Source organism: Vulpes vulpes, chromosome 9 (assembly GCF_048418805.1).
Source record: "Vulpes vulpes isolate BD-2025 chromosome 9, VulVul3, whole genome shotgun sequence".
Taxonomy (NCBI): Eukaryota; Metazoa; Chordata; class Mammalia; order Carnivora; family Canidae; genus Vulpes; species Vulpes vulpes.
Genome location: NC_132788.1, coordinates 88,120,806 through 89,198,084, shown reverse-complemented (window position 1 = coordinate 89,198,084; position 1,077,279 = coordinate 88,120,806). Strand labels below are relative to the sequence as shown.

At 42.3% G+C, this 1,077,279-nt stretch overlaps 2 protein-coding genes, 1 long non-coding RNA gene and 1 pseudogene across 4 annotated transcripts; 2 read left to right on the top strand and 2 right to left on the bottom strand.

The window, feature by feature from the left end:
- Positions 1–64,962: 64,962 nt before the first annotated feature.
- Positions 64,963–132,245, top strand: LOC140593931 (uncharacterized). Its single transcript, XR_011994382.1, has 2 exons — positions 64,963–65,609; positions 131,284–132,245. It is a non-coding gene; the product is annotated as an uncharacterized lncRNA (long non-coding RNA).
- Positions 127,655–127,731, bottom strand: LOC112912959 (U4 spliceosomal RNA; annotated as a pseudogene).
- A 25,063-nt stretch (positions 132,246–157,308) lies between the features above and the next one.
- On the top strand, positions 157,309–990,916 carry CACNA2D3 (calcium voltage-gated channel auxiliary subunit alpha2delta 3). Of its 2 annotated transcripts, XM_072720752.1 has the most exons (38): positions 157,309–157,595; positions 158,353–158,434; positions 333,265–333,381; positions 405,356–405,415; positions 486,565–486,727; positions 542,939–543,070; positions 551,149–551,209; positions 551,307–551,457; positions 562,300–562,374; positions 605,725–605,814; positions 614,266–614,379; positions 701,053–701,131; positions 711,687–711,820; positions 755,947–755,964; positions 775,032–775,103; positions 776,375–776,455; positions 785,196–785,270; positions 809,832–809,915; positions 817,398–817,469; positions 817,726–817,787; positions 819,162–819,229; positions 823,162–823,207; positions 823,366–823,463; positions 825,502–825,595; positions 828,593–828,688; positions 835,555–835,676; positions 838,266–838,346; positions 903,309–903,370; positions 904,374–904,418; positions 913,006–913,068; positions 916,073–916,143; positions 928,381–928,456; positions 931,120–931,172; positions 932,694–932,749; positions 942,340–942,451; positions 987,463–987,580; positions 987,800–987,877; positions 990,507–990,916. In XM_072720752.1, exons 1-38 carry the CDS (start codon positions 157,474–157,476, stop codon positions 990,597–990,599), a joined length of 3,276 nt encoding a protein of 1,091 aa, XP_072576853.1. In that variant the 5' UTR covers positions 157,309–157,473; the 3' UTR covers positions 990,600–990,916. The 2 variants fall into 2 exon arrangements, with proteins under 2 accessions (XP_072576853.1, XP_072576851.1); XM_072720750.1 differs by lacking the exon at positions 755,947–755,964 and having other exon boundaries at positions 157,373–157,595.
- Positions 851,576–867,582, bottom strand: LRTM1 (leucine rich repeats and transmembrane domains 1). The gene is made up of 3 exons (XM_072720753.1): positions 866,837–867,582; positions 863,287–863,883; positions 851,576–857,181 (listed from the first exon to the last, which is right to left on the bottom strand). The coding sequence occupies exons 1-3, from the start codon at positions 866,841–866,843 to the stop codon at positions 856,748–856,750; spliced, it is 1,038 nt and encodes a 345-aa protein (XP_072576854.1). The 5' UTR covers positions 866,844–867,582; the 3' UTR covers positions 851,576–856,747.
- Positions 990,917–1,077,279: the final 86,363 nt, after the last annotated feature.

The window sequence follows — 1,077,279 nt, the reverse complement described above, 5'->3', positions numbered from 1 at the left end:
ACTGGAAAATTTGTAACCTGTTTTTATTTATTATTTATTATTTATTTTTTAAAAGATTTTATTTATTTATTTATGAGAGACAAAGACATAGACAGAAGGAGAAGCAGGCCCCATGCAGGGAGCCCGTTGTGGGACTGGAATTCGATCCTGGGTCTCCAGGATCACACTCTGAGCAAAGGCAGATGCTCAACCGCTGAGCCCTCCAGGCACCCGTAACCTGTTTTTAGATACAAAGGGGAAGGTCAGGGATCCCTGGGTGGTGCAGCGGTTTGGCGCCTGCCTTTGGCCCGGGGCGTGATCCTGGAGACCCAGGATCGAATCCCACGTCGGGCTCCCGGTGCATGGAGCCTGCTTGTGTCTCTGCCTCTCTCTCTCTCTGTGACTATCATAAATAAATAAAAATTTAAAAAAACAAAAAAAAACAAAGGGGAAGGTCAGAGAACCCTTCCCACATCTATTGTTTCTCAAACACATTCAGCTCAAAATAGTCAATACACTAAAGTGGCATATTTTGGGGTGGTTTGTTCTGAACTTTCATAAACAAGTATGTTCTGTAGAGACAATTTCACTTTTTCACTTTCAGTCTATGCCTTTTATTTTCTTTTTCCTAGGACCCCTGGTACATTGGTGAATAGATGTGAGAGGAGGCATCCTTATTTTGTTCACAATCTTAGTATTCTATAGTTTACCATTAAGAATGATCTTAAACATTGGGGTGCATGTTTACAGCAGCACTATCAACAATAGCCAAATTATGGAAAAAGCCCAAATGTCTATTGACTGATGAATGGATAAAGAAGATCTGTATCTTTATCTATCTCTTATAACATAATATATAAGAATATTGCTTGACAATCAAAAAGAATGAAATCTTGCCATTTGCAATACCATGGATATAACTAGAATGTATGTGCTAATCTAAATAAGTCAGTCAGAGAGGGCAGCCCAGGTGGCTCAGCGGTCTAGCGCTGCCTTCAGCCCAGGGTGTGATCCTGGAGACCTAGGATCGAGTCCCTCCCCGGCTCCTTGCATGGAGCGTGCTTCTTCCTCTGCCTGTGTCTCTGCCTCTCTCTCTCTCTCTCTCATGAATAAATAAATAAAATCTTATAAAAAAAGATTTAAAAAATAAGTCAGAGAAAGACAAATATCAAATGATTTCACTCATATGTGGAATTTAAGAAAGAAAGCGTATCACCATAGGGAAAGGGAAGGAAAATTAAAATAAAAACATAGGGGGAGGCAAATCATAAGAGACTCTTAAATATAGAGAACAAACTGAGTGTTGCTGGAGAGGAGGAAGGTAAGGGTTGGGCCAAGTGAGTAATGGGCATTAAGGAGGGTAGTTGTTGGGATGAGCACTGGATGTTGTATGTGGGTGATGAATCACTGGATTCTGCTCCTGAAACCAGTGCTGCACTGTATGTTAACTAACTTGAAGTTAAATTTTTTAAAAAAGAAAGAAAGATAGGAAAAAAGAAGTAAAGAAAAAAGCAAAGGAAAAAAAGAATATAAAAAAGAAGTCCACAGAAAAATAAGTAAATGATTAAGAAACTTTAAAAAAATGATCTTAGCTGTAGGTTTTTCACAGATACACTTTATTAGAGAAAGTGGGCTTCTATTCCCAGTTTTCTGAGTTATTAAAAACATCATGAATTGGATTTTGTCAAGTGCTTTTTCTACATATGTTGAAATGATTAGATGGATTTTCTCTCTTATTATCTTAATATTGTGAATTACATTGATCAATTTTTGTGTGTTAAGACAACCTTGTGTTTTGAGACAAACCACCTTTGATCATGATATATTATTCTTTTATATATTTTCATACTCAAATATTTCATACAATTCACAAGTCTATTATAAAAAGAGATTTTAAAATAGAGCAAGCAAACCTAGCTGTGCATCTCTTAAAATAGGGTTAGGAGGCCATAAAGGAGGAGGGATTTTTGCCTTCTTGTCAGAGGAACCAATGAACTTCTTTGCCAGCAAGCTCTCAAGCCTGCACCTAACTTGCTCATCACCATAACACCTGAATCTTTGGCATTCTGTTGAGTTGGCTTCTTTTGCATTCTTTTTTTTTTTTTAATTTTTTTAAATTTATTTTAATTTATTTATGATAGTCACAGAGAGAGAGGCAGAGAACAGGCAGAGGGAGAAGCAGGCTCCATGCACCGGGAGCCCGATGTGGGACTCGATCCCGGGTCTCCAGGATCGCGCCCTGGGCCAAAGGCAGGCGCTAAACGGCTGCGCCACCCAGGGATCCCCTTCTTTTGCATTCTTTACTTGGAAAAGAGCCAGTGCAATTTGATGTGATTCAATCCCTCATTTGCATATTAACCCAACCAATCCCAATTAACTGAGTTTCTTTTTTTTTTTTTTTTTAAGATCTTATTTATTTATTTATTCATGAGAGACACACAGAGAGAGGCAGAGACATAGGCAGAGGGAGGAGCAGTCTCTCTGCAAGGACCCCAATGGGGGACTCGATCCCAGGACCCTGGGACCAGTACCGGAGTCAAAGACAGATGTTCAACCACTGAGCCACCCAGGTGCTTTCCAATTAACTGAATTCCGATCCCTGTTTTGCATAGAGGACTTTTTACCTCTGTAACTCTACTTCCTCTGTTTTTCTTGGAGCATGGATCAGGTTTCTACTTGAGTTCGTCTCCTGAATTGCAGTTCTAATGGCCCATATAATGCCTATGTGTTTAAATTTTCAGTGAGTTCTCTTTTGGTTGCTGCTACTCTTTAGCTTCTGAGGGCAGATTTTTCTGTTTTTATAAATAAATAAAAGGATCAGTTGCAAAGTTTTATTTTTATTTTTTTTAATTTTTTATTTATTTATGATAGTCACAGAGAGAGAGAGAGAGAGAGAGAGAGAGAGAGAGAGAGGCAGAGACACAGGCAGAGGGAGAAGCAGGCTCCATGCACCGGGAGCCCGATGTGGGATTCGATCCCGTGTCTCCAGGATCGCGCCCTGGGCCAAAAGCAGGCGCTAAACCGCTGCACCACTCAGGGATCCCAGTTGCAAAGTCTTAAACCTTGCAAAATTCACTGAGAAAGGTTTTAGTTTTTATTTTTTAGACTTTATTTACTTATTCATGAGAAACATAGAGAGAGAGAGAGAGAGAGAGAGAGGCAGAGACATAAGCAGAGAGAGAAGTAGACTCCATGCAGGGAACCCGATGTGGGACTAGATCCCTGGGCTCTATCCCGGGACTCCAGGGTCACGCCCTGGGCCAAAGACAGGTGCTCAACCGCTGAGCCACCCAGGCATCCTGAGAAAGGTTTTTAAAAATGCTCTCCTGGAGTATTTAAAGTTGGAATTTGAGTGGGAGGGACTGTGAGGGTGTGTGATATAATAACAAATAAATAATTGACTTTAGTCCCAAGTATTTGGTATACAGCTCCTTTGGAATCTGAGGAGTGACAATGATGTAGGAAAGATGTTAGGGTTTGAAGTTGATGGCCAAGAAAAAATTATTGAGATGTCTTTGGTGCAAAAAGGTGGTTTTATGAAAGCATGGGTATGGGACCTGTGGGCAGAAAAGAGCTGCACTGGGGTCATGAGTGATATGGGAAACAAAGGCAGAAGAAACATTATTAAATTTCCTTACTACTTACAGCTCATTGACAAGTCCTTGCAACAGGCAGTGACATTGCTCTAGGGACTCACCTGCCTCCATGTTGACACTTTGCTAAAGGCAAAAGGCAATCCTAGCCTGACTCCACCCCATCCTGTAGGCCTACTTTAACATATAAAAATTCCTTTAGAAATTTCCTTTATCTCTAAACACCCCCAAGATACATGTTGGCAACCGTCCCCCAAGCGTATGAGCCACCGATATACATCTGAAGGGTCTCATGACTCAGGTTTTATTAGACATAATAAATGATCTTTTCCCAACAACAGCTAGTCCCCTCGAGGTCCTGGAAAACTTGCTTCCAAAATTCCTTAGAGCCTTACCCTATCCTTAACTACCTCCAACTTGAAAGTATATAATGGACCGCTCCTCATGACCCCAGTGCAGCTCTTTCTTGATCGTGGGCTTAGAGCCCTATAGTATCTTTCCTACCTCAATGAGGAGTGTCCGATTATATATTTTCAAGTTGGAAGGGGGTTAGGGAGAGTATAAATCTCTAAGGAATTTTGGAAACAAGGTTTCCAGGACCTCGAGGGGGCTAGCTGCTGTTAGGAAATGGTCATTTATTACCATTATATTATAAAACCTAAGTCATGAGCCCCTTCAGATGTGTATCAGTTGGTCATATGCTTAGGGGATGACTGACAACCTATCTTATAGGGTAGAGATAAAAGAAGTTTCCAAAGGAATTTTTATGTTAAAGTAGACTTACCTACAGGATCCTGGGGGTCAGGCTAAGATTGCCTCTTACCCTTAGCAAAGTATCAGCATTGAGGCAGCTATGTCCTAGAGGAATGTCATTCTGTCTGTTTCAAGGACTTGTCAGTGCGCTGTAGGTAGCAAAGAAATTAAATTTTTTTTTGCCTTTGTTTACCACATCAACAAGAGAAATTTTTGTATGCTATCAAGATGATTGGTGGCTGGGGGCTCCTAGATCATGTCAGGATGAGGGCTGATCATCATTCCAGAAAGACCAGGCATGATGAGAGGATGGAGCCCCGTTTCCCTGACTTCTAGAAATAGTTCTTAATCACTGATGGCCAATGTTAGTCAATGATTTTTTAAAAATTTTATTATTTAATTATTCAAGTAATTAACATATAGTGTTTTATTGGTTTCAGAGGTGGAGGTCAGTGACTCCTCAGTCTTATATAACACCCAGTGCTCATTACATCATATGCCCTCCTCAATGCCCATCACCCGGTTACCCCATCCCTCCATTCCCCACCCTCAGTTTTGTTTTTTTTGTTTTTTTGTTTTTTTTAAGATTATTTATTTATTTATTTGTGAGAGACACAGAGAGAGAGGCAGAGACACAGGCAGAGGGAGAAGCAGGCCTCCTGCAAGGAGCCCGACACAGGATTTGATCCCAGGTCTCCAGGATCACGCCCTGGGCTGAAGGCGGCGCTAAACCACTGAGCCACCCAGGCATCCCCTCAGTTTGTTTTTTATGATTAAGAGACTCTTATGTTTTGTCTCCCTCTCTGATTTTGTCTTGTTTTATTTTTTCCTCTCTTCCCCCTATGTTCCTCTGTTTTGTTTCTTAAAGTCTGCATATGAATGACATCATAGGATAATTGTCTTTCTCTAATTGACTTGTTTTGCTTAGCATAATCCCCTTTAGTTCTGTCCACGTTATTGCAAATGGCAAGATTTCATTTTTTGATGGCTCAGTAGTATTCCATTGCGCATCTTCTTTATCCATTCATCTGTCGATAGAGATCTGGGATCTTTCCATAGCTTGGCTATTGCGGACATTGCTGCTATAAACATTGGGGTGCAGATGGCCCTTCAGATCACTACCTTTGCGTCTTTGGGGTAAATATCCAGTGATTAATTAATCAGTTGTGTCTGTGTAACCGAATCTCCATAAAACTCCCTAAAAATGGGGTTCAGAGAGCCTCTGGATTGATGAACAGTCTGCATGCCCCAACTCCATGGGATAGGAGCATCTGTCCTCCAGACCCTTCTAGATCTGGTCATATGCACCCCTTCACTGCACTGTTCATTTATAATATATTATAAAGGCTGTATCCTTTTAAATATCCTTTATAATAAACTGGTGATAGTAAGCAAAGTATTTCCTGATTTCTGTAAGATGTTCTGGTAAGTTATTGAGCCTGAGGAGAGATGGTGGAACCCCTGAATGTATTGCCAGGTGGGTGGAAGTGATAACCTGGTACTGGCACGTAAAGTGGGGACAGCCTTGTGAGACTGAACCGTTAACCTGTGGGATCTGACACTACTCCAGGTAGATAGTGTGAGAATTGAATTGGATCATAGAATACTTTGCTGGTTTTAGGGAGTTGGAGAAGTGGCATTGAAAAGATACTATGCATTTGGTATCAAAAGTGCTGTGTGTAACTACACTCTGGAGATGACAAAGGGTCTTGGGTTCCTCCTACCTTTCCTCTCATTTTAATTCTTGTCCCTCCCCCCACCCCACCCCCAGACTCTATCCTTTTCCCCATGACTGTGTTTGTTCTATTTTTACCAGGGTCTAGACCTCAGCAAGTTGCTATAACCATACAAGAAACTCTTGAGGTCATCCAGTTTGATCCCACGTAGAAATTCCCCTTCTAGCTTCTTTATAAGTCAGTTGCTCTCAGCTTTACCTTCCTTCCTTGGAATGTTAGCAAGGCCCCAGCTATTACCCATGTCAGGGTCATTTGCACTTAGTATGTATTACTGAGGGCCGTGCAAAGTTTCCCAGTGCCAAATGAATGAGCTACAAAGAGATCGAAATCCAAGCACTGATGGGTGAGGAAAGAAATATTTGGGAGGGAAGCAGAGAAGTCTTTCAAAGCTTCACTAATATGAGACTAAATAGGCTGTTTCTTAGCCTGCTGATCCTGCTGATATCCACCCTGGCCAGTCACAGGGCTACTTTCTTTAACTGCCTTAGCCATTCCAGTCTTTGGCTGTACTGGGGCCTCTTCTGGGCCTAAAACAAGTGTCATTTCTGTGGGAGAAATGTTTTAGGCAGAACAGGGTTGACTGGCACTTCTCTGCCTTATTTAGGTCATAAAGGTTTTAAAAGGAGATAAGGCTACACTTGTTATCAGCAATGGAGGAAACACACAGGAGCTTTTAGATTAGATTTGGTACCCCAGCCCCACATCCCAATTTCTATAATTTTCTGGAAATAGTCACCAAAAATACAGATTTTTCTCAGGTTCCTGCTCGGGTGCTCCCCTTGGATCTCCCACTAGGTGTCACTACACTACACGGCAATGAAAGGAAATGACAGGCTTCCAGACTTGAGAGAAATGATTGCCTTTAGGTTAGCAGCAAAGTGGGCATAATTCGTTTATTTAATAAACTGTATCTTTAAGATATGGAAATCACATAAAATCAGGCCAGAGAGTGAGTTACTTCATTCACTCACTCTCTTAAAATGTGATCAGTCCCGGAAACCCAAGCAGAGAGGAGTTTACAGTCAGTTACTGTATCTGTACAAAACCCAGCTGGATTAAATCAGTTGATGACCCTGTGCGGCTGAGTGGATCTCACCCCTCAGGATATTAAGCCTCTTTGTTGAGAGGTTGGATTACTGCTAGATCTTTTTATCACTAGAGCTTGAGCTCTTGCGGCTGCTGAGGATTAGACACGATCCTTCTCCATCCACAGTTCTTTTACATCCTTCCTCCTCCCAGCACCTCCTTTGTGGTCACTCTTCTGTGAAGGCAAAGATAAGATGCCAGAGATAAGGGAGGAGTGAACATGGCAGCCTCCACAGTATCTCATTTCCAACACCCCAGTTGCCAAGCTGTCCTGCTGGTAGTATAAAAGATCCTTCCTATTCCCTGAACACCCAACCTCTGCAGGCCAGGCCTGTGAATATCAGCTTGATCTCAAATCTAATTTAGGATATCGGGTTGCTTGGTGGAAAGCAAAACACAACTAATTCTATGTATCTCACAGGATGAGTGATAAACACTTGTGAATGTATCTAAATCTAATGAAGCTTAGCTCTGCTAGGCTGACCCCTTCTGTCTCCAAGACAGAACTCCCTGGGTACCACCATCTTACTTCCTATGGATGATAATTCAGCATTCAGGAGTCAAAAGCTGGTAGGTCAGTGACTACTCTGTGTTCTATTCTTTGACAAGGACAAAATGCCACCGACATCTGGCCTTCCTTTTGGTGCAAGGTTTAAAGTGTCATTTCAGCTAGGTCATCTGAGATTGCTGTGAAAATGTCCTGGAAGTTTGCAAGCTCTCAGAAAGGGTATTGAAATTCAGCCACCACTATTAGCATCAAGCAGCATTTATAAGGTAACTGTCTGTGTCTAATGTGGGGCCACAGGGGTCTTAAATGTGTTTTACACTAAACAGAACATCTCTTCCTCTGCACTTCTAAATGAAATCTCAGGCAGAACCAGGGTCGCCATATGCAGTTGTGCACAACTCTAGGGGGTGCTGTTTATATTGTTGTCTGCACAACTGATCAATGGGAAATACCCTTTTGATGAAAATAAAAATTTGAAATCATGAGCTATGATTGAAAGTTGCCTTTTATCAGCATCAGCATCTCAGGTCATGCAGATAAGTAGTTGAAATTTTAAGGACATTTTAATCAGACAGATCCAGACACTCATAAATAAGAATAACAGAAATCACATATTTTGAAATTCGAGTGATCTCTGTAGAGGAGAAGAAGAGAATACCTATCAAATACACATAGTGTTTAACCCAGCAATTCCACTTCTAGGATGTTATTAGATGTACTATCAAACATGAAAAATGATCTATTGACAGTTATTCATTGCTGTGTTATTGGTAACAGCAAAAGGCTGAAAACAACCTAAATATCCAATAGAGGATGAATCACACATAGAGTAATTGGCAGCCCAAAGGAATCACACATAGAGTAATTTGGCAGCCCAAAGGAATGAGGAAGCTCTGTATATGGAGTGGTCTCTAGTACAGGGTCTCAGGAGAAGAGTAAGGGGCAAAAATGGGTGAATAATATGTTACCTCGAATATGTGTGTGTGTGTGTGTGTGTGTGTGTGTGTGTGTGTATTTAACTGCCTGTATATATGTGAGAAGCTTCTGGAAAGATACTTAAGAAACTAATAGCACTGTTTTCTCCAGGGCAAGATGCTGACTGCATGGGCAGAGATAGAGGGCACTTACTGCATATCTTTTGTACCTTCTGAATTTTGAACTACATGAACGTATTACCTAATCTAATAACAACAACAATAATATTAATATTTATAATGGCCAGATTTCCCTCATACCCACCCCCATCCCTTCCCCACAAGCTGTGTGATAGTCACTGAAGCAATCTAATATACAATATTCTCACAGAGTGGCCAGCCCATTGATGATTCATTTGGGTGACACAACTTCACAACTAATAGGACAGTATAATTTAGTGCTGGGGTTAAATTCTGCCTCTGTTACTTATTAGTTGTGTGACCTAAGGTGGATCTACTTAGCCTCTCTGTGCCTTAGTTCCCTGTTTAATACATGATGATAAATCCTACTTTGAAGGGTTATTGAGAGGAATTGATGAGTTAGGGTCTTTTAAGTGTTCAAAGAAATGTTTCAAAAGAACAAAAGAGAACAAAGAAGCCCACTGTGCCTGGCATTAGTTGTGACATGCTTGGATGTGGTGATATGATTGGTAAGTCAGAGAATATAAGTGTAGCCCTTGACACCTAGTAGTTACTTAACAAACATTCATTTCCTCCTCACTCACACTTAATTGGGCTGCCAGGGACTTTATAGACTCTCTCTGAGCAGACTGAGTAGTAATTTTCTACTGGACATATTTGTGATCTCTTCATTTTAGTCTGCAGATGGACCCTTTGAGCTGTCTTAGACTGGGTCAGATGCTTTTAAAATGGAGAAACTGTTTCGCTCTATTATTTTCATGTCAGTTTCTTAGGTCTATCTAAGCAAACATATGTGTGTGTGTGTGTGTGTGTGTGTGTGTGTGTGTGTTCTTTTTGTCCAAGATTTATATGGATTAAGTTGTTGCAGTGGAAATGTGCCAGGCAAAAAAAAAAAAAAAAAAAAAGGAAATGTGCCAGGCTCTGAAATGGAAAATCTTCAGGCATAAATTGAAAGGAAGGTATAAGTAAAAGAAAGGTACAAAGCAATTATATGAATAATTCTTAGGAAAATGAAAACAAAACCAAAAATAGTCAATTTTTTAGAATGTTAGGGGTCATGTCAAATAATTTACAAGCTTTATCTTTAACCCCTTTGAGTTAGCCACTGTGATGAGTCCCACTGTACACTTGAAGAAACTGAGGCAACTTATTCAAGGGTACAAGGAAGTAAACGGCAGACATAGGATTTAAATCTAAGTCCAGATATTTTCAGGTTCCAGGTGCTCTATATATATTCCTTTTCCTCACAGCCAAATTATCACAAAGTGAAATACATAAGCCTTAAACAGAAATTGCTAATTGATTTTTGGGTGCAGTTTTCTTTCTTTCTTTTTTTTTTTTTAAGTTATTCATTTGAGAGAAAGTGAGAAGCATGGAGGAATAGAGGGAGAGAATCTCAAGCAGGCTACCTCTGAGTGTGGAACCCAACACTAGGCTCCATCTTACGACCCTGAGATCATGACCTGAGCTGAAATCAAGAGTCAGACCCTTAACCAACTAAGCCACTTAGCTGCCCCTGAGTTTTATAAGTAAGGAAGGGACTATCATATATGTATTTTTTTTTTATAACTCTTAACATTTACCCTGTGAGTTAGGAATTGTGCTCATCATTCACGTAAGGAAACCAACACTCAGAAGAGGTCAGATAATGTGTCCATGGTTGCACAGCAAGCAGAGAAGAAGGCATTTAAAGCAAAGTCTGTCTACTTCCATAGCCCTCAGATGTAGAGTTCTAAGAACTTCAAATCATCTTTAGTCTTGTCTCATTTTTTCTAACCCCCCCCCCCCCTTGCTGAGGCACAAGTTCAAAGAATGTTTTATGCAAGGTCCCTGAAACTGGTCTCACAGAATTCTGTTTCTCCTTGTCTTACGCCTCTGTGACTCAAAGCAAAAAACAAACCTTGACGTTGAGATAAGTCTCTTTCTTGCTCTATCTAGATTCTGTCTCCTATCTCAATCTGATAGAATATTTCTCTTTAGGTTGTATGTTGGTGACATGGTTCTTAACACAATAGTTTCTGCAGTTCTTTATAGTCTGCATTGTCAGTGCCTTAAATTAGGCGGAATTCAGAATTCCTCTCAGATTAGGAGTATCCAGTGGGGTTGGTTTGGATTCCCCATGACACAGCTATTTACAGCCAGATTCTCCCTGTCTAAGCTCACAGAACCTGAGGGCACTGACGAGTGGCAAGAGAGACACTCTGAGGCACTTAGGCACAGAGAATGCTCTGGGGGAGAAGTCTCTGAAAGGATGGAGGGAGACTGGAATGGTGGCTGGAGCTCTGGACTCTAGAGTGAGCTTCACCATTCTGGGACCCCATAGCTGTAGAAGGCGGTTGGGTCAGGTGGTCAGTAAAGTAGGTATGAAGCCAGGAATCGGGATTATGGCTTCCCACAAAAAGGGAGAAAGATTTTTCCTAATAACCGGGTGCTTGCATGTGCCGAATATGCTAAGCACAGTTCAGGGACAATTGACATAATCCTCATTACAGCTCTATGAGAGAAGTTTTGCTAGTACCTTTATTTCACAGATGAAAAACCTGAGATGCCAAGAGTTTCAGTCATTTAACTCAATGTCCCACAGACAAAAAGAGGCAGAGTGAGGATTCACATTCAGGCCAGCTGGCACCAAGATTTGCACCTTACCTAACTTAGCTCTGGGGCCCTCAAGCTAATAGAATTACCTCTCATTCTACTGTCTGGAGAGAGCCTATTCCTTGTGCAGATGCATTCACATGCATACAGTAGACAAAATTGGATCCTACAATGTGTGCTGTTTGTAATCATTCTTTCTCCTAACAATATGCTCAAAAGTTTATCTCCATCTTGAAAAAAAAATCCCTGACTCCTCTTCTGTGGGGTTCTTCCTGTACAAGTAGGTAGACTGAGAAATGGAATGCTGACAAGGGCACAGGATAGTGTGGGGCTCATAATAATGATATGGACCAGGGCCTTTCAATGACCCCCAAGCAGCCAGATCCTATTCAGCAAAGGGAGGAAAAAAGAATTTTCTTGGCTTTGTTTTGTACTTCCATTAGCTTAACTGTCATCAAGAACAATGCTGAGTCAGGGCCTGAATTATCTTTTTCTCTGCTTAGGTTCTTGCCTTTGGCTTGCTGCCATTCTCTGCGTGCTACAAGGGATGAAGGCAGGTCTCCACCTCATCCATCTCTCAAGAAAGCTGATAGGTTTTATATATAATTTAACGGGGAACAACATAACATATGAGTTAGAGGGATGCATTCCAGTCCTCGTTCCAACCACTGTCGAGCTGTGTGTCCTTGAGCACCTCATTTAATTCAAAGCCTTGATTTCTTCATGCATTCAGTACAGATCCTGAGACTGCCTCCCTCTATGGCCATTGTCAGGGTGGGTTGAAATAAGCATAGAGGATGCTCGGCACAGTGCCAATACACCAGCCCCACACTTGGCGAGGAAGATTCCACTTCTGTGCCCTTCAGGGCCACCTGGGATCATGTTGCTGTTCCCAAGCCACTTAGTAAGGATCACTCTGTCCAGATAAACTTCACCACACAGGTCCTGGGGAATTCTGGGTCTTGTGACCTATAGGCTCCCTGGGGACAAGCATGTTGCTTTTCCATTCTCAAATGTTCTAAATTATCTAGGAGAGACCTGTCCTCCTCTTTACCAGGAATTTGGCCAGAATGACAAGATATAGGTCCCCTTCGCAAGTGATGCATCAGTATCTTTCCTGCCCCTCACCCCTTTTCCAGCTTGCTCCAGGCCTGGGGAATTTTGATCCAGCCTGGAGCAGGGGAGGGAAAGTGCTGTTGGACAGGATAAGCCATTTCTTACCATACATTCTTACAAATCTTTTGACTAATTTAAGGAGATTCTTGAAACTCAAAAGATCCCTATATTTGTCATGTTCTACTATTTCAAAATGGTTCCCTGACAGAGTAGCAGGGCTTTATTTTATGGAGAACGTTAAGCAACTCACTACTTTGGGTTGCCTGGCTAATAGCTGTACAGATTAGCTTTAGAATTTTCGTGTGAGTGCCACCATGAGGAGGTTGTGAACTCCTCAATCTTTGGCACCCAGCATAGGGTCTGGTATGCAGTAGGCACTTCATACATGCCTGTTAAATGACAGCCTATCTAAACCAAGAGATATACTGCTCCTGCTTGGTAAATGTAACTTTTAAGGTCCTCAATGGTAGTTTTTGTGTGCAAAAGAGATTATTTATAAGTAACATTGATTTTTTAAAAATCTTTGATGTATCAAAGTTAGAATTTTAAAAATACCTTCTATTTCTTAGGCTTTTAAGTTTATATTACAAATCTTATTATTTTGCTTATAAGCCCAGAAAGTCACTTTTAAAGGGCCTTTGATTAATGTTTGGTCTTATTTACAAACTTGGTTAAACTCCTTTTAAACTGCTTTTATACATTTAATTTATTCAGTTTCCTTTTAAGTACTGTAACTGTCTGATTTAACAAAATCTTCTTGAATACTTATATAACTTATAAATCTAATACATTAAAATTCTAAATATGGTAAGCCTTCAGTTCTATTAAATTATTCAGTTCCATAATACTATGGATTTGAACTTAAAATCACAAGCCTTACTATGATTTGAACTTAAAATCACAAGCCTAAATCAAGTACACATTTAAAATTAGAATCACAAGGATGACCTCTTGCTTCATTAGGCCAAATTCTCTTAAACATTATACATACATAAAAGGCCCCAAACACATGGACCTCTTAACCTGAAAATATTAATACTATACATTTGAGATTCTTAAATATTTCTATAGTTATTTTAAAATAATCCCAGAGTTAAAAGATGGTGAGTCACCAAGACAGTAACCATGCCATCCTGAACAATTTACCTTGTCTTTTATTTTTCTCCTCTGTATATCTGTTCCCCCAACCAGCCTGACTACATTTCAGTGAAGACTTTGCTATCAAGTGCCTTATTGACCTTCACAAAAACTATTTCCTTTTTACTGTGTCTGTTCTCTTTATCTATAAAAAATAGAGTTAGCTTAGATGATCTCTAGGGTCTTAATCATAAAATACTGGAATTTGTATTTTTCTGTTTATTAACAAGTATGGTTTTCCATTTAGGCTAATAGAAATGCACAAAACTACTAGAAATTGGAGTATATACTACCCATGAAAAGCCCCCATCACAGAGAATGCTCATTATTGCACATATTATGTTTACAGTCTGCTCCTGCTCAATGACACCCATTCAGATGCATGTACCCTAATGATTTTTGACCTCAGAGCGTAGTCAAGAAGTCACATCAGAAAACATCTAGGAAGAATTTTAAAACCAGGAGGATCCATTTGTAATGTATATGCTCCAGTTTATCTTGCACATCATGTCCCTGGTAGATGGGTCATGTCATTGCGATGACTTCTGACTACTAGACTGAATGACCATCGTCATGCCTGCCATTTGATGCCTCGTTTTTCCATCAGCATACTGAATAATAAATGAATGGGAGGCAGTATGCATAACAGTAGAGCTTAGGGGTATGATTTAGACCTCTTTTGTTTAAATCTAAGATCCATTCCTTAAAATCATGTGACTTTGAGGACTAATTTTATACAAACAAATTTGATAACTTGAATGAAATGGACAAATTCCTAGATAGATACAAACTAATTGGCTGAAGAAGAAATGTTTAAAAACTAAATGGACTTTCAATAAGGAAATAAATTTGATGAGTGATTAAAAATCTTTGCACAAAAAAAGTCCTGGGCCAGATGGTTTCACTGGTGAATTTTATTAAATTTTACTATTTGCAGAAAAAATAATCCCAGTACTGCACAAACTCTTCCAGAAAATAGAGGACAATGAAACCTTTGCAACTCACTCTATGAGGCCAATATCACACAAATGCTATGGCTAGAAAAAGACATAATAAGAAAGGAAAACTGGGGATCCCTGGGTGGCGCAGTGGTTTAGCGCCTGCCTTTGGCCCAGGGCGCCATCCTGGAGACCCGGGATCGAATCCCACATCGGGCTCCCAGTGCATGGAGCCTGCTTCTCCCTCAGCCTGTGTCTCTGCCTCTCTCTCTCTCTCTCTCTCTCTCTCTGTGGGTGTGACTATCATAAATAAATAAAAAAAAAATTTGAAAAAAAAAAAAAAGAAAGGAAAACTAAATAAAACCAATACTGCCCATAAATACAGATGTGAAAATCCTCAACAAAATATTAGCCAAATCCAACAATATACGAAAAAGATTATGCACCATAAGCAAGTAGGATTTATCCCAAGAATGCAAGCCTGGTTTAACACCTAAAAATCAACTAAGGTAATACACCAAAAACCACTTGATCATCTTAGTAGACATAGAAAAAGCTTTAGCCAATATTCAATACCCATTTTTGATAAAAAAAAAAACAACTCCTAGCAAACTTGGAATATAAGGGAATTCTTCAATCTGGCAAAGGACATCTATGAAAAATCTACATTGAAAGATCACATTTAATGGTGAAAGAATGCTTTCCTCCTAACATGAGGACCAAAGCAATAATATCTGTTGTCATCTTTTTCATTCAACATTATATTATTATTCAACATTATATTGGAGGTTCTAGCCAGTGAAATCAGGCAAGAGAAAGAAATAAAAGGCATGCAGATTAGAAAGGAAAAAGTAAAATTGTTTTTATCGATGGATGATATGACCTTGTATTTAGGATATTCTAAATAATCTGTACATACACCACACATGCATACACTCTTACCACTAATAAACAAGTATAGCAGGATTGCAGGACACAAATCAATATACAGCAATCAAATGTATTTGTGTATATAAACAAGCAATGAGTAATATAAAAATGAAATTAAGAATACAATTCCATTCACAATAGTATAAAAATAGTAAAATGCTTAGGAATAAATTTTTAAAAAGGAATTCAAGAGTTGCATGCTGAAAATAACAAAACTTTGCTGAAGAAAATTAAAGAACACTTAAGTAAATGGAGAGGCATTTCATGTCCACGGATTGGAAGGCACATTATTGTTAAGATGTCAGTTATCTCTAAATTGACCTGTAGATGCAGTGCAATTCTTGTAAAAATCCCAGCATATCTTTTTGGGGCAAAATTGACAAAGGGATCCTAAACTTTATATGGAAATACTTAGACTAGCCAAAGCAATTTTGAATAAGGATGAAATTGGAGGATTTTCATTTCCCGATTTGAAAACTTACCATTTAGCTGCAGTTATCAATATACTGTGCTATTATCACAAGGATAAATATATAAAACAAAGGAATAGAATTGAGAGTCCAGAAATTAATCTTTGTATCTATAGTCAATTGATTTTTTTAAAAAAACAAATGCCAAGGTAATTTACGGAGGAATGGATAATATATTAACAAAAGGTGCTAGGATGAGTAGATATCCATATGCAAGAGATAAGCTTAGAATCTCACCTCATACCATAAACAAAAATTAACTTAAAATTTGTTATAGACTTAAATGTAAGAGATAAAACAATAAAACTCTTAGAAAAAAACATTCAAGAGGATCATTGAGACTATGAATTAGACAAAGATTTCTTAGGTACAATACAAAGAAAGCATAATTAGTAAAAGGAAAAATTGATAATTTCGATTTCTTCAAAATTTTTGCCCTTCAAAAGATACCATTATGAAAATCAAAAGACAGTAATTAGACTGGGAGAGAATATTGGCAAAACACATATCCAATCAAGGACTTGTATTAAGAGTTTATAAACATAAAAGCTCAATTGAATTGTAGGATAAATAACCAAATCAAAAAAGAAAGGGCAAAAGATGTAAGTGGGCATTACACACACACACACACACACACACACACACAAATGAATGGCTAAGAAGTATATGAAAGGATACTCAACATGATTAGTCATTAGGGAAATACAAATAAAAACCACAGTGAGATCCCATTTCACACTCATTAGAACAGCTGTAAGAAAGAAGACAGACAGTAACACATATTGATGAAGATGTGGAGAAACAGGAACTCTCTCATACACTACTGATGGAAATGTAAAATAGTACAGTCACTTTGAAAACATTTTGACAGTTTCAAAAAGATAAACATAAAACCACTATAGAATATGCAATTCCACTCTTTGGTAGAGAGAAAGGAAAAGGAAAATGAAAACATAAGTCCACATAAAGACTTATGCACAAATGTTCATAACTGCATTATTTATAATAGCCCTAAACTGGAGCAACCAAAACATCCATCAGCTGGAAAGTGGGTAGACAAAGAAAACCAAAAATGAAAAACACAGATAAACATACACACACACACAGTGGAATACTGTTCAGCAATAAAAACCAATGAACTACTGACATATGCCAATTGTGAGTGAACCTCAAAAAAATTATGCCAAGTGAAAGAAGCCAGACACCGGAGACCACATATGGTATGATTTCATTTATATGAAATGCTCAGAAATACAGAAACAGAAAGTATATTAGTGGTTGCCTGTGGCTCGGGATATAAACAAGGATTAACTACAAATGGGCAGGAGGGATCTTATTGGGAGGACAAAAATGTTCTGGAATATTATGAAGATGGTTGTGCCACTTTGTAAAGTTAGCTAAAAATTATTGAATTGTACACTTGAATGGAGAGAATTTTATATGTGAAATATACCTCAATAAAGTTGTAAGAAAAAGGATGTGACTTTGGGCAGGAGAATAACTTCTTTATGATTTTTAGCTTTTCATCTGTAAAATGAATACAATGAGAGTACTGACCTTGTAGATCATTGGACAGATCTAGTGAGAAAATATAAATGTAATGTTTAAAGTTAGAGTGCCTGGCATATAGTAAACGCTCATTTAAAAAAATAAACACTCATTTAAATATCAGTCTATGATTATTTTGAAACATCAGAACAGGGGTCTGAAAGAATAAGAGGTTTGTTTCTTTATAGATGATACTGGTATATTAAAAACCACTTGAAAAGCCATGCAGGAACCTTAAATGCCTATTACTAAGTGAAAGAAGCTAATCTGCAAAGACTACATACTGTATAATTCCAACCACATGATATTCTGGAAAAGGCAAACTATAGAAAGATCAGTGGTTGCTGGGGGATGGGGTAGAGAAAAGGGGGATGAATCAGTGGACCACAGAGGATTTTTGGGGGGGACAGTGAAAACACTCTCTATGATATAATGATGGATATGTGTCCTACATCTGTCCAAATCTATGGAATGTACAACACCAAGAGTGAACCATAATGTGAACTATGGGTTTTGGGTGAATATGATGTCAGTGCAGGTTCATCAATTGTAACAACTGTACCACTCTGCTGGGGATGTGGATGGTAGGGAGGCTGTGCATCTGTATATAGGGCAAAGGTATGTGGGACTTTTATACTTTCTTCTCAGTTTTGCTGTGAGCCTAAACCTATTCTTTTTTTTTTTTTTTAATTTTTATTTATTTATGATAGTCACACACAGAGAGAGAGAGAGGCAGAGGGAGAAGCAGGCTCCATGCACTGGGAGCCCGACGTGGGACTCGATCCTGGGTCTCCAGGATCGCGCCCTGGACCAAAGGCAGGCGCTAAACCGCTGCGCCACCCAGGGATCCCCTAAACCTATTCTTAAAGAGTAAAGTTTTAATAATAAAAAACAACCCCCCAAATCCCACTTATCTTTTTTTCTGACACTAAACTCTCAATCTGTAGCACAGAAACACTGGTAGGAGAGAAACAAATACTTATGGAAACATAAAATTTGGCTTCCCAGATCAAATTGGCAAAACATTCAGTTTCAGGAATAATGACACCAGAAAGTTTCGTCATTTCCTTTTTTTTTTCTTTTTAAAGATTTTATTTATTTACTTATGAGAGACACAGAGAGAGAAAGAGGCAGAGACACAGGTAGAGGGACAAGCAGGGTCCATGCAGGGGGCCTCGATCCTGGGTCACCAGGATCACACCCTGGGCTGAAGGCGGCGCTAAACCACTGAGCCACCTGGGCTGCCCAGTTTCATCATTTCTAATTTTCGTTGATGAAATTCCAACTTAGGTAAAGTGAAAGATTTTGTTAGCTAAAGCAAACTTCAATCAAGACCCAGTAAATGTTTTTGTTTTTGTCTAAAACACTGAAGTATGCAAAACATTCATATGGTTCCTGAGCCCAAAACTACCCAATAAAGTAGTTCTAGAAATCTACCTTCTATCCTCACACCCATTTACTCTACTTTGTCTCCTTCTTCCCTCTTTAGGTAATCATTAAAAAATTTTTTTTGATTATTCCATTTCAATTATTTATTTTCACTTCAATTATGTCATTTTTTTGAAAATATAAGCAAACATATATATATATTATTTTTTTCCCTCCTCCTTTCTCACCCAAAGATACCATACTATAAATCTGTCCCTTACTCCTTTTGTCCTTCTTAACAAGATATCCTAATGATTATACTATGGGAGGAGACACGGCGCCCATTCCTTCATCACTAACATAGTCCTCCATGGGATAGATGCACCATGGTTTATTTGGCCAGTTTCTTGGTTGTGATCATTTGGATTGTTTCCAGGCTTTTGCTATTATACATAATGCTGCAATGCATAGCCTTGAAGTTGCAGTAAATTTAAGGTGTAAACTACAAACATCCCTTGGCACCTGAATACGTTTGTCCTTTGGCAAGCCAAACTGGCTATAGCTTATATAACAGACCCAGTACTGTTTGTGAAGAAATTCCACTTGGGGTATGTATTGGTTTGAATCACTTTGAAATTATTCATTATTCTCAGCTCCTAAAATATTTTGGGAACGAGTTGGTGATAGAAAATGCCATTTCTTATTAACCATCATAGGCAAATACTGAATTGTTTAATACCTACAACCAAATTGCTTGGCCATCTTTAATCAATATTTCTGGGAATTTCCATTTTATTGTACTAGTTATCAACTCTGTGAACCATTTTATACTTGCTAAAGTGTGGAAATTTGGGAGTCTAGCAAAATTGATCAGGTCAAGTGTCAAGTATTTGGAGTTCGACAAAGTTTTAGATATATTTTGCCAAGAATTTCAAATATCTTGAGTCTTTTACAAATACTTATGTTTTTAACTTTTATTGATTTTTTTAAAAAATAAGCTATCTGTGATCCCTGGAGAAAAATTAGGAAGTTCAGATGAGCAGAATGATAAGAAAACTACCTATAATCCCAACCCCTAGAAATAACCAATATTAGCATTTGGATATCTTTGTAGAATTTTTTTAGTAAGTGTAAACAGCCTCCCTCCCCTAACATACATGTATATGTAATTTCTTCATCTCTTATGCTCTATGTAGTTCAAGGAAATTTCAACTTTTCTATTTATTAGGTATTGTCTTTTAACTTTGCTGTTTGCTTTGCATGACATATAGATGTTTTTTCTGTTTTTCCGTCAAAGTTAGCTATTTTTCTAATTGAATTTAAATTAAAAGAAAAACAAAGCCATTTTGCTTTCCTTTCTATAGTGTTTACCTTAGAAACAGAAAATCAAGTTGTTGGGTTTTTTTTCTGGATAAAAGTCTGCAAGATTTGTTTCCATGGTGTTTCAAGTTCTTGAACTGCCCTCTGTGTGTTTGCCCAGGGCAGTTTACTGACTCCTAAAGAGACATAAGTATATGATACAAGGTGGAGCCCTGTCCTTGGAGAGACCAGTTATGCAGAAATGAAAGTCAAGCAGATGCTCCTTGATCATTATTCTGCTATTCAAAATATTTGTCGGGGAAAAAATAAATCTTGCAAGCACTTCTGTGATCATGATAGCTTTATATCTTGTTCTGACTACTGACATTGCATATCTAAAACCTGAAAAATTTAGGGTGCCTGGGTGGCTCAGTTGGCTAAGCCAGACTCAGGTCATGATCCCAGAGTCCCAGGATGGAGCTCCACATCAGACTCCTGGCTCAGCAGGCAGTATGCTTCTCCCACTGCCCTCACCTGCTCATGCTCTCTCTCTCTCAAATAAAATTTTTTTAAAATCCTATAAATTTAAATATCTGGATGTTTCGGCATCATGTATCAAAAATAATTTGTGATAAGGAACTGAATTTAAAAGTCTCTATGTGGATGTATTTTGACATTTTGTACTTTAGAGTTGTATAACTGGGGTGAAGGTGGAGCATTGTTTCCTGCTTTGGGTCCTTGAAATCAAAGGTCACACAAAAATAACTTAATATTGTGTTTTCTTTTCTTTTCTTTTCTTTTCTTTTCTTTTCTTTGTTTTTTTTTTTTTAGAGAGAGAGAAAGAAGGACAAAAGAAAGATAAAACTACTGGATTATTTATTCAACAGGTGAAAATAGAAAACTTCATTGAAAGTAAGTTAAAATTTTAAATATGACTTTATGTCATGTTATAGTTAGGTAAGCAGGTGGTAAAACAGTGGTGGGATAAAAGTAGTCTGAAGTGGAGAACAGACAAGGAGAGAGGGAAGAAGAACCAAAAGGAGGAGGCAAAGGTGAAGAAGACAGATTAGAGGGGCAGAAGGTAGGGAGACATAGTCAAAACATCATGCCCCAAAGCAAGAGAGGAGCACCTGCAGAGCAGAAGACTTTGGTTGTGAAAGTCAGTTTGAGGGCTATTGGGCAGTATCTATCAAAAATCTGCATTCCTAATTCTTCGACCCAGCAGTAGTAGTTCTGGGTATCTCTACTCCAGAAATACTCCTACAAGGGTTGTTTATGGCAGCGTATTTACAAAAGCAAAAAACTGTAACAGCAAAAAATGATACACAAAATGTGGCACAGTGGGGAAATGTTTAAATAGATACAAGACATTTATTCAGTGAAATTCTAGGCAGTCTTTAAAAAGAATAAGGAGAGTTATGTATACTGATGTGGAAAGATAAGCACACTGATCAAGCAAAAACAGCGTGTCACAGATCATGTTTCATGCGATTCCAATGTTGTAAAAACAAAAAGTGTGTGTATGAGTATACATCGAAACACAGTCTAGATGCTAAACTATTGATAGTTTTTGATAGGAAAGTTTGAATTTTGCAATGATATTTATTAGTCTCCAAGAAGATGAAATGAGAGAATAAGTCATGTGTCTGGATGTATCAAGAAGAGATTTTGCTCCGATAGAGTTGTTCTCTGAGTTCCAGCAGGAGCCCAGAAAGATCCAGTTGAGGACTGAGCAAAATCTGCAGCTCTCTGTTTCCTTTCTCGTGGACACCATAAAGCACACTGGACAGACAGCCTAGGCCTATGTAATTCTGTTCTTGGATATTAACAGACTATTTTCACTACGATCGTGGGATTTGGGGTTGAGTCTCTGAAGGAAAGGAGATTTCCTCATCTATCATTAAAGGATAATAATAATCCTTGCCTTAAAGGATTATTTTGAGTGTTATATGTCGTAATATATTAAAAAATGCCTAGCTCAGTGCCTGGGACATGGTCAGGGTTCTTAAATGGAAGCCACTGCTGCTATTAATATTTTAGAAAGATTCAGGATCAAATCCCCATTTTTCTAAGCCTATGTTTTCTTTATTTATGCTTCCCACCTTGTAGCATTCGAAAGCAATTTGATAGATGGAATTGGAAGTAGACAAAATTACCTAAGATTTTATGCTAAGCCATCACAGCTTATGTTCTATGTCTGTATGAAGAAGAATCTTTTGTTCATTTTGGCTTGTCTCTTACCACGGCCCAATTACTTATCTGATAATTTGTATTAGTCATTAAGGCCCCCTAAAGTATCTGTTCCTTTCCTCAGCATAGACTTCTAATTTTAAAATGTCTTATAGGATTTTTGAACATTTTTATTATTTTTAAATGAAACAACTTTTGACACATTAAATTTATTCTGAGAGATGACATTAGGCCATGTTCTTGTGTCTGCTCTCTTGGGTAGAATTAATGCACTTCCACCTTCTTAAAATGTTTTATAATAGCTTCATAATTACAAGAGATGCTTTTTTTAATGCATTGCCCTCCCAAAACGGAGTAACTCTGACTTGCAGTTTTTATGATTTTCCTGGTTCCCTAATGCTTCAACTTCAGCATGTAGGAAAAAAAGGTCAAATCACACAAGCAGCCAATTCAGCTTAGAAGTTAGGAAAGCCAGGCAGCATTTATACATGGCTATTCTGTATCATAGGAAGGAGGCTGTTGTGTTTCTGGTAGGATTTATTTAATAATTTCATTTAATAATGGAGAAGACTATGTACTTGGAAAGAAATTGCCCTTCAGTGAAGAAATGTAAATAGTACATTTGTACTTTTGAAACAATTTGTCTTCAACAAAGGACCAAGGATTCCCTTAAGTGTAACAATTATCCAGTACCTTTCTCCAGTGTTGTAAACATCAGATGCACTATCATTGGTTCAATGCCTAACAGGTGCTGGTTCTCGCCCACTCAAATCCTACTCCCACGTACTCCTTACCCCACACCCCTGCATCCTCGCCCCCCTGCCATACATCCATGATGGGCATGACTAAACATTTAATAACTGTCTTCTCACTTAGCTGAGCGTGATCTCAGAATCCCTTTAAATATGGGAGCTCCTGGGAGCTTCTTACAGTCAACTGATACAGAGTAGGAAACCAGTCAGACTTCCAAAATTTATCAAATACTGACAACATCTCTAGCCAGTTGAGGCAGTTCAGCCGCCAAAGCAGTTAGTTCACTAAAAAAATAAAAAAAAATAGCCAAATTATTTTGGGCACAATGTAAATAAATACAGTTAATTTGGGGCAAAGACATTTACTTTTCAAACCAGTGTTTCAATACAACATTGGTAAAGCTTAACAACTAACTCTACCATTAAATACAATGTACGAGTAGCATTACATGAAGTAAAGTTAATTGTGAAACAGTTCATGTTTAGGCAGTATCTTATCAGCAAGTGTGAATGTGTTCAAAACTTCTCTTGCTTTGAAACAGATTTCTCACTGACCTTCGATCATTGCTGTTCTCTCGGGGTATAGGATAGTTGTTCTTTTCCGCCCCATGAAAATTCATCACCATGTCCCAGCATTGTGGCAGATGGGAGATCTGTGGCCTGGCATCATTTTTGGAGATCTTCCCTGTCTATTCACTACTGCTGAGTAGTTTTGCAATGTAGGTTCATTTAGTATGAAAGGGGAAATAAATCTGACCCTCATGCCACATACCAATGACGGGCATAAAAATACTTTAGACCCATCTCTAGCAGCGTGGTGTGTACCGTACACACTGGATTGCTAGTTTGTGCAAGCACAGCCTGGATGTTCCTGTTAATGACTATCTTGAGAATGTCAAGATCCTGTCCTCCCACTATATTCCCATCAAGCAGAATGTGCAGAGGAACGTGCTGTTCACTGTTCAAGGTCAGGGGCTCTGGGGAGGTGGAGTGTCTCCTTTGTAACTGTCCGGATGGCAGACCTTGCTCTCCTTGGAATGCTGGCTGTGCAAGGAGGGGAAAGGCTACAGAGAGTTGCTAGGCTAGTTGCTATGATAATAAAAACTTGCTGCACTTAGATCCCAGCAACGGATGCTTTGTCCATTCAGCTGCTCCTGGACTCCCTGTACAGGAGTAAGTTCCCTCAACAGACCTGTGTCTCCATCACTGTCTCTGGGTCTTTTCTTTGGCCTTACCAGACTGTCATCCACCTAGGCTTAAGAGCCTGCTGGGGTGTAGCTGTACAAATGGTCAAGGTAAATGGCACTTGGGAGCTATGGAATGTGTTTTGTTCTTTTCTTCCAACACTGTTGACTTTGTCCTAGAATTTACAACTGACAATCTGCTAGACTGCTCACCACCGAGGATTCAGAATCCCAGCTGTCCCCCTTTTGCTATGCCCTCTCAGTTTCCTTTGATAGGGACAGAAACAGAGGTGGGGAGGCCAGGGGTGCAACCGTTCCCCCAAGCACAGTCTCTAAGACTTTAGATGATAGGGAAAAGACATGAACAGGAACAATATGAAATAAACACATGAAATGAAGAGAGATGATGTTCAAAAGAAGGGTTCCATTTTTAGATTCTTATTTCTTTACCGAACACCAAGGCCTGTCCCTGTCCCCATGTGTCCTCACCCTAGGGCGTAGTCACTTTAGTCTTAGCTCCTGCCTATGCCTCTGATTGACCTCTGTGTGAATGTGCATGACCTGCCTATTCATGAACTTGAGACCTGCTGCAGGTGTAGATGTGGCCCAGCAGATCTGGGTGGCAGATGGGAGATCCGTGGCCCGGCAAATCTTTAGCTCCTGGATACCAGTGCACTGAGTATCCTGTCTGTGCCTTCTGCAATAGCTGCTGATTCCTCTCTTAATCCTTGCCCCCTAAGGTGCCCTGGAAGTCTAAGGCTTGAAGAGCACACCCCAGTTTGTGGTTTCCAGGACACCTCAATTCCTCAGGCAATGAAGATCGTGTATGACATTTCATTCTCTTCTGTTTTGAAAATTAGAGAAGTTTTTATTAAATTCCATGCAACAGGACTTTTGATCTAAATTGTCTCTTATTCTTGAGTTTGATAAATAATTAATGGCTCACTGTTCATACTAGTCAATGATTAGTAATGCCTCATTTGCCTGTGGAATTAATATTTCATATGATTGGTCCAGTCATTTAAGCCTAAGCCAACAGGAGGAGGCCTGTGGATTTGAGGAGAAGTTTGGGTTGCAATGGGATAAACTAATGGGTTAGTATTTGTATTTTGATGCTCTCATGGCCAGTGCTGGAGGCATGGAACAAGGATAGATTTTTCCTTTTTGGGGGTAAAAAAAAAATTCAATAACAGACTTGTTCTGAATATCAAGTGCCATGAAGATTAGCCTATCATTCAACAAGTGTTTATTAGATTCCTACTGTACACCTACCACTGTGCCCAGAACACTTGTGCCCAAAGCACCAGCTATTCTAATGGTTGTTAGAAATGCAGTAAAGAAAACAGAAACTGAACCCCGCTTTAATATGGAATTGGTTTCTAGATTCCAATCTAGACTCTCTTCAGTGCTTTGAAATCCCCTGGTTCCTGGACATTTGTCAGCATTTGGCAGTAAGCCTGTCAGCGAAAACATTTTCCCCCTGAATTTTTAGTGCATCATTAGTAAGTAAGGAGTATCAATTATGATTAAGTTCATAATCAATATTCTGTTAACAAAGCAAACTATTTTGTTATATAATGGGAATTCTGAAACTAATTTTTTATTAATATAAGAATATATAGATTAATATTCATTCCTTACCATATTGTGGTGGACTTTCATAAATATTTCAAAAGTAGAACTTGACAGGTTAGGATGTGTGTCAGATAAACTCCAACTTGAGTGTTAGGCCAGTAACATCCTTAAATGATATTGTTATTTCCCTTCTTTTGGTGGTGGTATTGAGGAGGATACTTTTAGCTCCTGGATGGGCCAGTTACTAATTAAGGTAGGCAATATTATGTTATGGCAACTATAGGAATAATTCTCCCCTTACCCTTCTGAGTTCTTGGCTGAGACCCCTGTAATAAAAGAAATTAACAAGAGAAAGAAAACAAGGGAGGTCTGGGAAGTGGAGCAATGATGTTGAATGCTCTTAGCAACGAAATGCAGCAGAGGAGATATGTGCCACTTCCAGGCTCAGAAGGATTGCGGGCCACTTGGCCATGTTCATCTTCAGGTAGTAAGATATCCTGCTATGAACCTGAAAGTAGGGTTAGGGTTAGGGTTAGAGTTAGGGTTAGGGTTAGGGTTAGGCTTAGGCTTAGGGTTCCAGACATTGATGGAAAGGATACTTGTCCGTTGGCCTCCCTCGGGTCATTAGAAAATCCAAGAGAGGGATCTCTGGGTGGCACAGCGGTTTAGCGCCTGCCTTTGGCCCAGGGCGCGATCCTGGAGACCCGGGATCGAATCCCACGTCGGGCTCCCGGTGCATGGAGCCTGCTTCTCCCTCTGCCTATGTCTCTGCCTCTCTCTGTCTCCCTCTCTCTGTGTGACTATCATAAATAAATAAAAATTAAAAAAAAAAAAAAAGAAAATCCAAGAGAACTTTTGTCTCTCCTTTTATTAGTGAACTGGAAAAACAAATAAACATCCCCAGTGAGATTTTCTTTATTGTGATAGTAATGAAATAAATGTGGGAAGTGCTTCTCGGTTCTTTTTAAAAAAATATTTATTTATTTATTTATTTATTTATTTATTTGAGAGAGAGAGCTCATGCAAGTATGTGTGTGAGTGGAGGGGAGGGGAGGGGAGGGGCAGAGAAAGAATCTCAAGCAGACACCTCACTGAGCACAGAGTCCAATGTGAGGCTTGATCTCAGGATTCTGAGATCATGACCTGAGCTGGAACCAAGAGTCAGATGCTTAATTGACTGAGCTATCCAGGCACCCCAATGCTTCTCAATTTTTGAAATGGCTATGCCACAGAAACCAAAAATAATTACTGATAATTTACATATTTTGATAACTTCAGAAATATGAACTTCTTAAATACCTTCAGGGAGGCTATACTTGGACTTCCTTTTAGAGAACTCATGTGCTATGGTGGGCAGAATGATGACCGCCCCCCCCCTCCGAAAATGCCATGCCCCAGTCTGTGGAAGCTGTGAATACTGTGAATATGTTGTGTGTATTACAGGGCAAGGAGGACTTCGAGTTGCATACAGAACATCATCAGCTGACTTTAAGATAAAGAAATCATCCTGGATTTCTTAGATGGGCCAAATATAATCACAAGAATCATTTAAAGTGGAGAGGGAGGTCAGAACCAGACAGATGGCTAAAGGAGACTTAGGCTGATATAGCTGGTTTTGAAGATGGAGGAAGGGGGCCATAAGCCAAGGAATGTGGGTAGGCTCTAGTAGCTGGCAAAATGCAAGGAAGTTGCTTCTCCCCTACAGTCTCCAGAAGGAATGCAGCCCTTCTGACACCTTGATTTAGCCCAGTGAGACTCCAATGTCAGACTTCTGACTTCTAGCACTATCAGATAATAAGCCTGTGTTGGTTTAAGCCACTAAATCTATGGTAGTTTGTGGTAGTAGCAGTGGGAAACTAATATGCACCCGACTTCTCCAGAAGGATTGTGGCAGAGGTTGGCATTTCCTGGAAGACTATGCATGAAAACTATGGAATTATATTCTTTTCTTGTCAATATCCCTCCACGCAGCCTCAAACAGCGTTCTTTCTGGAGGAAGGAGAGAAAGCTGGAAAAGCACATTTTCTGGGAAGATTGTAAAGATGAATCTTTTCTATTCTCCTCTAGATAGGCACATTGATCTGTTGAGAAGTGTATGCAGAATGACAGGGAAAGATAATGGAAAGTACTGATTTTGTAAGAATTCCATGTGGCATTGGAAGAACTAAGCTTATGGCTAAAATTTAGCAGGTGTTCAGCTGAGTGCCTGATAGGTGGCTTTGAGGGCTAGGGTGGATAGGCTAGAAGATGACTTTGTTTGTGATGCTCTATTTGGTTAGGAAAAGAAAAGATTAGGATTATGGATTATGTGTAAAACCTGCTTTAGGTGAATAGCAAAGTTCCTAGTTTCCAAAGAAGACTGTATGTGCCAAAAAAACTATTTTTGCACTAATGCATGACTATCTTGTTTATGTGTGTGAATATATATGACTATATATAATAAATATATAATAGTTAACATATTTCATGTGTGTATATATATGTGTGTATATATATGTATATATATATATATATATATATATATGTTCATTCCCATGAAAGAATTCCTAAACAAAGAATGTAAAAATACAGCAAAGTTGTTACTTTACTTAGCATATTGCTTTGTAGTGAGACAAGAATTTGACTCAGGATAAAAAACTATTTAAGTCTGTTCATGGAGTGATCCTGGAGATTACCAATGCTAGACACTCAACTAGTTTGGTTGTAACAATCATCTATCTTTCACCAAGTCCTGATATATAAGCATCTGTTTCTACTCTATTTGCCAAAACTCTGCATTGAACAGAATTAGAAAATACTCTGAAAGCTCCTTTCTGTCTTTGCTAACCTAGGCCACTCATCATTATTCTCCTCCTCGCCTTCTATCCTAATTAGCAGGAGCCATGTTCCACTTGAGAGTGTTATATTTTGGTTAATAGTAGCTGCTCTACAATAATGATGGCAAAAGATAGCTAATGGTTCTATTATTTATTTATTTCCCCTCCTACTTTGTTCCAAATAGGATTTAAGGGGGGTTGCCAATATACACACACTATGACAAGATGAAGCAAAGATTAGCCAAGTGAGGAAATTAAGGCAAAGGAAGATAAAGATGGGAAAAACAAGAAAATGGGAGTACAGAATGTGCTCCATGAGGCTCTGAGCCTTGGCCAGGAGGGGCACCCCAAATTTGGTCCTGGCTTCCTAGCAACCAGCTCAAAAAGGAGGGAAACGATCAGTCTCATGAGTCACACGTCAGTTGGTCAGAAGCAGTTCAATAATCCTTGGAATGTAGACCAGAGAGAAATTTCTTCCCATGCTTCTGCACAAAGAGGACCCCTATGGAATTCAGCCAGCAGAATTCTTAGCAACATCCTCCCGGAAGAAATGACAAATTTCCTCAGGGCTGTGCCTTATCACTTGTATCTGGCTGCAACATCATATCCCAGCCAGAATTCAGCAAAAACTCCCTGCAGGGATCAAAGGGAGGTATTTCAGGTTCTCTGTGCTTTGCTGGTTCAACCAAGGCCTAGATTAAGAGCATCTGGAAGAATGGATGGGCAAGCAATTGCCCACAGACACTGTTTCTTCTCAGCCAAGCCCTATGAAAGTTGAATGTGTGTGTCCACGTTCTTTCCCATGCTTTAGTGAAAGAGGACACAGTCAAAGGCATTTGTAGAGGGCATCAAGTTCTGGGAAAGAGTTTCAATCTTTCTTTTTGTGTTTGGGAGCTTTAAAAAGAGAACCTATCAGGCCCAGCAGAAGCCACCAGGAGGAAGGAAGGGTGCATGGGCACATGTGATGTGTTGCAAGGGATTGGAGGCAGAATGGTAGTAGCTGGGTCTCATGCTTCTTCAAGGTGGGGAGAGTCCTCTTACAACAGCAAGAGCATTCAGATCCTCGTAGTTGCCTGGAAGGGTACCTGGGTGCACAGGTAACAGGCAGAGGAAGTAGCCTTGGTATGCTGAGGATCGCAGTGGGTGCCCCATAAGCTCAGTCGGCTGGTGCCCCTTGGCCATCAGTGAGGTCCAGAGGTCCTCATCTCCCACTGCTTCTACAGGCCCTGGGTATTCATCTGGCACCCTGACAGTTATAAACAAAGACCACCAATGCTGCCCTCCAGCAACCCAATACCTGCTTCTCCAAACCTCTTGAGGCCCTCATGGGATCTGGGGTCCCCCACCCCCCGGCTCCTGCAGTTGGCTACTCATATCTTTCCAGTGGCACTGTCCTTGTACACTTCCAGCAGGAGGAGGAAGTAATGAAACTTGTTCTTCCAAGAATACTTCAATTTACTCTCCATGCTCCAGGCACCGTGATCATTCTAAAGCATAAGTCTTACTGTGTCACCTCCCTACCAGATAGCCATGCCCCTCAGGAGGAAGCCGCAGGTCTGAGTATGCTTATTGGACCCTTGGCCCTTCTGCCACTCCCCAGCCCTCTCCCCATGCCTCACCCCTGCTGCTCTGCAGTTGGCCACATTCTTCAGTTTCTTGAGCTTCCCACAGTCTCTTCCTTCATCCAGGCCCAGGCATGTGCTATTCCTTCCTCTTGGAAAACTGTCATTAGACTTTCATCCATTAGATTGGCCTCCACCTGCTTACATTTCAGGTTACAGCCCAGAAATCAATCTCTCGGGGGAAGTGGTCCTGACCAGGCCTCTGCTGGGTGCTCTGTAGCATCCTTTGCCTTCCCCAACCCTAGCTTTGTATTAGTTAGCAAAACACCAGCAGCAGAGGCAAACCTCAAACCTTAGTGGCTTCAAGCAGTAGAATTGTATTTCTCCCTCATCTAACCATCCGGTGCCGGTGATCCTGGCTGTTAGGCAGTTCTCTCCAGGGTGATTCAAAGCCTCAAGCTCTTTCCATATTATGGCTCTGCCATCTTCCAGAAGCTTTGAGTCCTCAGCATCCAGCCAGGGCGGAAGGAGAAGGAGGCGCCTGAGGGCACATCTGCTCCCTGCTGCCTCCATGTGAAGGCGCCCTGAGTCCCATCCGCCCCCATTCTTTTGGCATGAACGTGGTGTTGCCTGGTTGCCAGAGGCAGCTGCTGCTCAGTGACAGTTATGATACAGAAGGAGGGGCACTTATTTTAATGACCTGTGACTCCACTTGACTCTGAGTGCAGTGGGGAGAAGGAAGACGACAGCATTGCTTACTGTTACACCGTCTGCCAGCACCGTGCCTGGCACTTTGGTCGCAGGTGATTGCCTCATGAGTAGGAAGAGTCAGTCAGTGCTTGGCTGGAGGAGGGAGTGGGTCATGTAGATGAGTGTCCTTTCGAAGCTTCTCCCCCACTGTGCCAGGACTTGGTGTCGGGGGAGCCAGCAAGCGGTTAGGCCTTGCTTGCTCCTGTTGCCAGGCAAGCCCCTCTAAGAGCGCTGGTTCTTTTCACAGAAAAGCATTCATTGTGAGCAGAGAGGTTCGTAATCACAGGTGCCCGTAAAGGCACAAGCCTCCTTTTAGATGATGAGGCTTTCTGATTAAAGACTTGTTATTGGTACTTTATGGGGCAGAGAGAAAATGCGCTGCCATTCGTCCTGGCACCGCAGCTCCATAGCACATCTGGCACCTGCCTCTGAGTCCAAGGAGATGAGTGGTGAATGAATTTTTTTTTCCTCTTTAGAAGCCAGCTATGTCTTTAAAGTGTCTCTTCAGAAGTCAGTTTTTGTGTGTACGTTGGTGTGAGCATATAATAGTAAGAAAGCAATCACCTATCAGATTGTCTGGGGAGAAAAGAAGGAATGAATAGACATGATGTCTAATTGATTTGTGAAATTGGGGAAATAGAATTCACTATCTCAAGCAGCATGGTTCTATTTCTGATAATCCTTAGGTAGGATAGTAGTGCCTTGACTCATGAAATTGGAGCTTTCCACTTTACAGTTTGAGGCCTCAAAAAGTGACCCAAGGTAATAAGTGGAAATTCTGGGGCACCGTATCCCCACAGTCCCATATGGGGAGGAAGTCTGGTACACCTCTCCCCAAGGCCCCCTTCTTCTAGTAAGTCCAAGAACCCCAGGGTTGACTCAGTTCAAAGTATTCATTGCCTTTAGTGTCACTGCAGAAAATTGAAAGTCCAGGGGTTCTAGAGATAGAGTATAGGACATGTTACCTAAAATATGGCACATTATCATATTGAATATTTCAAGCAGGAAGGTCATTCTGACCTCTTGATCTCTTGCCCTTCATCCCTGGAGCAGGTCATAAAAGCTTCATCTGAGAGGGGTACCCCAGAGGAAAGGAGCCTCATTATCTCTGAAGACCAAGGGATGCCGAGAAGAATCTGAACAAAGCCCTGGTTTATTGCACTCACTTCCTACTCCTCTTTTCGTTAAACCTAGTATAAAAATACATAGGTCTTACTGATTCTTGGGGTTTTTATTTCCTTACGAAGGCTTTTGTGTCCTGTAAAACTTATGTTAATATCTTTGTATGCTTTTCTCCTGCTAACCTGTCTTTGTCAGTTTACTTTTCAAACCCAGCCAAGGGCCCTCAGAGGGTCAAGTGAAACTTCTTCCCCTATACTGGGCAGCTCCCGTCCAGGGCAGGGGGCACGGTGGGGGCCCAGTGGCAAGTCCCTGTGTCTGGTCTTGCCAGTTTCTTCAGGCATTGGCAAAGGAGGAAGCCTCCCTTCTCCCTTGCTGATGGTCCACACAGTTACGGGCATAGGCAGCCAAGTGGACAGTACGAGGTTCCGGTTCCAGCTCTCTAGTGAGACCATTCTGTTCAGGACAGCGACACTTCTTTCTCAGGAGAGCCAGGGTAGAGTGGGCAAGCCACGGTTGATATCCACTCTGCTCCTGGCTGGAGAGCCAGACCTCTGGACCTGGCTCTCTGGACCTTGAGATCAGGATGCTGTTAATCTCCTGGCCCCTCCCTGATCCTCAGCCTATTTATAGCCCCTCCCCCCATGCCCTAACATGCATCTGTGTCTTTGAACTTCGGAGGCTTTCTTGGTTCTTTCCCTTCAGGAAGCCTTAGGATATCCCACCCCTTTCCAGGGACTAGCCCTGTCTGAACAACGGTTTCCCATATGCTCTACTGATAATAATAATCACTAACACTTCTGAGCGCTTACTATGTGCAGGCGTTGTTTTAAGTCTTTTCACTTACTCTTCACCCATACTCTATAAAGTAGGCCTTAATGTCGTCTTCATTTTATGTAGGAGGATATGAAAGCACAGAGAAAATAACTGCCCCAAATTATGTAGTGTCTGGTTTGAACCCACACTGCACACCCTAGTTTCTTAGCTGCTCCGTGCTGCTTCATTTATACAACAAAAGTCGATTCTTAGAACACAGATGAGCTCCAAAGCCACTGGACCTACTGCTATCATTATTAAAAGTGTAAATGATGAAGAAGTTTAAAAAATAAGGAGTAAATCCTCCCAACCCCCACTTAATCATCCCTCACCAGAGGTGACTACCGATCACAGTTTACTAAGGGTCCCCCAAACCTTTTCCCCAGCCTTTGATAAATATTCCCATATGTGTCAACAAAACTGGAACCATTTTGCAAAACAGAGAGTGGAATACCCGGTGGTGTCTTTTGCAGACAAGTATATTGCAAGAGAATTCAATCTCCCAGCTCCTCCCTGTGCTTATTACCCAGCGAGGTCTTCCCTGACCATCTTTGTGAAAGTAACAATCCTGCTACGGATTTGATGCTTGTATCTCCCCAACTCCCCAAATTCATATGTTGAAATCCTTATCCCCAAGGTGACAGTATTAGGAGGTTGGGGTCTTTGGAGGGTGGGGTCCTCATGAATGGGATTAGTGCCCTTCCTTATCCCTTCCACTATGTGAGGATGCAGGGAGAAGACAGCAGTCTATGAAGCAGGAAGCAGACTCTAGATACTGAGTTGGCTGGCCTCTTGATCTTGGACTTCCCAACCATCAGAACTATGAGGAATAAAAGTTTGTTGTTTAATCCACCCATGCTGTGGTATTTTTGTTACAGAAGCCTGAAGGAACTAGTTTCAGGCAACAACCCCCCCCCCCCCCCCCCCCCCGCCCCCCCATCTTTACAGCCTCTCAAGACCCTGTGTGTTTCCTTTGTTATACTGTATTGGTTGGTTTTTGGCTTTGAAATGGATGTATTGACAAATTAATTCCATCTGACACCCTGGGGGTGGCTCATTAACATGTGAAGAGTCCTAATCTGAATCTACCCCTTAGCCCTGGTTAATAAACAGAGGAAGATTAGAAGTAATGTTTGACTGGGCGAAATTAGTGGTGGTTAGGGTCTGCTGGATGGGCTGTATAGTTGGCTGAGTTCAGTGCAAAATGAAAATACAGAGCTCCTTGTTCAAAAAGCAGGAAAAAGTGCCACTAAAGATAGAGACACAATGCTTTTTCCTTTCTTCCATGATCTCTCTCTTGACCTGTTGTGGAATTTAGAAATTTTTTAAATTTAATTCCATATTCCTTCAATAACAGGGATACATGCAGAGAAGTGCAAACCCAACACAGGCATGCCAGTGGGGGTGAAAGGTCTTCCTCTATGGCTCAGTTTGCTCAGAGGGTCCACTGACTTCATGTTTCCTTTCTGCCCATTTCTGTCCCAGTGCACTGTGCAGCTGGGCACCAGCCATCTCCTCTTTCCATTGGTCCATTGCCTAGCACACACTGGGTGGGCACCCTCCAAAAATATTGCAACTTCTGGCCGGGACTTGCTAGGTATCTGCTTGGACTGGGCAAAAAGTTTGCCCCTGTGACATTGCAACTTGGGATAGGGACAGTCCATGCCTTGTTCTGACCAGAAACACTGCAGGGCACCTGTGCCAACCCCAGAAATATCCATACTCAGGCCCTAGTCTCCAATGGGAGCAAAGAGTGGCAATAGTCATGGAATGAGACAAGGTCCAGAGGAGAAGGCCAGGGCCAGGAACCTGTCCATTGGGAGGCCGTAGGAGGCCTCCAAGCCTCCAGCATAAATTCCATTGTCTCTATACTTCACTTGCAAAACACAAATCCAAAGATAAAATTATTGAAAATTCAATATGGTGACTGCAGAATTTTAAGTTCAAGTGTGAGCTCTCCTCTGGGTGCATGCACTGTTGACATGCCTATAAAGTTGGCCCTGAGGACATATGATGGCTCAGGAGTGAGGTAGCCAGATTCCTAGCCTTGGCAGGATAAGGTGTGGGAAGTAGGAAGCCCAACACCAGGCAGCAGTGCAGGGCTGGGAGCGGGAAGTAGGAGGGGGGTGAGGGAGGAGGATGCTATTGCAAAGCCTATAGATCTTGTCCCAAATACACGAAGTGTCTGTCTTTCCCAGTAAAGTGCTGGCCCCCATACCGGAGGCAGAAAGGCGGCTCTTCTTGCTTACCAACAGACTGGAGACTTTTGCTGCTTGGCAATAAAAAGTCTGTTTATGCTCAGAATTTGGTCTAGATTTGCTCTCACCTGGCAGTGAGGGGGTCGCAGTGGGGGTTTGCAGCACATCCAGCTGCGTATAACCACCCAAAGCTATTGATAGTCCCAAAAGGAACATGAGGCAGCTTTGCCAGATCTTTCTATTCCTTCTCCTGATTGGTGGGTGATTGCCTTCCTTCTCACTTACTTAGGCATTGCCAGTTGGTCCTTTGTACTGTAAACATCCCAAAGACAGTGGCTTTGGCTGCTCCCACTGTCTCCTTGGGGCTCAGCAAAATGGCCCAGACTATGGCTCTGTACAATGTCGAGGATCCTTGAGTGTGAAGCCTGGTAGTCCCATGTCCCATGCGTCATGGGTAGAAAGGAAGGGAAGCAGGTTTTGCGAATGTCCTCAAGGACCATCCAACTTGCCAGTTGTTTGGTTATGTCCATGAGTTCATACCTAGAATTGTCTTTAAGTTGTACTAGACTTTTGAACATTCCAGGCAGAGGTCAAAAGACCTTTTGCTTCAATATGTAGAATTCTCCTGCCTTCCATCCTTTTTCCAGACCTAAATTTGCCTAAGATGGAACAAAAAGGCTGACAAATTTTTGTGTGCCGTTTTGGGACACAGTGGAAGGAACATGAGTATAATATCAGACAGACATAAATTTGTATTCTTTCCTTTCCATTTAAAACAACAGCAGTGGGGCACCTGGATGGCTCAGCCGCTTAAGCATCTACCTTTGGCTCAGGTCATGATCACAGGGTCCTGCGAGGGCCCCACAGCATCAGGCTTTCTGCTCAGTGGGGAGCCTGCTTCTGTCTCGCCCTCCACCCCTCCTCCTGCTTGTGCTCATGCTCTATCAAATAAATAAATAAAATATTTGAACAAACACAACAACAGCAGCAGCATATTGAGTAAGTGTATAGATTATTTGAATTCAGAATCCCCCTATAAAGTAGGTATAATGACACTGTTTTTATGTGGAGATTAAATACAATTACTTATATTAAGATACCAGTACAGCTCCTGGCACACAGTAGGCAAACTGTATACAGAGCAGCTAATATTATCTCTGGCATAAGAAAAACTAAGTGACATTTGATATGTGTTTTCCATTAGTTACTCTCTTGGTGTCATTACTAATATTAGCACTATAAATGTAGAGCAGGGAAATAAGCCTAAAATATTAGCAGCCAAGGACAAAGATGCTTTTCTCCGTTGTCCCACATGTCCAGGGTTGGTGGAGTGAGTACCGTGCTCCACGTCACGTCATTCGCACTCTGAGACCCAGGCTGGTGGAACTTGGCTGGTTGCTGTGGCAGAGAGAGCTCTGGAGGGTCTCATACCAGCAACCCCTGCTTGGCCTGATAGTGACATATGTCACTTCTGCTTACAGCTCATTGGCTAAAACTGGTTATGTGTTCTCACTCAACTGCGGGAGAGCAGGAAGTATATAATCTTACTACGTGCTCAGGACGTGAAGAACCAGAATAGTTAGTGAGCAGTGTTAATGACAAGTATGCAATAATAACCACTATTTACTGAGTGCTTCTGCTAGGGATTGAATGTTTATGTCCTACCTCCCACCCCTAATTCATGTGTAGAAACCTAATCTTTTAATAATGGTATTAGGAGGTAAGGGCTTTTGGGAAGCAATTAGGGCATTAGTATTAGGGAAGAGCCCTCATGAAAGGGATTAGTGAGCCCCCAGAGAGCTCTCTTGCCCCTTCTGCCATGTGAGGTCACAGAGAGAAGATGGCCATCTCTCTCTCTCTTTTTTTTTTTTTAGATTTTGCATTTATTCATAGAGACAGAGAGAGGCAGAGACACAGGCAGAGGGAGAAGCAGGCTCCATGCAGGGAGCCTGACGTGGGACTCGATCCAGGGTCTCCAGGATCACGCCCTGGGCTGCAGGCGGTGCTAAACCGCTGCGCCACTGGGGCTGCCTTTTTTTTTTTTTTTTAAGATACGAAGCAGGTTCTCATCAGACACTGAATCTGCTGGTACCTTTATCTTGAGCTTCTCAGCCTCCAGAACTGTTTGGAAGAAATGTTTGTCCTTTAGCCACTCCATCTATGGTATTCTGTTATAGCAGCAGAACTAAGACAGCCTCCCACATGCCAGGCACTGTACTATGTATTTTACACACACAGAACCGCAGATTCCCCACAAGCCCCTGAGTTTATTGCCTGTTAGAGGAGGGTTTTGCTTTTGCTTCATTGCTTGTGCTCTGCCTGCCAGTGGAAGGAAGCATGAGCTCTGTGAGGCACTGCATCAAGCCAGGGTACCTGAGCTTTCTCCTTCCTTTGCCCAGCAGTCCCTGCTGAAGTAGGGCAGAGCTTCCTTGCTGTGTCTGGCTCAGGAGGCTTATATCTCAAGGGTAACTTGTCTTCCATAATGTCCTTTCCCTGTGAGACATTCCAGCAAGACCTAAAATGATAGAAGGCTGGAAAGTGAGACCATTTGCTTCCTGGCCATTGGAACTTAGGACCCTAGGAAGGGTTATCCCCTGCCCTTGAAAGCAGCTTTCTGGATTTTAGCTCTCCCTTGTGCTTTTGGAGCACATCATGGTTGGTAGAGCTTTCTCACCAGCATCTAGGTGTTGAGAGCAGCTCTGGGAGTTGAGAGAGGGAGGCGGTATCAGTAGTGGCATGTGTTTTATTCAGGCGATCGATCAATCAATCCGGTAAGTCAGGGCCAGAGCTGGCCCTAAGAAGGCAGGCAGAGTGATGGGGTTGTGTTTGGCCCCTCCCCTCCTCGTGCGCGCGTGCAAACACACACACACACACACACACACACACACACACACACACACACACACCGGAAGCCCTCTTGTGATGGGGTATTTTAAATGCAGCTAAGGAAGCTCCCAAGGGAAAAGTCTTCCTCTTAAGGTTTACTGTGTTCCCCTACACTTGGTCATTCTGGCTCCTTAGAATGTAATACAATTGTGATCTGCTTTGCAAGAAAAGATTATTCTATTTAAGTGTCAAATTTACAAAAGAATTAAATTAGGAATTGATTTTAAAAAGACTCACCACAAGCTTTCTTTAAACAGAAAGGTACCTTGGAGGCATTTCAAATGATTTAATTTGCACACAACCTTTCAGGAAGATATAAGGTGTAGAGAGGAAGGTAGACAAAGTGTGATGTGTGTGGGCATAACAGCAGGTGCTGCTTCTAAACCTTGTACATATTTCTGGGATTCGATCTATTGTACTCTATATGTTATGACCATTTGTTCTCATGTCTGTTATTAACCATTATAATGTGAGTCATTTGCTGGCAGGAAGCACATCTTAATCATCTGTGTATCTCCAATATCCAGTAGCAGGGTTGAGAGCGGGATGCATGCCTTACTTTATTTAACCCTCGGCACGAAGGACTGGCATTTGGGGGCATTCAGAAAATATTTTGAATTGAAATAGCTAAATATAAGTTTCCTTCTTTGGAAATAGTGTGGATTTTTTGTGCTTGTAAAAAAAAATCCTCTTGTTAGTATAGTCCATTAAAACCATTACTGTATTTAATGTCCCCGGTCATTGGCCATTTGTAGGAACTCTGGCTTCCCACTGATAAGTCCATTTGTTGTGTGCCTATCTTTTGCCAGGCACTGAGCTAGTAGCTGGGGATATAGTGAGCAAGGCAGATGGGGTTTTTGACCTTGTGGTGCTCACAGTCAAGGCCAGGCAGAGGAATAAGAAACAACAAAAGTGTGGTAAGTGCCGATAGGGTGGTGTTTCAGGACAAGAGCAGAAGTGATGTTTGACCTAAGACCTGAAGGATGAGGAGACATTAGTCAGGTGTTGTGGTTGAGAAAATGTTCCACGTACAAGTGACTGAAATGAGGTAGAGCCAGAGCCTAGAGAGAAAGGCACAGAGAGGGGAGAGGCAGCAGTGGGGTGGTTACCAACCGTTTGGTAACAGGGTGGTGGAGAGGCCATGTTACCTCGATGGTGGAGTTTGGAGTGGATACTGAGGCGGGGCAGGGGAAGCAGGAAAGGTGGCTCTGATTACAGTGTGGAGAATGAATTGGAGAGAACAGCACACCTAGGTCAATATGGACTCTTAATATCCAGGGAGCATTTTATTGTGGGAAGAAATGAAGACCAACCAAATGAGAATGAGCAAAGGCTATTTTTTCAGAGCTTGCTATACAAGGGAATCAGCCACCATCACTTATGTTTTGGCAGAGATTCAATGGCAGGCAGAGGACTGGGAAAGCTTCAGAGTGGGAAGAGGCTTTAGATGTGTCCTGAGAGGGGGAGAGGTTTTAGATGTGTCCCGAGAGGCCACAGTTGTCATGGGGAGCTGTAGGCAGACTAACTAGAAGGAGGACATCATATGTGATTTGTTAGGGGTGCATATTTGGCTTATTCTAGTTGGCCCTATGTTGGAAGCAGGGAAAACAATTAGGAAAGCTGTCAGTGATTGATTCATCAAGCCTTGGCCGTTTGGGGTTGATTGTTCAAGTTATTGACTTCTTGGATTATTATTAGAGATAGCAGTCTGACCTCTGACAAGTCTCACAGCAGGCTAGTCTCCTGGGCTGGTTATTGCAGAGAAGGAGTTGGTTTCCTGGGCAGGTTGCTGCAGGTTATAGATCACGATTCCATTTTTATAAAACACATCTATTTTTATGTATGGTCTGAACATTTTCTGTGTATAGAGTGTCTTGTTATCATCAGTGAGAACCTATTTACAGTTGCAGGTATTTAAATTAGAGTTGCAAATAAGAGCAATCACTTTCATTAATGTGTGTTAAATTCCCCTAAACATTTATCCCTAATTATACCATTCACCAATTAAGTGGTCTTAAACACATTATGCTACATGTATAGGTTTATTTAATATATTTGACTTCTTTCAAGCATTTCAAATGCCTGGTGGGGAAGACTTCACACCTCACAGGCAATAGCTTCTTGAACATCGAAGCATTTCATGCAAATATAATACATCAAAATCTTATGTATCACGAAGCATATTATTTTAAACCATTCTAAATACCTTTAGCAACCTGGTCAAATTTTAGTGCACCTTTTAAAAATTAACAAAAAAAAAAATCCCACATCTGCAATAAATTGTATATGTTCACCAATATGCCATATCAACTGTGGCATTTTAAAAAAATATTTTATTCATTTAATTGAGAGAGCAGGAGCAGGGAGAGGGGCAGTGAGAGAGGGAGAAGCAGACTCCTTGCTGAGCAGGGAGCCTGATGTGGACTCAATCCAGGGACCCCAGGATCATGACCTGACCCAAAGATGCATGCTTAACTGACTGAGCCCTCAGACACCCTCAACCATTGCATTTTTAAATAGCAAAGGTATGTAGATTAGTCTTAGTTAATAGTATTAAATTATAGGGTTAAGGTACTTCTTTCCAAACCAGCTCAGTTTGTAAAGTCACTTACTCAAGAATGTTGGGCCAGCGGAATCAAGGGGGATCGGGAGGCACCAACAAAATGGTGGCAGACCCCCCTACCTTTTTGCCCCCACCTCAGAACTTTCCCACCACCAGCAGACCACCCGAGGACACGTCATTGGGGGAGACTGGACCTATGCAGGAAACCTGAACCGTACTTTACCCAGATCCTATATAGGGGCATGGGCAGTTATTGCCCCAGGCTGATTTTACTAGTAACATACCTAATACCTATCATCCCGTACAGACATACAACCCCTTACCCCTGGGGAGCCTCTCTCTTCTCACCACCAGGCTCAATGGCCCCCTGGGGTTACTTTTGACTAAACCTGACAAAGAGGAGCAGGCTCAGAATGCTATGTCAAAAAAATTATGACCAAAATATTGTTACCTCTCAGTCATAGAGACCTGCTACTACAGACCTTCTGGATGATTCTACCCATGGTACTGGGGAACACACTGGGCCCTTAGAGTCAGTTTCTGATTTCCATTGTTGGTAGATGCCTTTCATGGCCATACCTTCCACTGGGATTTGTTGCAACCTAGTACATTCCATTTCTCTTGCGAGGCTCTCACCATTGCTTATTATTTCCCTTCACTTCCTTTAACTTATTACCCAAGCAGTCGCTAATTTGTTGTCATTTGACTGGATTAAATTATTTTCTTTACAATCCCTTTGGATTCTGAATTCCTTTTATGTTTTACTTGGCAATCTCTCTAGGGAGTCAAGTTAAGAGGCTGCCATGGTCAGAGGCAGCAATGGTGGCTGGCCTGGATGGGGGAAATTGAGGCAATCTCAGAGATACAGGTACGATTTATTTTTTAATTTTATTTTTTTTTTTTAAGATTTTGTTTATTTTATTTGAGAGAGAGAGAGACAAGAGGGTGGGGAGCAGAGGGAGAAGGGACAAGTAGACTTTGCGCTGAGTGCGGAGCCTGACGTTGGGCTTTATCCCACAACCATAAGATCGTGACCCAAGCCTAAATCAAGAGTCAGACACTTAACCTACTGAGCCACTCAGGTACCCCAGTAATTGGTAAGATTAATGACTGATTAGATGTTGGGGAAGAGGGTGTTGAGGGGAGGAGAAGGAACCAGGGATGTTGCCTAGATTTCTGGTTTAGACAACTGGGTAGAAATATGTTTTACATAAAAAATTCCAAACCACTTATTGAAAATTAACTCCTTATGTAAGACTGATATAATTAGCTAAACATGTGGCAATTTGTAAATAGTCAAATGCTAGCGGCAGGGAAGAGTTGGAGCAGAGACACCCAGACTGGGAATCAGGAAACCAGGTTCTTTTCCCATATTGGCCACTGATTTTCTAGTTATCTGCTGGAGAGATCCAGCCTCCTCCCCAGGCCTCCCTTCTCTTGCATAAATACATACACGACAAGTCTGAGTCCTATTAGCTCTCAAACGCGTAAATTTGCCGAATGAAAGAGTTGGATTACACAAAGGTTCACAAGCTTCTTTGATAATTTGATGAACACCAAAGACTCTCTCCCTAGGAAAATGCAGGAAGCGTTCACACACTCTTTCATGGAACTTACCCCTTCTTCTCACGCTCAAAACGCTCATGGATTAGATGGTATCCAAAGCTCTTTGTCAAGCTCTTAAATTCTCTGATTTTATGATTCTGTGAACAAAGGCATGCCTCTTCAGCATTTTAAATCACCTTATCTCTCCCAAAGAAAGGAGGGTAAAATGGTGCTGCCTTTCTTAGCTTCCATGTTCTTTCTTTCCCCTTTGAATTACCCAGCCATCTATTTAGAGTGGAGTCCCTGGGGCAAAGGCTGTCTCTGTCTTTGTATTTGTTCCAGCAGATAGAATGCAGTTGGATACTTAACACTGCCTAATTATAATAATATGGCTTGTGATACAATGTCCTCTGTAAACCTTGATAAATTTAGCACAGATTCTTAATATCTTAAAAACCTGTGCAAAATAGGTAGACAACACATAAGGGAATATATACAGGAACTTGTGTTTCAATACGGTATAGGGTTAATGAAGCATTTCCAGGAATTTATCTCTAAGAACCCATGTTTCACAGAATATAAGAATATCTTTACAAATATATAAGAATATATATATTTATAGAGAGAGAGAGAGAGACTATATGTTCATGAATTATATATTGAATATATATTCAAGAATTATTTGAAGTTATCAAGTTATAATTATTATATATCAAGTTATAATTATTTGAAGTTATCAAGATTAATCATTAGACTTAGTGTTCTTTAAGACCCTTTGATAGTCAAGGTTAGGTTTCTGTGTACTACCGGAATCCTTATGGAAAGATATGGTTTAGATAGTGACATTTTCTAATTGGTTGAGGATTTACCCTTTGAAGTATGAAATCTTTTCTTTTTTTTTTTTTAACCATTTTACAGAGATATCTTTGTGAAATATACTATATACTTAAGTGCCTTCTAAAACAGATTATCTGGAACATAGCCCCCCTCCAATAGCATTGATTATTATATATTATGTGACAGTTTTTAACAATCTATAGGCCTAGGTAATCTTATTGCCTATTGAAGTATATGTAGAATTGTTTGCAATTCTGGACAACAGATTTTTAGTTTACTCGAGTTCCTCTTTTATTTCAAAGAGACAATAAGTTCTGTAGGTTTTGTAAAGAAAAACACTAGTCCCCAGCCTGCCTTGCCCCCAGTACCCCTCCACCATAGGGAAGCCCTTCAAAATATTTTTTTTTAATTTTAAAAAATGACTTTATTTATTTATATGACAAAGAGAGAAAGAGCATAAGCAGAGGGAGCAGCAGAGAGAGGGAAAGGGAGAAGCAGGCTTCTGAATGAACAAGGAGACTAACGTGGAGCTTGATCCTAGAACCCTGGGATCATGACCTGAGTGGAAGGCAGATGCTTAATCTACTGAGCCACCCGGGTGCCCCCTTTTAAAAGTTTCAACTGACTTAAAAGTTTCCTTCCAGATCTGTAAATAACATGGTTGTATGCTACTTGTTTATTTTTCTTTTTTTGGCTCTATCTATTGACTTTCCACGAGGGAAGATGAGGATTTAACTCTTGCTTTTTCCCATCCCTACCACACATGCTCACTTTCCATCCTCCAAAGATAATTTATCATAATTTCAGCTAAATCAACATTCAGTGTTTACATTATTATGACTCTACATGCTATTCACGGCTTAACCATAGAGAAAACAATAATTGCTTTTGCTTTCCTGCACAATTTTCTTTTCTTTCAAGTCAATAATTGTCTTTTTTAAAAATTTGCTTCAGATTTCTGTGTATTTATTTCTGATTCAACCTATTGTCTAAATTAGTGCTTCTCAAACGATCTGTGATGAGGGATTAGCTTTTTCTAAATTTCTAATCTGTTACAGATAGATACTTTTATAAAATACCAAAAAAGTACATTTCTGGAACAGTTCGTAGATAGCAGCAGTCCACCCACCCTATTTTGGGCAGCACGGAGAGATCTCCTGTTATCGTATAGGGACACATTGAACATTCTGTCAGTTTTGTCTTCTGGAAGGAGCCTGTTCAGAGCCTTCTGATGTGCCACTATGAACTGATGGCCTTCTGGATGCCAGGTATTCAGCTGTTCATGGGTCTGAGTTTTCCTCTGTAAGCCTCAGGCTTCCTTTTGCCTCCTTTTCATTCTGGTTCCCATACCTTCCTCATTTTTTATTTACTCCCTTGTTTTTATGGAGCATATCCTCCAACAGCTTCTTGGAAAAGGGAGTGTGGAAAATAAATCTTGTGAGACCTCAAATGTCAAGGACTGAGAATGTTCTCTTTTTATTCTCTCAACCATTTATTTGGCTGAGTATGGAATTCTTGGGTGGAGCTGGCTTTTCTTCAGAAAAGCTTTCTTGTCTTTCAGCTCCCTGGTAGCAAGGCCTGAACCCATGCTGCTTGCAGAAATTCTTGATATGCCCTGTTTTTATTGGTGGAAGTTTGTCAGATACTTCACATGGTGTGGATTTACTTGTATTCATTATGGTGGGCACTTGGTGAACCATTTTAGTTCTAGGAAATGTTCTTGAATGATTTCTTTCATTCTCTCTCCATTGTTTTCTCCTGCTGGAAATGTTATGATTTGGATGTTGGACCTGATAGAAAGCTCTGTTCTGTGAGGATTCTCATGTAGACGGACTTAGTTCTCTGCTTTCTTTTCTGCTGACATAGGAGTCAGCATTCTCCTGGCTGCTAAATGACCTGCCATTCTGGCCTCCTAAAGTATGTGCTATGGCCTTCTCTCCTGTCCTCCAAATCCAGGTAATAATTTTTTTTTTTAACAATAATTTTAGTGGGGACTCAGAAGGAAACAAAATTAGATAGGTCTATTCAGTTGGCTGACTTTACTCACTACCTGGCATCTACTTTACGTTGTACTTCAGCTACCAGATGTGCCTTCCTTTCATCTCAGGAACATATTGGTTGAGGATGTAGCTGTTGGCTTTCAAAGACCTCAGTGGCCAGCCCCACTGACATCCTTACCAGTTGTGTGACTTTAGCCAAATCACTTTACCTTCAGAAATTCACTTTCTTCATCTGTCTGATGGAAAGAATAATCCTACCTACTTCATGTGATGGTAGTGAGGACTGGAGAACTGGACATGGTACTCAGGGCAAGGTCACCACTCCGTAAATGGCAGCTGGTATTGCTACTACTGCTAAGGTTTGACCCTCCCCCCTTCCTCCTCTCTATCGCAAATAGTCTGTGAACTAGAAAATTGAACTGCCATTCATGTTAGACTTAAGTAAGACTCCCAGCAGGCCTCTCCTCAGGTATAAGGGAAAAAGTTCCCTTTTCATGGACTTAGTTGCCTTTAGTTTAGCTGCCTAGAGACTCAGATATTGGCTTTAGCTATTTTCCCCAGATCAGCAGGGTCTTCTTTCCCAAGTGCAAATTTTTTTTTAAGATTTTATTTTTATATTCATGACACACACACACACACACACACACACAGAGAGAGAGAAAGAGAGAGAGAGAGAGAGGCAGAGACACAGGCAGAGGGAGAAGCAGGCTCCATGCAGGGAGCTCGATGTGGGATTTGATCCTGGGACTCCAGGATCACGACCTGAGTTGAAGGCAGGAGCCCAACTCAGGATGTTGGGCTGATATGACCTGCCATTCTGGCCTCCTAAAGTATGTGCTATGGCCTTCTCTCCTGTCCTCCAAATCCGGGTAATAATTTTTTTTTTAACAATAATTTTAGTGGGGACTCAGAAGGAAACAAAATTAGATAGGTCTATTCAGTTGGCTGACTTTACTCACTACCTGGCATCTACTTTACGTTGTACTTCAGCTACCAGATGTGCCTTCCTTTCATCTCAGGAACATATTGGTTGAGGATGTACCACCCAGGTGTCCCCCAAGTGCAAATCTTATCACTGAATCTCCTAAGCCTTCATGATGTAGCCAACTCTTTGCAAGATGGCTAGATGTCTTCCTGCATCTCCAGCCCCATGTCTCCCCTTCCCCAACTTGTGGTTCATGGAAGTTACATCCTTGTCCCCAAGTTCTGATTGCCAGCCCTGTAGACCCCAGAGCCAATCCTGTTCTTCCTGCAAGAATTAGATCAGTTTTCACCCTTTTCTGGAAGGTTTTCCTGGCCACCCTTCCCTGACCAATGTCTCTCAGACCCCATTTTGGGTTAGTGAGTTTTATGTACCTCATCACATCTGTCACACCTCCATCACAACGTTTGTGAATCTCTATTGTATATTTGTCATCTACAAAACTCTAAGTGTTCTGTAGATAGAGGATGTGATTTTCTTATTGTTTCATCTTGGCACCCAATATGGTGCTGGTGCATCTTAAGTGTATACAATTTTTGAGGTAAAATAATATTTGTTGAGTGAATGAATGAAAAGATCTAAAATAATAGTTTGGACTTAAGGAATGAACTCCTCAAATCAAGGAACTTAAAAACATAATTCTCTTTGCATGTCTTCAGAGTTTAAAACCTCCCCTCAAATAACAACCTTTACTTGACATTGTCCTTAAAAGCCTTGAGTAGTGAAATCATTTGGGTAGCAAAAGCGTGATTCGGTGCTCAAAATGCTCTGATCCCCTTCTTCATGTTCACTAGCTGCTGGATGCAGCCATCATGAGAGCAATCACCCTATTACAATTGTCCAAAGCAGACACAGGCAGCTTTGTAACGTCTCTAATCAGTCCAGCAATAATATTTCGGTCACATTCCTGGGTGCTCATTGCCCTTCCTAAAATACAAATGATCTGCATGCTGTTTCTAGCCAAATTAAGACAGGGTAGGCTTTACATGTCTAATGAAGGAACAGCTCAAAAGATTAGGAACAAAGCATTCGGGTCACACCAACATGTACCACAGACATGTGAGGGCAGGGAGTTCTGTTCATCCACCAATAGGTCCTGTCAGCCCCAGCTTTTATCCTGGTTGCTCCTGAAGGAATCTGGATTAACATAATGAGGGGGCTCACGAACCAGCTCATTATCATTGTTGAAAACTTCAGGGCCGAGTAAAACACCAGACTTTATGTTCAAGCTGTACTACCGACAGACATTTATTTAATGAACTATTTTCCGCTTACAGATGGAGGTTGAAGTAGTACTCACATGCTCTAAATGTCAGCCTACATCTTTAGACTTGGAGGGAGGAAGAAAAGATAAAACATGGTGCTCTGAACTTCATTATGTTATCCCAAACATGGGCATCCAGCTTCTAGTAGCAAACCCTTATTTCTCTCTCAGCCTCACTGTCAGAGGAGTAGCCAGGACAGGGACTCTGCCTAGGGAGGCAGCTCCTGAAGCAATTCACCAATCAGAGTGCCTGATTAGCACTGTAATTTCAAATGTAAATAAGAACAAGCAGCCCTCTGGATTTTAGGTGAGAACTGTACTCTTCACAGATGGGTTCTATCTGTAGCTGTGGTTATAACGTACGGTGGACACTCTTGAATTGCATTAATCGTATATCCTCAGTAAACATTTCCTCTTTCAATATGTATTCCTGTTTTAAAAAAAAAAAAAAATATGTATTCCTGTTTTACCAAAAAGAAAGCAAAGACCCATCCAAAGCAGTCATTTAGGAAGGTCACAGGAAACTTGCAAAAGCAAGACGAAAATTACCAATTTGACATTGAGGAACAAGTGATGGTGTTAAGCAGCCCTATCATTATTAGATGGGATAAAAAGTCATTAAATGCATATGAACCCAAAGCAAAATTGATCAGAAGAGTTAATCACCCTCATCAAGTTACATTTCTGGAAGTGCCCTCTGGGTGCAAGTGATCACTGCTCTTGGACACTGGCTGTTCCTCTCTTCAAGGGCGGCACATCCAGAGCTGAGAATAGCCCTGGTCTTTCTTTGGTTGGGGCTTAGGAGGAGGAGAGGGAAGAGGATCGTTGGCCATTTGGATTCCTGGCTGCTCAAGGTGTCAGTGGTTCCACTGACTCCAGCCAATTTGGACCCATCGATATATAAAAAATAATCTGCTGTTTAGAGGGCTTTTATTCTCATCTGGGGGAGGTGTGACATATCTTTGTATTCCAGGTAAATTGAATTTAGTTGTTTAGTGCTGTGAGCCACGTGCAGTCTGGGAGCTTTATTGAATAGCGACGTTGATTGATTCACAATCTCTTGGCCTCAGGAAAAGCACAAGGGAGAGCTAATGATGGCCATCCAAGTGTGTCCGTCCCACTCACTGCTGCCCCGGGCAGTAACTGGTGGACTATGGTTCCAGCTGTCCTCAAGGCATTCCAAGTCCCCAGACTTGTCCTGATGTTGCTTTGCTTTTGCTCATCACCTATAAATTGGACATAAAGAGGCATGGCATCTTACACATTCAAAATACAGTCTTTTACTATTTTAGAAAACTGGGAAAATTGTTAGTTACTATCTATCCATTGCCCATTCTGTCCAGGCACATGCTAGTCATTTTGCCCAATTTTTACATCCTCAAGACAAATTTTATCATTCCCATTTTATAGATGAGGAAATTGGAGCTCAGAGAGATGAAGTGATTTGCTCCAGATCTAGTAAGTACTGTAGCCAGGTTTTAAACCTAGGTCCGTCTGATTCAAAAGGCATTTTCGTCCCACACTGAATCAATAAAAGATCATGTGTGAGTGTGTGTGTACGTGCATACGTGATGTATCTATATTTATATCTATATAAAATTGGAGCCATACTTTATATATGGAGAAAGTATAGATTTCTCATAAAGTCAAACAGAGAATTACCAGATGACCCAGCAATTCTACTCCTAAGTATAGGCCCAAAAGAACTGATAATAGGAACTCAGGTACTTGTATACCAATATTCGTTGCAGCATTATTCACAGTGGCCACTGATGGATGAATGGATGAACAAAATATAATATCTACATGCAACATAAGATTATCCAGCTTTAAAAAGGGATAAAGTTCTGACACATGCTACTACCTGGATGAACCTTAAAGACATTATGCTAAATGAAACAAACCAGTCACAAAAGGAAAATATTGTATAATTCTGCTTTTAGGAAGTATCCAGAATAGGCAAATTCATAGAGACAGAGTAGAATAGAGGTTATCATGGGCTAGGAGAGGGGGACTAGGTGAGGGGGATTAGGGAATAGTTGGGTCATAGAATTTCCATTTTGAGTCTTGAAAAAAGTTTTGGAAATAGGTACCAGTGACAATTATACAACATTGCTAGTGGACTGAATCACACTGAATTGTATACTTAAGAATGATTAAAATGGTAAACTTCACATTACATATATTTTTACTACAATAAAAGAGAAAGTCTGACAGGATGGAAAGAGTCAAGCAGACATAGGTATGAATCCCAGATCTGCCTCCTACCTGTCTGAATTGGGCAAGGGACTTGGTGTCTCTGAATCTCTGTTTTCTCATTTTAAAATAGGAATAATAATGCCTAGCTTAGGAGGCGGGTAGGATGTGAATTACCTAGCCAGTACTTAAGCACAAAGTGTGAGCACTCAATAGATGTGGAGGTGTCCGTAGCGGTGGTAAATTATTATTATTGTCAGCTCTGGAGTTTCATACCAGAAGCTGAAACACATGGGTGGCAAGCATTTCCCACCACACACACTGAGGAATGGTTAAATGATAACTGAGATTTTGTTCTTGTTTTGGAAGAACTTTTTAAGACAGAATGCCAATAAAGAACCAGGTGTTTGAGAAATGTGGCTGTGTTAAGTTAAATGAGCCTTTTTTTTTTTTTTGGATGCCAGATGGAAACATAAAACTGTTTGAAACCCCAGTGCTCTTTCCTGGTTGATTTTCACATGACTGAGAAATGAGTGACCACAGCACAGAAGAGCTGCCCACATGCTCTTGCTGCCAGCTCCGTTGCTGCTGTTTCAGAAAAGAAGAGCTGTTAGGGCAAAAACTCATAACCCTTGAAAATAGGAGGCCTGTGTAGAAGCCCCTGAGGAGGCCTCTAATCGTGCCATTGCTGAGGTGCCATGCTAATTACAGGGCTCGTGGACAATTCCCTTCTGCTGAACGGAGTCCCCCTTGGCCTCCTGTACCAGGAAATGGACTTCTGTGGTGACAGAAGAGAAGATACCTACGAAGTTAGGAATGACCCACAGAAAGCTTTTAAATGCATTGATTAGACTGTTAAATTTCTGTGTTCTATAAAGTGGATGATCAATCCCCCCTTTCCATACATATTAAATCTGCTTTCAATGCACGTTAACATTTTCTCGAATAAGTTCACGCCAAATTCTTAGAGATATTGCCTGTAGCTCCTTAATAAAGCACAGCTGTAGACCTGGAAACTTGTCCTTTGAACATTTGAAAACAACTCTGCAGGCTCCTTCCTTTGCTTGAAACACATATGGCCCCTGGAAAATAATATGCCTTTGTATTTAACCCTTCGGGTCTTTAAAGGAACTGTTTTGTGGAGTTGAGCTTTAATTTATTTAGCCGTTCCCTAATGATCTACAAGAGTGAATATACCCTCCTAAAAGTCCACTTAGCTCCCTTCATGTTCCCCATGTGCTATGTGGCCGTACTGCCTATAGGGATGGCTAACTATCCCTTTCTGTTTCTTCCTGTTCCACTGGAAATGAATAGGTATTTAGGTGATACTTAGTTGTCTCACACTGGTCAGATGTGTAATAGTGTTCATGATGTGAAGTTAATTAGATATTCTGCATAAAAAACAGGCTAATTAAGACTGCTTATACTTATCTAGAAGTAGTTGGACTATTTCTAGATAACTATTATTACATTTTGGTGACCTTTCTCAATACATGAAGATCGATTTTCATCTCTTATAAAAATGATATTATACTGTGCACAATGCTTTTAAATCTGCCTTTATCAAATATCAATATATTGTGAACCTCTATATAGTATCATTATAAATGGCTACTTAGGTTTTATCATGTGGATTGCACATATTTTATTGTACCAGATATCCACTGTTAGACTTTAAGTTTGTTAATTCCATATACAAGCTAGAATTCAGATCAACTTCATTTACAGAAAACTCCAAACAGCAGAGGTTTAAACAAGGTGGACGTTTGTTTCTTCTTAATGTAAAATAGTCCGGAAATGGGCTGGTGTGGCAGCCATCCAGAGACTCAGGCTTTTTTTGTTTTTTTGTTTTACCTTTTCACGCTGTCATTTTTCCTGGATAGTTTCCAGCCTTAGGGTCACTTCTCGGCCCAAAATGATTGCAGGGGCCCTGGATATCACATCCAAGTTCTATGGAGCACAGAGGAGGAAGGAAGAAGGCTCTGAAGGGCTCCTCCCCAGCCTTTAGATAGCCTCCCTAGAAGTCCCACCTAACACTTTTGCTTTCTTGCACTTGGGCAGATTCAGGTGCAGGTGAGACTGTGAAGGGGAGTCAAAGAGTTCTGTGAAAAGAAAAAAAACACAACAACAATGGTGTAGCAACTAGCGATTTCTGCAACACCAGTTTGTGCCCTTGCAATCACTGCTCTTGAGTATGCCTTCTAGCCAAATCATGTCTACTTTCTTAGAATTTATGCTAAGGAAATAATTGTACCAGTTCAGGGATGAGCACATTAAAAATATTTTCCACTTTTTTGTTGTTGTTGCAGAAGCGCTGGATGCTTGTTGAAAAACAAAACATCCAAAATAGTAGAAAGATCACCTCGTTTAATATACATCACCACTCTGAAATGTTGTGCCAGTTCAATTTAATTAGCATACAAAGAGGTCAGTTTCCCTATATTCTTGCTATTTTCCTCTTGTCCTGTTGCCTTAACCGATTTAATAAGTAAAAAATAATTTATACTTTTTATTTATTTTAGGTTTTATTTATTTATTCATGAGAGACACAGTGGCATAGGCACAGGGAGGAGAAGAAGGTTCCATGCAGGAGCCTGATGTGGGACTCGATCCCAGAACTCAAAGGATCATGTCCTGAGCCAAAGGCAGACGCTCAACCACTGAGCCACCCAGGCATCCCTAATTTATACTTTTTAAATAAGATATTTATTTATTTATTTATTTATTTATTTATTTATTTATTTATTTAGAGAGGGGAGGGGAGAGCACAAGTAGGCAGAGCTGCAGGTAGAGGGAGAAGGAAAAGCAGACTTCCTGTTGAGCAGAGAGTCTGTTGTGAGACTCAATCCCAGAACCCTGGGATCATGACCTGAGCCGAAAGTGTACCCTTAACTGAGTAACTCACTCATTTTTGATGAATCACCAATTGCCTGTTGAGATCTTTTCCCCAATTTTTAAAAATTGTGATACTCATTTAAAAAATAATTGAAGAGGCTTCTTTCCATATTTAATATGCACTTGATGATTATCATGTGTTCTAATGTTTTTCCAAATTATCGCTTTCTTTTAACTTCATTTACAGTGTTCCTGCCATGTAAAAAAAAAAAATTAAACTTCATACACTCAAATCTGTTTCTCTTTTCTTATAAGGCTTTCCCTTTGGTGTAAGTGCTAACACTCACATAAAATATTTTTTATTGGGGAAAATTAAAAAGCTCTGTGTTGGATTTGGAATTATAGTCTAAGTGCAGAGAGCCAGGCCTGGTAAGATAGGCAGTCGGTGAAGAGGTAATCTTCCCCCTTGTTCCCTAGCATGGAGCCTTGTACCAATTACCCAAGGGGACAAACTCTGAGGGGGTCTCAAGAGTAAAGCAGTACAGGTGAGCATCGTGTTCTGCAATAGGTTTCTGAGGCCTGAAATGTAAATGACATACTTGTTTCACTAGCATGCTATTTTTCTTTTAACCCACATTATGTCTAGGTTTAGGGAAACATTTCACAAATGAGACCCCTAAATATTTATTAATTTAAATCGAGCCTCCCTGAGCCTGAGACGGGCATGGGATGGTGAGAAAGACGTGAACCATGAAGTCAAACAACCTGAGTTGAAATCTTGCCAGTGTTTATTACTTCTGGAACCTCAGGCAAGTTATGTGACCTGCGTGAGCTTCAGGTTAGCAGGAGGATGAGAGGAAATAATGTGAAAGCACTTAGAGCCATCATTAGCTCATAGTGTTGAAGACCATCAACAGATGTTTCCCCGTTCTGCCCAGAGACGAGAGTTTATATGCATTTTTGCTTGATATTCTTTGGTACTAAGAATTCCTTTACAATGCAAATAATCACCTCTTACTTTATCTGCTTGGTGGTTCACATTTTTAAATATTAGGGTACAAAGAGGTCAGTTTCCCTATATTCTAGCCACTTGCCTCTTGTCCTGTTGTCTTAACTGATTTAATAAGTAAAAAATACCATAGGACCTCCCTGGCCTTCCTTGCTCTGTGAGGCCAGTCTTGGATGTTCTAGAAAATCTTCTCCCCCCTCTCTGTCCCCCAAATCAACTCCAGATCTGTTAATAGATTTCATCTGAGGCCACAAAACTATCAAGTCTGAGCTGATGATCAGCCCCACATCTGATCCCTTCTCTGACCGTTAAGAATTCAAATAGTTCGGATCTCTTAGACCCAATAGGATCTTGATATCGGGGGGCCGGGGTGGGTGGAAGGTGGAGAGGAGGGCCAGGAGTTTTTGTTTATGCCCTGGACCTGGAGAAACTGAGGCCCAGGGCCAGAAAGAACCTTCAGTTAGTGGTGGACCTGGAGCTCTTGCCTGTCCTCCTCTTCCCTAGTTGCCGATGACCTGACTTGGTGAGCCACTTCTGAGTTTGCACGTCAGAGGTCAAGACATCCATTAGATGCAACCTTGAGAAGAGCCATTTCACATCCAAGGGGAATAATATGCCAGATGAATAGGAACATTAGCGATTTTCATTTGCTATGCACTAATTTCTCTTGAGAAAGGTGAGCGGATTTTTTAAAGCCACAAGCTGGCAGATTTCACTCTGTGCTATTTCTGAGGTCTTGGCAGCAGAGCTGACTCTCCATCCCAGATCTCTGAGAACTCCAAAGAATCTGGTGCAGGGTGTTCCTGTGAATTAAGATTTTGACAAGCATCAACAGAATCTGGGTGAGTGGAATGGAACGGGAACGCGTGGTCAGCTGCTCAGGCCCCGGAGTCCACATAGGCTTCTAGCAAAGGAGCAACAGCCAAAGGATTCAGGAAAGCCATTTGTGGGGCTCTTAATGCTGAAATGGGCATGGAGGGGTGTGGAAGTGAGGCCTGCGGGAGTGCAAGAGCCACCATGAGCCAGCCAGGTTCCCCCAGCTGTGGAAAGTATTGTTCATAAATATCAATTACCAATTTTCCATCTGGGCCTGGCAGGTTCCACGAATTTACAAGCAAAATAGCTTTAATAATTTCATGTCTGGAATTCACTCACCTGGAGCTTTTGTTTACTCTCCAGGAAGTTCATATAATGCACATTTGTGTGATAAGTGGGTGGGTTGACCCCAAAAATTATTAGTGAATTTAGAATTGAAAAAAAAATTACTCTGACTCTGGCGCAGTTTGCTCTGGTTCTTGCATCTTCTTGGAATGCCTAAGCAGCATAGTTGGTTCAGTTCATCCTGACTTTAAGCCCCGCATCTCTAGCTCCTGCTGCTTAGGGACATATGGGGTAAATGGCTCTTGGAAATAGTCCAGAGGTCATGTTCACTCTCTGTATTTCAGAGAGGGGCCTTCTGAGCCACTCTCCCCTGGCACCCCTGTCCCTATCTTATCAATGTGCCCAGCCCCACAATGCTGGTGGCTAAATGAGGAGCAGGATTCCAGGCTGGGCCTGTGGTTGGGATTCTAATCCAACAGGGTGTGTCTGATGAGTTAATTGGGCAAGTAGCCAGTCCATGTGTCCCTGAGGAAATTAATTTACGTAGGCAAGGTTGACTTGCTCAGAGACAGAGTTGTACAGCTGTGAAGAGACGGGGATGAGGGAGGACAGGAGACAGGAAAGAGAGCATGTTGCATATTTCAAGCATGCGTCCTCCTACTGGGCCCCTGGGCCTCAACTGAACCCTTTGGAGAGGCTATGGGCACACGCAGAGCAGCAGTTTTCATTAGGACGGTGGCCTATGGCAGCACAAGTCTGCCCCTCAGGGCCCTGGAGACTCAGGCCAGGACAGCACAGAATGGGACAGAGAGGTGCCACAGGGAGCTGCTTTGCTGTGGTGAAAACTTTAGCGAACCTGGCTCACCTTGGCACCTGCAGGAGTATCCCTCTGGGGCCGCCTCAGTGAGCACGGCCATGTTCCCATGGAGGGTGGGCGGCAGCAGCAAGAGGGATGAGTCTTCACAGAGAGTTGACATCAACCAGGGGTTCAAGCAGAGCACCAAAAGGCTCTTTGTGATCCAGGCAAGATGCCTCAGGAAGTCTCAGGAGTCATTGGATAGGACCTTGTGTGGGACAAGAGCCAGTGAATTTGGAGACCTATTGATATGACTTGCAAGGCACCTGGGGAAGCTCAGGCTATTTTGAAGTCTTTCCCTACCTCAAGAAGAAGAGCAACCAGTGAGTGTGGAGTGTGGTGGCAATGGTAACAGCCTCTGGCTTTGAATCCCCGTCCAGAGTCTACTTTGGAACCAACACCCTCAAGCTCTGTTCTTCCCTTCCTTTCCAGGTTTCTGGAGCCTTCTTCAAGTTGTTGTTAAAGTTTTCTGCCTGCCCTGTTCTGCTCTTTTTCTCATGGCTGTTCCCTGTCCTTCTACACAGGCTTCTTGATACTGCCATTGAGGTTTTACCTCATTGCTTTTTCCTGTTGCACAGACTCTAGTTTCTCACAGCCATGTTGGTGCTTCTACCATTGTAGACCTTGAAGCCAAGCACAACACTGCTGAGGTAGGGAGCTCTCTAGTGCTATCAGAGGTAAACTTTTCCCATATGTCCCTAAGAAGAAGGAGCTAGGAGTTCTTCAAAATAGTATCTTTTGCTCCAAATCTTCTTCTTTTTAAAAAAAGATTTACTTATTTATTTGAGAGAGAGAGGGAGAGAGCATGAGCAGGAGGTGCAGAGGGAGAATGTCAAGCAGACTCTGCACTGACTGGGAAGCCCAACTCAGGCCTCAATCTCAGGACTTCTGAGCCGAAACCAAGAGCTGGTCCCTTAATGGGTGGAGCCACTCAGGTGCCCCTGCTCACAAATCTTCTGATAGCCTCTGCAAGCAATGGACTTAGGAGCAAGTTACTACCAAGAGTGGTTGCACAGCTTTGCAGTGTCTCATGGAAAAGTTCTCTGTGCACTCATCCTCAGAGAAGGTCATCTCAAAAATCTCTCTGCTATGGGAGAGTTCTCTACTCGTGCTCCTCTGCTTCTTGCTCATTTTTCATATTCATTTTACAATTTCACAATCCTAAACCTTTGGCATTTCTCCTTCCAGACTGGAATTCCATGAAACAGTCTAGTACTCTGCTTCAAAAGATTTTCCTTATGAAATATCTGGCAGTTGCTTCTGTTTGTTTAAACTTAGAAAAATCAATGATTTCAAATTGCAAATTCGGTTAAAATCTACTTTGCGATAATGTTGTAGGATAATATTGCCAGAGTTTGGAAGCAGAAAGCAAATGAGGCAGGAAAACAAGATAATCGAGAGGATGATAGAACAGGATCTCTGATTAGTGAAGCACAATTACACGGAATAAATATGATATCGATTTTTGTGTAAAAATCACCCACGGAAGGGGAAAAGAAGGAGGCTGTTTGTCATCTTTCCTTTTTTTTTAAATTTCCATTTTTCAAGATATTTTCAAGTTCTCTGAACTGTATTAGTTGGGTTTTTCTTTTTTAAATACAATTCTGATTTAGATGATTGATATTGCTTTAAATGCCTCTGGTATTCCCTCTTTAGAAATATGTTTCATCTGAATCCCCAGAGCTCTGTGTCAGTTTTACTCTTTGGTCATTCCTCACTTCCTACATGGTGTTATTGGTATTTGTGTCCATGATTTCACTCCCTTGCTAGATGGTAAATTTATTGAGAGTAGACACATACTTGTATGTGCTTTATCAACAGTGGATTCTCTAGTGGCATGAGTAGGTGGAGTTCTTATTTTAAGAATATGATTTTTAAAATTGAGTTATAAAATAAATTTATAATGAGAAATTTTCTCATGGAAGGTATGTTTTGGTGACTCTGAGATGGAGAATTCATACTCCATTTATATCTTTAATAATTTGTAGGAGGAAGAGATGGATGTTTCATCTGTAAGCCAGTTTTTTTTAGTTACTTATATTTATGATTCCCAGGGAATATGTAAAATTTAAAGAGATACAGAAACACATACACTCACATACACAGACCTTTGAAGGGAGAGGGGATCCTACTGTGCCCCTGTGGGAGGAGAACAGATGTGTCCCCAATTCCAACACTGAGTAGAAGTTTTGCTATTCCCAGAGGGCTGGGGAAACACAGCTCCCAGGGGATGAGTTTGGTTACGGGGGTGTGCTGGTGTCTAGAGGCAGAAACCACCTGGGAAAAGGGAAGGCTGGCTGTGGCCTTTGTTGACCAGCAAGCCCTCCCAGCTGAACTCCTCCAAATGAGAGCCCAAGGAATACACTTCCTTTCTCTTCTATTTATTTTTTGGCATTTGATGAACTTGAATTTGTCTAAGTACTCTTTACCTGGTTTTTAGCATAGCCCTTTTGAACGCAAGGCTCCTGTAGAAATTTTATTGTGTATGCGACCTTAGAGAAAGCATCTTGGATATTCTTTTGGTAACTTCATGGAAGACCATTCCTGGAGGAGAACACCTAGCTACTTGGAGTTGTACACTCCATTTTGTTAATTTCTTAGGTAAGCAGTATGTGGAGTGGAGCGCAGGGGCTCAGGGCCTGGAGCCAATCAATTTTGGATTATGGCTTCCCCACACAAGTGCTGCGCAGAGTCCAGTTTACCAGGAGCTGGTGTGATAATTCAAGTCTACGGTTCCTCCCTCACTGGAGGAGAGGCAGATACTGAGCAGCAAATTATAAGAAAAAATTTCAGATCATATCAAATGGACTCAGTAACAGGAAGATAAGTCTTATTCATTCATTTAACAAAAAAGAAATATCAACTAGAAATAATGGAGAAGCACTTAGAATTTTGATAATTCAGTTAGTGAAGAGGAGTGAATCATATAAGCATATTGGGCAAAGATTTAAATTACTTGCTGATTTGACACAGAGCAAAGACAATATAAAATTCATACATACAGCATTGTAGTGAGGATGTCTGTTGACAGCAAACAGGTTAATGAGTGTTGGTTCAAGATTGGTCATTGACAAGGAAGCTTGAAGTGCCCTGAAATCTTTGTGGCTCAGACATGAAAGAGACTCGAAAGAGCTTTCACCCAAATTTGATAACAACCCTAAGGAATTCCCTGCTATCATCTATAATGAATCATGAAGCTAAAATATATTTCCTCAACTATCAATAATAAAAGCAAATTTTGACCAAGTACAATACAGGAAAGATAAATCATCTTTCTTTTCTCTTTATAGGAAAAAATATAGTCACAAAGATAGGGAAAAAATATGATAGTATGTCTGGCAGATGATAAAAATTATTTTTCCAGATTTCATGATATTTCGTGATATTTGTAATACTTTTACATTTGTGATTTGTTGCAATTTCTTTCTTCATCCTAAATAAATAATCTCTTACATACCTAAATTCATATTTGGAGTTTTGCGTTCCTTTCCTTAAAGCAGAGATCTTCAAACTGTTTAAATTTCAGGCTCTATAAAACCTGGATCTACCTCACAGCTAGCTAAGATTGGAGAAAGGATGTGAGTGTTTTGAATCTCAGTTTCCTCATGACAGAGTGAGGATTGTACAGGTTCCCAGTTATCAGGTCAAGAGGCTTACATGAAGTAATGAGGATGAATGAAGTATTTAACACAGAATCTGGGATGTCCATTCCTTTTGGTAGACTGATTCAGCACCTGAATGTTCAGGCACCGTGGATTCAGCAGGGAACAAGATAGACAGTCTCTGCTCTTAAGAAGCTTAGGTTCTAGTTTATTCTAATTATTATTTTTTACTACTCATTATTGGGTCTCTTCAGGCTCCTGCTAAAAAGGTTGTTGGCTCCTTATCTTTTTCACAGGAAATGGATTAGAGTTAATTTGTTTTGAAAATCATGTGCCACCCTTTAGATATCTGATCCTTCCAGTGATGTTGCAAAATGTGAGTTGGAAACTGACAATTCAGTGTCTTTTCTAACCCTGTGATAGGATGGGGCGGGCATTTACAGTTTGTGACTTGGCATTCTGAGTGGCTAATGATAGAGATGGAGCAGCTCACTGGGGAGCTCATCTGAGCATCTTGAAAGAAGCCCTTGGCTCTCACTCCCAGCTTCCCTTGGAACCTCAGGGTAGAAGAGACTTCTTGGAACTAGGACATAGCACTCGCTCTCTTCTCTATGGGGCTACCTATTTTTGCAGAGTTTTCTGGGGTAACTCATCATTTTGAAAATACTGTTTTCTGCACTAATAGCTTCCCAAAGCACAGCTTTCTAAAGCTGGAGAGAGGTCAGGAAAGAAGGCAGCATGTAGATTCTGAGGACCAGAGGGTTGGCTTTCCACTTGGACTCTTTGAGTCCAAGCATCTGCTGGAATTTATTTATAGGTTTACAGAAAGGGTCTTAGTTATTCTACAGCAGAAGCCCAGTGTACTGGCTTTGGTCCAGTTTTGGAAAGCTAAAATGTTTGACTCTTTTTGTTTTATTTTAGGCGTGTACTATACTGGTGGAATCAAATGAGGAAGCAGTGAGTTGTGAGCATAATGTGGGGATTTTTTTGTTTTTTGCTTTTTTTGGTTTTGTTTTTTGTTTTTAATATGGATGACTTGGTCAGAAGTTTGATAATCATTTGGTGACTTAGTGGCAGCTACATTAAATTCTTAGGATTCCAGCTTGAGAGAACCTATTCATTCTCTTCTTGTGCTGAGATTCTGTTTTTGACACCTGAAGTCGCACTAATAGATGGAATTCTGGATGCCTCGTCTTGAACAACCCTGAATACAGACCACGAACCCCTTCAGGGAAGGACCCTTGTCTGCTAAGTCCTAGGAATCAGCAGGATACCTGGTACTTAACAGGTCCTCAATAAATATTTCTAAGTGAAGGAATGAATGATGAATGAACAAAGGAGCATGAAAGTGAATGGCATTTCCATGATGGGGAAGGAGGCCTCCTCTCCCAGAATAAGCTCATATGGTACTCATTTAAAGCATGCTAAGGAAGACTCTGTTAAATACAAAGTTCACTTCAAAAAATCAATGTTGTGTTTTGAGAATAAACCACTTCCTGTATTGATAGGGAGTAAACTGCTTTGCAGCTCTAGCTTCATGTCTCCAAATGGGAAACATTCAAATAGGTGTCAAGGTAACTGAGCTGTATGCTAGGGGTCGGAATAGGCCCATCACTTGGCTCATGGGATTTAAGTCAGAGAAGTCAGGCTCTCAACCCAGTTCTGACACACACCAGCTCCCTGGTCTCAGCTAAGCTACCTAGGCTCTCTGAGTTTTCTCATCTGTATAGATGGGAATACTAAGAATGACTTCATACGGTCGTCGGACAGATTGAATGAGACAATGCTTGGCACAAAGTAAGCGTCCAGTAGAAAGTTCTGCCCCTTTCCCTTCCTTCCATCCCTTCCCTCCTGCTAACTGAGCTGGGCATTGGCAATTTCTCCTGCTCACTTCCTCAGCTGATCTCCCCTGGAAGTGAGGCTGGGTGCGGGGCAACTTTCTGGAGGCCGCTAGGCAGCCCCACCTGGCACTCATATTTTTGCATGGCTTCTGAATGTTTGGAGAGGAAGCACACAGAGATTCTGTATCCCTAGATTTTATAAAAGGGTTCAGCACTTACATTTTTTGCTCATTTACTTAGTGGCCGCCCCCCCTCCTCCACCCACCCTCCCCAGCATTCCAAATCTTCTGAGATTGCTCTGAGCTCCTTTTTCTTCTTGGAAGTCAAGCCTGCTTTTATTTTCCTTTTCAGGGATTTTACGAGGTGAGAAATTGACATTGAAGACAGTTTCCTCAGGGCTTGGGCCTTGAAGGTGACTGACTTTTTAAAAGCTATTAGTGATGTAGAGAAGCCAAGCAAGACCTACCCTTCTGGAGAGAGCTCACAACTCTCTAAAGCAGCCCTGGCCCCCGGCTCCACCCACCATGACAATCCAAGGTCAAGCTCATCCATGGCAGCGGCTTGATTTTGCTCATTTTGTACATTATTTATGTAACATGCGGGTTGCGAGGGAGTGTGGATGTAGATGATTCATAGGCACAAGCAGTTGGAAACAGATTGCAGAGGCCCAACTCCTTGCCTTGGGTGTCCCCCCACCCCCGCCCCCCAGGCAGCTTCATGCGCTACTTCCTGCCTGCCCTGCCTTGGCTGCTCAGGCCAAACACAGTCCTTGGCTCCCCACACCTGTAAGGAGCAGGGGGTACGCTGGCCCTTTAAGATCCTACACCTGCAACAGATTCTGGGGACACACCCACTGCCTCAGATGTAATTCTCATTAAAAAAAAAAAAAAAAACCTACACCATAAAATAGCATAAGGAATTCTGAAAAAGTTATGATGACTACTTCAATGCCTATTTTTTGAAATATCAAGTTCTTTAAAAAAAAAGTTTCATCTTCGTGTCGCTGCCCCTCCTTTCCTGGCATGCCTGGCACCGTGCTTTGCTTGCCTCTTGGGCAGCCCCGTGACAGGAGGCACGATGTTCTCCAGCCTACACTGCAAGGGAACCTCTTCTTAACTTTTTCAGAGTTCTGTCCCACCTGGGAGACTTGCCCTCAGGTGACATCCCAACACTGGTGCATTGGGAGGCATGTGGAGTTAGGCTTGGGAGGCATGTGAAGTTAGGCTTGGGAGGCATGTGGAGTTAGGCTTGGTCAGATGACTCATTAATTCTGTGTATCAGCCAGCAGTTGTGAAGATAATGCTTCGGAACAAAACCAGCTGAAATCTCCATGGTGCACAAACGACTTATCAGTCATACTTCAGAGATGGTCAGCTTGGTGGCTCTGTTGATCTTAAGAATCTTATTTGCATTGCTGGGGGTAGGGGACTGCTGATTTAGGATGGCCTGGGCCAGGCTAATGGGATATTTTGACTCTGTGTCACTACCTCCCAGCCTGTAGCAAGCTAGCCTGGGCATGCTCTCATGGCAATGCTAGACCAAGAGCAAGACTGGCCTTGGATGAGCGACCTCAGTGGCTCAGTGGTTGAGCATCTGCTTTTGGCTCAGGGCATGATCCCGGGGTCTGGGGATCAAGGCTCACATAGGGCTCTTCGTGGGAAGCCTGCTTCTCCCTCTGCCTATGTCTCTGCCTCTCTCTCTGTGTCTCTCATGAATAAATAAATAAAATCTTAAAAAAAAAAAAGGCTGGCCCTAGTCATATAGGCACTTATGTAAGCATCACATTTGCTAACATCTCATGGGCCAAAGCAAGTCACCTGGCTGAATCCAGGGTTGTAGTGGATGGAACCCTACAAAGTTATGTGACTAAGAGCTTGGAAACAGAAAGAGGTGAAAAATTTCAATCATTTTTGCAATCTACTACACTGTGTGACCTTAGTAAAGTTACTTGACCTCTCTGAGCCTGACTTTCCTCTTCTTTTGAAAGAGAATATTCATGATCCCTAGCCATCATGACTATGTGAGGATCAAAGGAGAGCACTGGGTTGAATGGGTGTGATTCATGGCTATTTAAACTCACAAAAGTGCTATGAAACCAGTATTAACTGTATATCTAGGCTAAAGAGGGTACATACATACTCCTGTGGCTAGTTTCTCCATTAGCAGATTAGGTATTTTATTTGTCAGGGTTGTCCAGAGAAACAGAACCAACAGAATGTGTATATGTATAGAAAGAGTGAAATTTATTTTAAAGGAACTGTTTCATGTGATTGTAGAGGCTTGGCAGGTCCAAGATCTGCAGGGTAGGTAGTCAGGAGACTCGGGACAGTTGTAGTCAAGTCCAAAGGTGGTATGCTAGCAAAATTCCTTCTTGTTCAGGGAAGGTCAGTCTTCATTCTATGGCCTTCAACTGATTAGATGAGGCCCACTCACATTATGGAGGGCAAGTTGCTTTGTTCAAAGTCCACCCATTTAAATGTTCATCTCGGCCAAAAAACACCCTCACAGAAACATCCAGAATAATGCTAGAAAATACCTGGGCACCATGGCCCAGCCAAGTTGACACCTAAAATTAACTATCACAGGTACACTATGAGCCTGGGTCCAATTCATAACTTAATTATGAATTCAATGAATATTTAAAGAGTGCCTACTGTGCGCCTGGAACTAGGTGTTAGCCATTGGAATAGGGGAGTGAATAAGCTGCCAGTCCTGCCTTCAAAGAAGTGACAATCTTGTAAGCAGTAACGAGGCAGGCAAGACCACGAGCCTGCCAAACGCTGTGGAGAGCCTTTGGTGGAGTGTGCTTCCTCTCTGGAGGAAGCTTTTGGCGTGCATTATCTCATTCAACCCGTCAGCAGGCCCGGTAGGCAGGCACTGTGGTCCGGATGGCGCAGATGAGGGAGGTGAGGCGTGGAGGGATGGGTGAGCTGCGTGGCGGTCACCCAGCTAGTAAGTGCCGAGCCCAGGCTGAGTTCATCCCTCCCGATGCCCACGCCCAGGCCGGATGTTGGCTCCAACTTCTCACTCAGGCCCTCCTGCTGCGGCTTCTCCCAGATGGGGCGCAGAGGCAGAGCCGGAGGGGTGCGAGCCTGAGGGCTGCCTGGAAGACGGACACCGGGAGAAGGGGCTCAGCTGTTCTCCGGGAGCCCCGGGAGCCCTCCCGCCCTGGTGGGCTGGCCTGGTTTGCATTGCCACTTCCTGAGCCTCTGGGATGTGGGCGGCAAGCAGGCCACCAGTATTATCCTGGAGTCTGCAAGTCCATCTTGGGAAACAACCCTCTCAGTCTCCTCATCTTTAAAGGGACAAATGAGCATGTGTCCGTGTGTAGGTAGAGAGAGGGAAGATTTGAGCTCTTTCCAGGAAAGCCACCTCTTCATCCATTCTGCTCAGGGACATGCTCTGGGTGAGTGTGTGTACAGACATACATATGTAATATTTTCAGACTTTATCTACTTCCAAACTGCTCACAGCAGGGGTGCAGATGGAACTATATGCTAATGGATGTGGGAGAAGCATGCTCCCCCCATGAGGACTGCTCCTATGTATGTTGAAAGCAAGCTCTCCCCTAAGGGGCTTTCCTCCCTGCGTGGCTGTGCACACATTAGCCGTTGGCTGGGTGCATGCTGGCCAGAAGCCTGACCTGACCCACAGATGAAGAACCTGTGGAGGCGAGGGAGAAGGGGGCGCTTTATGTAAGTGGTTTTTAGACAGATGGAAGACTCATTTTAATTGCATAAGAAGCAGTCTTTCTTAAGTAGAGATGTAGGTCCTTTTGCAAACCTGTGCTAGACAAATCTTTGCTGCTGCTGCTTTTATAAATGCACCTTTATTTCCGTGAGAATTACTCATTGGTGTGTTGAGTTGTGTCTGGGCCATTTGCTGCTCATGCCAAGGCTCAGAAATTCTCTGCATGCCCCCTACTCAGTGCAAGTTCACTGCCCCCAACTCCGGGATAATGAGGTCATCTCATTATCTTAAGAGCCTTAAGCCAGGTTGTAATTGAAATGGTAGTTTTGAGAATGGACTGGTGGATGTTCGTAACGTGGGCCAGTGGGCTGTTGGAAGGAAACAAGTTTAGAGCAATGGCTTTCAAGTCGTGATGATCCCAGGGATGGCCCAGTTTCGGGGAACCCACTGAACTCTATCTTTGCCCCATTAGGGTCCACTGTTGACCGGACCTCTGAGTTCTCCCAGAATAGGCACCCTGAGACTTAGAGAGCGTTGGGCTCCAAAATCTCCGTCTTTAGAGCTCATGCTGGGAGGCAACTTCAGTGCCCTCAGCTCAGGGAACTGGAAGGAGAGGCTGGCTCCCTGGCTACACTTTGGGCTGAGTGTATCTGAGTATAACAAGAAAAGCACCAGTTTGGATCATGGGGTTTCTAGGCAGCTGTATTCAAGGTGAAATCATGTATCCCAGCTGTTTATTTTATCAGCGGCAAGGGAGTAAAACCTGATTTTCTTCAGCAGGAAGCAGCTTATGCAAGCTCACTGCTCTGTGGGATGAGATTTTCCCAAGAAAGGACAAAGAGGTTTGAGGTAGCTTAGAGGGAGACCCTTTGCCCAAGGTAGTTGCACGCTGGCTGGAAGTTCACCTCAGGTGTGGATTTTGGCAGGCACTGTGCCATTTTGTTAAGCTCCGTATAGCTGGTGAGCTTTATTGAGAGGCACACAATAAATGTTTGATAGGTGGATGAATGACTCTATTGAGACCGGCCCGAATGGAGGCAGCCTCAACTAAAATAATCCTTCCCAACTGAAAACCAGCATGTGAAACCAAGTTCCTGTGCAGATTACTGGGCTCGGCTATCTGGGAAACAAAGAGGGGAGCAGAGCTTCCTGGCTTTTGTCACCGGCCCCTCCACACTGCCAGCCAGAGATTAGAAGATGTCGAGATGTCCTTCTCTGGCCTGTCCATCTGCACCAGGATATTTCTTTCTTGGAACTTTTGCCTTCCCCGTAAGTAGCACATTGTTTTTCCTCTCTTGTGTCTCTGTGTGTGTTGTCACCTCTGCCTGAAATGCCTCCCCTGACCTGGTGGCTCCTTACCTGGCCTCTATCACACATCTCATGCTTCTGTACAGGCAGGCTGGGGTGGACAGGGGCCCTCAGAGGAGCCAGCCTGCTTGGACTTCTGGCATTGCCACTTACTACCTGTGACCTTGGCAGGTTGTCCAATAATTCTGGACTTCCATTTTTTTTTGGGGGGGGGGGCATCTGGAAAACAGGAATTATAGTAATAGTACCCAAGGCAGAGGATTGTTTTAAGATTAAATTAGTGAGTACATAGAACAGAGTCTGGAATGTGGCTCCTGGTTCTTCTCAGTCACCATCAACCTTGTCTTCTGGACCCCTGTTCAAGTTTTCTCCTCTGTCTACCTCTACCACTTTGTTCTCCCCTCTTTCCAACTGAGCACCTTAGCTGGCCCACTTCCTTATTTGATAGCTCCCAGGGGCCCTCCAACACCCATCCAATTACACTCAAAATCTCCTTGGCGGAATTCAAGAGTTTCCATTTTCCAGGCCAATCAATTTTGCTGATCTACTTGCCCTACGTTTCTTGACCCACACCTGATGTTTCTGCCTAAATGCACTCTATCTCTGTTCCTAGGCAGGCTCTGTGCTCTCTCCATTCTATGGCTCTGGCTGGCCCCGTTCTTGTCCTGCCTCTCCCTGCTCAGACCTCTGCACGTGGGGAGGGAGAAGCAGCAGCCTGCATTCCCCAGCTGGCCTTCTTTGATCTGCAGGTTTCAAATACTCTTAGTTTGGTCTGGGAGGTCAGATTCTGCACTCATATCAGAAAGGCAGTACACCCTGCGATCATATTTAGAGGTACATTTGTATATTGTAGCAAACTGAAACCCATCACCTTTCAAGTTTAGAAAAGGTTAATGCTCCTTCATCCTTGTGATTTGCTTGCCTCCTTGTGACATTGGTTTTCTTACACCGAATTTGGTTACTTCCAGGGCCAGCATCGGTCATTTTGAGGGATTTTAATTTAAAAAAATATGAAGGAGACAACTTATGCTCTAGAGAGGGTCACTGCATCTTATTGCCCCTGAATATGTATGACTTTTAAAATCACCATTTAAAAATAAATAAATAAATAAATAAATAAATAAATAAATAAATAAATAAAATAAAATCACCATTTAATGACTCATTTGTCGCAGAAAATGCTTATCATATAATGTTAGCTGAAAAAAACCCAGAATGCAAAATTTCATTTTCTATATGATTATAACTGTATGAATCATGTGGGTCAGGACTGGAAGAGGCTGTGGGCAAATGACAATAGTTTGATTTCTTGAGGAAATGGGATTAGAGACGACTTTTTCTTCTTACCACCGCTGTGTCAATGTTTCTACCATTATGCAAAATAAAAACATCAACTAATGTTGATAGCTACCATTTGTAGTTATATTAACAATATGGTAATTAGTGTATGCTCGATCTGAGCCACTGAGTTCTGCATTATCTCATTTAATCCTCCCAGCACATCTCTAAGGTGGCGCATGGTACGTGGGCAAGAGGTAAAGGCGTCTGTCTCCCACAGCCTCTGAGGACCCAGACAAGCAACTTTCCACACCTTGGCTTCTCTCACTTGAAACCTTCTTATTAAAATAAAACCAAACAACTTTCCAAGAATCAATTTTAGAATAGTTACAGAAGGGAGAAAATGACAAAGAAAAAAAACCCACTCTGAAATAAAAAGTAGTCTGTAATGTCAACACTGGGAAATCCGTGTGTACATCTCGGACATACGTTCTAGGGCATTTCCTCTCACGGCTTCCACTGTAATCCTCCTGCAAATCTCTCACTGGGAGCTGTTAGTATGTTTCCCTCATTTGGGAAGTGTGGAAGGAGGAGAAATACTTGTTTTTGAGGCCAGAACCTAGAAAAATCACGAAAATACCATTGGATGGCAGAATTTCTTCTCCTAAAGTCTAAGATAAGAATGACTGAGGCAGTGGAGCTTTGGAGGGAATGAGTCAACTCTACAGGATGGAATGAGGCAGGGTGAAAGGTGGTATTGTGCCTATGTGGTTGTTCTAACTCTCATACTTCCAAGGTCTAGGGGAGCAGATATATTCCAGGAACTCGTGAAAATCTTTTTTTTTTAAAGATTTATTTATTTATTCATGAGAGACACAGAGAGAGAGAGAGAGAGAGAGAGAGAGAGGCAGAGACATAGGCAGAGAGAGAAGCAGGCTCCATGCAGGGAGCCTGATGTGGGACTTGATCCTGGATCCTGGGATCACGGTCTGAGCCAAAGGCGGATGCTCAACCGCTGAGCCACCCAGGTGTCCCTGAAAATCTTTTTTAACAAAAATTGAGCTTTAACCAATGTAATTGTATCAGAATGAACAATGGAGACCACGTCATTCCAAAACCTCCCTAAAATTGTAAGCAATTAAGCAGCACTCAAGGACTGATGGTTTTCCTACGTTGTTAGCGCCATTAGGAGATAATCCACACTTTCCTAAGATTTTTTTATTTGATTAGAATGGTTAATATCTTCCTCAATGTTTAGGTCTACGTAAAAAGAATTTCCTTATTGGTCCAGCAATGCTTGCCATCTTCACGGGGCGCTTAGTTCTATCATCCTGACAAGTTTACAAAGGATTTGTGTGATGGCAATACAACTGAGCTGTTAGAGATTTACCTTTTATTCATCCATTTATTCATTTACTTATTAATTCATCTAGTAAATATTTGTTGAAAAACAACCACATGAAAACTCTTCCTTGTGCATTTGTTAATACAGTTATAGTCAAGGGCAATGCCTATTGTGTCTATTGCTCTATGCATGAAATCCACATGAAAAGTTTAAGAATTAAGTCCCAAGAAAAATACTTAAGCTCTCCTGAGTTACACCAAGCTTTCTCCTTTCTGATAATAGCCATTTATTTCTGTGTTTCCCATTTTGCCCTGGCTGTCAGGAAGTTCAGAGATACTCGTGATGCTCAATCACAAGCATTGTATTAACCTCGTGGTTGGTATATTTGTCCCTTTCTCTTTCCATGGCCCTGATTTCCAGCTTTATTAACCTTAGTATATATCCATTCCTTTGACAGCTCACCTCAATTCTGTTTGGAAAAAGATGGGGAGTGGGGCATAGTCTAAGGCAGCATTAGACATCCTCGTCAATGCTTATCAATTGGAACTAGGGAGAAGAGATGGTTGCATAAGATTGTGAATGAAATAAATCCCACTGACCTGTACACTTTAAAATGGTTGATTTTATGTTAGGTGAATTTTACCTCAATAAAAAAAATGGAGAAAGAAATCATATCAGTGACTTTGATGATGATAATGGTGATGACTAGACACTAATCAAAGACAAAGTGTTTTCCATGATGGCCAATAGGAACCATGGGAAAGTCATCCAGGGAGTCTGCCTCATTGCTTTAGAAGAGCAATAATTAACATTGGCATGTGTACAAAGCAGTCACACAGCTGGCTTTGAGAATGACAACTCTCTTTCCCATCTCTATCTCTTCTCCAGGTGTCTTAAAAAATAACAGAACAGCTTTGTTATTTTAAAATTACGTAAAAAGAAATGTCCATTGTGGGTAATAAGACACCCATAAAAGTTACCTATATTTTTATAACTAGGGAGAACCAGTGTTAACATTTTGTGTGTACTTTCTAGACTTCTGTATTGATCATCAATGCATGTATTCAATCATCCATCTATCTATCTTTTCCAAAGTATGGTCCCTAGAACACTAGCCTCATGATTAAGTAAGTCTAGGAAGTGGGTCACTAAAGCATCTCCTCTTGGAAGTTTATGATGCACATCAGCGTACTCAAAGATTTGAGAAATTTGGTAGCAAAGAACTTCATTCACTATGATTAATCTAGAGTTTTTCCAATGTACTTGGACATGGAATCCTTCTTTTCTGTAACTCAAGGAATTAATGCAATATTTCATGGAAGCCAATGGAGGTAGGGAATACTTGATCTTAAGTTTTAGTTCATATTCAGTCTATGCAGTCATACTAGAAAGACTGCCTGAATTGGTTCTATAAAGTAAATTTCTCTCCATGTCAGTTTCGTACTCCTAAAACATAATTCTTAATGGCTGGATAGAATTCTATTGTATGGGTGTCCCACGGCTTGCAGAATCAATACCTCATTGCTGAGATTTGGATTTTTCCCATTTTGGCAGTCATAATGAATATTATTATTGTGAACTAAGGCCCACCTCTAAAACATCCCTTCCAGTGAAATATGCTTTTCTTGGGGAGTAGTATCTGCAGATTGATTCTTCATGAGTGTTTTTGTTTGTTTGTTTTTACCTTGACTTTAAACCTGTTAGGAACACTTGGGAAAGAGAGAAAGGTATAAAACAGCAGGAGTAGAAGGGTAGGAAGAGGGGATGGTTTTGCTGCTAAATTAGATTATTAAAACTTTTTTAAAAATACATTTTTTTGATCTTGTGTGTCTATGGCCAGAATTCTGGCCTAGCTTCTGCCCATTCCAGGAAGGGCCTGATGTTCTGGGACAGTTGAGGTTAGATTTTCTAGATTTTCTAGTTTAGATTTGTAGGTCTAGAGCCTTGAGCAAGGGTTAGGAACTCATGGAATATGAGAGCAATTTGTGAGTAGTTTAGAATGAACTTTTTCTTTTTTTTTTTTTTTAGAATGAACTTTTCCATGAGCATACACCCCATTTTTGAACTGTGGCATCAGCCCCAGTGGTGAATAGAGGGATTCCAATGCTATAGAATATGATTTTTCAGTAGAGTTCTGTGGACATGATGAGAAAATAATTTCCATTTTAATTCATGTTTGGTCCTCCTGATATTTTTAAAGGAGCCAGTCTAAGTTTGGTGCTGGGATAGTCTTAACACCTAACATTTTCCAATTTTCCTTGTGGTGAGGAGAGAGTAGATCTCAGGGTCGGAGTCCAGGAGGCTACAATTTAGTGCCATTGCTTTGTTTTGACTGTTTTGTGTTTAAAGTCTTCTGGTTACCTCTTGGCTATGGCAAGAGATCCTGCTAAGATTTCTTTCAAAATAAATGGAAAGGGGATTCCTGGGTGGCTCAGTGGTTGAGCGTCTGCCTTCAGCTGAGGGCTTGATCCCGGAGTCCCGGAATCGAGTGCCACATCAGACTCCCCACAGGCAGCTGCTTCTCCCTCTGCCTGTGTCTCTGCCTCTCTCTGTATCTCTCTTTTTTTCCTCTCTCTGTATCTCTTATGAATAAATAAAATCTTGAAAAAAACAATAACTCCAAAAACCCAAAGTAAGAATATAAAAAAAATCATGATGTGATATACAAGTAACATAACAAGCAGCCCAGGTCTCATGGTCACTAACAGTGTGAGCTTCTTATTTTTGAGAAAGAAAGAGTGCATGCAAGTCAGCAGGCGGAGGGGGTTGCTGAGGGAGAGGGAGAGAATCTTAAGCAGGCTCCATGCAAGAGTCACTTAGCTAACTGAGCCACCCTGGTGCCTCACAGTGTGAGCTCTTTATAGCTGTATCTTTGTATGATTATCACTCATGAATCCATTTTGGGTTATCAGTCTAGTTTTCTTTCTTCTTTCTCATCTACTTTCAGTTACCTGGGGGAGCCAACGAAAACTTCACACAGTAGGACGTTTAGTTGGATGAGTGAGCATTTGCCACATAATAGAGAGTGGGCACACAGACCCCTTGAGGTGGCTGACCTCTGCCATAGGGCACTGTCAGCTTTTCCTTCATCACAAGGGAAATTCCTTATAATGGGAAGATGTAGCACTTGGAGCCAAGAAATATAGAAGAATTCACTGAAAAACACTTTGGCCAATGAAACTATCTGGGAATTGGAGAAATATTTCTCCCTTCCCCTCTGGTAGCTGGGATAGCAAATAGCCCTAACAGAGATCTGCAAATAACAATAATAAAAACTAAAGCCCATGCACTAGACTAAGGGAGGATGTCAGCTTTAAGAAGGGAAAGAGAAAGGACTAGAGGTGGAACAGAGCAAATAAATGTAGGTTTAAGCCCATGAGGCACAGGTGGGATTTTTATATTAAGCAAGCAAAAGACTATAGGGGGGAAAGCAGACGGACTTTATTTATTTATTCTTTTTATGACAGAATCAATATAATCTAATTAAGTTTTGAATGCAATCAGAGTAAGATGAGAAATATCAAGTAGGTTCCTGGAGGCAGTAAGCAGAGTATAATCGTGTCCAGAAGGGATGACCAGAGTGATATTCCACATTTCTCTCCAAGCCCTGCTGGGGAGACTCTGAAATTAAGGAAGGGTGACATGAATTCAGCTTCATGTCCCTCAAAGTTTTGATGCCCTGTTTTATGTTGCATTTTTCTTCCCTGTAGAGCTCCCCCTGGGACCAGGCTTTCAGCTAACAAAGAAAGATGTCCTTTTGGAAGAAGGTAGTGGTGACTGTCATAGGTCACTTTGTGGGGTGCACAAACTCAGATTACAGACCCTCAGCTAGAACATAATGAGAGCTGGGAGCTCCAAGCTCCTTCATAATCTGCAAGCATACTCAGCCCAAGTCACCCCATATACTAGTAACAGAAGCAAAGGTAGACTGTGTACCATGTTAATGCAGCTTTAAGCTCCCGCCAACAGTGATGACAGTACAGATGACTTGAAACAAGACCACTGATCATCATGTGTTGCTCTGAAGCACTCAGGTACCCCTCTTAAGCACCCACCATATAGGAATTCTGAAACCACCATTGGAAGGTGATTATGATTTGAATTTGTTGAAAAAGTGCAAAACTACTTATTGATACTGGCTCTAACAGCTACTTTAATCATATGGGATCTGACTCACGATGATTAAGGGCCAGGTCCTGGGAGACAGGGCCAGGGTAGGAGCCAATGTTATCCCAGGGAGCCCTCTCAGAGTCTAAGTGGGCAATGGACACATAGTTGATAACATAATGCAATCAAATCAGACTGGGATTGGGGACCTTGGCCCTGGGGCTGTCCAAGTCAGAGGAGGCTGTAACTAACTGTGGTTGGGGCAGGGAGCAGAGAAAGGAAGAGAAGATAATGAGTGGTCATGATTTCCTCAATGATTTAGCCCCAACAGTGGTCTCAGGCCACACAACCCCTTGAGGAAGATGTTACTACTTCAGGCACAGAGCAGTTACTCAAGAAACATTTGTGAACATTTGGATGAATGAGGAAACGGTGTCTCTCACAAAGAAGCTGTGCCTCAGAGAAGAAATAACTTACCTAAAATCACACAGCCCATCAGTAGCAAAGCTGGATTTCAGACCTGAGAACCTCATTCTCTCTACGTCACTCATAGCATTTGCTGGATGCTGGCATGGAAAGAGCTAGAAAATCCAGACAGCCAGGAGAACTTAGTAGGGACCAACCCAGATTGGGATTTGTAGAAAATAGAGTATCATCATCCCCTACTCATAGAAGTCTGTTTTATTCTCTTTACAGGCAAGTTCATGTGACCCAATAAACGTGTTGCTAATGCATATTAATATTTGTCTCTAAAAGGACAAAGCCACAAAACTATGGTACTCCATGTTCACTCTCAACGGGTAGCTCTGGTGCCATAAATCTGAATTAGTCCTTTAAAAATATGCCCCTTTCAGCCCACCTTGTTTGAATATTTGATTTAGAAACAACTAATGAAGTCCATTTGCCATATGGGTAAGTGAACTTTTTTAAAGTAGGTGTTTTGCATCCCTGCAGCTCCAGGAGCTGTTGTCATAGTAACATTTCCCCCTCCACTTGCAGAATGCACAGTCCATGGAGCCAATGGCAATGTAGGTCACGAATGAAAAGGGATTTGGTGGCTTTGCCTCAGTTTGGCATAGCTGGGGACTGTTCATGCTGGGGGCTCCTGAGGGGCTCACATTCCTCAGAATGGAAATAGGAGGTACTGAAGTGGGGAAGGAGGGCTAGCTGGAGCTGCACCCCTGCGTGGAGATTCAGAGCATCTGAGAGCCTGGGGTGACCTGTGACAGGTCACAGCAGAGGATGGACCATGTGAGGCTCTGGGGGCTCACCATCCAAGCTGCCTAGTGGGGGTTGGTGCCCTCTGCAATCCAGAATCCTTCTAGAGTTGGTTTATGAAGGCCCACATCAACTACCAATATTGAAATTGTGGCTGTAGGAGACCTCAGCTTTATATACAGCTTGGAAATGTGTTCCAGGAACTTTTATTTATTCATCTATTCACTTAGCAAACACTTACCAGGCCTGCTTTCTGGACCAGGTACTGTACTGGACAGTGCTGGCTTTTTGGGTGAGCAGCCCCGGCACTTGAACAAGGAGGACCCCATGCTCTTAGTTTAATTGCGGTTAGTTTAATGCTCTGCTGTTGCTGTCTCAAAATTCTTAATCATTTCTGAATTAGGGCCCACTGAAAGTGAGTGTTGTGAAAGACCAATGCAGGGTTTCCTGAAAGGAGGGCAAGTTTCCCCCTCAAGGTTATAAAGATTAGGAGGATATCTACCTGTCAAGGCAAGTGCTTTGGGTGCAATCTTTCCTCTTTTTTTTTTTTTTTTCTGAGAATTTTCTCCTTTAACTTTTTAGTTTGACATAATTTCAATCTTACAGAAAAATTGAAAGAAGAGTACAAAGTATTCCTATATACCCTTCATCCAGATGTTACATTTTATTTTGTTTGTCTTATCTATCTTATCCATCCAACCACCCATTGTCAAAAGGAAATTCAGAGAGCTTTACTAGATATGAATGTTTTGATTGAGAAATGAAGTGTTCATGAACATGGAGATGTCAAACCCAAAAGTGATATGAAGCGCAGAAGTATGACATTATGGGATGGCTTACATAGTGAAAATAAGGACGTTGCCTAAACTTTAGAACGACTGGCTATTTCAGTGGGGTTTTCTGGTTGGAGGGGATTGGTTAAAGTGATTATCCTGTATCATTTTAGGGAGATGCCTTAAGTTTTGTTTATGATTATCAGAGGCATTGACAACAGATGACCTAAGTTAAGTTTTGCCTCCGTTGATGAAATAAACTGGAATGAACTTTGCCTATGTGGCTTAACTGCTTTTGTCTGCTAGGGGGTTGGCAAGCCTGGTCTCCATTTTATTTTAATACTAACCATCCATCCATCCATTAATTCATCCATTCATCCAATCTGTCTATCCATTTACGGTTTGATCTTAAGTTGTACACATGATAAAATGACCCTTTGCTGCTAAATACTAAAGCATCTATTTCCTGAAAACAAGATCATTATTTTACATAATCATTTGATTTATCAAAATCAGACAGTTAACATTTGCACAATATTATTATCTCTGTTCAAATTTTATTCATATTTCACCCACTGTTCCAATAATGTTCTTTATAACAAAAGAAAATCATGTATCACATGTTGTATTCACTTGTCTTGACTCTTGAGTATCCTATGATTTGGAATTTCTCCTAGTCTTTCTTTGTTTGCCCTGACATTGCTATTTGGAAGGAGTACAGGTCAGTTATTTTTCAAAAATCAGGTGTATCAAGATGTCATTTTTGTACACTAAAGTTCTTCCTTTTTAGATGTACACTCCTCAGGCCAATTATCTTATAGAAGGGCCCTTACATTGGATCTGATGTTTCCCCACAATTGGATTCAGACTGTGATTCTTTCGCAGAAATACCACGGAAGGGATGTTGTGTTTTTCTCAATGCATCACATCAAGAAGCACATGGTATTGATTCCCCCAATATAATTGATGCTATTGGAGACTGTATAAATATTCTGCTACTCCTCAAACTTTCACCCACCAGCATTTTCATTCAGTGATGTTTCTTGCCTGAAAGTGATTAGTGTGGTTGCCAAATAGTGATTATCCTAATCCCATTGTTCCTTTTTCCATTTGTTTACTTTCTTTTTACTGTAAGGTAAACAACATATCCCCCAACCAATTAATAAATTAGTTGATATGGGCTTTTCATTCTTATTTTATGCAAAGGGTTAAACTCTTATCATTACTTGTGATGTTCATATTGTCTCAAATTTGGCCCTTTTGAGCTGGGCCGTATTTTGACTGGTCGCCCATCATTCTTTGATTCTTCCTTACTTCTGGCACAAGATGTTCCAAGTTCATTTTGTATGTTCTGTGCCCCAGCCTTGGAGTCATCCACTTCTCCAGGGAAGGGGGCAACTTTCTGAAGGTACACATGGTGCTAAAATAATTTCAATCTTGAGATTCTTTCCAAGTTCATATGGTATAAACAGAAAGGGGAGACTTTCAATGAATAATTTTATTCAAGATCCTTGTGTGGGGCTCTGTTCCCCCCTTGATCGAGTTTGAAGCAACTTACCAAAAAAAACTTCTACAAAAAAAGTTACGAAATAAAAATTTCCAAAGGGAAAAAAATGGTAGGAAAAGGAGAAAAACATATATGCCAGCAACAAAAGTTGCTGGGCTTGCCCAGAATAACTTGGTGTTCAACATTCTGGCAGCCAAATTAAAGAAGGAACTGCATGGAGAGAAGATGCCCAGTGCTCATAGAACACCTTCAGGGACTCTGGACTGCTGGCAAAGGCAGATGTGGCAGCAAGGGGCCTGGCTGGCACTGTGTTGTGGGAATAAAGAGCCTTTTGGGATGACATTCCAACCAGGCAGACACAGAATAAGCTACGGAGAGGATGCAGCAGGGCGAGGATTTTTTTCTTCTTGAAAGCACTTTGAAATATGTTCTAGCTCTTGGATCAGAACTCAGTGAGACCCCACAGCTAGGAGAGAATTAGTATTTAAGGGCCCCACAATAACGCCTTCACTCATTCACTGTCTCACTCAATGATGTTCTAGCAAATATTTATTAGGAGACATGCAGCTATCAAGCCCAGGGGAAACAGAGACAACTAAGATCTAGACGATGCCTACCAGGTCTGACAGGGAGGCTTGACCGTGAATGATGGTGTACCAGATTAAACACTAACCATCCTCTGAGAGGGGCTGTGGGGATTGAGAGGCAGGCAACTGCAAGGCATCTCTTAGAGCTAGAGGAATATTTCATAAAGGAGCTGCTATGTTACTACGACATGGAACTTCAGACCTGCAAAAGCGCTTTGCAGAGAATCCTGGCCAATGGCCCCATTAAGTGCTCGAATCTGTTCTGCCATTGGACCTTATGCGTGTATTGTCATTTGATAGAGGTAGGGGTCTAGTGAAAATATGCAAATGAAGGAGTTGTCCATATGTGAATAGGTATTCTATAGTTCCTTCACTTATTAATTCATTTACCCAGTGACTATTTACTGAGGCCCTATTATGTTGTTGGCACCGTGGCAGACACTGGTGAGCAAAACTCACGCAATATCTGCCCTCCTAGTGCTTGAGATCTAATGGGAATGGTGGAAATTAATTAGATTAATCAAAATGTATGTGTATTATTACAAATTGCTCCAAGTACTCTGATTAGGCAGGGCCAAGGGGGGGAGTTTCAGCTTTATCTGCAACATCTTAGTTTTACTATGTAAACTTTCAAACTTCTACAAAGATAGGACACTGTAATAAACCCTCGAGTACCTGTCACCCACATATTCTCTCCTCCAGGATTATTTATAAGCACATTCCAGACATTATATTACATTGTATTCATTCACAAGTTTTTCAGTAAGTATCTCTAACAGAGACACTTTGAGAAAAACAGAACTATGATGCCATGATCACATCTAAGAGTACTACTAATTATTCCTTAGAATGATCAAATATCCAACCGATGTTCACATCCCCCTGACTTAAAATTACAATTTGTTCAAATCTGGACCCAAATAAGGTCCATACATTGCAATTGGTTAAGAGTCTCTTAATATGTCTCTTAATGTGCATTTTTGCCAGTATATCTCTGGGATAGATTGCTTGAAGTTTCTTGGGTCAAAGGATAAGGATGTGTGTAATTTCATTAGCTGTTATAAAGTCCCCTCTACAGAGCTGTAGCAGTTTGCATTCCTACTGGCCATTGGGGAGAGTGTCCAGAGACTCACCAACAGACTATATTATCAAACTTTTGGGTTTTTGCCAATCTGATAAATGAGAAGTGGTATTTCATTGTAATTTTCATTTCTTTAAGTTTCAAAAGAAAATGGGCTCAGGGTGGATTCTGAGTCTGCAGAGGAAAGAAGCAATTTGCGTAGAAATAATAATATTGCCAACTACCATCCAGCACATGTTATTTTATCTTACTTAATCCTCAATCCTCCTAGGATGGAAAGTCATATTGCCCTTTACAGGGAGAAAACTGAGGCACCAAAAGGGTGCATATACCCTAGTCTAGGGTCCTACAAAAAGGGAGTAGAGACCAGACTGAAGCCATGGTGGTGTGTTCAGGAACAGCATCTGAGCTGCTCTGCTGACCTGAAGGATAGCACAGTCCCAGAGTGTGAGCATCCCCCAAGGTGCATCCTTCTTTCTTACTTGGAGCCACCTAACAGAGCTCCTGGCAACAGTAATCATTGTCCCAGCAGCTTTAAGGGCAGGGAGAGGAGCATCACAAGCAATTCCTTGATGATAGTGGCTGGGTCCATGGTGGCCAGAACCAGCTAGTGGTTGACAGGGCTCTCAGGCCAAGGAGGATGAGGCCTGGGCAATGGGAAACAAGGAGCCACCCCTGCAACAGTTCCAGGGTGTACTTTGGAACCCCTGTTATTATGATATTAGAACAGGATTTTTCCTCCCCTCCATTTTTCTTAAAGAAAAAGACATGAAAATAAGACAAGAATGGATTTTAGAAAAGAGGAACCAACTCAGAAATGCAAACCTACCACATTCAGACTTCTAAGTGAGTGCCCTTCTGACCAATGCCTTTTGATTCCTGAAATACTGCTTCATACCTTTCCCAATCCACATCAGAGATCTGGTTTTTTAGCCTTACAGTATTACTCCAGCTGGTGAGCAGTGAGCCAGCGTGGGGGCTGTGGCCAGCCATGCTGTAGAGGGAACCTGCGTTTCCCGTGCCCCCATGGGCTCTGCCTGCAGAAGTGGAAGCCAGGAGGAGATGCAGCCCCTTCTACGGAGCACAAGCCAGGATCCTCCACAACATGGATTTTGCTCTGCTTTGGGATATTAGAGGGAAAAAAACCTCTTTGCCTGCTTCCTTTAGCACCTTGAGGGTGCTTCGGGGATTTCTTCAGCTCCATCGTCTGTCTTCACTCCTCAGCATTTTGTTTGTTTGTTTGTAAGATTTTATTTATTTATTCATGAAAGACACAGAGAAAGAGCAGAGACATAGGCAGAGGGAGAAGCAGGCTCCCCATGGGGAGCCTGATGAGGAACTCAGTCCCAGGACTCCAGGGTCATGACCTGAGTGGAATGTAGATGCTCAACCATTGAGCCACCCACTTGTCCCTGCACCTTTGTCTTTGAATGTGTTTTGAAGCATTTGCCTATCTTTACTATGTGGGGTTTTGGTGTTTTGTCCACCTTCCTCTTCCTATCTATCAACTATGAATGATGGCAAAAATTCATTTCAAGGTTGTAAAGAGAGAGGGCAATTTAGTGGGGAAAGCCTCAACCTGTTTGTACAAACCGCCCTCCCCCGACACCCCCCCTTGCCAAATACTCAACAGTGACCCTCCCTCCCCCAAGAGGACAAACCAGGCCCTTCCTTTTTCAAGGGCTCTGGGAGAAAGAGCTGGAGAATTACTCTGGGCTCTGGCAGGACTTCAGATTCTTTTGTTTTTTCCCAGTCAAAGCTCAATAATTCTTGAGCTCCAAATTTAGAAGCCTGTATGGAGAGGCCTGAGAAATCAGTAGTAAGACAGCCAAGCTTTCTAACTTTTTTTTTCCCCAAGCAATCTAATAAAGCTATTGCACAATCATTTCCCAAGGTCAATTTTCTGCTTTTAATAGTTTTAATGAGCTGTTTAAGAGGCTCCTCAACTTGTGCTCAGCCAAGCTTGCACATGTTTGGGTGTAAGGAGGAAAGGAAGGGATGAAGAAAGGGGGATGAGGAGGATGCAGGAGAAGGGGTTCTGGCCCACTAGCTGGGGTGCAGGAAGGGGACCAGCATGCAGTTTAATGTCCTTGCAGGATGTCTCAGGGATGCTCAGGGAGCACTGTTTCACCCTTGAGATCAGATCTAAATAACTCAGGATCTGAGGGCCAATCATCACTTCTACCTGCAAGTAGGACCCGAGTGCCTCCCAAACTTGGAAATCTACAGGGAGGTGGGGGAGATATCAGAGTTTGAGGGTTGTGAGGAGGACAGAGGGAGGAAGGACAGAGAAGAGCCTTTAGTTTTCGGTGAATGCATGAGTTTGAAGAAGGGGCTGAGGATGAGGAAGGAGAGGCAAGGGAAAGAGGTCCCAGCTCAGGCGAGAGTGATGCTTCTGGCACCACCAAGGCCCATGTGTGAGGAAGTCTGATGCTAACGGTCACCATGATCACTGTGTGATGCTAGTGAGGCCCAGTGCTGTCCACCCTGGTCACTATGGACTGAGCCTGAGGCTATGCACATTGTAGGTCTCTGCTCCCTCAATGCTCACACTGCCGGCGAGGTAAGTTCCATTGTTCCCATAACACAGTTGGGGAGAAAATTGGTCATGGAGGAGAAAGCATTGGTCCAAAGTCATCCAGTTAGTACAGTTGATCTGCATCCAGACACTCTGGCTCCAGAACCCAAGGTTATTATATCTGTGACTGTTATTTCAAACACCACCTGAGGGCAATATGAAATTTTCAGAAAAAAAATCCAGATGTACCAACACAAAGCCCGTAAGCCACTTAAGAATTTTGATGCATGTGGCAGGCACTTCAGACTGTCCACCAAAAGCCATTCATTCTTTTTCTGTAGCAATGGAATGATAGGCCTCAGCCACTCAGCTAGATAGCCTTTCCTGGCCTCTCTGGCAGCTAGGTGATGCAATTGTCATCTGTGGAGCATGAGTGGAGACGATGTGGAGCATCCTTGGGCCTGGGGTGACAGTGGGGGTGAGTCCTCTGCACTCAGTCCCCTTCCTGCTGGCTGAAACCTGCAGGTGCGGCCATCCAGCTTCAGCCATGTTTGTGATGACAATGCTGGGGGATGTTTGGGGGGGCACACGATGCATGGAGAGGTGCTGACCACCTACACTGCCCACCTTCACCTTGACACTGTTGCATGAGAGAGAAATACAATTCTTTGTTTTTCAGGTCATTGTACTATTGCATCCCTTTGTTATAGCAGCTTTCCCTGACTATTATGATATGCTTCTTCTAAATTTTCTTCCTTTGGAATATATATATGTACAGTACTTTTTCACATACTGACCCCCTTAGGTATTTGTGGTTTTCTTCATATTTTATGATCCTCTTTAGGGACCAGTGAATCCAGACACACCATCAAATTACAGTACAATATTAATTAAAAATGACAATCAAGCTACAAACCACCCATTGTATACCTCTCCTTTGATTTGAGAAGTCCTTCAAACCTCAGGCACTCAGTGGGCAGAGTGCATTTCCCACAGGACCATCATATATGTCTGAGGTTCTTCAGATTCTAGGGTAATGCAACTATCTCTCTACTCGTGTAAGCCTGAAATTTTGTCCTTGCATCCTGTGCCATGACATGCAAGGCCCAGGCGCCCTGTTTCCTCACCTTTTGTCCTCCATCAGTGCTACATCCTAATTAGGCCCCAGTATTTCTGTTCATAGGTGAGGGCACTGAGGTTCAGGGAGAATCTGGTTTTCTGGCCCTATATCTGGTCCAGAATCCAGGCCTGGCCAAGGATGGACTGTGGGGGCCAAACCAGGTACTCGACTCCTTTGATTCCCCAAACTAGGACCTTTAAAAAGTATTTTTAAAAAAGTTATTTTCTTACATTTTCAAAAGTGATTTGTGTTCTGCATACACACTATTCAACACAGAGGCTGAAATAAGCCTTTTAAAACCTATGTCATAAAAAGACCGATAACCCAGTTTTTTAAACATGGGCAAGGATTTGAAAGACATTTATTCATTGACACATTTTTTAAATATAAAATTAAAACTCAGATTATCCTCTTTACACACTGTTTGAAAATCGATCCCTCCCCCCCCCCAATTTACCATGTCAGGGACATCCTGATGTGTCTGTCCCCCTCATCTCCTGAGGGAGAGCTCACTTGGCTGCTGCTTATTCACTTCTTCAGCACTTACATAGTGAGCACCTACTATAGTGACAGTGGACAGGATAGATCAAAAACAGTGGTGTGTCATGCGTCCACAGGGGATGGGAGAGGACGGATGAGGAAAGGCCCATCCTGGCAGTGGAGACAGCTAGGAACCTAGCTGGGAACACCAAAGGGAGGAATTTCAGGACCTGCTCTAGGAAGCAGGGTGGCCTGGGGGTCAGGAGGCTGCAGAGCCCACAGGGCCCTTTGTGATCAAACTCTTATTGCTCTGATTGCAGCTGCTGGCTCTCTGTCTGCCTCCACCGGGAGCCATCTGGCTGGCGACAATACATACCTCTGAGAATCTGGGAGGAACAAGCGTGGGGTGGTTTCATTCTTGTGCTTTGTGCATAATGTAAATGTAATTAATCATGTCTATGGTGGTTTATAATTTAGTATTTTTTTTTCATTTTTAGCAGTCTAATTAAATTCGTTTGAGCTTTATAAGTAGTTATTTTAGAATTTTTCTTTGTACCCCCACTGTTGGAGTGCTGAAGACTCACAATAAATATGTCTCAAGGTGGCTACTGCTGTTTTCAAAATGAATCTTAAAGGCTATTCAAGTGAAAAGTATTTTTGTGTTACTACAACTTAAATTAGCCACGGGAAAAAAACTGGAGAACTGCTTCTTGTTTCTTTCTTCTTAAAAACTTTACAGTGCTGTAAAGAATTAGGATAGAAACGGCTATGAGCTGAGGGGAGCCGTTTGGCAAGGTCCTAACCCAGGATGGACATGGAAGTGGTAGGTGCTTCTAGGACCCCGCCTGGGCTTTCAGCTTCTGATTTAGAAAAGAAAATACACATGCTTTTCTCTGTCTCTCAGACAAAAGCCCATTTCCAGAAACATTGTACAGAGCTCATTTAATGGTGTAGTAATTAAGTTAGAAATATGCAGTGCTTATCCCTTTTATGAATATCCTACTCACTGAGTTGACAAATTCTCTCTTAAAGCCATAGAAAAATTATTTAAAATAAGGATTTAAAAACTCTATTAATAATTAAAGAGATACAAAGGAAGGCAACAACAAGATGCCATTTTTCTCCCACCAAACTCTCAAAAATTCGTATCAATGGCAGGAGTTCGTGTAGGTACAATCTTTGTGGGAATAATTTAAACAGTAACTTATTTTGGATAAGTTGTTGTGTTGTGTTGTTTGTTTGTTTGTTTACATAAACTTTGAACCAGAAATCCCACCCCTCAGTCTGCATCTTAAGAAAGTACAGAGTTTCTGAAAGGTGGTAGAGGGAGGTGGGGGCGATGGGCTGGATGGGGGATGGGCATTAAGGAGGGCTGTCTATTTGATAAGCACTGGGTGTTGTACGGAAGTGATAAATCACTGAATTCTACTCCTGAAACCAGTATTGCACTGTGTGTTAACTAACTAGAACTTAAATAAAAATTAGAAAAGAAAAAAAAGAATACAGAGTTTAGGCAAATATGTAGGTCAAGAGAATTCTCATTCATACAGTTATTATATACTGCTGAAAGTTTTTAAAAAGAGGGTTTTTTGAAATTCTTCTTTTCTGTGTTATCTTATGTGTAATAATTCATGTCAGTTCCCCCAAAGGAGCCAGGTTGGAAATGACAGATGAGCCCCTTTGAGAAGAACAACCCAGATTCTGGCCCTGCTACCCATTATGTGACCTTGGACAAGATGGACTAGTCTTCTCCATTTGATTTCTCCACTGATGTTATTTGTTCCTGAAAGTATCTTGTTTGTTCTTTTTTCTAATTTCCTGGGTCCCCATTCTAGAAAAATCAGTTCCTTAAGGGTAGGGACTAATCAGGGCTGTTGACCACTGTGTTTGTGGAGTACAGACTATTGACTCCCTGGTTGTGCTGGGCCTCAGTTTCCTGTGACACAAATTGGGTAGTGACCATTCCTACCTACCCTGTATTATAGAAGTCTCATACATGCAGAGTGCTCAGAAGAGTGTCCTTAAATATTCAATGAATGGTGAATAAGGTTGAATTTTGTAGTCTCCCAAATTACTGGGAAAAACTGGTAGGAAGTCAGGTTAGTAGAGAGAAAAGAAGGAAGGATGAAAGTATTTCTAAGGAGATTCTCATTTCCTCAGACTTAGACACTGAATTCTTGTTGGTCTTGGTCTCTCCCCACAAACTCAATCCCACTTTGCTGGGAGCTGGGGAGGCAGGGTGACTTCCTTTCTCCCACAGTCCACGGTGACTCGAGTCTCCCAGGAACCTGCACTCGCTGACATTCAACTTCATGTAGAATTGGTACTTGGGGTAAAGGCTTTGTGAAGTCATTGTGTCTGGTGTGGGAGGCACTGCAGCCTTCACCAGCCTTACTTAGAAGGATTTTTTTTTTCCCTTATGAGTCTGTTTTGGGGCTTCAATAAGGAAGGTCACTGCTTGAAGCAAAATTTGGCTTTTTCACTTGGCTTCTATGATTCAAGCAGTCAAGTGCTTCCTGACTAAGTCCATTGGGTTAGACCTTGGCATTAATCCCTAGAGGAGGAAGGAGAGGAGAGGTGCTTGGCAGCTTACTTGTTCTTTCATGGAGGCAGTTAACTTTGGTGCTGGATGGGAAGTCAGAGATGTTGTTAGCCCTCCATTAGTGGAGTGGGACACTGAGGACAAAGCAGTGGCTTGTCCAGGGGTGGTCAGTTGGCTTGGGGCAGAATGGGCACCTGGCCTCAAGTGCTCAGACCGCGAGCTGGTCCTCTTCCCACCAAGTCCAGCTTCCTCATTTTGTCAGCAAGAGAATGAGGGCAGGGGAAGCAGCCTGATGGTGCAGGAAAGGGTCTAGCCAGAGAGGAGCTGCTGGATTTGGGAATGTTCTCTGGGTGAATACCTTACCACCTGGCCTCACACACCTGTATCCCTAATGCTGGAGATGTGCTTAGTCACGGCAGTTGATTTACCAAACCATCTGCCTTGTCATGCCCTGGGCTACACTCTATTGTATCAGCATTTTAAAATGTAAATTTCTGGTTCTACCTAAGAATAATGTAAATTCATTTTGATTTTAGGCTCAGGCGGTATCAAAAGTTAACAGGAGAATTCAGTATTGCATATAATGTCAAAATGGATTCATGTTAACTATGATTCCATTTTCTTTTTGTGTGGAAAAAAATCGTGCCTATATGAATTCATTCATGTGTTCCTTCAACCAAGGTTTTTTAGACTTAAAAATTTTCCCTTTTCTGCTCCCAGCTTTTCCATTTTCTCTCCTCCAACCATTCTCATTGGTGCATCTGTCTGTTCTTTTTTTTTTTTTTAATTCAGTAAAATTAGTTGAATACCTCCTGTGTGCCAGCACCTGTGCCCAGTCCTGGTGATGCAGGGCTGAAGTAAACATTCATAAACAGACCTCTTGCCTTCAAGGGGCCTCTTTCTAAGGAAGAAAGACAGACATTAAACAAACCAAGTGATTTCAATATATCAAGTGCCATGAAGGAAATGAATATTTCTAAGTATCTTTGAGACAAGTCTTCCTAGATGACCTTCTATAGCCTCACATCAGTCAGTCAAAAATAAAACTCCCTTCTTTCCCTTAGTCCGATTTTCCTCCCTGACTTCTAGGTCTTCATTAACAATGTTAGCACATAAGAGTGATCCTTAATGTTTTAAGACAGGGACCACTTTGAGAACACACTAAAAGCTATGGGTGCTCACTGTTTCCTGTCTGCAGTCTCAGGGGGCTTCACAGTTCCTGGTTAAGGATTCACATCCTGGAGGAATAAGGAGGCATGGGGAATGGGGCCCAGCTCAGCTAGAGTCTCTATTCCCTGGGGGTGAACAGTGATGGGAGACAGTACTTATGTTGATTTGCTTCTATAACATTTAAAATTCCTTGAACTCTTGATATTGAAAAAGGTTTTATACTTCTCACAGATTTCTCAAGCCCTTTATATTTAAAAATGATTTTCATATGTCTCACAGATTATTTACTCAGTACAAACAGAAAAAAGTAGCTTTATGATGGAGAAATCATGGTTACCATGTTAACCATGTAATCAAACGTGGTGGAGCAAGAGGGCTGGTGCCTCCTAATGTCATGCACTGAGAAAAACACAGCACCTATCATGCTATACTCTTGCCAAAAAGTTTCACCTAAATCTAATTATGAGGAATAACGCAGGCAAATACAAATTGAGGGGTATTACATAAACAACTAGCTTGAATTCTTTTAAAATATTGATGTCATGAAAAGCAATGCAAAACAAAGATGAGGAACTATTCCAGACTAGAGAGGCAGATAAATAACTGCCATATTGATTAGATCCTGGATCAAAACAAAACAAAAAAAATAAAAGCCAACCCTGACATAAAAGATACTGAGGGGAATAGTAACTCACAGTTTTTTTCTGGGCTGTATTTAATGATATCACATATAGGAACTTAATTTGCAAACCCTAAGTACCAGAAAAGTATGAGCTTATTAGTATAATTTGTATTGTATTGTATTGACTTTAAGAAAGACAGACACAAAATAGTCCCATGTGATATTAGTTTTTTCTTTCATTCAAAATGCGTTTATTGATCTGAGATGTAAAGGAGTAAATTGACTTGCTCAAGGTCATCGGTTCAGTTAATAGGCAGAACCAGGACTATAGCCCAGATCTTCTTGTCCTCTAGAGAACATGGGGCGATGGCTCAGGGAAGGTCATGGATGTTGTTCATGCAGATGGTGGTAGGTGAAGTGACAGTATTGATGATGGTAGTGGCAACAATGGTGTTAGTGGTGTTGATAATTGTGGAGAGATGAAGTTGGTGATGGTGTTGCTGGTAGTGGCAGCAGTAATGACGGTGTGGTGGTGGTGTTGGTAGCAGCCTCAGTAATGGTTGTGGTGGTAGTGGTGCTGGTAGTGGCAGCAGTAATGGTGGCGGCAGTGGTGGTGATGGTACTAGAGGCTATATTGTGGAATGATGGTGAGAGTTGGAGATGAACCTGAAGGTGATCAATAGGATTGAAGGGTAAAGTTTAGGAAGTGCAAAAGCAGGTATTCTTGTTACCTTTCTAGAATTTATTTTCCTTTTCCCATTTTTTTCTTTCTTTCTTTATCTCTCACATTCTTGGTATCTGATTTTATCTAGGAGTTCTCCTTACTTTGGATCTGCTTATTATGTCTAGAATGAAAACATATATTATTAGGGTGGCAGACTATATATCTTTGCTTTGCTTTATAAATCATGACAATGTTCTACTGTTATGGAACAAATAGCTGCATTCTATAAAATGCAGTCTTTTTGGAACAAAGCTCTTAAATCTCTAAGACTTCCTTTCAACTTATGTTTTGTTGCACATAACCTAACAAGATGCAATTATAGGGCACCCAGAATGGGGAGGCTGATGGCTGCCATAATAATGACCCATGGGAGGGCAGCCTGGGTGGCTCAGCGGTTTAGTGCCTGCATTTGGCCTGGGGCGTGATCCTGGAGACCCAGGATCGAGTCCCACGTCAGGCTCCCAGGATGGAGCCTGCTTCTCCCTCTGCCTGTGTCTCTGACTCTCTCTCTCTCTCTCTCTCTCTCTCTCTCTTTCTCAAGAATAAATAAATAAAAATCTTAAAAAAAATGACCCATGGGGTATGTCAAGCACCCTTTACTATTCCCTTCTCAGCACTGTTAATGCCTGTGGGATGAATCTCCTCTTCTTCTCCTGCTGGTATTAATACCAGAAAAGGTTCAGTCCAAATGGATATCAAGTTGGTGTATTTTTGGAGACACTGGTAGGTCTGTTATTGTCAGACCAACTGCTAGTATTGTGTTTGCATTTAGTCTCTACTTGCCATCTTATTCAGTGTTGTTTTCTTTTTTTTTCAGAGCTGAGTGGGTGAGTACATTGATGGCATGCTGATCAGATTTCCAGGCTGCCATGGGGTTGTGAGTAGAGCTAATAGACTGGATGAGAGAATAATGAGCCAAAGCAATATTTTTCAGCTGTGAAGAGACCAACACAAAGTTCAGCACTTGGGTCTGAATGACATCTTGCAGAGAGAATGGCAGGTAAGGGACGCAGCCTAGGCATCTGGGAAATAGTCATGCATTGTAGCCAATGGCAACCTCAAGATGAGGTGGCTGCGAAGGAAGTGAGGTTGTGGTGTGAGAATAGAGACAACACAGCTCTATCTTGGGTGGCTTTCACTGGGGGGTCCCATGTAAGGTATTCTTTACCACACTTGACTAACAGGGATTGTATTGAGGGGAGAGTTTCGGATGATGGGGCTGAGGTTGGGGCTTGAAGTGTCATATAAATCTAGGCAGATGGAAACTACAGCTCTGGTGAGCTGTTATTGGTTAAAACATGCTTTTATTACAACTTATAGAAAGCTCAACTCATAGTGGTTATGTGATAAAAACGTGATCATCTAATAGAACAAGATGTCTGGAGGTAGGCCACTCCAGGGGAAGCAGCAGTGGCTTATCAGTATCTTCTAAGGCCTGGGCTCTTTCTAGATTTATGTTCTTCATTTTCAGCATGTTGGCTTCTTGATCTGAAGTTTGTCACTTCATGGAACAAGATGATTGCCAGAGATCCAAGCATCACACTTCACACAAATGCATTCAAGGGAGGAGTGGGAAGAGGCACAGCCCCTGGGCTCTTTCAAACATATTACCCTTTCATTAGGGACCAAAAACTTTTTCAAAAGTTTCTCAGTGGGCTTCCCTTATATCTGTAGGCAGGCTGTGTCAGATGCCCATCCCTTTGACCCTTCAGTTTCAAAGACTGACTAAACTTAATCTCTGGGGCTGGGGAAAGGATGTCTTTCTTTCCTTCTTGGGTGTATTTCTTTCCTTTTTTAAAAAAAAGATATTATTTATTTATTCATAAGAGACACGCAGAGAGAGGCAGAGACATAGGCAGAGGGAGAAACAGGCTCCCTGTGGGGATCCTGTTGTGGGACTTGATCCCAGGATCCTGGGATCACAACCTAAGCCAAAGGCAGATACTTAACCACTGAGCCACCCAGGTGCCCCTTTAGGTGTATTTCTGCCCATCTTAGGAAACAAAACTGGCATTTTCTTAGCTCAGAAAGAGGAGGTGTGAGAAATAGCAGCCGGGTGGGCAACCAAGTATATCTGCCACTGGGCATAGCTTACTTTGCAAATGTGAGGAGATATTTCTGCTTGGTATGCAGAAAAAGATTTGTTTATGAGGCTCCAGACACAAAGTTTGGGCAGATGTTGTGCCAACTGGTAGACTTTATAAGGAAGTCAACTTTTAGTCCTACTTGAGTCAAGATTTCCTGATGGCTAGAGTTACCCAAAAATGGAAGGTGCTGTTTCGATGGTGGTGGGAAGCAGAATCAATGTCTACCTGGTAGGAGATAGGGACATGGTAAAGGGAATTCCTATACCTATTGGAGGTTGGGGAGGGTGAAGGGAGAGGGCAGGTATTTACACTGACCTATGAGTTTCCTTCCAACCCAGAGAACCTCTGATCCTAGTAATTAGTTTGTCCCCTTTGAATGTTCATTGGATAATTATGCTAATTGCAGATAATGTTTCTACTAAGTGAGGTATAATTTCAAGTTGCATGTTTTTTTTTTTTTATCTTTAGCATCAGTGCATGAGATGCAGAGTTTGCCTTGGACCTGGGCCATACTTTGTTTAAAATTGTTACTTTTATGAGAATAAAGCAAGAGGGACACATTTTCCTTTAAGTTAAGTTATGGATAATGTGCACGCTGGCCCACGAACTGGCATAGTAAATACCAATTCCCATGGCCCCACAAACATTGTTGAACTTGCGGCACTGAGGCTGAGTATCAACTGGGCAGAGCCACCTTCTTTTACTTTTGATATTCTATGCCCAATAGGATAGCAACAACTTCATACAGATTAGAGTATCAAGGAGAAAAGGATGAATCCAACCAATTAAAAAGACTTGTTAAATTCATTTCCAAATGAGATATTTCTAGTGGTTTCCAATATTCATGGCAAACACCATCTCTTGTCCAGAAGTCTCTGGAAGCTTTTTGGGCATTGCTCTCAATTGCTTTGCTGTTCCTTAGCAAAAAGAAGGAATGGACTAGATACAGACACCCTTTGGGGATGTCGTTTCCCCTCCTCTTTGCAACCCGTCCTGCCACTACCTGGTGTAGTATTAACTATCCAGTTTATATTAGGGGACCCTACTTCCCTCTCACATCATTGCTGATAGGACCATGAGGGTTCATCTGATCAATCAGATTCTCTTCTGAGGGAATTTGGGATTGGGACAAGGAGTAGCTATCAGTTTTGTTGGATATCTGGTCATAGAAACAACATGGGTCATCACCACCTCCCACTCTGAACTGAGAGAAGCCAAAAGAAAAGGTGCACGGAGAGATCACGTGGCCAAGAGAGGCTGAGGCCTTGCCTGCTGTATCAGCCATACTAACTGGCCCCAGCGCAGCCTCCTGCAAGGCTCCTAGACATTTACTAGCCTCCTATTCTGTGCCACACCCAGAGTCCCTTCTAGAACTCCTTCCCCATTTTGTTTAAGCTGGTTTGCACAGATATTTGTCATTTATAGCAACCTGAGAGAGATCCCATCCTCAGAAGGGGTCATCAGAAAGCTAATGAGAATTTTAAAAAGAATTTTGTTGCTTTTTCCAAATATAAATTTATGAATGCTTATTATAAAAAATAGAAAGGTTTTATCTTCGAATGTGGAAATTTCCACAATATTCCTAAGAGATGATTGCTCAGGTATTCTGGAGGCAAGAGCAAGAAGCATGAGCGGGTATAAACCAGCAAGCACCAATATTCCATTGGGCCGTGACGGGACACGTATTGATTCAAGCACTTCACCTGCGTTAACTCTTAGGATCCTTACTACAAGGCTGAGTGTAAGGATGGGAGTGGGCATCGAATCCTACCCTTGTGCTAAAGATGAGGAAATTTAGTATTAGAGATGTCAAGTAGAAGGGGTGGGGAGCAGGATTTGAAGGCAGGCAATTGGGCTCCATAGCCTGGGCCCTTAACCACCAGACTATAGAGCCTTTCATTTTATGTTGCTTCTTATTTCTGTTGCCTATTGCTGCATAACAAATTAATACCATAAACTTCGGGACTCAAGGAAACACACATTGATCATTTTGCCAGTTCTGCAGGTCAGGAGTCCAGATAGGTGTAGCTTGCTGGGCCATTTGCTCAGGATCTTGCAAGCCTGTAAGGAAGGTGCCTTGGGGGGCTCCCTGAGACTGGACTGAGGATGGACCCACTTCCAAGTGCATGTGGTTGTTGGCAGTCCTTGTGAGCCCTGGGACTGAGGAGGGCCTCAGATCCTTACTGGCTATTGGCCAGAGGTTGCCCTCTGTTCCTTACTGTGTGGGCTTGTCCATGGCAGCTGGCTTCATCAGAGCCAGCAAGAGAGAGTCTTCTAGTCTGGAAATTACTGTCTGATATCACCTAATCACAAAGGGACATCCCATCACTCTTGCCATATTCTACTGGTTGTAAACAAGTCCCCGGGCTAGCCTGCATTCAATTATACAGGAGCATACTCTTATCTTTAAACTTTTATATTTTTCACAGCTTTCTGGTAATGGTTGGACTGGAGCAGTTGGTGGAGGGTAAGGCCATAATGACACCTCAAATTGGAGATAGCCAGGCTCATAGCAGGGCAGGGCTGGCCTGATCCCTACTCCCTGATGTAGGAAGAGGAGCTAGACAGAGAGAGAGAATGGTGGGTCTGCTCACCTTTCCTTTGCCCCCATCCTACAGGTTTCTAACCTGGGTACATGAAGCCCAGGAAAAGGGCTGAGAGATAGCTGGAGAGATGGGTTGAGCACCTATCACATCTAGGAGCAGGCAGCTCAAGATCTAGGAAGCCTTGGATTCTTTCTCCACTTTCTTGCTCTTTAGGGAACGTGGTGCAGGGGATGGCCTGCTGTCCTGGGGAGGCATGAGTCAGGGATGAGTCAAGGGTGTAGACAGGGATGGGAGGTGTTTGCTGTAGGACTCCACTCTGCATGCGTAGAGTAAAGAAGAGGAGGAGGGTAAGGTTCTCTCTGACCTGGATCCCACAGAGAATCTTCCTCCTTGCTTTTGTCTGTAAACCACATATTTGGGCATCTTTCTATGTCAAAATGTGGAGATTGGACTCATGCTTTTTTGTGGCTGTTTAGTATTCCACCATCTGGGGGCCCTGACTGAACCTGCTCTCTAGGTCTTTGGAGGCTCACACAACTCCATTTGAAAATTGTAATTTCTGGGATCCCTGGGTGGCGCAGCGGTTTGGCGCCTGCCTTTGGCCCAGGGCGCGATCCTGGAGACCCGGGATCGAATCCCACGTCAGGCTCCCGGTGCATGGAGCCTGCTTCTCCCTCTGCCTGTGTCTCTGCCTCATTCTCTCTCTCTCTCTCTGTGTGTGACTATCATAAATAAATAAAAATTAAAAAAAATTATTTAAAAAAAAAAGAAAATTGTAATTTCTGGGGGGCCGTCAGGGTAGGCCCACTTGTGCTTCATCATTACCGAAGTGTGTGCTCTCCTCAAAATAGTCTGAGTTTGATGCCCAAGGACTCTCACAGCCAACTGGGACCTCTGAGGCCTTCCATTGACAAGGATGGCTGCTACAGTGTCTCTGTGGAGGTCCAGGCCCTGAAGGAAATGAAGCCAGGCCTCTGCTTCTCCTCTGGGGCTGAGGGTCTCTGCATTCAAAAAGGCTGGTATGCGAAATCTGAAACCCGGTTGATATCCTTGCATTAGCTCATCTTGCACCAAGTAAAAGGAGGTGTTATTTCCTTTGGAGCAGCTTCACCTTTTGCCCCCTTATACACGCTTCCACTCCATGTTCCACGCTCTTTCACTGTGCACACTACAATTAGTGATGTCTGTTTCATGAGTGCCACTCCAACCACAGGCTGCAGATAGGCTTTCTTTTCCTCTTTGCTTTATTCAGAGTTCTAATAAATAACCTGTTCCCTCACTTACCTCTTCTTCCCTACAAAATCCCAAATCATCTAACATGACTTCTGCATACAGCTCAGCAGCTCAGCTCCCTTTTACACTTTCCTGTTTATTTCAAGTGGCTATAGTTTTAGTTTCATTATTAGCAATAGTTAGTATTTACTGAGGTTTTTGTGTGTACCAGGCCCTGTGCTAAATGCTATGTAGGAGAAAACTCCGTGAAGCTTCACTACAGACAGCCCTATGAGATGATTTTGTCATCACTGGTTTACAGAGGAGGAGATGGAGGCAGAGAGAGGGCCTCGTTCAAGGCGACCTTGTTAGAAAGTGGCCAGATCTGAAGTTATGCCAGCTTAGAAAACCAAACTCTGAAGCCTTCTGCCATGCAGAGTTATTGCCCTAACTTCTCTGCAGGTTCAGAGTGGGTCCCACTAAGAACAAGGTTATCCAACTTCTATGGAGGACAAGAAGAAATTGGAGAGCCTCCAGGGAAGGTCCTGGAAAGTGATTAAGAGGACAAGAATAACACTGGTGAGAAGGCTCAGAGGAATAAGAGTAATTTAATCTAGAGAAATAAATTCTAAGGGCTAATTAATGGCATTCCACTGATGTCTTCATGAGAATCAATTAAAATATTTTAAAACAGGAGCCAGTCTGTTAGTTTTATTATACAATGTCAAAGGAATGATTTAACTATTATCTTATTTAATGAATTTAGCAAATATGTAGTAAGCAGCCACCATGGCCCAGATACATAGCAAATATCCTAGTTTACAATCCATACATAGCAAGGACCTCCTCTAGGACTTACATTTTGGTAGCAGGATGGGGTGGGGGATGGATTGTAAACTAGGAAACCATACAGAAACAGGATCACACTGGTCAATGATGAATGCATGATGAGTGATGTCTGTGAAGACATCAAGGCAGGAGGATGGGAAGCAAGTGTTGGAGGTAGGCTTCTCCATGTGAGGTGAGGGGTTGGCATTTGAGCTGAGACTTATGTGAGCCTAAAGGGATGGAGTGGTCTGGGCAGAGGGGACCTCAGAGCAGGAATGAGTTTGGCAGAGACAAGGGTACAGAAAACAGGAAAGTAAGGCTGGTGGTAGAGAGTGGTGGGCAATGGGCTGAGAGGGCCGATGGGCAGAGGAGTCATGTGTGTGATGGAATGGACCATAGGAGGTCAGAGTGAGAGGGTGAGGGCTGTCATGGGGGGCATGCAGTAGGCGGGAAGTGGGGCAGGTAGAGAGAAGTGGACCTTGCATTTCTCTTGTGTTCATATGACAGGTAATCATGGCAGATGAAGTGTGGGGGTGGAGATGAAAGGAAAAGAAGACTTGAAAATGACCATCAGAGTTCTAGAAAGAAGAATCAACTATTTGTCTTGCTGTAATTTTGCTGGGAGAAAGAAGTTTTGAGGGTACCTTGCTTGGCAGTTTGAACCTGATAACTCTTGGGCCTTCAATTCTAGGTAATATTTTGAATCTCAATATACTTTGTAGGGAGGAGGTCCACACCTCTCCTCTGTTTCTTGGAAGCGAAAGCCTTCCCCTCCTAGCGTCCCAACAATGAGGAGGTTGAGTCTGATTTAGGCCAAACTTTCCACGCCCCACCTCATTTTGCAAACAGGGAGACTGAGCCTTTGAGGATAGTTTGTCACCTTCACAGCATTCTAGCTCTTGGCAGAGTCTCAGGTCTCCTGATTCCTCAGCTGGGGCTCTCTCCACTGTTTGAGCTGTCTCATGGCACAGGGAAGTAGAGGTTTGAACCAACAATTCCATCCCTCCTAACCTGGACAAAAATGACAATCCTTGCTGTTGTTAGAGGTCAGTTCTCAAAATTCGTGGCCTCAGCCCCAGCCATGTCAATGCCTTCTCTCTGGCCAATTTTATGAAAGTTTAAACAGGTCTGTTTCTAAGAAATGTCCTCAATATTAAAGTGCCTATAAAATGCATAAGATCCAGGTGTGACTGGGACTAAAATTGAGCAGCAGTGAGGTATGTGTGTCGGTCTATTTTGGGGTGCAAATCGCTAAGATTTGGGGCCTGTGGGAGGAAGGTAAACTCCTCTGGGAAGCGTTCCCTCAGTGGTTTTTGGGTAAGCCAGAATTACAGTCTATCAGGATCTTGAACAGGAAGCTCCATGGCGGTAATACTGCTATGCACCTTTCAAAAGCAGGAGTTAGAGTGTTGGAGTAACCCAAGGTGAAATGAATACATGTTTCTTTTCCATTTGGGCTTTGCATACTTCAGGCACACTTTTATGGGTCAGTCTCTGAAGGTCAGCTAAAGAAAACAGAAGAGAAAAAATAAGTTCCTTTAAAAAGCTTGGAACCATGAGGTTTCTAAAAGTGTAGATTGATAAAATAGATACTTCCTTCCAGAGATTTTCAAAAAAAGAGAACTTTATAATGATGTTTTATGTAGCCTGGTGAGAAAATGCACAGAATGATGAAAGCATTGCAATTATAAAGCCCCCTACCCAGAAGCTTAATACAACATGGCAGGAATTTAGATGTACCAACAGCTACGTTTCCTCTGGAATTCTAACTGCCTCAAGACCTGAGCCCAATGTCTATGGTATGGTGTACTTTGAGCCAAACTTAAACTGATAGGATTTCTAGGACATACAGAGAATCTTCTCAACCACACTTACTCCACCAGAATTTTTAGATGTACTTTTTTGTGTTGAGGCAGGTAGTTTGTCTCAAACAGGCTTCTGCTTAAAAACAAAACAAAACAAAACAGAAAAACCACACATTATTTGGGAAATGCTATGATGGGCAAGAATGCATTACATTATCAGGTTGGTTGGCTGATCGAGTGGTTGGCAAAGATCTGAGGGAAAGAGCCATACAACAGGTAAGTTTTGATGCATTGAGGAAGGGAAGAAAAACCCTGAGTTGGGAGGGCTTCTGCAGTGAGCAACTCTAGGGTGGCTATTACTACTACTAGAAACCAAGCTAGTCTCTTGGTCTAGCCCTATTGGGACTGGTCAAGGCGTTGTCTTTGCAAACAGCTTAGTTTCCTTTAAAAGGACTTGGAAACTTGGAGATAGAGGGTTTGCTTAAAGCTGCAGGCATGGTGTTTACCACTCCCGGGGGTGGGGGGGTGGGGGGTGGGGAGCGTTGGGGAAGGGGTGTCAGAGTCTAACTTGCTCAAATGGCCAGAGTCCTGTCTCTCGCTAGGTGGCAGTGTCAGGGGCAAGGGCTGGCAAAGCACCTAGAATTCGGTCACCTCCCCAATGGGGGCCACTTCCTTCCAGGAAAAGATTGCTATCCTCATTTGAGTGCTGGAGAGAAGCTAGTCTATCTCCATTTCTCCATTTTTAGCTTAGCTAGCTGAGTTGTAGAACTGTGATGACTGTGTCAGCAAAATACGTTTTGGGAGTAAAATTTTTACTACATGAAGGCAAATTCTCCACTAAAAAGGGATGGTTTCTCTTAGTCTCAGAACTTGTACAGTTTAGTTTTAGTGCCCTAGCCACAAAATGTTGGGAAGCTATATTATAACCCTAGGACCCTCAGAGACTATCGGTCATGCCTGGAAAACTCTAGGTATCACTCGTGTTGCAATAAGAAATAATGAGAAGAGAACAGGAATCTAATGCTTGTTGCATGTTTACTCTGGACTGATAAGTAAACTGTGGCTCAGAGAGCTTAATTGTTCACTCAATCTAGAAACAGATGGAACTAGGTTTGAACTCAGATTCATTGGCTGTAAAACCAACCACATTTCCGCTATCCTGTGCTTGATAAGAGCAAACAGCAGCCAGCTGGTAGCTATGGTGGGAATAGGACAGGAAGATGTTCCAGAAGATTTATAAGCAATACAGTCCTGACCAATCAGAGCATTGCATTCCCCACCCTACCCCCCAACGCCAGCCACAGTGATTGGTTCAGAAATGGGCATTTGAGCCAAACAGGCTTCCCCTTGGGGAAGGCTCTTTTCTGCTAGATTTGAAGCTGTGATTACAGCACAAGCTGCAGGGGGTGACCACATCAGGAGAAAGCGGTCATAGAGATCAGAGACACGACACAAGGAGCCTGAGTCTGAGTGGCCTCCTGGTGCTGCCCAAGCTCTGGGTCCAATCATGCTGGACCTTCCCAGGGTGTGTGGGTTGCCCAGCCAGTAGATTATCTCCCTCTCTTGATTATGTCATTTGGGGGAGATGTGGTTTGTCACTTGTCACCAAAAGAATATTGACTTATACAGGCAGTCAAGATAAGAAAGGACTGAACGAAAACAAAGTAAAAGTAGCTACAGGTTCAATGGCACACTCACTATCACAGATTCCTGTGGCAGTCACTTTTCTACATCATCAATCTGTACCCACTCAAATTTAGAATGAACAAATGATAGAATGAATGAATGAATAAACAGTCATGGGGGCCAGAGACGCAGGGAGAGTGAACTAAGATTCAGAGCAATTGGTGAAAGGTCTTAGAGTTACACCACCACCTGAGCTAGAGTTACATATTGTTTTCCACATAAGGTTTGAAAACATGATGCATTAGAACAAGTGATTATAACTTTAACTTGCATGACGAGTATATATTACAGTGCAGGAGGTACAAATAAATGCATTGCCTGTTAATGCTTCGACAGTCAGTTATGGTCCTGCTCAAATTCTTCCTGAATTCTGAGGCTCAATGATCATTTCAGGAGTGATTGTAGCATTATCATTAGGCTCAATTTGGAAGCTTTACTAATTGTGAAAGAAGGAAAAAAAAAAACAAACGATCTTCATAAGGCAGACAATAATATGAACATTTCAATAAGTATCTTCAGTATTGAGTTTTCCTTGGTCCATTTCGAAATTCATAGTAATTATTATACTCCCTTACTCAGCAAAATTCAGAATGAATGAATGAATAGAAAATTTGCATAATTTAGGACTGAAAATTTAACTCAAATTGGTTGAACTGTAAGAGAGTAATAGCCCTAAAAATCTGAGAAGTCCAGAAGACCAGATGCTAGAGGTCAGTCCTGATCTTGATAGTAAGATGAAGTCCTTTATGACCCATTTCCCCTAATTCCTCAGAGTTTCCCCATGGAGCAGCATCTCCATCTGCAGGCTTCACACAGCACACCTGGCAGGCTGGCTTCTCTCGGGCAGCAGTAAAATAGCCACAGAACACCTCACCAAAGAAGATGTATAGATGGCCAATCAGCATAGGGCAGGATGTTCCATGTCATAAGTCATTAGGGAAATGCAAATTAGAACAACGATGAGATACCACTATATACCTATTAGAATGGCTGAAATCTGGAACACCGACAACACTGAGTCCTGGAGAGGATGTGGAGCAACAGGAACTCTCATTCACTGCTGGTAAGAATCCAAAAGGATACAACCACTTTGGTATATAGTTTGATGGTGTCTTATAAAACTAAACATGCTCTTACCACACCACAATCTAGCAATTATGCTCTTTGGTATTTCCCCAAAGAAGTTGAAAACTTGTGTCCATGAACACTTGCACATAGATGTTTATAGGAGCTTTATTAATAATTGCCAAAACTTGAAAATGATCAAGATGTCTATCAGTAGGTGAATAGATAAACTGTGGCACATTCAGGCAGTGGGAATATTATTTGGCTCTAAAATGAAGCACTATCAAGCCATGGAAAAACATGGAGGAGACTTAAATGCATCTTACTAAGTGAAAGAAGCCAATGTGAAAACTGTATGATTCTAACTCTATGACATTCTGGAAAAGCCAAAACTCTGGTGACAATGAAAAGATCAGTAAAAAAATCAGAGGATTTTTAGGCAGTGAAACCATTCCATATGATACAGTATTCTGAATGATGTAATAGTAGAACATGTCATTATGCAGGTGTCCAAACCCATGGGATGTACAACACCAAGAACTATCTGTAATGTAAACTATGGACTTTGTGTGGTAAGCATTGTTCCTTGTTCATAGCAAATATACTGTTCTGTGTATAGGTTCATTGTTCATAGGAAATATACTGCTCTGGTGTTGGATGTTGGTAGTGGGGGAGGCTGAGCATGTATGGGGCCAGAGGTATAGGGGAAATCTCTATCTCTTCTCAATTTTGCTGAAAACCTAAAACTGTTCTTAAAAAAAAAAGATTAATCTTGAAAGAAAAAAAAAGATTAATTTTTCAAGAAAAATCTTGAAAGAAAGTGCATTGCAATGCACTCTCCGGGCTGAGTGAGAGGGCCTCTTGCATTAGCTTAGGCAGAAGGGGAGGAATCTTGTCTTTGCTAGAAGGACTCAGCACTGCCCCTCCTGTGTTTCAGTGGCCAGTCAACTGCAGCCAGAGGGTCAGGAGTACTGGTTGGCCTAAGCCAATCTGGGTTCACACACTGATGGGGTTTCCATCTCATCCAAATCACATAGCTGGTTCCAGAGTCTAGCTCCTAATTACAAACAGAAGGTTACTGGAGGGGAGGTGGGTGGGCAGATGGGGTAAGTGGGTGATGGGCATTAAGGAGGACATGTGAAGTAATGAGCACTGGGGGTTGTATGCAACTGATGAATCACTGAGCTCTATCTCTGAAACTAATAATACACTATATGTTAATTAGTTGAATTTAACATTTGAAAAATAATAAGAAAATAATTTTAAAAAATAAATCACATGGCTGGGCTCAGAGGAGGGTGGTTTCCCAAAGGAATGTGGGAAGAGTATTTCCAGGAAGAGGGTGAATGAATGATGAGTCAGATAACAGCCTTTATAAATGGGAAGTTTCTTTTCTGAATATTCCCATTTTTCAAAGTTCTATAGCATTTCTCTGAAGAGTCTTTTTATTTTGGTACATTGAGCTGGTCTCTAAAGGATGTAGACAATCCCACAGCAGATATTATTGAAAGAAAGAAAGGCAAAGAAAGAAAGCCTACAGGTACACTAGCACTAATTGTAATATAAAATCCCCATGTTGCACTGGCTTAACACCACAGAAGTGAGTCCTTGCTCCTCTAAAGGTGCTGGATGGGAAGGTGATCTCTTACACTCCGATTTAGAGACCCGGGTTTCTGTGTCTTGTGCCTCAAAGGTCTCAGAATTCGTCACTTGCAGACAGTAGATGGGAAAAAGAGTGGAGCAGAGACTTGAGAAGGTTTTGACACACATCACTTCTGCTCATATCTTATTGGGTGGAACTCAGTCACAGGGCTATGACCTACCTGCAGGGGAGACTGGAGATGTAGTCCAGCTGAGTGTTGGGGCAGGAGGAGGGGAAGCTAGAAGGAAGGCAAAGAAGGAAGACAGTGAAAGAAGTCCCATTCACCTAGTGCACTTACTGGTACAGAAAATCTTCCCTCTAGGTTAGAATGTATCCTAGAACAGAAGGTGAAAATCATTGCAGATTATATGGCACAAGCATGTTTTATTTTAAAGCTTTAAAAAATTAATCTATAGGGAACTAACATGCACAAGGGGCAATGTCACAGCATCTAACTTACGAATAATTTGATGTAAAATTGAGGACATATCCGAAAACATATTGACAGCATGTCCCATTGAATGTTCTGGGATCTTTCTTTTTGAAACAACTTGTTCTGAGGTATAACTTACATATGATAAAATGCTGGCATTTTAAATGTAGTTTGATGGGTTTCAATAATCCTATTGCATCTTTGATGTGGAAAATGTACAGGGAAGTAGCTCCATACTACCACTCTACAAAGGGCAGTGTGGAGGGAAATGTCTGGAAACATCTGTGAAACAATTTCTTTCCTTGAGTTAATTAATAGTGAAAAAGGAATTTTGTTCAAATCAATTAGATTATCGCCTCATTGCGTTTAACCCGGACAGACATGACTTCAGCTTTTGAGCAGCAAGAATGTGACTATAAGTAACAGGTTGCTGATAAAGTGCATATACCACTTATGATAAACCAGAGCCTGGGCTTTGGCATCAGACAGACCTGGGGTTGGGTTCCAGCTCAGCCACTTTCAATCTGTGTTGATCTTGGGTATTTTAAACCTCAGGTGGGAGGCTTGTCAAGGAACTAGGACTAACACGGACACTGGCTTTGATAGGGCTGGTTTGAAGCTTAAAAGAAATGAAAGTGTTTGGTACAACTGCTGGAACATAGTAAGTGCTCAATTTGCATTAGCTACTATTATTAATTATTCATCACCCATGAGAAGATACCCATTCTTGGTGAATCTCTGGTTTTATATATTACATGCCACTGGAAGGCTCCCAAAGAACTCATGTTCAACTTGACTTCAGCATCTTTTTTTTTTTTTTATTCACCATCCCATTATTTTTTATAAGATATTCTGAATTCCCCCTGGAAGCAAGAACCATAGTAACAAGCTTTCAGCTTCATTTTGCTTCTGAGATGATCATTAATGGAGTTATCTTGATACTTTTTTTTTTTTTTTACAAGACAGCCTTAAGCTGTAACTACAAATGCCTTTTCAAAAGTCCCTGATTTATTTTTCTGTTCAGCTGAACTCTTGTGTCTTTGTCTTTATATGTTTTTGATGAATGGATGATGTTGTCTTTAGATGTTCTCAACTATCCTGGGCACATTAAAATCACCCAGTGGATCTCATCAAGTGGAAGACAAGAAGGGGAAATCCAAGAAAAAGACAGCACAGGCTCTGCTTCCTGTGACATACACGCACCTGCTAAGGGACTAGTGTCAGGAAATTTACAAAGTCAGCCTCTGATTATAGAGATTCTTCCTTAAAGGAGCAAAAGAAAAAAAGCAAAAGCAAAAAACCACATTTACTTCAAAGAACTCCTGTCTGATTGAGTGGGGGAAAAGTAGCCTCATTGCTTTGATCCTTTCACTGAGAGAAACAACATGAAAAGAAAAGGGAAAACAAGGCTCAAAATATGGGCTTTTGTTGAGAGCATCATTAGGAGTGTTTATTGGCTGCAGCAAACATACATCGAAGCTCTGGAACATTCGGTAGGGCCTTGCCAGCTTCTGCCTGGAAGGCCAGGCAGTTGATTCTGGGCCACATTCTTTTTTCAAGTGAGGGAGCAGGGACTGTAAGTCTCAAACCCCCTTGACCTTTGGTGAGTTCAGGCTTTAGAAATAAACTTGGATTTTTTTTTTTTTTAAGGCTTTGGTTTGTTTACCTTCAGTAAACACTGTCTGATTCTTTTTTCCCCTTGAAGAGAAAAGCTCTTCACAAAGCTGATGAAAAGGCTTTTTGCACATCAGCTTCTTCAAAACAACATTGTGATGAGTTAAGTGCAAACAAATCAGGATCAGATGAATTGCATTTTCCCTTTAAAATACAGAGTTGAACAGATTTAAGGTGGTGGGGAAGTGTTTTGCAGAAGTGCTCTTCAAATCCAGAATACTGAGTGGCAGTCAATAAACTCAGAGTATGGACAGAATTTGCCTTCCTACTCTTCTGGGACATTATTCCTCAAATGGTGCGCATGGCCTCGGTCCTTTACAGGTGAACCATCACATTTTGATGAATGCGTGAAGTTAATTTGTTCTAACAATGAGGAGATTCCAAGCATAGTAACTGAGTGGATGGAGCACAAAGCTGAGCGCACAGCTACTGCCTGCCACATGGAGGTGCAAGGTACAATTTCACAGTAAATGGCACCAAAGAAAGATGGTGTAATATGGGGAACGTGTGAGATTTGTGCTTCCCGAGCATATAAAAGAGTGCGGTCAGAGCGGGAAACAACTCTACACAAACAGCTCTGCTGTAAATTCCATGAAGGCTGACTGCAGCTCAAGGTTTCCCGTAGAATTGGGAGCCCACTGCCTAGCATGGGGTTGGGACAACAACAAATCATGACCAGTCAAGTGGCTACATAAAATTAACCATCCCAGGGGCCAAGAGACGAGGCTCTGTCCAGAGGCCTGCTCTCAAACTAGGCCAGAAACCCAAATGGCTAAGAACCTTTGTTTTGAGCAGAACTGAGCCCTCTTTTCCACAGTCTTCTCCTGTGATGGAGTATTTTCTTGTTTTACCTCCCTCCTGGCCTGGAAACTGGCTGAGGGTGGAGCGCTTGTCTCACCAGGGTTTTCTCCTCCCCGGAGTGACTGGTACATGACACGTGATACTCAGTTATTCTGAACCCATAACAGAATCCAGCCTATCATCGTCTTCACCACCTTCACTACCATCTTTCTCTTCTCCTTCATTGATTTCATTTTACGTTAGGACAGCATCGTGCTGATTTCTAGGTACTTTCAGAATATGCATGATCCTATTGATGGTGCATATGTGCACTCTGTCTGATGTGGCTGGGATTTAGGGACTGGTCTGCATCGGCCCCCTCTTTTCTAGTATGTGCCACTGCTTCTCTAGGTACAGGTGTAATGAGGAAACATGTCTCTAGGTGTAATGAGGAAACATGTCTCAGGAAACAAAAGCTAGTGTTTATGAGTTAAAAAGCTTAGCAAAAATAAATGATTCAATCTCTAATAAAAATGGGACTGGAACTACATTGTGTCTGGTTGGAATAGTCTGCTTTGACCCTATTGTGGCCAGCGTTTTCAGTGGAGAATGCCCCAATTCTTAACTATCACATTAATTCCTTCTTGCTCTTAACAAGGTAACAAAGAACTACATGTATAAAGATGGTGAGAGAGCAGCCTTCCTGTCCCACTGACGTCAGTGCAAGGAAAGATCTCTTTTGCTACAATGGGTCTTGCCTTTGAAAAGGACCACAAATGCCTTCATTTCATCCTTTCTGATTCTTTTCTGGTTTTCAGAGCTCTCATCTTTCTTTTTCTCTCTAGTTACTTCTGTCAAAAGCATGAGGTGGAGATTCACAGAACCCTAGAGCTAACTTTTGTTTTCAGATAACTTTTGTGGATAAAGTTTGGGAGAATAAATTCAAGTAACTCAACAACTTACTCCAAGAGGGAGATCTGCTTTGAGCCTGTCTGAAATGAACAATGTTTGGGGCCATTTTAAACCTCTAATTAAATGAATTGTTTTTTATTTATTTATGGGTTTTTTAAAGGAAGAATGATCCTAGAACCACACTCTAAACACCACTCAAGTGTAGACTTTTACTGTTTGTATTATAATATTACTTAAACATATATTCCAGAAAAGTAGGCAGGTACTTCATATGTTTGTAGTTCTTATAAAACTGTAAAAGAAAAAAAAAAACCCACAAATTTACAGGTTACATTAAAACCAAACAATGAAAGCAGTAAAATTCAAACTGACAACATTAATGTTATAAGGGGATATGGTTTTTCTGGAACCAAATCTTTGCTCAAAACAAGATGCTGACCACGTTGGCTTCTTGATAGCTCCTTTGGCACAAATGTAGCACTTCAATGTTATGTCTAATTCAGTTCTTTGCTCCCTAGGCCTTGACAAAATACTACCATTGGGTGCCAGGAGAAATGTAAACACTAATGTAAATTTGGGCTTTGGCATTGCCTTGCATAGGTTGGCCATCCAAGTTATGCAGAATATGCTCATATTGATGGATTTTTTTATCATCAACATGAAAACCTGAAATTAAAAACTCCCCTTTAGAAAGTTCACAGCTGTCCATAAATTCATCCCAATAACCCAGTGAACATGGTGTCAGAGTTAAACTACTTAACTCAGGCTTATAACAAAAGGATTTTTATTATAACACCATGACCTTTAAGCATTTCTAGGTTGGTTTTGTACTTTGTATGGAGTTCATTGAGTTTACTTACAGTTTACCAAATGGGGAATGAGCATCTCAACAGAAGCATGAAAGGCCTTTGAATGAATTCAAAATCTCTTTTCCTTTTTTTTTTTTCTTCTGTACAATCAGTATAGGCTGGTTATGCTACAGTAACAAACAATCCCCAAATCACAGTGGCTTAACTTAACAGAATCTGTTTCTCCAGTGCTGGTTGGGGGTAAGCCTCTGCTCATGGTGGACTCACACTGATGGAGGTTTGACCTTGACATCTGCTTCTACCACCTCCCAGGCTTAGCTCTTTAAACTTCTACTTAGGGATCCCTGGGTGGCGCAGCGGTTTGGCGCCTGCCTTTGGCCCAGGGCGCGATCCTGGAGACCCGGGATCGAATCCCACGTCGGGCTCCCGGTGCATGGAGCCTGCTTCTCCCTCTGCCTATGTCTCTACCTCTCTCTCTGTGTGTGACTATCATAAATAGGTAAAAAAAAATTTTTAAAAATATTAAAAAAAATAAACTTCTACTTAGAAGTGACTCTCATCACGTGTATACACAAACCATTGGCCACGAGAAGTCATACAACCATCCTATTTTCTTTTCTTTTTTTTTTTTTTCTTTTCTTTTTAAAAAAATATTTTACTTATTCATGAGAGACAGAGAGAGATGCAGAGACACAGGCAGAGGGAGAAGCAGGCTCCCTGTGGGGAGCCTGATGTGGGACTCGACCCCAGGATCTTGGGATCACGACCTAAGCTGAAGGCAGATGCTCAACCACTGAGCCACCCAGGCATCCCAACCATCCTATTTTCAGAGAAGTGCAGTCCTACCACATGCTCACAAGGGTAAGAACCAGAGTATCTGTGTCCCACCCTAGGGCCTACCAGCTCTTCCTTTATCATCTCTCACTTACTACAGAGGCAGGACCTGCAGAGGGAGATACCACCTCTGATGTATCTGTTAGGCTGTCTGGCTTTGTTAATCTACAAATGCCCCTGCCATTTTAGAGAGTAGATAGGTAATGCAAAATAAGAAGATCAATGTATTACTTTTGGGAGGAGGGGAAAGGGAGGAAGTATATAGGTGAGCAAAGACTGAATAAAAAATGCAAATTTTATATCTAAAGATAATTAATAAATATGATACCATCTTCCTTCCTGCAATAAAACTTGTCTCAAATGAGTCTGATTGCAGGAAGATTAGCTTTGGAATTTTAATCCTATAGTAGAGCAAACAGGGCCTTCCAACCCATAAGTGGTACATGAACCATGTAGAGGGTATTTGGTAATTATCACACATTTTGGTAACTGTCGTCATGGAGAAAGAAAAACTCCATGAGAATTTCATATTTTCACTTTTTTATTTTTAAGTGGCAGTGGAGATCAAGGATAATTATGCATGCAGTTTGTATTTAAATAAAGCATGTGAGTGGAAATATCACTTAATTTTCCTCTCAGAAATCAGTTTTCAATCTCAATGTTAGAATGTGCCATTAAAACTACCTCATGCTATGATAATTAAATATTATGTTTTCCAAAGATGCTAAATGATATCTCCTGAGGGTCTCACAATTTGCAAGTGTCTCTATTTTATATAATGGGACTTGAAAATGAGCAAGAATAACTATTTTATAAATTGAGGATTTAGAGTGAGCACGGGACATTCTCATGCTCTCAAGATAGTCTATTCTATTACATGACCAATGAAAAATCCATAACTGTATAGATAAAGACTAGAAATGTTCATCTATTCCAATAGATTATGTTAGATATGCTACTTCTTTGTTTTCTTTTGGCCATTATATTAAACAAATTAAAAAGCCTCTTTTGTGACAGGGAGTATAAATTTAGATGGAAAACAGACCTATTTTTTTGATGTCTAATTATAACAAGGAGAGTATATTCATGTAGGAAAGTCAGGAAGTACTGAAGAACATAAAGAACCAAACTAAACCAAATCTAATAGAATTAAAACTCTAGTAATAATCCCCTCCTTGGAGCAAGGATTTAACATTTCTTGCCACTCTTTCCTTAAGTCTGTGTCTGTACGTGTACATGGGTGCTTAACTCAGATGGGATTGTGTACAAGGAATTTTATTTTCTGCATTTTCATTTAACATCAGAATAGTTGGGGCAGTGGTTGGGAATAGTTGGGAACGTACCAGATCCCGTTCCTAAAGTTTTTCTCAGAATTATGTACTCTTCACCCACATTCCAGAACAGTGTTCTGCTTGGGATAAAGGCAACAATCCTTATGCACAAGGACATATCCAGTGTGATGTTTTTGGAGGCGGGTGTCAGAAAACCTGGCTCAAATTGGCTTGGACAACAAGGAAATTTATTATCTTGCATTATAAGAAGTCCAGAGGTAAATCAGGGTTGCCTGATTTAGTGACATAACAAATATGGTCAAGGACCAAGTTTCTTCCCATCTGTCCTCTTTGCTGTCCACCCAATTGGCTTCATCCCATGGCTGACAGCAGCAATTAGGTCAACAGGCTTCCTTCTTTATGCCTAGAGGGAGAGAAAGGCCTCTCCCCATCAAGGGGAGAACTTCTTCCTATCCTTTGGGGGTCTGATTGGCCTAGTTTAGGTTACATTCCTACTCTGGTCCCTCTGCAGTGCTTAAACCTGGGATCTGGAAGGATGAAGTTAGACCTATTAGAATCCATCCCTGGAGCTGAGGGTGCTATCCTCTTCTGCATTACATAAGCTGTGTGGAAGGTATAACCTAAAAAAAAAAATGGAATTCTATTGAAAAAGATAGATAAGATGCTGGATAGGCATCCAACATTGTCCAGTAAAAGGGCCCTTTACAGTGTTACTCCTGCCTACCCAAACCTTCTAGTCTCACTTTACGCTATGTTTCCCTCACTCTTGATTCCAGTTTCGTTTTTTTTAATTTTAAGATTTTATTTATTTATTCATGAAAGACATCCACACAGAGACAGAGACACAGGCAGAGGGAGAAACAGTCTCCCTGTGGCGAGCCTGATGCAGGACTTGATCCCAGGACCCGGGGATCACGACCTGAGCCAAAGGCAGATGTCCAACCATTAAGCCACCAAGGTGTCCCTTGAATCCAGTTTCTATTGACAAGGTCATATGCTCTACCTCAGGGCCATTGCACAAGCTGTCTCTCTTCTTGGGCTGCTCTCCCCTCTTCTCCTATTTTTTTCTTAGTTAAATTTTATTCATCCTTCAAATGTCAGCTCAGTTTCCATTTACTTCAACTAGGTGAAATTCCTGCTTTTCTTTCTAGCATGTGTTAGTGTCAGTCTTCAGTGAATAATCTCTCTTTTTTAAAATAACATGTGTTTTTTTTTTTCCCCCACTAACTCTGGGCTCCCTCTGGGCAGAGATTACTTCATCATCATTTTTATTTTCTGGGCCTAATACAGTAGTTGAAATGTGTAGGGTATAAATAAATAATTTCTAAATAAAAAATGAGTGACTGAAGCTCGTTTTAAACAGAGATTAGGTGCCAGTGTATCAGGATGAAATATAATGCTCAAAGTATGAAGTAAGTGTTTATCCTGTTTACTTTAAGTCTTTTCTTATAGAGTAATAGAGATGATATTTTACAGTTGACACCACTGGAGGTACTCAGAATGTGGAGGCAGGGAAAGGAGAGGATGTGGTAATTGCTTGCAATACCATGTGGTTAAATGAAACTCACCACACTGTTCTGGCATTTCTCATGGGGACAAAATAACGCCATTCCTCCTTTTCTTTCTTACCTTGCACCCATCAAAGGTAGATCTCTTTTTTTGCTCCTGTGAGGGAAGAGAAAGTCATGGTTATAGATTTTGATGAGAAATGAGAACATAGTCAAGATATAGGATTTCTTATGGGTAGTATTCTTCTGTTTCATTCAATGCAGAAGTATAGATGCTGTGTTCAGAAATTCAAGAGGGGTACATACCTAGGTGCCTCAGTCGGTTAAACATCCAACTCTTGATTTTAGCTCAGGTCAGGATCTCAGGGTTGTGAGATGGAGCCCCAAGTGAGGCTCTGTACTCAACAGGGAGTCTGCTTGAGATTCTCTCTTCCTCTCCCTCTGCCCCTCCCCCCTGCTCGCTCTTGCATGTGCATGCTCTCTCTCAAATAAATAAATAAAATCCTTAAAAAAAAAAAAAGGAAGAGTTTATGTGCTTTGAGCCTTTAATATTTGGAAGAGTATTGTTTATTAAAATATCAGTAACTCACTATACTTCAAAGAATTAATATCAAACTTCTATCAATAAAAATACGAATACAAATGGTCATGGGGGTAATATCTGAAAGAAACTCATTTTATACAGAAAAGCCACTCATCAATATTTTTTCTATATACTTAAACACTCTTTGTTTTTATTATCTTAATGTCTGACTGCTATCTCATGTCTGGACATGCCATATCAAACTTTGATTGTTAGGACATTTCATTCCCTGCCTCCATCTGAAATACTCAGATGACCAACTTGCACATAAATCTCAGCATAAATCCACATTCCAGTTTATGTCCTCCAGATTCCCAGAAATAGCATTACTGGGATCTCCACTTTTAACATCCACTTTGAAAGCCTTCTGTGAATTCAATATTCTAAAAGTGCGCTGGCTTACCGCAGTTCTGAAATTGGAGAAGAAAAAGCAGAGGAGATGAGATGTCTAGCTCAGGGCATGGCACTGATTCACTGGCGATACTCAACAAGGAGGACTCTGCAAATGTGCCAGGGGCAGGGGCATCGGGACCCAGCCAAATGTGGATTGTCAAAGAGATGGCTGCATTCATAAAGATGGGGAAATTTCTCGCCCAGACTCAAGTATGTGAGAACCCTAAGGGAAACCCAGGTGGAGTCTGTGTCAGCAACTCACCTTTAAATATTGGACTTGGGATGTGATCAATCAGCAAGCCACGAGGGAGGAAGTATAAATAAAACATGTCCCTCGCAAAGAGGGCAAAGCTGCAATTTGCCAAGTGCACTGTAATTGCTTCTGGTTAATTATCTCAGTGGTGAGCTGGGAGCACCAAAGGCACACATTTATACCCACATTGTGGATAAAAATAATGCCACTCCTTGGATAATTCTGATTTTGCTGTCGAGATGTGGACCATGCATACCCAGTTCCCTTGGACAGTGAGCGACGGAGAATGACTTCATATAGCTCCACTTTTTGGCCCATCAATTTTATCATCATTCTAATTACTTATCATTTTAGTAATATAATTATTAATAATAAGTACTAATAATCACAATAATCCTTGCTAAACTGTGGTTGCTGGGCTTTACACTTCACAGGAACTCGTTCACTAAATGTTCCCAACAACCCTATGAAGGAGGATTATTTTCTTACTTTTCAGACTTGGGAACCAAGGCTTTGAGAGGTTGAGTGATTTGCTCAAGGTCACACAGCTGACGGTAATTGTTACTTGTTACGCTAGGATCTAGAGAACTTTCTCTTAACCTCTGCAGCAGACATTTTGGTGCCCACTGCTACCCCCTCCCCGATCTCCTGGGACCCCTTTGACCATTCAGTGCATCCATTCCCTCACTGCTAGAGGTGTTGCTATTAACAGATTACACTGGAAACCCTTTTGGAATTATTGCCCTTCAGAGTCTAGAGCCACTTGGCCTGGAAGTACCTGAGAGTAGTGACAACTACCTTAGAACAGCCTGTAGCTAATAAGTAGCTGGAGCAGAAGCATAAAAGCCCGGCAACCTTGTTTTAAGATGGCTAAGTTCTGTGATACAGTTTTGCTCTAGAGCCCTCTGCACAATCAGGCTATGGCTAGACATTACCATCACCTGAACTACATTCTTGCTTAATTTCTTCTCCTTCCTATCCTATTTCACTCCCTGCCATGCAGTTTCTCTGATATTGTTACCTTAATAAATGCCTTTTAAATAAATCCCCTCTCAGGATTTTGCTTCTAGCGAACCTGACCAGAGACAGTACACTATGCTAAGAGTACTGAATTGCTGAAGAAATTCTTCCCAGGGATGCAGTATCACTATGTTGGTCTGCATGACATTATGTGAGTCCCTTACATTATAGGGTCTCACATCTCTTCTCTGCAAAATGAGCAGAATAGAATGGATGGTCCCCAGAGCCTTTTCTAGTCCTGAGAGCCACTGATATTTCCACCTTCTAAAAATCCATTTGTTTGTAGATAGCTTTATGGCTATGCCCAAAGAGGGACATTTGGTTTGGCAGTTTGTCCCTGGTGGGATGACTTCAGGAGAGTGTGAGCTTACTTTTCTCTGCCTCTTTCCATCCCCACCACAGGGGACTCCTAAAGAGAATGGAACCCACTAGGTCCTGTGTGACCCTAAAGGCAAGAGTATTCTGTAAAATCTGAAATATCTTTTGGAGGAAATGGTATTCCCAGGGATAGGCAACAAGGCCAGCATCCCCTAGGGCAGGTAAGTTAATGCTTGGGGTGGGGGCAGGGTCCAGAATTCCATGTCTGGAATGGGGAAGGTGACCATAGTGGATGGATCACTGGATTTATGAAGATGGAGGTCACTGGTGTCTTTGACAAAAGTAGATACAATGAAGTGAGTTAAATAGAGAACAATAGGAGGTGAGGAAATGGAATAGGTATGATGGGGGTGGGGTGGGGACAGACCATCCATGGAAGGAGGAAGGCAGTGTATGTGGTCCAGCTAATAAGGTTGGTGGACCAGATGTAGTAATGACAGGGTCCCACTCTTCTAAATGTTCTTCCTAAACAGGAGTGAATTGAAGGCAAGAAAAAGTAGAAAGTGGGATAATTAAGGGGAAAGACTTAGCAAGATTTGCCTAGTTGTGGCCTCAAATGTCCAATTGGTGTTCTGGGGTTGAGTCCAGTTGGACACCTGGGTATGTGTGAGAGGGTCATAATTGGAATTGTAGGAGAAACAGTTCAGTTATTAGTTGTATGCTGATACTTCCTCTCTACCTGTAACCCAAACATATATCCTAAGCCCAGCAATGTATATTCTAGTACCAATTAGATGCCTCTCCATTCTATAGGTATCCCAGACTCAAAATCTCCAAAACTGAACTCATCATTTTCCTCTTAAAAACCTACAATAAAATATATTAAAATAGGGACATCTGGGTGGCTCAGTTGGTTAAGTGTACAACTCTTGGTCTCAGCTTAGGTCTTGACCTCAGGGTTGTGAGTTCAAGCCCCACATTTGACTCCATGCTGGGTGTGAATCCTACTTTAAAAAATTAAAATAAAGAAAAGGGAGAAGTTCTGAAAATAGTCTCAAAGGTTAGGAAACAGACTTCCTAGGGAAATTATTAGACACTGCAAAGATATGAAGTTATGTAGTTAAAGTGAGACCTGTTAATATGGTGTATTCTCCTGTAGCCAAATTCAATTGCTCAGGTGCAGAGCTGGATGGTTTGTGTTTAACTGGGATATCACTTTTGCTAAAGTGATTTGATGAGCAGGTTAGAGAGAAAGGAAGTTGGGAATAGAGTGAAGGAATTAGTGAAGTGATGACCTGTGGTATCTAAGCAGGGAAATGAAAGCAGAAAGGACATGATAAATAATAAGAAGCAAAAAGGTTAATGGACTTCAGCTCCTGGTGGATTCAAAGAATGTGGGTATCACTGAGTAAGTGAGCTGGAGACTCATGAAGTGGTGTTCAGCAAGTAGGATGGATGTAGCTGAGATATTGAGGGGGTGCTGATATGTCAAGGTCTAGGGTATGCTGAGAGATGGTGGCTGAAGTGGGGTGGAGGAAAAGATCTGCAGACATACACTTCAAGGGACAGTGCTTGAATGCAAGAGGATCATCTGTGCAGATGTTGAAGTCACTGAGGATGATGAAGAGAGTAGTGGTGGAGAGGAAGATAATGAGCAAGGGGATAAAATCTCTAATGAGTCCTAATTGTCAAGAAAAGTCAAAAGATTCTAAAAATGTGTCTTAAAATGGAGAGAGAGGATGATCTGGACTTCACAGGAGTTGGGATTTTTGAGAGAGAAAGGAGGGGAAATGGTCTGGATGTGGCAATGAGGAGCAAAGAGGATACTGGCCCCACCTTTGGGAAATAAAGCAAGTCCCACCTGAGACACCTGAAGGAAGGAAAGGTGTGCTTTCAGAAGCAGGCACTGCTAATAGATTCTTTGAGCTCCCACTTAGTGCTATTAGCAAGAAAAGAGCAATAGAACAGGGAGCCATACTAGATGGTTTCTACCAGAAGATCACTTGTCACGCTCTTATGGGAATGGAAGACTGGTTCTCCGCCTCAATTCTGACCTCTTTGCAGCATGTCTTCCTGGAAAGGTGAAGATAGAATTTCCCAGACCCCATTGCAGCTAGGTTTCTAGATGTGCTCCAACTTCAGCTAAGCACACATGCTCAAGTAGAATCCAGGAGGTAGAAATGGGGCAGAGCCATATTTCCAAAGTGTCTGCGGACAGCAGCAGCGATAGAGCTGTGGAGGGTGGGGGAAGGAAGTGAAAGGTTACCATGGGCTTTGTGTATATTAAGAGGCAGTGTATAGGACATTCATTTTAGTATGGCAGATTGTAGCGGGTAGTGAGGTTGTAGAGTTGGCAGCAGCAGTGGAGACTTCCTAACCGCAGTGGTTCTCTGATCATGGTAGTGGTTGCATGGCTATGGGGCCAACAGTTGGAATGGAAGTTTCTGGATTTGGTAGTGCTTCCTTGTCATAGAAGAGGCAGCTATCTTTTGGATGGTTCAGTTCTACCATTTGAGAAAACTTAAGCTAGAGCCATTTTCTTCCAAGTCTCCAGTGATTCTGTAAGCCATCTGAGACCCTGATGAATCCCTTCTACTTACAATTGCCAGAGGATACTCAATATTCTACAACTGAACTCTGATGGGAACATGGGCCCAAGTTGGATAGTGGAAATGAAGATGCCCTAGAAACATAACATAGTGCCCTCAATAGAAAACACTTTTTCCCTAGGGAATAAGAATTTACCAAGAGCAAGTCTTCTAAGGATACACTGTGTGCCAGGCATCATTTGAGACCCCACATAGTCCCTACAGAGCAGACATGATCATCCAACTGTGTAAATGAGGAAATTATAGCATGAAGAAGCTGCTTCTTTGTTCAGGTCACACAGCTGGGAAGTCGCAGAACCAGGTTTGATAAATTGTCATTGTACCATGCTGCCTCATTGGGTAGGGACTGCTCTATCTCAGATTAAAGTACCTGAAAAAGTTCCTAAGTACAGAAAAGTGATTTTTGTGCTAAGAAATATCTCGTGGGGGGGGGGGGGGGGCGCATTCTTACCTCTTAAAAACTTTAGTAAATTGGAGTAACTTTATCATATGAAAGGCTAGACCTGCTTCCTTTTGGCCATCCTACTAACTCACAAAGATCCCTAAATGGTAAGGATTTGAAGATGAGATGAGAAGGGCTGCAGGAATCCTGAGCTCCCAAGAATAGGGATGAAAAGAGAGGGCTGTTTTAGCAAAATAAAGAAGGGAGGCATCAAAAGTGCTGAGCTCGCTCTACAGAGGGGTGATGTGACAGATGCTCAGTTAAGCTTTAAGTCTGAGGCAGAAGAAGAACAAAGAGTCGTGGGCTAAGCGAAGAAGTGAGAGCTGGCAGGGGAAGAGGAAACGCCACCCCTCGGAGGGTGTTGTTCTGCATGAGGCCACCAGCCCAGCTCGGTAGCCAGGGGAGTCCCCCAGACGGCAAGGCCTGCTGCAGCGCCAGGGGAGGGGGACAAAGGGGGCCTACTCAGAACAGCTCATCAGAAAGGACAAATAGTGTATGTTCTCATTCATTTGGGGAATATAAATAATAGTGAAAGGGAATAGAAGGGAAGGGAGAAGAAATGTGTGGGAAATATCAGGAAGGGAGACAGAACATAAAGACTCCTAACTCTGGGAAACGAACTAGGGATGGTGGAAGGGGAAGAGGGCGGAGGGTGGGGGGGAATGGGTGATGGGCACTGAGGGGGACACTTGACAGGATGAGCACTGGGTGTTTTTCTGTATGTTGGTAAATTGAACACCAATAAAAAATTAATTTATTAAAAAAAAAAAAAGAAAGGAAAGCAAAATAATGAAGCAGAAGAGGAAGTGACCAAGAAGAAAGGCTCTTGATATGTAGTGAAGCTTTAATTGGCCTGTCTCAACACTTTTCTGTCGGAGAAAAATGTCACTCTGACCAGTCTGGTGCAACCATCCCTAGACCTCAATGTCATTATTTTCATCCTAACACAGCCTCCTGGGGCCCCACGCCTTCCTTCAAGGTAGCACTTCCATGCCACCCAACTCTTGATTTCCTGTTTCTTTAGTTGCTAATAGCACAGAGGCTTGGACCCAGGATATATTAGGCTGGGCCAGCCACGCAACTTTGGGAGAGTTACCCAACTTCTCTGAACCTGTTTCCCACCAGTAGAATGAGAAAGATAAGCCCTTTATACAGTTTAAATGAGATAATACACGAAAAAGGCCCAGCAAAGGGCATGGTACCCAGGAAGTTCTCAATCAACGCTAATTTTTATTACCATTATATAGCACCCTATACTTTTCCTCTATATTCTTAGCTGGCAAAATAGGAAATATTAAGATTAAAGAATCTGGATTCCTACTTGTTTCTACCATTTACCTGCTATGTGATTTGGGAAAGTCTCCAGACCTCTTTTGGCCTCAATTTTCTTATCTCTGAAAGAGTACAGAAGAAAAAGTTGAAATGAAGGAGTTCTGTCCCTGAAAGGGTCTTGTAATTTACATTCCTGAGAGATACTCTTGTAAAGTCAGAGTTAATGCCTCCCTTCTGCACAGGTGGACGCAGTCTTCTCTTGGGCTCTGCGCTGAACCACTGTGATTCCACAAATCATTCTACTAGGCCTTCCTGGTGCCAGGCATGGGGTCAGATGCTGAGGGTAGGAGTGGGCAGGCCAGGTCGCCGCCCTTGAGCTGCTCACGTCTAGTAGAAGGAATAGGAAGAAATACAAGGCTAATTTCAACCCACTGTGGTGTAGGCAGTAGTGGCCGAGGTGCAAGAGGACACAGAGTGCATTAGATGGATAGATTTACTTGCTGCAGGGGTAGGAGAGGACTTCATAGAGAAAATGAGAAAGAGCCTCTTCACTGTTCGTAAAAGTGGAAAAAATATAGAACAAATAGAAAAGCATACAGAGACCAAATAAAATCCCATTTTGGTGCATGTATGTTCTTCATATCCTGTGTATATATGTGGGGGGACATATCCAAAATTGAGACTAAAGTTTGCATACTATGTTGTTGCTTGCTTTTCAATTTTAGCAAAATGCCCTAAAAACAAATAGGAGTTAGTCTGAAGGCAAGCAGGGGAGGGAGGAGCACAGGGCGGCAACCTTCCAAGCAGCAGGATGGCCTGGGGGATAGTAGCTTTAGCTTTGTACTTGAGAGTTGGTGCATTTCTTAACTGCATACAGCACAGTAGGAACGGGAAATGAAGTATTTTATCTGCAAGGGTCTGAGTTTCAGGTTATAGGGTATCTAGCAGCAACTGGCTCTCTATTTACTCAGCACTAGTTCAAAATCAAATAAGCCACAACCCTTCAAAGAGCTCCATAGCTCTTCCCTGGCATGATGAGATGAAGGAGCTTCAGTGTAGCACAGGATTTGTGGCACTCCAAAGGCCTGTCATGCCAACATCATGTTCTGAGGAAAGAGGCCCCAAGAGACTCTCTCCTTCAGGTTCTTAGACTCAGGCTTTGTATGTCCCTGGAAACTCAGGAATTTTAGGCACAACCAGTTGGACCAGGGAGTATGGCCTGAGCTGTGGCCATCCAGATGTGGGCTGGTCCAAGGGAGGCCAGCTCAGCCCCAACATGCCTTGGTGCAAAACTCTCCAACTGGTGTGTTCCGTAGTGTTAGGTGTCCCCCCCATATATACACAGGATAGGAAGAATATACGTGCGTGAAAATGGGATTTTTTTGTCATTATACCATGAGTTGGCTCACAAAGGGGTCGGGCTGTCTCCACAACCATGCTGAGCAGATCATTCCAGTTCTCCAAAGGGCTCAATATATCCATTCCGCCTCTGAAAACCCCAGTAAACCTGTGGCTGATGAGTGGGGCTACCTCAATTCCTACCGCATCATTACACTGAATCCCTACCCCTAGGATGATCCATATCTGATTCTTCCTTGAAATCTCAATGACTCAGTTACAATTGCTTTTCCTGACCTGTTAGTGGTTGTGCCGGACTGGCTTATACTGGCTTGTAAGAGCCAATTAGATTGTTAGATTTTTTGGGAATTCGACAAGGTGGTTATTATGCAGAGCCGTTCTTAAACATTGAATTACATACATTTGTAATTGAATAAATTACATTAAAAGCAAAAGTAATAAACACTCAAATTTCATTTCTACGCAATTATTTTGTACATTTTACTCTTATCTATGCCTTCGAGGCTATTTATATCATATTTATATTTTCTCTATATCATGATGTGCTATGGCATCGGTCTCTTCCCAACTTTACGTTCAGTGACTTCATGTTGGTAGCCTGAAATCAGGCACGGTGGGAGTATTTACACCTCAGAAATCAGCAAATGCTACAAATCATGGCTTTCCCCCTTGAGAGCTGGTTGCTAAACATTTCCCAGCACACCACTGCCCAGAGGCACTGGAAGAGAGTGGGCTTCCTAAAGGCGCATTATCAGAGAACACATAAGCCATGCTCAGTTCCACTGGCAAGGCAGCATGGCCCGCAGGCTGGAAGCTGTTCTGTATTTGTCACCCATTTATTAATACAATTTGCTCACAGCAAAGGTTTCCCGGCCTGTTTCTAAGAGGCAGATACACATGATTCGCCCACAGGACTGTTATCATTACTGCATTCCTGTTTGGCTCTTTACAATTTAATTAACACGGAGCAGCCAGGATACATCTTCTCTCTATCTCCTTGCTTGCCGGAGGCACTGTCTAAGCAGAAACTAGAGAAGTCTTCAGCGCTTGGGCCACTTGCTGCTAAGTGCAGATGGCATGTGGACACAATTCCACACTTTCTCTCCCCACCTACGGAGAAGACAGTGCCGAGACCCCTCCTCTGCCTTGCCAGCTGTGAACTGGAGGGATGCCAGGCATTCCACCTGCTGGCCCCCTCTCCTGGGAGGGGTAGGCTGGAATTAGTCATGATGTCATGGAGAATATTAATTAACTGGTCTACTGCAATCTCCCATTCCCACACCTGGGCTGCTGGAGTGGGTGGGATTAGCAAAGAGCCCAGCAGCCTTGACATAAGATCCTGGTTATCACTGCAGACCAATATGTTCCCCTGAGCAATGAACAGGGAAGCCCTGCTCACAATGCTGCTGTGTGTCCAGTCACCCCTGAGCTGGCTGATGAGGGCCAAGGAAGGGCACAGACACAGCTTAGAGTGAGGAGTGGGGAATGGCAAGAGTTGCGCAAAGATCTTTCAGATGCAGTGGGAAGCAATAATTTACTTTTATTTCTGAAATAAACCCACAGAATCCAAGTGACCTTGAGGCTTGGGAGTACTTTTTGCAGAGTCTGCAACAGAAAAGTCCTGGGCCTAGAAGGAGGGGGCTCAGTGTGCAGAGGGGATGGGCTTGGAGGCCAGCAATGAGGTTCACATCCCAGCTTTGTCCTCACCATCTCCGTCAGGCTCAACTTCATCATCTCAATCAGGGACAAGAATAATAATACTCGCCACATAGGGTTGTTCTGTGGATTAAAAACAGAATGTAAGAGGCTTAGCAGTGGGCTGGGTGCCTTGTCAGCACTCAATATATAGTGGGGCCAGGGGCAGGGATGGGAGAAGGACATTTCACACTAGATTCTTTTGTACTGGTTGCATTTTTTAGATTATGTTTATATTACCTATTTTTTTAAGTTAAAAAAAATAATGCAACATAAGCAAAGTTGTCACGGATTGGAAAAAGGATGAGCAAGGTCCCTGTAATATGGGGTAGCAATAGCACCGACATCACTGGGTGTATGTGAAGAAGGCTCAGCCCAGTGCCTGGCACGTGGTTGTAGCCATGTAAATTTGCCTGTCCTCATTAGTGAAAAGCCCATGACTGAGATTCTGCATATAGCCTGCTCTTCTAGCCTTATATCTGCCTTCCTCGTAGCCAGTATTGCGGGGATTTCCGGGGGGGGGGGGGGGGGGCAGTCCTCATCAGGAGAACCTCTGCAACTGGTCTTGGCAGGAACCTCAGGGCTCATTGTGGAGTCTGAGCCTCCTCAGCAGGATAGCTGAAGTCCCTGGGGTCACCGGTTTCTGGAAGGTGGTCACAGGCAGGTTCCCGAGGTGCTGCTGGCTTGTCCTAACTCTAGGTATCTGCAGGCATGGATGCAGGATTTAGGAAGACAAGGGAGCTCTGGGATCTTTTTATTTGGCAGGAATGAGAGATCTGGCAGGAAAGTTAGGAGGCATGGACTAAATATGGGAGGGAAGGTTTGAGTAGTTGAAAAGCTTTCCATTGCAAATTACAGCAAAACCCACTGCAATCTCTTTGAGGTAACTAAGAAATCCAGGGGCATGTGGGTTTTAGGCTCAGTTGGATCCAGGGATTCAAACAGTGTTACCATTTCTCAGTTCTGTTCTCCTTATTGGCTTCCTTCTCAGAGAGAATGACTTCCCAGGGCTCTAGGTCTGTACCTTGGCAGGTTCAAAAGTCCAGTGAGGAATGAGAGGCCACTTCTCTGTCAGCTGCCATGGAAATCCCACTATATCTCTTTGACTTGATTAGATCCCAAGCCCATTCCTGAACCAATTATCCCAGCCAGCAGAATTTCATCAGAGGTTAATCGAACTCTATGCCGAACACATGGGCTGCAATGGGAGAGAGGCATGTCCACCACAGGGAAATTGGGGCACCATCAACAAGAGGATAAAGAGGTGGAAACACCACAGTATCCACTGCACAGGGCAGTCCAGAAAGCCCAAAACCAGTAGTTTTGGCTTGGCTTCTGGCTTCAGGGTTGTTTGTAGGCCATGTAAGTACCACCTTCCTCCACCCTGCCAAGGCAGGTAGGAAGCTCACCCTCCTGTCTCACGAATAGCCTCACTATTCCCTGTAATGTATCAGTGGGAGCTTGGGTCCAGCTCTCTGAAGGACACATGGAGATGACAGAGCTGCAGAGGGCTGGGACTGCATGGTGGTCCTAGAAGGCTGGACCCCTCCCAGGCACTGTGACTCCCCTCCTCAACCAAGATTCCTATACCCATACTAGACAGAGGAGCAGATGAGCCTCTACCTTCCATGCACCATGCTGGCTTGGCTCTGAGTAGCAGCAGTGATCCGTGGTGACCAAAGGCTAGAAGGCCCTCGCCAAATGTTGCAGACCAGATAAGACTAGATATGACCAGAACCTTCAAATGGCTCGGTGGAGGGAGAGGGATCCTGAGAGGAAGCTTTCAGGATAGCTGAGATTGAATTTACCATATTTCTCACCATCTTTGTCAGGGGGAAGTTGGAGTTAGATTTCATTTGATTGAGCAAAACAAAGTCACGTGATGTTTACTTCGGCACATTTGAACGGAATGAAAATCAAATCTACCTGACCAGTACTTATAGAGCACCTCCATTATGTACAAGGCTGGATCGGCTTTTACACAGTGGATCCTATTTAAGGGTCTTTAGAGACGGGGGTGCCATCTCTTTTGTGAATATTTTCCTTTGTTTCTCAGCCCTCCTAAAAGGGGAGTCACCCTGAGCTGCTAACTGAAATCTTCCCCTTTTCTCTCTGCCTATCCTCACTGGGGATGAAGATCAATTCTTCACTTTTATACATCCTGTTTATATTCCTCTGTCCCTCTCTTCTAGGCTACAGATGCCAAATCCTGTTATGGGTTGAACTGTGTTCCTCACATTATACCTTCCCACTGAAAAAATGATACGTAGTAGTTAGTCCTCATCCCCAGTACCTTAGAAAGTGGCCTTCTTTGGAGATAGCATCTTTACAGAGGGAACAAGTCAAAATGAGGTCCTAATCCAATATGACTGATGTCTTTATAAGAAGGGAAATTTGCTGCGTGCATAGGGGACACCATGCGAAGAGATAGGGTGAAGATGGCCAACTCTTCCCTCACAGTCTTCAGAAGGGACCAACCCTATCGATGCCTGGGTCTTGGCCTTCTAGACTCCAGAACTGTGAGATAATGAATGTTTATTAAGTACTTTATAGGGGATCCCTGGGTGGCTGAGTGGTTTGGCACCTGCCTTTGGCCCAGGGAGCGATCCTGGAGTCCCAGGATCGAGTCCCACGTTGGGCTCCCGGCACGGAGCCTGCTTCTCCCTCTGCCTGTGTCTCTGCCTCTCGCTCTCTCTCTGTGTCTATCATGAATAAATAAATAAATCTTAAAAAAAAAAGTACTTTATAGTGCTTTGGTGTGTAGTACTACACCTTATGTTCATAATACTTTGTAAGGGCAGCACTAGCAGACTGATGCAGATTCCCACATCCTTTAAAATCTTTACTCAAAGGAAGAGCACCTTTCTTATTCTGGTCTCTGTTGGTTGTAAGAGATGAAACCTAATTCAAATTAGCATAAGCAGAAAGGGAATTGAGTGATGTCTGTAATTGAAAACCTCAGATTCCTCCCAGGGTGTCCAACTTAAGCCATGGTTGGATCAAGTGGTGCTATTCCAGCTGTCTCTCTTTATGGCTCTAGGATGGGCTTTTTCCATGATGGCTGCTGGCAGCTCAAGCCTCGCATATGATGAACTTAGTAATGACAGTGGAAAATCCTGGCAGGAAAATCCTGATCCAGGGGAGAGAAGTTGATTGGCCCTGCTTGGGCCAGGTGCTCATGGTGGGATATTCTGTTAGCTCCATGTTAAGTGTGTTCTCTCAAAAAAAGAAGTTCTGTTACCTGATGAAGGGGATGATTTGCTGGCCAAGGAAAACCAGCACTTGTCCCACTGAAGTGCTTCTCGATGGTTGCTCTAGCTAACCACGTGGGTCCTGAACACAGGTGGCCTAGGTGCAAACCTTGGAGCCACCTATTACCAGCTAGACAAAATTCCTTGGCCTTAAACAAAAATGAGAGCAGTAGCTACCTAGGAGAATATGGGAAACATTGACCATGTGCATCTATGTAGAGCGCTCAACAGCGCTTGGCACATTGAAAGCTTTCCTAATGCCTGTGTTCTCCTCTCCAGTTTCTCTAGTATGTCTTGACTGTGGGGCCGTGTGTGAGTGTGAATTCTCCCAGAAATAGATGCCAAGATGAGATTAAACATGCAGGGATTTCATTAGGGGAAACATTTGTGGGAGAAAATGGGAAGGGAGATGGGGAGCCTGGGGAGCCTTCAGACCATGAGCCAGCCTGATCCAGCGAGAAGGACAGAGAGAGGGAAGGAGGGTGGAGTGGCCACCTTTTAGACCTCTGTGTTGCAGCAGAGACCTCAAGACAAAGTAGACCAGGAGTCCCCAGGGCCTCTCTGGCATGGGCTTGCGTTGGTGTGCTGGCCACACTGAGTGGAGGCGGGGAGCAGCCCAATTGGGAGGCATGGGGCTTATCCTCACAACCCCTAGGCCTTGAGTTCCTTGCGGGCCCTGCCTCCTCCCCTGCTGTAACTCTGGGACCTGCACAAATACTCATCAGTGTGACTGGCAAGCAGGTGCGCATTGTAGCCATGCTGTGGTGGCCAGCAGAGTTTTTAGGCTGGTTTCCTTACAGGGACGAGTGCTCCAAAGTATTCTTCTCAATGTCCTTTCTTTGTAGAAATTAATGAACCGGCTACACGTGAGCTTGGCCAGCTGTTCCACACTTTTTCTTTGAGCAGAAACTTCTTTCATGTGGAAACTGCCCCAAATGCCTTTCCAGCTTTGTCCCCCATTCTCCCCAAAACCCCGCCCTGCCACCATCTAGGAATCAGTCCCCTGCTATCGCTCCCTTGCCAATAATACCACCAAAGCTACAAGTGAAAATCAAAGAACGTTTTTAATGAAAAAAGCCCTTTACATCCCTTTTTCTGCAAATCCACTGCAATAATTTTGAGACCGTTAGTGACATTTAAACCCTTCTAGATATTCTGACGCTAGAGGGAGGCTGTTCTTGCAACACAGTCAAATAGTAAAGTCTCTTTACATTTTACCTGTGACCTTTCCTTTCATACAATGTCAACAATATATAAAACAAACGTTTGAAGTTTCCAAGACAGGTTTTGGTGTGTGGGTAACCAGCGTTCTTGCCATTATTCACATTCATTATTCAGTAAGTGTCTTTGGAGTACCTTTTTTATAATGTTAATTTGCATATGCATGTCTCTTTTGTACTTCATGCTGTCCAAGCATGGTTCACACTTTTTTTTAAATACATATCCTTTCACATTATGATAATATTAATTGGGATTTCTTAAATTAAGCTTCCTGACTTCCTTGGTGAAGCATGGAATGGGTGGCAGGCATGTATAAAACTAGTCCAGAACAAAGCAAGGTTCATTCCTGCATGGATAAGTGACAGATGCCCCTTGGCAATCTTGTTTGGAACCCACATCTAAGCATTTCTAATCATTTACCAGTGCCACAATTTTTGTCTCCCTTATCTTGTTTCATCCTCACAGCATCCCTGCAAATTAGGACTTGTCATTCCCGTTTTACAGATGAGGAAAGTGAGGCTCAGAGAGATGAGTTGACTTGTCTATTGTCCTTGGGTTAGTAAGTGGCAGGGCAGGGTCCTGGTCTCAGCACTGTCTGATGCTGAAAACTGAGGCTGTCTCTCCTTCACTGTTCTACATTTCACAGCCGATGTGGTATCTGTGAGACATGAAGACTCCACCCAAACCAGAATGGGAGAGAGCACACAGAGGCATTTGCTTTTATCTTTTTTTTTTTTTTAAGATTTTATTTATTTATTCATGAGAGACACAGAGAGAGAAAGAGACACAGGCAGAGGGAGAAACAGGCTCCATGCAGGGAGCCCAATGCAGGACTTGATCCTGGGACTCCAGGATCATGCCCTGGGCTGAAGGCAGGCACTAAACTTCTGAGCCTTCTGAGGCTTTTAACAACTCTCCTTGGGGCACCCGGGTGGCTCAGTCAGTAAAGCGACCAACCCTTGATTTCCACTCAGGTCTTGATCTCAGGGTCATCGAACCCTACATGGGCTCTGCACTCAGTGGGGAGCCTACTTGAGATTCTCTCCCTCTCCCTCTGCTCCTCCTCCCTGCTCACCCTCTCAAAATAAATAAATAAATCTTAAAAAAAGTCCTCCTCATCCCAGATGATCCCCATCTGCAGCTGGGATTGGGGGGAATGGCTATTAGACATGCAAACCCAACTCCATGGGCAGCACTTGGTTGGAGCGGGAGATTTAGTTTGAAACAGTTACATTTTCCTCAAATGGATTTGGCTACTTGTTGTGCACTTAGGGAGGGAGAGGAAATAAAGATGTTGATGCTTAAAAGGAGATTGGGGAAATTTGGGCTAGAGAAACAAGGAAGATGTGCTTTCTGCCAGGAAGAAAAGGTTAATAGACATTATTTGTTTTATTCCCCAAATCCACCCATCCTTTCAGTAATGGCACACTGATAGTGTCTGGGGGAGCTGGCCCTCCCTCCCTCACTCTGCTGAAGACATAGTGACCCAGCCCTGCCAGTCAGGACATGATATGCCCCAGCTCAGGGATTGGTTCAGGATGGACACAAGATCCAAGCCAACCAGCCAGGTCCCATCACCCCATCTGGAGACTTTTGCTTAGATTTCAAAAAGGATGTACTTTTCCTTTTTTCCCCTGAGACTTGGATCTGTAAGAGCTTGGAGCTGTTGGGAGGCAACTTGGTTTCATAAGGGAAGAGCTTATCTGAGAATGGAGTCAACGTGGAGAAGACATTGCTGAGAGATAGAGGAAGACCAAGTCCTGCATGTTTGAGCTTTGGACCAGTTGAAACTAGGCTTATAAACTTCATAGTTATGGGAGACAATAATCTCCCTTTGTGCTTAATATGGTTTGGATTGCCTTTTTTTTTTTTTTTTTTTTGTCACTTACATCTGAAAAGAATTCCAACTGACCCAGGATATCAGACATCAGACTCACATAAATCTGAATAAGGGAAATATGCTTTTCTGGTAGCAATTACATCTACTCATTCATTCCATAAATATTTATTGAGCTTCTGCTATGTGCCATTCACTCTCCTACGTGCTGTAGGAGATTCAGGAGCAGCTCTTAAGGGACAGATGGTCTGATTGAAAGAGGATTTGAAGCAGAAGACAAGGGTAAAACAAGGTGGGAAGGGAAGATGCCCCAAGAGATGTAGATCATATGCTAGAGGGATCCAAGGGAAGGCTTCTCTTCTAATCACGGGACCATTTTTTCCTGTCCTCTGAATCTAGATGTTCAGCTCAGTACCTGGCACAGGATGAGTGCTCAGTAAATCTTCAAAGGATGAATGAATTTGTGGAGGGTGTAACACTAAGAGATAGGACAGCTGAACCCTTGAGTCAGCCTCAAGGCAGAAAAGTTGGAAGTCACAGACCCCTGCCCGTGGTTTGTATTGACTCAGTGCTCTGGTGAAAGAGGGGGTGCTTTACTGTTTAAAGAGTAGAGGAGTGAACTCCGTTCTACCTGCATGTTCAACAGCCAACTGGTTTCTATCTTCAGATAGAAGATAGAATGGGAGGTTGTATGGGAACCTCCTAGGATTAGTCTTTGTCCTTGGGTTTCTTGACACATAGTCTTTTTTAAAGAAACAAATGTCAGTATTGACTCTTTTCTTGATTATAATTTTTCTGTGCCCACAAAATTTTCTTGGAGTACATAAAAATATAAAGAAGAAACAGAGTTGTAGTCCTGCCACTAAGAAATAACCACTACTAACACACACACACAGATGGAACTGTACTGATTTAATTCACTTTCCTGTTGTGTCATATCTTTCCTTGTCAACAAACAGAGCTGTACATTATTGTTTTAATGGCCGCTGAGTATTCCATTATAGGGATGAACCAAAACTAATTGAACCAATTTTCTGCTGTCGGACATTTAGGTTGATTCTCGTTGTACACTATTATAAAAACAGCAAGTGAATGAATATCCTCATAGCTAAAATACTGTACATTTTAAATCATTTCCTTTGGATAAATTCCTAGAAGTGGAAGTTCTGGGGGATCCCTGGGTGGCGCAGCAGTTTAGCGCCTGCCTTTGGCCCAGGGCGCGATCCTGGAGACCCGGGATTGAATCCCACGTCAGGCTCCCGGTGCATGGGGCCTGCTTCTCCCTCTGCCTGTGTCTCTGCCTCTCTCTCTCTCTCTCTCTCTCTCTCTCTCTGTGTGTGACTATCATAAATAAATAAAAATTTAAAAAAAATTAAAAAAAAAGAAGTGGAAGTTCTGGGTCAAATGAAATGCATGCTTTTAAAGCTCTGTGACACACACTGCAAGTCTGACTTCTGGTATTTACTCTCAAAAGGGCCTACTCCTCTATATTCTCCCCAATACTTGCTGTTACTATTTTTCCTTCTCTTTTGTGGATCTGAGGGGCAAGAAGGTGTGGCCTTGCCAATAGTGTGGCAGAGGGTCATGCTGGTTCCTCCTGTCCCTTCCCATAAAGCTCCCTGACAAGAAAACATTTCTCCTAGACATGGGTCTGATGAGAAGAGCAGGTGCTCCCTATAGGAACCCAGCTCCTAGGTTTGAAGAGGCCAGGAACTTCATCTTTCCAGTCTTAGTTTCCAGGAGAATTACCTCCTTCTTTCATTAGTACCACGACACTCTTCTGAGAGCTTAGGGTGCCAAGTTCCTGACACAGTGTGGAAACAGAGAAGAATAAACGTGCAGGTCCTGGTAGCTGATGGGAAAAAATTGGGAGTTTTCAAGTGACACAGCAACAGCAGGGTCTTTCATCACGCCAGGATCCAACCTGCTTTAAAGAGATCCAAGCAGATCAGGCATGATTACAGCACGAGTTTTATTAGAACAAAGCCTCGGTAATTCTTGCCCCAATTACTATTTTTCCCTCTTTCTCCCCATGAAAATTTAATGCTACACTCTCAGCAAGGAGGCTTCTTCTTAATTGATGGGCACTCTGTTAACTGAACCATCTCAGGGGACGCCAAATGATAGCTATGAACAGACCCAGTGTGATCAAGCCCCCTTAACCAAGAGGTGTGCTCCTGGGAGTCTGCAGACGGAATCCAGAACCACTATCCCTTGATCATTTGACAACTAATTACTGAAGGCCTGCTTTGAAGCATGAGTTACCATGAGCTAACTCAGAGTTGGTTCAGGAAGATCATCATTGTCTGTGTTCTTTTATTTATTTATTTTTTAAAGATTTTATTTATTTATTTGAGAGAGAGAGCATGAGCTGAGGGAGGGGCAGAGAGAGAGAGAGAAAGAGAGGGAGGGGGGAAGTAGACTCCCCATTGAGCGATGGAACCTTACACCTGCTGATCCCCGGACCCTGAGATCACCATCTGAGCCAATGTCAGACATTCAACCCACTGAGTGACCTAGGCACCCTGCCCGTGTTCTTTTAGAAAAATGTTCCCCAAATTCCTGAAGCTCGGTTATACTAAAGCCCTATGGTATAGGGAAAAATCCCAGTATTTGGAGCTATGGGGACCTGGGCTCCATTCTTTTTTTTTGGATAGAGTTACTAACACTCATCATTTCTCCTCTTTGAACCTCAGTCTCCTCATTTGTGAAATGGTGATGGTAGTGATCTCAATTTTGCAGAGTTGTGAAGGATTCAGCAAGGTGACCCATGCAATGTATTTAGCATAGACCTTCATGCATAGTAGGCACTCAGTAGATCTTAGCTCTGTTATAATCACCATCTGTAAAATGGAAAGAATGATGCTAATCATAGAGAGCCATTATAAAGATGAAAGGAAACAAGGCTTGTTAAGTGCCTGGTATCTAGAAAGTTCTCACAAAAAAATGGCCTTTTGGGTTATTTCTCTATGTTAGAAATATCACTCTTGAGAGGTGAGAGATGCTGGAGGAGCAGGAAGACTGAGGTATAGGGGAGCTATTGAATTTTTGTAACAGAACTTGTAGATGTTGACTTTTAAAAGCAGCTTCCTCTTCTTTTCTTTTTTTAAGATTTTATTTATTTATTCATGAGAGACACACACACACACACAGAGGCAGAGACATGGGAGAGAGAGAAACAGGCTCCATGCAGGGAGTCCGATGTGGGACTCGATCCTGGGACTCGATCCTGGGACTCGATCCTGAGACTCCAGGATCACACCCTGAGCCAAAGACAGATGCTTAACCGCTGAGCCACCCAGGGGTCCCAAAAGTAGCTTTCTCTTCTTGAAGAGTTTCTAGTAAATGTGCGACTAGGAAGAAATAATTGCTATTTGATAACACGAAATGTCTATAGTTGCTTTTTGAATGATAGGTTTAGTGGAATTCATGTGGAGAAAAAGAGAGGGAAAAGCTTTTGGAGATGAGAGAAAAATGACTAGTAACCCAAGGACCCAAACAGATGATAATCAGTAAAAGAGTCTTGGTCAGGGTCTTGTTGATGGATTTTCAGTAACTGTCCCTGCCCAGCGTTCAGTTTTCAATTAGCAATAATCGCACCTCAGATAAATCCCATTGGCTACGATACTGCCACGGCGCAAAGCTCTGCCCATCGTTCAGTCGATGTTTCTCCCCCACCTCCATCCTGTGCTGTAATTACCTTCTGTTGACTCCAGATTTGAGACAGGTCTGTTATACCCAGGGCCTTGATTGGTGGCACCTGGGCCACGAGCGAGGTGGCTTTGTTCCTGCTTGAGAAGAAGGGGCTGGAGGCATGAGTTCTGAGCAGAAACTCGGAGCAAAAGGGTACAAGAATCTGTGCCCTTGAACTCTCAGGGAGGCCTTTGCACCTGTCACCAGCAATGTAACAATAACGTAAGTTGTCTTAGTTGGCTATTAAAACGAAGAGTGACTGTTCCAGAAGGCTGAGGAATTAACATAAAGAAATTCATATAAGCCTTCAGACAAGTTGCTTATTATGTAGGTTTTTAGGAAGGTCTCCTGGACTCCAAAGTACTTGAAAACAAAACAAAATAAAATGCAACATATGCACAAGTGTCTGGAGAGTACCCGGTGCCAATTTCTCTGAGAAGCCAAAGCTATTGGTGGTTTCTGCCACAATAGAGAGATGAGCTTTGATGACTCAAAAATGTGTGTACATCAGCCTTGAACATGGTTTCCAAATGCTTTTCTAGTCCCAGAGGGACCAATTTGGCATTTAGGGCATACATACAACATTTTCTATGTGCCACCTCAAGCTTTGGCATCATAATCAATGGAGGGGAACTTAATGATGAATTAGAACATCCCCTTTGGGGATAAATTACCTGTCTTTTAAAACACAGACTAGAAAGTCCTCCTTGTTTTGCCAGTTGGTTGTGTAAAAGCCACCAGCCTTGCCCAGATTTGAGCCAGTCTAAAGGGAATGGATATTTGTTTAAGAGGCAAGAATGTCTTTCTTGTTTTTTCACCTTAGTAATTTACCTGGATGACTTCCTCCTTCTGCTTGGCACTGTAAGGAATTGTTAAATACATTACATGACCAAATGGGAAGAAAGAAGAGGGAAGAATATGGGAAGTTGAGAGAAACCTCATGAATCCATGACCTTTAAGTGAGAAACAGAAAAATGGGAAAAACAGGAACAACATTTAGTTTCAAGGGTGGAAGGAAAGAAGAAAAAAGTGAGATTATCATGCATGAGGATTTATGACAATAGTGTAGAAATAGATGCTCTTTTACTAGAACCTACTATTTTTCATACTGAGCTAGCAAGTCTACCACATGTGGCAAGCTTGTTCCCTGTTCTCACAGAGCTTACCCTTTTGGCTCTACACCATTGGGGTAGGTTCCTGTGGCAAAAGTTATATCCACTGCTAGGCTGGGACCTCTCCAACCACACCTGTTGCTTCCCTATCTTTCCTCTTCAGTTATTCTGGAATCTTCCTAGTTCTTCCATCCTGCTAGGCTGTATCTCCATCACCTAGACTGCTCTTTGCCTGGCTATCTCCTTTTCAACTCACCTGAGACTCTCCCTTCCCTGGGGAAGCTACCCTGATCCCAGATTGGGTTTGATTCCCTTATTTCCTTGTATTGTTTAATTCATAATTAGTAACTATGGGCCTCAGGTCTGTCTTCCCCACTGCTCTGTGTGGATCCATGAAGTCTGGTATAGAGTCTATTTTTTTCTTTAGCACCTTGCTCTGGGCTTGGCTAATAATAGAGATTTGATAACCATGGGAAAGCAAAAAGTTTATTCCTTTTGTAAAAAAGATTTTATTTATTTATTTGAGAGAGAGAGAAAGAGAGAGAAAACAAGCAGGGGGAGTAGCGGAAGGAGAGGGAGAGGGAGAAGCACTCTCTGCTGTGCAGGGAGCCCAACACAGGGCTTGATCCCAGGACCCTGGGATCCTGACCTCAGCAGAAGGCAGGCTCTTCACCAACTGAGCAACCCAGGTGCCCCCAAAAGTTTATGACCTATATCCTAGGAGTTACAAGTCTTAATTGAATTTCATTTTTAACCCTAGATTATCAGTCCTTTTTTTCCTGCTTCAATGACATCTACGTATTTCTTTATTAGTATATCTAGTTTTTACCCACATCATTCAGGCTAATGAAGGAGAAATGCAGCTAAAGAAATAAGCAAATTTTCTTCTGACATAATAAGCAAGTCTTAAGAGAATGGAAAATTTTCTTCAAGGGGAAAACTGGAGAAGTGGTGAAGATGTTGCTCTAAATCTCAGACTTGGACAGACACTCCATTTTAAACCCTGTAGTATTAATCTATGATTATGGCTTTTCTCATTTCTCACATTTGAGAAGAAAATACACATTGTCTTTGTGACTTTAGATTACAATGCTTTATGAGGGCTTTAAGCCCAAGTACAGCAAAAAAAAGAGAAAAATCTGCACCAGAAAATGTAAGCAAGGAAATAGGCTTTCATGATGCTAAACTTTCTGGGGTGTTGACATCAGTATGGGCACATGATTTCTATGTAAAGTGCCGGGTGGCACCTTGATTTACTAGCCTGAGGGAAAATTAACCAGTGCCATAGTCTCTACCATAGAGAATCAACAGAATGAAATACAGCCTTCTTTCACATGGCCTTCCAGAAACTGCAACTGCCTGCAAATGGCCTACAAAGGGTGAGTGGTTAACCCAGGCACTGACAGGAAATAAGAGTGACTCTTTAAATCAAGCAGTAGCTAAAATTGCTGATAAACCAGTGAGAATCTCACGGGGCACGAGGAGAGGTTTTGAAGACCCACAGACCAGGATTCCAGACCTAGCTGTATAGCTTACAACAGAGGGGACCCTGGGCAAGTCACTCTTCCCCTGGGCTTCACTTTCCTCTCTGCAAAATGGGTTTAGTAATACCTCCAGGCACAAATTTACTCTGTAGAACACCCAGGGGGACCTGGCCCCAGTAAATGCTCCCAGGGAAACTGGTATGCCTCTTTGTTCCCTCAGCTCCCAGGTGTTGAGGGCCACAGGTCCCTAGTCTGGAGGCATATGCAGTGAGTCACCAAAAAAGTCCAAGTTGAGCCTTCCAGTTGAGTCTCAATTTTAAAGAGAGTCAGCAAGGTTAGAAAACTGTTTTCTTCCACTTTCCAGGTTTGGTTTATTGGGAGCAGAGCCCTCAGAAGATTCCTAGGGCCATTAGGAAGTTCAAATACTGTCTTGAGAACAATGCAAAGACTTCTGTGGGTCAATTTTTCCTCCAACTAAATGCACTTAAGAGAGCATTGAGGGCAGGCATAAAGGAGACTACAATGAGACAAACATTGAAAGCAAAAGGGGGGCAAGTCGTGCATCAGGCTGACCAGCCATTAACTTTAAACAACAAAAACATTTTTAAGTCAGATAGATCACCAGCTCTCTGCCCGCTGGTGCCTGGCAGCTCAGAGGGGAAGCGTGTTTCTATGGCCCAGGAGTCAGGGTGTCCATGCCCTTGGCTGCAAGTCCACAGAGGCTGCAGGAGCCCCAGGACTTGGGTGTACGGTTGGGGGTGACCCTATACTGCCTCCAGATGCCCCCTTGGGTAGACCCTGGAGGCTAGGCACTCAGCTTGCTCTCTGGCATCAGCAACCTGCCACTAATTGGCTTGCTGTTTTCTTTATTTCTTTACTAATGCCTTTTTTTCCCCCATGCCCTCTAGGACAGGACACCGCCCAGCTCTCTCCACTGCTCCCACCTGGGTCCCAAGACGTGGTTCCTGAACACCGACATCCTGTCCAGAGAAATGCCAATGCGTTCAAACACATGGCCAGGCGGCCACCAAGTAAGCCTGCTGCAGGCCTGGCAGGTCCAGAGATGGGAGATGCTGAGCACCCTTGAGGGCAACAGTGAGTCCCCCAAACCTACCCTCCACCCCACCCCACCACTGGCCCACCCCTGGCCCACCCCTGCCCCTCATCCTGGGTCCCTGGTTCCCTGCAACAGGTGTGTGTGTGTGTGTGTGTGTGTGTGTGTGTGTGAACTCTCTAGCAGTTCTAGGTCATTTGGAAGTACTACCCCTGTTTTTATTAAATGAAGGAAGCAGAACAGTTAACATTCCATACGGTGCAGAGAAAGGGCAGCAAGGCGACTGCAGCCAGCCTTGGACTATTCATGTGTTCTCTGACTGATTGAACACATTCTCCTTGAGCACCTTCTATGCGCCAGGCTCCAATGTGACTTGCATGTGTCTCACACAGCCCTCCTCATACACATCCCGGGTGCGTGCATCACCCTCTGGAGTCAGAATGAAGAGGCAAGGGCTCAGGAACTAACTCCTGGTTTCCCCAGCGACCATTCCTCAGAAATTTACCTTGGGAAATTTTCTTCCCTCACTCCCAGCAGGTTTGCTCAGGGGTGACCTCATTCCCCTTCCGATGATTCCATTGACCCAAGTCTATTAATACATCCCGTGAGTTTTGGAGCAGGGAAGAAGTGTGACTGGCATGGGCCAAGGAGCACCAGGACCAAGGCAATGGCCCTTCTGTTGGAGGAGAGAAGTTTTCTTTGGCCCACCTGGGAGAGGGGATGAGATATTGTGTTTAGGGGCTGAGGGAGGTGAGGAGAAAACTAGCCCAGGGTGACAGACTCAGGGTTTAATAATTTATTTAAAGCTTTTCACTTTTTTAAAATGGAAAGAAATTTTATATCCTTATCATAAACAATAAAAATAAATGACTATATTAAGGATAAAACCATATAGTTAAATTCTAATTTGGTCCTGCTGTTAACTACAGTTGTTCAGCCTAAGGCTCATTTCTTTCTTTCTTTCTTTCTTTCTTTCTTTCTTTCTTTCTTTCTTTCTTTCTTTCTTTCTTCTTTCTAAATTTTATTTCTTCATTTGAGAGAGAGAGAGAGTGCTAATAGGGACAGGAGCAGAGGGAGAGGGACAAGCAGACTCCCCACTGAACACCGCCTGACTTGGGGCTCAATCCCATGACCCTGACATTATGACCTGAGATGAAATCAAGAGTTGGTGGTTTCAGCAACTAAGCCATTCAGGTGCCCCTTATTGTCTCTTTCTGAAAATCAGATTCTAACAAGTTATTAGAGATATGTCAAAGGCTATGCCCAAATGAGGCTTTTTCTTGGAATAATATGAAGGACTAAAAAATAATCCACTTAATGACACATCCATCTTCCACCAAAATCTTCTCAGAGGTCGCCCTTGGTATGGGTCCCACACCAGAGGCAAAGTACCTGTACTTGGTAGAGATGATATACATTAAGAGATACATTAGGGGCACCTGTGGCTTAGTTGCTTAAGAGTCTGCCTTCAGCTTGGGTCATGACATGGAAAATTCTAGAAAGATCATCTTATGAAAGGTCTATTGCTGATAGGATTTCCCTATCTCTGGCCATTTGGAATGGCCACCCAAGACCACACCCTACAGCTTATAAAATTAAAAAAAAAAACCTTTTTTTTCCCATTTATTGTGTATTGAATGCCTACTAGATGCAAGGCAGAGCTATAGCCCTATTGTTAATGTTTTTTCTAAGTAAGTAGTTTAGCCCCTTAGTCATAGATTCTTTTCCTGTATGTTATTAATAATAGACTAGCAGCCTATGCTAAACATAGGTTACCACAACTCTAACTCCCCATCCTCTAGTAAAATCTAGTAGGCCTATTGTACTGGTGAGAGATGGATACAATTTTATGGTAGAAGAGACAAAGAGGTGACACTTTCTTCATGTATCTCTCATGACCTCCACTATGGCCTCCTTCCCCACCAGCTCCTGGTACTGACTGCCTAGACAATTGACTGGTTAGCATATATTTTAGCATGGAGGCCATATCATCTGAAATAATTCTGTGTTATCTGCTAGATAGGGTCAAGGCATTTCAATACAAATCAAGACATTTCAATATGAATGTGTCCCTGGGAGAGATGCTCTGCCATGAATGAGTTTATTGGTTAGCATGTTAGTCATATATTGCTGTGTAACAAATCACCCCCAAAATTAGTGGCTTAAAAAAATGTTTATCAAGTCATAGTTTCTGCAAATCAAAAATCTGAGCACAGCTCAGATCTAGTCAAGGACTCCAATCAAGGGGTTGGCTGAGGCTGTGGTCATCTCAGGGTCCCATGGCAGGAGTACCCACTTCCCAAACTCACTCACCTAGTGGGGAAGAACTCAGTTTGCTGTGGACTATGGGACTGAGTCTCATTTCTTTACTGGCTTTTGGGTGGAGGATACCCTTAGTTCCTTGCATTTAGATCTTTCCGTAGAGTAGCTCAAAACAGCTTGCTTTATCAGAGCAAGTGAGAGACAAGACAAGAGAAGTATCAAGAAGATGGAAGTTATGGTCTTTTGTGAGTCTCAGAAGTGACATTCCATTTCTCTTGCCACATTCTGTGCCTTAGAAGCAAGTCCTGAGGTCCAGCTCATATCCAAGGGGAGGGGATTATGGAAGAGTAAGAATACCAGAAGGCAGAGATCACTGGAGACAACATAAGAAGGCTGCCTATCACATTTAGTTCATTTGTTCCATCTAGAGCTCTCCGGGCACTGGGCATTCTTTTCAACTCATAACTTGAACTAGTTTATCTCAATAACTCAGGTCTAAACTTCGTGTTCCATGGGAAATTTTTAAGGATTAGGAATTTGGATTAGAATTATCACTACTCTCCTATTTTATAAATTCTCACCCTATTTGAGGAAAATCTCATTAATTTTTATTTCCACGTATATAAAAATACTCTTCCTTATTGAAAACAAAAATGTGGGAAGCCTGGGTGGCTCAGCAGTTGAGCGCCTGCCTTCAGCCCAGGGTGTGATCCTGGAGGCCCAGAATTGAGTACCACATCGGGCTCCCTGCATGGAGCCTGCTTCTACCTCTGCCTGTGTCTCTGCCTCTCTCTGTGTGTCTCTCATGAATAAATAAATAAAATCTTCAACAAAACAAAACAAAACAAAACAAAAAATGTTTATCTGATTCACTCTGTAAAGCTAAGACATTTACTGAAGGAATAAAAAACACAACTCCATACATGAAAACTGAATAAGAGAGAAATCTGTTTAAATAAATAAGATGGTGTTGGTTGATTCACCTAACTAAATTATGGTTATTTCATTAACTCTTCAATTGAATTCCAAGTCCCCATTCTATTTGCTGAGGTAAATTTGTTTAACATGAAGCCTTGACATTCTTTAAAATAATTATGCTTCTAAATGAAAGTTTAATTTTTAATCATTTGCTTTGCTAAAATAGAAGCAAATGAGAGGATAATACGACAATTTAAAGGATTTGCAATAGATCCCCTAGAGCTGGAAGAGACACGAATTTTTCCTGAATGCTGCTGACTAGCGGAGGAATTTTAAATATGGTACTAGAAGTACTTCCTCCCAATGTTTGCTTCTTTGATGGAAATAAAACCAGAGGGAATAGAAACCAACAGGGGTGAGGCAGGGCAATGCCCTCTGATGAATTGCTGATCTTAATGGGGACTGCCATCTCCCATCCAGAAGCCCTCTCCTTATAAATTCAGGTACCACAGTGCCGGTCCCAGGATGAAAAAGAGCCCATTCCCAGCAAAACAGAATGAAAACAAATTTCACCTCAGAATGGAAGAAGTAGATATTACTATGTATTTGCAAATGAAATCTATACAATAGGAGACACAGATTAGTTTGTTTCAACTTTTGACTAAAAGGCATGATTTTTGGTTTGTTTGCTTTTTAAATCACTTTCCAGCTTCGAATGCATCATCTGCCCAATTCAGGCTAGGAATGTGAATTTTTGCGAGAGATGTTTTTAAGCAGAATTACCAAATGGTCAATGAACAACAAAGCTTCTCTTAATTAATAACTCTAGATGATGGGTCTCCTTAAGGAGGATTGACTCCCTCTTCACTGTCATACAATCTTGCAGATAATCACATTTTTTCTCTCTCTCCAGAAATTGTGAATCATATGGATTCTCTTTACTTCCTCACATTCCTGATTGCATTACATGGCAGAGGATAGGATTTTCAATATGACACATGCTTATTTCCTTTAAGTAAAAGGAAAAAAGTCATAGAGGGTAAATGTACTTGTGATTCTGTTTTGTTTGAGAGTTTCGAGGGATTGAGCTCAGGGGTGAGGGGGTCATTTTGCAATGGCCCTGACTTGTAATTTGTGTTTTGTTTGTTTGATTAATTGTCTCTGATCCTTTTAAAACCAGTGAGGGTGCAGTGACATTCCTGGTAGTCAGAGTCTTTTGGAGTTCATACATGGATTTTTTTAAAAGCTTACTATCGTTATTATTTATTGCACAAAAACCTTACAGTACTGTTAATATAAATCACAATGAAAAAAATTCATTCATCATCCTACTCAAACTTTTTTCATTTTTCAAGTTCCCTCCCAAATCTTGGTTATGCACAGTATTTTTCACATAGTTGCAATAGAAGGATAGGTACAGTTTTGCATTTTACTTTCAAACACAAGGTATCTGGCAGCCCTGGTGGCGCAGCAGTTTAGCGCCGCCTGCAGCCTAGGGCCTGATCCTGGAGACCCAGGATCGAGTCCCACGTCAGGCTCCTGAATGGAGCCTGCTTCTCCCTCCTCCAGTGTCTCTGCCTCTCTCTCTCTCTCTTTGTCTATCATAAATAAATAAATCTTAAAAAAATAAAATAAAATAAACATAAGGTATCATACACATTTTTCAGTACTTCATTTTGCTCTTCATGATTAAAATGCTAATATCTGGATAGTATTCCTTTGAATGGTGAGACCATAATAGAACTAATCATTTTTCAACTATGAATATTTAGATGAAATATATCTCAGTATATAAATATTGCTACACAGTGTATTTTTATTGCATAATTTAGAAAATTCTTTTGGATTATTTCCTTGGTATAAAGTCCCCAAAGTCAAAGGATATGAATATTTTTATCCTTTTTAGAATAGTGCAATTTTGTATCCTTAATGATTTGTATTCATTTGCACTGCAATTTTTGACCATATCAGTTTTACTAGTTAGCACTGGGAATTCTCATTTAAATTTTTTTCTTCTTGAATGGCTGAAAAGTGGGTGCCTTTTGATGTCATCATATCATTCTTTGTCAATAGACTAATGGATATTATTTCCAAGTCTTTACTCTTGCTCTCTGAGGAAAGAATGTGATGACAGTTTTCTCAATTCTTAACTCATCATTTCTTAAACTAATAATTGGAACACAACCCAGGCAAATACTATTTAGATATATTAGCATAATTTAATTTCTCACATCTCTGCACTTTTAGCTGGAACATGAGAAGTAGAAGGAGGCCATAGCTGGGACTAAAGGGGGGTTCAGTGTTGCTCTTACCTCAAATAATCACTTGGTGCTCTGTCATTTCCCTGTGTCTTTGCTTGCATTCTCCATTTGCCTGGAAAGTTCTTTCCTTCTGTCTCCATTTTAATGATTGTGGCAGGTGGAATGCGAGAAATGGCTCCCAAGATTCCAGTGCTCTAATCCCCAGAACCTATTGATATGATGAATTATCACTCCCATGACTATGCTTTGTCATATGGCAATTAGCTTTCATAGGTTTATCCAGGTGCATCTGAGCTAATCACATGAGCCCTTTGAAAAGCAGACTTTCCTGGTAGCAGAAGGGGAAGTCATGGATTTGAAGCATGAGGGGAATTTGACACAACAAGGCTGGCTTGAAGATGGAGAAGGCCACATGCCAAGGAATATGTACAGCTTTTGGGAGCTGAAAGTAATCCCAGTTGACATCCAGCAAAGAAATGGGGACCTCAGACCTACTACTGCAAGGATCTGCATTTGACTAACAACCTAGAGTGTGGAAGCAGATTCTTCTCTAGAACTGGATAAGAGCCCAGCTTGCCCAATCTCACCTTGCTTTCGGTGAGACCTTTGTGAAATCCTAAAGGGAAAACCAAGTTGAACTCATCTAAGACTTCTAATCTACCAACCTGTGAGATAAATGTGGGTGTTGCTTTAAGCTGCTGAGTTGTGGTAATTTGTTACAGTGATAATAGAAAATGAATCCAGTGACATAGAAAGAGGGTTGTCAAACAGAGTAGAAATAAACTTTAACCAACTTACTGGGCTTGATAGATACCATGTGTAAGAATTGCTTACTAAAGTCCTAGGCAGGCAGCCGAACACTTCTGCTGCTGGCAACCCGAAAATACTCCTGTCCTCTTCTACTGCTGCTGGGTGAGTCATTTGCTCCCAAATCTCCCGACAGGTAATTGTACTGGTTATTATATGTACACGTTGGTATGTGTTTAACTATTACGTCAATGGGATGTAAGAGTAAACATGTAAGAGGGTCCATCCTTCTACCAAGATAAAATTGATTGACTTGTAATGACTAGATAAATGGTAAGTCCCTAAAAAATGCTATGGAATTAGGTGGGTGAGATCACTGGAAGACCAGAAAAGAACTGGAAAGTTCTAGAAGGTTTCTCTAAATTCTTTGTCCCTGGTAAAGAGTTTAAAACTAGAAATTGTCCCTAATGCTTTGGGAGGATGGCTTATACAAGAATGCTGGTGTAGCACTCCGTCAGCGATGTCACACCCAAAGGAATACACCAGAAGAATGGCGAATGAAGGCACATGACTTTAAATTAAAATAAAGATTTTAGGCATTGGTTTTTATTATATTTGATGATTCCTCCCTTTGATTGTTTTTGTTGTTGTTTTGTTTTTTTTTGTGGATTTTTTTCTTTTAAGTAGTAGAGCCCAGTGAAGTGCCTGATCTTATGACCCTGAGGTCAAGACCAGAGCTGAGATCAAGAGTCAGGTGCTTGACTGACTGAGCCCCCCAGGTGCGCTGATTTTTTTCTTTTTTCCTGATGGACTAGCTAGTACTTCTGATTATGTCATATAAAAGAGTCTCTATTGTAATATTAGGTGTGTATGTGCACACACACACATACATACATGGTAGGTTAAGCAGGTTGCAGGTCAAGTCATGAAGTATGATCACTTCACATTTGTATGGTGTGTGTGTGTGTGTGTGTGTGTGTGTGTGTGTGTGTGTGAGAAATCCATATTCCTGGGAAAAAAATGGTACTACTAGTGATAGTTATACTTGAGTTATAGAATTATGGGGACTTTGCTTTGTACATTTTTTAATGCAAACATATTTCCTTTGAAATAGGGCAATAAAAGAAAATCATGATAATGTGGTAGTAACTCCTCATTATTCTTCAAAGTCAGGGTCCCAAAAAATCTCCTCCCTCAAGTTTTTCTGGATCTATATGAAGCTCATTTTTTTTATGCTTCTATAGATCCTTGCTTGTACTTTTGGTTTCACGCTTAATAGGTTCTGATATTTAACATGGCCAATTGTACCTTTCCCTCTCATTTGAGAGCAGGGACCATGATTTATGAATATCGTTTTTCCATAATGCCAAGCACAGTTCCCACCATCGAGGAGGTACTCATCAATGAGCGAGCGTTCTGGTGTAGTCACAAATACATGAGAAAGTTAAAAACAAAAACAAAAGGACTTTCTTAGTGTCTGCTGATAAGCAGTTTTAAAATCATGCTCTAGCCCGTGTGATCCAGATCGTGTGTTTTAGCATCTTACATAATCGAAAAGCAAAGGCCACGCACCCAGGCCTTGAGCAGAGCCCAGAAAAGGCAAAATGAGAACAGCTTTGTGAAAAACAAAGGTACACTTGGCACCAGGTGTTCAGGCACCATGCCAGATGTTTGCCAGACTCTGGAAGAATCTACGTGTGGGATGTTCCCTTGACATTCCCCTCCTGTTCTACATCTAGACTACCTGGCGTGCAAGCCCCCTGGGTGTGTAGGAGAGCAATTATGAAGCATTTTCAAGTTTGCTTCTCCTGCGAGAAGACCGGGCTGTGTCCTGATTTTGTTAGTGTGATTGCTGAAAATGGAGTGGTCTATTAACAAGCAGTGGTCACCGCCGCCTGACGGATCTGCTTCTTGCAACATTAGTGTCATGGTGATGGATTAGCAGAATCTCCAAAGTGGAAAGGCATGTTTCTACAGATATTTTGTATAGACATAAATTCACTTGCTAACATTACTCATTTTCCTTTTTATTTTTTATTTCTTATCCTTTAACATGTGCCATGCATCTTTCAGCACACATGTCGCCCTCACTGGAGGGCTCTGATAAGTGACTGTGGGAGCTGGAGGAAACTCGGTGTTGCCTTGTATGCCAACCCGTGTTTACAGAGTTTTCCCTCTTCTTCTGAGCTGCTAGCGGGAGGGGAGGAGAACCGAACAACCTCATTGAGCTTGGAAAGCTCTGGGAGGGACCTCTTTTTACTAGAATGGCAAGTCTCTTTAGAGATTTGCTTCTGCCATGGAGGGTTCAGGAAAGGAAGATGCCGGAGTCGAATAGTCAGAGCACAGAGACTTTTTAGGGCAATGAAAATGCTGTCTGTGATATAATAATGGATTTAGGTCACTACTCTTTTGCTTAAACGCGTAGAATGTTCAACACCAGGACAATGGGAACAACCCTTATGGTAAGCATTCTTTAATGTATAGAATTGTTAAATCATTGTGTTATATATGCAAAACTAATAAATTGTGTGTTTACCGTACTCCAGCTTTAAGAAGAGTTGAAATAGAAAAAAAAAAAGTGAACCCTAAGGTACACTATGGACTTTGGGTGATTATGGTGTGTCACTATAGGTTCTTTCTTGGCCAAAAATGTACCACTCTGGTGGAGGATCCACATGATGGAGATGGCCGTGCGTGTGGGCAGGCAGGGTGTATATGAGAAATCTCTGTACCTTCCTCTCAGTTTTGTTGTAAGCCTAGAACTGTTCTTAAAAAATGAAGTCTTTTTGAAACAGTTTTGTTTTATTTTTATTGAGATTTTTTTTGAGATATAATCGACATATAACATTATGTTAGTTTCAGGTATACAACATCATGATTCAATATCTATGTATTGCAAAATGATTGCTACAGTAAATCTCATTAATATCTGTCACATAATTGGGGCAGCCTGGGTGGCTTAACGGTTTAGCACAGCCAACAGCCCAGCACAGGATCCTGGAGAACCGGGATCGAGTCCCACATCGGGCTCCCTGCATGGAGCCTGCTTCTCCCTCTGCCTGTGTCTCTGCCTCTCTCTCTTTCTCTCTCTCTGTGTGTCTCTCATGAATAAATAAATACAATCTTTTAAAAAATATATCTGTCACATAATTGTACATAGTTACATTTTTTCCCTTGTGATAAGAACTTTTAAGATTTACTCTTGTAGTAGGGCACTTGGGTGGCTCAGTTGGTTAAGCGTCTGCCTTTGGCTCACGTCATGATCCCAGGGTTCTGGGATCTAGTTGGGCTCACTGCTGGGCATGGAGCCTGCTTACAAGTCTCTTTCTCTCTCTGCCCCTTCTCCCAGTCATGCTATCTCTCAAATAAATTAATAAAATCTTTTTAAAAATTCCGAAGATTTACTCTCTTAGCAACTTATAAATATGCAACATTGTATTATCATCTATAGTCACCATGTTGTATAGATATCCTTGTGACTTATTTATTTTATAATAGGAATTCTGTACCTTTTGACCTCCTTTACCATCCTGCCCACCCTACTTCTCTCCTCCCTCAAAATAAAGTCTTTAAAAACACCTCCCTGCTTTCGTTTCCTCTTTCTCGAAAACATTAAATGACTGCTTCTTACATTGCCTCCCATGATCTAGAAAAACCAGATCCAGAACAAATAGTTTCTCCCACTAACGCTAGACCCAATACCCTAGATAGCTGAAACTTGATGTGTTTCCAGGGATTGGAACCCAAACATTCTTTCTAGTACAGCTTTCCATTAAGAACTTTAAAAAATGCACTTAGCTAGAGATAATATTTGTCTCTCTAGGAGAGGAGATACATTAGGAATCTTGCCCAATAGGCCAACAGACCTGATGGAGTCCTAAGAGAATGAGATGCCATTGGGAGAAGGGCCAAGACTAGTTAGTTATGAAATATTAGGGACCTGGGCCATTTGAATGGAAAGAGGGCGCATACACCAATGACCAGCCCTTTTCCGTGTCTGTAGAGTCCTGCTTTCATTTACTCTTGGGCCTATAGATGCCTACCTGTTGGTTCTTACCTGCCCAATATCCATTCCCCCTTCTGCTGGTGCCTGCTCTCTAATTTTCCCTGAACAGAAGGCTCTGTTCAGCAGTCTTAGATTTTGGTTTGGATGTTGTTGACTTTACCTCTCACCTCCGGGGTGGGCATGTGACCCAGGTCTGGCAAGGAGGGCCACACTCTCTTCTAGGCCAGTATAGAGATGGGTGTCTGACCCCATCAACAGATGTTCAATTATTGTACATTGGATGATTTAAAAATTCTGCCTTCTGTACATGGAGGACTTTCTTGGTTGTATCATGTAAAACTCTTTCTAGCAACATTCCTTTCATTCTGCTTAGTATTTGTCTCTTTTGTTGTTGTTGTTCAATATTAGAGAATTTGTAATGCAGTTGAGTTAACACACACAACACTGTAGCAGCCTGGGGGTGTGGCGGTTAAAGATAGTTAACCAGCTGGGAGAAGAATTCATTGTCTAGCTTAATATTCAGAGAAATGTGAAGACAGGGTACTTTTGGTGGTTGAGCATTCTAAGATAAATGGACCTTATAAGAAATGAGACTTGCAGACTCAAGTCCAGCAGATTGCTTCAACCAGATCTGGTTAGCTGTAAACATCATTAGCTTAAAATGGTTTCTCCTACCCCTGGTGTCTGTGATAAGATAGGACTCTTAAAAGGAAAAGTGCTGTTCTTTCACATTGTAACTCCTTCTGGGGGTGTTAAAGCCAGCTGAAATCAGGCTTCCTGCAAGCTACATTAAGTTTGTGTTCCTCCAGGCCAGAAGGGAAATTGTGAGTCTCTTCCGGGTTTGGAGGTTCCAAAATCGAGATAGCTTTCTTCCCCAAATCAGGTCTTATATAACAAAAGATGAGCCCATCTGGATCAGTCTTCTTACATGCCAGTTTCAAGATATTATTTCCCCCCCACCCCATTTCTCACCCCCACCCCAATTACCTTCTTGATGTCCAAGATCAAGATTTGCAAAATTTAGATGTTAAAATATGATTCTGGTGTTGTGCTTAGAGATGATGATTTTTGCAATGAGTTCTCTGATGGTTTTCTCAAACCATTGTTTAGATTGCCAGAAAACACTTTTGGAACAACTGACCAAAAATGTCTTTGAGTCAATACGTTATAAAAAAACTTTAAATAAAATAGTGGTGGTGATGATGGGAACTATTCTAGATTTTAAAATGACTAGATTTTAGAAATTCATTAAATTTAAATCAGGTGGACCTTATATGGATCCTACTTTGAACAAATAACTGCAAAATACATTTTGAGGAGATATAAGGTAAATATGAATGTGGTCTAAATATTTGATGACATTAAGAAATTATATTTAATTTTGTTAAGTGTGAAAATGGTTTTGTGGTTATATAAGAAGATGTCCTTATTTTTTTAGAAATGCATGCTGAAGGGGATCCCTGGGTGGCTCAGTGGTTTAGCGCCTGCCTTTGGCCCAGGGTATGATCCTGGGGTCCCGGGATCGAGTCCCACATCAGGCTCCCTGCATGGAGCCTGCTTCTCCCTCTGCCTGTGTTTCTGCCTCTCTCTCTCTGTGTCTGTCATGAATAAATAAATAAAATCTTAAAAAAAAAAAAAAGAAATGCATGCTGAAGTATTGGAGGATGAAATCTCATAACATTTAATTCATTTTTTATTATTTACTTATTTACTTATTTTAAAGATTTTATTTATTCGTGAGAGAGAGAGAGGCAGAGACATAGGCAGAGGGAGAAGCAGGCTCCCCGTGGGGAGCCGGATGTGGGACTCTATTCCAGGACCCCAGGATCACAACCTGAGTCAAAGGCAGATGCTCAGCCACTGAGCCACCCAGGTGCCCCCATTTAATTTATTTTTTTAAAAGATGAAGCAAATATGGCAAAATGTTTGTTAAATCTAGGTTATGGTTACACAAGATCCACTAAAGAATTTTCTATTTTTATATGTGTTTGAAATATAATACAAAGGCTTTTTTTAAAGGACAAACAAATTTTCTGTGGATTCCTCTTTCTTCTACATGTATTTTAAGAAACCAATATAAGCACCATCTTTGATGGAACTATAGAATAAAACTCCAAATATAAGTTAGATAGATTTAAATGACTTCAAAGATATTCTCTGCTTTTGGAATATAAAATTATGCAGCATTTATAAGTAAAAGTTCATGAAGCTTTCTTAATTCATCCATGTTCTGTGGGTGGGTGGGGATAAATGAATAATAAAAGCATTGCCTGTTGAAGGAATAAAATTTCAACTCATAAATTGAACTCCATGGAAATTATTTAAAGTACTTGTAAGTATAATAGTTTCACCAGAAATAGTTCTCATTTGCATGATAGCATTTCCTATAAATGAGCAGAAAGTAATATACAGTCATTGTAAAAAACACAGATAATCCACGAAAAGGAAAAAATCTCCCATAATTTCACCCCTTGTTATAAATATGTTGACATACTTTTACCCAGTACTTTTTCAGAGCACAGATACTTATCTATCTTCTTTCTTTACTTTCTTCTCCCGCTCTCTTACTGATCTTTTCCCATCCCTCCCTCCATTTTTGCAGAACACCATTAGACATGGAAACAAAACCAGAAACAGGAAAAGAGGCTACACCCAAGAGTGGAATCCACTTGTGACAAGAACATTTCACTCCTAGTGTAGAGGCTATTTTCACTTTGGTAACTTAGGGTATTTTAAAAATAAGTGGGACACCTGGGTGGCCCAGTGGTTTAGCGTCTGCCTTTGGCCCAGGGCTCGATGGATCGAGCCCCACATTGGCTCCTGCATGGAGTCTGCTTCTCCCTTTGCCTGTGTCTCTGCCTCTCTCTTTGTGTGTCTTTCATGAATAAATAAATAGAATCTTTAAAAAAGTAAGTGTTTAAGATTTCTTGTGTATAAGGGCAATTAGTCCTTTGTTGGAAAGATGAGTTACAAGTATATCCCGTCTGCTGGTTGTTGTTTTTAAATGTTTCACAACTTTATTATTGCAAATGATTACCATTATGAAGATTTCATAAAGTTACAAACAGTTATAATACAAAAAAAAAAGAGTAACCATAATACAAGGTACTCCATTAACATCTCTCTCTCTCTCTCTCTTTTTAAAGACTTATTTATTTATATATTTGAGAGTGAGGGAGAGTGAGGGAGATCACAGAGAAGAAGAGGAAGAAGCAGACTCCCCCTGAGTGGAAAGCCCAACTTGGTGTTTGGTCCCAGACCCCGAGATCACAACCTGAGCTGAAAGAAGCTGTTTAACCCACTGAGCCACCGAGGTGCCCCTCTATCACATCTCTTGATAACAATGGTATTATTGCTGAGCAACAATATTGTACAGAGAAATCTAATAATCATAATTGTTTTTATTGAGGCATAATTTACATGCAATAAAATGCACAGATTTTAAGTACTAGTTTTATGAATTTTGGCAATTATATTCAGTTGGGCAAACACCACACAAAACAAAATGTGGCATATTTGCATCACCCTACAAAGTATCTTTGTGCACTTTATAGAAAATTATCCAATGCTTCCCAGTGGGACAAGCATTTTGGATTTGTCACCATTGACTAGTTTTTATTTGCTTCTAGACTTCATAGAGTATATATACTGTTGAACCCAGCTTTCCTCACTCAACTGTAAAGTTTTTGAGGTTCATTGGTGTTGTTTGTTGCATGTCTTAGTAATTCATGTTCAGTGTTGAGTAGTATTTCAGTATGCGAATATACCACTATCTGTGTATTTAATGACCTATTAATGGATACTTGGGGTGTTTTCAATTAGGGCCTAGGACCATTTGTTTATAAGCTGTAGGTGTATGTTTTCATTTTTCTTGAGTAAATACTTAGGAATTTCTAGGCTATAGGAAAGGTTTATGTGCATAAGGAATTGTTCAAGTATTTTCCAAAATGATTGTACTCTTTTACAGTCATCAGATATGAGAGTTCCAGTTACTCTACTTCTTCATCAACACTTAGTGCTATCTGGCTTTTCAATTTTAACTCTTCTAGTGGGTATGTAGTATTCTCATTGTGGTTTCAAATTTGTATTTCCCTTTTGATAAGGATGAGCATTAGTTCATGTGTCTTCTTTGCCATCCATATATCTTCATTTTTTGAAGTGTCTGCTCAAATCTTTTTTCCATTTGTAAATTGTGCATCTTCTTAATATTGAGATGTAGAAATTCTAAATGTATTCTAGACACTTTTGTTAGATATTGTCTTCTCATTTTGTTGTCTTTCAAGCAGCAGGTGTTTTTAATTTTGATGAAGTCCAAACCATCATATTTTTCTTTTTTGGTTAGTGTTTATTGTGTGCATAAAGTAATCTCTGCCTACACCAGGGTAATAGAGCTTTTCTTATATTTTAGAAATTTTAGTTTTAGCTTTTAGACTTTTATCTATAATTCACTTGAGTTAATTCTTATGTACAGTGGGATGCAAGGGCTGAGGTTCATTTTTTTCCATATGGATTCCAATTGTACAAGGGACTCTTCTTTCCACCATTGAATTATTACCATGGAATCTTTGTTGAAAATCAATTGACCTTATAAGTATGGGTCTATTTCCAGGCTCTCTATTTATTCTATTTATCTTTATGTCTACATCTGCACCAATACAGCATTGTCTTGATACTGCACATTTATAGTAAGTTTTAAAACTGGATTATAGGGCAGCCTGGGTGGCTGAACTGTTTAGCACCACCTTCAGGCCAGGGCCTGATCCTGGAGACCCAGGATCGAGTCCCGCGTCAGGCTCCCTGCATGGAGCCTGCTTCTTCCTCTGCATGTCTCTTGTGAATAAATAAATAAAATCTTAAAAAAAAAAACCAACCTGGATTATATAATTTCTCTAACTTTGTTCTTTTCAAAATCTATTATAGGTTCTTTTCGTTTGTATTTTCAGAATCAGCTTTTCAACTTCTGTTAAAATATCTTCTGGGATTTTGATTGGGCTTAGAGATCAGTTTTGGGAAAATGGATATTTAATTATGTTTATTAAGCTTTCCTTATTTTTTTTGCAAGATGTTTCATTTAGAGGCTTTACACATCTTTTCTTAGATTTATTATTACTATTTGTATTATTTTTAAAATTTCAGTTTTGTTTGCTATTAATATATAGAAATGCAGTTGACTTTTATACATTGATTTTTTATGTGTCTCCTTGTTAAGTTCACCTATTAGTTTTGGTTTTATATATATATTATATATATTATATATATTATATACATATTATATATATATTCTATGGGGGTTTTATATGTTTATAACCAAGTTATATGCAAATCACAAAAATTTTACTTCTTTCCATTATTTTTCTTGCCTTATTGCATTGGTTAAGAATGCCAGTAGAATTTTAAATAGAAGTGTTGAGTGTGGACATTCTTGCTTTATTCCCAAATGGAAGGGGAAAGTGGTTTGATGTTTCACCATTAATATGTATCTGTAGTTGTTTTTTATATTTTTAATTTTTTTGTTTCAAGTTTTTATTTAAATTATAGTTAGCTAACATATAGTGTAATATTAGGTTTAGGAGTAGAATTTAGTGATTTATCACTTACATTTAACATCCAGAGCTTGTCACAAGAGCTCTCTTTAATACCTATCACCTATTTAACCCATCCACCCACGACCTCCCTTATCCATAGTTTTTTGGTAGATGATCTTTATCATGCCCATATAAACACCATATACATATGCCCATATCATACCCCATAAACACTCCCAATATTTCTGCTCCTTTGGCCTTTACTTGTATTTTATAGTCTGCTGACTACATCTGTTTTTAGGTTTTGATGAAAATAAAGTTTGTGGATTTTAAAAAATTTTGTTGCTTTTTTATGATTTCTCTATGAGAGAAAAAAAAAAAAAGCTGAATTGATATAGCCATGTTCCTACCCAAAGTCTGTTTTCTCTGTGAGTCCAGACACCCTGCATGGTTTCACAGAGGCTGATTATAATAAAGTACATAGCCATCTGTTATTGTAAATGTGACTTTTGGGTCGCAATTTTTATAATGAATCTGTAAATAAAGCCTGGAAAAATGACTTATAAGATGTAAACATTATAAACCTTGACAACGTAAAAATTGTTATATATTTGTCAAATATCCCTATTTTAAGAGGAAAAAGTGCAAAAGGGAGGGTAAGTGCATAAATTTGAAAGTCCTTTTTCATCCTGGTGTGTACAAGGATACTGGATAAAGCGGCGTTGGAGAGCAAATAAACTTGGACAGTAAACTCCGCCAGGGCACAGGCTGCTTCACACGCCCTCACATCCGTGGTATTTTAAAGTCACAGCTGCACATGTTAAGGGCACTGTAAAAATGGCTAAGCTGATGACTACACAAATAAAAAAGTTGAAATACAGATACACTATTTAAAGTTCCAATGATAATCATAAAAATCATTAAAAATAGAAATTGGTAACAATGATTTTTTTGTGTTTTTTTTCATTTTTGTTTTTTATTTAAGAGAAGAGAGATTTCTTTCATCATTACTTTTCTGTACTGGTTGAAGTTCACATATAGCTTCTATAATTTAAAAGAAATGATTGAATATAAAAGAAAGAAAAAACCCAAAGCAGTCACTGACAAATACTTCTGAGAGCTTTTCATTGTTTGTGTTTTCATTGGTAGCACTGGATTGCTACACACGTTTATAAGTTGTTTTTTCTTATCATGTTTTTTGGTAATTAAGGTGTCATTAGCATCATTTTTAAAATCAGCATATGACATGAATCAACAATTATTTATTTAATTAATACCCAACGTTTAGGCATTTCAGTGGTTTCTTTCTTTTATTAGATAATATTATGACACATATTCTTACAGCTAAATATTTTATGCTCAGGAATTATTTCTCTAAGATAAATTCTTAAGATTAAAATGTGCAAATGGTTTATAAAATTTTGATTAATTGATATTGTCACTTTAATTTACATCCTAACAAACAATTTTGTCAAATGAATTTTAGTTATTCAAGTAAGTTTGAGAGTAGTCTCCAGAGTCCTTAACTTCAAACATTTCTCCTTAAATACATGATTACTAAGATATACTGTGGAAATGACTTTGCATATGACTACTTAGAATATTTGAGTAATTGGGCTATTTTCATGTGATAAATGACCAACCCTTCCCCAAACCATGTAATAGGAAATGTTTCGATGCAAAGTCATGACTGAATGAAATGGACATCTAGTGAAGGGGCTTTATATTCTCTAAATGAGCTGAGGATTTAGAGTTCCTATGTTTGCAACAAGAAGTTACTACCAGATGTAGTCCATGAGAGAAAGGGCTATAGACAATGAGCACTCAAAAACGGGCTAATTTCATCCATATTTGCATTTGCCTTCAGAATGTGTGTGTGTTTAAATAGATCATTTACCAACATAAATTAATTGTATTGATCCTATTTAAACATTGGTTTATTTTCCAACGTATAGCCTTACCGAATAGCGGAAGGCGTTACTAGTTCTGGGGAAGATAACCTGGGATGAGAAGCCGAGGGTGGATCATCCAAAAATTGGCTTCACATAGATCGTTTACAATATATATTTGAAACCTGATTATTTCATGCGAACTTTCAAATACTATGTTTATCTTTACTATAAAAGTTATATAAGAAAACCACGCCTTCTTTATTATTGATATTCCTGGAATTTAAATACCTTATGTCCTGGTCAGATGAAACAAATGTTTTAACATGCAATAGATATTTGCGTAATTGCAATTCAGCATTTCAAGAACAGTTGTTATCAGTGAAAACAACTCACGGAGGGGAAAGCCACAAATGCCTGCACTGCCTTAGAGGTGGGGGGGGGGGGCACTGCCCCAGCCACTCTACCATCTGCACCTGCTGAAGTACGGTCATCTTTCTCAGTTTAGAAGACATATATCACTTCCTCCAGAGGGAACTCAGCTCTGACGATCGACCTTTTCTTCCCCTGCTCATTCATTAGCACTGATAGATCTTCCTCACCTACCTTATTGTGATTCTGAAAACAGGTGATCACACACAAGGCATCTTGGAATATCTCTTATTCAGATGCTTCCTGTAATAGCACCTACAGACATACTATCTTCTACTCTTCATGCTTTCTATAAAGATTCAAACAATACCAAAATGTTGAAATTAGAGAGTGAAATGTTTCACTTCCCAAATGTTTCACAATTTTCCAATCCTGCTATCTAGAGGTAACCAGCATTAACAGTTTAGCTTGTGATCTTCCAGTCTGTTCCATGCGTACACACTCCGAAGCTATATAGTGATATATATGTGCCTATATTTATGTTTTTAAAAGACAAAAATGGGTTCATACTACACATTTTGCTCTACGACCTGATTTTTTTTTTTTCTGTTTAACACTTTCGCTTATCATGGACAGCTTGCCATGTGGGCATGTCAGTTCATAGGAGTCACCTTCACCTTTTTAATGGCTTTATGAAATTCCATTATATGATAAACTGCTATTAATTTAACCAGTTCCCATTTGATGGACACTTGGAAACTCTGTAATTTCTTTGGTATTCTCAAAGAAATGGATTCAATCCTGGAAAGACATTTCTTACATCCTTAAACTCCAGAAGGCAAGTCTGCCCTCTCTGAAACCAGGCAACTTCAGATTCAGATAATTAGAAGTGTATTATGTGTGAACACTTTCCTCTTCTCCATTTTGCTTGATGTTTTGGATTTGAAATAAAACCAGAATAGTAGCCATGGCATATAGTAGCCATGGCATATGTTGCAACTGTTCATTTAAGGGCTCCTCTTTCCATACAAACACTCTTCTTTTGACCAGAGAACGGTTGCTGAAAAATCTGTCACTGTGTGTGTAAGTGTGGCTATGTGAGTATGAGGCTGTTGTTCTCCAGGGACAAAGGTAGGAGTTGGTTTAAAGGAATACCTTCAATTGAATGCTAGACCTGCCTTACCATAAAACAGACTGCCAAAAAAAAAGAACAAAAACAAAAACAAAAAACAAAACAAAAAAACCCAAAAAAACCCACAAAAAACAAACAAACAAACAAACAAAAAAAAACAGACTGCCCTTTGCAAACAAGACAACTGCAAGGTGAGGGTTACTGCATTCGCATGCACAGTTATGCATGCAGTCCACATACATGCATAAAAAAATCACAATTATATACTTATGCATACAATCACGTATACATATAGGCACTCACAGTCACATACACAGACCCACACTTCTATGTTACACACTCATACTGAGACATATTCTGCACATTCTGTGCATGTGTACACATTAAATATAGTCTATTATATGTAGTATATACAGTGTATATAAAATACACTATACACCATATAATATATATACACATATAATATATATATATATACTATAAATATATATACACACATATATACAGAATCACCTTATTCAATAAAAAGCTATGAGGGTTCACAATGTGCTAGGGTGTGGGTTTGGGGATAGGCAGGGGAGGAGAGGGAGGATGGAGGAACACACAGCCTTGCAAGCTCAGTTCCTGTCCCTGAGTAGGAGGAGTGGACAAGCGACTCTAATATCTGGGGGCCAAAAGATCACCAGGCTTGGGTAAGCTCCTCCGTGGCCTGCTGGTCCTTCCAGGTCCTTCCCTTCTCAGTGAAGAATGGCTCTTGGATGGTGGGAGCACACCTAATACAAAGTAAACCCCCACCCCCACCACATCCATTGCCTGTTTCTGTGCTGGGGACTCAAGAGCCCTCCTTTTTCAGTGGAAGATTTAAAAATGTGTGAAAGGATCACCCAGTTTGGATGATGTCAGGGGAAGTGGCCTTCATATCTACTCCCTGGAGGGAGCTTTGGCAGAGCGAATAGACATTATCTTTCCCAAGGGCTGCATTTCAGACCTATCCCAACTGCTCCTAAGAGCAGAACACTCTTTGATGCTCCCAGTGGTTCCCTTTGCACCCATCTGCACCCTGAACAGCACTGTGGGGTTAGAAGTTATGCCACTGTTATACGGTAAGTGGAATTTTGAAGATAACAAGTAACTTTCTTTCCTCTAATTCTTTAAAAAGCAGCATTCTCTATGGCGTTTTCCCAGTGTCTTTAAGCTTTTGAGAAATCTTCCTTATTGCTCCTCTTCTTTCTCCAACCAGCGTCTTCCCACAGAGATGTGATCAAGGGATTCTCGGAAAACCAGTTTCCTCGATTCTCTGCTTCTTAGCAAATCTAGTGCTTATTAAAAGACTCTGTGCCTTGGGTGAGGTGGATGCTTGAAGCCTGAGGAAGAGGGCAACAGACAGGATCCTAGGAGGAAGGAATTTCAAGCTGACATCCATTCTAGCCATTCAGTTGATGTTTATGGAGCCCTCGTAATATCAGAGGCCTTGCTGAAGCCATTACAGTCACAATGACAGAGGGTTGGACATGACCCATCCACGGGGGAGGCACAATGTAAACAAATAAATCACTCTGTGGGTTAGTGATAACCGCCAGGAGGAAAGATGGAGAAAGGTCAAAACACAGAACTGTATAGGTGTGTGAGTGTGCGTGAGTGTGTGTGTATGTGCTTCTCTCTTACCTGGTGTGGTCAGGGAAGTTGTCCTCGCAGAAGGGATATTTGAACGGAAGCCTGAGCACAGTACAAAACAGCCCTGGGGCCATCAGGGGAAAGTGATCCAGGCAGAGGGCATAGCCCACGCAAGAGGCCCAAGGTGGGACCAAGCTCAGCATTTCCCAGTAATTCCAAGGAGGCAGGTAGGAGCAGAGTGAACGGTGGGGAGAGGGTGGGAGGGGGAAGTGAGGCTGATTAGGGCACCAGTCAAGGGCCTTTGGGTGCCTTGGTTAAGAGTTGGCATTTTAATTTAAAACAGAAACCACTAGAGGATTTTGAGCAGGAGAATTCTTGTGGTCTGATTTTTGTTTAAAAATGTTTTAAAGTATTTTATTTATGTATTTGACAGTGCACAAGCGAGAGAGCACAAGCAGGGGATTGGCAGAGGGAGAGGCAGGCTCCCCTCAGAGCAGGGAGCCCTAGTGGGGCCTGATCCCCAAACCCTGGGAGCCTGACCTGAGGTGAAGGCAGATCCTTAACCCACTGAGCCACCCAGGCACCCTGATTTTTGTTTTTAGAGAGCTCTGGCTACAGGAGGAAGAAGGAATGTATTTGAAGGGGGCAAGAGGAGAAGGGATATCTCATTAGGAGTCAGTCACGACTTTAGGGGAGGAGAGGAGAGGAGAGAGGTCTGGGCCAGGCAGTGTGTTGGGATGGAGAGATGGGCTCTGTGCGTGTGGAAAATGGTGAGCAGGAAGCTGTGCTTCAGCCAGAGGCTCTGTGGCTTTGACACTCTGAGGCACAGTGAAAGCAGAGCAACAGTCCAGGTATGGGAATACTTGCTGTGTCTGCAGAATGAAAGTAGCAACCAACGTTTGTTGAATACTGAGCTGTACTCCCCATTTCACCCTCCTCATGTCTGTGTGAACTTGGCTCTGTTGCCTGTCTTTTTGCAGTTGAGAAAAGGCTGGCTCAGAGAGGACAGGCAACATGCTCAATTCTCACAGATAGTGTGAGGCAGAGCCATGACCTGGACCTACTTTTGTTTGGCCCTAAAGTCTATAATGTCACCAGGCTCTATATGACACTTCATGTAAGAGAAGCCTCGTGCTTGCAAAAAGTGGTCCGTGGCCAGTGGCATCAGAATCCTTGGAGGGGTTTATTAGAAAGAAAGATCCCCCCTCTACCCCCTGCCCCAACTGGAACTTACTGAACCGGAACCACTGAGGGTTTGAGATCCATTCTGTAGGGGACCGAGGACTTGAACCGTGTCTCACATTTCATTCCAATGACCATTCCCTCTATCCTAGTTTAGGCCCCAGTATCAAAACTGTTACAGGACCTATTTGCAGTCTTACTGCTTCTTCCTATTTTGAATAAGTAATACATTTACAAGGCTCAAAAGTAAAAATGATTTAAAGTGATAAACATTGTGAAATGTTTCACTTTCAGTCCTGTCCCCATCTACCTGTTCCTCCCAATCCCCCCAACAAGTAACAACTATTCATAATTTCCTGTGTATTTTCCATTTTTTAAGCAAATAAAAATATGTGTCATTTTCTCCCTTTCTTACACAAAAGTAGCATGCCATACACACTCTTATGAACCTTGCTTTAAAAAATAATATATATATATATATATATATTTTCACAACCATATGTAGAAAGTATCCTTGTTCTTTAAATAGTTGCATAATACCCCATTGTGTGGATGCCTGCTTAACTAATCATGTACTAATAGCCAGTTCGGTTTTTTCCAGTTCCAGTCTTCTGCTTTTAGAGATAATGCAGTAATGAATAACTATATATGTATGCAGTTTACTAACTATAAGATAAATTCCTATAAAAGGGACTGCCAGGTCAGAGGTTAAAGCACTTGTCAATCTGCACCTTCAGGGTGTAGTATTTTATATCCCTACCGGTAACATCACAACCTTTTAGCCCGTGTCTCTTCCTGATCTGAAACAGTAGATCTTTACCCAGTTAGACCCAACACCCTCTTTACCATCCTCATATGAAATTCTGAGACAATATAACATACTAAGAATTTTAAAAAATCAATATGATGATTTATCTGGCAATAGCAAAGAGAAATAAAAGTAATTTATAATAAAACAAGAGAGTTCACTACATGAAACACTCATGCAAGATTACACTGCGAGATGTTATGAATTCATTAGAAGTTTGCACCTATATGCAGACTGTGAATGCCACACTCAAATGCTGACCAATACAGATGTGCTCTGTTGGTGACTCAGGACCTAGGAGCACAGCTGCCATTGGAGAAACGATTTCCCAAAATGGTAAAACAAGCAAGCAAACAAACAAAAGCCTCTGGTTAAGGTGCTAAATGAAACTGAGGACAACCTTCTCTTTATTTACACAGCAGTTGCATTTCTGGAAAATTCAGTGCTTGTAAAATCTATGCAAAAACTCCTTTGTATTCTTATATAAAATGGGTTTAAGTTCTAGATTCAGATAATGATGACCAGGTTTTTCTCCTACCTGAATGTCCAGTGGGTCTTTTGAAAGTCCTGTGGGACACAGGACAATTCTTCCTTGTGTGGGACCATCCTCCCTCTGTCCACTAAATGCCAGTAGAATTCCAAGTCCTTGTGACAAAGAGGAAAGTCCCAAATGTTCACTATGCCTCTGCAGCAATGTCCTCTCCTGCCCTGAGAACTACTGCCGTGGGATCTCCTCTGGAGTCCATTCCACAGACCAGGAGCAGGTGAACATTTCCGAAACATTTCACCATGTTTGATTTCCGTTCAAAGCCCTACAGCAGCTCCTCGTTGTAGGACAAATACAGCATCCCCAGCTGATGGGACAGAGCATGCAAGTTTGCCAGTGGAAGGTTCATTTGGCTGGATTCAATGCTTCAACTGAGAGCCGGGTGTTGAAATACAGGCTTTTGGGTGAGAATGACAAGTAGGACCCAGTGCCCAATATTGCATTTGGTATACTGTAGCAAGGCGCTTCTGGTCCCTTATCCTGATGTGGTTCACAAACCCCAAATATTTCTGATGCTTTGGGCTCCGAATTTCTTGGTATCAAATAGTTTAAATATTTTTATTTTTGACAGAGTAAGAAGTGTTTAGTGGGATTCATCTTAAACATATTATGCATCATGCTGTTTACAGTGGTTCTTGTTATCATAAATAAGGCGATCCAAGGTTATAAATGCTAAGATGTCACCTCCTGGGACTGTGATTCCCTGTGCCAGGGTTCTCCTCCTGGTTACATTCCAGTTGCCCAGAATGCCTGTGACGTTCAGGGTGACAGAGCATAATGACTTTATAAAACGTCATCGTGACCTCGGTGTTCAAGTGACCTTCAATACAGTCCAGCAGTCCAGAGGTTGCTCATCTTTGACTAAGCTGTACAATTTTGCTGTGCCTCAATTTCCCTATCAGCTAATAGGGAAAACAATACTATGGATGCTACAGGCACTTTTTTCTTCATATGCACTGTCCTCGACCTCTTGTCAAAGTTCATCATTATGTATTGACCATGTTATGGCTTTTTGAATACAGCCTGTCTCCCTGGCTAGATATCCACTCCCTGAGGCAGGTGTCATTTGTTGGCTACTGGGTCTCGAGCATATATCCCATCCCACACAGATGCTTGACAATTCACCGGATGAATGAGTGAGTGCATGCACGAAGGGCTAATCTATAGACACCATATAGGTAAGGGACTGGCGCTTTGCGGATGAGGACGAGGATGCTTCCCTCCTTCCCTCCCTCATTCACTCATTCATTCATTTAGAAAGAAAGCTCCGGGAGACCTAATTTTCTGCCGGCCCCCACTTTGAGCCGCAAAGCCATCGGGACCCCTTGCCCCGGGGTCAGGCCACGCTCGGCTCGGTCTGGACCGGCTAGCACGCTTCCAGTGGCCGGAGGTGTGCACAGAAGCGGGGAATTCATTATAACCGGTTAGTCATCCGTGGAGACTGTGGACGCTGCCGTGGGCGGGGACGCACCTGGCGCCTCCCCGGTGGGGCCTGTGTCGGCGCCGAGCCCCGGTGGGGGGGCCCCGCACGGCCGCGTCCGAGGAAGCCTAGCGCCCGCGGGCCTCGTTCTTCCCAGGGGCCCCGGCGCGGGGGCGGCCTCGCGGGCTCCCCCGCCGCCCCAGGTCGCCGAGGCCGGAGCGCACGCCCGGGGGGGGGGGGGGGGAGGGGGCGGAGGCGCGCACAGCGGCGGGACGCACCGGAGACCCCGCGGCTCGCCGGGCCCCTCGAGGTGCGCTCGGGGCAGGATGACTCAGCCTCCCTCGGGCCGGTCCTCGCTGCCGGCCGGCGCGGAGGGCCCCGCAAAGTTCGCGGTCACGCCCCGGACGCCGCGCGCGGGCCGGGGGGCTCCGACCAGCCGCCAGGTCGGGGCGCGCGGGGGGCCCCGGGGCTTCCCGGGACCTCGGGAGTGCGCGGGGCCGCAGGGCCTCCCCGGGACCTCGGGAGTGCGCGGGGCCGCAGGGCCTCCCCGGGACCTCGGGAGTGCGCGGGGCCGCAGGGCCTCCCCGGGACCTCGGGAGTGCGCGGGGCCGCAGGGCCCGGCCGCCGCCGCCGCCGCCGCAGTCGCGCGCACCCCGGGCTCCGAGCCCCGGCCGGAGCGCCAGCGCCGCCCTGCGCGCCTCCCCGAGTCGGGCGCCGCGGCCGGAGCGGCGGCCACGCAGCAGCTCCCCGCCGGGACCCGCGCCCCGCCCCGCCCCGCGCCCCGCCGCCCTCCCCGCCCCCCGCGCCCCGCCGCCCCTCCGCGGACTTTGGCCTCCCCGCCGCCCTCCCCGCGCCCCGCGGCCCGCCGCCCCTCCGCGGACTTTGGCCTCCCCGGCCGCCCGCCCCGCGCGCCCCGCCCCGCCCCGCCGCCCCTCCCCGCGCGCGCCCCCCGCTGCCCGGCCCGCGGCGGCGGACTGCGGAGTTGCCGAGAAGTCTGCGGCCGCAGTGGCCGGGCGGGGCCGCCGCCAAGGACACCGGAGTTTGCGAGTCCCCGCCCGCGCGGCGCCTCCCGCCGGACTCCCCGGGCCGCCGAGCGCGAGGCGCGGCGCGCTCCCCGCCCCCGCCCGCTCCCGCCCGCTCCCGCCCGCTCCCGCCCGCTCCCGCTCCCGCTCCCGCTCCCGCCCTCGCTCGCTCCCTCCGCCTCCCGCCCGCCCCCGCCCCCCGCTCCCTTTTCTGCTCCCCAAGTGAGCCCGGCGCGCGAGAGGCAGGCGGGGCGGCGCGGAGCGGAGCCGGCAGCCCAGCGCGCTCGCCGCCGCCCGGCGCAGCTCCCCGCGGCCGCCGCCGAGTCGGAGGAGCCCAGCATGGCCGGGCCGGGCTGGCCGCGGCGCGCGTCCCGGGGGCCCCGGGCGCTCCTGGCCGCCGCGCTGCTCTACGCGGCGCTGGGGGCCGCGGCGCGCTCGGAGCAGCAGATCCCGCTCTCCGTGTAAGTGCCGGCGCCTGCGCCGCCCGGGGAGGGGACCCCGCCGCCCGCCCGCCGCCCGCCGCCCGCCGCCCGCCGCGCCTCGCCCAACTTGGGGCGCCTGCAGGTGCGGCCCGGGCGGCCCCGCGGCGGCCTCGCCCCCGCCCCCGCCCCCGCGCCCGCGCCCGCGCCCGCCTCGCCCTCGCACCTGCCCCCGGGACGCGCGCGGGGGGCGCCGAGGCTGCGCGGGGCTGCCCTCGCCGCCTGGCCGGGTCGCCGCGGACACCTGCACGGGCTCCCCGCAAGGGACGGCGCCAACTTTGGAGCCTGTGTACCGAACCCAACTTCCACGGGCCGCTTGTTTACTCTCCCTCTGCCGTCTTGCCATCATCTCACTTCTTTTTTTTTTTTTTTTTTGGGTTGGGGAGGATGGGGGGGGGCGTTTCTTCCGACCAGTATTTGCCAGGCGATGGCCAGTTTGGGTGGTCAAGTTCTCAGACAGTTATTCACCTGGAACCCGGTGATGTGTTGAGGGAGCTCGGGAGACTTTGCGCATTTGGGACTATGTGACCCCCCTCGGCCCCCTCCCGCGTTGCGCTCTGCAGTTTGGTGCTGGCAGTTTCTACCCAGGCGCTTTTGCTATCTTTTTTTTTCTTTTTTTTTTTCTTTTTTTCCCTCCAATGCTCTGTCGCCCGGCTCCTCCAGCCACAGCCCCGTGTGTGCGAGCGTGTTGCCGATGACACGGGTCTTACATTTGCTCCTGTGCCCTTTCTCCCTGTAGGGTGAAGCTCTGGGCCTCTGCTTTTGGTGGGGAGATCAAATCCATTGCCGCTAAGTACTCCGGCTCGCAGCTCCTGCAAAAGGTAAGGTTTCTGGGGTGGCAGGAAGCGGTGATTTTTTTCTTTCTTTCTTTTTTTTTCTTTTTTTTCCCAGCACAGAAAATGGAGGCAGATTTAGTTTTCCAAACAAACGTGAACCCCGAGCAGCATCAGTTATCAGAGGTGCCTCTGATCCCCCTCGTTTCCTGGCAGTGCACCGTGCGGTGATTTCTCCCCACCAACTGGTTATTTTTAGATGACACTTGATTCCAAACACAAAGAAAAAAAGCAGGATCCTCACTGGCACTGTCCTGGCCGGGGCTCGGAAACTGAGTGTGTTTGCATGGCTCTCTGCTTCTAGTGCCGCTGTTGCCGTTACTGTGTGAGGACAGATGCTTCTCTGGCCAAAAAAATGCTAACTTCCTCCAAGGGGCAGCCTCAGTACCTGCTTTATGATGTCTTTCACCTTGCCTGCCTTGGAGACTGGGGGGGTTCAGCGTCTCTGAGAAAGCCGCTGCACTATTGTTTGTCATCCCTGCCGTTGTACAATCCCATTATTCCCCAATCATCTAGACCCAGGGCTGGGATGCATTACATCATTACAGATAAGGAGAATGAATGTGGTTATCTTTCCACTCAGCTGCACTGCCGGGTAATAACCTAGGAGAGTAGTCCAGTCCACAAACTTAAGAAATTGGTCTGCGTGCATATAATTCCGGAGAGTAATGAGAATGGAGAATTGATTATTAGGCTTTTATCAGAAGCTGCATCAATTTTAATTCAAACAGGCAGCATTATGCTTAAAATTTCCTTGTGAGATATATGGTACTTTGCCCTCCCCTCCGAGAAAAAAAAAAAAAAAAGAAAAAGAAAAAGAAAAAGAAAATAGACCGGGAGGAGAGATGACAGGGGTTAAAAGAATCCCAAGTTAACAAATCAACGGGACCAATCTAAGTATTCTCTCAAAGGTAGAAAATAAAATTGGCCTTTAGGGGATAATTCTCTGAAAATGGGTACAGATTAAATTGTCAAGTTAACTTTTAAGCATTTTTAAATGTGCTTTTTGGGCCAATGTAACATATGTGTTATGCATGCTGCCTGGTAACCAAGTACGTATTTTATTTATGGCATTCCACTTCAGAGAGTAGCGTTTTTGGGGACATTATATGAAACAGTTTGTCACATGAAATCCAAATATCGTAATAAGGCATCAGCCCACAATGGAATGAGGGAAGATACTCTTAAAAATCGCCAATAGCCATACTCTTTGAAACTGTGGAAGGATTGTTTGCTCAGCTCCCTCACTTGGGGAAGGATTTCGTTGAATTACAGGCAGTTGATAAAAAAACTTGAGGCTGCGGTGTGCCTTTATGAAAAATGATAATCTATATACCTGTGAGCCACCTGTCAGTTTGTAGGAATTGCTTCTCCTGCTAGTATTCTTTGAATCTGGACCAGTCTGTATCCTGCTTTGGCATTTCGCCTGCGTGTCAGATGTTTTACGTGAAGAGTTTTGGACTGTTGCGCTGCTTGTATTGCATCCTTGTGTATTTTCCTTATGCTTTTAAAGAAGAGAACATTTTGTATGACTTTAAGGAAATATTTTTCATCTGCATGTTGTAGTTGAGTCGTAGCAACTCTGAAAGTATCCCTTCAGAGCCTGTGAGTGGTTTTCTTGGTTGTGCTTACATATCTTTTATCTCACATTTTGTAGGAGCGCAGGAGAAAAGCTTTTTCTTTCTCTCTGAAGTTAGCACACACGCTCGAACACACAAACACACACACACTGCACAAAACCCCATCAGCCATATTATTGGCTACTCTGTAATAGCAAATTGGAAACAGCTAAAATGCTTCTCTTACCTTCTCATCAGCATCCTTTCTGATATTGAATTCACCAGCCTAGCTTTGCTTTTGTCATGTTTGCAGCTTGACAATTGTGTAATTATTTCCAGCTGTTTATGGCTTTGTTGTCATTCCTTGCTGTTGCCTGGCATTTTGTAATCTGATGCAAGGGGAAGGTGGGGTGTTGCTCAGCATTAGGTTCCAGGGTAGATACCTGCTCTTGCATTTCGAATGCAGTCATCTGCCATGGAGTCCTGAGACACCTATGGCTTTGGCTTGATAGGCAAGGACTTCCATGAATCATGGCTAGAGCGTGTCAGACAACTTGGGGAGCACTTTTTTAGGTACCTTTTGGCCATCTTGGTCCATTGCCTCCAAATACGACAGCATTTTTTAAATTAGCAAAAAACCATTGATTTAGACAGTTCAGAGCATATGAAAGTATAAGAAAAGATCTAAGGTGCTCAGAGTGTTGGAGGCATAACATCATCTGGAAAAGCAAGGAGGCAGACAGTTGCCTTTCTCTCTCGCTTGTTTTCAGGTTTCGGGCCATTTGCATGAGGAAAGACTCCTCTAAGTCAAAACTCTGTGCATCCTTCCATCACATCACTGCCTCCTTAACAATTAAGATACTCTCAAAATGAGTTTTTTAAAAAAAAACTGGGCTGAAAAAAATGAAGTTAACACTGTATATAGTCCCTGTATTGAAGGGACTCAAAGGTGACAATACCATGTTGCATAACAGACTGTAATTATACTTTCAAGGCACGGACATTTAAATTTGAGTTTCAGTTAAGTAGGCATACTGTATACCACTGTACAATTTTATATATTCTGTATAGTTTCTCTGGTTGACACTTCATGTTGTGAATTAATGTAGTATGTTCATTTTTAGAATGGGATTTTAGTAATTTCTGCACCAAGGCAAAAACTTTACAAAACAGGTATCGTGAATCAAAGTCAAATAACAATTGGCTGTTTATTTTAAGGTGTTTGGAGACTGGGAAAACTGCCATTTTTGGTAAGGTTTTTATTAGATAATATAATTTGAGCTAGTAGAATTATCGGTGACTTCATCAACATAAATACAAGTGTTTAACAATGTACCTCATTGTCATGGCTTCAAAAAGAAGAGTATTTCCCCAATTGTTTCTGTGTTTAATACCACGGCTTTCACTGTTTTAGCTTATGATAATATGTTAGGTATTTTCTGCCAGACTTTCCCTATTTTTTTTTCCCTCCTTTTTGTCTTTGCTGAGTACAGGAATAGCAACCTATTAGTTTCTTTAAAAGAGGATATTTTTGAGTTTGTAGAACACCGTGAGCGTGTTTTTGCAAACTCGCGTGCTTGTGCTTTCAGGACAGTGTGGAAGAACATGAGACTTGTATGTTGGACTCCGAGTAGATCTCGAGAGGTTGTTACAGAACAACGGCCCCTCAAAGGGAAGTGCTGCCTCGCTGCTGTGGGTCTGTACCCCGCTGTGGGTCTGTACCCCGCCTGCCTGCCTTCCATAGCTGGCAGAAATTGCAGAGGTTTCAATTCACTTCAACTTTTAATTAACTTTCCTATTTGACATATTCATGCCAGTATTCAGCTGCCTCTTGCTTGCTTCATTTTCCTCAGATAATGCACATTGTTTGGGTTCTTCGGGGGAGACACGGTTTTATTACCTCTCTTTCGGGATTCAGCGCCCAGCATTCCAGTAGGTCCTGTAACCTAGGCTGTTAAACTCATGGGTTCCACGCCTCGAACACTCACAATACAAGGTATTAAAGTGGCGTGGTTCTCGTTTCCATCCTCCTTAGGAAGAATTTGGTGTAGAAGCTGGGTTTTTCATTCTATTTAGTACCGCATTCAGAGATTGCTCTGTTTATGGGAATGAAGGGTTCCAATTACATTTTCCAGAATCGTGATGATAAATACACAGCGGAAATACAGGTTCTGTGTGTCTCTGCCATCAGCGCTAGGAAAATAATGGACATTTACCTTGGATGCCTCATGCATCACGTACCAAACATGCACTTCTTGGAATGCACAACCAGGTTTTTGCGTTATCAACTATTTATTGAGAGGGCAGCTTTAATACATAAACGTGATGTCTCTTTCCACAAGACAGAGTCAGCAAAGTAAAAGGTGGGTTCTTTAACCCACTTTGATAATTATGACTTTTCATCAATGTGGAAATCGATGGACCTTTAAATAATTAAATAGGAGTATTCACTTATCAGGAATTGGGTAGCAGTGCTATGCTGCCTGTAGGAAGCCTGACACTCTACAGATTGTTTTTCTAGGGGAGGCGCTACTTCGCTGAACATTTTTGAGTAAACACGGTTATTTGTCATTCTGCAAGATTAATGCATTCAACCTACGCCGCCAATGGCCAACGCTTTAATTCACAGCACCACCACTTCAGTTCCTGGACTTTTCTTTGGCAGTTTATTTTTGAAAGTCTTGAAATCTCAGAAATGAAAGTTTTCAGTCTTGCAGGACAGTTTATTGGTCTCATTATCCCAGTCACCAGGACATTAGCGGAACAGGGTGAACCAGTTGGAATTCAGTGATGCATCTTACCCACACGTGTATCTAACTGTTGCATTTGTAAACTCACACACGGTCCCTTGCCGACCAGATAAAGTTCTTTTTGTATGGCTTCGCTAAATTTTTGTGTGAGCTCCTTTTGTTCATTTCTTTTTCTTCCTCTCAAAATTTCTTTGCTGCCAGATATATTTCTGCTTTGCTTCTTCTCTCATTAGGAGCTGCTGCAGCCTCTGTTGCTAGATTTACAGATGTTAGTCAAAATTAAGGGAAATGAAAATAGAGGCATTGTTTTCTTGTCAGAGGCAAACTCAGATTTTTATTTCAATGTAGTTATCATTTTGATCAATTACTATGGTGATATGATGCTGGCTTTTTATTTCATTTGGTGTTTTATCTTCTTCTAATACCAGTGTGCTTTTAGGCAAACACACGAGTACCAAATCACCTAACAATTATGAAATCTGTCGGGCATGTGGAAACACAATTAATGTTTCCATTTTGTGATGAAGAAAGCCGGGTATGAGGATGAATAAAAGTGAAAGAAATGTGGACTCATTACCCCAAGGACCTGTGGCCTCACCGGGTATTTAATTGTCCTGTAGCCTGAAGCACATATTTAAGGAGGTGCAAGTTTGAGATTTGAGCCTTTTTCAATCTTTGATGGATCCTCAGTTGGTGGTGGTGGTGCTCAAACTTACGTTGATCAGTCCATGACTTGATGTGGTGAGCTTACTATAAAGAAGCGTACATTCTCACCAGGATCTTTTGTGTCTGGTCTGTCATTCATTCACATTTACCATCATAGATGCCAACAAAAGGGCTTTTTCTTTATCCGTGTTCACATCTGTCAGGGGTCTCCCATCTTTTTTTTTATTTCTTTAAGATTTTATTTATTTATTCATGAAAGACACACACACACAGAGAGAGAGAGAGAGAGAGAGAGAGAGAGGCAGAGACATAGAGAGAGAAGCAGGCTCCATGCAGGGAGCCTGATGCAGGACTCGATCCCAGGACCCCGGGATCACGACCTGAGCCAAAGGCAGATGCTCAACCACTGAGCCACCCAGGTGCCCCGGGGTCCTCCGTCTTTTGCAGTCACAGTGCTTATTGAAATTGCCTCCTTAGCTGAGACCCACAGCATCTTCTAGACAGATTTTGAGCAGATTCTGTGTTCCCTGGGACACTGTGATCTGACTGGGAGATTTGCTATGGCTGAGACTGAGGAAAAAATGAAATAGATGTTGTAAATGCCAGCCTATGAATTAGCATATGAGATCCTTTTAATGCAATTTTTATACAAGAGATATAATGGCCTATGTTTTATCTCAAGTGACTACAGTCGTGCTATTGTGTATCATTCAGAAAGAGAAAGAGTTCCCTCGCGTCAGACTTCTGGAAACATTGACAGAATCTTTATCAGCCCTCTTTGGTCCATTAAACAAAAGTTAGCTTCTCCTTCAAGAGAAGGAAATGATATAGAGGAAGAGGAGGGCTGCTTGATTTCCTTTGATTCTCCCGAGTACTTAGTGACCAGCACATCGAGGTGGTTGTTCCTGAAATGTCAAGCCGGCCCAAAGACCCCTCTGTGACACAGTCCTCTGCCCTGGACCACAACTAACCCTTGACGGATTAGGCATATGCATAGCTGATGTATTTTTAGGGGATTTCTATGTGCATAGCCAGCAGGTCTGCTTTTCAGAAGGAAGTTATTTTACTGATACAACTTTGAAAAGAGTCCAGTGTGTTTTCAATAAAGGGTAAACATTTCAATTTCCATTTGCTTTGAACAACACTCATTGGGTGTTCATTCCAAGGCTGTTTAAATAAGGCATTAAATTTATAAGGTGTATTAAATTTGTATGTTGCGTAGCTTCCTGGTGACCTCAAGTCAAGATTATGAAAATAACTCAGAATAGCCAAACTATTAATGGGCATTTCAAGGCAATATTGGAAAGGAGAGCATTATCTCTTGACAAGAAATAGATGGCTGTTTCTTCACTTTGTGCACTTCAGTGTGTTTATCTTGGCACCTGATATTGGAAAATGGTACCCTCCCAAGGTTAAAAGAGCTGTTATCCATGTAAATGATCAGAGCAGGCAAGCTGGGCAGGCCGTAAGTGGCTGTGGGTTCACAGAACAGACCTCTGGTTATCCATATCAGGTGAAGCCTCTGCCAGTTGATATTCGGGGCTCCCACTTATCATTACCATTATACTTATTAACTTCGTGCATGCATGCATATGCCCATAAAAGTGGATGCCGCTCATCACAGAATGTGCCAGATGCTGCCTGCTGATGGAAAAGACCATTCTTGTCCTCTCAGGCAGCTAGAGAGCGTGGCTTGAGGGAGCCAACTGGGGTGCTGATACAAAACCAGGGGACCTGGCACCTGAGATCGTGTAGGCAGCTGGAAACTGAGGATCTGCTGAGACCGGGACCAGCTACAGAATTTGCAGGGCCCAATGAGCAAGGAAAATAGGGGACTCTGACTTCAAAAACTATGAAGAATTTAAAGATGATGACAGCAGAGCATCCAAGCACTGGGCCCATTGGGTCCCCCACAAAGACAGGCCCTCCTCGTTTTGGCTTTCTCCACTCCCCTCCCCCTCCATGGGTAGTTCAGTCTTCTCAGCCTAATTGAACGTTCAGGGCCATAGTCTAGGAGGTGTCCTTTGTCCGTCTTTGTTCATCATCATAATAGGTGGAGAGCTTGGAACATTTTCAGAGCCTTGCGTCTTTGGAGATGCAGTGTTGTTAAAGGAGAGGTCACTGGCCTAGGAGCCGTGACATCTGTCTTTTCATCTTTTCTGGAGGCATTTCCTGAGTGGATTTGGGTAAATTGCTTAATCTCATAGTAAAAACAGGTAGTGTTTGCTCATTCACTCTGCAGTTCCTGCATTCCAGGTACTGTCCTAAGGATTTTATATATGCCTTCCCATTAAATTCTCCCAATAACCTAGTGAGTCAGGGACTACCATTCGCCCCATTTTACAGATTTGGAAGTTGAGGCTCCCAGAAGTTAAGCAGCCTTTCCAAGGTGACTGAGTCTGTTTACCTGGCCACTGTGCTGCAATTGCCCCTCGTCTCTGTGTGACCTGTCTTGGGGCCTCAGTTCCCATTTGAGAAAAATGTGGTCAATACCTGTGCTTCTCTAGCTCATGGGCATTTGGGAGGATTAAATGAGGTAGCTGCTGAGAAGTGACTTCAGAAGCGGAAGGCCTGGGCTAACAGCAGAGAAGACAGGTGTGGAGTCAGAGGGACTTGGACTGGAGTCCCAGATCTGCCATTTTCTAGCTGGGTTGCCTTGTTGTTTAACACTTCTGAACCTGTACCCTCACATGTGAAAGGAGACCACACCTTCTACATGATAGGCTGTGATGAGGATTAAATGAAATAAAGTACAAAAAGCACTTAGTATGGTGCCTGGCACCTGAGCGGCTCCTGCCAGGGAGTTGCTGAGGTCATTACTGGTTGCATGATACAAATAGAAGGTCTTTAGGGAAGCTTCGCTGAGCATCTGTGGGGACTGGCTGCACAGAGTTGTGTGCCTGGGTGAATGAGCAAGTGCATGAACGGGTGGGTGAGTGCAGGGTACTGGTGTGTTGGTAGGTGATTCCACCTGGTGCCTGATGGGAAGGAGCTAGTGGACCCAAGTGGGGAGGAGGTTGTGGGGGCACAGCCTCTGCCCATTCATTCTTCTCCTTGAGGATCTCTACTCTGTGAGGGTACAGGAACCCCTCATGCAAGGAATTGGGCTTGAAGAACTGCTTCAGGGTCTCCCTGTTGTCGCCTCCATGACTCTGCCCTGCTGTGGGGGTGGTGGGTCAGGCTGAGGAGTGGCTGAGTGTGCCCCAGTGTTCTGACAGTGGCTGGAACTTTAAGAGCGTGCAGGCGTCCAGAAATCCCCCTGGTGTGGGGGTGCATTCAGGAGCCAGCCATGGGCATGCATTAATCCAGATGCCCTCTTGGATAGTATTTCCAGGCATTTCCTCTCATGAGAATCTCACCTACTAGACTTTTCCCAATGATTTCCCTGGGGCGAGCGGTCGAGTAGGGTGGGGTGGGGTGGGGGAGGCAGCACATGGCTTTGGAGTCAAGCAGGAGACAGGGCACCTCACTGGTGGTCTTTCCTCCAGTCAGGGCAAGGAGGTGCAGTGATGCATGGGGACTGCCATGTGCCCCCAAGTCTCAGGAGGCACTGAAGGGCATCCCGTGTCCCTTGGCCCTTCCCTCTAGCCCTGCCCGCCTCTGCTTTAGAGCTTGCTTGGCACATTCTGTTGTGTTTGGCTTGTGAGCATCTGCAGTCCTCTCTGCTGATCTCCTTGAAGATGTTGAAGGAGTGACACGGGCCACCCCTGTTTGTGTAAACATAGGCACCAATACTTTGAAATCATGGTGTGGGGAAGGTGTTATTGTAGCTGCATAACTTTAACAAAATTGTTTAAGCATGAAGCCATTCTAATCAGCAGTGAAAGTCGGTAAGAAGTTAAGAATAAAAGTAAACCTGCAAATCTGTGGTAGCTCCACTTGGCCCAGGTAGTTCTGAAGAGTGCCCAAGAACCATTAGTGCCCAGGAAAGTTACAGAGCATCAGAGTCTGGCTGTACTGGCAGCTTCTTGAAATCCACCAAGGTCATAACCAGCTTAGGTAAACAGATGGTGGATGTGGGGGCTGTATAGGAAGGAAATGGACTTTTTTTCTTATGAGTGTTTAGTATGAGCCAAGCAGTTTTTGTATGAAAGCAGATCATGTAAGGCATCTAACATGGTCCTCGGTTTTCTTTGGAGGTGGCGCACATTACCAACCTCTCGCAGGTGGGTCTTGCAGCTTAGGGAGGTGGAGCAGCTGGCCACGTGGTGGGGCTGGGACTCACAATGGTTTGTTTTGACCACCCCCACCCGCCCCCCAGCCTGGGATTCTTCTTTATAGCACATGCCACCTGTGTGGGCTGAAACCACCTGAGCACAGGCTTCAGCGGGGTCCGCAGGACCACAGCAGGATGAAAAGGGCTGGGTAGGTTGGGATGCCAGCGCCCCCGCCACTTTCTTTCCCTGAGATGTGCCGACTTCAGGTGGGGTATTCAGATGTGTGCTCTTGGGGCGGTGTGGCTAGGAAGGACTCTCTAACCTCTAGCATGGGCATGTGCATGTGCCTGCCGTGGGACAGGAACGGTTTCTAGGGGAGATCGGGCAGGGTTGGCTGGTCTGGCCCCGGCTGGCGGGGGAGAGGTGGCAGTGTCGGGCAGCTTACGCCTCTTCGCAGCCTGGAGGGCACAGCTGCCAAGGAAGAGAACAATTGTGGGATCCCCAAGCAAGATGCTGTCTCAGCCAGGACAAGAGGTTTCAGCCGTTCTGCAAAAGCCGAGGAGCGTTTCCCTTCGTGTTTTCCCTGAAAAGTCAAACCTGCTCTTCATCTATTTGCTCAGGTCTCTAAATATGGCAAGTGTGGTGTCATATACTTAATGACTTGACATATTTTCCTGAGACTTTGGTGTTTTGCATTAAAATGGAATGAAAGGTGTAATTGGCCTGTGGAATTCCCCCGAGTCTAGACCTTCCCATGATGTAAACTTGACCCTGCATATTTCCTTCTTGACAGCTGCTAACTCTTGGCTCCCAGGAGGGAACCAAGTGTCTGGTTTTAGAAAAATCTAGATTTCTATTACAGTGAGCATGCACAGCTGAAAAGAGATTTTTAAAAAGAGCATGGGCTTTGGAGTTGAATTCTGCTCTGCCAGTCACTAGTTTTTACCTCCCTGGGCTTTGGTTTGCTCATCGGCCAGACAGAACTAATAATAAAAGCACCTGTGTTATAGGGCATTGGGGAGGATTAAATGATATAACCCACATGAAGTAGTTTAGAACAATATGTGGCACATGGGAAGCCTTACTTCTCTGGCTACTCTCTCATTTATAGTGTCCCGCTTCATTTTTAATGAAGAGCAAAAGAGACTCCTGGAATTTTAGTCACTTCGACCCTGTGATGAGTTCATAAAATTAAAACAATGTATGGCACACGCATTTCATGTGACAAGGGCACGGTTGGAAACAAAAGCGTTTATTATGTCCCCAAAGAGGTCGATTTCTTTTGCTTTCTTTCCCAAATTTTTCTAATCCGGTCCCTTGTACAGTAAAGGTGGGCAATTTGGGGATTCAGGTTTGTGCTTGCTATAATATTGTACTGTAATTTGCAAAGCCAGGGGGGTAGTCAGAAATCCCGGCCAGGGCTTTGGCTCTTTGTACCTGCACCATCCATAATGCCTTTTCTATTGTGCTTTGTTGAGGCAGAGGCGGAAAAATATTGTAAAAAGAACAATGGGTGTAGGAGGCAATAAACCCATTGGAAGTAGGTAATCTTTGGCCACGAGTCATAATATATAGCTTCCCTCTTGGTCTCCTACCACTTTTCATTATCAGTGAAATTTCTATTAACACAATATGATCACATCATGTACAAACAGCTCCATGGGCACAGGTTTCTGCCCCAGTGATGGTCGTTTGTTTTCTTCGATGCTAATGCTGAAGTTTGTTCTTTTTTCTCAGTTTTGGCCTGTGCCCCTGTCAGACAACCAGTAAAAGGTGTGTGTGTGCGCGTTTGTGTGTTTTAATATACATGACCTGTTTTCTTTTGTGAATAAAAACTGATGTCTACTTTAAAATCCCAAGGTCTGCGGCCAACTTTGAGTGTTTCAGAGCATCAGGAGTCATCTGGTCACGCTGAAATAAGATGTAATCCTCTCAGGAAAGGGCTCACAGCTCACTAATCTTTTGAAAAAGCCAACAATATACATTTTGCACAACAGGAATTTCAGAATTATGAAGCCACAGCTGGATTTTTTACTTAAATAGCAAGATTTTCATGTTTGTTTGTTTATTTTTTCTTTCTTTCTTTCTTTCTTTCTTTCTTTCTTTCTTTCTTTTTTTGCGTGAAACAAATGCCCTATGAATGTTAGGAAAAATAGAAAGAAATGAGGGATTATTGATTTTTAAAAAACTGACTTTTAAGGGTTGGTCTCGGAAAGGCAGAAATGTATAGGTAAAAGTCTGGCTCTGAGTCAGATTAAGCCAGTTTTGAATCCAGTGCTACTGCTGATTAATCATATGACCCTGAGAGGTCAGTCATGAAACCTCACCGTTTCTATCTGTGAAATGGACACGATGGTGATAACTTCTAGGGTGGAGCTGAGAAGTCCAAATGAGGTCGACACAGGGTGCTTAGCAATAAGGGGCTCATAGGAAGCATTTAGAAAAGGTGGGCTCCTGTCATCATTCCCCAGGGACTGCTCTGGCCTACCAGGACGTGTTGGCTGCTGGAGATAGCAGTTCGTCTGCTTGGAGGAGAGCTAACATCAGGTCGCCTGGTGTTAAAGCTGCCCACCGCTGAGCTCCACAGAGGTGTCTTAGACAGTAATCATAACAACAATGCATGTGCTTTGTGTGTTGTGCCATGTGCTTTATTTGTGTTCTTTAATTCCTCACAGCCACTCCTGAGGTCGGCTCTGTCATCCCCTCCATTTTAGACAGAAGCCAAAACAGAGAATGCAACTTTGCCCAAGGTTACCCAGCTCCAAGTGGCAAAGGCAGGCTTGGAGCCTGGGTCTTGTGAGTCCTGTTCAGGTGCCTGGGCTGGGGCACCTGGGTATTTCCAGGGCCAGCATGATTTGGTCTGAGCCTGTTATTGGCTCGTTAGGACCATGGGTGGAAATCTCTTCCTCATCCTTAGTCTTTTGTCCTGTGAGATTCTTAGTCTTATTTGGATGCGTTGTCATTTGGTTTCATAATACAGCTAAAAGGGGGGCAGTGATGAGAGGAGGGCCCAGTCAACCTTCTAGCTTTTCACAGTTTTCTCTTTTATTATACTACCATGATGTGGCTTGCCTTTTGATTTCTTTTGAGGGTCAGCCGGCTTCTCCACTTCAGGTCTGACTCTGAAGAAGCCTTTCTGAGAATCTTCTTGAATTTGGTTCAGCTTCCCTTTTTGTATTCTCCATTATGGCAATGGAGGATCATGTGGAGGACCCTGGTACAAGATGGGTCTGGCTTGGAGACCCAGTGTGTCCCTTGGGTTGACTTCCAGGCCTCAGGTTCCTTCCCTGTTAAATGAGGTGGGGAGGATTAGCTGTGTCTTCGTGCTCCGTTAGTTTCAACTTCTTGGTTTTTGATAGGCTCATTCTTTGTCTTATCTTTCCCGGGTGTTTGTTGGTGCTTATTTATTTATTTATTTATTTTTCTTGGAGGGGAAACACAGTTCTATTTTTCTGCTTGATTGACAGCTAGCTTGAAGGCCATAGCCCTTGGACACACTGGGGTCAGTTTTGTTTTGCATGGGATGAGTCTGGCAGGTCTGCTCGTGCCCCTGGCAGTCCTGGAGCTAAGCGATATCCTGAGGACCCCCTTATCTCTTTCTGAGGGGGGTGTCAAGAAGGAGGCAGGTAGCTAGACCTTAAAAATTCCCCAAGGGCAGAGTTGCTCTTTCTGCTGGGAGAGGGTCCTCCTTCGGCGCTTAGCATGGTGGAGCTGTCTTCGGGTGGGATGACTGGGGCGTTTGTGGGAGGTGCAGATGAAACAAAGGAAGAACCTTCTTTCTGGCACTCACATGCTGGTGATCAGAATAAGAAGAGTACTGAGCACAGGCCAGGAACCGGGTCCTTCACATCTCTTTCCCCACTTACGCTATAGTGCTGGCTTTTATGAATCCCCAGCATCAGGCGTGGATGCCTCCTGGCTGAGGCAAGCCAGCTCTGGAGCCCTGCAGGCGGGTCCCTCGCCCACAGCGCTCTTGGTGCCAGCAGGGACTGCCAGACATCCGAGCCAGCTGGTCCCCACTTCTTCCAGCCTGCGACCCCCTCCTCGCCCCCAGGGAGCATCCCGGCAGCATCCCGAACACTCTGCCGAGTCTCCCCTGGAAGCCTCCCAGCCCGGCTGAGGGGTCCTGGCACCTCCGCAGCAGCGCGGAGTGGGGCTGAGCAGCTGCGGCGGGAGCACCGCAGTGCCGGGCGGGAGCACCGCAGCGCCGCGCCAGTGCACGAGGAGCATTGGGCGAGACTGATGAGGCCTCTGCCGCAGCCGCCGCCATCAACCTGGGGGAGGCAACCCGGCAAAGGCAATTAGGGAGCTGCGGCAGCTAATTCCATGAAGTGCTCGGATGCCACATTGCCAGGGACATCAGGGAGAAATGGGAATTTTAATTTCTATCCCTTTCACCTTCTCCGAGGCCCTGCTGGCGTCACGATGCCGCACAGTGTCTGCTGGGCTTGATTTCACCTTCTCTGTGCAGCTGGCTGTATTTTGCATTTGTTTATTTATTGGTTTCTTTATTCTATCACCCGGGATGGGTTCCTGCGTGTGCTTTGAGGGGAGCTGGGAGCTGTCGTCCGCTTCGTGTTACTGCGGCATCCACAGGGCAGTGCTACGGCTCCTGGACAGCGTCCTGGCTGCAGCCTGCACAGCTGGCTCCCCCATCTCCACGTAGGAGGGAACCATGCGACAGGCCATACAGCCTGGCGGGGTGATTTGCATTTGCTTTTGTGTCCTGCAGGTGTGGCTGGCTGCTTTCTTCCCCAGGCCTGGCCCCTGGATGTGCTGAAAGCTTGCACCGAGCACAGCTCCTCTGAGATGAGGGGGGCAGCTGGTTGGGAAGTGGGAATTAGATTATGTAGATTTAATGGGGGACAGTTTTGCCAGAAGACGTTCAGCTCCGGTCCCACTTGCCCTAATATCAGGCCCAACTGGATTGCATTTTGCGGCTTACGGAGGAGTCTCCATCCCGCTCCTCCTCGGCCGTCACTCTGTGGAGGCTGTGAGGCTTTCTCAGATGGTCTTTGCTCTGTGGAGTACCCTGTGTCACATCACACCTGGATTTGCCACGTGGCCCCGGCAGTGATGATAATCTGAAGCCCACCTTCTACTTTCCTGCTGAGACTGACTACTCAGAGCGGAGGGAGAGGACCTCCGAGTGGGGCCAGATCTTGGGAACCAGTCTGTCCGGCTCTGGGTGCTCGGACCTGGTGGCATGCCCTGTGTCACCATGAATCAGAACAGGCCAGGCCTGAAGCACTGGCGTTTTTACTGCTAGCTTGTGCATTCACGAGGGCATGTAGACCACAGAAGGAAGGAAGGCTCCATGTCCCACAGTGGGCTTCTTCCAGGGTGTAGAACCTGGAAGCCAGCTCTTGCAAAGCCTTTCCTCCGATCTAGCCACATTGAAGCCTGGATTTCACCTGGAGAAAATGTTCCCCAGTGTGCTTGTTTTTAAAGATTTTATTTTAAAATTTGTTTTAGAGAAAGCAAGTGAGATAATGTACACCAGCACATGTACAAGAGCTGGGGGATGAGCAGAGCGAGAGGTTGAGAGAGAATCTCAAGCAGGCTCCACACCTGGCTGGGAGCCCGATGCGGGGCTTGATCTCACAACCCTGAGATCATGACCTGAGCCCAAATTCAGGAGTCAGACGCTTAACCCACTGTGCCACCCAGGCGCCCCAATGTGTCTGTTTTTAACAGCCAGAGTATTTTGTCCCAGTGTGTCGTGGGGAACATTCCTCTTATTAGCATGATCTCCACTGAGTGCGGGGAGCAGGAGACAGAACACTTAGTCAACAAAAGTGTTTATTCAGCATTGAGAAACCTGTCTGGAAACCCGAGGCCTCAACTTTCCCCTTTTCTGCAGTAGAGGTTCACGTGACCAATTGCTTCATTTTGGGTAGAACACCATGGTTTGGGAAAATCTTCAGCTGTCTTAACAGACTCACGAGAACACATTTGCTTTTGACCAAATGTTGGAAATATTTTCTTCCTTCCTTCCTTCCCTCACTCCCTTCCTGCTTCAACAAACACCCATTGAATACTCAGTGAGGCGTGTGGAGCTGTGTTGGGTGCCAAAATCCCTTTGCTGCTGTGGCCACCTTTTGCTTCCTCACCCCGAATGCTTCAGTGACAGCACGCTGCTCACACTCCCCAAGCACATCAGGCTGTGTCACGCCTCCGTGACTCGGCCCACGCCAGTCCTGCCATCCACACTGCTGACCCTGTTGCCCTTGTCTGACTGCTGAGCCCTGCCTCTCGAGGATGTCAGACTTTGGCATGCTGAAGTATCACCTGGGGAGCTTATTAAAATGCATTATTCGAGTGTCCTACGCTGGGAGAGTCGGACTCAGTAAGCTTGGCCCAGAGCCTGAGAACCTGCATTCTAACGAATATCTTAGGTAATTCTGCTGTTGGTGGTTCAGGGACCATACTTTGAGAAACACTGTTTGTATCCCACCTCTGGGAGGGCTTCCAGGCTGAATCACTCCCTGTCTCCCCTGCTTACAGGACATGTGCACATCTTCCTACTGTGGTTTGCTTATATATCTGTGTGGGTGAAGTCTGTGCTGTCCTGGGCGAGAGGCTGTGGCTGATCAGTCCCCAAACCCAGCCCCCTCAGTGTGCATGGCATGAATGGAGGTTTTCTCTGCAGTAGAAGTGGGGGCTTTGGAACAAGTCAGGCATTTTATCTTTTAAGTCAGAAGGTACCCAGGAGCACGCCTGATTGTTGAAGCAGTTTATTTAGAAATCACTGAGCAGAGTTGAAGTGGCCATTCTCCAATTTGTAAGATGGAGAGAAATTTGTTGACCTGTCACCAATGGCTTTTCTTCCTACCAAATGGGTTACTGGGACCTTTAGCAGAAAATTGTTTGGTGAACATCAATATGAAAGACGCCATCTGCTTCCCATAAAAGGCTGCTCCTAATCTCCCTGGTACAAGAATTGCTCCCCCAGGGGCCTGTTGGGCACAAAACTACATTTTTTCCTAAGTCAGCCGGTTTCATACTTTTTTGACCATGACCCAAAGAAAGAAATACACGGTTCAGTGCTACCCGTTGCATACAACTTCACATGTGCAATGCAAGTTTCATGCAACATTACTTAGCTTTCTTCTCTGCAGTGCAATCTGGTCTATTCTATTCGATGGGACTCATATTTTTTTCTATTCTATTCCATTCTATTCTATTTAATTCTAATCTACTCTGTTCCTTCTATTCATTTTGGAAGGCTGGCTGTGAACAATAGATTGATTTTACAACCTAATAAATATATGAAGAGAAGAACAGTGCCTTCAGTGTTACCAGGGTAAATAATAGGCTAGTTCATTTTCATTCTGGGAGGGGCAACATTGATTTGGGGATTAATGCTGTGTTTTCCTTAATAATAATGATAGATAGTGGTAGATAACATTAATCAGCCTGTTGCAATGCCAAGCTTTCTGTATAAATTTCATTTCACTTTCTCACCAATCCCATGAGACGGGTACTTTGATACCCCCATTTTCTAGATGAGGACACTTAGGTTCAGGGAAGTGAAGTGACTTAACCAAGATCACATAGTTAATAAGTGGTAGCATTGGTTCTTGAACCTGGGGCTGTCTGACTGTGATCCTGTTCTTCCTTATGTTTGCATTTGCCTCTTCCTATTGTCAGGAGCCAACTTAGTTGGTCACAGGTGTTGCCATGTGGGCAGCCCAGCTAGAGGGAATATGTGGGTGGCATGATGGGGAGCATTGGGGATGAAATGTGAGAGGCAGGGAAGAGAGTGGAAGAGGCAGGTTTGGGAAGCACAGGGTGAGCAGTGGTCTTCAAAACACCTGGCATTTTACTTAGCACTTATGGAATTTGCAAGGAGTTTGCCCATCTATGTTATACTAGCTTCCTGCTCTTAGAGCATCTCTGCATCTGGTATTTGTTATTGTACCTGCTGAGCAGTTACTTGTTTTTGTATCTCTTTCTTTGACCAAGTGTTCATTTCTCTCTGAGGCCAGGAACAATGCCTTGTCCTTTTTGGCACAGCCAGGACCTGGTCTGAGGAGATGTTCCATAAGGGTTTGGCGAATGAGCAAGTGGATAAAGAGATCCTGTGACTTAATCTTTACACTAGCCCATGTGTAGTACCTTATCCTCATATTGTATTTGAGAAAATGGAGCCAAAGATCATGAAGCTAGTGATGGAGGATCCGGGTGGAAGACCACCAGTCCCAGATGCAGATGTGACTCTTATGTTAAGTTTGATTTGGTGATTCCACCTCCTCCCAAGAATTTATCTTCCTACCATTTGGATTAAGGCTATCTGAGCTTGGTTTCCTTTTTTTTTTTCCCCCCTCCTAGCTATTTGGGTGTGATGTGGTTCAATCAGAGGGTCATAGGGCTAGAGAGGGCAGGGCCCTGCTTGCAAGTCTGAGGTCCAGGTTCTAACTTTGACTCTGGCACTTTACAGACTTGGAGCAGCTCGCTGCTTCTCCTTGGGCCTGTGCATGATAAAGCGTGAAGGTCATCCTCAGTGCTGAGACTCTGCATGCTTCCAAAGGAGAGCAGGCCTCACCTGGTTTACCAGCATGCTCCACCAGGAGATGGGTGGCACTCTGTCCATGTTATATCAATGTCTGTACATCTGGCCGACACATGTTGCCCTGCCTCTGCAGCAGGTGCCTGCAGTAGTAGAGGGGGGTATGGAGATGCTGCCCATATGGAGATGCCCCACCAGGGTACTTGGACTCTAGCAGGGGCAGCGATTTACACCAGTGCAAACTTTTGTAGATGATGAGGTGAACTTAGCTGAATGGCCAAGGGAAGCCAGAGTGACACCGATACCAGAGAAGGCCAAAATGACATCCCATTCTGGTAAATCCTCCTCTCCATTTTTGCTGATGTTTTTCCCAAGCATTCCTGTACCACAGACTTGTTCTGAGAGTCGTGTCAGGGAATGGAATCATCTTTAGATATAAAAGGCAAAAATAAAAGGGACTAAAATATTTGACATATGATGAAGTTCTGTGATATTTTAGACAGTGAGTAAATTGACATTTATATAACCTGGTATATTCATTTCCCCTGATCTACCCTTTCCTGGATGTTGACTTAATAACGTGCCCAACTAAATGACGTTAATTGCTTTAAACTGCCAAAAAAAAAAAAAAAAAAAAAAAGCCAGCATTCATTCAACAAGTATGCTGTGTTCTTTTCAGGCTGGAGCTAGGAAGGAAGAGCTGGAGTCTCCTGGGGGAGGGAGGGCTGAGATATAATCTGAGCAGCACAGGAAAGTGGACTTGCACATCGCGGAAACACCAGCCGCTTGGGCCACACATAAATAGAGGAGCTGCTGCTGGGGTCATGGCGCCAGAAGCTACCTGTGGATGGGTTTCCCTCTTTTTTTTTTTTTTTTTTGTTTCCCTCTTTTTTTAAGTGATCTGATGTCACTGGACTCTTGTAACACTTTTTAAATAGATCATGACTGCAAAATTCAGCTCAGCGTCTGGCGGTTGTAGGAATTCAATGGAGGGCAGTGACCACTATGGTAATTCGTACCTCTGAGAGTCATACACTCACCCCCTAAGTCGGTGGTGCTGCCTCATCCAGAGGATGTTCACTCTCCAGAGCAAGACCTATGGCTTGTTCATTGCTCTATTTCTGGCTTCCGTGATGGTCTCTATCAGTAAACATTTGTGGAATACACGAATGATGCAGGCAATGAATGAACTTGGTAGGCTAACAAAACTGAGGCCCAGAGAAATCAGCGAGATCATAAAGGGCAGAAAAGAGATTTACACCAGGTCTGCTCTGTCCTCAGCCATGACCCTCAGCTAATAGAGGGTGTTCTCTCCTCAGTTTAGTGTTACCTAAATCCCCGAGAGAAATATCACTTGTCCCCCGCCCTCTGAAGGTGAGATATGTGGGGCCTGTGGTCACGTGTGTGTGTGTGTGTGCCCGTGAACTTCCAGGGTGGCATCCCAAGAAGGTAGGTCATATTAGATGTAGCCTCATGGCTGTGTAGAAACAAAGTATTTGGTTAGTGTTCATTCTGGGGTAAAATGACAGACTGGTAACCTTTATCTCTTTAGGAAGAAAGCTCCATAAAAGCTCTTATGTTCTGAATTGGCTGCAAAGTCCCACTAGGATGTTGAAATAGCCTATACGCATCAAGGCCCCATTCAAAGTGCTTTTTCTAGAATTTGGTAAGGGAAAGCTTTCCCCGCTGATCTACCTGTGTATGTGTCATCTTTCTCTTGTGTATCGCGGAAGCGATTTTAAGCCTCTCAGCTCACCCCCAAAATCCTGCACACTCCCATTGTAATGGGCTAGGAAGCTTCATCGTGCACTCCTTCTTAGATCTGTTTTGTGAGCAAGACTTCTGGGTTGAGAGAGGAAGAGAAGGAGCAGCAGAGGGGCTGAAATGTGGAGAGAGTCACTTTCTGTTCTTTTTTGAAAAGTCCTTGAATTCAGCCCTTGAATAGTGTAGTATAAATTTGAGAGATGATGGCTATTAATACTTTGCTTCTTGTATAGCAGCTTTTAGTCCAGGATGTCAAAATACATCAATAACACATTCTTTCTCCATTTCTCCATCTCACATGTAGGGAAGAGGTGGAGAGCGTCTCCAGAGAGCACATGGCTGCCTCGGACCATGGCTGGTCCCTGGCAGGAGCACAAGAAAACAGTCTGAATTTGATGATTTCATTTATTCATCCATCCATTCATTCATCTTTCAACAGAAGAGAAATTCTTGCATCTTGTTACTCTGTCCTAGGTGTTATGCTGACTTAGGGGATATAGGACAAGAGAAGTCAGATAGTCTGCACCTTCAGGGAGATGACAGCCTAGTGCAGAAATCAGGCATTTCTCAAAGATTTAGACTACCACATGCAAGTCTCCCTGTGGGGCCAAGAGGCTGTACTGATAGCATATGAACTGAAGACCTTCTCTGGCCCAGGGTTGGCGAAGGCATTGGAGAGAGGGATGTGCTTCAGCTGAGACCCGAGGGCTGGCAGGAATTAATATGACAAAGTAGATGAAGGGACCCTGGGTCCCTTGTGATGCCTCCTCACCCATCCTGGCCCAGCCTTATACTCCCTTCTCCCAGTGCAAGTGCAAGGCACCCTTCTCCCAGAGTGTGCACAAGGACTAGCAACCCTAGTTGTCAAGGGGCAACTAGCTAACCCTGGTGCTCGTTCCCATCACAGGAAGTAGGGAGCTAATGCACATCAATCATGCCAGCAGCCCTTCTGGGTCCTGGCCAGATTCTTTCTCCCTAGTGCTTTCCTTCCCAGGATCGAAGAAGTTCTGAGACCAGACCAAGCTGTCAGGGAGGTGATTTCTCCTCAACAGAAATGCCCAGTTCACTCTTACAGGTGCCGATTCTTTGTGCAACCACATGGGCTCCTGTAGGTGCCAGAGACCAGAGTTTCCTTTCGCTGTGGTGTTCCAGCCTTGAGGCCAGATGACCACCGAGGAAGAAATAATTACAACAAATTATTGCTTTTTAAATTACAAAACATTATCGGTTTATTGTGGAAGTTTTTTGAAAGAGCAACTGTAAACAACTGGTATTCCGGCCTGATCAGTGTTAATATTTAGGTACATTTCTTCTAGTCTTTTTGCCTTTGAATATGTGTGTATGCATATATGCATATTTACATAAGTGGGATCCTATTGTACCAACTATTTTAAAATGGCAAGACATTTTCAAGTGGATTCAGGCAGGGTAGGGGCCACTTAAAAATGATTCTTTTTCTATGAAAAATAAAATTCATTCTCTTCTTTGAAAAATTAGAAAGTACCAAATGACATAATAAGAAAAAAATTATTCCTAATCTTATGCTGCAAGAATAACCACATTAAAACTTTTTAGCATTCCTTTTGGGCTGCTTGAAGTTGGAATTAAATTGTAGATATGGAATTATTTTGTTTTTGTTTTTTTTTTATCCTAACTTTATAGCAGGAACATGTTCTCTTATCATTTAGCATTCTTCACAGTGATTGGTTTTCTGGCTACAAAATATTTCATTATGTGAATGTGGTGTGACTTATGTCACCTTCCCCTATTTCCAACAGGAAGGTTTTCCAACACGGTTGTCCCTCAGTGTAAACAATGCTTTCATGAGGATCCTGTCTGTCTGTCTGTCTGTCTGTCCCATTTCTGATTGTGCCCTTGGAACTGTGCTTTCAAGGGGAGTCCCTGGCCAGCGTGTGTGAACTTTGTTAGTGCTCTCCATTCTTGCTGTTGTGTGTGTGTATTTGCACACACTTGTGTGCATGTGCTCATCTGCCTTCTTTGTTTCATCCAGCTCTGTTCCATGCTTAGGCTTGCATGGGAAACCAGATGGCATTGGTTGGACTAAATGGCCTCTCTTTCCCCCTACATTTGCAGGACAATTGACTTGCGGCTCAAAGCAAGGGATTATGGTCAGGCATACTGGGCTTGTCTCTGGCTGTGCTGCTTACTGGATCTGTGGGCTTGAGCAAGTGAGTCAGCCTCCCTGAGTTTCAGTTTACTAAGAAAAATATCTACTTATTAGAAGATTATGTGAAATAATATATGTCAGGTGCTTAGCATATAGAAAGGACTCAGTAATGGCAAATGTAATTTTTGTTATTTTTACTATTTATTCTAACTGTCAGACTTTAGGACTATAGGAATTTGATTCATTGTAAAAACTATTATTCATACAAATAGAGCTTTAAAACATCCTAGAGATCATTGTCTGTGTATTTTAGGTACCCTGTGTATGGGTTAGAAGGAGGTCTTAGGGTATTGGGTGTCACTTTAAATACCAATGTTTGGGACCCCCAAATAATTGGGAGATTTTGAATTAGTTACTACCCTAAAAGACTGGCTTTAAAAAGATAGACCGGGATCTAAGTGTTGGCTGGGGGAGTGCAAGCTGCTTTCTTAATCTCCCAAATGCAGTTGTTTTAGCAGTCAAATAAATTAAGGGCAACAGTAATAATAGGAATTAACAATGACTAATTATAAAATGAGTTATATTGCCAATTATGTGGCGGTATCTAAACCCCAGAGTAAATGGAGGTATTTGCAAATGTGAGCTTGCACTGCACAATGCCAGAAGGCTGGGGGGGGGGGGGGGGGAGGCGGTGGGTGTTGCATTTTGATAATGAAAGCACTGGGTAGGCTTATATACAGACTTCTGGAATCTGGATGCTACACTAGAAACTATTTCTTCCTAGGTTGCAAAACTAGGACTCTAGACGCTGTTGTAAAGGGTTCCTTTTTTTTTCTTTTAAGGAAGTGTCCCCTTATTCATTTAATATCACTAAAATGTATAAAAAAGGAGAAGAATAATCCAGACACTTTCTGAATGCTAGTGGTCATAAATAGCAGAGCCTGGCTCTGCCACTGAATATCCCCGTACCCCAGGGGCTCTCCAGGGAAGAGTTTGACATCGCAGAGCACCACAACACTGGTGGGAAGAGAGATCTCTCAGTGGGGCAGAGAGGGTGGGGCTGAGAACATGGTGGTTGCTGCTCACTTCTGATATTTGGGCCGATGTGTGGCTGTGGGGAGAGGGAGAGTGGCCTGGTGTGGTCAGATAATGAGAGTCCCTTTTCATGAGTGAGCTCCGTGGACCATAGCACCTCCACACACCCAGCAGGGCCCAAGGGAGCCACTGCAGAAGGCTGTGTCTGTTTTCGGATGACACTGACACTCTGAGCCCTGTTCCCCTTCTCTCCAGAAATAAGATGCAGGTTGCACCTGCCTGGAAGGGGCTTGTTAGGAAGATGAAGCGGCTCAGTGGTGCTTTGTAAGCTGCCCTTGGGTGCCAGGACCTCGGTGGCGGTCGTCTACATCTGCAGCCCTCAGGGACTCATGTGGCTGCTTTGCCCCATGGAAAGGCTTAGAAAGAGCCGCCCGACACCCCAGAATGTGTCAGAGCCTTCACCCTTGTCATTGCTCAGAGTGCTTCACTGCTTCTCAGACCATTGCCATGGATCAAGCAGCAGAAATCTAAGGAGAAAAAATGAGTGGGAAATATCAGAAAGGGAGACAGAATATGAGAGACTTCTAACTCTGGGAAACGAACAAGGGGTGGTGGAAAGGGAGGTGGGTGGGGGTGGGGGTGACTGGGTGATGGGCATCACCCAGTTATGCTGAGGGGGGCACTTGATGGGATGAGCACTGGGTGTTATGCTATATGTTGGCAAATTGAACTCCAATTAAAAAATATGTAAAAAAAATAAAAATTAAAAAAACATCTGGGGAGCAGGAGACTTCTGGATATGATTCCCGCCCCTTAGTCCCTCCAGGTGATGGATGCCTTTTGCTGCTTGGATCAGCCTTTGATGAGTCTCTGTTCCCACCGATGTTCTACTGTCCTGTTATGGAAATCTCTTTTCTCAAAGGAGACATCCGGTGAGATGGTTTATAACCTGGCAGGAGACAGTTTTCTGTTCTCCTGCTGAGGACAAATCCAGGATCCTGTGGTTAGCTCAGTGGGAGCCTCTTTGGACAGACATGAAGCTGGAGCCCCATTTTCCCTGCAGTGGAATTCTGGTGAGACACATTTGAGGAGGCCTGGCCTGAGGCTGTCCTCCACCCCTGGCAGGAGTTGGGAACTTGTGTCCCTCTCCCTGGCCCCGTCTCTAGCACCCTGCATTTCAGAGGGGTCAGCATTCTCCCATCACTGAATATTTATCAGTAAAGTCTTCCCTGAGCAGGACAGTGTGCTCTGCACCAAACTTGCATTGCATAATAGAATCCTCACCACATCCCTTCTGAGAGAGGTGTAGTCTTGTTTGGCCTGCCTTACAGTTGGGGAAACTGAGGCACAAGCCTCCAAGTAACTTGCTCAATGTTCTGCAGTCGGTAAGTGACTCTGGAGAGGCAGAAGCAGGAGGGGAGCTTAATTAGCTTGAAGCTGGAGCATGTGGAGTTGGAGGGAGACACAGTAAGCAGGATAACAGCCAGGGATGTCCCAGCCTGTAATCGCTCACCACCGTGTGGGAGGACTCACATTCTTCTCATTGAGGCCTCCTGAGGATCCCGGGGAGTAGATGGGTAACCCCCCTGCGAGGAGACCCGGAGCTATGCTCTTAGGGAGGGCAGCGGTGGGCCTGGGTCACCCAGGGAAGGATCTGCATGGGGGGTTTATACTCCCATCTGTCCAGCCGCTGGCTGTTCTGTGATCTGTCTATAACCGAGATGTTTCCCTGATCTTGAGAGCTCTGGGTTTCCCTCTGTGGCTCCAAAGCAAATAAAGTCTGATTCATCTCACTGAGAAAAATAAGTCTACGTCACACAGTACATTTAGGAGAGAGCGTGGCGGGAGAGCTCCGCTTCCAGGGAGGTGTGGGCCCAGTGAGAGGCGCATTCTCTGTGCCTGTCACCTCTGGTGAGGCTGATGGGGCCTTCTCTCTTCCTCATAGGACAGGTGGGAGCAGGGTCACTGGGTCTCCAAGGTCTCAGTGATGGTGTCTGGCTCTGCTCCCAGGAACCTGACCTGGAGCCTTGGGGCATCACCCCTCGGAGGACTTGAGCCCAGGTCCCCCCCCCCCCCCCCAGAAGAGGTTAGAATGTCTCTTTCTTATCCTCCATGGTCCCCATATCCGGCTTGGCCACGTGCTTTCCCACCCACAGCTGGGATCTGCAGGGGGAGATGCTGAGGCCTTCTGTGGGGGAGTCGGTGTTGGGGGCCCCCTCTGTCCCTGACCCAGCTGGTCCACGTACTCCCGGCCTGTGATTGCTGCAGTTGGTCACAGGGTGGCAGCAAGAGTCAGATGCCGAGGCTGCAGCTGGGCTCCCGGCAGCCCTGGACAGAGCTCTGGCTCCTCTGCGCTCTGGGGACCCACTCACTGTCCTAGGCAGGGCCTGAGGCGAGGCTCAGCATCACTTGTCACGTCACTCATGGCCTTTTCTTGCCTGCATTGCAGGTTCAGGGAGGAATGAAAATTTACCCTTTTTAGTGAATAATGCTAATAATAGACTTTGATTTCTAATTAGTCTTTTCTGCATCCAAAACCCATACTTTTCTGAGAAAACTGGTGCACAGCTACCAAAAAAGGTGGAAAGCGAATGTCTGGATAAGAGGGGACAGCTGTGAGTACCCCCTGCATTGTTTGCTGGCTCTGTCCCTTGGGCGTGTGGCTTTGCTCTTGGGGCCTTGGGGTCTCCATCTGTAAAATGGGAAAGTACCATCAACATCATGAGGTCATTGTGAGGAGTAAGAAATGTGAATTTAAGGCAATCACCATAGTGCTTGGCATAGAGGAATTGTTAGCTCTGACTCTTTCAGAACTAGTATTTGGTTGGGACACCTGGGTGGTTCAGTTGGTTAAGCATCTGCCTTTGGCTCAGGTCATGATCCCAGAGCCCTGGAATTGGGCCTTGTATCAGGGTCTGCACTCAGTTGGGAGTCTGCTTCTCTCTCTCCCTCTGCTCTTACCCCTGCTCACGCTGTCTCTCTCAAATAAATAAATAAATAAATAAATAAATAAATAAATAAATAAAATATATTTTTTTAAAAAAGAACTAATATTGGTGTACATAGCATTAGCAGGTGAATGACATCACAGGAGCCTCTGCTTGGAGAATTTCCCACTAAGCTCTGGTGAAAAAAAGGACCGATACAGACCTTTCCTTCTCTGGTCTTCTCCGCTACTGGCAGTGGTATTGTGTAGAAGGAAACACAGCAGGTTTTGGAGACAAACTACCTCGGTCAGATCCTGACTCTTCCAGCCTCTGTGTGGCCTTGTGCAAGTTACACAACATCTTGTTGCCTCTGTTTCCCCATCTGTGAAATGGGGATAGTCCTAAGACTTCTGTGAGGATTATCACAGCGTTAATACAGGCACATCTGGCACACAGTGAGCACTGTATTACTGTTTGCTTTTATTATCCTGCTTGGCTGTGTGCTTGAGAGTCAAGGTGAGCTTTTCCAGAGATTTCAGGATTCCTTACAATTGGGATACTCTTCGACCACTAGCTTCCATGGTGCTCCAGATATGATCCTTGAAGTGCCCAAGGGCTTTTGGCCTCCAATGCCTCCTCCATTCTTGCTGCCTCTTGGTGTGCCACCCTCGGGGCTGGGAGGCAGAGACCAAGCTGTGGCTCATAGGGCAGTGGGAGAGGTAGACACAGAATCTGACTTCAGAATAGTTAGAAGCACCTTCCAGTACAGATGGCAGCCTCAGAGAGAAGAGCCACCTGGTTAAATTTTCCTGGGAGGTCCTGGGGTGCAGGAGACTCCGAAGGGAGTGACCATCAAACCACCAAGAACTTGGCAGGTGCAATGGGCATGCTGAATGTTAGGTGCATCCCAGGCCAGGGGGCAGCCTGGGCACTGCCTGTTTGCAGGGAAGTGAGGTGGGGTGAGGACAAGGAGTCTAGTGCGGTCAGAGCCCTGCATATGGGTGCAGAGAAAAGGAGATGGAGCTGGCGAGGTGGGCAAGAGCCAGGGAGTGGGTGGACTTGTTTCTATGCTAAGTAGGAGGCTTTATCCATGCGTCCCATAGAGGATGAGAGCAGGATGTAATCTGTTTTACACTTTAAGACAACTCTTTCATCAACTAGTATAGGTTATAAGACATAGGGAGGCCTGGAGAGAGCTGGGAAGTCTGGAGATGAAGGTTTTATACCAAGATAATGAGGACTGGGAGAATGGGCACCAGCGAGATGTTTCAGAGGCAGAATGCAGGCCCAACCCTAGCATCTGTGGGCTCGGGGAAGGAACAAGAATTGAGACACCCGCCCTACCCCCCCAAGCCTGTGGCCTGACTTCTTTCTCTTCCCACCCACTCCTGGCTCTAGTTGGCAGTGGAGGGGTCTCACACAAGCATGTGTGAACGCTCTAGCTGGGACTTCTGTGCTCCCTCCACACTCCGTTTTCTGCAACCAGCAGCACCTCTTGGCTACTGTGGGCCTAGGGCCGTGCACTAGGGTGGTGTCTGCCCTCAGGAAGACTGCTTGGGGAAGGGACTCATGCAAATCCTGGAAGCAGGCTCAGGGAAGGCATTTGGGCAGGGAATTTCAGGATCCCTGGTGCGTGGAGCTGAGTATAAAAGGGGAAGAGAAAAAAAAATAAAAGGGGAAGAGTATTGGTTCTAGTTGGGCACATCCCCTTGGGCCTTTAGGCCCTTCTTTGCTTTGGGGAGGCATGGCATTGGGAAGGCTAGAAAGAAACCCTCTGATGCTCGGGGAACAGAGCAGGGCTTCACTGTTGGATGGTCTCCTGAGCCAACCAAGGAACATAGGAAGAGGAGCAGATTGTAGGGTGAGGATGACAAGCTTGGTTTCAGACTTGATGACTTTTGGTTGCCCATAGGACATTCTCATATGCTTGCTGGTGCCCTGGGTTTGTCAGAAGTCTGGTTAAGAGGGAGATGGATTTGGTGTCTGGCTCTTTTTTTTTTTTTTCTTTTTTTACAGAGAGACAGAGGCAGAGACACAGGCAGAGGAAGAAGCAGGCTCCCTGCAAGGAGCCTGACGTGGGACTCGATCCTGGATCCCAGGATCACGCCCTGAGCCGAAGGCAGATGCTCAACCTCTGAGCCACCCAGACGTCCCTAGTGTCTGGCTCTTGAATGGGTGCTGCACTTCATATTCTTTTATTAACATATTGTGTAGTAGAAGTTCCTGAAGGAACTTCTTTCCCGCCCTTGCCCCATCTCCCCTCTGGCCTCCCTTCTTCCCCCCTCCTCTCAGCTTTGTGTGTTTCCTTTAGAGCTACATAAAAACATACACTAAGAATCAGAACAGATATAACCTTCTCTGAGGAACTTCATTTATGAGGGTCTGCTTCTCTCCATAGGAATAGGAAAGAGTTCTGGTGATCCTTGGGGAGAAAAAAGAAACAAAAACGAAAAACCTAAAAAATCCGTGAAACTCCAGCGAGTTAAGATGCAGCTTGCCTGTTGGCAACTGAATCTGTCATTTTGTAGTGAGTGTCTGGTTTCCCTCTTGCAGTTTTTACTCTACGTGTTAAAGGCCTAAGCTTTCTGGGAAATGCTTTGAGAATTTTAAGGGAAAAATAGAGTGAAAAAGAAGGCAGATGGGATAGCCTTATTCCAGGGGCAGGAGGAGAGCCAGGCACTCCTGCCCAGCCCCCTTCCCTCTCCTGAGAACATGGGCAGGGGCTGAAAAGGCCTGGGCACTCCATTCTGGCCATGCTTCAACCCCGTGCCCATGAGGGCTAAGCTGGGGATGAATGTGGTGTCTCTGGGAGCCATTATGAGGGCTCACCAAATAATCTGGGACAAGGTAATTATCAGCAAATGGTAACATCATTATGATTTCTACTATTGTAATTACTGTAACTTAGTTCCCTTATATGGTAGCGCTGACTGTCACATTACTCTGGGAGAAGCATGAGTCATATATTAAAACAAAAATATTACAGAGCAATACATAAAGTGATAATTATAATTCAGGCAAAATTCGGGAGTATTCTAAGATGAGATAGCTCTTGAAGTAGCTGCATAATTGGTGCTTAATATATGATGGATAACTGGATGGGGGAGGGAGGGTGAGACAGAGGGAGGAGTGGATGGATGCATGGAGGGAGGGGGAGAAGGAAGGAGGGATACATGGATGGAGGGGCGGATGGATGAAGGGGAGAGGAAAGAAGGGAGGATGAATGAATGGATGAATGGTTGGGTGAAGGACTAAATGGATGGATGGGTAGATTGGGAAGGCGGTTGAAGGGATGGAGGGATACATGGGCAGAAGGGTGGTTGGATGGAGGGGAGGGGAAGCAAAGGGGGATTGATGGATAGATGAGTGGGTAGGTAGGTGGATGAGGGATGGAAAGAGAGAGGGATGGCTGAATGAAGTTTTGAACACAAATAGCTCCTTCAAACCATTTTGTGTTCTTGTATCCTCAGGGGCCTTGGAGTTCTTGGCCTTTCTCTTGGACAGTTGTTCTGTTCCCCTACCCAAGTTGATATATCCATTTAGCTTTGCCAGTGTTGAGCAAGGTCACAAGGGGCACTGTGATGCCCATTAAGAGGCAGTTCTGAGAGAATAACCAGTCCAGGGATCAGGAACATACTTGGCCTCTGTACCTGGCATATGGATTTTTCTGTGATCTGTGATGTGCTATCTGTTCCTTCAGCTGTTCCTACATAGTCAGGGTGCCACACACAACGCTACCCACAGCCTTCTTTTCTGGACCCCACCTTCATCTCTCTGCCTTTACCTCCTTACCCGCACTCCAATCCCCAAGAAGAAACCCTTTTCTCCTAAAAAGTTATATATTTTTCCCCCTGCTTGTTGTCAACTATCCTGTTCCCTGGCAAACCAGCTCAGAGTTATTAATATTCCTGGCATCTTTGTAGGCTCTGCTCAAATGTTACCTTTTCTATGAAACGTTTGCTAGGCTCCTTAAAGGTATTAGAATCAGAAATGTGTTTATACCACTGTGCTTCTAGGACTCATCTATACCATTGTCACAGGCACTTTGGAGCATTGATTCAAGTTTGACTTATGTTTGACTATTTCTGCCCTTGGCATCTCTTTCAGGACACTGAGTTTCTGGAGGAACGGCCCCTCTGCTGCTTTGCCCCTGTCCTCTACATGGTCTGCACCAACATGTAGTGGTTAATATTCCATCCTTGAAGCAAATGACATTAACAGGAACGTTCTCAGTCTCAGGAGAGGGGATGCTGTTTGAGCCTGAGTTTGTACCAAATGCAACGCCTGGACTATTTTGGCTGTTGAGCTTATGTCTGTTTCTTTAAAAGAATTTCTATTGATGGATCCTCTTATTTGGTGAGACTTTTAAGTAATGCTCACTTAAAAAAAAAATCCATTAGACAGTTTGACTTCCTTCCCAAACCTTCATCGATTAAATGCATGTAAACTCAATTCTTCCACAATCTAGTACCTAAGTAGGTGCCTCGAATATTTTTTAAGGAATAAATCAGTGTTTCTCAGAAGTTGGTTGTCTACACTGTGGTTGAGGGATCCATGGGTTGGGAGATGGATAAACAGAGATGTGAATCCCTCCAGGCCCAAGAGAGGGGAGAGACAAAGGCAAAATGAAACCTCAGAAAGTCATTGTCCCGTCTTCCCTTGTTCATTTTTAATAGTGTTTATAGAACAGAAACACATGGGAAAGTATTTTGAAGAGACATTTATAGATATTTGTAACCATAACCTATGATTGATCTTCTTAATACTTGAAGAATTTTTATCTAAGTGTGAGAAAAAAAAATGATGTGGTTGTGTGACTTGGTGCTCATTTATTGTGAGCCGATTGTTGAGGCAGTGCCTATTCTCTGAACTGCTGGTAAAGCAAAGATGTCCCGTGGGAAGGAGCTCTTGTTGGAAGTCGGACTTATGTAGGTGACTCTAGGGATGTCATCAGGAATCCAGGGTCTTGGGAGAGCTTCATCACATTTTGTTTCCTCATGAGTTCATTAGGCCACAGGCCCAGGCCCACTGAGACCCAGTCTCCTGGAGCAGAACCCAGGGGGTTCCTCTGTGTTGAATACCCACAGACTATTTGGGGCGTATAGCCTATTGGGTGATAGAGACATGTGGTAATTCTGTGACCTTGAGCAGGTTAACTCACTACTCTGGGCCTCAGTGATCACATCTGTAAAAAGAGAGCTGTGTGCTTTGGGGGAAAGTTAGGATCACAAATGTATATATATATATATATTGATTCTGCATTTGATAGAGCCACAAATCAATGTTAGCAGCCGACCTGAATCCCTTAGTTGAAAACACTGAAAGAAAACGGCAAAGGAGAAATACACACATATTTACTTTGGAAGTCAAAATAAATATGCTGAAAAATGGGTGGACTCTAGGTCTTGTGGGGCGTGTGAAATAAATTAAATCTCATTTATTTATTCAACATTACTGCCTATATGCTGTATATCAGGCACTATGTGCTGTAATTTATTAATGGTGAACAAGGCAAATGTGACCTCAAGATATTTAGTTGGGGGTGGGTGGCTGGTTGGGTAGATGCTAAGTAAAGGAATACATATATAATAACTAATAAAGAGAGCCCTGAAAGGGCCTGTAGTTTATCTTTAGATCTTTTTAACATGACTCCCAGTAAGAAATATATTTACATGGCAAATAGGTGTGTGTGCCCCAATTATTTGTCATTATATGTGCATTGCATCGATACTTGTATTCTATTTCTTTAAAAACTGGTAGTTCCAACCCACTAAATTAATTTTATTCCCTATTATTGGATTTCCACTTGCAGCCTAAATAACTTCTGTAGAAAAATCCTTAAACTTTTTTGCTGGCACTTGGCTGGTGCATGCCTAACCATAAAGTGAAATGCAATCTAAAGTCTTTTCAGGGATCCCTGGGTGGCGCAGCAGTTTGGCGCCTGCCTTTGGCCCAGGGCGCAATCCTGGAGACCTGGGATCGAATCCCAAGTCGGGCTCCCGGTACATGGAGCCTGCTTCTCCCTGTGCCTGTTTCTCTGCCTCTCTCTCTCTCTCTGTGTGACTATCGTAGATTAAAAAATAAATAAATAAAATCTTTTCAGATCCTCCACATTGGGTAGTATGGGCATTTAGCCAGTGTAGAATCAGAGGCTAAGTAATGTGGTAGATTGCAATCAAATACCGAGTTTTAGACCTACTTCCAGCTTTTTAGCTGCAAAATATGAGGATTTGTATCAGCATAAGATTGTTAGGTGTGTGTGTGTGTATACATACATATTTTTAAAATCTCTAGAATAGATGTACAAAATGATTCTTTTTAAAAAAAAATATTTGAGAGAGAGAGAGAGAATACATATGCAGTGGGAGAGACAGAGGGAGAAGGAGAGAGAATCTCAAGCAGACTCCTTCCACTGAGTGTGGAGCCTGAGGTGGGGCTCAATTTCCTGATCTTGAAATCATGACCTGAGCAGAAATCAAGAGTTGGACACCTGACCGAATAAGCCACCCAGGTGCCCCTAAGATGGCTCGCTTATCTATCTATGTATCTATGTATCTATCTATCTATCTATCTATCTATCTATCTATCTATCTATCCACCCACCTACCTACCTACCTACCTACCTAGGTAGATAGATACCTTCGAAGTTGCCTATCTGTCTATCTTTTTATGGTTTTATTTATTTATTCATGAGACACACACACACACACACACACTCACACACACACACACAGGCAGAGGGAGAAGCAGGCTTCATGCTGGGACCCCAATGTGGGACTCCATCCCGGATCTCCAGGATCACACCCCGGGCTGCAGGTGGCGCTAAACGCCGAGCCACCCGGGCTGCCCAGGATTGTATTTTTAACCATTGGGCTATTTGCTAATATATATTTAAAACAGTACACGTACATTCTATGCTTTGAATGCCCCTATTTTTTTTCCCTCCAAATTATTATTTCCTCAACTATAGTCTCAGTATGCCTGTTTAATTTTTTTCTCTTCGAAGTTGCCTGTCCCAAGGACAGCCCTCAACCTCCAAGCACCTCTGCTTTAATTCCGCACTCTGGACGTATTTCAACTCAGCTTGCCCTGTAATGTCCGGCCAAATGAGATTTTGTTCAACCTGATTTTGAGCTAATGTGGTGTGGTGCTGTACAGCCCATTAAAAAAATACATGGTCTTTTTGTGGATGTACAGTTCAGACCTGTCAACAAAAGAATATGCTTCTGTGATTCCCTCTCCTTCTGCAAGGTCAGTGCCATGTTCCCTACATTTTAGTTATTTGGTTTTACCTTCCTGCCTTTTCATGATATTTATTGTTTTTCCATAAATTAATTTCAGTAAAATTAGTTAAATAGAAACCCTGCATCAATGCTATAAATTAATAAGAAACTATTGTCACCCGCCATTGTGCAAGAAGCTGCCATGAAAACAAAACAATTCTATTAAATTCTAACTTGGCTATTTTTGCCTGCCAGTGAGATCTGTTCTCTCTTTTAGAGAGGTGGTTTTATTGGTCAGGCGATGCCAAGCTGTGTTGCAGGAATAAATATACCTTGGAATCTCATGGCTTACTCCAACGAAGCTTTACCTATGATTCACACAAAGCCTGCTGAGAGCAGATGACCCTCCAGGGCAGTGTCCATCCTGAATCTCCACTCAGGCCTGGAGACCACTTACATCCTGGCTCTACCAGCACATCTCATAGCCTAGAAGAGAGAGAAGAAGGTTGCTATGGAGGGGAGAGAGAGAATAAGGATTCACTCAGGCTCTACCTACCTTGGCTTGGAAGGGAGACATATAACTTCTGTTCAACTTCATTGCCCAGAACCAATTACATGGCGAGGGACATGGATATTTTGTTAAGGGTAACCTTGAATACAACACTGAGCTTTCTTCTTTTTCTTAACGTGAGCAAAAGAATTAAAAACATCATAGGAGGACAACTCTCTCATGGTGTGGATGAATGCCATTTCATGTTGGGTCATCGCTCACGCCCAGCATGCAGGAAGACTATGTTCGCAGGTCCCAGTGCCAGAACCGTGGCGAATGGGGCAACTGAGGAAGGTCATTCAGGTGTAGGGCCATTTCCTGGAGCAAAGATTCAACCTGAAGAAATTTTTATTCAGATAAACTGTTTGTTTTAGAAATAGATACATCCCAGAACTTTTTATTTATTATAGGTTAAAGGTACATAGAATGTCATTTTTGTTGTTACTCTATTGAAAATCCTCTGCTTTTCATGTTATCTTGTCCAACGTATTCTCTTTTGGAACATAATTGCTAATATTAGTTCATAGCTTCTTTTTTGAGGCTGTGTAGCCTGATTTATGTGCACGTTATGTCTCCCCAGCTAAAAGAAAGCACCATGAATAGAGGAAACTGGTTCTCTCATTGCCTTGGGTTGGCTTCTAGCAGCAGATCCTGAGTTAGCGAGAGCAAATAGTTTATTTGTAAGATGCACCCAGGAGACACGATTAGTGGGATACAGAAGTGAGGAAGGGATGTGAAGGTAGACGATAAAGGGTGCTTTATCAAGCCAGTCACCGTGGGCACATAGTTTGCTGGGGGACTCTGGGAGCCAGTGTAGTACACCCAGTGGTGGAATTATCCATCTCAAAGGGTGAGGGGACTGAGGCATTTGTGTACTGGTGCCTACCAGCCATTGGTTGAGGGCTGCTCTTGGGAGGTGGCCAATCCTTAGAGCTTCCTGCCATTTGGAATTTGGGAGAATTGTGGGTGAGGCGTCAATGATATCTACTGCATCTGTAGTTCCTAATGATCAATCTCTTTGACTCCCTGGGAGCCAGACTCCAAGATGGTCCCTCATTGCTTTCTGATCTTCATGCTCTTAAATGATCCTCTCCCACTCTGAATCAGGGTGGGCCTTTCCCTGGGAGAAGTGATTATGTGTGACTTCTGAGGCTTGGTCTCTATTGTGGTGTCCTGGATCTGTTGCTCTGGGAGAGCCAACCACCATGCCAGCAGGGCCCAAGGAGAGGGAAGCTGAGGCCTTTGGCTGACAGCTAGCTCTGACTTGCTAGCCAGGTGAGTGAGCCACCTGGAAAATGGAGCCTCTGACCTTGTGTAGCCTTGGAGCAAGAGCATCCCCAGCTGAGACTGATGGCAGCCACCTGAGAGACCCCACATGGCAATTGCGCAGCTGAGCCTTTCCCCTGTTCCTGACCCACAGAAACCGCAAGAGATAAGAAAATATCATTACTGTTTTAAACTAGTAGGTTCTGGGGTGACTTGTAATACAGCCATAGATAACTTTTATGCTTACCAAAGTCTCTGAGTGCTTTGCAAGGTCTCGGTGCTGGGGTGATTTCTTCTTTAAGTGAGGGGTGATGGATGTGTTGAACAAAGCTGATGACTTAGGTGGGAATGGAAAGAAGAAAGGAGAAATTCTCTGTGCAAAGGCTCTTTTCAGGTAGCAACTTGCTAGTAATTATTACATTCAGAAGTTTTCTGGGAGGAGGGGAGAAGCAACAAATAATTTTAAAAGGAGCCACACTGTTTTAGAAGGACATTGCCACCCAGGGTTGAAGCACAGCACATCCAGGATGCTGGAAGCACCAGAGATTGTCCCTTGTGCTGTTTTTGTCTGTTATCTCTGGTTCCCACAGTCTGGCTACTTAGAGCTTTGTGATGCTTTTGCAGGGGCTACGATGGGATTAGGAACCCCCTAGCTTGCTGTTTCTGTGGGCTTTTATGTGTCCTCTCTAGGGGGTGTGTTTTCCAGTGGCAGCTCTGAAGTCACCCTGGGTGCAGGACGAAGATCGCATACTTGCTAATTTAGCTTCCTTTGTGAGCTATTTTATTTCAGATGCCTTCTGTGCAAATTTTGTTCCAGACCAACCTGAACATGTTCTCAGTATCGATTCTGTCTTTGAACGATATACCAGAGTCCACCACTTGCCAGGAAAAAAAGGAGTTCATCTGAGCTTTCAGAACAATGTGTGGGGGCCTCTCTGCATCCAGCCCTTCCTAGGCAGAATCATGTGATATGTCTTCTTTCCAGGATAAACCAACTCTTCCTTTTTGCATAAAACCCAATCTCTTGAATAACAAGAGTGTGGAAGCCGCATTGGCTTTTTGGAATCAGATGGCTGGCCGTGCTCAGTTTTCCAGGGTTGTTGGTGGATTTTCCCTCCTTCTCTTCTTCTCTTCTCTTCTCTTCTCTTCTCTTCTCTTCTCTTCTCTTCTCTTCTCTTCTCTTCTCTTTCTTTTTCTTTCTTTCTTTCTTTCTTTCTTTCTTTCTTTCTTTCTTTCTTTCTTTCTTTCTTTTTCTTTCTCTGTTTTTCTCTTTTCTTTCTTTCTTTCTTCTTTCTTTCTTTCTCTCTCTGTTTCTCTCTCTCTTTCTTTCTTATGATTTTATTTATTTATTCATGAGTGACACACAGAGAGAGGCAGAGATATCAGCAGAAAGAGAAGCCAGCTTCACGTGGGGAGCCCAATGCAGTACTTGATCCCAGGACCCCGGGATCATGACCTGAAGCAAAGGTAGATGCTCAACCACTGAGCCACCCAGGTGCTCCTTCCCTTATTTCTTTCAAGGGTTTGATCGAAGTCCCTTCCACTGTGCTTACTTCTGTGTCCTTTGAGGTAGTAGAGAGAAGGTGCTTCCTCCTGTGGAAATATTTTTCATGTATTAACCCAGCAATAACTTCTGGAATTTGTGCTGCTTAAAACTTCAGTCAGACTCACTCATTTGCATAAATGTAAAAGAAATAAGGTTTCTGACAGTCATTAGTGATGTTCACAGATACTCCATTTGTCCTTCCTCAGAGTGAGTGATGAATTGCTCTTCCCTTGCCATTGAAGTTAAGTGCAGCCATGTAGCTTGCTTTTGGCCAGTGGAATATGAGTGGAGATGATGTGCGTTCCTTCCAGGGAGAAGGCTGAAGGAATTGCACATCCGGTGAGCCAGCACAGCAAGTGCAGGGTTTCAGATGGTTTTAGAGGCTCTGTCAACCTGTCCCTTTCAGATTGTCCCTTTGAACCAAGTCCTCTTCAAACTATCTCTGTCTGCTCAAGCCATTTATTTCTTGTTAAGGTCCTGGCTGGTGCAGTCATCATTAAACTAGTACATTAAAAGTAGTAGATTTTCATGAAAATCTGAAAAATGGGGAAGTAGAGAAAAAATAATCCATCATTTTATACTCAAACACCACTACTATTAACTCATCCTTTTTTTCCTATGGTTTTTTCCTTGCACAGTGCAGATTTTTTTTTTTAACTTGGATGCAATTGTTCAGTATATACAATCTTCTTTCTCATGAACATTATACCATTCTCAGCATTCTTCTCCTCCTCCTCCTCCTCCTTCTTCTTCTACCTTTTTAAAGATTTACTTATTTATTTTAGAGAGAGACCAGAGGGAGAATGAGAGGGAAAAAAATCTTAAGCAGACTCCCTGCTGAGTGCAGAGCCCTGACATAGGGCTCGATCCCACAACCCTGACATTGTGACCTGAGCTGAACTCGAGTCGGATGCAACCAGCTGAGTCGCCTGAGTGTCCCTGTTCTCAGTGTTCTTGAACAGTCTTCTTAAAATCCCTTTTAATGACTGTGGAGTAAGGGATGCAGTTTAAATAAAAAGGGCTTTTTAAATTACAAAATCATCAAAATTATATTCTGCACAGTCATAATATATCCAGTAGTAGAGGAGGAGGTAAGTGAAAAAAATAAGTAAACAAATAAAACAGATGGGATGTGTTTCTCACACATGCCTCTCATGGGCCAGGCTTGTGCCTGAGTATTGAGGCATATAGGGCAAAATTCTCACATTCTCACAGGACTCATGCTGATAAACGTTGATTCTGCTTCTAATCCTTTGGATTTGTTACCTACCGAATTCTTTGTCTTAACTTGGCTAATGGAATCCACCTGTTTTCAAAAACAACACACACAAAAATTGCCCTTTTCCCAGGGGAGGACTCAAGTGTAATACAATCTGGGGAGTACACTTTATGAAAAAGAACCCAAAGTTTTGAATAGAAATCACAGCATTTTATTTGATTTACAAGTTAAAAGTGTCATTTGTGTAACAAACATACCACAAACATAACAAAACCCAGAAAATAACACAAAATTATTCTTATTATTTTAATTAACTGCCTGACATGCTTCATAATCTCCTTACAGTTTTTGGCTGAATGCTTGTTGATCAGCATGCTCTTCATATGATGATGACTTTGTAATATCGTTTTCTATGGAGAGAATAGAAAGATGATTCATTCTTTTTTGGCAGGGCTTCTTTACACGGGATGCCCAGTAGAATTATTTGGGAACTAATAGGAATCCTGAAGCCCAAGATGCTCCCAGTGAAATCAGGATTGCTAGGACACAGGCGTTAGTCTTCAGTAAAAGCATGGGTGAGAACCGCAGCTCAGAACAGATGGTGGAAATTGGACTTTTATTATTGATTGTTTAGCAAACCTTTCAGCTTCACTACTTGTTACTGGTATTGTCATGTATATTTTTAGGCCTGTTATCAAATTTGGGAAAACCCCTATCAAATCTCTTTTGTATATAAGCTGTGAGGCTGGAGAGCATTTCAGATTTTCTGTGCAGTGGCTAATCTTAAATGTTCTTTGAATTGAAGGCACTCATTCACCAGTTTGTCATTGATGTCCTCATTTCATCCAGGCATTTTATGAGATTTATGCTATTTTTCAATGGGATCAGTATTTTGTGTCAAAGGAATAGGAAATTAAATGGCCTGAAGAAATGTGGTTGGATGAGACTATTTCAGCTCAAGGAGGAATGTGTGTAGAGGCCAAGTCCAGCAGGTGAGTGCAGTATAGATATAGGGCAGTGGGCCAGTGGGGCAGTTGGGGGCCCTGTGGCTAGGCCAGGGAAACTGGGAACAGATGGGAAGGTGCCACCTGCTGGCAAGTGCTGGAGAATGGACACTACTTTATAGTGAAGGGATCAGTAAGCATAGGAAGACAGTACCATGGAGTATTAAGATTATTCCCTCCAGAGGCACTGCAAAGCTTTGTGTCACTTCCACAATATTACTAATTACTGAGCAGTAATGACTATCCACGGAAACTAGACATACGCATAGCCCTCTGCACAAGATCTCCAACTCTCCTTGTCCTACAATGCATCCCAACAAGCCTCTGGCCATACCAGTGCCCCATGCCAGGAAGAGAGTAAACAGGTGCAAGTTGGTGGAAGGAAGACAATGGTCCTAACCAGTTGAGATTGAAACATCTTTTTTGTTAACCTGACAAATACATGCATGTGAACATAGTGCTGGGTTTTCTGGGAGGGACCTGTGCCAGTGAAGGCCCCTGGACGTTGAGTCTCCACTTCCCAGTGTACCCAGCTATGCTTTAGCCCATGAATTTGTGACTGAATGTCATGTGTGTGGGTCAAATTGAAATTTATAAGGGAATGAAAGAGCTACTGATGACAAAGTTTCAGCAGTAGGACGTTAAAAAAAAAGTTTAGACTTTGTGTCTTTCCTTCTATTTTCATTGTATGGGAAATAATTATTGCTTTGGCAGCAGCCTCACACAGTCTGTAGAATATCATGATATGAAAATCATCATTCTTAGGCTGCCATCCTGTTTCCATTGTGTACCTTGACCTTGCTCCTTTGGTAAGTATAGCAAAGGCTGAACCAAAACCAGCCTGGTTAGGGGTTCTGGGTCTCATTATTTCCTGACATTAAGACAGTGATGATCGCTCTTTGGGTAGTAGCCACTATGTGTTCTTGTACCTTACCAGTCATAGGTGCAGAGGTTCATTGGCTCATTATCTAGGTTTATATCCATGGTCATGGCCATTTCTGAGGTGTATGGAGCCCCAGAAATCCTGGAGAGGCTCAGCTCACACACAATACTCTTCCCCACACTTTTTGGAGGCAGGCAAAGGATGGAATTTAGCCTCAGTCTGAAGGCAAGGACAATGAGCCAGAGCTGTCTTTCACTCAAGGATACTTATTGTGTGCCTACTGTCTGCTGGTTTTGGGTCATGTGCTGGACATGGAGATGTTTCAGTTACTATTACTGAGGGAAAACATATCTCAAAATTCTGATGCAAAACACCATTTTATCATACTCATGAATTCTGGGGTAAGGAATTGAACACAGCAGGGTGGCTTATTTTTTGCTGGGACCTCCTCTGGTAAGACATGAAGACTGAGGATGGCTTGGTGGCTGGGGGTTGGGAGTTTTCTGAAGTCAGCTTCACTCATGTGTATATCCCAGGACCTCAGCTGGCCTCTAGGAGCCCTATATGTGCCCTATCCATGTGGTCTGTCTGTGTTGGATGGTTTGGACTTCCCCATAATGTGACAGTAGAGTTCCAAAGGAACAAGAAGCAAGTGGCACCTTAGGATCTCATTTGAAAGTCTTAGTTGGCATCACTTGACTTCACTTCTACCACATTGGTTGACTCAGTAAAGGTCGACCCACATTCAAGATGAAGGAGTGGTAAGATTTGAAAAGAACTTGTGGGATGGAAAATATTGTGGCCATCTTTTGAAAATGCAGTCTGTCTCAAAGGGGCCCAGGTACTGGCCTCATGGAGCTTATAACCTAGTGTTATATATAAGGCAGCCAGACATTGACTGGGTTTGTTATTCAACAAACATTTACTAAGTACCTGCAGTGTGCCAGGTTATGACTAAGTGATGGGGACTCAGAGATAAATAGGATGGGTGTACCTGCTGATGATGGAGCCTAACTGCTGATGGTAGAAACTGATAAGAAACAGTTAAAATTAATATATAATGTAATGTCATATAGTGATTAAGTGAAATAAAGAAAACTAAATAGGGTAAAGGGACAGGGGAGATTGGGAGGTACTATTTTAGATAGGACTGTTTGAGAAGGTCTTATTGATTAGGCATTTTCTAGGCTGAGGGAGGAGTGAGTGCAGGGTCCAGAGGCAGAAATATGGTTGACATGTTTGAAAAGCAGTCAGAAGGCTGGCACAGTTGGAGCAGAATGAACAAAGAGAAGAGGGGTTGAAAATGAAGTTGGAGAAATAGTCAAGGGTCAGATGTTGTGCGGCCGGGCTATGGTGACGACTTTGGATTTGTCATTAAGTGCAGTGCGAGCCTAGAATAGCTTTTGCTGAGTTATGCTGGAGTAACAACCAAATCTCAGTGTCCTATGACAACAACTGATTGTGTTAAGTTCTGTGAAAGAAAATCTTGGGTAAGCCTTGGGATTGGTTGTAGTTCACCTTTCAACCTTTAACCAAGACTGTTATGGTTACTTACTTTTGTGGGTCAGCTGTGGCCCTGCTCTACATCCTCTTCTTCTCAGGATCCGAGTTGAGGGAGTCATATTTCTCTGGAAGAGTGCTGTCCTGGTGGCAGGAGGAGAGAGCAGTGGTGGAATCCGTGATCGCTCGTAAAGCTATTGCTTTGAAATGGGCATGTCACTTCCATTCACATTTCATTGGCCAAAGGAAGTCATATAGTTAAGCCTGATGTCAGTGTGACGGGAGTGACAATCCTCCAAGGGGGGGCGGTAGAAGATAGTTATGAACAAGCATCACACTCTACCTAAGTCATTGGAGGCTTTGAGTGGGTAATGACATCTTGCATCAGAAAGATCCCCTGGAAAAACACATGTAAGACTGCTGTTGAAATGAAAGCTAGGTAGGTAGGATAGAGTGTGGTGCTCTAGTTCCTGGAGTGCCAGGTGAGCAGAGATCTTGCAGGAAGAGGAGGTGTCAATGGATCTAGAGACTCAGTATATTGGCCATAATGTCAGATGTAGTAGGAGGTGCTCAGCCCCTTCCCACACAGACCACATGGTTTAGCTGGGAAAAGACTAGTGAATAGTCAATTTCAGTAGAGTGTGAATGGTTCTTGGCTAGAGGTCAGCCCAGAGGGCTATGGCAGCCCCCTGTGGTGTGCCTAATCCAATCAAGATGTCAGGGCAGATGACCCCTTGACCAAGATTCAACATTAAGTAGGAGTTAGCCAGGTGAGGAGGAGATGCAGTAGAGACAGGAATTGAGGATAGATAGAGGGACCAGCATCAGCAGAGGTTCCTAGGTGAGAAGGTTGGTTTTGTGTTACCTTCTCTCTACATTAGGGGGATTAGCCAAGACCTGAGTGTCTCCTGCTCTTCCTCTTCCTTCATCTCTCCAGGAGGCTTACATGTCTGTCTGGTAGGGATCCTGGTTCCACATGCAGTAAAGCTGCAAAGTCTCAACCGTAGAATTACCTCCACACTACTGAAGTGTAGAACAGTTGCCTGCCATGGCCAGAGATTAACACACTGAGCAAGCAGTCAGAGCTCATCCCAAGACTGGGTCTTCTACCACATTCTCCTCCTCCTGGAGGTTCGATTGGCATTTTGTAATTTTGCTTTCTTGGCTCTGCAGGTTCCATTTAGATTCTTGTATCTGACCTTTGTCCAGTCAGCAGCTAAACCTCTGAAGGAGGTTTTCCTTCTCTGGATTCAATTTTCAAATCGTTTGAAATTTCAGGAAGGGAACATGTAACCTTCCAGTCCTTGCATTTCCCAAAGTCCTTAGGAGGTGGGCACTTTGTGGTGATGGCTGGGTATATCCTCAGCCTCTTCTCATTCCTCTGGGTGGTGTAGACAGTGGTGCCCAGCTCTGGAACAGGACAAGACTCTCAGTGAGAGCCCCAGGTTTGCCACTTCAGGCTCTGTGGCCTTTAACAAGTTAGCAACCCTCTCTGTGACTTAGAGCCCCCTCTCAGGAACCTTGTAAATTCAATGAAATAAAGTATGCAAAGCGCTTCACCCAGAGCCCTGGAAAAAGCTCAGTTATAATACCTATCACCTCTGTTACTGCTGTGTCCATATTTCCTAGTGGCATAAGAGGGAGAAGAAGCCAGAAGACCTGAGTTTTAGCCTCAACTCTGCCTCTTAACTAGCAGGTTGAGCTAGGACAGGGTAACTCCTCTGAATCTTTTTTTTGCATGCCTGTCAAACAAAATGAATGAAGGAGATTAGTCTTTTTTTTTTTTTTTAAGATTTTATTTATTCATGAGACATGCACACACAGAGAGACAGAGAGAGAGAGACAGAGAGGCAGAGACACAGGCAGAGGGAGAAGCAGGCTCCATGCAGGGAGCCTGACGTGGGACTCGATCCCTGGTCTCCAGGATCACACCCTGGGCTGAAGGCAGCACTAAACTGCCAAGGCACCCAGGCTGCCCGAAATTAGCCTTTTTTAATGGAAACTTTAATGGCATTTGAGGAGGGACAATAATTGGTTCTGTGTTCACACTAAGTGCCACTTGCTTCCCTGCACTGTTACAACCCAAAATAGCACCTCCCCTACCAAATATTTCTAAATGCTCCTAGCCATTGGTGATGGTACTTCCCCTTAAGAAGTGCTAAAACAGGATCATCCTGAACTTCAGTTCTGTCTGATATGCTGTGTGGGTGGCGAAGTAAGGATCTAGTAGGGCAGTTAGTTGAGGAGTAGTTCACGGGTGCCCTCTACTTTTATGATCCCGAGACAGCTTCATTTCCTCTGAGTCAGAAGCTTCTGGGCCCTTATCTATGGAGGAAGGAAGGGGTTTCCGGCAAATGAAAACACACAAACCAGATTTTGCTCTACAGATGCCTCTTTGTCCCCTAGTCACATTCTCAGTAACTGATACATGATGTCCTCCTGGGACAGTGGAGAGGTGACTGTATGATCACTGAAAATACATTTGACCTCTAGTGGTATAACTTGAAGTATGCAACTCGCGGTGTCTTGAGTGCTTTGTTAAGAGGAACTGAGCCACACAACCTAAAGCCCTGGTTGCCCTGTTTGCCAAGAACCATTGAGATGGGCAGGGGCTTTGTGCAAACCCTTAAAATTTGTAGCGTGGATCCCAGTGGAGCTGGCCGTGTTTCCTTTCTGACAGTCTCCACATTTCAAACAGAAAGTCCAAGGCTGGATATTTGACTGTGGTGGACTTTTCTTCTTCAGCTGGTGCTTTGTGGTCTTGAGGACCATTGACAATGTGAGTCCATCATGTCCCTTTGCCCATTTATTCTCCTGGGGTCGACAGTCCTAAATTATAACGCTCTTTGCTGCATACCATTAATCTTAAGCAAGCAACTTACTGCAAGTTATTAGCTGCTCACCTTGAAATCCTGTGAATAGAGAAGAAAATTACCCTACTGTCCAGGGCCTTTTATTAATTGAATATGTGGCAGAAGAATACAGAGAGTGTTATTAATTTCAAGATATGGGAGTTTGCTGGCGCTTTTTATTTTTATTTTAGCCCTGGATGTTCATCTAATTAAATTATTTAAATGTGCTAATTTGGGGGAAGGTTTTCCTTTCTTCCCTGGTACCTTTCATCACAAGCATCTCCAGCAACGGCCTCTGCCTCTGTGGTGACTAATTTATAGAAGATGAATTTTGAAGAGTTTGTTGCATTTGTCAGATAATTTTATGAGCCTTTGGGAACATTTTTAATGAGTTTTTATGAGACTTTCTGTGACAATATTCTGAACATCTTTCTAGTGCAGAAAGATGAAGATTGCTGACTTAATGGTCTGAAAAATTCTGGCATTTTTATTTACATTTGATGCTAGATGTCAGGTCATTTCTCCTATCAAAGATAACCTGGTGAAAGTTAACATTTGGCAGAAGATTTTATAAGTTATTACCTGGATTACTAATAATTTAGTAAGAAAGGTTTGGGGGAAAAAGTCTTTGGTCTAGGGAGAATTTTCTCTCATTTCGTATATAGAATGAGCATTTCTCCTTACACAGTACACGCTGCTTCCTGTCTCACACTTACTTCTCTCTTACTCTGAGTTATCACGCCTGTAGTGATTGAGACAGCTGTGTCCCCTACTAGACGGTAAGCTCTCTGACAGTGTTTAGATGTTCCCAGACCAGGCACACGTAGTTGGCCCACAGTTGAATGTTTTCAGTAAAGGTTTGTCTAAGCAGAAAAACTATGATTTCCTCAGCCCTGCGAAGGCACTGGTGTGTACCAGCTGATACCCTCCAACTCTGACTAGTCATCCCCAGCTTTCTGCCTTTCCCTCATTAAGAAACGGCATCTTCCAGTGGGTTCCTTACGCCCATGTACCATTTGTTGTTGTCATACAGAGTGGAGTCTGTGGAGATATTCCGTTATATCTCCACAGTTGAGAAGGGGGTGTGTTCAAGATGGCAGGCTCCAGTAGAGCCTTGGTAAGGTGCAAGGAGGACTGCATTCACATCCGTGGGTTTTTGATTAAGCGCAGAGGCAACTTTTTAAATCAGAGAGTAGCGGGCAAGGGATGGGTGTTTGAACTCATCTTGTTCACCACTTGCAACTGGTGGTGGGAAATGGATGCTCAGTATAGGGAAGTTGGACACAGCTTCCTGATGGGAGAGTGAGGGTCTCTCACTGGAGAGACTCAGGAAGAACGAGGAATGGAAGCCTATTTGGTTGTGTCTGTTATAAGCGGCTTCAGGTGTTGGGGTGAGACATTCTGGGGAGGGGGTTGGTGCAGAGGACCTCAAGGATGCCCTTTAGATTCTGAACAGTTTTCTCACATTTTTTGCCTAATTAGAGGATGAGTACTGGGTTTGTAGATTCTCCTTGGCTTTCACTTTCTTCCTCTGTAAATGGCAGTCTCTTCTTTGTCTTCCTTTTTTCCTAGGACCCTCTTCTTCAGTCCACCCTCTTGTCATTTTACTCTAATCTCTTTCATGCACTTCTTTTTAATTTTTTTAATGTACATTTCTCTTTCTTTCCTTTTCTATATTTTGCTTGTTAATGAGCCCTTCAACAGAGCAAATGCGAGACTGTTCTATTTGACTCCCAGTGATTGAAGGAATAGGTCTTGAGAAGGGGAAGAAATAAAGCAAGTGGTGGAAATGAGGTCAATGGGAGTGTCTTGCACAGAATCTGGGACATGTAGGTTGTCCATAATGACTTGTGGAATAAGTGACTTTGTAACTTTTATTCACTTCTGCTGACATTATTTCACATTTGCATAATGGTGAGTACATTTTATTTTGTCAGTAATCCATGCAAAAATATCTTTTGAATTTTCTTCCTGATTGGGGTAATTACCTTATAAAATTTGAAGATCAGTGAATAATCTAGAGGGGATATTGAACAGGTTAGGGTGATTTGGGGTGGAAATTGTTGGCAGTTTTAAGGAGAGAGCCCAGATTTGGAATGCAAGGATGCTCACCTCCCACGATGCTGTGGGTGCTGAGAAGCCACTTTATGAAGGCTGGCTTAATTCTATTTACAATCGAAATGAAATTCCAGATATATTTGCCAAGGTCTGCAGCCTTCTTAGCATTCCTGCCCATGTTACTGTGGCTGGCCCAGGAGCACCTGGCCAAGGCCATACTTCTAGAACATGACTGTTGACTCTCTGGAGTTTGCTTATGTAAATGAATTCACGAATTGATGCAAGTGAGAAATGCAAGCAACCCCCTCTTTAGAGTCCAGAGGCTCCGCAGAGCAGACTGGCGGGGCTTACCTACTTTAGTGTTCGGTGTCAGGAAGTTTGATGTTATAAGTACTGCTTCCCTGGGGCTTGATTCTGAGTAGTACCTGCTTTGCCAGAATGTTCTTCTGTGCATTGGCCTGAAATTCCCTCTCGGTATTGGTATATATTGTTTCATGTCCAAGACTTATATTGAAGCAGACATTTCAGGACCATCAAGAATACGGTCAGGAATATACTTCAAAAGTGGCAAAGGGGAAGTTGCTTCTTGCAGGAGATTGGTCGTAAGCTGTTAGTGTGTTGTGGAAAGAGAGCCCCTAAGTGTCACTGGTCTTAAAAACACAAAACTGAAAGACTAAAAAACAAAACAGACAAAAACACAGTTCCTCAAATTTTAGCATAAGTATCAAGGCTGAAAAGTAGTGTCTGATCCTAAACCTCTAAAGAGAACAGCAGCCTGTGTGAGGGGGTGGGGGATGCTGTCTGGGTGGCAAGGCCGTGGACATGCCCAGCTCAAGGAAAGTGGGTTTATTTTTAGGATATAGAGCTTTCTTCTGGAATCTAAAGACTGAAAATTATGCCTCATGGTCTGTGAAAGGGATCAGAAACCAAGTTACATTTTGCTCAGTGGGCCATGGTCTCTCATTTCTGATTCTCTTTCATGCCTTTATTTTACAGTTTATTATTGCACTTTTACTATGTACTGGGTGATGTAGGAAACAGAGGCAGAAGAGAAATTATTAAATTTCCTTATTACTTATAGCCAACTGACAAGTCCTTGAAACAGACAGAGTGATATTCCTCCTGGGACTCAACTGCCTCAGTGCTAAAACTTTGCTAAGGGCAAAAGGCAGTCTTAGCCCAACCCCCAGGATCCTGTAAGTCTGCTTTAACATATAAAGATTCCTTTAGAAATTTCCTGTATCTCTAACTCCCCTAAGATAATGTGTTGGTAATCATTCCCCAAGCATATGACCCACTGATATGTATCTGAAGGGTCTCATGACTAAGGTTTTATTAGACGGTAATAAATGACCCTTTCCCAACAATAGCTAGCCCCTCAAGGTCTTGGAAACCTTGATTCAAAATACCTTAGAGACTTACACTATTCCTAATCACTTCCTAACTTGAAAGTATATAATGGGCCCCTCCTCATGACCCCAGTGCAGCTCTTTCTGCCCACAGGCCCTGTCCCCCTGCTTTAATAAAACCAGCTTTTTGCACCAAAGATGTCTCAAGAATTCTTTCTTGGTCATCACATTCAAACTCTAATGTCTTTTCCAACATCAATGGATACTTGCCCTCCAAGAGCTTACAGTTTACTGGAAGAAACATAAAATAAATAAATAAATTTTAAAAATTAAATTGACAAATACAATAAAGGAAATAGGGCATAGTGATACAGAAGCTGTGTGTGTGTGTGTGTGTGTGTCTGTCTGTCTGTCTGATGGTGATGGTGCATTGTGGGAAGATCCATTTCTTATATAAGGTGGTGAAGGAAGACCTCTCTCTGAGGAGGGAACAATTCAGCCAACATCGGAATGATAAGAATGAACCATCCAGGTAAAAAAGTAGTGTGAGGGATGCCTGGGTGGCTCAGTGGTTGAACATCTGCCTTCCGCTCAGGGTGTGATCCCATTCAGGGGATTGAGACCCACATCGGGCTTCCTGCAAGAAGCCTGTTTCTCCCTCTATGTCTCTGCACCCCCCCCCCGTCTGTCTCTAATGAATAAATAAAATATTTGAAAAAAATAAAAAATAAAAAAGTAGAGGGAAAAAAAAAAAGTAGAGGGAGAAGGTGAGAAAGGCCCCAGGTTCTGCTTAGAGACCCACTGAGATAGCCTGCCCTTTACATAGAGGTTTTCATTCTGTGCATGAATGAGGATTAGGAGCAGAAGGAGCATTAGGAGCAGAAGTTTTCTGATTCCTTGTACAAAATAGATTATGAATAGAATTCAAATCACAATTAAAAATTAAACAAGATGGTAAAAAAGTCCTTATTCACATAAGTCTTAATGACCAGATTTGGGGCACTCTGAGGCACAGTTTGAAAGTTCAGATTATTGCTGCTTTGGACTTCTTCTGTATTGATACTTTTGTTCTGAGAAAGTCAAGAAATGTCCCTTCCTTCCCCCTTCATTGCTGTTCATCAGTGTTGCCCAAGGACAGATCAGGGGGTAAACCTTACTCGTATTGGAATCAATTTTGTTCAGTAAAGGCTTTTTATATGAAGTCTGGCAAGTTTACATTTTAAAGCTTCTCTTGTGCTTAAGAAACCAAATTTTTGTCAAACTTGAGCTCAGCTGGAAAGATGAGTAGATTTTATAATTTTTGCTATACCCGTGGATTTCAGTCTTTCAGTAGGCTTTGTCAGATATCTTAAATTTAAAAAAAAAAAAAAAGGATAGGAGCGCCTGGGTTGTTCAGTTGGTTAAGCATCTGCCTTCAGTCAGGTCATGACCTCAGGGTCCAAGGATTGAGCCCTGAGTTAAGCTCCCTGCTCAGTGGGGAGTCTGCTTCTCCCTCTCCCCATCCCATCCTTATGTGTTCCTCTCTCTCTCAAATAAATAAATAAAATCTTCAAGAAATTTAAAAAAGGATGGAGTAATTTTATAAAAACCACATACAAAATAAGCAGAGACTCTATGTATTGATGGACAGACTCTGGACAGGTGATCTGACAGGGTGGCTGGGGCTGGGGGTAGGGGGGGTGGGGGAGTAGGTGGTCCGCAAACAAAAACTCTTAAAGGACCTTGCAGTCTGGAGCTTTGAGGATTCTCTATTTTAGGCATGTCTGTGGAGCTGTTTTGGGAGACTTTTGTTTACTTTTTAAAGATTATAGCCATTTCTTAGGAATAGCTAAATGTTGAGTGAAGTTACTGGTTGAGGGCTTTTCTGAATTCTGTCATTGTATTGTAGCATGCACTTTGATATTTGTTAGGATATATCAATTAGTTTGCTGTGCCTGAGTGATCTTGAGCTACTGAGAAGAGAGTCCCAGAAAGAGCTTTGGTCATTCTTAAACTGAATGTTCTAAGACTCTAGGGTATATACTGGAGGCCCTACAGTTGAGTTGCTGTGGTTGTAATTTCTTGGGGGTAGGGCTAACCCCTGGCAGTGGGACAATTCATGCCAGGATGTATATCCAGGTGGCAGAGGTCATTCTGATGTATATGCACATCATTATCAGAGAGGAAGGGCAGCTTGTTTACAAACCCCTGTGTTGTGGAGGAAACCTTTTCTTTTGCTCTTCAATAGTCTTCTAGCTGGTTTAAGAATCAGACTGACATGAGACAGATTAACAGGAGAAAATCACATGGAAGTTTAATAACAGACATGGGAGAGACCCTGAGAAAACTGAGTAACTCCCAGAAATGACTGAGGCCATCACCTTAAATGCTATCTTAAGCTAAAAATGAAAAAAGATGTTGGAGGTGGGAAGTCAGATATAGGAGGTTATGGGAAAAGCACAGTAGGCAAGGGTATGGTTATAATGCAGATTTAAATACTTGCCTTCTCCACTGATAAGAGTTTTAGAGATTTAGAGTCATCCCCCTCTTCCTAGTACAAGAGGGAGATGTCCTTACAAATGGAGAGTTTTCTTCTATATACAAATGTCTCTTACAAAAGGGTAACTTCCCCTCAGTTTTCTGAGCTTCTCTGGTGTTTATGGTTTCTGAAAAATAACCAGCCTAAAATAATCAGTATGCCAAAGAGGTATATTTTGGGGTGGCAAAATTTGCTCCCCAACACCCACATTCTAGATGTGAAATGTTTTATGTCCAAAACTATTGAAGAAATGATCATCTGAAATGAAGGTTAATTAAAGAAACTCGGATATCTCTTGGCGCTTAGAGTCCCAAATCATTAGGTAAGGTGGACTCACAAAGAGCTTGAAGGCTTAACACGTTCAGGCTGCCAGCCAGAGTTTGAGGAGCTGAGCTCTTTCTCTGCATTTCTGAATGTTTAGCCCGTGTGGTCAAGGATGGTCAGCTGTTGAAGAAAGGCATATCACTTCCATGAGTCTTTCCATTAAAATTTGAGTTATTCTCAACTGAGATCCTTTCTTGTGTCTTGTTTGTGCATCCGTCTGTCTCTTCTTCCTTCTCTCTTTCCACTTCCCTCTCTCTTCTGTTCTCCTTGTCTGTTGGCCTCTGGTACACTCATTTCTGGCTGTTGTTGGGTGTCCTTCCTTCCTCAGCTAGAGTCCAGGGAGGATCCTTCCTCATCTCCCATATCCTCTAAGGGGTTGATGAGAAAGCTACCTCGTGCTTCCACAATTGACTACTCTTTGGAAGCAACACTGCTCCCTCAAACATTCCCATTGCCCCCATCCTTTGCAAAGCAAAGTGATCCAGCAGTTCTGCTCCCAATGCCTCTCTTCAGGCATTCTGTGCCTTCAAAAACACAGTGATGCTCTTTACTCTCCTTGTGCTGCCAATGTAAATCCACGTTGAAAGGTGCTCAGTTGATTTGGCAGAAAACATGTTATTCATATCAGGCCCTTGTGCTTGTTTTCCGTGGAGCCTTTGACATGTAGTCTTTGGCAAGCCCTGGTCCTACACACAGCACCACTTGGGTATGGCAATATCATGGGGTTTTCCTCTTTGGACCTTGAATGTTGATGACCTCTCCATACTTGGTATGATAAAGGGTGGTCTCACTGTCGATGTGGCTCTTGAAATATTGGTTAAGGTGATATAAACCCAGTTGGGCAAAGCTTTTGGCATTTAACTGTGGGCTTAGTACCTACCTAATGGTGAATATGTAGAGGAAGCGGCTCCAAACTCTATTTATTTTGCACATGAAAACTTCACTTCTTGAATAAAAGTATGTACGTTAAGTTGAAACTTGAAATTCCCAATATTTGACTATTTTTGACCTATAAAAATGGTAATTTTATATGGCTCAACCTAGTAGTATTGAATGAATAGGGGGAAATGAGCCTTATTTAAAAGGATTCTCTGTTTTCTGTTTCATTAACTGGTTTATTCAAGACAACGCCCATGGAACACATTTCTCATTCTAAGCATTTTGGTAGGTGTTGGGGTTACAGAAAGAAATTGATCTGTTCTCTGCCCTCTATCCAGGAAGGCCACACCAACTAACTCTCGTCCAGGTATGAGGGGTTCTGAGAAAAGTTTCTCAGTGTGCTGAGGGCATGGTGGGGTGACTGTTTTGGTTGGCTGCAGACTGTCCAGTTTTAACTGAAAGTCCTGGAGAAATGGATCAGATTACTGTAGGGCACGAGGGCGGGGTGATGGAATCCCAGTTACAGCTCTGTGCAAAAAGGGGACAACTCCATGGCTAAAGAAGTTTAGGACTGGAGATGAAGCCCATCCCTCCATCCAGAAAAGTCAAGAAGCGTATTAGCAAAATAAAGGCTCTGTGAAGTCTCAATGGAGAAAGCTGTTTAATTTATTTAAGCAGGATTTCTCCAACTTATTTGACTTTGGAACTCTTCTTGTATTTAACATCCTATGAACATCTTTGGGTTCTCTTTCCTCTTTGTCCTTTTGGGGAAAAAATTGCATCATTCTCTGTCCTAAAGTGCACATTATTGCCTTATATTATTACTTTTATCCATGATTCGGGCAACAATTAGTATTTAAATAGCCCATCACAAGAAAATGTAATAATAATGCGATCTTGGGATTAAAAGGTTTTTCAGAAGGGTTGCTAATGTGCTCTGGAGGGTCGTGAGTTACCGCAAGGCTATTTTTTCTGGCTGACACACACACAGCCTGGCTGGCTGCTCACCTCTTTCTGAAAGTGGGTTTTTTGCACTGAAGGCTGAACCAAGTTGTTATGGAAACAGAAACGGTCTCCTCTGCCTGAGAACAGTGCCTTGCTAATAATTAGAGAGCATGGCTGAGCAAACTTTAGTGGAAATGATTAATCTTTGTAAAGCACAGGTAAGCCTAAAAGATTGAACAGGTGTTTTTTGGCCTTTGCACTTTATAGCCTGAGAAAATTTTAATTTGGAAATAGCCCAGCAAGTTCAGGCTTTGAGTCTTTCCTCACTTCAAAAAGGAAAGTCACTCTTTAATATTATGGTAATTGGCTTTTAATATTAAACATTTTAAAGGTATCTCTTAAGCCTGTAGAGTGTCTCAGAAGGTTTGCCACCCTCTTCCAGCTCGTGAAAATGCAGATTCCGACTCCTCTCACACCCACTCAGCCAGACCACTGTGGGGAGGTCTCAGAATTGGATTCTTTTTTTTTTTAAGGATTTTATTTATTTATTCATGAGAGATACAGAGAGAGGCAGAGACACAGGCAGAGGAAGAAGCAGGCTCCCTGCAGCGAGCCTGATGTGGGACTCGATCCCAGATCTCGGGATCATGCCCTGAACCCAAAGGCAGATGCTCAACCAACCGCTGAGCTACCCAGGTGTCCCTCAGAATTGGATTCTGTAACAAGCCCTCTCCAGCTGAGTTTGTTACTTGCTTCTGAGAGTTAGCTTTGCTCCAGGACTGGCAAACTTCCTCTGTAAGTAGTTTAGGCTTTGTAGCTCTATCATTGTAGCCTGAAAGTAGCTATAAACAATACATAAAGTAATGGGCATGGCTGTGTTTCAGTGCCCTCTGCGTCAGGCAGTAGCAGATTTGGCCCTTGGCTGTTATTTACTGACCTTTGCTCCAGAACCTTCAGAGTACTGCACACTGGATGGGACACCTGCTCTCAGAGGTGCTTGTGCTAAAAGTCAACCAGTCATCCAGATAACCCCCTTCAGTTTGGCTGGAAGACAGGCAGAAGGAGACCATGCCTTTGGTGGGGAGTCGGGGCAGGGAATTACAAAGGATTTGCTGGTCCCTCGGGTTCTGATAAACACATTTGCTGAGATGAGTTTTGAATTCGGATGGGAATCTCCTTAGCACCCGTCTTAATTGTGGATAATGTGCTTTCCTGGTTGGGGGGGCTAGAATAGAAGGGAACAGGGGAACTGAAATCTGTTTTTTTTTTAAGATTTTATTTATTTATTCATGAGACAGAGAGAAAGGCAGAGACACAGGCAGAGAGAGAAGCAGGCTCCACACAGGGAGCTCGATCCCGGGTCTCCAGGATCATGCCCTGGGCTGAAGGTGGTGCCAAACCGCTGGGCCACCTGGGCTGCCCTGAAATCTGTTTTGAAGCATGGAGATAGAAGTTTGGTGTTGGTGCTGGTTTGAGAGGTACCTTTTCGCATCTTGTCCTCGGCCCCACTCGCTACTTCGGGCCCTTGTGTGGTAATACCTGCTCTGTCTCTTGGGCCTGGCCTTTGGAGCCATGCAAAAGCTGCCTCCACTCTCAGAGCTGAAGTTTTGTCTGTCTGTGCCCCAACTTCGGGGAACATTGAACTCTTCTTTGGGAGTGCACACAAGTCCAGGAACTTGAGTTTCCCTTGCTATTTTCAAGTGCCACCATGGCATGTTCTGTATTACATCTGCCCTCGGGTAGCTTTTCAGCATCCTAAAAAGGCTTCTGACATGAAAGGGAGCCCTTGCATGCTTCCATGTTTGTCTCAGCTATGTCCATCCATCCAGATTCTGAGCTTTGCATCCCTTGTTCCAGGATTCTGTTTTCCAAAAGACTTTGCTTCCTTTCAAGTTTTCTTTTTATGTGTTTAAGGAAGAAATTACTCCTCTGGACCACAGCCATGAATGCATGGGCTTTGAGCGTTTCCGGTCACATCCCTGAAGCATCCCTTCTTTGTCTTGCAACAATCCCTTGCTATTATCTTATTTTCTGATTTCTTTTGAAGGGGTAATGATGGTGGCCAATTTGTGCATTTTATGATTTTAATTCAGTTATGCTCACACTGCAGCTGGAGACATAATGGCACACACACCTGAGTTGTTCTCTTTGATTCAGCCTTAAAATCTATTTCCCTCATGATTCCAGTCTGTATATTATGGTGTCATTAGCTTGTGTAGCTTTGCGATGTCATTGTCATCATGTATTATCAAATACAAGAACATTTTCTTTTGATATGTTTATACCCACTTCCAAACCTACTTTGCATTCATGGATCGCAAAGTGATTTAAAGACTTCTCTAGTTGATTGTTGTTTATTTTTTCAAGAACCTTGGCTCTTACATGTATTTTTAACTATGAACATTTATGCTTTGTGTCTGTTGTATGTCATTTTCTCTCTTGATTTTATTTTTAAATGTCTTCTTTCCAATAGATTTTTACTTTTCACCCAGGAAACATTTACACAGTGCCTTCTATGGGCAACATACATCCCTCTAGTCATTTATACAGACTTTTGCTTAACCTGTTTCCATGAAGTTGTGTTTTCTCCCTTGATTGGAGGTGTTTGGAGTGAGCATTTCCACAACCTGGTGAGGGCTTAGGAGGCTTGGAGTCAGGAGTCAGAAGGGTCTGGGGTTTCAGTGCAGCCCCGACTCCCTGGCCAGGTGACCCAGAGCCTCAGGCCCCTTCTCTGCAACAGCAAAGGTGACAGTACCTTTCTGGGAGGAGGTTGTATCTATGCATGAAAAATGTTAGCACAGGTCTGCCAGAGAGTCAGCATCCTTAGAAGCAGGAGCTGTTACCATGATAATGAGGAAACGCAGATGAATCCCTTCTATCTGCCCCACAACCAAATCCCTTCTCATCTCCTGGGGAAGAAATGCCATCCCTCTGAATATGCTAGTTCCTCTGAGCCCTGCCTATTTTCAACCAGAATTCTGTGATTCGTTACATTTTCAGCTTGCAAATTCAAGTTTTCTTTCTCTGTGGCTCGCTATTTTTGGTATTGGACCCACAGTCATTTCACAAGAAGGATTTGGCAGGATGTGTTCAGTTTCCTCAGTTTCACTCCTTGTAACAGAATGCAATAGTCACATTTCATGGCCAGGTCTGTCCAGGGGATGTTTTCTCAATTCTGTTGATAGTGGAGGATCCTCGGGCCCTTTCATGGGATAGTTAGCTTTGGAGAGTTCCTGCCTTTGGAAGATAATCGATCATTGCACTTGATCCTTCTTATTGTAAAGCTTCCATTGGAGCATAGTTTTTATGAAACGTCTTTACTTTCTATACTGCAAACAGTACAGCATGATGGAGATGCTATTACAAAGTCGATGAAGGACCCAAGACCAAGCTGAATGGTGGGCGTGGACTGTCCTATACAGGCTCTTGTGGACGCTGCCGAGATGGCCTTTTCTTAGTTTTACCAGCTTCCCTTGGGGTTGGAGTCTTGTTTCTTTGTCTCAACATTTATCTTTAACCTCAAGAGTATGTTGCTGCTTGTGTAATTTATGAGCAACGTGTAGTCTCAAATTTCAACTCTGGAAAGTGGTGGAAAATTAGGTGAGAATTTCTTTTATAAAGGATTACCTTATTTAAAAATATTACCTTATTTCCGTTGATCTGTCATCTGTTTCCATGGAAATAGAATTAGGAGATAGTTTCTGACGATCGCTTTCAGGGCTGGCTCCTGATTCCCACTCCAGTTTCCATAGAGATGGAAGCAAATGGGTGAAGACAAGGTAGAAAAGATTCCATCAAGTGATGAGCTGCTGTGGGACTGTAGCCCAGACCCTCCTCTGAGGGTTCCTGTGTGCTCAGTTGGGTTATGAACTCTTTATGATGCTGGTATTTGCTGGAAGCTCAGGAAATATCCAGAAAATGGCCTTCACCCTAGCATGAGAGCTCTTATGTTTTCCACACTTCCCTTTGTCTTCTAGAAGCTTTAGTGACAGCTTTGCCTCTCTTGGATTCTTATTATTTCCTTCTTTCTACAATCGTCTATAAAGCAATTGAGATAATCAGCTATTGACTGCCAGGCAATTTTGGTGTCCCTGGTCTCCCAAGGTGGGCAGGAGGAGAGAAATGAGCTTTTGTCTGCCAGGAGTTTGGCCTCCTTGAGTCCACACACTGGCAGAAGCTTTCAGATTTTCTGTCTGCTTTCACAAAGCAGACACAAGAACAAAAAGGCAAGGTTGAGTGGCACTGTCGCAAACCGCCTTCTATTTCTGAGGGCTGTTTTGGTTGTTTACCTTGAAATTATGAAATTACCTTTATGCTTTTACTTAAATCCAGTTGGTCTGCACTTGTAACAGAACAGTTGGTCTGTAGCCACTAATTGATACCATTAGCAGAAATTATCTGTCAAAATAAAAAATGATGTCCTTTGAAGAAAACAGTTTTAAAATAAGGATAAAATGGGATGTTTGAATGGGCTTCTCCTCTTTTGGATCTGGGGCTTTTGGCCCTGGGCTACAGAAGGGCACAGTTCAGGACCTTAACCCGTAAGGCTACTTGGGGAAAGGTCGGTTTCCAGAATCTCTAATTCCAGAATCCTTTGTTTGGAAGGCACTTTGGGTGCTGGTCTTAAAGTGTCATTTGCACAGCAAGCTTGTTTCCTACACTTGAGCAAGTAGATTAATTTGAGTTGGTGGCTGATGGTCCCTGCACTGTGTCCACCTGCGTGGTCAACCCTTTTTGGGAGAGGAGGGGAGAGTAGTGGCTTGAAGTGCTCCCCTGAGAGGCTGAACATAGTGCATCCTGAGAAGGGAGTGAGAAAAGTGATGAATCCACTGAGGATTAAACTGTTTGACCCAAAATGGGAATGCTAACACTTGCATCTTTGTTAACACCTCAGTAGTTGTGTGTGGATTACTGATGTGTAGAAAACCTGTAGATCCAGGCCTTCAGGTAGCCTTGTTCACTTCTTGCTCCCCAAGGAAGCCCCTTCTGTGGGAATCCTGTTGCTGCTTGGGGCATATGTTCCTCGTTCTCCAGTGTGGACCCAGGTTGATCTTGACTCTCCAGGATGTTTGGCTAAATGATCTCACCTCTGTTTTCCCACCTGGTGGTGGAGGAACCTCACCTGGAGTTTTGGTGGGGTTTTGCTGAGATCCTCCAAAGTTCTTCAGTTGGGTCTGTAGATTGGGCCCCTTTCAGGCCAGGGCCATCTTTATCTGTGCCATGGATTTTCTTAGTTTTAGTTCCTGAGAGATTTTTTTTTTCTTTTCTGTTTTTCTTTATTCTGTTTTTTTTCCTTGTGGGGTTTTTTTTTTTCCTTTTGTTAAACCTTGATTGGGAAAGGAGAAGGAAAATCATTCAGAAATATGGATGTCATATGAAGAACAGCCTTAGCTTGGCATCGTGACTATGTTTCTGAGACCCTTGGCCAATGGTGCCAGGAGCTGAGTGGAGAGTCTGTGGAGGCTCTCAGGCTGTCACATGGGACCACGCATAGGTGTGTGTGCTGCACACTTGGCTCTATGCCAGGTGGGATACCAAGTGTGACCTCACTTAATGCCCAGGAATGACCCTGAGCGGGTGTGTGACCCAGACCTGTCCTGTGAGTGAATGAATGTTACCATCTGCATTTCACTGATAGAGAAACTATAGCTCTTGACTGGTGTCAGCTCAGCTCTATAAACCCCCAAAGCCACACAGTCCCTGAGATAATGTGATCTCACTGCTGAAGTGGGAGTCCAATCCAGGCCTCCCTCAGTCCAGAGAGGTCCCAGCTCCACAGTGGGGTTGGGACCCAGGCCTTCTGTCCACCAGCTGCTGTTCCCACCCCCAGTCTCATTAGCAGCTCCCTATGTAGCTACAGTCCTGTCTTCCTTCGAGACCCAGGTCATGTGTTGCTGCTTTTTTGGAGTCTTCTAAGGACTATGTCTGACTCCTGCTTCAGGAGGCCCGTCTGCTCCCCTGCTGATGATCTGGAGTTTGTGTGGTCAGTGGTCCTGGGGCAGGGGGTATGGTGGGTACGAAGCCTGTACTTGTCTGTCCAGCCTCCCAGCCTGGGAGGTGCTTGAGGGCTAGGGCTGCATATTTCACCCTAACATCCAGCAGGTGCTCAGGAAATGTTTGTGGAAGGAGGTTACCCTATAGATGTAAACTCTGAGTAGATGCTGTGAGCTAGCAAACCATCTGGTTGACCCCATAGCGATGAATAACAGGCTTCTTATAGTCCCTGCCCTATCACATAAGGCTGGAGTTGTCCCTCTTCATTGTGACCAGTGGACGGTTCTAGTCTGAGTGGAAACAGCAGAACAGCCGACACTTACAATATTCACCCTTCACTTACTGTGTAAAAGGATTTGATTGTAGGGTCGTTAATCAAGCTGTCAGGTAGAACATGAAGGTCTTATTTATTATATAAGGTACTTTATAAAGAAATTGAGCTGTAGTGATGAATAGATATTGGACACCAATTATGTTGCTGCTATTAATCAAGATATTCATATTTAGCAGTAACAGCTACCGTGAGGGATTGTAAAAGTAAATAAATTTCCCCAAGGATGAATTACACCATTTAATGATTAGCATCCTATTAAGAGCACTGGCTGTTTACAATTAGACTTTTAAAAAAGTAATAAGTCTGCATTTAAACAATAGTTATAGTTAGGCAAACCAACAGAAGGACACATTGCTAATTACTTCCAGTTAATTATAAATACATTTATTGGGTTTAAAATGTATGCTCCTATTAAAATTTGTCCTAATAGAGAAAGTCATGTGACTTGCTCTAGTGTCACAGCTGATGGGCAGGGTCAGGATCTGAACCTGTCACTTCTATTTCAGGATGTTTTTCGAGTGCTTTGCCATTTACTTCTTAGATAATTCTTGGGAGCTGGCCCAAGTTTCACATATATTTTATCAAGGAAGAAATGGGCTGTGTGTGGACACAGGCTTTTGAGTTGATTCTTCTGTCCTTGTGTTCTTGTGCTTGGGGGCACTTAGGGTAGGAGAGGAAGTGAAACTGTATACGTCCTGGGCATAGACTATGGTGCATAGTAAACTGTCCCAACATGTGAGCTACTTTTTAAATGATATTTTTAGTGGTTTGAAGGAAATATCTAAATTTGGAAGCTAGTTTTGATACCTTGAGTAATCTGGTGGGCTTGAAGTATTCGATAAATAAGCCCTTCTGGAAATGTGTTTACAGGCAACAATATTTATCAAAGTTAGGCTTTATTTTGCCCCCAAACTAAGTTATAAACCAATTTTAGTGCACATACTTGTGTTTTCTATGCCAGGGGCTGGTGAAAAATGAGGGTGTTTTGGGTAAGCCACTTAGCGTACAACCTTTTCCAGCATTCACTGAGGAGAGCTCATCAGCATTCAATAACCCCGTCAGAGTGGAAAAGTCTATTTGCCTTAAATGAGATTTTGCTTGATTGCTATTTTTATTTTGAAAATCCAATTTTAGCTCTTTGTCTCCCATAATAATGAGTTTTTTGATAAATATTGTCACCCTTTATTATAAGTGTAAAGGAGAGGTAACAAACGGCTTTCTGCAATGCAATCGTGTAATAAATAAAATCAAATGCTGGGAGTCCTCTTGTCACTGGCATAAATAAATACATTCCTTCTTAATGGACGAAGGGGAAGAGCACGCTGGTGTAACTCTGGAGAAATTTGATGCTGCCTTTGAAAAATCCAGAGGCTGAAGTCTGAAATGAATGCTACTACCTTATTTGATTTTGAATGGTTACAATTAGATAACTTTCACAATTAATTCTGGTTGGGTTTCTTGTTATAGCTGAGTGCTCTTCCCATGCTGGGGTTGATTACTGAGGAAGTGGGCCCTTGGCGATCCCTTCCTCACTGTAGGTTTCCTTTGGGATGACAGAAACTGCTTATCATAGCACAGGACAGAAAAATCCTGGAAGCACCACAGAGCTCAAGTGACAATTCGAAAATAACAATCAGAGCAGTGAATAGAGGCTGAGACACAAATTCAGTTAACAAACAGAGGAGCTAATCTGTCAGGCATTGGTTGGAAAGCCTATTTCTGACTTTATTTCACAGCACATTATGACAACATTTCCTTAAATCACAATGCATCTCCATTTAAAAATATAATCCACATGTTCTCCTGGGAAATAATCAGAGACAGAGCTTTCCTATTCTTCCCACCCCCCTGAAGTTAACCTTGTCCTCCCAAAGAGCATTTTCACACTGCGAAATGTAATTTACTTATACCCAACAAAATTGGAATAAAAACCACCACAGTTACCAGTGAACAAGAAAGTGAAATTGGGTTTTGGAGAATCAGGGATTAAAAAATGAATTATTTTTTACTGTTCAAAAATAAATATACTGAAGGAGATGTAGGGAGATCCCACTTTTCCATAGTAGTTTGTACCCATTCATAGCATGGTGTACGTCGAGGGTGGTGGGTAGTCATGGACTTGGTGGTGGTCTCCCTCCTGGTCCGGCTGGGGGGAGCCTGAAACCATAGAAGCCTATCACATGGCTGCTCTGGGGGGAAGGCCTGGATCTGCGTCCTGGTCCATGTACTTGGAGGCTGTTAGCTAAGGTGCCCTTTGCCGCTCTAAAACTTTTTTTGGGGGGAAGCCTGTAGGTTTTTATTTTTATTTATTTTTTAAAAATATATATATTTTAATTTATTTATTCATAAAGACAGAGAGAGAGAGAAGCAGAGACACAGGCAGAGAGAGAAGCAGGCATCATACAGAGAGCCTGACGTGGTACTCGATCCAGGGTCTCCAGGATCACGCCCTGGGCTGCAGGCGGCGCTAAACCGCTGCGCCACCGGGGCTGCTCACCTGTAGGTTTTTAAAAAATTATTTATTTATTAATTTTTAAATACCTCAGTGCATTGTGTTCTCCGTTTCTAGGTTCACATTTACATGAGTTTAACAGGAACCATAAAATAACTTTTCAGCAAAGACTTCAGCAGTAACTGATGGGAGCACTTCTCTTGTCTTGGACTTACTTCCTTTCAGTTCAGAGAACATGGAATTGCCCAGACTGTAGAGTCACCCTGCTTTTTCCAGGGTATCTGTCCTTGTGCATTCGTGATGATCTTAGATGAGACTCTGCCGTCAGAGTCAAGTTCAAAGGGGATGTAGTTGTCATAAGCACAAGAACACACAGTTGTCAGTCTCTTTGAGTGCAGGACATAAATGTGCTTACAGAGCTGGAGAACAGAGTGACCAGAGGTTCTGAGTGGTTGGGGAAAGCTAGAGCCCAAAAAGGGTTAGTTTGAATATTGGCCACATTTGCTACGTGCAGATGCTAGGGCCTTGGTGTTTGCCTCATTTCCAGAATATGCTAGGTATTCATTTCCTATCTGAGTGGATATTATCCACTCCTGTGGTTGTTCACCATGTGCCAGGGTCTGTGCTAATAAAACCTATGATCGTCACCCCTTCTCCAATTTTAGAGGTACAGATACAAGGTCTAAGAGTCTGTGTCACCAGCCCTGAGTCTTTATATCTGGATTCAAACCTAGGCTGTGCTCAGCATTAGTAATAGGAGAACAGGACATTCATGCCCATTAGGACAGTTCCCTCCCCTGCCCGCTTTGTTTTTCCCTTGCCTTTATGGTCGATTCCTATTGTGAAATGAGCCATCACATGTGGAAGCTCTTTATGGCTTATACAGGTTATTATTACACCAGATGGAATTGAATCCATTTTGGGAGATGAGCACCCCTCCTAACCGTGTTTCCTGTTCTCATCCCTTCTTGGTTTGCATTTCTATTTTTCCTTTGATTGAAAGTAATGAACGTGGGCAAAAACAGAGAGGTTTTCTCTGGAACTGGGATTCCAGAGCTTTACAGAGCTAATAGCAGTATGCCGCAGTGTTTGTTTCTGTCAGCAACATTCTGTGTGAGGTGAGAATCCCAGCCATTACCATTTTGGGTGAAGAAATGACTTCTAAGTTGTGAGTGACTTAGGTGGAGAAGCTCTAGATGGAGACCATTCATCTGGCATTGTATTATTAACACCCCAAGAGCCTGAGACAGAGATCCTCATGCCCTGGACAGACGGGATTTTTTGTATATTTCTGGTAGGTTCTATTCATAAATGTTGGAATTCTCTTCACCGGACAGTAATGAACCCATTGGTTTGGGAAGTGAACTAATGGAAAAACCTGTTTGAGTACTACAAAGTTATGATTCTTCTACTTTTTAGGTTATGGTTTTTCCAAATGGCATGCTGAGTCTAGAGGTTTCCAAGCTATGCTTTGTCCTGACACACAGGCTAGGCTCTTTTGGGTACAAAAAAGAAATACTTATGTTAGAACTAAATGACTTTCTTGCAAAAGAGAGGATCTTCACAAAAGGAGACTTTTGAACAAATAACTGTGGGAAATTCTACTTTCTCAATTTTTTTTCTTGGCAATTGTGCATTTGCATATTAAAAGGGTCTGAAAAGTCCTGAGAAAGAAACCTGTTTAATTTGCTGTCTGGCATTTTCCAACCTTATTTACTAACCCCAAATTTTAATTTGCCTGAAGCACACTTCTAGAAATGGGGTTTTAAATACTTAGAAGCCAGTCACACAACATCTAAAGGTTAAATTATATTTATTCACGAGCTTTTTAGTCTACGGTTTCAAAACCAAATAGTTTAGGGATCAACAAACTTTTTTCTTCAAAGGTCCAGAGAGTAAATATCTTGAACTTTGCAGTCTTTAAGGTCTCTGTTGCAATTCTGCTCTTACAGTGTGAAAGCAGAGACAGTACATAAATGAATGGACATAGTTGTGTTCCAATAAAACATTATTTACAAAAACACAGATGGTAAGCTGCATTTGGCTTGTTGGTCATAGTTTGCCCATCCGTGATAGGTCTCTGATCTCTGATTACTCTGCTGCACATTCAGTACTGTCCCTCTGATTGTAATGCATGTCTTGATTCAACAACTCCTACTCGGTCTCCTCCCTAGAGGCCTTCTTGGACTCCCAGGACAGCTTGAGAACTGCCCTTCATGGACTCCTCTATCATTGCCCTAAGGAATGTGCTATCATTGCTCATTTCCTTCCCAGCTTCTGGCCCAACTGCCAGCTCTTGGGGCAGAGATCTTACTACTAGTGTGTATCTTCAGCTCAGACAATGAGGACATTGTATCAAGACACTGCAGGAACTCAGGAGAGCTTGTTAGATAAATACAGTGTCTGATAACTCGATACAGTGTTTTGTTTTGTTTGGGGAACTCTTAGAGTTAATAGTAAGTACAGCAGGAGGAAATGCTCTTTCCAGACAAAAATTTCAAGTTTCTCCAAGGACATGGATCATTTGGATGAAGCTGGGAATGAATTCTACATCCTCCCAGGATATATGCTTCTCAAGCAAAGAAAGGAAGAAATGAGGCTACTGTGCATGGTGGTAAATTATGCATGTGGAACAGAAAAGCTGAGTGAAAATGATAATTTAGGGGGCAATGGGGAAGTATTTGAGAGATCTGAAGGCGTATTTTTCTCCGTCTTTCTCCATGTATTAGAGATTAAATGATATAGACCTTTTTCTCTTTTCACCCAGGCCTTTAAAATATTTTTTTTCTGGTAATTTCTCTTCATATTACATGACTGCTCTAATTACATCTCTAGTTTTAAGATAATAGAACTGCATTTTTAATGTGCTCTCTGCTGTATCTGGATTTATGATATCTCTCCTTCCTTATGCCTTCTGGAAAAAAATTTAACTGAGTTAATATTAAAATAAAGTAGGTGAATTAAAAGGGAATGAGCCTTTAAAATCTCAGATCCAGCCCAAGTGCTCATTCAATGACTGTCCTCTCCATCTCTGAAGTCAGGATAACCTCACTCTCACCTGCCTCCTTGACGGAAGCTCTACTGACTTCTAGGCATGGCTGTGATCCTGAGCTAGCCTGGTGAGGGGGCTGGGGGAAGAAGGCTGGCCTGACATCTCCTAAAGTCTAAAGTGCATTCATCTAGAAAAGACATCATGACTGTCCCAGAGTCCACTAGTGGGAATTCAATAATCTCTCAGCAGTTTGGCCTCCTTCTGCTGCTGTCCCTAGGAACACTGCAGGGTATAGTGACTTTCAGAGTCCTGACAACCAAAGCAGGTCCTATCCTGATGCCATTGCTGATGAATGGGGTGACTTTGGGAGAGTCACTTGACATCTTGGCCTTCAGCCTCCAGTTGACTCCATTTGTGTCTGGAGTGATTGATTGTTGGGTTGTTGTGTCTGGGTTGTTTTTGATGTTAGCAATAAAAGTCCATGTACCCAGTTGAATATTAAACACCACCATGTCTGTGTCTTACTTTGATCCCATAGGAACGGGGTAGAAGGAGACTACAGAGATTTTAAAGCCTGGACAATTGAAACAGTTGGATACTGTATTTGTGTTCTTATAAGTCATTTCTTCAAGGAACTCATACTTGAGGAAGTGGACACACAAACTCAGAACTTAAGGGCTAGAGGATAACAATGTATAAAGCAATGTGAGGGTATGGAGGAAAGTGTCACTGCTTATCTGTCTGAAATGGTAACTAGACAGTCAGGAAGGGCTTCCCGGGTGAGGTCACGATTGACTTCAGTGTTTAAGGATGACCAGATGTTCACTATATAGAGGTACAGGGTACCAGACATTCCTCACAAAGAAAGTAGAATTCTCAGATAACTGTATAGTCCCCAGATACAGCATGAGGGTAATCATAGGGGGTCATGCTTTCCCAGTCAACCACTCAGAAGAGCATTTATAGCTATGGAACGTGTGTACTGGGATCTTATTATATAGATTGCTAAACATAGGTCATGGTTGTGCTTGTTCCATCTTTTTCATTGTTACACTCACTTTTATTGAGTGTAAGAGATGAACTAATGAAAACTGGGAGTAGCAGTTGAGGATATGCAGGAATTACCCTGAAGGGACAAGGCTGCTGAGATGATGATTCAGCACCGAGGACAGCGACACATAGCCTGGCCGGCTCCAGGATCCCGTAAATCCTCTGTTGATGATACCATGGGTGTTGAATGTAGTGAGGAATGGCATTCTTTGCAAAGAGTCTGTGTTCACCATGCCCTCAGGACATACTCAAGCCACCTTTGACCATCTGTCGTAGGTTACAATGTGATGCCCCTTTGTTGGAGGCCAAGTGCCTGGGTCTACATTCCCTTGGTAAGACAACTTGGAGTTAGAATCAGACCACAAGTTTTCTCCTGCCCCTGAAATAAATGGAAAGCCATTCTTGCTGTTTTGTGCCAGACAGTAGGCCCAAGGTAATAATTTTACCCTCAATTCATTTATATATGAGGAATTTCCATGCCTTTTCCAGGTCATAGATAATGGACACAAGGGCCCCTTCTGTAATAGACACACAGGTCCCAAATCTCCAAAATGGCTAGTTTTTTTTGCTTATCAGCTAAATGACATTAGTAGTGATATTAACTGCCACATTGTGTAGACTATAGAGTGTCACTCATTTAGTACTTGGCAGGCTACTCTGATGTCATTTGTAGTGTTTGTCCTGCCCCCCCAATCCCCCCCAGCAACTTAAGATAATGGATTCGGCCTTTTACTGACTTTGATAAGTCAATAGAATTTTCTCTAATCCTCCTTGAATATGTCTAGCCTCAGCCAGAAGGGAAGCCAAGGTGACTGAGCCTTCTACAGGACTCTACATATTTTTTGGGAAACTTTAGCTAATGTAACCCCTTTACATTTACTTTGGAAATGAGGGCTCAAACTTGTTGAAAGAATTCTTAGATTTTATGATAATAAATTTTGATTTTTTCATTCCCTCCTAGCCAGGTTGTTCACTGGGAAGCCTTTGCATATGGACTTGGTTCCCTGAAGAGACCCAATAGAAAGTTATATTTGTATAGTCATAACTAAAGGATTAAAAAGAGGCTTTCCTTGAAACTAGTCCACCAATTCCATGTGTGGTATCTCTAGTCTGAAAGGGTTTGTGTCTTTAAAATAAAATTTCACATGAATATCTCAGACAGACTCACAAGCATTAATTATGCTCATGGACTTTTGCAATTTGGCATAATCGGGAACAGCTTCATGAGCACATGTCCTGTGCAGTCACACACAGCCCCATCCTGAGAAGGGCTCACCTTTGCTCTAATGTTCTACTGCCACCTTCTTGAAATTCTTAATCACTTTTGAATAAGGGACCCTACATTTTAATTTCACATGCAGTTCCATAAATTATGTAGTCAGTCCTAGGCATAATCTAGTGTGGAAAGAGAATAACAACTAGAGTACCAGAACCTTGTGGAGATTTGATGAGTTCTGAGTCCATAGAGGACAAGGGATTTTAATAGATGTTCTATCCATAAAAAAAGATTACATAAGTGTTCTTTGTGGTAGATAGCTTCAGCGTGAGGCCAGTGAAGGGTAGAATCAGATTCTACCTAAACACAAAGGCAGTTAGTGGTCTTGTAGATCTCCAGGTGGCCTTCTTCCTCATTCCCTCATACCTCCGAACATCCTTTGAGATCTAAAGCCCAGGAGGCACAAGGAGGAGGGGTCCTAGCCCTGCCAGGTGGCACTCACTAGATGAATGTGCTGTGTGAAGTGGAATGAAGGCTGCTTCTTGCTCAGCTTTAGGAAGAAGTTGTGGGGAGCTGTGAGAGTTTGAGAAAGCCTGCTGGAAGCCCTCCCCTCCCGTTGGGCATGAGGAAAGGCAGGAAAGCCAGAGGCCCTATCCTACCTAGTAGCTGGATTCCACGGGCAGGACTGTCTTCCCTATTAGCTTGAATTCAGACCCTCTGTGCCTTCACCTTAGAGGTTTTACAAAGAGAACTTTTTATTCTTGTGTCATGAAGGCTAATGCACACACATAATTTTCTACTTTTTAGTCTTTATGTGTAGCAATCCATCTTCATAAATGCTGTTTCCCAGAATCCCTCACCAGAGGTAGGTTATACAATGTGTTAGCAGCAGGTAAGGTGAAGTACCCACAAAGAAAGGGCAAGTGTTTCTGAAAATCTTCCCTGTAGGGAAGGCAGAGAGGTATTGGGGCAGATACAAGGCTTAGGACCTACTGCCAGTGGTTAGAAGGTTACGTTCTAGGTGAGTGACGCCTCTCCCAGCCCTGCCACTGGTACACATGCCACTTTCCTCCTTCCTGAAATCTAGAGATTTAAAGCCTCAAATCCGTATAACTTTGATTTTAGCTCCAACTTAAATCTCCAAGCATGTCACTATCAGAGGTCCTGTATATAGAACGCTTTGAATATGAACCTCAAAGTGGTCCTCCTGGTATGTTTTCTCATCTTTTTTTAAATAATGGTGCCATTGGCAGTAAGCCATTGTGTTTCTAGGGAAAGCAAATTTCTTTCTTCTTACTCGCCCTAAGATCATGTAGGATTATAAGTAAAATGTTCTAGAAACATTTCCCCAGCATCTGTTGCAACATCAGAGGTGTTACGGTCCAGCAGACAGAACACAGGGTTGGAATCTGTAGAGCTGGATTTGAATTCCAATGCTACCATTTTGTAGTCATATGATCTTAGGCAAAACATTGAACCTCCTTGGGCCTCAGTTTTGTCATCTGTAGAGTGGAGACCACTGCCTAAAAGAAAGCCCTTCAAGGACTGTCAGTAGAACCAAGGCAGATAATATCAGAACCTGGTGTGGTCTGTGGTGTCTGGGATGGATTGCTATTTGATAAAGGTTGGTGGAAGCTGAAGGAAATGTTCCCTTTATTGAGTTGGATTTGTCTTAGTTACAGTGAACCAACTCAAAGACAGTTGTGGAAAACTATGGAGTTCACAATCCTGCTTTGGGAAAATGGAAGATAACTCCAAAGCTTGGACACAGCAGCCATTTTCAACCCCTGAATGACAAGCAGAACTCAAGCAGCTTCAACAAGCAGGGGCTGGAGTAGGGGACAAACATGTAATCTTCAATGTCTTTTTGTAATGAGAGATCACATCAGATTAATGATTTTAAAATGAGTATTGTTCTGCCTTCTGGCCATATTTAATGTTCTAATGCCTTTTTTTTTTAAAAAAAGAAACACCATCAGCAGAGATATTATCATAATACTACTTCATTTAGTATTTTTGGTTTTATAATCATGCTGAGCCATCCAAACTGTTAAATGGACTTCATAATCTGGTATCCAGGGAGCTCCTTGGAAAGAAATGTGCTTTTTTTTTTTTTTTCCCTATGTTTTCACATTGAACTGACCGAGGGCATGGAACTGGGTGACACATTCTGTGCTCATGTTGTGTGGTGTGTGTGTGTATTCAGTCCCACTCTGGACAGTTTGACTTTGAAGAGCTAGGTTTGGAACAACTTATGTAATTTTTCTGGGCCTCCTTTTTTCTGATATTTGGGGATAATGATGGGTAATGATATTGGCCTCCATAGGGCTGTGGTGGAGATGAAGAGGAAATGTGGGTAGGATGCAGAGCCAGTAGGTGATGAAGAGCCCCATCAACATTAGCGCTGCTTTTGCAGACATTTATTATGCAGTTATACCTCCTCTGCTGTTTCTACCCTGAATTTGGAAGCGGAAGGTTCTAGGATGCATCGACATTGAGGGGCTTTATTTGGAGGAGATTTATATTTATTTGGGACCTGTCAGCTGCCTTCTAGTGCATTCATGTTCTCCCTGCAAGTTGTCTTTAGAATGTTGTATGCCTTCGATAATGATAAAAACTGGTATGCAGTGGGTTTTTTTATTTCCTGTCAGTCAGCAGTGCCAAGTGATTCAAGAGTGGGTGGCCCTTCATCCTCCCACTTCCAGAAAGTTCTTTTAAAGATTGCTTGGGGGTGGAGGGGAAGACTTCTCTTTTTAACATAAATGATGTGTTTTGACAAAAATATATCACCGTGGTGAGTTTATGCTAAATGGGAAATGCTTGCTGTTACAAACAGTAGTTATTTTTTTCTTCTGCAAATAGGACTTGACACTCGTTTCTCCATGCAACATGTGGGTGACAAGTTCTGACTGAGGCAAGGCTAGTGTGATCTTTGGCAAAACCATGTAAACCACAGCAATGCCCAGACTGACTCCTGGGATATTTAAAAACCAGAGACCTAGAGGCATGGACAGGAGTCTACGGTGAGTGCATGCTTTGGAATAGCGGCGTCTCAGCTTCCAGCACTGCCACCACCATGGGGTCTTTGGCTATGTGGCCATGGGGAAGTTACTGCCTTTCTGTGCCTGGGTTTCCTCTTATCTCAGATGGGAGACGGTATTTACCTCACTGGGATGTTGAGAGCTTAGGGTCTGACCTATAGTCAGCTCACAATATAGAGGAGCTATTACTAACTTCACAGCTGAGAAGCAGAGACCCAGAGATAGTCCCAATAGTGGACTATCTACCAATTGCTGAAGCAAGAAATCCACACCCAATTTTCTTTCCTGCCTCTCTTCTACTTCTTCATCTTTCCACCATTTTGTCTGGAATATTCCTCCTGGCCATTTATCACATGGATAGGTAAGTTAAGTCTCCTGTGGAAGGGTGCCTCCAGCCCAGCCTCCTTGTCTCTGATTGTACCTCCTTTGATCCATTTCTCACATGACCACCATGTTGCTCAGGCTGCAAAGCACCTCTGACCTCATCACTTACAGCTAGCTGTTGTTGAATTTCACAGGGCTTCAGAATCATTTGGGGGAAGTCACCTAATGTGCATGTTCTGAGGCCCCATTCCCCAGACTTCTACTTCAGCACATCTGGGTTGGGCTAGCTGTCGTCCAAGGTGGTTCTGAAGCATGACATCTGGGCTGGAACACTGACCTATGAGGATCAATTCCAAGCTCCTTAACACACTTCCTCAGACTGGTTTATTTCTTTGCATGTGTCTTTGCGAGGCTGTCCACTCTGTTCCCTGCCTCTGCTTCCCCTTCCATCTGGCTTCTGTGATTTAAGATTTAGTTCTGAGAGAGACTGACATAAAAATGCAATGGCAGAGATGGTCATTATGATATCTGGTATTCATGGAAGGCTTACCCTATGCTGGTGGAAGCTTTTACAAGTAGTAAGCTATTGAGTCCTTGTAGCCCTCTGGGCTCACTTCCATAGATGTTGAAAGTGAGGTGGCAGAAAATTGAGTAACTTGATCTAGGGCCTGTGGCCAGTGAGCGAGGGGGGAGCCTATGTGGTCCAGGTCTCAGCTGGGTGGGTGGGTGGAGGCACCTTCCGTTGGACTTCTTTGCAGCATGGGCTCAGGCTGTCACAGTGTCACAATGATTGGAGGACACTGTTGGCCTTCAGGGTGCAGGACTCAGGAATGCCAGACACTCTCCAATAGGCAGATCAGCCCTGTTTATGGAGACATTGTCCCATATCCCTCATGAGAAGCAGATATTCTGCTGGGTGTTCATGCAGCTGAAACACCCGATCATAATGATTCGAGCCTAGAATCTAATCTAAACGCACTTTATGGAAATTTCCTGGCTTTAATAAACACTGTGTTTTCCTAGAGCATGACCACTGTAAATCATCAGTAGTTGTTCAGTATTTGGGGGGAGTCACATCACTGAGGGCAACATTAATAGCCTTAAAGGCACACCTGTGTCCACCTACATTTGTAGCTGTTGAATTTTCGGTGATTCTGAGTAGAGGTACAAGCATCTGACTCTATGTTTTTTTATGTAGCTGTGCCTAAGTGTTTACCTACTGAAATACATACTACTTTTTTTTAAAAGATTTTATTTATTTATTCATGAGAGACACAGAGAGGAAGAGACACAGGCAGAGGGAGAACAGGCTCCATGCAGGAAGCCCGATGTGGGACTCGATCCCGGGACTCTGGGATCATGCCCTGAGCTGAAGGCAGGCCCTCAACCGCTGAGCCACCCAGATGTCCCCGTACTACTTTGTTATAAACCACATGCCGTTCATTTTCTTTTATGTATAGGTCAGGAATATTACTGATTTTTAAAAATATTATATGTTGATATTCTCTGAATTTCGTTTCATGGTAGTCAAGGAGGCATCACAAAATGATTGTTTAAAAAGGAGGTCTTTTGTTTTATCTGATTAAGAATACATAATCTGGCTTCTGAAGGGGTAGGAAGGCAGTGAGTTCCTGGGACTGACACCTGGACACTTTATGGGTGGATCCTCACAGGGAAAGTTGTTAAAATAAAACTTTAGTCTGGAATACCTTTGCTAGACCTCTGCTTGCCTCCTGCCTACACATCATTGCCCTCCCAGTTCTTTTTGAGATGTTAATTTGTTGCTATGAAAATTATCTTGTCACTGACAAACGGAATCTGGAAGAATCAGCTCTTCTTATAAAGTGGTTCCTATGGTATCTGCAGGGCTTTGTCAGTTTGGGAGTTATGAATATTTATGTTTCAGAAAAAAATTCCTCATTTAAATTGCATTTTCGGTAATTTCCCACTTAATTTCACATAGAAAATAATGACATTTCCAGCCTCTGCCTAGGTGAATGTCTTCAGAGATGGCAATTTTTGCACATGGGCTCAAGGGGCAGCGGGATTTACTGAATTCCAAACACAGATGAGATGCTGCTGCCGTGCAGTTGCTTCAATAGAATAATGCAAGTGCCCGATACGTTATCCACAGAAGATAAATGCCAGGCATGATTATGGTAAATTAGACCTTTTGCATTATTTATGAGATCCAATGTAAAATGTGTTTCACTTTTCCTCACTAATGTTTATATAAAACCCGTTGTGGGACTTATTAGTAAACAATTTTAAAATTTATTGTACAAAGGGCCAAGTTTGAAAGGCAATTCTAGCTCAGATTTTCCTCATCTCCACTCATGAGCTCTTAAGGCAGAAAAGAAGATCTGTTAATAACGTTAGCAAAGTCCTGGAGAAGTTGAACTGGGCATGGCGGGAAATGTCTTCATTGTGGCTGCAAGTCTGCTGGTCCTGGCCATGGTTACTTGAGCATCTACAGGATGGTGTTGCCCTCTGCAGCATGTCCTGCTCCCTTCTTAGTTCCCAGAAAATATGATATGCCCGACTCCAGTGTGGATTTACCTGCAGCAGTTTTTCCATTTCAAAACCTATCAATTTCTTTTTATCCATTCATTCATCCATTCGTACTGGTACTGTTTTCTCTCGTCTGGTCTTACATTGATCTCTTGGGGGAAGCAAGGAGGATGAGCTGGCAGATAAAATTCCTTCCTTGAGCTGTGTGTCAGGTTTTCGAGGGAAGTCATCACGATGACATCTTACACTTGTTTAGGATCTCACCGTTTCAGAACTGCTTCTGTGTGTGACTATCTTTGGTGCACAGGCTTTTGGGAGGAGCTGTCCCACTTGTGGATGTGGACCATCGAGGGCCATTCCTGAACAGAAGCGGTCACTGGACTCCTCCTTTCCAAATTCATTCCTCCATTTCTTGGTTTCTTGAACATTCTCTGGTGGGCCATGTCTGAAAGGCTTCCTTTCTCACCTTCTCGCTGTCTCCAACCTGAAGTAAAAGTGTCTTGCCTTTGGGTGTTAGAGACTCACTTGAGAACCACTTTCTCTATGAGGTGAGAATCTTGGGTTTGGGCTTTGATTTGTGAAGTGATATTGTATATATCTTTGGACACATTCACGATGAAAGTCAGAACAGCCTGTGTGAGGTTCCAAGGAAAGAGAGACACCAGAAGCTAAATTGGTGCCTCTTTCTTATCAGACTTTTCTTTTTTTAACCTAAAAGATCTAAAAGGCTGATTCTGTTCTTTACCTGTGCATAACAAAGGAGAGGTGAGTCACTGTCTTTGTGTTTCTTTGTCTCTGTAATACCTGAAAGAGCCCTCATTCTAATAGGCTCCTTGTGGCTCTGCCAATCTGACCACAACAGGTCTCATGCAGTGCACCCACTGCTGTTGCCAGAAAGGTCTGACTTCTGTTTGACTTCTGTTTGCTGGGGTAGCCTTTCCAAGAGCATTTAGTATGTGTTGAACCCTCTTCATGCGAACCAAGTAGGGCCAGCAGCCTGGTGTGAGGCCAGAGCCTCCGGCTTCCTGTGGCCCAGGGTATTTCTGTAAACCAGCTGGAGGCTGCTGGCCAGGCTCCCTCAAGAGAGTGCTGATGGGCCAGCCGCTCTGTGGGGCTCTCTTTGCTAATTTATACCATTTGCTCACTTTTATGCTTCAGTTCCAGTACGTTTGGACAATGAAATTAAACTGGCCCATTTCTAGCACATTAAATGGCTTTGTTCTCCTGCTTTGGCACCGAGCCTCACATGGAATTGTTTAAAAGGAAGACTCTCGGGGGTGCCTGGGTGGCTCAATTGGTTAAGCATCTGCCTTTGGCTCAGGTCATGATCTCGGGGTCCTGTGATGGAGCCCCGCATTGGGCTCCCTGCTCAGTGGGAAGTCTCCTTCTATCCCTCTCCCTCTGTCCCTCCCACTGCTCATGCTCTCATGCTCTCTCTCTGTCACTCTCTCAAATAAATAAATAAAATCTTAAAAAAACAAAACAAAACAGGAAGATTGTCTGCTTGGGAGCACAGTAGAATTCAAGGCTTCATATCTGTCAGCTCAAGGCCGTGGTTTTGCCGGTGAGGCCCAGTTGGTGACTGGCTCTCTGGATTTGTCTGGTAGTATCATCTGCAGCCCTGGGCTTAGAGAGGCTTTCCTGCATCTAAAGCCAGTGTGCATAGGTCTGGTTGGTGCCATTCATCAAAGCCTTTGTTCTTGGGCTGATTTTCCTGTACTAAGTGATGGCTAGCAGCTCCTAAGTGCCTGGCTTCTTACATTTGCTGTGCAGTAGAAGGCCATTGGCTTTGTGAAACTTACTGCATTTCTCTTATTCATATCCCCTTTCCTTTTGTTTCCCTCCTCTCTTCTTCCTTTTAAGCCCTTATGTTCCTTCTTTACCTTCTCCTTGACTCCTCTCCTCAGGCTAATGATTATATTACATATTTTTGTTTTTTTATTATTTTTATTATGGACATCTTTATTTTTTTAAGAATCTATTTATTTATTCATGAGACACACACACACACACACACACACACACACACACACACAGATACAGAGGCAGAGGGAGAAGCAGGTTCCATGCAGGGCGCCCGATGTGGGACTTGATCCCAGGAGCACAGGATCATGACCCAAGCCCAAGGCAGATGCTCAACTGCTTAGCCACCCAGGCGTCCCTGTTATGGACATCTTTAAACATATATAAAACAATAGTAAAATCATCCAAGTTCAACAGTTCAACTCTTGGCCAAGTCTGGTTTCATTGTACCCCCACTGTTCTCCTCCTCTGCCCCATGTATTCTTTTGAAGCAATTTTCACATACCACATCATTTTCTCTCTCAGTATTTCATTGTGCATCTCTAAAACAGAAAGATTCTTTCTTCTCTTTTTTCAATGAGAATCTTAAAGGACATCACAGAAACTTGGTTCTTTTGAGGCTGTTAACTGTCATTAAAAGTAGCATTTCAGGGCAGCCCCAGTGGCTTAGCGGTTTAGCACCACCTTCAGCCCGGGGCATGATCCTGGAGACCCACGTCAGGCTCCCTGCATGGAGCCTGCTTCTCCCTCTGCTTGTGTCTCTGCCTCTCTCTTCTTCTGTATCTCTCATGAATAAATAAATAAATAAAATCTTTCTTTTTTAAAAGCAGCATTTCTCAAAATGCAGTATACAAAGTGATGGAGGTGGCATGTCATCGTTAAAAAATTATTATATATTCAAGTTCCTAAATATACTCTATGTATGGTAAGTGAATGCTATTCCATTTGTGATATTAGTATTAATAAAGTGAATCATCTTTATTTTATTTTTTAAAGATTTATTTATGTATTTATTCATAGAGACACAGAGAGAGAGACAGAGACAGAGACAAAGGCAGAGGGAGAAGCAGGCCCCATGCAGGGAGCCCAACGCGGGACCCGATCCTGGGTCTCCGGGATCATGCCCTGGGCTGAAGGCAGCGCCAAACTGCTGAGCCACACGCGCTGCCCTGAATCATCTTTAAAATAAAAATATTAGGTAAATATTAGAAGAGAACAGGGGGTCAGACACCCATGACCTGAGGAAGACTACATCTAGTGCTGCTTGATTTTGTAAATAAAGTTTTATTTAGAACATAGTCTTTCTCATCTGTTTACTATTGTTTATGGCTGCTTTCATTGAATGATGACAGAGGTGAGTAGTGGTGACAGAGGTTGTCCTACAAAGTTGAAGACATTTACTATTGGCTCTTCACAGGAAAATGTTCGCTGTGACCCAGGGTATAGGAAGCAGGCGGTTGGAGCTTATATCACAACCTTGGCACATAAACAGCACATGAATAGCTGGAAATGCCAGTCAGACCCAACCACTTGCTTGCTTTGTATCTGATACAGCTGAGATTCAGGCAGGAGGTTTGCTGTGGGTCACACAGTTGGGGGTAGGGTGAAGTTTATTCTGCAGCCCTCTCTCTCAGCTCCCATTCCTGGGTTTTAGTTTTCAGTAATTTAGTATAAAATGCTTTGTATTAAGTCCATGTTGCTGTAGCCCCTCAAGTTACTATACAGACTAGAAGAAAAGTAATTTCAAAGACATAAGAAGGGTATTTGTGAAGTTGAATAATTTACTACCAAATAAAATACACTGAGGGTTTCTGAACATGGAATACTGAGCTGATTTTCTCTGTGATATCAATTTCATCTTCTAGCTTTTGTGACAGATACCCAGCTGGGAAGAAAGCACCAGGTAAAATAAAATGTAAAAGATCTCTAGCATGTACTTGTGATTTTCTCATTTCAGTATCCACTCCTGCTATAATTGTCAGAGCAGGTATAAAACTGTAGGGAGGACTGTTCCTGGGTGTTATATTTCATATCATTCTGTTACTTAGGGTCGAATAGCCATGAGATTATATTGACCTGTAGACTTTCTGATGTTTTCCTTTTTTTTTTTCTTTCATATTTTAGGCAAGTGCTAGGAAAACAGGAATATTTTCTGGATGAGATTTCAAGATTTTGGTGTGAAAATATTTTCCTTAATGGTAGTTCAAAATTATTATTATTATATCTTGTGGGAGACACAATTTCCTAAATTATTCTGTGGTTTACTTAGAACTGCACAGTTTGGTTTGATAGCCATTGGGCCACCTCTAGTTACGGAGTACTTGAAATATGGCTGGTGTTTATGGACATGCTGTATAAATGCCAGATAAACCTTGGATTTTTAAAGAATACTTTATTTATTTATTTATTTATTTATTTATTTATTTATTTATTTATTTATTCATGAGAGACAGAGAGAGAGAAGCAGAGGCATAGGCAGAGGGAGAAGTAGGCTCCCCATAAGGAGCCTAATTTGGGATGATCCTGGATCCTGGGATCAGGACCTGAGCCAAAGGCAGATGCTCAACCACTGAGCCATCCACTCGTGCATAAACCTTGGATTTTGAAAACATAGCACACAACAACAAAAAAGGAAAATACCTCATAATTTAAAAGTATCAATTACATGTTGAAATGATAACATTTTGAATGTATTGGATTAAGCCAGGTATTTTACTGAAATTGATCTCACTTTTTCTTTAACTTTTAAATGTGGCTATCTAGAAATTTAAAATTATACATGTAATTATCATATATTTATTTTGAAACATGCTGAATATTAAGGTAAGAGTAAGTAAATTTTGAACAATTCAGGCAATGATGAGGAAGCTTGACTTAATTGATGCTGAAGGGTATTGCTATAATGTTTGAAATTATAATAACAAAAAGGATATAGCATTGGCTCACGAATCATAGATTGATGGAACAAAGTATCTAGCTTAGAAACCAACTCTCCTATTTGTGTCCAGTAAATGTAAATGTGGTCTGAGATCACTAAGAAAAGATTATTTAATAAACAGTCCACTACTGGCTAACTGGAAAAAGATTTGAGTTTGAGCCTCATGTTATAATTTAGCCCAAAATAAATTCTAGGTAGATTAAGGAAGTAAATGTAAGAAATGAAACTATTAGAAAGAACCAGAATGTCGTCTAGTCAAGTGTATATTTGATTCCAGAACAAAAGCAGTAGAAGAAGTTGTAAAGGAAAAAATTAACCTGACAACAGAGAAATTGGGTTCCATTCTTTAGGAGAAATCAGAATTAAAAAGTTGAACAAGTTAAGTATAAAAACAGGGAACTCATCTCAGCTTCTCCTGACTACATTTAATGGACATCAGAATGGTGTGAATTCTAGGCCATGTTCCTCCAGTCTTTTCTTCATTAATAGGGTTGTCAGATTTAACAAGTAAAATATAGTACTCACAGTTAAATTCAAATTTCAGATAAACAATAATTTTTAGTGTATAAGCATGTCTCATATAGTATCTGGGACATAGTTTTATTAAAAAATTTTTGTTGTGTATCTGAAATTCAAATCTGAAATTTAAATAAAACAAATTCCTGTGTTTTATTTGGCAAACCTAGACCTGAGTATTTCAACCCCCAGTACATAGAAGGAGAAGGGAGGGTCATGGCATGGCTCCTCACAGGGAAGAAAGGACCTGGGGTCCACCTGCCCTGCAGCTAGGCTTTCAACCAATTGCCCCTTTGAGCTCTGCACTTCATTTCTGGCTCCTGGAAACAAGGCACTTCTGTGTTTTAAACCTGCCCAGGGTTCTTCAGGATCAGCTGGCCGCAGCTGACACTGCTGCAGGCAGTTAGCAGAGTGGAGGAACCCAGCCCTAAGTCCCAGTTACCATGCCATCTTCTAAAATACGTGAATCTTGTTTGCTCTAGACTCTCTTCATCCCTTGTCCTTGTCCTGTGAGTTTATAAATCCATTTTATTCTTTTACTGTTTTTTTTTTTTTTTTTTTTTAAGATAGCCATGAGAGACACAGGGAGAGAGAGAAGCAGAGGGAGAAGCAGGCTCCATGCAAGGAGCCTGATGTGGAACTCGATCACGGGACTCCAGGATCACGCCTTGAGCTGGAGGCAGGCGTTAAACTGCTGAGCCACCCAGGGATCCCACCCCCTCTTTACTGTTTTTTAATGTGGTTTCAGGAAGAGGAGAAAAGTGCATGTGGTCTATTTACTATGATTAATAGAAAGGCAGCCTTCATCAGAACACATATTTTAATTGTCTAGTTGATGCATGGATTCACTTTTGTTGAAAGAAAAATAATATGTTCAAAGTGAGAGTTCTGTTGATTCCTCAGTTCTTGGCAGGCAATAAGGAAATGGGAAAATAGATATAGGTAAGAAGACCAGGTGTCCTAGGACAGCCCTGGTCTATGCCTGATGTCCCAGTAGTTATGAATAGTTATCAGTTGTGGTCATTAATAGTGTCCCATCCCTTGCTCTGGACTTTATTCTCTAAGGAGTCTCTGTTTGGGTAGGAAATTTTGCCATTAACTAGGCCTAGGAGAGAGTGCATGTTAAGTGCAGAGAATGAGCTCACTAGGTAGAAGGTGTGAGAATTATTTTCTGGTGAAAAGACTGGCTCTAAGGAAACCCAGCAGCTGGCACATGCTTAGAGAGCTTCTAGTTGGCTGTGGGGTCCCAGTCCTTTATGAATAGACATACAAGGATAACCAGAGTTGAAGAAAACCACTGACATAAAAGAGGACAAACAACCATAAAAAGAAAAATCCCAGAGAAATGCAGAAGTGGAAGACAAGAAAACATTTAAAAAATGTATTGTCAAAGGTAAAAAATATATTGAGGATAAAAAGCAAGAGTAGGAAACTACAAAAGAATATGAAGACAAAGGAAAAAATATTTGGACTTGAAAAGTGATAGCCAAAATAAAAAATTCAATAGACAGTTTGGAATATAAATTTAAGAACATTACCTATAAGTAGAATAGAATGTCAAAGTTATAGAAATACGTAAGAAAAGAATATAAAGGGGGCACCTGGGTGGTACAGTCAGTTAAGCACCCGATGCTTGGTTTTATCTCAGGTTGTGATTTCAGGGTTGTGGATGAACAACATGGATGAACCTCAAAACATTGTCCTAGGGGCGTCTGGCTGGCTCAGTTGGTAGAGCATGAGACTCTTGATCTCGGGGTTGTGAGTCCAAACCACATGTTGAATGTGGAGCCTACTTTAAAAAAAAAGAGGGGCCCATGGGGGCTCAGCTGGTTCAACATTTGACCCTTGGTTTCAGCTCAGGTTGTGATCTCAGGGTCATGGGATTAGGCCCCACGTCAGGCTTTGTGGTTGTCTGGGAGTCTGCTTAAGATGCTATCTCCCGCTCCCTCAGTCCCCCTCCTCTCCCAATAAATAAATAAATCTTAAAGAGAAAAGAATAGAAAGTCAAAAGACTGATCTAGGTGGTATAACATCTGACTAATCATAGGCCCACAGTGAAAAGAAGAGAGTAGTGGTAATTATTACAGATATAAAAGACGGTTTTTCAGAACTGAAGACAAGAATGTCAAGATGAGAGGATCTCACCTAGCATAATGGGGGAACAGTGATCAGTGGGGAGCCCATACCTAGGCACTTCAGAGTAAGATCTGAAATACCGGGGGTAGAAAGAATTCTCAAGTTTGCAGAGAAAGAATCAGGAATCTGATTGGCATCAAAGTTCTCAACAGTAACCGTGGCAGCTGGTAGATAATCTACTAGGAATGTAACTTCCAAGCTAGACTTCTGTGCTCCAATAAACTCTTGGTTAAGAGCAAGGGTAGAGTAGTTATACTCACAAGTGACTAGAGCAAAACCTCACCATTTTTCTTGTCAAGTGGAGGATATCTCATCTAGTGGACAGCCAAGCCAATGTAGTCCCCAGGAAGCTCCAGCAGGATGGACTGGAGATGCCATTTTTGGCTGGAGCGGGAAGAAGTAGGGAAGCAGAGTGAAGTCTCCAGAAAAAAAAAAAAAAAAGGAATGAGTCTAGTAGGTCATATGATGTGATAGGAGGAAAAAAATAGCATTCTTTGGTTTAGCAGTGCATAGTGTGTTCATGGTCATTGTTTTTAGGAGTGACTTGGGACCTGGGCTGTTCTCCTCTGGAGGCTCCACAGCTCCGAAAGGGCTACTAGAGCCCTTAGCAGAATTCACTGCATGGGCCAGCTGTGGACAAACAGGGCTGGACACAGGGTAGAAGAGATGTTTTAGGTGTCAGGCCAGAACATGATGTATGTCACTTATGCTCTCATTCAATGGCCAGAATCTGGTCATGTGGCCCCAACTTCACTGCAAAGGGAGTTGGGAAATGTGGTCCTCTTGGGTCCCTAGGAAGAAGAATGGGTTTACCTAAGCCACTAGGCACTGTCTGCCATAAGAGCTATTGTGTGCTGAGCTCTCATTGTAACATATGAACAATATATTAAACCATTTACATACATTCTCTCTCTAATCTTGGGAGATGTGTTCTAAGATCTCTCTTCCTCACCAGGAAAGTGAAGTTCGGAAAGATTGCCATTTGCCAAGGTCACACACGTAGCAAGTGGGAGAATGGGGCTTGCACATCTGGCAACACTGATTGTGAGTGGTCCTCTATTTGCATTTTAATAAATTATTTAAAAAGAAAGTACATCATGAGCAAATTTAGGTCATGTTTAAAAATCACTCTTGGATGAATTCCTATGCTCTTTTCCATACTGAAGCTTGGAACAAGGCATTTCTCCCCCTTGCAGCAAACCCACTGCCAACCTTTCTGGATGAATAGAAGTTGGTGTAAGATTCCCGGTGGTAGTCTTCCAGGCCAGCAGAGAGGAGAAACTTGCATTTGTCTGAGTTACCTCGGAAATGGCAGGGACCACGCTCTGCACGTTGTACCATATGGGGAGTGGGCCATGGAGCGTGGTCACTAGAGAGTGAGGAAGAGTGCTGATGGCATCAAGGGAAAGTGACGAATCTCTTCTCTCTGTAACTTCATCATGAGAGCGGTGAGATGGAGCCCCTTGACAGAAAGCATTTCCACAAGATTACTTTGGATTAACTTCCCTGGTTGCACGTGTACCCTTGACACTTATCCATCATCCAGAAAAGTGATCTATAGCCCAGCTGGCTGAGTGGCTGCCTACGTATGAATCCTGCTTCTCATGTCCCTGTCAGTCCAGCCCAGTGATTCACAGCCCCCATTGAAGTTGGTATAGCTTAGTGTCATTGACTTGGTTTGGTGATGCATTTCTTCTACTTTTTTCCTAAAAATGTCTGAGTGGTGAGTATGTTCTGGAACTTCTGTAGTTGGTTGGTCTTGTTTACCAACTGCCTTTTAAGATACTGGTCTGCCTTAAGGAAGGATCTCCCAGGGGAGTTGGCTCCCCAGGAAGCCCACTTAAATGGCTTAGGAAGGCTCCAGTTTTGTGGCAGGGTTGGTCCCTGACAAGCCCCACATGGGCCCCCATGTGGACTGGGGACTTAGGTGGTACCTCCCCTCCCTGCCTGCCCACTTTCACCAATAGGGAGTATCTGGTTCTGGTCTTGGAATGGGCTTGTTGGTGTTCATCCCCTGTTACTCCACCAGTATCTCTGCTTTTGATGGTGAGTGGCATTTGGGCTCCTCCCTGCTTCTTTTATTTTGGAGAGACATAGCCAGTTTGGGTCTATACAGGTTTCTCTTTCTCGTTTAAGAGCATCGTGGTGTGTGTGGTAATTAATATAATTTTCCCCCAATTATCCCAGTATATTTGTTGTAGAGAATGAGGTGGGGAGGGAAGTTTCAGAATGTTTGGTTTACCATCTTGAACTAAGGGCTCACACACTTTTTAGAGAATTTCAAGATATGTATCGAAATAATTGGCAGCCCCTGAGGATGCAGCAGGATAAGATTGGAGATAATTTTGGCCCCTTACAAGCTCTTTAATAAGGTCAGTTGTCCATCATGCCTCACCCACCAGTCCCTTTGTGTGTACCTGGTGATCTTGCTGCAGACTCCAGCTCTGACCAGGGCTGCATCTCAGGGGATATGAGAGAACTTTGCACAGAACTTTTGACTAATGAAAATAGAGGTCAGAAGTAATTATGCCTATATCCATTCTGTACAGAGTGAGGCTGAAGGGAGTTCACCCATTAAATTACATTTCCAGTGTTCTGTTCCAATGTATGCTCCTTTACAACTTTATTTAAAGAAAGCGTAATGTGAAAGGCTTTTAACTCTGATGGAAGGAAGACAGGAGCCTTAGTCAGTAATGGTAGGATTGTCTGTTCTGAGAACAAAGATCTTTTTAAAACCTGGACTCAGGCAGTCCCGTGGATTATATTAATGGAACATACCTTAATAGATCCCTCCAGGGGATAATCTGAAGTGTGAGTTCACTTTCTCTAAACACCTTTGATCTTAAACTTTTTATTATTTTGTTGTGTAAGTTTTATGTGCTCTTCTTGCCTCTATTACTTTGTCAAATATCTAACTTTGTTTGAAAAGTCAGAATCCCTTTAGAGATGAATGATGCATGTGTGTTATCTTTTACCCCATGGGGATTTTTGATCTTTGATTTTGAGATGTATTTAGCAAGCATTTATTGAGTATCTGCTATGCACCATGTACTGTTCTAGTCCCTTGGGATTCACCAGCGAACAGGAAAGAAGATCCATGCCCTGGGGTGGAGGGGCTTATATTCTAGTGAGGGGAAGACTAATAGTAAAGATAAGTATAATAAGAAAGTTTGCTGGCAGGTGGTAAGTGATGTGGCAAAGCAAAAGTAGAGAAGTAAGGAAGAATTAGAGTCCCTGGGGACAGAGTAGTGGTGGGGATAGGAATGTGTAAGGCCAGAGTAGCACCTGTGGCCCAGCTTGTCTGGGTTTAACTTTCCATCATGTAAAATTAGGATGCTGAGAAATGACTTCTAAGTTCTTTTTGTCTGTTTGCTTTGATAATTAGGTAGCTTCTAAAAACATTGTCCTGTAAGGTTAACTAAATACCCAGGTAAAAGGACCTAGTGTATTTCTTTATAGGAAATTTTGACTACTGTGCAAAATTATGTGGCTTATGGTATAAGATAGCTGAAATTGGCCTCAGAAAAATTATCTGGTTTTATATCAACTTGATAAGGACACTGGACTTCTATGGACCCAGTTTCCTCATCTGTCAGATATGAATCAGGTTTTGGAAGAGTAAATGAGGTAAAGGACATGGAAATACTGTGAAATGCAGCTCTTCATGTCCTGGAGTGAAGCTATGTGGGATTCACAGCAGTTCATGAAAACCTCTGGGGGAGGATTTAATAAACTCATCAGGTCACCAGGTCTGGGCCTTTTGTTACCCATTGTTCCCATATGGGCCCTCCTCCCAGGCCCACCAGCCCCCTGGAGCTCCCCATCCAGGTTTACCCTCACACCTTCCAACCTTTGCTGAGACGCTAAATCAGGCAGAAGACAGAGGGAGGGAATTCCCTTAGTGTGTAAATGACTGATAGGCTGTATACTGAGAAAGGGGACTAAGTACTGATGATTTAAAGAAGGGATATGTTAGCATATGTGCTGCCAAAGTGAGCACAAGAAGGGAGTAGAAACAAATATATTATGATGGGGAGGTTATTGAGTATATTCAATGTTTAAAATAGGCAAAACACTTGACTAAAGCATCAAAAAAGTATAAAAAGAAAACAGAGAAAAAGTTTATTTCTTAGCTCCCCATCCAGGTTTACCCTCACACCTTCCAACCTTTGCTGAGAAGGTTGGAAATAGGCAAAACACTTAACTTAAAATAGGCAAAACACTTGACTAAAGCATCAAAAAAGTATAAAAAGAAAACAGAGAAAAAGTTTATTTCTTAGCTCCCCATCCAGGTTTACCCTCACACCTTCCAACCTTTGCTGAGACGCTAAATCAGGCAGAAGACAGAGGGAGGGAATTCCCTTAGTGTGTAAATGACTGATAGGCTGTATACTGAGAAAGGGGACTAAGTACTGATGATTTAAAGAAGGGATATGTTAGCATATGTGCTGCCAAAGTGAGCACAAGAAGGGAGTAGAAACAAATATATTATGATGGGGAGGTTATTGAGTATATTCAATGTTTAAAATAGGCAAAACACTTGACTAAAGCATCAAAAAAGTATAAAAAGAAAACAGAGAAAAAGTTTATTTCTTACCTGTTTCCATTTGTTCAGTTTCTACTCCCCAGCCAAACAGGTAATGACTGCTATTAGTTAATTTGTCCTTCTAGATATGTGCTTATGCATATATAAGCCACCACAAATATCTATTCGTTTCCCTTTTTTACATAAACAATAGCACAATGAATATGTTGCTATAAGCCTTGCTTTTTCCATTTAAGAATGCATTTTGTATTGCTCAGCCATCAAAAAGAATGAGATCTTGCCATTGGCACCGATGTGGATGGAACTAGAGGGTATTATGCTAAGTGAAATAAGTCAGTCAGAGAAAGACAAATATCATATGATTTCATTCATGTGGAATTTAAGAAACAAAACAGATGAACATAGAGGAAGGGAAGGGAAAATAAAATAAGATGAAAACAGAGAGGGAGGCAAACCATAAGAGACAATGAACTCTAGGAAATAAACTGAAGGTCCTGAGGGGAGAGAGGTAGGGAGATGGGGTAACTGGGTAATAGATGGGCATTAAGGAGGACACGTGATGTGGTGAGCACTGGGTATTATATACAACTGATGAGTCACTGTCTTCTACCTCTGAAACTAATCATACAATATATGTTAACTAAATTTAATTTGAATTAAAAAAAAAACGCATTTTGGAAGTCGTCCCGTATTAGAGCAAATACTTATGTACTTTTTATAGCTTCGCAGGAGAGCATTGTACAAATGGGTCATTATAATTTTAACCAGGTCCGTTTGAGAGACCTTCCTTCTGATGTCATCCACACATGCTACCGTGAGTACCTTGCACAGGCATCATTTCACATGTGGCACCTTTATTTCAATTTGGAAGTGGATGTGTAGGGGTGAAGGCTGCATGCGAGGGTAGTGTTGCTAGATTTTGCAAAATTACCCCTTCGAGAGGTTGTACCAGTTTATACCCCACCAGCCATGAACACTGTCATATGTTTCCCCACAGCCTTGCCAGGATTGTGCACCAGTGAGCTTTTGGACTTTTGCCCAACTGATGTGTTAAAAAAGATGCAGTGTTTAGAAGGAGGGGTTTGCTGAATCCCCTTGTGCCCTCTGGACTGCCAGGTCCTCTCTGTTCTGCATTCTCCCAGAAGAGCAGGTTACCAGCTCCTCAGAACCTTACCTCTGAATCCTATAACCTGCTCTGTGCTACATTGCATTCCTTAAATTTGTATGCAAAACTCAGACCCATTTATTTTTTACCCACTGCATACTTTCCTCCTACTGTCTAGGTGTTCTTAATTGCTGTCTTAGTTGATAATGACTCAGTTCTTTCATTTTCTCTGCCATTAGCTTCTTCACTGCAGTAGATAGTCATCTGTGAATTAATGCCTAATTAATGAAAGGGAACCTGTTATTTAAAGTTACTTACAAATTGCTTCACGAAAATATATTTATAAGGTGTAAATTATTTCACTGTTTTTCTTTTTTTTTATATTGTAGGTTCGTAGGCACTATATTGGTTATAAAACAAAGATGAGGTGCACAATGGAGGAAAGGCGCCATTGAAGCTGGATGAATTTATTTAGCTAGGAAGACCACAGCAAACACTACAGAAACCTTGTCTCCACTTCCCTCTGTCTTGCCAAGGCATCCCCCAGACTCTCTGAGGAATCTTAAATTTGAAGGCTCAGGGTCAGGGAACAGGACCACCCTCTTGCCAACAGTGCTGAGACAGGCCAGCTGAGAGCTAAAAGTGTGTGATCTGTGCTCAGACAGGTGTGCGGGTGAGGTAGGGCTCAGCCTCTGGCTCTAGGCTTCCGTTTCTTCATTTGTGAAATGGGGATGATGAGAGTACCTTCCTCAGGGGATGTTCTACTTGGATTAAGGAAATGATGTGTGATACCCTCAGAACAGGGCCTGGGATCAGGATGCCCTCCAGGCCTCCTGGTTACCCCACCTTGTACATTTACCACTAAATGGTAAATGGTCCCTCATAAATAGCCTTTAACCTGTGCATGTAATGTGGACTTTGTTGATCTAAGGTCAACAAGAATATCCACTGTCAGTTGTTCCTTGTGAAGCCTCCAGATGACCTGCTTTAGTGGCTGGGAAGAGGGCCCAGAACTCACAGATGCATCCACACATGGCTCATGGTGTCTGAAACTGGGTCACATTTCCTTCCTTTAGGAAAATGCTCAGGCCATTGGCTTCCTGAAAGCCTTATTTTTCACCCTTTTGTAAGGTTGTTAATGGGATTGTTTCAATAGAAATGATAAAACCTCTTTTCTTCAGGATCTTTCTGGCTGTATTAATTAGTATATTTCTGTAATGTTAATGCAGCTATTTACCTGGGTTTGGGCCATTAAAGCCTCTCTCCCACCTCCACACCCCCTGCCAGGGAATATCAATAATACAGGAATAGTTGCTCCTTTGGTCTTTTTCCTGGGTCACAGTTTATTGCTTCTTTAATGGATGTCTCCATCAGAGTCTGCTTGTGGAAGTTAACAGCATTCCTCTCTCCTCTGGCCCATCCTTATGGATGGCTCCTGTCCTTGCACTGCTCAGACAAGGTAGGCTGAATTCAGGAATTCCTAGAGATGTGATGCTGGACCCACGGGGTGGCCTGCTATTGTCATGTGGCCAAGTGCAGGGATTGGATGTGGAACACCATTCACAACGGAGTCAAATAGTGTACAGTTGTCAAGTTTTCCTCTAGCAATGGAGAAAGGGAGATATAGGGACATATGTTAATGGTAGAAGACATGAGAAATAAACATGGAATCACATGGGGATATTTCTTTATCTTGGTGTCTCTTTGGAGCAGGTGGGAGAGGGGTGCTTCTGGACTTGAGACCCTCTCTGGTGCCTGCTGCTGACATAGCCCATTCAGTAGCAGAGTATCAGAAGAAGAGGGGCCCCAACAATCAGAGGAGTGGCTGGTCCACCTGCTAGGTTAACCCTTCCTTGCTGGGAGTGCTCTGAGCCTTGGCATTTTAAATGGAAATGATGAGATAAAGGCATTTGCTGAGATCCCTTGAACCCTGGAGTTTAGGCCTGTTTGAATGGTGCCTTAGAGCATCTCGTAAAGACTTGAGATGCCTCTGGCAGGGAGGAAACTGGCATTTAATAATTCTTGTAGGGGAAATTCTCATATTCCAGAAGACTCTGGCTGAGTTAATCAATTTGTTAGACCCATCATTTACCATGCCTCCAGCATCCAGCATTAACATTTTGTCTCTTGCAAGTATTTCCAAGTGCCACTATATTAATATTTTCTATACCCTTTGATTAGTAAACACACAGAGGAGCTCTAAAATTCATCTTGAAGTCACAGCCATCAGGAGAGACAAGTAGGAGGTCCATCTTCTCTGGTCTCTAAGCAGCATAATCTGGAGCCAAAGGGCAGGATCTGGTTAGTACCCAGTGGGCTGTCACTAAAGGTGAATTGGAGAAGTGAATAGGTTTTGTCTGCTGTGGCCCTTGTCATGATGGTCATGCTTTCTGCTGTAGGTCTTATGTGGAATCACACAGGGTGCCTGTATTAGAGCTTTAAGGAGGTATGGTGGGTGCTCCTGTTCTAAATAGTTCATAGTTGTATAGCCACTTAACATCCCAGGGCTTGAAAAGGCCATCCCAGTATCACGAGAAAGCAGCAGCTCTGACCTCTGTCCCGTGCCAGCGTCTAGAGTTGACAACACCAGACAAAAATAGCATCACTGGTGTTTTTATGTCTTGTAATACCTAACTACTGGTATTAATGACCCTGTGGTCAGAATGGTGAGAATTGGTCACCATGGTTTTTATCATCTGATGCTCAGAGGCTGATACCAATAAGGGCTGGGGTGCAGGACCCTGACCCTCTGTCCTTTGGCTGGAGTCTTTTCACAAGCTTGATGGGAACAGGCAGTCCTGCATAAAGCACAGTGCCCTGGAGGAGGGATCCTCAGAGGAGACATCTGCCGAGCATCTGTCAGTGGAGATGCGGCTCAGATCTCATCCGCTGCATCCTTCCTATCTTCTCAGCTGATGTCAGCTCCTCGGAGCAGGGCCTGGAGGCCCCGGGTTGATGTGGGAGCCAAAGGTTCCACCCCTCTTCATCTCCCTTCAAATACTCTTCTGTACATGTAGATTTGACCTTTTGATTTTAGAAGGCAAGCTTTATCTTGTCTTTGTTTGCTGGGTTTTTCATGCCTTCCTGGGGGTAACTTCCCTCTCTTCCAAGTGAGTAAAGCTGGTGAGGGTGGGAGGTGGGACTACACATTCTTTACTCTGTCACTCAGCCTTTCACAAGTAATTTCCAAACTCAGGTCCATTGCCCAGTGCCTGTGGGTATGAAATTTATTTCCTCTGGTCTCAATGAACCAAAAAAAAAAAAAAAAAAAGAAAAGAATAGTGTGGGGGTGGGGGTGCTGGTGTTCATCCATGTAAACATCCCATTCAAGGACTAAGGTTATTCTGAGCTTGCTCTTCTTTTTGATTTAAAATATCCTTAAAGAAAGAATCATAATAATAGGTGGTAGGTGTTTGGGTGTGTGTGTGCGCGCGCATGCGTGTGTGCGTGTGCTCAGGCATTCCCTCTTTAATTTCTTTGTTAATTAAATCTCAGTAGTCCTGTGCTGGCCCGCCAAATTAGGTGGTCCTCACTGTTTTTGGGTTGTGCACCTCCTTTGAGAGCTGTGCCTCTATTCTCTGTTTTATATTCACCTTCTCATTTTCAGTTTCTAGGAGGTGGGGTGGGGGCGCACAATTTAAGAAGCCTGACACCTACCCTTTGCAGAAGATATTTTACAGCTGAGGAAGCAGAGGCTTTGAAAGGTGGGATCTTTGTATTCCAAACTTCTAGGCTTTTTAGTATTGATCTTCTTGCAATAAAACATTTTCTCACATTTTAATGATTTTTAAAAATTCATGTTTTCATGATGTTTATTCCAAATATATATGTATTTCATATAATAATAAATAAAAGCTAACGTTTGTTTAATTATTGAAATATCCTGCTTTCCTTTGAAGTTTACACGGATAGGCTGCTACCCAGTTGTCATCCCCACAGGTGTATGGAGGTTGGTTGTGAGTGTGCCACACCTACAATTGAACTTCTGGATTAATATCAACATTTTAAATTAATTAGGTAAGGAAAAAGCGTTTCAAAGAAAACATAATGGCTTCTTGCACTCCAGCTGGAAGGCAGCACCATATAATTGTCTGGTTAGAAAAGCCTTTTAACATTAGTGATTTAACTGAGCACATTTGAAGGAAACCCAGGAATAATGTATTAACTATTTTATTTTTGTCAAAAATAAGCGCAGGTGGAAGACAGCGGTATTCAGGCAGGACTTTGAAATCATCATGGTGGGGTGAAATGGGGAAACCATTCACTTAGCTTTGATTATTTGGAACACTTGCCCTGTGGGCTTGGAAGGTGCTGCAAGATCAAGTTGGGCAAGGTTCCCTGGTTTCCTGGAGCTTCTGTTTGATGGAAGGAGACAAACAAGAACAAAGTAGAAAGAGATGAGTAATTCCATGTAGTGATGAGTGCCATAAAAAAAAGGTAAGATAGCTTTGATGCTGGGTAGGGGGTTGGGGAAGGCCTTTCCAAGGATGTCCTGTTTGGGCTGAGACAAGAGGGAGCCCACCCTGCTGGGGAGTCAGAGGTGGGGGGAGAGGGCAGCTCTGGGGTCTGAGAGGGAGGCAAGGTTGTATTTCTAGTATGATGGGGAGGCAGCCAGAGGATTTTTCAGCAGGACAGAGACTATGAGGGCAGGTGAGGTCTCCAGGCACAGGGAGTCTGGCTCCTGAGTCTCCTCCACCCCCTCATATTGGCAGCCTCAGCCAATGGTAGGGTTTCTTCCCTTGACTCCACCCTGGCCTAGGGAGCTAGTGGACACTGAAATAGGCTGAGTGGTAGATACCAAAGATACTGAGTCTTACTCCTTGGAATTTGGAAGTGTCACCTCATTCAGAAAAAGGGTCTTTGCAGATGTAGAGAAGGATTTTGAGATAAGGAGATTTATCCGAGTGGGCCCTAAATGCCATTGCCAGTGTTCTTATAAAAGAGAGACAAAGAGAAGTACAGACACCCCAAGGAGGGGAGGGGGTGAAGACAGAGCCAGGAAATGCTAGTGGCCACCAGAAGCTGGAGGAGAAAAGGCATGGATTCTCCTTGAGAGCCTTTGGAGGGAATGTGGCCTTACTGACATCTGAATTTCAGACTTCTGACCACCAGAACTGTGAAAGAAGAAGTGTCTTGTTTTGAGTTACCAGTTGGGGTAACTTGTTATAGCAGCCCCAGCAAACTAATATAAGGTCCAGGGAGCAGTGGTGGTGGTGGTGGGGGAATGGAGATGTGTGTCATCTCCTCTCTTTTGAACTCTCCACACCCCAGCATTGTGGGTGGGGATGGAAGGGGAAGAAGGATTGAAGGTGATGAGAGACCACCCTTCCACTTTGTGGGACTGTCCCCTCATATCTGCCCTCTTTATGTTCTAGCCAAGCTCAGTATAGAGCAGGGGTTTCACACTTTCATACACTGGGGACCAGACTGGCCATACCTTGTTGATGAGGGCAGTGGGCAAGGGAACCTGGCTGTCTGGGCTCAAACATGCCCTGGGCAGGTGCATCTCCCCTCAGCTGATGTGTTGCCCCATGGGGTGTGGTGCCAGCGGGGTCAAATGCCCTGGTTTTCTCAGATTAGCCTGAAAAAAAAATCTGTTATTATTATTATTTTTTCTTAAACATGAAGAAATTCCCTGCTGTTGAAAGCTGGTTTTTAGTTGCAGGTCTGATTTGACCCTGGGGTGAGGTGAAAGGCTCAGTTTTGTGACTTGTCTTAGAGTTTGTGTCTGTCCTCAGTGTTGGCATATGAATTTCTACCTGCATTTCTCTGAGTCTGGGGTATGCAGTGTATTAATGTAGTAGTTTCTTACTGCTGCTATAACAAATAGCCACAAACCTAGTTGTTTAAAACAGTACAGATTTTGTATTTTACAGTTCTAGAGGTCAGTAGTCAAAAATAGTCGTTATAGGGCTCAAATAAAGATGTTTGTAGAGCTATGCTCCTGCTAGAGGCTCCTTCTAGAGAATCTGTTCCTTGTATTTTCCAGCTCCCAGAGGTCATCCTTGGCTTATGGTTCCCTTCCATGGCACACTCTGATCTGTGTCATATCCCTTTCTCTGTCCTCTCTCTGTCCCCAGAATATAGGACCCTTGTGACTACATAATCCAGAATAATCTTCCCATTTTAAGATCCTTCACTTAATCATATCTGCAGAGTCTCTTTTGTCTCTTTTATTACCTCTTTTGAGGTAACATATTTACAGGTTCTGGGATTAGGATGTGGATAGCCTCGAGGGCCATTATAATGCCTCCCGTAGTCAGTAATCAGTACATGCCTGTAGGTCTCCATACCCTGCATATGAAAGACCCCTGGGACTGCCTTGTCTCCCTCCTACCCGCTCCACTTTGTGCTGGAGCTGGCTGATTCCAGGTCTCAAGAGCCCATTGTGCTGGTTAGTTCCCAATTTCATGTTCAGTGACTTCATGTTGGTAGCATGAAGTTGGCCAGGGTAGAGTATTTACACCATGTAAATTGGCAAATGTTAGAATTCAGGGTTTCCCACCCTGCCTCCTTCCATTCTTTGTCCTGGAGAGCTGGATGTTAAACATTTGCCAGTACTTCCACCTACTATGTTTGGTCTCAGATTCCTGTTTTCTGGGACATCTTTCCCATTTTTCTATGAATTATTGTCTCACATTTGGGGAGATAGATATGGATGCCTCAGAAGCATTGTGGGGATCTTGGTATGAAGACTGTTATTGACACCTGTTTGAACTCTGTAGGTTTGGGTAATAAACTACGTGCCCTTTGGGTTTTCCTTTCTTCAAAGGAATCTAGAGGATTTATGCTAATTTCTAGCTGGCATTACAATCCTCCTTTTTTCACAGAAAAGAAACATTAAATATTGCTGTCTTGAAATAAATGACCTTCTCCCTTCATAAGCATTTCAGACCTATTTCCTCTGTGTCCCAATGTTAAGGGACTGTCAGTCTCCCTCCCCATGTTTTGACTTTGATAGATGTGTGCAGTCCTGCTGAAAACTTGGTGATTATGCTCCTTAGTCATCCACAGAGCCTAGTGGAATAGGGCATATCTTGAAGCATGCTAAACAATGTGGAGGACAATTAATTAAGGATTCTTCTTAATAAAACTATCCTTACTGAAAGATTCTTGTAAATATTCTAACAAAACCTCAAGCTTGTTTCTGTACTTGGTATTTTATCATGCTATCTGTGCCTTTGGAGTCTCTAAAATTGTGCTTGCTATTTATTCTCTTTTCTAATAGGATTTCAAGCAACTTTTTGATCAAGAGCTTTCACAATGGTCTATCTAAAATATTAGAAAATTACGGTTATCCCCTTTTGTGACGGTATTTGGTTAATTGTTTCTTGGTGGCTGCTATGAGTATTTCTTCCATTTCATTTTTAGTCAGTGCTCTGATAGGACCAGTATTTTTGTTGCACAGATGGCTAGCATTTTGGAACACAATTACTTTTACTTGTTAGGTTCTCAGGAAAGCCTCATTCATTAGGTGTCTGATTATTATCTAATATTCCATTTATAGATGAAGTTTCTTAAGTTTTATAAATAAAATGAAATTGACCAAAATATTGCTAAATTTACAAAAGCTCTGATACACAGGTAACCTAAAAGAATGGCAGCTGATTGGCTTAGAAAATCAAGCCACCCGAAGATGGGACAAGGCTGAGGGTCCAGGTATGTGGACTTCCATTTCTTGCTTTTCCTACTATACACATGGCCTCTTCTGGGCTGAGAGAGTTGGAAGCTCACCAAGTCCACACATGCCAGCCTTGCTTATGAGAAATTTAGGTAAGAGTGGAGACAGGAGAAGATGGAGATGAGGAAGAGTTTGCCTTTCAGCCGGCCAACATTTATCTATCTGCTCCATGCTAGGCATCAGGTGAAGTGCTTTAACTACATTTCTGCATTTCATTCCACACTCCCCTGGGAAGTATTCTTTAATTCATCTTGCCAATATTAGTGTCAATCAAGAAAAAGAGGCTGTAAAACAACCAAAGAGTTTATTTGGGGTCTTAGGGATTGTAGTCAGGGAGACGCAGAGCTGACCTGCTCCAAGGCCGGAGTGCTGGCTTAATAAAGGCAAAAACTGCACAGCTACATAAGTTGTTCTGAAAGGATTATGGCTGTTGCTGGCAGGGTTTAAAGTGACTAATACATGATTGATTATTTAGCTAACAAGTGTTGCATCATCTCTGTATCAGTCCAAAGTGGAAGGATGTGTTTCAGTTGCAATGGAAAAGTTGCAATTGAGAAAAGTTGGAAGTTAACTGTTCTGAGAATTACCTTCCCAGTGTCCTTTGGACTCAATTTGAGAAACTTAGCAATGTTTACTTTATTTTGAATCTTCTTTCACAGCACCTACCATATGGCAGGCATTTTGCTGGGTGCTGGGGATATAGAGATAAAAATCAATGAATCCCTGCCTTCCTCTGGCACACAGTCTAGAATATTAAAATGTTAGAGATGAGATGTTAGGATCTTGGGAATGGCACAGTGGTGAATAAATAGTATATTAATAATTTAGTTTCCATTTTGGGTAAAAATCAGAATTTTTTATGACTAGTTTATTTTCCTGTATGTGTTTAAGGTTGATACATTCAGCCGCTTTCACAATTGAATATTTTCATGTGGTACCATTATAATTTTGAGCTTCTTTTTTTTTTTTTTTTTTTTTTTTTTTTTTAATTTTGAGCTTCTAACTTGGTAGTCTAGAGACTTTGAGAGTTTTTTGGAGTTGTTTGAAAGGTGAAAATGTACACCTCTCTGAGAGTTAATCTAAATCAAAATCCACTAAGATATGGTTAATTATGAAATTAATGTATTATAGACTAGTTTTTGTATTTATGAGTTTATCCCAGCAAGATATCTGTAAAACTATGCTATTGACATATTCAACAGTTTATAATTACAGAAGAAAATATTTTCTTATAAATTGATTCATTTATTCACTCATTCATGCATTTTGTAATTCCCAGAGCGACCATGTAAACTTCCACAATCCACTTAGAGTATTATATCATTTCATGTAAAATGTAGAAAACTTGCAATTGTGTCAGCCCCTCTACCTCCTGATCTTCCTAGTTGTCATATATATTATATTTACATGCATTGAAAACCCCTAGCAGGTTATCATTTTTGCTTCAAAACATATTTTAGAGTACTTAAGACTAGAAGAGGCAGTCTATTACATTTGAGCAGCGTTTTGTTTTGTTTTGTTTTGTTTTGTTTTGAGCAGGGTTTTTAAAAAAACATTTCTCTTGCTTTTCTATCATACCCAAAGATCCATGTTTTCTTCCATTAACATTTACCTTTGGCTTGAAGAACTTTCTTCAGCATTTCTTATAGAGAAGATCTACTGGTGACAAATTCTCTCTGTTCTCCTTCACCTGCCAATGGTTTCATTTTGCTTTTATCCATGAAAGATGTTTTAGTGGACATAGAATTCTGGGGTGACAGTTCTTTTAGCATTTCAAAGATATTGTTTCACTCTCTCCTGCTCTCCATAATTTCTTTTCTTTTTTTAAGATTTTATTTATTCATGAGAGACACAGAGAGAGAGAGAGAGAGAGAGAGAGGCAGAAACATAGGCAGAGAGAGAGCAGGCTCCCTGTGGTGAGCCTGATATGGGACTTGATCCCATGATCTCAGTATCACAGCCTGAGCAGACACTCAACCATTGAGCCACTCAGGTGCCCCTGGTCTACATAATTTCTCATGAGAGAGTCATTGGCTCTGAGGAAAAATTTGCAATGAGTTACATTGTTATTTCCTTGTATGTAGTGTGTCTTTTTTCTCCAGTTGCTGTAGAGAGTTTTCTCTTTTTGTTTTTGGCCATTTGATTGTGCTGTGTCCAGGTGTGGTTTTCGTTGAATTTATCCTATTACTTAGTAGCTGGACTTCTTGAATCTGTAAATTTGTGTCTTTGAATAAATTTGGCAGTTATTTTTTTTCAACATATTTTTCTGCCCAGATCTCCTTCTCCCAGCTTGTTGGGACTTCAGCGACCTTTGGAGATTGTCCTCATGGTTCCTGAAGCATTGTTTATTTTTCTCAATCTTTCCATTTCAGAGTAAATAGTTTTTCTCTTTTTCTTTTCATGTTTACTTATTCTTTCTCTGTCATCTCCAATCTGTTATGGAGCCCATCCAGTAATTATTCACTTAAGATACTGCTTTTCTAAGTTTCTAAATTTTCATTTGATTCTTTATTGATCTCTTGAGTCTTCTTATTTTTTTTTTTTGCATGTATTTCAACTATTTTCCTTCACCTCGTGAACTGTAGCTCTTTTAAAATCTCTGTTTGATAGTTTCCACACCTGATGCATCTGTTGATTGCACTTTTCCTCAAGTCATTTTGGATTGTATCTTGGACACTCTGGATGTTATCTTGTATAAACGCTAGGTCTAGTTAGAATCCTAAGGAAATGGTGATTTTTTTTTGGGGGGGGTTATTTCATCAGGCGAGCAATCCAGTTAGGTTTGGAGCGTTAGTTCTGTCCCAGCTTCAGCAGATGGTGGTTCAGATCTTGGTCCAGCCTTCTCAGCTGTGGTATGCTGATTTGGAGCGTCCTTCACATGCATGGTTTAGGGGTCATTCTGAGGCTCATATGGTTGGCTCAAATCTTCATTAATTTCTCTCAGCCTTTGCTACATGGGTTTAATTCTATTCTATACATCTATTAAATAATACATAGAGTTTTACAAGAGGAAAAAGCAAAGCCAAACAGCTTAGCCATTGCCCAGGACTGTTTTGGTCACCTCTCCCACTTCCTTTCATCAGTCTTAAAAGAGGTTGTTTTTCTGAGGCAGCAAAGCTTGAATAAAATGAAACTGACTTGCATGTTCTTGGTCCAACTTTGTTCCAGGAACTCTTTGTGGTTCTTTTTTTTATTTTGATTTAAAATTTATGTGATTTGGAGGATATCATGTGACCTTTGCTAAGACTGAATTTTTACCTTGTAGCTCAGACACTAGGGACAGTAGAATAATGCACTTTCAGAACTTCCAGGGTGCAAAGAGATTTGGTCCATTTTCCTGATTTTATTGTTCAGAAAATGGAGACCTGTTCAAAGGTCTACATTTTGAGCCTTAATTAACAGTTCTGCAGTTTGGTTTCCTTATCAGGATGGAGGAGCAGTAGCCTAGGTTCAAAACCTAGCTCTTCCACTTAACTGGGTGTGATTTTATGGAGATTATCTGACCTCTTTGAGTTTTTATTCATCACCTGTGCAATAGGGATAATACTTGCCTTGCACCAAGAATTAGACATAATGTACATCAATCACCTAGCCCAGGGCACCACTAAATGATGTTAAGAGATTAAATAAATATTAATTGACTCTGACCAGATTCCTTAGTGGGAACATGGGCCCTGTCTTTGAGGAGGTGGCCACAGTGTAGCAGTGATCTCTTTAGCAAGTTCATAAAGATTTGAGTCTTATTTCAAGTGCTTTATTTCACACATGGAATTCAGACCTTGAGTCAGAACCCTGAGAACAAGGACCTATGATCTGTTTTACCTGCAATTCTATTCTGTCCCTGTTACTGCTCTCAGCAGGTCCCTACCATTTTTTTCTAAGGTGTTCACTGTGGTGGCCAGACAATATCCTCATAGTCTGAATTGAGAGATAGAAGAATCACTCTTTCACAGATGGGGAACGAAGATGTACCGTGATTGCCTGTATTGTCATGAGAGGAGTTTGGGTTTTCACATATGGCTTTCAGATATGCCAGAAGTGCATTGATATAGTGACATGATACTCAGCTGCTCTTCTCTCCACTAGGAACTCACTTTTTTGTTTATTTATTCATTTTTATGGAGGACCTTGAGATCTTTCTGGAGGCCACTTGCACCTGAAGATTTGTGTGTCTTGGATACCTCCAGAGCCATGTGTTGTTCCCACTGTGCTAGACCTTTCTTTGTGCTGTGTTGAAACATTAGAAATGAATCAGACATTTCTTGAACTAGCAATGCTGCTGTGTCTAGTCTGGGGAGACTTGATTCTCTTTATTGTTTGAGCCTTTTGTTCTGTAACAGATAATTTCACTTTACCTGATCTTTGTAAGGCTTAAAGGGCTAGTGATTTTTAGAATTTGATAATTACTGATAAGGAAATCTGAAGTCTGTGGAGTTTGCTAGATTCATTTCTTCTTTTTCTCTTCTTATGCTCTGTTTTGCTCACATGGCAGGTACCCAGTTATAAAAATGCCAATTTTCCTCCTGAGTACCAGTTGCCTTGGCAAGCTTTTCATATAATGCACCAAATTTACTGTTCTGGGATCCATTTTATTACATCTTGTTCAGAGCACTTGTTTCAGTAGAGAGGGAAATTTTAATCATTTGGATGGCTCCAGATTACAGATACCTCCCTTCCCTCCTTATCTTGATATAACTTCTTGTTATCTGTTATTTGCTGCTTCAACACATGATGCTTCTAAATAGCCCAGGGTAGAAGGAGCACCAACCATGACAAAATATTACATAAGCTGGAAGCTTTGTCAAAGGTCAGTTTAATTTTAAGCAATAATTAATTAATTAATTGTAAACAAAAGAGAAAAAAATCAGGCCTACTAACAACACTGACTTTAAGATGGCTTAATTGCTTCTTCTAGCATGTGGTTTAAAGTATTTTTAATTTATTAGTGTTTCAGTTTCTGGCCCTAAAAATAGACATAAATTTAAAAGACAGCAGAGTTTTATTGTAGGGAAATTATGCCAGATTTCATTTTTTCCCCTCCATTCTTGCCAGTGGAATATTTCTTGGCCCTTCTTTGGGCTCCCCAAAAGATGAAGACCCAAGAGTCTGTGAAACCCTCCTTTCCAACTGCCATGGACTTAATGTGTCCCTTTCCCCCAGTTCATTTGTTGAAGTCCTAACCCCCAAAGTGACAGTATTTGGGATCTTTGGGAGATAGGTTTTGTTGAGACCATGAGGGTGGTGGAGTCTTGGTTAAAAGGAACCAGGGAGCAAGCTCACTCTCGTCAGTGTGAGGATACAGCAAGATGGCACCCATCTGCAAATTAGGAAGAGGAATCTTACCAGACACTGAATGTGCTGGCACTTTGATCTTGGACTCCTCAGGCTCCAGGATGGTGAAAAATAAGTATCTGTGATTTAAGCCACCCAGTTTATGGTAGATTTTGCCATAGCAGCCCAAACTGACATAGGCACTGAGGAACCTTACTTATATTCAAGAAAGTGTTTCCCAGTTCTCACAAGATTAACTAAGCCAATACATGTAAATTGGCAAATTGTGAGGGTTGCTAATTTCTGAAAAGGCGTAATAATTTTTGTAGGTAATTTTTGAAGAGTATATCCCATGATCTATGAATGAGAAACTCATCTTAGCATGTAAATTGTTTCTGAGCCACAGTTAGACACAGGAGATTCTAAAGGCAAACTGCTGGACTCTGTGGGAGACAGGTTGCAAATGTTGAGCTTCATTAAGCATGTTATACTTACAGCTCAAGAAATGCAATAAATTTGTATGAGAGATTATTCAGGCTGCATGTCACCTCCACAGTCTTATAAAATTCCTTCTATCTTGCCAAAGAATCTAGATTTGACATTTTTATTTCAACAATATTTTATACAGATAGATGTAGACAAATCTCTTTGCAAAAGGAAGGATTATAAATGCTAATTCATTCAATTGAGCTGTAAACATTTTCTCTACTGCTTAATAGGACAAAATACATAAAGATTAATTAAATGATCCAAAATTTCCAAGCTTCTTTTTAATTGCATAAATTGAGTCTGTTGCCAAAAGATATCCAGCTCTGGTAAACATGATAGATGGTAATGGGGACACATGGTGACTTGGATAGATTCCACTTCTGGGTTCTGCCGGAGTATGTTGGCCTCAGGTTGCGGTTTACAAAAAAATATCCACCCCAGCAGTGTATAAGCCGGGGCTTGGTGGTCAGTGGTTTCATGTCATGTCTTTAAGGTGTTACCACATTAGAATGAAGGGGGAATGCTCACTGGTCAGGGGACTGGGGTCTCTGGGAAATGAGTGGTTCAAATGTTTTAGCTGCCCAATATCTGGGTGTTTATGAGGGTTTCTGTTTGTTGAAATGGAGAATCTTGGTTGAATGGAAGAAGTTCGTAAGTCAGAATTAAAAAGCCTACCTTTGGTCCTTGCCCTGATAGCTAACCACATGGAACCATAGGTCCACCATCTGCAAAGTAGGGGCCATGTGACTTGTTTCTACATTTCTATATAAAGGTAAAGAGCCCTCTGAAGTGATGATTGTCAGAGCTCCTCAAAAAATCTAAAGCAGTATATTAGTTAATATGTTAGCGAGCATCTTCTAGAGAAGCAGGCCTTGTACTGGGCTAGCCTTGTTGCACATATGTGTAACTAATATGTAGCTGTGTTGTAAGAATTCTTTTAGATGCTGCTAGAATGCCATCTTGGAGCGGAGAGGGATTTTTGTCCAGTTTGCTCACCCATGTATCTTCAGTATGTGTCTGGTATATACTAGTGGTATATCCACAAATATCAACAAATCCACAGATTTGTTGAATGAATGAATTCAATAGGCATTATAGTTGAATTAATAAATGAATGGTTTCCATGGGCATTATAGTTAATAATTTTGTCAAGGGTTTTGTCAAGGGCAAGGCTATAGATTTTTCATGGTTATAAAGACATATTTGTTATATTTCATTCCATGGAGACAGGCAGCTGCCTAATGTCAAGCAGCTGTATGATGAATGGAAGGAGTAGTCCTGGGGTGAGGTGAGAGGAGAGTTCACAGGAACTCAGGTAGCAATGCCAAAGCTGTTGTACCGGATGTGACCCCTTGTCCTTTGGCACACCTGGGATTGCTTGTTCCCACATGGCATGGCATGACAGCCCCAAGTCTTGGTCCACTACCTTGTTATCCAAGCATAGCACAGGCAGTTTCACAAGGGTGGCCTCTTCTGTGCTGTGGTGGGGGTAGCCTTAGCTTTGTAAGTACATACATGATACATGTGTTTGTATATGCAACATATATAGGTATGTGTGTGTACTGTGTGTTTGTCTGGCATGAAGAGTTTAGCTACAGAGTCAAATAATTCAAGGGTTCCACTTCTGGATCAGCCGTTTGCTGGTTTCATGCTCTTGGAACAGTTACTGAGACTCTTGGAGCTTGGGATTTTTGGCTATAGGGAGATGATGATGGCACCTGGCTCCTAGGGTTACTGTGATCTTAAATGAGTTCATGCATAAAAGGATTTAGCAAACTGAGTGGTAGTACATATAAGAGTGTGGTAGTTGTCACCATTCTCATGTCAGGGCCACTTACGGTAGGATTACTAGGAGCTGGGTCCTGGGTGTAGAATCATACATAATCTTTCTTAATTTTCCTAGCAATACTAAGAGGCGAGTTTTTAAGCCCAGGAGGAAACATGTCACAAGTGGTGAACTGAATAAGGATTTTTCCCCTTGGTTTTGGCCAAAAGGGCTTCCTTTCTACAGATATCATACTCAGGCAATCCCTGACCCTCATCCCCACACTGGACATACTCCTCAAACTTGCTTTGCATTCAAGGTCTGTTCCTTTCCTGTCAATGTTTTGGTTTTTCCCTGCGTGGCTCTTCATAAATCTTTTCCTAATACTGAATAGCTTATTCTTTGAAATGCAGATGTAGAACACTATAGGCATTTTGATTTATGAAAGCACACAATGTAGACTTCACATTATATAATTAGGGTACAAAGGCATGTTGCAGTCCATGCCCTCCTTGCTTGCAGAATTTCATGTCAATCAGTTGCTTGGGAATTTGTCTGATCCTTTCTGGGTGCTGGTTCTCTGCACAGTGCTGGACTGATGAGATAAACCTAACCCACCTCTGCTCCCAAGGAGTTGTCAGTCCACAGGGAGAGACAGACAAACAAATAGTTAAACTCAACCTAGTAAATGATGGATAGTACTAGAAAGACAAATATAGCAGGCTAAGGTGAGGGAGAGTGGTGGAGTATATTCAGGAAGGTTCTCTAATAAAGCATTGGAATGGAGACTGGGTGTCTTTCCTCATTGGCCCCAGTTTTCTTCCTAGCACATATAACTACCTGCCATTTTTCTGCTGCCCCAAATTCCTGTGGAATATCAGCTCTGAGAACAGGGCCTTAGTGTGTTAGCATTCACCCTTATATATTTCAGGTCCCAGGGCCTGGGCCAGCCTGGTGCACTCTGGAATGGATGAATGATAGATGGAGCCATTACCTGGGAGCCACAGAGCAATCATTTATATGCTGTGGACAGTACATAACAGGTTACCCGTTAGACATGAGTGAGCCCCACACAGAGGGTAGGGAAAGGCAGTGCAGGCCATAGGATCAGCTTGCCCAAAGGCACAGAGCCTGGAGACACCATAGGTCAATGTGTCTTGAGTGTGTGTTTTCAAAGAAGCTGTCTTGCCTTTTTGGCACTCCGTGGTCTTCTGCACCTTTAGAAGCACATGAAATGATACTGTGCTGATTAAAAAGGACAGTGGCTCTTTGTGCTCTGTTTTCTGAAGGAGTGTGGGAATGTTCAGTCTTTGGGACAACATTCTCATAGCACTGAGAAAATGAGAAAGCTGGACCCAGTGAGCTCTTTGACAATCTAAGGAGGAGGTCTGGATCCTTTCTCAGCTCCAAGGGAAGTAGGGAGTCATTTGGTATGGAGAATTTAAGTTCTCTGTTTATCATACAGTTTGTTTTCAGTTGTCTTGTATGGCTGCATAGACAGGGATTGATTCTATTTAGAAGATTAAGGACGGACTGACTATTGGTAAAAATAAAACTGAGCAGGTTTTCACGAACATTAAAAAAAATTATCTACTTTCCCAGATCTTAGTTTCTAATACTGCTTCCCAATAAAATTACTAGGGCTTCTTGGAGAAATAGCAGATTCTTGGACTGGGGCAGGGAATTCATAAGATGAGCCTGGAGGATTTTTACTGTCAGAAAGTAATAGGCAAGTGCTCAAAACACAAACAATAAAAACACAATGTTGAGTTAATGCCGGAGAAACACAAGAGAGAGCTCCCAATGGCCGCACTGGAATAATTTGAATAACAAAATAAAGTAGTACTGGATTGCAATCTAAAGTATAACATAAAGTAAAAGTCAAATAAATAATGATATGTATGAATGAGGGAAGAGACAAATCTCCCCTGTAGAAAAATTGAAAATAATGTATATAGCTACTCTGCCTTCAAGGAGGTAGAGCATAACTCCCACTCCTCAAATGTGGGCTAATCATAGTGACTTCCTTATAAGAGTACGGTATAGAAAGGGAGGAAAGAAAACATAACTTTACAGTGGAGAAACTTGATCACCACCACCTCAGATCGAGGTTAGCATCAACAGTGAGAAGTCATGTGAAGTGATAGGAATGGTACTTCCTCTTCAAAAAGCCCATCACCCCAGCCTAACCTCAAGAAAACACATTATCCCATTTGAAGAACGTTCTATGAGATAAGTACCTGACCAGTAGTCTGTAAAACTGCCAAGATCATCAAAACAAGGAAAGTTTAAGAGAAACTGTCACAGCCAAGGGGAACCCAAGGAGACAAGATGAGTAAATGTGATGTGATATCCCAGATAAGATCCTAGAACAGACAAAGGACATTAGGTAAAAACTAAGGAAATCTGGATCAAGTACAATTTTAGTTAATAATAGTAATATATCAATATTGGTTCATTAGTTCTGACACACATGCCATGGTAGTGTAAGAGAATAGCGGTAGGAGAAACTGGGCAGGGTGTATATAGGAACTCTGTACTATTTTACCATTTGTTCTGTAATCCAAAACTATTCTATATAAAAAGTTCATTGAAAAATACCTATTGAGCTAAATCCCGGATTGTTGTCACTTTTGATTAAAGAATGGGATGCCAAGTCAACATGCCAATATATGTTCTATAGATGAAGGTTGAGGGGTGGCTTAAAAGACCTAGCTCAACGAATACAGACTCTGCATGGAAGTTGTTAAGGATGTGGAAACTTTTTGCCAGAACCAGTTAGGTGACACTTAAGATAATGCAAACCTCATATGAAATACCATTGTTCCAAGGTGGCAAAGCAAGCAGGCTGTACAATATATGGCTAAGGCACACTGTCCTGGATTCAAATCCAGCCCTGAACAATACCAGCCAAGAGATTTTTGCACAAGTGGTTTTATACTATGAACTTTGGTTTCCTCCTCAATAGAATGAATATCATGGCAACACCATATCGTCAACAATTTCAAAAATAAAATGAGGCAGGTGGTGTGTTTAAGCACTTAGCATAGTACTCGGTACTTATTAGCTGACCTATAAATGGCAGCTACTGTTGTTGCCGGTAACTTTGACTCACTCTCTCTCTCTCTCTCTTTCTTTTTAATGTGCAAAAAATATTCCATTAACATAGTCTGTGTGATTCTGCTTAATGGCAGGAGATGATGCCAGTGGTGACTTTGATCTGATTTCAAGGGTAGGAGGAAGTTCTTCTCTTGCAAAATATTTGTTATCAATGCCTCTATTCCGCCTGGAAGAATTAATTATGTTAAATAACTTGTATTAAAAATTATTGTACCTCTTTCAAGCTGCTTGTGTCCCTAGAAGGGATAATACATCTGGCATGAAAGGGCTTACAAGATTTGCTGTGTGGGAGAAACCAAGCGCACCAAGAGATTGGAATGTTTGGAGAGGAGACAAGGTTCAGAAAAGAGAGTGAAGGCCTCCCGTTGGCTTCCCAAATCCACCTCCTTCTACCCAGAGATGGCCCTAGTGCTTTCAATCTAGAAGTCAGTATTTTCTATTTCCTGCTACCCTGGGTATCCATGCTGTTTGGATTTCTCTAAGTTGTACAAATGAAATGTAGGTCAAAAGCATTTTTATGAATTTTCATGGTAAAGATTAATCTTTACCCAAGCAGCTGGATCTCTGGAACTTGACTCTGATGAAGAGGAACACCAGCTGACCCACCAAGACTTCATTTAATGGACTCAACTTTCTAATTGCCTTTTTTTCTGCCTCTCAGGAATTAATACATCAACATCTTTTTACCCTGATTGAAAACCCGAGTGTGTCTGCTGTTGGCATGTGCTGCAGCAAAAGCATGATGGCTTTGGCTCACTTCCCCCTTGGCTACATTTCCCAGTGTTTTCCCCTTTCTGTTGCAGGATTTCTACAAAGCTACACGAGTTCAACACTTTTTAATAGATAGTAAAAAAAATAAAAATGGCTTCATGCATAAATAGGGTTAGGAAATACAGAGTTAGGCCAAGTTAAGCAGGTTTATTTTCTTGCAGGCCTTTTCAGAGCCTTGACTTTCCTAATGTGCCTTGGGAGTCTCTGAGAATGTGTGTGGTATGGCTCATCTCCAAACACTCATGAAACCTACCTTCTTGCAGTGTTTCTTGAGCCTGATGCTGAGAGATCAGGGCTTGGAGTTGTATATGCAAAAAACACCATTCCCATTCTATACTATTTTTCAATTTATTTGCGCTCATCAGACTTGTCTTTTTTATGGCTACAAGTCATTTGTAGCAAAATTTACACACTATTAAATTTTCCTCCATATCATTCCTTCATCCCATATACATATTTGTAATTTTTAAAATAGCATAGTTGAACCTCTGTAGAACTTCAGGTTTTATTTTAGTGACATAATTGCCTATGCTGGTGTTAGTGAGTTGTCAGTCATTGGTGCATATTAAGGAGGTAGAAGCAAATTGCTGCTGAACCCAGAGGTAGAGCAAATCACCTCAAATGATTATGTAAAAAATCCAATTTGCGTCTTATAATTGTTTTCAGATGGCAGTCCCACATTGTGGACTTATTTTAATAGAAAAAAATCCTCGAAACATTGATGTGCTTGCTAAGATATTTTCATTTGTCATCACAGAGCTTCTTATTAGTGGGGAGAAAACAGTAAATATCAAGACATCTAGTTTTTATGGTGTCAGTTTTTATATGTGGAAGTAATGGTAGAGAAGTGGATATGATGAAGCAAATATATCCCGCTTTTCTTTCTCATTCCTGACTTAAGTCTAAATGGAAAAAAAAAAAAAAGTTTTGCAAGGGCTGCTGAGAAAAAGACTAACCCAAAACAGAATGCCGTTACCTCCCCAATGCCACCTGAACTGCCCAGGGTGGGGCCAACCAGGACACACAGTACAGTGATTCACATCAGCTCTCTTTCTTTCTGTGGTCCAAGGAGATTAATTTTCTTATGCCTCCAAAATGCTGTTTACCAAAAATGTGAGCCACAGCTCTCATAAACTCATTTGAGGTCTTTAGATAATTTTGAATGTTTTATTTATTAGCAACTTATAAACTAACAGATGAGTTGATTGTTGTAAACCATAAACATATTAGAGGTGGTGATGCTTATAAAGTCATTATCAGTCATTCGTCCTAATGCTTGTCAAAATATTATTTGATATGTAAAAAGGAGTGGATATCTGGCCCTGTGGCTAAAATATAGGACACAAGGCAGTACGGGACAGTAATTATTGAGTTAACTGAGTGCTAGCTCTGGGGTGGGGCTTTGCTGGGAGTGTGGTCAAGATCTTTCAAAGGTTCTTGAAGAACAGAAAAAAAAGAAGGAATTGATTTTTTTTACATGCTTTGCTTTCAACCCTATAAATAAGAATGCAGTTATTGGATTAAATGTGGAAATAAATCGGTTAGTAGGTATTTATAGGGCAACCACTGTGCAAAAGGAAAGGTGTAGAGCAATAAACCTAACATCTCTAGCCTTTAGAGATTTTGTAATTCAGACAGACAGGTGAGGTATAAATTCATTGACGAAGTTCATTGCCGATGCAAGATTCTCAAAGAAGGCTGAGGCAGCTCCAGGTTTTGAATAACTGTACTTGAAAAGCATGATGGTACATGTTGTGGCTCCAGTTGCCAAATGTGAAATCCCGGTCAAAAGGGCTGGGTCAGAAGAAGAAAGATCACTGTATGTTTTAGAGGTTTGGGAGAACAGATGTGGCTCTACTGCCTACCATAGTTCAGAATGCAGAAAAATCTGTCTACAAAGCAGAAAATCTGAGCCTTGCTCAAGATAATGGCATGGGAGGTGATAGAGTAGAGTAAGTAAACACAAGAGCCTCAAGGCAAACTTATGTGGCATTTGGAGCAGGTTATCTGAGTCTCCAATCCTCCCTTTATTCAGCATTAAAGTAGGGATAGTAGGGCAGCCTTCAGCCCAGGGTGTGATCCTGGAGCCCCAGGGTTGGGCTCCCTGCATGGAGCCTGCTTCTCCCTCTGCCTGTGTCTCTTCTCTCTCTCTCTCTCTCTCTCTCTCCCTCCCCCCCCTCTCCCTCTGTTCTCTTATGAATAAATAAAATCTTTTTTTAAATAAATAAAATTTAAAAAAATAGGGATAGTGAAAATATAATACAACTGTACTAACTACCAGCATAGTTTCTTTTTTTTTCAGCATAGTTTCTATGAAATAAAATCAGATAACGTTTTTAAAAGGAAACAGTTTTACATTATGCTAGGCTCTTGAGAAGGTCCCACTAAACATCAAGCGCTAGAAGAATCATTGTAAAGAATGCCTGTGGACTCTTACTTGGGGCTGGGAATAAAGTTTACAGGATGGGGAATAGAACATATAGTTAAGGAACATGTGGTGCCTGGGTGGCTCAGTGGTTAAGCATCTGCCTTCATCTCAGGTCATGATGTTTGGGTTCTGGGATTGAGTCCTGTATCAGGCTCCCTCAGGGAGCCTGCTTCTCCCTCTGCCTATGTCTCTGCCTCTCTCTCTCTCTCTCTCTCTCTCTCTCTCATAAAGAAATAAACATCTTAAAAAAAAAGGAACATACAGTTAAGGAACTTAATTTCTAATTTATTTTAAAGATTTTATTTATTTATTCATGAGAAAGAGAAGAGAGAGAGAGAGGCAGAGACACAGGCAGAGGGAGAAGCAGGCTCAATGCAGGAAGCCCAACATGGGACTTGATCCTGGGTGTCCAGGATCATACCCTGGGCTGAAGGCGGCGCTAAACCGCTGAGCCACCCAGGCTGCACTAATTTCTAATTTTTAAATTTAAAAATATCCCTTTGGGATTTATGCCAGGACTATCTGGAATAGTCCAAGATATTAAAGGGGCTCTTTCTGTAAGAGGGAATTTGGGGTGTTCAACCTATTAAGATACGAGAAAAGAATTAACTAGGGGTGATCATATTAGGTGGATATTTTTTTTTCTTTTAAGTGAAAGCAAACCTAGACAGGGGCCAGAAAAGGGGTCAGCAGATCCTGTAGGTTGATTGTTACAGGTCAGAAGCTCAGTGGCTTAGGTTAAAAGATCAGCCACGATAAGCTAGTCTGTTTTGTTCCAGCCTACCCAAGAGAACAGTAATTACCAGATATAATAATGCTTGTCAAAGGCGGTTACTGAAAACCCTCTGCTGCTTCAGCATAATCAGAACGACAGAAGTTGCAGGATGATTTTCCTTGTGAGAGGCAGCCACTCAGAATGCTAATTAGGTAAAGTATGAGGAATATGGATCAGCAGCTGAGCAATGCATTTCCCTCCAGTCAGTGGAGATGAGACAGGAAGTGGCGGAGGAAGAATTTGACTTACCTGATTTATGGTTCATGATGTGATTCTGTACATTGATTTCAGGCTCTTCATTCTTCTTATCTGTTGCTTCTGTAAAGAGATGCTTGGAGGAAGCACACCAGAGAGTAGGCTGGCTTCTCCCTTGGAAACTTTGGAGGTGCTGTTATGCTTGGAAATATCTTGGTACAAAGGAAAAAAAGATACGTTAGGACCTGGTGCCAGTTGTTATCATCCAAGTTCCTGGGAAAAAGCTATCTAAAAATGAAGCTTGGAGTCTTTATTCTTTTATCTGGTTCTGCTTACTCTTGGCTGACCTCAAAATGGAACTTGAGTCTAGTGGCAAATGGGTCCAATAGCTGAGAGACAGCCCCACTGGGTCACTCTCTCTTCGCTTTTATTTGCTGTCAAGTGTTCAGTTTGTCAGAGAAATCAGAACCTTTATCCAGAAACTCTTGGCGCTGACTTGCATATGGCTGTCGTCTAGGTGACCATGGCTGAGGGCTTCCTCATAGCATACCGAGTGGTGCGTCTTATGCTATAATGTTTTAGATGAGAAAAAGTAGCACTGTGAGGCTGTGTGTGGCTCCAGGCCACATAGCTCCTAAATTGTGAAGCAGGAATTTAAGCCCCAGCCATCTGACTCCAGAGTCCAGTCTTAAGAAAGCATGTTAATTGCAAAGGAGCTTTGAGGCAACTTTGAGGTGAAGACACAACCTGCAGAATAGAGTCTGAGCAAACTGGGCCTTATGGAGGCCAGGCTGGGCATGCCCTATCACTCAGGATAGTGGGCTGGTGTATGAACTGCATACACTGCATGGCTGCTTCAGAAGTGAGAGTTGGACAGACTGGACGACAGGCTGGCAATTTCTAGGAAACTCCTGTGGCTGAAGGCGCCAATGTGGGGCGATGATTAAGAGCTTGGCTTCTGGAGACACGTACTCTCAGCTCCAAATGTGGAGGGTATTGGTGGTGGTAGCTGGTTAGCAGGTCTAAGACTTGCCTCCTGTGTGAACTTGGGCAAGTCATGTTAACTTCCTAAATCTCAGTTTCTCCATCCAAACTATGATGATAAGAGTGCCTCTGAAGTAGGGTTGCTGCAAGAATGAAGTGAGAGAAAACACGTAAAACCTTTAACACAGAGCCTGGAACATGGTAAGTGCGTCATCAGTGGTGGTTGGCTTTGTTTGGTTGCCACTAGGGCAAGGAGGAAGTTTTGAAGATGATGGACAGTAAAGCAACTTCTACCAACTGTCAAAATACGGAAGCGTTCTGTAGAAAATATTCTTCCTATCAACAGAGATGCTGAAGGGGATTGGGGTACAGGGGAATTGTCATCAGCTTCCGCAATTAGCCTAATGCCCAGTTTCAGATCATAAACTAGGTGTGCTGTCTCTCTTTTTTGAAGATTTTATTTATTTGATAGAGAGTGAGAGCGAGCACAGAGGGAGAGGGAGAAGGAGAAGCAGACTCCCTGCTGAGCAGAGAGCCCAATGCAGGCTCTATCCCAGGACCCCGGGATCACGATCTGAGCCGAAGACAGATGTTTAACCAACTAAGCACCCCAGGCTTCCCAACCAGGTGCTCTCTGATTCCAAGGCACTGGGCCCCTCCATAAGGCCCAGTTTGCCTTCTGCCTCTGGTTCATTTATTCCCTAGCTTGGCACTGCTTGCCCCTTTATCCCATGTCCTTGTGGAGTCTGGAATACCCATGTCTGTAGAGACCTTAGGTTCACTACCCAGAAAGACAGAGGGTGGTGTGGGAAGACTCAAGATCGAGGGAGCCTTTCAAGGCTTGACAAACACCAGTCGATGCCAGACAAATCTGGCCAAAAGTAGAGTGGGTACTCCTGGTTATATTCAGTGTTTAATCTTCTATTGTAAGCTCACATAGTTCCATTATTTTCAGCACTCAAAAACTTTAAGGTTGGTGACTATTCATATTGCATGAGGAACTGCATGTCTTATACGTTGCTGTGCAAATGATAGTGTTTTTCATTATGCTTATTTTTAAGGTCAGTGAAGCATTCGATACTTCTGACTAAAAAAGACTAATTAGAATTCAAAGGGAGAACCAACCAAACAAAAACAAAACATCGTCTCCTGCATACACATAAAGGACCTGTTGGGGTGGTGGAGCCTCAAAGTCAGCCACCTATTGCCTGGCTCCAGACTTCAGACGATACAGCTGAGCAGAAAGTTTTTGAGCTCTGATTCAGGCTGGACACTTTTTAGCAGCATGACTTTGCACAGGTCACTAATCCCTCCAAACTTCATTTTCCTTAGTTCTAAGCATGGATAATGATACTGCCTTGCCTTCCTCGCTGGATTCATAGATACTGAAATTAGAATGTTTCTGGAGGCCCTTTCCAAATGGTACAATACTAGTTTCGGTTTCTTCTGCCCCCCCCCCCCCCCCCCCCCCCCGCCCCGCTGCCCCAGGGTCACAGAGTTTAGCACATTCATGATGTGTACTTGTGTGGCCCATGTAACATGCAGTCAGCCTGCAATAGTGTGTAGAAAAGTCACTGGTAATGATTGACATGTGTGTCTTAGATATACCATGTGGGCAAACCTTGGAGCTTCTGTTTGCCCTCTGTAGGGAGTACAGATTCAGATGAAGTACTCCCGCAGCCTCTGCTGAGAGCAACCTAATTCTACAGCACCTTCCCCCTGGAGCCTCATAGGGCTCCTCAGTCCTTTTCCATGCATGACGTGGTGGAGAGGAACTGGGAAATCATGGCATCCAAGCACAGCTACCATGTGTCCTTTCAGTAAGCACTCAGCTGCTGAGAGAAGGTGCCCCAATGGCTACAGATGAGCAAAATTAATTTGGGAAGGGGGTGGGGAAATGCACTGAATCTTGGCCTGGAGAGAGTAGAAAATGAGCCAGAAGCAGTTGGCATTGGAAGTGATCTTGAGAAAGAATGTTTCCTTTTGGTTTAGTAAATTGGTAACTGTTATTTGAATGAGACTATGTTAAAATGGTTAACCATGAAACACTGTCTTCCACATTATTAAATCAAACTATCAAATGCCTCATTAAGTTTAAAAATAGCATCATTTGTGCCAAAGACTCACTGGCTGGTCAGTTCCCTGAGGAGAGACCAAAGTCACCACCATGACCCCAGAATCTGGGATAATGCCCTGTTCCTGGTAAGGGTTCAGCAAAGGTTTGTTGACTGACGAGCTGAAGGAAAAAGAGAAGCAGGTATTAAAGCATGTGGAGGTATTTACCAGTCATTTTTAATTTAAATCAGTGGACATTTTGGAAGACTTTAGCTTCATTGTAAGTAATAAAATATGTGAAATCGTGTGTTTAAGATGCTATCTATACATTATTCAATTCACATTGAAATACTTGACTAATCAAATAAACAGTATGTGTTTGACCATGTACCTTTTAAAATCATCTTGTTCCTACCCTTGGGGATCCATTGATAGTCTGGTAATTATATACTTTTACCTTTTGTGTGGAGACTGAAACAAGAATTCTGGAAGGATTTAGGTGACATATGAATAGTTTAACATCTTTTGGGAGGGTCATACCTAGGGTAATCTTTTGTCCCAATTTGCCCAGGGCTGTTCCAGTTTATGCTAGTTGTCTGGCATAATTATTAATGTCACTCCCTATCAAGCTCAGTGGTATCTTCATTTGAACAATAAATTATATGGTTATAGTCCACAAGTGGCTGGATGGTCAAAGAACATAGGTTTGCTTGTTTTAATGGTTGTGAATGAGTGAATGTGTGTGTGTGTGTGTGTGTGTGTGTGTGAATGATCATTCCCTTGGGGACTCTAATGGTAGCTTGTACTGAACCGAGTGTAGATTCCTAGTTCTAAGGTTGGCTTCTGTTTGAGGGCTAGGGCCTTTGACCTGAGACCAGGCCTCCCCTCCTATGCTTTATCCAAAGCCTGGTATTTTGGATTGCTTCCCACTCTAGTGACGTGGCAATTGGCCTGGGGTATGGGTTCCATCAGCCAACTTTTGATCCTTTGTGTAATGCAGTTGTTCATCAGTGTAATGCAGAGCTTGAGAAACAGCAGTTATTCAGAAAGCCTCCTTTTGGGGTTTGACACTGTTCTCTCTCACTCAGACCCTCATCATTGTTACCACGAGTAAATGCTGATTACGGGAAATCAGAAGCTGTCACCAGTGTCCCCACCCCTTGTAAATTCTCCAAATGGAAATGGAACACAAAAGTGGATACTTTGTAAAGAATATATGCTCATAATTAGTTTGGGATTTGCTTCTCTATTGTCATTGTCACCTGATAATTCCTGGCAGGGAATTTTAATAAATAAACCTGATTGCTTTGGGAGTTTATGTGTTTTTTAATTTATTTTTGTTTGTCTTCCTCTCCCCATATTAAGGACACAAATATTCTGTCTCTCATTTTAATTGCCTTCTTGTGTTTCTTTGCAGTTTGGTCACTCAAGTGTGCATTCGAGGCACTATTGTTTTGTTTCACTTATTTTTTTAATTTGATATTTCTTACACCTTTTTTTTTTTTAACCCACATGTTCCTCCTCCATCCCTCTTTTTCCCCCCCTTACAATTTATTAGTTAAAATCAGGCTATTTAACTTGTAGAGGTTACCACAGTTTGCATTTTGCTCAGTCATGATGGAGTTGGCACTGTTCTTCTGTCCTTGGAATTTCCTATAAATTAATTGGGAGCTGCAGTCCACAGGTTTGACCAGCCTTAGGTCTGATTCCTTGGCAGGACTCTGGGTAGTGGCAGAGTGTTCTTTCTCTGGGAGGCTCATGGTCCCTGCTGCTCTCTTTGCTATTGGTGCTCTGTGCCTAGATTCATCAGACCTCTAGGATTGCAGAGCAGTGCGTATCATTGATTTTTCATTTATTAGCTGGACTATTTCTATAACGAAGTTTTTCCTCCTCCTTGGTTTCTCATCCAGCATAATTCATAGAAGATAGGCAGGATAAATCCTTTGTTCCTCAGGCTCAAAGTAGGGACTCTTTCCCCATCATCCTTGGAAGGCAGCCAATGAGTTGTATGCTCTTTTTTTTTTTTTTTTTTTTTTTGGTATTGTGAACAAATGGATTTATTTTTTTTAATTTTTTAAAAGATTTTATTTATTCATGACAGAGAGAGAGAGAGAGAGGAGGGGGGGAGGCAGAGACACGGGCAGAGGGAGAGGTAGGCTCCATGCAGGAAGCCCCACATGGGACTGGATCCCGGGTCTCCAGGATCACACCCCAGGCTGAAGGTGGTGCTAAACTGCTGGGCCACTGGGGCTGCCCAACAAATGGATTTAAACATATTTTATGGGTTTCAGTAAATTGCAATAATCATCTTTATTGAAGGGCAGTTCTTTGACTTGGGAGAGCCTCTTCAAGCTGGCTCCATTTGACATGGCCCTAAGAGTCTTTGACAGCTTCCCTGCTACATGGAATGACAAGATCTTCTAAGCCTTTCTTGTACATTTCCTGCCCCAGACCTGGAATCAGCCATTTCTCCAAGATATTTTGATTTTTTTTAGTGAGAAATTAGTATATCAAGGCCTGAGTCTAGGTGCTAGAGGTGTTCAGTGTTACTTGATTAGTCTTTGTTTCTAGCTATTAGGAAGAAAAGCTAGATGCTGGCTAGGATACAGATATATCTATATAGCTGTGTGTGTGTGTGTGTGTATGTGCCTAAAAATATAATTCCATATTGATACTTTTAATTCAAATATAAGACCATAGAGTTTTTGACCTTATATATATATCTGTATCTTTTGGATTTCACATCAGGTAACTTGGTTCTAAGGACAAAGGGAAGATAGAATTAGAATATCTTATAACTTTTAATAACTCATGTGCTTGATCTCATATATAAAACATCTCAGAATAATATTTTTTTCACAAATATAATTTGTCATGCTTAAAACATTTTTAAAATTTTTTTCCTATTCTCTTGATTTAAAAATAATTGTTGTTACTACATCTACATTTTGAAAGCAGGTATCCATATTTTTAAAGATTTTTGTTATTTATTTTAGAGAGAGCACATGAGTAAGGGGAGGGAAAGGGAGAGAGAATCCCAAGCAGACTCCCTGCTGAGCGCAGAGCCCAACATGCAGCTGAAACTCAGGACCCTGAGATCATGACCAAGAGTTGGATGCTTAATTAACTGAGCTACTAGTTGCCCCAGCATGTTTCCATTTCCTACTATATTTTCCCTTGTAACCTTCACTTAGTCTTAATTTTTCAAGAATCTACATATTTAATCTTCACCACTAGTCCTAATCTCTCCTTTTTAGCCATTTTGATTGCCTCAAGCTTATTTTCTAGCATATTCCACAGAAATGGTTCAAGGGGACCTTATTCCCTGAGGTTTTCACATGTATTAATGTCCCTTATACTTGAAAATAATTTTGCTAATTATAAAATTTTTGGCTCAGGGATGCCTGGGTGGCTCAGCAGTTGAGTGTGTTTGTCTTTGATCAGAGCATGATTCCAGGGTTCCGGGATCGAGTCCCACATCAGGCTCTCTGTGGGGAGCCTGATTCTCCTTCTGCCTGTGTCTCTGCCTCTCTCTGTGTCTCTCATGAATAAATAAATAAAATATTTTTAAAAATCTTTGGTTCATATTTTATTTCCTTGAGTTTTTTAAATGTTACTTTCAGGTCTGATTATAACATTTTTTTTCCCTTGTAAATCACTTGTTCTTTTGCCCAGATGCTCAGAACATTTTTCTCTTTCTCTTTAGAAGTAATAAAAGTGAATATGAAGGTATAAATAGAGCCAGGGTATCTCAGAAAGCACCCAACATATTTTTTTAACACCGTGTGAAAACAACAGAAGAGGGAGCTCTGAAGTTAGAAAAGCTACTGTGAACCATGCTTCTTCCTAAAAGTTTAGGAGAATTAATTTCACATAAATATAAGCCATAGAAAAGGATAGAGGTAAAAATCTCATATAAAGACAAAGATAAAAAAAAACAAAAGAATAAAGAGCAGAGTAACATCTCACATATAACACACTAAATAGAAGAACCCATTCAACCCAATTATAGTTAAAACTATAATTTTCTCTTGTCAAAATGGATTAAAATTCATTAAGAAAGTAATAAAAGAGATGAGAAATGAAGTGACAAGTGAGGAAGGGCATTGGAAATAAAAGAAAAAAAACTTTTTAGAAATAAAGATTAAATAAGAAGGAAGACAAGAGTAAATACAATAGGTAATGCCTTAAAAGAAAGAGAAGTTACAAATTAGGAACATTTTAAGCAGAAAAAAGTAGAAAAAGAATTCAAGAGACAGGGACAAATATTGAAGACAGGCAAAGGAGATCTAACATATAACTAATTGGAGCCCCTGAAAAAGTAAAGCAAGGAACAGAATTAGCATAGAATCTATAATTCAAGAAAAATGATCTGAAATGAAAAAAGATTTGAAATTCCATACTGGGACCTCATGTCTGCGAACAGCGGCCCACAATGACCAACAGCTAGGACATATTCTGGTGTCTCATTTCATCACTGCTCATATCTTCCATGCCTAGAACAGTGCCTGGTTCACAGTAGGTGCTCAAATGATTGACCTAATGTATTGATGTTGGGTAAATGCATAAAATATTCTCTAAAATACTGACATAAGATTATGACATGCCTAGAACATGTTAGAATTTTATTTCCCTGAACTATTGCTTATTGCATATGAACCTGGATGAGACTAGGAATATTATTATAAGCTATTACATACCAAATTGTGCTTTTCCCTCACTGAAATTCATGGATTGGAGCCATAACTCCAATGTAATTATATTTGGAGATAGAGCCTTTAAGGAGATAATCAAATTTAAAAGAGGGCAATAGGACAGGCGTCTTTATAAGAAAAAAAAGAGACACCAGGAGTGTGCATGCACAGAGAAGAGGCCGTGTGAGGATAGAGCAAGAAGGTGGCCACTAGCGAGCCAAAAAGGGAGCCCTGCCTATACCTTCATCTTGGACTTCAGCTTCCAGAACTGCTAGAAAATCAATTCCTGTTGTTTAAGCTGCCCAGTCTTTGGCATTTTGTTAGGACCTCCCCAGTTTTAGGATTTTAAGGTTTGGGTAACTCTGCCCAGTAAAGAACCACAGCACGAGGTGCTTGCTAAATGCAAAGGGAATACAGAATGGGTATTGGAAGAGAGTGAGTATAAATGCTAACTATGACCACTGAACTAGTTACAGAAATGAGGACTATAATAGTCACGAGTGTCTCCTTTTGTTTTGGATGTGTGCATGTGTGTAGCACATCTTTGTTCTCTTCCTTATGTTCTTCTCCTGTAATGTAACATAAGATGTGTTGACTTTATATCATAGTGTTTCAGTATTGTTAACTTTCCATCATGGTATTTAAATTACTGGATATTAAAGAGAAGAGTAAACATCATGCAAGGATTTTGCATCCCCTTCTGGGGGAAAAGGCTAGTACATTTTGGTTGTATGCAGAGTAGTTGTATTAGTTGTGTCATCTTAGGTGGAAGTGCTGCGTTGTTATTGCCTTTATTTGGAGATTAGGTATGATTTAAGGAGATGCATGGGAGTACCAAGTTGACAAGGGGTAGACTTGTGGTGGTTAATTTTCTGTGTCAACTTGGGGAGAATAACATTGAAATCAATGAACTTTGAGTAAGCAGATTGTCTTCCATGAGGTAGTGGGTCTCATCCAATCAGTTGAAGGCCTAAATAGAACAAAAAAGATTTAGCCTCCTGGAGCAAGAGGGAAGTCTTCAGCAGACTGCCTTTACACTTCATCTGTACCGTTGGCTCTCCTGAGTCTCCACCTGCTGGCCTTGGGACTGAAACTGCGCTACTGGCTTTCCTGGGTCTATAGGCTTCCAGTCCATACTGCAGGTTTGGACTTGGCATTCTCCTTAATTGGGTGAGCCAATTCCTTATAGTAGATCTTTTACTCTCTACATAACGTACATCTTGTTGGTTCTGTGCCTCTAGAGAACCCTGACGAATATACAAGTATTCAACATTGTGTACCAAAATACTTTGGATTTTTGGGGGATGAGTAGGAAACCATTCTTTTTCTTGTCTCTTAATAGTATAAAGGTGGTTGACAGTGACTCCAAATAGCTACAGATGACTCTTTAATTGCCTTTTTGCTGTTTGAAAAGATCATATTATGATGCTTTTGATACGGTGGAATCAGTGCCCCGAATCTCAGTTAGTGGTGGAATGGTCAGGACTTCTCTGAAATGCAGTGAACACAAACACATGCATCTGGTAGGTGTGCTCAGAGAACCCTGCTTTTCTCTAAATCATTATATGCTCTTGGAACATGCTATCTATGAAGTCTGAAGTCTGATAGGAAGCAGCCATGATCAGCAAGAGTCCTACTAGCCCAGTGACTGTTCCTACTACTTTTCTTAACTTGATTCTTAAGACCAGTTACTTTGTTCTGATACACATACTGGGATCAGGCCCGACCCCTGTTTTGTGGTCAGTGGTGAACATGTGGCTTCATAGAAATATAATTCCATTTTATTTACAAAGATTATCAAGGTGCTGCTGCTTCTAGGAAGCTTATAGTCTTGTAGGGGGCAGGCAAGAGAGAAGTGAGCAAGAAAGTATCAGATGTGGTAAGAACTGTGCAGAGCAACAGGCCATCTGCTACAGAGCAGCTAGGTAGCGACTCAGTCTGTATGTTCAAGAAAATATAATTTACTCTGCAATGAAGATAACATTCAACCTGAGACTTGATGACAAGGGGAAGTGGAGACAGGAGCAAAAAGCATTCTAGGTAGAAGCACCAGCAGGTACAAATGCCCCAAGGCATCACAGCCTGCAGATTGTGAGGTACAGGCGTCTGATCCAGAGAATGTAGAGGGGAGAATGGGGAGGGGCAAGGTAGATGTAGGCAGAGCCAGATTAAGTACAGAGGCTGGGAAATAAGAACCCTGGCGGGGGAATGGGGGGATCAAGCCAGGTTTGGCTCCTGCATGGTGTAGATCCTGCTGCAGAGTTTTGAAACAGGGGTGTACTGGGTGGGGTGGGGTGGGGGCAGTGAGGGGATGGGATGCCTTTGGGGCATAGGAGGGAAGCAGGGAGTGCAGTGAAGAGGATTTCTTGAAAGATGAAAGGGATAGACTCAAATCACTGCAAGAGTTGGGGAAGTAGAGTCAACCTCTGGAGCACAATTGTGGGGTATCTCCAACTCTATTGTGAGAATCAGTGTCTTTGTATTTTGAAGTTAAGAAGTGACAAGCATGTCTGCATAACCAACTTAATTTGAAACCATAGATTATTTAGGATGGAATAAGGTGACAAATGCAGGATTCTTCGTGGAAGCATCATTACTGCCATCTGCCACTGTTTATTTAGAATCTGCAGACCGTGGCATTGTAGTGAGTGCAAGTGAGTGGAAAATTCTAATGTCAACCTATTTTGATCAAAAAGGGCTCTTGGAGCCTTCCCCTCCACACTGATCCCATCCCATCTAGCTCTTAAGGCAATTTCAGAGATGGAGTAGCTTTATTGCCTCCCTAAATGGTGTTTGTCTTGCATCTGCTCTGGTCCTTGGAATCTGTGTCTTCTCTCTTGAATCTAAATAAATATTGTTCCTTTGGAACATGAGTGTGGCACCGATAAGGAGCAGAAATACTATTAGGTGACCTGGCTCCCAGGGACTAGTTAGATCAATATCAAAATGATATTGTTATAAAATGGTTCCTTTGATAAAGCAGAACAGTAATGTGAAGTTTGAGGACCCACAGGGTTATAGCGAGGCCCTGGTGTTTTACAGTTTCAGCTCTCCTTTGAGCTCTGCTTGGTTCTCGTATTTAGGTACTATCTATTAGCAGCATTTGAAACATATTATTCACATGGTAATCTCTCTAGAAATCCTCCTTAATTGGGACCCCAAGATACATGTATGTAAAGTGCCTGGATTCCAGTGGTTCCAATTTCTGTTTTTGCAGATCTGCTTTTTTAGTACAATAATCTTGTTTTTTTTTTTTTTAATTCCCTTTATACAGTTCCACTAAAGGACAAACAGGTCCTTACAGGAAAAAACTGATTTCTCAGGGATGATCTGGTGATGCAATTGTCAGAAAATACAGCACTAGATTGAGGTTGAGCTCCTTGTATAGGATTTCACACCAAACATTATGTGAGAATCCCTTCATTACACTGTGGGTCTACATAGATTTACTAGTAGATGACATCAGCCCTACCTCTTATGGAAATGTCGGTTTCGTGGGATCTGGATTAACAGGGAGCAGTCTCATTTCTGTGGCCTGGGGCAGTGGGCTGGCATCTTGGCTCTCTTCTGTCTGTAGGATCTTTTTTTTTTCTTTCTTTGTTTTGGAAGTCTTTCAGGGGCTTCTGCAAAGGCCTCCCTGGCCAGTGACTTTGTGACTAGGACGTGGCCACAATTCTTATAAGTAGACATTTTTGTCTAAAGGAGTATCTGCATATCCCCTGCCAGTGCTTCTGTTGTCTTGCTCCTCTCTCAGGTGTCCTCATGCGGGCTGCCCACCCTGGGCCACAGAACTGAATTTCTCTGCTCTCTGTCCCATTGTCCCCCGGGACCAGGTGTTTGCCATCTGGTGCCCTGTTGTCTGTCTGTGATCACCCAGCTTGTTTGTGCCACGGATCCCTGCAACACTTCCTGTGCTCCTCCTATTCCAGAGCCTGCTGTTGACTGAGGGTTCCACGAAAGCGTTGGAGAGGTGTTGGAGTGGCCAGAAGAGCAGGGTCAGCAAGAAAAAGTAGACCTCAAGAAAACACAGTGGATCTTAGCTGCCAGACATCATGGTTCTTACCTGCAGTGATTTCTTGGCCTCAGCAGCCTGTCCATGCTCTCTGAGCCTTTGCTGTCCATCGTAGGGTCACATAACTTTTGCCTTTTCTGTGACCTTGTGCTTTTGGCTGGTCTTTTAAGGTCAGGATTTGATTTAATATTCTCAGAATCATTCTTTTTCCTCCCTTTTTACACGTGGCTCTGAAATCAGACCTTTAATGTAATAGTGAGGGTTCAAAACTGCACTGTTTGACCAGCTGTTTCAGGCAGTGTTGCCCAAAACCTCTTCATATCTATGCGACATATTTCAAAATACTGGAACAACGTGTGGCTGTAAGGTGTTTCTTTTTTTTGGCACAAAGGGCTTTATGGTATTATGGTATTGATTCTTTTGCAAAGAAGAGGTTGTGGGTGGGTCTCTTTATTCCTGTTACACATGTTTGGGAGGAAGGTATTGGCGGGTTCGTGTTATGTGTGCGTGTGTTTTGGAGGAGTCCATGGCAGTGAGATTGGGATGACTTCAGTTTCTAATCCAGGAATCGCCATAAAATCATGCAGGGATCTTGTTTAAGATGCATTCCTCATATTTCCTCATAGCGAGTCACTGGGCAGGGGCTGGGCTTTGAAATGTGGATTTTTTCCCCCATTTTCCTAGAGGATGTTGATGCAGTTGGAGACCACTTGAGAAGCACTTCTCTGAGGAGGGATGCTCTCCCATCAAATGACAGGTTTGGGTTTGTCAGGGATGAGTCTGATCTCTCAAGGGTCATTTTCCATTTCCAGATAGGAGATGGGTTAAATGGTGGTTCTTTATCTCACACTTGGCTTTTCCTTCCTTCCCTTCCATTTCTCCTTTGGGTGGCTGGCATAGGGACCAGTTGAAATCTTTAAGTAGCTTGGAATAAACCATTGTTGCTTTTGGGAATGATAGTATATTCTCTCTGCAGGAGTGCAATGATGTGTCCACCAAATGCAACCTTCTGGTAACTTCCAGGTGATTACTTGTATACGTCTGTGAGTGTAAATGGGGGAAGATAAGGATTTGGGCAAATTACTGAACTTTGCTGAGCTTCAGTTCCCCTGCATGAAGATGGAGGTAATAATAGTACCTAACGCATGGGGTTGTTGGAAAGGTTACAGGTTAAGAATACAGCCTAATCTGTAATAAGTGCTGTATCACTGTTAGTTGCTATTAGTATCTTTGTCATTATTATTGTTACAAAGTTTTTTGAATTGAAGTAAAACTCTTCCATATCAGAAATTCATAGAAATCAACAGGAATGATACACAGTGGCTTGCATGCTCTAAGGAGTTGGTGGATTTCTAGGATGAACACGGCCCTTATCTGCAATGTAGAGGTTTTATCAGCTATCTACTGTGCAGAGCATTAATAGGACATTTTCCTGTCCTCTAGCCTCAGCTTAAAGGGGCTGCCAATTGCAGATAAAAGCACTGGAGTAATCTCAGTTGACTATTGTCTGCCTCCTTAATCTCACCATCAGTGAAATTAATATTTGGTTGCTGAGGGAAGACAAACATCTGTAAGTTTTTCCTGGTGGAATGGCTGTTTGGTTTCTATTGCACACATTTTTCTCTCAGGTTAAAAACTGTCTAAACCTGATTTCCCCCTTTTAAGATGGAATCATGTTTGATTTAATGGTAATGTTTATAGTGCTAAGGAGAGTTAAGAGTCATTCTGGCGTGAAAACCTTCTAAGCCTTTAAATAAATACATTGTTATCTTGAAACTTTCCAAACTGAACTTGGAATTCACTCAGGCATCTTCTAGCGCTTTGATAAATAAGAGGAGGACAGCTAATGATCCTGTACATTCCTAATAACGTTGTGGCCACTCTTGCAGTATGCAAACAACACAACAGAATGCAGGACGACGATGTGCTCTGGCAAACGTCCGTGTGAGTATTCATCAACTTGTTATTTGAAATAGTGTCCCAATTACACAAGATTTGTTTTAGAAGGATTTGGTGTTTTATCATCATTTCTCCTCCCAACTAGCCTTCAGGCTCCCTTTCCTTTCTCAGTTCATCTTGCACAAGGATTCTGGGTTACCTTTTGTATGACAGTGTTTCCATCAGCTGGCTCCCTGCTGCCTCTAACAAAGTATAATCCTTGGAGCAGCCCTGTATCACAGGCCCTTCTCGGTGTACATGGGCTGTCTCTACCCCACCCTACATGGGCTGTCTCTACTTCAACACCGTTGTGCTGTAGACAACACTAGCCAACCCTTCATTTGCCTCTCTGGCCTTTGCTGGTGTTTATTCTCCCCAAAACTCCTCCCCTGCCTCCACTGTCAGGTACTCTGGTACTTTGGGAATCCCTCAAGTCATCTCAGATGTCTTTCAGTAAGCCTTCTCTAAACACCCTACTCTCAGAATTAATCATTTCCTCCCCCTTTGTGGGAGTGTAAATGGATGTAGGGAAGCACAGAGAGGTTAAGTGTCAGAGCTGGATGGGCAATGAAATGCTTAATGAAAAAATGAAAATGCAGAAGCAGAGTTAGAACATGTCAATGTTAAATTTTGGGACAAAAAGTAAGGCTTTGTGAGGACTCAATGTTGGACTGCACCCTGAAAGAAGGTTGTGTATGTTAAGTCCTGAAGAGGGAAAGCCTCTAAGTCGGAGGCGGCCACAGCTTTACTGGTGGATCTGTGATCTTGTCTGTAGGGAAGTGTGCATTCTGTGCTGTGTGGGGGAAGTACTGTGCCAGGTCTTGCCAGACCCAGAAAAGGAAGTCCTCAAGATTGAACAGCTACCCTCTTTCCAACTTGTGCTGGTCAAGAGACCACCCGATGAAGAGTGTAGCAGCTTCGAGGGTCTGGTCTTCCTTTTCCATGCAGGGGCTGTCCTGGGTACAGCAGATCCTGGTTATAAATCGAAATGCATTTGAGTGAGAGAAAAAGGAAGGAGGTTTATTAGACTTATGTGCTACTGTGCATTTCCCCAAGTTTATGTGGCTTCCCAGAGACTCCAAATTTTTCCCCATGAGCTAGGCAAATTTAGGAACCTTCTAGAAAGGTACATGCTTGAGAACTTTACAGTAATGATATTGTGTTACTCTGTTACCGATGCCATCAACATCAAAATGCAGAATTTCCTTTTGTCAGGGACCTCTGTAAGAGCTGCATCCGTAAAATATGCTGTTTTCTTCCCAGTGGTACTTTCTTACCCAGAAACTCTGTAAAAAGAAATAATGATCTTCTCTGATTAACAGGACACAATAAAATTATTGAAGGTAGTATTCCACATTATTCTGCTTTTTTTTGGTCAGTCTGCATTTGGCCCTTCCTTCATCCACTTGGACTGACTTTCAGGCTACAGTAAGCAGGGTCTAGTTACGAGCACTGAAGCAGAAATGCAGATTCAATGAGTAATTATTAAGAACTTTCCAGAATATTAGCTGTTTCAGTTGCCGCAGTGACTAGTGATGGAATAGTCCATTAGACATTTCTGTTCCCAGCAACTCCTGAGAATTGATTCCAATCTGAGGCAGCCAACCGCTTTGATCAATACCATAATTACTCTTATTGATGGATTGTTTTACAATGGTAGCCATCAAGGTAGTCCGTCAGCTCAGGAGGCACCAGAACTGTCCCCTGCAAGCCGTAATGTACCGCAAATATTTGATTCAAATAAACTTACTATTGAGGCCAGGATGACAAGCGTGAAATTAATTGTTCCACTTCATGTAAGACCTGCATTCTTCTTTTGAGAGAGTAATTGGTTGCCGCATGTAGCATGAGAGCTGGGGGAGCCTGGCCTCTCTGCAATGTTTATGGACTTGGTCTTTTCCCTCCACCAGCTATTTTTTTCCCTGACTCTTTGAGGTGTCAGCGGTATCGTACAAGCTGCTGTTCCTGCCGTGGTTGTTTTTTAGTGGCTCTTGTCATGTCAGAGAGAATGGTTTCCTTCTAGAAAGGTTGATTGCAGCTGGTGTAAATTTCTTATCTGAAAAGCTTGTTTATAAAAAGAGGGGGGTTGTTGGCCAACACCAAAGCCAAGGAGATCTCGAAGCATTTCAGTGAAGGTATAAAAATAATTAGGTAAATGACAATGGGCCTGGTGTTCTCTCATGGTCTGTAGGTGAATTCAAGAAGTGTGCTCATTTTGCTGAGAATCTTCTGAATACGATTGCCATTGGAGGCCTATAGCTGGTGAAATGATGAGAACATTGCAGTTGGTGAGTCAAGGACAACTGAGGAAATTGGAGAGTGGATGGGGATAGTCCTGACAGTGGCTGGTCATTCAGTCTTCATCAACCACTAATTTATGTTGGATAAATTCAAGATCTCAATACAACCTGAGAGAAGTATCATAAAATATTTTTTATAAGAAAATCAAGTATGCAGGGTGATTAAGCATCAGTTGGGTGCTTAAACATCAGTTGGTTAAGCACCTGACTCTTGGTTTCAGCTCAGGTCATGATCTTGGGGTTCTGGGATCGAGCCCTGTGCTGGGCTCTGTGTTGAGGGTGGGGACTGCTTAAGATTCTCTCTTTCTGGGATGCCTGGGTGGCTCAGTGGTTGAGCATCTGCCTTTGGCTCAGATCGTGATCCCTGGGTCCTGGCATTGAGTCCCCCATCAGGCTCCCTGCTCAGTGGGGAGTCTGCTTCTTCCTCTGCCTATGTCTCTGCCTCTCTCTGTGTCTCCCATGAATAAAATAAATCTAAAAAAAATTTTTTTTCTCTTTGCCTCGCTCTCTGGCCCTTCCCTGCCCCCTCAGCTCTCTATCTAAAACAAAAAACAAATAAAAAAACAAGTATGAAAGTTCATAGTTGGTGCTAGGAAGGGTTAAAAGGCTGTAGAAACAGAGAGGCACCAAAACACTGTAACCTTCAAGGCCTCAGGTGCTTCCTGAAATCCTGGTTAGCGGAAGATCTTGCTGAGGATGTGGATTGCTTAGATTCTAGGGCTAAGTCAGAAGCTAGTTCTTCTGGGTATGGCAATGCTTTTTAAATTAAAAGTTGTTTATTATAGCATTTCCAATTGGGATACTATAGGAAATGATGTAGAAGAAAGTGATTCTGTGACAGCTAATCCTATAGCCAACCGGTAATTATTAAGTACCGGCCATGTGTGAGCCTTGGGGCTACCCAAGGACATGAGGCCCTGGACCCATGAAGCTTACATTCTTGTGGAACAGACAATAACTATACACTCAGATATGTCTGGTCATGTCAGATAGCATCTGGGATGGCAGATGATGGAAGGTAGTGATTGTTGGATGTTGGAGAACAAAGGCCAAGAAAGGGTACATAATGTAGGTTCGACTCTGTCCAGCTCATGAGCTTGAAGCCACCTTCGTCATTAAACTTGTTTGTTTTTGACACATTCTAGTGGCAGAGCTTTCCTTTTACACCTTGGAAGGAAGAGATTTTATACTATCAGTGGTCAGTGTAAGGGAAAGAGCCAACATAAAATACCCAATTGGGAATGTTTGGGGATGGCTCTAGAGGTAAGTGGTTCTATTTCTGCTCAGTCATGTAAGTGTTTGAAAGTATTGATCGAACACTTTCGCAACACCTGAAGGGACCAGGAGTGATTAATAATAAATAACCTAGAAAAGCAGAACTCAGAGAATTATAAAGCTTCAGATGGTGCTGCCTAGGCGGGAAGTAGGATTCCACATTACTCAGTTGTATGTGGTTAGATGCAGCATGTAACCTCATTAACTCACATTTCTGCTGCAGGGGACTGAGGTGGCTAAAGTATTAACCTGGTCATCATGCTATTTCCCAATGTTGGGTGTCTTTGGGTATCATCTCCTCCTTCCTTTTGATGCTGGAGTCCTTATAAGTTCCAGCCACAAGGCGGAAAGAATGCCCAGGCTCCACTACTAAGGTCCTAGATCCCCCTGGATACAGGAATTGCCTCAGAAGAGGGCTTGTGACTTATACTAGGCCAATCAGAGCTGCCTTGGACTGCTTTCCAGGGGCCAGTGAGAAAGACATTCTTACTATCAGGGTGCCTAAGTTGATGGAATGAGTCTGGCACGGTGACATGAACCTAACAGGCCACTTAGGAAGTGCTTGTATGGAAGCAAGTGAGGCAGAGCTGAGAGCCATAATGGAGGGAGAAACCGACACCACAGATGTAGATAGAACTCACACTAGTGAGTTCTTGATTCTTCAGGTTGCCTTGCTTAAACCAACATACATATTTAATAGGAAAAAAAATTCTCCAAAAACAAAATGGAAATATGCCTCCACCTAATTAAGCTGCACTGGTGGGAGTTCATTTCTGTTGTATGAATAGCCAGGTGGAAGTGTTTTTTCCTGCGGGGTGGGACCGAGAGACCTTCTCCAGGAGGGAACAACTGACACCTGGTTCCCAGGACTCACGAAGCCATGTCGGAGCCACTCACTGTGATTCCAAGATCCTCCTAAGTAACTTTTATGATGACAGCATCATAAATGTATGTCATAAAGGCTTTCTTGCAAAGGAAACGTATACAATTAAAAGTCCATTTAGTGAAAACTGAAGTCTGCCGATACATTTACGTAGCTGCAAAATAGGGGCTTCTGAGAAGAGACAAAATTTGCAGCTGCTTATGCCAAGCACTGGGTTGTAGCTGTTCAGCTTTTGCAGTACTAAGGGATTTTTCAGTAGTGTTTGTGAACCAGCTGCTCTGCCGAGATTCAGTAATATATGGGCAGAAGAGTGTTGAATAAATATGTTTCCTCCTTCTCCTCCTTGGGAATCAAGATCTTTAGCCCTGACTTCTTCTAAGAAGTGAACCCCGTAATGTTTGGTGTTTGTGAATGATGTCAGCTATTTACTTAGTTACTTGAGCCATTCCTTGTATGGAGCTGGCACATGACAAATTTGTCTGCTTTCTAGTGGAAACTGCATTTATTGTATCCACGCTGAGCTGTCACTCCCTGGGACTGCTCATATTGCTCTTGTTTTTCCTCCAGGGAGTAGACCCGTGGAATCGAGTGCCTCAAATTTACAAAGCCACTAGGATGTGTCCCCCATCCATTCTTCCAGTGTTCAACCAGGCTTTGGCCATGCCCAGCTTCTTTATCCTCTCTTAACCATGCCAACCTCTTTTTGCTCAGGACTCTGACTCTCATGTTCCCTCTTGTCTTGAACAGTCTTCCTTCACTTTTCTTTGTATATCTGGCTTATCACTCAGATCTCAGCTCGTATATCACCTCTGGAGAGGAGCTGGCACTGACCAGGTGATCTAACGACCTTTGCCCAGTTACTCACTAACTTGTGTTGTGCAACCCTGACTCCTTTTCTCCTTAATAGCTTTCTCTGAGATCTGAACTCAGTTCCTGCTTGTTGGGTCTTTCTTCCCACTAGAAGATAAGCATCATGAGAGTAAGGGCATAGTTTGTCCTATTCCCTGTTGTATTTTTGGCACCTTTGTCCTGGCACATAGTAGATGCTCAGTGATATTTCCAGAAAGAATAAATGGCTGAGTGGTTTACTCATTCCTCTGAGCAGTGAGCTCATTCAAGCAAGTTAAGCAATTTATTTTAGCATCCCTCTCTAGCTTCTCTGATATAGAGAGGGAGGTGGAATGGGATGTTCATGTTTGAGACTCCACATTAAGTTGGATGCTGTAATGATCTCATTTAATCCTTATAAGAACCTAAGGAACCAGCAGTACTGAAGCCCATCTTCTCTCCATATCCGGAGTCTGGTTTCATTTTTTGGCACCTAGGGTTTTTTTCCTGGCACTTGCTACCGTGTGGATTAGCTGAATTTGTGATTATATGTGTTCTATCTTCTATCCCTGATGGACCTGTAAGTGTGGTCCTAAGACTATTATGTCCACTGTTGAACCCTCTGATCCTTGCTGAGGGCTTGGCCTGGAGTGGGCGTTCCAGGCCTTTGGGGCTAATGATGAGGGCGGAGAGAGGCTCTTGGCTGAACTCCTCACTTTGCCTGGTCTGGACACAGGATTTTGTGACCGCAGAACTCCTTCAGAACAAATTTGTGATTCCTCATGGTTAGAAGAACATTTTAAAAATTCTTTGTTCACCCGTTCTTCTGCAGAGGTTGAAGGAAATATAAAATCTTTCTCACGAGCACAGGCAGGCCAAGTTCAGAAAGATCCATAGTCTTGTGTGTTTAGTGATACTGGATCTTAGAGTCTGCCCCCCACTCTCCTAGGTTTACAGAGGGCATGTCCTCTTTGAAATGTCCTGCCCTACCATAGCAATCGTACAGCTCCCTTCATGGTGCTTGAATATGACCCACCCTGAGAAGTCGGTTAAGGTGGGGCATTCTCTGCAGCTCCACAGGGTTGTTTTTTTGGGGGGGAGGAGGGGTGACCTCAGTCTAGAAAGAGAGGGGGTTGGAGTCAGGAGGGGTTAGGCAGGAATTTCGATTTTTTGCTGCTACTCTCTGAGGAGTTCTTCTATATTTCACTTTAGCGTGTTCCCAGAACCTGTGACAGCCTGTATAATTGCTGGACCGACATAAATCTATAGCAACGATGGGTAGATTTTGCTGACGCATTTGCTTCGGCCTGCAAGACTTGGTAGACCATGTCTGCATAGCGTATCATAACCTCAGGCCGTGTGGGACCCACACCGAAAGCAATTTGTTGTGCCTCCAAGGTCATGACATGAGATGGGGGAGGCAGGGAGAGGGAGAACATAATAAAAAGAGCACCATTTTGGCAGGGAGAGGTCTCCAAATATCTGTGATTTAAACATGCTAGTTAAACCCCTGACTGACCAGAAGTCTTTTCTCATGGTTTGAAAGTTGAATAATTAAATATACTTAGACTTTGAAAAAGAGAGACTGAAAAATGAAAGACTGTATCCAGTTGCTTAAAGGATTTTGGAATTTTTTCTCTTAAATGCATCCATTTGGTCTACAGACACACACTGAGCACCCACTGTGTGCCTAGTGCTGTGATCAGTGCTGAGGACACAAGTGTAATGACAAGGCAAGTGGATTTCCTGCCAGACAGAACCTGCCATCCAGCCAAGAAGAAGCCATTGCTTAAGTAATTACAGTTCCCTCCTCCAGCAACCACATGGAGAGCTCCCTCCTGGCGCTGCTAGAGGAGACCAATTTTCTTTTTCCTTTTTTTTTTTTTGTTCTATTTTTTGTTTATTTTTGGTGTACATTTTAAATGTTTGTTTTAAATTTTTAATGATAAGTTAAGAAAATAATTCAGGAATCCACTTGCTTTAGCATTAGAACATTACAAATAAAACTTAAGCTCCTTTAGACTCCCCCCACTCCCATCCCAGGTAAGCACTACGATAGATTTGGCTTTGCGGAGAATTTTTGTTATATTTCGACACGTGTGTGTTTACCACCCTTGAAAGCTGCTGCCATTGTTCTAACACAAATGCAACACATGATGTGCACATATATGTGGAGTTTGCTTCTTTTCTTCTCTAGTGCATTTTTACATTAGTTTGTGTTAATGACTGGAAATATAGTTCGTTAATTTCAATTACTGAGATGAGTGCTTATTTACAACTTGGAAGCTTGTGTGTTGGTGACTGTTTACTGACCCACAAGAGTGAAAGTAATAGAAATAGTTGGCATGTATTGAGTGCTTAATGTTTGCCAGGCTATTCTAAGTCTCTTATGTGGATTATCTCATTTAATCATGAGCACTTCAGTGGGCTAAGTGTTATTTTTATCATCAGTTTACAGGAGAGGGAGTATGAAGCAAGGAGAGATAAGGTAATTTGCAGACAGCTGAAAAGTCATGCCAAGATTAGCAGCCAGGTAGTGCAACACCAGAGCCTGAGATTTCTCAGTTCTCTTGAATACCTGTGGCTTTCAGAAGTGTCGATGCTAAATGCAACCAATGAGGCGGCAGTGCATGGCAGGATGGCACAGGACTCACTGAGGACTCACTGGGGGTCCCAGTGGCTGGTTTGCACATTTGTCAGTTCATTGATTCAGCAAACACCTGTTGTGCACCTTGGACTTTGTGAGTTCCCTGTAGAAAGATACTGCGGGGACAACACACAGCCCTGCCTCACGGAGCTCACAGAGATCTAGGATAATGTTGAGAACACCTGTATAAAAGCAGGCATGATGTCTGGCCCTGGTAGGGTGGGAATCTTGTCCCCTCTGGGATTATAGGACCTGGGTGCTGTTTTGTTTCATTTTCTTGCACGCTAGACGGCATTTGTTAAATTGCATTATGAATGTGGGTCCATAGATGTATCTGGAAGGAGACTGGCCTTTCTGTAGTGACACTCTTGCCTTCTGTGTTATGCAGCAGCTTGTCCTGGATGCTAGTGTTTTATCCCCACTTGCTGCCCAGCCACAATATGACAGATTTGCTATTCATCCAGCCCAATCATAGTTAGCATAACGGGCTCTGGTGCCCACCCAGATGTGGTGGGTGGTGTCCTCAGCTGATTACAAAGATTGTAGCCCAGGCATTTCAGGAAATCACTCTTACTTCCTGTCCTCGTATCACTTCTGGGGGTTGATTTTTCTGTTCTCGTGTTGAAAAATGAAGTAAGGGAAAGGTTCTCTTATATTTAATGTGTCTTGTATAATGATGAAAGATAATCACAGTGCCTAGGATTTTTTCTTTGAAAATCAGAACAATTAAGGATAGAAGGAAGTGTAAGACACTTGGCTTTGAACTCTGAGATGCATTAATTGTCCCAAAGGCTCAGATGAAGGAGGCGTGCTCATCTTTTTCTCTTCATTTGGGTCTATAATAATCTTCTGGTTTAGGAGTGGAAAAGGTTTAAAGTCCTCACTCTCTTCCTTTTCTTGAGTTTTTTTTTTTTTTTTTCTATAAATGGAGTGGAAGGACAGCTCATAGGAAATGTTGACCAGACTTTTTATCTAGCATTTTAGTTTATAATGGGCTGGGCATACTAGTGAATTTATACTAGCTACTGTATAAGAGGTACATGACTCTTATTTATCTGGTTACACTTATTTATTTGGGTACATTAAATTATGGTCGTCTATTTTTTAGCCCATTGAACTAAAAACTATCAACTTTTCTTTCATTACTTTCATTTCATTACTTATCACTTTTTTTTGAGAGACATCCTCCTCCTCAGTGAGATCTTTTTCATTTTGGTATGCATATGAAGGGGAAAATGGGAAAAATATATATTTAAGAGAAGAAAGCATAGTTTTTATCTTGGGTTAAAACCCACTTATACTTTGAGGAGGTTCAAATTTCAGACCTAAAGCCTTTTGAGGTTCAAATTTAGTTTGCTTTTAGCAAAAAAGGCAGCTTCCCAGTTCAAAAGGGGGGAAATTTGAAAGACTTACAGGATACTCAAATGCTTTCTTAGATATCAAATAGCTCTCAGAGAAAGCATTTGATGAATGAAGGATGCAGGAATTAGAAAAACATGGGCCATTTTTTCTTTATATATAATCACATTTAAAAGCAGTGGAAAAGTTCTTAGGTCTTAGAGACCTGAGACTTAAATCAGTGAGTCTTGGAAAATTTTGGTTGTTGCCAAACCCAGAAAATGGTCCGGTTTGGCTTGAGCTTCATAGAAGTGAAAAGTCCTTTAGCTGTCTCTATGATGTATGAAATTCACACAAGAGTTGTTGGAACATGAGGTTGTGGTAATACTTCTTAGAATGAGAATTGGATCACCTACTAGCTGCTGTCGGTAATAGATGTACTGATGTCTTTTTGGCTATCATGCCAGGTAACTGAAAGGCAAAATAAGGTCGAGACAGGTACGATGGGGTATAAAGAGTCCTCTAAACTTGCCTTGGAGTGCCAATCTCCCAAATTCTTATGTTTTTGGAGTTTAATGTCTGAAGTTACTCTGGCTTCTGGCTAAATAAAGGAGGTGGATTATGGCTACATAGAACAGAGGGCTCTGTTGTTGCATGGCCGGGGCTCACAGTGGACTCTTCAGGAATGTAAGTACAAGGGTGGGGTGGCGAAAGGGCTTACTCTTTTTTTCTTTTTTCCAAAGATTTTATTTATTTATTCATGAGCAACACAGAGAGAAAGAGGCAGAGACACAGGCAGAGGGAGAAGCAGGCTCCTCGCAGGGAGCCTGATGTGGGACTCAATCCCTGGACCTGGGATCACACCCTGAGCCGAAGGCAGACACTCAGTCACTGAGCCACTCAGGCATCCCAAAAGGACTTACTCTTGCACATTGCAGGACATTGTGGCTTTTCATGGAGTAATGATACCTGCTGAATTGAGCGAGTACCTGACTGATGGAGGGTTGCAACAGCTGCCTGGTCCATGCTGAAGGAATGGGATACAAGGGTGCAGAGAGCAACATTGGCACGGTCAGTCCATGCCCTTTGGGTTTCAGTTTGGGAAGGGCACCATTGACAACATGGCAAGGTGATGACATGGGATGACACCCAGCTAGACCTGGCCTCCTGGTCACCCTCCATTACCATGGGCCTATGTCTGGCTTACTCCACTGTCATACTGTCATTTCAATGGCCCTTGGTACCCAGTGAGCTCATCAGCAGAAACTCTGACACATTTAGATGGTTTACAGGAGCAGACAGGGCAGGCCCTTGTATGAAGAGCGTGGAGAGAGTCCAGGGGCTTCTTCTTCTTCTTCTTTTTTTTTTTTTTTAGCAGCACTGCTTGATCCTTTACCCCCTTATCTTAAGTTGGCCCTGAGCATGAACCACAGCTGGTTTATGTTTTGGTAGTTTGTATTTATCGTCATGTAAAGTGGGGGGGAACATAACAAGCACAACCATGATGTCAGTGTCATTTGGGCCTCTAAAGTAGGCAGTAAGAGGATGATATGAGTTTACTAGAAAACAAATATTGCAGGTGTATACAGACATGAGAATTGTGATGGTACAATTCTAATAGTTTGGAAACAGAATCTTTACATACTGATTCATGACTCAATGGTGTATTTTTACCTTTTATAGCTAGGGTCTTGTGAAGTGATATTTTCAGTGAGGAATATGCACTTAACCTCCTTGAATAACCCTCCATAAGTACTCTTTAATAATGATGGTGTGCTGGAGTTGTGAAGGAGGCTCTGAAAGCCCAGAACCTCCTGTTCCGGGTTGCTCAGTCCCTAAGTGGATGGTTTTAGGGACTTCATAGGTGTCCACTGGAGGTGCAAGGTGGACTCTCTCATCCAGTCACAGGGAGGAGCACTTGGCAAGTTTCAGAAACATGGTTAGCATGCAGTACTCAATACTTTATTTTTTTAAAAACAAATAAAGGTCCTCTTTCTGAATCAGAAAGAATTTAGTTGCTGTTTCTCAAGAGTCAAAAGTTGGATGTGATCTGCACTCATTAAGATCTTTTTTTTTTTTTGTATATCTTTTTATTGGAGTTCGATTTGCCAACATATAGCATAATAGCCAGTGCTCATCCCGTCAAGTGCCCCCCTCAGTGCTCATCACCCAGTCACCCCATCCCCCCGCCTACCTCCCTTTCCACTACCCCTTGTTCGTTTCCCAGAGTTTGGAGTCTCTCATGTTCCATCACCCTTAATGATAATTCCCACTCATTTTCTCTCCTTTCCCCTTTAATCCCTTTCACTATTTTTTATATTCCCCGAATGAATGAGACCATATAATGTTTGTTCTCCTCCGATAGACTTACTTCACTCAGCATAATACCTTCCAGTTCCATCCACGTTGAAGCAAATGGTGGGTATTCCATCGAAAGATGAATGGACAAAGAAGATGTGGTCTATATATACAATGGAGTATTACTCAGCCATTAGAAATGATGAATACCCACCATTTGCTTCATTTGATGCTTTTTTATATTGAAGGCTGGTGTTGAGGGCAAAGAACACCTAGTCCCTGTTTTAAGCATCTCATAAGCCTTAGAAAGTATACCTTAGATGAAATGTAGAAATTGAGTATCTATAATATTTCGGTGGCAATTGGGGCAGAATATTATATGTGATAATTCCAGAGCCTACTGCTTTTGAGTTATTTTTTCCTTCCTAAACATGTACGAATTTTAGGGGTTTGCAAATTCATTCATATACTGATGTTTGAGCTTAAACTAATGGCGTAAAAAGGTTTCAGCTTCGGAGCAAAGGGTTTTTAGGGATGTTTTTTATGTTTAAAATATAAATCTCTTTGGTTGCTCCAAGTTCGAAATGATAAAATGAAAGATGGAAAAGGAAAGAAGTTAATGGTCTGAAACCTAATGTTGGTATGTGTTTATATTCAGAATCAGAACAGTGCACTGGCTTTGGCAATTGGGAAATATTAATATTCTGAGTTGTGGCGTGGGAATTTGGGAAAGAGGTTTGAAGAAAAAGCTCATATGACCAATTTTTAATAAAAAGGAAGTTGCTGCTCATGTATAAGAAATACTGCTCATCTGTTCTGGATGGGACAGCCTTCATGGGATGGCCATTCATGGCCTCATTCCTTCTCTGCCGGTACTATGGCCAGTGGCTGCCAATACTGAGCTGTGCCCGGCTGCTTGCCACTGAACCGAGACATGTGCCTGATTTAACTTTGTCATGGCCTTGTGAATTCGGGACAGTTACTGTCCTCCTTTGAAAGACGGGAAAACTGAGGTTTGGAGAGGGAAAAAACTTATCTGAGGCCTCTGAGTTTGGCAAAGCTGGGACCAGAAGCCAGGCCTGTCTTTATATTCTGACAACTATGGAAGAGGATAAAAGAAGCAGAGTATTTGGGAACGGTAACCTTGGAAGCAGTGGTTCTGGAACCATTTATTTTTTGTTTCATGAATTTGATTGACGAAAGACACTTAAAATGGTGTTTAATACTTTGGAAAGGGCCTCCTCTCACAAGAGGAAAGATGTCAGTGTATGGTATCTGTTCTGTTGTCATTGTTTACTACTAATAATATTGGTCCTTGAGAACAGACACATAAAAGCTTTTCTTGGCTTGATATACCAGAAGCGGGAGCAGCTAGTCTGAGTTTGAGGTTGGGCAAGGTCATATGTGGATACCATTTAATTCAGACATTGGGATCTTCAGCTTGAAAGTATTCTTTTTTTTTTTTAATTTTTATTTATTTATGATAGTCACAGAGAGAGACAGAGAGAGGCAGAGACACAGGCAGAGGGAGAAGCAGGCCCCATGCACCGGGAGCCCGACGTGGGATTCGATCCCGAGTCTCCAGGATCGCGCCCTGGGCCAAAGGCAGGCGCCAAACCACTGCGCCACCCAGGGATCCCCGAAAGTATTCTTGAACTTGCCTTATTCTCCCTGCATTTCGCATCCTCCTCACATGTCTGCAGATTTAACTGTTAAAGCAGTCTTTAGCAAACTTATGTGCTGAATTTGCAAATATGAATGAGAAAAGGAATTTCTTTCTTCTTTCTTTTGGTCCCATTTAGCCTTCCCTTTGGAGATTATTTAGGATCGATTGTTGTTGTGACCTTACAAACCTTGCTTTCTTTAAATATAAAGTCTAGAAATACTGTATGTTGGATGTCGCAGGAATCAATTGACCTGGTCCAGCCATTACGTTAATACTTCTCTTGAGTTTACCTCATGGGCTGCTTTTCACCACTGCCACCACTCAACAAGATATTGACAGTCCTCATTTCTCAAACATGGCTTTGCCAGCCATCCACAAGAGGCCCATTTAAGCGGCCAAGTCTATTGGCTTTCTGTTCTTGCTTAATCATTTACCAGAGACCTAGAGGTTTAAAACAGCTTCCATTGATGATCTCACAGTTCTGCCGGCCAGGAGTCCAGGCTAGTTCTGGGAGGTCCACATTGTAGGCTGAAATCAAGGTGACTCCTAGGTTAGGTCATGATCTGGAGGCTCTGGGGAAGAATGCTCTTCCATACTCATTTAGGTTTTGGCTGGACACAGTTCCTTGTAGTCATAACACTGAGGTCTCTACTTCTTGGCTGGCTCTCAGTTGAGGACATTGCTCAGCAACCCTAAGGGCACCCTCAATAAATACTTCTCCTGCGGTCCCTCCATGTTCAGAGACAGCAGTAGTGTGCAGAGGCCTTGTCATGCTTCAGGTCTCTCTGACTTTGTCACCCATCAGAGGAAGTTGTCTGCTTTTAAGAGATTATTTAGTTTTATGTATGATTTTAATATAAAATCGGGAACAGTGGGCAACCAAGAGACACTGGAGAAAAGCAAAAGAGCTGAATCTCATTTGCATTCTTAGAAGTAATTCTTTCTAAGCCACAGCTGGCAATAAAATATAATGGATGGGAATGAAAGATGGGAGTTCAAGTCTTGGGTGTAGGATCATCAGTCTGGAGAGCTTTGGGTATGATTTTTGGGACTTGATTTCACCATCTGTAAAATGAGAGAGCTGGGCTCTTAGGGTTGTTTTTCTTAGGGTTCTTTTTCCATTTTTTCCCCTCTGCTCTCATTCTGCCTTCCTCTGGCAGACCTCATTAATCAACCATCTTACTCTTTCCTAACTGAGCTTGGACGCTGTCCTAGAATCCTTTTGACATGGCTCTCCAGGGAGTCACCAGCAATCTACTGGAGTTGGCACTGCAGATGAAACCTGTGTGTCATCCTAGCACTTGGAGGTCCTGTTTCATCTGAAATGCGATGATTCTCTGAAAAGAGAAATTATCAACTCCCTTGGCCAAATTGCAGACAGCCAGAGAAGAGCCAGTTGGCCATGGCTTTGCTTGTCATACAGACATCTGGGGAGTGGGTTCAGTTTTCAAGCCACAAATTGAGGTGTGCAGAAAAAGTCACTTTCTTTCCTTCTAATTGAACTTCATTTCTAGTTTGAGCCCCTGTTCTGCCAAGTTGTTGAAATGAAATCTCAGTCAATCCACCATACTCCCTTTGGCTCTCCTTGGGTCTGTTCCAAGTTCCATGGACCCGTATAGATCCCAACCCCAGGAGGGGCTGCTGGTACTTTGCTGTCCCCTCTTGCAGAGGCATCCTTGCTCTCAGTTGTTTTTGATTTTTTTCAAGAGATTAGGTTAACAAACCCCCAAACTCAGTAATACATAAGTTATTTTCTTATTCAGGCAAAGTCCTCCATGTCTTGGGCGATTATCCGGGGCATCTTTCATCCACACAGTGATCAAGGAGCTAGTTGTTTCAGTCTTGTTTCATCATGAAGCCTCTAGTCCCTCAGGCAGACAAGACAGAACTGAAAGGTCATTGGGTGCCTCTTCACTGTGTTGGTCTGAATGTGACGCATGCCTTCCCATATCCATTGGCTAGGGCTGGACACATGGCCTCACCCATCCCCAGGGGGCTGGAAAAAAGCGTACGTAAGGGTGACATGTGGATATCAAGCAAGCATTGCTGCAGTGTACAACAGTTGACTCATTTTGGGTTGCTTCTGCATTTTCCCATCCTGCCTGCAAGTCTTGAGCAGGTTGCCAGCTCTCTGTGTTATTCTCAAGCTGCTTTCAGCCAGCGAGGGAAGCTTCCTATTCCTCCTATGCCTCTGGGATTGGGCAAGTGCTGGGGTTGTCATGCTCTTCAGCCCATCTGTACCATACATGTATGTCTTTTGCCCACTTTCTTGACAATAGGAGTGCTCAGTACTTTATGTTGAGCTGATTTTGAGGCCCATAACATTCCCTGGGAGTTTGCTGGAAAAGTCAGCCAGATGCTGGTAATTTTGATACCACTACATTCTGATAGAGACCCACCTCAAAAGCAGCCTTCTTTATGCCAAAGTTATCCCAGCCTTTGTTTTGAGTGGCTTCATGACTGGTATACCTGCCCTACCTGGCAATAAGACCTCTCCAGAGGCTGTGTGAAACATGGTCACTGAGATTAAGATTTCTGCTATTTCTTGAAGAATTATGTATGACTTAACATCAAAGCCCTGAGAAGCTACTGAGCCAGAATAGTAAACATCTTGCTCTATTAAAAAAAAAAAATGCTGGTGTGGGCCCACTGTGGGCCCCTGCTGGCTTTATACAGTGCTATGAGAATAGCAAGTGCAGGTGTTTCCAGGTTCCCTAACCTAAAAATATTTGGGACTTCTTTTTGTCCTGTCCTCTCTGACTCAGCCAATGTAGGATGGTGAGGACTCAGGGCTCCTTCCCACAGACTCTTCCTAGGGACATTCCTTGGTTTCTCTTGAGAACTTGCCAACATATCCAGCCTGCGTAGACTGGCCCTAACCATGGACACTGGTGACCACAGGCGAGCAGGGTGAGTGGGGAGAAGTGGCTCCAGCTGCCTCTGAACCTATTCTTCCCAGGCTTAGTTTATCCCCAAGCTCTCCATTAGAGAAAGTTCAAAGCCAAGGCTTACACTCCGTTGTTCTGGGTCCTGGTATGGGCTGTAAGGAGAAGCAGCCTCTCCTGGTTAATCCATTAAAACATTACTCTGCTTCATCATATTCTTACTCTGTCTTGCTTACTGTAAACATGTCACTTGAGAAGGGAAAGCAGATTTTCGTGGTTCCACATGCCCAACACTGGATATCTGTCGGTGAGAAGACTTGCTGTGGAATCTGTGAAGGTCTCAGCTCTGTTCTTTCTTCTCGTCCAGCTGTGCTTATTGGCTGGAAAGAGGGTTTGGATTTGTCTAGTTACTCTTGGCTGCCGAGTCCTTCCTCCTTTCTCAACTTCTCATAAGTTGAAAAAGATCTTTGTTTCCATTTCTCTCTGTTTTCCTCCCTGTCTCTCTTTATCTTTGTTTCTTTGTCTCTCTGTCTCTGTCTGCCTCTCGCACACATGCCCCCCCTCCCTATCCTGATCCCATTCTAGCTTCCCTGATTTAGTTCCCACTGCTTTCTTTAACCTACCAATCATCTGGATAAATTAAATCACTTTCTGTGCTTGCTTCATTCCTCTTTGTGCTATTCAGTCTGTTGGAAATGATCTTCTCTTATGAGAAAGTCTTGTGACACCTAAGTGTAAATCTTTCCCATTTTTTTTTTTTTACAAGACATTTTGTATAAAGCAGTATGTATAAAGTGTAGAAAGTCTGGAAAGTACACTCATACATATTTCTGTATTTATAGAATTATTTCTGTCTATATAGAAATATTTAGGAAATACAGAGACATATCAGGTCGTAAGAAAAACCTAACTTTAGCATCTAGTTATAAGCATTTTGATGTCTTGCCTTTCCTCTTTCTTTCTTCTTTCTTTCTTTCTTTCTTTCTTTCTTTCTTTCTTTCTTTCTTTCTTTCTTTCTTTCTTTCTTTCTTTTTTTCTTTTCTTTTCTTTTCTTTTCTTTTCTTTTCTTTTCTTTTCTTTCTTTTCTTTCTTTTCTTTCTTTTCTTTTCAAGCTTTCTGATAAACTTGTCTGAGGGGTACCTTTGATTCTGAAGTCCACCTGAGATGCAGGTCTCTTCAGATTTCTTTGTGTATAGTCACTCTGTGCTAAGAGGGATGACATCGTCCTCAATATCGCTAGAAGGTTGGTGTCCCTGCTCATGACTGTGTGCTCTGGCTCATTGTATAGCAGATGACTCTAAAATATAGTAGCTTAAAACAACAAAAAGTTGTTATCCCACAGTCTCTGTGAGTCAGGAGTCATAGCAGAGCCTGAGTCCTCTGGATCTCTTACAGGCTATAATCAAATGATCAGTCAACTGTAGTCTCCTCTGAAGGCTCGACTGGGGGAGGACCTGCTTCCAAGCTCACCTGTTGGACTGAAGGCCCCAGTTCCTTGCTGGATGTTTGCTGGAGGCTTCCCTCAGGTATTTGCCCTGTGAGCCTCTCTGTAGAGCAACTCACGACATGGTGACTGGCTTCCATCAGATGGAGCATGTTAGCAAGAGAGACAAGCAAGAGAGGATCCAGAGTCCTTTTATAATCTCATCCTGGAAGAGGCATCACATTACGTTTGTCATACCTTGTTCATTAGAAAGAAGTCATCAGGCCTAGCCACATTCCTCAGAGGGGAATTCCACAAAGGCATCAACACCAGGAAGCAGGATCACCTAGAAGCTGCCCACTGCAGACAGGTTTATTTATGAGCTGCTGTCTTTTACACACTGGACTTTGTGGCATCTTGGGCAGAGCCCTGACTGATTATGTTCAAATCTCTACCCTCCACAGGTTGGTCAGATGATGCATCTTGCACCAGAGGCAGGCACTCAGAATCCTGACCCTCTGGACTCAGAACATATGCCTTCTTCTTGGTGGCCTCTGCCCCGTCCTATCTCTGTGCCTTGTTGGGAAATGCTTGTCAGGCTTTCAGGTCTCAGCTCATGTACCCCTTTTCCAGGTGGGCAGTTCTAACTTCTCTCATGCCATCGACCACTTGGACAGTCTGACACTTACTCTTTATTAGGAAAAATATATGTTCAAGTTCATAAGGCAAAATGAATAGAATTATAGGAAAGCCCAATTATAATGAAATACAGTTATCAAAATATAATCTCCTGGATATATGATACAGTAATTTATATCATCTTATTAACATCTTAAATAGCAAGATCCAGTAGCAGGTTTAATTTCAAGACAGTGATGACAGTAAATGCAGTTTTGATATACCAGAAACAACTAAAATGTGGTAGGAAAGTATCTGATTTCTATTGGTGATAAGTTTTGGGTTCTTCTAATACAAACTTTACTGTTTACATTTAAATTTCAAGAGAATGGTAAATTTCAGTGAGCCATAATTAAAAAATCAAAATATGATTCTTTTTTGAACATCCTGAACCCCTGATTAAGAACCTCCACCTGGAGGAATGGGTTAGCTGTCTCTGTGTACCCCTCACCCTCTCTTTTTCCCCATGTGTACCCATCTCCCTCCACCCCCAGATTCAGGGGTCCTTGCTTGACCTCTTGCTGCAGAGTGGAATGGCCGGCAGGGTTCCTTTGGAAACATGAGGCTGACATGAGAGAAGAGGGAGAACAGTTGGATAAGAAAATGAAAGAGGACCTGGTGAATCAGGGAGTCTTTCCTGATTGTGTAGCAGAGGTTGGTGTATGCAGCAGGGAAAGCAGAGGTTGGGGTGAACTGGAACAAGCCACAGTGCTGGTTGTGAGAGAGTGAGGGAGGGGGAACGTGATGTGGAAGGCATTGTCCTATGTATTTCTGTCAGATTGAGGTAAAGATTCAAACTGTGTTTTCGGGCTGCCCAACTCCTGTGTCTGCAAGCCCATCCCTAGGCTAGAGCTAGACCACGAGAGGGCATTCTTGGATCGGATTTGCTCACTCATGCCCTTGTGCTTGATTCTTTATGGAGACCAGGGTTTGTGTACCGTGTCTCAAGGGCCACATCTGGCCAGCTGCCTGTCCCTGTGCAGCTCTAGTTCCCAAATTGGGGGCACGATCTTTCCCCGATGCTTTATTGCTTGGGTGCTGTTCCGTGGCGTGGAGGTGGTGCTTAGAGATGGAGAGCCAGTGGGAAACTTCTTGCCCTTCTGATCATGCCCCTGCACAAAGCCGCCCTGCAGGACTGTGCCGCTGCTGCTTCACAAAACTTCTGCACTTTTCTTACATCTTGCAAACGTGCCAGCATTGCCAGCCCAGCTACCAAACTGACAGAATCAAATTAACATTCGTTAATGTACATGGATTCTGTGAAGATATCTAATTCCCTGCTATAAATGGCCTTGTTTCCTCATTTCCCAAAGCTTTGCCCCTCCCCTGTGAGGCTCTGGCGATGAAGAGATTGGCTGTGTCACTTTGATGACTCATTTAATTTCCAGCTACATGAGGGGAATGCACAAGTCCAAGGCAAGGGTAAGGCATGGATTTTTGACTAAAGAATTGAAACATCACCAGTGATTTCAGGGGCACCTCTCGGCCCTGGCTGCAGGCAGGTGGTCATGGCTTTCTCTGCGTGTGCACAATGCTGGACTGAACAGGATGGCCCTGCTCGTATGCATACCCGAGTGGTGCTAAGTAATTTCCCCGGGGACAGTGGGTTTATTAAATATTGGAATCCTGACAAGCTCTGTTGCTCTCTGTCTCTCTGGTGACATGCCCTGCCCAGAGATGACCTTGACTATGTTGAGACTACAGTTGGCTTGCACATTGCAAGTGGGGCTTTCACAAAGAGGCCTTGTGTGCGTGTGGCTAGAGGAGATTTGGTTTTCTAGCACTTTGCTTCTCCATCTTACTGTCTTTGCTACTGGAGAGCACTATGTAATGTGAGCAATGCTATACCCACAGGTGTGAGCAGAACTTCGAGTTAGCCCTAATAATTGAAGTTCTTTTAAGCCAGTCTCATGCATGGAGCTGTCTCTGCCTTCAAACTGAGGACTGAGGACCCTGGCTCGGGAGTTTGTGCTTTATGTAGCTGTCTCAAATGCTCAAAGGAGTAGGAGACATGATTAGGGTATGACCCATGTCCATTTGTCTAGTGTTCTGTTTTGGTTGCACCCTGAAGCAGAGGTTCCTATAATTTTGGGAAAAAGCACATGGGTGCTTAACTGTGTTAGAGAGACCAGGTGGCTGATGTGTAGGGAGTGATGGTAATAGAAATATTTATGCCAAGTTTTCAGTAGTAGAGTCAATCCAAGGTTAGCTCCACCTGTAGAGCATTTCAACAGTGATTTCTTTAATAAAACAACTAGGAGTACATGATGCCAGTAAAGATGACTTTTTGTTCATTTAACACATATTCGTTGTACACCTATGCCTCTTGGAGCTCAGGCGTGGTGCTGGTGTGCAATGGGGAGAAACACACAAATAATTCTTATTTGTGAAAGTTCTGATCTAGTGGAGGGGGTACAAGTAAATGGGTAAATATGAAGCATGAAGTACTTTGAAGCCCATGAGCAATTGTACTAAGAGAAGAGTGGGGTAGTCAGGGCAGGCCTCTGAGAGGATGTGACATGGAAGGTGAGACCTGATTTTAGTCTCAGGCTTGCCTCAACACCTCTCACTGACGTTTCCCCTCTAAGTTCAGTGAGAACAGCCCACCAGCCTGCTTTCTCTCATGTGCCCCTCAGTCTCTGGCCTGTTTGGTTTACCTTTGCATTGCTGAGCCCTCTGTATGATCCTCTCATTCCATCCTCTTTCTTACCCATATGCTGCTCATCCTTTGGGTGTCAGCATAGGCACACTTCTGGACAGCCTTTTTTCTGGAATGGGCGCCACACCCAGAAATTGCACATCTTGAGCTTCCCTTATCATGGTGTTGAGCAAACTGCTGTCTTGCTTTCCTTCTTTATGAGGCTGTGAACTTCCAGAGGGCATGGATCATGCCTGTCTTGTTCATTCCTCCATCTCTGGCCTCCATCCTGGTGGCTGGCACACTCAGATACATGCGAATGGGTGCTAGATGTGGCTTGGCTCCTGAAGATCTTGGAGTTGAGAGGAGGAAGGAGCACACAGGGGATGGTGGGAAGTCTGACAGCACATGCAGGTCATTCACCAGTCTCAGTCAGATATGGGAAGAGCTGTGTAGGATAACGCAGCATCAAGAGCAGCGCCCCTTCTCCCTGGCTTTGAGCTAGTGGGAATGTTTCACGATTTCTGAAACAGGAAGGCGTCACTATTTTTGTGTAGGTTCTTCATTTATTTTATGACTCCTAATGTCTTCCATTGTGCACCCAAGTGGCCAAAAAGCCTGTGGGTACTTAACTGTGTTAGAGAGACGAGGTGGCTGATGTGCAGGGAGTTCTGGTAAATCTATCCCTGTTCCTCCCTGTGTTGTTGTGATGGACCATATGGGGAGGGAATGGCCAGGCTCTGAGGAGGGGAGGTAGACCCTAGACCCCAGAGCTCACTCAAACATAGCAAATCTGTAATGAGGTAATTCTTCACTCCTTAAACTACGAAGCACACAGATACGTGTTCCTGACAGTTGTGTGGAACCTCACACACCTTAGAGAATCCACAGAGTGTCCAGTTGGTGTGGTTATGTTTTATGTGTACTTGCCCTTCTCTGCAGATTCTTGCTAGGAATAGATGAATTTGTTGTGTAAGAAAGCCTTAAATGAGGAGCTTGAGCCCTGTGTTAGTACAACATATCAGGCAGTGAAGTAGGTCTGAATCAATGGAATTTCCTGGCAGTGAGGAATAGATATTTGGCTCTGAGAGATGTGCAGTTCCAATGGGTCTTATGTGACCATTTGGCAGAGCACTTCTCCCATGTTGTCCAGACCCAGCATTGCTCACCAAACTGCGCAGGGTGGAGGCCTTCATTCATGTGTTAAAGAAAACCATTCATGGGGTGCCTGGGTGATACAGTTGGTTAAGCATCCAACTCTTGGTTTCAGCTCAGGTTGTGACCGCAGAGTTGTGAGATCCAACCCCAGGTCAGGCTCCACAGACAGCTTAGAGTCAGCTTAAGATGCTCTTGTCCTCTCCCTTTGCAACTCCCCCCTCCAATAAATAAATAAATTAAAAAAAAAGAAAACCATTCATTTCTCTCTCTCAATATTTATAATATTAAACAGAAGCTAATTCTTTTTTTTTTTAAGATTTTATTTATTCATTCATGACAGAGAGAGAGAGGCAGATACACAGACAGGGAGAGGAGCAGGCTCCATGCAGGGAGCCCGATGTGGGACTCGATCCCAGGACTCCAGGATCACACCCTGGGCCGAAGGCAGGTGCTAAACCACTGAGCCACCCAGGGACCCCCAACAGAAGCTTATTCTGTAGGTGGTCTCAGGAATCAAACTATGACTAACCAAAGCAATGGTGACAATAGATTTATTTACTGATATAGAAAGCTTTTCATTACATAATATGTAAAATACTTCATAAAGTGGAATATGTAGTACAATTCCAATTGGTTAAAATATATGTTGAATACAGAGAAAAAAATGAAGGACACATCAAAATATTAGTTTTTATTTTTTGGTGGTGCGAGGGGGGAGGGTTGGTAAATTATCACCAGATTTCCCATTTTGATTATATGTAATTTTTTTCAATGAACATTTATTAAGTTTTTAATAAACAAAGATATGGAGAATTAGACATTGGAACTGAGTAAATATAAGCTTTTTATGCTGCCTTATAAGATGAGGTTGACATGCTAATAGCCCTTGTGGATAGTAGTCATTAGTTAAGTAACAGACCATTAGGTATGAAGAACAGATGTGTCAACGAAGAGACAAAGGGGTGCTGTGTGCATGGTTCTACGGGCTGTACACCCTCACGGAAAGTGGTCATATGTGCTTGTGGAGCTAAGGAATGGGAGCTTAGGAGTCTTCATGTCAATATCCTGTGCATTTCGAGATTTCCAATGGGATCTTAGAAAAGAAGCAGCTATGCCAAGGGACATACTATCCTCCCAATTCTGAAGTCACCAATGTCTGTGCTGGGCTCTGAGGATGTAGTGATCATTTATAACTTCATAAGCTACACTGTAATGAGTGAGAAATACACTAAGCAAGTAAATATCTAAATATACTGTGATAGATGTATGAACCAGAAAGCAGGTTGCAAGGTGAGGGAATAAAAACTCTCTCTTTCCTGGGAATCTGCCCACCAAGATGAGCACACACTTTTAGTTTTGGCTTCTTTGCAGTTGAATGCAGCCATTATTAGCTGAATCACAAACCGTATCATGGTGGTTAGCATTGTTTGTGCTTATAGATTAACGTCTGTTATCAAATAGGGAGCCATGTATATGAGAAATAGGTCTTTATTTCTGAAGGCAAATTTACCTTGCAATGAAGCAGTTGTGTGCTGAAAGATGTGGCTTTATGTGACACTCAAGTAATTTTTACCTTAAAAAAGAAAGGGATTGATTTACGCTCTGAGCAAGCAGGTCTGGGAAACGTGATTATAATTACAGGATGCAGATTGCAGAATTTCAGTGAGAAGAAATTTGTCCAAAGAGAATTAATAGGAAAGGCAGAGTCAGGTAGTGGAAAAGATGCCAGTCAAGCTGTCCCAGGTTCTGGGTTTTCATCCGGGCAGGAATACCAGCTGTCGACTGCTCTGGAGTAAACCTTCCCATCTCCAGGATCAGAATCCTTCCTCTGACTTTGAGGTTGCCCATGATGCTAGGTAGTGTTTATGGTCACAGATTATAATGTGAAGGTTGGATTTCTAGGTAATTTTATCTGAAATATTAAACATGAGTAGAAGATTCTTAGTGGGTAAGTGTCTTGAGTTTATTTTTTTTTTTTATTTTTTTTTTTTTAAGTGTCTTGAGTTTAGATACTAACTCTAAGAACAGGTAAAATGTTTATAGGAATTGTTCATGGAAAGGGAATGAAGTTGCTTTAGTGGCCTACTGTATGTGCCTGGCTTTCACTGTCCAGAGTGATGTTTTGAAGATTTAATCAATATTATCAGAAAGCAAGTGTTATGTATGCGTATAGTTCCACGAGTTAGGCTAAGTCACTGGTGAATCATACTTTCTCTGTACATTGTGGAAGCTGAAAAGGACAGTCTTGTTCTTGATCTTCCAACACCAGAGGGGTTTCTGTGTGCAGATATATCTCCAGAGGGAGACTGCTAATTTCTTCACTACTGCTCTGAGATATGAATGTACATAGATATTTGCTATATGAAAACTTTTCTTCTTTTCCTTTTAAATCATCGAAAGCTTTATTAAGTTTCATACCAATGTTAATTTTTTAGTTTTGATGAATGTGATGCAGTTTGGTATTAACATTACATTAGAGGAAGTTGGGTGAAGTGTATGTGGGGACTCTACTTCCTCTACAACTTTTCTGTAAATCTAGAATTATTTCAAAATAAGTCCATCTAAGGATTAAATTTTATCAAAATGTGTTTTAATTATAAGGATTATGTCTAATATATTCTGAGCAGTAAACATCCCTGTCTTGATGAACAACCTCAGTGTGAACGGAAGGCATGAAAAATAAATTTGGTTGGGAGAAAGCCCTTCAGCACTAGAGCATTTTAATGAAAACAGACATCAGATTGCCTGCTCTTGTAATTTTTCTAAAATCAGAATCAGAAGAGGATGTTCATTGCAGTATTGTTTACAAGGACAAAAGATGCTCCCAGATAAGGGATTGGTTAAATAAATAATGGCCTTCAGTATCCTGGAATGCTATACAGCAAGAGCAGTGATGGTGTCGAATTAATAATGTTCTTGATACATGGAAAAGGTTGGTCATAAAGGAGTATGTGAATAAAATACATAACTACATACAAATGAGGATAGAAAAAGGTCTGGCAGGCTATGTACCAGAACACAAATTGTATTATTATGACTATCATGTAAGTTATGAATGATTCTTATTTATATTTTGCTTATGTCATTTTCCTACTTTACCTACCATGAACATCTATTAGTTATTTAACAAAGACAAAATTAATTGCCCCCACCATCAGTACACAAATTTAAAAAGCAGGTCTGATTAATATTGTTTACCTCACACAGTAAAAATGATGTGCCACTATGTAAACAATGTCCAAATTTTGTTCCTTAAATATAACCCTTAAGGTTCCTTTTGCTTGAAACACATAATCTTTTTTCCTCAGCTTCTATTCTTATTCCTGAAAGCTCAAATCAAACCACAGTTCATCAAAACCTCCTGTCATCTTAGCCAGTGATGTTTTATGTCACTAAATGATCTGAATCTGTAATCTTTTTTTTTAATGTATAGACTTGTCAAATCACTGTGTTGTACACCTGAAACTAATATAACATTGTATGTCAAGAATGCTTCAATGAACCTGTAATCTTTTTTAAAAAGTATAAACATTCCATACAACAGAATCTGGCTGGAGCAGTTGGTTTTCTGTAACTTTTATTAGTGGTGTATCCTATTTACCTGATATGGTTTGTTGGTAGGTTTCTGACATTTCCTAGAACCTAAATTATGATCTGTCCCTGGAGCAAGACATGTTTGGTGGAGATGGTTAATCCCAAGCAATGTGTTGGATGGATTTATCATAATGTCTAGGAAAAGAGCATTCATTCATTCATTTATTCATTTCCTCAACTATTGAGAGAGTTCATGTTATGTGCAGGATGCTGTGTTAGAAATTATGAAACAATCCAGGAAGGGAGAGAAGCATGCTGATAATTCATAAAGGAGACCGTTTATTATTAATCAAAACATTCTTTAAAAATTAGTTAAATAGGCCAGAGAAACAACTCTCACATATGTGGTCAGTTGATTTTCAACAAGGCTGCCATGATCTTCCAAAGGGGAAAAAACATCTTTTCAACAAACAGCCCTGGAACAACTGGATACCCATATTCAGAACAGTGAAGTTAGAACTTTGCCTCATGCCAAGTATAAAACCTGAGTCAAAATGGATCAAAGACCTAAATGTAAGAGCTAAAACTAAAACACTCTTAGAAGAAAACATAGGGCTAAATATTCATAGCCTCAGATTCAACAATGGGTTTTTAGATATGATACCAAAAGTACAAACAACAAAACAAAAAAACCTCATAAATTGGACTTCATTGTAAGTAAAGCCTTTTGTGCTTCAGAGAACATCATCAAGAAAGTGAAAAGACAACCCATAGAATGACAGTATATATTTGCAAATTGTATATCTTATAAAGGGCTTATATCTAAACTATATAAGGGACTCTTACAAGTCAATAATATAAAGACAAATAACCCTATTAAAAATGGACAAAGAATCTGAATAGATATTTCTCTAAGGAAGATACACAAAATGGCAAATAAACACATGAAAAATGTTGCATGAAAAGATGCTCAAAATCATTAGGCATCAGGAAAATGTAAATCAAAACCAAGAGATACAACTTGACACCCAAGAGGATGACTATAACTGAAATGTCAGATAATAAGTGTTAGTAAGCATACAGAGATATCAGAACCCTCATACATTGCTGGCAGAAATGTAAAATGGTGCAATTGCTGTGGGAAACAGTGTGATGTTTCCTGAAAAAATTAAGCATAGAATTACCATATGACCCATTGAATCCACTCCTAAGTTTATACCCAAAAGAATTGAAGAAGGGACTCAAATAGATATTTGTACACCAATGTACATAAAAGGATTATTCACAATTACCAAAAGGTGGAAACAACCCAAATGTTCTTTAACAGATAAATGGATAAAATATGTTACATACATACAATGGAATATTATTTAACCATAAAAAGGAATGAAGTTTTGACACCTGCTACAATGTGGGTGAAGATTGAAAACATTCTGTTGAGTCAAATAAACCAGACATAGACGGACAAATTCTGCATGATTTCACTTATATGAAGTACCTGGTAAAAGCAAATTCATAGAGATTGAAAGTGGAGTAGAGGTTTCAGGGGATGGAGAAGGTGGGAGTGGGCTTTATTATTTAATGTGGACAGAGTTTTAGTTTGGGATAAGAGAGTTCTGGAGGTGGATAATGATGATAGCCCATGACATTGTGAATGTACTAGCTGCCATTGAATGGTACACTTAAAAGTAGCTAAAATGAGGGGCATCTGCGTGGCTCAGTCATTTGGACATCTGACTTAATTTTGGCTCAGGTCATGATCTCAAGGTTGTGAGATCCAGCCTTGAGTCAGGTTCCATTCTGGGCATGCTCTCTTTCTCCCTCTCCCTTTGCCCCTCTTCCACACCTCTTCTCTAGAAAAAGAAAAAATGGCTAAAGTAATAAATTTTATATTATGTATATTTTACCACACACACAAAGAACAACCTATAAAATACCCTCTTAAACAAGATATGAGAGGAATCTTGAGTTCTCCAAGGCAAATTTTCGTCTTGAATTCTCTCAGTTTACTTAATATGGTTAATTTATGAGTAATTACTAGAATTTTTGTTGTTAATTCTATTTTTTAACAAAAAGTGAGCTCCTGTTATTAATATGCTAATGTTAAATTTTGTAATTCAATAAATGCATTAGTCTTTAACAAATGAAGCTCGGAATGATCAGATATCCATGTATAAAATAAATGAACCTCAACCTTTATATCTTTTACAAAAATTAAATAAAAATGGATCATAGATCTAAGTGTGAACTGTAAAACTATAAAACTTTAAGAAGAAAACAGAGGAGGAAAACTTTGTAGCTGTGGATTAGGCACAAAGATGTTACACATGACATCAAAGCATCCATAAAAAAAAATGGAATTCATCAAAATTTAAAACCTTTTCTCTGTGAAAGACACCATCAAAAAAGTGAAAAGGACAAATACCCACCATTTGCTTCAATGTGGATGGAACTGGAGGGTATTATGCTGAGTGAAATAAGTCAATCGGAGAAGGACAAACATTATATGGTCTCATTCATTTGGGAAATATAAATAATAGTGAAAGGGAATAGAAGGGAAGGGAGAAGAAATGGGTAGGAAATATCAGAAAGGGAGACAGAACATAAAGACTCCTAACTCTGGGAAACGAACTAGGGGTGGTGGAAGGGGAGGAGGGCGGGGGGTGGGGTGAATGGGTGACGGTCACTGAGGGGGGCACTTGGCGGGATGAGCACTGGGTGTTATTCTGTATGTTGGCAAATTGAACACCAATAAAAAATAAATTTATTATTAAAAAAAAGTGAAAAGGTGGGGCACATGGGTAGCTCAGTGATTGAGTGTCTGCCTTGGGCTTAGGTCATGATCCCGAGGTCCTGAGACTGAGTCCCACATGAGGCTCCACACAGGTAGCCTGCTTGAACCTCTGCCTATGTCTCTACCCTTCTTTCTGTGTCTCTCATGAATAAATAAATAAAAATCCTAAAAAAAAGAAAAAGAAAAGAAAGTGAAAAGGCAAACCTCAGATTAGGAGAAATATTTGCAATTCATGTGTATGACAGAAGACTTGTATCTAGAATATATAAAGAACTCTCAAAACTCAAGAATGAGAAAAAAAAAACCAGTAAAATTAGGCAAGATTGAATAGACATTTTACCAGAGAAGCTATATAGATGGCAAATAAGCATATGAAAAGGTGCTTGACATCATTAGTCATTGGAGAAATGCAAATTAGTAACACAGAGAAATATTACTCTACAAGAAGGCTGATATTCTCTCCCTCCCCCCAAGAGCCAAAACAGCACAACACCCTGATAGCACAAATGCTGGAGAGAATGTGGAGCAAACGAGACTAACAAACATGGCTGGAGGGACCATGAAATGGTGTTGATTGATCACTTTGGAAGACAGTGGGACAGTTCCTTATAAGTCAGGCATACACTTCGCCCTGTGGCCTAGCCATTCCACTCCTAGACATTTACTCAAGAGAAACAAAAAGTTATGTTTACATGAATACCTGTACCTGAGAGGTCATAGCAGCTTTATTATTATTTATTATTCGTAATAGCCCCAAACCCTGGAAAGGTGGCAACGGCTGTGATAGTTGGAAGAGTTGGAGTCCCCAAGGGTACATGGTCACAGTGCACATTTCATCTAGTTGGGTGCAAGGAGCCTTATGTGGAGGGAGTGGTGCTCCAGGGTAGACCTGACCTGTAGGAGACAGGTGGGTGAGGGGGGACTGTGGTGCGTGAACATTCCAGTTGTAGTGAACTCTTTAGGGCTGCTTTCCCCAAGTTCAGGGAATTCCTAATTTTTGGAAGAAGAAGAAGCATCTGAATGTGGCTGGAGCACAAGTCCAAGATGGTGTGATGATGGATGAGGGAGAGGTTAGCGGGGTTCAGGTGGAGGACATCTCCCAGGCTGTGTCTGCCTCTGTCCAGCCTCTGAGGAGCATGTGTTCTCAGGTGCACATTCCTGGGGCTGAAGGAGGGAGGACTGGACATGGCAAGGCTGGGAGGACCCTGGGGAGGTGCCTGACACGGAGGCAGAGACATGGGTGTGAATTGCACTTGGCTTGGTTGGAATGATTTAACATGAACACGTCTCAGCAAAATTCAGGGGGAAGATCAACCAAACCTTTTCCAGAAGATTGCTTGGCTTTCTTCCTTTCCCTCCCCTTCTCAGGAAGGTACAGACCGTCTTGTTGCTTTGTCTTTTCTCGCCCTCAGCCCCCATCGCACAGACTCAGGTCTGTTGGAGAGGGAGTCTTACTAACATAAGATGGATGGGTTTGGCCACAGGGCGTTCTGCATTTCCCAGGATAACATTTGTCTTTATTTTAAATCATCAAAACAGCATTTAAGGGAGAACAGGGATCCATGCATGCTTTTATTCACCGTGTTTTCCAATTGCTGGCATTATTCTCTAATAACAGGATGTGTACACGATATGATGTAGAGGCCACTGGGCTGCAGAGCAGTCATTAGCTTTCCCTCAAAAATAAAAAGAGAGGCTGCCGTTTGAATAATGATCCCTGGCTGTTTTCTTTGTACATGGGCCATTTCCTTAATTAGGTTTCAAGCTTCATCTCTCTTGTTTTTAACTAAAAAGCCAAGTGAGAGAGAGACAAATTGCATTGTGGGGGAAAAGGACAGGAGTGTGTTTCACGCACAGTAAGGGGCAAAGGAATAAAACAGGAGCTCAGCGGACACCCCAGTGACCAGGCTGATGTGGGCAGAGCTGGATTTGCGTCTGGGCTGGATTCTGCATTTTTTGAGATTGGGGTGCCTTTGTGCACACTCCAGGGAATACCTCCCCAGCATCCTATCTAAGGTTTGTGATCCAGGTCTCAGAATTGTCTTTAGGATCAACTTTAGACCTTGAGAGTGTGTCTCAAAGATGAACACCTTAAGAGTCAGCCTGGGTTCAGTTCCTGCCCTGCTGTGAACCAGCTCTGTGACCTGGAGCAAGCCATGGCATTCCTTGCAGCCCCAGGTAAATTGGGGTGATAATAGTAGCCACTTTACAGCTTTGTTCTGGGATTGAACTACTGACTTCTTACAGGAAACGCCTAGAAGGTGCACAGGTCAGTTAAGCTCAGGGCTCCTGCAGCTGCTTAGTTATTATTGTTATTATTATTAGCCCCTGCAAGAGTCCTAGGGGAGGCTTTAGGACAGATGCAGATTGCTATTTCATCACCCCGTGGGCAGTGAGGGGAAGGGAATCAGCAGGTTGGAGCCACAAATTGCAGAGAACATTGACAACCTCATTTATTTTCCTCCAGAGTGTTGTGTTTTCTCACCTGTTGTTTTTAACTTCTGAGCTCCCTGAGATGCTGAAGACGCTGTCATATTCTGAGTGTGTTGCATATGGTAGGAAATAACTCTGAAGTTAAACTGGAGCCTTGATTCATAAATTCTATCTTCTCAAATCAGGGTACTTTGCATATAAATGTAGTTTTTTTTTTTTAAGCTGGACAAATGGCAGCACCACTAAACAGTGTTCCTGATTTATGTAGGCAGGAATTCCTCTTTATTCCCTCAACAAGCCTTCCCTATCACCCCCTTTCCCACAGCTCCATGCATGGAGAATATAGAGATAAAATCCACAGTCTCTTTCATTTAGAACTCCAATTGGGGTCCCTGGACAGATAGCATCAACATTGCCTGGGGACTTGTTAGAAATGAAGAATCTCCAGCCTCTCCCTTGATCTCAGTCAGAACCCCCATTTTAACAAAATGCCTCGGGAGATTCATGTGCATATTAAAATGTGTCAAGTGCTGTGGTATCTTGCTCTCTTTGGGAAGATGGACCAGTGTAGTCAAAATGTAGATACCTCTAGTGAGAGAGACCAAAGCCTGGTCCCTGAGGGGACTTGCTACAGGTCTTGACAGGACTTGATCAGGGTGTTGACAAAGGAGTAGGAGTTGGCTGGAAGAGGGTGGGGTAAGGGCAAATTGAGGAGAGAAGGGCCTCTAAAAGAAAAAAGTGATTGCACAAAGCCAGTGATGGTGAGATCCTGTGACCTGACAATACTTTTCTCGATTTGGTATTTATCATTTCCTGGATCCTTTTTAGCACTCATACAGGGCATATGCTTGGGTCATGGGAAATAATTTTTAAACAGTGCAGAAGTGCTTTGATTCCCTGGGAATAAGAAGGAAAGACTATGGGTGGGCTTTAGAGTCCTCCATCTGGGTCTGGATCCAGACTTTGCCACTCGTGGGAAGAAACTTGGGCCAGTTAGCAGCCTCTGCACGTGCCTGAGTCCTCATTTGTGGCACATAACTTTGGATATTTCACTGGTTTGTTGGGAAAACTTAATTGGTTTGTAATAAGAATCATGAAATTCATGCTTCTTGACCTTCAGATATGTGGTTTCCTTTTTTTTTTTTTTTTAAGTCAGTGCCGTATAGCCTACCTGAAATATAATAAAGTTAGTGGAAGGGGAACAGGGTCATGCATTGCCACTCCTGGGGCCATGGAGAACTACCCTCTATTCCATTTGCAAGGAGAGTGTTTGCCTAAGTAAGTACCTTACCTTGGGCGGTTCTTCTCCTTCCCCTTCTTCTTCCTCTTCCTCTCCATCTCTTTGTCCTTCTCCTCCCCCTGCTCCTTCTTCTAAAAGATTTTATTTATTTGACAGAGAGAGAGGGTGAGAGTGCGACAGAGAGAAGTAGGCTCCCTGCTCAACAAGGAGCCCACCATGGGGCTTGATCCCAGGACTCCAGGATCGCAACCTAAGCCGAAGGCAGACACTCAACAAACTGAGCCACCCAGGCACCCTGTTTGGGTGCTTCTTCAACTAATGTGTACATCATGTCTTCAGAGCTAATTTTTACTTTCTGTTTTTGGTTGATGTTCCAGTTTTTCCCTTTCGCTTTCTTTTTCCTGGTTAACCTTATGTAGCCCACCACCATTTTTAATGGAAGATGAATGGATTAAAGGAAGCATGATGATAACAAGAAAATGGAACAGCTCAAAAAGCATTCAATTAAGGAGAGAGGCCTTAGAATGCAAAATGAATGCAAGAAAAGGCAGATAAATTCAGGGCTTGTTTATTAAGTACAATTCACCTTGAATTCAGAAAAGAGAACTTTTTCAGTAAAGGGTAAGTGACAGGATTTGAAACAAGTCCCCCAGGGAAAGAGGATTAACAAAGGAGACATTATACAATGAAATAGAAGTGAATTAACAAATCGATTTTTTGTAAGGGTTAGAAGACACAAGATTTATTTGGAAGATAAATATTTGGTAATTGAAACCTGTAAGTGTTTTGTTGCTGGTTTTTACCCAGGGCAGCTTTGCCCACATTGAACATCTTATGGCTGATGAGCACAGAGTGGTGTAGAGCCTATAAAAAGGATACGGGACTCTTTCTCTCCAGGTATTCATCTCTGTATGTTTCAGATACATTTCTTTTCCTCTAGTAATTCAGAAGATTTCCCCTCTAATCAAAGGAGTTAGTTTAAACCTTACTGAGAGTAATTGGGAATCAGAAGTTTAAATCATATTTTTAACAGAGGAAATTCTTTTACTAAGGGCTTTGTATTAGATTTTTGTTCATTTCTCCCTGCGCTTCACCTGAATGCCATGAAAGCATTGCTGTGGATTTCCGAAGAGTGTCCTGAGACCCATCTTGCCTGTTGACAGCAGAACATAGCAGTTTACCTGATGGAGGTTTTATAGGATGTGATGCCCTGTCATCAGGTGACGGACTTGATGTAGGAGATGCCACCGGCAATCTGTGCCACATGGCCCATTCTCTGAAACGGCCCTTGCGTGCATTCCCATCTCTGACCCTTCCAGAGAATGTTGGGTTGGATTGTTTGACTCATTAATTCACAAAGGATTATTGATTTTCTGATGATCTATAGCTTCTTCGCCTTCAGGATATAGGCTGCGCTGCAGACAGAGAGGGGGTGGAGGTTGTTTGGAGGTTGTTAGAAGACAAAAGCGACTGTGTGCACCAGCCCCTGACTTCATTCCAATCCTCTACCATTATTCTTTATTCATGCCTCTTTCCCCCCTCATTCTGTTAATGGAAGAAATGGATCTCTGATTGCATATTTGGCTTTTGACTATGCTGCTTTCTGGATACCAGTGTTACCAATCACATCATTGTTACCAATTCTTATTTTTGATGGTCCGTTGGGTCTCTTTAAAGTAAGTTGTAATTATTTGTGTTCAGAGATAAGAAAAGGGAAAAGAAGACATATTTTAAAAGTATACAGATTCTAATTACAGATCTAATAATTGATACAGATAGTCTATAGATATAATAATTTTTATAAGAAATTACTACATATTACAGTAGCTCCCTAGTACGCCGCTTCACTTTCTATAGTTTCAGTTACCCATGGTCAAACCACAGTTTGGGAGCAGATGCTCCTCCTTCTGCCATTTCATCAGACGATCATTAGTAGCCTAACTCTACATCACAGTCCTACATATTCAACTCACTTTATCTCATCACGTAAGCATTTTATCATCTTACATCATCACCCAAAGGGGCGAGTATAGCACAAAGGATATTTTGAAAAAGATCACACTCACATAAGTTTTGTTACAGTATAATTGTTCTATTTTGTATCTTAATTTCTTTCTGTGCCTAACCTATAAAGTTTATCTTAGGTATGTATGTTTAGGAAAAAATATAGTATATAATATATATGTTGGTACTAGATATATACACACACACACACACCCCATATATAACCATATATATATATATATGTATATGTATATATAGTTTGGTACTATCTGTGGTTTGGTTTCAGGCATCCCCTGTAGGTAAGGGGAGACTATTGTATTAAAATTGCAAAGATACTGCAGATATCAGCTAGGGATTTTCGAACAGAACTTGATCATTGTACCAATTGAAATAATCCTAATTTCTTTTACGTGTTCTATTTCCTTTGTTCCCAAAATGCATCTATCCTTTTTTGCCCCATGAAACACAGGATGCACTTGTGCACAGGTGGACACACACAGACACATATATTCCAGGTTTTGGGTAGAAGGGAAGAGAAGAGTGATTCCCATGGAACTGTATCCCTTGGATCAAACCATGTTTGGAAAAAACGAGTTACACGACTCAAGCAGACATATGTCTCCCACCTGACCATTGTTTAAGATTCCTTTTATAGGTTTGATATACATTACAGAATATGTAACTTAGGCGAAGAGAAGAAAATACTTTCCTAAAATGGAACTGCAAAATCCTGTGGAACAAATACACACACAACCTTAGCAGTTCTTGTCTTACTTTGTCGCCGTTTTGATTCCCGATCTGTCATGTACAGCTTAGCATTGGCATCCGACTACACAAGCTCAGAATTCCTGAAAGCCCTTAGTGTTATATTCAGTTTTATACCAAACCTGTGTAGTTGAACAGCACATTCTCCTCTCACTGGTAAAATCTTTCAGTCAAGGATTCTAGCCTTATAATTTCTCTGCCGAGAATAGTTCCAGCATCTCCCAGGCACAGTAAAATTGATGAATGGCCCCCGGAAAGTTAAATCTCTATACGAGAGCTAAGGAATGGAGATATGGAAGTGGTTGGCATAGTCTAAGAATCTATTTTTTAAAAAAAACTTTTGCTTGTGGGGAGTATTCTCCACCACGTCTCTCAGGTATCAGGAAGGTGGTATTTTCAACAGAATGTGTTTCTCAGAACATTAATAAACTTCCATGGAAAAATTCTGAAGGGCCTTGAGTATAGAATGGAAATGGAACTTGGTGGATCTTCTAATTCTTCATCTTGAGTTTAGTTTTTCCAGGCTGTTGGCCAAGAGCATTGCACAAGCTGAGCATGCACTATCGTCCCCATACTTATTCTCCCACCCACCAGGACCTTCTTCATAATTGCATATGCTTAAAATGAAACTGGCTTTCACAAAGTCTGATGACCTATGAGGAGATTATGTCCATGCACCAGTGGATATCAGGATGGATGGCCTTTTGTGGCTGATCTCCATGACCTCATCCTATCCTGTCTGTCCACTCTTCCCTCATCCATTTCCCTTGTCTTTCCTCCTCATCCAGTTGTACATAAAGGCATTTTTTTGGGCTTGGTCCTGGGATCTCTCTTCTGCTCTCCTCTCCTTGGTCTCCTGCCCTCTGTTACTGGGAGTGAGCTCATTCATGACAGTGCTGTCTTTGTTCCGGTCCCCCTAGCTTAGGGCATGAAGGCATGCCCTTGTCTTTGCCTGCTAGTTTCTCCTCTTCAGTGTTTCCCTCTTCTCTCAACTCATTCTCTAACAGTCGTTTCTCAGAGAAGTCTTTTCTCTCTGTCTCATTTGTGTCTTGTCTTCCTTTTTGGGTGCTACTTGTTGCAGTATATAATGACACATGTGTTCTATGCTTTTATCTGATTAATATCTCCCGAATAGATTCTTAGCTCTTTGGGGCGAGGGGTGCAGAGAGTATATTGTTTCTGCTCTTTAAAGTAGTCCCACCATTTAGCACAGTATCTGGAACATAGTATTTCCTAAACATTTAAGACGATCAGTAGTTGACTTCATTCAATAGTCTTTCCTGGTAGTGCTGTGATCCGGTTGAAAGTGTTGGTTTTCTTCCAATGATACCTGTTTTCCTAATGAATGCTGCTTTGTTGGCTTGTTTCCTGAGAAGAAACTAAGTCAGAATTCCTTATTCTTTTTTTTAAAATTGAATTTATTTATTCATGAGAGACACAGAGACACAGAGACATAGGCAGAGGGAGAAGCAGGCTCCGTGCGGGGAGACTGATGTGGGACTTGATCCCAGGGCCCCAGGATCATGACCTGAGCCAAAGGCAGTCACTCAATTACTGAGCCACCCAGGTGCCTCCAGAATTCCTTATTCAACTAAGGAATTACCTGTATGAAATCTCTCATCTTCAAAACCCTGATTTTCATGGCAGAGTGTGTTGACATATATGCACTGTGCTATGAAATGTATTGCTGAGTTTGTGCAATTTGGTGACCCTTATGAAATTTCACATTAGGATGTCCACACCAGGGTTTTGGCTTCTGGACTCTCCGTTTTCTCACCCATCCAGTGTAGCAGCTCTCCAAGAGTTGTGAGAAGGCAATGGGCCATGAGAACACTCGGCAGGAGGCCTAGCTCAGAGGACATGCTCAGCCATTGTTAGCTGCTAGCATGATTGAGTAGGTGGTTGATTTGGGGTGAAAAGTCAGCTCATCTGCTGTCAATCTCATTAGTGGCTTCAGGTTCTCTACTCCAGGAATCCAGGCACTCTTGGTCAGTTTCCCACCATTCATGGTCCTCATCATAAGAGCCTGTCTAAGGGCAGTTCCCTCCAAGAAGCCTTGACCTAACAGCTTGCCTGTCTCTGGAGGTTCCTTGAAGCTCACCTGTTTTCTGGTGTTCCTGGTCTGTGTCCACTTGGGGCCATAACAGGTGGTGAAGCTAGCGGTTGCCCCACAACTAGTGTCATCCCAGGTGCCATGATGGCACTGATGGAGTAGAGCAGAAAAGACAGTGCACCTGAAGGGTACAGTCAGAAATGCAGTCTCCAGGTTTGAAGAGGAATAGGGACAAATAGGATGGCAAGAGGAGTGTAGAGCCCATTGTTCCCTGAAGGATCATGGGGAGTGTGTTTACCCTGAAAAAACAGGTGATAACAGGCAGCAGATAGTGCCAAGTATTGCTTTAACACTGTATATAAAGAAACTCCTAGGGACGCCTGGGTGGCTCAGCAGTTGAGCGTCTGTCTTCAGCTCAGGGCGTGATCCTGAAGTTCTGGAATCGAGTCCCACATCAGGCTCCCTGCATGGAGCCTGCTTCTCCCTCTGCCTGTGTCTCTGCCTCTCTCTCTCTGTCTCTCATGAATAAATAAATAAAATATTAAAAAAAGAAACTCCTGTCATGTTCATAGCAATCCCATGAGGCACTGTTATTACTAACCCTCATTTTTTTCAGATGAGGAGGCTGAAGCAGGGGCTAGCTGTGACATCTTCTCCAAGGGCCCATGGAGAGGAAGTAGAGGAGAAATGGTGGAGTTGGGATTCCCATCTGGGCGGTCCGTGGTCTTACCCCTCCGCCGTATGGCCTCCCCATCTCTCTTACAATGTGTCAGGGCAGGATGAGACTTGCTGTGTATGAGTAGTTGGCAAAACTGGGTTCTAAGGGCAGTAGTCTAGTGGGGCAGAGAATTCAAGTTGATAATGTTTCCTATTGCTCAGTCCTACCCAGCAGTGTGGCTGTAGGAGGCTCCTTACAAGAGTCCAGGGGCCTCTCTTGCCCAGGATATATTGGACAGAAGTTTAGCTTTTGGAGGGGGATTGGGCTTGATGGTCATTAGGATTTGTGTTATATACATTCAGTACTGAAAACAAGTCTCTAACCTAGGCCTTAGCAACATCTCCACACGGAGGTATTTGTCTGGCTCATTCTTTGTGGGGACTATCCTGTGCATAGCTAGTCTGTACCCACTGGGTACTAGTAGCAGTTTCTTCCTCTAACCCCCTTTCAGGTATGAAAACCCCAAATGTCTCCAGATACCACCAGATGTTCCTGAGGGACAAAATGGCCTCCCCTTGGGAACCTAAGTGTACTGCTGCTCTAAATGTACCTCTCCTCTTTAGTGAGAGGCCCCTATTTGGTCATTTTGACCATTTCCACCCCAAGGGTTCCAGTGTAATCCAGTGAGGGCCCTGGGGTTGTCAGACCTTTGAACACTCCCTTTCTTTACTTTGGTGTTTCAAAGGATGAATTACTTTGTACTTAAACTTCTTGGAGGAATGATTAGGAAATATATCATGTCCTCATCTATAGGATGATCTCACTTTGATTATAAAGAAACAATTATAATTTTACATTAAAAAAATCTGTGAGGATAATAAACCACAGGGTAAACCATGGTATTTTGGGGAGGTGGGACTAAGGGTTTTTTGTTGTTTGTTTTACATTTGCTTGTATCTACCTTCTGACAGTTCTACCTGCAGTGAGAACATTTTGCTTTTATAATAAGAAAAAAAATCTTTTACCTTAGGAGAGTGATTTGGGGATGTCAGAACACGGGCTCTGGAGTCAGCCTGCCTGGACTTGAATCCACCCTTACCTTTCTATTTTTCACCATTTTAGACTTTGCTTCTTCCCATTTTTTAAAAAGATTTTATCTATTTATTCATGAGAGAGAGAGAGAAAGAGAGAGAGAGAGAGAGAGAAAGAGAGAGAGAGAGAGGTGCAGAGACACAGGCAGAGGGAGAAGCAAGCTACATGCAGGGAGCCCGACGTGGGACTTAATCCCAGGTCTCCAGAATCCTGCCCTGGGCCAAAGGTGGCACTAAACCGCTGAGCCACCGGGGCTGCCCTTAAGGATTTTTCCTATTTATTCATGAGAGATACACAGAAAGAGGCAAAGACACAGACAGAGGGAGAAGCAGGCTCCCTGTGAGGAGCCTGATGCAGGGCTTGATCTCAGGACCCTATGATCACAACCTGAACCAAAGGCAGATGCTCAACCACTGAGCCACCCAGGTGCCCCACTTCTTCCCATTTGAAAAGTTGCATCACATAACAAATTCAGGAAACTGGAAAAATTAAATCAAAATTCTGCCACCATACCCCAGCCACGTTAGAATTTTGCTGTGGTCCCTTGCACTGTCTTTTGCTTTGGGTTTTGACATGGCTTTAGTTATAAACATAATGCACTTCACTTAGCATTATTTTATGAGCAGGTTTCTATAATAGCAGACATTGGGTGAAATATTTTTGACACAGGCATGTAGTAGCTGTAGAGAAAGGCTGAGCTTCTTCAGTGGGCTGTTTAATTCATGTCTCGAGTGTAGCCGTCTGAGGTAGTCATATTTCTCTTTGCATGTTATGAGGCATTTATTATACTTTTATGTCAGCGATTACTAAATTTCTTTGAACTTGACACTTTATATATTTTTAATCACACAAATAATACATGAATGTATGGTCTTTGTGAAGAATTCTAATAACCTAGTTTTATATAGGAAAGAAAATGATCGTTCCCATCAATTCTGTTCTAATACCATGGCCTGAGATAAATATTGTTTCCAGTTTAATGTTTACCCTTCCCTGATCCATTTGAGAAATCATCATTTATTGACAGAGTACCCAGAGAAACTCATAAACTATAATCTTCACTTACTTAGACAGCAGAGCCATCTGGGAGAATTAATTATTGCTGGAAATGTCCACAATTTGATGTATATGTTTAATATAGAGAAAGAAATCTTACATCGGATTATGAATATGTGCTAATGACCAGGTGGTCCATGTGACAGAGACAGGCAGGGAACAGGCGGATGTCCTTTCACCATTCGTACATCAGCTGACTTTTTCTGGGACCTCTTGCTGTTCTTGGGAAGTGTGTAGGAGTGCTAAACCTGTGTGCATGCCTTGAAGAGAATGCAGGGGGCTCTGAACTTAGGTGGGAAAAAGAGACATCTTTTATTCTCACTAAATTCTAACCGAAACGTATTACTTTATCTTACAAAGGTAGGTAACAAGCCGTAATGGTGTCTGTGACTTTGTCACTGACAGAAATCACAGATATCTTCATATCATACCACACGTGATGCAGATAGCTCCTTGCTGTTGCCAGTCAATCCTTGGCACAGGTGATACGGTGGCTACAGCTCACTACGAGATCTTGTCATTTAAAGGCACTGATGAAGAAACACCAACATTACCGCACCACAAATTTATGTTGTAAACATTTTGAAAACTGAATTTCAGTATAACCGATTTCCTTCCTATGTGTTTTATTTTTTTCATTTAAAATTATCATTCTAGGGCCCCTGGGTGGCTCAGTCAGTTAGGTGTTTGCCTTCAGCTCAGGTCATGATCCTGGGGTCTTGGTATTGAGCCCCATGTCAGGCTCGCTGCTCAGGGGAGAGGCTGCTTCTCCTTCTTCCTCTGCTCCTCCCCCCACCCCTTGCTCTCTCTCTTTCTCTCCCTGTCAAATAAATAAATTTAAAAATCTTAAAAAAAAAAAGTATCATTCTGAGAAGGGGTCAGTGGGATTCACCAGATGCCAGAGCAGCCATTCCCCCACACCATCCCAAATTCCCATCTAAAAGGCACATCACAGTATGATGATAAGAATAAGATGTATTGGTTAATTTCCTTATATTTTCCTAAACACATCTTAGGAGAAAAAATATTGGTTGCATAGCGATTTTGTGTGTGTGTGAGAGAGAGAAGGAGAGAGAGAAGGGTGTGTGTGTGTGCGAAAGAGAGAGAGAGAGAGAGAGAGAGAAACCTTAGTTAACATTCCCTAGGACTCTAGAATTCTTCAAACCACCCCAGAAAAAACCCTATTTCGGGAGTAATGTGTGGGCTTCTCTCAGCCTGTCTAGTTTCCTCAGTTTCAGGGCCATATTTCCAAGCCTAGCAACTCCAAATGCCCGAGGAATCTAGTGCTTCTGGCCATAAGTCAGTGGGGGGTCTCTTGGGGAAGCCACCCTCAAGTTCTGAGCCCCAGTGGACCCAGATGGTGAGGAGGACCCTAGCTCTGTCCCCCCTGGCTGGGACGCTGGTAAAACAGGAGGTGGACACCTGTCCTTTACTGGCCTGGGCTGCCCTCTTGGTGCATCCCTCTCATATCACAGTAAAGATCATAGTGGTGGCTGCTTCAACAGTTGGTGGTAGATGCCAGGAAACCATTCAGACCCTCCAGCACATCTCTGCCTGTGGGAGATGTGAGCCGTTGTTATTCTGTCTTGGACTCCTCGTGTGAAGATGTATGAGGAGGACGTTTAGACACAGTTTGTATCTGGGTCCCAGAGTGCTCAGAGAAATGGGCTCAGCGGCAGATTTCACAAGAAAATAGATTTCTGACTTCTCTTAACAAATGGAACATTGGGACCCATAAGGTGCCCCTCATCCCACAAAGATCATCAGAAGCAGAAAAGTAGCCACCGTTTAAGGATGGGACAGAAGCTCTGCTCTTTGCTGCAGGCTCCAGCCTGGCTTCATCCCCTCACCTCATACAGCCTGTCTGGCCTCTGGAAGTGTTTGAGTTGGTGGCTTCTGAAATGGATTGTTCCTAAGTTCCTGTTGGATTCTAGCAGTATGAGCTTCAAGATACTGGGGAGAAGTGCTCTGTGCTGGGCTTGGTGAAGTATGTCAGAAAATCACTGGATTCTAGGGTTAGGGACAGCTGAACTCCTAGAAGGCTCTGATTATGTTTTGCATCTTAGCATTGGGTGGCTCTGCTATAGCAGAGTTTCATTTTTTTGACACTGTTAATGGTGGATAAAATGGGGTGTCACTTGCTGCAAACTCCTGCAAACGTGAGGCAAGGAGATGTTTGCATGGAGGATGCTGATACTGTGGACCATTTTCTCTTAGCCTCTGATGTCAATAGTAGGGAACAAATCTCCCCAACCTTTGTGCAAGGGAGATTGAGTTTTCGGCTCTTCCTTTTTAGCAGAATGGAGGGCAGGTTCATAACTGTGGGGGGTGATCCCACCGCAGTTGTCTATATTCCCCACTGAAAAGGTAGGGGCCGGCTGTGCCATAAGCCAGGGCGTCTGTGTTTAGTTTGGAGTGGATGGAGTTAAACGTTCATTCAGATGCAGGGTCCTAACCCTCATTCCAGCTTTTGGCTCTGTAAGTACAGAACCCACTTGAGCAGCTGCAAATAGTATTAGCTCTAAGCTTGTTACGGATCTTGCAGACTCATTCATTGATCGCCTTCGATTTCCAGGACATCTTGGATATAGAATTAAAGAGACTTTAGTTAAGCCAATTAACTTTTGTGGCGCCTGGGCAACTAATATCGTATGCTGGAGAAGGTCACTGATGTTATTCAAATAGCAGTTTTATTTGAGCTGGGATTAGGGAAATCGGACAGAAGGTCTAAGAATTGTTTATAATGTGTTCCTCTCTGTGTTGGAATATCTTGGTCTCTAACATCTGAGCCTGACCGTAATTACACATACGAGTGATTGGATCATATTATCCTTTCTGTAGATTGTGACTTGATTGTGCCAGCTCTAAATGATCCATCTTGCAGATGGTGCCCAGCCAAGTTTTAATCGGAGGTTTCATCTACCTATGGTTTATGACAAGCTTTTAAACTGAAGTGTGGTGGTTGAGAGTATAGACTCCGGGGCCATGCTGCCTTGGTTCGAATCCTGGCTCTGTGACAGAAACACGGACGGCTCACAGGTCCCCGATGACTTAAGCATCCATTTCCACGGTGTTGCCTTAGAGCCTGGATATGGCTCCCCAGCCCCTGCTTCCGTTTCCTGGACTCTGATACATTGGGTTGGGCCATGTGGCTAGTAAGTGCCAGTGGAATGTGAGCAGAGCTGCTGCGTGTCGCTTTCAGGCTGGGGAGTGGGTTAGCAGGTGCATCTCCTCCACACCCTCTCTCCCTGTCTGCTGGCCGAATGCCACAGACTCCAGGGCCTGAGGGGGAGAGCAGAGGCACACAAGGGGAGCATCCTGGGTTCCTGAATTTCTATATGGAAGGCTGAAGACAAGGATGGGGTAGTTATATGAATGAGAAATAAACATCTATTGTGTTAAGCCACTGAGATTTTGGGATATTTTTATTATAGTAGGTACTATCCCCATAACTAATAAAACCACTTACTGGTAGTACAACCTTGGTAACTTGACTTAATCTCTCTGTGCCTAAGTCCCTAACCTGTAAAATGGGAGGAAACAATAGCTATCTGACCTAAAGCTCAATAAGTGCTGGTTGCTATTATTAAAAATAAATCATTATTATTATTTTTGTCATTGTTGCTATTCCCTCTGATTCTTGGGGAGCAAGAAAGGATGAGTTATTTCAAATTGGAACATCAGAAAAATGTGTTTGCAAAGAATAGGCTGGAGAAAATCATCTATTTCAAGTAGTCCAGGCTTTGTAAAGTAATGTTTTATTATTTGCAGTTTGGCTGTATTTAAATTTGCTGGCGTACTTAAAACACACTTGTAAATGCATACAATGAGATCTTTCCTCTTTAACACATGTGGACCTGTAGTCATTATTCTGGCTTTTAGTGTTGTGAGGATGTATGTACAGTATAAAAATGTGCATTTCAGAGCCTCAGATCCCATGCAGTAATCCAGAAAATACCCAGGAATTGGATTTTTTTTTTTAAGAAGCATTGAGACCATTTGATTTTATTCAGTAGGCAGATGAGTTTCCCTGTTTTAAAGCAGTACGTTATGCCATCATGCTAGAGCAAGGATGATTGTATCAGCAGCTGGTTTAGTAGCTTGCCTTTGACTGAATTTCCCTCATACAAAACAGGAATTGAATACAACATTCACACTCAACTTTATCTCCGCAGAGCTAAAATTTATCAGTAGCATTTGTCCAGTTGACTGTGTTGAACAGTAAAAGCTTATGAGACTTACCAAGTTTGAAAAAGAGGGAGTACAGAGAGTAAAACAGGGAGAGGAGAGATATCCGTTTTTTAATTCAGGACCTGACAATCTGAAAGTACTAGAAATCTGTCAGAGACCACCCACTGCAGAGCCAGCTGCTCTGAAGAGTAGTGTCCTCAGAACTCTGATTTAGGAGGGCACTCCAGACAACTAGCTGGGAAAAAGGACTCCAGGGACATGAGGGCCAGAGTCCTCGGTAATTCTTGTGGTAGTGCTCCTTCCAGGTGAGTACCAGAAGGCACTTGGAGAAATAATTTAGACCTGACCACGCCCTCCTCCCCATGTTGAACAAACTCTACTGCCTTCAGTGGTGGTCCATACCCATGCTCTTCTCCCCAGAGAGCTAGGAATGGCTTGCAGGTGATCTTCTAGGTTCTGCAAGTGGCCTCCACTTGGTTGGAGAAATGGAGGTTGGAGCCCAGCTGCTCCCTGCCAGCTCTCTGTTTGTCTTTTGGGTTGTAATGCAGTGCCGCATCTTCTGTTACTCCGTAGGGCTCCTTCTGTTACTGCTAAACAGGGTCTCTCCTTCTCCTGCAAATTGTCTCTCGTACCAATGGCTTTGACAGAGAAAAACCGCGCTCTGTGAGGATTTTCCCCACCTAACTAGATATCGGGAAGAGCACTGTAGTTATAGTGGGTGGCTTTTGAACCTTGGAGACCTTTGATTGGAATGCCTGAGTGAAACAGAATTATTTGTACAAAATGGCACTTTCCATTTTCAAATAGAAAAATATTCTTCTGTGACCTAGAGTTCTGTGAATTCAGTTAGGTTCGTTGTTATGGTTAAGGAGAAGCATTCCTAACATCAGCTTAAAGGATTTGGAAATATATTTACTTAGAAACATAATTGCTTTGGAGTGTTGTATTTTGAAGTGACACTTCTGTATGCAATAATTGAGTCGAGAGGAATACTAAGTACATTTTTATGTCATAATAAGAAAATGACACTGCCTATAAGTAGAGAATCCAAAAATTGTAGATGATTAGTTTTTATTACAACACCTTTAGTACCATATCTAAAAACTGTCATTTACACTATACAAATAGAGACTTCTAGCACCTGGCTCCTGCTAGCAGGGAGATGTTCCTCAAAGAGTTACTGTTGAAGGCCCCTTGGTGCTGTGGGAATGTATTTTAAAAATGCACTGCCCAGAGAAGCATCAAGGGCTAGTTCATCAGTTACACTGTGAACATTGGTTCAGGGTTCTTTCTTATTGTTGAGACAAGAGAATGACCATTCTCAGAAGTTATAGAACAAATGTCAGAATTTACCACCACCTCCACCAAGACCATCACCATTTTTGGAGTGCATTGCTCCGTGTCCAACATTTTGCGGGGTACTTTATCCGTTTGACCCCACTTGATCATCCTAAGCACACTGTGAGAGCTGATGTCATCCCCTTTACTAAGGAAGGAAAAGAGGCTGATGGAGGCTGAGCAACTTGTCACATAGCTAGTGCGTGGTGATGCTTGAACTTAGTGTACCTGGCCAAGAATTCCCTGGTCTTAGCACCTTGCCAGACTGCCTAGCAAGTGGGAAGCATGTTGTTCACCTTCCTGTGTCTTGAACCTCAGCCAGTGATTCTAAGCCAAGTAGGATACTGCTACCAGATTCCAAATCAGTAGCATCCCAGCAGAATCCATGTAAATTCTTTCTCATTCATCCCATCGTGGTCAGCCACCTTTGCTAGAAATAAGACAGAGGAGACAGCAGGAATTATATCACTTTCTCCCCATTGGAGGGGTATCTGATGAGTTTACATACATCTAAAGAGACTTTTCCCTCCCTTTCTTCCCCTTCTCCCCAACCTACCCTTGTTCCCACTGTCCATCAAGCCTTGGGCACAGGTGTCCTGCCTCTGTTTATCAGCCACCTTGTGGTGGCTCATGACCATCTCAGTACGTTAGTAGCATACTTCATAGACTTCATTTCCCAGGAGGCAAGGAATTATACATGTGATACCATCATCCCCTTCTCTACAACCTTTAGCAAATCCATTGTTTTATATCCTTCCCTGGGACCTTTTACCTCTCTGGTGACTATGATGTCCTTCCTATTCCTGGCCAAGTTTTCATTGTTTATAGGACTGTTGGTTTGACCGTAATTCCTGGTACTCATCCCTCCTTACTCAAGGAGAAATGTATGTCTGTGCTTTATAGAGTGTGATGCACTCAGTAGAAGACACACAATATCCTCCCACCTATGGCAGATGTGATCTACCTGCACCAGCAGACAGGTGTGGCCTTGGAAGAAGACCTACACAGAATGGCTAGGTGGGATATCGGGGCTCAAGTTTATATTGAAATGATCCATGCAGCTCTGTTCCAACTTGTTTATTACTTACTTTTAATAAAATGGACCAAAACGTGGCTTCCCTATACCCCATGGGAACACATGCATTTGTCAGTAGTCCTCCACTCCCTCCACCCGCCTGGCACGTGGTAGGCTATTTCTAAATATTTGTTGAATGAATGAAAATAGCAGTGGGTTCAGTTTAGGTTCTTTTTTTGTGTGTGTGTTGGTGTGATCCTTATTTAAATGGTTGGTTTAATGAATTTAGCTTCTGTGCTGCGACTGTTTCAGAGCTTGAAGGAACGAGAATAAGATCGAAAATTGAACCTTAAGGTAGAAACATGAAGTGTCGTCAGCTCTTATGCTAACAAGCCACCTTTAGGGGTTCTGAGCTTAGCCTGTCTCCGGGGTTTCCCAGTGACAAGGTTTGTTGGGGGATCTGGGTCAAGGGATTTCAAGGGAAGTGCTGGAAGCTTAGGGGGAGGGATGGAGAAGCAAGCCAACTTCTCACAATTTCTCTCAAGTCATGGGCTTTGAGGCAAGCTCCCCAGATTCTCACTTGGGGATGGGCAGGTCCTTGCTTTGCCATCTCCTCCCCTGGACCTTCTGCCAGTCTTCATCTAGTGATTTAATTTTGCAGAATCTAGAGATGTGATTTCAGTTTTTGCTGAGAAAATTTGGCCACGAGACCATGTTCGGATGCACCAGCTCTTTGGCTAAGGGCGATCCCCCTCTCCATCTTCGGCAGGAGGCACTTCATTGATGGTGTGGCTGCGGGGGTGCTCAGAGCCCCTTTTCCTGCGCTTGGCTTTTATCCCAATTAACTGTGATTGGTCAGAAGTCTCCTGACCAGAGCCCCCTCCGTGGGGGCTGTTCCAGGTGACTCACTTCTAGATACGCAGTCACCACATAGAAAAAAAAAAATGACCCAAATGTATGAACGACATTAAGCGTTCTGACAGTGAAGTAGTGCTTTTCTCTTCCTGGTGTTTGTGTGAAATGATCTGGCAAAATAGATGCTGCAGAAATAATGCATTTCTGTGTCTCCCTTCTCCAATGATAAATGTTCCTGGCGCATCACAGGACTCCTTGCCAAGTGCTGATGCTGCTAACAGAAGGAATGGGAGCTTCAGATGTTCTCTTGTGACGGAGGGAAGAAACCGTCTCAGGCGTGCCCTCCTTCTGGGTCAGGAATGCAGAGACGTGTCCCTGGGAAGGGCTGTGCTCTGCCTCCACCTGGTCCGGGCTGTGGTGTTCGCATCTCTCTCTCTCTGGCTGCTGCCTCAAACCCGGAGGATGCCCCGGGGCTGGGGGTGGCCAGCCAAAGAGCACCGGTATAGCTAACCAACCTGTCGGAATTTGTCTTTTACATGAAGAGCTTCAGTTCCAGAAGGCGTTAGTAGGAAGATACAACAGTCCCGGGAAGCCTCTGTAGCAGAAATGCCAAGAGGGAGAAGCAGGGGAGCCTGAGGATTTGTGGTGGGCATTAGGTGTAGGCATGGGGCTGGGGCCTGTAACGGACGTCCTCCCAGTCTGAAGCCCTGGAAGAGGCCTCATGATCCCTGATGCTCTGACTCAGGCCACTGAGGCCCAGGAGGTTCAGTGATTTCCTTAAGGTCACGTGGCCAGCTAGCCCAGACTGCTGCCGTGTCCACCCGTCAGCCCTCTGGATGTCTAACAGGGAGGCCACCTCCCTCCCATTCCTCTGGGCCTTATGGCCTTTCTGCCATGCTGTCTCCCACACCCTGACCACTCAGGTCCCTCAAATCCTTTTCTCTATCTAGTTTTACTTCTCTCCTACCCTTTCTGCATACTGAGGTGTTTTAAAAGCACACAAGGGATTGCTGAGCCCCCCACCCTTGAACCCTCCTGGGCTCTGGCTGTTGCCTAGCTCCATAACCCACCCACCTCCACATCTTGCCTGCCTACCCAAATCAGGATAAGGTCCAAAATCTTAATCCTGGCACTCTCCCTTGATGGCCTGGCCCTGCTTACTTCTTTGGCCTCATCTCAGCAGAGTCCCCACCTTGGCCATCCATGCACCAGTAAAGTGGACCAGGAGCCCCAGACAGCCTCTTGTCCCTGGACCTCTGTCCCTGCTGCTCCCTCTGCCTGGGATGCTTCCTGCCTGTTTCGTCTCCCACCTTGCCAGCCTTGTCATCCAGTAAGGGTCTAGCAAGAAGAGAGTCGCTGCCTTGACCACCCAATCAGGGTACTTATCGTGATGTTGTACCTTCTTAGCCTGTTTACTCATTAGAACATTCCTGACCCATAGACTGCCAGCGTTCTTCAACTTGGCTCGACTCCTTATTGTGCTTGTGTGTAGTACCCTGGCTGGCAGAGCAGAGACACAGAATAGAAGTTTGCAGAACAAATGAGATGTGCTGGAGACAGGAGTCAAATCCTGATTGGCCTGAATCTTTAATGAGGTGGCATGGTATTTCTTCTGTTTGTCTTTTCCTCTGCTTTCCTCTGTGTATTTACAGGGACCTGCTGATACTTTCCTAATTCCTTTTCCTAGTTGAAAGGCTGCTGCTTTTTTATGAAGCAGATGTAATTGCTAGTGCAGTCCTTGGAGCTATAGGAAATAAAGCATCACTGCCTGCCCAGCTGTGTGGGGAGGCAAATCCTGGAGGAAAAAGAGTTTGGGGTGATTTGTCTCCAGGTCTTTCTTGGTACCTTGGAGAACAAAAGACATTTTGTAGCCCAAACACCACCAGAGAGTAATTTATTTTTTACTTATTTATTTTTTTAAAGATTTCATTTATTATTTATTCTTGAGAGACACAGAGAGAGAGAGGCAGAGACACAGGCAGAGGGAGAAGCAGGCTCCATGCAGGGAGCCCGCCCGATTTGGGACTCAATCCCGGGTCTCCAGGATCATGCCCTGGGCTGAAGGTGGTGGCGCTAAACTGCTGAGCTACCTGGGCTGTCCAGGAGTAATTTATGATTAGGGCTCCACAGCTCCTTTCAAAATGGGCTTGCTCTTCTCTTTCCAGATATTTTTATTCTCAAGAGCTAGTCTGCTCCTTTGAGGCCAGGCTCCAAGCTCACCCCCTCAGTGGCCCTTGGAGGGTCAGAGTCCACTGCTGTGATATCAGACTGAGTGGCTTTTGCTCACTTGGTGCAGCCTTGTGAGCTGCTACAGCCTTGGTTAAACAGGTGACATCTTCGGTTTTTGGTGTTTGACTCTCTTGGTGAGTCCAAGCCACCATTGGCTACAAGAGTAATGAGACAGCGTTACAAAGGCAGTGAAATGGGCCCTCTGAAATAAGTTTGCAAATATTTGGACTGTTGGTCCCTTACCCCCTACCGCCAAGTTCAATAAGACCAAGCAATTAGAACCTTAATAGGTTTAAAACTTACTCTAGCCATTCAACTTCCAATTACTGACTAAACCTCTCTGTGCCTCAGTTCCCCATCTGCAACTTGGGGATGATACCTACCTATCAGAGTGGCTGTGAAGATTAGACAAATTAATATGTGAAGAGTTTCTGGCACCGTGCTGAGCCCGTGATACACGGAGGACTCATTTTACTGACTTCCTTAGGCTCCACTAATGAAGACATGCTGCTTAATTACACAGATTCTAATTGGGACCACATTTCCCTAAAGAAATCTGTTTATTAGGTGCCCATATGCTATTCGCATATAACTACAACTTTTATATTTTCTAATTTCCAAAATAGTATTTTCATTGTAAAAATTAGAGAAAATACAGGTAAGCAAGAAAAGAAAGAAAAAAATCCTCGGTGATCATACAGCCAGCTGTGAACATTTGGCATATATCCTTCTAGCAGGGGGGTTCGTGTGTATGGGTGTATATGGCAGATTAGCAATTTAAAACAAAAAGTTACTGATTACTATCTGTAAGGTATTATAACATACTCTGTGTGCATGTTTCCTACATTCTTTTACACAATTAGGGATGGATTTGTGGAATTCTGCAGTACTGTTGTAGCTTCCTCTGTTTGGTTGCTGGATGTCAAATTGCTTGGTTTTGCACAGTAGGCACATTTTTAAAGGTTCTGATACATATGACTATACCATTGCATTAAGGGCTTGCAATTGGTGAATGGCTATCACTGTGTTACTCTCTCTGTTCTTCAAAATCCTTTGATTGCAGCAAAGTGTAATGTTTCCTGGTAAGAGTAAGGCATTAAGCTGTTTGACCTGATTCCAATGGACATTAACACATCTTGGAAAGAAAGATTTTTTTTTTTTTTGCTTATAGAGTAACTACCCCAGGGTGGGGAGAAAGTAGTGCAGTCCTCATTGGCAAGGAGTACCCATTGTCACATGTCCTGAAGGGAGAAGACTTAGGCTGGCAGAGGAATGGAACCAGTGAATGGTTACATTTGTCCCAGATCTGGAGTCCTTAGTTTGGCCAAGAGCTTTGTATTGAGATTGGTTAGCTAGGTCACCAGGCACAAGTAGTCCTGGGAGACTGATAGCCTTCCATGAAGCCGCTGGCTCATTTTCACAGAGCAGACTCAGAGGAAGAAAGGATGCAGGAAGATCTCATTAAAAACTTGAGGGATGATTATAGTTAAATAAATTGATTCCTTTCTCGAGGTCTTTTGGGAGAAAAACATATCCCAGGAACAGATATGACCAGAATAATGGAGCCCTATCTAAAAAACAAAAGATTCAGGTAAAGGCTAATTGTGAAATGCATTTTCTTTTTCTTTATCTTATGCCTCTAGATCACCTTTTATTACAGAATTACTTAAGATTTATTATATTGACTCTGTAAATATTAGACTGGCAATTTTGTTTTGTTTTACTCACTTCTTGAACTTTGGAGTTTTGGTAATGAATCAGCCTTGAGTATAGGCTGGCCTCAGCTGCTGGCTTTTGGAACACATCTGGAAGGCAGCAGAGAACCCCAGGATTTTTGGCTCCAAAGGCATTGGCTTGCATTCCAACTTAGGGAACATTTCCAGTGATTGTCATTGAAGTTTTATTCATACACAAGAGGACGCTGTTAGCTTGAGCCAGGGTTGGGCTGGCTAGAGCCTGCATCTTAGTCCAATCCAATCAACCTCTCAAGGGGTGGAGAGGTCACCATTATAGGAACATAGAACACTGCAGTTGCATCCCTACTTGAATCTGCCTTGTACTGTAACATTGAAATTGTTTTACAACAGGCTTCATTCAGAGAAGTCCTATGAGTGTCTGGTGTGGGCTTGTGGGCTTGCCCCCCAGGCCACACAATCCACAGGGCCAGGAGAGATGAGCACAGAGTGCTCTGGAGCTCAAAGGAAGGGTACAGCCTCATCATCTTAGAGAACCAGTACAGCATTGTCAAGGAGGAAGGGGAAGCTAGAAGGTGGAATCACTTTCCAGGTGAGATGCAAGAGATACTCTCAAGACAAACGTGTTAAGATTTTTATGGGTATTTTCAGGGAGCAAGGAGAAGTGTGTCACTTAGCACCCATAGTCTGTTACAGAACAATGCAGAGCAGCTCAGAACATCTTACAGATAATGTAGCAGATGGATGTCTGTCTTGGTCCAGACTCAGACAGTCTAGAATTACATTAGTATGTTTCCTTTAGGCTCACCTTAATTCTCAGAAATACCAAACTCTTAGGCCTGACATTTCAGAAACCCCAGTGCCCAGTCTGGGGGTCCTTTCCTGCCCTTCTTGCTTCTGCTCTGTCAGCATCAAGTACTGGGCTCTGGGGACTCTAATCAGATGCACTCAGACTCCAGGGATTTCATTTTAATCTCAGGGATCAGAAGGATTCTCTCTTATATTCATTCACATAGGGTCATTCTCTCTGTCCTCAAACTCTACTCTTTTTAAGACATCCACTACTATTTTCTCAACAGACTTGGAAATCTGAACTAGGAAGGAAAGTGCCTTGTTTCACATATGCGCACGCACACACACACACACACACACACACACACACACCCTTCCTTTGGGTAAGGGAAAACAGCTTCCTCTCACTTTACACTTTTTGAAGTAAAGAGGGGCAAATAGGGAGAAAATACAAATTTTATTGTAAAAATTATCTTTCCATTAAAAAGCCACTGTATCTTCCACTTCAAAAATGACTCTCAAGGTCTCTAGAGCCTATGTAAGAAGTGGAGCCCCTTGATTTTTCTAAGTAGGAGGTTAGGGTGAGGGCTTAGTGAGTGGTTCGGGTTCTCCTAACACATAAGGGTAAATATAAAGCCCCGGTATTTTTAGTTCCCCAGCCTTGTATTAGCTACATGAATGTAACGGATTTCTGTTGACATTGAAAGTATTTCAAACTACCTTTGGGAGGTATTTATTAATAAACATATTTCTTTCCAGTGGAAACAAAATTAAATCTTTAGTTAAACCAAGCTTTTGGGGGTCCCTGGGTGGCTCAGTGGTTGAGCGTCTGCTTTTGGCTCAGGTTGTAATCCTGGAGTCCTAGGATTGAGTCCCGCATCAGGCTCCACGCAGGGAGCCTGCTTCTCCCTCTGCATGTGTCTCTGCCTCTCTCTCTGTGTCTCTCATGAATAAATAAATAAAACCTTTTAAAAAAAACCTGAGGCATTTAAAAATTAATGAATTCAAGCATAAAAACACATTACATGTTAACATAAATACATATTTCATGAAAAAATAACTATATTTTACTAAACAAAAGAAAGAGGAGTGGCACTTTTTTTTTGCAAATTCTTTTTGATGGTTAAAGAGAAGACAAGTGGATCCTCCTATCTGCTTCTGTGTTCAGTGTTGTGGTTTTTTTGAGATTTATGAAGAAAATATGGCTTTACATAGATACGCAGTTGGGGAAAAAGAAGACTTGATGGGGACCCTGAAAGGGCCTCAGGGAACCCTCAGGGGTTCTTGGGTCACTTTGAGAATTGCTGGTTGAAATAGCCAAGTCAAGAAGGTGTGATAGCTTTCAAAAAAAAGGATTTGAGTAAGTTATGAGTCAGATCAATCTCTATGAACAGATAAACACCTTATGAAATATTATCTAAAGTATTTGTTTTTATGGTTTTTGTACTTACTGTGCATTCTCTTTTGTGTGAACTCATTGAGGGTACATTGATGAACATTTAGTGGATTGAACTGAAATACCAAAATCTATACCAAAGACTCTCTCATTATAAAATGTTTATAAGTTGCTCTGCCATGTGATTTTCTTCAATTCCCATTCCAGTTTAGGAGTTGGCAAACTTTTTCTGTAAAAAAGAGTAAATATTTTAGTTTTTGTAGGTCATCTGGTCTCTGTTGTGACTACTAAACTTGATTGAATATATAAACAAATGGGTGTGGTTTTGTCCCAATAAAACTTTATTTATAAAAATAGGTGATGGATTGGATTTGGCCCAAGGATTATAGATTGCCTACTCTGCTGTAGTTCTACATTACAGTCATCACCTTGAAACTATTTTTCCCTAAGTCCGCAGTCTTTGGCCATGAAAAAATTAAGTTAGCGATGGTCAAAGAAAAAAAACCACAAGAGTTAAATTTCTTCATTTTTATTTTATGACATATTTGGAATAGTCAGTTTCTAGTGGCGTTGGCAGTGGGATAGCTAATGAATCTAGGGCAGTCCTCCAGAAGAACGGCTGAGTGTGGTCAAGTTAAAAGTATAGAGTGTTGATTTCAAGAGCTGAAGAGGATGGATGATAAAGAGTTTGATTGCTTTAGGGTTTTTTCCTTTTCCTGGGTGCTAGTTAAGTTTCTAAGAGAGCCAGCGCCAATTTTTCACATTTCTCCTTGGCTGGTTTAATAATTTTGAAATACAATCCAAAATCTCAAATCTAAGAGAGGCAGTCCTATTTATTCCTTGTAAGTAGATATGTTCTGAAATCATAGGTGTGGTGTTTTATGCTTTTCTTGCTGCCCTCCCTCCTTACAGAAATACAAAGAATATGAGAAAGATGTTGCCATAGAAGAAATTGATGGCCTCCAACTGGTGAAAAAGCTGGCAAAGAACATGGAAGAGATGTTTCACAAAAAGTCTGAAGCAGTTCGGGTAAGTGCCTCTGGTTTCTGCTGTGTGTTGCCCAAAGACACAGAGGTCCCTTCAGGGAACTGGCATTAATGACTCCAGCTCTCAAAGAGTGAAGTTGACTCAGTTGTTCTGTAAATACTTTATTTTCTTTAATTAACCAGCAAGAGAGTTAGTAGGGGGCAGGATAGGGTTCGGGTGATAGTTTTCATCTTATAATTTTGTGTCTTCAATGGACGTGCCCCTAAGTGTGCAGCCTCAGAGGATGGCTTGGGACTGTGTGATACATTCACTAATGGCCAAAAGTCATTCCAAGGCACATCGTAGTTCAACTAAGCAACTATGAAAAATTTAAGCCATGCTTGCCAAAATGTGGAGTTGAAAATCTAAATGGAGTGAATGGTTCAGATGAAGTTGGAGGTTTTCCTTGCCTCTTTTGGAATATTACTATAATTATAATGAATGTCTTGACCAGTAAGAGCTCCCTGAAATTTCATATTGTCAGCAGGATGAATGGAAATCTATCATTTTGGATTTCCAAGATGGCTTCCAACTTTATTCCTTTTTGCCCGCTAAACACTACATCTTACATTCTTGCTTTAGAACATGGGAATGTTGTAACATCCCACATTCGTGCCACATTGGCCCAGGGTTATGGGAAAGAATTGCAGTCTGAAGAGTTCTTTATTTCTAACCTTTGTTTTGCCTACCTTTCGGTTTTAATGATTATTACTTTGCCATAAAAGACCACTTCCTACTTTAGTTTCTCTCACAATTAATTGCCCAAACAAAATTTTTACATGTTATTTCTGCTTTAGACCTGACAATCCCCCATATTTGCTTGTCTCTAAAACATTTGTGCTATTTTGATTCAGGGGGGGAGGGTTGTAGTTTAGTAGGTAAGAGGGTGAATTTAGCCTGGGTTCGGTGCCTGCCTTGGTCACTTACTGAGCTTTGACTTAAGTAAAAATCACTCTGCGAGCCTCAATTTTCTCATCAAATAGGAAAAACAAATAGGCTGTGTGAAGATCAAACAAAATTATGCTTTTGGGCTACTTAACACAGATCCTGGGCACATTAGCAGTGCCTAGTGAATGGCAGCTTCATACTGCCACTTTGATTATTTTTGATTAAATAAGTTGAGACTTTTTGGTGGGAACTCTGACTTAGAAGAAAAAAAAATACTTTTATTTGCTATAGAAATAGTGCTCTGACAGCCAGCCCTGGGAGCTTCATGTTGATCCCTGTGTATCCTTATGTCTCTACCTTGAAGCAAGTGCTATTCTTTTTTTTTTTTTTTTAAGGATTTATTTATTTTTTAGAGAGAGTGAGTGGGAGCATGAGTGGGAGGGGGCAGAGTGAGAGGAAGAATCTCAAAGCAGATTGAGCTCCCGCTGAGTGCAGAGCCCCATGCTGGGCTTGAATCCAGGACCCTGAGATCATGCATGACCTGAACTGAAACCAAGAGTCAGAAGCTTAAACTGACTTAAACCCAGGCACCCCAAAGCAAGTGCTCTTCTTTATAGACATGGTGGCCATTCACATTTAACACTCAGGACCTGAAATTAAAATGCAAAACCAAGAAAATTAAAAGCCCACCATTACCATTATTTTCTGTTTATAAAATGAATACCCCTTTGGTGGAACTAAGAATGTATTGAAAAGTATCAGAGAAAAAAATCACCTGAAAGTCAGGCCTGTGTTCTTGTGTTTCCTTCCTATAGTCTTTTAAATTTGCATTTCTATGCATATAGTTGTGTGTTTTTCTTTTTCAGATTTGCAGTTCTATTGCCCATTTGCTTTTGTGTCCAGCTTCTTTTCATTTCTTTTTATCATTACAGTGTGAGCTGCTCTTGGCATCACTATTCTGCATGATTTTCTTAAATGACTGTGTCACATTCCAGTCTATGCATGTGTTGTAAATGATTTGACTGTTCCTCCAAATCTGGATATTTAAGTTGTTTGCAAGTTTTGATATAAATAATACTGCAGTGACTCTTCTTGTATATTAATAGTAGATCAAATGACTCAGCACTACTAAATGTTTGGTGTTCTCTAAGGATTTTACATTCGTTTGCTTGTCCTTAGAACAGCCTCCAGAGGAAGGTATCCCACTGTCCCACTTTTACAAAAAAAGTGAGAGAGGCAGAAGTTAAGTCGCTTCTCCAGGGTCACATAGGGGAGTGAGGGATGGTCTCCACATACCGGATCTAAGTCCACATTCTTCATCACATCCATGCCCTCAGCATCCTGCAGGGTACTTGAATTTCCTTGAGATGAATCCCTGAACATAGAACAGTTCAGAGACACTAAGCTCATCTTCAAAGCTCTTTCTGCACTTGAGGACGTTTCTGTCCAGATAAGGTGATGCCAATTCACAGTTCTTCCGGCAGGAGTGGCCTGTGAGTACTCATGCTCGAATCCTTGCAAAAAATTAAAATGTTTTATTTGGTTTTAAATACTAGCAACAATGTTAGTTTGAGAGAAGGAAATGCTATTCTTGTTTGAACTTGGATTTCTTTGTGAATCACAAAATTTTAGAGCAGAAAAGGACAGAAATCTCTTAGGTTCTGTCTCTGCAATTGACAGACACGGAGGCTCCAGGACCTGGCACTCAGGGGGCCTGTGCAACATACCAGGAGGACATAGAGGTCCCATCAGCCCCAGAACCTGGATACGTTGCTTAGAGGCAGGAGGCCCATGTGGCAGGTGGAAGGTTGGTGAGAAGAACTAAGGAACCATCCATGGAGAGGCTAGGAGGCATAGAAGATGTACTGATCTCTGCTCATGCTTATGAGTCTCTGTGCACCAGGTTCCATGCTAAGCACTTTATACTGTTCCTGTATCATGGCTTAGAGTTGGGCATGCAGGCTCGGCAGGGGGCTTACTGGCCCAGGTCACATGGGCGGGCTCAGTAGACTTCCTTTGGCACCCCACAGGAGAGGATTGCAGTGCCTCTGGGTGTATCTGTGCAAAGTGTTTTACACAATGACTGGCAAATGGTGAACACTCAGTAAATGTTTGCTGTTAACATTGCTGGTGAAGGGACCTTGGAGTCTGTAAGTATTTAATAATGAGAGAAGCTTGAAGCTTTCGAAAGCTTCAAGGATGATGACAGGAGGGAACTTAATTTTGAAACCTTTTGTTTTAAATTAATGTCATTAAAAAAAAAAAAAAAGAGACTGAAATGGTTGTGTGGTTCCTTTGAGAAGGAAAAAAGAAAAAAGATGCTTTATTTGAATTGAAATGTACCCAGACAAAAGGCATCCAGGATTCTCTGAACTCTGTATTTTAAAGTAGATGTACGAGGCCCTTTGTAAACACAGTTGATGCCATAAAATCTAGGTTAACTGGTTCAGTGATATGTGGCACTCTCTGCTCCCAATCTTTAAACAGGAAAGAGGGCTTGTATGTCAAGTTGGGGTTTGGTTTGGAGGCAGTTTTGCTGTTGAGATGGGCCTGGTCCTGTTGTGAGCCAAGCAGCACTATTGGCAACAGTCACCAACCTTGTGGCATTTGGAATAAGAGGAGGTGGCCACTGAGAGACCCCTCTAGATGTTGCTTTCGGTGAAAGCCAAGGAGCAGTGGGTGTGACTGTTTTTCATATTATAGTGACATCTCATTTCTCACCCGGGAAAGGTTGCTGTGTGCCCCTGGGATTGGTGAGCTTTTGAAAAGCAAACACGTCAAATGAAAATTTGCCCATGGGTTTGCAGTGGAGTCAAGTTTTGCTGCGAGGCAGAGGCACTAGAATAAACCACAGTGCAAAGGGGCCCTTCCTGTCCCAATCCATCCCACTCTCTGAGCAGGGACCCCATTCTCAAATGGCCCAATAAAGAATGGAGTTTATAATTTGCTCCATCATTTTGATGTACCACATCTAGAAATTTTGTTTCCCAGCATCCAGCTCCAACACCAGCAACCTGAGCCAGGTGGGAGGTCCTGGTGCCTTCCTGCCCATCACTGATCCAGGGCCAGGGGCTCATCACTGGTGGGTGGGTGGGAGGATTCAGGAACATACATAAGAAAGAACTGGCTGATGAACAACACGGACGGTTAATATTTCCATGGATGTCTATAAAATATTTATGAGACTGGTGGTTGCAATTGAGAAAGTAACACTAACTCGTCGGGTGTGTGAAGGTAGGTGCAGTCCCTCGGCGCCTGGAAACAGAGGAGGACTAGTGATTTAGCCCTTCGCATGCCTGTCATCTCTGGGCTGTTAAACAATGTTGATCTTTTCTCTGTCTCTTCTGGCTTGATTTCATCATTTCCCCCATCACTTTTCCCAGTGATTAGTTGAATCAGAGTGATTTTATCATACTCGTCCCCTGTTTGAATTACTCTTCACTATGCAATTATCCTATCACAGAAAGTCCTATTTTCTCCCTGTCAGATGTCTGGAGTAAATGTGAAACTCGAAGTGGCCTGCCCATTACATAACCTCTGTCATCTGGTTGGTAATGGACTATATGTAACTTTTTTTTTTCCAGCCTAGCAAATTACAAATAACCTTAGCTTCCATAATTCCCATTAACATAATGGTGCCATCATTATGGTAGCATGTCTTAACTAATATTTTCTAGCACTTTTTAACACCATTGGTCGTTTAAGTAATTTTTTCAAATCCACTCTGAGAGTTGATGCGTAGGGTTATTTTAACTTAAAAGCTAGATTGGGTTTGATGCGGTGATGCTGCTACTTGCTTGTGTACAGGATAATTGTACCCAAAGTATTATCTCCCACCTTCTTTGTTGGGAAATATTCATGCTACCAGGCCCTCAGTCGATGTTGCCAAGCAATTTATCAAGTTCGAAGTCCTTATGAATGAATGGACAAGAGATGGAATCCATTTGCTTTTTTAGTTCATTAACATTTCAAGGAAGATATTCCATCTGCTGGACATGGAAGATGTAATACACATCAAGCCTCTGCCAGCAGTGGACTCCTGGGGGGGCCATTCCTAAGTGACACCTGGAAGTGCACCACTGTGTCACTAGTGAGAGCTCATCGGATATATTGATGGGAAGCACATTGACCTAGCCCCCCTTCCTCCTGCCTTGCTGATGATTTGAGGGGAGCGAGAAGCCAAAGAAGTGCATTCAGTGGTGCTGTTATGCAGACAGGCTGCCCCAGTGTTTTCTTTGTCTTTAAAATCCAAGCCTCTACAGGGAGTAGCACAAACCATTACACAGCTGGAAGGATCATCTGAGGCCCCAGGGAGCTCTGAGCAGGCACAGACAAGCCTGCATTTGGAGAAGAATCTGTGGGAAGTAATTCTGAGTAACTGTGGGCATCTCTGACTCTACGCATATACTTTTAGGACAGATTTTAACACAGCCAGGGGATGTCATGATCCTGGGATTTTGGGATGGCCATATAATTGAGATGAGCAGCACGACCAGAATAAAGTAGATAAACCAGGAAATAACAAACAGAAGGACTTTGGAGAATTTATAAATGTATACTAGCATTTTCAAAAATGGCTTTCTAAGGGTGAGTTCTCCAGGATGGTTATTGCCTTTAGTCTTGTGGAGCAGCGCTGGGGCAGGCACTGCCTTCATCACGCCAATCTTGGCTGGAATTGTAGCCTCCTTCTGGCTTGAAAGTTCTTCCTGCTTTTGGGGCCATGGGCTGATCCATAGGGTTTTCACCACTGCGTGGGACTGAGCTCAGGCCTCCGCAAACTTAAATATGTTTCACGCACAGAGAGAGGATTATAGGATGCTATCTATTTTAGTAGCACATCAGGCAAAACATTAAGTATTTTATTTGCTGTTCAAATTCATCTTCTCCCCAAAACAATTAATTAGAAATGTCTAAAAGAACAAAATCTCTGGAGGACTATGAAAAGACAGAAAAAGCAAGTTGTCCCTAAACTTTCTAAGTGAATCTGTTGTTTTCCTATCTTGGATAAAGATATTTCATACATTTTGATAACACTCTGAAGCTCAGACCTGTAAATAATCTTGTTTTACTTAGTTTCTGATTTACATTGATAAAAGGATAAATCAGGCACTTGAAAAAGAGTGTTTTGCTTAAAAATAAACATCCTTGCTTCTTGGGGAAAGCTAAAAGAGACTACATTATATATTAAGTTTCTCTCTCCTCCTATAGCTACCTGCTGTTTGCTGCAGAACTGATTCCCATTATAGCTGTACTGTGGGAAGTAATTGCTGTTGTACAGTAATTCAATTTCGGTGCATTCACGCATCGGTTCACCGATAGGGGTTTATCTGGACAAACCTGGGACTTGAAAGCTTTTTATCGAGAAATTCCACATGCAGCAAGACATTTTTTTCCTAGGTAACGAATATCAGTATTTGCATTTAATAAACATTTACCTTCTCAGAAAAATGGATTTCTTCCCCCTGCAGAAGAGATTTACGCCAATCTTCCAAAAAGCTAGAGGGTACTATTAAAGCAAATTTCTCTAGCTGTTTTTTGACTGGTGTGTGTCTACATATGTATGACTATAAAACACATCTATGTCTTTATGTAAATATATACACCGAGGCATGGAAAGCAGGAGGCACTCGAGGAAAGCACGATCTGTACCAAACATATATGTGATATAAGGGATTAATATCCACAGAGACTGAATGAATACTTCTGGTTTAAAAACTCATCTGTATCTGCAGGCATTGTGAAAATTGGTGAGGAATATTTTTAGAAGGATATCCCGTAAGTTGGAAATGGAACCAACCAATTTGTTTGTAAATTTCTACGTTACAGGATGGTTCTTAAGACAGAACTGGTTCTTCCTGTATACAAGGACTCTCAGATCATAAGGACTCTTTCGATTCTAAGTCCAGAATGTGCTGTAGAAGTGTCAGGAGCCGAATATACTAGCATTGCTAGGAGGGCCTTTAGTTATGAGCCAGTAGAGGTGACTGGACGGATCCCAAAGATTTTTCTGCCTTTGTTCATTTCTCATCTCACTCAGAGTTTCAAAATGTGTTCCTTGAAGGAGAAGTAAATTTGTTTCAGGCACAAAAAATGTTTTAAGTCACAAAGGAAAAGACTATTATCTATTATGTTGCTGTATCTTTTGGCCTATGTGCTTTTTTTGTCCCTCCCTCCCTCCCTCCCTCCCTCCTTTCCTTCCTTCTGCAAACTGGATTGCAAAACCCCATACATATGCGTAAGACAATTTACAGCAGAAACCTCAAACCAGAAGAAACTTAAAAAATAGCACCGATCTGGATTCACCAGTTTTGATGAGGTCAGCGAGCCATCCTTGGTTAATGGATGAGGTCAAAACCACAAGGAACCACATGGTCTTCTTGGGTTTCCCTCCAAATGGGGTTGGGTTTCCTCTAACATACTTGAGATTGTATCCACCTGAGTCTCCTCTCAGAGGCCCACAAGGCTGTTCTCCTGCCTATGCTGAGAGTGAGCAACTCTCCTGCTTTCCAGGGGAGATAAGCTTCCTGCCAAGAGAAGAAAGAGCTTTTTGTAGGTGACATTTCATCTCCTGTGTCCTCAAGCTCTCCCTGTGCCATCAGCCTCGGGCCAGAAGTTGGGTTGGCTTAGTGAACTATACCCTGGCTTTCCTGCTTATTCTGGGACTGGTGGCCCTTAGGAGGAGTTCTTGTTTGTGGACAGAACCACTGTACCAAACTCTTCCCAACTTCATGGTTATTTCATTTGGTTAAAAACTCTCCATTTTTAAAACTTTATAGAAGAGTTAGTTCTGGGTTTTCCATGTAACTCACTTCACCCATATTTGCTTTGTTTTGATTTGTTTTGTTTTCCGTGATCATACATATTCATTATTTCTTTTGAAACCTTTTGACAATTATTTATTGTGAACCCTAATCCATATTCATTGTAAAAGAAAAAAAGAATGTGCGGAAAACGATAATGGAGAAAGTAAAGACCAAAGCATTAAGAGGTATTAAAAGGTACTTGATGTCTTTCAATACTGTTTCTTTTTTTTTTTAAACTTTATTTTTTTATTTTTATTTTATTTTATTTATTTATTTATTTTTTTATGATAGGCACACAGTGAGAGAGAGAGAGAGAGGCAGAGACACAGAGGGAGAAGCAGGCTCCATGCACCGGGAGCCCGACATGGGACTTGATCCCGGGTCTCCAGGATCGCGCCCTGGGCCAAAGGCAGGCGCCAAACCACTGCGCCACCCAGGGATCCCTATTTTTTTAAAATTTTTATTTATTTATGATAGTCACACAGAGAGAGAGAGAGAGAGGCAGAGACATAGGCAGAGGGAGAAGCAGGCTCCATGCACCGGGAGCCCGACATGGGATTCAATCCCGGGTCTCCAGGATCACGCCCTGGGCCAAAGGCAGGTTCTAAACCACTGCGCCACCCAGGGACCCCTCAATACTGTTTCTTATTAAACATCCTAATTTCTGTTTTTCCAGATGTCTTTTCTATTTGTGAACATGTGTATGTGTGTGTATATATATATATATATATATATATATATATATACTTCTAATGTGTATGCATATATATGTGTGTATATATATATATATATATATATATATATATATATATATACTTCTAAAACACTGGATTGTCCTTTCTTGTAACCAGCTTTTTTACAAAATTAATTTTACATATTGTGAACATCATTCTGTATCAGTGAATATATATATGTGTGTATATATATATATTTCCGTTATTTTTCATGACTGTATAATAGTCGGCTTTCTGGATGTTCCAATCAAGAAATTCTCTTTTGGTGAACATTGATGTTATTTACGATGTTATTTACAGTGTTTCACTATGATAAGCAATGATATGAAAAATTCTTGCAGAGAAATTTTGCCCATTTATTTGATGCATTTGTTAGGATGTATTCCTAGGAATAAGATGACGGCTTTTGGTATCCCTTGCCAGTGTGTCTTCCAGGCAGCATCCATCTACTTGTGTTCCCACCTGTTAGGCTAGAGAGGCTCTCTTTCTCCACTGTCCTTTCTGACATTCGGCTATTACTTTTGATCTTTGTCCGTCTTACAGACACAAAGTAGTATCTCATTTTACTTTGTTTTCTTTAATTGCTTGCTGTTTAGCATGGTGGATCTTTTCTGGCTCCTCACCTGCTGTGCAGCAGGGTTTGTGGCAAATTACACAATGTCTTAGAGAATAAACATCAGTGTCATACCATAGAGAGGTCTAGCTACTGTCTCCCCACATACCTCAAAGAGGTGTGTGGGCTCAGGAACTCACTTGGACACACTTGGAGGCCCTCCCTACCTTTTCCCTCTTCCTGGACTGTATTGTAAGAATAGCCTGGTTGTGGGGGTAGGGATGTGGGACACTGACTTGCACCAAACTGCCTGGATTTGGGATGCCAGTTTGAAAGAGTTTTCTGGGAATACCAATGGCTCAGCACCTGAGGACTACACTTTGGTGTCTGGGTGTTCTAGACCTTCCTACTGCAGGAGAAAGTCACTAGTCCTGAGAGAAGTTGAGCTTGGTATAGCCCTTCTCACTGAGAAAGGACTCAATTTCCAGACAGCTCATTGTTGAAAAAGACTGAGGGCCAGGGTCACCTTGGGTCTGTTCTCCGTATGGTACCATCTTTTTATATGTTCATTAGTCATTTCTTCTTCCTTTTTTTTTATAAACTGTTAATGCCTTTTCTCATTTCCTGTACTATCTACTTCTTTTCTGTGTCCCAGCTTGTCCCCACTCTAGCCCCAGTACCTATCACAGGGTCTAAGCCGACAGATAAGTGCTCATTAAGCATTTGTTATTGACTCACTGAACTTCATCTTGGAGTTAGGATAGCTTAAAGTCAGAGTGGTAATAGGTTATACCTCTTCCTTTTGACCAGAAAACTCCTGAATGATGAAGGGGAAAGAAAAGTATTAGAGCTTAACTGCGGAAAAACTACAGGGCTCATGGGCCTTCCAGAACCCTTCACCATCTGTTCCAGTAAATGAGTCCTTTACATGCTGTCCTAAGTCAGACTGCCACCTTCCTAGACTCTACTCCTCAGCTTCAGCCTAGTCCCTCCCTATGTGGCCCTCCTCCTGGAACTAGGTGAATGGGGCACTTGAAATGGGCAGAAATCAGGCCAGCTGCTCAGAGTGGAATTAAAGTTAATGGGGATGCCTGGGTGGCTCAGTGGTTGAGCGCCTTTGGCCCAGGGCCTGATCCTGGAGACCCGGGATCGAGTCCCACATCAGGCTTCCTGCATGGAGCCTGCTTCTTCCTCTGCCTGTGTCTCTGCCTCTATCTCTCTGTGTCTCTCAAATATAAATAAATAAAATCTCTCTCTAAAAAAAAAAAAGAAAAGTTAACAATTTCTATAGAGGGAATCAAATAAAGAACTAACTAACTTCCTCCCTCCCTCCCTTCCTTCCTTCCTTCCTTCCTTCCTTCCTTCCTTCCTTCCTTCCTTCCAATTTGGCCAGAACTGATGAAGGAAAACTTGATTCCTGGACAGGGAAGAGAGGAGGAAGTCTATGTACTGCAGATATGATTAGCAGAATGACAGTGAATTTCCCTGGTGTTCTCTGAGCCCAGATGAGAGATCTTTTGGTCATAATGTACAGGCTGGATGCTAGAGCTAGGATGTGTGCCTCTAGGTTTGCCGGATGTTTTTCTTCCTGTGGCAGGCAGTAAACACAGACAGCTGGCTACCCCCAGAAATGTAACAAACTGGCATACAAGCAGGTTCAAGGGGCTTTTCATAAATCTGAGTGTGGTGTCATGAAGGAGAATTTTGGAGTCATGCTGAGAGTAGTTGGTAAAGTCCCCACTTCTGGGCTTGGTGTTGTCCCAGCTGTAGCATGGCTGAGCTGGACACCTGTTAAAGCCCTACCCCACCTTGCCACCACGGTCTATAACAGTATCCTGCTTACTTCCTTTATTAGCTTTTGAACGTTGTACCTAACTTTGTTTCGCTCAGTGTTGACTTGAGAATTGCTGTCTCCCCACTAGAACCCCCTGTGTCATGAGGACAGGGACCATGATGGTCATGCTTCCCCTTATAGCCCTGGGACTCAGGCTGGGCCCTTGGTGAGTATCTGTGAATGAGTGAACTTGCCACCCTGGTAACAACGCTGTCATGGGGTTAAGGTTCCCATGCTTGGCAAGACCATTTGGTCACCGGGACATGGTGCTGGGTAAGGTTTCCTGTGTGTTTCCTGTATGTTTGTGCCCTGGCCCCTCTTCCTCACCAAATGATCCATTCTCCTCCATCTCAGAAGTTACGATTTGCTTTCTATTGTGCAATGATAAAGAGAAAAAGAAAAATCTCTTTCCCATCCAAAGTGAAACATCATTTAAAGTCATCTTTCCATTTCCATTGCCTATTTTTATTCTCCATTTATAAGACTGAGTTTTGAAAGATTTCCTGTCGCTTTGGTCAAGACCAAGTGGACCAAACAGCCTGGAGAAGAGGCTCGTGGCCATGGAGACCCATGTGAAATTATAGTGCAGATCCCTGCCTTTAGCCCAAGTAGCAATTACGCCCCATCAGGGCGCCCGCAGGGAAGCTTTGAGCTTGCCTCACCACCTCCTCTGACTGCCTTGCTTGCTAGAACTAAAAGAGCGAGGTGTCGTCTGCAGGTGGGAGACTTGCAGGACACTGTTTGAGCCAGAGTGGATGGGTGGGGGCAGCTCTACACAGCAGCATTACACCAATGTGCTGGTTCCTCTGCTGATTGTTCAAAGACTGGTGTTGTTTCTATACCAGACCAGGTAGAGAATAATGCCACTTAATTTATACTCAGGCGAGGCAAGAGAAATCTTAAAAGGTTTGTGGGTGGGAGGAAATTATGGTGAATCACTGGAGTGTCACCATCAATAGATCAAAATGACAGAATAATGCCATAATAATAATAATAATAGTAATGATAAAAGACCACTGGCTATAATTGTATAAATTACTGGCAACAAATTAAGGGTTTTCAGCAATATTTTGAATGCATAGTTAGTATGTTTAACTGGGGATGTGTCGGTGGCATCAGTTGTCTGTTTCTGGTCTTTGCTCAGTTTCCCATATGGAGGTAAGGAGCAGCTGGTCCCACAAACACAGCGAGATTATTTACGTTTTGTAAATTAGGTTATGAGGGGAAAATGAAAAGGTAGTTGGGAATTCATTGGCATTTCATTTACACTGCATTCAGCAGAGGGATGACAGCCCTTTTGGGTAATCAGAGTCTTTGTTGAAAATCAGCTGGGAGATCATTGACTGCACATCTCGAGCTGTACTGGATGCTCGAATAGACAACATATCATGCTTTTGTACGATCAGGGGCAAATGGAATTTTTTTTTTCTAGTGTGCTTTTTAATTGATTTTGTGTGTCAGTTGGGGAGGAAAATCATGTCGTTGGGAATATACTTAGCCTTTCTCACTGTATCCAGTGATTCTGGAGCATCTCATCAGGTTGTTTGATGGGCTTCACAGCCCCTAGAAGGCTGGCGTGGCCATCAGAAAGCAGACCCTCACCTCAGTCACAGTGGGGGAGTTGCCTACAAACACCCCAACGCCAGCCAGTGAGGAGGAGTCCCCTTCTCTCAAGCAGGTGCCTCTGGGAGAAGTTCGGGTGAGGCAAAGGTACTGGCCCTCAGCACTTTTACTGAGAGGTGAGCTGCCCGGTACCAGCCAAGGAGGGGCAGTGGAAGCAGCCCCAAGGCAGGAGCAGGGCCAGACTTGAGCAGGGCAGGGCCTGTAGGCAGCTGTCGGGACAGCTAAATGTCAGCCTCTGTTAGAGCCGTTTTGTTGAGACAGGCAGTCTGTCCCCAAGAGGACCACCCCCAAAGGCTCAGTGGACCTCCTCCCCTTGCTGTGCTGGGTGTCTGTCTTTGCAATTGGTGCGGTCATCATCTGGGGACAGTATGGTCCACATCAGGAAATCAGAGGTGGCCTCTGATGCCAGACATAGTGGAGATGATTTTACTCCAAGGACATGTGTTCTCCCTTCTTCACTTGGCAAAAAATGAGTACGGGGTGGAGTCAGTGGCTGTTCTCCTAAAACTGTGTGTGTGAGTGTGCATGCGTGTGTGTACATGTGCATCACCTGAGTGCACCTCTGGCGTTGGGGATGGGAGCTGAAGAGTGGGGATCAATGGATTGACGTTCACCCTCACAGCGGTTGCTTCAGTGGAGACGGGCAGGTCAAAAAGAAGTAACTGTCACTGTTCCAAAGCTGTGGCCCCGCAGGCCAGTCCTGGCCACAGACAGGTTTTACTTGGTCCATGGGGCCTTTGGGGAAAAAAATGAAATCACATATAAAACTATGAAGTGATATAAAACTATCCAGATTTAAAGCTAAAAAAAAATTTAGAGGTGCACCCCTGAGAGGTCCCCGTTCCCCACACGGCAACAATCTGCACAGACTGTCTATTTTGTTGATTTCTGTGCTGCCCGCCAGCCACGTATGTTGCTGCTCTGGCCCCAAAGAGGGTTGAACATGCAGCCTCCGGATTAGTCAGATCAGGGCCACAGCCTCTTTTTGGGAACATAGCAGAGTGTTCGAGTCTGTGCAATTTGAAAGCTCAAAGGCAGATACTCAGAGCTGTTTGTAAATCCTGCTATGGAAAGCGAGCTGGACTAGTCCTTGTTAGGTTCATCGCCATCATCACAGTTTGGAGCGCTTCTTGGCAGCCAAGCCCCTATACTGTGCTTTACGGATATTGTCTCATTTAAGTGTTATATCCCTGTGAAGTTGGATTAAACAGTTCTTGCCTGGGGATGGGGGAAGATTGTTCACAGGATACAAGATAAGAAAGCCTTATAAGAGGGCATGGGATCTCTCTCTGTGTGTGTGTGAGTGTGTAAGCACTTATGCGTGTGTGTGACTGTCTCTTTAAGTTTGTAAACCACTGGACAGGATGCTTTCCGAAATTTTCTTCACCTTTAACATTTTTCAGGACTTTAGCCCTTGTTTTAGGCTTTTACAAACAAGAAGTTCTATTTCTTTTCTTGGGTATTTTCTCCCATCTCAAAGAAGATCTGATCTATGTAAATAATTCCCATTTGGTCTCATTCATGGAATTAGGAAACAAAAATCAGAGCGCACCCCCCCATCCCTCCACCGCCCCTCCCCACCGCACACACTTTCCTACTAGAATGATGACTGAGACAGTATCTCTCACAGGGAGAAGGGAATGAAAAATGCTCAAAGTGGTTACATTTGAATATGTGGCACTTATCTCTCTGTGCAGGCACCTTATAGAAAAATAATTCATCAAACTTCGTTGAAGAAAAAAGAACATTACATCTTCATCAACAACAACATCAAGAGCTCACCATGGTAGGAACGGGACAATAAAGGAGTTATTTTAGCAGAATTAACAGGAAGAAATTAGCCCCATGTATCCTTCCTTTTTATCATGGTGCGGTACATTTGCATATTTTGAAATTTCACATTTGCATAGTCAATGATTTTAAATTAGAGTCCCACATCGCCTCTCTGATGTTTGTCATGTGTGTTAACTCGTCGTAATAACTGAGTTGTTAGCATTTAAAAAACAGTTATCTCATCATTGGTCCAACTGAACACACTGCACTGAGTTACCTTTGCAATTTTTTAACAGCTTTACTAAGATACAATTCCTATGCAACACTATTCACTGATTTAAAGTGTAGAATTCAGTGTTTTTTAGTATATTTGCAGGACTGTAAAACCATCACCCCAATCAACTACAGAAGCTTTTCATCAACTCAAAGAGAAAATCCTATACCCAGTGGCAGTCACTGTCCACGTGCCCCAAAACCTGCTTTCTCCATGGCTAATAGGCAAACACTATCCTACTTTCTGTTTCTATAGATCTATCTATTCTGGACATTTCCTTTAAATGGAAGCATACAGTGTATGTATGGTCTTTTGTGACTGCTTCACTGAGCATAATGTTTTCAGGGTTTATCCATTTTATAACATGTATCACTACTTCATTCTTCGTCATGGTCAAATCACGTTCTACTGTATGGATTACCGCATTTTCTCTATCTGCTCATCAGTTGGAGGTCCTTGTGCTGTTTCCACTTTGTGCCTGTGTTGACTGATGCTACTGTGATTATTTGCATCCATGGTTTTGCATGGACACATATTTTTATTTCCCTTAGGTATATATAGGAATGGAATTGGTAGTCAAATGGTAACTCTATGATTAACCTTTTGAGGAACTGCCAGATTGCTTTATAACATGGCTGTGATATTTTATGTTCCCACCAGCAATGTTTGAGAGTTCTGATTTCTCCATATCCTCGCTAATACTTGTTATGTGTCACACACATTAGTGAGTACAAAGTGGTATCTCATTGTGCTTTGACTTGCATTTCCCTAACGGCTGATAAGATTGAGCATCTTTTTTTTTTTTTTTTTAAAGATTTTATTTATTTATTCATGAGAGACACAGAGAGAGAGAGAGAGAGAGGCAGAGACACAGGCAGAGGGAGAAGCAGGCCCCATGCAGGGAACCCGACGTGGGATTTGATCCCGGGTCTCCAGGATCACACCCCAGGCCGAAGGCGGCGCTAAACCACTGAGCCACCAGGGCTGCCCTATTGAGCATCTTTTTATGTGCTTATTGGCTATTTGTATGTCTTCCTTGGAGAAATGCCTGTTCAGATCCTCTGCCCATTTAAAAACTGTGTTATTTGTCTTTTTATCATTGAGTTTTAAGTGTTCTTTATATGCCCTGGATACTAGTCCCTTATCAGATATATGATTTGGAAATATTTTCTCCTATTTCATATGTTGTCTTTTTACTCTCTTGATGATGTCCTTTGTAGCCAGAATTTTTAATTTTGACCAAGTCCAACATATCTATTTTTCCTTTTCTGTCGCTTGTACTTTTGGTGTCATATCTAAGATGTCACTGCCTAATCCAAGGTTGCAGATATTTGTGCCTATATTGTTTTCTAAGATTTTTATAATTTTAGCTCTTACATAAAGGTTTTTAACCCATGTTGAGTTAGTTTTCGTATATGATGTGAGGTGGAGATCCAGTTTCATTCTTTGCATGTGGAAAATCACTAGCCTCAACACCATCTGTTGAAAAGAATCGTTGTCACTCAGAGTGAGTTCCTTTCCACTCTGACATGTAAATCTACCAAAAGTTATTATTGGAAGAGCTGATCCCTATAGCTGTGATCACAATGGCACTATTATGCCGATGCTGACAAGCATGTATCAAGCATTCTTCATATGTTATCTGCTTTAATGTTTACAGGCCTTTTTTGAGTTGGGTATAGTTATTACCAGTTATTAACCCAGGCTACAGATGAGGCAGCTGAGGCCCAGTTTCTCATTGTAGGTAGCTGAGATTCCATCCCAGGCAGTTTCCCCCCTCAACCCACGTGTTGTACTGCTTCTCCTCCGGTTTTTATTGAGACCACATAAACAGTGGCTTTCAGGTGTCAGGGACCCAGCTAAGCACTTAAGGTGAAACATTTGAGCACTTTTCAGAGTATACAGTTCATCAGAATAGCCCAGGAGAATTGTTAGAATGAAGATTCCATTTCATAGGCTGAGAGGCTGCATTTCCAATGCATTCACAAAAGCAGACCCTGCTGGGTCAGGGGATCACATTCCAAGGAGAGATTTAGTTCACTTGTTCTCAAACTTGGAAGGTGTGTGTGGGGCACATTGGAATCGCCTGGAGGTTTAAAAACTATGGACGCTCAGCTCCCCCAGGGATTCTAATTGCCTTGGTCTAGGATGTGGACTGGGTATGGGGATTTCCGAAAACTCTCGGGATGTTCTTATGAGCAGCCAAGTCTGAGCAGCACTGAGTTATCTCATCCCACCCTTCAGAGAGCCCCACCAGGAGGCACTTCAGTCTGCTTTGAGAGGCAAGGCTTCTAGCTTATGGAGGCTAGCTGACAGGCCGGTCACACAGCTACTGGGCAGGAGAGCTGGGATTCCAGTCCAGGCCTGATTGCAAGGGCAGCTCCCAACTCTCTTGTCATGCTGTATGATGGCCTCCCTATTGCAGTCAATTTGAAAAGGAGCCTGAGTGATGTGGGTGACTTCCAGGGGATGATTTACCTGGAACTTCCCCTGGCCTGAGCCAGCCCTCAGAGACGGTTGTCTGACCCCTGCCCCAGGCTGCTGGGCCCCTTCACCCTCCCCATACAGGGGCCTCTGTTCTCTCCTAGGGTGCCTATGGGACTTGCGTGCATTATTCACTTCCTGCTCCTCTGAAATGACCCAGATATGGGGTCCCAGTTCCTTATAAATCAAGTTCAGTTTTTCTCCTTTATCTGGTTTCTTCCTTCCAGGGAATTGGACAGGGTGAGCAATGCTTTGAACTAATGCCTGTTGGGAGTGGGGCAAAGTGCTCATTTCTTTGAGAATCCATGCCATTTTAAGGAGGAGATAATAAAAGTTGAGAGTAGTGGTGCAATCTATTTGTTGACTCTTCCTGCCCTAAGCTGCTTTCATCCCTATAAGGCTGAGTGGCTGTGGGCCTTCACCCCGCCTGCCTTGCCTGCACTTGGCCACATGGGCTTTGACCATCCTGTCCATGCTGTGGACCATGAGCTGTATCTCCCAAAATGGACAACCTGGGCCTTGGCATTGGCTGCTGTGGGAACCAGATTACAGCCAAGAGGAAGAAGCCAGTTCCCTCCCCACATGGAGTTTACTGTTTCTTGTGGGAGCTGGATCCTGACTCCAAAGCTGTGAGTGGCACAGGCCTAGAGGCTGGAAGCTCTGCTGCCTGCATGGGCCCCCAGGGGAACTGAGGATTGGTGAGGAGCAGAGCCTGGGGCCTAGAGATGGCAGAGGAGGGCTCCAGGCAGAAACAGCAGCGCATGGAAGTGGGAGAGGGAGCAGGGAGTGAGTGGGGCCAGTTGATGGAGCTGAAAGGAGGACAGAGCAAGGTAGGGCTAAAGTAGGAGAGCAAGTGAAGGGGCCCTCCTCAGCCATGCGCCAGGTGAGAGGACACGCCACAGGGTCTGGTGCACACGGGTCAAGGTGGTCCATTCATTGGTTGTTTGAATGCTCCTCTTACCAGGGTAGCGCTTGGGTCACTTTGCCCCCTGCCTCACCCCCCAGCACCTTGCACACTTGGCCCGTGGGTACCGGGTGCTCACTGAAGAGTCTGGGTGTCATGCTAAGGATGCAGGAAGCTAAGCGAGGGTTTGCATTTCCATTTTCATTGTCTCTCTTTCCCACTGTCCCTAGGGCAAAGCTGCCATGTTTCTCACTTTTCTCTGCGCAGCTGATTTATATCCAACCCCTGCATCCCCTTCAGAAATGTTTTTGTCCTCTCAGTAATCGGAAGCTGCTCCTCTAGATTGCAGCAGGAGGCTCAGCTCCCTGGTCGCCCGCCCCTCTCCTTGAGCTGAGTGCACTTTGAGGGTGGAGAGAACAGATCCTTTGTACAGCCCCAGGAGTGAGAAGCCCCCAGGGAGCACTCCGGAGGAGGGGGATGAAAAGTGTCTGCAGCCTCTATTGTGCTGGGAGAAACCATGAGGTCTGTTCTCCATGGAAGCAAAGAGCCCCACTTTTGAAAAAATTCCACTACATTTAGCAGATGGCTCCATTCTGGGTTGTCCTATTTTGGAGAATCTGACCCACCAACTCAGGCAGTAAGTGGGTGGAGGCACCTTCTACGGGCCAGCCCAGGGGGGCCAGCACCCATTAATTCTCCAAGCTTGTCTCCCAGGGGGGCTCACCTCTTCAAAGGCAGTTTTGTGGAAACGGTGTGGAATTGCCTTCCTTCATCAGTGGCTTCTGGAAGCATGCCCCTTTTGTCTCAGTGACCTCAGCAACTGAAGAAGGCCAGCCTTGGGAATCATCTTCTCCTATAGAAGGGGAGCATGAGGTCTTTGCCCACACCATTTGTTTTGCCTGTAGAGTTCAGAGGCACTTCAGTTGGCCCTTGGGAAACTGGTTCATCTCTTCTTTGTGAGGTAGCATGCCTGCTTGGGCTTTGGAGGCTTGGGGACCTGGGGATAACCATCATTTACTGAGTGTGACACCTTTTTCCTCTAAGCCTCAGTTTTCTCATCCACGAAATGGACAGGATAACACGTTGGGCATCGTGACTCTCAGGGCTGGCTTTATTGCTGGTTCTATCAGACTCTGGGCTCTGAGCCAAGATCCCTCCCTCTTTGAAATGGAGACACTGATGCAGCTGACCTCAGAACTGATATGAAGGTCAAATGAGAAACATGAATGCAGCATTAGCCTGGTATCTTGGAGGAGGCAAAACTGCAGATTAAACAACAGTTTGAACAAGAAAACTAGATTGATAACCTGAGCTCATCAGCACCTGCCTTTCAGCCAAGGGAGAGTGGTTGTCCAGTGTGGGCAGCATTAGGCCAGCCTTTAATGGGGTGATGCACTTTGGGGAGCCCAGGGGCCACACAGACAATTTTAATAGTTATATGTGTATTTTAATCTGTATTAGAGAAAATATAACCACCCTTTAAAGCAAAATCGCATAAGCCATGTGAGTCAAAAGAAATGAATCAATTTAAAGAAAGGAAAGGTGAGATGAGGCCAGTTGCTGCATGTTTTTTGGGGGCAGTTGGAGACTCCCTGGGGCCCCCCACCGTTAGAGAAGGGGACAAACAAGTCAGATGTGCTGGATGTGGCCACGGTAAGTGATGAACCAGATGTACAAAAAGCAGCTGAGGCTGATCTTGAGTGAAACAATGTATAAGAAATAGAATCATAGCATCTATGTAAATTAAAAGCATGTAAAAGAGCATGCATAGTTAAGGCTGTCTATCAAAAGGATTGGAGTGGGTGCCAGTGGGGGTGGGGGATAAGAGTATAGGTCAGGGCTGGCAGGGGAAAATGTAAATGAAGAGGGGGCTTTGCATGGACCAGTGATGATGATTTGCTGAGTGTGAACAACTCAGCCTTCTGTTTGAATGGTAGCTGTGCACGCACACCCAGTGAGCTGCAGATGGACATATCAGTATCCATCTGCACACAGGATGGTAGGCTGAACTGGGAGATAGTGATGGGGCTATGCAAATGGATGGGGTTGGAGCCGTGGTGCAAAGGTAAGATGTTAACATTTATAGTGAACTTCTCTTAAACTTTCTTCAGACTGCCCCCTCCCCCAACTTGCACTTTACACACAAGATTGCACTCATTTTTCTCAACAACCTTGTGAGGTAGGCAATATTATCACCCCTTCTTTACTGAGTAAACTGAGGCAAGTCCAAGGTCATGGAGGGAAAGCATGGTAGAGCAAACACTGCCCCAGTCCATCTGACCCCAAAGCCCATGCCCACCATTCATATTGTGCAGAAACCCTTGTAGCTTAAAGGTTCCTTTAAAATGGGTGCACTTTTACCCCCTTCCCCCATTAATACCTGCACTGCTTGAGGTCTGTTGTCTCTACATTAGTTGAAAATGGTGGTCCCACCATAGTTGAAGGCCCTGTTAGCAATATTACCTTGGACCTTTTTGGGTGGAGGAGGATTCGTTGCTGCAGCCCTTTGACTACTCCTGATACTTGGTTTTGTGCCTCTGAAGTCCAGTGTCTTACCATTTTATTCCTTCCTCTTTTCTGTCATTTGTATTATTGCAACAATAATGCTGTCTCCCCCCGCCCTCCCCAGCCATGAGCCAGCCAGGCAAATGGCCTCACTCCAAATAGCATCTTTAAGTTCACTGCTTTAAGCAGGTAAGTATATAACATTGGGCTTCCACGTGTGTATCTTCAAAATGATTTACCAGGAAGATGCATGACTTCTACGGTAGACAGTTGAATCACCCGGAATGCTTTATGGTTTATTTTACTGTTCACACGAGTAGATCAAGCCATGGAGCCACTCCTGGTCATGTGGATGTAGTCTGGCTCATGCATCCAAAGCATTTGGGTGCCTTAAGTGAGCGGCTGGTCTGGCCTGATGGCTGTTGGCAGGGCTCTGTGAGTGCTCCCAGGGGCAGACAACGCCCATAAATCGTAATCACAAATGGAGCACAATGGAAGAGGTAAACAGCTCTGAAACTGTGCTATAAATTGTCATCCAGGGATGATTCTGTTTTATTATGGAGGTTAAATTACTGCAATCATCATTGCACAAAGGCGCTGCAGTAAGAAGACATTTGGGAACAATGTTTTTCTCCCATGGCTTGGGTGATGGGTACACTGTCACTTGTTTACCGTAGGCCAGAAGGGAAGATATGAGCTATAGGCACTGCAAGGTGGGTGCTCTCTTTTTCTTTTATGAACCAAGCAGGTTGTGAGCGCATTGATGTTGCCACTGGAAAAGAAGATAAACTTGACTAGAAGACAACTTACAGCTATGTTTGACTTTTATCCTTATGTCCATCCCCATCCCTGAGCATACACGCATGTGTGTGTGTGTGTGTGTGTGTGTGTGTGTGTGTCTGCTCAGGCTTGATGAGCTAAGATAAAATGAACCAGAGAACAATGCCTGTACCAGTGATCACCAGCTTACAGATGCCATCTTTCTTAAGTTCCCCAGTATGCCATCCTGAAGGGCTTGTATATTATGGGCCACTTGGTTCAGTCATGAAGAAGATGGACTTTAGAGCTTCCTGAATCCAGGTTCAAATCCTGATTCTGCCTCTTGACAGCTGTGTGATGCAAGGATGGTCATTTCTCTGTCTGAGCCTCAGGATAGTCAACTGTAAAATGAGAGTGATGACTTATCTCACTCACAAGGGCCTAAAACAACATGTGTCTCAATTCTGCACACATAGTAGGTGCCCAGTAATTGTCGCCCTCACATTATTAGGGTCAAGGAGCAGCAGTGATGAGCAGCATCACTACACATATTCCCATAGCCTTGAGCTCCCACACAGACCTCCCGCCTGTTCCTTGACCGTGCGCAGCCTGTTCTCTCTTCAGTGCCCTTGTGTATGGTGTTCTCTCTGGGTGGAATTGTCTTTGCTAAGATCTGGTTCCTCCTTGTTGCTCAGGGTTCAGCTCTGATTCCCTTTCCTTGACTACCTCACCCAAGAATTCCTCTTCCATTGCTGCCGCGTGCCTTTCTCATGGAACTCACCAGTCACCTTTTTGAGCCGAAGCCCCAAGAGCAAGAGGACTGTGTGTGATGTGTTCACCTAGGGCAGCGCCTCCTGTGGCACAGGTGCTCAAAAAGTCTTCATCAAATGAGAGAATGAAGAGATGTTTCCCTGATGTGCAGGAGATCAGATCTGAATATTTTGCCCACGGAAATATTGCAAACTCAAGCAATTTAAATAAACCGCCATTAATTAATAACCTTTGAGCACATTATTCAACAACACTGTTCTCTGGGGGTGGGTTGTGAGATGCACTCTAGTGGGAAGAACTAAAACTACTAATGACACCTCCAGCTCATGGTAATTACAGGGTGGAGAGGAATATGAGATTTAATCGTCAAACCCTAATTTTCTCATGGCTTTAAATGGTATAATTTGCTACAACCTGTAAATATTTATTGAATAATTCATTATGATTTTTACGTGGGTTTATTTGATGATACTGTAGGGTTATTTTTTAGAGGAAGGAAAGATTTCCATAAAGGTGTTGAGTCACATGGTTATCTCACTTTTGAGGGTGATGGAGGACAGAGAAAAGTGACAATATCAAGAGAGAAATGATTTTCAAAAACTTAGGTGATAAGCTAATCCTACTGATTTTTTTAAAGATTTTATTTATTTATTCATGAGAGACACACACACAGAGGTAGATACATAAGCAGAGGGAAAAGCAGGCTCCCTGTAGGGAGCCATATAGGGGACTTGATCCCAGGACCCTGGGACCATGGCCTGAGCCAAAGGCAGACACTCAACCACTGAGCCACCCAGGTGCCCCAATCCTACTGATTTTTTGAAAACACTTAGGAAATCTTATTTCCACCAGTGTTCTTCTTTAAGTGTGGTTGATAGGATTCCCCTCCCTAACCCTGACAGTCTACTATGAAATATTTAAACATATAGTGAACTAGAGTAGTTTTACCACAAGCATCCATATACCCATCACTCATTTTCTACCACTGACATAAAGTATACTGGATTTGTTACGTCTCTGCTCAGCTACCCATCCCTCTATCCATCCACTAATACATGTTATTTTTGATGCATTTCAAAGCACATTGCAGACTTGTTGATGGCATTTTCAATATTCCATTTGTCATTGAAAAAGAAACAGATGTTTTGTAGAAGTTGGGCTGATACATAAGCCTAATATTGTTAATGCGAAACTTGAAGTGGAGTTAGTAAAATATTCAGCCCCATTAGACAGAACCCAGGGTCTTCCTGGGCTCTAACTTTAGGTTTGAAGTGACCTGTTAATATTGTGGGCACAGTTTTCGACAAATACACTGTTGACAAATTGTGAAGTTTTTATAGTATGAGGAAGGGCACAAAAATGCCCCCAGGTATTTCAGACAGGAAGAGCTTTAACACAGAATTCCAGGCTTACAGCGGGAGCACCGAGGGAAGAAACACCAGGGAAAGCCTACTTCGGGCTTTTAGGAAACCAGGACGTGGGAGGATCCCACTCATGAATTCAGCTGTCTGTAATGCTGAAGTGGGCAGTTCACTGGAGTCTGTGGGAAGCAGCCCTCAGCTGAGGCCCACATGCCGGCTCCTCACTGCCCTGGAGCCAGTACATCTGCTCTACTTCTCTAGCTCTCCCTTATCTCTCTGGAGGGCCTCTCTCTGGCTGAATATAGCCTGGACCCTCCTGGAGGAAATGTAGTTCCTAGGCTTCGAGCCTCTGCAATCCAGAGGCAAGCAAATGACCAACAAGTCTGCACAAACTTGTTTGCTGAACTTTATCAGAAACGAAGAAGTTGGGAATCCCTGGGTGGTTCAGCAGCTTAGCGCCTACCGTCGGCCCAGGGCGTGATCCTGGAGTCCCGGGATCGAGTCCCACGTCGGGGTCCCTGCATGGAGCCTGCTTCTCCCTCTGCCGGTGTCTCTGCCTCTCTCTCTCTCTCTCTCTCTGTGTGTGTGTCTCTCATGAATAAATAAATAAAGCCTTTAAAAAAAAAAGAATCAAAGAAGTTTTATACGCCTAGAATATTTATGTATGGCATTTTGTGTATTTATGTATTGTGTTTTTATATACTATGTGTAGTATTCTAGTGTCATTTGGAGATACAAGTAATAGTATATTGTTTTTACAAATGTTTGGGATTAAAATTCATGAACCGTACTCTGTCATTTTGAACTTTAATAAATTTACCCTGACCCAAAGCAGATGTATTTGGACAGGTGGATGAGTGACTGGTAAAAGAAGACGTTATGTAATGACGCCTCTTCAAAGTACATGTATTTTCAAATGGTCTCTTAAGGGGCCAGGGGGTGGAGATCTTTCCAGCATGCAAAGGAATGAAGTGGCAGAGATGTAGTGGCAACATAGAGATGTTGTGTTTACTGGGCGGGAAGGTCTGGCCTAGAAGCCGTGTGAAATCATTTATGTGGCTTTGGACCGATGTCCCCCACCACTACCCCCAGGAGTTCTCCAGGATTCTATGTTAGAGTCATATAATCAGCTTAATACATGTTTTGCATGGATTTGAGCTCAAAGGACACTTGACCCTTCTGGCATGAATATCTGCTGTGTTCTGACTTCCAGGTGTCTATTCCTCTTACTCAGATGGCCACACCCTGACTTTCCCTCCTCCTTCTAGAGTATGGGATGGGGTGATGTGTGACACATGACCCAGGCCTGGACAGTCTGTATACTTTCTCTGACTTCCTCATTTGTGTCAGGATGGGTGCTTGACTTGGGTCAGCCCAAAGACATTCTCACCAGGGCCTTGTTTTAGAAAGATGAGGACAAAGGCACTCTTTTTTCACCAGGGTGGCCGAGCTGCTAGGATATAATTGGAAGGTGCCACTTTTCTGTTTTCTTACAGGTAGTACGTGCCCCAGAACAAATCCCACAGCTGATACAGGCCATGTGTGTAGTCTCACACATGCTGACACGGAGGTGCATGGTGACACAGTTGAACACACCGAATCCTGCTATGGCTGACGCTAGCGTTAGCCTGGATGTTTTACTTTTATGAGCTAATTTTCCTCTTTTCTCTCCCGTTTTTTAGTTGAACCAGTTTGCCCTGTTTATCACTTACAACTAAATATGTCCTGTATACTACTCATTAAAAAAAACAGAACCCCCTGGGGAAGCCCGGGTGGCTCAGCGGTTTAGCGCTGCCTTCAGCCCAGGGCCTGATCCTGGAGACCGGGATCGAGTCCCACATCAGGCTCCCTGCATGGAGCCTGCTTCTCCCTCTGCCTGTGTCTCTGCCTCTCTCTGTGTGTGTGCCTTTCATGTATAAATAAATAAAATCTTAAAAAAAACAAACAGAACCCCAAATCTGAGACCATCCTATGATTTCACAGTGGGGTACCTCTTAGAGACTTGGATAGGTTTCTGTGTTGAGACTCTGATTCCTCCTCCTTTGGTGTCCACTTGAACTATAATCCCCTGAGAACAGGCTTGGTACTTTTCTCTTCAGTACTTAATAAAACTGTAAACTCCACATAACAGGAATTGAATCTGCTTTGAATGAATGAATAGTCCATGGACTCCTTTCTACTCTTCCTGCTTTTAGGATTTAGCACTGGGATGTGACTGCATGAAGCTCAGTAAAGGTTAGGGGTCTCACTGACTGACCCTCACCTGCATGAGGGTCCGTGGCCACCTTAGCCTTAGAACTTCTTCAAGGCTTGTATACCTCCTGGTTATATCGTGACCACCAGGCTACAGGACTCTTGGCCAACCTTTTGCTGTTTGATGCCTCTGGCTTAGATCTCTCTCATACAATCATAGTTTCTTTTCTAATCTCTAGGGTAGAACCTTTCCATGATCGGATCATGTACTAACAGTGCCCAAATCGAAACAGACATAAATATATGTTGCTTCCAGTCCTAGATAAGAAGGTTACAAAGTAATTACAAGCATGCAAGAATCACTATGTGGTTTTATTAATGTCTTTCACCAAGTTTTTTTTTTTTTTTTTTGTTAGACTCTGTGCGTGTATGTGTGTGCATGTGTGTTTTCTATTTGGGGCAGTGGAGTTGTTCACTCAGATTTGTATTACATAGAGGGAGAGCTCTGTTAACGCTGTGATTCCAAGACCCTCAAGTCATCAGCGGGCTGTGCAGTTATTGTAAAATGTAATGTCACTGGGAAAGTGGGGTTTTATTCCAGCTAAAGTTGGCTTTTGGATTTCTGTGATTTCCTGGTAATGGATGCTGGCTTTTTTCCCCTAATTTTTTTTTCTAGATAACACCCATTATTCTACTTCCTGATACTGTGCTTCCTGAGTTCTGTGGGCATCTTCCCTCTCCTGACCCCCCAGGCCACAGGGTTTGGGTGGACAGGCATGGACACGAGGCCACGCTTGTGCAGTCAACAGATTGCCAGAGTGCTTGCCATGGTGCATGGGGTCTGTGCCGCTCTGGCCCCATCACCCCCTGATCTTACTGCTTGCCATTTTCTCCTTCCCTCCCTCTGCTCCGTCTCCTGCCTCTGAGCCTCTGTGCCTGCTGCCCCCTCGCCCAGACTGTTCTTCCCCCAGAGTGCCAGCTGGCTTGCCCTGCTCTTCATTCTGGTCCCTGTTCAAATGTCAATTATTAGAGATGCTTTTCCTGCTCATCCTCACTAAGAGCATCTCTGGTCCTTTTCATTGCATGAGCTAATACACCCCCTGTGTTTTGTAAGCACTGTTGGGTCAGACTTCTGTTCCTTCCTACTAAAGAGATCCAGGTGAGGATGCTGCCTCTGTTCAGGCTCCCTCCCTGTGCATTCTCACTGCCCTTCAGGATTCCTGGCACTCAGACTCCACTGGGGGCGGGTCCCGCCTCCCCACAGCTGAGCCCCAGGTAGATCCCTGGCCCAGCACCTGAGTCAGAGCAGTAGTGCCTGTTTGCTCTTAACAAGGTCACTCAGTGGAGATTTCGTGGGAGGTTGTGCCGAGAGAGGATGAGACACAGAGGTGTGGTGTAGAGACAAACTAGAGTAGAGCGGTGGTGCCCAGCTTCCCCTGCTGACCTGAAGGGATCAGGGAGTTGGTTCACCCTGTCAGCTGGTACACACACATGGGATGACACTACATAGTGGAGAATGGGAAAGGGACCCCAGCATTATTGCCACTGGCATCCCCTTCTCTAAGGAGCTCAAAACCCTGGCAGGCTGAAGGTGCTGCAGCATCTCCAAGCAATCAATAGGCCTTAGATACTGAGACCTTTTTCCATTCATCCACCTGCTGATTTTTACAATAGATTCTGTGTTGCCTTAGTTCCTTATATGGCACTTGCATAGTGTACATAATTAGCTGCACTCACTCCCTCTGTCTTCTAAGCTAGAGTGGGGTCTTTTTTGTTTTGTTTTGTTTCTGTTTTTTTTTTTTTTTTTTGTAGTCTAAGCACATAACATAATGCTTTAGTCAATAATAATCCTCAATAATTGTCAAATTAATAGAATCATAAATAACATTTATTGAGTGTTGACGATGCCGAAGCATGGTTCTAATCACTTTACATATATAAACTTATTTAGTATTTGCAGCAATATTAAGGGGATGGGTAGTACTGTTTCCCTGTCTTATAGATGAAGAAACTGGCACACAGAGGTGTTATGTTACTTGCCAACGATCACTCAGCCGGCAAGTGAATGAGTTTCCACCTGAGCCCATCAGTATCCATATAATATTTGTTTTTATAATGTGCACAAATTATATATATTAATAATATAGTAGTCATATAACGCTACTGTGTTACCTAAACCTATATGGGAATGCTTGTAAACGAGTATCATAGGCTGCTCCCCCCTGACCATTTAATGAACCACCCTTGTGGGTAAATGATAGGCATTCGAGAAATTTAAAGATGAATAAGGCAGTTTCAGGATCCTCAGAAGCTTACAGTCTTGAGATAGTGATAGCTATGCACAATACTGTCCTGTGAGGTGATGGGACTGAGTATAATGATAAAGACATAGAATTCTGTTGAAATATACAGGAGATGGTGATCAGTGCTGGTCTGTGCACCAGGAGAGGGCTCTGGAAAGAGGTGCAGGCAGGCTGGTTGGCAGTGCTGTGGGAGGTGGGGATGGCAGCATGAGGGGGGCTGCTCAGTGATTTAGGAGCAGGATGTCTTCCTGTGTCAAGCTAGATGCTTCAGAACTTGGAGCATTGTGTTTCCTCCAGGACCAGAAGATTAGATGACACATCATTGATAAGAACAGCACTGAACAAATTACTGACAAGTTTAAACTTCGAAAATGCTCTTGGGTCCCAGAAGATATAATGGACATCAATAAAGAGAGTGTCTGAGGTGGCCCACCAGGGCTGGTTGGAAGTTGACAAGGTGCATAATTGGCTTCTGGCGAAGGTGGAGAGGTGCCCACTGAAGCCTGATCTGGGCTGGGACCACCTTGAAGGGTAGATACCGCTTCCAGGCTCTCTGGTCGCCTGGTGCTTGGCGGGCAGCCTTCCCTAGCCAGAGGAGCATGGGGTGAGGGGGCCCTGGTGTCACTTCCCGTGTGGCTGCCTACAGACAGATGCTGCCACACATCAAAACAATTTATTGTGTCTGCTGTTCGTGTGATGGTTCCTGGGTAGTGAACACTTAAAACAAAAAAAACTTAAATCCTGGAGACCTGGGATCGAGTCCCACGTCGGGTTCCCTGCATGGGGCCCGCTTCTCCCTCTGCCTGTGTCTCTGCCTCTCTCTCTCTCTCTCTCTCTCTCTCTCTCTCTCTCTCTCTGTGTGTGTGTGTGTGTGTCTCATGAATAAATGAATAAAATATTTCAAAAAATGCATATTCATAGCCTCCACTCACAGGATTGATTCCACAAGCTAGGAGGAGGACTGGGACGCTGGAGTTTTAATACCATCCCCACTGCCACTCCTACCCTCCAAACTCCCAGGCAGGGTCCAGCTTGGAGGTCATGGGGTCTCATTTTAAGAAGACCTGAGCCAAAACAGTAATTTCTTTTTTGTTGTTGCTGTCTTAAAGATTTTATTTATTTATTCATGAGAGACACAGAGAGAGAGAGGCAGAAACACAGGCAGAGGGAGAAGCAGGCTCCATGCAGGGAGCCCGATGTGGGACTTGATCCCGGGTCTCCAGGATCACACCCTGGGCCGAAGGCAGATGCTCAACCACTGAGCCACCCAGACGTCCCCCAAAACAGTAATTTCTAAAAGAGGGTGTATAAAATGTTCCTCTGTGGTGCAGGAAGAAAATATTAGAATGTCTCTTCTAAAATGCCTATTTTTGTGTTATTATCTTTTATAATGTACATAGTAGAGCAATAGTACATTAAAATGATGTACACTGTAGTGTTATTTATATAATGTGTATATAAATGTACCTGTTGGCAGGCATATGCTCACCTTTTTTTTTGCTGATAAGAAAATACATTTTAAAAAATGCAGGTAGTTTGAAGGAAGATTTTAGGATTTATCTTGCAGAAATAGACTGGACATACTGTGTCACAGATAATTAGAAGAAATAGTAATGAAGTATTACATTTCACTTATAATTAACGAATAATAAATGTTTTATTATGGTACACTGCTAAATTATGCTTGTGAGGCGTCTCTCTCACTTCTGTTTTCAGGAGCGCCCTGGGCCCATCTCCCTGTAGTTACGGCAGGGAGTGCTTCATTACCTGGTAGCTGGACCCCTGATTAGATTATTAATTCCTCCAGGGCAGAGCCAGCGTGTCTTTTTTTTTTCCACTTTGTGTCTTTGTCCCCACCGCAGTCCCTGGCTTCCTAAGTGTTTGGTGGCTGGAGGAGGGAAAGTGGATAGGGGAGGGGAAGTAGAGGGGGGGAGGGAAGGAGGGGAAAAGGCAGGAAGGAGGGAGGGAAGGTGGGGAGACCTCTATTCATTGTACTTGGTATGCTGGGAACCACAAGAGCAAACTGCATTTTGGCAATGATGAATCATTTATCCCCATGTAGTTCTTTTCTTCCTCATATGCCATGTGACTTGAAAGTATCTATTCCTTAGGTAATGTCTCTTTGGCTACATACATAGACTCACAGGATCTGGTTTGGGTTCTAGCTTGGTTGTGGCCTTTATAGAAATTGCCTGTCCTTTGGGGAGTCTCAGTTTCCCCAATGTGAAAAATGGGAACTGGAGTCACCCAAACTCTAGCTCTTCCTATTTTGCCTTCATAATTTTTTGCCTTATTTGGGTAGAACCTATAGAAATGTTGAACAAGGTGTTTTCCTGTGCATTGATTTCCTTTTCCCTTAAATTAAAAGTAGGCTTTAAATCCCTTCTGTTGAAAGAAAACCAGTTAGCCATACAAGAAGGTAGTTGGGGAGTAGCCTGAACCCCAGACAGCTTTGCTCAGCTCTTGAGCAGGCCCTGCAGGGCTTGGAACCCAAGGCCTATGGTGAGAGGGGACTTGAGTCCAGATTGGAAAGGCATTTAAGGCCCAGAATGGCCAGTGGAGCTCTTCCTTCCCCTTATCTCTATCACAAGGCTTATAGAAGTAGGAAAGAAATACCTTTCTCCCTGTACACTGAACGTATACTTAAAAGGGTGGCTAGTGACTATCCACTGGCATTCCACCAAAGCATCTTAAATCTATGCATCCCCACTGGTCTCTGCCTCTGGTCATGGAGGATTCCAGGGTAGTTTACTGAGCCTCTCTTGTTGCCATTTTTAATTTATTTTAATTTATTTATTTTGCAAAACTGCAAGTGCCGTGTTTGAATCACAGCTTCCTGGGAAACCAGATGTGTCTTACAGCTGTTTTCACTTTAAATAAATATAGGGGACTGGAAAGATCTCACTTGCGTCATGCATCTGTCCACCCATGTCAGGACTTATAGGGTGCTGTCCCATATCTATGGACTGAGCTAACCTCCTGCCTTAGACTCCTGCTGCGGGCTAGGAATATGCAATAGGGTTTGTTTTTTTTTTTTTTTTTTTTTTTTTTAAAGCTCCCATCCTTGATGAAGGGGAAGCCAATCTTGGCTCAAGAGATTTGATGACCTTGCTTCGAAGTTGAAGTATTGTTAGTTCTGGCCTGATTTATAGTGATCCTGCTGTAAGTGTCACTTCCTGGGATAACCATAAAATGCATGGCAGTGGAGAGAGATGGCATGACCCAGAAGGCCCCTCCTGAGTGACATGCACCTCCAGAGTCTGGTCCAGCTCAATGCCAGGGAGGACAGCTGTCTGAAGAGATCCTTTTAGGCTGTCAGAATAGCCTCCATCAGGGAGCAAGGCGTGGGGTCTGTTTCTCCTTCAGAATACCAAATAGCCTTGCCAGACTTTTCTGTTTTCTGTTCATAATATTTAGATGTTAATTGTACTTGGGATCTCTGTGAATTTGTTGAGATGGCATAATTGCTACCTGTTATTCTTCTCATGCATCTTTTTAAATTAATAAACAATGTTTTAGAGCAGTTTTAGAGTTACAGAAAAATTGAGCAGAAAGTACAGAGTATTCCCATATACCTGTTTCCTCCCCTTCCCCCGCACAGTTTTGCACAGTTTCTGCTATTATCAAGGTCTTGTGTTAGTGTGGTACATTTGTTAAAATTGATGAGTGAACATGGATACATTGTTTTTAACTAAAGTCAGTAATTTATGTTAGGGTTCAGTCTGTGTTATCCAGTGCCTTAGTTCAGGCTGCTATAACAAAGTGCCATCAACTAGGAGGCTTATAAACAATAGAAGTGTAGTCCTCATGGTTCTGGGGGCTGGATGTCCCAGATCAGGGTGCCAGCAAGGTCAGGTTCCTGTGAGGACCCTCTTCTGGGTTGCAGACTGTTGATTTCTCACTGTACCCTCATGTGGCAGAAAGAGAGCAAGCTAGCTCTCTGGCCTCTTCGTATAAGGGCACTAATCCCACTAGTTATTACATCCTCTCACACTTACGAACAAGGACAAAGAGGCTGGGAGGCCAGTAGCAGAGCCCATAAATGGCAAAGCTGGGATTCAGTTTTTATCTGCCCAGCTCCAAAGCTCTGCCTCTTCACAAGTGCGTTTTCCTTCTGGCATAAGAACTTGAGGAAGAGGACTTTTTTTTTTTTTTTTTTTTTTTAAGATTTTATTTACTTATTCATGAGAGACACGGAGACAGATGAGAGACACAGAGAGAGAGAGAGAGAGGCAGAGACACAGGCAGAAGGAGAAGCAGGCTCCATGCAGGGAGCCCGACGTGGGACTCGATCCTGGGACCCCAGGATCACACCCTGGACCAAAGGCGGCGCTAAACCGCCGAGCTACTGGGGCTGCCCAGGAAGAGGGCATTTAGATGCTTTATTGGGACTGTGATACTCACACCCTTGGAGACCAGCTGAAATGGAGATCTTTATTCTATCTTATTAAGTCCTTTAGATGATAAGTTGATACTTACCTTTCTTCTGCTTGTTTTTCTATTAGATTTGATAGATGGCTTGTGGTAAACACCCTAAACACAGAACCTGTTTATTTCTATACTAAACGACGGAGATTTCAGGGATCAAAGAATAAAGAATGAGATTATTTATGTAGCAACAGGATCAAAAATAACTTGTTTTGGCTGTTTTTTTTTTTTTTAATCTATCCCTTCTTCATAAAAGCTCTTTTTTGGAAGTCTGTATACCAGGTGATCCCATGGATCTGATAAGGTGATGCAAGGCTCCCCTCTTCCCTGTCCTAGGTAGAATGGGGAGGTGCCTCCTTGCTTGGGGTCCACTGTGCATGCACAGAGAGCCTCAGTCCCCTTGCATGTGTGGAGTGGTCTGGGCCCACCTTCCTATCCCAGACTGCAGCCCCTGGAACAGAAACACTAATGGGGCCTTGTACTCTGGAGGGACTTGCAAATGCTTATTTAGTAAATGTGATTGTACAGGGCTATATGCTTTTCAAAGCAGAACTGTGTACAGAAAATCACATCTTTTTTTTTTATTTAACTTTATTTATTCATGATAGACACACACACACAGAGAGAGACAGAGACACAGGCAGAGGGAGAAGCAGGCTCCATGCAGGGAGCCTGACATGGGACTTGATCCCGGGTCTCCAGAATCATACCCCAGGCTGAAAGTGGTGCTGAACCGCTGGGCCACTGGGGCTGCCCAGAAAGTCACATCTTAAGATTTATTTGTCTCACATGTATGAATGCAAAGAAGTTAATGTTTCTTCAAAGAAAATTCTTGGACTATTTCTGCTCTTGGGTTCATTGGAGTGGTGAGCTGACTGCAGCACAGGCTTGATCAAGAAGACCCAGTGTGTCAGCCAGGGGATTATACCATATAATCCTTGAACCATGTAATCCTTGAACTATACACCTCTTTGCTGCCTTGTGAATGGGTTCAACATAACCAATTACTATTCCTTTTGAAATGTGGCCCTCATTCTCAGCCTGAGCAAGCATTGATGCATTTTGATGGTGTTCTTCTTTATTTCATTGACTGGCATTGCTGCTGAAAGAACTGTGACCCATCATTCACTGAAACATTTTAACTGCAAGATAAAATATATTTTAATTGACAGAATCTCCATATTCATGTCAAAATGGATAATTTTCTGGTGATTTTATTGCCAATTCCATGATATCTACAATATTATGTTTCAGTTAGAAAATGCTTGAAACAATGAATTCAACAGAGACATCTATTTCCATCGAAATGGAAATTCAAAGCACATTATCAGGGGTGTCTTGTTCTGGAAGAAACGTTGTTGTTTCTTTACCCATAACTCAACTTTTCCTCATTCTGTGGATTATTGCAAATGGCACTAAAATTACTTGCTCATCTTTCTTTTCTGTTCAGCAGAGAGTTTCTCACTTCAGAAACACCTAATTGCAACTGTGGTTCGGTTAGCATCCTGCAGTAAGAGTAAGAGGCTCCTGGCTCTGTCCCAGAGAGGGAGGAGCAAAATGGGTCTGGGGATGGTGGTGGGGATGGTGGGGGCAAAGAAAGAAAGACATTGCAGAGAGTGAGGTGCTGAGTTTCTGAGCTATTCTCCTGGTTATAGCTCTCAACTCCACAGCCAAACTGCAGGACTCAGGGAGAGAGACTGGAGGATGGCAGGAAGCAAAGTGGGGAGCATCCACACACCCCGAGAACTCTGAGCCTGTGCGTTGAATCTGTTCAGGCCCGACTTTCTGCAGCCATTCGTTCTGAACATTGCACTTTCTCATTAGGAATCTCTCATTAGGAGACATTCCTAAGAGGCAGCTCCTTTTAGGAATTTCAAAGCAAAGACTTCATGGAGCCCATCAGCAGAACCAGCCCCATCTGTCACTCCTCCTCGCCACAGCTCTTAATGGCTCCCCTGACTCTGCGCCAAGCTGTTTCCTCCTTATCTTTGCAGAGCATTGCTGTGTTTATCTTTATTTCACTATGCTCCTTTAATTTTTGTCTGTCTAACTTTTCATTATTTGTTTCCTTATCTTTAAAATCACCAATAAGCTCCTTTTTTCTTTTTAATTAGGTTTAAGCTTCTTTTGTCCACAAAACTTCCAAAAAAAGCACCACCCGTCCCCCCGCCCCAGGCCCCCTAACCCTGGGCGAGGTGTCCACCAAGTACAGCACACAGCTTGGCTTTGTTAGGGGATGGTCCTCCCCATTTCAGCATCTCTCCTTTGTTAGGACGGATGCCCTGCTCTGTCCAGTCATGACTTCTTTAAATTCTCACCTCATTTTCCAACCTCCTTTCTGTGTCTGAACATCAGGAACCTCTGTTCTTCACCCCGTGTGCAGAGCAGTAGCTTGCCTTCTGTGATGAGTCTGTGGATGCTGGCTGCCATCATGTCAGGTTTTTTTTTTAATACATTTCTTGGACAGAGTGCCCTTTGGTTCAGATGTTGCCTGTGCAGTTGTCTTGTATTTTGTCTATTTGTGCATCTTTTGACATTTTACAACCAAAGTAGTTGGATGCAGGTATACATTCTTCTCTGGATTTCTCTGGATACTCATCAGGGCAGACTTAGCTGCCCACTGGGCAGTGCTTCCTTCCCCCTTCCTGTTCAGAGCCTGTCCCTCCACAGCTGGTATTGTGAGGAGATATATATATATATTTTATGATAGTCATACAGAGAGAGAGAAAGAGAGGCAGAGACACAGGCAGAGGGAGAAGCAGGCTCCATGCAGGGAGCCCGACGTGGGATTCTCCAGGATTGCACCCTGGGCTAAAGGCAGGCGCCAAACCGCTGTGCCACCCAGGGATCCCCTGTGAGGGGATATTGAAGGGGACTGCCTTCCTGCCCTTGGTTGATTTGTTGTGTTTTGTCTTTAATGTTTTATTTATTGATTTGTGAGAGAGAGCTCAAATGGGGAGGGGTAAAGGGAGAGGGAGAAGCAGCCTCCCTGCTGAGTAGGGAGCTCAACATGTGCTTGATGATGCCAGGACTGTGGGATTGTGACCTGAGCTGAAGGCAGATGCTTAACCACCCAGGCACTCCCCTCGCCTTTTTAAAAAAGATGTTCAAATAATTTCACTCTTACTAGAGACTCCAAAGGGGTTTCCAGTTGTACAGTTTGACTTTAGTGCTCATTTTATTTATTTAAATGGAAATTTCAGGTAAGTATAGTATTTTCCTTTTTTAAAAGATTTTATTCATTCATTCATTTATTCATTCATTCATGAGAGATAGGCAGAGACATAGGCAGAGGGCGAAGTAGGCTCCCCACAAGGAGCCCGATGTGGGACTCAATCCCAGGATCCCAGGGTTACAACCTAAACCAAAGGCAGATGCTCAACCACTGAGCCACCCAGTCACCCCAGTATAGTATTTTACTGATCAAGGTTAATCACTTTTCTATTTTTTGTTAGTGCAGCCTTTATTAAGCATCTGTTACACTTCAGGTACCGTGCCAGACCCCGAGATGGAGAAGTGAGTGAGACAAAGTGATCTCTCCGTGAATTTAAGGTCTGGGTGTTGGGAGAGTTAAGGACTTTGTTAGGATTAGTGTACAGAGAACTTCCACCCCAAAGGTGTGGAATATTTTAGGTTCTTCTAAAATAACTTCCAGTTTCACATTTTGTGCATGCTTTACTAGAGTACAGTCAGAAGCATCTAGAAATTTTGAGATGACTGGCTCAACACTTCAGCTTTCAACTAGCCATATTGTGCCTTCTTGCTTACATCCCAGGTGAACACTGTGCAGAAGAGAGCATTCCAGATACTTGAAACATCAAGCCTTGTAAAATAGTGTGGGTTTTGTGTGACTTTTTTTTTTTTTAATGTGTTCTTTACCGGTCTGCCTACCTGAATGGCATCATCATTTAATATTTCCTTTGTAGTCTCATCAATGATACTTCACATCCATTAATCATGACACAGTTATTTAGTAAGGCATATGGAGCTTGTTTGCTTCTGGGTCAAATGTTTCCAGGCCGCTATGGATTTTGAGTTTTTGAGATTGATTTTTCACCATTTTCTGTCTCCTTTTTTCCTGTCTGATAGCCATTGGTGGCTTGTTGCTGATGCTCACTGCCATTTTTTATATTTTTTTTAGAATGGTGTTTAGGCTGAGAGTCAAAAAACCCTCATGCATTCACGTCCTCTGCTTTGTACAACTCTTTCGTTCTGAGCTGTGTCTCTGTGTTTGAACATTCTAGATAGCCAAGGGTGGTTGGGATGTTATACCTTTAAACAGTGATTGATCTCAGCAGTTCATGTGGTTCCACCTTGTGTTCCAGAGAGAGATGCTCTTTCAATACGCCAGTTGGTAGCCTCCTTTTCAGACTCACTGTCATCACCAGGTACATTACTTTTTGTGGAGGCAGTTCTTGGAAAGTGAGCACCAGCCCCCCTGCCTACTGCCCCACATTCAAGGCTCACCCTGCTACCAGATGACTTTTCCAAAGCACATCCCAGTTCTATCATTGCTGGCTCTGCTCCCTCTTGGCGCCCCACAGACTGGTCCCAAGCTCCTCACCTGCTTCACCTTCACTGTCTCGAATTCCTCCTTTTCAGAGTCTAATTCCACCTTTGCCACACTGTCAGAACTGTAGCTAAGTCTCCTTTCTCCCAGTCCTTATGGCTCTTGGTGCTTTGCTGTTGATGACCTGTACTGCCTTGACACATGGGTACATATGCTGTCTTATTTCTCTAGTCACTGCCAGGCTCTGGATGGCCGGGGCAGTCTTCTCTGTTCTTATAACCCCTTGAATTTGACATCATGGAAGATCATGGAGCACAGGATTCAGAGCACAGTAGATATACCTGATTTCTAGTTTTGGCTCTGCCTCTTTGCCCCCAGCATCCGAGCTACTTTAAATTTTCATGAACTACTATTGAGCCATTTACAGGAATAGAGATGATAGTAGCACCTACTTCATATGACTATTGTCAAGGTAGAGTCTCAGGGTTCATTGGTGGTTGTGTTGTTGTTGCTACTCCTAGTGGTAGTACTACTGTTACTTATACAAGATATTCAATAAATACTTGGTAAAATGATTTGAATATGAACAAATTGATCATTGCCAATCATAGACATAAACCTGGGGGTAGTCCGTTAGAACTCATGAGGTCACCAGCACATAATCCATGTGTGAAGAGGTCACAAACAAGGAAGCAGCAACCGCTAAAGCTTTTAAAGGCTTTTCCTAACCAGATCAGACATCTCATGTTCCTGGGACAATAGGGGAGTCCATCCTGGATGGCACGCAGCTCCAGCAATTTGTGGTTATTCCAAATATGTCAATTTCAGTTATGGGTGGGTAGGAAGGCAATGGTACTTTCTTCTAAGGCTGTATCCACAAATGTTAGAAATAGTCACTTCTAGAACTTTGGGGATATAGCTGTGTTTCTAAATCCTGATAAATTCTGGCCAACAATCTAGGGGTTTTCTAGTCACTTCATTTAAGTCACTTGGCTAACCTACTGACATAGCTGCTTCTTCAGAGTCAGAAACAGCAGGACAATTAGGGCAGCAGAATTTCTGGGTAGCTCTTGGGAAAAAAAAAAACCCCACCAACAACAGGGATTGAAAAAAAAAAAAAACAGGGATTGAAATTTGAAATTCTTGGGAAATAGAACCATCTCATGATCCATGACCAGCAGCTAGGTGCAGATTCTCACGGCCAGACCGAAGCAGGTTTGATCCCACCTCTGCCCCCTTCCAGCTGTGTAGCCCTGCTGCAGCAGGCATGGGTGTGGGGACGTCCAGGAATGGTGTTTTTATAAAGCCGGTACCCTGCTCCCGCTTCCCAGGTGGTTTTGATTGTCAGCCGAGACTGGGAACCACAGCTCGACACAAAAGTGGTGTAAATGGCAGGGCACTTTGGTGAGTAATGCAGCCTCCATCCTCCTCAGCACTGTAGCAGGCGAGAGTAATGCACGAGAATGCCCGCCTCCACTCCGGGACCTGAAGTGACCCGTTGGGGCAGCCTCCTCTCGGCTGGCAGGCCTGGTGGGGGGGGGTGATGAGCTGCGGGAGCCCTGGGCCAAGCCGACCTCCCCGCAGATGTGGGCTTCTTGCCACCCCGTCCTGATTTGAAAGTCAGGCCAGCCAGCTTGCTCTAGGCGAGGTCGGGGAGCCTCAGGAGAGGCCCCTCTGGACTCAGCAGAACTATTTTTCCATCTAGAAGGTCTTCCCACCAGGACACTTTTTGTCCACTTTGCCTGAGATTCCCGTTACCCCTCATTACCTCCTCTGTCTAGCTCTGGTCAGTATTTTCTTTCCCCTTCGGTGTTTGCTCTGTCAAAAATTTAAGGGCAGTTATCATGTCTCTTTAGCCAAGCTATACACATTCAAAGCCTTCTCGCTTTTGCACATAAATCTCAGCCTCCCAGCCCTTCAACACCTACCCATACGTGCTGTGCAGTGTTTGCTTTGGATTAGGTCTTGGAAGTGGAGGAATTTTTCTCCTTAGAATTATTGGCATTGGTGTGCACTTTCTAAGCCTGCCGCAAACACACTCACGCAGGGAATTAAGGAGACACGATCCAGTTTACTGTTGTTTTAAGTACGGCACAGAGCCCTTCAGCCCCCCCGATGGTATCTCTTTAAATTGAATTTGAGGCATGGGCAAAAGTCAACAATGACTAGTGTTTCCATTACTTTAAAGCTTATAAAATATGAAGGATTTTTTTAGAGGCCTAAAACCCAAAAAAAAAAAAAAAAAAAAAAAAAAAAAAAAAAAAGCAAGTGTAATAAAAACTGACGAGCAGTGCTGTGGTGAGCTGCAAGTTTAATAGGGTTCCAGTGGTTTCCATCCGTGGGCCCCTCCTGAGTGTCTTTGAGTCTCTTTATTGTGCATTCAGAAATTTCTGTCAGTGCTCTTACTTCTCAACAAAACCAATTTAAATCATGCAAAATCAGCCAAAAGGAACAACAACAACAACAAAGGGCAAAACTATTTAAATATTAAATTTAATTCCACTTGTCATTCTGTTCAGTGGCTAGAATGTGAGATCTAAGACCTGTGTCTGCTGGACCCCTCAGGCTGCTAGGTTCCCACATGTCTCTCCTTGGGCTTGAGTGGGATTCCAGCATTTAACGATACGTATCTTTTGTACAACATGGTCCACAAATGTAAGCCAATTACTACATCTTTCAAGAGCAGTAACAAAAACAAAAATCATTTACAGCAGCTGAGGGGAGAACTCATATGTGGGACTTATGAATGACAGCTTATCAGTTTCTATTCCTTCAACAAAATATTTATTGAGGATGTTCTCTGTCCTGGGCAGTGGAGATACTGTGATAAACAGACTTTATAGTTGTGTGTGTGTGTGTGCAGGAAAAATGGTAAGAACACTGCAGAGAATGGAAATAACAGGCTATGGGAGAGTTCTGGGTGGTGTTTTCTTTAGAGGGGGAACCAGGGACAATCTCTGCAGGAGTGACAATGTGATGCTGGGATCTGTATGAAGGATGAGGTTGAGGGGAGGCACAGGGGTCAGATTATATACAGCTTGGCAGGCAAGAGATAGGAGTAGAAATTTTACTTGAAGTACAACTGGAGGCCATTGAGGGATTTCAAGCAGTAAGAGATGTAATGTGATTTATACTCTGGTTGCTCCAGCTGATGCAGGGAGGACCAGATTGTGACCAGTGCAAGTGGAAGTGAAGCTAGCAAGGGGGCTCTTAGAATTGTCAGTTTCCAATGAGTTTAAAACTAACATCTACACTCATTAAGTGAAAAGATCAGGGAATAGGGTTTATCAGTAAAGATAGAGAGAAATGTACCCTGGTCAGGGTACATTTAAAGTTAGAGGCGTCAGGGATTGCACGTAGATTGGCCATGGGGGAGTGACTGTGTACGGGAAAGTTGAGGGAAGGAGCAAATGATAACTGCTAGATTTTACTTTAAAGCCTTTGGTTCTACTCTGGCCCCCTTAAGTTTGAGAGGTCTCTTAGACATGTAAGGGGAGAGATAAAAGATGCCATTGGCTCCAAGGGGGTTAGGCCCTGGGCATGAGTCCAAGCTGGAGATAGAGGCTTGGGGAGATTGGCATAGAGATGGCATGTTATAGTAACATAGTCATGTCACCAGTAAGAATCTATAAATGGGGAGGAAGCCCAGTTGGACTGCATACAGTTTTTATTTGCTCATTCTGGTTAGACTGGAAGGTCCATTGTACAAGTGCACATATGGCCACACTGTTGACTGCTCTGAGAGCTGGGGCCAGTGACCATGGAATTGCTCATTTCTTCGTCAGCAGGACATTTGGAGATCTGCAAGGGCTGGCTAAAATCATCCCAGTCTGATTTGTGATGACCACCTACTAATGTCCCCCAATGTCCAGACCTGGAGGGGGGTTCTCTCAATGTAATCTAGACAATTCTTAACAAGATGAGGGTCAATGTAGGTTAGTTTCCATTCCTGAGAGAGAGAGAGAGAGAGAGAGAGCATGCAAAAGTGAGCTCATGGAAGGAACCTGAGCTGAGCTAATGGGGTGGTGTTTCTTTAATCATTTTAATCTTCTTCTTTGGTTTTCCATGTTTGTGTGGGCTGTTCCCTATCTTTGTCATGTGGTATATGAATTAAAAACTGTCTTTTCATCTTACTTTTTCTTTTTGCTCAGAACTTCTAGAGCTCTGTGCCAACCTGAGTGTTCAGGTCACTGCAAAGACACTGCTGATTCAGTTTTTTGAACCTAATGAATCTTTATTGGCATCGAGGTCTAACCTTGACACTGTGTGGTGAGTTATGCCTTGGCAGTCACTGTCAGGCACTGTGTTCCCGTCTCGTTGAAACCATTTGTAAATAATGTGGGCTGGCTCAGAGACGCTCCCAGCACAGCAGAGTCTATGAGTACTCCTAAAGAATAGAGGAGAGAAAGAATGGTAGCCTTAAAGTATAAGGAGTACTCAATATTGAATGTTGAAGAGTACCCCCACCCCACAAAAAATTTTTGTTACTGCAGTTTATTATTTTTTAAAAGATTGTATTTATTTATTTGAGAGGGAGAGCATAGAAGAAGAATTGAGAGGGAGAAGCAGACTCCTCACTGAGTGGAGAGCCCCATGTGGGGCTCGGTCCCAGGATCTGGGATCATGACCTGAGCTAAAGGGAGATGCTTAACCAACTGAGCTGCACAGGTGTCCTAGTCAGTGCCGTTTATTGAAAATAGACCATATGGGTCTAAAAAGTCCATTAACAGTGGTATTAGTTTTTAAAAAATTACATTTCTGGAGGATTAGTGTTGTCAAAACACTTTCAGGGATGATATATACTCTTGATTCAGAAACTCCCAGCAGCACTTCCTTATTTTAGCTTTTGTGTCACCTTTCTCCCTGGTATTTCTGGCAGAACAAATTCTTTCTGGCAACTTTTCAAAAACACAACTGCAGGAATGGTAGTCCCTTTGTTTTGTCATCCCAGCGATGAATGTAGGACCCCTTCTTTGTGGGCTGTTGTGGCTGAGGGCTCACCCAAATAGTAGCCACATTGGGCTTCTCCTTTACCTTTGGTTTACCTTGATCTGAGATGATCATGAGTGTCACCTCCCTGGTCTATGCCACGCCATGAACTCTGTGAGCACAGCAACCATATGTCTTGTTAATCCCTCTATCCTTAGGGCCGCCACATTGCCCAGTGTGTAAGGAGGGGCTTAATGAATATTTATTAAGTAAGTGCTGAGTAGTCAATGAATACATTTGGCCCTGAAGAAACCTGGAATGAACAAATGGATTTAGGTATATTAAATATCAGATCATGCCCCTTGAAACACAACAGATATATTCCATAAAAGCTGTTGTAGATTGAGGCAGTCACGTTTACATCTTTTATAAAAATGTGATCTACTCCACACCAAATGATGGAGAGGATGTGGAGAAACAGGAACGCTCATTCATTGCTGGTGGGAATGGTACAGTCATTTCGAAGATAGTGTGGTGGTTTCTTATAAAAGGAAACATATTCTTACTATACAATCCAGAAATTGTGCTCCTTAGTACGTAGATGAGTTAAAAACTTATATGTACACAAAAAGCTGCACATGAATATTTATAACAGTTTTATTCATAATTGCCAAAACTTGGAAGCAACCAAGATGTTGTTCAGCAGTGAATGGATCGACTGTGGTATATTCAGACAATGGAATATTAGTGAGTGTTTAAAAAATGAGCTGTCAAGCTATGTAAAGGCACAGAGGAACTTTAAATACATAATGTGAAGCAGAAGAAGCCAATAAGAAAGAACGATATACTACATGATTCCAGCTCTATGACATTTTAGAAAAATCAAAACTATGGAGACAGTAAAATGATCATTGGTTGCTAGGGGTTTGGAGAAGGGAGGATGAACAGGTGAAGTATAGGATATTTTTGGAGTAGGGAGACTATTCTGTATGACGTTACAATGGTGGGTATGTGTTATTATATTCATAAAATGTACAAAACAAAGGATGAACCATAATGTAAACTATGAACTTTAGTTAATGGTGTATTGTCTCATCAGTTGCAACAGATGTAGCACAAAATGCAAGATGTTAGTAGATGTTGTCTGCATGTCTATGTGTCGTGGAGGTTGAGGTGGTATATGGAAGTTCTTGGCACTTTTCCCTCAATTTCTCTATGAATCTAAAACTGCAAAAAAAAAAAAAAAAGTCTAGGGGGTGTCTGAGTGGCTCAGTTGGTTAAGTGTCTGGCTCTTGATTTTGATTCAGGTCATGATCTCAGGGAGGTAGGATCGAGCCTTGCATGGGCTTAGGATTGTGGGATCTGAGCCCATGCTCAGCGAGAAACCTACTTAAGGTTTTCTACCTCTCCCTCTGCCCCTCCCACCTCTCTCTCTCTAAAAAACAAAAAACAAAAATGAAAAATAAAGTATATTTTTAAAAAAGTAATAATGCTGTAGAAACATAAGGAGTTGCAAGGAGAGGGTTGATCATGCCTTTTTGTCATTGGTGTTACCAAAAAAATATATATTACTTCTATCTGAACCCAGAATTCATAAAATTGTTTCTTTGTGAAAAGGAATATGTGGTTTCATTTAAGTAAAGGAAATGTTGTCTCTCTGAAGCCATGGCAGTAAGAGGCATCGATTGTGGCATCTTGGCATTAACATTCAGTGTTCAAGTGTGTCGCTTGGGCAGGCCACTCAATTTCTCCTGGCTCTAGTTTCATCATCTGTAAAATTAGGGCAGTAATGCCTGAGGATACTTAAAATCAGAGGCCTGTGGAAGGATAGGAGGGGTGCCTCACAGCCCTTGAACAATCTCCTGAAATGTGAGGCATCCATGGGAGAGCTGCTGGGGCAAGGCGCCTCCCTGCTGGCCCATGGCTTTCTTATCTGAAAAATGACTGTGTTGTTCTCTCCAGCCCTGGCCATGCAGTCATTCCTATTCTGGTACTTAGCGTGTGAAATTGCCTGTGAATCAACAACACGGCAAATTGGGTATTAACCAGAAGCAAGCTAGAAGACCAATATGCAGTTATTTAAAGTCAAAAGGTAGAGGGAAAAGTTGGAGCATCAAATAAGATACTTAATTTTAATAGTTTATACTTGGTATTTGTTGGATGTGTTTTAGGATAATTTCCTTCATTCCTACCCTCTTGCTTCCTCCCATAAACATTCCCCATATCCTCCCACTCAGTTATCCCTTTGTATTGTCTGAGGAGTCCCCAGGAAATAATATGGGGTAGAGAGAAAGATGAGGAAGTATATTTAGTATATTCATAACATATGCATTATAGGATAAATCACCTATTTTTTAAACATTTTATTTATTCACGATGAGCCCAAGCAGGGGGAGAAGCAGAGGGGAAGGGAGAAGCAGGCTCCCTACTGAGTTAGGAGCCTGAGGCGGAGCATGATCCCAGGGCCCTGGGATCATGACCTGAACCAAAGGCTATACCATCTGAGCCACCCAGGCTCCCAGAGATATCACCTCTTAGTAAAATTGAATACATTGCACCAGATTGGAGAAACTAATAGATAAGGATTCGAGATCTTTCCTCAAATTAGTCATTTAAGGTCACAAGTTCAAATGGGACATATTGCTTCCTCCAGGATTATGTTGCTTCTCATCAGGTTAGGAGTAAATCACACTATACAGGATAATTGAGTTATTATTTCCAATGTTCTCTGGACATTAAGACCTGGGAGATAAATGTAATGGGAGGGGCTGCTTAAACATTGCACTGGTCCCTGCAGGATAGAATTTAGTAGGCACTGATTGTGTTTCTGTGTGTGCTACAGTGTAGAGATGTAAAAAAAAAAATTATGTCATGCTACGGAATGTATCATGTGGGGGTATCTCCCAAGGCATACCCCCTGGGAATGCAAGTTCCTAGCAATACTCTGGGAACGAAGAGTTCTATAGTCAAACATGTTTGAGAAACGATTGTAGCTCCTAGATATCTTCATGATGCCATTAGTGTGAAGTCCTCAGATGTCCTGCAGTAAAGCTGAAGCTGGCATTTCTCAAACACATGGTATTGATGATAGTACCCTTTTCTGTGTAACTCACCCATGATTATCTGGGCTAATACTATAGTATCCCTGGCATAGATTTGGGGGTGCAACTCCAGACCACAGAGGACACATAAGAGTTGACAGAAGGTGGACCTACTCAGATCTGTGCTGTAGAAATCTAGTGGCAGGTGGAAGATGGAGTGGGAGGAATGACATGCGTTGGAACACCATTATGTGAACCAAAGATATGCCAGTGGAAAAATTATGAGTGTCCTGGATATGTTTTCAGAGACCTAGATCAGGAGTCAGCAAATGATGGCCCATGGGCCAAATCTGATCAATCCACCACCTATTTTTATAAATAAAGTTCTATTGGAACACAGCCACACCTATTCCTTTACATGTGGTCTTTGCATTATAACAACAGCTTTGAGTAACTGTGGCAGAGAACACGTAGCCTGCAAAGCCAAAAATATTGACCATCTGGCCCTTTATGGAAACATTTGTTGACTCCTGATCTGGGTGGTTGGTTGGATTGGTTTTGTTTTTGCAAGGGTAAGAGAACTATTTGGGTTTTTCAGTTCCATTTTTTTCAAACAGATGAATGAAAAAAAATATATGTATAAATAGAATCCCAAATATCACATTCTAGGAATCTGCCCTAACTCGAATGTTGAATGTAAAGCTTTCTCAGAACCAAAGACCTGCCTTCCTCTCTGGCTGGCTTTGGTATCCTTTGTCTGGTGGGACCCAGGCAGCAGGGACATCAGAAGGCCGCTTGTACCCTTGAGGGCTGAGCCCTGTAAGCTCTCAGTCATAGTGCCAAAGGCTGTATCACAATCTGAAGGAATTCAACTGCTGTTTCTGGTTCCTCTGAATCCAGTTGCCTCTACGTAATGTTTATGCTGGCAGATGTTGCCTGCTGCCCCTTGGAGAGCAGCTTTCTATACATATTCCTTGGGGGCACATGTATTTATAGACCATTTATAATGTAAAATCTTGTGATGATAGAGTATGTGTTGTTCCAAAAGGTAGAATGGTACCATTCAATTCCATCAACCCCGTAAGACAGATTGACGTGGTCCATTCAAGGCAGGGGCTGCCCAACATCCAGTATATATTTTATTTTGTTTTGTCTCATTCATATAGCTATCCAGAAACTTGAAAATATATTGTTTCCATGGTGCTTGAGAATCTATCAGAGTTAGCAAAAGAAGAAGGAGAAGGAGAAGATCTATTAGAATTGCTAATATTTGTCACTTTATTTGTGGTAGCATGTACTTTAAAAATCCCATATTTTCAGGGAGCTGCACACAAAACATAAAATATATGATATTTCTTGGCTGTGAAACATTCCAGTGAAAATGTTCACCATCCAATCCTGATTTGAGTATTTGTTTTTATGGCAAGTTAAGTACCAGCAAAGAATTCCACAGCTTATAAAATAGGTGGTCATAAATGAAATGCAAAAGTTGACGCGGAGCCTGTGAAATGAATTGAAAACATCGCATACCTGGCTAGAAGGTCTGAAATCATGAACAGGTTTGGCAGAGCAGCTTAGGTCTTCATATTCCCCCCAGGGTTGGACTGGTTTTGAGTTCTCACTGCAAAAGGCAGTTATCTAAGAATGGTGGATTTTAGACTCCATTCAGCTTTTGGGATTTTGCTTATGGGAATATCCACTTTATTTTTTTTCATTTGAGAACCAGAAAATACAGTTTACTCTGTGATTTCAGGAGGGACAGAGACATATATATATAATCAATGGCATCCACGATGTTTGTAAAATTTATTTTTAAAACCTGTAGGAGGCAGCTTATTGTAGCTAAAGAAATCTTTACATTTAAAAATAAGACTGCTGTAGATTATTTTTAAAAGACTAGGCTTGTGGTCTGGTTCTTCTGTGAGCCAACTGGCTCTGTGAGGTTGGGTGGAGTGAGCTTCAGATTTTTCTCTGGTATAATGCAAATGGTAGTATTTGCTTTATTGGCCTCCCAGTCTTATGACAAGTATCAGGAAAGACAGACGCAAGAGGGATCTAAGGGATGTAAGCTAGTTTTGAAAATGCTAGGCAGATTGTTCTCTGTGGGAAGGCTTACAAAGTCTGTTAGAATCTTATGTATGAGAATGTGTGTGTTTATACATATATACACTCCAGTCATCGTGTAAGTAGGCCTACTTATGGCTTATGAAAACCAATCATCAATATGGCATAACTGCTACAGTGACCTGGACAATTAGGACATGCTCAACACCATTCATAGATGATTTCTAACCCTTGCAACAACCCTATGATTAGTAGGTATGGCACTCTGTATTAGTTTTCTATTGCTTCATAACAAAGAAACACCATTTATTATGTTATCTGTAGATCACAGGTCTGGGCACAGCATGGCTGAGTTCTGTGCTCAGCATCTTACCGGTCTGAAACCAAAGTGTTGGCAGGGATTTCAGTATCACTGGAGATTCGGGGTTCTCTTCCAAGCTCATTCAGGATGTGGACAGAACCCAGTCCCTTGAAGTGATAGGACTGAAGTCCCCATTTCTTGCCAGGGTTGTTCTTGGCTTCTGGAGACTACCCTTAGGCCTTAACCACCTGCCCTTCTCACAGTATGACAGCTTACTCCTTCAAAGATGGTAGTGAATCAGTCTCTCCCATTTCTGCTTACAAAACATCTTGTATAATGTAACCTCCTTGAGAGAGTGGCTATCCCATCACATTCACCAGTGTTGCTCACACTCAAGGGAAGGGGATTATGCAGGATGGATTGACCAGAGAATGGGCATCTTAGGGTACCATCTTAGATTCCTGCCTATCATATACCCCTGTTCTGCAGATGGGGAGAAACTCTCAGAGAGGTTATATTCCTAGCCCAGAGTCATAAAGCTGGTAATTACAAAGCAGGGACTCAGCTACTAATAGCCTTCCAGGCAGGTTGCACCTTCATATTATACCAAGTGGGCTGTCACAATGTCTTCAAGAAAGCACTGGGTGAGGATACCAGAACAGCTGTGCATATTGAGCCTTGAGACAACTGCAGTATAGACCAGAGCTCCTCAAATTGTGGACCATGGATGGGCTGGTGTTGGTTCAGGAACTGTTTAATACTGCAATGAATTAAGAAATTGAGAGCAAGTGGTTAAACATATTTATAACAATATGACATTGCTGGGACATTGAGCACATTATACTTTTGTGCTTTTCAGGAATATTGGACTCCAACCCATTAGAACACACACACACACACCCCAGAATAAAAACAAAACCAAAAATACCCCAAATTTGGCCTTTAACCCCTGATAGCATGAGGAATCTTGGTGTTAGAGCACAGCTTATAGGTCCTGTTGTCATCAAATGGGGCCCTGATGCCATTCGCTCTGGAATGCACCTGGGCAATAGGGCCACCTTGGTTTCCTGGGTTAAAAATAGCAGCTGAGATCTTTGAAACTTTTCTGGCCAGTGCTCTTGTACCTTGCTTCTTGCTAAGCCATGCCTCAAAATACTTCTACTGACTTTTCAACGTTTTGGGGTGCCTTCTGAGTTGGGATATTCAGAAGCCCCTCTGATGGTTATTACTGTGTCATTGTTTTCAGAGTTTATAGAAAAGCTGTCTTGCTGGCCTGCCCAATGGTCAGAGTTGGTTGACAAGATTGTCTCAAGCTTCTTTTGGTGACAGGTCACCAGAACCCACAGGAGATAGGACTGGTAAAAATTAGGATTTCATGGTGAAGCAACAGAGGTGTGTGATGGAGCCTACAGAGAGAGGTTGGGGCCAGGCGGTGACCAGGAGCTGAGGCAGCTGAGGCAGCTGCCCCCCGTCACTTACCTCTGCTGCCCTGCCTCCTACTGCACTGTCCTGTCCGAACCCTGGCTTTCTTTGGGTCTCTGTGCACTGTTGACAATGACAGCTACAACCCCTTTCCCAAATTCATGCTTTCCTTCTAATGTCCCACAGGGTTAAATGAGTATCTCCAAACCTCAATCCCAAATTCTCAGGAAGGAGCATCTGAAGAGCCCAGTTCGGGCAAACGTCTGCTCTTGAGACAAGATTGATTAGGACAATATGGTGTGTGGGTCCCCTCCGCAGGGTGTTTGACCTGCTCTCAGATGGGAATCACAGGCTGGTCAGACCCTGCAGAATGCCTTTTAAATCCGCCCATGTGTAGACTTCAAGAGGACATATTAACATTCTCTCCGTGTAGGGTATGTTGATTAGCTTCCTAAAAAAAATAATTAGTGAAGACCTTTTTGACACTTTGTAGCTCAATCATTGTCTGAAACATGGTCCTGTTTTCATTAAGACCAAATATCAAAACAACAGGGACACACAATTTTATCTTCCTGAAAAATCTCTCCCTTCAGAATAGAAAGACCTTGGGCGACATCTAATTATTCCTGTGCCTGTTAATTTGATAGCTTGAAAAATGTTTGTAGTCTTTAAGAATGTCTATGGAAATTTCCTGTCCCTGCCACAGATCAAATTGTTTAAATGATGGACGGCAATTTTATATTGAACTGTGATAATAGTATCTCATTTGCTGCTACTTAAGTGATTTCTTTTCCTCTTAACACATGTAGGTCAAGTTACTCCTTCAGTCTAAAAAAATCGCGAATAAAAAAGGATGGCAAATGGAAGAAAGCCAATTATACAACAATTTTAGGCATTTGGAGCAAGACCATTGCATTTCCCAATATTGATTATTTTTTCGCTTGATTACAGTGACTCTCCTCAGCTCTTTATTACAATATAGATCATAATTCACAGACTGCATTTGTTCTAAACTAAAATAAGTGCAGGGAAGTGGAATGAGGAAGGTGGTGAATGAAAAGTAGCATTTTTGACATCAATGAATAACCATTGAGTAAATAATCATATTTAGCTTTACTAAGCATTGTGTTTGACTAATAACATATTGAACTCCCCTTGTCAGAGAAATTCGAATTTCTTAATATGTACCATCTCATGCATAATCCCCATTATTTTCTATAGTAGATGGAAGATAAATTTTATGTTATTTCTGTCTGATAGGGGAGGAATGGAGAAATAAGAGACTTGGCAGCAGTTGCTGAGTTTTGTGATCTGTAATTAGAAGAGAAACTTGTGTTTCCCAAACCTAAGCTCAACTTACCAACTCATATTGTTGGACTTCTTTGAGTAAAGGAGGGCTACCTCAAATGTGCTACAATCCCATGTACCCTTTGTGGAGTAGTCAACAGACACGTGAGTGGTTTCTGGGTTCGGTATACTCCACTATATACGCTGAGGAATCAGGAAAATTTTAGACCTCAGGGGGTCTTTGTTCCAGGAGATAAGGTGTATGTCCATAAATCTTTAAAATAAAACAAGAAAGAAAATGTGGAGTGACAGGAGGAATAGGCAGATAAAGAAGTTCTGAGAAGGGAACCATTCATTCCAACACCCATGTGTTGGGTGCTCCATGGAGACTGGGCACTGTAGGCTTTCATATTTTTTCACTCATTCATTCGCTCATACACTCAGCCCCTACTAACTTGCCAGAGGTTGGCAAAATCTGGGTGGACAAGATAATCTACCATCCCAGAGATCATCCTGATAAGGAGAGGGATAGGGCTAGAGAAAGTTGAGAAGAATCATTCATTGCTGAACAGACACTGCTGGAACATCACCATGCAGGGCATTGCTCACCTAAGCCCTGAGCATGCGGTGGTAGACAAGCCCAAGGTATCCAGGGATAGAAGGAGGGATGGGTCAGCTCTGTGGCCATGTTTTCAGTTCAATATAGATGAAGCGTGTCTCTCAGCTCAGTACAGATTTGTCAGATATTCCATTGAAAGGGTTCTGGGGCCTTAGAGTAAGGAGCTATTCATTCTGCTTTGGAGGGTTTAATGAAGGTTTCACAGAGTGGTGAGCGGTTGGTATTTGATGAAGGTATTGAGGGAGGAATAGGAGCTTTCTGGGCAGGGATGAGAGGAGTCTAGCCAGAGGCACCACCTCTAGAAAAGACACACCTGCTTGTTACGAGTTTGGATAGCACATAGCGTTCAATGATTACAACATGAGACATCCTTCTTCCCCTACTCTGCACTTTATTTAGAAAACCTATCAAAGTGAAAGAGGAGTTAGGCTTTCCTTTTGAGAATTAGTAACCCTAGGGCTGCAGAATACTCAGCCCTGAAACTTGGAAAGCAGATATAAACACATTTTTCCCCCTCATCAGAAAATATGTAAACCTATTAGGGCACAAAGACGAGGGGCTTAAATTGGATTCACAGGAGATATGCCAACTCCACATATGTATTAGATTATTATTATGATTTTTTTTTTTGAAATGATACAGGCTTTTTGCCCATAGAGTAAGGCTTCTTGATGTAACTGCAAAATCAGGAGAGGAAACTCTGAGGAAGGCCTAAGCATTTTACTCTGGAAGCCACCAGCTTAACCATTCAGTAGACACGGACCCTGGATTTTGCACTCAGCTTTCCTTAGCTTTCCTTCGGTATCCTTCTTTCCCAGGATGCCTCTTGATGAGAAAAAGGCAGCTGTCTAACTTGGTGCATATTTGCATTATTAAAGATGTTCTCACAATCATGGTTAAGGTTCTTAGAAGAGGCTACCATGCTTATAAAGCGAAAAGTCACCTCCCAATGGAAGGGTACTCTACATCCAAAGCGAAGAGCAGAGAAAACAGGGAGACAAAGCAAATGTGGTGGCAGGAATCCAGGCACCTGCCAGGTGGAAGTCCTCGGGAGTGATGAAATGCTTATTGACTTAGAATTCATGCATCCTCCCCTGTTCACACTTGATAAACTGCCAAGTCCAATTCTCTTAGTACCAGCTCACCTATTCCAATAATCTTGTCCTCTAATAGCTGTCCAGTAATATTGCTTAGAGTTGTTTGTTTTTTCAATTATGGACTAAACCAATATTTCTGCACACTAAATTGTGTTCAATGAACTCACTTCCTTGATCCTTCATCAAAGGCAATATTTCTTTAAAATCAATGAAATTACCGAAGAGCAGATTCTCTCTGGTGAGTATTGGTTCTGTCCTCAGCCTGCTGTGGGTACTGGGGGTTCTCTGCCCATTGGGCACTCATGTGCTCCTACCTTGTGCCAGGTGCTCCCACCTTATTGTCTCCAGGGATGTTGTTGTCAGCCCCGAGTGGCCTTCCTGACAGCTGCCATCTATAAAGACAGGAGCTGCAGTGTGTAGTTCTGACTACCCCTAACCTGATCACGACACGTAGCTATCCAAGTTCTTGGTAAAGAGGGAGTGCAGGCATCATGGGAAATGCTATCCCTCAGCATACCTAAAAACATCATCCCAGGGGATTAGGGCAAGAGAGCCCTGACCGTATCCCTTACCCCCTAACTCAGTACCTGGAAGAGCTCCTTCTAGTCTCTTAGTTCCCTCCACCTTTTTAAAGATTTTATTCATTTATTCATGAGAGACAAAAAGAGAAGCAGAGACACAGGCAGAGGGAGAAGCAGGCTCCATGCAGGAGCCTGATGTGGGACTCCATCTGGGGACTCCGGGATCATGCCCTGAGCCAAAGGCAGATGCTTAACTGCTGAGCCACCCAGGCATACCTCTCTTAGTTCCTTTTTAAACCATGCCAGCTTGCCTTTTTGCATAAACTTATCTTGCCGGGGCCAGGATCTTACTTCAGCATCATGTCTTCCCAGACTGTTCTGGGTTATATTCCCTCTGGCCTTTTGGGGCTTTATAACACTGTTTCCCTCTTTCCTTGTCCTTGGCTTTTTAAGACTTGGTATTCTTGTTTGAACTTATTTTATTAACAGTTATTATTATTTTAATGTTTATAAAGCCACCATGTATGAATGTTACCTGTAGTATTCATCCTATCCAATAGTAGTTATTTGGTTAGATACTTATTTCCTTTACAATTTTGTGCAATCACATTCTTCAAGAGATAGGACGGTGTCTTATTGGTCTTTACTTAATAGATAATGGTGGAAGTTAACTTCTTTTGAGAGTCAGGGAATAGGAGAGAGGGGGAGACAGACAGAACCCAGGAAAGTCACTGGTCTCTTCTGGTTTGTGTAAACCTTAATTTTCAGCATGTAACCAGCTTGTATCGTATCATCAGTTTAATCATTAGTGTATGTGTCCTGAAGCAAGCTAATATCTGGGGGTGTGGTTCCCTTTATAAGCTTACTTGCTATGTTACTCATCCTGCTTCCATCCTCCCCAAATAGTGACAGCTAGATCAACATTACAGAAATAATCACAGATACTATATCCATAATATCAGTATCTCAGGGCTATCCTAGTTCACTGAAAGTGTTGTCTTTTTTCTCCACCCAGGCCTGAGACTTTATGAAGGAACATTATTCGTTTGTTCGTTCTTTCTTTCTTTCTTTCTTTCTTTCTTTCTTTCTTTCTTTCTTTTTCTTTCTTTTCTTTTCTTTTTTTTCTTTTTTTCTTTTCTTCTCTTCTCTTTTCTTTCTTTCTTTCTTTCTTTCTTTCTTTCTTTCTTTCTTTCCTTTCTTATTTTCAAAATTTTTTAAAAAATTATTTATTCATTTATTTATGCATGAGAGACACACAGAGAGGCAGAGACATAGGCAGAGGGAGAAGCAGGCTCCCTGCAAGGAGCCTGATAGGGGAATCCATCCCAGGACCCCAGGATCATGCCCTGAGCCAAAGGCAGATGCTCAACCACTGAGCCACCCAGGTGTCCCGGAGCATTGTTCTTTAAAAACAAAAAACAAACAAAAAACAACAACCCTCTAATATAATTTCATGACACAAACTTTTTTTTTAAAAAAAGCAGTTTAGAATAGGAATAAATTCAGTCTGTTGGTGGGTGTCACAGAGAGCCACAGCTGTGCTGGGGAGCCATCTGCGTGTTGTTCAGGGTTGCACACACCACCCCAGGTGCTGTGGGACAGGCCAAGGGCTTGTGCTTTCCTCTGAATCTCCTTCACCTTATCCAGCCACCATGGCCAGGGCACCCTGGCCTCTCACTGTCCCGGGATACTTCTCCTCCAGCACCTTTCTGAACTCACGTAGGATGAAGTTCAGTCCTTACACCGAGGGCCCAGGCATTGCCCCCACACTGGCCCCTGCTCTGCTGTCTGCCCTGCTCTCTCCTGCTCTCTGCCCCAGACCAGCATGCCCTCTGTTCCTGAAGCCCATCTGTCTTCTTTTCTCTGAACCTGTGTACGTCCTAAACATCTTGTAACGTGAGATCAAAATCCATCAGCTCTGCCTTCCTGGCCTCAGTCGTGGGATTCGACACTCCTGCCCTCAACTCTTCCACCTCTTGAATTTGAGATCTGCAGATAGCATCAGGGGTAATTATTTATCGTTGCCAGCTATGACGATAAATTCCTGGGGTGCGGAGACTGTCACAAGTACTTTTTTTAGCTCCCTTCAGTGCCCGGCCACTGTCTGGTTCTTTGTATGTAGTAGTCGCTTAATAAATATTTGTTGACTAAATAAATAAATAAATAAGCAAATATTTGTTGATGGTTTCATGTCCCTTAAGATGAGCTGTTCTTAATTAATTTAATAATAGAGGCCTTTCCCCCCCTTAATGGAGCACACAAACAATAGGGAAATCTTTTTGGAATCAGGTGGGATATAAATAAACAGTAATAAGTTATTATAAGCCTTCCAAAATGTTATTGCTAACCTATGATCTCTTCCTCCATTTGGTGTTTTCTTTCCCAAGAAGTGAGAAAATTTTTAATTAGCGCTATTTGTATATTAGCTCTAGATCAACCTTAGAATTGAGCTAGATGCCATGAAGCTGTAATTCTTAGACTGCAGTGGTTGAATGTTCAAAATATAGCACACTTCTAAGGATCATTTTAATATATTTAACTTACTTTTATCTGTGTAATATTTATTTAGTGTCTCTTGTCACATTTATTGCAAGTGATAGTAATTTAGCTAGTTCATCTGAAATGGGTTGTTGTGCCAAAGACACATAAAAGATCCGAATTAAGAACCTAGTAAATAAGTAAGTGAGTCTTTAAAGGAGATTAAATCTTTCCACAGACTGGCCCAGGATGAGAACTTTCCCTCTCTTGGTGGTGATCGGCAGGTTGTACTCGCTAACGGGGCAAGTACCAAGGAGTCGTCGTCGTATGCTTTGAAGAATATCAGACAACAATACATATTTAATTCCACCCTAGTATACTAAAAACACCTTTTTGTGGGGGGGTGACAGTTTTATTGAAATATAATTCACATTCCATAGAGTTTACCCATTTATGAAGTGTACGATTCCATAGACTGTAGCCTATTTACAGTTGTACAACCATCACCACTATCCGTTTTAGAACATTTTCATCACCCCATAAAGAAACCCAATATCTTTATCCATACAATATGCAGTCTTTTGTGACTGACTTGCTTTATTTTACTTAGCATGTTTCCAAGGTTTATCTGTGTAGTGGAATGAATCAGTATTTCATCCATTTTTATTGCTAAATAATATTCATCACATGGATATACCACAGTTATCCATTCATTGCTCGATGAACATTTGGCTTGTTTCCATATTTTTGGCTATTTTTTTTAAAATATTTTATTTATTAATGAGAGAGTGAGAGACAGACAGAGGCACAGGCAGAAGGAGAAGCAGGCTCCATGCAGGGAGCCCAACGTGGGACTCGATCCTGGGTCTCCAGGATCAGGCCCTGGGCTGAAGGTGGTGCTAAACCGCTGAGCCACCTGGGCTGCCCACATTTTTGGCTATTAATGAAGAGCAAAGCTATGAACATTTGTGTATAAGTTTTTGTGTGGATATAGTATTTTACATTTCTAGAGTGTGTACATAGGAGGGAATTTACTGGGTCATATGGCAAGTGTGTGTTTAACCTTTCTGGAGAACTGCCAGATTGTTTCCCAAAGTAACTATCATTTTACATTACTTGGAACATGTTTAATCTGAGAAAATATGATCACGTAATATGTTAGGGGGTTTTTACATTTGCAAAATAGTGCATTAGTTCACATTTCTGAGTTTCTCCCATTGATATTTTTTTTCTAACAATTTTATTGAGGTATAATTGACATCCAGTATGATTCGCCCATTTTAAGTGTGCGATTCAGTGACTTTAGTAGATTTGCCAAGTTGTGCCTGTATCATAATGTGGTAATTGACACACATCACATTGGGCATTTTCATCACAGCAGTAAGACCTCTCTTCCCATTGTCATTTATTTGATCTGTCCTTACTCATTTAATGTTGTGATTTTCTGGCACAAGTGGTAGCTAAGTGAAAGGGCTCGGAAAACTTCATGACTAACAACATAAAACTGAGACTCATATCAACTTAATTTTATTTTTTAAGTCTGAGTCGGTTCACAATCTCATACTGCAATTTTGAAACCCAGAAAGTCTGAAAATTGAGAATTTTTCGTAACTCATTTGATGGAGAGGCTTGATCTGAACTGACAAATGGATATATTTAATATTTATTTGTTCTATTTAATGTGAATAATCATGTCTTAAGAAATATTAATATTTGATAATGAGGTGCTGCTCCAGGTCTCACTGAAGACTTATGATAAATAAGTCTTTTTATGAAAAAACCCTCCACCTTCCACATAATAAATATGTGTCATTTTCTTTCAAAAATCCAAATAAACTGAACTAGCATAGCATACCTGGCCCCAACAGTTTTAGATGTGGTCTCTTGGACCTATTTTTGGTTTAGCAACCAGCACCTCAGAGCCTTTGTACTTGCTGTGCTGCTGTTCTTCTTCCTGGAAAGTTCTTCCTTCACATATCCTTTGGGCTCCTTCTTGTTATTCAGGTATCAATTTTGTAGAGATTCCTTTCCTGACCATCCCAGACATTTGTACTGCTATCACCCCCTACTGCATTGCCTCGTCTTATAATCTTTAGGATACTTATCCTCACCTGATACAACCTAACACTTCTTTTTTTAAAAGATTTTTATCTCTTTATTCATGAGAGACACAGAGAGAGGCAGGCTCTGTCCAGGGAGCCCGATGTGGGACTCTATCCCAGCACCCCAGGATCACGCCCTGAGCTGAAGGCAGATGCTCAACCGCTGAGCCACCCAGGGATCCTAGGATCCTAACATTTTTGTTCCCTTGTTTGCTATCTGTGTCTCTTCTGATATAAGCCCCTTAAAAGGTGTTGATTCACTGAGATGCTGCTGACAAGGCCCTGAGCAGCGCAGTGTGAGGACTACACCTCCTGCCTCCTGCAGCCTGTCCCTGCTGGCATGATGGCTGTTACTGAGCCAATTCTGCTTGGCTCACCCATGGAGAGAAAGCTGGTTTTGACCTAACGAATGCTGGTGGGGAGCTGCTACCTACGGCTTCTGCCTCTCCCAGTGCATCAAAAACTAAACATTTGGTCTTCGCTCTTGTGCCAACCTTCTGTCACTGTAGAGATGGAGACAGGAAGTTCTTTGAGTGGTTTCCAGGCCCAAAAGGGAGGACCACTCAGCACCAAGAGATATTAGACAATCATCAGCCTTCAGATTATCTTCTTTGCTTCTTCCAAACTAGATTTTCATCCATGTTTTTGGATGAGGAAGAAAGTTGTGACCAAAGTTAGTCTGCTCTTCTCTGGTCAGATAGATGACAGGCCTGCTTTCTGATATAATGCACAACATAACAGAATGTGTAATTTCCTCTGTTCTAGCTCTTTGCTCCTCTATTTATACCTGGTTTTATTATTTTTTTTTTAATTTTTATTTATTTATGATAGTCACACACAGAGAGAGAGAGGCAGAGACACAGGCAGAGGGAGAAGCAGGCTCCATGCATCGGGAGCCCGACGTGGGATTCGATCCCAGGTCTCCAGGATCGCGCCCCGGGCCAAAGGCAGGCGCCGAACCGCTACGCCACCCAGGGATCCCTATACCTGGTTTTAAAGCAAAATGCTCATGAAAGTCAAGGTCCAGTCAAGACATCCTGGCCTCAGTTTATTTGCCTATTAAATTTAAATGTCTTTGCTGAGGGACCAGTTGAGATAGCTGCCCCTGTCCATGGTTCCATGGGATAGTCTCTTCATCCCTCTGAGACCATTTCTAATTGGTGCAATGGGGAGGTCATCGCTCTCTGAGGGCTAATAGGAAAGCTTAAATAGACAAACACTTGTAAATTTTGGCACAGAGAATAGCCTTGATCATGTCCATTCCCTTCTTTAGCATCTCCCTAGGATTGCTTGATTTGCTCAAAATCATTTCACTCCTTCTGAATATCAATGGGGAATTAAAAACCACTGAAGCTCGAATATATTTTGTGAATTTGCTTAAACTATGTAGAACTGCTGATCCTAACTCCTTTTGATTCACAAAGTGGAAATTTGGTTTGGTCAAACTTCGTAGGTCTCTCTGTGTCTCTTTCACAGTAAAAGAAGGGGAGCGGGCAGCAGAAAGCTGAACAAGGAGTGTCGGCATGCTCAATGCTTTGTGCTGAAGACTCCATTCTATTTGGTCCTGTAAGAGCATTGTAAGAATTACAAGAGTCTGAGCCGTGGGGTATGAGGGGCTGAGGAGGGCTGTGTGCATGAGCAAAGCATGATGAATGTCAAGAGCAAGCATGGTTTACAAATGAGGCATTGCAGAAACATCGAGGGGATTTGAGGTTTTGGTCCTAATTTACTTTTATGTAAAATGACTTAGGCCTTCAGGGGCTCTGTCTTTTCTTCATGAAAATAAAATCCTCCAATCTTGCACCCCTACCATGTGTTCTTATATCTGCTTGTTTTATTGCCATTTTGAAATAAAGTTAAAATTAAGGGTTGACAGAATTGTAGAGAATAAAGCATAAGACTAACTTCCCATAAAAATTCAAACCTTATGTGTAATTTCAGTTCATTACCTGGGCATTAAAAAGGGGAGAGCCAGCTTATCTTTTAAGCTAGCATCTCATCCTTGGAAATTTAAAAATGTGAAGTTTGGTTCCAGAGGGTAAAAATGTCATTTCTTGAATACAAAGAAACATATGAGAATTAGAAGGGAAAAATAACAGAAAATGAACTTAAGATCTATACACTTTGTGCCGAACTTACGCCTTGGTTTGTTCAGTTCCCAATGCACGTAGTGTCATGCCACCGGGGCCGGGTCTCTTGCCACACCCCACGTGTTGAGTTGGAGCTGTCATCTTCTTGAAAGTATTGGTCAAGGTTCAGAGTATTGAAAAAAAAAAAAAGTTAAGAGTATTGGCGTCAGGATTTTATTTCTGCATTGTGGGAGGAGGGCCTTTCCTGAGGACATTGATGTAGGGCAGTGGGCTTGTGTAAAATGTTTAGAGACTAGGATCATGGGATTCGTCTTATTTTTCATTATTCATTCTTGATTTCATTTGGAATAAACTTCACACATAAGTACATGTGGTTTACTTTACTGTAGAGGAGGAGTAAAAGCCAGCTTGGCCCTATTTCTCAAGGTCCTTCAAAAGTCACAAATGACCCAAACTATTCGGATTCTTTTTTTCCCCCAAGGCTCCCAGTATGTTATGAAGTTCATATGAAGCATAGTTCAAATCGTGGTTTATTTTAAATATTTATATTAAACAAGTTACTGCTTTTTAACAAAGAGTACCTATATAGTATAGTATAGTTGAGCTTTTCCCAAGAAAATAAAAGATACAGTAAAAAAAAGTTGTAATGTACCATAGACCGTGTGGTCCAGGAAGGGAATGGTGCAGAAACAGCTTCGCCTTCCAGAGCAGTGGTTTTTCTGTGACTCCACTTGTCATCTCCTTAGGAGGTAAAGTGAAAAGTCTAAGTTTAAGGATCTTTGAATTGGAGGCCTGAGCCCAATGGCTGGTCCCTGGAAAGGATCCTAGAGCTACCCTGAGTTGGGTCTTCAGAGAGCTTCCCAGGACAGTTCTTATTTCTTTTTATTGCTATAAGCATGTTTTCATCCTAAAGCCTTCCTTCACCCTGCATTCCCTTCCTGCTATGGCCCAAATCTCTCCTCCTTCCCTCCCACCATCCTTCCCCCCCCATTCCCTCCCTCCCTCCCTCCCTCCCTTCCTTTCTCCCTCCCTCCCTCCCTCCCTCCCTTCCATCCTCCCTTTTTTCCTTCCTAGTAATTTGATACAAGAGTCTGGATTTCTCTCAAACTCCAGTCCCTCCTCTAACTTTTCTGCACATTGGCCCCTGCCCCTTCCTCTGCTTTGAAATGGTTCTTACACAGTCACCCTGTAGTGCACTCAGTCAAGTTTGGTCAGAAAAGCCAAAAATCTTTTATGTATTCCAAGTAGGCAAGGATTAATACAGGTAATTAAAAGCTCACTTGATAAATGGAAGAAATGGGGGCATGAGGTTCAGGGAAGCTGCTAAGTGTGTATAGATTCAGGAAGTGCCACGGTCACAGGGAACCACCCCCAATGGCCTTAGCCTCTGTAGACTCAGTGGGTAGTTCTCAAGAAGGCATCTGGGTGACACCAGCAAAAGGTAAGTGCCATGGGCTGATGCCCACACACTTGCCCGTGGCTTCAGTTGGAGAATATTGGTATCTCCTGTCTTTGCCTTGCTGGTCTCTCCAGGATCTAATCTGAAGCCCTGCTGGTAAGGGATTCTAGAACATGTGGTTTTTAGGCTTCTGGACCCTGCCATAGAAGGGGTAGCTTAGGTGATATTGAGTACCAGCAGGGACCATCTAACAGGTACCCTGAATCGACAGATTTTGTATCATTACATTCTTTGGTGTTACTGTGATCTTTTACAACACCCATCACCCTTCTTTCCTCTTATGTTCCTCCTGAGTTCCAACTCCCTCTCTGACCACGCCTTTGTGGCACTAGATAATGGTTAATGGTACCCAGCTAGTTACTATTACTCTGTCCATTTCTTTGTTCTCTCTATCCTGTTGGTCTCTGAATTTGGCAGATTTGCTTTAACATGTCTTTTCTCTACAGTCTTTCTCACTATTGCCTTGGATCACTCTCTGAAAAAATGTTAAAAATCTAGATGACTTCAATAATATTTAGTTGCTTTTAACCCTCCACCTTCCTTTTGTGCTACCTCCCTCCATGCAATCCCACCTCTGGGTACACCCATATACTGAACTCCTTGCAATGGCCTGAATGGATCATGTTCTCTTTTGCCTTAGGGTCTTTGTACATGCAGTTTTCTCATCTTGGAAGGACCTTCCTGTTGTCTGGGCTAATTAGTCCTTCAGGTCTCAACATAGATGAGAAGCCACCTTGTATCCCTTAAATCTGGTCTAGCTGATCCCTCAGTGGGCTTTTTTCTTGTCAAGACTTTATCATGTTGAGTGTGGTTGCCTATTTCTCTGTCTCCATCCTTAGACTGTAATGTCCTCAAAAGAAGGGGATGCATCTTATAAATTCTATATTCCCAAACACAGTACCTGGCATATAGTAGGGTGAATAATTGTCTTTAATTTGTGCAGTGGCTGTATTTTGACTGCTGGCCATATGCCCAGTGCTGTTTTAAGAACAAAGCAGGTCACCATTTTGTAGGAGGTGGGATGATGACGGTATCTCTGAGGAGGGGTCTTTGGAGCTGCAGAATGAATGATGAGGAAGAGGGGGCAAACATCTGAGGATCTAGGAGAACATTCTTACCTATGAAAACAGGAAAGGTGGCAGAGGTGAGTGTGTGGTGGTTTAGGGCCAGAAAGGTGGCTGGGAGTCTAGGACCAGGGCAAGAGGGGGCCACTCAGGGTATAGGGCCAGATCATTAAGAGCCTCTGAGTCATGGTCATGAGTGATGGGAAGTCATCGGAGGGTTTCAATAGAGAGGGATGACATCAAAATTATTCTCCAAGCCCTACCATCTGTGTGGATGGTAGGGCTTGGAGTAGAAGCTGGGGTCCTGTTAGGAGGCTGGGTGTCTAGGGACTTCAACTTTGTGGCTTTGAGTAGGCTCTGCAGGAAGATGATGATCATGATGGTAAACATGAGGCATACATAGGACTTGCTGATGGGTCGAGATATTTGTGCAGTCAGTGGCATTAAATTGAGCAGTTTCCCTGCATCAGTCTTTCCTTGTTTCAGATTTATCCCCTTCTACTTTATTTTTTCAACACTGCTTCCAGATTAATATAAAGATGACTTAATGTCCAGAAGTGATCACATCGCTCTGCTGCCCAGTCAGACCTCTTCAGCACCCTGCCCCTGTGGTGCACAGGACACAGGATTCCTTTGCCTAGCTCATTGCCCATGCTTACCTGAATCCTACCTGCCTGCCTTTTGGCACCCTCCTTGCCTTTATCTGCCCCATTCCAGAACTCCTGCAGCTCTGCCAGACACATGGGCTCCTACCTTTGAGCCTTTGTTGCTTCCTCCCTATCCTTTCTCTTGGCCGTGTGGCTAACTCACATTCATCTTTTAACCCAGGCTCATGGTCACATCGTTTATGAAACCTTCCCCATGGTTTCCTGTACCCTGGCAGGGTTGTCTGCTCCCTGCTTTGAGGTTTCATTACACTTTACTCTTTCTATGCCTTTGTTTTCCCTACATGTAGAGTTAGGATAATATCTGTGCTTTCTTTCATGGGATGGTTGTGAGGAATAGCTAGATTAATTGACTTGAACACTTAGAGGAGCTTCACACATGGGGACAGGAGGTGTAGAACTCAATAGCTGTTTGCTCTTGTCACCTGTGTGGTCCTCCTATGACAGCCCACACCGCACTGTCTGACTACTGGCTTCTCCTCCTACCTAGATAACAGATATGCCAGTTGTCTTCATGGCTCAAGCCCTGGCATAATTCTTCTGATATGCTTCATCATCATCATTGTTGCCATTGGCACCATCATCAGCAAAGATAAGAGCTAGCATGAATGGACATTTACTGTGTACCAGAACTTTTGTCCAGAGTACTCTCATGAAGTACCTAGAGCCAGATTTCAAAGTCAGGTTGTCTGACTCCAGATCCTGCTCTCTGGTCCAAAATATGTTGCCTCCTGACCCCCTCCTGAAGTTGCCTGGTAAACAGTTGGTTGGGTGGATAGAAGGACAGAAAAAAAAGAGAATGATTGATTCATTTTCATGAATAAAATTCATGTAAAAGTCCATCTTGAGATGGTAAAGTCTGAATGGACATGGAAACTGTTCTGTGATTTTCCACTTTTAAGGAGAAAGAGAATTTTCCTCCCCTGGCCATTGTCAGAGCCCAGGGGCCAGGAGCTAGCTGCCTGCCATGCTTGCTGGCCTACTCCACATCTCAGGTGCCACCTGGAGAAGGAGGTTGCTTTGGCAAACAGCTTAATTTCTGTGTTTGTGCCATTCTGAGGACATCAGTCAAACCTTTCAATAAAGGCCCTGGCCTCATTCCATTTTCAGCCTCACTGATCATGGATTGTGCTGCTGAAGCTGGAAAAGACTGGTGGCTTCTGAAAACCAGTCCTCAAGGAGCAGGTGCACAGCCTTGTGTTTGTGAACACAAAGTTTGGAGTCCTTTCCTTGGCAGCAGAATTAACGTTCACATAACCTCCATGTAACTGTGAACTTGAATAGTTGTTCCAAGTTCTCCCCATCTGAGCGCCAACCGTGGGAGGCATAGACTCTGTGAGCCTTCCTTGTTACAATCAAGCTGTGTTATGCCTGAACATCTTGTCTCTTCCCCTGCCCCATCACAATAATTTCTTGCACTTGTGCGGAATCCTTTAGGAAATGTTTTGTGACTACATTCTCATCAAATTCACACGTTGAAGTAGAGAGCAAAGATGGTATTATTTCGGTGCCTCAGATAAGAAAACCGAGACTCAGAGCAGTTAAGATTTTCCCAGGTCAGGCAGCTAGTGAGTAGGGTGATCTGGATTCAAACCCTTGTCCTTGGGCTCTGAGACCTGTTCTCATTCTACAGGACCAAAAGTTTCTCGTGGGTCAGGACTAAGTCATGGCGTCCTGAACTTGGTGTCCCTCTCAGTTCTTGGTGCCATTCTGGTTACTTAATGGGTTCCCATCAAATACTTATTAAACCAAGTTGAACAGAAGTGAACTACTCCGAATAGAAACTCTGGAGGACAGATTTTCTCACTGGTGCCAACAGCTATTTCACAATCCCGTTTCTCCTGAACTGCCCCCCCTCAGGAAATTAATGACAGTTCCATTGCCCACAAAGGAAATAGCCCAGTTATCCCTCAACTGAAGAGTCCTGGGGGGAACTTTTCAAGGTTTATGGTTAAGTAGACTTGATTTTGATATTCAACTAAGCCATTCCCTAGAAGGCTCCATCAGTGGAAGGCCTTTCCATAAAATGCCAGATCATTTGGAAGAATTACTTGCCTTCTCTTCCTAACTCCTCCCTGCGGCCATGGCCCTTGGGCAGCCCCTCGAGCAAAGTTTGGTGGTTCTTATCTGCAGTAGCTTTGCACAAGTTGAGCTTGGGCAAATGCAGCCTTCACTGGAGAATGAGGTGGTTTTGCATTGGAGATTGGCCAATCATGTTGATAACAGGCATTAATTTAATCAGCTCCAAATTGATAACAGGTATCTATTGTAGAAACAAAGATAGTTTGTGATTGATTGTGACCCTGTCTTCTGATGTGAGCTCTGGGCTTATTTTGTCTTCTAAAAGTCTGGTGTGGGTTTATGTAATCCGAAGGAGCCAGGAAGGGGTGGAGGGGGAGGAGCGGAGGAAAGGAAGAGAAAGCACCAGGTACATGCTGGATGCGTGTGCTCTTTTGTTCCGTCACCTGCTTTCTCTGGAAACTTTATAGATTAGCTTTTATAATCCACTTTGAAATGTTTGCCGTTTTTAAAGCAGAAGCAATCTTCACAGCTTTCAGGCAGAAGGTCATTTTATACAAAATATTCATTCGTGTGCAACAAAGCTTATTTCTTCTACAGGAACAAAGAAATAATGAAGGCTCCTTAAAAGTTGTTTTTCTCTAGAGAAATGATCATCTTGATAGTTGGTGATTTATATGTGTCATTTCTATTGGAATTGAAAAGTAAAAACATTTCTATCAATAAGGATTACCAAATATTAGGAGGCTCTCAGGTGGATTCAGCCTCCTACGGTAGGACGGAAAGAGTTCTTGTTTACTTGTGTCCATCCTTCCAGGTTGTGTACTTTTGCCCTGAGGTCTCTGAGATCTGGTTGTTTCTTTTTTTTTTAATAAATTAATTTTTATTGGTGTTCAATTTACCAACATACAGAATAACACCTAGTGCTCATCCCATCAAGTGTCCCCCTCAGTGCCCGTCACCCATTCACCCCCACCCCCCCGCCCTCCTCCCCTTCCACCACCCCTAGTTCATTTCCCAGAGTTAGGAGTCTTTATGTTCTGTCTCCCTTCCTGATATTTCCCACACATTTCTTCTCCCTTCCTTTATATTCCCTTTCACTATTATTTATATTCCCCAAATGAATGAGACCATATAATGTTTGTCCTTCTCCGATTGACTTACTTCACTCAGCATAATACCCTCCAGTTCCATCCACGTTGAAGCAAATGGTGGGTATTTGTCGTTTCTAATGGCTGAGTAATAGTCCATTGTATACATAAACCACATCTTCTTTGTTTCTTAACACATTTTCTTGCCTCCAGAACTTTGTTTGCAATGTTCCCTTGGGCTGGAACCCTGATTCAGCACCTTTCTTTGTTCTGGAAGAGCCTCCTGTTCTCCTTTAGAGCACAGCTCTGATGTTACTTCCTCCGGGAAGCTTCCTAGCCCACTGGCAGCATTCTTTGTCACTTGTCCCTTTGTATGGAAATCCTATTTTCCTTGTGTGTGGCCCTCACCCTTCTTTAAAGCGCCTTGTGTTGTTTCATGGCTCACTGGTGCTACGAGCCCAGCACTTTAGGAAATAGTGATCTGACTAGTCCAGCTACAAAAGTAGCAAAGGTGAATCTGCGCTGTTACAGAGTAGTAAAAATTCCATCTTGAGAGCAAAAGGGAAGGGATTTCCAGGCCAGAAGGAATGAAAATGTAAATTTGAACATCTACTCTTTTTTTTCACTCACCCCCTCCCCAACTTAATGGTTCTTAAACTGTTGGTTTCTGACCCTTCACTCAAGAAAGGAGTGTTTGAAATTAGCTCTGGGAACAAATCATTCTCATTTTGTCCAGATTCCCAGAGATATCTTTTCATGTGCTGACAACATTTTAATGAGGATAGAGATTTTTCATTTTATTCCTGGATCAATCGAGTTTGAAATCTGTGATGCAGAAAGGACCAGGGTCTTCTCTGTCCTCACAGATGTAGATGGTCAACCTGTTGAGTTTAAGCCCTGCCACATGATATGGTGCTAGGAACACACTGATGGGCAAAAGGAGTAACTTCATTAAACTGTGGCCCTTAAAGCAAAAGTGGCTGAATCTAGTGTAAGGAAAAGATCAACCGTGCCACACTTGGTATGATTGTCCCTGGAATTATCATGTCTTCTTGATGGTTCTGTTTGTTCTTCTAATACTAAGTTTAGTGCTTGTTGGATTTGAAGGAAGACTCACATGGTCTCTAACTCTGGTAGTCTCCACAATTCAATCCTTAGGTCCAAGCGAACCCTTGGCACAGCCCAAAGCCATATTAATAGTTATAGATTTTCCTTAGAATCCCCTCAGTTGACTTTAACTCTTTTTTTTTTTTGAGAAAGAATTATGTGTTCATTCCAGAAAAAAAAAAAAGCAATAAAAACACTGGTCTGATTATTAAATGTGTTGTTGCAAAATGTTAAATGAAAGCCACAAAATGTATTAAGTGCTTTGAAATCTTTGTTAAATTCCAATATCCCATTATAACAGCATTTACAAGCCAAAGCTTTTTAGTTTTAACATGAGAAATAAAAATAACGTTTTTCTTTGCTACTCCATATGGTTTCTATATTTCTGTTTTGCTTTAAGGATTTTCATCTATAATTGCTCCCTCCCCCGCCTTCCCCTTTTCTTATTAAAAAACGTTTTTTCATTTGTACATAATTTGTTCATTCTGATAGAATCAGTGGGAGTCTAGTAGTAGGTTACTTTGTTGTATATCACATTTTCTGTTCCCCCCACCCCCCACTGCACTGTTCTATCTTTTCTCTCGTTAAGCCAAGATGACCAGCAATAAAAAAATGATAATAATAATAAAATAAAATACAAGTAGAACAAATGAAATCATTTTCTTTTTCTGATCCAATTTTTACTGTGACTTGGTGTCCTGTTTTCCCCCTCCTGAACCATGACGGAAATAGCTTGACCTCTGTGATGTCTTGAGCTATATAGTCTTGATTTAAGTGTTTTGGGGGAGGAGACGGGAGACTTCATTCTGTAGCATCGTACTGATTATATGTGGGGTCGTTGTAACAAGAAATAAGATGTGATTTTAAATGAAATGCTTTAATATCCCACTATTCCCCTTGGCAGTTTTGCCTTCACCATGGCTATAAATAGTCCATGTCCATGGTTCATGGCTTCTAGCATTTCTTATTTATAAAGATAGCTTTTGTTTGTATTTATTTCACTAAAAGGGAAGAGTTATTTAGAAATATAAAAAGTCGCCGAAACATACATCAACTCATGAATTACAACTTTTTGGCTTGTAGATGCTTTGTTCCAAGGCCAGCATGTATATTCCAGTATATTGTTATCATTTTTGTTGAGTGAGGGATTGCGTTGGCATTAAAGTGGGGAGGATCCGTGGACAACACTGCTGTTTCCCTTGCCTCAGAGCTCAGTTTTGAATACTAGTCTTCAAAGCAATTTTTATTTCCAGTGTTCAGTTTTAATTAAAAACCACATTCACAATTCTATAATCCCATCTGCGGATCCAAAAGGGGAATTCATACAAGAGAAAATTAACTTATTATTATTAAAAGCACACTGCCTTTCCAATAGGTATAATAGAGTAATGGTTTCCCTCGGGCTCAGTGGTTCCTTATATAATAACTAAAATATTAGCAAATTTTAATTGATTTTCCTTACCTGCAAGTGGTAATCAAACTTATTTTTAAAACATACTTAATTCGATTTAGATGATAAAGGCATTTGCTCAGGAAAGAGACATGAGAGGCTGCTCTTTTCTGCAGGCAAACGTCAGAGGTGGAAGTTGAATGGCCTTGACTTTTTAAAAAGGTGATTCAATTTCTGTTAATTTCATTAACAGTAGAAGCTTCTGTCCTCAGGACTCTGTTTTAGGTAAATTTATGGCACATGATATTCTTCTTAAATAACATTTCTTTTAACTGATGTATCTTAAGACTATTTCAGAAGAAAGATCAACTATCCTTTGTTCTTTCCAAAAGGTGTATAGTTCTTGACGTGCCGTTTGTCATTAGCATTGTGCACAACAGATATGCTTGTTCTTGGGGATTTCCCCCTGAATTTTGCCATAAAACATAGGCCTCTCTTCCAGTAGCATCACAGGGCAGATTGGGATAACCTCATGGTTCACTGCATGGAGCGTGTATCCTTTCAAAGAGCCCTGTTCCAACATACTTTCTTGCTTTACATAAGATACTTATTATGTGTCACTGCCAGGGGATCATCTTCTTCTTCTTTTTTTTTTTTTTTTTAATTTATGATAGTCACAGAGAGAGAGAGAGAGGCAGAGACACAGGCAGAGGGAGAAGCAGGCTCCATGCACCGGAAGCCTGATGTGGGATTCGATCCCGGATCTCCAGGATCGCGCCCTGGGCCAAAGGCAGGCGCCAAACCACTGCGCCACCCAGGGATCCCGATCATCTTCGTTTGAATCTTATTTCTTAAGGCTTTGTAGTGAGCTTGCTGGGAAAATATCTTCATGGAAACCAAAAATACATGAATTAAATTAAGTTCAAAAAAAAAAAAAAAGCATGTGGCAAATTTAACTTGAGAATGAACATAAACACTGGCTAGAAGCGCGCTCACGGCTCCACACAGAGAACGGTGCTCAGGCTGATCTTACTTAGTACTTAGTAGGATAGTATTGAATTATTTCCAATATATTGCCTTCTTGTGACCCACTGTTACAAGATCTGTGTCCTCTCAATGCTCAGGTCCTGGGTCAGGCCTCTTCAAAAAATGAAGACATGGTGGGCAGCAAAGCGAAGTTTAGTGAGGAAGAGTACAAAGCTCTCAGAGACTGAGGGTGACGTGATTGGGTTGCCCTTAGAGTTTCTAAGTTTAGGGGGTTTTATGAGCTCTTTTGCAGAGTTTCTCAAGCAATCAGGGTGTGCTGAATCATGGCAATTGGGGCTTTGGTCACCTGTTAGGTTAATGTCCACATGCTGATGGTCTATAAAAGACATCTGGGGGCTTATGTCTTAACTGTTCCTTGCAGTGATGTTGACATATGCTTTTGTGGTTAATTGTCTTATTTTAGGACGTTTTGCAGAGGCTGCAAAGCAGAATGTCAGTGGGGTCCTTTCTAAGCTGCAAAAGAGGAGGTCACTGCTGTTTTATTTTAGCTGTCCTGACTCCATATTTTCTCATTGGGGACCCTGGCCCTGACTACCTAACTGTCCAACTAACTCCTTTTTTTTTTTTTTTTAAAGATTTTATTTATTTATTCATAGAGAGGGGGAGAGGCAGACACAGGCAGAGAGAGAAGCAGGCTCCATTCAGGGAGCCTGATGCAGGACTCGATCCCAGGTCTCCAGGATCACACCCTAGGCTGCAGGCGGCGCTAAACCACTGCGCCACTGGGGCTGCCCCCAACTAACTCCTAATACCATGACATGTATTGCAGTGGTTGAAATACATTACATGTTAGGTTATATATGAATGTTATATGGTATTTATGATATGGATATACATATATACACACAAAGGCAAATGAAATGTATTTTTCTAGATACATGTAATATATTTTGTGCTGTATTATTTTGTGATATTTCAACTACCTGTTATTTCCATCTTGTTCTCTTATTTGTTGCTGTTATACTGCTTTATTGTTTTCTTCATTTCCAGTTGTTCACTTCTTTCAATATTATCTGTCCTGGTCATCATGAAATTTTATTTTGTTCTTTTGATCATTTGTACATGTCATCCACATTTCTACTCTGGGTTCTCAGAGTACTTAGACACCATGAAACAGCAACTTTTTTTGTGTTTAGATAAATACATAATCAAAATGCATGACTGTTTTGATAATGTAAGTGTCCAGACATGCAAATTATTTATAACCATTCTATAAATCTCAGTATGTAACTGATTTCATGATACATGCATAGATATTCTAAATCTGTTACAAAAATTAAAAGAACAAGCTCTCACAAATACATAGATTCCTTGTACCACTGTCACTCATTTGTCAGGGTCCACCTGGATGCATTTGCAGATTGGGTCATGTGATCCCAGGAGGCTGACAAGCTTCATTATCTAGGATGATTCTAGGAAGACTGTGACCTAGCAAAAGCTTGGGGCCAATGGATCCAATCTACATATAGTGTCTCTCCTTATTTTTCTTTTTCTCTGTTTCTCATCCTCTCCATTTTATGCTGCTCTTCTAGAAAGCATTTAATGTCTTATAGTGAAAATACACGGATTTTAAAAAGACAAATGAAAGTTGAAAAACCTTGAAGGGCTGGTTAGTATCATTAATCAAGGCAGCAGGGATGAGTTCAGCTCTAGGAGGAGTGCTGTTTTTTGCCACTGGTTCTCAAATTTTAGCCGCTTCCAAATTCCCTAGAGGGCTTGTTAAAGCAGATTGCCAGCCCCACCCCTAGAGCTTCTGATTCTCCAAGTTGGGATGGGGCGTGAGAACATGCATTTTTAACATGTTTGCAGGTGAAACTGACGCTGCTTGCCCTTGCTTCTGCCTTTGGAGAAGCACTACACTAGGGTCACTGTTTCAGGGGTTTCAGATGAAGAAACCGAGGCCTGAGAGGAGAAGGGCTCAGCTTAAAAGATGAAGTGGATTGCATCTAGCCTAGAATTAGAACTGAGCCTTCTGGGATCCCTGGGTGGCGCAGCGGTTTGGCGCCTGCCTTTGGCCCGGGGCGCGATCCTGGAGACCCCGGATCGAATCCCGCGTCGGGCTCCCGGTGCATGGAGCCTGCTTCTCCCTCTGCCTGTGTCTCTGCCTCTCTCTCTCTCTCACTGTGTGCCTATCATAAATAAATAAAAATTAAAAAAAAAAAAAACTGAGCCTTCTGGCTCTGGCCCTGTAATATTCTCCTGGGGTCTGTTCTTTGATTGACCAGAGAAGGGGAAATCCCTTCCTGACCATCCGGAAGAAGTATGGGAAGGCAGATTTGCCACCCCTCCTGGATTCCTGTCTGTGGGCAACAATGTCTCTGGCTGGCCTACCTCGTTCTTTGTATGTTCTGTGGGAAGACATGCCTTAGTGGTCTATATTGGTACCTCATGTTATCCCATATATTTCAAACTCCTCATTTCCATATCCAATTTAATAATTATTCATGGAACATTTGTTTGTTGATTTGTAATCATTTAGAGATTAATACCCATGTCACCAAGTTTCAAACATGGCCTATTAAACTCAGGTCTGTATTATATCAATTAAAAACAGGTTAAAGACAGCCTAGGCTACAAGAGTAACCAGGAGAAAAATAGAAATGGCTGAATCTGTACCTAGATCTGAAGATTTTGCTTTTAGTCCGATGAAATTTCAGTGAACTATTATTTTACTAAATGAGTTTTCTGCAATAGTCTCTAGTCTATGTTGTCAATTTAATGTTGGCAAATTCCAATTAAAATATAAATAATTTTGAAGGTTGACCAATTGCCTTTAAATGGAATTTCATGAAATTGCTTTTTTTTTTTTTTTATGAAATTGCTTTTATAAGAATATGGATTGATTGAATTTAGTTGGCTAAGAAGAATAAGAAGAGTTGTGTATTTATGGTACTGCCTATTGATTTAATTTCAGTTATTTTCTTATTGGGATGCAGACTGCCAAAATGGCATTGATGTACCATAAATTCAAATAATTGTCACCTCATAATTATATACTAGAACTGGATGCAAGAAGAGTTGCTTTGAATGACTGAGGGAATTAAAATAAGTAGTGTTTCTCAAGCCAAAGGGGAAGAAAGTTAGCCCACTTAGTGTTGGACTCAATTTAATAAATCTTGACCAAGAGCCTTCTGTATCTAAGGAACACACTAGTCTAGGTAGGTTTTGGCATCCATGTTGGGCCTTCAGGGCCAGTGTTTGAATTGTTACAAATTGCAATGAAAATGAATGCAAAACTTGTGTGCATTTATGCACGTGTAACAATAAATATGTGCTGAAAAAACTGTGATTGAATGATGAAGACAAAAAAGATTTTACGCTGATGTTGCTCTTTTCAATTTCATGGGAGCAATGGCTCCAGGTCATAATGCACATGTTATAATCTGTCATTTTGGGGCAATGGGGAAACATCAGTCTTTTCACATTGTTGGGATAAGGTCTGGGCCACATTTCTGATCTTTCATTTTGCCTTCTGTCTTTTCAGCGTCTTGTGGAGGCTGCAGAAGAGGCACATCTGAAACATGAATTTGATGCAGACTTGCAGGTAACTGATTATAGTTTGAGTTAAGCTTTTTTGTGTGTTGGCTGCCAAACAAGAAATGGTAAGAGAAACAGAAACACCTGCTTTCAGTGGATGGGAGAAAAAGGCTTTCAGGAGGATGGCACAGAGTTGAAATAAATGTGCTTATTTCTCGATGGGGCAGGGTGGTGATCCTCAACCAGTTTCCACCAGGATAGTTACAGTGAGTGATAACACATACTCATGCATATGCACAAAACCAGATTTTGATGAACTCCTCTCCAGTTCTGGAGGCTGTAATCAGTCAACTAACAACAATCACCAGAACTCCTAATGGTATATTGATAAGATAGACAGCAGAATATTTGTTAATCCCACTTATGTGGCTACATTTTAGGTGATTGGAAGCAAAATTGTTATGATGTAATCTTGGATTGACTATTAATTGTATCTAAAAATTAAATCATTCACTGATGTCAGATTTGAACATCTGCTTAATAAACTTCTTGTAGTAGATCTTATATCCAACTATGGCTATGCCTGTGTTTGGCTGAGAAGGATTTTGATGTTGCCATGTATATAGAAAACATAGTAAAAGGCAACAAGTGAATTGAATAATACCTGGAGGTTCCTTTGAGTCCCTCTTCCTCTTGATGGAAATATTATCTGTATTGTCATTTTGAGTTCTGTGATATTTTCTCATTGGTAGGTAAACAGGAGTGAATCTTAATCCTAAATTTTGTGCTTTGCTAGAATGTATCTCTTCTAGTGGCATGTGGTCACAATTAGGAAGTAGTGTTTATTTTGCTGTGTTTTCATTTATTGGAAATGATAAAGGTAGACATGAATATTCAAGCAGAAAAAAAAATGGTGATACCAAAATAGCCTTTGGTGTCTTCCTTCCATGGTGAACCTCTTCTCATCCCTCCCCATCTATATTTTTTGCCTTATGGGTGAAAGAATGCACACTCAAATGGAGTAATTGAGGCAAGTCTAATAAAGGGAGTATTTTCAAAGGTGTGGTTAGAGAAACTAACAGGCAATGATGTTATCCGCAGGGCAAGCCACATTCCTGGCCTGAGTAGCAAGAAGGAGGAGTGGTTTCCAGAACCCAAGGAGAATAGCTATGTGGAAAGAGTATTTGTTAGAGATATGTAGCCAATCATGGTGAGCTAGAAGGATGAGATTTGGGGGAATAATATTCCAATAACAGTGTCTGGCCTTCTGATGTCTTGCTGACCCACTGTTGGCTGAATCCAACTACTGGCATGGTTGATGTAGTTCAGTCTTCTGAAATTGAACTAGGTGTAGAAGGATGAGGAATAGGTCTGGAGGGGAAAGAGAAACTATCAAGCTTGCCATATGGTGGTCATTTTCAGGCATAACACCAACATACAGAACAAATAGAACCAGGACTTTAGCCAAGCGAAAGAGGTTGTGGGGACGGGGGCGGTGGTGGAGAAGGGCCAAGGACTATTAACATCAGAATAGGGCAGAGCTGCAAGGGAAGGGGCAGAGGAGTTAGAATATAGCAAGAAGTACCTTGCTTCCTATAGCCACACGTACATGGTGGCTGTAGGAAGGTCCAGAGGCTGTTTACTAGCCACATTTATTTTCAAAGTGCCTCCTTTTCAGAGGGTTTGGAATTCTTAAGAGTGGGCCACAGAGGTTGAATGGAAGCATCATGAAGCAACTTTGTAACTATGAGGATTGTAGGGACCTTTTAAATGTGTTGTCAGTAGAAACTATCTCCTTCTCCTGGGGAATATTCTGGTTATAAATTACTGAAGCTCAACTCAAGTGAGATTATAACATTGAATAAAATAAGAATCCCCAAGTCCACTCTAATAAGGTACAAATAGATGATAGATACATATATGCAGAAAAGAGAAGGGAAAGCTTGGGGCATTGGGCTGGCTCAGTTGGTTAAGTGTCCGACTTTTGATCTCAGCTCAAGTCTTGATCTCAGGATTGTAAGGTCAAGGCCTGCACTGGGCTCCATGCTGGGCATGGAGCCTACTTTAAAAAAGTGACAGAAGGAAAAGCTCTTACAGTAGAATGCCAACTAATAAATATAGAAGAGATTTGGGGGGGTGGGGGGTGGATAGAAGATTATCGTAATAATTCCAGGCAAGAATCTTCAATGGATGCTAAAACTAGTAGGAAAGAGTTTGATGAAGAACAGGACATTGAGAGTTTCAAAGTTTCTGCCCACAAATTACTTATTAATTACAAATGGGAGTATAGAAACTTTACCATGGAGAAACCTGGCAGATACCATATTAAACAGGTAATCAAAGTTAGTATCACCATAGAGGAGACAAAGTGACGTCACGTGCCTCCAGATGTGTGTTGAGCTTTAGGACAACATCCATATGTAGAATTCTTGCCCAGAATGTGTAACCTGAATCTAACCAGGATAAAACATCAGACAATTCTGGATGAAGGAATGTTGTACAAAGTAACTGGCTGACTCCTCTTCAAACATTCCAAGGTTAAGAAAGACAAAGAAACATTGAGGACCTGTTCCAGACTAAAGGACACAAAGACACGTGACGAAGAAAAATGCAATGCTTGATTCTAAACTGGATCCAGAACCAAAAGCAAGGATTTGAAAATGGACTCTGCAATAGATAATAATGATGCATAAATATTAAATTTCCTGGTTTCCTTGTATGGTGCTTGTGGAAGAGAATATCCTTGTTCTTGGGTTTTTCTGGACCAAACATTTGCATTCATTGGTTCAACAGGAAGAAGTGATTTTATAGGAGAGTGAAGAATTATTGGAAGTCAGAACTATTTTGGAAAATCTGGTGGTGTTTATGGCTCATACAGTCAATTTTATTCTGAGATCAGTTGTCTACAACACATGAGTGGGTAAGGGAGGGGATGATTTAATGACTTGAAGGGATTATTTATCCTTTAGTAAAGGACAGATGTTTTGTGGTTTAACTCAACTAACCTAGAGCCACTCTTTTTTTGTCCCTGGGAAGCTAGTGTTACCTTCAAGAGTGCTCTGACTTCCTATTATTGAAGCTTTACAGTGGAATTCTTATGTAGCACAGATGATTCCCTTGTCAAATGTGGTGCTGTAGGCATAAATGCAGCTTTAACATCTCTAACCCTCCCTCCCTCCCTCCCTCTCTCTCTCTCTCTGTGTGTGTGTGTGTGTCTGGACTGAGAAAATGAGTCTTTGGATTGTTACAGTTTTTGTTCTCTTGGGAACAAAGAAGGGGAGCCCAGTTTTTCCTCCTCCAGTGATCTGTTTTCTCTAAGTACAAGGGAAACATCAGGGAATACTGTTGTGGTCTGAACTAGAGTAGAGGTTGAAATAATCTGTCAATATTACAGAATGTCATTTACTGCCTGGACCTCAGACCTTGGTGAAATCTTCTCTGGGTCTGAGTAAACCATGTGTGCTTTTGTGAGAACCTATAAAAGAGAAGCCTTGGAGAAAATGGATGTGCATGGAAGAATGCATGTCTTCTTAGATGAAGGTTTTGAAGCTGTGAAGCCTCGATGCCATTAAGTGCAAGTCTTAACAGCTTGGATGCCAGCCCCATTGCTATCACTGGGGTAGCAGGTCTGCACACGGGCTCTGGGTTTATTGCTACAACAGTCCATTAGAGCTGATCAATTGTTAATCTGGGTTCCACTGACCTCTTGGCAACCCTTGCCAGTGGATTGTTTTTATCAAAAAAATTTCAGACTACCATCTGCTCACAGTGAAATAATGCTGAGGATGCCCCTGTGCTATTAGTTCAGAGGGAGCTGGGAGTCTTTTCCTACAGAAAAAAAAGTGCTTTTGTAAAAATTTCCTAAACTTTGTGGCTTTGAGTCTTAGCCCCCCTGTTCCCAAAATCGAAAAGAAAAGGTGGGTCTGCCTCTTCTTTCCATTTAGGTTGGAGCCTTTGCTTCATTGTACCATTCATGTGCTTTGAAAGTGAAGAATTTACTTTCCACTGGTATAATTATTACTTGTTATCAGAAGAAAGTCATGCCTCCTTTATTATCAGGGTTTTGTTTTTCAATTAAATTTTGTCTTTATCTCTCCAGAGGTTGACAATCTTTCCAGAGGTTGACATTTTTCTCATGGGTTTATGGCCTTGACATCAGCAGTCACCTTTGGAAGGTTCTCTAACATGGTATTAGCTTATTCTTAACAAGAGCTATATTGGGGCAACAGGCAAACTGCAGCTTTTGGAAGGATAGTGTGGGCAAACAACCTATAATACAGCGCCCTCCATGGAAACCAGAACTGCCTGGTCATCTTTATTGGCTGAAAGACTTTATTGTTCAGCCCTCTCTCTTGCTTGTCCCTCTCTATGGATGGCCTGTGGGTTCTAGATGGGTCTTCTCTTGGTTTTGTTTTTTACTCTCTGATATCTCTTCATTTGGGCAATTTACAGTTATAATTGATATGAACAGAGGCCTTGTTAAAATGGCATCTTTGTTTTTTTATTTTGAAAAATAAATTAACTTTGAATTAACTTAGGTTTTTTTTGAATTAACTTCAAAAAAAAGGTTTGAATTAACATAGGTTTTTTTTATGTAAAGCTCATATGAAATTGATAATTGTAATGAAAACAGTTGAGAAAAAACCCTGTGTCTTAATTATAACAGGGTTATTTTAGTGTTTTGCCCTCATTATTCTGATGTCAAACCCAACTCAAGATGAGGGTGGAGTGATGGGAGCGGACCCTAGCCCCGATTACCCTATCCATTGATGAATTTCCAGAAAACCAGGTCTACAGATGTAATATAATTTGGAGAGAATGCTTTCCCCTTCTTACTTACTCTTTCTTTTTGGGTTTTTCCATTGGCAGTGGAGAAGATGAAAAAAAGTCCTTTTGACAGTTTACTAAAAACCTGCTTATCTTTGAACCGCAAACATATTTTCTTTGAAAGCTGTCTCCAATAAGTGCCAATTGCACAGAGCTGGTGCACAGCAGAAAAAAATGTGGTTTTGAATTGTGTATCTTGCAGAAGCGTTTTCCATTGCAAAATTTTCTATAATAAATTTTCTTTGTTATTTTGTAAGTAATAGGAAAATAAAAAGCCCGGTGACATGCAGAAGGATAACAAAAGTATGAGTGGGAAGGAGCTGGGGAATGGAGTGTCTTGAACGTCCCCTCCTGGTCATCTTCAAGCCACAGACATCTACCTTGCAAATGCAATGGCCTAATTGCAATGCTGGGATGAGGGGTTCAGAGTGGGAAGGATGCAGAGACCGTGATGGGAAATCTCCAAGTGGGACAGCTGGTGGTACGGCATACTCCCAGGAGAAGCTTCCCACTGCTGCCTCCTGGCCATACCTGTGACTGTGGGAAGTCCCTGCTGAGGGAGACCAGGTGAAGAGAGGGAGTGACTCAGGACCTCTGGGGTCCTCCACTGTAGGACACCTATATCACCATTCAATGGGCTTTCCTGGAAAGGATTAGAAAGGGCAGTGGAGCAGCAAGCAGCAGAGCTCTCCTTTTCCCTGGCAGCATTTCCCTGCTGGCCAGTGAGGCTTTGCCCTGGGGAAACCTGCACCTTGTGGATGTGAGCAAAAGATGGGTTTAGTAGAAGTTCTTTCTGAGCAGAGGAAATCACGATCCTTATGGGCTTTTTAATGTATTCCTTTCAAGCCACAATCCATCCTTGTCCTCTTTGCCTGAGTGAGGAGTTCTGTTCATTCAGAGGGAGGGAGCATAGAAGACCCAGACCCCAGAATTAGAAATGGTGCTTTTCATGGAAGTAGTGAATTGACTTTTTGTGCATAAACAAGAAACAAAGGGGCCACATCTATAGGAAAGTAGATGAAAAGAAAAGGAAATTTTCATTCTTTCTATTAAAATAAACCCCCCTCCCTTTCTGATCTAACTTATGAGAACATGCCTATTTCTTTTCTTATTTTTTATCAGCTTGGCAGGGGGTCACAGTTAGTCTTCTGTATTTTAAGATATTACATTGGATATTTCTTAGTTAGGGGCCGTAAGTCATTTATGCACAAGACTGATGTGAAAATAACTTCCCCAGAGTCTTCAGGTGCAAACATTAAAAATTAAAGTCATTTATGCATTGTCACACACACACACACACACACACACACACACACACACACTGTGAAGGCATGCTATGTTTTTTGTTCATTTGGCTAGAATGTTGTAACTTTTCATAAGGTCAACGCATGACTGAGCTTTGTGTTGATCAGTTGTCTTGTGTCCACATGTTATGCATAGGACCCTGACTATTGGTCACGTGAAAGTGGAAGAAGGGGTGGCAGGTGGAGCCTCAGCTTGACCCAACATAGAGAGCCCTGGCCTGGAGGTCTAGAAATGTAGACTCTGGTAGCTCTTGTCCCACTTGGACCATTTATGTACTCAAAGATCAGCTGCTGTAGTCTCATTGCTTATCCATGAAATGACACCCTTGTCCTATCTAGATGATTTCTGAGATTTCATCCACCTCTTACGTGCTGTGATAATTCAACAAGTAGCTTTCTCTAACCTCCTCTGTGTCAGGCACTGTGCTGTGGATATGGCCACAACCACAAGCTAAGTTGATGCTGTCCTTTTTCTCACAAAGCACACCATCCAACAGCAGTGATGTTTATTAAAGCCATGATGACATAAACAATTACTACATTTTACTCATGATAAACGACATGAAAGAGAAGTACAGGGCACTATCACAATGCACAACTAGCAGACCTCACGTAGTCTGGGAGTTCAAGGGACTCTGGAGCAAAGCCCTCTATAGTGAGTCTTCATTGAGTGGAAATTCTAGAGTTCACCTCCGTCACAGCTAGAAGAAATGTCCTCAGACACACAGAACCCATAATATCTTTATTTTCTATAAGTGCAAAATTAAGATTATTTTATCTGCTTTCCATATAATAATTCTTCTGAACTCTAATGATACTTTATTTTTGCCTCTTTTCTGATGCTTACCATTTTCAATCCTGTTCATTTCATTTACATATCTCTATTTATTCTTTAATTCAACATTTATCCAGGACTCAGTATATTTAGACCCTGTTCTAGGTTGTGGGACTTCTAAAAACTGAGGTGATCCCTATCCACCAGGAAAGTTCTAATCTACCTTTTAAAAAATATATATATATATATATATATATATTTTAGTTGCTTTAAGGATTAAGGTGAGCATCCTTAAGTACACAGTGTATGTAGACTTAATTTAGTGCATGAAGTACCACTTCATGTGGAACGAGAACTTTTCAACAGTGTAATTCTACCTACCACCATCCTTTGTGGTATTATAATATATTGTACTTACATATATGTTAAAATACCATAATAAATGTTAAATTTATTTGGCTTTATTTTTGGTTTAATCAACTATTTTCTAAAAATCAAATAAGAAAAAAGACAGCAACATATTTACCCACACATTTGTCATTTCTGGCACTCTGCATTCCTTCCAATGGATTTAAGTTTCCATCTATTATCATTTCTCTTCAGCCTGAAGAACCTGTTTTGGCATTTTTATTTTATTTTATTTTTACATTGCAGATCTTGGAGCCACAACTTCTCTCAGCTTTTGTTTATCTAAAAATATCTTTATTTCACCCTCATTTTTGAAGGGTAATTTTACTGGATATAGAATTTAACTTGACAGTTTATTATTTTTTTAACACCTTGAAGATATAATCCCATTTTCTTCTGATCTTTAATGTTCCTGATGAGATGTCAGCCATCATTTTTATCTTTCTTCCTCTGTATACAGTAAGTCATTTTTCTTTGCTACTTTCATGACTTTTCTCCTTATCTTTGATTTTCAGTATACAGTATAGTGTGATAAGTAAAGGATGTCTCTAGATGTGATTTTCTTTTTATTTATTCTACTTGGAGTATGCAGAGACTGTTGAATATTCTCAACATCTTTGAAAAATTTTTGACAATGATTTCTTCAAAATTCTATCTACCCCATTCTTTTTACATTTCCTCCTAGAACTTAAGTCACATCTATGTTAGATTGCTTTATCTTGTCCCACAGTTCACTGTGGCTCTTTTGTTTGTTTCCAATATATGTTCTCTTAATTCATCTCCAGGTTCACTAACCCATTCTTTCTTTAGTCTCTAATCTGTTGCTAATCTTATTTAGTGAATGGTTTGTTTTATAAATTATACTTTTAGTTTGAGAATTTTCATTTAATCTTTTTTATAATTTCTATTTCCTCCTGAAATTCCTTATCTGTGAACTGATTATAGTCGTGTTGCTGTTTTGTTCTCAAACACAGCTACAAAGCTGTTTTAAATTTCTTTTCTGATAATTTCTGACCCAGCACCTGGGTAATTTCTGTTTCTGTTGACTCTATTTTTCTTTTAAAACGACTTTTTATTTTTCTTATTCATGCATGTGTCTAGTGATTTTTTATTGTATGTTGGGCATCATGTTTATAGCTGACTAATTTTTATAAATTTCCTCATTGTAACTTTAAAAAAAAATTTTTTTTAGGAAAGTGACAGGTGTTTTAGTTTTATTGCATTTGTTTCAGATCTTTAACAGATATCAATATTTTTTCTCTTTTTTTCCTCATTGTAACTTAATATAGTTCCATCCATGTGATAGATGTTCTAAAAATGCCAAGTTTATTGAATTTGGTTACATTGGTAGTAGGAAACATTACTAAAGAGATGAAGAGACAGAAATGATATATCATATATAGCAGGACAGCCAACAGTGATTTGATATTCTGCGTTCTAACATCACATAAACTGTGAGTACAACATTGACTTCTTTGTTTCAAAAGTACCACATGAGGCCATTTTCTAGCTAAAAGACAGAAAAAAGTACATTTTTGTTGATAACCTTAAGATATAAACACTTTCTCAAAAACATATCATTTTTACAGCTTAATCATATTAGTGCCATTATGTCTTCTAAATTCAAATAAAGGTATTTCTATTAACAAACTTAAAAACAAAAAAATGCAACTTAATAGCAAGAATAATTGATTTGGTTTTGTTTGACCAGTCATCTTACTTTATAGATCGAAGGGAAAAATTGTATTATTTGCTCCTTTCAAAGTTATTTTTTATTTGCCTGTACATTTCCATATTATTAGAAACCCTCTTTTTTCTTTGCTACTTTTGTGTTTAGAAACTCTGAATCCTTTATCTAATTTCATTAACAAATACACTCTAGTAAAATGCCTGTGTGTTTTCCTCACTGTCCTAGTTTTCTTGCTACAATATTCTTTTTTCTGTTATGACCATGTATATATTAATTTGTAGATAATAGTGGTTATAGAAGTCTGAGTTATTACTTTTGATAGCACTTTCTTTCCTACCAAAATCATTGGTTCTTTTGTGATTCTTTTAACTTACGGGTTTTCTCAATTGGGCTTTCTCAAAGCTGGGAATATTTATTTAAAATAAATATTTGTTTAAAACACATTTGTTTTAAATAATATATTTTAAACACAATGAAACATTACCAGTTTAAACTTTATTGAACATTCCAATTAACAAATCCTTTGAAAATTTAGTTTCATTGTTTGCATATGCACAGTGTGCTTGTGACATTTTGAACATCAGCCACTTTGGCTAAAGACATTTTGGGACACCAGGGCCACCTTGCTATATCTACAGTAATGTTAGGTAAACACTTAGTGGTTCCTTAATCATAATATTCAGAGTCCCACAGTACATTTCCAGAAACCTTAGTGTCTTTCATTAAGATAGCTAACTGCAGAGGTCATTGACAGACTCCGGAAATTACCTTGGATCTTTCTCCAGAAAATTCTTTGGCAGCAGTGGCAATATCCTTAGGTTGCTGATTTTTCACCAAGGATCTTTGTGGTCTAGGGATTTGGCAACTGCTATTGATTTTTTTAAGTAAAACTTGGACTTGGTGGCAATCCAGAAAGTAGACAACTCAACAGAAAATTTTCAATCTCACTTAAGCCTGCTGATAAAGCACCTAATATGTTCTCAAATGAATTAATCCTGACCTTTTATATTTTCAGGTTAGTTTGTGATGTAGGTTTTCATAATGCCTACAATATGCCTTTGATATGGTAATCCTAACTCTTCAAATTAGAACTTCTTTCATGACTAACAACCTTAGGATATTTCTCTTTGCTGGTTAATTAATATGAATAGTAACAATGATAAGAAAAATAGACACCATTATGAAATATGTATTAAGTGTAAGCAGTGACTCAAGTGCTTAACAGACATTATTTCATTTATTTTCCTCTTCATGATCCTGGGAGATAGATACTATTATTATCTCTGTTTTACATATGGAGAGACAAGATTAAGAGACCACGTGATGTGCCCAGGGTTTTACAATAGTGGGTGGATGAGCCAGAATTCATATTCAAGTCTGATGGCTCCACAGACCAATAAATTATGTTGGGTCATGGAGCCACAAGTTGTAATATTGACCCTAATTTACACCAGATAAAATCTTGTAAGGAAATAAATTTAAGATGAAAGTTACCAATTATTGAAAAGGTCTACCAAATTTTTCAAGAAGAAATTCTTTAAAGTGATAAATTCTGACTCAGAAACCTATGAAATGAAAAAAAAAATCTCTCTCTCATTCTCTCTCTCTCTTTTTAAAGATTTTATTTTTAAGTAATCTCTACACCCAACATGGGGCTTGAACCCACAACTGAGAGATCAAGAGTTGCATACTCTTGCATACTCTACTGATTAAGCCAGCCAGATGCCCTGAAAAATATCTGTTAATAAGATATAAGGGCTTGATAAAAATGATAAAACACAGCTTGACTGATATTATTAGAAACACATGCATAAGGGAGACCCTTCCTTGTTTGGAAATCATATCTATCCTCTCCATAGTAACTGGTGTGACATTTTAAAATGTAAATAGGGTCAGGTTATGTAATTGCTTGCACTTACACTTTGCTCATACTTAGAATAAAAAATGTTCCCTCAGAGTACTGTACAGCCTGCCCAAGATGTGGATTAACAGCTACCTCCAACTGTCTTTGTGTCTGCTCTACTTCCTGACTCACTTTCTTCTGTTCATTGAGCACACTAGTAGGCTTTCGTTGTTATTTTTCTATCTCCTCCCGCAAAAATAAGCTCCATGCAGGCAGGCACCTGACGTTGGTTGACAGGTGCTTTCGAGAATTAACTGAAATTCATAATAGCAATGTGATTATTAAAAGCCCTGGTTGACTGATGATCACTATAATGCATTGTCAGTAATTCATGAAGTTGTCATCTGTTTATTTTAATTGGAAAAAAATCTGATCCTTCCTTCAAATAAATACTAATGGCTTGGCCAGATGTAATTCAGTATTTGCTGTAATATTTAAAGATGTTTTCATATATCAATGGCAGCCTTTTATTAAAAAGTTGGCTTTTGGTGTCACTTGTTAATAAATTAATGAATTTGCTAATTTTACTCATCCAAATAATATTTTTCTGCCATTCAATGTGTAGTTACAAATATATGAATATATTAATTAATTTTAAACTAATTATATTTAATTAATATTAAATGAGTATTTATCAAGTTATTTCATTAAACAGATATGTAGTTGTAGAGAAAATATGTTTAAAATTGGAAAGGAGAAAAATTAGGGAAACATGCACTTAGAACTTGATTCCTCTTTTGGGCAGGTTCCCACCTACCTTCCTATTTTGCAAAATCAGAGCTACAGGTACAGTATGTCTGTGGTAGGGACACTGTATACTTAAAGTATAAGTACGAATTTTGAGGGAGACATAATCAGTTTCTAAGAGTGACTGTTCAACAGCAAAAATGGTTGTGATTGGAAGTCATCTGAACTTTGTGTCTACCAAAAAGTGAACTTCTAACGATGTCATCCCCTTAGAATACCTTTAAAAGCTTTAACAGTCAGCCAGCCCCTCATGGAAAATCCTAGATCTTACATTGCACTTGTATAGCAAAATCAAACAACCACACACAAAAAAATAAACAACATTGAAAACAAAACAACCTTTCTTATGCTGGTAGTCATTAATGGGGGAAAGATAATTATCTTCCTTGAAGTATTTCATTAGGTAGCCAGGGGCCTGGAAGTTTTGCTAATCAACTGTGTTACCTTGGGAAAGTCACATGACCTGTCAGACTTCAAGTTACTTCAGGTCACAGGGGAGTGGGGTGAGGGGACCTGGCTTGATTTTCCTTCCTGATCAGAACTACTTAAGTTGGTGAGGTTGGGACATTTCACATGGTATGGATAGCAGTCATTTCTCTTTAGGTTGCATGCTCATTCTTATGGGAAATCCAGCTACTTCTACAGCAAAGCTTTGTCCTGAGGGAAACATTTCTGAGAAAAAAAATTCTCTCTCTTTTTCCCCCTCCTTCTAAATAGATATATACTCCCTACTTTAAACTTGAAAAAGGTAAATTTCAAGAAAAGATTGCTTGGTTGGATCATTTTCAGACACCCCATAAATAATTTTATTATTTATGTTTAAAGAGATTCTTTTTTTTTATGTTTAAAGAGATTCTTATGAATAACATAGAAGGAACTTTGTGTATGAGTGTGGGTGCACATGTACCTGTACATGTATGCGTGTGTATGAGTGTGTGTGTGTATGTATTTGTCTATGTGTGTCTGTGTGATTTTAAGAACTTAACTTTGGAACTGAAATGACTTGCTTCACTCTAAACCTTAGTTTGCTGTATAGTTAAACAAATTCAGAACCAAATCAAACCTTTGCTTTGACTTACTTGGAAGTGATTATGTTGCACATATGAACATATTAATAATATATGTTTCTTCCTAAGAGGTTTCAGGTGGCTGAGAATATACAACACCATGAAAATTTTTTTTCTAGGTTGAAAGCCTTTTGTCTTCTCATTCTACATGAAATTGGCTGAAATGTAGAGGTGGTTCTGATTAAAAGAATCAAGAATAGAGAGGAGAAGGATTTACAGCTTCATAGCAATATTTTCTGAAACTCAGGTCAAGATGAGGAAGTGAAAGAGGATTCATTATATCTGCTGATTAACATTCTGGATGAGGAGATATTAGCTGTCCAGAGAATGTCTTCTGAAGGCCAAAAGACCCTGATTTGAATCTTGGCTTTTTTCCTTACTAGTGGTAAGATGCAGGGCAAATTTCTTAGCCTATTGGAGTCCCAGTTTCTTCTGTATAGTTAGGTTGGTGATACTCTCCCATAAGGACGTCAAGCTTCCATGGGGTTTTTAACCACATGGAGTTCAGCACACTGATCCCAGTTTGGGGTAACCATTGTCACCATTGTGATTATTATTTTAACCAATACTCTTGCAATGCAGAGATGTTGATTATACTTGTAATTGCATATTCAGTCTCTGCCTCCTTTGCAGACTGTGAGCTCTGTGAGGCAGCCACCACATCCATTTTTCAACATTGTGATTGGGGCTTAGGCACACGGCTGGCACCCAATAAATATCTGAAGAAGGACTGAATGACTGGAGTGGAGGAAATAAAGGATCATCTCAAGAGTCAGATACCCATGCAAAAGGAGGTTAAGAAGCATAATTTGCCAAAGAGAAGATACGTGATGCTTCTGGAATTGGGATTCTTTTTTGTTTTTTAAGATTTTATTTATTTATTCATGAGAGACAGAGAGAGAGAGAGAGACAGAGACATAGGCAAAGGGAGAAGCATGGGAAGCCTGATGTGGGACCCAATCCCGGGACTCCAGGATCATGCCAAGCCAAAGGCAGATGCTTAAGCACTGAGCCACCCAGGCGTCCCTGGAATTGGAATTCTAGAATTCTTTTGCAGTGCGGGGGTTGCCCAGACTTGGCATCTGAGCCATTTCAAGCCTCTTTTGGACCCTGGTGGGCTACAGGATTGGGTGTTGCATGTCCACAGAAGGGCTGAACTCAAAACCACCTTGGGCAACACCTGTACCCTCCTGGGTATGCATGGCAGACAGTCAGAGGCCCCTCATCAGAATAGGCAGAGAGAGAGCAAAAGACCTGGAACAATTTCCCTTCATAATCATCAGCCAGTTTTGGAGCACTAGGCTAGTTGTTCAGTTTGGGTTTTGTTGTTTGTTTAAACAGGTTTCTTTATGTGTCAGACAAGAAACACAAACAGGAGACTGCTGCTAGGACATATTTTCTATTCCTTTTCCAGTTTTTCATTAATGGCTCCAACGGAAATCTCTCTTAAAATTGCCTTAAGTATTGTCTTCCTTATTAAATACCAGGCATTTATTATATTCTACACTTCTTTTTTTGACTCTCTGTGCCAAATTTTTCTGTGTCCTTCTAAGTAAATTACGACATTGAACTGTAGAGCAGGTGGTTTCTGGGAGCATGCCTTCCCATTTAAATTTTCAGGAGCACCACCGTGCTCTTAAAAATGTTTTAGCAGGGACAGATGTCTGGAGTCTCTGGCTTTGTGTGTTCTACTCCAGAGACAACATTAACTATCAGGTTAAACTCAGCAAAATTCTCTTTGATTTGGAGCCACCTAAATAGACTTTACAGGTCTCTTAGGCCATACCCCCAACTGCAGGTTTTAACCTTGAATCTCAATCATACCCCTGCCAGGTCCATATCCTGCCTCAGGATATCATTTGAGAGGGGTTGTAGGATCTTGACTTAGAATCATAAGATGTGCCTTATACTTTAGACTGTCAGGTGAGGTAGCAGTTGGGGTTTATCACTATCACATTTAATCCTCACACCATTCTGGCGGAGGTAGGTATTATTATTGCTCCCACTTCAGGAGTGATAACGGATGTTTAGAAAGTTAGCTAAACTACCCAGAGTTACACAGGACCACGTGGTGGACCTAAGGCCACAAATGATCTGGTTTTGATTCTATGAACAGGACTTAAATATTACACTTTCCAGAAAGCATCCTTTGTTTATAGGTGTTTATTTCCCGAGTCTTTCTTAGAACTGGTGTTAATGAGTGATTGGAATTTGTAGTGAATATGGAAAGCAGACTGTCAAAGATATAGGTTGAACTCAGTAGAGTCGGTAGGTGTTGTATTTATTTATTTATTTATTTATTTATTTTTCTTTTGTTTTGTTTTGTTTTGTTTTTATTTTCTTGCTCCATGGGGCTACAGCATTGTCTCTGCAGTGTTTAATGCTATTGCTCCTACATTTTCTGAAGTCACCCTTTACCATCCACAGGATGCTCTTCCCAGGGATAGGGGGCTGTGCTCTTAGATGAAGCAAGAGGCACCTTCTGAGAGATGATCCTGCAGTAAGCTTGTTGGCAGTGTTTGGGGACATTTGTAATCTGCATCATTTCTATACCAAGGGCCCTGAGTTTGCATTCATTCATTCATTCATTCATTCCCTCATTCATTTCTTCGTTCATTCATTATTTTCTTAGATTTACCTGCAAAGAAAAGATTTTAGAATATTTCCCTTAACCTTGTGAGAGCAAGCTGGAAGCCAGCAGCAATTTGAGGTGCCTGATACAGTGAGTCAGGCGTGCTGTGCTGTTTGTTTCTTTCCCTTGCCTTTTTCTCTTGTCTTTAAGTTTAATAGACTAAAAATGGGGAAAAGACAGAGCAGGTGACTCCTGCTCTTGAGCAGGAGGTCCTCAGGGGTCCCTTGGGAGTGTCTGCTGATGGGATTCAAGTTACTGATGAAAGTCCTTCCACTGTGCCAGAATCCAGATCTGATTTGCAAAGTTCACCTAGACTCCGTGGGGGGAGAGCTGTTGTCGTATTTGCTTTTCTGGGAGAGGTAACTATTTCCTGCTGCACAGTTATCATGTTGAGGGTTGGGAACCAGGGCACGCTGGCGATAAGGATTTAATGAATACATATGAGAAGAAGAGATTCAGGCCACTGAGCAGCATGTTGCCCTAGGCCACTTCTCATTTCAGGATGGTGAGATATTTAGGGGAGTAAATTTCAGATGATCATGGAAGAAAAAATATGCGAGGAGCCTTGGGGTGAGAGATACATTGTCATCCATGTTTTCAACAGCAGATGGGTAGTCCACATCACTGAGAGCTTTGTGAATCACCTCTTGGTTTTGTCCATTGTCTTTGTTTTTTTAATTCACTTACAGCTTTAAAACATATGATTAGGCCTGCCCTCATGCTCATTATTCCCCATGGCAGAGAAGATGTGCTTTTAATTTATTCTTTGCTTCTAATTGTAGTGTCTGCATGTCAGGGTTCACTGGCTAGAGAGAGAGAATGAGCCCTGCTTTTGTAAAGCAGATAATTGAACCTGGTAACGATTACTGTCAGAAATCCCCTGGGGTTGTGCTGGTCCCTGTGCATCATCCCTCATGGTGGTTTCCAGCATCCTTGTGACACTGAGGATTTTCCAAAGGAAACAGCAAATTGGAGTTTGTGCCCTAAAGATCCCTAAGTGCTATGATGTTTGTACCCTTTTCTGGGTTTGTACAGTTTCTGGTGCTAGGGACATCTGAAGAGAATGTTTTCAATTTGGAAATGTTTAAAGAAATGTTTGCAATACAGGCAACAAAGGACTAGTATCTAGGATAGAAACAGAACTCCTTGTGCCAATAACAAAGATACCGTAATAAAAACTCCTTCATATCAATCCACCACAAAGAAGCAGTAGAAAAATAGGCAACAGACATGAACAGTCAGTTGACAGGAGTAGAATTGCATGGACAAAGAAAAGATGCTCAATTTCATTAATAATCAAGGGAAAACAAATTAAAGCAGTGAAATACCATTTTTACTGACCAGTTGGCAAAATAATGGCAATGATGGTTGGTGATGATAATGATGAAGGTGGTAGTGGTGGTGGTGATATCAGATGTTGGTGAGGTGTGGGGAAATGGGACTCTGCTGGGACAGCCACACTGCAGGTCAGGTTTGCAAAAGTTTATAAAACTAAAAATGCACAGACCCTATGAACCATCTACCCCACATCTTTCATCTGCCTGTAGAAGCACTATGATGCCTACTTGTATGGGAGAGACTGATTGAGACTGTGGCATATGCATGGAATGGGATTCTAGGTACTAGCTAAAAGGAATAAAGCAAATGTACAGGTGATTGCAAGGATGGTGCCCAGAACATATACTAACTTTAAAAATTAAAGGTAGAGTTAAGAATTATGTGTACAATGTAATATAACTTAGATTAAAGAGATCATACAGATAGGGATGCCTGGGTGGCTCACTGGTTGAGCTTCTGCCTTCTGCTCAGGGCATAATCCCGGAGTTCCGGGATGGAGTCCTGCTTTGGGCTCCCCACAGGGAGCCTGCTTCTCCCTCTGCCTATGTCTCTGCCTCTCTCTCTCTCTGTGTCTCTCATGAATAAATAAAATAGTAAAAAAAATAAAGTCAAGATGTTCATCACACACACACACAAAGATCATACAACTAGTGAGTGTTTATGTATGTCTGTTATTACAGATGGAAAGGTCTGTTGGTAGCATCTGGGGAAGGGCCTGTTATTAGCAGTGGGGTCAAAGGAGATGTGAGTCTTTTCTGGGATGCTTTTTAGATTATTATAAAAAAATTATCTGGGATAATCAAAATTTAGTTTTTATTTATTTTTTAATAATTTTTTTAAAATTTATGATAGTCACAGAGAGAGAGAGAGAGGCAGAGACACAGGCAGAGGGAGAAGCAGGCTCCATGCACCGGGAGCCCGATGTGGGATTCGATCCCAGGTCTTCAGGATCGCGCCCTGGGCCAAAGGCAGGCGCCAAACCACGGCGCCACCCAGGGATCCCAAAATTTAGTTTTTAAAAGTTTTCTCTTAAGAGAGAAAAAAGAGATGGATTGGTGGTAAATATCCATTAGCTCTGCTGCTTGCCTTACAGTTGCATCCCAAGGAAGCCAGAGATTCAGAGCCTCCAACATCAGGCCACACCTTTTCATTCTCTTATTAGGCCTCAGGATCCCACTGTCCTGAGGGGCTCTGGTGAAAATCAAGTGAGTCTTGTGTGCCTCTTGTGCTCCCCTTCATTCTGGGCCCTGAGCATGAGGCCTGGCATGAGGCTGGCACTGGATAATCACATTTTGGATTGGCATTGAACATGGAGATCTGATGTGGGGTGCTTTGTTGACTGTGGCTGCAGACCTGGAACTGGTGATAGATTGTTGCCATCTGCCTTACCATCAGAGGTATCCTGGCTTCTGATTCTGTAGCATGTACTCTGTACACAGGCCCTGGGTTTACATAAACCTTCACTTGCTTTCCTGAGCAGAATGTCTCTTAGTCTATGTAATAAAGCAGCTTCTAGTCCCCCTGGCCTAAGGCTCCTCTCTGACCTGCTGGGGAGTATTAGAGCCAGGCCTGAATTCTTGGGCCTGCATCCTATGTGGGCACACAGGGCCTCAAGCTTGGCTTAATGCTCTTCTATTGCCATATTGAAATTATTCTTTTAAATTAAATAATTAATTTAATTTTGAGCCCACAGCACATTCTTTTTGTTAACTGTACATTTGACATTGATTTACTTTATTGTATATAAGTTATACATTGGATAAAAAACAGAAATAAGATATGGAGACTTATGTAGAAATATACTGAAAATATTAAATTATGTACTTTGGCAAATATGTTACAACTTGCATTTTTCTTTGGTTTTATTGACAAATAATTTACATACTTCACTGTATTGGTTTGCGGCAAATAGCATGATGGTTTAAGTTACATATATTGTAAAATGATTAGGACAATAGGTTCAGCTAACATTGATTGGATTTTTCATGATTCTTGATTTCTTACATTGGTATCTGTGCATTTGACTAGTAGGGCTCCTCTTCCAGAGTTTGTAGATTTGCCTTGGCAGACACAGCTCTTCACTAGTCAGCCCAGTTTGGGTTTCTGGGTGTGTCTACTGGTAATGTGTTTGGGCAGGTGGGACCTGCTATTTTGCCCTATTTTTAGGCAAGGCAACTCTGAGGACCGAGACAGGGGTGTGCCTGGCTGAGAACAGATGGGCAGGACCCCTGCCTTGGCTCCCCGCCCACGTGAGGCTGCAGGATGGCCTCCTCAGCGGCCTGGGTTCTCCAACTGGCCTTACAGGATGACTGGGACCTGGTGCTCTATTCGGTGGTGGTGGGGGTGCTATGAATTAGCTTCCCAAGCCCTGGCAGGGGATCAGACCACAGCCCAGAGCTTGTACAGCTCATTGTTCGGGAACCCGGGTCAGGCCTGGGGGTGCACGCAGTTCCCAGGTCAGGGGAGGCCACCAGTTTTGCTCTGTACACGCAGGAGAAGCCACAGGCTATGCTCTCTGTGCAGAGCGCCAGTGTAGGTAGGGCTGCTGAACGGGCGCCACAGCTTCCCCTGTGCTCTGTGGGCTCCCTGGTCGGACAGGCTGGAGACTGTCACCAGCAATGGTCGCAGCTACAAAGCAGATTCCCTGCCAGAACGCAGTGGGAGAAGCAGCTCTGCAACCAGTCAAGCTCTCTGTTGTCGTGAGTCCAGCCTACCTGCAACCCCAGTCCCCTGCTGACTAGGGCCACTGGCTTTGCTCTGCCGGCCCTTGTCTGGGCTCCAGTGCCACTGGGCCACAGGGCTTTCAGGAGCTGTGAACAGCCCCCTGGTCAGCTGGGCCTGCAGCTGGGTGGGGGCTAGGTCTCAGCCTCTTGCCTGGGCAGGAGGTGGGGGGGACCATCCAGACTGCTCTTACCTTCCCAAATAGGCTCTCAGGGTAGGAGGGGCCAGGAGCTGCCCTCAGCCTTAGCTATGAATCAGTCTTCTTGCCTGTGCACAGCCTGGGGGGCCTGCACACCCAGTCCTGGCTTTGCCCTGGGGGGAGCAGCTCCACCATCCTGCCTCTTGAGCCCAGCTTCCAGGAGCTGGGGCCAGCCATCTGGTCAGATGGGGCCAGGAGGCACCCTCCGCAGCAGGTGGGGCTGTGACTCAGCAACCTGTCTGAGTGTGGGCAAACTGGCCTCCAGGGCAGAGCAGCACCGCACCAAGTTCTCAGGTCAGAGTGCACCCATCCAGGTGGTTCTGCGGAGGAGCAAAGCTGCTGGTTGGGGTTGCTAGTTGGGCACCACAGGCATGAACTCAGTCTGCCAAGACTCAGTGCTGGTCCTTGCAAGCCCCTGCCCCTTCTTCATCACAGTCAGATTCCCAGGGGCTGGGCCCCAAAGAGTCCCCTGCAATCACAGTGGTGTGAGGTCAGAGGAGGGGCTCCCACAAAGTGCTGCACAATGCTGGGAAGGCCGGTTGCCACTGTGGGGCTCTCTTTTCTGGCTGGAGGAAGTGGTGCCTCTGGCAGGGGTGGGAGGTGGCGGGGTGTCACCAAGCAGCAGGTTGCTGCTTCTCTTACCCCACTGCTATCTGTCTTGGTCTCTGTGGTACAAAGGGTGCTTCCTCCTCACCTCCGCTTCTGGATTTCTCTCATGTGTTCTTGAGTACAAGTTACCTGTTCTCATGAGAGGGAGCAAAGCCAGGAAAAACCTTTGTCACTGTCTTAGTGATGTCTTGAAAGTCTTAATAATTTTTGAACAAGGGACCATGCATTTTCATTTGTACTGGACCTTATAAATTAGGTATTCAGTCATGGTTAGAGTGACTTATGGTGCCTACCCCTGGCCAAGCAGTGAGCACAGCTGATGAAAACTCTGGATGGTTAGAAGAGAAGAGAAGCTTCTGGCTCATGGCCCCAGAAAAAGCAGACAGCTCTGATGTTGAAGCAACAAAAGGAACTCTTTATGACAGCCTGGACTTTCATGTTTCTCAAGGACACTGTGGAATCTGTTTGTGTTTTCACCCTGAGGGCAACAACCACTTTCTCCCTTTGTGCCTGAAAGCGTATTAGATGACCACTGTTCCTGATGAGCCTGCTCCTCTTTGAAGGAAGGCTTTACTACATGACTGATGATGAGTCCTCATCCCGCCAGTGGAGGACTCTGTTTTGCATTTTACTCCTTAGCTGTAGATGGATCCAGGACCTCTGGTGGGCTCTGCACTCTGGTGATGGGGCAAGCAGCCAGGAGGCTGCCTCTGCCACATGCCCAGCAGCTTCTGGACTGCTGTGGTCCACTGCACTTGGATTTCTCCATTCTGCCTCTGCTTACCATTTGCATCCTCTCCCCACATTCCTACATCCCTGCATCTCCCACACCCCTGCAGCCCCACGCCCCCACATTTCTTCATTGCATACTTCTATGTCTCTATGTCTCCACAACCCTGCATCTCCCACAATCCTGACTCTGTATCTCCACACCCCCATATCTCTGTATCCCTATAGTTCTGTGTGTCTGTATCCCCACATGCCTGCCTATCTGCATCTCTACACCCCCATATCTGCATACCCACACCCCTGCACCTCTGCATCCCTGCTCCCCCATATCTCTGCATCCCCACACATCCACATTTCTGCATGCCCACATCCCTGTATCACGACATTCCCCCATCCTGGCATCCTTTGCATTCCTCTGTCACATCTGCCTTGTTGATAGAGCTGAAAAAGGGGATGCAGGAGGAGCAGATGAGCAGTACCCAGAGTTGCTTCTCCTCCTTGAAGCAGCCTCAACTATTGAAGGAATCTAGGAGTAAGACAGATCTAATTTCAAAGCCCAGTATAGCATTTAATAGCTGGGTGAGTTCTTGGGCGAGTCCTTTTAACTCCTCTGAGCTACAAATGAAGGATTAGGTGAGAAGGACACCAGGCTCAGAGATGATCCAGGCAGAGGAAGTCTGAATTTTCCTCTAAAAATGTAGAAAAATCAATGTACTTACTTAACTCTCCCCCACTATCATATATTCCCTTTGGTTTCAGTGAATAAGCCCTAAGGTACAAGCAGCTCTGAGGCCCCAGACCCCAGGTCAGTCACTGGGGGTATAGGCAGGGGCCAGTCCCCAGCCCTTGAGCATCTCATAGCTCTGCCTTGTTAACCCTCACAGAGTACAGACTGGGAGACGTGCTTCAATGGATGATCTTGCTGCCCTTCCACAGACCGAGATTGATGATGGACATGTGGTCTCTAAAGCAGCAGAGCAGTTACAGTCAGCATATTCTTAGCCATGAAGACATTGGCCATCACAGGGCATATTGGAGGTTGGTTGGTTTAAATGAGAGTTGAGTTGGTCCTCTTGGTCAGAGAGTTAGATTTAATGACTATAAACCGAGTGTGTGTATCTTGGATGACTTTCCAGGCAGATGCCGATCTCTGACTTACAGTAAGCAAGAGAAGGGTAAACTGTGTTATCAGTTTGGTGGTAGGAGAGAGCCAGTAGACACATTTTTATTTGTATTCTAAAGATATAGGATGTCTGCAAACTTTATGTTAGACCCCAAAGTCTTATTTAAAATATACTTATTTTTCAAGAATGCTATAAAACAGCAATAATTTTTATAGCTCCAAATTATTTTGATCTTTTTCAGCCTTCCATCTTTGTTATAAACTGTACTTTATGTGTCTGTCATAATATTTGCCTTTCCACTCCTTTTAATGGGTTGGGATATTTTGGAATCAATTACGCGGTTCTTTGTTTCTCACATTAAATAACCACCAATTCTTCACTTAAATATTTTGAATATTGAAAATAATTTCTTAGGTGACATTAATTATGATGCACATCCCCGCTGAGCTATTCTTCCCTGGTGATATTAACGATAGTGTTTTGGCATTCCTGACTGGCTCTGTCATTAACCCATCATAAATACCAGCCCCAATTAGTGTGCAGAAGTGAGATCGGTTGAGGAGTGAAATGTATGTGCCGCAAATAGAGAGTAGGTGCTGTGTCTGTCCCTGAGGAACAACTGAATTTGTCAACTGTCAAATCTGAATTCTTAATGGCTTTCTTTGTGAAAAAAATGCATTCTTTGATTTTTTTTTTCATTTTACAAAATAATCTGTAACCACAGTTGGCTGCGATGTCTGTTTGCAAAATTTTGTCCTTTGGTTTCTTTCCATTCTGTTAAATCGGAAAATCCTTTTTTGATTCAAACATATTATGCCATGTAGCTCCTTATTTATGTCTGGTTGTACTGTCTACCTCTTTGTCTTCCTTTACTCTTGAGTTGTTATTTTTTTTCTATCCTCTCTCTTCCTTCCTCAATTCTTTATTGTTTATTCCCTCCTTTCCCCCCTCCCTCTCTCCCTCCCTCTTCCCTTTCTTTCTTTATGGTCTCTTGTCCTCTTTATTTACTTTGGAGTGTGTTATCAGAAGTCAGCACTGAGACTGATTGTTTATGTGTAGACTGTACTCAGCTCAGGATGAAGGGGAAATGCTTCCTGCCTTGTCATCTGGCATTGAAGAGTGCCCAAAAATCCTGCATGTGTGGGTCATCAATACATATCTACTAACAAGTAAAATTTCTCATAAAACAGAGTTTCCAAAGTGTGTAATAGAGGGTGGTTTTCAAATTAGCCACCATCTCAGACACGTGTACTTCCCTTGAGTCTCCCATCCAGAAAAGAGCCGTTTGTTCAGTCATATAGATGCACGGTGGAGGGCCTCTTCCATTTTTGGCCAGTGCTTGGCATGGGCTTGGAGTTAGGAGTCCAAAAGTAGTTATCTCCAAATCAAGATACTTTTTAAAGTGAAAGAGGAGCTATTGATAATGAGTTTTGGACTAGCCTGGGCAAATGGTAGGGTTGCCAGGTAAAATATAGGACACCCGGTTAAATTTGGAATTTAACTTCAACTGGGCGTCCTTTGTTTTTGTTATGCTGGCAGCCCTATTTGTACTCATAAATGCCTGAGACCTGCTCACTGCCAGCACAGAGTTTACAGTCTAGTGATCCTAACTCCAGACTTGACCTCGGGCACTATGCTGATTACTTCACCTGTCATGATAATGCTGGGAGGTGGATGGTGCTCATCCACCTCCCAGCTCAGCAGTGGAGGATTGGCAGGTTAATACCATCCCCAAGGTCAGACATTAGGACCTGGGCGTGCAGCGTAGGGAATGAGGACCAGGACCTCAGAGGCAGCTACCTACCAAAGCTTTTGCCCTTCCACTGTACCCTCCTGCCTCCTGACCAGCATGTGACAGCAGTGAGCTCCTTTCACAGGGTTTTAAAGAGATCCTGCAGGAAAGTGAAGAGCCTTCATCATCACTTCTCTGCTGCTGGATTTTTTAGGCAGCAGGAGGCAACCAGCTGTTTTCACTGTATCAAACCCAAAACATGTCACGCAGAAAAAATGTCAAGTCATTTTGAAAAATGTCTGAAGCATAATATGCTTGACAGGGGTGAAATAGCATTGGCCATCATCGCGTAATTACTACCTTGGTGTTTGCTTACGGTGCGGCCCTTTCTTCTTGCACTTGGATTATTTAACTCAGTCTGAGCAACCATGCAGCTTCATAAAACCCGGGCCTCGGCACGTCCAACAGTTAGGTTTTTCTCCGATTCTTCCCAACCATGTTCCTCGCCAGGTTGACTAAGCAACTTAACGGTTTCTTTCGTGTTCTTATCTTCAGACTAAACTCAGACAGACTTATTGAATTAAGCTAAATCAAGGTCACTGATTACTATTTTTTTTCTGCAAAAAGAAAATGTTAAGGTAGGGGGTGAGGCACTGAGGTCCAAGATCTGATCTGTATCGAAGCTGCAGCTGCACACCATAACATTACGATCCACTAGATGTCGCTGACGATTCACACCAGTGCCACTGTGAGCCCATTTATGGATGTTAAAAAAAGTCCTTAAAAATGGCAAGCCGGAATTAAAAATATGGAACTTTCAAGTATTCCTTTTTTTTTTCTTTTTTCCTTTTTTTACCTTTGACTTTTTAATATCGTTTTTGTGTTCATCCCAATGAACCTAGTTTGTCTTTTCTGTGATCTCTTTCTACCTTTCTGAATTTAGCAAAAAATCAAGTTAAGAGCATAAGAAAGGCTGTCTTATTGAAACCATCTTGCTCTTTGTGTATGTTGCTTTTTTCAAATTTTTGTGAGCTTCCTCAGTTTGGTTAGTGTGTATTCATGCAACATATCTAGTTAATGCATGTTTCCTACACCAGTGAAGCTGATTTTCCGTTTACAGATCTATGCTTGATTTTGTTTGAGAAAGGAAAAATATGTCTTTGCCTTTGGGGATTTGCCCCTGATAATAGGAGGGATCAGATGCCTCTTGTTGTCCAAAGAGGGTGAATCTCTGGGTCAGCCATTCTGGCTTAAAGACTAGGGCTGGAGGGATGGATGCTCCTGGAGGCAGATGAGATGATTGGCTGTAGGGGTTATGAAGCCAGTCCCTCTAGTATGCAGAGCAAGTTCTAGGCTGGGCAACAACAAAAGCAGAAAGATTGGCAGCTGCTATAGATTTCCACTCCTAATGAGCTACATTTTTCCCCCAGAGCATGGCTAATATGGAATGGGATCCTCAAATTTAAAAAAGGAATGTTAAAAGTGAGTAAGGTTAGCTTTAATCAACCAAAAAAAAAATCATAAAACTAATTTTCAGAAAAGCTTGAGACCCATGGAAAGTTCTTTTTTAACTATTATAATGGCAAGCAGTTCCCCCCCCCCTCCTTTTTTTGTTTTGTTAAAGAGAAGTCTCCTCTCTTTTAAACAGCATACCACCTGATTGGAGGGGGATGTTACAACTCTCTATTAGATTAGGAATTGATCTAGATCCTGTCTTTACAAGAGAGCCCTGCTGTTGTAGTACCTTCTGTAAGAGAAGCCTGACTGCCACTCCTTAGCTGTAGCTGGGATTTAATAGTTGAAAGGGACTAGGACATCTCCTGGGGGTTATGCTGGTGGTGCTTCATGGACAGCTGTGTAGTGAGTGGCACTGTGCTAACCTCTGTTGTTCCTCTCCTCTGCCTACCTTGGTTCTCAGCAATATGAAGCCCCCTAAAATGTGAAGTAGTTGGCTTTTGCCAGGAACTTTATTTGGATGATGGAATGAAATACTTGCTTGGGTTAATTTTTACATAGTCTTCTATGGATTTCATTATTGCAGAAAATTTAACATCCATGAAATAAGAATAATGTAATCATAAGAGGGTTAGATTTCCCAGTCACTGGAAGAGAAAAGCCCAAATTCCCTGATTATAATCTGACATTCTGTTTAGAGTTTCAGGGAATGAATGCCCTATAAATGTCTCCTCAACTGCACTGTGGACAGAGATTGGGGAAAAAGAAGCCGCAACACAGTATCAAAACACAAAACACTTCCTGAGTTTCCCCACAGTATGAATTAATCATATTTAATACTAATTATGTCCTTGCTACACAACAACTTCCTGTGTAAATTGTGGGAAAATGTGAAAACATTTCCAAGCCCCAAGCAAGTTTTAAAATGAGCTTGTACATGTGAATTTGTTATTTGCTATGTGTCCCTTTCGATACAAATTATTCTCTGCGGATTTACCAAGATGTAGTGTCGCTATTTTTCACTTTCAGAAAAATTACTGATATTTTCTCTCCCCTTCAATCAAAGTGTTAAAAGTAGTGGGGTTGGGTCAACAATACAACTTTGATCAAGTTGTTGGGCTCATTTAGAATTATTTGTGCGTCTATTACAAAGATCCCCCGTGAATCATTTGACTTTTGTAATTTATAACTTTGTCCCCAAAGGCAACATTTGGAATTTAAACTAGCAAGTAACCATTTTTTATGTCTTTGATTAAAGCTTCTCTTCCTATTTAACATACTCAGAAGTTGACCTAGTCTTGAATATGGTCTGGTTTCTTGATGGGTCTTGGGTATTCTGGGTTTCTCAGATGTGCCCAGGGTCCATGTGGCAGGAAGTTCCCAAACCAGCCAGACCCTTGAGTATCCTCCAGATTTGTAATGACTTTGGCAAGACCAACACTTTCAGACTACAGTGAATACCTTAAATCTATGAAGACTCTGTCAGTGGAGATCTTCTCTACATTTATTTGAATATTGTGGAAATTTGAGAACTATTTCTTTCATACAATAACATATATGTATAAGTGCAGATGCATTTCTGGAATAAATGAATTCTAGAATTCAATGTCACTCTCTAAAATATTACAATTTTTAAAGATTTTATTTATTTGTGAGAGACACAGAGAGAGAGAGAGACAGAGACACAGGCAGAGGGAGAAACAGTCTCCTCGCAGGAAGCCTGATTAGAACTCGATCCTGGGACTCCAGGATCACGCCCTGAGCCAAAGGTAGATGCTCAACTGCTGAGCCACCCAGATGTCCCTAAAATATTATAATTTAAATGTATGTCCTTGAAATAAACCTAACCTTGTAGCTTTATCAAAATACGTGCTTGTAAAATGGATTAATAAAGCAGGTTGTTCAAACCTAATGTTCATCCATAAGGGATTCAGATAAATTACAGCCATAAAAACTGTGATGAAGGTCTATATTCATTAATGTGGAAAGACAGCCATGCTACATGCTCAGGCAAAACAAAATAAAATAAAAACTGCAAAATGCCCTGTACTGTTGTTCCATTTTTATAAATGTGTGTATTCATAGATACACATCTAAAAGACTATATGTCAGTAGAGTAGTGGAACTATAGCTACTTATATGTTTTTGATCCTCCTATGCCTTCTAATTTTTATGATGAAATTATATTATTTTCATTATCGGAAAATAAATAGGAAATTCTTTTCTGTTGGGGATAAACAAATGTGGTATTCGTTTTACATCTTTTAATTCACTGTGTTTGAGACTGATATCAAAATAGAACTAAAGCAAAAAAAATGCAGGTGCAATTCTCTACCAAAGTGAATTCTAGAATACAGTGTCATCTCCAAAATACTGTAATTTCATTTCGAAAAGGAGGAAGTAAACCTTGCTCTTTTCCTAACAAGCTGTGAGTTTTCTCTTGAAAACAATAGCATTGAAATCACTTTCCCTAAGCTTTCTGTGTTAGTAGACCCATTTTGTGTGTTTCTTTCCATCCAGGCTTGGTTAGGATTCTGTTAAGGTTTTATCGAAACATTACAAAGTTATTAGGAATGTGAGGCTTTTGGCATACACGTATTGCTGTTGCTGTTTATTATGGTTTTTTTTTTCTAAATCACTTCAGGCATTAATTTTAAGAAAGCCTGCCTGGATTCAATTTATTTTAATTAAAATATAAAATGAGAAAGAAGTAAAAGGTTGACACTTTGGGAAGTTCTCTGAACAGGCTGTCTGCATTGTGTCCTCTGCGTTCCAATTGTAAATGGAGACCAAGGATTAGTGGGTCTTGCTTGATGTCATAGCCTTTTCACCATGCCTTTGCTTGGGCTAAAATAATTAAGTGGAGGAATTCTTTAAAAAAAAATCAAAAGGTTTTAATTTGGGTCGGCTAACACATTTTTAATCAGAATATTATGGAGCTGATGCTTTGTTTCAAAGCAAAAAATGCACACAAATCCACTTATGAAATCGATAATAAAATGACTCTGTGTTGAGCTTAATTTGACATTGGAGGTTGGGGAGAGGAGAAAGGGATATAGCTCAATGGGACAGTAAACCATTGTTATGAGTAGGTAGGTGTTTATGTACTTGGTCAGTGTCTAACTCTCTTTCTGGATACATAAGCTGTATGCGAATGGAGACAGTGTCTGTTATGTTCTTTATTGTTGTAACTCTGGGAACTAGCTAGTGTCTGCAACTTAGTAGATGTTCAGTAAATAAATACTGAATGAATATATTCTGGAAATGGAGGTATTGTCATCTTTAGATATTTTTGCCAGGAGTTAGTTTTCCTTTGATAAAATGTTCTTCAGTCTTTGAAAAATTAGACTTTGAATTGTGCAAAGTAACACCTTAGAATCCATCCTCCTTAAGAAATTTTAAAATGTTACTGATCCATCCATTTCCAGCAAAGATGAAATAGCCTCATTACACTCAGGTCCTCCCTTTTAAAACTAAAAGACTCTAGAAATCATTTAAAAAATGAGCATAGGAAGACTTTGAAGGGTAGAAAGAAGAAGACAGATGGCTTAAGGACCTTCACACATGAGGAACCACATAGCTGTGGGTCCCCTGGGTTTCCTTATTACTTGTCATACATCATGTACAGAACACTCCAAAAGCTTCCCACCTGGACCTCCAATAAACACAGAATATAAGAAAAGTCAGTTTCCTCTAGACAGAGGACCAGGAAAATGATGGCCTAATAGAAAACCTTTTTGGCAATATTCACTCTATGCCAGTCAGATACAATGGCAAAAATAATCCCTCACCTCCCTATCGTTTTATAGAACCAAACAGAGAGCCAGTCCTCCCTCATACCTGCCCCTTTCCATGCTCCTAACCAGCAGAATCAAGCAGCAGTGCTTCAGTCCCCCTACCTGGTGGTGTCGGAGGAACTGAGCAAGGAGCTAATCTCCAATTCTTTGCCTAATGTGTCAGCTTCTCTCACTGGTTGGCTAGCTGAGCAGGGACCTGGCCTTTCATCTTCTGCTTGGTGCCGTGGTCCAGAGTGAGCTGAACCTCCACCAAGCCTGGCATCAAGACTAAATGAGGCAGTACAAATTGAGGGTTGTTAGCCTTCTCCTTTCTGCCACTCCAGTGTGAAACTGAGCCTCCATCCTCCACAACTATGCAGCAGCAATGAGACTGAATGAGATGATGTGAAGCAGAGCTATTTGGCACTCTGCTTTGGCCCGCCTCCATCCCCTACTAGTATTGGCTGAGTCCTGCATGGCACCAGTGACACTGATCAAGGTGGTATGAGGTGGGGCTGTCAGTACTCCAGAGTTTCCAGCCCTAGTGTGAGGCCCAGCTGACAGAGTGTCCATGTCCATTCTATACCATTTCTCTCTCAGTCCTTCACTCCTCCAAGGGCCATAAGGTCCAACAGGGAGCTGTTCTACTCAGGACATGCCTACTCATAGGCAACAAGGTGAGGTGAGCTGAGTCTCACTTTCACAAGAAAGATGTCATCAGGGCTGAGAGGAAAGCTGAACTGCCATCTCACCAGAGTGCAATAAAAGAACATGACTCAGCATGTCACTTTTGCTGAGATAGTGTTAACAGGGCCCAGTGAGAAGCTAACACACTCTGAACCTCTGAACCTCAACAGGGGGATGACTGCTAAATGGAAGATTAAATAGGAGCCAGAGTCTCATAATATAATAACTAGGATGTCTAGGACATAGTGGAAATCACTCACTGTACCAAGAACCAGGAAAAATTACAACTTAAATGAGAAAAGGCAGTTAACATGAATCAAGAATGAATTGGATGTTGGAATTATCTAACAAGGATGTTAAAATACTAAAAAAAAAAAAAAAAGGCAATTACAAATTCTCTTAAAACAAATGACAATTAGAAAAACTCACCCAAGAAGTAGACGTTATAAGAAGAGAACCAAATGGAAATCATAGAACTGAAAAATATAGCCTCTCTCTTTAACACACATACACACCCTTGCTGGATGGACTCAGTAGTCCAGTAGAAATGACAGAGGAAAGAATAGGTGAGCTTGAAAACAGATCAGTAGGAATCATCCAGGAATTTACCCAGTCTGTAAAGCAGAGAGAAGTAGATTGAGGAAAAGAAGACTAGAACCTGGGGGTAGGGAGTGTCTGTGGGACAATAACAGAAGAACATAATATAATACAGAATGTTATGAATATAATAACATTTATATCAACACAGACCAAGAAGGAGAGGAGAGACTGATACTGAAAAAGTATTCAAAGAAATAATGGCTGAAAAATTCTTAAATTTGGTGAGAGACATAAACCTACAGATCTAAGGAGTTGAAGCTGAGTAAACCCCGGATAGGATAAATGGAAAGAAATTCACATGAAGGCTCATCGAAATTAAACTTCTGAACACTAAAGGCAAAGAAAAAATTGACATTACTTCTAGGGGGATCACCTATTTGAATCACTGAAGGTTTCTCATCTGAAACCAAGGAGGCCAGAAGAAGTGGTGTAATACTCTTCATATACTAAAAGAAAAAGGTTGTCAGTTATAGCAAGAATATCCTTCAGGAATGAGGCAAAGGTACAAGGATTCTTAGACTAAGAAATACTGAGAGAATTCATTGCTATCAGGTCTACCTTTAAAGAATGGCTGAAGAAAGTTCTCTAAATGAAAAGAAATAGTAGGAGAAGAAGGGTTTGAATTCACAAAGGAAAGAATGTTGGGATGGGTAAAAACAGGTGTGAATATAATAGACTGTCCTTCCTTAAATGATGTTTTATGGTTGAAGCAAAAGTTATAAACCCTAATGTGGTACTCAGTGTATATGGAGGCATAATAAGACAGTTAAACTTAAAGGTGAGAGGGGGGGGTAGAGGGCCCTAAGTGCTAAATGCAAGTAAGTTCCACACGTCACTAGAAACATCTCTGCTAGTAGATGCTGATAGATCATGTATCCATATTGTAATACCTGGAACAATGACTATTTCAAATTGGTCACTCTCCTTTCTGACATTTTTCAAAACATGATTATACACTTGTGCATGTACCTTATAAAATGCACAGTGTTGGCTAAAGAGGATTTTCTATAATTGGTTCCATATTCTTTATGATATTTTGCAATTTGCTTTTTTGTTTGTCATTCAGTATGTTTTTTTTTTTTTTTACAATGAATCCTCATAACTACTGTTCTAGGTATGGATGCATCACTTTATTTTTCTGTTTCTTTATTGAGAGATGATTTTCAAGACTTTTTTATTTTTTCAGTTTGACCATTACAAGCAATGCATAATGGGCATGCTTGTTGGAGGCTCTATGAGTCCATGTGTGTGTGTTTGTTTCTGAATTTTTCTAATTGAAATAAAGCCCCTTGGGTATTTTCTCATGTGTTGTTTGCTTGGCTCACTCTGGCTCATGTGCTAAGTTAGATTCTTGCAGATTCCATTTTGCAAGGGGTAGCATTCCTGGAAATGCAAGCTGTAAGAGAATCAGAAGATATGTGCCTGCATCACAGTAGGCCTTCAGCCAAGAGGTTCAGACCTTGCTGGTTGCTTCTCCCAGACTGCAGAGATGTTCAAGAAATCTTTTCATTATGTCCAAGGATCCCTGATTGCCTAAAAGTCCATTTCCTTGAGGATTCCTAGGGACACTATGAATTATTTTCTTGATTCCTTACAGCATGAGTGGACATGACCCTTGTAGCTCTCTCGTCAGCCAAGACGGTTAAACTTGCTAGTCAATAAGCCAAATGAATGGCAGCCAGGGGTGCCAACACTGCATGCAGGTAGCAAGAGAAACAATCTGTGACTGAGAATGTTTGCAGGTTGGTACACCATCACTCACTGGCCACAAGTGGACAGACAGTATGGATACCCCATGACTCATTGGTAGTATGGAGAGAGGAAACATAGGTGTAAATTGTACACATAGTGTGTATGTCAGTTTTGTAGTGGTTGTATTCAGGAAAATGTTAGAGACAAAAAGAAGTATAATAAATTAGTGATGATTGAATGGCTAACTAAAATTTTTCTGAGGATAAGAGGGCTTTGTTAACTCCATGGGAAGGAGATAGAAAGTGGGACAGTCACTCCTTTATGATCATAATGCCCTTTACATCAGGAAAATCTATTGGTTTCTCCGTGAAAACTTTTAACTTCCTTGTGGGTTACTTCTTAAATATGATAGCAAAATAATTTGAAAGCAGACTTGTAGGGGATTTTAGTTCCTAATTTGTGTTTCATGATATGCCTTAAGATGGGTGATTTGCCTTTATCAGCTCCCAAATCAGGGGCTTGAAGACTTTTACAACTAATTTTAAGTTGTGAAAATTTTTCTAAGTAAATGTTCTAAGTAATTTTTCTAAATAAAATCCATCCTTGGGAAATTAGGATGACCTCATTGCAGAGTTTCAGAGCAACTCTCTGGGAGGTGGAAAAACTCTTTGAGAAATCAATGTGTAATTAATGCATATTTCTTTGTTTAGAGGAAAAGCTGAACTGGATTATTATTAAAAGCATTTAAGGTGACCTGTCTTTTGTAGTAAGGGCATTAAGATGGCTAAATCATGATAAAGGGGGTATTGTGTTTGCCAGCTATTATCAGTCAAATTTGCATAAAAGTAATCATTAGAGTGAGAGGCATTAAATGCATTAATTATCTATTAAAGGGGTAATTTAACAATCATTAAGGGAGGCACTAGTAGATAGGTGATCATTTTTACAAATGATGTACTTGATCTAAGCTTTATATAACACCAAAAAGATTAATCTGCCATTTTTACTTTGATAAAATACACATTTTGTTTCCATTTTCTGGTAGCTTCTGTTAAGAATTGAATATTGGGAGGGTACCTGGGTGGCTCAGTGATTAAGCCTCTGCCTTTGGCTCAGGGCATGAGCCCAGGGTTCTGGGATCAAATCCTGCATTGGGCTCCCTGCAAGGAGCCTGCTTCTCCCTCTCCCTATGTCTCTACTTCTCTCTGTCTCTAATGAATAAATAAATAACTTTTTTTAAAAAAAGAATTAAATATTGGAATGAATGAACAAACATAAATTTAGTGTTTGTGTTATAACTTTGTGCAAGACACATGGGCATACCAGTAGCCAATTGTTGATCAGGTATGGGTTGGTGGCATTGGTTGACTGGCTCCATATTTCCACCTGTCATGGATGAGAAACCTCACCATTGTCCAAAGATCAACAGCATTACTCTCCCCCTGGGCCCCATCATGCTGGCCTTATGGCAGTTGAAGGTACCACCTTCCCATCTATTGGACATCACGGCTAGCAGCCTGGAGTCACCTTTATCCAGCCCCTCTTGTGTCTTACTTTGAAATATCTTTGTCTCTACTGGGGTCACTATGCTTACAAATGAAAGAAACCCACTCAAGCTAGCTTCTACAGATAGAGAGGATAGAGAGTTAATTTACGGAACCAAGAGCAGTAGAATAACAAGGTCTCCTGAGGGACTGTGGCAGGATAAGGGTAGTTCTTAGAAACCAAGGCACTCTTTCCTGCCCACTAGCAACTGTTGCTTCTCTTTTCAACCTCTTTGCAGCATGGCTTTCTGGGCTTTGCCAGGAACACAGGTCCCAGCCCTGAACTCACCTGCCTTTCTGAGGCCAGTGCTGGTAGTGAAGGTTTGACTTCCACCCCAGATTCCTAGGAGGGAGAGACTGTGGCTGTATTTTTATCATGTTGTGGTTCAATAAGCCCTGTTTCAGTGGGCTGTGGCCAGGGGACTGGTTCTGTCACAAAACATGCAGAGAAGCCTGGTAGCTGGCAAAGCACCCAAGTAAGTCTGCTTGGGTTATACACTTTGCTTGCCATAGGAAACTAAGTTCTCACCCTCCTGCATTGGGAAGCTGGAGCCAGCTCTCACTAGTTTCCTCCTCTCCCATCTGCCCCTCCTCTCCTTCCTGCCACATAGCTATCTGATACACTTTTCCAGTGTCCACAGTGACCTCATATCACTGTCACAATAACTAGGGTCTTTCTGATACTCTGATACCCACAAGTCCAGACCTCCTCTTGCATTCGGATGGCTCTCTGACCTTGTCTGACCAGATTCTGTTTTACTTCCTTCTGAACCTTTGTAACACCCAGCAGGCTTGTGACCCACCCTCTCCTTACTCATACTCCAGACCTGTGTTACTGCTTTGCTTTTTCTTTGAGGTGCCTCCAACCTCTCTTCTCTCCATTTCTGGAGATCCAGCTCAACCCAGATAGAACTGGGTTTAAGCATCTGGAGAGTGTGTGTAGAGGGTCATACTGACTTGAAGGATTGGTATGAAAAGCAACGGGCACTGAAGCTTCCTCTTTTGGGGCTGACGGTGGTGTTAGGAGTGACGTCAGCAGTGGTAGGTGTTTTTCTGTTGGGTCCAGATCAAACCCCACCCTAAACATACTTCTCTTTCCTACCTTCAAGCTGCCTATCTCATTACCATAGTATAGCAAGTGACTGTTTTATAGTATATACTTGTGTTCCTGAGCCCTCTTGCTGGGTTTACAAACTCTTTACAGGTAGCAGTGGTGTCATCTGTTTCTTTTGAATCATTGCACCCAGCACTCAGGACATGCTTCTTCTTCATTATTAGATAAACATGATCTAGTTCAACTCAATAAACATTTTGAAGTGCCTTTTAAGTGCCAGATATCATCCACTGAAAAAATTATCCTTGACCCAACAAGGGCTCATGGAGTGAATAAATTATGAAGGATGATATATTTGATTGGGATGGTAGCAGCACAAAAACTTTTACTTTCAAGTCTCTAATTATGCATGGTTTTATATTGGTTCTTGAACGAAGAAAGCCGTAAAGAATTGTTCCCTTTGCTTGAATTTGCTTAAATTATTGATATGGCCCATCATGGTAGACTCTATATCATGACTCACAGAGTCAATTTCCATCCCCTTCTCCTTGTCTTCTCCGTGATCTCTCAGCCTATTGTGCACCTGTGAATGGCCCGGTGACCTAGTTCTGACCAGTGGCGAATTGACAGATGCTCCTAGAGAAGGTTTCTCCCACCACTTGACAGCATAAAGATTTGTAAAGAGATGGCTTTTCCCCTTCTCCCTCCTTCCTGCCTGGAACACAGACAGATCCTATGCCTGGAGATGCAGTAGCCATTCTACTACCATGAAGATGAAAGCCATAGGCTAAGGGTGGTAGACCAGGAAGATGAGAGAAGCTGGTGCCTCAGTGGTATTCTTGAGCAGCTGCACCTGCCCTTCACTGCCCACTTCCGGACATTTTTATTCATGAAAAAAAGCAAAGCACTCACTTATTATAAGTTATTGTTGGGTGGCAATTGTTCCTTGCAATTGAATCCTTGGATTTTAATCCACACAGCATCATCAGTTCTTCAGCTGAAGAGTCATAAGAATCATGCCGCCTGGTTAATCTAACTTAATTCATTTGCTCCCTAAATCATCATTAATTCATCCATCAATCCAGGCAACCATCTGTATGTCCATTCAGTATATGTGAACAGAGCAGGGGCCTGCTGTATATGCAGCACTGGGCCGGGTCCTCTGAGAAGCGGGGTTCCTGTCTTACTTGTGGCCAGCCACAGATGAAGGTCAGAGACCTGGTGGAGAAGGAGCTTGGGCTTCTAGTACATGGTGGAACCATCCCCCTATATGTTAGCTGCTTGGGAACTTGGACATGATTCACATCTCCCTGAGCCTGCCTTGTCTGTAGACACGGCTCTCAGTACGTACCTGTAGGGCAGGGCCGCGTGGAACGTTTCAAGGTGTTATGTATGTCCTGGCCTACCACACAGGTACTGAATGAGAGTCAGTAGGGAAGAAGCCTAAGGGAAAGTGTTAATGAACTTCGGTTTCAACTTCTTTTATTTTATTGGTGGAAGAGACTACTTACAGTAGGGGGATACATGGGCATAAGAGGAGGGATAAGAAGAGGCAGCTTTCTGTGCCAGAACCAGTCTCTGGGGAATTCAGGCTAGACCAGGAATTCTTCTGTACCACCAGCTGTCTGCCTTTTCCCGGGTTGTTTAGTTTTGTCGTCTAAGTATATGCGTGTCTGTGTGTGGTGGGGAGGCGGCCAGGCGGACATGGTCATGAGGCACAGTTCATTTTAGGCAGTGTCTTAGGTTGTGGTAATTTTGTTGCAAAACTCATAACTTGGCAGGCTCCAGTTTCTGTATATTGGATCTCCATATAAGGTAGCTCTGTCTATGATTGTTAATTCTTTAAGGCCTCTTTGCTAGGAGAAATTAGGAAGGTGGGAGGGGAAAGACCTCACTGGGATGCTCTCTTCCCCTCACCTGACGTGCTGGGAAGAGACAGAGCTTCCATAGACCACCCGGCACTGGACTCTGCTCTCCATCTGAAGCCGGCTGACAGGGATTTTCCTCGCAGGGTTGGTCACATTGTGTTCAGCCTTCTTGTTTGTTTCTTGCTGTGTTTTGTCTTTAATACAGGCAGATAGAAGAGATTGGGCAGGAAAATGACTTTCACGGTTTCTTCCTTTGATCTGAGTCATGGGTCACAGATCAAAGTGGCCACAAAGTCATCTTTGCCTTATAGAGTTCTAAAACATGCTGCTGTTTCATTTTGTTGGGGAGAGAAGGCTGAAGATTTCGTTTTTATATACTCCACTTCTCTTTGCTTCTGGACTTCCTCATTGTGCTGTTCAATGGTGAAGGTGAAGGTGAAACCACCAGGTGATGCCCAGTTCTTTTGGATGCTTCCTCAATGAATGTCCTTGGTTGAAGACTTTAGCCGGCTTCTCACCTTTTCCTTAGTCAGAGAGAAGCCCCCGACCCAGTCATGGCCCATCAGACTCTTCCAGGACTTCAGTTTAAGCAGAATGTCCCAGATACTCTCTTTGTCATTTTCCTGACCATAATGTGACCAATTCTTGCCACTTGGAAATCCATGGTATCTGTCATTCCTTCTTTCTCAGATCTTATACTCCAGTCTTCCTGTTGATTCTGTGAGGTCCTGTATACTGTCAAAACATCCCATCTTGATTTCGGTTGCTATAGTGAGTGTCTTTTGCTTGCTAGCAAAAGAACCCTGTCTGATGCCTTTCATAAACTAGCCGATTCCTTTTCTTGCACATTTCTTTATATATATATAAAAACATATATTTTATTGAAGTTTGATTTGCCACCATATAGTATAACACCCAGTGCTCATCCTCTCAAGTGTCCTCCTCAGTGCTCATCACCCAGTCACTCCATCCCCCTGCCCGCCTCCCCTTCCACTACCCCTTGTTTGTTTCCCAGAGTTAGGAGTCTCTCATGTTTTGTCACCCCCTCTAAGTTTTCCCACTCATTTTCCCTCCTTTCCCCTATAATCCCTTTCACTATTTCTTATATTCCCCGTATGAGTGGAACCATATAATGACTGTCTTTCTCCAACTGACTTACTTCACTCAGCATAATACCCTCCAGTTCCATCCACATTGAAGCAAATGGTAATGGGGTGGGATTTTGTCGTTTCTAATGGCTGAGTAATATTCCATTGTATATATAGACCACATCTTCTCTATCCATTCATCTGTCGATGGACACTGAAGCTCCTTCCACAGTTTGGCTATTGTGGACATCGCTGCTATAAACATTGGGGTGCAGGTGTCCTGGTGTTTCACTGCATCTGTGTCTTTGGGGGTAAATACCCAGTAGTTCTTGCACATTTCTATCTCCTTTTGTCCATAGACAACTACCTCCTGAGATGGTAAACAAATCAAAAGGACCATGTAACATGAGTTGCAGCCCTTTAGAGCTAAACCTCTCCTCCCCAGGGGGCACTCAGAGCAGCATACAGCTCTCAGTTTTGTTGGCTTTAAGTTAGTGGTTGTTCTGAATTTTGAGATCCTCGAGCTATATATTTTTGAACAGCATGGCTATTCATAGGGGCTAACGAATCCTTACTCAGAACTTGGCTCATTACCCAGTACTGCTTTTAGGATTTCCATATTAAAAATAACAATTCTGTTTACTATTGCTTTAGAAATAGATATTTTCTTTTTTCTTGAAGACGAGTCTACCTCTCCAAGTGCAGCTAAAATTCTGCATCCTCCATGAAATCATCTCCTCTTCACTCCTATCCTTGCCCTGAGCAATGAGCCTCTCCCTACTGTAAAGAAGTCAGAGCTCTATGTGCCATAGGATACAAAGCTCAGAATCCATCCGAGCTGGGCAGGTGTCTGATGATAAACAGTGGTGATTCTGAGCTTCAGGTGAGGAATGTGATGGCAGGGGCAAGGGACTGGGACAAGCCCATGTCTCCTCTGAGATAGACCACCACTGCTCATCTCCAGCCAGTGCTGCCATATGCAAAGGAAGATCCCCTGTTGTCAGAGTTGGAAATTCATATTTTAAAGTGAACCATCCCATTAAAAAAAGTGTTGGCAATGGATTGAAATTTAAAACACTGTATAGACCTCACTGCTTGGACCAAACAGAACATACCTTCAGACTGATCCTAGCCTGAGGTCTCAAGAACTTTATACCCTTAGATAACAAGGCCTGAACTATATTAATTCATAGGAAAAAAACAACTTTCTAAGCAAAGAGCAGAAGAGTATGTATATGCTATATGTATATGTATGTGCCCTTACCTGTTCGGGATCTCTGTTCCCAAACTTTGGCCAGTTTGGTCAAGAACTGTCATGGGGGGACATCCATGGAGCACAGAGAGAAGAAAGACTCTCTGCAGAGATGGGAATGAGGAGGCCTCCAGAAGGACCTGATTCAGGTGAAACCCCACAGGTAGTAAGGAGAGGAAGATGCTAGAAGCCAGGTCTTTGGGCTCACAGGTCAGGCCTCTTCCACACTGTGTTGTTGCCTTTTCTTTAAAAACTTTCAGAAGAGGGATCCCTGGGTGGCGCAGCAGTTTGGCGCCTGCCTTTGGCCCAGGGCGCGATCCTGGAGACCCGGGATCGAATCCCACGTCGGGCTCCCGGTGCATGGAGCCTGCTTCTCCTTCTGCCTGTGTCTCTGCCTCTCTCTCTCTCTCTGTGTGTGATTATCATAAATAAATAAAAATTAAAAAAAAAAACTTTCAGAAGAGGATAGTGAATAATGTGATAAACATCTGGATTACCCCCAGAATTAATAGGTATTCACCATTGGTCATTTTTCCTTTTTTGGGTATCCTTTTGTCTCTTTTCCTTAAGAAGTATGACATCTTCTTGATCAAATCATATTTGTGGTATTTTCCAAACAACTGGATTCCTAAATGATGATATCTTAGGAGGCATCATGGAGCTAAGCCATCCCTGAATCCAGGCCGAGAACGACGTTCTCATCCTTCCCGCCGCCGTGCTGGGGCGCCTGCGCTGTGTGGGGTCTGGCGTGGCTGCCCCAGCATGCTCAAGCCAGCCCCTGACAGTGTTCTCTGCACCTTTGACTCCCCTGGAATGGAATGCTCCACAGATGAGGCTCCTTCCACATTCCAGATTCTTCAAGGTGGGATCTGGGAAAAAAGGGCCCCTCAGGAGGAACGTTTTTCCAGCCGAATGCTGACATCTCAGTTAATTACACAATAGGCACTTCTTTCAGCCAACAGGACTGTCCTTGTTTGCAAATGTTGTGAACCAGACGTCCCAAGCTCATTTTTCCTTTGATCCATGTTACACAACCTCTCTGAGTGCTAATCTGTTCCAATTCAAAATAGATTAAAAGTGCCACATGAATGGCAACTGCAGGTTTTTGTTTTTCTTAAAAATTGTCTATCTGAGGGGGAAAAATCCGAGAAATTCTGTTATGCTGGGTGAAAGTATTAATGATGAATTCCTTGCCAAGATGATTAATATGGGGAAAGTATGGAAGGAGAGTAAAAGAGGAATCCTGGAAAAGCAACTTTTCTGGGGAGAACCTCAGTAGTTTCAAAGGTTATTTCAAAATGGAAGGGTACTGAGGCTGGTTCAAATCAAGAACCTCAAGTGGCTATGAGAGGAAGTTTCCAGAAAATGAACTATTTCCAGTGTTTTGTTTTCATGTCAGTCAAATGTAGAATACACAGGCTGGTAAGCCAGACCACAGAAGTGAAGACTCGATATCTCATGTGGTGTGGTGGGGCCTCTGTGGCCTGGGAGCCATGCAGCGCTTTTGTTTGTTTAGATTCTCTTTGGCCTTGAACAATGACAGGAGGGCACCCATCTGTTGCTTCTGCTGACAGTCGGCACCAGCACACTGCTTGGTTCTTACTAAGTCACAGTTATACATCAGATTATGGGCCAGAGAGTCCAGCTTCCTTATTCTTTTGACAATGATGCTTTGGCAAGGGTGGAAGAAAGCTATGAGGATTAGTCTTTCTTATAATGAATGGCATATGTCACTGAGAACTGGCTTTTGAGCTATTTTTTTCTTTTTTTTGGGGGGGGGCATGTTTTTTAGAGAGGGAGGTGGAGTGGGCAGAGGGAGAAGGAAAGAGAGAGAGAGAGAATCCTAACCAGGCTCCACCCCCAGTGCCGACCCTGATGTGGAGTTTGATATCATAACCCTGAGATCATGATCTGAGCTGAAATCAAGAGTTGGACACTTAACCAACTGAGCCACCCAGGCATCCTGCCTTTCAGCTATTTTAGATGACACTTCTGATCATTCCAAGAGGAAGAATTCTAATCTTGGCCTTGGAGTCCTTGGCAATGGGTTCATTACCAAGGTAATAGAATTCAGGTCCTTCAGTAATAGCTCTGGGAGAAGGTTCCAGAAATGGCCAGCTCACGCTGAATTTAACAGTAGGCAAGGCCTTATTTATTGATTGTATGAAATAGAAAACTCAACCCAAAGTAGCACAGCAACAAAGAAATTTACAAAAATGTTCAAAAGGATATGTGGCTCCAGGGAAGATGCATACAGGGTCTCAGAATAGGTCATAAGAACACCCGAATCCTGTGTTCATACTTTAGTCCCACACATTCCTGGGCTAGTTCATTCTCAAGCAGGCTGAGGTACCCACAGCACTAGCTTTATTTTCCAGGCCCAAAGCCAAGTGGAAAAGAAGAAACTGCTTCCCTGGAAGCTCAACATAAGAAGCTCAGAACTGAAGCTCATTGCCTCTAATTGGCTTGACAAATTTAGCCCATGTCACATACCCAGCTCTGAGTTTTCCATTGAGCACTGGTTGTTGAGGCCTGGGTCAGGGACCTCTCCCCTGGAGCAAGAGGAACCATCTTCTCTAGGCTCAGAGTCTAGACCATGTTCCATCCAGGGATTCAAACAATGTCATCAGGAACCATCTCTCAGTTTCTTCTCCCTGTGGGTTGTCTTCACTCCCGGATAAGTTATGTCCTTGCTAGGTCAAAAGTAGGAGAGGTCTGGTTCTATTAAAAACCTCGAGGATGAAATAAGAGGTAGAGCAGGGCTGCTGAAAGACCCACACCTTGCAGGGAAGTGCCAGCAAGCTAACCAGAGGAAAAATGAGCAAGCGGGACCTCATGTTCTCACCAGTGCCGTCTGTCTGCACCTCGTCGGTCACCACTGAACCGTGTATCAAACCACCCCAGACTTCCAGTGTGCTTGTGGAGCAGATGGATTCAGCTGTTTCTGTTGTCCAGAACGCAGGGCTTCATGACAGGTGTTTCACTTCTGCATTATTTCATCCTTAACGGCATCTTAACTTCCCAAGTGCAAGGAGAGCTACGTTCTTCTATTTGTCAGGGGAGCCATACATCATCTCTGCAGAGATTCGTTCATCTTTAGCTATTTCGCGGCTCCTCACGTCTCAGTTTGACTCAAGATGAATTTAATCATAGGTACTTTGGAACCATAGGAGACTTTATCTTATACTTATTTATTTTAGAGTGGTCAATATCACTCAATCAGCCTTTCAGTGAAATACAAGAAAAAGCAAACTACTTTTAATGTGATAGTTGAACTGTATTTTTGAATCCTTCCATTCCGCATGCTACGTTGGAATAACATGGAACGACGTAGCTGGATCCAAGAATCAGTATGTGTTCTGTTATTAATCACACTCAGTTAATACTTCTTAGAGAGTGGATTGTACAAAACTCAGGAGAGAGTGAGAGCTCTGGCTTCTCCTGGCATACATAGTATAAAGGAAAAGAATTGCTCTCGTTGGCTAATATTGAAGAATTGGCTAAATACAGAAATTTGTCTCTACATGTGGCTGAATATATAGGGCAATTCAAATTCATTCCATTTAATGAACATAGTGTGTTCATGGTTTTGATGAAAAAGATGTGCTAATTTGGCCTTTTAAGTTTTGTTTCAAGTTTGCTTTTCTTTATATTAAGGAAAGTAATAAACTCAGTGCCAATTTTACATCACTCTGTATCTAAATAAATATACACCCACAAGCTCTACTACTATTTGTTTCTTCTTTGAGAATCCTATCTATAAATGCAATAATTGTAACAACTAGTTGTTTATGGCAGAAACAGTTATTAAAGTATTTACTTAGGCAATTTTGTTGTTTTCTTTGTAAGCCAAATCAGTGTATAAATCAGGGCCACCGTGTACAGGTTTGCCACTGATTGGCTCTGGGGAGCTAGGTAAGTCTATCTACATTAGTTAGGAGAAATTGCAAGGTATAAAGGGGTCAGGAATCCCAAGCAAGTTTGCAATCCAGCAGGACAAGTTCTTTTTTTTTTTTTTTTTGTATATATTTTTTTTATTGGAGTTCAATTTGCCGACATATAGCATAACACCCAGCGTTCATCCCATCAAGTTCCCCCCTCAGCACCCAACCCCCCGCCCACCTCCCCTTCCACCACCCCTTGTTTGTTTCCCAGAGTTAGGAGTCTCTCATGTTCTATCACCCTGACTGATATTTCCCACTCATTTTCTCTCCTTTCCCCTTTAATCCCTTTCACTATTTTTTATATTCCCTGAATGAATGAGACCATATAATGTTTGTCCTCCAATTGACTTACTTCAGTCAGCATAATACCCCCCAGTTCCCTCCATGTTGAAGCAAATTGTGGGTATTTGTCGTTTCTAATGGCTGAGTAATATTCCATTGTATACATAGACCACATCTTCTTTATCCATTCATCTTTCAGTGGACACTGAGGCTCCTTCCACAGTTTGGCTATTGTGGACATTGCTGCTAGAAACATCGGGATGCAGGTGTCCCGGCGTTTCACTGCATCTGTATCTTTGGGGTAAATCCCCAGCAGTGCAATTGCTGGGTCGTAGGGTAGCTCTAACTCTTTGAGGAACCTCCACACAGTTTTCCAGAGGGGTTGCACCAGTTCACATCCCCACCCACAGTGCAAGAGGGTTCCCTTTTCTCCGCATCCTCTCCAACATTTGTTGTTTCCTGTCTTGTTAATTTTCCCCATTCTCACTGGTATGAGGTGGTATCTTATTGTGGTTTTGATTTGTATTGCCCTGATGGCAAGTGATGTGGAGCATTTTCTCATGTGCTTGTTGGCCATGTCTGTCTTCTTTGGTAAAAATTTCTGTTCATGTCTTTTGTCCATTTCATTGGATTGTTTGTTTCTTTGATGTTGAGTTTAATAATTTCTTTACAGATCTGGGATACTAGCCCTTTATCTGATATGTCATTTGCAAGTATCTTCTCCCATTCCGTAGGTTGTCTTTTAGTTTTGTTGCCTGTTTCTTTTGCTGTGCAGAAGCTTTTTATCTTGATGAAGTCCCAATAGTTCATTTTTGCTTTTATTTCCCTTGCCTTCATAAATGTTTCTTTCAAGAAGTTGCTGTGGCCAAGTTCAAAAAGGGTGTTGCCTGTGTTCTCCTCTAGGATTTTGATGGATTCTTGTCTCATATTTAGGTCCGTCATCCATTTTGAGTTTATCTTTGTGTATGATGTAAGAGAGTGGTCTAGTTCCATTCTTCTGCAGGTGGATGTCCAATTTTCCCAGCACCATTTATTGAAGAGACGGTCCCCAACAGGACAAGTTCTATTAGGTTCAAGTCTTGAGAATAATCTTCTGTGACTCCAGGCACCACTATCTGGGCCCCGGGTAGCAACCCCATCCTTTGCATCCCACTTCCTTTGGCCTCTGAATCTGTGGCTCTGCCCTCAGAGTCATCCTTCCTTCCTTTCATCTCACCTCTGTCTCTTCCAGGCCAGGCTGACAGTGTTTCTGCTTATATAACAGTCTTCCATGAATGTTAGGGAGATCTGTGTCAATAATCTGGAGGGTATTCTACAGATTTTTCCTGGATGATCCCATCTCTATTCCTTGCTCCTGCAGAGATGGTTGATTGGATCTGGGAGTCACACATCTAATCTCTCTAGCCAGAATTGGCTCATCCACACACTCGTAGTATTCTTTCCAGAGCCCACTTGCTCATTTTTTGTTATCTGGATAGGCAAAAAATTATCCAAATCACCAAGTACTGGTTTTCTTTCTTTCTTTCTTTCTTTCTTTCTTTCTTTCTTTCTTTCTTTCTTTCTTTCTTTCTTTCTTTTCTTTCTTTTCTTTCTTTCTTTCTTTCTTTTTTTTAACAATTCTGCTTTCAATTTATCTCTTTCCTCTCAAATTTGGCTATAAGCAGCAAGGAGAAACCAGGCCACAACTTCCATACTTTGCTTTGAAGTCTCTTCAACAAAATAATCCAAGTTCATCATTCACAAGCTCTACTTTCCACCTCACAGCAGAACATAACTCAGCCAAGTTTTCTGCCACTGTGTATATAAGAATCACCTTTCCTCCACTGTCCATAGCATGTTCATAATTTCCTTTTAAGGCCTCACCAGAAGAACTTCCACCATTCCTATTTCCAGCACGTTCTGTTTCTAATGATATATGTATTCATGAAGATGAATGGAGCTTTCCTGTAGCTCTCTCTTCTTTCTGAGCCCTTCCTGGAATTGTGTGTAATGTCCTTACTTTACCGACAGTCTCCTCAAAGCAATCCAGGCTTTTTCTATCATGTACCTCAAAATTCTTCCAACTTCAATCCATGACCCCATTTCAAAGCCACTTCCACATTGTTAGGTATTTGTTATAGCAAACCTCATTTTCCTGGTACCAGAATCAGTGTTAGTGTCCTAATGCTGCCACAACAAAGTGCCACAGATGAGTGGCTGAAAACATAGGAACTTGTTATCCCACGGTTCTGGAGGCTAAAAGTCTGAAATCAAGTTGTTGGCAGGGCTGACCTACCTCTGAAGGCTCTAGGGAAAAGTCCTTCCTTGCCTCCTCTAGCTTCTGGTGGTTTGCTGGCAATACTTGACATTGTTGGGCTTGCAGCTGCAACATTCCCATCTCACCTTGTGTGTGGGTCCATGTCTTTGCATCTCTCCCTACATGGACAAAAGTCATATTGGATTTAGGCACCCCTCTAATTTGGTGTGACCTCAATTTACTACACTTGCAAAAACTCTCTTTCCAAATAAGGCCATCTTCATGGGTAGCTTCATGGGATTAGAACTTCACATCTTTTGGAGAAACATGATTCAGCTCAAAATGCTCTTCTTCTGAGGGTCTTCACTTCCCCCATTGACACGAGCAAGACCTTTTGGGTGCACATGACAGAAGACACAAAGCAAACTGGCTCAGGCCAAAAGAGCCTGTCTGGCTCTCGTAGCTGACATATGCCTGGGTAGTGCAGATAGCAGTAGGGCAGGGCACTCTTGCTCTCTTACTTCCTTATTCTTGCATGCCATCTTCATTCTCAGGTAAATTATGCTGGCTTTGTCTCCACTGCATCCCCAAGTGCTTCTGTTTCAGGAAAAGGATGCTCTTATCACGATTCTTGCACAAAAGTCCTAGGCCTTCCTGTCATTAGTTCCTACTGTGCAAAGTCCCTGCCTTGGACATTGGGCCAATGGACTTTGCTTCATGGTATGTGCCTTGAGTTCTCCCGTGGATCCAGAGGAGCAGGGTCACCTACATGGGCTGAGGGCACATAAAAGAAGCTGCCATTACCAAAAGGAGAGGGAAAGCCTGCCACTGCAGGCTGTCTAGATCAGTACCTGAAGGGGCTGAATCAGCTGGTCTCTAAGGGCCCTTCAGCTCTAACTTTGCTACGGATTTTGCTGCATACCCTCCCCTGATTCTTGGCCAAATAGTTATATTATGGCAGCTTTAGTTTCTTTGTCAATAAAACACTACTTCATTGTGTGTTTTTTAATTTAATTCTTTGGAGGGTCAGCTTTGGTGAAGTATAATTTACATACAGTATAATCTGCCAATGATAAGTCTTTAATTTGATGAGTTTAGACAAATGCATTCAGTTGCATAACCACCACCATAATCACTGATAGGACATTTCCTTCACCTCCAAAAGTTCTCTTGTACCCCTTATAGTCAGTCTCCTTACCCCATCTCTCATCCCTGATAATGACTGATCCACTTTCTAACAGTATAGCTTTGCATGTTTTTTCCTTTTAAGATAATCCATGAAAGTACTTGGTATTTAATTTTTAGGGCTTGCTTGTATAGCCACTCTGGAAAACAGTGTGGAGTTTCCACAACAAGTTAAAAATAGAGCTACCCTACGACCCAGCAATTGCACTACTGGGGATTTACCCCAAAGATACTGATGTAGTGAAACGTTGGGACACCTGCACCCCAGTGTTCATAGCAGCAATGTCCACAATAGCCAAACTGTGGAAGGATCTATGATGTCCTTTGACAGATGAATGGATTAAGAAGATGTGGTATATACAATGGAACATTACTCGGCCATCAGAAAAGGTGAATACCCACCATTTGGTTTGACATGGATGGGCCTGGAGGGTATTATGCTGAATGAAGTAAGTCAATTGGAGAAGGACAATCATGAAATGGTTTCACTCAAACGTGGAATATAAGAACTAGTGAAAGGGATTATAAGGGAAAGGAGGGGAACTGAGTGGAAAAAATTAGAGAGGGAGACAAACCATGAGAGACTCCTAACTCTGGGAAACAAACAAAGCGTTGTGGAAGGGGAGGTGGGTGGGGTGATGGGATAGCTGGGTGATGGGCACTGAGGAGGGCACTTGATGGGATGGGCACTGGGTGTTTATACTGTACATTGGTAAATTGAATTTAAATAAAAAAACTGAAAAAAAAAAAACCAAAGTGAAAATGCAGTGGCCAAAATTTTAACAAGGGAATAATTGTCAAAGGAAATTTTCATGTAAAATAGATAAAAATGGTATTTTATCGGCACACAAAATTTTTTTTTTTTTTTAGTGCTAGAGTTAAAGTCCTGGTACAAGCTCTATCTACATAAATTTTAGCCTTTATGAATATGAATGGGCTTGGTGAAATTAGGGAGAACCCACTCATCATTTTAGGATGAACCATATGCCATTGCTGATACTTGATAGTTTTTAACATATGAAAAATGGGAATTTTGTAGGTTCAGTCTGGTAAGAGTAGGATAAAGAAGTTGCTCATGCTACTCCTAATGGTTGCTGCATAGGGAACGTGGTGTCAACTATCCTTGTCCCTTGTCTTTTACTTATTTGATACATGTGGCTTTGTGCATGGTGATGTGCTGGCACGAAAGGAGAAAGAATGGGTTATCATTGTAAGAGAGGAGCTGTCTTTGTGGAGATGATTTGCCCACCCAGTCTCCATCCTTCTCCTTTTAGTAATATCCCCTGAATATTAGGGGGTATTTTCACTGGGGACCCATCAGTCCACAGGGTTTATGCCTTGTTCCAGGCCTGGTCAAAGAGTGATGTTTTCTTGGATGCAGTGATTGGTTCAAGGATGAACACATGACCCTGTGTTAGAGCCAATCAGAGCCCAGCCCTAGGACTTTGCTGGAGCTACAGAGGAAGACAAGCTCTCTTCTATGCAAAGGTTTCAGCCCAGGGCTATGAAAGCCATCTAGCCATTCTGTGGATTCAGCCTGACTGGGAACAGAACTTAACATAGAAGAACATACAGCTGAGAGACAAGAGTGAAACATAATCCAGATGACATTATTTGAGGCTCTGTCATGTCCAGCTGTGCCTTAGAGTCATATTCCCAGATATCTCGGTTATGTAAGCCAGTACTGTTCTTTGCTTAAACTTATTCTTTTTCTGTCACTTGCAACTGCAGAGTCCTGTCTGTTATAGCATGCCATCCCAAAGAGATAAGTGCATGATCATGTCTCTGGAAACTATTTAAAATATGTACTCAATGGGCATCAAAGCGAAAATTGTTTGAAGAATGTATCCCTTTTAATCCTAACAAAAAAGGAAATCTTTTATCTTGGTTGAATCTGATAATGAAGAGAAAATCTAGCGCTTTCTGTCCTCTCTCTCAGACACAAACATTTTGAAGAAAAGAAATATCTTTTTGCTTTAATCTATTGTTAAACTATAATAATGCTTTGGAGAAACATTGGTAGAAGAAAAACATCTGGTACTATGGACTTTCACATCTCCTATTTTACAAGGGTGAGATAGCATCAAGGAAGCAGTCTGAGGAAGCCCCAGGTTCCATTTGGGAGTGATTTGTGCCAAGAAAGATTGTATTTTCCCCTTTCAGGTCTATTGTAGTGCTCTCTTCTCTTGATGAGGCTGAATACGTGGCATGGGTTCTCACTAGTGCCCTGTTCCACTTCCTAGTCCTAATTCTCAAACATATTTGTGTCACAGTCACCCAGCCTGATTGAAAGGGACTAGAAAAATTTACACTAGACTCTTGGGGCTATAGTTTTTTATTAGTGGGGAGTCTGCTTCTTTCTCTCCCACTGCAGCTCCCCCTGCTTGTGTGCTTTCTCTCTGTCAAATAAATAAATAAATAAATAAATAAATAAATAAATAAATAAAATTTTTAAAAACTAGGTTTATTTATCTTTAACTATAATAATGATAATTCTCCTTTAGGATCACTATGAGGATTGAGATAAGGCCCAAATAATGAGCATTAGAGCCAACTTTGAGTATGTACTTTGTGCCAGCCCTGTGCTAAGAACTTCTACAATAGATTCTATTGGTTGCCCACCCAGCATCCCTACCCCTCTCTTTTATCCTAATAGAACCCTGATTTCATTTAGGAATTGGTTCCTTTTCTGGAAATCCCTGCATGTTTTTCCAGTAGTCTCATCCCTTTGGGGGAAGCTTGTCCTTCCTCTGTTTCCTTTGCACATGATTAGTTCAGGCTTGGGCATGTGACCAAACTCTGGGCAATTAACTACGAGGGGAAATCTATTAGGGGGCCTCTGGGAAAATGTTCCCTTGATCCTAATATGCTTCTGGATAGTATTGTTTCTAAATGCAAAGACTAAAGCAGTTATAGCCATCTTCCACCAACTAGAATACAAAATCATCACAGATTGGCAGAGCAGAGAGGTGGAAAGAATCTGGGACTTTCAAGTCATTGTTAACCAAACCAGTTTTATGCTCCCCTAACATATGACTTCCTGTTATGTCCCATAATACAGTTCCCTATTGTTTAAGTCAGGTAGAATTTAATTGCTGACCTATAATTTAAAAAAATTTAATCCTTAAATAGCTCTATAAGGAACCTGGTTGTTCAGTGCATGGTTACTCTTCCAGGATGCTTGGCCACCCTCCAACCTGCTCAATCCCAGAGGGCTTTCCACCTGCTATTTGCTGTCTGATTGCACCTCTTCCTTTGTTCATTTGCTTCTGACTCTTCACAAAATAATTTGGTGCTACACAAGTCTGTGGACTTATAGGAGGAAGAGATGCTCTTAGTTCATGTTCTGGGAGGAAGACTACTCAGTAGCTGACCACACCGAAGTGAATACACTTCCTCTTGGAATCCTCTAGCATAGAGCCATGCACATGGTAGGTGTGTTGCTATTTTATTGCTGCATAACAAATTGCCACCTATCTAGCTGCTTAAAATCATTCCAGTGCATTATCTCACAGTTCCATAGGTCAGATATTTAGGTAGGCTTGACTTGGTTTCTGGGTCTCACAAATCTGAAACCAAGGTGGAGGCTGGGCTGGTTCTCATCTAGAAGCTCTGGAAAGAATCCACTTTCCAGTTCATTCAAATTGTTAGCAGAATTCAATTCCATGTGGTTGTAGAACTATGGTCCCCACTACCCAGCTGGCTATCAGCTGGGGGCTTTCTCAGTCCCTAAAAGTTGACTTTTGAACCAAACATGTGACTCTTCAATATTCAGAGACATCAAGGACACACTGAATCCTTCTTGCACTTCAAATATTTCTGACTTCCTCTTTGGCCAAGAGTAGGAAAAAAAATCTCAAAAAACAAAAAACTCTCTGCTTATCTGACTGGATCAGGTCCAGATCTCATATTTTTAGGTCAGCTGACTTGAGTTCAGTTCCATCAGCAAAATAGCCTCTGATTAATGTTTAATTGAATAATTAAGGGACAGAAATTTTGGATAGGATCCATGTTTAAAACTCCAGTTACCATAGCAGTGTTGTATAAAATTATTATTATTATTATTATTATTATTATTATTATTTTGGTATTGAATTAAGGAGAGAACAGAAAAAAATGTTAAATAAAGTATCAAATTAATTGAATTTTACCTCTGCTAATTTCAGGACTCCTTTAATATAATATTAGTGTTACTCTGGTTATACTGCCCATTGTTGTAACCAAGAAAACCACAACTTAACAGAAAAAAACCCAAACAAACCAGTAATTATGCTGATGTTGTTGCCTTTTTTATTTTTGGAAGGAAGAGAATTTGCTGATTTGGGCCAACATTTTCCCCTCAATGGCTGGCACTGCTCAGTAACATTACAAATGTTATTCATATATAGTGTTTATTTATTTTGGGGTCTTGGGCAAAAAAAAAGCTACTTATTTTTTTAAATAAAAATGGATTTAAACATGTGGAAAAGTTTAAAAGAAGAAGGTTAGTACAATCAATATAAAATAGTTGTAAAAAGGGACCCGCTTCATTATAATGTTGTGATTTCTGAGCCGTGTTGAGTTTCGATAGTTGCCCAACACTATAATTATGAGTAGAGCTAGGAAAGTGGGTGCCCTTCAAAAGTTTGGGACAATTGGTTGCGATTTTGTAGGCAATCCAGTGTCGAAAGGTTTGCTTCATCATTTTGTGCATTTTGTGGTGTTATCTTTGGATTGAGAAACAAGGATCATATAAAAAAAATAAGTTCAGAGATTCCTGGTGGATTTTGCCATATTGTGGCTTGTAGCCTATTTGCTGGAAGCACCATTAAATCCTCAGTACTAAAAATTAAACTTTAACTTTTTAATAGAAAAGTGACTATTTTGTGTGTATGTTGTCTTCAAGTGAGAGGTCCAGTGCATCATTTTCCTCATATCAAATGAACAACAATAGGGGTCCTAGCTGGCAAAAAGATATAGACCACTGCCTCAGTTGATCTGTCTCTAGGAAAATAAGTTCAAAGTAAAGCCAAAGTAATGGCATCCGAATGGGGATATAGCTCTGTGGGCTGCCCTTGACAACCCATGTGGGCTCCCTTTTGAGCTGTGAGCTGTAAACCTGGGAAGAGTCTTGGAAGTACATCAGTGCTGCCTGAACCCACTAGGCTTGTGGAAAAGGAGAAGGAGGAGGTGAAGGAGAGAGAAACTCAGTGGTTGAAGAGTAGCAATTACGGAGCCAGCCAGACAGGGCTTCAAGATGTAACTTGAAAGTGGGACGCCTGGGTGGCTCAGTGGTTGAGCGTTTGCCTCTGGCTCAGGTCATGATCCTGGGGTCCTGGGATCAAGTCCTGCATTGAGCTCCCCACAGGGAGCCTGCTTCTCCCTCTGCCTATGTCTCTGCCTCTTTGTCTCTCATGAATAGATAAATTTTTTTAAAATCTTAAAAAAAAAAAAGATGTAGCTTGAAGGAGAGCTGAGCAAGTTCTTGTAAGACTGTGGGTAAGTTGCCTCATCTTTCAAACTCTAGGGTCCTCATATCTTAAATAGAAATGATAATAATAATAATAATAACAGCAGCAGCAGCAGCAGCAACAACAGTAATACCTGTGGGCTGAATATTGTACCCTTCCCTCCAAATTCATATTTTAAAATCCTAACCCCCAATGTGATGGTGTTTGGAAGTGAAGCATTTAAGAGGTGATCAGGTCATGAGGAGAGAGCTTCATGAATCTGATTAGTGCCCTTATAAAAAAGACCCCTGGGAACTTCCTTATCTCTTCTGCCATGTGAAGTTACAGCAAAAAGGAAGTCACTTAGGAAGCAGGTTCTAACCAGACACTGAATCTGCGGGCACCTTGATCTTGGAATTTCCAGTCCCCAGAACTGTAAGAAGTAAATTTCTGTTGTTTATAAGCCATCCAGTCTTATAAAAGGCATTCTGCTATAGCCGTCCAAACGAGCTAAGACCATACCTCTTAGCTTTGGGTGATTATATCAAGTGATGCATAAAAGTAGTTACCAGAGGACCTGGCATGCAGGTACATAGCAAATGTTGGCTGTAATTGAAGAGACTCATGAAAGAAGGAAGCAGGAAAGATTGAGAGAAAGCGAGAACTAGGAGAAGGAAGAAAGGGAATATGAGAAAATGAGACTATTGGGGACAGACAGAAGAAGAAGGGTTGGTCTAGGTCACCAAAATTTGATGTACTTAGAATAAGTGTTTAAATTAAATATTTCATTGGCCTAGTGAGCTTGCATTCCACGGATGAACACTGTTTACTGCATACATCCCTTGAGATGCTGAGTTTCTCTATTCTTTGATTGAAGCTCTAAGGGACTGGCCAGCATGGCCCACCTGGTGCCTCTGTAATCCCATGGTGATTAGTGGAGCTCAGGAAATATTTCGTAACCACCAGTCCTTACCCGTAAATTTACTCTACATTGAAAATGTAGAGTAGGCATCAAACTTTTCACTGTGACTCTGAGCATGGAATCTCAGGATAACTGTAATCTAAGTTAAATACGACCTTGAAGAGTGGGGCAGGTTGGGAACGAATGAAGGAGCTCAGGGGAGAGATTGTCCCCAGGGATCCTGAGACTGAAGCGTGGGCCTGAGCTCCCCTCCCAGTCTTAGCTTTGCTCCTGGGCTCACTGCCGTCACAGCTGTCCTTTGGTGAGTTGTAAAGCAAAGGACGCCCTTTTCAGGAGCACCAGAGTCCTGATTTAATCTCGGGCAGAGTATCTCCAAGGTCTGCCAGTGATTCTGCTTTTTGGAGAATAAGAGGATTGAATCACTTCCTTCGGCAAAATGGCAAATGGGGTGGAAAGTCTCCGTTGCAGCAAGGGAAGAGACAGGAAAAGACGGCTTTGGGCTTTGTTGTGCTTTGGAATGTTGGTACTGAAATCCATTCGTTTAGGATAAATGAAGAAATCTCCTTTTAAGAAAGTTAGCCAATATGCTTGGGAGGTCCCGTCGGTTTCCCTGGGGTCTTCCTGGGGAGCTGGGGGAGCCACTGACATCAACTACTATTCTCTACCTCCAACTATGTCTCTATTCCAACCCCACTTTGAGAGTCAAACCAAATAAAAAGTGGGCTTTTTAGGTTGTAACTAATGCTTTACCTAGATTTGAAGGCAATTTTATAGTTCATGAAGGCTTCAATAACCCTTTTTCCCTTTACTCTTAAAGATGTAGGTGGGTGGTAAATAGGAACATGAGCCTCTTTCTCAAGTTGGCCTGTCAAGAAGCAGTAGATAGGGGCCACGTGGCTGTTCAGTCAGTTAAGCGGTAGACTCCTGGTTTCGGCTCAAGTCTTGATCTCAGGGTTGTGAGATGGAGCCCAGCATCCTGCTCCATGCTCAGCAGGGAGCCTACTTGAGATTCTCTCCCAGTTTCTCCCCCTACCACTCCCCCACCTCAAATAAATAAATCTTTAAAAAAAAGAAGCAGTAGATAGGGTGGCAATTTAGTGGCTGAATGTCCCATTAGGGGCGACGCAGGGGAGGCTGGAGCCTGTCACAGAATGTCAGCAGACACTAGCCCAGGGCCTGGCTCCTATTGGTCACTCTGAGGATGTTCGTTGATCAGCAAATATTATCTGAATAAATTGGGTTTCCAGGAATGATGCTGATAGCTAATAGATCTCAGAGTGTACTGGCTCATATGTAAAGCGGCTAGAGAGGTACCTGGCATGGAATACCTCATCCTGAGAGGAGGGAACTATTCTCAGTGTTTTGAGATGGGGAACCTGGGTCACAAAATGAATTAGCAGCTTGACCAAGGTCATCACAGTAATACCTAGTAAGTGTAAGTGGCAGAGCAGGGATTTGACACCATTCAACTCAGCTCCAGGCCTTCTGTTTCCCATTACTGCTTATTTAAAACTGAACAGCCATCTTCTCCTCCCCCACCCACCTGTCCTGCTTCTCTTATTGTGTTTCCTCTCTCTGAGAATAGTTCCACTATCCATTCATTTACACCAACCAGCAATCTGAGGAGAACCCTTGACTTGCCACCTACCATTCACCTGTGTCAATCAGTCGCCATATTTTGTCAAGTCCCACATCCCCACTGTCTCACCTGATCCCTTCTCTCCTACCCATGGCCACTGTCCTGGTCTAAGATGTCCTGGTCTCTTGCCTGAGATTCTGTCTCCATGAGCTAGCTTGTCTTCTGGTTGTCCATCCTCCAGTCTGATCTCCACAGTTCCTGCAGATTTCTGAACTTCAAATCGGACCCTTTCAGAGGTTGAAATCCTCAATGGATCCTCCATCTGATGACATAGAGCCGTATTCCCCATGTGACCTGCATGATCACTTAATGGGTGCTCCTGGAGAGGAGTTTGTGGGGACTTTCACAGGTAGGGAACTTGAACCGGCAGTGATAGATAGACTTACTCTTTTGGTTAATGCCTCTGACAACCTCAGGAAGAAAGTCTCAATTTAGTATTAATATGTCTTCAAGATCTTTCAAATTCTTGATTATCTTCCATTTCTAACCGAAGAGAGAGCAAGCAGCTGTAGTCAGTTATAATTTAATATTGCTGCTGCTTTTTATTGTGTTTTTAAGGTTTCTTTCTACTTTATGGTTCATGATACAAGTTTTTCCAGTTACAGTAGTGATATAAAATTGTCTTTTAAAAAGAGTATACCTAAGTTTTAAAATAATAGCATGATAGAAATTCTTAATGAATGAATAGATGAGATAATACAGTAAAAATTGATCATGGTGTAAGAAGCTTGGATTTTGGAGAATCTCAATTATAGCACTTTCTGGAACCTGCTCCCTGCCTGTGTCACTGGCCTCAACTCCCATGTTTGGGTTGTTTCATGAAAATGGAGTCCTGTGTGCCACTTGAACCTCTTCTCCCTGCCTTCTCAGAGACATGAGAGCTCAGTAGGAAAAAAAATCCCATATTAGCTCTTATGTCTTATAGCCACAATACTGTCATGGGCAGACATTGTTGTACTAAAAAGTTCACTAAAGTAAGTTCTTTGAGTCATGTTTTAAACATGTGGTCAAATGATTGAATAATGTATTTTCATACCTTAGGGGAATAAATGCTCTAGGATGCTTAGTGGGCAGCTGTTATTCGAGCTTTTTATAGGTTTTTATTCAATGGAACATCCTATCATCAGAAGCTGGGTAATCCAGCTCTGCCTTAGCAGGCTGTCTCATCTTTTATAGGGTTAATTCTATAAAACTCCAGGAGAATTTCTTTTTCCCTTAATTGTTTGTCAGAATATGAGAATCACAGGAAACTACTCATTCCTAAATCTCACATACTTGCACAGGTTTGCACAAGTCAAGTCTATAATAGGGCTTAACACCTCCTGTGCACCTCTCAACTTACACTATAAGCGCTCCTTCTGAAGCAATTGCACTGAGTTTGCTGACCCTGAGAAAGCATTTCTTTGATTTCTCATCATGCCTCTTCTTGGAATTTTGAAGATAAAATGCTTTTGCTGAGACTGTTGCTTGGTACAGAGCCATGTGGATTTGCAGCCACTGAGCCAGCATCCCATAATCAAAAATGTTTTTCTATGTCTTGGATCACCTCATTATGCTTTCTTATCCTATTTTACTGCCTTGCCCCACCATTGTTTCTGGTTCCTGGGCAGTAGCAAATACACGTTTCAGTTGCTGAAAACGGGGGTCTTATAATAAGACAAATCATAAAAGCAGGGTCACAAACAAATATGTTATAGAATAAAATGTGCATGAAAATTTTAAGCTTCAACATGGAACTTTGAGGAATTTAATGATTGCAACTGGTCCCCTTGGGCTGCCTCTTGAAATCCAAAGATACTTTCACCTCTTCTCCATTTGGGGCACTTTTGATGGAAAATGTGGACTCATGCTTCCATATACCAGTGTGATGGGTTGTGGTAAAAGCCTGAAAATCCTGGGAACAAACTCCAGAATCTGAAGTGTATGGAAGCAGGGAGGTAAACCCTGGGGTCATCTGGTAGAAATGCCTTGTTGACACATGAGACAGAGGCTTCAAGAGTTGAAGACTCATCCAGGTGTGAAAACAATCCTTTGCAGGAGATCCAGGCCTTCTTGACTCAGGCCTGAGATCATTCCTGTCTGTGATGATCACAGGAATTCCTGGGTCCTAGGATACTTTCTAATCCTGTGTGTGCCTTTGCCTCTGTCGGGAAAACCAGCGAGGTCTGGAGATACTCGTTTCCCAATGGCCTCCCGGAATCCAAGATCCCTGGAGATGGCTAGCACTTCTGCTGTTGCTTCTGGGAATGAGAATGTAGAGGTCAAACATGAAAGAGTGGCCTCTGGCTAGGCCACCCTTGGGTAATGAAACAGGAAGGACATTTGATGAGAAGCCACACATGTATTTTGTCTTCCAAGGCTTTGAGACAATCACCAGCTTCTCCCAAAATTTCACTTCCCTTTGTTGTCTCATTTGCAGAGCCCAAGTAGAGTTGTGTTTTCAATGTGTTCTGGGTTGCCTGCAGGATTTCTCGGAAACCTCAAGCAGTTGTTTAAGTTGTGTGATCTCCATCACCACCCTCTGGAAAACCTGTGGCTAATATTCCACAGTGGCCCTGGAATCTGGGGTAGCTTCTCAGTGACCTGGCTTCCGTGGCTTCTCTGGGGTAGATCAAAGACTTCAAAACAGCCCGAGCATGTGAAATGATTGCTAACTGTTCTCGGTTCTTCCACAGTGATTTGTTCTCGAAAGCCCAGCCTTTACATCTTTTTCCAAAAATTGTACACGGCATTCGTTCTCTAAAGCAGCTGAAAAGCTAATAGACATTCTCATTTTATTCCACCCCCGACTACAGGCAACTCTATTGCCAGATGAGTTTATCTGAATTCCATTTGCTTAGACTTTATGAAATGAATACATTTGAATTAATTTGTAGCTTTCTGAGGAGAGGGAAGTGATGCTTTGAGGGGTTAAGCAAAGTCTGTGTTAGTTTATATAAATGGATCTTTATGAGTGCAAATGTCCTCACACCACGTTATCATATCAGGTCTATTGGTTTATATAAAAATTTCATTAAGTGATCCTAAAATACACACATGGGGATTTTGAAAATGAGTTTTTCCCTTTGAACAGCCATATATTTATGTTTCTTTGGATTGCGTTGGCGGATTAAATATATTTTCCCTTTTAAAGCTAACACTTGGGAGAAATATGCATCAATAAGTATGTAAGTTATAACTCCAATTTCCAACAAACTGCATTTGCTGTATTTGGTAACTCTCTAATACTGTTTCTTTCCATAATAATTAGAGCAGAATTGAGATGCCATAAAAGAAACTCCAGACTTTGCTGTCATTTGTTGGAGGGGGTGGGGAATAAGAAGCATTTGGCTTCTTTGTAAGTTGAAATTTTTATTATTGTATTTGTATTTCTAAATGACTGTGAATGGGACAGTGGTGGGTAAACTCATGAATGTTAATCTGGCTATAGCTTCCGCTTTCATAACACTTAGTTATTCTGTCCTTTATTACACTCTTATAGACATTGATGGTTCAACAATTGGAGCTTTTAAACTAATGGAAGGCTTTCAACCAAATAGAATGCCTTCATTACTAGTGAGCAGGGACATCTGAATGTGAATTGAGGTGGTTTAAACTAATCTAACATTTTTATAAAAGACTGATACCCATAATTTATGTTTATTTTCAGTTTTCTTTGATTTGAATAAATGAGGGCAGGGATTTATATTATTTCTCATCTTTTCAAAAACACGCCTAGCCTGGGGCCCAACTGCATTAGTCAGTTTAACAAACAAACCCGAAATGTCAGGGGACTAACACACAGAAGTTTATTTTTTGCTACTGTAAGTGCCCCTGTGTGCCCATGAGCATTCTAGGACATTTCTCTTCCAGTGGGAGACTCAGGCACCCAGGAACCTTCCATTATATTATCTGGAATATGAAGCTACTGGAATTGCTACAAAGGGAAAAGATGGTGTGTGATACTGAGCCCTCTGTCAAGTACTTTACATATTGAGTGACACCTGTCACATCTATTCACTGCTCATTGGTCAAACTAGTTACATGGCCCACACAAACTATAAGGAATGCCAGGGAATGGAGGAGATTACCAGGGATACTCAGCACTACTTTCTCAACCACCCCAGCACATCACGGGTGCCTGGCAAATGTGAATTGGGAGAACGAACGAATGAATCATGAATCCTGTTAAACTGCTTGGCAGTTGGAGAATGCTATTGCGATTTTAAATCAATAGAGAAGGGATTGAAAAGCACTGGAGAAATACTAACCTTAAGTGAGTTTTTGTGTATATTTGCATCATCAACAGCTGTAAGATTTGGTTGCAGTTTTAAGTTTTAAGTCTAGGCATCTTGGCTCTGCCTCACAATGATTTTTTTTTTCAAGGTCCCGACACAGGCAGCCTGCAAACATTCCACTTTTTGATCCTGAAGGCATCCAAAGCAAACAGCGTCTTGCAGTTTATTAGGTGGAAGTGTTTCAGAGCCTTTGCAGTGTGCAGGGTAGGAATGGACCTTTTTAAGGTTACAGAACAGGTTAACCTCCATTGACAAGATGAAATTGAAGCCGTTTTCTCTTGCCACAAAACAGTTCTCGATCTGTATTGTCAGCACGGAAGAGTGTATCCATTTTCTCCAAAACATTATCTCAAATGAAATGTCAGAGCACTAAATGGATTTACCGTCTTCTCTTATTTGTTATTTTGATGTTCAATTTTTTTAATCCCATTTATTTATTGTCATATGAAGTTAAAACAGTAACAGAAATAAACAGGGGAGGCTGAGCGAGAAAAAGATCACACCCTCACAATCTTCCATCTTAATCCTGAGTAATTGCTGCAGAATCCTTAAGGAATGTCCTTAGGTTTAATTTCTAGTTTTCCTTTTCTTAACTCATGACATCTCATTTCCTCATATTATTGTGATTCAAACAGGTCAGTTCACTCAAATATATTCAGAACACTCATTAAATACAAGACAGTGTATGATGTAGATATGTTGCAATAGTTGCATGCTTTCCCATGATACCTTGTTAAGTTGCAATTCTGGAAAGCAGCCCAGAGCAACCAAAAATGGCCTCAGTGTTGGCCTTGGTCACAACTGGTTTCCAATGTGGATTTTGCTACCTCCTAGCTATAGGACCCTCAGACAATCACTTAATCACACTGAACTGCAGTTTCCTCATGGGGTCAGATGGGTGCAGGAGAGTATGTGGAGGACCTTAAGAGATCCTAAGCAAGGACACAGTACAGTATCTGGACGCATCAGCCTCCATGTAGCTTCATTCAGATAACACTGGCATTTTCTGAAATGACATAGAACTTAATGTGTATTGAAAATACAATAACATTTTTCTAGATTTTGCAAGATTCCATCTATTCTCAATGTGTCTGGAAAAGCTTAGGATGGCTCTTCATTCCATTCTTTTCCCTGACCCCCAGTGATATCCCCACCTCCAAGTATAATAAGTCAGCCTTTGGACACCCAACCCTGCACATTAGACACTCTAGTGGTCACTACACTTGTTATCACTTATTTTTTCTTTATCTGAGAAGCTGTTGCTAGGATTCTAGGTAGTGATGGAAAAGACATTGTTATAATTTGTTATCTTGGTCACTGGCAGTGGACATCCCCTCCTTTTATGGTGTGTATACTGTAGCCTTGGATGTCTCCTCCTCTAATTAACATCCTGTGAGAAATGCAGAGGTGAATCAGCAAGACCAACTGGACCACTTTGATAATAAGTGCTAGAATGTTCTAAATAGCAGTCCTAATCATGATAATAAGGCCACATATTCTGTGTCTACCCTTTAGTTGCTTCTTAACCCTTCTGAGCAAGAATGGCAAAGTTACCATGATGTAGAGACTAGGGTGTGATTTAGTTCTTACTTAAATTGGGATTTATGAAGAAACTTCTTTTTAATCTATAGGGAATTGTGAGAATTCCTTTTTAGAACAATTTATATAATTTAAAAAACATTTTAATACTACTGATAAGCAGTGCCCTGAATATGGGTTTGCTTTAGAGGCAGGGGATATCATCATGTGTAAAGCATCATGCTCATTTTAGACCAAGTACCCTGGTTGAGTCTTGCTCTTCCATATTTTGCTACCTAGTTATGGATTCAAATTCATAGATGAATTTTTTTACTTGAACCAGATAATCTATTTATTGGACACTTAAGGAGCTCATTATAGGATGATTGGTTAGTCTTGTAAGCTGCTTTGCTGGCTGGACCTAGAGGTCACATGTTCTGGTTCAGCCTACAGTTCTTGAGTATGAGCCACGAAACAGTCAACAATTTCTCACTGATGATTTCATAAACAGTATGTTAGGTCAGTTAGGTTCTTATAAAAACCTCTGTAGTGTAGTATAGTTGACATCTTTTGAGGTCTCCTTCCAGGCTAACAATGATTCTCCCCACCCCAGTAGCCCCTTCATTCATGAGGGTGGGCCCCAAGAACCATGTTTGTGTAGCTTGATGTCATCACCATTCCAACCATCCCAGGACCATCTGACACATGGTGGACCAATTATATTCCTCACCTTGAATTTGGGAATTGGACCAAAAGTTTTGGTTTATCCTAGGCTAATCTCTGAGTAGAAAGGTGGAAACATGGAGAGTCTGTGGACCTTTCTCTTTGCTCTATGAGCCAGTGGGCCAGGAAAGCCAGTCTTTAGAGGAGACTAGCAAGGGACAAAAAGGAGAAATGAGAGAACTTGACCCAGGAGCCTGGTGGCTTTCTTGACCTTGGTTTCAGGCCTTACTTGAGGCCTGGCTGCTTTCAGTCCCTTGAATCCTATCAAGCACTTTTATATCTTAGGATAAATTTTGTTACTTCTTAAAAAAAGAGGATAAGTAGATGTTTTTGTTTCTCTTTCACTTGTGAAAAAGACTGAGGCTCAGGGAAGTCAATCTTATGGCAAGAGTGGGTGGCAGTGTTTCTGAACTCTTGGTCAAAGTCAAAAACTAAAAGGATCTGTGGCTCACTTATCTGGGTATTCCAAGGTAGAACTCTGCCTTTAAGCATGACTAGAGTCAAGGATTTGACCAGAATCATTTGATTGAATTTCACTCTTCCTTGCCAGCTCTTGACTCCATTTGTTTCTGTGTGGCTTTGTGATCTCTGAGTGTAGGGCAAGATGGCTCTTGGCAGCCGGAAGCAACAACACTGCAACCCTTGTTGGAGGTCGTGCCAACGTTAGTGTCCCAGAGTCCATTGCATTGCCTGAGAAAGAACTCTGACTGATCAGCCTGGGTCATGTGCTGGCGTGTGAGGGCCCCCTTGATTGGCATTTTCCCTATATTAGAAATTTGGCGTTCCATTACTGAATTAAGGGAGAAGAGATGCTGCGCAGACCAAAAACAATCTTATTCACCACATTTGCTGTTTTTTCCTACCTGAGTACAAGTGACAGATGATGCTCATCTGTGTGACAGACTCCCATATGCAGTTTTTCTCCTCCAGCTGTGAGTCACCTCCACTCCCTCCTACTCAAGAAAATCAATCTGGATACAGATGATTACAGCTTATTATTCAGATAACCTTAAAATCTACTCTAATTAGAAAAGAGAGTCCTTTGCAAACGTGAGTACTTTCACCATTACTAGTAACAAGTGTGACACATCTCAAAATTGCTTGGGGGGGCAAATCCTGGGATGGAAAACCCTGCTTTTAGGTGGATGTTATCTGGATCCATCTCAGATTGATGGTGAGGATAATGGTATTGATATCTTTTTTGACACAAGCCTACCTAATCAAAGCACATTTGAGTGCCTCCCAACAGCCAGACCCTGTTGTAGACCTTAGGCTTCAAGCTATGAACAAGACAGACTATATTCATAGAGAGATCAAGTTTTTAATGGGGAGGAGAGGGAAAAATAAACTTAAAAACAAATAAAAAGGACTTCAGATATTGCATGCATTAAAGAAAATAAAGCAGGGTATTGGGTTTGTTATTGTCCAGCATGGTAGCCACTAAGCACGTGTGGCTATTTAAGTCAGATTAAAATTTATTAAGATAAAATCAAGTTAAAAAGTAAGTTCTTCAGTCACACCAGTGACATTTCATATGCTCAATAACCATAAGTATCTGGTGGCTGTTATATAGATAGCGCAGATATAGAATATGTCCATCATTGCTCAAAGTTCTGTTGCATTGGGCTTGACAGTGACTGCAAAGATATATAGCCAGAGGTGCTTAGGAAGGCTTTCTGCAAAGCTAGATTTTATGCTCAGACCTAAAGTGAGCCATGCCAAGGTCTCGGGGAATAGCATTCCAGGCAGAACAGACAATGAATGCAAAAACCCTGAGATGAAAGTGATCTTGGCCAATTTCAAGATTCAGTGATGGCCAGTGTCTCTGATTGAGTTGGGGAGGCAGGAGAGAGTCTGGTGAAGTATGATCCTGGGTTTTATCTTGCACCATTGGAAGCCATTGCTTAAGCAAAAAACAGAGACAGCTCTGTTTAATTTTTGAAGGATCATTCTGGCTGCGAGTGGGGAAGTGGAGTGGCAGGGTTAAAAGCAGCACATAGAAGGCTTTAGAAATCATTTGATGAATGAAAAAAAATGATGAAAGGACCCAACCAAACTAGGGTGTCCATTAGTCTGACATCTCTTTAGTAGGGCTTTGGCCTTGATAGAGCTCACAGAGGGGTTTCCAGCTGCCTTGAAAGATCTCGTATCATGATGTCAGATCAAGTGGTCAGCCAAATGAAGCCCATGGCACCCTGAGCCCTCAGGGTATGAGAGTTCCCTCAATATTACCCCCTTTCTCTCAATGTCAGAGGTTGGCTCACTGCTGGCTTCCCTCAGCTCTTCTGAACTCCTACCATGTTTGGGGGATCACTGCAGGGCATTGTTGCTGTGTGTGATATTCCTTCCTTCATATCCCTTCATTAATCTGTGGTGGGCCAGGCATTGTATTTGGTGCTAGGATTACAGCGGCACAAGAAGCAGCAGCTGTGGTCTCTGCAAACATATATATCACACACTGTAGATGGAGACTGTCGTACCCAGATAATCACGTGGGTAAGTGTGTAATGACCCCAGGATAAGTAAGCAGTTCAAGAACACCTAGTGGGGATATCCTCAGTCCGAGAGGTTAGAGGAGCTGCCCTGAGGATGTGATAATTGGACTGGATTTAAGGAGGAATAGGGATTAGGGAAGTGGCAGCTGGAGAAAGTGTTTGGGACAGAGGGAACAGCATGGGCAGAGGCCACGTGGACCACAGGGCAATGGACAGGCTAAGAGACCAGTGAGGCGGAGGTGGAGGGAACAGAGGAGAGGTGGTGCTAGTTCCGGGGTTGGGCAAAGTGAACAAAGAGACACTAGCTGGAAAGCCCACCACCGGGGAGTGGAAGATGATGGTGCTCTCGCCTTGCTTTTTCAAATGCTTCCCTCTGTCTGTCTGCCAGTCAGCTCTACCACGATAGCGGCTTCTACCATCTTGTCAAAATCCTGTTAGCTAGAACTAAATGAAATTGCCAATAAACAACCATTTTTGACTGACAAAAAAAAAAGGCAGCTTTGTACAGTACAACCTGATACTGAGTGCTTTTTGTTTTTCACCCTTTATATGCCTCACAATAACTCCACTGTAACATGAGTGGTTGTAATTCCATTTTACAGACGATGTAATGGAGAGGTTGTGGCTAAGCAGCAGAGCTGGGATTTGAACCCAGCACACTGGAGTTAAGTGCTCCTACTCCAAGGCTCTTAAAACTAAATGCCAAGTGGCCAGCTAGCTTGCAGGAAGCCTCAGCCCAAGGCCTGCATAAGTAGCTTGCGAATAGCCCGTTAATACTTGTATTGGGGTATTCTCAAGCGGCCAGAGATTCCAGATGGCTGGGAGGGGGATATTCATTATCTGGTTTTTTTCAAAGGACGGTGACACTTGGGGAATTATAAATGAGTTAATGTAACATTAATACCTAGAAATACTCTGGAACAGATCATTAAAAAATCAATTTTCACACATGAGGAGAAGATGAGATTATTGAGTAGTAACCAGACGGCACTAGACCTTCGGAGAGGGGCACGGATGAGTAGCAATATATGTCGCTTCCCCACAGGATACGCCTGCACTGGGAGTTTGGTATTTGCTTGGCTCATTTGGAACTAATATTCCTAGTAATTTTTATTTTTTAATCTAAGTTGTAAAAAGCTGGCCATCATCCCAGAGCAGAGAAGGGGGAAAAAAAATGAGGAAAAGAGGAGAGAACCAAAACATATTAAGAGCCTGCTCTGGGCACTGTGCCCATTGCTTTTGTATGTTTTATCCTATTCAATCTGCAGAAAGATCTTAAGAGGTAGGTGTCACCATTGCCTTTTCACAGACAAGGAAACTGAGTCACAGAGCTGGTAGCGTGCCTTTCGGAAGCAAATGTGGTTTCAGCCCTGGGCATCAGGCACCAAAGCCCCCCCTTCTCCTTCCCATACCCGGCTGGTTTCCTGCTTCATGAGTGGAGCATAGCATGAAATCTAGGCAATGGGGTCCTGAGGTGGAATCAGGAGGCCCGCACAGATTGCCCCGCTGGCTGGGAACTGAGTTCCAGGTGGGGAGTGGGAGGGCTCTTCCCGAGGGGTGGTGAAACATGAGAATGCAAGTGGTACAGACAGGGAGTGCTGTATCCATGCATGCGTCCCACCATCTGACTGAGGACGTGTGGGCACTGGGCTCGGTGCCGGGGATGGGGGTGTGAGAAAGGAGCCTGTCTCAGGCTGGACAGGGGCTCCTGACGTCTTGGGATGCATGGGTGCCAGCCTGCCTTTAGGGGGCTTACCACCAAACCAACCCTCTAAGGACTTCCCAAGGATGAATAAGAGCAAATGCTGGGAACGAAAGAGCCCCAAACCCCACTGATTTCCTGAGTGGGGAGAGGCGATGAGAGCAGGCAGGGTAACCAGCAAGGGGAGAGGCGGCAGGGGAGTGAGAGAGCCCTGCACCTCACCTTGCTGGTGAGTGAACCTCGGCTGCCTTTTTTTTTTTTTTTTAAGATTTTATTTATTTATTCATGAGAGACATAGAGAGAGAGGGGCAGAGACACAGGCAGAGGGAGAAGCAGGCTTCATGAAGGGAAGCCTGACATGGGACTCGATCCTGGGTCTTCAGGATCACACCCTGGGCCGAAGGCTGCACTAAACCACTGAGCTACCTGGGCTGCCCCTCGGCTGCCCTTGATTGAGTTCTCGCCTGTGAGAGGAGCTGATGTGCAGCTGTGAAGGAGCTCATAGTCGCCTCACCTTATAGGTGAGGGAGTTTAGGCACATGACAATCGGGTAGGGAGAGACGGGGTGATGGGGCGGACAGGTCTGGGGCTGCGTAGAGCCCGAAGGCAGTGATGGGGCCGGCCAGGTGCAGAATGTGCACAGGACAGGGAGCAGCCTGGGCTGGAGGTGCGCATCCCTGTGGGCCCTGGGTGCTGAGGTAAGTCTTCCTGGGAGGTCCTTGGGGGTCCTTCATCATCAGGCTGTGATGAGGGTACTAATTAGGACTCAGTGCTTGCAAGGAACAGAAACCCACTCAAGTGAGCTCAGCGGAATTTATGATAAAGACCGAGAGGAGAGACTGCCTCAGGTAATCCCAGGGCCCTGCTTCTGCCTGCCCGGAAGGGTTGGAGACTGGGGCAAAAGCCTTCTGTGGAAACAGGCTTGCTGTTCCAACAGTAGCAAGAGGTCCATGTGGCAAGAGTGGGGTGAGGGGCTGTTCAACGTGCAGGAGACCAGGTGGGCAAGGTGGGCAGCAGCCAGACTGCAGAGCCTTTCAAAGCCCAGGGAAGGGCTTTTCCTGAGGGTGGCAGGAAACCACTGGGGAGTGACACAGTCTGATTCACATTTCTAAATAATCACTGACTGCTGCCTGGGTAGATGGCAGGGGACAAGGAGTTGGCTGGAAGCCCAGCTGATAGGCAGTGGCCACAGTCCATTTTGAAGGGACAGTCACTGTGACATTTAACTTTGTGTCAACTTGGGTAGGCCACAGTACCCAGCTGTTTGTTAGGTCAAATACCAGTTTCGATGTTGCCTTGAAGGTATCTTTCAGATGTGATTTAACGTCTACAGTCAGTGGACTTTGAGTAAAACAGATCACCCTCCATAACGAGGGGCACTTCATCCAATCAGCTAAAAACCTTAAGAGCAAAGACTGGAGGGAGAAGCATTCTGCTTCCATGTGCAACATGAAAACCCTGCCTGAGTTTCCAGCCTGCCTGCCCTGCCCTGAGGAACCTAGACTCAAGACTGCCGTAGCTTATCCTACAGATTTTGGACTTGCTAGTTCTCACAGTCAAATGAGCCAATTCCTTTAATAAATCTGTATCTCCCTCTCACCTGGTTCCCTCTCTCTACTGGTTCCGTTTCTCTGGAGAACCTGGACTAAGGTAGACACTTCCTACTTGGGTACTTGCTTTCCTAACCATGTGTTCTGGGCCCAACATTAGGCTGGATTTTACCAGTTGGAGTTGTCCTCAGATCAGTGGCAAGTAGGTAAGAGAGGCACAGGCCCAGCTCCTAGGGAGTTCAGTGTTGGTCGGTTCGACGGGACACACACATAAGAAACAACTGGAGAACCTTACAGGCAGGATTTAATTAAAGCCAAAATGTGTGGAGCAGATACTTCCCGCCCATGAAGCAGGCCCTCTGTGGTGGGGCCTTGTAGTGCTGTTATGCAACTTACCCCTCAGGAAGGGGAAGCGGAAGTCACCCTTGGAAAGAGTGTGTCTCAGCCTGGGCTGCACATTGCGATCACTTGGGAGAGGCTGAAAAAAAATACTGCCTTGGGATTCAGATGTAATTGCTCTGAGGCTTGGCTTGGACATCTGGATGTCGCAAAGCTCCCCAGCTGGAGTTGAAAAGCACTGCCTTTAGGACATCTTCTTGACTAGGAGATGAGCTGGCTTTCACCTGGAAAGAGTAAAGAGGGAACCAGGGCCAGGCTCAGAACACTACATGTCTGACCAGCTGCCTGTTTTTGTAAATAAAGTTTTATTGGAATACAGCCACACCCATTTGTTTATGTATTACAGTTGGCTACTTTTGCTAAAACAGCAGAATTGAATGTTGTGACAGAGACTGTCTGGCCTGCAAAACCTAAAATATTTACTATCTGGCTCTTTACAGAAACAGTTTGCCAACCCCTAAACTAGGAAGCGATGAGTTTTCAAGGACGTGGGTGGCGTGGGAGAGGCTGGGCCACCATTACTGAGACAGCATATGGTCCTTGGGTTGAGATACGGCCTCGGAAGCCTTCTCAATACATATAGACAGTCGCCACCAACCAGTCAGAGAGCTCACACAAACTGAAGCCTTTTTGCCATCTAGTGATATTTCCCGTTGAAACTTTACATGGTGATGGGAACCTAGTTGAATCAAGAGACGGCCTGAGCTGTTGGATTCTACAGCTGACAGAGGGGTAGAGCAATGAATTATTTTCCCTGCCAGCACTAATATCAGAACTGAACTGGACATACTCTGTGACAGTGACACTGAAGGTGAAGGACTTTGCAAGTTGGGGATGCCCAGACAGCCCTTGGGGAAGCTGCAAGGGTGGTGGAGGTACCACAGAGCTCCTGCTTTGTCCTCTTGGTCTTATGGTGGTTAGTATAGACCATCAATTCCAGCCCCTGCTGGAGTCACCTTTACTCCATTGCTCTGGATACCCTTTTCTATCTGAATATGTGACACTAGTTGTGTTACAGTACAGCTTTGGTCTCCTATAGCTTCCTTTTCCCCAGGCCATGGGGAACACTGCTTATAGCATGATCTTCCTTTTTTTATATATAAAGATTTTTCATTTATTCATGAGAGAGAGAGAGAGAGGGAGAGGCAGAGACACAGGCAGAAGGGAGAAGCAGGCTCCATGCAGGGAGCCTGATGTGGGATTCGATCCCAGGACTCCAGGATCATGCCCTGGGCTGAAGGCAGGTGCTAAACCACTGAACCACCCAGGAATCCCTAGCATGATCTTCCTAACCTGCTGAGAACATTCCCCAGAACCACATGGCCCAGGAGGGCTAACTGTGAAGATGAATCTTAGGAATGTACTTCCTTTGGGAGACCTTGTGACCTCATGGATTGTGATGGTCATTTGATCAGTTATTTGGCCAACAGGTGCTAGGTGCTGGGATGCAACAGTGAGTAAACACAGTTCCTGCAATTGCAGAACTAGTCTCATGGGGTGGGGGCTGCTTTAATAAAACATTGCATGAGGACTTGTAAACTTGTAAAGCGCCCCCCCACCCCCCTCCCCTGTGTAAATGCTGAGAAGGATGCCTACTGAACATATATCCTATGTTGTATTTGAGGACTACTGTGTATGACACCTCTCACCCCGGATATTCAAAGTGTACATAGTCTACTCTCAGAATGGGTTAAAGGCCCTGAGAAGTCCCAAAATGAAGAAATCTCCTTGCCCTTCTTTAAACCCCAGCTCTTTCTGCATTTCCCAAACTTTGCTTACCATGGCATACATTAAAAAAATATTCCTTATGAATAAGCCAACGGAGTGGCTTTCTGTTGCGCAGGTCATAATTTGGAAATGCTGCTTTGGAGCACTGCTGAGAAGTGATGCAACACCCAGGTGTGTGCAAAGTGAGCCCCTGGAATGCCTGAGGAATATATGTCACTTTTATTCCGATTTGCTTTTATTATTATTTTTATTATTATTTTATTATTTTTGTAGTTTGATAATGTGCATGTTAGAGTAATAGTTGGTAGGTAGTACACGTGTGTTATAAATAGAGTGGGGAGTGCAACTCAAACTTTTTTGAAAAAGACTTTTTTTAGAGCAGGTTTAAATTTATGATAAGATTGAGAGGAAGGAAAAAAAAAAGATTGAGAGGAAGGTACAGAGATTTCCCACACATTCCTGTACATGCACAATCTCCCCTGTTATCAACATCTCCTACCAGGAATGGTACATTTTACCAAGGATGAACCTGCATTGGTCTCATCACCCAAAGTCTATAGTTTATCTTAGGGTTCACTCTTGATGTCTTACATTCTCGGGGTTGGACAAATGTATAATGATATGTATTTATCATTAAAATATCATACAGACTATTTTCAGCATCCTAAAAAAACCTCCATGCTCTGCTTATTCATCCCCTTTGCCCCTATCCTTGGCAACCACTTATCTTTTTACCGCCTCCAGAGTTTTGCCTTTTCCAGAATGTCATATGGTTGGAATTACACAGTACTTAGCCTTCTCAGATTGGCTTCTTTCACTTTGTAATATGCACTTAGGTTCCTCCTTGTCTTCTCATGGCTTGATAGCTCATTTCTCTTTAGTGCTAAATAATATTCTATTGTCTGGACATATCACAATTTAATTGTTAACCTACTGAAGGATATTTTGGTTGTTTCCAAGTTTTGACAAGTATAAATAAAGCTGCTATAAACATTCATGTGCAGATTTCTATGTGGACAGAAATTTTTATTTCTTTTGGGTCAATACCAAGGAGCATGTTTGCTGGATCATATGGGAAGCCAATGTTTAGCTTTGTTAAAAGAAAAAAAACAAAACACCAAACTGTTTTCCACAGTCACTGCAGCATTTTGCATTCCCACCAGTAATGTAAGAGAGTGCCTGCTGCTCCACATCCTTGTCAGCATTTGGTGTCGTCAGAACTCTGGATTTTAGCTACTCTACTAGGCATGTAGTGGTATTTTGTTGTTTTCTTTTGCATGTCCCTGATGACATATGAAGTAGAACGTCTTTCCACATGCTTTCTTGCCATCTGTATATATATCCTATGTGAAGGTGTCTGCTAAGGTCTTTAGCTCATTTTTAACCCAGTTGTTAGTTTTCTTATTATTAAGAGTTTTTGATATATTTTGGATAACAGTCCTTTATCACATGTGACTTTTGCAAATATTTCTTCCCAGTCTGGCTGGTCTTCTCCTTCTTTTGACTTTGTCTTTCACAGAGCAGAAGCTTTTAATTTTAATGAGGTCCAGTTTATGAATTACTTTTTCCATGCATCATGTCTTTGATGTTGTATCTAAAAAAAGCATCACCAGACCCAGGGTCATCTATGTTTTCTCCTGTGTTATCTTCTAGGAGCTTTGTAGCTTTGTGTTTTCTATTTAGGTCTCTGATCTATTTTGAGTTAATTTTTGTGAAGGGTATAAGATCTGTGTATAGATTTTTTTTTTTTTTTTTTGGATGTGGATATCCAGTTGTTCCGGCACCATTTGTTGAAGAGACTATCTTTGCTTTGTCAAAGATCAGTTGACTGTATTTATGTAGATCTATTTCTGGGCTCTCTATTCTGTCCTATTGATCTGTTTGTTCTTTTGCCAATACTCTGCTGTTTTGATTATTGTCATTTATGGAAAGCCTTGAAGTCGGGTAGCTTCATTCCTCCAACTTAATTCTTGTTCAGTATTATGCTCCAGAATTTTAGCAAGAGAAGTGCTTGATTTATTTCAGCCAGAAATTTTTTATTTTGAAAATCTTATTTTTATTTATTATAGAAAATTTTATTTTTTCTTTGGAAAATCTCAGAACACCCGACTGCAGGGGTTGTCATACTACAGCCCATAGGCCAAATCTATTTTGTAATTTTGTAAAGTTTTGGTAAATAAAGTTTGAATGGAGCACAGCCAGGCCCATTCTTGTATGTATTGTCTGTGGCTGCCATCTGTCATGTTACAACAGCAGAATGGAGGAGTTGTGGTAAAGAATCCATAGCTCACAAAGCCTAAAATATTTACCATCTGACCCTTTAGGGAAAAAAGTATGCCTACACCTACCCCTGCCTTATTAAATCACTTTTAAACACTTACTCATTGTGGCTTGGTGCCATGCTAGGTTGTGGGCAATAACACACCCCCATTTTGCCCCTAGTGTATTTTGCCACGTTTTGTACCTTGGTTTAGTGTCCTTCGTACCCCACCACACTTAGTAGGTTATCAGATTTACTCACAAAAGAATTAATGTACTCTGACCCCATGGGTGACAGAGATTCAGAAATACTGAGAGGGAGTAATACATCTTTTCCTTGATCATATAGACAAAGCCACTGAACCCCATAATTATAGCAATGAATTCCAAGGACCAAGCAATGATTCTTCTTGTTTGCACTGAGTCAGCCTTTTCAAAATCAATACAGAATGGACAAATGGATTTGGGGAGGAGGCACCAAACTCCCAGTGAATGATGAGCATTGTTGAACAGAATCCTACCTGTGTTTTTCATCCTTCCTTCATTTGCATTCTGGTCTGTGAGGATTATTCAATTAAATGGCAATTTAGAAGCTGCCTTCAGAGAGCCTGTATGTGAACCATGATTGTACTGGCCTTCGCCAAGCTGGCTGAGGCTGTGTGTGTTAATTTAAGATTTTATTTATTTATTTGAGAGAGAGCATGAGAAAGAGAGAGAGACATCACAAGCAGTAGGGAGGGTAGAGGGAGAAGCATACTCCCCATTGAGCAGGGAGCCCAATATGGGAATCGATCGCAGGACCCTGAGATCATGAGCTTAAGGCAGATGCTCAACCGACTGAGCCACCCAACGGCCCGAAGGCTTACATTTTTAAGAGCATCATAGTATTATGTGAAGCACTTGGGTCTGTGGAAGGTTGAGACTTCCATTAACATGGAGCTGTGGGAGGAAACCCCACTGACATGTTTCCTTCAAAGCAGAGCCTTTGAGAAGAAGGGTGCTCTCCCTTGGTGTGGGCAGTTCATGGGCTGGTCAAAGTGTCTGTGCCTGGTAAGGTGTTCCCTTGGTTCATGTTTCAGCAGAAAGATGTGATTTCTTTTGTTTTGGAGTGTCATATCATAGTAAATTATGTTTTAAAAATTAGTTGTGGTTGGAATTTATTAAACTGAGTTTCATTTCTATAAAGTTTTGATTTCATAATTTAGAAAAGTTGAAGTTTTGTGACTTAAATTTTTATGGATGTTTTGAGTTATAGGAGTTCTTTACATATTCTGGGGATAAGTCATTTGTTTGATGAATTGTTTTTCCTCAATAATTTTTCAATTTTAAAAAATAAGAGTGAATTTAATTATCAAGATTTTTTAATTTTTTAAAGTCTAAATTATCAGTTTTTAAAATTTTAAGTGCTTTGTATATCCTAAGAAATCATTGCCTACCTGAAGGCTACAAAGATATTTATTTATCATTTTTGGTTTGTAAGAAATATTACAGGTTTAGTTTTTACATTGAAGTCTGTCATCCATCTTGAATTAATATGTGTGTTGTGAATTAGAGGAGAGGATGTTGTTTTCATTGGTTAGTCATTTGTTCTAGCACAATTTGTTGAAAATATTTTCCCCATTTAATTATGTAGGCACCTTTACTGAAACTCAGTTGACTGAGTGTATGGCTTTATTTCTGGACTCTGTGTTCCATTGATCTGTTTGTCTATTCTAATGCCAATACCACACTGTTTTGATTAATTACATAGTAATTAATAAAGTAAGACTTAAAATTGTGAAATGTAACTCCTTGGACTCTTTTCTTCTTTTTTCAAAATTGTTTTTGATATTCTAGATCCCTTTCATTTATTTTTTAAAGATTTTATTTATTTATTTGAGAGAGAGAACAAGTGGGGGAGTGAGGAGGGAAAGAGGGAGAAGCAGACACCCCACTAAGCAGGGAGCCCGATGCTGTGCTTGATCCCAGTACCCTGGGATCATGACCTGAGTTGAAGGCAAAGGCTTCCCTGACTGCCATCCAGATGCCCCTGGATCCCTTTCATTTCTACATGAAGTTTATAATTAACCTGGCAGCTTCTAGAAAAAGCCCATTGAGATTTTGATTGGAATTTCATCGAATTTTTAGATCAATTTGGGAAGAATTAACATCTTAATACCACGTTCTCTAATCCTTAAATAAGGCATCTCTTTTCATCTATGTAAACCTTTTTAAATTTCTCACAGCAATACTTTGTAGGTTTTAGTAAACACGTATTACACATAATTTTAAGAATTTATACCTAAGTTTTCAGGTTTTTTATACCATTGTAAATGTTACTATTCTTTCTATCTTAAATTCCAATTGTTCTTTGTTAGTATATTGAAATACAATTGATTTTTGCATATTGATCTTATATCCTTTGACTTTGTAAACTCACTAGTTGTAGTATATTATGTGGATTCCTTAGGATTTTTCTCATAGACAATCAAGCTTTCTGCAAGTAAAGACAATTTTTTCCTCTATGGCATTCATTCATTCATTGATTCTTTTTTTTAAAGATTTATTTATTTATTTATTCATGAGAGACACACACAGAGAGAGAGAGAGAGAGAGAGAGAGAGAAGCAGAGACACAGGCAGAGGGAGAAGCAGGCTGCATGCAGGGGAGTGGAGATTTGATCCCAGGACTCCAGGATCACGCCCTGGGCGGAAGGCAGGCGTCAAACTGCCGAGCCACCCAGGGATCCCCAGATTCATTGATTCATTCATCTTAATCCAATTGCTAGGACCACCAGTACAATATTACACAGAAATAGTAACCCACCCTTGCCTTGTTCCTGATCTTAGGGGAAAAACACTCAGTGTTTCATCATAAATATAATGTTAGCTATAGGTTTTTGTAAGGTACTCTTTATTAGATTGAGGACATTTTATGCTATGTCAAATGTCATACAAGTTTTTATGAACAGAAATTGAATTCTTCCAAGTGCTTTTTCTGCATTGATTTGGTCATGTGATTTTTGTTTCTTCTTTATTCTTTTAATATGATGAACTGTGTTGATTGATTTTTCAAATAAACCAACCTTGAATTCCTGGGATATGTATAATTTAGTCATGATGTATTATCCTTTTAATTATAGCTGGTTTTGATTCAATATTGCATTAGCATTTTTGCATCTAGGTTAACAAGAACTGTAGGTGTGTAATATATATCTTTAAATGTTCATGTCTGATTTGGTGTCATATGCTGTCCTCATTAAATAAGTTGGGAAATAGTCTAATTTTCTGAGTTTATATAAGATACTTTCTATTTTTTTCCTTACATAATTGATAGAACTCATCATTTAAGGCATCTCAACCTGGAACTGTTTGTTTTAGTTTGGCTGGTAACTGTGAACTCAGGTTTGTACTTTATATATATATAGAGAGAGCCACTCATATTTTATATTTCTTCTTGTGTCCATTTTGGTAGTTTCTGTTCTTCAAGGAATTGGAATTTAACTCAAGTTATCAAATATTAGCATCAAGTTGTTTGTAATATTTCTTTATCCTTTCATTATCTGCAGGATCTATAATATTGTTTCCTCTTTTATTCCTGATACTAGTATTTTGTACTTCCTTACATTTTTCTTTATCAGTCTAGTTAGGGTTTTAAAATTTCATTAATCATTTTAAAGTACCAACTTTTGATATTATTGATTTTTTCCAGTTATTTTTTCTATTTTTATGGTTTCTGCTTTTATCTTTATTTCATTCCTTCTTTTAACATTGAGTTTCATTTCTTCTTTTTCTATCTTTCTACAAGAGTATCTTTGACTATTCATCTTAAAGTTTTCTTCTTTTCTATTATAAGCTTATAATCTGTACATTTTCCTCTAAACTGTTTTAGCTGTATCTGGCAAATATTGATTTTTTTCATTTTTATTCATTTCAAAATATTTTCCAATTTCCCATGTCATTTTCTTCCTTGACATATGTATTGTGAAGTAGTGTGCTGAATAATTTTTAATCTTTGGGGTTTTCCTAGATACCATCTTTTCTTAGATATCATTGATATTTTTCATATCATTATCATATATTGACTTCTAAAATTAGCCCATTGTTATCAGAGAACATACTATGTGGATTTCAGTCATTTTAAACCTATTGAGACTTGTTTGGTAGCCTGGTGTGTGATCTGGAAAAGAATGTGTATTCTGCAGTGCTGGGTGTAGAATTCTATAAATTCAAGAAGTGACAATGGTAAATAATAATATGTCACATGACCATGCCCCAATAAATGTCCTTAGCACTTCATCTTTATCAAGCCTCCCTGTGGGAAGTGTTTTAAATGTATTGGCACAGTTTATCACTGGAAGAATTAGTGCATCTTATGCACCAGAAGATAACTCTTGGAAATCTGCATCTGGATTCCTGGGGACTTTGTCCCATGGGATCTATTCTCTTGGCTCATTTTTCTGTATATCTTTTCACTGTAAGAAATCTTTTCAAAGAACTAACTTTGGTTTCATTCATTTTCTCTATTGATTTCCTGTTTTCAGTTTCATTGACTTCTGCTCTGCAAATAAAAACAGAGTTTTATTTTTCTTCTGGTTATTTTGGTTTTAATTTGCTCTTCTGGTTATTTTGGATTTAATTTGCTCTTCTTTCTCTAGCTCTCTAAAGTATAAACTTAGATGATTAATTATTTTTTCTTTCTAATACATGTGTTCAGTGTATAAATTTTCTTCTAAGCTTTGCTTTTGCTACATCTCACAAATTTAGTAAGTTGTATTTTAATTTTTTTTTAGCTTATAGTTCCTCAAGACTTCTTTTTTGGGGCAGCCCCAGTGGCTCAGCGGTTTAGCGCCACCTTCGGCCCAGGGTGGATCCTGGAGACCAGGGATTGAGTCCTATGTCAGACTTCCTGCATGGAGCCTGCTTCTCCCTGTGCCTCTGTCTCTGCCTCTCTCTCTCTCTCTCTCTCTGTCTCTCATGAATAAATAAATAAAATCTTTAAAAAAAGACTTCTTTTTTGACCTATGTATTCTTTAGAAGTATGTTCTTTGATCTCCAAATATTTTGGGATTTGTCTAGCTATCTTTCTGTTACTGGTGTTTAGTTTAATTCCAGTGTAATATAGAAGCAGACATTGTGTGATTCCTATTCTTTTAGATTTGTTAAGGTGTGCTCTGTGGCCCAGAATATGATCTATCTTGGTGATTGTTCCATGTGAATTTAGGCAGAATGTATATTCTATTGTTGTTGGATGAAGTATCCTATACATGTCAATTATATATCATCGATGGGGCTATTCAGTTTAACTATATTTTTACCAATTTTCTGCTTGCCGGATTTGTCAATTGGTGATAGAGGGGTATTGAAGTATTGTGCATTCATTTACTTCTCCTTGTAGTTCTATCAGTTTGTACCTCACATATCTTAACACTATGTTGTTAAATGTATGGATTTTATGTCTTCTTGGAGAAATCACCCCTTTACCATATTGTAATGCCCATCCTTTTCCCTAGTAAATTTACTTGCTTTGAAGTCTGCTTTGTCTGAAATTAATGTGTCTACTTTGGCTTTCTTTTAATTAGTGTTAGCATGGTATATCCTTTTCTGTCTCTTTTCTTCTAATCTATCTGTTTTTTCTATATATATGGTGAATTTTTTGTAGGTAACATAGAGTAGGGTCTTGTTTTTTTCATCTACTCTTAAAGTTTCTGCTTTTTAATTGGTGTATTTGGACCATTCACATTTAAAGTGATTATCAATATAGTTGAATTAATATTGCCATATTTGTACCTGTTTGTTGATCTTGTCTGGCTCTTTTTCTTCCTGTCTTCTATTTTTTTTGCCTTCCCCATATTTAATTGAGCATCTTATATGAATTAATTTTTTCTTCTTTCTTGGTATATGAATTATGCTTCCTTTGAATATTATTTTAGTAGTTGTTTCATAGTTTGCAATATACATTTACAACTAATTCAAACCCACTTTCAAATAACCCTGTACCACTTCATGGGTACCACAGGTAGCTTTTCACAGAGTGTTCCCAGTTCCTTGCTCTTTTTCCTATAACACTGCTATAATTCATTTCACTTATCTGTAACCTATATCACACAACAATTTATTTCTATTATTATTTTGAATGAACTTATCTGTTGGTCAGTTAAGAATAAGAAAACAACTTCTTATCACTGATTTCTGCTCTAATCTTTATTAATTCTCTTTTCCTGCTGGATTTAGGCTTTATTTGGTGTTCTTTTTCCAGCTCTTTTGGTGTAAGGTTAGATTGTGTATTTGAGACTTTTCATGTTTCTTTAGAAAGGCCTGTATTGTTATATACTTTCCTCTTAGGACTGCCTTTGTTGCATCCCAAAGATTTTGAACAGTTGTGTTTTCATTTTCATTTGTGTCCATGAATTTTTTTGAATTCTTCTTTAATATCCTGGTTGACCCATTCATTATTTAGTAGTATGCTCTTTAACCTCCATATATTTGTGTTCCTTCCATATTTTCTCTTTTGATTGATTTCAAATTTTAAAGCATTGTGGTCTGAAAATATATATGGTATAATCTCAATCATTTTATACTGGTTGAGACCTGATTTGTGACGTAGTATGAGATCTGTTCTGGAGAATGTTCCATGTACACTCAAGAAGAATGTGTATGCTGTTGCTTTAGGATGAAATGCTTTAACTATTATCTGTTAAGTCCATCTGGTCCAATGTGTCACTCAAAGCCCTTATTTCCTTGTTGATCTCCTGCTGTGATGATATGTCCATTGCTGTGAATGAGATGTTGAAGTCCCCTACTACTATTGTATTATTATCAATTGTTTCTTTAATTTTGTTATTAATTGGTTTATATATTTGGCTGCTACCAAGTTAGGGGCATAAATATTTGTAATTGTTAGATCTTCGTGTTGGATTGACCCTTTTGTTACAATATAGTGTCTTTCTTCATCTCTTATTATAGTCTTTGTTTTAAAATCTAGTTTGATAAAAGGATTACTACTCCAGATTTTTTTTTTATATCCATCAGCATGATAAATGGCTCTCCATGTGTTCACTCTCAATCTGGAGGTATCTTTGGGTTTAAAATGAGTCTTTTATAGACAGCATATCAGTGGATCTTGTTTTGTTTTGTTTTGTCTAATCTGATACACTATGTCTTTTGATTGGAGCAATTAATCCATTTACATTCACTGTGATTATTGAAAGATATGAATTTAGTGCCATTGTATTACCTGTAAAGTCACTGTTTCTGTATATTGTTTCTGTTCCTTTCTGTTCTTTCCTTACTTTTGGACTCTCCACTCAAAGGATCTACTTTAATATTTCTTACAGGGCTGGTTTAGTATTCACAAATTCCTTTAGTTTTTATTTGTCCTGGAAACTATTTATCTCTCCCTATTCTGAATGACCAGTCAATAAACCTAAAAGGCAAACTGTGGAGTGGGAGAAGATATTTGCAAGTGTCTTATCAGGTAAAGGGCTAATATCCAAAAACTATAAGGAACTTTTAAAATTCAACTCACAAAAAAACAAAAAAATCCAGTCAAGAAATGGACAGAAGACATGAACATACATTTCTCCAAAGAATGCATATAAATGGCCAACAGATACATGAAAAAATGCTCAACATCACTTGGTACCAGGGAAATACAAATCAAAACCACAATGAGATACCACCTCACACTAGTCAGAATGACTAAAATTAACAACTCAGGAAACAACAGATGTTAGCAAGGATGTGGAGACAGGAGAATGCTCTTACACCATTTGTAGGAATGCAAGCTGGTGGAGCTACTCTGGAATGGAGGTTCATCAAAAAGTTAAAAATAGAGCTACCCTATGACCCAGCAATTGCACTAAGGTATTTATCCGAAGGATAAAAACATATTAATTTGAAGGGGCACATAGACCCCAATGTTTATAGCAGTAATGTCCACAATAGCCAAAATATGGAAAGAGCCCAGATGTCCTTTGACAGATGAATGGATAAAGAAGTGGTATATATACATACAATGGAATGTTATGTGGCCATCAAAAAGAATGAGATATTGCCACTTGCAATGATATGGATGGAACTAGAGGGAATTATGCTGAGCAAAATAAATCAGTCAGAAAGATGAATACCATATGATTTCACTCATGTGGAATTTAAGAAACAAAACAGATGAACATAGGGAAAGGGAAGGAAAAATAAAGGAAGATAAAAATTGAGACGGAGGCAAACCATGAGAGATGTTGAACTCTAGGAAATAAACTCAGGGTTGCTGGAGGGAAGGTGAGGGGGAAGGGATAATTGGGTGATGGGCATTAAGGAGGGCACTTAATATAATGAGTGCTGGGTGTTATATACAACTGATGAATCACTAATTCTACCTCTGAAACTAATAAAGAATAAGAAAATGAATATTTTATTTTACTTCATTTATTCCTGCTCTAACACTCTTCTTTATGTAAATCAGATTTTTCTGATCTATATCATTTTCTTTATTCTTAAAGAGCTTTTTACCATTTCTTGCAAGGCAGGTCTATTCCCCCAAAATTTCTTAAAATTTTGTTTTGTTTGAAAAGGTCTTTATTTCTCTTTCACTTTTGAAAGACAGTTTTGCTAGATATAGAATTCTAGGTTGGTGGGCCTTTTCTCTGAATACTAAGTATTTTACTTCACTCTCTTCTTGCTGACATGGTATCTGAAGAGAAATGTGGCATAATCCTTATCCTTGTTCTTCTCTATGTAAGATTTTTTTACCCCTCTCTGGCTTTTTCAAGATTTTCTTTTGGTCTTTTTTTTTTTTTTTCCCTTCAGTTTGAATATATTATTCCTAGGCGTACATTTCTTTATATTCCTTTGCTTGGTGGTCTCTGAGATTCTTGGATCTATGGTTTGGTGTCTGTCATTAATTTTGGAAAATTCTTAGCCATTATTACTTCAAATATTTCTTCTGTTCCTTTATCTATTTCTTCTCCTAATGTTAATCCCATCACATATATGTTATACTTTTTGTAATTGCACAGTTCGTGAATGTTCTTTTCCCTTTACTTTTCAGATTGGAAAGTGTCTTTTAACATATCTTCAAGATCACTCATTACCTACTTGGCTGTGTCCAGTCTGCTAATGAGCTATTGAAGGCAATCTTCATTTCTGTTACAGTATTTTTGATATTTCTTGCATTTCCTTTGGATTTTCTTTAGAATATTCATCTCTCTGCTTATATTATCCATCTGTTCTTACCTATTTTCTACTTTTCCTATTAGTTCCTTTAGTATATTAATCATAGTTGTTTTAAATTCTCAGTCTACTAATTCCAACTGTACCTGCCATCTTGGAATACTGCTCAGTAGAAAAGAGCATAAACTCGGAAAGTAGACTGCCTGTGTTTGAATTCTGGCTCTGCTCATCAGCTGTGTAATCTTTAACAGATATATCAGTTCTTTCTACCTCAATTTCTTTGTTGATGAAATGAGAATACTCACGAAACCTACTTGATAGAATTGTTAGAAGAATTCAGTGAGTTAACACATGAGAAGCACTAAGGGGGCACCTGGGTAGCTCAGTCATTTAAGCATATGACTCTTGATTTTGGCTCAGGTCATGATCTCAGGATTGTGAAATCAAGCCTCAAGTCAGGCTCCATGCTCAGTATGCCTAAGATTCTTTCTCTCCCTCTCCCTCTACCCTTCTCCCTCCACTAATGAATAAATAAATAAATACAAAAGAAAAGAACTTAGAATAATGTCTAGCACAAAGTAAGCATTCTGTGTATGTTAGATGATGATGACAGTGACAGTGACTAGGATGATGATGAGACAGCCATTTGTGTCATGTGCCAGCACCCTCCCATCATTGCCTGTCCTATCTCCTCTGCCTGGGGTGCTTCCCCCAGGGCCCCACACAGCCTGTTCCTCCTGTCCTTCAGTCTCTGCATGAGTGTCACCATAGCACCAAGACCATCCCTGAGCACCATATGTAAACACAGCCCTTTTGCTGCTGCTGTTGCCCTTACCTGGCTTTGCTACTTTTCTGTAGCAAGCATGGCTATGAGTATAGATTTACTTGTTATTTTTTTTTTTACTTCCAGTCTCCTTCAACTAAGCCACAAGTAATGCTTTTTAACCTTCTCTTTCAGTATGAATACTTCAATGCTGTGCTGATAAATGAAAGGGACAAAGATGGTAATTTTTTGGAGCTGGGGAAAGAATTCATCTTAGCCCCAAATGACCATTTTAATAATTTGCCCGTGAACATCAGTCTGAGTGATGTCCAAGTGCCAACGAACATGTACAACAAAGGTAAGACTCACTGCTGCTGCTCCTGTTGGAGGGTGGGGAACAGAGGGTATGGGGGACAGCACCTGATGGTTTGGGGTATTGTGTTTTTTGAAAAATACGATTGCAAGCTGGGTGTGTCAGCATCCACTGGATAGGTAAGGTGTGCTTGTTCTGCCTAGGGATGGCTTGCTGTTTCCATAGCTGGTGTTTGCATCAAGCAATCTAACATGCAATCCAGGAGCCAGCAAACCTTTTCTGTCAAGGGCAAGATAGTAACTAACTTAGGCTTTGAGGGTCATAGAGTCTCTGTTACCATGACTAGGCTCTGCTGTTCTGGCACAAAAGTGTCCATAGACACTACATCCATCAGCAGATGGGGCAAAGTGCCACTAAAATTTTTTTTAATAATAAATTTATTTTTTGTTGGTGTTCAATTTGCCAACATACAAAATAACACCCAGTGCTCATCCCGTCAAGTGCCCCCCTCAGTGCCCATCACCCATTCACCCCCACCCCCACCCCCCGCCCTCCTCCCCTTCCACCACCCCTAGTTCGTTTCCCAGAGTTAGGAGTCTTTATGTTCTGTCTCCCTTTCTGATATTTCCCACACATTTCTTCTCCCTTCCCTTCTATTCCCTTTCACTATTATTTATATTCCCCAAATAAATGAGAACGTATAATGTTTGTCCTTCTCCGATTGACTTATTTCACTCAGCATAATACCCTCCAGTTCCATCCATGTTGAAGGAAATGGTGGGTGTTTGTCATTTCTAATGGCTGAGTAATATTCCATTGTATACATAAACCACAGCTTCTTTATCCATTCATCTTTCGATGGACACCGAGGCTCCTTCCACAGTTTGGCTATTGTGGACATTGCTGCTAGAAACATCGGGGTGTAGGTATCCCGGCGTTTCATTGCATCTGTATCTTTGGGGTAAATCCCCAACAGTGCAATTGCTGGGTCGTAGGGCAGGTCTATTTTTAACTCTTTGAGGAACCTCCACACAGTTTTCCAGAGTGGCTGCACCAGTTCACATTCCCACCAACAGTGTAAGAGGGTTCCCTTTTCTCCGCATCCTCTCCAACATTTGTGGTTTCCTGCCTTGTTAATTTTCCCCATTCTCACTGGTGTGAGGTGGTATCTCATTGTGGTTTTGATTTGTATTTCCCTGATGGCAAGTGATGTAGAGCATTTTCTCATGTGCTTGTTGGCCATGTCTGTGTCTTCCTCTGTGAGATTTTTCTTCATGTCTTTTGCCCATTTCATGATTGGATTGTTTGTTTCTTTGGTGTTGAGTTTAATAAGTTCTTTATAGATCTTGGAAACTAGCCCTTTATCTGATATGTCATTTGCAAATATCTTCTCCCATTCTGTAGGTTGTCTTTTAGTTTTGTTGACTGTATCCTTTGCTGTGCAAAAGCTTCTTATCTTGATGAAGTCCCAATAGTTCATTTTTGCTTTTGTTTCTTTTGCCTTCGTGGATGTATCTTGCAAGAAATTGCTGTGGCCGAGTTCAAAAAGGGTGTTGCCTGTGTTCTGCTCTAGGATTTTGATCGAATCTTGTCTCACATTTAGATCTTTCATCCATTTATCTACAAGAACAGATGGCTAAGTTTGACCTGCAAGCTGTAGTTTACTGACCTCTGGTATAGTCTTTCTCTCTTCCCTCCCATTCCTTATAATGCTCTTATGGGTTTGGGAGCCCCTAAGGTTGCAACAGAATCAGTTGTGGTCTTTTCTTAGAGTACAAAGCCAGATGGATCTTAATGGGGGCCCCTGTTTTCAGGCTTGATGTAGAAGCCACTCAAATTCAGCCTTCATATAGACTCTGGAGTTCTTTCCCCAAAAATCTCATCTGCCCATGTAAGTTGGAATTATAATGGTCAGGGATGGGCTCTGGCCTCAGACTGGCTCTGGTTGGTCCTGCATTCCATCTCTCTGGCTGCACCCTTTGGCATGCCACCTTGTCTCTTTAGACTTTAGTTTCTACATGTCTAGGATGTGGATAATAATTGTGTCCACATTATTGGGGTGGGTGTGAGGGCTAAACCTCACAAGATGATGTTAACAATGCGTTTGAGTTAAGGATGTTCCTCCCTCATCCTCACCATCAGTGGGTAGGAGTTTGCTCTGCCTCATTAGATCCGGGAGGCTCGTAAACAAAGAACCATCGTCCCTGAAAAATAAATCAGAAAGCCATAGCATCTTCAAAATAAAATGCTGTTCCATTGTCTGCCATCAAGGTTTCAGAAACATTGGGGCTGGTTTCTTTCACCCACCCAGTTTCAGCATCACATCAAGTACAGTGGTCCAGAGAAGGGCTCTGGGTTTGAGTCCTATTCTTCCCCTGGCTGGCTTCGTGATCCTAAGAAGGTAGCTTTGTTGCCACAAGTGTCGGTTTCCCTTTCTGTCAAATAGGGATAAGGATATTACCTCCTCCCGGGGTTACTGTGAGGTTCTGGAGTGATGTGTGCACAGCCTTAGCAACAACGGTTGCTCACAGAAAGTGCTCAGTATATCTGAGCTACCATTGTTATTATTGGAAAATACCGTGAATATAAATTGCATTTCTCTCTCTCTCTCTCTCTCTCTCTCTCTCTCTCTCTCTCTCTCTCTCTCCCAGTGATGCCAATCTGAACTGTCCCTAGTGGGCTCTGGACTAGACTGTATCCTGTGACCTAATCTTCACTTTGGACTCTTCCTTAGGGCAGATCCCCTAGAACCCAAGCCTTAGAGAACTGAGATCAACCTCATCCAGGGGAGTTTGCCCTAATCCTCCAGGGTGATCGATCCTGTCGGCTGAGGAAGGAAGCCCCCTTCTGTGCAGTGTGGCTGGAAGGAAGCCATCCTCTCAGCATTAAATACATTCTCAACTGAAGATGAAAAATTAACAAGATTTTACAGAGCAGTTTCAGACATAAAGCAATTCAGAATGATCTTTTAAAATATGGCAGCTGCTTCAAGGTTGCTCGAGCCATTAGCACCATTATAGAGATTTAATTGCACCTTGAGCTTTAAAGGCATAATTGTACCTTTCGATGGCAGCGACACATTAGGGACCAGCTCTGCCATTGATCACATAGGCTGCGGAATCATGGCTACGAGGCTCACTAGGCAGTATCCTAATAGATTGCTTGAGCCCGTGGAGGTAGGTAATAATATTTGAAGTCAATTTCAACAGCCCTTGTGGGGCCTGCCTACCACCCCTGCCCAGACTTGGTGGTCCCTCAGCGAGGCTGTGGGGTCATGGACCAAGGTCAGCCAGGCACTATGTCTTGTTTCTGCCAAGCAGTGAGTAGCTGCCCAAGGGAGAGAGGAGGAGACTTCAGGAAAATTCCTGCCTCCATTCCACCTAATTCAAACCAGCCTCAAACAGTCTTTTTTCCCTTTTCAAGCTGCAGAAATGTATTTCATGTTAAGAGGGCCCGCCAACTCAGATCTAGTTATTGATGACATGTACTCGGAACACGTGCTTGGAGCTCGGTCGTTGGCTGGCTGTGACATTCTTAGGTTAGAAATCTTGCCCCAACAGAGGAAACTAATACAGGATGTGCTTTCTGGGCGGCTTGGACATAGCAGAGCGGGTCCATGGCAGAGAGGTTTGATATTTTCTTAGGAGCTGCTGTGCACTGTGCTCCTGGGCGTAGCTTCTGGTCACAGCTGAATGTAACTGGGAAAATCTACCTGTTTTCTGCAATCTGCTTTTCACCTCCTTGGCTGGGCCTTGCAACCAGGTTGTTCAACTAGGTCAGCATCTGCCTATGCCTGAGGTGCGTTTCTCATAAGCCCTACAAGAGACTGGAGTCTCAGAGTTCATGGCATGTGGGAAAGCGGTCCAACTAACTGTGGGAATTCAAAGAGCCATACTGCAGTCTTTAGAAATGTGTCTTAGGGTTCTCATGGTGCCCAATGTAGCAACTTCTTCATGAAACCTCTTTAAGAGATGTTGCTGAGTGACTGCCCTGGTATCCCTAGCCTGTGCCTCTTTTGTGATGTGACGTTGGTTTATTTCTTTGTTCCAGCATTGCTGTATTCCAGAAGTCCACTGCATACTTTATTTTTCCTTTTCCACTTGGAGCTTTCTGAGGGCAGGGCACCCTGCTGCTTCAGCCTGGTGCTCCACTTTGCCCCAAACACCATGCTCTTCACTTACTGGGTTTTCCAGAGATGGGGGATGAGCTGGAGGATACTAGTGTCCATGCCTCTTGAACTGTGAGAAGTCTACCCTACCTGGCTGTTCTCATGGTGTTTGCAAGCAACAAAAAACATATCCTGGCTTATTTAAATGGAAAAGAAACTCTATGAAAGTACATTGGGTGGCTCACAGACTCTCCAAGAAAGCTTGAGAATAAGGCTTGGAAAATGGTGGAGAAGAAGGGCAGCCAGAGGCCAGCGCCACTCCCAGAGCCAGCCTGGAGAGGGTCCTGCACCGTGACTTGCCCCGCTGGTGCCTCTGCAACTGCATAAAATGCCTGTGCCTCATTTTCCCCAAACATGCTTTGGAAATGATAATCCCTGGCCTGACTCAGGGGGTTGCAGAGTGGATTAAACTTTTAGAAGGAAGCCTGGCGTACGGTGACTGCCCAGTACGCGAACTTGGGCAAATTTCTCTTCCCCGCTGATCCTCAGCATCCTTAGCTATAAAATGAGTGTAATACCAGTGCCAGCCTTATGGGATTGCAGTGAGCACTGTAAGAATAATGCCCATGTGGGCTGGGGAACAGTGGCTAGCCCACTGATGTTGGCTCCTGTCATCTGCTGGAGGGAAAGATAAGACCCATATCACGGGGTTGGGGTCAGATAATGAGGGGAGGCTGGTATTTGACATAGGCCATCACACCCTGTTATTGTTACGGCCATATGAGTTTGTTCAGTTCTCGGGGGCAGTTATGGTTAAGACAGGAGGGACTTGAAGTAGAGGCAGGATTAGAACCAGGCATTTTCACTGTGTCCTCTCTGCACTGCACCTCAGTGCCTGGGCTGGTAGGCTGAGAGCAATTGTTTTCAATTGCTCTCAGGTCTGAAGCCCAAGACCTGGAAATAGACCCGGATTTGGATTGTAAGCCTCTGCTTCTATCTTCTCTTATAGCTACTGAAGAGCAGGAATGCGTGTTCTGCGATTCTGTATTGTTTGGGGCTTTTGGATTCTAATCTGAGGGTCTTCCCCTTACTTCCTGTCCCTCTTGGCTCCCCTACTTCCCCCTTCCTCATCACTATGAAGTAAAGGTGCTACTCCTGACACAGAAGAAAGTCAGGTGATAATAGCAGGATAGAAAAGGTGCTGGGTTACAAAGATGCCTACAGATAATAGTAAACACAAATGACTCTGTAATTTGGGTGGGGGTTAGTGGGGAGGAAAAGAAGCCTGTAGCTTCTGAGTAATTTTAGACCAAGCAGAAGAGAGGAGAGGTCGTAGCTTCTTTTTCAGCACTTATAGGCTGGATTAAGAAAAACGTGAATTTTAGAAATTAGTTGGTTTAAACTTTTTCATCATTTTACCACTTTGGCCTTGTTTTCTTCCCTCTTCAGCCATAGGAGAGTGGTTTGGCAGTGTTCTTGCCTCTGTTTTTCAGATGAAGAAACTAAAGATCAGAGTAGAGGGGCACCTGGGTGGCTCAGTCAGGTCATGATCTCAGGGTCCTGGGATCGAGCCTTGGGGAGTCTGCTTCTCCTTCTTCTTCTGCCCCCCCCCCCCCACTCATGCTCTTTCATGCTCTCATGGTCTTTCTCAAATAAATAAATAAAATCTTTTAAAAAATAAAGATCAGAATAGCACAATGACTTACTCTAGGTCATACAGGTAGGAAGGCTCATACCAGGGTAGACCTTGATTTTCTGATGAGTCCAGCTTACTCTGCTGCCTCTCTGGACATGAGCGCTGAGAGAAAAAGGACCTGGTCCCTCAATCCCTGTGCCTGGGGCTCATTTACTTCCTGGACACCTTGGGATATAGGAATATTTTTGCTCAGGCTGAGAACATCAGCCATAGGCCCATCTGAAGCTCTGATTCTCTCTGGGCACTGCCAGAGCACAAGGCTGCCACTGTAGTGGGACCCAAGAACTTGCTCCAGAGGCTAGTCTCTGGCCAGCTTTCATTTCTTTTTCCTCCATGACACACAGCCTAATAATTTCAATGACCTGAGGTTTCTGCATGACCTGGGGGAGCTGCTGACTCATGCACCTTCTGCATCTCAGCCCTGCAAACATTTTTGATCCAAGAAATACAAAGCCTCCATATGTTGGCTTAGGACAGAAAGGGGGAGATAGCAGAGAGAGGTGGACTGCCTGGAAGAGGTGGGAGAAGGTTGTATTGGAGGACATGACCTAGGCCGCCCCTTCCTCTTCTTGACTTCCCCAGCAGAGTGGGCTGCAAAGCTCTCCTGTGTGTGCGGGGTGGGGGGGGGGGCATGGTCGAGGGGTGGGCATAGCCCCTGAAAATGAAACCAGGCCTAGGGAAAGGGTGAACCATAACTACCACTGCAGAGCCCAAGGATTCAGCCTGTCTGCTACAATCTAATAGGTTCTTCTAAAACGTTCAGGGAAGGGCAGAGGTCTGGTGAGGTGGACTTGAGTCCCCTGCATAGAAGCAGAGTATGTGTGCTACTGTAAGGGATGGTCAAAATTGCTGGGTTTGGGTTTGTCAGATGTCTCAAACTATTTTTCACATGTTAGATTGGATAAATCGTAAAACGGACTTTGCCAAGCACTTTTCCCCTTAATTACAAATATATATTTTAAGGGAAATTTAATCCATATGTTTCTGATTTGTTTACATGGAAATCATTAAAATGTTGTTTTCCAAGAGCGATTTGATGTGCAGGAAGGCTCATGAACCTTTTAAGGAGCTGTGTTAAAAGTGACATCACCAAGACAGTGACGTAGGTTTTCCCTGACTTTGCTCCCTCTCATGAGAACCACTAACCTGTATTCAAGAAAAAGGCACCAGTGAGAGAAACCTAGAAGTGGAGGTGAGGGGGAAGCACCCCTTGCACCACAGAGACCAAGACAGCATTGGGGGTAAGAGAAGCAGCTACACGGTGACACCCCGCCACCCCTGCCAGTGCAGCACCACACCAGGAGGTGCCCCCTCCCCGCCCCCTCACCCGGAGCCTCTGCTTCCTCCAGCCAGAAAAGAGCCCAGGGTGGCAACCGGCCTTCCCAGCATTGTGGGGCACTTTGTGGGAGCCCCTCCTCTGACTTCACACTGCTGGGATTGCAGGCAACTCTTTGGGGCCCAGCCCCTGGGAATCTGACTGTGATGAAGAAGGGGCAGGGGCTTGCAAGGACCAGCACTGGGTCTTGGCAGACTGAGTTCATGCCTGTGGTGCCCAACTAGCAACCCCAACCAGCAGCTTTGCTCCTCCGCAGAACCACCTGGATGGGTGCACTCTGACCTGAGAACTTGGTGCGGTGCAGCTCTGCCCTAGAGGCCAGTTTGCCCACACTCAGACAGGTTGCTGAGTCACAGCCCCACCTGCTGCGGAGGGTGCCTCCTGGCCCCATCTGACCAGACAGCTGGCCCCAGCTCCTGGAAGCTGGGATCAAGAGGCAGGATGGCGGAGCTGCTCCCCCCAGGGCAAAGCCAGGACTGGGTGTGCAGGTCCTCAAGCTGTGCACAGGCAAGAAGACTGATTCATAGCCAAGGCTGAGGGCAGCTCCCGGCCCCTCCTACCCTGAGAGCCTGTTTGGGAAAGTGAGAGTAGTCTGGATGGTCCCCCCCACCTCCCACCCAGGCGAGGGGCTGAGACCTAGCCCCCACCCTGCTGCAGGCCCAGCTGACCAGGGGGCTGTTCACAGCTCCTGAAAGCCCTGTGGCCCAGTGGCACTGGAGCCCAGACAAGGGCCGGCAGAGCAAAGCCAGTGGCCCTGGTCAGCAGGGGACTGGGGCTGCAGGTAGGCTGGACTCACGACAACAGAGAGCTTGACTGGTTGCAGAGCTGCTTCTCCCACTGCGTTCTGGCAGGGAATCTGCTTTGTAGCTGCGACCATTGCTGGTGACAGTCTCCAGCCTGTCCGACCAGGGAGCCCACAGAGCACAGGGGAAGCTGTGGCGCCCGTTCAGCAGCCCTACCTACACTGGCGCTCTGCACAGAGAGCATAGCCTGTGGCTTCTCCTGCGTGTACAGAGCAAAACTGGTGGCCTCCCCTGACCTGGGAACTGTGTGCACCCCCAGGCCTGATCCGGGTCCCCGAACAATGAGCTGTACAAGCTCTGGGCTGTGGTCTGATCCCCTGCCAGGGCCTGGGAAGCTAATTCATAGTCCCCTCTAGTACCGAATAGAGCACCAGGTCCCAGTCATCCTGTAAGGCCAGTCGGAGAACCCAGGCCCCTGCGGAGGCCATCCTGCAGCCTCACGTGGGCGGGGAGCCAAGGCAGGGGTCCTGCCCATCTGTTCTCAGCCAGGCACACCCCTGTCTCGGTCCTCAGAGTTGCCTTGCCTAAAAATAGGGCAAAATAGCAGGTCCCACCTGCCCAAACACATTACCAGTAGACACACCCAGAAACCCAAACTGGGCTGACTAGTGAAGAGCTGTGTCTGCCAAGGCAAACCTGTAAAGTCAAATTTGGCAAAGTAAACTTGGAAGAGGAGCCCCATTCCTCAGATGCACAGATACCAATGTCAGGAGTCAAAGATCACTCAGAGTTGATGTTAGCTGAACCTGTTGCACTAATCATCTCAAAGTAAACCATCGTGCTGTCCACCTGAAACATATGGTGAAGTATGTGAATTATTTCTCAGTACAACTGTGGAAGAAAAGAGAAGAAGAAAGAGAGCCAAACAAGAAAGAGAAAGGCAAATTTTTAAAAATTTGGTTCTTTTTTGTTTTTCTCTCTCTCTCTCTCTCTCTCTCTCTCTGTGTGTGTGTGTGTGTGTGTGTGTGTGTGTGTGAATGAGAGAGAGACACACTGATAGGCTCCAGGAAATCAGAAACAAATTTGGACTCTGAATGGTGTGTTTTCTCCTCTGAACGCTGAACTGAAGCTTTCAGAATAGGCTTGAACTTGCTTTCCTGTTTGTCTCCCTACTCTAGCTGAGCGTGGTGGTGCTGTGGCGATGAATTGGAATCAGGCGTCAGAATCAGAGGGGCAGGTCTGAACATATTGCTGTGGGCCGGGGAAAGGATCACCCTCACCCCATGGCCTTTTGATCCACCATCCTCACCAGGGCCAGGTGACCTTTCCCAACCCCTGTTTTGTCAGTGCAAGAGTGGCAGGACCAAAGTGTTTGGCAAGATACCCACTAACTAGTGCTGCTGAAGTGATTGCACAGCTGTCATCCCAAAGTACTCACAGTTTCTGTCTTCTAGTTCAGAAATCATATTTTTGTGTCACGGAATAACTAACTTGGTCTTAACATTCAGGGTTTGTTCATGTTCTTGTGGCGGTTCCTTCACACCTGTGTGTGTGTGTATATGTGTATGTGTGTGTATGCATGACACCAACATAGGTCTGCATAGATGTGCATGTGTATATGATGGGTTTGTGTCTATATTTTTTCAGAAGTGGTGTTGGTGGAAGAAGGGTGTCCTGCGCCCACGGTGGCCCATTAATGCTTAGGCTTATGCTTAACACAGAATGAATGAATGAATGAACACGTTGAATGAATGAATGAATAAATGCATGAATGAATGAGCGAATAAACAGATGAGATGATTACTCTGTACTGAGAACCCTGGCTGCATCACCTCACCTGCCACTAACCCACGTGCCATAGGCAGTGGTGGGGACCACCGTCCTACTATGAGGGAATTCCAAGGCACACCTTCCATGGCCTCTGTACTAGATCAGGTCTGGCACACTGAACAGGGTAAGACTCAATGACTTTGGGTGTTAGTGGGCAGTTTTCTAAAAAGCAAGTGAGAGAGGAATTTATAGCCCCTTCCTTAGGCTCCCTGAAGTCCTTCGGTGCTCCTCCAGTGACCTTCACCCTGGGCACTGACCCAGGCAGGAGCCACTATCTCCATTCTGGTCCATCCCCAAGCTTCTTCTAGAGCCATCAGGTGTCTTTGGAGCATGGTGTGCCTGACTGGCATCATGGTCAGGGAGTGCCAGCTTGGTGAACTAGAGCAATTAACTCTGTGAGCCTGTTTCCCCATGTGTAGGGTATGGAGCATCACTGTGCAGTGCCCAGCACAGCATCTGGCACATGGAGACACTTGATTGATGCTCTTTGGCTCCTCCCACCAAAGCCATTTCCAACCTTCTCTTCCTGAGGTGGGTTCCTGATGTGATGTGGCTCTGCCCCAGAACCCAGGCCCAGCCTCGCCCCTCTCTTTAGCTTTGTGTGTAGGGTGAAGGGCACGTGCACCCACAAATGGATGCCCATTTCGTTTTTTTTTTTAAAGATTTTATTTATTCATGAGAGACAGACAGACGGGGCGGGGGGGGGGGGGGCAGAGACACAGGCAGAGGGAGAAGCCGGCTCCATGCCAGGAGCCCGATGTGGGAATGGATCTAGGGACTCCAGGATCAAGCCCTGGGCCAAAGGCAGGCACTAAACCACTGAGCCACCCAGGGATCCCAGGATGCCCATTTCCCATCCTCCCTCTCCTGGTCACGGTCTGAGGACTCCAGTTCTCCTAGCAGCCTTCCCTTAGGCTCTGCTGTCCCCCCAGGTCTGCTCTCCTTGAACCCCATGGCCAGGCTGGTCCTTTCCTGAGAGCTTCCCTGGTGCTTCACCCTTCCTTCTGGCTCAGCCCTCCACTCTCGAACAGCCACCTGTCCTATGTCCCACAGTGTAGTGCTTTCTTTTTCATTTGTCTCTCTCCCCTAGAACTTGAAGATGGGGCTGTTTTGTTTTGTTTTGTTTTTTGTTTTTTCATCCCCTTGGGAACTTAGTAGAGGAGATGGAATAGAAAAGATTATCCATTGAACGGAACTGAGTTCTGTATTATTATATGACTACCTGAATCCTGCATTACTCTACTACTTCCTGAATGCTACGTTATATTACTCCCTGGGTCCTACATTTCTACATTACTCCCTGAATCCTACTTTACTATGTTACTATATGGATATTGCATTACTACAGTACGACTTGAATCCTACTTTACTACATTACTCCCTGAATTTTGCATGACATTACTGTATGAATCCTGTATTACTACATTACCTGAATCCTGCATTATTATATTACTTCCTGAATCCTGCTTTACTACATTGCTACCTGAATTCTACACTACTACAGGTCATCACAAATGAATTGGTGCATGGGGTTTTGGAGTTTTTTTCTGCTTATTGGTCTGTCCATTCTACTTCTGTTTGAATTTGATTTTTAGGAGGGAGTGCTGCTTTTGAAGACAACAGTTTTATTTTTTTTTAAGATTTTATTTATTTATACATGAGAGGCAGAGACACAGGCAGAGGGAGAAGCAGGCTCCATGCAGGGAGCCCGATGTGGGACTCGATCCCGGGTCTCCAGGGGGAGAGAGCCAGAGTTGATAAGTGATTTACTTTAAAAAATATTGATGACATAGAGGGAATTCAAAGTCCTTCCTATTCTAGCATCACTCATCAGAGCTTGCTTTCTGATCTTTGATGGGGAGGGAGAGTAGGGAGCTGCCTTCAGCACTCTGGAGATGATAGCAGGGGTGTTGCATAATGACAGCACCTCTCCCTCCATGGTTTGTGGGGATTAAATAAAGCGCTGTTAAACCATCAGCATGGCGCTAGTATATTGTAAAAGCTGACTAAGTGTCCCCTTTGTTAGTTTTGTTATAAGAATGATATTGGGAAGTGCAGTGGTGTGGCTTCTTCCTGGGAATATCTCTGACACTGAACAAGGTAACTTTTCTCTTGCACCTTGTAAACCCTTTTATTACTGGAGATTACATCCAGAAATTCAATGAAAAGCAAACAGTGTGGAGCTATAATTGCTTGTGGGTGTCGGGAGCCAATGAGCACCTTCTGTAAGCCGTGGGATCCCTGATCCTCACACCTGCCCTTCTTTCACTCATCATAATCAGACACATGGGTGGCCCCTGTAGGTTCAGGCCCTACTACTCAGACCACGTGGCTGCTGAGAAGCTTAATGTCAATGTCAGTTGACAACGTCAATTATAGGGCTTCAAATCTTGCTCTTTGCTTTCCTTTTGTCTGGGACCCAGGACTTTCAGGAGGACACCACCCTTGGCAGGGTACGAAAGAAGCCTTCTTCCTTTTCACTTCTCATACTGCTTCCCCTCTTTGTAGCTCCAAACTAATGGAACCTTGTGTCCAGGATGCACTACCCATTGTCCTTGGAAACACTCACCTCATTAGTCCACAGATGTCTCCCTCTATTAGTTTTTAACCTCTAGGTAATGTGCTATGTACAGGCACAAGCATTATTTAATACAATCTGGTCCTACTTACAGGCCAGTGAGGCAGGAGCACTCATTGTTCCCATTTCACAGAGGTGATACTGAAGCTTTGGGACCTGCTGAGGATAACTCAGCTGGTAAGATGAGCAAGTCAGCATGCAACCCTGACACTGACTTCACAACCGTTGGGATACCTGCCTCTTTATATTGTATCCTGTACACCACTGATGCACCCCACTGGCCGTGCCAGAGCGTTCCGTTAGCTGCATCACGCCTGTGGACAGGCACACTTCACATGTGCGGCAAATGGAAGGCTCTGTTTTGTCAAAGTGTGTCATTTTCCTCGCAGCATGCAAAAATCCATCATAAATGAAAACTAGTCTTATTTTACATAAACATTCCCAGTCTCTTCCCCTGATCAAAATAAATGTTGCGGCAGAAAGCCTTTTTTTAAAATGTAAAGCAAATTCTACATCAGAATGTCAGTGGGTACCAACTGCTCACACGTTGGCGATATTTCTGTCAGGAGATGAGACAATTCCACATTTAATTCTGCAAACCTGCCGTACCAGAATCAGCACAAGTGAGTAAGGAGGTAATGATTCACGATGCAGAAAGGCTTTCACCTCATCAGAAAGATCCCTGCAGTGTGTTCAGGAGAAGCACATTTCTCCACTGTAGTGGCTGGGATGACATTTGTACAGTTGGGCTCTAGGGGACCCCACTGCCATATATTGATTTAGTAGATATTTACAGAGCACCTCTTGGTGTGGTGATGAATAGGCAGACACTGCCCATGCTCTCATACAGCTTAGAGGCCAGTGGGGAAGCACGGGAAGTAAGCACACCACAAACATTTGATGAAACCAGCTGGCTCCTGTGGAGGAGAGGGTGTGGCTCTGCGACAATGTTGCCTAGAATGGAGATCATTCTGGGCCCAGGGTGATCTAAGAGTGGGGAATGGTCATGTCAGATGGCATTTTCCTGAGGAAGGATGGGTAGGAAATGATTTGGCCAAGGCAGGGAGTAATGCAAGAAGAGGGATCATGTTGCACAATACAGTGTTAAGGGGCCCATGAAAAAAATGTTTTGGGTTGAAACAAGGGAAGAAGATGCCGTGAAACACTTGGTGGTCAACTGTGCATGTGGGATACTCAAGGAATATGTGTTTCTACCATAGAGAAGGCCACTTAGATGTATGAGTCTGCTCTCTCCAAACTTACGTGATTGTTATCCTGTTACCATGGAACAGCCACTGTCTCAGAAGGCATGGGGTTTCATGGGATTAGGAGACTCTGGGAAGCTGGAGCTCTGTATACTCAGGTAGGAGGGTCTGGAAGTATACGAACAAATAACCAAGGTGAGGGGGGAAAGATGTGGAAGAAAATGGCTGTATACACAGAACATTTCTGGAGAGGTATAAGAAATTAAAGTACTTTTCACTTTCCACCCTTCTGTTTAGTTTGAATTCTTTATCATGATATGTGGGGTTTTTTTTGGGGGGGGGGGTCTTGTTAAAAGCAAAAGGATAAAAGATGATTTATAAAAGCTACTGATTTACAAGTAATTTTCAGGTCTGTAGCAAGACACCTGCTTGTCAAATATCACTGGCTTTCCAGCTGATGGTTCTTCTTGCTTCGTGGTGGCCATGGTTGATGATGGTTTTGTTTGAGGCAGGAGGGCTGGTGAGTATGCTGTGAACGGATGCTGCCTTTGCTGGAGGTTGTAGTTAGTGTCATATTGTGTCCTTATGGTGGCAGTGATTATTTTCATACAAATGATGTTGGCCTAGGAAAAGAGAAATGGGTTCTCTCTAAAGTGATTCCATAATACTCCAATCACCCGCTGACGGGTGTTACAGACATGGGGATGCCCTGCCTCAAATATGAAGAACATCCTGCACTTGGAAAAGAAATGTATCAGTGCTTCCAAGGGTCAGATGGAAAACCAGGATTAGAAGTGAGGGTTTCTGGTTTCCAGCCAAAGGCACGGGACGTGCAGTCTCATTTTGTGTTCTCTTATTGGCATTATCTCAGAGAAGTTGCACTTTAGCCCTGGGCCATGTAGATCAGCTGTCTCTGGGCTTCAGTGGACCCTTCAGAGGTGAGGATGTACCTGGAGGAGGCCCAGGGCCACTTTAGTGGCCAAGGGTGATCCCAGCCACTCTCTGCTGCTTTACCCTCTGTGTTAGGCCCCCTCGTCAAGCCTGGCCTGCATCAGTGACATGTGTCATGGAGGATTGGAGGCAGATGTGTCATCTTCACTACCTGAAGGATGCCTGACAGCACAGGTAGGCCTTGGGGACAGGATACCCACTCCTAGATGTATTCTCTGCCCAGTGCCACTGGGTCCTCAAAATGCCTGCTAGTGAAAGCTGTGATGTCTAGAACTCGTGCCTCAGATATTTTGGGTGGATTTCTAGTAAAAATGACTTTGTTTACTTAGTTTTCAACACATCATTCTCTGTTCAGTGGGGGCAGTTCCATTTATAATCTCCAAGGGCCACCATCTTGTATTCTTGCACTTTGAAGTGGGAGAGCTACTTTTCTGATCGTATTCTCTCTCTGCCCCCCTTACTTCATGACACTACAATTCCTCACTGTTCTCTGTCTCCTCAACTGCTGCTACCATGTGTCAGAGGCACATGTAGATATTTGCGTACCTCCATATGCAGATAGGCTCATCACACTGTGACTTTACCTTTTGGCAGATGGATTAATCCACATCTGAGAGAGATTGAAGCCATGCAACTCTACATGGTGGAACCTGGACTGGAGTGAAAAAGTCTTCCAGCTCATAGGATGCCTGGGTGCTTAGTTAAGCATCCTTTTGATTTCATCTCAGGCCTTGATCTCAGGGTCATGAGTTCAAGCACTGAGTTGGGCTCCATGCTTTAAAAAAAAATTTCCAGCTCACAATCTGGGCTTTTTTTTCACTAGAGCTTGAAGCAAAGCCTCTGCAGTTGAATCTATTTGGACATGTCTTCAATTAAGTCTACTTTATTCAAGGCACAGTGCTGGGTTCAGGGAAGTTAGAGCAGGGCAGCCCAGGTGGCTCAGCAGTTTAGGGCTGCCTTCAGCCTAGGGATCAAGTCCCACGTCAGGCTCCCTGAGTGGACCCTGCTTCTCCCTCTGCCTGTGTCTCTGCCTCTCTCTCTCTCTCTCTCTCTCTCTCTGTGTGTTTCTCATGAATAAATAAATAAAATCTTTAAAAAAAAGAAAAATGAAGTTAGACCATTCTCATCCTTCAGAGACTTTTCTCAGGTGGATTTTCCTCTGTTCACTGACATCAAAGGCAGAATGGAGGATGGGAGATACCAGGGTAAAGTGCTTTAGGAGCCCAGATGAAGTGCGGATGTGGGGCTGGCTTTTGGGAGGCAGGTTCAGGACCATCTAATGCTATGATGGACCAGCATTAGAGAGATGGTGGGCAGGTTTCCTTGGCGGTAGCAGGAGCCTTGAGAAACGGGGAGGACCTGGCTGTGCTCTCCTAAGCTGCACACAGAATGGGCTGCTGGTGGTTTGCCTTTTCATACACTGGACTTTAAAGAATATCTAGAAGCTATTTGCTCAGTAAGACTTGACATGTTCCTGGGATAATATCTTGGATTTCAAGAACAGGTTGTCACACTCTCTGTTCCCATCTCTTTAGTTCCCTCCATCCCCTGGCAGCACCTGCCTCGGGATCCTTGCCCATCCTTCATTTGTGAGCCATGGGGATATTTTCCTTCACAGGATATCTGCCTGGCTCTAATGGATCAACTTATAAGGCTTTATTCCTTTTTTTAATTGCCAATTTATTCTCCTTCCAAAGATTCTCAGTAAAAAGTGGCCAAATCATCCTTTTCCCATTGAGCCCAAATGGTCTTTCTTCTTGACACTTTTTGCCCCACCCTCTCTTTTGTGAACTGAGTCTAGCAAATGGCTTAGAGCTATTGCTATGCCACCAAAGCACTAGTTAAATTTTAAGTACTGTTTGGGATACATTGATGAATGAGAAGAAGGACACTAAGGAACAGAACTGTCAGTGCAAGAAACACTGAACTCTCAGAGAAGTTTCATTCTCATCGTTCCTTTTGAGGGAAAAATTCAACAAGGACCAATAGAAGCTCCATCAAGATGTTCCTGCTTCCCAAGCGATAACCGTATATCAGCAGGATGGCAGTTGCCTCGTCTGTGTGCTGATTGTGGGTACATACTGTGTGAATTGCTCGGTCTACACTGTTTCCCTCAATGTGCACAGCCACCTCCATGCGCAGGAGGTCATCAAGTCTGGTGGGTCAGTGGATGGGCCATGAGGCCAAACAGCCAAGTTAGGATCAAGGCTCTACTACTCAGCTGCTGTGTGATTTCAGGCAATGTATTTAATCACTCTGTGTCTCAGGGGAGAATAACTATACCCACCTCAATACAAGTTGAAGTTTTTGTGAGGACTAGATGAGCGATAGATACTCTGGCATATCAGAAGTCTCAAAAAGTATTAGCTGCCATTATGATCACTGCTCACCCATGTTACAGATGAGAAGACTAAGGCTCAGGGAGGTGAAGCTACTCATCCGAGTCTGAATTCAGATCCAGTTCTGCTAGACTCCAAACTCATTGTCCTATCTGCAAGCTTTAATGAGCACTAGGAGTCTCCCAAGAGAAAGGTCCAGGGGAAGCCCAGCCCCCAGGCTGCTCCTCACTTACAATGAGCCTGGTCACAACCGGATCAGGAGGGCTCGTTCTCCATCACAGTTTTTGTAGCCAGGCTGACGTGCAGCCAAGAAGCATCAGTGCGGCTGAGTGGGTGGTTCGAATGTTGGAACAATGTGTGGAGTTGGTGAATAGCCCTCAGGGCTGAGGCTTCTGCCCATTGTACTTGGTTGGCACCTGCCAGGTTCTAGACACTGAGTATCACCTGGGCGTGGTAGCTCTGTGTCCCATTGGCTACAATGGCAGCGACCTTAGCAGTGGATAAGTGTGTGTGTCTTCTTTTGGACCCTTGGGAGCTCTCACTCTCCTCTGATGGGTCCAAGCCTCTGTGTCATTTCTCCTGATGCACCCCTTGGCTGCCTGGCCATGACCCAAGGTTCCAACTGCTTTGCCTCCCTGCTTGGTTCACATACTCTTGGAGTTGGCCAGCGGACCAAGAACCTACGTAGCTGAGGAGCCAGCTGAGGGTTTCCCTGGGCATCACACCAGAGAGGATGAGGATGGTAGCCTACACACCGGCTTGTAGCCCTCAGAATCCCTGGGGTAGACCTTCCTGGTGTCCTTCTAATAAAACCTAGTGGTTCCCACAACTGTCCTTGATATAGTCTTTTCAGGGTCTACAGAGACGTTTTGGTTTTACACTGGGGTAGGTAGAGGAGGGGTGGAATCTCTCACTGGCCATGTAGACCTGGCACCACAGCTGCTGGATATTTAGGTGGTTATGAGTACAGGCTTGGGGTCCAGTCCCTGCTCCTCCACTGGCTGGCTGTCAGACTGGACCAGTTGTTAACCTCTGTGAGAGTTGGTCAACTACTGTAGGGCCCAGGATCCCTGTAGTGTGATGGCCAGGAGCTACATGAGAGAATGGAAAAGGACAGTAGAGAGGGTAGATGGAAGAAAGGAGTGGGATGGGGGAGGGGAGCAGGACCAGGAGAGATGGGGGAAGGGCAAGGAAGGAAGAGAGAGAGAAGACGGGAGGGATGGAGAGGGGGAAGGAAGAGAGAGAGAAGAAGTATGAAGGAGAGAGGCAGGGAGGGACAGAGGGGAGGGAGAAGGAGGGAGGAGAGAGAGAGAGGGATGGGGGAGAAGGAGGGAGGAGGGAGAGAGGAGGGGAGGGATGGGGGAGAAGGAGGGAGGAATGAGAGAGGAGGAGAGGGATGGAATGGGGGGTAGAGGGAAGGAGGGAAGAGGGAGAGGGTCCATGCCAGGCTCCCCTTGGCCTCAGCCACCTGGGTAGTTATTTTCTTTTATTTCATTTTTATTTTTTAGAGATTTTTTGAGAGAGCACAAGTGAGAGACAGCACGAGCTGAGGGAAGAGGCGAGGGAAGAGGCAGAAGCAGAGGAGCAGGGAGCCGGATATGGGGCTGGATCCCAGGATCCTGGGGTCATAACCTGGGCTGAAGGCAGATGCTTAACCAGCTAAGCCACCCAGGTCCCCCCTGGCTCGTTATTTTAGTGGCTTGTGTTATTGATAGTCTGACTCCAGAAATGTTCTTTGCTTATCCTGACACATTTCAGTCCAGAGTTGAGATTTCTTTCCCCCTGTAGCTCATTCTCAAGAGTTTGAAGAAGAAGATACGACCAGAAGTTGTTTCAATTGTCAAGATATGAAACATCTTTTGACATTTTTTCACCCATTCTCCCCCTCCCAAGTCTCACTCAAGTTAATAAAAAAGGAGATAGGATGGGGGTTTGGTGGTTATTTTTTGCTTATGCAGGAAAAGCCATCTTCATCCTTCAAATTCAGAGTTGCATAAAGTATTTGGAAATGACATTTATTAGCTAATATTAGGAATTAACAAGTATGTTGTCACTTGAGACAAAAACAGGACTCAGAGGGTGGAACACTAATGAATCGGCCAGGGTGCAGGCGCTGATGTGTTGCCTGAGTAAAGAAGGTGTGATGAAGTAGCTCCGAGCCAGTGTGTCTGGGGCAGGTGGCTTCTACCTGCCAGCCTCCATCAGGTGACAGGCATGAGAAATGACACGCCAACACACATTTGCATTGTTGGTGTTACAAAGGTCAATTGTTTTTGTTTTTAAAGATTTTATTTATTTATTCATGATAGAGACAGAGAGAGAGAGAGGCAGAGACACAGGCAGAGGGAGAAGCAGGCTCCATGCAGGGAGCCTGATGTGGGACTCGATCCTGGGACTCCAGGATCAGGCCCTGGGCCAAGGGCAGGCGCTGAACTGCTGAGCCACCCAGGGATCCCCAGTGGTCAATTGTTCCACACTTGCCAAGTTATCACTGAAGAGGGGTGTTCCCCTGGGGCCATGTGTGACTTAGAGGTTCATCTCCAGGTGTTAGTAACGGGTATTCCTGCCAAGGATAGAGACTTCACACACAGGACAGGGTATAGACTGCCACCAGCACAGATGCGATCGGGTGAGCACTGCTGTCCATCCTCCAGGATCTTGACATGCTCTTGGTCACACATAGTAGTATGTGCAAGGCAGGGATGGCCCTTTTCATGGAATCAAAATCTAGAGATTAGCAGACCCTCACCAGAGTGAATTGGAGATGAAGTCAGACGTTCCAAGGGCCCGGTGTGGAGTCTACACTGAGCTCTATCCCCTTTGCAGATAATGCGTTAACAAAGATAGTGTGTTTTTCCCATTTTAAGGAGTCTTTTTCCTTAATAAATAGCTTAGTCATAGGAGACACGTAATACACTTTCAGGTTGTGCCAGAACGAGCTTTATCTTCCATTTCCAGGCCTATGGCATATATTTCTGGATAATGGATGGCCAGGTTAGGAGGAACTGTTTCAGAGATACTCTGTCTCTGGAGGGATGTGGTTTATATTAGCTCAGCTGTCAGAAATCTAAGTCAGACATTGTGTTGACAAAGGATGGAGATCAAGGACGGATTTTAGACGGGTAGTGATTATTAACTTATTTGGTGACAAGCACAACTGTATGTGGGCGCTGAGTAGCTTAAGCAAAGGCCACTGGGGCTTGTCCAGCCTTAGATGGTAGAAGGAAGATTCCTGGAGTCAGGGCAATGCCAGCCAGGAAGTGAAGCAATAGCTAGCCATGAGGAAGCTGGCCACAAAAATACAAGTGAAATTCCTAATAGCTTCGGGAACCCTCTGCATAGATATTTACGTAGGCAGCATCTGATAATCCAAGAATGCCCCATGCAGTACCCCCAGCCTTTCTCAGATGGTAACACACTAGGTGACCGCGAAGAGGTAGCTTTCTTCCATCCCAGGTGCTGGGCTGGCACTTCTCCCAGCCTGAGAGCTGAGGGGTCAGTGTCTGGGCCCTGCAGCCCAAAGACTGGCCATAGTGTTGAACCTGAGAAGTAGATGAGGCTGGGGCTTCATGTACCTGCTTTGTCCGGGTCATTGGCTCGGATGTGCGAGCAGTTTACAAAGCCCAGAAGCAACTCAGTCCAGAGCCAGCGTCACGAAGGTATAAAGGAATCAGAAATAACCTTCCTCGCTAGACAGAGAAGCTGGGGACATCGGGCAGCAGAGGGTGGGGTGGTGGTTCCCATCTCAGACCTTTTACTGATAAAATCCCTGAGAGAGCTTCCTTAAAACAACAACCAACAACAGCTTTATTGAGATAGAGCCTGCTTATGCAAGCTGTACATTTCTATGTTTTTAATATATTCAGAGTTGTGTGGCCATCACCTCAGCCAATTTTAGAACGTTTTCATCACCTCAGAAAGAAACCTTGCACCCTCTAGCGATCACCCACTTAGTCCTTTCTCCATACCTCCCAGCCATAAGCAACCGTTCGTCTATCTTCCATCTCTACAGATTTGCCTTTTTTGGGGGCATTTCATATAAATGTAATTCTTTAATATGTGGTCTTTTGTGATGGGCTTATTTCACTTAGTGGATTCTCAAGGTCCTTCCATGCTGTAGCATGTGTCAGTGTTCATTCCTTTTCATGCCTGAATAATACTCTTCTGTAGCATAGACTACATTTTGTCTGTCCCTTCATCGGTTGATAGATATTTAGATTGCTCTTACCTTTTGACTATTATGAATAATACTGCTATAAATATTCAAGTGCAAGTTTTTGTGTGGATATGTTTTAATTTCCCTTGGGCATATACCTACGAGTGGAATTGCTGGGTTATATTGTAACTCTACATTTATCTATTTGAGAAACGGCCAGATTGTTTTCCACAGTAGCTGCACCATTTGACATTCCCATGAGTGATGGATGAGGGTTCTGATTTCTCTCCATTCTTGCTAACATTTGTTATTATCATTATTTTTTGTTTAAAACCATATGGTGTGTGAGAAATATCTCATTGTGGTTTTGGTGTACATTTCCCTGATGACTAATGATGTTAAGCATCTTTTCATGTGCTTATTGGCCATTTGTGTATTTTCTTTCAAGAGATGTTTATTTAGATCCTTTGTTTTGAATTGGATTGTCTTTTTATTATAGAGTTCTAAGAGTTGTTAATTTACTTTAGATATAGGATATGATTGCTTATCATAGATCTGTGATAGGTGAATATTTTCTACCATTCGTTGGGTTGTCTTTTCACTCTTATGATGGTGTTCTTTGAAACACAAAAGTTTTAAATTTTGATATAGTACAATTTGTGTATTTTTAAGATTTTGTTCCTATGCTTTTGGTATCATAGCCAAGAATCCATTGCTCCACTAAGGTTGTAGAGATTTAGAGCTGTGTATTCTCCTAAGAGTCGTGTAGTTTTAGCCCTTAATTTTAGGTCTTTGATCTATTTTTAGTTCCTTTTTAAAAATATATTGCAAGGTAAGGGTCTAACTTTATTCTTTTGCATGTTGCTATCCAGTTGTCTTAGCACTCTTTGTTGAAAAGATTATTCTTTCTTACATTGGATGGTCATGGCTTCCTGTGGAAAATCAATTCACCATAGACACATTGGTTTATTTCTGGATCCTCAGTTTTATTTAATTTATGTATATGTCTATCCTTATGCTAGTCTTGACTACTATTACTTTCTAATAAGCTTTGAAATAAGCAAGTGTGAATCCACCAACGTTTTCTTCTTCCTCGAGATTGTTTTGTCCATTCTGGATTTTTTTGCAACTCTATCTGAATTACAGAATTAGCTTGTCAATTTCTACAAAGAAGTCAGCTGGGATTCTGATGGGATTGCTGAATTTGTATATTGCTTTGGAGTATATTACTATCTTAACAATATTAAGTTTTCCAATCCATAAACCTGGATTTTTAATTTCTTTTGACACAGTTTTGTAGTTTTCAGGATATAGATTTTGCACTTATTTGTTAAATGCATTTCTTTTTTTTTAAATTAATTTTTATTGGTGTTCAATTTACCAACATACAGAAAAACACCCAGTGCTCATCCCATCAAGTGTCCACCTCAGTGCCCGTCACCCATTCCCCTCCAACACCCGCCCTCCTCCCCTTCCACCACCCCTAGTTCGTTTCCCCGAGTTAGGAGTCTTTATGTTCTGTCTCCCTTCCTGATATTTCCCAACATTTCTTTTCCCTTCCTTTATATTCCCTTTCACTATTATTCATATTCCCCAAATGAATGAGAACATACACTGTTTGTCCTTCTCCGATTGACTTATTTCACTCAGCATAATACCCTCCAGTTCCATCCACGTTGAAGCAAATGGTGGGTATTTGTCGTTTCTAATTGCTGAGTAATATTCCATTGTATACATAAACCACATCTTCTTTATCCATTCATCTTTCGATGGACACCGAGGCTCCTTCCACAGTTTGGCTATTGTGGCCATTGCTGATAGAAACATCGGGGTGCAGGTGTCCCGACGTTTCATTGCATCTGAATCTTTGGGGTAAATCCCCAACAGTGCAATTGCTGGGTCGTAGGGCAGGTCTATTTTTAACTCTTTGAGGAACCTCCACACAGTTTTCCAGAGTGGCTGCACCAGTTCACATTCCCACCAACAGTGTAAGAGGGTTCCCTTTTCTCCGCATCCTCTCCAACATTTGTTGTTTCCTGCCTTGTTAATTTTCCCCATTCTCACTGGTGTGAGGTGGTATCTCATTGTGGTTTTGATTTGTATTTCCCTGATGGCAAGTGATGCAGAGCATTTTCTCATGTGCTTGTTGGCCATGTCCATGTCTTCCTCTGTGAGATTTCTCTTCATGTCTTTTGCCCATTTCATGATTGGATTGTTTGTTTCTTTGGTGTTGAGTTTAATGCATTTCAAAGTATTTAATTTTTGATGCTATTGTGAATGAAATTGTTTTTTTAATTCATTTTTGGGTTGTTTATTGCAAGTATATAGAAATGCAATTCATTTTAATATATTTGATCTTGTGTTCTGAAACTTGCTCAACTTGTTTACTCTTCTACTAGTTTTTTAAACTGTATTTTTAAAGGATTTTCTATGTACAAGCTCATGCCATAAGTGAAGAAATAATTTTACTTTGTCCTTCCTAATCTTCTTTCTCCTTCCTTCCTTCCTTCCTTCCTTCCTTCCTTCCTTCCTTCCTTCCTTTCCTTTCCTTTCCTTTCCTTTCCTTTTCTTTTTTCCCCTCCTTTCCTCTCCCCTCTCTCCCTCCTTTTTTCTTTTCTTTTCTTTTCTTTTCTTTTTTTTCTTTTCTTTCTTTCTTCTTTCTCTCTCTTCCTTTCTTCTTTATTTTTCTTTCTTTCTTTCTTTCTTTCTTTCTTTCTTTCTTTCTTTCTTTCTTTTTCTTTCTTTTCTTTTCTTTTCTTTTCTTTTCTTTTCTTTTCTTTTCTCTTCTTTTTTCTTTTCTTTTCCTTTTTCTCATGCATTTACTTAATGACTTGCCTAATCATTCTGGATAGAACTTTCAGTACAATACTGATTAAGAGTGGTGAAGCAGACATTCTTGTCTTATTCTTAATCTTAAGAGAAAGCATCCAGTGTTTCACCATTAAGTGTGGTGTTAGCTGTAGGTTTTATATTTATGCTCTTTATCTGGTTGAGGAAATTCTTTTTTATTCCTAGCTGATATAGTTTCTTTTATTTTTAATCACAAAATGATACTGGATTTTTCAAATGTTTTACTTGCATCTGTTGAGATGATCATGTGGCTTTTGTTTTTTATTCTACTGATATGATGTATTACATTAATTGATTTCCAGGTATTAAATCAACCTGACATTCCTGGGGTAAATTTCCTTTGGTCATGATGTATGATTCTTTCTATGAGTCGCTGGATTTGTTTTGCTAGTATTTGGTTTTAAAATCTATATTCATAAGAGATAATGGTCTATAGTATTTTTTTTTCTTGTGATGTTTTTTAACAAGTTACTACGGATCTCACAGCATGTATTGCGTAGTGTTCCTTCCTCTTCTATTATTTACGAAGAGCTTGTGAAGAATTGGCATTCTTCTTCAAATGTTTCACCAATGAAGCCATCTTGGCCTTGACTTTTCCTTCTAAAGTATATTTTTGATTAATAATTCAATCTTTTTACTAGTTACAAATCTGTTCAGATTGTCTGTTTCTTTCTGAGTAGTTTCAGTGGTATGTGATCTTTTAGGAATTTGTCTATTTCATCTAAGTGATCCATTTTATTGGTATATAATTATTCATAGTATTTTTTCTTATTCTTTTTGTTTCTATAGGATCAGTAGTATTGTCCCCTCTTTCATTTATGTTTCTAATAATTTGACTTTCTTTTTTCCTTTTTCTTGTTTAATCTAGGTAGAGATTTATCAGCTTTATTGATCACTTCAAAGGATATTCCTTTGGTCTTATTGATTTTTCTCAATTGTTTTTCTATTCTCCATTTTATTAATTCCCATTCTAACTTTGATTATTTCCTTCTTTCTGCTTGCTTTAGATTTAGTTTGCTTTTCTTTTTGCATTGTGTTAGGGAAGGAATTTAGGTTTCTTTTTCTTTCTTTCTTTCTTTCTTTCTTTCTTTCTTTCTTTCTTCTTTCTTTCTTTCTTTCTTTCTTTCTCTAAGCATTTACAGATTTGTATAATTTACCTCTGGTGCTGATTTAACTGCATCTCATGAGTTTTGGTTTGTTGTATATTCACTTTCCTTCATGTCAAAGCATTTTTTTGATCTATTGGTCATTTAGGAGTGTATTATTTGCTTTCCACATATTCGTGAATTTCCTGAAATTTTTCCTGTTACTGATTTATAATTTCATTTCATTATGGTAATAAAATATATTCTTTATTATTTATACCCTTTTAAATTTATTGATATATGTTTTACTGGCTAGCCTATGGCTTATTCTGGAGAATGTTCCATGGGCACTTGAGAAGAATGTGTACCCAGCTGGTGTTGATTGGAGTGTTCTACAGATGTCTATTAGGTTTTATTGTTTTATAGTGGTGTTTAAGTCTTTTATTTTTTTTAAATCTTCTGACAAGTTGTCCTATGCTTTATTCAAAGTAGATATTGAAGTCCCCAGCTATTACTGTTATCTATTTTTACCTTCATTTCTATCAGTTTTTGTTTCATTCAATTTGGTGTTCTTTTGTTCAGTGGATATATGTGCACATTTGTTCCATCTTCCTAATGGATTTACTCTTTTATCATTATGAAATACTCCTCTTTATCTCTAGTAACATTTTTTTTCTCTATAGTCAATTAATTTGTCTAATGTTAGTGTAACCATTCCAGTCTTTTGTGGTTGCTGTTTGTCTTAAATAGCTTTTTTCATCATTTTACTTTTAATGTTTGCACCTTTAAAATTAAAAAAATTAATGAGAGAGAGGGAGAGAGAGAGAGAGAGAGAGAGAGCAGAGGTGGGGCAAAGGGAGAGGGAGAGAGAATCTCAAGCAAACTGTCTGCTGAGTGCAGAGTCTGAGGTGGGACTCCATCTCACAACCCTGAGATCATGAGCTGAGCTGAAACCAAGAGTTGGACACATAACCAACTGAGCCACCCAGTTGCTTTAAATTTAGAGTGTCTCCTATGGATGGCAAAGCAGTGTTTGAGGTTATTCCCTCCCAGTTGTCCCTTCCCGAGATTTTCTCCAGCCCATGGTTTAGTTTCTATCTCCAGTGAGTCTGTCAGGCTCCTCTCAGTGGTCTCCACTATAACCTCTACTGTTTTTGAGAGTTCCCTTAGGCTTGAACTTCTCCACACTTGGGTGCAAATGAAGTCAGTTCCTTTGGGAAGATGTTACTTACTCTCTGTTTTGTGACCTGCTCTTCTATAGCTTTTTTCCCCTGGGCAAGATCTCTGAGTCATGGCTTTGGGGCAGGTGGTGGGGACAATAGCATGATTGTCTCTGAGTGACACCTGTGTTTTAAGAGCTTGATGCTCACTGGAATGGGAAGCAGTATCCTCAAGTGTTTTCAGCTTGCCTCTCCTGGCATGGAACATTCACCTTACAAGTCCAGTCAAGGGCAGTCAGAGCCCCAGTTTTCTCTGTGTGCTGAGCCCAAGGCAAGTCTTCATTTTGTGGGTGTTGTAGGCAACATGGAAGAAGGGACCCTTTTCCTACCAGCTATACAGGCTCAGAAATTAGCCTTGGCAACGGGTAAGCTGATACTGCCCCTTCAAGGATGAAGGCCTCACAATTGCCAATTTGGGAGAGAGAGAACCCTATATCTTGTACCAGTTGGCAATAGAGTTTGTGTCTTGCTGGGCTGGGAAGAAAGAGGGAAGAAGCACATCTTGATTCATACATAGTAGACTCTTGATAATCCAGTAAAACTCTTGCTGAGTTTTAGTGGATTTTCTTTAACAAATGTTTCTTAAGTTACTAAATGCCATTAGGACAATTTCTAGACACTTTAAATGATTATTTTTAAACATAATTTATACCAGTTTCACTGGGAAGCAGGTCTGAGAAGCTCCACATGATGTTGTGCCAAAAGTGGAACCTCTAAAGGTATTTCTTAAATACCCAGATGCCCAGCATCTTTCTGGAAAATCAGAAAGTCTAAGATGTGGATAGGGCTTGGAAAACCCCAGGAGATCAGGATGTGCATCCAGGGTTAGGGTTACTGGTATAATATGAATGGGAGAGTGGGTTTTGGATATGAGTCACAGCCCTGACATTTAATAATTAGCTATTTTAGGCACCATATCACTTATAGATCAGTTTCTTGATCTATAAAATAGGGATGAGAATGGTTCCCACCTCAGAAATTTGTTGTATTGAAATAAGTAATGCAGGAAAACATGGAAGTAGAAAAAAATATACTGTAATAATGTGTCATATAATATTAACCAAACTATTATTATTTCTCTGAATTGGTATATGTTGAGATTAAAGAAAAAATCATATTCTTATATGACTATCTTACCTTATTTGTAACTCTTATTTTTATTTTTTCTTATCCAGTTTGGAATGTTCAGTGATGTAATTTTTCAAATTGTTTTACTTTGGAGGTTTTATTTATTTATTTATTTATTTATTTATTTATTTATTTTACTTTGGAGGTTTTAGATTTCAGAGGTGGTCTTCAGGAATACAGGGCTGTGCATTTGGGCATGGAGGGGAAGTGGATGGGCAGGGAGGGGACGGCTCTGTGGCTGTGAGAATCTCTGTGTTGGAAATGGAGCTTGGTGACTGCCAGGCCTCCTCAGTGGTGGGTATACGCATTTTCCTTTGGCCTTGGGTGAGGTCCTAGATTTTTAGCAGCCTTCAGGGAATTGCTGACAGTGCCCAGGACAGAGACTTGAGAATGAGAGGATCTTAGGCTGGAATTCCTTTTGGGAGGCTTCTGGGAGTACCTTAGCATAGCTCAGTTTGTTGGTCACTTCCTTAAGAAAGACCCTCCTAATTGCATAGGTGAGACTAGGTATCCCTCCTGTGCTACCTACAGTGCCCCAGTCTTGGACTGTGCTCTGTGTGATAACCTCTGGGGCAGCTCTGCCATCCCCTCTACAGGGAGCTCCCCAACCCAGCTCTTGGCGGGTACTTTGTAGTTGTTGGCTGAAGGACGCAGGTAGATTTCATGAGCCCCTTGAAGCTGGAAATGGGTACTGTTCCATACATGTGATTAAGTAGGAAGAGAATAAGACAGGAGTGTTTGTCTCTTTTCTGAGAGACACCGGACACACCTGTGTATAGTGCAAAACAGAAGCAACCCCAGGGAAATTCCTCCTTCCCTTCTTTAGCTCCTCACAAGAGCAGCCCAGACCAAGCCTTATGTGTCTTCAAAGTAAGATAGGAAATCTAGACTCAACTAATATAATATTAACATTTTTGAATACTTTCTGTGAACCAGGCACTGGGTAGGTATTTTATTTTATTTTATTTTATTTTATTTTATTTTATTTTATTTATTTTATTTTATTTTATTTATTTTATTTTATTTTATTTATTTTATTTTTATTTTTATTTTAAATTCAATTAACCAACATACAGTACTTCATCAGTTTCAGATGTAAGAGTTCAGTAATTCATCAGTTGTATATAACACCCAGTACTCATCACATCCCATGCCCTCCTTAATGCTCACCACTCAATTATCCCATCTTCCCACCCACCACCCCTCCCGTGACCCTTAGTTTGTTTCCTAGAGTTAAGGTTTTATTTACTTTTTAAGATTTTTATTTATTTGAGAGAGAAAGAGAGTATATGCATAAGAGAGCACAAGCAGGAGGAGTGACAGAGGGAAAGGGAGAAGCAGTCTCCTGGCTGAGCATAGATCCCAATGTGGGGCTTGATCCAAGGACCCCAGAGTCATGCCCGGAGCCGAAGGCAGATGCTTATTAACCAGCTGAGCCACCCAAGTGCCCTCCTGTAGTTAAGTTGCATTTTCTTTAATCTTCACAGCAACCCTATGAAGATCAGCTCTGTTTATCCCCACTTTATAGATGAGGAATGGAGCTCAGAGATACCCAGCAACTTATCTGGGGTCACACAACCCATTAATACACTCAACCATATATTATATTGCCTGTATGTGAAATCTTTTGTAGGACCTGGACACCTGGAAAATTCTGTCATGTTGTCCAAGCTGAACAAAGAATAAATATGCCCTGTTGTGGCCCCTGCCCCAAACACTCACTCCAGCATCACCTGGACTGGCCAGATGAGCTGAGCAAGCCAGGGAATACTTTCCTCCTGTGCTGTAGTTCGGAGGAGATGGATCCTCTTTTGGCTTAAACAGCAGAGTTCAGGACACCAGAATTAAAACCCTTGAAAAGCCTATAGAAACATAGGCTGGCAGCTGCCATGGCTTTCAAGATGTTGTTTCTTCGCCTCGTGTTCTGGCTGAGGATGGATTATCAGAAGCTGTGGGAACAGAGGGTATGCTCTAGCAGTTGGTCTGATTCTTATTTCTGCATTCTGTACCTTGCAGAAAGATTTTTGCATATCTGCTCTTTGTAGATTATCATCTCTCCGTACCTGTTGGGGATAAACTTGGGCCGGGAGTTCTAGTGCTGCAGAAGCACAGGTATTCTTGGACCAGCTGCCTTTTGGACAAAGTTGATAGGGGTGTATGATGGAAGGATATTCACAGCTTGCTTTAAGTGACAAATTGAAAAGCCCTATTTATTAAAAATAAAATGGCAGTGCTTCATCACATTTCAGTCTCGTTTTGAGCTGCTTCTATATCCTCAGAAGAATTTTTTTTCCCCTGTGCAAGCAGAACTTTTGATTACTGCCTGCACTCGTCAAGTTGGAGTGAATAAGCTCGTCTTTGAGCACGCCGGCGAGAGCCAGGCTCGGGAAATGTCATTCGGGGGAGGATGGCATCACTTGCTGTGCCGCAGGGCTCTAGAGGAGCAAAGTTAAATGTGTTTCTGTGAAGTCCACATTGGGAACGTCAGATGTCACTGTTCAAAGGCAGAGGGACTGGCTGGGCACTGAGAAACTTGAATGGCTCAGGTGGGACCCTGACCAAGAGGACAATGAGGCACAGGAGATAATATTAGAAATTCACGACCTGGGAAAATGTTAGGAAGGGAATTGTGGTCACTTTACTTGCCTTATGGCCACTGTCCTTGTCAGGCTAATTTTCCTCTTCAAAACGTAAAATCCCTCCACCAGTGATCAGAGTGCCTGGGACTAGTAGACCCAGAGCTGTCGCCTTTCTCTATTCGCCCCTGGGGTGCTTGTCTGTGCCTTTTCTCTCTGATGTACCCACCCTCTCGCCCTGACCTCATTTTGTACCCCTGCCATCAAGTTCCTGCCAGCACAGGGTGGCCTTCTGTCTGTCACTTGTGTGTGCCATACCTATTTTCTCCTCACGATCTGTGTAGACTGCCCTCCCCACTGCCTGGCATCTCTTCCATTCTGTCCCCTGTCTGTCCAAATCCTGTCCCCATGTAGCCTCATTTTAGGCTCTGCTGTGACTCTGAAAGCCTCCTGCATCCTGTTGACCTCGGAGCTCTTACACAACTTGGCGGAATCACGCAACCCAGGGCGTACTGACTTTCTTGCATTGTCCATTGTGCAGGTTCCTAGCTGGGCTGTGTCGTGGGATGATACTGTGTCTTCTTTTGAGCCCAGTGTCATCACCACTCACACCAGCTTCTATGCATAATATATCCAACTGGACATAGCAGGCTGGGAGCACTGTGGCTCTGAGGTATTTAGGGAGGAAAGGCCATAATGTGCGTGGTTGGTTCTCAAGTGGTTTGGAAAGGAAAATTGTGTGTGTGTGTGTGTGTCTGTGGGGAGGGTGTGCAAATGTTAAAGCAAATGGGATAGTGTCAAGGGTAGAAGCATCTTAAAGGGTGTACAGGTGTACTTCATGCTATTTTTATTCTTGCAACTTTTCTGTAGGATTGAGGATGTTTCCAAATGAATGTTTTCTTTCTACCCACCCTCCCCAAGCCCCAGTAAAAATAAGACAAAACACGGTGGCCATCCTTGAGCATTCTCTTTCCCCCATCTCACATCTTGCAGGAAGTCTGTGGGGTCCCCCTGCAGGACATCTTCCTTCCCAACCAGAACTGTGGGGAACCCCCCGGGTCCAAGCATCAGTCATCTCTAGGTGCCTCCCACCTGGTCTTCCCTGTTCCATCTTTGTCTCTGGACAGTCTTCTCTCTACATGTCAAAATAGCCAAGGTTTTTTGTTTTTGTTTTTTTAATCAGGAGTCATATCACACGGCTTTTCCACTCACTCCCTTCCCATAAAAGTCTTGTCAATCTACTCCACCCTTCTGCCTGCGTGCAACTCCTCTCCTGCACATTTCTGTTTAGACTGGTCTTGCTGTTCTGGAATGTTCAGAGCTCGCTACCACACAGGGTTCTTCCCATGAGATGCTCTCTTTGTCTGCAGTGCTGTTCCTTCTGATTTTGCATGGCTTCCTCTCTCTTCATTCACTTCACTTGTTTGAATCTTACCTCCTCAGAAATGCCTTCTCTTACCACCTTCTTTTAACAAACAATCCCTACCTCTTCGCTCACTCTCAGTTCTTTTCTGACTTTATTTTTCAGTGTAAAGGTAAGTTTGCCACTGATGAAATTATAATTGTTATTGCATCAATAGAATGTAAGGTTTGTGGGGGGGAGGGCTTTGGTTTGCTCTCTGCTGTATGTTCATAGCCTGGAACAGTGGTCCCCATACTATGGTCCCAGAACAGCAGCCTCAGATCATCCTGGGGACTTGATAGAAGTGAAGATTCCTGGGTCTTTCCCAGAACTGTTGAATCAGGAACGGTGGGGAGGGGAGAGTAGCAATCTGTGTTCTACAAGTCCCTCAGTTGATTCTGATGCATTTTAAAATATGAGAATCACTGCTTTCAAATAATGCCTCACATTATTTGAGGGAAAGAATCTCAAGAAGACTCTGCACTAAGTGCAGAGCCCAATGTGGGGCTTGATCCCACCATCCTGAGATCATGATCTGAGCCAAAACCAGGAGTCGGTTCCTTAACCGACTGAGCCATCCAGGTGCCCCAATTCTAAGAAATATTTAAATGAATAAACAAATATTTGGTGCCTGTATGTGCTACAGGGTCCACTTTATGTTACTTTCTTGATTTGGAATCTTAAAATTCTAATCTATAAAAACATAAGGTTTTCATTATAAAAATATTAATGTTTCAACTTCAGACTTTGTGAGGACTCACGGGTAAAATAGGACTTCTGTTTTTATTTTCTGTTCCTGTTGCCCCCTTTGTTTTATGCTGATGCCAAGCTGTTATATTATTCCTTGATTTACATTTCTGATAGTGAGTGTTATTGTGGAAATAGTATTGAGAGATCCAAATTATGAATAATTATAGAAATGGCACTTTGTGCTGATGTTCGTTGAAAGAATATATGATGGCAAGCTGTGTCCTGAGCTGGTGAATGGCCCAAGACAGGATTTGTATCGGGCCTCACTGCTCAGCTAAAAGTAGAAGTTTTGAGGTGGACAGGTCACCTGTCAGGATGCTGAGTAATGTCTGGTGTGACCAGAACCTCTGCTGGTCAATTTGTCATTGTCTGCTCTGAATCCATTCTTGTCTAGAGAACAGATGAATTGGCCAGCAGGTGGAACAGCCAAAATAAAAGGGACTAAAAGGTTATTTGTTGGAAAATCTTAAGTTTCAACCTAAAGAGAATCTCTTAGAGATTTTACTGCTAAGAGCTATTTATACACGAGTAATCGTGGTGGTACTTAAGTAAGCCATCTAAAAATGTGGGCTTTCCACTTGAATGACCTCAGAGCAGGAAAAAGGTTATTAAAGACATCCAGTCTTTACCTCTACCTCTAACCCGACGGTATAGAGCCAATAAAAAATTGCCAAGCTAATGTTGGCATGTGTGGTGCATGAACTGCACTGTTCTGTGTGGTGGGGCTGGGCTGGTGGTAGATGAGAGAGGCATTTCCCAGTGCTACCAATGATCATCATGGGTCATCAGATTGTGGGTTGCTTTTTAAGTTCTCTGTCTCTTTCTGGATTTTCTCCAGTGAACATGTGTAGAAATTTTAATTCCAGTGATTGAAATTACATACACATACAGTGTTATATTAGTTTCAGGTGTAATATAGTGATTCATCCCTTCAAAACATCACAATAAGCGCACTCCTTAATACCCATCACCTGTTTCACGCATACCCTCCCCACCTTCCCTCTGGTGACCATCAATTTGTTCTCTATAGTTCTGTTTCTTGGTTTCTCTCTCTCTCTCTCTCTCTCTCTCTCTCTCTCTCTTTTCTCCTTTGCTCCTTTGTTTTGTTCCTTAAATTTCACATGTGAGTGAAATCAGACAGTGAACATTTTTTAAAGATCTTGTGGGTGTGTTTGGAAAATTATTTGGGTAGGCTGGGTCACTTTCCATTTGTGAGTGAACTGAGATATTCGGAGAGCGAGCTGGGTCATTGCAAGGATGGTTTGGACCCTCCCCACCAGCGATCATCCAAGACCTCCTGACTGAAATGACTCTTTCCATGCCTATAGACCATCAGTAAACAAGTGTGTTTTCCACAGGAGAGGAGAGATTCTGGCCAAGTACAGGATAAGATGGAGATGCTAGGCATTTCTGAGAAGGATCTTTCTTTTTTTTTTTTTAAATTAATTTTTATTGGTGTTCAATTTACCAACATACAGAAAAACACCCAGTGCTCATCCCGTCAAGTGTCCACCTCAGTGCCCATCACCCATTCCCCTCCAACACCCGCCCTCCTCCCCTTCCACCACCCCTAGTTCGTTTCCCCGAGTTAGGAGTCTTTATGTTCTGTCTCCCTTCCTGATATTTCCCAACATTTCTTTTCCCTTCCTTTATATTCCCTTTCACTATTATTTATATTCCCCAAATGAATGAGAACATACACTGTTTGTCCTTCTCCGATTGACTTATTTCACTCAGCATAATACCCTCCAGTTCCATCCACGTTGAAGCAAATGGTGGGTATTTGTCGTTTCTAATGGCTGAGTAATATCCCATTGTATACATAAACCACATCTTCTTTATCCATTCATCTTTCGATGGACACCGAGGCTCCTTCCACAGTTTGGCTATTGTGGACATTGCTGCTAGAAACATCGGGGTGCAGGTGTCCCGACGTTTCATTGCATCTGAATCTTTGGGGTAAATCCCCAACAGTGCAATTGCTGGGTCATAGGGCAGGTCTATTTTTAACTCTTTGAGGAACCTCCACACAGTTTTCCAGAGTGGCTGCTTATTTCTTTTTCTCTCATTCTCTCTCTCTCTCTTTTAAAAGATTTTATTTATTCATGAGAGACACACAGAGAGAGGCAGAAACATAGGCAGAGAGAGAAGCAGACTCCCTGTGGGGAGCCTGAGGCGGGACTTGATCCCAGGACCCCGGGATCACAACCTGAGCCAAAGGCAGATGCTCAGCCACTGAGCCACCCAGGTGCCCCTCTCTCATCCTCTTTTCTCTCATTTGATAGAATAACTAAAGGTTATTCTGTTATTGTTATTATTTTTACTCTTATTATAAGAGCAACTGCCATGAATTGAGTGTTCACAGGTGTGCAGCACTGTTTTAACCCTGGAGAAGCACTTAAGCTCACTCACTGGTGAAATGCTGCTGTCACCACCACACCTCAGTAAGAGAGATGCGGTGCTGGCCCTGAACAGATGGGCATGTGTGAACAAATGCTCAACAAATGGGCATGACTCTTGTTAATAACAGTAATCTCCCTCCAATCCTATCAGCTAAGTGTTGTTCTCCTCATTTTACAGATGAGAAGTTTGAGTCAGAGAGAGAGAGAGAGAGAGAGAGTGAGAGAGGTGGAAGGAGGAAGGGACAGCCAGGCAAAGAGCGGTGGAGAGACAGGGATGCAAGCATGTGGATCAGCACGTATGAAGAGTTTCTGGATTTGCTATCCGAGGGGTGAGGGTTACCTTGTCCGGGGACGCCCGTGCTCTGGCTCTGAGTGCAGAGGCACCGCGTGGTAGGGAAGGAAGGAGGCTCCCGTACTTAACCAGGGTGTGGTGCGATTCTTACTCTCTCATTCCCATCCTGAACGACCTTGCATGTCGTTAGACCAGACCTCACCAGCCCCTCTGTAAAATGGGGGATGTTAATAGTACCACCTCATAGAGTCACCTAGTTAGGAAGTATTTATCAAACACTTTTTATATGCCCTGCACATTCAGGGAAATAGCCCCATCAGGATGCCCTGGTGACTTGGCTTGTTATCTAGATAGACCACATAAACAAAGCCTTAAGCCACCTTGAATCTGAGTCTTGGCCAGACACCTTGGGATCCTCTTGGAACAGAAGAGGACAGGGGGCTTGTGAGGAGCTGCTATCCTCCCTGGAAGGCTGTCCTGAGACAGTTGCCCTCTCCACCTGGGTTCTGATAAGCAGGGATCTCTGCACCCCACCTCCCCACCCAAAAAGACCTGCAGAATATAAAAATTGCTTGGCTATGGCCTAGATCGGGCTCCTCAGCAATGGGTCCCAGGACTGGCACTGCAGTTATCTGGTGGCCCTTTTATTTCATGTCATTCCTGTTGTTGCGCGGGACCAGAACCACAGAGATTTGGCTGGCACTTTGGCTTCCTTTCTCTGTCTAGGTAAGCAACACATTGCCCAGGTCTAAAAGTGGCTCTTTGTATGTCCCCCTGTTGGATCAGATGAGCCCTAGCTTTGAGTTGCTCTGTCTGTTCATGGAGCTTGACGACACTGAGCAAGCCGCAGTCTCTGCAAACGCTGGGAAATATAATGACCATAGTTCTCTGCTCTCGTGGCATTTCCAGCCTCCCAGGGGGCAAGGAAACAAATAAGTGAACACACACATAAGTGCATAAATCCAAGTGAGGCAGGTGCTGGTGAGGTAATGTGTTGAAAGCAAGTACCACTGTGTGCAAGTACTTTGACTCCCCTCACCTGCTCCCCAACCCTTTGGCCAGCTTTGGTTCTGGAATTTCAAAACATGGTGTAGAGGACACAGTCAAATGAAGTGACTTTCCAAAGAGGCTTCTTCAGGATTTCCCCTGTGCCCTGAGCACGTGGACGGGGCTATTAGTCCTGCATGTGGTCTGATACCATATTGGCCTGGCTCCTAGGCTGTCTCATTTTCTGGATGATTCTAAGAGTGTGGGCAAAAAGCACATCCTGGTGATGACAGTAACAGCTCACAGAGGGCCAGGCTCCTGCAGGTGGGTCTGCCTGCCTGAAGGCCAGGGTCAGGTCTTCCTCGTAGCCTGAACAAGAGTTCCTTGGGAGCAAGCCTTTACTGACTTGTCATGGGGAGGATTATAGCCTGTGTACTCCATCCTACCTGGCATCTCTCCTCTTCCCTCAAGTCTCCTCTGCAACCCTGGCCCTGAGCAGACAGCTCTGCCCTTAGCTTGCCCCGCCCACTGGGAAGATTTGTGTGTGGCAGTGATTCCCACATGTAGTATAGACTGTCCCTTATGCCCCACCACCTCAGAAGCTAGATATTAATAGCAGCAGTAACATTTGAGTGCCTGCCGTAGACCAGGCGCTGCGCTGAGCACTTTTCCTGAGTCATCCCGGATGCACATGCTCACAGTGGGAAGAAGATGTACTCTGTTTTGCAGGGGTTCAGGGAGTTCATACCTGAATCCAGTGGGGATTTGATCTGAGTACATGAGGTCCCTGCTTCTCATGCTTAGGCAGCAACTAGACAGACAGTGATGGAGCACGTGGGGAGAGCGCTGGCTGCTGACTGCAGTGTGGCAGACCTGACCTGGTGCCAGGGGCCCTGGGAGAGCGGCACCTCTGCCTTGGTTTCCGGCCTGGATCAGTAGCTTCTGTGGGATCCCCTTGGAGAGAAACAGCGTGGAGACCCCCCTCCCCTCTGGAGATCCCCATCCCGCTCTGGTCCTGTCATGCAGAGGTGTGCAGTGGATGGCACTAGTTCCTTTCTGTGACCCAGGCTCATGACTGTGGCCATGCTCTCCTTGCTCAGCATCATTCACACTCATGAGTGTCCCATCCAGTCTGTGTCCACTTGTGGAGTTGAACCCGGGAGGCAGTCTGGGCTCTGGCCTCTGAGTTGCTGAGAACTGGCTCTGGACAGGTCCCATCACCTCCCTAGGCCTTTCAGATAACTAAGGACCTGCCAGCGCTGCCTCTGTTCTCACCAGGGCCTGCCCTCTAGTGCTCTAAGAGTGTTGACTTAGAGCAACATTAGATGAGTTAGATGATGTGGACTCTGATCTTGCCTCATCCCTTCATGAACCGAGCACCTACATGCTGTGTGCACATTCCCAGGACACACAGAAATCTTCTTTTTCCTTCTGTCCCTCAATCTCCCTTCCCTCCCCTTCCTCTCAGCTCCGCTCGAGGAGTCCTCTGTCATCAGGACACCCTGTCATGGCTATAAGCCCCTTCTGACAATGCGAAGGGGATTTGTGGATTCCGGGGAGCAAGGAGAGAGGATGCCAAATTTCTGGGCATTCATCACTGTTTCCTCCAGGGAAAACCAGCTTGATCCTAACACACTTAGCCAGTGTTCTGAGGAATTCGCTGTCATCCTGCGCTGCTTTGTTCTCATTCCACTTGGCCGTCGTACAGAGATTCACAGAAGTCTCAGAGTCCTTCATCTGCTTCTGCTTAAGGCACCCCCAGGTGCCTGTGAGATTCCAGGCCTACCCCTCCTAACTAAGGCTGTGCTTCAGCCATACAGTGGGACCCCAAGGGCCCACACTTTGTGTGCAGGGTTGTTTTGAGCTCTTGGAACTGAAACCCCTGGAATGTATTTACTCGTTGCATTGGTTTCTGCCAATAAAATGTGGCCCAGAAGACCTACGTAGGGTGCTCTGCTCCTAACTGTGTGACTTTGGACCTGCTACCCAGTGGCTTAAGCTCAATTTCCCCATCTGTCAAGTGGGGAATTACATGAGTACCTACCTAACCATTGTTTAGAGGATCAAATGTTAGATGTCTTAGAGTAATTCCTGGCTCATCCTGCAAGGTCAGCATTTATTGACTGTGTTCATGTTCCACAACCTTTTAAAGGTGCTGCTGTGGGTAGATGACTTAAGTGCTCTAGTGTGCCAGGGGCCTCATTTGTAAATGATAGAGGATAAAATAGACCGAGGCATGAAAAGTGCTTAGGCAAATGCAAGGTGTGTGTACATGGCTGTTGTCATAACTTTTAGCGTGATACATTTTTGACCTTGCACCCATTTTTCCTTTTTACTGTGTTAATTCTTATTCAGATAAAGTCTCATGAACAGTTATTGGTACCCTTTCCAAGATCACCAAAATTGTTTATACTCTGTTGTATTTTGAGTGTATGCATGTGTGCTATAAGTGTGTACTAGTGCCTCCTCTTCTACATGGGCACGTGTGTCGTGTGCACCCAGTTTCCATGGGAAGACTCATATCTCTTTACCTCCCCTGACCAAGGGCATCTCATCTCAAATTGACATCCATATGGACACACATCTGACGGTGCTTTTGTGGGTTAAATGCTGTGTGCATGCTTCTTTTCAAAGCTGTATCTTTTTGAAACTGGGAAACTCAAGGCTGGGGAAGCAGCTTACAGATCCTGAGCCTGAGAGGTCTCTTCTGCTTGAATACGGAAATTGCCAAGGAAGAAATATGTTGAACTGTGAGACTGATGAGATGCACTGGAGAGCCTTCCTAGGGTCAGCCAGGTGGTGGCTGGGTCTCCCAGGACTAGATGTGCAAACCTGCTGAGGAGCAGGCTCTGCTGCTCTGTTGGAGAAGAACCACAGTCCATTTTACTCAGAAGGACAAAAGCAGGTGAGCTTCCAAATTCTATGAGTAGGAGCAAAATTACCGCCAAATCAATTTGGAAAGGACAAGCTGCTGTCTCTCCCCTAGTGAATTTCTGCAGGGAACAAGCTCTGCCAAGCCAGCCTTCTCTCCTTCCCTAATCAAATGGTGGCTGGACGATTGAACATGGTGATTGTCCCAATTGTCCTTTTCACTTGGCCTGTTAGGCAGAGCTAGAGTCTTGGCAGTTCCTGGAAGTAATGACCTCTCACAAGAACACCCGATTCAGAAGTAGCTTCAAGTTCCTGTTGCCTTTGTAGACAAAAGTGTTTACATTTCTCTCCTTGTCAACAGACTGATTGCTGGTCCATTTTCAGCTAGAATAAGAAACAGTAGTGAACTGCGAAACCGCTGCTGAGTTGTATTGATAATTTAAATGCCAAATGCAAAACTAAATATAATTTGCCATTATCTTCCCCAAGATATGTGGGTGTTAGGAATTTGCGTGATACTATTCTGAGAAATGAAATGATCCTTTCACCTGTTCCCACCGTCTTATATTACAATGATACGAGAAATTGCTGAACAGGATTCAACCTCCAATTGTCCAAAAATATACATTTTAAAACAACTGAATTGAAGGACACTGTAGGGGTTGAATGATATCGCTCTCAAAAGTTCATATCCACTTGGAACCTCAAACTGTGACCTCATTTGGAAATGGAGTCTTGGCAGATGCAATTTGTTAAGGATCTGGGGATGAGATTGTATAGGATTTTAGGGTAGGCCCTAAATCCAGTGGCAGGCATCCATATAAGATGGGAGGAAGGCATGCAGAGGCACACAGAGAGGAAGGCCATGGAAAGAGAGAGGTAAAGATTGAAGCTATGTGTAGACAAGCCAAGGGATGCTGGGGACTGCCAGTAGCCACCAGAAGGTAGAAGAGGAGGATAGGACAGTTTCTCCCTCAGAACCTTCAGAAGGAACCAGGCCTTTGATGCCCGACTTTAGAACCCTGGCCTCCAGAGGTGTGACTGGCAGCACGGAAAGTGACTGACCAACCAGGACCCTTCTGAGTCCTTTTAGACAGGTTCTCTAGTCACCTTGATGTGTAGCTGCATGGAGAGGTGGAAGGCATCAAAGTCAGGAAAGACGAAGAAAGGCTTGAAGAACCATGCTGAGTTAGAGACGATAGGGACTGCTCAGCTAGCATCGTGTGTGATCCTGGATGGTTTCCAGGCCGAGATGAAGGACAGCGGTGGGGGCTGTTGATGTAGTTTAAATCAGATCTGTAGATGAGTGCTGCTGTTGTCAGCGTGAGTGTTGTGGTTGTGGTCGTTGGACTATGGCTAAGTAAGAGGTTAGCATTTGGAGAAGCGGGTGAAGGGTATATGGGGTTCTTTTTTCCCATTTTTTTGCAACAGTTTTACTGTCTGAAAGTATTTCATAATGAACACTTAAAATAATGGTACCATGTATAGGAGTAAGAGTGTGAGAAAGAGGTTTGGGGGATGATTTTGGACACAGTTAAGACAGTAAACTGGCTCCCGTGTACATTTCTGTAGTGAAGACACAGGTATTGTTTCTCAGTACAGCCACACTTTTCTTTTTTATACTTGTGAGGAAGATATATTTGTTTATTTTAAAGCAAGTCCCTCCAAATATTCTGGGTGCTTAGAATGTCACTCATGAAAACACCCCTTTACATCTCCCCACTTGAAATGGAATGCTAGACTGCTGTTACAGAGCAGTGCAATATGTGTGACCCAGGAAAGTCATCACTGGAACAGAGAGGGAGGATTGAGGTTGGAAAGGAGTGCATCCAGCACAATCCCATGTTATACAGATAGAACATAAGGAGAGGGGACAACGTGGCCTCATGTCGGGTTGCTAACAGTGAATCTCAGTAGAACTAGAAATAGAATTTCTTTTTTTAAAGATTTTATTTGTTTATTTGAGAGAGAGAGAGAGCAAGAACAGGGAGTAGTGGCAAAAGGAGAGGGAGTAGAAGATTCCCTGCTGATCAGGGAGCCTGACTCAGGGCTCGATCCCAGGACTCCAGGATCATGCCCTGAGCCGAAGGCAGATGCTTAACCGACTGAGCCACCCAGGCGCCCGAACTGGGGTGAATTTCATTTTCTTTTTGGTTATTTAGGGTTTTTTGTTAATTAAGTGAGAAATTATTTTTTTAAGGGAAAGAATAAAACTCTTTTTAGAGGACGATTTCCACTCTCTTCTCCTTATAAAAAAGAGCTCTATGTTTGGTCTAAGAGAAAAAGCCCTAAGTGGAAACCTCTTGCAGGATGCATTTGTTATTCCACTCTCTCCCCACGTAAGACTGAGGCTGGGCCTCTGTTGCTGTTCTCAGAGGTGGCCTACATGACAACATGGTCTGTTTTGGTGGTCTAGTTAGAGTCTAAAATATCCAACTGATGAACAGTCTTGGCTCAAGACCTCAAGGTTTGTTTTTTTTTTCTTTTTTTCTGACTTTCTTTTCTTCTTCTTCTTCTTTTTTTTAAAACACTGTCTGCATTTTGTTTATCAAAAGGTCTTTCTTTTTGGCACAATTAAATAGATTTTAGAATTTGTATTTGTGAGTCCATAATATATTCATCCCAAGATGCCTTTGTGCATCTGTTATATATTTCCATATTGTTTTTGCTAATAGTTTTGGAGAGATTTTAAACATTTGAGCCTTTTTTCCCCCTTGCTTTAAAGACAATGTCTGGAGAAAGTTAAGGACCCAGAAAGTTATTAATTTTTTTGTACCCCTCAGTGTTCTTTGGTCAGCTACTTTCAAGACGAAAGAGCCCATTTTCTCTTGCCCTTCTTCCCTTTTCTCCTTAAATAGACTTTGTGCTGTTCAAGAGGATTGGATTGGCCCTCTGGTATGAATTTGTACTGATCCCATATAATAATTAACTATGTCTTATCCCTAATTCAATTGTAAAAGATAAGATCTCTCTCTATATATGGTAAATACATAATCTGTCTTAGAAAACACATATTGAACAATTTAAAATTAAATTAAATATCTGTTTTAAGTAACATCTTTTCTCTGAAATATTTCTACATTTTGTGATGGGCTATTGTTTTGGAACAAGCGTTGTCATCTTTTCTTTGCATCTTTTGTTGTTCTTGCTGTTGCTGATTCGACCCATCTCCTGGCAACACAGCGACCACACTGACCTTCTTTATTTTGACCTGGTAAACTTTGATCTGGCATCATGGATATCTTTGCTTTGGGACAGTCCATGAGTACCATAGCTTTCTGTTCTTACAAACAGTTATATGCTAATCACAGAAATGGTGTTGGAATAACAGCACCTTCAAACTTACATGTTCTTTAACTAGCAAACCAGATAGAACCAAGCAATTTAAAGATAATCAAACAGGCCAAAGGGTGAAATCATGGTGGATTAAATAAGAAAGTGGAATTGAATGCTAGCTGCAGAGATGGTTGTCTTATTTCTAGTAAGCTGCTATAATAAAATTAGTCATCAAATGTGTTAGGACTCCAAATGTTACTGGAGTTTCCATTTACTCTGTACTTCTGGCAGTCTAAACTATGTTCCAAACTATTTAATCAAACTGGTTACATCTTTATTTCAGCATCTTTCTTACTAGAAGATCTTTCCAACAAGTATTTGTATAAGGATGAAAATAATGAAGTTCGGACTACTCAAATTCTTAAGAAAAGATTTTTCAGATCTTGACTTAAAAGCATGCTTTTACAAAAACAATTCTAGCTAAAAATCTGTAAGTGGTTCAGTCCTTGAAGGTTTTGGAGATTAACCTCCATTTCTGAAGGCTTGTCCTTATCATACATCATTTTGGTAGCACCTGACTTCTTTCTCCTTTGGTATGGATGGTTCCTATTAAATATATCTGGTCTTGTTGGTTTTATCTAAGTAGCAATGTTTTCCTCTTTTTCATTGTTATCCTGGACTTGTAGCATTGTTTCCCATGAAATGCTTCTTTCTCCATTCTTTGATTTTTTTTTTCTTTGCATCCTAAGAGATTATGTTTTTTGCATTAAACTTCCCTTGATAAAGTTCCTTCTGTCTGCCATGCAATTATAGAATGCCTAACAAACTTCTTGTACACCACTGTGGTATGGAAATGCTTCACTTGGGGATTGGTCCTGCCAAATTTAAATTCTTTAAGTGAATTAGTGCTCGGAGAATTACTGAGTCACATGGGTTTTGTGGCCTCTGAGATGAGTTTTTGGGTGTTTGCGACCATATTGGAAACTTGGAGGAGATGTTTATGGGTTGGCACCCTTACCTTCCTCTTCTTGCCAGTGGCACCCTGAATGTCTTTTAGGGACCTGTGCTTTACGGATTCTAGGCTTGAAATCAGAACCCGGGCTTAGCGAGTTTAGACAAGTGGATCAGCATGCCCCATCCCCATCCTCTGATAACTATTTCAGGGATGTGTTTGCAATGATCAAAGTCAATAGAAGTAAAGAGACATCTGGAGATCTCACATACTACCCCTGAATAGAGTGGGGAAAAGATTCATGGCTCTAAGTGTTGTAGAAGTTTTGTGACCCTGTAAGAGAAACAGCTGGAGATGCTGGAACAAAGGCTGTAGGGGGAAAGGCCAGGTGTGTGAAAGAAAGGGTCTGAGTATACAGCCAATTCAGCTGGATGCAGATAGAAAAATAGTAACCAGGTCCTTGGTGAAACCATTGGCAATCTTGGGATCGAGCTACCCCTTAACCATTCCTACCTCTCATGTTATTATTTATATAGACCAATATCTTTTAAGGTATTTTGAGTAAGGTATTTGGTACTTTAAATTAAAAAGATTCCCAACTTGAAGAAATAGAGGGTGTATTGATTTAATTGGAGTAGAACACTCATAAGTAATCTCCAGTTAAGCAATGTAGTAGATTAATTGATGTTCTTCATTTATGCTCCAGTCAATGAAACACTTTGGCTGGTATCTAGAGTGTGCTGAATGCCCACAGCTAGCAAACTGCCCCAGTGTTCCAAAGGCCATGATCCTATATGCAATGATTAGCCAAATGCTAAAAGTAGGTGTTTGATGTATTATTTTAGAAATTATTTCTTCTAATGCTTTTTGGGTAATCAACAGTACATTGTGATCACATCAGAGATAAAAGCGTGCACACACACACATACACGCACAGTCATTCAGCTCCATTTCCTGTGGAATGGGGTGAGTTCTGAATGGGGTGCTTGTCCATTTTGGCTTGCCAAGGATAGACCTACTTTATACTGGTTATCTCTATATATAGAGATACTTTGACTTCTCAAAAGTCATCTGATTCGGATGATAAACTATATGGTCATCCTAGCTATAAATCACATAATAGAATTAAACCTATACCTTGTGATTTTTCATGATGAGAGAGCGCCACTGTTGAGTCAGTGAGCACTGGCTACTGAAGATCCATAAACTCAATCATTTGGTCTCAATAATTGGGCCCAAACACTACTGTTAAGCAAGCCAAAAAATAGTGGATGAAGGTATTTGCAGGATAAATGTGACCTGGTGGAAAGACAGCTGGAAGCTTAGTGTTTATAGTGTTTGGTCAACATTATTGGCACCTGGCATTATTCGCAATGTGTATCATGCTCTTTGGGGGTAGTTTGAACTTCCAGTAGAGGAGTCCAGGGGACTTTACGACCTGCAGATCTTAACATGAAATTGGGCATCAAAAGCAAATTCCTATAATGTTGTAGCCATGTGAACCCAGCCCCCCTGGGGCCGTATCTATCAAAACCACCTTGGCATGAAATTGGCTTCCTCCTAGGAGCTCTGTGAGGAGGCAGATCTTCCCTGCAGTTTACTAGCAGAGAACATGATCTGCTTCTTGGGCCTTCTTTCTGTACTTTCTCAGGTGACTTCTGATTCCTGCTTACATGCTCTCAGGGTACAGAACTAGAAATGCCCTTTGTGATGTGACCACATCCATTTTTTTTATATTTTTTGGTCTGAATACCTTCAGGAATTTGCCAGTTTCAGAGCAGGGATACACAGAGGATGCATTTATATTTTGTTGAAGAAAAAACACAATTTTCTTTATACAAGGAATGGGGGCATATGTGCCCTGTCATCTGACACACTGTTGAGACTTTGAGGTGAGTTTCCTGCATGGGAAGCTGTGGAGGGAGATGGTGGACATTGCTTTGCAGAGCCACTGGGGCAGCATTTTCCAGCCCTGGTAGTTTACGCCTAGGCCTCAGTTATGATTTCACCTATTTCTGCCTAACAGCGGTCTGATTCCTTAGTGCTTTCCTTTAAATTGACTCTTTATTTCTCCCTAGATAAAAATACCCTCATTCTGAGCAATGATATGAGGATCCATTGTTGCATCTGTTGGTTAAAAGTTCTCTAACATCATGAAATATGCAACTACTGAAGTCTTAACAAGTTTCTTTGTGTTCTACCTGAAAGCACTTGCCTAGGATGGGCTATGGTGTGTGTGTGTTTGTGCATTTCTGTTGGGAGGGGGTGCAGGGGATGAGGAGGGGATTTCCTTCCTCCTCAAGGAAGAGGAGATTAAGATTCCTTCATTCTACTACCCCATTGGCTGTTTGCAGCCCAGATCTCTGGAAGCAGCATTCCATTAGAAAAGGTGTGCTTCTCTCCTGGGAATTTAAAAGCAAACTATGACACAAACAATTCTATTACTAAACCTAGTCTTTCTGATCCCCAAACCCAGGCCATTCATTAGATACTATACTCTTCCTCATCCCAGGTCTTCCAGTTACAAAAACAAAGGCTCTCGGGGGAGCCATCTCAAAGGATGACTAGAGATCCTGGCACAGGGCTACATCTCTGCACCTGTCTGCACCTCCATCCCCATGACTATCCTCATCCCCATCCGCATCCCCAGCCCCCCCACCACTGTGCTGCTTATGAAATCAGTGATAGCATAGGTGTGGGTAAATCTTGTAATGGGAACTGGCCCAGAGGCATTCCTTGGTCCTCCTCAAAACTCACCTCAGATCCCCTTTCTGTTGGCGTGGCTCTCTAGCTGACCCGTCTTTCCTTCTTCACTCAGAACTCACCTTTCATCTCTATGCACCCCATCTTTCTCACATACCACCAGTTATTCAGGCTGCTACCACTGTGATAGCTCTTTTTTTGGGGGGGGGATAGCTCTTAAAAGCAGTGCAGAATACAACTTCCTTCCCATGCCCCTGCCCTAGTACCCCCTGCCCTGGTGCCCCCCCACCCCCCCCCCCCCCCCCCCCCCCCCCCCCCGCCCAAGCCAGACTCAAGGCCGCATGTTTTCTCCTGAATATAAAGCTCCTAGCAGAGACAGGAGAGCCTGCTCTTGGTCTTTGCATATTGGAAACAAACACCAAATGAAACTGGGCTGCATTTCCCTTTTTGAATGTCCATGAGCCCCTTATCTCCCTGTGCGGGATTTCTGGGCCTGCTGCAACAGGGATGTGCGAGTCGTCCACTCCATTTCCTTCCCACAGCCCTCTGCTCCCTCTGCTTCTCTGCTTGCATGCATCCCTCCTTTCTCCAGCCCGCAGCTCTGTGTCTGCACCAGCAATATCCCTGACAGCTCCTTAATTGCTACACGCATTTGTGTGGTTCCCTGGCAATTATATTTCAGACCCTGTCAGGGTACCTGCTAGCCTCGGGGTTCTGTTTATATTAAATATCAATAAAAAGCTGATAGCATCAGTGCAGATGGCAGGCTCACAAAATCATCTTTTACTGGGAGCCAGGCCTGTCCAGAAGATGGAGGGAAGGAATGTTTAAATTTCTTTCTGTCTTCCGAAAGGCTGAAATGAGAGGAGACTTGCTGAGTGAATATCAGGGATAGGTCCTTACTGAATGATGACAGCTCTATATTCTCTAACTAGGTGTTGTCTTTTATCCTGTGTGACTTGTCACAGTATCCATTCTTTCCAGAAGTGTTTCTTTATATCCCCCTGCCCCCTGCCTGGAACATAGGACAAAGCTTCAAATACCCTAGATAGTTTTTTTTTTTTTTAATTTTTTATTTATTTATGATAGTCACACACAGAGAGAGAGAGAGAGAGGCAGAGACACAGGCGGAGGGAGAAGCAGGCTCCATGCACCGGGAGCCCGACGTGGGATTCGATCCCGGGTCTCCAGGATCGCGCCCTGGGCCAAAGGCAGGCGCCAAACCGCTGCGCCACCCAGGGATCCCTACCCTAGATAGTTTTAAGTGCTTATTGACTGCACAGGTATGATTATATTGGCTTTACTCTGAAGAGGAGTGTGTTTGAGGCTGGGACCCACATTCCCTGCCCCCGTCCTCCCCTAAGGAGGAGGTGTCCCCTCACATTAGGTGAAGGGACAGCATAGTCCCTCACTGGCTGTGTGGCCTCTCCTTCATTAGACTTGTTGCCTCATCTTTTGGAAACAGTATGGGCCTTCCCCGGAGCTGTGAATGCGCTGGAGGATGAGGGTGGAGGGTAGCTGCCTCCTGGGGACGTAGAGCAGCACCCAGAAAGAAAGCCTCGCTGAAGGTTTGCAATACCCAAGTGTGGGTGGTCACAGATTTCCTGTTCTTGCGGTTCCCGTTCTTTCATGCTGCTTATGAAGAGCTTCTATCAGTGAGAGGCGTACTGCAAGAATGGCTGGCAGGGGTGTACTTTCTGAAGATTTTTACAACAGAAAAATTGGTGTTCGTGAATCTGTGACAATCCGGCTATTTGGGGACACACTTTCCCCTGCTGCCATCAATAGATTTTCCCATGAGTGTGTGATCTAAGGAAGCATGCAGCTCCCCTTGGGCTGGCTCCCTCTCAGGCAGTGCTCAGGGGACTGTTGTCCAGACTCCCTGTAGTTGGGAGCTCCCTGCAGGAATACTGGGACATTGAAAAAGAGGGCTTCTGCCCTCATCAGAGCACAAAACCTGAGCCCTGCTGTGTGTGCTGAGCTTGTCCTCTTTACATACCACTGGCTTGCTAATACAAGCACCTGTCCTAGTGCAAGCACCACTGTGTCCCCCTTGAATGACAGCAGGAGCCTCTACACACTCCCTCCACCCTCACCCACCTGCCCCTGCTTGGTTGCTTTTCCAATGACCTTTTCCATACTGCCCTCTCTTCCAACCCTCCAGGGACCTCCACTGTTCTTGAGATTGAGAGCAAGCTGCAGACCACGGGCTTCAAGGCCCTGCTAGGTCCCCTAGCCCTAACTCCTGCCACCCATTGTGGGTATTTAAACTTGGTAGTTGGCAATGCCAGCACCACCTTGCCCCTCCCCCTCTGAATGCCTATTCACCCTGAAGATTCCAGCTCCATCAAATCTGTGCTAGCAGGGCCTTCCCGAAGAGTCTGTTTCCTAACATGTCTGGCCCCTTCTACTAATCATGGCTATAATTTCATACATAATGAGATAATTATTGTGTTCTCTGCTTCTCCCATTGGTCTGTATGCTTTGTGGGGTTAAAGGCCGTGTCTGGTTTGCCCATTGCTTTTATCCCCAAATCCTAGCATGGTGCCTGGCAGTCAGCAAATATTTTCTGAATGAATGAATGAATGAATGAATGCGTACTCTAAGTAGTACATGATTTATACCCTTTAACCAGCTTGTCCAGTGATAGAACTAGCTACCATAAATGGAATAATTAAGACAACAAAAGAGAAGCCTCAGTGAGCTTGGCTAGGGTACAGATGTGGGTGGATGCTGCAGGCTGGACAGGAAGTGGATTTGAAAAGGGATCTTGGGCTAGAACAGAGCATCTTAGAGCACCAGGCAGTGGGGTACAGTCTCTGCGTGATGGGTTAGCAGGAACTACTGATGCTTCCGGAGCAGGCCATGTTACATAGCACAGATTTTTGAGCAGGATGCTGAGTTCCAGCGAACTTCTGTGAGGGTCTTTGCAAGGCTAGTGTTATTCTAGGACTTCCTGGTGGAAAGAGAGTGACTGTGTGATGACCCCATTCCGAACCTATCAAAGATGAAGTTTGTTCCTTTTCCAACCAGAGAAAATCCTCAGGATGGAATGAGGCTCTGGTTTTTTCAGCTTTTTGCTACAGACCTGAAGGAAGACTCAGTTAGTGGGAAAATAATCTCTTACATATCTATCAAAGGAGATGTTTTAAATTAGTGAACACCAGCTTACCTACAATTTATAAAAAAAAAATGCTGTTTTATAATCAGAAATCCCTTGAGTTGTGCTTATCTTTACAGTGTCTTATCCACGATTTTATATCTTGTAAATGTTCCCTCTGCAAGTAGACCTCAAATCCAAATGCTGATGGTGACAAAAGACGCTTACTGGTGGCTCCGAAGCAGAGAACCCAAGGTGGATGCTTTAGGAGACTCTCACAGAGGGCCCCAAATTGATCCCTAGCACTACCTTATCTTCATTCACCCTGTCCTCTTCAGCCCATGCACAGGTCCTGAGCATGATGTGCAAAGATGCTACGTTTGGACCTAAAGACATCTTGACCCTAGCCACTTTCTCCAGGGACCACCTACTTAATTCTTTGCTGACAGCTGGGGACAGGCAGCCTGCTATGAGCCATACATTACCTGGTGTCTAGACCACAGGTCCCTTGCCTCCCCTTTCTCCCATCCTCTAGTTACCGTCTGGTAGGCAATAAATAAAGTTCAAGGCCTCTGCTCAAGTTTTTCATTTAATAGTTTAGACAAGGAACTTAACTAATCTCTCCCTTGGGGTAGGTAATGTACTGGGGAAAAGGACTTTGGTGCTCCAAGGGTCAGTTTCCACATGTGGCAAATGGGGTAGGAAGAGTAGTTTGCAGTTGTCCTGCATGGCACGCAGCACATTGCAAATGTTTCAGAAATGACACCCTCTGCTGCTGTCATCATCATCGTTATACTTTGATGTCTATCATATAATTTTCCTCTTCTTAGTATCTCCAACAAAGACTTAGGAATGGTTTATTCCAGAAGGATAAGGAGTGACAAGGAGGAAGGAATGTAAGTTTCACCACAAAATTTAAAATACAATAAAAGAGGAGGGCTATTTAAAGTTGATAGATTTAAGGCAAAACAAAATCAAATATGTGGAGTCACTGACGTGAAATAGCACTGGGGAATTAATCCTGACGTCTAGCACACTGAGATAACAGTCTGAGAGAGTCTAGAGCACCTTCTGGAATTTGCCAAAGTGGTAGGTGTGTTTCCCATTCACTTGCTTTCCAGATCCATGCAGAGTGATTTGGCATTGGACCATGAATCCTCCGTATCCCTTTGGTTTCAGGATTGCCAGAAATAGCCTCCAGCTTTGTGAAAAGCAACCTGTGTTTAATATCTAGCACATCACTAAGTTTAGAGGAGGGGGATATGCTTGGCAAATAAATCTATTTTATAATTCAACACACATTAATGGCTATTTTCCAATACATATAAGTGCTTGATAATTAGCATCAAAACTATTCATTATTTAATCTATGATCTATTTAGAATGAATGAGAGAGATGTCATTTACTTGCTGAAATGGGAGACATGAAGAGTATCTAGACATTCTCCTCTTGTATGTAGTCCAAAAGCAGTGCTGAGCAAAGCTCCTGCGTGGGCTCAGTACACCCAGCCCTCCCTGTGCCTGTTGTAAGTTCACATCCAGGAGACACACCTTCAAATACCTTTAGGAAAGCTTGAGATCCTTCCTCCAGCTTGTTATAGGCTGGAAATAACCTTCTTGATAAGGGCTGCACTTTAGAAACCCAGCTGAACATGAATTCAGATCCTTCAAACAATGGTTTTTGGGTTAACAGTAGTTTGTAATTCTGTGTTAGCCTGTAATTATTCATGGATACTCAGATTTGCTAGAAATGGTCCTGTATTTTGTGGTAGAAAATGTCAAGTTTAAATTAATATTGTGCTGCTCATTCACTGGAGAATAAATGATATTGAGAAAAAAGATGCCATGCATATCCGGTGATTTTTGAGGTCTGGAGAGAAACTCAAGTGCTAAGTCATCCATAAGGATTTTGGTTGCTCAAAGGAAGTAGGCTATACTGACTATAGATTTCAGAAGATAAGAAATTTGATTTTCAAACCATGAATAGAAGCATGGGGGGCCTTGGTACTGGTGGAGCACAGATTCCTGGTCTGCTAGGAAATGTATGCTTGGCAGGAAACTGTCCATCTGCTAGGTCTCTTCACCATGGCCTGCCCATCTCACCACCCCTATCTAGAAATCATTCCCTTGGTTACAGGGCCCCAGCAATACTCACTGCCTTGCTATTCCCTAGGACCCAGGTTTCTTCCTGCCTCAGGGCCTTTGCACTTGCCGCTCATGCTGCCTAGAAGCTTTTGCCAGTCAGCATGGTTCTGAACTGACACCTTCTCAACATTTGGATCTGTCCTCAGAGAGGCCATCTTGGACTACCCAGTTAGACTAACACCCCTTTACCCTTTCCACACGTGGTGACTTTTAAGCCTCCTGTCCTTTTTTATTTTCTTCATCACACCCATTTCTGTCTGGAGTCCTTGTATTTGCCCATTCTCACCCTCATCAGACTGAAATGTCAGCTTCATAGTCTGTCTGATTCTTTGCTGAATGCTTGATGTAGTAGGTACTCAGGGAATGTTCCTTGAATGAACAAATGGATGTCAGAGTCATCAAGAGCATCTTTGCCCTGATAATTGGAGGAAGGGAGGAAGAGATATTGATAAAGTCTCACCTGGATAGGTCTAGGACAGGTGAACTGCCCCAAGTGGGGAGTTGGAGACTCACCACCAGAGCTGTGACTAGTGATGTACCTGCTGGTGGTAATGGAGCCCTCCCACTGCTAAGCATCTTCTATGCATTGTCTCAGAAACCTTTGAGCAAGAGTTGCTCTGATTCTCCTTCTACTCATAAAGACAGTGGGGCTCAGGGAAGGTAAGTCACAAGCCACTAGCTCACAAGTGCCAAGTGAGGTCTTATATCTAAGACTCCAACTCCAAAGCCTGCATCTCAGTCTGAGATGTGTGCTGTACTCTTAAGGTGGTGTCTAGGATTCTTGCTGCAGAGAACAGGGATGGAAGAAATGGGGAGCTCCTCTTGGGCTCTTACTTATTTATTGGCTCATGCATGGCATGAATAATGATCCATGCTTATGGACCATTTTGGATGTGCCAGTTGTTGTGTTAAGTGCTTTACATCCATTAATTTGCTTGAACCCATTAACTCAGGAGATGGACCTCAGGGTGACAAAAGGGGCTACTCATTCAAAGATACAGAACTGAAATGGAATGGTGTGTGAGTGTGTGGGGGAGTATGCAGAGAAAGCATCAGCCATCTGTAACTTCAGACAACCCTCATGTAGCAAAGTGCAAACTCATTGTGGGGTGGGAAGGCACAGGTGAGAGCAGTTATTTGGGTGGAAATAAGGGAACTATAAATGTGATTTTTGATGGGTTATAGGATACATTACAAAGACAGAGCAGGGATGCATGAGCCGCTTTTCAGATACAAATTGCAAGTAGATCACAAAGGTGGTGTGGGAGTCTTACTCTCTAAACATCTGCTAGTAGTCTGTTCTACTAAAAGCTGAACATCTGATAAATTTCTGACTGGCATCAGAAGTAATTTAATCTCTCAGAAGGTAGAGGAAGCAGGAAGCAGAACTGCTATTCCTGAACCTCATACTGACCACTATGAATAATAAGTTGATGCTGAATGTACAGGGATAGTGGAGAAAATGACCGTGTCACATGGAGTTCATTTTATTGAGCAAAGAATACTGGGCATTGACACATACACTGGGCATTAGGGGAAACTCTTTTAATCTGAGTTAGAGCATTATAGGTAGGACCTGTTGACAGAGATTGGGAAGAATGCTAAGCTCAATAAAATCATCATTCAGACATGAGAATCTGAATTGTTTCCATTAAAAGACCTTTAAACAGCCTTCAACGGGATGAGCACTGGGTGTTATACTACATGTTGGCAAATCAAACTCCAATAAATGTACAAAAAAAATTTAAAAATTAAAAAAAACAGAAGAAAAATAAACAGCTTTCACCAAATAAAAGGCCTATACTCATTAACTAATTCAGATTTTAAAAAGGGTACGTACAAACCACAAAATATGGGTATTTTATATAGCATAACTAAGGGAGTATGAGTACATGTAGTTGGCCAAATGGTGGCCTAGAAGATATGCCCAACTCCTAACTTCGGTAGATCCTGTAAATATGACTTTATTTGGAAATAGGGTCTTGCAGATATAATTAAGTTAAAGATTTTGAGATGAGATCATCTTGAATTTAGAGTGGACCCTAAATCCAGTGACTGGTTTCCTTAAAGAAAGGGAGCTAGGACACAGAAGTACACAGAGGAAAGGCCGGGTGTAGATGGAGGCAGGAATTGGAGCAATTGCGTCTCCAAGGCAAGAAACACTAATGGTTGCTGCTGACCACCAGAGACCAGGAAAGAGACATGGAACAGAGGCTCCCTCAGAGCCCCCAGAAGAAACCCATCCTCCCAACACCTCGATTTGGGACTCTGGCCTCCTGAATAATTTTCTGTTGTTTTAAGTCACCCAGTTTGTGGTAAGTTGTTAGAGCAGCCACAGGAAGCTAATAGAGTACATTAGTCCCGCTAAAAGATGAGGGGTGGAAGTGGAACCAAAGCTCAGATTAGTCGAAGACTCCTGGAAAACCCTAAATGAGGCAGCAGCAGGGGGGAGGGGGGCTTTTAAGCAAAATTTGAAACAAAACACAATCAAGGAAAAAGGGAAACTTGCTACTTAGGAGGATGCTGTTGTTTTTGCAAGTGACCTTAAGAAAGCACATCTGTTCAGCAGCCATAGAGGGAACATGTAGCTGGGATACTGATCCACAATGTAATGTTCACTCCCTCCTCAATAGCAGTGGAAGGAGCTGGAGATTTGGCTACATGGGGGTAATGGGATCCTTTGGGTTATTTCATTTCTGCTCTCTGTCAATGACATTGGGAAAACTATTTTTAACCTTTTTTAAAACCCAGATGTCTAGAATATCTAGATGAAGTCCTCATTTTATAATGTTATCATTTTCCTGTTTCTTTTCTTCATCTCTCTCTTTTTAAAAAGATGTATTTATTTGACAGAGAAAGAGAGCAGGGGGAGGGGTAGAGGAAGAGGGAAAGAGAATCTCCAGCAGAAACCCCACTGAGCACCGTACCTCACAAGGGGCTCCATCTCAGGACCCTGAGATCACAATTTGAACCGAAATCAAGAGTTGGCCACTCAGTTGAATGAGCCACCAATGTACTCCTCTTTTTTTTATCCCTTAGATGACTAATAATGGAGAGCAATTCAAGATATTTCTTTCTATTAAAATTGCTTGCTAAGCAATATTGTGAAATCAGCACACTCTGATGACTTTACAAGCCAGAGGATGTGTTTTCTCAAATATTTGATCAAACAGGTCTGTGTAACACAACCCCCATTTTAACTAGACAGTATTTTTTAGTGATTCTACTTCCCTTGTTAACCATACCCTGGGAAGATCAAAGTCCTCTTTTCTCAAAGAGGCATAATTTCAGAGTGAGATTTAATGTCCAAACTATTGATAAAATCATCCTCTGACCTTCACAGTTCCTTTTGTACTTCTGAAGGTGCCCACAGTTACCCAAGGGGCAATCTTAGGTTTCTAGAACCACCTGATAGCATGGGTAGCTTCTGACTACCCCCAAAGAAACCACAGTCAAGAAACAAATTAACTGCAAACTGTTTGGCTCCTTAACATGTTGAGGCAGTGAGTGAGTGAAATGGAATTTTTGCTTCTAATTGTGGAAAGTTTTTATATGATGGCAACATAATTGAGGCCATTGATGGAGGAGGCAAGAACCCCATGGAGTTTTCAGTGTCATTATTGTATTTACCTCTTTGTGGATTAATTTAAGTGGCTTTTGTAGCAAGGAATGAGTCACAATAATTATTGTCAGGCTTGCAGGAACAATAAAGGGTTCCATTCTCCAGGATTGTGAGGATAAAGTCTTTCTCAAAATTACTTTGCGGTAAAAGGTTAAATTGGTCATTTTCAGCCTCCCAGCCTATGATGTGGTTTATTATAGTTTATAAGAGTTTTGAGCACTTACCCTTGAGATAAGAGTCAGAATCCCACTTGTCTATGGAATCTGAGTAAGTGATCTGGAAGCCTAGACAGGCTAGAGGTAAGACAATACAAGAAGCCATGTCTATCCATTGGGTCAGGCACCATTTTGTGGGCTCTATCTCACACCTCTTCTGATGAGTATCTTGAGGCAGCAGGCTGGCAATGGGCAGGCCACTGTGGAGGAGGGGTGGGGTACACTGGTGCCAAGAGTGAGTTTCCTTGTCACTATACCTAATTACATGAACATTTCTAGCATTAGTTTGCTCATTGGTATACTATGCAACTTGAGGACTAGAGTGACCAAATCTGTCTTCATCCCCACTGTGTAGAATGGTGGGATCCGTAGAATAAAGATGCCATGGTGGGATTGCTGTCACATGAGGTCCCACAGGAAATTCTGGTGAGGATGCTGAAACCCAGGTGAATGGAACTGCTATACTGATGACTTTGTGAATGCTTTTTGCCATTTGTCCTCTTCAGTAGATTTTTTTACCCTTCCAAACAGCCATTTAAGACATGTATTATTATCCTTTTTATACAAATCACAGGTCAGAAGCTTTGTTGTTGATGAGTCGGGTGCTTTTAGGAAAGAACCTAACCTCCTGGTACTTGTTTCCACTTGTGGAGCATGGAGGATAGCAGTGGAACGAGTCTTGGAGGGCTGTGGTAGGGGATAATGGGAGATGAGCTAAGCACAGTGCCTGCACCAGTGCTCCCACCCTCCTTTTCCTCACCATTAACATACTCACCCTATTATCATTCTTACCCTCATCATGCTGGGACTGGATAGTGATCTCCCTTCTTAACAGAATGCTCTATGTGGTATCATTTTGGAACAGGATTTCCAGTAGTTTTTCTTTTTATTTTAAGTGGATGGTCATCCTTAGTGATCTATCTTGCTTCAGCCAGTATGCAATCAATACTTGCTTATTTTCCTTCTTTGTCTTTGCCCTTCATTCTTATCAATGGGCAAAAGGCAAGGGGTTATCTTTCAGCTACCAAGAGTGAGGAAAAGAGATTTCATAGGATCACAGGGGTAGAAGAGTAGACAGTTGTCTGGAATCTGCAAACAATCTTTGTTTTTAATCGTTCACTCATCCATCCATCTCTTCATGCATCCATAAATGTTTGGAATTTCTGCCATGTACTGGTCAAAGGGGTAGAGCAGAAGACCAAGTAAATTGATTTCTGCCCTCCTGAAGCTCGCCATCTGCTGAATGAAAGAAGTAGAGAGATGTAGTTATGTAATTCCAATTTACTTATTTTTTTTTTTTAAGTAGCAAATTTTGAAGTCAGAGGTGGAGAGAATTAGAATAGGACAGTGTTGGCTAAGGTCAGTGCAGTGAGAGAAAACACATTTTTTCTGTTTTAAATGCTGAGTTCTGAGGAAAAGGTGGAAAATAAGGCTAAGAAGGTCTCTCTTTGCTTTCTCGAGAACTCTGTGCTGTGTAAGTTTGAAAGTTGCAAATAAAAGGATATGTCTTTCAAATAAGGAATCCCCCATAAAGGCACCTGGGTGGCTGTGGAGGCTTGGGCAGGATGAGGAAGACCTAATGTATGAAATTCCCAGGAGCTGAACATTTGGGGAGCTCTGGCTTTCTTCACAACTTCCTGCAAGATGAACCTCATGCTGCTGTTGCCAGCTCTGAGGGATGCCAGTGGGGATTCTATCTCTCTTTGGGTTGTAACATTCGTCTTCCCTTTCTTTTCAGACCCAGCAATCGTCAATGGGGTTTATTGGTCCGAATCCCTAAATAAAGTTTTCGTCGATAACTTTGATCGTGACCCATCCCTCATATGGCAATACTTTGGAAGTGCAAAGGGCTTTTTTAGGCAGTATCCAGGTGAGTATCCCTGCCTTGAGAATTATGATTGAGATTAATGATCCTGTGATATTTTTCTTTCATGTTCAGGGTTTAATTTTTTCCCCTCCCAATAGGGGAAAATGAAAGATTAAATTCAAATCCGTTAAATGTCTTATCAGGGTGTAGATAGCCAGGGGAGCCTGGCATCCGCATGTACACACATGCGCATGCATGTGTGCACGTGTGCGCGCACACACACGCACACACGCAGGCACTTAGATCTACATATGGTTTCCACATCTTTCTCAATAGAGCCTTGTATAGAGCTGCCACCAAAAGTGAGGAATTGGGGTGTAAGACATACCATATTTGATCTTCCTGGACCAGAGTTTGCTTTTCTTACTCTTACTATTGTAACTAATATATCATTGTCGTATTACCATGGAAAAGAACAAGTCATCTGTGGGCTGAATTAAATTCTGACCAAAAGTGTAAGAAATGGAAAATTTGAACTTAAGTTTCCAGAGCTGACTGCCCTTGGAGGAAGAGCTTGAGATGGCCACAGCATCCACCACCAAGGTCAGCAACTCATCAGTAGGGCCACCCTATGGTATTCTCAGATGGGTATGTTCATCAGAGCTGGTCCATCATACCTTTGGAGCAGGTGTTCCTTCTGAGGCCTCCCCAGGCCTCTGCTTTGCAATAAGAATTTAATTCTGGCTCAGTTTGAATGTTAATTAAGAAGGGAAGTTTTAATTTTGCTCACAAGTTGTGAAAACAGGACTTAAGGCTACAATTGTGCCAACATCACAGCTGCCGAAATTAACAAGCTCCACCTAAAAGAAGGAAAAAATGCCCTGCATAATCTTGGAGCAATTAAATGGAGTCTTTTATGTTTTCATTAAGTAAGACTAGGCACCTGATGTCTTCCCACTTTGAGGCACAGGGACCGTCAGCCTCTGCCTCGAGGAGCCGTTTGCCCTGCACACAGCATCTGTCCCCTGAGACTTGCCTGCCAAGTGTCTGCTTTGCCAGATTATTCAACATTTCCCAAGAGCTGTGTTCAGCAGGGCATGCGTAGTTCCTCCTGGAGCTCACAGAAATTTAAACAATAAGCATCCTAGTAAAGATAATGTTATAATAAACAGTAGTCTATTAAAGTTCCAGTGTCACCAAATTGCAATCTGCTTTGATACACTCAACAGAGTAAATTTAACGCAGATGTTGCTGAAAATAAAACATGGTGGGGGGTTGATCCATTGAGGAAGCCACGGGGACCTCTTACCATCTTCCCATGTGGCATTTGGATGAAGGTAGAACCGATAAGAAGAAACCACAGATCATGTATTGTCTCCACCAGTAGGAAGTCCTCAAACTATGGTCATGGGGAAATTTGAAAAAAATAAAAATAAAAAGGTGCATTAGTCATCTCAGGCTGCCATAACAAAATACCACAGACTGGGTGGTTTAAACAATAGACGTTCATCTCTCATAGTTCTGGGGTCTGGGGAGTCTGAGATCAGGGTGCTGGCAGAAATAGTTCTTGGTGAGAGCCCTCTTTCTGGCTTGCAGATGGTCACCTTCTCCCTGTTTCCCCTCATGATAGAGAGTGGAGGCTCAGGTATTCCTTACTCTTCCTGAAAGGGCACTGACCACATGATAGGGGCTCCATCCCCATAACCTCATCTAAGCCTAATTACCTCCCCAAAGATCCGACCTCTTCACACCTATTCATTCCATCACATGGGGTAATGTTAGTCTTTAACTTATTAATTTTTTTATGGGGTGGGGCAAACATTCAGTCCACAACATAAGGGAATTCTCATAAAGGTTGTATGTAATAGGGGAGATTAATTTAATTTACATACAAGGTTTTCATCGGTCAGAACAGTTGACTCAGAAATGCTTACCATTTTTATGGCATTTGTGGAAGAATTTTGACTTTATAGAATTCCTGCATCTCTTCTGTGTTGTTAAAGACATGAATCAGAGTCCTCCTGAGGAGTTTCATTGCCCTGATAATCCCCTATGGTCACTTGGTGCTTGGTTCTGAACAGAGGACACATCTCTTGTCTCTTGAACACAAAATGATCATTAGAAGAGTGATCAATTTATGGATTTTTGCTAAGATTTCTTGTTTTCAGGGTACTTCTTTCCACATTTAGAGTGGTGTAATAGTGTGAATCAGTGTGTGTGTGTGTGTCCTTAAACAGAAGGGATATTTCTTCATTCTTACATAAGTGTATCCTCAGTCCTTATTTTGTTCCAAGCACTATGTGAGGTCCAGAGGATAAAATGGTGAACTTAACAGAAAAGGTCCTTGCCCTCATGCAGCTCATACTTTTGGGGAAATGTATTCATCAGGGATTTGGGTTGTAAGTGACAGAAAGCTCATTCCAGTTAGTTCCAGCAAGGAATACATTTATTGGCTCATGTAACTTGCAATCTAGGGAATGTGCTGTTTTGAGACACAGCTGGATCCCAGTATTCAGCATTGTCATTTGGACTTTGAATCTTCCCTTCTCTTTTTTTAATCTCCACCTTTCTCTACTCTGACCATGTTATACTGGCAGGTGATCTCCTCGTGATGGGGAACGTGGATATGTGCACGTAGGATTATTTTTCAATTATGGTCCCAGAGGAAGACAGAGCATCTGTCCCGATGGCTTAGATGAAGGTCCCAGGATTAGTCTGGTTTGGGTCAGATGCCCACATCCTCAAGTGTGGAGGCCTGGACAGTGGGTAGGGCTAGCCATCTGAAACCCTCGGGATTGGTTAGGATTACTGTGGCCTTGCCTAGAGGGGATCCTAAAGGAAGGAACAGAGACCACCAGGGAGACAGACACAAATGAACAGGTCATGATGGTACAGTGTGTTTCATGCTAAGGAGGGAGAAATAGAAGGTGCTAGGAGATCACTAAAAAGGATAGAATCTCAGCTTTTGGAGGTAGGAACATGGAGTCTCTAAAAGGAGAATTTCAGTAATCATTAGCCTAGTAGCATACCTCTCATGATATTTTCTCTGTATGTATAGATTTACATAGGCCTCCACAAGTTCAGTGTAGGTCGCAAGGGCATGTGGCAACACTTTAGTGTGCTGTCCTTTGGATGATGTAAGTGTTCTATGTCTACAACGTTTGATACGGTAACCAGAGGCCACATGTCGCTATTGAGCATGTGAGATGTGCCTAACGAGACTGAACAACTAAAATATGAATTTTATTAATTTAAATCTAAAATTAAATAGCCACATATGGCTAGTAGATGTTCTGTTGAAGAATGTAACTATGGGAAAAGACTTGTGTAGTCTGATACCCAGTTTCCAAGGTACTGGTCTACCTTTTGTGCCTGTATGACAAAAAGATCTCACTGAACACAGAGAGAACTTCAGTGAAGCTCTTTGGAACACCAGCAACCACCACAGAAACAAAATACTAGTAAACGGCCTTTGAGCTCTGCAGGATTGGTTACGGTTACTCAGGCTTTATCAAAGCTCTGTTTATTTAAGTGTCATCCTTAGGAGTCTTTAGGAATGCTGTTAATATTAGTGTAATGTTAGGGGCACCTGGGTGGCTCAGTCAGTTAAGTGTCCGACTCTTGATTTTGACTTAGATCATGGTCTCAGGTGGTAAGATCAGGCCCCACATTGGGCTCCATGCTCAGTGGAGAGTCTGCTTGAGATTCTTTCTCCTTCTCCTTCTCCCTCTGCCTCTCTCCCAGCTGGAGTACATGCTCTCTCTGTCTCTGTCTCTCTCCCTCTAAAATAAATAAATAAATCTTAAAAGTAATAGTAATATTAACATTGATAATAGTGATAGTGACCCCCATTTATTGAGTACTGTGCTGGGTGCTTACAGAAGCATTGTCTAATATAATCCTCACAATAATCCTATGAGCTGGAGCTACTGTCATCTACATTTCACCAATGAGGAAACTGACCAAGAGGTTAACTGGCCAGCCAAGTCATACCACCAGGATGGAAGCGAGTTGATGATGGTGTTAATATTTTCATCACCTCTTTCATGCTTTGTTTTCATTGCAGTTCTTACTCTATAAAATATGAACTCTGGTCTGTAATCCTGAGCCATCAGACTTTCAGTCTCCATCTCCTTTGTTAGGATATCTGCCCCAGGAGGAAGGAGATATTTGACTCTCTATTATTATCTTCAAACATACATATTAGTATGTATTTGTTGAATGAAGAAATCACTCAGTGGATCAAAGTTTACCAGATCTATTGGCCTGTCACACTTGTAGTAGCAGCTCTGCCTCCTCAGATACAGTAGAGCTACTGCCACTCTGGGAAGCTGGTCACCAGCTATATAGTCTGGTGCGATTCAGTGACAAAGTGGGGACCTGGCATAAATATATTATAGAGTTATACTCCCTTTGTTTTCTCTATTGCTTACCTTTCTTCACATCTTCCCAAGCCAATGACTGCATCATTCCTTTTATCTTCAAATTCATGCCCCAGCCAACCTGGGTGACATCCCAAAAAGGCATATTGTCAATTCCAGAAATTACATAGTTCATGAGGGTGCTTCTTGGTTAAGTGTCAATTTCCTGGTTCTGAAATATTTAAGATGAGCCAACTATTATTTCTCTGGGATTTAAAGTTATTTGAACATTTAAAAAATATCTGTGTATATAAAAATTATATACTAAAAAGTTGATATAGCCTAGGGGAGGTAGTACCATCTGGGACAGGGTTTCCTTAAGTTTGCCTCCTAAAACATTTTGTTGTGAGATTGGAAAAGGAAGGGCTCAGGGGTCAGTTAGCTTGGCCAATGCTGCCTCTGAGATCCAGTTGTGGAGATTCAAAAGATTAAAGGCACTTAGGTGTCTTTTCCATGCATGACAGGGAAACAAATTTTACTTTATTCATTTAACTCATGCTAAAATTCAGAGAACTTCTTATGGGACATCTTCATAGAAATGCTTGTGTAAGGAAGAGCATGGTGGGTTGGGACTTGGAGACAAGTCCTACTCATAACTGGAAATCTCAGGAAAATCTTTTGAGTTCTGAGAACCTGAAGTCCCTGATACGAGTTGAAGATTTCGACCCAAGTGTCAAGTTTGGGCAAGATGGCCCCTCAGGGCCTATCTAGTCCTGACTTGAGTCAAGGTATGACATTTATTATTCCACCTTAGGCAGCTATGCCTAGAACTGTCTCAAGATATTTTCTTCATCCCTACTCAATGTGTACCTCAAGTCCTCACCAAGAAGGGCCTGGGTCTTCTTCCCAGAAACCATGAGGTTTCTGCTACTACCCAGGCTCCTTTCCTCTGGCATAGACATGTGCATAGCCATACCAGAATTCCTCCAGTTCCTTGAACTTGACATGCTCTTCTCGACCTCAGTACCTTTGCACATGTCATTCTCTATGCCTGGGGTATTCTTATTCACCCTCTGGCCACTGCTTTTGTTTTATAAGTCTTACTCCTCTACAGTGGGTTGAGTATTGTCTCCCCACAAGTTTGTGTCCACCTGGAGCCTCAGAATGTGACCTTACTTGGAAATAGGGTTCTTTGCAGATATAATTAAGTTCAGATGAGATCACACTGAATTAGGGTGGGCCCTGAATCCAATATGACTGATATCCTTAGGAGAGGACAGACACAGAAGGAAGACAGAGACAGAGATTGAGGTGATGCAGCTACAAGGCAAGGAGCACCAAGGATTGCTGGGAGCCAGCAGAAGCTGAGAAGAGGTGAGGAAGGCATCCTCCCTAGAGTTTTATTTTATCTTCATTGCCTAATGACCTTCAATTGGCAGTGGCTTCTCATACTTCTGGCTTCTGAATTGGCCTATTTATAGGTGGGTCATGTAGGTATAAAGAGAACAGAATAAAATGAATCTTTAGGTAACAAACTGCCATCTCATGGTTTTCCAGCCACAGGAAGGGGCTGGAGTCTCATCCTTTGTTGACAGCACATTGCTGAAGATGTCCCCACTCTCCAGCAGGTCTTGGAGCAACGGAGCTAAGGACATGTTTGTTATAGTGTTTAGAGGGAACATGACCCTGCCAAAACTTGATTTTAGACTTCTGTCCTTCAGAATTGTGAGAGAGCTATTTCCTGTTCAGCCATCCAATTTGTAGGACTTTCATTACATCAGCTCTGGGAAACTAGTATACCATCATTCTGTTCTCATTTGGGAAGATCCTTCTTCCCATTAGAGATTGGAATCACCTTATGTATACCATCACAGCCTCAGGCACTTCTCCTTTGTGATATATCTGGTGAATGCAATTTTTTTATCATGTGCCCACTTCCCTGCTTACATGAGGCCTCCTGAGGGCAGTCAGGGGCTAGGCCTGTTTTTCTCAGTCACTGCTCTCTCCTTCGACTAGCGGAGCACTGGAGTTTGATGAACATTGTGATGAGTAGGCAAAAGGCTCTGGGGTTGTCCCATCTGTTCTGCTTTCCTCTGGAATTGTATCCTTTACCATTTTTCCCAACAGACTAATTTCATGTCAACTTTTTAAAAAGCACCAAGTACACAGCAGTGCCCCGGAAGAGTTACAAGCCCATTTACAGGGGAATGATCTCAATGCAGAAGGAGAGCATTGGGTGTCATTAATCTCTTCCCCTGAGGCCCTAGCCTACATGCTGGGACTATAAGAAAGAATTGTACCTTTTCATGTCCTAATGGGGCACACAGGGATGGGGTGTGATGGGGAGGAAGGATGGCAGAGTGGGGAGGGGTGGAACAGGAGCAGGTATGGTCCCGGTCTAAGAACATTCACCACACTTCAATTCAAGAAACAAATATCAGCTGAAGGCCTACCATGGGTTAACACATTTAAAAAGAATTATCTTTATTTGGGCTCAAACCAATGCTTTGTGAAATTGGAACATTACCTAGCCTCACCATGGATATCATTTCACTCTGTGTTAAGACCATGCTACCTTAACTGTACTTGACTTTATGCAAAGCAGTATATTCATGATTTTTAAATAAGTTATATTTTTGTCCCTTAGTGTATAATATCATGTCAGTTTTATTTTATCTTCATTGCCTAATGACCTTCAATTGGCAGTGGCTTCTCAAACTTCTGGCTTCTGAATTGGCCTATTTATAGGTGGGTCATGTAGGTATAAAGAGAACAGAATAAAATGAATCTTTAGGTAACAAACTGCCATCTCATGGTTTTCTGAGTAATAATTTGGGGGTGTTATCTCAAGCACGTATTCTTATTTCAGCGTGGTCCAGAAAGCTGGCCATCAGGAATTGGATAGGAGACTGCCAATGCTACCATCTGAGTCAGGATTTCTTTCTACAAAAATAATTTTTCTGTTTTTATTTTCTTCACTCTAAAGTCTGTATTTTAAATCCTCCATCCGTGAGGAGCACTGATGGCTGAAAACAATGATTCGCTATCTTATTTTTAGTCAGCAAACACTTTCCTTTTTAAATCAAATTGTATTCTCAAAAACCGAGTTGTAAATAGAGAATGCCAACCTTGGACGTATCCCGACCAGTCTGCAAACCACAAGATGAAGGATATGGGATCCCATCTTACACATGGGGAAAACTCTCCAGGCTTCAAAGCCTGAAATTCAAACTTTGTAATGCAGCATAATTAGGCCCATTTTTTCCATCTCAGTATGGAAAGCCAGGCCAGTATTCCTGATTATAAATACAGAAGTGACGGGGGAACAGACCTGCGTGTATTCTGAGATGGAAATGTATTGATGCTTTCTACTCATGTGCTACACATACTGCTTTGCCCAGACCCAGGGACTTGGCCTGACTCTGCCCAGAAGTCTATGAATGATGCTACCAGGTCCAACAACTTGTGAGACGGTGAGAAATGACCATTAGCCACAGGAAGGGGCTGGAGTCTCATCCTTTGTTGACAGCACATTGCTGAAGATGTCCCCACTCTCCAGCAGGTCTTGGAGCAACGGAGCTAAGGACATGTTTGTTATAGTGTTACAGCCCTAAAGCACCTTCCCAGAGATGGCGATGGAGCATGTGATGAGCTCCAGGGCTGGTCGTTGCATGTGATTTTTCACCCTGTCTGTTCAATCAGCAAAGCAGAGCAGCCTTGAAATGCTATGAATAAATATTTGAAGTTTCTGGGTTTCTCATAACTTCATTTTTCTTCTAGGGATTAAATGGGAACCAGATGAGAATGGAGTCATTGCCTTTGACTGCAGGAACCGAAAATGGTAGGAAATGGTCAGACTTCTTAGATACTTGTTAAAGGGAGAACTTATGGATAGGTTCATTTTTACCTCATTTTTGCTTAATTTTCCCCTGACTTAGGTACATCCAGGCAGCGACTTCTCCGAAAGACGTGGTCATTTTAGTTGATGTCAGTGGCAGCATGAAAGGACTCCGTCTCACTATCGCCAAGCAAACCGTCTCATCTATTTTGGATACACTGGGGGATGATGACTTTTTCAACATTATTGCTGTGAGTGCAGCTGTTTTGTGCTTTCTCTGCACTTTGGGTTCATCTAATCTTTCAATAGCAACTGATTCACATTCTCATTGCTTTTGTACATACAGCATTAAATGTCCCGCCTAAGATGAGGACAGGTTAGTCCCATGGGGCTTCACTGAATCCGTATGCTGGAATGGCTTTCAGAGTCTGGGAGAGCAGTGGAGCACATTTCCTCTCCACAAGCACTCGGGCACTACCATCTGCAGAAGTAGCACCAGATTTGGTTTTCCTGGGGAGCCAACCTTTTTGAAACCTTAGGGAATTAGATCTTGCAAGATGTTCCTTAAGTGGCTAGTGGAAATTAATTTTAAGCTAGATTAGTCTGATGACAATGATAGTAATAATAATCATGATGATGAAATAACTAAACTGTGGAGAGCTGTGTAAGGCTCACAGAACACTCAATCTCAGCTTTAGAAACAAAAGCGGCATTTATTAAGTGCCTATGAATGCCATTTGCTTACTCTTTGTGTTTTCATTGCTTTGTTCCTCACAGCAACTCTAGGAGGTAGGAGATGGTTTTGGCATTTTCTCAGTTGATGCTGGGGTTGATAGGGTCATTGACTTGCCCAAGGTCCTAGAGCAGGAAGGTGGGAGACCCAGGACCTAAGCAGGCAGTAACATGCTTCCTGGAAAGGAGCATTGATTTCTGGTTTCCATCTCTAGTTCTTTTTCCTCTTCGTCCCAATTATGTGATGTGACATCCCTCCTACTCTTTCCCTAAAGATTATAGCCAAAATGAGGCTGTTTCTTTTCCATGAGTACCTAACCAGGTTCTCCTGCCCAGTGGTCAACAGTGCTTTGCCACATCACCTCTACCTAGGACATCAGCTGGAGCTTCAGTAATCACATCACCCTGAGTTGCTGCCAAGGATTACCTGAGCTGGGGCACAGGATGACCACTAGACCAATGGCAGGATATGAAAGAAGGGGTGTTCTTTGAAGAACAGCATAGATGGGCTCCAAGTGTGTGGTCTGTGGCTTGCCCAAGCTTCTGAGCAGAGTGCGTCATCACCAGGCCCTCTATCTGGGCAGCCTTCTGCATGGGCACAACACCTTCTTATACTTGCTAGGGAGAAAGCATGAGTGTTTAAATGACATTGGGTTTATATTACATTGGGATTACTTGAATTAGTGTCCTGCCTGCATACTTCTGATGAGACTGAGCAAGAAGGCACAGCTGTGGGTCCCCATGATTTATAGCTTCTGATTTTAAAAAGCCCTAAAAAGAAAAGGAAGAGAAAGAGAACAATACATTGCATGGGAGCAGGGGTTAGCCTTGTTTATTTATTCAGCTATACCCAGTGCCTGGGACAGTGACTGGCCAAAAGAAAGAGTTTAAATATGTGTTGAAAGAATAATCCCTAGATCCGTCTTGCCTCCTTCTCCTAAGTGTCTGATGTGGACGTTCTCATTGGGGCTTCACCCCAGCTCTGTGCCACGCAGCACAGAGACAGAGGCGCCACAAGTAGAAGCCATCAGTGTGCGGTCCCACAGCTAGAAAAAGTGGCTCAGTAAGAACTCAGAAACTGGCTTTACCTTATGTCTGCTTTGTGAGCAGAAGTGAAAAAAATTAGCGGAGCAGCTCAACCTTGCTGTAAAACTGGCCGCAGGGCACAGTTCTTTCAGGGAATCTTTCAGACAGACCTTTGGGTTTCTGAATCAAGCAAAGTTACTCTAGTTACCAGTCTCCTTGTGAATATGCAAATATAGCTTGATCCCCCACACATCCTGGAGCATTTACAGATAAGAAGCAGCTAATTTGGGACTATCTTTCTTATTAATCTTTAATTACTCATTACAGAAGTATCAGAAATTAGCATAATAAGAAGTGCTAACTAATTACATCCAGGATCCTTTATCAGTCAGGATTTATTGTTCTGTTAACAAAACCAATCGATTGAAATAATCTTTGTAAGTTCATTAAGATATACAAACAGTGTCAACTCAATAATGAAGACAGAGCGATTAAGATAATTAGCAGTAGACATGCTAGTTATTTTAGAGTAGTTAAGGGAAAAAATTATTATTTTTTTTACCCCAATTGCCCCCTTATATAAAGAAGCCCATTAGAGGTCCCATTAACCCTCACTGTACATCTGCTTGTTGGTTTTCAATGTAATTGATCAGCTTCAAGACTATTTACATCATTATTTTGAGGAATAGAAAGATACTCTGAACTTTTTTATGTGAAGCCTCTATAGTAAAATCATGAACTCTGTCCCCTAATGGTTAAGAGAATGGATCAAATTCGTTAGTAAATTTATATTGAAAGCCCGAGGTAATAAAAGGAACCGTTTATTAACAGTAAGTTTTACACGTTGATTGTCTTATAGGCAACGCATGTGAAAATTTTAAATAATTCAGAAAAGTTCCCATTCCCTTGCTGTTTGCCACTTATTGTTCTGAATTTTTCCATGTATATGAACATATATAATTTTTCCACAGCAATAGAATCCTCTTTTCCAGAATATTCAGCAACTTGCTTCCTTACTCATAAGCAAGTGTATTTGAAGACCAGAGCACTTCATCACATCTAGTTGATGTTAATTATTTAACCAGCACCACCACCCCCCCCCTTTGCTGGGCATCATGCTGTTATGGGTCTCTTTTTCACTCCGAGAATGGACTTGGCCATGTATTTTTGTAGGACCGGGTGTGCTTCTATTGAATAATATCTAGAAGCAAAATTGTTGGCCCAAAGGGTATGCACATACTTAGGTGTTATGAGAATTTCCATTAAGCAGGATATTATGTTTACACATCTAAAAGCTATACAGGCATACCTTGGGGATATGGTGGTTTTGGGTCCAGACCACCAAGATTTAACAGATATTATGATAAAGTGAGACAAATGAAGTTTTTGGTTTCCCAGTGCATATAAAAGTTACGTTTACACTATTCAGTAGTCTGTAAGTTTGCAGTGGCATTAAGTCTGAAAAACAATGTATGAACCTTAATTTTAAAATACTTTATTGCTAAAAATTGTTAACCATCACCTGAGCTTTCAGTAATGATCCCAGATCACCATACCAAATAGGATAACGAAAAAGTTTGAAATATTGTGAGAATTACCAAAATGTGACAGTGAGACACAGAATCAGCAAGTGCAGTTGGAAAAAATGGTGCCAATAGCCTTGCTCTGCAGAGGGTCGCTACAACCCTTTAAAAAGTAACCCTGTAAGTTTCCCTCTGTGAAACACAATAAGATAAGGTATGTCTGTATCAGTCAGCTCCATCTGCTGTAACAAAATACCATAACCTGGGTGGCTTACATGCAGATATCTATTTTCTTATAGTTGTAGAAACTGCAAAGTCCAAGATCAAAGTCCAATAGGGTATGGCTTCTGTAAGAATTCCCTTCCTGGCTTGTAGACAGCCACCCTCTTTTTGTGTGTGCTCATGGAGAGGGAAAGAGAAAAGGAGCAAGCTCTGTCCTGTCTCCTTTATGTGGGCACTAATCCCATCATGAGGCCTGACCCTCATGACCTCATCTAGTCCTAATCACCTCCCAAAGGCTCCATCTCCAAATACCAATACTTGGAAGGTCCTAAATCATGAATTTATAAATGGTGAATCTCCATGTGCATTCCCTGAAATTGTCTCTCTCAAGGTATGTTTTACCAACATTGCCTTGCCACATCATGGTGGCAGATTTTTTCCTCCATTATGTTTTTCTACACTGGCAAAATTGCTCTAGTAATATGTCGTATGTAGGTTCTTCAGTCTGTTTAAAATGGTTACTTGCCTCGTCTAGAGGGACATCCCACTGCAGGCTCTTGTAAATGCAGGGGGATGGGAGGTCTGAAGCTCTTTCCAGAATGCCCTGCAAATCAGTTTGAGTGCATTGTTCCTGTAGGCTGGATTCCATTTACGGAAGAGGACATTATCATTTCACCCTTCATTACACTGTCAGCTTTCTCCTGCTGGCTGGGTAGATGTGTGAGGAGACATTTCAGAGTTTTAGAGAGAAAGTAAAGAATACATTCTTGTTTTTCAGTGGCGGAAGCCCTTGTGTGTTGTAGGTATTTGTTTATACAAATCTACTTCATCATTGCCGCTCAGTTTTCAGGGTCCTCATAGGCAGGGGTAAACAGTGGAAAAGCCTTTCCTTGGCCATTTCAGTCAGTTTTGCATGTTTGCATATTTGTATGAAGCTCATTGGCTAAATGCATCTTATATGCCATACTGCAAAGCTTCCAAGTCAGGTCTTTCCAGAGAATAAACATGAAACGATAATGTTAAAAAACTGTTTTGGCTTTCATGGGCAGGGTATTGCAAAATCTAAGACTGATGAACTAAATGATCAAATTATAGAAGAATAGAAGAAATATGAGAGTGATTTTGTGCAGCCGAAGTTAAAATTTAAGGTCAAACCACTGGTGCATGAAGAGAGATGTCACTGACAAGAGAAAAGGCATATTTTTCTGATTTGCTTTGAAGTCTAACTACAAGCCATGCATTAAATTAACAATATTATCATAAAAATGAGGGTGCTAATTCTGTCCGATGCTGAAATTTGAAAAATGATTTTACAGAAGCCTAAGCCATGCATTAAATGAACACAATATTAACTGGACTGATATTGTTAAATCAATTTAAATGCCTCCTGCAGCCTGTGTTTGTGCAGAGCTGAATAGAGAAGAGCATCATTTGTTAGTTCAACCCAGAAGTTTCTGGTGCCCTGGTTTTAATTTGTAGGATTTTCTTTAGAACCGTTTCTCCAGTGCTTTGTCTGCTATGGATTTGCTTTTTAAAGTAATCGATTCCGTATTAAAAGTATGAGGATGGTATTTTCTTGCAGTGCTCATTTGTTCTGTACTACTAATTATGTCCAGTCGTGTTTCAAATTACACAAGAAGCTTTTGTAATGCAGAAGATCTCAGGGATGCCTGTGTTGGTGAAAATATTGTGGGTTCATCTGCTTCGTTACATAAGCCCTACACATTTTCATTCTAAAGGTTGTTTAATCAAAAGTGCACCGATAAAACCATATAAATATTTAATGGAGTTCCAGTAATTCTACATCAGTTTTTTGTATTGCGTGAGCATGCCAGCATTTTAATTCTATGTTCTTTTTTTGTTGTTTGTTTTGTTTTGTGGAACTTAGGATTCTCTAAAACGTACCCACTTACTTCATTTACTTTTTGTTTATCTGTTTTTTTGAACGGGGGAGAGATTCTCTTTTTTTCTTTTTTGTTTTTTTCTTCTGTCAATTTTTTTTTTCTCTAGGCTTTGTTTCTCTTCTTTTCCCTGTGTGATCTGCTCTATGACTTTGCTTTTCATTTGTTTGTTCTATTTTTTCATTCAATGAATTCTATCGAGTGCTAAGAATGAAGTATTATATGAGGGCTGCCACTGTAAATAAGGAAGACAGATTGTCCTCTCCTGTGGACCTTGAATTGTGTGTGTGTGTGTGTGTGTGTGTGTGTGTGTGTGTGTTGGGTGTGTGGGAAGCAGATGCTCAGAGCCCAGTGGGGGCAGTGCAGTCTTTGAGGGAGTGGTGAGGGGGCCTGGGAGAGAGCACAGAGCTGGGCGAGTAACCAGCTGGGGGCCCATTGATGACTTCTTGGAAAAAGTGATGACTACGGGAACACTAAGGTAACAGGGCATCTGCAAGAGGTAGGGCAGGCGGAGGAGAATACACAGTTGAGGAGGAAGATGCTATTTACTGGTGAGTAGTCACTCCTCTCCCACCCACAGGAAGCACAGCCTGGTCCGGTGGGATTGACTAAAAGGTATTCATTGTCTGGACATATTGGAGTTGGGGGCAGGGTGAACATGGGAGGTGGGGTGGCCATGGAGGTAGTTGATTATAAAAAGAATGGGGCTGGATGGAGAGAGGCAAGCCAGACCCGACAAGTCTGCTCAGCCACATAGAACAATTGGGACTTCATCTGGAGGCGGTGGAGGACATGGAGGGTCAGCTGCAGGGTGATGTGTGGGATGTCTCCCTCAAGTTTCTCCCTTCTTAGCTAGGTCTTCCCTTACCCTCTTTCTTAGGTGACTAATGGTCTTCTTCTGTTAGGTCCGAAAGCTCCATTGCTTTCATCCTCAAGTCCAGCTTCCAACATGAAGTAGAGCTGAGTTCTCAATATCATCCAGATACCAGAATCAGCTGGTTTTCACTCTTGGGCTCTAGGCTTCAATTTACGTGAGCCAGCCTGTGACATAATTCTACACCGACATCAAAGCTTGTGTGAGCCTTGGTGGGTGAGCCCAGCCCATCTATTCTTTGTGTTTAGATCCTTCTCCAACACGTTCTGGCCATTCATTTAATCAAAATTAAACCTTGGCTTTCCTATTTTAGATCATTAAAATTCCCATTTTGCTGTGTCCCTAAACGGTAGATGTAGGAATGGTTACAGGGATTTCACAGGAAGGAAAGAAAAGGCAGATGGCCATGTGTCCTTGCTGTCAGAGTACAGAGTTATGTGGTTGGCATGGGAGAAAGGGAAGGATAGTTCCTGAGAGAAGAGAGGAGTGGGATGTAGTCTAACCCCTGAAGAAGATCATGGGTTTGCCTTAAACCTGTTTTTGTTTTTTGGATGGACCATGGCAACATCATAGATGAGCACTTTTTATCATGAAAAGGAAAAATAGCCATTATCTTTAGATGTAATGAGCACATTATTTTATGGATAAAAGTATGAAAAAGTGGTTCATGATCACTTTCCAATGATGATCATGTGCAAATTTAGCCAGTGTTTTATGTCCCTGGCACATAGCAGGTGCTTACTGGATATTCGGTGGGCAAATAGAGGACCGAAGGGCTCCATGGCAGATGCTTTCCTGGGAGGGGATTTGGCAGTAAGCTGGCTACACAGTCTTGGCTCCATGTCTGCCAAAGACCCTGGCCACTGAGAGGCTTCAGAGTGTGGCATGGAGTGGGCAGTGTACAGCCACGTACCTCAGTGGTTTCTGTCTTCGGTATTTACCCACAGTCACATGTGCCTATTGGTATAGCACTTCTATCCAATGAATGCAGAGCCCGTGCTCTCCAGCAGAGATCAGGAGCATGCGCCCCCTGTCCTCACCACCCCCTGCCCACTTAGTAAATATCAGAGCTCCAGATGGAGGCTGTATTTGTTGGTCTTTCTCTCTAGGTAGTACACATGACACTCATTTTCTTTCTTCCTTGTGTGTGTGCATCCAGATGACTTCTTTCTCTTTCTTTTATGCCCAGTTCTGCATTGACTCTTCACTGAATTACCTCATTTCATGCTCACCATGAGTTCATGGGAGAAGTTTAGTTACAATTCTCATTTCCACAATGCAAATACTGAGACTCAGAGAGCAGAGAGACCTTGACCAAGCTGATGGTGGAAGAGAATTCCACCTGGCCAATGATGACGATGTGCACTGCATCCCTTTCTTTTTTAGATTACTGATACCTGATTGTTCAAGTAGGGATGAAGGAGAGCTGTTTATCCGACCACTGTATCTTAGGGCTGGAGGTGACCAGATCTTCAGTTGTGAATTGATATGACCATCCTCCATCATTGTTTCACAAAGTGGAAATCTAGGGAATATCCATTAAAATGTAGAAACTGGAAGGCTTCCAAACAGAGAGCTACTGGGAGCTTGGAAACAGTTTCACATAAAGGGTACCTTTGGTGTTCCCCTAAGGAGGAGCACTGGGTAGTATGGTGAGCATGCACAGTCCACGGGCCTCCTTGGCACAGCTGCCTGGTGTGCACTCTTTCCTCACATGGACGGCTGAGCCCAACTCCCTTCGGTGATACAGACCAGATTGCTCAGCATAGCTTTATCCTGATGCAGTCAAGGGAAATTAGTCAACTGCAAGCTTGGATGATGCCACTAACAAGCTGGCGAGGGTTCAGAAGAGCAGATTCCTCCACTGTGGCCATGGCTCACACAGTGATGGAAAGCATGGTTTTGATTACTGCACATGTTCCTCCCTGATGAGGGCAAGAACATCTTGGTCTTTACTTTTCAGCCCACTCTGCAGCCCCCCACATATATAGGCCTTCACACTAGCAAAGCAATTTCAGGTCTGTTGCCTCACTGGATCCTCACAGGGTCCCCTGGAGGGTAAATGGAAGATGACTTAGCACTTCTTATGTATAAGAATCCAGGACATGAGGTTAGGTGACTTTCCCAAGACCACACAGGAAGTACATGGCACGTGGACCCACGTGTCCTGACTCTCACCTCAGACTATGCAACCCCAGGAGTCAATATTGATAATGTATATTAAGTAGAATGTAAAGTTTAAAATTCTCCTAGAAAATAGAGTTGGGAAGTTTGAGAGTGCAAGGTACAGAACAACTGAATACAGCCTGCTTCAACATATAGGCATTTCATAATCTCTGGAAGAGATGTGCAGCACGGCAGCTATAGGTTTGGCGTGATGCTTCAGCAGCGTCATCAAAGACCCACACTGGCTCCATCTTCTTGAGCTTTGCTCTCCATTCTTAATCTCATCACCTCATGGTTGTAAAATGGATGCTGCAGTCGTGCAGTGGCATCCCAAGTGGGAAGGAACATGGGAAGGTGGGCAGTGGATAAAGAAGAGTTTTCTTTTAATGGCAAGACAATGCAGTGAAAGCCCTGAGAAAATGATCCTTATGTTTTGTTGGCTGGGAATGGGTCATGTGACCACCTCTAGCTTCAAGGCGGTAGGAAAACATGCGTCCAGCAGAGCAGGACAGGATAGCTGTGATTGGCTAAGAATGATTATGCTCCTGGCTTTGGAATGGGCATCTTGTGACCCTCATCTCACTCAGTCAGCAAAGGAGGTAGAGGACAGAGGAATGACTGCTTTTTTCAGCAACTTCCAGCATCAGTCCAATATGGGCTGAGAATGTTGGAGAAGCTCTTCTTTGAGTTAGACTGTGATTTGCTTCCTGAATCCTCAGATGATGTTCCATTTGTTGACTAATGGAACAGTCATGCTCCCATTTGTCAATAGCTGATTCCAGAATTACATCAATGTGTTTTTTCTCTGTACCTTCTCAGAGGCGATCTAAGCCCTATGACCATTGAGCTGTAATTTCTTCAAAGGCTTTTGCATGGCTAAGAAAAAAGATTAAAGACGGAGCCGGAGTCAGACTGAAGGGAACCACAGAGGCTTGGCCAGAGAGGAGAAATTGGGGACTTTGAGGTCCTATGGTCATTGGCTGAGAAGTCAAGCTGCCTGGGTTTGAATCTGGACTTTGCAGTGACTTTGGACAAGTTGGTCATCCTTGTTCTGCCTTGGTTTCCCTGTCTGTAAAGGAGGCATGGTTGAGGTATGCCGTTGAATGACGTCTAGCCTGTGCCTTGATGAAGAGAGTACTCAGTCACAGTGAGTTGCTGATGTCATTATCTCCACTCCTGCTTGCTTAGCAAGTGCTTCAGCCCTGAGACAGGAGGTGTTTCTGTCACTATCATAGCAGCTGCATGTCTGGCCCTCTGCAGTCTGTCACTGAGGTGTGTCTGGAGCAGTGGGCCCATGCTCATCCCTTTATTCACTCACTTCCCTGTGCACAGCCCTCCATGGTCCTCACTGTCCACTTGAAGTCTGCACTCCTTAGCCAGACCTTGCTTGAGAGCTGGACCTGTGAGAAATGGCTCTCATTCCTTTCCTCTAGAGCTTTGGGCTGGACTTTCAGTAGCTGGAGTGGGAAATGTAATGATGCTCATTGAACACATGATTCTTGGACACCGACCTTGGGCCCAGCCCTGTGCTCATCACAGGGAGTGTACCAAGGGACCAGATATGGGTCCTGACAATGTGGGCCCACCTATGGTAAGGGGTCCAGGCCCCAGGCTATTAGAATTTGGGAGTTTGCAGGAAAGGAGCTTCACCTACACCAGAGGCTGCTTCCCAGAGGAGGCAGAATGAGGTGACCTGGAGTATGAACAGAAGTCAGCTAGGAGATGCCAGAGCAAGAGCTCCAGGCAGAGGGCCCTGAGTGGGAGAAGAAGATGAGATATCTCAGAGGGCAGGAAGGGAATTGGGATTAGCTAGTGCTGAGTTTTTAGGGAGGGCTAATGAAGGAGTGAAGTTGGAAAGAGCAACAGGGCCAAGTGTCCAGAGCACTGCCACACCCTGGGAAGGTTTATCTGCAGAGCAGTGGAAATTGTGAATGGGGTTGGCAGGAAGCAACATGACCTGATTTGTATTTCAGAAGGACCCAGCCTAGCCACAGTGCAGAGAATCATGCTTAAATTTCCATTTTCTAATTGTGAGCTTTCAACAAAAACAAATGGTCACATTCTAGGTATTCTGGGATAAAAAGGAATGGGAAGGTTGGCCTTGGCTGGCTTGTATGGAAGGTGGTGCTGCTGCTCTTGAGCAGCACTCTGATAAAAAACCACAGAGCCTCCCAGAGTAATGGAGGAGTGGGGCAGGGGGGACATCAAGGCCTTTCCTCCATTCTGTTTTTGTTACTCATGTGTGGCCCACACACAGGTCCTTGGGCTCCAGAAAACCAAAGATGGGAGCTGGAGCGATATTTGCGCAACTCGGGATGATCTTGAGATCCCACCTGGGTCATGCAGTCAGCCATGGCCACAGAGCCCCAGTGTTCGGAGCCATCCCCAAAGGATAGTCAGTTAACTGTGTACACCCTGAACATTGCCATCTACCAGCACAGGCTCTAGGACTTTCTCCCTCAAACAAGAGAAGAATATTTGGCACTTAAGCACAATTTTATGTAGAGGCATCAATTGAGAAAGTCACCTATGTGAATGAACTGAGCCTGTAGTTATGTTGTTTTTTTGTTTATTTGCATGTACCCTTAAATTATCTGGTACCCCTCAAATGATTAATTGTGTCCCCCTGGCTCTTTGATCTCTTTACAGTATAATGAGGAGCTTCACTACGTGGAACCTTGCCTGAATGGGACATTGGTGCAAGCTGACAGGACAAACAAGGAGGTAGGGTCTGCAGCTGGACAGGTGCATCAAGGGTCATGATACAAACCTAGTGTCTCTTACAGTGGTTGCTGACGGTATTTCTGTTCTAATTTTTACAAATTCATCAATGTATTGCCTTTCATTAAGGGCCTTGGAACCCCATTGCATAGAACATTTATGAAGAAGCACAAATAAAACCATGGCAATAAAATAATTACATTGAGTTCAGAAGCTCAATAGTTCTGAAATAATTGCATTGATTTACTTTTTTTTCTTGCCGTGTACACATCCTGTGTTGTGCTTGATACCTGTGTTGATACCTTTGAAAGAATATGGCTTTTGCTGAGATTTCTAAGAAAATTGAAATCCCCTTTTTAAAAAAAAATTCTTGTTTTTCCTACTATAATTGATTAAATAATTGTTGGGGTAGCTATTGGGGTAACTTGTCTCCCAGGTTAGAAGGTAAGCTTTATGAGGATAGGGATGATGTCTGTTCACTGCTGTATATTCAATGCTCTGAGCATTGCCTGCTGCATAAATATTGTGGAACAAAAGGAAGGTGTGTTAAAGGAGGACCTTAGGAAGTGGGGTAGAAGTTGCTCTTTTAATTGGAGAATTCTAGGAAAAATCCTAGAATGGATATCTCTAGAATAAAGCCTGTTTCCCCTTAGTCATATTAATTAAATAATTATTTTTGAGAAAGAGCGAGCACATAGTGGGGAGGGGAAGGGCAGAGAGAGAGGGAATCTTAAGGAGGTTCCATGCTTAGTGCAGAGCCCAATGTGAGGCTCGATGTCACGATCCTGAGATCATGATCTGAGCTGAAATCAAGAGTTGGACACTTAACTGACTGAGCCACCTAGGCATCCATCCCCTTAGCCATCTTTAAATATGTCAGTACAAAGCACCACAGCTACCACCTTACCACCCCCTACAGGGCTGAGTAACAATTTAGGTTGAAGGTGTAGCTGTGGCTGCAACAATATCACACCTCCTGGGACACACAACTACCATTATTCATTGTGTTTTGTTGTATCTGTCGTTCAGGACTGCCCCTCTCCCGGAGAGAAGACTCCCAGGAAGTGGCTGAGGGCAGTGGCAAGGCAGGTTTCTGTAAGGCACAGTGCCTGTGCTGGGGAGACACCCCTAGCTCAAAGGGGCAGGGAGTGGCATGGCTACTATTTTAGGTACAAGGTGGTAGAAGCATTTGGTTGGGCATCTCTGAGGGAGCAAGCAACAGAGGATTAGGAGAAATTTGCTCTAGCTAGAAGAGAGTGAGAAGGAAAAATTATGCCAGAGTTAATATTTAAGCTTCAATTTGAGGGGGAAGAAACACCCTAATAAGCTTTATGTTTGGAGGGAGAAAGAATTGCATTGTAGTTCACAGAACAACTGTATCTAGAGAATGTATGTTCATAGTCATTTTTCGGATAAGGTAGGACATAATGACTTAGACCTCCATTTATCTTTTTAAATAAATTTAATTTATTTAAAATCTATCACCAGTTTTCCTAGGGACCTTCCCCTTGTTTGACCATTGCCTGGGTCTGATTTCCACTTCCTTCCCAATACTGTAGCATTGAAATATCCTCCAGAGCCTCAGATAGCTGTCCAGTGTTGGTGCTTGCAACATTAAGTAGAAAAGAAGCTTAAAATGATCAAGACTTCCCTTCAGATTGCTTCCCAAATAAACAAGGGACAGTGGGATATTTAGATAGCTGAGGTCTAATGAAGGAAAAAATTGTTGGAGAAAATGGGATGAGCAATTATTTAAAATCACCTTTGAAAATGTCTGGATATTGAAGACTATAGTGTTTTTGAATACAAACATTTATCTGGACATATGATTCTGCCAATGTGGAGTAGCCACATTACAATCAGATTCAACCCCTTACAACTAAAACACCCTGGATGTAAACCAACACACAAGTATAGAAAGACTGCAAGGTGAACTGCCTCCACCTAAAGATATCGAGCTGAGTTCTCTGGGTCTCCTTGTTGATTCCCACCAGACATCTGAATGTAGCACCCAGAAACCTCCCTCCAGCACCTACAACAGGCAGAGACCAAAAATAATAATTCTAAAAAAAATCCAAGAAAAGCCTGTCCCTTCTAGCCAAACAACCAGGAAAGGGGTAGCCTCACAACACAAAACCTTTGTGATAATACCTTTTCTACTCCAGAAAAACCAATGGAACAACTATAGACCAACCCTCCACAGTTTCAGCAGGGGATGAACAAGAAACTGACCTTCCATCTCACCCACACCCACTTGGCCCTTGTGCTATACCTCAACACAGAGACTGATGGCTAAGAAAAGGATTATATAGGATCCAGAGTCTCACAATATAAAACCTAAAATGCTCAGAATGCAATAGAAAACCCCTTGTCATCCCCAAACCAGGAAAATCACAATAAGGATGAGGAAAGACCATCAACAGAAGCTAATATTGACATGAATCAGATGTTGAGATTATAAAATCGCTTCAACAAGCAATTAGGAATTCTCTTGAAACAAATGAAAAAAAAATAGAAAGTCTCAGCAAAGAAATAGAAGTTATTAAACAGAGCCAAATGGAAATTATAGAACTGGAAAATACAGTCACCAAAATAGAAAGCTCACTGGACCAGCTCAGTAGTATAGTGGATATGACAGAAGATAAAATCAGTAAACGTCAGGACAGATCAATAGAAATTACCCAATTTGAACTGCAGTGAGAAAATAGACTGGAACAAAATGAACAGGGTCTCAGGGACATGTGGGGCGATAACCGAAGAGCTAGCTAACATATCACAAAAGTCCTAGGAGAGGAGAGGGAGAGTAGGACTAGATATATATTTGAAGATATATTGGCTGAAGACTTCCTAAAATTGGTGAAAGTCATAAACGTACATATTCAAGAGGCTGAGTAGATTCCGAATAGGATAAGTCACATCACTCCATGGCAGGGCATATTTAAACATAATTAAACAAAGGGGAAAAAATAACTTGATAGCAACAGAGAAAAAAGGCACAGTGCTTAGACTACCAGTTTGAATGACAGCTGACTTACCATCTGAAATCACAGTGGCCAGAAGAAAATGGCAGAGCATTTTTAAAGTAATAAAAGAAAACAACTGTCAACTCAGGATTCTGTATTCAGTGAAAATGTCCTTAATGAATGAAGGGAATAAAAACATATTCAGATGAAGGAAAACTATAAAAAGTTTTTACTAGCAAATCTACTTGTAAAAAATGGCCAGAGAAGTTCTCTAAATAGAAAGGAAAAACAAAAACAAACAAAAATAAAAACAGAAAAAGGCTTAAAACTTCAAAAAGGAAAGAATATTAGATTGGGTTAAAATAGGAGTATAGTAGAGTATCCTAATTATCAGGAGATTATTAAATCATATTGAATAATTGAAGCAAAAAATATAGCATCATCTGACGTGGGCCCATTGTTGCTAAGAAAACAAGCCAATTATATTTTGAAAGTATGGAGGGTAAAAGGACCTAATTAGAAATAAGATTTCTACTTCTTAGTAGAAGTGGTAAATGCTGATATCAGTAGATTGTGATAAATTGCATATTTATATTATGACACCCAGAGCAACCATTAAGAAAACAATGAAAAGAGGCATACAGGTGTCCCACGCTTTCTGAAAGGTCACTTTACACCACTTTGCTTTTATAAAAGAGCTACATTAGCACCTGCTTTTGCTAACTGAAAGATAGCTGAACAGGATTTCTTGCTTTTATGAAGAAAGGCACAAAGCAAAAATAGCATCCAGCATTTGTTTTGCAGTAAGCTGTTATTGAGATGGGGTGCACCCTGAGCGATGAGAGTGGCCCTGCCAAACTCCTTCCCCAGGAACCATGAAGGCATGAAACCTCCATAGCTTTGAGCTGTGTCTCTGAGCATCTGTGCTTCATCTCCATTTATTTTCTGCGTCACTTAGCAAGATGTGTCCTAAGGTATCAGAAAAGCCTAAGAGAGATTATTTTTGGGTCTGGGAATGCACAAACATTTTTCCATATAAATTACTGGTAATTGCTTCTTTGCTTTATGCCATTTCAGTTTGTAACAAGTTTCATAGGAATGTTCTACTTTCGGATAGTGGGGGAAATGTACTTAACAAGTAATTCATAGGAATGTAAGAACTAAGACACAGAGGAAATGAACAGGAAAAAAGATAAATTGGCAGACGTAAGCCCTAACATATCACTAAATATCTTAAATGTAAATGGTCTGAACACAGCAACTAAAAGACAGAGATTGGCAAGTGGATTTTTAAAAATATAACCATATGCTGACTACTAGAATTTCACTTGAAATACAATGACACATATATGTCAAAAATAAAAGGATGGGAGAAGACACATTATGCAAACTTTTTTTTTTTAAGAAAAATCAGGAGTGGCTATATTAAATAGTAAAAATTACTATTACTAGAGACAAGGGCAATACAGAAGAATAAAAGAATCAATCCACCAGGAAGACATAACAGTGCTAAATGTGTTTGGACCACATTACAGAGCTTCAAAATACATGAAACAAAAACTAACAGAACTGAGAGTAGAAATAGATAAACCTACAGTTATAGTTAGGGACTTGTACACTGCACAGTCCGTAACTAATAGACTTCTGAAAAGAAAGTCAGCAAGGATATAGAAGAACTGAAGCACATCATCAACTGATAAGATCTAAATAACATTTTCAGGACATTGTACCCAACAACAGCAGAAGACACATTCTTTTCAAGCACTTATGCAACCAAGATAAAGAATATTTCGGGTCAAAATACAAACCTTCATAAATTTAACAGAGTTGAAATCATACAGAGCATGTTCTCTGTTGACAATGGAATCAAGCTAGACATCAATCACAAAAAGACAACAGAAAAATCTCCAAACACTTAGAAATTAAGCATACTACTAAATAATACATGGGCCAAGAGGAAGTCTTGAAGGAAATTTAAAAAATATAAAACTGAATGAAAATGAGAAAACAATATATCAAAATATGTGGGACAAAACCATCACAGTGTTGAGATGGAAAGTTAGAGCAATAAATGTTTATATTAAAAAGAGGAAGGCCTCAAATTCATAATCTAACTTCCTACCACAAGAAATTAGAAAAGGAGAGAAAAATAAACCCATAGCAAACAGAAGGAAGGAAATAATAAAGAGCAGGAATCAGTTAAATTGAAGCAGAAAAACCACAGGGAAAAATTAATGGCACCAAAACCTGGTCCTTCAAAAAGTTATTAATAAAACTAGTAAATCTCTAGAAAGACTGACAAGTAAAAGGAGAGAAGTCACAAATCATCAACATCAGGCATGAAACAAAATATTACTACAGAACTGCAGTCATTAAAAGGATAATAAGGGAATATTATAAACAATTTTACAGTCATAAATTTGACAACTGAAAAGAAATGAACCAAATCCTTAAAAACCATAAGCTACCAAAATTCAACCAAGATGAAATAGATAACCTGAATAGTCCTATAAATATTAAAGAGATTGAATTCATAATTTAAAAGTTTCCAAAAAGAAATCTCGAGTCCCAGATGGTTTCACTGGACAATTCTACCAAACATTTAGAGGAATTAATACGAATTTTACAAAATCTCTTCCAGAAAAATAGAAGAGGAGGGAAATCTCTTCAACTAATTTTATGAGGCTAGTGGTTCCTTAATAAACCAGACAAAAATAGTACAGAACAGGAAAAAAAAAAACCTATACTTACCTGGCAGGGGAGAAACCTACCAACCATAACCCTCATGAAGGTCCTCATGAGGACAAAACTTTAGCACATCAGATCTAACTATATATATCTATTTCTACAGAATAATACACCACCACAAAGTAGGATTTATTCCAGATATGCAAGGCTAGCTTGACATTGGTTTTGAATCAATCAATGTTATTACTGAACTGTAGTTCAGTAGAATAGAAGAAGGAACACAGAAATATACCCACAAATATGCCCAACTGATTTTTGACACAAGTGCAAAAATAATTCAATGGAGGAAAAATATTCTTTTCAACAAATGGTACTGGAGCAATTGAACATCCATAAACAAACAAATTTAAAACTTAACCTTGCGACCCCTGGGTGGCTCAGTGGTTGAGCGCCTGCCTTCGGCTCAGGGCGTGATCCCGGGATCCAGGATCAAGTCCCCCATCGGGATCCTTGCAGGGAGCATGCTTCTCCCTCTGCCTGTTTTTCTGCCTCTCTCTCTCCGTATCTCTCATGAATAGATAAATATTTCATTTAAAAAAAAAACAACTTAACCTTGGCCCAAAGCTCCCTACTTAAATAAAATTTACATTACTCAGCCAATAGAAATGACAAATTCCTAACTCAAATGAACCAAAGACTTAAATATAAAGTGGACAGCTTTGACACTCTAAAAAAAAAGTAGGAGAAAATCTTTAGAATCTAGGGCCAAACAGAGTTCTTAGGCTTGATGCCAAAAGCACAATCCATAAAAGGGAAATTTAATAACATTAACATTGGGGGGGGGGGCCAAAAACCTTCTGCCATGTGAAAGACCCTGATGAAAGGATGAATAGATATGTGGCTTGCAGATATCTTCTCCCAAGTTATATTTGTAAGCCACATATCTGAAAAAAAATTAGTATATAGAGAATATATAAATAACTCAAACTCAACAGTAAAAACAATCTGATTGGAAAATGATCTAAAGACATGGAGAGAGACATTTTACTGAAGAAGATGGCAAGTAAGTACATGAAAAGATATTCAACATCCTTAGTTAGGGAAACGCAAATTAAAACTCCAATGAGATATTATTACACACCTATCAGAAGGGTCTAAGATTAAAAAAATAATCAAAGAAAAAAAGAACACCAAATGCTGGTAAGGATGTGGAGAAACTGGGATGATGGGAATGTAAAATAGTATAGCCATTCTGGAAAACATTTGGCAGTTTCTTATAAAACTATGCATGCAGTTATTTTGTGTTCCAGCAATCACACTCTTGGGCATTTATCTCTGAGAAATGAAAACTTATGTTCACACAAAAGCAGTGTGCAAATAAATGTTCATAGCAGCTTTTATTCGTAGTAGACCCAAACTGGAAACAACCCAGGTATCCTTCAGAAGGTGAATGGTTAAACAAACTGATATATCCATGCCACAGAAGGAGTCTTTGAATCTTTGGAGAATTATCTTGAGTTAGAAAAGAAAAGAAAAGAAAAGAAAAGAAAAGAAAAGAGAAAAGAAGAAAGAAAAGAAAAGAGAAAAGAAAAACCAATCCCCAAATAATATATACTTCATGATTTCATTCATATACTGTTATTGAAATAACAAAATGATAGAAGTGGAGAATACATTCATTGTGGCCAGGGGTGAGGAGTGGGGATGGGGGGATGAAAGTTTATAAAAGGGCAGCCCGAGGGATCCTTGTGATGGCAGAAGCATTCTGTAACTTGACTGTGTCAGTGGAGATATCCTGGTCATGATGTCATACTGTAGTTTTGCAATATATAATTGGAAAATACTGGATAAAGGATATGTAATATCACTCTGTGTTATTTCTGAAAATTGCATATGGATCTGTAATTACCTTAAAATGAAAGTTTAATTAAAAATCATCTGAAGTCAATGAGTAAATATTTAAAAGGGACTTTATCAAATCATTGTGAATCAAATTTAGTTATCTTTTAAAAAGTACTGACTATAGTTCAGTTTCTGATACCAAATGATTTCAATGTTCTTACTTTATGGGCCTTTTTTAAAGATTTTATTAATTTATTGGAGAGAGAGGGACAAGCAGACTCCATGCTGAGTGCCAGGATCATGCCGGGCTTGATCTCAGGACCCTGAGATCATGACCTGAGCAGAAATCAATATTGGAAGCTTAACTGACTGAGCCACCCAGGTGCCCCTTATGGCCCTTTTTATTTGGAGAAAATCTCAGAAGACAAAGCATTTATTTTTTGTTGAAACATTGGAACATGTTAAAAACGAAGGTGTACTCCTTTGGCCATTTTGAACCAATTTCCATGTTTATCATCAAATTGATGTTAGGCCATTGTACATTTAGGACTCGGTGTCCTAAAGGCTAGTGAATTCATATAAAGCAAAATGAGAATTTACATCAGCTCACCTACCTGCAAAGTCCTCGGGTGGAAGACCTGTATTCTCATTATACCTTAGGTATGATATCAGGGGTCATCCCCCTTTCCCTGGCTGCCCCCCCCCCCTTACGTGTCTTCTGTGGACTCTGACGGATTCTGCTAGGCTAGATGCTCATTCTGGATTTATAATTGCATCTCCAATATGCAGAGCAGCCCAGCCAGTAGCCTGGGCCAGGTGTCTGTAACTGGCTAACAGGCAGGCCTGTGTTGGAAGAGCTGCTTGGTACTCCAGAAAGAGAAGACTCTGGGTAACCAGGCCAGTACCTGTGAGGTAGAAGCTCAGTAGAGCATGCATGCATGAAGGAAGGAATAGATGAGCCACCTGGGAGAGGATTCTGGTTGAAAATCAAATTTTCCTTTTTGTTTGTTTTGACAGAAGATCCACAAAACATTAAAAACAAAAGCATGAAGCTCATTACATTTTACTATAACTAGGACAATCTGAATTAGATTGTGGGTGAAACTCTCAGATTCCAGCATTGGCAGTGCTCATTAGTTTAGGCCAAATCTCCTGAATAGCAGCTTGGAAGCCATTTTCTCATGCTTTTTGTGAAATGGGAATGGAGGATTATAACCTTCTGTAGGAACCCGTGTAGAACTGGCAGTGTGCACAATGGTGTTAGCCTTCCATCCTCTGTGCTCAATAATCCTGACTGCAGTGCGCCAGATCCTTTGGGAAGCTTCATCCTTCACTCAGAATCATCCATGTGTATCCTGACAAGTTCTCCTGACGGCCAAATAACTGAGACCCTTTCCTACCCATACTTCTTCATCTCATGACCGTTTCCCTGGCGGCCACTGTAATGTTACTTCCAGTTAATGAAAGGGCTTCTGAGACGTGACATCTGGGATTATTATGTCAGGTACCTTTAGTGCAATGATATCAGACTCTGGTTTTACAATATTCTGGCAAACTGCCAAAAAATCAGAGCTAGATAATTTTAGGTAAAACAGTACTTGATAAAATTCATTTAAAAATTTTGAAACAGGAGTGGGGACATCTCAGTGAGTTGTGAAATAGAAGAAAAGGTAAAAATTCTGGCCTGGGTCAAACTGAATCGTCCTGGTTCAGAGATGTCCTGGGTTCTGCCTGAAATAGCCTATGACACATCATCCCTAAACAAATGATCTTCAGGTTCTAAAATTTTGTTTTTGTCTTTTAAAGGTATTGTTTACTGTCTGAGGAGAATTTTATTTTGCTGCTTTATGTGCCAAATAGCTGACATTTTTTTTCTTTAAGGAGAAAGGAACCATGACAAATTGGGTAAGCCTGGAGCTCAAATATAGAATTCAAATGAGTAAACTCTCATACTAATCTACTTCAGACCTTCTGAACTATTCATCAGACCTAAAAATGAACCTCCTGTGGTCTCTTTGGGGGGAGAGAGGAAGGAGAATGATATGTTTTTTCTTTGGTTTTATACTGAAGATGTTCTGAAATTCACTGAATTTTGTGGCTCTAAGATTCTTGTGCGAAGATTTGTTGCAAAATCAACCAATCTTAGAGACTCGTGTAACTCTCATCTTCTTTGGCAGTTTTGATCTTTTCCAGTGGGATCAAGAGACATAGAACCTCTGTGAATTGACAAAAATACACATCAGAGTTCCTGGGTTTTCCCTAGTACCATTTTTTCCCCTAGCCTGAGTTCTGTCAAAAGAAGCACCCTAGATTCTAAAACTTCCCACCCGTGGCATTATAGGCATCCAGAGTACATGTGAATGATAGGGAAGTAAGAAGTGTGTTATGAACTGTAAGTAGAAAGTAGCCCTCTGCACATCGCTGAGTGTTAGCTTCCCACACACTAAGAGAGAACAAACACCAACCCACTTTTATTCAACTCAAAACTAATAAAAGTTGGTAAGAATTGCATTGCTTTTAAAGTGTCATGAGTACATTAAAAATAACTTATGTAGAGAAAAATTTGGAATAACTTTAATATAAATAAATTCTTCTAGATCCAGTATAACTTTATATAATGCAACATTAAACAAGAATAAGGTATGTTTATGTAGACTACTATGAAAGAGTCACAAGGGTGTACAGTTAGATTAACTATAGGCGTGATGTTCTACAGCAGATTTCTAGAACTTATTTATCTTGCATAACTGAGACTTTATACCCATTGGATAGTAAATGTCTACACTGAGCCACTTTTGCAATAAAATAAAATTAGTTTCCTATTCTTGAAATTAATGCAGATGATTTACCAAAAGAAAATATTTCTATAAGTCTATGAATACTAACCCAGTTGTTTTCCTATAGTTGTGAAAATGTCCTTTCTGTTAATTTCCAGATAAGTTTTTCTGAAAAAAAAAAAAAGAAAATGGACTGATTTCTTATCAAGTGGAAGAGATGTAGCCATATTTTAAATCCATATTACCTTGTAGATTTACATGAATTAGAATACTGCTACTAATTTTTCAAGTTCCTCGTGTCATAGCTCTGTAGAGTTAAACTTATCAAAATGATGATCTAATGATTGTTTTTATGTTTTAAAATGCATCCTAGAAAGAATGCTCAATTATTTCCTTCTTTATATTTTATTATATATTTGTTTGATAAAATTCACTTGTCTGAAAATAGCCAAACTACTACTGTATAGTTTGGGTTAAAACCATTAATGCAATACAAAATTTTTTTTGTTAATCTCCACTACAGTATATAGTGTGCTGATGGTGAGTTCCTTGTATGAGTCTAGATCAGGGGTCAACAAACATGTTTGGTTAAGGGGCAGATAGGAAATATTTTAGGGTTTGTGGGCCATGCCACCTCTGCTATAATATTCAACTTTGACATTGTGGCATGGAAGTAGCCATAGGAAATACATATCTAAGGCAGGCAAGGCTGTGTTCCAATAAAACTTGATTTACAAAAATTAGCACAGGTCCATATGGCCCATGGGCTATAGTTTGCTGATCGCTGGTCTAGACTGTGGACAAGAGTAGAAGGAGAAATCTGTTATTAAATAAGGAACAAACATTATAGGCAGGTTAAAATCTTTCTGAAAGGGCCACATGGAAATTGGTAGTTGAGAGCTAGATTGTGTCATATTCCTTCACTCTTCTCATTTAACTTTTATAGTAAATTATGGTTTGGGCAGATCTGAGCCTTGGACTGATTTTTTGAATAGATTAGCCGGTTCATTGATTTCTAATTTCCCAGTTCTCTGTGAGCTGAGAACTACTTAACTTAGGGGCAAGAAGACATAGATGTATGTTGTAGTGGTGGATACAAAAACAAAACAAACAAACAAACAAAACCAGTACCATCAATAGTACAGTATTTTACAACTCAGGAAATACTTCTTTGATTCTCATGGGTATTTCCATTGTTATTCCCAACTTACACATCTGGAGTCCTGGGCCCAGATGCATACAATCAGCTGAGTAGGCGGAAGAATGAGAGATGGAGATGCAGAGGGAGTGTGAATGACTTGCACAGGTACATATAATTGATGCATGCAGAATCCCATCACTGGTACCCATCTTATGTTCCAGATACTATCCTTCTACTTCCCTCACTTCTTGAGCAGGTAGGGTCACTTCCTCACACAGTACAACACTACTTCATTTTATTATGGCCTTGCTGTGTAGAGAAAGCCTAAATCAAATTTAGGTTTAAAAAAAAAAATAAAAACAAATTTAGGTTTTAAAAGAATGCCATTGAGTATGATGTGTTGGGGGCATCTATGTAATGAGATACCTTTACACAACTGCAGTGTTCTCCCTAATAGAAAGGGATGAACCATTTGTCTGTGTAAAGTGGAAAGAACTATAATCCAGAAGTTCGTCCACCATTTTTCTTTCCCTATGTGGGAGTCCATTGAGTTATCTTGAACTTCTCTGTGGCTGCATATGGCAGGTCTGCTCAAGCTGTACGTGGGGTTGGGGGGAGCCTGTGCACGTGTGAGTGCATGTGTGGTGTCTGGCCCCCTTGATTCTACCACTCGGCTAAGGAGGAGACTTTTTTTTTTAAGATTTTATTCATTCATTCATGAGAGACAACACACACACAGAGGCAGAGACATAGGTAGAAGGAGAAGCAGGCTCCCTGGAGGGAGCCTGATGTGGGACTTGATCCCTGGGTCCTGGGATCACACCCTGAGCTGAAGGCAGATGCTCAACCACTGAGCCACCCAGGCATCCCAGGAGGTTGGCCGGCATGAAATGTCCGAGAAACTCCTGTCTTACACTAAAATCCATGTGATTCTTACGGCAGGTGCTGTGGATAGGAAGATGTAAAAAAGAAAGTACAACAGGCAAGAGCTCCCCCTGTGCATTTTAAAATCCTCTCTGGGAGAGGAGGGGTGATGAGATCCAATGGCAGAACCAAAAGCCCTTCAGGTACAACAGGCAGGAATATACTGGCAGCAGCTTGGGGCATCTGGGATTTGGGGAAAAGTTACAGCAATGTACATATATCCAATAGTGTTTCTGTGCAGCCTGGCAATTTGAGTCATTAGGACGAATTTAAATTATCCTCAGTAGTCTCTCTTGTGGAGAGAGGAGGTAATTTTAGAGGTAGACATGCTGGTGGTTAAGAACTAGGTGAACACAGCTGTAGGTCCTGGCCATGGGACCAGATGTGGGGCAGGGTGTCACCTCTGAAAGCTACCCTTTCCCATCCACAGCATCCATGGTAGCCTTCCTTCCTACACCTGTCACCCCATAATGGTTGACATATAGGAAAACAGAGTGCATGAAGGATAAAATGCACTTTCCAGAATAAGCCACTTTCCAGATCATCTCTCCCAGAAGAACCAGCCTTCTGCGTCAGGTTCTCACATGCGTAAATGACCCCTAAGCTACCCACCCTTTGACATTTTTAATGGCAACATCTAGTAAGCTAGAGTGTGCCGTCTGCGATTTCACAAATATTTAGTCAATCATGATGGGAAGTTTGCCTTAGAACATGACACAGAAATAGACTGACACTTGGATGCACACGGGTTTTTTTATATTTGGTAAATATACCAATCTTTGAGTAAAATGTGACTAAATGTCCCAGGGCATGTAGCCCTCACTGTAGACCACTCCAGACATGTGTTCGAAAAATACTATTGATGATTGTAGTTGAGAGGCTGGGGTGCTGGCCAGCATGAAATGGCCGAGAAATTCCTGTCTTTCGTGTAAATCTATGTGATTTTTATGGCAGGTGTTGTGGATAGGAAGATATAAAAGAAAGTACAACAGGCAAGAGGTCCCCCTGTGCATTTTAAAATCCTGCTCTTTCCAGTGGCTTTTGCAGGTGCAGCCAGCTTGGCTCCTCTCTTTATAACTAGCTAGAACATCGCGAGTGTGATCAAGATAATGGGAACACAATCATGCCTCCCTCATGCTTGGGTTATGACTCCTTACTTACTAAAACCTCATCTTATCTCTCCTTTCATTTGGTCATCACTGACTCTGTGGGAGAGGAAATCATGCCCTGCTATCTCTCTTTTTTTTTTTTTTTTTATTGGATGAAATGAATCCTGGGAGCCTTGCTCAGAATAAAAAGCTATTAGAAGGAACTATCTTACATTGCTATGTTTGTAGATCAAAAAAATGGTTGAATGTTAGCCATTTCCTGGGAGTGCAGCCTGATATGATAGTTCAGTATTTCTCTTAGATATTACCCTGTTCAGTCCTTGTTCATTGGCGGTGACCTCAGGTGTGACCCATTAACCCATGTGTTCCCAATTTGGTTGTATTGCAGATTCAATTAATATCGCTATTAATTGCATGAATTAACTGAGCAGGAGCCTACAAGTACATAAAGCAATTCGTTAATAATTTGAAAAATCAACGTGCCAGGCAAAACGATGGGCTTCCATGTGAAGATTGCCCCATTGTGGTGGGAAAGCAGCCCTGTCTGCCCTCTATCTTCAGTTATTTCTGGAAAGATCAAACCTGTTGCTTTTGCCAAACCTGGTTAAAATGAGCTATGAGAAAGCACTGAAGGTTTTGACTACACCCTGTGCTTGTTTCTTAGATCTGGGTCTGGATGCAGTGTGAATATTAATGAGCCTGCCCACCATGCAGGCAGGGCCTGGGGAAGGACTGGCTGCCAGGATCCCTGGCTCAGCCGAGAGCACAACCACTGAGCCTGAGGAGGACCATCTGATGCCAGGCCCAGACCCTCTGCTCTGCCTGCCGAGGGCCCTGGAGGTGTTGGCCAGCTGGCATGGGCTCTGTACAGCCCCAGACTTTGCAGTTTCTAGTCGCTCCAAATAGTTGAGGCTCAGGTGGTGCTGAATGCCTTTCCCAGGCAGAAGCTGCTGCCTCACCTGGACCTTTCCAGCTCTGCATTTTCTAGCCTTTGTGGGATGCAGCCCATCACCTCCCAGGAAAAGATCCAATGATTGATCTCATCCATTGATGGTATCCAATGGCATGCTTGGATTGGATGAAGGGCCTGCAAATAATGAAAGGAACCTTCTGTAGCCTTGCTCCCTCCCGCCTGAGCTCGCTTAGCTTCCCTCCTTGCATCCTGTCCCTACTCTGGAAGCTGTCTCTTCTCCATGAAACACACCTGCTGCACAAAGCAGAAAGTATTTTCACTTGGGTCACTGCCTCTTCCTTATGTTTATAGAGAGAAGATGTTCTTCTATTGGTATTACAAGATTTGCCTTAAGTCTAGCAGCTTTCTTGGATATTTGCTGGGAGCTCTTGCTGGGTTGAGCTGGATTGACCTCATTTAACAGATAACTGGGTCTTCAAGGGGAGCATCCAGCACAGATCAGCGTGCCCCGGTTGGAACTGATTTTTCATGATCATTCCACTGGGGGGTCAGAAGCCATGTGCCTGGCTTTTCCTCAAAAGGTTTGTGAAAGTGCAGACTGCCAGGCAACTGAGATAATGGAGTGTGCTGTGAGGCACCCAGGGAGACACCTCATAAACGGTACCTCCTGCCGCACTTGTTTTTGGCTTTCCTTTCTCACCAGCTATTGGAGCCTCCCTGCTAGGGCTTCATTGTGTGTACATCTAATGAGCTGTTCTTGGAAGCTGCAGGTCTTAGAAGGAGCAGCTCACTAAGTACAGCCCAGACCCGACATCTGGAGCCTTCCCTGTCATTACACTCTGGGAGGCTGCACTTGACCTGCCCCAAATCTGGCACTTGGAATTGTGTGATCCAGAGTAGCTAACCAAGTCCACATACTCACCACGTTTGCATTGTACATGCATCATGCTGCATGAGATTGGTTACATTTGGCTAAAAGTACTTTGACTTAAATATTTTTTAAATTCCCATTCTGGTCTTTGAGGTAGTAGATAATCAGAACTTGGCAGCTGGGCCGAAGGATCTCACGCATAGATTCCTGAGCCACCCAAAATCTTCTAGATCAGAACCTTTCAAACTGGAACCCCAGAATGTTTTGAAAACAAGTATTGAGGAGCACCTGACAGTTAAGCATCTGACTTCAACTCAGGTCGAGATCTCAGTGTCCTGCAATAGAGCCCCATGTCCTCCTCCCTGCTCAGTGGGGAGTTTGCTTCTCCTCTCCCCTTATCCCTCCCCCGACTCATGCTCACTCTCTCTCTCAAATAATAAATAAAATCTTTTTTATAAAAAAAAAACAAACAAGTTTCCAGGGAATTCTGTTATAGTCAGTTTATTTTTTTATGTAAATTTATTTTTTATTGGTGTTCAATTTGCCAACATATAGCATTAACACCCAGTGCTCATCCCATCAAGTGCCCCCCTCAGTGCCCATCACCCAGTCACCCCCACCCCCCGCCCACCTCCCCTTCCACCACCCCTAGTTCATTTCCCAGAGTTAGGAGTCTCTCATGTTCTGTCTTCCTCTCTGATATTTCCCACTCATTTTTTCTCCTTTCCCCTTTATTCCCTTTCACTATTTTTTATATTCTCCAAATGAATGAGACCATATAATGTTTGTCCTTCTCCAATTGACTTACTTCACTCAGCATAATACCCTCCAGTTCCATCCACGTAGAAGCAAATGGTGGGTATTTGTCGTTTCTAATGGCTGAGTAAGTCAGTTTATAAATCTACCATTAAGCATCATTGAGATCTAGTATGACCCCATATCATTTGCTCTGATCACTCTACAGAAACTAGCAAATTCTGCTTGGATTTGTTTGACTATAGGAGCTTCATGAACATGTACCTTCTTATCTCTCATTGGTATTGCTGATCCAAGTTTTGGAGCCTGATTTAAATGTATGATTCATTTATGGAGTTAAAAAATTAAATATTTTCATAGTTATGAGTTGCTTTCTAAATCTCTTCATTTTTTCCTGATGTTCGACATAGTTAATTTCAGTGGCCAACACATCAAACTTATAGTTGTGAAGGACTCTGTGAGCAGTCCTCAGTAAAGGAAAGAATGCTGTATTCTTATTTTAGCCTACAGGACATTGGGAAATAAAACCATGCATTGGTGAACATGGGTGGACTTTATATAGGACAAAAATTCCATGAATGGATACAGTCTTCTAACACAATGTCAGGCTTCTGTCCCTATGTCTGCCCCAAGCCCCAGCTGTCATCAGGGCTGGCTACATAATTTGCAGCCCTGGTGAAAAGAAAATGCAGGGCCCCTTGTTCAAACATTAAAAATTTCAAGATGGTGACAACAGCATGTTAAACCAAGAACCAGGCTCTTCTACAGATGGGTTCCTCTGTAAGACCACCCCTGGGAATGATCTCAAATGTATTAGCTCTGAGCATAAATATTTTCCTTTTCCTACCTCTTTGTAAGACGCCTTCGAAAGAGCATTTATGTAAATAATTAGAAAAGAGTCTTGAGTTATTGTAGAGATTTCTGAGGTCGGTAAGACTGAGTATAGGCTTCTGTCTGTAGTGTTACTTTAGCCAGTATGAAATTTGTTTCCACTTCACTTGCAGTGGTGTGAACGTATGTCTGACCACTACACGAGGCAACTCTTCTACCCACGCACAACATGGGTGGGACATGGACTGGGACCCTTTAAAAAACATCAGCCCCTTAATGTGGGATTTGAAGCAGTGCAATGTCCAGGGTCGTGTACACGTTGCTGTTGTCTGAACTTGAAGGTGTTTATGGGTGGTCCCCGTCTGCTCCGTGTCACTATCAACAAACGTGTGTAAGGAAGAAAGAACCGGAGATGTGGGGCAGGCTTCAATCAGCTCTGCCTTAATTGGCAAGTCAATTCCATTTGCAGCACAGGCAGATTGAATTAGGGAGCTGGCCCTGCCACCTGCCCGCCAGGCTCATGGAGCTCCCGCCGGTCTCAGAGAGCTCCCACCAGGCCCATGGAGCTCCTGCTCCACTTTGCTCCCATGCATGTGGGTGCTCCTCCAGGGAGGAGGAAGAGGTGCTGGCCCAGTGCCTTCCTAAGGAAAGCTCCGGAGCTGTTGAGTTCATGACTGTGATCCTTTTATTTTCTGTAAATTCCTCCTACCTGCCAGGCTCTCTCTACTCCACTGTCCAATCTCTTCCTTTCTCTCAAGGACCTGCCCCTCCAATGCTCTCACTGGGGGGTCTTTCTGGCTGCGACAGATACAAGCACCTTCTTTCCCTTTGAAGTCCCCACTGCTTCAAGCCCAGGGTCCGATGCCCAGCAGGCACTTGTTAGCATGTCCATACTCCCGTGGAGTATGCTGGTGTTGCTAGCGACTTGGAAGGTGGCTTTGAGGCCAAGCTTCCAAAATATGAAATTGTTCCACAAATATAGATAGGCTGAGAAGAGAGACTCAGCCACAGCAGTGAGGCTTTGTCTGTATAATGATGCTTTCACATTATTTCCTAATTTTTAAAAATCATTTATTAGTATACAAAATAATCAACATGGATAAGCAAAAGAAAGAAAAATTTAAATTTGCATTGTAGTCTTATAATTAAAAAAAAAAACTGTAATTTTTTTTATCTTAAAGGCCAACATATCAGATATATGTTCTTAAAATAAAAAGTAGATTGTAAAAAAAAAAAAAAAAAAAAAAAAAGTAGATTGTAAGTTCTTTAAGTGCCTTTTAAAATTAACAGTTAGTTTTGATAATCCTTCAGACCCTGAAATAGTCTTTTACAGTACTTTAGATGGCTATGTAGCATTCTAGCCTCCTCATTGTTGAAAAATACAGCTTGCTTTTCTTTCTTTTTTTTTTTTTGCTATTTTAAACAATGCTGTGATAGAAATATTTGTATTTAAATCTATATATGAACATTTGAGTATTTGCTTAATTAATTCCTTAGAATAAATTTATAGAATTGAAATTGGGTCAAATAATATTTAACTTTCATGTACATGGAAGGCTTTTTATATGTATTAGTTTGTTCACCAATTCAACAAATATTTGAGCGTCTGCCTTCAGCTAGACACCATTAGGGTGTTGGGGCATAATGTGAGCAAGGCTCATGAAGTTCCTTCTGTGGAGATGTTAAGTTCTGGTGTGAGGAGACAGATAATAACCAAAGTGATTATTAGACCAGCACAATAGACTCCAATAATAGCAATACTCAGACCTCCAGCCATGATCTCAGCCCTGCCTTTGGAATACCCATTAGGAGTCCCAAGTTTCTGGCATCCATACCCACCCACCCCACCCCCATCTTCCTCATCTCCGCATATAGCAGTCCCAGACTCTCAAGAGTCAGGCCCCTAAACCTGCCACCATCCTTGTGTTTTCTTCTTCCTCCTACCTCCAGGAAGTCTTGTCACTTCTGTCTTCCTCAGAACCAGATTCTGACCATTCCTTAGAGTCTTCCTCCATCGTACTGTGGGCTAAGCCACCATCCTGTTGCCTGAACTGTGACAACAGTCTCCTGACTGATATCTGTGCCAATACTCTTTTCCACCCCCAGCAACTCCTCACCTATAGTCCATTCTTCACTCAGCAGGCAGAGTGGTGCTTTATCTTTTTAAAACAAAGATCAGATCACGCCCTTTGTTTACGTACCATCCTGCAGCGGCTCAGGTTCTTAGAGTAATGCCAGTGAGGACCTGCATTACTGGTTGGTCTCTCTCAGACTTCATCTCTCTGTTACCTTCCACTCACCCAGCTCTGGCCAATTGGCCTCTGGGTGTTCCTTGGACCCACAGAACATGTTGCCAGCCTGGGGGTCTTGGCACTTGTGTTCCTTGTACTTGGAGGGGCCTGCCCAGATAGCCATGTGACAAGCCCCCTCAATGCCTCAGGTCTCTGCTGAAGAGCTGTCCTCCCGGAACCATCTTCCTAGCTTCTCTATTTGAAACTGTAGCCTTGTTAACCTCTTTCCCTCTGTCACAGTCATCCAGGGCACTTACCGCAGGAATCCTGTCCTGTCTTGTACTCGTTCTTTGAGTGCCTCCCTCACACATTCGAGTACAAACTCCATGAGGGCCTGGCTCATAACAGGTACTAATATATGTCTACTGAAGTGATCAAACAAACAGAAATAAAGAGTTAAGTGTTTTAAAAAAAATACAACAGAATAAAGTGGCAGAGAGCATTTGGGTGGTGATGGGCTGACAGTCCGGAAGGGCCTCTCGGAGGAATTGCCAACTGTAAGGCAATCAGCGTGAGAGATGGCTGCATCTGCTGCCTTGTCAGAGGTGGGCTGCCATGTCCTTCGGGGAGGGGGTGTCACATTCTACATACAAAGTTTCTGGAAGCCACTGGAATGCATTATATAGGGGGTGGCATGATGTGATATATGTTAAAAAAAATCTGAGTGCTATGAAGAGAATGGTCATATTAGGTCAGAAAAGAACAGAGGGCTCTTCTCTGGGTCTCTGCAGGAGAGGAGTGCCTTGGACCAGGATGACACCATTGGAGCGGGCAAAATGGGAATGGGTTTGGAGCATATCCTGGAAATAGATTTGGCAGGATTTGCTAGTGGATTGAATGAAGACAGTGATGAAAAGAAATTAGGTAATTTTTAGGAGGACTGTGATAATTTCAGTGATCATATGGGGGATGCCCAGGACGAGGTGAGGTTGACTATTCATGTAAACTATATGAATATATACTACACAGTATACATATAATATGAACATATATACAGTGTACTATATGAGGAGATACAATGGAATGTCAAAGTAGATTAGCCTGGTTATAAAGTTTGATGGACTAAGTGGAAAGGGTTTCTTCCTGTTTCTTCCCTGGAAGGGTTTGAATTGTTCTGAAGTGTTCATGCAAGCATAAGTCCAGGGAGAAGAGGGCCAATTCAGATAGATTGTAACACCCTCAATATTCTCTGGGAAGAGGAAAGATGAGAGCTGGGTTTAACAAGTATTATGACTCTTTCTCTGTATAAATAGAAAATGAAAGAAGAAGAAAATATTGAAGGAGAGGAGTACAGTAATGAGTTAATAAGCTAGTAATAATGATAATAACAACAACAACCTGGTTCTTTGAGGGAAAGAAAGGGTCCAGAGAGATTTTGAAAGTACCAGATATGTGAAAGGATGTTCTAAATCATAAAGAACTGTATTAATGCAAATGACCGCATTTGCAATTTGAGGGGAGGAGACATGTATCCCTTGTCGTAAATAAACAATGGTGGTGATTTCACTATTCATCGTTCTCCATGACAGAGAGCTTCCAACACTGAAATATCTATTGTCATGATTGTAACCAAATTTGGGCTTATAGAAGGGATTTCAGAAACAGATATGACATATTTAAAATTTAAATTTCACCCTGCTAAATCCGAATAAGGTTCATTCTTATCTACTAAAACAGTTTTTAAAAAACCCCTTTGTTATACATGTGAAGTGCAGTACTATTAATTAGTACAACTGTGTTCATTTGTAATAAGCTAGTAATGACTTCTGAAAATCTCTATAGGTTTATGGAAAAGTGACCACCAGTGTTGCGGAAGAAAGGTCACTGACTTGAAGACTTGAAAAATGATTTTGCCACTTATTAAAGATCCATATATGGGAAGAATTGAGAGGATCACTAGCAAGAGGCTAGGACCACCCTACCTCAGATTTTGGCATACCAATCTATAGGTTCACCTTTACATGTGAAGATGAGCTGAGATGCCCAGCTGCTCCAAGGAATTGATTATAACATTCAGGGAAGGAAAGGTCTTACATACACAGGGAAACAGATGTGAAGGTGTTATTACGCTTGGAAAGAGATTCAGAGAACCATTTTTTGAAAATAAGGGATATCTCCAAAAAAGGATAACGTGTAATATTTGTACAGAAAAACAGAAGATATGTGATATTGCAGGTCTGTAATGGAGCCATGGTGGTTATTCAAGAGAGGAAAATATTAAGGATGCATTTTACTTCATTGAATTTTTTACTTGAGGGATAAGCATCACCAATGTCTGTTGAGTATGGAGCCACCAGTCACAGGACACTGTGTCCCATGGCCTGTACTCCTTTACAAGTTATGTCCTGGTCATCTGTGGATGTTGGGCCACCCTGCATGCCTCCTCCTCTTTTATAGAACCCTGAATTTGAAACCTTGGCAGGATAAATTGATAAATCAAAGTCTGCTCCCTCTCATAGAGATCATTGAGGTTTCTGTTCAGGGCTCTGAGAGGTCAAGACAGGGAAGAGCAGTTGGAGGCAGCTGACTGCAGACAGCACCCCAACTCTTCCCATGGATTCTGAAAGCTATCTGACATGAGCTAAACCAAGTTAGTTTCTGTTGCTTGCAACCAAAGAATGCTGGTGCCTCAGCAATGAGCATGTTAGTGGGTTTGAGTGTATGTACGGTTGTCACTTTAAAAGTATTTTGTAGTTGGCATAGCATCTCTGAAGGGAGAGGACCAAGCTCTGGCTCACTGCCTGTATGCCTTAGTGTGTGCACCAGAGTGCAGCTTCTGAATACATGCGACGTGGGCCTCTCACAGGTAAAACCTATGAGACTACTGCTGGGGAATACAGAATATAACCAGATGTCTCAAGCTGTATGACTTTCAAGGCCTTGGAGAATTGTAAGCCAGTGGGTCTGTTGGCAGAGTTCACTGATTTGAATTTTCCGAGACCTGAAAATCTTGCAGCTTGAGTCATGCTGCATGGTGGTTTGCCAGACTGGGTGGCCTGCGACAGCAGGGATTGATGGTCTCACAGTGATAAAGGCCAGAGGTCTGAGAATCAGAGTGTCCTCAGGGCCATGCTCCCCCTGAAACCTGTAGGGGATTCTATCCTCATGTCCAGTGACTTGCCAACAATCTTTACAGCTGTGTCACTTCCTTCTTGTCATTACGTGATATTCTCCCTACATTTATGTCTTAATGTAAGGTGTCTTCCTCTGGCTGCTATAACAAAAACACCATAGACTGGCAACAGACATTTATTTCTCAAAGTTCTGGAGGCTGGGAAGTCCAAGATTAGGGTGTAGGCAGATTTAGTATCTGGTTGAGAGCCCACTTCCTGGTCCACAGATGGTAGAAGGGCTGAGGGAGCTCTCTGCGGCCTCTTTTATAAGCCTCTTAAACACCTTCCAAAGGTCCTGGCTCCAAATATCACCACTCTGGGGATTGTTTCAACATGTGAATTTTGGGGAGTTAACAAACATTCAGTCTATAGCATAAGGATATCAGTCATAGCAGACTAGGGTGGCCACTGTACTCCACTACGACCATATCTTAATTACATCTGCAGTGACCCGTGTATATAAGGTTCTGAGGTAGTGGAAGTTAGGACTTCAACATATCTCTTTTGAGGTACACTGTTCAACACCTAACACTGGTTAAAACTCCTGACAGTTACAAGAAATTTCAAGATCTTCACCACGTACTTTGTCCCAGTGTGGACTCACCTTGGTACTAAGCTCATTTAGTACCAGCCTCTGTTCATACTAAAGGGACGTGGGCCGCCTGCACTGGTGGTGCTGTGGCTCCGCAGAGACAGTCCCGTGCAGCACAAATCAGGGAGCTGGATCCCTGGATCCTGGACCTGAAGAAGACATGGCCTGATACCTTCTTTTTGTCTTCTCTCCAAACCCTCTGTATGTCAACTCTGAGTATAAGAGGTGAAAATATAAACCTTTGCAGGGTGTCTGCATCCTTTAAAGCAAGACCTTGCTCTGGTCCCTTGCTCTGGAAGCCTACTTCATGCTTTCCTTAGCATTGCTCTGATACTGTTCACACCTTCTTCACTCTTCTGTAGGAGTTTATGGAAAGAGTATTTTTAGTTTGCCTTAAAAGTGAGCTTAAATTTTTTTTTCCTGTGTATGGTCCTTGGAATCAGCAGAAAGAAACAGACAAAACTTCCCAATTTTAAGGTTTTTACTCAAACAACATCGTCTTACTGCCACTGAGACTAAACAGCACTGGAGAAATTCCTGGGCAGAGTTACTGGGGCCATGCAACTAGAGGACACACGTGCTGTAGCTTCACTGGCACATTTACTTCCCTGCAAATCTCTTTCTCCCTGACCCCTTGTTGAGCACCCCTAGATCCATCAGCATGCAAAGCAGTCATTCCTGAGTGTACAGCACAGCAGGCTCTTATTGTGGAGTGGCTCCTGGCATGAGAGTGTTTTTACTCACTGCATCACAGTGGTCCTCTTGCGAATCTCCCAGCAACACTCCCCAAGGGGTTAAAATTCCCATAATACCATCTCATATCTATCAGAATGACCCAGATTTAAAAAAAAAATTCTGCTAATACCAAATGTTCATGAGGATCCCAAGCAATTGGATCTCATATAGGTCCTTGCTGGTAATATAACATGGTGCAGCCACTCCGGAAAACAGATTGGCAGATTTTCATAAGTTTAAACATAACCTTTACCATATGACCCAGCAATCCCACTTATGAGTATGTACCTCAGAGAAATGAAAACGTATGTCCAGAAAATCCTGTTCATGAATGTTTGTAACAATTTTCATTATAATCGCCCAAACTGGAAACAACCCAAATGTCCTTCAGCAAGTGAAGGGATAAACAAGTGCTAGTACATCCATACAGTGGAATGAAAAGGAAGACCTGTGGGTATGTGTGACAACTTGGATAGATGGATAGTGAGGTTATTAGGTTGGTGAAAAGAAACAGTCTTAAAAGGCTATATACTGTATGATTTCATTTGTATGACATTCTCAAGATAAAATTATAGTGATAGAGAACCATCAGTGGTTGCCAGAGGTTAGGAGAGAGGGAAGGATGGGAAGTAAGCGATCAGCACCAGGGAGTTTGTTGGCGGTGGTCGAATAGCTCTGAATCCTGATTATGGTGGTGGTTACAAGAGTTTATTCATGTGATCAAGTTCCATAAATTCGTGCACCCAATAAAAAATAATGCATGTAAAATCTGATGAACCCCAAATAAAGTCTGTGGTTTAGTTTAATAGTATTATCCCTCTTGTCCATTTCCTGGCTTCATTAATTGTACTATGGGACAGATATTATCATTGGGGGAAGCTAGGGGAAGCAATGGAAACTCTCTGTTACTATTTTTGCATCTTCCATGCTTGTATGGAATTATTTAAAATTAAAAAGGTTTTAAAAATGTCCTTAATAGCAGCTAAAAATTTCTAGTCTCAGTACCTAATGTCTATAATCTCACTTGACCTTCCCAAACAGCCCTGGCTGGTATGATCTCTTTTCCCCATTTATTGATGAGGAGATTATACCAATATCACACATACACAATGAACAGAGTTCATTGAATACTTATTCAATGAACAGAGTTTTGAATACTTATGGCCTGGCTCCAGAATCTGTGCATTTAATTAGGTTCTTCCTCCCTTATCAAGCTTTGAGCTACAAACACCAGTGTAGACCACACTATGAGTAAACCACGCTGCTGAGGATCTCAGCGGTGTTGCTGAAAGATGTGAGTTTTGCCCTTGCTGCAATGAACATGGCTCTTGCAGACTTAAAGTGTCTTGTACAAATTTGTTTCACAACAAATGAATAAGAATGCATAAGAAGAATGCTTAATTTATCATAGACATGCGTTATTAAAGACTCCCTTGCCTTAGAAGCAGCTTGCTGAGCATAGGGGGCCAAGCAGTGTAGGAAAGGAGCCCTTGACTTTGAGGCTGTTGAGTTGTGATCTAGGTTCTGATATTTGCTGGTGAATATGAGCAACTTATTTGACCTCTCCGGTCTGTTTTCTTACCTGCAAAACAGAAACCTGTGCTCCCTGACTGAGCAGTCGGAAGAGTGTAATGGACTGAATTGTGTTTCCCTAAAGTCCACAGTTTGAAGCCCTAACTCCCAGTGTAATTATATTTTCAGATGGGGCTTTTGAAGAGGTAATTAAAGTAATTAAGTGAAGCCATGCGAGTGGGGCTATAATCTGATACGAGGGCTGTCCTTATAAGAGAAGGAACACCAGGGATGCAGACACAGAGAAAAGGCCATGTGAGGACACAGCAAGAAGGCACCAGCAGCAAGCCAATGAGAGTGGCCCCAGGAGAATCCAGCCTTGCTCACACATTGATCTAGGACTTCCAACCTCCATGCCTACAATTGTGCAAAAATATGTTTTTGTTACTGAAGCCACCCAATCTGCAGTTCTTTGTCACAGCAGCTCCTCACCTGTGTTTTCCTACCACCACCAAGCAACTCTCCAGTTCTAACTGGACACTGACTGGGTGTCTCACAAATTTAAGTCTGTTCTCACACGTCTGTCTAGAGATAGCATCAGATCCCATTGGTTAAGGCTCAGTTCCATAAGACTGCCCACCTGCCCCCACCCCACTCTGTTCATACACTAGTTTGCAAGTCCAGGTTGTACCTGTGCATCTGACCCACTGGCCATAAATCAAAGGTTCCCATGACACCTTCCTTGGTTTAAATTAATTTGCTAGAATGGTTCACAGAACTCAGAGAATTAGTTTATTTACTAGATGACTAGTTATCATAAAGGATACAACTCAGAATGGAAGAGATGCACAGGGCCAAGTATGTGGGAAGGGCTGTGGAACTTCCATGCCCTTTCTTTCCCTGGAACACCATTCTCTTGGGACTTCCTCATGTTCACCAACTCAGAAGCTCTACAAATCTTGTCCTTTTGTGCTTTTATGGAGGATTCATTGTATAGGTGCAATTGATTAGGGCACTGGCTATTGGTCATTGAACTGGACGTCTTGAGTGTGGGACAGCTGAAGTTCTCACCCTCTAATCTTGTTTGGTTTCCCTGACAACCAGGCCCCATTTTTGGGGGTTTTCCATAAAGACATCACATTAATATAAACTCTCAAATGTGGTTGAAAGGGACTTGTAATGAATAACAAAAGGATGCTCCTTTCACCTTATAGCTCTTATCACCTAGGAAATCCCAAGGGCTTTGGGAGATCTATGCCAGAAAAGGCAATGAATGAAGATCAAATACCTACTTCTTACTATAAGTCACAATATCACACAGCCCAATACAGAGGATAACTCAGATAGGATCTGGAAGTATTAGAAAAGTCTTAAGTGCTGATTGCATATCAGGTGAAGAGGGTGGCTTGGAAATCTAGCATCTAATTATGTTTGTGGCAAGTCTGTACCATGTTCCCCCCGTTTTAAAAAATTGTCCAAGCCAGTGTTTCTTAAAAAATACATTTGAGGAAAAATTACTTCCAGAATGAGATGTGAATAGATGTACTGATGGGGAACAGGGAACAGGAGGTTTTATGATCAAATAAAGCTTAGAAATGGCAGATTAAACACATTTAAATAAATTTCTTTGCTGTAGGACTGCCCAGAGCTTTGAAAGATTTATTTGTTTACTTAAGAGAGAGAGCGAGCAAGTGCAGAGCAGTGTGGGGCGTTAGAGGGGGAGGGGGGGAAAGAATCTCAAGCAGGCTCCCTGCTGAGCATGGAGCCCTGCACATGATCTCACCACCCTGAGATCATGACCTGAGCTGAAATCAAGAGTCAGGTGCTCAACCGACTGAGCTACCAAGGTGCCCCTAGAACAGCAGATTTTACTCAGTAATGCATAGAACAATCATACATACTTTTAAAGTCAGTTGCCATCCCCTGCCCACCTCAAGATTCTAATCCAGTGCGCACTGCATGATAAGAGTTCAACACAGGCTTGCTTGAAAGCTGCTGCATTTGAAAGACTAGATATGACTATCTGGCTTCTATGTTCCAGAGTTTTCCAGGGCCCACATTTGGATCTTCTTTTCAAACACCTCTAATACCGAACTTTCATCGTTTTTCCTTCACCAAAAAGTAGTGTCATCCTCTTTGCAAGCATGTGGTCATGATGCAGGGGAGATCCCAGTCTTCTAGAACCCAGGGAAATATGTATAGGTGAGGGTTATAACTGGGAGCCCGATCGTGTGGTTTGGCCAAGCCTCTTGCAGCAATAACCTTCGAGAGAGAGCTTTCCCTCTAAGTCATGACTGGGCCTGGGGAAAGCATGAACACAGCCAGACTGGACTGAAATGCATGTTAAAATTGTGCTCTGTGCGTGACATTTCTTATGTGGGAGTTACATGGAACTGAGCTGTGGTTTTGAGTCAGGTGACATTGTTGACTATTTCTCAGACTGTATTTCTGTGTTAGGAAGTTATTTGAAAGATCATTGTTGAGCAGCTCAGAAATGACCCTCTCTAAATTCTTTGCCCCCCCTTAATGGTGTGGTCTTTTTTAAATTTATTTTTATTTTTTATTGGAGTTCAATTTGCCAACATATAGCATTAACACCCAATGCTCATCCCATCAAGTGCCCCCCCTCAGTGCCCTTCACCCAGTCACCCCAACCCCCCACCCACCTCCCCTTCCACCACCCCTTGTTCATTTCCCAGAGTTAGGAGTCTCTCATATTCTGTCTACCTCTCTGATATTCCCCACTCATTTTTTCTCCTTTCCCCTTTATTCCCTTTCACTATTGTTTATATTCCTCAAATGAATGAGACCATATAATGTTTGTTTTTCTCCGATTGACTTATTTCACTCAGCATAACCCTCCAGTTCCATCCATGTAGAAGCAAATGGTGGGTATTTGTCGTTTCTAATGGCTGAGTAATATTCCATTGTATACATAGACCACATCTTTTTCCATTCATCTTTCGATGAGCCTTGGACACCGGGGCTCCTTCCACAGTTTGGCTATTGTGGACATTGCTGCTATAAACATTGGGGTGCAGGTGTCCCGGTTTCACTGCATCTGTATCTTTGGGGTAACTCCCCAGCAGTGCAATTGCTGGGTCATAGGGCAGATCTATTTTTAACTCTTTGAGGAACCTCCATACAGTTTTCCAGAGTGGCTGCACCAGATCACATTCCCACCAACAGTGCAAGAGGGTTCAATGGGGTGGTCTCTTGTCTTTGTCCCCAAGATCCTCAGGATGCCACTTTGACTCCAAACATTCAGCAGTGAAGTCAGTTTTCATCTAACACGTTGACCAGAAGAGGACATCTTGTTACGTAGTATGCTTGCTCTTGAGTCCAGAGGAGAAGTTTCCATAAAACTAGACATGTGGAAGGATGAAGCCTGAAGTACCTGGCCATCCATTCTTTTCCCTGACTTGGTAGCAGAAAAAGGATGGAATACCCAGGAGAATCTTTGCAGACTTGGACCAGAATTACCATCTTTGGGAAGCTTGTATTTAATACATGATGCTACCCTGAAAATGACATTCAGATTCTGGCAGAGAGCTGAAGGAAGGAGAAGAGTAAAAAAAAAAAAAAAAAAAAAATCAGTGCCTCTTGCAGAATTCCATATGTGAGTCGTGTGGCATTTTCTTTTTTAAATAAATGAATTTCAGCACACATAATGTTAGAGGGGTGTTTGTGTTTTATCTTTTCGAAAAGATCAGACATCGTATTAAGCTACTCCTGGTGCTGTAGCATATTCTCTGAAGGAGCAGGTGAAAAGGACAGGTTTAAAGAAAGCGCGCTGGTGTCCTCGTTGTCGGGTCCCATTGTTGGGATCACCCAGCCTGCCCCCCCTCCCGGCTGGCCTCCTTCCCCTTCCTCAGCTCTCCTCAGGGAGCGAAGCAGGGCTCACACCTGACAACCTGCAGAGCTGATAAGGTGACCTCCATACAGCGCTGCTCCCTGTCGGAGGAGACACTCTTTTTTTTTTTTTTAAATGGCTGAACATCTCCTGGCTGGGACACCTTTGACCTAGGTGGACTGCAAGTCCCTTTTCCAGACCGATCCCAGAGACCCTCTCAGGGGCTGCCAACACTTTAACCACCGTGCTGCTGACTCAAAATCGTAGCTCACCTGGGTCAGAAGCCCCGCAGAGACCCAGTGCGACAGAGGAGAGAACAGACAGACTCTGTTCTCTGCAGCTGAAGTCAGGGGCTGCCCACAGAGGGTGTGAACCCCAGATAATGGACCTACTTCTGCTCCTGCCTTTATTAGATTTGTGAAGAGCATTATCCAGAAGCCAGGTGATTAGCATATTTTGCTCTTTTTCTCTACGTGATGGGAATAATGATTTTCTTCCTAAAGTCCCTTTAATTTCAATGAGAGGGGAGTAGAGATTAAATTAAACACCAGGCAGAGAAGCAGATAACATCCAGGGCACCGGGAGGATGCCCGGACACCTGGGGAGGACAAGGCTAGCTACTTAGTGGGAGGACACCGATCACCATGAGAAAACCTGATTTTTGAGCCAGCTGGGAGGACTGGCACGCCGGCAGCAGCGAGGCCTTCCCCAGCCCGGCAGTCTGTGTGCTGAAGATGGGCCCCTGCATCCCCTGTGTGTCTGCACTGCCTGCATGGCTGGACAGGAGGACAAGCAGCATGGGCGACCTGCCGGGGGGGATACCAATAAGGAACATTGTGAGACTGTCCCCAGTAAGTAGATCAAAGTAGCAGGACTTGGCAGAGTTGCTATTCGGTTGATCTGTGACTTTCAGACTCGGGACTTCTTATCATATACATGTTTAGTAATTGGCATTTTTACTTGTCAGGTAGACTGCACATTTGTAAAGAGGCGTTTTCCTTCCAAGAAACAACCCGGATATTTATAGGAGTTGTGTATATAATCTTACGATGACAGTGAATTAAAAAAATAATTCCTTGGGGATCCCTGGGTGGCTCAGTGGTTTAGCGCCTGCCTTCGGCCCAGGGTGTGATCCTGGAGTCCTGGGATTAAGTCCCTCATCGAGCTCCCTGCATGGAGCCTGCTCTTCCCTCTGCCTGTGTCTCTGCCTCTCTCTCTCTCTCTCTCTCTCTCATAAGTAAATAAAATATTTTTCAAAATTCCTTTATTCACATGTCATAAAATTCTTTGCTGGAGTGATTTCTTCTGCTCTTTTGTTCCCCTTGCCAGTGACTGAATCTTAAATTTCCTGGAATGAGAGCATGCATGCTGTCTATAAAGCTCTCTGTTGACCTCGTGTCCTGTGATTGAGGATCAGTGCGTCCATTTCCTGTGGATTACTGCCATTTTGTTTTTCAGTGTGTTGATGGCCCTAGGCCTCTGTCACCTGTTCTGTGAAGTCTGTGCTCTGGTTTACTCTCATGGTCCCCCTGCTGCTGAGCTGGGAGTCCCTGGGAAAGGCTTCTTGTTCCACATTATGTCATTCTCTCTTAGCTCTGAAGCTTAAAGCCTTGGGAGCCTTAATAACCTCTAATGAATAATTTATTGAAAACAGTCCTGAATGTTGCCTACAAGGTCCTACCAGGAACTGGATCCTTCCTGTCTCTCTAAGCCTATGTTTCTTTTCCCTCTCTGTGCTCAGTGACCTTATTACAGTCATTTATGTGTGGTCCATTTCTTCCTGCCACAGGACCTTGACACATGCTGTTTCTCTGCCTACAACTCTCATGGCCTAGTCTACTTGTCTTTGCCTATTTAATTTCTGGGCCCTCCTTCAGTGCTCCTTCTGTGTACTGTCAAACTACTGTGAGCCTTTCCTTGATGGCTCTGGTTACTCTCACATATATCTGTATTGAATACAGTCTGTACACAAGATCTGCTCTTGCTTAATTGATCAAATATAGTATGTCCATTTCATGGAGTTCTTAATCAGTATTTGGTGATTCATTTTTTTTTTTAATTTATGATAGTCACAGAGAGAGAGAGAGAGGCAGAGACACAGGCAGAGGGAGAAGCAGGCTCCATGCACCGGGAGCCCGATGTGGGATTCGATCCCGGGTCTCCAGTATCGTGCCCTGGGCCAAAGGCAGGCGCCAAACCGCTGCGCCACCCAGGGATCCCCCAGTATTTGGTGATTCATTGAATGCATATGAGCCAGCAGCAAGCTAAGGATATTGAGATAAGATGTGTACCATGGAGACAAGGAAGAAGAGTCTGTAATAAGAAAGATGTGAGGTCAATACAGTCAGACTTCACTGTCCCAATACAGATGGGGCTTAGATTAAATGGACACACTTGGAGGCCCCTTCCAGTACTGAGGTAGTAAAATTGGAGTTCTCACTACTGTTTGGCCAAGCACAGAGCCCACCCTAGTTAAGCATGCAAATCCTGCTCCTTTCATAAAGTTCATCTTCTAGCTCCATCTTTTATTGTCTCACCATGTTTCCTCTTCCTGGAGTAAATTCCAGACCTGTGTCTAGGAAGTACTTCCCTACTTTATTTCCTTGTCCTTGGCTTGCTGTGAGAATCACACCACATTTTGTGCCCTTCGTGAGCTTCTCCAGGGACTTTTGCTTCTCTGACTCTTCAGGCAGTGCATTTTTACTTTTTCTTCTGTTTCTCCTTCCCTCTCATTTCCCAGGTGTTACACAAGAAAACCACAGAAGCTATGTAGAGTGTGAGTGATTAAGAATGGGGGGTTTTATCGGGCTCCTTGGAAAAATGGCCGATTCTAGGTTAGGACAGGTCAGGAAGTGAAGAAGATGAACCTGGCCCACCTTGTCCATTGTGAGAGCAGAAGATATTAACTCCTGTCAAAGGACCTGGTTGCAACACTAAAGGGAAGGGGCTCCCACTGGTCAAAGATGGAATAAATTGAGCATTTCTCCCTAAAAAATTACCAACTGATAGAAACACATGATGTATGTTACAGTTCATGCTGATGATAAAAAACATGAATCAGCAAAACCACAAGTTCATAATGATACTCAAAAAAAAGGAGGAAGGGAACCCCTTATTGGTCATTTTTGGACCAATCATTATTTTGAAAACCAGTGAAGGAATGAAGAGCAGTAAGCATTTACCCAAATTTCCTCTACAAATGGTTCCTCAGTTGGTTCAATAGTGCGAGAAGGGAAGCTTCTCTCTCTAGAAATTTCTGTAAATATTGAATAAATTATGAGTGTTAATAGAATTAAAATACAATCCTTTATGAATTAATGAATCTAGGCATTGAGCATCTGTGGCTGTCAGCATCACAAGAAGACTACCAGACAGTATAGGTAAATAACAGCAGAAATAAATGAAATAAATATATCCATCTATCCATAAGTAGTCAGCCTTGAATGTGATCAAGCCCTAAGTCTAACTATCAGTTTACTAATGTATAGCGGACAGAAGAACATGTTAAATGACACCTCAGAATGGCAATCAGTAAAACTTGGATTCTGAGACACTCTTCATGACAAACAACTTGATTTCATAATGAAAAATTACGAGAAAAGGGTACCTGGGTGGTTCAGCGGTTGAGTGACTGCCTTTGGCTCAGGTCATGGTCCCAGGGTCCTGGGATTGAGTCCCACATCACGCTCCCTGTAGGGAGTCTGCTTCTCCCTCTGCCTGTGTCTCTGCCTCTCTCTCTCTGTCTCTCATGAATAAGTAAATAAAATCTTTTTTAAAAAAGAAAAATGTGATAAAAATAATGAAGATAAAACTCTAGAATGAGAGATATGAGACCCCTCAAATAAAGCACAATGTGGGGACTTTATTTGGATCCTGATTCATACTGTGACTGTGATTGAAATAATGTAGAATGACTATTATGCTTTTTGTTTTAAAAGTCTTTTTCTTTCAGAGGCACATATTATATTGATATGTTCACAGATGAAATCATGTGATGTCTGGGATATGCTTCAAAATAATAATCTGGCTGAAAGTGTGTTCATTATCTATTATTGTAGGACAAATTACCCCAGAATGTAACAGCTTGAAACAAGAAACATCCATTATTTCACACACTTTCTGAGGGCCACAGACCTAGGAGTGGCTTGGCTGGATGGTTCTGGGTCAAGGTCTTTCATAAGGTTGCATGCAGGTGGCTGGCTAAGGGCTGCAATCATCTGAATGCTTGATAGGATGGAAGATGGACTGTAAGCTCATTTATGTGGCTGTTGGGAAGAGATTTCAGTTCCTTTATAGCTGTTGGCTGGAAGCTTCAGTGTCTTACCATGTGGCAATTCTTTTAGGCTGTTCCCATCAAACTAGTTGGCCTCCATAGAGTGAATTATCCAATAGAGATTGGGAAAGCCACCACGATGGAAACCACAGTGTCATTTACAACCAGACCTTGCAAATGTTGTATCATCACTGCTGTCTTCTCTTGGTCACAGAGCCTAACTGTGGATCACAGAACAGGATCCCTGTGAGGGCCCTACACAAGAGTGTGAATATCAGGAGGGGAGGATCATTGGAGGCTATCTTGGAGGCTGGCTTCTATCAGGGAGATGGAAGAGAGTGGTGGTGAGATATTGATAAAATAAGATTCACCAAGAGTTGATAACTAAAATTTTTTGTAATAAAAAGTGGGTTTTGGGGGGGGGGCAGTGAAAGTATATAATTTAAGGATGCTTGGATTTAAATTTCAGCCCTGCCACTTATTAGTTGTGAGATCTTGTCAAGTGATGTGAACCATCTCAATCTGTTCTTCATTTATGAAATGAGGGTAGTGAGAATGCTATATCTCTTGAGCTTGTTGTAAAACTTGAAGGACACACTCCTTATGAGTGATCAAGCCAAGGCTGGTGTGCAGAAAGCACCCAATAAATACTAGCTATCAGCAGTGTTATCTTTTCTTCTGTGTCAGGCATTCTTTCTGCTAGACCTCAACCATTTGCAGGACCACTATTTTCTAGAAATCCTTTACCCTAGCTTTTTAGAGGCATATTGAGATTTTCTCTTAGAAAAGCTACCATTTGTTTCTTATCTCCTCTCTACATGTGTTTGCCTGTCAATATGCTGCAGAGTAAAGCACTTGCTCTCACTGTGGAAGTGTGTGTGTGTGTGTGTATTTGGACACGTCTTTGCTTCCCTGACTGTGTCAGCCCATTCAGAATGTGGACTAAGCCAGTGAAGGACTGCACCTCACCCACAAGCGGCTCATACATCAATGGTGCTGAGCTCTTCTCTGTCCTGAATCCCCCTCCTTCCTCCTCTCCCTGAATCCCCCTCCTTCCTCCTCTCTGTGAAATCCTTCTGTCTGTACCAAATTTGCTTGGTAAAGGTTAGGTGAGACTTTCCCCAGCTCTTGCTACTGCAACCTCAAGTTCAAAAATGGGCACACGATCCAGACCTGGGAAAATTAGCGGTCCTGTTTTTTGGCCACCCGATAGGCGCAGACCCAGACACATGACGTAGGCTAGGCTAATCAGAGTATTTCTGGGGATTTTTCTGATTAAAATATTGTGGAAATTGGTCTGGTGTAGAGGTGCCATATTTAGCCAAACAAATAAACAGGGCACCCACTTACTTTTGAATTTCAGATAAACATTGGGTATATTTCCACATTTGCTTCTCTGAAATTCAAAGTTTATTTGTTGCTTATCTGAAATTCAAAGTAGATAGGGCATTCTGTTTTTATCTGGCAGATAAAAACAGAATGGCATTAGCCATCTGACATTAGCTCTGGCCACTGGGCAGGCTGACCCAGGTAAGTGTGACACCAGTGATATAGGCAGCTGTGTGCTCAAGAGCTTGCTGGTGGGATGAAGCCAGGTGGTCCCAGGAGAGAGACACACAGAGGCCCAGCCCGGAATGCATCATTGAATCCTTGCTCCCATTTGTCCTCTAATAGGAGCCAATGACTTTCCTTTTGCTGTAGGTAGACTTGTAGGGGGTTTTTGTTTTTGTTTTTAGAATTTCTATTTGGGTACTTGAATAGTCTCAAAATACTGTGCCATCTGTGCCCTACTAGTCAGACCTAACCTTTACGGACTGCTTAATATGTAGGCTGGACTGTATTAAGCACTTTGTCTACATGATCTCATTAAATTCTCATTGTAACTCTGCATGGTCTAAATGAAGAAACTATCGACCTAATAACTTTCTTTCTGTGAAATTGTTATACCGGTATTACTATACACATATACATTGTGGTACTGTGATGTATGTACAAAAATGTTTACTGTAGTAGTATCTGAAACAATAAGACACTGAAAAACTAAATTTCCATCAGTAGGAAACTGGTCAAATGTTGATACTACCCTTAAAAAAAAATCACAATGCCATACGGGGTATTTGTTTATTCTCAGACTTGACTGAGAATGGATTCTTCCATTCAGGCAATTAAATTTGATATCCATGTGTAATTAATTTGGTAAAATACAGAGATAATTGAAACAAATACATTTTAATTGAGTTCAAGTTTTATAAAGCTACACAAATCTTCCAAGTGATTCTAAGGAAAAGTTCTCATTTAGTCATCTCCTGGGGTCACACATCCTTGCCAGGCTGTCCCAGAAATGAGTGTTGCTGTCACCGAGTGGGGGAGCAGGAGGTGGGTCAGGGCACATCCATCACCAGCCCCCGGACCGTGACTCCAGATGTGTGTTCTCAGCATCCACCACCTTCCACTGTAACTTTACATCTGTGTCCTCCTGACCCTGACCAGGAGGGGATGGTTTGATGAAGATGAGCCCTCTGCATCCCCAGGGCTGCCTCCGCATTCCGTTCTCCCTGGATGCTGACTCTAAATACACATGTCTTCAGAGTCCAAGCTTCCACAGAGCTTGGCACCGTGTTTGGAATGAACTAAAACTGTGACTTCTCTCTGCTCTTGCACACTGAAGCTGATGAAAGCATTCTTCCTCCAAGAAGCAAATTTGAATCAAATCAATGTTTTCATAAAGTTTATAGAGGATGAACTTGGATCTTTAGAAATGTCAGAAAGATGGGAAGGGCAAGGCCTACTGTTTATACACACACCATCGCATGGAGTTGAGACACAAACAAGGTACTTCTGTCCAAAAAGTGCTTGAGTGGTGGCTTTGCTCTCTCAGGTGCACAGAGCAGGTTTCCTCAGACGCCTGACTGAGAGGACAATGAACTAATAAGATATGGGCGTGAGGCGTCCTGGGCACAGACTTGCTCCGCCATGGATGGCTTTGCTGGAGGCACCTGTCCCACCTGAGGTATTTTCCAATCGTAGAGATTCACCAGTTCTGGGCTCATCTCATCTGGCATGAGTAGTGTTTTTGCCATCAAAATGATGTCATCACTAATGTGACCACCTGGTATGAAACAGTGTTTGCTGTTCACGTCCAGGAGATCTATCTTGTCTCCAATTTGGCATTAGTATTAAACAGCTGCTACCTTCAGACACTTCAATTTGATATAAATGATGTTAAGGAGAGACTGGGACCGACTCAGACAAAGTTCCCTGGTGTCTGTACTTTCTCCCCCAGATTGCAAACATCTGGGCCTGCTCTTTAATACCACTAGCCTCTTGGGCCATTCTGTTTTCATGTCACTGTCTACTTTCCACACTGGAATCAAATGGCAATCTGATTCACTGAAGCATGGGCTTAGAAGTAACAATGCCATGAGGTGTGTGCCTTCCTGTGAACTGTATTGACGGAGTGCTGTCCTAGGTTCCTGGTGTGTGTGTGTGTGTGTGTGTGTATACCCAAAATATGCAGTGAAGTTCAGCCAGGGGATTTCTCAGACTAAACTGGAGCCTGGGAGGGTCACCCCAGGGTTGAGGTTGAAGGGGTGCTGTCAGGAGGAATGATATCAGGACGAAGAGTCCATATTTCTGCTAACTCATGTTGTGGCCTCCTATCTATCCTAGTCAGGTCAGAAGACAGGTAGGGATGCCCTCTGGATCCCTGGCCAACGGGCTCCCGTACTTTGTGTTTGCAGCTCAGTGGCAGTAGGAGCACAGACATTTCAGTGAGGGGTCTGACATTAGAAGGAGACAGATGCTGCTTGTCTGTTCAGGCTGACTTTACTGACATGAGTGATGTCCCTATTTGAGAAGGCAAGTGGTATCATATCTATTACTGATAGAGCTGCCAGTAGGAGAGCCAGTACAGGGTACCCTCACTTTTAGCTTCTTAATTTTAGTTTGTCAATAAACATGTGCCTTAAGCCACCCTACAGCACAGTGCTAATTAACAAAGTCAGGCACGTTCGATAAAGGCCAGTGCTGTTCTCCAGGATTCTGTGCTCCCGGCCATTGTGAATGCCAGGTGTGAACAGGCAGCAAGGAACACTGGGTACACACACACTTCCCGTACCCTGTCTGCTCATATGCATGATCTTGTTCCATGGGACTTCACTTATAAGTCACAGGTTCAAAAGTAAAATTATTTGGAATTTTAAGAGAATGATAGTATATAGCATTAAACCAAGCACAGGGCTCTTCTGAGCACAGGGCCCAGTGTGACTGCACGGGTCACATGCCCACGAAGCAGGCCCTGAATGGGGTTGTGGCTTTGCACATGATCCTACAGACTCCATACACCCCTGCAGGCTGTACTTAGGGGTGTGGAGAAATGTGCTCCAAGTGTTGGGAGGAGCTATGTTGATGGGAGTTCAGGTATGGGCCTCAGTATTTTGAGACTCCCTTTCTTCATATTTGCTCTATTACCTTGGACAAATATTTCACCACTTCTGGAGAGTCCATTCATTGATATGACAAACAGGAACCTGATAGTACCTTTTAGGGATATTAAGAGGACCAGGAGAGGTGACGCATGAAAAGCACACGGTGCCTCGCGTACAGTTGTTATTTGGCCAATGTTGGCCACCACTGGAGGACTCGGGTGAGACAATTTCTGAAATTTCAGACAATTTCAGATGAGATGATGTTGTGACTCTCCTCCACACCTAGTGGGTGCACAATGCAGGTCTGCTGAATGCCAGTGACCTTGATGGGGCCCGTTGCTTCAGGGCTGTTAGCCTCCCCCCTAAATCCTTCTAGCCAGGACCACCAGCTCTGTGGACGAGGGATGACTTTTGTCTCCTGATGTCCACTTTTCCTATTAGTCCTCTGCTTTTAGTTGGGAGGACTCAAGCATTCGTAATAAATATGTAGACAGGGAAAAAACATGATTGCTATTATCACAGAGGGCACTATCAGTGTTGATTCAACTAAATCAAATGTGGTGGAGGGAGAGGGTTATTTCTGCAGGACCCTCCGCTGGCCTGGATGTGGTGACTGTTTCATGGAGATAAGCAGCCGTGCTGTGCCTGCTGGCGCTCGGTGCGCGGGGCTGTGGCGCTCCCGGTTATCTCCCCAGGCATTAAGCTGCACTAATTGCTTTGGAAGCGAAGCCTTTTCCTGGGCAGCAGCATATGCTGCATGAGTGCGTGAAGCCAAGATAAAAAGCCACTCTCCTCCTCCTTTGCTGAAGTTCAGTAATAAAATGGAACTGTCACCATTCCCAATAAATTGTTTATTTTAATTTAGAAAAATAATGAAAACTAGCCACCTTCTGGCACACAGTTGTGGTGTGCCTTCCTGGCTCAGGCAGTCTTGAACTTTCTGTTCTCTGTAGTTAGCTCTGGAAGACACTTGGGTCTCAGTGTTGGTGAAATCAACCATGTGTCTTTCCCCATGTAATAGAACGTGGCCCTCACAGGGCACAAGAAGTCATTTTCCGAGGCCCATCTCAGAGTGTAAAGCTGCAAACCAGGAGGTTGGCATAGAAGGTCTTTGAGAAGATATTTGAAAAATCGATTGATCTGTAGGATTTTTTTTCATGTATTTATTATAGTGAATATGAAATTGAGATAGTCTCCCATTTTTCTGTCATCACTGTTCTTTCAGATTTCTTTTCTGTCCTGTCAGTGAGAGGTCAGCCTAATACCCCCTGTGTTAAGAGAGAGCTGGAGGCCCAGATGTAGGCAGTGTCTGACTGAGGGGTTGAGAGGGGGTGAGTGGCCAGACAGGAATTGGCATCCTGCTGCTCGGAGGCACTGATGCACACTTACTCTTCCCACCGCTGGGCAGCAGCATTCCCATCCCCATTTCACAGGGAGCAAAACCAAGGCCTGAGAGCCAAAGCAACTTGACTCTAGGGTCTCATAGCTGGTAAATAGCATAACCAGAACTAGGATTCAGTCTCCTGAATTTTAGTTCAGTTTTTTTTTCCAGAGTCCATGTAGTCTAAATAGCAATTACTTACATACAATAATTATAATGTGATTGCATTAAATATGATGCATCTTGAATCTTAGTGCAAATACAATGGAGAGTAAAAGAAGTGTGTATTGATGAAGAGGCTGCAGAGCAGTGGACCAGGCCCCTTCCTTCTCTTGCAGACAGTACCCTTGGAGTACACATGGTTAGGATTCTTCCTTAGCAAATTACTTCGTGACATGAGCAGTGAAAGCAGTGGGCATTAAATCCATGTGCACCAGGAGTGTGTTGTGAAGTGCCTTACTCTGTCTGGCATGAGCACTCACACGACATAAGTAAACCACTGGATGCTATGCAGTGATTAGAAAGGGGAGGAGGGAGATGGAGGATGGAAAGAACCATTGTAATCCAGGGACAGGGCTTTGGAGGCATTGTGATGGTTGTGGTCCTCAAGGTCCTTTCCTTTCAATTATGTGGCCCAAATCCAGCTAGATCTGGTCAGGCAAAGGAGCAAATTTATTGGCTCATTTATCTGAAAAAGCCAGGCATGCCTGTTTCTAAGAGCTTAAGCCATGCTCCCTTGCTCCCTCCATTATGTGCTCTGTTCTCCTTGGCCATTACCTTTATTCAGGTGAGCTCTGTCTGCCCAGTGGCTTGATGGCTGTTGGCAGCCCCAGGCTTCTTCCCTACCTTTGGGTAATCTCAGTAGAGAGAGAGTTTTCTTCACCACATTTCAGTAGAGGTCCAGGGTTTGGGTCATATGCCCATGGCTGATGGTGCCTAGTAGAATTTGGGATGGAATTAACAAATTGGTCAAGTCTGATGAATGGGCTCACCCCTTGATCTGGGAAGGAGAGAGATGTTAGCCTCACCCAAAACATACGAATTACAAGGCGCTGGGGAGAAGGAAAATCAGAAGAGAAATGGGTGTTCAATAGGCAAAAATCACACATATCACATATATGGGTATGAGCCTTTGAATTTTCTTCAACTCAGCCTTGGTAAGTGGCTTGGTGAGGAGGAAAGGCTAGTGTAGCCCAAGTGTCTCCAGATGAATTCTACCCAATAGAATTTTATGCAACAATGGAGATGTTTTCTGATCTTCACTGTCCAGTGCAATAGCCATTAGCCACATGGGGCTATTGAGCACTTGAAATGTGGCTAGGGCCAAAACAACTGAGCTTTTAATTTTATGTAATTTTAATTAAATTTAATGTAAATGACTACATATAGCCCACAACTGCCATAGTGGACAGGGCGGCTCTTGGTGTGGAGCCACATCACTGGAGATAGTTCCCTGGAAGGCAAGGCCCCTGTTTTATATAAGACAAGAGGTGGGCTGAGGGTTAAATGCAGCCTGGAAGACCAGAGTGATAAAGCAGATTTGGTCCAGGTATGGCATAGGAGAAAACAGAGTCTGGACATGAAGGAGAGGTGAGGGAAAGAAACAGAGAGTCCATCTGTGATGTCATTTGGAAACCCTTAACCTGGGGACATATTTTTTTCCATGTAATATAGGGGCCAGATTTGTACCAGGAAGAAATAAAATCAGAGCTGATCTTGTTATAAAATTGAATTGAGGGGAATTCCATGACATGTTATTGCATTTTACACCAAGTGTCCGACAATAAAAGCAACCATTGCCTGAAGCAGTCTTTTGGCACATGACACATGGATTAAAAGAAAATGCATCCACACATGGATTAAAAGAAAAATTAAATGGGGTTGCTATGTTATTAAAAAAAAAAACAATACTGTGTAAACTTGTGTGGCTGAACACAATTAAATGCAGTTGACAGAAATGACATCAGATGGATAGAATGAACTTGTCGAGGCAGGGTCTAGCCACAGCAGTGTGAACCTGGGACTGGTTGAAGTCCAGCCTCTCTAACCTGCGTGATGGGCATGGCACGCTGCTCCATGTCCTGTAGGGTATGTGGGTACCACCCTCAGGTGACTCCTGCTGAGCCTAAGTCCTTTATGGTGGTCATTATTTGCCCACGAGTCAGGTCTCAAGGGCAGACATTCTTGGAGAAGGCAGACTGATGTGTTTTGATCCCCTCCTGCCCACCCACAGCCAGGACACCTGGGCTTCCTCAGATTTAGTTAACTGTCTAATTTGTTGACTGAGTGCTCATGAAGGGCATGCCAAGTGCTCAGCATCCTGCTGGGGCTTGGACACCCAGCAGCAAGAATAGAGAAGCACAAGGCTTGGTTCCTGGCTGTGTGGTTTGCCTGGGTCCCTCGGCCTCAGCATTTCTCTCTCCCATCACTCAAGCCTGTAAACTCTGTTAGTCACCTGTAGGCCCAGCCATAATCCAGGTGTAAAGAATAAGAGTTTGTGGCTGGTGCCTTGCATACAGAGTACTAATAAAACAAAACAAAACAAAGTAGCAGGTATATAGCAGAATGAAGGAGGCATTAGAATGGGTGAAACAGACCTGGGGTGAGACCTGGGCCAGACAACTAGGAGGTGTGTGAGTTTGGGTGCCATGCTGAGCCTCACTCTTCCCATCTGCAAAGTGGGTGGATGGAAACTTACAGGGTTGTTGTAAGGATGCAATTGCATGACACTGGCTAAGGACCTAACGTGAAGCCGGTTTCCATAACCATAGCTGCTTTGGAGCATGAGGGCACAATTGCCATGAGGGAAGGACAGCCTCAGGAAGGGGTCTTGTGGGTTATATGAATATTCCTAAGACAAACAGCCAACTTCAAATCCAGCCTTGATTCACGTTAGGTCTGTTGTCATTAAACCTGAATCTCTAGTTCTCCCACCAGAACTTTCCAGTCCAGTTTGCCACCAGACCTGCAGCCCATCCCATGATCAGTGGCCCATGCTGCTTCCTGAGGGAGCTCGGAGAGAATAGCATCTGAGAGCCATTGGCCACATCCTTGGGTCAATCTCTATGATCTATTCTTATTCTGCAATCACTTTTGGGGTTCTAAGGCAGACACACCATGAGTAGGTGTCACAGTGCTATTGGAATGCTTGGGGTGTTGATGGGTCCCAGGACATAGAAGAGAAAGACATTCCTCAGCCAGGAAATCACCAGTGAACATTTTCCATGAGCACACCCTTCCTGCCCATCTGCCTCCTGGTGACTCCTACGTCCAGTTTCTCCAGCAGACAAGGGTGTGGATGCCTTTGAGGAAAGAGTAATTCATTTCAGCAGAAAAGAAGTGGTTTTGGAATAGGTCCTTTGGAAAATAATGCCAAGCAGCTGTGCCACTGTGGACACGAGCTTTGGGGCAGTGGATATTTCACAGGATCATGTGTCCCTGGGCACATGCTTGGACCCACTCTTGCCTCTTTGTTGAGAAGCAGAAACATAATGGGCTCCACCCTTACCTCTTTGCTGCCTTTAATTTCCAGCTGGTACTGGGCTTCTGTGGAACCCAGATGGACCTTGGAGATTTTTCTGAAGGGATTTGTTTCTATTCCTGTATATTCCTTGAAGCTCTTCTGATTTCTAGCCCGGGTCCCCCTTGCCGTAATCATTCTTACCTTGTAATCCAGTCTTTATCCTTGCTCTTTGGAGATGGTTTGGGCACCTTTTGTATATCAGATGTGTGGTTGTCATGAGAGACAGAGTAGGCCATCGAACATGCCTGGTCTCAGGAATGTCACAGTCTTGAGTGGGGACAGGATCTACCCAGGCAGTTGCATATCCAGAGTTCTAAGGCGGGTCTGAGCATGGGATGCAGCATGGGGTCCTAAGGAAGCATTCTGAAAAGTCTCAGAGATGGGAGTCTGGAAAGGGGTGATGTCCAAACTGAGGTCCCAAAGGTAGGTGGGAAAAAGTGTGGTGGGAAAGCAAGGAATGGATGGAGAGTGGGTTCCAGATGAAGGAGAGCATGTACAGAGTCCTAAAAGTGATCAGCAGTAGGATAATTGAGGATAGAAGGAGATGGAGTGGGTCATGGGAGATGACACTGGAAAGGAAAGTAAGAACTTCAGAGAGATTAAGTGCCTTCTGCCAGAATTCAATGAATTTTTCCCCTAGGATGCAAAGCTGAAAAATGCATATAGAAGGTAAATTTTATATTGACTAAGTTCTTATGTTTTGAATTCTGAAGGATAAAATTGCATTATGACCATTCCAGTCTGAGACTCGTTGGCCTTAGTGTGCACCTGTTCATTTGAAGTTGGCATTTCATGTAACAGTTTGGACGCTAATGAATTCTCTACTTTATTGTTCCAGCACTTCAGGGAGCATCTGGACAAACTTTTTGCCAAAGGAATTGGAATGCTGGATATAGCTCTGAACGAGGCCTTCAACATTCTCAGTGATGTAAGCTCCTCATTAACTTGACTTACTTATATCCAGGAGAAGAGATGGAATTTTATTTTATCTTTTAATTTAATTTTTAAAAAATTGTGGACCAGCATTATGGTTAGCCTTGGCTGTCACTGAGTGGTATCTATAGGCTCCAGATGGGAGGGTGAGGCTGGCCACTTGAATCATCTCAGCTCAGAAACCAGGTCCAGCCAGTGAGGCCAAACCAACCCCCTGCTGGGCAGAGTTAATTGAGTCCTCTGAGTGGGGTTCTTGCTTGCCATGCTTGTTGGCTCTGGGGCCACCAACACTTGACTGCCTTCCAATGCAGATCTCATCTCAGAAACTTTCAGTTTCCTCATAAAGTACACTCATGTCTCATTGTGTTTAACACTGAATTCCTGCCTGTGGCAACGTTCAGCAGAAGAGCTTTCTCTGTGCGGTAGGTTTAGGGAGTGCCATAGCCATCCTTCCCCTCTTCCAGCCCTTTGCGGATTCACAATACACAGTAGCATAATCAAGATTCCAGTAAGTCCTACAGTAAGTAGTACATGCTGCTTAACCAACTGTTTCTTGCACTTTTTGGAACAAGAATCTGTTTTTCAAGTAGCACCCGTTAACCTTCCATGAAAACCTTTGGAGGGTCCTGGGCTGGTGATTCTGCTCCTTGAATACAATTGTGTTAAGCTAAAAGAGCTTGCATGTGACTTTTGTGTTCTTGCTACACCGAGAAAGAGCAGTAGGAAAATAGTGACTATCTTTATTAATGCAGGTTCTGTATCATTATGTAACTAGTATATGTCGCATGCTTTGGAATGTCAGGCACTGGGAAGCACCAGAGAACAGACTAGACAAAAGTATTTGCTTTAACGGACCTCGTGTTCCAGTGAGAAGGTTGAGGAATTATGGCCCATGAGCCAAATCCAGCCTGCATCTTGTTTTTGTAAATATTGTTTTATTGGAATGCATTCATGCCCACCTGATTATGTATCCTCTATGGCTGCTTTTGCATTACAATGGCCAAGTTGATTAGTTCCGATAGAGACCATATGGTCTGTAAAACCTAAACTATTTACCATGTGGCCCTTTACAGAAGTTTGCTGACCCCAGGTCTAATGGAAAAAGACAGATGAAGGGCATGTTCTTATGGAGAACAACAGCCCCATTGTTCTAGTGTAATAAGGACTTGCTGCTTTTTACAGTGTGGTCAAGAGAGATCTCTCTGACTGATGCCCTTGGTTGGAGTAGAGACCTTAAGGAAGTAAGGGAACAGTGATTTCATTTTGGGGAAGGAGTTTCCAGCAAGAGGAACAAGTACAAAGGCCCTGAGGCAGAGATGTTTGGCATATTTACCATACAGCAAAGAGAACAGTGTGAGGAGCAAAGTGAGAGAGAGAGAGAGTGAGCTAGGGGATGAGATCATGGAGGTAGCAGGGGCCCAACCACATGACTCATGTGGGGATTTTGCCTCTTGCTCTGTGTGGGATGGAAAGTCACTGGATTCTGAGCAGAGAATGACATGACCAACTTGAGTTTTAGCAGGATTTCTCTGGCTGTTGTACTGAAAAACAAAGACCATGAATAGCAGGGAGTCCATGAAATTATCTGGGTGACATGTACTGTGGCTTGGACCGGGGAGGTAGGGTAAAATGTTAAGAAACAGAAAAAAAAGAAAGAAAGAAAGAAAGAAAGAAAGAAAGAAAGAAAGAAAGAAAGAAAAGAAAGGAAAGAAAGAAAGAAAGAAAGAAAGAAAGAAAGAAAGAAAGAAAGAAAGAAAGAAATCACTCTAGATGTGTCAAACAGCAGGGGTTTGGCTGCATAAGGGCTGGAGAAGCTCAGAAACCAAGCAGAAAATGAAACAATTCTGTGATTAGCACCAGCAGGAGGCAGCTCCTATCTAAGGTAGGATGGACAACAGGAGGGAGGGACACACAATGAGTGACCCTCCCAGTGGCCATCCAGATAGGAATCGAAGTGTGGAGGGGCTGCCCAGTGAGAGCCCTGTGGAAGCTGGTACCTTGGAAGAGATGCAGCTATTGCCAGAAAGCACCCTTGCCCCCAGATCAGGAGAAAGGGAGACATGGCTTCGAAAAGCTTTGGCCTCTCCCTTCCATCCTCTAGTACTCTCCTTCAGATGAACCTGCTCAAAACTCCTGGAGCGCCCGGCAAATGAGGGGAGAGGCATGGAATGGGATTGAGTGGAAACAGACACTAAAGGGGGCAACAGTTCCATCGAGGTGTTGTAGGAGCTGAGAGCCCAGCTGGCAGCTCAGTGTTCTGAAGGCTCTGTGGGGCTCAGGTGTCAGCCTGCAGGTGAGCATCCGCCCACCAGCGCATGGCGCATCCTGGGAATCAGCTGTGCCCAACTCCAAATCAGGAGCTCTTCTCACTTGGCTACACTGGCCTCTCAAGCCAAGGCTGGGCCCCAACTCTAGACTGCCTTTTACCAATAATACCTATTGGCACACAGAAGGCCTGTGAGGTATTGGTCCTGAGCCAGTGTCGAGACTGCAAGGGAAGGAAAATAAGGAGGTAAGGTGCCACATCAGCACCTCGCATTAACTCGAGTTAAACCCACAGCTATTCCCTCCTGCTTTGCTGCACGGGGCTGCTGGCTACAGGCAATTCACATTTAGGTAAGGCTCGGTGTTTGGGACAGAACATCCCTGTTAACAGCTTACGAATAATTTATGAACATAGATGACCAGAACGAAGGGCCAAACTGTACCTCTAAATTCTAATTTGAACCCTGGATAGGCCCCTTCTCGGGGTTGGCGATGCCAAGCTCTGCATCTTCAGTGGGCTCTTTCGAGAGGGTCATATTGAAAGACTTCTCACAGTTATAAAATTAGTTCTCTTTTTATCTCAAAAGCCTTGTGTCTAGAGCAGGGGGAGGCTACTCTGAGCTGATGAGTCCCTTGTTTGGAAACGTGCCCTGCAGTGAATTTCTGTTTCCTGGCTCTTTGGCAGAGGTGGTAAAGGAGCAAGAGTTGGTGGATGCTTGTCATATGAAGTCTGTGGCCTCTGGAGTCAGGCAGTTTGGGCTGAGAAGCCTGACTTGGTCAGAGCTTGCTGTGCGACCTTGAGAAAACTTTACTTAGCCTGACCTTTATTTTCCTCATCTGTAAAATGGGGAGAGGAGTAGACCCAGCACTAGCCACATCATTTGTGAGGCCCAGTGCAGAATGAAAATGCAGGTCCCTTGTTCAGAACTCATTAAGAATCTTAAGAGAAAGGCAGCAAGCAGAGTGTTAAGCCAAGTGTGGGGCCTTGTGCAGGTGTGCATCTCACGCCCATGAAGCTGGCTCTGGTAGACCAGGGTCGAGGATTCCAGCCTTTCAGCAGGGCTGGGGTGGGTGGGAAGGGCCATCTCTGTGACCATGGAGACACTAGACAGCCTCAACTCTGGTCAGGGTGCCTGTGGCTTCTAGAAGCAGCTGGAGCTCTTGGTGTTTTGGTCTTAACTTCCTGCCCCAGTCCTCAGGAATGTCAGCTTCCCTTCATCTTTCCCTCTCTCCTTTTCCTTGCCCTAGTACCTTCTCTCTCCCCATCCTGTCACTTAGCAGATTTGTTCCCAGAGACACTTCCAAGCAGTGTTTCCCCATTGTGTGCCAGTTGACACTGGTCTGCCAAGGTACTCCGGCCTAGATGTTGTCGAGGTGGTGAGATGCCATCCTCCTCTCCCGGAGACCCACCATGCACCTAAGCATATTCAAGGCCTTCGAAATCCTACAGGGAACAGACCTATTCAAAATGTATTTATGCCAGTAGTCAAACTTACTGACTTGGGAACTCTTTATATCATATCAGAACCTCAGGGTTAGAATCTTGTAGAAGTCACAGCTCACCAAGCACACCTTCAGGGATAATATGTTTGTATGCTGCAAGAGGGTGTATTAACCTCCTAGCACCTCTCAGATCCAGAGAAATCACCAACACATGGTGGTTTTCTTTTCTTAAATCCTGATAACAGAAATAACTTCGAACCAGGAAAACCTTCCAAGCACCTCTTCTTTGCCTTTACCTGTGAAGCCCTCTGGGGTCTGGCCAGTCAGAAAACCCAATGGGTCCAGTGTAAATTCCAAACAGTAGAAATGGAAGGAACAAAATATTACAAGATATCCCTAATTGAGATTGGTTGATGGTTGGCACCATATTTCGAACGCACATTTATCTCAGAGAGAGAAACATTTCCATCCTGTCTCTGCCACTGGGCTTTTAAATAGCCAAACATTTTGAAAAACACAGAGATGGTTAATCTCCCATGAAAATGAAGCTTTCGCTATTTTCCACTTCATCAATATGACCTTTAAGTGATATAATTCTCTTCTGTGTATTACTCCTGCCCTTGCAAGCCAGTATGAATAGTTATTTCTCAATCACACAAACACACATTGTCCCTCTGTGTGTGTGTCTCTCTCTGTCTCTGTCTCACATACAACACACACACATTCTCACAGACACAATTGAAATTGTGATTGTGGCTGGGGCTCAGAATGGTTCAGAGGTTGCTATAACTAAATGAAGTAAATTCTGTTTTGCAATTACCTGCATTTCAGTGTCAGGATTTGCTCAGATGACTTAAAGACTTGCAGTTGTTGTACAAACGGCTTTGAAAGGAGCATTCAAATAAACTTCTAAGACCCTTCCAGCTATTGATCTCTGCTGTATTCATTAGTTTCTGTAAGAACACAGAGCTGGTTTGCTACAGTAGTTAGCATCTACCTTGTCATGTGACAACCGCAATTATCTTTTTTGGCGATGAATATGATCTTTGCAGTGATTACCTTTTAAAAATTTTTCTTAGCCAATTAAATAAAATTCGGTGACATTTCAAAGACTGTTAATCACAACCAAATGCTCTAAATGTCAGGATGCATTGAAATTTTCGCTGCTAACTGATGAATCACTGAGCTAATTGTAGTTCATCATCAGGCCCTTGTCATTGTTATTATTATGGAAAACACTTTCATCACTCCCGCTATTCAAAAAAAAAAAAAGTTCTAGACAAATATGAAGAGAAGAGATATTACTCATCAAAGCATTTGAATTTAATTGCATTCTTCAAAATTCTCCGACTGCAGATTGCAGCAGAGAATACCAGGGACTCAGCCAGAGAGGAAAGTGATGTTTTTAAATAAACAGCTCAGGGCAGCCCCTTCTTCCAGTCTGTGTTATTTAGATATCTTCATTTCCCTCTCTTTCTTGCCTTTTGTTTCGGAGAATTTTGCCAGGATGCTTTCCAGTGAGTCACATGAACAACAGTCCTAAGGTGTCTTGATTTTTTTCCCCTTTCTTCAGACTCTGTGAACTGAAGCAGAGAGATCACCTTTATTCAGGGGGCCCACTGCTGGGTTTATTCAATGATCTGAAGACTGTTGAATGCAGCTCCCCAAAATATTTCCAGAACAACCTGTTGATAGGACAGGACTCCAGCAATGTTTCTTCTTACTGCAGTAAGGAAGAAAATGCACTATGATGATAGAATCTTAGCAGTATCTCAGAGTGGAAGGGACAAAGTCATTTTTTTGAGACTATGAAGACTGATTGAAGGTAGTCTTTCAGAATGGACGAGAAGGAAGAGGCTTAAGACTGGGTGAGAATCCTAACATTCTAGTTTACTATTGGTGGGTGCAACAGAGGGAAGATTTTGAGGTCAGGGCTTTCAAGAGTCTTAGGGTACAAATTGCCCTGTGATGGTTTCTATTGAAGAGTTAATGGGCCTTTCAGGATGTTCCTGGAATAAGCAATAAAGTTATTTGCAATTTTATCTTCCTGAGCAAGAGTTTTCTGGAATAGTAGTTGATGAAGACAGTAGAACCATAGCTGCGTGGGATGGTTTTAGTTCTCAAGTATTTATACATACCTGAGAATTTCTATGATATTACAGCATGGGCCATGTCCACTCATTAATTCAAGGGTTCTGGTCCAGTTGGAGTTGCAGGAATGGCTGCCAGGGCCAGGGCTACAGTGGGGCAAGTGCCTACGGCACACAATTTGAGGAGCACTCACTCATTCTTGGTGGAAGATGCAGTGACTACCATGTGACCCTAGAACTCTGGAAAGGATGGAGGGAGGAAGAAGCAGGTGAAGGAAGTGTTGATGGAACCCTACCATGCATCTCCATCTGCTCAAGGACCTTCATCTCATTATTGGGAGGCCATAGAGTGTGCTGGGGATAGATTCTAGAGCTGGACTGCCTGGGTTTAAATCCTGGCCATTACAGATGGGAGCTCTGCAACCTTGGCCAAGTTAACTAATCTCTCCCTGCCTCAAATTCCCCACCTGTAAAATGCCGATAACGATAGTACTTACCTCAGAAGCTAGTCTTAAGTAAGTTAATACTTGCTGCCCAGCATATAATGAACATTTAACCTGCATTGTAACAACCATGTAAGCATGTTACTCATTTTATAAACGAGGAAAAGGACACTCTGAGATGAGAATTTATCACAGTTTGTGGTGCTAGGATGGGATTAAATGTTTTTCACCATAGTATGGCCGTCCATGCATGTCTTTAGGTGGCTTTGCTCTGCCCCATATGGCCCCAAGCAATTCCTTCTGGCCTGCCTTCCTTCCTCTCTCCCCCCCTTCCATCTATTCATTCATTCATCCAGTTAGTTATAGTCTTCTCTCTCCAGTTGCAACTTCAATCTCTACATCAGAATCCTAAGTACACAAAGACTAGGCATTGCATTTCACCTTGAATGCTTTATTAGCACTCTACTCCAGCAGGAACAGGCAGTGAATCCAAGAACAGTTTCCATCCCTCCCCAGTGCCCTGGTCAGCAGATGGAACTTGCCCACCCTGTGCCTTTGCATGTGCTCTTGGTCTGCTCTGGGATGACCCTCCCCTAGATTCTCACCCCCTGCAGGTGTCATTCATATGCCACCTTCTCAGTGAGGTCTTCTCTAGCTATTTTTTCTAAAGTCGCCCCCTCCTCATTTCCTATTCCCCTGGTCTGCTTTCTTTTTTATTTTTTGGTTCCCTAGAATACTTATTTACTTTGTTTTTAAGGCCCCCCCCGCCACACACACATAGAATTATAAACTACAGAGGGAAGGGATTTTTGCATGTCTCATCCTCAGCTCTGTGTGGGCACTTAGTAAATAATAAAAAATTAATGAGCAAATTTCACCAGTTATAATGGTGGGAATTTTCACTACTGAAAGTTAAAGACTTTTTGTATGTTTTCATGCCTCAGCACTGTCCTATTAATTGTAGAGTATTTATTTATGTATGTATGTATGTATTTATTTATTTATTTATATTTTTAAAATATTTTATTTATTTATTTGAAAGGGAGAGAGAATGAGAGAAGGCTTAAAGAGAGGAAGAAGCAGATTCCTTGCTGAGTAGGGAGCCTGATGCAGGGCTCTATCCCAGGACCCTGAACTGAAGGCAGATACTTCACCAACTGAGCCACTCAGGGCACCCTAACTGTAGGGTTTTTTAAAGGACATGCCGTTGCTTTGAATTGCATTAATAGCATTCATTAAGGGAATTCTATACCCTGATTCCAGAGAAGGACATCAAGTTCTGGTAACCAGTCTACCCTGTCTACTACTCACAAAGGCTGGAAGGTTTGTTTTTGTTTTCTGTGGGTTTTTTTTTTTGTGTGTTTTTTTTTAAAGATTTTATTTATTTATTCATGAGAGATACACAGACAGAGGCAGAGACATAGGCAGAGGGAGAAGCAGGCTTCCCGTGGGGAGCCTGGTGTGGGACTTGATCCCTGGACCCTGGGCTCACTCATGACCTGAGCTGAAGGCAGATGCTCAACCACTGAGCCACCCAGGTGCCCCAAGGCTGGGAGCTTTTTACAATGCCAGGTAATACTGAGAGTTGAAGGAATTTAGAGTCTCGCACACCAGTGGGCACAATCTTGGAATTTCAGTCTGTTTTACAATAGTAACATATACAAACTAATATATAATGTTACATGCGAACAAATATATATTTAAAACAAGTGCTACAAAAAGAGTGCTTGGGCTTCTAGTCTGAATTGGCATGTTCCTGACTTTATTCTCCATGTGTCCAAAATCTCCTTGATTTTACTATTTAGTGCATCAAACCAGACTCATTTAGGTTTTGAAAGATCTTGCCTGCTACTCATTCTACTGCTCATATCATGTGTTGCTAAAGGGTGATTGTGCCAATGCCTTTGGGGCTAATATCCTGAGGCACTATCTGTGCTTGAAGGTTAAGAGAGGTTATTTGTCCTAGAATCTCACTTCCCACCTTGTGTGTGTTTTCCAGAAGTCCCCTCTGTGGTCAGTATTTAGTTCCAGTTTGTCAAAGCAAATACAGAGAATGCATGGGGGGAAAAGCTTATTGTGTAGGTTCTGTTTTGCAGAACGAGCTCTTGTCTTGAGAAGCTTCCCAAGCTCTCATGCCTCTGAAGCCTCATGGATGCACAGAGCTCTCTGGCGTGTCTTTTAGTCTGACCTTGTTTCTTCCCACAGTTCAACCACACAGGACAAGGAAGCATCTGTAGCCAGGCCATCATGCTCATCACCGATGGGGCAGTGGACACTTATGATACTATCTTTGCGAAGTACAATTGGCCAGACCGAAAGGTAAGTGGCTAATGCCGGCCATGCGATGCAGTTGGTGGATGATCTGTTGTGCTGTAACCCCCAGGTTGTCCAGAGATGGGTGTCTCATGTAGACTTAATCTCATAATGACCTATGGTTTCTCAGTCTTGTATCTTCTGGTTGACCAAACCGAATACTATGGTTCTCCTTGTTTTCAAAATGAAACTTTTTTGGAGGAAAGAGGAAATTCATGAAGACATGGTCAACATGTTCAGTAAAAAGATTCTTTGAGAACTGTGCTTCGTTCATATGGGGCAACACTTTTGTTTTCCATGGAGCCAGAGCTGCTTGGTGAGTCCAGCATTTATAGATGGTAAAGTCAGCCATGTGGCTGTACAGTCATCTCCTGGATGTTTCCGTGTTTCTATGGCTCCTCCTTCTACACCCTCATTACCACCCAGAAGCTTCTCTCCATCCCCCAGGGCTGTTCCCCACCCTTGTCAAAGCTTATTCTTTGTTCAAATTCCTTCTTTGCTTTCCAGGTGACATTTATTTATCTGATGAACCCATATGTTAGGGTATCAGTGATAAATATTAACATTTTGGCACCTCTGAGTATTTAAACCCAGAGGTTCTTCAAACTGTTAGGCAGTTTGAATTCTCTGGGGAGATTTTTAAATTACGAATACTTGTTCTTTACCCCATACCTACAGAATCAAAATGTCTAAGGCTGTGGGGTAGTAATCCATGTTTTTAATCATTTCCTCTGGTGGGCATCAATCAACAGATTAACAGTTGGTAATCCCTATCTCACTGGAATGGTGGAATTTTCACAGGAAAAAGGTCAGTCAGAGAGAGTGCCCTCCCAGGAGTATCTCAAAGGCGCTCTCCTGTCCCATGAGCCAGTAGTATTACTCTGTCCAAGTCTGCCCTACTTTTTCTACTTTGCATGTTTGATTTCTTGGAACTAGACTAACCATATACACTTGGCAAGAAAAAGAAAAAAAGAAGAAAAAGACAAATGAAGGCTGTGTCTTCTGCTGTATCTAGAGAGTATGTACCCTTGAGGGAGCATGCAGTGTCATTCCATGTTCCTTTAGTCATTCTTGGTCCCCACATTTCTCTACTAACACTGACAACTCACCTCATCACATGTATGTCTGCTTTTTAAAGAAACATCCATTTTGTACAACATGGTCCTTAAATGGATGCCAAATCCTTTCCCTGGTGCTCAGCCTTGGAAACTGCCATCACTTCTGAAGCTGGAGGAAAAGTTAGTCATGCTGGGCTTCCTATGGGAATGTGGGACTCCGACATGGAACCTGCCTCAGGGATGTCCAGTTATATATATTTGGTGATTGTGGCTCCCACAATAAGCACTGCCTTTAGAACCCAACCCTTGAAGGAGATGGGAGTTCACTGCTGGACAAAGTGATTTTAGCTTAGGACTTCAGGTGATACTTTCCAGGGACGGGTAGAGGCCAGACTTACTTCTTAGATAGACATATGTCATGGGAAGGGGGCGGGGAGGGAGCATGCTGGATATGTGTCTACCCCCTGGAGCATACAGCAATGGTACTGGGCACGTGGCCAGTACCTAATGCATAATCCTAAGGTATGGCTGAGTGACTGAGGCCAGTTGGGTGGGAGGCCACAGCACTAGTAAACATGGGTAGGGACATAGACATTTATAGTCATGTAGAATGTGGATGCCGTGATATTCCATGTGTGTTGAAGGATATTTTGAATGATTTAGGACCATCTTACATAAAAGAAGAAAGTGAAAGGGCCTTTTCATAAGCAGCTCCATTAAGACCAAATAAATTATCAGATGAATCTCATATACTAAATTCTATGAATCCCTCCCACATGGTGACATCTGATGAATAGCATTGCCTAGTAATATTGGTATTTAAATATCCAGTCCATACTTGCAGGAGAGGCATAGGATGAGGGCTTCAAAGCCATAGTTCTTCAGATAAAATACAAATTTTGACATATCTTGCCAAAGGTACAATATTGATTTTTGGCCAGGTGCTTTTTTGGATTAATTGGAACCAGGATCTTGGAAATTTCAACATTACATCAAGGAGTTTCATCTACTTATAAAGTATTATTGAGTAGAAGTAGATTTGCTTTTTGTAGCAAGAAAGTCTCCTTTTATGATTAGAAATTAATAGCAGGATCCCGTCCCTCCTGCTCCATTCTGGAGAGTTCTGTGGCATTCATGTCCACATATATCCTCTTCTTGATGACTTCTCTGTGCACATGCAGGTAATGAGTCTGCATGGATCCCCAGGTTATTTAGCACTATGCTAAAGGGAGATGATGTGCATTGTCTAAGCAGTCATCTTTCTTTGTTATTCTGGATATTAGATATTTAGTAGAGGGTTCTGTTATACTGTAATTGGCAGTCTTCAAGATTATAGAAACAGCAAGTAGGTTCAGGAGAGAGGAAAATGCTCTTAAAGAGGCTGGAATGTGATTCCCCTGACTGTGGTTCTCAAGCTTGAGCCAACATCAGAATCAACTGGAGGACATGTTCCAACACCAACTGCTTATTATCCCATGCTGGGGGTTTGTGACCCAGTAGGACTGGGTGGGCTCTGAGAATGTGCATTTCTCACAAGTGCCAGGTGATGTGGATGCTGTACACCTGGGGAGCGACTACTGTAAGAAACAGCCTGAGGAACAGCATTTGGTTCCTCTGTGAGCTGAGAGCTTGCCTGGGTTGTCTTGGTTCTCTTCTGGAAGGCTTGTCTCTCCACATGGCATCTTATCCTGCAGGGCCACACTATGAGGCCTCTCCCCTCAGTGCAGTAGCCTGGACTTGCCTACAGTATATGACAGTTGGGTTCCCAGAAGGGGAAAGCAAAAGGAGGTGGGGAGCAGACCAGGAGGGCATTTGTGGGTGTCATTTTTTGAAGGTATCTACCACCTAACCAGGCAGGGCCTTGCTCAAGGCAACTGCCAAATGAAACATTTTAGAATGAGTTGGAAGAAGGAATGCATTATTGGTGATTTAACTGTGAATCTGAAGACAGCATCGTGATTGCCATGCAATGTGTCCCTTGCCGGCATTTTATTTCTGAGGGCAGAGCTATTTATTCATTTATTAGATGCCATTTACTTTTGCCTAATATCTATTGGTTAGCAGCTTAATAGCAGCTCTTACATACTTGGGATGAAATATGAACTCCTCAACATGGAAGGGACTCATTTCAGGATCTGCTCAAAAAATAAAGCTGCCTGCATTTAAATTAGAAAAATGGTTATACCCGCCACCTATATAGTTGCTCTTCCAAGTGAACAAAAAAAAAAAAAAAAAAAGAAGAAGAAGAAGAAGAAGAAGGTCATGGGATGGTTTATCATTACCTTTCCTGATGCACAAGATAGAGTGGAGAGTGGATAGGTAAGAAAATGGTAGACAAATAATTTAAAGAATCTAGCCCTATAGGAAGTCCTGTTTGTCAACCTTGATTTGAAGGAATCAGTGTGTTGTTAAAAGTTATTGAGATGCCCTTGGAAATATGTGCATTGGCTGAATTCAACAGAAGACGGTCTTGGTGGGTTTTTGCTTCCTTTCCTTTTTTTTTTTTTTTTTTGTATTTTTTTTTATTGGAGTTCAATTTGCCGACATATAGCGTAACACCCAGCGCTCATCCTGTCAGGTGCCCCCCTTAGTGCCTGTCACCCAGTCACCCACTGCTTTTTTCCACTCTAATGAACTATACTCACCACATAATCAATGGCGGAGAGCTGGGAACCTTGATGGCAAATACCTTACTCTGTGCCTTGGGGTCTCTCGTAAGCCTGGGGCAGTGCTTTCTGCTTTTCTGTCCTGAGTAGTTTCTGTTTTTCCCCTTTTCCGTTGGTGCTGCCACCGGGGCCGGGATACAGGACACGTGGATGGGATCATTCAGAACGGGAATGCACCATGGGTACCCAGCCTAGGGCTGGACCCAGTGCCTAGCACGTGGGGTCTCCATACGTGTCAGACTTAACTGCCCCTTGAATCTTGTTTTGGTGGTGACATGTGGTGGTGACCACATGGTGGTGTCACAGCTTTCATGTCACTTGAGTAAGAAATGGAGCACCCTGAAGGGAATCACATTCCCTCTTTGCTTTCCCAGGAAGCCAGAGACTCTCAGAATCCAAGGATAACAGGATACCTGGAATCCCTGTCAGCATCCCCCTGCTCAAGGGTAATCACTGTCCTTGCTGTGTGTGATGCTCCAGGGAGTGAGATGTGGCTGCAGACACCACATAACACCCCATGTCTCAACTGGCTTCTGCCGTGCATGAAGCTGTGGAACTCTGCCTGGGCGTGCAGCATGGGCAGTGGCCCTTCTGTGCGTGGTAGGCATCCCTGCACAATCTGTGCTTCCCGTGGGTCTGCGATAAGGAGTACAGGCAGCCCTAGGATGCCCCCTACACTTCCCTGACCCCGAATCTCCCTCAATGAGAGAATGCCTTGTGCCCAAATGTATGCATGAAACATAATGAGAACTCATCCTTATCAATGCCAAGGAGCAGGCTCTGTTCTAAATGCTGCGCATACACTTCATTCTCACAGAAACCCAAGAGCCGAGTACTACTCTATCCTCTTTATACAAAAGAGGAAACTGAGGCTACATAACTGATTCAGGGTTCCACATCTAGCATTCGGAGCTGAACTGACCACCCAGCATCGAACGGTAAGGCTGGTGAACCAGAATGCAGTCATGTTGAAGGGAAGAGCAAAACAAAATGACCTTGGGTCCTAGGAAGAGCTGGCCATCCATACCACACACACTGTCACCCAGGAAATAAGTTCTTTGGCTTGGCCTTCCACCCCCAAGTGTGTGTGTGTAGGGTGGAGGTGTGCAGAATGTCACGGATGTGGAACCCATCGGGGCTGCAGACAGAGAGTAAGTGGATGCCAAATGTGTGGCCTCAGGACAAGGCTGTCTGGGTGTAACTAAATGGTTTTCCTCTTTTAGAAAGAACTTCAAAGATGAGTGCTATTTCAGTTATGTGTGCTGTGTGTTCTATAATCAGCTACGTCCAGAACAAAGGTGAGGACAGTAGTCGTGAGGCCCTTGGGGGATCCTTGGTGATCTGGTAGGGATGGCATGGACGGGGAAGGGGTGGGCAAACAGTTCCCAGTTTGGGGCCTGGGGGACGCCCTTGATCACAGAATGCTTTGGAGCACGTTTGGAAACACTGTTAGAAGTCACAGTCCTTTGACCTGGGGTCACAGAGATCTCTGAGAACAGCTCTCTTGGGAGTTTTGCTCCAGGGCTGCCTCCCTTGGCATAATTTGGAAGCTGAAGCCTCAAGCCAGCCATGTCTTAGTGGCCTGAAGGAGGTGCTGGAAGACTTAGGTACGCCTACCTCCTCATCTTTCCACAGGACATGTGCCACTCTGGGGGGCAGAGTTTCTGAGCTGAGTCTGTGCTTATCCTTTTAAGAAACCAGCCTTTTCATAGTCTCAGGCAATTTGGAAGAAATTTTTTGTTATTTCCTTTTTTTCCCTTAACTACATTGTTTCCTTTTCTGGCTTTCCAGTGATTTTATAAAACTTTCTTTGCCTTCCTTTGAGCTGGTCGGGAGGAGAAGGGATTTACCCAAAGCATAGCAACTGGGGAAGGAGTTTAGGTCATATTGCTTGTAGAGGAGGGGTCTCAAAGTGCTCCTGCTCCCCCACCCCACCTGTACTCTGACTCTCCCTCATGCCATAGAACCAGATTAATGTAGGGGCTTGCGGGTGGCCGAGGATGCTGGCAAGGGACGTACACCATATGGTGTGGGGGGTGTGATTCATTCATTGAACAGGTTTGTGCTGAGAACTGACCATGTCCCAGGCCATTGGGGGTGTACTGACCAGATCCCAGGAGCATGGGGTGACATGACAGCCCCAGGCAGACCCCAGAGAGCAGATAACGGATCACAGATAGCAAACAAGTGAAAAGACCAGATGGCTAGAATCCATGATGGATCTTCTGAAGGAGACCAACAGCCTGAGACAGAGAATCAGAGAATGGGGTGGTCCAGGGTAGTCTCCTTGCAGAGAGCATGTGTGAGTCAAAGGAGCTGGGCAGGGAAGAGCAGAGGGAACCGTATTTCCGAAGGCCCTGTTGGAGGAGCAGGCTGGTGTACGTGAGGAGCTGGATGAAGAGGAGGTGGCTGGAGCCTGGTGGGCGTGGGGGCAGTGCCATAGGGGAGGCTGGCACGACCAGCAGGCATGAGATCCTCCACGTGTTGATGGGGAGCCAGGGGAGGCCCTTGAAGAGGGGAGAGAGGTGAGCTGTTGGCTGCAGTGCTGTCTGACTACTGTATGGGGAACCAGCTGCCGAGGCATGGACCTGGCTGGGTCTGCAGTTTTGTATTGACTCCTCATCTTACTTGATTTCAGTGGAAGGAGGCAGTAGGTAATAGGTAGGTAGTAGAGTTTTATTTTATTTATTTATTTTTTTATGTAACTTCCTTTGAATGCTCCAAGATGCTCCTGTGTCCTCTGCAGTTTCATTTCAGGGCTCAGTTGGGTGGTTACATCTCTCTGTCTCCCCCCTCCCCCTTCCCTCCCTCCATCTCTTCTTCCTTGACAGGAGTCACATTTTGGTCTGAAACTTTTGGGTCAGTTTCTGTCGTTGCTATATTTTTTTCAAGGCTGATAAATCCTGAAGCTGTTTTAGGAAAATCGCAGGAACATTCATTTTTTGTGGTCAGTCAACGGTGTGACAGGAAAAGGCATTTTCGGCCACCGTGGGGAGAGCTCACGCGGGCCCTCCTTGCCGCCAAAGGGAGGGTTGAAATGGTTCGCTGTCTCTCGGTTTATTTTTAATTACTTTTGCTGGTATTAGACATCTTATGACTCTAGCAAGAAGAACATGACGAGACAAGTCAGGAGTGTGGCCTACTGATGCATGGCTGCTGCCAGCCATTGAAAAATCACTTCACATCAGGGGCTCAGACAGCCCCAGGGGCACCTTCCCTGCAGTGGCCATGTGCTGCTGCTCTCTGTGGGCTCAGCGTTGGGGCCTTGGCCTCCACCCACGGGCCACTGTCCTCAAGAAGCAGGCAGGCGACAGTGTGCATTTCTTCCTGTCCTCCCATGTCCATGCTAGGCCCAGAGTTACGTGCTTTCTCTGCTCATTTCGGTCTTAGCTCTGCCTTGTGGGTAGACACTCTGAGTACCATTCTTACCTTACAGGTGAGGGAGCTCAGGCTCAGGGGGATCGAGTTACTTGGCCAGAGTGCATAGCTCTGAAACCTGGGGGTCTTTGATCCTGACTCACGTCAGACTGTCTTCATACACATGCACTGAAGCAAAGGGTTTGGAGGTTGGGGGCACTTGCTAAAAATGTTTCCTGGGTCCTACTCTTTGCAGGTACAGCCCTGGAAATTATATTTTGGCAGGTGGCTCCTTGGCCACACTTGGTAAGTTAGGAGGGTCTGAGCATCATGCCCCTCGGGGCCTGGCAGGTGACGAGTATCCACACTGGAGCATGCCGAGAAATGCCACACAGCACGGTTGGGATCCCAGTGGGTCAGGCAGGGTCCATTCAGGGGCAGAAACCCTAAAGTTATTTTCACAGAGCGAGTTTAGCATTAAAAATTGTTGACCTGAAAGGGCAAAAGGAGTATAGAATGTCACAGAAGTAGCAACTTGAGGCCACAGCTGCTACCCCATGGCTGGTGGGGGGAAGCAGGAGAGGGGAAGGAGGGAGGTGAGGTTATTAGTAAAACTTTGAAGCTGGGCAGAGAGGACTCAGGGGGTGGGACCCAGACCTCTGAGAAGGGCACACTGGTTGGAAGGGAGGGCAGGCTTTTGAGGAGGGGGGTACCAGGGGTCTCTGGAGAGAATGAATCTGATTCTATGAGTGTTGGGAAAACTATAAACTAGCCTTATTCTCTGTTCCTGGGATGAAGTGCCCCTGTACAGGGCAAGGAGCCTTGCTGGAGTGATGACACTGGGAACCAGAAGCCAACGGGAACCAAACAGGAGAGAACAGGCCCCTCTTCCTTCCTCCCCCTGGTGAGCCTTCTGGTAGAGACTCGCCAGAAACAGCTGGCAAAGCAGAAACATGGTTTGTAGAGTCCCAGCCCCAGCCACATAAAGCCCGTGGATTTGGTGCTGAGACAACTCTAGCTTATTAGCTGGCACACCTAGCAAGAACGGGAAGCTTGCTGAATGAGTTCAGCCTTTTTTGCAAGCTAATGACATGTCAAGGTCTTATTTTCCTGGGTTTTATTCCTCTCGGTCTATTGAGTGGGGCTCTTGGAAAGTGGGTGAGGGTAGAGAGGCAGCATGGCCTAACAGGAAGAAGGTGGTGTCTGGGTGCTGACAAATCTGTCCCCCCGCATCTGTTTATTGGGGTTAATTATACACACCTTGCGGTGTTGTTCAGAAGGGAATGCGATGATGTGGTAGCAAGATCAGTGCTGGGCACAGAGTAGGCAAGGATACGTGATGCTATATCCTCCTCACTGTCACTGTGATTGACAAACACTCATATTGTTAAAATCTTCTGTTACAGTTAAAATGTACTTGTACTGGGTGAATTCAAGATGGTGTAGCAATAGTTTTTCAGATGTGGAAAATAGAAAGTACATTTTTATCCTTGAATATGGATTAATCTTATGCAGTGTCTTGGTTGACTTATAAGAAGATTAAAGTATTCAGAGGCATTTTGAAAACATTTTTAAGCTTTTCCTTTTACCTGTTTCATGAATAAACATATACAGACAAGTAAACTTCTGGCACCCAGTAAGATATACTGGGATCTACTTAGTCATTCACTATCCTTAATTAATTAGTCTACCTAATAACTAATGTTCCTCAATTGAGACACGCAGCCTGTTTGTATTAGAAATGTAAAAAGGAGATTTGAAAACTAGTGTTACTTTTATATTAGTTGTCTCTTTTAGAGTGGTGGTTAAGGCTTCAGGTTTAATGTGTCTGAACAGGGTAACTTTGGGCAAGTGATTGAATCTCCCTGTGCTTAGTGTAGTCACCTAGGAAATAGGAGCGGACAGTACAAAAGTCACACTACCCCAGCAGGGTTGTCATGGGGGCAGGTGTATCAGGTCCTCAGGGGCAGCAGGTGCTTGGCGGACATTGGTGGTGGAGAAGAGATTGTGGTCTGCAAAAATCCAGGTTGGGCTCTGCGGGTGCGTAGAGCAAATATCCTCAGGCAGCCTGCACTGCTATGAAGCAGAAGAGGATGCGGCCTTGGCACAGCAGGTTTGAGAATTTGTGGCTGGTGCAGTGTGTTTGCAAATGCTTAGTTCTTGTAAGCAGCCTTGTATGGTTTCCTTACCTCCTTTGCTACCTCCATAAAACTCCCCCCGTAGATGGTTTGGCGGGAAGCCTCACAACCACCTGCTTGTGGGGGAGCTTGGGTTGTGAGCTGGTTAGGCCAAGTCAACAGAGGAGTCCCCAGGCAGAGGCTCTGTGCCCATCTTGTAGGTTTGCCACCTTATTGGGTGAGCTGTTGTGTTTCTTTCCTCGGATGGGCTGGAGGGGCTGCTTAACTGGACCAAGAGGAGGGCAGAGCACACCCCTACTGTCTGGAAAAGTGCCCTGGTGTGCTGGGGTTCAGGAGCCTAGGGGCCAGGAAACCAACTGTGCTTCTCTAGCCACTGTCGCTGTCACACCTGCACATAAATTTCCATTAAATCACATTTCATCCCAAGCTTCAGATAGATTGGCTTCATCAGAAGGCACTCCACAGACTGTTCTCCACGCAGCAGCCAGACACTTCAAAAACCAGAGGCCAGTTGTGCCAGAGAGCCCCCCAAACCTGACTGGCTCCCTACACCTTGCTGAGACTCAGCTCGAGTCTCAAGAGAGGCCCACAGAGTCTGGTCTGACAGGTACCCATTCATCCCAGCGTCCCCTCCTCTACTGTCCCCTCATGCCCTCTGCCCAGCTTGTGGCCCTCGGCCACGCCCGGCACATGGTCACCTTAGGACATGAACACGCAGTGTTCTCTCTGCTCAGGACATTTGGCCCCAGATTTCCAGTTGGTTCAGTCCTCACTTTCTTCCTATCCTTGTCCAGACATCACCTTCTCCATGAGACCTACCCTGACTCTCAGATTTAAAGTTATCCCCAGCCCTGGCCACGAGCAATCTTAGTTACTGCTTCCCTTGTAATTAATGGCAGCATTTTTGGTCTGGTCTGTGACATACTAGATAAACATCACAAGGAATAAATTGTGCCCGGTGTCCCATCCATTAGAAACCTAACTGTTGGCGAGCAGGTCGCTGTGTCTGTTTTGCTTGTCCGTGTGCCCCTGAGACCAGGGCCATGCCCAGCACATAGTGTGTGTTCAGGGAGCCTTCCCAGGAGGAAGGAGCCAGTGCTAGTGCAGCACTTTAGCTAAGCTCTTTCCAAGTATCTTCTCATTTGATCCTGGCAGCACCTTTATGGTATAGATATATATAGTATGTCCCTTTTACAGGTGAGGAAACTGACTTGACACCAGATTAAGTAACTGCTCCACCAAGCCCTAGCTTTAACCTACTCGCCAGCACCCACTTCTGGTCTGAGGCCCTGGGGTGGAAAGAGCATAGAAGCCTCCTGAGGATTTCTCAACTGAGCTTCTCTGGGACCTGTTGAAAGTCTTCCTGGTAATGAAATTTCTAGCATCTTAACGGCCTGGGCAGCACTTAATGCAGTGCCGACTGATGATAAGTGTCATTATCTCTGCAAAGATTATCTTTCCCATAGACATCAGATTGGCTCCCGTTTTGTTCTCCCCTAAAGCTTAGTAATGTGATGTGGTTCTGGATGAATAATAGGTACTCAGTAAATATTTGTGGAGGAGAGGGGACAACAACTAGATTTAGGTCAGGGTGGGATTTCTGCATCCCCCCCCAATCCTCAACTCCTTTGAGGTTTGACTGTCATATGCACAGAGGTCTGACTTGTGCTTCAAACTTTTTTTTTTTTTTAGTTTTGATTTATTTATTTGAGAAAGAGCACACACATAGGAGGGAGGGAGGGAGGGAGGGAGAGAGAGAGAGAGAAAGAACATACCAACAGTGGGGAGGACCAGAGGAAGTGGGAGAAGCAGGCTCCCTGTGAGCAGGGAGCCCGATGCATGGCTCCATCTCAGGACCCTGAGATCATGACTTGAGCCAAAGGCAGATGCTTAAGTGACTGAGCCACCCAGGCACCCCTTATCCTTCGAACTTGATCCCAACAGCCCAACAGAAAGGGTCCCTAACTCAATCCTGACCATGAGACTTGCACCCCTTGGTATCTCTTGCTTGTTTTCATATTGCTGGGTCTTCATCATAGAGGAGGGGCCCTTTGCTTTTTAGCTAACTGTGTTGGTAGAGAAATCATCAAAATCACCTTATTCCTCATAGATGAGATTTTTTTTCACCTTATTCCTCATAAATGAGATTTTTTTTTTTCAGTAGATGTCAGGCAATCCAATATTCCCCATAGGCTAAATATTCCCTCTTCAAACGTCTGGGGATAAAATCCGAGGCTCCCAGTGTCAAACAGTTCTGGCCATTGACCTGGTATCTGCCTGTTTACCCTTATCTTAATCATTCCCATAAAAAATACTAAGGGGGGAGATTTATAGAACTGACTGAACATGTTCCATCATTGTGGCCTGTCCTGTGGGCACTGCGCTCAGCTCAGAGCCTCCCAAAGGGCTTCCCCCTCCCTCTCCACATCACAGCAAGGTTGACTTTGGTTCATCGTTCACTGTTCCATAATCTAATAATAGATTCCATGCTATGCTCTTCATTCCTCTGGGATTCCTACCTAGATTAAAACAGCTGATGGTGGTGACCAGTGGGGCCTCTCTGGGGTAGACTGGTATGAGCTGCATGCTAATTGCCCGGTGGGAAGCCTGCTGCCTCATGTGCCTTATTACAAAGCAAGAAGTCCATGTGGAAATTATGCTGGAACACCAAATGAAGGTGAGGTGTGCAGGGAGGATTAGCCAAAGAGCCATGCAGCCTCCCGGGCTACATCAGGCCCTGGAACAGATTTCCACGGTGCCTTCTGATGGACAGAGGGTTAATCTAGCTGGGGGCAAGAGTCTGGTGCCTTTTGGATCAGAAGCCTGATTTTTGGTACTCCTCAATCCTTGGTCCCAAGACTCTCTGATCCTTAGAACTCATAGAAACTTTAAGGCTTTTAATATTTGGATCACTTAACTTTTGCTTTCACCTGATTTGTTTCTATGTCTCCATTGGACAGAAAAATGATGGTTTTAGGATTTCAAAGAAGAATGCTCAGACTCCAAATGGAAGTCTCTTTCTATGAGCCCAAGAAAGAAATGTATTTTCTCCCCACAGACTAATGATCTCAACCCTCCTAAAAATCCTGATCCTTTCTCCTCCTCTGGACTTAGGAAACAATCTGTTATGAGCTCTTCTCATTAAAAACCATTAGGACCCCCTTTAGGAAATACTATCCAGCAGAGAGTTGTCTTAAGTTAGGGATGGACAGCTGGTCTGCGGACATCAGGGGTGTAAATCTCTGAGCTACTAATTTTTGAAATGGCATTGCTAATAGTAGCTTCTTTCCAGTTTTCTTGCAAAAACCACAAGAAAAAAAGCACCTGGCTGAGGCTTCTGGTCCACAGACCCAATGAGGGAAATGGGACAAAATTCTTAGAAGAGGAAGGAGAACAAAGTGAATGAGACAGGATCCTTGAAGAGACCTAGACAGAACCTGAGGTTTGAGAATGCAAAAATGCCTCAGAGGAGTCCTCTAGACTTTTCTGGAAGGATCTCTCTCTGCCTTACTATGGCCTCTGTTTTCGCTAACTTAATTCTAGACTCTGCAGCTGTGACTGGCCGCTGTCCTGTTAACCTCTATGTCCTTGCCTGGGTCATTGCCACCATGGGGTTCTGCAGGCCTCAGTGTCTATGAGCTCGAGAGGGGATTGGCTTATGTTTAGGGATGGCGGGGACCCCGTGCCGTCCTTAGTTCCATCTGGGCCCGAGGGTAAGTGTGGGCTAGGGTGTCCACCCCTCTTGTCACTGGGCTTCTCTCTGAGCTCTCTGTGCAGTGCCTTGGTCTTCAGGGTGCACAAACTTTGATCAACCTGTGGCAGAAGGTTTGTGTGAAACCCTTCCTCATTTTCTTTTCTTTTCTTTCTTTCCTTTTTTTTTTTTTTAAACACAAATGGGATCTGGAATTGATCCCAGATAATACATCTGCCTCTTCATTTCACTTCAGAGGGGCAGAATAACAGGAAAGGCAATGAAGACAACTAAATGCATTTATGATTTATGCCCCTGTGATAAATCAATGGGTGATTTCTCCCCAAAATGTGGTCACTGCCCGGCTAACTCATACCAGCTGCCACATCTGGGAGATGCACAAGGGAACTGGGGGCCGAGCCCGCTCCGTGCCATGTGCACACCAGGCCTGGGCCCCGCACCCCCGGGGTGGGACTGGGACGTGCGAGCAGGGCCGGCTCTCTGTCTCTCCCTGCCTTTAGGGAGGTGGCCGTCTCCTTGCCACCGTCCTCTCCTGGTCCGGCCTGTGTGTGCCTTCCTTGCACCCTGCCGCTGCCGTTACAGGCAGCCTGTGCTTGGTTCATCTCCAGCATTCCTTCCTGTGCTTGCCGTCATGTGTGGGGAGTTAGATTTTTCCATCCCCTAAAGGTGATTCGATCAGGCCAGTGCTCACCAGAGTCCCTCTAAGCTAGCGGGAAGAGTGGAAAATCACATTAACTCTTTCATTGACTCCAGCTGTTTTGCGCCGAGTGGGAGATGGCAAAGAGGTTTCATCTGGAGGGCCAGCTCTGGACCCAGGGAGGGGGCTCCCTGCAGCACTAGCTTGGGAAGGGGTGTAGGGGCCCTGTCCAGCTGGGAGGGGACAGGCCTGTGCCAGAAAACGGTGTCTGTGTGTGCAAGCGGGCGGTGGCAGTGGCTGTGGCCTGGGTACCAGCCGTCTGCCACCCCTCTCCTCCATGGTCTCGGAGTCCTGAAAGCCTAGCCTTGCCTTTCTGAACCTGGGAAGCTGGATCTACATGTTCCAAAAAATTCTGTCATTAGAAATTTTCAGAAATCCCTCGAACCATTTTTTTGGCTCCTTGGCAGTCACATAGCAGCTGGATTGCTTCCTTTCCCACCATTTTTTTTTTTTTTTTTTAAGCATCATCTGAAGCTAATTTATCCAGGAGTCACTTGGACTTTTGGGGGGAAAAGTCACATTCGTTTTATAAGTTACCTGCAAATGAAACTGCCTGGCTTTGCCTCTCATTTTCCTCCTGTTGAAAAATGTCTTTGTTCATCCATGTTTGCCTTTTATGACACAAACTTGAGAAACCCTCAGGAATGCAGTTTAGAGTGTCGCAACAACATTATTTTTCTCACCTTTCTTTTTGGAAAAAAAAATGCCAACACCGTTTCCTGGGCCTAGAGTGGGAGGTAAGATCCCCAGGAGATGGGAGAAAGCAGAGTAGGAGGGTCCAGAGGCCAGCGAGATGGTTGACACTCCTCTTCACGGTCACTGACTGTGGCCGGGATGTGGGGCTTCGGCTGGAACCTCTACGTCTGGGGCCAGATCGCCCTGCTTCATACAGACTAAGTATAGAAAGGAAAAACGAGCCAGCTAGTAAAGGTTGTTCATTTGATGTCTCTGCTGATACTTCACATTACCATTGTTCCAGCCAGAAATAATATACCTGCAGCTGTGTTTCTGTAGGACAACGGGGACATCTAATAATATATTGGGCTGCTCTAAGCTGCCTTTTCTCCAGTGATGACCCAAGGGGAAGATAGATACTCTACCTTTATGTTATCCAGTGCTACTAATCAGAAACCAGTGCTGTGGAAACGACTTGTCCTGTTTGGTCCCCCTCTAATAGGAAATCATAAATTAAAACAGAGTTTGATAGATTCTGCTTAATGCCAGAATGAAATCCTCACATATTTTGTTGGATATTACATAATTAGTTGACTTCTCAAAGGAGTTCTAATTATGCCTATGGAATCAGCTCAAGATAATGAAATGCATTCATCTCTCTGGCAAGCCGTCTGTTGCTTAGCACTGAGCTGAGAGTCAGTCCTCTGGGGTTTGCCTTCTAGCTCCACGAGCAAAGCTTTATTTACAGCCACAGAACTTGGAAATGAAATACAAAGTTATTTTGTTATGTACTTCTTTCTTATTCCATCTAAGAAAATCAGTTGTCCTTAGCTTCATATACTGTGTAAATGGCCATGTGTATAGTAACAATACTAATCCCCAACCATAAAGGTCCACTGCACCCCCAAATGCATCAATAAGATTTGTAATACCAGGAAAACTGCCGGAGATAGGAAGAGAATAATGACAAGGCCAAAGGGAATGATTTCTTTGACTCTGAATTGCATGATCTGTAACATTAGTACTTGGGAAAAGAGTTAAATGGATGGGTGGGTGGATAAGCAAGTAGATGGTAAGATGGGAGGGCAGATGTGTATTTCAACAGTTGGATGAATATTTAATCAGGAAGGGATATAGATGGAACAGAGCTGGTGCACACAAATCTACCTTTGCATAAATTATTCCAAACTGCCTTGTTAGAGAAAATTACAAAGAAAAGGAGAGCATTTTTCTAATTTCTTATTTGTAAAGGAGAGCTCAAAATTCTTTTAATTGCTTGGTAGACAGCTCTGGAAGGTAACAGCAAAGATCTAGGGAAAGTTGACTTGGGAGGAGAAATAGAAGAAACGTCTCTGAGACAAACCAGGTAAGAGAGTATTACATTCCAATAGCACAAAATATAAGATAAAAATTTATTCTCTATAAGTCATTCATAGCCAAAATTAGAACAAAGCTCCGCTTAAATTTCACTGGAAAGTAGACTGTTCCAAATCACATTAGTGAATGAAACCCAAGCCAAGAAGGAACCATTCATGGAGTGTTTCTGCCTCAATTTTAACATCTAATAATGAAGATGCCCTGTCTAATCCTGTTGTTGACATGGCCATAGAGAAAATGCAGGGATGCCTACTGGTTTTCCTCCCCCAATTTACGCAGTCATGAATCTCTTCTGATGGGCATAGGCACCAAACGTGTTTCTGCTGTTGGCTATGAAGTCACCTCCTTTTCAAATATCCCTTTAAATACATATAGAAAGAAAGGCCTGGAAAGATGTTAGACCAAGTTTTCCTAAGACAAAAGATGTCTTGTTTCATGACACGTGACGCAAGGTAAGTGGGGAATTACCTGGTAGTGTGAGGGCTACCTAGGCTCGCATTATCCCCAGCACACTTGGAAATACTTTGTGCCATTAAACACTTTCCGACTAGCTAGCACCTGGGGCAGAGGAATCCTCTCAAGAACCTCCCTGTGTGGTTGGTGGCTGAATTCCAGTGGAGCACCTGTGGGCAGTTCTTTGGCTCTAGGGTTGGATTCTCCTTCCGTCAAAAGAGCCATTCATGAACTCTCTGCTGACCAAAAGGTTAGTTCTTTCATGTTTTTTAGCAGAAGCAACTCACTCTGACTTAAATTTCCAAAGATCAGGTCCCCATGTGTTACTCACTCATCTCTATTTTGGCTGGCACAGCATAATTGCTCTGTGAACGTTGTTTTAAAAACTCCTGAGTTGAGTCCATTCCTGAGACACTCACATGAAAGGACCTTTCCTTGAACTGTTCTTTCAAATAGAATATTGGGATCCTAGAACCTCAGGAACTGTAGAACCTCACTTAATGTAGTGAAAGATACAAATTGGTCCTTAAGACTAAAGTATGACATCTGCAGGGTAATTTTGTTTTGTACTAATTGGATATATAATCAGTAACCATGATTAATCATCATCACCAAGGCAGAGGCTGAAAGAAGCAATAATAATAGGGTCAGATGGCATTTGTCGTGGATGTATGCATTGATTACGTGAACATGTTTCCATTTTATTTCTGTTCCTTCAGAGATAGCAACCTCACTTTCAATCAAGCCAGGGTGTGGAACCCTGATAATTGATGCACTGCCTGTTACCAACGGACAACTTTGTGCTAAGTTAGAGGGAGAGACACAGTCTAGTTTTTTTGAAAATTGTGCTAAATATTGGGATCACAAATTAAGAATCAAAATAGGCATTTTAAAATTTGACTTTTGTAACCACCTTGAGATGGCAAAGAGAAAAAGTAGATTTAGCATGAAGCAAGAATGTCTTATTCAAAAATTCAAAGGGCTATTGACTTCCTATAACTTTTTATTGTGCAATGTTTAAGAACAACTATTTTAGGAATATCATCAGTAGGCCTCAAAAAAGCAAATTGTGAGTGTGAGAGAGAATGTGTTATATATTATTAATAAATTAGGTCTAATAAAAAAATGGGTCAATCAAACATATATGCCTTGAGTTCCTATTCTTTTTTTTTAAGATTTTATTTATTTACAAAAAAAAAGATTTTATTTATTTATTCATGAGACACACACACACACACACACACAGAGAGAGAGAGAGAGAGAGAGAGGCAGAGACACAGGCAGAGAGAGAAGCAGGCTCCATGCAGGAAGCCCAATGTAGGACTCAATCCTAGGACCCAGGGATCATGCCCTAGGCTGAAGGCAGGTACTAAACCACCAAGCCACCCAGGGATCCCTTTGAATTCCTATTCTTTTTCCATGCTGAGTCCTTAGAATGTGGCTGAGAGGCTGAAGACCCTAACATTTGTTCTCCCTTCTCATAATAATATTTAATCAAGTATGAACAGTCTGGCAGAGTCCAGGAGGCTGGGATGTGCCAAGAAGGTGCTTCTGGGACAATTGGCCCAGCACTCTGGGGATGGAAAATGATGAAGTCAGTGTGTGGGTAGGACTCTGCCATTGTTCAAGGAGGCATCCTTGGCCTTTTGCTATGTTGAATAACAGTGACAAGATCTTAGTCACTATTTACACAGGCTTATTCCTCCAGTGTAGAAATGCACTCTGAGAGCTCACTCTTGGCATTTGCTCTGCAACATGGGTAGCTCTTCATCTTTTTTTTTTTAATTTTTATTTATTTATTTACTCATTTAAGACACACAGAGAGAGAGAGAGAGAGAGAGAGGCAGAGACAGAGGCAGAGGGAGAAGCAGGCTCCATGCAGGGAGCCCGACATGGGACTTGATCCCCGGTCTCCAGGTCACGCCCTGGGCCAAAAGTGGCGTCAAACTGCTGAGCCACACAGGAGGCCCCCCCCCCTCTTTTTTTTCAATTTTAAGATTTTATTTATTTATTTGAAAGACATAGTGCACTGGGGGAGGAGCAGAGAAAGAGGGGCAAGCAGACTCCACACCAAGTGTGGTGCTGGACGTGAGGCTTGATCCCATGACCCTGAGATCATGACCTGAGCCAAAATCAAGAATGGGATGCTTGGGGTACCTGGATGGCTCAGTCCGTTAAGCACATGCCTTTGACTTAGGTCATGATCCCGGGTCCTGGGATCCAGACCAACATCAGGTGCCCTGCTCAGAAGAGAGTCTACTTGTCTTCCTGCCCCTTCCCCTTGCTTGTGTTCTCTCATGCTCTTTCTCAAATAATTAAATAAAACCTAAAAAAAAAAAAAATAGCCAGATGCTTAACCAGCTGAGCCACCTAGGCACCCTTGATCTTCATCTTTTTTTTTTTTTTTTTAAGATTTGTTTATTTATTCATGAAAGACACAGAGAAAGAGAGACAGAGACATAGGCAGAGGGAGAAGAAGGCTCCATGCAGGGAGCCTGACGTGGGACTCAATCCCAGATCCTGAGATCACACCCTGAGTCGAAGGCAGACTCTCAACCACTGAGCCACCCGGGTATCCCCTGATCTTCATCTTTTAAATTAAAAACAAAATCAGGGATACCTGGAGGCTCAGTGGTTAAGCATCTGCCTTCGGCTCAGGACATGATCCTAGAGTCCCGGGATCGAGTCCCACATCAGGCTCCCTACATGGAGCCTGCTTCTCCCTCTGCCTATGTCTTTGCTTCTCTCTCTCTCTCTCTCTCTCTGTCTCTCTCTCTGTCTCTCATGAATAAATAAATAAAATCTTTTTTAAAAATAAAATAAAATAAAAACAAAATCATTCTGTTCCTTTTGGGGTTATAAAAGTAAATACCATCACCAAAGCTGCCCAGATTGCTCTGTGGTAAATGGGCTTGTCGCTCTAGTCACTCAATGCAGGGGACAGGACCCTGGAAGAGAGCCCATACAATGATGGAGAACCAGTCTACTGTGATCTCACTGCCAGTGAACCTTCAGTGCTACCATCGTCAGGTGGCCTGCAAGGCCCTGTGGAGGTCTGACATCTGCTCTGTTTCAGGCTTCACCTCAAACCTGGCACCACACCCTCCCCCAGAGGGTGTTTGCCTGTGCTACCCCATCCTTTGTCATCCCCTGTTCCTGATTTTTACTTGATGGCACACATACCTTTCACACTTTGACTCAGGCTTGCCTCTGCTGTCTCCTGTGCCCCATGCCTCTGTTGTCATGCTTTCACATGGGATAGTATTCCTTTCCCTCTGAGCATTAGTGTCAACCTCTTACATCCTCATTGTCTTATTGTTTGACTCCTTCATTAAGCTATATTCTCTACAGCGTAGAGTCAGGGCCATCTTCTCGGGCATGCTATGGTATCGTTGCTCAGGGCTCCATGTCTAGAAGGGCCCTGTGCTTGTCCTAATGCTCTGCTGTTGCCATCTTGAAATCCTTAACACTTCTTGAACAAGGGACCCACAGTTTCATTGAGCACGAGGCCCCACAAATCATGTAGTTGCTCCTGGGCTGGGGCCACGTCTGTTTCTATCAGATCTCCAGCACATGGTATATGTTCAAGCAGTACTTTGTAAATGAATGTTTCATTGACAAAAGATGATCTCCTTTCATTAGTGCATGAAGTATACGATGCCTAATACCTAATTTCAAGTCAGGATGTTTTATATTTTCCTGGCAGCTCACTACCTAATCTTATTCTTTTCATAAAGTTTGGCAAATGCAACCAAAATTGAATTAAAGAGACATGCGTATTATGATCTAAGAATAAAAATTGGTTGCAAACCATAGGAAGTATAAAAACGAGCTGGTCTGTTGTTCATTTTTGTTCTAAATTTAGAACTGAAAGGGTGATGTCTAGAGAGCAAAAATGCTAATTGTCTTGCAAAGGGTGCTGTGGCAAAACAGGGCCAACCCCACAATGGAGACAAGATCCTTCACACCATAGAGGTAGTTGAGACAGTGGCTGGGTCTCCTCTGCAGTAAATATAAACATTTTCCCCCGTGTTCATGCAGGGCCAAGGAAACACTGAAATAACAGAATGTCCAGTTTGATCTTCCCATCACACAGTTGGGAAGCCTTCCTCTCTCGCACGGCGAGCTTGGCCAAATGTCTGCTGAGGAGTCGTGGAGAAAATGCAAGTGTGCCCACACGTTCTCTGTCAGTGTCGGAGCTGGTCACAGTTTTCCACTCCCCCTCGCCCACCAAAGGTGACTACCGCAGATTGTGGAGTTGGCAGGATTTTCCAGGCTGTGCCGGCACACGCTGTTAATAAATTAGGTGCACAGAAGTGTGATGGCAAGGCGTTTCCTCCTGGAGTTCATAGGCCTTCCAGAACATTTATGTCTCATTATGTCCCATACAGCAGTTTATGCCCTAATAAATCAGAGACGCTTTGCAGAGATGGGCTGGACCGTAATGAATCTTTCTGTTGGCATTTTCCCTTTACAGGCACAAATAATGGAGCAAACCCGCCCCATCTGGCCACTCTGTAAGAGACAGCTCACAGGGGGAGCTGTTTTCTCAAGCCTGACAAAGGTCATTGCAGGTAGCAGGAGTGGGGGGGGCAGCCAGGGATGGGAGTGACAGGATGGAATGAAGCCATTTACAAGCCTTTATCACTGTGATTATAGGCATTAGCTGGACTGTCAGGGTCCTGTTCTCCTTTCCTGTGATGGGCCGCAGGTCTTCACTGATTTTTCACGTTTAATTTCCAGACCTGTTTGCTGTCTTGCAAGCAGTGCAAGAGGACACACTCTCAGCGTGGCATGTGGACCAATTCACTTTGATTTACGTTCCATTATCTTAATAAGGTGTGCTCTCGGCGAACTGGGCATGGCTGCCAAACAGAGAGGGGGGAATCACCTTCTCTCTCTGCCTTCCCTCACCAGTGCAAAGAGATGTGTGATGAGAGCCAAGTAAATATGGAAAGTATTACTAATTATGCAATGATGGGCAGAAATGCATTATTCCAGCTAGGAAATCAGTTTGTCTCTGGTGGAGGTTTACCAGATGTAAAAATGAATGAATGAATGAATGAATGAATCATATTAAAAATAGTGCCTAGAAATAAGTGAGAAATTTGCTTTTGATGCTTATTCATTCACAAAGGAACCCATCACCCATTTTGGAAGTAAACAAATATTGATCATTTCCTTTTTACCTAATAACTGGGATCTCATTCATTGGAGAAAAATTTACATCTAGTTAAATCAAAGCAGCTGTTTTGTTTTTCCTACATTTTCACCCTAACTGGTCTGTGCTACTGCCCCTTGGAGGGCTGTGGAGGAGATTTGGAGGTGCCTGGGCTGCTTGTTTGTGTTTATAGAGAGGCTTCTGGGGGCCCTCAGAGAGTGGAATATATCTGGCTGCACTTATTCTATTCCATAAAGGCTCACCTGGTGCCTTTGGGAAGGCAGAGGAGAAGCAAGTGAGGGAGTGCACGATTTATCAAAAGTGACAAGGAGAACAGAGCTCCTCCATCAGCCTCAGCTACCCTCATATTTACATAACACCTTCCCACCAGTGTTTTCCCCAGCAGATGGCCAGGTAAGGTTCATGGACTCTGCACAGAAATACAGCTGCTCCAGAGCAGGCACAGGGGATATTTTGAGCACTCTCTCAATAGAATTGTGCAATGGTCCATTGAGGGTGGGAGGAGACAAAGTCACTCCCTAGCTGAAGAAGCCCTGGAAATAGAGACCCAAAGCCAAGTACTGCTTTGCAAATTGTGAGGTTGCCAAGTTCCAGCCCCCCAAGACTCAGGGAAAAAGTAAAATTTTGGAGGCGTTAGCAATTGACCACAAGTGGGTCTGCCCATCTGCCCTGCTGAGAAAGTTAGTAAGACTTGATGGGGTCACAGAGGGACATTAATGTATTGACTGAGATGATCATGCTCTGCCAAGGGGAAAAACAGTCTACCCTTCAAAGGGATTCCCCAGGTAAAATGAAAGCACCCTCATCATCCTGCTTCCTCAAGATCCCAGCACAAGTGAGACACCTGCTCCATCTGAAACTTCACTCTAAGACTGAGCATGTGTCAGGAGACCTCATCTGTTACAGGATGTTGAACGTACATAGCTGCTTTTATTTAAAGCTTCCATTTGAAATTGGCTGAACCATAGCAGACAATTAGTGCTTTTGCTATTGAAGCAAGTGGTGCTGGTATTGGTTGGGGTTTCCTGATCAACTTAACTAGGAGCAGTTCTTGGTAGGAGAGAGAGAGAGAGAGAGAGAGAGAGAGAACCCTTGTGTCAGAGTGGGCTGGGAAGCTATGTGTCCCAAGGGATGAAGCCAAGCTGAGAAAACAGCCAAAGGGTCTTGATTCAGAAGTGCCCTGCCTCCAGGGCCATGTTCTACCCCTTCTTAGGCCTTTTCCTTCCTCTGACATCTGGCCAGACCCCAGAACTTGTTCATCTATCACATTTATCTTCTCTAAAATCTGCTGATGGAGACTCTGACCTCATTTTAGGTGGTTGTTTTCAGAATAAAAATTAAAGAGAAAAAGTGTTGGTTGGGAATAGTCAGCTATCCCAGACCTGAACATGTTGGGTTGTTTGACTCAGTATCACACTTACGGCTAGGTCAGGACTGAGGATATATCCTGGGGGTGACATGATTGCTGTAGCTAAGATGCCAGCTAAGCTACTTTCACACTGGGTGACCTTGTACAAGATGCATGAGGCATCTGTGCCTCAGCTCTTCTGTGTGTGAATAGAGAGTGTCATGTGAACTCTTTCAAGGTTGCTGTGAGGATTGAAGCAGATGCCATGTGAACCCATAGTATGGTGCTAGCACAAAGAAAATATACAAGAGGGGATAGCTGTGATGATGATGGGGTGACAAGAATGATGGTGACAGTATTACCTCGGGAACCTTCAGCCCAAAGACTTCGAAGCTAGTTTACAGACCAGCAGTAGATTTCATTCCACATGCCAGCATCTATTGATGGGATGACTATGTTCAGCAAGATGCTGAGCCTGCATCTGGGCTCAGTGACAAATCTATTAGGGATATTTGCCTTTAGAGGTAGAACTCATCAAAGGATGATGGCACACACTGAATTTGCTGTCTCTTTAATGTTTCACTACAGCCCTCAATAGCTGTGTAATCTGTGGTAGATCCACTTCTCTTGGAATCCGTTTTTTAATGCATACATAGAATGGGGAGGCTGGGCCAGATTAGTTTTCTTGGAAGTGTTCAGCTGGATGTTAGAAGATGGCAAGAACAGGGGTACAAAATGTTCTTCGGATAGGTTTTGGAAATGCTATGTATAATTTAACAAGTCAAAGTAGGTCTCCTTATTGCAGGACTTCTCAAAACCTTTAAAATTCCAAGAGGAGACATGCTTCCCAAACTTACCTGAGCACATTTGTTTTCATAACAGTAGCAAATGGTGAGGCTTGTGTTGCACATGAACAAAACGAGATAATCCCTGAAGTCCATTCTTGCTCTCCAAAGTCTGGAAAGCTGTTAAGTCTCGAAAACTCAGATAATTCAATGACTGCCTCTCCCCACCATGAGCTTTTCATATCTTATCAAAAATGTAACTCTTTCTTAAAAGCCACATCTCAATGATGATTTTCTCCATTGGCTTAGAACACCTTTGAAAGATAACAAAGGTGATATTTTAGGAAAACAGTAACCCTTAACATTTATAAACACTTCATTCTGAATCTCCACTTCAGGAGCAAGTCATTCTGAAGGGTTTGGTTCACTCTTTGACTTCTTTCTCAGTATTTGATTTTCCTTTCTGGACTGGTCTATACTGAGGACCTGTGGAATGAGACACTGCATTCTCTCCTCTCCACCTCTGACTCCTGTCACCTCATCAGCCTCTCTAAGCTGTCTGAGAGGCAAAGAAATGCCCCAGTCTGTCTTTTACCCTTGCCCTGGTCACTATGTTTTCCATGGCAGGTGAAGAATAACAAGGATACACTTGATAGCACTGGAAATTGAAAGATTTGTGTAGATTTCTCATTTGTCATCAATAAATAACTTTCTCTTCTGTGTTAACTAGAAGGTGGTTGAAATTATTTTCTTCTTATCAATAATGCTATACAATAACTTTGGGTAATTGATCTCTTTTAGCAAACAAAACCTGAGAACATGTTTAGGGTGTCTATGTGGTCCCCAGTGTTCTTTTCTTCTGCTGGGTGACATAGACCATTATTCCCTCAAAGTGGTCCCGCAGAACACAGGCCCCTTCCATTCATATCTGCTCACTTACTCATGAGTGAGTGAGGCCGTTGGGATAGGAGGTAAGTTTTGGAGGTCAAGAGTGAGAAGGGAAGGGAGGATGGAGATTGGGGAAAGGAACAGGTGCAGTGGTTGTCTCAGGAGGCTGGGGCAGAGAATAGACCAGGGTTATACTAAAAGGAGGGTCTGACCTGGGAGGGCTTTCTTGAGATGTTTGTTTGTTTGTTTGTTTGTTTTTAAGGATTTTCTTTATTTTAGAGAGAACTTGTGTGTGCATTGGCAGGCGGAGGGGCAGAAACGGAGGGGGAGGTACAAGCAGACTCTGTGCTGAGCATGGAGTCCTACTCAGGGCTCAATCTCAGGACCCTGAGATCATGACCTGAGCTGAAACCAAGAGTTGAATGTTTAACCAACTGAACCACCCAGGTGCCCCTTAATTATCCACATAAGATGGCACAGTATTGTGTTTTTTTCCAGCTGTATTTAGCTGCTTCAGTACAGGCCAGAAGAGGTGAAAAGTTGGATCTAATCAGGGATGGGGTGCAAGCTGGATGGAAAGAGAGTTGATGGAATGGAGAGTTCATTCAAAAGGAATGAAATGAGCCTTAGAATCTAAAGTGGGAAAAAAATAAACATAAAAAATAAAAAAATAAATTTAAAAAAATCTAAATTGGGTACAGAAGGAGGTGAGGCTAAGAAGCAAGTGATGGACAACGAATTTATTGTGATCTACTCTGCTGAGGTCCCAGTGGAGGAAGTGAGCTGGTGGTTTGATAACTGAGTAGAGAAAACTGAGATTTTGGAGGTAACACAGTATTGACAGTAATACAGTGTAGACAATGATAATGACTTTCCATCAGCCTAGACCATCCAGGTGCCCTCTTGTTGCTCCCACAGTCTCCTGATCACTCATAAAGACTTCAGCAGTGGGCTCATTACCTGTTTCCCCACCATCTTCCTGTTGTCATTTTTGGTGACATAAACGTCCACACAGATGGGTCATCTAACATTCTGGCTTCTGAACTCCTTAACACCATCCCTTCCAAAGGTGGTGTCTTCTACCCACTTCAGCCACCTGCCTCCTTGATTATATACTAGATTTTGGATCATTTTTTTTCTTTCCTCCATAGAACCCCTGTTGATATTCTGCAGAGGTAGCCTTCTCTGGAACATGCTTTTGGACATGCTAGCTTTGAATCCCAGTGCAACCACAGGCTTCCCATCCCTTACTTTCCTGAGCCTCCAGTGTCTCACCTTTGATCACATGGACCCTTTGCAGGGTGGTTGTGGGAACTGTGAGTTAACACATGTAAAAGCCCTGACTCTATGCTTGACTTACAGCTCCTCCTCAGTGAATGATAATCCCCTTCCTCATTGCTCTCCAGCAGCTTCTGGGGTATCTTGATATTGTAATCTAAACCACAAATTCCATCTATTAAAGGAGTCATGCTCTTTACATATAACAGAGTGGATTGAGGGAATGGTAAATGGGGCCTTGGGAAGGGTGTACTGGTTTCAGGCTTGCTGAGTCTTGCTAGGACCTTGATAGATGCTGACTCTATCCTGGGCATATTGGGCTGCTCAGTCCCTCCTGCAGCACAGTGTATGTTGGGGGGGAGGTAGTGGTGAACATAGGTGTGTTCACATCTGTGAACATGTGTGCTGGGTCCTACATGCTGAGCTATTTGTAGGACAGAAGGGTTCAGATTAATGAGCCAGGTGGATGGAATCTGGGGAAATGAACTTCTGCTTTATCCTGGTATTTAGGTTATTAGGACCGTCCTTCCCACAGGCTGGCAGGAATTTCAACAAGCAGAGATCCAACTCACTTTTTCCAAGGAGTCCTCCTGATGTTCTTTTAGCTGGAGAAGGTCGGAGGAGTGCTGCCAGCTGTCTGCCAAAGAGAGGGCAGAGTGGATTAATTAAAACTAAAAATAAACCTTGACTGGAATTGCTCTTATAGGTGGAGGGAAGATGGATTAGCCAGAGCTAAAAATTTTGAGGCTGTTTCCTTTGCATTTAACTTTGACCCCTGAAAATGACTGAGGAAGAGGAATTGTTTTTGGCACCAGGTAGGTGATCCAGTGTCCACACCATGTTAGCTCTGGTTCAGTACATTCAGGGAAGTGATAGTTAGTTATAGCATTTTTTTTTTCTTTTTAAACTCAAATGTGTGGTATTTGAGAACCAGAAAGAAGCTGATATATTTAGGCCCTTGAGTGCAGCCCCCAGCTACATAAATAGATATTGTACCTAGACAAAAACGTATCCAATATACTTTAGAAACTTGTGTTTTCTTTTTTAGTACCCCAAAATATATAACTTTATGTACTAAACTTAAAATGGTTGTAATATTGTTTGTTCTTAAATGGGAAATAGTAGAAGTATTTGGTATCATGGGCCTTCTAGCCAGTTGTTAAGAGGTAAACTCACCGGTTTATTTGATAGAAAGAAGCCTGATTTTGGTAGTTCTACAGGAGGGTGAAAAATAAAAAGGAAATGCAGACTTAAGTGTATGTGATATCTTCTAAGTTTCTCTTATTTCATGGCCAAGAGCTATAAATGGTAAGATTGATACGATATTTGAACTAAAGAAAAAATTAGTTCTCATCACCTGAGCTAACAAATGGTAATCTTTTGGTGTTATACTATATGTTGGCAAATCGAACTCCAATAAAAAAATACACAAAAACAAAAAACAAACAAAACAAACAAATGGCAATCTTTAGTAAAAAGAATTGGCCTCGTTGCCCTATTTCAAGACAAATCGATTTAAATTCTCTTGAAATACACATCAAGGTTTAACATACCTTCAAAAGCAAGGCATTAATTATGAACTGTAGAGAGTGACTAGATGAAAATTCAGTGAACAGTTTGAGACAACTTAGTAGTACTTGAAGAATTGCCTTATGTAGCAAAAGTACATTCTCTTTTGGTCTCCTGTCCCAGGGATATGTTATAAACTGTGTTTTATGATTATGAAATATTATCATTTTTATCCCAGTTGATTCATTATTTGGGTGGGGAAAAAAGCCGATCTCTGAACCAAAGAGAATAATGAAATCATGTCATAGTGGCCATAGGAGTAGAGGTTAGCTGTTTAAGCTGGAGGACATGGGGGAGAAGGAATTTAAAAAAACAGATTTTCACCAGAGACAGGGAGAGGGCAATAGCCCACAGTATTTAGAAGGGGAAGTTAGGTTACTTTTAGAATCTTGAGTGATACATTTGGGACAAGAAAGAAATGAAGCAAGAAGTGAGAAATTCACAGAACAGAAATTCACAGAATTCTAAAAAAGACTCAAGGGGTAGATGGAGGTAGCTGTAGATGGACTTGTTTTTGGAAACTTCCATTGCATATAATAATCTGAATCTGAGGAATCTGAGAAAAGTTCAAGAGGCTTAGATAAGTGGTGATGGAGACGTCTGAGAGAATCCTAGGAGAGTAGGCTTGCCTGCCATTTAAATGGGTCTTTCTAACTTGGCTAGATGTCTCCGAGAGTAATATGGCCTGCCATGGCAGAGGTTGAAGTCTTTTTGTGCTAAGATTTGATGTCTGCCTGCATGATTTCAAGTTTGCTGTCCATGTAGAAATAACATGGCAAGAAAGGAGGCTTCCAGTTGAAGAGTTCAAGAGAGAGAGAATTTAGTAGGAAAGGAGGGACATAAAGGAAATAGCAGGAATGCAGTCACATGAGAGGGCAAAGAACAAAATAAAAAGTAGATGAACAAGCCCATTAACTGCATAAACATTTCTGTGTTCAGGAAAATTTTTTTATTAAGTTTAAAAATATAGATGATGATGTTTCCTGCAGTTGACAGAGAATTGCAGGCAAAAACACTGGCTTTATGATCACATGGGAAAAATATGCAGTGACAGCTCAATAAGGGGCTGAATTGGAATCCCCAGGAAATGGGTTCTTTGAAATACAACTATTAAAAATCCATTGCATGGTGGTACAAGTAATGACCCTTATATTTGGTTAGCTAAGTACAGAGTCCAAAGATAGATAAAAAAGACTCGAGACTTACCTGTTGACCATGCTCTGTAGAGAACATCCTCAGGCTCAAAGAGGAACCAAAATCCCTCTCTCTCTGGGACCCCTTTCCACTAGAGTCCCATCAGTCCTCCCTAAGGGTCCCTGGGGCTTCACCCTGGAATGGAAGGGGCCTCGGGGCCCTTTGAATCCTGAGGTGGTAACAACTACAAAATAATCAGACCTTCAAGACTTGTACTCCTGGGTATTACTGTATTCAAAGAGGCTCAGCTCTTCCTAGGTCTTCTCAAAGTACACTTTTCTTATCCTACCTCAGATAGATGCCAGGGAGAGACATTGAAAGAATAGGAAGAAGTTTAGCAACTATAGAGGCAGAGACCAAGAACTCCAAGCCCAGGACTGGGGCTTCTCTAGATGTATCACCCCCAAAGGGGGTTGGAGCAGCAAAGGATCCAAGCCTTGCTCTAGTGCCTCTTGGTTTCCCAAAATATGCCATACTTCCATATGTTTGCTCAATGCCAAACCTTCTGCCTAGGATGGCCCCTTATCTATCTGTTAAATTCCTACTCATCCTGCAAGTCCCCGCTCAGAGTTGCCCTCATTTTTGGCACTTGCTGACTTAAACGGATTCAGTAGCCCATTCAGTAGCCCATTCCTTCAAAATGGTGGGTTCAAGGGTAACAAAATGAGACCAGTAAGCATGAAGAAGGTGAATTAGATTCAAAGGAGAAGCTATGTCTCATTTTGAAATAAAATGGCAAATCACAGCTAAATATTTCCTATAGTGAATAAAATTACCTTTTTGGACATTGCCAATTTTAAAATTTTTTCAGATTTTGAGACTTCTAAAATGCAGAATCAAATCTTTTATCGCCTCTCTGACCCTGAACCACTGTGATAGATCTGAGTGAAGTTTTTTGTTGCTATTAATTTAAATTCTAAAACCTATACTCTGTGAACACTGATAGCAGTAGAAAGAGATGCTTTAGTTCTTCTTTCATGTAAGGACAAAAGATAATATTCTCATGCAAATCACTTTTGTAAGGGTGGGTGTAGGGCATGACTAAGGAAGGTTGGGATTGTAAAATAGCCTCCAAATTCATTTAGAGGCTAAAAAAATTATTTACCGGGGGGGGGGGGGGGGGGGGGAAATAAAATCACCAACTATGCCCCAGGATCAAATGTGTAGATACTTCTAAAGATATGCCCACACGTAATTGTGGAAAAGGAGAAGCTGATAATCTTACCCAGCTCAACAACGTTTCCTTTTTATTTTAAGGTTTTGTTCTGTTGGCTGCACAGATGTTTTTAATTTTTCTGGGTGTGTTTATATGTTTGCAAGTTTCTGAGGCTGTGCTGATGAATGGAGTTTTTATTGAATTTATATGTAGCTTTCAGATAGTAAAAATGTGCTTAAGCTTCTTCAGCTTCCCCTGTACCCCCAGTTTGGGTCTTGTCTGAGGGAACTCATTCTACTGCCTTAGTACCCTCAGGGTTTCCCTGATCTTTGCCTCCACATGTTACTATAATGAAAATATTTGAAAAAGGAAAGATGGCGCCCGTAAGCTCAGTGTCAGGACCACAAGAAGGTTGATTTGCTCTTGGGGGCTTTCTCCTCGGATGGCAAGAATTGACCCAGCCAAGATGGTCCTCAGTGAGTATCCATTATGACATTGTCTACAGAGAAGAACATTAATTTCCAGACTGCAGTCAGGACCTTTGAATGCTTGGAAGGTTTGGGGAAATTATAGCTCTTTTGTTAAATTTTTTATGTGGAATTATAATCAACAGGAGGTAGATATGAGAGAGTCCTTCCTCTAGGTCTGTTACCCCCCAAGCATGTAGTGAGCCTTCACTTCCTATGTGACCATGGGGGGCATGGGTCAAGAGCCCAGGGAAAGTATAGATGCCTTGGTTCATGGAATTGATCCACAGAATGTTACTTCTAAGTGAGAGAGATCTGCTGTGAAGGAGAACATTTTTTGATTATTTGTTTCATTTTTTTAAATAATAATTTATTTTTTATTGGTGTTCAATTTGCCAACATACAGAATAACACCCAGTGCTCATCCCATCAAGTGCCCCCCTCAGTGCCCGTCACCCATTCACCCCCACCCCCCGCCCTCCTCCCCTTCCATCACCCCTAGTTCGCTTCCCAGAGTTAGGAGTCTTCATGTTCTGTCTCCCTTTCTGACATTTCCCACCCATTTCTTCTCCCTTCCCTTCTATTCCCTTTCACTATTATTTAAATTCCCCAAATGAATGAGACCATATAATGTTTGTCCTTCTCCAATTGACTTATTTCACTCAGCATAATACCCTCCAGTTCCATCCACATTGAAGCAAATGGTGGGTGTTTGTCATTTCTAATGGCTGAGTAATATTCCATTGTATACATAGACCACAGCTTCTTTATCCATTCATCTTTCGATGGACACCGAGGCTCCTTCCACAGTTTGGCTATTGTGGCCATTGCTGCTATAAACATCGGGATGCAGGTGTCCCTGCATTTCATTGCATCTGTATCTTTGGGGTAAATCCCAAGCAGTGCAATTGCTGGGTTGTAGGGCATTATTATCTAATAGTTTTTTGCCTTTCAAATCTTATAGGTATATCAGGTTCTTATTTGTGATATTTCCCTTTGTATTCTAGTATATAAGACTGTCTAGGGGTGAGAGGGAAAAATAAAGACAAAAGCCCTGACTGTATCTCTTAAGTCTATGACACTATGTCATCATGTATGCAGATAGAAAGGATGGTTAAAATATGAAACAGGAGTAAACATAGAAGAAGGCAGAAGATTTAATGTGCAGAAAGTGGGTTAACATTCAAATGCTTGTATGAGCCAAGCTTTTAATTCATGAACAACTTAGTTTCAGAGAAAATAAGTGACTTAACTGAGTCTGCAGAAGTAATATACACGGGTCAGATTTTGAATCCGCGTTGGCATGTTTGCAAAGTGTTACATTAATAAGATGTTGGGCTGCCTCCTTCTTGTATCTCATTTACACAAAACAACACAAAAATACTACACACACACACACACACACACACACACCCTAAAAGCCTAGTAATGTAATGATAAAAAAAGTATTTCCAAAAGATGAGAAGAAAATGAAGGAGCATAATTATGTGTGTGGACCAAAATCTCTTGTTTTATATTGTTAGCGCATGGAAAATGAAATCAACAAGGTGTAGGATTAAAGAATTTTGAGTTCAGGGCCACCTGGGTGGCTCAGTGGTTGAGCATCCTTCGGCTCAGGTTGTGATTCCAGGGTCCTGGCATCGAGTCCCACATTGGGCTCCTTGCAGGGAGCCTGCTTCTCCCTTTGCCTAGGTCTCTGCCTCTCTCTGTATCTCTTGTGAATAAATAAATCAAATCTTTTAAAAAAAATGAAAAGAATTTTAAGTTCAGAAGGCAAATGTTAATGCTCAGAGAATGGTCTTTAAATATACCCCTTTTCATTAATATGTCTGGAAACCTGAAAATGCAGATTTATCTTCTCACAAGATCATCAATACTGATGCCAAAGCAGCCAACCCAAGGAATAGCCAGAAGTGTTGGGCTGGGCTGGGCTCCTGCTCCCTTGGGAAGACTGACTGGGGGCTGACTGTGTTCTTACCACCCCAAGACGTGCTGCCTGCCTTACTGCTGGGTCAGGCCTGACAATATCTCTGAAGCTGAGTTATTAATTTTAACTTCTGAGTTGATTAAATTGTATGACAACACAGTGCAGTGAAAGTATGAAAAACGAAAATTGAATCCTGGTTATCTTGCAAAGGCACCTAGATAAAGGTCCCTATAAACAAACCAATATAGATTGTATCCTCTCCATTTGCACTCTCTCTACAAAGTTTCTCACTGACAGGAATAAAAAGAAACAGGGAGAACTGGAAGTTCATTTCGGAGATGAAACACTACCCATTTCTACATGAGTTTCACAGGCACCACCCACCTTCTCCACCTTCATTCCTGGAAGTTAACGGATGAGGTGGACGCTCCCATTGCTAAGATCTCTGAGCCTTGTGTTTTCCTGGGAATGGACTTTTGGAGCCAGTTTCCCTTGTGGATCAGCTTGCTAGGTCCCAAAATAAAAACACAAAAACCTTCCATGTAGACATTGGCAACAGTAGGAGGTAGTGGTTACAAGCATGAATTTGGAGTCCAGTGACCAGTGTTCAAATCCAAACCTTGCTATTCACTAGCCCTGAGATTATGAATAAGATCTCCAGGAGTTTCTTCACCTATAACATGGACATAATCAATACTCATCTCAAAACTGGTAAGGTTTACAATAATGTAGAGGACACACCTAGCATGGTACTTGGGGCTTGGAAATCGATCCTTCTGTGTTCACTTTCTTTCTCTTCTCCCATTTTTGACCACCACAATCAACATGTATTGTTTCTTTTGCTGCTGTCACAAAATACCACACGCTAGATAGTCTAAGACAACAAAAATGTATTCTTTCATGGTTCTGGAGGCTACGAGTCCAAAATCAAGGTGTTGGCAGGACTAGGCTGTTTCTGGAGGCTCTAAAGAAGAATCTCTTCCCTGCCTCCCTACTAGCTTCTGGTGATTGTGAGCAATCCTTGGTGTTAATTGGCCTGGGCCAGCATAACTCCAAGTTCCACCTCTGTCTTTATAGGACTATCTTTTCTCAGTGCCCAAATTCCTCTCTTCTTAGAAGATAACCAGTCATTGCATTAGGGGCCACCTTATCTAGTATGACCTCATCTTAAGTTGATTATATTGTGGAGACCCTACTTCCAACAAAGGCCACAACCACAGATACGGGGCCTTAGGACTTTGATATATCTTTTTGGGATATAGAATTCAGCCCACAATAAACATAATCTTTATTTTAGGCCCAAGGAAGCACTGACCTCCTCCTTAGATTAGGCACATCCTCTAAAGACCCTGTTTTGCCAGCTGCTGTATCTTCTCTTCACCAAGTGGACCTTGATGATGGCACTAACATTCATTTCACAATTGCTTCATGGGACTTGTTCTATCTTGTTTTCCCTTGCTACATTTTGTGGTTTGAGTAGATACCATAGATGTTTGATCAAACGGCAGGAGATACTCTTACCTTCCTCATTTCCTGTGAGGCCCAGGAGACAGCATACAAAATTGAAAACCATTATTAAATGTTTGTCATGTTCAAAAAAAATTTCTGCATTGAAAAGCTCTCAGCTGATCACAGAACTGCAAGAGCAGCCTAGTGGTTCCTGTCTGATAAGGATGAGTATTGGCTGAATGGTATGAAACTCAGCCAGATAAGAGAAGGGTCTGCAAAGTCACCCACCCTTCAATCCCTTCTGTTCACTTGACGCATGTATCCCACTGCTTGGAGTATAGAAATCAGCAGAGACATCTGTTTACCTTCACATTTAGCAAGATTCAAAAGTCCTGACTTTGATTAAATGTCACCTTACGATCTATCAACTTCTGCATGTGCATCTTGGCAGCTGGGCCTAATGTGGAAAATGACAGCATTCCCTGAGAACAGAGGCCTGTGAGGTGGATCCCAGAGGATGACTCAGCAGCTGGAAGTGCACAGGGACAGACCCCATGAGGCCAGAGCTTGTGGACTGGCTCCCAAATATTGGAGAGAACAAAAACAACTAAAGCAAACAAGCAAGCAAGCCAGCAAACCAAACAAAACAAACCAGCAAATGAACATAAGTCTTAAATTGAGTGAATGGATCAGGGGTCCTCAACGTTTACATGCAGAGTACCAGAGAGTGAATGTTTTAGGCTTCACAAGCCATTACAGTTTCTGTTGCACCTACTCAACTCTAGTACTGTAGTGTGAGAGCAATCACAGACAATGTGTAAATAAATAGACACATGGCAGTGTGCCAATAAAACTTTATTTGCAAGAACACGTAGGGGGCCTGATTTGGCTTGCAGGTCATAGCTTGACAAACCCTGGAATCAATCAGTCAATCTGATAATTTTGCTTCTGATTTCTAGAAGCTATTTCCTGTATTCTATAAAGGAAGGAGTAGGAGCTCATTTCCCTTCCTTTTCTGGAAGCTATATAGTACAATGATTAAAAGCCAGATTCTAGAGAAATAACACCTGGGTTCATATCCTGCTGTTGCCATTGACTTGCAATGTAACCTTTACCTTACGTTTTTTCCTCTGGGAAAATGATATAATACATATAAGTTGCTTAGTATGGTAGCTGACTCATAGTAACTACTTAATAATTGTTGGTGTTTAGCTATTACTACAAACAAGTATAGAAAGACATCTTGTTCATCAAGGCCACCCCTGGATGGGTCATTTTGTGTTTTTGTGAGGTTTTTGTTTTGTTTTTTCAATTGCTGTCACCTTATTCTTTCCTCTACCTCTGCAGGTCAAAATAATCATGCTCTTATGTGCTTTGCTAGCTGCTGTATCTTCTCTTCACCTATGAGTGGAACTTGCTGATGGTACTAACTATAATTATTAACTTATACTTGTGCATCCTTGTAGTCTATGGGATAATAGAGGGCAAGGAGTGCCCCCATGTCTCTATATCCCAGTCCAATACTGCCCCCAAATAGTGATCAGCAAATGCTTGTTGAGTTATCTGGCTATTACAGAAACGCTTTTAACTATGATGTTTCAAATTGTCCTATTTCTCGTATAGAACCACTGTATTAATTCAGATCAGGAAATAGAGCAATCTCTCAATCTAGCTAAACCAGGGTTTTCCCAGATACAACCAACAGGCCAAACCTAGCCTGCTACCTGTTCTTGTAAATAAAGTTTAATTGAAATACAGAGATGCTCGTTTATATATTGTCTATGGCTGGTTTTTCACTACACAACTGAGTTGAGTCGTTGAAACAGAGACCATCTGGCTCACAGGCCTAAAATATTTACAGAAAAAAATTTGTTGACTTCAGGCTAACTCTTTATTAGTACCCTAATATTTGTCATTAGACTGTAGGTGGTTCTGACCTAGTGCTTCAGACTCTGTGTGCAGAGATATAGAGCTGTTTGCCTAGTTCAATACTCATGGTCAAGTGTTAAAGTAATATTAAGATTGAGTGTACGAACTAACAGAAGGAAGTTTCAATTATTGGATTTAAATTTAAATGTCTTCCTAATTGACACTGTATTGGGTTTCAGACATGCTAAAATTTAAGCGTAGTATGTAGTTACGGTTCCCGATTTGTTGCCAAGGCACCCTAGGCCATGGCAGCAAAATCCCAGGAGCTCTGCAGGATATTTTAAATTTCCAGGGAAAGCACAATAACCTTCAACACTGACAGGTTGCATGAACTACTAGCTCCAGTGGATCATGCAACTTCCTCTCAGTGATGTCATATCTTGGAGGATGGGGTTTGGCAGCTGCTGTGATTAAAAAACACAAGTACCATGTGAGAATCAGTGTGGAACAGGAAATGAGTGTGTTACTATCCAGTGTGATGGCTTGAAGGCTTGAGAATGTGTTGCCTGGTCCATCCAGTATAAATATCCTTGCTTAAGAATGATATAAAATATTCTTTTTTCAATGCCTGTTGAGTTGTTAGAGCACAGCTACTTAATAAGCAGGACTATTAGATATTTTGGCCTGGAGTAACTGTAAATCAAGAAAGTTTTTGGCACTCTGATCTGTGGTCTTTACAAGTAGCTATCTGAGTGTCAGGAAGAAGCACTCAATATATTCTGATATTCAAGTGGGACTTTCCTTTTTCTTGGGAAAACACCGTCCAAGTTTTTTCCAAAGGATATAAAACATGCTGGTAGAAGGGAAAACAGGAAATCGATTATCCTAAAACTGGCTGGTTAATATATCCAAAAGTGTAATATATCCAAAAGTATCTAAACCAAAAGGAATAACTTGGATTCAGCTTCTTCAATAAATAATAATTTAATGCTTGTTCTGTGTTGGAGGCATGACACTGAACAGGAAGGTATGTGCTTGCAGGAGTCATTGTAGAAATCATGTTGACAGAGCGATTTGGCTTTCTAAACGTTGAGTCTCTTCCACACTCGGCTGAATTTGATTTTCGAAGGGGATATTGAATGCGGTGCTTTTGCAAGCTGCTCCTCCAGAGAAATCACACTGGTGTTAGATACACACAATCACTAGAAAGACTTTATTACTGAGAATGATTCTTCAATAAACAGACCCCCACGGTCACCCTTTGTCTCAATACCCTGCCCAACAGATATATTTTTTAAACCATGGCAAACACTGCATTTTTTTGTTTTGTACTGCCATTAACCAGAATGTTCCCCCTCAGTGATATACTTGATTTCCCTCTCAATTTTTTTTATTTTTTGTGTTACGTAGGCAACTTCTTAGGTTTCATATTTTTTCATTTTTATAAGAAACACACTGGCCTTTAAAAAGAGAAGAAAAGGATTAGCAGATAAATCTTTAATTAATGGCAGATACAGCTTTTTGTCACCAAAAGCAAGGAGCTCTTATTCCTTACTTTCTGTTAATTGGTCAGATATTCATTCTAAATATCCTGCGTCTTCCAAATTACCTGCTGATGTTAGCCCAAATAGAAGCCATTTGTATCCACAAAGAGCCCTTCATTTATTTCCTTCTTTCCTCCCTCTTCTCCATACTCATTTTTTATTTGCTACCTTTTTTTTTTTTTTTTTTTGACTTTTTCTCTCCTTCTTTCCTTCTGTCTCCTTTCCTGGGAATGTCTAAGAAGGATAAAGAGGAGGGGAAGAAAGGAGGTTGCTAAGAGCGCAGATGTTGGACTCCATGAAGTTTGCACTGACATTTGTTTTCTCCCTCCTTGGCTGCACTCACTTTACTTGTCCAGACCTTAGTTTTCAGCCTGCATCATGGTGGCAGTAAGATGGGCTCTGTGGGTGGTTGTAAGGATCGAAGGAGGTAATATCCATAGAGCCCTTGACCAACACCCAACAAAGAGAAGGCTCACAACAGTTATACCTGTGCTTACAAATGCTAGTAAGTCTAGTGATCCTTGTTAAATCTTACAGTTTGTAGCCTTTCCCTTGCTTCCTTAGCAGCAGTTTTTGACACAGATGATCTCGCCTCCTTGAGTGTTTTCTTTACTTGGCTGCCAGGGAGCTCCAGTGTCTTGGTTTCCCTCTCACCAGCCTCTCCTCAAGGTCCTTTCTGGTTGCATCTTATTCCTTTGACCTTGAATGTTCCAGATGTGTGCTTAGTACTGCTTTCTCCTCTATCCACAACCACTCCCTTGGGTGGGGATCTCACTTCCACATGCTTTGTTCCATTCCACGTGCAGCTCCCAAATCTGTGTGTCCAGGGGATGTACCTCTTCTGAGGCTCATACCTGTTGATCTAGCTCTTGCCCCTTCTCCCCACCTGGATGTCTCCTGGGCATCCTCCTGGGCAGGATTTTTCCTGCCCACAGCTCAGTTCCTCACCTTCCTCTCAGCCTGCTGCCCTCTCAAGTACCACCCTCATGTCAGATGGCAATGCTGTCCTTCTGGTAGCACAGACCAGAAGCTTGGAGTCACCACTGATTCCTCCCTTTCTCTCACACCTCTCATCCAGTCAATCTGTAAATCCAGTTGACTCTGCTTCAGTTATACCCAGCCTCCAACACACACACACACACACACACACACACACACACACACACACACATCCCACCTCCGCAACTGCCTCCCCAGTCCAACTACGTGGATTACTATAGCAGCCACCTACCTGACTAGCCTCCCTGCCTCCTTGGAACCTCTTTCCCCATAATCCATTCTCAACACAGCAGCTAGGGTGATTCTTTGAAAATGTATATTAGCTCACATTTCTCCATTCACAATCCTCTGATGGTTCCCATTCTCTAGGAGGGAACCTTTGTTAAGGGTTCCTTATAAAGAACCCCATCTCACTTGCCCTGCTCTACCTGCCCACCTGGTAGCTCTCTGACTTCTATTCTCCTCTTCATTTCTGTGCTTCCAGTCCAGCTGATTTCCTTAGTACTCTGAAACAAGCAGATATTCTCTCCTGCCTCAGGACCTTTGCACTGGCTGTTCTCTCTGCCTGGAATACTTTCCTTTCAGATATGTGCAAGGCTAACTTTCTCACCTCCTTTAAGTCTTTGCCCAGGTGTTCCTATCTCGATAAAGCCTATTTAAAACTGCATCTCTTGGGGCATCTGGGTGTCTCAGTGGTTGAGCGTCTGCCTTTGGCTCAGGTCGGATCCCGGGATCCTGGGATAGAGTACCATATCGGGCTCCCTGCAGGGAGCCTGCTTCTCCCTCTGCCTATGTCTCTGCCTCTCTCTGTATCTCTCATGAATAAATAAAATCTTTAAGAAAAATTACATCTCTCCACTGAGTCTGCTTCAATAACTTCTCTTAATTTGTTTTAGTTTTTTCCCCCATAGCTTTTGACATATTACCTTCTCACATACTATGGTGTATGTAGGTCTCACATACCTACTCACATACACCATTTATTTACTTATTTGACAGGTTTGTTGTTTATTCCTGTCCCATAGAATGTTAGCATCATAGGGATGGAGGTCTTTCTAGCTTAGTCACTGACGAATCCATGTGCTCCAAACAGGGTCCAACACATAGTAAACGTCATCATCCCCATCACTCTTATCACTGCATTTGTGCCAATAGCTCATTTTGAGCACACATTCCATGGAGCAGGTCCCCTGGCTAGTGGTGTTAGTGATGAATAGTCATTGTTTTAGGGGCAGTTAATTAGACCAAGTATTCTTTTCCTTCAGGCAGCTTGTGATTTGATAGCAGAATTAGATCTAATTGAGGAACAAATGTGAATGCTGAGAAATCAAACGGAAAATTAGGATAATATGGCTTCATACATATCATTTATTAGGGCCCGAGGAGTAGATTTTGTATTGTTTTGTTTGATTTGTCTTGCTTTTTCATTTCCATTGTGTCTATAATAAGAGGGCGAAAAACTTAAACTGCCTCTAGAAGGTTTCAGATGAGTCTCCTGAAGGTTACCTTTTAGGGACGCCTGGTTGGCTCAGTGGTTGAGTGCCCTCCGACTCCTGTCATGATCCCGGGATCCAGGATCGAGTCCTATATTGGGCTCCCTGTGATGAGCCTGCCTCTCCCTCTACCTGTGTCTCTGTCTGTGTCTCTGCCTCTCTTTCTCAGTCTTGCATCTCTCATGAATAAATAAACCTTTTTTTAAAAAAGGAAGGTTACCTTTTAGGGATAATGCAGCAAAGCCCCGCTCAGTTGAGAGGTTGCCTTTCCTGCTCACTTGATAACTGGTTATATTTTATGGTATTTTGTGGTCTGCAAATGGCAAGGAAGTATAAAGCTTGTCAATTAAGCTTTTCTCTAGTTTGTTTGGTGTGTTTAAAGATGACCTTAGGGCAGCCCGGGTGGCTCAGTGGTTTGGCGCAGCCTTAAGCCCAGGGTGTGATCCTGGAGGCCCCGGGATCAAGTCCCACGTCGGGCTCCCTGCGTGGAGCCTGCTTCTCCTTCTGCCTGTGTCTCTGCCTCTCTCTCTCTCTCATGAATAAATAAATAAAATCTATAAAATAAATAAATAAAAATAAATAAATGACTCTATAAACATGGTAGCCTTCACCCCTAATGGGGTCGACTCTGTCACTTCTTAGAAAAGAGACACCTGGGTCCCAACCATCCAGAGCCCTCTCCAGCCCTATATGGCTGACCCCTAAATGAAAGAAAATGAAACTGCACCCTGACAGAACTGTACCTGTCTTTGAAATATCCATTGCGGGCCACAGAAATAGCCTCCCTGTCAGCTAAAAGCGTGGTCCCACTCTGGACTGACTCTCCCCGTCCCCTCCCCAGGGTATCCCGTCCAGATTTCGGCAGCAGCTGGTCACTTTTGCTGCCAGGTGACTTCCCATTGGCTCCAGGATGCCACATAAATATCCCAATGTGTATAATCAGCAAAGGAACATATTGCAGGGGGTTCACTTGATTAGCTTCCAGTCACACATGGCGGCAGCGTTCAGTTCAGCAAGAAGGGGGGCCAGGGGGGCTGTGTGATGGAGGCCTGGCCATATTAGCTCGCCTCGCTGGGAAGAGGTTATCAGAGCACCAGGGGAAGGTGCCGAAAGTGTATTCTCAGCAGACAGCTTAGAAAGAAAAGTAATTATAGTAATCTCTAGCTCAAAGTCCTTAGTTTATTAACATGAAAATGAGCAAATGCCGAATTCCTTCAGACTTCAGTGGCATGGAGAAGGGCCAGCTCTAGGGTCTGTGCAAGTGGGGGTGCGGCTGCCTTTGCCAGAAGGACATAGTTTTAATTTATTTACAATGTACTTAGTAAAGTGCTCACATTGGCAGCTTTTTTTTTTTTTTTCCTAGCTTCAAGAGCTGACTTTTAAGTATGAATTCAGTGGAGGTCTTCAGCAAGCTCTCTGCATCTTTTGACTCTGTGAACATCCCACAAGTCACCATGATGCCATTCATCACAAACAGCTGATAGCGAGTTAAATTAGTAATATTAATTTCTATTGATGCCGTGTACAGATTTGTTCCCCTACCCCCTGCTCTAAGAATTTCTTTTAAGCGAACCTGTCTAGTGAGGAGCGCATTCTGAGAGAAGGCCAGCTCACACATCCCCCTTTCCCATGTCCCACTGCACTGCTAGGCACCCTGCCTGTGGAGCAAGCAAGGATGCCAGATGCAGATGTAGGTACTGAGACTCCCAGGCTCCCTGCCTCCTTTTCCCCCTGGTCAGCCAAGTGGTTCTTTAGACAGTGGTTACAAGCAAGCTTCCATCGGGGCACCTCTGTGGCTCGGTCAGTTAAGTGTCTGCCTTCAGCTCAGGTCGTGGTCTCAGGGTCCTGGGGTTGAGTCCTGCATCAGGGCTCCCTACTCAGCAGGGAGTCTGCTTCTCTCTCTTCCTCTCCTTTTACCCTTCCCCCGTCTGTGTGTGCTCTCTCTCTGTCTCAGATAAATAGATAAACATCTTTTTTTTTTTTTTTTAAGAAGCTTCCATCAACACAATGGGACTTCCCAGACTTTCTTAGAAACTCATACCACCACCCCTCCCCAGACAAAGAAAGAAACTCATAGCCCTCAGCTCTCTGGACACAGCCCATCAACAAGCAGGATGGACTGCAGCCCAATTACCTGTTTCAAATCTCCAACAGCCAGGATGGGCTGCAGCCCAGTTACCAGTTCCTTTCATTTTGCAGGCGGATTTGCATGTCTCTAGCAGTCGTTTTGGAAAGAGTTACTCTTATTTTACAGATGTCTCTGCCCAGCCAAACCGTTAAACTGTAACGTGGTTATCTATCATCCTCTGCTGAGAATTTACCCAGCAAAGGCCTGAAGAAAAAAGCCATTTAGGTTTTGTTCCCACAAATGAAATTGCCAATTCTTTTTAATTAGGGCTTATAGGTCGACGAGTTGGCTGCCAGATATCTGGATTTCATGGACCAATAAAATATCAGAAGAAAAAAAATATGCAGTAGCATGGGGTTGGAACATCTTTATTGTGCTTGGTCAGGATGTTAAGAAAAACAAAATAGAACAACCATTATCAACTCTATTATCTCACAGAGAAGGGACATCTTAATACTAAAGTATAGGCAGTACATTATCTCAGAATAAAAGACGGTCCTCTGAATTGAATGCATTTAACTTTAAGGAAGACTGTGCACTATTATTATTTTGCCCATTTTCCTTGGACTGTGATGGGTTCTCATCAACTAGCTGCTCCACCTGTTGGCATTTGGTGACGACAGGACCCATTAACAAAAGGATATAGGGGGCCCACCACCCAGGTCCTGTGACGAGACAGCTAGAGGATGCTTTGTGGTCCACACACTCAAAGTGCCAAAATTCAGACTCAAGGAGCTGCTCTGAGAAATAATCTGAGACTCAGCTAGCTGAGTTGAGGTCCCTTCCCTTTGAGAGGATCTGTTCTGCAACCCCCTACTCTGCCGCTGCATGACGATTCCACTCCTTTCTCTTCCTTGGTGTATTTTTACAGCTTTGCCATATTATTTTTGTTCTAAAAAATGACAAAAATATGAGAAAAACAACTTTTTCGATGAACATTCTCTTCCTAGAGAACACATGGCCAAATTTCTGATGTAGTTGTCCCAGCCTTTTTCCCATGCATGTTTGTCGCAAAATGAAAGTCCTACCATCTTTACAATCATTTTGCATTTTGACCACTCTTTCTTTTCTATTGCATCATTACCACTTTGTCATGTGATGCAATAGTTCATAAAAACATAATTTCAGTGATAGACTGGGCCATGTCTATGTCTTCTTTGGTGAAATTTCTGTTCATGTATTTTGCCCATTTCATGATTTGATTGTTTCTTTGCTGTTGAGTTTAATAAGTTCTTTAAAAATATATACAATTTAAATAAGTAAATAAATATGAATAAAGAAAGGCATTTCTCCAAAAAAGAAAAAAAAAAGAGAGAGAGAGAGAGAGCCCAAATACTACTTGTGTCCACTGGCCATGTGCTGGTGTCACCTTCCCATCACCTGCCAGCTCAGGGTTGAGGTGAGCTTGAAAAACGTTCAGCTGTTGGGCTTGTCTATTACCTTAATGATGGTGATAGGACCTTGGGTGTTTGCAAATGTTCAAACTCAACAAATTGTATGTATGAAATATAGGCAGTTCTTTGGATATCAGCTATATGACAATAAAGCTGTTAAAAATAAAATACCTTAGGTGATCAATTGCAAAATAAATGGAATTGCCTTTTTTTTTTTTTTTTTTTTTTTTTTGCAATTCTTTTCGTCACTAATAAGATTTCGTATTGTCATTTGTATTTCCTTCTCTGTGAATGACTTACTGGGGCCTGTGCTTCCTTTTGTTTCAAATGAAGGAATTCATCCTTTTCCTTATTGGTTTGTAAGAGGCCTTTTTTTTTTTTTTTAATTTTTATTTATTTATTTATTTATGATAGTCACAGAGAGAGAGAGAGAGGCAGAGACACAGGCGGAGGAAGAAGCAGGCTCCATGCACCGGGAGCCTGACGGGTCTCCAGGATCGCGCCCTGGGCCAAAGGCAGGCGCCAAACCACTGCGCCACCCAGGGATCCCTGTAAGAGGCCTTTTTATATAAGGTGATTAACTTTTGCCATCACCCACAAATATTTTCTTCACTTCTTTATTTGCCTTCTGATCTTCATCATAGTGGCTTTTGCCATGTCGACATTTAAAACTTGGTGAGTCAGGTGATCAACTAATTTTCTTTATGGCTCCTGCTTTGGCTAATGCTCACTCCTGAAAGGACAACTTTACTTTCCTATTTCCTCATATTTATGCCTCTCTTTCTCTTTTCTCTCTTCACTGTGTCCCTGCATGGTCCAAGGGGCTTGGGAGAGAGGTGGGAGGGCTGGCCAAGGTTGAAGAGCTGGTGTGTTCCTGATTGTTATTTTTCTCTCTGGTTTGATTCCTCTCCTGCTTCTTCTCAAATCTCTGTGCCCTGGCTTCTTCTAGTAACTCCATCATATAATCAGATAAAATCTTCTTAGTAGCCTCAATTATAGCTGCTGACAGCTGTAACTTTATAAATAATGACTGGTGTTATCTGTGCTTTGGGCCAGTCCCTCCCCAAGTTCGCAGGTGGGGGACTATTGTAGCCTTAACATTTTGTCCTGGGATGATTGTTGAGAAGATCCCTACCTGGGGAGCAGTGATGTTCTGTGTGACCAGCGAGGAGTCCACTTTGGCTGTACTGACAGGGAGGAAGCCTTTTCAAAGCCTATGAGGCTCGATGCTATCAGCAAAGTATGGAAATGCATTTGTCTTCCTTCATCGACTGATTTGGGAATTCCCGTTGTTTGCTTTTCCATAGGTTGTCTCTTTGCGAGAAGGGTTTTGTTTCTCTGGTAGGATTCATCCAGCCTGTGGCTGGTTGTGCACTAACCATCAACACATCACTGGGCAGACCATGTCTTCTATTTTTCTGCTTCACAGAAGACCCCAGTTCTCCTCCCATGACTAAACTCTCCAGATGACATTTTATGTATTTATTTGACAGAGAGAGAGAGAGAGAGAGAGAGAGAGATTACACAAACATGGGAAGCAGCAAAGGGAGAGGGAGAGGCGGGCTCTTTGCTGAGTGGGGAGCCCGACGTGGGGCTTGATCCCAGGGCCCCAGGATCATGACCGGAGCCCAAGGCAGCTGGTTAAGTGACTGAGCCACCCAGGTTCCCCTCCAGATGACATCTTAAAGGTTGCTGAAATGAGTGTGGTCTCTTAAATAAGCTGGCAGTATTATGTTAAAAAATCATCCTTTCTTACTTTCTGTTATCTCTTGGCCTGTTTCCTACAGGTCCAAGAATGTCCACAGGCTTTTGCTTGGGGAACGTGCTAAGGAGAAAGTGTTCCTGAACTTGTGACTCGAGGCCTCCTGGCTTTGGAGTCTCCCGCAGTCTCTTTACAGTAGTCAGGTTCCGGGCCCCATCCTCTAAAGCTTCTAACTCTGTCTGGGCTCAGTCCCCACATGTCTGTATTTTAACAAGTATCCATGATGATAATTATTATCCACAATGAAGTGTGAGACCCTCTGCCTCAGAGAAGCTTCTTCAAACTCGGGTCTGTGTCCCTGTGAAGCTTGTGTGTGGTGTGACTGCCTTCGTCTCAGTGGAGCTCTCTCGGGGAAGGCAGGTCGGTGATGAGACCGCGGGGAGAGTAAGAGTACACTCTGGGAGGGCGGTTGGGTGGCATGGCCACGTGTGGCTCTTCTCATGCTCCCTTTCTGCCTTTGCAAGTATGTGGAACCATAAAAGAATGTCAGGAGACCATTTCTTGGGCCTGGTGACTAGGTGGTTAAGCTTTATTGGCCAGTGCAGTCCCTTTCTCACACTCTGCTCAGGACTGGGCTTAGACCATGGACTTGGGGGAACAGACAGCCTCACAAGAGAGAGAGGCTCTGATTTTGGAGGGTGGAGGTGCCTTTTGCAAGAGCCTGGTCCCATGGCATACTCAGTTAATACCCCCCTGAGACTCAGAAGAGGAATAAGAATCTGCGTGCTTCCAGGAGGTTCTTGACCTCTGTGGAATTTCCTCAAAGCGGGCCTGCATTCCAAGGTGGGCTCTTGGTAGCAGTAGCATCAGCAATTCCTAATCTCTCCAGTTTTGAGGCACAAGGAAAGATTCTGAGCTTGTGGAGAAAAGTCCCCCTCCAACCGTCTGCACGGAAACTCTGCTCACAGTCATGCCTGTTTGCTACCCTTTCTTGGCCTCTTCTCTTTCCTGCTTTTTCCCCGTCCCTGGCTGCAAGGTGCCCCCTCTCCTCTGGCCTGGAAGGGAGTGGAACAGTACGCACACTTAACTTATTTTTCATGCATTCCAGAGAGAGAGAGTCAGAGCAAGAGTGCTGTAGGCAAGATACTTCTGGTCCTTTCCTAACTACCTTCCATGAATTCAAATCACCCGTTTTAAAGGATGCCAAAGCCACTGCTGAGAGGGGAGTGGGGGAGGGGAGAGGGAAGGGTGTTTGCTAAATATCTTGAAGATGGAGCAGCTAATTCCTTTTTCTCTTAGCCAGACTTAGTTTTTTTTTCCTTCCAGAGTCGCATTTCACTGATGGGCATAGGGATCGGCATTGTTGGCCTGTTGTTCATTCTTATTTTCTAAATTACACCCAATATGTTATCTTAGCAACACTTTCCACAAACAGAAAGTAATGCACATTGCCCCTTTTCACTCTGCTGTTGCTGCTGTTGCTCGTTCCTTACCTTCATTTAAGACAACTGACTGTGGACAATCCAAATAACAATATTTTCGAGCTATTGTTAGAGTGTAGCGACAATTGATTCCTTGCGGTGCTTCCCAGGAAACTGCCTGTGGCTGTAGAATGAAATGCCAACAATAGCGGATTTGTAACCAGGGAGCAGATTCGGGAATGTGAGTGGCAAATTGGGGGGAGCAGGGGTTTGGACATCAGGAGCTGGGGGAAAGGTTCACTTATTGACACACAGGGATGATGTTGTTTGTTTAGAAGATGAATCACGATCCTGTTTTCCTTTGAACTCCTTCAAAAGAACTGGCTTCCAGACAAAGGGAAATAGAATACAGCAAGCACTGTCTGTTTTCATAAACTTTCAGCTCTCTCTGTGGCCCGTCCTGTGCTTAAAAGTTGCCGTAGAAAAACATTAAGACATGTTTAATATTCTGCTCCGAATGATCTGATATTCATTGTGATATGTTTTTGGTCCCTATTGATTTCGAAAATGCTGAACACAAATACTTGACATTCGGGAGGGCAAGCAGAGGATTAAAACAGAATCTGTGCCTCCTGCTTGCCGTTGTCTTTGAAGAGATGAAAACGTTCAAGTGAGCAGAATTCCTACAGTCAGAATAAAACATGATTAGAACATTTGGGGAGTGAGATGCAATGTGACTGGGAAAAATGTTAACAGCATAGAGATGATAAATACATTTGCCTAAGACTTTTTATCTCTTATGATGCATTTTATAAATTGGTACCCAGGCAGTGGCCTGCATATATTCTCTTCCCACCCTCTGGTTTTTCCTCCAAATATAACCGTTTATGCAAGTACAAGGATGCACGGGGAAGAGAGTTGCACAAATCACTAACAACCTTGTAAATGCAGGCAGCTCAGCGAGGGTTTGATATTGAAGACTAATGAGACCAGAGGAAGCATTTGGGTAAGAAGGCTGTGCTTACTGTTATTATTTAGCAGTTACTAAATACTGACAGCATGCTTCCTAGAGACAACAGCAGACACTGAACCTGCCCAAAAGACTTAAGATAAAATAAGACAAAGGCATCAAGGAATGACAAAACCCAAGGGTGTGAGCAAGTACCTGGAACAAGCCATAAGTAGCTGGTGGTGTCTGGTGTCCAGTTTTGAAATTTTGTTTCTTCTTATTGACCCCATAACCAGCCAGTTTCTGAGAGTGCCAGAGAGTGGTGGGGTGCTGGGGAGAAGCCACAGGCAGGAAAAGACCTAAAGGAGGGGGAGGATGAGTCAGGATGCTGGAGGATGAGGAAGAAAGGTGCAGAGGCATGAAGGTACATGAGTGCTTCCTCTAATGGGGGAGAGAGTGTCCCAGTCTTGTCATGATGATTCAAAGCCTTTCCCTCTTCTGGAAAATGACTTGCTTAACTCACTTAGCCACATGCTCTACATCCAAACTGCCCAGAAGCCATTTCCTTGTGGCCTCTTCTCTTATTCCCCCTGACAACATATGTACCACTTTCTACCTTGTCTTGTGTCTGACCTACCTTCCCTATTAGGCTAGTAGCATTCTGTTCTAAGCCATACTCCATTTATTGGTGTGGTTCTCAGGAGTACTTCTGAATGGAGACTTTATCAAGCTGGATTTGATGTGCCTGCTGTGTGCCTTTGGCTGAGCTACTAACCAACCACTCCATGCCTCAGTTTATAGTCTATGTAAAATGCAAATTATAATACTGATTTCATCCTGGATTGCTAGGATATTAAATGAGGAGGAGATGTATGAAAGGGCCTTAGCATGTACTAAGTCATGTTAATTTAGCTATTTCTCTATCCTTGTAAGTCCCACAACACACCCCACAACAAGGGTGCTTTATGAGATACTTTAGGCCCTAGTTGAATGGATGACCACAAACGGGCCAACCAAAAGCATCACATTAGCCATGATGTTAAATTGTGTGTTTATGGGGAAGCTTGTGTGTTCCTCACCTGTGTGAGACACAGGCATGCTCCTTAAGAAGCAGAACCCTTTCCTAGTCTTTATGATCTCCCTGTACCAACTAATCATAGTTGGGGCAACAGGGTGGGGGGGGATTGGGGAATGAGGTTCAGATTTGTCCTGACTCACATAGCTTGTCACCTTCAGCTGCCCAACCCCTTATGTCCCCTCAAATGTTTGCTGGGTGAGTGCTAAGCAGTCATTCTTGTCCAAACGTGGTTTTTCCCACTGATGTTTTTTCTTTGTTGATTTGTGCTCTTCAGCTTGTTTTTGCACACTCCCAGGCTGACTGTACTGTCCAGTTGGGTGGCTGTGAGCCGTATATGGGTACTTAAGTTCACATTTAAGTTCATTAAAATTAAAGAAAATCCAAAAGTTAGTTCCTCAATCACACTGGCCACATTTCAAGCATTCAGTAGTTATATTTAGTTCATGGTAATCACATTAGCCCAATATATAATGTTTTCCTCATTCCAGAAAGTTGTATTCTGTGGCAGCACTGCTCCACAGAATGCCTCAAATAAATAACAGTTAAGACGAGGGGCTTTATTTTATTTTTTTCCGATACACATGGTTATACCCTTAGTGTTTTATAATTTATGAAACATTGGCTAACTGTTGGTAGAAGAATGGCAAATAGTTAAAAGAAGATTAAATTTTGATGTAATGGACTTTATAGGGGATGTTGGGTTTTATGACAAGTGCTTTCTGTGAGTTGTCTCACATGATTCTTAAAGCAGCCCATGAGGTAGGTACTATCAGCAGCCCTTTAAATAGGGTTGGAAAGTCGCTGGTCCGAGGTTTCACAACTGGTCAGTGGAAGAATGTGATCCTAACACCAAGCCAGTGGACTCCAGAACTCTAGCCCTTAGCTGTTGAATTGCCTCCCACAAAGTCACAGCAAGTTCTCAAAGGTATGAGCTGTCAATTCTAAAGGCAGAAGCAGCATGATTCTCTGTTCTGGATTTAAATGGAACTGGGCCACGGTGAAAAGAAGTCAGAATCTTTTCATAGTGCCTTTTTGGCAACTGAACTGAAATTTCTTTCTAGGCCTTAAAAATTATCTCTGGTCCTATACATTGTCTTTATTTCTACCAACAAAAATAAGTACAGTCTATCAAAAAAAGATCATCTGATAGTCAAAAGTGGATCAGAGATAAAGAGGATTAAGACGTACAAACTTTTAGTTATAAATAGATCATGTAGATGAAAAGGACAACATAGGAAATATAATCAATAAAATTGTAATAATGTCGTATCATGATTACACTTACCACAGTGATCACTGAGTCATACACAGAATTGTTGAATCAATATGCCATACACCTGAAACTAATATAACACTATATGTCAATTATGCTTCAATAGTAATTTTTTAAAAAAATAAAAAAATGTAAAAGCAATGCAACAATGTCAAAAGCTATCAAAAAACAAAAAGTAAAAAAAAAGAATAAAGTATTCTCTATATAGATGGGCCAGAGAGACAAATTGATTACGAACACACTTTGAGAATTATGCAGTCTTTAAATATTGACTGCACCATTTTTCTACCTTTATGGCCTTGGGCAAATTAACTACTCTAGCCTTCATCTATAAAATGGGAATATATAATATATACCTTATAGATCATGTGAGTATTTAATAAAATAATTCATGTCAATCACATGTAAAAATATTCTGTAAATGTTACCTACTGCTAAAAAGAATGGGTCAGAAACAAATTACATGAGAAGCTGGTTATGTTGTTAAGGTTTTGAAAACTAGTGATCTTAATGAAAATAAAATGAGCCCTACTAATTACAAGAAGCCAAAAGTTGTTTGCAAGAAATTGTAGGAATTCTACTGGGCTTCCTTCCCCATTCTCTCTGTACCCAGCATACCTAGCTCCTGTTCAGAACATGTGTTTAAAAGATGTGAATACAGGGACGCCTGGGTGCCTCAGCGGTTGAGTGTCTGCTGTCAGCTCAGGGCCTGATCCTGGGGTCCAGGATAGAGTCCTGCATCGGGCTCCCTGTAGGGACCCTGCTTCTCCCTCTCCCCATGTCTCTGCCTCTCTGTGTGTCTCTCATGAGTGAATGGGTGAAATCTTTAAAACAACAACAACAAAACGATGTGAACACATATTGAGAAGTTCATCCCCTATAAAAGGTCATTTAAAAGTTTTACCATGAAGTTTGCCTTGTTCAAGGCCATCTACACAAGATTCATTTTGGGGGCTAGAATTTACCATTAAGAATCTTATAGGACTAACTCTATTCCAACAAAATGAATGTACAAGTAGTTTCCAGATTCTTGAATAGTATTAAGTTTTCTTTAAAATACCTAGTATCCCCACAATTGGAATGGTGGCCTATTACTCAGATTAAAAAAAAAAAAGCTGGACAAAACTATTTCTGTGCTGGGTATGGGATAGTGCTTTGATCCACATTTGTTATCCTCCTACCAGGTTTCTTTTGGAATTACCAAGAATCCCTGCACAATGTTCCCATTTCTGCAAGGGTCTCTTTTTTCTGTTGATATCTAGGAAGAAGATGCCACATAAAAAGTGGTAGTGTTCACATGTTATACATATCTCCACACTAAAATTTTGTCACGAGTGTCCCTCAAGCTGGAAAATGTTCCAGTCGGAGGCTCAAAATAGAGTCCAAAGGGAAGTGGTGGTTAGAGATAAACAGGGGCTTTGGGGTGTAGACAGAGTTATTAACCAAGAGCCACATTTGTTTGCAGCACTTTTAACTACTCCAGAAATCTTGAAGTGACTTAATTCATTGTCCAAATCCCTACCTCAGCCCCCAGGTAATCACTAGAGTAATGAAAAATACTACATTCTCTCTTTCTTTTCCTAAGCTCACTTTAATCTTGATCTTTGAAAAGTAAATGGTTTTTCTTGTGCAAACAGCTTCATAGAAATGTCAAATCTGGCACCCACAGTCTATGCTGAAGGGGGAGACTGGGTACAAAAGGCTCAGTGCTCAGGGCCTGGGCTTTGAAATGACTCCAGCTGTATTGCCAATGCAAATGCAGGAGGGGAAAAATTACTGGAACAAATTGAAAGGTTATTCAGACTGGAATTTAGAATCTCAATAAAAAAGGCTTTTTATAAGCCAAAGCCCTCGGAGTAACCGGATCATTTAAAAATACATCTTTTCTGCATTAAATGTAGTGTGACAGCCGCATTAGAAATGCTGCAGTCCGTTCCTTAAACATTTTTAACTGACTTGTAAGGACAGCTAAAATCTTCTGGGGGGCGGGGGGGCTGGTGAGGGGATGGCGGAGATGCTGGATCTCCTCTCTGTAAATAGTTTCCATTTCTTTATTTTTGCCTAATTTTTGATACCTGAATGGGTTTTCGCCTTTCCCCCTGTGGCTTCCTGCAGGCTTGGTGATCTCTGTGGGCTGTGTGTCTTGATAAAAATTTGTTGAGCTAGTCATTTCCTTTTTTGGACTTAGTAGAAACAGTCTTTCTGATCACCCAGATGTTGGTGATCAGAAATAGCACATAGTTGTACTGGGGTACAATCTTTTTAACAAGAGGTAGTTAGGCCAAGAGACACAAACATAACTCACCTAATGTAAGGCAGTGACCCAAATGTGGGACTCCCTTCCCATTGTTTAAAATCTGGAACGAAATGATCCAAATCCACTTGTTGTTGAAGTGCATGGCAGTTCTCCCCACCAGCCCCACCCCAGAAACTTCTATTTCTTTGAACTGCATGGAAGAGAGATCCCTATGGACAGTGGAGAGTGAATTGGAGTCAAAGCAATGGACATTCCCAGTGGGTCTCACTGCGTCCCGCACCCTTCTGAGCACAGGGCTATAAGGGCCCCTCTGAGTGTCGCTGGCACAGCTCCTGAACTGCCAACCTCATGGGTACTTCTTCCTATTTCTAAAAGTGGCTCAGTCATCAAAAGATTGAGCTCATTGTTTTTAATTGGTGCAGTATTTCAAATGTCCTGAATACTCACTGTCTGGAAGTAGTAAATAGTCACACTTTACCATTTTTATTTTAACTCTTTGGCCTTATTTTAAGTCCTTCCTTTCTCTTTCTCCAAGAGTCATTTCCTTTCTCCAGGCAGTTAGCTCTTAGTGTGGCCAAGTGTAATTGTTTGTATCAGTGTCTTAGGAATTCTGTTCTTGAATTTGAGTTGCAAGGTAGCTTCTCTGTAGACCCCTCTAGATCCCTGTTCCTGGGGCACAATAACGTCATCTTTTTCCACCCCTAGTGATAGAGCCAGCACTGCAGGGAATTCTCACAAGTTTTGTTGCCATTATTTGCGTGTGTGTGTGTGTGTGTGTGTGTGTGTGTGTATGTGTGTGTTTTGAGGGAGTGATGACTGCATAGTTAAAAAAAAAAAAAAATGAACTCAGGAGTTTCAGAGAGCACACTAAGAGTGTCTTTTCTCACTGATGACCAGTCTCTATAATGGGTATTTTAGCACAGGATCATTATTTCATTCAACAGTTGGAGCCTCCCCCCTAATTGTTTCTGTAACCAAAACCTTTGCCTTAACCTTGTTTAGATTATCAGATATAATTTGTAAAATAATAAGGCATCTTCCTGGTTAGAATGTAAGTTGCTTTGAATAATGTGCTGATCCCAACTTAATGAGTTTGCGATTTGGTGTGAAGATTTGTACCTGAAGACCATAGCTTTGTTCATACCTGAATAAGCACTTCAGTGATACTGAGGTTCATCCTCTATGAGGAACCATGGCTTCTTTTCCCATCGTGCAATCCTCATATAAGAATAGACTGATCGGCTCTGGACTCTCTGCCTTTCTTGCGATAGCACCACTACTAGCTCATTCATGTGTTTTAGGCACCCTCATGTTCACATACTGTAGAGCTAAATGAACTAGATCCTCATTCCTCCATTTAAGTCCAGTTCTTTCATGATCCAGTATCTTTTTCACTAGAAGCATGTCCAGGAAGACCCAGCAATGCCTTACTTCATTTTATCCAACAAAGCCAACGTTTGACACAAAGAGATAGCATCCTCCATTTTCTTCAGCTAAACTGGAGTTTGGATAAAGCTACGTACTGGTTCTGTTCCTGAAACTAACATTTCAACAGATGGTTGGCATAGAGCGCCTCACCCCCTAAAATGACATTTTGTTCTCCAAATATTGGCAGATCTCAACAACCTTGTTCAGCATGAAATAAGTAATGCATGATGTTGCCGTGTTTGACATGTACCAATGCTTGCCTAGCATTATGCAGTTACCTCTTTCCCTCCCATTCAGGAATTCCTGAATCCTTTAGAATACAAGTGGGTGCGGTGACATTATTAGTAGTAGGATTAGAATGTGTATTTATTTAAAATATTCTCAGATTCAGGTTCTTTGACTTTCATTAGTTATTAATCACCCATAATCCATAGCAGGTTGCCATTGAGACCAACTTGCCCTTGAGTGGCAATGCCTCTGGAGACTGTACCTTTACCTAAAGTGCTGTACAATTGCTTGCCTTTAAAAATGATCCTGTAACTCTTTATTGGGGGCACTGTGAGAACTGAAGCTCTCCAGCTTTAGACCTTCATTCTCAGGGTGAAGAGCAGTGGGAGGCTTTGATAACTTTTACAGCACACAGAGGGAAACATTTTTGCACAGACTATGCCAGAATCCCATGCTCTGTGGGCAACATAATGGATTTCATTCAGAACCCTGCACAGGCCAACTGTCATGATATGGTTGGGAAGCTTTCCATCAGCTACTGTGAGCTCCATCACTCTGTTCCCTACCTCCGTTTTTGGCTTCTCCATTCTCGGTCACATTTTACAAAGCAGCCAACCATCCAGATTGGGATTTCATGCTCTGCTGCACTGTTGCCTGAGTTATTTCTCTTACAAAGACCTCCTTTACAAAGTCCTTAATCTAAGTAATGCATAGAAGGTGTATTAAGGGGTAACAAGTGAAAGAAGGCAAGAACCAACAACTTCCTGAAAATTGTTATAGTTAGAGCATTTCCATGAAGGCCCAATGATTCATTAGAGTGAGTCCAGACAAAAGTCCTACCTCCCAAAACATATGTAGTGAATTCAGACCTAATTGGCCATGGTCCAGTCCAGTTCTAAAGGGGACATTCTTGGCATTTTGGAGGTCAGAGGAGAGATTTGATTTGAAGCTTGTCATGTGTGTTTCCCACATGTTATATTTAAGTTTGTTGATTACATTCATTGGATGTGCCCATTGCCTTTTAATTTCTGGACAAAGTTCATATAAATTGGTCAACCCTGGCTTTTTATGCCATCAGTCTAATGACTCAATGCAAAAGATATCTACATCTTTGTGCCAATCTATGAAAAGGCTTCATAGAGCAACCTAGAGTTTGAGAAAGAGATCCTACATTATAGTTTAAGACTGACATTGGGTTTGTTGGCTGGAAAAGACCCCTGACTCTGTCTTTCATCTGTGGAATTTTCTTTGTAATCCCAATGCTACGTATGGCTAATGTTTCCAAAGCTTACCTGGAAGCCATATTATGAAAAAGCCTGTGAGTGAGGGCAGCTCTCCATAGGATTCTTGCTAACCTATTGAATTTCCTTGGCCAACTTATCCAAGAATTTCACTGTGTGGGGTACATAAAATGCTGGGGGTCGGGAGGATTCTGGGGCATACGGCTGCCTGAGATTTTGTTTGCTTGTCTGACTTCAGCAGGGAGGTGAGGTGAGAACAGTGAGTAGTATGTTCTATTTATCTATCAGAGGAAGCATTCATCTGATGGAAAGGTACCTTCAAATACTGTTTTCATTCCCTTTTTCCAATTGGAATTGGATCCCAGCTATAATAATCAAAGCTTGGATATGTGACTTCAGGTCCACCTGTATCCACACAGAAGCTTTGGATATGCATTGTTTAAAGCTTTGAAATACTACCATGTTGGACAATGGATAAGGGTGAAATCCAGAAAAGGTAATTATTTATATGAAGCCAAAAGTCAGGGATGTGGGAAACAATTCAAGGAGCCCAGAGGCCTTATATTCCTTGCCTTGATTCAATTGAAGGATATATAAAACCATCGAGTGAAACTTCTCTGGGTCTGCAACTGAATAATTTGTTTCAACTTACTGATCTATTATCTCTGAGAATGAGAAGTTGCTGGATAGTATCATATTATATATACAAAGGTGTTATTTAATTCGGTAGCAGGCTACCAAACTGCTGTTCAGGCTGCATATCCTAATAAAATATAGAAATTTCAATTCAATTAGACAAGTTTTAAGGTTTAGATTATTAGCTATTTGGCTTATTCTGTAGAGCCTACCAAAGACAAAGTGACAGAAAAATAACCCAAATAAACACTTCTTCGAAAGGATGGAATTGAATAAGATCCTTTTGATTGGAGACCTTGGGATTACTGCCAAACTGGATTTTGGGTTGTTTATAATAGGTACATGTTGATTGAGCAGAGATGCATGAAATCTGGAATCCTAACATGAATACCCATAGCTTTGGCCCAAGTATGCTGGAGCCAGAGGGCAGGGATTATTTGGAAAAGAGATAGATAGCTAACTTTTTTAAAGAAGAATGCTTTTAAATGCAAATGTGTAAGTTAAGCATAATTTAAGTGCCCACATCCCAAGAGACCCAACAATTTCCTCCAACACCTCAGTTCTTGGTGGAGGAGTGAGATCCTAACAAGCTTACCTTGGCTTCTAGTTACAGATTTTTTCCCTCCTTGCCCAATTTGGTGACTAAAATCTTGGATCTTAAGATTTCCTCTTTTTCTTTAACTTCTTCAATTGAAAAGACATGGTTTTATTTTCCCACTAGTTCTGGTATGATGAGACGAGACCAATCTTAACTATTGTTTACATCTATTCATCAACCCTAAAATCTCATTCTGACCCATCCTCATTTCTAAACTTTAGTTGCAGACTGCTTAAAATTTTATTAAAAAAAAAAAAAAGGCCAATGCTTAGCACCTGGTAGAGATCCTGTCTTCCAAAAACAAAATATGCCTTTGTTTTTCACCAAAAAAGGACAGAAATGTGAGAGACAAAAATCATAGAGTAGATTTATTCATTTGTGAAATATCCATGTATTCATGCATTGAACAAGTACTCATTGAGCAGTTGTGTACCAGACACTGAATTACCACCTGGCCAGTTATAACACAGGTGAACAATGGTTACTGAGGAATCAGGAAATAAGCAAACTCCAAGTGGTATATTTCATAACAAATGTGATAAGCATAACGAAGGAAAAGCAAAAGTCTTGATGAGAGATTTGTGTTAATAAAATCAGGCTGGACTGTGTTGCAATAACATGTATAATACATTTACAAAAACAAGTTTTATTTCTTCTCACATACCAATGTGATAAGATTCGTTAGTCTTTTTGGGAGGTGTCTATCCATCCTTCCATCGTTGGTACACTGACTTCAACATGTGGTTTCCATAATTGTGTCGAGAGAGAGGAAGATTGAGGAGTATTAAATAGGCATGGTTTTGGCCGGCTAGGAAGTGGGTATATCATTTCTGCTTATATTACATTGGCCAGAACCTAGCCACATAGACCCAACCTAACTTTGAATGAGACTGAGAAACACAATCCTTGTGAGTGCCCAGAAGGAAGAAATGGGGATGGTGAGCATCTTTATCCAAATGGAAGACTTCATTTAGACTAGAGACTCCAGAAGATATTTATACAAATATTTTTCAGTAGGAATTAGAATATTAAATATAGCCACATTAGCAGAACATACATTCTTCTCAAGTGCACATGGAACATTCTTCAGGATAAATCACATGACAGGTCACAGAATAAGTCTCAACAAATTTAAGAAGATTGAAATCATAACAAGGATCTTTTCCAACCACAATGGAATGGAACTAGAAATCAATAGCTGAAGGAAAACTAGAAAATTCACAAATGTGTGGAAAATAAACACACTTTGAACAACCAGTGGGTCAAAGAAGTCAAAAAAGAAATTAGAAAATATCTTGAGACAAATGAAAATACAACACATCAAAACTTATGGGAGGTAAAAAAAAAAAACTTATGGGAGGTAGTAAAAGCAATATTAAGAGAGAATTTTATAGTGATAGGCATTTATATCAAAACAGAAGAAAGATTTCAAATAACCTAATTTGACACCTCAAGGAACTAGGAAAAAAAGAACTAAATTCAAAGTTAGCAAAAGGGAAGAAATAATAAAGATTAAAGCAGAAATGAAAGAAACAGATAATTTAAAAAAATCATTGAGACTAAGTTGATTTTTGTATAATTAGACTAAGGAAAAAGAGAGAAGACTTAAATTAAGGTCAGAAATGAAAGAAGAGGCATTATAGCTGATGCCACAAAGGGAGAATAAAAGGATCCTAAGACATTACTATGAACAGTTATCATCTATCAAAGTGGATAGCCTAGAAGAAATTAATGAATTCTGAGAAGGATACAATCTACCAAGACTGAATCATGAAAGTCTGAACAAACCAATAATTGGTAAGGAGATTGAATCAGTCACCCAAAACTTCCCAAAAAAGAAACACCCAAATTCAGAGGACTTCACCAGCAAATTCTACCACACATTTAAATAAGAATTAGTGTCAGTTTTTCAAGAATCAGGAACAAAGAAAGGATGTGCATTCTCAGCACTTCTATTCAGCACAGTACTAGAAGTCCTAGCCAGAGCAGTTAGGCAAGAAAAAGAAATAAAAGGCATTCAAAACAGAAAGGAAGAAGTAAAATTATCTATATATAGATGACATGACCTCACATGCAGAAAACTGTCAAGACTCTCCACCACCCCCTGCCCAAAATCCTGTTAGAACTAATAAGTGTGTTCAACAAGGTTGTGGGATACAGAATCAATATACAAAAATGAGTTACGTTTTTATACACCGAAAACAAACTTTGTGAAAGAGAAATAAAGACAACAATCCCATTTATAATGACATAAAATAGAATAAAGTACTTAGGAATAAAGTTATCTAAGGCAATCAAAGACTTGCATGCTGAAAACTGAATAAAGATTGTTTGGGATGCCTAGGTGGCTCAGTGGTTGAGCATCTGCCTTTGACTCAGGGTGTGATCCTGGGGTCCAGAATCAAGCCCTACATCAGGGTCCTACAGGAAGCCTGCTTCTCTCTCTGCCTATGTCTCTACCTCTCTCTCTCTCTCTTTCCTCTCTCTCTCTCTCTCTCTCTCCTGAATAAATAAAATCTTAAATGATTGTTTCTTTCTCCCTCCTTTTACACAATAAATATTAGACTTGTTAAACAAAACCTCTGTTGTAATGAAAGAAATAATAGGGATGAGTGACTTTGGCAGGAAGATAAAATGTACTAAGAGTGTGGGCTCTCAACACTGTGGTTCAGGTTCTGACTCTATTACCAATTGGTTGATGATAGGCAAGACTCTGCAATGCTTAGATTTCATCTGTAAAATAGAGATTATTGTCATAATTTCTTCATCTGTAAAATAGGGATCATGATCATAATAAAACCTACCTGTACAACCTACCTGTTATAACAAATTACCACAAATGTAGTGACTTAACTCAAATTTCTATAGGTCAGAAATCTGACATGGATCTCATTGAGCTAAATTCAAAAGGTCAGGAAGGCTGTATTCCTTTCTGGAGACTCTAAAAGATAATTTCTTTTCCAGTTTCTAAAGATTTCTCACATTTCTCAATTCATGGCCTTCTTCCATCTGCAAAGCCAGAGTGGTCAGCTGAGTCTTCCTCATAGAATAGTACTGAATTTGATGCCCTCTTCCACTCTAAAGGACCATTGGGGTTCCATTGGTCCAGGAGGGTAATTCAGAATCATTTATCTCTTTTAAGGTCATCAGATTAACAATCTTAATTGCATATGCCACTTTAATCCCCCTTTGTCATGTAACATAACATAATCATAAATTCCAGGGGCTAAAATATGGATACTTTATTGGGGATGGAAGAAGGAGAATGAATTACACTGCCTATTGCACCACTGTATAGTAATGTTATGACAAATAAAATGGCTTAGAACAGAGCCAGTCGTATGCTCAATGTCAGACATGACCCCATTTGCATTTCTCCAATTTCATTTCATGAAATTGTTTTTCCAGAGGAGCAGTTGTTTTGCTGGTAGTTGGGTCTTGAGGAAGAATCGCACACTTCCTCCCTCACTGGTAGAAGTGATGATAAATGGGATGATAAGAGTGAGAGCTAGTTCCTCCTTGAGTCCTGCATTCTGCTTTCCAAAGCCAAAGCTCAAGGCCTGAAATTCCTTTGGAATTGTGTGATTCTGCAAAGAAAATGTATGGTTTGGGCAAAGCCAATTTTATGAATAAGAGGAATGAAACAAATTGAGTAAGATCCAAGAAGATACCATTATCCTCACAGAAGAATAGCTGGTAGAAAGGTAAGGAGCCACCCACTCTGGGATATCATTAACCCATATAGGAGTCCAGGGTGTGGTTAAGATAATGGACTCTTGAATTGTAATCCCCTATCTTCTCACTAGTTGGATGACCTCAAGCCTTAGTTTACCTGTTTGTTTTATGTGAATAAAAATAATTCCTACCTCTTAAGAGATGAGGACTAGATGAGCTAATACAGCCAAAGTACTTGGCGCACGGCGGGCCTGGCAGTAAGTGCTAGATCAAGGATAGGTCTGGGATGTTTTGTTTGTACTCAGGAACTTGTTGAAAATAATTAGAGTTGAAAGAGCCATTTCCCTGCCAGTCTGGGGCCAAGCTAGCAGGATTCTGAGCATTATTTTCAAAATCCTATTCTCATGTAGTTAAATCTCAGAGTGAATGTTTATTCCATTAAACATTCCTCCCCAGATTGCATCATATGTAATTATGAGATGAATATGTCTGGAGAATGAAAGTAGCCATTGTTCAAGTTTTACATAGGTGATGATAGTTTTTGAATCTTCTTTGTGGAGAGGAGGATGGATTTGTTGGTTAAGGTGGATTATGACAATTGGACCAAGGGATAGAGAGCAGAAAGCCCCAACTTCTTGGTTGGAAAGAAATATGTTGTAGGACCTGGACTCAGTAGGAATAATATCTTGAGCTGTTTTCATCCCACAGCAGGAATAACTGAAGATAAAGACAAAGATGATGAAAGACAAGATGATATTTTAATGTCACCAGTCCAGGAAACAAGAGTGCTGTTGTTTGCAGACAGCCTTTGTTCATCCGGGTGAGATTAGCAATGGCATTAATTTATTCAAGATTACAGTTCAGAGGGAAAATCATCAAAGCTGGAGCTTTTTCTTTAAGGAGCACGTTGTACTGACTCTGGGTGGTGGTGGGGTGACGCTGTGCTCTGAGGCCAAGGATCCTTCCAAATGAGCTATCTTTACAGGATGGCTTACCTAGAGGACAAAACTTAGGAGTCACCTTTGCCTGCTTCTTAGCTACTGTCAGGCTTGACATACTCCAGGACTCTGGATTTTGCATGGTGAGAGCAACGGCCATGCTTGGAAAGTGGAAACCGGTAAGGTCAGTTGGTCTCACCTAGAGCTACTGAGATTCAGCCCCACTTTTCCAGGTTCCAGATACGTTCACACTTTTCTATGGCAAAAATACTACAACCATAGATTCTTTCCTCACCAGGCCAGTATCTTAGCTCTGGAGCATTTAATACTTACTGTAACAAGAATGTTGGCAGTGCTGCATTATCACAAAGACTGTTATAACATAAAATAACAACAAAAACAAACAAATAAAAACCTTGAGTTTTGGAAAAATTTTAGACTCCTTTTTTTTTTTTAAATTAGACTCCTTTATTTTTATTTAAAGACTCCTCATAAGTGCAAGTATTTCGAAGTGTTCCCATGCACCCTTCCCCTAACTTCCTCTAGTGATACAATCTTACATAAGCCCAGTCAGTTAACTTTTGAATGACCTTATATACTGAAAGTTTCAAAAATACATGTGATAAGATACAAAAGTGTGTAACTCTGATTTTTTTTTTACCAAGTGACCACTTTTACCAACACCATAGACATCAAGATAACCTACCAGAACCCCTAGAGCTGCCCTCATCACACATCCTTCCAGTCATTATGTCCCCCAAACGTAATTAATTTTCTGAATTCTATCACCCTGGATTAGTTTGATCTATATACTGGTGTATATATACTCTTCTCTGTTTGGCTGGTATCCACTCTGGTATATACTCTTCTGTTTTTGGCTTCTTTTGATCAATATTTTGCTGTGATATTCATCCAGGTTGTTGTGGGTGCCAGTGGTTTGTTGTTGTCATTGCTATGTTGTACTCTGTGATATGGATATATCAATATTTAGTTATCTCTTCTGTAGGTGGATACACAGGTTATTTCCAATTTTGGCTATTTCAAATTATGTTGCTATAAAAATTATTCCACACGTCTTGTAGTGGGCATTTGGGTACATATATATTTCTGTTGGGGATATACCTGAGAGTAGAATTTCTGGCTTATTAGGGACGCATATATCAGGCATTAGTGGATACTGCCAAAGAATTTTCCAGAGTGATTGCAACAATGGGAGGTCTAGTTCTTCTCTGCCAACATCTCATAATGCCCAACGTTTTTATTTTTAGCCATTCTGTTGTGTATGTGTTTTAGTATTTAAGCATCATTTTCTTTTACCTTTCTGTGATGACTTCTGTTTATCAGTGTAGCTATTTGGAAGCCATTGTCAAGTTTTTGTTTAAGATTTTTGCCCTTTTTTATTGATTTGTAATAATTTCTTTATATATATTGTAGATATTAGATATGCATACTGCAAATGTCTTCTCCCACTCTGCGCCTTCTTCGGTTTCTCTTAGAATGCTATCTTTTCATAAACAAAGTTTTTAATTTTGAAAAAGTTCAATGTATCAATCTTTTCCTTTATGGATATCTATGGAAATGATTTTTTTATGTGTAATTTAAGATATTTTCCTACCCTAAAGGTAGATGATTTTCTCCATATTGTCTTCTAGAAGCTTTATTCTTAAGCTTCTTTTTAAATTTTGTTATTAAGATCCATTGGGAATTGATTAAAGTTTATTTTTCTCCACACGAATAGGATACATTTCTTTTTTTTTTTTAATTTTTTATTTATTTATGATAGTCACAGAGAGAGAGAGAGAAAGGGGCAGAGACACAGGCAGAGGGAGAAGCAGGCTCCATGCACCGGGAGCCTGATGTGGGATTCGATCCCGGGTCTCCAGGATCGCGCCCTGGGCCAAAGGCAGGCGCCAAACCGCTGCGCCACCCAGGGATCCCGAATAGGATACATTTCTATAGAAATTTTGGATTCCATCTGTTGATTTCTATGAAATATCCTGCTGAGTTTGAAATTAAGTTGAGTGTGAAAATCAATTTAAGAACTGAACATTTTTACAGTATTGAGTCTTCTAATCTGTGAACTGGGTTCATCCCTTAATTAATTTTCTTTCTGTAATATTTTATATTATTTTGTGTTGGAAGTCTTACACATCTTTTCTTTTCTTATATATTTATTACCAGATACTTGAGGGGTTTTTCTGTAACTATAAATGATACACCTTTTAATTTTTGTGTGCTAATATATGAAAACATAATAGATATTTTATATTGACCTTGTTTCCTGTGACTTCATTAAATTCATTTACTAACTGTAATTGTTATAATCTATATATCCTTTTTGATTTTCTGTGCCCATAACCACTTTGTGTTTGAATAATGGCTAGTTTCTTTCCTCCTTTTCAATCAGTATGCCTTTATTTCTTTGCCTTACCTCGTTGCCTGGCTAGGACCATGAGAACAATGCTGCAAGGACAGAGATTAGCAGATGAACAGGGTGAACATTAATGGTAGTGTTTTCATTATTAAGTATTAGGTTCCTGTTTGTTTTTGTACATATTCTTTTTGAGCTTGGGAAGTTCTATGCTTTTCCTAGCTTGGTAAGAATTTAGTTGTATGGCTGTTGAATTTTACCTAGTACTGCTTTGGCATCTTTTGAAATTACCACATTATTTTTTCCTTCTTAATCTTTTAATGCTCTGAATTACATTGTTTGATTTTCAAATGTTAAACTAACCTTGCATTTGTGGCATAAAACCAACTTTTTCATAATATATTAAAGTTTTATCTCTCACTGAATTTGATTTGCTGTGATTTTAAGATTTTTGTATCTATGATCAGGAAAGATACTGGTCTAAAAATTTTCTTTTTTGTAAAGCTTTCTTCTGATTTTTGATTCGAGTATGCTGGCCTCAAATTGAGTTGGGCAGTGTTTCTTCTTTTTCTGGGAGGTTTTGTGTAAGATTGTTCTTTCTTCCTTAATTGTATGGAAGAATTTAATGTTGAGACCACAAGGGGCTGTAGTTTACTTTGAGGGAAAATTTTTCATTATAGATTCAATCACTTTAATAGATGTAAAGTTATTCCAATTTTTAAATTTCTTCTTTAATCGGTTTTGGTAAGTTGTACTTTGGAAGGAATGTGTCCACTTCTCTCAAATTCTCGTATTTATTGGCCTAAAGTTATTTATAAAGTACCCTCATTTAAAGAAATATATATGTATAAGATCTATAGGACTTTCCCTTTTTCATTCTTAATGTGGTTAACTTGTGTTTCCACTCATTTTTTTCTTAATCTATTTTTTTAAGGATTCATCAATTACTGGATTTTTAAGAAGCAACTTTTGGTATTATACACCTGTTTTCTGTGTTATTGACTGTATTCTTTTTTTGTTGTTGTTTCCTTCCTTCCATTTTCTTTGGGTTAAATTTGACATTTTAAAAAGCTTGTTTGAATGAAATCTTAGATCATTGATTTTCAGCCTTCCATCTTTTTTTATTATATGCAAGTAAAGCTATTATATGCAAGTAAAGCTAAAGTTTTCCTTTAGTTCCTTTAGCGATAATCCCACATTTTTAAATATCATATTTCCATTATCACTATACTAAAATGATTTTCTAATTTTCACTGTGAACTTGTTTTTGTCCCATGGGCTATTTAAAACAGATTATTTAATTTTGAAGCAATTTGGAGTCCAAATTTTCTAGTTAATATTTTATGATTTTTAGCTTATTCCACTGAAATATGGAATAGCTTCTGTATGATTTTCATCCTTTCAAATACATTTAGACTTGCTTTATAGACAAGCATGTGATGTGTTTTGGTTATTGATCTTGAGAACTTGTAAACAAAATGCATTCTGCAGTTGCTGGATATACTGTTCTATATAGATCAATTAGGTCAAGTTGGCTAATTGTGATATTCAGATCTTCTGTGTCTCTACTGATTGCTTTGGTTGCTTATTTTGTCAGTTACAAAGGGGTGTTTTAAAGTCCCCCATTTCTATATATTTTTCTATTTCTCCCTTTCATTTAGTATTTATTTGATACATTGCTATGTCTGTTATTCTCAGTATATAACATAGGATTGTCATATTTTTCTGTTGAATTGATTCTTTTATTATTAGAGTTATTAAAAGATAATTATTGATATTTATAATTACATTGGATTACAAGGTTCAAAAGGAAAAACATGACACATGAGATACTAAAAAAAGTCAATATTCCATGTAACTATAGATATATTTGAGCTTATCTACCATCGTGCTTTTTTGTCCCATCTGTAGATTGTTTCTTTTTTCTTCCTTAGTTGATTAATCTGAAAGAAGGCAAAACTGTTTTATTTTTCAGCTTTCTTCTCTATTAGCTTGCTATTTATGCATTATTACATATTTCTTTTGGTGTTATCCTAGACATTGTAACACTTACCCTTAATTTATTAGAATCTACCTTAAGTTATTACTTCTACTGTTTACTGTTTTTCAGATAATGTATCTACCTAAGAACAGTTTAACTCTATTTTACCCCTCCTGCTCTTCATGCCATTTAACCCAAAAACCATGATTATTATCATTTTGAACAGACTTTAATTACTTAGATTTGTTCATATAGTTTTTTTTTTCCTTTCTGTGTTATTAATTGCTTCCTACATTACCGTGCTAACTACTGGGATCATTTTTCTTTCTGCCTGAAGTATTTGAATTCTGCTAATAACAAAGTTGTCTGAAAATGTTTAAATTTTTGCTTTCATTTTAAAGGATACTTTTACTGACTATATAATTCTAGATTGAGACTTAGACTCTTTTAGTCCTTCAAGTATGTGTTCTGTTGTCTCTGCCTTTCATTGTTTCTATTGAGAAAATAATTGTCCATCTTATTATTGCTCTGTCTTCTTAGAGTTCTGTCTTCTTTAGCAGTGTTGGAGACTTTTACCTTCAGTTTTTTTAATTTTTATTATGCTATGGATAAATATGTTTTTATTTTGTATTCATTCTACTTGGAGTGTGTTTATTTTCCTGAATCTATAGCTGTATGTTTACATTAGTTCTGTAAAGTTTTTGGCTTATTTTCTTCAAATATTTCCTTTGTCCTATTCTTTCCCTTACTTCCACTGGAATTCCAATTGCATATCAGAACTTTTAATCATATCACATACTTGCTTTTTTGCCCTTTCTTTATTTTCCATTATTTCTTCCTTTCTGCTATTCAATCTGGGTATTTTCTACTGACTTATTCTTCAGTTCATTGATCTTCTCTTGCACAGTGTCTGATCTCCAATTAAACCCATATGTGGAATTCTTAATTTCAGTCACTGTTTCAGTTCTAGAAATTCCATTTTTTTATATTTCATCTTTTCTATTTTCTTTGATATTTTAATAATAGGTATTTTGGAGCCTATGCCTGGTTAATACCTGTATCACCTTTAAGTCTTTCTCTCTCTCACTCCCTCTATCTCTCTCGATTTTCATTTATTTGACTGTTTCTTAGCATGCCTGGCAGTTGTTGAGGCTTTGGGTATTGGTACCTTCCTCTTGAAAGGAATAAATTCTATGGTAGGCAGAGTTCCTTGATCCAATTATGACTAGTTTATTTATGATTTTCTCTTACTTCTAAGGCATAGCCCTTTTAGGGGTTTCACATGAATGCCTGTGGTTTCTACCTATGCCCCTCTTGATGAACACTTAACTTCAATTTTTGATTTCTCAGCATTTGGCAACTGTCAAATTCTCTGCTTAATATTACAGTCTCTTTCCAGCTGCTCTTTACTTGGCTTTGTGGAGTCTTATCTCACACATTCCCAATGTAGGGGTTAGCAAATGCCTTAAGAAGAAATTGCCTGCATCATACAGAATTACTTCTGTAGGGTTCCATTTTATTTGGGATCTTTTCTTTTCCCTCATGTTATGGCTTTCTCTGTAGCACTGAACCCAATTTTGTCCCATCTAGTAAGCCTGGCATTAACTCTTGTTTACTGTTTTTTGATTGGCTTCCATGCCATGCTCCAGGAATTGGCAAATACCACAATAAAAGGAGGGACAGTAAATGTGGGGCTTTGTTCCATGCAATTCTCTCCCCTCTAGGATCTAATATCTTCAAGTTCTGATTGCCACAGTTATTCTCTGATGCCTGCATAAGCTGTTTGTGTTTATAGTTTTTCCAGTCCTAATAGATGTTCATAGTGTTAGGATTCACCTGACAATATCTAGTCTATCAAAGCTATAAGTAGAATTTCTCCAGTTAAAACTTTTTAATTTGGTTGTAAAAGTTCATTCGGGAAGCTGGACTCCAAATCTGTTGTTACTATTTGATTGTGTACAGAGTGACCAAGTAGTGGTGGACATCAGATGCAGCTTTGTTGATGAAATGCTTGGCACAGAAATGCTAGCTTCTTCCATTCAGGAGTTATTTATAGGAATATTGCCTTTACCACAGTATGGTCAAGAGGTAGTTCTTTCTAGCATATGAAAGTCTATGAATGCCAATTTTTAAAGGTGCTCTACACTTTAAAAATTAATGTTCATAGAGCCTTTTTTTTTTTACTGACTAGTGTGAGTAGCTTAGAAAAGTTTAGAAAGACCTACTTCTTACTTGAAGAAATATACACTCCATAGTATTAGCATATTAAAGGCCTAGACCAGCATTTTCTTTATTAATGCATTCAGCTTTGCTGTTCTAAATCTTAAGAGTATAGTAATGAACAAGACAGAAAAAAATCCTTTGAGGATACTGAAATTTCCTGTGTAATCCACATTGGGGGCACCAGGACCATGTACAGAAGACATATATGTGAAAAACTGAGTTGGATTAGTCTCTATGGACAACTGCTAGGCCTTATTTCTGCTTCCAGTGGTCACTGACTCTATTTTTAAAATGTTAGCTAGAGCATGTAGATATGAAAGAATGTCTAATGGAAATGGTCATTTTGGAGTGTTTTGCTTCCTCTAGGGAACATATCAGATTGAAACAGAATATTTAACTTACCACAGTGAGTCTGACTCTTGGCTATGCATTGTCACACTTTTCAACAACCATTGCTGCATTACTGAAACAAAATTAATTTAAATTCTCTTTAAGCCCATCTTTTGGTTTGATTTTCTAAATTGAAACTGTCAAGAGATCAAATAATGGTGTCATTGCATTGAAAGATAGGGAACTATGCTTTAAAAACTATCGGCCCATTTGATCTGCCATATAGAACTTGGTTGGCAATTATCCTAAAAGAGTCAACTTGGCAAGAAATAAAAGAATCTGAAGAGTCATCAATGATTGCATGTAAATATGTCATGTGATTTTATGTAGTTATATATTTAAATGAATGCATACATAGACATATACATACACCTGTGTGTGCATACTTTTTTTTTCATATTCCTAGATTTATATTCCTCTAAGGTCATTAGGAAAGGTATATACCTTCATTCAAAGTCATACTGCCTTCTGAACTGAACACTTAGAACCTATGATGTTTTATACTATCCATGGCACTGTTTCTGTTACCAGCATCGATAATTAACACTTGGTTCTATCTTTCTCATTTAATGGGTTCACCGACATCATTCATCAGAGCTAATTTTTGAGACCCGGTATAAACCCGAAAGTTGTTGAGGACCGCTTTTATGTTTATACTGTGATGTGATACAGTCAAGATGAAATGTAAATAGTTTTTTCAGGTCATGGTCATTTACATCTACTCTTTCTTAAAGGTCACACTGACTATACTGATTTTGGCTTTGATACAGAACAAGTCCAGGGCTCATAGTGGCTCTAGAAGAGTCAGTGACAGTGAAGGACTCTGGATAATTCTGTATTTGGAGGGAGGAGTATGCCACTCATCTTAGGAAAATAACTGCAAAGACCACATATCCAATTTTTTTTATTTTTAGCAGGACCCAGGACTCTGTGGCTATGAGTTAAAATGTTTGAGTCCTCAGATTCTAAATGAGGCAGGATTGTTTAAAGGTAGGTAATGTCTTCTTTGGAGACACTTGGGTTTTAGACAAACATTTCAGTACAAGCAAAAGTATATATGGCAATGGCATGGATCAAAAGCATCACCATGTAATTGAAACTGACTTTGTATTGGGTTCCTCCAGTGTCAAGGCTTTTTTTTTTCTTTCTAAGAGCAACATTTTTCCTCTTATCTTCATTTATGTCTATGTTTCCTTAATCATCTTCAAATGTTTGTGAATTGATGTTCACATGTCCCCATGCTGTTTTTTAAATCTCATTTGTTGCCATTTCCCTTTTACAGAGAGAGGAAGCATTCTGTTTAGGCTACGTGTTTAAGGGCGAAAAGTGTTTATAGAATCTTCATCTGTTTCCCCTGAGCCTGATCTATCTGATGACATCACTCTATAATTTTACATGATTTGGACGATGCAAAGTGCACAGGGTAGAAAATTCAGGACAGCACACAGGACATGTTTTTATAATTAGCTGAGAACCCAGGATATAGCTTATGAATCTTAAAAAAAAAAAAAAACCCTACAAATCCAGTGGGAAAAGATGATCCTCATTGACCCATCCTTTGGTGGCCAAAGACTGACTTTGAGGGATTGCGTAAGTGCTTATGTGGTTGAGACATGGATCTGGATGGAGGTTCAGCCATTGAACTCTGGATTAAAAATTTTGGCCTAGATTAGGTCATCGATAATATCAGTGATCAAGGATTTTGGAGGCAATTGAATTAAATCCCTTAGCATCTGGAATTTTGAGACAGTAATGGAAGAAGTCCCATATTATCTCATTCTTTTTGTTTGAATTGGTTGTTCAGGGATCTTTTTAAGAACTCACACCGAATGGCAGAGAACTTCCATTTGATACACAGTTCATTGACTGCTGACTGTTGGGACATCATTTTCTAAGACCTTCATGTCTTAGTCATGTATATTTCTTAAGTTTATTGGACCCTTTAAACAATTAAGAAGTCAGAGCATAGTAGAGAGATCTTGTTGAAGATTTATGAAATGTCAAAATTTAACAAATGTAAGATCTACATTTAATTCTAGTAGGAATAAAATCTTTGACTGGCTTGTACAAAGACAAACACCAAAACAAATAAAACTTATTAGAACTGTCCAAAATGAGGACTCACTAAGGATCTTCTCCCTGGTCCTCCTCTGGTAATGCTTAGAGATCTGTCCTGGGAAGAAAAATCCTTTGGTAAAAACTTTGTGTTTCTGCCTCACTATGTGGGAACCTGTACCTTGAGGGTCCTGGACAAATAAAAGGGTTAACCCAAGTATTGAACACTGTTTAGCTGTCTTGGGACATTTGTTCTGTGTTCATGGATTTAGTAAATTTAATGTAAATAGGCACCCCAGCAGCTGTGTCCCCTTAAGCATATTTTATTTAGCAGCTGAGTTATCCACATCACTTGGCAGCCATAGATTTTCAATTTTTTCTTGTGCCAAGAGGGCAGCTGGAATAATTTGAGTACTCATTAATTTGGGAGAAATATGAGCTGTGTATGGCAGACAACATGAGTCTTCTGTATGGTGTTGTACCAGGATAAGCAGATCAGAATAGAAGCAATTTGCCCTATCCCAAAGGAGCCCTAGGATTTTAATAAGCTGGTTATGAAAATTCTATTTCTTTGCAATTTGAAGCATCTAATTAGAGCCTGTAATTTCTCTCCTATAACGAGAGTGGATGAAGGTTAACGTTAGGCCTCCCGGGCCCTTTCACATTCATTTACAGAGAGAAATCAGGTAACAGTTGTAGCTAATTAGTACAGGGTATTAAATATTTAGTCCATCTTGATTTAACTTGGAGAACACATGCATGTTGTTGGGAGTATGGAAAATGATAAAGGGAAGTTAAATTTAATTTTTAATCAAAGATAAACTTAAAGGCAGTATAATAATTTTAGTACTGACTATCCTAACCCGACAGCCAGAGCAGCAATTGCCTCCAGTCGTCTGAACTGTCAAGATAAAGGAAGATGATGTCGATTTAATTTCATCACTGAACACATTTCCCAAGTTCAAACAGCTGGGATTTATGCAATCTGCGTAGAGTACAAAGAACTCCATGATTTTTATCACAGCAGTGACATAAAAAAACCACCTTCTTGATGTTTCAGAATTTGAGTTTGGATATGAGTGCGTTTGGGGGATCTATCCTAAGGAGATGTATCATTCACAGGCATTTCTTTTAAGAGAGGACTCACGTCTAACAAAACTGTTCTCCGAAAAGAAATCCTCCAAGAGTCAGGGCCCACTGGTAATGGGTAGCACTCACTGTGTTGAATCAAGTCTGACTTTGCCATAGACTGATCCCAACCTCCTGCTTGAGGAGGACAATAAGTTATTCCTCTCTTGTCATAACCTGACCCGAATGACCTTCCTAAAGTGAGATTCAGTTAAGTCGGGACATGCATATCAGAAAGAAACCCCTCAGAATGGATACCATGGCAGTCTGCCCTTTGGGGCCTGACACCAACTAAAACAGCTTCAGAGTGAGAGTTCCCAGGAAAGTTCTCAGGGCTTCTGTAACTTACCGGAACCAGGCTTTTAGGACACCAGAATATCATAAAAGAGAAAAGATGAGGGAATAACAAAATAGAAAGATTTTAAAGAGTAACTTTAAAGCCCATGTCCCTCTAATTTTTCTGGTGAGGGGGTTTATCTTAGCCTACAAAACCCGTCACTACTCCAGTTGTTTCATCAGGGAGATGCTTGAAGCATCTTTGCAGATTTGTACAAAATAGATGGTGACTCCCAAAGACCATCTTACTTTTTGCTACATTGGCTTCCAGTTGCCAGTTATTATAAAATAGTTCCTGACGGCAATAATCCTTTGAAAATCGCCTGTTATTGGGGATAATAGCTGGTTGTCAAAGCATTAACCACCCTCGACTTCACTTTGGGCTATTACATAACAAAAGAATGAACTGGTGGTGAGTCTGCCAGGTGTATTAAATTATATCATGCATTATAGAAGTTCTATGCTGGGGATTAGCATCCAGAAAAGAGTATCAGAGATTGCCAAACTCATTATCTGCTGAGGCAGGAGGCTGGCCTCAGGCCTGGGGATGCAAGACTCTCATACGTAACAATAAAGCCACTAGCTTCAGTCCATCCTTGCCCTAGCATGGAGACAGACAAGTATCACAGCAGCATTTCTGCTCTGTTCTTCCACCTCTAAAGAAAATCAGATTATGCTGCATTAATTATGGTAAGCTGTACTGAAATGGATTTAATTCATTTTCTGATTTCTTTCTTTTTTTTTTTTTTTTCATTTTCTGATTTCTTAATGACAAATCTACCTCTTTGGACAGACTGCTATCGTCAGAGAATTTGGTGGATCCTCCCACCACTTTTTGGAAGTTGAAATTTTGTTCTCTAGCTCCCTTTAGACAATAAAAATGCATGGAAGACCTTCAGAGGGCACGGCCTCTGAGGGGCTCTGCTGCGCTGCAGGCACCCACATTCACTCTTCGTATTGACACTGGGCTCAAGACATTTTTCAGGTCAGATGTTTTCCAAAAGGGAGAAGAAGCGTGACATGAAACAATGATTTAATGCCCATAGAAATAAGATTTTAGTTGCAAACATACAGACAAAGCATGGCTTGCTGTGCTCAACAGGTCTGGGTGATCTTTCACATAGCTCTTGGCCTAGCCCATTCTTGATGACCTAGAGAATGGTGCCTGCTTCTAATCTTCAGTGGGAAATTTTGAGACCTGTATAGTCATTTCCATAGTCCTGAAGCTCTAACCTGCATTTTCCTACCTGAATCTTTTCTGCATGGAGTTGGGTACTGGAGTACTATTGCACCCCTTCTGCCTTGCATAGACCCTGGCACCTAGAAGATGCTCTGTAAATATCAGATGAATGGAACTGAATGGAAATTTCTTATGGTCTCTTTCTGAAAAATATTTCTTATGATAAAAGTATTTCTTGTTCATTATAGAAAATGTTTAAAAAACCAGGTAACAAGAAAGAAAAAGTATCATCTGCTAGCCAACCACCAGAGATTATGGCATTAGGTACTTTTTGCATATATCTTTCCATTATTTTTCTGTAATGTGTATATATATATATATTTATTTATAGATTGGATAAGACTGTACATGGCATTTTAGAGCCTATTTTGTTCTTTTAGTGATGTCTTTCCAAGTCATTAAGCGATCAACTTTACCATTATTTGTAATGGCTTCATGAAAGTTAATTGAATGAATGCACTATAATTTAATCCCCTTTCTCTGGGTACATTTAGGAGGTTGTAATTTTTCTCTAATATGAACAGCATTGCAACATATATCCTTTATGTTAAATCGTTTCACTGTATGATGGTTTCCTTGGGCAACATGGAGAGTCAAACAAAGAAAACATCCATCAAGACTTTTGAAAAGACAAATTACTTTGGTGGGTAGAAGGAAAAGCAGAGTATATCAGGCATCTGAACTTGCTCTGAATACTGACGGGCAATAGCATCTTATGGAAGTCATCAATGGATAAATGTTTAGAAACCATAGGATTTGGACTATTATATTAATTTGGTTTGTACATTTTAGCAAAATGAAAAATTTCAACTTGCTGGTAAGAAAAATAAGTATTTGGAAGTGATTTCCTAGAAGTGGATTGCTGAGTCAAAGGTCATGTGCACTTCAAATATTTGAAAGATACGGCCAAGTTATTGCCGGTTTATATTCCCACCAGTAGAAAGATGATTTCTCAATACTCTCATCATCATTAACAAGCCATTTTCAATTCCCTAGCAAAAACCCAAAAATACCCCCCAAATTCCCAATTTTAATTTGTATTTGTCCTTTAAAGTGAGGTTGAACATTCCTTTCTCTGAGAGTTTTTGTTTGTTTGTGTTGCCATGAGTGTTTCTTATTCTGTGATCCAGCAGTTCATGTCCTTTAACCAATTATTTTGCTCTCATGTCAAAGTGTTGCAATTAAGAACATGAAATTTGGAATCCCGTTTGCCTTAATAAAAGGGTTTGACAGCTGTCACTTTACCAGCTGTGTGACCTAGGACAGGTTCCTACCTTTTCCAAATCTCAATTTATTCATCTGTTAAATAAGAATAATGATAATACCTGTCTCATTGCAATCCTACCATTATGATAGGTGACAATGGACTCAATATAGTTTTAATTCTGTACTATTCCCTTATTTCTCTTAGCATGTTCCTACTGCATACATCATGATGGATTATCCCTACTTAGCCTACGTTTGTATCTTATAGTTGCTTGCAATAACCACATTTATCCACTTATTTGACAAATATTTTGGGACAACTGCTATGGGTCAGGTTCAGGATTAGGAGTTAAACACAATAGTGAGCAAAACTGATCTCCACCATGAAAGTTACACACACACACACACACGTTTATTTGTGTTGCCATGAGTATTTGGCGTGTGTGTGTGTGTGTATGTGAAATAGAACATAGCCAAGTGACAGGCAAATAACTATAAATTGCACTGATTACATGTAGAAAAGCAATAGGGGCTGAGACCAAGCATAAAAGGGAGACTTATTTTAGATAACAGGATGGAAGAGGGACTTTGGGAGATGGAAAGTTTTATAATAGGACCAAGAAGATGGGAAGGAAATGGCAATGCTAAAATGTTTCAGTGTTGTGAGAGCATGTGCAAAGGCCCTGTGACAGGAAAAAAACCTTCAGGTGTTGGGTGAATTGGAAAAAGGTCATCCTGGGAGGAAGTGGATGGGTGGGAATTTGACAATGATGAGGGTCAGCCTGAGGTAGGATTATGGGACAAGGCAGGGACCAGAACAGGGGTTGAGGGTGGCTTTTAATTCCTGTTCTAGATTAAAGCAATGCCCCTTTAGAACTTCTACAAGGTAAGGATGCAAGAAGTTTTCTTTGGGACTGGATAGCAATGGAAAAGCTCAGATAAGAGGCCTGGCTGTTAATCTAGTTAAGAGGTATTAATGGCTTGGACTAAGTGTTGGCAGAGGAGATGAAAATCACAATAATTAAATTTAATGAGAAACTTCCAAAGAAATTCATTTCTCCATCCCATGTCATTAATTAGGAACTTTTAACCCTCAAGTCATTAGAAGTCACCCAGTGCTCTGGAAGAGTGGGCTTCCAGGCTACAGCAGATTCTCTGGCCACTCCCTCCCATGCAGCCTCATGTCCTCAAATGTATTCCTCCAGGAAAAGCCCCAATCTCTCAGAAGGTGATGTTTAAGATGGAAAACTGTAGAATTTCCTTGCTGACATCAGAGCCAGCAGCTTTGACCAATCTTGAGGTTCCCAGGCAGGAGAAACACATTTTGGGAAAAACAAAGAACTCAATACCAGGACACAGTATCTCTCTTTCTCTGCCCTTGATCCCTATGAAATATCCTGACTCCAGAAAAATAACAAACCAGTGAGTAAGTAAAATGTGATGGTGGGGAAACAAAATAAGTTCTAGCTCTCAAGACTAACAGCTTCTTTCAAGTGTACGTTTTTTGTTCTATCAAAACCCGTTGCTCTTCTTGGTTTACATTTTGCTGTTTTGTCCAGTGCCTCCCAGGCCACCTTTTTCCACCATCCCCGTGCATCCCCATGTTGATTCTTCTGAGTCTGTGGCTTCTCTCCACTGCAGGAAAGCTCCTACAGGACAGAGATGGTCTGTTACCTTGCACGACCTCCCCTTCCTCAGTGCTTCTTGGTCACAATGCCTTTTAACCATACAAACTTTCAGTTGTTTTTCTCTAACATGTAGAACTTTGGTTGGGGGGGGGGGGGAATGTGAGAAATGCCTGAGGGTTCATTTCCAGGAGCAAAGAGTTGGGAGAAAGATGAGGAAGACTTCTTTTGGCTTCAAATATCCCTCCAACCAATGCACAAAGCTAAGAGAAGGACTATCAGGACTTTACAGTTACAAGCAGTTGACAAAATATAACCCTCTTTCATGATAAGAGCACTGAAAAAATTTATGACCTAATAATAGTAGAGCCAATAGTAATAAAAGTAGAGCCAAAAAAACACTCTCTGTTGGAGGTGTTTGAGCCCTCTGCTTGAGGGCGGCCAATGCCAAAAGGGAACCCCGGACAGCTGTAGGGCTTACAGTCTATAAGATTAAAACATAACAATTCTAAATACAACTCCAACTGATTGAATAAAAGAAATAAATTTTCTTCTGGGGTTTCTCAGAAAGAAGACATGTGCCCCCCTGTTCCCCCCTGGAACTTTCACTCACTTTTCTACCCCCAAACAGTGGCTCTCCATAGTGAGTCATAACTATGACTCTCCATAGTAGGGTCTGCAGCTGGGCATGCTCCCATAGTGAGTGTTTGGAGTCTTGGGAGCACTGGAATCCCTGGAGGAGGCAGAGGTCGGGGTACAGGTAATGAGCATGTACTGATTGCCCAAACCCCACAGGTGATTCTGATACACAGCCACCACTCCCACACACCCCCACCCCCAGAGCTATGTCCCTACCTGTCTGCCTTTTGGAGAATCACAGGTAAAATGGAATGAACTCTGCCCTCAACGATATCCTTGCAGTCGTCTGATAAGTCCTTGACTTTTCTTACTGACAGTAAGCCCCAGAAGGTGGCAGGTGATTTGACAGCAGAAACTGCTATTTTAGACTAATTCTTAGTGACAGGGAGGATTGGTTGGGAAAATAGAAGTGACAAGAACTGTACTAGCTTAGAATTCACAACAGCTGTTGGTTTTAATGAGTTTGAGAATGATTTGGGCAGAATTCCAAACTCCTAAATCCTCGACCTATAACCTGCACTGTGCTGATTCACTAGGGTGGTCTGCAGAGAGAGTGTTCTATCCAAATGCATGCTACTTCTTACTGTGAGGCTTTGGCCCACATCCCACACGAGGACCACATTTGTGCCCAAGGCCAAGTAAGTCTTGGTCCTGTACCCTCATCTGGGTGGTAAACACAAACCTGAGGGAGCATATTAAGGAAAAAGGAGCTTTCCTCTAACGTCCAGACTGGCAGGCCAAGTCATGTCTTCAAGCTTCACACCTCTGGGCCCTTTCCTGCACATTTACTCTTTAGGGTCCAGGCAAAATGCCCCACTGGAGATCTCCTCTTAGAAAGGACCCCCCACATATAAATTCTTTCATAGCACAACCCCCCCCCAACCCCTACCATTTTGGTTCTATTTAACTGCAGTCTTGTCATACAGGTACTATTATGTTAGCCACAGTGCCCTGTAGGTAAGGAAAATGAGGCTCAGAAAGATCAAGTAACTCACCCCAGGTTGCCTAGCTCAATTGGGGAAGGCCCAGATTCTAAAACTGGATGTGTCCAGTTCTCAACCCTGTTTTTATATCTACTGTATTCTGCTCACCTGTCCACCCAGCCATTCCTGTTATTCATGACCTTTTTCCATCTGTTAGAACTGTCCCAAGTGGGAGGTGACATTTCTCTGAAAGTTGGTTGGTCCTATACACTGATGTGGGTGGCAAACATCCCATTACCATTGTGGGGTGTCATCTTTTCCCTGCGAGGTAATACCTGAACCAAGCAGTTATTTAAAATACAATTGACTTCAGGCTTTGCATGGCTTCCATTTAGAATTAAGGGACAGCACCGAGGAAAAAAAGAAACATACTATGAAACTGATGATCCACCTGTGCGAGGCAACTAAGACACTATTTTCTGGCTTTTGAAGATGAGATGGTAATAATAAAGACCAGAGCTTTTCACCCCTCCATTTCTTCCTATTTATCACTGAGCTTCAAAGAAATCAAGGGAACTGATCATAGGAGAAAGTGAAATTTCAGCTGGTTGTTAGCAGATCAGTCTGAAAAAATAAGAAAGCATTTAAAATGAAGTTGGTAATGAAGGAAAGAGCTCTAACCCTAATAAGTTCACAAGTGTCCCATGCTGACTTATTTTGACTTATAAAATTTGTGAAAACAAGTGGAGAGAAAGTGGGTGACTGAGAATCTCTGAGAATCTACTACATCCTGGGCACTGAGTTGGGTACTGGTGCCTCATTCTTCCCCCACAATATCTGCATTTCTGTTTAGTGGTAGAAATAAATGTAATTCAATAAAATAAACAAGTCATTAAGATAATTACAAAATGTACCAAGTATCATGAAGGAGACAAATGTGATGAGAGGGAGTTAGATACTGAAAGTGAGAGAGTGAAGAACATTCCAGCCAGTGGGACAAGTGGATGCAAAGACCCTAAAGCCAGAATGAGTTTGTCATGTTTCTGGATCTTCTGGGCATCTTAGCTGTGATTAAGGTTTGGGAATATATTCTAAGTGCAATGGGAAGACATCACAGGGTTCTAAGCTAGACATCACAGGGTTCTAAGAGTGACGTGATCCCAAGATGTTTCACGAGCATGACTATCAACATGCCAGTTTGTAGAATAATTAGTTTCTCTTTTACATAAGTAGACTTTCTGATCTGTTCTGCTAAATTTAACGGCTTTATCCACATGAATCTATGTTTTTGTTCATGGTGTTTAACCTGTAAGCTTTTTTGGAAGAAGGGGCATACCTGTGAATGAGTCACTGTCACCACTTATCTCTCCAGGTCTGAGAGGGCAAGGGAAGCAGGGAAAGACGTCCTAGCCATACAGATCTGTAGTCCACATGGTGGTTAGCAGTCTGAATCTTGGCAATGAATTTAAGAGCCCCTCATATCAGCAGAAGGGGGTTTTTATGGTATTGTTAGTGAACATGTATTTGAGTGCTAGCTCTGTGCCAAGCATTGCACTGGATTCTATGGATTCAGAAATGAATGAGGCAGGGGTCCTGTCCATTTGTCCATTCCATCTCTGTTCCTTTAGATGTGGTCATTCAAAGGCTCCATGATGTGATGTGCCAACTCAAGGTTTGTAATGGTGCCTCTTCTGTCTCAGGGCTCCTGGTGTGTCCACCTTGTTCCCACATATTGAGCAGTCATTCTTGATATGAAGTCTGGATCCGGTCATGAATGGCCAACATCTGGGACTCACCAGTCATTGGAGAATGGGCATATAAATGAACAAATGAACTTCTCTCTCAGTTTGGCAATCACATAAGATGAAGGGCCCATTTTTATTGTCCAAAGAAAACAATTTGCTTTTGAGGAATTTAGGGTGCAGAATATAAAATATCAAACAGAGGTTCTTAACCTGAGATCCAGAGGTGCCTAGGGAATCTGGGTCTTTGGTGGAGGAGATACCCCAAATCTCATCAATCTTACCTGAAATTGTGAATGTACAGGCTTGGGCATTTTTTGTAGGGGTAAAGTCCACAGCCTTTGCCAAAGTCTCAATGGATCTTACAACTCTGCCAAGGTTAATAGAAGTTGTCATCGCTGTAGTTCTAGTGTTAGGGATTGTCAATCCCATTATCCTTGGTAATGGCAGATAGCAGTGATGACTCCTCAAAACTCACCTCTAGGAAGAATCCTCTTCTTCACCCACAACAGACAATTTCCTATTTAACCAGACTTCTGGGCAGGGTGGAGGGGGTGTCTGGGATAGGAGATTTGGCTTTCCTCAGTTCACTTTGTTTAGTTTTACTACAGCAAATTGTCTCCAATACACTCGGATGCAACTCTCTTAGAATTCACTGCTTCTGACCTGTCCTTGCATCCATTATCTGGCTTGCTATTGATCACAGGGAGTGGGTAGATGGTTCACTTGTTACCACACATGAGGAAAGTACAGTCTGAAGGTTTAACTAACTTACTCAAGGTCGCCAAGTCAGTAAATGTGCAGTTGGACTGACCTGGAACCCAGGTCTCCTGATTCCCAGCTGTTTTAAGGGTACTCAGTATTTACTTGAGTCAGATATGGTAAGGCACACAGACCTAGAAATGCCTAATGTGAAGGAAATTGAGTATACTTGTAGTCCCCTAGAAACCAGAAGCATGCCATACCACATGGAGCTGCTTCAAGGGGAAGCCCCAAGGCAAGGTGAGTGGGCAAAGAAAGAGAGGGAGAGGAAACTAGATGGTGAAGCCTTCTTGTGGTTGCCAAGGGGAGAAAGAGAGAAAGCAGGGTAAGCAGGTTTAGGACTGAATAATCTCTGTGGGCTTTGGGGCACACGAGTTATCCCTAGTTGTCTAGTATGGACCAGAGAGTGATTAGGGCAGGTGGATCTAGAGTGTGAATAGCTGATAAAAAGAAGAGGCCTGGATTGGTTTATTTGCATTCAGAGGTGCACTTGTGGGCAAGTTGTTTGTTACCTGCAGGAATTAGCTAGCCCTGAGAGGGGTAGTTCCTCCAAGGCAGCAAGGCCCCAGATATCGGAGCATCAGAAATAGAGAACATAAAAAGACACAGTGAAACACTGGCTTTGCCTCCTGAATGAAGTCCTTAGGGCTGGATAGTCTAGTGAATTTGTCACCAACTTTGAGGATGTTTGTAGCTTGACTTCTTACTGCTCTGTGAAGCAGCGTGTCATATCCTGTGTTCTGTGCTAACCCAGTTTGCCGTCTCTGGATGACTCAGAGACACCTTCTCCTTTACCTTGACACAACACATGGCCCCAGAACTGGACTTGTGTCTTCCTGCTCAGAAGATCACAAATGGCATTTTTTTTTAATTGGGATGTTTTCAATACCACACATGAGGTATCAGGCACTGTGCTTGAGAGGAAAGAGATTATATAGACTCTTAGAGCATCCCCCAAATGACAGCACATTTATCATAATGATCTATGATATTCATTTGTTGAAATTTTATTACTTTTGTAATCTAATTCAATTTGTCCCATCTTACTGCTGCTCAGGGCAGTGTTACCTTATGTGCATTTCTCATCCTTTGGATAAGGATGTTTCATCTTTTATTATGAGCATGATGGCTTCTAGATTAAAGCGGCCTGCTCAGTATAACTGTTTCCATTGGCATCAACCTTCTCTGGCGCTACCTCTCCTCTTGCAGTGTTTTTGTGAAGACATTATTGGTGGTGATTTATGAAGCATTTGGGGAATAATCAAGTTCTAGTCCTCAGCTTCTGCTTAGAGTTTAAAGATTTTATTCAGAGGTGCTTCTCTAAAGCACAATTCATTGAAATGAGCAAATAAGAGAAGTAGGTTAGGAGCATCTTTTGTGAAGATACAGATTAAGAACATATTCAGTAATAGTAAATTGGCCTTGAAGACCTAGAGACATCAGGAAAGTCCTTTCTAAAGCCGAAGTTGTGCACCATTTTTGAGAAATCCTGGAGGTGTTTTAGGGGATAATTGAGTTGGGCAGTGACCCTAAAGGGCCATGGGCAGGTGGAGGATGTGAAGCTGTGTCCACATGCTTATTTGCAGAGGCTGCCACTTAGGTGAATTAAAATTTGGAACCTGTAGATATGGGCACTCAAAGGTACTGGACAATTTTTTTTTGAAAATGGCATTTATACATAAAATCCATATAAATTACATGTTTTATAAGGTAGAAGTACTAGATTTATAGTTAAATGTTACTTTAAAATGAAAGATTGTCTTCTTTTTTTTAATAAATGTAAAAATATGTATTTGGAGGCTTTTAAATATGCTGTTCTCAGTCCTTTCCTCTGTATGTGGGAGCATGAGTGGGGTTATTATAATTTCAAGGAGCACCTTTTGGTGTGAAAACTCAGCTGTAGCTACGGACATGTGAGTACAGACCTGCCCTTTTGGGGGGAAAAAGGAAGTGCAGTTGGCTTATGCTTGGTTGCCCAGTCTTGGTTAGTGTCTGATGTTCCTGACTTGTTGGATTGACACAAACTTTAAAAAAAAAAAAAAAAAAAAAAAAGATCCTCTTGATCCATTTTCTCTCTCTCTCTCTCTCTTTTTTAGACCACATACAGATTGTAAACTCCTGGAAGTTTAGCCTCAATCCTTCGCAATCTATAAAAACCCATTTGTTTGAAATGGCTCCACTGATTTCTTAATTCCTGGTTCCACTTATCTTTACTCAAGACTTATCATCTTGTCAGTGTTTCTTTAAAAGTGTTGACATCAGTCTACCTCTGTCAGACCCATCATGGGTACTTTTTAAAAATGTAGATCTGTGAACTACTTAGTTGAAATCTCTGGAGGATGGGTGTTGGGGCAATGTGTGAGTCAAGGTCCGGGGATTCCGATGTCCAGCGAAGTCCAAGACCTCTCCCCACCCTGGCCAGAGCCACACTCACTTCTTACCTGGAACACTTCAGTGGCCTCCTGCTTTAGTGTCTGCTTCCACCCTGTTCCCCTATATCTGTAGTTCTCAAACTTGGTTGCACATTGGAACCAAGGGAGATTAAAAGACCCTCTGGTCCAGAAGATCTGATTTATTTACACTTGGCTGAGACTTGAGCATTCAGAATTGTAAGAGCATCACAGGAAAATCAAATGTGCAGCCAAGTTGAGCATGACTTGTTCTCTAGATTGTAGACAGATTTGCCCTTTTACAAGATTATGTGTAGCTCATGTCAGGCTTCTATGCAGTTTCTTCTGTGGTTCTGTTCTCTGACAGTGGTTGCAAGGGCCCTATTTTCTGTCCATATTCATTCTCTACAACTTGTCCTAATTGACTCCACTCCATTTCCACTGGTTTCTTCAATATCCCTTGAGCATGCCTATCTCAACGATTTTGTACAACTTCTATTCCCTTCACCTGAAACATTCTTCCCCCAGCAGCCATGTGTCTTGTTCCCCCTCCCCCACCCTGTTTTGTCCAGATCCCCTTATCACATGTTACCTTACCAGGGAGGGCTTCCCTTCCTCTCTTCCTAAAATAGCACCTTTTGTCACTATTTCCTTACCCTGCTTATTTTCTTCATAAGCACTAAATCAAACAAATATTAGATACGAATTTGCTATTAATTATCTGTTTCACTCTCATGAAAATGTAAACTCCCTGAAGACAGACAGTTTGTTTTTGTTTACCCATTTTATCCCCAACTCCGAGAATGGTCCCTGGTTCATAGTAGGTATTCAGAAGCTACTTGCGACAGAGGGATGATGACCTGCTACTGTTGGACTATCTCAAAAGCCTGATCATTGGTGATAGCCCATTTGTTACCAAAAGGACGTGTGGGGGGGGGGGGGTGGCAGCCTGTTTTCTGGCTGTGCAGTGTGTCCATGATAGCTCTACCAGAATGTACTCTTCTTCCTCTATTTTAATAACTTTAGAAAGAAGAGATTTGGTTCATTACTACCTATATTCACCCAAGTTAAGAGGAATGGCACCCCTGAAATTTCTGGTAGGAATTGGATCTACATGAGTCAGAGCATAATTTGGCTTTTGGAAAAACTGGATTGATTTTTTTTGTTTGTTTGTTTCACTTGGGAAATTTTATACTAAGCAGATTAAATTAAATGACTTTGAACTTTGAAATGTCCACATTCTAACATTTTATGAAGCTTAATTGGGTTTATAGAACATTTAAAGACCATACAAACTTGAATCGGAGACCAAAATGAACTAATAGGTTTATGCAGGCTTTTTCCCCCTGCCTTTATGCTGCATTAACAAAAGTGGTGCCTTCATGCCAGATGATGAGTGTCAAGGCCTGACTTTCTGAAGAGCTTTGGTGTGTCCTGATCCCGCTGTGGTCTGAACTGTGCCATGGCTCTGTCCCTTGATATTTCGTGCTATGAACTTGGCTTTCAGAACCACCTCTGATCTGAAAAGTAGTTAGGCTCGAGGCAAATTTGTGACTATTTCTCTAATGGTGCTTCTTGGGGAAGAAATCCCTGATTGTTGGAAATAAAATCTCTCAGGTTACAGAATCTGCTGATAGAAATGAGGAACAATTTGGTTATGTTACTCCTAGAGGTTTTGCACTCAGTTAACTGAGCAGGTGAGTACGGCAGCCCACCCTAGAAGATGTAGAGCTGGGTTGTAATGTCGTAATTTTCGTATTAAATTTTCACTACTACATTGATTCTTCCCAGATCCTTATAGAATGGTTGAGGAAACTATAGTGTAATTACTTTATTCTCATTTAAAATGATCTTTATTTTTAAAAAAATGATTATTTATTTATTTATTTGAGAGAGGAAGAGAGAGAGAGAGAGAGAGAGAGAGAGAGAGAGAATGAGCAGGGGGGAAGTGCAGAGGGAGAAACAGGCTCCCTGCTTAGCAGGCATGTGGGGCTTGATCCCAGGACCCTGGGATCATGACCTGAGCCTAAGACAAACACAACCCACTGAACCACCCAGGCGCCCCTAAAATGATCTTTAATTCTTAAAGCAATACTTGTTCACTTGTAAAAACATTCAAGTGATGTAGACATTTGTGAAGTAAAAAGTATAAATCCCTTTTAAGATATATAGGGTTCTATGCTATCCAATATCCTACAACTTGCTTCTTTTCCCCTTACCGATTTGTAATAGATGCCTTTTTGCATGAGTACATAGCTGCATGATAGTCCACTCCATGAATACACTATAACATTTTAAAGCAATCAGCTATCAAGAGACACTTAAGCTCTAACAGTTTTGACTATTACAAATAATGAAGATGAACATTCTTGTACTTTTATCATTTTTGTGTATTTGTGAAAATGTACAAAATGAAACTATAGGGTTTTAAGATGTGCAACCCAATAGTTTTTCCATATATCTACCACTTCGTGTCATCTCTATTACCTGCTTGGCCCCTGCAGGCATTTTATTTGTTATCTTGGCTCTAAGATAAATGCCTAGAGGTAGAATTACTGGGCCTGAAAAAAATTACAACTATAAAATGCTATGGATATTGTTAAATTGCTCTCTAAAATATTTATTTTGGAGTAAAATCCCTTCTCTTTTGTTGCCAGTTGAAAGGCATCATTGTGAGAAATCCAAGGCGTGAACCTAGTATCATTTGATTATGTTTATTTTATAGGCAGAGATGTGACAAGTCATTTCCCTGCCATTTCTACTTAGATAAGGAGGGCAGTCCACAGGGAGCCAAGGCCGCCACATAAATGGAAATACTGAACGTGATTCTGATTTTCTTTCATAAGCAATGAAATAAAATACAAACCAACAAAATAAATATAATGCCTGTAAATCCCTTATCATGTACCTGACCCAAGGGATGGTGCTAACTGTAGGAGCCAGGGCAGTGGTGTAGGAGCATGGTGGGGGTTTGGGGGCTGAGATGCTAGTTTCCATTATTGTAGTTATTGTTAGCACAATTATACTTGAGCAATCATGTCTGGTCTGAAGTTTGGCACAATCCTACTGGTTTTCCAAATGGGTTGCCATCTTTTTAAGTGAGAAATTATAGAAGTTTTGCCAGTGATTCACAGCATTGTCCTGGAGTTTTAACTATGCTGCTGAGAGAGAACTCCGTTTATTCTGAGGTTCTTCATCTGGAAGGCAGAGGAGGTTCGGTATGTTTAGGTATCTTTACTTGAAAACAACTGGGCTGCTCTCTGCCAGACCCTTTCCTCTTTGCCTACAAAGGTAGACTCCTAGCTTCATTTCTGAAGAGCTATCTCTTAAACTTTGTTTTGTTAAGAGCCAGTTGGGATGCAAGTTTTTATTGGTCTTGTGTTTTCCCTTTAAATAGCCCAAATTTGAAGTGGGAGGTGAAGAATTATTTAAAAAGCATGAGTCTGAGTCTCAAAAGATTGGATTCCAGAGCTGGCTCCTATGGATGCTGGCTCTGGGCCATGGGGCTGATTGGGGTTTTCTAAATGGACAGACCCTGCATCTTCAGGAGTTTGAGAGGAGGGAGGACCCAGTGTTATCTTGAGGTCTCTGAAGACCTTCCCATTGAATCAGGACTTGAAATTAAAGCAAATCATTTTACTTAACTGAACCTCAGTTTCTCCCTAAATCAGACATCTTCAGCTAAATACCAACAGTGCCCTGGCAGGAAAAGTGAACAGGGAAGTGACTTTTTCATAGGGGGGAGGTCAATGACAACTACCTTTGGGCATATAAGGCTGACTCTTCTCTTGTTTTCCCTAAAAGAAGCCAGACTCTCCCAATAATTAATAATAAATAAATAAATAAATAAATAAATAAATAAATAAATAATCCTTTCTCAATGTGACTCCATTGAGAATAGTGTGGAAAAGAGTAAGGGGAATGAAGCGAGGCAAAACTCTCTCTGCCTGCTCAGCCACCTGGGAAGCCCCCTTGTAGGAGCTGTGATGGATAGAATGACTGTCTTGGTGCACACAAGCATGGGCAGGCTGAGGCTCCATAGTAAGAACGTGCATTTTAATATTTCTGCAAACTTGCCTTTGAGCTATAATGCCCAGATAAGAGAATATTTATGATCAAAACAAAATCTGGGGACTGGGGACACCTGGCTGGCTCGCTCAGTTGGTAGAGCATGTGACTCTTGATCTTGGGGCTATGAGTTCAACCCCCAGGTTGGGCATGGAGCCTATTTTAGAAAATAGAAACTAATGAACTAATTAATTAATTAAAGCAAGATCTGTATTTCTGTACTCTGGAGCATTCGTATCTTTTTATCCATTCATGTATTGAGTTTTCACATTCTAAGTACTGTGCTCCATCAGGACACAACCAGGGAAAAAGAGACACAGCCCTTCCTTCCCTGTATCAGGTGGACAGTCTACTGGAGATCAATCTCACAAGTGTAACCATGTGAGATACTAGTTAGCTGTAACTATAATAAAAGTGCTGAAGGACCAGTAGGGGTGCCTGACCAGGCTTGATGAGCTGAAGGGACATCAGCTGGTAAAAAGCCTTTCGTGCCACATATCCAGCATCTTCATCTGATGGCATGTCTTCTTTTAACTTGGCCACAGAGTGGTAGTCATAGGACTATGCCTGGCCTGCCAGAAGAGTTTTGTTTGGACCGTGTATTGTTGAATCCACATACTGTTTTAAATTTGAATTCAAGAGTCGTAACCCTTTTAGTCCCCTATCTTTCTTCCATCTAACCTTCAAGTACTACTTTGGGAGATGGGTTGTGCTCTATTTCAAAGAATTCAGACCTCCTGAGAAAGAGTTGAAAAAGCAGTCCAAAATGGAAGAGTCAGGGTTTTACATGTGTTCTCGGCTCTTCGGAAGCCAAAAGCTTAGGAAGGCTAGAAAGAGTCCTTCTTGGTCTCCTGGCTACCGGCCGTGCCTCTGGTCCCAGTTAATTACCTATTAAAATCACGCCAGACACCACAGATGGTAAGAGTGTATGTAGCCTGTCCTCACCATTGGGGGGAAATGTTGAGGGTCTTTTGGTGGCGTTCATATGCCCAAGAAGAGCACACTCTGTGTTTCCTGTGTGGATTAGGAAAATGGTGCGGATTTGGTCCAGACCTAGAGGATCCTTGTCCATATGTGGGCAGCAAATCCAGGCCTGTGAGGCTGCTCATTTCCCATTTTGAGTTGTTCTCCTCTGTCGTGAGTTGCACACCGAAAAACAACTACCACCAGTGCCATATGGTTTAAAAGATCAAAGGCTCCAGTTTTGAATATATTTCTAGCTGACTGTACTTCAAATGTCTTAAATATGTTCCTACAGATGGGAAGCCTGGGGCATTAAAGAGGTAAACCACATGTGCGGGAGCCATGCATGTGGTCTGGGCAGCATGGTGAAAGGTGCATATCCCTGATGCCTGTGCTCCTCTTCCTCTCAGGTCCGCATCTTCACCTACCTCATTGGACGAGAGGCTGCTTTTGCAGACAATCTCAAGTGGATGGCTTGTGCCAACAAAGGTAGGTTCCCTGCCATCTTGTACTCAGCTCACAAGTAACTTCTCCTAGGATGCGTGCAAGTTGGGATAGTTAAGAGAAAGTAGAAAGTTCTATGAGAAGGCTGTGATTTCTAGGGTAAGATTTGGGTGTTTCTAAATGGTTTTTTGATAGACTTGTAACAATTCCCAAATGTGTTTGCAAATTTTGAGGACATAGTCAAATGGAATGGTTGAACCTCTGTGCTCTGCTGCATAGTAGCTGGGTGAGCTTGGGAGTATTACTATGGCAGACCAATTTACTGTGCATCAGATATCCAAGTACTCACTCCCCATTCCCAGTCCCCTTGTAGTTCAAGACTGGTTCTGGCCAATAGGCTGTAAGCAAAACCAAGCTGGGTCATTTCTGGGCTAAAGCGTTCTGAAGCTGGTATGATAGTGCCCATTCTCTGTTCTCCTACCCTTGTGAACTCTGAAACTCCATGTTCCAGATGGAATAGTCATGAAACAATTTCATCAGCCTGGCTCCCTGAGGGATCATCAGGGACTGATGCCCTTCTACTCCCCCTGTCCCCTGCCAGCCCACACTGAATATGTATCTAATCAATAACCCTTTGTGTTGGGACACCTGGGAGGCTCACTGGTTGAGCATCTGCCTTTGGCTCAGGGCATGATCCTGGAGTCCCGGGATTGAGTCCCACATTGGGCTTCCTGCATGGAGACCACTTCTCCCTCTGTCTGTGTCTCTGCCTCTCTCTCTGTGTGTCTCGTGAATAAATAAATAAATAATATGTAAAAAAAAAATCCTTTGTGTTAAGCCACTGAGATTTCCAGTTCGATATGTTCCCATAGCATAATGTAGCCTACTTAACTGATTAAATTCACTAACTTTAAGCTGCCTCGGTGTTCTAATTTTCAAAATCAGGATGTTGGTAATAGTTCTTCCTTTGATTCCTACTAAATATAAAGATTAATGAAACGGTGTATATTAGGTGCCTGGTTCAGTGCTGGGACATGGTAAGTATTCAATAATTTTGTCTTTCCTATGTTCTGAAGTCTATTGATTAATAATCCCCTGTCGTGTGTCTGAAATGATGCTTTGGGGAAGCCAGAGGGAGGGAAGAAACAGGGCCTTCTAGTTTATTAAGAGCTTCCTTTCATGTTACACACAACCAAGAAGGCAAAGCATGGGAGGCAAATAGGTGGTAGAGTTCAGACTCCTAGAGACTGAACCTAGACTCGAGTTCAAATCCAGCCTCCACCATCCACAACTCATGTACAAGTTACCAAACCCATCTGGGTCTGAGTTGTGTCACCTATAGAACAATGGTAGTGATGACACCTGCCCCACCTGAAATGAGGTTGTGTAGGTAAAACTGGTAGCATGGTGCCTGGCACATAAATGCTCAGTATTATTTCCTGGTGCCATTTTGGTCTGTAGGCATGTCTTATTTCCCCTCAGAGGCTACATGCTCCATGACAGCAGCCTTTAGCTCTGATTTCATCATGTGTACTCAGGGAGAGTCCGAGCCTCCTATCCTGCTCAGAGTGAATACACCTTTCATGTTTGAAAAATGAGTAAATTGGCTATAAATACTTATAAAGAAAGACATATCCTATCACATGGTAAACTGGTCTTGATGGATTTAGGTGTTTTGTTTTGTTTTTTAATATTGTCTCCTAAGCCATCCTTTATTTTAAAAAGTTCCAACGTTGGTGCCTTAGTGGAGGAAAGAGGATTCCATGAAGAGTTTGCATATCCCAGTTCTTAAGATAAAGTTATTTTAGTTGCAAGCAACCAAAGTTGTTCTCCGAAATTAAAAAGAGGAGTGTTTTGGAGAGGAAAGGGGGTGACTCAGAACCCAGTGGGAAGGGAAACTCATGTCTCAAGAGGGGCCAGGGAGCTGTGTTTCCATTCCTTTCCTCCTTGGTTTCTGTCTATGCTCCTTGGCATTCTTCCTCTCTGTAGAGAGACCTCCCCTGCTATGGTGTGGACACATCTCAAAATGACCACCCCATGCCATGCACACTCATCTGTCCACACAGCACTTTGTGGACAAGACAGGATATTAAGAAGAGTTTGTATCTTCTCCACTTGAGACTGATCGGCACCTTAAATTCTGATTTCAAGTCCCTTCCTTCCTCCCTCCAGAAAAGATTATGACCCTCAGCTTGGGCCAGGTCTCCCCGCCGCTGAATTGGGTGTGGGCAGAGATAAGCCCATGGAGAAAAGTATGTACGTTCTGTGGGGTCTCAGCACGATGGCTGGATGGGTGTGGGAAGTGAGTCGGGAAAAGGTGTGTGGCCAAGTAAATAACCTTTGCTCACCTTTCCCTTTGTTCAACATTGTCTTGAATTATCTGCTTCTACTTGGAACAGTCTTTTAAGCCAATGTCAATTCCCTCATCTACAAAGTAGGGAATTGCATGGGAGGTTTCAACATTTCCTTGAAGTGCTAACATAACACATTTTATAATTATTTTAGTTGATTGGCTGGCTTGCCTCACTAAAAGTTATCAGCAATTCTGATGGTCTCAGAATAATGCATCTGGCTTCACTTCAGGGAGGAATATAGGAGAAACATAGGCATAAAGTTAAGGAGGCTGAGTGAATCCCAGATTTCCTCTGAGTGAAGAGGCTATTGTTGAAATAATTTTTGGAACTTTGTTGACATTTGAAAACCTTGAGCGAGCTACACTTTTCCCCATTTTTTCCTTTATTTTGTGGTCTTGAAAAGAAAGAGTTCCTTTCCATTTTCAAATTTTTAAAAATGTTGCTGTTATTCCTGCCACATCAGATTGCAATTCTTCCCATCAGCTAGTATGCCTTTAGTCATGGGTTCTTGTTTTTACCACTGTCTGTGTCCAGCTGATGAAAATTACTCAAATTGAAGTCTTGTCTTAATCAACTAATATTACACCATAATTTAGTTTTAGTCATTGTTTATAAGAATCTTTGAAGCATCCTTTTGAAGACAATTTAGTCAACTCAGAGTATTCCAGGGCCTGGCTATAGAATGTAGCCCTTTCGATTTAGAAGTTCTGAGTATAGCAACTTGGAAAACCCAAGGAGGTAATAGTAGCTGCTTAGCTGGCCAGGCCATTGGATTCCACAGTGATCCTCCTTCTCTTCCTGTACAAATCGGTCATTGCCTTCCCTGCCAAAGCAAGTCTCTCTCAAGAGTTCTGCCTTCCTCACTCTGCTACTTTTCTAAAGGGCCTTGAGAATAAAATGTCATTGTTTGCCACTCTTCAAAGTAACAGTTGCCATCAAAATGTTAGGTTCCAGTCATCTGTGCCCATATAAACATTGGCTTCACGTTGCGTCAGTTATGGGGTTTTTGACCACGTAACATCGGTGAACAAGTATTCTTCTATGGTCATTAATTAAATCATTGTTTATAGTCTCAGATTGTTATAGTATGGAGGCAGCATAACATTTTTCATCTCAAGTGACATGAGGTCCAGAGGGGCCCCCCCTTACATACTTTCTCCCTGAGTCAGCCAAGTTCTTCAGTGAAATGAAGCATTAGCATTCGAGGACCAAAACAGACCCAGGGAGAGCCCAGGGGAGTCCACGGAAAAGCCTGTTGGCTGGCTGGCCAGAGTGACTCAGGAGTTGTATGGCCAGCACCTATCTTTTCCCCAGGTTGGTGGCCAAGGACCCACTATCAGTGCATTTCTTCTTGCTAGGAAGTCTGGTAGCCATGGAGACAGTTCTCAGCCAGTGAACCTCAGACACTGTCCCTTGAAAATGGGTTCCTGGGGATTTTCCTACCCCTTGCAGGAGTTCTATGCCTTGTCCAATCTACTAGCAAAAACCAGAGAGGCCTGGAGCTCATCGGTTTGTTTCATTTTATGCATAACTAGGTCCTATCTTGAGGGAACCAGCCCTAATGAGGCAAAGCAGCAAAGCATTTTAAATACATTAAAACAATCATTGCCACTGTAGAACGGCTTGTGGAATTTAAAGCTCTGCTTTCACACTATTGGATAAACAAGTGAACTGGGGAAGCAGAAAAGAGGGACTGACTAGCCCCAATATTCCATAAAGCCATGATGACCTTCTCTAATGTTCAGTGTGCCAAGATTTTAAATAAGCACTGCCTGATTCTCCTTCAAAAAATCACGGAGAAGGGAGTGTTTTCCAGCTGTGCAAATAAAGAAGGACCTCTGTGTTTGGGTTCTCAACCAATCAGTCATCGTTAGGTCGAATGGAAATGCCACACGAGGCTCTCTCGGTTGTCTGCTCAGCTTGTCCCTTTTTGATGGGTTAATGGTCATTTTCTCCTCATTTGAAAGAATTGGTGGGCTGAGCCCTCCTTAGGAGTTCATACCCACAGTCTTTTCCATCAGTAAATTCTTAATTTCACTCTACCTTTCCAACTATCTTGTTCTCTAACAGATAAATTTATGAGGCCAGAATGGTTATCAGTGGAGTTTAGGGAAAAATGGAAATTAAAGCTTTTTGCCATTTTGAAACAGGTGTGAGAAGGCAAAAATGTCATTCAGATACATTTATGTAATTCTTTTTAAAAAATTTTACGCCTTTTGACCAATGTCTTCCTAATTCCCCTCTTAAACACACACACACCCCTGGTAACCACCATTCTACTCTTTGATTCTACACATTTTGCCTTTTTAGATTCCATATAAATTCCACTTATAAGTGATACAAAATAGTATTAGTCTTACTTCATTGCACATACCTCATTTAGCATGGTGGTCTCAGTGTCCATGTTGTCCCCATGGCAGGATTTTCTTCTTTCTCGTGGCTCAATAATATTCCATGGTGTACATTCTATAGAACATGAAGATTGGAGTGGAGAAGATAATGGTGATGAAGCTGAAGACAGAGCTATGTTTTTGGTTACAGCTAAACATGATGAACTGCTTACTCAGTGGCAGGTAGAATGTCAAGTATGTTCGTGTATTACCTCTTTTGACCTCTTAATAAGCTTTAGGAGGTACATGAGCAGGAAACAGATCTGGAGAGACTGGCACCTTGCCCCAGGTGAGCAGCCAGGAGGTGACAGAGCCAGGATTCAAGCCCAGCAGATCCAAAGCCTGAGCTTAACTCTTCACCAGGTTGTGAGGTGGCCTCTCTCTGGGGTGAAGATAGTCCCTTTTCATGGAAGACTCTTGCCTGTTTCCCATAATATAGAGGAATCTAGAAAATGGAATTTAGAGATTGAGGCAAGACTTTAATATGTCATAGCTAATAAAGGCTGGATGAGGATTTATACCCAGCCTGTGTGTCCCAGAAGTGGTCCTGCCTCAGTCTGTGTAGGTATGTAGTCCAATTCTTGACAAAAATGTCAAGAACAAATAGGGACTTTCAGGCTCTGAAAGGAGATGAGGCAGGGGGAGTTGGCTCATCAGTAGAGCTGCAAACAAGCCAACTTTCCTAGCTCTACCATGTGATCCTTCAAATTATTTTTTCTAACATTCAATTTGAAATTAAAAGTGTAATATTATTCACAAAGGAAAGGTTTGCTCCTAAATATAAGGTTTGGGGCTGATTCTGACAGCTTCACTCTTGGGAGTGATGCTCACAGAGGCAGCTGGGCTCCCTGCCCTGGGGGGCATTCTCTCCCAGTGAGTTCTTTCCAATTCACTGAACATGTACCCCCCAGCACTCAGGGCCAGCAGACCCCTTGTTTGGTCTTTGTGAGAGACAAGGAATTGTGGAGACAGAAAGCTGTTTGTAAAACTGTACATTTTTTTTTTTTACAGAAATAAGTAGTATGTGCTGTTGACAGGGAGGAGGAAGATGGAATACTGCAAGGGTCTTCCAAGAACACTGCTCTTCCCTTAGGGAATGCACACGAGGTCACACCATTCACCTCACTGCCCACCTGATTGCCCAGGCAAGACTGAAGTCTGAGTATGAGCTTGCTTATCTTCAGCTTGTCTTATTTAAGAGGGAGAAAGCCTTTGAAAAGATCCAACAGGAGCAGTGGCCATCACATCAAAGGCAGAAAGAGGACCTGGGTGTGTGAGGTGCATGTCCAGGGTCTCCCATGAGATGCAGACTTGTGGGGCCCTCGGCTCTGGCATCACTGCAGAGCTGGGTATTGAATGATGTGCTGATGGAGCATCTCACACAGAGGCATCTTTTAGATGAGGGCCCTTAAAAAATCTCCAAGTGAGGGTGCCAAAATCTCAGAAACACAAAGTACCAGGGTGCCTGTGGTTGATCGCATGAGTAGTTATAACCCAGAGTTCACAGAAGGCTCTGCAAGGGAATAAGGTAAATAAATTGATGTTATGTAGAAAAATGAGCAGACCACTTGTAATAGATGGCTAATTTCAGCATTAATTAGTCCTTGGTAATTACCAAACGATTGCTGATTCTGTTTTCTTACATAATATATGAAGTCCAAAAAGGCACATTACAGAAGAGAATAAACATTCAAGGGCTAGATTTTAAAAGAAATATGAGTGAAGGAAGGGGGCAAGTGGCCATTCCAGAGAATTCAAAGGGAAAAGAAGGGAAGCACCTACTGTTATGGCCAAAGTGTCCAGCCCTCAGGGACTTCCTGTTATCCATCAAAAGGTACATTTGTTAACTAAAACTTCTATGAAAACATTTAAAAACAAAAAAGAGCCTTTCAGAAAAGTTGTAGGTTTTAATGGATTGGGGCTAGATGATAAATTTGCATTAAGCTTTGCCATGTACATTATTAATAGTATTTTTATAATTTCAGCTTTTCTTGCTATTCATACATCTGCATCCCTGGTGTTTATGTATTGAGATATAAGTCAGAACTGTGACCGGGTTTTCAGTAGATCTTTGGTACTATTTATTGAACATTTCCCAAGAGCTTCAGGGGAGAACCACACCTTTCCCATCCCCATCCTCAACCTTCTCAGCCACTCAGACACAAACAGCCCATGACGGGTGCCTTCCTGGGGCAGGACCGCTAAACCACTGTGCCTGACCCTTCCCATTACAGGGAGAGGCAGTGTCTTCTGTGGTTAAGAGCAATGACTTTGGAGTCTGATGAACCTAGATTTGAATTGATCCAGGAAAAATTACTGAGCTATTTCTTCTCTATACAGTAAGCACACAAGTTGGGCTCTTGTGTGTCCCAGGTGCACAGAGGCAAGGTGAATCACATTCAGACCTTGTGAATGTCTCTGCATTACTATTGGCTCCCCCAGACCCTTGTGCCTGGTTCTGGGAATGCCACTCTGGACAAGATAGGCAGCGGCTTTCTGTAACATGCCGTGGAGCTAATATTCCAGTGAAAGAAAGCCAAGTAAACAAAGAAAGTGAAGGTGGGATGCAGTGGGAGGAATTAATCCCAGCAGCTGAGCTCTGAAAGATAACGGAAGCCAGCCATGGCAAAACTGGATAAAAGATGTGCAGGGCAGAGGGGACTGCAAGTGCAAAGGCCTGGGGGTGGGGTAGGGGGATGAGCATGGCCTGTGAGAGGAAGAAAAAGGCCAGTGAGCTGAAGCAGTGAGAAAGGGTGGGAGCACAGAAGGGGTTCGGCCACCCAGGTGGGCAGGGGCCAGTTAAGGGAGAGTCTTCATACTCAGGGTAAGAAATTTGGATTTTATTCTAACTCTCAACAAAAGGCGTTTTAGGATTTTAAGCAAAGAGGTGGTGATCTGCTTTATATTTTCAGACGATCCCTCAGACTGCCTTGAGGAGCCTAGCTAACAGGGAGAGGTGCACGGAGGCTCTGGGAAAGAGACAGTGGAATCCTGGGGTCAGCTAGAAGCAATGCAGATGGGAAAGAGGAATTTCAATATATTTTAGAGGTAGGGCCAGAGGAACATGCCATTGGATTAGCTATGGGGTGGGGTGAGGAAATGATGACTATCAAAGATAATTCTTATGTTTTTGGCCTAATTGGGTAGTGGCGCCATTTGCTAAGATGGGGAGGACCCACCAGGGAAGGAATGGGTTTGGACAGGGAAATCAGGAGTTGGCTTTGGACAAGTTGAGTCTGAGAATCCTGTTCCTCATCCCCATGGAGGTGTCAGGTATACAGTTGGCTATGGGTCTGTAGCTCTGGGGAGAAGCCAGCTCTTCAGAACTCTGAGTGTGATAAGCAAGGCCAAGTGAGGATGGTGTCCCAGTTCAGTCTCCTTCCAAATGGGTGATTGTGTTTCCTTCCTACTCTCCCCCATGTAATGATCTGTCTCTCCCATCCTCCTCCGTACATTCATTCCCTTTCTTCTCTTGGCCCTATTTTGGAAAACCTAAATCAGGGATTTTTACTGTTGGCTTTGAGCATGAGAATGAAAATGCAGACAACCAAGAAAAATTCCTTCTAAGAGATGCTGCCTTCAGTGCATATTTGGTGCAGGATCCCCAATAGAATTGCTCTACATGATGAATTGTTCACCCATGTATCCTGATGGTCCAGAACCTCCAGCTCTTTCCTCCTCTACCATGGCAACATCTATCTTGGCTTGTCCTCTGTGCCTTGTTTTTGGCTGTAAGACCTTCCTTCAGAGCCTAAGATTTACCTACTAGCAAAGTGATGAAATGTTTTCTTGCTGATTCAGACACTGGTTGCAGCTGCTGTGCATGAAGGCGTGATAACGATGAATGCTCCCCTTCACCCAGCAACACTTTGAAACTTGCCTTTCCCACCTTACCTCCAAGAAGAGGCCACCTGGAAGCCTTACAAGAGCACTAACCCAGATGGATGTCCCTAACTATAGTGCCTAGCCTCAGAGGGAGTGCCAAGGTGCAAATGGGCCCCCTCCCAGGTCACCAGCTAGAACAGGCACTCAGTGCCTGTTCCTTTGGGGCCCTGTTTCCCATGGCCCCAGACGGGAGTGACAATGCATGTTAATTAGCAGTGTGCAGAGCTGTCATCAGGAAGCCAGAAACCACATGGTCCCAACCTGGTTTGGGGTTGGCACAGCAAATTCAAACCAGCTGGCCTTTGTTTGGAAATGCCCTGGGAGGGTCCTGCCCCTTTCTGGACAACAGAAGGGCTGGCATTTCCTTACCCAGAGCACGCTTTTAGACAAGAGGCTCTACAAACACTATAGCAAGTGCTGTGACAGATCTGGCTTCAGAGGCACCTATATCCTTCTCTGATTTGCTGGCAAGTAGGACATGGCATGAGCTTAGTTCTAAGGGTCCTTATTTCATGGGAAGGAAACATGAGCTCCATCCATACAGTGTCTCCCTTATTAAAATCCTCCCAAGACTCCCTGCCTGGAGGATAAAATCTGAACTCCTTCCCAAGGTCCTTACGTGACAGTCCTGCTCATCTCTGACTTACAGCATCTGATTTCCAGCCTCTCTCCCCCAGTTCCTTACTCCAGCTATTCTGAGCAATTTTCAGCTCCTAGAAGAAGCCTGACTTGGGCCTTCTTACTCATACTTTACTCACATTTTGCTGGATACACTGTTCCTCTGGCTAACCGGCACTCATCCTTTGGGGGTCAGCTTCACTGACCCTTCCTCAGGGTAGCTGGGTTTGATAGGCTCTCCCTGCTGTGTTTTTTAGCATAATATTGATGGTGCTATTTTGCAGTTGTCTGTTTCCTCAGACCTGCCAGGCCCCAGGAGGCGGGGGCTGTGCTCATCTCGTTAATCCCTGCTTCCCCACTCCAAGGCACCAGGAAAGCCTTCAATGAATGAATGAGAGCCCCCCACCCTACCTCACCAGGGATCCAGATCTTGCTCAGTTCATGTCTGCCCTTCTAACACCTGACCCATTGTGAAGCCAATGGGACCTTACGCTGAAGAGGAACTCAAGATCAAAACGGTGTCCCCATCCACAAGATGATAGCACGTTTAGGACTTTTTCTGTTACTTAGAAACCCCGTCAACCCAGCATATTCAAAAGGCAGGTCTGGTAACCACATGAGGGGTGTGAGCTGGAGTTTCCGCCTCAGACACACAAAGGGCAAAAAATTCTGTAGGAGCAAAAGGCACAGATGAAGAGATTCCTAAGCATGGGTCCGCCTTTGGTATTCATTTGCTGCCTGATACCTGTGAGAACATGGGCGAAACACTTCTCTATAGTCTGCCTTGAGCACCTTACCTTTATCGTGGACACAGTTATGTCCACTTCATCATGTTGTCAAAAATAAATGAGACAAAGCTTATCAGCTGTTCAGCAGATTTTGTGCCCCTTCAAATTAATTGTGGCTAGTGTTTATTACAGTTATAAAAATGAGATGGCCTTTAAATTTTGTGGTTCATAGTTTTCCCATTGGAAATAAACCCACTCAACTAAACAAAAACAAACAAGCAAAAAAAGTTGCAGAATGGCTGTAAAGAGGACTCTCCCTTCCTGACAGAGAAGGTGTAGGTGTATGTGTAAGTGTATGTGTATATGTGTATGTATTAAAAAAAAAAAAAAAGTCTGGGAGGACATTCTCTAGAGGGTGAGCAGGGGCTTCCCCTGAGAGGTGGGTTTATGGTTGACCTTACTATTATTCCTTCTGCTTGATTATATTTTCAAGATCCCATGAGCACATTACTCATGAAGTGGGTGACGTAGAAAGGAGATACAATGTTTAGAAAGGATAGAAAAAGAAACAAAAGAAGGTGACTAGATGCAGAGGCTGTTACTAACCTTGGTTGTCTCTTGGCAGGATTTTTCACCCAGATCTCCACCTTGGCTGATGTACAGGAAAATGTCATGGAATACCTACACGTACTGAGCCGGCCCAAAGTCATCGATCAAGAGCACGACGTGGTATGGACTGAAGCTTACATCGACAGCACTGTGAGTCCCCAGGGCCCTTGGGGGTGGCCAGAGGTATTCTTCTGTTAATTCCAGAAGACCATGTTAACCTTAAAAATAAAACTGTCAGTTATTTTACTAGCCAAAATGGATTTATTTAGGAATAGCAAAGAATTGCAATCCAGGGCAAGCATGCTACAGTAAAACTATAGGCAAGTGCAACAAACAAAAGGAAGGGATGTTATTTTATGGAAGAAGGAGAAAGTTAGAAGGGTTGTTTTGAACAAAAATCTTCTGGAATCCCAGAGGTCAAGGCAATGATGGCTTCCCGTTGGCTGAGTACAAGAGTGCTTCATTTCTTGTAGAAGATGCAATATACATCTTTTCCTTTGGAGGCCTTTTCCTTTGGAGGTAATTGATGCTTCTTTTCTGTTGAGGATACTTCTGTTGGGTCTGTCATTGACAATGCTTCCCACCAGCCTCCCTTTCTAGCATCCCAGTCCACTTTAGTGAGGTTTCCCTTTTTTGATTTTTATCTATCACTCTTCCTCCTCCATAATGGAGCTCGATGACATTTTCCTTTGTTGTACGGTTTGTGTTGGTCCTCTTAAGAAGCAAGGTTGGTGAAAAATCATAATATCAGAATGTCACAGGCACTTTGGGAAAGAGTATGGTCGGCACAGAGATGTCGCTTTTAAGCTGTGTCTCCTCTCATTACTTTGTTTTCCTTCTCTGTGTGCAAATTCTGTCCGTAGCCATGATTATGGGCATGTTAGAGTCAGTCCTCGCCATCTGAGAGGTGCGGTCCCAGTGATGAATTTTGGGGGCTCAACTTGGGAAGGTGACCAAAGTTCAGTTCCAGCAGTGAATTGGAGCCATGGGAGAGGCCACAGATGCATTTTCTTCCCATAGACAAATGAAAATATGCTTCAGGGATGGTTATATAGGCAATGGATTGATGTCAGAACTCTGGCCGTGAGCTCATTCTAAAGCCAAATCCCAAGCAAAAGAATCTGATGCTGAATTAGCAAAAAAGGAGGAGCTTTGCCAATCATCAGGCAGTGGCTCAATGGCTGGGTTTTTTGTGTAATTTCAGGGTGATTTTTCATAGTGATAATGAGTCTCATGGGAGTGGTGTTTTTCATTTATTGATAGTAAATGTTCTCACGGGGCCTCTCTCCCATCGTTTTTGTTGGGATTAACATCACATTAATCACTGTAACCCAGACACAGCCATCCTCCAGAGTGATCTCAATGGCTACGGTGGGCCGGCTTTTCCCTCCATGAGCTCTCTCACACTGGCTGCCTTCTGGCAGCTGCAGGCAAATGCAGGGCAGGAGCAGCATGTAGGAACCTATCTTAGGGGACACCACAGCAGCCTCCCCTACCTCATCCCACAGGACACAGTGGGATCACAGAAATATGAGCTGGATACCCCTTCCTGGGAGAAATGCCCTGCATAGAGATGGGTGTTAAGCTGAAAAACCCTGTTGGATTGCTAGGGAGACCTGGGCCTTTTATCATCTTCCTAGTCTGACCCCAGGTTTGCTTAGAATCTTGGCAATGAAATGAACGAGCTGCCCCATTTATGTGGGCACCATACTAATAGTAATGGCCATAAGATCAGCATGGGTGGGTGCACCTCTTCTTATGTGTGGCTGTGTAAAGCAGGAAAACCAGATATGAAGAGGAGCAGTGAAACTAGCCAAGAATGAATTGAACTAGTCACCCAGTGGTTTTGTGTACAAACCCTAAATAGCCACTTTGATCAAGCATTTTATTTGTTTTATCAGTTTAAGACATATAAAACAGAGCCTCTGTCATTAAAACATAGTAGTACCAGCACCTGGAGAGACAGACAGGTCAATAGAATAGGAGGTTTAAAAAAGGGGATCCAAATCCGTATAGAAATTCAGTAGAGATAAAGGTGGCATCTCAGATCAGTGGGGTTAAGATGATCTTCATAATAAATCCTTTTGAGAAAGCTAGATGGCCATTTTAGGAAAAGATAAAATTAGTTCTATTCATCAGGTCATGCCCAAGAAAGAAATCTAGGTGAAATCCAGGTGCCAAGCAGTCAAAACTTTAAAAAACTAAGCCATACAAGCACTAGAACAAAACCTGGGTGAATCCCTCTATGACCTGGGTTCAGAGAAAATCTCTCTAACAATGACTCTAAAATCCAAATGCAATGAAAAGAAACATAAATAAATTTGACTCCTTAAACACAAAACAAAGTGAAGACCAACTTTCGTAAGTTAAAAACCACAGTAAGCGAAGTCAAAGGCATGAGGTAACATGGGAAAAAATATTTGCAACGTAGAGCATGCATAAGTCATTAATAATCCTAATATATAAAGAACTTTTTAAAATCAAAGGCAAAATCTTAAAATTCCTGTAGAAAAAGAATTGAGCAAAAGACATAAGCAGACAATTCACAAAAATAATAAAAACAGCTTTTTGACAAATGAAAGATGTATGGCTTCGCTCATAGAAAGAAAAGAAAAATGAAAATTATACTCTAGTGAAATACAATTTCACACCTATCAGGGTGACTAAAATTAAAAGCCTAACTGCGCACTTGATAAAGACTATGGGAGAAAGGACACTCATGGGTCACGTGTGGAAGACAGAATGGGGTAATATCTATGATGGGGAATTTGCAGTTACACTCTGATCCAGCAATTCCACATCTAGGAGTGAACTCTGAAGATGACCCTCCAATAGTAAGAAAATACAGATGAAAAAACAGGCTTGTTTTTTCATGTCATTTCAAAATATTGCAAGTTACTTAAATACCCAAACATCGCAGATTATGATAAAACTGTGGTACAGATACATCATGGATCTTAATATTAAAAACAAGAATGAAGATGACTTATTTCTATTGTTTGATATAGAGTGAATACCAGAATATATTGCTAAGTAAGAAAAACAAAATGTAGGAGTATAAATAGAGTGCCACCTGTTGTATAAGAAAGAAGAGGAAGTAAAATGTGCATGTACCTGCTTCTTTTTATAAAAAGAAACATAGCCAGGATAAACTGGAAACCAGTGGAATCCGTTACCTATGAGAAGTGGGAGGAAGGACAGAGGAGGAGATAGTGAAGGGAGTGAGATGCCTCTGGATACACCTTTTTGCATAGATTGGACTTTTGAAAGCAGTTTGTTGTTCTATGCACTCAAAAATTAAAATTGACAAGAATGGGGGGGGGGAACTAATAGCAAATGCAAACAGAACCAAATGAATCCAACTGCATTTCAAATGAACTACAAAAATTATCAAGAAAGGAAGAAAAAGCAGTAAACCTTTGAATATAGTAGTTATGCACAATATTAAATGTTGAACATGTAGTCCTTTGACTATCCTGAGTCTAAGTGGGAGAGAGAATGGGAAATAAATATTTTTAAAGATTTTATTTATTTATTCATGAGAGAGGGGGGAGAGCAGAGACACAGGCAGAGGGAGAAGCAGGCTCCACACAGGGAGCCCAACGTGGGACTCGATCCTGGGTCTCCAGGATCACGCCCTGGGCAGAAGGTGGTGCTAAACTGCTGAGCCACCTCGGCTGCCCTGGGAAATAAATTTTAAACTCCTTATGGTGTCATTTGGAGTAACATGGGTCTAGCAATTCTGAATCTATTTTGAGAGTATGATAGGATTGAGCAAATGTGTAAATAAGACGAAGCAGACACCTGTGGGATGAGACTGGATGGGAGGTATCAGAATGAGACCATAACTCTGTCCTTTGAAAAGGCCTAGAAGCAGTGGCACCCCAGTAGCAATGAGCACATCTGGAACCCAAACCCCAGCTTCTAAAAACCATTCCCCATTAAAAGAAACCAGGGTTCCTTAGAGAAATTGTTAATTCCAGGGCTAGGGCTGGGAAGATGCCCCTCTCCCTCCCAAAAAGCCTGGAATTTTTTTTAGGATTTTATTTATTCATGAGAGACACACAGAGAGAGGCAGAGACATAGAGGGAGAAGTAGGCTCTCTATGGGAAGCCTGATGTGGGACTCGATCCCAGCACCCAGGATCACGTTCTGAGCCAAAGGCAGACACTCAATCACTGGCCGCCCAGGCATCCCAAGCCTGGAATATTTTATGCCAGAAACTAAGAAGTACTTAAGAAACAGAAGTCAGTATGAAAGAACCCTCACTGGTCAACTCTGGGACAGTTTGAACCTCAAAATAAACATGACAGTAATGGATTATAACCTGTGAAATAAAACAGATATCTATATGTTCTTTCAGATAGTGAAGAGATAAACAAATCTCAAAGGAATGAACTAAAGAGGTAATGAGATAGGTGGTCAGGGGTGCAGTGTACAGTGGACTGCTGACTTAGTAAATGTGCAGGGTGTCATGGAGATGGAAAAGCACCACTTTCTAGCCATTTTGGGAAAGACTGTTTAGAGCAAAGGTCATCAGTGGATGCTAAACTAATGGGAAGATTTGGAACAGGTTATTTTCATTGTCTCAAAGACCTTCCCCATAGATTTTTGAGTAGATATATGGGGGAAAAGTAGTATCTGCACAGTAGGAGAATCCAGACAAAAGCTAGAGTGGGTCATCTAAATTAGTGTCACTAATGAGAAGCAAATGTGCATGACGTGCTTCTGGAAGAGGACACATCCCACTTAATGGAGTATTCCATTGGGTATATGTAACCTGAAGGTCATGGAAGAGGATGAAGCTTAGTATTAATATGATGCCTTGCTTTTGATCATATTAATCACCTAAATCAATTGTTTTAGATTTACTAAATCATATACACACATGCACATATTATACGTGCATACATATACTTATCTATGAAGGGCAGTTAAGAGCTAAGGAGAACCCATCACTACTCCAGCTTTTCCACTAAAGAATTCTCAACAGCAGAGGCAAAGTAAGGGTCTGGGAGCAGCTCTGAACATGCCATTTTAGAGGAAATGTCTTTGATGTCTTGTGCTTTATCTTCAATATTCTATGAAATTTGCATTCTGTTCCATAATCATTGTTACTTACTTTAAAATAAAATGATGCTCTAAGTGGCTCATAATTGAGTAAAATGGTATGGCAAGATAACAGAGCTCATTTATTCCACCTCTTCAAGAATCCTTTGATATACATAAAACTCGCCCCCCAGACTATGTTTGTCCCTGAAATGAATAATAGCTCAACACCTCCTTTATGCTTTCCCAGCTTCTGTTATATCTTTGCAAATAGCACGGATAAATAATTCCCCTCGTACAATGTTCTCAGAGTCCTTTCTCATCTTGGTGGTGCTGAGAAACCTGCTGAGTCAGGGAAGGCACTGCGCTTTCCATCTTCCTTCTTTCTAGGCCTGTTCAGTGAGGACAGGCAGCTGCTGCTCCAACGGATTCTTCTCTGGCCAGGAAGCAACAATCTCCTCAAAGTCTTTATCTGGGCCTGGATCTGGCCAGGTCAAGGACAAAGGTCTCCTGTTGTTTGTGTGGATTCAAAATAGGATTTGTATCCTGAACTCATCTGCGGAATCTAAATTCTGAGCTGAACCCATCCACTTTGGAACCCTCCACAAGATGAATGGGTTTGGGGAGGGACCAGCAATTGCAAGTTTATGACCATCCTGACAATTCTGGACAGTCCCAAGCCAGCATTTTCCTAATATGTCCCACCTTGCAATAATGAAAGACACTAAATTCTGAAGCACTTAACATTGACCCTATTTTCATAATGTCCTGGTTTAGCAATGGCAGCTTTGGATTTTTTTAATATTTAAGCATTTACAATCTACCTGAGTTTATTAATTGAGCGCATTGAATTCAGAGTTAGAATAGCCTCAGCTTCAATTCCGTGTCTATACCATGCGAGCTACAAGACCATAAGCAAGTCACTTAGGTTCTTTGAGTGCTATTTTCTTCATTTACAGCATGGGAATAAAGCCTGCCTTCCAGGGTTGACACGAAGGATTAAATGTCTGTGCATGGTGAGAACACAGTAAATAATACCTTCTCCAACCTCAGGAACTCAGTGTGAATTTTTCTCCTTGTCTGCGGGGAGTTTTGGAAGTCCTCTCCTTTTTTGACCTGGGTCTCACATAGTAACTACAGTATGGCTTAAACCATTTTGATAATAGAATCTGGCACTTGGATATAATGAGTACCTTGGAAGCACTATTCCTCTAGAGATGCACATTAAGCCCTTGGAATTTACTTTGCTCTAATTACCTATTGTGGACAGGGCACTAATGTGTGGGACTAGTGCCTAGGGTCACGGTCCCCAAGAAGGACTGGTGGGCGTGCTGCACCATCCCATCAGAGCCCCCATAGCCTCACAGAGGTAAGTACTGGCCAGTTGCCCAAGGAAAGGAAATATGGTAGGAGCCTTCTTAATTACCTGCCATGTAAAGGACTTGGTACCTCTCTGCCCTAACACAGTTCATGCCTATTGCTCAAGGCACACTGGATGTTGGATCTGAAAGGCCATGCTGGTACCAGAAGTTGATCTACGACTGTTCCAAGTTGAGTTTCAAGCTTACTCAAAGTTAATTGTCTTCATACTTAGACTTCCCAAACCTGTTGATGCCAGCTGTTATTTTATCATAATTGTATAAGTTAATTAAATATTATTGGAAACAGTAACTTATGACTGTTAAAGGAAAGTTGTTACTTCTGTAGACATGTAAATGAATGTATTGAAAAGACTAAAGAAAATTGCTAAAAATTACTAGTGTCTTAACTATGGGCAAAGCATCTGTAAGACTAGGGAGGACAGCTTTCCATGCATTCAGAGGAAATTGATACTTAGCCTTTCTTTCTTCCTTCCTTCTGTTATTCCTCCCTTCCTTCCTTCTTCCCTCCCTATCTCCCTCCCTCCTTCTCCTTCCTTCCTTCCTTCCTTCCTTCCTTCCTTCCTTCCTTCCTTCCTTTCTTTTTGATAAGGGTAGTTTACCTTGATGTGTTTGTTCCAGTGGAAGGTGATATGGAAGGTCCAGTGCAGGGTTAGTATGTGCTTCTTGTCTTATTGCCTTTTGATAGCCTTTAGGAGATATAGGCTCTGTGGACAATGACCTTACCAGACACAGAGAGGAGAGCCACCACTTGGTGTGTGCATAGTTTTGATTTCTAGCTAGAACTACCAATGTGCTCTTGTGACACGGGTCAGCATACTGGGACCCTGTGTTAGTTTTTATTGCTGTGTAACAGCAGCTTAAAGTAACACAAATGTATTATCTCAGGGTTCCTGTGGGTCAGGAATCTGAGCACAAGTTAGCTAAGACTCTCAGCTCAGGGTCTTACGAAGCTGCAGTTATGTGTTGGCCACACTGCTGTTCTCATCTGCAGCTCAGGGCCCCCTTCCAGGCTCATTCAGATTGTTGGCAGAATTCAGTCCCTTGAACTGGGGACTGAGGTTCCCATTTTCTTGCTTGCTATCACCTAGGGATTGCTCTTAGCTACTAGAACTCCATGTTCCTGCCACATGACTGATGACAGGCAGTCACACCATGGTGTTTGCTTTCTTCCAGACCAGCAAAAGTGCATCCCTCTAAAGCTTCACCTGCTTTTAAAAGCTTCTTTGATTAGGTCAAGCCCACCCAGGATAATCTGTCTTTTCATTAATTCAGTCAAGTGATAGTAACCTGATCATGCTAGTGACACCCCATCATATTCATAGTCAAGGGGAGGGGAATTTAAGGGTCATGTACCTACTGAGGCAGAAATCTTGGGAGCTGTTTTGGAATCCTACATATTGCAACAGCCTCTGTCCATGTGCTATGGTCTGAGAGGGAAAGATAATGCCATAAAGAAATACAAAGACCACCTCCTCTTCCCTGCAAATTCTCTGTTAAGAGCAAGTCTCCAGGCAGCCATGTCTGCTCTTCATCGTAACACTGCTACTTACCACTGATGCCTCTAGGAGCCTGATTCTCCTTGTGACATTGTAGTCTGAAAGTGGCTTTCAATTTGTTTCTTGGAATCAGAAGACTTGTAACACTGCTGATTTATGTATTCTTATGTATGTGTTATGTATTATTTATAGTATTATTTATAGTACTCTACCAAATACTAAAGGGGTAGGTATTTGTCAATTATCTAGCAAATGTAGGTGCTTGATTCCACAAGTTTGCTTAACATGGTCTTAAAAGCCTTCCTTCTTTTTAATTATCTGATGGTTAAGGCAAAAGGAATTCCTGTTTGCTTGATTCATCGGTCATTACGGCTAAAGACCCACAGCAACAAATATAATTATGTAATTGATTTAATACTTAAATGAATAGCTTAAAATGACCCGTGAGTATCGTACTTTCCCTTTTTATTAATTACATATTGATTCATACGTTTCTGAGTCTGGACAAGCTGAAGATAAAAGTTTGTATAGGCTAAATATAGATTCTTGTACGTGAGTCAAGGATTGCATTTAACTAAGTCTGATGTAGACGTGGGACTAACAATATTTTCCTTTCAGGGCCCATCCTCCCCGCCTAGTATTACCAGTCTGATTAAATATTCTGTTTCCTGGCTGGCTGTTCTATTCAATTTGCTTTCCTGGTGAAGCCCAAATAAATGAATTAATGTTAACAACGTTAATTATGTTTAATCTAATAAGATCTCGTGTATTAATTGACAAAACAGCAAACACCAGAATTCTGAAATTCATGGGCTTCTTATCTGAATACAAGTTGTGCACAGTCATTATCTCTTAGGTGCAGAGCAAAAAATCATTAACAATGGAATTTGTTCCATTTTGCAAGCAAATGACTTGTGCTTTCCAGTTGGGACTTAATCATCTCCGGAATGCTACCCAACTTGCTGTGCAGGGTAGGACCTGCATTAAACCTAGGAAGCATCAGCATCCCTGATCAACTCCTCCAGGGGAGTTTACACAGATCATGGTGACACACAGAAGGGAAGCAAAGAAGTCTTTTAGAAACAGTGGGAATGTGACCATTTAAAATAATGAGAATTCATTACCAAGCCCTGCTGCCCCTCCCTGATGCTGGTAATGCAATTCAGAATGCAATTTGTAGGAACTTTCAAACCAATTTAGTTGTATTTGCAAATTGGACGTGTATCCTTCCTCCTCACCCCCCACTAAGTCCAACTTGGAGAAAATGCTTTGCATTTGATAAATTGCACATTTGTTTCAGTTTCCCATCTAGGAATGGTACCTAGGCCATTTAGGAGTCATTTGGGTGATTGCTTTAAGCTACAGTATCTTACTGCCTAGAAGCAATTACTCAGGGGGTTGAAGCCATCATAAGGAACTTGTTGGGGCTTGGAAACTGAATTTACAGTATTTTCCCAAGACACCGTTGCATATCAAAGAAGTTCAAATCGTCAAAACAAAAAGACACACGTATAGAGAAACATAAACCATCCTGCTGGGTCGTGGAACAGAGAATGCCATCTGCATTACATGGCATGGAGGAAACTGATTACGTTGGGACCTCTATTTCATAGCAGATGGGTTCATTAAATTTAATAGCCTCCAGAGCCTTTAGAAACCGTGTTAAAAACATGTGGAGCATGCTGTGACACTTCACTTCTGCCCCTGCAGTCATTATAACTCTGGCACAGACTATAAATATTATAGTACTTTATTTCCATTGAAACAGATTACTGTTATAATTATTTTTTTTGCCAGGAGATGGTGATGTTAAAAAGACTGCATTCCTGATTTCTGGTACCATTTATATTTATCCAAATATTTTCCTTTTCCATTTGATTCTAGATTTCTCTACTAAATAGTGGGGGTTCTAGCTCAACTTTTTTTTTTCCTTTGAGTTCATGTTATAAAACTATGAATTGAAACTGTAAAAATATCTTCAGGAAAGATGTTTAATACATTATGGATGACTATAAACTAATAGAAAAGCTTAGGGCTGAAAATAAAAAATAGATTTCTAGAGGTTTTTTTTTTTAGATATTTAGATTTATGGTTGTTTCTGCTACTATAGTATATTAATTTGTAACTGTCTCTAATGAAAGGACAAAGCCTCTAGAAATAGATAAGACCTTATGGAAATGGATAAGACCATTAAGCCTGAATAATCATTTAGAGCAATAGATTATTCAGTATTCTTTGTTTATAAGTGACAGAACTCAACTCAAAGTAGTAAAGGTCAAAATGAGAATTTGTGGACTCTTGGAACCAAAATATCTATGTAGTTCTGTCTTGAGGCGTGATTAGCTTCAGGAATCACTCCCATGTTTTCAACTTCCGATTAATCCTACGAGTTCCTCGATTTCTTGGCTTAGTTCCCAGACAGGCAGTTTCCCACTCTACAGAGTAGCAAACATGACCTCTAACATCTGCCAGCTTTCATTGTTTTATACCCTTGATTTCTCCCTTTCTCTTCCAGCATCTATATCAAATCCATAATAGTCCTGTTTGGGTTGCAACCACATTCTGAGAGGGTAGGTGGAGCTAATTGATGGCTGGAATCTCACAGAGTGAGGAAGAAACCAGTCCCAAAAGTCTTTGATACTGGGAGGGCTGTAAAGTAACAGAGTCCTGCATAGAACTTGTTTATAGAACCCAAAACTAATCCATGCCCAAGATTGTGTTTTCCATCATATGATATTCATTATGGTACCATGTTTTTTAAGCAGTGGAGCTCATTATCTAGTAAAATGTTCCCATGGACACTTGGTGTATAAAACTTAGAGAAGCAGAGCTACTCTGGTGGATGTGGGGAGTGGGATCATGGAGCCCCAGTTACTAGGCCACCTCCTGAATGCCTAGGGAAGCTCCGAAGCACTTTTTTGCTTCCCCTTGGCATTGCAGTGCCTAGACAGTATTCTGAGTAATCAGTGAGTCAACCTCTGAGAATGGCAAAATGGGATTCTCTGCTGTGGATTATCTGCTGTGCCCCTAAGTTTATAGCAAGGTAAAGTGCATTGAGCCAGAAGGATGGCTGTGGGGATTGGGAGGTTGTGACCATAATTGTATTAGGAAACCAAATTTCCTGTGCTTTTTCCTTCAAATATCTGTATTTTTTTTATGTTCTCTGGAGACCAGTTCTCTTGACAAACCTCATTCATGGGTGAAACATGGTCTCCAAGTCCTGCCTAACATGATGTCCCAGTTCAAAGCCACCAGAGATGTTTTTGTCTCTGAATTCAGTTCTGAGAAAATTATATAACTTACTCTAGCCTGCCATCCCATTTAGGTCATATGTGTACCACTTTGCCAATCAGCTGTGTCTGGGGAAAGGTCATATGATGGAAATAGATCAGCCCAGGGCTATGGATCACAGATTCTGTAAGAAATAGGTATGAGCAGGAGGAGATGACCAGAGTCTAGAGGAGGTGGCATTTCTGGACCTCTGTTTTTCTACCCAAGGCTTCTATAAGTTGCATCCCCAGCTGGGTTCTAATACTAACTCTTAGAATCATGACTTTCTTTTAGCTCCAGTTGCTCCAACAAGTATCCCCCAGTCCTCTCCCTGCCTCCCATACCTTGACATTGCCCTTTCTTCACCCATCCATCTGCTACATAGGGATTAGAAATCCCTCTCCCTTTTGCCTTCTGAGATCTGAGGGAGGTATTTTGGCCACCACAACTAGATCTGTGCTGCTTTTCCCCCCTAATGGCCCAGATATTTGGGCAACTTAGATTCTCAGAGCTGATTCTCATGCTCTGACCTGGTTTAAACTAAAATGAATGCATTCCTCTTATTACCAGCATGAAGAACAATTAAAATAATCCCAGAGAATCAGCCTGTGGTTTGATATCAACTGCCAGTTTCTCTTCTCTTGCTGTACACAGAATTTTCTCCATATAAAAGATTTAATTCTGCTACTCTCGTTCCATAAGGATGGCTGTGTCAATTATAAATGAATTGCCTATGAGACCATGGCTCAGAGATACCAGAGATGAGAGTATTTCACCTAACTGGGCTCTTCAGCTGCTTCTATTGAAATATGGCAGAGGACCATTCTTTTACCTCTTCTTGGCTCTCAAAGATCATTACTTCCTGGCTTTTCACACCTGTTTGTGAGTCCTATAGCAACTGGGGGCTCCTTCAGCATTATGTTTCTAATGATACGTTCTACTGTTAAATATCTAAACCAAGCAGGGCACTCAGTGCCTCCAGGAATATTCTTTTCTGTTCTGAACAAAGAAAGGGAAAACAAAGACATGGTTTATTTGGGCAAAAGGAACATGTTTTCAAATCAGTTTCCCTTGTGTTTAGTCAAAAAGTCTGGAACATCAACATCTTTGCTGGTTGATGGAAACAGTTATTAAATGCTCTTATAACTGATTTCTCTTGTGAATTGATCAAACTGCTGGTGACCTGAGATAAAGCAGGAGCAGGTGCTCATCTCTATCTCTTTCTCTCTCACTTAGCACGCTGTTGAGGAGCATTTGTTTCTGATTGTGAAAGATCCTTCCTTTGAGAACAGATTCAAAGGCACTGCTTGTTCATCATTTCACTTCCCATGGTATTCTAAGAAGGGATCCGTGGGCAGGAGTGGCCTCACACTTTACAGGACCATCCTGAGGCTTAGATGACTTTTTCTGTCTTCCTCAGAAGAACATTTCAAGGCCCAGCTTGAAAGTGCTTCACAATCAGTCAAGCTATATTAAGTACTAACTAGTGAGTTAGAGTATCTAAAATGTAGATAGACTCACCAAAACCCAGGGGAACCTATATTTGAATCACTTGATAACCCTATCCATATTTACCTCTCAGTCTACTCTTTGAACCTGGCTTTTTTTTTTTTTTTTTTTGAACCTGGCTTTTCTCCATTCAGTCCAACCTTACCCAACCCACAAATTTATATATAGTCTTAAGATTTTTTTTTCCCTACCTAGCACATGTTCCCTCTGGGAGAAGCAGCCTCTTCCTCTCACCCCATCTGAGAGTCTCTGGGCTTATCCTTTGCCTTCAGTTCCATCACTGTCTCCTCTGGGAATCACCCCCTGATCTCTTCAGATCCACACCCAGTCTTGAACGGGGTTCTCATGATATGTTCTTAAGGCATTTTGCATCATTCTGGAGTCTTGTTCTATTTCAAAAATTCCATTTTTTAAATTTCACTGAACCATAAATTCCTTGTGGAGATGAATGATATTCGTTCACTCTGATATCTTCAGTGTAAGGTTGGGCACACAGTAGGTGCTCAAGAAAGACTTGGGTGTATTAGTTTCATAGAATCAGACATCTCAAGGTTGGAGAGCATCTAACAATATCTATGTTTTCTAGATGTTAGGTAAGAATGGCGTCATTTCCAACATTTCATTGAGCCTGCTTGCTCAAGGCCATGTTTGTTATATATATGATAAGTGGATTCACCTTCACCGTATGACTGGGATTGTCTTTCAGGTACTCAGCACCACCAACCCAAGGGACAATTCACCACATTCATCAGAAAGGTCTGAATTCCGGTATTCATGCTTTGAGGAGCTAGTGTAATGGCATTCTGAATGGGAAAGGTAGTTTCATATCAGCTATGTCATTGTTAAGATAAAATTGATGATAGGTTTGCTATATACATTTCCTTGCCACAGAACTCACCTACTGTTAAAATATAAGGGAAATTTTTTTAAAAGACCTTGGCACTGTCGCAATCCTGTCTGGTTGCTGGGTATATAATTGGCATTCAGGAAATCCTTAAAAAGAATCCTTTACATTTGTTTTTCATTTCCTGGCTTTCAACATACTTTCCTGATATTGTCTCTAAGTATCTTATCGTGCAACAGAGCTCCACCATTGCTGACCACTCTCCCAATGTCAACACATCAGCCATGCTAGTCACTTTTTTTTTTTGCTTGAGCACTCCCAAACTTTATCCTTCCTGGGGCTTTTGAACATGTTTCACCTTCTGAATTGGCCTCCCTCTCTGCTCCTTTATTGAGGGAGAGACTCTTTCCCATTTTCTATCTCAGCTAAAATTCTACCTGTCTTGTACCCATTAACTTTCATCTCCTATCCCAGTTGCTTTCCTTCATAGAAATTACTATAATTTGTAACTATTATAATTACTTCAGTTAAGCATTTTTATATTTCCCCTCTTTAAAAATTCTTCTTAGTCTGTCTTTCCAAAAATAGGATGAGGACTGTGGAAAAGTCTGCTGTGCAGACCTGCATCCTAGTACTGTGCCTGGCAGACCTGCATCCTAGTACTGTGCCACATACTTAATATTAACTCAGAGAAATGAAGTGGCTTGTTCTTCATCATACTCCAGTCTCTTTTTACTATTCACTAGAGCTTGTTTCTTTTACTCTACGCCATATTTCTCTTAAGAGTGTCCAATAAGACACCATGAATTAGGGAAGAAGTAGTACAGAATATTGGCTACAAAGTGGATGGTGATACCAAGGAGAGTTTAAAATACTATCCCCAAAATACAGCTGTCATAGTTGTCAAGTTCCGGTCTGAAGCAGCTGGTTTTTATAAATGCCAGCCTTATCTATTCAGTGGCAGTCACTGATTTTCGATGGAAGAACAGGGAACTTTTCAGTTGTGAACCAGATTTCTGCAATGTTCCCTTTCTATGCATATTGTTAACAGCAATATGTTGGGAAATGGATTGATTGCTTAAGGCATATTGTTTATACTACATTACTTAGGTCTGATGGAAAAGTTCCTAACGGTGGTTTTCTTGCTAAAGATATGGTCTATGGATGAAGAGTGGAATGTGATTTTTTTGGTAGGGCATCATCATAATTTAGGTGGACTCCAAAGAAATTTGATATTGGGAGAGGCTGGGAAAAATATTCAGGTCCATGGAGCTTCTTTAGCATTAACATTCAATTCTCCATCAAAATATAAATGCTGTCTGCTTTTAATTACCATCCTTATTCAGGCCAACTTAATTACTCTGGGCCAGACTGGAAAGGAAAATCCCCAGAAAGTCTGATATGATAGAATCGTAGTGTGTTTTCTGAAGAAGATGCTGAGAAATCCTTAATGAATTACTGTTTCAGTATAACTTTTGCAACAGAATACTAAGGAATGAGGGGGGGTGGAATCATAGATTTTTGGCAGCTGTTCACCATCATAGCACTTGACAATCTGCTTCTTATTTAGTTTTCTGTTATGTGAAAGCATGGAATTCTCAAGTTAAGAAATATTGATCACTGCATGACAATACATATGTAACAAAACTGTATTATGTTGAAAAAGCTCTCCTTTTAAAGTGAGATTTCTGACTTTATTTTGTTATTAAAATGCATGGGTCTTTTTACTCAGAAAATAATGTGGTTTTGTTAAACATACGTTATTTGAAGGTTAAAATAATCTTAATTTTAACTATTAATATTATTAAGAACAGATTTTCAACCAAGTACAGCTGAATGCAAACGAGGACAAGCTTGGAAAAGAAAATTGGTGGCTGGGAATGCAGATATGCATTGAGAGCTGTGTCTTGGCCACAGTGAATAGGTTCACAGCAGCCCTTTGCTATATTGGCAGAACCATACATTTTTGTAAGGTCTGTTGATTTCCCCAGACTTCATGGAATCTAGATCAAGTTTGTCAATTTCCCATTTGTCTTGCAATGATAATGCAACCTCAGGCTAAATTAGGAGCACTGAGGGTGTCTGGACTTCATGGCCCTCATATCCAGCTAGATTGCTCCTTTTATGTAGTGTCAGTAAATAGGACCTCTGGCCATCATTATTCTGGGAAGCTTTGAAACCAGATGTATGGTTATCTAGTTCATTTACCAAACACCTACTAAGCTGAGGGTCAGTCCCTGTGCTAGGCAACAGGGCCATCATTTCCAGCAAATACAGTCTAAGTCCCTGATGTGAACAATCCAAGCCAATTAGGTAATTTACAATTATTAGATTTCTTTTTTATAGCTATTGGTAGCTTCCCACATTTAGTGGCAAGGGCTGTATGTCATCTTTCTCACAGTCTTATTACCAGGTTATGGTGAAAACAAGTCTTAGACAAATTCTGCTATCCATGCAAGCATTTATTAGCAGCATACACAAAGGTCAACTGAGTGTTCTGAGAGCCCAAGGATGTCCCAGCTCTCTATCCTTTCAAATGTTCTGATGGAATCTTGTATCAGAACAAATATATTATTCACAGGAGTCAGTTAATCTGTTTGGAATCAGGTGGCTGAGAAGCATGAGTCAGCGACCAAGGGCAGCAAGTCTGTTGAACAGTGAGACCTGGCACATGATCTCCCTAGATGGAGGCTGCTGAGTTCCCAAAGCATTATGTGGGTTCATGCAGAGAAAGGCAGGGCCTCTGCAGTCTGTTGAACCAATCCACATAGAGTAGACATCTCCAATTTACCACCAAAGAACCCTTTCTAAGGCCATTCTTATGGTCGGAGTCTGTATTCCTGATTAAGGTGATTGACTACCTCTAAGATATAGATAAAAAATCAGCATATGCATTTATATATTATCTATGCTGAAATATTTTACAGTAAACTACCTACCACATAATAGCATTGTATACAGTTGACACTTGAATAATGCAGGATTAGAAGCACTAACCCCTGTGCAGTTGGGAATCTATGTATAACTCTTGATTCCACAAACCCCGCCCCCCAAAAAACTGCTACTGTTTACCAAAAGCCTTACAGGTAACTTAGTCAACTAATAGATATTTTATGTTATATGTATTATGTGCTATATTCTTACAATACAGTAAGCTAGAGAAAAGAAAATGTTATTAAGAAAACCATAAGGAAGATGAATTGACTGTATTCTACTGTACTTACCAAAAAATTTCCGCATGGAAGTGGACCCTTACAGTTCAAATCCATATTGTTCAAGGATCCACCGTACAATCAAGGTTTCTTCTTTGTGACATGGGAATAATAATGGTGCTGATCTCATAGATTGTGAGGATTAGAAAAAGATTATGTTGCTTAGCACCATGACATAGCAAGTGCTCCATGTAAATGCTCATCATTTTTATCTAGAAACTCAGAATAACATTATTTCTTGTTCCAGACACAGTCTTGTGGAATGAATTTTGCCTTCTTTCACGTTAGACTTGCCAAATTCTGGCAAAAGAAAGGGGGTACAGAAGGTCATGCATGTACGTCCCTTCCCATCAGAGAGGTGTCCCCAAGTTGCTTCCATTCTTTCCCACCACACTCTCTACTCTAAGTGATATATCCACATGTCCCATCTGGAAGCTTCACTCCATGCTTGGGTTGAGAATGGAGGAAAAAAAAAAAAGTAAGTCCATTGATGCCCTTGGCAGTCACTATCTCAGAAGTGTCTATGGCAGCATCCTAGAGCAATGATTACATAATTGCATAATTACAGTGCTAAAACATGCCTCCATCCTGTTCTTGTGCTGTGGCCAGCAGGTGTAAACCAAATAACCTGAGAGTAAAGGCTGAACTATAAAAGCTAACGGTGATCTTCAGAAGCATCCTTTTTGATGCTTCTACAGTGTGGTAGGCCAGGCCTCCCATGCAGCACTGTAAGAATAATGGGTATAAGAGCCACATTGAGACAGTTAACATGCACCCCAGATTGTGCTAAGTGCTTTTGCATCCCTGGTCAGTAGTCCTATTGTCTCCATTCTCGATGAGGAAGCCAAGACTTAGGGAAATTGAAGAATTTGTCCAAAGAGTTGGGATAATTAGTGGAACAAAAGGACTTCAGCCCTCGGGTGCCTACCTGGGTGTGAGGCCAGTGCTCTTTGATGGGATATAAGCAGATGTCTCCCATATATGCATGTTCTCTGATGAGGCACAAGCCCAATGGGGTGTGTTACAGAGTGCCAGGATCTTTAAAATGCTTGATGTGAGATAGAAATGACCTTTCCATCCCCATCAGCCTGAGTTACATTGCTTCTACTGAATTTGAAAAGCTCATGTTGCCTGCTTTGAGATATGGAGACACCAGAGCCTGACTTGTTCTGAATCCTGTTTCATAGCATTGGCAGCCTGAGATAGGAAACTTGAAATTTTGTAACATGTATGTCTCACATGGAGAGTTCTCTGTGCTATATTAAGTGACAGAAGGAAAACTCAGCTCATCCCATTAGTAAAAGAAACCCAGCATTCCTGGGTTTAAAGCGAGTTGTAACAATTCTATTTGATGGTTTTTAAATATCCTGAAATTTGCATTTTGAAGTGTTCTGCATCACAAAAGGATTTCAATGGTGTTATCACAGCAAACACTGTAATCACATCCTATAATTTATATAACTCCAACTGCCTGCTGTCGCTATGTCAAAAATCATGATATGCTCTTGCTGATATGCTCAGGGCTTCTCTCCTGAAGGAAATTAAAGGTTCAGAATCAAACTCCTTGGGGGCATTTTTAATGACTTTGTATGGAAAATCTGGCCATCTTGATGGGTAGTCAGGTGAGTCAAGCAGTGGGTTAATAAGTAGATCCAAACCTCAAATACGAAATTGAACAAGCCAAGGTGTCCCGGAGACAAGCCTTAACAGAGTGCTCTATGGTTGAAATTCAAGGAAGTTGAGCAATCTGGGAGCCCATGCACTGCACAGAGTAGCGGGACCTGTGGTTCATACTGGAGATCTTCCAAGAGGGGGTCCAATTAACCTCAGGCTTCAGAAACCTTGCTTGTGTCTGAACCTTTGCTCACATACTGCTTCAGATGGGGCCAGGAGGGGAAGCAGTGATGTTGTCAGGCATTTCATTACTGAACTCTGTTTTTATTTCCCACAAATAACCAACTTAAGTTGTTTTTCTTTCTTAAAAAATAGACAGTCAGATTTAACCTCTTCCCTCCCTGCTCAATCACTGCCAAGTGTTCCCCTCCAAATCAGAATTCCTACGGAAAGGTTTGGGGCCATGAGGATGTGAAACAGCAGCCCCAGGTCAGTACCTTGAATGAAGGAGGAACAGAACAATATGGCTCTGTGTAAGAAAATAGGACAAATGCTGAAAAACCAGGCTTGCCTCCTGAGAGAAGACAGAAATCAGCAAGCTTATTAGCAAAAGGGCAGGGGCCTGACCCCAGAGACACAAAGCAACTTGAGACCTTTTTAATGGCAGGGATAGCTCTTATTTAATTTTATGTTATTTTCTATGCTGCAGCCCATCAAATTTTCTCAAAGGCCTCAGAGGAGTTGTTTTGGAGGGCAAGCTGTGGGAAATTTCCAGTTTTTTACATGTCCACACTCTTGGGAAGGGATATGCATGTAGGGTGGCTAGGTCAACTGCCTTGGAATGAATTCACCAGGAGAAAAAGATTAGAACCAGTAGTGGCTGGAGACCTGGGAACCCCATCCTTCCCTAAGATCCCAGCAGCCTCCAACAGAAACATGGGGCTTCCCCTAAAATGGGATGGATCCGGGTCAGATATATCTAAGTCCCTCTGTTAGAATACCATGGCTGAAATGTATGTTTCTGCCAGAAGCTCCATAGATTACAAAATTCAGAGAAAGGGTCAGGAGACAACACTTCTGGCCTTCTTTCTTCTACTATGTTATAGAACATTTGCTCCTCAGTTTCTCCAATTGAAAAATGGAAAGACTGGTCTAGAACAAGAGATCTCAAAATCCGACACCTATTCATGTGTGAATTTCAGACAGTTTGTGATCCCTCCCATTGAAATGTTTACATGAACTGGTGCAATTTTCCATCGATCCCCACAAATGTTGAGAACCACAGGAACAGAGGTCTAGTCTAGCTATATGGGCCTTTTTTAATTTTGTTGTGTTGTGAATTGCTTCACCCTACCTAAATGGCAAGCAAAATACATTAATCATTTGTTGTAGGTATGTTCAGAAGCCAACAAGCCCAAACACAGATCCTGCTTTGCATTTCATATTATACAGAGATGTCATTGACTTTAGGAGAGAGACGGACCCACTGTAGACAGCCAAAGAATAGTGACCCGAAAACCCAGTGAACCCTGCCATCTTATTCTTGACAAATGAGGCAATACCTATGTCACTGGGTTTGAGATTCAAGCCTTATTGATTCCTCTCCCAAAATACATCTCAAATTTCTCTTCTCGCTGTTTGCAATGTGTACTCCACCCTCTCTCCCACTTAGACCATGCCTGTAGATGCCCAATTGGTCTTCTGGCTCTACTCTTATACCTCTAGGCTCTCTCCTTGCCTTTGTCTCAGTTCCTTGGAGCTGAGCACCCACCGCCACCTGCCATTAGGGCCCTCACTTGTTTCCTGGCTGACTCTCACTTCATCTTTGGTTCTTAAATTACAGATTCCTGCCCTGACTCAACTCCCAAATAGAAAGGGACCACCCTCTATTCTCTTATAAAACCTGTTCTGATTCTCAATAGTACCTCACACAGTTTATTATTACATGTTGCTTAGGCTATTTTTAAAATTATGTCTCTCTAGCTTACTCTAAATTATGCATGATAGTGGCCTGACTTTTTTTTTTTTTTTTTTGGCCATTGTATTCTCAACATCTAACATGATACCATACAAATAGTAGGAGGGATACACTAATGGCATATAGGAGAGGAAAAATACTTTTTACTCTACCATTTTAGGTTTAATGACATGGACCCTGCAAATTAAACCGACAAAAGATAAGTCAATAGGAAGAAAAATTCATTATGTGTGCATGTGGAGGCCCTAATTCAGAAGAAGTGAAGACTCAGAGACAGGCCCAGGGGTAGGAAGAAGGAGATGGGATCTACACACCATTTTAACAATGGGTGATAACATTTGTGGAGAAGTGACAAGACAGAGGAAAATGACTTTGGACTTCTATGGGTAGTAAATTGTGGGAAGGTAAATATATTGGGGAATGAATGGAAGTTTGGGTTATTTTAGTAAAGTTCGTTTTACAGTCTCAATTTCATGTGGTCTCTTGGGTGATGTGAGTGTCTGTCATGATTAAGAGCCATTTTCCTGTTACTGGTTTGGGAGAAGAAAGAAGGGATACTTTCACAGAGGGAAATGTATACCTTACCTTTAGGCAGAAAGGGAGTGGGTAGAGAGCTTTTCCTACATCTTCTGTTTCCAAATGCCTTCAGCTCAAAATAATCCTTATGCCAAAGGTATACACTTTGGGGTGACATATTCTAATACCCGTCAGGTAAAATAATCTCCACTTAGGGTAATGTGATTTGATCCTTGTTATAGTTAAATCTTGTTGCCTAACACTTATTTATTTACCAAGTCTCTTTTTAAGTACTGCCTCCTGGGGGACCTGTCTCTGCTCTGGCTTCATGGCCCACTTAACACAGTATGGTTATCTTTGATTTACCTCCATGTCTTTACAATTTGTAGCATCCAAAGACAGAGGAATACTCAAGTCTCCATGCCCAGTACTCTTCCCTGGATCAGAGTCTGATACTTAGTAGATATTTTTGTAAGTAATTAAAAAGCAAAGAACTGCATTATTAGTTCTAATAGGCTTAAAACTTAAAAAGATGTGAATGTGATGATTTTATGACCCAGTTGTAACCACAATGGATAAACTGCAAGTTCACATTCATATATGATCCATGTGTGGTTAAATACACACACACACACACACCTGATTTTATGTATGAATATTAACACTGGGCCCACTTACGGTGGGTGTATCTCAAAGAGCCTGTTATCTCATTTATCTTTGCATGTGGCCTGCATACCCATAACTCCTATGAATGTTCATTGTGTGATTGAATGAGTTCATGAATATGTGGCTTAAACATGCCATCATTTGTTATATTAGGTTTTCGGATTTCCATATATGGAGATGCACAAGCCACAGTTACTTGAAAGAACTGTAGGTTTTATTCATTAATTTCAGTTAACAGAAAGATGAAAACAACCAAATCTTACCATTCCTCCATCAATTCTCAGTATCTCATATGTAGGAGACATTTAGTAAGCTTTGGGCTTGCAGGAAAATAATACCATTGCCTCGGTCCATGCAGTGCTGATTGAATAACACAAGATAAGGGTAATGATTGCATCCACACTTATTGGATACTTACTGCTGACCTGGCACATCAGAAAGGTCAACACATAACTCTGTGTCTAATTATTTCTAAATAATATAACATTAATCCTGTATTTAAATGTAAAATTAAATCTATCATTGGGTATAAATACACAACAGTCTTACAAGATAGGTGCTACTGTTACCTCCATTTGCAGAAGGGGAAACAGAGGCATTGAAGCAACAATAACTTTCCCAAATATCCATTAGTGGTCTTTGTTTAAAAAAGCAAACAAACAACTGTCCTTTCTACAGTAGAATGTGACTATTTTAAGATAAAACCAGTGAGTTATTTGAAAGTGAATACATTTACCTTGAGCCTGAACATCCTGGGTAGCTCTCGACATAGAGAGCGGTGCGATACTGGATTTCTATTACAATAACCACTCCTGACACTGTAAAGTTATCCTGTGTGTGGTCCTGAAGGAAGTTTGTGAGCACATCCACGGCCCAGGTTCTCCCAGCCTGGTGTGCACTGCTGTATTCAGCGAGTAGGCTGCAGAAATCCACAGGGCAATGGCCAAAGTCAAACTGTTTTGCCAAGCATGCTTTCTCCCCTCTTAATTGAGAAACCTATGGTTATTTGGATGGAAATTTAATCTGTGCCTCTGATTCATTTACTCATTAGTCATTAAATTGCTATTTACTTCTAGCTATATGAGCTGTTAGAGCTTTCTCTAAAGCTCCTCTAAACCAAAAGCGGATTATGGCCACATTCAGCAAGGCCAGTCTGAGTCACATGTAAAGTGAATGGAGCTGGGGCCCGAGAGTTCCGTTGGCTGAGGGAGTGAAGGCACACAGACTATGTCAAGCATCAGCGCCTGTCCCTCTGTGCTTTGACATCCACCCACTTTGTTCTCCAAAAACAAAGTACAATATGGAGTTTTTGGAGAAAGAGTCCAACTTCTTTCATAGTGAGGAATAGCTGCTCTTTCCTTCCTAATAAAGTATTTGTGCCACTTATGGAGGTGGCAGGGGTGTCTCATCCCGGTTAAGAACATAGCCCTGGAGCCAATGGACCTGGCTTCGGACACCCTGTGCCACTTAAATGTGTCATCTGGGACTGTTGGCTTAACCCTTCCTTCTGTGCTTCTAGTTTCATCATATACAAAAGGGATGCAAATAGATTGTGCCCTGCTGGAATATTGTAGGGATCCCTGAGGTAGCATCCTCCCTTAGAGACCTGCCTTCTCCCCTGAGGGACTGATTTCCTGGCAGCCAAAGCAGGGTTACTACTAAAAATCAACAATGTAACATCCGCATGTTATTTATCATCCAGGGGCCCAACCTAAGTGTTTGAAGGGGCCCAGCTGGTAAAGCAAGCTTGGAGGACTCTGGGCATAAAGAAAGTGTGTTTGGGGTGGTGGCACTATAGTGACCTAGGGCATGCAAGCACCACCTAACGGTATGCATTTCCAAGCTTTAAAAGTAGCCAATGGTCAAATGAAACTAAGGGGATAATCTGGTAGAGGCTAGAAATGCCTTTTGCCTGGCTCTGCCATTCACAATTTTGCTTTGCCCCCTTCATCTCCCACCCTCGAGAATCTGCTTCTATCTTCTTCAGAGTATGGAAGCCCCTGACACCTTACTTCCTGTGCACAAGAACTCCAGGAGCTGCCCTGTATGGCCTGCTGTCCTGCGGCCACAGCCCATGAACTAGACAGGGCTTCTCTCTCGGCTGTGCTTGGGGGGGGGGGGGTGTCACTAGGCAGTGCCATAAAGGTGAAAGGGATTGTGGAATCTCCAGTTGCCAGGCCTGAAAACCCTCGCCTGAAGCAAGAGTCCTAGCTTCTGTGGTGTTGCCCACTGTGCACCGGTAACTGGTCTCTGCCTCTGGACACTTGAAGATTTTACTGTCTAGTCTTTACCCTTTATTTAGACTTCACTTAACTTTCTGTTATGGATAGTCTATGGAGTTCCTGAAAGAGGAGTTTACTCCTCCGAGCTCTCCTCAGTCAACAGAGTGACTTCACAGGATAGATGCTCGGGAAACATGTCCAAATCACTTGATTCGGTTTGCCCTCCATCACGAGGAAATTGCTAATGTTCACATGCTCATTGCATTATTTGGGGCACGACACGAAGCTGTTCTCACCCATTTCTTGGTCTCACTCAGTGTTTCATAGGAATATGAAGAACTGGCAGCGGGTCACAGGAACCACCCGAGACCATGGTGAGTGAGGACAGGCATTGTTCATATTCAGAGCAGGTGGGAAGACAGAAATGTGGTGATGAAGTAGCAAAGAAGAGAAATCCAAGTTCAATTCACATGTGATTAGACACTTTCCATTTTTAGCCTCGTGGCTTAAATTTGCATAATTCTTTTAAAAAGAAAAATTAATTATTTATGACTGTAGCTTTTAACCAAACTGTGAATTTAAAGTAATCACTCTGGGTAATTTAAATAAAATCTTTTCTGTAAGCAGTTTATGCTCATTAGAATGAGAAAACTGTTGGTTTATTCAATTAAAAGGACATTATTGCTGGTTTGGATTTTCTTTCTTTTTTTCCACTTCAAAATAGAGGGCAGCCACATCGAGACAGATGGGACTTAATTAACTTGTCTCAAAAGTGACCAGATTTTGCTTTTTATTTTTTTTTAATTTTAAAGATGATAGATTCCAAAAACCTTTTCAAAAACCAAAGCACTATTTTCGAATACTGAAAAGAAGTTCTACCCTTTACTCTGACAGGCAGTGGGTACAGAAATGAGTTTGTTCCCTGGCAAACATACAGGACATCCTCTTGAGCCCAGCACAAGTCAAAGATGATTCTGACCAAACTCTCCCATACTGTGATCTTTAAAAATACAAAACCATTGCACCTGCATGGTGCTATCATAGGTGACATCATTCACTGTAGTTAAGGAGGTTCTTCCAATGAAGCCTACCACGATTTCAGGATAGGGCTATCTTCCACTTACTGGTTAGTTCCTTGAAAATCTGTGGTCCATCGTGCACTCTGAGAAGCATGCCACCTGGGTCATCTGCCCAGAGAATGGTGGGTATGGATCACTGCACTCAAGGGTGTGCAGGCAACCAATGCCAGATGCCAGAATGCCTGGAAGCCACAGATCTGCTTCCATCCAAGAAGCAAGATCCAAAGCTGATACAAGCAGTGTCAATAGCCTTGGCTTTAGGGGATAACTGGGGAGTGTACTGGGTGGATCAATAGAGACCAGGCATGCTTCCATCACAAACTTGCTTTGTCAAAGCCACTCAGGTCTTCTGGACCTCTAAACTAAGGTGGTTGAATTGAATAGCTGTCTTTTCTTTTCTTCTCAATTAGCAAAACTTTATTTATTTATTTATTTATTTATTTATTTATTTATTTATTTATTTATGACAGACAGAGAGAGAGAGAGAGAGAGAGGCAAAGACACAGGAGGAGGGAGGAGCAGGCTCCACACCGGGAGCCCGACGCCAGACTTGATCCCGGGACTCCAGGATCGCACCCTGGGCCAATGGCAGGCACTAAACCACTGAGCCACCCAGGAATCCCCAAATTCTTTTATTTAAATGAAATAATAATAGCCATAACCTGAAAAATAAAGAGCAGCTCTGACTAAATTAGGGTCAACAGCCCTGTTAATCAATGTCTCTGGTTCCACGGAATTTTGGGGCTCCACAGACCGGTAAAATGCTGTTTTAGTGAATCAAGTCTCTTTAACTGTGACAGAAATCCAGCTCAGCCAGACTTACATGATTAAGAAGAATCTCTTCAATCATAAAACTGAAGTGCTAGGGCAGCCCGGGTGGCTCCGTGGTTTAGCGCTGCCTTCAGCCCAGGGCATGATCCTGGAGTCCCGGGATCGAGTCCCATGACAGGCTCCCTGCATAGAGCCTGCTTCTCTCTTTGCCTCTGTCTCTGCCTCTCTCTCTCTCTCTCTCTCTCTCTCTCTCTCTCAATAAATAAAATCTTTAAAAAAAAAACTGAAGTGCTGTTGATGTGTAATCTCTTCAGGCAAGACTGGATCTAGGTGTCCAGTTGCTGTTAGAAATCTGCCTCTCACCATCTCTGCACTGTTTTCCTCTGTGTGGCTTTATTCGCAGGTGAGACATCCCCTTGTGTTGTCAAGACGGTCACCAACAGCTCCAGGTTTACATCTTACTGGGGGAGCCCCATGTCCTCAGAAGAAAGAAATCTCATTCTTTTTGGTTCTAGTTAAGGCCCTGGTGCTGACTCTCAGGCTTCAAGCACATGAGGGCAGAGTCCTCTCCCCCACAACCCACCACAAGACCAGACAATAGGGGATGGATTTTGTCTCCTAGGCAGGTCCAAGTGCCATTACCGAAAGAGAGGACAGCTTTTGTTCAGCCAGAAAGCTGCTGTTGTATCCAGTGCCCTTCTAGATCTAACAGTCTGTGAATCTAAGCAAATTGTGCTACTTACTTCTCCATCTATGGAGATTTTTGTTCGAGTCTGGTGATGGAGGACTTTTATCTCTGTGGGGAATAAACTGATGTTTGTACAAAGGGGAAGAGGACTGGTGGCGATGGAGAGGAACAGAGGAGAAGGCAACAGAAAATAAAAAATGCCAACCGATCTTAACTGTTCGGAGTGCAGTCATTTTTCTGGGAAGGAAATGAGTCAATTATATTTGTCCTGTTATCATAAATATTTGCTGGTTAACCCCCGATATCTCCTGTGCTGCACTGCAGTGGGAGCCAAGGCTGTAACAGGTTTTATTCCTTTACTTCCTGTACTCTTTGCAGCTGTTTGGCAAGAGTTCCTTAAGCTCGTGTTTCAACCATCTCTTGTATAAATGCCCAGAATTCATGGCTGATTGAGCTACTTGAGCTTTGCACATGTAGACATTGGGAACATATCTTTGGGAAAGGTTTCATAGTGAGACAGTTTTGGCTGTGTGACCCATACATACCAAACCCTGACCTCAAATGTCTTCCTGAGAGAAGTAGAGTTACTGGGGACAGAGCATCATTTTGTGAAGATGGCACCAAAGCCTCTGCTAGCCCTGTGCTAGAGCCCTGGTAAATGGCATAATACCACACTCAAGACGCCTTTTGTCTAGATCAGGGCATGCAGTGTCTTTGAGAGAAACTTGGGTTGATACCCCAACTTTGTCACTCACTACCCACACTAGCTTGTTCTGATCACTCTCGTGAGGCACAGGGTCCTCTTTTGTAATACAGGGGTGATGATATTTACTTCCTGTTACTACTGTTGCTTACTGAACACCCTCAAACATAATGGTGTGAAACAATTACTTTCATATGTTCACACATGCTGTGAGCAGGAATCTGGACAGGAAAATCAAGGCTGTCTTACCTCTACTCCACAACATCTGGGGTTCTCACTGTGAAGACTCAACGATAAGGGTAGCTCAGTGGCTAGGACTATTACCCAGAAATATCTTTATTCACATGTCAGGTGGCTAATATTGGCTGTAAGCTAGGACCCCAGGTGAGCTGTCTGCAGGATACCTATACTGACCACACCAACATTGTCTTTCCATGTGGTTGCCTCGCGTGGGCTGGTTTGAGCTACCTTACAACATGGTGGCTGGGTTTCCAGAGCAAAGGAGAAGTGCATGATATGTTTATAATCTATCCTTGAAAGTCACATGGTACCATTTATCCCATACTCTCTATTGAGGCAGTCACAAAAGCGTGGGCACATAGACTTCATAGGAGTGTCAGCATTACCCTGTAAGTAACTGGGGTGTGGGAGGTGTAGTTATGGCCCACTTCGGAAAATGCAATCTTGCATATGTGGCAGATTATATTGATTGATATCTATTACAAGAATATCATCATAACTTTGCCTTCCCGTAATAAACACTGTTGGTCAAGATCTTTTCTTCTTTTTGTATATTGCTGGATCTTTGCTTCTGTGTTCACAAAGGATATCAGTCTGTGGTTTGGTGGTGGTGGTTGTTTCATATTTTTGTAATTTGCCAAGTTTTGATAACAGCCACCTAAAAAAATGGTTTAAGAAATATTTCCTTCTTGGGACCCCTGGGTAGTTCAGCAGCTGAGAGTCTGCCTTTGGCTCAGGGAGTGATCCCGGAGTCCTGGGATCGAGTCCCACATTGGGCTTCCTGCATGGAGCCTGCTTCTCCCTCTGCCTTTCTCTCTGTGTATCTCATGAATAAATAAATAAAATCTTTTAAAAAAAGTATTTCCTTCCATATCTTATTAAAAAGTTTGTGTAAGATTGCTTGATTTTTCTGTGAATATTGTTAGCATTCACTAATGAAATTTGCGCCCAGACCTTTCTTTGTGGGGAAGTTTTTAATTCCAAATTCATTTTCTTTTACAGATCTAGGGCTTTTTAGGTTTTCTATTTCTTATATTAATTGTGCTCACTTGTTTTTTTTTAAGGAATTTGTCTACTACATATAAGTTATTGAATTTATTAGCAAAAGGATGTTCATAATATTCTCTTATGTATTTAGGATCTATGGTGATATCCCCCATTTCATTCCTGATACTGACAATTTGTTATTAGTCTGGATATACATTTTTAAACTTAAGGGATATTTTCAAAGAACCAGCTTTTGGTTTTACCAGTTCTATTCTTTTGTTTGTTCATTTTCTGTCACATTGTTTTTTGCTCTAATTTTTTAGTTTTTTAAATTTTCCTCTCATTATATTGTATTTAATTTGATCTTTTTCTAGTTTCTTAAGGTAGAGCTTTGACTATTGATAGTACACATTTCTCCTTTTCTATTATAAGCATTTAAAACTATATGTTTCTAAGAACTAGTTTAGCCACATCTCACAACTTTTGATAGTTGCGTTTTCACTTTTATTGAGTTCAAAATATTTTCTAATACTGCTTGTGATAAGCAGATTTTGTGATGCATTGGTTGTTTAGAAAAGTGCTATTTTCCAAATACTTCCAGATTTTACTAGATATATTAGTTACAGATTTCTAATTTGATTCTCTTGTGTTCAGAGAATATATCCTATTATTTCAATAATTTTATTTCCTGACACTTGTTTTATAGCCCAGCATATAGACTTTCTTGGTGAATATTTCATATTTATACTTGAAAAGAATGTATATTCTGCAGATACTGTGCATATTGTTCTAGAAATATCATTGGGGTGACATTGTGTGATAATGCTGTTCATGTCTTCTATATCTTTACTGACTTCTGCCTAGGTGTTTTATCAATTGCTGAGAGGCTTGTTGAAATCACCAATGAAAATTCTGAATTTATCTGTTTCAGTTTTTGATTCTGCCAATTTTTGCATCATGTATTTTGAAGCTCTATTACTAGGAGCAGACATTATTCTTCTTGAGGAATGGACCATTTTATTATTATAAACTATTTTTATTTATCTCTTATAATATTCTTTGTCTTGAAGTCTATTTTGTTTGATATTAATATAGCCACCCAACTTTCTGTGATTATTGTTTTATATTGTTTTATTTATATTGGTATAAATTTGGTATATATTTCCATTTCTTTAACCTTTAACCCACATTTCTTTTTACGTAAAAGGTATTTTTGTAGGCAAAATATAATTGGATTTCTTTTTCTTTCTATCCAATCTGATAGTTTCTACTTTTTAAATAGTATATTTAATCCACTTACATTTTTTGAAGATTTGTTTGAGAGAGAGCATGTGGGGTGGAGGGGGAACAGACGGAGGAAAAGGGAGAGAGAGAATCTCAAGCCGACTTCCTGCTGAGCACAGTACCCAGCTCAAGGCTTGATCTCATGACCCTGAGATCATGATCTGAGCTGAAATTGAGTAAGGTGCTTAACCGACTGAGCTACCCAGGCACCATTTTTCCATTTACATTTAAAGTAATTGTCTCTATTGTTTGGTTTTAAGTCCACCATATTGTTTAGAAATAGCTGTCTAATCTGTTCTCTTATTTTTCTTTTTTATTTAACTTTACCATATTGCCATAAACAAGTATATGTATTATATATGTTTTTGCGGGTACACACACCCACTGAACAATATATGTTTGAACCGCATAGGTCCACTTATATGCAGATTTTTTCCAATAAATACAGTATAGTGCTATAAATGTATTTTCCCTTCCTTATGATTTTCTTAATAACATTTTCTTTTCTCTAGCTTTCTTTATTTTAAGAATACAGAATATAATGCACATAGTGTACAAAATACATGTTAATCAACGGTTTATGTTATTTTTAAGGTTTCTAGTCAACAGTAGCCAATTTGTATTTAAGTTTCTGGGTAGTCAAAAGTTACATGTGAATTTCTGACTGCATGGGAGGTTGGTGCCCCAACCACTTTATCTCCACTATTGGCCTATTGGCTAAGCTATACCTCTTAGTTGTGCCCTTTGGTTGATTGTTCTAATGTAACAATTTGCATCTTCAACTTTTCAGTCTCCCTTTCTCATAATGCAAGTAACTTAAAACAGTTTACTCCATGCTCTCTTTCCATCCTACGTGCTACTATTATTATACTTTTTACTCCTACATATATTATAAACCCCACATAATACATTGTTTTTATTTTGCTTAAAATAGTTAATTAAAAAGTGAGGAAAAAATCTCAATGTTTACCCACATAGTTTCCATTTCTGGTCCTATTTATTCTTTTGTATAGAATCAAGCTTGCATCTGGAATCATTTTCCTTCAGCCTGAAAATTTTTTAAAAAAAATCTTTTCTAAAGTGCAACTCCACTGACAGTGAATTCCCTCAGTTTTTTTTTTTTTTTTTTTTTTTTTTTTTGTCTGAAGTGTTTTGTTTCACCTTCTTTGGAGGGATATTTTCACTGGATATAGAATTTTAGATGTACATTTTTTTTTCATTACTTTAAACCAGTGGTTCTGTTATCATTTGGCTTGCATTGTTTCTGGTGAGGGTCAATGATAATTCTTACCTTTGCACTATACATGTGTATTTTATCTTATTGATTGCTTTAAGATTTTATGATTGATTTTCAACAATGCTGTACCTTGGTATTGGTTTTTTAGTATGTATTTATCTTGCTTGAGGTTTATTAAGATTCTTGGATTGGCATATTTATAAATTTCATCAAATTTGAGTTGTGTAACCAATCTGTTTTCATTTCTTTTCGGTCCCTCATCCACTGCACATGATTTTGGAATTTTAATCACATATATATTCATCTGCTTGATATTTTCCTACTGGCTACTAAAATTCTCTTTGAATTTCTCTCTCTCTCTCTTTCAATTTCAGTTACTTCCATTGCTATATCTTTAGGTTCACTGATCTTTCCTTCTGAAATGTCTAAAGTGCAATACCATCCATCTCTGGCCTTTTCAATTCTAGGGGTTTTATATGGTTTTTATTTTTACTTGGTTTTGGCATTTGTTTTTAGTTTTCAGTCTTGCCTTCATAATATTCAACTTTTCCTTTAAATCCTTGATTACATATTTAACAACTGATTTGAAGTCATGGTTTCTACTTGCATCATTTCTGGCTATATTTCTATTGATTGATTGTTTTCCTTCTTAAGAGTCACATTTTCCTGTTTCTGTATATAGCAGTTTTTTTATTAGCTGTTGGATATAATGACATCATGATTGTGGGCATTGTGGTAAGTGTCTGGGTTTGTTGTCTTCCTTTAAAGAGTGTTGAGTTCTATTCTGGCAGCCAGGGAATTTACTTATGTATGAGCTTGGCCCTTTACATGCTTGGTTTTAAGCTTTGGTTAAGCAGGTGTGTCTTTCAGTCTATGGCTAGTTTAGTTCTAATCCAAGGAACAACCTTTCTGGAGTTCCTACCAAATGTTCCAGGTCTTTAACAGAAAATTCTATTCTAACTGGTTGGAACTTGTAAATTCCCAGCCATAGTTTAAGCCTAATAGATTTTTTTTTTTTTTTTTGGCTTTCAGCTTTATTGAAGTTCCCCTCCCACCCCATCACTGCCTCTGTAATTGTGCTTTACTCACCAGTCCTGTGGAGTCCCACCCTACACATAGTCATTTTAGTGTTAAACCAAAAACTCAGGAAGACCTCCCTGTAAGTTTCTGGCACTCTTTCTTTGTTTAACTTTCTCTCTTCAGTGTTCTATCTTTAAAATTTCAGCCACCTCAGCCTCTATAAACTCTGATTAATTCCTCCTCAATTCAGCACAACAACTAGGCTTTTCATGGGCTCAACCTCCCTACTCTAAGATCTTGTAACTGCTTCCAGGCAGAGTATTGGAGTGATCATGAGTCTCACTTTGCTTTTTTGCCCTTCTAGGAAGTGAAGTCTGTGTTGATTGTTGACCAAAATCAAAGGAATTTTTTTGTGTGTATCCTGTCCACTTATTTACCTGTTTGTGTCAAAAGGGCTAATCCAATACTAGTTATGCTATCGTGACCACAGTAGAAATTTAGAAATAAAAGTTGATTAATTGGTTAGTTTGTTTTATCATCAAGATTACTTAATTACATTGTTTCATTTATTTATTCCTATTCAAGATTAACAAACATTGAGTTTAGATTACTGTTACCAGAGAATAATAATCATCTTTTTTAAAAAAAAAACTTTTTAAGACAGTGACAATTTACTGGATATGACTTGAGATAGTTTTTATTGAAATGTAATACTATACTAAGTCAGTTTAATTGTAAGATGGCCTTATTTATGCCTCTTTCTTTATTCCTTGATCATGTTACCTAACTTAAGAATTCAATATGAAAAGCTCAGGTTTTGGCATTTGGATTCTGTCAGAAGTATATGTTTTAATGTGAACTTCAGAACTTTATTAGCCTCTTTGAGATTTGGGACCAAGTGTCACTGGTAAGACCTGACTTTCTTAACTAAGAGAAAGAAAATCCTGTAATAGAAAAAAAAAGGCACTAGGAAATAAAGATATTTGATAAGAGTTACTCTGTTTTATGATTTAATTATAAACTAATCAAGACCATGAGAAAAACTTCACTGTAAATACACATGGACTTCAAAATTATAGGAACATGTGTTTGGCAAAGCGTGCTTAAGGATTGCCAAACACCAGATTTGGAGGATGGAGAGCAAAATGTATTTTGAGGGGTCAGCAGTTCTAGCATATTAATAGGTCTCCTTTCTACATGACCAAAACAAGCCCAAAGTAGTCTTCTAGTAGTCCATGTGTCAGCAGGTTAGAACAGCAGCTCCCTTCTGTTCTACTAGTAGACCACTTAATTTTTAGTTTTATATTGTGTTCCTCTCATTATCCATTAACAGATTATTCGAAATTTTTAGAAAAAAACTAATTGGATCATGTGACTTGTTTATCCTATGTGGTCAAAAACAAGATTTGGAGTCAATCTTAGTTTCCCCATCTTTGGGATATAAATGACTAGATCTAGTCCCTAGAGTTATGTGGGAATTTCTCATGAGGATGCATTCAGAGGCCTTAACTCTTGGCCTGGCTTAAAGTAAGCACTCAGCATGTGCACGTTTTCATTGTTAGTAAATGACATCCAGTCTTGACTTGCAAAGTGCTCAGGTGCATAGAAGAACTTGTTCAACACATGGCTTTGGCAGTTCTTTCTCTTTCCAGGTGAACATAAAATATATTCATTGATGGGCCAAGGTGAAACCAATATGTAAGGGAAGGAAATGTTAATAGATTTTTCATAGAAGAAAACTTGTAAACTGCAATCACAGACAAGAATCACAGAGTGTGTATGGGGTTTCCTGAAGGATCTCCTAATCTGAACATCCACAGAGGATTATCTGTCCCCCACAGCTCACACCTTTACCCTCAAAAGTTACTTACTGTGTTCACTTCTGGAAGATACAAACTTGATAGATAAACTTGGCAGATAGACAAGATAGTCTCTTGCTTTTTCTTAATAGGTTATAATGTTTTCCATAGGCAGCAGGAAATGGAAGGACCTTTAAGTTATAGTGTAGAGATAGAGATCATCTGCTGTGAAACGTGTAACTTACCAGGTTGGCCACTAAAAAGTATAGCACTGACACTGTGGCCCATCCTTTTTGAGTATGCAGAATACATGTGTACTTTTTTTTTTTTTTTGGCCCTTTTGATATTTTCTGTCTATATAGATTTTTTTTTCCACTGCAGACATGGAGGGTGACTGGAGATTCATTCACTTTATAATTAACAAAGGATGTGCATTGAAGGTAGGGTCTTTCTGGTCATCTTTCTTACAGGCCCAATATTTCTAGTTAAGTTGCTACACAGATTTCTTTGTGGTTCAACAGTTTGGCAGATCCCTGCAAACTCTCCTCTTGGAAGACATCTGTTGAGTGAAGTAATGGTTTCATTGCAAACTCTTGAGTTTTCATTAATTTTCCTCTGTGGGTTTTCAATGTCTCCTTTTGTGGAGAGAGTGGGAACCCATTCATCTCTTTTGGAGGGTTTCAAGTTCTTTGGCTCATCATCTCCCCTGGTAAGACCTTCCTTGGAGGACAATTCTCGCCACTGCTGACCCTTCTGGGTCTCTGTGTCTGTGACCTGCCAAATGGGCTCTCTCCTTCCAGACATCAAGGTCCGTGTCTCTCCCAGATGGCTGCAGATCCAGGTGATGGAAAGCTGAAAGAAAGTATCAGTACCTTCCTCTGTTGCACCCCTGTTGGTACTTCTCCTCCTACATCCCTTTCCTCCCCCCACCTTCTCAGTACAATGTCTCCTTATATGGCCCTGAGTTGGCTCCAAGTTCATAGTCTCAGAGGAATTATATGACATGCATAAATTATGAAACATTTTTGCAAATTAAGTTTTAATTAAAACCAGCAGCTTAGAGTATCCAACTGGAAGCAGTCACAATGTTGAAAAGTGACACTGGTAGGATGGGAGTTCAGGAGAAGGTCTGAGTGGGTTTGCATCCTGTTTAGATATTTCCAAAATGAATCCTGCAAAAAAGAGCTTCCTTCCCTATCAGATCCTCCTTAATCTACACTGATCCCTGGACTGCCATGTGGACCAATGTGGTTTTCAAACAGGAAATACAGATGCATCATGGTGGTGGTTTTATCTGGACTTTGCCAAATTCCCTTTCGATTCTACCAATCCATGTTCTCACAGGAAACTGATAGAACCTTGGGCTCCCCCACATTGCCAGAACTCCAGATAATTTTTCAGCAAGATGACCACACAAAATAAAGCTGAAGAATGACAATTTTAATTGGAAACTTATTTTTCCAATACAATGCAGAGTTCAAGCCTGATGAGAAATGACTTCTTATTGTGAGAATTTTTAGAACATTATAACAAGCAAAATGTCTGGGGCTTTCCCCCAGCTGATAGTCCTTAGCTATATGTAATGTGAGAATTGTTCTGGCCTGCCCATTAATAATCCACATTTTCCAGCATCCCCCAAAATGTCTGCCATCAAGTGAATAATTTATGCATGCTTGTTTTTCATCTAGGCAGGGCTCTACTGCTGCAACAAAAATACCAGGTCTTTTTTATCCAAAATTAAGTTTGAAAAATCTGACCTTTAGTTATCAATTTTCTACTAAATAACCTGGAGGTGCTAGTCTGCAGTAAGCAGGACAGTGTTCTCTGGAGACCCACAACAGAGCTAACCCTTTGGCCATTCAGGGATTTTAAAATTGAATATCCTCTGTCTTTAACTCATTTGGACTGGAAATATTTAATCCATGTAATCTAACCTTTAAAAATTACTGGAAGATTTTTTAAGATGACAATACATAGTGCTGACTTAAGGGTGGTGAAGTGAACATTGAAAAGTGAACATGGAATCCTGCTCAGAGTGTAAATTAGGACAGCATTCTAGAAAGCCACATGGACTGAAATATGCAATGCCCTTCAACTAATAACTCACTTCTTGAAAAGTTGAGAGTATGTGCAACAGTTTTACTACAAAGATGTTTATTACAAACATGTGCACACTACAAGGATGTTTATTGCAGTCATTTACTTTAGTGACAAGGAGAATACAGCCTAGATAGTTCATAAGTGATTTATCATATATTCGAATAATGGAATACTGTGCAGTCATTTAACATAATATTAACTGAGAACAACAGTCGGTGTTAGGGGAAAAAAATGGATGTTCTTGTCATAATTGGCCTTAAATGTCTCCTTTTGCCTCTCTTTGATATCTGATTTTCTACAAGGAATATGCATTGCTGATACGATTTTTGTTTTAAAGAAACACTTTAAAAAGCAAGTATGTTGCAAAGAAAGGTCCTTCTATCCATATTTTTCTTGCTTTTAAACATACTGTTGGAAAAAAAAGTTAAAGTTCTATCTGTACCCCAAACTAGATGTTGAGAAATCATTAATAAACTGTATGTGGTCAGATAAGATAACACTAAAAATGATAAAAGCAAGAGAATTTGGAGTACAGAGATAACCATTCTGCCTGTGAGTCTTTCTAACAAAGCTTGAAAGACTTCTCGGATATGAAAAAAAAATTCCAATGAGGACGTGAATAATTTTAGAGTAGAAAAATCAGTTCTGTTTATTTTCTTTTGTTGACCCAGTTTTTATTCTTGTCTTCCGGTCTGCAGGGTTGTCTACCTCAACCACTGCTCTCCTGCTTTCCATACCCCTGCCCCCACACTGCCATCACCACCATGAACAAGGGTTAGTTGAACCATGAGACTAGACAGGTAGCATCAATGAAGGATTGTAGAATGAGCAACAAGGTGCCCACATTTAAGGAGGAAGAGAAGGAGGAAGAAGTAGAGGAAGTAGACTGAATAAAAGCCAGGCTAGGAGGAGATTCTGAGGAGCACGACAATGACAAAGACACACTCTTGTCTCTTGACTCATTTAACATTGTCATAAGGACCAAAATAGGATACCCTGTGTTTTGTGAGGAAATTTCCCATAGCCATTGGAAATCTTTTGAGGACATTTCTCCTCAGTGTTTTTGAAATTGAGCAAACAATATGGAAATTTCTAATGAATCCCTTGATCTAGACAGGTAATATCTAGTTGTGAGCAGCCATGGTGTATACCAGAGATGACCAGCTACAAGTATCTGTGGGAATAATGAGAACTCAGTTCACTCAGGATGTCCCCATGGCTCCTACTAAGCTGGAAGCCACTAGAAGCTAAGTCCCATGGATGGATGTGGGGCCCAAATGACACCATTGGCACTGAGTTCTGCCTCTCTAACTTCACACCTTTCATAGTGTTGGCTTTACTCTTAGGCCCCATTTGGCGAACTGTTCCCAGAGGTGCATCCTCTCCGACTCTACTTCAGAGAGCAAAGGGAAAAGAAGAGAAATGAGGAAAGGGATGTGATTATTGGTGACTTCTATAAAAGTTCTCATTAGATTCGTTTGGGTCACATGTCCACTCTGAGCCAGTTGCTATGGCCAGAGGAGAGTGATGAGTTGGTTGGCTTAGGTCTTGGCACTGTCCACATCAAGGGGCTTATAGCAAAGCCTTAGCCAAAACATAGGAACTACTACAAAAGGAAAGTGCTTATGATGAAAACAGACACATATCCATTGTAAAAGTCCCATACTGCCTAAGACAACTTATCCAGGCTATCCAGACACCTGATTCCAGGTCTGTGGGCCTATTTATGGATCACGAGGTACTTGGTTGTTGGTATAATCTCTCATACATTGTAAGGTTAGGGACAACTCTGAAAACTCCGGAGGTTACAAGGTCAAGGGGTAAAAACAACAACTATTATGGGCCAAGGGCTGTTGTAGGTTCTCAGCAGGTATTTATCTCACATAATCCTCGCATTAATCCCTTGCTATAGTGTTACTATTGGTTTTGCAGATGAGAAATCTGAGCTCAGAGATTATTTTTTTTATTGTCCACATCCTCACAGTAAGTGGTAGACATAGGATTTGAAACCTGGTCTACCAGACTCTAAGGCTCTCCCCTCTTCATCCCTTCCTTCCTGCTTCTTTTCCTTCTCTCCTTTTCCCTCTCCCACAACCCTCCCTCCTTCCCTCCTTCCTCCATTTCCTTTCTCCTTTCTTCCTTCTTTCCTTTCTTCTTTCCTTCCTTCCTTCCTTCCTTCCTTCCTTCCTTCCTTCCTTCCTCCCTCCCTCCCTTCCTCTATAACCCCAACAAATATGTCCTGAATGATTAACAAGGGCCAGATATAGAACAGGTGTAGTCCCTAATGATAAAACAATGAATACAATAGATGTGGGCCCTGGATGACTCTTAAATTCTTATGTGGAGAAGTAATTAAAAAATAAGAAGATTACAGAAGGTGATGTATGCTAAGAGAGGAAAAAACTAAATGATGCTATAGAAAGACACTCGGTTGAGATAGGGACTTCAGTCAGAGTAGATGCCACCAGAGCTGAAATCTGACAGATGGGTAAGAATCGGTAAGGCCAGGCTTGTAGGCAGCATTAGGGAATTGACTTGGGCAGGGGACAGAGCATTAGCCAATCAGATAAAATAGCCATACAAAGCCTTTGAGGCAAGTGAGCACTGGCAAAGTACCAGGTTTATATGTTTCGATTATTCTGGACGCAGTATAGAGACAGGACTGGGGGGAGGAGTCAAAGTGAGGAGACGAAGAGCAACCATGGTGGCTTGGCATGTGGTGGCGGAAGTAGATGGATGTGGGACAGAAACTACACTGCCAAATCTTAGCTCATCAGAGACCTTCTGTGCTTGATGTGCTGGTTTTAGAGTTTGAGCCAATTAGCAGAACTTCCTCTGATATATAAGAGGAATAGGGATCTTTATCCAAATTGCTTAATGGAGAAGAATGGAAGATTATAAATGCAAACATGCACAAGAAAAATAAATGAACACAAGGAAACTTTGCAGCAAGCAGGGATTTATCTCTCATTCATAAGGCTTGAGGCAAAGGGCCAGTTTTACAAAATGGAATAAACATATGTAGGCCAGGCTTTTTTTTGTTTTACACAGTTGGCAGGAAAATACTTTGTTTCCCATTTGGTCTTTACATATTTCATAGTGAAATGTGTTGTTTTGATCAATAGATCTTTAATTGGAGTTTTATTTTTGAAAAGGAGTCCATTCAACTCTGGAACTTCATTGAGCGAGAGTGATGGATGGACATCCCCTCCATTGCTCCATGACTCTGTGCAGAAATCTGAGATAGAAATGAAATGAATAACAAAAGTTAAAACAAAAGGGCTCCCTTCCCTTGCTGGAGGTACTATCTCACTTTGAAGAACCTTTATTTAGCTTTAGGGACTCAGAGCACTCTCTGATCTCCTACCTCCCCCCTGGCTCTTCACTGCTCTTTTGACTGGCTCCTTTAGACTCACAGACCTCTACCTGGTGAGATATTCCTGTTCTGTCCCTGGCACAGACTCTCTTCTTTCTCCATGCACTCTCTGAGTGACCTTATTGGCATACTGACATTGACCACATTGCCCACCCTACACCTCTGCCTGCAAATCTAAGAGGCACCCTAAAACTGTCAATTGCAGACAAAACTCAACTCAATTGCTTTCCTCAAATATTCTCCTCCTTTTGCCTTCCTCTTTTCGGTAAATGGCTCTTCCATTTTTGCATTTGCGTGGATCAAAACCCTTGGAGGCGCTTGTGATGTCTCCTTCTTACATATTACCATTTCAGTCTCCACTGTCTCTACTCTGAAATAGATCTAAGGTCATACCACTGCCTGCCACCTCCACCACAAGCACCCTGATTCAGTTCTCCATTATTTCTTATTTGGAATATTCACTGCCCTTCCTATTGGCCACCTTTCTCAAATTCTGTCTTTGCTGCTTTCTGGCCATGTGACCTTGTAGTTCCATCATCTGCAAAACTGGGGCAATAATAGAATTTACCTAATAAGGTTCCTGTGAGTTTTGATTAAGTTGATAGAAGTGAAGCAGTTAGAATGGTAGATAGCTGGCCATAGCTGTTATGTTTGCCTGTCTTTACTGCTGTCTTCACCAGCCTAATGTGTGGTTTCCATCCTCAAAATAACCTCATAGTTCAGAATGACTGCTACAGAACCAGCCATCACATCTACCTTACTGGCAGCAGGATGGAGTGGAGGGAGTCCTTTTAAGAACACTCTCTGGAAAAGCCACATCCATGGATATCTCATTGACCATGACTGAATCATTTAGGCACACCAAGCTCTAAGAGGGTCAGTTAGCTGACCCTGGCTAAAAGTTTGGTTTCTATTACCAAAATAGGAAAAGCAGTTAATGCAAGAGGGAGTAACCATACCATGAATGGGACGCATGTGGTATTATGAGGGCATGTGAGAGGGCACATGATGCAAGAGGTCAGACAAGGCTTCTTTGAGGCAATGACAACTGACCAGAGAAGTAGGCATTTGCTAGGTGCGCCACAAGGAGGGGCACAAGGGAGACTTCCAGTATGAGGAAAGAACAAGCGTAAATGTCTGTGACAGGAGAGGACATGGTAAATATTTATGCTATGTGGTTACATCATGCACCACACGCTGAGAAAAGTGGTAAGCTGGATTTTCCGTCTCCATACAAACTCTCTCAGAAGGGGTGGTGCCAGAACTTCTTGGTCCCCTTTCCAGTATGGCATATGCCCAGACAGAACAGCCTGAGAAGTCCCCAAGTCCATCAGGAGCTTGGGTTGGTGCTCAAGCCCTTGGTCTGCATGAGGAGCAGCACTTTGAGCCTGATGGATAAAACAGAAGTGGAGCTTCAGAGAGACTTGACTTTGACCCTCAGGTCAAGCATTTCCCAGCTAAGTGGCCTAGGCCAGGTACTTAGCTGTTCTAAATGTTATCTGTTTCCTCATCTGTCAACCAGGGAATTCTAACCTGGAGGTCCACTGTGAGGAGGACCAACATTGTGCAAGGTGAACAATTGCTCAAATACCTGGTCCATTGAGAGTGTCCCTTACAGAGTGGCTTGTGCTGTCATCTTCAGCTTCATCACCTTTCCTCTCCTTCATTCTCTTTTGAAAGACACTTTTTCCACATTTGCATGCCAGGTATCTCATGGATGCATTCAGGACCCAGCTTTTCTCTAGGAATATAGAAGCCTGGAGCATACCACTTCCTTCCTTCCTTCCTTCCTTCCTTCCTTCCTTCCTTCCTTCCTTCCTTCCTTCCTTCCTTCAACTGGAGGGTTTGCACAGTTGGATACAGAATCATACACCTTGGGTGTGTTTAGCCTGGAAGGAAACTGAAGCTACCAGTGTAGACCCTTATGTAGTAAGTGAAGAAACAGATCCAGAGACTTGGAGGCTGGTTGACAATGCCTAACAAGGTGGCTTTTTCAAAAGAGATGTTGCCTCACCATAGGCCACATGATGAGAAGTTCCCAGGCTGCTTTCATGTGAATCCATGGGTTAGTGAGACAGTCGGTACATATATAGACACCCACACCAGGCATGTGGGAATCCAAGAGTTCATGTCCATCCTTCTGGCAGAGAGATTTCTTTTTCTCTTGAAAGCTGTCAGCTTGGATTATCAACACGGTGTGTTTGTGGAGGTAATGTGGATTCAAGGCAGTTACCCCGATTCTCTTTCCCTAGCATCTGCCTTAAACATAACCTAGAAACAGGGTACCTTCTTTAACAAGGAGGACACCAGTTACAGGCACAGCTTAGAGAACTTCTTAAAGACTTGCATAGAGGGTAAATACCCTCATGCTTTGATGGTGCTTTTGACCAAGCAGGGGAGAGACATTAAGCAAATATCGGCATACAAATCGTAGATGTACTCAGAACTACAAAGAAAAAGTGCAGGAAGACCTTGAGAGATCATCGTGTCCAGGGATATGGTTTGCCATTCCTTAGTTTTTAGCCCCCAAAGGACATTGCTATTTGGCTCTTACATTCTTTCCAACAAAACTCAGACATAACTTCAGAATCCTCCTCAACATGGCCCTCCAGACAGCCATTACTAATCAGTCAGACTTGGCTCTCAAGGCGAAATCTATTGGCCATCCCAGATTTGGCCCATTTCCCAGCCCTCCCTCCACCATCCCTTTTTACAGACAAGCATCTGGCCAAAGGCTGGAAGGCACGTGCCTCAAGACTCCAGCCAGAGGCCTCAAGTAACTGGCTGGTCAGATTCCCAGCTCAGGCATGCGTATAGTTTGTGACTGTTGGGGGGGATGATGTATCGTCAGGGGAGCTGACTCCCAAGTAGTAGCATCTGTGGCTGCTAATGATCTAATCTAAATTTGCTGGGTTCTATTCTGAAGCTCCTTCTCAGGTCCAACCTGTTGAGGGCACTGCAAGCTATAATTTCTCTTCCTTCAAGGCACCAATAGGAAAGTGGCTCTTTGTTCTCATGAGTTATTTCTTGAGGAAAATATATGTTTTGTGGAGAGTTTGAGGACAGTGTTAAACTAAGGACATCACCACAAAGTCCTAGTCTCTCATTTTCCTTCTCTTGTGCTTAAATGGATGAGTCAAAAAGAGGTGTTTCCTGCTCAACTGAGATGAAGCTTCCAGAAAGAAAGAAAGGGTAGCTCCCCTTTCAGAGGCCTGTCAAGTCCAGCAGTGTGTGCAGGGCTGAACCTTGGTATTTATTTTACAGTTCATCAAACATTTGTAATTCGCTGGGCCCCCCATGCATTTCATATGACAAGCTGTGATTCAACACAAATGCTTTCCTAAGGAAATGTGCATTTATCATTCCCTTAATGTTCATGTCTCTAAGGTTTCTTTTATGTCATATGAAAAAATATTTAATATTCAAGAGACTTTACTTGAAGGGATCCCTCATTTTAGGTTCAATTTCTCACCTTTTAATACATATTTTCTGAACTCTTTAAGAAGCACTGGAGGAACTCATAAGCTTCCTTATTGAATACTGGTCACCATAACCATAAGTAGGATAAAAGAATAAGAAAAGTATGCTTGTACTATTCCTGTTTCCTTAAATTGGGAGACCTTTGGGGATAAAATTGCTTGAAAAATGAGTGTTGGAGAGGTTGGGCCTGCTTTTCATGGATATACTTCCAATTATTCTGTAGATGTCTCTGAGATCCAAGACATCTTGTTGGTTTGGGTCTATACCTTCTGTCCTTTGCTGGGCTCTATCCACAGGTACAGGGCTTTAGGAAGCCCTGATCTTAGTGCAGATAAAGAGTGCATTCTTCCCAGGGTTAAATGAATGGGAAAGGCAAAAGGTTCAAATGAGACCCTAGGATTTCTGGTTTAGTGGTCTTGCATCTTCTGGCACTTCCAATGTTATAAGCTCTAGAGAGACAGAGAGAAAAGTCTGCTGTCTAATTTCCTAGCATTCATGGCCTTTATTGTGTGAGTTGGTTGAATTTGCACATTCTAAAGTCAGGCAACCCAGCTCTACAATTTATTATCTATGGGACAGTATATAATTACTTATCCTCCAGGTTCCATTTTATTTTCCATCTGTAAAATGGGTAATAAGGGTATCTAGTACTGGGTTGCTTTTATTGGTGGGACATTGCAAATAAAAAGCTCAAAACAGTGCCTGGTGACAAGCTCACACACAATAAATGTTAGTCTCTATGATGGGAATTAAGTCTTGAAAATGATGTAACTCCTAGATTTGGTATTTAATACATAGATAATGTAATTTCTATTTCAGAGTGGAAAAATGCTTTTCAAAACATCACATGCTCTAATGGCAGTCACAAATACAGTGGCATTAAACCACAGCCTAATAATCTCAATGTTGAAAAATAGACAAGTATGTCCCATAAATGTTCATCTTTTCCCATATACCTATAATTTCAGTTTCTTGCCTGTACCATTTGGAAAGCTATTATGTCTTATTTTATGGATTAACTGACTGTCTTTTCGTTGCTCTTAGAGTATCAGCTTTACTTCAAGTGCACAAATCCTTGTGCATGCTTCCTTAACCACCAATAAAGAGAACAGTTAATGTGCTACAAAGCAAGAAAAATTGACTTTAAAAACAGAACATTTTTCTAATGGTCTTACCTTTATATACAGAAAGGTTTCTCAACCTTGGGCACAATCAACATGTGGGCTGAATAATTCTTTTTTGTGAGGGCTATTTCGTGCACTATAAGATGTTTAGCAGCATCCCTGGTGTCTACCCACAAGAAGCCAAGAGCTCTGGCTCCCTCCCCTCCCCTCCCCGGTTTTGACAATGCCAAATGTCTCTAGGCAGTCCTTCTCCACTAGGAAACCATTGGCATGCAAGAAGGAGGAATTGGGCCTTGGAAATGTGTGTTTGGGACTGCAGAAGAGAAGAAACTCAGGTCTAGCACTGCAGGAAGTTGCCAAACTGCCTGCACAGGCATGGTGATTCCCAAAACATGTGCTCACAGATTATCTGTTGATCCTACAGATTCAGACAGCAGGTTGAATGATCAACACCATAGCTTAATTTGGGGAAATGACTTGGCTTTAGTTTTATTTCCCTCTTTTTCTCCCAGTTTTGGTTTTTCCATTTGCCAGTGGTGACCAAATGAAGTTTTACAATTAATCTTGACTTTTTAGGTAATGATTGCTTTTTTTCTTTTCTTTTTGTTTTGTTTTCCTGTTATTTTTCAGCTCCCTCAGGCACAAAAGGTAAACTCTTTTCCATCACATTGCAGTCATCCCCAGAACTTGTAAATTGTGCATGTCTCCATGATTTTGTGCATTCAGTACTGTTCATGACCAGTGAAATGGTTTTCCCTCTTAAAACTTCAAAAACTTGAGGTTGGGCAGGAGCAGAAAGGCCAACAAATTCATCTGTCCACTGTCTCCCTGCCCAGTTTGTCCCATCAAAGAACCTTCTTATGGACAGTTTGAGGGCAGCTCTGTACCCAACCATTTTACTAAGAATTCTCAAAGAGTAAGTTTAGCACAATCCTTCAAACATAGCATTCCAGGTCTTCCCTGAGGTACTTTCCTAGGGATGCAGCTAATGTGAATAATTTGTAAGGCCCAGTGACTAAGTGTATAGATTCTGGGCTCTTAAGCCAAATCTCTGAAGACTCCCCATGGATTTCATTAATTGCAAAATCAATAGCTCGTTTGCTTGTCTCATCGCCTGTACCACCTGGAGAGCATTAGAGCAAAGTTCTTGCCAATGTCAGACCCTTTCACTGGTCCTCATTGTCTGTCTGAGATGATCTGGTTTCACCATGTAGACTGTTCTCTGTCCAGTAAGATTCCATGTGATTGCCATGCTGGCTTTGCTGTGTTGTCCCCATGGCATGTCATTGTATCCTAAGGACAGTTATGGAAGAAAACATGACACATGATGCCTGCTGACTTATTCTGGGATATTTCACAAACACAAGCAAGATTTCCAGAAGACACAGTGATTTCTGGGGGCCAGATGTGGGTTGGTTTTGTTTCAAGAGTTGAGGTAAGGCACCTCCCCAAAATGTAAGCAGTACCTCCCAAGCTTTCCAGTTTGGAGCAAAGATGATTTGATTCCTTCCTGTTGAGAGAGATAGCACAACTGCTCTACAAAAGACAGTCTGTTCAGACCATATGGACAACCAGAGGCCTAGAAATCATTACACAATTACTCAAATATATTTGAGATATTTAAACAAGGCGAGACATGCTAGTGTGTGACTTGGCTTGTGGTAATGTTTGATTACACTTGAGTGCCATCACAAAAAGACTGAACACTTCATTAAAAGTTAAAGTATTTGAGTAGAACAACAGCTTCCAGAGTAAATATATGGTCAAAATTTCACATTATCTGGAAGGATTGGCATCTTTAACAGGTCATGCTTTCTTAATTGCCCGCATTTGAAATTTCTTTGTAAAGAGACTTAACAAATTTAGTGCCTAAAACTAGACCGGCCTCAACTTCCTGGCATTTCTTCATCAAATTTCCACGATCCATATACAGAAGCATTCTGTTGTAGAAGATTCCTCATGAATTTTAGGTGCCATCAGCCGTGGAATTTTAAACCAAGATTCAAAACAAACCCACACAGAATATGGTAAGACCAAAGGTTGCTGGGACACATGGTTCTTCAATAGCACTTCACTCCCTGCCCTCTTTCCTTCTGTCATTCACATCACATGCCCTGCAAATAGAAAGTTTGTAATTGAGGAGGATGCCCCAGTGCCTTTCCAAAAGATGCTGGACTGACTGCCCAAGGACTCACTGTGCAGCCCCATATCACAAGGAATAGCTCTTCCCTCCTATTTCTCACCATGGCTACAAATCGTCTTCTTATTGAAATAGAGAAAGGTATTTACCTTAAAAATTATTAAGAGCCCTGCATAAAATGGTTTCAGAACTTCTTGGAGTCATTTCTGGCCAATTCAGTTCTTTGGAGAAGGAGTTTAAATATAAACCTTGGGTATCTGGGTTAGAAGGTGAAGGCAGCTGAAGAGTCACACTGCAGGTGGAAGACACCCTCCCTCAGGGCAGCTAGTCTCAGCTGCTGATGTATGAGTACCTGTGCCCTCATGCTCTCCCCTCTCCATCCCAAGCATTACTTCAATGACTCTTGCAGAAGACTCTGCTTTAAGAAAGATAAGGTTTTTAAGAGTATCAGCTCCCCTCAAACACATTGTCTTGCTGCTTGACTAGCAAAGGATTATGGGGGAGGGGGGGGTTTGCATCCTAGCCTCCATCCATTTGTGACCATTAATTAACTTCTCTAAGCTTTAGGGTTCCTTTTGTTTAACAAGAACAATAGACTAGTTTTCCAGTTTTGTTATGAGAGTTATTTCTCTTACTTATGCCTAGCACAGAACCTGACATAAACTAGACACTCACAAAACTTTAAGAGATTCTACTACCATTTGTTTGTCTTGGCTTCTGATGCTCTAGAGCAGCAGGTTAAGAGAGCAAATTAGAATATCCTATGTGATGTGATGGTCTGGGGCCTCCAAAGTGTTTTGTGGTTCTGACTCAAGCCTAGTAAATAATCAGGAGATGACAAAAGAACTAGGAAGATATGTGATGCTCCTCTATTTCATTAAATACTCTGCATTACCTGACTTCACCTTTTACACGGAGTCAGAAGGAAATGCAGAGTGGGCTTGAAACCCTAACAAAACAAAGGCTTCCAGGAACAATTGTTTTGAGAGATTTCTTCCCAAAGCCTTTGACGTTACCCAGAGATTTCACCCAGCCATGGACATGATTATAATGAGCCCCTTCCAAACCCAAGAGTTTCTTGTTCAGGGGGTAAAAAGGAGGCACCTCCAGCTGTTTACATCTTTGGCCTGCTTTTCACATGAGGTCATGGGTGCATACATTGGACCATATGGTGTCTGCATTTGTGCTGTGTTTTTGTTGGAATCCCTCTTTGTATCATCTGCAACTGTTTTCTCCATAAATATTTTAAATACTTATGTCTCTATAAACATGCTTACTTTAATCGCTTAGCTGATCTATCACTAAAAATGTCCCATTTGGGTGTCCCTCATATGTATGGTAGTCATTAATGATTGTTGGCTAGAGGTTATGGTTTTCATAATTCTGATATTTTGAGGGTCTTTCAAAACTTATCTTCTAGCTTATGACTATTTTCTAGAAGAACAGTTTGCAAAAAGAGTTTCTTTTTGTTTCTCCTGTGATTCTTAAGCACCTGTAAGATCATTTATAGAATCTATAAATTTCAACTCTTGATATTACATTGAGACAAGTACCAACTGGTGATATGCCCAATCTGTATTAAATATTTTCACCGAAGGCAGGGAAGTGTCCTGAAGTTTTGGTTAAAAACTATGTAGCAATACAGATCTGATGCCCTCTAGCCATCACAAATCTGTTCTTTACAGTGGAAATTGAACCACTTTCTCCAGCGGATTGATTGTCCTTGAATTGAACAATGAAGAAAGATCCATATGCAAGGAAAGTTGCCCTTTTTTCCCCTTATATAGTACTTCTTAACTTCTACAAAAATATTGAGGAGATCCCATTTTATAATAATAACACAGCAGAATTACCCAGAAACATTTGCAATTGTTGTTCATTGGAAGAATAGTCCATTTTTTTCAAACTGCTTATTCACTCAGGTGGATTTTGTCTATAAGAAAGAAATATCAGTTGTTCACTGCATGATTAATCACTGTAGAGTGGGGGCCTGGAATACTTAAAGGCAAAAATACTCTTGGGGGAATTCCAAATTTGGCTGTGTATGTGGGTTAACTCTTCACCCATCGGTACCCCCTTGCCTTTATTTTGCACTGCCTTGACACAACTTTGTCACTCTTTGTCAGAGAGTGTTTCGTGAAAGTTTCAAAAGTGCTCTTTCTTGCCCGGCACTAGATTAGTTAATATCAGTCTGAGAATTCTGAGCAGCATAAGCATTTTTCCCAAAACCAGAGTTAAAGAAAACCACATCTTTAATCCTGTTTGGGACAGCAATTGATGCATTCAGGACTGCACAGTATGGCAAAACGATCCCTGTTTAATAGCCTGACTACATGTTTTGTTTCCTGTTAGGAATAGCTAACTTGCCTTCTTGAGCAAACACAGCAGGGCTCAAGATCTGTTGTTCTACGCCTGCTGTGATATTCTGTGCTGCTTAACTTGTATGAGGACTCAGGAGTGCATAAATTAGCTTCTTAAATGGAGGTCGATTTGGGGGTTTTCTTTCAGGATGGAACTGGTTTATTAATATCCCCCCCTGAGTGTCCATGGGATCCTGAATCCATTTGCATTTTCTTTGTGTCCTTGTTTATATTATATTTAGGAGGGATAAATGGAAGCATTCATTTCCCTAAAGTTTTTCTTCCCCTTTTACTTTTTTTCCCCTCTTCTTTCTTTCATTTGTCTCATGCTTTAGGTCCAAACTTGTGCAAGTAGAATCTGGCCTGTTCTTATCTCTGGGTAATCAGATTTCAGCGATCATGGGCATCATTTATCATTCTTCGCCTCATTTAACTTCTGTACTTTGAAATGTTGAATTAATCGTCATTGAAGATAGAAAATTGAAAGTTTGCAAAGCTGCTGTTTTCATAGAACTGTAGGTCTAGTGATTTTAGTGTTCCATTACAGTTATATACCGGTGAAATCCATGCAAATGAAGTACAAAACTAGAGGTGGTAACTATTTACATTTGGTTCTGGTTTATGACTCATTTGCTTTTACCTTTACTGGCTTTGTGTGTGAATTATTATATCTTGTTTTGATAACCCTGTTTTTACCCCCCTTATCATTTACTGTTTTATGAGAAAAAGTACAGGCATCTTTTATATGCATTCCCAAGTTGGGGCTGTTAAGATTGACTACACTGAGTCTGTAAGATGGTAGCAGCCACTTGAACTCAGGCTGCCACTCGAATTAATAGATCTGTTTTGTGAATAAGGCCAGGGAAGCAGAAACCAGAGCAAGTCTAGTCACTTCAGCTTTCCCATGGCCCACTGTGTGGGTGTATCCCTGGCAGTCCAGGACAGCTGACGAAGAAGGTATATTTGGCCAGTTTCATATCCATGTGAGTCTTGGCCAACCCCTCTCCCATGGCCCTATCCAGCTCTGTGTTTGAGACCATAAATATAGAAATGCAAACCCCTCAGATTCAAAGTGCATGGCTTCCCAATGGCAGGATGGCTGATAGAACAGCACACAAGAACTCCAGTGTAAGCCTCATGTGGATTGATGGGGGACCATGGAGTTCCATTCAGAAGCAGGATGGTGTTTGCATTTCTTGTTTGAAAAAGCTAAGTGGTTAAGTTTTTAAAACCTCATAATATGTGGTTACTTATATATCAGGAAAAAATGTTTAAGTTTCATCCCATTTTCATATATACTGAAGCTTTCACAGGACTTTATAATAAGGATAAAAGCAAAGTAAGAACCAGAATTCAATTATGAAAATATGGTTGTTGTTTTTATTTATTTATTTTTTTTAGTTCATAGCTTTTACACTGTTAGGCATGAAAATTGGTTAAAAATATGAAAAACCTCCAAGAATACATGGCTAGTACATATGAAGAATTTTCACACTTGCATGTTTTAACCCAATAATCCTCTTTTGTGGAAAGATTATAACCTAAATTGGTCAGTGACCTGCAATTTTATCTATAATGAGGAAAAGAAGAACCAAAATACCCACAATAGTAAAGTGGTGGCAAAAGTCATCAAAGTTCCAAAGGATAGGAAGCCATTATAAAATTGTGGTCAAAATGAAATTTAATAATATAATAAAATAAATTAGTTTTAAAATCAGAATGTAACATTTTATGTACATTCTGTTCTCTGTGTACATGTGTGTGTAAACATACAGATTTACAAAACAATACTGGAAAGAAACGCACAGGCATCTCTAATAGTGAGTATTCCCCTCTGAGTAAAGAACAAATATTTTGCTTTATTCTTGATACATTTCTGTACTTCTCAAACCCTGTTTGGTGAGCATGTATTTTTATAATTAACTAGTTATATTTCTAATAATAGTGAAGTAAATCCACTTAATAAATACATTAAATGGGCAAACAAGGCTTAGCCCAATAATTGTTTGCTGAGCCTAACTCACTCCGGAAACAAATGTAATACTGGGAAATCCAAGCTCGGTTTTATTTTATTTTTTTTAAGATTTTATTTATTTATTAGAGACAGACAGAGAGAGAGAGAGAGAGGCAGAGATACAGGAAGAGGGAGAAGCAGGCTCTATGCACGGAGCCCGACGCGGGACTCAATCCCAGATCTCCAGGATCACGCCCTGGGCTGAAGGCGGCGCTAAACCGCTAAGCCACCAGGGCTGCCCCCAAGCTCGGTTTTAAAAACACACACACAATTACATTGATTCTTGGTGCAGACAGCTCTGATCAGACAGTGGGCAGTTTATCAATGATGTGTCGTCCCATGGGAGAAATCTAAAAAGTACCTTTGTTTATCAAAACTCTTCTTTTTCCAACAGAAAGAGAAATCATCTCTGATCTTTAGTCAAAGGCCCCATCCATGAGATCCTTAGAGCAACACTGACCTGAGGCTCTGCAATCCATGGAAATGCTGGTGCTTGGTTGAACCCTGGGGGCTACCTACCCTACACACACCTCATTTAGAGGTGTGGCTTGTCCTACTTGCAGTTCAGTACAGGGCTGGTCAGAAGGAGAGGCTATGTGGACTTTTAAATGGGAAGAATAGAGCAGGTGAGAGTGACATTTGCCCCAGTTGCTATTTGGAGAGTACTATTCCTGCACAGTCCAGCCCTTTGTGGTGTGCACGCATGATGGAATGAAGCCATCCCGCTCTTAGGGCAGAGCAAAGACAGCCCATTTGTCCCACTGCAGGGTTGGCTGGAAATAGAGAGGAGGCCCTGCCCTGCCAGTCCTTCCTGGCAAACTTAGGCCTAGGACTCCATCATCCTGAGCCATGGTTTTCTTCTTATAGCAATGGGTGAAAACATTCCCTTTATAGGACTCTTCTGGGAAGCACACTAACAGAATGCCCGACCGGAGGGGAAGCTGGCCATGGCAAGAACAATACTACCTATCATGCTAGTAGTATATCTTGTTTAATAGAGACTGATTTGACACAAATACATTAGAAATGGTTTTGAAACACTGATGTATTCTGATGTTCAGAAACAAACAAAAGAAAAGTAGGCATTTTTGTAAAGTCAAAAACCAAGAATTGATTTAAAAATCCCTAGTATCTCCAAGCTTTCTAGTCCCAGACCTAATGTTCAGTGACTTAGGGATTCAAAGTCTTCTTTTAAAAATTCTCATGTATTTAAGATATGTGAATGCTTTCTACTAGTTATTTAAATCAAACAACTATAAAATAGGACTTTCTTGAGGTATTAAAATAATACAAACCTTACTCGTAACATTACTAAAATGAAACTGCCTTGTCTTTTGAAAGTCAGAGAAACATCAAGTAAAAACAGTGGAATTAAAAAAAAATTGTTTTCATTACAATTGTTCTTACCTCCTCAAAGAAATATATACATCCTTTTTCCTTCTACACAGAAAGGAAAGCAAAGGATTGAAGAGAGCTATTTCACAAAGCTGGTGAATTTGGCTATGACAATATTAATGTCAGTATGACTGTGTCAAGCCTAGGGACTTTCTTGAAGAGAACATCATAAGACACCTGATGTTCTGATTTCCTTGCTTCTAAATATCCTTCTCCAGAGCTCACTTATTGACCCAAGGGCGATCATGAGCTCACAGAACTGCCATTTTGAGGGTTCCTCTGTATTTATTGGTAGATTTAGGACAACTGTGTTCATCACTTGGCACACTAAGATGTGTTGCCTGAAAGCAGTATATGAGTCTGCCCTTTATTGGTCAAGCCCCTGGAGTATCATGTAGAGGACAACTGCATGGAATACCTCAATGAAGGAAAGAATTAGGGAACCTATAAACCGTAGGCTTCAATGAGAAAACCATTTATTTTGTGATTGCATTACTATGTTTCTATGAGTTCTATAGGAGAAAGGAAGTGGGAGAGAATTCACAGTAAAGAACACCATTCCAACACAGGGCTAATGAAAATCAGTACAATTCCATGACTCATCTGGAAACTAAATCTATGTCAAAATGTAAATCTAAGCCAAGTCTGTATGAATTCAATACCAAATCATTGTCAATGGTATTAGTCTGACTTTATGGGACCTCATAGGTAGAGATTTCCAGTGTGGCAGGTGTGTATGAAAATGCCATGAAATACTCAGGAGAAAACACACACACACACACACACACACACACACACACTATAGGCATAGCCTTGCCTTTCTTTATTCTTGGCATAATGTTTTTATAAACTATTCTAATTTTTGCTGACAGAATTTATCTACCTTATTGTCTCTGCCCATTAAAATGAAATTTTAATTTTAATGAAGCAACTGCCTTTAAAGCTTTTCTTCTAAACTGAGTCAGATATTTGTTGGTCTGGTCATAGCTCAGCTGCCTAATCCTTTTTCCAGTCATGATATTGGCTGGTCAGATCCCTGATTAATTGGTGTATATTCATTACAAGCCCAAATGTAGCCTAGTTCCATGAGAACTTCTGGGATGGCTTTGTGCGGGCTTTCAGACAACTCACGCCAAAGGATTCGACTGAAATGAACCTCTGGGGTTAAACCAGAGCAGTTGTGCAATCCTGCACAGCAGTACAACTAACAAGTTCAAAAACAGAAAGTTAGATGTTTATCCCTTCAAATTAACTGGAAGGATTTTGGAAAACCCAACCTAGTTTCATGAGGTAGAAAAATGTCAGCTGAAGGACTAATGCCATGGTATGGATTTTCTTTTTCCAGAAATGACTCACAAAATTGAACCACTTGCTGAGTCATGAGCCCTTGTGTGCTTGGATTGGACCCATCCATGTTTGCCCAGGCCTAGGATGCAGTAACTAATTTGGAGCCTGGGTACTTCTGAAGTATCTGCCCCTTCTTCCCTGGCCACTTCCTCTTGACAATTCCCTTCCCAGTGTGCTTTCTTCCTAATCTCCTTCCATATTCATGATTACGAAGACTGCTACCCTCCCCCCTTCCCTGCCAACTGATTTTTAATACATTTTGTTTAACTATTAAAGCCATGATGATCTATCATGGGATAAAGGAGAAGTATTTTTCTATTTTGTTTATACAATTCAAATGGAGAGATGGATGGAGTGTTCTAATTTAGTAGAGCAGTGGGGAATTCCAGAGCAACTAATGAACTCCTCTCCCCTCACCTAGAGTGGTTCTTATGAGAGTGTTTGTACTTGTTGGATGTGCCAGGCACTGTATTCGGTGCTTTACATCTATAATTCTACTTAACCCTCCCAAGAACTATGGAGGGCATTCCTACTTTAGCGATGATTAGTGTGGTTGCCTCTTTCATTGCATTCCAGGCTCCTTAAGGCAAAGCATGACATTTGTCTTTGTCCTTTACAGAAAAGAGGCTGAGGGCACAGTGATGGGGAGAAGGCCTGTAGCATCAAATGGGCCAAGGTCTAAATCCCCACCCTGCTGCTCCCTGTGAACTGGTACAAGGTACTTTGTGCTTTTATTTCTTCACCTACAATATGAGCCTGGGCATTTTGCAAGGTCTGTGTCACAGTTAAAGCTAAGACTATGTAAATATGAAAACATTTAAAATCACATCTAATAATTACAAGCTATGCTTGTAAATAGATATGGATAGATGGCTGGAAGCCAGATAGATGAATAGAAGGATGTATAAATAAAAATGACTCAATGAGGGAAAAAAATGACTCAATAAGTTTGGGTAACCTGGTCTGGGATTTAATTCCAGATGCTTCCATAGTTGATTCTCTTGTCTGTGCTGCTTCCCAAAGAAGTCATAGTGTTAAACTTAGCTATTATTATATGAACATTCTGTCCCTACTGGTGGCAGCAGCATCTAAGCACCAGCTTCTCAGAACCTCTCAGAGTCTCAGCACTCTAGCGTAGGCACAATATACACAGATACTAAATGAAGGAGCCATGAGCAAGCGGAGGTGCTGGAATATAAAAGGACAAGATTGTCCAAATTCTGGTACCAATTCTCTGTGACTCCTTTTTCCTTCTTGGACCTTGATTATCAAATAAATAAAAGGGAAGATTGGCATCAATTATTTCCGGGATCATTTGCTCAGCGCTTCCTATATACCAGATCTATGCTAAATACTATGGATAAAAAGAGGAACCATTCCCAGCTTCTGCCCTTGGAGTTTACAAGCCCTACAGAATTTTCAGTTTTTCTTCCAGCTACAGTGTTCAGTGACTGCTGTATTAACAGTTTGCACAAATTTGGTCCTAGATGGTATCTTAGGTTGTAGAGTAAATATGATTATCTTTGTAGTGAAGTTTGAGAACATCTGGTTCCCATTTCCACTTCGTTAGGGAAGGTTTTATGGAGGAAGCAACGTTTCAGGGGGTCTTTAAACAAGGGGAAGGTTTTATCCCAGGGCCCCAAAGCTCCAACAGTTGACTGTATTTTTAGGCATTTATTTGGGAGGTGTCTAAACCACGTTTGTGACAATATAAATGCTCAGCAATGATGGGGGGGTCCGTTATGTGTCATAGCTCATCGTGAGTATTAGCCAAAATCCAATGCCCTATGGTAATTTGTATTGTCATTATTTTGGGACATTCTTGAAATAAGCATGTTGTACCCTAATAAACAAACAAAGCAGTTTCCTCAAACAGCTTTCAGATAGGTTGATCTGTAATATTGTCTTGCCCATGGGTTCACTGATGTATATGTCCCTGGCCAAAGACCGCATCTTCCATCTGTCTAGATGATTACTCATAAAACATATTCCCTGTTTAATGACGTCTTTCAGAAATGCCGGGAAAAGAGGAAGCAACATAAAAAAATTTTCCTGAATAATAACAACTTTATTAGAAGAAAGTTATTTTGAGAATCTCATACAGATGTTCCAACATTATCCAGCACTATCACTCACAAAGTTGTCTTCAGGTTGTTAAAAAGAGAAAGAGAGGACAAACAAACTCAACAGTTGAGTTCATACAAGATACAAAGTTCAAAGAGGGAAATCTGTTTACTTTTGTATTTAGACAACTTAAAATACAGTAAATCTCAGAAGAATTCAGGGCCTTCAGATCTCAGATGCAAGTAATAATGATTCAGTAAGAAGCAGAAATTTCTTGGCTAACAGGAAATTGTCACTTATGGAGCATTCTCGAGAACTGAGCACTTTACCAAGACAATCAGATGCAAAGTGAGGGGAAATGTTACTTGGAAGATTTGCTTATTCTTATTTTTTCTTATTTTCCACTGCTACTTTGTTTATCCTTATATTATTTAGGATTCAAGCATCTTCACAATTGTTGAAAGATGCCAGAGCAAAATGAGAATCTAAACAATGGCTGGTGTTCATAAATTGCCTAGATTTTAAATGGGTAGCAGTTCATCTGAGCAGTATCATAAAAGGCAAACAATTCATACTGCTTACATTGAAAGAACCAGCTTTTCAATTAAAAATAGTAATGCCTGCTTTTACTAAACCTCTTACCATAAAGAACATCTAAAATATTGATAAGCATAATATGTTTAACTCAGAATATAAAACTTTATTCTCATAGCATTTTCATGTCAAAGTATTACCATAGTTTGTTTGAAGGACTAGTTTGATCTTTATGCAAAAAGATTTGAGTAGGATTATTAATATTATTTATTTTTTTAAAGATTTTATTTATTTATTCATGAGAGACACAGAAAGAGAGAGGCAGAAGCACAGGCAGAGGGAAAAGCAGGCTCAACTCAGGGATCCCAACGTGGGACTCGATTCTGGGTCTCCAGGATCATGCCCTGAGCTGAAGGTGGTGCTAAACCACTGAGCCACCCAGGCTGCCCTATTATTTATTTTAAGACATTAATATTAATTGCAGATATATGCTATTGGGTGATTTTATTTATAAAATGCATTCTGTAGTTGAAAGTTCATGTCAGTGTTCTTTTTCTTAAAATTTTCAACCATATAGAAAAGAGGTTTTTTTTAAAAAAAGATCAAAGATACACACCCAGATACACTACCAAAGGTGATTTAGAAATCTTTTGGATTTATTACTAGAACAAGCTATTCTTTCTTTCTCTTCTCATTTCAAAATGGCTTTTTAGGTTATTGAGCAAGTGTATTTTTAAACACACATGTATGTGTAAAGCCTTTCATTTAAAACTGACCACAATTGAAACAGCCAGTACATTTCATGATTATCACTAATAGCTGTGGAAATCTAAATGAGAGTAAAATTCACAGAATCTGATGGTGTTAACATCAGCCAAGCAGGTAATGCTGATACTATACACTGTTACTTTTCAGGCATAAGATGCACCAATAGGATTTAGTTTCCACGTTTCAGTGGCTTTCATTTGTTCTTCCTCTGGAAAGTGTGTGCATCTCCAGCAGGAGATGTCTCCAGGACAGAAAGTTAAGACCCATCATTGAGTGTGGCCCTTACTAGATTTTTCCACCTGATTTCCTTTTAATATTGAAGATAAGGGATGTTAGGGTGAGGGAAGGAGTGGAAGAATGGGGAGAGCGGCCAGAGACAGGAATTGAAAGGGTAGATGTAGAGGACTTTTTGGTCTGGGAATAGGAAGGAAGGTCCAGGGATTCGTTCCTGTGTAGTGTCTCTACATAGCCACATATTCTGCTCACACCCCTTTTCCCAGATTTGTGTTTCCCCACTGCCCTGCCTGGTGTTCTCACCAATTTGCACAGAGAGCTATACTGGTGACTTCCTACTGTCAACCCTCCCCTTGCCACAGAGTTTGAAAACTGAAGGACGTGCCTGCCATCTGTTCCCATCTTGTTCCCACTGCCCTCATCATATGCTATCAAAAGAATGGCCCTTAGGGATTCCCAGGTCATTGATAAACTTAAGCTCACGGAGAGAGGAAAGAGAAAACCTCCCCTTGTCACATTCTTAGATCCTACACACCTCAAAGGATCAATCTACTTTCAAAATGTGTCATCTTCTATTTAAAGATGTACATGGTGTGTTTTTTCATCTCTTGGTACTATTTTTTTTCCCTGTCAAGGTTACAGGATATTAACAGAACGGTGAGTTTATACAGCCTAGCTTTGCTCACACTGGGTGGAGAACTAAATGACATTGCCTGCCTTTTAAGTACATTTTAATCAGTAAGGCTATCCTCTGGAAAAGTCTCATCTCCCAGGACCTTGTGCCTGCAATTCATCCTAACTGCCACTAGATGGTGGCAGTGTCTTTTCACGGAGTGCAGGTTGGCGTTCATGCCAGGTGTTGGAAGGAAGACAGCAGAAACCCAGCTGTGTACTCATAAATTATGTACACATGTATAAAATATGTATTTGCTGTGGTATACATTATGGGATGTACTCTATTAACATAGTATGTTGATCGACTTTAATAAGAAAAGAAAAACATATAAACGTAAGAAGGGCAATATGTAGAGTTGGTGAGTTGGCCTTTGTTCCTGGCTTAGAGCCATTCTCTTCCTGAGCTAAGTTCCTCATTTCTGCACAAACTTCTGTTTGAGCCCAAGCCTCCAGGGCTGAGCAGTGATGGCAGGAGGCACTGCTGAAAACCACCTGTTGGCCCTCAAAGGGGCTGTCAGCCGTGCTGCCCTTAACTCGTTCAAAGGCCTTCTAAGCACCTGGCTCCAGCTTACCTCCTTTCTCTAACACTCAGCCCAAGAGGCCTCCAGCTACGGGGAACTCAGGGTCCCGCCACTGGTCCTGGCAAGCTTCCTGTGAGTGGAGGTGTGAGGGATGCAACATAATAGGTGTCTTTGAAAGGTAGGAGGCTTCCCCACGCAACCCTGTAGTCACAACTGGTCCCAATAGAAAGGGCCCTGCCAGGGCCCCAGCGGTGCCGGCAACCTGCCTCCATTCCTATCCTCTTTCCCGGCAGTTTTTTGCATCTCTGTCAGAGCAGACTCTGGCATTCTAGGAAAAGAGCAGGCTCTTTTCTCAAAGTAGGCAAATGTATATTCGTTAGGAAAGTTTTACACAAATTCCTCATGACAATAGTTTTTGTGCCATCCTAAAGAGTCCTCATTTCCTCCAGAATACTGCCCATTGCCATTCAGTGTTTGAGTACTTTAGGGTTATCTAAATTTCTTCCGTTGTGGAAAGGACACACAACCACTCATCTTAAGGTTGTTGGGACCATCTTCCCTTTGACCTTTCTTGCTACAGCAATAGTGTACCAAAATTTGTGAGTTGTACAAGGTACTTGGGGCCACCTCAGTGGGTATCTAAAGCTACCTAGATCATTTATGGTCAAGACTGACACTTGTGCAAGTTAGGATTCTTCAATTATATGAGTTACAAATCTAATCCATGCTTATTTGGGCAAAAAGAAAAAGAAAACATTGCCTCAGGGAACCCAGTAGTGGAAAACAGCATGGGTGGAATAGAGCTTAGGAATGAACGCATCCAGGGACTGGTTCCATCCCTCTGTCCCCTTCCTCACTTTCTCTCCCCCTCTGCTCCTCCTCCTCCATCACACATACACACAAACACACACACATACACATACACACACACTTTTCCTCCTGTCTCTGGCTTAACTTTATTTTCTCAGTCCCTTTTCTATGGGGAAAGGATTTGATTGTCAGGCTTATATTCTTATAGTCATCCACAAAGGGGAGTAGAGAGTTTTTCCTATTAGCTCCAGATGGGGAAAAAGAAACCTGCTCAGGTGGCCTGGGCAGGGGGTGTATGTGGTATGTGTGTGTGTGTGTAGTGCCCCAGTTGGCTCAGCCTGGGTCTGATGCCCAGTAACATACAGGATGGGAGAGGTTAGTTGCCAAGAGAACCTTGTGGAGGAAAGGGATGAAGGAGATTTCTCTAAAGAAAGGGGGTAATATTTAAAAAAAAAAAAGATTGGGGGGGGGGAGTACTAGACAGTTTTTAAAAGTGTCTCCTCCTTCATTGTTCCATTGATGCATATTCTTAAGTTTAAAGCAAATGGATGAAATTGCTCTGTAGCAGGGAACTTGTCCTGGCTGTTGTTAAACTGGTTTTCAGGAAGCATTCTGAATCTGTCACAAAAACCTTAATAGATATATCAGTAACTGTTGGACATTTTTATTTTCATCCAGGCTAGTCCTGAAGAAGATAGTTCCTCTGCTCATGTAACTAGAGCTACTGTGCCCACCACAGCCAGCTTTTCTCCCTCTGTCCCATTGCTTTTCTGTCTCCTCTGGGGGACTTGAAGTTCCTGGTGGGCAAGACCTGTGTCTCATGCCTAGTTATCTTCCAGCACTTGGCATGGAACTTGGCACTTAAGCTGATGCTGAAGGAGTGTTTACCAAGGGAGTCAATGTATAATAATGACTAGACCCACAGCCCACACCGATCTAGCACAAGTCTGATGGTTATCCCATCTGGGGCCACACCGGAGAGCTGTCCACATGGCCAGCTCGTGCCACTGGTGGGAAACTAATCAAGCATTAGGAGTAGAAGCCCTGGCACCACTGCATGTACCTCACACATGAATCCAAATGCATATTCATACAAGCCCACATGCATGATTAACTTGGGAAGCTGACAGGAAGCAGTCAATCTGTTGAGCAAGTTTGTGTTTTATAAACCAGATGTTCGGTATTATTATTCATCATTTCCTTTGATACCAGAATGGTCCCCATTATGTAGCATAGGAAATGAAGGATATGGAATAATATACACTTATTATACAACAGAGCGCCACAACCAAGCATCTCGGAGGCCTGTTCAAAGCCTGGGCAAAGGCAATTGAGTGGCAGTTCATTTTAGGATTCCCACTTGGACTTGAGTTAATAGGATTTTTCCCAGATGGACCATGGTGACCTCCCCCTCCCATTCCTACCCTTTGGAAAATGAACGTTGACTCTGTGTCTGCGTTTTTCTTGGAAGCCGCGGGTATGAATCATAAGCAGCTCTTGCCTCCACAGCCACTACAGGTTAGGGGGCCACAGAAAAGCAGGGACCCCCTGGTGGGGGGGACAAAGGGTGTCTGGCTGTGGTTGGCTACATAACTCCTGCTTGGTGGTCTGGACAAAGTGGCTTTGCCACCGGCTGCTATTTCCTATGGCAAGAGTACAGAATGCCTTTCGATCATAAAGTGCTCACAGTGCAAATTAACTTTCAAATTGATGTTTCTTCTCCATGAAACCTTCAAGATTCGCAGAACTCAGATCTCTGGAGACTGGGAGAGATGGTGTAGAAGCTGATAGGTGTAGAGAAAGATCTTAATGTCATGCATGTAGTATTTCCAGGCCCCACCAGCCCTTATGGCCATACTGGTGAGCTGTGCACATCAAGAAGGCTACAGGTTATGGTTCTGGCCAAGCCAGTCCAAATCTGGGCCAGAACTGCCCCGGGAGACAGTACATGTGCTCCCAGCATAGTGGCTAGACCGAGCTCACTGCATTTCCTTTGTTTACCAGAGGCTGGTTAAAGAATTGAGTGGTTTCAGTACACATGCAACATTATGGGGATTTTTTTTTTTTTTTTTTTGGTAAGGTAATGACGGGCTGTAATTACTTTTGGAATTAGCCTCTGATTGAAGTTTGATTGAAGTTGATACATTATTCTGGCTTAATATTTGGAAGTTAGTTTCCCATGATCTTGTATCTGTGCCAGAACAATTACCAGTGACTTATAACTGATTCTTACTGGTTGCAGGAAAAAGCTTCATTTCTCATTACTGTCAGTGGTATGTTTTGGTTTCATCCATGATACATGCTGGCATCGCTTGAAATTTTGATTTGAGTTGCAAAGTGGAAGTTGTCCAAGGTTATGGATCAGCTCAAATCAGTTTTCTGTATAGCATTGAAGATTAATCAAGGAGGTGGAATATGGGGAGATCTCTGATTCTAAGAGAGATGTTTACTATGGGTTGGTTCTGCCTTTGAAAATGACCTTCCATACACTCAGTGGTGGCCATTGGATACTTTAAGTATTTTTAGCAAGATGTTGGAACCATGTCTTCACAAACTGTCATTATCATCTCATGGTTAATACTATTTAGTTACTAATATTATGATGTGGTAATAAGTTTGTTTTCTTATTCTCTCACCCAAATTAGGCTGCCTCAAATAATAGAGGACATGATTGCATGTATATCAGTCAGGGCTCTCCAGAGTGATAGAACCATAGGAGATAGATACCTTATTTCTATCTGCAGGATATATATCCTATATCTGGAGTGGGGGGGCATGGAGAGGTTTATTATAAGGAATTGCATCCCATAGTTGTGGGAGCTGACACATCTGAAATCTGTAGGGTAGGTTGGCAGGCTGGAAATTCTAGCAGGAGGGGATGTTGCAGACTTGCATCAGAAGGCAGAGGGGAAGCAGAATTCCTTTTTCCTTCTGGGACCCGTTTTTTTCTCATAAAGCCTTGAACCAATTGGAGGAGACATACCTATATTATGGAGGATAATCTGCTTTATCAAAGTTTGCTTTTTAAAATGTTAATCACAACTAGAAAGATATATTCACAGCAACATTTAGACTAGTGTTTGATCAAAACATGAGGCACAATGGCCTGGCCAAGCTGGCACAAAAAATTAATCATCACACCACAAATTCCCAGTCCTTGAGTGAAGGTAAGATTCTTGCCTCATCTTGTTTGTCATGGAAGGATACAGGTCCACCTTGACAGAGACATAAACCTAACACATGGCCCTGCCTGTCTCTGTTAGGAGCTCTTCCCTACTCCCACAAGCTTCTCTTAAGCTAGTCAGTATTGATGGTAGAAGGGATTGCCCTATCATAATGATCCTTGAATTCTAATATGCATACTAATTATTAAAATGTTCAGATTCAGAGTGGGGCTTGGGCTTATTCATTTCTAACGCAGTCGTGCTGTTGTTCTGTGAACCACATTACAAGTAGTGAGGCTCTATAGTTTGAAGAATCTATTGGAAGAACAAGATAAGTGGGAGATGGACTGAGTTTAATAACCTTTTCACCAAAGGCCTGCCCGTCCATGGAGACCTCAGTCCATGTGGGCCCTTAAGGTTTAGAATCTTCTCTTTCAAATGCCTATTCCCAAGAAGATTGAGGGAACAGTACCTGAATTTTCTATGGAACTAAAGCTCTAGAGAAGTACTCACACATCAGAAAACACTATACGCTGAAGATAGTGGATTCTCACTCACAGATTGCTTCATTTGAGGCTAAAATGGGCTATGAAACCAGAAAGGATCTCTCTCCTACCATACTTGCCATGGTAACTTTGGTCCCTGTCAGAAGTGTCACATGCCTTAGCTCAGTTTGGACTCTGCCACTTACTGGCCATGTGACCTTGCAGGCATGGAAGAGAAACCAGCATCCTTTGAGTGCATCCTTATGCCAGGATGGAAGTTTCACATTTTTTCTTCAAGGCAACAGTGCTGGGGAATAATTGCCATTATTTCATTTGAGGATATGGAGGCTTAATAAATACAGTTAATAAAGATTCAAAGCTGAAAATTAAAACCAATATTGCCTTTGACCAAAGCCTACTGTGGTCCAGAACTCTGTTTCCCCACTTGTTACCGGGGCAGGGTAGAGTTCCTGTCTGTCTCCCAACACTTCATGAAAACCAGATGTGATGGTGGTGGTGCTCAGTGCATTTGTATGCAATTCAGATGGTTGCAGAAGTGCATTGTTTGCCATACTTCAAAGGTCGTTATTCTAGGAGAAATGTTTAGCTGCTTAGAGGTGATTTTTAGGGATCAGAGATAAAGTTATTTGTTGTATTTTGTTTTTTTGTTTTCTGTCTGGGACTGGCCATAGAAATGTGTAGAGGTACCAAAAGGTCTTGACTCAGCTACCTCGGGGAGAATAAATGATTTCAGATTTCATTGTTTCCAGCAGGGACAACTCATAAAACCCCTTATGCTCATGTTTTCTGATCCTCAATTTTCAGATTAAGGAGCAGCATCCATATCGCACATAAATGTCTGCAAAGTGAAAGGATAAAATCAATCTGTGGTCATAAAATGAAGTGAATCACTAAGATCCAAGGCAGGCTTTCTTTGAACCCAAATGGCTGAATGCAGTAACAGATTGGCTGGACCGACCGGTGGGGGCTGACTTTGTTTCCCCAGCCATGGACTGGGATCTTAATCTGCAAGTCATAGTAGAGAGACATTGCACTCTCTTCTAGGTGACTAGGTTGAGTGAGCACTGGTCTGTTCCCAATGGCCCTGATCAGGAAAGGATGAGATGGTTGAGGGCCGTGACCACCGGCCATCATGTGTGGTTTTCAAATCATTCCCAGGTAACTGACTTCTTTCCCCATCCAGCTGGCCGATGATCAGAGCCTCGTCCTGATGACCACGGTCGCCATGCCTGTGTTTAGTAAGCAGAACGAAACCGTGAGTACAGCAGCCATGCTCTGGTGTGATACTATGAGGATTGCCATTTCAGACATTCTCTGACTCAAGCTCTGGTGACATTATTTATGTTAAAGATAAGGGATCTATCAGTTTTCCATGTTGTTAGAATTCTGTTGTTAGAATCATGACATCGAGAATAGAAGAGAGGAATCCCAGCAAGTGTCATGTGACAGTATGCAGCACTTTCCCCAAAGTTAAGTGTGAAATTACCAGAGAAAGGAAAGACCCAGAGACAATCCTTGAGTGTGGTGGGATGACCCCTCCCTGATTTATATTGACCAACCTTGTGTTAGTTTCCTTGAGCTGTGGTAACAGAGGGCCACAAATGGAGTGGCTTAAAACAAGAAAGATTTATTCTCAAAATTCCAGTCTAGAAGCCCAAAATCATGGCATTGGATGGGCTGTACCTCCTGAGAAGGCCCTAGGGAAAGATGCTTCCAGTGCCCAGCTGCTCCTCATTTGTGGTATCTCTGCTTCCATCTCCACATGGCCTTCTCCTCTCATGAGTCTGTCTGTCCTCTTATAAGGATGCCAGTTGTTGGATACAGGGCCTGTCCTAAATCCAGGATGATTTCTCCTTGAAGTGATTATACCCTACTTCTAAAAAGGGTCACCTTCTGAGGTTTCAGGTGGGCTTGAACTGGAGGGAAACAATGGACAGTAGCAATTTGTGTCTTCTTCTGGGAGGCCTTTCTGACCCTGACAGTTTCACTCCATCACCCTGACTTTGGGAACTGGGACCCTCCTTGGAGGCCTATTCCTTCATCTTCTTGGTCCTTGGTTCCAACATGCTGCTACAAATGCAAGGGTTATTACGTCTTTCCCCTGGGCACCAAACAGCAGTATAAATTGAGAGAGCAGTTATGCTACGTCTTTCCTATAGAAGGAAAGCTTCCATAAAATAAACTGATTAATGGTTACAGTCCTTAGCTGCTGAAACTTTTGTGCTTGTTCCCATTAATTTTGAATTTTCAGGAGGGAGAAGAGATGGCTACTAGGGCATCTTTGTATGGGTGTGTGTTGAGAGCTACTGTAGTACCTGAGAAGCTACCATTTTTGTCTAGCAATATTTAGGGGTAGGGGGGATAGAAGAGGGGCCTCATAGAAATTTGGGTTAATCTTCAATCTCTAGAAACTTTGAGAAGGCACCAGATGGAGATCTATGGTGTGTTGGCTTCTCCCTCAGTTCTATTCCTTCCACCAAAGTAACTCACTGTTGTTGTTGTTGCTTACTGTTTGTTTTTCAACAGAGATCGAAGGGCATTCTTCTGGGTGTGGTTGGCACAGATGTCCCAGTGAAAGAGCTTCTGAAGACCATTCCCAAATACAAGGTAATGTGTCACCTAATTAATAATCCAGGACTAAACGTCCAAGATACCTTCACAGTCTGCCATAGTAGTAAATGAAAATATGATGGAGTAAAGAGGTGCCTCTATTCTCTTTCTGGTAGGTGCTTTTTTTTTTTTTTTTTTTAATAAGAACAGTAACGGTTTGAGAAGATCTGAGTAGGTCTACACATGCTGGATCTCTGGGAGTCTAAATATTTATGTGGGTCTATGCAGGTCCTACATCTCTGATGGTCTTCTAAACGAGTCCTAACTCATCCCAACCTGAGGACCCTCTAAAATGTGTTACTTCTTAGCAGGAACCCAATGAAACCCAAAGAGAAATTGTCTCTAACTCTATCATGAGTATTCCCTCTATCTTGGAAAATTAATACTTAATTAATTAAGTAATTAATTAATACCCTTGGCCAGACCTAACTCTACCTCCATGAGAACAGGCCTCCTCAGCTCTGGGTGCCTTCCCAGCTGTCTCCAGACTGGGGTGTGCCCCGTCTGGGGCAGGTGGGCACAACACAAGCATCCACCTAAAGCTGGTGGATGGCACTGCCACTGGGGTTGATCACAAAGTGGTGGCCAGTTGCCAAGAAGGTGACTGGTGACAGTAACCATCGTGGGGTCCTAAGGATGACATTGATTGGACTTATATCCTCTGGCTTCTCAAGGTACACTGTTGTGGTTAAATCAGCACTTTAGTGAAATCAGAGCAACGGATATACCAGGGCCGGCTTTCCATCACAACCAGGCTCCACGCTCCACTTCCTTTAAAGCAGTGTGGTCCTAACTCAGCCTTTGCTTGCCACCACCATCAAGCAGCATTGCCTTGTCCTTATGCTACCTGCTTAGGTTCTGAGCATGTCTTTTAGTGAGTGGACTTGCTGTTTTTCTTAATGAGCACCCTAACCCTGGCCTGAACAATCACGTGTGAAATCATAAATTGAGATGTGATCATTGTATTTTTCTGATACACAAGTTAGCCATGGGAGTGACATGACCTTTTAAAAAGATGACCCAGAGAGTTCTTGAACTCCCTATAGGAAACTCTAAGTTGGTCCCTGGTGGCAGCTCCACAGAAGAAAGTCATCTCAAGCCCCAGCAGAGCTGTGCAAACTGCCCAAGAGCTGTGTGTGTGTGTGTGTAAGTGTGGGAGGGCAGGGAGGGGCAGAGAGCAGCACTGCTCCCCGTTCTGAGAGGCATTCATTGGACTGGCATGCTTCCCCTGATTGCACAAGAGTTGAAAACACACCCGGGCCCTCTTTCCCCAGCACCGAGCCCACTGGCTTGCCCATCTCTTCTTTGGCCCACTGATAGATTGACAAGCGATCCCTTTGCCCTCACCAGGAGGCAGGCAAGCTCCTTTGGGCCAGGATTCTGAGATTGTTGACTGGCTAACAGAGCCCCCTTCCTTACCACCTCCTTCTCGGACATGCTGAGCCTGATTCTCCACCGTTGTGAGGGGCTCATGGTCCTTCTGAGCTTCAGAGGAGGAAGATAGGGGTTAGTGCTCTGGAGGAAGATACACTGGGATCCCAGCTCCATCACCAAGGAGCTCTGAGTGGACAAGCCTCTCAAATCTTTAGTTCTTCTGTCCAGTGGTGATAACAATAACTCATAAACTTGCATGCTCATAAACTTGCATGAAGAATTGACCATTATTATTAACTGGGAACAATGGTTCCACATTGATCAAGGGAACCAGTATGACCCACGGCCTCCTGGCCCTCTTCTTTGTGAGATGCTGCCAGCATAGTGCTGTTGACAGCTTCCCCATGCCAGGTTCAGGCACCCGTGGGCTTCACATCCACTGAACCCTTGCTAAAGTAGAATGCCCAACAAAACAATGTGTGAACCCGATGACTAGGTGACCACACTCTGGGATCCTCTGCCATTTAAAAATAGGGTGTTCTAGGAATTTTGAAAGCCACGAGGAAAGGTTTATAATACAAGGTCATATGCAGTAGGCAGTTGACAAGGACAGACTTACCTTTGGACAGAGGGTCAGGATAAGAGCAAGCCAGTGGCTCAGCCCAGTCAGCAGGCATCCCAACAAACTCTTATCTGAGCAAGTCAGCTGAGCAGATGGAGGCAGCCAAAATAATCAGGTTGTCCCTCAGCGGGTTGGAGGCAAAGTGAGGGATGCATAAAATGGCTGTTTACAAAAGCACCATTTTGTGGTACCAGACGGTGTCTTGTGGCATAATATTAGCAAATAACATTTGCCAGTCCTCTGTGCTGTGCAGAGTGCATTACACACATCATGGTACCAGCTCCTCCTTTGATAAGTGAGGTGCTATCATATCCATTCTGCTCATAAGGAAACTCGGGTTCATGGGGCTTCTGTTCACAGAGCTCAGGGCCATATAAGTAGGAAGTGGTGAGTGTGATTTGAGCCTGGTCTGTGTAACTCCTAGATCCATGTGCTTAAGGAATAGAGTATCTAAGCCATTCACATAACACTTCATGATTTGTTGCCATGCTTCTGTACCATCTGTACCATTATTTGCTTAATAGTTCATTTGTAAATCAACTCAAAACTTTCTTCACGTAACTACATTTTAATAGGAAACACCATATCACCATTTTCAAAGAAAAGTCAGTGTCATCAGTCACTTTAGAAGGATTGTAAAAAAAAAAAAAAAAAGAAAAGAAAAGAAAAAGAAAGAAATCGTGTTAAATGATTGCTTGATAATCTAAGGTTCTGAACTTGAGGTCTGTTCTCTCTTTTTTTCAAGGTAATATGAAAGGCAAGTGTTCAAGATATACTAAGTGGAAACTTTCTTTTTTATATAATTGGAAGGATGGAAGAGATTTAAAAAGAGCTGGCTCTCACTAGTGATCCTGGTTAGTAAGTTCAATACCAGGTCCACATGCCACCTAAAATCATCTTGCTCTATACTCTGGTTTTGTTTCATTTTTGTTTTTGTTTTAAGAAAGTAAAACAGTGCGTGGGAAGATGATGGACAGCTGAGGAGTTAGCACCATGGGGATTGTTCAGCCTGGGGCGATGCCTTCTGGGGCTTCTCTCAGCATGGACAACAGCACCCTGGCCACCATCCATGAGCCCCTGGCCACCCCTACACAATGGCCCAGTCTTCTCAGAGTCCCCAGAGGGTCTGACTCTTCCACACACTTTTTGTCTGGTCCTCAGCACCTGCTTGAAACTTCTTTGAATAAGCAAGTCATCTCTGTTCCCATATTCTCATGCAATTTAGCTGATAAAATTAGAAAGCCACCTTTATAACAAGAGGAAATGAACTCTAAGCTAAAATGTGTCCAGACTCACAAAAGGTGAGTGCTAAGCCTCCTTAGCAAAAGAATATTCCTGGTTGGGCTGAGATGACAAAGGCCCTTTGTCCTCCTGCCACCCTGGGCCTCTGACAACCAGCTTCATCCGCCACCAAGGCTTTTACAGTTGGGAGTTAAGTTTCCAGAGGCATGATAGGACAGCTGGTTGATCCAAACCCACATAATCAAGTGGTGGAAATTCTGTAGCCCCCACTCCCAGAGATGGAAAGCCATGGGAATGAGGGAGGGATTTGAGGCTTCTAAAGATAGTGAACCTTACTTTTATTGAAATCCCCAAACCCAGGTGCCCAGAATTACTAGCTCAGTGTTAAGAAAATCAGCCCATCTTTAGAGAATGTTTCCAAACATTTCTTAAGCCTCTTATTTCCTATGAGAAGATGTAGGATCCCTAGTAAAGGGCCACTACTTGATATATATACCCAGCAATCCAGATGGTAGGAACATGATGCAGAAGTGATAATGATGGCCCTACGCATCTGTTTGTCCTCAGTTTCCTCTCTCAGGCAATGTGCTGAGCTCTTTATAGTATCATCTCCCTTAATAAGAGGTGCATGCTGCCATCACCCCCACTTATAGCTAAGGAAACTGAGGCACCCAAAGCTTAAATAGCATGCCAAGTCTCACAACTAGCAAGCCAGGATTTTAGCTGCTATTACCCTAATGCCATTAGGAATAATAAATGGCAATAATAATAGTCGTAGGTGAAATGATAGTTAAAATACTAAAAATAATATGAGTTAAAATAAAAGAAGACAATAAAACATTCACTGAGCTTTTTATTGTGTGTTTGGTATGGTAAAGGGGCTTTAAAAGGCCCCATTCCCGTTAAATCATTATTACGCTCCCCTGAAGTGGGTATCACTTGGCCCCTTTCTTAGTTGAAGCCACTTAAAGTAATCTTCTCAACACAACTCAGCTCATCAAAGGTGAATGAAATAAAGTCTAACAATAGAATGGAGGAAGCTCGGCTACAGAAAACTAAGCAGCAGCGCCTGAAGTACATGCATTTCTGCTACATGCTTTCCCAAGGAGCAGGCTGGGAAGTGTAGATACAGGTCTGACACACCTGAACCTGAGTCAGCCTTCTTCTGGTTCCCACAAAAAGACTTGGGAAAGGGGGTGCACGGCAGCCAGGGACAGTCACGGCTGAACAGGCTTCTCTCATCCAGAGCAGAAGAGCTCCAGGGAGCAGTGTGGATCACACCTTTTCCCCCTGATTAACACCTTGGAAAGATGAGTCAGCTCTTGGCTCTTGGGGTTTTCCCAGAAGATAGAATTCCTTATTTTCCCTTAGCTTCGTAGATTTTCCCACAAGCAATCAGACTTCCTGTAATTTTTATTAAGAATTCCAGACACCCCAGCAATAACTTCCAGACACCACAGCCTCTGTTAACATAATGAGCTATTTTATAATTGGGTTCACTTCATTAGCCCAAAGGCTTGCACTTGGAAGGGAAGCGCCTCCTTCCCTGGGGTGTTGGACCACGAGGCTCCTGGCCTCCAGGAGAGCATGCTTCAGGACGAGGGCCCTTTTGGCAGCCCCAAGTGCTGGAGGGCTTTGTGTTTGATTAGTTCCTATTACTCCATGGGACTGCACAGTAGAATGGACAGGAAGACCAGTTCTACTTTAAATGAACCAAAAATTAGAGATTTCATTGGGATACCGGTGTGTGGCCAAGAACAAGGGTGGACATTGTCTTACTGTAAGTTTTTGGTTTCTGAGAGGTTCATCTGCAGAATGTGTTTGGAGGCTTACTCACATCCCTAGTAGGTTATATCCACATGCCATCAAACAAGCAACAAAACATTGGAAAGGATTTTACCCTGATAGTTTCTGAGTGTCGGGATGACTTTCTCAGGCAGAGCTTTGCCAAGGACTGACTGTGGACCTGCTTTGGCACATCACCTTTCCCTTTTTGGCTCATTTGTCATATTTACTTTAGTTCAAACTTTAAAGATGATCTAGACGATATTTGGGTAAAACAATGAACGTCTTAAATATTCACAAACCTTACTGGAGCACCTGCCATGGGTCAGATGTTATGCAAGGGGCTGTAGAAGGCAGAGGTGAGTGAGATGCTCCATGCCCATAAACAGCCCATTGTGATGGAAGAGGCACTGTCTCATTGAAAACAAGGTAGAGGAGAGATAGAACCAGCTAGGACTAAGAGGCAGAGAAGTAGGTGTCACATTTTTATGCATTAGGGTGAAGGTAGTAATGGAAAAATTCTCAGGGTTTTATGGAAACACGGTATGGAAAGGAGGGAGCAATGAGCAGAGTCAGGAGAAACTTTTTATAGGACATGATCCTGATGCTGAGCTTATAGCATGAGTGAGAATTAGCTGGAAAAGATGGGAAGGAAGGAGAGGTGCTCTAGACAGCTGTCATATATGAGTTAGAGGTGTGGGTGGGAGAGAAGAATGGGGGGGGGGGGGTTGTTGTTACTGCCATGTGCCTTAAGATGCAATGCATGGAAGGAGGTGGAGATGGGTACTTAGGCAGGGACCAGGCCTCAGGACACCTGATGGATAGACGTATGGTTTTTATCTTATACATGAAAGTGGTCTTTAGTGGGTTTTACCCAGGGGAGCTACAGGGTCAGAGTTGGTTTTGACCTTTATAAATCTGGAGGATGGCTTTGTTGGGGCTCCTATTTGAGACAGGAAAAACAGTGAGGACCATTGTGGAAATCTATTACATTAAATCTACCTGGATGGTGGGGGTGGGGAAGCAGTAATGAATCTGAGCAATTTCTGCGAGATAAATTAGTGATTGTTTGGATCAAGAAGCTGGGGATGAAATAAAGAAGTCCAAGGCTGATGCTCCAGTTTCTAACTTAGGATTCTGGGTGGGTAGGTGGTGCTCCCACAGAAAGAAAGGAGCAGAAAGGGTAGCATCCACCATGTTGGGCTGGGTGGGTCTGAGGCACCTGGGGGATATCCAGGTAGAGATGCCCAACACACAGTTGGACACTTGGACCTGCCAGTGAGGGCTGAGGCTACAGCTGGAGCACAGAGCTGGGGATCAGCAACATCCAGGTACTTGCCAAAGCATATTGGGGGAGAGAGCTTAAGTAGACAAGGGGCCCTGGGAATACAAGCTTGGGGGAAAAGAGTGCTTGAGAGTGGGCAGAAGATGAAGATCTCGTGAAGAGAAGGATACCTGGATGTACAGGGCCTGGAAGCTGAAGGAATAGAGTGTCGGGAGGGAGGGCAATCAGCTAATACAACCCAGAAGATTCAAAAGAGCTTTCTGTAGGGTATAGTCAGCAATCAGGTGGCCACTGGCCACAGTCAAGAAGGGAGTTCTGTTCTGGTGGCATCTTGGTGGGAGGCAGGGGCGCAGCAAAGGCAGATTCCAGTAGGCGGCACTGATGGGCAGGGGGGAGGCAAGGATGGCAGTCGGACAATGAGTGGAGGACACTGGATGGGAAGTCAGTTCAGCCTTTGCATTCCAGGGAAAGAAGCAGAGTTCAGGTCAGCTGGGTGTCATCTATACTCAAGCCTGTTCCCTTCATGGTTTTCTGCCTCCTCCTTTTCTTCTTTCTTCTTTCCCCTTTCCCTGTTCCTCTTCCCTCCATCCCAACCACCAGTTTGACCACATGGCTGGCCATCACAGCCTTGGCTATCATGAAGCCTTATATTCAGGTGGGGAGGCAGGCCTGATATAATCAAAGGCCTTGCTTGACAGATGTCTTGATTCCTTATAATCAACTTTACAAATAATAATTATCATTTTGAGTGGTACTCTACAAGAAGCATAGAGTATGAAGAGAACATAGATGAAGAGTTATGCCTTCTTCTGAGTATTACTTCCTAGAAGCAAACCAAGAACTGAAGTAAGGTGCATTAGAAGGCACTGAATATATCAGCTGACCATAAAATATCACCTGTTTGGCCGAATTTTGAGTTTGCATTTCCAATCGAATACCTCTTTTGCCCTTAATGGAAAAAAGTCAAACTCTCTGAGTCCTTTTTGACCCCTTGAGTCTGTATTAAACTGGGACATAATAATGGTAATTAATGCAGTGTTGACTGTGTCTGACATTTTTCCAAGAGACAAGATGAAAGAGACGATATACATCTCAAAGGATAGGAAATCTCTGGTTTATCTTTCACAGCATAATGAAATATACTTTATCATTAGAGTCTTGTAGAATCTTATTAAGATTGGCTGTGCAAGGTAACTCCAAGAGAAAAATGTCTGTTGCCCTTGACTACCACATGCATATTTGCTTTATGTAATGCAAGGGAAACTTTTAATTGTTGGTGTTAAATTCTCTGAAGTTAATTCCACATCACCTTGACGTTAAGCTAACAAGCAGACAGGGTCATTCTTGGTTTGTAAACTCTGTTGTCTGGATCATTTAATAGTATCATATTCAAGAATGTGAGCAGCAGAGAATTTGAAAGAAAAGGAACAGTGAGGGCTCAGAACTATAAAATCACTTGTTGGGAAAAAAAATAGAGGAATTTTTTTCCCTCTCCCCTTTCACTACTCTGGCAAAAGTGGGTTACATTTTCTTTCTTCAGAGAGAGAGAGAGAGAGATCAGTATGAGTTTTATGCCAGGGGCCATTTTAATACATGAATGATTTGTAGGTAAATTTATTGTAGCCAATGGGTGCAGTCAACTGTGTAATAGAAATATTGTCAAAAAGCCGGGATTATTATTTAAATAAGTGCAGTGTTAAATTTGATTACATACTTTTTAAAGCTAATAAAACATTTCATTGCTCTCAAACTATTTCCCATAGTCCCATTTAGTCAGAAAACATAAATTAAGTGAGGCTCTGCATAGAAAATGACCCAGGCTTTGTGTCGATGGAAGCATGCATGGAAAAGCTTGGCAGCCTCCAAATTTAAAGACGAAAGGATATAAAAGGAGTTGGCAGGCTCCTGTCTGGGCTGGTGGGGACACTTTCATCCTTAAAGAATTATGGAAAATGACTGCCTAGTGCGTGCTCGAGATGGCCCCTATGGGTGTGTACTTGAAGAAAGTCTAGATGTGAATCAGAGGAGGCCTCCTCTTCATTCCTCATCATGGGGTGACGGAAGACACCCAGGTTGATAAAACTGTTTGCTTCAACAGAGGGTCTTACTAGAAACATCAGCTACTTTATTTAAAAGGAAAAAAGGAATTGTTTTTGTTTTAAATAAATCAAAGTAAGGCCCTTTGATGCCAACATGGGGATGTGACATTTTAAATTGTGCTATTTGCTGAGCTTATCCTGTGACAGGTCTTCATTTCTACCAAATGTCAAGGATCAATGCCTTGCATTCATTTTAATGAAATATTGTGCTGATAAGGGTTATGAATGCCAAGTTTAAGCTGTAAATTACTAAATGTCGGGCTGCTTTATGCTTTGTGAATTCACCAGGGAGCCAGCTAATGAAGGTTTCTTTCTCACTTCTTCTTACAGTTAGGGATTCACGGTTATGCCTTTGCAATCACAAATAATGGATATATCCTGACGCATCCAGAACTCAGACCACTGGTAAGAGAAATACCTATTTCTGTGTTTCTCCTTTTACGATTTTAAGAGATTTTCGTCAGTTCTACAGTGATGACACTTTTGCAGCAGCGTTTACTTTCAAAGTTCAATTTATAGGATGGTCTCCTAAAGGCTGTTTTAATAGTTCATAGCTAGTATTCTGATACATAATAAATAAGTAATGTAGGATACATATATTTACTATCATTCTTTTATCTATAAATCAAAATATATCTATATGCATTTATTTATTTCATAGCTGCCCACACATGCAAAAAATTTATTTCTAGACAGCTGGAAACCCATCATAATGGGTACCTTTATATAACAAATGGTCTCCCATACTCCAAGCCCGACTCATTGCATAGTTACGTTGAACACAACAAATTAGACCCCGGATCCCTGGAAATTCATCACAGTGTGATTTGCCCCTGAATTCCATGCCCTAAGCCCAGTGTCTCCAATATTGAAGATATTCAACAAAACCTGTTTTTTTTTTGTTTCATTTGAACAGTTGAGATTTTCTCCATTCCCTGCCTGAGCCATATCAGGCTCAGGCAAACAATGCTACTAGCATTGTTTAGTGACCTGATGTGTAAACCATTTTCCTTCTGGAGTGGGGCCAGGACAAATCCAGGACAGCCCATCATGTCCCTGTCCACTCTGATGCCTGGGGAGAGGCTGCCTGGAGCACTGTGTTGAGGAGGAGTCTGAAGGGCAGCCAGGCTCCTTGGGTGGGAGGCGATAGGCTGCCCGGTGGATTCTGGAGGGCTGTTGGTGGTGAGTACATTTGCTATCTCTGGAGTAGTTGCCATGTGTTGAAAGAAGGATAACCCTTTGGGTTTGAGTGTATTTAGCTCATTTTATAGAAGATATAAAGTCATAAAAAATAATATTGTGAACTCTGTCTCTGAGAGTTAGGAAAGTGTATGTGGTTTTCTATAGCCACACACACCTGGGTTTGCTTGCACTCATCTGCCCCACACATCCTTGTTTCTTTCATCATGGTCAGAAAATAGTGGCTCAGTGTCTGCTGGCAAATGTTTGTTTGTGCTGCATTGTGGGGACCAGTTTGCTTCTTACATCGATCATTGTTTAGAGAGAGTTCATGTTTGAACGGCATTACCCAATTTTGCTCTAATTGCCCTGGTATTAATGGAGTCATGGCCACATCATGTGGATCCCACATGCATGTTTTAAGATGAGACTTATGATAATATTTGATTTCACCAATCTTTTTATCAGAAAAGGATTGAGTTAACTTGTTAGCTCATTCCAAATGTAATCAGAATTATTGAAAAGTCTGATTGAAAAAGCTAGTAATTTCTTAAGGGTGTTTAAGTCTAAAAATATATTTGAGTCTAAAAAGCTTATCAAGTTCTCCATTTCCAAGCCACTCAGCTAGGGTTGTCTGTTGGGGGTGGTGAGGAGTTATGTGTTTGTGGTTGAGTATGGGCTCCTAGTGCTTATTTATTCCAAATTGGAGTGGAACATAGTCAATAAAACAATCAAACCTGGGTCCTCTGCCAGTGAATGAATTAGCTTCCTATTTATCAGCTTTTTTAAAAGGGATGGAATGGAACCAGACGTTGGAAGTCACCAAGGTAACTTCTCTCCCTCTGCAGCAATGGAGATGAGCAGCTTCCACCTACACAGTTGACTCACACTGCCTTCCTGGTCTTTTATATCTCCTGGTCATGCAGCAAATGGTTTGTTCTCAAATAGTCCATCTGAGGCACTTTCCAGAGCTGTGGCCACCAAGGGGGCAGCTGAAAGGCTCTTAGAAAAGCAGGGCAGCCAGCCAGCACCAATCATCCCATGACAGTGCAAGTACTCACAAATACAAGTCCTTTCTGTTCTCACTGCTGAAACACTGTAGTGAATGGTTTCACCAAGTGATAGCCAGTGTCAAATTCGCATAAATGGGATGGCCCTGGCAAATGCCTCAGCATCTCACTTGTGAAAATCCAAACAAGATGAACCATTTTGCAATTGGTCCATGATAAGAACATAAGGGGTGCACCTGGATGGCTTAGGCAGTTGAACATCTGACTCTTGGTTTCCATTTGGCTCATGATCTCATGGATCTTGAGATGGAAACTCACATCGGGCTCCGTGCTTAGTGGGGAGTCTGCTTGAAGACCCTCTTCCTCTGCTCCTCCCCCCACTCTCTTGTTTGAGCATGCACTCTCTTTCTCTAAAATATAAAATAAACCTTTAAAAAAAAAAAGAACATAAGGAAGGGCCAGGCCATTTATCTATCTCTGACCCTGATTTTATGAGATACTGAGAAGAGATTTGGAGTGATGCCAACCGTTGAGGATTACATGAATTAATCCATCTGAATGATCGATAAGTGGATGTTGACTCTGCCTTGAGTTTTGTGTTTTCCTTTAGGGCAAAAGACAGTGGTTTAAGTGGGAAGAACTTAACTTTAGCAACACACAGGTTACCCTTGACTCTTGTCCTGCCACATCCTACCTGTGTGACTTTGGATAAGTTGCATAGCCTCTCTGAGCTTCATTTTCTCTTGTGATCCTGCCATACCCTTAACGCATAAGTCATAGCTTCATTGTTAGAGTACATGGGATAATGCATGCAAAAAGCCTTGTGTGACAAAGCAGGCCCTGGGACGTCATGGGGACAGTGGTGGTTATACCAGCTTCCTGCTTGTGTTACATTGGCTCTATCGATCTGTGCTCAGCTACTACAAAGGTAGGGAGGATTTGATGGTGGTGTATGCTTAGGAGGACCTAAAGAACACTTTTGATTATTCACTTGCTTCAAATTGTTATGATAAACATTGGTGAGGGATTGTGTACACACACTCCTACACACGCGGTGTCCGTTTTCTAGGCCAGCTCTGTTGTGTAAGACAACAACCATAAAGTGAGGTTCTTTGTGAGCCCTACATTGTTGTTGCTGTTTGTCTGTTTTTAAAATATCAATAAAAGTAATACTAGAAACTGTGGTAACGGAAGAGTGATAGGTAAGCTAGCTAAGCATCCACCTGCATGCATGGCGTGCACAAGTGGTTTGTTCATCTCGGTTTTGTTTACCTCAACAACAAAGGCAGAAAGTCCCCCCCCCTTTCTCCCTAAGCACCAGCCCACTCAGCACACAGTAGGGACTCAGGAAATGAACCAAAGAAGGGACCCTCCAAAGCCACTGTCTGTTTCCACTTGTTTTGGGACCTTCTGGAAAGCATAACTTGTGAGCTTGCCCTGGAAATCTGGTATCTACACCGAACATCAGTCTCCCCTGCTCAGACCCGTCGCACATAGCTAGGGACAGCCAGCTGCCAGCAGCTCCCCTGGCTACCTGGGGCTGGGAACCATCCGTCCAGCTGGACTCGCCTCTCCCAACGCCCCGCCATATCATCGAATCCTGACTGAAAATGGACGTTCCCGTCAGTTCTGGACGGGGCTGCCAGATTCGCACAGTGGGTGTGAGTGTGGGGTTGTGGCCAGCAGGGGAGGATGGTGCAAGCTCACTTAAAATAACTCCGATTTGCTCTCCTTCTGCCACTGAGGCCCTTTTCTGCCTCTGCAGCCAGAAGAAAGAAGTGGGTTTCTATGAAGCACAATACCAATATTTTTCTAATTTGTCCAATAAAATCTCTCCCTTGAACTTCATGTTTGGCTTGATTTTATCCAGTATTTCCTTTAATCTTGTATGACTTGGGTGTGAATCATGAAGTGTCTCCAAAAACAGCTCAGATATAGGAGCCTTCACCCAGCAGACTTGCTTTGGTTTAATTGGCAAAAGTGCTAAAATAATACTTTCCTGTTGATAACGGGGTTCTCCTTGGTCTTTCTCCAAGTGTTTCTCAACCTCTCTATCCTTGCTGCACCTTGTGACTTTTGAGAGACTGGCGTTCACTCAGCAAACCTTTACCTGGTGCCAGGTGTACTGGGTCCTGTGCTGGATGGGGGGCTGCACTGCATAGCTGTCTTCGAGTCCCTCTGGGTGAGGGAATGGGACAACAGCACAGCAAGAGGGACACAAATTAGACCCTGAGGGATGCTGTTTGAGTAATTCTTAGACATCTGGAAGTAGAATTGTTTTTTTGTTTTTTTCCTGGATCTTTACCATTCTTTAACATTCCGGTTAAAAATATTTCAAAGTACTGTTAGATTTTGTTTTCTTGTGCTTTATTTTCCCCCTGCCTTCCAAATATTTATGGATTTTTCTTAAAATGTTGAGCCCTGACCATATCTCTTTCTCTCTTGCCCAGCAGGGCATCGAGGGAAATAAAATTGGGAAGGTGCCACCGTTAGCGTGATCTGATTTTCGTTGACATTTTAGTGATCCATCTGCCCCTGCATTTTAGAAGAAAGGGTCATCTGAGTTGATTTCCTTCCCCAAGGAGGCCTGGAATGTGGACCTGGTCAAACCACCAAAAGAACACAAATAAGGCTCCTTTCCAGCAGCCACAGCACAGGCAGGGCTCCACCGAGAAGCCTGGGACAGGCAAAATCTAGGACTCATTTCCACGGAGACCACGTTGACATCTGCCAAACACTGTTTGCTCTGCGTCTGCAGGCCCAGGAGGTGGGGAAGGATGCTGGAGGGTTTCTATTCTGGACAAAAATTTGCCAGTCGCATCAGCCACTGAGTGTTGTGGGTTGATGAGATGGGAGGTAGGAATGATGGAGAGAAACCTCGGTTCTTTCCTGCAGTGTTTGCGGGGCACCCACTACGTCCTTGACCTGAGCAAGGTACTCGAGGTGGTTAGAGAGATGTGCCCTGCCTCAAAGAACTCAAAATCTAAAAGGATGGATAAGATTTTATACTTTGGGTGCCTAAGTGACTATAGATAGTACTAGGGAAGGTGCATTTCTCTTCGTTTGTTTGGTATTGGTGGTGGTGGTTTTAGTGTTTTTCTAAAATTCATTGATGCCTCTTTCTATGATAAGCACTGTGCTAAGTGTTTTACATGTTTTACATGTGTGAAAGCTTTCAATCATTAAGTAATGTAATAGGAAACCTTGCAGTAGGTGCTGTGCAAAGGCCCAGGGGCTCAAAGGTAGGGCGCCTACAGGGACAGGCCTGGGCAGAGAGGATCTGTGGAAAAGGCAGTCTGGAGTGAGACTCGACAGATATGCGTGCCTAGCTGAGGAGCTACGGTTCTCCATGAGGAAGGCAGATACCCTGCCTGTGATGAAGTGGTAAGGGGGCTAGAAAGTTTCAGAACCAGGAGCCCTAACCCAAATCAAGTTACATGTGCCAACTTCTTCGCCCCTGATTGGATCTTCAGGAAATGGGACGTGGAGTGGTTGGAGACCAAGAGGCCTGGACTCTGCAGCCGCACGGATGAATAACAGGGTCATTGGACGATTATAGTTAGAATCTGTCTAGACTAGCACTGTCTAGTAAAAATATAATGTGAGCCACAAACATGAGCTGCTTATGTAATTTAAAATTTTCTAGTGGCCACATCTGAAAAAGCAAAAGAGAATTAGGTGGAATTAAGCTTAAGAATATATTTCAGTTAACCTAGTGTATCCAAAATCACACAGTTTCAACATATAATCAATAAAAAATTATGAAGGTGTTATTTTCCATTATTTTCATACTAACTTTTGAAATCTGATATGTATTTAATGTTCTTAGGACATCTCATTTAGACTAGCCACAGTGCAGGTGCCTCAGAGCTGCATGTGGCTTAGCGCTACCGTATGGGGACAGCACAGGTCTAGAGCATGACCAGACATTTCGGGCCCTTTCCTGAAAGTGGGTTGGAACAAACCCCACCACCACCACCACCTCCTATTGCTCTTCCATCCTGGTCATCTGTGCAAACAGCGGATGGCTAGTTAGTTCCTTCCTTGTGGCCTCAACCCCTCCCTCTCAGGCTGTGGAGTGGAAATGGGGAGTTGTTCGGAATTTGGGAGCATGAGGTCGCTGGCAGGGGCAGAGGGGCTTCTGGGGTTAGCCCTGCAGCTCTGGTGGTTTCGGGCACATGAGTTCGCTCCTAAGCCACAGACCCCCCTAAACCAAACTGCATGGCCTGGGCCAGTGGGTAGAAGGTCATTGAATACATGGGTTAACATGTGGACGTGCTAATAAATATATTCTTAGGCTGCCGTCCTCGCCTATGGAATGAAGTGGACAGTCACATAGACACATGTAAACGTTTGTGAAATGCTAAGTAGACCATGCCTATCACATGCCATTTAAATAGGAACTTTAAAGTTGGGAGGGATCCCTGGGTGGCTCAGCGGTTTAGCGCCTGCCTTTGGCCCAGGGCGCGATCCTGGAATCCTGGGATTGAGTCCCGTGTCGGGCTCCCGGCATGGAGCCTGCTTCTCCCTCCTCCTGTGTCTCTGCCTCTCTCTCTCTCTCTCTCTCTCTCATGAATAAAAAATAAATCTTAAAAAAAAGTACCACTTTAAAAAAAATTTTTTTTAAATAAAGTTGGGGGGGGGGGGCAATATTAGACTCCTTGTCCGGATCCAACTGATTTAGCTCAAGCAACAGATCATATGAAGAGATTCTGTGTTGTTCCAAAAACTGACAATGTGGAGTTTAGATGTGATCTTCTTTAGATCCTTGTGCAGATCCTCAGTTATGCAGGGCCTGGCTCCCATCCCACACATCTCCTGCTTTTATTGTGTTGCTAATCCCTGCACCGAGACACCTCAGTTCATTTTCCTTCATTTCTTCTGCTCATCCACACCTACTCAGTGCAAATGCTAAGGGTCCTTTCTGGGTCAGCAGATGTGGGTGTGGCCTCCCCATGCCAAGCCCCCATCCCCCACCACCATGGTGCATTGGATCTGGCTCTGAAGTGTGCCCCAAGCCCTCCTACCTCTCTCTGTCTCTATGCCCTGGTCAGGGCCCCTGTTTTTCCATCTCTCCCAAATGGCTTCAGTCCCTTTTCTGCTCTTCTCTGGGTACCTGGTTTTGCTTCTCCCCCGCCGCCACCCTGGCATGATTCACTCTGCAGGTCAGGGGGGGCTTTCACAGATGCCAATCAGATGGCGGGGTTCCTGTCTGGCATTTAGTATAAAACCCAAACTCCCGGCTGTGACCCCAGCACCCTGTTAGACCTGACTCCACCTCCCCGTTTTGCCTGAGCATGTGTGGCTGCCCACAATGCTCACCTGTGTTCCAGGCACACTCTGGTCCTTTCTGTTCCTCCAACCCTCCCCTCCCCCCACAAGCTCCTTCCTGCTCTGAATCCTCCTTCCTGCTTTTCTCTCTACCTGGAATTTCATCCCGTCCACATCCATGGCTGGCTTGTTCTCATCTTCCCTGCCTCCTCGAGATGTCACCCCTGCAGAGAGGCTCCCCTGCTCATGGACCAAAGGAGCCACCCCCTTCCTAATTCATCTCCCTTCACATCCCTTGCTATGGTTTCCTTGGATCACTAATCACTCTGGGGAAATGTTGATGTGTTCAACTCCCCCCCCCCCCCCCCCCCCCCGCCCCCGCCGCCGTCGCTTGAGGGTTCCTGGGATTTTGCTGCTGCGCAGAAGAGAGTCAGTAACTATTTGTTGAATGATTTTGATGATGTTTGAATGATGTTGATGACTACATGTCTGGGTACCAATTTCCCATGATAAATGAGAAGTGCAGGTGCCACACATTCACTCATCAAACATGTATTGAGCCCTTGCTATATCAGGCACAGAAATTGAATTATATGTGATTGGTCAGTCCCTCCTCTTTCTGCTCCTCTCTCTGCTCTCCTGCTTGCCTGAAGGCATTCATCAGATGCTCCTAGAGCCAAGCACTGTGCTAGCGAGTAGGGACATAGAAGCAGGACAAAGGGTGCCTCTGCCCACAGAAGCTCACTGCACAAAGCAAGAGTTCCCTGACAGCAAGAGAGGCCAAGAAGAGCTATGGGCTCACAGTGGGAGTTAAAGGCTAAGTTCAATGCTTTTCTTGAGGAAACGTGCCCTTGAAATGCAGAAGGGTTTCCCAGAGGAGTTGGTATGCAACTGTATCCACCCCACCACCCTCAAGGACATTGTTTCCCACTCAGCAGAGGCCCCACATCCTCCCCAGGACCCCTGTCCTCAGGCCTGACCAGATGCACGACTTCTTGCTCTGGTCTGGGAACCACGCAGGGCCCGGTGGGTTGGGGTGTTGGAGGTGGGGGCCTAAGGTCATTTACAAACCTTTCTCCCAAGTGCTGGCCTTCCTTCTCGCCCTGGCGCAGGCCGCTGATGAAGTGAAGGAGACTCCCCAGTAGGTGGCGCCCGGGCACCGCCTTGCGCCCTGTCCCCTGCACAGATGGTGTCGCCAACCGGCGGCGGCACCTTCTCAGAAGGAAGCCCAGGAGACTCCAGCTCAGGCCTGGTCTGAGTCCATTCCGTTTAGTTTAAAAGAGAGAATTAAGGGATGCCTAGTAAGTGCATCTGCTCAGGGGAGTGTGTTCCCTGAGAAAAAATAAACAAGCCTGTGTGACCCCCGTGTAGCAAGCCTGTTCTTTTTGAAATACATCATTTGGTGAAAAAGAAGACAGAGCCTTGCTTGCATGCCTTCCTCTCGATGAAGTTGTTGACAGCACTGAATGGCCCTGGTCTGGACACTTGGGGGCAAGGAGTGCAGCCCTGAGCGGGGAACGCTCTCACCTCCGGAGCCTGGGCATTAAGCAAGGTTGCGGGATGCCCGAGTTTCTGTCGGATGGGAGCTACCCTCTGTTCTGCAAGCCTCAATGACTCCACAGCCTTGGGGTCCCCCCAGTTCCGTGCTGGGTGTGTGCTTGGACACTGGGGGCCGAGATGGGGTTGAGCAGATGGGGGGCTGGTACTCAGTGGGTCGGGATCCAGGCTCCGGGCTGAGCATCTCTGTGTGTGTGGCCTTCTTAAGCCCTCACACTGTCCTGCATGCTGGTGCCCATCCCAGAGGGAGTAACTGACTTCTAGGCCGTGGACTGTCCCTCAGAAAGCAAACTGGGGCCAGTCTTCAAGGGGAGAAAAAAAAAAGGATGATGATGGACCATGACATGCTCCTGGTCATTTTTCATAAAATTAAACCTATTCTGTTGAAAGAATGTCCTTAATTAGGAAGCAGTGTTATAAGGTTCTGTTACAGAGTGAAGTTTGAGCTGGGGAGCCTCCCTCTGCTCTCTCCCCTGGCACCCTTCCCTGGATGGCACTGGGCAGCGGCTCCTCTGCGATGGGTGCTGGGGTGGGGTTCGGCTAGTGGGGAGCACTCTCGAGAGGCACAGGGAGGCAGGTGGGGTGGGGGTGCCCCAGGACTGGCTGCACCATGCTAGCCTCCCTGTCTCTGTGGCTGTCTCTCTCGGGGCGCTATTAGGGCCCCTTCCTCTGTCCCTTTAGGCAGAGTACTAGAAGGGTCCCCATTGCTCCCAGCTTCAGGGGACTACACCATTTCTTTTCGTTTCCCTCACCCTGCCCACAGCACCCCATTACAATAGCCTCTTTATTAAACCTTCCTTAATTAGCCAGCGTGACTATGCCATGTGCTTCCTGCTGGGGCCCTGACTGATACAAAGGTAAGAGTAGATGGAAGGTTTGTTTTTCTTAAGTCCTGATTCTGCCAAAAAGGAAAGGAAGAAGAAGGAAGGCTGGAAGGAAAGCAATGGAAAGGAGGGAAGAGGAAGGAAGAAGGAAAAAAGAGACCTCCTATCAGTTCCTTGTTTATTGGTTTATGTATTTTCCTCTCAATGCAGTGGGAGCAGAGAGCTTCCATATACCCTTCCAGTAAATTCCCCCCTTTGCTCAAGTGATTAAGAATTGGTATCTGTCGCTTACAGCAATAACAGCCTGACTGATACAGCAGTGAAATCCCTAAGTCTGGGAGCCTCTGTTGGGGGTGGCTCTGACCACAGCCCTCGGGGACCCCAGTGTGCACCCCTGCACCCTCCATCCCCCCCTCCCCAAAGAGGTGTCTTCCCATCCCACCAGGCTTCTTGCATAGGCCTCTGAGTTTGGGCTCTGTACTAAGTTATAGAAATATCTTGATACATCTGCCCCTCACTGCATGGCACACAACCAGAATGCTGATTAGATTGTGTTTTGCTCACCTCTGTGTATCCCCAGCCTGGTGAGGTACCCAGAAGAAGAGATGGGGTGGTAAATAAGTGGAGAGAGAAGACTCACATCTAGGAAACTGATGACACACTGTATTATTAAGCACCAAGGTGAAAATACTGATAAATAAAATTTGTAAAAGCGCTTGGTGTCTTACTGTGGAAGGGGTGGCTGGAGAAGGCTGTGGGGAGCTGGTGTGCAGCCTAGAAGCCCGAGGTCATAGTCTGTGATCCAGTCCAGTCTAGCTTGCCCTTGCACTGCTGGTGCTGTGAGTCTTCCTTCCCTCCCTCCTTCCTCCTTCCTTCCCTTCTTCTCCCCTCCACCCTCACTTGCTCCCTCCTTCTTCCCTCCCTCCGTCCCTCCTTCCTGCCATTCCTCCCTCACCTGGCATCTATTCATTGGACACTTCCCATGTGCCAGGCACTCTATTAGATGCTGGAGATCTAGTGATAAAACAAGACAGACATAATTCCCCTTCATTTCCTGTTTGCAGTCTCATGGAGATTTTGTAATGCTCATAAGTAAACAAATAAATAAAAAGTACTACACATTTTGGCTAAACTCTCCAAAAGAAACAAAGATCTGAGAAGACAAAAAAGTAGGGAGAGGTACCTCTCTTAGCTGGATGGTCAGGGAGAGAGCCCTTCCTGGGTAGGGCAAGTTTAACTGAGCCCTGAGGAAGGAAAAGATCACTGTGCAGAGACGTGGCGTACTCATTCAGGCTAAGAGGACAGTGTAAGCAAAGACGCTGAGGCATGGGATGGTCAAGATGTTGTGAGCCTGGAATCTTTTGGTAGATTTAGGACAGACTTCCAGAGCATGAGGGGTGGTGACCGGAAGTTCTACTGATAGGGTCCTACTTGGGAATAAGCTTAGTGAAGTGCTTGCCCGTGTCCCCTTGGCCCCTACCATGTCCACTCATGCCGGCCTGGCTTGCAGCTGCCAGCACCCAGCTGAAGACTCCCTGGCTTTTGGAGGGCACTCCTCTGCAGCCCACGGCAGGCCAGAGGCACCAGAGAATTAGCATCCCTCCACCAAAGATTGCTGAGCACTCCCATCTCTCAGGCTAGGTATCTCGAGGTGCCTCCTAGGCAGTGGCTCCGAGCCCCGCCGTGGGATTGAGCTCTGGCTGCCCCCAGCGCTGCCAGGCTTCATGATGCACCTGGTGCTGGCTGCCTGCCTGTCTGTGTCTCTGAGTCACTTTGTCATGTCCCTACAGGCATTTCCTGACAACCCCTCCCAAGTGAAAACCTTGCCCTTGAATCCTGGTCTCTGGGACAGCGTCAGAGGGAATTCAAAGAAAGCCAGGACCCCAGTGGACTGATAATTCTCTGCAAAAATCTACTTGCTGTAGTCTGGAGCTTCAAATGCAGTTTCGTGTGAACCCACGCAGGCCTTTGCACTAACGTGATGCCATCACTCACATTTTCCATCCTATCTCAGGCCCCTGCACATGAATTCACATCACACCAGCTTACTTGGAGAATCCACACTTAGAAGTGCCACGGAGCATTGGCTTTGTGCTATTAATACTCAGGGGTAGGGGCTTTAAGGAAATTCAGTTTAGAGATAACGTTCTCGGCCGCTTCATTGTTTGGCAAAAGGATTTGATGAGGACAAAGCTTTTCTTTACACTGGACACACTCTGACCTTTGTTTTACTAGATTAATTTCATATCTAGAGTGCCACATCTTGGATGATGAATTAGCAATAAAAAGCTCATCAAAATGTAATTACATGCAATGTGTTGAATAATGATCTCTTAAAAATTCCTATAGATTTGTCTGCACCTCCTTCCCCTCGTGAGGGAAATGAGCCTCAGCTGCTAGCTACTAGCCCCGGCTCAGGAATGCAAACCCTAGCCATATTGTGAGTCTGAGATGGGAGAGCTGGCTTCTATCATTGCCCAGTGTCATCAATTGATCAATTGCTTTTCTGCATGTGATGCACATCTTTATATAATTTAAAGGACCATCTCCACGGGGGTAGGAATACACAGGAAGTGGAAGCTGAAAGCAGAGTGAAGCCCTCACCTCCTCCATCTGCCACAGCCTGTTGCAGGGAGGGAGTTATTAATTAAAATGTTAACTGCCCAGACAATAGCGGGCAGACCAGCACGGAGAAGGCCTGCAAAGCAAGCATTAAAGCTTTCATAACTGTAAATTCCAGGAAAGTTTGCTGCTCCTTAAAATAGGAAAACAGAACCATCTGTATCTATGAGAAGGCTTAACTGAGCTGTTGGAGTGTTGTTAGGCTTTCCCAAGGAGCCCGGCTGGTTTCTCTCCAGAGGGCTGGACTTGGACCAGAAGAAAGCCTAGCCTTACCCCTGCTCGGTGCAGGAGCCCTGTAAACCCTACAGCTGGGGCTGACAGCAGAATATTCAAATGATTCCAATAGTGAAAATGCCCACACTCATTTGAATAACTGAAGAATTCAATCATTTGAATGCCAATGATTATTCCTCCCGGAGTTTACATTTTAGAAAGACAGTGCATCTGAATCCCCATGAGAGCATTAAATTGCTATCTAATTAGCAGTCCCAAATTATATATATTTAAAAGATAATTAAAGGTTTGAATGCTGTTGGAATAACTGGTTATACATTTAAATGAATCACAAGAAATTTGTTAGTAATGTACGGAGTTTTCTTTTATTTCTTACTTCCCTCTTTGAAGTTCAGTAGACCCAACCTCTCGGGGTTAAGTTTGGTAGCGGTAAGATAAAGGCAGATGGTTTTAATTATTGCAGCTCCAACCTCCAAATAATTATAAGCAGCTGTCATTTTTACATAATCCTAAATGATAAGACCCAAAGAATGCAAATAAAAAGGTTGACACCATGGGCTTTTGGGCACAATAATTTAATTATGCCCACCGCACCGCGGGGCTGACCATTGCGCTTCACCAAGGAGATGCCTGGACCTTTGCGCTCCTCGCTTGACTTCTGTAACCGTGCGGCGGGCACGTGTGTTTCAGAACATACTTCCCAGGTGCCACTTCTCCATTCTCTGTGGATGTCCGCAGGGCAAAGGGGAGCACTAACACACTTGGAATACAGAGACCAGAAAGTAGTTTGGCTCAACCAGGCAGAGTTTTTGCTGCACATCCTCCTCAGCCTCCCTGCCCCTTTCTCCTTGGAATGGGGTCTGCCCCTGTTCTTACCCCGGTGAACCCCCCAGTAGGTGAGGGTATGGTCTTGCCACCCAAGAGCTGGCATTTCTCTCACCTGTAGCTGGGGATTTCACAGAGTTGAGCCCTCACGCCACAGGCCAGGCCTGGTCCTGCCAGCCTTCACCCGGGAGGCTCTGGGTTCCAGTTTGCAATGTGAGGCTTTCTGTGCCTGTCTCTCCCTGGAAGGCTGGACACCCCTGAGGAACAAGTCAAGGGGACACTTATACAACCACAGCTGGCTTCTCCCAGTTGGACCCAATGATTATAAAAACAATGTCTGACAAAGGCACACAGGCCAACCTAGGCAGACCTGTGGTCGCACTTTGCCAGACACAAGTCCAGAACATCTAAAAGGAAGACACACACACACACACACACTCCAAATTAAATCAAAACCCCAAGGACCCAAATGCCTGCTTCTCCACAAAACCTCCCTTGGGTTGTCTAAGTTTCTAGTATATTCCAGGAAGATGGTTTGGGAGCAGATAAGGTATTTACCTAGCTCCTACTAGAGCGGCGGGATTGGGAATCGAATGGCCATGATGCCCCTTATGTAAAAGCCTAGTTCATCCAGGCTCAAATACAAATATAAACAGTACATTTGTGAATATTTAAAGGAAAGATTCCTTTGCGAGTTAATAATCTGAGGCTCAGCTCAGTGCAATGTAGAGTTGCAGGGAGCTGGTTGATTGTGATCCCAGGTCACCTTGCCATCATCCCCTTGTTATGTCCTCACAGGACACATCGCAGGCAGGCAGGACTACCTGTCCATGGGGCAGAGCAGTCTTTGAGGCTAAGGTCAGCCTCAGCCCCAGCCTCCCCCATCAGCTACATGACCTTAGACAAGTTACTCAACCTCCTTGGCCTCAGTTTCCTGCGCTGAAAAATGAGTGCAGAAACAGTGCTTCCTGTATGAGATTGTTCCAAGGATAAAAGGAATTCATGTTCACAAAAGGTCTAGAACTGGCCAGGCCCCTAATATGTGTCATACCTGTGCTCATTAAGTGAATATACACCCTAATTTGTTCATTTACTCTATTTACTCGTTCACGTACTCAGCTATTCATGGTGAACCTATCCTGCCAGGCACTCTCTGCTGGGCACTGCAGGTTCAATACCGAATGAGAAATAGCCTCTTTCCCGAAGATCTTGGGACCTAGCTGGGAACAAACTAGGCAAGTACGCAACTCATGTGCAACACAATGTGATGGGTGTGGAGACAGAGCCAGGAAGCTCAGGAGAACACAGGAAGCACTGAGCCAACTGTGCCCTGGGCAGCACAGACTTCCCGGAGGAGCTGATGTCTCCTCTGGGTCCTGAGGAGATGCTGGACTTTGAGTTGGAGTGACGGGGACAGGGGCCTGAAGGCAAGCACGGTGATGACGTTGTTAGCAGCCGGCTGGGTCCAGCTGGCAAGTAGTACAGAGAGAGTCGGGAAGTGGTGACAGAGAGGTCAGAGCAGCAAACAGGGCAGACTGGTGGAGACCATGGCATAACATTGGATATCGTCCTAGAGAGCATGGGGAACCATGAGGATTCAGGCCAAGTGGTGATTTTGGTTGCGGAAGGATCCCCCTGGCTGGACCCTGGATGGTGGATTGCCGGGGTGGAGTCCCTGCACGGAGGCTAAGGAGACACTCACCCTCATCAAGAGGAGGGTATTGTGGCTGAAACTAAGTTGGTGGTAAGAGGGATGGAGAGATGTGAGTCAATCTCAAGAGACGCATGAAAGATAGAAGCAATGGACATGGTAGTTTGATGAGCCCTGAGTGCTTCCCCTGGCCCACTGCCTCTTTCTCTGATTCTACTTGCATCTCCAGCCTCTGCCCACATCTCTATGATCGCAGACAAATATAAGACCCAGAGGACTGAGTCAGCCTTGCAGGGGATCTCTGGTTTTCCTATGAGTCATGAGTGACATCAGAAGTCTCTTGGGCTTACTCAGACCAGTGTGCATCCAGAATTTTTTTTTTTTAAAAAAAATCAGTATATTTCAGAATCACCCGCAAAAAAAAAAAAAAATCAGACCCCTAAACATTTTGCTGGGTCACCAGTCCAGTGGGCTGCACAGAGCAGTAACGGATGAGAACCTGTTCAATTTCGTGGTCAGGATGTGGCCAGGGCAGAGAGCAGATGGGTTAGAAAGATGGTCACATGTATGTCTATGCTGCAAAATCCTGTGTCCTTTGGGGGCACGAGAACAAGGGCCACCCCAGGGGAAAAGGCAGACAAACTCTAGCTGGAAGGGTCAGAGATACAATTATAGAAGATGTGGGCACAGAGGTGGCTCCCTTTATGTCTTCTCCTTCACAAGTATCTTTAAAACTTTTAACAGAAAGAGAGAAACAAAATAGAGCCATCGTGGCAAGCGTCTGCCTACATAAAATCCCACAGACATGCACATACTCATACATGTTTGATGAAGGCTCAGCCTTCATTGATACCATCACAGGCATAAATCAGAGACAAGGGCGGTGGTGGTAGCTGGCTTGGAAGGAAAGATTCCTTTCCCTCTATTTCCTTCATGTGCAAATTCATTGCCAGCTTCCTGGCAGTTAGCATAGGAACCTGGACATTAAGAGAGGTCTCTCTGTCCCTCCAAGTAGAGCCAGTAGGACTGGAGTACTTCTCCTGGGGACTGAGCCAGGAGAGGTACTGGGAACTGGGGTGGCAGGCAAGGAAGGCAGGTGTCGCTGGCCACAGGAGGAAACCCCAGCAGAAGGCTGGCTCCGTGTGGGTGGTTAACTGTAGTGCCACTGGACGGGAAACATGTCTCGGTGCACTCACTATTGGTTGATGCTATCTTCTGGTTTCACTTGAGTGAATTGGAAAATTCATTGTCTTTGCAGTTCCAAAATTGGAATCACCTTATGGTGCCCAGTTATTGAGCATGTTCAAAACAGCCTGACACATTTCGATTCCCAAGGGTCTCCTGCTCGAGGGAGTAATGCCAACTACAGTACTGTAAATGCACCAAAAAAAGTTGCTTTGGCAAATGTCACAGACACACTTTCAACCTATAGAGGTCCTCTTGTTATGCTGGATATTATTTCCTAATGACTCGGGTATCACAAACCTTTATGTGAAATTGGCTTTAGGAATATGGCACTGTCTATGCTCAAGACCTCAGTGCAGCTCTATTTGGAACTTTGATTTTTTTCTCTTTTTTTTTCTTTTCTTTTCTTTCTTTCTTTCTTTCTTTTCTTTTGAGAAAGAGAGAACAAGCAGAGGGGAGGGGGCAGAGGGAGAGGGAGAGAGAAAAATCCCAGGCAGACTCCCTGCCCAGCATGAGACCAACACATGACTTGATCTCAAGACCCCAAGTTCATAACCTGAGCTGAAATCAAGTCAGACGCTTGACCAGCTGAGCCACCCAAGCACCCCTGAAATTCGTTTTGAAGGCTGTCCTGCACCTAAGCTTTGCCCAGAAAACTGTAGTGGGGGGTTTGTCGAGAGTGTTCTAACCTATCAGAGGGATCATCTTCCAGGTACCCACGGGCATCTTTCCTTCACAGGCAACATCCGTGTTCTTTCTTCTCTGCCGGGGGCTGGTATTTCCCTAGCATGGGCCCTTCACCTGACTCAGATGCCTGCAGACGGCACTCCCCTCCCTGGGTCAGAGTCTCCGCTTCCCAGGCCCTTTGCTGGCACAAAAGCTCCTCCCGCCCCAGCCACTCAGCACGATTTTCATTTTTATGACTCGCTTGCTATGACAAGACAGATTGGCTTTCTGAGAATGGGAATTTAAACCCAGCCGCCATGTATAACCCACACTGAAGCTACAAAACCACTGGCGGAGCTGGGCCACTTCCTCCCCACACACCAAGTGGGTGACTCACAGCGACTCAGAGGACACTGATTAAGATAAAGGTCATTTGGGTTTTCAAAGCAGCCTGTTAATTGTTGTTTTTTTAAAAAATACCAAAGCTGTTTTAGTTTTACAGCGATCAAAAGGATTTTGTAATCACACTAAGAGAGCGCATAGAACTTTTCATCTTTGAGACACTTAAAAACATTAATTAATAAGAGCATGGTACCTGGTGGAAAAAGGAAAAGGCTTGTTGTCTGGACATGCCCTGTTGCCTCTCTCCCACCTTCCGGCTGCTTTTGGACACACCCTCACGGCCCTGCTTCCCTCGTGTATCTGGGCTTCTCATCTTCCCACGAACGTGAGGGATTTCATCTCTGCACAGAGACTCATTGGGATCCCCCTCCCCCCACCACACCTCTGTCACGCTGTCATCGGGCTTACCTAGCAAGATCTGAGCCCCGTGGCATCATACAACCAAAGCGCCAGCAGGATTTTGGTGGAAATCTCAGCTGTCACAGGACCATGAGATGCTACTAGGCTTGTCTGATGTCGCCTCCTGGATCTTGTATAGTGTGCACTGGGTACGTGGCACGATACTAGCTCCATGTACTCACTCGGCATATGGTAGTTGTGCTCAATCTAAAGCTGACTCCTGCATTCCCGGCCATGAAGGCCGGTTTCAAGGCAGCCTGAATGAGTCGACGTCGAACGGGGGCACGATGTTGGCTGGTGGGATTCTGCTTCTGGCGCGGTTCTGCACCTGTTAATAAGCCTGCTGGGTGGTGGCCGTCTGAGCAGGGACCCCCCTACAAGGAGGCAGTGCAGAGGGGGGTGAGGACCAGAGGCTGAGCCATCAGGCGAAGATGGAGTTGAATCGCAGTTCCGCTGTCAATTAGCAATGGCACCATGTGGCCTGCAACCCCGGGGCTCTGCGTTTACCCATCTGTGAGGCAAACACCCCTCCAAGGAGGTATGCACTGCACTTAGCACTGGGCCTGGAAGAAGAGCATCACTCTTCCTGAGGAATGATAGGAGGTGAGGGGGAAGCTGGCCAGCAGAAAACTTCTATTAATTTTTTTTCCTAAAGGCAGTCCCTTGGAAAGCAGAACAGATTGGTTACTACATCTTATAAATTCCTCAAAATTCCTGGTTAGAGAAACTGAAAGCAGTAACTGTTTCAAAGTACTTACCTTTGGTTTAGTTAGCAGAACGGCAGGTGGCGATCCCTGTATTGCCTATGTTGTGATTGTGAGGCCAATATTTTGTCTTCCATTCTTGCACTTTTTGGTATTTTCCAAAATGTCTGCAATGAGCAGTAGTTACATGGAAAATCGAGGGGGGAGGAAAAAAGCTTACAAAATAGCAAAAACAAAAACAAAACAGCAAAAACTTAAACTATTTGGATACTCTGCTTCCACCGACTCTCCACGGAGACTCCCCTTCCCTAGGGCCACCTCCTCTGAAGCTGGACATCCAGAGATCTTGATTTGCAAATTCCAGAGGAAGAGACCATTGCTCTGTCCGAGGCCCACCTGGCCTCGGGACCGTGTCCTGTTTGAGACCCTTCCCTTCGACTTTGAGAAGAATGGGCCACCACACATTTTGAATCGCCTCTTTCAAAGAGTAGAAATATGAATAAACAACCACACTGTAAGGAAATGTTTTATCCCATGAGCATACTGTCTAGGAAGGAGGCAGGGGCTGCGACGTCTCATGAATCAGTCATGACATTAGCAGTTATTAGTGCTGGCTGAGTGGGCATTTCTCAAGACTATTGGTCAGGACACACTCTGTGCTTAACCATGTTTGTACCCATTTGCATCTCACACCAGCCCTGTAAGTTGAAGACTATTACCCCCATCCTATAGATGACCAACACAGAGCTCAGAGAAACTGCATGCCAGCCCTGGAGCACACAGCCTGTGTATGATTAGAACTGGAGTTGGGCTCTGGGGCAATATTTTTTTTTATTGGAGTTCAATTTGCCAACATATAGCATAACACCCAGCGCTCATCCCATCAAGTGTGGGGCAATGGTTTTTAACTGCTCTTCTAACTGCCCTGATGGACGAGTAGTGAATGGTGATCTACACCTTGAGTGCAGGAGATGACCCTTCTCAGACAGCATCTCCATGCTTTCCCGAGGCTCACCTGGGCTTGACTCAGGGTCTGATAAATGTATTTTGTGGTATGTTTAGGGTGTGGGGGTTAAAAGAGCAAATAAGGGAATGAATGGAGGCAGGAGTGAAGGGATGAAGTACCCGGTAGCCATTGAGCCCTGCTCTCTTGTGCATAGAGAAAAGATGTGCCTCCTTTCCTCCTCCTGAAAGGACCACTTCAGCCCCTGGGACAAGAGGAGAAGCACGCAGACCTTAGGGGAGGTGGCGAAGGTGTTTGCCAGCTGAGGACTATGCCTGCCTTGGGAGAGAACATCTGCCCAGACAATGGCTGGCTCTCCGCCCTTGGCCACACCCCTGTGCCAGATGGCATTGGCTTTGGGCAAGGTTTCTTCCTCTCCAGTTGTGGGCCTCTCACCCCCATCTCCTTCCTTCCTGTTGGCAGCATGGAGCGGCACGTACAATTTATCAATTATTAGCATACACAATATTTGTTTCACAGAGGCTGCGTGGATGTATGTAGCTGATTTCCTCTGGCCCTTCCCAAAGAAACACAGGAAAAGCAAAGGCATTTTTGTTTTTTTCAAACCAATATGAGCATGGTCATCACCTTAGCCCATCCCATTATGCTTCCAAAGTCAGCCTGTAGGTAACCCTGAAGAGCACTCACATGCAGACAATTAAACACCACCTGGCAGTTTCAGGCACAGAAGACATTCCCCCAATGGTTCCAGCTTGCTCCTCAGATGGGTGCCCATCTTGTCCCATCCTCCTAGGCCACAGGCTGGTTTGTGTGTTCACCACATCTGGCCTTTATTTGAAACTCCACCTCAAAGTATTTCATAGCACAGAATATCTTTCCTTATTAAATTCTCCCCCACATATTTTTTTCATAAAACAGGCACCAAAAACTACAAACCTACCCGTGGCTCTCAAAGTATCTGTTTATAAACCTTTGGAAACCGTTCGCAATTCGTTAATCACATTTTCAAAGGAAGTTACAGTTTATAGATACAATAACAAATGCCATATCCGATGCCTCAGACTCAGTAACGAGATCCTCACGCAGGGAAAGAGGGAGCAGGGCTGGTGGATCCAGGATGTGTCAGACGCTAAATCCAGAGGGACAGGGCAGAACTGGCTTGGGAGTTAGAGATTTGCTTCTTTTTCTGTCACTCTCACACTGTGGCCTCACATCTACCCTCTCGGGGTAAAATGGGGAGAGGGGATCACCCGCACTCAAACACAGTAGTCTTTCTTGAGTAACAGCGAGATATTTTGCAAACCACATGCTCCTCAATAACTGTTAGGAACACTTCACTTAAAATGCACTTTAATTTTTTTTTTAATTTTATTTATTTATGATAGGCACACAGTGAGAGAGAGAGAAGCAGAGACATAGGCAGAGGGAGAAGCAGGCTCCATGCACCGGGAGTCCAACGTGGGATTCGATCCCGGGTCTCCAGGATCGCGCCCCGGGCCAAAGGCAGGCACCAAACCGCTGCGCCACCCAGGGATCCCTAAAATGCACTTTAAAAGCAGTTCATTTATAAAGAAAAATAATAAAGGCATTAAATAGATACAAGTCAGAACTCCAATGACTACTTATGCTTGAAACCCAAGCCAGCTTTAAAAAAAAAAAAATCTTTAAGAAGGGAGGAGGTAATGTGGAGAGAATACAGTTGGTACCTGAAACATCCAAGGGCATAAAGATTTCAGGTACAGCTTGATCCAGACATGCACAGGGCTCTCTTCCTGTCTTTTCTCTGCTCTCTCTGCACTGGCTTCATTTTCAGGAAGGCTCTCTCCAAGCAGAAGCTTAGGTGGTTATGAGGAGCTCAGGTTCACATCCTATCACCGTAATGATGCTAGCAGATGCCCAGCTCCTTTATTTGGATAAGTCCAGATAAAACATCCCAGGTTGAGTCTCATTTGGGTTAGCAAGAGTTATAGCCCCAGCTCTGAACCAGTCTCTGTGTCCTGGAGAGATATGGGTCTCCTCACATGCTCAGGTCACTTGCCTTTCTTGGAACGAGGATGGTCTCGCTTTCAGGAGAACTGCATTTATGGAGAGTGGGGCTAAGGGCTTCCCTGCAACAAAGCAAGGCAATTACCCAGGAAAATGTGGAGGATGAGTGGCAGTACACAGCACAAGTGTCTTCCTTATGAAGGTCTAATCTCTAGCCTTCCGATATGTTCTCTTAATGGGAGAGAAGATAAAGGTGGCTGTAGGGTCATTATGCTGGAGTTTCCTCATTATCCTCAACCTGTTTTTGTTTTTGTTTTTAATGCAACAGCCACTGACTTTTCTTTCTCTCACTCAGAATAATCACTCTGCTATGTTACTGCTTGTACTCTAAAGGAGCTCACTCATTAATAAAGACCCAAATGGGAAGTGTTTTAGACCCGTGTCACATACCTGCTTAAGTAGACTTTGTAGGGGGACATTCCTACAATGGAGTTCCAGAGTGGCTATCCCCAGTCCCACCTGTTTCTTTCAGTGAAATTAAATATTTAGACTCACTGGCTTGTGGACTAGCACAATGTGAATGCTTCTTCACCTCGCACTCTAAACCCTAAATGTTGCCTGAATATCAGAAGTGCAAGGTACTGAATTTCTTGAGTGGTGATAAGAAAAAAAAAGAGACCTCCAGGAACGGTCAGAAGTCAAAGGTTCTCTGTGGATTCTGTGGATTACAGAATTGCCAAATACCAAGGACTTGGGTTCTTTAGCACAGGTATGAATTGTTCTGCTGCGACAGTCTTGAGTTCCAGCTGAGATATAGTACACATGTCTTGGCACATAAGATATACACCAGGAGGAGGTATATGAACGTGACTGTCTGACACAACCATCTTCAACAAACATCTCCTTCCTGCCTATGGTTTACAGAACAGTGACCTGCCAAATCACTGAATGGGTCCCCTTCATTTCAAGGAAATGACATATTAGCCAACTGTATACAATGAGCCTGTGTCTTGGCCAACAAGGTCATGGCTCTCAAGAATTATGCTAGCCATATATTATGGATTTATTTTGTGCCAGAAATGTGTTTGTCAATTATATACAGTATCTAGTTAATTCTCTCAACCTACCATTGCATGGAAGTACTATAGACTTTTCTCATTTTCCAACTGAGAAAAGGGGAGCATGGAGCAACTGGGCCCCCTGCCCAGGATCACATGCCCAGTAAATGGCAGAACCATTTTGTCTCACAAAGACAAGTGGACACTTTCTGAGGCTGAGGGAACATTTGGTGCTCAGGGCCTTGGGAGTCTTTTTAAATTTTTTTTAAGAATATTTGAAATAACATGAGGCTCAGCTGTGAAAATTTGGTCAGGGGCTGCTGTCCTGCCCCACACTGGCTATACAATCTTCCCTAATGTGTCATTTTACCCATTATTTAACTTATGATAGCCTCTTTTCCTATATTCAGGGTGGGCAATAAATTGACCTTCAAAAGGCAGAATTAAGGATGATGACTTGGAAACAAGTCCATGGAAAAGAAAGAAAGACTGCTTAATTGGCTTTATTGATATCCTTAGTACCTGGTCCTTATGAGATGTTTGATAAATATATTCAAATACATAAATAAACATTTTGAAATGACCAAAGGATACAGCCACCACCCAAGATACTGTGAAAGTTCTACCTTTAATGCTCAGAAGCCAGGCTGTGTGAGCTTCTAAGGCACCTAGTGGCTCTCAGTAATGGTTCTTACCAAAATGGAATATGGGGGCCGTAAGACAGTTAACAGAAATCCAAGAGTGTCTGACTCTGCCTCCTCAAGGGGACACGTCAAATCTTGGCATCATGCGCCCCCTTCCTCATCACATCTCCTCACTATGAGACATGAGTGACAACTCTACTGACCTCGTTCCTATTCCTCCCACTCAGCCCCAGCCTGGCTCTTGCAAGGGACAGAGCTATGATGAACACACAAAGTTTTCATAACAGGATCCAACTGTGAATCTGCTATCATTTATTGTGGCCTCTCAGGGAGCCACTTCCATCCTCTTCATCTGTAGTGGATCTGACGCCGTAAAAATGGCCTTGAACATCTGTTAATTGGAAAACCTGAGAGAAGAAAGTGGACGGGCGGTTGACCCACATGATCTGAGCACACTGCCCTTCAGAGATGATGCAGCCTTCCTGGGTGGTAGAGTGGGCGCTCTCCAGAGACATCTCAGGGCTCCTTAAATGCTCTTGACGGGAAGAAGAGGAGGCCAGGAGAACCACTGGACCTTGTTTGGCCCCACAGTGCCCCGAGATCTACCCTGTCTGGTCTCTGTCCCCTGGGTTCCATGAGGGGCCCCATTCAGACCTGTTTGGTTCAATGTATCGGCAGTGATCTTCTCCTTCACACCGGTGTGCCTTTAGCACCTGTCTCCACAGTAGCCAAGTAGTGTCCAAAATGGTAACCTATGGTTTGGAGGTCTTAAAACAGTGACACCAAATCTCACTTTGAATCTTACCAATTCAATCCAAAGATGACCAACTTAGAGACAAAAGCAAAAAAGGGGGGAAAATTACATACATAGATATTTTTTCCAATACGCCAGTGGCCATATCTTACGAACTTGTAAAGGGGTTGCTTATCCTTAGCCTGCAGTAGAGGGCAGACTTTCCTACATTATAAACATCCCAACAACCAGCATTAAAAGCCCTGAGACACAGGAACATCCAGACACACGAATGTCCAGTGGATAAAATGGTAGGCTTGTGGGGTCACTAACACCAGTGATTTAGGGAGAAAAAATGAAAACCACTCTCCCTGTTCTTAAAGCATTCATGAGCTTTTTCGAGGGAAATGCCCTCATGGCCATTAGATCTGGCAGTGATTCCACCACACCTACATCTACTCCGGGGACAGTGACCATACTTGTCTTGGTACTGCTGTGGTCTATGTGATAGCAAGTAGAAGGCTCTGTGGGTCTACAAAATGTTACCAGGATGTTGAGCCCAACTGTGGAGACCAGTGCTTTTGTTTCTTAGCCAAGGAGTATGGGGCAGGTTTGAGCCAGGAGGTAGGAATGGAGGTAGAAACAAAGGGACATGACTAGATTTTTTATAAGCCCTTGAAAAGCCCTTTCCTGTGTCATGAAGGGGTGGCTTTTAAAACTTTAGAGTAGAGAAGGATCTCCCCCCTTCCACACATTTGCCATCCAGGCAGAGGGGAGAGTCTTTGCTTTGTTTCTGGTGGATGTGGAGCCAACGAGTCCAGTAGGTAAATACATATCAAGTAGAGTCAACTTCTTATTCCCCAGCTCCGACAACTGGCCTCAGCTTTCCAGCTATTAAAATCCCTAGGATAGCACCACCCTGCTGGGCTTCTCTCCAATATCCCTCCACTCATAGTCTCTGTCTGAGAAACAGTGCTTGGGAAGATAAAGGCTGCCCTGGCTGATGATCTCATGGAAATGTTTTGTTTTCTTTATCTTTCTCTCCCTGCCAGTATGAAGAAGGAAAAAAGCGAAGGAAACCCAACTACAGTAGTGTTGACCTCTCTGAGGTGGAGTGGGAAGACCGGGATGATGTGGTAAGTGACTGTTTTCCAAGCCTGGTGTTTAGGGGGCTCCACTGTCCCCAGTTCTGTACCTGGAGGCCACCCAAGGAGCTGGCTGAGAGGCCCACCAGAGGACACCTGGCCACCAGGGGGACATGAAGACAATGGGCCCTCTTTATGGCATTTGGAGTTTATAACTCTCTCAAATGGTTAGAATGATTGCAGATAGGCCAGCCACCTGCCTGCTTTGCGCAGTTGGCTAAAACCACCCTTTGTCAGGCTCTGGTCTCTTCCACTGTGGATTAATCCAGACTCTTCCTTGGTGGTGTTTATGGATCCTGCCACCCTCAGGGGAGCCTGGCCTAAGTGTGGCTGGGCAGCAGAAGGCTTTGCCCACCGTAAAGTCAGGTACAGATGCACTTGTCAGGATGCCACGGGCACAGCCCCTGCTTTCAGAGAGCAGCCCAGGGCTTAGCAGGCCTACCTCCCATCTACATGGTTGGAGGTCCATTTCCTGGCTGTTCCAGCCTTCCCCCTTCCGGCCACACAGCAGTAGCACACACGCTTATTCCCCACACAGACTCAGCCTTCGGCACTGTATCAAAAGCTTTCCTTATGCCCACGACTTAACCCCATCCGTCTTCCTGTGATTTCCTCAATAAATCAGATTTGTTCGACATGGCTGCCTTTGCGTGAACGTAGGCAGACTGTCCTTAATTAAATTGTCACTTCCCGTGAGTTCCTGGCTGGATCCTCGCTCTTTCTCTGTGGTGTGTCCATGCCAGGACCACAGTTCTCTGCCCACACCGTCCCTCACTTGTCCCAGGTCCTTTCTTCAGTTTCACCCTTGAGATGGCCATGTGTCTGTTCCTCAGTCTGTCCTGCTTTCCAACCAGATGTTGAGGGGAACCGTTTGGACTCCCCAGCTGGGTTCTCCTGTGGTCATTCCCTCCTCTTCATGTCCTCTGCTCCCTGGATGCCTCAGCTACCAGAAATCTTGGATTTTCTTCCTGGCCAATAAAATGCAAGAGGATTTCCTTCATCTCTACTAGGACTCTTTAAACTCAAGTTCAAGACAAAATAACTGCTGTTTGATAAAAAGCTACTTCCTCATTTTCCAGACTCCAGTGGCCTGCCTTTGGGTCAGCTCGATGACCTGGTAGGGTTTTACATCTTCTTGTTCTTGAAACGTGGTCATTGAGGTCTTTGGGCTGTATTGTGCCTAATATCCACACACTCCCTTTTCAGCCTGCTCTTACTAAGAAGCTAGCGGGCTAGCGCAGTTGTGAGGCACACCGCCCCAGGCATTAGCCTGCCTGGGGTTCAAATCCCACCTCAGCTACTTGCTGGCTGTTGGTCTCAAGCATGGTATCATCCTCTCTGTGCTTCAATTTTGTTTTTGTTCTTTTTACCCAGTAAAAAGAGTATGACAATGGTAATAGTACCTACATCACGGAGATGTTGTGAATCTTAAATATGTTAATATGCTGAAAGATGGAAGTGAATTTATTCCATTGTGTGGACATGGGGAATGTCTGTGGCTATTCTTTATACTATTCTCATCAGCATTAATCCTCGGGTAACCTTCTCACTAATGAATGTCCCACAGATGTACAGCTGCTAAATTGTCTCATGAGTGTTTGAAGAGCCTGTTCCACTGTTTTCCTTTCTCTTCCATCTTCACTTTATCCGTTGCTTTATTTTGACTTCACTGGACCTTTTTGGTTCTTTTCCCAGAAGGCTGGAACCTTGTTGTTAACATGCTTCCCCCTCCCATCATCCCATCCACTCGGATGAATATGGGAGGCAAACTGCTTTATGCTTGTTCTCCCTTTAGAGTCCTCATATCATGTACTGGAAGAGATTTATTACATTCTAGCCATTGCCTGCACTCCAGTTAATTTTCAGAGAGCTAATATTTCCTTTTATTAATTGTGGTATCCTTACCTGATCTTCTTTTCTCATTGGAGCTGCAAGCATCAGACTCCCAGCCTCTTGTGCATGTTCTTCACCTTTATCCAACTCAGGACTGGGTTTTCAGTGTCCACCTTCAGAGTTCCCACATCTCCTACAAGTTCAAAGTAGTCTCTCGTGGTCTCTCTGGTTTGGGTCTCTTGTTTTATTTCCTTGAGGAATGTAACTTAGTAAAAGTGTGAATTCCTTCATCACCAACGCATTTGGGAAAGCTCAGGCCACCATTTCTCTCCTAGAGATTTGCATGCCATTGACTGGAGAATACTGGAACCTATACAGAGCAGCTTTGTAATGTTTGCACATGATCCCACGTGCCCATATGTCCACCATTGGGGTTTGCATGTAAGTAGCAGACAGAGGGTTTCAGTCAAGGCCTGGGAAAGACTATGCAAGCAGAGCCTACTGAGGAGGAAGCAGCTCAAGCCTAACAGCTGCAGAGAACTTCTTGGAAGGAACATCCTACTTCTCTTGGCAGCTTGGCTTTTATCAGTTGTAATGATGGTATTTATAACATAGACCCTGTGTCCTTCCAGAAAAGATGTGAGGTCACATATACTATTAAAACATGTGCAAAATAGACTGGCTAAAATTAAAATCTTAAAAAGAGAAAAATTAGAAATCATTTAGAGGTGGATGAATAGGACTTCTGGCCCAGGTTCCAGGTGACTTAGGCATCACATCTGCAATACAATGAGTAGGACAGATCTTTGGGGATCCATAAGCCAGAAAGGGACCCTGAGATATCCATGGCCCAGTCTGAATCACTGGTATTGGTCACCTCTGGGAAGGAAAAAAATATCTTTTAAAAGAGTGTTTATCCTTTGGTTATAAATTCTCAGAGATGGTTGAAGGAATTAAGGATGACATTTTTCTTACTTCTGTTAGCTTGTAGTCATTCCCAAACTTTCCACAGTGAACATGATTATATTTATGAAGAGAAAACTCTAACATAGATAATAATAATTGAGATATTTAATTCTTCCTACATGCCAGCACTGTTCTAAGTGCTGTATCCAGGTGAGCTTGTTTATCCTACACAACAGTCCTATGAAGTAAGTGTTACTGCTAACCTCATTTTGCAGGTAAGGAAACTGAGACAGGGAGTATTTGGCCCTTGGGCACACCATGTAGATTCCAGCCGAGGCAGCCTAGTGCCAAAGCTCTTGACCACTTGGTTAGGCCTTAGAATGAGCCCTTCAGTCCAAGAGTCCTTGAAGACTCTGTATGAGTGCCTTCTGGGATCCTCCCCTGGGGGGTACGCAGCCAAGATGGGGAGTCCTTGCACCCAGCTGCTAACCAAATGCTCCCCGTGGGGTGGTGCTGCAAATACTGGCCTGTCAGACTCTGCCTCCAGTCCACCTGAAATCCCTTCTGTTGCAGCGTGAGCCTTTTCTACTGCTCTCCAGTCAACTCACATCTTTCCTTACCTGGGCTGATTCTGTGGAAAATTTCCTTCAAGTCTTTTCTTTCCAAAGCCCCGTCAGCCTCTTCTCCTGGGGTGAATTTCTGAGAACTGCGCCCAGTGAGTTTGTTTACACCCACTCTAGTGTCTCTACAGCTCATGCTTGAGCCCTGGGTCGCCAAACCGAGCACAGCCCCCCTGACAGATTGAGAGAGGGGGAGAGAAGATTTTGATTTTGTTATACAGATGTTCTGGGCCCGAGTCTGTTTTCATATTCTGGTTAAATGCTTGCTTGGAAAGGACAGACCTGTTTATCTCCTGCTTCTCCCTTCCCCTTTAATCTGTTAGCTTGGCCCAGATTGCATGTCCTTGGGGGCCTGGAAGTGTATGCCGCCTGTGCACCAGGAAAGGTGAGGCTCATGTTCTGAGGTGGATAGCAAACCACCATTAGCAGAATGGGCTATCATTATATCCTCATACATAAAATGCAAGGTGATCAGTGAATCTCTGGGGGAGAGTTTCCTTAATGAGCTCTAACACAGAAGGAAGAGCCGTAGGCTCAGGATGGAACCAGAAGCGTGACCAGAAGCTTGTGGTCAGCTTGTGGGTACTTTGAATGGTCAGTGAAGCTGTTGCAGCTTTGGGGTGTAGGTGAGAGACACAGACTCCCTAGGAGCTCTGGGGAAACAGATATGACCCTGGAGACCATAGGACCCTGGAGAAGGAGGGTGGTTCCCAGAGAGACCAGGGAGCTGATCACCATCACCAGGAAACTGTTCACAGCTTGAAGATGTTTGAGCTTTATTTTATCAACCACACTGGTGGTGAAAGCTGCTTTAATGTCCACCCCATTATCACACTTGTGTCTGATAGGGAAAAATAAAGGCATGTCACTGATGTTTTAATTTGCTCTTCTGTGAATCACGTGTGATTTTTTTTTTTTTTTTTTTTTTTTTTTACTGACTACATCATATGCAAACATATGGGCACACCCAGACTTGTCTGGGAATATTCCTCCACCAGGCCAGGTGCTCATTGCTCTAATCCAAGGAGTGGCAACTTCAAGGGCTCTTTGGCCAGCTCTGAGAGCACCATTTATCTTGCCCTTGCCAGCCCAGTGGAGACTGAGCTTCCTTACCACCTGCCATCTGGTCTCTGCTCTGGGTGCCTCTGCCATCTTGTCTTGTAAGCTTGCCCCTGTGGCAGCGCTGCCACTGACTCACCATAGGGTTTGGGGCAAGTTGCTCCCTTTCTGAAACCTCAGTCTCCTCCAATGGAAAGTGGCATCTCTAAACTGTTCTTATCTCAAAATGCTGTCAACTCACCGCACAGTCTGCTGAAAAGACACAAAACCCCCTTCCCTCCCATGACAACAAGGACAAAAACCACCTTCCTGTCAGCCTCAGTTCACAGAACCTAGAGCCTGTGGGAGAACCTACTGGAAAGTTAAAACTTAAGACTGTTGCATGGTCCAGTTTAAAACCTTTACTGTGATTTAAAAAAAATTAAATACATACTGTGATTTAAAATAATTAAATATATATATACATATATGTAAATATATGTATACACACACACATACACACACACATATCCAGAAATAACAATACACTATTTTTGTATTCTTGCTATACAATTGTTATATTAAGGTTTTAAGTTTGTCCAAATACTTTCTCTCTTGACTTGGGAAGCAATACTTACAGCATGGGCTCAAGGGGCAGAGAGCCCATATGACTATAGGCAAGTTTCCCAACTTTGTGCCTCAGTTTCTACACTTGTAAAATAGGGAAATAATGGTGCCTTATTTTGAGGGCTTTAAAACCCTTGTCAGTCACATAGTAAAAGCTCAGTAGACAGTACCTATCAGTATTATCTGGGCTTTATAGAACTGATTAACAAAGTGACACAGCACCTGATGGGATCCCTGGGGTCTGGGAGTCCTCGCTCAGAACACTCCTTGATGGAATGAATGAGAGGAAGAAACGGAGCTATAGAGAGATCACAGAACAGTGGTCTGTGTCACTGGTAAGACTTGAGTGTTGATACCCTGGGTTATTTCTCTTTACCGTGGGCTGCCTCTTCCTTGGTCTGCGCCCACCCACAGGTGGTAAAGAGCAGCAGTTTTAATGCGGGAGTTGCCAGGAGGTCACAAAGTTCATTACCGGTCCATGAGAAGCACTTAAAAGCCATGAAATCTATAGAAATAGGAGACATCGGAGGGCATCACAGAGTAAGATGTATTTCTCACGTGACTCACAAAGTTTGAAAAATGTTGGTTTAGAGCATGGGCATCTGTGTCAAGCAAACTCAAGCTTGAATCCTGATTCCTTAAGCTGTTGAGGAAGGTCTGGCATTTTAAGGGGGGAGGATGGTATTGAAGATGATGGTGGTGGTGATGATGTTGGGGGATGGCTAACATTTACTGGATGCTTAGGGAGGATGAGGCACTCCTCTAAGTAATCCCTTCATCTACTTCTCACCACAACTCTGTGAGATGTGCTGTCTTTAGTTCCATTTTCAGAGAAGGAAACTAAGGAACTGAGAGAGTAAGTGATTCTTTTTAAGATCATAAGCTCTGGAGTCCTTCATTACAGTGCCATCGTGCCCCATGTGTAGGTGTTCAGTAAATGTAATCTATGTTCATTAAAACTGAAGAAAAGAGAAAGCCTGGACTCGTCATCTGAGCACTTGCCTCCAGAAAGCTTCAGTGACCCTGGCCTTGGCGCTGCCCAAACCCCGATGCTAATGGTTTGGTGCTACTGGGAGCTGGGGGCGGCGTGGTACGGACTCACGGAGAAGCTTACCTAATCTCGACTTGCCTGGGGAATGTGAGAGGGGAAGGTCCCAAATGGCTTTAGGCAGGCACCAGAAAGAGGAAAAATGAAAACCATGTTAAAGATAAATCGAGCCGTGCTTAAAAGTTAGAAAGTAGACTTAATTAGGACCAGCTCTCCCCATCCAAAACCACAAAAGTTAAAATGGGAAAATATTTCCAGAAATGCCCATTATGTGTTGTTAAAAAATATCTAGAGTAAAATATATGTTTTATTTTATACATGCCTCCAGCTAAAAATTATGCTTTTTACTCTCTCTCACAGAAGATGGGAATGTGAACCCAAATCTAGACAGCCCCGAATCAAATTTAGGTTGCTTGCAAGCATTGCAGTTTTCTATCGGCCAGATCTTAGTCAAGCTCCTCAAAGGAGAGAAGAGGGGAGAGGATTAAAAAAAAAAAAAAAAAAGGCCGAGAGAGAGGCTTTCCCGACAGGCTGTGGCATGTCAGCATTTGCTCCTACTCCATTCAGTGGCATCCCCTCGTCTCCCATTGGTGCCCACGACGGCACATCTCTCATCACTGTGTCTGCGGTCCTTCTCTGAACCCACAGAAGGTCCACACATAATTAGAAGAGGTCAGCCAGGGGCAGAGGGGAGGGCGTGAGGCTCCCCGTCCCTAGATGGAAGGAACCTTCAAAACTCAGATACCGAGTCACCCCGTTCACTGCCTGTCACAGTAAGTGAGACCATTAACGGGCTCAGATTTCTCTGAGAGCATTTGAAGATGCTTCGTGCTCTAGAAAAGAAGTCCTTATCTTCTAAATAGTTGGTCTTTAAAAAAAAAAAAAAGGAAAAAGAAAAACCTACTGTGTAGAAATACATCTTTAACTTGATTATATATTTTTTTAAAAGTGATTTCTTCATGACAAACTAATACCCTTTTTGAAAATGCAACTTGTCCCCAGAGACGTTCTTTGCTTCTTAAGTGTTTTTGCAGTTGCTGGGGCTCACTTCTCTGACTCTCAGGCTTCATCCACAGCACACAGGCTTTTTCCTCGGTGCTGCCCTGAGGTTCACATGAGCACCCCAAATTGAAGTTGAAAGTCATTTATTGTTGTTAGCCTCTCTCCCCTGGTATGGCAGCAGTTGAATGTTTATTCTTCAAGGCCCTATTTCAGAGGGCTGAGCGCAGCATGCTGACTTAGCGCCAAAGCACCCACAATTTGGTGGGGACACAGCCCGGCCCTGTCATACCTCTGCTTTGCACAAACCACCAAATGTGCTCCCAAGCTGGAGGACGCAAGATGTCCAGATGACATGCAACCAGGGGAAGAGCTGATACCAATTTTCTTTTATCATTTTAGTTAAGAAACGCCATGGTAAACCGAAAGACTGGGAAGTTCTCCATGGAGGTGAAGAAGACAGTGGACAAAGGGGTACATTTTTCTCAAACATTCTTGCTGCTTAATTTAAAACAAACCACTGTGAAAAATTAGCTTTGAAAGCTCTATCTGGAATAAATATCTTTCGCTGAGATCATTTTTCTCTTGTCTTTACTTATCTCAAACAAGATTCATGTAGTACTGTTAACCTGATCATAGTGTGTCCATTTATTTTTATTTATTTCTGAAAGCTTCACCTAGCAGACTAACCATGTTTTCTTCTCTCTACGACTTTTTTTTTTCAATCTAGAAACGGGTTTTGGTGATGACAAATGACTACTATTATACAGACATCAAGGGTACTCCTTTCAGGTAGAGCTGACCATAATACATGGACATTCCATCAGATCCATCAGTTGTGTTTGTACAAAACCTGCTGACGCTCTCAGAGCTCATCATCTGAAGATAACCAAACACCCTGCCAAAAGGCTGGAAAGAGTGAGGAAGGGGCTTTTCCCAGGCTGCTTTTGTTTCTGTTTTCCAGAAGGGGGAAGATGGTTCAGGCTCACCTAGGAGAACTCACTCAATTTGTCATGGCTTTGCATCTCATTATCAAGCAAATAAGCTTTGGGGGTTCCAGCTAAGGGTGGAGAGACGAGTTCAGAGGGTTATCAGGTCCTTAACCATCTAGCTAACTTCCTGCCCAGTGACTTCCATTTCACCTTTTATTTCCATGATCAAAAAACAAGCCTTCGAACTAGGAGGTAGCATATCCATCCCTACATGTTGTGCTTCTGTTTTAATTTCTCTGAACTGTACTTCTGTGCTTGTCTACCTTTGAATCCTGTTATTTCTCTGTAACAGTCCAGAAAAAAATGGCTTTGCCCTATTGCCTGCTTTCAGACACGCATGTGGCATTCAATATAGTCTCCTGCTACTCTAACCTTAGTGTTCTAATGCTTCTGTAAGAAGTTATTTTGGTGGGGCTGCTTTACGTTCCTGAACTGGTGTCTCACAGAGCTAAGGAGGGAAAGAATTTACTGACTGTAGATTCATCTGAAAAATAAATCATGGCATTGTGTTGTCCTGGACTGCCAGGGATCATGAGTTTGATTCCATTTGGAAGCAGAGCAATTGAGAGAACACATGGGTTTGCCAAAGGAAGAGACCGTGTTTTCAAAATATATTCTTTTCCTTTAGAAAGGAGCTTAAATCAAGCCCATGAGGGGTGTCAGTGGGATGGGGGGGCAGCTATTAGACTAGGGAGAGGGTCAGGCACAGAAGCCCACAACACAATATGGCTACACGCTAGTGGTAGTGGAAGTTTTCATTTTTGTCCTTGAAAGGGCATTAATTTTCCCTGGTCCTAAACTCTAGGGTCTGGAAAGACCTATCTGTGGCTGGATGTAGGGTAGGGGTGCGTAAGGTAGTGGTGAAGAGCAGGGCATGTGGCTCTGGCAAGGGTATCCAAGAGAAGGGCTAGCAGTTTGCCACACCTCTCTACAAACACACAAGAGCAGCCCATGGCTGCTGGTGCTTCCAATCAGAAATTGCTTTGAAGCAGCTGATTGAACGTAAGAAAAACCAACACCAACTATAATCAGTGGGGTTTTGAAAGTAAACTGTTGGAAAAGTTGTTTACAGAACATGAAATGGAAATGAGAACGTGGAAAATAAAAAGTTAACCCACAAGTCTGTTCCAGTCGATGCCATGGGTTTCAAGGTCTGTTTTGTTTCTCTGCACAGCTTAGGTGTGGCGCTCTCCAGAGGTCATGGGAAATATTTCTTCCGAGGGAATGTAACCATTGAAGAAGGTAAGATGCTGTCTTGACCCATCTTATCCTTTAGTGTGGGGAAAGGCCCCAGAGCCAGTCATTGGATTAATGAAAGAACTTGCTCTTCTGTTCAGCCCTCTGTCCAGTCCCCAGCCATTTCACTCAACTAATTGTCCACTTGATAGGAGCTTGCCTTCTAAATGGTGGGAACTCCAACTGGTGGTGGCCTTCCTTATGATTTCATTTATTTATATCCTGCTTAAATCCACAAAACTGTTGAGCCAACTCATAGGATCATCCACCAACTATATTCTTCCCATACGTAAAAATCAATAACAAGAAAAATACAAAGTCATGTAAAAATTCAAGCCCCGGGGGAATAAAATGAAAACACAGGTATGCCAGTCTTAGTCTCCTACAGTAGGGCTACAGATTTCATCTGGGCTTCAAGGCATTGCAAGTCCAAGGGGAAATACAATCATTTAAGTGATACACATAGGTCAAAAGGAATAAGGAACACTTTGAGATTCCCAGACCCTCTTGTCTCCATAAAGCTTAGGTGCACTTCCAACTCGTGGCAAATGGTAGTGGTTGTTACAACCCTTTAAACTTGAAAAACACTGTCACACCTGTGCCATCCTTTACAACAACCCAGTAACTCAGTACTGTAGAGAAGTTGCCTTCCCCAGTATCACGGAGTCACAGGGAGGGGTGAGGCTGATTTCTGAAAGTCTCCCCTCCCTGAGTGGTCCTGAGTAAGTCCCTCACCCAACCTAGGTGTTAGAGTTTGCATCTCCAACAAGAAGGAGCAGAACCAGACCAGTGTTCTTCCTGAGTGTTCCCAGACAATATGGCCAAGAGCTGGAAGATCAGTCACAAGCCAGTTTCAATTAGACAGAGCTGGTTACAAGTGCATGTCGTGAACTTCCAGAAGCTGGACCACCTTGGGGCTCACTCCGGTGATGTAGTGGAGACGAAGAGATCGGTGGTCCCTGAGATGCCAAGTTCCATAGCCAGCTTCCTGGTGTACTGCCAGCTTGTGTGCATTGTCTTATAGGTTTTAGTTTTTGTCTCCCAAAAAACTGTAAGATCTTAAGGGGTAGGAAGGAGATTGGAAGGTTTCATGGTGCCCACTGCAGAGCTAATCAGTTGTGTGGTCTCTCTTCCTAGAGACAGGAAAGAGGGAGCAGGGAGCTTGGTGACTTGGGCAAGATATTCAACAGGATGTGTTCTCAAAAATTATTTTTTTTAACTTCTAGAATTTTCTGGTTGTATGAGCCATGTGTCTCTCTGCAGATAATTATGTCCATGAAGCCAGAAAATTCATGTCTGAGCTATCTGAGGTCAAGCTGAGGAAATAACTCATTGTTAGCATAAGAGAAAGGAGAGATTATTAATGGCTTATTTGCCTTTCATGTGTCCATTCTGTTAGCCAGTCCTCAATACAAAGGTCTCTCTCTCTCTCTCTTTCTCTCTCTCTCTCTCTCTCTCTCACACACACACACACAGTTGTTTTTGCATTGTCTTTGGGGTCATTTGTTCAGTTACTATCTTTCCCCTGTGTGTTCCACAGCTGTTAGGCTGAGAGGTCATAGAGAGAATCTCAGAACTAACCGTAATCACCATCCAAGAAATTAGTGTGAATCCCTACAAGGCGAAGAGTATCTAGTTATCCATACAAAAGAGGTCCAATCTTATGTCTGTTGGTCCTCTGTCAGTAAGAGGGCTTACAGTCCTTCCAGCTTTGAGTAGCTGCCAAGCCCAAGAAGGCTGCTTCCCCTTGGACTAACTAGTAGAGGGTCTTATCATCATAAGCACCAGGCACAATCATTGTTCTGCTCTGTTCTTGGAGAAGGCAGGCTTTCTTGGGGATGGCAACCACACTTCTGTAGGGCCTTCCATAAGGAATTCTGCTCCACAGAATGTGGGAATCTTCAACATGTTTTGCCATTGTCATATATTGCACAGATGGTCAAGAGGTAGACATTACTTAAAATGTAAAGAGTTGCTACTAAGGCTGAAGGTATGGGCTATAGTTCTACTTGATGAAATTGTTGCTTTTCTGAATCTCCTTGACACTTTGTGTATATATATATATACACACATTACATATATGTATATATAAATATAAAAATACATATAGAGAGAACACAGTAGTTGTTCATTAAATTAGAGCTTATGTCATTATTGTCTGCATTATCAGTCATCTAGTAGATGGGGTTGTATCAGCAGGACCAAAATCAGAGGTGAGCAACTTAGAAAACAATTCAATTTCCTTGGTGCCCTGAGAACTCAGAGAGGAAACAATCAGAAAGACCTCCCCTCCAGGGATTCATCTACAGAGCCTCTGAAACAGAGCCAGAGAGGGCTTTATGGATGATAACAGACACTAGAGAAATTGATAGCATTGACAGCATTAACCCAGTATTCCAGGAAGGGGAGACCCCACCTCAGGGCCTTTGCACTGGTTATTCCTTCTGCCAGAGCACTCTCTCCCAGTTATCTACATGGTTCTGTCTCTTACTTCCTTCAGGTCTTTGCTTAAAAGTCACTTTCTCAATGAAGCCTTCTCTGACTACCCTACTTAAAGTTGAAACTCTTTATCCTTTATTTCCCATCTCTTAGCACTCCTTATTCTTATTCAAGTCTGTTTTCCTTCATAACCCTCGTCACTAACTGATATGCTATGTGTTTTAGTTTTATTTGCTTACCTCTTTTCTACCACAGGAAAACAAATACCACAAGGGCAGTGATTTTGTTTTGTTCATGGCTATATTCTCAGGGCCTAGAATAGTATCTGGCATGTAGTTGAAGAAAGGAAGGGAGCAGGCAAGAGAGAAAGAGAAGAAAGGTCAGATGGAGGCATGGACAGATGGCTGCATAGATGATCACTGTCCCATTTAACCCTCTCATGGGGCCCATGAGTTCGGCTCTATCATTCACCTCTTCTGACTAATAGAATTCAAGGAGTTGCAATGATACCTCCAAAATCATTCAACCAGTGGGTGTTGGAATGAGGAAATGACACTTGGGTCCTATATGATGATTTTCTATCTAATGTATTCCCTACTGCCTATAAAATCAAGCAGGAGTGTGCAGTATCAGGTCTAGTATTTTGCTATTTATATTATACATTTGTATTTGAAGGGGAAACTGGAATCTTGAGAGCCATAAGATACTCTTAGCCATTTGGAAAACTCTGATACACTCAAGGAGGCTATAAGCATCATTCAAGTTCCTGAGGTCATCACTCAGAAGTGTGTGTCTGCTGATGAGCCTTCAAAATGAACTCACATGAAGATAAAATGAAAGACAGTGATTTCACAGAGTTAGAGTGATCTAGAGCGTTCTGTTAAAAACTCCCCAGCTCCTTGCAAACCTCAGTTGTTCCAGCTACTTTTATGGACTGATGGCTCATTTTTTACTTAGGATCTCATAACGACTAGCAATTTTTGCTGGTCAAAACCAGTCGAGTATTGCCGTTTCATATCGTTCAACCTATATTTACTCTCACAACCAGCTATCAGTTATTTCCTGTTTTGCACATGAAGAAACTGACATTTGGAAGAGCAAAGTAACCTGCTGACATCACACCTGAGTGATGTGCCCCAGCCCAGCTCTGTGCACTGTCTGTATGGGGCTCCATTGTCCATGTTTCTACCACAATGCCAAGCTTGTCTCCAGGACTCACTGCTGTGCTGTTTGTCTTCACGGACTTCAGGCTTTCCTAGGATAGTCAGCCTAGGAAGGTGCCAGTGGTGGCTGAGGGAGATGCAAGTGAGGAGGGAGTTCTGCATCACTTCCTTTGTTCAGAGTCCCCTTTTCAGAAGCAGATATCTTTGGGGTTGATGCCTATCCATCACCACTCAGCAGTCTTGCCCTCAAACATTAGAAGCACATGAGAAGATGAGGGGTGCCAGTGCCCCATGCAGGTGGTCCTTACACATTAACCCCTTCTCCTTGACCCCCAGGCCTACATGACTTAGAGCACCCTGACGTGTCCTTGGCAGATGAATGGTAAGAATTAAACCATCCGTCATCAGCATGGGTATTTGTTGCCATCTTTGATTTCAAGTCCTCTATACTCCCTTCCTACCTCTCCTGGTTCAAAGGCAAAGGAAGGTGGTGCCACAGATACTCACATGTTCTTGCTTTGGCCCCTGTCACATTCTTAGGTCCTACTGCAACACCGACCTACACCCCGAGCACCGTCACCTGTCTCAGCTAGAAGCTATCAAGCTCTACCTCAAAGGCAAAGAACCTCTGCTCCAATGTGAGTGTGCTTTCAACACATACAGTGTGTGCATGTGGCCGTGGTGGGAGTTAACTTAAAACCCTACTTCCTCGCAGCTTTCAGGGGAAGCTTTGCTTCCACGGAGATCATCGGTCCCATCAAATCCAGCCAAGTGGCTGCTTCTTATGGGAGCAAGAGGCAGAATGTGGGCTTCTTTAAGTCACACAGAATCCCCAGTCCCAGTCTAATCCTTTGCATTGGATTTTTCCTCTTACCAGACCACTTAAGTCAAGCACCTGAGTAGTATGAAAACAGTACCACTGGGAAGGGACTGTGAATATCTATGTGCTCCTTTATTTTATAAACAAGAAACAAGGGCAGGCAATAGGACTTGTCTCATCTCAGGCCATACTCTAGGTCTGGTTCTCTCTGGAATGGGATCATCATCGTGACATGTTGCCTCATGGGGCATACATGCTACCGCTCCTACCAAGGGTCCTCTGAGGAAGCTCACAGAGTCAGAAATGGCCAGTGGCTAGTGCAGAGGGGGCAGGGAGAGAGCAGCAGGCCTGATGCTCACCAAGTGCAAGAGCAGTCCCTGGACTGGCATATGAGTTCCGATAGCTAGTTTGGGCAAGGAGAGATTCACCAACAATGAACACAGCACCTGTCCCTACCCCCAACGGGTACCACTTAGTCAGCGATGTGAACCATCCTTTACATGGATTCTCTCGTAGGATAACCCCAGCAGCCCTGTGAGAGATGGAAGGAGGTTTATCTAACTTTCTAAGCCACCTCTCCATGGAATGGACATACTTTTTGGTACCTGCTCTAATAGAGAAAAGATCAGATGGGCATCACATAAGCCTAATTTTTCATTTCCTTTAACTATCTGAATGGCATATTTAAACAACAAAGATATAGAGATGATATAAAAATTTACATTTATTATCCAGCTTTATATAATCTTAATATTTTACCATATTTCCTTCTGGTGCTTTTTAAGGAATGAAACATTACAGATAATATTGAAGCCCCTGACTCACCCTGTACAGTCCCATTTCTCTCCCAGAGAGAATCACCCTCCCTTCTAAACTGGTTCATCACCTTCCATTCATCTATACTATTACTAGAGTACTGTAAACAGTATGTGCCATTATTTTCATTATTTTGTGTATTAACATTTATATGTGCTATACTGTATATCATTTATGGTATAATATATGTGTTGTTCTGCAACTTGTGTTTCACTCATCACATTTTGAGATTTACTTGTGTTGATCATTTAGCGCTAGTGCATTTATTTGAATTTCACTGGACAGTATCCCACCACGTAACTATATCTCAGTGTATCTATTGTCTTTCCGGCGATGAGTCGTTTCCAGTGTTTGCTTTTACAGCATAGTGCCACCGTCTCGTTGGCCCCCAGCCAAGGGGAGGACTGGCTGACTGTCGGTGATAATTAGTTGGCCCCTCTGTAGACCAATTGGAGGGCTCTGGGATGCTTCTGCTGGACTCATCCCACTGACTCCTTAGCCTCTTGTATAGAGTGCCAGCAAGACTCCCTTTGGATAGGGGCAGATAGATTTCTTGCTTTAATCTGGAAAAAAAAAAAAAACCTTTTAAATGGAAGAAATCACAAAATAAGAGTCCCGGGAGTGTTTAGCTATCACATTCCTTCCTCTTCTTACAAATCATGGGGAGCAGAGCCCTGAAAAATTGCAGATTTTGATAGAGGAGAGAAATGGGGATGAACAGAGCAAACTTCCTAAGGCATGCTGGTCTGTGGCACAAACCACTAGATGGACAAAGAAAGCAGAAAACTGAAGAGGGACACACCCAAGACTCTCCGTTTGCTATCAGGTCATTGGAACGCTTTGGGGGTCCCTGTGTGGCTGGTGTATCCACTGTCAGAACTGTTCCATATTTTCAGCTGGTGGGAGGTGAAGGCATAAAGTGATATACTGTGAGAGAAAATAGCTTGCAGTTACTACAAAGTGAGCAAGGCGAGCACCTCTTGTACCCCCTGTGGGGACCCCAGCCACAGCCATCTTCTCAAGGGTGTCCCTCCTAATAGGTGACAAAGAATTGATACAAGAAGTCCTCTTTGATGCCGTGGTGAGCGCTCCCATTGAAGCCTATTGGACCAGTCTTGCCCTCAACAAATCTGAGTAAGTGGTTGCACGTGTCCCCCTTTCATGGTCATTTCCCCACAAGCCGTCCGAAATATGGTTATGGTTTAAAGAACTAAACTGTTTTAGGAGCTTGGTGTTAAAGTGCTTTAATTTTCCCCAAAGCTCCAAACCACAAGAGCTCGAGCAGATTAGCGGCTCGGGCTTGGGTGGCAAGCTCCTGGGTTTGACATATAATTTGAGTTTTAGCGTTACATGAAATTTGGTGTGCCGAGGTGGGGGGCGCTTCTGAGGAAGCGGGAGGTGGAAGGAGCACTTAGCTTCTTGCCCCGCCGTGGCTCCTACTGCTTCACAGTCTGAAGGGGACTTGGGATCTGGGCCAGGCCGGCTTGTAAGAAGGATGGGGAAGTGAGTGCTCTGTTTCATGAGGGTGTCAGGATCTAACCCTGTGGCTTATTTCTGAAGCAGAGGATGCAGGGAAGGCGGGGCTGGGCAATAGGAGTTGTCAAAGTCTTCAGCAGCTTATTAATATTCTTATTTTACTAACTAAAGTAGGTTATTAAAGATTAAAAATAGGAGGCAAAATGTGTCTTTCTCCTATACCTTCCCATCATACATTTAGTTCTGTCTCCTTTTCTGTTCTTTATTAGCTCCTTTCTTTCCTTTACCTTCCCTTTTGTATATTCTCTTCTATCTTTCAATCTGTTCTTATTTTCATTCATTCATTTTCTCATCAGATACTGATTGTATATCTGTTATGTGCCAGGCACTGGACTAGGTTTTGGTGAAATGGAGCTACCTCAATCAATCAGAGTCCTTGCCATCATGGCATCTGCAATGTGTAGTGTGCCAGATTGTGATGAGTGTGTAAGAATTGTGATAACTACTTTAAAAGGAGTGTAAGTACATGTAAAATTTGACAACACCTGGAGTGGAGATGGAAGATACAAGTTTTTTTCTGGGTAGAAACTCAAGAATTCAATGGTTAAAGAGCATTTTCAGGAAAATGAAACAGCATGTGCAAAGGTCCTGAGGTACAATAGTACTTGACACATTCGAGGAATTTAAAGAAGGCCAACAGAACTGAAATATAGAAGGTAGGCTGGAAGATGTTGGGAGATGAGACTACAGAGGGCCCAGGTGACTCAGGACCCTTGGGAGTCAGGTGAGGATTTTAGATTCTATACTACAAGTATTAGAAAGTCACTGAATGATTTTAAGAGGGACTTTTTAAGATTTTAAGAAGGACATGATCATATTTGCATTTTTAAAGACTATCCCTCTACTGCTATGTGAAGAATACAGTTGAATGGCGTAAGAATAATAATAAATACTCCTACAGCATTCTGAGGGAATTGCCACTTTGACCAAGGCAGTGGCACAGAGAGAAAAGATTCACTTGCGGCATGCTCCAGAAGTGAGACCTTCCTACTCCCACCCTCAGATTTGATGGTGGGTCTGCTGGGTAAGAGGAGAAAGGCTGAGCTGTCAAGGATCATGCTCAGGTTTTCAACATAAATACCTGTGTAGATAGTGGTACCATTTCCTAGGACCAGAGACAATGAAAGAAGACCAGGTTTGGGACTAAGCATGTCAAAGAAGACCAGGTTTGGGACTAAGTTCTCTTCTGGACACTTTAAGCTCAAGTCCCAAGTGGAAATATGTGGTAGGCAATTTTATCCAGGAGTCTGGAGCCCCAAAGAGACATCACCATTCTCATTATACTTAAGGGTGTCCTTGGACTGCTTACCTACATGGTTCTTATTCCCTGGGAAGGTTCGGGAAGAGTCAAAGCCTTTGCTGCAATTGCATTCTCTGGTGGATGTGGAAATGTTTCTTTTAAGCTCTTATGAAACTCAAAATCCAGTGCAAAGATTGCTGATTCACTCCTAACACATGCTAAAGATTTCCAAAATGGTAGCTTGCTTTGTAGTCCACATCTGTAACTGATTGGGCAGCCTGGCTTTCCAATTTGGGTAGGCTGCAAGCAGAAACAAATGCATAGGGTTGGTTTTTATTCACCCCTTAAATACTTAGAGGTAGTATCGGCCACTTTGACTACCATCAAAGATCAAGTAACCAAATTATCTTATATTGAAGATGACATGGATAGTGCTTCGAATCAAGTGACTACTAGCATTTAAAGCAGGGAAGCAAATTTAAGAACCACTATTTCTCTTCATACTTTTATTGTAGGATGAAATTATGTATTTGTGGCAAAAGACCCGTTGCTTTTTTTGTGAAGAGGGAGACATTGTGAATATCCCAAATGTGCTCAAACATACAAACTTTGCCTTGAAAGTTGAAAAAAAAAAAAAAAACACCTGTAGTGAATTTTAAAATAAATTTTCTTTGCTAAGGCCACTCTCAGGGGGTCCTGTGCATGCTATCTTAAAGGGGTCATTTGAAGAAACCTCCCCCCCGCCTTTTTTTTTACTCATCTCTTTGGGGTTGGTGGTAAGAAGAAGACCTATGCTCTGGTAAAAGTTATAAGATGATGACTTCAAATGGTATAGAATTCAGGTCCTAGACATTTCTCATCTGTCGGGCACTACAGACTTGACTTAGTGGCTCAGTTGCTGTTGTTACCAATGTCAGATTCCACTAACAGTCTCAGGACCAAGAAAGGATTTGGTAGGTCAATGCAAAAGGCTAGCTCTAAGGATTTTCTTCCTCTCCTTAAAATCATTTCCATTGCAGCCTGTTCTTCTGAATTTGCACCCAGAACCCTAGATAAGGTGTGTTTACTTAGCAGAGGAGGTGTGCATTCTCTCATGGTGCTTTGGAGTTCTCAGAACACAATGGAGTTCTTAGTTTTCCTTGCAACAGTGACCACAGAACTTCTGTAAGGAGTGAGTTTGCATTCTGTGCGTGGTGCATGCGTGCAGCTGTGTGTGTGTGTTTCTGTAATTTCTTTTAAAACTTCAGGTTTCAAAACTACTGTTTCAGAAAACATCCAGTGAGTCTTAAAATGCAAAAGCCATTATCTGCTGACTGTCTGGAAGCATCCCCCTGTTGTCTGCTGCTGTGTTTCAGGAATTCTGACAAGGGCGTGGAGGTTGCCTTCCTCGGCACTCGTACTGGCCTCTCGAGGATCAATCTGTTTGTGGGGGCTGAGCAGCTCACCAATCAGTAAGTAGGAAGGCTCCTCTGCAGGGGCCCAGGGAGCTCCCGAAATGGGAAAATCAAAGGGAGGCTTGCGTTTCTTGATTCTGTGACTGGTAGAAACAGAATTCAGGCCACCCCGGGCCTGCTGACACTGCTCCCCCTCTGTTCTACCATGGGGGCCCGAGCGTGTGTGTTCACCTGCCGGCTGGCCTTTCCACAACCCTTTGTTCTTCACGCTCGCTGGCTTCTGTCCACTGTCCTGGGGTCCTCTCCCGCGCTGGTGAGTCATCGCAGAATCTGGCGATGGCGCGGCTGCTGGGGGAGCAGCCAGGAGGAGGACTCCTGACGAATGGCCCCGGGGCATTCAGCTGCTCTGCAGCTCTGCATTGGAATTCCCGCCTGTCCAAGAATCAGTGTTTCAAGTCTGTTGTTTATTTGTTTGCGTATGCTTTAATAAACCTCGGTGCCGCTGAGCTGAGCCTGAGGGCCTGGAGAGCCCCACGCCCAGGAGTGGGCAGGCTGGTGGTACTTGGGTTTGACAGTGTGTCCTTGTGCTTCCAAAGAGACCCAGACGGACAGCGGGCAGGGCCTCCCCAAGTCCAGGACCCAGATGCCCTGGAAACCACTGCTCAGCCTCTGTGTCTTCATAGAGCAATAGGGTCTTACCTCTTCAACCTGGTGTTGGAGCAGAGCTGGTGTGAGCCTGGGAAGTCCTTTCTAACCCCATCTATATTTCTCAGTTTGGTATTTTTTTTTCTCTCTAAAGTAAAAGGTACAGGGATCCTTGGGTGGCGCAGCAGTTTAGCGCCTGTCTTTGGCCCAGGGCGCGATCATGGAGACCCGGGATCGAATCCCACGTCAGGCTCCCGGTGCATGGAGCCTGCTTCTCCCTCTGCCTGTGTCTCTGCCTCTCTCTCTCTCTCTCTGTTTGTGACTATCATAAATAAATAAAAATTTTAAAAAATGTATAAAAAAAATAAAGAGGTACAGATCTAGTCTGAGAGTTGGAAAGTTTGCCAAGTATGTGTGGGAGGGTTCAGACACTACCCTCAGACCTCACACACCCCAACCTATGGATACCTGAGGGTGAATAATCAAGCCACAGGCTGGCCACCAATCCAAAAGGGGTTGGCCCACAGGAGACCCGAGGAGGAGATGCTCCTGTCCCAGCAAGCCCCATCCAGCAGTGCTCTTGCCTCTTAGATGAGGCCCTGACTCCCACCATAGGATATTATAAAATCAAGTCTGGGAAATGGCAACTCAATAGATTTTTAGATGGTCTGTGACTTGGCTTTTAAATCCCACTCAAGGACTCTTTCTCAGCATCTCAAATTTGTCATTTAGGAAGTTGGTTACAGTTGTGACTTGATTTTTTTTTTTTCCAAGCCCTCATTAGCTTTTTAGCCCTGCCCAATTGTTTTTCCAGAGGGCAAGTTCCTAGGACTAGAAATGTCAAGATACACATCACCTTCTCCTTTCTGGACCAAGAGAAACAGAAGGAGACACAGGAACTGACTCTCTCATGCTCAAGAGGAAGGCTGTTCATCTTGAGATTGGAACAGACAAAGCAGAAGAACAATTACAACAACAAAACAGTGTACCTTGCTAGTCTGTCCTGTAGGTCACACTCAGGACTGCTGGGGTGAGCCCCTGGCTTGTCCCACCGGTTTGCTTCTGAAAAAGGGCAGTGATGATCAACCTGGGTTCTTGTGAGGACCTATAAATGTAAAATCACTTTGAGAAGCTAAAAATATCTGCAAGTATAGGTTAGCTCTGCTCCCTGTGACCCTACTGTGACCCGGAGTGAGTAGTCATTGGATATCTGGATGGATGAGATAATTCTTCTGTCTTCAAGAAACTCATACCATTGACTCAAATAGAAGTACCTTTGGCATATTGTGCCTCTATATATTCATATATACTCATGTAGAGGCATAATAGAATTGAGTGCTGTTGTCTTAGGGTCTTGTACCTGACTATCCTGTCCAAGCAAATGGCATTTGTTTGTTTTTAAGATTTATTTATTTATTTGAGAGAGAGGGAGAGCACAGGCACATGTGCATGAGTGCAGGAGGAGGAGCAGAGGGTGAGGGAGAAAGAGAATCTCAAGCAGACTCTCCTCTGAGCATGGAGCCAGACATGGGGTTTGATCTCACAACACTGAAATCATGACCTGAGCCAAAATCAAGAGTTAACACTTAACTAGCTGTGCCATCCAAATGCCAAATGGCATTTGTTAAGACCCAACTATTCAGATACTCTCTTAGCCAGGGCTAGAAAGCTTTTAGATTTTCTGTGTTTTTTATTTTATTTTATTTTATTTTATTTTATTTTATTTTATTTTATTTTATTTATTTTTATTTTCTGTGTTTTTAAAGAAGGGAGGCACCTGGATGGCTCAGTTGGTTAAGCATCTGCCTTCTGTTCAGGTCATGATCCTAGGGTCCTGGAGTCAAGTCCCATATCAGGCTCTCTCTGTTCAGTGGGGACCCTGTTTTTCCTTCTGCCTGCTTCTCCCTCTGCCTTCCGCTCCCCCTGCTTGTGCTCTCTCCCTCTCTGAAAATAAATAAATAAAATTTAAAAAAAAAAGGCACACAAAGAAGAGTCCAAAGTACCAGGGAGAGGGCTAGAGAATGTGAGGTCCTCACCACAGGACTAACTAGTATTAGCATCAGCCTCCTATGCTGAGATTCCATCTCCTATCCCCACCACCTGCTTTTAGAAGCACATCAATTCTAGTTCACTGCCTCTGCGCCTGCCAGTGTCAGCAGTGAATCTTGTGCCTCCAACGTGGCCTCTTGGAGCAGATGTAACACATACATAGAAGCAGCGATGTCAGCCTCTGCACTGCGGTTCTGCTCCACCCCCCATCCCACCTCCCGCCAAGAGTCCTAAGTCTAAGAGATGATTGCTTTATGGAGTCCATGTAAACCACAGAGAACGAAAGAAGCTCCTGAGCTTTAAGAATTCTATATATTTGTTGGAGCCATTTTAAGTTTACATACTGTGGCATGGCACTCTAATAGAATCGTGGTAAATAACTTTATTCTTCCCATCTTGTAGATGAGTAAATGGGGCTCAGAGATTCAGTGACTGACCCAAGTAACTCACCCAAGGTCATTCAGCTGTACCTAAAACCTAGACTTGTCTCACACAACACCACACCAGCCCCTAGTATCCAGAAGTAGGCTTTCTTTCTTTTCTTAAAGATTTTATGTATTTATTCATGAGAGACACAGAGAGACTGAGGCAGAGAGAGAAGCAGGCTCTATGTGGAGAGCCTGCTGTGGGACTTGATCCGAGGACCCCAGGATCATGATCTGAGCCAAAGATAGATGCTCAACTGCTGATCACGATCTGAGCCAAAGGCAGATGCTCACTCAGGTGCCCCCAGAAGTAGGCTTTCATCTCACCCAGAAAGACCTATCTTCCTGAAGAACATTTTCAGAGATCCTGGAGAATCAGCTGTCTCCTTCTGCTTCCTTTTGAATCACCACCTGGTAGTTGTCAGGAGCCCACAAGGTATCCTGGCAACCAGACCCTCTTCTAGTAACACCAAAGCCAATAGAGATCAAGCACTACAGGTTCTTGCTTGCTGCAACAGGTGCCAGCATGGTCTGGGCTTGGCAGCAGGCACTGGGTGTTCAGTTGTGCAGTGTTCAAAGCCTATTACCTGTCGTCCTCAGATGTTCCCCATCAGTTTAAGCTATTATCCCACCTTCCAGGACTGGGAAAGAGCCCTCCCCTTCAACCCCTGCTGCCCCTGTAGCACCATTAACTGCTGAATGAAAAGGTTGCCTTCCTGCCCATGGTTATATACATCCAACCACTGAGCAGGACTATCACAAATGAAAATGCATGGTTGTGCCATGACGCAGTATGGAAGGCAGCCGTCCGTTTCACCTGGGGCTAGGCAGCAGAGTCCCTTTCACACACCTGTCCAAGTCAGATTTATGAAGAAACTCACGTCTAAAGAAAAAAAATGCCAAAGGCCACATTTCAATATTTGTGAGTCCTGTGGATTTTAGGATCATGGAGCATTACCACTGAATTTATCAGTGCCAGGAGGAGCTTGTCTATAATAGTACGCCTGGAACTCCCTCCACCCAGCACTTTGAAAAACCCAGAGATCTAGGTACCATCTCTGTCCCGCTCATGACTCCACAGCTGGCCTTCTTAATGACAGCAGAGAGTCTTTACATGGTAGCATAATACTGATGAGGGAGTTTGGAAGAATTGAGAAATATTGTTTAGAAAAGATATAGCAAATTGCTTTGAATACTTGAGGAACTCTTATCGGAATATGAGATTTGATTTATTATGTGATCATTACACATACGATGAGTGCCTGATGAGTGCCAGGCCCTGGAAATGTCAAGAAAAATAAGGTCTCTGCCCTTAGAGAGAAATTAGGACATACTAGTGTAAGTTAAAAGGAGTCCTGTTTCCATGCTAAGAATTTTAAGGGTAGCCTCCAATGGTATGGGCTTCCTCTAGGAGTGAGCTTTGCATCTTAAGAAGAGATCAAGGGATCACTGATTGGCCACACCCTAAAACCACAGAATGCTTTCCTGATTTAGAAGCTAATTCAAGTAGTTTCTAAGAGTCAGCTAATTGCAACTTAGCACATAAATTCAACCATGCTATAACAGGGTAGAATATCTGAGTATTTCTCTCCATTGTCTGTGCAATCAATCCAACTTCACATTGCAAACTGCTGGATAGAAAGTGGTGCCATTTCTGGTTCAGTGAGTGGCCTTTTCCCCTGTATACACATTGTCTCCTGACTGCTCTCCCTTCCTGCAAGCTGTCTTCAGACTGGGGACTAGCCAGGCAGTCATTTCCTCCCCTGAGTCCTACTGTGTCAGCCAAGACGAAGCACTTGGGTGCTGGAGAGTAAACATGAACCTTTGGAGTTCAATGAAGCCAGCACAGACTCATTGGAACTTTGGGATATGTAAGGCTCTGTGGAGGGAACCAAAAGCTTCTTTCCTCAGAGACCTCAGGAGGCTTGGGTTGGGACACAACATAGTGCAGATGAGGCCAAGGAAGAAGGAGGCTGTGTGACAGACCAAGGCAGTGGGCCCCAGGTGGGGCAGGAGCTTACCCATGTCTGCAGATTTGTGTGGGAGGTGGGATTTGAGGCACACCATGAAGGGAATATGATTTTGAAAGGAAGAGATAGGGAAGAAAATGCATGTAGGCTTCAGGGTAGAGAAAAGTGCTATGGGCAGCAGGTGGGAGGCTGGGCAAAGTGAGGGATTTACAGAGGAGGCGGGCAGTCCTGCTGTCTGGAGGGAAAGCTGAGGAAGAAGGAAAGGAGCAAGGATCTCTACATGGTCAACTGCTACCTCTGTTACACTTTTTCTAAGAAGAGTAAAAATCTGCTTAAGAAGTTAATCTTCCCAAGGATATGTGATCATGTGTGAATTATAAGGCAAGACAGAGCTTTCTGACTATCTTTGGTCTTCTGATTTCTGGAGGCTCTGTCTGCTTGCTTGCTTGCTTGCTTTAGATGCTAAGATAATCAGTTCACTAGATATACTAGAAGAAGTCATTTCACCCTCTTGGAGTCTGACTGCCGGAATTCATAGGGTGTTTGAGTAATGTGGGGTGCACAGTGTTCTACAGGTTGTCTCAGAACTGGGATAGGCAGGGTGGGGTTCTGAAAGCCTACACTGTCTTTATCCAACAAAGGCAGTTGGGACGCACTGGCATCTGGCTTTTCCTTGCTGAGAGGTGCCAAGATCCTCATCCTCTCCCTCTTCCTCGTCTCCTCTCCTTTCCTCCTCCTCCCCTTTCCTCTTCCTCCCTTCTATTCCAGTTTTATTGAGAAATGATTGACCTACACCACTGTAAAAATTTCAGATATACAGTATGATAGTTTGGTTTACATATATGGTGAAATGATTACCACAATAGGTTTACTTAACACCTCTCATCTCATATGGGTACAATAAAAGAAAAGGAGAAAAATCCTCCTTGTGACGAGAACTCTTAGGATTTACTCCCTGCACAACTTGACTGAGTCATGCACCAGGGTTAGCTGTAGTCACCGTGTTGTACATAACAGCCCTAGGACTGACTTATCACCAGAGGCTTGCACCTTTTGACCACCTTCTTCCAATTCCCCTTGCCCCCACTCCCTGCCCCTGGTGACCACAAATACGATCTTTTCCTGATTGTGGTGGAGTTTTTTGTGGGTTTTGTTTGTTTGCTTGCTTTTGTTTCTTTGTGTTTAGCTTCCACAGATAAGTGAGATCATGTAGTATTTGTCTTTCTGTGTTGGATTATTTCACCTAATGCTTTCAAGTTCCATCCATGGTGTTGTTGCAAATGGTAGGATTTCCTCATTTTTATGGCTGGATAATATTCTATTATCTGTATATATACCACCATTTCTTTTTCCATTCATGTATCGATGGGTACTTAGACTGTTGCCCTATCTTGGCTTTTACAAATAATGCTGCAATGAACAGCAAATATCATTTTGAGTTAGTGTTTTCATTTCCTTTGTATATATTCCCAGCAGTGGAATTGCTGAATCAGATGGCAGTCTTATTTTTAATTTTTTGAGGATCCTCCATACTGTTTTCCATAATGGCTGCTCCAATTTCCATTCCCACCAACAGTGCGCGAGGGTTCCCTTTTCTCCACACTTTCGCCAACACTTGCTGTCTCTTGTCTTTTTGATAATAGCGATCCTAACAGGTGTGAGGTGGTTTTGATTTGGATTTCCCTAATGCCTAGTGAAGTTCAGCATCTTTTTTATGTATCTGTTGGCCATTTGTATGCTTTTATGGGGGAAAACTCTATTCAGGTACATTGCCCATTTTTAAATTGGATTATTTGTGGCTTTTTAACATGTTATTATTCCTTTCCATTTCAAGGGATTTCTTGAAAGCTGGAGACAAGGAGAACATTTTTAATGCAGACCATTTCCCTCTCTGGTACCGAAGAGCTGCTGAGCAGCTTCCTGGGAGTTTTGTCTACTCCATCCCATTCAGCACAGGTGGGTATCATTGGAGGTGGGACTCTGTATGGTTCTGCTGGCCCCACGCATTGCATGCAAGGTGTAGGGAAGCTGTCTGAATGCTGGAGTGAGTTTTGAGAGCCAGTGTTGAATATTGGCCTAGCAATGAACTACCAACCAGTTCCATGAGTATAATGGCCCCAAGTAAAATGAAGCTTTTGCTTAACCAAAGCATGCAAAGAGCATTTCTGGAAGCAGGAGTGCTCTTTTTTATTGTGTGGAATTTGAATACAAATTTCTCAGGAGATTTTTTTTTTTTATGTTGTCCTGGCCCCACTTAGAGAAAATTCAGGCAGGCATAACATCCTTCGCCAGAACCATCAGTGAGTCACACCACTTTGGAGGCCCACAATACCCCTATAAAAAACTAAATTGATTCATATCTAAATGCAGGAGTGAGGACTAAGGTTTTGTGTAGCCTTGTGCTCTCCTAAGAGCTGCAATGACTAAGGAAAAGCACCTAGCCAGTGATTTTTCTAATCCTAAGATTTTATATTATATATATAAAAAATTAAGGTTGCCTCCCTCCAAAAAAGAAATGAACATTATCTTATTTCAACCAGGTTTAGGAGCAAAACAAACTGCAGTAGTTTAATTGTCCTTGTGTTTTGGGGTTTTTTGTTGTTGTTCGTTTGTTTGGTTTTTTGGTCTCCCACAGCTGATACTTTTTGTGTCCATTTTATGTAAGGCTCTGTGCATTGTAGTAACTTTAGGTGACTAAGACCTAGTTCTATAAGCTCGGATTCCTTTGAACGGTTCCACCTATACTTATGGTTTATATTAAAGCCAATTAACCTAGTCTCTTGCAAGCATTCCTAAATCAACCCTAATGGAGGTTCTCTAGTGCTTAGTGTCGAAGTCCCCTCCCTGAGTCTTAGCATTGCTCATTTCCATGAACGAAAACATCTTCAGAAAGAATGCTTTTAAAATTTACAGAAGACATATTGACAAGGGTTGTCTAATAACTAGGTGAATTGACTCATTAGGAAGAGGGTTATCAGGAAGATATTCAAGGAAAGCCAAACATTATTGTAGAAATTCCCCAAACAGGTAGAATTTTGGAGGAGATTATCACTTAGTTTCCTTTTAGGACTGAGATTCTTAGTCTATACTCCTTTGTACACACGCCCACACACATATGTGTCTCACGTACAAATGTCCAGGTGACTAAAGCTCTTTCTTTATATTTATTTGTATGACATTTTATTGCCAAAAATATCAACTGAGAGACAGTGAACTCTCTCCTTTTGTAAATCTATCAATGTCTTCTTTTATCATACAATGTGACAATCCTTTTCTTTCTTGATCTTCTAAGACAAAAATGGAACTTAGCTTGCTAGATGTGGACAGGAAGCCTTTTCTGAAAGGATGGATTTTGCTCAAAGCTGGACAGGGAAAAGGAGCAGTGGGAAATAAAAGTTATGAGTGATTGGCCCTTCTGTAGGTTTGCTTTGTTACTCTTCTGTCTTTTTCCTATAGAGGCTTATGCCTGAGAAAAACAAATTCTGGTTAATTAAGACTGTTGTAGGATTGGTTTTTGGCAAGTGGGGTTTTCATTGAACTTTCAGTGAAATCCTATAATGAAAAGGAATTTTCTTTGTTCACGGTAAAGTTAAGGACGACTTAACATCTTAGGAGATCTCATTCTTCCTTTGGATTTGGAGAAAATGTTAAACATCATCAAGTTCAAGTGTTGTGCTGGAACTCTCTCTCATTTTTTCTACCGTGTGTTGATTACCTGTACACATTGGAAAAGAAACTGGTTTCATTACTGCTTAGACTCAAGCAGGAGAAAACTCTCAATTGCTTCAGTCCTACGTGTATTCAAATTCAGGTCTGCCTCCCCTCCTGTTGCCCAATTCAATTGGATTCCCTTGAACACTTTTTATGAGGCAAGTGCTGTGCTAACAGTTATTAACCAAGAGGGTTTGAAATTTGCGCTCAGTGTCTTTTAATTCATATGTATTGGAATCATTGTTAGTAATTGAAAATCTCTTAAGATTAATGCCATACTGTTACGACATTAATAAGTTTGGAGTAAGGATTGCGTTCCGAGTCTATCCCTAATTGGAATGATTTTGTTAAGAAAAACTGGGCTTGAAATTAGAATTTTATAAGTCAGTAAAGTCATAACCAAACAAATCAGAGCTGAAGTTCCCAAAGTGTGAAACAGTTTCAAAACCTTCTCTCATGTAGCTCTCCATGGCTGTATTTAGAGAGGCGATATAAATATGATCACTGACGTAAGTAAACATTGTAATTAGTAACCACAAATCACCAAAAAAAAAAAAAAAAAGTGTTCCCTCCAGTGGTACTTAGTAATTTTCATGTGAAGTAAAGAGGCTGGACACCCCCCACCCAGTGTGATGGTTAGAACTCAGTGCACTGATTCCTTCAAATGAAAGGGTTATCTACACCAGCAGCTATGGCCTCACAGAGTTGGCCTACTCTGGGTTCTGGGAACCAAACACCAGCACAATCTCAATTGGTAACTGTAAGCCAATATGATTATTCTCTAAGCTGTATGTGTAACTCTCTCCATTCTTGTGATGGTTTCTCTTCTTTCAGGAATAGTCAACAAAAGCAACGTGGTAACAGCGAGTACCTCCATCCAGCTCCTGGATGAACGGAAATCTCCTGTGGTGGCAGGTAAATGATGGATTTTAATCAATATAAATAAGCATGGCATACATTCATCTGGACAGTCAACTACTTCTATGCAGTATGTCTGCTCTTCAAAAATAAGATTTGAAAGAAAACAAAAATTGAAAATTACTTCTTTCTTAGCTTGGTATCATCTTCACCAATTCAAGATTCTGACAGCTGGTTATGTTTGATGTGACAAAAGAAATCTCTCCCAGTACTCTTATTCTTAAACTCTGAGCCAGTAAGAAACTGTTGGTATATGCAGAGGAGAATTTCTTGAAAGCAGGCAGCATGCTCATTTAAAGTAAGCTCCAGATCTCCCAATGCCACATCATTAGGATCACAGTGGGCATACTAGGAAAGTGTGGGTTTGTTTTACGTACACGTAAGCTGAAATGTGCCTTCTGTGAAGAGCCTGCGATTGTCACCACCCTCATCCTACTGAGGAATTAGAGTTAGATGGATCTGCAGGTGCCAGGTTTGGGACCAGGAGAAAGCCAAAACATTTCACAATGGAGAGCTGGAATTGTCAAAGAAATCCTGTCTCTGGCTTTTGCTGTCTCTCTCACTTTCAAGAGTGTCAGTAGATGTCTGTGGTAGCTGGGGACTTTTGTTGCTGGTATTTGATCTGAAGGGCCTGACACTGCCACAAGTGTTCCTTTGAGGTCAGCTCCTGACAAAAATGGAGTCTATAAGTCTGCCTGGCATATCATCTATTTCTGATATTGTTGGAGCCATCAGTTGATGGATGGGCAAGACCCTCCAAGCACCATCCTGATATTGGCTAGATTTACCAAAGGGAGTTGTTCTGTTCTAAGGCAATTTCCTTCAGTAAGTTGTACCATAGGTGGACTTTGAACATCAACCATTGTGTCTTTGCACACTGTGAATATTTGTGAGAAGGAATGCAAATAGAGCAGACATGTTTGAAGTGGTTGTTCTTTGGCTGGGAAACACTGGGCTCCTTTCCCCACTTTATTTCTGACTTAGCCTATGCATCATGATTGTATTAGCAGGGATGTGAAGATTTGGGGATAGTTGCCCTGTTTATTCCTGGCTTGTTGGATATGGCAAGGAAGACTGTCTTATGTATCTGACCTATAGATCATCTTCATCTAGGCAGACCTGTAAATAATCAGTCAGGAGATAAGGACTCTGAGGATTCACGGCTGCTGTCTTCAAATTTTGTAACTTAGCCTCTCATGTTCCTTGAAGAAAGTAGGAGACAGATCATTTAACTCAGTAAGGTTTACTTTTGCGCAAAGGAGGTCAGCCTTGCTTACCTTTAGGGTGATGCAACCAGCTAGTTCCAGAGGCATGTTATTTCTCTGGAATGGGGCCATGTGCAGCAGCTGTCAATGACATGGTCTGACCAAAGTGGACTGTCCCCCTGTGTTTGGAATTTTCTGGAAATCCTTTCCTAGGGTTTCTCATTCAGTCATCATGAAGGATGTTCTGTGTCGGCTGTAAGATCACTGTGCCTATCCCAGCCACTTCTGTCCAAGCTAGCAAACTAAGGTCAGATGCTTCCAAATGCCAATTATTGCGTAAATGTCTGTTTGGCTGAGTATGGTCACAATGGGGACTCAGTCTGGGTCCAGTGTGGAGAAGAATGTGAATTTTCCAGATGGTTTGCTGGTCTGTACTGCTCTACTGTTGAGTTACACAGCCGGCCAGAGACCACATGTAGGTCATGGGACATGGTTTGGTGAACCTTGAGTGGGTAGAAGAGAAATCCTCCCTTTTACTGCTCTTCAGTGTATGTCAACAGATCCCCATCATTAGAAGATAATTACAGAGGAAGACAAAGAAGCAAGGTTATCTGAGGAACTGTATTTAGTACTTACCTTTTAAAACCAGTGCTTATTAACCTTCTTTTTAAAAGTGTGCTTGGTGGACAGAAGTAAAACAGATTTGCTCAGTTTGCTCTTGAAGGCTGCCAGGGATGCGGCACCATGAAGGCAGTGACCTCAAGAGGACCTCTTTGTCTCCAAAAGCAGAGCGGCCTCTTCAGCTCTCCCCACAGATTGTATTGACTCTGACTCACTCATCATGTCACTGTGTGATTAGGTTCGATAACTTCTGTATATTTTCCGCAAGTTAAGTAGACATTGTTTACTACTCTAAAATAAAAAAGGTCATTTTAATTGGGGAAGAAGCCTTGTTTTGGCAAGTGAAGATGAATATGTGAGCATGCTTGTCCCCCCACCAGTGTGCCTCCAACAGCAGATGGAAAACAGCCAACTGGCAGGAATGTGGGGTTTCAATGAAATCCTTGTGTTAAATTGAAATGTCTCTGGAAGGAAAGGTGTACAACTTTGCAAATAATCATCAAAGATGACTTTGAAAAGCCTGTACTGGTCTCAGGCCTGATCTGGTGTTTTCACATTCATCGGCTATGTGTGTCTGTTTGGGACAGAAAGAGTTTCTTGTTTTGTTTTGTTTTGCTTTTGCTTTATTCTCTTCTTTCTTTCTTTTTTCTTGTTTTCTTTTTTAAACAAAAACATTTAGATACTCATCTGTCAATGACATCTTTGAAGAAAGAGCAGTCAAACTGGCAGGATTCCATTTGTATGTCAGCCTCAGTGCATAAATGGACTCCATCCATCTTCTTGGCCTATGACATTGCTTACAGTCCTTCTCTTGAGGGACCTGCCAACTTTCCAGCTGCCACTAGTGTGCTGAATTTTCTTAATTGCTTTCTCACTGCAAAGGAAGAAGTAGTAGGACTCTCTCATTGGCCTACAATGTCTCTCCAGAGTGCTAGAACCTTCTATGTGTGAGTCAGGCCCCTCATCCATTTTCCTGTCCTTATTAGAAATGCAAACCTTGGGACTATAAAGTCCATGTAGGTTTGTCACTCACTCTGTAACTTGCTAAATGTGTGGTCTCAGGTCTCTGAAGTTCTCTCTAAAATAAATTGGGATCATTACCTCCCTCACCTTACTCTGGCTTGATTTGGGGATAAAATGAGAAAACAAATAAAATACTGGACTATGAAGAAGTATAAAAATGCTAGGAATTGGGGTGACTAATATTTATCTTCAAGCAGGTGGAATATTCATTCACTCATTTATTCACTAAATATTTCCTGACCCCCTGATTTTGCTAGGCTCTCTAGATATTCACAACTGAGAACCAAGCTTCATAATGACATTGCCCCCAGAGACCTGTAAAATAGCAGTTATTTTTAAAGCCATGTCCACATAGGACAGGTGAATAGAAAAGCTGGACAATTATCTAGAAGGTCCTGGAGGTCAAAGACTTTGTTCTTTTCATTGCCTGTCCCTCTGAACAGAACCCCATGGAGTACCTGAAGCAGAGTGGATTGATCCTCAATAAGAATGCTACAAAATGAATTGAACTTGTAGAAACCTGTTTTGCCCTCGCTTAGTTATTATTGACTTGAGTTCCATAAATTACCTAGATCATGGTGTTAATTTTCTACTCTGCTCTTATTGGGGAGACTGGGCCCTACTGACAGGAGTCATAGGCACTGCTACTACCATGTGAGGATAGAAATGCCATGGACAGAAAAGAAATGCACTGAGGGAAACACTGAGCCACCAGGGAGGGTGAAGCTATGCAGGGAACTTCTCCCATCTCTGGATGGTCTGTCTGACCCTCCTCTTCTCCTTCTGGACTCTCTTTGACAAATACACAGTATGGCATCTCAGTTTTCTCTAAAGAAGTTCAGATTTGGGGGCAGCCCCATTGACTCAGCGGTTTAGCACTGCCTTAAGCCCAGGGCGTGATCCTGAAGACCTGGGATCAAGTCCCATGTCGGGCTCCCTGCATGGGGCCTGCTTCTCCTTCTGCCTGTGTCTCTGCCTCTCTCTCTTTCTCTCTCTCTCTTTCTCTCTCTCTCTCTCTCTGTGCGTGTGTCTCATGAATAATAAAATCTTTTTTAAAAAAAGTTCAGATTTGGGGATTTCTAAAATAACAGATAATAAATTCTAATTGTTTTCATTTGCTTTAAAATGTAAATTTTAGCATATCAAAATCTAGAACTTCTTCTACAAATGTTTCACTTTGATTTCTTAAATAAAATTTAAAAACCCTCCAAAGGCAAGTACTGTCCCAATTAGCTCTGTCTTCTCAGTGCTAAGCACCAAGTTTGATGTGTGGTAAATTTGCCAAAAATAGTGACAGAATAAATAACTCAAGGAAGATGGGTTTCATTTTCACCTGTCCTGTGTAGGTGCAGAAGTTTGCAAATTGTACTGTCCAGACAAGGAGAACACAGCATTTGACAAAAACTCGAAGAGAAGCAATCAGCAGCTGCAACTCCAATCCATGCCCTCGTAATATGACACAGACCACTATGGGTATTTTAAGGGATAGAAAAACCATTTAGTACCCCATCCTAACGGCAAGTGTGCTGACCCAGTACTTATCTCTACATCAGCAAATGTCTTTTCTGAGGTCTGAGCATTGAAGTGATGCTTAGAATAGCTAATCTGATCAGCAGCAGGAAAAAAAAAAAAAAGTAGCTGAGAGACCATAGAGGCATTGTTTTCCTCCAGAAACAGTTTTCTAAAACAGATTTTTTTGAGGTGTGATTTACATACCAAAAATCCATCTAATTTAAGTGTTAAATTCAATTATTTTTAGTAAATTTGTGGGAGAGCTCTGATCTGCCAGTCTGTTTCTTTGCAAGAAACATATTCAAAAGAGAAACACATTAAATCCATTCATTTGGGGAAATTTGAAAATGGGGTTATGTGGTCTCATTTGCATAATTCGAGGCAGTATAATGAAGAGGAATGCTTGATGTTAAGACAGAAGATCTCATTTTAATCAGCTAATTAGGACAGAAATTAACACCCCTGACCACCAGCTATTGTCAGGTATATGGTATTTAAATGGAGTGTACTACTTAATATGAACCTTTCATTAAAAATAGATGAATAGTGTTGGCAAAATGTTATAGGCAAATATTCAGTTTAACAATATTCCTTTGGCGGGATTTCATATATATGAGCTAACGAATATGGCAGGAGTTATGTATCAAGTCTGTGTTGGTAAACTTCTAGTTTGTCAGGTTTGAGCAAAAGGAGTATTTCATCTTGGCAGAAACTAATACTTACTCACTAAACAGTAGTTCTCAACCAGGGGCAATTTCCTCCCACCCAGGGGACATAGCATATAGAAATATTGTTGTCACAATTGGTTAAGAGGGGGTGCTACTGGCATCTCGTAGGTAGAGGTCAGGGATGTTGCTAAACAAACATCCAGTAAGACACAGGACAGCCCCTCAAAACAATAAAGAATGATCTGGTCCAAACTGTCAGTAGAGGGGAGATTGAAGAATGATAAGCTTCAAATTTTTGTGCTTTCAAATTCACTGTTTTCGCTTATAGGCTCCTTTATGAAAAGATCTTGTCCCATTTCTTCATTTTGTAATTAAATTGTTCAATAACTGTGTATCTAGCATGTACTGTGTACATAGCGCTGGGGATACAGTTGCGAACTAGCCCCCTCGAGGTCATCTTGGAGTGTATGGAGGGATTGTTGGGTGATACAGTAAGAGGGCACTGTTAGCATGCCTTCGTACCTGGAGGTTGGGGTGACAGCTGCCCAACGAAGGATCCTCCCATACAAATGCCACAACATTCCCTGAAAACACTAAGAACCAAACTGCTGCCAATGCAGAGCTTCCATTTGTGTGGGAGATACAGACAACAACGTATTGCATGAATGGGAGGAAGGCAGGGAGAAGGGAGGGAGGAGGGAGGAGAGAGGGAGGGACCCAGAGTAGTAAATGCTCTGTAGAAAATAGACCAGGATAAAGAGATGAGATAATGCTGGCAGTGGCAAGGGCAGAGATGCATGCTCATCCTCACACATGTGTATCTGGGTATATTGCAGGGCCATTCTTCTGCAGACTCAGGGGTGGGGTGGTTCAGGGAAGGCCTGACAGAAGGAAAGCCCTGAATGGGGAGAGGCCGCCATCATGCAAAAATCTGCGGGAAGGGCATCCCAGGCAGATGGAACAAACTTCTCCAAGAATCTTGAATGAGATCCCTCATACATGTTGTAGCCACATTCCAGGTGGGTACTCTGAGACACAGAGGAGTGTCTCAAGTTTCAGGGGTATTTACTAGAATCTTAAAGCAGGACTGACAGACAGGTGGACAGATGACCCAGGGAAAGATGGGGCACTCAAGGCACGTCTTGGTTCTAAATGTCAACTATGAGGCAGGGCCTTTGATGTGTTTGGCATTTGCTTTTCTCTTCCTTTTTTTTTTTTTTTTAAGCTGACAAATAGGAGCAATAGAGGGGCAAAACGAGGTCTAAGCCAGTATGACTGACAACAACAAACATCATAGAAATGGGTTAATGAAGTAGCTGCCAGTTATGCTGTATTTCAAGTCGCCATAGAGAACAGCTGCTCTGCATACCACCGTAGGCAGGCATGGGGGCATGGTAAGGATTACTGCTCCAGGAATAAAAATAGCCCAGAGTCTTGAGAAACTGGATCCTGTGTGCTAACTCTCCAGGATACTCACTGCCAAGAGGCACTGTCCTTTTATAAACCTTATCAAAAGCTCCAACATACCCTCCACCCAAAACTCAGTGGCCGAATTTTCAGATAACAGGTTCTCATGCCTGGCTTGTGCATTCTTTTTTTTTTTTTTAATTTTGTTTATATATTCATGAGAGACAGAGAGAGAGAGGGAGAGAGAGGCAGAGACACAGGCAGAGGGAGAAGCAGGCTCCATGCAGGGAGCCTGATGTGGGATTGGATCCTGAGTCTCCAGATTCACGCCCTGGGCTAAAGGCAACACCAAACCGCTGAGCCACCCAGACCACCCTGGCTTGTACATTCTAAATCGGCAAGTCGAGACCCCTCTTTTTGAGAATATGGTGTGATTTGGGCACTAAAGCCAATGTGAACCAAGGATTTGGCAGAGAGCCCAGGGCCATTTCGCCCTTCTTGTAAAATGAGGTTGATTGGTGCTTTGGTTGGATTTCTAACAGTCTAGTTTTTAAAGAAGTAGATTTGGTTCATCATCACCAAAAAGAAAAGGAATTTACCAATAATGGAGAATGACTTACACCCAGATTCTACATGGCTTTGGGGGACCTCTCTGGTTCCTGTTGAGAGAAATAAGTTTGTTTATAAATATATATATATACAGTGCTTAGCAGATGCTTATGGTGAGTGGTCGATCATGAGTAGCTGCTAAATTATCACTGCTATTGCTACTCTTGTTAGAACGATGGTTGACTACGCCCACCACTTCTCACTAGCCAGTGCTTATTGGCATGTGCTCTTCTTTGTGGAAGTGTGCATAGGAGATGCCATTATGGTATCTTGACATGTTTCATGTTTCTTATAGTTTTATTGAGATATATTTCACATACTATAAAATTCACCCAATGCGCATTGAGGAGGGTACATGATGTGATGAACACTGAGTGTCATACTATGAGTTGGCAAAATGAATTTAAATTTAAAAAAAAAGAAAAAATCACCCATTTAAAGTATAGGTTATTGGACTAGTGTATTGACAGAATTGTGCAGCCATCACTGCAGTCTAATTTTAGAACATTTTTAACATCCCAGAAAGGACCCCTCATGCACACACTCATTCTTGATAGCCTATTCCCTACCCCAGCCACAAATCTACTTTCTACCTCTATGGATTTGCCTATTCTGTACTCTGCAGATAAGGAATCACACAGTACATTGCCTTGTGTGATCAGCTTTCACTTAGTTTAATGTTTTCAAGGTCAACCCATATTGTAGCATATGTCAATACTTTTTTTTAATGCCAAATGATATTCCATTGTTTGTATGTAACCATTTTGTTTATCCATTCATCAGTTGTTAGAATCGGGTTCCCATTTTTTAGCTATTATTAACAATGTTGATATGAACATTCTTATACAACTTTTTGTATTAATATATATATATATATATCCATTTCTCTTGGGTAGTAGACACCTAAAAGTGGAATTTTGGTGTCATATGGTAACTCTATGTTTGATATTTTTGAAGAATGACCAAGCTGTTTTCAAAAGTGGCTGCACCATTTTACATTCCTGTCCGCAACATCTAAGGGTTCCAATTTTCCACATCTTTGTCAACACTTGCTATTGTCTATTTTCTTTATTTAGCCATCCTAGTGAGCATGAAGTGATTTGCATTTCCCTAATAACTAATTATGCAGAGCATCTTTTCCTATTCTACTTGAATTGTTCAGTGGAGAAATGTCTTTTCATATACTTTGCCCTTATTTCAATTACGTTATGTGTCTTTTTATTGCTGAGATATGAGTTCTTTACATATTCTGGGTATAATTACTTTTATATCTACCAGCTGTTTTTGTAAACAACATGCCCTTATTGTCTATGGACAGCTTCCTGCTAAAATGGCAGAGCTCAGTAGTTAGATGAGCACATGATGTGATGTGATGAGCACATGATGAGACCATATGGACTACAAAGCCAGGAATATTTTCTACCTGGCCCTTTATAGAAAAAGGTTGCCAACTCCTGCTTTGGATGAAAATATGTCACAAATCTATTTTTTGGAAAACATAAAACACTAATTTTTTCACTCATTTCACCATCTTTTTAACTTATAAAAATGAACTGGATATTTAAATCTGGGGCTGTGTAAGTAAATGTTGAAGATAGAGCTTCATGTATCAGAAGGTGCCCATCAGTTGTGCCTAATGTTTTTGTATATGTGGTTACACAGAAATCCCAATCAAAGATCCTAAGCTTTCTAAAAATATATGCTCTCGTTGTCAGTCAAGACCGTGATTTACTTAATCTTCTCTCTAGTTTATAAACCTCTGAACAGTGTAATCAGCATGAGCTTGGTAGAGCATTGGAAATGCCCTCACATGCTTTGGTGGAAAACAGTTTCTGGGATTTTTTTTCCCCCAACATGGCTCATGAGAGATTTGGGGATTTGTTTAGCTGCCTTTACCCAGGCAAATCTCCTGGTGACCTTGTTGGGATCTTGATCTTATTTAAGACAAGAATATATGTGACTCATGCTAAGCAAAGTGCCCACAGAGGATAAGTGACCTAATGTGAATCTCCCCTCCCTGGAAGAGAGAGATAGGCATTAGTAGGGTCTGCAGCAGGAATATAAATGCTCTGCCAATCATTCTGAAGACTCTCCTACTCATGGAAAATGTTTTGGCCAGTTGGTGGGAAAAGAACAGTGTTGATCAAAGATTTTTGAATTTCCATGGCCTCCCAAAGTCTGTGCCTACTGAGAGCTCCTGGGTTCTATTCTGGATGAAAAGTTTGAGTCTAACTGTCATTCCTACTTCAAGACCAAATTATATGTGGACAGGCTGAAGCAGATGAGAGTTCCCCATTGTCTTTAAATACAAGAAGAAATTTTGGAATCTTGTGGTCATTTTCTACACTTTTGCTTCACTAACCTACTCCTACCACTTTCCAGATTTGTGCTGATATAGTCAGGTTCTTAAGCCAAAATTATTTTTGTTATTGAATTATTTCATTTGTGTCATGGATTTCTTGCTGTATTGTGCCCTAGGATCTTACCTCCCCCCTTGTTTTCTCCAGACCCCACCCTAGACAGGTTCATCTACAGTGAAGTGCTTCTCCTCAAGGTTACCTATAACTTCCACATTATGGAATCCAAACTGCAAACATTCATTACCTCCAGTTTCTGTGAGTCAGGGATCTGGGTAAAGTTCAGCTGGGTCCTCGGGCTCAGGGTCTCTCACAAAGGCTGCAATCCAAGTATTGTCCCAGGATCTCTTGTGGGACTGCAATGAAAATGTTGTTGGGGTTGTGGTCTCATCTGAAGGCTCAACGAACAAAGGAAATCCTCCCACACTCACTCCTGAGAAGCTTAGCAACGTTTAGTCCTCACTGGTTGTTAGCCAATGGCCTCCCTTATATGGCTGTCTCCACAGGTCAATTCACAATGTGTTAGTTGATGTTCCTTAGAACAAGCAAGAGAGGGTGAACAAGATGAAAGCCAGAGTTTTTTGTTACTTAGTCTCAGAAGTGATGCTTTATGATTCATATCACATATTCTGTTTGCTAGGAACAAGTCCCTAGTTCCTGCCCACACTCAAGGACAGGCAGTTAAACAAAGGCATGAGTACCCTTATGAGTCATTTTAAAAGCTTCCTCAACCCACAGGTTCCTACATGATTTGACCCCAAGTGACTCTGTATTCTCAGCTCCTTCTACTTCACCTTTACTTACTTGGCTACATTGCCTTTATGTTCTTCAATCACATTAAACTTGCTCATATGTCAGGGCCTTTGCATCTACTGTGCCTTCTACCTCGGACAGTTTCCTTCTAGATATCTTCACCACTGGCTCCATCTTTTCCTTCAAATTTTTGCTCAACTGTTTTCCAAAAGGGATTTCCTGATCATCATGTATAAAGTAGAAACTCTTCCTCTCCTGAATCCCCAGTACTCTGTGCCCTGCACACCTGCTTTTCCATCACCTCATACATATTTTTTATGTCTTTATCTTCTGCTATGAGATGTTAAGTTCCATGGGGCATATACTTTATATTTCTTATTCTCTACTTCATCTCAGATACTTAGAAAATTGCCTGGCATGCAGAAGGTGCTTTGAAGTTTGTCAAATTATTGACTTTGCATTGTTTTATAGCCATATTTGCTAAATCATTTATACTTAATTCTGACTTTAGCTGATTTTAGTGCTTATTGCTGGCACTTGAACGGCATGACTCCCACATTTTTAAGTTCTTCTTGCACTCTTTATCCCCCTCCCCTTTCCCCTTGCTTTTCATAATTTGTCCTTTGACCAGTTAAAGGAGATCTTGAGTCATTTTTCTTCAAAACACAATGTGTAGATGGCATGCTCCCTGAGCCGTTGCATATCTGAGAATTGCCATCTCCATTTGGTTCCTTGTTTAGTTTCATTTTTTATTTGGTTGGTTGGTCTCTAGACTTCAGAATTTTTAATTTGTTCTTTAAAATTAGAAAATTTTACCAGAATCCATTTGTTTTGCTTATGTGTATTTTTTCTCTAATTTATACAAATTGAGACTTTCATGTACCAAGCACTAAGCTAGACTAACTTCTAAGATTTTTTTTCATTAATCTCTCTTATAGGAAGCCTTTCTTGATCTATATAATTGTAGTTTTTCTTTAATTCAGAAAAGATACCCTCTCAGATTTTCTTTCCTTCTGTTTGATAAATTCTAATCTGTTTATCAGGAAAACCAATTATCCATATTCTAGTTCTTTACCATTACTCTATCATTTCTATCATCTTCTATTGCTTTAATCTGTTTCTTTCTTCCATATTCCTGGAGTGAATATTCCCTATTAGGTGTTCTATATCACTGATTCAGTATGTTGCAATGTTTTCCTTTGTACCTCTGATGGTGACTATAGTATATTTTATTCATTTATCACTTATTTATGTATCTTTTTATTCATTTATTTACCATTATTAGTCATTATTATTTTATGATTGTTTGCAGTGATTTACTCCTTTGTTTCTTACAAGAACCCGAATATCCTTGCCCATTGCCATGTTGCTCACTGTGCCTTTCTATTGAAGCTGTATGCTTCCTGAAGCTGTGTGCTTCCTTAACTCTGAACTTAGCCATATACATGTTATTGCCAATGGAATGTGAGTGGGTATAATGGACACCAAATCCAATCAGAAAATTCAAAAATCGTACTAGGATATGTTTTAAAATAGATCTTTCATGCTTCTTCTGCATCTTGTGGGCAATGCTGCCTTTGTTCCTTTTTTAAAAATATATCTTTTAGGAGGATCAATTTAGCTTTTCTTTTTCTTAATTTTAACCACCATTAAAATATGGGATGGTTGCCACTGAGCAGGGTGAATGACTTCCCCTTAAGTGTCCCTTATTGTTGACTTCAGAGTACTCCTTGGAGACTAAGATAGAAGGCAAGTTAATATGCACAGCCCCTAAACAAATGTCCAGTGTCTAGATGTCTTCCATCTGGAGTGGTATTGCAGGACTGGTAAGAGATGCTATGTATTGCTGCCTGATGGTCTGACTACTTAGGTAAACCAAAGTCATCTGTAGTTTTCATTTCTTATAAGAAACAGTAGATAAAAACTGTAACCCTTAATTGTGCTTATCCTACTGACCTCCCTTCCTTATATCATCCTATTATATGCTACATTGTTGAGATTCTTCTTCTCTAGTGGAGGAAGACAGCAAGGTCATAATGGCAGGTGCTGTAGAAGTTAAATTTCCTCAGACATCTTACATGTGGAGGAAATGGTTCCCTCTGGTTTGTGAAGCCTGCTGTCTCAGGGGAAAGATACCAGCACATACGGATGGGTGGTACAGACTTTCTTCCTTTGCCTCCCACTCATCTGTCTGTTGGTCATATCTCTGCTTCAGATAGTGGGCATCCTTCCTGGAGACTTGGATATCATTGAGCAGTATTCCCAATTTCGAGATCCTCATGATTTTTTTCTTCTTTGTATTCATTAGCAATACTACTTATTAGGCAGTATCTAATTTCATCATTTTCTCAAGTAGCTGCAAGAGAGTTCAGCTGAATTTCTACCCCCTGCCATTCTAAGAATACCTTTTCCAGCTCAGCAGGGTCTTGGGTGATAAAAGAACCTTCATTTTTCTTGGTCTTTTCATCTGGTTTCCTGGGTCTTGGTGGGACTAGAGCTATGGCATTGACACACTGGCTGATGGTTGAGTTTCTTTTCTCTGCCATATTTTAAGGTAAGTGTTGGCAGTTTCCAATTCTAGGAAAAGATCACAACACTGACTTCTTCAAACCTGTCACATCCCAGTAAGTGTTGCTGGGTGGTGGCCTTAGAAACACCTGCATATAAATTCATCCTCCACTACTTATTAGTGGTACAACTTTGAACAAATAATCCAAACCCAGTGATTATGTTTCTTCAACTGTAGTGTAGCAGTAAAATGCCCATATACTTTGGTCAGTACGAGGCGTAGAGAAAATGAAAGTACTACACTTGGGAAACAATTGGCACAAAATTGGGTGCTCGATAAATGTTGAATGTATTCTTACAATTAATACAATAATGCCATCATCTTGATATTGTGGCTCACACAGAATGCGTGAAGAATGGCAGGGTTGGGTTGTATGATGCAGGTTAACCTCATGATCCTGCAGCTACATTTGTCAAGCCTATAACTACTTATCTGTGTAACTTTGGTAAATTCCTATTCCTTTTCCATGCTTCTATTTGTAAAATAAGGACAAAGAACTATATCAGGGTAGAAAATTGGCTTAATCTTTATTGTTACTCTAGTTGAACAGTGCTGGGAACCTAGAAAACAGGTTTTAAAGAATTCTGTGGCCGTGGCTGGGTTCATAAGATAAATTTGCCATAATCTATTAGCAATGTCTAGCATGGGTAGGGAGGCTGGTCACAGCTATCCCAAATATTCCAGGCCTAAACTAAATGCTCTCTAGGGATTTTCTCAATGCCCAATCATCTAGTTCCTTTTCTGGGTCTTCTTGATGGGCCTTTGTAATTTGGTGACATCCTGTCCATCCATGTTTTTGTGGATTGTTCCACTGAACTTCTTCTTAAAGGGGAATTTTAAGAGTCCCCCTTAAAATTTCTTGCAGAGCTGGTTTGGAGGTCACATATTCTTTCAGTTCCTGCCTGTCTTGGAAGCTCTTTATCTCTCCTTCCATTTTGAATGAGAGCCTTGCTGGATAAAGTATTCTTGGTTGCATGTTCTTCTCATTTAGGACCCTGAATATATCCTGCCAGCCCTTTCTGGCCTGCCAGGTCTCTGTGGAGAGGTCTGCTGTTACCCTAATATTCCTCCCCATAAAAGTCAGGGACTTTTTTTCTCTTGCTGCTTTAAGGATCTTCTCCTTATCTTTGGAATTTGCAAGCTTCACTAATAAATGTCGAGGTATTGAACGGTTTTTGTTGATTTTAGGGGGGGATCTCTCTATTTCCTGGATCTGAATGCCTGCTTCCCTTCCCAGATTAGGAAAGTTTTCAGCTAGGATTTGTTCGGCTGATCTGGCTGGCTAGGCGGGTGTCCCCTTCCTCCCTCACCGCTCCATGTGCATCCCTCCCGAAGCTGCGCGCTCGGTGGAAGAGGACGACCATCCCCGATAGAGGAGGACCGTTCTTCAGTCAAGGGTATACGAGTAGCTGCGCTCCCCTGCTAGAACCTCCAAACAAGCTCTCAAGGTCCATCCTGTCCATCCAAATGAATATTTAGTATCAGTGAAGTGAAAAGTAGATGTGGATACTCTAGTTAAGAATCTGAAAAGAGGGATCCCTGGGTGGCGCAGCGGTTTGGCGCTTGCCTTTGGCCCAGGGCGCGATCCTGGAGACCCGGGATCGAATCCCACGTCAGGCTTCCGGTGCATGGAGCCTGCTTCTCCCTCTGCCTGTATCTCTGCCTCTCTCTCTCTCTCTCTGTGTGACTATCATAAATAAATAAAAATTAAAAAAAAAAAAAGAATCTGAAAAGAGAGTGGTAGACCATGAGACCATGAAGCTGTTTCTCCAAATGGAATGAGGGTTTCTTTGAGACTTCATTGCAATTTGAGAGAGAAAGAGGGAGAGAGAAAGAAAGAATTTTCATCAAAAGGGAAAACAAGATTGCTCCCTAACGTTATGCATATAAACCACATCCCAGTGATGCCATGTAGGGTTTGGAATATCATTTGCTGGTAGGTTTCTGTCCAATAACATTTAGTAATGGATACACCAGTGGGTTTAACCAAACCAGAAACAGTTATTTCCTGATTTCCAATTGAAAGTTACAGGTTTCTAACAGTTGTATCATTATATTAATGTGTGCTACAGATAGGTTATTTTAGAAATTGATTTATCCACTTCCTTGATATTTAGGATCTAAGACAACAGTGTTTTATTTCTGGGGATAACTTCGTTAACTAGGGTAATGAAATTTGATTTTTGTGAATCTTTAGAAAGAAATCACGTAAATCACTTCTCAGCCTTGCATTTTTGTAAGGTTGTCCATTGGTATCTTATCCATCTTAAGCACAACATTCTTCCTGCAAGTCAGAGATATTTGCCTTAGTTTTAAAAGCTTTTCGGGTATTGATTTGATACTAGGTTTTCTTTCTTTACAATTTCTATGGCAGGGTGTATTCTTCATATTTCCTTCTTAATATGCCTCACTTCAGACAGCTACAGCATCTGTTGGGTCCTGCTATTGTGAATTTGTGATCTCTGGCAAAACAAAAATCACCAGCCTGTAGTCATACTGTTCCACTAGATATAATGAAAAAAAAAACAATATTTTAGATGGTTTTCTCAGAAACAATCAATACTATAACATGAATTTTGTTCACAGCATTCCCTCAACAAGGCTTTATGATAGGAGGGCATTTGTAGAGGGGAATTTATGAATATGACAGCAGCAATAAGCAGCTGAAAATAATCTATGAGACGTTTTCAAATTACCCCTCATGAGCTGTAATCCTTGTGAAAGATAATTTGTGGTTCTCACAGAATACCCTGCAAATTGGGTCTTTCATCTGCAACGTTTTTTTATAGTTAAAACATTTCATTTCTCATATTAACAAGTGATAACTCTGCATTTGTTAATCTAAACAATTTGATTTCTATTTTTCTGTGCTGAGAGGCTGTTGACATTTCAGGGTAAGTAATTATTTTCATTGCCAACTGCTGTTTGTGGTGACTGTAGGCAAAAGATAGAAATCTGAATATACATAGGCATTGTTTTAATCATTTTCCTTGAAAAGTATTCATAAAACAGGAATCTCTTTGCCTGTGTTATCATCTGTACTTAGAAATCTAATAGGACCTGGGTGTTGATGAGTGAAGATTCTAGCCACACTCAGGGTTTTCTGCAGTGTGTTGGAAACTCTCTCATATACCCACTGTGGGCAGGGGGATGGTGTTGACCTGCAGTGTCACCAAGCCTCTGGCAGAGCACTGTGCACTCTTGGTCTTAAGCCACAGTAATGAAAGGGAGCATGTATTATTGGCCTTGGTAGCTTCCAGCTTATGTAATACCTGTTCAAGTATCTTAGGGCTAGTTGCCAGGATGACATGGCGAATGCTCACGAGAACACCTCTCACCATGCCTGGTACCTAGTGTGAGCTCTAGAAATACTTGTTGAAATGGGGATGACATAAAAAGATCTTCTAACTTTCCTTTGTCATGTTGCCTTCTTGGCCAAGTACTTATGGTCCAGGGCAAGGGAAAGAATAACTTTTTTCACCTAGAAAGCAATCATTCTGTCCTTAGACTGGATGCTCAGCCTTGCCCACTGAAGTGTTGCCCAAGGTGGAGCAGAAAGGAGGCACCAGGGCTTGGGATGGAGTTGTGGGAACAGTCAGCTTTCTCTGGGGTCTGTTTTTGATCTTAAAATCCATGCTAATTTTTCAACCTACTCCTCAACATATCGAGGTTTATTTTAACATTCAGGAAAAAAAATCAACACCAAACTTGATACTTGCCCCCCTAGAAAATCATGTGGCAAAACTGCTGCTTTAAGAAGATGGTTTATCTTTAGCTTGTGGTGTGCTAGTTGTGAGGCACTGGGCAGGTATAGATGGCCTCTGTGATGAATAGGGGAGCATTGGTGTGTGTCCTGCAGGGTAAGCTGTGGTAGGTTTCTCAGTAGTTCCCTTGGCCTCTTTATACTATTGGCCAAGGCTCTGACTGCATCAGACAGGGAGAGAGTCCTCCTGCTGTGTGGACCTCCCATTCACATTCCAGGTTAGGGAATGGACTACTAATTTAGGATCCAAACTGATTTTTACATGGCCTGAAGGAATGAATGTAGAGCCAGTACTCTGAATGGCAAATGTGTTTTATCCTTTGAACCGATTCCAATTGATTAGTTCTGGTTGCCTATAGTGCTGTCTTAAGAAGGCATCTGTGTTGCATCAGGGCTCAGCTGGGAGGAGTGCTGGGATTGATTAGCGATGTCTGTCAAGGCCTCTGGAGGGACCGCTGACCCTATATTCGCCATTCTTTGCTTTTGACATGTCCTTAACTCCTCTCTGTAAAATGATTTTAATTCTAACAGGTGACTCTAAGTATGAGATAGGGCATTGTGAGAGAGAGCAGATAGATGACAATTTAAGAAAACACGCATGAGAAAATGCACATTTACAAAATGCATAAATCTGGAGCCAATTATTGCCATTACAGAAAGATTCCATGAAAGCCTCCTTTAAATAGCGAGCTCCCCTACTGCATTAAAATGATGATTTAATTTACAAAAATTCACTTTGCATGCAACTCTTCAGGACTGTGCCTGTGGAGTAAAGCAAGCCACACCTGATTTTTTTTTTTTTTTTTTAAAAAAAAAAAAAACCTCAGCCCAAATAATGTTCAGGATGGCTGCTGCCACCTATCTTGAGTCTCTTGATAATTCCCACTCTCTCCAGACTTCCTTTCTACTTCCTATCCCAGAGTGTTGAGTAGACAGTCTGGGTGGTGGTCAACAGCTGCTGGCTTCCACCCTGCCACGGCTGCATTTCATTAGTGGGTAAACTGATTGCTCTGAGTGTGTTTATGTGTGGGTGTGGCTGTACAAGTCTGTGCACTCTGTACACTATGTGTGTAGATACAGATACACACAAGCCATTATCTTGCTCTCAGCCCACTCTAAATTCATTCCTGCTGTAAGAGTTATAAATGGAAGGTTCCAATCGCCTGGTGGATACAGCCTTTTGGTAACATGTGCCCCGGATTCCAACTCCCCGTCCTCTTTGTGTTTGTTTATATGTTATTTACCCTTGCATCAGAAAACTTCCCCAGACCTTGGGCTTGAGTCCCATTATCCAGACATGGAACCCTCCTCTTCCTCTGTGGCCTAGAAAGCCCCAAATGGTTTTCTGATTTAGAAAATTAAATATAATCTGACTCTTGTGGCAAGCTTTGCAATTCCCAACCAACAGACTCTCCCATTAAATATATAACATACACAACATCTAAAAGTATCACCAATCTCAGATGAGTTTGAATTATAGAAGCATTCACTGCCCCTCGGGTAAGATTGCCAGCTTCTTCCCAGGCACTCAAAATTGGGCAGTTTTCCAGTGGACCATAAAGCTCTCAGGAATGCTAACTAACACATGTGTTTAAATTTCTGTTGCTCTTTTAAAGCAACTTAACACAGGGAAGAGTACCTGAGACGTGTATCTTTTCTTTCCCTGTATACTGCCTTCCCCCACCCAGAGTCATTGCAATAACTTTTCAGGCACAGAGCACAAGTGTCATCTCTATTTCAAATACAGTATTTTTAAAATATCAACATAACTTTTCCCCAGGAGAATATTTATATGGATAGGTCTTTTTCTGTTGAGAAAAGCAAAAGGAAGACCTTTGCAGTGAATGCATCAACCCTACTCATATACTTTCTCTGACCTAAATTGATTCTTCCTTTTTGAGATGGAGGCTCTCAGGCTGGTGAGCTGTCATACAGCTCTTTTCCTTCCATCTTCACAGACTCATTGGTCTGAGCCAAGCGTCCCCCATGGTACTGGGCTGTGACAGCTGCATAGGTGCATCCGTAGATGGCAGCCGCCAACATCATGAGACACACGATCCCGCACACAACCCCAGTGATGATGACAGTGGCCACAGCGTGACGCAGGTTGGCCGGCCTTGGCTTGGGTTTGAGCTCACACTCTGGGTGGTCTCGCTCCCCTGTGCTGTGGCTCTCAGGAGGCTTGGGGACAGGCTGGTGGGCAGAACCCAGCTGCTGTCCCCTCAAGGACCCCACATCCAGAGAAGGGAAAGGGCAGGGCTGATACAGCTCATGAGGGATCTTCAGGAGCTCCTTTCCCTTCCAGGTGTCCGGTGATGCACAGATGACACTATCTGTTATTCCCCCTTTAAAAAAACAAAAGCAAAGGATGATAGCAGAGCCTGACACAACTGAATACCAAAATCCTCAACCTGCAAAAACTCAGGCAGATGGAATATATACAGCACCTATTCCCCCCACCCTTGGATTCAAAGGACTTAACCATAGTTTATGATTTTAGGATTTCTAAATTGGCTAAATGCTAAAAATGCCAAACACTATGCTCAATTGTGTATGACCAAGAATTTGTTAGAATCCAGGTCACTGCTACTTTATAAATGCTGAGGGAGAAATGAGGCAGAAGCTGACAAGAAGGGTGGTCAACCTGAGATACTGTTGCCAAAAACAAGCTCACTACTCACTCCCTTAAGGAACCCTGCCATGCAGGACAGCTACTGTACCAAATTCCCATCGGAAATCTGAAATAATAAATAAATACAACAAATGTCCTTTGTTGTGACATTGTGTGTTAATTACAATACCTATGTGTCTACCAACACTCTTCGGTGATGCCAAATGGGGGGTCAATGGCCTTTTGAGTGTTTGTATATCTTTGACAGTAATATTAGTTTAGTTCATGGGATTAAGTACAATTAACATGTCTCCTCGGGCCTTGGAACATTCAGTAATTTGAGAACCAAACTTTCCAACACGTTATTAGAGCCAGTTTCCACTCTCTTGTAAGGTGATTGATTTCCTCAGGTTTGTAGATTCCTGTTGTTCAGGGAAGACTTGAGTGCCTAGTAATTGTTTCCTAGAAAGAACATTGAGCTAATAGATTTCATTCTGGCTAAATATGACCACTGATTTACTCTCTGACCTCAGGCAAATTAATTTCTCTGACTATATTTTTTGCCATAAAAACATCGTATTTATATCTGACTTGATAGTTGGCAATGCACTGTTTAGTAAGTCCTCACAACTCTGCTTTAATGGGTAATTCTTGTCCAAGGTCACCCAGGTAGGCCATAAGGGGGGAGATCAGCCCTCAAACCCAGCCCAGCCCCATGATCCCGGTTTTCCCACTGCACTCTCTGACTCTCTCCACATTCTGCTCCCTCTTCCCTCTCCCCTCTGGAGTCTTCTGAGGTCAGCAGAGTTAATGCAATAACCCTCAGTAAAGCCCTGTGACTGGGTGGAGCCTGGCCTGTGTGACCTGTGGCTCAGCTCCCCTGGCTGCCATGAACTCCTCCCAGAGAATGGCTATGCAGCCTGGCACCATTCTTAGCCAAGTCAGATTGGAGATCCTTTGTACATACCACAGGTGGATTATGATATTATACCAGAAAGTCACATGTGGGATATGATCACTTCAGTGTTATTATAACCTTCTATTGCACAGCTCTTCGGAGTTTGCAGAATGCCTTCCATCCATCATCTGGGCCTCATAAGCCGAGTCCTACAAGGCACTATGAGTAAATGGGGCCATGTTGCAGTGCCTTCATTATCATGGCTGAGGTCATACCAGGATTAGTGGAAATGGCAAAATTCAACCCACAGCTTTTTGTTGCCACTGCTTGAAAATGAATTGCCTACTACCAGAGTCAGTTGGGCTCCTCTTGGCTTCTTCAGTGATCCCCCTGAGGCAAGAGCCCCAACCCTAAATCAAAAAGGTAGCAGAGGAATTTCCTCCTTTCCTGAGCTGACATGCAGGAGGCCAGAGGTGCAGAGTGGCTGCTCCTGATGGGGCCTAGGTGCCATCAGGCTATGCTGAGGCTAAGGATCCCTGCCTCAGGGACCATTTCATGCCTCTGCCCAGGAATGTGTTATAAGGCAGAAGGCCAAAGAAACCGAAGTGAAGTGTGGAGCTTTGAGAAGTGATGATATTCAGCCTCGCCAGAGAACATGGAGACCCCCCAGGGCTAGAAAGGCTGCCTGCCATGGGACCAGCAGTTCTGTGAGCTGACGCATCCCCAGACTGAGGTGGCCCACCCAATCACTTCAGGCTTGAGCACTATCTTCTCCAATTTCAAGCTTCCTGCTGGTCAGTTTTAGGGTGAGAGGCATGGCCTCTGGACCCACAGTGCCAAGAAATACACAGGCTAGAGCCTGGGACACAGCTGGAAGTTAGGGGCTATAGCCATCAAGAGCTCCATGGCCACTAGTGCAGCTGTGTCCTCAGGATTTACCTCACAGCCTTCTACCACCATCTCCTCAGCCACGACCCCAGGAGGCAAATCTGCTGATGACAGCTTGTGGGTGGCCCTCCCTTCTAGATCCATGGAAGTTGATAATGTAAGAAGTTCCAGCTTGCTGAGACCTCACTGTCCTCCGTCAGGTCTCTGGTAGCTCTTTACCAGTGTCTTGGAAGAAACTAGATTCAAATCTTGAGCCTATTACTTAGCTGTACAACCCTTAGCAAGTTACTTGACCATTCTTTGCCTCTGCTTGCTCATCTGGAAAGTGAGGGGAGAGGGATTTATAATGAAAATCATCTCACAGGATCACTCTGAGGTTCAGTTGGATTAAATAGGCCAAGTACTCAGCACAATGCCTAGCTATAAACGTTTAATACAGTTAGCTATTGACACGAAGATGATTTGTTTACTCTGAACGGAGAGGGATACTAATTACAAAATCTATGTGCATGCTTTTGTGAAGGAGACATTTGATAGGTATTCATCAAAGCATGTTTTTTGGCCGTTGGGCCCACAGGAAGGCAAAATTTCCCCATTCTTTGTGCTCAGGTTGGGAACTGTTGTATGAGGCCCATGGAACCAATGAATGCCACTTTCAGGCCACAAAGTCCCCTGCTTAATCCTCCATGTGATCTATTCCTACTGGATGGTAACCTTAGAGGATAAAGTGGCAGTATTAGAAGCCGGAAGGGGCTTATGTCCCTGAATGACTGTGTGGGACACAGCCCTAGCCCCCAGTTCCCTTGGGTCTAACACAAGTGAGCAATAGACTTTTATTGCACCGATCACTGATGGGTGTCCTGTCAACCAGCCTGTCCTGACTAATACCACTACTGTTTGTATTCATTTATGATCCTTTAAAAAAAAAATAAGCTCTTGACCATACCTATTTTGCCTTACTCAGTATATATTATTCTCCATGGAGTCTGAGAATCAGAATGGGCCTCAGGAACTCTCTGGCTTAGCTCTGTCAGCTTCCACCTGGTGATGCTGAGAGCTAGGGAGGGAGATTAATTTGTGTGAAGGTCACCAGTGAGTTTGTGGCAGAGTAGGGGGAACTATCTCCTGTCTCCTATATGATGTTGCTTCTAGTGTCCTGGACCTGGAAACTATCTTTTGTCAAGAAATGCTCTTCAGTGAAAACTCTCTGATGGTTTGGCTGATGCTCAGCATTTAGGTGGAACATAATAGCTAAAGCCACTTCACCTCTAGGTGTGAGAAGTTTTATTCAAGACCTCCTACAAGTACGATTTTTGCCACATTCTATGCCCTCTGTTGTAGGTCAACTTGAAGATTAGTTGGCTAGTAATAGACTATTTGCTATTACATTGTTACGGGGGATTCTTAACTCAATATTGTATATCTGAACTCATGCTGTGCTCTATCCACCTTCCTCCTATGTAACTGCTGCAACCATCCACACTCTATTGACTCTCTGATTCATGTCTATAGCTCTGAGATCTTCCTGAGTTAGAGGTCCAAATACAGCCACTGACTCAGAAGCACCCCTTGGATGTGTAATGGGCACCCGAAACTTGACTTGCCCCAGATTGAACTCTAGATCTATCATCTCTCCCTCATCCTCACCCACTTACAAAGAATGCAGGGCAAAGACCCCACTCCCCAGTCTGCCCCTTATCAGCCCCTGCAGTCACTGTTTATGTGGTTAACCATGCAGGATCAAACAAATCACGTCTTCCATAATACACTCTTTTCTTTTTCTCTTCATTTTCCATTCCAATCCATTAGCCATTTCTATCAGTTCAGTATTCCAGATATCTCCCAAAGTTGATCATTTCTCATGACCCTGGCTTGGGCTACCATCTTCTCTTCCCAGGGTGAGTGAAATCACTTTCTGTCCCTCATCCCCTTGCTGTTGCTTCTGCATCCTGTGGTCTAATCTCCTTCCAGTCACCAGATTCACCTTTTGAAATGTAATCAGATATTGTTTCCTTGACTAAAATTCTTCAAGAAAGCTCCATTTCATCAAAAATAAAATCCAGATGACTCAGCCCACTCTGCACGTTCCCTGAGCTGGCCCCTGAGTACTTGTGTTGTTGCCTCATCTCTGTCCCTTCCTCTGTCCTAGCTACTCTGTGTGCCTCTCTTGTCTCTTAGATAAGCCAAGCTCACTCCCCTGTCAGGGCCTTTGCAATTTCTATTGTTTCCCGCATTTATTTCATGGCTTCTTTCTCCTCATTGTTCAGATTCTGCTCACCCATGTCACACCTCCTTGGAGAAATCTTTCCGGTCCTTCCTCTCTGAAATGGGACTCCCATCCTATTGCTGCCTCTCCACTCATGCTACCTCCTTGTTTCCCTAGCACCAAGTGCTGTCTGAACTTGGATATTAATTGGCTGTCTTATTGAACATCTGTTTTGGCTACCAGAGTGTAACCTCCATGATGGTAGAGCTTTTCTTGTTCACCTTTTCTCATTGCCTAGAAAAGTGCCTAGCAGATAGGTGGCACTCAAGCACAGGAATAAATGAATGATGCATGAAAATCAAAAGGAGGGATGCCTGGGTGGCTCAGTGGTTGAGGGTCTGCCTTTGGTTCAGGTTGTGATCCTAGAGTCCTAGGATCAAGCCCTCTCTGCGGGGAGCCTGCTTCTCCCTCTGCCTATGTCTCTGTCTCTTTTTCTGTGTTTCTTATGAATATATAAATAATATCTTTAAAAAAAAAGAAAATTAAGAGGAAAGAAGCACTGTGATATAGGGGAAAGAATGTGGGGCCAAGACCCAACAGTCATTCATTCTATTTTCTCTGCTTCTACTCTGTCATCTTGGGGAAGTCCCTGATCATCTCTGGGCCTCCACATCCTATTGATTATAGGTGAGCATTGAGTTAGATAAATCAGCATGGATGTGTTCCCATAAATATTTACAAAAACAGTAGATGGGGGCAGCCCAGGTGGCTCAGTGGTTTAGCGCCGCCTTCAGCCCAGGGTGTGATCCTAGAGACCCAGAATCAAGTCCTACGTTGGGCTCCCTGCATGGAGCCTGCTTCTCCCTCTGCTTGTGCCTGTGCCTCTGCCTCTCTCTCTTTCTCTCTGTGTGTGTCTCTCATGAATAAATAAAATTTTTAAAAAATCTAAAAAAAAAAACAGAAGATGGGTTGGATTTGGCTCTTGGGCTGTAGTTTGGTGACCCCTGGGTGATTTCCAGAGCCCTCATTTTTAATATTCTAGATTCCTTTGCTTTGATTTTTTTATCATCTGGTTAAAGAAAAAGTAAAGCAACTTTAGAGAGGAGTCCCTACTGCATCCAGTTTCAGTAACAGTGGTATTTGCTAAAGCAGAAGGGATAATCTCAGGGAAGATTATGGCTTTCAAATTGGTAGAACCATATACAGGAGAAAAACTCCTAAAGAGAGATACCATGCTGCATCACACTTGAAAATTAAAATTTTGTGCCACTTTGGAGTTGAGCGATGATTCAGAGGGTAAATTTCCCTCCTTCTTAAGGGCCTGCAGCTCTTATATAAATAATGTTGTTAATCAAAAAGTGGAAAGGGGGTTAAGTGTGGCTCAGTCAGTTAAGTGTCTGCTAGACACTTAGATGGCTCAGTCAGTTAAGTGTCTGCTGGCAGCTTAGGTCATGATCTTGGGGTCCTGGGATCAAGCCCCACGTCAGGTTGTCCACGAAGTGGGGAGGTTGCTTCTCCCTTTCCTCTTCCCTTCCCCCTGCTTGTTCTGTCTCTCTCTTTCTCTCTCTCTCTCTCTCCAATAAATAAATAAAATATTTTAAAAAACAGTAGAAAGTTATCTCCATGAATCATATTTGTAGATGAATTTAAATCCTGATTTAAACACCCTGTCTAATGACTTACTACCTCTCTTGTCATCCATAAAATAACATCAGCGTGAAAAAGCTTACACTGGCCCTTTGCACACTCTTCAGTGTTCCTTCTAACACAGACAAGAGATGAGATTCACACTAGGCTGGTAACACGCAGGTGGGGCTGGGGGTGGAGTCCAAACAGATGTTACTGACCTTTATAGATAAATTTCTCCAGCCAGAGTTTAAGACTGAGCAAGTGGCAATTGCATTTCCAGAGGTTGTCCTTGAGAAATAAAAGCCTCACACTGGGCATGGATTCTAGGAGTGCTCGATCAAGCTGCTGAAGCTGGTTTTGTTGAACTGCAAATACGGTTAGGTTCTCCCAAACCTTACCGAGGGAAGTGGGAAGGTGGGTTATGTTGTTTGATGACAAATCAAGCTCCCTCAGCTGTGGGAGGGAGTGGAAAAGTCTGCTTTCCAGAGAGTGCAGGGAGTTCTGGGTTAGGTTTAAGACCTTCAAGTGATGAAGTCCCTGGAAAGCTCCGAGGGCCAGGTTTGAAAGGGAATTGTTGCACAGGTTCAGGGTCGTTAGCTGGGGCACTGACCTAAACGCGAAAGCAGGAAGCCGCTGTATCTGGTTATCTTGCAAGTGCAGCGTTAGAGTCTGTGGAGGCAAATCAGAAGGGATTTCAGCCAGACCCTGCTGGCTGCAGTCTACAGAATGTGAGGATGAGTGACAGCGGCACTTCTCCGGGCAGCTACACACCCCCTGGAGCAGGACGATCGCGCCGCAGAGCAGAAGCAGGTCACCTACAGCAGAGAGAGAGAGAGATAGAGAGAGAGAGAGAGCGAGAGAGAGAGAGAAACCAATTTGTAAGCGGTGTCAGCATTGCTTGACATGTGCCCCTCTGAAGTCACAAGGAACGGGCAGGAGAGGGCCTATCATTCCCCACCCTTAGGAGGATCAGGGGACCGGGCACCTCCCCAGTGGGGTCAAATGTTGCACATTCTGTGCTATTGTCAGAGCCTTGGAAAAGTTACCACCTTAAGTAGCTCGTTAACTGGAAGATGAAAGGCTTAAAATGATATCAGAGAGAAAGGTGAAAAACATCTTGAGGGGGACACATGTCTGTTGTAGGGACAGCGGAATTCTCTGAGGCCAGAAGTTTAGAAAAACGACAGGCCAATCAGATAGTCGCATTTCTGAAAAGTGTGCTCCAGATCAGTGATGTCCAGAAGAACCTGCTGTGGCGATGGGAATGATCTGTATCTGCTGTCCAGTGTGGTGTTCGTTAGCTTCATGTGGCTACCGAGCTCCTGAAATGTGACTACTGCAACCGAGTCCTGAATTGTTATTTGCATTTAATTAATTTAAATTTAAATAGCCACATGGTGCTGATGGTGACCATCTTAGATTGGGCGAGTTTAAAGTATTCCTATGTATTGATGTGCGTCTTTGCAGGTGTAAAAATTCCATGAATGATGATTGTCTCACCTTTTATTCAAGAGATTTTAAAAATGCAGATAAGCATGTAATAAACACCTATACTCCTATAACAAAGTTCTGTCAATCAATCTTTTACGGGTTGTCATATTTTTCATCTTTTTTTCTTTTAACTTAAAGAAACAAAGCATTACTGATACAGTTGAAATCCCTTTGATTCGCCCCCAAGTCATGTTTTCCAACATGAAGCCCCCTCTCCCCTACCATTACTGAAGTATCCCTCTGGGCCTTTAAAAATTATTTTTTTGGGGGGCCTTTAAAAATTAACACTTAATAACAACAACAACAGCAAATAGTCATCTAGCACAGGTTTTGAACCCAACACCATTATACTATTGTAAGTGCATTATAGTATTATGTTAATATTATATATAACCGACTAATATTACATATAATTATATATGATTATTATCTTATATAATATGTGATATGTTTAAATATATAATTATATAATATATTAATATTTATTATATATCAATTAATATGTTATTATATGTAGCTATATATTATAACATATTATATGTATTAATTTAATCCTCATAACCTTGCAAGTCTGATTCTGTTAGATTCCCATTGTAAAGGTGAGGGAACTGAGGCATGGGGAAGCTAAACCACTTGTCCAAAGTCACAGATAGTAGTAGAATCATGATTTGAACCCAGTCTGCTTCCAGAGTCTGTAAGGATCCTTACCTGCTGTGCTTTACCACCTGTCAAACTTTTACACAGACACTCACACACTACATAATGTTTTATATTGTGTTCTTTAAGACTCTACATAAATATAGTCATTGGCATGTCTTATTCTGCCATTTACTCTGTTCACTCAAAACTAACCTAACCATGTAAATATAGAGTTCATTCATTCCTTTTTTTTTTTTTTTTAAGATTTTATTTATTTATTTGACAGAGAGAGAGCTAAGCCAGGGGAGCGGCAGGCAAAGGGAGAGTGGGAAAAGCATGCTCACTGCTGAGCAAGGAGCCAGAGGCCAATTTGGGTCTTGATCCCAGGACCCTGGGATCATGACCTTGAGCTGAAGCCAGCCACTTAAACTACAGAGCCACCCAGGCGTCCCATTCATTCCTTTTAAATACTATAGATGATTCCATGGTGACACCATGCCAAATTTAATATATTGCCACTCCCTTACTGATGGGCATTTGAGTTGCTGCAATTTTCCTTCACTATAAACAATGCTGCAGAGCATCCTTAGAGCAACTTGGCCTTGCAGATTTTATGAAGAGGATCTCTAGAATCAACAGGAGCCTCCTTGCAAGGTTCACGGAGGCTGCTGAGTTGACATTTTTTTAGATACTGCTAGATCACTCTCCAGAGTAGCTATATTACGCCTTGCTTTTTTTCCTGGGACTTGAATTTCAAAATATGGCAAATATCTGTCAAGGACGTTTTGTTCAATTGGTAGAATAGTTCACAAGGTCATGCAATAATATTTAAAACTTAAGATGATTATCTATTTATAAAGAAGGCTCTTGGAAGAGTCTGTTTGTTTTGTTTGGACCTTAACTAGGGAAAGAAACAATGTGGCTGCCCGATGCACCGAACCCTTGAATTCCCGACTGAGGGCAGCAGGGAAAATGTCTGGAGAACCTTCTGAAGATACTGCTTCGTTTAGTTCAGCTCAAGGGATGCAAAACATCATAGTCCCCTTTCCTTTTCCTAAATATAAAAGAGCAAAATCTTTCTCTTCCTTTCTATAATTTTGTAAATCATCTAAATGACTCCTTTCAAAGCCAATGCACCTTCCTGGGAGAGGAGAGTCAATGCCCCACTTCAACTGTGGGTCTCAGGCAGCAGTTGCACGAAATCAAATCTCAAAGAGATTTCAAATCAAATCTCAGAGAACACGTTTTCCACAGAATCCGCTAATCTATTAGTGAAAGGCTTGTCTTTCTGAGCTGATAGCCAGTTTGCTCGTTCTTCCTTTAGTGCCAGTCCCCTCGCCTGCCTGAGGGGGATGATATATCCCCTCCAACTTGAAGCCCTGTATTTTCTCTATGAAATGGCCCATGGCATGCCAACTGCATATCCGGTCGTGGCTGGGGACATTTGTCCCCACACCCTTCTTCCGACCCAACACGGCACAAACATAAATTCCCCCACCAGAGACATTTTTCATATGTTTGGTCTTTGGAGAAAGACTACTTGAAAGTTAAGTTTCCCTCAGATACCTTGTTGAGAGGACTCCCTTCCTCCCACGGATAAGAACTTTCTAAGGTGCGAGGGGATTGATCACGGCTCACCTTTCATGGCTGCGTCTCCACAGACTTCCTCGTGGAACCCGTAGCCCACCTTTATTGTGCAGATCAACCCACTGAGGGCATGGCAGGCTCAGGGTCCAGCTTGTCATTCACTCTCTCAGGATCCCGCTTGTGCTTTTCTTCAATGCAGAACGCGGTCGTCGCTTTCAGGAGACCACTTATTTAAGCAATCCTGCCCCTGTCTCCATCTGGCTGGGACTGTTTTCCATAAGAGGATCTTTCGATTGTGCCCCTCTTCTTTCTTAAAGTGTCGGCCTTCCCAGGATCATCCCGGCCTTTCCCATTCAGACGACGAGCCCCAGAAAGAATGTTTGTCAAACCTCAGTGAACAGCTGTAGCATTCAAACATGACCCCGATGGCTCAGCCTTTCTGATTATTTAATCTGCTTGAAGTCCAGGGCACCAAAATAAAACTGCCTTCTTAATCCGGTGGTGGTGGTTTCTGAATTCTGTTGACTTATTGACCATGCTGTGTCAACCCTCGGCACGTTGGGGGGCACTCGCCGTGGATCCTCGATCTGGGGGTCTAGCAACAGAGCCAGCAGAGTGTGTAATGTGAGGACAAATCGGCCTGCTGGAGGCTGACACGGTTTCCACAGTGCACTTGTTTGGTCATCGAAGGCTTATTCAGCCAACATCCGTAGGGATTAGCCGTGTTGACAGGGTCTTGATGCTCTGAAATTCATAGTCATGGTTTGGACATCACAGGCTCTTCTCGCTGGTGCCACAAATACTTCTCAGCTGCTTCTTTTCTTACCCCCCTCACCCCCGCCTCCCCGGCCTGACCTTTCGGTTCGCGGGACTTTGGAAATGCTTCTCAGTCTTTCATCGTTTCCCTGATGCCGAGGTTCCGGCCCTTTCCTCATTTTTCACATATAAAACAATAAAGCTGCCCCGTGAGCATCAGGCATCAATGAACTGTGACTGTTCCCTCATTGAAGCCGTTGGGAACTTGCCCACCAGAGACTGGAACATTCCTTTGAATGTGCAAATCCCCCGTCATTTGCTGAGGTGGGGTTTCAATCCCAGGAGCTGCTCTTCAACTTGGCGAAATGCTCCCGTGCCCGGGGCCTCTACATGAGGTAAGACCCTTGCTTTTGTGGCGGTGGCGATGAGGTAAGACCCTTGCTTTTGTGGCGGTGGCGGCGTAAAGAGGCATCGCTGGCCCCAGGCAGTGTCCTAGAGCAGTTGCATGTGGGATTCGGGATTAGGTGGGTCTGGATTTGAATTCCACTTCACCATTCATCAGCTCCAGGTCCCTGGGTGAGCAGCCCGCCCTCTGGGGTCCTCAGCGCCTTATCTTTGACGGGGAGATAGTGGTATTTTTTGCTTCCCAGGATTGTTCCCAGGATTAAGTTAGAGCCAGCAATGCCATGACCCAGAACTCCTTAATAAACATTCACAGTTACCCATGAGAATGCCTTGCAGGACTTCTGTGCTGCTAGTGTTCAAAGGGCAGCCTTGAGTTGACAGGTAGGAGGACGGTCCTGGCTAAAGCTTGGGACACCTGGCCCCTCATGCCACTCAGGACCCTTGTGAACCAAGTTGAAAAATTGGATTGTGACTCTCTTTGGAGCCTGCTCTTTGGAATCTCTTGTACCCTCTGGCCATGTCCTTTCCAGCTTCACAGAACCCAGTATACCCATCCTGCCCCCTTCCTGAAAAATCTGCTTTACCCACCCTGCTACCTTTTGTCCTCTTCTCCAACGTTCTTTGAGTACTAGCGATACCATGGAGAAAAGTCAGGTGTAGGTGACTGAGAGCCTTTTAAACCTTCATAACGGCTAACTGGCTCCTTTCTCCCCACCTCCCTCCTTCTCTCTCTACTTGCAGGTATATAGAATCATAGTCATTCCTTAGTGATACATGACCAGAATTATGTAGCCTTCAGTCATTAATGCATCATCATAATATAGCAAACACCTATGAACTTAACCCTCACTCTAAGAACTAGAAAGTTACCAATAACTTACATCAACCTGTGTGTCTGTGTCTTTCCCTGGGGTTGGCAAACATTTTTGTGTAAAGGTCCAGATAGTGGACATTTTAGACATTGAAGGCCATACAGTCTCTGTCACAACTACTCAACCCTGATGTTGTAGTGCAGAGCCAGCCATAGACAATCCATAAACAAATGAGTGTGCCTGTGCTCTAATAAAATTTTATTTACAAAAACAGGTGGAGGACTGGGTCAGCCCATAGACCATAGTTTGCAAGCCTTGCCCCATCCCATTCCCTAGCCAGCTATCATTCTTCTCTCCCACCACCACCTATCATCCACTCTGCTAGCCATACCCACCAGCCTGTCTCCTCATCTACAAACTGAGAAAGAATGATTGTTAGAGTGTTCTTATGTCTAAAACTTTGTCATTCTCGTGACAAACTGTAGACAGTCATGACACCTGCAGCTAAAGCCAGACTGTGTGGCTAATTGAGGAAGTAGACTTTCGTGCTGCTTATCCTCTGAAGCTGGGTAACCTTGAGCAAACCACAGGCTCTCTCTGAATCCTGGCTTCCTCATCAATAGAATGCAAATAGCAGCTACCTCATATGGCACAAGAAGGACCAAGTGATATGTGTTAAGTGCACAGCACGGGTCTGTCAGAGCAAATGAGCAAAAGTGGCATCTCCTATTAGCCCCAAGGAGTCTGGACTGGCTGTTCTCACCTAAAATGTGGATAACCTGGGAGCACACAGAGAACTCACATAGCTGTTGGGTTTCTGGGAGACGTGCCTTACTGTTCTATTTTGCTCCTGCTGACTCTAACAGGCGATTAAAAAATGGGCAGTGCACACTTGGAGGGGAAGCCTTCTGAACATTGAAGGACTTGGATGTGGAGTCTGACTGATTTTTTTCATCTGACCTCAGCCCAAAGAACAAAGAGGGGGAGTGTGACAGGCATGCTAATGCCTGTAGTGCCTTCCCTCTCTCCCTCCCTTGGTGAGACAGATCTGAGAGTGACAAGACAACCGTGCATGCAGGAGAGTAACAGAGATGCCAAATGTCAGGTCAGGCCAAGGCGCTCTGTAGAGGGGAGGCTCCCCTGTGAGGGTTCTTAGTACCAAGACCTAGTCAAGGGCCCAGTTTCTCATGCCGCAACTTGCTTCAGACACACCCTTGGAATAATACTGTGGTTACTGCTGCACTGAGGTGTCAAGAATTTCCTAGCTTCTACATATTTCATATATATATATATATACATATATATATTTCATATATATATGTAAATATATGTGTGTGTGTGTCTTATATGCTTTTGTCCCTTTTAAGTCAGAATGTTTCCTAATATAAGTTGGTCTTTTAAACATTTCACATCCAAAAAAATAAAAAATTATTAACATTTAAAATTGATGAAGTTTGAAATCCAGCAAACATGTGATAGCTCTTTCTCCCAGGTAATGTATGACTAATAAAAAAAATAAGTTAGAGCTAAATATACTCACCTGGGAGGTATTCATAATACATTGTTAGGTTAGATAAAGCAATTTGAATAGGAATATATATTGTGTAATCCTATTTATGTTGCCAAAAAAAAAAAAAGTAAGAGTGCAGAGGTGGAGGGATTAACCCTAAAAATATGCATTGATTTGTCTGAAGATGGAATAAGTGGGGAAGGACAGATGCCAGATTAATAATACTGATTTCCCAGAAGACAGGGACATTTTAAGGAAAGAGGAAAATTGACTTTTTCTGTTTATACCTCTGCATATTCAACTTGCTACAACAAACGTGTTATATCTGTAATTTTTAAAATACAAAGGAAAAGAAGAGTTAACTTTTGTTAAGTAGGATGTAGAGGAGCATTTCGCCTACTGGAATATTTGAGATGGATGATTCTTAGTAACCAGCTGAGTTTTAGGGACACCTGGGTGGCTCAGCAGTTGAGCATCTGCCTTCCGCTCAGGGCATGATCCCAGAATGCCAGGATCAAATGCCACGTCAGGCTCCCTGCATGGAGCCTGCTTCTCCCTCTGCCTATGTCTCTGCCTATATCTCTGCCTCTCTCTCTCTCTCTCTCTCTCTCATTAATAAATAAATAAAATCTTAAAAAAAAAAAAAACAGCTCAGTTTTATGTGCCAGTATGGAATCCTGGAGTTCTGCTTGTCTCACTCTATGAGAATTTGTCCCCAAAGTCATACATATCTTTCTCTGCCAAGTCATCGCCACATGTGAACAGACCTCATAATGCATGGAATATTTTTCCCAGTTTTAATGTATGCTTTGGTAAAATCATGGCAAATTTTTCGCCCCATCCCCACCAGCAGGCCCCCATCCAAAGCAGGTGTTGCAGTGATCTGACTCGGGGGAGGCAGCCAGGCCAAGTGACAGCTGCTGCCCAGTATAGCTCAGAGAAAGACCTTGGCACTGTAAATCCATGCAGAAATTTCATTTGGTTGTGGAGGAAATTTGGCATTTGGAAATATTTCCCTAGGGTTGTAGATGACCAAATGGCACCCAAATATAAAGTTTATACAGAGCTACTTAAAAGACCTCAATATTATTTCCTTCCTTCCTTCCTTGTTTCTTTCTTTTTTTCTTTACCCCTTTGGTCTTATAAAACATATAGCAAGTGAACTAGGAATATATTTTCCAATGGCTATCGTATTATTGATTTAGTACTTTCAATGGGCCAGATGTCGCTGAGGATTTGTACTGGTTAAATACAAATCCTCAGTGTAACAGCTACTACAGTGAGTAAACTTCCAGATTTATTGCTCTTATCACAGTCTAGTTGAGGTGGACAGGGGGCCAGCCTCCATGCACTTATTCAGCCTCCTTCCATCTTGTCACTATGCCTTCCTCTTAGTTCTTAGTACTCTTTCCATCAGCAGGCTGATGGTGGAAAAAGATAAGGGTCAGGCATGGTCCCTGTCTGGAAATGGTACTTATCACTGAGCTTACATTCCATTGGCCAGAATGAAACCACGTGACCATATCTAACAGCAAGGGAGGCTGGGAAATGTAGTCTAACTGTGTGCTTTGGAAGAAGAGGAGTCCTAGAGCATTAGCGATGATGTCTGTCTCCCTTTACACTTTATTTGTATTATCTCACTGAAAGGTGACAACAACTCACTAGCCTATAAGCTTAAGATGGTTTCTTTTATTTCTTCTCTTGGTTTCTGTAATACCATGTAGTACAGAATAAATATTGAATGTTGAACGAATGCACGAACGACAGATATGAAGCACAGAAAAGTTAAGTAACTTGCCTGAGGTGTCCAGCATATGTATTGCAAATATGTGGATTGTGAGTCCTCAGATGAAGGAAAATAATCAGGAAACTTGTAGTCTTGTGTCTTAAGTCCTATTTCATGTCTTAAGTTATTTTTTTTATATATAGTCCATTCTTTCTGACAGTAAGCTACAAATTTAATTATGTGGAAGCTCTCCCTAACTCAGAAAATAAGAATACAGTTTCCTTTTGAGCCGCTCAGTGGAAAACCAAGGCTGCCACAGGATTTCTCCAGTGAGAAGGTAGGAAGGACATGTACACCTCCTCATTCTGTCTTATCTTTTTAATAAAGTAAAAATTCCTACCTAGGGCTACCTCAGCTCATTCAGTTTATATGACCAGCCATTGAGTTTAAACTCCCTTTACCTGGTCTCCAGATAGCAGATAAAATTAGTAGAGTAGTGGGTATGAAATGTGTGCCTTCAACCTCTCTAAAACTAAGAAAGACAATGCCTAAATGTATGAGACTGCTTCCCAGTACCCACTTGTCTATGAAGCCCAAGTCTGAGCTAGATTCTGTGGGAACTAGAAAAGACACAGCACCCTGGCTCTTGGCCTTCAAAGAACTTACCTGTCTGTGGGGTGCTCTTTAGCAATCTTTATTTGTTATATCAGAGTCAGTACTGATCATCTCATCACCTCGAATCTGTTACCCATGAAAAGATTGCACCTGACTTTGTTGGACACTAACACTGTGCAGCTCCCCAGGAACTAAGTCTCAGAAGTCCTTTGTTTAGGAGCAGAGGCAGACCTCGACTGGTTTTTGCTTTTTGTGCATTATTTTGGTCCATCCATCCTGCATTGTCAAGGTTAGAAGAAGTACAGAGTTTACATTCCAGGGTTTTCCCAAACTCAGCCTTCCAGCACTCGGTTTGCCTGCATATAGAACATATATGAAGATAAAGATGCATTTGAAATCAGTATGATTAAAGGTTAATGAGTGAGCTCATGTGGCTGGTGGAATAAACATAGACAGATGCTGGTTGATATACAGCTAACAAAGAAACAAAAAGATGGAGAAACATGGCAGCTTGGGAGGCTTGGCCAAGGCCTCACATTGTCATGCTGTTTGATTTAGGTCTTTTGATTGGCTACTTTTGTCCCTGCCCCAGAAATATAAATTGGAATCAAATTTATGTTCATGGTTGATTGTTTACTCATGTTGCACATCAAATGAGTGTTTTGTGCAGCTCTTCTTGGTGAATTTATATTTGCTTTTGTGCTTTTATGTTGACACTATGGCTTGGTTTCTGAAATAGGTGACAGTGTGTTTTCATAGTTTCAAGTTACTATTTAGCGTGTGTGCATGGTGATGCAATAATGAATCTTTGTTTTGCCTTTTTCTCTTTAAGATTTGCTCTTTGTTAACTGTTTGATACAAGTAGCTTGGAAATGTCCTAGAAAACACAATTGTCTCATGTGGGACTTACACTGTAACCCATCAGTTATGGATGCAGTACTGTTCAGGACTCCTTTTCGTTATTGCAGCCTTCTTTGGTCCCACCATTTCATTCTATAACAGTGTCCCTATTAAAAGCATGAAATATGGGCTGAAATCATCTAGATCCAAAGGCTGCCTTCAACATTTGCTGGCTATGAGAGCTTAAAGAAATTATTTAACCTCTCTGATCTTCAATTTCATCACCTATACAAAGGAACCCAACTGGCAGGCTTGCAGGGAAGGTTAAATAATATTTTTATGTAAGACTCGGAGAAAAAAAATGTACAGGAGCTAGTATCCTTCCTATTATTCTGTCTGTATGGCATATATCAACTAGACACTGAGGCTGCACATACTTAACACTAATCTGTTTGGAACAAAAACAAGTGAGTTAAGCAAGGGAGCATTTTGCTGTGTGACCAGGGTTGACCATCTTTTTGGACTATAAAGCAGGTGCATGTAAGTGTTATCTGGAATCAGTTCAATCTAAGTAAATCAGTTCAATCTAAGTGAATTTGTGTTCAACCTATCTGATGGTCCTCAAAATAGTTCCACAAACGAAAGAAAGTTAGTTGTTGGAGTCATGTGACTGTACCTCGGCATGGGATGTTTGTTGATAAAATAAAGGTCCATGTTGACATGGACGCAGCTTCCATCCGTATTTATAATGGGCACCTCCTCATTCTGGTGTGAGAGTAATGTTCTTATCCTTTCACTTCATCCAAGAAGCCCACATGGGCCACCTACTATGTGCCTGTGCTGTTGCTTTTTCAAGGCTTGCCCACCCATCTTTCCTTTAGCCAGCACGTCCCTGGTAGGAGGCCCCTCTCCCCATCCTTGGGTAATTAGAGAAAGTATGTCGTCAGCTCCCCAGAGGCAATCTGCTTTCATCAGGAAGCATGACTATCGGAGTTTCGAGGTTGATAGGAGTGGAAACATTTGTGTTCAACAAGCAGGCTCCTTCATGTGTTGTCAACATTTCATTTGTGATTCTAATGAGGGCCAAGGAGAAAATAAACTCAGCAAACTGCTCTCCACTGCTATAGCTGATGTTTATAAGTTTCTATCCATGGCCTCAACTTGCTCCTACCATGAAGGCATTTGGAAATGCAGCGGCATGCCACTGCTGCATGTGACCAAGAACTAAGATGGTTAAGTCTGCTGAGGCAGTCCTGAGAATGGACAGGGTTTACTTCTTAGTAGTAGACTAGAATTTCTATTCTTATTGGTGTTTTAAATGTCTCCTAAAGGTAAAAACACTCTTACATGAAAACAGGGTGTAATAGAGGGACTCCCATCTCCTCTCCTCTCCAGAAGTTAGCTATAGGTTTCATTGTGTATTATTTCTTTCTTAAGGCATCTTAAGTGCTCCTTACCTGTTAAGCTCTGCATCTGTGGATGTTCTGGGCATGAACATAAGACACAGGAAAACAAGTGGACCTGCAATCCAAATGGCCCGTATGAGGCGACCACCACACAAACATCTGAAAAACCACAGCCATGCAAAGTGCTAGGAAGAGGAGGTACATGGTGCTGTCCTAGAATTCAGTCAGATAATCTGACTGGGAATCTTGGAGCAGCCATTAAATGGATGTTATAACCAGGCTGTAATCTGAAGTGTGGATGAGAGTGTACTGCAGAGAAGGGAAGGGGCAAGGGCCATTGTAGGTAAAGACTTTCCAGGTAAAGGCTGAGAGACCAGACCAGATGGCACAGTGCCTGAGGATTTCCCAGAAGCCAGTGTGGCTACAGCACAGATGGTGAGGGCAGGGACTCTGGCAAGCAGACCCTGGAGGAGAGGTAAAGAAGCTGGTTGTGGAGTCCCCCACCCCCATCTTCCACTATACGTGTTTTATTAATATTGAAAACTGTGTCTCAGACACCCACACCTCTGCAAGAATGCTGCTTGCTGCCTGGTGTTGGGGTTGGGTTTAAGCCCCGTAATACACCCTGTAATGTACCTTGGGAAATACAGTCACCTCACAGGCAGGGTCCTTTGACAGCTCTACTGCTCACAGTAACTAGAGAGTTGCATCTTGCTGTCCTCAGAATGCTTTCTGAGGGAGGTGGCAGGCATGAGGAAATCCCAGTCCGTGTTCATCAAAACCTGAGCTATTACTCATAGCGTGGGGTTGTGGCAAAGCCATCCCACACATGCCTGAGAGGCTCAGAAGGGTATTGTCATTACCCCCACACAGGTGCCCGAGTCCAGTATGGTTGAGGATGAGCTAGCCCTGCTGACACTCATAGGCTACGTTGGTGTAACAGAACTTGCCCTCCTGGGTGCTCGTGTATATATTAGCGTGGATGTAAATAAGTGACCAGGGGTGGTAAATAAGTGCCACAATTACCTATTTTGTAGGCCGAAGGGGCACAGTGGCCCCTCCAGAAGCTCCATGGGGCCTACCACGGCCTCATGGCCTCAGAATGCTTTTTAGCCCAGTGTTCAAAGGAGACACCAGCAGACAATGGATGGCATCGTGCAAATGTAACCCTAGTTGCTGTTCCTGAAGTAGATCCTCGCCATTTGCAAATCTGGCCAAGTGCCATTTTGCTGAGGGGAGAATTTGAATCATGGCCTAGGAAGCTACCGACAGAGCCCACTTACCACCCCCAACCCATCCCCCCAATCCCCAACTTTTACATCTTGATGTAGATTTTGTATTTTCTCCTTGCCCTCAGGAACATGGTATTTTTTTCTACAGTGATAAAAATGAGGTCTTTATTTCTTAAAGAATGACCTTTTAAAAGGAGAAACACAATTTTAGGACAGTGGGAGGGGGTTAAGTTGGGGCCTATGCATTTTCATGGGAGAACGATGGCTTGCACTAGAAATAGGATTTCAGAAAAGGTGGTGGGGAGATGGCACAGGCATTTCGTGTTCCCACATTTGGACTCACGGGTGATCCCCAGGTGGACCTCCCTGTGACTGCTGAGGGTTTGCTGGGAGCGGCAGGCCAGCAGGGAGCCTCATGCTGGTGGTCTCATGAAACTCTCTGGCAGAGCACATCCACTAGCTTAAGAAAATGATGTCTGGTGCAGAGGAAGTCCATCTGAAAGGGTAACAAATGAGGGCCCGCAGACTGACTCTAGTTCCCCGTTTTGTTCTCCTGCTTCCATCACATTTGCAGTGGTGGGCACTGTGCATTAGCAGCTTATTTTTTTGTTTAGTTCTTTCTCTGTCTAGAAGTCCGAGTGCTCTGACAACAGAAATTCCCTAAATTCCTGGGGCTGAAATAAAACCTCTCAACCCACGGAACACTCGGCAAGCCTCAGACTCAGGGTGCTTACCTGGAGACGATCATGGATCGTGGGTTCCTCCACCATTCCAAGAGTGGAGGACTGTTATCTTCTACATCTGACTGTGGAAAAACCTGAGTCTTGGGGAGGGCGGGTCACTTGCCAGAAATGGGTTTAGAAGTAGTAGAGCTGGGACTTGAACCGCCAGCTGCCTGATTTCAAAGTCCTTTCAAGTCCTGTGTGCTTTTATCTCAGATGTACTCTTCTCAGACCCCTCCCTTCATCAGGGGAGAAGCCCAGGAAGGGCCCTCCAAGAGACAGCCCATGCAAACCAGACCAGGTGCAAAGAATGCTTCCACTGGGCCTGCAAGGTGTCCTTCCCAGGAGGTCCCTGCCACCCGCTGCTTCTCAAGGCGAGGGCCCAGCGCCTCGTGCTGTGGCTGTGTGGTGGGAAAAGGATTCGGGGGCCGGAGGGGAGGAAAGCAGGGCACTTTGTGCACGGAGTTAGCACTAATCTGGTCCATCCCCAGAACGCTGCTATCGGTGAGATCTTGGGCATATTTGTCATGGCTGCTCCCCTGCTCAGAAGCTGCCCCCGCAGGCCCACCCTCGCTTGGTGGCTGGGCAGGAAGGAGAGGGTTCCCTTTGATCTGCAGACCGGGAGCAGGAGGAGCATGGCCATTCGTGGACCTGCCCCTGCCCCTCCACCCAGGCGAGGGTTCGGACAGCCGTGCCAACAGAGCCCCTGGGCTGTGCTTGCTTCAGAACAGCCAGACTCAGGACAGGGCAGGCCCTGGACCAAAGTGGAAGTTGGAAAGGCAGCCCCTTCACACGGAGGAGTTTCAGGTCACAGCCCAGAGGAGAGGATGCTAGGATTGGGATAAGCAGCCGGAAAGAGGGCAGAGGGCCGAGGGGATGGAGCCAGCCTGACAGCCCTCCCCAAGGACAGTTGGATCCCCTGGTCAGCGGAGCCACACTCCTCCTCGGGCTGGTTTCTACTCTGTGGGAAACCGCAGGCCCTGAATAAAAGGCCTCAGCCTAGAGACAGATCAGCAAGCTTTGGAGGTGCAGCCGCAGTTTAAAAAGTAAGACAGGTAGCTCTTGGGAGAGCGAAACTGTTTTCTGCTTATCCTCCTGCAGAAAGCAAAGTTTTTGAGTCAAGTCATTCTGAGCAGGGAACGCCGGTCTTTTAAAAATATATTCCGCTTCCCTGTAGTATAGTATACTTTGATGTATTGAAATACAGCTCGCCCCACTCAAATTACTGCCCCGGTGCCTAATGCTGTAAAATTAAACTATTCCTTGCTGATATTTTATTAAGCTTCACCAGCATTTCAGACTCAGACATCTCACGGAGCTTCGGGCCATATGTTTTATATGCTGTCATGGTGAACTCTGACTTCAATCCGCAAAGCCCCCTTCCCCCATGTCTTTATATAGTACAGGATTCTCAAAATTTCATACAGGCCATTTCCAAATTGTGGACTGTTGCAAGTAAATGTCTCCGGTCCTGTGGGTGTTAATGTCTAAAAAGACAACAACAAAAAAAAAAAAAAAAAAGGAAGGAAACAAGTTGTTTTATGAAAAGTTCTTATTTCCTGGATATCATTTTTGCATTTCTTCTGAGTTGGATTATTTTTTTTCACCATGGTGGGGGTGGGGAGGGGGGAGGATTGGGGGGGGCATAGAATATTTCCGAAATCCACACGCAGAAAAGGATCTGCGTTTATACACAATGAGTTCACCTCTGCAGCAGGGAGCCGAAGGTACCTGTATGTTTGCATTTTGAGAAATAAATGGATCTATAGGCATAAATGACGATCCTCTTAACAAGACTAACTTTGTCATTTAATAAGGGAGATTATTTCATAGATTTAAAACCAGTTAACACATTTAAAACTTGATAAGACAAGGCAATCCTGGTATGTTTCCTGTTCTCCAGTGATTAAAGCAAATCAAACGCTGGACGAGGGGAGGTTCTCCATGGTACGAGTCATGCCGTGAATGTTTCTCCTGGTAATGCAATTAGGAAACATTGGCCCCAGCTAATGAAACTTAAACAAAACATGTTGCCCTCGTCAAACTTGTTCAAGTTGTTAAACAGGCAAAGCCTTGTCCAAAAAGTTAAAAAACAGGGGCATATAGTGTTTCCATGGAAACTCTGTTAAAATACTGATTTGTGGATATGATCATAATCAGCCCCATAATCTAATATGACTGAATTAAATGAAAAAGAATCTCAGTTATGAAGTAAGCCCCCTGTGTAAGAGTATTCTTACACATGCAGAAAACATATGGATCCTGACGGACACTGTTTTCAAACTACTTATTGGCACAGGGATGGAGCTTTAAGACTTGGGTTTTGTCCGTCTGCCTTCTCCTCCTCCATTCATTGTTCGTTGTTTTTATAATGCCGGGATTATGTGGGTGAGCAGTAAATAAAGTCTTGATGACATTTGGATTTTTCAATATGTATCACTGCTACCCACACAACACCCCATATTGTTTTCATTGTCTTTTGTGACAAGAGAAGGTAACCCATAATATTTAACGGTTTGTGGGACGTTACAAGATTAAGTTTTATTAAGGTAATAATTTCTTCCTGCTAATGGGATCTTGGTAGAATTCTAACTATGCGGTTTCAAATGGATGCCTTTGACCTCCAGAGGAAAGGGCACAAAGCTGAGGCTGGGGCGAGTGTCCCTGGGCCCGGGGGCAGACGCTTCAAGGGCACACACTGGCTTCCCCACCACACACCCCTGCAGCTCACGCTTCCACCTGCCTGGGCTGTAGCAAAAATGGAAACTGCTCACCGTGGGATAAACTTCAGCCCAGTGGAGTGGCAAAGACAGCTGTCTTTCAGTAGTCTCACTTGACTTATTTGGAAACCATTCCACCCAGAGAAGATCACAGGTGCTGTTAGTAGATCTCTTTCCTTGTCGCAAAAATATGTCTTTAGTCACGTACAAAGATCAGATAGGGTTTGGCTCATGATTATTGGCTAGTGAGAGTCTGGCAATTCCTTGCACCTTAGCCATGGCATCCCAGAGCATCTGTAGAAAGACTTCTGTGACACGGCAGTGATAAGCGAGTGCACCCCTGCACAGGTGCATCCACACATCTCCTGCCAGTATGGTCTCCGGATTTGTGGGGCTGGGTCCTAAGGTCACAGCATGTCTGAGACTCACTTTCTGGACCGAGCTGTGCTACACAGTCGGACAAAGCTCAAAGATTCAAACCCTGACCCAAAGAGCAGGAGTAGACATTTCCCTGCTCCCATCTCCCAGCGTGGCTGGGCTTTCCAGGTACGCACTCCTTACTTGGGCACAGAAAGGAGTACACACAAGAGACATAGGTTCAGGCCTGAGTCTGGCGCCAGGAGCTTGAATCTGCTGATTATTTACTCTCCTTAACACTTCACTTTTCTAATTAACTTGGTTTTATAGCAAAGTAATATATGAACACAAATTTTAAAAATTAAATGGAATTTTTTTAAAGTTTGCAAATTAAAAAAGGAGGCCCCTGACAACATCACCACTCCCTACTCTCAACTCTCACTTCCTAGGGGCAAAAGTTTCCACCTCTCTTACTTAGCATCTGTATTTCTCGTTGACAAAGTGAGATTGCTGGGTTTTATTGAATTTCAGATATCACTTCCTTCCTTCCTTTAATACGTGGAACTTTGGACTTTTTACACCAGCCCATCTTGCCTTATCCACATTCCACAGCTGCATACCTATCTCATAGCTTTCTGTTAACTAGGCAGTCACTGTACCATTAGGACGATCCATGTATATTCTCTACTGTGTTAAATAGTGTGCTACTGTGTGTTTCCTTTTTTATGGTATATTTTCCCCGAACTGAGGAGTCCCTTCATCTTTTTTTTTTTTTTTTTTTTTTCCTGGAAAACACAGACTTTATTCAGGGGGTGGGGTGGGGTGGGCGGGGCGGACACGGGCGAGGGGCCTTCATCCTTTTATTTGCTTCATTTTCCTTCCTTCTATCCATGTATTTTTTTTTCCCCATGTATTTCACCAACCATCTCAGATGCTTGTTAGGAGTATTTCCTAGCTATTCCCCAGTATTTGCAGAGACCCCACTCCCAGCACCCACAGCTGTCCTGTTCCAATCTGGACAGTTGGTCCCCAGGCTGCTAGGCTCCTGTGGTCTCCTCTCCATGTTCCTCTATAATAGTCCTCTTTAGGGGCACCTGGGTGGCTCAGTGGTTGAGCATCTGCCTTCGGCTCAGGTCCTGATCCCGAGGTCCTGGGATCAAGTCCTGCATTGGGCTCCCGGCAGGGAGCCTACTTCTCCCTCTGCCTATGTCAGTGCCTCTCTCTCTGTGTCTTCATGAATAAATAAATATAATCTTTAAAAAAAAAATAGTCTTCTTTCTTTCTCCCAGACCCACCCCTTCCTTTTCCCTGACTTAATTCCTCAATTTGCTCACAAACAAATTTCTCAGGTCGTTTTCTAAGAAAAGGGAGGTGAAATGCTTTCATTCAGTCCTTCTTGTAGCTCTGAAAATGCCTAAACTCTGCTCCTCCACATAACAATCATTTGGCTGGATCTAGAATTCTGGGCTGGAGATCATTTTACCCCAGAATTATGAAGGCATTGCTCCCTTTTCTTCTGCCTTCCAGTGTTAACTTGTTAAAAAGTCTGATGCCATTCTAATTCTAGACCCTTTGTTAGGATCTGGTTTGCCCAGCCTTCATCCCAGAAGCTTTTAGAATGGAAGTTTTGTCTCTAGTGTCCTGAGATTCCTTGATACTGTGAATCCTCCTCATTTACTGTGCTGGGCATTTTGCAAACTCTTGAATTAGAAATGCATAACCTTCAGTTCTAGGAAATTTTCCCATATTGTTTCCCCAAGTGTTTTTGTTTTATTTTCCAGATTTTCTTTTTCCAACTTATTTCTATTTTTCAATTTATGTGTTTATTTTGATGCTTTTATCTTACATTTCCAACAATTCTTTTTTACAGCAGCCCATTCTTATTCCAAGGATATAGTATGGGCTTCGGTCTTTGATCCCTCTGAATATGTTGACTGTAGTTAAAGTTATTGTATTTTTTTCTTGCTGTCCCTGCTGCTAATTCTAAGTCATTTATTTTTTTCTGTTGGTGGTTTTTTCTTTCTTTTTCATGTCAAAGACCCCTTACACCTATGTGCGCCTTAGTTCTTATTTAAAAGTGAAGCTCTTAAAATCTAAATCTAAAATACTGTTTGAAAAATTTCCCCAGAAATAAGCTTTACTATTGTGTAAATCAGTGGGCTGGCCAGTTTGGGTTGTTGGTGTGTGGAAATATTAGTAACTCTAAGGCTTATGTGGAGGCAACTCTAAGGCCTGGTTGTCAGTATCGGGGAGCAGGAAAGGAAAGAGTCTCATCAGAGAGCATGCACAGTTTCATTTTTCCAGTTCAGCTTCTCACTTGTACCTCATCCAAACATTAGCATTTTTCAGGAACATATAAGATGATACTTGTGACATGCAATAGAGTATGTCTGTTGGTACCTGCTAGTCCTGTGCCCTCCAGCCTACTAATGGCTGTGATGAGTATTGCTAGGGCATGAGGCACCTAGGTGGCTCAATCGGTTAAGCATCCGACTCTTGACTTCAGCTCAGATCATGATCTCAGGGTCATGAGCTCAAGCCCCATATCAGGCTCCACACTGGGCATCAAGCCTTCTAAAGAGTCTCCTTCTTTCTCTGCTCCTCCCCTCTTCCCTGCTGGCTCTCTCTCTTTAAAAAAAAAAAAAAATGCTAGAGGATCTGGTTCTCTACGCATTATTCCCTAGTCATGGTCTTGAAAGTGGCCAAGTGGGGCCAAGATACCATCTCTTTTTGGACCCCTCTCTCTGTACACAGTTCATGAGTATCTCTCCCTCTCTTCCAGGAGCCTGTGAACATCTGCAGAACATGGACAATGACTTATGAGTATAGAGTGAGAGAAAACAGAGTCCATTCTGTGCTCTCTTATTTATTAGCACCGCCACCAGCAAATTCTTTATCATCTCCAATCTCTGATGTCACTAACTTGTAACCCAGCCCAGTGGATCTCAATCAAGTGTATCTAGTTTAACCACTCCCTCCCCTGCAAGTGTAGGTGTGAAATTCTTTCTTATCACTACTCCATTAGATGTCTAGAGCCACTCTTCCCTTTTCTTAAGATTATAGGTGTCCTGGTGCATTATGAGGATGTAGGGAATCTGATGGGGACCAGGTGGGGTTTGCAGCATGGAGAGAAGTTACTCCTTAGCAGTCAGTGGGCAATGCAGCAGGGCTGGGGTGTCCCTGGTAGGTAGTCCCCCTTATTGGAACAAAGGAGGGGCTGGACCCCCTATTCTAGCTCACGCTCCTCACAGAGGTCATTCCTCACTCCCATTCACTGGCTCTTTCCAAGTTAGGAGAATTTGTACCCTGCCTCAGTATCACATTCCCTTGATTCTAAGTTGCCATGAAAAGAAGCGGGAACTTCAAAACGAGCAATACACATTGATGAGCATGTACTGCGAGCCTCTCGCTTCTTCACACTTCCTCCATTTGAGGTTCATAGCTTCAAATGTTCCTCTTCTTCATTTCCCTTTGCCTGTTAATGCTTACCTCCCACCCACTACAGGCTGCAGACTGAAAGTCATCTCTCCTATGACCCCCAGGACTCAGTTGGGTGCCCCCTTCTGCCTTCTGTGTCATCCTGTGCATGTCTTTCAAACTACTCACAATGGTCACACTGGTTGTGTAATATCTGCATAGCTTTGGACATTTTAAACCCTGAGAACACAAGGGCTGTACAAATCATACCCTTAGCTGTATCCCCCAGCACAGGAGATGCTCAATTAGTATTTATGAGGGGAAGAAAAAGTGTAAGGTAGAGGCAATGTGAGCAACTATTAACAGCAAGGAAGATGAAGCCTCTTACAAATAAGCCTTCCAGTGGATACGAAAAGTTAAAAGTCTGATTTAACAAAGAGGGCAAGCAGGTTCGCCTGCACCGATGCCTTGTTCCAGAATACCAAATAATGACAGGGGCCACGAACCTTCATGGAAACTTGCTCCAAACTGAGGGGGACCGAGTGTTCCACCCAACACTGGAAAGCACATCACTTTGCCTCTTCTCCACAGAATGAAAAGAGTCTAATCATTTCTGAAACACATGAAACAAAGAGATAAAAGGTAAGAAAGGCAATTTTGGAAGCAGCATAATTTGTGTGTAAAAAAAAAAAAAAGTCCTTGGGACCATTTAGTCCCTAACTGAGATTACTGGTAAGGCACAGAGCTCTCGTGTGCATGATCTTTAGCTGTAATTGTAATACTCTGTTGATAAAAATAGTTAAGCATTGTGAGAAATTAATCTGCCTGTGACCGTAGTGCATTTAAGATGATTAGAGTTACCGGAGAGCCTTAGGCAGGGAATCGGGGGCTCTCTGCTGTTGCCGGCTCTAAGCAGCATCAATTCAAGGAGGATTTCACTGTTTTGTTCTAGGAGTAGTTGCTGAAAGAGAGGTGAGATAGTGAGCCATCCCAAGGGGATTTTGTGGATCTGAAAGCCTGTTGCTCGGGGGCGGACAGTAAATTGCTGACTCTGGCTGGCAGAAGGGTCATTAATAATCCTTCCTGGAATCCCATAAAGAGAATGGTCTTCTATTCTAGGGAAATATTCTAATACCAAAGCTCGCAATTACTGTGCTGTCACGGTGTGCCGGGTGCTGTGCTAGGTCTGACTTCACATCACAGCTTCCACGACAGAGCTGAGTGGCTGGATTCTAATCCTGAGCCTACCATTACTCTCTGCTGCCTCTCAATTTTTCCAGTGGATGAAGGAACAGAAAACGGGTGGAGTAATCTTCCAAGCGTTGCTAAGGCAAACCTCAGAGATGCAAGAAACAATAGGCACAAAAAGACTAGACAGGGAGAAAAGAAAGGAACCCAGAGTCAGGCTGGGATACCGGTGCAGGATAGAACTCGGCAAGAGTCACTGGGGCATTTTCTCAAAGACCTGCAGGAGTCTGTTGTGTCTGTGGGAGAGCAGCATGGATTCAAAGCCTCCTGAGTGCTGGGCAGCCCCCCAGTGCCCTGGGGACGGGCTCTACTGACAGTCTGGAGGCAGCAGAGACGTGGCAGTGTGAGCAGGGCATTTCTACGCTGGCTATACATACCCCATGAGAACAGGAGTCCTGACTCTATTAGCCAGGAAGTAGTCCTGGGACACAGGCTACTCTAGGCATTACAACTATTAAGGGTTTGAATACAGGAAAGCAGAAGTCTTCACCATCACTGATGGGCAAGCACCGATCCAGGTGCTTCTCATAGAGCTCACTCGGGAGCTGCGTCAAAATGTACGTCTGCCTGTGTCTGCCTCCAGAGCATCATGGGCTCTGTCTCGTTTGCTACCTCCCACATCTAGCTCTGGCTCTCTCATGGGCAAACTCTCGTCTGGAACCGTGTGTGGGGGAGGTTCTGGAAATGCACTCTGGCTTCTCTTCTTTGCTCCAGGATGGGTGTCCTAAGGAGGAGGTGGTGATGTCCAGTTGAGGATAACCCTGGAACTTCCTCTGATAATGTTACCCTGTCATCCTATTTGCTGCCCCCCCCACTCCCACTTTTTCCGTATCATCATGGTGAGGGGGTGGGATAGGAGACCTTTTTACCTGCTAAAGTTTTGGTATAGTGTGAGGCTAAAGTCCTTTCCAGATGACTTCGTGAAAGCTCATCAAGCTAAGTGGCTCTCTCAGTTTATCGCCCTGCCTCAATGAAAACTGCCAAATTCTTGATAACTATCAATGGGAAGAAATGAAAATACTCCCCAAAAGTTAGCAACCAGGCCCTTCATGGAGACACATGTGCTTGCCATCTTCATTGTCCACAGTGAGGTTACTAAGAGCAGTTAAAGGGCGTGTGTCTACCTGGTCTGGGGAAGGGTGCCAGGTTTGCCACAAGGTTATTTCATGAGCACTGGTGTGATCATACCGACCAGACACCACTGAGTGGTGGCCATGGTTGCCTGGGTAGCTGCATGGGGTGGATTGTAAGCATCCCTAGGAAGGAGTACCAGGATTCATGAGTGATGCCTGACATGAGGTCAGGAAGGGCATCATGCATGATATAGATTTGCCCTCTACCCAAGTGCTGCCACCAAGCTGTTGTAGTTGGCTGTCTGCATGGAGGTGATCTCTGTACATGAAGATAAATTGCCCATCTCCTATCAGAAGGAGCTACCAACCTGAACTACAGCTACATTTGTCAGGATAGCATCCGCTGCAAGCAATAAAAACCAAACTCAAAGTGACTTAAGCAAAATCAGTAAATTAAAGGAAGTTCATTGTTTGGTTGGTTAGGATTGGTGGAAATTCATTGTCTCATAACTAATACATCTAGCTCTACCTCTGGCTTCAGGTACAGTTGGATCCAGGGCTCAGTTGAACTCACTAGGGTTCTCAGTCTCTTGTTTTCCTTGTCTTTGTGTCAGCCCTGTTCTCAAGCACACCCTCTTCACGCAATGCCCCCAGCTTGGCAAACTCAATGGAAAGAAGCTTCCTTTTTCCTGAAAGTTCCCAAAGTCCTAGGGGTTGACTCTCATTGGCAAAGCTGGGATCGGTGCCCATCACTATGGAAGAAGAAAGAAGGATGTGTTTCTGCATCCATGGGGTAGAGGGCAAATTCTATACAAACCACACATTAAAATTGAAGACAGGACAGTTCCTTAAAGAAAATGGTGTGGGTGTGGAGGGAAGTGGGAAGCCTCTTCCAGCCATAAAAGGGGACATACATGCCCAGCTGACAAAAGCAACAGCTGTTATTCCAGACCAGCTGGGGTTAGAATCAGTCTGGGCCATCTCTGAATCATCTCAGGCTAGTTGCTAACTTCTTTGGACCTCTAGTTACTCACTTGTCTAATAAGTAGGTTGGATTCAATGGTTCACTTCACTATCCCAGCTCTAAACCTGTACAAATCTACTCATAATCCACAACCAAATGGACTGTACTGGGAGCGGGGTCCATTGGCAACAGCCTCAATAAGTGGATCGCCTGCTTGTTTCAGGCCTAATTGTGCTGTAAAGTAACAAAAAGCAGCTGGAAAAAATCTCCCAGCACTGTTAGTCAGGGCCTCCAAAAAATGAAGAATCAAATTTGAAGAGACACAGCCCCCAGAAGTGACCGTGGTCTTTGCCACAGCAGAGTCATCCTGTTGGATCTTCAATGGAAGATTCCTTATGCCTGCAGTTCTCTTGGAAGCGGAGCCTCTGCCAAACTCATCTGGTATGCTGTGCTCCGGGTAGAAATAATTATGTTTACGAGGCATTATTCACGTCTGGTCTACCTGAGGGCCACCCCAAATAACGCTTCTCTAGCTATTAAAGGCTTTATCAGGCACGCAGTCTCTTGGAGTTTCCTTCAGGGGAAAAGAAAAAGATTCCTCTTGAAGTTTACCACCTCCCGGGGCAATTTGCTGCCCATTTCAGGGCCATGTTAAGTGGTTGGCACCTGAAAAAAGGGCCGCCTTTTTCTTTTAAGTGCAGCCGGAAAATGGGAGTCATAAGTGAAAGTAGGGAACCGGGAGAAGTATTTCCATGCAGCCAAGGTAGCTTTCTTGTTTTGTTGTTAACTGGCAAACCTCAACATGCTGAAGCAATGTTTTGTCAAATTTCTCAAATGCTGAGTGTGGCACTGGCCCAAATGAATGTAGATGTTATTTTAGTGCTGGGAGAGATTTATTTTAATGTACAGTCGTAGCCACTACAAAGGCCTCTTTTAATCTACTGGGGGCTCTGTTCCTTACTCTTTTACTTTGCCACCCCCCTCCTCATCGTAAGGTCCTGGAGCACCCTGTGAAATCGCAAAATATCCCCCCCCCCCCATTCCTTCTTCATCTCCTAAGGCAGTGACATAAGTGCTGACAATAATGATAATTAAGATGCTTTGTGCAAGAAAAAGCAGTGTACAAGGCTCCGTTCCTTTTCACAGCCTGCCTGGAATTCAAAGACAATGCTGCTTGATAAAAGAGAATGCACCAGCGGCAGAGCTGACTTGCCCAGAGCAGAAAAGCCCCAAGACCAGCTTTTCCGTAACTAAGACCTGGTTCTCTAAGCACAGAAAAGGCGCTGTCCCTCCACTGCTCGCCTCTGAGATGGGAAATCCATCAGTGGAGCAGAGCCTCAGATACCAATATCTTGCACCTTGATTGAGGCCAAAATAAACGAGAAGGGAAACACAGAGGAAGCCATGGCCACATGTGAGGTTTGGCACAGCCAAATCTATGCTTTCAAGGCAAGATGAGAGAGGAGAGCTACAGAGAAAGTGGTCTTGGGGCTTGGGGTGAGGGAGAGAAAAGGAGGAATAATCACCAGCCCCAGTGGCGGAAGGGAAACTGAAACCCATCGGTGCAACACCTCCTTTTAACAATGATTTGTAATATCCCCTTTACGATCCCAAAATGAAATACATAGTGAATAGAACCTGTTTCCCTGTAGGCTGCTAAATAGACAAACAAAAATTAAAGAATGCTCCAACTCTAGTATCAAGACAGGAAAGAAGACTAGTTTCTGGTATGATAATATAGATTTTAGTGCATAGATGTTTGGGCACAATTACAAGAAAAGACAGAATGAAGTAGCCAGAAGCTTGTATGGAATCTCTGTGAACACACTGGCTGCTGTATGGACATCTCAGCCCCAAACCATGCCTCACTGGTGATGGGGGTCTCTGAAATAGTAACGTTACGCACAAAACAAAATATACTCGTCTCTCTTTTTCACAGGACTGTGGTTCTATTCCTAGAAAATTCCATGTGGAAGACATACTTTGTATTTAGATATAAGACAGGATCCAGTTCAAGGCCCAGATATGGATCATGCTTTCCAAGTACATCAATCACAGCAGAGCACTTGAAAGCACTGGGGGACTATACCACGAACTATGAGCCTTCCAGTTATTGTGACAAATTACAAACTTCCAAAACAGCCCCCTAGGGGGTGATGCAGTCCTGTTGAGAACCACAAGGAAATGGGCAACAGGTTTCTGGGTCAGGCGTGGGGGGTCCTATCCTGGGTCCACCAAGTCCTAAGAGCTGTGAGTGGCTGATTAAATCATTTACCTGCCTGCATCTTATCTTTAAAATGGATAGAACATTCCCTCCCTTATGAGATTGCTGGAAAAGCTATGGGGGATAATATCTAATACACACTAGTGGGGTTTTAAGTCATTTTAGGCAATTCTCTCTGGTTCATTCATTCTAGAGATTTGTTTCCTACCTTGAAATCAGAAAGATCTGAGTTCAAATCCTAGGTCCCCCAGGGTGCCTCTCAGCTTTCAGACTGGAAATTTCTAGTATGAATACTCCAGCTTGGTTACTTAGAGATTTCCATGCCCTCAGCTATAAAACAGAGGTGATAAGGACAGTATGTACCTGTGAGGATTTTATCAAATCTTCAGATGTTATAGACTCTCAGCAGAGTTGAGAATATCCTAGGTAGTTGTGACTATACCAGGTCCAACTTGCTTATTCTAACAGTAAAGACAAAACATTACATGGTGGTTTGAAGCTCAGTGTCCCTGTAGGTAACAGAGTATACAAAGAATCTAGGCCAGCAAATGGGATGAATTCAGGGCCTCTGCTGCAGGGATCTGAGCCCCTTAACAGAGTAGTGAGCGATGGCAGTGTGTCAGTCTTGGAAAAACTGTGTGGAGACTGAGCTATAGGGAAAGATAACAGGACAGGTACTGTATTAAATACTGCACGTGTTGAACTAGCTGTTACTGTATGTGTGTATATATGTGACATTTACTGAACAGTCCCCATGTTCCTGGCACTGTGCAAGGTTCATGACGTGCATGAGTCTGTTTAAGTCTTAGTTCAATCCTATAAAGGGTGCACAACTTCTGTCCCATTGTCCTGTTGAGGAATTGGACCAGGGCAGTGCCAAGTGCTAAGGAAGTGCTAAGGAAGCATCAGAACTCTGGGGCCTCATCACATTGCTGAAGCTTCTCCCCTATAGAAGGAGGACTCAGGAATTAGCCCACCCCCAATACAGACAGATGGGAGGGGGCCAGGGCCATGGGGCAGCGCTGAGGTCCCAGCACAAGGTAGGCCAGTGGCCTGCACAGAGGGGAGGGTAGAGGCTCTGGCTATTACAGCAGGGCCCTCAGAAGACCCTATTCTCCCAAAGCCAGTTCTGTGAAGGGAACATCCATAATCCTTCCATTGGAAGACTTTTATCCAGATCAAAAGGTCCAGTTTCCACTGAGCCAGGGAGGTAGGTAGGGATGAAGCTGCTGTGCCCCTTGCTTCCCTTGTGTGTGGGGAAAGCTGCTGGTAAGTTCAGGGTGGCTGCAACACCTCCCCATGCCACCAATACAGGTGCAGAGCTCTGTGAGAGGGGCCAGGCTCCATCCTGGGTGGGCTTGGGGAAAAGCCACTCCTGAGGTCCCCGGCTTCTGTTGTTTGCGCTCTTTTTTTTTTAATTTTTATTTATTTATTTATGATAGAGAGAGAGAGAGAGACAGAGACATAGGCAGAGGGAGAAGCAGGCTCCATGCACCGAGAGCCCGATGTGGGATTCGATCCCGGGTCCCCAGGATCGCGCCCTGGGCCAAAGGCCGGCGCTAAACCGCTGCGCCACCCAGGGATCCCTGTTGTTTGCGCTCTTGAGTGAACAAGGAATCGGCTGTGAATTTCAGCCGTACCTTTCAGATGGGTCAGCCTTGCAGCTTTATCTGGGGATGCCTCAGTCCCCCCCCCCCCCAGGAGGGATTCTAGTGGATCTCCTCTCTCCCCGCCCTCCCCCAGGACTCACCTGAGGCTGAAGGGTGGGGGACACACTTCCCCGTGGCATCATGCAGGCATTTGTTCTCAGATCCTCCGTCATCTTGGCCTGGGCACAGGTCAGTGATACTGCCCTGCCTCATCCCATCCCCCGGAGTTGGGCAGCTCCCTGGGCCCAGGGGGGACCAGCCCGCAGGGAGCCTCATCCTGGGTTCTCTGTGGCCTCTGCCCAGACCTCCCATTTCTAGCAGCAGCAGGAGGGCTGGAGGAGACCCAGCTCCTGTGTCCTCCACTTACCAGGTCAACTCAGGAGAGGAGTGTGTGCGGAGGGGAGCGCTTGCCTCTGCTGGGAGAGCCCCCTGGGCTTTAGGACCAGGGCAGGGGAAAGGAAGGAAAAGATCAGCAGGGACATCATGGTTCAGGTCTCTCCTTCAGGCCACTGGCTGCGACCTTGGATTCTCTTCCCTTTCCAGTCAGGTCACATCTTTCCTAAGAGGTCTGTTTAAGGGGGCTGGGGGCAGGGTGGAAAGGAGAGGCACGGGCCCAGGCATTTCCCCTAGTAGGCCCTCCTGCCCTGAGATTCCCTGAGGGCCTCCAGTTTTGACAGTCAAAATCTAGAATTTTCTCCTTTGTTCTCTGAGTTCCTCCATCCCTCCCCTGAGGCTGGAAGCCTGGAATGCTTTAGCTGAGGGAATGAGAAGAGCCAGGGGGTGCCAGGAAACTGGGAAGAATGTTGGTAACAACTGTGTTTCAGACTGTTATCCCTCAAAGAAAGCATGAAAAGCAACTGATTAACTGCCTAGTGCCTGGAATATAGTGTATTTGCTTGTTCATTCATTCATTCATTCATTCATTCAGTTTTGACTGAAAAAAATACTGGGTACTAATGGAACCTTTGTGGAATGGATAAGGTCTGTGTTGAGGGAAGGTGGGTGAGGCGGCCTGGCTCACCATGGAGGGGAGGCCTCCGTCTTCAGAGAGGGCTTGGGTGTGGGCCCTGCTGAGAAAGATTTGCACTTCCCTCCCAAGTCAGAAAAGGAGGTGCCTGCCCCCACCCCCAGCCCCTCCAGCCCACCCTTGCCAGTACAGGGATCTGACCAGGACAGCCTATTCTGAAAGCCTGTCCGGGAGCCCAGATGAGAGACTCAGGTGGATCCAGACACGTGTTGGGAGCAATCCCTTAATGACGGAAGATGGCTTTTCCATCCTCAACATCCCCCTGATTAGCTTATGGAACAAAACTGGTATCCTTCACTGTGAGGCTGTTTTCCAAATATTCCAAGATCCTGACATTCCAAGAGGTTGGAGGGGAAACAGTGCTCTGTTACTCCAGAATGCCGTCTGCCTTCTCACTCTCTGCTCCCCTCCTGCTCATAATCACCTTGCGTGCAGCTGTTCTGCAAGCATATCTGCCTTGGGCCAGGTCTGATATGGCCAGACACATCTGCCACCCAGGTGTCTGAACATGGAATCGGTCCCTACGTGGCCAGAGGGAGCCGCTTTCCCAGGCTGCCTTGCTGCATGAGCGTGCTCCTAAGTATGGGGTCTTCCTTTGACTTTCCACTTATTGTCCTTCTCATGTCAGATGACCTGGTGACACTGGATACCGAGTGAGAAGGATGGTCTTATTGACCCACCGTGAAGAGGGCAGTTGTGCTTGTGATGCTCTATACCCAGAATAATCACCAGTTTTTGTTTGAACCTCCGCATTGAGCGCCAGCCACTGTCTCATAAAGACTAGGCAAGTTCGGCCTCTTCACTTGCACTGGCCACACAGGTGGTCTCCTGGAGTTCTAGGATGCAGCTCGAGATGTGGCAGGTGGCCTAAAGTGCTCTCTCCACCCTCCCTCTTCACCTGGTCACTAGGTCCTCATAAATTTCTACTCATCCTTGGGTCCTGACTCTTTATTGAATACCTCACTAACTGTCCCTGCAGAGCAAGCAGTGTGTTCTCAGACTTGTCTTAAAGTGATGAGCCAATCCCCTAAACTAATTGGTCATTAATATCTGGAAAAGACAGAACCAATTTGAATATGTTGATAATTGGTGCAAATATTCTGGATTGTTTAAATAGAGAATGATGTGTGACTTAACTTGAGACCTCCAGTCTGTATTTTATCTGCAAAATAGAAAACCGCACAGAGGGCATGTTCGAACTCACAGTTGAGAAAACCTCTTTGACTTTGTTCTGTGAGATGAAAACAAAGGTGAAGATCACTTCCTGATAGGGAGACCTTAGGCCTATAACTTAGGTCTCTGATCATCAGCCTTCTTATATATAAAGAGTGTGGCTAGGAGTACTGCCCACCTGGCACAGTATTCGGAGGATTGGCTTACGGTATCTTAAACTCCTAGGGCATACCTGGCACACAGTAGGAGGCTTGATAAATACTATGAATTGTTGATATTATTAATGTTACTATTACTATGTGATATAATTCCTATGATCCAATTTATAAAATAATTCCCATCATGGAATATATCGTACATAATTCCAAGACATGTCTAGTGAGCAGGGAAACGTGTTTCATGAAATAATTCACATGCAAACAAAATTGCAACATGTTGAAATTTACTAAGCTAAAATGACAGAGCCCTGAGGTTGAGGGATAGGTGGTGTCTGGCAAAGTGTAGAGGAGATTAATGTACCAATGGCAAGGCTCAGATTCTGGGCTTCACTTGGTCAGGAGCGCCTAGCAGCAAGAGCACACCTCTCTGCTCCATCCCTGGTGCCCCTTGCTCAGTGCAATTCCATCATCCCTCACCTCCCCACACAAACCATGCATCCCCACCTTTTCCTACAGATATTTACAAAATCTATTCTCATCTCACACCTGGGCCTCACTGAAAACCTTTCCATGGCCCTCAGTTTCCCTTATGCAAGCCACCTGAATAGCAAAATAGAAAACTGTCTAGGAACAGCTGACATCAGCATCAGCACCACATCCAACTGTCCAGTCATTTATTCCACAGGTATTCACAAATGCCTGCCTGAGCTGGGCACTTTTTCTAGATTCAGGGAATGCAGGTGTAAACATTCTCTGCCCCTCAAGGGGCTTACCCCTAGTCAGGTGGGAATGAATCATAATCAATAATAATAATATAATTTAATGACAAGTATTGTTAAGTGCTTTGAAGAAGCATTTCTTGTTGACAAGAAAACCATTAGAAAATTCTGTAGACCAAGCAAGGTCAGGATTGTTCCCTCCTGCAGTGAAGGAGAACACCACCCTGCCAGGGTCTAAGTATTTCCTAGAAAGGGAGGGTCAGTAGATATTGCTAGGGTTCTGGGGTCTGGTGGGTCTCTCCATGTGGGGATCTGGGGATCGGACTACTTTAAGAATAGTGGACCTCTCAAGTCTTGGTTTGATAAATGAGCACTTTCCATATTGGCCTGAGCAGTCTGTTGTTCAGAAAAAATTGCTTTGGGAGAAGATTCTCAAGTAAATCATGAGGTATTTTTACTTGTTTACAGCCTTGTATTTCTGGGCAAGAATTTTCTGGAACAAATAGCAAAGTCACAAAGGTCATGTTGATGGAGGCAACCTTGGTTCCCAGTCCTGATACTTTGTTAGGGGACACAAGCTACCTCAGTGCTCTCTACTCAGCTTGCAACAGAGGTTACCCCAGGTCATTGCCTGGGCTGGGGCGTGTGACCCTCAGTATAGGGTTGCCAGATTTAGCAAATCAGAAGTATTTTATCTGGCAACACTACGGGAGTGCTGTGAATTTTTCAATGAATTGTCTGCATATGAAATCTAGATTTCTCAGCTTCTCTTGCAAGCATCAGAATAACTTGTAGCATCCAAACTGTGTTCCCACAAGGCGTCAGCTGAGCTGAGCTGCTCCCTTTATGTCACTCCCTGCAGTTCCCACCCAGCCCTGGAAAGATCTGAGGTGAGGAGCTCTGGAATTGACTCAGGCTCCCTCGAATGAGCTGGGTGCTCTTGCAAAAGTCCCCTTCCTTCTCTGTGCCCTGGAACATGAGCTAAAGAATCAGAGGAGCTGGATGCATCCCTCCAGCCCTGTGAGCCACCCACGTGGATATTTTAGTGCTGCTTTGCATTAAGTATAGTCACAAACATCCAACTCAGAGGTGTTTGGCAACTAAATGTGACCATTCTATTATGGGTTTTGAAATGTTTGGAAATCTGACCCCTGATTTTGTTAAAATCTCTTTGGTAACTGTTATTAGGTGGTGACCTAATAAGAAATTATTAACTGGGGAGCTATAATTTGGAAGCTTATAATTTTCTTAATGGACATTGATTTGTATAACCCTGATTAAAATACAATGAAGCCTGAGGCTTAAATGTTTTATTCCAAAAGGTTGAAAAGATGGGAATTGACTCTAGAAATGTATTGGCTGAAAAACTTTATTGAAATAATATTATTTGAAGAGGTTTGTGAGCATAAAACGATGTGACAAAAAATACTTGATGCCAGCTCCCATGGCCTCAGAAAGCTGAGGGAATATAGGGTTCTTTAGATGAAGTCTGGGAAAATGCTTCCAGATTACCTCAGGAGTGAAAAGAAAATTATTATTCCATCCCACGGCCCCGCTAATTCTTTTCAGCGTTGATTCTGTCAAGTAATTAGAATCCAAATGGAGGAAACATTCATAATTGTCACTTATTACACTCTACCAGAGGTGACTGCTCCCGAGAAGTTCTGGCAGGACAAAACCAAAGCGATTACCGGAGAAATATGCGGGCCAATGATCAGGCCTTCCTACACACGTTCCCAGAAGCCAGTCGCAGACTGGGTGGGGATGGTGGCAGATTAAAATAGGCCTCCACAGCTAGGAGTCTTCAAGGAAAATCTTTTGCTATCGAGTTGTCAATCAAGTGATGAGTCCTGTTTCCACTCCCTCTCTCTTACCACAGACATCCATCGTGTAGCTCTTCGTTACTTAAAAGCATGTATAAGACAGTCTACCCTCCCCTACCATGTACCACAAGGAATACTTCAGAAGTGAAATATGCACTCAGTTGGGGGGGGGGTTGTATATTTAAAACACCTCCTCCCCTTTTATCATTGTATTTCTTCACTTGGCATAGGCTAAGATACAAGGTGTGTCGGCTGCTGTGAGGATGCCCCCCCCCAATATTTGAAATAATACCATACCTTAGAGATTAATGTTCAGGCTTTACCAAGATTATAATAAACGAATATTGCTTTGATCTAAATATTTTTCAAACAGTTGTTGCTGATCGCTCTCTCTCCCCTATAATCTTTTAAGAAAGCCTTTGGACTTGCCAGTCTGACACCCAGGGGGACATGAGTGCAGCTGCCTTTCCTTCCCCCTCATCGCAAGGATACTCTGTTCTCAGTTTCACCCAAATTAGTCCCAGGATTTCACTTGTCTTTTTTGTCCAACATTCCATCATGCAATTCATTAAAATCTTCACATGAAATATTTAACAGATGAGTTATGTCATAATTCACATTACGGTTTTAAATTGTTATTCATGTGGTAAGTCATTTATCCTGGACATTAGCAGACCTCTGGAATGGGCTTGTATTTGATGTAAGGAAGGTTAGAATTCTTTTCCTCAACACCCCAGAACAGTGGCCTTATTCCAAACCCCTAGTTGATCATGAAATATTCCCCGAAAAGTGACATTCAGATTCATTGTTAGTTCAACTTGCAATTAACTATGTTGAAAACAAACAGAGGAAAACATTTAAACAAATGTGGCCTGGCTCACAGCTATTCCAGTTGACCGTTAATTAAGGCAAGTTGGAATCCAAATGTGCCAGGCCTTGTTACTATCACCGCTAGCGATCATTGCCATTGTACACAAAGGAATGAAAATTCAGGGGCTCTGTCAAAGGGGGGATGAGGACAGGATGGGAGATATTAAGCCAGCTGAGTAAAAATAGCCAGTACCCTGCTTGAGAAATATGAGCAGTAGAAGCTCATTTTCTGGATGAGGTAACAAACGTATGGCCAGCTTTTATTTGTAGAATTTAGGTTGTCAGAAAACTTGTCCCAATCTTAAGTCATGAAATACGTGGGATATTCTTAGCAGATATTTTATTTATCAACTCATTAGAGTTTTATTTTCTCTAATAAAGATGCAGGGTTTTTTTGTTTGTTTGTTTGTTTGTTTGTTTGTTTGTTTTATCATATCCCAACCCATGGATTGGAATCTATTAGAAAATGCTCCTGTTTGTGGGCCACCCTGACTGAAGGTCACTCTGGAACCTTCCTCTGCGCAAGCACCAGGCTGAAATAATGGTCACCTGCTCTCAGCAGTGACCAGTCAATTGAGAAGCTTTGATAGTACCCTGGCTGACGAGCACCTGGAGCTGATGGTGCCAGTTTCAGGAACAGTAACCCTCTTGGATTCTGTATGCAGACCTGTCTAGCCTTGTCCCGAGTGTGCATAAATGATCACAATTCCAGAAGAGGCATGTGGTAGTGTTTGAACAGTGGGGCACAGCATTCCTTAATTCCGAGGGGGAAGACTCCATTCTAAAAGCTTGCTCAACTGAAAGAGAATGATCACTTTCTGTATGTTGCTTCATCTTGCCAGTGCTCATATAGTCTCTATCCCTCTTCTTTGGTATCATAATTCAGTTAGGCGTTTATCCACCAATATTACACCATAGACATTGCTAGCAGCGAACAGTGTGGATTCATCATGGATGAAATTTTTGTTCAGTCTCAATATCCTGGCAGGAAAGATTGTATATGGTATTGAACAGCAAGAATAAAGGATAAAAACTCTATGAACAAATCATAGAAGGAATGTTGACAACACCATCAAGCCTTTAGAGTGTTCTAATGCACACCATTGTACTTTGTGCCATTTTTCCCCAACCCACTAAAGTTCTGTTCAGAAGCTAAAGCTAGTATGACTCTCTTTGCAGGGACAGAGAGGTGAAGTAATACATCCTTTGCACACATCCTTAGCCATCTTAGAAACAGGATTCACATCCAGTTCTCTTGGTAAAAATTTTCCTGGTTATAATTTATTGGTGGTGGGTAGATTGTTTTTCTGTCTCCCGGATGAGCTCTCAAAGCGAATGTGAATATATTGTATGGCTGGAGGATTGGGCAAATGGAAGTAAGGGTGTTTGTGTGAGCTTGCGTGCCAGGCATGGTGAGCACCATTTTACAAACCGGATTTGTGCTCCTAGGGGTATGTTGCAAGTTGAGGCCAAGCCCACAGAAAATTATTTCTAAATGAATACAATATGAAAAAGTTATTTTATTTCTAATTTTACATGTAACATTGTTCTTTGGTGAGTCTCAGATTACACTTGAATGCATGTCTATTAACCTGATATGAGATGCATGCATGATTTCATCTTGAATGCATTTGAATATAATAGCACTGGAAATGTAATTTGTATTCTCAAATTTTATAAAGCAAAATAAATAAATCTTGGGGGTGGTAGCCACATTGAGCATATTGCATTGATTTCTTTGGGTTTCTCTCAAACTAATTACCAACTTCCCTTTGCAAATCCAGGTCTTCTCACATTGGCAGCTCTATCTGATCTAAATCCCCTGTACCTAAGTCATCCTTATTTTTTGCACCTCCAGGGAGTGGGTAGTGTGGACAGGTCTGTGGAGAACTTTACCATTGATCCTTAAAGATTGCCAATACTCAGTTCTTCTCTGTGATTGTTCCTGTTATCACTGATCTCTGTCCAATAGGACCCTCTGTGATAATAGGAATGTTCTAGATCTGCATGATCCAGTACAGTGGCCACTAGCACCATGTGGCTATTGAACACTTAAAATGTGGCTAGTACAACTATGGAACTGAATTATTAATTTTATTCTATTTTAATTTAAATAGCCACACATAGCTGGTGGCCACTAACTTGGACAGGAGAGAACTAGAGCATTTGTGGTCAGCTGTTCATCCCAGTTCAAGCACAGTAGTCATTGACATCCTGCTGGATGTTAATGGCTGGATGTTAGGTGGATGATGCTCTGTGCTCACCTACATCCACTCTGGGAATCCTGAAGTGCTATCCTCTTTTCAGCAATTTGACTGCTCTCTTCCGGTTCCCATGCCGGGCTGTCATGACTTCGTCTCAGTAGACCCACCACCTAGCACATCCTGGGTTTCTGATAAACATGGAGGAAGACAAGGAGGGGGGAGTAGGTTGTAAGGAAGTTAGAAAGTTGGGGAAAGAAGAAGCCTGGAACCTATTTCATTGAAGGTATGTGGTCTGCTCTGCTGAGCTGAAAATCTGTACTGAGGCCTTCCTTGAGTACTGAGGAGAGTTACAGGAACGGTAACCTGAACAATTCAAACCCAAAGTGATGTCAGTGCTCCAGATGCCTGAATATTTTCTGTAAGAAGCTCTGGGGCTCTTGGGGATGGCAGTTCTCATAACAGGATTTTGTTGTTTTGCTGGTTTTCCAAAGACCATCCCAGTATCTCAGGGTCACTGTCCTGGAGGCTCACACAATACCAGCACTTTGGGAAGGATACATTTTTCTGGGTCTGTTCCACTCCTGGAAGGGGAGTGAGATGCTGTTATGGAAAGGGGGGCTCTTCTCTCCTCTCCATAAAAGCCCCCAGTAGGAGTCTGAGAGCATTTGTAATCAGATGGAAGTGAAGAGCACCATGAACTCCAGGAGAAATATGTTGATGATTTTCTGGACTGTCTAAAAAATTTTAAACCCCAGGAATGGTGTTTTTATTTTCCGCATTCTCTTTGGGACTTGGGTTTCACTAAAGCATTTTCTGTCCTTGTTTTCCTTATTAAATTAGCAAGATTGACTTGAATCAGAATATACTGGTATGGCTTAAAATGTTGTTGAAAGAACAAAACAGACAGGCATGACAAATATCTCAGGTTCCATTTGGGAATATGTAGGAGGTGGGGGAAGAGAAAGAGACTTGCTGAAGTAATAATAATGACTTTTTTCTGATAAAAGTTGAAAAAAGAAAAAAAAACATGTGAAACAAAAATAAAGGAAAATAGTGAAAGGAATCTGTTTGTGGAAGCTCATATTTGTTTTCTTGGCCAGAGGATGCTCCTGAAGCATTTTTGTTTGTTTTTGGGGGGAGGCAGTTTTTATTCTTTTTTCGGTGTGTTTTTCCCACTTTAAATCATTTTCATGCTCAAGAAATCATTAGCCAAATGTACCAAGTGGCTGTGGCTGCTTAACAATTCTCATTCTGGTCTCCACTGTCTGGGCCCTTTGCCTTCTTCTTCTTCTTCAAGGCTTCCATCGTGGATCTTCTGCAATATAGATCTGAGGTCCTGCCATTTCTCTACTGAACCTGAAATGGTTCCTCAGACCCGATAGCAAGTGTCCACAAACTTTTTCAGTAAAGGGCCAAATAGTAAGTATTTTAGGCTATGTGGGCACCTTCAGCCTCTGTTGCAATGATTCAGTATCCCAAGGGCCTACAGGATACTCTTCAGAAGACACGATGGTCTTTTAAAAAGCTGCATCATTTTGCCTGTGCTATTTCTGGACTTGGATTACCTTCTTTCCTCTGTTCTTACTTTTCCTGCCAGTGGGGTCCTTGGGTATAACTTTACACGAAGCTTCTGCCAGGCCAAAGCCACTCCATCCTCTGTGCTCCACAGTCCTCTCTGAAGCCTCTGACATTGAGTTTACCATGTGGCTACTCCCAGGCTAGACACCATGGGAGTGTGTTCTCATTCCCCTCAGCACTCAGTGGAGAGCTTGACATAGGGAAGGCCACTGAACCAATGGTCATGAAGTTGACTTGCCAATGGGCTTGTGATCCTCCTCATCACAGAGAAGTATGTTAGCTTGTAGGTGAAAATGCTACAAACTCAGATGTGCTACAGAGACCCAGGGGCCAGGGTTGCTGAGAGGGGCGGGGAGGCGGGGGGGCAGCCTGCAAAAACACAGCCAGGGCAAAACCAAGCAGACGAGGCAGTCAGGACTGTCAGGAAGCCCTGTGGCATCAACCTCACAGCCCATATGGGGGTGAGTGAGGAGCGAGGAAAGCCGTGTCTAGTTTAGGGCATCAGGAGCAGGGAGGGGACGCAGCCTGCTGGAGGGGGATCAGAGAGAAGCAGCCCGCATGATTAATGGGACAGAGGGGCTGACTCAGGAGGAAAGATTAAAGCACTCTGAGGAGCTGGGGTACAAGCTGAAAGGGGCAGATGATAGCAGGCTTCAGGAATGTGAGATGGATAAACACCCAGGAGGGAGCAGCAAGCTTCATTAGGGAGGTAAAAATTGGGGGGTGGGAGTGCTCCATCAAAGAATGGAAGGGGTTCTCAGAAAGGGCATGGGCTGCTGATGGGGAACTCAGGTAATGATAGGTGGGCCAGGGGCAACTCGGGGCTGTTGGAAAAAGAAACACCATGGAAAGGCCACTGTGGGGTGATGCTTTCAGGAAACCCTCTGCTTTATCCTTTAGCACCTGGAAGCCTGCCATGGCTATTGACCATGTCCCTCAGAAGTGCCCTTAGAGTTACTCTGACTGCCACCCTGGGAAGAACTGGCTGGGGAACAATGTAGGGGGAAAGCTGCACAGAGAAAATACACAAAAGACGAGAGACAAGCTCATTTCCACCCTCCTCCTAGATACCAATGAGTGGATGTCACAACTTGAGGCCCTCTGTCCTGAAGTCAGCTTTTTGCCATCCCTCCCTGTCTTTGGTAGAACCAGAGATATTCATTCCAAGCCACTTCTTGAGGGAAGGCTCTCACCTCTGCCAGCTGGGGGATCTGAGCAAAACCCAGCCTACACCCTGGTCTGTAGCTTCCCCCATTGGCTCATCCCCAATAAGGATACAGCCTGTCAGGTGTTTTGGAAGATAAGAAGTATTTGAATCCACAGCAAACAGCCTTCAGCCTCCAAAATCAGGTTCCTTCAGGTAATCTCTGAAATTTTCTCCAGGGCTAGGAAGAGCAGCTTGTGTCATAGTCTGACAAAAAGGTCCATGTTGTGGCAGGTCCTCGACAGCCAGTTAACCAGGGCCTTTGGAACAGCCATGCTCAACCCTGGCTGTGCATTAGATTCACTAGGGGCTATTTTTCAACTCCCCGTGCCTAGACACCACTCCCAGGAGTTCTGATTTAAATGGTCTAGGTGTGGAGGGGGAAGGCAACCAGGCATCAGTACTTTTTTTAAAGTTCCCCAGGTGGCTCTTATATGTGGAGAGTTGACCCTGAAAAACTTCTATTTGGGGGTGATTATAGTTCATGTTTATGTTTCTCCTCTTTCTCTAGAACTACTGACTGTAATATAACCTGAAAGTTTTCTTAAAAGCAAGCATTTACCAATGGGCCATCTGTGTGCTCAGCATCTTGCTAGGGGCAGGGATCCAGTGAGGAGGAAGAACAGGTGCCTGCCCTTGGAGAGCTTATGATCTGGAGGATGGAGGACACTTTGAGCAAAGCAGGATGAATCCAGAGTGCTGAAATGGTGCATTTCAGAGACTTCCAATCCTGCATATGGCAGCCAGGCTTAGGTCTAGCCCTATCCTAGGGTTTGACATGCTGAGTCCAAAGGTAGAAGATGAGTCCCTCCCAGTGTACGTACCCCAGTCAACCTTGAATCTCAGGGCTTGCTTCAATAATTCTTCTAGGAAGGAGGAATGCACTTGACAGTTTTAAGAGTAACAGCCTCTAGGAATCTTCCACTTCCTGAAGTCAGCATGGCAATGATTACCTGAGTGGGGGATCAAACATGGCGACATGCAAGATCTTAAGAGTCTTGAGTGAACTTTTTTTTTCATAATTGTGTATTTCCTTTGGTGGGAATTATTATTTCAGTTGAAGTTACTTTAGGTATTTAAGTAAAAGAAAAAGTGTGGAAAGATAGCTAACAATACCGGTGGTGTGCAGATGTGGCCAAAATTGGTGAGGTTGTGTGCAACGGACTGAGGTTTGCAAAACTGCCCTGGGATAAATGGCGTCCCGTGTGGGGTCCAGTGTTTCCAGCCCAGAATCTCACTCTGTCTTTCCAGACTCCTCTAACATCTTCTCACCATGTGATGAGCTTTTTGCTCTGCCTTGAGCACTTTCCGAAATGGTTTCAAGCATTACATCATTTTGGCTTCACAGAGAGAAACAGCATGAGCTTGTTCGTGTCCTCGTTCTAAGGTTCCACCAAATGCTACGTCCCAAAATTTCAAGTCACTTTCTTAACTTCTTCTTTCTGTATGTTTTCGTCACTAGAGGAACTGTTGCTCGAGGGATCCTTTCATGGCCAAACAGAACTGCATAATTCCCTCAAAGTTCCTGGGGAGGGAAAATCATCATCATTGAGATGTGGATACTGGGGGCCAGTTTAACCAAGTCACATCATAGTAAAGTGACTCACTTCCAAACACCAGCCTCATGACAAGTGCTTTCCAAATGTTATATCTCAAAAACACATGCATGGTATACATTTTAGACATGCAAGTTCATACGGTAATAACTGTAACAAGAACTCTGAAGATGCAGTGGTTTTCTAAATTTGCTGTCTTTTCTTCATTCCTGTTTTTAGCCTGGGTTGGGGAGGGGAGTGACCACAAGTGTATGAGTTTTAGAAACACACAGGTCACATGGCTCCAAAGAGTCACCTGCACTGTGCTCACTTTGCTCTATGTCAAAAGTTCTGTGAGTATAATTAACCTTGAGAATTCCTTACCTGAAAGATAAAATGTCGTGGTTGTAGACTTCACTGTAAGTTTAGTTTTTAAGCGTTCTTATCTGATATGCTTGCATCAGCTTCTTGCCGTGACAGATGATTTTCAATGATAATCTTAAATAATTGTGTGAAGGAATCTCTAATGCCTTGTTTTATTTATAATTTGTCCCAGCTGTAGGCATTCAGATGAAACTTGAATTTTTCCAGAGGAAGTTCTGGACTGCCAGCAGACAGGTAAGTTATAATCAGTGTATTGAAGCATTAGCGGCACTGTTATTATACAGGTGTTCACATTTGGGTACCCGGAGCCTAAAAGTGCCAGATTTCCGATGAATGTTTGTAAAATGAACTGCTGGCTGCTCAGATTACCTTTCATTTCACTGCAAAATAAAAGGTTGTCAGCATGTTAGACGCCACATGCTGGGAAAGCAGGCAATTTGCTCCTATAAACAGTTTTAATTGTGAAATCAAGAGAATGACCTTCCAAAGGAGAAGTTTTTCTTTTACCTGTTGGGGACTTTTGTGATTTTCCATAGTGACTTTTCTCTAATCTCGTGATGTCTGGTTGTTGATTTGTGAATTTCTTTATTTCACTTTTGAAGGCCTTTGCATAACTAGATCTGACTAAGCATGCATCTACCCTCTTTGACTAGAGGATTTCTCTGCCTCGGAGAATCTGGGAGCCTTCTTGCCTTGTACTGTGTTCTCTGTACTGAGCAGTCTTAGTGGTATTTGTTTAGTAATTTGTTAGAAATGGCAATTTTGCTCAATTCGAATTGTTGGAATGATATTTCTTAAATGCTTAAATTAACACATTAGGAAACTCTACACTAAGAAAACAGAGGGTTTTTTTTTTTAAAAAAAAAGCCATTAGGATCTCTTAATTTAAAATTAAGTAACAGCACAGTTATACTTTTTATTACTCAAAGACTTGAGATCTTAAAAAGATATCAATATTGAATGTCAATGTAAATTAAAATAGACAAGATAAATTAAAATGAAAAAGAGCCAGTTACCTCCCAATAAATTGTCTTTTATATTACTCTTTGGAACTGGTATTGATCCTGGGGAAGGCAGACAAGACACATCTTGGAGCATTCCCTTTGGTTGAAATTTGGTATTTGCATAAAAGGCAAGGACTTCTTAAAGCTTGTCCTTGAATAATTAAGTGGCAATCATAGCAGATGCTGGAATGTCCAAGTAACGCATTTCTCCTTGCTTTCACCTGACCCCACAGTGTGCCTCTCTGGATGGCAAATGCTCCATCAGCTGTGATGATGAGGTAAGACAGCTCCCTGGCCCTATTTCTGCCCTGGTCAAGGGGACCTGACAGGGGGTGCCTTCTCACAGAGGGAGTGCCACTGTACATACAGCCTGGTCTGACAGATTGCTCCTGACCGAGCTGCAAAAACCCAAGGAAACTTTCTTTCTTTCTTTCTTTCTTTCTTTCTTTCTTTCTTTCTTTCTTTCCCTTCCTTCCTTCCTTCCTTCCTTCCTTCCTTCCTTCCTTCCCTAATCAGCTAGTTTCTGAGAGCTGGAAAAATGTGCTTTAAATGTCCCACATAGGGTGGCTCAGTCAGTTAGGCATCTGACTCTTGATTTTTGGCTCAAGTCATGATCTCAGGATCAGTGGGGAGTCTATCTGAGATTCTCTCTCTCCCTCAGCCCTCCCCCTCCACTTACCTGCTCCCCTCCACCCACATTCTCTCTCTCTGTCTCTATCTCAAAATAAATAAATAAATATGCCATGGACAGCGCTATTGGAATTTTGGCATTTTATAAGAAATAATACAAATTACTGCCCTTTGAAGTTCACATTATAGTTCTCAAAGCTTTTATCTCTTCTCATCCTGGTAACAACCCAATGAAATGGATAGGAATGCTCATACTGTTTGGCAGAGAGGGAAATGGAAAATGAGAGAAATTGAATGACTTGCTTAATTTCATGTAATAAATGAGCTAAAAATCTGAGGAGTTGAAAATCCAGAATTATTCATTCTGGTGTAATGCTCTCTCTCAGAACTCTACTCTTTCCTTCCCTTCCTTTTTATCTCTCTCCCACTCTGTCACTCTTTTGGGAAGAGGAATTTGAATCCCACACATAAGCAATAGAAGAAAAAAAATGTACCACTGTCCTAAGTCTACCCATCGGATTTATGTTTTCACAGTATTCAATCTCATACGTCCTCTGCCCCTCAATTCAGAGCAAGCAGGTGTGCAGGGGCCTTTTGTGGTGGCTCAGGTAGCCTTTCTTTCTCTGCATTAGTTAAAACATTAGTCAATACATGAATTGGAACTTATAAATAATCATGTTTATTGTCCTTCTGGTTACCACAGGGATTTGAGAAATCCCAACCAAATTTAGTTTCAACATAGAAAGCATAAATTAGAGGGGTGCCTGGGTTGCTTAGTTGGTTAAGTGGCCAACTCTTGATTTTTGGCTCAGGTCTTGATCTCAGGGTCCTGGGTTGGAGCCCAACACTGGGCCCCGCACTCACCAGGGAGTCTGGTTGAGATTCTCTCTCTCTCTCTCTCTCTCTCCCTCTGCCCCTCTCTCCACTCATGTGTGTGCTTTCTCTCTCTAAAATAAATCTTTAAAAAAAGAAAGAATAAATGAGAAATATATTTCAAAAAAAGTAGGCAAAAACAAGGAGAGAAATATAAAAGGGAGTCCAGGTTGAAGTTAAAACACAAAATGCTCAGTCCGTAAAGATCATAATTTTTGTATGAGTCACTATCCAAAGAGTAAAAACCAATGAGCTTTTTAGCAGAAGCCCAATTTTCTCAGACCACCAGATTAAAAATAATTTTCCCTTAGAAAAGAGCATTTTATGATCATTAACCTTTTCAGTAAGTTTGAGAATGCCATTCATAAAACAGCCAAGCAGCCTCAAACCTCTCTACCTTTGAGACATTGATTACATATTGGAGTACTCAGCTCAAGACAACACAGCCCAATGATAATACTGATTAATCAGTGTAATGAAGCCCTGTATGAAGCCCTCACTTGTATAATAGGTACAACTACTAATCCCAATTTACACCAAGAGATCTAAGGATAGTTCATTGGTTAGTTGGGTTAGTGTGGATGGTTGGTTGGCTGGTGGGATGGATGATGTTTTTGGATAGTTGATTGGTTGATTGGCTACTAGGTGGTTGCATGGATAAACAGATGAATAGCTGGTTAAACAAGTTGATGAATAAAACCAGAAGCAGTAACTTTCCTATATCCATACTGCCTCTGTACATCTTCACATATAAAAGGAGGTGGAAATGGGTGCCACTTAGAAACAACCAGTATATATTTGTTGTTCAATGAATATTTTCACAGGTGATATGTAGCATAGGGGTTAAAGGACCAGCATATGAAGTTAGAATAACTAGCTTCAAATTGTGACTCTGACAGCCATATGACCTTGAGCAAGTTTCTGAACATCTCTGTGGGGTTAAGAATACCTGCCTCACAGGATAATGGTGAGGAATGAATGAGATAATATATTTAAAAATGCATGGCACAGCTCCTGGCAAACAGGTCAGCTATAAGCCAAAAATGTCTGCAGACTTTTTCTTCCCTCAGAGTTAGTGGTCTGAATCTCAGACAGCAATGGCATATGCACTCTGGGCACATCTGCAGTCTCCCCCAGGTATAGCAAGCACAAAATGCATGCTCTCCTCACTGCCGAATGATCATCAGTGATCATTGGGATAAGCCCCCATAGAAATGTCACAGAAACGTTTACAGGCTTGGAAAATTAAGCATTGAGTTTGCTATATTTTCTGAGCTTGATCTGATGCTCAAATGTTCTCCTATTGCCCTGTGAAATGATTGTTCATTTCCCATTTCAACTCTAAGTTTGGCTTCAGGCAACTGGTTGACATAGTTTAAAATGAAAATGTGAGTCCTGGGCAGCCCGGGTGGCTCAGCGGTTTAGCGCCACCTTCAGCCCAGGGTGTGATCCTGGGGACCCGGGATGGAGTCCCACGTCTGGTTCCCTGCATGGAGCCTGCTTCTCCCTCTGCCTGTGTCTCTGCCTCTTTCTCTGTTTCTCATGAATAAATAAATAAAAATCTTAAAAAAAAAAAAAAAAAAGGAAATGCCAGTCCTGTCTTCCCAACCAAGCCCCTTCCCACCCTTTCAGCACACCCTTTCTGTGTGTCATTTTCTTTTCATGACTTTTAATTAAGCCTTTGAGACCGTGTCCCACCTTCTCCCCCAACTGCCCTCCAGTGATCAGGGCCCCATTAAAAACAGCTGTGAGGGCTCATTAAGTTCACATGCTCTGGCTTCTCTGTGCTGAAGAACTGGCCCAACTCCCTCAGACTTATAAGACATGCTTTGCATTGGACCCATTCCAGCCCCTCTGTGTCCCCCATCAGTGGATTCCCTGGGCCCTGGCTGGAGTGCCCTGGGCTGCTGGGTGGAGTCAGTATGGCCAGATGTCTTCCCATCTTGAAGAGTATACATCTCGGGTTGGCCCAGGCAGTGCCTGAGCTATGTGACTTGGGGGGGCCTGGCAGTGGGCCTGATTGAAGGCTTTTAAGGAACTCCATTCTGTCCAGTCAACTTCAGAGCTCCAGAAGCAACACTTAAGACACTTATTCCCTCAAAGCATGTTTACTGAGCCCTTATGTGCCTGCTAGCCGCTGACCCCCAGGGATTTGATCCGAAGTAGACTTAGAAATGGCTCCTTTCCTACTGGAACAAATCAGTTGGCTGGGGAGATAAGCTTTTGTGATTATCAGCTGTGATAAGTTCTGTGAATTAAACAAACAAACACAGGACAGTCAGGAAGGCTTCCCTAGGGAGGCAACTTGGAAGTCAACTAAAGAGGGAGAAGGAGATGACATTGAAGACAGTGCTTGAAGCATGAGAAGAGCTTCTCTCACAAGGAACACTTACATGTGAGGCACTGAGGATGGTGGCCACGGTCACTGCATCTATGGACACATGGTTGGCATTCAGATGGAGATGGAGAAGGAAAGCCGTGCCCACGGCACTACTGTCTCTCACTCTCATTTCCTTCTCCTGCTCACCTTTCCAACAGCCACCATCTCCTGATGAGAGCACCACAATTTTGCAAAGAGCAGAAGATGAGGAAGTTTTCTTCTCTGGGGGCATTTGGAGGAGCTGTTTGAGGGCAATGAATGTATCTAAAACCTCATATTCAATTGAAGCTGCCACCCTCACTTGTTCCAAAGGAATCAAGATTAATAATCATGACTAGACTTTGTCTATTTGTTTTAAGATTTTATTTATTTATCCATGAGAGACATAGAGAGGCAGAGACATAGGCAGAGGGAGAAGCAGGCTTCCTGCAGGGAGCCTGATGTGGGGAGCCTGATCCGGAGAGCCTGATGTGGGACTTGATCCCGGGACCCCAGGACCATAACCTGAGCCAGAGGCAGACGCTTAACCACTGAGCCACCCACATGCCCCATGACTAGACTTTGTAAGTCCTTATAGGCATTTCCTCTGGAATCTGAAGGATAGACTAGGGGAGGGCTAAATCTAAACAACCTGGTGCCTCCATCTCTGGAACCACTTAGCCCAGTCAGGAGGGGGTTTGAGCATCAGTGCAACAGCTATTGAGTGCAAGGGCACCACACTTCTTGCTAAAATAACCACTTTGCTGCAAATTTTCTCAAAGACAGTGCCTTGATATGCTAGTTGACCAATGATGAGTGGACACATCATGTGGTGTAAAGTAAGGGTCCATCTGTTCCACAAATATCAGGATTGAAGTTGTAAGAGCTGGAGGAAAGTAGGAAGGAGTGGTACCCTTGTGTGCCTGCAATGCAGAGACCCAGGCCCCACCCTGGGACTGGAAGAACCAGTCCTCCTCCACTCTATCTCTGTCTCTCCCTCACTCCTCACAAGTGAAAACAACAGGTGGAATGATACCGGGCTTCTAAGTGACTTGTTTCAAATCATTCCTCAGCCTGCACCAGTCAAAACAAACAGAAGGCATCCCATGAAAGAAATGGCAAAACAGAAAGCAAAAAAGTTCAGCCAACCTGCCTGCCCAATCTCTTGCTATGAACTGTGAAACAACATCCCTTTCCGAGGAACTCTAAATTTGTAGCATCAGGGTATTTATAAAGATGGCACATAGTAGGTGCTCAATGAACATTGTTTGCTGAGTGGATGTAAGCACAGGTTCTTTGAGGACTTACTATGCTCTGTGCACCTTACACTGTGCTCAGCACCCTGCAGTCATCCACCCATTGAATCTTCCTCATGACCCTATCAGAGCTGTTGCTAGCTGCACCTTTCAGTGAAGAAAACCAAGACACTGTTAAAAGACTTGGCTCAAGGTCACACTGTTAGCAATTGTCAGAGCCTCTGATTCTGAAGCAGGTATGTCAGTCTCGGAGCTAAACCACCTTCCTGGTAACACAAGCCCCGTGCAGTGTTTCTCACTCCCAAGTACCTTCCCTCCCTGGCTCTTGTTACTACCTGTCTGTGACTGCCCAATTCCCACGGCCCGGCCATGGGCTCTAACCTCAGAGATCTACCCAATCTGCCTTAGGGATGGGAATCAAACTTCTCTGAGCAATCTTGAATTTACCCAATAGTTGAAGAAAGATTTTTTTTTTTTTTAATCAAGTTCTCTCTGCCTTTGCATTTTTTTCAAACAGCCTCATCCCTACCTATGTTATCAAGGGTAGCTGTGGAGTAGGCATCTATAATACCTATCAAAATTTACAGCTCCTCCAAGCCCTTTGCCTGTCTGTCCCCCCTTAGGACAGGGCAGTAAGTGGACATCTTCCAAGGTGGTTGACTTAATTTGGGGAGAAAGTGGCATAGGAAGGGAACTGAGAAAATATCTCCTCTGTTTTCTTTTACTGGGAGGGGAGGTAGAGTATGGAGAAGACAACTGCATGGTATTTGTTGTAAAGACAGATAAAAAAACAATTGATCAGACTGGAATCTGGCAATTCTGTCCAGACCATCCCATAACCCGGTGTATTCTGCTCACCTAACTCCATTGGCTTACTCACCTCCACTGCACTTGCCAGTAATTTAATCCAAGCTCTTGTTGGCAGGGAGGTTTGTTCAGGAAATCATCAGGGTCACTAAATTTACCTAATAAAACAGTATTGCCAAAAGTGTCATTTGAAAAACCAAATGACACTTTCAGATTCAGTAACCCAGGTGTCCATCAATGATACAGCATCCTTGATTTTGACCTTGGTATTCTCAATGATTTGTAAATCACGATGCTGGCAGTTATCTGCTTCTTGCTTGATAGGGTAACCAAGTCTTTTTATAATCAGTGTAAACTTGAAATTCAAAACTACCCATAAATAAGCATGGTACAGCATCTCTTCTGCCACCAAGTTCCTGTCATGGAATCCTAATTTAAGAGGGAGTTAGGGAATGGAGAAGTGAATTTAAAAAAACAAAAAAACAAAAAAAAAAAACATGTTAAATGGAAACATAGCCCAAAAAGTAAATGCCAATTGGTATTCGGTATAGAGAAACAAATGCTATATTCCTTAGTCCTTACCTAGAAGACCATGCCCACTATGTTGGAGCAAAATCTGAAGTATTTTTGGAGAAAGTGGAAGCTTAGGCATATAATACTTCAGAAGCCTTGACTGGCCCTCCTGTTCCTCTTCCCATCATTTCTGGTAGGATGTTGACTAATCTGATCCACATGACTGGATCACTAGTCTGTGTTTAGACTATAGCCTAGCACAACTCTATGAGATTGCTCTGGGAATTCCTAATGGGCGAGTGTCTTATCCTGTGATTGGAGATGATCTCCAACATCACTTTCATGGACTTTATGGAATCTTCCCTCTTTCTCAAGATTTTCAGTTGACTTTTTAATCTATTTGCCTTGTACTTGCTTTATGTTATCCAGTATATACAACATTAGACATAGAGATAATGACCAAATATACAGGTCTAATGGCAAGGGTACTAATTGGCTAGGCATGTTTGAGTAGGAACTGATTTTATAGTAAGGGATGAAGGTGGGTGTGATGACTTTTGATTCTCTCTACAACTGGGAGGATTTAGTCAATATCCAAATGTGGAGGTCACTTCTGTATTTGTGTATTTATTGATTGAATGGAGGTTAACCTTCCTTTGCTTCAGTGTCTATATCTACAAAACGAGATTCATGACATTGAAGTAAGCAAAGATATGGATTTGTCTAACATGACCCAGTGTAGGCTGGGTTAAAACTCATAGGAATACCAATGTAATCGAAAGCATTGCTATCCTGTCCTAGAAAACTTTCTGCAGTGATAGAAATGTCCACAAATATAATCACCAGCTTAAGGTAGAGCAGAGCACTTGAAATGTGACTAGTGTATCTAAAGAACTAGATTTTTTTTTTATTTTATTGAATTTTAATTCACATAAAATTGAATTTAAACCTGCAGGTACTTAGTGGCTACCACAGTAGACAGCACAGCTCTATGGGATTACATTCATAATGCTGTCTCCTAAAAGTGGAGAAAGTTGGTCAAGACTATCATCCAGCAGGGCCCAGGTAGTATCCTTACAGCTAAGAGCTTCTTCAAATAGAGTGGAACCAGGTTACCTAAGTCATTCACTCTGGCTCCTCTGGATAATTGAGACAAATCCTATTACTCACCAAAGCAGCCAACTCTTTTATAAAAGGTGACAGCAAGGCTTTTAATTTTCTGCTGATTCTCCACCACTACCTAGTAATAAAGGATGAATCTTTCGGACCAACTCATTGCTGGACTTTTGTGTCTAACTAAAACCACTCCACGGATAGGTCAACGTCCCAGAAAATAGCCATGCGGTGGCCTGGAGCTAGGGGGAATTTAGCTCAGGGTAAAGATATGTTACAAATTAAATGTTGCAGTCGGTATGGAAAAGCTGCAATAAATAGAAACTGAGTTACATCAAGGATGGAATTAAACCTTAAGTTTAAACTCCACAGCACTGTAATTAAAACTTAGCCTGTAGCAAATCATTCACTTGAGATTAAAGTAGTGTGGGGAAGCAGAGGTTTGGGTTTACCTTGCTTTCTACAATTTATAAGTCTGAGCTACCAAAAGCTAACAGCCCTGCCCCCAAATCCAGCTCCCAATTAAAAACACAGTTTGAAAACCTTTAGGAGACCTGAGGGGCCCCTTTAACAGAAGTCTGCCCCTTCCCCCCTGCCTAAGTCTATGAACAAATTAAAAAATATTACCTGGTCCCCTGATGGTCTTCTGAGCTGACACAGTGTTTTCATTAATACATCATTAGGGTAATGACATTGTGCTGGCGTTTTGCTTTCAAAACAGCCTGCACTTCAACCACTACGAATACAGACTCCAAGCCTGTGAGCACTGTTCCTGGGAATAGTCTTCAGGTCATAGAAAGGGAAAAAAAAGAGAGAGAGAGAGAGAGAGAGAGAGAAACAAAAACCAAGGAAGACCAACTGTAATTATTTTTTTAAATTTTTATTTATTTATCCATGAGAGACACAGAGAGAGAGAGAGTCAGAAACATAGACATAGGGAGAAGCAGGCTGAGCAGGTTGCCCAGTGCGGGACTCGATCCCGGGACCCCAGGATCATGACCTGAACTGAAGGCAAACGCTTAACCACTGAGCAACCCAGGCGTCCCTGTAATTAAGTTTTTAATGTGTATTCTCTTTATCCTAATCTGAGATGTTCAAGGCTTGCTTAATGTTTTGTTTTTGTTTGTCAGTTTGGCAAAGTAAACACTGGGGTCAGCGTAACCATGGCCTTAACTCCTAGAGCCAGCAAGCATTTCCAATTCCCCCAAAAACAACCTCAAGTAGGTTTCTCTCAGGTTGCAAGTACGTCATTTTGTGTAAAAGCAGTCTGAGGACCCAAAGTTAAAACTCTGGTATATTTTTTTAATTTTCTAGACTGTGAACTGTTACCTCATAGACAATAATGGGTTTATTCTGGTGTCTGAAGACTACACACAGGTGAGTGAGAAATTTCTACCAGCTCTGAGTAAGGAGCTCATGATGTGCTTGGGGTAAGGGGGAGCAAAGGATGGTGTTAAAACCTTGAGACAATGATCTATATTTAAGAGGTAATACCAGGAGATTATAAAACCTTATTTCTATCCCTCTAAAAATGTCACAGCCTACTTCTCAGCAGGCCCCAAAGAGTTTTTACCTCCCAGTTGGGGGGTGGGGGCAGAGCCCAGGGTCTGCTTTCTCGCTCATAAAATGTTCAATTTATAGAACTCTTTGCCTCAAGGATAGAGGTGCTTTAAAGAGTTTGGGAAATTTTAAGGAGATTTCCTTCTTTTGATATTTAGATACTTCTCCGTATATGAATATATATATATATACATATATATATATATATTTGACACATACACGTATATATGTATATATATATACACACATATATATATATACACACATACATATTTATGTATTCCAACTTTATTATTCTTTATGGCTCCTTTCTAGTTGTTGCTTTTTAAAAGTCAGCTACCTGAGTTCAGGGATTAACTTGAGCTCTCAACACTGAGGGACAAGGATCCAGAAAGAGGCAAAGAATGTTCTTCATTTGACTGAGCCTTGTGGGGTGTGGGACAGGAGGGAAAGAAATGGGAAGAAACCAAACAGTGGGGCTGAGCACAGAAATCTCCACTATGCTTGGAAAACAAAATAAGAGTTCAAACCAATAGTATTGGCAGAGAGAAAACAGGTTTCTCCTTTAAAACTTTGTGCATAGAAAACCTTTTCTGCAATTTGAAATTAAATTAGCATATTCAAAGAAGGTAAAATACAGATGTGTTTAGCAGTGTGACATGACAAAGTAACAGTAGAGAAGGAGATGCATGGTCTCTGGTACCCCTCTTCTTTCCCTGGTGTAGGGGGTGGTGGGCCTATCATGTGACCTGCCTGAGCCTCCTGGCAGGCTCTGTAAATGGAGGATGGCGGAGGACCATTTTATAATGAAGTCCCATTTAAATCACTTGAAATTCTTCAGCAGTCAGCAGTACGATAGGCCTATTAATGCCAAATAAATTAGTTAATTGTCCTTAAGTCCCTAAGGAGTCTGAGCTTAATGCCTTGTTAATTTATCAACACTGGCTCCAGGTCACATGTGGAATCGTGCTTCAGTTTTCCTTCTTATCCATGAAAAGGTTGTGGGATTCTTAAATGCACCTGTGATGGGTGAAAAAAATTCAGAGTCAGGAATCAAACTGCCCACACCCTGTCTCCTCGGACACTGAGCACCGCCGGACATGGGACAGTTGGTAAAGATTAGGTCCGAGTGGGCCCATGAAACGAGGCCAGTCTGAGAGCAGGAGAGCCCAGGGGTCCCTGATAACATGTCTGTGTGGCTGGGACCCCGACATCCAAGAGTCAGTGGAGCAGGAACCCAAGTTAATCACCTGTGAGGAGGAGCCCTGCCCCCTGCCGTGACGGTGGAGGGCTGAGATAGGAACCTGGTCCCAAGGTGGGGAGGAAGGGCATGTGGACACCTTGCAGTGGTGAGTTCTCCACTAGCCAGCAGCGTAAACCATTCGTTCCCAGCCAGGACTGGTGTGCATGCGGCGCTGCTCCCAGCCGAGCTCCCCGGGTGCAGGCCTGCAGCGCGGCCTAGGAGCCTGCCGGCCTGCTCTGCCCCAGCTTGTTCCGTGTTGTCTGCTTTCCTGTACCCCAATTAGGATAATTCTTCTTCATCTAACAACCAGTTCCATTGACACTGGCATATTTATACACACAAAATACAAACGTCCTAGCTCCCAGCGGCAGCACACACCCACAGCCTTTGCAAAAGGTTCCAGTTTCCCCCGGAATGAAACAGGCAATGCTCCACATTCAGCCAGTGAAATGTCATTTCCTTCTTCTTCCTCCTCTCTTTCTTGACTTTTTGGCAAAGTCTTTATATGCCTTTCTGCCTGAAAATTCCCAGGAGTGTGGTTGAAGTCACTCAGTGGTAATTTGAATCGGGATTTAGCTAATACAAAGCCTATGGAATTTATTAATTCAGGCTCTTAGAGTAATGCCCTCCACCCACCCACACATGAGCTATAAATCCTGCGAGCACCCACAGTAGACCTGGGGGCTCTCTACTGATCTACACCGGCTCAGTCCAGGGGGTTGGCAGAGGAAGGCTGTTGCCCCAAGCTCTGTTCTGCTGCATGGCATTCACCTTCCCCCAAAAGACCCTGATGCAAGCAGTTCCAAGAGACTAGAGGGATCCACCAGGATGTTAATCCTTCATCCCACCATTCAGAGTCTACAAATCTCAGCCAAGACCAAGATCTAGTCTGAGGCTCAAACAGCCTGGTGATGGGGAAGGGGCTGCTAGTTCCCAAATGCTCCCAAGACAGCCCCACAGATAAGGGTCAGCCTGGCCATGCTGCCTCTTGAAGGGGCTGCACTCTGGACTGCCTTATTTGTCAACATAGTTAACTGCCCAGGGACAAAATTACGATTGATCCTCAGAAAGTGATGGTGAGAAAGGATGTATTCTCAACAGCAGGAAATTTATAGGGCTGATGAAGAGAGCTGCTGTATTTCCCTAAACAGGTCATCCAGGAATATAAACAATCCTTTTTATTACTGCCTAGGAAGCCCTTTCTAAGCCCATTCCTGTCTATGATGTAGTGTTTTAATCACAAGGGACTGAGCGCAGATTAATGCTTACCCCATCTGACCGTGTGCGCGTGCCCACACACGTGTGCACACGTTATGCAATGTGATGCGATGCCCCCCACCCCCGCCCCTGCCTTGTACCATGGAACATTCCCATCTGCCTACTAGTCTGCCCCTAAGCCCATAACTTCTTCTGACTATTAAGACATTTTCCACTTTTATGTAACCGTGGTCCTGAAAACCTGCCTTTTGCTTCTGTCAGCACTGGAACGCGCGCTGTGTCCATTTCTGATTCTTCTCTGGTGCTTGGGCACATAGTTTATCTCTGCGTCCTCTCGGGCTCTTCTTTTCTTCCCCGCAGACTGGAGACTTTTTTGGTGAGGTCGAGGGAGCTGTGATGAACAAACTGTTAACAATGGGCTCCTTTAAAAGGTAAGGATTTTATGGTCCCCTGCGCCCCCTGAAAAAAAGTTTGCCTAAATAAAATAAAACAAACCAAGGTCAAATAAAGCAAGCCCAGACTTGACCCCATGGCTGGTTTGTACTTGTGTTCATGCTCCAGAAGATCTTGCTGAAATTTGATGCCTCTTGCATGAGTGTTAAGAGTCACAGAAACTCAGCTCACAATGAGTTTCCTGTTCACCCAGCATAGGGTTTATTGGAGGCCAATATTGAAGTCAGAGCCTGCACTGGGATGCAATTGTAGCAGTCTTGAGCAAGTGATGGCAAAGAAGTAGGAAACGTTTTCCCCTGGTTAAAAACGAGAAGTGTATTTTGCCTCACATTGGCGAACTGGGGAAGCTTGCTGGAAATCTGGAAATCGGGGATGAAAAGTGACATTTACAGACCTGTCGATATAATTTGAGAAAATCAAATGAAAGCTCTCAGAACCTGCTCCCAGATGGAGGGGAGTTTAAATCTGCTGCTAGAAGAAAACCCAGATGGTGCCAAATTCCAGTGGCAGTGGGTACTACTCACCTGGCCCTAAGTGAAGCTTGCGTATGACGGCTTCTGGGTGACCCCATGTCTCTCCTAGGCAGGCCAACCGTGCTCTTGGGGACACAAAAGTCTATGGGAAAAGCCATCCCCCTACTAGATCAGGATGTCAGTAATGTCCCCCCGCCGCCTCACCGGGAACCAACATGTCACCCTTCCCTTGGCCTCCCAGGAAATGGCAGCCTTTGAAGTGGTGCTTTCGTGGGCACATTTGATGCTGTTAAGGACATAATAGCAGGCACTACAGAAGTGGACCTGGGCTCGCCTGTGAGAACCGCCGCCGGTGGGAAAGGCAGGCCGCTCGTTATGACTCCCTGCAGCTGAATGGCCAGGAAGTGTTAGCTCAGGAAATCGGACTTTTAAGCCAGTCCACAAGACCAACTGAGCGCTGTGCTGAAAGCAGGGAATTCAAAAATGATGACCCAATTTTTGAGATTCCATAGCTTGTTTGTGCCAGAAGGAGGAGAAAAAAGAAATGATATAAAAAACTGGCACTACTCCAGCACTTCTGCAATCTCTGACACACTCGCCTGCCCCCAGCCCGCCTGCAGCAGTGTGTTCAATTCCCTTTTTAAAATTCAAGTGCAGTTTTTTTTCCCCCTTTTTTGGCCAGGAGTCATTGTACACGTGCTTGAAAACTCCACTCGGAGCTGGGCTTGGGTTGCCATGGAGTTTTCCGTGACTTCTTAAAGCTTCCCAGGGCAGCTTCTGGATTGTCTGCTCCCCTGGTTGTTCCTATCTTTATGTGAATGTGTGCGTTTGTATCGTGTTCACTTGTTTTCGACTCAGTGGTGGGGGAAGACAAAAGATGAGAATAATCACACACGTGTTTCTCATTCGAAAGCATATTTTTCAACTTCTTTAACAAAATTTTTTTTTTCCTTTTTCCTCTTCGATACTCCTTTCAGCTTGGTGGGAGAAGGGAAAAGGTTGTAGTGGGATTTTAAATTCTCAGTCTTCTCCTTGATGTGAGTGAAGTGTGGTTGGCATGAATCTAGAACTTTCTTTTCCTAGGAGAGTAGCTAACATATTTGAGAAAAGGGAAGGACCAGGGACTTTACTCAAATCTAATAGCATCTGTTGTCATCTGGGAGTCGGCTGACAATGCTCACAGGCCTCTTCGAAGGGGCCCACATCAAGGCCACAAGAGCAATGAGAGTTTACATTTTGGAGTTGGATGGATTGAATTCAAATCCAGCCTGTGATGTTTACTAGCTGCGTGCCTTAGAATGAGTCAGGTTACCTCTCTAAACTTTGGTTTCCTTACGTGGAAAATGAAGGTGATAATTACAATTGCTTGCGCAGGCTGCTGTCAGACTTAATGAGATAATAATGAGCAGAAAGTTCGTACACGGTGCCTGGCATATATTAAAGGCTCAGTAATTGGTAGCTGCTGCTGTGATTTGTATTGTTGTGGATCTTTGCTCAGTTTTGGCTTTGCTTTCTGCTTGGCACCAGGTGGTGCTCCTTCTGCACTCTCACAACACGCAGCAGGCTTCCCATGGCAGATGCCTGGCGAGGGGGCCTCTGTGTTGGGGTTGTGCACTCCAAGCACAGGGGTGACCGTCCTTTCATTCAGAGAAGACCTGTATTTCAGGAGCACTGAGAGGCTGTGTAGCTGAAAGTACCTGGCAGTGCCCAGGGACAGAAGTCACCCCTGAACACAGGATGCCTGGAGGCTGAGTTGCTTTGGGGACCTGGATGAGCCCAGGTAGAGCTCAAGACGGGTTCCCTGCACTGACTCTTATTTTCTCTCCTCTCAGTGTCTTGGACAAGTGCCTGGATGTCACAAGGTTTCTTGATTTGATCTGCTTATATCCAGCTTTGAAAACTGAGTTCCATAGACAAGAACCCTACAAACCATCTTCTCCAGAAAGAGCTAACAGAGAACACCTCCCTTTGTCCATCTCCCTTTAGCTCTATCCCATGGTCCAGACTGGCTGCCTCTCTCTAAAACAAGATGATGCTTGTTTACGTGGCAGTGGACTCTTTCCCTTGATTGTCTGATCACTTACCTGGTGACCTGATGGTGGTTTTATTTTATTTATTTATTTTTAAAGATTTTATTTATTTATTCATGAGAGTCAGAGAGAGAGAAAGAGAGGCAGAGACACAGGCAGAGGGAGAAGCAGGCTCCATGCAGGGAGCCCAACGTGGGACTCGATCCCGGGCCTCCAGGATCATGCCCTGGGCTGAAGGCAGCACTAAACCGCTGAGCCACCCGGGCTGCCCCTGATGGTGGTTTTAATTAGCAGTGCCATCAGAGGGAAAGAATATCTACTTCTGGGTGTACAGGGCCATGGGGAAGAGAGGGAAGCCATAGATTTGTGCAAATTACTAACTTGAGGGAGCTTTGAGAAAGTTCAGCAGCGTGTGCAATCTTAGATGCAAAGTGGTCTCTCTTGGTCATTTTAGCTAAGTTTTTTACTTGACTCCATTTACCCCGCTTACATGTGACATTAGTATCCAGGGACCAAAGAAGATACCAGTATCTTCAGGAGTGTGAAAGTGATGATCACAATAGCTACCTTCCCTGGCATCTAGACTGCACCAGACCTGGGCTGCAGCTGACACATCTCACCTCTTACAGTACTTCTCAACAATTCTGTGGGACAGTACTAGCTGCATAATTTGCAGGGCCCAGTGCAAACTGAAAATCTGGGGTCCCTTGTTCAAAATGTTTTAAGAATTTCAAGACAGTGGCAGCAGAGCATTCAACCAACCTTGCGATCTAGGTACAGGGTTCTGTGCAGTTACACAGGCTGCATGCCTATAACACTGGCCCTGGGTGTAAATATGCCCATTTTATAGATGGAAATAATAAGGCTTGGAAAGGTTAAGAAGTTGCCCTAAGTCTTTGTGTAAGAGAGCTGGGTTCAAACATCCAGTAGTCTGAGCAGAGAGAGAATATCTAGCTTCTGCCCTTAACCTGGTCCTGTGTACAGGAGCATTGTGTTGTGCATGGAGCTTCTTTCAGTTCTGTTTGAGAAGGGAGAGGTGGCTGAGGAAGATGTTGGCTCAGCGGTGTCTTATCTAGACAAGCAGAATTTTCAGGATGGGAGGCCAGCTGAGCGATAGCATCGTGCAGATTTCTTTTAGCTGAAGTTGATAACTCTTTAAAGCAAGCTATGTTCCCAGGCTTCCTGTAATTTCTCATGAGATACCATGCCCCCACTCAGCTTTTTGTGTTTCAAACTGAGAACTTCCAAGTACTTCTTCATTCTTACCACAGAGCGAAAGTGGACTCCCTGGGTAGTGACTCATTTAGGGTTTTTCAATTTAGCTATTTTTCTTTTTCACTCATATTCACAAGAGCCTTGCTTTCATATTTCTCAAAATCCACACTCTGTGGGTTCTCTCTGCTGTCATTGGCAGTGACATCACCCCTCTTATGATTACTAAGAGAACATCTAGTTTCAAAATATTTTTCTTAGAATTCTTCTAAGAATAATTGCTTTGAATTCATTTATCTCCTCCCTTCTTTTCCCCAGTGATTCAAATTCAATGTTGAGTATCCAGGAAAAGTGAATATGTATATATTTTATATATAAAGTGAAATGTGTATACATATGTGTATGTGTGTATGTGTGTGTGTGTGTGTGTGTGTGTGTGTGTGCATAGCCAATCACAGGTGAATATCCACGGTTCCTGATAGGGCCTCCTTGATAGATATGCTGTGCTTGAGCTAAGAGCACTCCGGGTTGAGCATCAGAATTATACTGGGTGGCCTTGCCCAGACTCCCCATCCCTCCCAGCCTCATTTTTTTCCTCACTCAAATATGGACCTCGGGATTTTGTAAGAATTAGCTAAAACAGAGTATGTGAAAGTGCTCTGCAAATTACAAAACTATTGCAGGCAGGAGATGAGATTAGCTCTTGGATAAGAGCTCCAAATGTCTGAGATCATTTTTTCCTCTTTTCATTTTCTTCTTCTTGTTATTTTAATCACTAAGGAATCACTAAGGGCCCCAAAAGGTAGTTAGTTTGCAACAGTTACCTCCAGGGCACAGCCTTGGGGGTGGGCCTTTGGGCCTGGATCCAACTGGCATCCCTGGAGAACCTTTAAAACAGGCCTGTGCTCAGGCTGCACCCTAAGAGATTCATGTGAAATCCATCTAGGGATGGAGCCCAGGCTTTTATGCTTGTTGAAAGCATCCATGTGCTTCTCATGCACAGCCAGGATCAAGAAATATTAAGTCAAGAGCACCATGGTACCAGTCTAGATGCTGTTGACTTTTGAGTTGCCTGACATTGGGCAACTTTAATTCACTAAATTTCAGTTTTCTCAGCAGCAAAATAGAACTAAAAGAATTATTCACCTGCCTGCAGGTAGGGGTTAAATGGAATAATGCATGCTTCTACCAAACATCCTGGTGGGTTCTGCCAAAAGGTCTTCCCTTGTTCCTTGTGAATCAGATTAAGCTTGAGAAAGCAAAGACCAGTTGGGCACACCTGGCCTTTGGCTTGCAGAGAAACGGACTGTTTGCTAATAGTCTGCGTTTGCTTTGAGAACTACTGATAGTTCCCCTCTGTCTGGGCTGTGTGTTTTTTGCTTTATTCGGTTTTGTCTGTTTTATGCACTTGGTACCACGTGCCTGTGCTCTCACCCCTCCATGACTATATTTTTCCTATGGGGCCTGCTGACTGTCTTCCTCACCTTGCTCCACACATTCATTAACATAGTTGACTTGTGTAGAATTCCCTGTGGTGGCTCCTTCTGCTCTTGAAAATACCTTTCTAGAAAGGTGACACATCAAGAATTCAGGACTTGGACGATTTCTTCTGTCTCTACATGATGAAACTGTCCAGGTTCCATGGCCAGTGACCAGAGCTCTCCCTGTCCTTGATAATTACACTGCATTTCAGCCAATGCCCTGGACTTGGAGTCTCAAGGGTGTTAAAGGAGAAGTCTGTTATGTTTGGAGGGCTGCTCTCTCACGCCGGCCGGCCCCCCCCCCCCCCCCGCCCCAATGTCTAATATTCAACACTCATGTAATGAATGTAATGGCTTCTTGGCTTCCTGTTGACCTGACCATTTCCACAGAAGTATGCTTTGTCAGAGGTGGCATTGAAGGGAACAAGAAGACAGATTGGCTTGTGTTTGGCTCGGTGTGTTTCTGAGCCAAACTTTCTGGAATGCAGAGACATGAAGATTCCAGTTCAAGGCTCTTTGAAATACTAAAGCTGCTGCTCAAGCATCCCCAATCACAACAGTAAGAATCGCTGCCCTCTTCATCATTCCAAGTAGTTTACATGTATTACCTTCCTGAATCCCCGTAACAACTCCATGACATGACTACTACCATTACTTCCATTTGACAAAGGAAGATCTGGAAGTGGAGGCACCCGGGATCTGAGTGCCTTGTCCAAGTTCACCCACAGTGGTGTGATGGAATTTGCACTGATGTGTCTCAGATTCCAGATTGCAGACTGTTTATCCAACCCCCAGTCATCTTCTCCCCTAGTTAGAGCAGACTAAAGTATTTCTTACAGAGATATTTGTTCACATTTATGTTTATTTGGCTTCAAGAGATAGTGAAAGTTTCTCAACTTTGAGTCCAATATATCAGTTAATAGTTACTTTTACTTGAAATAATAAGTAGTTCCAGAATAACAAGGTGCTAAAGAACATAGGAATCTTTTTCTCTTTTATGTGAAGGAGGTCTAAAATTATAAATTTGTTGTCAGCATGGACCCTGACCACATCTCTTTTTCTCTACCTTCGTCTGCTGGCGTTTTAAACTCAAAGTTACTTCGTGGTCCAAGACAGCTGCTTAGTTCCAGCCATTGCATCTGCAATCTATGCTGGCAGAAGGAGGATCCAGGGAGGTCCCAAAGTATATGTAAAATTTCTTGATTGAAATTTGTTTTAATGAATACTTTTATTTATTTATTAAAGTAAAATAAGGTTTGTTTATTCAAGTATTTAGTCCCATTACAGTACTTCGGCTTCATCACAAGGGCTCACCTAACTACAAAATGAACCTGGGAAAAGTGCATATCACAAAGTCAGGGTTCTGCTTGGCAGAAGAGGAAAATGGACTTTGGGAGACTCTGCTAGTCTCTGCCACACCCAACATGCCTGTCTGCCTCAGACCACATACATCCTCTAAATATTGAATCTGGTTTCCTGTGATATCCACATGGAAAATCTTCCAGAATTGAGGCTATGTTCACAACTCCTAGTATCCCCCACACCCCACATGCCCAGTGCAGTCCTGAACACAAACGGTCACAGCCACCAACTAACCCCTCCATTCGTGATGCTGGAGCCCAAGCAACACAGGCAGGAACACTAGGTAACACCTGTGGGGAGTGACCGGTAGCAGTAATAGCATCAGCGAAACCAACATCCCTAATGTTGCCGAGCCTCAGTCCCATGCCCTGCCCCGGCTGAGAGCAGCACAGGCATTACCGTGGTGCAGGGCTGTGAAATGTAGGCATGAACTTGGCAGAGCCCAAGGAAGCTCCCCCCAGCATCCCGGTTTCTTGCCTCAAATGGGTTTTGCATGAACTCGTTCCTCAAGCAGAATTCAGCTGTTTCCTTCTATTTCTTACTCAAAGAGGCAAAAGAAATTTAATCTTTTCTAGTCGCATTAATCAAGATTCCATTTTCCCCTTCAGTTGAGCTAATTTTCATGGAAGGGGCAAGTGAAGGGATAAACAAGCTGCCGGCTAGGTGCTCTTACCCCCCACACGCATGTTAGCCTTTGCCTAGGGATCGAAGCAGCCAGTTCACTTAGAGCTGTAATAACCTTGGAGCAGTGTTTTCACCTTCTGAGCCCATTTCTTTTCCTATAAAATGAAACCCTGCCCTTGCCACAAAGGCTAATGCCTCCATGCTGGCAGAAAGTAATTGATGATTTCTTATTGTTACTGCTTTTATTACCTGGGTGAGATGCTGACGTGACCACTCTCTGCAACTAGCCTTCGTTTTCTATTATCAGCACCTGTTGATGAAAAGTGGCGCTGACAGGCCTCCGGAGTCACCTATAGGATGAGGGAGGCTTTTTCCCCATGGCTCACTCCTCAGGGTTCTGCACTGGACCCTGGTGGCCCCAGTACTGTGCACTGAGCACCTGGCTGGTGCGGCCACAGGGCGCTTCTTCTCCCTGCTAATAATGATGGGTGCTCATTCGCTAGATTTGTGTCAGGGACTCAAAGGGTCAGGGGGGCCAGGGTTATGTAAATTCAGCATTTCTGCTGTGTTCTACCTGTGGAGGTGACCTTGAAGAGCAGTGCAGTCTCCGTAAGAAGTTGCTAAGGGATGACATGGCCACCAGTGAGAAAAGAAGAGAAGAGACGGCACCTTTTGGATTTTCTGTTAACAGATCAACAGTTTGAGCCTTCCACTCTCTGGGGTTTCTGAGATGTAAGAACGAGTTAAGGCTTCCCATGGTGACGATGGCTTTGTTAAGAATTTTCTATGTTCCCGTGCCATGTCCTACCACTTGCAAGTTGAAAGCTGCCCCAGAGAACACATTTTATGGCTCGGCAAAGAATACATATTTTTACATGCTACCCTGGTGAGTCACTTTACTTCTCATACTTTCAGATTCAAAAATGCTCAAATATGTCCTGTGGTGAGTTTCCATGTGAAATGCCTCCCTGTCCTGTTTTTAGGACTATAGCTGCAAACATTAAGCTGCTTCAAGACTGTTTTTTTGGCAAATCATTGAGCCAGAGCTCATTCAATGAGTTATTGCAGATAAAGGACCTGGCCTCATGGGCACACAGTAGGTGTTTAATAAATGCGGGTCCCTGCAGTTGCTCACAAGTTGAAATTAGTTGAGCTCATGCCTTTGAAATTGAACCTTCTAATTCTTAGAAGAAATATTTTTCTTGGTCGTTGGAAAAGAGCAGGATCAGCAAAAGAGCTTTCAGCAAGTCCCAGTGTCATGGGCCTGTCATCCAAGGCTCTGCCGCGGACAGGGGCACACAGGACTGTCTAGGTTTTCTCTACAGCACTTTGAGTTTTGTCTTCAGACACCCTATCTGCCTTCCGTCAGAGTTTCAAAGAGACCCGTCTGGGGAGCCCAGAGATGCTAATGATAAGGTCTCAGCTGTAGCCTGCGGCTGAAGTGGCCTGGTGGGGATGTCATGGGGATTAAGGCATGTTATCTGTAATAAGAAGAAACCCTGTTGCTGAGTGCAGCGGTGCAGCACCAATCTTGGGCTGGGCATGCTGCTCGGGGCTTATTTTAGAGCCGAATGAAAGCAGGCAATTATCATGTTCTTTAACTATAATCAGCCAAACAGGATACAGGTAGCCACAAAATGGAGTTATTTAAAACAGTAACAAAATCACTTCAAAAAGGGTAATAATCTGGAAGTCTCTCTTTCTGCAACATCTAGTTAAAGCTGTCTAAGCGTGGAGAAGACAGGGGACGCTTGTTCTGTAACCTCCTCAATGGCAGTGGGATCAGGAGAGCTTCCTTGTGAAATGAAAGGCAGGAAGGATGCCCTGGCCCAGAGGCGGCCCCACAGCGGTGGAGTTTGGCCTCCCTATATAAACTAGCGCCTCTGAAACCCATCCTAGAGAATCCTGAGCTTCCCAGGAAGGTGGCTACCAAGGGGTTCTCGCTAGCCCGGCTAGTTGGTCCATCCTGTCCCCTTGACCCCAGACAGCCCCTCAGCTTGACTTGAAAGTTGACTCTGGACTTCGGCTATGAGACCTTATCTTAGGCAGCATTTTCTGTGACATTCCAATGAGACCGAGCTCGAGCACCAGGCTGGATTCTAAGTATTGCCCAGAATCTGTCAGAGCCTGCTACTGAGCAGAGTAAGGGGGATTCAGCTTGACCCCCATCTAATTCTGGCTCTGCCATTTGTTAGGGGTGTGAACTTGGACACACCGCTTAGGCTGGCTGATACTTGGTTTGGCCCCTCTGTGAAATGGGGATGATTAGACTCTATCTTGTAGGGATATGCTTGTTAGAGTATCTTGCTCACAGTTGCTAAATAGAGCTCAGTAGACATCAGCAGTTGTTATCATGGTCCTCAGCTATGAAGCCCATGACAGAAGTTCCCACATCATCTCTCGATAACCCTGGTGCCAGTCCTGGATGTGTCTTGTACTGCGGTAACAGATGTGAATTTTTAAGCTGCATCATTTATCCCAATGAGCTAAGAAAATCGGGAGGCTTGTCCATCCTTCAGCCAGCTGGGTAAAGCCTGAGTCAATTCCCATTGCATTAAACACCACCCCATTAATTAATAATGGCAATGAAAACCAGACTAATAAATTATAACAGCTGCTGCAGCCCTGCCTTCGGTTGAATGGTTCTTCCTTACTGGATCCCGTGCTAAATGTAATATGTATATAACCTTGGGTAATCCCACAGCCGTCTGAGAAGATAGCCATTTTTCTCACCATTTTACAGATGAAACTGAGGCATCAAAAGAGTAAAACAAAACAAATAAACAAAACTGCTATAATAAGTGGATGAGTTAGGATTGAGCTCAGGTGTTATTGACTTCAGAGCTGATGCTTTAACCATTAAGCCACACTGCCAGTCACTTGAGCCTTTGGGAATGGGGTAGCCTTAAGATCCCAAACTCTAGTGAAGAACAAAATGAGGCCTTCTGTTGTAAGAATCATAACAAAGCTAGCATGCTACATAGTATATTTCCACATGTCTGATTATTTACATCTCAGGACATCTTTGTGAGTCATTTTATAAGTGAGAAAATGAAGCCCCAGAAGAGGGTTATCATCTTGCTCAAGATTCCACCCTGGATGGTGGCACCTGGATAATAATCTTTCAAACCGAAACCACACTGTATTCACATCTACGAGACTCCAAACACAGGCACGTTCCACTCAATCCGTGCTGCCTTTCACCACACTCTGGCCAAGTTCCAGCTGTAGGGACAAAATTGAGCAGTATGAAAAGGATGGAGCCAATCATAATTCTTGCCAAGTCCTAGAAAGCCCTTTCAGGAGCACCTGCAGAAATCCCTGGAATGAGGTGGAGACTATGGAGTAATAGGACAGTTAGGGACCTAATAGAGTTGTCCTTTGTGGTCCACAGTTGGTTCTGTAGCTGGGGTAGCATCAGGGCTGTGCCAATGTTGAGCATTTCAGTGGAAATTTGTTCAAGGACTTCCCTCAGCCAGATGCTTGGCTAATTCACAGGCTTTGTATCTGTCTCAATAAGCTCAGGTTCTTCTGGCATCTGCTGTAAAGAAAAAAGCCAGAGGACAGTGAATAAGACTAAAAGAAATGCTCTGATGAGGGAAAGGCTTTGGGGATTTGCTGGGAGATCATGTGACCTCTGGTGCCCTTTTGGGCTCTGCTCCTCGATACACCTCTATAGTGCTGGTCAGGAGCTGGTTTCCATCCTGATTTGGTCAAGCATGGCCAATTTTCTACTTGGTGCCTGTAGATGGTTCTTTATTTAATCCATTTGTATGACGCTTCTAGCTTATTGTCCAGAGGAGGAAGTCTTCACCTTTTAGCTTAAAGTTGATGTCTTCTATCTAGTAGTGACATCATCTCTTCAAGACTTATGTAATCAGGCAATCATTCATACGTTCAACTTTTGGAAGCCAAGTGCATGCCCCATACTGGGTGCTGGGCTAGTGCTTGGGGTCCACCCCCAGTCCTGCTGGAACTGACATGGAACTTCTATTCTAGTGTCCATTTCCAGCCCAACATTAAATATGCTCCAGGTTAAGCATTATATTATTCTAGAAAGGAATTCCTTCAGGGAGAATTCCTTGCAATCATTTAAAAGTTCATGTATTGCAGTGTTAACATGTCCTCTGGCAGTTATGTAATTCAGGCCAGACTTCAAGTGTCTCTTTTGGGGGGTTCCCAGAATAGTGGGAAGGCAGGTATATGGGGGGAGGAGGGAGGTATATGGCCTTTGGGATAAGGTGTTTGCTCCGTCTAGAACCTTTAACTAGCTACCAGAAACTGCCATTCACCTTTCTTTATAGAGTTGTTGATAAGAAATTAAAATATCTGGAACAATTATAAAGTGATACATCTTGGCAATTGAGTAAAAGTCATAATTGGGAATGAAAGCTATACTTTCATCACCAGTGTGTGGGGAATATATCCATTTTCTTGTCTCATCAATGGCGCTGTTTTCAAAAGCAAAAAATATAGTCACTGTTATGGTGGTGGTAGTTGGGAGTAGGGATTACAACCAATGAGCTAACTGGTTTCCAAAAAATTGTCAAAGTACTGGACTTATCTTAGCCCAGAGTTGTTTCCTAGTGCTTGAGAGAGGCAGAGGATCCCGCCACTTCTGAACTCAAAATAGCCCTTCTGAGCTTTCCTCAACCCTGGAGACATGGCCCAAATGGATGACCTCCAGCTCCCAGAATCCAGTTCCGAACAGCAAAGTCCTTCTGGAGTATCCTAGTCCATGCAAATCAACCTTGTTTAAACCAGAATGACTGTTTATCAAGTTGGGGGTTTCTCATCCCCATCTCCTTACCCAATCCCAATACCTTTACTCTCTTTGCTCCCCAAATTCCAAGTATGACCTGGCTGTGTCTCCAGTCCTAGACTTTGCATGTTCCTGGTTTGTCATCCTTATTAGGCCTGCATTTATTTGTGTTTGTAGCTGTTGCTCTTGATGGTGGTGTGGTGCCTGTTCACCATGATGGCTCACACATAGCTTCCCATTTAGTGACCCTCCTTTCTATTCTTTCCTATAGAATTACCCTTTATGACTATCAAGCCATGTGCAGAGCCAACAAGGACAGCAGTGATGGTGCCAGTGGGCTACTGGATGTAAGTACCGTGCAGTCACCTACAAAACAGTGGCATATTTCTCTGTCTCTGAGCGTGAGCATATCTTTATCTGTGGAGTGAATAGTTTATCTTTTTCAAAACCATGAATGTTTTATTTTATTTTATTTTTTTAACCATGAATGTTTTAAAGTGTTTCCTGATTTTACTGGTTAAGAAAAACCACTTCCATTCAAACTGACATTGATTATATGAATGACAAAGTTCTGAAATCTTTGAGGGACGAATGTGCCCCCTTTTGATGGATAGAAAAGGGGAGAAGTTGTGGCAATTCTCCCCTTCTCATATAAAAGAGAATTTGGTTTTGCTCATCAGAAATCTTGCCTTTGGTTTGGAAGAGACCGATTAGCCTATGGACAAATTCACATTTTGATCACAGATTCTCTACCCTAAGCAGGATGCTGCTTAACTTCTGTATCATTTTTGCTGGAGCTGGTTACATCAGTGATGTCACAGTTGGGAACCAATCAACATAGCTATTGTATCATTAGAAACAGACTTCCAGAAACTGTTATAATTTACTCCCAGTTAAAAATATAGTTTACAATGTACAAGCAATGTAAGTTTGTCCACCAGTCACCTGAAAACACAGGAAAAACAGTTACAGTATATTTCAACATAATCCAATATACGTAGATAATAAATATAACCTTTGCATGTTATCATTTTGTAAACTCCAAAAATTAACTTAAAATCTGGTTTGAAGCACAAAATTTATGAGCCATTTTGGTTTTTAAAATATAAACACACACCTTCTCATTTGCAGATGTAAGATCTTGCAAGGAGATTATTTAAAAGCCAAATATTTAACGTGGTTCTCCTACGATGAGGGAGCAAGAAATGATTTGGAGCTGGAAAATTTCTGAAAGGCAACTAGGGACTGAAAGCTGAAGGTTTTGAAAAATACTGCTTCTAAGTGAGAATCAATATGCCTTTCCAAATCCAACTTCCCTAGATTTAGCATGAATATTTCTAGATTTAAAATGTTCCCAAGATATATTTTCATCATTAGGCTTAAAAGCTCAATGGCTTTACTCTTCTGAATGATAGTGTGCATTTAAATTTTTAATCCTGTATTTACATAATCCCTTTGTGTGCCCATACTTTGAGCCAGGGTCTGGCATGGAATGCTTGAGTGCGCTTCCATCCCTCCCACTCCACCCCCTGCCCCCGAGGGAGCTGCCCCTGTGCTGGCCCTTCCCCCCCACCCCAGCCTCCCTAATCCCTCTATTCATTCCCTCCTCCCAGGGACCCACACTACCTAGGACTGCCAATGTGTCAACTGCCCATCCCAGCAGGTACAAAGGCACAGAACCGTCCCTGTCCCAGGGTCTGACCACCAGGGTCTTTTTGAAAGAAAGATGCTTATTTTCCAAGCAATGAGAAATATAATGGCAAAACCACAGGATTGCAGGTTGCATTTGGTTTTAGGAAATAGCTAATAGCTCACATCCTTATCTGACCCTAATTCTGAGGGTTCTGTGATTCAGGGAATGATGTTGACACACTCAATTAAATCAGAGCAAGGGATCCAGTCTGAAATCTGTGTGGGCTGAGAATAACCCCAGTAGACTGTTATTATTGTTGTTTTGTTCGTTTACTTACGAACTTGAGATAGGGAAATTTCGAGAATGGTTAGAGGTATATAAATTGGTTTTTGTTTTATTTAAAACTGGATAAATCCCCTATTCCCAGTTTTAGTCTTTATCATCAAAATGCTCAGAGGGTAGGACTAAATACCCTTAACTTCAGAAACCAGGATTTGGCATTTCAAGTTTTTGATAAACCTAAAGACAACCACTAAAGGGTCTGAGATTTTTTTGGACCTGCCATCTGGAGGGAGGGCTTTGCCAATATCAGAGCCTCTCAAGAGCATCCACTACTGGAATATCTGGCATCTACAAAGAACTAACTGAGGGGAAGACCTGGTATTTTCCAGAATTTAGGAAATTGAATTATCCACATAGAAAATATCACAGAGTAAACAATCCAACTGCTTTTTTAAATTAAAATATTCTGAAATAAAGATTAGGCTGTCAATACCTTCTTTTATAGAGATGAAGGGGATTTTCTGCAAGGATAAAATCACATGTTCATACGGCTGTTATTTTTTTTTTTCAAATCCAAATATGTATGTGTGAGAAAAGGCAGCTTGAATCCTACATAACTCATGGGCAACATTAAAATCAAGTATATGCAACTTGTGCTTATTTCAGCGAATGACATACAGTGATGGAGAACAGGGAATCCCCTTTCTGAGAGGCAGATCTGTGGATTACCACTTGAAATTAGTTGTATGATTCTAGCCCCTCAGCATTAGGCTGCAAAATATTAGCCCCTGGAGGACAAAGGTTTAAACATCGTTTGCTGAACTTCCTTTTTCCTCCCAGAGATAACCCCTGTATTAGATCATGTTTATTTTACTTGTAAATCACATCTCACTACAGGGGAGTTCAAAGTTTTAAAATGTTAGTTTTAGAATACGGTATCCAACCATGTTCTTCTTTTAGCAAGGGCTTCGCTGTTTTCCAACATGATATTAATCTCTCTAGAAGAATAACATTGTCTTTATGTAAAGCCTTAAGTTAAACTACAAATTTCATATGTGATGCATTGTTTTCAATGAATCCAATTCTTCTCTTCAGCCTTATAATGCCTTCCTTGCTGCAGTAAAATGGATAATGACAGAACTTGTCCTGTAAGTACAATTTGCTGCATTTTTAAAGAGTAACATTCCTTTTCTTTTGTATTATAAAGTGAATTGGAAGACTGTGTTCCATGTTTTGAACAACCATTAGATTCAGAATACTCTGAGATAACCTCATTGGATATCTTGAAATATTGAAAGCTGAGACCCAAAAATTATCTTTAAGTTATTCATGGTCACTGCTTATGCCCTTATGTCATTGTTTAGCAGACTAACAGCTTGCAATATACAAACCAAATTTATTTATTGTGGTTAGTGTTAAATTTAACATAGATGTCTGGCTGTTTTTAATGCAGCCTGGGTGGGCTGTGGTCAGAAGAACAAATTGCCAGGGCTGCCCACTGTGCGCCTTCGGATGTGTTGGCATGTGCAGGAGAGGGGGCATGTGCAGGAGCTTATGCAGTCCTGCGCCAGGGGTGTCAGCTTTTCTCAGGTGTGAATGGTTTACCCAAACTACAGTTCTATTTGGAGGGTGCTAGATGCATCTGTGACTTAGGTCAGATTGAAATGGCACAAAGATGGAAGGTTTGACTCCCAGAAGAGATATTGGACACATGACAGAAATACCATGTCCCATGAAAGAGTGGAAATCCATGGACGAACCTGAAAACCAGATTCCTTAAGCTGCACCAAACTCTCAGGTTCTTACTTTGCCCACTACAGCTGTACTTCCAGGGGTTTGAGGAAGATTTCTTACCCTTTAATAAACAGCCATCGTCTTCTTTATGCCTTAATGCAACCTATATTAATTTAACAACATTATAAATTGAAATTCATTTCTCTTATGTACATAAGAGGCAGAAAATACAGCAACAGACAATAGTGAGCTTTTAATTGACAGTAAGCTGCTGGAGGTAGTAGCTGTGAGCCTAAAAAAGAAATGATGGAATTTTGATCTGCCTCTATTCATTTGGAGGATGGTTTATATTACTTTCACATTTTTTGCCAGCAATTGAGAAATTCTGATATATTTTTTTGAAGTTTCATTGTGGCATAATTTCATAAAGAGAAGCTTGTTCCATCTGTGCTACACATACATACACACACACACACACACACACACACACACAAGGCTGAACAAGTTTGCATTGCAGAATAAATTTGGAAAGACTGCTTTATTACTACAGATCATACTCTAGGTAGAGAATATGCTATTTGTATCTCTGCACCGAGACAGAGGAAGGCCTTTGGAAACTGGCTTTTTCGTAGAGACTCAGACTATAACTGGAAAACTATTTCTGCCTACAAGCAGGATATTTCTCAACAGAGTTCTTGAGTGTAGGGAAACCCAATTTCAGGGTGTGGCTGCCTGGCATTGGTGATAAAATAGCCTTTCACAAGGAAGATAAAGCCCAGTGAAAATTCAGGGGTAACACAACCAACCCTACTGTACCTTCTGATCATGATGTTATTCTTTCAAATGAAGCGAGCAATGCTGAATAACAGAATGTTGCTGTTCTGTTCAAGGGGCCAATGACCAAATAACTCTGGGCTTTTGCATCACCTGTTTAGGTTCCTGGTGGAATTTAACCTCTGCAGTTGGTGGCACTCAGATATGACAGCTAAAGGTAAGCAGCAACCAGTCCCTATTTCCCAGCTCAGAGTGGTAAACCGGGGTTCACTGGCTACTTTTCACCAAGGATGGACAAACATACAACTACCCAGGAAAAAGTGATGGTTTTTAGCTCCATTAGCAAAAGGCACCCTTTGTGCTGACTTTCCTGCCATCCGGTCTGACAAAAATTCCACAGGTTTCATTCAGCTCCTGTTGAATGTGCACTTGGACCTGTTTCCTTAACTAAGACTTTGAGGTCGTACATTGCACAGGTGAATTCTTCAACAAGCTCGTGGGCAGCACTCAATATCGAAGGGAGACACATTGCCTTGTTCAGGCTGAGTGAATGGATAACCACTCTGGTTTTTTTTTTGTTTGTTTGATGGTTTTTAATAATTATCCTCTTAAAATATAAATCTAATCATATTATGCTCCCCACTCAAAAGCCTTCAGTGATTTGAGCAGTAATTAGGAGAAACTCTTAGAGGTGTGAGTTGAGGAGTTAGATCAGCAGATTGCATTCCTGTCTCCAAGGTTTGCCTTTGGCAAGTTAGCTGATCTCTTTGAGACTCAGTTTCTCCATAGTAAGCAAAATGGGAGACATAATAAATAATATTTATCTCCTATCTTGTGTGTGTTTAATGATAAATCATATACATGCTGAGCATGGTGACTGGAACATAATGAGCCCTCAAAAAATGATAGCTGTAATTACCTTATGATACCGGTGCTGACACTGTTGACCACAATGATGACTAGTCGAGTCCCCATGCCCTACAAAGCCAGTGCTCTTTAATGAGCGCCGGCTCACAGCCATCTGCCCCACCTGCTCCGTCACGCACTCTTTCTCAGACATGCTCTGCTTCTTCTTTCCTGTGTGTGTTCATTCATGTTCATTTTCTTACCTGGGATGCCAGGAACTAGCAGAAGACTAGACTGCTACCATTTTTATTATTTTTTTTAATTATCTGTCTTTTTCAAAGAGGTAGATTAGTAATGTCTCAGCCTCCTCCAGGTGCTGGATATACTTCAATCTGACATTTCCTCTCCCATCCCTTAAAATCCTAGTGGGAAAGGATTCCTTTAATACTTTCAGGAAGAGTTAGCAGGATTTTCTTCATGCTTTCGTCGCAGTCAGCTCACACATTTATTTCCCCAGCTCTTCTACAACCATTATTTATTATTATTATTATTCATGAAAGACACAGAGAAAGAGAGGCTGAGATATAGGCAGAGGGAGAAGTAGGGTCCCTGTCGGGAGCCTGATGTGGAACTCAATCTCAGGATCCTGAGATCATGACCTGAGCCAAAGGCAGACACTCAACCACCAAGCCACCCAGGTGCCCTTGCACCATTATTGTCTCAATTTGTTTCCTTCACACTAAACTAGAGTTTCTTGGTGGCAGGAGGTGTGCCTTACAACCAATGTTATCCCTTAGTACCTAACTAACGCTCAGTGCTTAATAGGTGCTCAGTCTCCGCGTACTGAATACCCTAACAAATCTTCCTTTTGCTGGGTATGACCACTATAGTGACTGTCATCATGGCTTTATAATTTACACATAGGCCTATGTTGCCTACATTCAGGAATTCCCTCATTTCTTATTAGAGTATGACACGGAGGAATGCCTACAGAGAGGTGTATGTGGGGATGTGGCTGCACAGGGTGGCCTCTGATTACAGTGAACCTAATCCAAGTGTGTTTGGGGTTGGCCCAATCCTGAGAAACTGACAGCCCAGTATTAAAGCACCTTTGTGCTCTGTTTTCTCTCTCTCTCTCTCTCTCTCTCTCTCTCTCTCTCTCTTTCTCTCTCTCTCACACACACACTGTCCTGGCGACCCAAGTGTGGGTTCCACACTTGCCCCTTCATGTTGGGTCAATACCTGCTTTGAATGTCCATAACCCCATTTCTAGAAATCTGAACTAAGGAAGTAAACTGGGGTAGGAGCAAAGGATTCTATGACAGGATGATCATCACTAAGGAACTGATGATTGCAAATACTGGTAACTCTTTAAATGATGATTAATAGGGACATTTCAAAATAAATGACAGCCCATCCACAGAGAGGCAGAGAAACTTTTTAATAAGATTATGTTTCTGAGAACAGATCTTTTTCTTTTTTAAAAGATTTTATTTATTTATTCATGAGAGACACACAGAGAGAGAGACAGAGAGAGACGGAGACAGAGGCAGACACAGGCAGAGAGAGAAGCAGGCTCCATGCAGGGAGCCCGACATGGGACTCAATCCCAGGTCTCTAGGATCAGGCTCTGGGCTGAAGGCAGCACTAAACCGCTGAGCCACCCAGGCTGCCCTGAAAACAAATCTTTTTAATAAGATCAAAACTGCTAATGAAACTAAGTGACATAGCAAGATAAACAATATACAAAACTGTATATATGCCAGCAAAATATCCAATGATGGGGGAGAGGGGATACGGAATTAAATAGGGTCAACAATCAGTATGGCCAGTGGGGAGTCAATAAGCAGAGAACAAAATATGAACTAGGAAAGGAAGAGTATTATGTCCCCCAAGAAAATTTTACCTATAACACAGACCTGCTTTTGTTGAAAATTACACACGTGAGAGCTGAGAAGGAACCCACTAAATGGGTGCTTGCTATCTTCTTCTATTTACTTTTCTTATTCCACTAGCTTCTCCACAGTTTTACTATTAGGAATGAAAAAGGTTAGATGAGATTAAAAGGGAAGGATGGTGTGGGGTGGGGGACGCCTGGGTGGCTCAGAGGTTGAAATGTCTGCCTTCGGCTCAGGGCATGATCCTGGGGTCTTGGGATCGAGTCCCGCATCTGGCTCCCTGCAGGGAGCCTGCTTCTCCCTCTGCCTGTGTCTGCCTCTCTCCCTGGGTCTCTCATGAATAAATAAATAAAATCTTTAAAAAAAAAAAAAAAGGGAATCATGGAAGAAGGAAGATCAATAGAGGCCAAGAGAATGCACTGCAAGTTGGGCATCGGGCTGCTCTGGCCTCAGCGCCAGTTCCTGCAGACAAGTCACCACAGCTTCAAATCAGGCTTTGAGCTCTAGGAGCCTGGAACAGCCGTTTTGCCCAGATTAAGTGCTCTGCTCTGGAATCAAGCAGCCTGCATCTGCTGCTTGCTAGCTTCTTGCTTCTGGGTGAGTCTCTTGGTATGTCTGGGCTCTGGTGTCCTGATTGGTCAGCAGAGATAACCAGGCACTTAAGGCAGGTGTGAGAAATGGGTTAGGCGGTGCCCTTGAAGGTCGTGGGTGGACTTAGCACAGAGAGAGCACTCCCCACATGGTTGGTGGTACTTATGCTTTGGGCAGCGGGGGCTTTTGGGACTGAGACCATGGCTGGCTCCAGTGCACTCAGTGCTGAGAGCAGCAGGCTGGTCATCATCAGGGTTTGCTTTTTGACATCCATCTTCACTACCCTGTGCCTGCCCACCTCTGGGTGAGGCGCTTCCATGATGAGCATGAGGATGCCCCACCTCTTCATGCCAACCGACTTCTCCATTTGCCCCGTTCTCACCCTGGCTTGCTCCTCTTCCCCATGACCTGTTGCCCCAGGCATCTGCCCACACTCTGGTTCTGGCCCTTCAGATTTGAAATTAGTTTAAAATTTTTTATTGTGTACCAGTCACTGTGATCTTTGCTCAGACCAGTGTTTTTCAGGCTTGTGGGGGGGGGGGGGGGGCGGATTTTTTCTTCTAGGAGTCATTGCAATATTTGGAGACATTGAACAACTGGGGGGTCCAGATGGGGGGTGGGGGTGCTTGCTACTGACATCTAGTGGGTAGAAGCCAGGGATGCTGCTAAACTTCCTAGGACACACAACCCCTCACAACAAAGAATTATCCTACTCAAAATATCATATTGGTAGTGCCAATGTTGGGAAACCCTGGTGTAGACTGAAGACTATAGGTTAGGGAATGAAGAATAAGGAAGAAGATTATGGTGGCCTTTGCACTCATGATGCTTACAGAAGTGGATGAAGGTTCCCATTCTGAAATTTTACATCCCCTCTCCTCTGCTCCCCCTGTACCAGAACCAACAGAGGGCAGAGTTTCAGCTAAGAGGAATAATGAGATGCTTCAGCTCACCATTTTCTTTGAGAAAATTCTTTTGAAAAAATTCCTTAATAGATAATTCCAAGTCACGTTGCTCTGTTGCCACACTGCGAGACCTTCCCCTAGACCTTAGAAAGACCTCATCAAATGGTTATATCATCACCGTACAGTGTGCAAATATACAGTGTAGTGCTTTTCCATTTCCAGAATGTTGGCGCTAGACTATCTTCAGATCCTTTCATCATACCTGAGAGGTGGGGACTGCTGGAATTTGTCACTAAACCTTTCTGAGCTACCTAAGTCAGACAGCTATTAGATAATAGGCTCAGACATAAGCAAGAGCTCAGCTAGATGGCAGTGAGCAAGGCAGCCCACCTTGTTTGAGCCCCTGTGCAGAGCTGGCTGCCGTATGTGGATTATCTCATTTGGGCCTATAGGCTTCTGCTGGGCAGGGCTGACTTTTTCCAATCCATTGATGGAGAAATGAATCAAATGGGGGTGAACAGACTCATCTTCGGGGCTGCTGTCCTCTGGGTATCTTTGTTAAAGGAAAATATAAATGCTAAGATCCAGTGTATCAGTAGAGAAAAGTTTCAAGCATCACAGCAGTATTGACTTGCAAGGTTTCTTCATTCTAAATTTACCATTCCCTCACTAGATAAAGACCCTGTGCTGAGACATACATCTTTGTTTAGCTAAAAATGGAATCCATAATTACACTGTTTATCTGCTTCATTTCCTTAATGAAGGGGACTGTGCAAGCCCATTTCTGCTTGATTATCACAAAGGTATCATTTTGGCGAAGCTGCACAAAGAGAATGGAGCTTGCTGGCACCGAATATGAATGGGGGTGCATTCACAGAGACAAAAGAAGGGGAAAGCTTTTCAAATGGCAACTCTATTCATTCCCAGTTGTCTGCCCGTAATTACTGTGAACCCAAGTCAGTTATTCTCATCAGGGACATTTGTTGCTAAGGGAAAATTAAAGAAATTCAATTGTGTGGATGCTCCATTGGGTGCTTCATTGTGAGTGAGTGGTAGGTCATGGCTTCAGCTTGAGACAGCCGGCCTAACGGGGATGGGAAGTAGAGCAGTGTAATGGACAGAATGAGGCTCCAGGATGTGACTGGTGGAAGTGGATCTGGGCCCCCTAGCTCATGGCAATGTGACTTTGGCCAAGCAGTGTAACTTAATTTCTCTGGACTAATTTCTTCATCTGTAAAACGGAAGACCAGTAGGCCTTCCCCATTGCATGGTGGTGAGGACTCTGTCCATACCAAGGGCCTAGCATCGTGTTTGGCATGTAGTAAGTGTTCAGTGAGTATTGGCTGTAAAGGTGGTGATGATGGTTTTGCTGGTTAAGTAAATGATGGTCATGAGAGTCACTTTCTCTGGGACCCAAGGCAGGCCGTGTCTGCTTTCTGAACCCCAGTTTTTCGTAAAGTAAGGAATCGGCCTCGTTGAGATTTCTGACCTCTTGTGCTTACACCTTTGTAAGATAATGAGTTGTAAATGCCTAATGGCTAAAACAATGGTCATTAGATCACTGGCAGCCTTAGCTATTGGTTCACAATTGCATAGATAAGCAGTAATGATTGGCAAATATATGTGGTGTCCATGGCACTCCAGGCAAAGAAAAGTCTTCATAATAAACCATGTTATTTAGATTAAATGTGGCCATGGTTTTATATGATAATTCGCATGTTTCCCAAAAGCACAGCAAGCAACTTCCAGCCAATCTATAGTCGGGTTGCAAACAGACTCAACGGTTTATCGCCACATCAGTATGGGTGCCCTGCAATTGTCAAGGGAAGAAGAATTTCATCTCCAGGAAGGATCAGAGCCAAATGAGCCTCACCATTGAGAGCACTGGACTCATTCCATTGTAACTGGGCCCAGACAATTACAATTAGAGATGGTGCAATTATCAGGCCTATTTAAATCATGTGTGCTGCCTATCTCAGCCCGCCCCAAAGACCTTTCTTCCTCTCTTTCATTGGCCAAACTTCACAGAGCAGTTAAATATATGTGAGCTGGAGCCAGACGGCACAAGTTCAAATTCTGGCTCTGCCACATATTCACTGGATGAATTTGGGCAATGTATTTGGTTTGCTCTTCCATTCACTAATCTGCAAAACAAGGATAATCGTGGTTCCCACCTTATAGTTTATTTCTTTTTATTTTGTCATGTTTTACTGTTAAATAAATGAATACATGTAACGTAGAACAACATCTGGCATGTAGTAATTTCTTAATAAATGTAGCTGTTACCATTATGAGGTTATTATGTGCCATCTGCCTGTGTGCGCCATATCCACTTATAATCTTTGTTGTTGGGTTATTAGGTTTTTTGAAAATTAATCTTTTATTTCATTTTAACTGACTCGTTTTTGAAATTTGAATAATTTAAATATTAAAAGGAAGTTTCCCAAATTGAAACTCACTATCATTTGCTATATACAAAGGAGTCAATTGTGAACACAAGAACCATGACAATAAAAAGTGTTACCAAATTGTAGCCAGATGCTCTGAGGTTTATGTGTGGCCTCCCCAGATAAAGAAGGAAGAAGAGCAAATGAAAGAAAAATGAAAATGAAAGGTGGGAAAAGTTCCCTAGCATCCAACAAAGACACCTTCCTTTCAAAATCAGAAGCATTGAAAAAGAACTTGGAAGTGAATGATGTTTCTACCAGGTGCCTCTCTCTCGTTGCTGTTTGGCCTGGGCCGCCTAAACTGACCTTGCCTTCCCCTTGAAGGCAGGCAATTTGTCATGAGGGCCTGAGATGCTTACATTCCCTTTGTCTATTTGATTGCCTAGAAAAACACCATTCAGGGGAATTATTCAGATTTTCTGCAAGCATGTGATGACACTTGCTATGAGTTCGCACCACAGGGCATGGGGGTCAGGCAGTGTCTGGGACCTGTGCCATTGGGAGCATGACACTCACCAGTGCTGGACCTGCAGTGGAGCTGGGAGTCAAGGAGGGAGTCAGTGGCCTTTTTTTTTTTCCTTTTCTTTTTCTTTCTTTCTTTCTTTCTTTCTTTCTTTCTTTCTTTCTTTCTTTCTTTCTTTCTTCCTTTTTTTTAAGATTTTATTTATTTGAGAGAGAGTGTGAGTGAGAGAGCACAAGCAATGGGAACCACAGAAGGAGAGGGAGAAGCAGACTCCCTGCTGAGCAGAGAGCCAGATGTGGGGCTCTATCCCAGGAACCTGAAATCATGACCTGAGCTGAAGTTAGACGCTTAACCAACTGAACCACCCAGGCACTCCTGATTGGCCTTCTCTAACCCAAAAGCAATGCTTCCAAAAGGCCAACAGTTTCTAAGAATTCAGTGCAATAACATGCAGTCATGTGGCTGCATTCAAGTAAATATGTTCACTTAAGCAGCCCTCACAGTGTGTCACCACTCGCCATGTTTTAATTCATCCTCAAACAACCATGTAAAGTTATTCCCTTTTATTCCCATTTTACAGAGGAGAACACTAAGTCATAAAGAGATTGTGCCTACCTTGTGCCTTTAGCTACTATGTAATTAGTCCAACTCCTGGCAGGTGGGTGGTAATGCTCTCCACCAGCTAACATTTCATGAAGGCTGTGTGTGTGTGTGTGTGTGTGTGCACCTGCATATATGTGAAAGTGCCCACATATGTCTCTTGGTTAAAAGCTGTACCTGCCTGGTCTATTCATTACTCAGAACAACTCAGTGAGTTAATATGGGTATCTTGCCTTAATGTCAGTGACCTGTTTCTGGAAATCACAAGTCATACGTAAAAAAGCTGATTGGATCCACTTCCTTCTGTTTTAGATGAGAAAAATAACAATGCATTATGCTTTAACCCCAACTCTGAATTGCTCTCCTCAAAATAATTAAAGCTCAGTGAAAAGCCTATATATATATATATATATATATATATATATATATATATTATTTAAAAAGCCCAATCACACTAGGATATACATGCTTGGAACACGGCTTCCTGATCACCCAACAAATATCTGGTGGTTACCAAATGCTCCTTTAGCACCTAGTAGTCCTGTGATGGCTCACCTAGTGCCAGCAGCCTCCACATGGACATTCCACAGAACATGTACCCATGCTTCTGACATCCATTCAACTATATTTGGAATACAATTTGAGACTTTGTTAAAACATCATTTTGATAAAATCCTATTGAGTTTTGGTATGGAAAATGTAAACTATATATTCTATATATTTGTAAATACATGTTTATATTTCCATATAAACATCAGCCAAAAATTTGTACAAAGTTTGGGTATTAGAATCCTATGAGAGCATTCTACTGGTTATATATATATATATATATATATATATATATATATATATATTTTTTTTTTTTTTTTTTTAGAGGAGTAGGGAGGGGCAGAGGGAGAGAGAGAGAATCTTGAATAGGCTCCACACCCAGTGTGAAGCCCCATGCGGGGCTTGATCTTACAACACTGAGTTCATGACCTCAGCCCAAATCAAGTCAGATGATTAACCAACTGAACCACCCAGGCACCCCCTGTGGTAAAATGTTAATGAGTGACAAGTCCTGTGACAAGTACCCATACTATTGGCATCTTCATTTTACAGATGAGAATACTGAGGATTAGCTAAAGCAATGGAGCACAGGATTTGTACCCCAAACTTCCCCGATTTCAGTCTTTGCTTTTAACCCCTGTATTAAAGTACCTACTACCGTTATCATTTTAATGTTACAATGACTTTATTATAATGTTAGTGTTGTTGTTTCTCTTGTTACTGATTACTGTTGTTACTATGTATTATTATCATTAACTGACATTTACTCAGCACTCATTATATTGCAGATACTCTACTTAGTACTCAACATATATTGTTTCATTTACTTCTCACATCACCCTCTGATAGAGGGACTGTATTAGCCCCAATTTACACAAAAAATTTTTGAAATTTAAAGAGGCTCTGGAACTTGCCCACTGGACATAACTTGTTAACATTATTTTATCAACCACCAAGACTTTACCCACTAGGTACCCATCCATGTACCAGGGTTATCTAGTGCTGTATTACTGGACAAGGAACTTCATAATAGCAGGATTAGGTTCATGGCTGTGGTTCAAAGACATTACGTATTTTACTATTCCATATTTCAATTTTGTTTCTGTAATAAAACCACGCAAGTGTATCATGACCTTAGTCTCACCCTAAATAATACGGTGTAACTCCTATTTTATACATTTATTCAGACACACATATGTGTTGTTGCTAAGTTCAAGTCAGTCTGAAGTCAGAGATCTGTTGACTGATGTCGTCCCAGAAAGTATTCTTGTGATGCATAAATGATAGTGGATGAAGCCAACACAACGGCTTGAGGAATTATAGCTTATAGAGTTGCTTGGCAGATGAAATCACTTGACTAATTAGAAAATAATGCATTATGCTGTGCCTAGAAAAATCGCAGCGCGGCAGGAGCGGAACTGGGTTCTGAGTTACTGTGGGCTGCCAGTCATAATAAAGCCTGTGCCTGTGTTCTTTATCTCCCCCCACCCCCCCCACTATCCCTACAGCCCAGAAATTGAAACAGACCCTGGAGCCTTGTGATACTGAATATCCAGCGTTTGTCTCTGAGCGTACCATCAAGGAAACCTCAGGGAACATTGCTTGTGAAGACTGCTCCAAGTAAGCCTCCCGCCTCCCTTCTGCTCAGTGTAGTACATGTGTCCGGGTGCTCACGATCACAATGAGAGATGGAAACATGTTTGCCCTCTTGTGTGAGGAAGTGTGTCCACCAGCTTGGAAGAAGCATCATTTGGCTTTGCTAGAGAGGTCATTTAGAATTTGGGAAGCATCCGAAATGCTTGAGAACGCATCCTAGAATACATGAGGCTTTTAGTCGAGTTTATTGTTGATTGGAAAAAGTCCTAAGGTCCTAATTGGTGTTTTCCCAGTTGACAGTTGGCCATTTCAGCTAACTGTTGGGAAAAAGAAATCCTTCAGTGTCTTTCCTAGAGGCACCAAATCTTCGGGACTCACTGGGAATGAGTCTTGGTCACCTACTAGGCATTTTCCTGATTACTAATGACATTGGGCCTTTTTAAATGGTTTTATTGATCATTTGGGTTTCTTAGCTCTTCATTTCTGTTGGCAGTTGCCTGTGGGGTGATGAGTCTACTCTTCCTGATTTGGGTTGTGTATGTTTTGGGTAGGATTTCTCTGAAGTTGTATGCTTTACATATGTGTCTTCCTCATCCTTCATCGGACTCCTCACCTTTTATGATGTCTTTACATCCATAGAAATTTTCTTTTGCTTTTATTTTAATGTAATCTAATTTATTCTTCTGTGATTTGTGCATTTGTGCCGTAAGAAATTAGTCTCTGCCTCATGTCATAATGATATTCTCATGTAGTTTTATTCTGAATGCTCCAAAGTATTGACTTTCACATTTAGGACTTGAATCCCTTGAATGTATTTGTGTGTGTGCCATAAGGTAGGGTCTAATTTCATCTTTTTCAAAATAGTTGCCCTGTTAACCAGCACTGCTTATTGAATGGTCATTTTTTTCCCCAATTGATTTATCATGGCACCTGTGTCATATAGGATGTGTTCCCATCTGTATTCAGATCTGTTTCCAGGTTTTATGGTTTGTCAGGACTGATTTCAACCCCATATCTCTTAATTATTATAGCTTTATAATATGACTTGATATTTAAGAGAAAAAAATATCTTTTCCATAGTCTCTAAGTTGTCTTGACTATTCTTGTCTCTACTCTTTCATATTAATTTTGTAATCAGCTTATTAATTTCTATGAATTATGCTAGGGTTTTGATTAAAATTGCTCAAAGTTATAGATTAATTTGAAGATAATTGCTGTGTTTTATAATACTGGAAGTTCCCATTTGTAAACTAAGTGTGTCCCTTTATTTACATGTCTTTTAATATAGTTTTATAATTTTGTGTTAGATTTATACCTTGAAAGCATATAGTTTTTCCTGCCACCAGAAATGGCATGCATTTATAACTACATCTTCTAATTGGTAATTGCTAGACTCTGAGAATATCACTGATTTCCGTATGTTGACTATCTTGTATCCAGTTGCTAAATGGTCTGTTAGATTTAATAGTTTGTGTATGGTTTCTCTTGGACCTTTTTCTCACACACACTAATATCATTTGTGAAAATTTTCCTTTTTAAACTCCATACTTGTTTTGTTGGTAACTGGACTTGTTGACTAGAAGCAGTGAGAATAGACAACTGTATCTTGTTTCTAATTTAAGGGGATCTCTTCTAATAATTCCATGTTAACTATGATGTTTGCTATACGATTTTTTTATTGAGGTATAATTCACATACAATATCATATTAGTTTTAGGTGTACAACATAGTGATTCATCATGTGTATACATTATGAAAAGGTCACCGCAATAAATCTAGCTCCCATCCGTCACCTTGGAAAATTGATACAATGTCAGTGACTCTGTTCCCCATGATGTACATTACATCCCCATGATTTATTTATTTTATTGCTGAAAGTTTTTTACTTCTTGATTCTCTGTTCCCATTTGGTCTCCCTCTGCCTCCCCCCCCCCCCCCCCCCCCGGCAACCACCAATCTGTTCTCTTCATCTATAAATATGAGTTTTGGGTTTTTTTGCTGATTTATTTTTTAAATTCCACATGTAAGTGAAATCATGTGGTATGCTATTGGGTTTTCTAAACTGTTGTAAAATATTAATAATTTAAATTTGTCTCTGTAACTATTTTTAAGGAGATTTTGACAGTGATTTTCTTTCAAGTTTGTTTGTTTATGAAATCTCTACACCCAGTGTGGGGCTGGAACTCAGCACCCTGAGATCAAGAATCACTTGCTCTGCTAATTGAGCCAGCCAGGCACCCCCATTGTAACTATTTTTAAGTACAAAGTCCAAGAGCATTAAGTATGTTTGCAGTGTTGTGCAGCCATAACTGTTATCCATTTTCTGAGTTGCCTTAGATTTTTTTTTAAAGATTTTGTGTAATTATTCATGAGAGACACAGAGAGGCAGAGACACAGGCAGAGGGAGAAGCAGGCTCCCCGCGGGGAGCCTGTTGCGGGACTCAATCCCAGGACCCCAGGATCATGACCTGAGCCAAAGGCAGATGCCTAACCACTGAACCACCCTGGCATCCATGCCCTATATTTTTTGATAAATAACCTTTTATTAGGTTAAAGAAAACCTACTCAGGGGTGTTTGTTGCTCTTGTTGCTGTTGTTTGAAATTTGAACAGATGTTGGATTTTATAAAAACATTTTTTCCACATTCATTACTAAAATGTTAATATGTTGACTTACATTGATAAACATTTTTAAAAATTTAAATTATGAAATATATCATACATACTATATCTTTAAAGGTAGATAAATTATCTACTGTGAAAACATGCTTTCTTTCCCAAGATGGCCTTTCATTGCCTTGATTACAAAGAAATGAAAACCAAAACCATCTTGCTAGGTCTTCATGTTATATTGAATTTTCCATCTGTCCTCAAAAAGAAGAGGAGGCTAAGGTGCCTGGGTGGCTCAGTCTGCTAAGCAGGACTCTTGATTTTGGCTCAGGTCATGATCTCAGGGTCTGGGATCAAGCCCTGAGTCTGCCTTTGTGCTCAGTAGGGAGTCTGCTAAAGTCCCCCCATCCCTACTCCCCACCTTCCACCCCAGCCTCCCAGCCTTCCTCCCCCTCCCCACTCTCTTTCTCTGTCTCTCTCTCAAGTAAACAAATCTTAAAAAAAAAAAAAGAAGTATGGGCTATAATTTTCCTTTCATATATTGTCATTTGGTTTTGCTATTAAGGCTTTATTAAGGTCATTTTATTGTCACAAAATTACTTGGATCTTATAAATTTTGTATAAGATTAAATTATCTGGTTCTTTAAGTTTGGTAAAAATTTAACCAGAAAACTATGAATAGATAGGTTTTTCACTTTTTTTTTCTGTGTGAGTAATTTTGCAACTACTGAATTAGTTCGTTCAGTGGTTAGATATCTTTGGAATTGGTAATTCTGTTTCTTAGAAAAATGCCTATTTTTTCCCACTTTTCATGTTTATTGCATACATTTGTTAATAGAGTTCTCTTTTGATTAGAAATGCTGCCACATTTGCAATTTTGTCCCCTTTTAAATCAGTCTCTCTCCCTTCCCTCCTTCTCCTTTCTCCCCAACACCACCTCTTCTCACCCCCTCCCTTCCTCCCTCCCTCTGCCTCCCTCTTCCTCCCTCTTTCCCTCTCTCTTCCCTCCTCTTTCCCTCCCTCCCTCCCCCTCTTTCTTCCTCTCCCTCCCTTTCTCCCCCCTTCCTTCTTCTCCATCTCTCCCTACCTGTCCTTCCTCCCCCTTTCCTCTCTCTCCCTCCTTCCTCTCTCTCAGTCCTTCTTCCTGCTTCTCTCCCTCCCTCCCCTTCCCTTCCTTCCTCTTCCTCTTTCTCCCTACCTCTCTCTTCCTCCCCCTCCTCCTCCCTCTCCCAGTCTCCTTTCCCTAACTCCCTCTCTCCATTGTTTCCTCCTTCCTTCTCTCCCTCTCTGTACCTCTGAGATATTTGCTTTCTTTTTCTTTTCAAAGAACCATTATTTAGGTTGTTAGATTTTTCCCTATTGTTTCTTTGACTCTCAATTTTGTTTATTTTGCTTCTTATCTGTATTATTACCTTTCTTCTATGTTTTGGGGATTTACTTTTTATTATTTTCTAACATTTTGTGTTTGTTGCTTAGCTTTTGCAACTTCATTCATATATATAATAAACATATTATATATATATATATAATTTCTCTCTGCATTTCAGTTTATACAGGGATTTCATCATTATTTAGCTATGATAATTTTCTAATTTTCACCGTATTTTTGATCTGTAAATTTTTAAATAATGCTTTAAGATTTCCTAGTATATAAGTTTTGAGGCTGTTGTCTTTTTCTTCTTGATCGCTGATTAAATGACATTGTGGTCTGTATACCACATGATCTGTGCAGAGACTTACTTTGTATTCTAGTACTTGTCCAAGTGTTTTTGAAAGCAGGTTTCATTCTCTAATAGCTGAGTACAGGGATTAATGTGTATCTATTGGATCAAGCGTGTTTATTGTGTTAAAACTTTTGTTGTTGTTGTTCTATTTTAGATATCAAGCCCTCACCAGGCTTATGGATCTTTCCACTCCTTCATGTTATTCATTTACTTTGCTTTTTATATTTGGAAACTATGTTACTGTGGGCATCCCTGTTGAAGACCAGTATAGCTTCCTCTGATCACTACAGGCTAACCCTCTCTGGGAAAGTACTTTATGCGTCAGTGTCTATTTTGTTTGCTAATAGCACAGATGCAGTATTTCTTCGTTTGGTGACATTTCCTAGGCATGTTTTCCCCTTTCCTTCCATTTTCAACTTTCTTTTTTCTTTTTGCCATTTTGCATTAGGATTTTGTCTTATAAATAGAATGCAGCTGGCTTTGGCATTTTTATTATCTCCATTATTGGAGATTTAATCTTTTATAATTTACCATGCTTAGATAAGTTTGAATTTATTTCTGCCATCATTTTATAGACTGTCTATCCCTAGACTCCTTCTTTCTTTCTTCCTTCCTTCCTTCCCTTCCTCCCTCCCAGCTTCCTCTCACCACCCTGTTCCTCCCTCCCTCCCTTTCTTTTGCCTCCAATTGGACCTATTGAATTTTCTCTATTTCTGTTTTTCCCTTCCTAGTATGTAAGGTATGCACTCTTTTCTTGTAGTATTTACCCTTAACCTTGTACAGGTTTCAGGATCTCTTCCCACTCTCAGAACCTCTGACTTGGATTACCTCTCATCTCTTTTATGTGATATTTCCTAACATTTTAGCTCTTCTGTGTTTTTACCCCACCAAATACGTTATTATTGCTGTTGCTGCCTGTAGTAAATGAGATATTTACCAGTTTGTCTACTATTTTTTTAAAACCATTTCTTCTTGCTTTACAGTATTTTAGAAGTTGTTTTTTTCTTTCAGCAATGATCTAGAAATGGTAAATGATCTCATTCTTTGTCTGAAATGCTTTATTTATTATGTACTCTGCAGTGATAATTTAGCTCCGCTATCTAAATTGAAATATTTTGAAGATACTATTCTACTGTCTCCTGAGCTTTAGCTTTGCACCTCTATAGGTGGTCTGGATTTCCCCCCTCTCAGAGGCTTTTTAAATATCTTTGATATTCTGAAGTTTCACTGACATGTGTCTAGATATAAAAATATCCTTCTCTGTGTTTATGTACTTTCTCCTGGGTAATTTCCCTCAACTTGAGTTCACTAATTTCCTTTTGGTTGTGTCTAGTCCACTGCTTGGAGTCCATTGAATTTTTAATGTGGATATCTGTCTGTTTATTTTTAGATGTATTATTTGCTTCTTTTAAAAAATCTGTGTCTTCTTATATACTTTAAAGTTGCTAAGAAAGTAGATCTGAAAATATCTGTGTATTCTTTATATAGATTCATATTCTCAAAATTTCTAGACCTAATTATAAAGGCCTTCTAAGGTTGTTTCAGTAGTTTAGATTTGGAGAGGTACCAATTTCCTTGTCTCTTATGTCTGCTTTCTTTCCTGGTAGATAATTTGCTCATGGTGCTGTCACTTTTGACTGTGAAATGATTTTTACTATTAATTATTATTTCTGTGGGAACAGAATAGAGCCTGAGTTTCTCTTCACAGTAAATTTACAGTTGGGCTTTAATCATGTATCCTGTTAGTATTGACTGCCTGGGAATTCTTGTTATGTAAGTTTTTGTATTTAGGAGTTTCTGCATCATATAATTACAGTAAATATTTTTCCTGAACAGCATGTAGTTTCGGCTTAAAGTTTGATTTCTCATGCTAATACTGTTTTGCTTGTTCAGACCCCAGACAGCACCAGATTACTCACTTTTTTTACACTTAGCTATAAATGTTCAAGTTGGCTTTTAGTGTCTTGTCTTGTAAGTTCTTTTGTATTTAAACATGCTTGTGCTGTTTTACTGTTTGATCCAGCATATCTAAGTGTTTAGAGCAGGATGGTTTCCATACTGGCTTAATCTGCCATGTTATAGTTTACTATTCTGACCGAGGACATTCTAGAGCTCCCACAAGAAAGCCTGGGAGTATACAGGTTTAGCACAGGAGCTGTGGCATCAGGAAGTTGAGAGTGTGTGAGCCCAATGACAGTAACTGCTAGCTGTGTGACCTTGAACAAAAAACCTAAACTCTCCTGAAACTCAGCTTCTTCCTGGGTAAGTTGGGAAATATTAATAGTAAGCATATCATAGGCTTGTTGTAATAATAAGGTGGGAAAATTTTTGTTGTGGATTTAGCATGGTGCCTGGAATAGAGTAAGTTCTCAATAAATGGCCACCTTTTATACCAGCATAATGCCATACCAATTTTGTAGGCAAAGATTTTAGCCCCCATTAACTGTTCTATAAAAATGTGCATTTTCCTTTTGATAGCCTTACATCACTTCACTACTATAGAATTCCTGTAGGGAAAGGTACAGCATATATGTATATCTCTGATGGCCACAGTTCATGTATACTTAAGGATTGTTGACAGGTCATGGCTCTGTGGCTCCGTGAAGTAGATTCCACTGATTTTATAATGACTGCAAACCTTTTTGACCAGAGAGATATATCCTCTGTAGTCATAACTACAGACTTCATAAGGTGGCCACTATTTCCTAGTGCACAATAGGTGATCAGATTTAGTGGAGTAAGTTAGTTTTTTTTTATTTCCATTCTAAATGGGAAAACAAATAGAACCAAGATAGATGATTGCTAAGCAATCAGCAATATTTTTCCTTGTTGACTTGTAATTAGAAGCCAAAAATATGAAGGCAGTTTGATTAAAATAAGTAAACTAAGATTTTAAACTAAAGAGAGACCACTTTTCATTCAGTGGAGGGTTACTGCATTCCTGCTATGGCCCAGGAACTCAGGTGAGTTGGGAAATGCAAGGATGGATAAGATATGAAGTTGACTTCCAAGGTGTTCACATCCACTCTGATGAGTCCGCTTTGAGCTTTGAATTCCACACTGGGTTCAAGACTCACAGGAGGTTGGCAAGTTGAGTAAAGCCATATACCATTTGCTGGAAACACTGACAAGACACTGCAGGCTTCGGAGAATTTTCATTTCAGAGCTTCAAGACCACCGCCTGGTAACTCAGTCATATGCAACAGAAGCAAAATAATAAAGGCCCAGGGGTGGGAGTAGGGAGAGGAATGAAGACTTGTACTTTTCTTTTCTTTTTTTGGTAAATGTTTTATTGATGTGTAAAATGTACAGAAAAGTGTACAAACCATACATTTGCAGCATGATTTATTTTCACAAAGTGAACTTACCTGTATGAACAGCACTCAATTTGAGAAGTGAATGAACATCACAAGCCCCTCGGAAGCCCCCTACCTGGCCATGCTAGGTATAGCCCCCACTTACCATATGCCAACCACTCTCTCAAGTTCTAATATCAATGATTGGTTTTACCTGTTTCTAATGTCTAGCTTGTGAGGTGGCAATTAGTTCATAAGATGTGAAGGCTGATGTATTAGTGACCTTGAGGGGAGTTTCTAAGGAATCCACTTGCAGAACAAACTAAGGCTTTAGGAGAAAAAAATTAAAGATAACTCAGGGCTTCAGTGTACATTTCTTGATTATCTGTTATATCAAGTGCCGTACACACTGGGGCACACTTGTAGGGACCAGAAGCTAATGAGGCACACACATAATTCCTGCCCTCTTGGAGTTTACAGACAGGTAACTAGGCAATGTCAACACTCCATGCTTAGGGCTAAGATTATAGAGTAAATGTCACACAGAAGCACAGAACAAAGGCTTAGGGTGGTCAAGAGAGGCTCCCTGTAAGAAGTGGCATTTAATGTCAGACCACCAGGATATGTAAGAGTTAGCAGGTAAGAGTATCCAGGCAGAGGGAAGAGCCTTGCATAGGCAAGAGGAATTGTGGTTTGTTCAACAGATTGTTAGAGGTTCAGGGAAACAGGAATGCAGATCTGGAGGTGAGGAGGGATGGGAGAAGAGGCAAGGAATGAGTAATGTTGCCCCTTTGATTCTCCCGTCAAGAGAACTAGTCCTTTGAAGACTTCAGATGCTACTCCAATACCAGGATGGCACAACAGAAAACTTGTAAAGAAGGGAGAAAAAAATAATGATCCAATTCCTGATGATGGGAGAAATGACAGCAATCAGAGTGACAATAGTGGTTTCTTGAAGCAGAAAGTCGTGATTCAGATAGATCATTTGCTGCCGCACCTTTCCCCTGCACCACCAGCACACACACACACACACACAAACACACACACACACAAACACACACACACACACACACACACTCCTGTCCTAATAGAGGAAAAAACCCACTTGTTTCTCCTCCTCCATCCCATCCTCTTTTTAAGGATTAGAAATTGAAAGATCAGTGGGGATAATTAGATGAATGAAAAAAATCAATCCATGACTATTTTTTTTCTAATCCAAAAATCCTTGTGAAGCTTTGTTATAAAATCATGTAGAGTTCTCGTATCATACCAAAAAAGGCCTATGATAATAGTCTCAGATGTACCTGAAGGCCCGAGCCTTTGAGTATCTTTTGCATATCTCTTCCTCTCTTTCTTTGCTTCATTTTATGAAATGAAATTTATTAGAAGGTATATCAGAGGATTTATCAAAGTATTTATGAAGATAACAATTTGCATTTTGTACGATCTTTGTATTCTTATAATGAAATATGCTAAGGAGAAAAATAATGTTATTTGACTTTTGTCATCTCTCCCTTGTTGATGGCCAGTAGATTTTCAACATGTTTGGTGGCAACCAGGAAGCTGAATTCACATTACTGCTTTATATCTAATTTGTGTAGAAATTTGTCAATCTTTACCTGGAAAAAGTGAGATTTTGCAGAACTGGTTCTCTAAGACAATTACTAATTCTCGACCAACTTTGTAGGTAACTTCAGGTCAGGGGCAGTGACTTTCAAAAATAACACAATTCTACAGCGTTTGGCCAGGAGCGAGCTGGAAACTGAGTTTGGTGAAAATTATAGCATTTCAGAAATTACGCACTAAGATCTTTTTCAAAGAAAAACATCTCGCCTCCCGCAATGGAACATACAAAACTGTGTCCATTACAAACCATTCTAAAGGCAGCGATTACTTTGCTCCACAAGCAATGGCAAACCATAGAGCAACAATCCCAAAGAACTGTGCGCTTCCCACGGGAACATGCTTTGTGCTGCAGTTTGTTGGGGGCTGTCATTAACAATCTTCCCATCTCTTAGAAGAAATCAGATGTCCTTGGTGCTTAAAATTTTGCTAGAACTCAGGAAACCATATCAGGTTGTTCCGGCCATATAGTAAAAGTCTTTTTGGTCTCCAGTGATCTTTGAAGACTGGCTGCTCCTGACTTAGTTTTTATATCCTGTTTCCAGAATCTCTTGATGGTTTTATATGGAAAATACATCAGGAGGTGACTCAGTTGCTCTAAATAGAAACCTTCAAATTGGCAACGCTAAAAGTGGACATTTATCTCTATATCATAGACAGATATAACAGAGGGACAGTATGCAATGTTTAAAAAAGGATTTTCAAAAATATAGGGTTTATTAAGAATGCAGGAGCCTAAAAGAAAATAAGAATTTACATAAGAATGTCATTAGGGTTGGTGGTTTGGCTGCTTTAACCAATAATTTTCGTCATTCAATATCCCACTGATTATTAAATTAATCTGTTATTCAAACAGCAATCGAAAACAACTCAGCCCATATTTTCTGGGCATTTGTGACTGTCAACAAGTTTAACAAAATTGGATATCTAAAAAGAATGTAATGTTTTACTATTTCCAATACGTTTCTTTCCTTCTTGATACCCTCTCAACCTTTGCTGAGACAAGATTCACTTGGAATGAAAATCAATCTCTAAGTTAACTACTTCTAGCTCGTTAAGAAAAATAATGAATCAAGAATAAAGGGAAACATGTGTAACATGTAGAATGCCAGAACTTTAAAATTCTTGTCACATTTCAATGCCGGCAAGATATTAATTTTTAAGGCAAATTAGATTTTTTTGATTGGTTTTGTGTGCGTGTGTATGTGTGTATATGTGTGTGTGTGTGTGTGTGCGTATGTCTTTTTGGGGGGGAGTATCACTCATCACTTTTCATAAAAATTATGTTGCCATTAGTTTCACTTTGGGATCAGAACACAAGCTTTGCTCATCTTCTTGGAAGCCCCAAAAGCTGTGGCTACACTTTCCTTCTCTCATCACTTCTCCCCATGCGCCTTTCATTTGTCCGCTAAACTGAAAGAAAGTAATTGGTCTCGAAGCTGTGTTGACATGTTTCGTGGGCTACAGTTCAGAGAACCATAGTTCAGGGATTCCATTTTCCTACAAACTACTCCAATTTCCTGTTGAGGTCTCACACTGGGTGGGCGTTTTACCACAAGTCTTCAGACTGTTCCCAGCGAATGCCCTGCAGGTGTTCTTACCAGTGGGCCTTCTGGAAACAACCTGTAAAATGGATCCATTGCACAATGGGGACATGGCGTCCTGAGTCAAGGCTGAGAGGCTGGGCTCTGGGGTTGGACTACAATCTGGACTACCACACTTACTCATGCAAAAATTTTAACCAGTTATTTAAATGTCTGGGTTCTGCTCTGCTCATCTGCCCAAGGGGCATAATACCTGCCTCATAGAATCTGTGTGTGGGTTAAAAAAAAAAGTACAATGCTCATACTTAGCACAGTGCCCAGTACAGAGTAAACGCTGCATAAATGGGAGATATTTTTATAGAGCACAATCCACAAACCCATCTGTGTTGACAGGGATATAGGAAAACCACAGAACTCCAGTCAGGCTCCTCTTCCAGATTTCTTAGGCTGGAAGGTAAAACTAATAGTTTCAATCAGGGAAAGTAGTTGGTGAGGTTGTTGCTCCAAGAAGACTGTCCTAGATAAAGTAGATCTTGGATTTTTGCCACTTCCTGGATCTACTTGAGCACTTGGTTCATTAAAAAAAAAAAAAAAAATTGGAAATCTGAATTAGAGACTACACATATATTCAATAGTGATCAGATACTTCATTATACAAATTGGACACAGACTTTGCCCGTGGGAGTACATTAGTGTCATGAATAATGTAATTTGTAGGCGTTAAAATGTAACAGTTTTAACCACTTAATTTGCAAGAGTACACTAATTTGTTGAAATATTTTTGTATCTCCTGCTCTATAGATTCTTGCCAAACTACTGTACTCAATCTTGTTTAAAATGTGTAAATAAATGTGATTCAATTTCCCATGAAATAATCATTGGCCCTTTCCAGCAGGCTTAGTTCACTTCTAAACAAGACAACTTTCCACTCTACAATGAGATTAACACCAAAGGTCAAATTCTTCTCTTTGGAGATTGAGAGCTGTCCATCTTATTTTCCTCCATGTTTTCCCTTGGTGTCATTTTTACTCACTTATACCTTGCCATGTTGGCTGGGTAATATACAGAGCTGTGCATCACCCAAATCAAAATAGTTCCTGTCCCTTTGAATTTTACAGTGTCACACCTGCACTGTGGCAGAAGAAAAGAGCCTCCTCCTCCTTGCTAAATTCTTGCTTCCTATTCTGTATCTCAGAAAGCTTGTAGAAATAACTTCTGGATCCTAAAAGCAATTTATTTTCATCAAAAAAAAAAAAAAAAGATTTAAAACATGATGATCAAATCTGTAAGTTTCTTATCACTTGGTTATCTAATGTTGAGAATGTGCCACTCATCCCTTGATAAAGGGCTACCTTCTTTTCACATTACGGGTGTGGTGCCAGGTTTGAATAATTCAGTACTAGCTCTGACAGTCAACAGCCTCGTTAGTGCTGTATGTGTGTGGTTGCTAAAAACATGTTGGCTTAAAACTTAAAAAAGGGGAAGGGGAGGTAAATGCTTGTCTTGGGAGTTGTACTTTGAATTGTTGAAATAGTGCCGGAAGATGAAAACATGTCCCAGAGGCATTAGAATAATTGGGATTAAAACCTCTAGTTGATTTCCCTACCAGTTCTTTGGATCTCAATTCAATGAGATACTTCACCGGAGACACGACTTTACTGGTTCTCTTTCTCAGATGCTCACAGGATAAGGGTGCCCTATTCCAAATGCAAGGACGATTACAACTTTGAGGTTCCAGATAGAATAGTGGTTGTGTAGGTGTTGCTATCTTTACTTGCCCTTTGATAATCAGTGTTTGGAGAGGTTTTAGTACAGGAAATGTTGTAAATTACTGTTTTCCCTCTCGAGTCCATGATGCAAAATGAGAGGGGCGCATGTCTATAATGACTAGGCAGGTCTCTACCTGACATGAATTAGTCTCACAATTTCCCATTTGTACATTTCTTAATGTGTGGGAAAGCGGGGTGGGAGCACATGTAAGTTTGGCTGGGCTCACAACACAGTGAGGCTTTCCTCTTCCATGCCGGAGGGTAGGAGACCAGCATAGCCAAGGAATATTTTTAGAATGTTTATTTGCATGTGGAATGGAGGAGTGCAGAGCTGTATCCACACTATTGACGTTTTCGAGCTGCATTTCTGCGGTGCATTGTCTCCATCCCGATGGCTGTTTGTGCTGTGACGCCCACCATCCCTACCTCAAAGAGCAGTCTGTGTGCCTCCCTTGGGCTGCCTGTTGCTGCACCTGAAGTGGCTTAGCAAGTTGCCAAAACCCTATAGATGTGTGTTTATTAACTCTCCAGCTTGCCCTCCATTTGTTTAGCTTGGAAAGAGTTTATATATTCCTATGGGTATTAAAAACCCATCTGATGTATTAAAGGAGCTCAAAGGATCAAAAGTAGAAATGCTGCTTGAAATGCAGCATATTGAATATAGACATAAAATTTCTAGACACAAACCACTTTTTCACGGGACATTTTGTATACTCAAGAAGGGAATTCATTTTTTAATGATCAGCTTTTCTTTGGGATTGGCATTTCTCTCTCTCTTTCTCTCTCTCTCTCTCTCTCCCTCTTTCTCTTTCTCTTTTTCAGATGAACTCTACTTCCACCTTTTTAGGATTGCTCATGATTTTGACAGGAAAAGCCCTTGGCAACCTAGGGGTGGCAGACAATAATCTCTGTACCATCCTTATGCCTCGGAAGATATAGCCTAAGATCCTTAACAAACACATCAGCCACCAGCTAATGACTGAGGTTCTTTGTGCATTTGGTAGAAAAATGGGTGGAGAAGTTCCAAGATGAGGATCAGAACCACCCATGACCCACATAATTAGAGGTGTAACTGATGAGTCAAAATGATAAGGGAGAAATTCTCAGGCTAGGATCATTGTATCAGGTGCTTCTCAAACAATACACTGCAACATGGGCTTTTAGAAAACAAATTGGACATTTCACAAATGATTCCATTTCTGTTCACACAGATTGCCCCTGCATCCTTGCATTATTTTAGTACATCCAAGCCTATCTGAGAATTTATATACGATTTCTGTTTACTGAATGTCTGCTTTTTGCTGAGAGCTCCATATCTATTTCCATGTCTAGCATTCTTTCCATTTTTTCATTTCATCTGCATTTCACAAAGTAGGAACTCGAGGCTCAGAGTAGTATAGGCCCTGATCGGTGTTACAGAGTTGCTAAGTACTTGATTTGAGTTAGGTCAGCATCTGCCTGACTCTGAAGCCTGATAGTGAATTCCTGTGGCATCCAGGCCTCTCTGTCATGGTACCAAGTCATTATGTCAGACTGGGTTCATCTCACCATTAAGGTTTCCTTTGGAAACTGACATTTCCACTCTTCACCTGACCTATGGCAAGAAATTACAAACATCCAGTTTGATGAGTGCCATGCACTTCCTGAATGCCAGTTTCGTACAAATCTCCATCATATCGATCTACTTGGAGGTTTTCTCACAGCACCTAGCACATAACTGTTTAAGCATCTGTTTATTTGTCTTTCTCCCCGACCAAATCAGGTGAAGTAGGCTGGAACAATGGTAAAAAGTAGTTCAGGCTTTGGTATCATGTGAACCTGGGTTTGAATTCTCCATGCCATCACTTCCCAATTGGGTGACCTTTGCCAGTAAATGAATTACGCATCTCGGTTGCCACCTATTTATCTCTTAAATGATGACACTAATAGTGCCTACAGGAGGTGGGGTTGAAGTGAACATTACAAGGTACAATTATTTAACAAGAACAACAACAACAAAAGCTTCATCCAGCACCTGGCAAAGTTTAGTTGGTGTTCAATGGCTAGGAGGTCTACTGAATTCACTGTAGGTGGGGGTATGTCATGTTAATGCTTGTCTTCTTAGCACTTAATATATGGCTTTGCATATAAAATAGTACTCAGAAAATTGTTGATTGAGACAAAGTTTCCCAGGAGAATTAACTCTTAAGTGAGCAACAAGGGGCAGGGTATGTGTATTTCTAGTAGCTGAGATACCTGTTATTTTGTGTGATATTTAAAAACAAATATGTATGTGTTTTGGAAACAACTAGAAGGTCAGATTTCCAAGAGTAGAAAGGGAACTTTGTGATTTTCCTTAGGAAAAGAAAAGATGGTCTGGGGAAGGGAACTGGCTAGCTTAAGATCCCACAGAGAGAAGCAGCTGATTGCAGATGCAAAGCCCAGTTGGCAGTGGCAGCCTGTTTAGGAATTTTTCTCTGTCACATTGTTTCTTCTCCATAGCTGATAATTTTTAAAATACCTGTTAACTACCTAGCTGAAATGATAAAGAAATGATTATATAAAATATACACAAATATAGTAAATAATTCAAATAGTACATGAGGATATGCAATTAGAATTAAATCTACTCCCCAAGCTGATACTTTTTTAAAATAACTATTAACTGAACACATAAGTGATTATACAAAGTATGATACACATATATGGTAAATAATTCAAATACCATAAGGATATACAATGAGAATTAAGGATATACAATGAGAATTACATGTCTTACCACCCAGGACCCCTGGCAACCTGTTCAGAAGACAAATACTGTTCCTAGGTCCTACTGCATCCCTCCAAGGATGTCTTCTGCAAATAAAAATACACAGGCAAATTCAGTGTTCCACCGCTGAATTTGCAGGAATTTTTGCAGGAATGAGAATTTTTTGCAGGAATGAGAGCATACTACACATACTGTACCTTTCTTCCCCCACATGATCTATCAGCAACTTCACATCATTACACAGATTTGTCTTTTTATTAAAAAAAAAAAAGAAAAAGAAAAAGATCACCTGAGATTCCATTTGGGGGGATATTTTCATTTAACCTAAATTGGACACAACACATTGGCTACTTGAAGCTGAGTAGGGAGGATTGTTCTTGTATAATATTAGTTTATTTATTTGTATGATAAATGACTAGAAGAATTGATGGGTCAGAGAGTTTACATGATTGTAATTTTGATATATACTGCAGAAATGCACACTGGAGATGTTAAACCAATTTGCATTTCTACCAATTTATAAGGACTTATGTTAGTTATACTCTTACCAACACAGTATGTTATCAAAATGTTGTGCGCTTTGCCAATCTGGTAGATGAAAAGTAGAATATCATTGTTGTCTTCTACTCATGACTGCGACTGAATATATTTTCTATGTCTTCAAGCCATTTATATTTCTCTTTTTCTGCATTCTCCAATTAGGTCCTTACCTCTATTTTCCTCTTGTTGTTCTCTTCTTTTAAGGTATTAGACTTTTATATTAAGCTTAATAATAACAATATTAACTACTTATGTCATGTATTATGTGAAAAACAGAACTTATCATGATTATTTTCTCATTACAAAAGTAATACATGGTCTTATAGAAACAGCAGAGAAGTATCTATAGTCATCCTTCAGGAGTAAAACAACTTATAGAATTTTGATGTATTTGCTTTCATTCATGTTTTCTATAAATTATTTACGTCTTTTGTTTTTAAAAATGGCACAATATTATAAATATTATTTTATAACATTCTTTTACTTGAACTGCTGTGAACATATTTCCTTGCCCTTAAATAATTCTGCAATATAAATTTTTAAAATAACCACATAGTGTGTAGGTTTACTAGTTTCCTTAGCCAATCCCATTTAGGCTATTTATAATATTTGCTATATAAACAATGACATCCTTAAATGAATGTCTTTACTCTAAAACTCTATATATCCATGTAATTATATGTTTAGTATCAATTCCTAGAAGTAAAAGAATTGGGAACCATTCTTTGTTAAGATAAGTCTCGATAACAGTTAGTTACATAATACAGATATAAAGTTTATTTTTTCTCTTGATTCCTTTTTCTGTTGCTTACTTTTGGGGAAACGACATAACTTTTACAAAGAACAGATAATAGGAAGAAGTTATTTTCCAAAAAAATCTTCTCCAGGAAGAAATGATGCCAACTGAGAGTAGAAACGTAGTTTGGTGTAAGCCTTTATTTCTCATAATAAGGTGATCGAGGAGAAGCCTGTTTGTAATTTAGCCTAAGACATAAGAGAAACAGAAAGCACAGTAGTGATAGACAGGTTTACACATTTAATGCTTTTGTTAGTAATCATTTATAAACCTCCTTAGATGATTTTTAAAAGTCTACTTTTAACAAAAGGTATCGACTTCTAGTGGGGTGCCAAGTTAATTATTTCAACTTAATAATAAGCAACGCTGAAATGACATTACACAGGCTTGTGGAGGGAGTCACAGAAAAATGAGCCTCAGAAACGCTTTCTGAATGTGTGAGCATGGCTGGAGGTACAACTAATCAGGAAAATCAAAGCAACATGAAAAATTGTTGAGACTAATGAGCCCTGATGAAAACAGGATAAAGTGCTCAGGGTGTATGCAGCCACACAGTTCTCTGAGGGAGTCTGTGTGTTCCAGAATGCTTCCTTCAGCCTACAGTCAATCTCTCAAATAAATTGGGCAAATGCTATTGATTCTAACCATTTCCTGACTTGGGTATTCATCTCTTCTTGTGTCTTCACTTGGCCTTCAGATGCCTATCAAGCCTGGGAAATTGACTTGGCTTTTAAGAAAGGAGGCAAAACAAATAATATACAAACTTGTTTTCTATCATTGAAAACTGCATGCCAGAAAAGGAAGAGTGGAATGGTCAGGGTATTTCGGATCAATCTGAAAATACTCTCATATTACATCTCTGTGCATTATGGGAAGCAGTGAATGCAGGTAACTGTCTTATAATCCATGGGCTAGGGGAGCAGGAATTTCATGTTAGCCCCCGTGATGGAGCAGACTGAGGAGAGAGATCTTCAACATGAGCTTGCATTCTCCACTTAACTTTGTTGTGAAGAGACAACATCAATTTTATCAGGTATTTTCCAAACAGTGATGTGAAGTTGTTTTAAAAATAAAATTGGACAGGGTAATAATGGCCATTCTTCAGGGGACACCAGTACCCATGGGCACTTTCATTAAACCATTTGGCTTAGGCTATTAACTACATAACAAGCCAGTGAGCCATATGGTGATCTTAAATTATTAGGATATCCCATATGATTTATTTTTAATAGTCACTGTGAGCAAAGGCAGTTTATTTCCCACTTTTTAAAATGATGTCATTTTTCTATATATTTTTTTCTTTTAGAATATTTAGCTGTAGTTTTCAAACACGAGACAAGGCTTGTCAGAATCATCTGGGGTGCTTGTGGGAATGTGTGTTCTTGGGCCTCACCCTGACGCACTGATTCCCAGTCTCCAGGAGGCGGGTCTGAGAATCTGTATTTTGGCTAGGTTCTCCAGACGATGCTGATGCACAGCCAGGCTGCAAGGCTTCCTGAGCATCTCCAAGGATAAATACAATAGAATGTGACACTACTTTCCTGGACTTCATTGCCAAAAGCTTGACTCTCTTTTCTTTCTTATTGGCCTGTATTAAGTAGAGGCCAGAAATAACTAAGAGAAAAAGAGGATGAAACCGGGGGTGAAGTAATGCCAAAGCTTTCATTCCCATTTCACTCCCCCCAAAGATTCAGAGGTTGTGTGCCGCGGTGTACAACCAACAACTAGGGGGATGTTATCACACTATGGGACTCAGAGAAAGATGACTAACGTAGTGTTTAAAGTTGAGTTTATGGAAAAGGAGTGACAGTTCACAGGGGGTGAACAATCTTAAGTGAGCTGTGAACCAGGGCTTCAGGAAAACCTGCACAGAATCTACCCAGACATCATTGGCATCTTTGGGAGGAGGAATTTTAGAACTTGTATCCCAGGATCTTGAAGAAAGCAGGTAATACCTCCCTGTAGGAGGGTGTGCCCAACTATAAACAGAAGCCAGGATGCAGGAAGTCAGTCATTGCCATCAATTTAGAAAGAGAAGAAAGTAAACAGGAATGGATTTCTCCAGATTACCGCCACAGTGATTTTTAAAGGATGAGAAAATTAACTGCTTGGTGTATCATGGCAGACATTTCCACTCTCATTTTAGTGTATGTTTTATTTCTTTTTCTAAATCATCTTCCATGATGTCACTTTCCTCTTCTGATGTAGTCTTTCTTTTTCCTCTAACATTAAACATATATATATATTTTAAAGCAAAAAACTGTAAGGTACAACCCTCCTGCTTTTAGATTAAAGTAAACATATTTTATTAAATGCATTCATTTATGTAATAAGTTGTTCTCTGTGCACACGTGTGGTAACAGACACTGTGGTGAGCACCCAGGATTTAAAATCATGTCAGGGATGCCTGAGTGGCTCAGCTGTTGAGCATCTGCCTTTGGCTCAGAGCGTGATTCCGGGGTCCTGGGATCGAGTCCCGCATCGGGCTCCCTGCGTGGAGCCTGCTTCTCCCTCTGCCTGTGTCTCTGCCTCTTTCTCCGTGTCTCTCATGAATAAATAAATAAATAAAACCTTTAAAAAAAATCATGTCAGATGGACTCTTGTCCTTGAGTTTGTAACCTAGTTGAGAGACCTTCCTGAGCAGTCATTGCATCCCTGTAACAATTTATTTTGCCTAATTTTGAAGACTTTCTTTCCCTCTCACTAACATCCATAACAAAGTAGTTGCTTCTAAAAGTTGTGCTATTTTGTCCAAATAGACGTGAAAACCTTAAGCAATCAAATTCTGTTGAAGTTGAACAATATGGTAGTGGTACCTAGAAGAGTCAGACTAAAAATCTATACTAGGGTCTATGAATGTGCCCATTTTCTTTTAAACCTTTTATTCCACCCCCCCCCCACACACACACCTTAACCTATTAAGGTGATCATACCAGTTACCATTTTTCAACCTACAATTTTTTTAATGCTTGGGTTTCTTGAGGCATGTTTGTCCAGTGAGTTTAAGAAGTGCTATATGGGGATCCCTGGGTGGCTCAGCAGTTGAGCGTTTGTGGCTTGGAGCACGATCCCACTCCGGGGATCGAGTCCCGCATCAGGCTTCCTGAGAGGGGCCTGCCTCTCCCTCTACTTGTATATCTTTCTCTCTATCTTTCATGAATAAATAAATAAAATCTTTTTAAAAAAATAAGAGGTGCTATATATCCATGTATGAATTTGTAGTCACAAATATGCTATGAAATGCTGTATGTATACATGTAAGTATTCATCTACAGGCATTCAATAAAATGCTGTATATGGACATATGAATATGCATCTACAAGCATGAAATTAAGTGATGTATAAGCATATAGGAATATTTAGAGATATGAAATGTGGTATATGCATATATTAATACCATTCACAAGTATGAAATGCTGTTACTCCTTATTCCTCTTATTTTATTTTTTCTTAGGGAGAAAGAAGTAGAGGGAGGGGGAGAGGGAGAGAGGATCTTAAATAGCTCCATGCCCAGTGCAGAGCCTGATGCAGGGCTCAATCTCACAACCCTGAGATCACAACCTGAGCTGAAATCAAGTCAGATCCTTAACCAAGTGAGCCACCCAGGAGCCCCCTTATTCCTCTTAGAGAGTTGGAATTCATGTTAGCCTGTTTAAAAGCTCTGAGAAATCCTACAGTGAACAAAGCTATTGAGCTCTTTTTTAAAAATTTGTTTACTTATTTTTATTTTTTTAATATTTTATTATTTAAATGACATAGAACACACAAGCAGGGGGAGCAGCAGGCAGAGGGAGAGGGACAAGCAGACTGCCTGCTGAGCAGGGAGCCCCAAGCGGGGCTCAGTCCTAGGGTCCTGAGATCATGATCTAAGCTGAGGGCACTCAACTGGCTGAGCCACCCAGGCACCCTGTTGAGTTCTTTTTAACCAGAAATTCACCAAACCTTCATCAATATTTGGCAAAATGATTTTCATAAAACCCATCTTGAGAGCTACTCTGTTAGGTTCATTCCCATTCTGGACTGTGTGAGAGAGAAGTCTGTCATGACTTTTGAGATATTTTTAAGATGATGCCTTGGACATAATACTAAGATAAATGAAATAGCCAAGATGCTGCATATATATACTGAATATGTAAATATTAGTATATGGACGCAGCTATGAGGCCGGGAGGTTTTGTAGGCTAGCCTAGAGCATGTGTCAGAGAGGATGGAGTCAGCAGCTGTCCAACTGGGTTTGTAAAGAAGAAGTGCTACTCTTGGCTGTTTAGTTAAAAAGAACAGAAAGGAGGGACATGTTGGCTACACTGAAAGATTCTTCTAGCACCTTCCCAAAATACATTTCTTGAAAATAGGACCATAGGGAAACTTAAAAGAGGCATAAGCATTCATCACTCCACCCTAGAATCCAAAGCACAGTGAGTGCCAGAGCCAGGGCTTTCTTGACCGTGTCCATCTTTAGAAAATGCCCCAGTGTGTGGTACTGTGGCTTTCTTTTTATTTGTCACAAGTGATCATTTACACATTGACTAGGGGGGAAACATGTAGAACATGCCAGAGTTCAGACAAAAACTAGACACATAAATCTTTTTGACCTTTTAATGCTCACTGGTAAAGACTAATTTTTAAGCTTTTTCAATGGTAGTATGTGGTAAACATGCAAAATGAAGAATTACCATATACTGGACCTAGGACATGTACCTAGGACACAGTTTCAACAATTAGCAGTCTTGTTCCGTTTAACCCCATCTACCTGCTTCTTATGATTATTAAATCATTACTAGTACTGCTATTATTATTTTGCTAGAGTGTTTTAAAGTGAATCCCTGACATATTTTTTTCATATGTAAATGCTTTAGAGTATTAAGAGTACATCTCTTCCATAAAAGGCCTTTGAAAAAACTTCTTAACCACAATGCCATTATCACACCTCATAAAATTAATAGTAATTCTTAAATATTATCTTTACCCCATCTATATTCAAGATTCACCAGTTGTTTCAAAGTGTAATATGTTATTTTTGTGAAAGTGTAAAAGTCAAAAAAATAGAAAAGTTATTTTTGCTTTGTTTGAAGCAAGACCAGATGAATTGCATGCATTGCCTTGGGTTGTGAGGTCATTTGTCCTATAGGATGTCCTATATTGTGGACTTGACCAGTTGCTTACTGGGGTGTTAACCAGGTTCTCTTTTCCTGGTAGTTTCTGTAACTGGTGGTTAGATGTCGACCCTTATTAGACTCTAATCAAGTTTTTTTTCAGTGAGACTACTCTATAGACAGTGCCATGTACTTCCTATTATGTGATATCAGGAAGCACACGGGGCCACAGCATCCTCCCACTAGTGATGCTGAGATTGATCCTCATGTTCATGAGTCAGCCTGACTCTGTCAAGTTGCCCTCTATCTCCTTTAGATGCTTTTGGATACACTGACGATCCATTTCTGAATCCATTATTCCTCCAGAAAATCGGAAAATAATTAGAAAATGGTAATCCTGCAGTCTTTTCCAAATGATTAATGATTTGGTTGCCAAAACATATAATTTGTACTGATAAAGGCAGGATAAATGCTTGAATCTTTCCCTGTATCAATTTTCAGAATAATGACTTGGTGCCTTAACAACTTTCAATAATGAGCAAGTTGGCTTTTAAAGTAATATACAACAAACTTAAAGACTTAGATGTATTTAAATGTGTTTTAATCCTTTATGGACTTCAAATCATTTTGATATGCAACTTTTTTATCTTTGGCCTATGGGAGCCCCTTCAGTTTAATGCCTGTGTTGTTTGTGACAAGACCTCATTAGTCTTTGATAGTTTCCTTCGATTCTGCATAACAAGATATTCTGGGCTTATTTTGTACATTTTATGCTTCAGATCTGGAATCAGCTATTTTCCAGGGAGGCTTGGTTCTGTTTATTGGGTGATATTATTTAGAGACCACAGTCTAGGCCCAAGCATTCAATTCCATGGCTTTGCCAAAATTTTCTAAGTCTTTTCAGGAGTAAGAGCCAGGAAATATATATCTGTTTAGAAAGAGGAAATAAATCCAGAGCTTCTACGAATCATTCTGATTCCAATTCAAACTTGCATGATTTTTAATTAGCTACTTTGATTTACTCTTATTTTTTTATTTACTCTTATAGTGAAAGTCTCAGTCCCTAGCCACATTAACATATTAATCATCTGCTTAAGCTACAATATACATAAAATTACTTTGAAATAGCAATACCAATATTATTGCTAACAATAGCATGACTGTGTGTTGTTTAAGAATTCTTTGTGGTCTTTTTTTTTGTTTGTTTTTAGGCTAGATCCCAAAATGGAATTAGTATGAAAATACTGTGTGTTAAAGTCAGTGGAAATGCTTCTTTTCTTTATGTGGTAATGCCAACAATTTCATATACAATAAGGGATTTTGTTTTTCATTTGAAGAAGATTGCTTGTTTTTTGTTTGTTTGTTTAGTTGTATAAAATGTGCTCATGGTATCAAGGTCACGACCATGAAATGATGCAATACAGAGGCACTTCACTTCCATCCTCAATTCTCTACCCATTTTTTCCCTGTCCTGATTAGGAATCATTTTTATTAGCTCTTGGTTTAGCTCTTCACTGTTTTTATTTTTAAATATAAGGGAAAAAAAAAAGAAATGTAGTCAGATTTTTCCCTTTCTCTCACAAAAAAGAAGCATAGCATCTATACTATTTGGCACCTAAGTTTTTATATTATATATGCTATAGATCTTCATCAGTTTGGGGAGTGAGACCTTCCTCATTCTTTTACAGAGCTGCTTAGTAGGACTCTGTTGTGTGGATACAGAATTTTATTCAATCTTCTGTTGATTGACATTTGGATGGTTCCCGGTCTTTCCTTATTATGTATGATCTTGCAATAAGTAGCTTAACACATATATAACTTAACTTTTTTATCAGAATACTTGGGGATGGATTCATAGAAGCGGCATTGCTGGGCAAAAGGATAAATGTGTGTGTAATTTTCTTTAGATATTACTAATATTCCTTAGAATTACCTTATATATTACCTTAGATATTTCTCATGGAAATTGTATACTTTTGCCTTTCTTCCGGCAAAATCTGAGAGTACCTTACTCTTTAGCCTTGCCAATGAGATTACTGTCAAACTCAGAGTTTTTTCCTCAATCCATGAGAAAAGTGTCTGATTATAGTTTTAATTATAGTTTTCATTATAGTTTTATTTTTATAGTTTTAATTTTAATTTCTCTTATTAGAACTGAGATTTGCAGAAATATTATTTGTAGGGGCACCTGGGTGGCACTGTTGGTTAAGTGTTTGACTCTTGATCTTGGCTCAGTCAAGCTCAGGGTCCTGAGATTGAGCCCTGCAGGAGGCTCTGCACTCAATGCAGAATCTGCTTGATTCCTTCTCCCTCTCCTTCTGCCCCTCTCCTCACTTGTGCTCTCTCTCTCTCTCTAAAATAAATAAATAAAATCTTTTAAAAAATATATTATTTGTAGCAAAATATGTTGCAAATAATTTTCCAAGGTTTGTCTTTTGCCTTTTTCAAGGAATCTTTCCTTTTTATTTTTTAAAGATTTTCTTTATTGTTCATTTTCTATTTCATCGATTATTCTTTTCATCTTTATTTTTATTTTCTCTGGTTTTATATGCTTTTTTGTGTGATTTCTTAAAAGCCTAGATCATTATCTCTAGATCATTTTTCTTCTCTAATATATTTAATCTATAAATTTCCCACTAAGAATGATAATAGCAAATATGAAATGTTGCCTTTTTACTGTCTTCTAGTTAAAAATATTTTCTACTCTATGTTATAACTTTCTTTTTGCCTTATATGTTATATAGAAGTATCCTGCTTAATTTTGCAAATATATGGGGCGTTCTTAGATTCTTAATATTTTGTTTCTACTTCAGTTCCATTGCAGTTAGATATTATATTCTGTATGATTTCAGTCCTTTTAAATTTATTAAGACTCATTTTATGGCTTCACATATTGCTATCTTGGTAAATATTTTACATGCACTTAAAAAGAATGTGTATTTGGCAATTTCAGGTTGGAGTATTCTCCTTTCATTCTGTAAACTTTTATTTTGTTGTTTTGAAGTTCTGTTATCAGCTGTATGCACTTAGGATTTTTATGTATTTTTGATGAACTTTGTTATTTTCTTTAGTAGGAAGTAGCCACCTTCATTGCTGGTGATATTCCCCATTTTTGTCTAATGTTAATTTATCCAAACCAGCTTTTTTCTGCTTAGTATTTGCACATTGTATCTTTGACCATCTTTTTACTTTAGAGTCTGTGATTTTTTTTAATTTAAATGCACCTCTTGGAAACATAGGCATTTTGGTCTTGCTTTTTAGTTCTTTTGTTGTTGATCTTTATGGTATATTTTACTGTATTTTTTTTCATTCACATTTTTAATTTACATATAATAAAATTTGCCCTTTTTGGCATGGAGTCCTCTGAGTTTTGATGAATACTTACAGTTTTATATCTACCATCACAATCAAAATGTAATGGCTCCATCACCCTAGAAAATTCTTCTGAGGTGCCTTTTGTTGTCAACCCATCCCCCAAGCACAGCTCCTGGCTAATAGGGATCTGTTTTCTATCCCTATAATTTAGCCTTTTCCAGAATGTCATATAAATGAAATCATACACAATGTAACTTTTTCAGTCTGCTTTCTTTTACTTAGAATAATGTAATTGAGACTTATTCATGTTATTGCTTGTATCAGTAGGAACTGTTTATTATTAAACAATATTCCATGGTAGGGGTAAACCATATTTGTTTATCCATTCTCTGGTGTAGGGACATTTGGGCAGCTTGGAATTTTTAGTGATTATAAATAAAACCACTATAAATATTCACATATAGGTGTTTTCATGGACATAGTTGTCATTTCAATTAAATGAATACCTAGCAGTCAAATTGCTGGATTGTATGGTAAATATATGTTTAATTTTGTAAAAAATCACCAAACTGTTAGAAGGTGGCTGTATCATTTTGCTTTCTTGCCAGAGGTGTATGGGAGTTCCAGTTGCTTCCCATCCTCTCATGCTATTTTTTTGTTGTTAATATTTATTTATCTTTATTTTCGCCATTCTAAGAATAGCATAGTAGCATCGCATTGTGCATTAGTATTATCCTAATGAATGATGATTTTAGGCTCCTATACACATGCCTACCTTCTATTCACATATTCAATGAAAGGTGTGTTCAAATGTTTTGCCCATTTAACAAAATTGGGTTGTTTTTTTACTGTTTTGAATGTTAAGAATTTTTTGTATATTCGAGCTACAAGTCTTTTGTAGCAATATGTGATTTGAAAGTATTTTTTTAAAGATTTTATTTACTTATTCAGAGAGAGAGAGAGAGGGAGAGAGAGAGGCAGAGACATAGGCAGAGGGAGAAGCAGGCTCCATGCAGGAAGCCCAATGTGGGACTCAATCCCAGGACTCTGAGATCACACCCTGAGCCAAAGGCAGATGCTCAACTGCTGAGCCACCCAGGTGTCCTGAAAGTATTTTCTTCTAGCCTATGGCTTGGCTTTTCCTTTTCTTAACAATTTCTTTCACACAACAGAAATCACTTGATTTTGTTCAAACCCCAGTAGTCGATTTTTAAAAAGGGACTGTGCTTTTTTTTCATATCTGAGAAATCTTTGCCTAACCCAAGATCACAAAGATTTTCTCTTATAACTTTCCTCTAAAATTGTAATGCCCTTCAGCTTTACACTTAGGTCTGTAATCCATTTTGAATTATTTCATACATGAGAAAAGGTACAGAGTAAGGTTCCTTTTTTTTTGTTTAAACAAATATGGATATCCAATTATTCCATTATCACTTGTTGAAGAGAATCCTCACTCCACTGAATTGCCTTTGTACCTTTTTAAAAATCAAATGACTCTTTGTGTATCTATGTCTGGACTCTAGATTATTCAGTGTATCTATGTCTGGACTCTATCTTTTCTCCAATGTTGTGGCATTATATTAAATCTTGATATCAGGTAATAAGAATCCTTCACCTTTTTTTTTTTTTTTTTTTTTTTTACTTTTTTAAAATGTCTGTGTCTATTCTGGTACATTTGCCTTCCAATGTAAATTTTGAAGTGAAATGATCAGTTTCTATTAAATATTCCTACTTGGATTTTGTTTGAGATTGGGTTGACTATATAGTTCAGTTTGAGAAGAGTTAACATTGTTATCCTACTTACTCTTCCAATGAATAGATATTGTGTATCTCTTCAATGATTTAGGTTTTCTTTGATTCCTTTCATCAGTGTTTTAACAGTTTTTAGCTTACAGATTTTCAAATGTTTTGTTATAATTATATCAAAATATTTCCTGTTCTTCTGCTGCTATGTTAGGTGAAACTTTTTTCATTTTGATTCCTAACTCTTTGTTGCTAGTATATAGAAATATGATTGGCTTTTCAGATTGAGCTTGCATCCTGCCACATTGATGAACTAATTTGTTAATTTCTACTTACTTTTTCAGTGGCTTCTTTAGGATTTCCTGTGTAGACAAATGATGTCATAAGTGCATAGAGACAATTATATGTGTATACCTTTTATTCCATTTCTTGCCATATTGTCCGGATTAGGTCCTCCATAGTGATATTGAAGAGGAGAGTGTGAGCAGACAAACTTGTCATGTCATATCACAGAAGGAAAGTATTTAGAATTTTATCATTAGGTCTGGTGTTAGCTATTAGCCTCATTAGATGCCCTTTATTAGGTTGAAGAAGTTCCATTTTATCCCTAAGTTGTTCTCATGAAAGGATACAAAGTTTTGTCAAAAAAATGTGTCATCCTTTTACTATAATCCTATGGTTTTCCTAGTTTAGTCTTATAATATATTGCACTGATTTCTAAATCTTGAGCCAGCCTTGCATTCCTGGGGTAAACCATACTTGGTCAATATTCTTTTTGTATATTACTGGATTCAAATTGCTAATATTATGTTGAGGCATTTGTGCTCTATGTTAATATGGTCTAATGTTGTGTCATGTCCTTTTCTTGTAATATTGTTGTCTGGTTTAGGTATCAGGAAAATTCTCATCTTATAAAAAGTTGTGCGAAATGTTCTCTCTTCTTTATATTCTAAGGGATTTTGATAGTCTGTAGTATTTTTTCTTTAAAAAGTTTGCTAGAACTTCCCAGTGAAAATTTCTGGGCATGGAAATTTCTTTGTAGGAAAATTTTAACTACAAATTCAATTTCTTTAACCAATATAGCACTACTGATGTTATCTACTTATTTTCAAGTGAACTTTGGTAGTTTGCATCTTTTAAGGAATTTGTCTAGTTCATCTTTGTTGTCAAATTTAAGGACATGCTATTGTTTTTTGTGTTCTCTTATTACCCTTTTAGTATGTATAGGGTTTACTGATATTTCCTTTTTCATAACTGATAGTTTTAGTTTGTGTCTTCTCTCTTTTTTACATGATAATAGAACTAGAAAAGATTTATTAGTTTTGTAGACCATTTCAAAGAGCCAGCTTTTAGTTTTATTGTTTCTCTATTGGTTTTTGTTCTCTAGTTTTCTTACTTAATCTTCCTTGTTTTGAATTTTATCCTCTTTTTCTAGACAGCTTCTTGTGACAAAAACATAGATTATTGATGTAAGAATTTTCTTCTTTTATAAAATAAGCATTTGTTACTAGAAATCTTCCTTGAAGCACTTGTGTAACTGTATCCCACAGATATTTACTTGTAATAAATATTTATGTGTTGTGTATTTTATTTTTCATTAAATTTAAAATATTTTCTCATTTTCCTTGCAGCTTCCTTTCTGACCTTAGAGTTATTTAGAAGTGTGTTATTCAATTTCAGAATATTTGGGGATTTTCCAGAAATGTTTCTGTCATTGATTTCGGATTTAATTTCATTATGCTTTGGGAACATTCTTTGTATAATTTTGATTCTTTTAAATTTGCTGAGATTTGCTTTCTGACCCATAAGATGATCTAATTTGGTGAATGTTCCATATGCACTTGAAAAAAAATATAGAGAGAGTGCAGTTGTTGACTGGAGTGTTCTAAATATGTCAATTAGGTAAAAGTATTTTCTATATCTTTACTGGATTTTTGTCCACTTACTCTATTGCTATCAAGAGAAGGATGTTGCAGTCTCTAGCTATAATTATGGATTAGTATTTTTCTTTTTGGTGTACATTAGGTTTTGCTTCATGTATTTTTATGTATTTGGTTGTTAGGTACATACACATTTAGGATTGTTATGACTTTTGTTGAATTGACTTAATCATTTTGTGATGTCCCTCTTTAAGCTTATAAAATTCCTTGTACTGGAGTATACTTTGATATTAATAAAGCTATCCCATCTTCCTTTATTTTGGCAGTTTTATGGTATATCTTTTTAAATCTCTTCACTTTGAGCTTATCTGTGTGTTTATAATTAAAGTGAGTTTCTTGTAGACAGGATATAGTTGGCTCCTACATTTTTAACCAGTATGTCAGTCTCTATTTTTTTAACTGGTGTGCTTCAGTTAATTAATTAATTAATTAATTACAGTTTTTATTTTAATTCCAGTTAGTTGACATATGGTATTATATTAGTTTCAGGTATACAATATAACAGTTCAACAGTTATTACTTCTTCACATGTATAGCAAATTTTGCACACTGGATATTGTGGATTATGCATTTTAAATGCTTTGGGTTTTGTTACCCTCCTCTGGAAATGTTAAGTTTTATTGTACTATGTACCTACATTATCAGTGAATCACTACGTTCTTTTGGTGCCTTGGTTTTAGGCTTTCTTAGATGACTTTATCTCATTTTCCCCCAACTCTGGATATAGTATTTACTGCTTAAAACTTTTTGCCTTGGTCATCTATAGAACTTGACTATACTAGTTTAAAATGGTATACAGGTGTCCCCCTTGGTTAACTGAATATTCATATTTTTTAAATTTTGGGGTAGCTGGGTGGCTGAGTCAGTTAAGCATCCAGCTCTTGGCTTCAACTCTGGTTATGATCTTGGGGTCCTGGGATAGGTTCTCACGTTGGGCTCTGCACTCAGTGTAGAGTCTGCTTGTCCCTCTCCCTCTGCTCTCTGTCTCATAAATAAAATCTTTCTTAAAAAGAATTTTTAAACGTTAACTTTTTTGAGTCTAAACAACTCTTTTTCCCTTTTATAAGAAAAATCTGCTTCCCTTTAGAGTTGGTAGTGGAAGAGGCTAAGGGAGAGAGAAATGGTGATTACAAATGACCCAAGTTTGTTATCTCAGGCTGGAGAAATTAAAGAGAGTTGTACAAGGTGGAAACAATGATGTGGTTTTAGAATGTTAGATTGGGAAGGGAAATCACTTTTGAGATAGGAAAACTAAGGTTGAGAGAAAGAAGGGGACAATAGATGACAAGTACATGGTTTGCTTAGTTTCACATGGAAAGCTTGATTCAATTCCACTGACTTTTGAACCAGTCAGCTTTCTATTATGTCCCAGCTCCTCTGTTTTATTCCTCCACTATATTTCATATTGCTATTCTCTGTGTGGATATGGGAGATTAGTTCTGATTTTTGTTCTGGGAGACTTTTTTCCCCCTCTGTGGTGGAGTATATCACCAATCATCACAAAAATTTATGTGAACACCAATGTTTAAAATTGAGAACATTGCCTTTCATACAGTGTTTCTGGAATACATCTGTCTTTCTTGAAATTTCCCTATGGCTATAGATTCCCACTTCAGTACTTGTACTCTTCAAAATGAAAAATCTTGCTATTTTGTGATAAGAGACTATTGAATAGGCATGGGAATTGTTACCATTGGCCTCAGAAGTTAGATCAGAAAATACAGCATAGTACGTAATTTCTCTGACTTTCTCCCTAGAACATTGATTCAAAACTACAAGATAAGAATTTGGGAAGTTTAGGGTCAGAAAAGAAGGACATGTATTCATCCTTTATTTCAATCAGTGAAAATGTATTGATCTTCACCTGTAGACCAAGCAGTTTTAAAGCTGATATGATAGTGGGATTCAGAGAGGTTTCCTTGATGGCACTCACTATAAGGATATATAGTTAAACTGGGTACATGAAAGACAACAGCAAGACTACTAAACTAAGGAGGTATTTCCATGTTCTTTCAATTAATGATTTTGGAGAAACTTCACTCTGATTTTATTATTTCTGGTAGTTAGCAAGTGAGATTATAGAGCAAAATGCTGATCACTAAGACTTAGTTTTCTAAATATTCATGTCTATAGTCTAAAACATTGAGAGTTATTATTCCATGATTCTTGATTCTTATTAAAATGCAATTCCTGGGGTGAGTGGGTGGCTCAGTCAGTTAGGCATCTGCCTTAGGCTTGGGTTGTTATCTCAGGGCCCTGGGATTGAGCATTGGGCTCGCTCAGCAGGAAGTCTACTTCTCCCACTCACTCTCCCTCTGTGCTCTCCCCTCTTTCTCAAATAATATTTAAAAAAATTAAATGGAATTCCTACTTATTTTAGAAAACTGAATAGTAGAAAAATGTATGAAGACAAACGCAAAATCAAATGCAATCTCACCACTCAGAACTGAGGTAGAGAAGTTATACGCTTAAACTCTAAAGCCAGGTGGCCTGGATTTGAATCCCACCTCCATGTCTGATTAGCCTAATAACCTCTGGGGAGTTACCTAGTTTCTTCATCTGTAAACTGGGGGTAAGGAGAAATATTTAAATAGTGCTATATTTCCTTCTAGTCTTTTTCTTTTTCTATACAAAAGTGGACCCATACTTAGCCTAATTTTTTCTTGCCCTTAATTTAGTATGCTGGAAAAAATGCTTTTTTCATATAATGCAAAATGTCCAACTTTTTAGAAAACAAGCATTGATGGTCAGAGTCTGACTTTGCCAGATCACTTAAAATTAGATATTTAATTTCCCAGTGAATTCTTTATGCCTTTTAGTCTATTCAGGCCTCCTGGTGGTTCATTATGATGCTGCTCATCACCTTCATTTTAGCAAATGAAGGTGATGATTCACGTGGGAATTGTGGAAGACAGTATAAGCTAGGGAATGGAAATTATAACTGTGAGCCAAGGTACTGTTCAAATGGCCCTTGAAGATCTAGGGACAGAGTCTCTGCTCTCAGGTTACCAGTGAGTTGTTGCATTCCTACTTTCTCAACACGTTTCCACAGGAGATCTTATTGTTCAGTGGGTAAGATGGCAGTCTGTAAAGTCTGACTCTAGACTGTGGCTCTGAAACCTATTACCTGTGCTATCTTTAACCAAAATGGGTCCAAATTACTTACGTTCCTTAAGCCTCAGGAATGGCATCACCTGGCTCATGGAGCTGTGCAGTTTTCAGTAAAAGACTGTCCCTCACTGCACAGAGTTTAGTGTTCAGTTAGAGGTGGATGCCGATGACTGGGTTGGTAGTGAGGATGATGATGCTGGTGATTAATTCTAGCATAATGGTGAACAAAAAAGTTTGATACTTTGCCATTCCATGGGTATTTGGAAGCATTAACATCTCGGAGCTTGCATAAATGAAGATGGTAGCTCCCTGAGCTCGTGTTAGGATTAAAGGGGACTGCATGAGAAAGTTCTTGGCACAAGGCAAACCCTCTATACATGTTAGCTCTCACTTTCATTATTTATAACAAAAGACACTATTAATTCCAGTGAAAATATTTAATAAATTCCTTATTCTTCTCTAGGGTTTAGAAAAAAATTGTTCATGCCGTAATTAAGAGGATTTACTGGAGACCCTGGTACAAAAACAAAAACAAAAACAAAACAAGATTAAGGTTTGAAGGAGCTCTGGTTGTTAGTTCTTCTAAGATTCTCTTCTTCTAGTATGAGAAAAGCAAACTGGGTCCCTCTTGCCTTTGATTCTCTGGGGCTCTTCCACCCATACTTCAAACACAAAATACCATTCCTTGTCACCTGCCTTGTGCCGATGATGCCAAAGAGCTTCCTGCCAAAGTTGTTTTTTGGCTCTGGGTGGGCACCAGAAATCTCAACAAATCCTTGGTGGGGCTGAGGAGGAGTGAAAGTCATTGTTATGGTTCTTTTTGATTCATTCCATCAGCAGTATGATAAATACCACCACCACAGGATGCTGTGCCTTGCAGACAAAGCACCCTTGGGATTTTTGTGTGGTCTCCTCATCAGCAAGTCACAAATGGCATGCCATAATGTGTCCATTGTGTATATTTTTTGAATAAGTAAGTATAACAAAGACAATATGCGTGTTCCATCTAATTTCAGCTCTTAACTGTGAAAACATAGCACATTTCTTATGCCAGGGAAATGGAACAAGGGAAGCCTACACCAGTCTGGTTCCTGGCAGGCCATCCGAAGTACGCTTGATGGGAACCAAGCTGAGGGCTTCTGGTTTCAGTTCCCTAAAGCCTAAGTTTTCTAACTACAATTCAATCAGGCAGCATATTGATCATCATAAGAAATTTAGGTGTGTGTCACCTAGTATTCTTTCATTATAAATAAAAGAAGGCTCCTCTCAAGCAAGCTTAAACAATAAAGTGATAAATTGAGATGCAGGCTTCAGGTAAGGCTTACTCTAGTTTCTTAAAGGTTTGTCACCAAGGTGTAGGTTTTCTCTTTGCATTTTCTAGCAGACACTTTCATTCACAAGCACAGGAAAGCTGCCAGTGGCTCCTAAGGCTGAAAGCTTTCTTGTTCTCCTGTGTTGGGAGTAGAGATAAGAGTTCTAGATTTCAGTCTCATTGGAAAAACTTAGGTCCAGTGCCCACCTCTGAACTAGTCACTTTCTTCAGGGGAAGGAATTGTACCAATCAACTTATTAGGCTCAGGTAACATGCCTGGGCAGGGCTAGCTCTTCAGAAGCACCTGGGCTGCCTGGAGGAAGGGTGGATTCCTGAACAGAGTAGGATATTGGTATCAAAGAAGGGAGATTAGATATCAAAGAAAACTGCTTTAGAGCACTTGGGCAGGGCTCTCTTTTTTCTGAAATCAACCAGAAGCAAGAAGGCTTGGATCTTGCAGAGTCCCTAGAATTAGCCATTCTGGGCTGCGTAAACTTTGTACTGTGTTCTGTATAACTCATTTGCCAGGGAGCTTGTACTACTTTGAATTATATTTTTTATCTTTGACTGTTTTTCCATCATTACTCAGTGAGCCAGTGAACAGAGCCAGTGCATAGAAAACAAAATAAAGGTCTGTGTCTTGTTTTCAGAAATCTAATAGGAAACAAAACCATTTGAATTAAAAAAAAAAAAAAAAAGATGGCTCCCTGTCTGGTTATCTAGAAGGACAAAGGAAGAGGATAACAGAGGGAAGGAGCTAGGGAGGGAGAAGGAAAGAAAGGAAGAAAAGACACTAGCTGGCTCACTGATGGTATTGTATTATTGAGTAAATCGTCCCTCCTACCACCAACCCTAGAATAAGCTATATCAAGGGCCCTGTGGGGAAGCAACAACTAGATGTCCAATTAACTCCTACATTTTGAAGCATCTGCCTTTGTGACTTTTGATTTGAGCTCATATTGGAAAACATTTTTTTCTTTGTTTATGCATGGCTTATTAATGTGTTTGTCCTCTGACACCCACAGGGGCCTCTTGAATCTCATTTTTAGCTGTCCTAGAGACTAACTTCCATGTATTTCCCTGAGTTACCAAAAGAGAAATTTCTTTTTCTTTTTTTTTTTTTTTTTAAGATTTTATTTATTTATTCATGAGAGACACACAGATAGAGGCAGAGGCAGAGACACAGGCAGAGGGAGAAGCCGCCTCCCTGTAGCGAGCCTGTTGCAGGACTCCATCCCAGGACCCAGGGATCACTACCTGAGCCAAAGGCAGAGTCTCAACCACTGAGCCACCCAGGTGCCCCTCAAGAGAACTTTCTACAGATTCCATAGCTTGCAGTTTACAGACCATTCCAAATATTGCCTGGAGGAAAGTGTATATCCTTCTGTCCTTTTCCAGTTGGTGATACAAGGGTAATAAAATGGCTCTGAGCATCTCATTCCAAAGTGCATATGGAAGTACGTGTGTCCTACATGGATGACACAGGTATGCATAATATATCATGGGAGAATGGAAGTCATCCTTCCTTAAGAGAGAGAGAGTTCTTTATGGAGAAGGCAACATTCAGACTGAAACAATGTTCTCTAAGGGCAGGGAAGAGGTTGCTGCAACACTCAGAACCTTGCTGGTTCCTAAGCCAGCAGCAACAGCCCTACTGGGAGCAGGTGAGAAAGGCCGAATCATGGACCCTGCTCTAGATCCACTGAACAGAATCTGCATTTCAACAAGATCCTCATGTTAGGTTTGAGGAGCACTCCTTTAGATCAATAGGGTCCCAGCCTTTACAGCACATTTGAATCGCTTGAGTAGCTTAAAAAAATACACGTGCCTTGGCCCTACATCCATGATTCTAATATAATGTGTTTTATGTGTGGTTCAGGCATCAGTTGGAAAAACAAACAAACAAACAAAACAAGAAGCTCCCTGGTTGATTCTAATGAGCTCCATCTGGGTCTCAGCACTGAGGGAAGAGAAGTATGGCAGTAAGCATGCCTGGGTGTTGGGAAGGAAGGTGGCTTAGGGGTTGGAGCAGTTGAACACATCTTGCTGGAGAGAGCCCGCTGAGATTATACAGGGTCTTGTTTGCTTCCCTCATGTGCACAGCACAGGGTAGATGCTAAGGGAGCCGTGGAAGGGTATAAAGAGGGGGGTGGAGTGGTCAGCCTTGCATTTGGGAAGTACTATGCCACCTCAAGAATGGAGAAGTGCTTATGGCAGGAAAGGCAGTTGAAAGGTGTGCCAAAAATCAGACAGATTACTGGGAGGGCCAGCTACAGAATTGCAGAGCCCATGAAAATGTGGGCTACACCTTCAAAAAGCAGGAAAAAAAATGTCATTAAAGGTACCTAGAAGGTAAAAATATTTTCCTTCTTTCTATGGTCTCCCTTGACCTGTCATGATATTCTTTATTTGCTATTTAATATTGTGCTCCCTCAGACACAGGAACTCTGACTGGGTAAATATAGACCCTCAGAGGCAGTCCCGGGTCCTGCCCCCATCATTCAGGGATGTGCAGCCCAGTGGCTTCTGGGTGCTTGCTTCCACTAATGACTGGACTGAGGTGCCATATCCTACTTGGAGAAATAGGTAAAGAATGCAAATTTAAAGATAAAGTTAAAAATTTCAAGACAAGGGATGCCCTGAGTGGCTCAGCGGTTGGTGGCTGCCTTTGTCTCAGGTCGTGATCCCGGGGTCCAGGCTGGAGTCCCTCATCGGGCTCCTGCGAAGGGCCTGCTTCTCCCTCTCCCTATATATCTGCCTCCCTCTCTCTCTGTGTGTCTCTCATGAATAAATAAATAAATAAATCTTTTTTTAAAAAATGTCAAGACAGTACTGTAGAGTGGTAAACCCTAAATGGTGAGCCCTTCTGAGTGTAGGCCCCTGCATACCACACTGGTGCTCGTCCATAAGGCTGGCCCTGGGCCATGGCAGATGGGAGGGTGGGCTTGAGAGGTATCACGGGGATGGTGAAATCAGGGCATGGTGACGTTCAAAGAGGACCATGCTGAGAATCATGTCAAGGTCTCTGGCTTGTGTGACTGATAGGCAGTGGTACTGTTAAGAGATCCAGGGAAACAGGCATTAATTATTGGGACTGGGATCCAGGGCAACTTTCAGGTACCTGTGAATTCTCCCTCGTTCCAACATTTAATCATCCCTCTTGTCTCTGGTTTAATTGCATGTACTGGCATAGTCAGAACAAGGATGAATAATGGTGGGGACAGTGAGCCTCTATGCCTTCTTCCGACTCTAATTAGACAGCTCTGAGCTGTTTATACTGAACCTGATGCTAAATTTGGTTCACAATCAAGTGCCATTTCTGTTCTCCTAAAGATTGTTTTCAGGGTAAGATTTTGGTTAAATGTCTTTTAGGCACCTACAGAACACAACACACGGCACTGGTCCTTTTCCAACTCCAAACGAGGTATCTCGCATGAATAGACTTTAGGGGAAGTTGTGAACAGATGTCAAGTGGGAGTTTCCTTGTAGTTCCGGGTTGAGGGGAGGGCAAAGTGATGCTAGGTACCAGGTTCTAAAGAGATTGCCAGTCTTTCAACTCACACTGGAGTTGGAAATCATCCCCCTACTCCTCACCCCCTAACCCTGTTCTGTATAAAGGGGATAGACAACTGGCCCACTTTTTGTCTGCCATGTGAACATTGATGAAGGGCCTAACAGGAAAGATACTGGGGTTCATGGAAAGAGGTGCTTCCCTCCAGGGGCTGCTGTTTCCTGCTGGAAGCCAAATGGGCAGAGGAAGAATACTCCAAGAGACTCTTCTATATATGGGGGGTGCCTGAAATAGGGCAAGTCCAGCCCTGGTCAAATGTATGCTAGGGAACAGATGTACTAATATGTCCTTGTGCCTGTATGAACAGGGCAAAGAGACCTGGAAGGAAAGCACAAAGGTGGGAGAAGGGGTAGCACTGAAATGGCCTATGTCTGGGCCAGCAAAGATCTGTGTTTCCCAAGGGTCAGGTGGGCAGTGTGGAAGAGAGCTGTCATCTTCCTTAAATCCAACAGGATGGCTGCTCTCCGGATGGACCTCATCCAGTCTACACATCAGACAAGAAGTTTGCAGTAACTGCTGCTGGTAGTGGCTGTGTGGGTGGCCCAGTTGGGGCAAGTTGAGGAGCTATGGGTCCTCTGAAGAACCCATCATAGCCTCAGGAGAGAGCCAGCATTTGAATGCTGGGCTGCACAGGAGGCACCAAAGGCCAAGCTGTGTTGTAAGAAGACAAGCCATGATGAGACTGTTGCACTGCAGCTGGGTAATTACTGAAGCAGCTAGAAGCTAGAAGCTTGTAGAAAAAATAATGTTGACCTTTGAACTTGATACGAAATCAGAGTAGGCAACTAGCCTGGCCTAACTGTACTAACGTAAAGTTGTCAGAATGTTCTGGAATCTCTACAAGATATCATTTCGAGATGAAGCAGCAGGAACTCAAGATAGTAGGCTGGAAAACAGTCAAAAAGGAAGGAGGGAAGGAATTGTTTCATGCTTCTATTAAGTCCTGACAGTTCTGGGGGGTGAGCAGGTGAGGCACTGCTATTTATTCTTTTATGTTCTTTGGACTGAGGATGAATAGGTGCTGGAGCTCCCCTGCACCTCCGCCCTCCCATGCTGTTTGATAGAATGGCTGTGGAGTTATGCCAAAACACATCATCAATATTTAATTTCTAGTGTAAATTTAAATAGTCACCAAATGTTTGCTTCCCCCCATTCCCCCCCCCCCCCCGCCCCTGCCGCTGCCCCCAAGTTATGGGTCTGGGTCAGTGTAGGGCATTTGGGAGCATGTTGAGGGAAGACAGGTATCTTTCTCCCCCTAAAGAGAGTAAGATCCCCTTGGAGAACCACAGTTATGTGCCCAGCCCACCTGGAGAATAGTACTCCAAAGGACAGGATCAGAGCTGAATTGATATAAATCCCCTGTGACTTACTCATTGTCTTTTATTTTATGTTAGGATGAAATCTGAGAATTTCAAAATGGTGAAAAAACATCTATAAAGGGTAAAAGACTTCAAAATATTTTTTAAAGAGGCTTTCCCGCCCCAATCATTTGTCAAGCCACCGTTCTGTACCTAATTAATAAAGGACAAGCCAACCAAGTTCTCCAAATGTTCGTCATGGGGCCTCTGGGTATCTGATCCCCGGTCCTCCCCGTTATGCATGTTTGTCCAGGGAGCGCATTAGGGCAGCGGCGTGCTCGCTTCCCTCGTCTGGCCACCAAAGCCCCTCTTAGCGGAGAGCGCGCGGCTAATAGTCTCTCTTGTCAGGGGGAGGCCGTCTTGAAATCACATCATTCTCCCCCCACTAGTCCTTCTCAGGCTATATCCAGTGGAAAAAGGAGGACTGGGTTATTTCAGTTCCGGCAATGGACACATCAGAATTGCCTCCCTCTTCCCTCCTCTTTCCCTGGAGGACCTAATTTATTTCACGCATTTTGACCTATCCCTGCTTAGAGACGGCCTGTGATGCTCTGCTGAGGCATTTCCCTGCTGCCTTTTTCGGCCCCCAGGCAAACCCAGGCCACAGCTCCTTGCACAATGATGTCAGTCTGGCTGCGGGGCCCAGCTGGATGGAGGTGTGTTTTATGAAGTTCAACCCTGCACCCTGGGCCATAAATACACGTTGTGCACATAAATGTACAGCTAACATTGCCCAGACCCCTCCGAAGCACCATGTTAATAAGCAGACAGTAAGTCTTTAAAATATGGAAAAGCAGTTAATCTTTCCGCTGGCAAATCCTTTGTAGGGGGTTGTTTCCCTCCACCTCAAGATAGCTGCGTGCAGGGCTTTTCATCTCCTAGGATTTGGGGCAAAAAGAGAAGTTTGCTGCTGGGGCTTCATTGAGAACACTTGGGGGGCCTTCTCCTAAGAGAGGAAATGTGTTACAAACAATAATATCTTGCCCTCGTCCTTAAGCGAGGAATCGCTCTGGGTCTGCCCTCGAACAAGAGCGTGGATGATTCCCACACCAGACAGCAGGTCTGCTGCCCTGCGCTGGGAGGCCCCCCGCCGTCGGGGCCGCAGAGGCTTGCAGTGCCCCTGGTACTCCAGAAGGTACCCAGCCTCTTGTTCCCCCAACTCTAACATGGGCCCAAGCGTGTCGTGCTCATGCAGCTTCTGTAAGGGTGGACTTTCCCTCTCTTAGTCCCAGTTTTCTCTTGCAGAAGAAGAAAGGCAGTGCTGAGCCCTCAGCATCACATCCCATCTTATAAATGTTGGAAGGATCCTGGAGCACATGTTCCTTCTAAAGAACTTCAGTGTTACAGATTAAGTTCATTTCTATTGACAGTTACCACCCCCCCAACCCCCCCACCCCCAGTCAGTTTCCTCCCTTCCTTCCAGCCTCTGGTCTGCTCCCTGGCTCCCCCTCCCCCTGATGACATGGTGGAAGGACCAGATTTAAGGGGTGGGGGCAGCAGGCAGAAGGTGCCTCGGGCCCACACATGCTTGCTTCTTGGGGGAGAAAGCAAGTTTGAAGCTTGCCTCCGGCCTGCTGGGCAGCTATGACTTTCATCCGCGCGTCTCAGGCAGAGAATAGGAGTTGCCAGTGGGTTGATTTAAGGATGACATAAGTGAGAGCTCTCAATCTGGAGATGACATAATCTGTGCCTTATAAATATTTCATTTTATTTGGTACTTTCATTTCTTCTCATTGCTAGGAGGACACTTCATATGCTCTGTTTTGTGTGTTCGGCTCGCATGCGGTCTGCTTATTTAGTACATTTAATTCTTTCTGTGACTAACGTGAGTCATGCATTGCTTACTGATTTGCTATCCCTAACACATCTGATACACCTTATCCACCCCACTTATTTTTCTTGTTCTCTGTAGCAGAATTTAATATTCTTAGATGAATATTTCTAAATATGCTTAAATAGTCATACTTTATTACAGTTTTGGGACACTGCTTTCTCACTTACTGTGTCTGGGGTATTCTTTCCCAACAATAAACAACCTCCTTTCCCCTTGCATCTGGTGCCAACTAGACCACAGAATGGACACACTGTTGCTTGCTTAGTCCTTCCTCTGTTGATGGGCTTTGAGGTGGATTTTTTTATTTTTTCTCTTCTCAATGAACAGTTACCAAGGGTTACCAAGTCTTTGCACCTGACTTCTTAGGTTCCTGAGCAGGAGTATCTTACTGAGAAGTGAAACTACTGACAAAATAGGATCTCCATGACTTCTGCTGTAATAGTAACAGATAGTTCTCCTCGTGGCTGTAAAAGTTCACTTGCCCACCAATAGTGTAGAATGATGTTTACTGCTTCAGATGCCGTCCTTTGACGTTGCCATAGATTAAATGTTTGCCAATCTGCTAGTACAAAGTGCATGTCATTACTTTAGTCTCATCTTAACTTCTCTTCTGACTTTTAGTGAGATTGAACCCCCCTCTATGTGTCAGGTGTCCATCTGTGTTTCCTCTTCTACAAATCCTCTCACGGGTTTTGATACTGGTGAGGGCACACACCTTGGCTTTGCTTCCCTTTTCCTAAAACTAAGTTTATGCAATCGTGCAAACTATTCTTTGAATTTACTCTTCTGAACAACTCTTAGGATCATTACCTCGAATTCTGTCAAAAATCCCAATAAAATCTGTTTGAATTCCTTTGCTTAAATTAAGGGGCCATTGAAAGAGAAATGGAATCTTTTGTAGATAAGTGGTCTTTTCTACAGCCATCTTACTTTTCCCCAATTCTTAGATTGTCTTTTTAAAAATTTGGTCATTTTCTTCAAAAAGAAGTCTTTTACTAGATTTTTTCTTAGGCATTTCATGGACGTTATTGATACTTTCAATGGTTCTTTATTACATAAATATTTTTTTCCATCAGTTATTGCCTGTGTCCAGGGAGAGGTGGTGGTTTTTTATATGCTGATTATGTAACTGGCCAGCTCGCTGACTTCTTTTATTCTAGTAGTTGGTCAGTGGGTTCACATGGATTTTCTGTGAACACATTCATATCTGTTCTTTGGGTGACTTGGTTGCATTCACTTGTGGGTAGATTCTCAATGAGCATTTCAGGTTTTTTTCATGGCCACCGGTCTGCTTGTGTTTTTACAGCTTGGCCAAATGTTGATAATTTATACTTTATCCCCAAAGGTGTGTTTGCTCTAACTTTCCAAATTATTTGCCATGGCATACATAATAGCCACTTAAAATGCTTAAATGCCTCTGGATCGTTTGGGTTTTAATGTGACTTTGTGACTTCTTTCTTTTGTGCCAAAGGCTGATTTATGTCAATGTTCTTTTAAACCAGAGTTTGGTTCTTTCAATTATCTTCACGGTTTTATTTGCATTTATTCTTTCACTTTTATCTTTATAAATTCCTTTTGTCACTGAGTCAGCAAATATTTGCTGGGAATCTGCTCAGTTCCAGGCACAGCTCTTGGTGCCGGGGATAACAGAGAGCTGGGCAGATGGATGCAGCCTTCCTCCCTTCCTCCCATGGAAACTGTAGTCTTCTGGTGAAGGGTGGACAGGGAACAAGTAAGGAGGAAGCAGAGGCACAGGAGACTGAGAAAAAAGGGAGTCAGATCACTGGGTCCTTGACCAATTCAGTGGAGTGGAGGGGACTACAGAAGAATTGCAGGGGATTTGTGAAAGAAGGAGGGGTGCGGGGAAGTGGACAGATTGCAGAGAATTCTTTTTAGGAATTGTGCTATGAAAGAGGACAGAGAAATAAGGTGCTAGCTGGAGGTGAGGTCAAGAGGAGAGTTTTGTTTTTTCTTGAGGTGGGAGATGTGACGGCATGTTTGTGAGCTGAAGGGAACAGCAGGTGGACGAGGGGAGCTATGCACTGGTCGCCCCTCATCCCTTCCATCAGCCCCATCGTTGGAGAAGCCTGAAAACTGGCTTTGGAGAGAGGCGTCAGTACTAACCCAGGGTGCCAGGGGGAAGACCAAGGGTAGGGGCACAGGTGCAGGCTTGTGTTCTTATTTTTTCCAGCTTCTCCATCCAAAAACTTAGTTCATTCATTGGCAAACTATTTTTCCCCAGTAAATATATTTAAGGTCATACTGCACAGATTTGAGTCTGGGCTGTTCTTAAGTTGTCAAGAATTAATTGAATGTGGTTTTTTTTCATTTTTAATTTCCACTGTTTATATATTTCTTTTTTCACTGTTTATATATTTCTTGCTATTAATTTCTAACTGTACCCTACCCGAAAAGAATATGTCAGTGATGCTTTCTCCTCTTTGGAATGCATTACAGTTTCCTGTGTTCAAATATAGTGTATATTCTCTGTTGTTCCGATATGAATAATTTTCACTCCATTTTTAAATAGATTATGTGTTCATCAATCACTTGTGCCATTTCTATCAGTTTGTACACCCTGATCGTAAAAGTTCGTATCTTATTATACTACTATACTGCTTTTCAGTATGAACTATTTTCTTTATTACATTTAATCATTTTCCCTCTGAATCTTTATAGAAGAACACTACTAAACCTGTCCCTCTCTTGTTGTTAGCATTTTTCTGGTGTTTTCTTGTCCTCTCATGTCATTCTGTTTTAGGTGTGTCTCCTTACAAACAGCATAATACTGAGGTTTTTATTTAAGAGTCCCTGCCTTTTTTAAAAAATCAATTTTGTTTTTGAGTTTCTGCCTTTTAATGTGTGAATCTAACCAACAGACATTAATTGTGATTGGTAATAATTTTACCTTCTACCAGCAGTTGTGTGTGTGTGTGCGCGCGCACACATGTGTGTTATTTACCATGCTCTCTTGGGTTAATCAGATTTTCATTCTTCAGTTTATGTTCAGTAATTATTCTTAATTTTTCTACCTATATCTTCAGTTTGTTAGAATCTGTTTTCCTCTGGATTCTGACATACTTTTTATTTCCTTTTCTCCATTCCCTCAAAACTTTAAAAATGTTGCTCTGTTTTCTTCATCTTAAGTCCCCCTTTGAGAAGTTTGTGTCATTCTCATTCTTCCTTAAGTAATTTGTTTCTAGAGAAGCTTTTAGGATTGGTCTGTATCCTTGATGATCTGAAGTTTCGTCATGAATGGGCCCTTCTAATGAAAAACAAAGTCAAAATTTTCTTCAATTGGGAAATATTCTCTCCCTTTGGAGCCTTTATTTTGTATTTTAATATCTTTTTCCTTCATTGGCCATCTGTTAGATTCATTTGGCTTAATATTCTAGTCAATCATTTGTTCTTTAAAGAGTTGTATGATCTCAGTTTCACTTTGTCATTGAGACTATTAACTTGCCGCCACTGTGGAAATCATTGGTTCTCTGATGAGCGCCATCTCAGGTAGGTTATTTTTATTCTGATAGGCATAATCCATTACAAAGAGGCCACCTACTACAGCAATGTTATTGCAGAGGTGAGAAGGTACCTAGTGCTAAAAGGAGGAGGTAAAGCCAACAATTTTAAAGTCTTAGTCAGACAGCAAGGTTGAATTTTTTTTCTCAAGCCAAGTAGAGTAGTGGAGAAGAGTGGGAGGTCAGAGAGTCCATGTTCCAGAGAATTGATGGTGGTATAGGCATTGAGGAAACATCTTTGAGCAAAGGCATGCCTTGTTCCTGCTATGGATTTTTTTTTAAGATTTTATTTATCTATTCATGAGAGACACAGAGAGAGAGAGAGGCAGAGACACAGGCAGAGGGAGAAGCAGGCTCCATGCAGGGAGCCCAACGTGGGACTCGATCCCGGGTCTCCAGGATCACACCCTGGGCTGAAGGCAGTGCTAAACTGCTGAGCCACCCAGGCTGCCCTGGATTTTTTTTTTTAAAGGAACGTAATTGCAGGATCTTATATAAATAGGCATCAGGTATTTGTAGACAAGAAACCAGTTGTGTTATAATCTCTGAGCCATCCTTGGATAAGGATGAGAGGTGGTAATAGATAAAAATAAGAAAGGTAGTCCTTTCTCTTCTTTATAATTTCCCACAAAACAGAAAGATTCTTCTTTGTTGTATGATTTTAGTAAGCTGTGGTGATACACTTTAGAGAATAGAACAAATTTGTTGAAAGATGAAAGAAGGTAAAACTTAACAGAGAAATTGACTACTTTGTTATGTTACAGTCTATCTCATCCAAATGAATGGAATTCAGTGAAATGTCATGAAAAATTATATGACAGGGGTCTAGGTTTGGGGCTAAACATTTAGCTAATCTGTTTGCTCTGGAAGAATGTGAGATTTTGTTCTCTAATTTGCTCCTCCAAAGAGTCAGTAGTATTTCTTGTTCCAGGAGTGTTTTTATGGTGCTGTTACTTTGTCATTTCACCGCGTCGGGTGATGAGAGAGCAGGTGCCCTTAGGCTTACTTCCATTGGACTAGCTGTCCTGATGGATCCAGATGTCAACGCTGCCATACAGCCTGAGCAACTGCACACATGGCCTCGGAACTGTGAAACTCTATACAGCCAGCATTAATCTCACACAAACATTGTACTTCTATTATGGGCAGACATTGTGCAAAGCGGAACAGGGAAGGCTCTAGAAAGTTCACTTCATTTGGGGAAGAGAGAGACAAAGAATATTGCATGTAAACTGGGAGAAGGAAGTGAGGCTTGGAAAAGCCTGACTCCATAGCCTTGGAAATTGGGAGGAAATAGCCAATCTGACTCTCTTGTTTTGTACGCATAACACACCAGTCTTCCCACAGTGAGTTTTATGAGCTGTATGTAGCTGTAGCCATAGGTTATAAACTGTTGTCTTTTTAGTGAAGCTTAACATTTAAAAATGAAGAGCTGCATGGAAGGAGGCAACTTTAGTAGTAAGGCAGTCTCTGAAAACTGTTTTCCAAAATATTAGAGGAGTTAACTCCCCAGGGGAGTTTTCCTCAGGATCTTTGACTTGACAGATGGTAAATGACCATTCACTGTCTCTGTGCTTCATGTTCGAACAGGTCTTTTGTCATCCAACAAATTCCAAGCAGCAATCTGTTCATGGTGGTGGTGGACAGCAGCTGCCTGTGTGAGTCCGTGACCCCCATCACCATGGCGCCCATTGAAATCAGGTATATCCTTTTGTGCGTAGGTCCAGCCCCTGCTGCGGAAGCTGGTTAGGGGGATGGACAGTAAGAAAACCAGAGGAGAAGTATTAGAGAGGGGGAAATGACAGCCTTTCCACAGTTGGAGAGAGAAAAGTCATTACTGGAGATTAGTGCCAAGGTTTGACCTCCAACATGCAGAGTAAGGGAAAGTGACATGTTGGCAATATGCCTTAACTACGGTCAACATAACGAATCCCTTAAGTGTGAACGTTTAAAGGCCCAGAAGATCAGAAGGCGTCCGGAGTCTTGTCATGGCTTCCATCCTGAGGTAAGTCTTTGAACCCTGCCTGTTCTCTTTTCTCACCAGATTCACCATGAGAGTCTCATATTGTCAATAAACTGTAGTTAAGAAGTTTGCTTGTGAGAAAACAAATCCTTTCAGGCAAATCAATGGAAAGCTAATGGTGCTCTACTTTCAACCCCTCAATGCCTTCATATTCAGTCTGTGCTTAATGGTTTTACTGTATCTGTGTATATATTTTAAAGCCTCTTTATTATCTTTCCTATTATGGATGTGCTATAGCTTTATTACTTTATACTATTACATGCAATGTGGCTCTGACCATCTTGGTTTGCTTATTTCAAATTGTAGCTCAAATTATTTTCCCTTGCTTACTTTTAGACAGCCTTTTATTTACAAGAAATTTATGTAAAGTAGAAGTGGTAATACCGATATCAGATCAAGAGTCACAATTGATGCAGGTGGAATGATAAGCCTGCAAACCCCGTCACCATCTGAAGGCACAACTACAAAGACACTCCGTTTTACATCAGAAAAAAATTAAACTTAGCACTGAGAAAGGTGAACTTAAAAGTACCACCCGCAAAGAAGCTTTTTAGTCTAGCAAAAATAATAGAAATTTAAAAATTAACTCCACTTCATTTTGAAAAATACAAAGCTTGCCTAGACCTCCCTATTATCATAGGGAGCCTGGGACAATCTCTATTTTTAAAAATGCCACCAAAGCCAACTGATGGGCTACGTCCCACCTTTAAATAGCAAATAATTCTAATGTTAAACTCTCCAAGTCCTAGAAAAGATGTTAGAATTAATATAGTACCAAGAAGAACTTGGAATTTATTGAGAATATTTGCCTCTATGTTCAAAGGAGTGTTCAGTAGCAACATATTATACAAATATGTGCTGGAAAGGTCTTTGATAAAATTGAATGATAAAATTCAAATAAAAAATCTTTATGTATGGACAGCCTGAGTGGCTCAGCGGTTTAGCGCTGCCGCCTTTGGCCCAGGGCGTGATCCTGGAGACCCCGGATCAAGTCCCATGTCGGGCTCCCTGCGTGGAGCCTGCTTCTCCCTCTGCCTGTGTCTCTGCCTCTCTCTCTCTCTCTCTCTCTCTCTGTCCCTCGTGAATAAATAAAGTTAAAAAAAACTTTATGTAAAATTCAAATACAAATAATAGTTCCCAAACCCTAAAATCAATTCAGTTAAAACCAGAATGCCTACATAGACAACTAGAGCCACTAGAGAAAAAATCTTCTGGAATTATAAGATAATTTACTTTGGTAAATAGATATAAGATAAACATTCAAAAAGTTAGTGTTTTTTTTCTGTAGGTTTCTAGACCTATTAAGATGAGGTCAGGAGGACAGCATAGCAATTCTTAGATATGAGAAAGATTCAATTCAAAAGGGAAAATATAAATTACATTTAAATGATAAAATAGTAGTCTCACAAGAAATTTTAGGGGTTGGAGAAATCTTCCTATCTAAGACCAGACAGCTATGGAAGAAAAACAGAATTTATTTATATAAAAATTATAATTTTCGCTGGAAAAAGATAATTTAAAGTCAATAACCAATTTAAACAACTTGAATATTATTGATAAACCAAATCATAAAGAGATTTTTAAAATTGCTAGGTCAAACCATATACAAAAATAAACCCAAGGGCATGAAGAATACAAGTTACTGTGTGATCAACACAAACAGGTCTAATGATGAAATCTCCAGCTACAGCCACCAAAAGCAAAAACAGTGCTTGCCCTGCACTCCCACTCCTGGGCATCTTTACCATAGACAGGGGCACAGACGAACATCATGGACTGGTAAATGACCTGCACTCACCACTCTTTGTAGCAATAAAGGGCAGAGCAGAAAATGAAAGCTCATTGATAATAACATGCAGCTCAATGAAATGGAATTGGAAGAATTTCCATCAACCAGGGGGTAAAAAGCATTCTGTAGAAAGGATTACATACTATGATTTCATTTTTATAAAATAAAGTCCTCCTTTCCCCCAAATGAAAGGAAAGAAGACACCCACAAAACCTTCTATAGCTGTTTCTGAAATGATCAGGCCATGTCAACTTCTTGCATGTCAACTTCTACTTGCATTCTGACAGGAAAACATTAGAAGGCCGATATCCTGCTGTTCTAATTTGATCACAACAGACATCTCCACCAATAGCCCTTTGCCTCTTGAGTGTTCTGCATAATAAATAGCATGCACAGGGGATCCCTGGGCTCAGTGGTTTAGCACCGCCTTCAGCCTAGGGTGTGATCCCAGAGACCAGGGATCAAGTCCCGTGTCAGGCTCCCTGCATGGAGCCTGCTTCTCCCTCTGCCTGTGTCTTTGCCTCTCTCCCTCTCTGTGTGTCTCTCATGAATAAATAAATAAGATATTTTTTAAAAAATAAAAAAATAAATAGTATGCACAGAGTGATTTGGAACATTTTATGCACTGACAACTGAAATCAGAAATTCTCATCATAAATTTGATGAAATGTAGATGAGTCCATTTCCTTGTATCATCTGGGGTCCAAAAGACTTGATTCCTACTTTGGAGAGCAAAAGAGAGGTCTGGGGACTTGTTATAGCTTGGAAAGTTGAAGGCATCTTGGAATCTATAAGGCTCTAACAGACTGTCTTTCCTTGTAGGAGAATGCAAGAGAGTGTGGAGGTGCACGGACTCTGCAGGCCAAGATGGTCCTTACCCTCTTCCCTCTGCTCTTAATGCTCTTCTCAAGGTGACACTGACTGAGATGTTCTCTTGGCATGCTAAATTATGGATAAACTGTGAACCAAAATATGGTGCGACATAGGAGACATGAAATATAGTCCAACCATCAGCATCTCATGATTTTAAACTGTGCGTGATATAAACTCTTAACGATATGTTGACAAAAAAGTTATCTTTTTACTTTGCCAGTCATGCAGATGTGAGTTTGCTACATGATAATCACCCTTCATCAGAAACGGGACTGCGAATGGGCAGTGTCCCTTCGGCTTGAAACCCATTGAAACCAATTTAAAACTGTGTACTTTTTAAATAAAGTATATTAAAATCATCACCTTTTGATTTTTGCATTATTGCTGAGAATACAGAAATTCTATTGCACAGAAAAGTCGCCCATTTCAGATACTGGGAAAGGATGGTTGTTGGCAGAGACTTCATTCTAAAGCAGATTCTAGACAAATATTTCACAATTGTTTAGGTGCTTCACTCTCAGTTATAAAAATATTTACAGAAGTAAACCAAAATATCATCTACATGGGAAGAGTTTATTACAAAGAACCCTGAATTTTTTTTGAACTAAACTTCAATAGACATCATAATTTGGATAAGAATGCAAGCTCCCATAATACTCAAGTGTTGAACTATTTAGGAATAGAAATAAAGTTGTAAATCCTAGGAATTCATTCTGAAAAGGCTTGACGGAGGGAAAAAACAATGACTATAAATGACTCCCAAGGCTTATTGCTTGAGCATTTGGCTTCTGTCTTTCCCCATAAACAAGGGATGAAATTAGATCTCAAATATTACAAGATGTGAAACTACCCAGACGTGTAAGCATTCCTAAAACACTGGATCCTGAACCAAAGAAAACAGATTCCACTGGATCATGGTTACCAAATAAAGTGGAATAATTTCCATGCCTCAGTAGAATTGAGAATGCCTTATTTTATAAGACAGATATCTAAAAGTCATGGGGAGAATGCCACTGAAATTTTAAAAAAAAAAAACCCACATTATGCTGTTGATGTTTTAGAAAAACTGATGTAATCATTCTTCCTTATCCTAAAATGATGCTAGTATTTATAAGAATAACAAGAATACATTGCTTTATTTCTTAAAATTCTAATGCCTCCACTGTTGTTAATAATGTAATAATACTTTAACCTGCTAAGCTGTCAAAATTTCAACAAGGATGGGGCTATATAGTATTGTAACCACAGTGGTCATTGATATTATTCACTTCTGCACACTAAGTGAATGAATTCATTTGTTGCCCACACAAGTATCAAAATGCATTTACACAAACAACCATAATGTATTTTTTTATAAAAAAAATAGCATTGCATGACCTACCACTCTCCTTTATATTTCTAAAGAACTGGCAACAATAGGTTAATATATAATAATGTCCATAACTGAATACTAATGATATAAAATATGTGTCTGGTAAATATTTATAATTTTACTCCCTATCTATTCACTATATATAAATCCACTCCCTGTTCTGAGCAGTAGTATGGCATCATTTTTAGTACCTTGTGACATGAAGATAGCATAGTTGAGTCATACTGTTGCCTTGTGGCATCATCAGTCATCACGTTCATGTGAACAACCTACCCAGTGTCTCAGAGTCTCTGTTCCCTCACTGACTCCAATCGATGGGCCACTCCATTTATCTATTTGGATATCTAATAGTTTTCTCCAACATAATGTGTTTAGAGCAGAAATCTTGATCCCCTTCCACCAAACTCTTTCCTTCTGACTGACTCAACTTCTCAGAACAAACTCCTTGGAGACTCCCTTGTCTGCTCATTCCTTCTCAGCCCATCATTCAGAGAGTCTCATTTCAACAGCAATGGGGCTATGTGGTATTATGACCTTGGGAAAGTGACTTTCCTTCTCATGCCTTTGCTTCTTCATCCATAAAATAGATGGTAATCACGTTCACTTCCTAGGTTGGATGTGAGGATCACACAAGGTTAATCAAACAAGGAAGGTATTTTTAAATTGCACTGGGCAGAGTCAGATCTCAGAAAATATTCAATGCTAGGTTTGTGCTAGTTGGTGGTGATTTTATATTTATTATATGCCAAACACTGTCCTTGGAGCTGGAGACAAAGCTACAGGTGATATAAGAGCAGTCCTTGACTCATAGAGCTACAATAAGAGTAGGAGAAATAAAAAATAAAGCTATTGCAAATACCAATGTAAAGCAAAAATGGAAGCATTATATAGTACAACTAGTTACTAAAATTTTGGCTGTGACATTCGGTATATAGTTGACCCTTGAACAGCGCAGGGGTTAGGGGTGCCAATCTCACCCCCACGCAGTTGAAAATCTATGTATAATTTTTGACTCTCCGATACCTTAACTACTAATAGTTAGGTTGACCTAACTGTTGACCAGAAGCCTTACTGATAGCCTAAATAGTTAACACATATTATATGTTATAGGTATTATAAACTGTATTCTTACAAAAAGTAAGCTAGAGAAAGAAAAAGTTATTAGAAAATCATAAGGAAGAGAAAATACATTCACAGCTATGTACTGTATTTATATATAAAAAAAAAATCAGTGTGTAAAGGGACCTGCACAGTTCAATCACGTGTTGTTCAAGGGTCATCTGTAATTGGTAACAGATTCAGAGGCTCCTATAATTCATTACATGTAACATTATAGCAATATTCTTCTAAAGAGATAGAAATCGTTCATATATATATGTATACATATATAATTATATAAAATATGTATGTATAGAATAGATAAAATTAATAAAAATATAGTAGAAAAAAATATAGAACAATTGCAATATTTATCTAGGGTAGAATAGTAATAAGACACAGCATAGACAAGAGCACAGTATTAGGACAATGTAATTCCTAAAGTAAGATGGTTATAGTGGTGGTAAAAACTACTACTTAATATGTAAAATAGTTTAAGCTGAGGAAATGTAGCATTATTATTTAAATTGTGAACAGTACAGCACTACAGAGGATAATAATATTATTTCTCTTGCTATAAGAGACTATAGTAAAATATTAAAATTATAGGCAGAAGAGCACAATTTTATTACTATCAATATTGGAGGTTGTAATAATTTAACAGACACTCAAGGGGTATTTGTAGTGTCTGCAATTTGGGAACTTTGTGAAGATGCTTCTAATTGGAATGTGTGCTGGAGAGACAGAAGGGGTCGTTTCCCATGAATGATGGCCACATATATCCAGCTTGTGGCAACCATCACTCCTGCTGGGGGCTTTGCAGGCATCATTTTCCCTAAGCCAGTGATTACAAACCTTGGGCAATTTTGCCCCCCCCTTCAGAGGACATTTGTCAATGTCTGAAGACATTTCTTGGTTGTCATAGTTTAGGGCAAGGGGAGATGCTATTGGCATCAAGTGGGTAGAACCAAGGATGCCGTTAAACATCCTTCAAAGCCCAGGACAGCCCCCATGACAAAGAACTACTCAACAGAGTATTTCAATAGTGCTCAAGTTGAGAAATCCTGCTTTATCTAATCCTGTAGGAATTATTAGGTTTTGTCTTTATAAATTATTTTATTTATTTATTTATTTATTTATTTATTTATTTATTTAGTCTTTATAAATTAGAAGATGCCATAGGCCTGCTGGATCCCTGCGTGGCATCAAAATTATGAATGTTGGCCCCACCAATGTCAGGAATCCCTGACATAGTGGGAGATACTACACTGCAGATTCAGTTCCGTAGACAGCCAGCTGTGTCACCTCCTAAAGTGTTCAGATGCAGACTCCTCCTTGCCATCCAGACCGCAGCAGCCTTCTGCTGAACACCCGGCAATGCTCCCTCTGTCCTGGCCTGCTCTTTCATTTACCGTGTGGCGCTCATGAGAGCCAGCACATTCTTGTTTACTGTCAATTCCTCCTCCCACACCCAGGGAGGGAGGCCTGCCCTGTTCACTGCAGAACTCCTGATGCTTGGAATCACTCCTCAACTTCAGTGACACCAAGGAAGTATCTGCTAGATGCATGAATGAACAACCCCACATCTATCAAGGCCTTCTATTTACAAGGTACTACGCAGAGCACTTAACATCATCACTTCACACACCTGCTATTATTCCTATCTCCTGAGGAGGAAGCCAAGGCTCAACAAGCAAGTTATTTAAAGGTTCTAGAGCCGGTACGAGGCAGGGTCTTACTCCACAGCCTTGACCCTTCCCTATTGCTATACCACGTGCCGTGTACACAGGCGCCAATACTGTGTACCCTAGGTCTCCAGTATAGCAGACCTCAGTCCCCCCCAGGTAGGTAGTAAATTAAGATGGCAACACTTTTTACTCTGGGAGACTAATTCAGCAGCATTTGGACACATAAAGATAATATGCAGCAGTAGATTAGAGTGGCATTTTTGTTAACTATGATTATAAACAGCATATGGTAATAAGATACTATGGCTCCCTTTTTTCTACATGCAAAATACAGTACTTTCTACTCATATACACATTTCAGGTAACACAGGATGGTTTAAACCATGGGTCAGCAAGCTTTTCCTGCAGAGGGCCAGAGTAAATACTTCAGGCTTTGCACGCCGTATGGGCTCCGGTGCAACTATTTAACTCTGCCACAGTAGCACGTAAGCACCAGTGTTTCAACAGAACTTTCTTAAGGACAATGAAATTCAAATTTCATAAATTTCCACATGCCACAAAATATTATTCTTCTTTTGAGGTTTCTTTTCCCCCAAACATTTGGAAATGTAAACACAGCTCTTAGCCCACAAACTGCAAAACAGGTGGAAAGCCAGATTTGACATATGGGCCATGGTTTGTCAACCCCCTGACTTACACTGTTGGTGCTGCCAGTTTTCAAAGCTATCACAATACGATGAATTAGAAAAAGCCTTGCAACATGCAGATGTGTGTGTAGAGAAGCATCAGGGTCATCAGTACTGGAGCTGCTCGGGTACACATGTGACCACATGATTTGTATTTTAACATCATGCAAACTGGCACTATTGGAAGCCCTAGAAGTAGCTCAGGATAATCTAATGCCTGTATATTTACGTAACTGCAAATATAAAGAGCACAGATCACTGCAGCGTGCTGGCAATCCTGCTACTTGAATGTAACGTGCAGCTCAGCACAGTATATCCTCATTTCTGTTCCCACAATTATATGTAATAAAGTGAAGCATAAAATCGCATTGCTCTGCCGGCAGGGGCTGTCTACAGGGTGGTACCTCCTCTCAGCCTACACTGTGCTGTGTGGCCCTAGACTCTAAGATGTGTGTTATATTGCTACAGCCAGTATGGTAGGCTGCCAAGAATCTTTTTTTTTTTTTTTTTAAGATTTTTAAAATTTACTGATTCATGAAAAACAGAGAGAGAGAGAGAGAGAGGTAGAGGGAGAAGCAGGCTTCATGCAGGGAGCCCGACATGAAGATTTTTAAAATTTACTTATTCATGAGAAACAGAGAGAGAGAGAGAGAGAGGTAGAGGGAGAAGCAGGCTTCATGCAGGGAGCCCGACATGGGACTCGATCCCCGGTCCCCAGGATCATGCCCTGGGCTGAAGGTGGCGCTAAACCACTGAGCCATCTGGGCCACCCTGCCAAGAATCTTATTAACAAAAAACCTACCACAAAATCCTTAACCAGACAGCACCGTATTGTAATTATTCTAGCTCCAAATGGTTAATAATAAGTGAGTTATGAGAAAGAAATATTTGAGCGATATCTTTTTAATAAGATATTGTCACTGTGGCGTGACATGCCCCCACTGACCATAGACAAGTACTAGATTGCAGCCACACTGCCCTTGTGTTTATGAGTAATTCTACAATGTCCTTGAACCACATAGCCTCCAAGCTATAGCAGTAAGCTCAGGGTAGGGAGGGAGCGTGGCAGTGTGCTGGCCATGGACAGGGCTGCCCAGTGAGCACTGTCCACACCATCCCTTACCCTTCAAGAAGCCACATTCCACGGAGAGATGCACGTTGAAGATGAAAGGTCTGAAGCTCAGGGATTACACTACTTGACCAAGTCACACAGGCAGTACTGGACAAAGCCAGAATTCAAAGGCAGCTTATTGAACCCTGGAGCCTGTGTTCTGCTCACTTTGCCACCAAGTCAGCTTTCACCGCGTGGCTTTTTTTTCAGGCCACGTGCCATCATCAAGACTCAGTAAAGAGCAGTTCCAGAGCCACATTGCCTTATGTTGTCTGTAATGCTGGCACAGTGTTACTCCTGTGTCTTTCGGTGATACTTTTTTAACAGAAAAATTCACATATCCTGATTCCCCAATATGGTGAGTCAATGCCACTGTCCTCAATTTCAGTAGTAACAGCACAACTATACTCTTTACACTTTGTATAACAATAACACTGTTCCCCCCCCCCCCCCCCACCTCCCGCATACAGGATCCTTCCTTCCTTCCAGGTATAAGAACAATACAGCTACTATGCTAATGTGGCTGTAGTTTTAGTAGCAGTAACAAAAGTACCTGATGGAGCCCACAGGTCTACACTATCATATATCCTGTGTTTGGAAATCCACCATTTAACCTTCAGGTTCACAGTGAAATAGTTAACCAAGCATCACTGTGCTTCAAAGCAGGACCGTGGATCATGACATCCTCATTTTTACATCACTGCTAACTTGCAAAGTTCCTGACACTCAGCAATCACTTAGGATCTGTGACATCTCTGATACTGAAAATAATACCTTTGCTGTACCACTGTATATGATGGTCCTGTAATTTCAACATCTGTGATGATATTACGCTAAGCCATGTCATACTTGCTTCCGAGCTGGAAGCAATTCGGTCACAATAATAACTAGCGTGTGATAGCTATAATTTTAGCAAAAATACTAACACGACTTTTCTAACACTTAAATAGCAAGTATTCACTGACAAGGTACACTATTCAAATATCTACAAAATATACCAGAAAGCATTTTGGTTTAGTGCAGTGATAAACAGGATTCTGATTGACCACACTTATTGTGAATGTCCTATTGTTTGTAATTTATGGTTTTAAATCATTACACATACTGCGCTATGTTCACAATCAAAATCACGTTATTGTTAATAGTTATATTGCATGTAATAGACACGGTGCAATAAGATATAGTGCAAACAAATACAGCTCAATAATACACAAATAGCGTGCCATGATGAGAGAGCTACATTGTTTTACATTATTAGGTAGGGATATCATAATGTTCTACTATCATACACTTCTCTAACACAGGGTAAATAGTAGTCTACACCTTTTATTTCTATAAATCCCAAAACAACTTCGATACCATAATAAATTGGTACCTCCAAAGTGGATAGCAACACATATGCTGCTATTTTACACATATGGGGCTATTTTACAATTACTTAGCAATCAATTTGTTACCAGACAATGTGTCCTAAAATATAACATTCACTATTTCTTAACTCGTAACAATGATAGCCAAGTACCAACCTGCCATAAATGGAGTATTATTTTAGTTTTTACTGGTATTATTTTTAGTCTGAGTGTTGCTATCACTACAATATGCCACATTTTACATATTACTCTGACACCACCAAAGAGAATATAATGAATATTATATAACACAAGTTCTTTGAAGTCACATGTAGCCAAACGTAGGCTCCAGTGACAGCTTCACTACTTACTTCTTATGTGATTTTGCTCGAAGAACCTGATAGTTTTAACCCTCTGTTTTCTCATCCGTGTGGTGGAGCTAATCACAGGATCCATGTTACAGTATTCTTCTGCGCTTTATTTTTTTCTTTGCTTTCAATGAGACCACCTCCTTTAGATAAAGGAGGAATCCTGATTGCCTAGGATATAGTGATTTCAATAACTATAAGCTGCTACTATGTTAATTATCTTTACTATTAATGCCTTATTCTGGTAATTTTCATACTACGAGGCTACTTAGAAATAATATTACTACCCAATAGGCTGTCAATTTCTTGAACCAGTTTTGTAAAAGCAAAGCTGCATATCATCCTGTGCTGCATTGACCTCCTCTACTTTCTTCTGCTTTAATACTATTAATGATACTTTTAACTTTTTTCTTTTGCCCACTCTTCAAACCATTCCATCCTAACCTACACCATAACTCTAATGATGACAATATTCAGACATTACTGTTTATCCTGTGCTGCCTGTGATTTGGTCACTTTATGTTGACTGTTAAGCTGACAAAAAAAGAAGATATCTAGCATATCCTACAGATTGTTCTATTTTTAAATTTTACAATATTTAAATATTTTAAAATTAAATATTTTTAAATTTTTATTTTCTAATTTTAAACTTAGTACTAGACAGTAACACTGATATAGCTCTACTGTGCCACATTCTATTCTAACCTACACTGCATCCCACATGGGCATAGTGATAGTAATAATATTCCATCATGCACGTTGGTAGACCATAGTATACATTAAGTCTAACAGAATAGGTATAATAACTTTATCTCCTACTACTGCTCATACTAGTCTCAATGCCATTAGTCAACAGCATACAATGTATACATTTAATCATAACTGCAGCACACTATGCTCTACTCTATTGGATGTATTATATCATCAGTGACAATAATTGTTCCTTGCTATGCTACCTGTAATTACAATAGCAATGATAGCACAATATCACCATAGTAGACTTCCCTGATCTCAGTTGTGATAATAATAAAATGGCTATCCCAAGAGCTACTATATTGCCCAGTTGGTGACATAATCTCCAGTACTGTTGACAATAATGCCATGACATTTTACACTCTTCTGCCTATAATGTAAGTAACTTAATAGTGGCAAGTCATTGCCAGCCAATATTGGGCAATAGCACTATTGCTAGGCTAGCGTCCTATTAGCAGTCATACCAATTGGGGATAGTTGCTGTTCCGCATATAATTTAGTAATAGTATTTCTTTATATTGCTAATTTTGTAACAAAAAAGTTCTACTCTTTTTTTTTTCCTTTAAGATTTTTATATATTTATTCATGAGAGACATAGAGAGAGGTAGAGACATAGGCAGAAGGAGAAGCAGGATTCCTGCAGGGAGCCTGATGTGGGACTTGTTCCCAGGACCCCGAGATCATGACCTGAGCCAAAGGCAGATGATCAACCACTGAGCCACCCAGGCGCCCTATGTTGTTCTTTACTATGCCACATAATGATAAGATTGCCTTATATATCTTAAAATATTTTCATCCTATCAAGTCCCCACAGAACTTAATTCATTTTAATTATGTCAAACAGCATTTAATGGTCCTCAACATTTAATCTTAAACATTTAAACATCTAAGAGTCTGATGAATCTCCAAAATTCCCCTTGCAGTCCCCTAGGTTGCTGGATTCCAGGTTAAGATATTGAAGTTTAGTTACATACTCGGAGCTGGATCGTGTTAATGTGATACAAGTCTTTACCAAACTGACCCCTGTTGGGAATTGTATGCTCAGAATACTTCTCAATTTATCCTATATTCATATCACCAAAGCCTGTGTACAGATATGACTTAAATTTTGTGAAGGGAAACAGAATTTGACAGAGCCTGGGGGGGGATATATGCATATGGAAGACAAATAAAGCTCAGCTTTTGACTAAATGTGTCAATGATCAATGTTTTAGGACAATTCTGGAAGTGACTTCATTAGATATGAAGTTTATGGAGGTCATTGTGAACACAGAGGAGAGAAAGGATGGGAGGGGCAAAGAATAAAAGGAAAATAAACAGTTATCAGGTATTGTGATAATCCAGCAGTGGGCATTGACAGGGATGAACTTTAGAGGAAGACTTAATCATGGTCCAGTTGCGGGAGTGAGGGAAAGAAAGGAGTCCAGAGCGACATCTGAGTTGTTGGATTGGCAAATAGATTCATAGTGGTGCCATTCATGGAAGTAAGGAATAGAAGAACAGGCAAATTTGGGAAGTAGGTAGAAAGAGATGAGTTCCATCAGGGATATACTTGGTTTAAAATCCCTGTCAAGTATCCAAATAAAGATGTACAGCAAGCAAATGGATATATGTGTCCACAAGTTAAGGAGACCTGAATGAAGATCAGATTTCAAAGGCATCAGTTTACATATAGTGGGAACAATGGGAGTCTCAGAGGCCTCCAGCATGAGAAGAGGAGGGTGTAGGACCACAAGGCACTCCAGCATTGAAGAGCTAAGGAAGAATGGATATTGGGGCCAAGAAGTATTGATCAGGACAATTGGAAGAAAATAGAAGAAGGTACTGTTGCAGAAGCCATAAGATGTGTATGCTTCAAAAAGGAAGAGGACATTCAGAAATGTCAATTGAGTAATGAGGTCAGAAGTGTAAGCAGTGAAACCTGTCCTTGGGTTTAGTAACAGTCCAGTAGAATAAGAATTGAGAGGGTAGGAGGTGGAGGGTAGAGTACAGAAGGCTGGTAAGACAGTAGAGAGTGAGGAAGAAGGGAACATGACTTCCAAAGTTCTCAGTTAATTCATGACAAAATAGAAGCTTGAGAGACTCTCTTTCCTGTTCTCCTTTAATAAACAGTGAGTTCTTAAAATATAATTTTTTAAATCATAAGTACACCAAATTTGGCATATAATTTCAACTTTTCCATCTTTTCTTGGTTTCTTTAACGATGGATGAAGAGATCAAACTGATAAATATATGAAAATCATTTAGTTAAAGCACTATTTCTAAAAATGAAAGGGATGCTGTGCTTCCCATATGGATGGGTATTTTCTCAAGACCACTGAATACCAACCACTGACCACTGAACTCGTGCTCTGTATCTGTGGTCACATGAGTTTATACCATGAACTTGTGATACCAGAATTGGTCCATTTCACAGATTCAGAACAAACAAAAAATACTAGGGCTCAAGGTGTTTGATAATCTGAGAAGATTGAACAGCTGGTGGTGAAGACGCCCCTCAAGCCATGTATATTCTGTGTGGCATAAAGGACATGCTTGAAATTACTCAGTGATAACACTCAGCTGCAGGTCACTATAACAAAAAAGCACATATTCCACTAATTGACAAATAGGAAAAATTTGTTTAAAATATTTTTTTAAAAAAAAGGAAGGAAGGAAGGAAGGAAGCTGATGTATATGCATAATATTGAAAATACAAAAGGCCGAATTCAAGACAAAAATCATTAAGACAAAAATGGACACAGCACTTTAGCAAATGAAACCATAAAAATGTCTAAAGCAGAACCATAGGGAGTACAATTGGTAATAAATATTACAGCAGAGAGACTTTAATTGACCTCTCTGAGAATGTGGCCACAGAGGGGACAAAACTTACTAAGATTAACTCAGTAATACAGATCTAATTAACATATATTAAAGACTTTACTCGGAAAATATTTTCTTACAGGGCCAATGTATCATGTACACAACCTAGCCATGTGCCTCAGTTTCTTCATGTGGTTGTCCATCCCGTGAAGTTGGGCCATTCCTGGGACAGGCACTGAGGGAATGCTCTGCGCTGGTCTGCTCACAATAACAAAATCCCATAAATTGGGAGGCTTCAGCAACAGAAATTTATTTCCTCAGAGTTCTGGAGGCTGGAAGTCCCAGATCAAGTTCCAGTTTCTGGTGAGAACTCTCTTCGTGGCTTATAGATGACCCCCTTCCCACTTTGTCCTAACATGCTGGAGAAAAAGCAATCTCTGTGTCTTTTCTTCTTTATGGGGATCCCAGTCCTATCAGATCAGGGCCCATCCTATGGTCTAATTTAACAATCCTCTGCTTAAAGGCCCTGTCTCCAAAGCAGTAATAATTAGTGGGGGGTAAGGGCCTCAACATATGTATTTAGGGGAGACACACACATTTAGTCCATAAGAACTTCTATTTTCAAGAGAACTTCTATTTTCTATTTACCCACCTCCTACACCAACTTCACAGAAAGAACTCTGACCCACTTTTCCAGCTTCTCCATCTCTGCCAGCCATGGGAGTTTACCATACCGTGAACCCAGGGTTGTCTGACAGTATGGCTCCTATCCCAGGATTAGAAAGGAAGTTGCTTAAGGAGACAGAAGAACATTGGTTCTACATTCCTATTCCTGACACAGTGGCTGGAACAAAGAGAAAGATCTCAAGATCCCTTCAGTCAATCACCTGGCCCTATCCTTCCCTTTCCTGCCCTGTCTCCCACACCTGGTATCTCCTTTACCGTTCACCCTACCTCTGTCTTCTTCAAGCCTATATCATATCTCACTGACAGGATAACCTCCTGGCTCTGCTGCCTCAGCACCATCCTCTGGGGCAGGAAGAATGTATAAAGTAAATTGTTGAATTATTTGGATGAGAATTTGAATCCTGGCTTTGCAGTTTACTGAGCAAACTGAGTAGTTTTGGTTGAATTCCTTAACCTGTCTGAAATGCATTCTCCTCACCTGTAAACAGAGATAATAGAAGGCCCCCTCACAGGACAGCTATAGGGAGTAACATAGCGCAAGTGTAAAGATGGTGCCTAGCACACAGGAAGACTCATTGATAACCATCCATTATTCAAATGGTATCTTATACCATTGAAATAAATTTTGCTAACACCCATCTTGGTTTATTCCACTTTTCTGTTTAAAAGCCTCAAGGGACTTCCTTATGTCCACCAAATAAAGTTCAAAGACCTTTGCTTATAGTCATGGTCTGACTCACCTTACTCTCCCAGGATTCATATCACCACCAGGTCTTATGCTTCCCTTCTATACCGCCATGGACACAAGTGTAAGCAGAGAGGTCCTTCTCTGAATGTCACATTACTCCCTATCCAAATCTCAAATTAAAAAAAAAAAATTCCAACCACATAGTAGCCATCCTAAGTGAATGGAGACCATCACCCCATTTTAGTGAAAGCATGCAGCACAAGGTCTGACAAATGCCAAGGAACCTCTCCTAATGAATTGGAGTTTGGAACAAGGACTGTTTTGTGATTTTAGAAAGAACGAAATTAGCCTAAGATCTTATGATAGAAAATCAGCTGATGTGAGAAAGGTGAGAGGTACCGCTCTTCTTGAACGGACAAGGCTCTTGCAAGAAAACTTCTAACCCCACCAGAATTAAAGTGCAACCTTTGTTTATAAACTCTTAAGATTATGGGTTTAGAATTAATTAGAGTTGAGTCCTTTCCAGTTACCAGTAACTTAACACTTGGATCCATTATGCAATAATGACTCAGTAAGTCCTTTAGAATCCCACTTTCAAACACGATAGGCGTTAAAGGACAGATTTTGTAAATATTTGAGATTGCCAGTATAAAATTAATTTGACCCATTTGCTTGCTGGTTGCCAGCAATATCTGGGAGCTGGAGCTTTTTCTGTAATTATATATAGCATTCATGATTCCTTTAAAGAATTCATTTGGAAGATATACAAGGTAGAACTCGATGTATCCATTGTAAAAGCAGTGATGGTAAGTCATAATAGAGAAGGTGAAAAAAAAAAGATGACGTAAGATTTACCCTCGATGTGTCAATTCAAGTTCTAAGTCTAAACACCGTCTAAGTATAGATGTAGACTGTTGAATTAGTTGTATTGTTGTACCTGATTGATTTTTGTAAAATGCTTTGAGATATAATTCACGGGCCAGAATTCCACCATTTAAAATATACAATACAAAAGTTTTTTGCGTATTTTCATAATTGTACAACCATCACCACAATCTAATTTTAGAATATTTCCATCAGCCCCAAAAGAAACCCTGTACTCGGGGATCCCTGGGTGGCTCAGCAGTTATAGCGCCGCCTTCGGCCCAGGGCGTGATCCTGGAGTCCCGAGATTGAGTCCTACATCAGGTTCCCTGCATGGAGCCTGCTTCTCCCTCTGTCTGTGTCTCTGCCTCTCTCTCTGTCTCTCATGAATAAATAATAAAATATTTTTAAAAAAAAGAAACCCTGTACTCATTAGCAGGCACTCCCACTTCCCCTCTTTCTTGTCCCCATCCCAAAGCAGCCACTAATCTACTTTCTGTCTCTGCATTTTTATTTGCCTATTCTGAACACTTCATATAAATGGAAGCATATAACATGTGGTTTCTGACTGGCTCTTTCACTTACCATAATGCTTTCAAGGCTCATCCATGCTGTAGCATGTGGCATTACTTCCTTCCTTTTTATTAATGAATAATATTTCATTATATGAATATACCATATTTTATTATTCACTCATGAGTTCATGGACACATGGAAACTTGGGTTGTTTCTACATTTTGGCTATTATCAACCATACTGTTATGAATATTCATGTACAAGTTTTTGTGTGGATATATGTTTTCCTTTCTCTTGGGTAGATGCTTAGGAGTGGAATTGCTGGGTCATATGGTAACACCATATTTGATTCTGAGGCACTGCCAAATTTTTCCAAAGTGACTGTACTATTTCACATTCCCACCAGCATTGTATGAATATTCCATTTTCACCATATTCGTGCCAAAAACTTGTTCTTCTCTGTCCATTTCTTTATAGCCATCCTAGTGGGTATGAAGTAATATCTCACCGGGGTTTTGATTTGCATTTCCCTAACTGCCTTATAAAGGGTTTAGTATTGCAATGCCCAGCTCCATAGCTGTAATAAATGAGAGGGTATGTCCACTATCCAATTAGGAAGTAGAGAAACCTGAGTATGATTCCAAGTCTTTTGGACACTGTGTTCTAAGCTCTTGGCCCTGCCTCAGAAACTTTCTGAAGAGGTGTCCTCAGAAAGACATTGTCAAAGGCAATGTGGGAAGGAATTTGAAGTATTTATTTCATATTTGTAATGCCTGAATGGATCTTCCCTCTGGGAAGTCTTTACATTGTTATCCAGACATCTGAAAATCCCTGGGACAAGGAAATTTTAGATGTAGTTTCTGAAAGGTCTTGCTAAGCAAAAATATGTCTACTTCGGAGTGTCTTCCTTTGCTGGCTGGATTCTGGTTGATTAACTCACTTGGCTGAAGCCAGTGAGTCTGAGAGCCAGGTTTCTTCCTTTCCCAGACACCCCTCACACATGTTGAGGGATCAGGGGAGAGGATGAACTCTCAGAAGGGTCCTCTTCCTCTTCAGGAAGTAACTCAAGGTACTTGGGCATGAGTGAGTGATGTGGGGCTGCCATCTTAATCTGCAGAGGCAGCACATTCCTCACTGTGTGCACAGGAGGTCTTCATTACCCAAAGAGAATTAGTGCTGGAAAAATGCTACTTACCATGCATCCATCAAAAATAAGGACTGAATTTTCAAAATAAACTGTAAAAAACTTTACATGGGGCTTAAACTTGAAAAACAAAGCTAGTAGTTATGAAAACAAGCTTATTTTATTTACTGTTTAACAAAATAGATCAAAACAGGGCTAGATGAAAACTCTGCCCTCTTGGAAAATACACAATATGAATTGAGTAGCCTTTTTTCAGTTGTTCTGACAAAGTTGTAGAATAGCAAAAGTCAACTTAGCCTTGAACTTTTGCAACATTGCTATAAAGTCTCTTTCTCTCTTTTTCAGCATTACTCAAGGATTTCACAAGTTTTCCTGAGGGCCTCTCTCAATCTTTGATATTCAAATCATTCTCTTTTAAAGCTCCAGTAATAACCCTCAATGTGGTTGGTTTTCTCTCTTGGTTTATTGCAATTGTCCTTAGTCCATGGCTTTGTATGGCTAACTTGATTCTTCAACATTTAAGGAATGCAAGAAATTTTTCATCCTTTGCAAAGCTTGCCATTTCATTTAGCACTCAGTTTGCTTTGTATGTGTTTTGTATTTTTTTTGGTATCTACACTGCAGAGTCAATGGAAGACAGACCATTGGGATGTTGACCGGGTGTTTGGGACAGGCACTGGTCATATCCAGAAAGGGCTGTGGAGGAGACTATTGTAAATGGTGTTTGGGGGCTATGCCTTTGCTTCTCCATGCAAAGTCATCATTTTTGTACCTCTGGTGGCACAGATTTCCTTTATTGGCATATGACTTTCCAAATCCCAGGCACAAAGATTCAGGCTGGACTCAAGTTAGCTTGAAGCCTTTAATACTACCTAGAGTTTGCTGGAGCCTATACTCCTTTCCATGGCCAGCAAGGCCCAGTAGGATCTCAACAGAGCCCCACCATTCTGTGTCTTCATCCTCATCTCATGCTTTCCTGCCTTGCTCACATGGCTCTCTAGCCATGCTGATGTGCTTTATTCTTTGCCAAACCCTTTCTGAACTTTGGACTTCTGTCCTATCCTGACCACCCCACCTTAAGAAGAAACTTTCCTTGTAATCACTCTTTTGCATGCTCACTTGCTTATCTACTCAATAGCACTTAATATACTACACAGAGATCCTATTTGTTTACTCTTTTATTTCTGTCTCTGAGGCCAGGATATAAATTTCAGGCGAACAAAGACTTTTGTTGAATTCTCTTTTATAAACAACAACAAAAAAAACTTTCTTAGTCTTTGTGAGATGGAGAGCTGTGGTTTACAAGTTGCAAAGAGGTAAATGAGGAGAGCTTGGGGGCAGAGCATTCAATTTTCCTGATTTGAAAAATTTAATCAAAACTCTTTCTTGGGGACATCAAAAGAATCTTTGCTTCTTTCTAAGATACAGAAGTCAACTTAGACATTTTTGGTTGTGTGGAGTGCTTCACAGGGAATTTTTCAGGATTGAGGATTAGGTATAAAAGAGGTGATTTATGGACGTTCCTCCTAACTAAGGGTTTTTGCCTCATCATCAAATTAATCACCTCACGTTCCCACTGAAGAGGAAGAGGGACCCAGGAAGCCAGAGAAGCTGTTCATTTTGGTCATGATTTTTATCAACTTCTGATCCAACGGCTCGAAAGTTTACTGAAAGGGGAATTTTCCCTACTTTTTAAAGGCTAAATGAAATTGAGAATATCACAAGAAAAAAATGCTTCATTGTAACTCATGGGTCATAATTGGATGATCCAGATAGATTCTGGTTGGTGCCAAAGGAAGATAGTCCCAAGTCATCGGAACAAAGGAATGGTAAAACTGAACAAGACACAGAAAGATCAGGACTCCATGTTTTCCATTGTTAAGACCTCAGAAACCTATAAAAACAGCTGTTTTATGGGAACACTTAGCAAAGTACTGCCCAAGTCCATTTTAAAGGCTCAAAATCCTTTGACATATGGCAATCATTATGTGTGCTCAGCTGTCTATCTTGCACAACACTTTCTTCTTCCCTCCCCCAAGGAAAGCATTTCTGAGCCCTACGTTTACCATTTTTTACAAGAAGCACTTAGTGGCCAGCAAGGCTCAGAAACAGTCTCAGGAAGATGAGTCCTAGCTAAGAACTCCATGAGCACCTAAGCATTTTGTCTGGAGATGGAAGCCTTGAGGCAAAGCTGTTTCAGATTAGAAGGGGATATACATTCCTAGCTGAGGTTTTACTTTAGGAAAAAGTTTAATGACTCAGAGGTCTTAGGCAGTAAAATGGAATACATTGTCTTGCTTGGCCTTCTCCAAAAACAAGAGAATATGTGGGTCTCATTGGCCTGTTGGGATGTTGGGGTTTCCTAGAGATCAGGTGAAAGAAAAACAGATCAAGGTGAACTCTATCAGTGTGCGTCTGTGGTTCACTTTAAAGTCAGAGACTGTGCCGTATTCTTCAGCACCAGCACACTGAGGTGAAAGTGCTCCTGAGCTCTTGAAGAACAGGTGGACCCTTTCCCCATAACCCTCCTCTTTCATCTTACTGTGGGAACAGTTGGTAGAACATATCCACACCATATTCTTGGAAAACCCTCCCAGTGCTGCTTTGATGTGGTGTTTCTAGGGAAAACCATGCAAAATGTCCCTAGGAAATAAAAATAGTTCAACTCAAGTGTATCAGGTGGTGCAGTCCAGGCTCGGCCCAACTATGGAAGCCATCATAAGTTTTTGACATTCCTTCTTGATCTTGGCCCAAACCAGGATGGGCAAGAGCTACAAGAAACATATGATGCCCCACTTTAGAATTTGCCATCTGTCAATAAAATTCATCCAAAATGCCTGGAAGGAAATCCATATGGATATTTGCTTTTCCCGAAAGTTAAGAACTTCTATCCAAAGAGCACACAGGACATTTGCCCTCTCTGCTCGTGGAAGTATACATTTCTATACCTCTCCTGCTGTTTTTCCTCTGAATATCTAATTTAAAAAGGTGTGGCTGCAGAGGGTGCCATTCTCACCTTTTTCTCATCTTTCAAATTCAGGTTTTCAAAAGAAAAATAGGTCCAACTTTAAAAACACTGAATCCTAACGTGTTGCCTTTTTGAAGCCTCTGGGAGAGATGGCCAAAGGAGAACTATATCATGCAATACACAGCAAAACTGAATCCTCTTTGGGTGCTCATTTTTTAGAGTCTCCTGCATCACCTCTCCAAAAACCAATGTTTTTTGTTCTGGTCAACAACTCTCAATGTTCCCTTGTTTTCTTTCTTGAGAACCCACTTGTCTTTTTTTTTTATGAAGAGTTAATTTTTGCAAAAGTGCAATTTAAAAAATTATTTTTAGCTCATTTCCCTTCTTCCAATTCTTGTCTTTATTCCTGACCCTTGTCAGCACACTAAGTCAAACAGCAAAAACCTGAGAATTCAAGGTGGGAAAAAAAACAATGCGTCTATGAAAATGTGTAATTATGAGTATTACACTTATTTAAAGACACATAAAGATTTGGTAAATATATGTTCTTTGCGTCATTATTTACAATGGTGCAAAATTAGAAACAAACTACCTATCTTTTATTCAAGAATTGTTTTAATAATGCATACTAAATTCTTATAGTCAAATGTTATACAGTTGTTAAAAGTTGTGTTTTCAAGTGATTTTCATGACAGACTGTTTATGGTGTAATACTAAGTAGAAAAATAAAAGAAGATAAAATCCCAGTTAACATTATATTGCTGAGTATGAGTAACTATATGTATCTTTACATAGGAAGAAAAAAAGGAAGGAATTATCTTCATCTTAAGAGTTATTATGTTTAGATTGAGGAATTATGAACACATTTTTTATGTTAAATTTTTTTGTACTTTTCTAGTTTTTCAATTTTTTTCCATTATGTTGATTGAAGTCTGTCCATGTGCCAATACCACTGTAGGTGCTATAGATGCAGCCATCAACAAGCTGAACACAGTCCCTGTCCTTCTGCATAAAAGCATTTTTTAATGCAAGGAACTCCTTGAGAATAATGTCTCCACCTAACCCAATGTAACATACATCTGTGTTTATCTTTTTCTCCAGAATTCATTCACTTTCTGAAAAATAAAACAATATCCTGATTTCTCCTTTGGAAACCACTTCATTTCCATGGTCATTTGTGTAGCTTATGAGGAGTTAACTCAATTCTAAATTCCAGGAACAAGTCTTGATTGGCTTAAACCATCAATCTCCCCCATTCACATAGCACCAATGATTGACTTAAAAAGGAGTCTGTGATTCCATCTAAGAAAGTAATTTCCAAGATGTGTGGGAACTATACAGAGGCAGTTTCCATTCCCCTGGACTTGATAGTTTAAGAACAGGACTTTCTGTGGCCACACATGAACCTTCTGGAATGGCTAGGATGGCTAATGACAATATAAAGCAACTGAAATCCTGGATTAAGCCTTGCCTAAAACTATCCTTTTGGATTTTTCCATTATCTGAGCCAACATATTTACTTTATTATTGTTTAATCCAATTTAGGTTACTTTTCTGCTGATTGTAGCCCAAGGAAATCTAACCCGTAGACCCTATGTAAAGCCAACTGCTGAGTGTAGCAACAAGCAACCTGGCTCAGGACTCATGGAACCTGGCTACAAGACCCTGGTCTTCCCTTAAGTGACGGCCTCATTGAACCATGCCATCTGCAGAATCAAGTAGCTGATGCAGACCAGGAGTCTCTAAACACTCACTGGATAATCAAGGCTGCAAATGAAAATGTGTCTACCAGTTCCCCAGTTTTGAAAGGAAAATAAGGAGAGAAAATGAGTGGGAAATATCAGAGAGGGATACAGAACATGAGAGACTCCTAACTCTAGGAAATGAACAAGGGGTAGTGGAAAGGGAGGTGGGTGGGGGGCTGGGGTGATTGGGTGACAGGCACTGAGGGGGGCAGTTGATGGGATGAGCACTGGGTGATATGCTATATGTTGGCAAATTGAACTCCAATTAAAAAAAAGTAGTAATTAAAAAATAATAAAAGAAAAAAGAAGGAAACTGTTTTAAGTTTTTATAAAATTAAATGTATTTCATTTAAAGGACTACCTTTTGTTGTGAGATTATAAAGGTGTAAAGATAGTAATTCATTTATACTTTATGCCTTCAGTTGGCAAAATTAAAAATCATAAACTTTCGGCAGTTCTCTCCAGTTTAAATTGTTGAATTGCGTTTTACCCATGAAAGCCCCAACTCTGGAGATCTCTACACCAAATAATCTTTTAAGGAAATATTCAACTATATACACCCAGTAAGTCTCCCATTTTATAGGTATATGCATTCAACAAATATAAGTAATTTAGCATGATTCAATATAATTTTAAAAGTATTTCATAAAGTGGTTAAAGTTAACACGAGTTAGCAAGATGCCAACGATTAAAGTGTCAGAGAAACATGCACTTCTGAATTATTGTTTTTTTTTTTACTTAAATTGTAAAGCAGTTGATTATGGCTGTTTTATTTTCAATTAGGTGTAGCCAACTCGTAAATACTGTCAAAAGTTATCTCTTTGTAACTCCAAATTTGTATCAAAAGACTGACAATTTAATTATTCCCACTTTTGTACAGTTTTCCCAAGACAATAATTGACTATTTTCCTTCACAGAGGAAATCCTCTCCATGGCCTCAAAATCAGAACCTATTTCTCCAGGCGGCTTCATTCTGCAGTCCTAAAGAAGTTATGATCGTTTTTGAAAGTTGCAAAGCTCTTTTTGTTTTCATGAGGTAATTGTCCGGGTGTGAAGGTTTAATGATGTTAAGATTTAATAATATGTTCCTTAGTCTCTATTCTTGCCACGTAATCCTCGTCCTGACTTCACGTGGAATTTCTTTTTAAGTCTTAGCTGATTTTGGTGGTAAAGTGAACTCCATTCTATGGGATAAAGAAAAAAAAAATTCAAAGAAAGCACATAGTTACTCCTAAAGTGACAATTCTTTCATCAAACAACTGCAGCCTACAAATAAGAAAAAAGGCAAGTGAAACTGCAATCTGTCAGTTTAAGATTCAGCTTAATTTTGGATTTGAGGAAATGTAAATCAAAAAAAATTCCAAACAATTCCAAGTAGCAGAAGAGTTGCAAGTTGGGTACAAAGAACTTTCTCTCTGAGCCATTTGAGAGTAATGGCTTTTCACCAATTAAGTACATTCTCTACATCACTATGATAAAACCCTCAAAATCAGGAAATTATCAAGGACACATCCCATCATCTAATCCTCCGATCCCAATTGATTTCACCAGGAGTCCCAGTTACCTCAACAAAGAAACGCCACCCCCACCCTGCCTGGCTCTATGGTGAGTCTCCATAACCAGGGAGGACGTTTGCTTTTCCAATATGCCTCACTTTCAGTGAAGTAGTGGATACTGACTTCAGACACTACTCCAGAATCCAGACTATGTAGCTATACCTCGGGAGGAAAAGCAGGTCACAGGTGTGAAATTAATTGAACGAAGTATAAATTCTTCAGCCACTGGTATTTGCCAAATCCCTTCTTGGTCTCCCTAGTCCCCTCTTGTCTGCCTAGAGCCATTATCCATCCCTACAGATATTAGGGTGATCTCTTTAGAACATGAGATAAGTCCATTACCAAAACCCCCGAGATGGTGTCCTATCCCACCTAGAATAAAATGCAGACACCCGATCGGAGACCAAAAGCCCATAACTGGGCTCCTGCTTTCCTTTCCAAAGACCTCTCTCCCCATTCAGCCCTGCTCTCTATGGCCTGGCAGCCCTCACACCTCCTTTCTGCTCCTGTCCCGTCCTCAGAGCCTCTGCATTGCTGGGTTTTGTCTCCAGAAGGTGGCATGGCTGGCTTCTCACTCTTTAATCTGGGTCCTGTTTTCTCTCCAGCTGCTCCAACCATCCATCCTTTTCTATCAAATCTCTTCCTTGCTGGGGCTTTGAAATCCCTACCAGCAATCAGAAATTGTCTCCGTATGTCCTTGGTTTGTTCATTTCTGCGGGAACAGTCTTGTTCAGAGCTCCACTCCCAGGATATAGAAGAGTACTCAGTGGGTGGGAACTGAGTGAGTAAGTGGACAACCCAGCGACATTGGAGAACAGTGCAGAGGATGGGCGCTATCCATGTGGCTTCGACTTTCTGGCTGTGTGACCTTGGGCAAGCTACTTCACTTCTCTGGGCTTCTGACTCCTCGTCTCAAAAGTGGACCGAGAGGACCCACCAGATAAGGTTATTGTGAAGGCTCCAGTGTACACTGGCATAGCCTGGCACACAGTAGGAGGATCATACATCTCCCCTCCAACTTGGGACCTATAATAGTGAGATCAGCATGGAGCTTTTCAGCTTCCCGACGTAATGAGCTTTACTGTTTTAGTTGAGGCACATTTGGGTTTCTGAGTATAGTGCCACCAGACGTTATATGACTGACCATCCCTTTTGATCAAATCTTGTGTTTTTGAGAGTCATGAACAGCCCCATCATGAAAGAAAAGCTTTCTGTGAGCCACACCACATGAAAAACAAATCTTCAAAATGACTTATAAAGGAAAATGTGTTCCCTGGCCTGCCTGGGGAACATTTCAGGGCCAAGAGAGGTGCCTCCGCCTGAGGCTTAAGAGCCTTATCGACCCAGCCTGAGCCGAGATCAAATAGCACTAGAGAACAGAACAGAGAAAAAGGAAGGAGACTCCGAGTTGGCCTGCTGCTCCCGGATGAAAGCCTATCTTCTCTGCTAACACACAGTCTGTGGTGAGGGCCCTGGTTAGCTAGATGTCAAAGCTGCAGACAGGGAGGATGACCTCACTGGTAAAAGCAATGCAGCCCTCCCTTGGACTCGAGACTGTGTGCACTAGACAAATGATCTTGATCCTGCTAAGTTAACTTATGGATGATATAAGCCCCATCGCGTCCCCATTTTTCATGCTAATAGATGCAGAGTCAGCGTGGGGAGGGGAGGCAGATGAGGGTGGCTGCTGGCCAAGCCCCCTTCAGAAGATCCCATTAGCCAACAGAATCTCTCTGGAAAGATTTCCCTGTCCTGGAGGAAGAGCCAGCTCTGGTAGACTTGAGCAATAGGAGTTGCGACTAAACTCTAGGCCATTAAACAGGCACTAGTCCTAGGGGTTTGCTACTTTGCAAAGTGGCTGATGCCCCAACAGCAGGTGGATTTAGCCTTACAGCATACCTACAGTCCTTCTTGCGGGTTCCCAGGCTCAGCTCTGAGCATCTCTGTGGGTCATCGATGACTGTCCTTCCAGTACCTGAGACTTGCTACCGGACCACATAAGAAGCTGGCAAAACAGCAAAACTGGCATTATAAGTTATTATATATAGCTTTTTACAGTTCACAAATATTTCCACATTCATGAGTTCATTTGTTCCTACTCTGTGAGGTAGGCTGGGCAAGTATTACCACGTCCCTCCCCCTCAGAAATTAGGAAATTGAAGCTCAGAGAAGCTGTACAGCTTGTCCCAGAACACACAGCTAGGTAAGGAGAGTGCTAGGCTTTGAACACAGGCCTTTGACCAGAGCTCATGCCCAATGCTTTATCAAAGCCTAGGCCACAAGTGACAAATGTATTGTTGGCAAGGAGTATGCCATCAAACTCTTCTTTTAAAAAAACCCAGACCATGCCTATCATCTGAGATCTCAGGTGTGGCTGTGAAACAAGATTATGAAAGTCATCCTGGTTTGAGAGTCAAATGTCAGGTCCCCAGAGCAACCCCACTTGGGAATTTGGGGTTTATAAGACGCCATATACCCTTGGCTGGCCAAAACCAGCCTCAGCATGACCACCGCCTAGAAAATTAAAGGAGGAAGGTGAGGTCTCCTACTACAATGGAAATCCAGTGGGAGAATCCAGCTGGGTGTGTTCCCCTCCCCCCACATCCTTTGTTGCCAGAATTACACACACCCTTCAATCTGTTGGCAAGACCCCCCAGGCAGTACATTCAACACATTCATTATCATATGAGAAAGATGCATGTTTGTTTAAAAAGTCAGGTTCTTTAACTTCTATGACTCTTACAACTTCCTAAAGACCCCCAGGCTCTTTGTTGAGCTGAAGAACCAAATTAGGCTTAATATGATCTAATGTAAAGGTCTGAATTATGCCTTGAGTATACTTTCTGGGAGATGAAAGGACCAATATGCTTATAAAGTTCTATTACTCTTTAAAAAAGACTTTTAAAATGTTGGAAGTACCTCCTGGCTAGGGAAAGGATTAGATGCTCTGCTCTCAGTTCATTACTTCTAATATAAACACTCGGTATCCCTAGTATTCAGCATCGTTTGACTGTCTTTATACAAACTGAACAGATGGAAGGCCTTGGGCCTTTGTCTCTGAAGTCAGTTTAATGACTAGGGCAAAGTGAGATGTTTTGTCTGATTAAAGGCTCCGCTCTTCAAAGCCATACCTTCTTCCATTTGGGAAATGACAATGTTTATGGTGCCTGTGCCCAGTTGGTGGATGGATGGAATAGGTAGCAAATCTCTTTGTGTCCCCAAAGACCAGTCCTGGTGAAAAGAGGAAACCCAAGTGGCCCATATGCAGGCATGTGATGCAAGCCCAATGGTGTATAAATCCTTATTAGATGCTACCTAACAGACACAGGCATCAGATGCACTGGTGAAGATAAACGTAAAGGCATGCAGCTTACATTTAAAAATATATATATATATTTCTAACCTTAAAAAATAACATGTTCATTACAGAAATTTGATCTCCTTAGCGCAGTGGGCAGCACGTCAGTCTCTTATTACGGAAATTTGGAAAATGCAGAAAAGCAAAAGCAAAAATCACCTATGTTCTTGCAATCTACAGATCAATGCTGTTATCACCTTGTTATATATGTTTCTGTGATCCTCCAACTATTTAATAGAATCACTTCTTAAAAATTTTGAGATCCAAAAAGAAAAAAGAAAAATTTTGAGATCCTCTAGATTTTGTGGCTTTCCTTTTTCACTCATCAGTATATTTGGCATAACTTTCTACATCAGTGAATGTAGATCTATTCTATATGATGTTATTATGAGATATGATGATATGAGATACAATGTTAATCATATCTCTTATGTAGATGGACCATTTGTCATAATTTAATTAAGCAATGTGCAACTGGTGGACTTTTTTAAATGGCTTTATTTATTTATTTGAGAAAGAGAGACAGCAAGCAAGTGTGCATGAGTGGGAGAGAGGGGCGAGGGAGGGAGAAGCAGACTCCCCGCTGAGCAGGGAGCCCAACACAGGGCTTGATCCCAGGCCCCTGGTATCATGACCTAAGCCAAAGGCAGACGTTTAACCAACGGAGTCACTCAGGTGCCCCCAAAGTGGTGGACTTTTAAGTCGTTTTCAATTTTTCAGATTATAAAAGGCTGAGACAAAAAAATAACATTTTTGTGCAGGAATCTTTTCTGATTATTCTCTCAGGATGAATTCCCACAGGGTTACAGGATCATAGGGAATACATGCCCATTTCTGACCTTGACATTTACTGTTCAACCACCCTTCACAGGAACATATTTGGACACTCATCCCTTTGCATTCTGACCCTCACAAGATATCATTTTCATGTATTTTATCTCAATTTCAGAGACAAAAAAAAAAATGGCTATAGCCAATTAGAGAAAGGCGCATCAAAGCCCAGGTGAGGATGAGTATGTTTTGACTCTGCTGATTGGCCATCAATAGCCCTCACCTCCACCCCCAATGTCAATTTCCTTTTTAAGTCCTTTGTTCCTTTTCTGTTGATTAAAGAACTTGTTGCTTGAAAAGTTACTCTTCTATCACATATATTTGTCATGGTCATTTATTTCTGCTTATAGTGGTTTCATTTATGTACCAAGTCTATATACATATCCCTTTATAACTTTATGCTTCTTTATCATTTCTGTATTTGTCCCTATGCTGAGGAAAGCCCCTCCCTCCCAAAGTCAGAGGGTTACCTTTATTTCTTCCTGTTGTTTTATAGTTTCTTTTTATAGCTCTGTTTGCCTTGATCTTATTTTTGCCATTAATATTTTTTAAAGTGCGGAAATGGAGGGATACTCCAGTTGTTCACCAAAAAAAGCAAAAGAGAGGCCAACCATCTTTTTCTCTGGCATCAGGAAGAGAAAATAGCATAAGGTAAAGAGGAAAAGACCAGACTGAACACACCTTCCCTATTGTACTAAGACTGTGTGTTTTTCATGATTTGACTTTTAATCAACTCCTTTTGCTAAAAAGCACTTTAATGTTGGTAACCAATACATTTCAATCTATCAGCTGGAAGAGATGCCCAATTTGAACATCAGGAGCCATGAATGATAGTGTTCCCATCCCTTTAAGCATCTGAGCTTCTTGGGTAACCTTCTCAAGATGCCCAGACTTCAAGAGAGGAACAGGTCAGAGAGAACACTGTGTATTTGTGGACTAGGCTACCCTGCACGGAACACATCTTGAGGCAAGGTCAGCGAGGACCTCTTGAGAGAAAAGGACTTGAGCTGCACTTGGAAGATCAGGTGGACTGAGTTGGTGAGAAAGAAAGCAAAGCAGAAGGAGCAGAGAGCTGGCAGGTGCAGAGAAGAGAGGAGGACCTGGCAATGACAAATGTCATTGTGCAGGCAGTTCACATTTTGCCAAGTGCTTAGATAGACAAGTGGCTGCCTCTCATCTCTGAACCCATTTCTTTCTCTGTAAAATGGGATAATGATAAGAAGATCCACTTGTTTTCCTTCAAAAAAAGGTCAATGAGCACTACTTCATTGAAAATGGGCCTTGACTGTCTTCACTAATAGAAGAGTCCAGGTACAGCCCTCAGGTGTGGGTTAATCCAGGAATTGAAATTATATTGATGGGACTTGCTGCAATCCATCGTCAGAGTCTCTGTCTTCTCTGCTGGTTTCATATCCAGGCTCCATGGGATGGCACAAGGTCAGACAGCAGCTCACCACCCTCGTTCTTCTGGGCTCAAAGTCTAGGATTCACTCTCATTGTACTTTGGCCATTTGTCTGTCTATGAAGCAGTCACTTTGGAGAGTGGTCAGGGTGATAGAATTTCCTGATTGCCGAGGCCCGAATTGTACATCCTATCCCCGGACCCATGGATGCAGGCCGACCCAAACCCCATGGCCTGTCAAGGAATGATGTTCCTCCAAAGAAGACACAGGGCACTGTTCCTTGGAGAAGAGGGAAGTGATGCTGTTCAGCTAAAACAACACTCATTTTGACCAAGTGCCTTAATATTTTATGATTCTGTAAATTAACCCTCAGAGGTTGATGGATGAGGTATCATCCATCCCCATATTACACAGGATAAAATGGAGATTCAGGAAGGTTCAGTAACTTTCTGCAAATTCTTCCAGCTAGTAAAAGCCATGGTCACAACTCATACTTGGTCTTTTGATTCCAATGCCAAACCTCAGTGAACGAATATTTCTGTCAGGGCCAAAATATTGAGGATCAAGCCTGGCCAGGCAGCTGTTCTGTAGACTTCTGACTGGCCATCTGGGCCATACTGTGATCTTCACCTTGTCCCCACTGACTTTATCCTGAGAACAGATTGAACGAGCAGCCTGCTTTGTGCGGCTGTGGTTCAGTAGGGATTAATGGCCCTGAGAAACTGGCCTGACAGGTGTGAAAGGGAAATTTCTGAATGTAAACTGCCTTCTGCCACATGCAATCATTTGTGAGTCAGAGAGAGAGGGAGAGAGACAGAGAAAGAGAGGAGACAGACAGAGAGAGAGAGAGAGAGAGAGAGAGATGACAAATTGGCCATTTTCTTCCCCCTGTGCCACAAAGGTAATAAATCTGGTGTATCTCTCAGCTGGTATTACCTAGTAAAACAAAATGAAACATTTAAATGGTTTGTGTGATGGTTGGCAAGCCAGTAGTGGTTCAAATCTCTTATCTTTCACAAAAATACAATCCCAATCCACAAATGAGCCTAATATGATAATGCCTGCTCTGGACTGTGGGGTTTTCTTGTTACCAAATACTCCATGTTCATGTTACCAAATAACCCGTGAGGTCTGTCATGGGAGCAAGATGTACTGAGGCTAACAGCACTGATTTTATAATCAGATAGATTATAGAGCTATCACTGACAGGCTCTGTAATCTCCCTGGGCCTTAGTTTTGTCATCTGGAAAATGGGAATATGTAATGGTACCTTTCTTACATGGTAAGCTATAGACTCATTTTTATATTTCACTCTAGTGATATTTCACCTAGCACACATTATGCACTGACTCAGGAGAGGATACAGAGTGGGCAACACAGTCCAGGTGCTACCTTCTTACACCTTGTGGCTTATTAAAAATGTGATTAATGTAGAAGATGGTATTGATGATGCCTCTTAATCAGTGATACTCTCAATGTAAATCTACAATTTATAATAATGGTAAATGTGACAAAGGAGGGATAAGTGGTAATATGAGAGTGGATGGGAAATGTAACCCAGTTCTAAGATGAGTAGAAATTAACCAGCAAGATCAATTTCCACTCATTTTAGGGATTAGGAATTAATCCATCAAAATGTAGATGGATTATGGCTTTGCTGATCCTTGTCCTTTGTAATGTGACTGCAGCTCTTCCCATCAAGCAGTGGATTCTATGTTTTCCACATCATGAATCTGGGCTGGTCTTGTGACTTAGTCTGATTCTTCATCCCGGGCAAGGATATAGGACACTAGAATAAAAAAGCCAAGAGAAATACCGGATAATAGAAATAAATCCAGAGAGCCTTAGATAATGGGATTCTCAAGGATGAGCTTCTGTTGAAAAAGTAATACTGAAAATTATAGCCAGCAAACAGGAAATGACAAAATAAAATCAATGGATATGAAAACAGAACCATAGGTTAACTGAAATAAATAGCTTGGCAGCATGTGAGACACAACTGAAAAGTAAAGTGGAAGATAAGCCCAATGAGATCACCAGAATGACGCTCAGACGGAAAAATGGAATGCAAACAGTTTCAGAGAATAGAGAGGGAATGCTCCCTAACTCATATTATGAATCCAGAATAACTTGATATCAACACCTAATGAAGTGAAATTATAGAAAGAAAAATTACGGTCTAGCCTCTGCAAAAGGCATAGAAGACATATTGTCATCAATGACAAAATGTTCAAAGCTTTTCTTCACTGATGGGGAAAGACAGTGATACTGGTTGGTACTACTCTGTTCTGCTTGTCCTGCACATCATGGTCTGTGCAAAGAAGTAAGAAAAATAATTAAAATGTACAATGAGTGAAAGAAAGAAAATGCTATTTTAATTTCTAGATAAAAGAAATATAGAGAATCCACAAACTATTAGAATATATTTCTCAAGATTGCTGCATACAGGAGTAATGTTCCAGAAATATTTTTCTACCTAAAATAATTGAAATACTGAAAAATTGTTTCAAAAACATCATTACTAATGCCTTAAAATGGTCTTAATTTTGCTATGACCCATGCACTTTTCACCTGTGGAAATAATTGGACAAGCATACAAACAGCGTACTAGGATACTGATGACCAATTCCACCCTGCCAGAGGCCCTTTACTTTAGGGGCCTCCTCTGGCCCTCCTCCAGCCAGCCTTGACCTTTCTTTCATGGTGAGAAAGCCTCGAATCAATGTGGTGGCCTACTCTGTGCCCCTCCCTCTAGACTACATGCCAGCTGCACAAGACCTGGAAAGGGCCCTGAGCTCCCAGGTCCATTGCCTGAGGTCAGCCTTGGTCACTAGTATGCCCATCTCTGAGCCTAGTGATTGGCTCCTTGTAGGCAATGTAGACAGAATTTAACCATAGAGGTGTGAGAATCCACTTATTGTACAGGAAGAGCTCAGGCTGGGAAGGGGGTGCCACGACCAGGGCCAGCTCACTCTGTATCACTGTGTTCCAGCATCGAACTCAAGGGGCCTGACGAGTCTAAATTTGACCACGGCACTCCAGGTTCTTATAAAGTCATGTTTATTAAGATTGGAGGACAAAATAATTTTCATATAACAGCTTTAAAATATTTAGGCATGTGCTATTCAGCCTTCAGTTGCTCTCTTGGATGAACCAGGCTGCAGATCCACAAATGTGAAGAGAAAGTTTGCTCTTCCCAGTTTCATTTTAACAGAAACTAGGAGCAAATCATAAAAGCTGACATGGAAAGATGTTTTAAGCTATAGTAAGAGGAAAAGGGTCTAAAACATTTGATCCTATGGGTGTGAAGAGGAGTGTGAGCCTGTATGTATTCCCCGCTCCCACATTTAAAAGCAAAAAGACATGACAAGCCGTCAGCAAAATGCTGACAAAAGTCATCTGCATGGAATGGGAAGGTGAGCAAGACATCAGGTAGTATTCATGTACTTAATTTTTGTTCATTTGAGTTTTCTAATGTTTCAACAATGAATCTGTATTATTTGTGAAATAAATACTAAATTAAAACACACACACACACACACACAAGCCTCTCTGGTAGGGCACAGCCTGTTTTCTAAGGGAACTTCAAGATGTCTGAGACTCTTGCATAAGGGAGGATAATTTTGTCTTCCCGCTCAGTAATGTTCCCAACTTCCAAGAGACATCATCGGAAAGGACGTCTCTACCTACATACATCCCCTCAGTCACCCACCGGAAGTGGCCTGAGCCATAGGCTCCCAAATTTGCACATCTCTTCTCATGCTCTTCTTTTCCTCACACTGGGGCCTCATTTCCTGCCCCAAGGGCCAGAGAGGCACAGGGTGCACCTTGGGATCCCCAGGGGTTGAAAGGCGTGCCTGGGCCAAGTTCCCCTATTCTGACCCGGAGCTGCTGGCTTACCATTTAATTTATGCCTGCTCATGCCTTGACCCATCATTGGGGCAGAACTTCTTTCAACAGAGTCAGGGTGAAGGTGGCAAATGTGAGATTAACACAAGGGACTTTAATTAAGTTCTCCTGGAATGCAGGGTGTCTGGGGACTGGGGAAGGGGAATGGCCCCTGCCAGGCTGTTTTCTTTCCTGGGTGCTTACAGCCTTCAGAATATCGTTTAAAGTTAAAACAAAATACAGAAGCTTAGTTAATTTATGTCCACTTCCTACACTCTGTTTAATACATTAACTGTTTCCTTAACTTACCGGGTGATTTTGAAGACTAAGCAGAGTTTATTGTCCGGATGACATTTCTGCTTTTTATTACCAGTCTTACTTTGAAAAGAAGGAAGAAAAACTTACAACATTAAACTGATCACAGATGAAAACTTTTATTAAAAAGGATTAAAGGAACCCACACAAGCATCTTCTTGACTTCTTGGCACTCATGGGCTGGGGCCCATTTCAAATGTTGATGGTATATGAACGATTGGGTCTGAATGGGCCTTGAAGCTCATTACACTTTATGAAACCTGAAGTCCTGAGAAACTGTTGTGCGTAAGTTCTCTGGCCAATGCAATAGACAAAATTTTGTGAGCAGATGCCTCAGAGTCAGCTGGTTTAGTATCCTTAGCTGGGAAGGGTCGTAGCCATTAAAACCAAGGGGAGAATAAAGAGCCATTTCTCTGAGTTTCAGAAAAAGGAGGCCAGGAGGTCAGGAATGTATGAGAACAATATGACTGCCTTAATTACATAGGTTAATCTACGGAAGGTCCAAGTTCAGCTATAAATGCCTTGCAAATTGCTGTTGTGTCAACAATACCCAGACATAATACCGTTAATTCTGTGATCTTGAGCAAACCGCCTTACCTCTTCATTACTTTCACTGCCTCATCTGCAAAATGGCGCAATATTAGTATACACACCTCACAGCGTTGTGAAGCATGAACAGAAAGGGGGATGTGACATGTGTACATATAGAAAGGGCCAGTCACAAGTCCTCTTAAATGACACATACCCAGATTCAAATCCAGATTAGATCAGCCTGTGCCAGACACTGTAGAGGATGTCTCATTGATTCATTCCCAGAGCATGCTCTTTCCATATCAGGTAGCAAGGAAAAGTTCGTATGAAATAAATCGTTCAGATTAGAGTCAGGCCCAGAGCAGATGGCGCCATGTGAGTCACGTCATTGGGGAAGAGTGAGTGTACTCACTAAGCAGTAATGATTGATCTGTCCCATGGAAATAGGTAGGTTGGGTCCAATGATGCTACACAATGCAGAAGCTCAGTTGATTAATGATCTACCAAAGACCATGAAGGGAACAACGATTAATCTTTATTGTTTTCATTGACGATAAGAACACTGCCAATTCAGTTGGAAAAGATTACCGCAAAGGGGTGTGAGGCCTTGAAACAGAGACAAATGGCACATGCCCAGAAGCCAGTTTCCTTCAGCAAAAGGAAGATATTCATCATAGGATTACCGTCACCCAAAGAGAAAGCCTCCAAAATAAAGGTTAAGAGAAAAGTAGCTTTCTCACAAGTTTATAAAGCCATGCCCAAAGGGACAATGGAGGCCACACTGTTCTCTGAGAAGAGAGGGCCCAGAATTAATGAGAGACTCAGTCAGGGCCAATGGCTCAAAAATGACACAGGGGACGATGGCAGTTAATAGCCATTAACAATGCCTGAAGAAGCAGCCCTGGAATTATCAGGAAACAAGCCAAGGAGGAACCTGAAATAGAGAGCACTACTCAGGTCCAGGTCTGGGGACATCACAAAACCTGGGGGGATATAAGAAAATGATCCTATTTACTGTGCACAGGCTAAGAGTCAGGAGTGATCTAGATTTCAAATCTAGAAAAAAAAAACATTACATGAGAGCTAAAGGTTGAGCCAGCCCCTAGAAGAAAAAAACAGATTTAGGGATCTTCATTTTTCCCAGCTGGAGATGACTGAGGCCTACTCGTCACTTGTTCAAGATGTTACTAGAAAACAGGACACATCTAGTGTAAGATTTACTAGGGACTGGGTACCAGCTCTGAGGAAGGGTAATGCATTATTTATATTCATCCATGGAATAAATATTTATGAAACCATGTCTTGCATTTATATAAAGAACAAGGCAGTTGTAGAAATAAAGGACTGAAAAATCAGAAGTTGGTTTTATTTGTGCTATCACCCCAAACATTCATTCCAGTTGTACTTGTCTAGTGCATATTATCAACATTCTGCTCGGTAAGCAATAATGTTTGGATTATAAAACACTCATTCACCATCTCTTTGCCGCTGAGACTTGGAGAACCGCCAAGTCTAATCCAATACCTGCTCATCTGATTTGAAATGGATCCCTTGAATTATATCAATGATATTCGAATCATTTTGGTTGTCTTAAAGACCTTTGTTGAAGACAAGGGTGCAGGCAAAATCTTACACTCTTGAAAGAGTTACAGTCAAATGTTTTAGCTGCCCCAGAGGAAGGTTGAGATACTTGAACACAATATTAGTGTTAGTCTAACACCATCAGTTGACAAAAGTGACTTTGGGAGTGACTCAAGGACTTTAGGTGAAACTTCACCAGAGGAAATATATCAACCAAAACATCTGAAATCTATGAAGGACAAATGTCTGGTTAACTTTCTAAGCAAGCCATGGATTGTTAGGGAAATAATTTCTACTCTTGCTGGGATATTCAGGTAGGACTAGGGACTATATACACATACCTGGTGGTGAGGGGCAAACATTTCTTCAAAGTGATAGGAATATAAATTAAGCATGTTCTTTCATGGAAGACCTAGGTATTAGATCCTCATTAACGAACAGTAATTTAAGCCAAAAAAAATATCTGTATGATGGGAAGAATTTATATATATTTATCCCCTCTCCCTGATTTTTTATTTGGCTTTGAGACTAGAAAAATTGCCACACATGTTGAGGATCTTGGAAACAGGATCTATTGCCAAATTTAACATGTGTACATAGGCAGAGCATACCAGTCTTCATGTTTGCAATTTTATTTGAAAAAGCTGGGTAGTTAAAATTATACCCAATATTTCCTTATAAATTTACATTGTCGGTGTGTCTAAAATGAGTCGTAAAGAACAAACATCAAGGCAATAAACACTCTTATTTGTTACACTTTGCTGGATTACATGTAAAAGATATATAACGGGCAGATGGTAAAGAATCCAAATGTCAACTCACTGAAGTGGCTCCCCCAGTGAGGTGGTTGGTTGGCTCAAGAGTTTTCCCACAGTTTCATCTACATTGGCACCAGCTAACTCCTTGCCCAGCTAGTGTCTATCACAATTGTCTGGGAGTGCTCTTGACATTTCCTTTATTAACTTCAAAGACATTTTCTCAGGAATGTAGGAAGAGAAATTTCAGTGAGTGTGATTCCCCTAAGGAAATTTTTGTTTTCATCCTTGAGAAGAAGTTTCTGAATATCCTCTGTGAATGCCAAAAGGTTTTGAGTTACTATCGACAAAATGAGGCATTTTTATTTTCTTTGCTTTTTCATTGCTATGTTACAAATTCTGATATTTTTTTATAAATTTATTTTTTATTGGTGTTCACCTTGCCAACATATAGAATAACACGCAGTGCTCATCCCATCAAGTGCCCCCCTGTCAGTGCCCGTCACCCAGTCACCCCCACCCCCCGCCCACCTCCCCTTCCATCACCCCTAGTTCATTTCCCAGAGTTAGGAGTCTCTCATGTTCTGTCTCCCTTTCTGATATTTCCCACTCATCTTTTCTCCTTTCCCCTTTATTCCCTTTCACTATCCTTTATATTCCCCAAATGAATGAGACCATACAATGTTTGTCCTTCTCCGATTGACTTATTTCACTCAGCATAATACCCTCCAGTTCCATCCACATCGAAGCAAATGGTGAGTATTTTTCATTTCTAATGGCTGAGTAATATTCCATTGTATACATAAACCACATCTTCTTTATCCATTCATCTTTCGATGGATACCGAGGCTCCTTCCACAGTTTGGCTATTGTGGACATTGCTGCTATAAACATCAGGGTGCAGGTGTCCCAGTGTTTCATTGCATCTGTATCAAAAATTCTGATATTTTCAAACTACTTTGTACTGGTTATCATTTCACTGGAAAGCTTTACAACAATCCAAGGAAGGACATAACTCATATATTGTCATGTGTCCTGCATGGTGGAGGAAACCAAGAACACCAAGGGTCAGTGGCTGGTCAAAGTCACAAGCCAAAGGGATCAACAACAAATAAAGTAATGAGATTTCCTGGCTAGTAGTTTCTGATACTGACAGGGCAATAACTTATCAAGATTCCAAAACCATAGTCAGTCTACAGCAAGAGCCTTAACTTCTTCAGTCTTCTCTGGCTACTCTCAGAAACATGCAGAGAAGTGCACAGGGTACCTGTTTTCTGGCCATGTTCTTTGAGCATCACTACGGATACTCTGAGATGCCATGGAAGAGATCTCACACAAGTGGTGATCTGATAGATGCAGCCTCAAGCAAACTCTAAAATAAAGAGTTTAAAGCTCCTAATGAACTGTTTTTAATTAACAGCTTACATCTTGCAGATTTGGATCTGTATGGAATTTCTACAAAGGTATTTGATGTGAAAAAAAAAAAAAAAAGGTATTTGATGTGGCTATTGCTTCATTATTTAACCAGCAGTGGCTGCATTTGGGGGGTGGAGGGGCATTGAATGTGTATCAGGTCCTGAGCTTAGAACTGGCATAGAGTGTGTGTACAGTGTGTGAGAGTAGATGTGCAAGGACTAGTGTGAATAAGACCCAGTCCCTGACCTCAAAGAACATTCTTTCTAAACCATCAGGCCACAAATGCTAACCCCATATCCAATTTAAAATTTTCTAATAGTAACATTAAGAAAGTAAAAAGAACTAGATGATATTAATTTTAACTGTATCTTATATTTATGCAATATATTCAAAATATTACCATTTTAATATGCAGTTGATATGGGCACATTTTAATTAGGTGTATGTTGCTACTAAGTCTTTGAAATCCACAGTTCATTGAACATGAATTGCATATCTCAATTTGGACTGGCCACATTTCAAGTGCTTACTAGCCACATGTGGCTGATGGCTACTATGTTGGACAGCTCAGGTCTAGAAGGGATATGGATGAAAAAATAAGAAAATGAATACAATAGATACGCATAGCAATTTATGCCACTAAGGAAAAATACAGGTCTGAAAAGGAGAATCATTGGTGAAGATGGAGAGCAGTACTTTGGAGAAGCTGGTCTTCCTGTAGATGTGATCATTAATTTGAGATCTTGCTTTCCCCAGATATAAATTAGAAGAGTAATTACATTTCTGGCTTGTCACGCTTTTTTGTAAAGATCAAGACAGTTGTCTAAATAGCTGTAATAATAAGGGATCAAATATAAAATCACTTGAGATCATTTTATTTTTTGTCAAAATTTGGAAGGCACATTACATTTGGTCGAGCTAAAGCATGTGGGTAAAGCATGACACTCAATGGACTACCTGCAATGTGGAAAATATTCGGTTTGGACTTTAACAAAAAGAATGCTAGAGTTCCCTTTGGATTCCCTGGGGACAGAAAAGAAATCTGGAGCTAGCTCTTGAAAAGATTTTGCCACCAAGTGACATTGAAGGACTTTTCCTCTAGGGCTTATTCCCGGGTGGTCTCACAGATGGGAAACTCAAGGTTCATCCCAACCAAGGGCTAACCCTAACACTCTGAGGGTTCCAGGTTCTAGGGTAGCTGCCTCTCTCTCCTCACCCGATTCCTGGTGCATTATTGATGTTTACTAGAAACAGAAGAGCTGGGATTTCATTTTTTCTCATGAGAGAACAATTATCTCAAAGAATACTACCAAACATGATGAAGGAGTGAATTTGATAGTCACTGTCTGACTCCCTTCACTCTGCTTTGACAAACAGCACCAGTCCAGGGTCATGCAGCTGGTCACTGGCAGAGGTGATACTAGAATCCAGGTTTTTCCCTGCCTCTTCCTGAAAAATTAGGCAACCTTCTCTAGAATTCAGCTGAAGGGTACTGTGGTCCTATTTTCCTGTAACCAGGGCAGGCATTCATAACTAAAAACAAATACACACATATTTTCAGAGAAGCACCAAAGTCTCAGAGTTTGAGATATTGCATTTTTATATTAAATTAATCCTTTGTTTCTCCTGTTGGTTCTTTTGTCATTATATTCCCTTTGGAGAATGGAGGACCATTAAGGATGAAATTAAAATGCCTATAAAATAATAAATAAATAAAATTTTTATAAATATCACTGAGATATATTCAAGTGGTGGTCTGCATTAGTTTTAAAAGTTTTATGACTTGCAGTAGGGAGGTGGTTCTAAGAGAGAAATACAGGGAAAACACATTCTCACAAATCTTCATTTTTCAATGACTCAGTTGAAATGCTGACATGCTAACAACTGCATTAAAATTCCTTCAAACTCAAAGAGGTTAAAATTCAATTGATTTTCTAAACTATTAGAGCTTTCCTTCCTTTTGGCTTTCTGAGAGTAAATCTTTTATTTTTAAGGGAGAGAGGGGCAGAGGGAGACAGAGCATCCTAAGCAGGCTCCATGCCTAATGCAGAGCCTCAAAAGGGGCTCCATCTCACCACCCTGAGATCACGATCTGAGCCCAAATCAAGAGTTGGACGATTAACCAACTGAGCCACCCAGGCGCCCCTCTGAGAGTAAATCTTACTGGAAAAAAGCAGGATGTTTATAAAGGAGTCACAGTTTAAACCCTATCATCACCATTCATGTGAAGTTTGTATGTTTTTCCATAGCATGGGTTCAATTTCTCTGGCTCTACATCATTTCTTGATGTTACGTAGCCATCATCAAGGCGTTCATGCAAGCGACGGGTACATCAGTGCTTGTGAGCATCTCCTCTTTGCTGCACGAAGCACTGACCGGCGAGTGTGTGGCCGTGAGCCCCAGAGGCCAGGTCCCTGGCTGGGCAGAGGCTGTGCTCTGGGAGGAGAGAGAGAGGATGTTATATGGAGCGTCACAGACAGATCCTGAGTGCAAGCGGTACCGTATGGCTGCCGAAGAGGAGAATCTGGGGCAGCCTGGAGAATGGCAGGGGCATACATTGAACTGCAGGGGCAGGGAGGGGGACAAGGTTGTCTTTGCCAGGTGATATTTCGGTGGGGACCCAAACAATGTTCAGGTCAGACAAGGGGGGGCTGTGCCACAAGAAACAGGGGATTGCATGAGGGGAGGCCTGAGGAGGACTAGGATTCTGTGAGTTTAAGTAGCCACATAAAGAGTACAGTCAAGGTAGTGGGATGGGGTAGGATTCAAGGCCAGGGGCTAGGCTGTTCGTTTAGGGTCTCAAGAGCACAGGAGGCTTGCATGCCATGGAATATACTGGGAAGCCACCAAGGAAGGATTAATCCAGCTCATGTTTTGAAAAGATGGCTTCAAGGTCAAGATACATCACAGGCTCTTGACACAGGGTGAGATAAAAAAAAATACTGAAGTCAGGAGCCCTACCCCCAATTAAATTGGGGTCTCTGTGATGGTGTGTTTTTGGAGTACCCTGCAGGTGATTCTCCTGTGAAACCAGAGCTGGGATCCACAGAACAAAGGGAAACCTCTCCCAGCATGGGACAGGGCTAGGCTTCTTTCCCTGCTGTTTGGGCTGCATTTAGTACAAAGGAACACAATTAACTTAAGCCCCTTCACACTGATGCAGGTGTTATTCTCAGTAACTCAAGCACAAAAGCATTCTAATCAATAGCCTAAAATGCTATCACCTGAGTTTGATAGAAGTCAAAGGGGAAAAAAGCAACTTGTGATATTAATTATGTATCAGCCAAAAATAACACTGTTCTGCGTACCTCACCTCCACTGTGTACTCTTGGTTGGAAATATGTCATTTGCTATGTACACATCAAAATATTCCCGCTAGGGCCTTATTAGGGAAATATTTGGGGCCATGTGGAATCAGTTAAATCCCACGACGCTGTGAACTACTGTGTTGCAGAGATGCATGAGCTGTTCTCCAGCTAATGAACCATATCATTAATTACAGACACCTCAAATAAAAACGCCTAAGAGGCAAGCATGATATATACAATAAATAAAAGGGTCGTGATTTGCAAAGGGGCCAGCTCATTCTGAACCAATTGTCTCCCGTTTTCCTGGGCTGTAATTGCAGACATTAATTTGATTTATCACACTGGGCTGGGAAAGATCTCACAGTTTGCAGAGATTAGAGAGTTGTGAAATCTGCGCCCCGCAAAGTGCTTTCACCAAGTGCAGACAACACATTTCAGATCAGGCTTCTTATTGAAGTGGCTATTTCCAAAGAGAGAGAGATAAATTGCTGGGAATAGCCCTCTCAAAATCCTTTTCCAACCATTTTTCAAAATGACACTCTGATTTTAAAGGTAGGGGTTAATGAAGCAGCACCAGTTACTACTAATAACATCAAATGAAAATCCTCAAATTATTTTATTTGAGAATAGTAGTTGTCAAGTTCTTTAAGTAATTGGAATGTTTTCTTAAAAAAAAACCCACCTAGGGTTTTGATTGTTGATAATCCTTATGAAAAAGATGTGTAGGCGTCTGTTCCCTTCATTTCTATTATTTTATATGTGTGTATGCAGGTAATTGAGTTTTTGGAGAATACATATGTATATCAAATAATCTAAGCATTCATAGGATGGAAATTAGCCTGTTAAATGTATCACTGCAACAACAGCAAAGACAATTCTTTGTAGTTCTCAAAAAAAAAAAATCTTTGTAGATCTCTGATGATTCTCATTTTATAAGGAGACAACAGCAATTGAATAGCAATTATTTGCTGGTCATGAAAAAAATGAAGTAATATTAACCTGTTTGTTCAAAATGAAGTGCCAGCCTGTGAGAATTCCAGAAACAGATAACATTAGTAAAGACCGTTTACTGAATGCCTACACTGTGCTGAGGGCTTGACATTGGGGGCGTTTCTAAAACACCTCTGTGTGCCCCACGCAAGTACCAGCCATGAGTTCTGGGAGGGCAGGGACCCACATCTGCTTTGTTCACAATGTATTCCCAGTGCACATCATAGGTGCTCCATATTTAAAAGGATTAATGAATAAACATCTTGGGTCTAGGGCTTTCTAGAGGTTGAGAGTGCCATAGGATGTTTTCATAACCTTGTATATTAACAACAACAAAAAAAGTTGAGAAAATATGCCTTGGTACCTAAGAACTTTTTTTATAGTCTCCTGCATATAACCCAAGATTGTATCAGGTATGGTGGCAAGGATTTAGATGTGCTACCCTTTGTGAGAAGACGGCTTCATTTCTCTCTGCTCTTCCCCTATTCCTCACCTGCCCCATGACAATCCTGACTTGCACCCCACCTGAGGTGGTTTCTGGGCAAGGCAACATTATAGAACAGTCTTCCCATAGCTCTGTCTGTGTCCCGTGTACTGGCAAGACTTACCCTGCAGGATTTTATGATCTGATAATCTGGACCGTTATCACCATTTCTAGGACAGTTTTAGCTGAAAAGACATAATCTGTGTTTAGTAGAAAGTCCCATTAAACAGATGTACTGGGAAAAGGATGGTGTTGGCAGAGGTGGGTGGGAATTTTACACCAATAAAGCAGGGACTAGGATTATAAAAAGGGAGGCCATCCAAAGGAGGACTCTTTGAGAGTGAAAGGAGGTGTTATTCATTACGCTCAGCAGACTAAACCAGGGCTGTAGTCCGAGGAGGTCATATGGTAAAGTTTGTTCTGTTATTTAGTTTCTTCCCATTTCGTGTGTTTTGCTGTGTTTTCTTGAACATTGAGAATCACATTCATTTGTTGACTCACAAACCCCTCTCAGGATCTGCAGAAGGTCATGCCCCTTCTTCCCAGGGAAATGCACAAGTTCAAAGACCTACAAAATAGCCTTTCTGATGTTCAGGGGTTTGTGAGCTGTCTGACCTCCATTCCTTGGTTCTGAAATCAAAGACCTCCTGAACCTGGATGCATCTTTAATGGTTTTCAAAACAAATCTTTTACACCATAGTGTGGCATTCCACTCCCCCTGTGCTTTTTCCCCCCTTCCCTTTGCTAAACCACAATGTTACCTTAGCAGACACAGTATTAGACCAACAGGCTGAGCCGATAGATGCCAAGCCAGTGGTTTTGCAGAGAAAATAGCCACATGAAAGCTCCCTGAGCTGCATCCCTGTATTTGTAACTGTTTAGTGGTTGAGGAACTAAAGAAAATAGAGCCAATAGGTATACCATCTAAATTTGCAGAGGGGGATAAAAGCAGCTAAAATGATAAAATGTTTCCACTTTTGTAATGAACAAATACTTGAATCCACCGAGGAACCCAATTATTTTCATTTTGGTTTTATTACAGGATTGTATAATTTCCAAATGTATAAAGAAGGTAAAAAAAATAGTAAAAAAAAAATATAAAAAAAATAGTAAAAGAAAAAAAAAAAGACTAGAGAAAGGTTACCATGTCAGGGAGGTCTCCCAAGAATGTGGGGAACCTTTCTACCAGGTTGAAGTGGAATCAATAATTGCCTAGAAAATGTCTCCCGGAAGCGCAGTAGTATTTAATTAACAGAGTCCCCGTTCACAAGAAAAGTGCTGGGTGGCTCTGCCAAGTGCCTGTGTTTTCGAGTAGAAGGCAGAGACATTCATTGGGAGGGGAGTCCATTAAGAAGAACCATCTGTCTGTTTAGCTTCCTTTGCATTTGACTGGAAGTATTTCTAGTTGTCATGAGAAATCTCTGGGGACTCAAATTAGGACCTCCTTCCTTGCTGTAAACTCAGGGCTGAATGAACCTCTTACTCCCCCATTCCTCCTCGGCTGGGTGATCCCCATAAAACAAACAGGAGATAGGCAACTGACTACTCTCCTGAGAGGGCCATGAATGAGAGAGGAGCCCTGTTGGGGGCCCCATGCTTCCTGCTGCCTCTTACACTTTCTGCTCCTGAAAGCTCACTGTCTGGCGCAATTCTGTCAATAATTGAAAGGCAGTCTCAGTAGTTACTTAGGTGTGGGGTGTGTGTATGCGCGCGTGTGCATGCGTGCGCATGGGCTGCAGCGAGGGACATGAGGCCAAACAACCTTGAACATGCCCTTTCCAGATAACATACCGAGAGGCACAACTATAAGAAAGGACAATGGGGAGCACTAGAGGTTTTCCACATTAGCTGGCTCTACAAACAAAAGAATTTGATTTAGCCCACCTCTGGATCAAAGTATATGACTATTTTGCAACCCCTATGAAATAACCCTACTCAAATAAAAATGAAGAATGGTTACAAAATTCTTTAAGTACTCCATTGGTGGAGAATTAGACATTCACATGGCACCAATTTGCAGCTCATAAGTGAAAGAATGATCACTGGCATTGCCTTAAGTAGATATTGATTTGGCCATTTGTTGTGGCAGGGATGCCAGACATGGTATGTTCCCCACGAAAGGCAGTGGGAAGTACCAAGCATCAGTGATGAACTATTCATGGCAAAAGTACCCAAGGATTCTAAAACCAGGTTACAGGAAACGAGGAAGAGAGGAGAGAGCAACAAGTTTATCAACACCACCAAGAACCAATTAAAGAAATCTAGAAGGTGGGATATTCTACAGGACAAGTGGCCCAGTCTCTTTAAGGAGTTGAAATGTCTTGGGAAACATAAAATAATGGTGCTTATGAGGACCTGTTCTGATTAAAAGAGACTCAAGAGAAATAATAATCTAATAAGATACAGGACTTTGATTGAATCTTAGATGACAAAACAGTTGTAAGAGATATGAGGGAAGGATGAGGGAAATGGGAACGTAGACAGGGCTTGAATGATAATAGGTCATCGTCAGTCATGTTAGGCAAAATAGCGATGTGGAGTTACGTAGAACAACGTCCTTCCTCAGGGTGCATGCTGAACTATTGTTGGACAAGACATCTCCATACCTGTAATTTACTTCAGTCTCAGGAAAAAAAGTAGATGACTCAAAATGGCAAAATGTTAGCATTGCTAAATGCTTGGGTTTGTGGATGTTCATTACCTCATGCCCTACTTTCCTGTTTGAAAAATTTAAAAATAAAACATCATAAAAAGTGGGAAAAATACAAGCATTTCCCAGGAGAGGGGTAGGATATAAAGAAGGAAGGAACAGCCAGTGGGAACATCGATTTACAACCAGGGAGTAATGCTGAGAGGAAACAAGGATGTGTCTTCCATTACACCATGCTCCCCCTTCTCCTTGCTCAAACGTTTCGTGGCTCCCCACTTCTCTTAGGGGGAAGGCCAAACTCCAAGCACAGCCCCTAAGGACCTACACCAGGGGGCCCTGCCTGTATCTCCAGCATCACCTGTGCACACTCGTCCTGACACTGCCCCAGAGAGCGTGGTCTCCACTTAGGTCCTGTGTGCCTGTGATATCTATCTTTTCCCCTGCCTTTGCATTTGTCCTTCCTAACAGAACGCACTATCCTGCTTCCCTCCTCCAGCCTGCATCTTTTTGCATGCTATTTTCTTATTCCCTTCAGGGTAGATAGGAGGCACACCTTCTCCCTGGACACCAAGAGGTTAGGAGACAGTCTCAGATCACTTTCTTTGAGATCTGCAATATATCAAAACATTAAGAAATGCTTCAAAAAGGTAACAAAATTGTGTTAACTGTTTACACTTAAAACTTGGTTTACTTAAGGCAGATGTACTCACAGAACAATGCACATGCATATGGTGTATATATATATATTCTTCCTACCACAGGCAGGGATCAAGATCATCTTTCCATGATATTAAATGTTTTTGACATTATTGTGATTATTTTTATTCTTCATTACTCTTTTGTGATCTAGCCAATTGCAAATCAAGCTTGGGTTTTTGTTTGTTTGTTTGTTTTTTTGTTTGGTCAAACTTCATTTTGTTATTATCAGATCTCATTCCATCTCATACTATGCAGTAAACGGAAGTCCAGGTGATACCCTGGAGGAATTTATTGGAGCTCATCAGAGAAAAGGATAAATAGCTCTATGGTATAAGGTCGGTGTTCAAAAAACAAGTTGTTGAGTTCCCTGGGATTCAAGAGAAAACATCCAAGGTTGAAGCAACAAGGTAGAGTTGTGTTATTATATAATTAAAAGGATTATAGAGAAGAAATTGCTCTAAGTATTTGATCTGAGGATTGGAATTCAGGGGGTATGGAGAAGTAGAGAAACACAAATTTTCCTTATGTGTCTTTCTGTAATTCCGTGCACTGTAGCCTTGTGCATGAAATACTTTAAAAATGATTCGATTTTTAACAAATATTTATGAAAATTAGTATAGTCACATTATAGAGTGTCATACAATTTTAAAAGAACAATGAAAAGATGTACATGCTTTTTCAAAAAGATCTAAGGTATCTTATTCAATGAATAAAGAAAAGTAAAAAAAAATATTGTGTCAAGTACATTCCCATTAGTCAAAAAATATATATATATAACAGATATTTCTGTAAAGCAGATACATGTAGAGTATTTTATGCTTCTGAATGGAAGTGCAAGAAATTGAAAAAACATGGTTGTATTTGGGGAGGTGTAGAAAAGAGGCTCTTACTTTCCTGGATGGCGTGACCAAACTGTGGGTGTGACTTTTTGGGATCTTAGGTTCAGAGGGAGCCTTGGAGATTAATCTTCTGTCCCTTTAACTGGATTCTGCAAGGGATGAGATTGGATTAAATACTTTTCAAAAGCTTCAAATTATGTGCTTTGCCCATGGGCATCAAACTAAACGATGGAAACAATTATGCAGGTAATTTGATGTGAAGGTCCTTTTACTCTTCACTGATTGTATAGATATGGACATTACATTGCCCCATACCTTTTAACCTTTAAGTCTATAAGCTACAGGGCTTTCCTCTTCTGCAGCTGCTCTGATTAAATTCAGAACTGTGAGAATTCAAAACCTTTACCTCCTGCTGAATCGTTATATTGCACACTTAAAACTAATATAACAGTATATGTTAATTATACTTGAAATCAATCATATAAACAAAAACAAAAAATAAAAACCTTTAGTTCCTGGACCAAAAGTCATCCTCCATAATCTGAATAGATCTCTTCCTAGATTTACTATCTCAGCATATTTCAATTGCTTTTGCAAGATGTGTGCAAATCTCACCCATCCTAGCATTAGATCTTGGAAGAAGCATTGTGGGTCAAATGACTTATCCAAGAGCCTTCCATAGGGCTCAATGCTCAAACAACGAGGAGCACTAGAGGAAACTGGGGTTGGTCTTCTTGGGCGTGAGTCAACTTTGCGGTGATCTAATTGGTGTTTCTTGGGCTATGAGGCAGTCTGACCAGATTGATCTAGACAGCCTTTTCCCACTGGCAACAGCACAGAAACTAGATGACATAATTCACAGTATAGGAAATTAGGAGCAGATAGGAAACGCACACAGACTACTGTATTTCTTCCAAAGGGAGTGCACATATTGAATAGATTACCAAGGAGGATCCTCGGAGTTGGCAAAGTCAATTCACTCAAGAGATAGCAGCAGAGTAATGGATAAGAGGAAGGCCAGTTCAGAATGGCAAGGAACTTAAAGAGTGGAATAGGACAGGGGCTCATTTGGTCCTCTCATTCCCAGAATCTCTGTCACTCCTGCAAGTTTGACAATATTGTAGTTCAGCATCGACGTGTAAGCTAATGGGTCTTTGCTGTCTGAACATCCAACATGAAGCTAATGTCTTAATTATTTTCCATTGCCTGTGACAGGCATTTTTTCCATAATTTTGAATGAAAGAAATTAAGTTGAAGCAAATTACTTGTAACCACCCAGAAATTTGGGCTTATGGAAACACTTTAGAGCAAAGCAGCAAGAGTAGGTTTCCTCTTGGTCTGTCAAATCCAGCACATCTCCAGTGGAGTAGTGGAGCTGTTTCTTTCTCCCTTGGACCAGGAAAAAATATATTTTCTAGCTTCATGACTTGCTAAACTGGCCAAAATTTATTCAGCAGTTGCACAGGCAGCTGTGTCTTTCAACACGTCCTCTTTTTCCTTCTTTGAGAAAACATTGGAAAACTATAAGATAGCCTTGTAATAGAGACTTTTTTTTTCCCCTTGAAAGTAAGGATGACAAGTGTATCATTTTCTCAGCTATCCCACAGCAGAGACAGAGTGAGAAGGTTGTCCATTGTGCAGCTGGAAGAGTAAGCATTTGAATTTCCCATAAGGACCCAAGTGCTGCCTGTCTCTGGGAGTGCTATGACACCAGGCAAGCATGATCAACACCCCTCTCATTGTTCCATTTAAGACTAGCTTAAGTGAGGATGCAACAGAAGCTTATCTTGATGTATCTGGGTGGACCATGGAGTCAGCGGCCACTTTTCCCTAATAGAGTCATATCTAATCTCTGATGAAGTTCCTCAATTGCAAATAACTCTAGAAGAGGGGAAGCAAATACTCTGTGTAATTTTCAGGTCCTTTAATTGTCCAACAAACTATGTTGGGTTGATTGCAATTTCCAGGTGAATCTTCTCTTACTTCTCGAAATACTTCCTGGTCATGGCACAGAGAAATGGATGAAGGTTTGGATCTGAAATGGTAAAATACGAAGATAATGGAGTTGACCAATAGATTAATTATGGTTCTATTAGAATACTCTCTCTCTCTCATGCTCTCTTTCTATTTTTGGATAAAATATGATTGACAGATAGCATTACGTTATTTTTCAATATATAATATAATGATCTGATATACATGTATATTATGAAATGATTTCCAACATAAGTTTAGTTAGCATCCATCACCACATGTAGTTACACATGTTTTTTCTTGTGATGAGAACTTTTAAATTCTTTTAGCAATTTTCAAATATACAATATAGTATTTTTAATTAAAGTCACCATGATGTATATATTATATCTCAGGACTTATTTATTTTATAACCAGAAGTGTTTACCTTTTGACACCCTTCATCCGCTTTGCCCCCCCCACCCCCGTATCTGAGAACCATCAATTTGTTCTCTGTATCTATAGATTTAGTTTTTTTAACTCCACATACAAGTGATATTATACAATATTTGTCTTTCTCTGCTAGCTTATTTCACTTGTTTCTTCCATAAATGGCAGGATTTCCTTCTTTTTCATAGCTGAATAATACCCCCTCTCTCCCTCTCTTTATATATATTTCACATCATATGATGTATCTTTATCCATTTATCCAATATTTAGGTTGTTTATCATTTATCCAACATTTAGGTTGTTTCCATGTCTTCCTTATTGTAAATAATGTTGAAATAAACATAGGGGTGCTGATCTTTTTGAGACAGTAATTTCCTTTCCTTTATATAAATGCCCAGAAGTGGAATTGCTGACTCCTATGGTAGTTCTATTTTTAATTTTCTGAGGAGCCTTCATACTTTCCATAGTGACTTATATTCCCACCAATAGTGCACGAGGATTCGCTTTTCTTTACACCCTCACCAACGTTTTTTATTTCTTTCCTTTTTGTTAATATGCATTCTGACAGGTGTGAGGTGGTCTCTCATTGTGGTTTTGATCTACATTTCCCAGATGGTTAATGATGTTTAGAATCTCTTCATGTACCTGTCAGTTGTTTGTATGTCTTCTTTGTAAAAGTGCCTATTCAGCTCTGCTGACCCATTTTTGAGTCAAAATTTTTTTTCCTAACGAGTTATATAAGTTCTTTATATATTTTGGATATTAACCCCTTAGAGATACAATTAGCAATTATTTTCTCCCATTCCATAGGTTGTCCTCTCCACTTTGTGGATGGTTTCCTTCATTTTACAGAGACTTTTCAGTTTGATGTAGCCTCATTTGTTTATTTTGGGTTTTGTTGCCTTTGCTTTTGGTTTCAAATCCAAAAATATCATCACCAAGACTTATGCCAAAGAGCTTTCCTCTTGTATTTCCTTCTAGTGGTTTCAAAGCTTTAGGCCTTGCATTCAAGTCTTACTCAATTTTGAGTTGATTTTTATGTATGGTGTAAGATGGGGGCCCAGTTTCATTCTTTTGGATGTGGCTGTCCAGTTTTCCCAATACCTTTATTGAAAAGACTATTCATTCCCCATTACTCCTGTCTCCATTGGCACAAATACATTGTTCATATATGTATGGGTTTATTTCTGGCTTTCTATTCCGTTTCTTTGATCTATGTGTCTGTTTTAATGAGAGTGCCATACTGTTTTGATTACTATCAGCTTATAATATAGTTTGAGATCAAGAAGAGTGATGCCTTCAGCTTTCTTCCTCTTCCTTGAGATTGTTTGGCTATACAAGGTGTTTTGTGGTTCCATACAAATTTTAGAATTGTTTGTTCTATTTCTGTGAAAAAGTGCTATTGGAGAGTGCTCATTTTTCACTCACTGGAGCCAGAAGGGGTGATAGAGGAGGGACTCAGCCATCCTATGTTCTTTGAGGCTGCTGCCTAACCTGGGAGCTGGTATCCTTTAGTAGTTAAAGATGTGCTAAAGCCAAGCTGACAAGAATTCTTGTGTGCTTAGGAAAAATAGAACACTTAATCACTCTACGATTGTTTCCCTATTTATAAAATGAGGGTATTAACTATTTAAAAGGATTGGTCTGAACATTAAAGGAGGTGATCTTTAAATGTCCAGTCCACTACCTGGCATATAGTAATCTCTCAAAAATTGTCTTGGTCATCCACAGACCAAAACAGTGGAGGAGCAATGGGACTTTTGAAGAGCAACTCTTAGCATTGCTCACACCTAGGGAATCAGATACTTTGAACCAAAGAAGGATGTCCATGTTCTGATACTGGGAAGGTTTTTTTTTTTTTTTAAAGCAAGATGAACTATACATTATGGGTTCCATAAATAGAACCCAACATTTGGAGGTATAGTGTGCACAAGTTGCCGTGATATTTCTTGAAGGTAGCAGCAGGGAAGTTCAGGGTATAATTTGTAGCCTGTCAGCTCTAAGAAGCTACAGGCCTCCAGAGTGGAGTCTCTGATAAGCGAGAGTACTTACAGGCTTATGAACATGATGAAGCACCTTCCACTTACTCTTAATAGAGACTTAATTAAATACAATATATATTTCCTTGACTGCCTTTGCCAAAGCTGCAGAGATTCTGAATGGTTATTGCTGCAATTATTAATAAGAATAAGTGATTCTAGGAATGATGTCAGGAATTACAATAATGGCACTTGCAGAAGCTAAGAGAAAGTGATTACAATGCAGACAATATTAGTCTTTCCCCCTTCTTCCTAAACTGGTGGAGGAGATAGTTTTAACAGTTATATATCTTCAATTGCCTAAAAAAAAATCATTCTCTGTTTTATTGACATCATAACTAAAAGGAATCCTACAATGTTATAGCAATGTCATGAAGCTGAACAGCATTATGGTAACAGTGAAGTGACAGCAAGGATGATCTTTATCTCTCTCTTCGTTTATCTCATCAGATTTTCTACAATGAACAGATATAGAGCTTGTTTATTGAAAGCAGAGGCTCTGAATCACAAAGATGAAGATATAAACCCTGGTTGTGCTATTTTTTGTTACTTAATTTTAGGATCTCAGTTTTTGTATTTGTACAATGGAGGAAATGGCATTCCTACTATGTGAAGATTCATGAGACCATAAAGTTATAGGAAGCACTTAGCAACAATGCCTGGCACCCGGGAAAGTGGTCAGCCACTGGTAGTCATTACTGTGTTTTGGATTATTATTATTATATTATTATATTTACTTAAAGAAACAAACAAATGAAGACAAATGTGAGAATGAATACACTTCAAAATACCAATAAGAATGGATTTGGAGGTAAAAAGGGAAAACATTTTATTCCCTGAAAGATAAATAGGACCTGGCTTATTTAATGAGGCGTGTATGCATATTCCTGCATATTGGATGGCAATAGTAAGCTCGTTTGATTCCCCCATAGGAACAGGTCCCAGTGGGCATCACCTTCTCACTTTGCAGAAGAAACTGAGCTCGGGGAGGTGAAGACTAGCTCACAATCTGGAATGAAGACTCTAGGCCAATGCCTTTCTCCAGATATTTTACACAGAATGCTGTTGAGCACGTGGGGTGAGTGGTGAAATTTACTCTGAACCTCAACGGGGCTAAAGGCTGGAGTTCAGGACATGAAGGAGACTGCAATCCCTGGGGAGGCTTAGGAGGCTGAGGTACATACCTTTTCTTAGCATCAAGTCTCTTCAGATGCCAAGTCATGGGTTCCAAGTGCTGTATCCACCCAGAGGGGGAGCCTTTTGCTAATCCTAACAAAGGGACACTACTGGCTAGCTGGGCCCTCAGTTAGGCTGTACCCTGAGCTTCTTTCTATGGTTCCTCTTGGGGAGGTGAGGGGTTTTGCTTTTTCTTTTTTAAAATTATTATAGCAATGCAACTTTCTTTCCTGTTTGCTTTTTTTTCCCCCTTTTCCCCCCCTCTGTATACAGAACAGTGGTGCAGGTTTTGTGTGTTTACATTTATAATCTTTACATCCTGTCTTTAAATCTTTTTATTAGGTTTTTATCTAATATGAAATGCTTTCCCTATCAATTAGATAGAGTATTTAAAAGATTTGTTTTTTATCCGCATGGCTCTTCATTATTTACAATTCTCTGCGACTCGAGTTTATTTGAAAACTTGGATCTCTCACTTCTCAGACCAACAGCCAAGTTGCTTCTATAAATAAAAAGCCTGGAGTCACTTAACCTAATTTCAAAGACTCCCCTACATGAAATTAAATGGAATAGTCTGGAGTTTTCTGGTATTAATCTATGATTTTATTTTAAATAGTAGTATTATGTTGCCATCTTATTTTATTATAATTTTTTTAATGTTCTGGGATCACTCTTGAAATGAGCAAGGTTATAATAATAAATGATAACTCTTAAGAATGTTAAGGCTTCTCTGATTTCTGCTTATTTTTATGAACACTCAGGACGATATTGTTTGGTTTTCTAACCTTATCATTTTGGACCAGCTGAAGCCGCAATAGGCTATTCGCGATCCTGGGCGATGAGGCCATACATCCCAGAGCCTGGCGGGTCTCTACTTGGCTAAGAATGGGGTCATTCTGCACTGGGCTTTACTCTTGATGAAGGATGTGGATGTGAGTCAGACTTCTCTTAGAAAAGGCATGAAGTTGAGTCCCGCACTCTGAATATGTACTTCCTCCCAAGGAGCTGAGAGTCTGGCAGGGGCGCTCAAGTGCATCCGAGCTCATTTCACAAAAATGTTTCAGCTATTTGTGTGATTGTGAACACCTAGAGGGCACGGGCTTGGCTGGGTCTTATCCACTGTTGTATTCTCCACCATACTGGATACTGAGCTTTGCGATAAGAAGTTAATCAATGTTTTCTGAACTGAACTGAAATAGCTACTCGCCTCTAGTAGAGAGATACTGCTATGGAAAGAAAGAAGGGATGGAGCATTGCTTTTATGGGAAAGTAATATTTGTCCCTCCATTCATTCACTCACTCATTCATTCATTCCTTCTTTACCTTGTATTTATAAGGCTTTAAGTCTTCCTATAGAAGACTTGAAAGAGATAGCACATGAGCAAGGACTCAGAATAAATAAGATTTGGGGGCACAGGAGGAAGAAAGGGTAAGAGGAATAGCATTCTCAAGGGCACAGAGGTCAGACTTTGAAGGTTAGGCTTGAGGAGCTCTGAGAGGGGTCCTCTGGCTGAAGCTTAGGGGACATGGAATGAAGCAGTTGAACAAAGTCTGGAAATGGAGCCTAAACGCAGTCCTGGTGGATATGTCAGAGTCCTGCCCCCAGGGATCTGGTGATGAATGAGTCAGCCAGTCCTGGGTGCCATTGGCAGCTCTAGACACATAACTTCACTTTTCTACTCTTTGTGTATTTGTAAAATAAGGTGCTGTTAATGGTGCTGATAATGGCACTGTGCAGGTTAAAAGTGGCATAGACAGTGACCGGCATAGAAAGAATGATCCATAAAGGTAGATTTCCCCTGTCTCCATTCCTAAGCAATTCCGATTGATATAATTATCTTCTGACAAAGTACAAGTTAAAGCCCATTTCTTAGATAAATCAACACATAGCAAAAAAATCTGATTTAATTTTTAAAAACCACACCATTCGGTTAGTCATTTCCAGAGTAATCTGGTTATTTGCTAATTAACGCTATCATGTTTCTCTTCTTAGCAAATTCCTGGCCTTTCTGGTATTTGTCCCTCACTTCTGTCCTTTGAAATCTGCCATTCTGATCCACCCATGCCCACTCTTCCTGATGCCCTCCACATGGCCTCCCTTAGTCCGTAGAAACTATCATATACATCTGAGTTGCATCTTAAATCAGACATTTCTGCTTTCAGATCAAAAAGCTAAAGGTTATTTGCAAACACTACTTCCATGAAAATTTAAAGGGCGGTTGTTTTTCATGTGCATTTGGGAGTAAGAGCAAAAGCCAAGACGAATTGGTCTTGTTTTACAGATGCATTTAAAAATATCTTTGAATGTTTTCATTGTCTTTTTCAGAAAGCTTTTACTGTCTCTAAAAAATGAAACTCAGGCCCAATACAAAGTGACTGCTGAGATATTCATATTTAAGTTTCCCTATATTTGATTTATCATTTAGTAGAAGTTACTTACTGGGTACATGACAATGAGACAAATACAAAATATTTTATAAATAAAATATCATCTTGACAACAACTGTGATCATTGGTACTGCCAACAATATCGTGATTCTCCTCTTTCCAGACATATGGCAAGACTGAACTTCTTTTTAGAAGTTAGGAGAGCCGAAGGACTGGCTTTGGCCAATGGAATATAAGTGTGTCACTCCCAGGTGGAAGCCTGTAAGAACCACACAGTACCTTTCTCTTTTCCCTTCCCTTGACGATGTGATGGGGTGATGATGCCCCAGATGGTGGCAGCTCTAATATCCCACGCCACCCATATGGACTAGAATCCCCAGCCTTACCAACTAGGAAGGACGGCATGAGCAAGAAATAACCCCTTGTTGTTGCTTAATTTTTTATTGGGAAGGATTTGTATATTCACATGCAGTTTTAAAATATGACACAAAGAAATCCGCTCCAGCTTCTATCCAGTTTTCCCAGTGTTAACATCTTACGTAACTGTAATACAATACCTCAATCAGGAAATTGATAAAATCCACTCATTCGATTCAGATTTCACCAGTTTTACATGCATCCATTTGTGTGTGCTTGTGTGTTTTTAGTTCGCCGGAATTTATCACATGTGTACGGTCACCTCCGCAGTCAAGATATAAAACAGTTCCATCACGAGGATCCCTTTTATAGCCACAGACACCTCTCTCCCTAACTTCTGGCAGAATTGCCTTATGGCCTATTAGTTATGCAGTGAAACGTTTGCAGGGGGCAGCCCGGGTGGCTTAACGGTTTAGTGCCGCCTTCAGCCCAGGGTGTGATCCTGGAGACCTGGGATCGAGTCCCGCGTCGGGCTCCCTGCATAGAGTCTGCTTCTCCCTTTGCCTGTGTCTCTGCCCCCCTCTCTCCTGTGTCTCTCATGAATAAATAAAATCTTTAAAAAAAAAAGTTTGCAGGGAAAATGCTTAAAGCAAAGATGTTTGCAGCGCAGCCACCTAGAACCCCGCAGGGCATATCTAGTCGGGCAGCGGAGACAGACATCTATGGAGACACACATCTATGGATCAGTGTTATGGCCACCACAGCAAGGCACTTGCAGAATAAAAGGAAGTTAAATGAGAAGTTCAGGGCCTAAGATAAGATGGTTGGTGAGTGTGGATGGACATGGGTGTTTGTTCCCTACATGTATAGGTCAGGACACAGGTAAGTTCACTGAGTTTTGGAACATGTCAAGCCCTGAGGAATCCAAGCATCGGGTGACTAAACTAATGGACGGTGGAATAGGTGTTGTAAAGCCTAGAATGCGAGCGGAGGCAGGTTCAATGATGTGTCAGACCACAAAAGTCTGAGAAACCACGCAGAAGAGTTTTCAAAGAAAGGACTCAGGCCCCACCCAACCCTTCCTTTTTGTTCTGCCAGATTCCTTCAGAACCCTACCCTCGTTCACCTTGACCTGGACCTCTGGCTTTCACCAATATGAGGAGAATGCTTTGATCTGCTTAAAAACAGGGTCTTGGGAAGGTGATGAGGTTCCAAGGGGTTCTTGGCAGGCAGTCCTTGCAGGCTGCCAACCTCAAAGGAAATTTGGGGTCCTGCTGCTATTGGCTCCAGCAGTGGCACCTCGGTGAGGTCTGGAAGGCTGTGCATTATTCTTAAAATCCCGAATCAAGGGGGGAATTGGATCTCAGAATGGAAAGTCGGGTTCCCATTGGAAACTCTGATGTCACCGTCAAATTCGCTACTGTTCACAGTTGGGTTCCCCATTTGACAGCTGAGGTTTGAAATAGAATCCTCTTTGAAATCAGAAAAAAGGAACACAGCGGGTTGAATTTCAGGAAATGCCCTAATGATGAAATCTGGGAAATGGCAAACGTGCATGACAAGGGAAGTGGTAGGAGTCCCAAAGCTTGAGTCATTCCAAACCATGTTGGAGACATCACTGGAAAAAGTTGGGGGAGAAGGAGCCTTCCTTAGCGGAAAGTCCATGAAGTCTCCCCAGTGTTATAGTGGCACATTTCTCAGAGTATTTGACAAGGACCGACTTCAAGATGTCCTCGTTTTCCTCTGCACCACACACTATCTACTGAAGGCACGAACAAAGCACGGCACAAACTTTTTGCTTTGTGCGTGTCTCAGATATTGTTCTCCATGTTACAAGCAAAGATTCCAAAACAGTTCCAGGAACAAAGTTTTATAAATAAAAACAACAAACTTTAGCTAATTACCAATCAGTTTTATAAGACCAGACACATACCTCAGTGTGTCCTTTTGGTGGGCATTCTCCTTTTGTAGGTCAGATGACTGAATTTAATGAGGTTGTGACTAGCCTGGTCTTCTGACTTCAGATCAATTCATGTGGTTAATTCTACTCCCCTGCTCTACCTTTCAAGACAATTAGGGGGGGGGGTGGGAATCACACTTCACATTGTGTGTGTGTGTGTGTGTGTGTGTGTTTAACTCATGAAAGCTCATGGAATTATTAAAGGTAAATCTCCTAGATTTACCTAGAAGATAAAGATACACCAAACTGAACTCCACCAACTACCCAACTAAAATTCTTCTTTGCCTTAAAACACAGCCTTTCCTCCTTACCCTGGAATCCACCTAAGACATGGACCTGGTTTGCTTCAGAACTAACATCCCTCCTGAGACCATAACTCCTTTCCTGCTGCTCCTTAAATCATTGATAGCATGATTGTGCTATTGTGCATCTTCGGCTTCTCTCCAGTGGACATTTCCTACAAACTGTTTGAATAATTTCCATCTAAAACTCATTCCTGCCTTGTGCTAGATCGCTGTTAACCTCTTTTAGGCTCTCACATTCCATTAGCCTCTGAACTTCTTTTTAAATGAAGCATACACCATGCCCCTCCTTTATTTTTTCCAGAATGCCTAACAACTGGCTTCTCCTCCGCGCTTGCCTGAGATGCTCATGGAGGCCAATGGTTTTACCTTTCTCTGCACAGCAGACCTTTTGAAACCCCTCTCATTCTGTTTCTGGAAGGAGGTAACTGCCTTGTTCCTTCTCTAGTTCCCAGTGACTTTCTTGCTCTTAGAGACCCTCACATGACCATCTTCTCATTCTAAAGGCTGACTTAACATCTTCATACAGCATCTCTAAATCTAAGTCATCTATCCTAAATATTCTACTGAAATTTAGACCTTTGTATTTGAAATTCCTCTGGAAAAGACAAACCTAACAGACTTACCAGCCACTTTTGATTCGCTGCACCCAAAACTGAGATTCTTTGCCATGACCCCACCTTGGTAACACCACCTCAAACTCCCTCATTTCCCAGGCTTGAATCCTTGAGGCAGTATTGACTCCTCTTTTCTCACTTCTCACACCTTGTAAGCTGTAATTTCCCTATTGTGCCTCTGAAAGTTACATACATCCCTTTTTTTCAGTTCGTACTGTCCTGGTCCAGATCCTTACGTGTTTAAGCTATTGAAGCAGCTTCTTGATTGCTGACAATGTTAGCAAACACTAACTTTTAACAAGGGCCCACCAGGTTGAGATGCTGTGCTGAGCATCCTACAGACATCCACAGCCCTGTGAGATCCCGACTTTACGGTGAGGAGACTGGAGTACACACCAGCAAGAGCCATCATTCAAATTCACTTCAGTGTCAGTGCTTGAGCTTGTATTGCCAAAACATACTGATTCCCAATGTGAAGAACAGAATTCAGGTCTTTCTACCTGATAGTCAAAATTCTCCAAAATGTGGTCTTTTTTTTTTTTAATTTTAGTTATTCATGAGAGAGAGAGAGAAAGAAAGAGCGAGAGAGAGGCAGAGACACAGGCAGAGGGAGAAGCAGGCTCCATGCTGGGAGCCCGATGTGGGACTCAATTCCAGGACTCCAAGAGCTGAAGGCAGGCACTAAACTGCTGAGCCACACAGGCATCCCCAAAATGTGGTCTTTAATAATAATGTCTCCAGTTTTATTTTCCAGGATACCCCTTCCTTCCACTCTAGGCTACTGATTGTGCAAAAGATGATCTCTTTATCTACACTGCTTTCTTCCTCCTCACATCAACTTATGAGACCCATATCAAAATCTACCTTCCCAAGAAGACTTCACAGGTATCCCCATTCAGAATCAATCAACCATGTAGTTTGTCTCAGCACAGGAATGGTGATTTACCTGCCTCATATTGGTAGAGTGCACGTGTGTCCATTTTTCCCACTAGCATCTCAAAGACAGAGGCAGTGCTTTACCCCTCTCTTATATTCCCTATCCCCACTCCATGCCGATGTCTAGTGCTTGCCATGTTACAAGCCTTCAATATGTCTTGAACAGCAAGTTCATGTGTGATTGAGGTTTGGATCATTAATGACGGTGTTAGATGGAGAGTCAGATGGTCATTCTGACCAGTCTGCTCCTGAAGTACGCGTAGATCCCAAAGGGTCTTTAGGCTTAATCAGGAACACACCCTGTCCTGGAGTCAAGGCTCTCTTCTAGTTGATAACTGTAGTCCAGTGTTCAACTTCCATAAAACATTCTATTATTCTATTCAATAACAGGTATAATTCCCTTAGAAATAATGATTTCTGTTCTTCAGCTCCTGCACCAAGCAAACGGTGGCCAAATAAATAACAGTGATAAGAGCTAACTTTGACCAAACTTTACATTTATCATCTCCATTTGATCCTCAGAATCATCTGGTGGGGTTGATACCACTATTCTTTTTTTTTTTTTTTTCTGGATGAGAATATTGAGGTTCAGAGGATAAGTAACTTCCCAGGATCACTCAGTTAGTAAGTGGTGAAGCCAGATGCAATCCGAAGCCCACGCTCTTAACCAGTGAACCGCACCATCTCTCTAGAGGCCTGAAGTTAATAAATGTTAGTTTCTTCTCCTCCCCACACAACCAGCAGAGTTAAGACATAGCAGCCTTGGCTCAGCACAGCTGATAGTTACTGACCCCCCGCCCCCCTGCTTTGTGCTTCCGTGACTGTGCACAGCCAGTTTTACAACCGGGCTGCTCGTGTGGAGAGGGCCACTCACATCCTGCTCATCGTTAACCCCCTCATTAAGCTCCTCAGGAGGAGGAAGCAGTGGGAAGGGCCGTGACTCTGAGCAGGTTGGGCTCCATCAGGGATGGGATGTGAAATCTTGGCACACCATTGGCCATGAGTCATTGGAAGCCTGAGCTGTGTACCAGTGAGGACGGCAGGAAACCACAGGCCCTGGTTTCACTCTTGCGGCAACGATCTTTCGAGAGGCTGCATGACTGTGGTGGTTCAGCTGTTCCCCGATGGCCGCCTCTCTGTCAGCGTTGGACTGTGTTTGTCTTGGCCGGTCGGCACGTGGAACCCTTCCTGGCTCAGTCAGTGCTACCGAGGGAGACGCATCCATTTCCTGCATCTCCACTGCCTGTTCTGGCTACCACAGCCATTTTGTACAGCTCCTTCCTGCTGTTCGAAGACATGTTTATGGGCGGTTGGGACATAGGGACCCTTCACCTTGGCAACAGCTGCTCACCGAGCCAACAAAAGGCCTTTGAAGTGGTCCTGATTCCTGAGTGAACAGAACATTTATCCTCCAACAACAAATGCCCTTTGTTTGGCTTCTGGGTTCACCATATCCTGATATAAAATGGTGCCTTCAACCATGGTTCCACTCAAGAGTCTTCCACTTACGTGTTGACATAATTCTTCTCTTAATTAATTCTGTTGGACTTGGTGCACCAGTCACATTCACCTTCTGAAAATTTCAGTAATTTAATTTCATTAAAAAGAATTTAAAAGGTTTCATCAACTTATTTAACTGTTTGTATGGACATGGCACAGCATGGTGCCCACAAGAGGGTGAAGCACAGTCCTGGTCATCAAGAACCTAGAAGAGACCTGAATAAATGTGTGAAAATGTGGACAATGTTGCATTACGGCAGGAGCAAAAGAGGAGCTCCGTGTGAAAGCAAGCCCGTGTGTGAGTCTTGTCGCTGCTATGGAAGGGCTATACATGTCTCATCACCCTCATCCATACGATGGCCAAACATGCACCTCTCTTCCAGAGTGGCTTGTGAGGATTAAATGGGTCACTATCATATCACCCCTGGCAGAGTGTCTAACCCTTAATGAACACTCCATTACTGGAAGAAATGGTTATTTCTCTTATTTAGGATATGGAAGCATGTAGAGGGCATTCACCTAATTTATAAGTGCCTCTTTTTCCAAAATGAAACTGGAGAACACCCAGGTAGAAACCAGCTTCAGGCATCCACCCAAAGCACAAGCATATGCTTAGAACTGAAGCAAAGTCTTTCTGAGACACCTCATAGGGGTTACAAAGCTTAAGTTGTTGACTTCTTTGTACAACATGGTCTGAACTTATCCCTTTGGGGTCAAAGACAAATGGCAGAAAGCTTCTATCTAATCCGGCTTCCAAAGCTCCCATCTGTCTCCAATCAGGCAAGTGGTCAGCCTCCCTATATGGAGAGCACAACAAGGCAGGGCCCTGGGGTGCTTCCCCTCACAGGCCAACGTGAAATTACTTCATAGCTGGACATGGCCTCCCCACAGAGGTTCCAAATGTGAGGCTGCTTCAAAGCGTTGAGGCCTTGCAGGCCATGAGATTTGTATTCTAACATATCATTCAGAATTCTGATTTTGCCTCTCTCCCTACCCAGGACCTCACAATGGCCTTTCATGTTGCCTACACATTTTGAAAACACCAAATGAAAACCACACTGTCTCAGATGCTCTGAGAGGAGGCTTGCACTCTGGCTGGGCCAACTCGAACACTGAGCCACAGGTACTGACTTCCCAACTTCCCCTAATGTGTCTGTTTGGTGCTTTATATGTTTTAGCCCAAGGCAAAGATCTGTTCTCATTTTCTCTAGATCTTTTTATGCATCCATAATAAAAGCAAGTTGATGTATTCTTAACACTTGAATCTGTAGCAGCTGCAAGCTTACCTATTTGAAATCTGTGTATGAGATTTTTTTCCTTGGAGGACATAGCAAAATCCAAGGCCCTCAAGTCATGAGAAGTACATAAAGGCTTTTTTTTTTTAAGTTAAAAGACTGAGCTCAGAGAACATATATATCTTCATTGTTCAAGGTTATGACCTAGTCCAGATGTTTTCTGCTTTGTCCAACATTTTTAGGCTCTTCTTCAATGGTCATAGGTGTATACAGTATAGACTTGACTTCCCTTTGAGTTCCCTGCCATTAATAAGGTCCAAAGTCAATGTAAAACATACATTGAATATCCAGGTATACTTTTCAGGCAGTATTAACATTCTCATTTATGGAACACAATGTGTGGTGTACTTGGAAGAGATTAGCTTGTTCAGAATATGTACCTATTGAGGAAGCCGAACATTTCTACCTTGATTCCTTCTTTCCCTCTATCCATTCCTCCATCCATCTCTCCATTTCTCCATTTAATACTTTAAACACATTTATATGAAGCATCTGATGTGGGCCAAGCAGTGAGTTAAGTATTAAAGATCAAAATGGAATAATACACAACCTGAGTTTTAATATACTAGGAGAGAAAAAGATCCAAAGTTAAACCAGGCAAATGACATAACCAAAATGTTAGTAAAGTCGACTAGAAGACAGATGGGAAAGAACTTTGTCCTATAGTCAGACAGATATGGACTTGAAACCAGCTCTGCCACTTGGGCAAGTTCTTTAACTCTGGTGAAACTAGCTCTGGTTTCCTCATCTTAAAATGGGGGATCCTAATAGTTTCTGCTTCATAGAACTGTACTGAGAATTCATGAATGAAACAAGATAATCATGGAAAGCATTCATCATGGTGCTCACACTTAGTAGGTATGCAACTTTTCTATTATTAGAACTAGTGATAATATCTGGGAAAACCTTACAGAAGAGCTTAGAATTGGGCTTGATCTTGAATAATAAGGGTTTTGCTAGGTGGAAAAGGGGGAAGAACATTGCAAGTGGAAGGAATAGCATCAAAAACCTGAAGTTAGGGGCAGCCAGGGTGGCTCAGCGGTTTAGTGCCGCATTCAGTCCAGGGCGTGATCCTGGAGACCCGGGATTGAGTCCCACATCAGGCTCCCTGCGTGGAGCCTGCTTCTTCCTCTCCCTCTGCCTCTCTCTCTGTTTTCTGCCTCTCTCTCTCTCTCTCTCTCTCTCTCTCTGTGCCTCCCATGAATAAATAGATAAAAAAATTTTTAAAAAACAACCTGGTCATGTGTAGGACATGCTAGGCAACAGGAGATGGTCAGTGTGATCCCCCAGAGAGCACATATGGACTGGGGGGTTGCGACTGGATGAATAGCACAGAACAGTTGGAAAAGTATCTTGTATTCCACCATAAATGTCATGCTTTATACAGTAAACCATGGAATGTAGTGCAGGAGTACTCACTCCAGAAACAAGGAGGCTGAATCCTGGAAGGAGGGAGAGAGGTAGGAAGCGGTTCCTAAGTTGCCAGTTAACCTTCTAAGCTCTTACTCTTTAAGCTTTGTTGTCCACTCTCAAAGTAGCAGTGATTCTTAGATATTTCCCAATTTAGGACATGCATTTGGCAAGAGATACAGTAGACCCCCCTCCTTTCTTCTTCCTTCTTCTTCTACGGTGGACACTGGCATGGTCTTCTCTGGCAGAAATAGAGAGAAGGGCTGAGGACTGGCAACTCTGGAGACTCTCCAATGAACGAATCATCACGGGTGAGACTAATGGGCTCATGGTAGAACCAGATGGTCTCCAAGTTACTTGTACTTCTTTGTCATGATTCCAAGTTATAAGGATTCATCAACCATTTAAGTTATGGGCCCAAGTCACACAATTCGCAAGTAGCAGAGGCAGGATTTGAACCTAAGCATCTAGCTCTAGACTCTGTTCTTAGTCTTTTGTGTTTTGGTTTTGGGGGGTGTCTTTTTGTTTTGTTTTATACCTTGTACTGTCTTTAGGCTATTATGCTCACTAGCTTGCCCTGGACGATGATGACATTCCCTGCTTGTGTCATTTGTATTATAAGGACCACAGTTGTTCTCAAATTCAGACACGGAATTCAGTTTGGAGCAAGTGGGTTTTGTGGTCTGTTTAAAATTCTAGAACACAGAGTCCTCAGCTTCTCCTCCTTCAGAGCAAGAGCTTGCTTTGGAAGGCATCATGAGGCTGAACCCCATTCAAAGGATGAAGAGTATTTATAGCAAATTTTAATCTGTACCATGGGCTGGCCTCTAGGTGAGAGGCCTCTGGGGAAGAAATTCATTAGCTTCATGGCTCCTCTTGCCACATTCAGGGTGGCCAGATTCCATTATTTTGCAGCACAGGTGAGGATGAGTGTGTGTGTGTGTGTGTGTGTGTGTGTATGTGTGTGTGATTATCCACCTGTAATGAAATGCATCAGCTTCAAGCAAGGCTTCTTTTTCTCTTGGAAGTTCCAAGTGCAGAGGTGACATATCCTGTTTTAAATTGTGGATGCTTTAAAACAGTGCTTATTATCAAAGGGCCAAAGGGATGTGCTTAAAGGTAATAACACCTTATTGGCTTAGAAGCACCTCACTGGCTTTAAAATGCTTTCTTGGCATGGAGTGTAAATGCTATTGGCTTTGAACTCATTCCTGTATTATGCAAAGCTTTTGTCCCTTTTTTGAATGCCAAATGTTTGAGCCCCCCTTCACTGTGTCTTGCTGAGAGGCCACACTGCCGGAGACCATCAGGTGGCTATAAAATCTGACAGCCTGAGTAAGAGAATCCAAATCTGGTTCTTATTGAATAGCCAAGATGGTTGGGTAACTCCACAGCCAGCTGTAGATCACTTTTATGGACGTCAAGGGACGCATCATCTCAGTAGCATCTGTGCGGAGTGTCTTCCCGGACGATTCCAGGCTGAGGAAGGTCCAGGTGTGGCTGTGCATTTTTGTGACACCCCTCACACGTGAGCAAAGCCCAATGTTCCACACATCCTGGGCTTTTCTCACACCTCTTCCGTCGTGGAACTCGGTGCCTTGATCTTTGGATTTCAAGAGTTGACTTAAGAGGTAACTTTCTGGTGCCAAGCCCATAGCTCTCCTTCTAATGCTGAATTCACTTCATTATCCAAGTTCTTTAGTCTCTGACTTACAGTAAATAATTGTCCGCAGCTGTTGTGAGTTGGTTTATCCTCCAATAAGGGTCAGGATGGCTGACTAGACATCAGAGGAAAAACTTCTATAATTTGGTGTTTAGACTAACTTACATCTATGTTTATCCCTTTTGTGTTTGTTGTAACTAAATAGGCAAGTGTGGGTTGCGGTTTTGCATGACCAGGCAACCTGGATGTCATGGTTTTCTTTCTGCTTCTTTTATTCTGATGCATGTGCAATTCTCTCCTTCCTTCCATGCCTCAGTTTCCCTGGGCTGTCACAAGCAGATCAGTACTCAATGGTTTCTCTCACAGACTTCCTTGGGGGGGGGGTAGTTAATGGAGGAACTGTTTGCCCATTATCCATGAAACCCAACACCAAAACCAGCTGTCTCTGTAAGCCTAAGGGAGGACTAACCCATCTCCATTGCCAGACAGGACTCACCTAAAACAGAAACACTTACAAATTCAGGTCTGCTGTAGCTTGCAATGAAGAGAGAACCACTCCATGTGAAACTTCACTCTCAACACTAGGAGGCCAAAGAGACAAAAAGACCCCATGTCCCAGCAGGAAGTGGGATCCATTGGTGCATTTCCATTTACGGGGGAAACGGGGTGAAGATGGAAGGCTCCTGCCACGTACATTTCCAGATGGGATTTCTGGGCTTGGCTCATGGTGGGGCCCACACAAGCTCTCCAGCTGTGTCCTGGGATCTCTAGGGGGAGGCCTAACAGCAGGAGGAGGCGGGAGGCATCCTCCCAGGGATAAAAATTTATTAGGTTAAAACCTAATGCAAACACAATTTTCTCTGAAAACACCAACACAAGGAGCAAAAGGATAAGCAAAGATGATTCCAAAGAAAATGTAGCCCATTGAGATTAATAGCTAGGGAGGAAGGGAGGGAGACTATAGCAAACTATAGGCCGGGAACAGAGAACAAGGAACATCTGAACCTTTCTACAAAGGAAGCCCATGACCCTCAGTCGAAGCCACTATCATCTCTGGCCGAGAATACTTACAGGGCTGCCCCGACCTCTCCTCGGCCTTGTTGAATGATTCACTTCCATGCACAGGCTAATCTGGGTGCAGAGTAGGAGCCCAGTACACAGTAAAGCCTGTGGGGGTCAGACAGACCTGCAGCTATAGGTTATTGAGCCTCACTGGGCCTGTTTTTTCACCTATGAAATGAGGATAATGTGTGTCTGTAAAGCCCTCATGAAGATGAAGTGAGATGAGTTTGTGAGCTCTTTAGTACACTGCCTGGCACATCAGAATCCCTCCATAAATAATCATTAATACTGTGCCCAGCCCGTACTCCAGTCCCACCACTTGGCCGCTAACAACTCCTTCATGACTCTCCATGGCCCATGGCCCATGGCAGGAAGGCTGAGCTCCTTTTTATAAACTCTGGCTCCAGCTTGCTTTCTAGATCGGTGCTATACAGCTGGACTTTCTGCAATAATGGAAATGTTCTCTGTCTTTGCTACCAGTATGGTAGCCACTGGTTACATGGAGCCAATGAGACCTGAAAGAGTGGGCAGTGTAATTGAGGAACAGGATGCTAGATTTCATTTCATTTTAATTCATTTAAATTTAACTAGCCACATGTGGCTCACGACTACAATAGTAGTGCAAGTTTTAGACTTTTGCATTTCTCCCAGAAGACATCCACCCTGGCCAAGTGCATTTTTTTCACTTCTTGCTTCTTGGCCTCTAAACCTTCATGCCTGCAAGGTGCTGCATACAGCTGTGTGGTTTGTGCACTGCAAAAAAAAGTACCCAGCTGAGGGGGATAGTAGGACTGGATTTTGAGCCAGAGCCTGGCTCATCATCCTGTGAATCCTGGGATGAGGCTGCATCTGCAGGGAGGACAGGCTGTCTTCTTCTAATTCACATACCCAGCAAGGAAGCTCCACTCCAAGTCATCTTTATGCCAGCAGTGTTCCTATGCCCTGCCAAAGCCATCTTGTCTTTTGAGACTAGCCCAAATTCCTTGCATTCAGTAAGCTTCTCTCTCCTCTGAACTTGCAGAGCTTCCTTTCATCTGTGAGATGCAATGGAGGCCTGGTGGAGGCCAGTCGTAAAAGAGTTCTGTATCTGAAGCAAGTCATGTCCCTGGTTGGAATCCTGGCTCTGTTGCCTACTAGACATATGACTTTGGGCACCTAATTTGGGGCACATTAAGCCTCAGTATATTCAGCTATACAGTGGGAAGACAATAGCACTTCTCTCACAGGGTGGGTTCAAGGAGTAAATGATGATGTGGTTAGGTTTGTAGCATGGTGTCTGGCTCAAAATGAGTGTGAATTATATGTTTACATACTCATTTTTTTCTTTAAGTACATACTTATTGGGCATCTGTCACATGCTAACAGTTTGTCAAACTCTGGAGATCCAATGGTGAGTAATGCAGATAAAATCCCTGCCCACCTGAAGGTGTATGTAGGATACAGGTGATGTTTCAAATGACCATACATACGAACATAGCACTCCAACTGGGCAAATCCAAAGGAAAGATTCCTGGTACAATGAGAGCTTGTGGCAGGTTTGCCCTACAAAGTGAGGCCAATTAAGACTTTTCTAAGGACAAGATGCTTGAGCTGAGATGGGAAGGAGGAGAATAGATGTGTGGAGAGGAGAGGGAAGTGTATTCCAAACTCAGGGAAAGCATATGCCAAGGCCTTCTCTGGGTAGGATTTATTTTTTTTTTAATTTTTATTTATTTATGATAGTCACAGAGAGAGAGAGAGGCAGAGACACAGGCAGAGGGAGAAGCAGGCTCCATGCACCGGGAGCCTGATGTGGGATTCGATCCCGGGTCTCCAGGATCACGTCCTGGGCCAAAGACGGGCGCCAAACCACTGCGCTACCCAGGGATCCCTCTGGGTAGGATTTAAAATCCACCAGAGGGATAGAAACCTAAAGAATAGGATGAGATGTGGTGTGAGACTGGGCTGCAGATTGGACGGGCAGCCCTGGCATGGGCTGGTTGGAATGGCAGGAAGAAGAGAAGAATGGCGGGGTCTACTTTGCTTCTCTACAAGATTTTTCTGGGGTCGGTGTGGAGAACTGATCAGGTGGTACCAAAGGTGGAGGCAGATAGATCTAGGAACTACTGCAGCCCTCCAAGCAAAGGATGATGAGGAAAGGACAGAAACATGTTTGGTTTAGAGAGCTATCACTGTTTGCCTCTCATGAAAGAATTCAGGACAGCCTTTTTTGTGATGATTAGCACAGTTTTTTCTATTTCTGTTTACTCCGGTCTTCTATCACTGTCTGAAATGCTGTGCCTTGTCACTCCAATTCGAGGATATGCTCTTTGTAGCCATGAGTTATTTCCTATTTCTTTGTGTAACTGGAATGGCACCTGCTTATAGTAACTTCAAAAGGAATATTTGGTAAGGGGTTTTCTAAATTTTATGGACCAGTAAGAGGGACAATCACGTGAATGGGTGATAACATGGGAGGGTTGTAAGGTATGTGGTAATGGAAATCTCTTTCTCTGTGTTGCTGGAAGAATGGAACAAAACTAGTAAGAGAGAAAAATACTCAATAGTTCCAACTAGACAAAGAGGAGGATTTCTTTCTTTTTTTTTATGATTTTATTTATTTATTCAAGAAAGGAAGAGAGAGAGCACGAAAGCATAGAAGGAGGGACAGAGGGAGAGAGAGAATCTCAAGCAGACTCCCTGCTGGGGATGGAGTCCCATGCATGGCTCCATTCCAGGACTCTGAGATCACGAACTGACCTAAAATCAAGAGTCAGATACTTAACCTACTGAGTTGCCCAGTAGGCGACCTCCAGGTGCCCCAAGGAGGAAGACTTCTTTTCCAGATGAGTGAGTCTTACCAGAAGGATAGGAGTGAAATCAGCATAACAATCCTTACCCCACCCCCACCCCCAGGGCACTTGGGATAAAGATCTAAAAGTGGTCTTTATATTTTCATGTGGTCTAGATGAGGAAGGTGATGTCCTTACTTATTTAAAGCACACAAAATAACCAAGCTCGTTCTTTTTTTCTTATTGTCTTCTCAACTTAAAGCTTTTACTTTAGTTTTTTGTTTTTTGGGGAAACAACAGAAACCCCAACTCAAGGTGACTAAAGTCAGAAAGAAATCACTCTCAAATAACAGGTGATCTCAAATCTGGGTGTTCTTCAGAAAGGTTCAGGGGTTCAAATGTTTATCAAGGATAAGATTCTTTCCCACCCCACTGTGTTTTATATGGCACCAGCCTCAAGCCAAAGCCAATTACCTTCAAAGTCATAAGGTAAATGGGACAGCCCAGGCAGTTTTGTGCACACGGGAGGGAAAATTCTAGAGCAGCAAACGCAGAACATGCTTCCTTGCCCATCCCCTTCGGAAGGAATGGAAAACTTCTCCCCATGCCATATACTTAAATTCATCTCTGCCAAGCTACTAAGAAGGTCATGTGCCTGTTCCCAAATCAATCAATCAATCAATCAATCAATCAATCAATCACAAACTCCATGAAAAAATGCCATGCTCTGATTGGCGTAGAGTAAGTTTTCCAGATTTACCCCTGGAGCTGAGGATAAAAAGGTTTCTTGAACCAAAGTTGGGTGTGCGTTCACAGATAGAGAAGGGAGGAAAGTGTTGGAAAGGTAACCAAGTGTGCCTTCCTGATATGAGCCGCTTTCTAGAAAAACAAGATGACTTTATAACTCGAGTTCCACTTCATTCATCCCTTCCTTCATCCACCGACTCAATGAATATTTATTGGGTGCTTACTCATGGACTGAACCCTAGGCAAGCTTAGTGAGGCACCTCAAGAATTTCTCAAATACTTCTGCACATATTTTTCATTCACTCGCCACATATGGATGCAAGTAGCCATATAAAGAGACAGACATATTCACATGGCACATAAAAAAAAAAAAAAAACAACCAAAATCCATGCTCCTAACACTCAGTTCTCATATTTAGATCTTCATAAATCTGGATTCCAAAGGGACCAGGTCACTATATCATTTTGGGCCATTGTCAATGAGGATTTACGATGGTTGTTTGCATGACCCAACCATATGCTGTGGCTGGGGAAATACTCTGGTTAGCCTGTTTGACGTATGTATTGATGACAAAGAAAGTTACACCACGCCACAGGAAAAAACCAACATGAAAACCTTCCCCAATTTATCAGTGTACTGCTTGTAGAAGTAATGACCTTCTTGGTAAAATCAAGAGATGATTAAAAATAATTAATGGATACTTCTTGAAAAGGACATAACAACTGTAGAATCTGGAAGCCAGCTGTCCTAACATTTCTGAAGAATAAGGTGAATTTTATTGGTTCTGTGAAACTGTTTGCCTTCAGCCCTTCAGCAAAAGGCCAGGAGAGACAGACCTGATCCAGAAATAATGCTGGTTTTTGGTTCTTATATCCTTTCAGCAAAGAGCCCAAGTCTTAGAAAACAAATTTTTCTGAATTTGACTTGGTCTTTTTCTGTGCATGACCTGAGAAATCTGAATGTCTTGACCTGGTGATCTCAGAAAATGGGATCCCTTTTCTTCACGTAAATACCAATCACTCAATTTCCAGAATGAAACCAGAGAAAGAAGGAAGAAAACTCCAAGGTGCCTTGTTTTCCTCATTTGTCAAATAGAGAAAATACTCTCTGTATCACGTAGGTGGGTGTGCAGATTAAACCAAATACTATGTATATAAATACCAGCAAGGGCAGGTGGAGGGGTTGACCACAAAATAGCAGCATGAGGGACATGCTTGGAGATGAATCTGTTCTGTATCTTGGTAGTGGTGGTAGATATATAGCTGTGTGCATTTGTGAAAAGTCATAGCCCCAGATACAGAAAAGAGGAAATTTTAATTTATATAAATAAAAAGCCAATAAAATGCCCAGATACACAATTTTTAATTGATAAGTCCCTAAGTGCCAAACTAGATGTTCATAATCACAATAAAAACATTTAGCCTCTAGTTTCAAGGAGGCAATGTTTTGATGGGACAGACATATAAAATGTGAGCTTCCTTGCTGCTTCCATGGAAGGTCTCTTCACACGAGCCAGGCACTCTGACTCTCAGGGCTGCCATGCTCCTGTCCCCTCTGTCCATGCTGCACCCCACTGTCTAGAACAATCTTCTCATTCTTGCTGCTGGTTAGTTCCTTTATTCCTCTTGGATCTTGGTCTAGTCACCTCCTCCAGGAAGCATTCCTTATTTAAAGCACACAAAATAACCAAGCTCATTCTTTTTTTCTTATTGTCTTCTCCACTTAAAGCTTAAAGCAGCCACACCTGATGGCAACCTTGTGAGATCTTGTGAGAGGTGTGTGCTCCTTTTTGGTGATCCTCAGGACCTCCCACCTTTAACTCTGCTCCTAGGCCTGGTACTTCCGTGGATGTGAGTTGGTGAAGGCGGGGATCCCAAGTCTCGTTTGCTCTCGTACTCCAGCATCGGGGACAGTCTCTGAATGATAAGTGCATGAAAGGGATAACAGGGCACCAGTAGAGAAAAATCTTTTAGTAGATGGCAGATGTATAGATGGTGGAGAGGCTATGAGTAAAGTATAATAAGGCCCACTTTGATATCTTAGCATCATCACAGTTCTTTACTTTGACAAGTAACAGGAGCCAACTTGAAAACACTTCAGCAAGACAGAGAATTTACTCACCGGGTATTGGTAAGAGCTCTGAAGCTCAAAAATCACTGGGTTATATGAAAAGCTAGAACAAACCCCTGGATGGCTGTTGGAAACCCAGATAAAATTTCTCTCCACCTCAAATCTCCTCTTTTTTCTGCAGATCAACTTCATGTTCCTTCCTGCTCCAACATCATTCCCCCTGTCCCATATGCACATGGTGGAAAAAGGTCACCCAGCAACCAGTTGGAAGGATCTGATTATTTCAGTTTGGGCCAGATCTCTACCCACACTTCAGTCAACTCTGATCAGGGTGCAGACTCCCATAGCGCAAACATGGCTATCAAGGTCGACACGGTTCTTAGAAAGAGTGTTGTTTTGGGCTTGAGCAGACACTTGAATTGGTGACCACTACTATAATAGACTCTAGGAGACCCCTATGAGCTTTATCTCCTGGTGTTCATGACTTAGAGTGTGGACAGGGCCTGTGGCATGCTTTTAATCAATAGAACATGACAAAGGTGATGGGATATATGGGATTACATGTACATGATTTTCTAATATAAGGTTGTAGCATCCATCTGGCTTCAATTTTTCCCTCCTTCATTGCTCTAAGGTAGTAGGTGATCATGTTGGGAGACCTTACATGTCAAGAACCCAAGGGTGACTTCTGGTCAACAGCCATCAAGAAACTTAAGTTCTTAGTCCTACAAGGACCCAAGAAACAATTTTGTCATCAACCTGAATGAGCTAGGAAAGAAATTATTCCCCAGTCAAGCCTCAGATGAGATCACCGTCTCAGCCAATACCTTGATGGCAACCTTGTGAGATCTTAAGCTGAGGGCAGAGCTAAGCCATGCCTGGAATTCTGACCCACAGAAATTGTGAGATAATAAATATGTACTGTTTTGAGCTTCTAAGTGTGTGCTGATACTGTTATACAGCAATAGAAAACTAACCCAACTGTATAGTATTTTTTAATTAAAAATATGTATAAAGGTCCACAGGTTCTTAGTACAAACCTGTAAGTAACTTCCAATTAAGGCCAGACTCTTTTAAGTAGTCAAAAAATGGCACAAGAGCCACACCTGATAGTCAGTGGAAGAGACACCAGAGCCTTAGGCAGGAAGTCCCCATTCTCCCAGTGGAAGAGCTTTAACTTTGCTCTTCAGCTCCTGCCAATATGCTGGTGAGTTCTGTTAAGGAAGCTTGCTCTTAGGAGACCCTGTGGTGAGCTCATGGGAGGGAGGGAGACTTGAGATGTTGCATATGCCTACTTCAGGGTAAGGGCCCTATGTCTCATCCCCAACTCTGTGCCAGTCAGGGAAGACAGCAGGGAACAGCGAAAAGGCTGGAAATAGCCCCCTGATTGTCCGAGACTGTACAGATGAAAATTGCCTGTGATGCTTGTTAAAAATCCATACTCCTGCTTCGATAGATCTCGGCAGGACTCAGGAAGCAGCACTTTCAACAGGCCCTTGCGGGACTTGTATCCTCAGGGGAGTTTGGAAAACCTCAGAGGCTCCTGTGTGTGGAGTCTGTCCAACACGATGTCAGTAGTTCTTACCATATGTTGAAGAGGCCACTGTGGTCCACCATTGGAAAATGATGCCCATCTGAGACCCCTCTCCTGAGTATCACATGGAAGGCCCTGAGAGTTCCTACAGCAAAGGATTCATTGTTGTACTTCCCAAGTGGACTGAGTGGGGCACCTGCCCTAGCCATCATCACTGTCTACCTGCGTACCCGAGGAACCCTCGAGGAGCTGGTCTCCCACAAAGACTCTGGAAAATCAAAAATATGCAGCCAAATTGGTGCTCTGGATAGAATGCACCTGAACCTTCAGGGTCTGAATGAAGCAGCCAAAGCCCCTCACTCCTCCCCCAGCTGTCCTTGCTCCCTCTGGACCAGGCAGCCCAGTCAGGCTGGCTCCTGTCTCTGCTTGAGTCTTTTGCTCTTTCTTGTCAGTCCTCTCCCGTCCCTGTTAAAATGCCATCCTTAGCGAGCTCATCTGCACACACGGAGCCAGCTTGCTTCAATTCCAAGTGACACCTCCTTTAGAGAGGACTGTCTCCTCGCTGCCAACGACGGAGCCGCCTCCCTCCTTGGTGTGCGCATCTAAGAACCAGGGGCCGGGGAGTGAGCCTGCCATGATTTTGTAGGGTAGTGGGGAGGAACCCTGAGCTTTGAGGAAAATGCACTTGGCTTCTGGCTCTGCCCCCTCCTTTCTGGTCACTCTTGCTGGCTACTGACTGTGCCCCCCCCTCCCTAAGATCAGGCCAGCCCTGAGATATCAGGGTATGACCAGGGACAGGCAGGGATTGACAACCCCTACTGAGCAAGTGGCCTAGTATAAATCCCTGCCAATGGCAGGTGCTCTGGGACCCACAGAACCACAGGGCTGTTTGGTCTCCAAGGAGCTTGGTTTGCACAAACGCAATTAATGAGCCAAAAGTAATAAAAAGGATCAGAGCTCCTTTACTCTTTTACTTTGAGAGCAAGAAAGATGTTGGTCCTTATAATACTGCAATTCCAGTTCTTATCTTCTGTCTTTCCAGATCCTGCAGCTACATGGACACCTGCACACACACAAGCACACTCATGCATATGCACACACACGGACACAGCGCATCCATCCAGCATGCACACATGCACATAGCCCTGCAGTGTCCCAAGAATGGCCGTCTTCTGTTCTCCCCCTACACTGAGTGTGTCATTGTGGAGACCATCTCAGCCTCTCACACCCTCTAAGCCACCCTGTCCTCTTACAGAGGGTATGGAGGGGAAGAAAGGGAGGTACCCCCACAGGATTCTCCTCTCAGGGCGGGGGAAGAAGATGGGCTTCTGCACACTCCCCAGTTCATTTCTCCCATTATGTGAGCCACTGTTACAGGCAGGAGAGAGTCATGGATGGTCAGCTGCTCTCTGATCAATACCTGCAGGGAGGAAACCTGAAACTCTGCCCTCACCACGAACCCTGTGGTCCCTGTCTCTCCAGCCCCTAAATCATGTGGCACAAAAATCTCCCATAAGAAGTCATTTATTGGGTAGTTGTTATGTACGCACATTAATTAACCCTTGCCCCAATCTCCATCATTGAAAAGTGTGAGTTTAATGAGATAATAATGACAAGTACTCACCTATCTAGTCCTTACCAACCACTATTCTGAGTGTTTAACACTTCTTAACTCATCAAATCTTCCCAACAATGCCACATGGAAGATCCCATTATTTCCCCTGGTTTGTGAAAAGGGAACATGAGATGCAGAGAATCTCAGCACCTTGGCAAGGTAACAGAGCCTGGAAACATTGGAGACCTGATGGTCACCCAGTCCTGTCCTTTGTTCACCTGTCTCTCATGGTGTTCAAGGTCAGAGTGCATTCTGTGGACCTGGGTGGCTTGATCTGTAACTGTGTTTTCTAGCCATATGAGCCAGAGTCACTTAACCCATTCAGATTTCAGTTTCTTCAACAGGACAAAGTTTGAAAATAGCAATTTTTAAACTCAAAACTTTCTGTGAGGATTAAGTTAATAAGTCTTTCTAGATCAATGCCTAGCATGTATTAAACCCTTCATGAAGATAGCTGTTATTATTAATATTAGAACCCATTTTGTAGATGAGAAAACAGAAAACCAGAGAGGTTAGGTCACTTCACCAAGGTCATACAGCTCATCGCTGATAGATACAAGGTGTAAAGGTAGGTTGACCTCTCATCCTTGTATCTTTTTATCGAGCAAACCTTGCCACTACATTTTCATTGAGATCCAGAGCATGAAAGTACAGTAAATTGTTTTGACATTTCTTTTCTAAGCGAGTATCACTCCTGTGTAGAGCCAACTGACAATGACACTGGACACTCCAGGATGCATGTTCCCAAATCTGCAGATCATCAACGGAATGAAATCTAAATGTCAGATTACATCCTGTCTGATATTTGGCCTTCCCTAAACACACATAAAACTAAAATCTTTGTAGGCTGCTTTGCTATTTTCCAAAATCTTTTCCAGACTCTTTATTCTACTCAGCTTTCAAAGTCCTGCACTCACTCCTCCCTGTCAAGGGTGCCTTGGCCTGGGCTATGGTTCAACACATGTGGTCTCCAGCCAACCTTTGCCAGACAGGGTCCATCAGGTGTTCTCTACAACATAAGAGTCTCCAAAGCCTTGAAAGTCAATTTGGAAAACTAAGGCTTGGATGGGTGTGTGCAATTCATAAAATGAGTGGCTGGTGTGAGCAAAAGTGTATCTAGATTACTATTTGAGAGTGGTAAGTTGAGCCCAAATTAAAGGAAATCCTATTTTGCATTTTGGGTTGTAGATTCATTTAACTTTTCTCTCTCTACTCCTATTAGTGATAAAGCTTAAACTCTCAAATTGCTTCAAGAATATGTTTTATAAATGACAAATTCATAGTAACAGAGTAAGCAAGAGAGGCTAAAAATCAATGTATCATCTTTGTATATCTTTCACCTTTTTTTAATATCAAAATTGCCATATTTTCCAACAAAGTTATCAGACATGATTTTGGTCAAAGCTTTCTGGTTTGGAGAATTGTCTTCCCATTGGAGGAAAAAAATTTCAGTGACATTCGATTTGCAAACAAATAATTTAGAAATACCATTGGCTCATAAGTTAAAATGAAAAATACTATTGTTAGTAAATCAGAGTCACTGATTTTGATAAAACACATCATATGTGAATAGTCTGGGAGCTGGGAAGATCTATAGAACTTCTGCACTTGGAAGTAAGTCCTATTATCATAAGCAAGAGAGCTTCAGCAAGCTCCGAAGCATGGTTTTTATTAGTATTTCCTGCATCTCCGGCGTAGGAGGAAAATACAACTATGCATACAAATAGTATTGCCTGGACTAAAGATATTATTTGCTTATAGAAAGTTCAAATTAAAACAAAACAAGAGAATGATTTAACAGACAATTTTCTCAGCCACAGCCGGATTCTACCTAATTGGTTTTCTTTTTTTAGTTGCCATGTGTTTTAACAAAGTATCTTAAATCACCAGCATTTTTTAAGATGCTCTGTCTCTGTGACATAACCTTCAAGGGTTCAGCTACATGAACACACAGCTCTAAGATCTGATGATTCGAAGATCCTAAATGCAATTTTTTTCTAAAAACAACAAAAAATGCAGACCTTAAGAAAGTTAAATAAAATATAAGGACATCAGTGGAATATTGTGTTTTAAGGCAACCCATGGGGAGATCTTTCTGTGACGTTAATAATCAGTTCCTGATGTATCTTTTTTTAAAATTATTTTCTTGTATGTAAAATATGCTTGATTAGAATAAAAAAGAAGAAATCCTTCTTAAGCCTGCCTACTTTAAGTGTTTGGATCCATTGTTTTATAAAATATTATTTCTTTTATGCTTTTGATAGTTTGAGCTCTTTAAAAAATTGTCTTCTATCTTCACAGGGAGAAAACATTCTCCTTCATCCCAAAGATCATTCTTTTGAAGCTCAGTGTTTGTTGGAGACAGGAGAAGGATTTCTGCACCTGACCTGCACCTGATCTGTTCCCATGGTCCTCCATCCTTCTGTCTGTGGGGCCCACGGCTGTTGGAGTCATGACTGAACGTAGTAGGGCTGCCTTCTGCGCACTGGCTGAGCACAGCTGCTTTGCGGGAGTTTAATCCTACTCTTCCATTTCAGCTTCACCTGGAGCCTGACATCCCAGTTCCCATTCCTACCAAACCAATTTAGAAGAACACTGTACACACCCACAAGGTGTGATCACTTTTGACAATTCTTGGAAAGCCAAGCCCCGTATTCTGAGAAGTGTGACCACTCAAATGAAGGAAAGATGCAGATGAATGGATGAGTGGGAGCTCCCCCTCATGATCCCTGAAACTGTGGCAGCATGTAGCACAGGTCTCAGAACCATGCACGCCTCTATCCCGCCTTGTCTCTTGGCAAGGACACTTCCAACTCTCATTTGGTATTTCCACAAACTTCGTCTGCCTCCCTGTTATGGGTTGGTAAACTGAGCAAGCCTTTTTCCTGAAAACAAAAGAAGATTTTTCCTACTAAAGCCATGGAGAAAACTCAATAGGGAAGAAATGGTAGCAACAGAATAAGAGAGTCTGGAGCAACAGAGTAGAGACTCCTTTTGGGTTTGTACACGGTTTCAATTGGGTGTTCATTTTTCCTGAGACTTAATTTGCCATCCTGAGTTAATTGTCTAAAGATAGAGGATTGATCCAGGTGACCTCCTGAGGTTCCTTTCAGCTTCTGTGTCTCTGAGCCTGGAGTTTAAATTATTTTGTTCTTAGGTGAAATTGCTTCTTTCTCTATTAAGTGTATGATATGGCAGACAAGTTAATGGTCCTGGGCAGACAAGTTAATGGTCCTACCTCTTTATCCCTTTTAAGAAATACCCTGCATTTCCCTCAAAGGCAGGGAGAACACTGTGTTTCTCTCAGGATCTGCACTTAGCAAGGGTCCCCTTCTGACCTGACTTGAAATGGCTGTATTTTGATCACTTGATGATTAAGTTCCTTACAAACCTGAGATCCCCCCAAAGGACTAAGAATTTAGTCTTTAAGACAGAAGAATATTTTAAAATGATGTAGATTATGTGTCCTGACTCAGATCTCTAAGATACAATCTTGAGGAAAAGAAAGTGATTTACAAGATTTACTCTTATGTTTTCACCTGTGTTGTTTAAAAGGAAAAAATGAGGACCCTGGGTGGCTCAGTCATTGAGCATCTGCCTTTGGCTCAGGGCGTGATCCTGGGGTCTGGGGATCGAGTCCCACATCAGGCTCCCTATGAGGAGCCTGTTTCTCCTTCTGCCTGTATCTCTCATGAATAAAAAAATAAAATTTTTAAGAAAGTAAATAAAGAAGAAAAAGATCCTCTAATGATTTGTTTCCTTAGACATATATTTCTGCATGCAAATGCAGAGAAAAACTACCACCACCACCACCACCACAACAGAGGCCACACAACACTCTGACAGCAGTGTCACCTCTGGGAAGAGAATAAGGTAAAGGAAAGGGACTTGACATTATCCGACATCTTTGTGTTTTTAACAACCAATCTTTATTATTCAATACTTATGTTCTTAAATATAAGCAAAAAAGTTAAAGGTCAAACAAATTTCAAGGGCATTTAGACAGAGAGAGTAAGTAGATAGTTCAGAGTTGGATAGCTTACAAAAGCGAGGTAGAAACCCACAAAATGGGGCACCTGGTTGGTTCAGTGGGTTGGGCATCTGCCTTCTGCTCATGTCAGGATCCCAGGACCCTGGGATCGAGCCCCACGTCGGGCTCCCTGCTCATCAGAGAGTCTGCTTCTCCCTCTTCCACTCCCTCCTGCTTGTTACCTCTGTCTCTCATGCTCTCTCTCTTTCAAATAAATAATTGAAATCTTAAAAATAAAATGAAAGAAAAAAAGAAACAAAATGCTACTTAGAGCAAGATCAAGTGATGAGGGAGATGAAGGAGGGATAACGTTGGGGTATTTTCAGATGCTGCATGCTGTTCAGATGTACTCTGGAGCGTGATGTAGATTAGAAGTCCCCCTAATATGCATCAAACTAGGAAGCAGTGCCATTTGGAAGTACTATCCATTTAAAAAACAAATCTTAAAGGAACATGGAAGTCAATAAATAGATATAGATTTACATTGAAAATAACTTATTTTTATAAATTTCCCTTTGGGGATGAATAGACAGGTGAAAGAGATTTAGTTTATAAAAGGAAAATTCAATTTAAGTCTTTTAAATATTTTGATACTAGTGTTTTTGTGGGGCTTTAAAAATTATCGAAGGGCTTTGATGACCATTTCCTCACATCAATGTTTTACAAAATACTTACAAGGAAAAATTTCATCTTGGTTGAAAATGGTATTTATCCACTGAGGCTATCAATACCTCTCTTTTTTTTTTTATTATTCTGTTTAATGAATACAATTTTATTTCATTGTAAAACATTTCAGGGTCACTGCAGAAAATCGGAAGTTACAGAAAGTAAAATTAAAGCGATTAAAATTCTCCTCATTTAACCATCAATGTCAGCCTTGGATTACATCTTTGCCAACCCTCTTAGACATATAGGTATCCATATAACAAAAAGAAAAAGATACTGTTTGGCAAAAACATTTTTAACTTAATGCATTGAAACATTTTTTAAGCTAATAATCATTAGATATTTTAAAACGTGGGGAGAAAAATGGTGCCATCTATCAAAGTACTTTTTCTGGTCAAGAATTCACTCAGTAAAAGCCATTGGATTTTTGAGCAATCACATAACTTTTGAATGTCCCTTTATAAAACATTATCAAATCACTTCATATGATCCTCCCAAAATCTCATGAGGGAGAAGGAGCCAACGTAGTTAAAATCCACTTTTTTATGAGTGGGACAGAGAAGTCTGAAGGCATCCAGAGCCCCCCACGCTCATGCGCAGCTGGTTGAGTCAGGGAGGTAGGACCTGACCCCAGGGCTCCTAATTACAGACCCTCTGCCCCACCTGCTGGACCCTAGCCTCCCACAGCCTCCTTCCTGGTACAGATGGAATCTCCTCAAGACCGTCCAGCACTCAGCACCTCTCACCAGGTCCCTCTCACCTTGTACTTACTTTATTGTTTTTCAAAGCACTTTTTTCCACTTCTCTGCTTTTCATTAAAACCTATTTCTAAAGGCTCATGTACTTCTTGCTGTCTCTGTGAGGGTAGCCACACCATGTCAGTATCCAGCTGTAGCCCAGCACCAAGCACAGCACCCGGGATATAGTAAGTGCTCAACAAAGGCCCTCCAGGTGAACATTACACCATGGCCTCCCTGGCTTGAGCAAGCCCGGTGTGAACATTTGTGGAGACTAACATGGGCTCAGGCCCATGCACCTCTGATTAGGTTAAGCAGACGAGGGTTCTTCCTCCAGACTGAATCATTGCAGTGGTTGGATTATATTAAATCCCTAACTTCAAACTCTGGGGTAAATCAGCAATAAAAGATAATAAACAAAGCAGAGAAAACAACCATTACTTGAGCTAAAATAAACAAATAAATAATAACAATTGATACATTTTTTTTAAAAAACTCTGTTTAGCAAAGGGGAAAATCAATCAATAGTTTCATATTATCTGAGTAATCAGATGATGGTATTTTAGTCACTTCTCAACCAGCCATTTCTAGGTGTATTGTAGAAAATATTGGGGTACGTCTCTGCCGTTTGTTTTAATATTAATTGTTTTCCCTCTTTTATGAAGAGGACCGAAGGGCAAGCCCCCTAGTGGCCAGCTACTGTTTCCTTCTCTCCTTAATCAGCACATCCCAAATCCTTGACTAAAAACAGACCTACACATGGATGCTTTTCTACTTAAGCACCATCGGTCAGAAACACTCTAAAAAAACTCAGCTTTTCTCACAAATGGCTAAATGTTCTACGTTTAAAATATTTATTCTCTTTTAAGAGTTGTCTTTTCTATGTTTACAGACATAATCTGATACAAAGCTTCGGGAGAACAAAATAGTGTCTCTGTCTATGGCATGACTACTTGTCTATTCAAAGATTTTACGTTTTTCTAACTGTCTTCACCCAGAAACAGTCACCCAAAGAAACTGCCATTATATATTACTGCACATTACACGCTGGACAGACTTTATCACTTTTCCTCTAATTTATTTTTGCCTCAGTAGAATAGTGGCATGGCTTTCAGTTGATATACTTGGAAATGATTGATGTTTGAAGTTCTGGTTTATTTAAAAGAAGGATTGACTTTGTTTTAAAATTACTAAAACATTACTTGATTAGTGTCAGGGTGAACACGGTATCCCCAGAAATAGTAACACTGAAAGGAGTTCTATCTCGAATCTTGAAAACAAAGCAACAACAACTCAATTTACATTTTTTTGAAAAAAGGACTTTTCTGTTTGAAAAAAAATGATGTCAAACTGTACACGTTGAAAATATCTTTCACTAATGTTTATTCTTCTAAAACTCATTCTCTTAAAAATAAAATGTCGTATCTGAAGCCTTCCACATGCTGATGGAATACTGCATTTTCTACATTAAATGGAAATATTGTAGTCATCCTTTTAAAGGAAACATTAAAATAAAACACCCAACCTCAGTTGACTCTACCTTTGTATAAAAGAACTCTTCTTTCAAGATTCACATTTCATCTACATCCTAATCCAAGTCCAGGTCATCTTAGTAAACGTAAACACAGATGAAAGACGGTGATGAGGAGTAAGTGACTGATGAATTTTATTTTGTGACTCTTGGACCCTTCCATCAGTTTATAAGGTTTCTTTTCACTAATCTTTATTATTTCGTTTTATTATGTTGCTTTCCATAGATGAGCGACTTTGATCATTTCCAAAAATAAAAGCACACGTAAGCCATGGGTACTCATATTTTTCTGAACTCCTTTGTAGAGAACTATGTCCAATAAAAGAGGACACATTGTTCTCTTTCCAAAACATAGCTTGTGTTGTTTTTATTCATCATAACTTCTAGAGGCTTCCTCTTACGTTATCATTAGTGACAAAGTGGAATAGGAAGATAATTCTGGCCATGTACATCATTGTTAACAGAATTATTCATGTACATAGAAAGTAGGGGCTTGCCCATTCAAGTATTTCAGTTATTGTCCAAGTTATGACTGATATTATATGCTTCAAATGGGGACAAGTTAGAGATTATTTGTGGTTCGACAAAGGCAAGAACTAAAAATATCTCTTTAAATGTTCCTAGAACTCAATTAGGTGGTGTCCTGCACCTCCCTTTGCACTTTTGTGGGAGATAACATATTACTATGAAATATTACTGCCTTATTTTGACAACTTTATTTTGGGCTTTAGCTGTGAAGGAAGTGGAAAATTTTAAGCATGTTAACCAAAAGGATTAAAGAGATGGCCTCTGTGCTTCCTTTGTGTGGGACGAACGGTCAGCTCTCATACACTTCCAGTCTCCTACCTCCCCCACGACCCGCCAGCAGCCACCTTGCCATGCTGCATGTACTGACAACAGGCCTTGACGTCTTTGCTGTTAGAATATATAATCACCTAGAGTTAGGAGTGGAAAATGGGAGCCTCCAATCATAAGCTCATAAAAGGCAATTTCAGTGTCAGAATGGTAGACTGAATAAATATAGAAAGGATTTATTATGAAGTTCTGTAGTGATGTTGGCATCAGCAGCACACTGCTGGGCAACATTCTATCGCCAAAATCCAGGAACTAGCACAAACATTGAACCACTGTGTTCTCAGTGACAATAACGAGAGCCGCTTGATGATTGGCTGGCATGGCCACAAAAGACACATGCTGGCATGTTTCGGAACATAAATGATAGATCTGCTGCTGGGAGTTTATAATTATTTAATCAAACCCAGACTGCAGGACCTGGAGGGACATCATGTGTCCTCCCAAGTGTGGAAAAAGGACAGAACTCCAACGTTGACAGACTCCAGGGGGACCACGGGGGCGGGAGGGGGGTGTGCTTTCCCAGGCCAGCCAGGGCCCATCCCAGGCCTGGTGAGGGGTCACTTCCCCTGGGCAGCATCATCCCCCAGCCAGCCGAGAGGAAGTGAGGTACCGGCCATCCTCTTGATGTGCTGATGGAAGTGGAATCAATTATATTTCCTTTCATGGAACGAAACTTATGTCCTGCTCTGAACAGGAAACCACTCTTTTGATCCAACTCTTTCTCCATAACACTCACACACACACACACACACACTTACAGAGGATTTGTGCCAGCTGCTTGCTGTATGTATACATAGTTTTTAAATCCTGGAAGAATAAAAAGTTCCACTCCATTCAACCCCAAGTCCCTTGTTTGGAAAATGAGATGACGGGCATGCCGTAGTCATGAAACATCTCATGACACTGGATGTTTGGAGACCATGGTCTGGGATGCAAATAGACTTTGCTCTTCAAATCAGTTTTTAATCTGTCACAGCCTGATGAAAAGGGAAAGGGGGCGGGGTCGGGTGAGGCTCTCACAAGCAAAGATAGTGTGTTTTGATAAAAAGAGAACAGATGAGTAAATTAGCATTACATGTCATCCCTAGCTCCTAAGAAATTTGGGAGTTTAAATAAGGTGCTCTCTTGGATGTAGTGGTTACACGGGAATTTAAGTTTCTGTTTTAAAGCCCCCCTCAAATGGACTGATGATGTTGTGTGAAAGTGTAGCTTGATTTTTTGTTTTGTTTCGTTTCTTACTAAGGATATTGAGTTAAAGCAAACTGGCATTAGGGACAATGAATTAGATATGATCTCGATATAATCAACCAAAGAGTTAATTCCTAAAGCTTTCCCCAGTAGAAACTTTCCATTTTGGATATCAGATTCTTCTTTCTGCCTTCCCCCTTTCATTCCCTCCCCCATTTCTCCACCCCCAAAATTCTTTTATTCAAGCTTTCTGTACAGAAATGCTTTAGAGGGTGGGTGTTAGCAGAGCAGGTAGTAACTGGTCCCTACTTTCTGTGTTAGAACCCTATGTGCAATGTTCAAATCAGGGATACCAGATAATTTTTTATAATTATCCAAATAGATACTGTTTTCTCTAAATATGATGTTTTTTCTTTATTAAGTGGATGTAAAAATTATATAAGTGGCACACTTGTACATTTTCATTGTAAACAAAATGGAAAAAGAAGTGAGAATCCCCTTGCACTGCCTCCAACCCCAGATCCTACTCCCTAACCCCAGAGGTAACCATTGGTAATAGATTGGGTGTGTAAATTTCTTTCCCCCATATGCTCTTTGTAAAGAACAAATCTCAGAAACAAAGTATGGAAAATATTTAACCTTCCGCCACGATTATTAGGTTTTGATGTTTAAGAGGGAAAAATGCCCAAACACATAAAAGCGGAAAATCCCCAAACAATTTGGTAAGATACGCATTGTAGCTTTGCTCCTTCTGAGAAGTCCTCCAAAGGTTTGACAGACATACTTTCAAACACATGTAAAGACATCTCGACTTTTAGAAAATAAACTAAAAGTGAGGTCAACTGCTTAAAAAAAAAAAAAATCTTTTATCAGTTTCCAAGGTGGCGGGGGGAAGATTTAGGAGGAAAAAAATTAAACCGTATTTCAACCACTCACGTCTTATATTCAACCATTTTTTACTTTTTCTTTCTGCAGTGTCCTGGCATCATGCTTAAAAATTTTTGTGAGTTTGGACTTTTTAAACACAGTCTCTTCCCATGATATAAGTGTACATTTAAACAATTGTTTGTTTTTAATTGGCATTTTAACAAGATAATAGTTTTCTTTTTATTTCTTTTTATATACCTTCAGCAATGCTAAAATAGTTTATATAGAATCCATAATTAAACAAAGATGTGGACTTATTTTAAAGGTTGCAATCAACACTCCAATTTGTTTTGTAAATGAATTAAGAGGAATTCAAGCCAACAAAAGGGGGTCAGAATGATGGTGATGGGCAGTCTGCCTCTATATGAAATGAGCAAGCAAAAATGATCGTGAAACTATCCAGAGAATCTTGCATCTTCTTTTTCTTGCCCTCTGAAGACACATGGGAATTTCCATGCTCATGTCGCAAGCATGTTCCCTGACTAATAACTTATTGTTTATAGTTGCTTGCCTGTGCTGAATGTCTTTAAGGGTATTAATTATCTTGGGTGCCATTTTCCATTGCCTGTCTGAATAAGCTCAGGAATAGGACGACATTTTAAGTACACCTTTAGGCTATGCTCTGTCTTCACAGAATGCTAGATTCAGAGAACAAAAGACAAAACCAAACTGAAAAACCACCAAGCCATTTGTCTGGCACCAAGTAGTCAATGGATCCAGCCAGAGGATTGAATGCTCACATTTTATTTACTTTTTAACTGATTTAACTGAGATCCTTGTGTGGAGAGGGAAAGAGCTGTGAGAACTCTATAGCAAAAAGACATGTGATAAATCTACTTGAGAGGAAGCTGCAGGCAAAATGAGATATCTAGTCCCTGACTTTGACACACAACCTGGTCAAACCGAATAAGATTAAAGGTAATTCTGACCACCCAGGATAAAATCAGATTCATATTGTAAAGTTCCAAAGGAACTTCACATAAATAAGTATCTCTGGGGTTTGTTGTTGTTGTTGTTGTTTTTGTTGTTTCTCTGTGTTGGTTCTTTGTCTTGTGTTTTACGGGAGAGGGAATGAGTGATGGTTTGGTGATCTGCAGCCTTGCAATGTTCTCCTCTAGACTTAAAGTTTTCCCCCCAAAGAGCTCCATTCAAATCATTCATCCAACAAATAACTCTCTAACAATTATAATTCTTCAGCAGCGTATTGGTGATGGAGTAGCAGCAACCAACAGGACACGTGCTGCTTCCAAGGAGAGCAGAGTATTGCAAAGGTGTTTGGAAATTGAGAGGAGCAATAGAGCTAGACAGGGCTCACTCACCAGGTCTGGGAGGCAGGAAGTAACAGGGGAGGTGACATGGAGACGGTAAGAAGCACAGTGATTTTTCAAGTGACAGGAGTTAGCAAGTGGAAAAGGAGAGGTGGAGCCAAGCACAGTGTGTGTAGAAGTCTGATACTCACCTCAACGGGAACTGATACTGCAACGGTATTAGTTCTTCTTTGCACTTTCCTGGAAATCCTAAATGTGAATGTCACTTGCACATGCATTCAACGAGTGGATGTACATTCCCCATGGACAGGGAATTTTCTGGGACAAATCATTGCCATAACTCCAGCACATACAATCTTGTATGTCTCTGAGTCGATTAATAAATGTAAATGTTAGTGTTTATCTGTAGAGTACAGTCAGACTATGATTCATTTTTGTTAAGTTTGTCAAAACAAAAGGAATTGACTGCTAGAATCTTCTATTCCCCGTACTACATGAAATGATTAAAAATCTCTATTTGCAGGAATATCTCTTTTTGTCTTGATTGTGTCATGTTACCTGGAAGAGCTTGGCTTCAGGAAGACTTCACAGAGGCCACTAGCCAATGAGTGTGTCCAGTCCTCCTGACTTGTGAACTGTCAGTGGCTTTTTCCTGGCATTGGGTTTTCCCACACATGGACATAGAACTTTCGGAAAAGATAAAGGATATTTTGGCAAATTCTTCTAAATGTGGTTCCCTTCTTTATTAGGAACCTGGGAATTCCATATCCAGGCACAAAACTACTGACTGATCTCCAGGGTTTTAAGAGTGAAGGTGGCATTTATGGGCTCAGGTTAATCTCATAGAGTTGAAAATGAGCCCAGAGCATCTCCTTTTAGCCTCATTAGTGCAGAAAATTGGCTGAATTAGACTTTGGGCTGGATTTTCTTCAAGTTAAAGGAGATCCAGGTGGATCGTCTCCAAAGAAGAATGTCAACCTTCTGTCCAAACTCCAACCTATCTAGTTCCTGAGGGATTCTAACAGAACAGTAAAAACTTCAACTAGGACAACATAGACCTTCCCCCAAGGCTTCCAGGGAAGTCTTGTGTGCAGTGCCAGCCAGAAGAAAGATGGGAAAGGAAATTAGAACTTGACAGATGAGGACTGGAGAGCGTGACAAATGAATGCCAACTCTGACTGATGGATGGCTGCTGCCAGAGCACTGCATCAGAGGCACTGGAAAGTGGCATCTGGGGTCAATGGGAGGGGATCATGACCAATTTCTTAATGAAAGATGAGAGCCAGCATTCCTTTCCAAGAAGAATCCTTGGCAGATAAACTGGACTGTCCTCTACTGAAGAAAGTACAAAAAGGGACAGTCAGAAGAAATTCAAAAGAAAAAAACCCGTTGTGCAGTCAAGTTCCAGAGGGCCATCACTGGTGCATCTCTTGCTGATACAATGGCCAAGAGGAATCAGAAACCTGCAGTTATGAAGGCTCAATGAGAACAGGCCATCAGGGCTCCCAAGGAAGCAAAAAAGGCTAAGCAAGCAACTAAAAAGACAACGATGGCTGCTGCCAAGGCTCCCCCAAGGGCATTATCTAAGCACAAGATTCTGAAGCCTGTGAAGATTTCTGCACCCCGAGTTGGCAGAGAATGCTAAGTTGGTGGATCAGATTTTTAAATAAATATCTGACTATAAAGATAATAGGCAAAAACAAAATAAAACAAAAAAAAAAGTGTCTGCCTTGGGTTCATAGAAGGACATGGATCCAGATGTAATTACTTGTCCTCACTGAGAGGTTCTAACATCTCTTAAGCTCAAATTTTCTATGAGTCTGTGTAGGCAAAAACTTTATTTGAAAACAACTTATAATTTTTCCAAGATATAAAGATAGAAAAGGCTACAGATTATAGAGAATTTAGTGGTATAAGAGACAATAAATAAATTAAGTGGCATGATATTTAGCAAATGGCCTGTATGAGTAGTACTGCTAGCTATGTTTAGTCATATGTTTACCGAGCGACGGTTTAGAATGAGGGGAAATACTCATGTTGGTGATGGTCATAATAAATAATACAACAACAACAGCTAGTGTTTATTGAGCATTGGTTACGTACCAAGCCCTCTTCTATGTTTTGTATAGACACTGCATCATTTATTCTTCAGAAAAGCCCTCGGGCAGGTACTATTACTGTCCCTTTTTTGAAATGAAGAAATAGGCTATAGAGGTAAAGTAAATTTGTCATAGCCAGAAAGTGTTGGTGGAGTTGTGACTCAAACTGAGGCAGAGTATTAAGCAGGCCTTTCTGTGTTCATCACTCTCACCCTGCCCTCATATCTCCTGCAGAGTCAAAGGTCAACATTTTGATAATAAATAATTATACGGGCTGGCCACAAAGCCTTTCTCCTGCCAGTTAGAAGTTATCCAGAGGCACCCTCTACACAATAGAGAAATCTTCCTTTCATAAGCTCAGAGATTGTGTCTGACGACGGTTGAACACCTAGAAACAGCCATCAGGGACTGCACTGACGATTTCAATATTCAACATGGCTGATGTCCAGAAGAACATGGGAAGTAATTGAAATTGGGTCAGGTAGAGAATGGACAGGCATAGACAGATAATTTCTATAGAGCAGGACAGGGCTTTGTGTCCCCATAGATTTACTGTGAGCATTTTATGTGCCAGATTCACTGAGAAATGATCCAGACAGGGTTCTTTCCTTAACATTGCAGAGTCTACTGGGGAGGCCAGACAAGCACAAAAATAAACAGAAGAGAAGACAAGCATTAATGCCCCAAATTGATGAATTCTAAATGAGTGGCATGGGGAAAATGTCCTGGGGAGCAGGGAATTTGAACTTGGCTTTAGAGTTTAGACTGTGGTCCAAAAGGCACAAAGGACAGTATTCTTAGCAGCAGGAACCAAGATGAGCAAAGGCCCAGAGATGGGGAATGTCATTGTACCTTTGGAGTTCTCTTGATTTGCTGAAGTGGAAGAAGACAATGCATGGGTTTTGGAGGGAAAGAAGTGGGAAGTAGAGGAGAGAGCTAGAAACATAGCCAGGGCCTTAAAAGCCATAAAGATTTGGATTTCGTTCCATAGGCAATGAGCAGCCATGGAAAGCTTTGGAGTAAAAGAGTGTCCTATTCATAGTGTATTACTAGATGATTATAAGAAGCTGGGTTGGAAGGAAAAACACTAGAGGCAATGACACCCAATTGAAAGGCAACTTCAAAAGCC

Coding starts and splice junctions, on each gene's coding strand:
- LRTM1 (XM_072720753.1), bottom strand. Junction 857,182..863,286: donor GGAGAAATTTATCTATAAAG/GTCAGTAACATC, acceptor GTTTTTTTAAAG/GGGGAATAACAGATAGTGTC.
- CACNA2D3 (XM_072720752.1), top strand. CDS start 157,474: ATGGCCGGGCCGGGCTGGCCGCGGCGCGCGTCCCGGGGGCCCCGGGCG. Junction 903,371..904,373: donor TCTGGACTGCCAGCAGACAG/GTAAGTTATAAT, acceptor CTGACCCCACAG/TGTGCCTCTCTGGATGGCAA. Junction 904,419..913,005: donor CCATCAGCTGTGATGATGAG/GTAAGACAGCTC, acceptor TTAATTTTCTAG/ACTGTGAACTGTTACCTCAT.